This window comes from Carettochelys insculpta, chromosome 4 (genome assembly GCF_033958435.1).
Source record: "Carettochelys insculpta isolate YL-2023 chromosome 4, ASM3395843v1, whole genome shotgun sequence".
NCBI lineage: Eukaryota > Metazoa > Chordata > Testudines > Carettochelyidae > Carettochelys > Carettochelys insculpta.
The window spans coordinates 60,404,836-61,558,268 of record NC_134140.1 but is presented as its reverse complement, the minus strand read 5'-3'; the positions used below and the strand labels follow the sequence as shown (position 1 = coordinate 61,558,268).

The following is a 1,153,433-nucleotide window of genomic DNA, read 5'->3' as shown; positions in this document are numbered from 1 at the left end:
GTCCATCCTCTGGCAATGGCCAGTGATGTAAAACATGTGGGCATCATGTGCCCAGCCTGACCACTCAACATACGCAACCAGGAACTGTCCCCGGTCATCAACCAGGGCCTGTAGCGTGATGGAGTAGTACCCCTTGCAGTTTATGTACTGGGCCACGCTGTGGTCTGGGGCATGGATGGGGATGTGGGTTCCGTCGAAGGTGCCAAAGCAGTTGCGGAGCCCCAAGCCACGACCATGTCCAGTTCTGCAATGATGTCGATGGCCGTCGCTGCCTGCAGAGGGCAGAGACCAACACACACATGAGGGAGGGTGTTCCTAGGCCCTGGAAGGCTCTCCTGACTCCTTCTGTCCCCCTACATCCCCGGGCTCTCCAGGACCATCCCAGTGGGGCCACCCCCTCCCTCCCAAAAGTGGGTTGGTGTGGGGGTGGGATAGCATAGTCCCCCGGGGACAGGGCTTCCCCCCCATCACCTGCCCCACTCTGTAAGGGAACCCCTTTCATGGAACCCCTCCTCCCCTTCCCTCACCTGCCCCATGCAGGGCCTGCAGCCCAATCATACCTTATCCGCATGATGATGGCCCTGAAGGTGGATCCTGCCATGCTGAACTGGTCCCCTGGGGAGCACTAGCTCTCCAGGGTGGTGAGCTTCCACAGGGGGATGGCAGGCTGCATCTGGTTGTCCTGTCTGTGGAGGTCAGGGGCGAGCCAGGTGCAGAGCTCCAAGAAGGTGTCCTTCTTCATGCAAATGTTCTGGAGCCACTTCTGGTTGTGCCACTGCCCCATGACGAGGTGGTCCCACCAGTTAGCACTGGTGATGTACCTCCTGGTCACCTGGGGGAGGCAGTAGCTGGTGGAGCCGTGGGGCACTGAGGCTGTGCTCCTTGATGCCAGTGGCAGGTCTGTCCCACCGGAGGAGATGGAGGATGACCACAATCAGGGTGATCAGCAGCTCAAGCAACTGGGAGTGGGTCCAGCGCAAACCCGGGGGCTCCTCGAGCACCATGGCTAACTGGAATAAGAAATGCTCTCACAGAGCATGGGAACCCTGCATTAGCTTTGCTGTCCCTTGTGGAGGGAGGCAAGCCTCAGCATGGGAAGAGAACATGGGTTTGGAGGTGAGGCTTTAAGGGTGTGCTTGGATGGGGCTCCTGGAAGTGCTTCCTAGCCATGTGACCCAGTCTGATGGGCTTCAGGGATCTGTTCTCTCAAGAAAGTGGACAGGGAGTATGGCTGCTTTCTGTTGACAGGGGAGATCACCCTATCAATCCGCTTTTGTGTGTGGACATGATCTGTTGTCAGAGGTTTTGTCAGAAGATCTCTTCCAGCAGTGACATCTGTCTACAGATCACTGTATATGTAGCCATTAAGTGTGGTGGTCTAGCAATTCTGGATTTATACCTTCAGAAATACCATGTAGAAAATTCTTTAGAATGTAATAGATATGAAACCAATAGCATGTAGGAATTATTGTAGAAACACACATTTTATTAAGAACGAGTTCCTTTCTGTAGGTTAGAATCGTAAGGAGAGAATTCTGTTGATGATTTAAAGAAAATTATGGACAGTATATAATTTTTCATAGGTTTTTGGGTTTTTCAGTAAGGTTCCCCGTGGCCTACTCCCTGGCTCACCACTGTTGTTATTGTCTATCCTGGACTGTATGTGTCCAGTCTGGAAATCCTTTCTACAAAATGCACAGCATCCCACTTTACCAAGTGTCCTGTCTCCCAAGGCACTCCTGCCATGGGGTTTAAGCTGTGCTGGGGGACCTCCCTGGTCTTCTGTACCCAGATGAATGCATTTCCTGAGGAATAATAAGAAAAGTGAAGCAAATAATGAGACGAGTTTACCAGATTTTGTACTGTTACAGCCAATGCATGACTCCTCATGGCCTATTTGGTGGAGATTCAGGTTTTAGATAAGTCCCAAGTCATGGTCATCTTACCCCACCAAATAAACAGAGTACTTGCAAGTATACACACAAATCCAGGCATAGACACACAGCTGAACTAAAGCAGCCACCAGCGTGCAATATTGTGGTAGGAATGATGATTTTTTTATTTTTTTTTTTTATTTTCCTGGTATCTGACTAAAGGCTTTTCCACAGCACTCTTAAAAATGTTCCTGTTTTTCAGTGAATATATTCACTTGACATCCTTGGGGAGGATCACTCAGGCTACATTTAAGTTATTTGACTGAGGCTACATCTATACCAGGGAAAAACTTTGAAATGGCCATGCTAATGGCCAAATCGGAGAACACTAATGAGGTGCTGAAATGAATATTCAGAGCCTCATTGGCACGCTGCTTGCCACAACGCTTCAAAAGTGCCACATTTCGCTCACGTGTGGCTTGTCTACATGGCATTCCTCTTCAAAAGGACCCCACAAATGTCGACATCCCTTTATTCCTACCACCCAGTTTTCCCCTAGTATAGACGTAGCCTCAGTCAAATAACTTATACCCCAGAGCGTACCTGTTGTGAACAGCCTCAAGATTTGATATGGTACTTAATACTATGTCTCTGCTAATCGCTGCAGAACATGCACAGTAACAACCTTCAGAAAAATGACATTGTGCTACAGAGGCAAACAGAAACAGCTGATACGTTTCTTTCCATGGATTTATGGCCTGGTTTTTGGAATGATTCTGCCCGTGAAGAACTGAAGTCACAACTGCATCGGAGCTGCTTGGGATAGGACAAATGTCAAGGAAGAATAGGATTAAACAGATAACTTTAAAGTACATGAACAAAAATTAGCAACTGCAGACAAATGGGTTCCCAAGTGAAACTGAATTCACATCTTAAAGGCTACAGTTATGAAGGCTAAAGGAAAAAAAACAAAAAAGCACAGAAAGACAGTAAAATTTAAAGAAATTCAGAGGCAAAATACTATTTTTCCAAGGCAAAATTAGTGAAAATTACAGTGCAATACTAGTAGATTTTCTCTTGCTTCTCTTGTTTACAATTTGATGCACACTAAAGATTACATTTACACTGAATTCATGCCACTGAATTTGGAATGCTGAAACTTCTGCAATCCGGGAAGTTTTCTAGAATTTGCAGTTTTTACTTGATTGGGACTTGCATCGTACATGAAAAATGATCACATTAATCATCATTAATTATCTGTTCAACTGATGTTTGCACTTTTTTACATTTTAATCTTCATTAGCATGTATGAAAGAAAATATCCCCAAGGATGTGCAGCATGTGTTCCTGTGTTTTACTCATGTCTCTCTGGAGTTCTTAACAGCTCAGAAAAATATGCTTCTGCAATGGGAAGCTTATGCCACCAGGGCCTTTTATCTGAATGCTTCAGATTAAATCAAAAGGCACAATCTGAGCAGCCATAGGCCAAAGAGAGATTCAGCTCTTTAAATCTGTGACCCTGGTGATACATTGCTTGAATGCCTTTTACAGCACTCGAGCTGTGTCCTGTATGACTTACTGTGAATTACATGCATGTTGAACTTGCCCCAGCTTCCTTATTCCAGATGGTTTTGGGTTTGATTTGTTGTTTGTTATTCCATATAGGAAAACCATGACAGCATGTCAGTTTGCTACCTTGAACCAAATTACTTCTTTAAAATGTAATTTATTAGTAGTTGGAGTGTTTAATACGTATTTGGTTTCCATAATCTTTAGCAATGACTTTATTATTTGTAACAATTGTTTGCAATCAAGTTGCTTACAGCACCTTGAAATTCTTGGTTCAAAGGAGGAAATGTGTAGGATGGATCATCTAACAAAAGCTGCATGTATTCCCCGCTTCAAATAAAAATGATCAGCACCCTCCCACCCACAAACCTCAGTACTGATACTCTCCATTAAAAACCAGACTTTGACAGTTGTTTAGAATAGCCTTCTATGAAGTAGATATTATGATATGCTCCTCAAGATTCAATTACATTTGGTGACTTACAGGAAATAGAGATGGGAAAGCTGTATAGTATTAGGGACTTCAACCCACCTCCCTGCCTATTGTTCCATACGTGTTTATTCGCAGTCAGAATGAAGTTATTGTAGATGGCATAAATAAACTGCACTCATTCTGCAGTGACTCATTAATGCGCAGTTCTCATTGTTGTCCTATCTTGGCATTGATTGTGATTTTTATCAATATATGTCCTGTGAAATTTACAATGATGCATGAAAGAGGTGAACACATTTCCAGCCCACAGATATACACACAATATCTTAGTCTGTCTCTTATGCCAAGGTCTATGGCTATAATTGAGAAATACATGGGGGGATAAAATTACCTTACACATGTTAGTTCACTAATCTAACAGGAGTCCTCTGTATCCCCAAAGGCAAGCCCAAAGCATCTGATATCATTATCAGCAGTGTTAAGTAATGGCATTTTCCAGCCACAGAGCTTGTATTAACACACCAGTAAAAAGCTTTAGAAATTGAATCCAACTCTGGAAGAAGCGCATTTTTGCTAACATAACACTTTGGTCTTAGATCATTGTGAAGCCACAGCTGCAGCTTTTCAGCACTAAATCTCTGTCAAGATGAAGACTACAGCACAATTAAAGGGGCGGTGTGGACAGCAAGAATAAAAATAAATAAATAAATAAATAAAGGGGGACAATGCAGGCACTGACAATAGCATAAACATTCAATTGCAACATAAATCTCATTAACACACTCAATAAGTTACAATAACGGATCTAAAGTCAATTGAGCTATATGTGAAAGATTTACCTGCAACTTTCTCTTTTTATATTTTTCACCATCCCCATGCTTGAACTGTTGTAATGACATTAGACTTGATATGTCCCCTTTGTCCATGTCCCCACATATATATATACTGTTTAGTATCAAGCCAACTTCCAGCTTTGTTAGTCCTCATACAAACCCTGGGTTAGGGAAGACAGTGTCCCTTTACATTGCATTAGAAATCTTCACAGGGTCCTACTGAATGCAACTTTTGTTTTTGTTTGAATAATGCACTTAGCATCAAGCTGCAGAGGAATAAAAGTTGGCCTCCACAGCTCATAGGTTGCTTGTCATAAGACAATCAACTTGAATTACTTTGAAATGTTAATTTTTTTAAACGATCCTGGAAGTCTAGATGGCTTAGGATGCAACACTCTCTTCAGCTCTGCAGTACAGGGAGATTACCAGATTGAATATGGCCAAGTTAGATGGGACCAAGGAGCATTACCATCTGCTGGCAGAGTGTCTCATCATGTATGAACTGATCTGGTGTCCTACATATTATTCCCAGTCAATCTATATGACACATCACTACCAGAATTAGCACTAATTAGCCCCCTTTGCTGGATATCCCAGTAAGAAATGTCAAATATTTGAATAATGGAACTATAGATATAGGACTGCTCTATCTATCCAGATGGCCCCTGAGGGGGCAGGGCAGTGGTGCCCTGGTGAAGCATTGTGGACTAGTCTGCGTTGCTTTGTCCCATGTTACCAACAAGGTGATGTCCATCTCAAAAGCTGTAATTTTGGCATTTTCAATGAAAATTCTTTTTTTTTTTAAAGTCAGAAAGTTTCCGTTTCTCCTTTTCTTATTTTGAGTGATTATCTGTGATTCCCTAGCATCTTATGTGATCACAGCAATGTGCTTTGGTAATAAAATCCTCAAAGAGCATTACTCTGTTGTGGTAGTACATGAGAGGTGTATTAATAATGGAACAGAACAGGGGGTCGTTAAATATATTTTTTTGTTTTTCTGTGCTGGGAGGCTGGTTTACAAGGTCGGGGGTATGCTCTTTTTTTTTTTGAAAGCAAGAATTTTAAAAAGGATTCCTTTCAGCCAGTCCATCTGTTTTGATTGGGAGCCCCGCAGACCTGGCAAACCTTGAAGGTTTAACAGTGTTCATCCTGGCTCTCCAAGCTGTGGGTATCTCAGTATTTCACACAGATCTAATTTGGAGCTAAACAGCTATATTTCCAACCTCAGATGTTTAGCAGGAATTTGAATTTGGCATTTAGAATCCAAATGGTAACCCATTGTTCCATGTGCAGTATTTTGGAGACCCTGTTTTAAGGTCACATATCAGCTATAAAACCTTATGCCTGTTAATTAAAGATTGGTCTAGAGTAGAGGAGAGAAAGCAGGAAGCAAAGTGCTCAAACGTGTGCCCCTGACTTGTAACAGGGTTGAAAAGCAGCTGACTGTGTATGGATAATTACCTTCACTCAGTTTGGCAGACCCCTATTGTTTATCAGAGTTGCAAGTCTGCCTGTTTAGCTTCAAATATTGAGCTTCAACATTCATGTCAAGAAAAGCTTATGTAGCCAGCTGCTTTGTTAAGTCTCATTGCTGGTTAGTTCAAAAGTATGCCTTTTCTTGTGTCTGCAGCACAATCCAAACTGTGTGATAAAGAAAGGGGTAGATATCTAACAAATACTTCTAACTTTTTTCCACCAATACTGTTTGCTACTTAAATACTCAAAGGCTATGTCTGCACTAAGGAGATCTTTCAAAAGAAATTCTTCCAGAAGCTCTCTTCCGAAAGAGCTTCTTTCAAAAGAGCGTGTCCACTCTCAAAAGAGTGATCTGCTCTTTCGAAAGACAGCTTCCACACAGCCCCCACTCTTTTGAAAGAACAGGCCAGGGATCGAAAATGAAGACTGTTCTTTCCAAAGAAAGGCCCTGCAGAGCATCTACACAAGTTTTCTTTTGAAAGAAGCTTTCGAAAGGGGGCACGCTTCCTAAAACGGGAAAGGAAGAGTGATTTTGAAAGGAGCACCACATTCTATTTACTTTCAAAAGCACGCTTTTTGTGTGTAGACGCTCCATGGGCTCTTTTGAAACAGCTACCGCAGGTCTTTCGAAACAGAGCATCCACATGGCTCCAAGCCCTCTTTCGAGAGAAGGGAGGCAGGAAACGCCCCCCCGCAGCCCTCGGAGGTGCCCGGACACCACCCCACACACTGAAGGTGGGAGAGTCCTGCGCCGTCCCTTGTCCCTGACAGCCCCTCCCTCCCCCCCCCAGTGTGCCACCCCACGCAGTGTGCTGTTGGGGCCATGGGCGGAGGGCACCTGCTGGGCTGACGTGGCCAAACAGCACCTGCAGCTTACCCAGGCCGATAAGGAGTGGCGGAGGGCAGCCTGGGAGAGGCTGCTGACCACCCTGGAGGGCATTGGCCACACCCTCTGGGGGATCTGGACAACACCATTGCCAGCTTCCAGGACCTGGGCTTTCTGAACTGTGTCAGCGCTTTGGATGGCGCACACGTCCCCATCTGTGCCCTGCCACACAGCACCGGCCAGTATGTCAACAGGAAGGGCTACCATTTGGTGGTTCTTCAGGCCCTGGTGGATGCAAGGGGCCAGTTCACTGACATCTATGTGGGCTGGGCCAGCTGCTCCCATGATGCCCGGGTCTTCGGGAACTCCAGCCTTTGCTGGCGCATGGGGGCCGGTACCTTCATCCCCCAGCGGGAGATCCCGGTGGTGGAGGACGTCAGCATGCCGCTCTGCATGGTGGTAGATGTTGCATACCCCCAGCAGCTGTGGCTCATGAGGCTATACACCAGACACCTCAACCCCACCTGGGAGGCATTCAGTCAGCTCCTCAACCACGCCTGCAATGTCATGGAGCAGGTCTTCGGGCTCCTAAAGGGGCGGTGGAGGTGCCTCCACACAAGACTGGAGGTTGGGGTCCTCAACACGCCCCAGGTGGTGGGTGCCTGTTGCATCCTCCACAATGTTATGGAGGAAAAGGGGGATGCCTATATCCCCAGGGGGAAGCCCTCTGGCCAACGTCAGCTAGGAGCAGCCAGGCACCTCCCCCATCCGCCAGGCCTACGGGGACAGCCACCACATCGGGGGCCCCTCAGGCAGGCCTTTGCTGACGGCCACCTCTGACCCGCATGCACACCCACATCCCATGCACATCTACCACCCACCATCCCCACCCCCACCAGCACTGCACCTGCACATCCACCACCCACCATCCTCCTGAGGAGCACAGCACGGAGTCGTGAACATTAAAATAAACATTTATCTACACTATTTGTGTTAACTATGCACAGGGGATGGGAACCTAACTTGGAAGGGGGCAGGCAGCTCATTCCGGTGCAGGGGTGGTGGGTTGTGAGCCCCGTCGTCCCCTGGAGCCCCTGCCTCCCTGGGTACGGGGTCCTTGGTGGGGTGGAGAGGGTGCAGGGAGCGCCGGCAGGTAATGCTGGTGAGTGGGCCTGGTGGGGGTGGAGGGTGCAGGCTCAGTGCGGGGAGGTGCCAGGGGGCCAGGAGGTGGACAATGTTGGCTGCATGGTCCCAGAGGGTGTGGCCAATGCCCTCCAGGGTGTTCAGCAGCCTCTCCCAGGCTGCCCTCTGCCACTCCTTATCGGCCTGGGTAAGTTGCAGGTGCTGTTTGGCCACGTCAGCCCAGCAGGGGCCCTCCGCCCATGGCCCCAACAGCACACTGCATGGGGTGGTGTCCAGGCACCTCCAAGGGCTGTCGGGGGTGGGCCGTCAGGGACAAGGGACGGCGCAGGACTCTCTGAGCCCACAGATGGTGCAGCTGTGTGGAGAGGCAGACAGCAAGTCAGTAAGGTGCCCTGGATGGAGGGGACCCTGGCTGTGGCCCACCTGCCTGAGCCCACCCCATGGGCACTGACCAACCAAGGGACACCAACCCACCCCCCACAGGCTGGGCCTCCCGGCCTGGAGGTGCATCCAGAGGTGTCTCATGCAGGTGGCCCTTCCCAGCCTGCGGTGTGCAGGACCCAGGTGCTGTCTGGCACTGATTGGCTGCCACCTCTGTGCATCTTGCAGCACTGTCCACTGAAGGCGGTGCTGGGCATTGCTGGTGGGCCACTGTGGGGTGCCACATCCCATGTGGAGTGTGGCCTGTGTGAGGCCTGGGACCTCCCGTGTTGTGTTCAGGCTACTAGCCGTTGCGTCACCCCCGCCCTGTGGAGCAGCTGTGCGCCCCTCCCTGTACATACCGGAGGGTCCCTCGGTGACGTCTGGGGATGTCTGGCTCCCTGTTGCTTGGCTGGAGGAGCAGGAGGGGAGGATGATGGTGAGGTCCCCCCTCCTCACTTGACCACTCCGTGGTCCCCTCGCCATCCTGGGTCCCCGGTCCAGACGGCTGCTTCTCCTCTGGCTGCAGCTCCTCGGCTGAGGTGTCAAGGAACGATGGGGGTGGGGAGCTGTCCTGGGGCCCCAGGGTGCCCCGGAGCTCCCGAAAGAAGGGGTATGTGGCTGGAGCAGCCCCGGAGCAGCCAGCCTGGTCCCTGGCCCAGGCATAACCCTACTGCAGCTCCTTGACCTTGGAGTGTACCTGCTCCGTGGTACACTCCGGGTGGCCCCTGGTCAGGAGGCCCCGAGCCAGGCGGCCGAAGGCAGCAGCATTGCGCCGCTTGATTCCCCATCTCATGCAGGACCTCCTTCTCCTTCCACAGGCAAAGGAGGTCCCACAGCTCCCGCTCCATCCAGGAGGGGGCCCTTTTTTTTTCTTCCCCTGGGAGCCCTGTGGGGGCTCGGGGGTGGGGGGGCATGGAGCTCGTGGGGGGTCTGGCTTCTGGCCATGCTGCGGCACTGGAGTGTGGAGCTGGAGCACGTGCAGATGCTGCTTCTAGCACGCTCTGAGCTTCTTGCCACAGGTTTCCAGCGTGCGTGCAGCTTTAAGACAGCTGGACGCAGGCACCATAGAGCCCCGCTGCTGCTGGCTGCAGCAGCCCCACTCTTCAGTTTACCAGTGCCATGGCAGCCCTGTATTTCGAAAAAGTGGACTGTGGAGCGTTTACACGTGTACTCTTTTGATTTAGTGCTTCGAAAGGGGCCGATCTTCCTGATCTGAGATCGGAGTTGGGATTTCGACATCTGCGCCCCGTTCTTTCAGTTTCCCTTTGAAAGACGGCGTTAAGCCTGTGGACGCTCCTCCTGTTCTTTCACAAAAGGGCTGCTTATTTTGATCTTTTGTGCACATGTAGACACAGCTCAACAGTGCCAGTGAGATCAGAATCAGGCCCACCGTATTGAAGAGTGTTTTCATTTGGCAACTAACTGAAGATACTGGCATAGTAGCAAGCACACAGAGAGACTTGGCAGGACTTTTTCTCCTGTATGAAAGAGATCCGGGCTTGAAGTGATAGCAGCAGATGCTGAATGAGTTAGAATGTGTGTGCACTTGTATACCATCTTGTGGGTGGGTGACTGGAGTGGTACTACAGTTACATTGTAGTTTACCATTCATGTGGTGAATGGGGCCTTTTGGAGAGGAAAAAGGATAAATCATGTGTAAAAATCTTTGGATTTATGCAAAGTATGTAGGCCTTGGATTTTTTCCCCTCAGCTAGGATTGGTTGCAATTTAGCATTTTTATTTATTAATATTATTGGTAAAAGACTTCTGGGATATTTTCCAATATTGTTTTAAACCACGTGGCTGTTTTTTAAGAAATGAAAGTGTCTGATTCTTCACAGTTTTGCACATTTGCCCTGCATAAAGGAGGTGTAAAAGACACCCAGTTTGTAATTGCGTAGCTTTACACTTAGTGTACACAAAAGACTACACAAAGCGCAAGGCAGTCGAGAATCTGTCCTTAATAACCCATTTGACAGTTGTGTCACCACAATGCAGAAGTATTTGTTGATGAGTTAAACAAACAATTATAATCCCAGACTGTGGTTAGGTGTCATTTTTATTATTGTAGTGGTTTAAATTATAGAGCCGAACCTTCAAATTCCCACAAGTTGCTCTGCTGAATAAGGTGGTGTGGGATGGATTACTCTAAAACTAGCCTTATAGATGAAAATGTGCACACACCATTACATATAGATCATTCCTATGACTGAACTTACTTACACTGAATTTTTATTTTTAAAAACTTGTGAATTTCACACACAGTATGAAAGTGATGCTAAATAATAAATTATAGACCCTTATTCCACCAATCAAAGGGCAAGGATGCATTGCGTGAGAAACCTTCTAATTTAGAACAGAGCAGTCTCTTGTGGATAACTGCCTTCCTTGGATCAAACCACACTTTTTAACCTCAAACAAGAAGAAAAACTCAAGTGTCTTGATGAAAAAGGACAGCTAGAATATCCTTTAACAAAAATGAAAATGACTTGATATATAACTCAAAGAAAATAAAAAGGGTTTGGCATTTTTGAGTTATTGTTTAATCTTTCTGGTAGACGGTGAGAGCTCAAAAACGTGCAAACCTCCTTACAATAGGAAAGAGAGTGCAGATAAGTGAATAATCAATTAAAATGAAAGTCCAGACCCTAAAATTGGGAAGGGAGTAATTTTCTCAAGACTGCAGTCCTGTCTGTGGAAAAGGCTGAACTTGATACTGCTTGTTAAACAGAACCATTTTCTGAGGCAGTATGTTCATTTCATCTCTCTAATCCTTGCAGACATGGATGTGAAATTTATCCATAATGATAAATGGAAAAAAATTCTCAATCTTCCTTTTTGTAGCAAATGTAAATTACAACTGGCAGTGCTGCATGATTCAGGGCAATACACATACAGGATTATGGGAATTTTAAAAAAAAAAAAATACAATTCTTTAATTTCATTGCAGATTGACAGGATAGACTATTTTAGCTTTACCATGAGTACTGTGGATTGAAATCTTTGAAAATGAAAAATAGTATTTGATTTTTGCAAGGCATGCACATACCATGGTGATGGGTCAAGTTTAAGAACCAGTATAAAAGGATGATGTAAATACACAGTTGCACTTTGTTAAAACTAACATCTTGTAACTTTTCTTAATCCTGACTCAGTGTGAACAAGGATAAGAACATGAAGGTTTGAATCATATTCATCTTCCCTTTAGGGCAAAACTCTGGGAAAATGACATTCATCTTACTTTAAAGTTAAAGAAGCAAAGCAACTAATTTCTGTTTGTACAGTAATTCTGAACAGAGAGAACCTGACAGGAGACAGAATTCCTCTTTCTCTGGTGGCTAGCTAAAATAAAGGTCACAGTCAATAGCTATTAAAAATTGGAATACACCAAAAAGGATTCCAAAGTTGACTTCCACCAGGCTTGTATTACTGTAATTTAAAGAATTGCATTCATCTGCTTTTTCTAGCACATTAAGTGGTGTTCTCTTTAATAGTTCACTAACCTTAGCAAGTTGAAAAAACACTGCGTACAATTGTTTTCTTAATTTGTGCAGTGGAGTGGGAAAAAACAACAATTACATTTTTTAAAGCAGCATCCTAAATATCAGGCTAAGGCGTATTAAGCTATTATTTCTTTCTGGGTACTCAGAGAAACATACTTCTTAAAGGCAGGAAAGCTAGACAACTAAGTAGCCCTACACATATTAGGTAATAAATAAGATGAATGAATAATTGAAATCTTGTACAATGTGGGCACCAATTGATTAATTTTTACTAGGGAACTTATTTCCAGTAATGATCTTGGGAAGTGATCTCTCATCAGCACTCTACTGCAGTGAAGAAGAGGCTGCTAGGCTGCTGCTTAAAGCTGTACAAACCAAGTTGTGTTCTCACTCGATCTGCCTGTATATGTTTCTTTTCTTAAAGCAAAGCATATTCAGCTGAGCTATACAAGCAAGTGCTGATCCTTGGACATATCCTGCTCATAGGATATTAAAAGACCTTTTTCCATCCTCTGCTACCATGAAAACATCTTCCTAACCCAAGCAACAGCTGATAAGTTTAGAAGAGACACTCAAGTCACTAAGTAGAAATAAGATGTTATTTCTTCCTTTTTGTGTTCAGTTTTAAAAAGTGAATGCATGAGTGAATGAAATTCTCAGTACGGGCATAACCATAAAAAAGCAAATTGAACTGCAGTGTGTGTTGATTCAAAGGAAAAAAAAGTCTTCAAATATAATAATATTTGGAGTAATTCAGTTACAGCACCTTTTCTGAGAACATGAAAGCTCTTTTATGTGCAGAGACTGGTGAGTTGCTGATAAGCATTTTATTCCTAAATTAAGAGGTGTCTGTAGTTTGCAACTGTGTCCAGTTCTGATAAAATCAAAACATTCTCTTTCATCCACTCTCCACCCCAAAACTTTTCCAGGTCTGTAAGTCAACCTAGGACAAACTTTTCTGAAGATGTGAAAAAGTTTGACTATTTTTTAAAAAATATTTTAAATTCAAAATGTTATAAAGCTTTCTAATTTGTTTTAGTAGCTTGCAAAAACTCACTTCCACCATTAGCATCCAATAGGAGAATATCATCATTTTGTGTTCAGGGTCTCAGGGCGTTTCTCCCTGGGAAGGGCTATAAACAGGATATTTACATCATATAGATGTTTCTGTAACTTTTGGGTTTTTTACGGATAGGGTTGTTAATCCTAAACCCTCAGGGAGAGGTGATCCAAATTTGTCTGGTCTCTACCCTTTGACTTGTCCACTTTGGGTGCCCTTCCAAAAGCTGTAGCTCTCCTTGAGGCACACAAGCCACCTCACCATGACAAGGAAGGGATCATAAGGTAAATGCCAGGATAGGGAAAGCAACAGCTGCATTCAAGACTCTCCCTCCCATATGGAGTTCACAAATAATATCTGTGAAGATGAAACTGCGGATCTTCTAGGTGAAAAATGTGCTCTTGTATGGATGTGAGACCTAGTGTACTAAAAAGTCTTCAACTCACAAGCTACATTCATAAACAAATGCCTGAGGTACATCCTTCACATCAAATGTCAAGACTTGGTCACAAATGAGGACCTTTGCAACACAGCAGGACAAGAACTAATTGACACTGAAATCAAGAGAAGAAAGTGGAGCTGGCTAGGCCACACTCTCTGCATAGTCTGTCAAGCTTTCACATGGAACCTGCAAGGAAAATGCAAAAGAGAAAGCCCTCAGATATTGTGGAGAAGATCTACTGAGATTGAGGGACAACAACTGGGGTACTCCTGGAGCCAGCTAGAAGTTTTGTTTCAAGACAGAGAGAAGTGGAGGAGACTTGTAGATGACTGATGCTCCACGTGGAGTACAAGGGTTAAGTAGTAATAGTAGTAGTAGAATTTACATCATATTTGTATAGTTTATCTATTGCAAAATGCACATTTCATTGTTAATTAAGTTTAGTCTCAGGCCAATTCCCTTTGGACAAGTGTCCCTATCACTAAAGCATCCAGAGCTGTCACTAAATGGCATATTTTTTGGCAGAACAAAAAAAAAAGTCTCTCACCCTCAGCCGTGATCCCTCAAGATCAGGATTGAGGCTCATTGTTAGCATTGCATGGGGAATTGCTGCTGCAGATACAGCTGTTCAATGAATTATTGGAGAGATTTGTTTTCTGGTGATGGAGATGGCTCTATTCCTGATTCTACCAGAAGAACTGTAGAAGTGCTCTTAGGTCTATTATGTTACAACTTGTGAGGAAATGTGCCTTCTTATCCCCGTCGCCTGTCCCTCCTGGTATCACTGGGAGATCTTGGGACATACTTACCCTCAGTGTACTGGATTGCACCCCCACTTCTATCTCTCCCAGAACTACTTATTAAGGTTCTGCATACACTTGTCCTCACACCTGTTCCTATTTGCACTCCTTGCACATGGCCCACAAAATCCTGAGACATTCTCATCAACTTATTTAAGGAAGAAGCTCAGTGGGGAAAGGTTCTTTAAGGCTGTGTCTAGACTAGCCCCCAACTTCAAAGGGGGCATGGTAATTAGGATATTGGCAACTTTGAAGTGTGAAACTTTGAAGTACCAGCTTGCGTGTAGCTGCGGGTCAGAGTAAAGGGACTTCAAAGGAGTGCAGGCACTTCGAAGTACTCACGGCTGACCTGCGGCTACACGCAAACCACCACTTCAAAGTTTCACACTTTGAAGTTGCCATGGGGAAGATTTGCACCGCAGCACTTCATTAGTAATCTCCCAACACTCTAATTACCATGCCCCCTTTGAAGTTCAGGGCTAGTCTACACACAGCTTAACAGTGTGGTGACTTTTACCATCTACTGACTTGGACTCTTTCTTAGAAAAGTGCATCAAGCCTGGCATTCTCTGCTTGGTACCCACTGCTGGATGCATCATTTTTAGCCTGTGACCCCACTCCCTGTTTTCATATTTTGTCACTCATACGTCAAAGGCTTGACTCTATGTCCTTTCTCTCATCTGAGAGCAGAACTTTAATTGTTATGATGGGTTTTGCCCACCATCCCAGAACAGGGATGCAGAAAACAAAGGCCCTTATCACCATAATCTGTGGAATTAGTGAACACACGTGTTAAGAAGGAACATAAGAACTGTGTCACTGGCTCAGAAAAATTATCTGTTTAGCCTAACATCCTGTTTCTGACAATGACCACTACCAACATTTCAGTGTCATTGTGCAGAGCAATGCAGCTTTGGAGAGATCAACTCCACCTTCTTTTTCTTAGAGTCAGAGCCTTAGGAAAAGCTTGGCTAACAGCAATTGTAAAGTAATAGCCAAGTAAACTAGCTATGTTATTACACTAAAAGAACAATTTTGCCTTTGGAGTAAGTAACCATGATCTTGGGATGCAGGTGAGAAACAGTGGCTGCCTTAAGAAAAAGACAGGGAAGATCATAAAAACTTGAATTTAATCAGAAATTATGTAGTATGCAGTGGCTCGACTACAAAAGAAACATTGAAATAATGTAGGGAAATCTCCATAATAATAAATCAACATATTCCAAATTAGTGGTTTAAGTGCACTTAATTACTCTTAGTAGCATTTTCATCAGGTTACTAGAAATTATCAAAAAAGTGACAGATAAAAACTTCACACACTTTACTATTCCAGACATGATTCAAAATAGGTTTTGAAATGAAAAATCTGAAATTACCAACAGCAAGTAACAGAAACAAGACAATCAAACCTTATTTTCACTATGTGTGGGTTCTTCCCCCACCCCCTAGCTATCCAAGCTTATTCTAAATTATTCTTCCATTAGCTCACAGTGTTGCCTGCTTCCAGCCCTTGCTGAGCTCACTTCAAGAGCTGCACCCAGCATGTGTCCTGTAGCTCAGAACAGGAAGCACTTTGGTACTCTGATTCATGTGGAGAAATGCCAAGCAGGAGGGAGGAGGGAAATAAACCTGATGCTTAGGATACAGATCACTTTCCTGTATTACACTCAACATGGAAATGAAGCACTTTTCACACCCGTTATACAGGGTGGACCTGGTTCAGGAGGATATTCCTTGCAGGTTGGTTATTTTTTTCTGTAGTATTTGTTTCATTCTTCTTGTGTTGAGAAAATTGTCTTGTTTTTGTAGGAACATTGTGACATGTTGGTTAGGTAAGTCAATGGTTCCCAGTCTGCTCCTCTCCCGTGAGAAAGACTGGCAAATAAGTGCCTCCCTGTCTCATTTCACACCTCTTCAAGGGGGCTGGACTCGATGACCTCTTGAGGTGTCTTCCAGCCCTATGACGCTATGATCACTCCAACTATACTGTTGTCTCTAGCTTCAGCACTAAAGCCCCATCTCCAATTTTCCAACTGTTTAGCCCACTAGCCATATGTACTACAATGATCTGTTGGGGAGGAAAACTGCTCTGGTACTGCCTCTGTTGTCCTTCTTAAAGTACAGCTACGCTACTCAAGAGATAAACCTGGTCAGGGTCCATCTTCCAGGGCTTGACTTTATGTGCCTACTGGGGATGTGCAAAATCAAACTATCAGTCAACCCTGTACTCCTTATTTTTATGAGGACTAAGGGAGGTCGACATAGAGTTTCTCCAAATGACCTTCCTCAGTGAGGGTGGTCAGATAAGTCGATCATAGATACTTCGATTCCAGCCACACAATTGCCATAGCTGGAATTATGTATCTACAACTGACTTTAAGGTCGAGTGTAGAGCTACCCTTAGACTTGTGTTTAATGTGTGTTCGGCTGGGTCTTTCATGAAGTTCATGAGTAGTCTTTAGGCAAAAGTCAGAGTCACAAGGAGAAGAGTAGGGAAAGTACATCACAAAACTTTATTTCCTCTTGTTGTTGTTCAGCACGCTTTTGTGTGTCTAACTGCAAATGTAAACTGGAGACTGGCATAAACATTGAGAGGACAGATTGAGTGGACAGACTATGAAAAATGTATGTAGGGCAGCACTACTGTCCCAGTCCAGTAGTTGTGAAATTAATGGACATTTTGCCATTTATTTCTTTAGGAGCAGGATTGAGTGCTGTAGATGTCATTGGGCTTGTGCCTCCGCTACACAAGTGAAGCCACATACCCTTATAGTCTGGTATCTAGAGATTAAGTCAACAGGAACTACTAGGTACAGATGAAAATACTGATCAATTTCCTGCACCACTTGTATTGATTTAAAATATTTAACATACTAAAGGTAGTCTAAATTTTTAATGAGACTATCTTCACCAATTCTTGCTTAATCAAACCTGCTATTGTTACCAATGCATTAATAGAAATGAGGCTACTCATGTGATTTGAGTACACGGGTGCACAGGAAAATATAGAAATACGTTCAATGGACATAGTGGGTGATTATTGCCTCGTCCTTAGAAGTAGCCCATCCAGGAGGACTTTGGCACATCAGGGAACTTGGCAATGGGGAAATGCACAGCTGTCACCAATCTGTAGCTTCCAGAGTACCTGGGTTCCTACATTTCTGGGTCTGTCACCTTTCCCAGAGAGTAAATTCAAAGGAAAATCTAAAATATGTACTCTATTAATTTAAAAGAACACATCAAAACTTTCTGCAAGTGCTTTTAAGATAGAGATCATGAGATGGAGGGCACCAAAGCTGACAAATCTTTTCAGTCTTTTTCCTTCCTCCATAAGAATATGAAGCTGTAAATGTATGCAGCTGAAAGCAGACAAAATTATAGCTCTCAGACACTTTATAATTCTGAAACAGATACGTGATTGATTGCAAGGTGGCATAGCTGCTGGCAGTTTTTGTCGGCACATTTTGATGATACAAGTTTCTTAGGTGAACGTCAAGTGTATCAGTGACACATACTATGTTTCAGACACTTTGAATGATTTCAAAGCTAATAATTTATGAGAGCTTTTGGAGCAAGTTATTAGGGTAGTCTCAGGAGAGATTTATTTTTTTAATCCTTAGTCCCTTGCTGTATGTTCTGTTTATCTCATCTCATTCTGCTAGTAAACAAATAGGTGAAACTTTAATGCAGATGTGTCTTCTTTACAACTATGCCTCATCTGCTTACCAAGGGTTCCCATTTGAAAACACTTGTATAAATGAATGGCTGTCTAGCAGACTAAAATCTGGCAGGAGGGGGAGGGTGGAAAAGAGTTCAAATGAAGTACTTCAAATACAGTTAATTGAGGGATAACAAAAAGGGAGATTCTTAATTTAGCAAGAATCAGAGAACAGGTATCTCTGAATGCTCATAAAAGTCTTTGAGCCTGACTATTCTCTTGCTTACATGTGTGTAAAGCAGAACACCGATAAAGTCAATGTACCAGATTCATCTGCGTGCTCTGGCATTTCTTTGCCACATTCAACTTCATGGGCCACCAGGCAGGAGGATTTCCAGATCACGCAGATTGATTGTAGTAGTCTTTTGCCCTCCTCCACCAGTCTGAATCCAGCATTGCTCCACCTGACTTGAGAATTTGGCCCAAAAGAGCAACATCTGTGCAAAACTGGCACGAAAGGAGAAGCAGCCTTTTTTAATTCCTACTGTGAAGAAGCTGTGAAAGATGTACCGAGTGCATTTGGAAATGCAGAACCTCCATTAATTTTTAGAGATTTAATTTGCTAATCAATATACTGCACAAATTGAATAAAGCAGGTATCAATCCATTAACAAAAGTAGTCCCATGTGCTGTATTTCAGGAGTTATGGAGTACTGCCATATGGTAACATTTTAAGATTAAGAACATTTGAAGTTATGGAAAATTAGAATGAGCCCTCTCTTAAATGAAACATGCTGGGTGCAAAATGGTATTGTGTAATTCATCATATTCACCTACCTCTGTGCTCCTGTTCTGGTGTAGGTCACATGAGTTTCTTGTATACATGGATTCAGTGCTTAATTTGTGCCAAGCCTTGCCAGGGCTGACTGCGGGCACCTCTACGCTTACAAGTTCATATGCCAGCACCTCTGGCTTTCCCACATCAATTAATGAAAGTAAAAACATTGCTTGAGCCTGGGCACTGCTTTCATTGAAATTAAGCACTACATGAACTATTCTTGATGTGATTTTGATGTTTGTTTATACTAGATTAATTTAACATCATGAATGAAAAGAATGGCCGAAAACAAGTGAAAAAAGCAGAGCTATTTCTGTATATGCCAACAGAAGCTGGTGCCTAATTTCACCCTGAAAAAATTTCTCACATACATTTCCTCTCTGCCAACCATATATGTGAGTAAGCAAAGAGACAATACATCAGGCAAAGTCAGAATTGCTCAATGAACTGTTTTGCTTATGTGTATTTTGGACTACACCAGGAGTCGGCGGCAACAAAAAGAGCAAAAAAACCAATTTTTTTTTCAAATTTGGGGAAAAACATCAATAATTCAAGAGTTGCAATGCATGTGAATATGAGGCAGTCCTTAATAAATAACATCAAACCATACTTTTTGTAACCCCTATTTTAAGAACAGTGCGCACATATCCCACAGTGCACTGCACATATTAAGGGGGGAGTTCTCCAGCATTTCAAGATCACATATGAGTTGCTCATTGTTGGGCTTTTAGGTGTCCACTGAAATATCGAAAGTAATCAGGAGTGTGGGGGTTTTTTTTTTAATTTTTTTTCTTTAACTTTGCAATTATTGCATTGAGAGCCACGAAGAAGTCCTTAAAGAGCCATGTCACTCTGGAGCTGCAGGTTGCAGATCTCTGAGCGACAGCATATCATTAAAGCTTTGGCCCACATTGAGACAGGGCAAATATGTCACCTCCATAAAGTCCATTTATTTCTCTTGAAGGACACAATTTATCTCCCTCGCAGGGATGGGATGAGGGGCAAGCTTAGGAGGGTGAAGCTTACTTGCTCTGCTGCCTAGTGCAGCTATGGCAGAGAGCTATGGTCCTTACTCCTTTGGGATAACGAGACAATATGGGTCTGCAGAATTGTGGGTGGGAGAGTTGAGGGGTGGGGCAAGAGAGGAATAAAAGAGGAAAACAATTTGTGCCCTTTTCTCAGTTTTTGCACTTGCTTAATGGCCAGGCATAGCCTGGGCTTTCATGAAATGAATGTGGTTGACCAGTTTTGAAGAGCTGGCATGGAATGTCCTGTAATCGGAGAACTAGAATTTGAAGATCTATCCATGCAGTATTGTTCTGAACAGTATTGTCTAGCTAGTCATTTGTGGTTATTGCTTTGCACATAGGCACTCATTCCAGATGGGAAAAATCTGAATTAAGTGCAGCTATTCAAATATCACATGATATATAGGTGTCAAGTGATGCCATGCTGTGTTATAAATGCAAAATTATGATAAATCAAGAGTGAGTCCCTTTACAAAGACACGTCAAAAGCACAGACATACAACAGCATCTCTCCCATGTCACCTTAAAATCCCAAATTTATCCAGTCCCTTCACAGTTACAGCATAGTCAGTATAAAGTAAAATTTTTGATTATCAAAGAAACACAGTAAAAAGGAATAGGCCTGCATAAGAAGTTGCCATATGTAAGACTCACCCTTCATATTTTGTATTAAATGCTGGAATGAGCTCAGTACAACTAATAGTTAGATGGCTTCATCAGTTTTACAGGCAACAGGAACAATAAACAAACAAAGGTTAATTAAGAGTAGAACACATTGTCATCATGTACAATAATGTGGCGTTTGCAATGTTATAACTTTTTGTTGCCTTATAGTTAAAGGGGCAGATTTATCCCTGGAAGAAGTCCATTAATATTGATGGATTTATTCCAGTGATGAATCAGTCCCAACATGTTCTGGTTCCAGGTATTCTAGAGAATGTCACACATAACAGCTAAGCCTTGGTCTGCAGAATTGTGGGTGGGAGAGTTGAGGGGTGGGTGGGAGAGTTGTGGGTGGGAGAGTTGAGGGGTCAAACTTGGTAATGAGTGAAAATGGATTATTGGACTATGTAAGACTATTGGGGGAAGGATTATTGTGAGACATCAAGCCACTGTAGAAAATCCAAGCAAAGACACACTTGCTTGTAGTTATAGTGAAATACACTCATGTTTTACCTTTCCAGTCCAAAGTCAGCTGGCTTGTTTGATGAGTTAACATGTTAGCTAGAAAGGCTAAGATCTCTATGAAAATGTTCAGACTAGTTTGTTAGATACTACTGAGGTTTTTGGTTTGGTTTCCAAGGTGTTTGGTTTTTTCTCCATTGGCCAGAACTAGGTTAGGATTATTGTGTTGGTGTAGGTAGTCCATTGTGTCTGACAATGACATCTTGAGCTTGCACAGACTCGTCGGTTGTGGACGCGCATGTGGCTGAGGAATCCAAGCCTTGAACGGCATGGGCGTTTATGGTGGGGGCAAAGGAATTGTCCTGGCTCCGTTGGTGTGGCTGCTGCTGTTGCTTTCTTCCTCTTTGAGCAGAAGCATTGGTGGTATAGTGGAGAGCATAGTTGCCTTCCAAGCAGTTCATCTGGGTTCAATTCTCAGCCAATGCACTTGTGTCCTTTATTGTCTTGGTAGGTTTTAATCATTTTCTTAGGTTCCATAGAAATCCAAAGCTTTGGAGATCACAACAAAGTCAGATGTCAATTGCAGAACAGACTTAGTCCATGACAGAGTCAGGCCTGCCAACAGCAAACAGAGGTGGGGCAAAGGGAACAGTTGCCCAGGGGCCAGTGATTCAAAAGTTTTGCCCTCTAAATAAATTTGCAGATGACAGTAAGCTGAGGGGAGAGGTAGATATGCCAAAGGGTAGGGAAAGGATCCAAAGTGACCTAGACAAATTGAAGGATTGGGTCAAAAGAAATCTGATGAGGTTCAACAAGGACAAGTGCAGAGTCCTGCACTTAGGATGGAAGAATCCCATGTACTGCTGCAGGCTGGGGACTGACTGGCTGACCAACAGTTCTGCAGAGAGGGACCTGAGGATTACCATAGAAGAAAAGTTGGTATGGATCAACACTGTACCCTTGTTGCCAGGAAAGCCAATAGCATATTGGGCTGCACTAGTTGAAGCATTGCTAACAGATCAATGGAGGCAATTATTTCCCTCTGTTCAGCTCAGGGAAAGCTACATCAGGATCTTTGCATCCAGTTTTGCTGCCCTCTCCCCCTCCACACACACACACATTATAGAAAGCATATGGGCAAACTGGAGAGAGTCCATCAGAGGGTCCACAAAATTTTTTAGGACTTTGAGGAACATGACTTCTGAGGAAAGGACGAGGGAACTGGGTTTACTTAGTCTGCAGAAGAGAAGAATGGGGAGATGGTGGGGGTGGGATGGGGTGGCTGATAGTAGCCTTCAACTACCTGAAGCAGTTTCCAAAGAGGATCAAGCCAGGCTATTCTCAGTGGCAGCAGATGACAGAACAAGAAGGAATGGTCTCAAGTTGCAGTGGGTGAGGTCTAGATTGGATCTTAGGAAATGCCGTTTCACTAGGAGGGTGGTGGAGCACTGGAATGAGTTGCCTTGGGAAATGGTGGGCTCTTCAACCTTAGAAGCCAAGCTTGACGAATGGGATGACTTAGTTGAAGTTGTTCCTGCTTTGTGCATGGGACTGAACTAGATGTCTCCTCAGGTCTCCTCCAGCTCTAATATTCTATGATTCTGTGACTTGAAAATGACACATGCAGGCCTAGCATATACTGTTTAACTAAAACGCATAAAAGAAAACAAATAGTAAACAACTTAAATTTTGCAAAAAAACCAACAACCAAAAAACAAAACAGAAAACAACAACAAAAAAGTGTATTGGAATTTATACTTTGGAAAGTTTGGATCAGAAATACATAAAGCAGTACCTAATATATACGGGTGCTCTGTTCTTGCCAATAAAATAGTTTGATCCTTTTTGATGACTCTAATACTATACTATGAAGTATTGCTCTGTGGGATATAGATAAAGCCTGTTTAAGCCAAGGAAACTACTACCACTTTCCTGCAGGAAAATAGCAGAACATTTTTACTTTTGCCTCAGTCACTCCAAAAAACTTCATAGAGAATATTCTCTTCTAGTGTTACAGGGCAGTTGCTGCCACAAATATTCCTAGAAAAAAGGAGAGAGAACTGAATAGTATGCATGGTACTGGAAAACAGTGCCAATGATAATTCAGTATTAAAGGATTACTAGAGCTTGAGTAGCAGAAGGCTTATGCAAATTAGACAGTTAATATATGTTCTCATCAGTAATCTTCATAGCAAATGGAAGAAAAATCCCCCATACCACCGCTCCAAAAAAAAAAAAAAAGCTACCAGAAAAAAATCAAGATGATTTTGTTATCAAGCAGGTCATAATTTTAGATGTCTCCGTTGTTCTGTGTTCTGATGTGCTTGCAGCTTTAATTTAATGAAATGTCATGAGTAAAGCCTCCTAATTTTTTACTTATCTACTTTTAGATTTCTGATTCTTAAACATCAGTGAGTTTTTTCCAAGAGAGGAAGAGTCAATGCAGTCTGGTAAGTGAAATGTAAACTTAGAAATAGATTACTGATGAATGAAATTGTGATATGAGTCTCCAGAATATCAGTCTCCAGAACATTCACATATTGGCTCTCGGGAGAGAAGCATAGTATTAGAATCTCAATAAAATAATATCTTAATGAAAATGCCAGTTTTATTATCTGAAGGGCTGAAAAGTTTTAAAGTACAAAAATAAGAATAAAAAACAAACATGATTATGAATTTCTAAATATCATGGTGATAAGCACTTCATTAATATCTAAAAATATTGCACATATATGTGAATTAGGCTCAATCTGTTCTGTACAGGTTCTTATGCCATACTTATCACTGTAACGTCAGAGCACCTTCCAGTTGTACATTAAACAATGTGACTAACATCTATCAATGCATGTGTAGTGGGGGACAGGATTCTGGTTACATGCTCACCTTCTAAGTCTTGAATTGATCTGATGCAATTCTACTGCTGTGGGTTTTCTTTGAACGTCTGCATATGTCCCAAGGGTTGACAGCAATCAGTTGAAAGTTGCTAAACCCTGTGTAAAGGAGTGTTTAAAAATATGTCCGTTAAAACATGTTATCTAGTGCTTTTGAAACATGACCTCTTTTCCTAGATTAGACATGGCCAGTGATATTTTTACTCCTTTTGTCCCAAGCAGTTAGACACATATGGATGTTTTTGATACAGTGTGGAGTCCAGTATCTTTCATACAATAATGTTTATGCACAAAGGATGTACAAGGTTCTGTTTCCCTTAAGGCAGATGGAATCAAACAACAGGAAATAGTTTTTTCTGTCACAGTTCCAAGCTCCTTTCAACCATCACTCGGCCCAAAAAGCTTATCTTCCGGCTTTTCCCAAGGACAAACTAACTGCTTCTTCAGACTGCCTCTGGCTTTCTTCTCTTTCTCTGTCTCTCTTTCTGTGGTGTTTTTCCTGCATCTCTTTTACACACCTCTATTCTTAAAAACAACACCCCGGCAAACATTCTCCACCCACATAGTTCAAATTCCTAAGGAGCCTCGTGTGTGACTTTGTTCTTATCAGTAACATTCGCCTGCATTTGGGGCAAAAGCTAGCACTCATCCCTTGTTAAACGAGTACTTTATTTATGAGTACTCACTTAAACAAGGGACACATACATCTACCTTTGTTCACTAGACGAGTGAACTCCCCCATTAATACAAGCCTTACCCCCATCCCCGTGCCCCCAACCTGCTGTAGGCTGACTCCCCCCGCTGGCTACGTGGCCCCAATCTGCCGCAGCCTAAACAGCCCCCCCCTGCCAGCCTGCAGCCCCACCCCTGCTCCCCACATCCTGGCCCAATGCCCTAACCCACCCACCCCAATTAAGTTAAGGACTGAATTACCACTGGTGCAGCCCGAAGGAGCGGCTGGTACTTCCAGCTGCACACATCAAAGGGGCTATGGCCACACAGCATGATGCTCACAGCCATGCGGTCAGACTTCTCCAGCCAAGGTCTGCAGCAAACCCCCGCATCCTATGGCCCAGCCTGTCTGGGCTAGCTTGCTCCCAACACTCCCATGGCACGCAGCGCCCTGCGCACCCCCCCAGCCCAGCCTGTCCCATTCCCTACACCCACCCTGGTCCAGTCCTCAAACCCCCCAGCCTGTGGCACCTCCCCCAGGTATGTTGGTACAGCCCAGAGGAATGATCCACCATCTCCTCCACTGGAGCCGCCACCAGGTTTTAAATCTCTCCCACTCATGGCCCCAAACTGCCACCAGCCTGTAACCCTCTCCAAACCCCCACCAGCCCAAGGTTCACTTACTTTTCAAAAGCAGAGCCACATGCTGCCACTCCTTCCCAAGTTAGGAGCACTAGGAACTAATCAGAGAATTTAACATGTATTTAATGGTAATTTAGTGTCACTCTTATGAGTTTCTCCTATGAGCAGAAAGTTGGGATCCAATTGTGCTCATATAGCCAGGGATGGCTGTATCATATGATAAAGGAACTTAACTATTTCTTACAGCAAACTTAAAGTGGTTACCCAGCCTCAATAATATTTTATCCAACCTGCAATAGTATTTTCACTCTCTTTTGTGAGGTAGATTGCAAAATATGTGGGTTAGGACTGTTGTATTCTGCACTTTGTAAAGAGTTGTGTACGTATCAGGTTATATTTTTGTAAAAAATAATAATAATTCATAGTTCTGCAATGAACTTCCAATTTCTCTTCCTGTCACTCTCTCAGAGTCACTCTCAGATAGCCAAAATATTTTTGAAGTTCTTAAGCCCTATGTACACTAGTGTGTAAAAACACAGATTGGTTACAAAATGTTAGCTAAAACAGGACTTGGTTTTCCTGGTCTAGACTCAATTACCAATGACCAACACAGGAAGGCTCCATGGAAGAAATGAGATATAAAAAATTATTTTTTAAAAGGAAGAGAAGGTACTTTACAGAGCAGAAACTTTCCCAATCTTAAGGTATATCTACACAACAAAATCATTTCAAAATAACAACTGTTATTTTGAAATAACTTTGTTAGCATCTCCACAACACAGCCACATTTTTTAAATAATTTCGAAATAGTGGCTGGCTTATTTCAAAATAAGTAAACTTCATTCCAAAAGGAATATCACATATTTTGATATAGGTAATTCAAAATAGGGGCTGCGTAGACACGGAGGCTGTATCTACACTTGTATTCCTCTTTCAAAAGAGTAATGCAATTGAGGCACTGATTTACATAGCACATGCTTCATTTGCATAATCTGTTTTTGGAAGAGATTCTTTCTAAAGAAAAAAAGCAGTGTAGATGGGGCTTTTCCAAAAATAAATGCCATCTTTGAAAGAACCCTTCTTACTATTTTGTTTCAGGAAGAAGGGTTTTTTAGAAGATGGGGTTTATTTTCAAAAGAGTCCTGTCTACAGTGCTTTTTCTTCTTTTGAAATAATCTCTTCCAAAAAGAGATTGTCCAAATGAAACACAAGATATGTAAATTAGTGCCTCATTTGCATTTCCAATTTCCCTCATTTGCATTCTTCTTTTGAAAAAGGAATGCAAGTATAGACATAGCCGAAATAGAGCCTATTTTGAAATAAGCCATAGTATATCCAATGTCTCTATTTTGAAATGGGGTATATTGTGTGTAGATGCTGTATTTCAAAACAGCTGAGCACTATTTCAAAACACATTTTGGCTGTTTCTACACAGGCCACTTCCTTTGGAAGTGGCTTGCTAATACACAGAGCGAAAGATGCTGTTTTCTGGAATAGTTTATTTCAACATAATGCTGCAGTGTAGAAATACCCTTAGAGAAGGCACCATGAAAAGAAGTAGTGAACCTGAGAGATCCAAAAAGGGAACAGTAAGGACAGATATGTGGGGAAGTAAATGAGTGAAAGGATGTGGTTTGAGTGGCAAAAAAGAGAGGTTATTTTGGAGTAATTTGGAGAGAATGCAAAGACAAGAGGTGAGCTATGGAAAGTACAGAGAAGAGGCAGTTTCTGGAACCAATGGAAGACGTGGGCAAGATATTGGCAACCTCATAGATAGATTCTGATATTTTGTTAGAAGGAGCAGAACCCAGTGAGACCTTGGCTGTAAGAAGGAGAGAAGAAGAGAGCGAGGTTGAAAATGACACTGATTTTAAAAGCGGTGAGAGAGAGGTAAAATGCTATAGTTGTCTATAAGTGTGGACAAGGGAAGAAGTGAAAACAGATTGTGAGGAAAACTGTCTTATGTTTGGACCGATGCTTCTCTGATGTAACTCCATTTTCGGTGGAGTTAAACTAGGGGTTAATTTGTTGAAAAGATTTCTTGACTGATTTAGTTCAGGCCTGTGCTTCAAGTTGAAAGAGGCTCTTTCCTACCCTTCCTTTAATTTACCAAATCTTTCCTTAGGCACATAGTGAAAGCGTCAGTCAGGCATACTGTTCTGATGTTTGAATATAGGAGTATCAGCAACAAGCATATTCCTGTTACCTACTACAGTAACTTCATTCATTTCGACTCCAGCCCATTGCCCTTATCTGAACATCAGAGTCCACTTTGAATTGGTCTTTTTCTTTTCTTCATGTATTCCTGATGTTATGTGCTGCTTGTGCCTCAGGTTAGTTTCTTTAAGCTATATATATAATATACACTCTCTCTCCTGATAGATCATTTTCTCAAAACCTTGTATAAATATAGTTAATTCTTTCTGATCTCTCACTTTCCAGTATATTTTTGACAGTGTGGAGGCCATACTGTTCTAAATATTTGCGCAATATTCTAAATGGAATCAAGCCATGGTGAGAGACTCCCTCTGTGTTTTTACATCCTACAGAGTGATCACTAAGTGCTGGAGGTCTCTTTTCTTTTCTTATCCACAATCCTAAAGGACTGTAGCTTCCTCTATGTTCAGTCCCCAAAGGTCGCATGTCACCATGCTAGAAGTTCGTCCCACAATGTGCAAATGGGTGGATTCACCTACAGTGGATCACAGCACCTTACCCCCACTTGGTGCATGCTTCTCATCAATTGCTCAGGGTATTATGAACTGCTTGAATATGGGAGAAGTAAGGAAGGAGAGTTAGCACCAAAGTGTAACATCTTAAAATCTGTGTTCTTCCTGGCTTGACCATACCTCACAGTTGTTCAGCTCCAATTCTGTGCTTTTCAGCATTCCATATTTGCTGTCTCCCTTAGCTTTTTGTAATCTCCAAATTTCAAGTTATCAAGTTGCTGATATTTTTTATAATGTTTGTCTCATTAGTGGTAGCCAGGGGACCTGACTGGATATCATGTGACACTCTGATGTTGCACCATTGAGAATAAGCAGCTCACTCCTTTCTGTCACTCCATTATTGTTACTCACAGAATAATATTGATATCTAGAAAATGCTGCCATGTTTAATTACCTGGACCTGGTCTCTCTGAACCCTGGGCACCAAAGGCCACAAATGTTGTGGAAGTGGTACGCTGGTCTCAACACATTATTGAAAGATCCCTGATAGCTAAAATATCCATCAGCATGGTTTCACATCTCGTAGATAGCTACATTGTGCCCCCAAGCACCAGGCTGTCACAGTGACAATGATACAGAAGGAGCAGGGCCACTAAATAACTTACAAAGACCATTTAATACAGCACCTGGGTTTTCTGTGAAGTTTTCCTATTGAAGTGCTGAGCTGTCCCTTGATTTAATTTATGAGAACTGAAAGTGCTGCAGTCTAATCTGGTAGTAAAATATATGACCAGTAACCATACTTCAAAGACCATTGATTTCCAACTGGCTAAGATTCTTCTGATAGTGCTGGAGAACTAAGATGGGAATACATATAGAGTTAGGAAGTTATTTTGAAAAAGAAGGTAGGCTAAGGGAGTATATAAACTTTGCCCAGTGTTCTATAGCTGCATAGTTCTGCTCTGTTTATCATCCTGTGAAGCTTTTAGCTATGGTAGAAAACATTCACAATGGAAATTTTAAGAAGCAAACAATTGAGCAATGTGTTGAAATTTCATTAAAAGTGTGAGAAAAGAATAGAAGGCTCCATAGACCTTGACACAGTAATTTCAACCTCAGAAAAGAGAGAGGACTTGTAGATCTGAAGCGAGTATGCACGTGTCAGAACTTTCCAGGTGTTGCTGAGGGCCAAGAGGGAACGAGTGATACTGCTCTTACTCCTAACCTCTATCCTGATGCCACAAGTTTGCTAGTGAAGATAAAAGATGTATGAATTTATCTCTGTTTAATGGTGTACAAAGATGTGCTATACTTGTTGAATGCCATCCTTCAATGACTTTTGTGCAGAGTTGACTAGGATGCTTTCTACACAACTGAGAAAGTTCAGGTTTTGAAACAGCATGTAGGAGAAATTTATGTGAAAGGTCAATTCTATGAATACTTCATAACAACAGCAAAACACAAATATGAAAATCTTTATCTGGATATGCAGTATAGGATTGGAGTGCCAAAAATATGTAAAGAAACTCTATACTGAAGGCAGAGCAGTAGAAGAGTATAGAATTGAACTTGCAGAAGATGAAATGATGGGATATTCTGTCAAAGAATTGGTCATTATACAACAGAATTTGGCAACACACTCAGTGAAGACATTTGTGAGTTTCTTCCGCAAACCAGTTTTCCCTTAATCTATGTCTGGTGTCTGCATTTTCATTGGCTACCATTTTTTTCTTTTGTTTATTTGTTTTTAAGAACAGAGAAAAATAACGAAGTTAAGATTAGATTGATTAACATTGAATGCTGGTCTATGTTTTTAATAAAGCACATTTTTTTGACTTTTACGTCTAGATAATTTGAGTTCTGTTTCCCTGGCAGTACTTCTTCCTGCTGCTGAGTTAACCAAAGATGTCATAAATACAGCAGAAGCTTTCCTTTCTCAAAAACTTGAAAAAAATCAACCCTCATTCCCAAGCATAATGATGCAATACTAGATCTGGGAGGGATTTCAAGAGGTCATCAAATCCAGACTCTTACACTCATGGCACTCGTGGCAGGCTCAAGCAAAAATCTCCAGCAATGGAGATTCAACAACCTCCCTAGACAATTTATTCCAGTGCTTAACCACCCTGACAGGAAGATTTACCTGATGTCCAATCTAAACCTCTCTTGCTGCAATATAAGCCTATTGCTTGTCCTATCATCAGAGGTTAAGGAGAATATTTTTCTCCCTTCCCTTTGTCAGAATCTTAACCTAAAATAAGTTAAGTGACACCAAAAATGCACTATGCAAGAGGTGTTTTTCTGTCTTTTACAACCTGATATTACAGGTGTTTGTGTCATCTCCACAATGAGACATAGTTAAACATAAATCCAAGTACAGAACCTTTTAAAGACACTAGAAGCTAATGAAAAAGAAGGTAATGTTCAGCCATATGGATTAACATATACTCTAAGTAGGGCAAGTTTGCTGACATTGAGGGAACATTGAATATTTTGAAATTCCAGTTCACATTAAACATATCTATATTTAATATGCTGAAGAAAATAACCAAGAAAATGCAAACCACAGAAAGTTTTTAAATAAATAAATTGGTAGAGCTGCAAAGTTTTGAACTGAAATCTAATCCCAGTTTAAAACATTCCCATAATCTGAATGTGTGCTTGCTCAAGATTCTGGTTCAGATCTGGTTGAGATTCGTTATGGAGGCAGACCAGATCCAAACTTCTACAAAATTTATAGGAATAGTAACAGCTAGGATTCAATTTAAGGTTTTATTAATTATTGGAAATGCTAACTCCATGAACCTTACGTAAGGGCATGTCTGTGCTACTAAGCATATGTCTGCATTGCAATTAATCTATGGCATTACGTCCCAGAGGACAGGTCATCTGATTTAGGCTCGAGAGCGAAGTCTGTGGGGCTAAAATTTCAGTGTAGATGTTCAAAAGATCCACTCCCTCATTGGGTGTGAGAGCCTGGGCTCTGGCCTGAGCCAACACATCTACACTGCAACTTTATAGTCTAGCATCTGAAGCCCCATGAAGCCAAATCAGCTCACCTAGGCCAAACATGCAGACTTTAAATCGTAGTGTGGATGTGCCCTTAGGAAGTAAGACAAGCATTGCTCATCAGCTTTCTTCACTGTAACTCTTCCATGTGAACCCTTCGGACACAAACTTCATGGCCCTAATGTGGTTAGTCCTCAAGAACCATTAAGCTCTTGCCCTAGGTGTCCACATGGGGGAGGTACAGCACAGTATTTTGGTGCACACTGCTATATATGCACTATTAGTCTGAATTTCAGTGCATTGTAAGCATTCCCACAGCCCTCCTTTGTTCTTTGAAAGAAGATGCACAGGATGGGCCTTAGGAATCAGTCAGGGACATGACTGTTTGGAGGGTCCACAATGTAATCAGCACTTGGCTATGAAAGGGTAAACTAGGTTGCCACCAGTACCATTTTGTAAGAGGAGCAAAGCCCAAAAAGTAAAATTTCAAATATTGGGGCCCTTACATACAATCTACCCGTGTGTTTTCAGTGCATTCTGGTGAATTTTAAATTATCTATGTGCCTTTCTCTGGTTATTTAACCTTAGAAATCCAGAGCAGTCTGACAAAATAATATCATGGAAGAGCCACCTCAGGTGGAGAAGAATGCTGTTTTTTTGTAATTACAACATTGGACCAGGACCTTGTCTTCATGAGCTAATCATTAATAATTAATTTGAAAAATGACTAGCAACCTATAACTGACATTGAATTTGGTCGTGAATGGAAACATATAACTCCTTTATAAATCAGGCATGAAATTTCTCTCTCTGCCTCAGTTTTCCATATTTGAATGGGGGCTAAAGATAATTGCATGATTCGAGTGGGTGATGTGAGGCTATGTAATGAGAAATGTATGTACTACAATGCTGAACACCACAGAAATGCCTATAATTTTAAAGAAATAAATCTCAAGTTGAGAGAGAAATGGGGTATCTGCTTTGGCAGGGGTATATAAAGCAGAGGACTATGACTCAGTTAAATTCAATTTGCTAACTTCAAAATTGCCTCTTATTTTCTCACCCACCTCATCTCCCTTGTCTCTCCATCTCTCCCTCATGTCCCATTTTTTCCTTTCCTTCCTTTCCTTTCCGTCAAGAATTTTCTGTTTGTTTGTTTGTTATTATTTTTTCATGGTTTCTTTCTTTGGAAAAAATAAAACATCATTTTTCTTTTCTCTCTATCAGTCACACTCACCTCTTCTTTTACTTTTCAGCCCCAAGTGCTCGTTAATTTTCTCCCTTTTCCCATCTATTTTTCTTTGTAAGTTTTTTGCTCACTTTATTCCATTGCTACCAATGGATTAGCATACACATGTGCGTGTGCCCACTCTCCCCCAAATCATATTACAACAGTATTTAGCACTTTGCAGATATTATTTAATCATCACAGCCACCTGTAAAACTCCGAGTTACATGATTTTGACTTATGTGTTACTTGGATTAATGCAAGTTGAAATCAGCAAGTAGAGTCAGGCAGGTGATGCAGTGCTCTGCCTGCCAGCTCCAGCCCCTGGCTCCCCCAGCTGGGGGAAGCCAGGGAGCATCTGTGCCAGCACTCTGATCTGCCCCCCAGCTGGGAGAAGCCAGGGAGACCATGCCATGCCACCTCACCAATCCACCCCCTCATGTTTCCCAGCTGGGGGAAGCAGGGGAGCAGCCATGCTACCTTGGCAGTCTGCCCACCCCCAACCCCACCACTTGCAGGAGCTGGGAAACTGATGAATGCTGCTGTGCTGGTCAGTTTCCTAACTCCAGCCAGTGGCGGGGAGCCAGGAATCAGTTGGCACCCTGACTCCTGGTTCCTCTCTGCTTGCGGGATCCAGGAAACTGACCAGTGTTGCTGTGCCTGGATCTGGGCTTCCTGCTGCTCATGGGACCAGGGAATCAGGTGCAGCCAGGATGGGGGGCCCATCCCAACTTACATGAACTTTGACTGATGCGTGGTTGCTCAGGCACACAACCTGTGCATAAGTTAGGGGTTTACTGTATTATCCGCCTTCTATAGATAAGAAATCTAGTGAGACAGAGAGGTTGAATGACTTGCCTGATACTATGGACAGTATGCAACAGAAGCAGATTACAAAGTTCTTTGTTTCCTGTTATCTGCTTAATACGTCAACTCACAGTGCTTTCACATTATTGATCTAAATGATGGTTGATCATCAGAGGTCTGACTTAGCTGAAAACCACTTGACGTGGCCAAGGAACAGCTTGTAGAAGCTCTTGAGCTATTGACATAACGTGTCTTATTCCTATCCCTCAAGAACTTATGGATCTCAGTGGTCAGCCCTGGGATGAGGCAGGGAAGGGAACTATGAATATACTATGGTTTTTAAAGAAAATATCACCAAGACAAACATTAAGTATGAATGAATAATTGAAAAATATAAATGGTCACTGTGAAAATTGACTTTAAAGTATAAATGAAAGCAGAACTTAAGCCTGACATTCATGCGGTGGAGGGAGTAGAATAAAGTTAGAATGGAAGAAGAAATTTGTTCAGAAAATGTGCTGAGCTCCAAAGGCTAGATCTGGCTCTGAAGAGGTATCTGTCTTTTTTAAATTGAAAGTAGCTTGGAAACTGTGCTTGGAGAATGGAGGAGAAAATTTCAATGATGCAGGAACAATTAGTTCAGAGAATGAAGGAGGGGAAACCATGTGGCTGCAAGAGGAAGGGGTGAGCTTTTGCCTTGTTAAATGTGAAAAAAGCACAACTAAGAGTTGGTGGTGGTAATGTTATAAATGATGAATTTCCCTACATCAAGCACAAAAAAGAAGTGGGAGGAGCTGAGTGAAATGTAGAGTAACTGACATGAAAACTGGTGAGTAGAAAATCCCTTTTTATTGCAAGTTGGGATAAAGATGTATTTTACTTTGAAGAGGAAACAATAGAGCTGTTGCTTGAACAGAGAAATTGAAAAGGGTGCCCATTGGTAAGGTTGCCAAATAAATATATAATAATGATAACAGAATGTAGAATAGGTCTGCATGCTTTATCATAAGCTATAGTGTCCCTTTATAATAAGGACAATTGAAAGTCTGTTTACTAAGGCTTGCCACAAACCGGTTTTCCCATATTATTAAAACTTTAAATAAGTGATAGCTCAGTTACTATTGTAAGTACTAGTAAATGTTAACCTTTGAAAAGCAGCCAGGGATTAAAAATGTTTTTCATATGAAGATCCCAAAGTGCTTTGTAAACACATAACAGTTCTTTAAACTCTACAGTAAATTGAAAGTTGATTACAGAATGGGTTTTTGGAGGTCCCCCAGCCACATTTCCCTGTATTTTTAAGACATACATTTAACTTGTTTTTTCACAAATTGTTAAGCCAGTTTCCTCTTTGAGTACATTCAGCTGTATATTTCTGCAGGTGAGTGCACACCTAGTATACTGGAACCAGAAGACTTTAACTAGCAATACCCATATGGGCAGCTCCTATGCTCAACAGGAGGACATGTATAGAGCCTTCCAATCAAAAGATTGATGCCTAAACACTACTTTTCCAAAACAGAGTTTTCTTTATTTAATGTAACCAATATTTCTTAATATAATTATTCTAAACTTAAATTAAAACATGATCATAAATTCCTTAACACAAGCATACAAGTCAAAGTATCCAATACTGTAATGTCATACAGTTGGAATGCTGCACTTGATTGTCCTGCACACTCTTAATAAACTAAACTTTCTACATATAGAACACAGTAACATCCATAACACAAACACATACTTTTATTAACCCTACATCCTATGCTAAAGCTGACATTTGTATTCACTGTAGTTTTCTTTCCTTCTGCTCTGTCTTTAGAATCCTTCTGCTCTGTCTTAAGGATCCTTTTCTGCACTGTCCCAGCAGCCCACTGCTGTTGCTGTCACCCTGCAGTTGATTTTTCCTTCTGGGCCTCTTTTAGATTTCGCCAATCTTTTCCTTCTCCTCCTCCTAAAAATACCATAACAAAGGCTCAATTTAAATGTATACACCAAATTGAAAAACATAGCAAGAGAATCAATGAAATATAAGAAGTAGTTAGAGGCAAAAAGGCATTTTTAAAACGTGCAAATTAAATCCTATTGAAGAAAATAGAAAAGCACATAAACTCTTAAAATAGGAAGAATAAAAATATAATTAGGAAGGCCAAAACAAATAATTTGTGGAACAGCTAGCCAAAGACTCAAAAAGTAACAGCAAAAAATAATTCTAAGTACATCAAAAACAGGAAGCATAGTAACCAATGGGGTCACTGGACAAGTGAGATGCTAAGAGAACACTCAAGGAAGATAATGCCTTTACAGAGAAACTAAATGAATCCTTTGCTTCATTCTTTATGGCCTGAGTCAATCTTTTTAAGCGACAGATCTGAAGAACTATCCCAGATTGAGCTGTCATTTGAGGAGATGTTGGAATAAATTGATAAACAGTGATAAATCCCCAGTACCAGATTATATTTACCCCAGAGGTCTGAGAAAGCTCAAATGTGAAATTGCAGAACCTGCTGGCTGTAGTTTGTAACCGGTCATTAAAATCAGCTTCTGTACCAGATGACTGGAGAAAAGCTAATACAATGCCAGCTTTATTTAAAAAAAAATCCGGAAGAGACCCAGGCAGTTATACCCTGGTAAGCCTAACATCAATATAATGTAAATCAGTTGAAATTATAGTAAGGAACAAAGCTATCAGATGCATAGATGAACATGATTAGTTGGAGAAGAGTCAGCATGGATTTTGAAAAGAGAAATCATGCCTTACCAATCTACTGGAATTTTTGAAAGGATCAACAAGCATGTGGACAAGGTGATCCAGTGGATTTAGATTTTCAGGAAGCTTTTGATAAATTCCCTCACCAAAGTCTCTTGAGCAAAGTAACCTATCATGGGAGAAGAGGGAAGGTCTTATGAATCACTAACTGGTTAAAGGATAGGGGAAAAAAGAGTAGAATAGCTTCCTGTACCAAGACAGCATAAGAAGTAGCCCAAGCTATGCCACCTCCAGAGGGCACAAGCTCTTTCCATAAGAACTCAGACCATCAACACTCTTTATACATGACATTTGCAAAGATAGGAGTTTGTTCTCTGTGCATACTTTTGAAAACTGTTATTTATGCTCTTAATGCAAACTGGCTGCATCAACTCAAAGAATGAGTTTCCTGTAACTGTTCTTGGAGACAAGGTGTGGATGTGTCCCTTCTGTATGAGGAATCTGTACTTATAATGTTATGTGCAAAGGAACCGAGGAAGTTGAAGCAGTACTGCCTGTATATGATCAGGGAAGGGGCTAGGGAGGCAGGGAATGAGCACCATCCCTTCAGGTGTTGATATGCAAAGTTCTCTGGCTCTGTTGCTCTAGAGGAGTGCACGCCTAAGTGGAATTACAAGTCTGCATCACATCTTGAAGAACAACAGTTTCTGATATCTAATTTTATTAGCCTCCCTGTTCCCCCATCTCTGGTGCATTCTCAGCACAACTGGTAATCTCACTGTACTGACTTAGATATTAAACAGAATTTCAATGAAGTCCTAAATGTTGACAGTGCTCTAAGAATTTACAGTGAATGGAAATGGCACTTTAGAGTGTGGGTTTGACTTCATAATATACTCATTTTGTATGTGGTGATAGGATGGCTTATTACAGTATTTTATTTGGTATAGAATCCTAAATCACATTTGGATAAAATGTCTGTAGTAGTATTTTCTATTTGAAACAAATATTTTGACTATTTTTATTTTCTGTTTATAAGAACCTGTGTTATAATATGAAGAGTTGGTATATTGAGTGTCTCAACAAACTGATCGATTTAACATAATTGAAGAGCTAACGTAAGAGTCTTGTTGAAAATATCCCTGGTGAAACAGGCAGAGAAATGTCCTTTTATACTAAACCCACAATTCATCAGAGAGTATACATAAGAGGCAACTCTGCCAGTGCTGCTGACTATGTTTTTGTGATGGAATTAAGAAGGAAATGTAAATGGGAACTTAAATTGATGTTCTGATTTGATGAACATACATACACTAAAATTCCTGTGGTGAGGATGACATTCTTGACAATTACACCTTTCCATTTCTTGCAACACTGTTTGAACTTTCTCAGAAGGAAAGTGTCCCTAGCAAACCAGAGAAATAGTAAAAAGCTAACAAACTTCACTGGATCTAACTTTTGCGGATTTTTACCCAGAAAAGCTTATGCCCAAATAAATCTGTAAGGTTACAGTTACATTACAGTGCTCTGTCAACAGAAATCACAGTCGTAAGAGATTTCCTGACAAAACTTCTGTCAACAGAGAGTGACCACACACAAAAGCCAATCAGAAGAGCTCTCCACTCTGTCGAGAGAACAGCCAGACTGCCCAGCCATGCTCTCAACAAAAGAGGCACCTGGAAGCTGCCCATTGTTCTGGGTGCCCTGTCTGTCAAGAGAAGCACCCTCCCCCCACCCACCCCCTAGCCCTCGAGCATTATGTCTACAGCAGCATAATGCCTCATGACTGAGAGGCAGAATGCTGCCAGTGAAAGTGCTGAGCTTTGTCAACAAACTGTCAACAAAATGCATTTTCTATGTGGATGTTCCACCAGTTTTGTTGGCAAAACCAGAGTTTTGTTGGCAAAACTCGCTAGTGTAACAGAAACCTTAGTCTTTAAGGTACCACAGGATGCCTTATTGTTTTGCAAATACAGACCAACTGAGTTAACCCACTGAAATTTCACTGTGCAAGTTCTCATGATACATGATGTAGAGTATCAGCTGCTTTGGCATAGACCTGTGGTGGGAACACAGAATTGGCATCAGAAAACTTGTTTTTTACTCTCATCAATAAACATCTTTCAGTGACTATGGGATATTGCAAAGCGGGGAGAGAAGGGTGGCATATCTTGAGGCTAGCAGAATATACTTTCTAGGGACCAAATTTACATAAATTTGCTCTAACTATATATCTACATTTGAAAAAGTTCAGGAAATAGATTTGCTTACATGACAGCACTGTCATTTTGATACAACTGTTCATGGTATTGTCCTCTTATGTTCTTCACATGGAATTCTTTCTCATACTTCTTACATGATGTTTAATATGAAAGTGAGGACAGAGGGCAGTGGGACAAAGGAAGGCAGTGATTTTTATCCATCATTTATGCCACAATTGTTCATGCTGTGTGGTATGTGATGCTAAAATGAAGCACAGCAGTAGGAGAAATGGAGGCAGAAATATCCATGTTAGCAAAAAATTAAGGGCAATAAAATACCTGAGTATCATTCCTTTAGTGGAGACCAAAGAGAACATGTCCCAAAACTAGGGACATTAGAAGGGTGAAAATATTTAGTTGTGTGTGTGTGCATATGCAAGAGTCTACATACACACACCCCTCTACTAAGGTCTCTTTACACTGCTAAAGGCTTGCTCTCCAGCCTCTGTGGCACAGGATGTCAGCAAAGCTGTGTTTAAGGGACTTCTGCAGCTGCCATAATTCAAAGTAGTCCTAATATTCCACAGAGTATTTTAGGTATTAGTTCAGTGCACGATAATATGCAGTGGGTACCTACTGAAAATCCAAAAATTGTGCATACAGACTTATGGCTGCAACAGCAAATACCCACCACAGGAATGTGGTGCATAAGAATAAACATATTCAGACAAATGGAAAGCTTACTGCATAGAGAAATAGGCTAACTGAAAAAAAAAAGCCTTTTTTAAAGTTGATAGAATATAAAAATGTAATTCTTAGCATGAAAAATACAGTAGGGAATTCAGATTCAAGTCACACAGGTTTGAAAAAGTGTTTCTCTGTAAAAATCAGGAGAAATGTGGTCATGTGTATTGCGTGAAATATCATTAAAATATAGCTAGTTTATTTCCAATGGAAATGTTAATATGATAGAAAGTTTATTCTCCATAGTCACATGCATTAGAGATAATTTACATTTTGTCAAGAAGTTGGTGTGTTTTATCCTATCTTCCCAAGAATATGAATCCCTCCCACCTAGTTATCATGCACAAATTTGGTAAGTGTACTCTCCACTCCATTAGGTCATCAATAATTCATGGCCTTTCAAATTTGCATTTTTGTGTTTATTTTTGTTAAAATGAGAAGGGTGGATGAAAGGGTGCTATTAGTCACCCTTTTCACATTCATTAGCGCCAAAAGTTATAGTTATTTTGTCAGGGTAAATTAGGCCCCTATAGAACAAAGATCACTGAGGAATATCTAGATTTCCACTGTTTACTTGTTTCTCACATTTGTTTGCTCTTAGAGGAAGTCTAATAGTAAGCTACTCTTATATTTCTGTATTTAAAACAGAAAACAAACAAGCAAGCTCCCAAAATTTTACCACCACATCTACCTAGTGAGAATCTACTGACTGTCAAACCTCACAGGAACAAACACCAAATGTTGAATACTTGTCTTTGCAAAATATGGTTTGAAGTTTAGTAATAAGATTTGTCATGAGATTCCTGTTGCTGCCTGTCTCTCAGCAGAGAACAGTTTTCTCATGATATTTTGATAGTTACACTTTTAATCTCAGTTATAAGTACTGAAAAAAGATAAACATGGAGGAGGAGGGGGAGGAATAGCTGGTCATTAATTATTTCTTTTTAACCTCACTAAAACAGAGAGGAACCGAAACTCTTGATCAGAACCTGCGAAGTTTAAGTCTAGCTCAATCAGCATCATATTTACCTACAGACACAAAATTTTGCAGCTGGTCTGTCTCACCACAGTGAATCTAACCAGACTTATCAATATTGCTATTTTTAAAATCCAGATTCTGATTAATCTCTCTAACAAAGTTAATTTGTTTTCTTTAAAAAAAAAAAAAAAGTGTTTCATTTATCCCGCCTAAAAATGCCAAATGAATGGATTCTTAAAGGAAGTAGTTCAAATGCAAATTCTGGATTTTTAATTTATCACCATCGTAGTATATATAAAGAAGCAGCATTTATTTTTGAATCTGCCCACCCCAGCCCTCTCTTCCCTACACATATCTACTGACAAAACTTCTGTTGACAGATTGCAGCCACACACAAAAGCGGATCGCTCTGCTGACAGAGAGGGCCAGACTGCCAGGCAACTCTCTCAGCTGAATGGTTAATGGGAAGCACAAGCCCTGTGTGTTGGCAGAGGATCCTCCAGAACGTCCACATGGCTTTTTTGTCAACAAATTCTGTCGAGAAAGGCATTCTGCCTCATGGGGAGAGACAGAAGGCTGTCAACACAAATTACAAGTTCAACAGAACTCAAGAAATTACAAATTACAAGTTCAACAGAACAAATTACAACAAAGTTCAACAAATTACAAAAAAGTTCAACAAACAAGTTCAACAAATTACAAATTACAAGCTCAACAGAACGCATTTTTAGTGTGAACACTCCCTGAATTTTGATAACAAAACCAGAGTTTTGTTGGCAAGACTCTCTAGTGTAGATGTAGCTTTAGAGTATAAGCTTAATAAAAGAGGCCCTAATTCTAAGAGAAGCCTAATTTTTCCAGTGAATAGTTACAGAGAGAAAGCTGTGTTAGTCTATATACTATCAAAACAAAAAAGCAGTAAAGTAGCACTTCAAAGACTAACAAAATAATTTATTAGGTGAGCTTTCATGGGACAGACCCACTTCTTCAGACCATAGCACTACCAGAACAGACTCAATATATAAGGAACAGAGAATAGTGAGTCTGTTCTGGTAGGGCTATGGTCTGAAGAAGTGGGTCTGTCCCATAAAAACTCACCTAATAAATTATTTTGTTAGTCTTTAAAGTGCTACTTTACTGCTTTTTTCTTCCAGTGAAGTTTTTGTTTTATTTTTTCCACCTTTCAAAGTGGGGACTAAAGATACTAATTTTTAACAATCTTGCACCCTTTTACCAGCACAAATCATCCTTGAAAAAAACACCATAAAAAGAACTTAGTATATAACATGTTTTACTATTTGCAATAGGTTTTCTCTTTACAATAATCTTCTTATTCCATTTGCAGTTCAGCTGTTTACAGAGCAAAATAACACAATGTCATCATCCAAATGTTGTCCCCTTAGATCTGTTACAGTATATCATTGATTTGTCAAAATAATTTTCAGTGGTTCCAGTAGCAATTTCAAATTAATACCTCTGGTTTTGGGGACAAAGAATAGATAATTAGTAACACTGGAGAAGCAGAAAAGCTACCATCTCCTATTTTTAAGAGGACAGATCTTTATTAATAGCTAGTGCCCCTCATCAAACCTGAATGCAAATAAAATATGAAGTTACGGTGTATTATGGGTGGAAATGCCGGAGTCAATGAACACTTTTATTAACTACCCTGTTTTTCTCCCCTTCTAATTTCTGTAAAGGTGTTGGGGAAATCTTATGTGCTAGTATTTACATTTGTTGGTCTCAGCCCAATTATTAACTTTTTTGCAAAATTTCAAGAAAGCCAGCAAAGTCATTTTTAAATTATGCTGTGAAAAATTTACATGTTTCAGTTTTGGAGAAGTGTTGTGACCTTTTACTGCTCTCCCATAACTCAAAATGGCTTGGTGTTAAAAGTTCAAACTTGTCATGCAGTTAATCCCTGATGAAAACAAGTCCATGTGATGTATGTAAAAGGACTTGGTTTAGAAATAAAAGTGTTTTGTTAACTCTTTCAGCTTCCACAGTTTGTAGTGGAGGGTTATTCCATGCAATAGTATCATCTCCTCATGCTCACCAGCAAGAATGATGTTCTTTCCTGAGGCTGTATTTACATTCAGAAAGGAAAAGGGAATTGGGAAAAGGTGTATTTCTTTTCTTTTGTATCACTTGCCAAATACTACATTTGTCAGATTGCTTGCTATTTTAGTTCATATTTCATACACCAAAAGAAGAAGAAGATAAATAACTTACCTCTATGGGCAACCTGATGTAATTATTTTTGATAGAGAGATTTACTGTTAATCAAATTGTGTGTTGTGCCGCCAGCAGAAATCAGCTTTTGATTCCAGAATCTCTTCTGGAAAACAGGACTGTTCAAAAATTTGAACCTAACTAAATTGAGAGTGGGTTTAAGGATGTAGTGAGACCAAGTATTTAATACTTATATATCTCTAAGAAGCCTTATTTTGAAGGGATAGCACTCATTTTAGTCCCAACATTACTTAAGTTCCACACAAATACAGGGTTTCCTCATTTTCATTGTTTAAAAATATTACAGATATGTAATCATTGAATCAGACAGAAATTATAGAAAGAGTTATTAAACTTAATGGAAAGAATGCTGTAGCATTTTAAGTGTCCTGCATGAATGGCTTCAGCAGGCAGGAGTGAGCTTTTATTCTGTAATTTATCTGCCACTGCAGCTTCCCCAGTAGCCAGGAGAAATGGTGAAATATCTCTGAAGGTCTGCTGGATTTGTGATATTTTTCAGTGGGCCTGGAAAATTTATGAGCATCATCCAAAGCTTTTAGAAAACAGTCTTCTTCCTATCTTCTTTGGTTCAAGGAGGTAGAAAAAAAGTCCGCTTCTCGTGTTTGCTTCTATTTGTAATGAATCAATTTTATCCATGTACAGGCTGTAATAGTGTTCTCTTACTTGAGGTTGTATCTGAGCAAATACCGTTTCTTTCAATATTTGCTTCTGAAAAAAAGACGGAGAACAGAGTAATACCTTCCATGTAAGTGTGTTAGATAACCAAATCTGAAATTTGTTGTGCATAAGGCTAATTCATAAATTCATGGATTTTTAGGCAAGTGGGGCCACTTACTAATGTGACTTATGAATACAGGCTATTCACTCAATAAGTGTGGTATTAAACCCAATAATCTCTGATTGAAAAGGGGTATGTATTTTAGAATTAATGTTGCACTGCCCATCATTCATTGTCTGTTCAAGAACTCCTCCTGAAGTGTCAAAGCTAGGCCTACCAAATTTGGCTGAGGCTCTCAACCTACTTCTGATTCACATAGGGACGTTGCTGGTTGTTCTTCTTCATCAAGGAGTGAGGGGAAAATGCAGTTTGCTGCATCTCTCACTCTGGCTGGGAAGCACAGAGGTCAGAGGAACCTGGACCTGCCCCAGCCAGCAGATATGGTTGTCCCCGCTGGAGATGCAGTGGCCCTGGAGAGGTGCTTTTTACCTGGCCTTAAGCTGCTGTGGTAAGAGATGGGTGGGGTAGTCTTCTCTCCCTAGGACAGCCTGAATACTGACCCCCTCATCCACAGCCCCACCCCGACCAATGATTTAAATGAAGTATGTCCATTTTCATTTTATTTGCGTTAAGGACCTGAGTAACACCACGTAAATCTTCCAGTACCATATGTTTACATGTGTCTGGAAAGCAAGCTGCAGTTAAAGGGTTTGGTGATGATTACCATTGTTCTTTTTATATGCTTATAGTTGAATTACATGGTTTTTAATTTTATTTTAAGCACTATAATATCAGTATGTATTCATAAATATTTCATAGACGCATAATAAATGTGACCAACCTGTTACATTTAAATTGGGAATGTGCAATAAAGCAACAAAACTCAGTGCCTAGAAGACAACCCCATGTATATGCAATATACAAAATAACAATTTCTGAAATGTTTAGTACAGCTATAATTTTTACATGCTGGTGCAAAGCATGCCCAAGAATATATGTGTATTGTATCTATTTCTTTAATTTTTAGTATTTTAATCCACAGAATACCTCACTTTTTATTTAGAAGTGACTGAAGAAGACATCTATGATTACTTACAATGTCTCTAACAATAGGAGATTCTGTTGAGCTTCAGAGGAAACAAATGCAGTCCGTGAATTGAATTCTAGTTCTCATTATCTCCTATTTGTGTATTACACCCTAAAGCTGTTGATTCTATTTTCATATTCATCCATCTAGCAAAGTGTTTGGTGTTGGAGGGTGGCATTCATTGCACAACTGTAATTTGTAGGTTAATTTTATGTGAGAAGAAACCTCTCTATTTTAAAATGTAATGATATACTAAGTTACTAAAGCACTTTATAATGGTTTCCACTGCAGAAGGCCAAAAGGGTCCTAAATCCTCTGTTAATTATTAAATTATTGTTTAAATAGGATAAAATAACGTAATGTAGGACAAAATGGTATTAAAGTAAGAAATCTAAATAGCAAATGAACCTAGTTAATCTAATGGCTTAGATTCTGTTCTGAAATGTTCCTTGTCAGCGCTACAGTGTATTTGGCCTCTGTTCAACCTTCCACAAGCCATTAAGAACCTTTATTTCCCTTCATTTATATAGGCTGCTTCTTCCATGTATTTTTGTAGTTTGTTTACCCAAGAGATAGCTTGGCATAGATGCAGCATCTGGATTTCAGTGAGATGCTGTTTTTTTACTCAGTTTTTAAGCTGGATTGATTAGAACACAAGGAAGCTGAACGACTTGCCTGAGGTTGGCTCAGTGAGGATTAGAACCATGAATCGTATTGCCCCTAACCCTTTGCTTTAAACATGAAAACTTCTTAGCCTTCTTATTACCTTATCCAGCTAAAGAAATGTATAATCGTGAGCTGCTGTATTTTCTGAATGTTTTAAAGTATTTTGATTCCATTATTTCTTGGAAGCATGGGAAGTGGGGTCTTGGACGATGGGGGCCCTATGGTAGTTTTATGGGGGCACATGTTCCTCTCCGAATTTGTTCTCTTGCAGCTGGTGTTCAGGCCTTTCTGAGCTATATGATTGGTAAGGACATCGTTCAGTGCTCATTTTATTACCAATTGTATATTCTTTCATAAACACCTCCTCCAGTAGTCAGTATTTATCAACAGTTGCCAAACAAAATAATAAAACAGCAATGATGTATCATACTTCTGGGTAACTGCTAGCAAATTGTGAGGTTTTATAAGTGCTACTGCTTTGTGATCTTAATTTTAGAGCCATGTTCTCCAAGCGCAAGACCCATTTTAGGAGAAGGGGGTGCAAAAATGGCTTCTGCACTCTCCTGATCCAGAAGTTCTGATGTTCCCTGGCAAACCTTAGATCAGACCCTGTAGTTGGAAGGTACACTAATCTAGTCTGTACTGCCCATGGCCACCTTAGGGCTGCCCAAAATTACTATAGCAGCCTGTACTTCCTTTGTGCCCCTAACACAGTCTCTTTGTCAGAGTTTGCAAGGAGCTTTGCAGAGCTGCCTTTGGCAGTCATGTTCTTACCTGTACTGGAGTAGTTTCCTGCGTGGCTGATTGGCAGGTTTGGGTGGGTGGGTGTCACATATAGGCTACATCTACACTACAGATGCCTGTCGACAGAAGTTGCTGTCAGAAGATGTCTTCAGGCATAACTTCTGTTGACAGATTATGGCCGGACACGAAAGCAGATTGCTCTTTTGATCCACTCTGTAGATAGCCAGACTGCCCGGCTGCTCTCTTGACAGAACAGCTGTCTGGAACCCCTGGAGAAGTGGGTTGCAATTGCCCTCTGGAAGCTTGCCACCCCGATAGCTACTGCTCTGTCAGTAACCAGTGTGCATGGGGAAGTCCACCATCAGGGCCATCCTCATGCAGGTAAGCCACTCTCACGCTGAAGTCCCATCATGGCGGGGGCGAGGTTGTCCCACCCAAGGGGGACCCTCAGGAAGCAGGGGTGGGGTAGGGGGAAGCCCCATCCCTGGGATAGCACGCTGTCCCACCTTCACGCAGCCCTGCTGCCTGAGGGCTCAAGGTTTTCCTCCTGGTGTCAGGGGCAGCTGCCAGCCGTACCTATGAACAGCCAGGCACAGCTCCACTCTTCCAAGCCCATCAGGACTGGCAGTGGATCTGGGAGGCCCTAAGGAAAACCTTTTCCCATGGCTGTCAATGCCCCTGCTGGCGCATCCCCATTTGCAGCCTTGTGCTTGCAACCCTACCCTGTCTCCACCATGACCCCTCCCTTTGCACCTTCACCCCTCCCAGTCCCTTCCCCAACAAAGAGGGATATTGCACTCCATACGTTGTTTTTTTATGACAATGTTTATTTTACACACATTTAATGAACCATAGATAAATGTGTGTAAAATAAATACTATCATTAAAAAGCTCTGTACAGAGTTTAATAAAGGTTAACTATATACAGTATGGGGCTTGAGACAGAGGTTGGGGTATCAGAATTTAGATGGGGGGCTTGTGACAGGATGTGGGGAACATCAGTCCAAGGAGGGGGTTGGGGGCTATAACACTGGGGGGACAGGGTAGGACCCTGAGCAGCATCAGCCTCAGGATCCCCTCCCCGCATGGGTTCGGGGTCCATGTTGGCGCTGGAAGCATGGGGAAATATGGAGTCGATGAGGCTACAGTGGTGTCTGGGTTGGCAGGGGAAGCAAAAGGGGCCTAGGAAGCAGGGGAGGCAGCCCTCACCATCACCCACAGGAGCAGGTCCAGGACAGCCAGCAAGAGAAGGACAGTGGGGGAAGTGATGGTGGCAGAGGGGAAGGCCAGTGGTGAGGGAGCTGGAGGAAGCAGCTGCAGGTGATGGTGTCAAAGCAGGTCCCACGTTTACAACCACCACTCTCGGCCCCATGCCCTGGACTCATGGTGGTTCTGCAACCATCACTTGAGGAAGTCAGTTAGCCTTTAGAATGTGGCAGTGTGGGCCCTCTAAGCTCGTCATCTGGCCAGTGATGTCTTCTCCAGCTGCAGGCCTGCTCTTGCAGTGGTGCGGTGGCAGCTTGCCCTTGTGCTGATTCTGGGCTGGCTTGCTCCAGTGCCAGGGTGAGGCTGGCTGGCCCTAACAGTGAGGTTGGGCTGGCCGAGCCCTCTGATGGTGGAAGTGCAGCTGTGAGGAAGACAAGGAGGACAGACAATGAGTCATTTACACCACACAGACCCTGCAGCCCTGCCCCCCACTGTAAGCAGCAGCTACCACCCCTTGGGCCAAGGGACAGGGATGTCCCAGGAGCACAGGCATGTGTGGCCTGCATGGCAGGCCCTGCCAAATAGAGAGTCCTTGGCTTCTGTTCTCCCACCCCCATTCAACAGGCTAGTGGCTAAGGGCAGGTGTCCAGCCGTAGAGAGGTCCCTGCATAGGTGACGGCTGAGCCAGATGCAGCCTGGCTATCCACATGCCACCTCCCGCCCCCCACCACACACATATACATGCAGTTTTTGGTGCTGTCCATGACAGCAAGTGCTGAATGTTGCCTGCAGACATTCCCACATGCCAGGAGCTGAACACCTCAGTATGTCTGGGGTCAGGTAACTGCCCATATGGCTAGCCTGATTTCAGCCAAGGAAGGGGCTGGCGGCCCTCTCCCCCAGTCCTGGGGCTCGTCTGGATTTCCATGAGGCTGGCAGCAGGCTGATGTCCATGACCCGGGGCTGCCTGCTGAGTCCAGGTGGGAAACGCTGCCCAGCACACAGTTCCACATGCTGGACCAGCAGTGCAAGGTCGTGCCTGAGCCAGCCTGGTGAGGACAGTGGCACACCCCATGTGCACCCACCCCGCATGCCCTGGGGTGTGCAATACATGGGGTAACTTACTGGAGAGACCCTCAAAGAGCTCCATGGATGCCCTGGAGGTGCCCTGTCTGGCAGGAGGGGTGGGGGGGCTGAGTCCAGGGCATTGAGCAGGTTACTGCTGCTGGCCTCAGACTCTCTGCCTGCCTCCAGCTCCATCAGGGATTGGGTCCCTGGGTGCAGCTCCTCATCCTCAGGTTCCAGGTGTGGGGGGACCTCCTCTGCAGCATCCACAGGGGCAGTCAGAGGGGTGGTGTTGGTGCCCCCCAGGAGCTGATGAATCTCCTTGTAGTTGGGGCAGGTGGCAGGTCTTGCCCCTGAACTCTGGCTGGTGTCCTGGGCCTGGATGTATCCCTGCCTCAGCTCCGTGACTTTGGCTTGCACCTGCTCCCTGGTAAGGACAGAGTGGCCCCATTCCACCAGGGCAGTAGCCACCTGGGCATAAGCAGGTGCATTGTGCATCTTTGCTGAGGGGTCTCCTCGTCAGCTCCCAGGCTGATTAATTCCTGTACCTTGGGCCCAGTCAAGGATGGGGCCCAGTATTTTGTGCCCTGGGGGGAGGGGCTCCTGGGATCCTTCCAGCTGCTCCCTAGAGGGCCCTGGGGGGTCATGTGCTGTCTGACTTGGTGCCATGTAGCAGAGATCAGTGGGAAGGAGGTTCTGAGGCATGGAGCAGACAGCGTGCTGCTGGCCTGCTATCCCACTCAGTTTTCCTGTGCCTTTGGGAATGACTGGGGGCAGGAGCATAGAGCTAGGATTGCTGCGAACAAGACGACATTTCTATCAACAGAAGGCCCCCTGGAACATTCACACTGGCTTTCTGTCAACAGAATCTGTCAAGGCATTCTGCCTCATGGGGGAATGTCAGAACACTGTTGACAAAAATGTCTCATTCTGTCAATTTACTGTCAACAGAACACCTCGATAATGTGGACGCTCTGGGTTTTGATGACAAAATGCCAGTTTTGTCGACAAAACTCTCTAGCGTAGCCACAGGGACCAGAGACTGACAGGAGGCCATTGGTCCTTGATATACCAACAGGGGGAGTCCATACCAACAGTCATATATATATACACACATGGACTGTACTGCATGAAGTAGCTGGCTGTCTTTCCTGGACCAGAAGGACCCATCCTCCCACCCAAGAAAGCAGAGTGAGAACCATGTTGTGTTGCCTGCTGCAGGCAATGTGCCACTCACCATTTATTAGGATTCGGAAGGATTTTTCTCCACAACACCAGATTACCCAAGGCTGAGTATTTTTCTTTTATTCTTGAGCCTCTCCCACAACAGCTCCAGGACCAGTTGGTTATGTCAGAAGGTGAGAGTCAAGTTGTTGCAATAACAAATGGGAAGTGTCCATTGTGGATACTCGGTCCATAGGGACTCCAGTTCACTGATCAAAGAGAATTGAAAGTGGGCTCAGGGAAAGGTTTCCCCTAAATAAGATGAACAACAGGTCACAGGACTCCTGATGTCTTGCATAGCAAGGAAACTACTCCTGTTCACCATCCCCCTTAAATCTTATAAGAGGGTATGGGGGCAGCCATGGTCTTGAAGCAAGTTTGGAGAGATATGGCCTGGTGGAAACAAGTGAAGAGGAAAGATATCTTCAAGGTACAGTGAGTTATTGCCAGATAACTCCCAGGTCTGTTAAGTTAATAAAGCTGAATTGACCACATCTCTCTCATCTTGTCTTTTACATTTGTAAAACAACAATACCATGCCAGTGTGCTGATCACTGCAGGAGTCTGAGAAATTGGACTTTGAGGCCAATCTAGGGTGTCCTGATTCCTGATGAATTTATTAGCTAGCTAAGAGATTTCCTGTACAAAATGAATGAGGGAAACAGAATGGGAGCTTGCTTAATTTGTAAATAATTTAGAAAATTAGCATCATTATGACAGATTCAAGTCTGCCCCATCATGTGAGATTTAAGGGAGACCAGATGGTGGTAATGTATTGGAGGGGGTCCAAAATTGCTTTTGTGTTAATTGATATAGTAGAGGAGAGATCTCTGGAGAGGTATGTATCCCCAGGTAGTTGATTGCTTTGGAATTCCAACAGAGAGAAAATATGTCAAAACAAGAAGAGAAACATAAGTTATTGAGTGGCAATACCTTAGAATTGGACCAGTTAGTTTTATAGCTAGAAATGTATGAAATGCTTGAAAAATATCCAAAACAGGGCAAAGGGGGAAAAAAATTGATCATTGCAGAACTCAAGTAAATCAGTAAAGAGTCAATGTGACTTCCTTTGGTATACAGAAAATCGTGCTTTGGTGAGTTAATATAGCTAAGGCAGAAAGTGTAAGAGCTTTGTTTTAATTTGAACCTGTAATCTTCAATTAGAATGGTGAATAGGATGCAGCCTCAAAAGGTACCGTCTGATAAAGTGCAATATAAAAAGTTTAAGGGTTGAATTAACCATTTGAATCTGGAAACTGCTAAAAATTACACACACTAGAAACCAAATAAGCCTGAAACCAAAAAGGCATTGATCCATATGATGAAAGAGAAACATTTCCTCCTGATTAGGGGTTCAGTAATGGAGTGGGAAACCTACAATCCTGGAAGAACCAGGACTATTGATTCACAGAGGAGGAATGCTTAGTCTTCTCAGGGTAGTCTATAGCCCACCATAGCTTTTCCCTGTTAGGTAGAAGACGGATTCTATAGGCTAACTAACTCTTACAGAACTAGTTATTATCTAATAAAACCAATTTCTGTGATCCTGTATGTGTGAAGTACCAAGCTGTCTTTTCTTATGATAAAATACACCTTTTAATTTTTGAGGGGGATTGTAATTGGGCATGATTCACCACCATCGCATCTGCTGGTCACTTGGGAATCAGCCCTTGCAGCCACCAGAGCACCCTCTATAAGTCAGTGTCACACCCACTGTTACCTGCTTGTCTGTTCTCCAACCTCTTACATCAGCACCCACATCCCTCCTTGACCAAGGTGCCTTCCCTCCAGCTACTGCCCCTGCCACAGTGCCCTACGCTCTGGGTCTTCCACTCACAGGGAACACCAAGACCCTATAGCCACCTCGGTGACCATTTCTGTCATCATCTAGCCCCTTATCTCAGGGCAAACTTCAGTCTGAAACAGCCCCATATCATTGGCAAGGAGTCAGTCCTGCTGCCCTAGCTACCTCCCTAGTACACTCAGGCCTCGTGTGAGGTCCTTCAGCCTAGGATCTTGGCTGGCCAGAGCTCCACAGCCCTGCTCTGTGTTAGGATCCAAGCCCTTGTAGCTTCCTTGGCAGCTTGGTCCCTCCTGATCAACAACTGGAACAAAAGTCTCCTCTTAAGCAGCCTATTTATACAGCCCCAGCTGGGCCCTAATTAACTGCAACCCTAATTGGCAACTAATTGCCCCAGCTGCTGGCTCTTTCAGCCCCAGCCCTCTCTCACAGTTGAGTTTAACCCTTTTCCAGCCAGAGTGGAGCAACTGCCCCACTGCAGGGTTGCTGAGTTGCTCTTTTGTTTCTTTGTTATTCTATTTGTGAACTTTGCAATACAGTACAATTTCCTAACAGCATTACACCAGGAGAACTTCAGGTTTGCCTTGCTTTTCTTTTACATGGTCTCTTTCAGCCTTGTCAAATAGTTTTCAGGCCATTAAAGAACCAGGCTGTGCAACCTTGTTCTAAGGGGTTAATAAAGAATGCACAGCTTCATGAGCTTGATTCAATTTTCTTTATGTGAACATGCTGCATAAGTGACCATTATAGTATTTGTCTGGTTCTCTGTACTTCAGTTTGCAGTTCCCAACCTTTTATATGAATGACCACATCTGGTGTGCATTTGGCCATGTAAGGTGAGACAAAAGCAAAATAGATTTTCTTCAGCATTAAATCAAATTTCCACACAATATACTCTCTAATGTGGATCTCAGACGTATCAGGGTCATATATTATTTAGCTGTATTGTATTTTGGATAGATTGTTTTGTTTTTGGTTTTTGGTATCACAAACTCAGTTTTAATAAATGCACGATGAAATATTTGAACTTTATATCTGGAAATTCAGCACTTTCAACAGATTCTTCAGACTTCAAAGAATTCAATATTAGTATCATAAAAGGTCTTTTGAAGAATAATACTGGAACATAAGAAAAATGACTGCCTGAGTGTGCCCTATCATTTTGAAAGTGTTTTATTGCTTTAATTTCCTGTCTTAGTAAAGTAACAAGCGTCATAATAGAAGGTGTACTGTTACAGAGTTTGCAATTTATTAGTAGGCTTGAGCTGGTTGAAGACTTTGTGATGTGAGAAAGAAAACCTCTATTTAGCTGAAAAATGGAAACGAGCTGCAACACTAACTTGCCAGCAGCTTTAAATGGAGTACTATCTTTGACTGATAAGTTGCCTCTACAAGCCCAGTGTGTTTGCATGTAATAAATCTGTGAGCCTGGGTCTCATTCAGTGCTAGTTGTGTGTTGTTAGCTTCCTGGAAGCCTAATGTTGTTTCATTTGTGAGGCGTGTATAAGTTGACTGTTGCTATTTGGATTCCATAGCACAAAGGTCCCATTATAGCCAAAATGACCCATAAGATACCTTTTCATTCATTTATTGCATTTGTGCATGCATGGCTGAATTTTAATTCCAGGCTTTGTCAACTTATTATTGTTATGTTAAGCTTTTTAACCTAGTTAAGTGTACTTTAATTCACTATCTTTTAAGAAAGCACAGAAAAACAGGAGCTCGTCCCAAGGACTAAGAGAAAAACTATTAATTTTTCTTTATATAACATTGTAGAGGTGAAAGAGATGACAACGTGAATAGCCTTGAGAAATATGGTTGTAAAATTACCTCAAAAAGAACAGCAGTTGTTTCCTTAGAAGGTGGCATAGACTATTTAGTCGCTTTTTACAGTATGCATCATCAGATATAAGAACATAAGAATGGCCATACTGGGTCAGACCAAAGGTCCATCAAGCCCAGCATCCCATCTGCCGACGGTGGCCAATGCCAGGTGCCCCAGGCATCAAGATGTATACTTGTAATGGAAGTTACATGTTTATCAGCACAGAGCAAGAAGTACAAGAATCACAAGAGCTTCCTAATCCCACCACTGTTCTGCCACCAAAGGATTACAAAACATCTGTTCACAACAGATTGTTTGGTATTTCCACAAAAAAAACAAAACAAAACAAAACAAAAAAGTAATACCATGTGGCCAAACCCTTTGAAACAACGAAGAGAGCAGCTGATCTGAAGATTTGATTAATAATAATGGTCTGTAGTGGATTCACAGGCCATATGAGTCATTGGTAAATTACTTTTATAATTATTGATTATACTCGGTGGCGTGCTAAACAATAATATATGTTTAAAACAATCAAATTTCCAATGATGAGTGAAATCCATGCTATACTGTGTGGTTTCATATGGCCTAAATTAACACCGCTATAAAAATCTAACATTTTAACGCCATGTGTTTAAGAAGCATATTGAAGTACCAGAGGCTAAAGTGCAAACCAAAGAGCAGACATTGCTGGTACCCTCAGTTATCTATGCTAGTCTTTGAAAGAATAATGATTTGAAAGCATTATTGCTAACTGAAGCACAAAAGATTTCCTTTGGGCTTGCCACAGACAATCCTCAGGCACATTAGACAAGTCAACTAGAGTTAGTTCAAAGTGAACTGCTCCATTTTAATCACGGTGACTTTACCCTCTCAGTCAATATGCTATAATGGCATATTGTTAGTAGGTTTTTTTTTTTACTTTTAAATGACAAGCTTTGGTTACTTTATTTTAAGACATATTTCAGAGTGCAAGATTTATAGATTTAACAGCTCTTCAAAGAGACTTTCTGTCTCATTTTACAACCCTGAAATTTGTATTGCTGCTATTTCATCACCTTGAGGCAGTTCTTAGTTAAAATATGTGGAGCTTTTTTTTTTCCTTACAACTGAATGAATCATATCTTAGTATGATATGTAACAAATTATATGGCTATAATGAGTGTAAATTTTAAAAAGCAAATAAAAATGTTGCATTAAGGATTACTAAAGACTAACTTTACCCTCTCCTCATTTATTCACAAGTAGAAAATAGGTGTATTGCCATATTGTGCACAAATATTGCTGTCATTAAATTAATAAATTCAGCATTTTGATTAGTTTTAGTCTTAACCTTGGGCATTTATTTGTTTTCTAAATGGGGTGCCACTTTCACACACACTCAGATCACATCCTAAACTAAGTTACTCATGACACTAAGTAGCAATTAATGATGAGAAAATAGGCATCCATCACTTCGGAGTTTTATTTTGACCCACCTCTGATTAGATGCTGCTGAGCTATTCTTCTTCGTTATGGTGGAGCTGACAAATATCCTTTGGATATTCCAGAGAAGCTATAGCTGCTTTTACAGTTCCTTTCATGAATTCTAAGAACTCCATTCCAGACTTAGTATGACAAACAAACAGTCCTTTCATATTCATGGACTTTACTAGGAATTTTGTTGTGTAAAGAGTTCAGGATTAGGTCTTACAGTAATGTTATCTCTTCTGGTTTCTGTTAGTGTAGGCTATAGAACTAATGATAAAAATCTTTCCCTCTGGACTTCTATGTACTTATGTCTCTGATCCAATAACCACTGGGATCATAGAGGTGTATTTTATCTTCATTTTAACCCTCTTGATATTGTTTTAGCCCTAGGGGGAAATCAAATGAGATACAGAAGATGCTAAACTCACACAACTCTGAGGTCATTAACAACTAATTAGAAACAGCTTAGAGATCTCAATGATCCTTTTGTTAAGATGTGAGAGAGGGATCAGAAAATGCTTAACATCTTCACTGCCATTTTATTATTTCAAATCAATGGCCAGAACTGTGCCATAGTTTTGACTTATTGTAAAATACACAAGGATAGAAAATATAGTCATAAATTTTGCAGTGATAGTATGGGTGTGTGACAGAACATAAATAGGCCCATAGATTTGGAATATTAACTTCATTCACCCTAACTAGAGAGCATTAGAAAAAGAACTGTTTGGGAAAAGAAACATTTTTTCACAAGTATTTTAGCAAAAGAAAAAGTGTTACTTTTTAATTACCATTGAAATTTGCAAATTTACAACCAAATCTAAGACGAGTTCATGGAGTAGATATTCGTATTGTATAGAGGAGCATTAACATCTAACATTTTCAGTGCACGCTATGTTAGGGTGCTAGGAAAGCATGTCTTCAACAGAGAATACTTCCAGCTCTGACCCTTACCAGCCACCCACAGCCCTGAAATTCCTGCATGGTTCTGCAAGTTATGTTGGAGCTACTGCTAGCCTCAGGATGAGATGTCTCAGAATAAGCAGACACAACTCCTTTTCATCCACACTCGCCAGTCACATTTTTGTCCCTGAAGAGTAACAGAGAGGGAGCCGTGCTAGTCTATATACTATCAAAACAAAAAGCAGTCAAGTAGCACTTAAAAGACTAGCAAAATAATTTATTAGGTGAGCTTTCATGGGACGGACCCACTTCTTCAGACCATAGCCAGACCAGAACAGACTCAATATTTAAGGCACAGAGAACCAAAAACAGTCCCTGTTTGTTTGGTGTTGCTCCTTTTTGCACAGCAGAAGCAGGCATGGATCCCACAGTATTTACTAACAATTTCAAACAGAGAAGGAGTTCCATAGATGAGCTTCTCAAATTTGGCTTGCCTCCCTTGAGAGGCTTTGATCACTTTACAGAGAGTCAAGTCCTGCAAAACAAACAAGGGAAGATGATTTTAGTTCCTAGACAGTATAAGTGCACAGTTAGACATTGATTTTCAATCCAGAGAGGGCAGCATTTCATTGCTGAATGAAGTACTTTCTGTATGGAGCTGGTATGCCAGTTTGTAATTAGCAATTTGGGAATGACCGTATTGGGCCAAACCATGGTTGCATCTTGTCTACAATCCTGTCAGGTGTGAGAAACTTCAGAAGAAGGTGGAAGAATCTTTTTAAATTGGCAGGTATGTAATAATGTAGCATCTGTGAAAGGTTTTTCCTGGTTTCCCCTAGGTAATGTATTCATTTTTATTTATTCTTTTTGATTTATACAAATATACACGAGTCAAAGCTTTAGGCCAGCCTAACACAAGAGCAAAAAGAATAACCCCGATGCACACAATCTCCTGCTCCTGATCAGGAAAACAGAAGAGCTTTGGGATTTGTGTCTATACCGATTGTTTGGTCCTTTCTACATAGAAATGTGATCTTGTTAAACACTGTTAAATCGGTTGTTCCTGTATAGTTCATAGTTAGACATTTCATTATCCCATTCAGCTTTGTCCTTTTGACCATGTTTCAGAAATACCTGTAATGTCAGGGTTTTCTGCTGCCAGGCATTCTCTGTCAACTATTTTTGATTTTAAGCCTTTTCTGTTCGGCAGCATCTATGCCAACAAGTCCTTTAAGAAAATCAGGCCCTCTTCTGACAGAACAAGCAGCACATCCACACACAAAGGCCATTTCTACACATGCCACTTTCTGAGAAAATTTTCTCCAAAATTTTCAGGAAGAAGTGGCCTCTGGAAGGAGGATTTCCTTCCAGAAGATCCCCTGCGGGCTGCACTTCTGCATGCTGTTTTGGAGTCTGGAAGAGCATCTCCCAGACTCCAAATTATGTGACCTTATGCTAATGAGGTGTGAGGAATTTACATCCATGCCTCATTGGCATATTTTGGGCCATTTATTAGCATGCCACTTTTGGAGAAAGTTGCATGTGTAGAAACGGCCAAAATGTGCTCTTTCAAATTCCTTTCAAAAGAATGTGGTGCTTCTTACAGAGGCCCTCTTCCTCTCCCAAATGAAGAAGAGTGCCTTTTCCTGAAAGATTCTTTTGGAAAAAAGCATGTATAGATATTCTGGGGTCCCTTTGGTTTCTCCTGGTGCTGGATTTTTTGATCCCTGGTCCATTTTTTTTAAAGAGTGGGGGCTGTGTGGATGCTCTCTTTAGAAAGAGCAAATTGCTCCTTTTATCCGTTTCTTTGTGTGTGGATGTGTTCATTTGAAATAAGAGATTCCGGGAGAGATCTTCTGGAAAATAATCTTTTGAAAGTTCTCTGTAGTGAAGATACAGCCTTGGAGTAAAAAATGAAGAGGTATATGCCTTTAATTTTTGACTGGAACTATTTTGACTTCACACCTTTTTCTAACACTCTTATTTTTGAGATCTATATATCTGTGATCACAACTTGTCCCTCCACCAACTCATGCTTAATTTCTGTCCCATCCTGTACTACTGAATTCTGAGTTATATTTATATGGTATGTCTTATCCGGAAGGATCCCAAAGTGAATTATTGAGATCCAGATATCTGTTTGTGTTGTCAATAATACAAAGGTAAATTATTATTTGTTTAAAATTTCACAGAATCTGACCAAATTACTGAATATTCCCTTTTAAGTTACTCAATATTCAATAGCCAAGGCCTTGTTTATGGAGTCAAATGGAAATGACCCAGCCAAAAAGCAATTCCACACAAACGTTGTTTCTAAGCATTCAGAAGAGGGAAGAGCACCTATATTTTCAAGTACTAAAAACAGGACACAATTTCTTTGCCTTGAGACAGAGCCATAGACAATGACTTTGCTCAGAGACTGATAAGGGATAATACAAGGGATGATTCTGGCCTGGTAGTGAGAAGAGGTGTGTCCCTTCTTCTATCTCTTCTTGCACAAATAAGCAATCTTTTCCCTTCTTGAGAGAGGCTCTTATTTCAGAAAAATAAACAGATGAAGTAACAATAAAAAAAAATGAAGTTTATTTTGTCCCCAGTACTGTCTTTTCTAGCCTGTCTGAGCAGACCCATCTCTTTTTTTTTCCAGTATAACCTGATTTTTTTGTTTTTCTCTATCTCCAAGTTCTTTTCTTCTTACCCTCCTTCCTCAGGAGTTTTCTATTGTAGATATTTTGTACTTTTAGTCTTTTCTTCACTTTCTCCCTTTTTCCTTCCATATCCTTTAGTTTCCTCTCCATGTCTTTCTCCCTTCCTACTCTCAACCACCTTTCCTGCTGTTCACTTTCTGCACCATAGCATTCATGTTGTCAGGAAACTCAGATGCTTATCATCCAGTGACATTATCTTAGTCCAGTAAACCCTCACTAAATGACTATACTCTCTGATTGATCAGAAGAGCCAACAAATCACCATAATAGCCCAGAAACAGCTCAGTGAATCCCATATCTGCAGCGGTGCCAGATTTGTTTCCTGCATGGCTCTTGCTTCACCACTTGCCTGCTCCTCTCCAACCCTAGTCGCTGCCTATCTCTGACATCCTGATTCCTAACTTCTGGTTCTGATAATTGGCTTTTCTCCTGATCATTGCTCTTACTCTGCCTTCTGAAAGTGCTCAGAAAAGTGACCAGAGTCCTGCTCTCATCACTAAGCTTCTCTATCTAACTTTGCTCTGCAGAAACAGGTTGGTGGGTTTCATAAGACGATGATGCCATCAATCCAATCTCTGCTAAGTGTCAGAGATGCTCTGACTCAATGTGGATTTGACAATCATTTTACGTGATTTACAGAGAAGGTCTGGCTGAAGGACACACAAAAAGTAAGAGCAGCTCGCTGATATGCCTGCAATTGGACTGAGGTGAAAAGCAGGGTTCGCAACCTATGATAGGTCTCTTATGATGTTCCCTGGGTCACATTTCAGCTCATCTGTAAGGTGGCTCCTTCAGGTGAGCAGAGTCTGTAGGCTTTTAAACAATGGGACAAAGAGCTAATTGATGTAAAACCAAGAGAGTCCCCAAGAAAGGCCTCCGAGAGAGGGTATTCCTAGTTTTCAGGGACATGTGGGCTGTCATCACAGTCTACTTCAGCAAATCATACTATGGAATTGATTTTTTTGCACAGACAGCTGGAGAAGAAAGTCACAAAGTATAATAAAACATATGTGGTATATAATATAATAATCTTTCCTAATTGTGAGTATATAGTCTTCATTGTCCAAACTTCTACCTTTACAATATATTGAAAGGCACTGAGAACTAAGTGGTTTTATGATAGGAAAATGTATATTTTTCCAACCTTAATACTATTGCCTAGGACCAGTTACTCTAATAGAGTAATGTTTCACAGAACTAGTCTGAGCAGTATTTCAAGAAAATTTCCTTTAAAAGATACTTGATAGCCAAAGTTGGTTTTAGAGCTATCAAAAGAATCACCCAAACATCACAGCCTCAATACTTCATGAGGTTTTTAAAATATTATTCAGTGCCTTGGGCACTTGTATGCTTTGTAAACACTTATTTGTTGTATTCCTTGGAATTTAAAATGAGAAGCTAGCAGAAGCAAGAATTTTCCAAATACGAACACTCAACTTCCCTGATTCCAGGATATCAAAGTTTTTGATCAGACTTTAAAGAATGTATTTGACAGATTAAAATTAACTTAAAACAATGAAACATGGAAAAAACATATGGCAGCAAAAAATTTATCTCCAAAATACTTAATACTTCATAGATCCCATGATGGCCAAATTCACTGAAGCCCCTGCTGTCAGGCTCCCTGAGCTCTGGGGTGCAATGAATCCTTGGGGCTTAACCTCTTCTTGCCAATGCTGTAAATGGGGGACAGGAAGCTACTGTGTTATGTTGGTGACCAGCAGAACCCTTTTAGCTGACTTTTGACATTTTGATGGCCAGAAGGGCTGAGCAGTTTCAAGCTGTGTGCACAGAGAGGGAAGATGAACTCTGCAAAAACAGGCCTGTCATCCCTGCCACCTCTCATCTTCCCCTGCAGATGGAAGCTGCTCCCATTCCTCCCCTCCTGTATAGGGCAAAAAGGCTGCTGCTGGCCACATACTGGTGAGAAGCTTGCCAGAAATATGTGGGAAAGACGGACATGTGATCCTGTTGCCTCAGAAAGAGTACCAGGAGAGGTGAGTCAGTCCTTGGATCTCAACCAGGTATGGACAGTTGAGAGCACCAGGCCTGGTGTGGGGGTAGCACCAGGCTGGGAGGGTCACCCCCAGTGTGAGACATGAATGCGACTGTTTGTGTCACCTGTCCTGGTATGAATCCTAAATCTTTAAAGGTGAGAGGTAAATAAAAAGAATCCAACTACACTGTATTTCTTTTTAATAAGGACACAGCCAACTTGATATTAATTTGAGCAGTTGTACAGCATGGTTCCAATGACAGTTGAACTTGCTTTACTATGAATAATTTTGCCAGGCGTCCTGTATTCAGCATAGGGAAACATGATCATCCTAGTTATGCTTTCATTGAACTCATGCTGAACAAACCTATGAAATCCTATGAATTATAGTAAATATTTAGAGAGAGTTACAAATACAGACATTGCATGGCACAAAAGAAAAATTAAGGACCTGCTGACCCATGCAATTAACACTAGGTTTCTTTAACCATGCTGATAGGGCAATGTCAGGTCAAAGTCAAACATAAATCTAGGTATTATAAAATCAAGATTTTTCAAAAGATGAGATAAAGAGAAGGTGAACAGACATGAAAGAAGAAAATTGTTGTATAAATGTAGTGTCTGTTAGAGTAGGCTATAAAACCTCTGATTCATCCTTTCTCAAAGGGATAGCTTTTCATCAGACCTTTCTGGTGTTCACTTATGAATATAATGAGTAAATGAACAATACTATCATGAGTCTGGCTGATCATTACTTAATAGTTGATTCATCCTGATGGTTAAAGCATAATCGTAACATACTGAAGGTGGCTAGTGTTATCTATTTGTATTTTATAACATTTTACATGAGTGCAGGTGTGAGAAATACATACGTCTTTACAGCTCACAGTGTCCATTCTTTCTGAGGATCTCTAAAACATGTTGCAGCATTTCTGCTCATCACTTATTTCATAGATAGAAAGTGCCTTTTTAATAATCTGCCATTTTTGCCTAACTCTCCATGGTTAAGTTAGTCTGTAGTCACACTCAATTTAGAGATCAGCTACATAAAATATAAAGTGATCTAATAAAATGCTTCTCTCTCTCTCTCTCCCCATCCATCCATCCATCCACTGGTTGCTCTTTTGAACTAAGGCTATAGCTTTTAGAAAACGTCCTCTATTAAAATCTCAATACAGTTCTTACCAGGAGATTTTATTTTCTTTATAATAATTTAAAATTGAGTGTGAATGTATGAAATATCTTTTAAGACATTATACCCTGTAAAGCCAAAATACATGTTACCTGTTTTCTGAGGTATTATGTATTGTGGATTCCATATGCCCTGGGGGATTGATCTTACTGTTGTATTGAAGAGAAAAATATCTACATTTTGAGGTTCTCACCTAAAAAGTTATCAGATGTTCCTCTATTTCCATATCAGAGACTGTTCATCTCTAATGGATGACTTATGATTTACATCAAAATTGCAATCACTTTACACTTATATGAATATTTTTCTAATGAAATTTATAAACAGAATATAACTATGCTTGCCACAAAACAATTCTTTTATAGCTGATTACAGTCTTTGCTTAGCAGAAATTTAGGAATTCTTTACATTTACAAAATAATTCTATATTTTATCTCTTCATGCTATTTAACAATTAACATTTATTTTCATATTATATGAGCTACTGCCTAACCAACACTTTTATCTCTTTGTGAGAAATCTTACAATCTTATAAACCAAGCAATAAGCAGATTTAAAACAGACTAATGATGTTTATAGAAAAAGCATCTTAGAAATGTCTGAAATAACATATTACTATACAATCCAGCCTGAGTTTTGTATCACGTCTTTCAAACAAACTATGTCGCAGAACATTTTATGAGTTAAATAAAAATAATTACAGTAGGGGAGAGAAATGCAGAGATGTTTTAAAAAGACAGTGCTTTTCAACGTTCCATGAGGCAGACTGAAGCTAGTCAATTGAACTTTCATAATTACACAAGAGTTATCTCAGTAATTTAAGGGATTTATTTTCCTATTGATACATATGGGATTTTCCACGGGTAAGCCACATTATCGGTGATGGGACATGCTGCATATGCTTAAAGCTCCCCTAGCATCAATAGAAAGATAGATGCCTATTGATGGAGGGAAACATGTTAGACAACTGGTCCCTAAGGCCCTAATTTTGATAGTAATTGTTAAATCATTTACATTGTGCATTAGCATCAGCAATACAGCCTCAGTAAATGACTCACACATCTGCTGTTTTGTATTTACAGTGTACAGAAGGTAGCTATCAAACTTGATAAGTACTTTAAAAATGAACAGTAATACGATATAGATTATGTTAAAGGGTCGTTCACAGCAAACTGCATAACAGGACCTTCAGGAAGCGACTATGAAGCCCCCTTCTAAAATTCTCTCTCTCTCTCTCTCTTTCTGTTTTAATACAATTGAAAATTCAAATAAACCTTTGCTGTAAATTGGGTAATATAGAGATTTATTTATGGTCTATTTTGGACACATTACGTATACTCTATTAGTTAATTTTTCACAAACTTTTTTTAATCATTCACATTGTTTAAAAAAATGATGGAGTTGTGACTTCCAATCAAAGTGTTTGAAATCTTGTTCTGGAGAAGATGCACCTGTATATTAGACTTGAGTAAGAAAACAGGGAGATTAACTTCCAAAATAACATTTCCACGGGTATAATTGACATTTTGTGGTGATACAAAGGTCATATAAAAAAAGCTACCTTTGTGCTTATTTCAGAAACTCCTTACTCTATTAATCTTAGAGTTGATACTGTTTCCCTGCTCAAAATATCGTGCTGAGGCACAACAGTGAAATGTTGGTTTATGGCTTTTTTATCAGATTTATTTTGTGAAAGTTTCAGGCTGTATCTACACTAACAGATAAATGCAAATTTAAGGCAGTTAGCTTGATAGTACCATGTGACTGTCTTCACCGTAAATACCGTTAGCTCCATTTAGGGAGCACTAATATAGAGATTACGACATCATTATTACTTGATGGATATAGTGTCAAGCTCGAATTCAGAAGTTCAATTAAAGGCCAGTCTGGAAGCACCATGTCTTAAAATCAAATTTATTAGCCTCTAGAGGTGTCCCTTATGTAACCCACAATGCCCCTCAGTGCTCCGCTCTGGCTGGTGCTCTCCAGAGCCGTGTCTACACGTGCACGCTACTTCGAAGTAGCAGCAGTAACTTTGAAATAGCGCCCGTCACGGCTACACGTGTTGGGCGCTATTTCGATGTTAACATCGACGTTACGTGGCGAGACGTCGAAGCCGCTACCCCCATGAGGGGATAGGAATAGTGCCCTACTTCGACGTTCTATGTCGAAGTAGGGACCATGTAGTCGTTGCGCGTCCCGCAACATCGAAATTGCGGGGTCCTCCATGGCGGCCATCAGCTGAGGGGTTGAGAGACGCTCTCTCTCCAGCCCCTGTGGGGCTCTATGGTCACCGTGTGCAGCAGCCCTTAGCCCAGGGCTTCTGGCTGCTGCTGCTGCAGCTGGGGATCCATGCTGCATGCACAGGGTCTGCAACCAGTTGTCGGCTCTGTGGATCTTGTGTTGTTTAGTGCAACTGTGTCTGGGAGGGGCCCTTTAAGGGAGTAGCTTGCTGTTGAGTCCGCCCTGTGACCCTGTCTGCAGCTGTGCCTGGCACCCTTATTTCAATGTGTGCTGCTGTGGCATGTAGACGTTCCCTCGCAGCGCCTATTTCGATGTGATGCTGCGCAACGTCGATGTTGAATGTTGACGTTGCCAGCCCTGGAGGACGTGTAGACGTTATTCTTCGATGTCACTACATTGAAATAAGCTACTTCGAAGTAGCATGCACGTGTAGACGTGGCCCAGGTGAGCTGGAATTAGGTACCAAGAACACCAGCAATTTCAAAGTGGGTGTCCGTTACAAATAGTCCCTGCCTGGAGTTTATGGTTCTGTCTCTACACTAATTTTTTTCTGTGCTGTCTGGCACCAGCTGCTGCCCCACCACACCACATGCCAGCAGTCAGGGTTTGTCCCACACTCATCCACATCATGTGGGTAGCCTCGAACCAATAAAAGGATGTGCTGCCATTCAGTGCTGACCATGCCGGCAGGCAGCACTAGCTTGTGCGCATTTAGGGGATGGGAAAGAATGGGAAAGAATGGGATGGAAAAGAATTTTGGGGGCTTGCAGCCACCTGGGGGCAAGTTTCACATGGCAGCTGAGATAGTCGGTCCCCACTAAACCCCCCCACACCCCTAGCAAGGTGCTTGCCACCACCAGGGGCAAGTCTCCCGCCAGCAGCTAAGATAGTCAGGGAGAACATTTCAACTGGCCCTCCACTGAACTCCCACCCCCGCAACACCCCTCGCAAGGGACCAGCAGCCTTGCAGCCCCCTCCCATTGACTAAGATATCTGGGGGCTTGCAGCCACCGGGGAGATGTCTCCCCCAGTGGCTAAGATATTCAGGGGGGCTACTTCAGGATTCCAACTGGCTCTGCAGCCACAGACCACAGCACACACTCACCCACCAAAAATAGTTTCGGGAGCTTGCTGTCCATTGCAGACACCTGCTGGTTCGATATCTCTGTTATAAAATCTTTTTGCAAACATCTCCCCTCTGTCTTCATGCTTTGACCCCCTCAGAAACATGGGCAGGGAGGGCTAGTTGAGATTTCTGTTTCCATTATAAGTTCAGGGTATGACATTTCACTGCCATCACCCTCGTTGGTAATGTCTGTGTAGTGAAGAGGAAAGTCAAAAATCTTTTTACCTAGACTTTTCTATCCTCTTTCTTCTAACTTCGAGAATACAGTCTGTCCCTGTGTTGTTTTCAGGGATCGGATGCAGTCATGGGATGTAGGACACTCAGTGGATGGACAGTTGAGAACACAGCCTGTGCACAGAAGGCGTATAGTGCACCAGAAGGCCAAAGACTCCCCTCAGCAACTCTCTTTTTTTGAAAAACTTTCCTATTTTACCTTTCTTCAAGCTTTTCAGTGTCCCTGTATTATTTTCAGGGATCAGATGCAATCACAGGAGGAGGGGGGAGACGCTCAGTGGATGGCCAGTTGAGAATTCAGCTAAAGAAGAGAGACATTTCTGTAAACTTTCTGTAAATGTTTGCCAGCTGAGTGTGGCAGCAATAAGTCAACTTTGTGAGGAGCACATGGGGAAGAGAGGATGGCCAAATTTAAACTTATAAATTCCAGAATTACAAAATCGATATTAATAAATTTGAATTTATCCTGTAGTGTAGACATGGCCTCAGCTTGTTTCTAAAATAATTTTAGATGAGGTTGTGGATCCTGTTTCAGGGGTGTGGTTTGATTTCTACATTCAGCCCTTCTGCATCCTGAGTCAACAGAGCTGGGGAGCAGTACGAAGTTAAAGCACTCAGCCTTAGTAAAGTGTGCCTTGTATCAATCTGTAGCAGTGCCTTCTGTGATGATGCTCTCAGAAAAGAGGACTCCCGCGCTAGCTGACTGGAAGGAAGGTAGCTGCACTACAGGGTCTTAGTTGGGAAGGTAAGAATGGAATAAATTCCTTCCTTCTCTTTCTCCTCCCCTGAGAGGCTTGGAGGGCCACTCTCTGGAGAAAAACAAAAAAGATGAAGAAGTCATAATGTCATCTGATGTTAACATTAGGTAACTGTTAACAGTCTTGAATGAACTAAACTGGATGAGTGGGGAAAGAATGGGTTTTCAGGTTAAGGCACATGAGAGGCTTGTTACCATGAGCGATAAACTCTACATTTCAAAACTTAGCCAGCATGTAACACCTCAATGTATTGTGCACCTTTCCACCTGCTTTTTTAACAACTTTCTTAGGACTTGTCTACATGTGTCTTATTTCACACTCGCCTGGGTGTAAATTCTAATAACTACCAATATCTTATAGAATCATAGAACACTAGGACTGGAAGGGGCCTCGAGAGGCCATCGAGTCCAGTCCCCTGCCCCGACGGCAGGACCGACCACTATCTACACCATCCCTGATAGACATCTATCTAATCTGTTCTTAAATATCTCCAGCGAGGGAGATTCCACAACCTCCCTTGGCAACTTATTCCAGTACTTGCCCACCCTGACAGTTAGGAACTTTTTCCTAATGTCCAACCTAAACTTCCCTTGCAGCAGCTTAAGTCCATTGCCTCTTGTTCTCTCCTCAGAGGCCAAGAAGAACAAGTTTTCTCCCTCCTCCTTATGACACCCTTTAAGATATCTGAAAACCGCTATCATGTCCCCCCTCAATCTTCTTTTTTCCAAGCTAAACAAGCCCAATTCTTTCAGCATGTGGACCCTGTTGGTATATGCTACAAAATCTTTAGTGTTCAATAAGGCAGTCCTCTTTCAAACAACAGAAAGATGACACGCATTAGGGAACTTTTGGTGCCTGTCAGCAGGTTCTCCACAGGCCTATTGCTCAAAATACTGGTACACCATTAGAATTCACACTTCAGCTGATGCACACTACATGCTGCGACATGTAGACAAGCCTTTGGTTTCTTTCAAGAACGTAGGGTATGCAATGTGATTGTCCCATAGTTTTTCATTGGGAATTGAGAGCACTCGGATTTATAGAATGGGGTCCTTAATGAGATGCTGAAGTTTAATTATAATGCTCAAACCAATTCATTGCTTACATATTTGTAACTTCATAATTTAGCTGAGCACATTACTGCTCTGATGAGCTCATGCCTCTGATCCTAAGCGAATTTATACTCTAAGACTTATGGGTGGAAGTTTTCCAGTTTTGTATAAGTGAGTGGGCTAATGGTAGTTTACAGTGTAGCATCAGAAATTTTCATACAGTATCACAAATTGTTACATTTTTTGCCAAATGTAATTGTAACGAACGTTTTCTGGTCACATTGATAATTCCTTTTTGTTAGGAAAATTGGATTTTGATATTTTCTTCAATTGTAGTAAAGGTCTTGGAATACTTGTCCTTCTCTGGCTTCAGGTTAAATGGGATTCCAATCCTGAAAGTGCCTTTTCTCAAACAGAGAGATCTGTCTGAATGAAGTCATTTGCAGGACAGGATCCAGTGACTGTTGAATATTTGACTTTTTAAAATCCCTTATCAGTAGTAGAAGTCGAAGAATTTGATTTGTATTAAGTGCTAACAATGTTCCCAGCATTGTACAAAAACACATAAAACATGATCTCAGTCATGAGGACCAGAAGTTCAATAGGCTTTTAGTTAAAATTGTACACATTTATGTACCGTCTAGCACAACAGCATCAAAGTACTGTTTTGGGCATCTAACTAAACCTCTGGCCTGGTATCAGCTGACACTTTTCAGTGTGATAAATACCATACCCTATCTGTTACAGAAACTGATAGCAAGCCCAAAAGTTTTCATTTGGTTCTCGGGGGCCACTGTTGTTTTGCCTTCAGCTTTCTACAGTTCAGTCTTTAAGGGTTGAAATGGTGAGGTGGTGGGGGGGGTCAAAAGATTTTCTATCTGTGAATGCTTTTCTCCATGGTTAGATGTCTGGAAAGTTGTAAATGCTGTATGTGTGGTGTCAGTTGGGAGGGGAGAAAACAGGGGGGGTTGTTAATTTTACTTTTCAAAATTGTCAACTTTCTCTTGCCTCATAGCCTTCAATCTTTAACAGTTCTTACATGCTGTTCCCAAAATTATGGATGAGGCCTTCAAAATAAAGTAGTTGACTTATGAAAACCAATGTCTCATGCAGACTTGCTATCCTCCTTAGGGAAGGAAGGCAGAACAACTCTGGGGACAGAAGTGATTGAAGTTTGTTGCTTTTGCACAGTTTTGAGCTGACATTCTGAATGAAAAACAGAGAATTTCACTCTCCTGGTAGGTGGCTGTAAGGGTAATCCATCTGCAAAGCTGGACTAATAAGAAATTGTAACATTTTTCTAATGGAAAACATTTAAGCCTGTAGAAGATCATTTAGATTCATTACTGAACTTTGGAAGACTAAATCAGAGCAATAGCCATCCAGCCCTCGGGAATTGGAGAATTAGTATGATTGATGCTTGATTTTAAAAACAAAAATAAAAAACCCAAAACAAACAACAAAAGCCTAAGTTGCTGATACCATTGTTTTTAAGTATATGAAACCAGTCTCAAAAAAATGAAAGTCTCAAGAGTTTTGAATGTCAAGAACAAAAATAAATCATCCTGTTTTAGGTAAAGTATATTTTTCAAGGTAATCTGCCAGTCAGATGAAGAGTAATGGTTAGGAGATTTCTTTTATCTATGGTTTAATATTTCTGTGCATGGTGAAGTGAAACTCAGTATCTTCTAAAAGTGAGACTCATTTTTAAAGCACAAAAAATCAACTTCATTTCAGAAAATTAAGGGTCATTGTGTAGTTATTTTTCTACTAAATTCACTTTGTGAAACTTGAGAAACTTAATTGCTTCCTGCTGGATTGTACCAGCAGGAAAATGTGTTCAGATCAGAATATCAGAGTACCAATTCAGATCATTAATTGACTTGAAAGAATAAAACAACATATGCATTTTTAAAGGTGAAATGGAGAAAGAACTGTCAAAAACAGAAATTGAAGTGAGGTAATTCTTAATCCACCACAATTGGGTAGAATATATTTTAAATTTTCTTGAAATGCAATATTAAGAACCATTTCAACTCTGTTTATATTAAGCTAAAAACTGAAGTTTCTATTCTTATTGAAATGGTAGTCATAAAGTATCTGCTCTTCTGTCTTATCATTTATTGCCTTTTCCTCTCATTCATCCTCCACAATGCAAACTAGAAAGGCAGCTGTGTAATCAGAGAAGTTTTCCAGATTCAAAGCACATAACACTGAATGCATTAGGTACTTGCTGTTCAGAATCTGGTTAGTCTCTTATGAGTCCATAACCATTTCTGAATGGCTGCATCTACACTAGCAAGTTCTTTCAGAAAATCAGACCCTTTTTTGAAAGAACAAGTAGAGCATCCATACACAAAATGCACTCTTTCAATCCAAAATCAAAAGAATGCAGCTCTTCTTTTGGAAGCCCTCTTCCTCTCCTCAATCAGAAAAAGCGCATCCTTTTGAAAGCTTCTTTTGAAAAAAAAAGCACGTGTAGATGCTCTGTGGGCCCTTTTTTTGAAAGAGAAGTTCTCATGGCACTGGGTTTTTTGATCCCTGGTCCATTCTTTTGAAAGAGCTGCGGCTGTGTGGACACTATCAAAAGAGCAGATCGATCTTTTGATCGGTTTTTTTTGTGGGTGAATGTGCTCTTTCGAAAGAAGATTTTGCAGAAGAGATCTTCTGGAAGATCATCTTTTGAAAGATCACTGTAGTGTAGACACAGCCCGTGTGTGCTTTGAGTTACGTCCATGATGGTAGGCATCTTGGCTTTCTTCATTTACCCTTCCTTATACAGAGAGAGATTGTCACGTATACAAAAAAATATTTAGTATTTCTGGGTAGTATAAGTTGGCGTGAGCAAATGTTTTCACATCAGGCCCCACTCTTCATCCCTGTAAATAGCAAGGCCACCCAACCTGTCTCATGTAACCCAAACCAATGAAAATTTTGGTTATGTTCACATGAAAAAAAAAAAACCTTTTGGCACGTGTAAGAAAATAAGTCTGTAGAATGCAAAAACTTCATTAATGGGTATATAAATATGAATATACATACATAAAAACAGTGACATATTTCAACATTTTTAATGAGATGGATAAGCCTGAAACCCAGTAGCCGATCAAGCTGTGCCTACCCCATGCTCTGCACATCCCTGCTCTCAAACATGTATCTTTCTGCAGCCTAGCATGGAATCCTTCCTTTGCAGTCCACAAATAACTCTGAAACCCAATGATGAAGTGTCTCATTCCCCTTGTAGTCTTGGACCACAAAGAAAATTAGAACCAACCATATCTGTCAAGGACTACATAAGCCCAAGTGTCAGAAGCTGTGCAACAGATCTAAAGGTTATAATTTTGCTGAAGACTCTTGTGGATGTCAATATATGCCACATGTCTGTTGTTTCCTGATTGTATTTAAAACAAACGAACAACAAACTAGAAAACGTCTCAAACTCGGAAGAACACCCATATTGGGTCAGATCAATGTTCCATCTTCTCCAGGATCTTGTCTTTTGACAGTGACTAGTGCCAGATACTCAAAAGGAATGAACAGAACAGAACAAAAAGCAGTCCTGTAGCACCTTAAAAACTAACAGTATATTTTACTATGTGATGAGCTTTTGTGGCACAGACACTTCTTCAGATCTGGAGAATCCAAACAACTGATAAGTGAGGCAAAGAGCATTTAAAAGAAAGATAGATAAAAATTGACGAATAAGCTAAATAGGACAGAAAGGGGCAGGAGGAGGGGGAAGAATAGTTTCTGTAAGAGTCTGTTAAGTGGTCTGCCTATGGTCACTGTGACTATCAAGGGTGGGAAAGTTGTCCTTGTAATGCGTAAGGTAATTGATATCTTTGTTAAGTCTGAGGTGATAAGCATCCAATTTGAGAATAAATGCCAGTTCAGTTGTCTATCTTTGTAATCAGAACAGGGTAAAGTTTGACTGAGCTGTAGAGAGATTAGATCTCTCTAGCCCTATTGTCCAGTCCTCAGAGCCATTCTTACCAATGCACAGAATACGCAGCTGTGTAGGGCAACTGAAGACTTGATGTACCACTAGGTCTTAATGTCCACTACCTTCCTCTCCCTATCTCTGTTCTAAGGCTCTGCTTTCTCTGGAAAGAATCTAGATAATTTAAAAGTGAAAAGGCTGCCAGAGCTGTTGGCAGAACTTGTGAAAGAGCCATTCAGGTGGCAATGAAATCATTTAACAGGCATTTGCCAACCCCTCTCAGTTTCTGAATTTTCAACAGGGCCTTAGTTTAAAATTTGTTTTAAAACTATTTGTTAGTGTGTTGCTGATGATTATAAAATCACATCTCTAAAAAATTGTTTTTGTTTCCCCCTTCCATCTGGCATAGTGGCAATAATTTAATATTACTATGCAGGGCACCATAAATCCTAAGGACAGCTCTATCAGTACTACCTTCTGGCACATCTATGCTGTGGAAACAATCTGATGGTTGCAAAATCAAGCACTCAGAAGTTAGGAAATGAAATGATTTAGGTTGCTTATGCAACCTGAATTCAGTCCCCTGGTTAATAGGTACTTTAATACATGTTCTGGCTTTTCCTAACTTTTTAGCGTTACACTTTGTAAACTTAATAATGGTCTTTGAATGTAGCATGGGTTATTGTTTGGTGTAATCTTATACATAAGAAGTTCATATAAAGCAATGTCTGCCTCTTTAACTCACCAGTCTGTTAACAGAAAAGCTTTACGTGGTCTAAAGATCAACCACCTCATATAACCAAGGTCAGTAGCAGACCGTTTTCCAGAAGAGTTTTGTAGTTGCACGTACTGAAGAACAACCAGACAGCAAACATTCTGACTTAGGCAATGCCATATGATTCCATGGTATTTTGACAACACTTATAAATATTGATAAAATATTATTGTTACAACACTATCAAGTAAAATATGTCAAATTAACACCCTGATTTCAGTTCAGTTGGCACATATTGCCCAGCAAGTCGCATTTAAAGTCTTTTTTCTGGATTCCAATAAATTATGTGTCTAATTGTTACAATCTCATTTCGGCCTCTTTAGCAAATGTTGTATTATAATAAAATACATGTTACCATTGTTTATCAATAAAACATAAAATTAACTCATAAGACAGCCTTGTTTTGAGGGACTGAAATGTACATTTAAGTTAAAGTAGTCTGTTCTATCACATACAATTTTGAGACAAGATGAGAGAAAGATGCTAGTGCTAATATAGAAATGGCTGTAGGAAATGATTACAGGTGTAGGCAAACAGGAATGCAAATAATTTGAAATTATATGGCACCCCATGTGCTCGTTGCTTCCCAATTTAAAACCATTTTACAAGGATGCAAGAGTAGCACACCAGGTATAATTTTGCAGGACAAACAATCTCTCTGAGCAAATATATATATATCACCTTTTTTTTTCAGATGGAAATGTAATGGGTTGATTCTGGTTTAAAAATGAATTGGTGTACAGTCCCAAATATTATCATTTGTAATATAGGGTTAGTTAACTGTTTCAGTGGTGCAGCTGGGTGTCTTTTTTTGATCTTCTTCATTGTATCTGCGAAGTGAATAATATAGGAAATTCAAGCAAAAGAGCCATTTTATAACACCTTTTGAAATGTAGCATCAAAGCCCTTGTTTTGAGTTTATAATCCTTTGCTTTCAACTCTATGTCCTTTCTCCTCTTCTTTCTCATTGATCATGTACTGAATTCTTCTCAAGTCAATGAGTGCAATTTTAAGGGGAAGCATATTGGAAAAGTATTTCAGCTACAGAGCTGCTATCATTTCATAGGTTGGGTTTGATACCAGAAGGAGAATGCTCATTTTGATCCAGGACATCGACTGGGCTTGCAGCGATGGTATTGTTAGACAGCTATTGGTTATTGCTCTGTATTTCTTGTTCTGTGTTTAACATATGTGAAAGCTCTTCAGCATTTTCATAGGTATTGGTGGTTCCATTTAAACAGAATGGCATTAAGACAGAGAACTGTTGCAGGTGTTCCCCTTTACATATATATACATGTGATAGGTTATCATGTTTGCCTAAACATTTCAACCTGTTACCAGGTGACATCTGTGGGACACTGGCCTGCTTTATTTTATTTTATATTTTAAATTGAGCCCTTGGTTCTTTGCTGTTATATACATGCACCACTTCAAGTCCCTAACTAACTGGATTGACTTCAGTAAGACTAGTAACAGAGAGGTAGCCATGTTAGTCTATATTCTAATGAAACCAAATGTAGTCATGTAGACTTTAAAGATGAACAAAAAATTATTAGGCGATGAACTTCTATGGAGCAGACTCCCTTCTTCAGATCTGGAGAGAGTGCTGTACTGGAAATGAAACTGTTCACATACTTAAAGTTGAGACCGTGCACAAATGTTATCAGAATTGGGCCTTTACATTTTATTGAGTTAGTTACAAAAGTTTTTCAATATTTATTTATTTCCATCATTTTGTATTCTTTTCCCATTACTATCTTAAATGCCTCCACATATTCTTTAGAAATCATTTCAGATTCAGATCTAATGCTCCTTATCTCATTGCCACCAGTACTAGTAATTCTAGTTATTGTTCCCCTTCATTGTGATCGAATCCATAATGTGTGCACAACTTTCCATCTTGTGTGTATCTGAGTCACTCAGAATAAAATCAATTAACGGTGGAATGAAAATTATTTTCAGTGGTTTCCTACTGCTAGACTCAATCCTGTCTTCCTTTTATTACTGTCTTTTGATTACAGTACACATTCAGAAGCCCAGAGCCACTTGCCAGCCGTATGTCCATCACCACTAATCTGAGCTATATAAATGGGATCAGGTGGGAAAAGGCAATAAGTCATATAAATAGAATTCTTTTCTCAGTTGTCTTTTAAATGACAATTTGTGTCTTCAGCCAGTCTAGGAGTATTACAAGCTACAGGCTCTTGAGATGTGAATTTGAATCATGATTCACACTCTTTGGTTCCCCTAGATAGCAGAGGCAATGCATATCTTCAAGAAATTCATGAGGACTGTGCTTGCTGAGGGTGAAAACAGACATGTTACAGTTGCTTCACTGCTTTCCTTGCTAAAGAAAAGATTGCATTCAGAGTAGGCAATTGTAATACATAGTGCCTTCTTTGTGCTGGTACTTGCCAGTACTGAGTACTGGCACCTCAGTAGCCCCAACCATGGGATTGACTGAAGAATGGGGTGTGGGGAGCGGGCTGAGTACCAGCCCTCTTTTTTTCACAATAAAAGGCACTGGTAGTACAAGAGAAAGCAATCTGGAAAAATGACTATTTTTCATAAAAGTAGAAGTTTATATTAGTTTTGGAGAGGAAAATGTATATAATTTTTCCATTAATTCAACATCTGAATATTCTTTTTGTACAATAGATGACATCTAAATCTCCATCTGAATTGGCCAAAACAGATCCCCAAACTTGAAGCAAATTAGCACATTTCTTTGGTCAATTCAGATCTGCATTTTTTTAGTTTTAAAAGAAAAAGTTGTGTCCAAAAGATTTCACCCACCTCTACAGCAATGGCTGCCTCCAACAGCTCTTTGCACAAGAACTTAACATAGGTCACCAATTTTATTCCATCTCAGAGACTATGGATGTTTAGTAGCCCCTATGTTATAATAGATTTATTTATAGTTTACTGTCTTGTGTGGAAGTCCTAGTCACTCACCAGATTCCTATTCTGCTAGCTGCTGTACAGATGATTATGAGGGTTTGAATTTCCATTTATACATCATAAATTCACCAACTATTCTCCCCACTACATTGCAAGGTCTTTAGGCAAGAAATAACTCTGTACAGTACCCAGCACACTGGAGCTCCATCTCATTTGGGTCTCTTTTGTGAGCTCTCATAGCAGGAGGGCAGCAAGCCAACAGCTGCTGCTAGCACTGGCACAAGTGAGGAGGGGAGCCTGGCTCCATGCCCCAGAAGGGGTGGGGCCAAGGCAGAAAGAGCATGACCTATGGCATCTGGTGATCCTGGGCCCTCCCCTCTCCCCTGCTCCTACGCAGCCAAAGTGAGGAGGCTGGAGCTCTGGGTCCATTTGAAACACCAGGCCCAGGGACAACTGCCGCCTTTGCCCAACCCCTCCTTCTCTCCCACCATCAGAAGGCCTGGCAGGGGGCAAAACTGGTACAAATGTGTGTGAGTGGGCAATACAGTAATTTTCTGGCTATACTGAAAGAAGGACAGGAAACATTTGACATGAGTTTAATCAGTCTGCCACTTTGTTGCTACCCAGCAGATAACAGTGTACAGTGCAGGTGACCCCCATGTTTATTGCATAGTTACCCAGGGGTGGGGTTACCAATTTCCCTTCTTTTGCTATCTAGGTTGTTCCAGCAAAGCCACTGTTGAGACATTAAAATCCACCCCACCCCTCGCAGGAGGGTAATGGCTCCCTGACGTACCTATCGTAGGAGTCCCCAGCTGTCCCATTTGTTCCTTCAGTGAACACCTATTTGTCTTTTCCCAAGCCACCCATCAAGGCAAGGTCTACCTCTCCTGCAGTGAACATCCATTACAAGGAGGCAACAGAAGTAAGCTTGGCTGTCCCCCCACCCCACCAACCCCTCGAGTTCCCAGACATCTCCCAGTACCATCTGTTATATCAGATAAAAACATGACCTCACCTAAGTTCAACAGGTGACCGCCATTCTCCCAGAACAACTCTGCTGCCCCATAAACTAAGCTAGGTTGTCAAATTACCATCCCTTCTATGGTCCCAATGAGTTTGGCCACCTCCCCATTCACATACCTTCTTGACTTGTCCACCCTGGGAGTGCTCACCACTCCCTGCTAGACCCTTCACCGAAACATGCTTGACCAATTAACTTTAACTCCTGGAAAAGGTCCCTCTTTGCTCGGTTGTTTTCCCGAAGATGCAGCATGGTTATATTTGGTGACCGTTGATGGGTCTACATAGCATACAGCATTGGTATTAGCTGATCCATTTGGAGCTCCTGGTGCAAGGGGCAAAATCATGACAAATATGTGAGCGTTAGGAATACAGAAATTGTGACACACACATTGCGAGTAGGAAGTTTAATTTAACACAGTTTAATTTTTAAACAAATTATGATTTTGGTTGTTGGGGCTGGAAATAAGATCACTACATTATTTGTTCTGTTCGCTTCCCCTGGGGCATCTGGCATTGATCACTGTTGGAAGACAGGATACTGGGCTAGATGGGTGATTGGTCTAACCAATTGTGGCCTTATTTTCTAACAATTAAATTAGAAGATGGCTTCAATAAAAATCATCTTAAAAGAAAGGTATTGTGACAAAATTAGGTGGCAGCTTGCATTTGGATTGTACTCTCAGATTATGTGAGTAAGATGTCAATATAATGCCAACTGATGGTGAACGTTCTTCAAAAAGCTAAGCAAAATGTACATGGGAAAAAAAGCTTAAACCCATTTTAACAAAAAATAAACTGAAAATGATGGTGTTTTTATTTATTTTTGCCTTCTTTCATAACTGGAAACATTCTAATCACTACTGCATTGTAAAGTCCATTGTACAGGAACTGCTGTTATGCAACATTTAATATGTGACTGTAACACATACTGTACAATACTGGCAGATTTTGAAAGCAGTTGCCTTTGCCCCTTTTTTTCTTTGTTGTTCTGTTTGTTGTGCCCAGTTAATGTGCTCTTGTGCCATAATAAGCTCCAGCTACATGGTAATTGCTCTATTGACAGCATTACTGTATATTTTTGACACATCATTATTCATACTTAACCACTTGACCTGGAATAAATGTTAAAGCAATTACCACTGAGAGCTTCTCTATGAGAAAATTGAGGCAAAGTTTAGAGATAATCAAAATGCAAAGCTGATCATGATAGCAATTGGAAAAATGGCAAATCCTATTAAACAGATTTTTATTAGCCAAGTTGATGCCAATAGATATTATCTGGTAATTTAGCCTTATTAAAAAGAAAATAAAGCAGCTAATTGTTTACTATTCTGGAACTTATTCCATCTTGCAATTTGCAACTGAAATTAGGCTTTACGTGGCTCATCTATTTTGTCACATTGAAATATGAAAATCATTTTGTACAAAGCACATCTGCTCAATTGTTCCTGTCTTACAGGGAAATCTTTATTTACTATATTTTATACCTGTTGAGGCTACGTATGCCATACTAATATTTTAGATGTTTGAAGCTTATAAAAACAAACATTACCATTGCAACAAGAATATTTAATAGTTTCTCCTTTTCATTTTCTCTTTTTTGCTAACAGAAAACCTGTTTTTTGTTTGATTTTGGTTCTGTGTTGGCTTTTTGGAAGGGGATGGTTAATCTGCTACATGCTCAACAGCAAATTATCCAGATCTCCTGGACCAACATTCTCTTATGAAATTTAATTACACATTCTTCCCAGGTACTTTCTGTTCCAGGAAGGAAGTCAAATCTTCTCCTGTCTTTCTTTCATTCTTTCTTTCTTTAAAGTAGCAGACACAACATTTTCCTGAAATCATTTTCCAGAGCTCAATTGCAGCACAGTGCCTCCCATGTGATACTTACAGCAAAAGCTGTAATTATAAAAGTACTCCAAAAAACATCAAGTAAGCCTTAAAGGGATAGTGTAAGCTTTTACTGCCCCCATCTGAACTATGAGGCTTGCTTGAAAACCATCATTAAAACACAGGACTGATTGTTGATATGCCACTATTGTTATCATGGGAAGAACCATTACAGGGCCGGAAAACTTACAGTGGTTTGTATTAATGAATCTTTTACATACTTAATGAAAGGATAGAGAGGTTTTATTGTTTTAAATTAAGATATTTTGTTTCCTTTTTTCCTTCAAGGATTCACTTTTAGAACATCAATAAGAATGTCTGCAACGATGTCCTAGCAGCTAGACAAAGGATATTTTGTTTTGTTTATTTGTGAAGCAATCTGAACTTCACATTTACTACTCCAGCCTATCCTTATCAGACTGATAAAACATTGCTCTGGAGGCATTTAATGGCTTCATTTTAACTTTCCAGTTCATGTGATCATTTCTGATTAGTTATAAAGGGGCTCTTACTGTCGGCCTATAGAACCACTAAATGTTCAGCATCTTTGTTTTAAAAGCTGGCAGGGAAGTTGCAGTGCTTCCCTCCTTCAAACCCCCTTCCCCCCACCACGCTCCTCACCAAATCATAGCTTTGATCGTAGCTCAGGGATCTCATAGTAATGCTTTAGTTTTAAGCTGGCTAGGTTAAGAAAGTGTTGTTATAATATTTGTCATTAATAACCGAAGTACTAAAAGCTTTGGGGTTTCTTCTTTCTGTATTTCTGACTTTCATTGAGGTACCTCTATGCAACTCAATCAAAAATGGTGGAATGAATTTTTGTAAGAGGTAATATGTACTCTTATGGGTTGCATAGCATTTCTGATGAATAGATGAATTTTGATGAATCTTCCTCATATATCATAGGTGTAATGGAGTGGGGGGAGTGCATGTGTGAGTCAGGCTGGATGTCCGAGGCAAGCAGCAGTTCCCAGTGGCTAAGGATGACCCTGGGGCTACAACTGGCAGGTAACACCTCTGCCTGAACAAAGAGCAGGGAGGAGCTGAGCTGGGTTTTGAATCGGGGTCGGCAGTTAGAGGCTAGGAAAAGGGAGAGCTGCAAGGTAGCCAGCCTGAGAAGGGGGAAAGCTACACCCCAGAGGGGCACCCCTCGGGGTCTTCTCCCCAGGACAGGTTGGAAGGACTGTCTCTGGCTGCTGTGCTGTCGCTTCTGTGAGAAACTGGGCTTCTGTTGTCTAATAAACCTTCTGTTGTACCTGCTGAGTGAGAGTCACTCCTGCCAGCGGACGGGGTGCAGTGCAGGGGGACCCCTGAACCCCATCACACTAGGTTATTTCCTTTATTCATAATTTTTATGTCCTTTCCAATTTATTGTCTGTGCATAGTACATAAAATATTGCTTTCTTTCATACAGGACTGTAAAGCCAAAGAATTTTAGTGTGGGCTTTTACATCCTGACCTCTGCCAGGGCATAGATCAAGGAATCTATTATCTCATCAAGCAGGGATTCAAGATTTTAATAGGCTCTTTGTACTAACAGTTTTCGTATTTCAGTGCGATGGTTTACTGTAGCTGAGCCATATAAAACACAATTTCAACTGTAAACTTCAAGATAATACAGTCTGCAGAACAATGAACAATTAGTTGCTTTATTTTCTTTTTAATAGAGGGGTTCATACATATTCATTCACGTCAATTCATTTTTAGTTGCCTTTTTTTCTTTTAGTGTAATTGTTTCTCCTCCTGTCTTAGAGCTACATATGCCCCGTGGAAGCCTAGCGTTCACTCTACAGTTGCCATGGGAAATAGGCATCCTCCACTAACACTGAAATGTTGTTTCACAGTGAGTCATGTTGTAGAAAAGAGTAAAATATGATACTGACAATTACTGTTGTTAAAAAAATCATGTCAGAGCTCTAGAAAAAATTAATATGGGCTTAAAAATCATGTGAGTTTTCCAAAAGAGATAAACTTGGAGTCTTTTTATTTACCTTTTTTTTTTCTGCCATTGTTTTCAGTTTTTCAAGCTTTCACTGTAGATTTGTGAATACCAGAGTTAGAAACCGACCAGTCATCAGCACACCTCACTGGCAACCAGAAGTACACAATAAGGTAGCATCAGAGACTAAAAAAATGGACAGTACAATACTGTGTTAAACACAAATTACTAAAATATAATGGATAGCAGGATTTTTCTTCTTCGTTGTAAAGTTTCAAAGTTGCGTCAACTTCAATGTTCAGTTTTATGCTTTTGGAAGATCCATTATAATGTTTTGTTCAGTCACAAGCATTTCTGAGTTATGCACAATCTCCTTTCCTGCAATGTTTGTTACTCTGAGATTTTACTGCATACAGAAACAGGAGTGCTAGAAGTTTACTCCTTTTTTAATGAACACAGAGATTTTCATGTAATCATCTGACAGAATGATCAAAGGTTTTATGAAAAAGCATCAAACATAATCAAACTTACGATAAAAATGTAAAAGTTGGCAACACTGGTAATAGCATCAGTTCGAGAATACTCTCCCATGTCTGCCAGCTGAAACAGGAAAAACTCCTCCTAAGCAGTTGAGCTCATGACTTTTGCATGGTAATGCACTATGTTACTCAACCTGATCAACTAGAAAGAGCCTTGTGACATTGATTTTATTCGGGATTTTGGAGAGTTGCTCTGACTCAAAAACACTGTTAAAGCTACATATCTGTCCTAAAACCTTGTAAGGTCACCAATGTTAGGAGAGAAAAAGAGAAAGGGATAATTCCGTTCTCGTAGAAAAAAAATATTAATACTGGTACTTTTAACTCCACTATTGGAGGAGGAGCGCATTTGGCTAAATACTAATGGCAAACACAAAGACATGCACAGATTGGGTTCCTTTCAGCTGAGGAAACTGGAGGACAGTGAAATAAGAGCCTTGCATGACACTCCCAAATCCTATTTAATCACAGAGTAAAGATCCTGCAAATGCCAAAATAGCTTTCTAAGAGTTCCATATTTTATTGCTCAATAAAAGAAGTTTCTGTTGTTCATTTTTGCAAAATGGGGAATCAAGTATGAACAATAAAGGAGGCTAGTGGTAACCATTTCAAGAAAATGTGGTGAAATCACTTCACTCCTGACATACATACGTTTATTCTTACAGTGTCACTTTTGGAAACAAAAAATGTAAAGTATTTTGCTTATATAGCTTTTTTTCTTTAAAAAAAAGTACAAGATAAGGGAATAACAATGCACATGCCTGTGAATCTCAACTAGTGAACAAATCTTTGAGGTTCCAATATGTTTATCAAAGCTATTGAATCATCTCCAAAAGTAAAAATGAAGGACTATTTTGCCTGCAGTACTGTTTCGGCATATACTAGAGCCTCAGTGTTGCAAACATAGCAGGAACAGAGGTTGTTCATAACTCTGCAATGTCATAACCTTGAACAAAATGTTATGGTTCAAAAGAAAGTTGCTATATAATTCCAAAAATTCTTAAATGATCTCCAAAAACGAGAAAAGTTTGTTCATAAAGTTATTTTTTTTCTAACATCTCTAATGTGAATTTTCCTGTCCTTCACTGGCTGCAGTATAGGCCATTCTAGAGGGGAATTTGGAAAATCTGATATGCATCAGCCCTGTACTAGGTGGGGCCGTTATTTAGTGTAGCTTTGCGTTTGTATGTCAATTCACAACACATCTATTAATGTAAATATTCCTGGTCTCATTACGCTGCAATAATAAAATAAGTATCTGGAATATCTATTAAATATGGGTATTATGTTTCCTAAAATATTTCTCAACCACAGTGCAGATATAATTCTGCTGCCATACAGCAAGCCTCATGCTGTTCTAAAGGTTAAAATGCACATATATTCCTCAAATCAGCATGATAGAATTTCAAAAGTGAAGCAGCAACACGGTATGAATAAACTCCACTAATATGGATAATACTTTTGCAATGCAAACGTTTGGAATATCTTTACTGATTTTAAAATTACGCAGAAATTGCCAACCTTCTGCCACAGTTTGAATGAACATGCGGCACGCAAGTAAGTTGATGTTCGTCAGCTTTTCAGATCTTGTATAACACAGTTTAAATGAAAACAAGAAGTGTCAGGCAAGAGGCCCAGCTGGCATGCAACAGAACAAAAAGCAACATGTGACATTTACCTTAATTTCAGTGGTCCCAAAAGCCACAAACAGTTGCAGTCTATATTGGTTCCACTTGAAATATAGCTCATGCTAATAGCAGTCGCAGTTTGGTAGAAGGCATAGGACAAGAGTTACATGATTTTAGTTTATGTTACCAGTTTTGAAAAATATGGATAGTCCATTGTGGACAGATTTCCAGGTCACCCGTTTTGACACCGGTCTCCAAGTACAATTATAAATATGTTTCATAAAAGGCTGTTACAATGACATTCTTGTGAAAATCTGATATGTTCCAGATTATGCTCTTGCATAATTGGCACTGAGATAGAGGCACCTTAACCTACAGCATGGTGTTGGTTTGCTTTTTTTTTCAATTTAGGCACAGACACTGGGGCAAACAATTGCATGAAGAGGGCTGCTCTAGAGCTACATAGACTGAATTCCGTTTATTCTTCTTCCATGGAGAGATCTGTGAACTATCTGAAAATACCCACAGAACTTCACAATAAAACTTGAGTTCTCTAATGTTTCTAAGGGTATTGGCAACAAGAAACAAGTTAATGAAAGAAAGTTAACCAAAGTTGCAGAAAAAACCTTAACCTCAACCTCAAAGGCAAAACATGGTACTTGCCTGCTGTAGTTTATTAATAGGCAGATTTTCAAATAATGTTATGTTGGGTCATAAAAATATGAAAAGCTAAAACAAAACAATTTTTTTCGTTTTCATGAAGAGTTGTTTCTTTTTTACCTCTCTGTTTCAAGATAAATTGATTGCACATATTGGTTCCTACTTGTTGAATAAATGCAATACTGAAATTTTTAATTTAATACTAGATTCCACTTAATGGACATATTCTTTATGTACATAGAAATATGCCCATTAAGTTAAGGTGTGTGCTTGTGTGCCTATGTCTACACTAGAGGGTTTTGTCAACAAAACTGGCATTTTGTCAACAAAACCTGTGGAACATCCAGATTCCCAACATGTTCTGTCGACAGTAAATTGACAGAACATGGCATTTTTGTCCACAGCATTGTGCCACTCCCGCAAGAGGCATAACACCTCTGTCAACAGAGATCTCTCGACAGAAATCTGGTCTGGATGTTCCGTGGGGGCCTTCTGTTGAAAGACAAGGCTTCCAGGACACCAAGCAGCTCTGTCTGCTGTACTTCTGGGTGGCTGTTTTGTAAAGAGACCAGTCACTCTCTGTCGGCCGAAATTTTGTCGTAAGTTATCTTTGACAGGAAGGTCTGTGGACAAATCACTGTAATGTAATCACTGTATTGTAGACATAGCCTGTGTGTAATATCCTCTGAGGTTGAATATTAAGGTAAAGTTATAGTTTTGTCTGCTTCTGTTGTTAACTCTTTCATTAACTTGTTTTGTCTAGTCCCATTGTAGTAGTAGCAGCTGCAGAAAGTGACCCATTTGTTGCCATGTTTTCTTCCCTGGTAATTGAAGGTTATTAATGCCCCAAACTACAAAGTGATACTGATATATTAATTCCCTCTGCACAGGGAGGAGATCTATAATGTAATTTAAGAACCATGTATTTAAGAACCATGTAATTTGAGCCCCATTTTCAATTGATTTGATCCTGTTGATTTTACTACTTCCAAAGACAGGGATAGAAATGATAAAGAATTTGTGTAATTAGAGATAAATTAATCAGCATATATTTTGTTCTAGTGAACTATTGGCAATGCTAGAGAAAATGCCTTGTTTTGTTACAGTACTGGTATGTTACTTGACAGAGATGTAGGGCAAAAATATTGATTACAGTTTGTTTTAGAGCTTTAAATACTGAAGGTTCAATCTCAGCTTTCAGCACTGGAGCAGAAATGGAAACAATGATGTTACAGTGAACCTTGGCATCTAGAATGCTTAGAAATACTGGGCCTGCTTTTGCTATCATTTCAGTTATAGTAAATCAGAAATAATTCCTTTGATGTCAGTACAGTTACATAAATATATAAGTGGTGTAAGTGAGATCAGGATTATGCCCACTGTCTGTATTGTAGAAAGAGCACAGAATTTAAATGAAGCATTTATGCCTTCACCGCCCAAGGGCAAATACAAGGTACATTAATAATGCAGTGTTTATATGAAATATTTTATTATAACATATATTTATGACTAAAAAATTTAAACAGCAAAAAAAAATAGCCAGTATTGCACATGTTCAGCATTTTGGAAAAGTTATTTTTGAAATAAGATTCTTGGCAGAATGTATCATTTCTTTTAGTACTTCACCTGTGACACTATAAATAATACATATTTATTTAAGCAGTGATATTATACACTGCCGTTCCTATTGTACATAATTTATAGAAAGTGATCTCCTGACGTGTAGGTAATGTTTTCTATGAAAGGAAATGTTGAGAATGAGAGAATTTTAAAGGGATGGAGCAGTTGAGTAAAATGAATTGAACCCCAAGAGATGAAGATGAAGATTGCTAAATATTTTTACAAGAAGATGAGGACTAGTATAACTTCTTCAGCAAGTGAAGTTTTGTTTTGATTTTCTCAGATATATAACTTTATTTAGAAAAAAAAAGTTGTCAAGTAAAGTGAAACATCAAATTTCAAGAAATATGGAATGCTCAACCAGACATATAAACATAGGTTCTGGTTTAGAAATATGGCTTGTACTGCAGATTGCTTGCCAGAACATCTGTTTTGGAGTTTCGAACAAAAGTATTTCTTTATGTGTTTCAGTGTTGCCAGCTTTCAGAATTTTTTTGCAAATGACAGGAATGATTTTGGCTGGGGCTGGAGCCAAACTAGCCAGAGTGCCAGCCCATTAGTGAATTTGAGCTTCCTATCTGGCTGCCTACCTCACTTGTCTGTCCCTAGGGTGAGGATAACCCATCAGAGCTCCCCATAGCAACCCAAAGCCATTTTTTCAGGAGATGCAAGGAAATAAGGGAGCTGAAGCTCAGGACAGTGCTGCCCCACCTTCCTCTTCTCTCACCTTCTGTGAAGAACAGGAAAAGGAGGACATCCCTGCTGCTTCCCCCAACTTTGTTCACCTTCCCTGTCCATCCCCCTTCCCCCCGCAACACACATACCTGCCACATCCCTCAGCCTGAACTGGGAAGAGTGGAGCTGAAGAGCTCCTGAAACTGCCCACCCACCTCCGGGCCCAAGAATTTTGATGAAGAGCACCATGAAAAGTGAGAGGCGGAGGATGAATTGATATGGGGCTCAGCTGCAGGATTGGAAACTGTGCTGATGGAGATATAGAAAAGGGATGGATGCACTGAAGGTGTGTGGGTTGAAGCAGTGGAGTGGGTTTATCAACTGAGAAACTATTGAATCAATCCCCTGAGATCAAAGGATGGGACTCAACTCTTGAAAAACAATGAAGCCATTGCTTCTTGTTGGAGGGAGCACTATAATGAGATCTTGAACTATGATCCTACAATCTCTTGATCAAATCCCTCAGCAACCACCTAGGGGCAATTGAATCTTGCAACACTTCCTACCCTGAGAGAGATCCAAGCTACCATCAAAGCAAATGAAGTACAAGGCAACCATACTAGGTGGAATCCCTGCTGAAATCTTCAAAGAAGGTGGGCCAGAGCGCCACAAACAACTCCACCTCCTGATTCTCAAGAACTGGGATAGAGAGTAGATTCCAAGAGATTTCAGAGGCATGCTGATCATCAGTCTCTTCAAGAAGGGCAACAAGTTGGAGTGTGGAAACTATTGTGGCATCTACCTCCTGGCAATGGCAAAGAAAATCTTAGCTCAAATCATTGCAAACTACCCTACCCTTCTCAGAAGAAATTCTCCCAGAATCCCAGTATGGCATCCAACTATTCCAAGAACCAGCGACATGACCTTCACCACCTGGCAACTGCAAGAAGAATGTCGTGAACAAAACCAAGACTTATACATGAGTTTTGTCAACCTGACCAAAGCATTCAACTCAGTTAATCATAGTGCCCTGTGGACCATCATCTCAAAAATCTGCTGCCCCAAAGAATTCATTAGCATCGTGAGGCCACTTCATGACATCATGACTGCCATGTTATTGAGCAACAATGAATCCCAAGCAACCCCTTTGAGAGCAAAATGGGAGTCAAACAAGGCTGTGTCATTGCCCCGTCATTGTTCTGCTTCTTCATCACCATGACACTTCACCTCATTGATGTCAAGCTTCCAGATGGCATGAAAATTGTTTACAGAATGAACAGGAAGCTTTTCAATCACAGGAGACTGAAGGCTAAAGCAATACTTCCACGATCTTGGTCATGGAGCTGCAGTACACAGCAAACAACATGGTTGCTGCTCTTTCCCCTGCAGCCCTTCAGACCATCTTAAGTTCGTTCACTGAAGCACATGAGAATCTCTGTCTCACAGTAAACATCAAAAAGACCAAGGTGATCCACCAACCTTCACCAATGGGACAATCTCATGTACCTTCTATAGAAGTCAATGGAGAACTGCTGGAAAATGTGGAGCACTTACCATGCCCTGGACCTCATCTTTCTACTTACATCAACACTGATGAGGAAATCCAGCATTGTCTGAACCGTGCAGGCTCTGCTTTCACCTGCTTGAGACACAGGCTTTTCGAGAACCGGGACCAAGACAAAGATCCTTGTATACCGTGCAGTGGTTGTTCCATCATTGTCTGCATGTGAAACTTGGACAACATGCAAGCATCATTTGAAGGCACTTGAACAATATTAACAACCCTGCCTCAGGAGAATCCTAAATATCTTTTGGGAGAATGGGCGCACGAACACCAGCATCTTGGAAGAGTTGAACATGACCGGCATTGAAGCCATTGTCATTCATCATGAATTTAATTAGACTGGTCACATACTTTGGATGTCTGATCAGTGCCTACCAAAACAGATTCTGTTTTCCAAGTTGGAGGAAGGGCAGAGGAGTACTGGGGGCCAGCAGAAGCAATATCAGGACTGCTGAAGGCAGCTATGAAAATGTGCAACATCGGTGTTGACACTTGGGGGAACCTTGCCCAAGACTGTCCCAGTGGAGAAAAGTAATCTGTGAGAGGGCGGCACAATTTGAGAAGTCCCACCTCAGTGCAGACAAGGAGAGGCAGAGAAGGAGGTGGAACCATCAAAAACCGCCCCATGCCCCTCCAACAGCTACCAGCATCCTCCCCTTCTGTGATAAGATCTGCGGTTTCAGAATCAGGCTGATTAGCCATCAAGGGACTCACAGGTAGGAGGGTGACATGAAGATATCCTACTCATTATCAGTGACTGCCAAGAATGGCTGGACAAGAGAGGAACAGAAATAAGGATAAGGATATCTTCAGAAGGGGCCAAAAATCACCTCATTTTAATATATGTGCAGCAGTAGGCAATGCTGCTGTTTCTCACACACCTTAGAGATGGGGAGTTCAAAAAGCAAATGACCAATCCCTCAGCCGCTCTTATATTTTTTAAAATAAAATCTCGTGATTTGTTAAGCCAGGTTCATTGGTTTTGGGGGCTAATAAATCAAAACTCTTGAGTTTTGATTGATTGAGTCTGACAATTGTGGGATTTTGTGCACCCTGTCTTTATGTATCTGAAATTCCCCATTAAGCCTTGTAAGCCAGGAATTATGCAGGGGAGAAAGAGAGTGGAATCCACTTACCAACCATGTTCATATTGCAAAGCCACCTTTGAAATCTTGACCCAAGTCAAGAGAAGGAGACAGAAAACAATGTTTCAAGTCTATCATTTTCACCATGCATATGTTATAGTAATTTGTGTAACTGGAAAGCGGGTGTATAATGCCACCAATCGTTATATTTTCATATTCATTTTGCACTGGTATAAATGATCGCCCAAGGTTCAACACTAGACAGAAATTAGAACCATTGGTGTGAATGCTATTCAAGAATTCTAACAAACTGTGTTTTATTATCCCAGACATCTGAAAACTGTGCAATAAATAAGGCTTTAAAAATCACTTACTGGCAAAAAATGCTGCGGGGTCTTTGTGCATGTTTTGCCCTCTAAATTTGCAAAATGTATTTGTGCTTTCTATGGGTATTTTTTAAAATTGCAAGGGCAGTTGTGCCAAGTGAAAACATATTGTTTCTTCTGGAAATTGGCTAGTGGTCAATCCAAATGCCAGAGCCCAGGGTCAAAACAGAGTCATAGATGGGGATCAGAACTAAAGGTTAGGAGCTAAGTCAGAGTCTGAATGTGAGATTCAAGAGTCACAGCAGAGTCAGAGACAGGAATCTGAAGTCAGGAAAGGTAGGAGCAGGGATGGTTCCAAACCAGGACTGAGTCTGGGACATAACTGAACCAATGTTAAGTGCAAGACAGGGTCTAGGCTGGAGCAGGGCTTGGTAGGAAATGAGCACAGAATCCACAGGCAAGTATTCTGAGCAGACTTTGATTCTCTGCAGCTCCTAGGCTAAGGAGCAAACCACCTGATGGCCTTAGCCAATTATAGAATCATATAATACTAGAACTGGAAAGGACCTCAAGGGATCATCAAGTCCAGTCCCCTGCACTCATGATAGGCTAGAACACCATATAGATCATCCCTGACAGATGCCTATCCAAACTGCTTTTAAATATCTCCAATTATGGAGATTCCACAACATCACTAGGTAATTTATTCCAGTGCTTTACTACTCTTCAAGAAGTTTTTCCTAGTGTCTAACCTAAACTTTCATTGCTACAATTTACGCCCATTTCTTCTTGTTCTACCCTTAGAGGTTAGAGAATAATCTTTCTCTCTCCTCTTTGTAACAACTTTTTAGGTACTTGAAAGCTATCGTGTCCCCCACTGTCTTTTGTTTCCCAGACTAAACAAGCCCAATTCTTTGAGGCTACTATAGTAGGTCATATTTTTAAACATTTTATCGCTCTTATTGTCTTTCTCTGGACCTTCTCCAATTCCACCATATCTTTCTTGAAATGTGGTGCCTAGAACTGGACATCTAACTGAAGGCCTAATTAGCACAAGTAAAGCACATTACTTCTCGTGTCTTGCTTATGACATTCTTGTCAATAAATCCCAGAATGTTTGCTTTTTTTTTTTTAATTTTTTTGCAATGTCACACTTATCTTATATGTAGTTTTGACCCCTAGATGCCTTTCTGCAGTACTCTTTTGTAGACAGTTCTTCTGTGGTCTAGTTGCACTCATTAAATACCTGATAACTTAGTCAGCACAGTAGGTTCTCATTCCTAACAGTTGTCCAACACATCCAGAACATACAGAGATGGCACACTTGCTGTGCACTTTTCATGCATTCATTGGGTTTCCTGGGACACAATTCCTAATAGGGTCAGAAACTAAGAAACAGATGACAAGGCAGTCACCAATTGCAGCCACATAGAGCAGTTTTGTTCATAACAAAGGCTTTTCTGGCCCCAATTTTTGCTTATCATAAAGATACTATACTAACAGCCATTTTATCTCTTTTAACTGCATCACTGTTTTTGATAGGCCACAACATTTGACTCGTAGCCAAAAAGGCAATGGACTTCTCCTGGGGCAGATGAAATGGCCTTATATTTTATTCATATGAATGCGCGCCACATTTTTCTGTATGCTATTTTCTCTTAGGCACTTCAGAAAATGGGGTAAGAGGGAAGTGGATGGAGAAGAGTGGAACTTTATCATTAATAAAACACAGATGTTTTATTGTACAATTCTCGATTGTTTCAGCATAGTAATATATTTAGTATGAGTTTTCTGCAGTATGATTTTAAAGTTAGTAATAGAATTCCTATAATAGTGGGAACAAACACTAATGCGATTTAGAGGAAGTAGTAATACCACAAAATGTGTTTGTCACATGAACCCTTATGTTCACTTATCAGCATGATATTTATTTGATTTTAAGCTCTTTTGTATAAGAATTCTTGTATGCATGTTTGCACAGCACATAGCATAATAAGTCCTGTTCCATAACTGGGACTCCTGCATTCCATGATATAAAGATTAATAATCATAATATTTTGATGGGGACATGAAAGTGTTTGCTAGGACAGTGTATTGTGGGATGAGAATGGTGTTGTCATATGACTGGTTTTTTTTTTCTTCAGTTTTTGATGCTGGAAATGCAGCTATGCCAGGTATAAATTAGAACTCTGTAGCATAAACTACATGCCTCTGCCTCCTCTGATCTAGATGAGGGAAATAGAAACTTTGCTTCCAAAACTATGCAAAAGCCATCCAGAATAAAAGTTTCAGAATTAGATCATTTTTCTGCTTTTTGGCCTGCATTGTGTATAAGTCTTTAAGGGCCTCACTCCTAGCTTGCTGAAGTCAAGAGATTCCAATTAACTTCTGTGGACTCTGGATCACATTCCAGGTGATATTGTATGATACTCTGGTTTGCATTAGTTAAGTGAAGTTTGAATTCAAATGGATCATAATACAGCAAAGATAAAACTGCCAAATAATAATTGAATGGTGATGCTGTTCAACGGGGAAGCAGAAACACACAAGGGGCTTTATTCTTTGTTGCTACTTAAACATATTCCCCATTGATCATAATGGGAGTTACAGGCATACTGGAAAAAGAATGCCCTTATTGTAAGTTTCCTATCAAACTGACATTAAGAAGGGACATTTTGAGACAGTCCAAAATATTTTTAACATTTTTGTGCTCATTTTGAACTTATTTTTATCCACGTTGTGTTTTAAATGCTTTCTGTCATGTAAGAGAAAGAAAATACCCCCAGAGCTGTAGTCTTGTCTTTTCTCAGTTGTAAGGGAAGATGCCAGGAGATCATGTTTATTTTGACTCGTGTGTGCAGCAGGAGAAGCTAATATGGTACAACGGTGCAGAATCTTTGGCTGCCACTACAAGGTGCCAATATGACACTAAAGTGATTATGCTGATCAGGTTAAAGAACAGAACGCATGCACAGTGAATTGCACTTTTTTTTCCCACTAAATACGTATGAATTAGAGACTTGAGAAGAAAAGGTCATTGGAATGCAGTGTAAACAAAGACACTGTATCATCCATCTAAACTTTTATTTGATTGTAATTAACAGAAATGCCTTAATCAGGATACTTACCCAGCGTTTTCAAAGAAACTAATGAACCATGCCACTGTATGTTGAGAAAATATCTTAATGAGTATTTTATATGGTAAAACTTTACTGGAATAACACAGGCTATTGCTTTTTGGGTTAGCTTGGTATTGCTCATTACAAACTATGTTATTACCCAGAAACTGCATTTGCCATCCAGAATTGGATAGTTATTTGATGGCGGTTATTTATTGAGCACCAACAGTGTTCTCAGCCCTGTACAAAATGGAAATGGAGAAAACAGTCATTGCCTCCAGGAGTTTACTGCCTAAATCAGACATAGACAGTGCAGTCCAGCATAAAATAATCCATACATATTAATGGCATACAAAACACCCCGATACATAGCTAGAACTTACATGCTGCCATTGAATGTTACTTTTTTTTTCTGTGATTCTGGTTAGCTAGTGCAGTATTCTGTGTCCTGGTATTTATTTATTTTACATATTTTTCTTTACAGAAGGTGTTTTTTTAACTACAGGGTAATAGTAGCTAGAATACGCAATCTAGCCAGGAAATAACTGGCACCCTACTGATTTCACAAGTCTATCAGTCAAGCACATATTTTTCTTGCCTGTTTCCACAGTCACTTAGGTGGAAAGTGTAGGCACCCGCACATGGACAAACACTCTCACTCTCTCTCTCTCTCTCTATCTCTAGGATCTAAATCAGTAAGATTCATAATGATTAAGAGCAAAACCACAAATGTGGATGCAGTTAGGCAGACAGAAAGGTGCTTATAACATGATTTGATGAGGTTGTGTGATTCTGTGGGCAGAAGAATTCCTTCCGTTTGCATATTCTTCATATACACAAGAGGGCTCTGTTTGCATAGCTAGACTGGTATTGTACTGGCAAAGCATTTGTAGTGTAGACGAGCCCTGGGTTTCAGTTGTAAAGCATTCTCACCAATTATTTGGACCCTGAGTCAACTATATTCTTTGACTTTCTTTAATTTCCTACCAACCTAATTTTACTGTATTTGCTCAGGCAAACTCCCATTTAATAGAGAAGTAATTTTCAGCAAGTAATGATTTGGCCACAAACCATCCTATAGTTCTCTAGAATAGTGAAGTTCCTGTTTTAAAAATCAGTTTTAAAGTCCTCCATAGACTGATCCCAGCTTATCTCTGACAGATAAATGGTCATTATAAATGTTGCAAGGAAGACAAATGAAATCTCACAAATTGGACACATTCTATCCCGAAACCACTATAATAATCCGTATGGAAAACCTGATATTCCTTCCAGAAAGCACCCTAAATTGTCCTGGTGTCTTTCTCTTAGTAGTTCCTTAAAACTGAGATTTGCCAAATGAAATGAACCAGTGATGGGGGTATCAGTCACTTGTGCTTGCAGACTGAGGGCAGAATCTGAACCTAGGTCTATCAATTTTTTTTCTCACTACACTTCAGAAAGCAGAAAAATCTGTTCCCTAAAGAGAGTTGTGTGCACAGTAAAATAACATCAGTTTGTGCAACCTTGTGGTCCTCATAAATTATTAATTCTATTTTAGAGATGTATCAAAATTACAGAAAGATTGAAAAGCATCAAGGAACTACCAGTTTTCTAGTCAGCTCATGCCTGATACAGCTCTCACATGGGTGTAAATTAGGAGTAACACCACTGGCTTTCTTGCAATTACACTGGTGTGAAATGGGTGTAAGTGAGATTGAAGTCTAGTCCATGTCTTGATCATAGTTGGAAAGTAAGTCTTGAACTTCTATATAAAATTTTACTAGAGATGTTGAGTTAATAAAAAGTACAGCACCCTGTAGTAATTTTCAAAGAATTGTAGTAGCCAGTTTGGCGGGGACATCTAAGAAGAAAGTAAATGCAGACAGCCTGGTTGGTCTTCAGTGTGTACTTCCAGGGTGATACCTTCTATTCACAGTAACTGTTTTCTATACTTATCCTATCTGGGGGGGAAAAATAGAAGCATTTCACGACAGACTATGCCTCAGAATTTCCTTGGATGAGATTTGCATTAAAGCTGGTTTTGTCTGTATTAGACAACTCTTTGAGCCACGCTTTTCTATCAAATAGAAGCTCTTTTGAGCTGTAACCTCTCTTAATTTATTGTCCTCTCTTTCTTTGTTAAGAATGAAAATTATACATACAATTATACACACATTATACATACATACAAAATTATACAATTTGTTTTTAAAAAAGAATGAGATTTTATACATTCATCTATGTAAATATGGCATGCTGTTTGTCACGGACATTGGACCAAATTGGATCTTATTTTTATGCCAAACTATCAAGCATAACATCGGAGAGGTTTTGGTATGGTTATATTAACTGGAAGTGCTTTCTCTTTCTCTATTGTACGATCATGTATCTTGTACTGTTTAAAAGATAGGATATGATTATTTTAAAATGATTTGTTAAATGAGTGCTTTGGGTTTCTTGTTCATTCGTTGCATTTGGTTTTTTGAAGTTAAGTGTGTCACATAAAGCAACTCTCCAAATCTTATACATATTTCCCCAGCTGCTAGCATGTGTTTCTGAGATTAATTTTAACTTTTAAAGCATTGTTTTCAGGGGATTGCTACCATTTGTCTGACTTGTCCTGACATTTTAGTGATTGAGAGTCTCTTTTGTTTGGAAGACAAAAGAGCAGGGTGACAAATAAAAATCAAGCAAGTAAAATAAGTATGCATATTTTTCTGAGTCACTCTGCCCTTTACTGTGCAAGGGCAAACCAGTTCTACTGCTCATTGCTGCCTCAGTACAATGAACACTACTGTTACAGGCAGACTTTGAAACTCAACGGCTGAAGAGTGATAAAATCACTCAAATGCCAATAAGCATTATGCAGAAATGTTGTGAGCAGGGATCCCAGTGACCAACATTATTCTGCTAAGAAGTGTTTTCATGAAGTCCTTGAACTCACCAGTACCAATCTGCATTTATTTTAATAGAATAGTAATAACGCGGGGGGATTTTGTTTCATTACTGCCAATATGAACTTGAATCAGAGAGATTTGGACCATTTTAAAAATGTGAAGGATCGTAAAGGAGTCCTACACACAGCATCATAGTGTAATTTAATTGGCAATTTCTGCCATATGACATCTTGCTCTCTATAACAGAAAAAAAAAGAGATGTATGTTGTCAGCATCTCATTTCCTAATGTAATTATTTGGAGTTGATTAATATATTATAAGCTTCCTTTAGGGACAATAATAATTTGACCCCCTTGATGAGAGACGAGGAAAAAAAAATGCTTAATTCTAGGTGCTTATTGTTAAACTCAGATTCCTGTGATGGCAGAAGAAAAGTTCCACCATCTACCACAATCATTCAGTCCTGTCTTTCAAATGGAACTGGTATCAAATGATCCTATTTTTAGAGGTGAACACAAAAAGGGCAAGTAATTTCCTGTGAGTGTTTGAATTTTTAAATGAATTTGATTTTGCCATTCTCTTGCCTCTTTTGCATTTGGCATTCATGAAAAGATCAGCTTTCTCCACTATAAATATTTGTTAAGAGTGCATTGCAAAGTTCCATGGCTAAGTATTCCCAGAAGCCAAATTTGAAATTGCCATATGTGAGAATTTGCAGGCTGGCATGCTCATTGACCACTGAAGTAAAAACACCATGTGGCTTCTGTGATCACAATTTCAGTAGGGATCATGAAGAATTCAATGCTTGCAGGTTTTTATTAATACTACAGAATTGTTAATATTTGCAAAAAAAGACCAAGAATATTGTGTGTTGCTTTTGGATGTTCTAAGGACATAAAAACAAAAGATGATAGTTTTTCTAATAGTTATTTGTGTCAAATTATTTATTTAGCTCTAATCATTTTCTAAATAACAATGTTGTTACGTACATATCACATAGAACTGGAAGGGACCTTGAGAGGTTATTGAGTCCAGTCCCCTGCCCTCTTGGCAGGATCATACGCTTGTTCTAGAGTGTCAAATAAAGAGACATCTGATAGAAAAGTACAGGAAATCTTGCCTTATAAGCAAGCTCATAAGCAATGGAGAATTAATGTTAGCTGTAATTCTTGTTAATAATGCCTGCTAAAACTTCCATAATTACTTGAAAATGCCCCATTCAGAGTTCTATGCCACCATCAGAGGGAGCATGCTTATTTGAAAATAAAACAAAACAAAATAAAACAGAAAAAACCTTGCCCACCTACTTTAAATAATGAACTGATTATTATTTTTCTTTTCAAATACTTATTTGTACATTTTAAACTGTTAAAACTATGTAAGAAAGAAAGAAAGAAATCTGTTTATTTTGTACTGTCTGAAGTTTGTCAAGTTATTATTAAAAGGCTAATGGTAAATTTTTCAAAATCCTATCTCCCTTTAATGAAAGGGATTTTAAGAGGCACTTAGGCCCTCAGCAGACTCAGATTCATAGAAATTAATGGGACTTGAGCTCCTAAATGCACAAGAAACTTTTCAAAAATAGAACCTTGGCTCCCCAATCACTCAGACATTTTTGAACATTTTACGCTAAGGCCCTAATTCTGTAGAGATTTATTTTTTTAGTTTAGCTTTGCATAATAAGTTATCCCATTGATTTCAATGGGACCAAGTATTTCACAAAGCACTCTTTCCACTGTAGTAAAATTACTCAGTCTCACAAGATAGTCACAATATAGGACAGGGATGAGGAACCTCATTTTTTTAATCAGGGTCCTTTGATCCACAGAAAAATTAGTGGAGGGCCTCAGACAAGTTTAAAAACACAACAACAACAAAAAAACTAGACCTCACTCACCCGCTCCCAAGTGAGAAGCAAAACAACAAAACAAAGCCAAAAAAAAAAAAAAGAAGAAAAGACAAAGAAAAAGGAAAACAACCCTAGTACTCACTCTTAGGCTATATCTGCATTACCTCAGAAGATCGAACCTCTCAGGGACAATCTTCCAGGGCACCATTTTGCGCATGCACAAAACAGAATTTTCTGGGGTCAACATCAACCCTGCAACTTCTCACAAGCTGCAAGAATTAAGGAAGGTTGATGGGAGGAGCACTCCCATTGACCTTCCATGAAGACAGCAATTGGTGTAGCTAAAATCATGTATCAGCCATCAACTGCTATGTCTAGTGTAGACATACCTGCGCTCAACCCAGGGCACTAGGACTTTCCTGTGCTAGCCATCTGACCCTCATGTGCCAGCTCCATGGGGTAGCTGAGGTGTGACACAGAGATTTGCCAAGGGCCAGATGAAATTAAGAAGAGGCCCAGTTCCCCACTCCTGATGTAGGATATTTATGAGGATGATTTACATTTCAGGAAAATTATCTTTTTTGTACATGAAGTAAACAAACAAAATGAATGATAAAAAAAACTGGTTTGTTTATATTGCCTGTACTGTGTCACAGGTGTAGCAATTGGGTGAAGTAATTTACCATCTGTGCTCTGCATCTGGTTAATTGCACTTAGTGTTCTCCTAATTTTAGGCTCTCTCTGGCCAGTGGGGGTTGCTTGATTTATTGGAGTTCTCTGTGGTCAAAGCTTAGAGTAGTACAAGAAATGGTAGCACCATAGACCAGTACCTAGGTTACTCATGCCCAGTTCTGTCCAGCTTTGAATCACATTATTTCTTTATTTGTAACAGGCCTTCACTCCAATATCCTGTGTACTTTTTCATCTGGCAGAGTAGCAGGAAACACTTCACAAAAACTGCAGCAGTAAACCTGTTATTATTAGTGTATTAGTGAACAGGAAAACATCCACAGCACTAAGCTTCATAGGTATGCGGCATTTTCAGGCTTTTGCTTCCATGCACTGTGTTGTAATGAGCATTGTTGCTGTGTGTACATAGTTCCCAATGTTAACGTCCAGAGCTGCCCTCACACTGCTGTCTCTTTGTTGCTCCAGACAGCTGTTACTCCACCTTCTCAGATCAACTTGTGATACACCAACTACCACAGAACAGAACCCGATGATATTATGAAACAAAGGTTCTCAAACTTTTTATTTCTTGGCCCACATGAAAATTACTGAGGGTCTTGGGTGAACCACTTAATGATCTCTCTAAATATTGTTTGCACCATTAACTAACTATATGAAATTGCTTTGGATAAAAGTTGTGTTTAAAATTAATAACAACTTGTTTTGTTGTACAGATAAAGGCAAACAAATCATTAGCAATAGTTTGGGGAGCGGTCTCAGTCCCTAACAAATAGCTACTGAGGTGGAGCTGGGAAGGGGAGTGGGGGATGTCTCTCCCCCTTTGTGGCAGTCACCAAACTGGGCTGGGAATGATGGGGGGGCGAGAGACTGGCAAGAGGGGGAAATCATCCTCTCTTCCCCATTGTGGCAGGTGCTGAGGTGTAATAGGTGTCTGTCCGCGGCAGCCACAGACCCGAAGCAAATGAAGGTTGCCTCTTTCTCTGGCGGCTGGAGCCAAGCACATCCCAGATTCTCTCACCCCCTCTTCTTACTCTAATGCCATCCCACCTACTCCCTATTCCCCACAAAACCACCACCTCACTTACATGTGCATTTTCTCCAGCATCCAGACACCTAATCACTGGAGCCACTCCAATGTAGCACCACTAATTAGGTGGGCAGCCCTTCTTTCTCTTGTGTGCACCCAATCAGATACATGCTTTAGAGACTATTATCCACAGACCGCTGGTGGTCCTTGGACCATGGTTTGAGAACCTCTGTTCTGAAAAAAGAGAGCTCCCAGCCCATGTGTGTAGCTGTTTTCATCACTCAGCTGACATTCTTGAATTCAGAGTGACCACTGACAGTCACAGTCCTGAAAGGTTTGTTCTGATTTGTGCAGGCGATGAATGAGAGTTGAGTGCTGCTGTAAGGGAAGGGTTGTGTTGACTTGTGCAGGAGTTGTGGTGGGAGATTTGTGTTGATCTGTGGGAATAGTGAATGATGGGGATGTGCTGAAGGGAGGACGTGTGCTGGTGGTAAGATATGTCCAGGTTGTGATTTTGAAGAACTGTGGCAGTTGGGCCGAATGATCCATTATACAACTAGTGAAATTGTGGCAAGCAAATTAACTATATAGTAAGAGTCCTGAAAGGCTGAGTTACTTCTGATATCTCAATGGGCTAAGGTTCTTGGCATGCCTGGATATATGCCTTTCCACAGCTGTACACTTCAGAAGCATAATTGGAACTGTAAAAATGTCTGAGAACTTAAAAATAAGACTAAAACTGACCACAAACCCCAGAGATGAATTATCTCAACAAAAATGTCTGTCCACCCCGCTTGTACTGTTCCCAGTGTACACATTGAGTAAGTAAACTTCAAGTCTCAGCATGCCACAAAGAGTAACAAAATAGCCCAGGATTCAGATAGCCCTCCACACATCCCTCATTTTCACTTGAGAAAATTCTTTGAAAAATATTCCATATAAAAATATATAACTTTGCTCCTCTTCCAAGCTGACTGATGACCCCCACAACCACTACCATTTTTTCCTGATCTCAACTAATTACGTCAGTGAAAGACTTAGACTAAGAACTTTCAGGAGTGGCCCAGGAGCAGTCTGTCTCTCTCTCTGTCTCTCTCTCTTTGTCTCCAACACACAAGGATGAGATGATCATAGAGGCATGTCATGAAAAAGGTGTAAGCAACCAGATGTGAATTTGGCAAATGACAGGGAGTTCACGATCTTGGGAAAATGTCTGACTGGTGTACATAAAAAAGTAAGAAGGAAAGCATAATTGTTCAAGTATCTTTTCCTAGACTAAAACTGTATTATAAATACTTCAAGATATACAATTTTCCTGTAATCAATAAAATTAACTTAGGGCATGTATGAATGTGAGGAAAACTTCATTTTTAAAATCTCTGCACCCACAAACTTGGATAGATAGTCAAGAGTAGGTGGTGGGACAGCAAATACAGGAGCATGAAGTTACCTGATACAAACTCTGATTATTCTGTCATCTTTTGTCATAATATACAATCCAAAGATTAACATTATCACACTGTGTTACTCTGTTTTCACTGGAACTCCCAAATGTAGTGTCAGATTACTTGGTGGATTTTATTAAAGCTGTTTGGTGTAACTGCTGTCTACATTTAGATAGTAAAAAATTCAGGTTTTGATATTAGTTACATTTAGATAGGATGGTCACACAGTGCCAGGCAGAGAACTGAAGGGGGCATTGGTAAAATGGTACAATTTGCCTCCAAAGGAAACTGGAAGAAAAGATGTACTGCAGTACTACATGTCTCAAACTAGTGTGATTTATTTTTTTGAAAATGCACTTTTATTGTGGTAATGGTGCCAGTCACCAGCATCACCCTGTCTGTGCAGAGAAAAATATAGATTCAGAAAGGGAAAGCTAGAACTGAGATTCAATGCAAGGTTTTAAACTAATACTTGTATATCTGTGAACATTTTTAAAATGTGGAAAATTTTACATTCAACAAAATTGTGATGGTCACTCACCTTAAAAGCTTTGCTGGTTCAAATCAGAGTAATTAATCACAGAAAAGAGGAAAAAACTTCTGTTAGAGAAGGGAAATAATTCAACAGTAAATCATAGAGCAGGACTAACATGAATCATTAGAAAACGTACCACCTGCTATGATTTAGGTGACATATAAAAAATAGCCTTTCATGGATTGACAGTTATAGGAACAAATGATAAAATTATTCAGCAGTGGTATGTTCTCTTCTTATCATTTGTCATTTTGCATCTGATTACTTCTAAGAATTTAATTAAAGGGGCAACAGAAGTGCGTAGACCTTTCGTCATTCCAACAATCTGATACCTTTTAAAGCCCTTTTAAAGAAAATATATGACTTGTTCATTTCTTTGTTTTTGCTAAATGCTGGTCACTGCTGAGTGCATGTTTTTTCTTTTAAATGTTTGTAGTAAAGGTGGGTTTTAAAGGCAAGCATCTGTTCTATAAAAGCATCTGAAAACTAGATGCTAATTTAAACATACAATAGAAGATAAAATACAAAAGCTACATTCACACCAAGAGATGCCCAATAATTTGTTGGAGATTTATTTTACATGAAAAGAATATTTTAACATTAAATGTAAACAAGAATTAAAAATCTCCTGATTATACTTTGTGTAGTCTATAAGTAACCTAATGTGCTTCTAGTGGCTTTAAAAATAAATTAGTTCTTAATGCAATAAGTGAATCACAATTTGAAAGAATGAATTCGAAATACTTAGAGTCCCAAAACCAGAACCTCTTCTTTGCTTGAATTTTGCTTTGATGTTGTTTTTAATAGCATTTTACTTTATTCTTGTGCTTTGAAATAGTACAGTGACTATTTTTAAATAAAATCCCACAATAAGATGTTTACCTTCTTTCAAAAAATAGAACCCTTGAGATTTATTGTAATCATAGTACAATGTACAGAATAATGTACTTTAAAAATACACCTGCATATGCATTTCATATGCAATTAAGAATACTTACTATTGCAAGCCCAGTCCATTCTCTTCAAAGTTTTACTTCAGAATAACTTCAGTGTTCTAAGTGACTAAATTAAAGCTTTTTAGTGTTTCCCTCTATCTCCCAGAGCAGAAATTAAATCAGTTTTAATTTATTTTATTTGGTAACACAGAGGATATAATTATTGCAGCAGAGTCTTTTTAATTGTTTTCAACTAGGTGCTTGTCTTTAAGTTGCAATAGACTTCTAATTCCACATTGTTGATATTCCCTTGTTAATTCTGACAAAGCGTCATAAATCCAGGTATTTAGGTTTATTGAATTTTGAAATGAGGTGATTAGTTGAAGCATGGATGAATGAACTGATGCAAAGCAAAATGAATTTTATAATTTACTATGGTTTACAAGCTCCCTTGGAACCATTATGTGCAAATTGTAAAATATATTAAGAGGTGTGAGATCCCATTTATAACCAACAATGTAAAATTTTCTCAAATATATTCAAACAGTATCCAAAAACAGTGTAATTGTTGAATAAGTGCTTAGCATACACAATTAATTTTTTATTATAGACCTTGGCTTTATACTCAATCGTTTGGATATGTAAAAATGTCATAATAGTAGACACTAGGTATCAGCTCCCAGTGTTAAACGTTGCAATACAATTTCCATTATAATCCCTAATTTCAAATGTTCCCACCTCTTATAGAGACGACTTATTCTGGATTGAACTCTATCTTTTCATGAAATAGATTTTTATTATTAATTGCAGCTAGGTGATGTAGCAGCCATTTTCAAAAGATGAAATAGAAAAGTCAGTATGCTTCAAGATCCTAAATCATCTTTGAAAATGAAATCTGGGAACTTCTGAAAATTGTACCCTAAATTGTGCATTGAATCCCAAAGCAGGGGTATAAATTGCCTTGCTCCGGGAGGCTGGTAGTCGCTGAAGCATAAATCCCTTCCGGCTGTTCAATGGGATAGTAATTCAGTGCTCACTTTTACTAAGCATATTATGAACACCCCACATTCTAGCTTAGTTCTTCTGGCAATGGGACAGGGAACCCAAGCTTGGCTCATTCTCCTGTTGCCCACTTTCCTCCTATTTGTTGTGGTTTGGAAAATTGAGCAGAAGTTGAATGCATGTTTATTTCCATGCACTCTGCCCCTGGAGGGTTTTGAGTTATGTTTACTCCCCTGTGAGTAGAACTTCGAATCTGGAACCATAAACATAGGGGTTAGGTCTTGAGTGGCAATCAATTGCCATGGTGCCATTAAAGGGAGCCATTGGCACTTTACTAACTCAGGATTATAAAATCTGCCCTGTCTGCCCCCAGGAGCCTCTCCCTTAATTTTATATTAACAGTTGTTTCTACCATTATTTTACTTTATAGGGGTGATGACAGCTTGGGGGCATGGTGTGTGCCAAATCTCTCATAGGCACAGCCCAGAGGGGAAAGATTTATGACTAAGGGAGCTTGAAACCACTGTTGTGCTTTCCCAATTCTGGAATGTTTGTGGTGGTGGGGTTGGGGGGTGCCCTGGTGTATTTTACAGTCCTCAGAGGACTGATAATTTATGGCCTATATCTGACTGTCTGTGGAACAATACCCACTCCTGATATTTTCTCAGGCTTGGCCTCAGTTCATGCCCTACACAAGAAGGTTGGTTGGATCTTTGTTATAAGGCAGCATAATCCGCCATGCACCCACAGGAATTCTCACAGAGGTTGAGGTATTTGAAGGGGGCATAAACGGGATATAAGAGAGGGCAGAGTTCTTCCCCTGTAATCCAGTCTGTTTAATAAATGAGATAAAAGTAATTTCAAGTTCAAACCTACACATGTCCTGTGCTATTTTTAATACAATTTTATAGCTACATCATCTTAATTAAAGAAAAAACAAGTAATTTTTTCCTCTGCTATGTAAAGGAGCCACATAACCCAGGGAAATTGATTCATTATATGCAGATAATGTAGAAACTGATGAGGCGCAAAGTATTGACTGGTACACAAAGGGACCTGAATGAAATAAGAAAAGGTTTTTGTTTTGTTTTTTCTCCTCTCTTCTTTGATTTACAGTAATGTCAGATGGTACTTGTAATGATAGGTAACAGATTTCCAGGCAAAAGAATGGTTTTTAATTTGACAGTGTCCCTTTCAGTGTTTTGATAGCAACGTTAACTATCTATTCCTACGTTTCTGTTTTTCATGCCTTGCTAAATATTCTATGTCAGCATCCTAAAATGTCAACCATATAGAACACAACACATGCAAATGCTGGCGTAATGTTGCTATGGGATCCAGCGCTTCTCTGTTTCTTGACTTTTTGTGATTGTAAATTGTGCAAGTGCGGCGAGTTTTGTTTTTGCTTTTTGTCACACAATCTAAATAGTGAAATGTCATGATCAAGGTTGTAAGCTGCATTCTTGAATCTGAAGTAAATACAAAGTTCTAAGAAGGGACCTCCTATCAACCACTTAGCTATAAAACTAAACCACATAATGTACAAACAAAGAGGGGAACAAGTTGTGAAATGGATTATGGAACATGGAAGGGGGAATTCTACTGAATACTACTTCTGCCCCCTTGAGCTTCTAGAAATCTTTCAAATATGTAATATGTCTAGCGAGAACACACAAGTTGAGAGGAAGACATTTTAGGCAAGAGCCTCACTCTGAAACTGCAGAAATCTTGCAAGTATACACGTGGGATTTAATGCTACTGCAGGCATTATGGACTATGGCTCTTTATCTGTCCACCTTGGGGCCTGAGAATTTGTGTTGTGAGTGAAGAATGTTGGCAGAATGGTTTCCTTTGGAACTATATTGCCTTTGAGAAGAAGAAGGTATTCATGAAAGTCTGGTAAAATTAAGGGGTATAGTTTTCTACAACCCCTGAACCCTCCTAAATGGTTTCCCTGTGAAAATGCATTCCAGGGAAACTTATGAGGAGTTTCCTGGCCCTGGGTCCTCATCTCCCTCCCTCCGTCCCTCCCTGCACCTGCTTTTACTACAAGTGTTTAGGATTTGGGCCTCTGTTTTTCATCAGCTGTTTTAAAATCATAATACTATGTACGTATGCGTATATTCTGTGTGCGTGGAAACAAGACTTTGATATAAGAATACTTGATGCACATAATTTACATAGGTTTTAAAATTTTACTCTTTTTTACTCATTATTTTTCTTATTTTCAATATGGATTTTTGGTGAGATAGTGTTTACTTTTAATACAGATGTGTGACAGGAAAATTATCTCATCAGAGTTCAAGCAGGAAATAATAATGTCCCAAGGGCAATGTTGAAAATTAGCAGAAAGCATTGGCTCTGGGATGCAATAAAAGTCCAGCAGGAGCAAAATATTACAACCAAATCTAGGAAGGGTCATTTCACTTTTTCACATATCTCTTTATTTCAGTGTTGTTAGTTTTGTAAAGTTAATCTCAAGAATCTTTAACTTGAGTCTGTGCTTCAAAACCGGCTCACAAGCTCCCTTTCTCAATTTGATTTCTTCTCATTTATCCATCCCAATGAAAAAGTGGCGGGTGACTCAATAAAACCTTAACAGATTATCTATTTAAGACTACTAGTTGCATTTATTCTGCCCATGTACTCCTTCTATTTTATGCCATATTTCCACTGCTTTACTTCAAGCATCCTGACACTACTTCTGCCACAATAAAGTTACCTTAAAAACTTCAGTGCCTATAATAACATCAGCAGCCACTGTTATAGTAACATGTTGAGCCATACAACCCATCTGGAATGAAAATGAGGTGTAATACAGCTGTGATACAAGAAATCAGATGTGAATTGGAAGCAAAGTACCTTCAGAAAAAGCAACCAGAAAAATTGGGTTTGGACAAATTTAAAGTGTTGTTGAAGCAATAATTATCAGTGCATCAAGAAATCATGTTATAGCAGCATGCCAATATTGTGTTTTATACACCTCAACAGAAAACATGCCATCTTTTGGGTTTTATTGTTTAACCTTTTGTTACAGAGGTGAAAACTGTATCATATTTAATTGGCTACCTGCAGTTCATTAGTGGCAGCATCATTAAGTAATACTGGAGCATTTGTAGTAGCTAATCTTCCCAGCACTTAGCATTTATGTTGACCTCGTTAGAGGTAACAAAGGTCAGGCTTCAGTTCAGCAGAGTCACCCATTCACCAAGGAGACTGGCATAGCAAAGTAATCTGTGTGTGTCACTTTTAATTAATCACGCTAGTTTCCTCTTCATGAAATACCAAGAGATAATTGTTACTAAATGTGATTTGCAACACCCTGTGCTGTGGTCGAAGGACCAAAAATAGGCAAACAGATAAAAACATTGTTTAGCTTGCAGGCAGCAAGTGTTTGCTATTCAAAGGTACATCATGCATAAACATTGATTTGGCCACGAGCTGACACTTATAAAGCTTTTTCTGTATCCAGAAAGCCCCATGGTCAGGCTAAGTAATAGCCAATGGCAAGTGCTTTTACCTGCATGGCAAAGTTACATCCTATATGAATTGTCTAATCCTGAAATAAATCAGTTTTCATAATATTAAACTCCTACCATATTGCCACTGGTTACAACAAAATGTATAATGTGAAACACTTGCATTTGTGGTGCAAAACTTGTCCTACATAATTTGTGCTGATTTGGGATAAATATTTCATTAAGAACTTGATTTGCAAAGCATTTGCACTTTTTAATCTAAAAAGCCCCTTGAATCAATCTGCCCTTTCAAACGAAATTTATAGAACTAACTTAGCATGATTTCCATTTCAGTGTACAAACTGCACTGAAATATGAACTCCTTCTGGAAAACATTTCTCTGTGGTTCCATGGTAACATTTGACGAATTGTCCAAAGTTACTACTTTACTACATTTATTGTTGACCCAAATTTTGTCCTATCAGACATGTATAACACCCAGTAACTTCAGTGGGGATTGCACCAGGAGTTGCACAAGTGTACCATACTGGAGGACAGAATGGGTTCTGTGGATGAGTTCACAAGCATAACGAGTTAGTGGAATTTCATAGCTATACTCCTGTAAAATCTAAAGCTAATTCAGCTGCCTGTTTACAAAGCAGAATAAGACAGTAAAATGAACTATCACTTTTGTATATTTTAAATCTACCAACTGTACTGCAGAAGAGCTTGTAACTGAAACCCCCTGCTTTCACACTGATTTTGAAAAGGTGTTAGCCCATTGACTTCAATGGATTTGAACCAGGCAAGTGAATGCACAATTAGGTGCAGAGACTTCAGAACCCTTTCAAGTGAGGCTAATTGGATTCTCCTGCCACTAAAGTACATTTGAAGCACACTACAAGTACACCAAGTGTATGTATGAAATTTGTTTTCAAAAAGTCTCAGATGACTGACAGGATCTACTGTATATTTGAAAAACAGTGTGATATAGTACCAGAAAACCACTACTACTAATTACACTACCTTAAAGAATTGGAGTATAACAAAGGGAAGTACAATTTGCAATTCAGCCATTGGGCTGAGAATCTGGAGGTCTGCACTGTATTTCTAGCTTGGTCTACCACAAGTTTTCTGTGCAGTCTATTGAAAAATAGAGCAAATTAGGCCCCCAATTGTGATTTGGATTGTTGGATGCTGTTGTTCTAGCAATAATCTCCTTATACCTTGGTGTTCCCGCCTGTAAATAGAGTCAATCATGTTTCCATACTATGTAAGTGTACACTAGCAAGGTCTTTTGAAAGATTTTTCGAAAGAAGGGGGCTTTTCCCTGAGAGCCAATGGAGCGTCTATACACACAAAGCATTCTTTCAAAAGTAAATCAAAAGAATGTGGTGCTCCTTTTGAAATCGCTCTTCCTTCCTGTTTCAGGAAGAGCACCTGAAAGAAAGAAAACGTGTGTAGGTGCTCCACAGGGCCCTACTTTCGAAAGAAGTCTTCATGTTCCATCCCTGGCCTGTTCTTTTGAAAGAGCGGGGGTTGTGTGGACGCTCTCTTTCAAAAGAGCAGATCACTCTTTTGATCTGCTTTTTTGTGCATGCATGCACTCTTTCAAAAGAAGCGCTTCTGGAAGAGCTTCTTTTGAAAGATCTCTGTAGCGTAGATGTAGTCACTATGGGCAACTCAGTGTAACAAATCCTGCAGATCTATGTGCATTAGCAAACTTTATTTAAAGGTTGATTTCATTCAGACTAGTTACAGATAGACTGTTCACACAGGTCCTTCTTCAGCATCATACTTAAGCACATACTTCATTTTAAGCATGTTACTAGTACCGTACTTCATGAATCCAAGGCATAACAATTTGAAGAATTCGTGGTTATTCCCTGTTATAAAATAATCACCACTATTATAAAGAATGAAAATATAAATAAAATTCAGTTGTTCAGTTTACATGTCAAAAAGTTGATAATTCAGCTGCACATGGCTACATATAGAGTTGCAATACAGGCCTTTTCCTAAAGTGTAAACCCCCTTATAGTAAGTACAGTGGTACTTAATCATCCATTGTAATCAATAAATAATAGTTGTAAATATGCATTACAGATATGCTAGGCATGTACTCAAGCTAGCTTGTCTCTCTCCTCTCTGGCACTGCTATGGGTTACATTGCATTTTTTTTTATTATACTGACTCAGTGAGAGCTAATGTGCATGTGTCTCCTCAAGGTGAGAACTTGATGTGTAGTCATATACAGAGGCCTCATTATAAGTGGTACAGATCTCATGTGCTTGCTGTCTGCACAGGGGTGACAGTCATCCTAAAGAACATTACCTCTCTCGCTATATCTAAAATAATTTTCCTCCTGGGTGACAGAATGACTTCATCATGCAAACAGTATCTGTCTTCCACTTGGGGGTGGAGGCAGGGAGAGGGGCCAGGGTGGAGGGAGGCCCCAGGAAGGCAAGGGTGGGCTGTGTGGCATTTCCCCCCCACACACATCAACCTACCCCTTCTCTCTGCTCCCACTTCCTGCCTCCCTGCCTCCAGCCCTGAAACTTGCCTGGGAGGGGAGTTGCTGGGAGCAGCCACTGCCACCAGGACAAGGAAGGCAGGAAGTTGCCTCTCAAAACCAAGTGCCAGCCGCCACTACTGACTCCCGGCACCCTCAGGCTAGGCAACAGAATGCGGCTTCCATCAATAGTTGCAGATGCAGCTTGGCTCAGAGTGGGACCTCCAGTCTTCTCTGCTGGGGCAGAAAGGCACTTCTCAGAGCCAGGATCCAACTGCTGCAGCTGACGGGTGCCTGACCCATAGGATGGGGAGTCAGTGGCAGCAAACAGGGCTTGGTTCTAAGCAGTGCATTCCCTCCACGCCATGGCCTAAGGATGGCAACTGCTCTCAGCTCCTTCCCTTACCCATGGCCAGAGGTGGCCCAGCTCCTTGCTGCCCACCGCAACCTCTCTCAAGCCTTCCTGAGTGGCAGACAGACCAGGGCAGTGAGGGTAAAAGTGGGGAAAAAGGCCAGCCTGCGGAGGAGGGCTGGCTGCATGCCTCTTGATCCTTTGGGAAGGCTGGGGTTGGTCGTGCAGTTCCCCAAACCCCAGGAGAGAGAAGGGTTGCCAACTGTAGTGAGCAGAGGGCATAGCCCCCTATTATTTTTAAAGATTGGAAAAACTGAGATTTTTGTGAAATAGAGAATTGTGTAAATTGTGACTGCTAATTTTGTACAGCTGCATACGCAGATCCAAAGGATGCCTGTTCACTGAGTATGTGCTCAGAATCGAACCTCATCTGTCCGTATTGTTTAACTGGGGGCCAGAGGCACTGAGATCCTGAGCTACTTTGCAAGAAGTATTTTCAGGGTGAGTAACAACATCCACTGGGTAAATACTTAACATGGGGTGGGAATCCTTGGAGGCTGACATTCAGACAATAGGTCTTTTGTGGAAATATGACCCCAGAGTTAAAAAAATCAGTCTACCATAGCTTCTGATACCATGACCAAAATAAATCAATCACTACTTTGATTGATTGATTGATTGATTGTTAAGTTGTCTTTCAGTAAAGTTTAAGCTGTGAGTCAAGATTTGGACCCCTCATTTGAGATTCATTTTTTTGAAGCACACTGTTATTGCTGTTGTGCCTCAAGGCCACAACCAGGCTAGTTCTCATGTTTTTTCCCCAGAATCTCTGCCCTCTGTTCCAGTGCCCCATCCACTCTAGGCAATGTGCTCTTCATCACCCCATAAAATAGACTCCCCGACCCCGAGTGCCGCAGTCAGAATGCGTCAACTTTTAAAAAGTCCCAAACCTGTCCTGCCTGCTCCAGCTCCAATGTATTTGGAGGCAGTAGTTTCCTGCCACTTCTGTCCTCTTCCAGAATAGCAGTCCATTACTTTCATGTCATTGCTGAGATTTTCTGGTACTTAACTCTTTTGCAGGCCTGGGCTGCCTGTCATCTATTTACCAGATCACATGCTGGTGAGAGAGCAGAGAATGAAGAAAAAAGTTGAGGAAAAGTTCTGTGTAGCTCAGAACATATCCTTAGGCTCTGGGGGAAGAGGTGGACTCTAGTTACATTACGTAATCTGGTTATATCTGTGTCTCATAAGCTCACGAACAATTGGTAAACTCAAAGAAGCCACAGAAGGAATATCTATAACATAATCTATAAGGAGATCTATAACACAATCAAATCAAAACTGATCTTCAAAAATTTATTTGTTCGCATATCATAATTCAAGGTAATACAATTTTGCATTGAATGTTGAAGGCACTGTAAAATGCATCCTTACATTCCAACTTCCATATATTCAGTTTTAGAGAAGAGACTTGAAAAAACAGATCCAGTTTCTGTTAGGCCATCTTTAATTGAACTAATTTTGCTTACAACTTCAGTTTGCTTGCAATTAGAGCATCTTTAGTTCAAAACTCAGAAAAGGAAGCTAACATTTATCACTTTAGCATGAATTTTTGATTGCTTTTTAAAATTAAAAAATATGTTTTGAGATCTCCTTATTTATCCAAAGAAAACCAGTTGGAGGATGTCACTATTTCAATTGTTAAAAGAAGATATTTCCATTCTAGGAGCTGTAATAATCATTTTATTTCAGGAGAGCAAGAAATATTTCCAGCTATCCAAATAGCACTCACTTAGCTTATCAGAAAACTTGTTTCAACAGAGAACCCACACAACAAACCTGTGAAATATTAAAAAGACAATCTATTCTAGTGAGGTATTTTACATGATTTCCTTAATTGAAGATTCAATGGGATTCTGATAAGAATTCATTCTTTAAATTAGTAACAAAACCAAAATCTTGGTACACAACTCAAGATTTTCAAAGGTGGTTAATGATTTTGCTTTCTTCTATTTTTGGGTGTCTAATCTGAGACGTTGTTATTGAGGAGGGGGCTGATTTTCAAATGCTGGAACTGCAAATCAGTGCCCCTCATAGGACTGGAGAGTGAGATGGGATTTCTTGCTCTTCATGGCAATTCCAGTTGTTAATACTGTGTTCCTGTACAAAAGACACTCCACCTCAGTAAGTCAGTTGAAATTTTAAGACTCCAAGAAAATAGGTCTCATTTAAAATAAAATGACCATTATCTAAAATCCAGCAGTTACTGACAATTACTACACAGTAATATGTGACCATTAAAGTTATTGCCTACCCTAAGCATAGGGATATACTGCAGCCGTTCATTTAACATAACTTGGTATCTATTGGTAAACCATAACTTTTAATGACACCCACTATGCACTTTATGGCCATATATTGCAACCAGTTATGTAGCAGCCTATCCCTAAGAACATGTGTACTCTCACTGAAGGATATAGCTGCTTGCATGCTGAATGTTCACTTGCAGTGTAAATGTTTACAGAATCAAGGTCTATGTTAGTTCCCAAGAACAACAGTAATTGTGAAAGGCATAAATGAGAGGGGAACATTCTTTTTAAGTGAAAAGCATGCCAAAAAGTGCATCTCGTGAGAAACCATCTGGGTTGTTTGGTTTTTGTTTGGTTGTTCTGTTTGTTCAGGTTTTCTGTTATGTTTTTGAGCTAATGATTACAGCATGCAGGAAAAAACAAAATTAAAAGGGTCCAAAGCCATCTCTTTCAGTTATATTTTTGAGGGTCAAGTAATGTTTAAAGATAATATGTGTCTTTAAAACAAATACTGTACAAAGCAAATATCCAGTGGTCTTGTATCTAGATACATTATTTATTTCCATTCTTTATTGATGTCCTTTACAAACTCACTTGTGGCTCTGCTTCTCTCTACTGCTCATGAGTTATGTGGCCATCAATAACTTGTACAAATAAATAATGTATCCACAGTCAGTTAATTGGATAGTCTTTATTTATCTGAGATCTCAATTCAACTGTGGCACTTACATATGGTTACACAACTGTACCAAGTAAAATAATTACTCTAATTATACAGTAAATAAAATGAACTGAGCCTGTATATCCAATTTTACTCTGAGTTATCTGAGGGATGTGGAGCTTTCATTGAAGTTGCAAGATATATTTTATTCATTCACAGCTTAGTAGAAATGTCAAAATATATAAAACCAAATTATATAAACATTAAAATTATACCAAAAGTAGACCTCCATCAGCCACTGATATAATGTCATGTTAAACTTTTTTTCCCCAAAAACAAAAGCCACTGCTTATGATGTTTCCTTCAGGTTTGGATTATTAATACATCTTCATCCTAACTTTTGTGGATAAACAGACTCACAGAGAATACCAGTGTGTTAGCTGTTCCTGATACTGTGTCTTAGAGCTTTGATTTGATTCTGATCCCTCATCTCACATCATGTGTTCAGGGACGTGTAAATTTGAATTTGGAGGTTGCATGCTGACTTCTAAATAAATAGGAATTTATGCAGGCAACAGCATGGTTATAATTATTTCATCGTTGGGCATCTTGCTAGATCACACATTTGGAGCATATAAATGCTACAGGAGCTGGATGTATTATGCAAAAATATTTGTTCTGCATAGCTGGGAGCTATCTTGGATTTCACCTGTACAAACTATAGAATCTGAAGTGAATTTCTATGGAAGGCAAGACAAATGCAATGGATTTGAATGGTTTACAGTAGCAGTGTTTGTTGTCGTCACCAATAAATGATTTCTGAGACCGTCACCATGAAGCCTAGAGCCTCCATTCTGCTTCCTAGAACCTCCATAGCACAGTACTGGCTGATATGTCCCAAGACTGCATATCTTCTTTAGAAGCCATGTTATTTTCTACCATGCCACTGTGCAGTATGCAGCCCTGGAAGGAAGTATGTCATGAAGTCTGTCTGTCTCAGCACCCCTTCCCTCCTCACTTTCTTGTGGAGTTCCCAAAAGGTCCCAGGAAGCCGATAAGTATATTCCCCTTTTCCAGGTCATGCTGGCCTGGTCCAGTTTTGTTGGCTGCCCTCTGCTAGCAGAAATATACTGGAGCATATGTTCACTTTTTATAAAGGAAGAAAGCCTAAAAGGTATGTTCAGGAAGTGTGACTCTCCTTCATCCCCCAAATAGACATTTATTTCTTAAATAATATTTCCATTGTATGTTGTTTCTAATATTTTGGACTCAATACTCAGATATGCCGAATCTCCACTCAGTGCACCTGAGGAGAGAAGTGCAAAAATATTGTGATGCAGTTCTGGGACTAGGACGGGCCAGTTAGCCCCCCTGCACAAATTAAAGCACCCTTGAAGCTGCTCTAATTTTGCCCATTTATAACAGCCTTCTAGGGTGCATTGTACCAGCAAAAATGCCAGAGAGGCCACAACTCCCACTACTAGTTCCTCACTGTGCTGTGGAAGACCTAGAAGCAGCTGTGATTTGAAGTCAGCATTAGCAATTCTGAATTATTGAGGGAGTCCCTTACATAAAGTGAATCTCCATCACTCCTTTTATGGTAACTTTAATTCACCTATGTATCAGTCTTGGCAGAGGGTTCAGATCTATATTCTGCTTGGGAACTGAAGACATATTACAGGATATACTTAAGCTTGTAAGATGTAACAACCTTGATGGATAAATATGGCCCCAGCAAAAGTGATGATAGTTTTTCTTCTTATCCAGAATGGTTAAAGAGTTAGAATAGGGAATTAAACAATAACCCAGAATTTTCCAGCTCCTGTTTCCCCTGTGATCTTTTCACAGAGGTAGTATATCTTAGGGCATGTGTAGATTGCTCTCTTTTCATCAGAGAATGGGCAGTTCTTTTATCCTCATGGCTTTTCTTTTGAGCAGAATCAGTCTGAAGCAATGTCTCTCCGTCTGCAAGCATCAGGGAAGCAGTTCCACTCTTGCCTCTAGCTGGGGGAAGGGTAAGTGTGGTTTACAACAATCCAAACCAAAAGGTGAAATCTTACATCCAGCCTTACATCCCCCAGACAGTTCTGTATAGCCAATAGGGATAGCTTATCTTGTTATATTTACTGCTTACGACATTAGCTTCAGCATATTAGGGTAAGCCCATGAACTTTGAACAGCTAAATGGGTCAACAGAAAACCCCAAGTATTGGGGAGCTGAAAATTGAATGTTTAAAGGAACTACCAACTAAAGGAGTCCAAGAGTTGAACCATAAAAGTTTGATGGCAACAAATTAACAGGTACCTGAGCTAAATCCACAGATACATAATCATGAGAGTGCCATGGTAATGAATTAACATACATGATAATAATTTGAAGTCACCTATAACCTATAAGAGAAAGATACTTTGTTAGAAAAGTGAGGGTATACAAATAAGGGAAGAGGAAATACCTCTACTGGATAGGCATCCAATGTACTCCCAACAGTGTATCATATTATAAAAATTGCATCCCAGCTGAGGGGCAGTGGGAGAAGGAAGTGCAGTCCTTGGAAGGTGCCAGAATGATAACCGCTAGTGGTGATGGGCAAGTTGATGGTGATGAGGAGGAGGATAGCTAATACTTCAGGTTGTCCTATAAGGGATGGTGTGGGTATATGCATGTTCAGATGTACCTTCTGTAGTATCTCTAGCTACTTTACTGACCTGGGGTGTTTGTGAAGGTGCTTAAATGTATTAATAAATTGCTTGTAAATACAGAAGAGCTCATGTCATGTGACTTTTGCAACTGTGAACGTCAGGGTTCCCAGCAATGTAATTTTAATAACATTGCATCTGATCTCGGGACAAGAATCTATGTGAACCTTCAAAGTGATAACTCAGGATTTTTAGATAATTAATTAAATATACGTACATATTTTATAGTTCATGCCACACCTGGATCTGGCAACTGTTCCACAGTCTTTGATCTAGCAATGTGTCTACCCCTTGTTTATCTGAAGATATGCCTACACTGCCACAGGGAGGTGGTAAGTCTCTCAGCTTGGGCAGACACACTGGTGCTAGTAGGGCTTGTACTGGATGCCGAAAATAGCTGCATGAACGGTGCAGCACTGGCAGAAGTTTGGGCAGCCATCCAAGCTCAGATGGAGGCTAAAATAACTATCTGCAGTTGCTACTGTGATGTCTGTGCAGGTAATTTTAGTGTGCTTGCATAAGACTGTTAATCCCAGTTGGGAGGCTCACTCCCAGCTGCAGGATAAACATACCCTGAGGAGTTTACACTGAGCTTCAGAAAAAAATTAAAACCCCTATATGTGCTAAGGTAAAGAAAGGTCCCTCCAACTACCAGAGGGTCCAGACAGTAAGGGATCATCATCAGATTGCCTACTCCGCAGTCCCTGCTCTGTGGTCTAATTCTGCTTGGATATGTCTACACAGCAGCCTTATTTTGAAATAAACTATTCCAGAAGGCCATGGCTACACTAGCCCTCACCTTTCGAAAGAGGTACGCTAATGAGCCATTTTGGCAGATGTTAATGAGGAATTGCGATGAATATGCAGCACCTCATTAGCATAATGGCAGCCACACACGTTTCAAAAGTGCCACTTTCGAAATGCACATGGCTTATGAAGACAGGGACGTTTCAAAAGGACCCCCAGTTTTCCAAAGCCCCCTAGTTCTATTTGGTTTTAGGAATAAGGAGCTTTCGAAGACTGGGGTGTCCTTTTGAAAGGCCCCGGTCTACACAGGTGGCATGCAATTCAAAAGTGGCACTTTTGAATCACTGCAGCTGCCATTATGCTAATGAGGTGCCACATATTCATGGTAGTGCCTCAGTAGCATCTTCTGATCTTGCTCACTACCATGCCCCTTCCAAAAGGAAGGAGCTAGTGTAGACATGACTACAGAGCCACTGGACGCACTATGGCTTATTTCAAAATATGCTCTATTCCCTGTCTTAACAACACCTATTTTGAAATATCTGTTTCAAAATAGGCACTGTTCCTTGTAGAATGAGGTTTACCAGTCTTGAAATAAGCCAACCACTATTTTGAAATTATTTCAAAATAGCAGTTGTGTCGTGTAGACTCTAGGATAGCTATTTTGAAATAAGGCTGTTATTTCAAAATAATTTTGCTGTGCAGACCTTTTCTCTGAGCATAAGCAATTATTGGGATTCTCTCTTTTAGGGAGCTGCCTTTCTCCAGGTGCAACACGCTCTTAACAGTGGCACCAGGATGGACCCAATTGTTCCTAGAGAAGCTCACTGTTCCCTTTCTGAGTAGCGCAGGAATTGGTTCCACCATTGCATGGCAACTTTTGCTTAGAACGGGGATCTATATATCTTCCTCAGCTAACCAAAGCTACCATAGCCGTGTCTACACGTGCATGCTATTTCGAAGTAGCGGCACTAACTTCGAAATAGCACCCCTCACAGCTACACGTGTTGGGCGCTATTTCGACGTTAACATCGACGTTAGGCAGTGAGACGTCGAAGCTGCTAACCCCATGAGAGGATGGGAATAGTACCCTACTTCAAAGTTGAACGTCAAAGTAGGGCACGTGTAGACGACCCGCGTCCCGCAACATCAAAATAGCGGGGTCCGCCATGGTGGCCATCAGCTGAGGGGTTGAGAGACGCTCTCTCTCCAGCCCCTGCGGGGCTCTATGGTCACCGTGTGCAGCAGCCCTTAGCCCAGGGCTTCTGGCTGCTGCTGCTGCAGCTGGGGATCCATGCTGCATGCACAGGGTCTGCAACCAGTTGTCGGCTCTGTGGATCTTGTGTTGTTTAGTGCAACTGTGTCTGGGAGGGGCCCTTTAAGGGAGCAGCTTGCTGTTTCCGCCCTGTGACCCTGTCTGCAGCTGTTCCTGGCACCCTTATTTCGATGTGTGCTACTTTGGCGTGTAGACGTTCCCTAGCAGCGCCTATTTCGATGTGGTGCTGCGCAATGTCGATATTGAACGTCGACGTTGCCAGCCCTGGAGGACGTGTAGACGTTATTCATCGAAATAGCCTATTTCGATGTCGCTACATCGAAATAAGCTACTTCGATGTAGGCTTCACGTGTAGACGTAGCTCATATGAGAAATAAGTCTGTTAGTCTGGAAGGAATTCTGCTATTGTTGTATATGGAGCCACAGTATAATTGCAGAATTCCCCTTGGACTGTTATATTCAAATATAATGCTTTTGCGGAATGTCAGAAATTCTTCACTTGATCTTGAACATAAAGAATTCACCATTTCCTTTCACTTTTGCACTTCTCTCTCCACTTGAAAATGAAATGTTTCTCCAATGCAAGGTGCTCCATTTGTCCGAGAAACTTAGCAATGTCTTCTCTCACTGTGGCAATTAGAATCTTGTACAAAGAGAAGAATGCTAAAGCATAACAGTTTATCACAAGAGATATCAAGCAACTCTTTTGTATTAAGACGTGAGTAAATTATGTTGGTGTATTCCACATGAATAGTGCTGTCGTGGGATATAAGTATAAAATAGAAATACATGCCAGATGCCCTGAAATCTTAGGCTCAAGCAAGTATTCAAATTGTGCGAGGGGGGAGAAAGAATTGCTGTAACAAGGGCCCTTGGTGCCTGCAGGCAAGTCTTTGATTCTGTACCTTTCCATCCTGTAACGTTCTGCACCGAACACCCTTGTAGTCTTTTCAACTTCACTTAAAAGGGCTTTAATAATTAAAAAAGAGGAGAGTGGCAATACCTTACTTAGTGTTGCAGGCAAAAATTGTTCCCTGTGAATAGCAACCTTTTGTCCCTTATGAGAAGAAGAAGAAAAAAAACTTAAAGGGTGCATTCGCAAAGGCTAGATATCAAGGTTGCTGCTCTTTTGATAAGGAGCTGACATTCAGAAGGGAATTTATAATGGCTAAAAAGTTATATTATGCCAACAAATAAATCTGGCGTTTTAAAATGGGTCGGTGAAAAATGTAATTTGTTTAATTCAGTGTCTGCCTGTACAAAAGTAAGCAACATCAGGTAAACGAAATGGTGATGAAAGCTTTCTTATTTCAACCCAGCAATACAAAAATTGGTGCATAAAATTTAGTTTTGCATGTAAATAACAGTGCTATCTATGAGCTTGCTTGTCCTTGGATTGTGCAGCTCTGGAAGAGCACAGAGGAGAGTGAGAAACATCATAGGGTTCCTGCAGTGTAATGGGAAAATCCTGGCCTTGGTATGCAAAGGTGAGAGGTCCCATTGGCCTGATGCAAGTGGCACAGAGTGTGACTCAGCTAGATGAATGTTCTAACCAGTCCAGGTGGGAGATGGTCTGATACCTCCCAATCTATCTGAACAGTCTCCCCAGTACACTACCAATCCCTACTATGCTCCTCTGAAGCATCTGCCTGTTGTTTCCAGATCCATCACTGGACAGTCACAGTAATTATCAGCCTCATTATTCCCAAGGGAACTATATATACATCGTTTGGCTAGTAAGATTGAGGATCAGGTAATTTATAATACAGTAACAAGGAGATACAGCTAAAGTGAAAACAATCACATTTATGAACAAAGATTAAGATATAAGAGATACCAAGTAAGAACAGTGGAAACAAAAATGGTTACACATAACATGAAAGTGTAACAGTTCTTTAAATTTAACTTTAACCAGCTAAAGTCCTTGTCTTAAGTAGTTTCTCACCTAAAACAATGTTCCAGTATCATCTGACTGGGAGCCATCATTTATGGATGCAAAAAGCACTGTGTTCTGGGCCAGCTCTGCCTGGCAGAGGAGGGAAGGAAGCTCTGTGCATTCCTGGCATTCCTCCCATGATCCTTGGCCAATGAGAGCTGCAGGGGGAGAGGCAATGACTTCGAGCAAGCATGTGTCATGTGAAGCCACCTGTTCCCCTTCTCTACCCATCAGGAGCTGTCCCCGGCAAGTGTCTGCATCCCAACCCCCTGATCCCCTCCTCACACTAACTCGCTCCCAGACCTTTCCTTTCACCCCCAACCTTGAGCCCCCTCCTACATCCAAACTCATATCCAGACCTTACACCTTCCCCACCAGCCTCCTGGCTGGAGCCTTTTCCCACACTCAAAATCCCCTGACCAGAGCTTGGAGCCACCTCCTGTGCCCCAGTCCCACTCAGAACCCACACACTCAGTCAGAGTCGTCACCACCTCCTGCACCACATCCACCTTCCTGCCTCATCCTGCATTCCCCTATCACATCCTGATTCCCTAATATTGGCCCCTACTCAAGAGCCTAAGGGACCCACAAAATCTAGGAGCCCTAAGCCCCTAGAAGAGTTAATCCAGTCCTGGAACAGGTGAATAGGCATGCTTTGTCTGGCTCTAAACCTATTTGTCTTTTGCCTATTGGTCTAAATAACAGTTTAAATGGCATCTGGAGAGCACCAGCAGACTTTACGTACCTCTTGGGCATAATACCTTCCATATTTACCACTGCAATGGTGCATCTCCATGCTACCCCTTCTATGGGCTGCATACTAACAGCATGACTGAGCTCCCCAACAAAGACAGTAGCTTCACCACAAGCTACACACAAGTCCATACTAACATGTTTTTCTACTTTCTTTTTTGTTAGTCCTCTTTTCTTTTATGCATCTGATATGCGCTCTCATTTTTCTGTATATTTCCCTCTTATTTTGTTAATAGGTTCAGGATCTTATACCATATGATTCATTTTATTTTTCCTTAAATGGGATTATTAAATATTTACATACAGTCGCATCATAAATGTCTATGGCATTTTACAAATATGTAAAATACCAAGGTTCCTGCACCAGAACGGCTTACATTCCAAAGGAAGAAGGTGGATAAAGTAATCTCTTTTATTGGGCAAACTTCTTTTGGTGAGAAGGACAACATTGCATACATTTAAAAAGGTCATTCCTATTAGGTGCTGAGAATCCTCAACTCCCACTGAAGTCACAAGCAGTGCTTAATATCTTGCGAAATTGGGTACTCACGTAGACCACATACATTTAAGATGTTGCAAGAAAGAGACTATTTTGCACAAAACCAGCTGCATCAAAACAGAAAACCTTTATACTGATTTCTCAAGAAGCGGCAGACTGGACAATATATTCAAAGAGCAGAAATGTTGCATTTACATAATCCTCCAAAAGGACAAGCATATTTGACCAAACAATCCCTTTCATTGCCCTTGAAATTATTTATGTTCTGATAAAAAAAAAAAAAAAGTAACTGTTGGAGCAGTCATGAATATCATTACTTTTTTTATCCAGTTACTAACTCTTCAGTATTTACTATTTTCACTCCTCACCAATTCATCATAAAGTACAAAATGCAAGATGTTCATTTGATAAAAATTTTTCCTTTTGCAAGAAAAAGAGCAAACACTGATAAAATATAACTTTTGTTGATTAATTTCATAAAGAAATGCTGAGTGTATTCCAGTGCCCAAAATCATCAAGGAAATTCAGTGCTCAGAATGAATAATGCTCACTGAATGAGAAGCATTTCAGTGTTTTGTTTTATTATCATTGTTCAAGGTGTGGCCTCATGCATTATTTACTGTACACTATTCAAACACTGCACTGAATACAGAATTACTAATTTACTTGTGGATGTTTCTGTGGTGTTTAAAACACTCAGCTCTAAGTGCTTCAAAACATTTATGAATTTATTTTCTTTATCCATGAGGGCATGCTATTATCCCTTTTTTACTGGTCTGTGTCTGAGGCTGAGTGATGAACTCCAAATGTTTTCTCTTATTTGGATGCCCACACTAGTGCCTTTTTCATATCCAGCAGCGCCAGGACGGGAAGGTTGCCAGATATTTAAATATTCTGGATAATGGAGAGGTATACCTAGCAATACATAACACCTAAAGAAAAACAAGACTACATATTAAGAAACAAACAAAAAAAAATTAATACAGAGTACTTTACCAATAACACTATTATTGTACACTGTAAACTTAAACTTATGCTGTATTTGCTTTGTTTATTTGTATTTACTCTCACTGTACTGTACTTATAGAAAATATAACTAAAATTTACTTATGGTTAAAACACTGGTTATTTGAGAGTTCCAGCTGACAGAATGCCGGATATGAAAGAGTTTACTGTATTTTCAAAGCCCAGTTCCCATTGACTTAGGCTGTAGCATTGAATGCTCAACAGTTCTCCACATTACACCTCAGGGTCTCAAGTGTGGCATTCAGAAGATAAAATGTAGTGTCCAGCTGTGAGAAGTCTGTTTTAAAGTGACTTGCCCAATATCACAGGGAGACTCTGTGGCAAGGATAGGGATACAAATTAGTTCTCCAGGGCATCATTCAACTGTTTTAACCAACAAATCATCCTTTTCCTTCTCCCTCATCTGCTTCATTCACTACATATCTCCAACAAATGAGCTGGCATGCCTACAAACGACAACCTTCAGGCAGGTCTGTACTAGGGGGCAAAACTGAACTCAGTTGCACAACTCAAGCTATGTGAATAACGTAGTTGATGTAACTTACCTCAAGTTACCTCAGCATGCCCACTTCAGGAGGTCAACTTCCCTGACTCCTCATGACCCCCTGGAATACCAGGGGTCAATAGGAGGAGGAGCAGTGGTTGATGTAGTGTGTCTCTACCAAACCCACTAAATCAGTCCCATGGACCCCTGTAGAAAAGGCTTGATTCATCCCCAGAGCAGGTCAATCCTGTCCACTGAATGAGCTGGGAATGGGGTTGAAAAAAATAGAATGAGGTCATAATTAAAGACTGAATTGCAATACAGATGCAGAAAGGGATTGCATTAAGGTAGCTCACGGAACATTGATTCTGGCATTTCCTAACCTATGAGTGTTTGACTTTGCAATCTTTTCATATCATATTTATGATGTATGCTTTATCTTTCTTTTAGGTCTGGTTTTGCCTGGCCCTCATATGCTACATCTACACTAGCCCTGCCTCCTTTCAGAAGGGGCATGGTAATGAAGCAGTGCAGAAGATGCTAATGAGGTGCTGACATGAATGTGTGAATATGCAGTGCCTCATTAGCATAATGGCATCTGTGGGTGATTCTAAAGTGCTGCATTTGGAATGCACGTCACCCGGATAGGCGGGTCCATTGAAAGGACACCCGGACTTCAAAAGCCCCTTCTTCCTAAAACCAAATAGGAAGATGGGGCTTTTGAAGTCAGAGGGGTCCTTTCAGAAGTCTCCCCATCTACACGGGCAGCGTGCATTCTGAAAGTGGCACTTTTGACTCGTGTGTGGCTGCCATTATGCTAATGTGGCACTGCATATTCACGTCAGCACCTCGTTAACATCTTCCAAACTTCCTCGTTAACATGCGCCTTTCAAAAGGGAGGAGCCAGTGTAGACGCAGCCAGAGAGAAGCTACCCAAAAGAATAGAGGAGGAAACAGGGTCATGATCTCACTCCACTTCATGCTAGCTATCAGCGAAGGAAGCCCAGTGGCCTGCACCAAAGTATTAGTGCCATGTGAGTGTTTGTGGGTTTTGGAGTACATTGTGGCCAGCTGATGGCTATGTAAACAGAAACCAATTCAGCTGTGAATATTTTAGATCAACTCCTTATTTTGAGCAGGAAAACCTTTGACAGGAATAGTTGAGGAGGGAACATATGGGGAAACACTAGAACATAACATTTCAATAGCTGTGTCTACACGTGCACGCTACTTCGAAGTAGCGGCACTAACTTCGACGTTAGGCGGCGAGACGTCGAAGTCGCTAACCTCATGAGGGGATCGGAATAGCGCCCTACTTCGACGTTCAACGTCGAAGTAGGGACCGTGTAGACGATCCGCGTCCCACAACGTCGAAATTGCCGGGTCCTCCATGGCAGCCATCAGCTGGGGGGTTGAGAGATGCTCTCTCTCCAGCCCCTGCGGGGCTCTATGGTCACCGTGGGCAGCAGCCCTTAGCCCAGGGCTTCTGGCTGCTGCTGCTGCAGCTGGGGATCCATGCTGCAGGCACGGGGTCTGCAACCAGTTGTCGGCTCTGTGTATCTTGTGTTGTTTAGTGCAACTGTGTCTGGAAGGGGCCCTTTAAGGGAGCGGCTTGCTGTTGAGTCCGCCCTGTGACCTTGCCTGCAGCTGTGCCTGGCACCCTTATTTCGATGTGTGCTACTTTGGCGTGTAGACGTTCCCTCGCAGCGCCTATTTCGATGTGGTGCCGCGCAACATTGAAGTTGAACATCGACGTTGCCAGCGCTGGAGGACGTGTAGACGTTATTCATCGAAATAGCCTATTTTGATGTTGCTACGTCGAAATAAGCTATTTCGATGTTGGCTTCACGTGTAGACGTAGCCAATGTGTCAGTTCCTGACTCTCTAACTAGAAGAGTCACAGAGAGGCAGCCATGCTAGTCTGTAGCTTCACAAAACAAAAAAACAGTCAAGCACCACTTTAAAGACTAACAAAATAATTTATAATGTGATGAGCTTTCGTGGGACAGACCTACTTCTTCAGATCTGGAAATTCTGATTCATGGTGATCTCAGGCAAGTCACTTAACTTAATGGACACTCACAGGCTGTGTCTACACGTGCACGCTACTTCGAAGTAGCGGCACTAACTTCGAAATAGCACCCGTCGCGGCTACACGCGTCGGGCGCTATTTCAAAGTTAACTTCGATGTTAGGCGGCGAGACGTTGAAGTCGCTAACCTCATGAGGGGATCGGAATAGCGCCCTACTTCGACGTTCAACGTCGAAGTAGGGACCGTGTAGACAATCCGCGTCCCGCAACGTTGAAATTGTGGGGTCCTCCATGGCAGCCATCAGCTGGGGGGTTGAGAGATGCTGTCTCTCCAGCCCCTGCGGGGCTCTATGGTCACCGTGGGCAGCAGCCTTTAGCCCAGGGCTTCTGGCTGCTGCTGCTGCAGCGGGGGATTCATGCTGCATGCACAGGGTCTGCAACTCGTTGTCGGCTCTGTGTATCTTGTGCTGTTTAGTGCAAGTGTGTCTGGGAGGGGCCCTTTAAGGGAGCGGCTGGCTGTTGAGTCCGCCCTGTGACCCAGTCTGCAGCTGTGCCTGGCACCCTTATTTCGATGTGTGCTACTGTGGCGTGTAGACGTTCCCTCGCAGCGCCTATTTCGATGTGGTGCTGCGCAACGTCGATGTTGAACATCGACGTTGCCAGCCCTGGAGGACGTGTAGACGTTATTCATCGAAATAGCCTATTTCGATGTCGCCACATCGAAATAGGCTACTTCGATGTAGGCTTCACGTGTAGACGTAGCCACAGTAAGTAATTTTCTTCCCCCTTTCTGTCCTTGCAGCTGATGTCATTTTTGATTTAATTTTTTTTCTCTTTCTTTTATATTTTCATCATGCCAGTTTACTTTCATCAGAATACCAGATCTGAAAAAGTGGGTGTGTCCCATGAAAGCTCATTATCTAATGAATTATCTTGTTAGTCTTTAAAGTGCTACTTGACCGTTTTTTTAACTAGAAAAGAACTTTTCCAGAGGAGGAAAAATATTTCAAATATTGTATTTAGTCCTAATTAGCCAGAAACTGGGTTGATAAGCAACAACTCAACTTCCACTGACTTGATAGCTGGACATAAGGTGAACATCAGAATCATTCAAGCATCCACTTGGACTTAATTTACTAGGCTGACATGCCCTAGTAAAGCTTATGCTCTTTACTCAGATGGTTACTGAGTAAGTATCAAGGATAACAAAAATGTGCAAAAGGAAGTTTTTTGTAGAAATACACCCTGTCTGGCTGATCTTTTGTGATGAAACATATTAGCAAGGGACAGTTACCTGTGAAAGCTATTTCATGTATTAATTGTATTAATTATGTTTGGTATGCAGAAATACAATGGCTGGCATGTCAGAAAAATTGTATTAAGCTATAATATCTGTGAACCAAGAGGCTTTCCACAATCTCTAAAAATTAATGGGCATTGTTGAGGTGAGGGGATTGTAATCCATTTTATTTACATTTCTGTTTTATGCTTTCTTTTAAAAAATTAAAGGTAAGCATGATATAGATAAAAAATCCATAACATTATCATGTATGTTCCTTTCTTTTGGCTTTCTTACTTTAGGAGTGTGGCTTGAGCTCCACTGGCATTCTACTTTATTTTTCTTGTCAGACATGAAACATCATTTAGGTTATTTAGTAGCTTGATTGTGAGAGAAACAGCTCACAAATGTGGTTCCAGGTAGGTGTTCTTGCCAATTATTGTCTGGCTCAAAGGATAATTTTACAATAGTCATTCAGTAGATCGCTTTTTTGTCATACCTTAAATAGGAGCCAGATCTTTTACTACATTGCCGAGATAAAAAAGCCTATAGAAAGAGCAATAACCTTGATTTTTCAGTACACATTTTTTTGCTATATTTTCTGACTAATTTGCAACAGAGATCATAGCCATATGATCTGTAGACATGACTCATATAGCTGCTGTAGCCTCTGACCCCAAATTGGGGTGTTGAATTGAGAGAATTCAGACTCAGCTGCAGAAATCATTGATACATGTTGAGCTTCAAGAGCTTTGCAAGGTTAAGTGTATGATACTTTTATCTCTTTTATTACTCTTCAATAAAAATCTTTCCTATTCAGCAAGGATAGTGCAGGGACAGGAAAAGTTAATGACAGTCTCTGCTTTCGGTTGACTGGGACTGTGATGAGCTACAATGAATAAATAAATAAAATAAAACTATTAATTATAGTGCAAGCAAAGTTCTGTTTTGTTTGTTTGTTTATGTGCTTCTGAGGTCATAAAAGCTGACCAAACTTCCTTTATGGTGATTTGCTTCAGAGCAGCCACTAAAACTCTACTGTTGACTTTTTTCTAAAACTATATTCCAAGTGCAAAATATATTCATATCAATAGGGAAAGCAAGCCTCTCTTAAACCACAGCTTTTGTGACAATACTGTTCACCAACAAAGCAAAAGGAATAATAGTCTACTTTTGTCTCCTTCATATTTCACAGCTGTTGGGGGAGTGAGGAATATATGTTGTTATTCACTGAAAAGCACTTTTGTTATAAGCAACAAAATAGCATTTCACTGGAGGATACAGAAGTACCATAAATCGTTATATTAAGTTGCTTGCAGTTTCCAGTTTAAGTCATGGCACAGTATAATAAATAAGGAGCAAAGAAATATGTCTATTTCTGTAAGCATTTCAATACAGACATTTTTTAAAAAAACAGAGTGGACCAGTCAACCTTTCCTAGAGCTGTCACAGAGAGGTAGCCAAGAGGAAGCCGAGCTAATCTATACACTATCAAAACAAAAAGCAGTCAAGTAGCACTTTAAAGGCTAGCAAAATAGTTTATTAGGTGAGCTTTCGTGGGACAGACCCACTTCTTCAGTCTGAAGAAGTGGGTCTGTCCCACGAAAGCTCACCTAATAAACTATTTTGCTAGCCTTTAAAGTGCTACTTGACTGCTTTTTGTTTTGAGAGAGGTAGCCATGTTAGTTGGTATCCTCACACAAAAAAAAACAGTTCTCTAGCACTTGAAACACTATTAATATGATTTATTAGGTGAGGAGCTTTCATGGGACAGACCTATTTCTTCAGATCAGGAAAATCCTGATGAAGGATAACTGAGATGAAGAGAATTTAACAAAGAGAGAGGAAAAAAATTAAGTAAAAGCTGACAAATCAGCTAGATAGGATGGTGCGGGAGGGGGAAGAAAAATAGTTTCTCCAAGTGTCTGCTAAGTTAAGTGGGCTGCCTGGGATCACCATGAATATCAAAGGCGGGAAACTGTCCTAGTAATGTGTAAGGTAATTGATACGTGTGTTGTCTGACACTTTCAACTCAAACTTGAGAACGAACTCCAGTTCAGATGTAATCTTTGTTTTAGAATGCACACTTTCAAATTTTGGATGCCATGACCTGCTAGATTAGAGGTGGTGTCCAAGACAAATTCACCCAATCACCACACACACCCCACCCCCGCAGCCAGGAGCCAACCCCCCACCCAGCCAGGCACAAACCCCCTCCCCCTGCGGTGAGATTACTCATGTCTGGAGCAACCCCAGGGCTGGAGCAGCTGCTGCTGCAGCTGGAGCTGCTCCCGGGGATGGAGCCCTGTTGCAGCTGGAGCTGATGCTGTACAAGCTGCCCCACAGTCTGGAGGAGCTACCTCTGCTGTATGCATGTCCCACCACCATGTGGTGGGGCGCATGTGCAGGGCAGCCAGATGGGCACCTCACATGCGTGGCTCTCATAAGCTGCATTTGCCACATCCTGCTGCCCTGTTTGCCACATGGTGTGACTGGGGAGCGGTGCTAGATTGAAATGCTTATGGAGGAGTTTATGTGTATTCAGATTCCTAATCTGACAAATCCAAATCAGACAAATTATAGGGTAGACCCTGTAATGAGCTCCGTACATGCTTATGAGTGCTTCAGTAGAATGGCAGGGAATAGTTTTCATTGGGTAGTTAAAAACTCATAGGAATCCATTGTTTGCTTTATTTAATCTGCTTAATTGATGCTACATCCAAGAAACAGCTGCATTTTTCTTCCATTGGCACCAGAGTCAGCAAACCCTGCCACAGGTGTCAAGAGCAGCATGCAAGCCAATTTTCATCAGCACACAAGGTAGGAGTTCAGCCCTGTCCCTTCTCGCCCATGCAACCAAGAGCTTGCTCAAAGCCGTGTCACCTGTGAATTGACAAAAGACCAGCTAATGCTACCAGCTACCACCTAAATGGTAAAATTCTGCATCTTTTTTTTATTTATTAATGAAGCTGTTGTAAGTAGGACTATTTGTGACTTTAAAAAGTATCAGCAGCAATTGGACCATACATAGAGGTTGAAAGGTAAAATACCACCACTCGGCCTCAGGAAGGTTGCTGACCCCTACTCTAGCTTGCACATCTGATTGTCTATGGGTTCCAAAAGCCACCGTGGCAACTTGAAGTCATCTAGAGTGGATGGGTCAGCTGTGCCCCACATTCCGAGAACTACTGTAACTGCTCTATGACAAATAGGTGTTCCCACAAGTTTGGGGAATCCTCTGCTAGCCAGTTCAGCTGGATTTATGGCTGGTTTGTGCCACCAGAGTGTTACAAAGCAACTGTACAGAGGTCATAGATTTGTACCAAATTTTCTTCACCAGGATAAAGTATACCATGCTGTCAAAACATTTGCATTCAGAATCTTCTCAGCTGTGCCTATATTATCTTTATAAACCTATAGTCTGTTTTACATAGCAGAGAACTGACTCATAAATAAGAATTGCACAGATATAGGTGGCCACCTTGCTTAATCTTCTCCTTGACCACCAAGCCATCTTGTTTAAAGCCAAATTTCAGATCAGTTCCCCAAATGCACTTCAACATTGAAGTAAAGGAACTGGCTTGATTTTAATCTACTAAACTTCACAGTGGATTACAGAAATCTAAGTATGGAGCACACCACTCAGAGAGAGGTCACTAATCAAAGGGGTGTTTTTCTGTTTAATTGAGGCATCAGAGTGGGCTGCTCCCACAGCGTGAAATCAAACTGTGGAGCAGCAGCAATAATATATGCAGAAAAGAGAGCCTCTTCAAGAGGAGGTGAGGAGGGCTTTAAACTAGGTTTGCCGGGGACAGGGGAGCAAAGCCCGCAGGTAAGTGGAGAACATGGAGACCTGGGAGATGGGTCAGAAGTAGGAGGGAGCATGGGCAACAATGTCAGAGTAAAAAGAGGGCCAGGAAAAAACTGGGGGGAAAGTTCAAATCAATATCTAAGATGCCTATATACCAATGCAAGAAGTATGGGTAATAAGCAGGAAGAACTAGAAGTGCTAATAAATAAATACAACTATGATATCACTGGCATCACAGAAACTTGGTGGGATAATACACATGATTGGAATGTTGGTATTGAAGGCTACAGCCTGGTTAGGAAAGATAGACAGGGAAAAAAGAGGGGAGGTGTTGCCTTATATATAAAAAATGTACACACTTGGACTGAGGTGGAGATGGACATAGGAGATGGACGTGTTGAGAGTCTGTGGGTTAGTTTAAGAGGGGTAAAAAACAAGGGTGATGTCCTGTTAGGAGTCTACTACAGGCCACCTAACCAGGTGGAAGAGGTGGATGATGCTTTTTTTAAACAACTAACAAAATCATCCAGAGCCCAGGATTTGGTGGTGATGGGGGACTTTAACTATCCAGATATATGCTGGGACACTAATACAGCGGGGCACAGACTATCCAATAAGTTCTTAGACTGCATTGGAGACAATTTTTTATTCCAAAAGGTTGAAAAAGCCACCAGGGGAGAAACTGTTCTGGATTTGATTTTAACAAATAAGGAGGACTTGGTCGAGAATTTGAATGTGGGAGGCTGCTTGGGTGAAAGTGATCATGAAATCATAGAATTCACAATTCTAAGGACTGGTAGGAGGGAACATAGCAAAATAGAGATGATGGATTTCAGGAAGGCAGATTTTGGTAAACTCAGAGAGCTGGTAGGTAAGATCCCATGGGAGGAAAAACTGAGGGGAAAAACAACTGAGGAGAGTTGGCAGTTTTTCAAAGAGACATTATTAAGGGCCCAAAAACAAGCTATTCCCCTATGTAGGAAAGATTGTAAATATGGGCAAAGACCGCCTTGGCTTAACAAGGAGATCCTGCATGATCTCAAACTAAAAAAGGAATCCTATAAAAAATGGAAACTAGGACAAATTACAAAGAATGAACATAGGCAAATAACACAGGAATGCAGGAGTAAAATTAGAAAGGCTAAGGCACAAAATGAGCTCCAACTAGCTACAGGCATAAAGGGTAACAAGAAGGCCTTTTACAAATATATTAGAAACAAGAGGAAGACCAAGGACAGGGTAGGGCCATTGCTCAGTGAGCAGGGAGAAACTGTAACGGAGAACTCGGAAATGGCAGAGATGTTTAATGACTTCTTTGTTTCGGTCTTCACAGAGAAGTCTGAAGGAATGCCTGATGTAGTGAATGCTGGTGGAAAAGGGGTAGAGTTAGTTTTTGAAATAAAAAAAGAACAAGTTAAAAACCATTTGGAAAAATTAGATGTCTGCAAGTCACCAGGGCCTGATGAAATGCATCCTAGAATCCTCAAGGAGCTGATAGAAGAGGTAGCTGAGCCGTTAGCTCTCATTTTTGGAAAGTCATGGGAGACAGGAGAGATTCCAGAAGACTGGAAGAGGGCAAATATAGTGCCCATCTACAAAAAGGGGAATAAGAACAACCCAGGAAATTACAGGCCAGTCAGCTTAACTTCTGTGCCAGGAAAGGTAATGGAGCAGGTAGTTAAGGAAGTCATCTGCAAGCACTTGGAAGGTAGTAAAGTGATAGGGAACAGCCAGCATGGTTTTGTAAAAAACAAATCATGTCAAACCAACCTGATAGCTTTTTTTGACACGATAGCGAAACTCGTAGATAAGGGAGAAGCAGTGGATGTGGTATACCTAGACTTTAGTAAAGCATTTGATACGGTCTCGCATAATATTCTTATCGACAAACTAGGCAAGTCCAACTTAAATGGGGCTGCAATAAGGTGGGTGCATAACTGGCTGGCTAATCGCACCCAGAGAGTAGTTGTTAATGGTGCTCAATCCTGCTGGAAAAGCATAACAAGTGGGGTTCCGCAGGGGTCTGTTTTGGGACCAGTTCTGTTCAATATCTTCGTTAATGATTTGGATATTGGCATAAAAAGTACACTTATTAAGTTTGCAGATGATACCAAGCTGGGAGGGGTTGCAACTACCTTGGAGGATAGGGTCATAATTCAGAATGATCTAGATAAATTGGAGAAATGGTCTGAAGTAAACAGGATGAAGTTTAATAAAGATAAATGTAAGGTGCTGCACTTAGGAAGGAATAATCTGTTTCACACATACAGAATGGGAAAAGACTGTCTAGGAAGGAGTACAGCAGAAAGGGATCTAGGGGTTCTAGTAGATCACAAGTTAAATATGAGTCAACAGTTTGATGCTGTTGCAAAAAAAGCAAACATGATTCTGGGATGCATTAGCAGGTGTGTTGTGAACAAGACACGAGAAATCATTCTACTGCTCTACTCTGCGCTGGTTAGGCCTCAGCTGGAATATTGTGTCCAGTTCTGGGCACCCCAATTCAAGAAAGATGTGGAGAAATTAGAGAAGGTCCAGAGAAGAGCAACTAGAATGATAAAAGGTCTGGAGAACATGACTTATGAAGAAAGGCTGAAAGAATTGGGCTTGTTTAACTTGGAAAAAAGAAGATTGAGGGGGGACACGATAGCGGTTTTCAGATATCTTAAAGGGTGTCATAAGGAGGAGGGAGAAAACTTGTTCTTCTTGGCCTCTGAGGAGAGAACAAGAGGCAATGGACTTAAGCTGCAGCAAGGGAAGTTTAGGTTGGACATTAGGAAAAAGTTCCTAACTGTCAGGGTGGTCAAGTACTGGAATAAGTTGCCAAGGGAGGTTGTGGAATCTGCCTCGCTGGAGATATTTAAGAACAGATTAGATAGATGTCTATCAGGGATGGTGTAGATAGTGGTCAGTCCTGCCGTCGGGGCAGGGGACTGGACTCGATGGCCTCTCGAGGCCCCTTCCAGTCCTAGTGTTCTATGATTCTATGATTCTAAGAGCCACCTCTTCTAAAGGAAACAGAACAAAAGTGGCCACTGTAGGAGCTGTAACATGAGTTCTCATTTCTTAGGCATCTTGTGAACCCCAATGGATGGGTTGAAAAAATAAAGGTCAAGTTTGCCAAATTTAACAGAGAAAACAGGTGCTTGTAGGCAGAGCATCACATTTTGGAACCTAAAATAGGGAAGCAGTTTCTGTTCTAATATAGGTAAGGATGCTTTTACAGCATCCGTTAGCAGTGAGGTAAGAAGACTAATATCTGGAAAATGGATAGTGGGCTGTCTTTCTTCCCCATAGTAATGAAGTAAGAGAAGTTTGCTGTAATGTCGTGTCTCGAGCCATGCTTTTCCAAATTACAGTAGGGGGATCAATTACGGTATTAAGATTACAGGTTGAACCGAGGTGCTGCAGTGAATTTTGAGGAGTAAAGGCACTTTGTAGTAGCACAGGCACTTTGAAGTGCCCATGGCTGCATGTATGCTGGCACTTCGAAGTTTAACACTTCGAAATTGCTGCGGGCCAGAATTAGCCTAATGAAGTGCTGCATATTAATTGCACCACTTCATTAGTAATCTCAATGTCCCCTTCGAAGCTGGGCGAAAGTGTAGACCCAGCCAAGGACTATTAAGGGAGCACTTATAATTCCAGTGCTGGTTCTACCCAGGCACTGCATGACACAGCAGCAGCACGGAATATAACTTCATTCACTTGTCTAAAACCTAGAATGAGAACAGTGGATCAGGGTGTCCTCTCACCCCCATTATATCCTTTATATAACATGCCACTTGATCAGCTTGTTGGCTTGAGGGTTTACTGACATATCAATACAAAATGAATGGGTACCTTAGCACATGGAAGATGACTACATTTTGCTTTTGCTTTTCATAAATATTATGAACAGTGTGAAGATATCTTGGTGGGGGTGGTGATGGGCGGCAATAGCACTGGGAGGCCTGAACTGCACTGCAGAAACTTATAAAGTGTTTCTTTTACAGTGATTTGCTGCGCTCTAGTACCATTGCTTTCGTGTAAGTGTTGCACACCTTGAAACCAGTAATGCTCTGGTACCAACATTGCTATTCACACCACACAGCTTTATTGTCTGTGTGTGCAATAACACTGTCTTTCATTATAACATCACCAGTTATTTCCAAACAAATCAATAGACTACACTGAGAATTTCTATAACCATAGGTAAATGTGAGTACCGTCTAGGCAGTACAGAATAATATTCTGCTCCATGTGGCTTGATCATGAAAAATTACCTTTATTTATTGTTGTAAAGGCTAAGGGACAAGGCAAATCTGTGATTTCTCTACGTCTTCCAACTGATAGGCCCCTCTCAACTGGCATTCCTCCCAGAGTGGAATTCTTTGATTCCGCACGCTTTAAAACTGGTGTACTAGTGGGCAGCACCCGCTAATCCTTTCATGCTGTTAAAGAGTGAGCCTGATGGGGTGGTGATCAGTGATCTTCCAGCCTCTCCTGACTGCATCCCCCATGTGACAAGTTTTTCTAGTTTCATCTCTACCATGTTGGATTCTGGCAGTTCTTAGCAACCATTCTTAGGTGGATCCCAGGGTAGCAGTCTTCTGCTTTCACTCATATTAACACAACAAACTCAACTGGGATTGGTACATTTTTAACTCACCTGTCTCCAGGAATCTGTGACCAACAATAGATTAAAGCTATTCAGAAAAATTCTTCCATATTATCTGTTCACCGCAAGCAGAGAACAGGGTTAAGTGTCCAAAAGGTTGAGCTGCTTGGGTGTTGCTTCATCTCTCTAAAAGTTTAGCAAAGCCCCGTTGTGTGTCTCACACCTGTACATCCTCTGCCACAGACCTGCTACATTCTGTACGCTCAGCATCAGTCCTGCCTCTGCCCCTCCCCAGTGCTGCGCCATTCAGAGATGCTGCTGTTGCCCGCTCACATCTCTGTTTCTAGATAGGGATTCTAACAGTTTAACGTCCTTTTGATCTTAGCAGTTCAGGTGAAAAAAACAAACCTGTTAACCTGGCTGGAGCCAGGCAGGTAGGCATTTTCCAAGTCATAACTCTCCCACTGTTTTCTTCAAAACCTTTACTATTTTTCTTTATGATCCTATATCTAGTCATTGTTTAGTTTCCTGCTTGCTAATCCCAAGAGCACTTTTGATTTAACTCCATGCGGCCAGGCCACACACTAACCTGCAGGTCAAATATGTGAAGTACAGATTCTAAGGTAATGCTTTTCAGTTGTCTGTATAGTTAAAAGCAAAAAACCTGATACCCCGGCCACATGGGTAAATTTGTTTTCTTTACTTTCTCACTTCAATAAAAGGGATTTGAAACGCCTGCCTAAAGTAAAGTTGAGTATAGACACTGAGCTTAGGATAGGTGAGGAGGATGTGACAAATGGAAGGGATAACTGAGGAGACTGATGTAGCAAAATGCTGAAGCCAAAGTTATCACATACAGGTGCATCCCAATTTAAAATGAGTTTCTCTCTTATCCATAGTCAGCAATGGTTGCTGTCTCGACAGGAGAAAACATTAAGGCATAGCTTCCTGATTAATGACTTCCATCCGCATTTTGGGTGTTGCTGACTGCAATGGAATCATTTTCAAAGTGACTCCAATGCTGTATGATAAACTGATAGACTAAGGATCTGACCCTCCTTCACGAGGGATCTTTGACCACAGGGATATCTCCACCCACTGTTTTTCTCTGAGCTTTAGTTTACTGAAAATAACAAAAGCCAAGATGAACAATTCGTACCTTGTAGGGATAGAACTGAGCTGGGCTCAACAACAGCAAAACTTAATATTTAATATATAAAACACTTCTGAACTGCTAGTGTAGGCACTTTAGATAATACTGCATGAAAGCAAGAAAGTTGCTTTTTGGATTTAATATTTTCAGGGTTCATCAGGAACTGTGCATATTTGGTAAATATTTTCCTACCATCATGCTTACCTGTGTGTTGGGGGAGGGGGGCAGAAAGAGATGGATGAAGGTTAGTAGCTACTATAAGGTGGCAAACATATTTCCATTGCAACTTAATTTCATCTAGATAACTTTCCAAAATCTTTTATTCCTTAAAACCTCCTACCTACCACCACCATCGCAAAAATCCATGATGTAATATGAAAATGCTAAGAGAATGTTATGATTTTAAAGCACTAAAGTGAGGAAATTACCCACCTTAACTCCACCCTTCAGGGGAATAAGTTAACATATAGTCATTAATTATAGGTTGACATATTATTCCTCAAATAGTATCACGTGTCAGCAGTTCCTAAACTGTGGTCTGTGGATCACTTCCTAAAAGTCCACAAGGGTATTGTTCACATAGGAAGCAGAACAATGGCAGAAGGAGTTAAATCAGACCCATAGTGCTGGTAAATGCCCCTGGCCTCCAGTTGAGGAAACAGACTAAATCAAAAAGAGATAAAATAAAGAACAAAATCAGACACTGTAATCAACATGCATAGAATACTTACTTCATTACTTCAAAATGCATAGAATACTTACCTCATTAAAGACAGCTGCATTTATGTAATGAGTTTCAAAATATTTTTATCCTGGAAACATTTGTTTTTGAAGCTAGGAATTTTGTCTTGGAAATGAAAAACAGGGTGACCAAGGCCACTATGAATGGAAGGAAAGATACCCATTACAGTTAGGCCGTGGCTACACTACCCCTCACTTTTGGAAGAGGCTTGTAAACTACAGCTGTTCAAAAATGCAAATGAGGCCCTGATATGAGTATTCAGTGCCTCATTTGCATAATAGCAGCCACCCAGCCCATCACAAGTGCTGATTTTGAACTAAAAATAGCTGTGTAGCCAGGGTTCCTTCGAAAGGGTGACACGATTTTGAAAGCACCCAAGCAGGTAAACCTTTTGGACCTGTAACCCTGTTCACTGCTTGTGGTGCTTGTGGTTCCACTGCACATAGTATTACAAGTTCTGTTTCTTTGGCTCTGTCCCAGCTCTAGTACACATATTTGCTTTGGCTCCCATGCAAACTAACATGCTAAAAACAGAAGGGTAGCGGAGGTAGCATGGGCCACCTGCCTTGAATACATACTCATGAGTTGCTAGTGGGTTTGCATTTGGTGTTGGTGGGCTCCTATCCCAAGGCCATAAATTAGACACAGCCCTAGTGCACAGGCACTGTTGAATCTTTGGCTAACAAGAGCTATGGTTACCAAGAAAAGAGTTTTTATTTTTGGCCTTAATCCCTTTAGAGTCTATTCTGGAGGCAAGAATCACATCCTGGGATTTCTGTGAAGTTTCTATCATTGTTCTATAAAGGATGTGGGGTATGGCTGCAAAGGTCATCTTCCATTTCGGAAGGTGAGTCCTGGACTGGAGACGGCATTGCAGAGTCTAGTTAGGTGAAGCTTATGGTAGGTTCTCGTTGTGTTATGCAATGTACAAATAAAAATAATTTAGTAGTTAAATATAGGCTTTTCCTCCCTTTACTAAGAACAAATGTGAACCAGACATCAGTATTTTGGGCATGATCCCTGAAAGTTGGAGATGTGTATCGTTTGGCCACCTCTGTTCAAGGGCTTGTGTATATTGTGTAAATAAAGTTGCCAAGTATCTGGTTTTCAACCAGAACACTCACTCAGGAAGGGACCTCACTGGTTCCAGTCAGTACCACTGATGGGGCTGTTAAAAGTCTGCTTGGCTGTGTAGGCTGGCTCCCTACCTGGCTCTATGTGGCTTCCTAAAAGCAGTGGCCTATGTCCCTCTGGCTCCTAGACCCAAAGGCGGTTACAGGAGCTGTACATGCTGACTGAGCCCTGAGTGCCAGCTCTGCAGCTCCTGATGACTGGCCTATGGGAGTTCCAGGAGTGGCACCTGCTTCTGGAGAACTACTTCAGATAAGCACAGCCTGGAACTCCTTCCAACACCTCAAACCCCTCAGCCCTAGGCCAGAGCTCCCTCTTATACCCCAAATCCTTCATACCCGCCTTCCCTTGAAGCCCTTACTCCCCCTGGACACCAACCACTTGTTGCAGCCCAGAGCCTGCTCCTACATCCAGATCCCCTCATTTTGGTCTCTATCCAGAGCCTGTACCCCCCCAGTTGGAATCCTCATCTCCTCCTGAACTCCGACCCCAGACTGCCCCCCCACTGGTAAATATGAGTGAGTGAGCAAGGGTGGGCAAGAAGGAGGGGGGATGGATTGAGCAGGGAGTGGGACCTCAGAGAAAAGGCGGGGCAAGTGTCTTCAGTTTTGTACAATTAGAAAGTCAGCAACCCTATTTGTAAAACAAATTGCATTACAAATATGCCCACACTCCTAATTAATAATGTCTCCTCCAACAAAAAGCTGACCTGCAAGGCCCCAGCATCTGCTACCATTCAACAGAGAATTGGCACTATATTACATTTTTCATAACAGTTCACAAAATTAGATGATTTTATATGATAATCTTTCTCTTCTCTAACATACATTGTGAATAATTTAGCCATGTACTTTTCAATTTCTTTACAAGCAGCAACATAGCCATTTTTAGATTCAGTTTGTGGAATAATGCAGTTACAGGCAACTGTTCTATATTTTAAAATTATTTTTCTTATTGAGATACAATCATATTTTCTAAAGAGTCCACTAACTCTGGTTTAGATCCTTAGTCTCCAAGGCCACATCAACACGGAGCTGCTCTCTTGGCAGCTCCGTGCTAATAAGCAGTCTTGCAATTGCAAATGGCTTCTCATTAGCATACTCAGGTGGCTAAGTAGCATAGCCACATGAGATTTCACTCTCCGCAGAGGGTCGTGCCAGCAGTAAACATGCCATGTGGATGTACCTCTCCCAGCTAAGCCCCACCTTTTGTCTCCAGGCCCCTATTCCTGAAGTTTTTCAGGGATTAGGGACTGGGGACAGAGGGGGTTTAGCCCCCAGAGACACGTCCACATAGCATGTGTGCTGCCAGCACCGTCCTCTGCTGAGAGCAAATCTCACAAGGCTATGCTAATGAGCAGCCATTTGCAATTGCAAGACTGCTCATTAGCATGGAGGTGCCAGGAGAGCAGCTCCATGTAGACGTAGCCCAAGGGTCAGTTGTGTAAGGTGATGGCTTTTTCCCAGTCCACAAACACCCCACTACTCTCTTTCTCTGCACAGTTTTGTTCCCTACACATAGGTAAACAAACACAAAAAGCAGTTCTTCAGCCCACCCTGGCAATTCAGCTCCCAGACAATTTCCCCTTTTGCCTTTCTTAGTCCTTTATAGTTCAGGAGTCTTCCTTGGTCTTCATAGAGAGCAGCACCTCTCTTTCACCCTGAGGCCTTTTGCCCTATGTAGGTTCCCACCTGGCCCCAGAATTCTGACAACGTATCTTTAGGAATTTCCTGCTCCCTTTCCCTTTAGTTTGGCTCTTCATTGCCCTCTTCGCTGACCAGACTGGGAGCACCAGTTCTAGCACAGGGGAGCTGGAACTGCTTAATTTAAAGAAATCAGACAACTTGGCTACGTCTACAATAGCCCCTTCTTTTCAGAAGGGGCGTGGTAATGAACAAGTTGGAAAGATGCTAATTGGGTGCTTCCATGAATAAGCAGTGCCTCATTAGCATAATGGCGGCCACTTGCAATTCGAAAGCACCGCTTTTGAATCACGTGCTGCCCACGTAGATGGGGGCCTTTCAAAAAGACCCCCCCCCAAACTTCAAAAGCCCCGTCTTCCAAAACCCAAATAGGAAGTAGGGGCTTTCAAAGTCTGGGAGGTCCTTTTGAAAGGCCCCCAGCAGCACATCATTAGCATCTTCCCAACTCGTGCATTGCAATGGCCCTTCCTAAAGGAAGGGGCTAGTGTAGATGGAGCCCCTGTGATGGTCTGATTTCTTTGTGATGCTAAGCAACTGCAGCTGCTATTAACTTCAACTCCTCAGCATCCTGGAAAAATCAAACTTTGATGTCTAAAAAAGAATTAGTAGCAACTTTTGAAAAGTGGGCTTGTCTTGTAATTTGTGATTACCTATAGCTATTAGAATATTTGCTGTATCTCACACCATTTAACAAAAAACAAATCAGAAAAGTAGATAGTTTTGTTTTGCATGTGCTTGCGTATATTTAAAGAGAGCTTCAAACACCTTTTATAATTATTTCATGATAGCGTGTGATATCCAGTGGTTCTCAGCATGTTTGATTTAGAATATTTAGTACAACTGTGTTGACATGGCTTATGACAGTAGCTGCATGTAAGAAGTTTTTGTGGCTGAATTTGATTCACCTGAAGGCAAGTCACAAATCTCAGTCACAGTTGAGTAGATCATCTGGATTTTATTGTTCGAGTTAGCCTTGTTTTATGGCTGGTTTCCAGAGCAGCATACTGCCAGTGTGAGTTCAGAGGAGAACAAACTAAGGGAAAGGGAAGAAAGGAAGTGAGGTAGCACCATGCTGCTAACATTCAGTTTGTACTTACCTAAAAGTCCTGTGGTTCAGTGCTTGACATTTTCCCTTGTGAATGACAGCCAATTAAACAGTTATAAAATTCACCTTTGTTTAGACGAACAAAGAACTACTGTTTATTCCAAAGTGTTGAGCATTGCTTATCTCTGCCATTACCTTAATCAAGGGACACAGCTGACAAAGAATGAGCTAAATATGACTAGTAGTAGGCCTCCGATAACAAGACTCAATACTTTGCTTCAATTAAGAGGGTAAAAATAACAAACTGTAGGCATATCTCTTTTGACTTTCCATTTAAAAATATCTGCTGCAAGTGTTAGTGAATATTAAACATGTTGCCATCCAAACCTATGTTATCCAAGTGGGATAATTTAGAAAACTATGTGAAAAACTAACAAGATTTCAAAATTCAAAAAATGCATATGTTTAGAATGGTATGATATGTAATATAACCAGCCATTTGTACTATCTGATTTTGATAATACTTGTAATTCAGACCATGAAAGTTCTAATACTCATGTTCTCAAGGGATATTGTAGTGTATTCATGTTATATGTAAGGGTATGATTTTTTTTAGCCCATCTATTTATCGGGCTCTTAAATCTAATGAGTCATACTGCCAGCTTCTACCTGGGGAGTGCTTCTTATTCCTGTTGTATAATAAACACCACATAAATGGCTAGGAGGATATGTGAGAGAGAACGGGGAGAGGATTATAAAATATTTTTATGAACAACATTAACATAAATTATTGGCTAATTTTTGCCTGTTTTATTTCACAGACCAACTGCTCCTATATAGTAGTATTCATTTCGTCATACAATATTGTTTAGAGGAAAGAGTTTAAACAGAGTACCTATAATATCTACAGTTTGTTTTGTCACCTTTGCTACTGTTGTTTAGTACCTGTCAGGTATACTTTTTATGTAATAAATTAATAGCACATATGATAACCGTGTTTCCCAAACTTATTCCTTTTGTAAAAGGCTGTGAAATACAATAGCAAGGAACACTAGAACTCTGGAACTCACATTTGGTTTTTGTAGGACAGCTGGTAAATCTTATCCCACATTCTGACGCATCTTTCTATTGTACTATTTCTTCATGCAAGATTCCTCCTTTATAATTATTATTAATTATGCCGTGTAATGTGTACATAGTTTATTTTAGTTTCTCTTCTCAACTGCTTGATATCCTATTTTTCTGGCATTTTTCTCTGTTCTAAATTTCATTTTGGACTTTGGCATTTTATTTGTTCTTTCAAGCCTTCCTGCAGCAGCTTTTTTCTTCTTTTGTTTTTGTGGGATTTTTTTACTCTTTCATTATATTCCTTTTATAAACCCCTGCCAAACAAGATTATTCTTGTTCTCTCAAGTGTAAAGTTATTTTTCTCTTAATTTTCCCCCTTTTTCTAGGCACAAGCTATTAGCTGACATGTTTATTTTCTAGACCAGCTTTTTAAATTTGTTTTCCCTTCATTTATAAATGATGTAATATATTATTTATATACTATTTCCCAAGTGAGTCCTAAGCAGCATATTTGATAGTCCTCATACAAGCCATTCCATGAGAGAGGCATCTCTCAAGTAGCTGACACCAGTGAGTCCAGATAGTTTTTTAACCTCTCCTGAGCCTCCAAAATTTAAGAGCCAGCCAACAACCGCATACATATTCCATCACTCAGGGTATGAAAGTGATGCAGTGTTCAACTCCATTCACTCACTTTTGCACAGCTTGCATTGTGTTGCCCATTGCATTTTCTGTCACAAGGTAGCCTGGAACAAAAGACTGGCCATCAGACGGAAATATGTTCTAACTTTGGTTCAATAGATGCACTCATTCAACATCAGCTCAGCATCAGTAATCAAACAGGGAGTGGGTGGGGGAGGGTCAAATAATTATGTTGGCATCGAAACAACATAGTCAGTCTTCACTTGTCTCCACACAAGAGTTTGGATTCAGTCTTTTAGGCAAAACTCAATGTGCACACTGAAAACACAGTACTTCTCTATCTATGAAGTCAAACGTTAAGAAGGGACTGGCGCCTTACACTTAGGTATTAATAATGTCCTTTCACATACTAGCTAAAGAACTACATTTACTTTGTATATGACATGCTGTCTTTTAGAATCTAATTAAAACTTAGTTTTTGGTCCTTAGGTGGAAAGATTACTCTGCCGAGATGAGCTCTTAATTAATGCACAGAGAGCCTGAAAGTCCCACCTCTCAACAATGATGATTGACATTCAAGGATACATAAATTTACACTAATTGAGCTTTGCATCGACCCAGTCGTTCCACGGCCAACTCATCAGAGAAGGTAGGTGAGCAGACCAGCATAAAATGTTATTTCACTGTGTTGTATATTTTCCCAAAGGGTAAAAACTTTTCAAATTACTGATAGTTTATCATCATGGGATGCAAGTCTTCACTTCAGTTTTAAAACATGGCTTTTGCCTTTTTCATTAAAAACCAGCATTTAAAAGATTAGCTATTTAAATGTAGTTAGCCACAAACTTTATAATTTACAATCTGCAAAATCTTATAAGTCAATTATTATACCTAAAAATAATTTGGCAACATTTGTTGATCACAAATTGTGTTGCATAGCAACACACACATATTCCCTAAACAGCAGTTTTGAGGAATCAAAGGCAGATTTTGTCATTCAGATATTTAGCTAATTATTTGTGCCCTAAGTCTTTGGCTCAAAAGATCCTGCAGAAATGCTGTTGTAGGATATAAATTAATTGCATATTCAAACAAATATATTTTAAGGCTCAACTCTTTATGGTAAGTATATTATTTATTACTTTTACCCAGTACCTGCAACTCCTTATCAATGGAATAAAGACTTAGACATGTTCTGAATGCTGTGAATTTTGTATTTCTGTCTGAAGTATTCTCTGCATAGACTGTAATAATACTAAGTCATACACAGTGTGTAAGAATTAACTGCCTGTTCTGTCTATAGAAGGTTGTCTTTTAATTTTTCTCCAAGTCTGATTTAGTGATTTTATGATATTTAGATTTATATGTATTTATTTGTAAAAACTGAAATTTCAGAAATTTTCATTGTTTCTGAATTATACTTGTGTGATGGGACTGTGCTTACCAGTGGTACCACCTCAGGGTTAGTACCTAGGTCACATTTCTTCTTGGTCTCTAACATCTGCTGCTGCTAATCACCATCGTGTTTACTTCTATACTTAGACTGTCGGTATCCCCTGGGATCTCCTTCTGTAGTGCGTTCTGATCCAGGGCCTAGGAGTGACAACAATTTCAAACTCCCAGGAATACACGAAGACTCACCACCTCAGGCAGCTTCCTCACACTTACCTTCCTAGTCCAGTGCATCATCACAGTAGCACAAACAATCCAAGAAAAGATAGAGAAAATGTTCTTTAATCCTTAAGGACCAGCTAGTCATTACTGTGGAGCTAGGATACCTGCCACTTGTGGGCCCCTTTTCTGCAGCAAGGACTGTAATGGTGCCCATATTTAGGAGCTCTTGGGGTAGGCTCATCCCCCTATCTTATCTGCTATCCCTTATCTGAGTAGTCTGTCTGTCTGTTTCTCTCAAGGTTCTCCTCCAGCTGGAATAGCTCTACAGCTACAATGGGCCAGAGCCACTTGGGCCCAGAACTGCACCTTAACTCCTTCCCATCCCAGTGCTGGTATATATACCCCGTCACAGCTTGCAATTTAATTTAAGGTTGTAGTACAGTGCAAGCCAGTTAAGACAAAGTCATTGGCCAAAATTCAGTGTGCTCATCTTTGGCTGATGTCCATTTAAAGAAAGAGAGACCCTTTGGGAGCAGGGTGGATACAGAGAGACCAGGGAGAACTCTGATATAGCAAATGGATATAAAACAGAGGAGAGAGATTGCAAATGGAGTGTGGAAGGTACTGGAAGCAACCAGGGAGGGAAACCTAGAACTGAATCCTCCTTCCTCGCTGCCTCCCTCCACTCTAAAAAGCCTATAGACAACTCTCAGCATGACTTAAACAGCAATTCACTTTTTAATCTGCTTAGTCTGAGAAACAGACTTTTGTCTAGTTTGTTTAAATAGCCTGGATAATTTCAGCCAATATTAAGACTAGCTATTGTTTTTTCCCTTGTTTTTTAAATTTCCTTTAACTCATAAAAATCTGTTCTTAGTGCCTTACATTACAGATTTTGGTGAAATTCTTTAGTCCTTGTAATAAGATCAAATTTACACGAGTAAGAAAATGCCCAGAATTTTTTTACTTTTCTGCTTGAGTCTGTTTTATTTCTAATTATGATTGTGTCCAATCAGGGCTTGTGAAATGTTTAGACATGCCTCAAAAGTATAATTTTAGGATTTTTAAGCAAGTCAAAAGAAGACTTAATGATTCTGAGTGCAGTGCTTCAAGCATAGAGCAGTGAGACTTCTTTAAACACTTCCACTTCGAAAAAGATGAAGTAGAAACCTGTGATTATTGATTGCCAAAGATTGCCTCGCATCTGGTCAGGAAGAGATGCAACTGTTTGTATTTAAATGGAAAGGGAATGCACTTGTGAAAGAAAAACTGAAGACTACTTAACTCCATCTGTTAATGGTGACTTCTGACACTTGATTTCAATGGCCACACAAATTATAAAGAGAAGGCTTTCTAGTTACATATACTTACTTTCTTGCTATGGAAGAGATGTTGCACAGAGATTCTGCACCATTGTCAAACTGTTATAAATTTTATAGCTCCAAAGTGTTGAATATAAAGGCCAAAGAGAGGGTTCTGGTCCTGTTGTATTTTCAAGACCCTCATGGCAGGTTAAGATACTTCAGAATTTAAAATGTATTTACAAGTCAGTGTTAGCCCTAATGATATAATGAAGACAGCCTTCTAAATGGTAAAGCAAGGCAGTGCTATCTTACTGAATCTATTCAGAGCCTGAAATTTCTGAAATGATGTGAGGCATAATATTCATCTCAATGTGGATGAAGCCTAAATGATAACATTGTTAACTCCTTTCACTCATAATCATTTAACAGAAAAGCTCATTTAAAAACCTTGTCTATTTTCATGTTGTAGCTGTGTTAGCCCCAGGACATTAGAGAGACAAGTTGGGTGAGGTAGTATGTTTTATTTGACCAAATCCTATGGTTGAAAGACACAGGCTTTCAAGCTTAGACAGAGCTCTTTTTCATGTCTGAGAAAGGTATTCAGAGTGTCACAGTTAAATTCAAGGTGGAACAGATGCTGTATGCTGCAAGAGACCATTCAAGGTGAAGTGGACAGTTAAAACCTCTACTATCATAAGAAAAATAAGGGTAACAGATTGTTTTAATAAGTCAGAAATCCAGTGTCTCTGGATTTAAGCTCCTGGGCTCAGCTTCTGAAGGTGTTGTACAGTTTTCCTTTGATGCTGAAGATTGAGAGACCAGATATGGAGTGATTGTTTTATGATATGAAGGTGTTGTCTTGTTTTCATTTTTCTATGTGCAGTTATGTGAGAGCATTGTGTCTGTCTTGTTTCTTCCACATCGTTGCTATTGGGAGATTTAGAGTGCTGCCTGAGATACACCACGTGTTGGACAGGCATGGGTAGGACCATTGTATGTTGAAGGGTGTGTTGTGGAGGTATTGATTATTGTTGTGGAGGTATTGATTATTGTAACAGTGGCTCTATGTCTGCATGTTCTTCAGCTGTTGTTAGGTCCAATAGTGCTGCTCTGAGTTGGTGTGTCCAGGTCTTTCAGGAGCTTACTTCTGACAAGGTGGTTGATGAGACTGGGAATGCCATCTGTAGGACAGATAAAGGGGCTCAGTGCAAAATTTATTTCTGTATGGGTTCCAATGTGAGGTGGTGGGTGACAAGTAGGGGTATGCAGCTATTTTCCTCCACACCATTGAAGCAGATTCTCTTGTGGTATTTGTGTGGCCCATTCTGTGATGTGATCTATTTTTCTGATGCTGTGTTCTCATTGAATAAAAAGTTTTGTATCCTGCAAAAATGCTGTGGTATCTGGGAGCCGCTATAGATAATGGATTTTTGGTGTGTTTTGGGATGACTAATGGTTCTGTAAATGTTAGTGTGGGTTTCTTGTATATTTCTGTGGAGTTCCATTCTTCAACCTGATCTTGAAAGCCAGGAAGTTAATGTTGGTGTGGGAATGTTCTGGAGTGAGTAAGATGAATGTGTGGCAGTTAGATTTCCACCAGAACTTCATTATGTCATCTGTGCAAAACATGAAAATATCAGTGTATTACAAGTGTATCATTAGTTTCCTAGTACATTTGTCCAGAAATTCTTCAAGATGCCTCATAAAAAGGCTGGCATATTGGGAAGCCATCACAGTACAGGTTGCACCTCTAAAAATGGCATCCCCTGATCCAGCAACATCCCTCTTCTGACAGTACAAGGGATGGTCTTGGACCAGAGGTCTGAGGTAGGATGGCAACCCGGGCTAGCCTCCCAGCAGCTCCACCGTGGACAGTGGGCCAGGTCCAGAAGCAGCATCTCCAGCAGCCCTGCAGGGGGCTGGAACTGGGACACTAGTGTCCCTGGGCAGCCCTGTATGCAACCAGGGCTGGGCCAGGGAGCCAGCATTCCTGGGCAGCCCCACAAAGAGCCAGGATGCTATTGTCCTCTAGCAGCCCTGTGTGCAGCTGGGGCCAGGGAGCCAGCATCCCCAGGTGGGGGCAGTGTCTTCTGGCAGCCCCATATTGAGCTGGGGCTGGAGAGCTGACTGCAGCAGGACAGCAGAGGCACCCATGGACCAGGGAGCATACACGACCCAGGTCTGGCAAAATCCCTCGTTCAGGACTGCTGATGTCCTGAGGGTGCTGGACCAGAGAGGTGCAACCTGTATTCCTGTATTTGTCTGGTTATTACTTGCAGGTCGATCTAGGAAGAGTCAGTGCTGGTGGGGAACATCAACTTCTGCACCCTCCCCTTTTCCTGTAGATGTGGGGAGAACATGGACAGGCTACTGTGCTTAACGTTATTGTTTGGGTGGGGAGGAAATGAACCAAACTAGGGGAAAATCATACATTGCTGAGAGGAGTGTATTAGAATTCAAGTTCTCCATCCTGTCTCAAAGAAAAATTCCAGTCAGCTCTGCAGCTTGAAGAGCTCAAAGATAGAACCAAAATGCAAAGTGAACAGAAGAGCACACAGATAAAGCAAAAAAAAGAGAGAGAAGAAAGGAAATGTACAATAGAGGATGGAAGGGAAGACAAATAATGGGCAGAAAAGGTGGATGTCTAAACAGCGTTCTGCATCATTTACTGCAGGATCCTGGATACAAGAATTAACTTTGCAAAGTTAAGACATACTCATATCTGAGGATCACTTTCATCCTCAGTGTTACTGCAAAGTTACCATGAAAATCAATGAGAGTTTCAGTGGGGAATTGTAGTTAGTATGCATCCCTCATTGTGTACATCCAGAACACACATCTTAATTAAAAATGCAGTTCTGCTTGGAATGCGTTTAATATAATTTGGTCTTCTATATGGCTTGAGTCCTTGGACAGTGTTAAATGTCTGCGTCATACTGCACATCAAAGTTACAATTGTTAGTGTAACTCTGCTTTCCATAGTATTCATATGAGCATGTTGGTTTTATGTGGACATGTATGTTTTTAACCTATGAGTTGCTTTATTTTTCTTCTCATTTTGTACAGTTAGCAATAGCGTATGCTCATGTTTCAAAGCCTGAAGTGGGTATCTGAACTATTTGTTGGGGGCAGGTACTAAACTGGATACTCAGAGAGCAAAATTCTGTAGCCTGTCAAGGGAGACAAAGTATAAAGGAACTATCTAGTTTTAGGGTCACAGAGGTGGAGTTGAGTGATGCTCTGCCTCCCCAACAGTGACCTAGCATACAGAGAGAATTTCTGGGAATCCTGAATGTGCTTACACCATGAAGAATATCAGGCAAGTTACAGAAATAGAAGGGGGAACCTAAATATTTATTATTGGCATGTACTGATGATTTCCTGGAGGAGACAACAAAAGTGAAGCATTACTCTAAAAGCAGAAAAACCTTGAATCTTACAAGGAAACCCTGAACTGAGAAGTTTGTAGACTGAAAATCTTACCTCAGCACTTCATTGTGACTGGAAAAGAAGCTAAAAGCAGTCATGGATTATGCCTAAACGGATCCAGTAAAATATAAGACACCTCAGCTCACTACGGTTGCCAGGCCTCTGGTTTTCTACTGGAATGCCTGGTCGAAAAGGAACTCTGGCAGCTCCAGCCAGCACAGGTAACAAGTCCACTAAAAGGTCTGATTAGGCACAGTGGGAAACGTGTTCTGTACATAGCTCTGCAGTTCTCCAGAATCATCTATCATGTCACTCCAGCTCCTTGATGGAGTGGTGGCCAGGGGGCTTTGCAGTTCCCGTTGACCAGGAATCATAACTGGGTGCAGCATTTGCAGACAGGGACAGCATGCTGAACTCCCTGGCTGCCCCTCCACATAGGAACCTGAGGGATATGCTGGCCCCTTCCTGGAATCTGCACAGAGCACTCCCACTCTCCAACCTCCTTTGCCCCACCCTCCAGTCTGGACCCCCCTCCTGAACCTCAAACCCCTCATCTCTAGCCCAGAACCCACAGCCCAGCTGGAGCCCTGATCTATCTCCTCCTGCCCCAGAACCTCCTGTCCCAGCCCAGTAAAAATGAGTGAGTGAACCTGGCTGTGGTACAGGGAGGAGGAAGGAGTGAACCAATGTGGGGCCTAAGAAAAGCATAGGGCAGGGGCTCAGAAATGCAGCCCCAGGCCTCAAACCTCTATATTTGGCAGGAGCAAGAGTGATTGATTTTCTGCTGTTAGGAAATTGACAAACACCTTTCCCCACCCTGACTCCCTGCCTGCAAACCTAAGGGCACTCCATAACAAATCAAAACTCATGGCAAACCTAGCTTCTTGCCATGCCAGTGTTCTGTTCTGCATCCATATCACTCTTCAAAGTCTTTTTGTTGGGCACCTCCATCACCCATAGATCACTAAATAAAATTTTGTGTTTCTATGGGTCCAAGCCCAGGGCTGCATTAATCTTCACTTAGCTAGAAGTAGTAGAGGTTTGAGGCCTGGGGCTGCATAACTTTCCGAGTAATTAAGTGGACGATGTGAGCAGTATGATGTTTTATGAATACAAAGACAGACTGAATGGAAAGAAATTTGCATTTTTTAAAACAGTTTGATGTCGTTAACAAGAATTATGCACCTCAGATGACCATAGAGGGCGTTTGGTTGCTCTCTCAACCAAATTATTTAAAGAATGAGTATATTAAGAAGATTCCTGTGACATTACAATACACTACTGCCTTATCATGTGAAATGATCTAATTCGGTGCTCACATTTCTTGAGACTTTGTGTATTTATAATCATCAAATGGTAATAGCTCACTATGTGCTTCGTTAGACTTGGTATCTGCAGAAATATTTATTAGTGGGAAAATTAAGCATATGTTCAATATGTTGGCAACCATCCCTGCTTCAAACTCAGATATTTTATTGTGATTAAAATGTGTTTTTATATTATGTCAGCAGCAGTATTTTGGCTGTAACATCAACTTGCAAAAATACTGAATGTCAGCCCAGTTAAGGACAGTTTTCATTTCCTTGCTTATGATAAGGAACTAATTAAAGAATTAATATCAGATATTTCATTCTAAACACTTGCAGTAATAAAGTACAATAAGTATAACATTGTAAGCATATACTGGAACCATGAACATAACAGAATACCATTCAAGCTAATAAAATCTGCCCTTATTACATCCACCGCATCTTCACATACACTGCAAGCACAAGCACATGATCAAAGACTGCAGCTGTTTCAGTTATATCATAGTCACATCAGAATCATTTTACAGGTACAGCAGTTAAAATTGCCAGGACATCCTAGTCACCTTGCAGGCATATATAGTACAGTTGAACTTCATTAAATTGCACCTTTATATTTCATGAACCTGAAGGTTCACTATGGTACACCTATCAAGTGCTATACGTATAGTTTCAGTATTAATATTGTCTCTAGTAATATCAGATATAGGTGGGTGGGACTGAACCTGGAACTTTTGAAGCTTAGTCTATCAGCCTCTACTGCCTGAGCTAAAAGTCATCCTGGTCTTAGCCCAGGCTGTAGCAAATTCAAAAATCACTAGAGCCGTGTCTACACGTGCACGCTACTTCGAAGTAGCGGCACTAACTTCGAAATAGCGCCCGTCACGGCTACACGTGTTGGGCACTATTTCGATGTTAACATCAACATTAAGCAGCGAGACGTCGAAGCTGCTAACCCCATGAGGGGATAGGAATAGTCCCCTACTTCGACGTTCAACGTCGAAGTAGGGACCATGTAGTCGTTGCGCGTCCTGCAACATCGAAATTGCAGGGTCCTCCATGGCGGCCATCAGCTGAGGGGTTGAGAGACGCTGTCTCTCCAGCCCCTGCAGGGCTCTGTGGTCATCGTGTGCAGCAGCCCTTAGCCCAGGGCTTCTGGCTGCTGCTGCTGCAGCTGGGGATCCATGCTGCATGCACAGGGTCTGCAACCAGTTGTCAGCTCTGTGGATCTTGTGATGTTTAGTGCAACTGTGTCTGGGAGGGGCCCTTTAAGGGAGCGGCTTGCTGTTGAGTCCACCCTGTGACCCTGTCTGCAGCTGTGCCTGGCACCCTTATTTCGATGTGTGCTACTGTGGCGTGTAGACGTTCCCTTGCAGCGCCTATTTCGATGTGGTGCTGCGCAACGTCGATGTTGAACGTCGACGTTGCCAGCCCTGGAGGATGTGTAGACGTTATTCATCGAAATAGCCTATTTCGATGTCACTACATCGAAATAAGCTATTTCGATGTAGCGTTCACGTGTAGACGTAGCCTAGATGTTCTAGGTGCCACTAGAGAGGGACAGAGTACCATGCCAAGCAGGCATGGGATACAGTAGCTTTTTGGAAGCATTAAAACATAAGCAAATTTATCTGAACACCTCCCACTGTTCCTAATTCTAGGAGGTCTGCAGTCCCTGTCCTCCAATAAACACACATAGTCTCTCAATAGTACATGGACACTTGCACTTTTAATACAATAAACTCCTAAAATACTAAATTTTAATCGCATCAGTAATACTCCAACGGAGGATTTGTATGAATTTTGTTTTTTTTATCTAGGACATCAGACTGATTTCAGCTTGTAAGCAATATGCATTCTGTAATCATGTTCTATTTCCAGATGGGTGACTTGGGAGAAGTCGCACAATATTTTTCTCTATAGTCATGAGTTCTGCTTCCTATTCCAGCACACCACCCAATGCAGAAAAACCAACATTGTGATCACAGGCGAATGGATGTGTTTGAAGATACACTTCTTGTGAACTCCAAAGCAAACAAACCTAGACCAAGAGATTGCAACATAAAGAAATTGCTAGCCCACCATGCCCTGAAGTTTGTTTACAGAATTCTACTGTTATCACTATTTACTTTCCCTAGAAAACCACTGTGAAACAATCTTGGAGATTCTTAGCATGAAATTTCATCTTCTGTATTTAGATAAAGCAGGTAAAATGCAAATGAGGTGCTGATATGAATATTCAGCACCTCATTAGCATTTTCACTCACTTTATTTACATGTCCCCTCCAAAAGGGAGGGGCATGTGTTGACGTAGCCTTTGTGTCAGTGCTATCTAATATGATATAAATTGTGTAATATCATGTAAGCTCTGATGGGTCAAGCAGAAAATTATAAATATATCCTTCTGGAGTAGATGCCTGAGAGGATTAATAATGGAATACAGAGACTTTCCTTTCATGTTCACTAAGTTAGCCCAGGTCTGTAGTGATGGGCTGTCTTTGTGAAAGAAATTGTTGGCCCTTTTCAAGTTCCTAGTCAGTCTCTGAATCACAAAACCACCACCAGATGTGGTATTAACTGACATCATAGGTAGCAATTGCATCAGCAGAGCCAAGAATCAAATGGTTATGGAACCATAGTTATGTTCTCATTATCTGAAATGGGGTGAAACACCTTAACTGGGGGGGCGGGGGCATGAGGAAGCTTGCCCTACAGCTGTCTGTACCTGACTGTCTCTGTTCTGTGAATAAGATTACTTTCTTACTTGCCCCCCCACGCCAAAAAGTGTGGTAGTGTGGTGGCAAGCAATCATTGGTATATTTTGCTGTTTTTTTTCATCAAGGATCTAGCTAAGAGGAACCCAGTTTGGCTTTACATGCTCAGATACAATGAACATACAAGCAATGTTTCCACTTCAATACACTTTTGTTGCCGACTTAAAAAACCCTCAGTGATCATGCTGAACACAAGGACTGAATGTTCCCTCTACATTCTCCTCTGCGTTGAACAAACTTAAAAGGGCTTTTATCTTAGATAAAAAGAATTCCAGTACCTACGGCAGATGGTACCACTTGTTCATGTCTAATTTTAGCACACAACTCTACCACACAGTTGAAGAAGAGGGCACAGAATCTGATATTGTCACTGAGCTGAGAGGTGGGAGGAGACAGAGAGAGCAAGAGTAGTGCGTCTGGCTCTACAGCAAAGCCTATAGAGAACTCACACTTAGTTTCCATAAAATAATTGTGAGATCATCTGAAAAATGTCTAATTACTAGCTAGTACCTAGCCAGAGACATGCAGAAATATTCTGCCTGCTGGAGCCAATCCATCTGCAGAACATGCTGTATGCCAATTCCTGAATTATCGTGGGGCAGGCAGTGGATCCATTAGTTAAAAATGACACAGCACATACTTTCTTTTTATCTCTTGGCCTTGCAATTTATGAGGATATTTTATCTTGCTTCTTCAGCCTTTGGCAATGGTTCTTGATGCCAATGAAGCAGAACTTCTAACACTATGTACTCATTTTGGGAGTAGTTTCTTTGCAAGATGAACACCTGGCCCACACAGTTGGGATACGTTCTAGCTTAGCTTGTTCAGCTACCTGTAGGAATTTTAATGACATTTGTAGATAGCCAAGCAAGAAATATTTTTAGTCTTTTTTCCATGTCTTGTATTATTGACGAAATAACATAGTTAATACTCCCAAACTTTTCGATTCTGCTATTTCTGTTTTAAATAACCCAACAGAATCTACCAGACAAGGATATCAATATGAATCTTTGGATATGAATCTTAATAGGAGATTTTCACATCAGGTATTTGATTTCATCTCTGAACTCTGAAGTTACTGTGGTGTGAGTGGCAGCAGGAAATGGCTTTCACACCCTTCCTAGCAGATGGAATAAAATCTGTCAGGTTATTAAATTACCACATTGCTATTTTTAGTTTCTATTTCCAAATCTTTTTTATTCTTTCTTTTTCTGTCATATGACATGTCATTGTTAATCAAATTTCAAAAACATTTCTGTTTTGGAAACAAAGCAGGCATGACTGGCACTTGATTACCCTCTGCCTGCAATATTTTCTCTACTAAACTGTTTTATTTTTCCAGCAAAGTTAGGGACTATTTGCATAAAGTTTTAATATGTTTCATGTGTTTTAGAGTTCCAGAAGGAGGAAGGAGGACAAGAAGAGGCAAAAAGCAGATAGGCATGCAGGAAGCTTTAGATGTTAAAAATAAAGAAATAAATTTAGCCATCTGGAACTGTCCAAATATTTTTTTTCCCTCTACTGGACCTCAAAGTACCCTCGCTCAGTAAGTGAGCTCTTTTATTATGACTGTGGTAGCTATATATAAATATGGAAGTAAATGTAATACAAGGTTAATTATAGGAGTAGATGGAACAATGCTGAAAGGAAACAAATTATCTGATATTTTAATAAGTAAACAGGCAATAGCAGTGATGATTAACCTTACTCAACAGCACCCAATCTTTACTCAGCCAAGTGCTGAATTGGCAAATTGTCAGAAACCTAATGGCCACTCCTAATTTCCATAAAAATGGAGTAGGCTATAGCCATTCTCAGATTTATCATTGAAGCAGAATTCACAAAAACTGTAGGTCCCAACAATAAATGCTATATCTCGATCTTAGTGGTATTGTACATGGGGGTGGGGGAGACCCATAGCTTCCAAAGGTCACACACTCATATTAAGGACAAAAGATTCTGTAGTCCACATTTGGCCTTCCTGATCTATCAGAAACATTAACATTAAGATAGTCATATGTGTATTGTCCAGGTAGGACGAGAAACAGGATCGAGGTTCACAAGTGAAAAGAAGGCACCCAATACCGAGGCGAGTTGAAAAACATTTATTTGAGGCAATCAGAACTCACACTCTAAAGTAAATTTCCCAACCCTACATGGCAAGAAGCATTGATCTTACATCTCTTCAGCAGTTGGGGACACTGGAATGACTGCAAATGGCCCCAGGGAAGTCACGTGGCAGCAGTGCCTGTTCCAACAGAGAAGTCCAACTTCCTACCCATCACTCTGGTTTTAATACTTTTCCTCACATACGCAGGTTCCCTAACTTGCTGAGTCATAATGATTTAACTGTTCATTCAATTACTCCCAGGGCAGCTAGGCTGCTCCCCTTGGGTCACAACATTGTAAGGGTACTCCGCCTCCATCCCTAAATCTGACCACACAATATTCTTCCACTTTAGTCCCTTAAACTCATTTATAAAGCTAAAAATAGAAATTCACCCACCAAGACAGTGTTACTGAACATCATTTTAGAGAATAGTTTATTTGCAGTCATGAAATCTGTCGTGAATGAATGCCTGTAAAGGGTTAAACCCAGAGAGAGTGGGTGCTCTGTGGGCAAACAGCCAGGTGAGCCAATGGGAAGAGAGAGAGGGATCTTTTGAACTGAAGCAGTTACCTGCTGAGGGGCCTTTTCTTTTGTGTGGCAGGAAGAGAGAGAGGCAGGTGTTTTTAGCCTAAGCAAGGCGGAAGGAATTCAGTAAATATTCAAGCCACCATAGGCTCTAGGCATCCAGATATGTAAGTAGAAAGGAAAGGTGTAGTCAGATCCCATCAAGTTATTGTTTATTTTGCGTTTGGTGCGGGACTTCTCAGGCTGGGTGATATACCCCTTTGTACACTGTAACTTCTAAACTGAATCCTTGGGAAGTAATGTTCTGTGCTTTTATCTACCTTTTTTTAAATTGTTCTGTAACACCTAGCAACCAAGTATACTTTATCACATTATTTGTATACTCTATCTTTTATTTTATTAAGAAATCACCTTTTTAAGACAATGATTTGATTTCTGTGTCCTAGAGAAAGGTCTGTGTATATGCCTGCCTAAGACTAAATGGTTAGCTATCAGATTGCAGCTTAATTTCTTCTTTGTTTTCAAGCTCTCTCTTCAGAGATGGTTAAGGGCTTTGGGAGACATCCCAAGTATGTGTGCCTGGGTTTTAAAAAGGGTTTTTTCTCACTTGGGAGGTGGCAGCTACCTTCGAGGTTCAGGGAATCTGTGACTTTGGGAAGCTTTTAAAGCAGAAGCCTATTAGGCAAGGTGATTTTAAGGTCTCTTGGGGGCCTCCACCTAAGCTACATCTGTGCTACAGAGATCTTTTGAAAGAAGCCCTTCCAGAAGATCTCTTCCAAAAGAACTTCCTTCAAAAGAGTGCATCCACACACAAAGGCCATTTCTACATAGACCATTTCCTTTGGAAGTGGCATGCTAATACAGAGAGCGAAAGATGCTAATGAGGCACGGATGCAAATTCCCCATGCCTCATTAGCATAACTTCATGTGATTTGGAGTCCAGAAGACGGTTCTTCCTTACTCCAAAATGTAATGTAGAAGTGCAGGTCCGGGGGGCCTTCTGGAAGGAAGTCCTTCTTCCAGAGGCCCCTTCTTCCCAAAAATTTTTGGGAAGAAGGGGCCTTCAGAAGAAGCGTGTCCTTCTGGTAGTGCCCCCCCGCCCCAAGGGGGCTGCACGTCTACATGGCATTTTGGAATCTGGAAGAACAGCCTTCCGGACTCCAAATCATGTGACATTATGCTAATGAGGTGCAGGGAATTTGCATCCGCGCCTCATTAGCATCTTTCGCTTTGTGTATTAGCTTGCCACTTCCAAAGGAAGTGGCCTGTGTAGAATCAGCTAAAAATAGCAGATCAAGAGAGTGATCAGCTCTTTCAAAAGACAGCATCTACACAGCCCCCGCCCTTTCAAAAGAACGGGCCAGGAATTGAAAAAGCAGGTCCCATAAGGACTGCTGTTTCAAAACAAGAGCCCTGACAGGTGTCTGCACACATTTTCTTTCAAAAGAAGATTTTGAAAGAAGGCATTCCTCCTGAAACGGGAAAGGAAGAGCACTTTCGAAAGGAGCACCAAATTCTTTTGATTTACTTCTGAAAGAACACTTTTTGTGTGTAGACACTCCACGGGATCTTTTGAAAGAGCCCCTTTCTTTCAAAACATCTTTTGAAAGAACTTGCTAGTGTAGATGCAGCCCTACTGCAGTCAGAGTGTCAGAGTGGGGATCAGCCTTGACAAAACTGATTCTCCTTCATCAATTACAAAGATGTATTTTTAGACAGATCAGGACATCTTTATTACAAGATGTTCCTCTTCTCTCCAAAGAAAGAAATCTTATGTACAACACTTAAGAAGGCATCCAATCTCATAAGTCATTTCACGCAACATGAGGAACTACAAAATAAAAAATGTAGAAAATAAAAATTGGCTAGCATTTTAAAATGATGCTATACAACATACATAACAAACCTGCAGGATTCATTATATTATTACCCTAATGAAAGGAAAGGAAATAGAGTAGCTCAAAACTTTCTCAAAATGATAACCACTGTTTGAAGTTTTACAGACTTTAAGGCCGTGTCTACGCTAGCCTCAAACTTCGAAATGGCCACGCAAATGGCCATTTCGAAGTTTACTAATGAAGCACTGAAATGCATGTTCAGCGCTTCATTAGCATGCGGGCGGCCACGGCACTTCGAAATTGACGCGCCTTGCCGCTGTGTGGCTCGTCCCGATGGGGCTCCTTTTTGAAAGGACCCCGCCTACTTCGAAGTCCACTTATTCCCATGAGCTGATGGGAATAAGGGGACTTCGAAGTAGGCGGGGTCCTTCCAAAAAGGAGCCCTGTCGGGACGAGCCGCACGGCGGCGAGGCACGTCAATTTTGAAGTGCCGTGGCCGCCCGCATGCTAATGAAGCGCTGAATATGCATTTCAGCGCTTCATTAGTAAACTTCGAAATGGCCATTTGCGTGGCCATTTCAAAGTTTGGGGCTAGCATAGACATGGCCTAAGAGTCTGTAGCAGACAGAGACAGTGGGAACTTTTTCTGAAGTTTAGTTCTCTCCTCATTGATATGAATGCACAAAAGAGACTACGAAAAATGCATTTTTTAAATAATTAACTTTTTTGTGATCTGAGATGAATGTTAAGAACTTTACAAAATAGGGAGGAAAGGGAGTAGGACACATAACCCTTTTGAAAAGTACATAAATTTAAAAAAAATTGTAAATAATAATCAAAATCTTCCTCAACTAAATCCTAGGTTTCTGGCAGATTTCTGTGTTTGATAGGATTTTTCCTTGCTTCTCATTGGTTAGTTCTGCCCTGTTTAAAAACAAGACCCACTGTTTGATTACAGCTTCCTCAGTGCCAGCTGTCTTTAGCTTCCTTTAGAAAAGTAGTAACAAAATTGCATCCTACAGGAATGTTCTTTAAAACAATACCACCAGAATAGAAACTAATCACCACCTAAACATAAAAAACAAATCTTAAAAATGCTTCACTTCTTATGGGACTACTCCTTTGAAGAAAAAGTAGTTTGTAGTGAAAAAGGAATGTGCTTATAGTAACAACGATCATTTTGAAATATTTATAGTATGTATGTTTTTAAAAAGGAAAATAACATTTTATAATGGCAATAAAATATTGCAGTGCTTAAATTACAGAGTAGTAATTCATGCCTACTGCACTCAACAGCACTTGGCCTTTGGCCTCTGCCTAACAATACACTAGAAAAGAATTATTACATTGTATTTCACATCCTGTCATGTTTTATTGCTTAATTAAAGCACAATGCGCCTCAACATGACAAGCAATCGGACTATTACCATAATAGATTATAAACCAAGCTAACATATTTTACCTTTACAACCCATTCTTCCTTTTTGTATACACATTACATATTGTCTGAACAAAGGCAGAGCTGATTCTTTTGTCTGTGAAATATGCATAGCAGAAAACCAAATAGGGACAAGAATCCTCCCAGCTTGGTGTGAGGATCTGGATATGAACGCATGAGTCTTGGAGATGTACGTATAGTTGTGGAGCTGGTATGGATGGAAGAGCTTTGACTTCCTCAACCAAGTGCATAAAAGGTTGTTACAAGGAGAAGGGAGAAAAATTGTTCCTAACCTCTGAGGGTAGGACAGAAATAATGGGCTTAAAAAGAATCAAGGGAGATTTTTGTCTGGACATTCGGGGCAACGTCCTAACTTTCAAGGTGGTTGAGCACTGGAATTAACTCCCTAGGGAGGTTGTGGAAGCTCCATCCTTGGACATTTTTAAGAGTAGGCTAGACAAATACCAGTCAAGGATAGTTTAGTGAATATTTAGTCCTGCCATGAGTCCAGGGCAGGGGACTGGACTAAAAGACATCTTGAGATTGCTTCCAGTTCTATGATTCTAAGACCCTGGGGTGCAGTTTCAGGAAGGAGGTCTGTTGGAAAGAGATAGGAGCCATCTGACCAAGAATAGGAAAAGCATCTCCTTGCCAGCCTAGTGAGAAGGGCCTGAAACCAGGTTCAAATGGATGATAGAAGCCCACAGATATATATTAAAATGGTGACCTCAAGAAAGGGCTAGAAATTGGGCAGCAAACAGAAAATTATAATAGAAGCAACAGGAGGGAGAGAAATGGGAAAATCTGCTCAAAAGCCTAGATGTCTATAAACTAATACAACTGGTTAGATCTCTCTGGTCTGGCACCCTCAGGACCTGAGTGGTTCTGGATCAGGGATTTAGCTAGGATGTCTGCTGGCTTCCTGCTCCCCACTCCTGGGCACCACTCACAGCCATGTCCCATGGCTTCCTGGTCCTAGTCTTCCCCTACCCACCACCCCCGGCCCAAGCCCTAACTTCCTGTCCACAGCTGCCTGCTCCATGCCCCAGCTGTGTCTGGGACCTTCCCAGCCCCAGCTGCCATTCCCCAATCATGGACAGCTGGTTTCCCTGCCCTGGCTGCCCCCTTCCCAGACATGGCTTCCTGGTCATGGTCTGTCAGCTTCCTGATCTGGCCACTGCTCCTGGGTCATAGCTCCTCAGTCACCACCATCCCTCCTCCTGCTGGTCTGACTGTGGCTGCCTGGCCGGGACTTCTGGCTGCAAGTCTCTCAGCTTGCCCACCTTCCAGCCACAAGGGCATTCTGGTCTGCAACAGCCATGGTCCTGCCAGACCACAGATGTTGCTGGACCAGAGAGTCCTGTATTTCAGAGCTTCAACCTACAAAAGAAACAGGTAGAGCTGGAAGTATTAACACATGAGCTAAATTACAACTTAATTGGGATGACTGAGAGGTGGTCAGATAACTGATGATTAGAATATAGATAGAGAGGAACCCTGCTTGTTCAGAAAGAAAAGCAATGAAAAAGGAGAAGGGATTGCATTACACATTATGGCTGGGTCTACACGTGCCCCTTCCTTTCGAAAGGGGCATGTTAATGAGTGGGTTCAAAAGATGCTAATGAGGCAATGCAATGAATATGCAGTGCCTCATTAGCATAATGGTGGCCGTTGCGATTCGAAAGTGTGGCTTTTGGAAACGCATGCCTCCCGTGGAGACAGGACCTTCCGAAAGGACCCCCCGCAGCTTTTGAAAGCCCTTCTTCCTATCTGTGATTGGAAAAGCTGCACTTTCAAATCACCGCAGCTGCCATTTGCTAATGAGGCGCTGCATATTCATTGCAGTGCCTCATGAGCATCTTTCAAACCCGCTCATTAACATGCCCCTTTGGAAAGGAAGGGGCACGTGTAGACCCAGCCTAAGAATATACACATTAGGTCATAAACAGATCTACTGAAAGTCTCTGGGTGAAGACAAAAGTGGAGAATGAGTGGTAACAGTCTATGATATAGAGCATCATATCACGAGGAAGAAATAAATGAGGCATTTCTAAAACAAGTGAGTCTTATCCACAAAAGCTCATTACCTAATAAATAAATGTTAGTCTTTAAGGCGCTAGAGGACTGCTTGTTTGTGAAGTAATAATAGAAGAACCAAACACCAAAAGACCAGTTAATAGTGGAAGACTAACAACTCAAACAGATGTTGAAAAAGTAATAAAGTAACACACTAAACAAACATGTCTGTTCTGGTCTGGCTATGGTCTGAAGAAGTGGGTGTGTCCCACAAAAGCTCACCTTATAAACTATTTTGCTAGTCTTTAAAGTGCTACTTGACTGCTTTTTCTTTTGATACTAAACATCCAGTGAGTTCTTGGAATATATTAGGAACATCTTCTTGTTTCGGAAGGTGTTAGAAGTGACAAATGGAGCAGCCATTTTAGATTTTACAGAAAGAATTAGGAGCCAGTCTGAATACTGTCAGCAATTACAGAATCACAGAATCACAGGGCTGGAAGGGACCTCAGGAGGTCATCTAGTCCAGCCCCCTTCTTCAAGCAGGATCAACCCCTACTAAGTCATCCCAGCCAGGACCTTGTCCAGCTGGGACTTAAAAACCTCAAGGGATGGAGAATCGACCACCTCTCTAGGCAACGCATTCCAATGCTTCACCACCCTCCTGGTGAAGTAGTTTTTCCTAATATCTAACCTTCACCTTTGCCTCTTCAACTTCTGACCATTACTCCTTGTTCTGCCATCTGACACCACTGAGAACAGTTTCTCACCCTCCTTTTTAGAGCTCCCGTTCAGGAAGTTGAAGGCTGGTATTAAATCACCTCTAAGTCTTCTCCTCTGTAAACTAAACAAGCCCAAATCCCTCAGCCTATCCTCATAGGTCTTGTGCTCCAGACCCTTAATCATTTTTGTTGCCCTTTGCTGAACCTGCTCCAGCAAATCCACATCCTTTTTATACTGTGGGGCCCAAAACTGGACACAATATTCCAGATGTGGCCTCACCAGTGCCAAATAAAGAGGAATAACTACTTCTCTAGATCTGCTTGAAGTGCTCCTCCTAATGCACCCCAGTATGCCATTAGCTTTCTTGGCTACAAGGGCACACTGTTTACTCATATCCAGCCTGTCATCCACCATAACCCCTAGGTCCCTTTTCGTCGTACTGCTGCTGAGCCAGTCGGTCCCCAACCTGTAACAATGTTTGGGACTCTTCTGCCCCAGGTGCAGGACTCTACACTTCTCCTTATTGAACTGCATCAGATTTCTTTTGGCCCAGTCCTCCAATTTATCCAGGTCCCTCTGGATTCTCTCTCTACCTTCCAACGTATCTACCTCTCCCCCTAGTTTTGTGTAATCCGCAAACTTGCTGAGGGTGCAACCCAGTCCCTCATCCAGGTCATTAATAAAGATGTTGAATAACACCGGCCCCAGAACTGAGCCTTGCGGCACTCCGCTTGAAACAGACCGCCATCCAGATATTGAGCCATTGACCGCTACCCGTTGAGCCCAACCATCAAGCCAGCTTTCTACCCATCTTATAGTCCAAGGATCCAATCCATATTTCCTTAGCTTATGGGCAAGAATGTTGTGGGAGACGGTATCAAAAGCCTTGCTGAAGTCAAGGTATATCACATCCACTGACTTCCCTGTGTCCACAGACCTTGTTACCTCATCATAGAAGCTAATCAGATTAGTCAGGCATGACTTGCCCCTGGTGAATCCATGTTGGCTACTTTTGATCACTTTCCCCTCTTCCAAGTGCTTCAAAATGGATTCCTTGAGGATTCGCTCCATTATTTTCCCAGGGATTGAGGTAAGGCTGATGGGTCTATAGTTCTGTGGATTGTCCTTCTTTCCAATTGGGTGAAAGTCCTTCTGCAATGATAGATTGTGAGTGCAACAGGATGAACTCAGAGTCATGGTCAGCATGGTTCAATAAGAAGAAAAGGAAAAAGGAATTCCAAAAAATCGGCTACTTTTCCAACCAGTAGTAGTAAAGACACAATAGCAAACTGTGTTTTTCTATGCCAAACACAAATTAATTATTAATTATTAAAATATATTTTGCATGAAGAATTTTAATTCTTAATGAGAAGGCAATTAATTCTTCCTCTCTTTCTGATTTCTCATATTGATCCTGGTAACACTAAAAAAACTGACTAATTATTGAAGTTAAAGAGGCATGGATTGGATAAATGGCTGGTAAAGGATAGAAAATGGGCTAGATTGTTGGGCTTAATGGATAGTGAGCAATAGATACATGTCTGGTTGGCAGCTCATTCAAGTGGGATACCTCAAGGGTCAGTTCTGGGGCTGGTTTTGTTCAGCATATTTATTAATTACCTGGATTAGGGGATAGAGTGCACCCTTACCAAGTTTGCAGATGACACTAAGCTAGGGGGAGAGGATATGCTGGAGGGTAGAGATAGGGTACAGGGAGACCCAGACACATTGGAGGATTCAGCCAAAAGAAATCTGATAAGGTTCAAAAAGGACAAGTGCAGAATCCTAAGCCCTGCTTCAGGATGGGTATTAACTGGCTAAGCACAGTTCCTCAGAAAAGAACCTGGAGATTCTAGTGGATGAGAAGCAGGATATGTGCCAACAGTGTGCCTTCATAGTGAAGAAGGCTAAGGGTATATATAATGGGATGCATTACTTGAAGCATTGCCAGCAGACCTGGGGAAGTGATTATTCCCCTTTATTCAGCACTGGTGAGGCTGCATCTAGAATATTGCACCTAATTCTGGGCCTTCCATTACAGAAAGGTTGTGAATACATTGGATACATTTGAGAGAGGCCAATGGGCTGGAGTACATGATTTATGAAGCGAAGCTGAGGGATTTAGGCTTATTTAATCTACAGAAGAGAAGAGCGTGTGTGGCGCAGGGGCGGGGGATTTGATAGCAGCCTTAAAGTTCCTGAAAGAAGGTCCGGGGGCGGGGGGTTCCAACAAGGATGGAGAGAGGCTGTAATCAGTGGTGATAGAGCAAAGAGCAATGGTCTCCATTTGCTTTGGGGGAAGTCTAGATTGGACATTAGGAAAAATCATTTCATTAGGAAATTAGTGAAGCCCTGGAATGGGTTACCTATGGAGGAGGTAGAATCTCCTTCCTTAGAGGTCTTTAAGTCCCAGCTTAACAAAGCCCTGAATGGGGTGATTTAGTTGGGATTGTTCTTGCTTTCAGTAGGGGGTTGGACACAATGACCTCTCGAGATCTCTTCGGAACCTGTGATTCTGTGTTTCTAAATATATAGGAATAAATGCAACCAAAATAGCAAGAAGAGCCATTTTTTTTTTCAAATTTGGTTTCAAAATCAGTGCTTTAGGAGCTGCAATTTGTGTGAATACAAGGTAGTCCTTACTAAATAAAGTCAAGCCATACTTTTTGTAACCCCTATTTTAAGAAAAGTGCACACACAACGATTTGTAATGTGATACATGTTTACTGCAGGGCATTCAGAAACTTTTTACATATTCTTTTCCCTCAAACTTTACATGTGAGATAGGGAAAAGAGGGGCTCAGCTTCTGTCCCTGGAGAAGAGAGATGGGTTCCTCGGGGCCAAAGGGAGAGAGAAAAGTTTTCTGACAAGCAGTCTGGGTCCATTCTTTGAGGAGTTGGACAGTAGGAGCAGCAGCTGCAAAGACCACCTGAGCTACACTGAGAGAGGCCTGGCGGATGGAGGGCACTGCCCAGATGTAAGTTCTGCCAATATTAGCTTCACTACACAGGTTGGGGCTCAGGTGTGCACCACAGGTGGAAACTGGAGGCAGCCAACCTGGGCATGTGCTCCCCCTACACCCAGGATACCATGCATTCCTGCAAGCTCTGTGGCCAGGCCTTGCCTGCGCGGGTGCTTGTCAACCCCAGCAGAAGTAGGTAGAGTGGCCAGTGGTGGTTGCACAGGAGTCTTCTGCAAGAAACCCAGCAGTGTCAATTTCCCCTCCACCTATGTGCCCCTTCTGCCTTCTCCTGCTCTCTCAGCCCCCTATCCCCCCCCAGATCTGCCCACCTTACTAGATATGCTGCCCCACTGCTGACCCATACTGGCTGGATGGAGGGAAGGAGGTTGCTGGCCGGAGCCAGCCACCGTGGAACATGCAGGTGGACTGAGGGAGGGAGAATGAGAACCGCCCACACTAGTGCCCCCCTCTGTATCCAGCCTGCTCTCTCCCAGAGCCAAAATGGAGTCCTTTGCAGCTCTGGATGCTGACTCCTCTGCAGCTTTCTGCCCTGACGCCGCTGAAACAGTAGAAATAAATTCAGTGATCTTGTTCTTGTTCACTTCCTCTGAAGCATCTTGCACTGGCTACTGTTGATACAGAGGATATTGGGCTAGATGGACCATTGGTCTGACCCTTTGTGGCCATTCTTATATTCTTATGACGGTTCAGGGATAATGACTGGTGCTGTGTTGTCACATATTTCATGTTCTTTGTTTTTGGGGAACGACAACAGGAAATTCTACCATTGGTCCAAAGAATGGATGTTTGTATTATTTCGGGGAAGGTGAGAAACCTCAGTCCATTGTTAGGTATCTGACCACATGGAAAACAAAAGGCCATCTCACACGCTACCTTTAAACCATGTGGGAATAAAAGGACCAGATCTAAAGTTCCTACCCAAAGATTCTGGAGTAACAAGGGACATATGAGAGGGAGTAATTATACAAGATGGTTGAAAATGGCTCTCTGTGGCTTTTTTGAAGAATGAATGCTGTCTTGCTAACAGAATATTTATTATGTGCTTAGATGAAATATGAATTTATGAAAGGTAGTGGTAGAAATGCTGTTCAGAGAGTAAACCTAGAAGTTAGGCCTACTGCAAATAACATAGCTGAATTTGACGTACTTGCCGACACATGTTGTGTATGGCAGGCTCAGCAGGGGCTGCTCTTCCATTGAAGCCAGCTACTGTTCTTGTCATGGTGGAGTACCAGCATTGTCAGGAGAGTGCTCAGAGATGGATTTATTGTGTCTAAACAGATGCAGTAAATCGACAGCCAGTAGAAATAAGTTAAACCTTATTGAATTAAGTTTAAATATATTTGGGATTTCATGTACTAAAATGCAAATATTTATGAACTATGGTGGGCCTGTATGTAGTGTACTGAAGAGGAGAGTCCACAGACCACCTGGAATGAAGAACAGTGGGAAATAACTAGGTAAATGAACTTCCATTGTAACACCTCCAGAGAGCTACTATCACCTGGAGAGAGACTCATACAAACTGGATATCTGGGTAATGTAGTTTGAAAAACAAATAAAGATTATAGTTTTGGTTAAATAGTCTGAGTTGAAACTGACTCACGGCATTCCTTCTGCTCCAGCAAAAGAATGGGATATCTCTTCCAAAGGGAGGGGCCAATGCATACGGAAAGGACCTGAACGGTTTTGGCCTATGAAGGTGCCATAAAAGTGAGGCTTACTTTTGGATGAAAGCTGTTATGAACTAGTGACCACGGGAAGACCTCTGCATGCTGTCTGAAGCCTGATAACCAGCTGGAGCCTGTGTTGGTTTGAGGGGGTGATCTCTGGCAAAATGATTAGCATACATGTTGGTTCTTTTATTGTTTTTAATATGTTTTCTCAGTAAAGCTTTTACCTTAGGAATAAAAGTATTTATGGAAACTTATAATTTATTACACTCATGCAACTGATGAAGTGGGACTTTGCCCACAAAAGTTATGCTCCAACATATCTGTTAGTTTATAAGGTACCACAAGATTTCTTGTTGTTCTCAAAGATACAGAGTAACACGGCTTCCTCTCTGATAATTTATTACACTGCCATCTCTGAGGACAGAAGAAAAGCAGACCTTATTAGACAGTCTGTCTTTTGCTGGGAGATACCACAGTATGTTGATATCTCCCAGAAGTGATAGTAGCACTGGGCAACCTGGAAGTACCTCAGACAGAAGGAGGAGAAAAATTTGTGTTCAGCCAAAAACAAGTGAAAGCTGAGAAGCTGGGAAGCTAGGTGTGTGCCCTTGCTGGGCCACAGAGGGGGAAATACAGGTTCAATTGCCAGGAAGTGTGACAGCTTCACTTAAGAGTTCAGCTGCCCAAAGTTCTAATAAATCAATGCTACTAGTGGATGAAGGTGAAACTCAAACTGTAGTCAACGCTGAGTCCTTTTGTTAGTTCAATGTAAACAGTCTTCCTTGCTTTAGTGTCAAAAACAAGGTCTTACTTTTTATTTATTTTATTTATATATTTCACTACTTTATTGTTTGTGTCCTGAGCACCTCTGTAGATATCTTTAAAAGTAGAAAAATAAAACAATGCTGCACAGAAGAGGTTGCTAGGTATTCCTTTACTATAAGAAGAATTAAAAATCTGAATTAACTCATGAAAGCCATAGCTGGAAATCCCAGCAAAAAGAAACACCTGAGAAAAGAAGACACTTCAATGTCTCTTGTAGGCAAAAATATGTAAATTTTGGTCATAATATATCAATGGTCTGAGGTTTTAAATTGGCTTAATTTAGTAATGTTTTTCATTTCCACTTTAACTGTGCTTCAGAATCCTGGTCAGATCAACCCAGTATTCTGCTTTATAATGTAACATTTCTGATTTATAAGACAAGAATTCTTTGTGGGTTAAAACTATACACTGTAAAACTATATGCGGTTTCCTTCAAGGTGGCCTGAACAGCCAACAGGAGTAATAGAAATGATTAAACCCTGTCACATGGGGTTAGATTTAGTGCTTTCTTCCCACATGACAGGCTGTGACAGTCAAGCAGCACTGGAGCAGAACAAACGACAGTGGCAGTTTGCTGTGAGCAGTGCTACTGTCAGAATTGTTGTTACGAAGCTCAGTGTTAGATGTGTCGACTAGTGAAGTTTAACTAGACCATGCAAATTTTGATTCCAGAAATTTTCTGGCAGATAAATAGTGACATGCACTAACTGCAGTATGGTCATGTTTTACTGGGGTTGATTTAGCATCCAGCTTTGGGTTGGCCATGAAAATAACTTGAGACACATCGTACTGCTCTGTGTATGTACTACATTTCCATGTTCCTGTTAAACCTGCCATCTTTTAGAGCGCTGTCTGAAGCTAATGCCATTTTAATATAATTTGGGTGCAGCTTATTATTGCTGTGTAATTATTGTATGTCCTTGTCACTTTGGACAATTACATGAAAGCTGTCAGGAAGTAACAGCATCAACTTCTGAAATCAAGTTATAGCCATGTTGCCATAAAATTGGAGCATATACTTTCATTCATGAATGGGAGCTATGCTTACATGTTTCAAAACAGTGAACTGTGAATTCTCAACAGTTTAGTGGAAAGGCAAAAAACAAAACACAACAATAAAAAGCCAGTGCTTTGCTTGACTAAATTTCAAGGTTATTGCTACAAGTGTGACTGAGGAGAGAGAACATTTTCACCTTAAAAATGAAAAAGCAAAATTAATAGTTATTATGAGAGAAGTGTTCAGTGAATAATTCTGCAATGTATTCCTTACTTTAAAGTGTAGTTTCTGCACTCCAAATGCATAGAAGAGCAAGGCTGTGATACTCTGTGCAATATAATTTAAAACTGCAGCAGCAAGACATGCTGATAGGGAATTCCTAAAGAGAAACTCCAAAGCAAAGTGGAGTAAGATATAAATAATGCTATATTCCTTACTTTATTAATCTTCCTTGTTCAGAAGAAGACGGGCACTATACTTGCCTTTTTCCGAGCTTCTGGAATCTCTCCATTTTTTTTCATGATTTTTCAAAGATGATAGTTAACAACTCAAATCTCTCAGTCAGCTCCTTGAGTATTATAGGATGCATTTTATCAGGCCCAGGAGACTTGAAGACTTCTAACTTGTCTAAGTAATCTTTAACTTGTTCTTTTCCTGTTTTCACTTCTGAACCTACCTCATTTTCACCAGCATTCACTATGTTAGGTGTCCAGTCACCACCAACCTTATTGGTGAAAACCAAAACACAGAAGTCATTCAGCACCTCTATCATTTCCTCATTTTCTGTTATTGTTTTCCCTCTTCATTGAGTAATGGTCCTACCTTGCCCTTAGTCATCTTCTTGCTTCTAATATATTTACAGAGTATTTTCTTGTTACCCTTTATATCTCTACCTGGTTTGAACTCATTTTGTGTCTTGGCCTTTCTAATTTTGCCCCTGCATACTTGTGTTGTTTGTATTCTTCCTTTGTAACTTGACCTACTTTCCACTTTTTGTAGGACCCCTTTTTGGTTTTTAGATCATTCAAGTTCTCCTGGATAAGCCAGAATATTCTCTTGCCATACTTCCTATCTTTATTATTCAGTGGAATATTTTGCCCTAGTGCCCTTCCTCGTGTCTGTTTGAAAAACTGCCTACTGTCTTCAATTGTTTTTCCTCTTAGAATTGCTTCCCATGGGACCTTACCTACCAATTTCACAATCACTTTCATACAAGCTTCCTTCCACGTTAAAATTGACAATCAGGTTCCTCCCTATTTTTAAAAATCAAATCTAGAATAACTCTCCCCTGCCCCCATAGACTTCTTTACTTTCTGAAATAAAAAAAAAAATGTCTCCAATACTTTCCAAGAACTTATTGGCTAATCTGTGCCCTACTGTGGTGTTTTCCCAGAAGATGTCTGGATAGTTGAAGTCCCCACCACCACCACCAAATCCTGTGGTTTGGATAATTTTGTTAGTTGTTCAAGAAAAGCTTCATCCACCTCTTCTTCCTGGTTATGTGGCCTGTAGTAGATCCCTGCCATGACATCACACTTTTTTTTTTTTACCCCTTTTGTCCTTACACAGAGACTCTCACTCAGCCTGTGTTCTAGTTCCTTCTCAGCCTCAGTCCAGATACATACATTTGTAACATATAGGGCAACATCTCCTCCCTTTTTCCCCTGCCTGTCCTTCCTGAGCAAGCTGTAACCTTCTGCGCCAATACTCCAGTCATGCATATTATCCCACCAAGTCTTTGTAATGCCAACTGTGTCATAACTGTGTTTGTTTTACTAGCGTTTCAAGTTCTTCTTACTCCCGATAGTTCTTGTATTAGTATAAAAACAGTTTAAGATACTGTTTTGATTTTGCCCATAATTATCTTGTGTCTTCTTTATCTCTGCCATTACAGCCCATGCTCCCTCAATTTCTAATCTTTCTGTCAAGTCTCCATTTTTATGGCTCACCTGGGGGCTTTGGTCATCTGCCCCCATCAAACCTAATTTAGAACCCTCCTCACTAGATTAGCAAATCTGTGTCCAAATACTCTCTTCCCCTTTTTCAATAGGTGAATCCATGTCTGCTTAGCAGTCCTTCTTCCTGGAACAGCATCCCGTGGTCAAGAAAGCCAAAGCCTTCCTGGTGACACCATTTTTGTAGCCAGGATGCATCTGTCTCTGCCTGGGTCCCTATCTGTGGCAGAAAGAATCAAAGAGAACAGCACCTGCATGCCAAACTCTTTCACACATATTCCCAAAGGTTTTTTGGTCTGCACAGGGTCACACCTTGCAGAACCATTAGTGTTCCCATGGATGGATAGCATGGGATAGAAGTCATAGGGCCAAATGATCTTTGACAGTCCCTCCATAACAAGCTAGCTACAGGCCCCTGACAGGCAGCATACCTCCCAGGATGCTATGTCACGGGGACAGATAGGACAAGGAGCAAAGGACTTAAAATGCAGCAAGAGAGGTTTAGAGTAGAAGTTAGGAAAAACTTTCTAACTGTCAGGATGGTTAAACATTGAAATAAATTACTTAGGGAGGTTGTGGAATCTTCCCCACTGAAGATTTTAAGATCAGTTTAGATAAACATCTGCCAGGGATGGCCTAAATGGTGCTTGGTCCTGCCGAGAGGGCAGGGAACTGGACTTGATGACCTCTCAAGGTCACTTTCAGTTCTAGTGTTTGATGAGTCTGTGTGCCTCAATACCCATCAAAAGAGAGTCTCCAACCACCACTAACCTACATGTCATCTTGGGAGTGCTAGCTGCAGACCTCCCAGGCTTGGAGGTGATGGTTTCTCCTCTGCCTTTGGGGGTGATACTTCATCTCTCATAACCAGGGAAACATGATGGTTCCCCAAAACCATGGTGGGTGGATTGGGAAGTGGGGAGGAGCACTGTCTGCTGCCATAAGTAACCAACTGCCAGTGTCTTTCCTCAGACAGAACGATTTACTCTTCCTGCGAGTGGTGTGCCAGCAGTCCTCTGTGGCTGGATAACTTCTTCAGCCTTGGATGTCTGCATATGAATACTCTCAAGAAATTTCTCATTGGCATGGATACTCCCTAGCTTCACCACCCCCAGAATAAGAAATCAGAGAGTTTTGAAATATTAGTCACATTTCATGCACTTATTTCTTTCTTGGTTCCCTGTAGCTGTAGCCATCCCACTTAACACAAATGTAAAACTTCATCCATACATGACCTCTGGGCTTTATATATTGAGTCTGTTCTGGTAAGGCTATAGATCTGAAGAAGTGGGTCTGTCCCACAAAAGCTCATCACCTAATGAGTTATTTTGTTGGGCTTTAAAGTGCTACATGACTCCTTTTTTGTTTTAACAGACTACAGACTAACACGGCTATCTCTCTGTCAAATGTTCAACATGAGTGAAATTCATGTTCCATACTTTGTCACTTTTTGAATTTTGAAAACGAAGTATAAACAAGTCCCTTTCTTACCAATAATCGTTCATCTATGCCAAGTAATACCAGTCTGCTGTGAGCGTCCTTTCACTAATGTTGCCTTCTGGCCCTTCTATGCTTCTTTGTGACCCCCCACTGTGTTTTCTCCATACACTCTTCAACCAGCCCCTGATGTAGAGGAGGCAGCATGACCAGAACGAAGGCCTGTTGCCCAACCCTTGTACACCTTGATTCCCCAGCCCTGCTAAACCCTATCCGTTCACTGTTCTACTATAATTGTTAGACTGTCTGCCCATTCTGATTGTATGGCAAAAGAATGGAAAGCATCCACACATCCACTCTAGATTCCTAAATTTCTGTCTTTTCTTCATGACTTTCAAGAAATTCTGTAGCATCCCACCTGAAAACATTTACATGAAGAAATGTTGCTGTGGGACACCTTAGTCCATCCAGGAAGGGCTCCTTTCTGGTGGTTCATCTGAAGTTTGCCACACAAGTAGACTAGCCCAAGAGCTGTGCTATAGGATCTTGTTCAAGCTAATTTCTCCACTCATTGTCCTTTTCATACCTTCATTGCTGTTAGGAACTGGGACATGTTGAGAGGGGAAGACTTGCAGACTGACTCAGACCAGGTTGGGCACCATCTACTGGCCACCCACTGGACTGTTGTGAGAGGCATCTAAGGCTTGGTCTACGCTAGGCAGGTAAGTCGATTGTAGAGAAGCAATTTTAGCTATAGGAATTGCGTAGCTAGAATTGACTGATCTGCAATTGATTTACCTAGTCATCTTCACAGAGGAAGGGTCATGAAAGAAACTCTCCCATTGACCTCCCTTATTCCTCAGATATTGAAAAGTATAGGCATCAACTGCCAACCCCAGATGGTTTGATTTTGTCCATCTCTACCAGGCGTGCAAAATCAGACTCTGGTGACCCAGTCAGGGTCAGTCTTTCATGTAGTCTAGACCTGCAGATTGGGGCTTCTTGGTCCCTGTACCCCTGGAAGTTTTAAGCCTCCAAGGCCTGAACATAGTCTAGCCACTGCCTCAATCAGGGGTCCCTAAGAACAAGCTGAGTGCAGCCCTGCAATGTGACACTCCCTTCAGAAAGGTGGAATTCACTGCTCGGAACTCTTATGCTTCTGGGTACAGGTCTGAGCCTTCAGACTCTCCTGTACTCACATACACCCTATCCCAAGGTAAGCTTACAGTTTAACTTTCTCCAGATGCACACACTAGTTATGCATGTCTGTTGTCTGTTCAGAGCTCATCAGTACCATCAAGAATTTCCTGTTGTCTCTAGCATGCGGAAGTTTTTGGGATAGTAGGCTCTGGTGGGTACCAACCATTATAAAATTTCATAACACCAACCAGAATTTTTAAGTTTTTTTGACCAAACCCCAAATCATCACACAGGTGAAGTTGCTTGAGAAGCTATGCAGCAGTCATCATCTTTATCTGGTGCACATTTACCGGAGAAACAGTTTTGTGCAACGGGCACTTCCACTGGTGAACTCTTTCTCAGGTCTGTGGAAAGCTTCAGGAAGTAGGTCATGAAATAAGAGAGAGACATGGCTTGAGCTGAGCAGTGTGGGGCAAGAGGCTTATACCTGGCTCCTCATTCAGGGTTTGTATTTCTTCAGTTACATGTCCTGCCAGCCTGTCACAGAGCTAAAAGAGGTGGCCCCTGGTAGTCAGACTCTGATGACAGTGCTGTGGAGGGTCCCATAAGAAGCTTTGCCAGATGGAAAAGTTGCTCAAAAATCACAAGTATCAGAGAAGTAGCCATGTTAGTCTGTATCTTTGAGAACAACAAGAAGTCCTGTGGCACCTTATAGACTAACAGACATTTTGGAGTATAAGCTTTTGTGGGCAAAGACCCGCTTCATCAGATGCAAGGGGGGGGAGGGTTCTGAGGGGTATTTAAAGATTGGGGTCCCAGTAAAAGGGAGGGCCAGAGCTGATAAGGTCTATTCAATGAAGTTGGAAATGGCCCATTCCCAGTAGTATGTATCAAAAGAGGAAAAAGCAAGTCAGATCAGACAGGGGGAATGGTCCCTTGTCAGAGTCTAATGTGGAGCTGTTAACACCTAGGGCAGAGAAGCCTCTTTTGTAAGGGGTCAGCCACTCCCAGTCTCTGTTTAATCCTTTGTTGATGGAGTCAAATTTGCAAATAAATTGCAGCTCAGAGATTTCTCCCTCCATTTGATTTTTGAAATATCTTTCTTTTAGGACTGCTACTTTTAAATCTGTTATTGAGTGTCCAGGGAGACTGACGTGTTCTCCCACAGGTTTCTGTACATTACCGTTCCTGATGTCTGTTTTTATATCCATTTATTCTTTTACATAGAGACTGTCCAGTTTGGCCAATGTAAACTGCAGTGGGGCATTGCTGGTATATGATGGCATATATTATATTAGTAGATGTGCAGGTAAAGGAGCCCCTGATGGTAGGCTCACACATACCATCTTAACTCCTGCCTCAGTAATATATACCTGTATGCACACACACAACATGTCTATAATGTTTCATTTCTTCCTAAGAAATTCTGAGATCAGAGCTCAGCTCTGATATTTGATGTGATTGTAAGAGATTAGTTGTGCGCATTATGGATGATCGTATAATGGAATTGAAAGGAAGTTTTAATTGGCTTTCTGAAGTTTGAGAGTGTGCTTGAGTATATTTATGTACACCTAACGCATGTGAATTGTGGGAGGTCAGTACACTAATGTTCGCTGACCTGGTATTTCTCTTGATTCTCAGTGATTGCATTAATAGGAAATGCTCTTGAGCAGTCTTACCTGTCAATTGCTGAATTAATTTGTATGGGATAAAAGAATCATCTTGTATGTGAAGGCCAACTTGAAGTATTTTCATGTGGTAGTATTATCTCCTTTAACAGGCTGCTGCTTTTGAGCAGAATGGGTGGAACAAATGACATGCATATCAACATTAAATGGTTTCTAATTAGTAAAATTGAGTTAATAAAAGTGACAACTGTTGAGTACAAAGAGTAATCACATATAGAGAGCTGCTGAGCAATTTGTGTAAAATAAGTCATTAAATGTGTGATTTAGAAGTTCCCTTTCCCTAACTGCAGCAGAGAAGGCAAATACAAAATATTCCATTTTACTGTTATGAAGGAAAATATATTTTTAAAAGGGCTGTAAATTAGGTTGTGCTGGAAGCATCCATTTTCTTGCTTCCATCACTGCCATCTCCCACTGTTTTCTTTGATATATGATTTGCAGGCTACTATTATTATTTATGTGTTCTGCAATTACTATGAATGACACCTCCCCTTTCCCAGCCCTAAGCCACAAATCTGAAATGAATAAATGCTGTTTTTTGTGACAGTTCTGCCTTTTGTCTGTGGAACAATGACAAACTGACAGCCAGTTGCCATTTCCACTGCTGCTCCCCAGCTCAGTTTCTGAGTATTTTCCAGAATGTGACAATAGACAGATTTGAATAAAAGAAAAAGTGAGAATCCAGTACATTTGTTTTGCATGCTGTGACACCATTGTCAGATGTGTATTGAGTAAACAAGCAGAATGCATTACATTAACATGCTTACTTTTAGACTTGTACACTTCATTGGGATGGGTGGAGCACCTGCATTAAAACAAAAAACATGAGCGGCTTAGCATGAATTATTTTGTAGTGTTCATTTGTAAAATCAAAAGAGTGACTAAACGTGAAGTTAGGTGGGAATGACAAGGGGAGCAGTTTGAACTATTTGTGAATTCTAGGGAGATATCTATTCACCCAGCATAAGAACCCTTTAGCTGAACTGAGGCAGTGCCGAATAACTTGAACTGTATGAGTTTTTATGTAATTGCTTAAGCCATCCAAAGGGCCTGCTGCTCATTAGCTTTTTAAACCATATTAGAAGACTATGTTTACTAGATGAGTGTACCTTGCAGAATATAATTGATTGATAAATAAACCAGTCATTTTAATTGGTCCATGCCCTCTTTTCTGGCTAAGTGCAAGCTTGTGTATATTTGACTGCCTGCCTCTCTGTCTGATATCGTTTGTCATTGAAAATAAAAAGAACCCCTTTACTTAAATTGGCCTCAAAGAGGAATACTATAGAAATCCTTTGTATTCAAAACATCCAGTTCCCACTTTTGCGTGTGTATATGTAAGTAAAGAACATGTTCACTAATTACAATACGGTAGCTCTATTTTATATAAATGCATAGATTTATGTATATACAAGAATATTGTGGTATTCTACATGAAAAGCCCAAACACAACACAATAATACATGGGTCGACAGACAGACAGAAATATTATGCTGTTCAGGCAATTGATCTAGAATACGGTAGATTTTTAAAAGGCATGCATATTGTCTAATGTTTTAACTGCACCTACATTACTTGCAAAATACTGTATCCTTAACATGTGATTCTGAGAATTTATTTGAATCATATACAATGGATATTTTAAAGTTGTTAATTTTCTAAAAATATTTTCAGGAAATAGACAGATTTGTATATGGGGCAGCACAGATGTGCAAAAATTAACTAGCTGCCTACTTAGTCCATTTCTAAATTAAAAGAGACAGTTCAGGCTGATGATTTGCAATCTATGCACCTTCTATCACCCTATATGTTGTAATTCAGGAGTAAATTTTGTGTATATATGTTAAGAGAAATTTGCTTTATATTCTTCTTACTCATTTCCATTTTTCTCCTTTGCACTCCCTTTTATTTTCTTATTTGTAACTGTTTCATTTCTTGCAATACCCAACCGGGTTTGCCTGGGATATTGCCACAGCTTCAAAACTTAAATAAAATAAAATACCTACACTTTCTCTCACTTTTGTTTCATCCCTGCTTGCAAAGGTATTTTTATAATTTTTTTTTAAAAGCTTAAAACAAGAAGCTGCATACTTTCTAAATGAGTGGTGCCCAGTCCTTGCAACAAGGCCACACTATAGTTCTCCCAGGATTGCCAGCTTTATCATACACACAAAACAAAAATGCCATTGCAAAGTGAAGCACTCTGAAGCCAGGAAATGTAAATTCCTGTAGCCGTGCACCCATTAATAGCTGATATAAAGTGAGTTAGAGCTCCTCCAGTATTGCATAAAGGCTCGCTATTCTTGTATGCCTGAAGAGACTGTTGCTGTGGCACTTTCCTGAGGGTATAGAATGTATTTTAAATCTTATATTTGTTAAAATATGATAAAATATTCTAAAACATAGTGTTGCAGAAGAAATATCAACAGTGGCTTAAGTATTTGGCCTAGGTCATTGAGAAGTAGGAAACTGAAGCTAGGGAAATAGTTTGCTGCAAATAAGGGCTAAATCGTGTATCCTGTGAAGTTAATGGAAGTGTGGTCACTGAAGTCGCCTTGGGATTGTTCCCCAGAGTGCAGATCATGTCACTGATGCCCGCTGCCTTGCTCTCCAGAGCTCTCTACAATTTTGCCCTGCTCAGCCAGACCTTCTGGTTTTGCTCAGGCAAGACACACTCCCCTGCAGAATAATGCAGACATTGAATCACTTCAGCTCTGGGATGATGCAGTTCTAGGGCACAGCACCTAGAAAACCAAACCCCAAAAAGAAGCCAAAATGCCACATAAATCAATTGTACTTGAGCCTGCAGTATTAAATGGCTGAATTTAACCTGCTTTTGTCCAAATGTAACTGTGTATTACAGTTATAAAATTTTAGATCCCTAACATTATTTTTATGATGTAACTAATGTAGATTTGATAGATTTACATGGCTGTAAAAATTCACAGTTTTTAGTGTTCTGATTACCTTTGATATTTAAATAAAATGGCTTTAAACTTTCAGGATTCTATTTCTCATGCTTGCAGAATTACCTGTTCATGGAAATTTAGTCATCCAGCAGAATAAACTTTTCCAGGGGATCCATGTTCCGTGATGAGAAATACAGCACTCTGCCTGTCTCCCTTGACCCCAGTAACCTCCTTTGCAGTCTGGTTCAGTCCAATATAATCAGCATGAGATTTGCCTATTGTGGAGCTGGATCACACAGGTGTAACAAACACCGATGCTATATTTCTACAAAAGACATGTACAATCAGTAGGGAGAGCTATTTTGACATTCTGGTCTAAGAAAGAACCCTTCATTCTCTCACTTAGGCTCTCCACTCCCTATTGCATGTCCATCAGTAAGATTAGTACAGGTTGAACCTCTCTAATCCAAACTTTCTCATCCGTCAAAAAATCCAGTATAATTTTAATTAGCTGGATGATGATCATGAGTTTGTCCAAATTTCTCACGGTACCATTAAAATTTGTTTATAGCCACCAGTCCTGGCTCTCAGTGTTCTGTGATGTTATTTAGCTGTAATTTACCTTAAATATCTTCTAAGAGCCCAGTAAGCAGTGGAAGGATTGGTAATGTGCTAGAAAATATTGACGTCTCGTTGTCCAGCAAATTCTCTCGTCTGGCATCTGTCAGGTCCCGGGGGTAACAGAGGAGAGAGGTTTAACTTGTATTGTGCCCATGCATCTAATGCTACTTCATTATGAATAAAAATAGTTTTCTAAGTAGAAACCAATTTCTCTTTCTTATGCTCCTTTGGAATTGGAGGAAACTAGCAATCTGACCTATCTAGTAAGGGATGTGTAGAAAGCAGGTGGCTTTTAGAAAGCTTGACCTATATGTGAGTGCTGCCACATTTAGAGGCAAGTGAAATCTGGTTGCCACTACCTGGAATGATAAATAATGGTAAACTACGTTGGCTGGTAAAGTGCCATCATTCAAAGTACTTTGGATTGCTTGTTAAATAGGGTCCCTCTGAACAAAATGTGCTTTAATTCAGCTAAATATAAATGAATTCCTAGGAACAAGGAATGCAGGATGTACCTACAGAATTGAAGACTATATACTGGAAAAGAGTGATGCTCAAAGGGCTCTGTGGGTAATTGTGGATGTGGTGACAGGCTCCAAGTGTAATGGTATATCAAAAAAAGACTAATTTTGTGATCTCTAGCTGGCAGTGGAGAGGGTGTAGAAAAGAGTCAAAATTGATTTGAGGGCTAGAGAGAAAGCTTTTCAGTGAGAGACTTTAAAGGGCTCAGCCTGATTAGCCTATAAAGAAGATTGAGAGGTGACTTGATTGCAGTTTGTAAGTACCTTCCTTGAGAGAAAACACTGGTTACTAAAGGTTTCCTAATTCTAACAGAGAAAGGTATGCCAAGAACCAATAACTGGATGCTGAAGTCACATAAATTCAAACTGGAAATAGGTACACATTTTTAACAGTCAGCGTGATTAACCTTTCGAACAAACTACCAAGGGAATTAATGGTTTCTCAGTCTCTGTACATCTTCAGCTCAGGACAGGATATTTTTTATCAAAGATGCACTTTAGCCAAACAGTTATGATTTAATCAAACAGAAGTTACTGGGCTATACATTTTAAATTTATGGATGGATGAATGGATAAATAGATAATCTAATGGTACCTTGTGGCCTTAAGCTCTGTGATAATGAACCTCTGGTTTTGACCGACAGCTCGTGGAACACTGCAAGTACCGTTTCTTTGTTCTTTCCATGACTTCTACTGCTAAGTCAATGCCATTTGGATCAATATAAAAGCAGTGACAGAACAGCAGAATGACAATTTGTCATACCTGTGCTACCAAAACAACAGGTTTTGGTCTCAGTGGTTGCTTAGGTAACAGGTTGAGACCTCCTACTATGTCAAAAATGTATGTTACATGGGAGTATAGTCAACAGCCACTCTAAGGCCGTTTCTGCACAGGCCACTTCCTTCAGAAGTTGCATGCAAATACACAGAGCGAAAGATGCTAATGAGGCATGGATGCAAATTCCCTGCACCTCATTAGCATAATGTCACATGATTTGGAGTCCGGAAGACCGTTCTTATGGACTCCAAAACACAATGTAGAAGCGCAGCCCCCGGAAGGTTTCCGGAAGGAAGTCCTTCTTCTGGAGGCCCCTTCCTGGGGGGAGGCCACGCTTCTACACAGCGTTTTGGAGTCTAGAAGAATGGTCTTCCAGACTCCAAATCCCCTGACATTATGCTAATGAGGCATGGGGAATTTGCATCCACACCTCATTAGCATCTTTTGCTCCATGTATTTGCATGCGACTTCTGAAGGAAGTGGCCTGTGTAGAAATGGCCTAAATGTTTAGAGAGTGAGTCCAGTGGCAAAGGTCAGTCACTAAGTAGTCAACATGACACCTTAACACACAAAGGCTACATATACACTACAGAGATCCTGCAAAAGAAGTTCTTCTGGAAGATATCTTTCCAAAAAACTCCTTTTGAGAAAGTGTGTCTACGCACAAAAAAGCGGATCGAAAGATCGAACTGCTCTTTCCGTAGACAGCATCCACACAGCCCCTACTCTTTTGAAAGAACAGGCCAAGGATCAAAAATTTCGGCTCTCCTCTTTTAAAAGAAGGGCCATGCGGAGTGTCGACACACACTTGCTTTTGAAAGAAGGTGTTCTTCCTGAAATGGGATTGGAAGAGTGCTTTCAAAAGGAGTGCCACATTCTTTCAATTTACTTTCGAAAGAAGGCTTTTTGTGTGTACACGTGCCATGGAATCTTTTGAAAGAGCCCCTTTCTTTTGAAAACAAAGCTTTTGGGGTTAAAGGATGACTGGCTATAGAATGAACTTCCATGGCAGCCTAGGCAAATCTATTGTCCAACAGTCTTTAAAAACTATTGCAAAACTTTCCTGTCAGAGGATGGGCTGACCTTTGTTGGGAGTTGGACTTAGTTTCACTTGTGTTGAGGCAGCTAGTCCCAGGGGATGAATTTGGGCGTGGGCTGGCAGACAGTTGGCTTAGGTTATCAGGGTTACCTGACAGCAGCCGAAGAGTGAAACTTACTCTTAGAGAGGGAGCCTGCTCCATTAGCAGGAAGAACCTGAAGGACGTTTCCTACAGAGAATCCAGAGGAGCAACCCAGAATCATAGAGTAACAGGGAAGGGGCACTACATATCAATCAGGGGAAAGGTTTTGCACAACAAGCCTCAGTGAGGGGCAGAAATCTTTAAAGGAGAGGCTTGAGAAGATAACAGGCAGTAGGTTTTTGAGTGAGTACTGTTGCATCCAGCAAGAATCTGAAGAAAGTATGGAGATGGTGGATATTTGTTTTGGTTTAAGTTGATATTTGAACGAAAATATTTATATCCTTCTCAGGGACTGGCTCATTATTTACATGAGTGTTATCAAGAAGCCTGAGAAGGGGAAACTGAGGCAGCAACAGGCTCTGCCACTAGATGAGCTAAAACCCTGCTCCTTTTTTTTTAACGAAGCCTTTCTGCCAGTGCCAAAATAATTTTCCAAACATCAAAATTCTCCCTGTCTCCCCAGAAACAAATATAAACAAAAAATACATTTTAAACTAAAGATATATATACCCTCTGGATATATGGAGGACTTTAAGGCCTGATTCTGAGACCATATCAAGCACACATTGCTCATGTTGGCTTCAGGTAGAGTGTAGACAAGCCTGCCTGGTTTCCTTCAAACTGGTAGAAAGCCTGTGCAGAAATGAAATATGGGGCAGCCCAATCAGAGCCCAGGACTACAGGCTCCTTACACCAGTGCCCCTAGCAGCTGCAGCAGTGGCTCTTGAGGTCTAGGTTTCCTACTCTGCATCACGACGCTGGCAGCTCCAGAAGCTGGGGTCTTAGGGTCTCTGGGTTTCCTGTTCCCAAGTACAGGACTCTGCAGTCCAACCCCAGTTTGGGAATACCCCAGGGATTCCGCCCGGGTCAAGGACAGCCTGGAGATTTTCCAGGAGTCAAGGATGTGGTCTGCTTCACTTTGCTTCAGAAAAACTGAACCAAGATATTTGCTTTTCTAAATATCCCTTGGAATGTCCATCCATTGCACAGTCCAAAAATTCTAGTTGCCTTTATGCATCAGAATGAACAGTTTTTCAAAATGTTGGAATTTCCTGAAGAACAGAACAGAAATTCTTGACCAGTTTTGACCAGTTCCTCAAGATCGTAGAGGAGCTTTTTTTCCACCAAGCGAGTTAATAATAATACTGTGATCTGTTCTGTAAGCAACAGGAGGTAGAAAGGTGATAGGATGGATAAGGAAATTCAAATCTCTTCAAATGTACTCAGTCTTAAATATTAAGATGTAATAGGTGAATAGATCTAAAATGTAATAGATTAAAATGCATGACCATAATGCAGACTATTGTGAAATATCTGGAAATCTAATGCACACTGAGTTAGGCAATTTCAACATAACTTTTAAAATATCATGAGACGCTATGGTACTCACCATATAAACCCAATAAACAAGCGCAGAAGTATAAGATATCACAAAGAAATTGGCATTTGCATAGAGTTAAAATTAACAGGCAGATGGAGCAGTCCAAAGGCCACTGCATATGAGCTTATTTGTTATCAGGATGACTTTTATTGGAATTTTGATTCTGCAATATTTTTTGAAATCCTGTGGGAGACCAAATGCCACATCATGAAATTACATCAAGTGATATATGTTTAGTTTTATTAATTGGCCTCATAACATCCAGTAAAGATGATTGACAATGTTACTTTGTAATTCCCAAACTGTGAGCTACTATTTAAAGCCAGACCTCCTTTTCCTGTCTGAATAACATTCTCTCTCTCTTTTTGTAGTGTGTAACTTGGTGTCTGCCCTCCCAGATTATGGTTGAGAGTCTCGTTTTGTTGCACGTTTTTAGGGAGAAGTGCTTTTACTCAGTGGGGAGCAAATGGAATCTATTGTAAATGATCATTAGTTGTGCTAGTCTAGCTAAATGGGCTCTGTAGTTTATAAAAAAAGATGGAATTAAGTTAGTGCTTTAGTCTGTAGGGTAATGTTCGATGTGCGTGGGCATGGATGAAGAGCAAGTTACAGATTACATAGAGAACAGACAAATGTGTAGTGTGAGGAGTGTATCTGTATAGGATAGAATATGTGAGAATGAGGTAAGAGTCTTTTTTCCTGTATATCTTGTAGGGGGCCAAGGGAGCCATAGCTTCCCTCACATTCCACAAAAAATTGAAAACATTGAGCATGTAAAAAATTCCCCCATGTAGTAATGTGATCATGACGCCACTGAAAAGTATATGTACAGGGTGAGAAGTACTTCATACAAACCTCTTTGATCTTACATCATGCTCAGAGACTGTATGCAAATTAGGGTTTTTAGCCTTTTAGAAATGCGAACTTTAAGGCTATGTCTAGATTAGAGTGATTTGTCAATAAAGTTTTTGTTGGAAGATAACTTCTGACAAAAATTCAGTCAACAGATTGCGGCCAAACCACCAAGCAGATCTCAAGAGCAATGCACTCCGTCAACAGACTGGACTGCCCAGCCACTCTCTCAGCAAAACAACCAACTGGATGCACAGCAGACAGGGCTGCCTGATGTCCCAGAAGCCCTGTCTGTTGACAGAGGGGCCCCAGAACATCCTGACTGGCTTTTTGTTGACAGAGGCATTATACTTCATGGGGAGTGAGATAAGACTGTTAACAAAAGTTCTGAATTCTGTTGATTTTTTTATTGACAGAACACCGTGGGAATCTGGATGCTCCCCAGGTTTTGTCGACGGAACCCTCTAGTGCAGCCATAGCCCAACACACTTAGGTGTAGGGTGTTGTAGTGGTTGCTATCCAGATACTTCCCCTTACGGAAATAAATGTCTTCAATGTTTAAGGAATAATATGTAATCAGGAAACTAAAGGCTATGTCTAAATTAACTTGACTGGGGCTAGGATTTCAGTCATGCATTGAAACTAGTGCCACTAAGCAAAATGTCAGGCAGGGCTTGGCTTTGGTTTTATTGTTTGTTTGTTTTGCATAGGGAGAAAAAGGTCCTATTCAAAGGAATGGCAAACTCATCTGTCAATTGTCTTTCTACGAATGGCTTTACAACAGCTTAATGAGAAGGAAACGTCAAAAAATCACTGCTAGCTTGTTACTTTTCATAATTGACTTAGTTGGAATCCACTTGTCTTCTCACAAGCACAAAGACACTGTCTGTGCCCTGAAGTGCTCCCAATTTGAGAAGTTAAGCAACATTGGGGTGAAGGAGAGCTAGAAGAAAATTATGTTCAAGAATGTTGTGAATATTATAGAAACAAGAATGTAAACATAAGCAGTCAACAGAATGATAAATGTAACTTTTGGAAATTATAGGGGATGTGAAATATCTATACAGATTAATTACACAAATATACAAAAAAAACCCACCCTTTCTGTCTTTATGTGTATAAGTTTAGTGGAAAACAGAAAGCTAAAGTGATTTTATTTCCTGCACTTGTAACTGTGAAAGGAAGTTAATGGTAACGTACCTCAGGGATCAGTACTAGAACTAATGTTGTTCAATACATTTAGGGCTCATCTACACTAGCCCACTCCTTCAAAGGGGGCATATAAATGAGATGGATTGGTGAATAGCAATCAGGTGCTGCGCTGCATATGCAGCTCCTCATTAGCATAATTCTCAACACGTGAACTTTGAAGTTGCTAATTTGAGAGTGCCAGCAAGACATGTAGCCACAGGCATTTCAAAGTACCCATACAACTTTGAAGTTAGAAGTAATGCGGATACTTCCAAGTGCCTGCGGCTACACAGCTCGCCTGCGCCTTAAAGTTAACAACTTCAAAGTTTGCACAGCAAGAATTATGCTAATGAGGTGCTGCATATGCAGCACAGCACTTCATTGCTATTCACCAATCCGGCTCATTTACATGCCCCCTTCGAAGGCGGAGGCTAGTGTAGACGAGCCCTTAGTGACCTAGAAGAGGGAATGACTATCAAGAAAATTTTAGTGCCAATACAAACTTATTTAGATTACTCAAGACTAAAGAGATTTGCGAGGAACTCCATAAGGGCTGAACAAAACCAGGAAAATGAGCAGCACAGTGAAATTTAGCCTAGATGAGCATAAAGTAGTACACCAAGGAAGGTACAATTTCAAATACACTTTCCACACTGATGAGTTTTGAATTAGATGTAACCTCTCAGGAAAAGGATTTCAGCGTCACTGTAGACAGCTCAATGAAGACATCTGTTTAATGTGTAGCAGAGGTCAGAAAAAGAATAATATGTTGGGCTGCATAGGGAATAATAAGGACAATATTGTAATGTTTTCATATAAATTGAGGGTACAGCCTCAACTTGAATGTTAAATTCACTTTTGGTTAACTCCTCTTAAAAGACACATAATAGAAAAAGAAAAGGTGCAGAAAAGGGCATGCGACCTCATATTTAGTTTTTACAGGGGGAAAAGAAAAATGAGGCTGAATAGTATAGAGGATACCAGCTGCTGGTTCCCTTTATTCTTTTGCATACATCAAGAAAATATGTTTTGAATACTTATTTTTATGTAGTATGTCATTAACCTTTGAAAATTGCTGCCCCAGATTATTTTTGAGGCTGATAATGTATTCAGATTTTTAAAGTTACCAATTTTGTGAATAATTGTACATGTAGTTACACCAGGCAGAAAAATGTTACAAAGCTAACAAACCTCATGCTTTAGTCCTGCTTTAGAACATGTGACAATCATCAGATATTCAGAGGAAATTTCCTGTCCTGGTACAGTGTACAAATTAAGCGTGTTTCTGGCTCGAGAGTGGAACTGTGCGTGTTTTAGAAATGTCTGATGCCGTCCATTGTCAGAGACAGGTTACCAGACTACGTAAATCATTGTGGTGTCGTAATATGACACTTCCCTTATTCATAACATTAAGATTTCATGCCAATGTCAATGAAAAACATAGGCTTGTTAATTTGTTTCCAGTATTTTAATGAGAAGAAAATATCAATATGACTTTGGTACAGCTAGTAAAAACTTCTGTCCAAAGACCTCTGTGACTGTTGATGCTGGAAGCACAACATCTCTGGAATTGCCTTTTTTTGTGTATGAAACAGGCTGGTGCTGTTAATTCTACTGGGTGTTGATGCATTTTTTCTCCTGACTCACTGAGACACACGGTTATTCATTAAATTGGGCAGAAGTAGGCAATAATGCCTTTACAGAAGGAAAGGATCCGGGTTGTGAGAGAGCTGCGTGGTCCCTGAAGTAGAAAATTTCTAAGCAGCAGCAAACAAAAGAAGAAGGCTTAAACTGAATTTGATGTTCTACTGTTAATTTCTATAAATGAAACCCAGGGATGGGCTTTATTCTTAATATGCACTCTGACAGTACCGGAGAGCGGGTTGGGAGCGGTACTGGTTTCCACTACTAAAACACCAATAAATGCAGGCCAAGCTTCTTTGAGAAAGACATATAAAGTATTCCACTTTATTCAGGCTTTCCCAACTGATAAACTCTTAGCTGACAGGTGTGATTAAAACCTGTAGGTAGCATAGGAGCTCTGTTTTTTCTCTCTCTTGTTAATGTCAGTGTAAACCCTGAAAATGTGTCCAGATACTGCAATGATTGGTACATTACAATTAATAAAAATAATTGGTGCAAATAGTGTTTAAAAAAGTATATTCTGTATTCACTGCATAGAGACAAAGCAATGTCAAGTACAACCAGTTCATAATTAATATCTCAGAATAGAACGTGTGAAGTATCCTAACTAGCTTTGTATTTTTAAGATCACTAAATATTCTTTCAGTGAAAATCTTCTTTTCCCCACTCTTGCTAAAGATAAAGTGCAGTGTATGAGATATTGTCATTCCAGACTTAGATAAGAAGTTGATCTGTAGGAATAACTTCTACCATGCCAAGGCAAAGCTTGAGGGTTCTGATTCGGTGAGGAGAAACAGCCATTACTCATGAGGATGACAGTCACAAGTACCTTTCTAGGTATCCTATCGTTGTAGAGCTCAATGGCACAAATGTATAAATAAGCTGAAATACACAGGTTTATTTCATGCATTTTGCTAGGATACAAGGAAGACTTCAGGTTAGCCACAAATATACTTTAGTTACAATAATGGCTACATTTGAACACAGGACACAAACATTATCGCATGATTTATTATGATGTGATAGAAAGAGATAAAATATTTATGGATTGAGATATAGTCACAGTCATCTGAGCAATTAAAATATGAGAACATAAAATGTTTCAAGGAGAAGGGAAGGCTCTAGATCCAGTCTTCCATTTCCCTTGGTTTTCCTCATTTTAATTTTTCCCAGTTGCTCAGTCCATGTCTTTATACATTCTTGGCTTAGAAACATTGTTCTGTTTTGAGTATGAAAGTTTCTTGATTTAACAATTTCATTTATAAGCTGTTTTCATGAAACTATTTTTGCATTGTATGGACTTAGCTCAGCTATTTTATGCACAAACCTCATAATTGTTCAATTGCAGTTTCTTGTTTCTGTGGATTTTGTCGGCTAAAGTCTTAGTTGACTCATTTTAATTTTTTATTTTCACAAGCAGTTAAAAGTTAAAAGAAAACCTCCTGGAGTTTGGTCACCAATGAAATCTTTTAAAAGAATAGGGGTCTGCAGAGTGGTATTATTTACATTTCATCATTATATTGCTACACAGAATGCTGACAGGTTTATAACATAAAATGGTAAAAAAAGGGGGAGAATTGTGACCCGAGGACCCAGTAAATTCACACACTGAACATAACTGCAAAAATATTTGTTCAAAATATGCTTCTTGCGGTGTCCTATGAAAGCTAATACCATTCAGATTATTAATATAATTGTAAAGTGCATATGTTAACATTAGATGTGAAATTATGTTTTCTCCCTGTATAATGTTACTTGAAAATGTTTCAGTCCAGACAGTCTGGCCTAGGGAAAGGTGATAAATAGGTCTGTTATGGACAAAGGAACTTGGGTTTACTCAATTTACATATTAAAACCAAACAGAACCATTGACATAAACTGGCAAGGGTTATTCTGGTCCTGAACTTGACTCAGAATTAACATGGCTCCTCCTCCTAGGAGGCCTTTCTGAAGCGTAAGACAAAGGTACCCCTGTGACATCCAAGAGAGAAACTCCATCTTCATCCTAGGACACAAAGAACCCAAGCAACTTGATCTTTGGGATGGGTCCTTCCCAAGCTGGCCAGAAAAAAAAATCTGGGAAGGAGATGGGATGAAAGAAACTCTCTTGAAGAAAGACTGTCTCTTGCTGGATTATGTTTTAAATTTTTACATAAGTGTTGGCACTTTTATTTTCTCACAGCTATCTCTGCCTTTGTCTCTTTTACTTGATATCACCTTATCCATGCTCTTTTATGAACTGTTTTGTTTTGCTTTCATAATCAACCACCAGTGTTGTGTAAATTCAGTGAGTACTTTTAGAAAACTAACATGTTAAACTGTTGTCTCTGTAAAAATAATGAACCTAATACTTTCTCCATGATGGATCAGTTCAAAAACAAGATGGCTTTGTTTTACAAAAAGATGGATGCCAAGAAGTGACTGAGGTAATGCTTTGGACCACCCGGCTGGTGGTAGTCATGTAAGGATATTCTTATTTCATATGTACACTTGTACAGTATCCAAAATATATTAAGTGCTTTACATGACAAATAAAAACACCTGATAAGGTCCCTGTCTAAAAGATTTATAATTTAAGACAAAAATAAAGGGTAGTTGGAACATAACACATGAATTTTGTAAGTGGCTGTATTGCTTAATAATGATGCAGTGCAGGGCTTCATAGCATTATGTTATATAGTGGACAATATCATCTCTGAATATATGTCATGACTTTTTAATAAGAGGATGTTACACTTAGAGCATAAGATTGGCCATACTGGGTGAGACCAAAGTCCATCTTGTATCCTGCTTTCTGACAGTGGCCAATTCTAGGTTCCCAGAGGGAATGAAAAGAGCAGATAATCCTCAAGTGATACATCTCCAAACATCTCTTCCATCCCACCTAATAACCATTGATGGACCTTCATGAATTCAGTTAGTTCTTTTTTTGAACCATGTTCTAGTCTTGGCATTTACAATATCTTCTGATGAAGATTTCCACAGTTTGTGAAGAAATACTGCCTTTTGTCTGTTTTAAACCAGCTGACTATTAATTTGGTGACCTCTAGTTTTTGTCTCAGAGGGGTAGCTGTGTCAGTCTGTAGCTTCACAAAACCCCTGCTCCCCCACCCCCAAAAAAAAACCACACCACAAGCAATCCAGTACCACTTTAACAATTAACCATTTTATTTACTAGGTAATGAGCTTTCCTGGATAAGACCCACTTCATCAGATTTTGAACCAAAATGTTCTCCAAAATCTGAAGTGGGTCTTATCCATAAAAGCTCATTACCTAGTAAATAAAATTGTTAGGTACTACAGGACAGTTTGGTTTGGTTTGGTTTTCTTTTCTAATTTTTGTCATACATTAAGGAGTAAATAACAATTCCTTATACACCTGCTATACACCAGCCATGATTGTATATAGACCTTTGTCATATTCCCCCTTAGCAGTGTCTTTTCCGGGCTGAAATGTCCCTGTCTTATTATTCTCAACTCATATGGCAGCCTTCCATACCCCTAATCATTGTTGTTGCTCTTTTCTGAACTTGTTTTTTTCCAGTTCCAACATTTTTTTAGATAGGGCTAACACATCTGCCTTCAGTAGTTAAGATATGGGTGTACTATGGATTTGTAGAAAGACTATATGATATTTTCTGTCTTATTATCCATTCCTGTCTTAATGATTCCCAACATTCCATTTGCTTTTTTGACTGCCACTGTATTTTGGATGTTTTCAGAGAACTATCCACAATGATGCCAAGGTCTGTCTCTTGAGTGGTAACAGCTAAGGTAGAGCACATCATTTTATATATATAGGTTGGGTTATGTTTGACAATATGCATTACTTTGCATTTGTCAGTTTTGAATGCCAACTGCCATTTTGTTGCCCAGTCACCCAATTTTGTGAGATCCCTTTATGAGTTAAGTCTGCTTTGGACTTACCTATCTTGAGTCGTTATTGTTTCTAGAAGAATTTTACTTAGTATAGGCAAGCAGAGAAATGTCTTCAAGGTAACCAATTCCCCACCCCGCTCAGAGGAACAGACAGAAGTTTATTGAAGATCAAAAATATTAAAAGTAACTATATGACACAAATCTACTAAAGACTTACACAAAAGTGGAAGGAGAAATTGCTGAAACATTTGCAAACCAACTGAAAAATAAGACGATTCTCAAGTTTCCAATTGTTCTACAATTCAGTGACATCACAATGCCGATCACATGCTGTGCTGTTCCTGCACAAGGAGCTGGAAGACTGATGCAACAAATCCTTTTGATTTCTGTCTGTACTATCAAAAACAAAATGCACGCACAACTGTGCATAATGCAAGGCAGTAATTTTAACTCAGGGCTCTGGTGACATGTGCAAACTATTCATTTGTTGTTAATATAACAGCGACCGAAAATCTCCTGAGTGTTGTACAACCTTATAATGAGAACCTAGTGTTTTGTGCAGTTCTGCTGCCTCAGAAACAGCCACAGAATCCACCTCCTGCTGTGGAATTTGGCTGCTTCCTGACACCCTGTGGAAATCACGTTTCCTGCTCTGCCTGACCACATCTGAGCCTCCCTGCTAGGAAGAGCAAGGAAATTTGTTTTTCTGTGTTATCTCTTTCTCTCTGTGCTGGAGGAACCAACATGGCAATATTTCCTCCTTTATTTTGTCTTCTGAAGGGAAGGGGGTTATGTTCCTAGGATTCCTCTCAGTTAAAAAGGCAGAGCAGAACCTGATCTCAAGAGATGCCACAATTGATCTGGGGAGGAGAAAGGGAAGGAATTAGATGCCCCCTTCAGCCTCTCACTGTGATTTGCTGCCAACACATGTGAGGGGAGTAAGAGAGGCACATAGTTTCTTCTGTCCTGTATGTCCTCTCTAATGTAATCTATTTGATGTTTATCCGATTGGTATGTAACCAACACACAAAATGAAGATGGCCTATAAATCTTTAACTCAGTTTGTTCTCCTTTCTCTGATACAAGAGAATCCGTGTTTTGTGTGTGTGTTTGTTTTGTTGTATTGACACTTTTTTGTTTTGATGATTGCATCAGCAAAAGGAAACTGCATTTCAATGCTTTTCTATGTATTTTATGCTGTCAGAGCATTCTGATTTACCGTGGAATCCTGAGCATGATCCATAGGAGTCTGGTGGCTGCTGCAGAAATTAGTTCTGAGGCCCTGATGAGAATATGAGGTTGGCTGAAGGCTCATTTTCCAAATAGACAGTCAGATATAATAACTGTCAAATTGCTAACTCGGAAAAAATGCATACACAGATGCAAACAAGTTATTGTGCACACAAACTATGCAGAAAACAATGATCCATAGAAACACTGATAGGTCCAGCAGAGTGAAAACAAATAAGGCTATGTCTAGACTGCAGACTTCTGGGAGAGAAAATGGACTTGCTGGTCCAGGAAAATGAACATTAAGGGCTTGATCCCAAACAACATTAAGGATTTGATCCCAAAACCTGAAGAGTGGAGTTGAAACACACAAATCTTAGAGATGTTACGGCAGAACAGTGTACATCAAGAGGTGGAAGGTTTGGCTGGAGGAAATTAAGTCCAGGAATTGCCATTGGAGGGGAGAGAAGAGGGCAGTGTGGTGAAAGTCGGGGAAGAAAGAGGAGAATTTTGGTTTCACATGTGTCCATTTTCTGCATCTCTGACACATGCAGATACTGAAATTCCTCTATTGGTGTACTGTTCAGATGCAGCATAGAAAACTTGTCATTGTATTGTTTTTGAAGCACAATAGCAAAATGAAATGCACAGAAGAAATCATGTGCACACTATGTAGTAGAGAAAAGCACATATAAACACAATGTGAAATATTACAAAAATGAGTATACTGTGCCATGCACACAAAGGGCTACAGTTATGCCTTTAAGAAATAGCCTTGCAGTGGGGCTGTGGAAGAGTCACGTTATAGCATTAGCCCTGCAGAGTCTGACAGAGCAATTTGCAGTGGCAGTTCTGCCCCACTTTAGAGGTGTAGCGTATGCTGCTAAGTGTAGATGCTCTGCTCTTCTGCCATAGAGTGATCTGCTCTTTCACAGTAGACCAACGTAAGGAAAAACTTCTTGTGCCCCTTTGTGCTCCTCTGGCACAAGCCGCAATGGAGCAGTGTTACCCACACAGTAGAACCTCCAAGACACATACACGCAAGCAACACATATCTCAGGTTAATATGACTCTGAGTGGTGGGAAGCTGGTGCCTGGCACCATCTCCCAGCCACTCAAAGGAGCAGAAAAACCGACCAGAGCTTCTGCCCTGGTCAGTTTCCCAGCTCCTGTGGCAGCAGCCAACTCAGCTGCCATCACTGACAGGAGAGGGTTCCCCGCTGCTGTTGGGGTAGCAGCTGATCCTGTCTGTGGTGTCAGCCAAGAGTCAGGATCTCAGCTGCCACCACTGACAGGAGTGAGGAAACTAATGAGGGCAGCTGCCCTGTTCAGTTTCCCAGCTCTGCAAGTAGAGGGGACTGGGAACTGCTGGCCTCATCAGTTTCCTGGCTCACTGAGTTACGAACAAAATTTGACTTACACAGATGTTGCTCCAGAACAAAGTGTGTGACTGGATGGCATCCTGCTTCTGTCTGCTCTGCCTACGCATTTGGAGACCCTCAGTTAAATACCTGAGTACCATTTTATCTAGATTTGCTCTTCTCAACGCTGTACTGATCAGTACACTGCAATTATTTGCATTTTGAGTTTCTCTTTCAGTTGTCTGTCCAGGAGAGGACAGGGAAGCACACCCTATATCCAGCAAGCCTTCCTGGCTTTGTGACTGCTTCTCTGTCTGCACTTCCTTTCTATGTCATCTTATTCCTCCTGTCTTCATGGGCTAATTTGCTCATTAGTCCTCCCTTAGCCCATTCTAATCCACTAATTAAGCCCTGTTTGGTCTACCCTGGGAGAAATTAGTTGGTGTTTAAGTGACCAAAATGCTGGCTCAGCTGTTGGTTCCTAGTACTCTGTCATGTATGTATATTCAATATACAATAATCCTCTCTATTCATATTCACCAAAAGTTTGTGTAATATTAACTATTTTAAAGGACCCTAATATGAGGCCACAATGTTTTATCATGAGCTTGTTTTGTTTCTGGTGTGTAGAAGGAATGGTTTGCACAATAGCATTTTTACATAAAACATCTGCTTTTTTTCTTCCTCTCCCTGCAGCCAGGCAAGGTAACCTCATTTAAAAAAAAATCAAATAACAAAATAGTGAAGTGGTGATTTAAATTCAGGAGCTTACAGGAAAAGAGACTTGTGCATTTGGTTAGGGGGAAGTATTCAAGAATAAGGAATTGAGTGTAATTATGGAACATAATTTAGCTGGAGAAGCACGTGTAAAATGTTACTGAATAGGACTGTAACCCACTGCAGCAGACATAGCGAATGCAGAGCTAGACGTGGAGAAGCTTATTATAACTAATACAAAGAAGTTAATTGCTTCCAAATGGAGCTTGAATGAGAGAGAAAAAGCATCTATGATGACGAGCACTGGCATAAAAATTGACCATAGACACTTTTGTGTCTTGCTGGAATCTAGTAAATCTGGAGCAGTTTCTGATATAGTACTTAATAGATAAGATTAAGACATTTACACACACCCTGGGGAGGACTCAGTTTGGAGCATATGAAAAAGAAAATCAGAGTTTCTCTCTTCCCTAATTCCTTTAATGTAATTTCTAATTTCCTTTCCTTTCACTGCTTCTCTGCCAGCTAGAGTAGTTAATTTTTTGTGGCACCTATTTTCAGCATGGTTGAACTATCTGGTTTCTTCATCTCTTCATTTTTTATTTTTGTAGTTTTACCTTGAATTGTTGGCATAATCAAATGCTGTCATAAATCTTAGTTTCAAAATATAAGAGCATTTTCCATAGTTATTAGATGTTTATATCTACACTAACTTTTTATTTAGATGTTTGAGGGTCTAAGATGCTCAAGATGATTTAATGTAGTTATTCCCTTTAGGATCTTTGTTGTCCAGGGCAGATGCTTACAGGGGATCTTATTCAGTCACAATACATGAGAAGTGAAGGATGCCATTTCTTTGTGCACCCTCGTTTCAAAACTACACTCATATTTCCAAGACAGAAATAAAGAACAACTGCTTTAGGCAACTTTATAATCTGATGCTATACTCTTTATTTGTGACTTTCTTCACTAGAAATCAAAAACTGGAGATGGGAAAAAAGCCATTGAAAACACAGATGAAAGTTGGATACAGGATTATTGTAGGGTCTGTCAAAATAAATGGGAGAATATTTTTTAGTATGTAATTATATGTCAAGATTTGTTAGCTAAGGGAATTTTATAGTTGCATCAAAGTCAGATTAGCAGTTACTGTTTATGATTATCTGAAAACTTATGCAGCCTCTTCCAGCTAGTCTTACAGCATCTATTAATATTACACAGTTTTGCCATTTCACATGTTTTGCCCCCACAGTCTTTTGCTTACAGCAAAGTAGTGCAATTTTTTTTTTCAGTTTTGTACTTGTTTGCAAAACCTTCCTTTATTTGCTGGAGAGCTTGCAATTACCCACTTCTCCCTATTGAAAAGCATCTTTGTAATAACAGCTTTCCTGGCACAAGCTTTTGTTAGGCAGATTTCAAAATCAAGAGCCTGCAAAGGTTGAAAAAAAAAAAAAACCCAGTCACACAAAAGTTCAATGAATTCCTTTCAAGGTCGTATCAGTTAAGATTTCATATGTTTCACTTCAGTAAACATTACAGTTCATCCATTTCTAGGTGCTAATTTAGAGTGATGGGATTAATAGAATTCAACTTCAACTTCCTGAAAGAATTGTTTGCTAAATATGACAAAAAGCCTACAATCTTATTCTTCTGTGTTTAATGGGGTTACCTTTTTCTCCCTGCAGCCTGCTGTATCACTTGCTTTGAAGCAGTTCACAGGGTTTGCTTTGAAAGCCACTGGTTGTGGGAAGTATAAGGCTGTAGCAAGCATCCCCATAGCATAATCCAGCCAGACACTGTTGGTCACTGATCCAGCTGCATGCACCAGCTTAATAGTCAAAGGGCATGGTAATTCCCTCCTTCTGTCTTTTCTTTCTTCCAAGGCAAAATCTTCACCTGGTGCTTTTGATTCATGCATTCTAATTATGATGGCTGCCATCATCAGCCCTGTGGGTGTCACTAGAAATTTTCTGAGCCAACAGATAATACCACAGCTTGTTAAGCGACCATGTCAGCCTGATTTTAGGGCCCATTTTGCAGTTCACCACAGGCCTATCTAAAACCATCAGGAGCCTCCGTCTAGCAGGACAGACTCATTGTCTTTCTAAATGTCTCCTCCTGATAAGCAGATCCAAATATGGTTCATTCACTGTGGATTTGAAGACACAGTGGGGAACTTGGCTCACATAGTGGATACAACAAAATGCTTAATATTTTCACTTGGTATAGAGCTCAAGAACGCAATTTCCAATTCCAAGATAAAAACATTTACTCCCTGGCTATGCTCAAGAATTTGAAATTTAAATCAGAAGTCTTGGAAAGCTATTCTAACTCTCAAAAGAAGAGGCTTTCCTAGACATACAAAGAAAAAAATGCTGGGTTTGCACCAGTATTTGAGTCAAACAGGATTCACATGATGGCAAGAAATGTGAGTGTTCATTGTTGCCTTTTTATATTGACTGTTTTGGCAGAATGTTTTTTTTCCACCTCATATTTTGAGCTGAGTTATGAGACTGTGGCATTTGTGAGTTTTCTGGCAAAATTATGAAGGGCATAATTAGGGCTGACCCTGCAGACGTTGCCCATTTTTAGGCCAGAGCCATAAAGATTTATTATTGCATCCCTTCTGGATTTGATTTGGTTTGGTTTTTTAGTATTTTGGCTGTGCTGAGCTCTGGAAATACATGGTGCTGAGTGTCTTTCATTAGCAATAAATACAGAGAATTGTACAGACAAGGGCACACAATTTATTTATTCTCATCTCAGTCTTTAGTAATATCTTTGGTCTGTGTATTTCTCTTTGTCTAAGTAAGAGACACAGCTGAGAGTATACTGTTCTTCCTGATGCAGATGTACGTGCTCATTAGACTCAACGGGCATTATATACATGAACTGAAAGTAAAATATACTGTTATTTTTATGCTCACCCTTGGTGTACAGGAGGAACAATTATTAAGTAAATGTATGTCTCCTCTAAGAGCTTGTAACATGCATGTCGGCTAAACCTAAATCACCAAACGTCATCTGAGCAGCAGCAAAGCCAAAAAAAAAAAAACCCAGACTCGTTCTCTTCCTTCCCCAGAACACTGTGCCCTTAGGTATACTTTTATCTTTTCCTATAGTAGATTTAGTTGATTAGCATCAGAGCCAATTATCCATCAATCGAAAATGTCTGTTTATCTATGTTGCAGAATTAATTTGGGAATCAGTATTATATCTAAAGGTTGAACTAACCAATGTGTTTTAAGAACTGGTTAAGAATTCGCTGAATTCGCACAAGTGTTTTGAACTGAAACTGAAACTTGTTGAGGTTTTAGTAGTGTTTGGTTAAGTGTCCTCTTTATCTCTTAAGAATCACAATGACTCTCAATTCACCAGTACTCCATTTCTTACTTGCGGTGTTGTTTTTGGTTGCCTTCTTCATCATTTCAGTTTAGATATCTCTCATAGAAAATTGGATACATGTCCAAACCCCCATTCTGGTATATGTGGCAAACTGGCAGCCCAGTCGTTACAGGTGCCATCTTGTGGACATGACCAGGAGGCATACTGCCCCATCTGATGCAGCAGAATTCAGTGTACCTGTTGGGGCCAATTGTGATATTTTCTTCCAAATTCATTGTAGCATTGGGAAAGCCTTCCTGTAATCCCCCTCAAGAACTGCTAATCTTAAAATAATTGAGGGGGAGCAGAAAGAAGGGATTTCTAGTTGATTTTTGTCATTTAAAATTATCAGATCCCTGGACGATGCATCACAAAGGTCTCTTTTTCCACTGTGAACATGCAGCCTTTCCAATGCAATGAATACACTGCTTGCTGGCGAATCCAGATTTGCAGCTGAACAGGCCCACTGAAGAGGAGGGGAGCAAGGCAGAGTAACTGCACAGGCGGCTGCCATTTCAAGGGCTGGAGCTCCTGGCCACTGCCACAGCCACAGTAGCAGCAGCGATGCCCCCTTTGAAATATTGTGAATGTGTCACATCACCTCTCCTTGCTGCTTTGGAGGACTGGGGTGTGGGACAGTGCTCTGTTCCAGGCAGAAGTGAGGGCTAACTGCCCTTAGCCTTGCCCCTTCCTCTGAGGCACTTCCTCTTGTGGAGGACGGGAGGGTGGAATGGAGCCACCCCCAACACACATTGGCCCTAGACCCATGGTGGCTGTCATCCCTGCTGCAGCTGAAGAAAAGCAAATGTGGAGGTGTAAATTTACAAATGTTCAACCAGGGGATTTGATCAGGGCACACAAATGAGGGCAAATACACAGATGGATTTAAGAGGCAGGCTACAATCCTTTAAGCTGTCCACAGTTCATTCTCCCTGTATCAGGGAATGTAAGTGGGTCCAGTGAGTGGGTTATCAGGGTTAGCCACTGGTTTGTTTACCTGAGCATCTGCAGGCAATGCAAGGCCCATGTAGTTGGGAAAGGCGAACCACAGCCACTGGGAGCTAAGGGCTCTGTGCTTGCAGATGCTCCGATGAACAGACCAAACCATCTGGCAGCCTTCCAGAAGCTAAATGTGTGGCCTGTGGGCTAGAGGTTTCCCACTCTGGAAAAAAAAAAAGAAAAAAAATTAAAGCTGGGTAATCTCCCAAGTATTAAAAGTACTTGTTACAGTTTCAAGTAATTGTGGACAAGTCGGTATACTGTCATCAAATGTCCTGCTTGTTATTTCCCTTCCTTCTTTTCCGAATGCTGCAAGCTGTGTTCAGGGCCCAAATGGTATCAGTCCTTCCTTTAAAAGTAACTGAGCTTAGCAGTGACGAGTACTGCACCCTCAGTTCCATCCACTGTAAAGTCCGGTATAATGCTTCTTGTCCTCTTTGTTTGCTTTGTAGTGCCGTGAAAGGAAATTTGACACTTCCAGTCTTCCATTTTCAAACTATTTTGGATCCTTACTGCCTGCAGTACTCGCTCATGTTCTCTGTCAGCAGTGAATATAACAATGATGGTTCCCCCTCAGCTTTGTCACCACTTTAGTAATAGGGAATTGAGAATTTTTCCAACGTATATGGAAGAGGTTTCTTTGCATTAAACACCAGGTCTTTTGGTTTAGTATAGGCTTTTTTTTTTTTCAAATATATATATATATATATATATATATATATATATCTCCTCCAGGATTTGCCTAAATTCATTCTGCCTTTTTGCCTGTACTGGTCAGGTATACATTTGAGAGAATTTGTTTGTGAGTCTATCTCTGTGTCTGTCTGTCTGTCTGTTCAAGAATTCCTCCTAAATATTAAGAGCTAGAACCACCAAATTTGGTATGCAGCTTCTTCTTGTAACTTAAAGCAAGGTGTGAGTTTGGTTGTGCCAGGAAAATGGGATGTGCCTGGAATGGGATTGCTTCTCATAAAACCAAACAGAAAAGAAACAAAACCACCAGTCAGATGAAAAGGGCTTGCTGTGGATGCTCCCTCCATCCATCCAGGACTGTCCCAGAGGAGTGTGGGGGTTGAAGCTCTCCCCGTCACCCCTCCCCCCACCCCCATTTCATACAGAAACATTGCTGGCTGTTGCCCTTCACCAAGGAGGAAGGGGAAAGTGCACAGTATTTCTCACCCTGATTGTGCAGTGCAGGAGGCAGATGAACTTGGACATGCTCCAGCTGGGGAACACCCCTCCCGCGGATGTGCCTATTGGAGTTGTAGATACCATGGATGGGTGCTTCTCACCTAGCCCCAAGCTGCTGCAGTTAGAAAGGGCTTAGGTAGTCCTCTCTCCAGGGCAGCCTGCATACTGAACTCCTCTTTCCCAATCCTACCACAGAGCAATGATTTAAATGAAGCATGTACATTTTCATTTTATTTTAGAGAAAACAAAAATTAATTGAGTTAAGGACCTGAGCAACGCTTGGTAAATTTTTGTGATTAATAAAGATTCTGGCCAGTTTTCTCTCTAATGATGATCCTGTCAAAGATACACTTATCTGTCTATTGTGCTGTATACGTAATCTTTTTTTAAAAATATCATAAAGTAGTTTATGCTTCTGAAGCGGTAGAACAAACTGAGTATTATGTTGTATTATCAGCCTTGGACCCTGTGATAAGGAGGCAGATGCCAGAGAAGAATTGTGTTAACTCATTTAAGTCCCCAGTTAGGGTCCCCTCTAGGTCAGAAGGAGAAAACAGTGCATGATGTCAGTGCAGTGTTTTCTGTTCCGTAGCACTGGGAGGTCAGATTTCTCAGGAAAGCAGGTATGGAACTTTTATCATTTGCATGAACCCACTCTGACTTGCTTAGGAGTCTGGAAATATCTAGTTTACACTAGGCCTGCGTAGTGTCTTACCACAGAAATGATCATACTCAATCACATATTGCCTCATTTCTTTTGTATTCCCATGTCCACACTGTTAATTTGGTTAACCATCAATATTTCTGCAAGCTGAAGAGTCTGATGGGGGAGAAAGCGCACTGGCAGATTAGGCAGTATCCTGATGGGACTGTGGAAGAATTAAGAAGGAAGTGGTCTCTGTTGGGTCAGCTGCAAGAGGAAAAATTGGATCCCAACTCCTCTTCCCATTTTGCTCTCTCAGTACATTTCCACTGGAGAAAGAGGAATGTGTCAGATGTCAACATCAAGTTATGGCTAATTTAGCAACCTGATCACTTTCTGAATTTTTGCATTTAATTCACATGCCTAATAGTTTCTTAATTTTTTAACATTTAGTATGAATTTAAATAAAAGCTCTTCAGAAAGATTTAGAATGATACATTTTCTACTTATTTTCTATAGACTAGCAAAATGCCAGAGAGCCTCTCCTTTCCAGTGACAAATGGAGATGAAGTCCAAATGAACAATAACTCCTCCAGGGAGCTGGTGTAACTGCATTACTGATTCCTCATTTTTTGAGGAGCAGCAATTAGATAAACTTGAAACTGGTGCCTATAATCCTCAAGGTTGGATGCAATTAATAAAGCAAGCAATAGCCTGCTGATTCTAAAATAAAAAGCTAAATAAATACATGTTGCCATTTCAGCAATGAAATAATAAGCAGTTTGCGGTACGTGTGATCGGCATAAAGCAATGTGTGAAATAATGTCAAATACACTCAGGAAACAGCTATTGCTGTCAAATTTGCAAAATAGGATTTTCAACAAATGGATTCACAATTTCAAATCTACTAAGACAGCATGACAGATATGCTAACAAATTATTCGTGCCATATTTAAATCATGTGCTAACTAATGCTGCAATAGCATATTTATTTAATCAAAGCTTGATGATTACTTGACAATTACTTTTACATGCGTCCACAAAATCTGATAAACAATATTTGTATAATTGTATTAGTTAAGTTATGCAAGCAATGAGAGAGCCTGGTGCAGCAAATGAGTAAAGAATCTAGGGAAGTCGGGCTTATCAAAACACTCACTGCGATACATTACCTAACTAAAGTTCCTTACCATTAAACAGAGCATCTAAAATGTGAAAGGAAGCACTGGCAATCGTTGTTATTCAACAAATGTGGTAGTTTAAGCCCTACTGAAGAATTTAAGGCCTGTAATAGGATATGGGGCCAGATTGTACAATAGAGGCACAGCTCTGAGTAAGGGTCAGTGCAGAGTTATGCTGCCCCATGAGAAGCAGGGCAGTGCTACTACTGTGTGCCATGTTGGCTCCTCTCCATAAACAGGCAGACCCGTTTGCTAGAGTACCACCATAGCACATTGCAAAGCTAAGAGCTCCAAAGGATACTAAAATTTAGTAACCTTGGCTTTTGGAGGACAACCGAGTGTCACTCTGGCCCATAGCATTTGCTTCACTGCCTCAGCCGACTGACTCATCAACGGGGGGCAAAAAACCATCCGATTATGGGCTGACACATGAGATGTTTCAAAAAAAATATTGTTATGGGGTGTGTGGAAAGGTTCAATTTTGTTATCAGAATCATCAATGTATTTCTAATGATAACAAAAGCTGCATGTTTTTCCCCCCATCTATCAGGCAAAAAGGTTTTTGTAATTGCTTTATAACTTTAAAACTGGAGAAACTTACATTTTGAAATTTTCAGGATAGAGGTGCACTGTATCACAGTGATAAAGCAGTTGGGTGTGCATGTGGCAGTGTCCTCTCCCCATAATTTACAACAACAGTAACATTTAATGAAACTGAATTTTTATCTGTATTTCATTAAGTTGTTTGCATCATATATCAAACGAAGACTGTAAAGCTGAGAAATAGTCTTTTAGAAGTTTTCCCCAAGTGTTTTGACCTTGTTTAAAATGTTTGAAGTTTGTTCTTTTACTTCAGTTGTTTTTGCCACAGATGACACAAAAGTATCCAGAGTTGGCAATGCAGCCTGTTGTCTTGCAATGAGAGCATTTCAGTTCTCCAGGTGAGAGATGTTAGTTTTGAGAGTATGCACATGCTGGCTTGACACCAGGATGGCTGTTCCTTGCTTGGCTGTTAAATTATGACACAAACACTTCTCATTGATCGCAATTTTACAGCCATTTCTAGGCTCAGCTTTGGCCGCATGGTTTCACTGTGTCTGTACAATTGAGGAGAATAGTTCTGTGATGGGTACTATTATGGCCATTGTGTTCCTGTGAGGTGGACTGTAAGTGTCTGCTGAAGCTGGACAAGATGTATAAATGTCTGGAGTTCTTGGCCATTGCTTAAAGGAATTAGGTAACCTCCCAGGACGTAAAGATTGCACTGCAGCTCAGCACACACTGATTTCCATGCAGTCTGTGGAACCCTGTTGTGTCTTTAGAGGGCTAGTTATAACTGTTTGTACCTTACCATACATTTAGCACTTAGATTCAAGAGGCAGGCTGTGTAAAGCAAGCTTTTGCATCAGAGTCCTGAAGCTTTATCATTAAAGAATCTTTCTCAGATTGTCCAAGATCAAAAGCTAAGTAGCTTTTCTGCTGTTTTTATTCCTTCAGATAATTTCTTGCCACACCTCTTTTCTGCCCACTAAATTAGATGTTTTCTCGATATCAATGTTTTCATTATCAGTGGAGATTCAAACTTTGTATGCTTAACACACTGCATGTTAAATTATTATTATGGAAATTTGAGAATGACTGGAAGTTTCAGTCTGTTTTACAATAGCACCACTTCTGTTATCACTGCTTTAGAAAACACTAAATATCACTTTTAAGTGATTTTATAATTTTAGCTTTATGATTTGAGGGTATTTTCTTCTCTGGGCTCTCAGATAGATCCTCATAAAAATCCATTTATCTTGAAATTTTACCCCTCTTTTTATTTTTGGAATAGTTTTATTATGGCATGGAATGAGCAATAATGTATTTTCAGTGGCATGAAGTAAGTTGTCATTAGACAGTCTTTTTTCTTACCATGTAATATTATGCCTTTAATTTTTGTGACCTTTAGCTCTCAAATTTTCGGAAAAAAAAAAGGAATAAAGTCATATTTACTAATATCTCATTCATTGTTCTTTTCCAAGCTGTGTATAATTATACCTCTTGGTTTTGACCTTCATATAGTAAAATTGCTAACTTGATTGTATATACTCCAGTAGGGCTAGATGGACAATATAGAGAGAAAATTCAGACATTATGAAGGTACAGGTTTGATTAGGTTTAAAAAGTAAATAAAGCTTCTTATACTGTACAGTTAGCATTCTAGTATGCAGCATTGGAATTATGTAGGTAGAGCCCCTGTGAGCTTTCAGGATGGAACTAAATAAAAATGTTCTCATACGTCATTCCAGCAGATGAATTCTAACACCAACAGTCTGAATTGTTATTCTAGTCCCAAGCCTAAAGTTGAACACAGTCTACATGGATCACAATGTACATCATCGTGCAAGTTTGGAACTTTTGGGAAAGTAATGGCTGTTGGTACTGCGCATAGACTGTACCTATGTTCTCACATCCTCAACTGATAGTATATAAATGGGCATAGCCCCAAACACCTTTCTGTACCTTCTGTGCAGTGCAGACCACAAACAGTAACGTGAGTGTTTCTTGTTAGCTTTGTTTATTGACTTTTTGAAAAATTGAGCATTTGATACTTCTTCAGGACAGGAAAGTAACTAGAGTCTCTAACTGACATATTCCTCTTTGATTTGTTGCAAAATATTTCTCTGTGCATTGCTTCTGATTCCTCCCAGGATACTGAAGGACTAAGGTGCTGCTCACAGTTCAAGCTTAGATGTATCACACTGGGTCTTCTGACCTGCTAAACTTCAACACTCCAGTACTCCAATATTCTGTCCAGTTTACTAAGTCACCTGTGCCAGGAATTGGTCTGTATTTTCAACCTTATCCAAAGTCCCTCAGACCTGGTCTACAATAGGGTGTTATGTTGGCCTTTGCTAACTTAGGTTGATTTTCTGAGCAATCAGGCCACACTAAAGGATGTATGTCACTGACTTTAGGGTCTCCTAAAGTTGATTTTCATACCTACGCTTTTCATGAGGAGGGAACAACAAATTCAATCTTGCATGGTTGACATTAGGGTAGTACAGACAGAGCATTGTGAAATTTGATACTCTTGGCTTCCTGGAGGTGTCCCACAGTGCTCCACTCTGGCCAGCACTTTCAGCTCTACTGCATGAAGTGGCCCAAGAAAGTATAAATTTAATTTCCTGTTTGGCAAGTATGGCAAGAACAGCAGGCAGCATACTTCAGAAGCCAATCTGGCCATGAATTTTCCAGGGCGGCAGACAAGCTCCAGCATGGATTGTGCAGGAGATCCATGGCCTTATTGCTGTTGTGGGGGTGGAGAATGAAGCTACGCTGGCAGAACTACAAAGCAGCAAAAGAAAGGCAGGCATCTACGCCAAGATCTCACAGGTCATGATGGAAAAAGGATAAACCAGGGGCACCCAGCAGTGCCACCTGAAGATAAAGGAGCTTTGGCAGGAGTACCAGAAGTAAAAGGAAGCAAATGGATGTACTTGCTGTTTCCACAAACATGAGCAGCTGCATGGGATTCTTGGTGGGGGACCAAACCACTGTCCCCAAACTGTTCATGGACATCTCCCAAGAGATTCTCCAGGCAGTCTCTGGCAACAGCGGGGAAGACATGGTGGGTGAGCAAGAGGAGGAGGAGGACAATGGTTAGCTGGTGAATGGAGGAGCTGATCTCACTGAAAGCCGAGACCTTTTTTTTAAACTTTGGAGCCAACACCCTCTTCCCAGGATGTTTTGCTGCCAGACCCTGATGACAGGGAAGGCACCTCTGGTGAGTTCTCATTTTTAATCATGCTACAAGTGGGTTAAGGTAATGGGATGTGATCTGTGGTGGGCACTCTACCTACATTGCCAAGACCCCATGAAAGAACTTGCTAATGTGTTTGGGGCAGAGTGGGAATCCTCCCTGCACATCACCTTAAAGCTCTCAGATAAGTATTCTTTAATACTTCTCCAGAGGTTTCTGGGGAGGCCTCCATGATAGAACACCTTTCCATGCCAATCCAGCAATAAATAGCTTGGCGTCATTGCACCACAGAGCAGTGCAGCATACCCATGGACACTTCTGCCCTCATTCAGTCAGCATCCATTCCTTATCAGTCTGTGTTACTCCAAGAAGGCTAATGCCTCACACTGCAGCCTACAAGAAGGTATACGTAACTTAAAGGCTTTAAGCTGTGATAGCACAGGCCACACACCATGATGCCTTGCTCCAGCTTCCATTCCCTTCCCTGAGTTCTGGCGGGGAAGGGAAACTTTCAGTGTCCCAGACCAGGAGTGGGGGATGGGGGAAGCACATGATGACCATAACTGCCACAGCTCCAATAAACACCGTGCCTCCAGCCCCCTTGCAGCATGCACAGCTGTTGTAACTGCTTTTTGAGTCCACAGTCAGGCATGCTCCAGTCTGTGCCTTACCATGCCTGGAAATGAAACAAGTCAAGCAGGCTGTATAGTACCTGCTGCACAGAGAGTGCCTAAAAACAAAAATTTGTCCTAAAAATTTGTCCCCTTGTACATAACACATCCCTGTTGTTTCCCACAGATGAGCTGTCATGAAATTACTTTGCGCTGTAAAACTTATCGCATCCATAGTAATTGTAGCTTCCCCAATGTCTGTCCTTCTCTTTATTTTTGTTGCGATGTCTGCAACAACCATCTCTTTCACAACTCCCCACCCTCCAGCTGTTAGACTGGCATAGATGAGAAGGTGAAAATGAACACGGGAAGGTAAGTTCTTTGAGCATCTGCAAGCCTCCCACATGGACAAGGCACAGGTTGCCTGTGTATGGCTTCATGAGCCAAGGAGCAAGGGATAAGCTGGCCCTCCCAGGATCACTACTGGCATCTTCATGTCTCCAATAGTAATTTTCTGGCCTGGGTATAAAGTTCCATTCTGCAGCTATCTGAACACACCAGAGTTCCTGAGAGATGTGTGTGTCCTGCACCTGTCCCAACCATCCTACACTGATGTCGGTGAAATGGCCCTTGTGTTCCACCAACACCTGCAACACTATCAAGAAGTATCCATTGTGATTTATGCACTCTGTGGCCGGGGTGATCTGGTGCCAATACAGGGATGTGCATTCCATCTATTGCCCTACTTCGGTTAGGGAAACCCTTCATGGCCAAACCATCCACTATGTCCTGACCATTTCCCAGAGATACTGTCCTTCATAGCAGAACAGTATTGTTTGCTTTTAGCTACCTGCATTACAGCAGCCACCCCACTTTAGATTTGCCCACACTGAATTGATTGCCCAGTGACAGGTAGCTGTCTGGCATTGCAAGATTCCAGGGAGCTATTGCCACTCACTTCTGAACTGTCAGAGCAGGTCTCATTCTGATATTACTGCACTTCAGGGCAGGGCAAAGTTCCATGAAAGTGACCTTGTGCATGCAGAAGTTTTGTAACCACAACTGATCATCTCATACCTGCATAACAATACAGTCTCACCAGCATGAGCTTGTTTCATGGCACCAGAACCAGTGTTCCACAGTGTATGCAGAAGGATGTGCACCAAGAATCTCCCACATTCCTCCTTTCCATTGTTTCACAAAAAAGCATGTAGGTGTCCTCCTCAGAGTCTTCATCTCTCTGACAGATGCTGCTTAGGCTCTGCACATACCACAGCATAATACAGGCAGTGTTCATGAGGTGTTCATAGTACTTGCCGCAACACTTTGAAGCTGGATGGGGTCCATGCTAACCTGGCAATGGCATCTGCATGGATACCTAGTGGAAAACAGGACATGTAAGCATTGTTTGCCATTGCTTTTCAAAGGAAGGAGGAGGAGATATGTGTACTATGGGAAGCTGATAAGACATACCCAGAACCACCCACAGCACTGTTTTATCCTATCAGGCCAGGAGCTTAACCCACAGCCCAAGGGGAGCAGGAACTTTAGGAGAGGTACCCACAGTGCATTACTGACAAAGTCAAAGCTGCCCACCCTAATGGGGATGCTCTCCGTTGATTTCATATGTGAGTGTGGACATGAATTCTCTACTTTACAAATTCAGGTGAAACAAAATTGACCTTAATAAATTCATACTAATCTCCTAGTATAGACATACCCTTGGTGAGTAAGAATGTAGCTGGTGAGCTAAGCTAAAATTGACCTTAATAAATTCATACTAATCTCCTAGTATAGACATACCCTTGGTGAGTAAGAATGTAGCTGGTGAGCTAAGCTCTTAAAAATACAAAAAAACCATGCAGGAGATGAGTAACTGTGCAGGAAAAGTCTCTATGCACTAAAAGCAGTTTCCATCTGTGCAAGACAGAAAGAATCTGGCCCTCCCCAGTCTTCTGGTTTGTTCTGAACCTTCATTTCAGCAGGCCAGTGTCCTCTTCAACTCAGTGAAAATGTACCTACTTGCAAATTCAGCTTCTCATCCCTCCCTCCAGAACTCCAATGTATGCTCTCATCCTACATCAAGGAGAATTTTAAAGAGGTTTACTTCATGGGCTATTTCCTCTTCAGTGGCAGTCACCAAATCAATGGATCCACTGTATGAGGTATTTTCACTATCATCTCCAAATAAGGCTTTCCGAGGGACAGTCATGAAAACCTACTACATCAATGCTGGAAGAATAGTTGTTCAAGAATGAGTCTGTGAGAGAGAGTGCCTTGGGCGTGAAGAGGAGGTACAATATTTGTAAGTAGTTAGATTATCTGAGTGGGTACATGAATAACTTAATTTAACTGGACCCCCCAGGCAAGCAGAGGTAGAGCAACCTGATGTCAGACACTACTGTATCAACACAAAATAGCATTGTGAAAGGCACACCCAAGAGAGAGACCACAGGTATGAACACTGGTCAGGGTACTGCCAAAATAACTAAGTATCTCAAATATCAAATCAGCTAAGAGAAGGCACATTCTTTCTTGGTCTTACACCCCCTCACCTTCATTTGCACTTCCTCTATGGGCCTAGCTCTGGATGGCTCTGTTATTGTTCACTTGTCGTGGTTTAAGCTAATGAGTCTAAGCTATATGTAACCTTTTCTGCCAGCTCTAGCGAAGCAATCTTTATGGTGAACCAAGTGTACCACTGCTTATTGTATACAAAGAGGTACTGGAGATTAGAGGGCCTGGCAGCTGAAGCATTTTAATGCAGACCTCTGTGTCATGGTATGTATGCATTATGAGCTACCATGTACAATATCTGAAAACAGCTGGTGTACTAAAGCAGTCAAGCAACCCTGTCTTGTGGAGACACCACTTACATTGTAGATCCAGGTGAGCAGTGATCACACATTTACTATGTGTAAGTAGCCATTCTTCTCTGCTATGAACTAAGGTTCTATCTACATCATAGACCTTACAGTGGCAGAACCATAGCACTGCAGCTACGTGGCTGCAAGATCTGCTCTTTCCCACTGGCATATTTAAAGCACTCCCAAAGAGCAGTGGTAGGTATGTTTGTGGGAGGTAATGTCCCACTGACATGGTGCTACCCACACTGGCATTTGTGTGGGTGAAATTTGTTTGGTCAAGAGGATGTTTTTATCACACCAAACACGACAACAGTTTTGCCCACAAGAGTGCTAGTGTAGCCAAAGCGTGAGCCCTCTTGAGGGGAAATTCACTACTAACCTCAAACCAAACTGTTATATATGGCAACAAATATTTGCCACACATTACTTTCCTATTCTACCTCATCTTTTAAATTCTCACCTGGTAGAAGGAAATTCTCACACGTACATGCACACACACAGCTTTAATGATTGACACTTGTTTATGAGAGTAACAGAACTTAATTGGGTGTTTGTATACAATGCAAGTTTTGTGTGTGTACACACTAGCAGATTTACTGGGCATTGCTTGGATCCCAAATGCAATTAAAGATTTTGGGTTTGCTTGGTGGGGGTTAAATAAAAGGAGAATGTACTTGTTTCCAATATCCCCTGCATCCCACTTATGTACTTTATTTGAGGTTCATTTTTTTCAAAATTACAGTGTTATTTTATGAAGATAATTTTTATTTTGAATTCTTAAAAAAAGAGATTGTTAAAACTTGCCCGTTTTAAAAAATACTGAAAAAATTAAATGGGAATTCCTTCAAGTGTTTTTTTCGTCCCCCTATAAACTCTTACAATTAGTTATGTTTTAACAAAAAAGAGCTAATCAATTTTGTTTCCAATAACATTTTCTTCTAGTTTTCAAAGTGTAAGCATAAAGTAACTGTGGCAAAACAGGGCACTACTCAAAAATTTTCCATTTTATCTGGTTATAAACAGACAAATGTCTAATATATATATTTTTTTTCTGTGGCTCACATAAAAACTGTCAATCTAACTGTTCACATATGTATGTACACACACAGAGAATATATTTAAAATATAGTTCTGTAACTCTCATAAATGTTAGTAATTCAAGCTATTTCCATACACTGAGTTTTCTGGGTCATAGAATCCTCATAAGATATTTCAAAATCATGTCTTCAGATTATGAGTATTTATAAGCCTGAAGAAAGTATTCTACATGAACACTGTGAAACAAGCTTTAAGCTTCATTTCAAATGGCATGTTTGTTGTCATTTTCATTGCACATCAGTTTATCTTTAAATCTGAAAAAATGATGTCTAGCCAGAATGTTTATGGCTTTACTACAAAAATTAAATCCTCAGATTAAGACATCTTTAAAAGGATTCACACTGGAATCTTGTAATTTAAAATGAGAACACCCATCTATTTTACATAAAAATGTTTCTTTGGATGTTTTTGTCAATTTACAGTAGATTTGTAGATTTGTACAGGAATATGTATTATAACACTTCACATGCATTCAAAGCCAAAGTGTGGTTATATACATTCAAGTTTAAAATGTAAAATATAAACATGATTTGGAGATTAGGTCCATTTTATAGTGTGCATTTCTACCAGAATATTCTATTGTAAATCTCTCCACACTTGTAGTGTTTGTCTTCCTAACTGAACCATTTGAGGATCATATTGGGAATATTGTTAAGCTACCAGTTTCATATTTTCCCTTTAGAATAGAAACTACACCATGTAAAAATGTTTGCTGCATTTAGACTTTAATCAAGGATGAAAAAGGATGAAACAATCAGTCCCTGTAGCCATTCAATAGAATGATGAGTTGTACACTGAAGAACTGCTGCAGAGTGATATCCAATAACCCCCTGGGGAAGGGATAGTATGAGACTAGGAGATGTTTGTGCCTTACAAGATACAAAGATCAGACTTCACTTCCTAATGTAAACAGGTTCAACCCAGGTGTACTATGGTATTTCCTGTGGGAGCCACCTAAATATTTTAAGACAACTGCAGAATGAGGACAGAAATTCCACCGCTGACTCCCAGTGTCTAAGCACAGATGAAAATTGATAATTATTTTGGTTTCAAAGCTTTCCAGATAACAATTTATACTTCTAAATTGCACCGTAATATTGAACATGTAAACTGGTGTAATCCCCATCTACGTTTTAAAGGTGGTCTCTAGCAAAATCCATATGCCATATCTCTCCTTATCACGGACTTTCATGTACATACATATATTGCAGATGATAATTATGTATTCAAATAAGTCATCCTATCACTAAGCAATGGATCCTAAATGTGATTTCACTGCCCAATAGGCTTAAGTTTTATGTCCCTTTAGATAAGTAATTATTTTTCTATTTGTATAATGCAGGATATTTTGTATACCATACACTGTCCACAACAGTATTTAAATTTTACTACACATACTCATCAACTGGAGCATTGTTAGTTAGAATGTGAGCTGTTTCCTACCTAATTTAATTTTGCAGATGTACAGGGGAACTTTCTGTTTGTTAGGAAAGATTTTACAGATTTTCAGATAAATTAGACTGTTGGAAGCATGTAATTCTCCAGGATCAATACACAGCAGAATGTCCTTATGTGGTGCTTGATATGCACAATAAAATGTGAATTAGACATGGGGTATAACCACAACCCTGAATCTGAATGTCCTTGACCTCTGGAGAAGTTCAGATAATCGCTGAACTTTAGGTCTGTGGCTTGCCTCTCATATGAATATAGAAATAACACATGCTGTGGAGAAGGAGCATTTCTTTTGTTAACACAAATGGAAATCTCTGTGAATCTCATCTTGGATACACACAGGGGAGGATGTATTCTCCTCTCAAGGCTAATGGGATGTGCACCGAGGGGAGAATAATATGCACCATTGCCTTTTTCACTAACAGGTGAAGGGTAATCTACATGAAATTGGTGAACTAATGGGCAAGGCAGTTCACATTAGTTTATATGGTAATTCCACATTTTGCAGAAAAACTAAGCCAAAGACTTGGCATAAACCATGGGTAGAATCAGCCTAAGACCTGCTGTTCATGTGACTGATGAGACCAACTTGATATTCATGTTGTCAGTTTATCTCATGAGTTGCTCCAGTGCTCAGTTTCTTTGTTGAAGCTAAAAGAGAGAGAACCTGAGGGTACTCACTCACTATCAAGTCGGATGCACAAGAAATGATGAAATACATGCATTGAAATATGAGATATGAAATGGCAGTAGATTCCGTTACCAACCAAATGAATGTTCAAGGATACCTGTCTGCAGCAGAAAGAGTGCTAATAATATGAATTTTACCAGTAGAAAATCTAGTCTGCCAGTGTGGTGGCTTTTTGTCTAGTTCAATATTTAAAGTTATATTAATGCAAGCTATATGTGACATTAGATTACTGAGAGTGAGGTGCATGTTAGATATTAGGAAAAACTATTTCACAAGGGGTACGTCTACACTGGGGATTAACTTTGAAGTTAGACACAGCTTCGAAGTAGCCAGCAGGTAGAGTCTGCACACATTTTCCCTTACATCAAAGTTAACTTCAAAGTAGAGAGCCCAGGGAATGGAGTAGTGCCCTACTTTGAAGTTTAACTTTGAAGCAGGGTGTGTGTAGATGTGCAACTTCGAAGTTATTTTTGTAGTGCAGATATAGCCTAGTAGTGTGGTGAAATCTCCATTCCTAGGAATTCTTAAAGTCCTATTCCTCACTGGGATGATTTAGTTAGGGTTGGTCCTGGTTTGGGTACAGGGCTGGACTTGATGACCTCCTGAGGTCTCTTACACACACATCTCCTAGAGCTGGAAGGGACCTCAGGAGGTCATCTAGTCTAGTCCCCTGCCCTCTTGGCAGGACAAAGCACCATCCGTGACATCTATTTGCACCCATCCCTAAATGGCCTCCTCAAGGATTGAGCTCACAATCGCGGGTTTAGGAGGCCAATGCTTAAACCATTGAGCTATCCCTCCCTCCTCAGTTCTATGATTCTAAGCCTTTAAAATCAAGAGAGAATTCAACATCCAGCTGCTTCCCCTGTTCTGATCATATTTCATGGTGTTAAATGGAAGTTGCATATTAGATCATTTGTCTGTCCTGTGTGTTGTAGTATGCTTGATGCTTTAGCAGAGGGTGAACAAACTAATATTGTGTTAGGAGACTGGATTAATGGAAGGGAATTAGTTTATTAACAACCATTGGCAATTATTTTGCATTCTAGAACGTTGTATTTAAATGCTCTTATAGCATTCTCCCAAATTGTGTATCTGCAAATGTTAATAGTAACATTCAGTTTTTAAGTCCAGTGGCACTCTTTGTCAGTGACTGCTTGCCACTATGAATTCTGAAGATTGATAATAAGATAAATTAAAATTCTTTGCTCATTTTATGTTCACTTAATAATTAAAGCATGTTCTTTCTCTCTCTCTCTCTCCCCCCCTCTCCCCCCTTACATTTTGAAGCAGTTACCGAGATTTTAGGGGACAATTTATACGGTTGAATTTAATTATTAAAATATCATTTGTAGTATATCAAGATGGCAAATAGAGGACAAACAGAAAAATTTAAATTTGTTTCCAAAATTGGAAAATAAAATGGGATTTTGTATACAGTGAGGGAATATTTGATATCTGCTATCATCAAGATATCTATGTAATAATTTAACCTTTTTCTCTGTGTAAGCCAGCAGACCCAGTTTATCAGAAGAAGGGATTGAACCTGCAACCATAGGGACTAAAGCCCAACAAGCTCTCAGCAAAGGCTGTAGAGCAGAGACTTCACTCACTCTGGTACATGATCTCCACCTCTGGGGATACACTTGCATAACAGTTAAAAGCATTTTTCAAGATGTTACAAGACACAAATACCAAGCAGGCTTAAGTAATCATACAATCAGAATATTTACAACTCAAAGGACACTTGTAGCTGACATAAGAAAGTGTTGTCTGCCACATAGAGCACACTACCAGACAGTCACAGGAGAGGCAACATAGGATAGGTCTACACTATGAGATAATATCCATTTTAAGTCAATTAGCCCATTTTTTCCAAGTGACTGTCTTCCCTGTAAATTCCGTTAGCTTGATTTATGGAGCACTAAAGTCAACATAATATCAATGTAATAATATCATAGTAACCTGACAGGTATAGCGTTCAGTTCAAATTTAAAATTCCCATGTTCTGCCAGTGAAAATAGCCAGAATGCTATGGGGCTCAGGGAACTGTGGGATAGGTTCCCACAATACACTCCTGCAGCACTCGATTTAGTCTCCTTGGAGCACTTTAAAGACTAACAAAAGAATTTATTAGGTGAAGAGCTTTCATCTGATCTGAAGAAGTGGGTCTGTCCCATGAAAGCTCATCACGTAATAAATTCTTTTGCTAGTCTTTAAAGTGCTGCATGACTGCTTTTTTGTCTTGATAGAATATAGATTAACGCGGCTGTCTCTCTGTCACTAGTCTACTTGTGCGTGGCAGCAATAAGTTGATTTTGTGGGGAGCATGTGGGCAGGTGAGGCTGCTCAAAATTGAATGGCTAAAACACAGTATTAATAAATTAATTTTAATAAATTTGATTTGCACTTGTAGTGTAGATGCAGCCATAGTCCACTTGTGAGTGCACAGTTCTAAGAGAAGAAATGTAATTATGTATTTCACATTGGCTCATTGTGTAACCTTGGGCACAACACTTTATATTTCTGTGCTTGGATTTCCATATCTGTGTGCTAGAGGCAATAGAGAAATACTTGCTTTTATCACAAGAGTTTTATTAGATTTAATTTATACTTATGAAATATTTGGAAATACAAACATTTGTATTGACTTTTGTTATTGTATATTAAGTGTTCATCATGACTGCAGATCTTTCCTCCAGATGTGCAGAGAGTATGAATGGACATTGACAGATATGAAAATAAACATACTATTGATGGTCTGACGGTACATTATCATAGAAGAGAAACATATTTTATATATATTTTCATTCTAAAGAAAAAAAATTAGTTAAATGCTTGTTTCTTAGGGATGAGTTCAGTGATTTATGCCCTGATTAAAACTGCATGTCAATATACTAATTTTTTATGTCTCACATTGGCTGTGGCCACACTCGGCCAAAACTTCAAAATGGCCATGCAAATGGCCATTTTGAAGATTACTAATGAAGTGCTGAATTGAATATTCAGCACCTCATTAGCATTAGGATGCTTCCGGCCGCGGCACTTTGAAAGTGCTGCTTTCTAAAGCGCATGGCTCGGCGCAGCTACACGGGGGTCCTTTTCGAAAGGATCCCGCTCCTTTCGAAATCCCCTTATTCCTCTCAGCCATTGTAATATAAGTGTATGCAAAGCTTTTGAAAGAAGATAATACCCATTCATATGGTTTCTTGTCATAAAGATACAAGTGTATATGTAATCTGGCATTTTATGATTCATTTACCTAGTGTATAATCTCATCTATATACATACCTCTGCCTACAGTGTAAAATCCAAGACACCATAAATTACTTTATAAAGTGATTTTTTTCAAAAAGTCATTATTTAAACTAGATTTTTATTTTAAGTAGCTTTCACTAGATTAATACAAAAATACTTTTTGATGAGAGAAGAATAGTAGAAAGTATTAGAAGGCAGCACCCAATCCTTTTTTAAACAAATGTGGCTTTCATTTAATTTTCTACAAAAGCACCAGATCCGACATTGCAAAACCACTGTAGTTTAAATGCAGCAGACATCTTTAAGTAAATGTGATGATAAAAATATTACTTTTCATCTTAGAATTCATTTTTAAATTCTTCTTTCATCATTTCTCCAGTAAGACTTCCTCGCTGAAAATGTATGTGGGGTATACACAATATTGTATTGTTCATATACGTGTATTTGGGTTTGCTTTAATTATTTTGGTTTATTATTCTGTGAAATAAAATTATATATAGTTCAATATGGGGAGAAGTTCAGTATTAAATTAAGATTAATAGGAATGCCCATAATCTGTGCTCTTGTTGGGAGAGAAAATACTAATTTTTAGGAGACAGAGAAACATGCTGTATGACAGAGCTCAAAAATGGCTTTTGTCTATAGCCTTCAGTTGCTCTTGTGTGCGGTGACTCACTATTCTAAGGCAGGTGTGTTGTCTACTGGAGAACTGTGGAAGTCCATTGCTAGACTCTTTGAAAGGATGTGGTATGCATTCCTTAAACGTACAGCCATGGACTCTTGCCCCCACACTTTTCTTCTTAATAAAATTTAGTTTCTATGAGCTCTTAACTGAAACTGTCCTCGTACTCCCTGATTGTCACTGGACCTCATTCAAGAGTTGTCTGGGGAAGCATCTAGCACAGAAAGATCAGATGCACCTATTTGTTTTAGCCTTTGTTATTTAACTGGTTTACTAAGGACAGTGACTTCCTGTTAATTGTATGCCACTAGTCAATTGCCGCTGTACTAAAAGGAAATACACCCTAAATAAAAAATGCTGTTTCCACCCTCATGCTCCCATGGAAGGTATGTCTGGGGAGGATTACTGTTAGTTTCCAATGGGTTCCATAGACCTGCCATGAACCTACAAAGCCAGTATCACCTATTTTACTTGCTCTCCCATTTTTGTACATGCTGTCTCCAGGCGTGCAGACATTTCCTGCTACAAGCTTCCATCTATCAAACTTTCCATCTCTGTGGGCTGTGCACATTCGTTTAGGGTTAGGGTAAGAAAAGGTGAAAAAAAGGGGACAGTTGCTCTTGGGCCCAGTGTTTCAAAGGGGCCTGGAGCTCTGGCTGTTGCCACTTGTATTTTGGCAGTGATGGTGGCTGGAGCTCTGTGCCCCACCGAAGTGCTGTGGCAGTGCTGTTCTGGCTGCCCGTGGCTGTGAGGAAGTGGAGGCAGGGGGTGCAGTGCCACAGTCAGGGTGATACCAAGAGCCGACTGCACTTGTCCCCACCCCTTCTGCTTTTGGCCCCACCTCTTCTTGGTCTTGAAACCAGCCCCCATCCCACCTTGCCCTGGGGCCCATGGAGGCCCTCAGTGCCACTGCGTGAAATACACCTTGTTATATCACCCTACTATCAGTGCTATATTAAGAATAAATGGGACCAGATCCATTTCAAACAAAGGTCTGCCAAAATAAAGCACTTGTTCCTGTGGTTGGTGTGTGCAAACCATGCACCAGGCAAGAAGGCATTAAAGAGCAGCTTTGGGCTCTAGTACCGCTGCCCTGCCACTTGAAGGAGGAGCCTTAAAAAGATCAGTTTATAAATCCCCAGTTTGGGTAGATGATCAGACCGCTAATCTTTAATCCCCAAAAAGGTACACAGCAGAGATCCAAGATACCTAAGGTTGCCTGTAAGCACAGAGCAATAGAACAGATGACTATAGGCTCCTGGTAGGACAAAGAAACTGGTAACTCTTTTATTTCCATTAATTTAGTCATAGTTTTCCTAGGATATATTGAGAACAGGGATTAAAGAACTTGACCCAGGAGCATAGTCCTGCTTAGAATGAGATCCTCCTGAGGAGACGATGGACCTGTGTAGGAAAGTAGCCTGGGGAAGAAACAAATAAATACATATATCGAGATACACATCTCATAGAACTGGAAGGAATCTCTGGAGGCCATCAAGTCCAGTCCCCTGCCTTCTTGGCAGGATCCAGCACCATCTCTCTCTCTCTCTCTTTTTAAAAAAAAGAAAAAAAATCTACTTGCTGAAGATCCTTAAATGGCCCCCCTGAAGGATTGCGCTCACAACCCTGGGTTTAGCAGGCCAATGATCAAACCACCATCCTCACTTGCTGGGGTCCTGATTAGCAGGACATACTGGGTTCCCCTACCACCCCACTAGAAAGAATAATGGGAAGAAATATTTGAAAAGTCATGGAAGTCAGGAGAGATTCTAGAAGACTAGAAAAGGGCAAATATAGTGCCCGTCTATTACAAGGGAATTAAGAACAACCCAGGAAACTACAGACCAGTCAGTTTAACTTCTGTGCCAGGAAAAATAGTGGAGCAAGTAATTAAGGAGTTCACCTACAAACGTCTGGAAGATAATGAGGTGATTGGTGATAGTCAGCATGGATATGTAAGGAACAAATCATGTCAAATGAATCTGATATCTTTCTTTGATAGGATAAAAAGTCTTGTGGGTAATGCACAAAAGGTAAGTGTGGTGTACCCTAGACTTTAGTAAAGCATTTGGTATGGTCTCCCATGACCACCTTACCAGTAAACTAAGGAAATGCAACCTAGATGGTCTACCATAAGGTGGGTGAATAACTGGCTGGGTTTGTTTAGTTTGGAAGGGGACACGATAGCAGTTTTCAAGTACATGAAAGGGTGTTACAAGGAGGCGGGAGAAAAATTGTTCTCCTTGACCTCTGGTGGTTGGACAGGAAGCAATAGCTTATATTGTAGCAAAGGAGGTTTAGGGTGGACCTTGGGGAAAAAAATCCTGACTGTCAGGGTGGTCAAGCACTGGTATAAATTGCCAAGAGAAGTTGTAGAATTGCTGTCACTGAAGATGTGTAAATGCAGGTTAGATAAATATCTATTAAACATAGGTGGTGTCTGGTCCTGGCATGACAGCAGAGGAATGGACTTGATAGTTGCTTGAGGGCCCTTCCAGTTCTAGTATTCTGTGATTCCATGACATGCCGGGAGGACTATTGGGCCTGCAACTGGCTCTAAAGTTGGTTTGAGCCCTTAGGACTACTCAGTGAAAATCCTGGTTTATTCCAAAATGTGGGAGATCAAAGGTGTCTGGCCAGTTGTCCAAATCACAACACAAAAAGGGAGCCAGTTGACCAGATTAGCAGGAATAGAGGGAGGGGAAACTGCCTTGCCACACCTAGCCCATTTTATCAGAGTTTCCTACCCAGATGTGCTTACAACTCATGTTTGTTTGTTTGTTTGTTTTTCTGAATCTGAAATACCTGAATAGTTAAAAGTATATGCATGCATGTTTGCGGGACCAAGACCTAAATTTGTGAGTGCAAGGGTTCATTTTAGATTTGCCTTACTGTAGTTTTTCCATAGAAATAACTACTATATTTTATAACTTCTGACTTAGAATATCTTCAGTCAGGAGTTTAAAAAAAGAGGACTAAATCATTTAATCAGGAGGATGGTGAAGCACTGGAATATTTTACCTAGAAAGGTGTGGAACCTCCATTCCTAGAGGTCATGACTGGGATGATTTAGTTAGGGTTGGTCCTGCTTTGGTCAAGGGGCTGAACTTGATGACCTCCTGAGGTTTGTTCCAGCCCTAGGATTCTGTGATTACATCTCTTAAATGAGGCTATCCAGCCAATTAGCTTATTTACATTTCTTTCTGCATTTTGTTGCAACACAGGCGTTAAGCAAATCACTCAAATTTGGCATCTTCTTCTGTAGTCGGGACTTTGAGAGTTAAATAAGGAAAGGCCATATAGATGTTTGATTTTTAAATGAGTAGTACATCTGGTGGCACTACTAGTGGCATTTGGAAGTCATGAATGATATTAGTGCATTGCATCCACTGAAACTATTGATCCTTATGCTCCTAACTGTGACTTCAGCCCCTCCTTCATGAGGATTGCAAATATGTTCTTACAGTGCAGCTTGGTCTTTAAGGTTTCTCCCCCTTCTTTAAATTCTTTTCTTTCCATGTATGATCATCTCCTTTCCTATGAAGGTCTTGAACGGCAGTTTGCAAGGAGCTCCTCTCAAGATGAAAAAACATGCATGCTGTGTAGACTCGTACTAATAATTTACCTGAAACTTCTTTTTAAAAAGAATCACAGAAGTTTGATTCCTGAAACCCTATGATTAAACTCTCCAGAGAAAGCCTGAAGTGTATACAACAATGATCGGATGGGTAAAAAGAATACTATCGTGTGAAAAGCAAGGTTGTAACCTGAGTGGTATTTTCAGTGTTACTTTTAAGAAAAATGTGTCTGTATAGTGGAACTTGGTTTTATTGATCACTACGGGCTTGTTTACACTACCACCTTCCTTCAAAGAAAGGGTGGTAATTAGGGTGTTGGGAGTTGACTAATGAAGTGCTGCCGTGCATAGGCAGCACTTCATTAAGCAAATTCCCCTCCTCCCCCCTGCGGCAACTTTGAAGCACCAGCACGCATCTAGCCGTGGCTCACCCGCCGGTACTTCGAAGTGGTGGGGCTACTTCAAAGTCCCCTTACTCCTCAATTTCAGGAGGCAAATTTGAGGAGTAGAGGGACTTTGAAGTTGCCCCAGCACTTCGAAGTACTGGTGGGTGCACTGTGGCTAGATGCGGCCGGTACTTCGAAGTTTAAAACTTTGAAGCTGCCGTGGGGGAGGGAGGGGGGTGGAATTTGTTTAATGAAGTGCTGCCTATGCATGGCAGCACTTCATTAGTAAACTCCCAACACCCTAATTACCATCCTTCCTTTGAAGGAAGGTGGTAGTGTAGACAAGCCCTACTTCTTGATATTTAGATACTACTTTGTTATCAACATTGGTGTTATCCAAATAGATTTACATCAAAAGTGCATTATTTATACCAACGTTCTCAAAACAAACCTTCCTCACTGCAGAAAAAACAGTGTGAATATTTCCTAATGTACACAACAATCACAAGTAAGCACACTCAAAATCAGCTTACACACAGCCTGAGTTGGTTGTTTCTTGATGTCCTTCTTCCACTCTCAAGTCACCTCAGTCATAACAGAGATGAATTATAATTGTCATTTGTGGGTTTGATGAGGGGCTCTAACCGTGAGAGTTGAAGCTGGCCATCAAAAGTAAATTAGGATATGTCTACACTTCAGTGAAAGATCAACAGTGCAGTGACAGCTGACTGGGTAAGCTGAGTCAGGATTTTAGGGCTTCAGGTTCCAGGGCTAAAAAATGCAGTGCATGTGTTTATGCTTGAAAATAGGGTGACCATCTGTCCTGTTTTTGACAGGACAATCCATTTTTTAAGCTGTCTCACTTGCATCCTGACTTTTTTAAGAAAATGGGCTAATTGTCCATAATTTGTGGGTGTCCTGTTCTCTGACACTCGGTGTCTCAAAGCATCAGCCCCCACTGCCAGGAAGCTCCTCTGCTGGGCAGCTGCCCCATTCCCTGGCACTCCATGGAGGCAGCCCCCACTGTCAGTGAGTTCTGCCATGGGGCAGCCTCTTCATTCCCTGGCACCCCCTCCTGGGAGGTTATGGAGCCCCCATCCTCCACTCTGCCTCATCAGGAGGCTGCAGAGCCCCCATCCCTGGTACCTCACTGTGGGGCACTGTCCCCATCACAGAGGATCCCTGACAAGGAACAGCAGCTCTCTCCCCAACCCCCCGATTCCTGGAGGCCATTATCCCATATTTGCCATAGGGAAACGTGATCACCCTGCTTCAAAACCATGTGGCAGAGGGTGGGTGGAGGGGGACAGAGTGTAAGAGTCGGAGCCTGCATGTCTGTCTACTCTGCAGTTTTTAGCCACACCACCCAAGCTCTGCAAGCCTGAATCAGTTGATGCAAGCTGCAAGAGTCAGAGCCACCTGTTTTTTTATTACAGTACAGATGCATCCTTAGAGTCTTTGCTGAGTTAGGAATGTAGAAGAAAGGGACTGTGACCACTGTCTTTTCTGACTGTGTGTGAGCACTCAGCAGTTAGCTCTCTGCTTCACAGGTTAGCTGCTGTTAGCTGCTTGAGAAGCTTAACCAATATTAGCCGAGAAAAGAAGCTAGGCAATGGAGGTTAAGCCAAGAAGCCCCTGACTGTCTGTACTTCTGACCCCTGCCTTACAACTCCTTCCAACCTCCTGTGCTAGACCCCAGTGCTGTTGGAAGTCAGCACAGACACAGGGGTCTGTGTCAGTGGAAACTGATGCAAGCTCAGGTCCCTTTGTGATAGGTGAGCTCCCTGCCTGCCAAGAAACCAGATTTGTAGATCCTGCCTTATTCTGCCATCTCACTTTCTGAAGGCTGTTTTTGTCCACAGAATGTCATAAGTCTCAAAAGTAAAAGCTGATTCTTTTCCAAGGGAAATATGACAGTCCCAGCAAGAAAGTACTTTTGCTATAAATATTTTATGTACTAATAGGGACTAGAGAGTGGTGTTCAACAAAAACTTCATCTTTTTTTTAATTCTTAAGTTATAAGATGTGTTTTTAGCTTTGCTTTGCTTATTTTCCAAGGGTAGTAGCAACAAATGTGGCTCAGGGATCAATTTTCTTTGGGGCATCCTTTAAAATCATTGGTTCTTCTGTTTCATTTTCTGTATATGCAGTAAGAAAAGTAGGAATCTCAAAGTCAGTGGAGGCAAAAAACAATGGGACAGATTCTTAGCTGCATGGGAGATTGAGTTCTTGATCTATGATTCCGGTAGTCAATTTTTCTAGCTCCAGGATAAATTAGACTATCCAGGAGTGAGACTGCTCAAATTTATGCCTTCTCATCCCACTTTAAAAAGTCTATCCAGCAGCTGGAAACTGTCAATGTGCAGCACCCTGTAGACATATCCTGTGGAACTGCTTCAAATAATCTTACAACAGAATATTAGAGGTACCTCTGAATGACACCAACCTCCCCCTCCTATATTCTCCATTTTGCAATAGGAGGAAAATTACATCATGAGTCCAGTTAGAGCAATTGATGCTACACTGCTTAATTCCATTTTAATCTGTACGCAGTACCCAACTCGCTGCCCTAGCCTTTAGCCCCTCCCACACTCCAACCCCCTCCTCTGCACCCTACAGCTTGTATTCCCGCACGCAAAACCTTTGCCCCATCTCTGAGTCCCTCCCACACACCAAACCTCTCATCCACATCTGAGAGCCTGCACTCCAACCCTCTGCCCATGTGAGCCCATCCCACGCCCCAAATCCCTCATCCCCACCCCAGATTCAAAGTCCTCACTCCCCCAAATTCTTACAAGGCAGGTGGTGTGGGGAACTTGGACTTGCCACAAACCTGCCACCTCTGCCCCATTGTTGAAGATGCCACTCATTTTATGCATGTGGCCCACAATTATGGTATTGCTTTGTTTTTATTTTGAAAATTAATTCAATCAGAAATGAAGATTCATGAAACTGCGGTTATAGCAATAGAGAGACAAGGGGAAAGCGTTCTTGATTTGTGGAGCTCGAAAGCTTGTATCTTTTTCAGCCAGAGCCGGTATATTGAATTGGCTGGAAGATCCCTGTCAGATGTTGCCAGCAGCACTTGTGCTTCCAGCCCACCCGCTGCTACTTTCTCAGATGAGTCTCCCCTGCCTTTTACCTTGTGTGGTAATGTACATTTGTGTAAATGAAACGGAAACAGGGTGTAAACCACTGTGGGAGCATATGACATGCACTAGGATTTGTTAGTATTCAGCATCCATTTTCTACTCACCTTGCACAGGTTTGAATCACCACACAGTGAAAGATGGCACTATGTCTTTCCTACATCCCTGATAAACAGTTATTTCCCAGGAGGTGATATGAAAGTCCACTAACCTGACCACTGTGTGACCTGTAGAGGGAGGACAAGCAGGGTGGAGGGGGTTTCCTGCCAATCTGTGATACACTCAGGCAGTGTACAACTGCATGCAGAGCTAGAAGCCAGCATGTCTGGGGTTGCTGCTTAAAAAATTATACTTACTCAAGAGCTTCTCAGAGGGTGGATGTCAGTGATCTCAGAAAAAAATGGTTTAGTAAAAAGAAGCTATAACAGTTGCCTGATGGTCACAATTTATGACATTGTAGTACCCAGAGGCACTGAGACCTCATCTAGGGTGAGTGAAGTCTCTCCTCCACAGCCTCAGCTGAGAGCCAGCTGGCCTTTAGCTCATGTGATAGAGTGCAGGCTTTTAGACCCTCTGCTCACAGGTTCTATCCCTGGGGGTAGCAACCTGGGTCTGTTGGCCTTACAGCTGGTTGGTGCATTGGCTGGGAAGAACTGGAAGGTCTCAGAAGCTGAGGATGCACTTTCTCAGCCAGAGTAGCATGTGGTATCCAGAGGCACTGAGACCTCATCTGGAGTGAGTGAAGTCTCTGCTCTATAGCCTTGGCTGAGAGACAGCTGGCCTCTAGCTCATGCAGGGCTTTAGACCCTATGCTTGCAGGTTCTATCCCTGAGGCCAGCAACCTGGATCTGTTGGCATTACAACATGATTTTAGAATTTATCACATGTAAGTAGCCATTAAGAAATAGACACAGGCACATACAAAGTGAGCATCATGTCTCCTAGCCATTCTATTCCGCTAAACTTTGTTGTTATATGTTTGCACTTTAGGACTAAAACAACAGAGGGACCTTTCTTTGACAGGCTTACAGAAAAAACATTTATCCCATAAAAATGTCCTTTTAGATATTTCAGCCTTTTGAAATTTAGATTTTTTTTTCCACTTTCAGCTCTGGCAGTTCTCCAGAAAACTACTTGTCAGTTGAAATTTGCTTGCACAGTGAAATAAAAACTCTAAATAGATATAGGAAAGATAAATTTGCCAAACTAAATACAATAATACTGCAGTTACTTAGCTGTTCTTTTTTGTTATTTGTACTTTAAAATCCCAGAGCTTTGGTAGTAGAAATTGGAAAACTGATTAGATCTCTCTTGTTTATCATTTAAAGTTTGAGTCATAAAACTGTACTTAAATGGAAGATGATTGTCCACAGATCTTTCTCCAAAAGTTTAGGAATCAAGCTTGTAAGTATGATTCTGAGGCAAAAACCAAATGGCAGTAAACCAAATTATTTTTTAAAAGCACAGTCTTTTGGCCATTATGGTTTGCGAGTGTTTGTGTTATACGTACATTGTTTTACTGTTCAACACAGATAAAGATACACCTTTAAAATTTTGTTCTTGAAACTGATGTAAAAAGTTTTAAAGATGCCTACAAAACATGCAGTAGAAAGAGGATAATTTTATGAAAAGAATGTGCTTACATAACTGAATGAAAACTACTAGAAGATTAATCTTAGCAAGACTCCCATTGACCTCAGTGAGCTTTATATCAAGCGCTAACGACAACAAAATCAAGTTTTACTGTCCTAGCACAAGGAATTCATATTATTATGATATTTACTAGAGAAAAATTCTGAGTAATACTTGTCAAAGGAAAAAATATTATTTGCAAGCAAAGCCTCTGATATTTATTGTCCTGTGGGTTTCTTTAATTTCTTTTCTTCTAAAATTCTTTTTAATATAGTTTAAAGGTAACTATCACATGAAAAAGTACACCCTGACAAAATAAAATTAGAATATTTGTTTACCACTTATTAAAAAAGAAGTGCAGATATTTTAATGAGACACATTATATCACTCTGGTTTAAATTAATTAACTGTTTTGGTGACACGAATCAAGGTTTGAGTATACCCATACAAAATTCGCTACGAGAAAACTAGAAGTTATATACAGCATGTATTTATTCTGACTAAAATAAAAGAGGACATGGGATAAAAAAATATGAGTTCTGAATTATTTCCTTATATTGTTGTCCATTGTTAAATGTTTGTGTATAAAAAAGTGTGTTCAAAAAAGTCAAATATTTTATGCAAATGCCGCACAGAAAAATGACCATCAGAAATAACAAAGTGAGGGGGAGATTAAAGAAAATTAGATGATAACAGCAAGGACCCTCATGACTGAAGGAGACTGCAGTTAGAAAAGTATTACAAGTACAAACCAGACACGTCCTAATGATTCAAAGGTCAATTGCAGAAAATTTTAAGTGAGCTATTTATCACAATCCTCATCTTACACAAAAACCATTCACTCATGTGTTCAGTTTGTAATGTTGCATGTCCATCCCCCCTGCCCCACCTCGTAAAGTGATGCTGGTGGCAGTACAGGTGCTGCTGTGTCAGAGGTGGAATTCTTCCGTGACCTGTTCACTAAGGTGTTCTGCTAGCATACTACCTGGTTTGTCAAGAGCATCAGTAAGATGAAGCAGAATCAGCCACAGGCGGCTGGAATCATTATGTCAGAGGAAGTCCTAGAGCCGCCATAATAGGCTTCACAGTTGTGCTCACCTGTTCTTGTTTCCAAAGTCATCGGAGATTTATTTATACTTTTCAATAATCAATTGCCGTCTTGCTCTTTTGGAGTGTCGACATGCAGCCTGAGTGGGGAGGTGGATAGGGGGATAGTCACATGTACTTTGAAGTTGAACAGGAGTGTGAGGTGTCCGGGAGTGGATGGTGAGAGAGACCCAAACATTTATCTTTGCATAGAGTACTGTAAAAATAAACAGTGCAGTCTTCTGGAATATATGCAGGTGTTTCAGATGCTGGCTCGGATGTCACCCGCACAGACAAGGTCCATGACACCAATTGAATGATTGGGGTTGAGTCGATAAGTTGACTACCAAAAGAAAATTACAACTAACACATACGACTTATTATGAACATCGATAAAACAACGTTATATGGAGGTAGGGAAATAGGAAGGAAGATCAGCGTAGATGGGATTGAACTAGAGAATGTAAAGAAATTCATGTATCTGGGGAGCAACATAACATACGATCTAGACTGTAAGAAGGAAATAGCGACAAGGATAACAAAAGCAAGAGCAAGTTTGAAGGCGGTGGATAAGATCTGGAAAATCAAAACGATTAGCTTAGGAACAAAGCTGAGCATCTTGAAAATGTGTGTATTGGGCAGCATGTTGTACAGATGTGAAACATGGGTGATAATGAAAGATTCGAAAAGAATAATACTGGCATTCAGGAAGAGTTGTTATAGAAAGATCCTGAGAATATGATAGATGCAGAAGGTCACCAATGAGGAATTATATAGGAAGATGTAGCCAAAAGAGAGCCTACTGCAGCAGGTTATACCACACAAGCTATAGCTATTCAGGCATATTTGCAGAATGAACAACGAATGAAAAATCAACCCTGGTATTTGGCATAATGGATGTTTCGAATAGGAGAGGCAGACCCCACGAAGAATGGGTAGATGATATAGTAGATTAGTGTGGAGCTGGTCTACAGAAACTGAACCACTCCACACCAGACACAGAAAGATGGAAGGAAATAGTGAGAGAAGCATCAGACGCCAACAGGTGCTGAGCCCATGGTTGATGATGATGATGATGATGTTTCAGGAATACTCCAGGCCACCAGAAGACAGTAGGTATTTCAGTTACAGACCTTTGCTAAATAATATCCCTGATAAAATGGGACTTGGGGAAAACCTTCCTCTTGGGTCTGTTACACTGACCTCAGTCCGGCTTCTTAATGATGTTAAGTCTTATTCTGCCCTCTCTTTAAACACTGTATTTCTAACACTCTCTGCTTTTTAGAGCAACCTTTCCCTTTTCCCCAGTTACTTGCTTGCAGTGCACCCTTTTCAGCACTATAGTGAAATGCCAGCAGTGATTCTGATACATAAAATGGATATGAGGAAAATATTCATTGAGCTTCAAAAATTCCATCTGCTTGAAGGATTCTTATAAATAATGCAGGACGTGAGGGCAAACGATTAAAAGTGAAGTTCGTCTTTCGCTTCCTTAATCTTCTGTGTGTCTCTACTCTGTACCCCGATGTATGTGTCCAGGTTTGGTAGTCTCCCTGTTTTCCTCACTTTACATCCTCCATCACTTTGGATATATGTTGCCCCCCCACCACTTTCATTGTCCAGAACCATCCCTACCGAAGGACACAAGCCTTTCAGGCTCAAGAAAAAATTAAAATTTTATTTTTTAGAAGTAGTTTCAATTTCAGGCTTTCTAACCACGACTGTGTCCTTTTAATGGGAATTATATGCACACATCACAGAAAATAGATACTTAAATCTCTGTTTTGATTGGCTTGAACCTCTTTAAATAATTTATATATGAATGTAATCATAACATTTCTTCTCTGATGAGCTTCTGTGCTTGATTCAGTGATGGGGAAAAAAGCCAATACACTAAGTTGTTGATAGTAACTCCTGGGGAAAATATTCTGTAATAAAATATTCTTATTATAGGTATTGGAAATCTTGAAATGTTGCAAAAATTGAAATTTTGGAACCACTGAAGGAAACTATTGAATATAATCACCAGACTCTATTTCTCACAGCTTGACTCTTTGACAGTTTGATAGGTTTATTGCTGTTGGCATGGATTGCTTTGGCTAACTAAATGGCAGCTATCTCACATGCCTTGATTGTGCTCATATCCATCAAAAGCTTTTGAAGTGATGGTTTTTGGGGGAGAGGGCAAAGCAACATCTATGTGTGGACTGCTGCATTTTGAACAGATACAGATATTCTAAAATATTTTAAAATAAGGGCACCACAACAAGAACTGTGGGCACCTCCAATGAAATTCTAGTAAGAGCTGTCTGGATTTTCGTTTTCCTTTAGTAATAAAACATAAAGGTTAGTTTGGTTCTTTATTATTACAATACAGATTTCTTTTACTGTTTTAGCCAGGTTCTTAAATTCCTAAAATTAAATTGTTGTTAAATTTATCTTTGGAAATATCTAGTACAGAAATACTTGCATGAATACTCTTAAGTGAAAATAGGGCTTTACTTTCTGTTTAAAAAATGAAAACTAGAAACATTTGAAACTCAGACCTTGAAATGTTCAAGTGTAGAAATAAATAAAGAGAGAAAAGGATATAATAATGGGTATAATTTGCAATAAATTGACATCTCTAAAGAGATGGGAACTTTATGTAATAATCCATGAGAGACATGATCCAAATCATAACACAAATTCCTTATTTTAAATATATTTATTAAATATGTATTTAATCAATCTTACATCCAAATGTTCTTAAATTTACTAGATCATAATCAAGTGAAACGTTCTTATTTTTAGTAATGTCCTTAATTAATTAAAAAAGTTATTTTTATTTTTGCAACTAAATAAGCACACTTTTCTTCGATGACAATGCTAAGGGTGGATCTGCTCAGCAAAGTTCTTTTGAAATAACGGCTATTATAATAAAAAATATTTCAAAATATAGGTTGGCTTATTTTGAAATTGGTGAACCTCATTCTATGAGAAATAGCACCTATTTCAAATGGTTCTTTGGAAATAGGTGCTATTAACACAGGGAATAGAGCTTATTTGGAAATAAGTCATAATGGCTATGTCTACACTAGCACAAATCTTCAAAATGGCTGTGCAAATGGCCATTTCAAACATTACTAATGATGTGCTGAAATGCATATTCAGCACCTCATTAGCATGCCACCGGCTGTGGCTCTTCAAAATTGCCAAGTTTTGCTGCTGCGCAGCTCATCCAGATGGGGGTCCTTTTCGAAAGGACCCCACAAACTTTGAAATCCCCTTATTCCTATCTGCTGATAGGAATCTGCTGATGGGAATTTGCATTGTATTTGCATGGCCATTTCGAAGATTTGTGCTAGCACAGACACGGCCACTACGTCCAATGGCAATATTTCAAAATAAGCTCTAAGGCTTGATCTTCCAGAATCGAGACCTGAGTCATCCAGACCCTTATTCTACTTCTGAGCATGTGCTTTGGTCATTCAAGACCCAACAGAAAACACAGGGATTTCCTCATTTTTGCCCTGTGATGAGAATATCTTTTCACAGTTATATAAGTGAACACAGTTATGACAGAATAGATGACTGTGTCCTTTGGGCTACCTTACTAGCCCACCTGTTTCACTTCCAGTGGGTGTCATTAATCATTCCTCACCTCACAAGGGCATTATGATCAACAGTCATTTAGATGCACATTAATGCCACTGAGCCAGGGCTGCTGACAGGGGGGCAAGGCAGGACAGTTGCACCAGGGCTGGGAGTTTCAAAGGGTCCTGGAGTTCCCAGCTACTGCATGCAGCTGGAGCTCCAGGCTCCTTTGAAGTGCCACAGTAGAGCCACTCTGTGCAGCACTGAGGTGGGAGGAAAGACCAAGCACCATGGTTCAGGGGATGCTGAAGGCTGACTGACTGAGCCCCCCTTCCTCCTCTTCCTCTCACCCACACCCACACCTTGAACCAGGGCTCAGAGTGGCTGTCAGTCCTGCAGCACTGAACAGTTCTACCACCTTCGACTGGGAGTAGCTTAAGAGTGACACCGTTAGCAGCTGCCTGAAGCCATTATACTGCCCAGAGGATAGCATAATGTCAGACATGTATTACTTGATCATTTTTCTGTTTTCCCCCTTGACATTACCGGATTGTTTCCATAATAAGTTTGCAAATACATTGTCCAATCTCGTTTAAATGTCTCCAGTAATGTGCCTTTAGCCATTTCCCTGGAAAAATTATTACACAGTCAATAAGGCTGTAAGAAACTTGTGATTTTTTGGTTCAGTAGTCGTGGCCACGGTTTATTAAAGTTGCAGTTTTGGTATGGGACCAAATTTGAGAGCATCAGTGTCTTCCTGCCTCACTCAGTTTTAGTCCATGCCCAAGGGGTGGCAAAGCCAAAGCTGAGGGTGTGTCATTGTGACCTGAGGCATGAGGTTGCAATCCCTTTCAAATCTGCAGCAACTTTAAAAAGGTGTTACTTGTATGAAGTTTCAGTTTCCGCAACAAAATTGCTGTCTGTGATGTTCTTACAGCCCTAATAATTGAATGTATCTGACTGGTACAGGCTCTCACCTCGTTACTTTAAGTGTTACCTTACTCTGCAAGTAGCACCACTAAAGTCAGCTTGGCAGCTGCTCATGTGAGAAACACTGACAGAGCCTGAACCATCATTAAGAAGATTGTTTTCCCCCTTAATGAATTGCTCTGTGTTTTGTTTTGGTAAATTCCCTCCCATAGTTCATTGTTGAATGCACCCTAGAATACCTTCTTGGGGTTTATAGCCTTCACGGGGTTGGTTTCATTTATCACCTAATCCCTAATTTAGCTCTGTGTAGGGAGGTGGCATACAGCTGAGCCACCTCAGGAGGAGCCCAATTCATTCCCTGTACGTTTCTCACTCCTGGGGGGAAACAATGTACCACAGCCTTTATCTGTTGCAGCTTACTTCCCACCACCCTGCAACCCCTACCCTCTCTTCCAGCTCAATTTCACAAGCTTTTGCATAGGGCCTGGGAGAAGCTGTGCTCCACTTTGTTGCTCTTGGGCCGTCTGTTTGGAGGTATCATGCATGCTGCTGCTTTTCTTTGCTTTTCTCCTTGAATCTAAAATCTGAGATGCACAGAGCAGTGGAACAGAGGTGTCTCTCTCCAGAGTGACTACGTGAGTGACAATGAGACAAAGATATACACAAATCTTTTAAAAGGTACTTTTATTGCAATCCCTCCAGTCTCCTAATCATGTTTTCTCTTCTCTCCATCCCTCCAATTTGTAAGGAATATGACCTACAACTGACCTCAATTCCCTAGTCCTTTCGCAATAAGAGTTTGAAATCTCCAAAGATTGGTTAAAATACAATGTCCGTTCCAGCACTGTTGAGCAGCCCACCAGCACCACTGTGTCATGTTCCTGCCCCTCCCGCCCCCACCACCACCACGAATCTTCCCTGATACTGAACTGAAACTGACAAAATGCTCTCTAACCACAGGTCAGGTCACAGTGAATTTTGCTAATTGCTGCTCAACATGAGAACACTGTACAACTGTCAGTGGTAAAAATAAAACTCTGTAAGTAGGCTCAGAAGGACCTAGCACAGGGCAGAATACATGGTGAACAATTTTCAACAGTAATTGGTTTTTTGCTTTGAAATTCTAGTAGTAGTAGTAGTAGGCATACTTCAGTCTGCGTAGACTATGAAATGCTAAAAAGAAGAAATATCCCCATTAACAAACACATTCAAGAAACTCTAAAAGATTTTTTTTCAAAGGTCCCAAGAGTAGCAATTATGTTGCTCCTTTCTCTTCCCTGAATGAGGTGGTGTGTTCACTCTTCACTAGGTACCTGGAAGAGTGGACTCAGCAATCTGGGGATCCAGACATCTCCCCCTTGAAGGCCCTTTGGAATCCCACCTAGTGCCATAGCCTGCTTGAAGTGTTAGTATCAGAGACTAATCACAATTTACGTTTATCAGAATTTTCCACATCTGAAGAAATGGGTCTGTCTCACCAAAAGCTCATCACCTAATAAATTATTTTGTTCGTATTTAAAGTGCTACAGGACTGCTTTTTAGGAGCAGACATTCCTCATGAACTGTGTGCTGGTCTAATGCCAAACCGATCACTGACCCCTTTTAGCCTCCCTCCTAAAACCACCATTCTAGTGTCTTCAGGTGGGCTGAGTCCTTCTGGCAGAGAAAGGCTTTAGCCCTGACCTCTTGAGTAGAGAAATCTGACTCTTCTAACAGCTTCTCAGAGGAGCAGATTTTAAAGTTACATCTGACTTCTGCAGAGTTGCCAACTTTCTAATCACATAAAACCAACCCACATCCTTCCTCTTTTCCAAGGCCCAGATCCTGTATTGTCTTCAAGGTTCTGCCCCACACTCTCCTCCTGCTTACTCATTCCACTGGGCTGGGATTGGGGGTTGGGGGTGCAGGAGGGAGGCTGGGGATTCAGGCTCTTGGCTCGGGCCAGGAATGAGGGGTTAGGAGTCTGAGAGTTGGATCTGGGCTGGGGCACAGGGTTGGATGAACTGGGGGTATGGGTTCTGGGCTGTGGGTGTGGACTTCAGGAGGGGCCAGTAATGAGGGTGCAGGGTGCAGGATAGTATTATGGGCTGGGGCAGGGGATTGAGGAGTGAGGACACTGGCTGGGGGGTGGAGCCATGGATGAGAGTTTTGGGGTGCCAAAGGGGCTTTGGGAGGGGGATGTGCATTCTGTTAGGGGTTTGGGTGTCAGAGGGGAATTCAGGTTGGGGAGCAGGATGGAGTTGTGGGTGCAGACTCATGTAGCACTTACCATGATTCCCATGAAGCAGCCACCAGGTCTCTGCATCCCCCTAGGTACCTGGTGGGTGTCCAAGGAGGTTCTATGCACTGTCTCCTGCAGCTACCATTGATCACAGTTCCTGTTGGCCACTTCCAGGAGCTACACTGAGCCTGGGCAGGAGGGAACCTGTCTTAGTCCTGAGTCCCTACTGCATCTCCAACCGGTCTTTTAGCACTCTGGTCAGCAGTGTCAACCAGAGCCACCGGGGTCCCTTTTCAAGCGAGGTATTTTGACTGAAAACCTTATGCCTGGTAACTTTTAACCTCCAATTTTAGGCTGTCTGTAGACTTGGGCAGCCATCACTGGTTATCTTTGTCTCTTTTTCCCCATCATCCATGAGGTCTGGAAACATTTAAAAAAGAAGAAGTTGAGACTCTGCTGACATCATATGATTCCAGGACTAGAGCCTTACACCTACGATATTGATACCTTCACCCACCTCTGACTACCTCAGATAGGCTGTGTCTACACTACCTCCCTACTTCGAAGAGAAGATGGTAAAAAGGGTGTTTGCAGAGCTTCAAGTCAGCCATTCTGTTGAGAGATGGCTGGGCAGTTTGACTGCACTCTGTTGACAGAGATGGGATTGGTCTTTTGATGTATTTTTATGTGTAGATGCGATCTGTCAACAAGTTTTGCAGGGAAATCCTTTCTAAAAGTGACTTCTGTCTACAGAGGCTTCTCGTGTGGTTATGGGCAAAATGGTGTTACAAGGAAGATGAAGAAAAATTCTTAATCTCTAAGGACAGGACAAGGGTCAGTGGGCTTAAATTGCAGCAAGAGAGTTTTTAGGTAAGACTTTAGGATAAACTTTCTAACTGCAGGGTGGTTAATGACTGGAATAAATTTCCTAGGTAGATTGTGGAATCTCCCTCATTGGAGATACTTGATAACAGGTTCGACAAACACCTGTCAGGAATGGCCAAGATCAAAAATTGTGCTGCCACGAGTCCACGGATTGGACTAGATGACCTCTCAAGATCTCTTTGAGACCTATAACTCTGTGGAGCCTCACTGAAGTCAAATTGGCTCTTGCAGGATTGGGGCCTAATATGGAAATGAAGCTCAAATAAATGAGTGAATGAGGACCCTTTGTTTTCACTTAATATCCCATAGGGGTATGATAGTAGCAGTCTAGAGATAATGTTTGTATCTGGGATGCAGGGGCGGGGGGTTGGAATGAGGTAATAAAATAGGGCATACTTCAACAAAACATTTAATGAAATAGACTAAGCTGTAAATGCCCATCAATGTCTGTTGTAGCTAAGAAAATGTTCTATGTTTAAAATCTCAAAAGGAAAAAAGAATGAAAGCAGATATAGGATTTCATCTTTTTCCTTTCCCTTTTATTTGTATTGTGATTCAGTTAAAACATATCTGATCGACGTTTCTGCAAGGTTTTACAAAGAAGTATGTAAATCCCATTGAATAATATCCCGTAAAAGCTGGAAATTTAATACGTCAGTGGAAAAATCCTGTTGAAAAAGAACTAAGAAAAGGATATAAAAATTGATTGTCTTTGAAATTTTCTTCTGTATTTCTATAAACTATCACAGTTGCCTGGTGTTGCTTGGGCCTTTAAGGAGAGGTTTAGGGAAGCGTGCTGGAGGTGTGGGGGTGTCGAACTGAGGCTGGGGGTGAGGGAGGACTTATGACAGGTGATTGGTGCGTGTGGAGGGTACAAGCATCAGCATTTGGGAGTGAGTGAAGGGGTTCAGGGCAGCAGGCTGGAGGTGTAGGAGGGAAGGAGCTGTTGAGGACCATGCCCCCCACAAGATGGCTCCCCATGGCTGGAAGCAGCAGGGGCCATGCATTCTGACCAGCGGCTTCCTGTGGCTGGTTTAAGCAGGGTCCATGCTTCCCAGTCATCAGCTCCACACAACAGCTGCACTCATCGGCTACGTCTACACTAGCCCCGAACTTCGAAATGGCCACGCAAATGGCCACAAGGCGCATCAATTTCGAAGTGCCGCGGCTGCCTGCATGCTAATGAAGCGCTGAATATGCATTGCAGCGCTTCATTAGTAAACTTCAAAATGGCCATTTGCGTGGCCATTTCGAAGTTTGGGGCTAGTGTAGACACAGCCATCGATGGCAGCTCCCCAAGACTGGCCACAGTATAGCCCATGCTTCCCAGGCTGTGGTTCCCAGACACAGGCCTCAGCAGGGGCCACTCTTCCCAAGTGGTAATTCCTTGGGGCTGGCCACAATGGAGACTTCACTTCCCACGTGGCAAGCAGGAAGTTTACCTGCCACCTCTTGCCCAGTAGTGTTATAGCTCGCCCAGTTCCTGCCTTTCCTCCTTTGCTTGTCCCCGTGACCACGATACAGTATAATTGTGCCTCCTAGCAGCCTCCTCCCTTTCCACGATATGGACAAAAATCCCATTACAGCCACATTGCATTTTCCTGTCCCAGCCAACCATGACCTTGCTTTAAATTGGGGTAAGAGAAAAACCACATGCCAAATTTGGAGGTCATAGCTCTTATTGTTTAGGAGTTCTTGAAAATATGGACTCGGATGGATGGACAGACAGACTCACTTTTCTAAATATTTAGATAAATTTAGGAGCATTTATGTATGTGTGTGCTTTTCTTTCAATACTGAATTTTACAAATTCTTTTACCCCTCAATTGTTTTTGATAATGGCATAGTTAAGATGGCGAAAGTGAAATGTTAAGGACTTATTCTGGTTTCTGAAGATATTCATAGTGTCTTGCTTTGCCATGTCTCCCATGTTAAGAGTGTAAATTCCGGAGTGCGATCTCCCCTTCAGTAAAGCACGTGAGAGGGACAGAGCTCAACTACCCAATTTCAGATGAGGCTCTTCTAGTTCAAGTCCATAAACCCTAGTCTCGTGTGTAATTTAAACAAATCATTAGCAGGTATCTTATAAATATGCATCTAATACATAGGGTAAACCAGAATACTCTCCCAAGATGCTGTTCGGGTTAAGTGGACTCTCCTCAGGAACCGCTTCAAAGATCAATTTCTCCATCCATAAAAAATAAGTTTACATTGTCTGCGATGAGCCAGCTGTTAGCAGTTGTACTGTTACATTATGTATGATTTTTTGACTGCTCATTGCTTCAATGCATCACATAGTGTTCCATTAGTGATTTTCAATTTCATGCTAAGCTTTGCAATTTATTAGTGTTATTTAAGGAAATGTACTATTATTTTGCATATTTTATATCGTATTTCATTTGTTATTCGTATGGTCTAACATTTAAGTATTAGAAACTAATAAGCCCTCTACAATTTTTATATGTTCATAGTCTTTTTAAAGAAGCAAATCATACAACTAGCTCACTCCATGTGGTTTATTTTGGTGTTTTCTAAGCATTTTCAAAACATTTTGTCCATTTTATGTGAAGACATGAATAACTCATATTTGTTGATTGTGAAATGACAATTTAACAGGTACCAATGCTATAGATTCCTGAAAATAACTCACGTATATCAGTCACATAATTGTTCCTAACTAGATCTAAGCAGACTGATTGTGATATTTCATTTATGTGTCATAGCTGTGTGCATGTAAAAAAAAAAAAAAAACCCGCAAATTTAGAGCCAAAGCTAAATACCGAATACCTCCAGAGAGCTGAGTTCAACTCTTAAATGAAGAGAACCAAAACCTAAATTGTTTTACATGCATGCACCATTTTTTAAATGGGGAACACAAAGAAAGTAATAATTTGGACAAATTTAACCTTGCTGTTTTAGAGCTGAAAACTAGAGCTGAAAGAAAAAATGCAAACAAAATTGGTGCGTATTTGTTTAAATTTGTTAATGAATTAATTTCATGCTAATTCATGCCCTTTTTTATCTGTTTTCCACTAAAATTTGGTTGATGGAGTATTCCTGAGACAAATCTTAATGGAAAGAAAATTTCAAATTTATGTGAATTAGCTAGCAGAATAAATAAATACATAAATGAGCATGTTGCAAATATTTGTGCTGAGGCTGGGCTAATATATTCAAACAAGGAAGAGAAACAAATATTTGTGCTGGGTTGAGGTCTAACATATTCTGACAAAGAAAACAAACAGTCTTCTGTGACTTATATATTCATCGCAGTTATGAAAAACACGACATTCTGAATAGACAGTCAAAACTTTGAAGAATATATTGGTCTAATAATTTCAATAAAGATACATTTGTGACAATCCCAATCTATTTGCAGATAAGTGGACAGGGGAAGCAGAGCCTAGATTAGTCCAGGAACTGTTAAAAGTTTGAACTAGTCTTGTGAAAATACTCTCTGAGAGACGAAAGAGCAGGTATTGATTGTCAGTATTTAATAATAGATTCTGGAACTAGTGGTTCGATAGTTTAGACTATAGTCAACTTTAAATTTTAATACTATTTTGAAACTTTTCATATTCTTAATAGATTTTTGAAAATCCTTATTATGACAACACTTGAACTTCAACACCTATTTTCTCATCATCAGAATAATGTTTAAGAAATGTTTATGTTAACTGGACAGGGCATTTTTGAGATACGCAAGTTAGGAGACAGTCACTTTTCAGTTGTTGAAAAGTCTTCTTAGATTTTTATTCATATCTACTCATAACTCAAAACAGCTTGGTCTAAAACCTTTGTGTATGTTCCATATGTTAGTCATCAGCAAGCGGTAGTGCATAGTCCTATTTTTATTAATGTTAATGGCAAACATTTGTACTAATGTTCCTCAGTTTTTTGAACCCCCTGAGGGTTACATGAAGGAATGTGTATAAGAATGTGTGATTTGTATAAGACTTCTGTATAAACTGGAAATAATATGGAAAATTTCTGGAAAGCTCCTAGGTTCACGCGGTATATTTGTTGGGCACCTTCTGGCTCTTATATGTAGATCTTCCCATGCTACAGCCATTTATATGTCTAGAGGGGAAACCTGTCAGTCCACAGGGAGATTTCATATTGGCTATTTTCCCTACTCCCCTGCCTCCTGGAAGAAGGCAGCTCATCAGAGCTGCTGAATATTTTCAGAGGACTTGTTCCTTCTTCAGCATGTGAGGAAGACAGAGCTCCTTCCTTTTTTTTCTTCTCTCTTAAGCCATGTCTACACGTGCACGCTACTTCGAAGTAGCGGCACTAACTTCGAAATAGCTCCCGTCACGGCTACACGTGTTGGGTGCTATTTCGATGTTAACATCGACGTTAAGCAGCGAGACGTCAAAGCCGCTAACCCCATGAGGGGATAGGAATAGCGCCCTACTTCGACGTTCAACGTCGAAGTAGGGACCGTGTAGTCGTTGCGCGTCCCGCAACATCAAAATTGCGGGGTCCTCCATGGCAGCCATCAGCTGAGGGGTTGAGAGACACTCTCTCTCCAGCCCCTGTGGGGCTCTATGGTCACCGTGTGCAGCAGCCCTTAGCCCAGGGCTTCTGGCTGCTGCTGCTGCAGCTGGGGATCCATGCTGCATCCACAGGGTCTGCAACCAGTTGTCGGCTCTGTGGATCTTGTGTTGTTTAGTGCAACTGTGTCTGGGAGGGGCCCTTTAAGGGAGCGGCTTGCTGTTGAGTCCGCCCTGTGACCCTGTCTGCAGCTGTGCCTGGCACCCTTATTTCGATGTGTGCTACTGTGGCATGTAGACGTTCCCTCGCAGCGCCTATTTCGATGTGGTGCTGCGCAACGTCGATGTTGAACGTTGACGTTGCCAGCCCTGGAGGACGTGTAGACGTTACTTATCGAAATAGACTATTTCGATGTTGCTACATCGAAATAAGCTATTTCGATGTAGGCTTCACGTGTAGACGTGTAGAAGGGCTAGGTGAGCCCCTGAAGTTCTGAGCCCTTCTATTCTCTTGGCCTTTCCCTGGGTGAGATGAGGAACCTCCATTTTGGACTAGCCCCCATGTCTGCCTCACCCTCAGCCTCTCCCGGTACAAGCAGAAGAATGAAGAGCCAGAGCAGCCAAAAAAGAAGCAAAGCAGAGCAAAGGGGCAAGGAATAGCAGCAGCAGAATTTGAAGGGGTATTTTAGAAGGGTACAATTGGTTCTGGAGACAGAGTAATTCATGGAGGGACCTCAGTGAAGTGAATTAATTCATATGGAGTGTCTTAGAGACATGATATTATTTTGTAAAATGGGGAAAGTCTTTACATTTTTCTCTAAACTGGGGATAGATTGGTGAATCTGCATAAGTGCAACCCTTACTGTACACACGGGTAGAGCTTACTGTCACCTGAAACCCTAAGCTAATGGCCAGTGGTAACACTGATGGCTTTGCCTGTCTACATATAAGGCTTCACTGGTACAGCTACACCTACAGCTATAATCAGGACAAACCCCAATATCTTGATAAATATAGGTAAATGTATGCAAATTTTCACAAATATGTACTAATTTATGCATATTCCAAAACTACATCTTTTTGGGATGTATTTATGCCTGTATACGTAATTTCAGTGAGGCAAATAACTACAGATTATTCAGAATGTAAAGGCAATTCAGTAGTCTGTGCTGTGAGATAAATGATTATGATTCATAGTGCTTACAGTCTCTGCAGACGCAGCTGATGGAATTCGTAAACCCCAGGATGGAAACATCTACATATCCATATTCTGATGTTTTCAAGCACTGCAGGCACAGGTGACAGAACTTGTGATTTCTGTTGGAGACAAAGCTATGGCTTACAACATTTTCATATTCCTTTGGCAGAGTCAGTGTTGCTTGTAAGACTTGAGGAGGAATAGATATGGTTAATGGCACTTAGAAACTCCGCTGGCTCAGGTGGCAGACTCTGTAGATGCTGTGAGAAAAATTGCTGTGGTTCGCAATGCATTGAAAATCTTTTTGCTACAAGCAATGGCACTTACAGCTTTGATGATAGAGCCAACAGAGCAGAATTCTGGACATTAGTTTTTCAGGTGTCATCTGAAAAAAAACTCCATGCAATAAATTGTATGAAAACTCAGTGTGACTACTTCAGCTGGTAGATGGAAGCCTGAATCAGCCCTCCCAGGATTTGAGCTTATGGTGTCTCAGGCTCTGTCTAGATTAGAGAGATTTGTTGACAGAAAAGTTTGTTGGAAGACAACTTCTGACAGAACTCCTGTTGACAGATTGCAGCCAGACCGCAAAGCAGATCATTCTTTCGATCCACTCTTTTGACAGAGAGCAGCCAGACTGCCTAGCCACTCTCTGGACAAAACAGCAACCTGGAACAACAGAAGACAGCATCACAGGTCAACATTTACATCTGGGAGCACTGGCAAGATGCATCCTTAAAGGGACCACTCCCCCAGATACCTGTTCCCTGCTCATGCTGAGGTATGCCTACCTCCCAAAGGGACAGCACAGTTGCTAAAACAGCTCTTCAACTCTGTGAGCGATGGTGCCCAAGGTGCTTCAGCACCTGCTGTACCTCATGATGGCTGTTCTCCTCTTCTTCATGGAGGGTGAGCCCAAACCACCTTCAAGGACCTCACCATTGCTGCCAGACAGTCACACCTGCCCTCCCTCCAGGTGCATTGGCAGATCTGGGGACACCACACCAGTTCTGATTCTTCGGATCGGCTGGTCATGAGGCAGTGGGACAGCCAGCAGTGGCTCCAGATCTTCCACATATGGAAAGTCACGTTCCTGTAACTCTGTGCCTGGCTCACCCCCACCTTCTGGAGACAGGACACATGGTTATGGCCTGCCATCCCCATGGACAAGTGCATTGCTGTCACCCTGTGGAAGCTCACCACCCCTGACAGCTACCACTTGGTGAGAAACCAGTTTGGGGTGGGGAAGTTCACCACTGGGGCTTGGTCATGGAGGAAAGGCACTCTTGGGCTGCAGGCCCTGCACAGGGGTGGGGTGGGGGTGTCCCACCAAAAGGGCTGGGGGGGTACCAGGGGTGGGGTTGGGGTGAGGGGGAAGTCCCTTCCTCTGGGGACAGTGCCATTCCACCCTTGCACAGCCTTGCTGCTGGGTGGGAGCCTCACATGGGGACTCCCAGCAAACTCAGGGATGGAGCAGGAGGAGGCTGTAAACCCACCCAGGGACTCCCTCCCTCTGTCCTTGATGTGTGTGTTTAGTTCCCTCCCTCTGCAGCTCGTGACAGCCATCAACACCACAGTTGTGACTGGATTTGCCACCCTGGAGTGCCCAAACTCTGTTGGGGCTATAGATGGGACCCACATCCTGATCTGTGCCCCAGAGCATAGCATGGCCAAGTATATAAACCACAAGGGATATTCCTCAGTGGTGTTGCAGGCCCTGGTCAACCACTGTGACCAGTTCACAGACATTTATGTTGGGTGGTTGGGATGGGCATACAACACCCATGCATTCCGCAATTCTGGCCTGTGCCAGAGGATGGAGGCAGGCACATTCATTCCCTGACATGAGCTGGTGGACAGGGACATGCAGATGTCACTTTGCATCATGGGGTATGTGACCTACCCACCCTGGCCTGGCTCATAAGGCCTTACACCAGCCAGCTGGACCAAAGCTGTGAACTTTTGAATGACCACCTCAACCACGCCTTTCCCTTTGTCCCCTCTCCCCCACTTCCTCCCCCTACACAATGAAGAGGGACGTGGGTGTGGTGCTCAAATCACTATTTTACTGAACCACAGAAAAACCAGTGCAAGAGAAATGTGTAATAAAAAAACCTATTTACAAATAATGCAGTGAACTATTTACAGTGTGGAGACGTTTTGGGGCATCAGAACTTGGATGGGGAGGTCTTGGGACAGGGGTTGGGGTCCTCAAACCATGGAGGAGATGGGGAGCCATGAACCTGATGGGGAGTGGAAACCCAAGTTGTGTTGGCCTTGGGATCCTCTCCCTCCACGTGTTCATGGCCCCCATCGGGGGTGGGATGAGGCAAGGACCACGTGGAGGTGTGGGGGCAATAGGGATGTGGAAGGGTCTGGTTGGGCAGGGACAGCATGGCCCTCAGCCACTACAGGAAGTCTAGAATGCCCTGAGGGATGGCCAGTGGGGGTGGTACGAGCAGGGGCGGGGCATGATGGCAGCCATGGACAGCTGGGCCATCATGTCCCCCAAGACACTGGTGCTGGCATCAAAGTGGGGCATAAGTTGGTCCCAGGTCCATGACTGCCACTCCCTGTCATCCCACATCCACCACTCTGTGATCTCAGTCATCCTGCAGAAGGTGGCATTGTGGTCCCTGTGGAGGTCCTCCTGGACATGGTGGTGACTCATCTGGCTGCGGGATCACCCTGGCGCTGGGTGGGGTGGGCTCACTCTGTTGGTGAGGTGGGGCTGGCCTGGCCCTTGGACGGTGTAAATGTAGCTGTAAGGAAGACGAGGAGGGGAGATGGTGAGTCATTCATGCAATGCTGCCCTGGGGGTCCTGCCCCCCTCTGTGAACAGCAACCAACATCTCCTGGGCCATGCGATAGGAATGTCCTGGAAGCAAAGCCATTTGTGGCCTGCACAATGAGCCCTGCTGCATGGAGGCTCTGCAACGCTTCTGGGTCTGAGCTGACCACAGCAGCCTTCCCACTCACTCGGCTAGGGACCCAGGGACGTGTCCAGCCACAGAGGGGTTTCCTCATGGGTGACAGGTGAGCCAGGAGGAGCCTGTCCCTCCCTAGTGCCCCCACACACAGCTGAAGTACACAGTGCTGTCCATAGAAGCAGGTGCTGCCTCTCACCTATGGGGTGCCACACTCCTTGGGTTGTTGGGGGTCAGGCTGGCACCCTCGTGGCCAGCCCACTTCCAGACATGGCAGGTACTTGCAGGGCCTCTACCACAGAGCCCACAGCTTGTCCAGCCTCCTGGAAGGCTGACAGCAGGCTAGCGCCCATGCCGGGGGCTTTCTGCTGGGTGCGGGTGGCACATACTACTTTGCCCATGTTTCCACATGCCGGGACCACAGTGGGAGATCCTGCCCAAACCAGTTGGGTACACTCACAGTGCACCCCATCTGCACCCAGCTCCCATGCTGTGGGGCACGTGATGCATGGAGGGACCCTCGTTCAGCACTGATGAAGCCTGGGCCCAACTCCAGCTCTGTGAAGATTCTGCCACTGTCCTCCAACACCAGGGCCAGCTCTGGGGGAGTTTGGAGCTCAGAGGCCTCCTCCTCCTGCTGTTAGTGCTCCAGTTGCAGTTAGTGCTCCAGCTCCATGTCTGCACTGTAGTTTGGGGGTGATGGAGTGGAGCTCAATGTACTCGGGGCAGGTGGCAGATCCTGCCCCAGAGTGTTGGGCAGCATCGTGGGCCTGGACGTATCCCTGCCTGAGCTCCTTCACTTTTGTCTGGACCTGTTCTGCCAGGGCAGTGGCTATCCAGGTGTAGATGGGGGTGTTGCAGCACTTCTCTTTGGGGAGTTAGAGTAACTTCCCCTTTCCACATAGGTCCAAGGGGGCCTGGACTTTGGATCCAGTCCAGTAGGAGGCCTGGCTTCTCAAGCCCCAGGGTGGCTCCTAGGACCCCTCAGGCTGGAGAGCCCATAGAGGTCTCATGGCACTTGTGTGTCTGCCACGCTGCTGGCTGGTGTGGCTGTGAGCACGTTGGAGGGAGCACATGGCATGCTGCTGCCTCAATGCTCAGCTTCCTGCCACAGGGTTTTCTGGTCTCCATGCAGCTTTAAGGAAGGACAGACACAGGAACCATAGAGCACTGATTGCTCCAGACAAGGTGTACCCTGGGGCACGTGTGTGGTGCCCTGGAGTCCTTTTCTTGTCTACAGAAGGCACCCAGGAACATCCAGACCCTCCTTTTGTTGACAGAGATCTGTCAACAGAGGCATTCTTCCTTGTGGGGAGTGGGGTATGGCTGTCGACAAAAGTGCTGCATTCTGTCAACTTACTGTGGACAGAACGCACTTTGAATCTGAATGCTAGCCAGGTTTTGTCAACAAAATGGCCATTTTGTTGCCAAAACCCTGTAGTATGGATGTAGCCATAGAGTCTTAGTATTTCGACTCATATTCTTAAATGGCATCGTTAATACAGAGACATGCGAAATGCCTTTTTTCTTATCAAATTGTGCAAAAACAGTTAGCTACACAATGGCCGTGTCTACACGAGCCCCAAACTTCGAAATGGCCACGCAAATGGCCATTTCAAAGTTTACTAATGAAGCGCTGAAATGCATATTCAGCGCTTCATTAGCATGCGGGCGGCCGCAGCACTTCGAAATTGACGCACCTCGCCGCTGCGCATCTCGTCCCCACGGGGCTCCTTTTCGAAAGGACCCCGCCTACTTCGAAGTCCCCTTATTCCCATCAGCTCATGGGAGTAAGGGGACTTCAAAGTAGGCGGGGTCCTTTCGAAAAGGAGCCCCCATCGGGACGAGACGCGCGGCGGTGAGGCACGTCAATTTCGAAGTGCCGCAGCTGCCCGCATGCTAATGAAACACTGAATATGCATTTCAGCGCTTCATTAGTAAACTTCGAAATGGCCATTTGCGTGGCCATTTCGAAGTTTGGGGCTCGTGTAGACGTAGCCAATAAGCGAGTTAGAGTATTGCTCTATAATTAAATATACTGCAAACATATGTCTATTTGCATAATTTTATACCCAAAGATAGCATTCGAAAAAGTGCTCATGTTAGGGCCCTTTCAAACCCTTACTCGTGTCAGTCATTTCCTTTTTTACTTGTTTTTATTCCTATGCAGCAATAGGATCCTTGAGAATAATATTGAATTTTCTGTCATACTTAGTTCTTTTTAATAGTTAAGCTATTATGAATTGGTTTTTAATATTGATGTGACTGAGATTGGAGACTGAGTGAAGTGTTGGCATCTTACATCAGCTTAGAAGACTTTCTTGGAAATAGAAATGATTTAAAAACAGTGGAAAGAGAAAGGCCCCTGAGACGTGCAGTATGTTGCTCTGCCAACCATTCTTTACTACTTCAGTGTTACCCAAGAGCAGATGCCTACCAGTTGGAAGCACTGAGGCAGGAACTGTAGTGTGTGTGATGTGGGAAGGAGTTAAGTGGCTTTGATAATTGAGAGTTCTTGGTTTTTTAGAGAGATGTGAAAATTAAGTAGCTGTGACTTCAGCAGTGTGTGATTGTTTCTCCTCCCAAGGTATACATTATATAGGTTGCTTAAAAAGGTTCCTCTTTTTATGTGTGGGTGTATATTTGGCCTACCAAGCCTGGTCTTTGCATATAATTCCTTCTGTTACAGTGGGGCCCCACCAGTAAAAGGAGGTGGCTTTTCTCATTTTTTTTTAAAAAAGCAAATATGCAAAAATGTACACTTTTTTCAAATCTAGAAAAGTCTTATTTTTTCTTAAAGAAAAAAGAAAAAATCACAGAGCTCTATGTTTAATATCCCACACAGCGTTGTGAAAATTATTTTGATATCGGAAAGCATAAGAAGATAAATAACATTGTTCTATTTCATATGTTTTGAACTTTGTACAGAATCTTCATATTGACATATTACAATATTAACAAATCTCCACATGTATAAGAATGATAATACGTGCAAGCACTATATTAGAATATAAAAGTGAACCCAAAGAAAAATATTTTGTATGCTAGTATGTTGCCTAGCCTTACAATATTAGTTTTGATGAAAATTTCAGTAATTTTCTTAACTTGCTCGTCATTACTATTTATAACACCTTTAGCATTGTAGTCAAATAGCAATTAATGTATCCATACAAAAGCCATGTGAACTGGGTTAGTAAACATTGTTACCCTATTTTATAAATGCAGAAATTAAGGCAAAGAGAAGTATAAGACCTTGCAATGCAACATACTTAAGTTAAACCATTGCCACACATTTCCAACTATTCCACTCAGGTCTCAAATGAAATACTTATAAATGATGATGACTTTGGTAACAGTCCTCTTCCTCCTCCTCCTCCTCCTATTCTAGTCAGCACACTTGACTTTAAAAGATCTCCAGGGGAAAGATTAATTAGATTTCAATTATGCTACAGAAAAATCTACTTTACATACTTACACTCTGTAAAAACATTATAGTGTTACTTTAATGTGTTTAAAAATTCAAAAATGTTTTTAAAGCCACTTAAAAAGTCAAAATGAAGGCAAGCTAATGGAATATGGTGTCATCCTTCAAACTGATGTATGTTGCATTCTGTGAGGCCTTGCTGTATGACATTACACAGGCATTATAGGAATTTTTATGAAAGAGCATTTAAAATTTTCAAATAGATCATTATGATCTGTTGACAGCCACAGAAGAATAATCTCTGCAGCTTTTCTGTGGTATTAACTTAAAAAACAAAACAAAACTGCACACATTAACAAAGAGGTAGGCCTGTCCAGTACAGTCAGCTATTTTTTGATCTGTCTGCATATACTTTGATTTTAAAAGTCCTGTCTCCTTAGCGGTCTCTTATCATTTCATAGTGACTTGTGTATCCTCAAAAATATCTGGACTTTTAGAGTATTATTTATTGTGCAAGGGTAGAACGAAGTGAAAATCAAGGAATTAAATCTTAAGTACATATTGTATGAAATAATGCATCATATTTATAACTGTATGATGACATTATGACTAAAATAAACAAAGCTTTACATTTTAATGTGGGCTGAATGTTAGTGTCAATATATATTATCAGCAAATAATAGTGTTTTGAGATTACTTTTTTTGAAAAAATATTTTTCTACTGGTTACTGTTAAGCAAAGTCCCCTGGGAACCAGAAAACTGTCAAAAAGAAGTGTAGAAGACACCTTCATAAAAGGGCAATTTCTCCCAAGAGATTTAAGCTGCATTTCTTTAAGTATGTATCTTACTTATAAATTGAGGAAAACAACTAAAATTTAGAAAAGTGAATTAGAGTCTAGATTTTTACCTTGATATTTTCAGAACCTTTCTGTTTGGTTCAGAATGGATCTACAATAAATATAGTCAATATTTGTTTTCCTAGGAGGTTTGTCCCAGTACACTGACTATTTTCTGCCACTCAGTCTCTTATTTATTTGTGTTTATTGGAGCTGTGGCTTGAAAGCTTTTCTCTTTAATAGCTCTTTGTCGGCATTTTTCACCTTATTTGCTTCAACCACTTCTATTCATCTGATCTGCTTTGACATTATTGGGATTTTAAATTGCATGCAACTGACAGTGCTGAAGTTCAAAACCTTTCAATCTCTTGCAGAGGTCAATGCACTAGTATGTAAAACCCATGCATGGATAGGGAGTGTTTTTGATTTGTCCTAAGTCTCTTAGACTAGCTTCTAATCTCTACAGATAATGAGGAAGCATTTGTCACAGAAATTTGTTTCCAGCCTAGATCACAGGATGTTAGACAGGAATTTCTGTTCAGTTATAAAGGGGGGAAAAAGAGGTTTATTATGCCTTTATTAAATCAAAAGCCTGTTTACTTTAATAGTGGCAAATGTCTGGTTCATTTCCAGGTTGTCCAACTGGGCAGGGAGAGAAAATGTACTTATCAGTGGAAACAATAAGCTCCCTTTTTTAAAAATCAACGTTTAAATTGTGCCATTATTAGCCTGATCTGCAGGAGGTTGGGCACTAATAATTTGCAGAAGAGTACAGAGAGTAGTCATAAAAAGACAAACTGCTGCTTCTGAGAGAGTGTGTAACCAGACTTTCTCAGAGCCAAAGTAAAACTCTTAGGAGCTTGCAGATGGTGGATCCCAAAGCCACTACAGAGCCCTGCTGACTTAAATTGGGGCTCATGTGGGCATGGGGACTTGCCTGCATAGAGCTCATTGTAGCGTGGGGGCATAAAACAGTCACTTCCAGGATGGGGGGGAATATCCTGTCAGGATGCTCCACTTGTGCTGATGCCAAAATGCAGCTGAGCAAAACACTCTTTTGTGTAAATGAAACCCATATGTTAACTCCTGGTTTGCTTGTACCCAAACCAGTGAGAGTGCTCAATGGAATTTTTTTCCCACTGGTTACAAGAGTGAAAACAAAGTTACGTTTATTAGAAAGCTATGAAAATGGAAATATTTTATTCTTTCTTGCTTTTTTCATAAAAATATTTGAAAAATTCCAGTGAGCTGTACCCAGGGCAAGCGTTTGGATAGTCCAGTTTTTTTCAGCCCCACTCTCCTTCAAAAAATGTAACTGTTCTGCAACTTGGTCACTCCATTGGGCACTGTGCATCAAAGGACACTTGCACAGTAAACTGGAGATGAGGGTGGCAGGCTCTCCCTGTCACTGGAAGGAAGAAATTGCCAGGAGATTTCTGCATTCCATCCTGCATGCGAGGGAGTGGAGTGAGACTCTGATGTGCCTCAACATGCTGGCCAATAATGTCTCTCTAAGATATGTCCTTTCCTACTCATCTAAGCAGCTCAAACACTTATCCAGACAGTTCTCATCCTCTTGTGTCTCAATTACTTCCACATCTTTTTCTGTGGTCTTGACAAAGGCTGTTTAACCTTGGTCATATGCATTCTGAATGTGATGCAAAGGCCATTTTCCTAGACTGTCATTTTGACCATGTCACCCCTTGTCATACATCACTCCACTGGCTGTCTCTTACCTATTGTAGCAGATATAAGCTAGTTACCTTCATGGCTGTTTAATTCTTCCATAAAACTCTTCTTTGTTTTGATGCCTACAAAAAACTTAACCAGTAAACTGCTGGTATGCTGAGATCATAGCTTGTCAAGCTGAGCATCTTGTACTACTAAATTGGTATTCCTTATTGCGAGAGACCAAGTGGCAATTGAGCATCATGACATAGACATCACTGCCTTGAAAAGTACAAATTTTTCCTCTGTTATTTCAGATATGAAAGGACTTAATCATTTACTTTCATGGCTCCCAAAGGCCAGTTTTATGTGATAAACAATGCGGGAATCAAGAATAACTCCTCATATTCTGGCAAAAATAAATTCTCATGATGACTATCTAGTTATTTTAATCTAACTACTGTACATCTTTATCCATGGAAATCTTTCTACAAGACAAAATTTTGTAACTGACCTTTTAGAACCTATATGGGTCTGGCCAATATTATTCAGCTGCAGTTCTGTCAGCAAGCAACCTATAAGGTTCTCTTAATTTCACTGAATCAGAATTAATAATGGAGACTATAAGATTCAGATTGCCTGCCTTTTTGGACTATGTTCTTTACCTTTTTGTGGTAGTCTGTAGCGTTCTGAAGCTACGTTTAGCTTTCAGAATAATCATTGACATTGATGTTAGAAGAAGTACACTAGAAATATGTAAATTCTTAATGTAAATCAGTTGTTACATTAAGCCAGCTTTACCTTATAGTTTCACAGTGCAAGGGATGATGATCAAACGAAGATAGCTTATCCTTACACAATGTGTTCTGTTTGTTCATTCTAACAAACATGCCCCTGTAATAGACTAAAGCCAGGACCCCAAATGGGTTCATTATAACAACGTGAGAGCAGGTGCCCTTTCCAACCTGCCACGCATGCTGTATAACATCCATACTTGCCCATTTTTGCAGGGTTTGGTGTTACTAATGCAAAACCCAAGAAAATAACAAATTGTAGCTTTAAGGTTTGCCCCAAGCCCTGATTCAGATTCTGAAGTTCTGATGTCACTGGTTCTGATGTTTCTTCCTGTCAACTGCTCTGTCCACACACCTAGATCCTCTGCCTACCACTTCTATTTTGCTCATATCCTGGTGATTTAATGGTCCTGTGCCAGGAAGGCAGCAAAATCAACTTGATGTTTTCCCAGCCAAATCAAAACCTGCAAACAGTATTAGTTTATTTCACAAAATCATAGGGCATTTTTGTATAGTATTGCTTAGTGTTTCAAAAAGCATATCACATGGGTAAATTTAAATAAATGAATAAAAGTATGGAAACTTGAGTGAGAGGAAGTGTGTTGTTTCCTTCTTAGTCAGCAAAATTTCCTTGGTAGCATTTATCCATTGTGCATGTTTTATCAAGGACTGAGACAAATCATTGGTATGTGCAACTTATATTTTCCACCAAAGTGATTGGAGCCTGAGGAGTGTTTGGAGTTGTGCCAAGAGAACACCGTATGCTATGTGTAGAATTTGGACAGCTTGGAGGCCATAGATCAAAAAGGAATATGTTCCACCTAATCTGAAATATCAAAACCCACCAGCTACGTGAAAATGAAACTTGAAAAGGCAGGAAATGGTGGAAAAAATATTGATCAGCATAGGTGGATCAAGTTTTTGAATACCCTTTTGTACGTTTGTCCAAGTCAGTGGAAATCTCACTTTATCGCAAACGAATTTACATTAAATCTTATAAAAAATGTTCAGTGAAAAATTCTTTGTTGAAGACAAAGTGCAGGTAGAGTCCACATGACATAAAATACATGTGTAAGCCTCTTCTGGATAATTTGATATCAACGTAGCAATGGACTTTGGTGTTTAGACTGTCATTAATATACTGTGAAATATACATAGGAAAAGACATACTGTTATAGGTTTTTATCAGATATTGGATTCTACAAATGCCAATTTTGGTAGTCTAGTAAATACTGCAGAAAACACTGATCCCTACATGTTAGATAATAGAGCAATCAAAAGGAAATACCATACACGTTTTTAATATTTTCTAACAAGACTGAGAGGAGGACTTTTGGCAGGTTGCTTTAACCAGCATGTTGTAATATACTCTTCGAAAGCACATTGCTAAACTATGCTGAGCATCCTGATAAAGAAGATTTCATTAAAATGCTGTAAGGGGAAGATCCTTGCCTTCCATTATAGATTTTTGCAAAATATTTTATTACAATCCTAGCTGTATTTTAAAATTGTTTTATTCACTTTTAGCCATCACACTTATTACTTTACTGATGGAAATATTTTTAAAATGTCAGTACTTAATAAGGTGATTTAAAAATCACAGGCTGTGCCTCAGTCACATGACAAATGTGGCATCAGGGACACAAATATCGTTAGGCTGATAAATTACTGACAGCATAATGATTATGGAAATTGTCATCGACTGGTCATCAGTCACAATTTATTTCAAATCAATGTCTACAATTTGTACCCTTTTTGGAAGTTTTATCAAACCCCCTCTGGTATCATACAGCTCTTCGTAGATAACTTCCTCCTAAGAGCATTGCAGCTTTGTCATGCATCATCTGCTGCTCATGAATGGAATCACTCAATGAGCCTATGGCCTCCGGCAATCTAAATTAGAAGAGTGCTGGGCTACCGCACACTCTTAGGCAAACTCCGTTGGTAAAACACTTTGATTTAAGAACCAGCACATGTGCCATACTGCAAAAGTCCTCCCTCGACACATAGAATTTCTCTATTTTTCCTTTCCAATTGGCAATAAATGATAATGTTTGAATCTAATACGCTGTTAAATTGCAAATAAATTGGAGAAGAATCATGACATAATAGGCTTTTATATCTTTAAAACAATCTCTGTATCAGGAAACATAATTTGTACTTTTTTTTTTTTACTTTGAACAATTTCATCTTTTATTTCTAATACATTTAACAACTGTAGTTATTTCAGGTAAGTATAGCACAAGTAAGGACTCCCTATAGTCTTATTAGTTAATATTTTTCTAATATTTATTTCTGTATGGTTTGTGAGAGATTATCTACATAAGAAGCTGTGACCATAAACACAAAGCAGTTATGTCCTTCTGAATAAAGATCTTTCTTAGAAAACCTCTGTGTCTTCTCCTTAGTCCCTAGCTTGCAACTGGGGTTCAACCATGCAACCACTGTCCAGCTTCTGTACGCACTGATCTAATGAATTAGGCTCAGGGATTATTCTCCTGGAGGTTAATGTCTACTAGCAAAGATGGCACGGGTGGTGAATCTAAACGATGGACTACCAAATTGGGAGATTGACAATAGGGAGTGGATCCCTCAGTAATTTCCTTTTTCTGTTTATTTCCTCTGAAGCATTGGCCACTGTCAAAAAACAGGATACCAAGGTCCAAGTGCTCTGACCCCATATGACCATTCTTATGATCTCATGAGAAAATCTACTTTTTACTTTGAGAAAGAAGCTAAGTTACTTCAGGAGAGGCTCAGATTTCCTCTGAAATTATTTTATTATTAATTATTATTTATTATCATTTTAATAAATATTTTTTATTATTATTATTATTATTTTTATTACTGTATCTCATTTAATTGTTGGGTGGCGTTATCTGGAGTCATGGTTACTGATAGTCTGCACTGTGGTAGGTAGTGCCTAGGTGACCCCAGTGAGATCAGTGCACCATCATGTTGGGAACTGTATAACAGGCAAAGCAAAACATAACCTTTGCCCCCCAAAACCTAGTATCCAACTAGATAAGGCAGACCATGAATAGGAGAAAGAAAGGATTGTTATCCCTATTTAACAGCACTAAGGCACAGATATATTAAATAGCTTGCCGAACATTATGCATGCAGTCTTTTCCAGAACCAGGAATATATCCCAGCCATCCTGAGCTCCACACGTAACCACAAACCATTCTTCCTTATCAGTGTAGCTATTCTGTGGCTCATTTACATTTATGGCATCTGCCTGGGTATGAAATGAAGTAGCAGAAGAGAGAGAATTTATCATCATGTTCTGCTGAGTGCACACGAATAGGTCATATGAGTTACAGAACAGGGCAAAGTAAATCCAAAACAATGAGTAGATTGTATATAGCCAAGTCTGTATGTAGCCCTCTTAGGTCATTGGACCTCTTGCATTCCATTCAGCTGACCAGTGAAAACATACTACTGGCATCAGTCATGGAATGAAGCTTTTTCCTACTGTAACTTTTGTGATAATCAGTCTTTTATTGCAGTTGACTGAAGAGCAGGCCTGCCAGTGGCAGGAATGAGGGGACACAAAAAGTGCAGTCGCCCCTGGGCCTGGTGTTTTAAAGGGGCCCAAAGCTCCAGGCTCCTTTGAAATGGCAAACCAGTGCTGCTACAGCTGCACAGGGCTTTGAGGCAGTGGCGGGGCTCAGGGACAGCGCTACAGTCTGGGTGGCATTGAGAGCTAACTGCTCTGGGCCCTGCTCCTCCCGCTCTTGGTCCCGCCCCTTCCAGGGTATGGAGCTGGGCCCTCCTCCAATCTTGTCGCAGGGCCCGCGGCAGCTGTCAGTGCTGCTGGTGTAGAGATAAGAGTGCATAGATGATTCTGGCAAAGTCTGCACCTGAGAGGGATGGGCATAATGTCATCATTGTCCTCAGGGTTTGTCTACTTGATGCTGCAGTGCAAACAACTTAGGGCACATTAGAGTGTTTCACAGTCACATCCTGGGATTTAGCATTATGATGTCATGGAGACACGCCCTGTGATGCAAAAGGTGCTTCTAGACACTGATGTAGTGATCTAGGAGTATATGAAAGAAGTGAAAAGTATAGGAAGACCCCAAGACTGTGGGCTGCTTTGACAATGGCTGGGCAGATGCCCCATCAATGGCTGGAGCAGGCATTAGATTTCTTGATGTCCTTTAAATATTTCTTCCAGACATGAGTGTCTCCTCTTTTTTATGTGAGTCAAGCTTCCACCATGTAGTTTTCATCCTCAGCCAAAGCTGTATCAGACATTCCAGCGATAACTGTGTCTGGGTCTGATGAATATGAGGCAATCTAATGTTCTCACCCTGGAGACAAAGTCTCTAGCCAAAATCAGGACTCTGTAAATAACTCATTTTGGAAAATAAGGAAAAAAACTTATTCATATAGGTTATGAATCTCAGTCATGACACTTCAAAGTAGCATAACCTAAATTTCATTTGCTTGTGATAATCTAAATCAAATCCTCAGTAGTTTGGTTTTCTGCCCTACTGTGAATCATGAGACTATTCCACAAGGGAATCAACTATGCAGTCTAATATCTGATTAAGTATTAAAATGTTAGTGGAAACATTCCATACTCTTTGACGAACTCTGGAGCCTTTCAAAATCACTCATATTGTGGAAGTTGAAGAGACTGATACAGTATATAAGACAAAGTATTATGAAATAACAAGAAATCCCGTGGCACCTTATAGACTAACAGATATTTTGGAGCATAAGCTTTCGTGGGCAAAGACCCGCTTCATCAGATGAAGCGGGTCTTTGCCCATGGAAGCTTATGCTCCAAAATATCTGTTAGTCTATAATGTGCCACAGGACTTCCTGTTGTTTTGAAGATTCATACTAACTCATTTACCCCTCTGATAAGTACTACAAAGGCATTGGGCAGGCACTCAAAACTGAAGACCTTAGCTACAGTATTTTAATTTATATTTTAAGTTACAAATAGAAAATACTACCAGCAAAATCTGTATTATTAACATAGAGCCCTTTTTTGCCTGTTTTCTTTTTTCAGGTAGCTTCTTTAATGTACAAAACAGTGACTCACAAAATAATTAAAATGTAGCTAGGGATACAGAGGGCTTGGGAACATGATTTAGCATATAATTAGTTCTGGATATTTGGAGCAGAATTCCACTTAGCAGTAGGAAAAAGCTCTCATGAAAATATGCAGGTGCAGCTTTTGCAAGCAGCATAAAATAGTAATTGAATCTTGGCTAGGTTCCAGGCACAAATATTTGTGCATAAGAAGTTGAATGCATAACTTCAGAAAGCATGCTGCAGAAAGCACCATTTTCACAGAAGCTATCTGTTACATGTCTCTTTTCAGGCACTTGCAGGATTTGTAAAACTGATCTGCAGGGCTGACAGCCATTGCGGACCCCAGGGCATTGTGGGAAGGAGACCTGGCTCTCCACCCCAAAAGGACCCAGGCTTCAGGTGGAAGAGGCAGGACTGAGAGCTGTCAGCCTTTAGCACCACCCAGACCACAGAACACCCCTCCCACAGATCTCAGTGCCACGTGTCACAAGTGGCAATTCAGAGGGGCCCAGGGCTTCAGCAGCTGGCAGATCTGGGCCCCTTTGAATGTCCAGGCCCCAGTACAATTACCCCCATTGCCTTGCCATTGACCAGCTTGAAGCTGATAGTATTACCTGCTGCTGGGAAACTGTAATAATTGTGTTGTTTACTATTCATGTTTTGGTTTGCTGGCTTTTAGACCAGAGATTCTACCTCATATAACTAGATGTGTTCAAAAGAATTGCTGACTCAACATGTTCTTTGTGTTAGTAGGATTAATGATGATGGGAATGTGTTTGGAGTCAGGATAACATGTGTATCACATGCAGGGCTAATCTCTTTGTAAATATTGTTATATAGTAGGCCTGCTATCTGTCCTGACCAATTTGGTATACCCATAGACTTTTACTGGTGTCTTCACAGGCTGTATGTTACCTTACTTGGACAAATCAGGTTCCCTTCATCCCCTGATAACATCTGCACACCAATTGCCTTTTTTGCTGCCATCTGTAGTATACTTAATGTACTACCAGCACCTTCCATAAAGTAGCATACATGTCATCTGCATGGGCAATATATCTTGTACCCACACAATGAGCATACTTAATTCACTGTCACAGGTTGAAGAACACATGGATAAAGTGTATAAAGTGATCCACAGTTTCTAAAACTTTGGCTGTGCTAGTCTGTGCTGAAGTCTTTATGAACAGTGGTTGCTTTTGCAGCTTTTCCAGTTTGTCTTGGTCTATGGTTACACTAGAGCTATCTCTCAACAGTCTTTTCCGTCAGAAGAGTTTTTTCTGACAAAATGGCTGTCAACAGAGTGCACCCACATACAAAAGCAGATCAAAAGAGCAATCTGCTCTGTGGACAGAAAGTGACCAGATGTCCTGGCTGCTTTCTCGACAGAACAGGGCCCCAGAAGCCGGTCAAGCAAGGTCACCTGGCCAGCATGCCCTTCCAGGAGCCCTGGCCAGGCACGCTTTTAAAGGACTTCCCCCACCATGGCCAGTGCTTACCTGCACAAATGAGCTTATTCAGGGCTTGCACACTGCCCTTGAGGGACCAAACAGCTCAGAGGCTGGCTCCTCACCGCCCCGCAGCTGCTCCAGGCTTACCATAGTGCTGGCCCTCTTGCCCCAAGTTTGGGGGTATATGCCGGACCCAGAAGACAAAGAATGCCCCAGTGCCCCACCTGCCCTCACCCCCTGGGTGCCCAGGCCAGTGTGGAGATACAGTACCAGTGCAGACTGGTGGGGCCAGCTAGTAATGGGAGAGTGGGATGACAGGGCAGGGAAAGCGGGGCTGGGAACAAGGAGGCAGGGATTCAAGGGACAGACAGGTGCGGGTCAAGCATGGGAGGGGGACCAGGTCAGCAGCAGTGGCTGGTGAATATGCCTGGGCCAGTGTGGCCTCCCAGATAGTCCAAATGTGCTGGACTTCAGCCATCATCTGCTCCCATTCCAGCTCATGCTGTTTCAGGGCCCACTCACGGACCAGGCACATGGCTGTACATGCTGAGCCCACAGTTTGGAGACCCACCTGGGCTGGGCTGGGCTGATGAGAATGTGGTGCACCCCATGTGCTCCCACCCCCTACACCCTGGGGTATGTGACCTATGTGGTACTCACCAGAAGGTCCCCTGAATAGCTCCAGAGATGTCCAGGGTGTAGCCTCACTGGAGGAGCCCAAGTCCATGAAAATGGTGAAGGTCAGGCTGTAGGACAGCCTCCTCCATAGTGTCAATGGCTGCTGAACAGTGGGCACCATTGTTTCCCCCCAACCACAGGAGCTGGTGGAGTTGTATGTAGTAGCGGCGGGTGGCTGTCCCTGCCCCTGACCCTGACCTATGGTGTGCACCCTGGGCCCACACATACCCCTGCCACAGCCCAGTGGCCTTTGCCTGCACCTGCTCCAGGGTGCAAGAGGGGTGTCCACGGTCAGCCAGGGCTGCAGAGAGGTGGGCATACCATGGGGCATGGGAGCCAAAAGAATGTCAGCATCAGCCCACAGGCTGAGCAGGTCCCCCAGCTTCAGCCCAGTCCAGGATGACATCCAGCATTTGCTGCCCCAGGGTTGGTCCAGCAGCCCCTCAGACTGCTCCTCCGAGTGTCCTGGCGGGTCTCGGGGTACCGGCCTTTCAGCCATAGGCCCTCATCACTAGCTGTGAGGTATGCTGGGCAGACAGCAAGAGCACTGCTGTTCGCACTCTCTCAGCTCCCTGCCACAGGGTTTCCAGGGCTCCCTTCAGAGTAGTCAGGGCAGAGAGGCAGAATGCTATTGGTAAAAGTGCAGCGTTTTGTCAACACACTGTTAACAAATGATTTTTGTGTGTGGATGCTCCACGAGTTTTGTTCGAAAAAAAAAAACTTCTAGTGTAGCTGTAGCCTTGGCGTCTGTAGTTGTGACAGAAGCAGACTGGGCAGCTGCAGAAGAGCATGGGAAGACAGGTGTTTTAGCCCTAAAATGTTAAAGGTCCTATTTCCTAGAAGCTCACAAGGGGTTATGTCAGGTCAATTAAGAACACCTGAGTCCAGTTAAGGGCTGCCTGAGACTTTTACAAACCTTTTCTCTGGGATGAGAGAGAGAGAGAAAGAAGAGATTCATTCTTTCAAGGCTAGCTGTGTGAGAATTTGCTTCGCTCCCCATAGGGCAAAGAACCAAAACTGAGTGTCTTTTGAAGGGAAAGATTGACAGCCAGGGACCAGCACCAGGACAATATCCCCACCGCCACCAAGAAATGAGCAGATAAAGGTACTCCCCTTTTGTTTTGTGTTTGTAGATTTGTTTCTTTGGTTGGTGAAGGAGCCCTCTTTGGGCCTGCCTTGAAAATACTGACAAGTAAATCAAAGGAGTGGAAGAGAAACCGTGTTTATTGTGGGGCTTATTTACACCACACCATGCCACCACCAGACAGGAAAGTGCTAAGTCCAGCAAGGCAGAGGAGATGCTTTGCCATAGGAGTATTCTGTTACAAGACAATACCCACAAAATATGGCACATATTTAGGTAATATTATTTGTCAGCTAACAAGTTTTAAGCATGACAGTGCATATTGCTTACGTCCACACCATGCTCGATTTCTTGAGCAAAGCAGAATTTTGCTTTTCATAGTCTTAAAGATGTGCCAGGTTGGACAAACCCTTCCTTTTTGGTGCAAAGTTGTTTTTCCATCCAATACATTCATGTTTGATTTGTGCTCTAGAGCCTGTAGAAATGAATGGAAGATCTGCACCCTAAAATTTAAAATGAATCTTTTCAAATTGGAAAGATTTTTTATTTGAGTACCAATTAATGGTTCCATTTATTTTCTATGTTACATTTGAGAAATTGTTTCCCAATAATCAATTATTTCCTGTTAGATGAGTATTTTAAAATTAAATATTGTTTTATAGCAAATATTACCATGATGAGTTAATTACAGGCAACATCCTATTTTGAAATATTGAGATAATTTCAGCTGCGGTTTGTGCATTTGATTCTTTTTTCTGAGTTCTTTATTCACACATGGTGGTTCTTGTTTGTTTTGTTTGTTTGTAGCAAGATGATGAGGCGATTCAATATGGTGTATTGTCTATATGTCTTTAAGGTCACCTTTTGAAATCTGAGTGTCTAAATGCAAGGTGCTAACTCAATATTTAATCACATAAATATGAGACCTGATTCTTAAAGATTCTGCTCCTTTCTGATCCCATGGGGCAGTGGTTCTCAGCCAGGGAGATCTCCTGCGCATAATCCATACTGAGATCTCCTTGGGATAATCAATGTCTCTAAATGTTTGCCTAATTTTACAACAGTCTACTATCGAAGTCAGTATGAACTATAATTTCTTAAAATGATCTGTTTATACTGCTCTATCTACAATACACTGAAATTTAAGTATGTCATTTATATCCCAATTGATTTGCAATCATATGGTAAAAATGAGAACAAGTTATAGTGTGCTGTGACACGTCTGCATTTTTCTGTCTGATTTTGTAAGCAAGTGGTTTTTAAGTGAGGTGAAGTTTTTTGAGTGGGAAGGGGGACATGACAAGCCAGGCTTGTGAAAAGGTACAATAATCTGGGCAGGCTGAGTCACTGCCACTGGAAATGTTGAGAGCATGTTCTAAAAGCTGTTGCCTTTATTGGGCATTAATGCCACAGACTAGAGAGACGTGATTTCCTCTGAAAATGAAATGAGTTATACTGAAACATGGCTATAGGAGCCTAATTTTATACAATCAGCTTTGAAAATAAAAGTCTCAAATTTATACTAATTCTTTCTTTGTTTTTCTCAATCTAAAATAAAAGTAATTTGAACTGAAATTACATATTTTGGGCTCTCTGCGCAGAAATCATGATTGATATGGTTGTATTGGCTACTGACTTTAAAGGCAAAGTTTTCTAACATGTTTAAACAATCAATCATTTCAATATGTGTTGGCTAAATTTTACAATACAGAAAATATTTTCAGTATATTTAATTAAATAATAATGAAGTCATATGTTAGCTGCTCAAATATAGACTAAGAACTATTTGATTACCATTTAAACAACCAAAATCTGAGTTATGGTATTTTGTGGAGAGTAAATTACTTCTTTACTGACCACTTATGAGAACCATTATATGCCATATTTCAGCTGGACCAAACTTACAATGCTAAGAATCTTACCTGCTATGCAATATTGCCATAAGCAAGTCTGACAGCATTTTAAGTTCTAAGTGGTAGAAACCTGAACCAAGATCAAGAAATGCATGCCAGCTTTGCAAGTTGTAGTTATTCTCTTTTTGGTGCAGCTCTTGAGATAGAGTAAAGAATGCTGCAATTTTCATAATTGTGCCTACTAGAAGCAGTCATGCGTATTTATCAAGGTGCCCCTGTCAAAATGGCAAGGTTTAGATCCCCACAGGTAAAAATGTCTGTTAGCCAAAGTGATTTTGCATAATAAGAATTCTTCATGTGACTGTTAGACCAGAGCCTGCTAGTTTCAATTTAGTATTTAAAAGCTGATGTCTTTGATTCATTTTGGGGGGTGACACCATTGCTTATTTTACTTTGGTAGGATTTTTTTCACCCTGATCGGTGTATCAAGTAAAAGTAAGTTTTATAGAGGAGTCATTACGACTTTGGAAGGCAAAGAAACTGGAATCTGAAAGTTCAGGAAGTGTTTGTTACATGACTGTATTGACTTTCTTTAGTCTTTGATCGTGAGAAACAGACAATTCAACATGAAATATTAATGAAAGATTTGCAGTAATAGGACATTTTTGAAGTGCACATGGTTGTAAATGGGCATTCAGATGATGTGCTATGGAATAAATGTATGGTTTTTTTTTAAATCATGGAGTATGCACCATGATTGATTATCAGGCTTTCGGGGGGCAGATATCCTGCCTGGTGATTACACATTTTCACATATGTAAAATTCTTACAGTCTAACCTAGCGAAGTTGTTTTCATGGATTAATAAAAGTTCCTAGAACTCTCACCAAAGAACAGATCATGAGCTCAGTGATATACTCATGAAGAATCGTGATTTATTTTGCAACCTGCCGAGACACTGTCAGACTACAGAGTGTTACATATCTATCTCTACATCAGTCTAGCTATCTGACTTGACTTGCTTCATAAAGCATATACTTAGAGATAAAATTGTAGGATTTGTTAAAGATAAGCTTTAAAAAACAGATTTAAAAATAAACACACTTCTCATACAGAATAAAATAATGAAGGTAGTGCTTAAATATGTCAGTTACTTGTCAAAGATTATTAGACACAGGTTTGCCTGTTCAATAGTACTTGGGTCAAAAAACACTATTTTCCCTTTTCATTGTAACTGTAAACAAATCCACCTTTGTGATCATGTGTGTCAAGACCTTTTTCACATTCCAAGAATAATTATTTCATCTTTGGAGCAGTATAATTTTGTTCAGAGCTATTAGTGGCACTTTATGTCAGATAGCCATCAAGTTTGTTTCTGTGGAAGAATGAAGAATAAATATTTCATGGCTACAGCTTTTGAAGAACATTCTGTCTTTCATTCTTGAGCCAGTCTTTCAACGTGCATGCCAATCAGATAGATGTCTTTAACAGATGTAAAATGCATTTTGTCTTCTTGTCATTTGAAGAATGTAAGTATTGCAAGATGCATAGAAATATTCAACATGTAGAAAAAATGAGTGTGGTAAAATTTGCTGAGCCCTACAAGTATTAATCTGTCCACTTTATACTTCCTCATCTTTGGCCTTACTGCCTTTTAAGATAGTGATTTGTCACTATCTCTGGAACATACTATCTTGATAAGTAACCTCAGTGATAGTATTCAACATCATGACTGCAGCAATTCTTACTTGCTTAGCTCTACAAATAATTTTGGGACAGTTCAGCAATACAAAGATTACATTTCCTGCTAGTGAAGAACTCCTTTGATTGTCTTTTTGGTTATTAAACTTTTCCTGATAAACATTTCCCTGTTTGACGCATGCTCCCTGAAGAATAACTGTTGTTATATCCACGTCCACTCTTAATTCATGGTCTAAAGAAGGATTCCTGTTTACTGCCGCTAAAGTGGTCATGAATAGACTCTTCATATTATTATTAAAACTATGAGCCAAATCCTCACCTGGCATAACTAGTCAGAGCTCCACTAATTTCAGTAGAGTTGTATTGAATCATTTCTGAACTGTTATCTTTTCATTTAGGGCTGTGTGAACCATGACCTTTGAACACATACTTCTCAGTCTGATCTGTGCTACTTACTTCATTGAGTTGTTTGTGAACTGATGAAAGCTATCACATTTTCTACAAATATGTTCACTAAATGGCAGAGAAATGACAGGATGTTGTTTTAAACTGCTACAGTGACAATGGGATTCTGTAATGCACTAGGTAACAGCATTTCAGCCCTAGACTTGTGCTCTGAAAAGCTGGCAAAACTAAAGCTTTAGAGAGAATTAAGCCTTTGATTGAATGTATTAACTTCACAAAGAGCAAAGAAGGATTGAATATTCTTTCTGTAGTCTAAGTTCTTTGCCACAATTTTTTTCCTTGTCTTTTTTGGCTGAATATAAAGAATGTCAGATTTCTTTGAAGGAATGCATTTTTAACAAAACCACACTGGCTTGGTCCATTACATAAGTTAAGATTTATTAATATAGGCTAACCGGCAAAAAGTCTACAGACCTAACAAGTAGGTACTGAAACCCTGGGTATTTGTTACTTTGAAGGAAATGTGGTCTACACTGTCCACTGAAATGACTCCCTAGGGTTCTAGACAAGAAAAAATAATACTAGTAAAAACATGACACGTTGGAATTTATAACAATTGATAGATAAACATATCTGAACCAAACAGTTATAAACCCTCCAATTTTTTTCCAGATAACAAAAAGTAGGAAACTGTTGTGGTATGGAAACTGACCATTAACTAAGCAAAGCAAATCTGTGTACTCCGCTTTCATAGCATTTCTGTTTGTCTATAATGCAATAACACCTGATCCATTCCAAAATTTTATATACTAGAAACAAGGCATTGTTCTAGATGCAGGACTATGGCTAATCTGCAAGGCAGGAGCAAGTCTGACTCCCAGGGCAAGTACATAAGCCCCACAGGATGGATAGCTTCTCAGCCTACTCAGTTTCACTCCAGAGCTGAAAACACTGTCCCTTCTGACAGTGATAAAAAACTGCCCAAGCTTTAGCCTGATTCAGCCCTGGTCTGCTCTCACTGTGCTTTGGACCCTTGATTGTGGCTCTGTTTCTGTGGCACTCACCACTGCGCCTGACCAACCCTGTCATGGTTTCTGACAATGGGTAAAGTAACTTATTGGTAACTTTTATTGAAGTAACTTCTGTTGGTGGAAAAAGACATGCTTTTGGGATTACACAGCTCTTCCTCAGGCCTGGGAAAGGTACTCCATGTATACCAGCTGTTTCACCAGGCAAAACAGATTGTAACTAAAAGCAAGGACCCAGAGGGAAGGGTAAGGATGCTGGCAGAAAGAAGCTCCGAGCTGGAAGGTAAGTGGGGGGCATTATTTAGGGATGGCAGGGAGGCACACACACCACACTGCAATGTGTGGAGACTGAGGGACATGGCCCCTCCACACTAATACATTGCAGAAGTGATATGGAGTGGAAGTGCCTAATTTCTGCCTTCTGTTTGGCCCTGCTCTATCCCCAAGCTCTGCTGGGTGGGCCTGGCCCCATGACCAACTGAGGAACATTCATGAACAGGGTGAGCACTGACACCAGGTATTTTGTATGTCCAGGTCAGTTTTCCTGAGGTGGCGGGTTAACAGTCACTGGCTGTGTCTACACGTGCCCCACACTTCGAAATGGCCATGCAAATGGCCATTTCGAAGTTTACTAATGAAGCGCTGAAATGCATATTCAGCGCTTCATTAGTATGCGGGCGGCAGCGGCGCTTCGAAATTGACGTGCCTTGCCCCCGCGCGGCGCGTCCAGACGGGGCTCCTTTTCGAAAGGACGCCACCTTCTTCAAAGTCCCCTTATTCACATGAGCTCATGGGATTCACAGCATACAGTGAATCAGCCAGTATAGGATAAGGAGAGCAGTATGTTAACAAACCCTAGGGAGCAGCTCAGTAGATGGAAGGAACACAGTTATTACAGCCCATGGGAACCAGATTATTATGTGCCACAGAGAGAATAAAGTAGGTACTGAGATGCACCAATCCCAAGCTCCCTGCAATGGCAGGGAAATGATTAAGTGAAATATATGCAGATAATCTTGGTATCTGAGGTGAAAGGTGAAAAACCTAAGGTCACTACCATCATGTGTATGGGGAAAATCCCTTCCAAACTTTACATATGGCAATCCGGCCCTGACCATGTGTGAAAAAACTAGACAGCCAAGCCTTTAGGGGCAGAATGCTCAGTGTCCCCTCATTACACTGACCATCTCAGATCATGCACAGGAAGGAGACAGGAAATAGATGACATTGTAAGGGATCCTTTCCTGACCCCTGACGGTGTTCATCAGGAATCCCTGAATCATGAACTGCTAGTAACACAGGACAGATTGGAAGTGAACCCCATACTGCTGAGCCCTATCTCTCTCCACCATCACAAGCAGTGTCATCGAATAGTTGGACTGATACATTTGTCCAACTCTCTTCAAGTTAGAGACTCACTCCACTGTTTAGCAACCACCTTCTTCTAACTTTCCACTTCTAACTTCCAGCTTGAATTTATTTGTGACTAGTTTATACTCCTTTGTTCTTGTACTAGCATTATCATTGAACTTGAATAGATCCTCCCCCTTCCCAGTGTTTGCTCCCAATAAATTGCTATAAAGCAGTTATGTCCCCGCTAAGCCTTCTTTTTGCTAGTATAAGCAAGCCAGGCTCTTCGAGGCCCCTTGCGTAAAATAGAGCCTCACTCAACCAGTTCTTCTCTGCCTGAGTTCCAGTTTGAATTCATCTTACATGAACACAGATGGTCAGAAACTGTACGCAGTATTCTAGTTCAATAGCGTTGATACTTCTGTCTCTACTGAAAATACCCACCTACTAATCCTAGGAATGAATTTTCCTTTCCATAGCTGCATCACACTGGTTGTTTATAGTCACCCATGATCAACTCACATCTAGGTCTTTCTTGCTTCCAACTGACAGAACCCAGTTTATAGCAGAAGCTCCTCCTCTTTATACCCAAAATGCATGACATTGCACTTTGTACTATTGAATTTCAGTCTATTGTCATGAAAGGCAAAGTAGCCATAAGAGAAGGGGCTTGAGAGAGTCAGTAGCCCCCATAACCTCTCTGTGGCACATAATAATCTGGTTCCCGTGGGCTGTAATAACTGTGTTCCTTCCATCTACTGAGCTGCTCACTTGGATTTGTTAGCACACTGCTCTCCTTATCCTATATTGGCTGATTCACTGTATGTGTCTGCCCCATATCCTGGTCCCTGTTACACTCCCCAACTCTCTGTGAATTCCCTCAGCTTATTACCAGCAGAAGCTGCTGTCAGCACAGCCACTCCATCTGATTGGATGTATAGCTCGGCATAAAAAAGCAGTGCAGTGTGTGACCACCTCGTAATCTGTAGTCTTACTATTTTCTTGCTGCATCAGTTCCCTCTTCTGATACACAAAAGCTTGTCAAGCCATTTGTGACTGTAACCCGAGCATGCCAGCAAATAGAAAAGTTATGCAGACAATTGACTGAAGCAAATATGTGTACTGTGATTACCAGAAATGCATTATCTGTATAGAATTTAAAAGAGGTTGGTTAACTGTGTTACTGGCTGCTGCTTCTCTGGGTAAAACTCCTGCAAGTTACTGCCAGTGCTTAACACAGTCACTAGAGGAGGGTGTTGTTCTGAGGGGTGATTGGGGAAGCTACGGGAAATGTTTGGATATTATTTTTCCTTTGTGGGCACTTCTGCAGCCAGTGAAAAGATAATTAAATGTTACACTGATGAGCATATATATGCTAGGTTCTGGGGTAGAAAGTTCTGTTAGATGTCTGTCTCCTCAGTGTCTGATCAGGGTAGTATGGCCAAATGTGCACATAATAGAGGCACATAGCTTCATCTCTTTCCCTTTGCCTGCAGGTATAGGCCGTGTCTACACGTGCACGCTACTTCGAAGCAGCGGCGCCAACTTCGAAATAGCGCCCGTCACGGCTACATGTGTTGAGCGCTATTTCGAACTTGAAATCGACATTAAGTGGCGAGACGTCGAAGTCGCTAACCCCATGAGGGGATGGGAATAGCTCCCTACTTCGAAGTTGAATGTCGAAGTAGGGCACCTGTAGCTGATCCGCGTCCCACAACATCGAAATAGTGGGGTCCGCCATGGTGGCCATCAGCTAAGGGGTTGAGAGACGCTCTCTCTTCAGCCCCTGCGGGGCTCTATGGTCACCGTGTGCAGCAGCCCTTAGCCCAGGGCTTCTGGCTGCTGCTGCAGCAGCTGAGGATCCATGCTCCATGCACAGGGTCTGCAACCAGTTGTCGGCTCTGTGGATCTTGTGTTGTTTAGTGCAACTGTGTCTGGGAGGGGCCCTTTAAGGGAGCTGCTTGCTGTTGAGTCCGCCCTGTGACCCTGTCTGCAGCTGTTCCTGGCACCCTTATTTCGATGTGTGCTACTTTGGTGCGTAGACGTTCCCTCGCAGCACCTATTTCGATATGGTGTTGCCCAACATTGAAGTTGAACGTCGACGTTGCCAGCCCTGGAGGACGTGTAGACGTTATTCATCAAAATAGCCTATTTCGATGTAGCGTGCACGTGTAGACGTAGCCATAGCGTGCTCATTGATAAAATTAAGAATGTTGTAGTAAGTGGCTCTTTTGAATCGGGGTGGGTGGGGGCAAATAACCTTTTCTCCCTCACTCTGTTTTTATCCTAGACAGATGTATCCTGGTCTTGGCCCATATCATTACTCCTATGGCACTTAGAAATCTGTCAACTGCACTTCTTTCCACTTTATTTTTAGTACGTAGCCTAGCCCTCTGTTACTAGACAAGGACCTAAGTAAGGGATGCAGCATTATTACAAGTAGGAAAATTCATAATACGTTTATGGAATACTTCCTAAATATATGTCTAGATAATTGGACCATTACACAGGAATGTTTCTAATTCAGTGTTTATGATATAATTTTTGTTGATGTGTTTCACTCGTTAATGGCACATTCTATATATTCAAATGCATCTCTAATTTACATTTTTAAGCACCAATGGTGGGCCTAATCTTCATATAAAATTGTGCCTATAATTTAAAAGAAATAACTTTTCAATTTGCTCCAAGAATTAGTCTTGCATCATTTGAGTATTGAAGATGGTGAGAAGAGCTGATGACAACATGGCTGTAAGGAACACTCCTCCAATAACTCCTCATGTTGGCAGTTAATATTAGGACACTAGAAATTTGGCCACCTTTCCCAAACGCAAGTCCAGTCTATTAAAGATGACCTGTGAAGGATTAAGAAAAAGAGAAAACAAAAGTGTCTGTAAAAAATTAAAACAGGAGGATTGTCCTTAAAATGTATCACTAACGGGGCAACCAGATTGTGATAATCAGAAGGAAAAATAACTTTAAACATCAGAGATTTTAAAATCATCATTGAAATACTCACTGTAAAATTCTTCATAATCAAGACCACAAGTAAAATGAAGAACTATGAATATTTAGGAGTGCAATGAATACTAGGACATTTGGGCAAGTACATAGAAGTAATTTGAGAAGGGAGATAGGAGCAAGCAGCTCATATCCATATGGGTGGAGCACAAAATCTGATCGCTATCTATGCATAAAGTGGGAAAAACAGACGGCTAACCTTTACCCTGGGTTAACTTTTCCCTCTCCCTTGCAGTGGTGCTAAAAGGATGAGGCAGGACTCAACATAGCACGCTAATCACATTCCTCAAGAGAAATGAAGGAAAGTCAAGAAAGATGTCTCTATAGGGAACAGGACTCAACAGTGTCTCTTGAGGGAAGGAGAATTTTTCACCCATTCCCTTCAGGAGCTTGATGACATCTCATTTTCTACAACACCTGCAGCTGAGTAATGTCACTAGACTTGGGTTTGTGGGGGTTGGGCTGAAGGGCTATAAAACTGCATTGCAGACATTTGGGCTTGGGCTGGAACCTTTCCCCCACCTCCTTACAGAGTCCCAGAGATTGAGCTCACACCTAAGTCCAATGTCTACAGTGCAGTTTTATAGTCCCAAAAGCATGAGTTAGCTGAGAGGGCCCAGGCAAGGATGTTTTATTGCAGTGTGGACATACCTGTCATGGTAAAGGAAGCACTCAGAAGTTAGGCTGGCAGGAATAGGAGGCCCTACTGGTTTGTTAACTCTAAATCAATCTGAGACTGCTTTGCCCTTTCCAACCATCTAGTTTATGCTAAGCTTCTTCAGAGACTTAACACGGATGTTACAATTGAGAGGTAGCAATTACTACATTATGCAAATATGATGACAGTCACTCTACACTAGTAAGAAGATACATATTCTAATGGTCCACGGTGAAGGTTTCTGGCAGGTATTTTGTTTCCTGTCTTGTAAATAGTACATGGTGGACACCCTGAGGATAGCTTTAAGGAGGAATATGCACAGTCTAAAACTATTTTGCTGTTTCACTTGTTGAATCGCTCTGCCTACTTACAAATAGACATTGAACATTATCTAAAACCAGAAAACATAGAGGCCAGCTGTTCCCATTGATTTTGATATAGATTGAATTTTTCCCCATCCAAATTATTCTTACTTCCTTCAATGCATCAGTATTGAGTTAAGTCACAATGATAAAGCATCACAGGAGTCCTGAGTATTTTAGCTATCTCTTCAATAACAATCTTGGATATATATTATTTTTAAATATTTCGCTGTACATTTGGTAGAAAAACATTTCTTTAATATGATTCTTCTCAGCATAATTGAGGGATGTGAGTATTGTTTGTATAGATCTGTTCACTGGGTGACTATTATGCTTTGGATGGTTGTTTCTGACAATATGTATGGATTATTCATTGTGATTTTATATCTCTGTTGCTTTTATATTAACCACAATGTTACCTTCTGAAAACATATGTGATCCTGAAATTATGAGAAAGCCCGAAGGCACTTGGAAAGTACATTAAGATGCAGCCTCAGAGCAACTGTCTCAGCACTTACTGTGCATGTGGGACAGAAGGAGATGAGCGTGCCCTGACAAGCAGAATCAGCAACCTAGCAACTCTTTCCATTCCCTTGAGCATAAGCATACTAGGAGGCAAGTGATGGGTACTCACACTGGGGAGAGTACCATCTCTCATTCTAGCACACCTAAAACGGCTGACCAGCAACTGGCTTTTAGAAAGTAAGAGACAAACAAAATAAAGCAAAATGTTTATATCCAGTTTGTTTATTGCAAGTTGGGATGTGGAGACATAAAAGAGGCATTCCTACCTACATACATTCTGGCTCAGGTCCTTAATGTGAAAGAGCAATATGTACAACTGTGCTGGAGTTCACTCACCACTATGACCCCTCCTGCTGACTGTCGCAGGATTTAGTTCTGCTAGCCAGTACACCGTCTTCTGGTGGTGTCTTGCCACTTCTGCTTCAGGACTCTTGTTACTCCCTGGACTAATGTGTCCTCTTCATGACCTAGCCCTCTGGCCATGTTATGATCTCTTCTTCCCCATTCCGGGCCACAACTGCAGTCTGCTGTCCAGCCACTTTCCTTGGTGGTAACTGCTGCCAGTTGTCTGACTTTCCCATTGGCAGAAGGGCAGACCCACTCATTCGTCTAGGTCCCAGCCCAGGGACCCTGTAGATAGCTGCCATGTGCATTATTCCTCCAGCTACTCAGTTCATTTCTCTGGGCCACATCTCGGTGGCCCCTAGTATCATCTTTGCCCTGGCCTCAGGGCCCGTGAATCCATGTAGACAACCCAGAGCCATCTTCAGCTCCTCTTTGCTGCTAGCAGCCAGTGGTGGTGCTCCCTTCTCTTGCTAGGTTGCTGAACTTCCCACCTCAAGCTCTGGTCAACTACTGAAAGAGCTGTGCCTACAGCCATTCTTACATGGGCCAGCCTGGTCCTGATCGGCTGCTTCTCCCAGCTTCTCTCTAGTGGGCAGCCTCCTGCACAACCTCCATATAACCATATTAACTGCTTACGGGCCAGTGTGGGGCCCACAACTTCTAACAAACAACAAATTATGTGCTTCCATCATTGGTTCTTCTGGGCTGAGAAAAAAAAAAGAAATCATTGACCTGATCCACTTCCAATTTATTGTGAGGAGGAATATCTGGATTCTGACTTCCTTATTGTCTAAGATATTTGGAATGCATTCCTCTTCCTGTAAATATCAAAAGCACCTCAGTATTTTAAACAGGGTTATGGTGATGTGTCACACTCCTCCAACACTTCAGAATATCTGTCTCTAGTTATTCACAAAGAATAGCAGTTCAGTAGTGCCATTTATCTGTTACCAGCATTCCAGTGTTTTAAATGCAATTTTTGAAACATCGCTGAGCATTATTCTTCCCTGAAACGCCAACAGTTAGGAGGCTTTTTTTTTTCACCTGAGATCACTGCTAGCCTCTTTCCATCTCTTTGTTCTCCCCTTCCTCACCTCAGAACAACTAGTCAAACAGCACACACTAGGCCACCAAGTAATAATCAATGTGTGAGACCTTCTCAGGAGTCCCAAGTGAGGGCTTGTGTCACAGTCTCTTACATTCCCAAAGGAAAGTGCAGTCAATGTGGAAGGCTTATTCTGGCTTCTGCATCTCCCCACTCAGCTGGAGAAACCTCCATGTGGATCAGTCATCTAACTCTTAGGGCTCAGCTAAATGGACAGTTATTCATTATACAGGTAAGTCTAACTACTCTTCCTCCAAACACCTGGTTCAGTCTAACTAAAAAAGGCAACACTTCAGTCTCTCAGCCCAGCTTCTTAAGTGGTTAATCAAGTCACTTGCCAAAGAATATGGTGTCCTTTTGGGCTCTCCATCTTTCCAAGAGAGAGATTTGGGATCCCTTGGAGTATTTTCTTACACTTCCGTCATATTTTTTTACAGACACTTAAAGCCTGCCCCGCCACTCCCCAACAAGGTGGCAGAGAAGTCATTCCCTTCAAGAAAATAATCAGGTAACACATTTTTCATTTTAAGACTGAAATTAAAAGTAAAGCTAAAGAATGAAGGAATTAGCAGGGAGTCTGAATTTAAAAGAATGACCTTCTAGTTAGGCAGCATCTGTTCTGCCAGATGATTTGACAGCTAATTGGAGTTCTGTTGCTGTTATTCTTAAACACTGCAAACATCTACCTATTTTAATTAAGGGTCACCATTGATTAAATAAACACTCAACCCACTTTTGGTAAATTATTTTCATAATAAATTCAAGCACACTAAAGATCCGGAAATGTGTTTATTTTTAAAACATTGGACTACTGGCTGCTACAATTGCAGAGGAAGATTCCGTTTAATTCCTGAATGATTAGTTACCCTTTTGCATAAGCTCTCAATTTTATATGTCTCCCAAAGGACACTCAGAAACAGCCAGTAAAGGAACTCCTATATTAAGAGAAGTCTAGAGAGTAGTTCAATCAGTAAACAAACAGTACTGATGTCACTGATGTTCACACTTTAGAATGAAGGCTTCCTCTATTGTTTTGGTAAACCAGTATAGCTAGATATGTAAAATAATACAGGGGCATTTGCCCTCAGGTTATCATTCTGTTGCTTCACCATGTGTCTTGACTCTCCCTGCTACTGTGTGCCCAAACAGTTACATGGGCAAAAATGCTCTTTACAATCCGCAGCTGGTCAGGAGTCTCAGCCATTCCTAATGGACTTGGTCCTGGCCAAAATGAATACATAGTTTTTAAATGGCAATTCTGAACATTTTTAATTCATACTTTCTGTGAGTTTAAAAAAAATAGGGGGAGGTGAGACTTTCCTATCCAACGTGGATCTATTCTTAAATATGTCTCCTTCCTGCCCCGACCCCAGTAAATTGCAGAATTTTCATCTATATCAGAACCAGTGAGAATACAACTTGGCTTTCTGGTTCCACATAGATTATAGAGGTCTTATGATCAGAAGAGATGTTAAATACTTAGTTTAACTGTACCAGTTGAGCACCTTTTAGACTTAAATATGTAACTACCATACATTTTATGTGAATGATGATTGCTATGTATATATGCATACACAAAATCCACTCAATGTATAAGGCTTTGCTCCTCTTTCTGTATGTTAGATTACATTTTAAGTAAAGGTGAATTTAGTGGAGTAAATTTGAGTATTGTAGCAAATTCACTTTTACCATTTAAGAAACAAATCTTTTGAATTGGTATCCTCATAAATCATTGTTCGTTCAAAATGTGTTTTCTACATGCAAAGCTCCTCTGCATTGAACTCTTTCTTCCTCTTAAAGCAAGTTTTTCTGCCTCTCTTCCTCTTCAACACTCACACTTTCCAAAAATTCTTTTCTCTAGAAATAAATCCAGAGCAGTATTAGTTACAGTACAATTGCTTCTCCAGGCTCTGTTTCGGTAATACTTCTAGACTCTTATCATAACAGCTGAGAATCTTAAAATGTTTGCTCCTTGTATAAAATTCTTACTTTAGCAGATTGACTGATACAATCCTTCACTCTGATATCCATTGCCTTGAGGAATAATATTATACCATGGTCATATTCTCTGTCTACCAAAAGCCAGCGCACTTTTCCATGTAAAATGAGCTTAGCACCAGCTAAACATAGTATGTAGGGGATTCCATCTCATGGTGAGCAGCCTAATAGGATCTTCCTCCATCAAACTTGCAGGTAATCAGAACAGACAACTCTCATTGTTTTTAGCTTTACCTTGTTCTCAGTTGTATGCAGGCACCTTTTAGGATTTTACCAGCTGAATTCATATGGCATTTTGCGTCTTTGATAGAATCAGTGAAGCCATCTTTGTAGACTGCAGTCCATAGGATCCATTTTGACTCTGAGATTCATCCCTCGAGATATGTTTGTTCAGGTCTGACTCCAGAATGGCATAGCTACCAGAGTCCTGTTCAGTTTGAGGTCTTTTTTTGCCCCCTTAATTAACTGTGTATTTACTGAGGAAATATGTCATACTGGTCATGAAGATACTTATGCTTATACCAAGAAATCTATCACACTTTTTATTTTTCTCTAGCTATTATTATTGAAGCAGCTATAATGGATGAAATATTTGAAAGCTTAAGGATTCTCTAGGATCTCATTTATAGTTCTGGGCTTTTTCCCAGATCTAAAGATTATATATAGATATATATTTCAGTCTGTAAATCTGACGTTAATGAATTAGGTAATTTGCCATATAATGGGCTAATCTGGTGGAGAACAACTCTACCTAATATGGCAAGAACTGACCAGTTTTCATGGTATTAATGAGCCTTTAATGGAGTCCCCACGTAAATGTTCTCTAATTGATATACGATCAATGTGTGTTTTGAATAACAGCGCTACATTCTGGGCTCAGAGAGGAAACCCCACATAAAATAGTCTGAGCTGCAGCAAAAATTTGTGTAAAAATAATGAATTTGGATTTTTTTAGTTTTGAAGTTCCAGTAACACATTTTATGAGGTATACAGTGATTTCCCTTTGTGCACCTGTCTTCAGTGCAGTGCCCATGTTCTGTGAAATCTATGCTCTCTCCTTTCCTGTGGTTTGGTATCCAAACAGAAATTAACAAATATACAGAGTTCATTTCAAACCTGCCCAAACTTGGGTACTCCAGTGTTCTCTCGTACATATGTTAGCATGAGAATGAGCCAGCAGAACACACAGTGCTATTTAGTAGACTCAGCAACTGCTAACCAGTGTGCCCTGTAAGCTGTACACTTGTGAGGTGACTCAGGATTCAAATGCTGCCCAGGTAATTAGCAGAGCACACACAGATAGTTTGGGGTTTTTTTTAACTTTACTGGTGGTGCACATTCACACATGCCTCTGTGCACATTAAAATTTTATTCTGCATATCAATGGTAAAATTCCACACCCACATGGAAAAGATCAGAGAGAACAGTGCTGCTAACCCAGAGACAAGTGGTTCAAGCAAGCACCACCAGACTGTTATATTTGTATAAGAAAAAGGGAGGGTAGAAGAGAATGTAAAAAGCTATGCTGCATACAAAAGGAAGTAGCACAATCGTCAACTAAACTGCCAACGTGTATCCTGAAGAATAGATTCCAAGAACTTTTTGCTTAAAGAATCTTCTCTAATGAAAAAAGAATATCCAACAGCTGTCAGTAGTATTACAAGATTATTAACTCTTAATAAGCCAACTGTTGCTGAACGAGAATAATTCATGCTTAAATTTGTTTTTCTTCTTTTTAGCTTAGAGGGCAATGCCTCTCACATGCCTATAAGCCTCAGTTGATATAAATTAATTGAGCTCTACTGATTTAAATCAACTGAGAAAATGATCTTACAAGTATAGATCAAAAGAACTTCAATGCCTCTGGTTCAAGCTAGAAAAAATGCAATTAACCTGTTGCAGTAACGGGAGCCCCTTGACCAACTGCAGTGTTGGAATGTCTTGTATGGGAAAGTAACACATACTACATCCCTTCCCAACTCTTTTGACTGAGTAGTGTCCAAATGCCTAGATAGGATATACACTAATGAGGGAAAATTGCCAACAGTTCTATGTCCCTTGGCAGATTCAAACCAAAATATGATAGTGTTCTTCAGTTACAGGCAAGGCAGAAGAGAGGGTAATTTGTTGACTTTGGCTATGCACTCCTTGTATTAAATGTTTGAACAATCCCACATTATGAAACTTGCTGGTAAGATGAACTAGTATTGTTCCATGTCAGAGAAGAGAAGATCCATGTGCAGCTTTGGAAAAGTAAACATCAAGAATAAGTGCCTGACATATTGGTAGTGGATAAACTAGCATAGGCTGGAGGAAAAAGAAAAGATCCAGACCTCACATAGAAGCAGATGATGCAAAGGTAAAGGGAATCATTTCTGCCTAGGACATAAGGACCTGGATCAGAAAAAATGCATGCCTTGCCTTTACTAGGAAAAAAGGCATGCTGTTAGCTTGGTTAAATCTTAGTGAAGACAAGACAATTTAAAGGCTCCTATTAAAGCCAGATAGCCAAAAATCAGATAAGCACAAAAAACCCTCAGCAAACAAACAAAAACCCAAGAGAGGGAAAAAGGCGAGAGAAAGGCTATAAGACCGAGGAGGCGGTGACAATGACAGCGCACTGCATAAAGATAGGTGTGTGGTGAATCCTTGGCACACAAAGGTTCAAACCTGAAAAAGGCAGGAATCAATATTTTAGAAAAACTGAATGACTCTTTATTGTTCCCATTTTATTGATTGTGAGAGGAAAATTCTGTAGTCCTGTTACTGAAAGTCTTCGTACACAATGATTTTAAAACTGCTTAAAAAATATTTTAGATGGAATGTTGATGTCCATATTAACAGCAAGTGAAAGTTTTGGGATGTAAGATGGGTTATAGATCCTGTTTGATTTGGAATATTCTTTATACTTCTTTACAACTTTCTTTTCCTGTTCACTCACTGAAATTTAGAAGGATTTTCTATTTTGTCTATGCAGTTCTCTCTAATGAGAAAAAAAATCATTAAAAATAAAATTACATCATCCTTCGGAGCTAAATACTTTGAATGGGATAAAGAGATGTTCTTTAAAAGTGATTTATATTCAGGGCAATTAGTCCCCACAGGATTTGTAGGTTGGTATATTTGTTAATATTTCAATTAATGTATTGCACATTTGCATAGCTTTCATTATCTGTTTTCATTACAAACTGATTATGATCATGATCATCATCATCACAAACTCAGGCCTTTCTCTTCTACAACAGTCTTCCTTTCACCTCCGACTTCCAACTGTCAAAATATCAGCTAAATGCATAACCTTAATTTTCACCTCAACAAAAATCAATCTACTGTACCATTCAGCCTTTATTATAAATTGATATGTTGTGTTATGACTACCATTAAAATCTTGAGGTTGGAACTAAGGTTGTGGACAGCAATAGGATTTTGAAGAACTGAGTGTTCATTTTGATGCATCAGAAAACAAAAATTCTCTGTGAAGATTCAGTTATCCTCCGAAGATGTCTGTTTGTCGGTTCTATAATAAAAGTTTATTGTGGAAAAAGTCTAACTATTCTTCAGCCATTTTTGAGCAAAACTGGCCACAAAAAAATTAGCCACTATAATAAAAAGTTGCAACCATTTTCTTTCACTAACTCTGGCTATTCACTCAAAGTATAAAGAGAAAAAGTCTCATGATTTGGCAAAGAAGTAAGTTGGATTTGTGCCTGCCATTCTGTGGTGTAAATATGTTTTTTCATTCAGCTGAGTGACAAGAGTTTTATAAACATACTTTGTTCATGCATCTTTTTTTTAAAAAAAAAAAATAACAGTCAGGCTTTTACAAATTATCACTTAATGTTCTGTTGGCATTGTGCTTATATGCTTGGCAGAAGGTGAAAAGAATTTTAGATCATATTAAATATATTAAAAATGTGTAATAAGAATATCTTACTGACTTTTAGTTTTGTATGAAATTACTGACAATTTAGAGACATTTTATGCCTAGCTCTTGCACAGATAAGAACCTGGAAAAGACTAGAGAAGTCCTCTGCTGATCTTGCGCAAGGGCCAGATGTAGTTGTATTTCTTGTGGTCTCATGAATGTATGTACTACTCTTTGCTACCAGAAAATGACAGGGGAAGCAGAGCTAAGATTGTTCTTCACACCAGCTAGAGGAGTCGGATGAATACTGCACCCTTCTGAGATGTGGTGCTCCAAGCTGGCTCTCCCCATATTCACTGGGGAGAACTACTTCAATAGACCCTGTTTCTCCTAAATCTCCCCTCAGGACATGAGACTTCCTACTACCCTCATTCAGACTTCTATTTTAAATTCACATACGTATCCGAGGTTTACATAGGTATCACTTAGTAGAATATGGCTCAGAGGGAAGAAGCTGAAAGGAAACCTGTGCCTGGCTGAAGCCAGAGAAGTTAGTAGGGGAGTAAATGGAACCAAGGGCACCGGTGTAAAGTAGTATGCCAGACTCTTTGTAATTCTAACAAATTACCCAACGTAATAAAAGAAACCTTACCATAAACACTCCTTCAGGTAGGCTGTTATTGTGCATCTACATTTGCTAACCTGCCTTGTGTTTTAAAAAAAAAAAAAAGAAAAAGAAAAATATTTTTCAGTTTATTATTTAATTACAGAATATGTTAGAACAAGTACTCCTGTTTTAACCCAGTCTCCCCACATTTGGAATTTGTGTGGTAACAACAGAGAAACGAGCCACTAAGCCATATCCTGGTCGTGCAGTGTCAAGGATTTTAAGCAGACTCAAATCCCAGCTCAGTTTTTATTCCTTATCATCTAGACGTACATGTTGAAACACGTGTGCACATAAGTCGATTCTTAATTGTAGTCAACTGAGGTGCACAGATGCCTCAGTAAACACACTAATTGGGGTTTTATGTACATAATCTTGGCTTTCTGTATACAGCCCTGAAACTGTTGTTTGGGAGCCTACGTGCCTAAGATAGAAATTTGGACTATAATCATTTTAAAAAATATGAAATTTTATATCTTTGTTATATTAGGTACAAAAGGTGATGGTCTCATGACTTTAGTTTGTATTTGGCCATGGAATTAGTGGAACACAAGTTGAGTGCTTAAAATTAGGCACCCAAATCCATATTTAAATGCATAAATTAATGTGAACTAAGTTTCTGATGCATTGTTTAAACATAAGCTCCTCAGGACCTAAACTGATCATCTTCTTCCAGACGTATTCCAGAAATACTCACAGAATCTAATCTTTGATAAGAAAATAAGTAGATAATCTAGTCTTGGTTGCATGAATAACTGGGTGTCAAAACCTAGAAGTACAAGTGAATGTCTTCCAAAGAGAGTGTATGTGCATACATGGAGAGGTGCACCCTTGGCACTCTAAGAGAGCATTTGGTGCCCCACTACCACCAACCCAGGAACTCCTATAATGGAGGATGCTCCAATACACACACGTTGAGAGCAGTGGACCAATGTTCAAGAGTTTCTGCCAAGGTGGGAAGCAAAGGTTCTTCAGTCTGCTTGGTGGCTACCTGCTCTTCAGCCATCTACATCCTAAGATCTAGACCAGGAAAAACCGACTCCTAAAACCCTTATTTCCCCACAGTGGACTCTGTATGGAGCCAGCATTGCTTAATGTGGGAGGGTTGTATATGATTTTTTTCAATGTATTGTGGGAATATAAAAAGTACAGGTTTAATTTACTGGGTATGGTAGCCCAGCACTGTTAGATTTACTTGAGAGCAGATTCATGCAATTGAATGTTTTCAAGTGGATTGATAAAGAAGAGAGAGAGCATTAATTTAGAATGAAGCTGAGCCTGTCATCAGGCCCAAATGCAGCCTGGGTTTCTAATCCATGGGAGCCTAGGCAAGAAGGGCGTGGCTTGAAAAAAGCATGCAGCATAGGACATCTGATGTATTTCAGCCTGGCAAAAAAGCCACAGTCTTTGGGGTTGTAGACATCGAGTACAATGTTGGTGCCCTATTTGTATAATGCCATGGGTTAACCCTTAAGCTGTTTCTGCTTTTTAGTCAGTCAGTCATACTAAAGTGGTGAGTGTAAACAAGGCATCTGTATGGATGATGTTTCTCTTTCTTTCCAATAAGTCTCTATCCAGTCCATTGGTTTTTAATCCTCAGATTGCTATCTTTTGACAGTTGTTTTGGTCAACCTTACTCTTTCCTTTTTGAAATATTTTTTATTTAGAATGTTAATTTTGTAATACTGGGAAACCTCATAACCTCGTCTTCTAATACTAAAATCAGATATTGTAGGGGGATGTGTCCTTGGGTCATTTTTATTATTTTTGTTTAAGTATTGGGAGCTTGTAAATTAGTTCAAAGAACATATGTTTTCAGGTGTTTCCATAGTCATATTGTTTGCTAAGCTAGTATGTTCTAACTTTCTGGATTATTGTACTGCATATGTCAGAAGAACCCTTTGCAGAAGATGTGTTTAATTCTGTTCATATATTTAAAGGGTGGCAGCCTCAGAGAAAAATCAGATTGATTATTTTGCTAAATATAGACCAGAGATGAATTCAATATATTTGCTACGGACTTATATTATTTCTTTTCATTCCTCTTGACATTTTGTGTATAAGAAACATGCAGCAATGAAATGAAGATGACCATTTTATTTGTGTTTTAATATAGATTTACTATAAAGAGTTAAATTCAAAAGGAGACAATTTTGCTCTGAATAGCGATTGTCTACATCTAATCATACTAAAGCATTTGAGACTGCCTCTAAAGCTAGAGGCCTAATCTTTTTAATTGGTTAATACAGGATTTTAAATTAATTGCAGAAAAAACAGTAAAGCATATGTACTGCCTTATTGCACTGAATGACTACTATGGTTGCTTAGCCATCCGTAATATTGTAAGATAAAGGTAGTATCATCATAGGGACAGTAACCATCGTTCTATGTATTAACATAGTACCTTGCGCAAAAAGACACCAATCCTGATTGGAGTGTCTGGGTGCGAACACAATGCAGATAATAACAATTAATACTAACAGTAAAATATTGGCAAAATCACCATCAATGAGCAAAAGTTGTTTGTTGTTCCCAAATATAGAAGAGTAATCCGTTACTTAGGGCGACCATATCTCCCTGTCCCAAACACAGGACAGGGAGATATGGGGGAAGGGGCAGTTCCTCCCAGCTCCCTCAAGCCCCAGGGAGCTGGGAAGAAGGTGGCAGCGGCCAGCCCTCTCCTGGAGCCCTGAGGAAGCAGCAGCCGCCGCCGATCCTCCAGAAGCAACAGACACTGGCCCTAACCTGAAGACCTGGAGAAGCCGCAGCTGCCAGCACTCCCTGGGAACCCGGGGAAGTGGCAGCTACCCATGCTCCCCCACTTTCCCAAGGCTTGGAGAAGGGACTTCCACCAGCAGCTTTGTCTGCACAACTGCTGGTGGAAGGGGACGGGGTGGACAGGACCCAAATACGGAACAATTCATCCCTTTTAAAAAATTAGTCGGGATGCCTTTTGGCATCTCAAATATGGGATCATCCCGCCCAATATGGGATGGATTGTCACCCTATCTATTGTGTGTTTTGGTTTTTTTCTGTTGGCTTTTTTTCCCCATGTAAATACTACACTGTACAGAGCAGCATGCTGCAGGAGTGCCTGGCAGCATTACCCTGCTCTAGATACTGTTTTAAACTTGCCTTGCCAAGTAGATCTGAATGGATTGAGGTTCTGTTCACTTTTTTTGATTCCTGCTGCACACTGAATGGATGTTTTCACAGACGGCACCACATCTTCTCTCGTGAGTGGTAACAGCTAACTTAGACGCCATCGTTTTATACATATAGTTGGGTTTATGATTTCCAATGTACGTTACTTTGCATTTATCAACAATGGATTTGATCTGCCATTTTGTTGCTCAATCACTCAGTTCTGTGAGATCTCTTTGTAGCTCTTCACACTCTGCTTTGGACTTGACTATCTTGAACAGTTTTATACCACCTGGAGATTTTGAAAACTTACTCTTTTACCCATTTTTCAAGATTATTTATGAATATATTGAATGGTACTGGTCTCAGTACAGACCCATGGGGGAAACTACTATTTATTTTTATTCCATTCTGAAAACTGACTATTTATTCCTATCCTTTTGTTTCTTGTCTTTTAACCAGTTACCAATCCATAAGAGGACCTTCCCTTATATTCCATGATGATTCATTTGCTTAAGAGCGTTTGGTGGGGAACCTTGTCAAAGGCTTTCTGAAAATCTGTACCATGTCCAATCAATCCTCCTAGTCCATGAGATTGTTGACCTCCTCCATCAAAGAATTCTAGTGGATTGATGAGGCATGATTTCCGTCATTAAAAACATGTTCACTCTTTTCCATCAAATTATATTCACATATGCATCTGATAATTCTGTTCTTTACCAGTTTGCCAGAGACTGAAATCAGGTTTACTGACCTGTAATTGTCGGGATCACTTCTCAAGCCCTTTTCAAAAATTGACATCACATTAGCTATCCTCTAGACATTTGGTGTGAAGCCGATTTAAATGATAAATTAAAAACGACAATTAGTAGGTCTGTAATTCCACATTTGAGTTCCTTCAGAACTCTTGGGTGAATACCATCTGGTCCTGGTGACTTATTACTGTTTAATATATCAATATATTACTGTTTAATATATCTAAAACCTCATCTAATGACACCTCAGTCTAGGACAGTTCTTCAAATTCGCCACCGAAAAAGAATGGCTAAGGTTTGAGAATCTCTCTCACACCCTCAGTTGTGAAGAAAGCAAAGAACACATTTAGTTTCTCTGCAATAGCCTTATTGTCCTAAAGTATCTCCTTTAGTATCGCATTTGTCCAGTGGCCCCACTTGTTGTGCTACCTGCTTCTGATGTTCTTTAAACATTTTTGCTTTTACTTTCTGAATTGTTGACTAACTGTTCTTCAAATTCTTTTTTGGCCTTCCTAATTATATTTTTACACTTCCCTTGCCAGAGTTTATGCTCCTTTTTCTTTTCCTCGCCAAGAGTTAATTTCCACATTTTAAAGGATGCCTTTTTACATCTCACAGCTTCTTTCACTTTGGCAGTTTCCTGGCTTTCTTACTATGTGTTTTAATTTGAAGTATACATTTAAATAGAGCCTTTCTTATGGTATCCTTAAGAATTTCAACGTAGCTTTCAGGGATTTTACTTTTTGGCCATGTACCTTTTTAACTACCATTTAACTTCCTCATTGAAATGGATTCCTTCTTTCTGAAATAAGTGCTAGGGTACTGGGCTTATGTAGTGTTTTTTCCTTGCAACAAGGATGTTTAATTATGTTAAGGTTGCTATCACCAAGCAATCCAGCTATATTCACCTCTTGGACCTCATCCTGTGATCCACTTAGGACTAAATCAAGAATTGCCTGCCCTCTTGTGGGTTCCAGGACTAGGACCAAGGACCAGGACCAAGAAGTAGTCACCTAAGGTACCAATTTAAAATTTTTTGCTTCCCATGTTGAGGTAACATGTACTCAGTGAACAGGGGGATAGGTTGAAATCCCTGATTATTTTAGGGTGTTTTAAAATTGTACAGTTTTTCCCTGAGAATTTCACAGTCCGGTGCTGGTTAGGTGTTCAATAGCATATCTCTTCTGCTATACTCTCATTATTTGAATCACTATCCATAGCGATTCTGTGGTATAGTTTTGTTCATGTAAGAGTTTTATTTCATTTGGATCTATGCTTTCTTTCAAATATAGTGCCACTCCCCCACCAGCACTACCTATCCTGTCCAGAATGTATCCAAACCTTTCAGTTTCTTCCTCTGTAATGTTTCTAAGATCTGATCTTTAGTCTTTGGTCCCTGCCACCAAAACTCTCACCTGGACCTCTGTCAGCTATTTACTGCTGCTTTCTGGCCTTCCTGCCACCTACTTTATCTCACACACTGTGGCTAAAATCATCTTCCTGTCCTGTTCTTCTAACTATCTAGCCATCTCCAAGCTCCTGGAGTGTATCCATCAGTCTCCTTTCATCCTCCACATCAAATATAGCTTCCTTCTTCTTATCTGTAAGCCCCTGCACAGCTTAACTCTCTCTACTTATCTGCTCTTCTATCTCATCAAATAACTCTGTTAACCTCTACCACTCATTGATCCATTTCTTCCAGAGGCACCTTCATGCTTTTTTCCTAAGCTGCCCCATATGCATTGCATATAGTCCTTGAACTAGCTGTAAAATCACTTTCCTCTCCTCCTCAAGCCTCTCTTCAGGACTCACTCCTACAGAGATGCCTACAATAAGACACTGAGGACAGCTAGAAATCAGGGATTCTCAAACTTCATGATCCCCTTCTAAAAACATAACTTATTACAGGAGCCATGGGTGGGAGGAGAGCTAAAGCCCAAGGGTGCTTCAGCCCTAGGCAGGGCCTTCTAACCCTAATCACTACTACAAAGGGCTGAAGTCCTTTGGTTTTGGTTTCAGCCCTGGAAAATGGAGTTGGGGCTTAGGTTTTTGCCCTGGGTAGTGGGGCTCAGGCTTCAGCCTTGGGCCCCAGCACATCTACTGCCAGCCTTGGTAACCCTATTTCAACAAGATCACAGCCTGTGTTCCTTCTAATTTTTTCCACTCCAAACAGAATTAATTTTCTTATGTTTTATGTGGCAGTGATGTGCGACACATCCCCTTCATACTGGTGCACAAAACAAAATTCATGTGATGGGATGGGGAGAGAGTTCTGAATGTGGGAGGGGCTCAGGCCTGGGAGAAGAGGCTTAGGGTTCAGGAGTGTGAGGGTCTCCAGATGGGCTCTAGGGTGGGGCTGGGGATGAGAGGGTTTCTGTTCCTGCTTCCTCCTCACTACACTTGTTGCTGAGGCTGCCTCATGTCTTAATGTTGTGCTATTGAAATAGCAGGTCTAAACATGTGAAGTCAATAAGTGTTGAATATCAAGTCATTGTAGAAAATAATTATCAACTGCTACTTCACTCTGGCAAGCAATCGAGAACACTACTTCCCTTTTGTCACCCCCATGTATCTATCACTCTCAACAAACAGAAAATCCCTTCTGCTGTTTTTGAATTATGATGCTGGGGGTGGGGGAGCGACTCATTCTTCTAGTTAAATATGTTTTATTTTATAAATTTTCTTTCTAAATTGATATAAACCATTGGTACTATTCCATTTTACAAACCCATTTTCTGTAAATATACTTCTGAGTCCAGCTGGAGAACAGGGCAGCTGTTTCTTCATCTCTTAAAACTTAAAAGCTCTGTAGGGCTTCAGAGCACTGCAATTAGTTCTAATAACCCTCCTTGGAAGACTCATATGGGCTTTTCTAAAAATTGAGATGCTGTGTGGTCTATCTTTTAACTATAAATAAAATTACCATATTTTCAGTCTAACACACACTATTCAATAAAAAAAATCTTCCTAAAACTACTATTTACAGGGCCCATCTGTGTAAGACTCTGGAGTGTTGCTTACCCTAACCGTTGTCAAGCTAAAAATATTAGTGGGTGCCAACCCCATAGATCTGCTCATCTTCCTCCTCACCCCCAGCTCTCCTGCCAACCAGTGTCTGCTGCTGATAAGCTCTTCTCACTCCTTCCCAAAGGCTGTGACCAACTGCAGTCAGCTGCTCAGCAGTTTGCAGGAGCCACGGAGGAGGGGTGGAGGAGTACACAGGAAGAGGCAGAGGGAAGGGTGGAATGGGTAGGGAATAGGCAGGGTGGAGCAGGATGGTGAACTAGGGAAGTTGGCCCTCTCTGTAAGGTTATATAAAACATTCAAGTGTATTCTCTCCTTCTGCCATTTCATAAACAGAGAGTCAAAGGGCCTCTTTCTCCATTTGTGAAGTGTAAATTGGGAGTCATTCAGCTGAAGTAAAGGGGAGTTAAAACAATATAAAACTAATGTAAGAGGATAATCCTCGGCCCTGATTCTGAAAAGGAGAACACCGCCATTCCCTTTGCAGGATTGTAGCTTTTGGTGTCAATTGGAGGGTGTCTGGAAGATCTTCAAAATTCTATGAGAAACCCATAAAACTTAGTTTATACAACTGTATTTTTGTATCTTTGCCATGGTTTTTTTGCCTTTAGTTATTTGATATGCTGATTTATTGTATCATTCCTTTTGTTACTGTTTTCTTTTGGTGCTTTTTGTGTGAGTTTTAAGGTTACAAAGTAAATTACAGTAAGAACGTAAGTCATTGTGATAAGGCCTGCTGACAGGGGGTTCAGTTGCCCCAGGCCTCTTTGAAGTGATGGCAGCACAGCTCCAAAGCTATGGGCAGTGTGGGGAAGGGGGCAGGGAGCAGTGTGGCTGACTGCCTTAGGCCCTGCCCTTCTGCACTTGACCCCACGCCATCTGGCACCTCATCGTGGGGCTCATGGTGGCTGTCAGCCCTGCTGATTGTAATGGGGTAGCACTGATGGTAGAAGCTGCTGTAATCTGTGTGCAGTCAATTGAAACTCAGTTGTCATCTGTTGGAAATTCACAGTGATCAGCTTTTGATGTCAACTCTTTTCTGAACTGCCACATACTAATGTAATAATCTTCACCACAGACAAAATATGCATTTTAAAAAGAAAGAAAAATGGGTGTCATCTATTCCAACTGTGGTTTAAGACATAACTTTAAAAAAATTCGAAATGCTCTTTCGATAAATTGAGCCCCTGGTCATGTTGCTCAGACTCCCCACAATGATGCTGTCATTTACGGGCCTGACATGAGTGACTTGACTAGAAAAGTTATCCATTATTGGATGACAGCAGATAAACCATCAAAAAGTGTAACAAACAAGTCAGAACTTATCTGAAGAGTGATGTTATCCTATTTCTGTCAGGGTGTCTGAGCAGTTTATCATATTTGCAAAGAAGATGACTATTTCAAAGTAGACTTTTTTGTTTCTTTTAAAGTCAGATGCTTTAATCCAGAGCTACTGCAGCAGATGTAATGTATTATAAATAGTAGCTTTAGCGGCAATCTGATACTTTACCAAGTCATCTTCCTCACAATCAGTGGCACCATGCTGGGGGGACTGGAGAATCTCTTCTCTTGTTTCCACTAACATATGCATAGCTCTAAAGAGTGGTTGAATTCTTCCCTCAAAAACAGAGGGAATATATTATGGGTATAATATAATATATGTTAATAGACTGCACTGTAATCTGTGGAGTACTATTTACATTATATATTATTTATATAATGTACAGGTTGCAACTGCTATATACAGCATGCTCGGGACCTGATATGTCCTGAACAAGAGAATTTGCTGGAAGAGGGGAAGTCCAGGACTTCTGCACCCAGATAGCTGTGCACTCTGTGGCTGCTGCAGCCTCAGCCTCTACCTCCCAGGGGCTGCCACAGGACTTCAGCCAGCCCCTCCCCCCAGCCCCACTCCCAGCTGTCATGGAACTGCCAGGGGGCTCGGGCTCTGGCTGGATTCTGCCAGAACACAGATGTTGCTGGATGAGAGAGTACCAGATTTGAGAGGTGCAACCTGTATTTTAATGTGTTTTTGTGAATTAACTTTTTGCCAAAATGTACTGCTAAGGCATCTTAGTTTGAATTTGCCAGGATAATAGTCTTGTGTCAGGTAAGATGCTGATACAGTGCATTGAGAAGTTGTACTAACACTAATTTTGGATTAATATTTTAAAAGCCTTACTGCTTACATTCACCTCTAAGTGTAGTTTTTAATCAAGACGCTGTCAGGCATGCCTTTTCATTACCCTGTGAATACTTCCCCATGTTGTTTGTATTGTCCTAAAGTAGAAAAATAACATTATGTAACTATAACTTAATAGGGCCAAAATATAGAATCAGACACATTAGAATTACTATCAAATGATGCTCTCCACCCCACCGCCCACCCCTGGTTCATGTCATGTATTTAATTTATCCAACCAGTAAAATGCTTTATTGTTAAAATGCTATAATCAGCTGTTGACTAATGCACAATATTGGTCACATTCTGTTCACCTTATTTATCCACGGATTTCTACAAAAGTTCCATTTAATCAGCAAGATGTGGCCTCTATTATGGCAGTAGCTTGTGGATACAAGTAGCTACCCATCTTCTACCAAGCCCAGCTGTAATTCTTGTCTATTTGATCTGTAGGAAAGGAGACCTACTAGTACCCCTTCTAAGAGAAGTAGACACTTTTTGCATGAAAAGTGGAGGAGGTTGGTATTTGAGCTCGGGTGATATGGTCTCCATTTTGTGTTTTGGCAGAGACTTACCAGGTGACTTTGGGATTGCTACTGAATCTCTCTGTGCCTCACTGTTTTGTTTCTTTTTTTTTCCTACTGTGTGGCTTTTCGGCACCAATATAATTCAAATAAATAACGACTAGCTGACATGGTGGGAGAGTACATGATGTAGTCCTGGACATAGTAGTAGCAGTGAGGGTGTGATTTCCTGACGCACAAGGAACTTGAGAGAGATTATTTCCCAGAAGAGTAATGCATCTATGATCGCTATATAGCCATGCAGTTGTGCCTTAACTGCACAATCTGGCACAAAAGGGCATAAATAGAGTTTTATCAGTAAAAGTATTTTATAGTGCCTTACAGGCATGTCAGATGTGCTGACTTCACAAATGTTTTAGACTAATCAGACCTTTACAGGTTTGATTTAAGGAGTATGTTATTTCTGGGGAATTTGGCAAGTAGGTGTAATTGAGATTAATCTTTGTTGGCATCTTTTTTCTGTGAGAGATTGTAGGAATTGCAGGTTATGATGTAGATGGTTTGCAATGCCTCATGTTACTGAATAGTCCAAGCCAATATTTATGTTTTACCACTCTTTGCATCCAGTTATCAAAAGAATATCCTCAACTGAGAAACTTTTCTTCTTTAGTGACTTCAATGCAGACAACATGTTCAGGTTCTCCAGTACATTTTGGCATTTGCAACATAAATGAGAATAGCTAATGACTTCATGGAGGCTGTGCCCCAAATCAAACATGCATTTGAAAATCATATTTTACAGGAAGAAAGCACCAGAACGTGTCATGACAATATCCATGATCAGGCAACTGGCGCCAGTTAGACCTTGTTATCATCAGGAGGAAAGCTCTACCCTTAATTCAGAACACTTGTACATTCTACAGTGAGGTTGGTGACCCTGACCATTCCTAGATTATTAGCAAAGGGTAGATTACAGCCAAAAACTAACATAAAGCAAAACTTAGAAGCAAGCCCAAAATTAATGCTTTAACCCCCAAAATTAGAGGAAATGCTAGGTACTTACGAAAGCCTTTGAATTTAGCATGCATGGGAAATCATTCATCAAAGAAGGCAGAGACTTAATTCGGGAAGAATTAAGAACAACAATCTGTGGAACAGCTTTAGCTACATTTGGGGAATGATGATCAAAAATGATTGTTTGAAAAATAAATCAAATGGTTTAGGGAAAAAAACCTGAAGGGAAAGAAGACTTTAACAAAGAACACCAAAGTGAGACTTTGATATGCAAAAACTGAGGTACAGTCAGTAAGCAGACACTGTGCACATTATGACTGGATCAAGCTCTGTGAAGAGATACAGCCTCAGACACAGGAAATATCACAGGAAACATCAAAATCATGTACAACACCCTGAAGAAACTTCTGTGTCCCACTGCCAACAAGGTAGTCCCCTCAAATTGCACGGCGTTGAGATCATTACAGATAAAAGTAAGCAGTTGTTTTGTTGCATTGAACTACACATACAAATAAGAAACATCACCAATACAAATTCTTCAGGTCACGACAGAGAGAGATATCAAGGCCACCGAGGAAGAACTAAGAAAAGCCACTATTTTGCTATCAACTTGCAAATCTGTTGGAAAAGACGGCATCCCAACAGAAATCCTTAAGTGTGGGAAAGACCACCTGTTGCCATATATTCATCCACTGTTACTCAAATGCTGGAAAGAGGGTGAGGTACCACAAGAGATGTGTAGTGGAGGTAACGAGGTGTCTTGTTACCAAGTATACCAGGACAAGCTTTCAAAAAAGTCTTAGTGCACCTACATGAGCTGGTAAACCATGGCTGCCCTGAATCACAGTACAGATTAAGGGCTGGAAGATGATATATGGACAAGATATTTTCTCTCTCAACCCCAAGAAAAGTTCAGCGAGCAAAACTAACCATTGTACCTTGCCTTTTGGGCCTAACCAAAGCATTTGACACAGCTAGCAGAGCAGATCTATCTGCAAAACTAGAAAAGATGGGATGCCCACCAACCCTGTTAACTCTTGTACAATCATTCCAGAACAGTGTGAGAGCAACTGTCCAATCTGAGGGGTTGGTTGATTCTGGACTGCTTTGAGATGAAAATGTGGATTGAAGCAAATATGTGTTATTGCCCCAACAATCATCTCTGTGTTTAAGGATATGAATGATTAAATGTATCGCCGCACAAGATTATACTTACTACCAATCAAAAAATAACTACTGCTAGTGATGGGTTCTGAGGTGGTTCCAGTGAAAGCTGAATTTGGACTCAATTTGTGATGTGGGGAGGAGAAGGAATGTAGTAAATCTAAAATGTATGAAAAGCTTGACCTTGCTCGACCTGGGTGATTGCACTGCCACTGGTAATATCACTCCTTGTAGAAAACTAGAAGCAGTGTGGATTCTAAACATATGTTCTATATGGTACTTTCTGTTCCTGACTGGTGGTATTTTTCTATGTGATTGCCTTGACCATCTGTATCTGATGACAGAAATAATTTCTCAACACATTTTTGTTTAGCATAAAATAAGGTGGGTCTGTACATGCATCATGGAACAGAAAATACTAGGCTATTCCATTGAAACTGGTAAACAACACTGGTATTTCAACCTACCTATCACCCACATGCCAGAGTGCATTTTCTTCAGAAATAACCAAGTGGGTTTCAAAAGAATATGACTAGGAGGTGTGACTGGTCTAAGAGCAAGCACAAGTAGTGTGTTTGATAGTTCTCCCCATTCTTGATAATGATTGCATATTTCACTTCGGGCTTCTTACTGTAAAATATTTGCGCCTCCTGAGGCTGGAAAACAATTCTGGCATTTTGACAATATCATAAAAAATTTGCCCCATTGACAACCTGAACTGTAATACATTAAAGCGTATAGGGCTAACAAAACAAAATAAAACAAAAGTTACAAAATAGTACAGGCTTAGAAAAACCAGCACATTAAATAATGGTTTTCAATAAAAGTATGCTCATAGAAATATACATCTTCTCTCCAGGATTCAAATGACAGCATTAATATATACTGTATAGTAGATTACAACAACAGGGTGTACAGATAAGCTAACAATAGGCTATGGCTTAAAATAAAAAACAAACCTTACTAAAAACTTTCCATAAGAACCATAAAAAGGCTAAAGATTTCATGATGAGAGAAGGCATAGTGTAGGAAAGAAATACTATTGCTCGCTACGAAATAGTCCTAGACAGGGTCACAAGTATTTAGAGCTGGATGGTTGCATATAAAAAGGTTCAGAGGATCAATTTGGATGCTTATCCAAATCTTTTAAGATCTTTTCCTTCTCCATTGCCCCTAAATCATCCACTGCTGTTGACCCTGTTCCTCTGTTTGTGTACATTCAGATGTTTCACTGTGTCTCAGAAGGTCCTCAGATCATTCCTTGTATGCTTGGGGATGTCAGACTCCTCCCTACTAAATGGGAGCTAAGACTTCATGCTGCTGCAGAGTGAAGGAATGGGAAAGTGTCGGGGAAGCACTGAGTCATAACTGCACAATATGAATTGCTTTGAATATTTTACTATGCAATATTTATTTTCTCACTTATTTACTCTCAATATTTATATTGGCTCCCTTCTCCCCCATATGCAGCCCCATTGGCTGGACCAGATATGCTTCCCCAAATATAGAAATCGAACTACACCTATAGTCTTCCCCCCCATCATTTATTTCCAAGTGTGGGGGAGAAGCCATTCCTGTCCAACTCTTCCTGCACTGCTGTAGACCAGAGAAAGGAAAGGTCTTTCAGGGTAGATGAATGTCCTGGTTTCTTTATTGTTTATTTATACAAGAACACACATTATCTAACTGTATGGAGAGTCTTTTCACTCATAAATAACCAGCTCATCTTGTTGTAAGTCTGTCCTGTATTTCAGATTCTTATAGAGGCATTGGTAGGGTGACCATCCATCATGTTTTTACCAGGACAGTCCCTTATTTAAGCTGTTTGACAGGTGTCCCAACTTTTTTTTAACCAAGTGGGCAAATTGTCCCATATGTTGCAGAGCTCCTGTGTGGGTGGGCAGTAGCCCCTATTGCCAGGGAGATCCTCTGCAGGGCATCTGCCCTGTTCCCTGGCACCCTGGAACCTGGGGCAGCAGCTCGTGCTGCGGTGAAGCTCAGCTGCGAGGCAGCTGTCCTATTCCAATCCCTGCTGCCAGGGACCCTGCCACAGTGCAGCTGCCACATTCCTGAGCCCTCTGTGGGGAAGCTGCAAAGCCCTTATTCTCAGCACCCCTGCCAGGAGTTTGTGGAGCTCTCATTCTCCATTCCCCCATTTCAGGAGGCTGCGGAGCCCCCACATTCCCAGTGCCTCACCGTAGGAGCTCTGCCAGTCTCAGAGGCTGGTGTCCCATATTTGCCATAAGGCAATGTGGTCCCCTAGTCATAGTTAACTTAAAATTTAATTGCTGTGAGGAAAAACTCTCACAGACAAAAGAAGAAAAGGGCTGATAGGCTATCTGGTGCTATAGGGGAAACCAATAAAATAATAGTCTAAAAAGCAAACAAAATGAATGATGGATAATTCTCCCCATAATCTCTCTGAGTTATAGACACCTTATTTGTACCAATAATAAGTTTTTTTTTGGGGGGCGTTAAATAAAAAGGAAGCAGAAGTGTGATACTTTTTTCATGTTGATGTTGTCCCTTTAAGTATGTGCCCCAGATTCTTGAAAATAAGAGTTCTGTATTTCACTTCTGTGTTACCTTGTGCTTGACTTATTAGTATAAGACATATATCTTGATACTTCATGTGGGCTATGTCTACACTACAGAGATCTTTCAGAAGAAGCTCTTCTGGGAGATCTCTTCCGAAAGAACTTCTTTCAAAACAGAGCATCCACACAGCCCCTGCTCTTTTGTAAGAACAGGCCAGGGATCAAAAAAATCAAGTGCCTTGAGGAACTGCTCTTTCGAAAGAAGGGCCCTGTGGATCATCTAAGCACTTTTTTTTGAAAGAGGGCATTCTTCCTGAAACAGCATTGGAAGAGCGCTTTTGAAAGGAGCACTGCATTCTTTTGATTTACTTTCAAGAGAATGCATTTGTGTGTAGACGCTCCGTGGGATATTTGAAAGAGCCCCCTTCTTCCAAAAGATTTTTTGAAAGAAAGTGTACTGTAGACAAAGGCTACGTCTACACGTGCCCCAAACTTCGAAATGGCCATGCAAATGGCCATTTCGAAGTTTACTAATGAAGCGCTGAAATGCATATTCAGCGCTTCATTAGCATGCAGGCGGCAGCGGCGCTTCGAAATTGACGCGCCTTGCCACCGCGCGGCGCGTCCAGACGGGGCTCCTTTTCGAAAGGACCCCACCTACTTCGAAGTCCCCTTATTCCCATGAGCTCATGGGAATTCAGCAAGTCCAGTCTCTTTGCTGGCATCAAGAGCCCATAGCTCCTGAAATCTGTATTCACATCTCGTCCTCTGAAACAATTGGCATATTTCTTTCTGCAGTATCACATTGCCAACTCAAATATGCTGAAATAAAACTTGAGATAACAGCAGACTATTTTGTATCAGAGGGGTAGCCGTGTTAGTCTGGATCTGTAACAGCAATGAAGGGTCCTGTGGCACCTTATAGACTAACAGAAAAGTTTTGAGCATGAGCTTTTGTGAGCACAGACTCACTTCATCAGATGCATCTGATGAAGTGAGTCTGTGCTCATGAAAGCTCATGCAGCAGACTATTTGTATTTCTAGGGGACTAACACAAAAAAAAATAGGGAGAAACCCTTCCCCATTTATTCTGAAAGTAATGGAATCCTGTAGGATAACTTCTGTGGCGTATCTGAGCTCATGGGAATAAGGGGACTTCGAAGTAGGCGGGGCCCTTTCGAAAAGGAGCCCCATCTGGACGCGCCGCGCGGCGGCAAGGCGCGTCAATTTCGAAGCGCCGCTGCCGCCCGCATGCTAATGAAGCACTGAATATGCATTTCAGCGCTTCATTAGTAAACTTCGAAATGGCCATTTGCATGGCCATTTCGAAGTTTGGGGCACGTGTAGACACGGCCAAAGCCAGTTGTATGAGCAGAATCCAAATAAACTATACATTTAATTTATATTTTGGGGATAACTTGGAGTTTGTGGACAACTTTGTTTCAGTGGTTATCTAAGGACTTCAAGAAAAATAAATCACTTTTAGGTTGCTTACATGTGTAAGTAAATCCCACTAGCCCTGAAACATCTTGCATACAGATAACCCTTATAGCTGTCTTCAAGAAGTTACTGAATAAGGGCCTAAAAGGTGCCCAACTTCAACAGGTTACCCCTGAGCCAGTCCTTAACTACCAATCAATGCTTTTTAGGTGGTAGTATGGTAACAGATGCTTTTCAAAAGCATATACCATCAACTCTAAAGTTTCTTCCCTGAGCTCTGTGATTTTCATTCTATTTTTTCTTGGCTTTTATTGTATTGGTCTACAGCTTAGAGAGCATCTAAAGAGTGTGATGCATACTCCATACAATGATATTCAAATAACCATGTCCTGGAGGCACATACTGCATGCTCCACAGATTACAAATTAAATAATTTAATATTTAAATTTGAGACTGGGCAATATTTTCCTTGGCTAAGACAGCAACTTTCTGATTAATGTTTTTAATTTTAAGCAATGTCTAATACACAGAATAATAAAAATGGCATTTTAGATTATTGTGAATTAAGTATGTTACCGAGAATACACAAGAGGCTTTTTAAGAGGCTTTCCAGGTTTATGTTTACCGTGTAGAAGCCCACTATTTAATCCAAATTTAACTTCTCTCCTTTTTTTTCATTGTTCCCTTATCCCTAACGTTAATGTATTATGGATTTTGTTTGCACATTTGATGTGATGTTCTGGTTGAAATACTATTTAGAATAGACTATCTTGGATGGAAGTAATAAAGCATATCTGGTGGTATCTGTGATAACATACTTGTAAGTATAAAATACCAATGTCAACTGTAGCTAGTTCTGTAAATTTAGGGTCAGTCTAAAAATGGATTAGCCTTGTGAATTCTGATCATACATTTTTATATTTGCCTACTAACATTATATAGTCCGTGGTTTAAACTATATTATTTAGCATTGAAACATTTTTTAGTAAGCTTACCCCCCAATGGACTCCAAACAACCTAGTCATGCCAATTTGATACCCTTCTCCCTTCCTCTGTGCACCTGGCAGAGGAGAACAATGAGACTGCCTCTTAGCCCATCAACCACTACTCCTCAATTGGCTGGAGGATGTCAGTTTGAGTCTAGGTGCTTGCCTTTCCTTCACAGAGCTTCTGTGGCTTTTCTAACCTATGCTATATAAGTAAGAGATCTCCTGGAGTGCAAAGAAGTACCTCTTAAGTCAGCCATCCATTAAAACTGTGCTATTTAATACATTGATGTTTACAAAAACAGTTTTTCAATACCTTAGTGCTTTCTCAGTTGAGTCCCACAGACAATGTCAGGAAACCATAGCCAATGTCAGTGAAGATTATACCCTGAGTCAGTAAATATATCAATAGGGTGGTTGACAACCCTGAGCCCCGCGCACGGAAGCAAACACAAATGACCACCCACTGAGTTTTTTCTATTTTCTCTGACTGACCTCTGCTGCTGTAGCTGAGCTTTCCTCTTATGGCATTTGGCAGGTTATGTGAATAACGCTGTACTCCTTGATTGAAATGATGGCAGATAAACCTTATTCTAAGGTACTGAAAGATGCCTTGATGTGGAAGAGCTGGCAGCCTGGAATTGGATCCTGTGAAAGGATCTCATATATAATAAATATAAGTAGTGCGAGTTTAAACATAAACAGCTGATTCACTGCATTTACCGCTGACATCAGGAAATTTTGTCTGTGTTTCATAGTAAGGTGGCACAAAAAAATTCTCATAGACTGTGTCTACACTGCGAGATAAATTTGATTATTTTAACCTCATTTTTAGGAATTCAAATGTAGCTGCCTACAAACCTTGAAATTCAACCCACCATTTTTCCATGCTGAAATTCCACATCCCCATTGCCCTATACAAGTTCAACACTGTGAGCAGTGAATTGTGGCCACCTACCCACAGTGCCTTAGCCCCTGTTGCTTGTGGGTGTCTCATGTTAGAATCTCAGAATGCAAAGCACTGTCACAGAATTCAGCCCTCCCCCAAACCTGCCCGGGTTCCCTGTGCCATGTGTCCGCTGCAGACCTAGGCGTAGCGACAGACAGCTGTACCTTCAGCACTCCCCCAAACCCACCCAGGTTCTTTGTGCCACACGTCCTCTGCAGACTTTGGTATAGCAGCAGGCAGCTATGGTATCAGCTCTGTCCACCCCTGCCTGATTCCATCAGCCACACATCCAGACCTTTATACATGCAGGCCTGGTTGCTGCAGAATTCTAATTCTAATTCAACAAAAAAGTCATGGGCTTCGTGTGACCTTCTTCCTGTGCACCTGGATGGACAGCAGTGGGAAAGGAAGGGGCTATACATGGAGGGTCACTGCATAGCTTTGTGGGATACATACAAGACATTTCTGGAGGCTAATTAAAGACGCGGTGCTTCCATGCTACCCTTTTTCTGAAATTTTAAATTCAAAATTGACACTATACCCATTTTGTAATATCGACATTTTGTTAAGTATCAGAGGGGTAGCTGAGTTAGTCTGTATATTCAAAAACAACAAGAAGTCCTGTGGCACCTTATAGACTGAGTTATTTTGAAGCATAAGCTTTCCTGGTCAAAGACCCACTTCATCAGATGCAGGAATAGGGGTTCCAGAGGATAGTCTAAATGTATAGGCTCATGAAAAGGAGGGAGTCCCATTCAAGAGGAGGGCCAGAGCTGACAAGGTCAATTCAGTGAGGAAGGAGGTGGTCCATTATCAGTAGCTAATGAGGAGGTGTGACATGTTGTTGTTGGTATTAGGGTTCACTAATTCGAGCAAATGGGATTTATAGTAATTCGAGTTAATAGTGCTTATAGTGAAGGCAGTGACATTTTAATATTGAGCTAACTCCTTGAAATTTTATTTTTATCGCGTAGCGTAGACGCAGGCATAATCTACATTTGCTCAGTCTAACTTTCTTATGAAAGCACAGATATGATTTAGGGTGGGATATTAGAAATAAATGCTTCTGTGTAAACCAATGTATAATTTAACCTAGTACTTCAATTAGTGATTGATTAAAGCTGGAAGGAGAAACTGGCTGGTACTTAGATATCATGATTTGGTAAATGGCTGCTTGGAGAGCGTTCACTAAAGGAAAATAATACAATGACATAAAATCATGCTTGCTTATGGTTTTATATTGTAACCTGCAATGAAACATAAGACAGTGTCAATCCTGAGGAACAGGTTTTACAGGTTGAACCTCCCTGGTCCAGCACCGTTGGACCAGTTACTGACTTACACATCTTTCAGACCCCCACAGGCTCCTTAGCCATGGCTCAGACACAGCTACTGTTTCCTGGCTACAGGTCCCAGCCATCTGCTCCCCAGCCCCAGCTTACCCAGATAGTGGCTTCCCACCCAGCCAAAGTTGTGACTTCCCATCCACCCACAGCCTCCCTGGGTTATGGAATCATAGAACGCTTTAACTGGAAGGGACCTCGAGAGGTCATCAAGTCCAGTTCCCTACCCTCACAGCAGGACCAAACACCATCTAAATCATTCCTGTTATATAAATTTTCTGTTCTTAAATATCTCCAGTGATGGAGATTCTACAGCTTTCTGCCTAGCTGCAGCTTCCCCAGGCTATGGATTCTTACCCGGCCCTAACCATGAGTTGCTGCAAGCTGCCACTTCCTGGCCTGGGCTGCCGGCTTCTCAGCCCTGGCCACTGCTCCTGGGCTGAGGCTCTGTCACTGCTGCTCTTAGGCCTGGGCACCTTGGCTGCTGCTGACATGTCCCAGGCTCCAGCTGCTAGCCTGGCTGCCCCTTCCTCTTCCCACCTCCAGTACACTCTGGTCCTGTAAGATCCATGGTCCTGCCAGACCATAGATTTTGCCAAATGAGAGAATCCTGCATTTCGGAGTTTCAGCGTGTGCCCTCTTTCATTTGAGGTAATCCAGGTTAGAAATAACGATGACATGGACAGTTGTTTTAATGGGGGTATTGAGAAAGAAGAGAGTGAGGCCTGATGCACTGTGTGTGAAGAGAATGAGAGAAGAGTCAAAGGTAGCACTGGAGTGTAAGGGTGTCCATTTTGTATTTTGTCAGCCCCGACAGAAAAGCAAAGCACTAGACCAGAGAAATGAAGAGGAAAAATAAGTTGTTTTGGAAAGTCAGACTTTGAGCTCATGGCGGATCATCCCAGGGAGGATGGTGTGCAAAAAAAAAAAAGTTCCAGGGGTGGGTTAGAAATGTAGAGAGTGGTTCTTTTGTGAATCACCCACCAAAAGTGGCATCTGAAACCATGACTGCAGATGATATCACTGAGAATATATAGGTAGAGCAAGACTGAAAACAGAAGTCTAAGAGACATCAAGAGATGGTGAGAGAGGGAAGGGTAAAGAGCCAAGAAAGAACAAAATGAAGAACTGTCAGCCAGCAAGGAGGAGGAAGAGGAAATTAGAGAATAAAAAAGCTAGGAAAGGAATAAAAGGAACAGTGTGAAGGACTCTGTAAGCAAGATAATAATACAGAATGTCCTAATGCTCAGTTAATAGGAGATAATTGGTTACTCTGTCAAGATGGTTTCAACTGAGTGGAGAGGAAAGGAAGGCAGATTGGGTGTGATCAGACAATGCAGTGCACTAGAAGACAGGAAGCCTAAGCAGTAGAAGCAAAAGACAAGCAAACGGTGCTGAAGGAAGATTCCCTTTCCTCCCCAAAGATAGGAGAAATAAAAGTAACAACCAGTATGTCAGGTGATGGAAAAGAGGCCAAAGAAGAGACTGGTTACATATAAGCAACAGAGGGAGCTTTCAACAATGGAAGGAAGGAATGGTAGGATGGGGGATTGATAGAACCCAGACATCAGAATCAGAAAAAATAGTACGATAGAGGGGAGAGGATGAGCAAAAAGAAGAGAATTCTTACAAGATATTTTCAAACTGCTAAGCAGAGAAAATTAAAGAGGCATCCAGGTGTGACCATGGCCCCTTTGAAGCCAAGTGCCAGGATTTTACACAGTCTGCATAAGAATAGGAAGGAAAGTGAAGTCAGTACATAAGGCATCCTGGTCAGCTAGTGAATAAATGTTTAAAAAGGGAGAAGGCAGAAAATAGAGTGATTTTTAAAATGGAGGAAGTCTAGAATCAGTCTGGGGCTTTCTGCTAAAAAGAGGATTGTCCGATGGCTATAACCAAATCCAAAAATCAACTTTATTTTTTTAATTACCAGTTGTTTCACTTCAGTATAGAGGACAATACTTCAATACTTCAGACCCAGGGAGGGAAGTTCTGCTGCCCCGTGGTTCTGCTCCCCAGCATCATCCCCATGGAAAAGCTGCCAGCCAGACCCAGGCAACATGGGCCCTGACCACACCCCTCAGACTCCAGCTGCTCAGACAGCTCGCAGCTGTCTTGAGCACCGTCTACTTTCTAACCCCCTGCCCTGGTTTCCACACATTGTCCCCTGCCCTGACTCCAGCACTGTCATCCCCTGCTATTAAATACAATACAGCCTCACTCATCCATACTTCATTTTTACCTCATAACTTGGGGTGGGGTGCAGAATCATAGTAATGAAGACTCATGTTATTTTTTCCAAATTTGCTAGTAAGTGGATTATTAGATAAAGGATTCAAAACTACAATTGTCAAAATAATTGAAGAAATATATAAATATATTTTATAAAGTATTTATTATAGTCCCTGGGTCAGCTACTTTTTCTGTAATCTTTTGCTAGTGCCTCAGCTGCATCACTTTCATGTGGCAGACCCACATCTCCACTTCTCTTTGGGATGGGATTCTGCAGTCAAACTTGAAACTGCAGTGAAGATACAACAGCTTGACTTTTAACCCAGGCTCCCCTGTGTGCTTTAGCTGGAGTTGCTAGGTCAAATTATAAGCAGAGTTACCTTGTCTTCATTACTATTTTAACCTTAGTTAGCTAATTCATGTTAGCTAATCTGAGTGAAGAAGGCTTTTTTGGCAGAGAAGATATACTGAGAGTCTCTGTGGCTGCCTGCAGCCGCTGACAACTTCCCCTCTCCCTCTCCATAGGACAGCTCCTTTTAACTGATCAATTTCTTTTGATCTGTAGATTCTCAGTCTTGTCAAACAGCCTTGCCAGCAAGGTGAGGGCTGAGGAGTCCCTCTTCATGGCTATAAAGCTGAATATTGTGTGGAGGGAATGCAGGGCACTGTCTTACCTTTCCTGTCTGGTTTCTTTAATAATCTCTTTTGCTCTAATGCTGTGCATTCAAGCAGCATAGTAATGCATAGTAATGCACAATGAGGGATATATTGTATATGTAAAATATATATAAAATATATATGTATTTTTCCATTTCTAAGATTCTTGTTTCTTTATGGTGTAGTCACTGTAACTTACATGCTATTTAGCAGAATTTACTTGTTTCTAATCAATCTTTCAGATATTAATGCTACATACTGAGGTTTGCTGTAAAGCAGTTAACTACTATTGTGAATGGTGATATAGAAAAAATGCTGTAGATTGCTTGGATGCATTCATTACACTGGAAATAGCCCTTTTGTTTTCAGTCCAAAGAGACTGGATACTTATCCAAACTTTATCAGAACCTCAAGGTTTTAAAGCCATGACTCCTAATAAGGCAAATTAATTGTCCCCCTCCCTGCTCCATTTCAGCCAAGTCTTCAGCTAGACCTTCATAGCCAAGCAAACAGCCCTTGGCTCATTTCCTAGCCCTCAGTTCTTTTTGGACTTATCTGCTCTACAGATGTCAGCTGGTACAGGTATGTTAAAGGGGGTGTTACGGGATTGTGATGTCTAATGAACTTAGCTGTACCAGCAGCCATACCTAGCTTAGATGCTGTTACACTGGGAAACAACTGTGCTTTGAGTTGTATAGTGTTTGGGTTGTAAGAGAAGATTTTACTATATCAATACAACGCACAGATTTGCTATCTCTGTATCCCCATACATACTATGAGCACTCTGCTGGTATTGTAGAAAACATAAAGCTTCCTATGTACAGACATGGCCTTATTTCTCACATAAGGGCCATGTCTACACTAGCCCCAAACTTCGAAATTGCCTGCAAATGGCCATTTCAAAGTTTACTAATGAAGCGCTGAAATGCATATTCAGCACTTCATTAGCATGTGGGCGGCCGCGGCACTTTGAAATTGACACGCCTCGCCGCTGCACGGCTCGTCCTGACAGGGCTCCTTTTCGAAAGGACCCCGCAAACTTCCAAGTCCCCTTATTCCCATCTGCTCATGGGAATAAGGGAACTTCGAAGTAGGCAGGGTCCTTTCGAAAAGGAGCCCCATCGGGACGAGCCGCGCGGTGGCGAGGCGCATCACTTTCGAAGTGCCACAGCCGCCTGCATGCTAATGAAGCGCTGAATATGTATTTCAGCGCTTCATTAGTAAACTTCGAAATGGCCATTTGCATGGCCATTTCGAAGTTTGGGGCTAGTGTAGACACAGCCAAGAGGTGAAGAAGACAAGGAGAAAGAAAGTGGGATTACCAAGCATCTGGATTTCAACAAGGATGCCCAGGTGAAATGGGGCCCTGGAAGTTCTGCTCAGCACAGCTGACTGGATGGCTAAAAGCCTGGATGGCCACAGCAGCTGGCTCTGCACAGCTCCAAGCAGCATCCAGTATCCCTCTCGCTCCTAGAGGCAGGGAGAGCCAGAGTTGTAGAAGCCAAGCCGGTGGTTACCCCTACACCTGGGAGCCTGAAGGATGTGCTGTCCATTTCCGGTGGGCACTTGATGTACACGCTGCCTGGAGCTGGTGTTCTTCACCACCTCCCATCATCCCTGCTGCCCTAAGTTACCCCTCCCACACCCCTTCCTGCACCACCACCTCCTGCCCCAGCCCAGAAATCCCTCCTGTCCCCTGCCCCTTCTTGCATCCCAAATATGTCGACCTTGTTCCTAGCCCAGAGCCTGCACCACCAACCCAGAGTCTGTAACCCCTCCCACATCCCACCTCCTGTCCAAGCCTGGAGCCCAGCCTCCTCCCCCACTATTTTTTCCCCTATCATCCCTCCACCCCCACTATATAAACCCTGGATTCTACTTTTCTACCCCATTTTCATCTGAAGATGTAGGTCTTACCCACAAAAGCTCACAACTCAATAAATGTATTAGTCTTGAAGGGGCTACAGGACTGTTTTGTTGTTTGTGAAGCTACAGACTAACACAACTACACCTCTGAATTTTCTGTGTTACTCGACAGGACCTTAGTTTAAAATTTGTTTTAAAAATATTTCCTCAGTGAGTTAGAGATGTGATTTTTATAATCTTCAGCAAAAAATCATTGCCCCCCTCCACATCTGCCATTGGGCACAGGAGCCCTTAAATCCAAAGGAGATCCCTGCCCTCCAACACCCCAACCCCTGCCTCAGCCCAGTGAAAATGAGTGAGTGAGCTAGGATGCGGTGGAGAGAGCAACAGAGGGAAGGGGATGGAAGAAGTAGGGCTGGGCCTTTCAAATGCGGGGGTGGGGCAAGGAGATTCAGTTTTCTACAAACAGAAACCCGGCAGCCTTGAATGAGGACTTTTTGTGTGACAATTCTCAGGGCACACAAGACTCTGGATTACCTTATCACTGCATGCCTACAATAAAAGGGATTTCTTTTCTGGTAGGTAATTCCAGCTCCCTATCACCACCACTCTTTGAAGCATCTCCTGTGGGCTATGCCAACCATAACTTCTCTAGGCAGTTTACCAGGGCTGTGGGGGGCTGGGGGGAAGCTCCCAATCCCAGAGTCCTTTTGAATTCTCCTCTGGTATCCAGCCTTGACACTGCCTACTTGTGGAAATTCAAGAGCCCAGGTACATTTCCTCACTCCAATGTTCAGTCTGGCTGGTTGCTCAAAAACCAGCATCCAAACATTCATGAAAGAGCTTCTATTCCACAATGGCTTTCCTCACGGAATGGCCACAGACTGCTTTTCCTTCCTCTGTGTTAAACTGAAAACAATCTTTTGTGTCTAGTCACAGATGGGATGAATGCCTGTATGGTTGTATAGGTTGTTTTTCAAACTTCAAATAAATTTGATTGTCATTGGTTCTGAGTTCTCATTGAAAGGTTAAGTATTGCACAAGTCTAAACAATTGAGCCTTTCATCACCAGTCAAATAGGAGGTAGTGACAACTACCTCTTGCTTGAAAGGGCCATCCCTGGGACACATTTTCTCTCCTGGTGACTAATTTCCATTTTAAGTTTACAAAGCATACTTTCACTGTACATGTTTTATTCCTTAAATATTACCTGTGCATACATTTCTCAGTAATTATAAACCTTGACAAGTTACGAGTGTTTGTAGATACTTTCCACATTACTTTTTATGGATAAACAATCTATAAGACATTATCCGCTGCAGTGATTTTGTCAGGTTTGAGGTGAGGGTTGTTTGCAAAGGACAGTGGGCCTTTTGCCAAGGGGTGTCTGTCACAATTTCATAAACCAAGTAAGTCCCAAACTTTGAAAAGATTCCAGTTCACTTCTGAGGAAGAGTTCTGTAATTGTTCTAAACCAGTTCACATATCTCAAGTGGTAAGAAAGTCTCCACAAACATAGTGTTTGTAATATTATATGTAAATAATACCCAATTTACATTATCTGTTTAGAAGTTTCAAGTGGTTACTCAAAAGAAATTTTAATTAAAGGTGAAATTATTCCACTGTAAACTTAATTTTGAAAGTTTTTGTTTTGTGTGTGTTGTTTTATTTAAATGACTAGTTCACAGACCAGCAAAAAAGTTTGGCTTGGCAAAGGTGGCATTTAGTTAGAGTAGAACTTCCTTTGTACCTTTAGGACTCCTTGAGGTAGTCTCTTAAGAATAGTGTAGTCTAATAAGTTTTGCTTTCTCATACAGCTTTCAATGAGATAACCTGGTGAGACAAATCTTTATGCATCAGAAAATTCAAAGTTAAGGCTGGCAAGGGGACTAGCTGAGGCAGTGGGTTAGCCTCTGCAGTCCTGAGTTCTGTGCTGGCAAAACTGACATTTAAAAAGCACTATGTGGTCTGTGTCCAAATGCACATGATGATTCATGTCATTTTAGGGTTACTCCTCCAAAGACACTAATAGCAAGATTTCTGCAGATAAGAAGTCAGATGCACTCAGAGAGAGACCGGTAGCAAGGCTTGTGCTGTGCCTGCTTATTCTGTCTCATTTCAGATTAATACAATGTCTCCATCACTTTCATGAACACCTGATTCACTGATGTTAGAAAAGTGTTTGGGGTTAAACAGCAGCAAGGGAGGTTTAGGTTGAGTGTTATGAAAAATTTCATAGCTGTCAGGACAGGTAAGTACTGGAATAAATTGCTTAGGGTGGTTGTAAAATACATCTAAGATACATCTAAGCCACATGCTTCTTTCACTAGTGTGTAGTGTACATACACATACAGCCTCCAGCCCCCACAAAGGTATTAATAGACATATATCGCCTTAGACGCAGCTTAGACATAGCCTACTCTACTTGCACTGCTGTAATGCATCAATGTAGACTCTTAATACAAAAAATGGGCAGGAGGGCAGGGTATTCTCCCATAATTATAGATAATCCGCTGCCCCAAGAGGTGAAACAGAAGAATTATTCCATCGACATAACACTACTCACCCTGGAAGTTAGCTTTGCTTCACTCTCTCTCAGGGCAGGGGTCTGGATTTTTCACACCCTTGTGAAATTTATGCAGGTATCAGTCTTCAGTGTAGAACAACCCATAAAGACGGGCCTGCAGGGTATGATTATGTACCTGAGTAAATGCACTGCATGGCTGTTCTCTTGCCCAATCAGTACACTACTGTTTTCTCAATGTATTGTACAGCTGCATCTCCGCAGATGATGACTTTCTCTCCCCCCAACACTCCCACCCCACCACAGGAAAAGATTACCCAGTTGCAAAGGCTCTGGTGGGGAGAGGCAACTGGGAAAAGCTTGTGCAAGTCCCCATGGTGTTCTTTTCTCCAACTCGTGGAAAGACACTGGCAAAGGCAAGAGGTTCCATCAACTGGAAAAGACTACAGCAATGGGGAAAGGCAGCAGGGTAAGGCTCAACCCTTTTCTGCTGCCTGCCTCCTTCCAGGACTGCCACCTTCCTCACTGCAGTGAAAGATTCCAGCAGTCAGGAGCTGATGTCACCATTGCCTGCCCTCTCCCAAAGCCTTCTACTGACATGTAGCTAGATATCACAATGTGAACACAGCCTGCTTTTCACTGCCGTATGTGTATGCTGCATGTAACTTAAATGGCCTATCTTTGCTTTGTGGGGCAGCATTTTCAACATTGTTTAAACTTCGGGTCTTGTTTCTAATATGGTTCATCTATGCCTACAAAATTCAGGGAATTAGCACCAAATCAATAAACAATACTGTGGGAATGTAAAAGTTAAAAAAATTCTGTTCAGTAGCCTTAAAATTTGACTTTGTTAATATAATTGAAAATCAATGATCAAACAATCAAATACAATAATAGTTTAAAATTGTAAATAAAATGTGTAGATATAATTCTGATAGTCTGTAAGAGACTATTTCTCTATAGTTAAGTGTGGCAAGAGGCTTTCTTTTAAAAGACTAATCTAATCACTCTAATTCCACTCAAGATAATCTGTTTGCCTTGAAGCTTGATCTGTAAACTTCAAATCTGGTTAATTTTCTTGCCTGCAAGTAGGGCAGGTGCCTTTGAATACTTCAGCCAGTTTGGTGGTTTAAGTTTGAAGTTGTTCTAACAGCGCTTTAATCTATGAAAACTACAAAGCATTTACAGATTCTACAATCTGTATAAACAGTTTTTTGGGATGTCTGAAGCCATAAAATGAAACTTTGTTAAAGTCCACATATGAACTGTGAAGAACTAAATCAGAGATTATAGCACCTCAAAAATTGCTGACTTTTTCTTTCCTCCAGATTGTAATGACTCAGCCTATATTATTTTTGCACAATGGGTCCAGATTTTTGGTTTAAGACAGTTTTTTTTCCTAAAGTGTAATCTTCATTGTGCAGCTATCTCAAAGGGACAGGAGACACTTCATATAGTTTTAATCAGACTGTAACTTTATAATTCAATGTCTGGGACAACCCAGCAGATTAAAGTATACAGTTCAGATAACTCCATGATCATTCAGTGTCTGAGGGGATTTCATCAGCCACCTTTTTCCATCCAGGTCCTCCAGGCATCCCATTGCTGGGACCTTACCATCCCCCCTCTTCCAAAAGTAGCGTTCAGATGGGTATGAGAAAGGGGGTTGGCTCCTGTCAGTACCAGTCATCAAATTCACAAACCCCCACATGCACATTCTGCTCTGTTAACGTAAGCCTCTTTTCAACATCCTTTATCAAACCATTTATCTGGTTGCTGTATATTTTCCCCATGGAGTACATGCATTGGGCATCTGCTTCACTTACGTAATAAATTGTAACGAACTGTAGCTTAACTGCTTCCCCTACTCACCATAGCAAATGCCCCCTTCCAACTTACTGTGGGAAAGGCAATGAAGCCTAAATAAATAAATAAAACCACACCACCTACACCAATCCTTCTCAGCCCCCCTAGAAGGGAACAACTAGCACAATGCCCACAGTATGCCCTGACCAAAGCTGGTATTTTGCTAGCTCAGGGAGCAGGAGGATAGAAACCGCTCTGTGTGGTGGAAGGAAAAGGGGCTCCACTCCCCTGGCCAGCCAGTTAGGCTTTGCCCTTTTGAACTCCCAGCTCTTTTGGTCCCTGGGGATATATCAGTGTCACCATGCTGACCCACTCGAAGCTTTTGCAGCAGCTTCTCAGCTTCGCTCCCCTCTTCCTGAAAAGCACTATTCCTTCTCCCTCAGCAAGCCGGACAATTCTCCCAACTCCCACTTACAGGTGTGGTATGGTTAACTTTAATGTTTTTTTTGTTCCTTTGTGTTGTTTTCCTGACTATCTATTATTGCATGTCACAATAACTTGCAACTTTAATACCAATTTATCTAGCTTTTTCTCTTGTATCCAAAGAGTGGTTGTCTTTTCTTTTCCCCTTATGTACAGTACTGTCCACAATATTCTGGGAAATCTTTATAGGAGTCGAATTAAATTGTGATGGTCAGGCAACTTTGCATTAAATGCTGATCTTGTTTTATTTTAACAATATGTTTTGTCAAGAAGTATTTCTTCGTATAGAAGACTATATAGTCAATTTAAACAAAAAATAAGAAATACAGCCTTGCTATACATTATTGTGAATGCAAAGCATAGCTTCCCATTCATAACTGGTTAATTAACAAACATGATTGGTTTATCTGTAATTGCTTTAATTTATCACACCGTTAACATTTACAAGTAATATGTTATTATTTGTCTGCAGTTTCCCTGTAATTGCACATAATTTACTGTTCACATGGTTAGAGTGCTAATTGCCTTTTACAAACTTGATTATAAATGTAAAAATATTATGTTTAAATGGATAGAATAATTCACAATTTATTAAACCCTTTCAGCCACCTAGGATTTACCAAACAATATTGCCAATTAATTCTGTCCACTTAAAGTGAGAAATTAGTAAAAATTAGAATATTATGGATTATGGTTTAGCAGCTCAAAATACTTCGAGGCAACCGTAGAGTAAGTTTGAAATTCTCGTCCCTAGCTTACTATGTACAGAATTTATTGCAAGGTGACATTCCAGAGTTCATAGGAAGGATGTATAAAAATCCTATTTACAGATATCTGGATTTTTGCCTATGCTGCTCTGAAAATATGATCTTTGATATTGAAAGGCAGAGCATGAGAAGTTGCTCCTTTAGCTTTGGCAATGCTAGCTAATGAGGGTCTGTCTCTGGATGACCACTCTAATGGCTCTGCTTTCTGCCCCTTTCAGTTGAGGGAGTAGTTCTGCAGCTTCATGGTACACAAAGTACTCTGTGGTGCCCTAATGCCTGATTTGAAGGAGAAGGGGGAAAAAAAAGAAATAAAAGGTTTTGTGTGTTTTCAGCTAAAAAATTATACCTCAATATATTTTAGTAAAAAAAAATTGAGTGGACAGGGCACATTCAGATACATACCAGGAATAATAAAATCATCATTTCAAAGTTAAACTATTGGGGGTTGTTTCTGAAATTACCTATACCAAGATGTCGAAAGCAATGCTTAGTAATGGATAAGAGCAATGCTTTTACAGTGTACGTACACACACACACACACACACACACACACACAGAGTGTTCCTTGGCAGCGCTTCAGTAAAATGTGGTTAGGGTTATGTTTACAGTCTGCAGTCATTTCCCTTCTAGACTGTCTAGGTTTAGCATGCCATATGTTGGTCATTACATTGTATTGTTAGCCCGTCTCACTTATTACTAAATGAACATTCAGAGACAGTCACTTCTTCAAGGGAAAAGAAGGGGGTCTTTTCAGTTCTAGTTTAACTGAACAGTACAATGTATTTTTATGTTGTAAATATTGTTTTGAGAATACTGCTAATTGAGGGAAAAAAGTCTTATGGTTTCATAAATGGGTAAGAACAACTTGTACTTGAAAGATTACAGCTGGTTCAGGACACAGAACGCTCTCCCATTTTCATACTCCTTACGAATTGAGATTGTATGGTATAGTACATAAATGATTTTCCACGCCTTTTTAAAAGGCAGTGCATATTAATATTTTAAACTGAAGTAATTGCTTCTTGCTCAGCAATGGGTTTCATTTATGAGTGTTTATCCCTAGCAAAATGGAAAGTATGGTTAATCTAAGTTAAAAATGGGTTCTTTAAATAGCTCTAATTACATTCTGTTTATATTTGTGTGCTTTAGACACTTAAGATTTAATCACTAGCAATTCTAACAAGCCATAATGTTTGTTAGCTAGTTTTAAATTATTGTTGTGGATGACAGTTGAATGTGAAAATAAATGATAATTTGTCTACTATAATAGATGGTAAATAAAAGATGGACTGAAGCTGATAAGACAGTGTGTCATATTTATTTTTGGTATTGAAAACACAAAAAAAGTGAAATCAAATACATCTTTTAGAAGGAAGTAATTTCCATGGCTAATACTTTTGTAGCATAAAAAAATTGTAGCATAAAGTTTTTAGTCTTAATAAGATATCAATGTTTGTGCACTTTAGTACTACTTTAGTAAAAAGTTTTAGTTTTGATTTTCTCTCTCCCAAAAATCACAATTATGCAGGTGACCAAAAAACGATCTTTTTGGTTTTTTTCAAACTGATTGTATGACTGGGTAGTCCATACATACAGTGCCTCAGGCGCACAAAGATTCATAAAATGATAGATTAAGAAATAATGATGACCACACTAATGTTGAAAAATCTCTGACTGATATTCAATCTCTTTTAAGGAGTCTATGTAAAACTCTTAGGTTTTATAAAACCAGCTAAATAATGTGTGTGACTCTACTATAGGAAGTAGACTTTATGTGTCTTTCTGTCTGTTTTTTATTGATTTTATACAGATATACAAAAGAGGCCATCCATCAAAGAGACAGTATAACAATTGAAATTGGAAAAACGCAAAGGAGATGGAAAAGTGTGTAATTATAGGCAACAAACTAATTTCTACTGGATAAAGAAAATACAATAGAATTTTTAATCTTATATAAATTATAATATATTAAAAGTGAGCCAAATATTGGGCTAAAATATTTATTTTAATAAATTCCTTGAAAGACATTTTCCATGGCAACCAAGTTAACAGTATGCATTTGAGGATTTAGGGGAAAATTTTTTTTTCCAAATGATGTGAACAGCCATCTTTGGTGAGATATGCCTCAGAAAAGGGAAAAAAGGCAGCAGGATACATAATGCTAATGTGTATTTAGATGCTGGCACTTTTTCAAAAGCTTTTAATTGTTGCTCATTGGCAAAGCATATTTAGTAACCTGTCAACAGATTTATAGCACCCTTTGGAATTGCTATTAGCAATTCTAGCAGTGTTCATGTGAATCAAATAGTTATTGAAGGTACTGTTAGCTTTGATTAAAGACACATACGTATCAGAGAAATTTTCTTAAACACACAGAACTTTTTACAACAAATTATTTTTGACATACATTAGCTAACAAAAATCATTTCTTCTCTTTCAGTAAGAGGACCTGGTGGTAGCTCTGACATAAAGTAAAATGGAGAGGTTTAATCTTGGATTTTGCTAGTGGATGTTTAAGGAAAGTAGGTTTAAAGATGAATTTTGTTTTAGATTAAATGTGAAAAGTATTTTAATGAGCTCTCAGTGATCATTTTATAAATGACAAGCTATCGTAAATTTAACCTTCAAGATAGTAAAATCTCAGCTGTGTTAACTATAACAATTATTACCCTAAAATGAAAACAAGACTATATTCTGGATCACATCTCAAGAATGCATTTTAAGTAACTGTGTGTTAAGTGTAGAACTGGGTGGGGGGGACACGACTAGTTATCCAAACACATGGGCCAGATGTGCTGGTGTGGTGGAGATCTGCTTTGGACCACATTTACACTCTGTTGATCCTATAGCCACTGGGATTTCAGTCAGTCTCCCATACAGAACAACTTAACATATATCTGCCTAGCAATGGTCCCAAGAATTAAAGCATTCAGGAATACAGGAATTAAGAGTGCTAGAACACCTTGGCAACAATCCCTTTCATCCAGAAAAGGCTCCTATGCTGTGGTTCAGGAGAGACAGTGTTTTATTCTAATATGCCAGGTTTGGGCTGTTATGAATTCCTCTTTTCTACAGAAGAAGTTTGCATTTCCTGAGGGTGTTTCTGAGAAATTCAGCCTTGGATATTAGTTACAATTTATTGAATTCATTAAGGTAACATGACTTTAACTGGCAAATATTGGCTTCAGTATTTCTTGGTTTTTAACTATTTCTTAATATTTAATTTTCTTTTTCTTTTGATCCACTGGTGGTTAGATTTGAAGTGGGGGGTAGGAAATGTCTCAAACACCTGCTTTTACAATTTATAGTATGTTATTTTGCCTCTGGTCCACCTATGTTATATGCTTATATTACATGTAAAATAGCATAGCCTTTTCTCTTTCCCTATTTAAGTTTACTATATCTCAAAAATTAATCAATGTTTAATATCCCATAGCTTTGAATTAGTTAAAACAGACTAAATTAAAATATAGTTTCCTTGTATTCTTAATATATTTTTTTTTCTCTTACTATCTCATCTGGAGATGTTTGAGACTCTTATGGAGGTTATCCTTGTACTACCGGGATATAAAATAAATTGAGGCCAGCCCATTTTATTTTAATTTCCTTTAATAAAGTGGCAAAATCCAGGTCATGAAACTTAGACTTCCTTCTGTTCATAAATCTCATTTCCCTTAATGGAAGTTAGGTGTGGCAAAAAATGGTTTTCCTGATTAGGGGAAATTTTGCCCTTCTTCCAAGAAGAAATAAGCCCAAGATTTTTTTGAATATTTAGGGCCAGATCTCCCACATAAAAGACAGATGAGGAAAACCATAGGGAGTGCCAAGATGGTGCTCTGCCTTCCAAGCAATGGGAAAGGCCATTTTATTACAGGTCATTGGGATTCCATCACAAGACATTGCACCTAATTTCCCTTTTGATGGCACTCAGAGCCTGCCTTGCACCCTAAACACAAAATATTTTACTGAAGTGGAGAAATTAATGTTGGAGTCTAGTATCTTTGAGACTATCTAGTTTGTTTCCAAAGAATGTACAGAGCTGTCTTTCCCTAAACACAGCAGGAATTAAACTACAGATGACTGATTCTTTGTTCACAGCTCCAAGCCTTTCTTGGGTAGCACTTAGACCAAAAATTTTCTCTCTGCATTTCCCCCTGTCCCCTCAGAGCTATGCTACCACTATGTGTCTGGCTTATTTGGTCCTCTTCTTCTTCTTCTTCTATCTTCTCACTAAGCTTCTCTGGTATTTCTGCCTCATGTTTCATGTCCACTCCACCCCATGTATGGGGCAGGCAGGGCCTCAGGGAATAGAGGCTGAGTGTGTGTTGAGCCCACAAAGGATTCATCTGGTCCTGCACAAAACAATATCCAGTGAAACCTCTCTGCCCACCTCTGTCTTACAAGTGCCTTTGTTTCAGGGAGTTGCATTTGCCTGTGTTTTGAGGGCAGGCTGCTAGGTTTTCAGGGTATTTTTGATGCCTCAAAAAACATTTACTGCTTACTACAGTTTTCCCAAATGAAGGACAACTGTTACACCTCCTAGGTTCAGTAATGTTTAACCCACCCATAACAGTACTCATGAAGATGTATTTTCAAAACCTTGAAGGAAGTGGGGAGGGAAATGCCACTTCAGTGCCACTGTTCTCCCATGGAGCGGTCATTCCAACAATTAACTTTCTTTACATGCTAGCCTTCTGAAGAGTTTATAATGTCCATGAAGATAAATGCCTCTTTCCAATGGGAAAATTTAGGGGGCAAGTGAACCTTGAGAACTTTACAGTGTTACTACTGCATTTTCCTTGAAGGGGAAAGAGGTTAGTGTCCTGGTGAAGGGAGCAGAGGTTACCAAGGAATCACATTGAAATTGTATGTTTTATTTCCATAATCCTGGAATTATAATTCTTATGACAAAAAGTGTAACCTGGCAATTAATAAGGTGCAGGCCAGACCAAAACCAAATGTTACAGATTTTTGTAATACTTCCCATCCCTGCTCTGTCATCCCCTTTGCATCTAATACAGATTATAATGTCTTCAAGGCAGGGGCATTGTCTTTTATTATGACATTTGAGTACCATTCACCTTTGTAACATTTCAATTCTAGTAATTCTATGGATCCTGCAGTGTACCTGTAAATCCTGCCCACCAAACTGCTTCCTGTTTCTGCCTGTGCCCTGGTACATCAATTCTGTTAAGGCCAGTAGTTCATGCTGCTTGCTAACACATTTTTTCCATGTCTGTGGATGTATATTAGCTCCTTTATAGATTTTTCACAGAATCACAGGGCTGGAAGGGACCTCAGGAGGTCATCTAGTCCAGCCCCCTGCTTCAAGCAGGATCAACCGCTACTAAGTCATCCCAGCCAGGACTTTGTCAAGACGGGACTTAAAAACCTCGAGGGATGGAGAATCCACCACCTCTCTAGCCAACGCATTCCAATGCTTCACCACCCTCCTGATGAAGTAGTTTTTCCTAATATCTAACCTACACCTCTGCCTCTTCAACTTCAGACCATTACTCCTTGTTCTGCCATCTGACACCACTGAGAACAATTTCTCACCCTCTTCTTTAGCACTCCCCTTCAGGAAGTTGAAGGCTGCTATTCAATCACCTCTAAGTCTTCTCTTCTGTAGACTAAACAAGCCCAAATCCCTCAGCCTATCCTCATAGGTCTTGTGCTTCAGACCCTTAATCATTTTTCTTACCCTCCGCTGAACCTGCTCCAGCAAATCTACATCCTTTTTGTACTGGGGGGCCCAAAACTGGACAAAATATTCCAGATGTGGCCTCACCAGTGCCAAATAGAGGGGAATAACTACTTCTCTAGATCTGCTCGAAATGCTCCTCCTAATGCACCCTAGTATGCCATTAGCCTTCTTGGCTACAAGGGCATACTGTTTACTGATATCCAGCCTTTCATCCACCATAACCCGTAGGTCCCTTTCCATCGTACTGCTGCTGAGTCAATCGGCCCCCAGCCTGTAACAATGGTTGGGATTCTTCTGCCCCAGGTGCAGGACTCTACACTTCTCCTTGTTGGACCGCATCAGATTTCTTTTGGCCCAGTCCTCCAATTTATCCAGGTCACTCCTGGATTCTCTCTCTACCTTCCAATGTATCTACCTGTCCCCCTAGTTTTGTGTCATCTGCAAACTTGCTGAGGGTGCAATCCAGTCCCTCATTCAGGTCATTAATAAAGAGGTTGAATAACACCAGCCCCAGAACTGAGCCTTGCGGCACTCTGCTTGAAACTGACTGCCATCCAGATATTGAGCCATTGACCACTACCCGTTGGGCCTGACCATCACTCCAAGGATCCAGTCCATATTTCCTTAATTTATGGACAAGACTGTTGTGGGAGACCATATCAAAAGCCTTGCTGAAGTCAAAGTTTATCACATCCACTGACTTCTCCATGTCCACAGAGCTTGTTACCTCGTCATAGAAGCTAAACAGATTGGTCAGGCAGGACTTGCCCCTGGTGAATCCATGTTGGCTATTTTTCATCACTTTCCCCTCTTCCAAGTGCTCTAAAATTGATTCCCTGAGGATTCCCTCCATTATTTCCCCAGGGAATGAGGTAAGGTTGACCAGTCTGTAGTTCCCTGGATTGTCTTTCTTTCCTTTTTTAAAGATGAGCACTACATTTGTCTTCTTCCAGTCATCCGGTATCTCCCCCAATCTCAAAGTGTCTTCAAGGATAATGGCCAAAGGTTCAGCAGTGACCTCTGCCAATTCCCTTAGTACCCTCGGGTGCATTAAATCCAGACCCATGGACTTGTGCACATCTAGTTTTTCTAGATAGCTCAGAACTTGTTCCTTCCCCACAGATGGCTGCCCTCCACCTTCCCCTACTGCATTGCCTAGGACCATCATGTGGAAGTTGACTTTGTCCATGAAGACTGAGGCAAAAAAAATCATTGAATACTTCAGCTTTTCCTACATCATGTATCACTGGGTTACCTCCCTTATCCAGGAAAGGCCCCACACCTTCTCTGATAATCTATTTATTGTTAACATGCCTGTAGAAACCCTTCTTGCTACTCTTCACATCCCTTGCTAGCTGCAGTTCCAGTTGTACTTTCGCTTTCCTGGTTACTGCCTGGCATTCTCCAGCTGTATGTTTATACTCCTCCTTAGTCAACTGTCCACATTTCCATTTCTTGTATGCATCCTTTTTGAATTTAAGCTGACTAAGGATTTCCCCGTTAAGCCAAGCTGGTTGCCTACCATGTTTGTATTTCTTACTATGCAGCAGGATGCTTTGTTCCTGTGCTTTCAGTAAGACTTCTTTAAAATACTGCCAGTTCTCTTGAACCCTTTTCCCTTTCATCTTCGTTTCCCAAGGGATCCTGCTCATCAGTTCTCTCAAGGAGTCAAAGTCTGCTCTCCTGAAATCAAGGGTCTGTATGTTACTGCTCACCTTTCTTCCTTTTGTCTGGATCCTGAAATCTACGATCTCATGGTTGCTGCAGCCCAGGCTTCCTCCCACTTCTGTTTCTTCTACTAGTTCTTCCCCGTTTGTGAGCAGCAGGTCAAGTTGCACATGGCCCCTGGTTGGTTGCTTCAGCACTTGTACCAAGAAATTATCCCCAGCAATCTCCAAAAATTTCCTGGATTGTCTGAGTGCTGATGTATTGGTCTTCCAACAAATGTCTGCATGATTAAAGTCTCCCATAAGAACCAGGGCCTGTGATTTGGAAGCTTCGCTTCGCCGTCTGAAGAAATCCTCATCTCTCTGATCTGGCAGTCTGTAGCAGACGCCAACTACAACATCACCACTGTTACTTCTGCCTCTGAGTTTAACCCAAAGACACTCAACTGGATTTTCTCCTTCCTCATACTGGAGCTCTGAGCAATCATACTGCTGTCTCACATAGAGCACAACTCCTCCTCCTTTTCTCCCCATCTGTCCTTCCTAAACAGTTTATAACATTCCGTGACTGTGTTCCAGTTATGCAAATCATCCCACCAAGTCTCCGTTATTCCAACCACCTCATACTACTTTGACTGTGCCAGGGCCTCTAATTCTTCCTGTTTGTTCCCCTGCAGAAACCCAGTGGATTTTAATGTGAATATGCTACCTAGTGCTGCCTCCTGTATATCTGAGGTAATTTGTGTTCTCTGAATTTCCTTTTGTGGCCTTAATAAGTGTCTCCCATTCCCATAGTTTCTGACCCACCAACCATCTGAAGGAACTTTGCTTAGGGGAGCAGAAAAGAAAAGGCATTATATTACCATTACCCTGCTGAGTTCCAGGCTTTTCTTCTCCTTTTTAAACTTCCTTTGTTCCACTTATGTTATGGACTCCAACAGTTAATCACTGTCTTAAAATTGTTGGTTCAGTTCTGTAAGTAGCACCTCCTCTGCAGAAAAGGTAATCCCATACAAATAGTAATACTTACTGAATGCACCTAAGCTTTCAAAACCGCTATGTTGAATATATGTCAGAACAAATACTTACAACTGTTTAAGATTTATTTTGGTCATGCATCAATAGCAGAGTGGTGAAGGTGCCAAATGATTCCATCTTTTAGCAGAAACTCTTTCTTATGTGACTAATTCCAGGATGGGCCCGTTTAAATATATGCATTATAGGCAGTCAATTTGTGACTTCTGTGACTGTGAAAATGACTTACAATTGTATCTAGATGGGTTTCCTGTGTTTTTAGTCCTTTCCTGGTTACTCTGTGTTACAAAATAAAAGAAGATCCATTTATTGAACACGACGGTTGTTTTTTTTGTTTTTCTTTTTGTCTGACTGATGGGGGTTTATTTCTTATTAAGATGGATTATCTGATTTGTCAACTGTACTCTAGAAATATTCCTGAATTCTTCTGGTTACTTCATTTGTAAGAAGTATAGGAGTAGTGTTATTTTTATAGTCTGATAAAATTTCTGTTTCTCTGATTTGTTGATACATAGGCGCACACAAGCTGAAAGTCTGACACTGGAACAAGGAATTACTGAATGTGAATAAAGTAATTTATTAGTGTACTTCAATTTCAGTAAAGAGTTATTTTATGGAATATTTGGTGCCAGTTAAAAAAGTTTGCATCTTCTTCCTTCTTAAACTTATCAGACATGTCCATTTCAGATTTACCGATATTCTACTATGTTAACCTTCTGTGTCTGAATTAGATTGCTATCTGAACTGTAAAATGACTCTGTTAGGATTAAGGTCTTGGCAACTGCATGGGTAAATGGAACACTCTATTTTATCTGATCATCAGTTGATGCCAATCAAAGGTAGGAAAAGGAGTAGATCCAAATAAACCTTCCACCTCTAAATATCTAGCATTAATTTTCACTTTCCAAGCCCTTTCTTCAACAAGCTTCTAAAGAAATCACAGTTCTATAAATCTGCTGTCCTACTCCCAAATTATTAAAAATAATGTGCCCCCAGCTTGACATATATAGCCACATAGCCATCCTTTCAACATACTTTCAGAATTTTATTTGTAGTTGGGGTTTAGAAATAACTTCACTTATCTTTATAAAAAAATCGAAGGAATACAAAAAGTCAATGTTTTCTAGCAGTATTATCAACACTTGCACTGCTACTTGGCTCTTAGAAGATATTTAGGGGGTAAATTACAGCTAAAAAATCACAACACTGAGATCCAGGACTAGTGGCTAAAAACAAACTGTATGGAACAACAGGAAACTTGGAAACCATTATAAGTATTTGCCCAACTAATTAAAATGTTGGATTAGGGATGTTGCTATTTGAGAGAGTTCTGTATTAGAGATGTTCAACTTGTATTTTATTCTGAGTGGTCCAGAATCTCTTAGCTAAATTTAAAAATGCAATGGACATTAGTCTTTCTCCTCAGTTTTTAATCATCTGTGAATTAATGATCTTGTAAAAGGTGTGAAAAAATCATATGGAAATTTAAAAATCATCAGGACTTGTGAGAGAAGACTGAGAAAAGATGCTTATGGAATGTCATTAAAATTATTATGAGCAAACCAGAATTGACAATAGTATCAAAGAAAAAGTGAAGACTCAGAATTGTAAAAATAAGTGGTGGCAAGTCTATGTAAAAAGTTTGCATTCCAGACATCCAGAGGGCAAGATTTACTTATATCAATTTATCACACATCATGACATCTCAAAAACTAGAGCTTAGTGAACTGTTTCTAGTGATCAGTTAGTATGTTTGTCTGAAATCATTTGATAAATGGGTTGTGAACACATTCTGCCTAGAGATTGCTCATAAACTGAACTATTAAAAATGCTAAATGTTATGGTGGTTATTACTGCTGTTCATCATAACTATTGAAGTGGTACTTGTTGCTCAGGTTTGGGGTTTTCTTATGTTGTTTGATTTGCCATTGAGGTGAAATCCTAGTTTCATGGGATTAAAATTCCAATTGTAGCTGTTCCATTATTGATGATTCTGAAGCCCACAAAGAAATTACAGTATGAATACATGAACTTATTCACTGTGTATACCTATTTCTTATTTTTGTTCAGTTGTATTGTACTAGGGTCCAGAGCAGTAATCCCTGAACTGTGGGGTACACCTCCATAGGGGACAGGGAGGAATATTCAGGGGGCACATGGTGGAGTTCAGACATGTCCCCACAAGATCAGCCATCCTTTCAGCTCCACTCTGCTCCCAGCCCAGCTCCAGCTGCAACTTCTCCCCATCCGCAGTTCAGGCCCTAGGTCTCTTCAGCCCAAGCGCTTCATCTGCTCAGTAATGAGCAGGGAGTGATAGGGGGACATGGAAGGTTCCATTACTGGTAATTGGGTGCGGGGGGGGAGTAGAACAGGAAAAGTTTGGCACCATTTGGTCTAGAGACCCAAATTAGTAATCCAGGTATCACTGGGTGGCGATGCCTGTAGTAATATGCAGTAAAAAGACACCAAAGCCAAAGAAGTAACAGTGTTGTGAGGAAGTGGTCGTACAATAATAAGTGGCCACCATGGGTTGCCCTACACTTGAAATGAGGTGTTTCCCACTTTGCATATATGTGCCAGTGTTAGCTCTTTTAGACCCAGCATCTAAAAACAGCAGTGTCCGCAGATGCCTCAGCAATGCTCAGGCTAGTTTCCTGTATATACACCTAGGACTTACCGAGGATTGTCCTTCAGGCAGCTAGCCCAAATGGCTCCCCATGCCACAAGGGGCATGCTGCTATTTTTAAGCACTACTTCAGGTTGAGCTAACATGGGTGGGTCTGTACAAACTGTTCACATCTCCCAGTTCAACGTAGACATACCACTTCTGTTTAATCATTCTCATGTGGTAGTGTTTGGAAGTCAGTGACACAGAAATGATGCTTAAGAGAGAATCTGGCAGAGGAAAAAGCAATGCCTTTGTGGATTTTTGTCTCAGAAGGTGTAGAGTTAATGAAAGAAATATACCATAAACTTTTCATAGCTAGCAGCCCAGGATTGGGAGGTTGCCTGATATTCAAATATTCTGGACAATAGAGAGGTGTACCTAGCATAACACTGAAGAAAAACAAGATTAAATATTAAGAAAGAAACAATATATGCAGAGTACTTTATTTACCAGCAACAGTAGTATTGTAAACTGTAAACTTATACTATATTTGCTATGTTTATTTGTATTTACTTGCATTATACTGTACTAATGGCAAATGTAACTAAAATTTACTTAAGGTTAAAATGCCAGTTATTTGAGAGTTCTGGAAAATAGAATGCTGGATATGAAAGAGTTTACTCTACCTGGATGGTGGAGAGAAGTTACTAGGCTATTCGCACCACTTTCCTTTCCCATAAACTCTTACTTTTTATTGTTTGAATGGATAGTGCATAAGTGTGTCAATCATGGATTGATCAAGGCGCCTGTTGTGTAAGGCTTTGTGCACATACATAAAAAGGGGATGGCTCCTGCCCTAAAGGGTATGCAAGCCTAGCATGAAGCAATAGATTTTAAGGTCAAAGGGGAACAATTATTATAATCTAGTCTGACCTCTGGTACATTACAACTTCTTTAAATTAGCATTTCTGAATTAGAGCATAATTTTAAAATACAATTTTAAAAATCTTGATTTAAAAAAACTGAGTACAGGAGAATCTAATATGACCATTGACAAGTTATTCCAATTTTTTTTTGCCTTTTTGCCTTTAAAAAAATGCCCTTATTTCCAATCTGAATGTGTCTACTGGAGGTTTCAATTTACATCCCCTGGATCTTCTCATACCTTTTCTAGACTGAAGAACCCATTATTATTATATTGGTTTCCCATGTAGATATTTACAGATTATGATCAAATCCTGCCACTTGACTTGCACTCTTCAGTTAAATAGATAGGCTCATGGAGTTCTACCACTTTATGGCATGTTTTCTAAACCTTCCCATGGCTCTTGTCTGAACAATCTGTAATTTATCAAAATCCTTCCTGAACTTGACGCACCAGTCCAGAAAATCCTCACTCCTCTTACTTAAGATTTCCAGGTTCTTACATCCCAAGATGTCATTAGCTCTTTTGGCCACAGTGTTGCACTGGGAACTCATGTTCAGCTGATCACCATGACCTCAAAACCTTTTTTTTTAAAGCATTGTTTCTCAGGCAGCGGCCCCAATCTTTCAAGTCTGGTCACTCTTCTTTGTTTTTAGATTATCGTTTTAATATAGATTGTATTAAATACATGTTGTTTGGTTGTGCACATCTTACGATTAAGTCCAGATCACTCAAGTTAACCAGTTCTCTTCATTATTTACCACTCTCCCCATTTGCCATCTTCAAGCTTTATCTGTGACAATCTTATGTTTTCTTTCAGGTCATTAAAACAAATGTTTCATATCATAGGTCTAAGAACTAATCTCTGCAGGACACCTTTAGGAAAACACCCTCTTCATAATCAGTCCCTGTTTACATTTTGAGACCTACCAATTAGTCAGTTTTTAATCCATTTAAGCTGCGTCTACACGTGCACGCTACTTCGAAGTAGCGGCACCAACTTCGAAATAGGGCCCGTCGCGTCTACACGCGTCAGGCGCTATTTCGAAGTTAACTTCGACGTTAGGCGGCGAGATGTCGAAGTCGCTAACCTCATGAGGAGATAGGAATAGCGCCCTACTTCGACGTTCAACGTCGATGTAGGGACCGTGTAGACGATCCGCGTCCCGCAACGTCGAAATTGCTGGGTCCTCCATGGCGGCCATCAGCTGGGGGGTTGAGAGATGCTCTCTCTCCAGCCCCTGCGGGGCTCTATGGTCACCGTGGGCAGCAGCCCTTAGCCCAGGGCTTCTGGCTGCTTCTGCAGCAGCTGGGGATCTATGCTGCAGGCACAGGGTCTGCAACCAGTTGTCAGCTCTGTGTATCTTGTGTTGTTTAGTGCAACTGTGTCTGGGAGGGGCCCTTTAAGGGAGCGGCTGGCTGTTGAGTCCGCCCTGTGACCCTGTCTGCAGCTGTGCCTGGCATCCCTATTTCGATGTGTGCTACTTTGATGTGTAGACGTTCCCTCGCTGCACCTATTTCGATGTTGAGCTGAGCAACGTCGAAGTTGAACATCGACGTTGCCGGCCCTGGAGGACGTGTAGACGTTATTCATCGAAATAGACTATTTCGATGTCGCAACTTCGAAATAAGCTATTTCGATGTTGGCTGCACGTGTAGACGTAGCCTTAATGTGTTAAACTTTGATATTGAATTATTCTTTTTTTTTTAAGTAAAATGTGTGGTATGAAGTCACACATCTTACAGAATTCTACGTATATTCTTACATCAAGACTATTATCTTTATTAGTCAGAACTGTAATCTCATCCAAAAAGCTGTCTAGTTAAATAAGATCTATTTTCCATAAATGTTTGTTGAAAAGCATTTATTACATTAGCTTCCTTTGGAAGAAGAGATGGAAACACAAATGACTTGTTCAAAGCTAACTCTGATGAGATGATTCCAGCCATCGAAAAGAAGCGTGCTGCACTCCTGGAGTACAAATGCTCACCGAGCCAGAATACCCTGCAAGTGCTCAGAGCAGCCAGAAAAACAGTACAGCAGACAGCCAGGCACTGTGCCAACAACTACTGGCTCGAGCTATGCAGCAGCATCCAGACCAGTGCTGACTCTGGTAATCTCAGGGGAATGTACGAGGGCATCGAGAAGGCATTAGGACCCACCAGAACAAGATGGCACCTCTGAAATCCAAATCTGGTGAAGTCATTGCTGACAAAGCCAAACAGATGGAGTGCTGGGTCGAACACTACTCTGAGCTGTACTCACGTGAGAACATTGTGGTTGATACAGCCCTCAATGCTGTCGACCTCCTACCAGTAATGGACGAACTGGATCAAGAACCAACTGTGGACGAACTGAAGAAAGCCATTGACAGCATTGCAGTAGGAAAGGCCCCAGGCCAGGATGGTATACCACCAGAAGTAATCAAGTGTGCCACGGACACCCTCTTGGAACCCCTACATGAGCAACTGTGCCTGTGCTGGAGAGAGGGAGAGGTTCCACAGGATATGCGCGACGCTAACATTGTAACCTTGTATAAGAACAAAGGAGACAGAAGTGACTGCAACAATTATCATGGAATCTTCCTCCTAAGCATCACTGGTAAACTGTTCACTTGCGTCATCCTCGGCAGACTCCAGAAGATTGCTGAGAGGGTGCATCCCAAATCACAGTGCGGATTCCGCGCAGATAGATCTACCGTTGACATGGTCTTCTCTCTGAGGCAGCTGCAGGAGAAATGCAGGGAGCAGAGGAAGCCACTCTATATTGCCTTCATCGACCTGACCAAGGCCTTCGACTTGGTCAGCAGGGATGGACTGTTCAAACTGCTCCACAAGATAGGCTGTCCACCACGGTTACTCAAGATGATCCAATCTTTCCACGAAGACATGAGAGGAACCATCCAATATAACGGCGCATTATCGGATGTTTTCAGCTTCAGGAGCAGCGTCAAACAAGGATGCATCCTTGCTCCGACATTGTTCAGGATCTTCTTCTCACTCCTCCTGAAGCACGCCTTTGGATCTTCAACAGAGGGCATCTTTTTGCACACAAGATCTGATGGGAAACTGTTTAATCTTGCAAGTCTGAAAGCTAAATCTAAGGTACGGGAAGTCCCCATCAGAGATATGCCATTTGCAGATGACGCTGCTGTAGTGTCACACACAGAAGACCAGCTTCAGAAACTGCTGGATCAGTTCTCCAAAGCATGCAAGGACTTCAGGCTTTCCATCAGCCTAAAGAAGACAAACATACTTGGTCAGGACGTTGCTGAACCTCCATCAATCAGCATTGACAGCTATACATTAGAGGTCATCCACGAGTTCGTTTACCTCGGGTCCACCATCACTGACACCCTGTTGTTGGAGACTGAGCTAAATAGGCGGATAGGAAAAGCAGCCACAACTCTGTCCAGACTCAGCGAGAGAGTGTGGAATAATATCAAGTTGTACACCCACACCAAAATGTAAGTCTACAGAGCCTGCATCCTCAGCACCCTCCTTTACGGCAGTGAGTCTTGGACCCTGTACGCCTGCCAGGAAAAGAGGCTGAATGTCTTCCACTTGCGCTGCCTCAGGCGCATCCTTGGAATATCGTGGAAAGACACAGTGTCCAACACCGCTGTCCTTGAGCAAGCTGGAATCCCAACCATGCACACCCTCCTCAGGCAGCAGCGGCTCCACTGGCTTGGCCACATCCACAGGATGAATGATGAAAGGATCCCAAAAGACATCCTGTATGGCGAGCTAGTCTCTGGCAAAAGACCTCCTGGACGTCCCCAGTTGTGCTACAAAGATGTTTGCAAGGGGGACCTCAGGGAGGTAGACATCGAGCCGGACAGCTGGGAGAAGCTGGCAGACGATTGCAGCAGATGGAGGCAGGGACTACATAAGGGCCTTCAGAAGAGTGAGATGAGGATCAGACAGCTAGCAGAGGAGAAGCAAGCCCACAGAAGGCACAGTAAGGACCTGCCAGACACCCATTACACATGCAACAGATGCAGCAAGGACTGTCACTCTCGTGTGGGCCTTCAGTCACAGTCTATGTTGCAAGTGATGATTCCACATGGAACTACGAAGGGCGTGATCCATAGTCTATGTAGACTGAAGGATGCCTACTACTACTACTACTTTTTTTTATTAATTGAGTTTCATATCAATGTTCTATTATCCTGCTTGGGATCAATGTCAGGCCGACCAGCCTATAAATACCTGAGTCATCTTATTTTTTATTTAATATTAACATTAGCTTTCTTCCAGTCTTCTGTTACTTCCCTATTCTTCCAAGATTTATTGAAAGCAACTATGGACAACAGGTGATTACAAGAGACAGATATGGGAAAAAATTAGTCATACTGTACATGATCACATGAAATTTTTAAAAGAAAATAACTCTCCTCACCCCTGATTTAAGGTCCGTAGAACAACTGTTAGTATTTGAGGATTTTATGCACTACTGATTATATAGGATGTAAAGGCAGCAACTTTAATGTCATTTCCAGAAGTTGTGGAATCTCAAACTTCTGCACCATACCCAATACTATGACACACACAAATACTTCTGCCATGTGCACAAATGGTACTTGACTGTTAGTGGGTGAATAGAGAACAAGTTCATGCTTAATGGATGCACTCTTCAGTCAGCATTAAGACTGGTGCAGTTTCTTAAACAATACGGTCAGAAAAGGGGATTAGTAGTGTCTGTATAGAAGACATATCCTAAAGCATTTTGACATCTATATCCGAACATGCTTAAATACAATGGAGTCGATTCAATATATAACTTTCTCAGTAGAAAAGATGCAGAGATAATAAAAAATGACACTTGTGGGAATCAAAGGGCTTGTCTGTATTTGCCCCCCAATGTCAAAGAGGGCATGGTAATCAGGCCAACTGGAGATTACTAATGAAGTGCTGTGGTGAATATGCAGTACTTCATTAGGCTAATTCTCCCCTGCAGCAACTTCGAAGTATCAAACTTCGAAGTGCCAGCATGAGGGTAGCCTTTGAGGAGTAAAGGCACTTTGAAGTGTCCACGGCTACATGCATGCCAGCACTTCGAAGTTTGATGCTTCAAAATTGTCACAAGGAGAATTAGCCTAATGAAGTGCTGCATATTTACTGCAGCACTTCATTAGTTATCTCCCGTTGCCCTGATTACCATGCCCCCTTCGAAGTTGGGGACTAGTGTAGACCCAGCAAAAGAGTTCCTTTAAAAACTTCTGTATTTCCACTGAAGTTGCAAAAATGTCACGTAATATGTTTAACTGTATGATGCTGTTAACCAAATACTTTCCCCAAATGTAGTACCAAATCCTGCTGGTTCAGTGTCTTGGTGTGGCCTGAAATATCTGTCCATTTTATTTGCAGTGTTGTAAGCAGAGAAATACAAATCACTGCACAGAACTTTCTTTTCAGTCTGCTTATTCCAGCTCCAGCTAAAGGCTCTCACACATTCAGAATGGCTTCCTAAGGTAGCTGGCAGATACAGAGAAGATTCTCTCTCTCTGCTGCCCTCAAGACTACCCTTGCAAGTTTCCAGCCAACATGGAGGAGGTTTAGAAGGCAGAGTTCAGAAGAAAGTAACATCAAGGTCTTTACCTGGCTTCAAGGAAGAACAATCTACAGCTTCAGAGCCTCCATTTGAATTCCCTTGAGAACTTTTCTTGCCATTTTGCACAACCCCTGGCTGAATCCCTTTCAATTGTTCTTCCTTCTCGGAGCCCCATTTCTCTCAGGGAGAGGAGCAGATCTTGCACCTCTCTCTCCACTTTCAGTTTTTATCAGTCTTTCCACAAACTGATAGTTACATACACAGAAACAAGCTTATCCATTTCACTGAATGTTGCAAAGGTCAGGATATTAATTTTGAATATATTAGTATTTGATAGTGGAGCTGTGCAGAGAGCAGAAGATCCATTTTGCAAAGGATTTTGAGATTTCAAAACTTGATTAACAGACTCATCACTGTTAAGACCAGAAGAGACTATTAGATCATCTACTCCTGTTCAATACAGACCATTAAATTTCATTCAGCTTCCCCTTTGCACTGAGCCCAACAACTCGTTGGGCTAAAGTATATTTTCCAGTTTTGATCTGGAGACTAAAAGGTGGAGAATTCAACATTTCTCCTGGAAGCTTGTTCTGGTAGTTAATGCCCCTCACTGATAAATATTTTTACCTAATTTCTAATTTGAATTTGTCTGGCTATAGCTCCCTACTGTTATTGCTTATTGCGCCTTTCTCTCTGAAACAGAAGAGCTCTTCAGTACTTGGTATTATCTCCCTGTGAAAGTACTTATATATAATGTAATGAAGTCACCTCTTAATCTCTTTGGTAAAATAAACAGATTGGGTTAAGTCTCTTAGAGTAAAGCACTTTCTCTTGCACTCAAATAATTTATGTAGCTCTGTTATTCACCCTCTCCAATTTTTCAGTATCCCTTTTGAAATATGGACATGAGAACTGGATGCAATGTGCAATTGTGTGACCTGTACTGATTGCAGATATAAAATCACCTCTAGGGACAATGCACGCGGGGTTGTAAGGAGTCACATGCTCCTCCAACACTGTGGGCAGGGCAGCAAGGGACCAGCCAGCAACCAGTGGGGAGACCAGCAAGGATCCTGGTCCAGCCCTTCACGCCCCCCCCCAGTAGCAGCAGGGAAAGTGGAGCAATATGGCCCCATCTCTCTCTGCTTCTTCAGCTGCATTGCTTGGAGGTGTAGGGAACCAACCCTGCAGTCACCAGTGGGAAGTGGATTGATGCATCTGGGAGAGCAAAGTGAGCTGCAGCTGTGTTGCTCTGCTTCCCACACCATTGGCAGTGGGATGGGGAGCAAGCCCCTGCTGCTGGTGCCAACATGGGTCCACCAGCACCACTATTCCCCATGCTGCCTTAGTTGGAGGAAGAGGCAGAGAGGGTGCAGAACATGGGTGGGAAAGAAGTGGGAATAGGGGACAGGAGGGAGAGGGAGACCTTGAGGGGGAATGGAGATTGTCTTGGCCCTTCCCTGGAATGAGGTTTGGGTCACATGGCTGGTGGCTCCCCAGGTGCCCTCTCACCAGTCACACCTGATCACTTTCCTATTCCTGTTCACTACACCCCTCTGCTAAGTCTTCCTTATATCCTTTACAGAGACACTGCTTTCAAGGAAACAGGTCTCCATTCTGTAGCTGTGGTATGCATTCCTTCTTCTCAAATGTATAACTTCACATCTACACTATGCACTATGTGACTGTCCTACCCTCACTATTATTTACCATGCCACAAGTCTTTTTGCCACCTATAAATTAATCCACAGTGATTTATTTTCAACCCATTAAGAAAAATGTTGAATGGCACCAGACCTCACACCAATCTCAGTGGATTCTAACACAAAAGAAACCCATTTGATGATTTCCCATCCATAGCTATCTTGAAATCACTCTGTTACCCACTTCCTAATCCATTTAACATAGAACACCAGGCTGGTAGCGACCTCGAGAGGTCATCAAGTCCGGTCCTCTGCTCTCATGGCAGCACCAAGCACTGTCTAGACCATCCCTGTTAGGTGTCTGTCTAACCTGCCCTTAAATATCTCCAGTGATGGAGATTCCACAACCTCCCTAGGTAATTTACCCCAGTGTTTAACCACCCTGATAGTTAGGAAGTGTTTCCTAATGCCCAGCCTAAACCTCACTTGTTGCAGTTTAAGCCCATCGCTCCTTCTCTTATCCTCCAAGACCAAAGAGAACAATTTTTCTTCCTTCTCCTTGTAACCCTCTTTTAGGTACTTGAAAACTGGTATCATGTCTTCTCTAAGTCTTCTCTTTTCCAAATTGAACAAGCCCAGTTCTTTTAGGCTACGTCTACACGTGCACCCAACTTCGAAATAGCTTATTTCGATGTTGCGACATCGAAATAGGCTATTTCGATGAATAACGTCTACACGTCCTCCAGGGCTGGCAACGTCGATGTTCAACTTCGACGTTGCTCAGCCCAACATCGAAATAGGCACAGCGAGGGAACGTCTACACGCCAAAGTAGCACACATCGAAATAAGGGAGCCAGGCACAGCTGCAGACAGGGTCACGGGGCGGACTCAACAGCAAGCCGCTCCCTTAAAGGGCCCCTCCCAGACACACTTTCATTAAACAGTGAAAGATACACAGAGCCAACAACTAGTTGCAGACCCTGTATATGCAGCACGGACCCCCAGCTGCAGCAGCAGCAGCCAGAAGCCCTGGGCTAAGGGCTGCTGCCCACGGTGACCACAGAGCCCCGCAAGGGCTGGAGAGAGAGTATCTCTCAACCCCCCAGCTGATGGCCGCCATGGAGGACCCCGCTATTTCGATGTTGCGGGACGCAGATCGTCTACACCTCCCTACTTCGATGTTGAACGTCGAAGTAGGGCGCTATTCCCATCCGCTCATGGGGTTAGCGACTTCGACGTCTCGCCGCCTAACGTCGATTTCAACTTCGAAATAGCGCCCAACACGTGTAGACGTGACGGGCGCTATTTCGAAGTTACTGCCGCTACTTCGAAGTAGCGTGCACGTGTAGACGCAGCCTTAGTCTTCCCTCATAGCTCATGTTCTCTAGACCTTTAATCATTCTTGTTGCTCTTCTCTGAACCTTCTTGAATTTTTCCACATCTTTCTTGAAATGTGGTGCCCAGAACTGGACACAGTACTCCAAATGTGGCCCAATGAGTGCTGACTCATATTTAGCTTGTGGTCCACTATAACACCTGAATCCCCTTCTGCAGTACTCCTTCCAAGATAGTCGCTCCCCATTTTGCACATATGAAGCTGATTGTTCCTTCCTAAGTGGAGTACTTTGCATTTGTCCTTATTAAACTTCATCCTGTTTACTTCAGACCATTTCTCCAGTTTGTGCAGATCATTTTGAATTCTGACCCTATCCTCCAAAGCAGTTGCAACCTCTCCCAACTTGGTATCATCTGCAAACGTAATAAGCGTACTCTCTGTGCTAATATATAAATTGTTGATGAAGATATTGAATAGAACCAGTCCCAAAACAGACACCCATGGAACTCCACTTGTTATGCCCTTCCAGCATAACTGCAAAGCTTTAATAATTACTCTCTGAGAATGGTCACCCAGACAGTTGTGTGCCCACCTTATAGTCGACCCATCTAAGTTGTATTTGCCTACTTTATTGATAAAATCGTGCAAGACCATATCAAATGTCTTACTAAAGGCTAGGCACGCCACATCCACTGCTTCTCCCTTACCCACAAGACTTATTATCCTATCAGAGAAAACTATCTAATTGGTCTGGCATGATTAGTTCTGCACAGATCCAAGCTGGATGTTACCTATTTTCTTCCAGATGTTTGCAGATGAACTCCTTAATGACTTGCTCCATTATCTTTCCTGGCACAGAAGTTAAACTGACTGGTCTGTAGTTTCCTGTGTTGTTCCTTTTTCCCTTTTTATGGATGGGCACTATATTTGCCCTTTTTCAGTCTTCAGGAATCTCTCCCAACTTCCAAGACTTTTCAAAGATGATAGCTAAAACTTCCAATACCTCCTCAATCAGCTCCTTGAGTATTCTAAGATACATTTCTTCAGGCCCCAGTGACTTTCAAACATCTAATTTTTCTCAGGAATTTTTAACTGTTCTCTTTCTTTTATTATTATTGTTTTATCCTCTAATCCTACCCCATTCTCACTAGCATTCACCATGTTAGACATTTCTCCATCAGACTTCTTGGTGAAGACTGAAACAAAGAAGTTATTAAACGCCTCTGACATTTCCAACTTTCCTGATATTGTTCCTCCCTCCTCACTAAGCAGTGGACCTACCTTGTCCTTGGTCTTCCTTTTGCTTCTAATATATTCATAGAATGTCTTCTTGTTACTCATTATATCTATAGCTAGTTTGAGCTTGTTTTGTGCCTTTGCCTTTCTAATCTTGCCCCTGAGTGCACATATTGTTTGCTTATATTCATCCATTGTAATTTCTCCTAATTTCTACTTTTTATATGACTCCTTTTTGATTCCGAGATCATGCAACATCTCCTGGCTAAGCCAGGGTGGTCTTTTACCATACTTTATATCCTTCCTAGCTTGCTTTTCGGCCCACAAGAATGTACATATGAACTCTATGATTTCATGTGGTCACTTTCTCCCAAGCTGCCTTCCACTTTCAAATTCTCAACCAGTTCCCCCATCTGTTAAAATCAAATCTAGAACTGCTTCCCCCAGTAGCTTTTTCTACCTTCTGAAATAAAAATTTGTCATCAGTGCAGTCCAACAACTTTCTGGGTAGTCTGTGCCTCGCTGTGTTAGTTTCCCAACGTATGGCTGGATAGTTGAAGTCCCCAGTCACCACCAAAACCTGCTCCTTGCATAATGTTGTTAGTTGCTTAGAAATCTACCTATTCTATCTAGGTATGTGGTCTGTAGTGGACCTCCAGCATAACATCACCTTTGGTTTTTACCCCTTTTAAACTAACCCAGAGACTTTCAATGCATCTGTCTCCTGCATCCATCTCCACGTCAGTATAGGTGTGTACATTTTTAATATCTAAGGCAACACCTCCCCACTGTTGACCCTGTCTATTCTTACTGAGTAACCTGTACCCTTCTATACCAATACTCCAATTGTGTGTATTATCCCACCACATCCCTGTGATACCAATTATGTCATAGTTGTGGTTATTTATTAGGACTTCAAGTTCTTCCTGCTTATTATCCATACTTTTTGCATTTGTATACAATATAGGAATCTAAGCTACTGATTTGATTTTGCCTCCCAGTTCTGCCTAGTCCCTCTTTTTTTCTCTGTTGTTATAGCCCATGATTCTTCTCATTTCCAACCCAATTCCCAGGTCTCCAGGTATTTTACTTACCTGTGTGCTTTGGTAACCTGCCTCCATCAAACCTATCCTTTATTTATGGGTATGGCATAGTGCTAATTTTAAACAGAATGCTGTACATACTAATTCAAATGTCATACACATGTCTGAGTATATTACATCTACACAGTTTCCTTTGTTAATCAAACTTTTATTCTCACCATATGATGAAATTAATTTTCTTTGACAAGAAGTCCCTTTTGGTTATACTCATGTTAACTATATTCCTGTCTTCTAATTTTTATCTGTTGAAACAATATTGGCTTTTCCATTATTTTGCCCGGGGCTGATGTCAGACTAACTGGTCTAGTTACCCTGAGCTTTCTGATTTAAAAATGTTTGTTTCTAGTAGATGATGATGATGTCTGCATATATAATTTGCCTCTTTCCAAATATAGCAAAGCAATAGTTATTGAATAGTTCCGCCTTTGCTGTGTCATCATTAACAGTTTAACCATTTCCATCTCATAATGGGCCTGTACCATTGCCGGAATTTCTTTTCTTCCTAATCCACATACATATCAGCACTGTCTGTGATGCTGCCCGTGTATTTGACACTTGTCACCTACTTCAAGTGAGTTATCTGGAGCTGAGGCACTGCTCCGGGGTAATAGCCAAGGGCTTAATTTTATCCACGTTAATAACCAGATCAATGTGTCCTGCTTCTTGGATGACCAGAAGGGCCATCAGCTGCAGCAATTCACGAAAATGAACCAATAAGAAAGCATCTTCAGGAGAACAGTGTTCACTTCAGCACCAGCAGTTGTAGCTACCTCCAAGCTTAGCTATCAGTCAGTGCTGGTATTGAATGATGATGATGATGATGATAACAGAATGCAGCTAGGCAGAACTCTCTGGAGACAGGATAACATGCCTTCTATCTGCCATTGACTCAAACACAGCTTTCTGTTATGTCATTCTCCTGTCAATGACACTGTCTTCCCAGGAGTGCTAAGTCACCTCATCAGCTCCCACAAATGTGCTTGATGCCATGAATCAACAGCCTGTTAGAAGTCTATAGAAACTCCCATACAGGGCTTATTAAATTTAGCCATCTTCTCAAAAAGCTGTCTGATGGTAAAGATCTGCTTATGGCTAGTACACTTTTTTGAACAAAGGCAGAGTAACACCCTTCTTCTAGATTGTATGGATCAGACAATCTATCCATCTTCGTGCGCATGCATACACATACACACACACATACAGAACTGATATCCTCCTTTTGGACTCTTACACAACCTTTGAGTGGAAGGTGTGAAAACCAGCTTGTTATGAGGCTGTGGAGCAATATAAACATGGTAACACCAACTCAGTTCTACAGGAGTGAAACTTAGGTACTGAAGAAGTCTGAGGAGCACTGGACTTAAGTTTTTGATTCTTAATCTTTGTCAGCTGCTCCATGCTATGGGGCAGGGCAAGATCAGAAATTAGGATATTAGAAGCTGAAGCAAGCAATTGCTCAGCCCTTAGACAGTACTCTCTTGGTGGCACTAGGGTTGCATTAGCAATTTAAAGGGCTCCGGACTCTAGCTGCAGCCACTGCATTGGCAGCACCAGTGTCTGGGAGCTCCAAGCCCTTCTGAATCACCAGGTCCCAGGGTAGTTCTCATTGTATCCCTTGCTGAATTTTCTGTCCACTTTTCTTAGCAGGGAGTTTCCAATAAATGCTTGTTTCCCTTCTTCAGATTGCTGACAAGCTCTTCTTGATGTAACTACTTGTTGTATACTGGAAGGTCTCCCATCAGTAACTTTCTGTTCCATTTGTCCAGAGATGCTTTGCTATGTACTTGACTTGCTGAATTCCTGTTTAATGGTCTGTACACCTTACTCAATTGATTAAAGGGTTAATATGGGCCTGAAGTCAGTTAACCACTGGATTGCATCTGGAAAATGGACCAGGTTCAATTAAAGATGAAGCCCCACTTCAGGGAAGACCTGGGTGATGACTATAAAGAAGAGTAGCATAGAAAACAAAGAAGTTGCAGGGGGAAATTCTAGGACTAATGAGTAAAAACGTACATGGGGGAAAGCCCAGGATTAGAGTTGACTCTAGAATTCTCACCCAAGTAGAGAAGTCTGACACGAAGTCTGGAAAACTATAGAGTGTTCTACTGGGTGTAGAGCAGGAACCTGTGGTAAGGAACCATAATAAGAGGATCTCAACGTCCAGGGTGAGAGCCAGTGGAGACATTCAGTGGAAGAAGCAAGCAAGAGGCACTTGAGGCATATGAAAGTTCAATCACAAAGGGGACAAAAGATAGTTTAAGTTTATATTTTGGGTTTGGGGATTCCATGGGAAATCCCAGCCCAGAAAAAGAGTGAACTTAGAGGCAGAGGGAGAAGACTTTTTTTTTTCTATGACAGCAGTAAGGAGGCTGAGGGACCAGAACTTGGCTGCTGGTTACTGCACCCCTGAAATGTGCTCATGAGAAAATTCTTTCCCTAAAAGTCTGTGCACAACATTTTAAAATTCTGAAAATAATAAACATGGAGGCTCTTTCATGGCAGTGGGGGAGCATGGGCCATTGCTTTATGAAGGTGGAAGAACACCTTGGAGACTCCCCATCCCAGTTACACACACTTGAATGTGAGGCTACACCCAACCCTGACAGAGTGCAAGGGTCAGCTCTGCCCCTTTGTTCAAGGTGCACCAGATGTGGACAGGCAAGCTCAGCCTAGCAGGATCCATTTATGAAGGAGTGTTGGGGGAGGGGGGATCCAGGTGTGGATAGAGAGGGACTTGTGTGGAACAAAGTGGGTATGTGGGTGTCCAGGTTCTGGGGGGATAGGTTCATAGGGGTCCAGAACCTGGAGATTGAATCAGAGAATCTGGAGGAATGAGCACAAGGGGCTTGTCAGGGTGGGGAGTTCAGAGTTTTGTGTAGCCAGGGAAGGTTTCTGGGACCAAGACTGACCCAGACTTGGATGCTTCTTGCAAGGGGGAGTAGAAGTCCCATACTCCCCTACACCCTGGTCTGCTGGGATTAGGAGCTGAACCTAGTGGGTAATGGTCAGAGCCAACAGTTCAGGCAATCCCAGACCCTCACCCTCCCATTGCGATTTACCTATCCAGTGGCTGCTGTGGTGCCTCGAACGAAGTGCATGCACGGCTGGGAAGGGGCACATGAATGCTTTTACAGCTTCCCTTTGCTTCCCCTGCAGAAAGTGGTGCAGAGTTCCCCCAGGAGTAGAATTGGAACCCAGTGTATTTGAAATGTCTGTTTTACCTGTCAACCATTGGGGCAGATGGACATTTCAGGCAGATGGACAATTCAGTGTAGAGGGAAAAATGTAAAACATTCTAATGTAATTTCTTGGACTTTTACTTATCCTTGAGAGGATGGGACTGAAACATGACCTGGCCAGAGGATTGAGTGATGAGCACAGGCAGACCACGCAGCCAGGAATGATCATCAGCACACAACTTAAACAGCAGAACCTTTTACATCTCATCGTGCAACAAGGGGACTTTAGGGCAATGAGTCTATCCTTCCACAATCTGGTAAAGATTTAGCGTTTCATTTCCCATTTTTGTCGCAACCCCGCCCCCAGTCCCCCACCCCAGTTGCTGCTTTGATTTCTGCTTTCTCCAGTTCTTTTATCACTGACCGCCCCCCTTGTGGTCTGTGTGGCAGCCACTTCTGAATATGGTTGTTCAAGAAGTCATCTCAACCATGTCCAATCTCCAGGTAGCCAGCAACTTGCAGTTGATGCACCAGAAACCTCTTTTGTCTTCTGGCCGAAAGGAAGACAATACAGTACAAATTTTATTATCCAGAATCCCTGGGGAGCAGGGATTGGCAGATAATAAAATGTGCTGGTTATTTGAACTGGGGCTGGCAGCCCTGCTCCTCTGGCCCTTGCTGAGCAATCAGTTCCATTCCTGCCAGTTGTGGCCCAGCAGCAGCCAAACTCTGCCATCTTGGCAGCCAGCTCTGACTGGCCATGTCAGTTAACTGAGCATGCTGGTTATCCGAGTGCTGGATAACACAGCTTTCATGGTGCATCTAAAGCAGGACACCAGAGTTGTTCCCTCATTGCCCATATACAGTCCTGAGTGTACAGCAATATCTAAAAGTGGGATTGTGATCCTTTGTCTATGAAATTCCTCTTTTGACTAGCTCAGGAGTTCATTTGAAAACTGTTAATGTATTAAGCTTTGCCTTCTCATTTCATTCCTTTACTAAAAGGAACAGGGATTAGCTACTCAGACTTAAAACACTGGGTCTGTTCAAAGGCTCGGAGATTGCAAGCAAAGTGGCCTCACTGTGATGGCTTGTTCATAGACCCAATGATTCTGCACAAAACCCAAATATAATCTAAGTGCCCATCGAAAAGAATATGGGGAAAAATCATTTCAGATCAATCTGTTTAATTCTGACATGCTTTAGATTTTTGCTTACTTCATAGTACATTACATATGACAGGTTTTTTTAAGAAATTTCAACATAAAATGTCATTTTCAAAAAAAATCAAAATATGATCAGACAATGTAAAAATGTCCCAGGACTATTTTTTCATTTTTCTCCGGAAACAAAATTTTGGTGAAATCAGTTTGCTTTTCCAAAGCGTTTTAATTTCTCCATAGCTGTGGTTTCCAAAGACAATTGATTCGATTGACATTGTTGTGAATTTCTGTTTGATTGGTGTGATAATTATCTCTCAGTCATAGAAATAAATTATGTGTGCTTATTGTCTTTGATAGCAGTACAGTGAGATGGCATAAAGTTTGAGAACAACTGGTTTACATTAAGGACTCAGTTTGATTTTAATTCATTTTTAAAGGTTTCTATCTCTTTTTCTTTTGGTTTTTACATAATGTGAAAATATTTGCAAAGTCTGTGGAATAAGGCAGTGTTAAATTACAAATTCTTCTTCCTCCATTTAGTCTAGCTGATCTAATAATTACCTCTGCCACTCAGACCCTCTTTAAAAGAAATGTAGTCCAGTGGGTGGACAGTGTTAGATGAAAACCACATCTTATTGTCTTGTAATGGGTATTTTAATCCATTTACAAAGTGCCCCATTAATATTTCACAGGACCTTATTCCATAGTATTCACAGCCTTTGTTTTGATCAGGATAAGCCTTTAAGGTAGGAAAGTAATTGGAAACGTGGTCTTTAGAGCAGCTGTTTTTATTTAACCTATTTGTATAGATTTTCTTATAGGATTGAACCATAGTGTATTTCTAAATTGGGACCTTTCTCTTCAATTTCTCTTGAGGTTTTTTGGTAGTCATGAATGCTAACCTTATCTAACAGTAGTTCTGTAAATATTCCATTTGAAGTGCATTAAGAAATTTTGCGGAGGTTTTTCATTTATTAATTTGAAGGGCATTAAAGTTGGGAAATTTTCTCTTCTATAGTGACAAAATTGCAATGTCCAGGAGAAAAAAATTCAGCAGCAGCAGCCTAATGATGTTTTTGTGCACCATAAGTATCAAGTTAATAACAGACTAATTGGACTTTTTATAATCCAGCAAGTTGGAAAATGCAGGAAATGGATAAAAATGGTATCCAATGTCCTTGTAAATAGCACAGATATGAGTGTGTTTGGCTGAACTGTACTGTGGCCTTATGCCCAATAGTATTCTCTTTTATGTATATTTACACACATCTCCCTAAACTGGGAGCAGGGATGGGAATTAGGATACCTTGAAATGACATTGTGTGGTCTCATCAGATCTCAGAACTTACACTGTATTGGACTACATCACTATTGTATGAATTAGGAAGCATTGCATTTTCAGAGCAGATGGATTTCCATTCTTTCCTCAAAATTAATATTCAATAGTGCACTAGTTTGATACTGGGGGGGGTAGTGTTGTGCTCTGAGCAAGACAAGAAATACAATTCCTGAGTGTAAGTACAAGTCTGAACTAAACACCAGTACAGGCTGAACCTCTCTAGTCTGGCACCCTCAGCACCTGACCAGTACCGAATGAGACAATTTGCCGAACCACAGGAGGTCAATATTGTCTAGGAGATTACCAACACTTCCATTGCTTACTTGGGCTCTCAGAAAACATTTAGGGTTAATTTGAGCTACATAACAGCACAGAACACAGAGAGCCAGCACTAGAGGCTGTAAACATACTTTATGGGACCATGGGAAACTTGGCCACACCCGTGATAAGTGATTACCCGGCTAGCTAAAATCATGCCGGATTACAGATGCTGCCAGATGAGAGAATTCCTGACTAGAGAGGTTCAACCTGTAGTTTTAAAAAATTCAACAATAACTTTTGCAACACTCATATTCTCATAAACTGCATAATTCCATTTTGGGTAATTTACATTCACCTTAGCTGTGTCTTCTTTTAGTTTCAATTGAATACAGTAGTTTTCTTTTCTGGTTTTAGAGCATTTTGTAATGTTAGGTAGTGTTGTTTGGTCTTCAGGTAGCTTCTCTTCTGCGATGGACGAAATAACTGGTTTGTCATGTATATATGAGGTCAGATTCTCAAGTTTCTGAAGTATGGCCTTCCTTAATTCTCCAGTGGACGGGCTATGGGATAGCATGCACAAGAGTCTTCCTGCCCCATCCATTCAAGGCTTCTGGAAGACCAATCGAAGTGTCAAAAGACTTCTTCAACATGGCAATATAAACAGAGGAAGGGTGAGGGTAGGTGGGACAGCCCCTGGGACGTCCTGTACGTCCCATCAGTAATGCTGCCTGTGAGAAAAGAAATCTTCATTTTATGGATCTAAATTAAAAGCTGAACTCATGTAGGTTATCCATTTACAGTAATGCATCTTAAGTAAAAGGAATAATCGTCTTATCCCTTCAAAAGACAAAGGAGAAAATAACTTTTTAAATAACTTAGGTCCTGTTTTCTTCTGTTTACAATATCAAAATCTTTGAATTCAGCGTAACCTGCCATATACAGTCCTGTATGCCAGAATGACAGCTGCAGGATAAACGTGTCAGAATTTTACTATTATTTACTCTGTTGTAAAGCTCATATGTGGATGGTTTAAAGATGCTGCTCTTTATAGGTTGTTTTATCACCTTTCCACATTTACACTAAACCCCAGACACTATTGTGTATAAAGAGTTTTGAACACAGTGTCTGTGGACCAGAGCCCAAATCACATGCACAAGTTAATGACCAATTATTATCTCTGCCCAGAGCTTGCATTCATTTTGATAAGGCTATTTCTCCGAGAATGTGGAACAGGAAGAGCAGGATTAATTACAGTCAAATCCCAATGAAATGTGCAATTTATTTTTGTGAGAATAAGAAGCAAAAAAAGAAAAAAAAATCATAGGGTAGCTTTTTTGTATGTCTCTCAAAATATTCCAGTGTTTAATTAAACTTAGATCTTGATTTCTTTGTTTCAACAGACAGAAAATGGTAGTGCAACATAATTTAAATGTTCCCACACATCAGCAGATTTGCAACATTTATCATCACTGGGAACTGCTATAATTTACAGGAGTGATGAACCACCCCTAATGTCCGAACAATCCAAGCACATCTAAATCATATGACACGCTGACACTAATATATTAACATCTGACAGTAGAAATTGGTCTCTGAGAAACCACTGAATTTTGATCCAGTGGTGAACTGTTCTTTAAAAATGTGTGGGCTTTGTATGAAGAATGATAGACAAAGTCAACGTAGTAGCCTCTATGCACTAATCATTCCTGTTTTAGTGGTGTTCCAGGGTTCAAATCCCATCTGAGAGCCTAACTCATGATAAGACTGTGCTGAGTTTCTGTCTCTCTTTATAACATATATTGTTTCTTCAGCAATTATACTAATACTTTAGCTAGTTTAACTGATTTTTCTCTCCTTCCCATATTCTGACCTTCTTCAAAGGAAATAAAAATTAGCTTGCTTCCTTGGGAAGCATAAATAAACTCCACTAAACTCAGGTCCATTACATTTTTTTGGATTTACATCATACCAGTACAGAGGTTATATTCTTCACTGATGAAAAGGATGATGTGGGAAAAAATGAGAAATGAAAACCATAGTAGACCTATAAAAATGGGAAATGAAAACAATAGCAGACAGTAATTTCTAGCTTGGATTTACCCCTAAAACACTTTTTCCCCCCATCTAAGCCACCTGAGAACAGCAATAAATGCACTGGTTGAGTGTTATTCCATGGCTGCTATTTCACTGTATCCCTTTCCTTCAGACTAAAATTCTAATTCCAAAACTCAAAGGAAAATTTCTGTGTGATATGGATGAAGGTGCTGCAACAAATTATGCTGAAGAATCATGGAATGCGAGAACTGGAAGGGACATCAACAGGTCATCATGTCCAGTCCTCTGCACTCATGGGAGGACCAAGTACCATTTAGATCATCCCTGACAGATGTTTGTCTAACGTGCTCTTAAAAATCTCCAGTGAGGGAGATTCCACAAATTCCCTAGGAAATTTATTGCAGTGCTTGACAATTAGGAAGGTTTTCTCCCCTAATGTCCAACCTCCCTTGGTGTACTTTAAGCCCACTGATTCTTGTCCTATCATCAGAGTTTAAGGAGAATAATTTTTCTCCCTCTTCCTTGTAACAGCCTGTTATATAATTAAAAGCTGTTATGTCCCATCTTGGTCTTCTCTTTTCCCAACTAAACTAATCTTCCCTCCTAGGTCATGATTTCTAGACCTTTAATAAGTTGATCATTTCTATTGTTCTTCTTTGTCCAGTTTGTCCACATCTTTCATAGAATGAGGTGCCCCAAACTGGACACAGTACTTCTCTTGAGACCTGATCAGCACAAAGTACAGCAGAAGAATTGTTTCTTGAAATAAGTCTATTACTATTACTGCTTTTCATATGCCCAGTCTCTTATGAGAATTGTCACAGGTTACCCACATACGTGGATACCTCAGACACTGGCATAGGGAATGCATAGAGTGTTACAGAGGATCCTCTGGGTCAGATATATATGCATAATAGCTCACTACAGGGTGGTATGCAGGGGTGTATGTGGACCTTCACGACCCCATCTTGGGGGCCACAATGTCCTACTACATCACACCCCAAGAAGGAGCTATGAAAGTGAGTTCTCCAGGCCTGGTTAAGGAGGCTGCACAGAAGCATCCAGTCAGAGCTCAGCAGGCTCTGATAATAGGACCTAAGCAGCTCAGTTCATGGCACCCTTCCTTGCTTCTCTTTGCTGGTCACAAGTGCTGAAGGAAGAACCAGAAGGTGGGTTCTGGTGGTATTTGCATTGGGAGGAGGATAGGCTGAAAAATTAATGTAGAAGAGAAAGGGACTACATGGGAAAAAGGGGCCTTAGGAATAAAGCAGTGAGTTGGAAACAGTGGTATGTGGCTGTGGTTCATAAGATCCCTGGGTTGGGACCCACAGCAAGGGGCAGGCCCAGTTTCCCCACAACTACTGGAAAAGCACCCTAAGATCCCATATGCAGCCTCAGATTCAGGGTGGTAATGCTTAACTCTATAACTTCTTCTCAAGATTAGTTTCTAGCTTTTGACTTACAGGGTGTGTACTTCCAGATAGACTTTCATCTATCCCAGAGGAAGTACTGTACCTAGACCTCACAGTGGGGCCTAGTCATAATCAATTGTATGTGCTGCATTAGGAACTTTTCACAGAACCGAGAGTCTTTACAGCATGGCTAGCAGTAATAGCTGCCCATTGCATAGAATCATAGAAGTGCAGGACTGGAAGGGACGTCAGTAGCTCTTGTAGTTCAGTGCTCTGCACTCAAGGCAAGACTAAGTAATAACCAGACCAAACCACACGTGTTAGTCTAACTTTTTCTTAAAAACCTACAGTGGCCAAGGAAAGGATATTCACCCTACTAATACATTGACAATTGGCTGATCAATGACATATCCCAGAAGAAGACAGCTGCAAGCCTGAATTATGCCTTTCCCTATTCACTCAGCTGTGCCTCTTGTTGAAACAGAACAAAATTGTCCATTCGTCATAGATTAATTCAGAAGAGCTTTTGGTGATTCACGTCAGTGAGTGCATAGCTGTATGCATACAAATTCCTGTCAATGAAATCACTATTATTTGGAATATAAGCAGAGTGAATTATGATGGTAAAAAATGGGTGAGGGGCTCCTAAGTCATATAATGGCATGCACATACCTGATGTCACTTGCCAGACTTCACCCGCAGACATTCCAGCTCTGGCCCAGATCTGTCTATTCTCCAACAAAATACCAGATTACCATGTGACCACAAAGATAGTGGTTCTGCCTCATGTCATTGTAGCACTAAGATGGTGGAAGGAACCCAGGAACACAGGTGGAAGGATGATATTTTCCATCCCTTTCTTTAATTGTTGGTCTCCAACAACCCACTAGGTCCACCTCAAGATGGAAGACACCTAGCTTTCAAAGTTCCATATCAGTGCCCTGCAGCTGTCCTAGTCACCTGCAATGGGATCTGTGTTAACACCTACTCAAAAGCAAAAGAACTGTTATTTACCCAATAATAACTAATTATGGTCTTCCAGATGTTATAGTCCATGCTGATCCAATAGACTGCTCTTAATCCTAAATTTCAGAGTTCTCAACTAACACAGATATCTACTTGAAAGAAAACTGAAGGATGGTAATGTTTGCACCTGCTATTCTCTGCAAGAAGGTATGTGCAGCTATAGTGGGATCCATACTGATCACAACATCATGTAGAAACAGTCACATAAGGTACATAACTATTAAGAACATAAGAACGGCCATATTGGATCAGAACGAAAGGTTCATCTAGCCCAGTACCCTGTCTTCTGACAGAAGCCAATGCCAGATGCTTCAGAGAGTGAATAGAACAGGCAATCATCAAAGTGGTCCCTCTTGTGTCATCTATTTCCAGCCTCTGACAAATGGAGGCTAGGGACACCATTTCTATCCATTCTGGCTAGTAGTCATTGATGGACCTAACCTCATAAATTTATCTAGTTCTTTTTTGAACCCTGTTAAGGTCTTGGTCTTCACAACCTCCTCTGACAAGGAGTTCCACAGACAAAGTGTGTGCTGTGTGAAGATAAACTTCTTTTTGTTAGTTTTAAACCTGATGCCCATGAATTTCATTTGTTATGGGAACAAATAACTTTTCCTCATTCACTTCTTCCACACCACTCATGATTTTGTAGATTTTATAGATTTTCCTATTCCCCCCCACCTTAGACTCCTCTTTTCTAAGCTGAAAAATCCCAGTCCTCTCAATCTTTCTTCATATGACACCTCTTCCAACCCCCTAATCATTTTTGTTGCCCTTTTCTGAACCTTTTCCAACACCAACATACCTTTTTTGAGATGAGGTGACCACCCTCTATGTAGAATAGTAGCAGAGAGAAAGCCGTGCTAGTCTACATACTATCAAAATAAAAAAGCAGTCAAGTAGCACTTTAAAGACTAACAAAATAATTTATTAGGTGAGCTTTCGTGGGACAGACCCACTTCTTCAGACAATAGCCATACCAGAACAGACTCAATATTTAAGGCACAGAGAACCAACAATAGTAATCAAGGTTGACAAATGAGAAAAAAAATATCAAGGTGAGCAAATCAGAGAGTGGAGAGGCAGAAGGGGGTGAGGAGAGTCAAGAATTAGAATAAGCCAAGTATGCAAAAAAGCCCCTATAATGACCCAGAAAATTTGCATCCCGGTTCAAACCATGTGTTAATTTGTTGAATTTGAATATAAAAGAGAGTTCAGCAGCTTCTCTTTCAAGGCTGTTGTGGAAATTCCTCTTCAGTAAGACACAGACTTTTAAGTCATTAACAGAATGGTGCCCTCCATTAAAATGTTGGCTGACTGGTTTGTGGCTCAGGAGTGTTTTTATGTCCGTTTTGTGCCCATTAACTCTTTGTCTAAGAGAGTTTGAAGACTGTCCAATATACAAGGCATCTGGGCATTGTTGGCACATGATGGCATATATGATGTTAGCTGAGGAACATGAGAATGTGCCCGTCATTCTGTGGATAACCTGGTTAGGTCCAGTGAACGTATCTCCAGAATAGATATGTGGGCAAAGCAGGCAGCGAGCTTTGTTGCAAGGAAAAGTTCCAGGACTGGTGTTCCTGCACTATAGACTGTGGCTGTTGACGAGAATCTTCATAAGGTTGGAAGGTTGTTTGTAGGAGAGAACAGGCCTGTGACCTAGGGCCTTCTGGAGTGTGGCATCCTGATTAAGGATAGGTTGTAGGTCTTTAATAATGCATTGCAGTGGTGTGAGTTGGGGTCTGTAGACATATTCAAGATGTGGGCATACTATGGATTTATATAGAAACAGTAAGTTATTCTCTATCCCTTTTTAATGATTCCTAGCATTCTGTTTGCCTTTTTGACTGCTGCTGCACATTGAATGAATGTTTTGAGAGAACAGTCCACAGTGACTGCAAGATCTCTCTCCTGAGTTAATTCCTACCATTTTGTATGTATAGTTGGGACTATTTTTAATTATTTTTTCCAATGTGCATTACTTTAAATTTATCAACATTAAATTTCATTTGCCATTTGTTGCACAGTCAGTTAGTTTTGTGAGATCTTTCTGAAGCTCTTCACAGTCTACTTTGTTAGCATATGTTGGCACAAAAAAAAACCAGCCAACTAATTCTCAGCTTTCCCCTATCCCCATTGAAAATTAGAAACTATGAATTTCATACATTGACAGCTAATGAGTAGAAGTTCAAGGGCAAGATACAGACATGGAAAATTTAATGGCATTTTTTTCACTGACTTTAGGCATCACTTCCAAAACATTTATGGCATGTATGTGTATCATATTTTGATTCATCCTTGACACCAGCTTAGAAAAAAAAGAATTAAAAAGCCATTTGTAAACATTCTTGTACTTTATTTGTACTCTTGCCATCTATTTAGCATTAATGTTGTGGGGAATAGCTATTCTTTTAAAATGACAAACAGAACAAATTGCTTAAAATGGCACCACCACTCTTCAGCAGATTGTTTTGCTTTTATGCTAACATAATGAATCATCTAACAATAGAGCACATTTTCAAAATTGCTCAGAAGGATTTTAGCAACACTTGTCCAGAAGGTTGAGGGAGAGGGAAAAACAGATCCCAAAGCAAAGTAATGCAATGTATTTTTATGACAGCCAGCAATTTCTGGAAAGATGCAGTTTAAATCCCAGTGAAGTTACAAAAGGACTGAATCTGGTGATCTCAGATAAATACTTTGGAACATTCTGTATAGTACAAAGGCCTGCACATTTTGATACAGTTGGCAGTCTTTTATCAAAACAAGCTCAGCATCAGCTGAGTTTGGATCATTAGTTTGTCTGGAGAACTGGTGGCTTCTTTCAGTAAAGAGGGTTTATATGCTCATCCCTCGTTAAACGAGTACTTCATTTACAAGTACTCACGTAAATGAGGGACACACTTACCTACGCTAGTTCACTCCACAAGTGAACTTTCCCCGCTCATATGAGCCTTACCCCTCCCCCATGGCTCCAACCCCCTTAGGCTGCTCCCCCGCCCCCCAGCAGCCCTGCAGCCCCAACCTACTGCAGCCTGACCCCTTGCTGGTCGTGCAGCCTGACACCCCACTGCCGCCTGTACTCCCCACAGCCACGCAGCCCCAAACTGTGGCAGCCTGACGCCCCTGCCGGCCTTGCAGCCAGACTCCCGCCACCACCTGACACCCCCGCCGCAACCCTAAACCGCACCGCCCCCACAGCCTTAACACTCCCCCCACCGCGTGTACCCTCTGCTGGCCCCGCAGCCCGACCCTACAGACACCTGTATGCCCCGCAGCCCGACATCCCTGTCAGCCCTGCGGCGGCCTGTACCCCCCTGCTGCCAGATCCCCCTGACACTTGTATCTCCCATGGCCAGACCCTCCTGTGGCCCCACAGCCTCCTGTACACCCCACTGCGGCCCTGCATCCCAACACCCCTGCTGGCCCTACGGCCAGACCCCGCTGCCGCTTGTACCTCCTGCAGCCACCTGTACCCCCCCACAGCCAGCCTGCTATGTGGCTGCCTTTACCCCCCATGCAGACCCATGCACCCCACCACCTGTAACCCCCGTGGCCAGACCCCCTCTCTACCTGTAACCCCTATGGCCCCATGGCCAGACCCCTGCAGCCCCAAACCATGGCAGCCAGGCCCCCTTACCGGCCGACAGCCAGACCCCTCCACTGCCTGACCCCAGTGGCCCCGCAGCCCAACCCCCCCACCCCAGACTGCGTCAGCCTGAACCCCCGTCCCCCAAACCCACCACCAGATTTTAACCCTCCCTCCTGCTCACAGCCCTAAACTACCACCCAGCTTTTAACCCTCCCCAACCCAAGGTTCAAAAGCAGCGCCACCTGCTGCCACTCCTTTCCCGAGTTGGGAGCCCTAGGAACTAATCAGAGACTTTTACATGTAATTTAATGGTAATTTAGTGTCCCTCTTACGAGTTTCTGCCTATGAGCAGAAAGTTGGGAACCAATTGTGCTCGTAAAGCAAGGGATGAGTGTATTTGGTGAAACAGTCGGGATGTCTCTTCACCTCTGTAACTGTGTAAAGGCTCTAAATTGTACAAACAGTGTTCTTTTCCAACTCACCAGTTTCCCTCAACAGAATTATTTTTATAATGATTTGTACTGGAATTTTTAAATATATGTTTGTTTATTTTAGGACTTTTAAAAAACATGACTATTGTTTCATTAGACAATTTTTTTTTCTCCAATCTGTTGTGCTCCCAGACTTTTTTTAAAGTATTCTTTGTGGTGATGATGGTCATGCAGAATACCTCCTGCTGCTCTCACAGTTCTGTAACAGGTTTACAGATAGTTGTTAAAGATAACACCTTGCCAGTGAATATGATTCTAGCAGTGCGATCTAGCTGAGGTGCTGAGGTCTCTCTGGGAGATGGCATGAGAGAGCACTGAGACCCAACTTAGCCCGTGTGTGTGTGTATATAAGCAATTATCTGTAGTCACCTTGTACTCTAAAATAATTGGATCAACAGTGCATTTTGCTTAAAGCAGAGGGATTCTTACTGTCAACTTTTCTCTGCACTTTATTTCTTGTAAGCAGGGCAAAGTTGCAAGTGTTAACGACAGTGTCTTCCATGTAACTAGGAGTTCAGAAGGAGTGAGAATGTGAGGTTTTTAAAAGACCTAGAAAATGTCTCTCTTGTTGTTATAGGTCATTTTAAGTACATTTTGATCCTTGTGTTTTTCCCCCCCAAGCACGCGCTATTTTGCAGTATGTTTTATTTTGAATGTAGGAGTAGTTTTAAGCAACAAGGTCTTGGGTCATAAGGATCACAAGAACTGCAAAATGCAGGGTATTTAAACAATGAAACAAGTTTATGTTGTTTCTGAATAGTTTCTTTTCAAGCGGAAGAAAATTTCTGTGATTCCATTTTGATATATAAAACTCCTGACCTGTTCCTCCATATTAAAAGATAATCTGCAAATAGAGTTGAAAGCAAAAACATACCTATACAAGTTTAGAATTCTGTGCTTGATGTCTCCAGTGAACTGCGTTAGGTATCCAGATATTAAAAATTTGTATTTGTACCTTATGGGTTGGATGGCAAATAATTTAAGTATATACTATATGCATATATTTTGATTTAGTCTAATACATCCCTTATCAAGGAAGAAAATGTATGCATTGTATGGTTCATTTTTCTAGTTCTTTATTAAATTAATAAAGAATAGTATATTTTTAAAGACATTAGAAGAAATATTTGCAATACAGCATATAGTAACTAGGGGCTGGATTGTGTCCTTACAGCCTTGTGTGAGGAAGCATGATGTAAACTGCACCAACCCAGGGAGAGCTCTGTGAGGAATGGGCTCTAAAGATCCTGTTTCCTATTTTTTTACGCATGTAGTAGATGTTTAAAAGGCATGACTCCACATATTTACTCCCTTCCCTGCACCCTCATTGCCTACTTATCCATAGAGTGGGAGCAGGGGGTTGCACCTTTGTCCGTATGCCATTCTCCATCTGTGCAATCAAATACCACATAAAAAGCCAGGTAGAACTGTTGACATAAGTAAAATGTATCTCAGTGGTTCGGGGAGGAGGGGAAAGGTTCACGGAGAGAAGAAAGGTAAGATTGTAGATGAAGAATGTGGTTTGTTATAATGATGACTTCTGTCCTGCTTCCACAAAATGTATGTCAAAACTCCCACTGAATTCACAAAGATCTGGATCTAGGTCCACTGGATAATGAAAAAAAGACCTCAGATATCCCATTCACAGGACCAAGAACTTTGTTAACAATCATTAATGTGTAAATCTTATTAATTTTAAGATTTTTATTTCATCCCTTTTTATAGTGACAGATTATGCAAAGTGAGGAATATCTCAGCATGTCTGAAGAAGCATTCAGCACTTGATAGAATCTGGTTCATTTCTAGTGTAGTGGTTTATTATCATCATCATCATCATCCTGGTTGAGGCTATCCCATCCAAGGGCAAAATAAGGCATTTGATTACACTGGGTGTGAGTTACAAGGGGGTCAGTAGAATTGCTGGGCCCAGGCCTGCTACAAAGGGGGACCAATGGGGCAGTTGCCCTGGGATCCAGCAATTCAAAAGGGCCTGGGACTCCTAGTTACTGCTGCCACTGCCACTATTGCAGGAACAGCAGTGTCGGAGCCATGGGACCTTTAAATCTCCAGGCAACTTTGTGGGCTAGGAATGAGACTGGCATGGTGCACTCCAAGCAGCACTGAGGGCTGCCTATCCCTCAGCCCTTCCCCTTACACCTAAAACCACACCCCTTATGGAACTGTGAAGCCACACCACAACCATGTTTCCCAGGGGCCAGGTAAGTATATTGGCTCCTCTGGCCAGGCCCCTGGAAAGGTGGGGGAGCAACTCTGTGCTCCTAGGATGGGTGGGGCCTTGGGGAGAAAGGGTGGTGCTAGGGCTAGTCTCCTCCTGCCAGCATTTTGGTGGTCCCCAAAGCATGCTGCCTAGGACTCTAGCAATGATCTAAGGGCTTGGGACTCCCATCACCACTACCACAGTAGCGGTGGCTGGGAGCCCTGGGCCCTCTTGAATTGCCAGACCCTTGGGCAGTTGCCCTCTTTACCTTTCCCTTTCCCACTTTTGGTGGGCCTGGGGAAGTGGTAGGAAGTATGACAAATGTGTAGCGGTTGAACCTCTCTAGTCTGGCACCCTCAGGATCTCGCCAGTGTCGAACCAGAGAATTTGCCAGCGTACGGGAGGTCTGTTGTCTAGCAGCCACTGCCCACCGAGCTCTTAGAAGACATGTAAAGGTAAATTACAGTTGAATAACAGCACAGAAAGCCAGGGTTGGTGGCCTGAAACAAACTTTTTGTAACCACAGGAAGCTTGGCCACACCCATTATGAGTGGACATCCTGCTAATTAAAATCATGCTGGACTATGGATAGTGTGGAACTAGAGAGGTTCAACTTTTAGTAAATAAAAATCTTTTTCCCCAATATTCTCTTGGAAGCAGCTTCCCCATATATCCAATGATGTGCTTTATTCAAGAATATATTTATAGGTTCAATTCAGAATACTTTAAAAAGGCAGCTAAAACCACAATTATTGTATGCTGTAAAAAAGAAACCCTTTTGATCCACAGAATGATATCTCATTGAAATCAAGGACTCCGGTATAGCTGTTTAAATATTTGGTGTCAGTAGTTTGAGTACATAGGCTGGTGGCAAGAGCTATCTCACTGGAGAAGTCAACCCCCTGCTTTGGCAGGAGTTAGAGTAGAAATTTTGGTTGGGCCATAGCATGTCACTTTTATGCCAAATGGGGTCCAGCTGCATGGAATACAATGTACAAAATTCATAGCTTCTAACTTTTAGTTTGGGTGGAGGGAGAAAGCTGAGAATTGAGTTGGTTGGGGTTTTGTGTCAACATACAGTACAGTCAGACTATGTCTAGACTAGAGGGATTTGTTAGCAAAACAGTTATTTTGTTGACAAAACCCACAGAGCTCCCATATTCCCAAGGACGTTCTGTTGACAGTGAGTCGACAGAACACAAAATTTTTGTCAACAGATGTATCTCGCTTGCTGCAAGGAAGATTTGTTGACAAAAAGCCAGTCTGACATTCTGGGCAGGGCCTTCTGTTGACAGAAGGGGCTTCCAGGACACCTGGCAACCGTGTCTTCTGTGGTTCCAGGTGGCCATTTTGCCAATAGAGTGGGTGGGCAATCCGCCCTGTGGTCTGTCTGCAATCTTTTGACAGAGGTTTAGTCGCAGCGTATCTTCCAGCAAAAACATCTGTCAGCAAATCTCGCATAACCTTTCTTACCTTCCAGTGACTGTGTTTTTTTAAGATGTTCACTGTCAGTCCCTCTATAGCTGCACAGGTACCTCATATACTTTCTTGTGAGGGAATGAAGGGCAACAGTTTCCTTGCAATTAGAAGTCTGCATTAGCTAAGGACTCAAAGAGGGGCTAAAGGGTAGGCCTTTGCATCAACACATTAGCTCATACAGAATCAAGAAACTGATATAAAGAGTTAAACGTGGTGTTATATTTGAGAAAAATTAGAACCTTGCAATCTGAAATGAAGCCAGGAGGCAAAACTGAGTGCACATAAAGACAGTGCTGCTGTTAGTGAAACTGAGAGGCACTAATTTCTAGCCAACCTGATCTCTAATTTAAATACCGATACTCTCGTTTCAAGATTTTTTGCCATCTGCAGACTAGAAGCACAGTGAAATGAGTATCCAAATATACCAGTTCTGACCTATTCCACTATCAACTAGCTATTCCTTTTTTATGCTGTGGTGATATTTCTTTTCTATTTTTTCCCCCAGAATAAAATCTTAATCAGTCCATTTTCTATTTGTTTGCTAAAGCCTCTCCCTTTTATCTGACCTAGCTAATCAGACAGTGGATACTATTTCATCAGAGTATGCATAGACATACGTCGATTTTTTTCCCCATTGATACTTTTTGAAAATTGGTTTCTTCTTGGTAGTGTGTTATTGCTATAATGAGATAAAATTTAGATCTTCATTGGAGAAGAGGATGTCAAGTTTTCAGTACATTTTGAAAAACGTGTTGTTTTCTGAACATACTTGCTCATTTCTTTCTGATTCTCTTTAAGAATTGCAAATACATGATGATTCTTAATCTTCAGACAATATAAATATCAGATGTAGAGCACTAATTTATCTGTTATAGATGAATTATTTTTAAAAAGGAGCAATGCATTGAGTATTTAGTGGCATGAAAGTGAAGATTTGTAGCTTTCAACTTTATTCTGCCCCTTGGGGTATAGTTCAACATATTTTCAGATGAATCTTAGATCTCAGATTGGTTTATGGTTTTGTTTATTTACAAAACTGAGTAGAAGGTTTTTTAAAAGGTGAATTTAAAAGAATATCATGCTGCACTTGGATTTAAAGGATTTTTTGTGGAGCAGGGATTTTTTTTTTTAAGGCTCATTCGGTTGCATCTTGAATTACCATTAACAGCAAAGCAAAGTATATGCAAAATGTCATCCCCAGTATAACTGAATGAATTTGAATTTCATAGCCTTTCACATCCATTTTGCCTGGATATAATTACACATAGCATAAGACAAAGGACAATCAAGTCCAATGTTCCCTTTAATCTTTCCCTCCATGTGCAGAATAAATGTGTTAATGTGCACTGAGGCATGTGTGAACATGCACAACCAGTAAAAACACAACCTAGCTGTGAGGCACTGTGAATCAGCTGGGAGGCATTTGACTCTCTACTGAGCAGCCATGCAAGCACACAGCTTACAGGCCTACTATCCTGAAATAGCAAACTTTCAAATCTCTGTTGTGGCACAAAATAAGTAATGCAAGGACAATGGATTTTTGCTGATAATATGGAATCTTAAGTTCCTATCTCCTCTAAGCTTGCACACTTAGCAATTCAGTTAAAATTTAGATAAACATTTTATTTAAAGATTTGATAGGAAGAAATAATTACAACTTAATGGTAATTGTACATTGCAGACCCTGCTAGTTGGAATATGAATGCCTGAAAAATACATAACTAAAGCTTTCTCAATGAGAATTATAAGGAGGCTTGTGACTGTTAATATGCTTGTGATAGCTAAATATAGGAAGATCATCATTGTGTCAAGGTGAAGTTGGTGGAAAGTAGCTCACATTTTTCAGTGCAGGGTCCAGACTTGTCTCTGATAAATGACTCTCTGTGTTAGGTGATGAAAGCCAGCTTTGAACACAAGATATTTGTCTCTGCAAATTGGATCCACCATGTCTAGCAGAAGTTTGAGGACTTTTTTTGCTGTCCTTCAAAGCATCATGGTCTAGTCAGCTTTGGCTTACTGTATATCTGGTTGCAGTCATCTTTGCTTTGTTTGTTTGTTTGGGTATGATGGCTCTGTCTCAAATTTTTATTTGATACCCATTCAGTTTGAGAAAATTCCTTATTGAGCCCTTCTCGTGTGTCACTAATGTGTCTGTGAAGTACAATATCTTTGCTTTTCTTTCCCCCAAGTTTCTTAGTACTGATGCCGGGACAAAGATTGGTGTTCTGATGACAAACTGTGAATGCTCATGTATTTTCTTTTTCCCTGGCTTGTATGAAGTTGTTTTAATACTGCAGGCACTATTGTATATTGTCAACCTATGACATACACCAACAGAGGGCTCAGATAGCACTTAGCTCAAAAACATGCATTAGACAAAGGTCAAAGAGTAAACATAGATATAAGAAAAACATTCAGAGGAAAACATTAACATCAAAATATGTAAGTAAAATAAACTTTTTACAAGGAACCCATTAACCCTTGGACTGCCAGCACGCTATGTTAACTAAGGAGCTACAGAATCTCATGTGGATGTGACCGCAGCAATGTCCTTCAGTGTCAAATCTTGCAGTGATAGAGACATGGATAATTGTAGCAAGTTCCATATCTGAATGAAAAGGTTATGTGTTTCTTTCCATGTTCTCATATTCTACATTGACATGTCAATACAAAATCCTAAAGCAGATACATAAAAAGAGGCAGTAGTGAGCACTGCTGTGACTTAAGTCGCTAGAGCTCTAACAAGAATGAAAAACAGTGAAAATTAAATAATAAGAAGCCAAAACAATCTTTCAATCAAGAAGGTTAACATAATCTCTGCCTTTTTTTCCATTTGTGTTGCCCAGCCTATAAATATTGCCTCCATCTCCAGATAGAGCCTTAGCTAATAAATCTTCAGCCAAGCCTTAGTCTCATTCTGACATCAAGTAAATTGTTCAACTATTCGGTCAACAAAATAATAAACATTAATGCAGAAAATGCCCAAAAACCCATAGCACTTCATTAACTCTCTTTGAGATCTCATTTTAATGTTGGGCGAAAGAGGTAACCATATAAAACCTTGTGGAACCCTATAAAAGAATACCTTTGATGGGATGAGCAACCCCAGTGCAATTCTCTGGACCTGCTGGAAAAATAGGAGAAGAACAAGTTTTCAAAATGCCCTGTCTTGAATTAGTGTTTCTGACTGTCTTATGTTTTAAAAATATATGTTTCAGAGGCTAGTCTAGAGTAACTCAACTGTAATTATCCAGATGGAAAATACAAATAAATTCAAGTATATGTGAAAAAGTGACTGTAAACAAATTGGATGATCTTACCCAAGAGTTCAACTTCCTGAATTCTTCATCATCAATGACAACCACCGTGGGCTCAGCGCCTGTTGGTATCTGATACCTCTCTATTTCCTTCCATCTTTCCCTACCCAGTGCAGAGTGGTTTTGCTTGCGTAGACTAGCTCCACACCAATCTACTGTATCATCTACCCATTCTTTGTGGGGTTTGCCTCTCCTATTCGAACCGTCCATTATGCTGAATAACAGGGTCTTGATTTTTCTTTCATCGTTCATTCTGTAATATGCCCAACTAGCCGTAACTTCTATTATATAACCTTCTATGGTGTGTTCTTTTTTGGCTGTATCTTACTATATAATTCCTCATTGGTGACCTTGCTTTAGAGTAAAAACACGTTTTCTGAAATAGCTTCTGAGCACTGTCCAGATAATAACATTAATAAGAAGCTCAGTCCTACAAGATGCTGCTCACATCCTTCACAAGACCTCTTCTCCAGAACTCCTGATTATCTTTAACTGACCCTGTTCAGATAATACTCCCAAAATGGCAACTGTGGCCAACTCCACCATACATAAATTGAAGTATTATCTGCCACATTTTATATATGCCCCCCAGAAAATCATGAATCCAAGTATTCATGGAATGCTGGTTTTAACACTCCTTCCAGTAGGAAAATATCCCCATATGGTTTGGGAATGCAGGTTGAAAGACTTACCTGTGTTCACCCAGGCAGTCTGTGACAAAGTCAGGAACTGAACCGTAGCCCAGAGCTGTAGGCACAAGACCATCCTTTGGCTGGGTCTGCATGTGCCCCTTCCTTTCGAAAGAGGCATGTTAATGAGCGGGTTCAAAAGATGCTAATGAGGTGCTGCAATGAATATGCAGCGCCTCATTAGCATAATGGCAGCCACGGCAATTCAAAAGTGTGGCTTTTCGAATCACGCACCGCCCGTGGAGAGGGACCTTTTGAAAGGACCCCCCCCAGTTTTCGAAAACCCTTCTTCCTATCTGTGATCGGAAGACGGGCTTTCGAAAACTGGGGGGGGGGTCATTTCGGAAGGTCCTGTCTCCATGGGCGCCACGCAATTTGAAAAGCCGCACTTTCAAATCGCTGCAGCCGCCATTATGCTAATGAGGTGCTGCATATTCATTGCAGCGCCTCATTAGCATCTTTCAAACCCGCTCATTAACGTGCCCCTTTCAAAAGGAAGGGGCAAGTGTAGACCCACCCTTTGTGATTACTGATGTTCTTGTTCTTGTGTTGGATTGAGGCAGTGAAAGGAGATGAAGGCAGCATGTCAAAAATTGGTCATTGCAGTCAAAGAGAAGATAAGGCTGAATATTATTTGTGCATTTGTTAGAACCAGTGGCATGGCAAAGGTCTCCCCAGGGCCTAGCATTGTCATTAAATCTGCCAAATTTACCTAAATTGCTTAAGAATGTCTTGTCTTTTACTTTCAAAATATTTGTTCTTTCCATGTCTCTGAGAATGTATTTGCTTTATTTATTTATTTATTATGTAGGCGGTCTCTTTGTAGGATTTGTTTTATACAGTGGTCTGTAAAAATGTATGTCTACAAATGCACAGTTTGGAGGCAGAATGTATTCTTTTAACCGTTTTATTTTTATTTCAGTTATTAGTTAGCATAGCTTTTCTTAAAGTGTCTTTTAAAAAATGTGATCTTTAAAGACACATAGTGTGAGCAGATAAAGGGTATACCATGAATCACAGAGAGAGGAAAAATTTGTCAAGGAGAGTTCTGAAAACTGCTTGATGTTAAGCGGATACATTGTCTTTCAGTTTAAACCATAGGGGACTAAAGTTTTTAAGTCTGTATCCAGAAGGGTTTGTTTTTTTTTTCCTGCTGAAAAATCCTAAGGTCATAGGTGCATACAATGAAATTCGGTAGGTTAAAGATTGACAGATGCTTTGATCCCTCTTCGATGGATAATACCAGAATGTGAGGTGCTGAAGCATAAACATACAGCAGGTCACTGTGGCTCTTATTATGTATAGTTTATTATACCTGGCATATTGACACTCTGATAGATAGAAATGCAAGAAGATATTCAGATATTGTACTGTAGATTCCACATATAGTGCTTTTCTTAGAATTAGTCATTTCTTCTAAGTGACCATAGGTAGTGCATCTTTCTCTTTTAAAACAGTGAAAGCCAGTGCTGATGACAGGATGATTTCACTCAACTGTCACAGAAACATTTGGATATTAGGGTATTGTCTAACTCTTGTCTTTGGAGGCTTAGAGATTTGCTTTTTGAAATTATTCTAAATTGAACTAGTTGAGTACTTCCCTTTGACAGTGCTTTTATAATCTATTGAAGCAAGATGAAATTCAACCACAAAAGAAACTCAAATTTTATTTATCATTTCTTCAAGCTTGGTTAGCTTGCCAGTTCCAAGACAAGGAATAATCAGCCTAATTTATCTTTTGTTTTATTTAAAACAGGTAGCTTCATTTAACAATTAATTTGCGAGTTCCTCATTTCCCTTCATTATTGTCAATACACTACGTTCTAATACTTGCTACTGTGTTAGACCTTTTTAAAACATCCCTTTCAAATACAATATAATCCCCAGGAACATTAAAAAGAGCAGTTTCAGTAACATAAAAGCAGTGAATCTGGAAAAACATATTAACTTTGTATGTGGAAGATCATGTGGTTAAAGAATTGGTCTGGGACTCAGGAGATCTGGCTTCATTTCTAAGTATTCCACAGATTTCCTGTGGGGCCACTTGCAAATCACCTAACCCATCCTCTTCGATAAAGGGGAATGGTAATCCTTTCTTTGTCTTGTTTATTTACCTAGAAAGCTCTTCATTTGTGTTTTCATGTTAAGTTGTCCCACTGTGTAGCATACCAGGACCCCAATTTCAAATTGGTCCTCTAGGCACTATTGTAATATAAAAAATGATAATAAATACTAATAGACTGAACTTGTGAAACTTTTGAGGGGGGAGTAAAACTGTCTTGGTTAGGGTCATGTGTACATTATGATACAGTAAATCAAGCCAAGATTGAAAAATAATAATCCTGTTTCTTAGGAATATCCTAGTTCATTATTCAAGCACTGGATTTTATTCTCATCTTTATCCACCCAGATCTGCCAGTTGAAGAAAGAAAATTTTGCTTGGAGTTTAGCAACAACCTAATCACTCTGTAATCCACAGTGTACCATTAACTGGGTAATTGAACATAGATTGAATTAAATAAAATGCTACTCATGGTCAAAAATCCTTTGTAGCCCTTACCATTAAAATAAGTTATTTTTATTAATGCATGAAAATATTGATTTATGAGCACACAGTAAATCCAAAGAATGCCCACACTTACAGCATAAGAAAAAGAAATATGGTATAAAAGGTAAAAAAAAACAAAATATGTATGAATCCATTTAAATTGTTTTCTAGAACAGAAATAAATAGTTTTAATGTGTGAGAATATGCATAATACAAATAAAATGAAATTGAAGTTATTATAAATGCAACACCATCATGACATAAGAATCATCTGAGAGACAACAGAACAGAGTGTCTTTATCACTTTTGAAAATGGAACTGAGAATTCCAAGTAATTTTGGTGCTTCTGAATATGTTGGACCTCTTTTTTCTGCAATGTTGTTGTAGCCATGTTGATCCAAGGATATTAGAAAAAGAAGACACGTGCTAATAACTTTTATTGGACTGTTGGTTAGAAAGACATGGTTACATGCAGCTCTTCTTCAGGTTCCAATTGAGAGATGAGTTCCTCATTATACAGAGTTTTTAAAATTGGACTAAGGGTCTGAATCTTCAGGTCTGAAAAGAGCTCTGTGAAAGTTCCAAAGTTTGTCTTTCTCTCTAGTAGAAGTTGGTCCTGTAAAAGATATTGGGTGCTGTCCTATACTTACCCTTCTATGCAATCTCACACAGAATTTTGACTATATTGTAAATCATGGTTTTAGCAGTCCCATGTACTTCATGGCAAACAAACTATTCTAAACTTAACGTATTCTAAACTTAACCCTCTTTTTACAAACATCTGCCCCAAAAGTACATCTTCTGTGATTCCTACCAGCTATGAAGACCATATGCCAATTAGTGGTGATATTTTATTTACAATAATGTTTTTCATCTGTGGATTGCAAAGTGCTTTTACAAAGATGAGCAAGTATTAATACTACAATTTTACACATCAGGAAACTAAGGTCAAGGGAGGGATTATCCTTTCCCAGGGTTATACAGCAAGTTCTAAAAGGAGATACTGGCAGAACCCATGTTTCTCTCTTCCATATTTGGTTGCCCACTACCAAACTATACTGCTTCCACCTTACCAGACTTCCTAGTAAAAACTATAAAATAAAAAACTGACCTGGGGAATATGGTATATTCTCCATCACTCAAAGGCTGTTTCAACACATACCACTTTCTCCAAAAATTTTTGTGAAGAAGGAACCTCCACAAGGAGGCCATGTTTCTACACGCTGTTTTGGAGTCCGGAAGAGCTTCTGCTGGACTCCAAATCATGTGACCCTATGCTTACAAGTGCCAGGAATTTACATCCGCGACTCATTAGCCTATTTCGGGCCGTTTATTAACATGCCTGTGTAGAAACTGCCAAAAACTTTAAACCATTTGAGTGTCATTCAAAAAGGTATGATCTAGCTCAACCAGAAGATATGGGTGAAGGAGCTATTTGATGAATTTCTGGGGCCTGTGTTTTGCAGGAAAGCAGACTAAATTATCACATTTGCCTCTGCTGGCGGGGGGTTTAAGTCACTTACGCTCAATCTAGAGTGTGTTTCTTTTTTCACTGGATCTCACCATTTCATGCCCACTCTTTAGGAAGGGAAATTTATTGTATTTCTTCATTTTGATGTGACCAAGTATTGTGTACCTTTAGGGATCTATAAAGTATAAATGATAACTAATTGCGCATAATGATACTTGTGAAAGGGGAACAATATCAGGAGGGAGAAAACAAACAGTCCTGTAGCATCTGAAAGACTAAAATGTTTACTTATTGATTCAGTAATGAGTTTTTTTGGGTAAGACCCAATTCTTCAGAATCTGAAAGCTCATTACCTAATCAATAAACTTATTAGTCTTTCAGGTGCTACAGGGCTACTTATTTGTGTGTGTGTGTGTGTGTGTGTGTGTGTGTCTGGGAGAGAGAGAGAGAGACTATAGACCAAATTAGGTCTATCCCTCTCAGGGGCTGAGGAAGCTTTATCTCACCAGGTTCTCTAGACTTCTGATGTATGATATCCTTTAATCTTATGGGGAAAAAACTGATTGTGATATTATTCTCTTATTTTGGTTCTAGATCTCCAATATAGGTGAAATTCACTTCTAGGCAACAGGCCAGCTCAAGGCTTTATGAACCACTTAAGTCCCACTTAAGTTTTGAAGATTTAAGTGGGTCTTAAGTAACACATAGCCTCTGATGGCAGACTGCCCAGAATGAATATAATTTTATGACAGCGTCAACTCCATATCCAGAAGGTTCTTGGCAAAGAAGGCAGATCAGCAATCACTACATGCCACAAGAAGTTGGAGAAGCCGGAAGTAGCAGGACTTTACTGTCTAGTTTACAGTGACATTGAGACAAAACTAAGATTCAGTAGAACCAGGACAGCCAAGTGTCAAACATTGAATTCAGTACACTTACATTTTCCCCTGCCCCAAAACATTTTGAGAGCACCGCTGGATTACCATATATATTGCAGGGCTGCAGGCACTGAGAAGAGCTTTCTCCTGAATCACAACTTCCATGCCTCAGTGATGAGAGAAAGGAAACTGCTTCTTCCTCTTTCCCCAAGTCAGGATGAAGCCAGCATGTGAAAGATGCTTCTAGTGGCTACCCAGTGATTCTGTCTGTGAAGTGAGGAACAGTGGAGATAAGTTGTGAGAGTAAAGGCAGAAGGGAGACTGAGGAAAGAGGTAAGCGGAAGTATGGGGTTTTCAGAATGCAGAAGCAGGCAAGTAAAACTTGCTAGAGGAGGGCAGGAAGGACTAAAGGAGGACTTCAGGAACCCATCTTGAGTGGCAGTGACAGAAGAAGTAGGTCAAAGAAATAGGACTTAAAGGGGGGCAAGATATACAGATGTACCTCTAATTCACTCCAACACTGTTTGAGCTGGCTTCCACAGAGTAAGAGGCTTCTGCCCACTTCCTTCTTTTCTTGTACATCCTGAGGGGAAATTTGTCACACTTGGAACTGCACAGAACGTGGAAATTATGTCAAACCCACTAACAAAATGAGAAATCTAAAGAATTTTAGTTTATATTTCTTGTCTCTTTGGGAATGGAGGGGGGACGAAATAGATAGTCTGGTTTGTTGCTTTTGCAAGCATGGAAAAAATTAGGGAACACACATTCAAACTTTCCTATTCTTTTATGCACTTTTTTTGTATTCATTCTTCAAAAGTTTATTTTACTAACGAAAAATAGGACCGCTGTTGAGAGTCAAAATAGCTCCTGGAAATTCATCTAATTTGTTTTTGTTTTGGGGTTTATTTTTAAACAAAGATTTGGTACTGTAATGGATAAAACATCTGCCTTTCATCAACGTTTATTCAATTCAGATCCGGACACAGTTCTGATTTTATTTGGTTTTTGTAGTCAATTCAATATTGGTTTCTTCTTTACATTTTTATAGAATGTAAAACAAGAAATAAATATCTGCTTTAAAACACTTTACAAAAGCACATGGCTGCACAAAGCATGAGAACTAAATTTGGACTCTGACTATAAAATTGCCTAAATGTAGTATTCACGTCATTTCTCCTCTAGGATTTAAAAACTCATACATGTTGGCTCTGACTGTAATTACCTTCAGAAATTCCAATTATTTTTTAAAAAAGACAATGCCAACAGCTATCCCTCTTTCACTTAACAAAATGCTATAAATGGTTCATCTTTATATGGGTGCATGGTAGCATTTTTCACTCTCTGTGACATGTTTTATGTTAGATTGCATAAAATATAATTGTTGCTCCTACATAAGGAGAAGCTCTGTGGCAGGATTGTATGTCTGTTTGTCTGAACTTTTCTCAAAATATATTTGCAATTGTGATGGAACCAAATTTATTTTAGGAAATTTTTTCCTAGCTTTAGCTTCTCTAACTGGAAATAAATACAGATGGTACATACAGTTAGTGTTGTACTCACAAATGTGGGAATAATAAAGGTGAAATTATGGTAATTAAGTCAAATGTAATGATTTTAAAAAGATGTTTATTATTGGATTTGTATGGTTTTAAATTTTGTGCTGCAAGACATTATTAGTGTAGTTATCATACTGCTTTATCATACTTGTGCAAATTAAATCTTTTGGATTCTGCAAAAAAATCTGAATTCTGTCACAAATTATCAACCAGCCAGTTCTATTTCCACTGGAGCCGTAATCATGTAAGAAAGTCAATGGATCAGACAGATAATTTATCTATTTATTTTTATAGCCATATATTTGCTGACACTAATGGCCTATTTTAAACATTGTTAGGGCTTTTATACATACTGGAACTTGTAATTAAAACATGTTCAGTCAGGTTTGCTGGCAATAGTAATTGACTTTTGGTATGCATTCCCATCTTTATCTTGCATGCAACTCTCTTTGCTGTCAATTATTGTGCAGCAGAGCTTACTGTGTCGTGGGTTATTGCTCAAAAGGATTCTCATAAGACTGGTAGATCAAAACATTGATCTACCTGAGAGAGCTCTTAATTTAAGTCTTTAATTCAGGTGTTTCATGTGTCTATTTAATCAGAAAGTATTTGCATTATTTAGAATATTTGAACAGCAAAAAATAAGACTATGCATGAGATAACTAGCACACACTAGCTACGTCTACACGTGAAGCCTACATCGAAGTAGCCTATTTTGATGTGGCGACATCAAAATAGGCTATTTTGATGAATAACGTCTACACGTCCTCCAGGGCTGGCAACGTCGATGTTCAACATCGACGTTGCGCAGCACCACATCAAAATAGGCGCAGCGAGGGAACATCTACATGCCAAAGTAGCACACATCGAAATAAGGGTGCCAGGCACAGCTGCAGACAGGGTCACAGGGCAGGCTAGCGCTTCCGGGGCAACAGCTTGCCGCTCCCTTAAAGGGCCCCTCCCAGACACACTCAGCCTGCAGAGCCATAGGCACGCAGACCTCGGGTGATGCAGTCATGGACCCCCAGCAGCAGCAGCAGCAGCCAGAGGTCCACCCAGCTGCCCCTGCAGGAGCAGGGCTCGCCCTGCTCCATGCCATGTGGGAGGCAGCTGAGCACCTCCTTGCCACACAGGAGGAGGAGCGGCCTGCAGGGGAGGAGGACTCAACCCCCAACCCTGCAGCACCCCGACCCCCACCCCGCCTCACACGCCGGCGGCTGTGGAGCTACCCCACCAGCACCGACTGGTGGGAGCGGCTGGTGCTTGGGGAGTGGGACGATGACCGCTGGCTCAGAAACTTTAGAATGAGCCGGCAGACATTTATGGAGCTATGCCAGTGGCTCACCCCCACACTCAGGCACCAGGACACCACCATGCGGGGTGCCCTCCCTGTGGAGAAATGGGTCGGCATCACTGTCTGGAAGCTGGCCACTCCAGATAGCTACCGATCCGTGGGACAGCAGTTTGACGTCGGCAAGGCCACCGTCGGGGCTGCCCTCATGGAGGTAAGAGGACCCACGGGGGGAGGGGGGAAAGGCAGCCCTGGCAGGGCAGGGGAGGGGAGGGGAGGGCCACACACACCCTGCTCACCCCTCATTGATGCTCTCCCACGTGCTTCCCCTGCAGGTCATGCGCGCCATCAATGCCATGCTCCTCCACAGGCTCGTGAGGCTGGGGGACCCGGATGCCACCATCACGGGCTTTGCCACCCTGGGCTTCCCCAATTGCTTCGGGGCTCTGAATGGAACTCACAGTGGAGGACGCTACATAAACCGGAAGGGCTACCACTCAGTGGTCCTCCAGGCCTTGGTGGACAGCCGGGGCCATTTCCAGGACATTTATGTGGACTGGCCTGGCAGCACCCACGACGCCTGGGTTTTCCGGAACTCGGGCCTGTGCCGCCGGCTGGAGGCGGGGACCTACATCCCCCAGCGGGAGAGCCCTGTGGGGGACACCACCATGCCCCTCTGCGTCATCACAGATGCAGCATACCCCCTCTGGCCCTGGCTCATACATCCATACACGGGCCATCTCTCTGCCAGCCAGGAGCGCTTCAACCAGCACCTGAACCATGCGTGCCAGGTGGTGGAGCATTCATTTGGCCGCCTCAAAGGGCACTGGAGATGTCTCCTCACCCGCCTGGATGCGGGCCCCACCAACATCCCCCCGATTGTGGGTGCGTGCAGCGCCCTACACAATCTGGTGGAGAACAAGGGGGAGGCCTTTTTTCAGGGCTAGGCTGTGGAGGCCGGCAGGGCCGATGTGCAGCCACCCGCTGCCCCCAGTCGCCAGGTGGACCCCGAAGGGACCCGGGTCCAGGAGGCCCTGCGGGCCCACTTCGATGAGGCCGCAGGGTGAACACTGCCAGGCCCCCCACTGCGCCCCCCGCATCCTCCACAACACTCCCTGCCCCTACGCCCACACCACGGAGCACCCAACAGCACACCCCCCACACACTTTTCCTGCACAAATAAAAGCAGACACTTGTTTGTGAAATCAAACTGGTTTACTTTCAACTCTGTTCTATAACTAACTAATACAAACTATATACAGGAACTTCTAACTAACTTAAATATGAAAAGTGTACGTACATAATAACAAAAAAAACAGGGATAACAAGGAAGGGGAGAACTATTTACATGGGGGGGGACTGGGCAAACGGGAGGCACAAATAAATAAATACCAACTATATACAAGGGGGGGGCCACGTCCTGGGCCCCACGCCCCTATAGTCCGGCACTGGGGGTTGGCGGCAGGGAGCCCCACCTCGGCCGCAGCCCTGTCCGGGGCTGGCTGGGGGCCGGGCGGACCAGCAGATACGTCCGGCGAGTGTCAGCTGGCCCCAGGTCTCCCTCAGCGGAACGGCCCTCGGTGGTGGGTGGCGGGGTGACGGCGGACGGTGCGGCGACGAGCGGAGCAGCAGGTGGCGTGGCGGGTGGAGCAATCAGGGCGGGCGCAGCGGCGCGGCATGGGGGGCCAGGTAGTCCGCTATGCGGTTGAATGTCTCCATGTAGGCCCCCCATGCCTCTTGGCGCCAGGCCAGCGCCCGCTCCTGGAGGTGGAGGCGGCGTTGCTCCACCCGCAGACGCTGCTCCGCGACCTCCAGCTGCTGACAATGGATGGCCAGCAGCTGGGGGTCCGTCGCCGGCGGCTGGTGCTGGGTCTGCCATCTGGCCCGCCGTGGGGCCGGTCAGTCATCCGCTGAGGGGCTGGCCTGGAGCAATGGCCCCGGAGGGGATTCCGGGACCACTGACGCCCCGATGGTGCAGCTGCGGAACACAGGAGGGGGGGAAGAAGAGTGGAGACAGGCGTTAGTGTGGGCCCCGAGCCGTGGCCCTTGTCCCCCCACCCCTCTGCTGCAGGTTCCCCATCCCCATCCCCGGGAGATGCTGCTGTGATGGGGTTCAAGGGTCCCCCTGCACTGCACCCCGTCCCCCGGCGGGAGTGACTCTCACTTCACTCAGCAGGGTCTCTGACAGGAGAGGTTTCTTAGGCAACAGATGCCCAGTTTCTCCCAGAAGTGACAGTACAGCAGTCAGAGACAGTCCTTCCAACCCAGCCTGGGGAGAAGACCCCGAGGGGTGCCCCTCTGGGGTGTAGCTTTCCCCCTCCTCAGGCTGGCTGCCTTCCAGCTCTCCCATCCCCTAGCCTCTACCTGTGGCCCCCGATTCAAAGCCAGCTCGGCTCCTCCCTCCTCTTTGTCCAGGGCAGAGGTGTCACCTGCCAGTTGTAGCCCCAGGATCATCCTTAGCCACTGGGAGCTATTCAGCTGGTTGCTCATATCTAGCCTGAGTCTTGCATTTGCACTCCCCCCACTCCATCACATGCTGCTGTTGCTGCTGCTGCTGCTGCTGCTGCGGGGTGTCCCACCCGCTCCTCCTGGGGGACCCTAGAGGTTCCGCTCCCCCCAGCCCTGGGGATGGGGCATGGCACTGTCGTGCTGGGGGGCGGGGCAGGGGCTGATGCACTCCTGTGAGGGACATGGCACTGCTGTCCTTGGGGCCATGGCCATCTGGGCATGTGGAGGGCCCTGGCCACATATCTATTACCCCTGCCCCTCAACTCCGGGGGTGTACACCAGGGGGGGTACATACCTGTAGGTCCACTCCCACGGTTGGGGGACATCTGGGAGGCGGACGCCCGGCTGCTGCTCCAGGATGGCAGGAGGATGTGCAGGCTGGTGTCAGTAGAGGAGGAGTCCCCCTCCTCCTCCTCCTCCTCCTCCTGCTCCGGTGCCCCGGGGGTGGGCTCCGGGGGGGCCCCCGGGGTGCGGGGCTTACCTCCGGGGCGGACTCCAGCTCCGGGGCCTGCTGGGGCTCCTCAGCCGATGTAGCAAGCGTGGCCAGAGGGGAGGAGGTGTGCCAGGGCCCCAGGATGTCCCTGAGCTCCCTGTAAAAGGGGCAAGCGACGGGGGCGGCCCCAGATCGGCCGGCCGCATCCTGGGCCCGGGCATAACCCTGCCGCAGCTCCTTGACATTACTCCGGACATGGTCCGGAGTACGGGCAGGGTGACCCCGGGCGGCCAGGCCCTCGGCCAGCCAAGCGAACGCATCCACGTTCTGCCTCTTGCTCCCCATTACCTGGAGCACCTCCTCCTCGCTCCAGAGCCCCAGCAGGTCACGAAGCTCGGCCTCCATCCAGGAGGGGCCCTGCTGCCACTTCCTGGCCTGGCTCCTGCCCTGGCTGCCCTGGGAACCCTGGCTCCCCTTCGGGGGGGTTCCCTCAGGGCGCTGGGGGGGCTGCCAGGTGGCCATCGCATTGGGTGGGGGTGTGGGTGGCTGCGGAGGAGCGTGCAGGCGAGCCGCGTGTTATTGCTGCTGCCTGTACACTCTCTCAGCTTCCTGCACAGAAAGGGAGGAGGTGGGGACCTTTAAGGGGCCGCTCCACACGGCCACCATTGAGCTGAGGGGCTGGAGAGAGCGTCTCTCAACCCCTCAGCTGATGGCCACCATGGAGGACCCCGCAATTTCGAAGTTGCGGGACGCGCAACAACTACACGGTCCCTACTTCGACGTTGAAGGTCAAAGTAGGGCGCTATTCCCATCCCCTCATGGGCTTAGCGGCTTCGACGTCTCGCCGCCTAACGTCAACGTTAACATCGAAATAGCGCCCAACACGTGTAGCCGTGACGGGCGCTATTTCGAAGTTAGTGCCGCTACTTCGAAGTAGCGTGCACATGTAGACACGGCTACTGACTACCTAGTGTGTCTTATGGAAAGATGTAAGTCTTTTTCATTTATATTTCTAGTCTTAGGAATGGTTGATTTAACACTATAAATTAAAATTTAAGATTTTTTTTATTTTGATTATAAAAATAAGTTAAAGAATGGGCAGGTTTTAAAGTAAAGACTTAAAAGTAGACCATTGGGAAGCATCCATTGATTTCTTTTTAATTTCCTGACAAACTTGAGACTCTCTCGCTAGCTTTCAAATAAGAAGAAACATCCTGAATGCAATGTTTTTCTGTCATCCATTATATTAATCTTTTATTTTAAGTCTTTGTGAATAGTGGTTGGATATCTGAGTTAATGAAATTTTTGGCATCACAGTGAATGAGCCAGGAATAAGAAGCAGTATAAGTCATAAGTCGCCTTGGAAATCATTAATAGTTGAGATTATTTCCATTGTGGCAGGAAAAAGTAAACGTACTCAATTCTCTCCCAGGTTGTTGTTTTTTTTCCAGTGAGCCAAATTCTCTTCAACAGCAACTGTCCTGAGGAATATTTTCAGAGAGGTAGTCATGTTAGTTTGTAACTTCACAAAAAAAACCAAGCAGTCCTATATCACCTTAAAGACTAACAATTTTATTTATTGGGTAATGAGCTTTCATGGGTTAAGACCCACTTCAATGTCCTGAGGAAGTCTCACCCACCAAATGCTAGCCTAGAGCCATAAGCAGGTGGTGGGCAGTGAAGTTGATTTCCATCACCTCATCTTCTCATCTCTCCACTGAACAGTAGAGACTGAATCTATGGCTGCATCTGCACTACGAGCTAATGTCGAATTTATTAAAATTGATTTATTAACATTGCATTTTAGCCATTCAGTTTTTGAGCATCCTCACCTTCCCACACGCTCCCCACAAAATTGATTTATTGCTGCCACACACAAGTAGCTTACATCGAGTGCTGCAGCAGTGTATTGTGGGAACCTATCCCACAGTTCCCTGAGCCCCGTAGCATTCTGGCTGTTTTCACTGGTGCAGTGTGGGGCAAAAAAAGCCCCGCAAGTAGATGTCAGTATCTTATGACATCTTCCCACATTTCATTTCTGCCTTTCCCCTGCTCTGTGAAACAAACGTCCCTTTTTCCAGATGGGGGTCTGTCTTGCATTTATAAGAGATGTGCTTTTTGTATTGAGGGGAGGGGAGTGGGAGTAAACCTGGCCCAACCATTTGTTGAAAACAGGATGCAAAAGCACTGGATCTTTTCAGGCTTGGATCTGGATTCAGATTTTCTGGCAAAGACCCTCAGAAGAATATGTTAAAGTAGACACAGGTGCTACACTGAAACTGCAATGAATCATTGAAACAGCTACAGCTTGGGGAAGTCGAAAAACTCCAGACTATAACCAGTCCGGCAAATAGTGTCTGCTGAGGGAGACTTCCCTGGGACAGCTAAAAAACCCCAGACTACAGCAAGGTTTGGACCTGCCATAAAAGGCCCTCAGAACAATTCCTCGCTGCAGGCCTTTCTTCAAGAGCTGTGGTAATTGTATAGCTACCACATTGCCTTCACTGTAACACTTATGGCTCGGGGCAGCTAAAAGGCTTCCGGCTACAGCCAGCACCTGAAGACTGCCTTGGGAGACATCCTCCAGGCAGCTAAAAGAGCCCCAGCTATAGCCAGCACCACAAAATCATGACTGCCATTGGAGATCTCACTTGGGTTGCTGAAAAAAAACCCAGCTACAACCACCCCTTGGCCTTTGGCTAAAGCCCATCCAAAAATTTCCTCTCAGAGGACAGCCACGCTATTGACAAAGTATTTTCTTCTGTTGCCCAAAAATCATGACTGACCAGAGAGACTTCCCCTGGCCGGCTACAGGACCCTCACCATGCGCAAGCTGCCTGGCACCTTGTGCAACATGTCCTTTTACTGGCTCAGGGTCAAGCCACATCATGCGGCTGGGCACAGAAAAGTTACAGACTGTGTGGTGCCTCCAGGTGGAGGAAGCAAGGAGATGTGGGGGTCAGGACAAAATGTAAGTGACTGAAAAGAAATTTCTCATCCAAGCACGACCCCCACCCACAGACTAGCTGCCACATGATGCGGCTGAGGGAAAGTTCCAGAATGTGTGGTCATGTAAACAGCTGAAAAGAGTTTCTCATCCTTTCAGACAAGCACAACCCCTACCTGCAGCCAAGCTGCCACATGCTGTTGGGGCGGGGGGTGGAGGGGCAGCCGCTGACACCAAGCAGTGCAGGAAAAAAAGTCGGCGGGCAGGGGTATACACAAAACCACAGACCCCACTTCCACGCTACTAGCAAAGGGAAAGGTTTTTCAGTCTCTCAAGACCTTACAGCCATGGGCTTCCAGGTGCCAAATAGAAACGGTCTTCCTGTTGTCTAATTCCTCTACACCTGAGAGGAGTAGAGATCGAAGAGGCCAGAGCGGAGAACCATGGGGCATTGTAGAGCACACAAGGGACATGTCTGGAGGCTAATGAATTTGATTTAAAGACATGGTGCTTCCTCACTACCCTTCATTTTCAATTTTACACCTGTCTGGTCACTATGATATTATGATATCTATATTATGTCGATTTTAGTGCTCCATAAATCAAGCTAAAGGAATTTGCACTTAAGGCAGGCACTTGGAAAAATCAGGCTAATTGGTTTAAAATTGATACTATCTCATAGCGTAGATATAGCCTATGTAATATTAGATTCCCCACCTACTTCTCACTTTGCCCCTTGCTCTACACTAGTCTTCAAACTGTGGCATCCCCGTAGCTGGGATCTGTGAACCATGGAGCAGTCAGTTTACCTCCTATGCAGAAGCCCCAGAACTACCTTCTCTCTCCCACTCCCCAACTTCTGTAGAGTAGCCATATCCGCTCCATTGCATCTGGAGTCCTTCAAAGGATTGGAGCAGAGGGCTGAGTTTGCTGCAGAATGATTGCAACTAATGTATTCGCAAAACTGCCCAAGACCCTGTTAATGTAGTAATCTATATTTTAGGCAGCACTTGAACCTTTCAGCTGATTTGACAAACTCATGTAGAAACCAGTTGAATTACTGATAGGTTAGGATTATGGGTTTTGCATGGACTTTTAGATTTTCTATTACTGTTCCTACAAGACAGTTCTTCCGTCTCTCTAGTGATCTGTATCCTGTGGGATACATCCTAATAAATTGCTCTTGGCTCTTTTCTGTCCATGAAGAATATAGACGTCGATGTGCAGCATGCTACCACAGTGAATTTCTTCCTATAATGAACGTTTTGTGGGAATCCCCAAGTCTCACTCTAGTCAGTGGAGTCAAAAACTCAGTGAGGTATGTTAAGAGAAGAGTAAGATTACCCACTGATTTGCAGCGCCTCTGACACTGACCTACTCCTCCCTTACCTCTGAATTCCCCCTTTTCCTTGGGGTTTGAGATGTCCCTTTATGCCTTCTGACCTACATTTCTGTATTTTGTTTCTGTATCTTTATGGTTTTATCACTTAAGATATCTCCCCTGACAGTATAATGGCTCCTGTGGCTGCTCCAGCACTCTCCCCCTTCATTTTACTCAAATCATAGCAAAGCTTCTTAGCGTCACTTTACTCCTTGCTCAATTTTCTGTACACTGTTGTGATCTTCCACCCCCCTCTGGTATATCATTCCCATCTTACCAGGTTCCCAGATGACCATTTTCTGTCCTGTCCATAGTCTCCCTCCTTTTCCTGTCACAGAAAATTTACAGAATAGTCTACCCATACTTTTTCCTTTCTTAAAATAACATTATGTTTGTGCTCCAATCCAAATTAAGCAGCCATTCACAGTTAGCATGTACCATTTTTTTTCTTTTCTTTGTTTTTAAGAGAAAAATTTCTGCCTTCATGTAGATTTTGCTGGTTATTTTTTCTTTTGGGTGAAAAGCTTGGTTTTCCTCTTAGTTACAAAAGTTTTAGTGTAACTCTATTGGCTTCAGTGAAATTATGTCTATTTTACACCAGTATAAAATATAATAAGGGGGTTTACTTGTGGGCTGGAGAGCCTTGAGTTTAAGCCAGTCCTGCTTATAAAATGAGTGCCGTGAGGGAGGGATCAGGTGAATCCAATAAAAAACAGTAGGCAGTTGCTGGACACAATGTGGCTGAGAGAGCAGAGATCACATAAAGAAGTCTGGCTGTATGGTGGGAAAGCTCAGGAAACTGTGTGGAGCTGGAGGTGGTGGAAAGGGCCACTATAAGGCACAAGTGTGGGTCCTGCAGAGCCCTAGCCAGCTAAAGCCTGTGCCTGGGAGGTTAGAAGGGAAGGTGACCCAAAAAACTTGGGGTCTGGATTTTTTATTTCTGTTTTTGGCAAACTCTGTCACCAGCCAGAGAAACATGAGTAAATAGTGACGAAATTCTTAAAGAGGACTCTGCAAAAGAAAAACAAGGACAGGATAGCTATAGAAACAGCCTTAGACATCAGGGGGCGCTTGAGAGGCAATAAATGGCCAATGTGCTGCAGGGAGTTAAAGGACAATTAGGACCTTGGGGTATGCACTTGGGGAAATTTCTGAGGCTCTCTAAACAAAGGTTCAGTGGTGAAGCTCTGAGGTGATCATGGATCCAGCGCCCATGTGCATTATCCCTTTAACCTTTTCCAGCTCACCCACCATACAGTCTGGATATGGAGCAAAAACCCATTGGCGTGGGGAATAGTGTGCCAAGTGCATTAAATGGAAGAACCTCATGTGACATGCATATCACATGCTGTGAGCTTCTGTCTGAAGGCTTAATCATAACCTTCCTGAAACTCCTGAGGTGGCAAAATCAAACAGTCACGATAAAAATGCCAGAACAACAGGCATTCTTGGAAAATTTTTGACATAGCCAGTCCTGTAAGAAAGCCGAAGTTTTTTGTTTGTTTGTTTTTTGTTTTGTTTTTAAAGACCCAGAAAAATTTAGAATCTAATAAGAGGTTTGTTGTCAGGTTGGTTCAAAATATGGATTCAAGTGCATTTCATTGCAGTCAAAAGGAGGCAGATAAAAACTTCTAATGGGACAGTTATTTGTCTACTTGAATGTCACAGTGTTCTTTCCTACCCCGTTGCCTGCTTTATCCTGTACTATATGTCTTCCTGTGTATTTCATTATCTTTTCCTACTCTTCACCAGGTTGTACAGTTTCATCTTAAATCCCACAAATTATTGTCCTCCTTTCTCTTATCTTTATATTGGTTGCATCTTTGGGTTTTTTTCCTTTCATTATCACATCGTTCTTTCTCCCATACCGCATTGCCATAGCACACTTCTCACATACCATAAACCAGCATGTAAAAAACCCCCAGCATGCCAGAACATTGTCTCTGCATCCTTAAAGCCTCTTGTGATCTCCACCACTCTAAAGGACGAGCGTTTTGATTACCTTAACTTAGTGATTTTTAAACTGAGCTTCTGCTCTCTAATCCTTAAAGAAGGTTAAATGCAAGACTGCTTTAAAAGGCCATTGAACTGTTTTTTTCTCATTTATTTCTCTGTTAGAAACAGAGATATGACTACATCTCAAGCAGTTGAGAGAAACGTTGAGAATACTTTGGATTTTTGCAGAATAAATGTTTGTGTCATGTATACAGCATTTTAGTTTATTTATTACTGGGGCCAATCAGATGCGTGGGCTAGAGGAACCATTTGGCTTTGGCCTCAAATTCAAAGTGGGGGGGCCTGAGATTTATACACATTTTAGCATTTAGTATGTTTTGTAACTCATTTTTACATGCAGCCCTCAATAATTAGTGCATTTGGACAAAAAAGGCTCTGATGTATTAATATTCAAATAATGTTGCTTTTTGGTGCCTTATTTTGTTTTCATATGTCATCATTTTTAATTTTGATTTTGGTGAGGGGCATCAAAAGCTGGAAGTAGCCTAGGCCTCTCCACCTTATTCTCACCAGACTTCCAAAATTTCAGAACTAGCAAGTGCTGCATAGAATGCATGAACTCAAGTGTACATGCCTAAGATGTAGGAAGCTGTTTGCAAATAAGGGGACAACTCAGTAGTGACATAGTAATATCTCCTGGCATGTGGGTACCTGAGGACACATTCGTTGGTCTGCCAGGTTAATTTCTGATTTGCAGTGAATGGAAAGTGGGTACTCAATTGAACAATAATTTATTGTCTTTGCCTCTAAGGTCACTTACACATCATCACATTATGTGATTTTGGTTCATTAGCTGATTGACAAATTTCACTCTGTTCAAATAAAAAGGGGCTGGCCTGTTTTCTCCACTTACGCTAAAGGCTATGAGCAGTGAGGAATGAAAAGGAAGATTAATAATAGACAGGTTGTTCCATTTCTGCTAACATTAGATTAGTGTTATTTTGAGAAATCTGGTACTTTTTCAAATGAAATTCTATTCAAACTGTGTAAAGAAAACTTTTAGCAAAACTGGAAGGCTCTGTTCTTCCTAGAAAAGTAAGTGTTGTTTTAACTATAGATAAGCTGCAGATTTCACTCTTCTAAGGGCTCATCTGCTTGCTAGAATAATCCCCTCTCTGGGGTTGTAATTTCTACAGTTCACTCAGGTATTGTATATTCATGGAGCCATGTGGGTCCTGATAATTCACACTAACGGTTCACTAGTGTACTTCAATGTAGTACTGTGGTTTTTTAAAGTATGCAGCAAACAGCACTACATTCAAGCACACCAGCAGAGTCTATATATAGAATAATATGGAAGATTTGCCTCCTTCTTGGTGGTCACTCGATAACAAGTAGAATGCCTTCATGTCACCCTCTTATTTGTGAGTCCATTGATGGTTGATCAGCCCAATTTGTGGAGCTGCAGATCCTGGCAGTGAAGATGCAGAACAGTGGATGGGGCAATGATGCAGCCTTGCTTGACTACAGTTTTGACCTCAAAGGGGTCACTTTGGGATTCTTTGTTACTCAGTACAGTGGCAGTCATGTCATGAAGCAGCCTTAAAATGCTAATGAATTTTTGGGGGCAGCAGGTCTTTGAGAGGAGGGTCCACAGGGTGCTACAATTGACTGAGTTGAATGCTTTGGTCAGGTCAATGAAACTCAACATTTTAATGGAATGGGACATTCTGTCAATGACCTCAAGGTATGTGTGTTACTGAAGAGAAATTATCGCTCCGTTTTAGAAAGAGAAGTGGACGAACTGACATTTATATTCAAATTCGGCACATTAACACATGGTTTAAATCGTGATGGGAACTTTCTGAGTCACTATAGGGGCTCGTCTGCATACTTGGCTCAATCTAATTCTTGATCTTCCCCCCCCCCACACACTCTCTGATTTGCTCACCTTGATTATCTTTTTCTGATTTGTCCTCCTTGCTTACTGTTTTTGGTTCTCTGTGTCTTAAATATTGAGTCTGTTCTGGTCTGGCTATGGTCTGAAGAAGTGGGTCTGTCCCACGAAAGCTCACCTAATAAACTATTTTGCTAGTCTTTAAAGTGCTACTTGGCTGCTTTTTGTTTTGATGGTGTATAGACTAGCACAGCTTACTCTCTGTTAATATGTAAGGCTTGGTTGTGTTCATGACATTTTTCTTGCAGTTGCTGGGCAGTGAAGATCATGTCTACTGTTCCTTGGAATGGTCAGAAGCCACGCTGGGTTTCTGGGAGAATTTCTTCTCAAAGTGGCAGGAGTCTGTTTGTAAGGATTCAAGCTAAGATTTCCCCTGCTACAGCCAGGAGGAAGATGCCACAATAGTTTTCCACAATCCAATTTGTCACCCTTCTTCAAAAGACTGATGATCAGTGTGTCTCTGAAATCTTGTGGCATCTGCTGTCTATCCCAGATCTTGAAAATCAGTAGGTGGAGCTGTTTGTGGAGCTCTGGCCCACCTTCTTTGAAGACTTTGGTGGGGATCCCATCTAGTCCGGTTACCTTGTGGCACTTCATCATTTTCATGGCAGCTTGGACCTCACTCAAGGTAGGAAGAGTTGCAAGATCATCTCTAGGTGGTTGCTGAGGGATTTGGTCAAGGGATTCTGGGACCAAGGTGGAGGGCTGGTTCAAGAGCTCATTATAGTGCTCCCTCCAGTGAGAAGCAATGTCTTCATTGTCTTTTAAGAGCTGGGTACCATTCTTTGATCTCAGGGGACTGAGTCCATGGTTTCTTGGTCCATAAACAGCTTTGGTAGCATTGAAGAAGCCTCTTGTATTGTTGATGTCTGCGAGATACTGGAGTTCTTGCACCTTCTGAGTTCACTACTGGTTTTTTCAGACTCCTTGTTTTATGTTGCACTTCTGCCTTGGCCTTGGCATGTGCTTGTCTCTTCATTGTGCAATTGATGTCACTTTGCCAGGCCCGAAATGCTTTCCTTTTTGCCTCAATCAAGCATTCAATTTCCACATCATTGTCATCAAACCAGTCCTGATGCTTCCTGGTCTGGTAGCCAATGGCTTCTCAACAAGCGCTAATAATGGTATTTTCAACTGACACAAGTGTTCTTCCACCTCTTCAGGTTGTACTGTTGGCAGTTTCCTTTGCAGTGCTATCTGGAAGTCACTTCATTGGATGGGGTCCTTCAAGCCTTATTCGTTGATCTTTCATCAGATCTGTTTCCTCTGACTTCTCCATTTGGTCACAATCCTCATCACCATTGTGGATCAAATAAGGCAGTTCATGGATGATAATAGCCGTGTGTCTTTTGGGTCACTCGCTGTCTAGGTTGTCCGTTAGAGTCCAAATATTCCATGTTCCAAAATATACTGTTCGATTTCATCAGCATGGAGGTGAACCCACCGGATGCAGTTATCCAGTCAGGGGGCTGAGGTGGACTATGTTTAGGACACCTTTTCTAGCCATCTTCCCATGTGGGATGAGCAGAGTGGATCCTAAATAGGGCTGCTCCATCGTGGATGCTAGACCATTCTACCACCTCAGTTCTCGAAGCTGAATGGCTGATACATACATCCACCACCTACGTGCTGGTTCATGACTAAAAAGCTTCCAAATTTCACAACTTTGCTCCCATCGCCATTCTCCAATCACTGTAGGGCTGAAGTTTAGGAGAGTAGTACTCAGAGTAAGATGTCTGTGCGTAACTTCTTTTAATGTGGAGGGACTGTCACACTGCAGCCAACATCCTGTTCTTGATAGATATAAAACTCGGGTCCAATGGCATGGAATCCACAACAACTGGCAGTCTTCTATCTGCTGCAGCCTTCATCTGCCTTCGCAGGCATTGTAGCATTCCCTTTGCTATCTTCTGCCTGTTCTGCCATTGAGGACTTTTAAGATCATTCTTTGTCTGAATACTCCCCCTAGATTTTGCCGCCATGGTTGACCCTGCTGGGAGCATGAGACTCCTTGCGGTATCACTCATGGGTTCATTGGAACACACAAGCCCACTCATCATCCCAAGGTGACAATTTGGAGAGTAGCTAAATACACATAGCTGTACTTAATCTATCATATCGATAAGCCCTGACACCAGGACAGCAAAACAGTTCTGTAACAATAAAAAACAAATGAAAAGAGTGCATTGAAAGCATTTTTGGCCTCAGAAAAATTCTGGTTTGAATTGTGGACAGGAAAGCAAACCTGACTATTTTGCTGGACAAACTGTGAATGAGACACTTCATGTGCAAATAAAGCTATTGACTTAAGTAGTTCATAATAATGAAGTAAACACAAGTTTTATTAAAGTGAATAACTCCCCTACCATCATTTCAGTTTTTGTAATCTTAAAATGGAACAGTGCTAGAACCAATTTTTCTACAGCATGAGGCACTCTGTGCCCAATCCTGCAGTTCACATGCCAGCAAAACTTTCATTCATGTCAGTTGTAGTGTCCATTGGAGAATGCAGAGTTGAGCCCTTTGTCTAAGTAATAAAATATTAAAGGCTGTATCATTATGCAAAATTCTTGTCTCTCTCAGATGCTATATGGACAACTGTGGACTTTAGAAAATGAATTATGTATAAATATGTAGCATAGCCACAATATATATTCTGTATTTTTTAAATGATTTCATTTTTAAAATCACAACAGTTTCTTAAAGGTTTCTATCTAAAAGCAGAAACTTTACAGTTTAACTTCTATTATTCTCCAGACTTAAATATTCCAATCTTTGCAAGATTTTTTGGCTCCCAGGCTGACGGGTGAGTTGGTTCATTGGTTGGCTTGTTTGTTTTTAAAGAAATTTTTATTGCATATTTGCAATATGCAATTTTTATTGCATACTTATAGCTAAAATTAACAATAATAATTCTTTCTATCAGTTGCTGGCTTAATTTCTGTTCTTATTTATGTTGGCATTATAGACCAGATAATTGCAAAGCAGGTAATTTAAATTTTAGTGGGGTAAATAAATATTTTTTAAAACTTCACAGCTTGATTGACGTGATCCATTGTAAGCAGAGTGAAGCTGGTGACTTTTGGCCAGCAGCTATATTAGATGCTGACCTTGAAAGTGTGTATGGAAATCTTGGTCCAAAACTGTTAAAACCCATTCTGCATCATCACAAGATCTATAAGAGGGCATCGCCTTAATTATAAGGGGCTTCGATAGCTCAGGCAAAAATAAATGGCATGTTTTGTCTTAATTTTTTTGTTCTTTCATGCTATTAAATATGCCTTGCAGAGTTCTGGCAACAGACTAAAATTTACAAAAGGTCTGGGAATATAAAGCACTCTCCTACCCCATTCAATAATTTATCCCTTGTACAGTGGCTTTGCCACTTTCAGTAGACAATGTAATTTTATAAAATGAACATGAAAACAAATTGAAAAAGCAATAATGGATGTATTGTACTCTTAGTGCAACTGGGCAGATTACTAATTCACAAATAAGAAAACTAGCAATGATAGATACAATGAATCGCTCATAATTTAGTAATGCAAATCACACTAACAGCAATGATCTACAGTAAGCAGTGGCACTTGAGCAATGACTACAGCACAGAATTGCAAAGCTGGTAATACTTTCTTTCCATTTGTTCAACAATGTGTTCTGTATTTCTCTAATTTATCTGTTACTTTCCATTTCTTTAGTCACTTTATATCCTTTTCAGCAGCAAAGGGTCCTGTGGCACCTTATAGACTAACAGAAAAGTTTTGAGCAGTTTCTGTTAATCTATAAGGTGCCACAGGACCCTTCGTTGCTGTTACAGATCCAGACTAACACGGCTACCCCTCCGATACTTTATATCCTTTTATCTCTTTTCGAGATAAAGACACAGGGCTAAATTCATCTATGGAACAGTTCCATTTAATATCAGCATAAATTTTTTGGGGTATGTCAACAGACATGTCAGGGCCTTGTCTTACTGGTGGGATATTCTCAGTTGTCAAAGTAATATTTACATAAATCTATGCGATTTTAGCTGCAGTTGCCACTCCCTAACTATAGTTCTCCTTAAACAAAGTATTTCCAATAGTCATATTTGTTAAAATGTGAAATAAATCCTGGTCTAAACAATGTATCCTAAAAAGTGTCTGACTGAAGGAGCCGTGTTTATCATGTAAGACTAAGAAGAGTGAACATCATATTTTAAAATGGAGATTGATAAAATGTGCTTTTTAAAATATTGTGTGTATGTGTCTATAATTCTAAACTTCTGTGAAGCTTCATTAAAGTATATAAATTAGTGCTATTGTCTGAGATGGTATTAAGCATTCAATAAGAGTAGACTTAATGCAATTAATAGCAATTACAGTTATACTTTTATGATGTCAGCCACTAGCATTGTAAAAACATAATTGCCTGTAAGGACTTTTGTACCATATTTATCCTCTAAAACTGTCCAATTTATATGAAAAATGCAAAAAACATATCCCATACGGGCATTATTATCTTCCTGCATTTTTAAAAGTATACTCTCTTATCCAATGTATGCATATTGAACTAATTTGCTTTAATTAGTTTTTTCCCTCATTTTGTTAGCGTGTTGATAAGTTATTGCTGAGGTACAAATGTTGTTATTCATTAGTTTTCTGTTAAGAGGTCAATACATAATACCTTTTGTTACCCAATAGTTGGATCTTCCCATTCAGACATCCTCTTCTATTTAGATGCTATTTACAAGTTTATTGATTAATATCTCTGCTATTTTATTAACAGTATTGAGCAATTTCAACTAATTAATTAGTTAAATATGAAAGAATGACATTGCTGGCACTGCTGCTGCAAACAAATTTAGTTGGGACAAGATAAATTAGATAAATTAATGAACTGTTTCCTGTAACAGTCATTTATGTCTCCTTGATTCATACATAACAATTTTCATGAATAAGTACCACGGTTCTCTTGGTATGACAAACACGAGTGTAATCAACAGATTGACTTTTTGCTTTCTTTACTCTGCTTTGTCTTTCCAAAGTTTCTTCATTGATAAATGTCTCTGCTTTTACAAGCACCTTCAATGACCCACTTTTTACAGTCTGTAAATTTTCTACGTGTATTCACAGAACAAAACTCCAAAGTGTAACAGCATACTGCAAAGGTTTCACAATAATACTGTGATTTGTCCATTACATTTTGAAATAAATTTGATGTTCAATATGAACATTGTGTTTATACTTTGAAATACATAAAAGGGAGATTGATGTGGGATTTATGTTGTTATGATGGGTAGTTCTATTTTAAACCAAATTAGCAATCTGTCTCTTAGAATCGATAACACAAAGATGTAGAATGCCCAGAAATTGACAGAATAGGGTTAGATATAAAGTTGTGAGAGAGAATACTACACTAGAAGTCAAAATTGGCCCTGAAGATGTTTTAAAACCCTAATAGGGTTGAAACTTTAGGATTCTTTTGGAATCAGGAGCTTTTAGAGAAATTAATCGAACACCCTGAAGACTTTAATGAATGACTGGTATGTCAAACTATACAAATTCATACCCTAATTCAGCAAACACTTAAGAATTGGCAACTTTGGGTCCCACTGGAGTCAGTTGGACTTAATTACATGCTTCAGAGTTTTGCTTTATTGGGGGCTAATGAAGATTGGTATCCTGCTCTAGAATTAATTTTAAAATTCTGTAGAAATTGTATAATTTTATATAGTTGTCTACTCTTCTCCAGAAAGGTCTATTACTTTTTAAAAAGTAGTTTTGGTGAAATGTCTTAACAGGGCAAAGAATTTACTAGAACTGTGTTTTGTTCAAATATTAGGCATTACCTTTGTGACTTTGTCTTAAGTTATGTTCCTTAATTATGCCTAGTCCTACAATCCTCTGAGGTATTTTCCTTTCACTGCAGTCATACCTGCTGGTGGAGGAAAGGAGCTGATTAGCTACAGGGTTCCATGCTGCTGAATTCAGCTAACAAACTCACCACCCAGGTGGTTTTTCAGCCGTTATTTCTGCTTCGTTAGCCCAGCTTGAACTTTAGTAGGCAAGTTTTTTTTTTCTTTCTTGCTGCAGCAGATATTTGTATTGATAAGACTCAGTAACTTGCTGATTGACATAAGAAAATAAAAAGTGCTGATGCAAATATCTGTGCCACCACATTTTCATACTGCTAAACTAATAATAAAAGTCAGAGGGGGGAAAGTCAAAAACCAGATTATACCAACTCTAACTAGTAGATGGCATCAAGCAAAAATTAAGGAGCTAAATTTAAACATAAAAGCAAGTGAAATTGGAAAAAAAAATGAAACTGCAATGGCTCTACAGGTAATTATAGTATTTTGTCTAACTTGCAGTATAAAATCCAGAAATCAGTCACTAAAATTATTCTTTTTCTAGTAGTCTTTTAAAAATCCTCACAGCTTCAGAATGTGGGTAATTTTTACTCCTTATAAGTATATAATCCATCACACAAGATCCCAAATAATGAGAGGGAATAAAGAAGGAGAGGAAAAAAAAGAAAATGTAAACCTGAGTACTTGAGTAAATTTTATTTAAAAAAAAATCTGAGACTATCTCAGAGATTTTTGTATAAGTATGACAGTTATTTCCTGGGAGGAAAAACTAACACACCTAATTTTTTAAATGTTATAGTACTGCTGTCGTCTACCATGACAAGTGGAAGTACTGAATTTATCAGCGTCATATTGCAAAAATTGAGGGCTTTTGGCCAAATGACTGCAACTTTTTAAACCTTGAACTTCAAACAAAGTACCTCCTGAAAGCCTGTTCTGACAAAAAGAAAAGGAGGTGAGGAATTGTTGGCATCCTGCACGTTTCCATTCCTCACTCACAATCAGTGTTGAAATCACGAGCAGCCTAATGTGTCCCAGGCTTAACCAGCATACTAAAACATGAGGTCCACAGTCATGTTGTAGGCTGACTAAGGATCACAACTTATGCATTATGCTGCCTAAAGAAAACACTGAGTCTCCCACCAAAAGAACTAGTCTCTCTACAAATCCCAAACCATGCTACACTGGGGGCTTGTCTACACTAACTCCCTACTTCAAAGGGAGGATGGTAAGTAGGGTGTCAGGAGATTATTAATAAAGTGCTGTGCTGCATATGCAGCACTTCATTAAGCTAATTCTTACCCATGGCAACTTTGAAGCCTTAAACTTTGAAGTGCAGGCTTACATGTAGCTGCAGCTTACCCGCCGGTACTTCAAAGTGCCTGGGCAACTTCGAAGTCCCTTTATTCCTCAAAATTTTGAGCCTTCGAAGTCGCCGCAGGGGAGAATTAGCTTAATGAAGTGCTGCACATGCAATGCAGCACTTCATTAATAATCTCCCAACATTCTACTTACCATGCTCCCTTTTGAAGTAGGGAGCTAGTGTAGACACAGCCGAGAAGTGCTTTTGGTATTTATTTACAGGAAAGGGAGCTATTACCCTGAATTCAACCTATGCCACTGTTCCCCATAGCTTCCCAAAGCTATAGTTCTATAAATAAAACAAAAAAAAAAACAGAAAAAACCAGTGCATGCTTCCTGAAGGAAAGGGAAGAGTGGTGGAATTTTCATAGTGGTGAGTAGTAGAGTTGGAAGGAGATTTATTTTGTTTTACTTGGTGCCACCTTTTCTGGGCATCCTCTGGCACCCTTCTGGGTCAGCATCAGTGTGTGTTAGACAGGTCGGATTTAAATAGTAGCAGGCATTCTTGTTAAAGAAGATTACCATGGAGGCATATCCTCTTTAAAAAGTCATCTGACAATTGACCAGGGGGTGGGGGAAGGACAGATAAGTGGTTTGAGCATTGGCCTATTAAACCCAGGTTTGTGAATACAATCCTTGAGGGGGGCAACTTTTGGGATCTCGTGCAAATAGATTTTGAAAAAGAAAGAAGCCTATCAGGGATATTGTTAGGTTCACCTGTGAGGGTAGGGGACAGGAGTTGATGACCTCTGAAGATCTCTTCCAGCTCTATGGGATATCTCCATAATTTCAGTCTCAGATGTAATAAACAATGTTCCTAATCCCCCCATGGGTTCAATACCTAGGGAGAGACTGAACCTAGAACTGCTGCAATAATAGTCCCTCACTGATTATTTTAAGACCAATACTGCTTCATACAGGAGGAAAGCTCTTTGTAAGGTGAAGCTTGATTATAGGAAACGATGAAAAGGGAAAAGAATGAGAAAGTTGTCATTATTAAAGGTGCACATATTCTCTTCAGCTCCCTAAAACCTAGGCATATGTTCTGTGCTCTAAACCAGGTTAATATAAGTCAAGAGTGACCTGGTAGGATATCTGTGCCATAGGTGCTAGATAGTTATATACCATGTTAGAATATGGGAAAGATCTAACTGGTCACCTGAGTAAAAGTACAGGTGCTTTTGGGGTGACAGAGGAATGTATTTAAGTACAAGTCACTGGTGTTCCTTTGGAAAACTACTTGATTAAAATAGCACATGCAGCTGCTCACAGGCAGACTTGAACATGGGACCTCTGCAGCTTAGTACAGATACTGCTCTACAGTTTGAGCTACAGGCCTTCTGGCTTTCAATTTAGGCTCTAGAGGACACACTTTTTCTGTGAAGTGATCTAGGTGCCACTTCATGAGACAGTAACCCACACCTAGGTGTGTGGGTTACATATACAAATACATACGTCACATCTTTATTGTACTCAAGTACCCAGAAGTGAAAGCAGCTGCACTTTTGTTCAGGTAATTTTTGGGTACTTTTTCCACCTCTGAAAATAGAACATGACTTAAGAAATGCACAGTATAGATGACGGGTTAGATCTTTCCCATATTGAACTTCAAAGACTATGGCATAAAAATATTTCACTTCTAGGTTAAAAGTCCATTTCAATAGTGACATAACCATTGTCCAAGTAGCCAGTTGTGTAATATAAGTTTTGATGGTCTCAGTTCTCAGTGTAAAAGCATTCTTCTTTCTGGTGATCTGTCTTTTCCTGGAATGGCCATGGAAACTGAATTACTTTTCCCATTGTAAAAAGTAGTTCATCTTGTGAAAAGAATGAAGCATGAAGAAAAGGAAACTTGTACTACTCTTGTATTTGCTTTGCCAGACCTAGGAATAAAGTAAGAATTTTTGTTTTAAGGTTGTCAATTTTTCTCCTCTTTGAGTAGGATTTAATTTATTTTGCAGAAAATGGGAGTTGGGAGTGCACTGCTAATTAGATCCTGGCATGCCATTTTTCTTTAATTTGAGGCATTCAGACAGAGTATAGTAAGTGACAGAAGAATTCAGTGGTACAGGGCACTGCTAGGTCTATATCTAATTAATTTATAACGTGAAGAGTGTGCTCTTGTATGCAAGTGAGTCTGGTGTACTAAAAAGTCTTCAAATCACAAATCACAGACATTCATAAACAGATGCCTGAGGTACATCATTCATATCAAATGACAGGGCTTGGTCAAAAACAATGGGCTTTGGACCAGAGTAGGATAAGAGCCACTTGACGTTCAAATCAAGAGAAGAAAGTGGGGATGTCTAGACCACACTCCTCAGAAAACCATCAAACTCTCAAATGGAACCCATAAGGAAAATGCAAAAGAGCAAGACCTCAGACAAAGTAGAGAAGATCTGCCGAGATGGAAAGACAGCAACTGGGGTACACCTGGGATCCGTTAGAAGTTCTTTCCCGAGACAGAGTAAAGTGGAAGAAACTTGTAGATGACCTATGTACTACTGGAAGTACAAGGGTTTAAGTAAAGTAAATCAAGTAGAGAAGCAGCTAGAAGTCTCAGAACTGTGTCCTGTCTTTTAGGAAGCTCCCGGTTCCTGTTTCCCTACCCCAGCCCCTGCCATAATCCAGATATGCAAACTAAATTGTAGTGGAGGGCTGGTTTTTTTTTTCCAATTAGTCCTGCTCATATGGAAAAATAATCTGGGTTTACCATTTGGGATGGGTAATTCTCTAAATTTTAAATTTTTAAATGTAATTAATTATTTTTGTTAAAGCCACTGGTAGATATAAAGGTCAATTTAAAATCCGTTATTACAAATTGCATGCTGTTTTTACACAAGTCTGCACCAATGCCTGCTGCAAAGTACAATCCCTTTTTAAAAATCCACCATTGCAAATGAAGATGTAAACAGTGAAAATAATCCACGGAAAATACAGCAAAACTGAAATAATAACCTGAGGATTTCCTAGATCATCATGATTATTCTAGGGAAATAGCTTGCCCTTAAATAGTGAGTACCAACAGAAGAAGTATTTCAGAAAGGTGAAATCAGCTTCTAGGGTAGTATTCTCTCCTGTCTTGTAAGAGGTAGTCCATGTTATATATTTATAAAGTTGCCCCTCCCTTAGTTTAATTGGTATGATGCAGTGCTTTCATTCACTGCTTGATAGATACAGTAAACCCTTGATTTAACAGAGTGATGGGTGGGAAGGGGCATCTGTTAATGCCAAAAGTCCATTATATCCAAATGGTTATACTGTATGAGGATGCACTGACCTTCCCAACCCATCACTCACTCCTGTCCTCTGCTGCCCCATTCTTCCCCTCAGACCTCCATCTTCCTCTCCCAATTACCAGGAAAGGAGCTGAATGCTGGCCTGGCTCCTTCTACCTCCTGCAGCTCCTCCAGACCCTGGTTCCGAGCCGCATGCGTGAGGTAAGGTATGGCCAGTCCCAGCCTACTAGCAGGCAGCAGCCTCCAACGCCATGGCTGCTGCCCAACGCCATTACAGGCAGGGGGAGTCAGGCACTGACATGCTCCACACATGCAGGGTTGAGGGAGGAGAGCTCTGTGCCCACCAGAACCCACACCCCAGCTCTTCTGGCTCCAGTGGCCCCACATGCTGTGGTGGCCCCTCCAGCCCCAGCAGCCTCTGCCACTCTGGCAGCTCCTCCAGCCCCAGGGCAGGCTCTGGTGGGTCTCTGGCATTTATCTGGGGGGCAGCAGGGGACTGGCACGCAGTGTCCATTATTTCCAAAGTCCACTTACATCAGGGTCTGTTAAATCAAGGATTTACTGTACCAAGACATCTTTTGTGGCTTGTGGCATTAACTGTGGAGTCTACAAAAGCCTGTAGGATATCAGAAAGGTCAAACTTGGTTTAGCCATTAGAAAACACTAGATTCATGTGTATTCTATTTTATAATTAAAATAAAATGAAAGCTTCCTTAGTGCACTGACTAACAAGAGATACTAAGATTTTTGTAAAATGCGCCCAAGTGTTTGGTCATGTGTTCAGTCTTGTAGGGTGATTGTTAAAGGTGCTGCCACCTTTATACCCCCAGCCTGCCTATCGGAGGTCTTATCTGGGGAACATAGACAGTTGCCCTCTCAGAAAAAGAAGTACCAGCAAAATAAATGCATCTTCCTCCCAGGTCTTTATGCTATTCACAGCTGTTGTTTTACTCAAATAGCTGTCAAATGACTGCACGCAGGGGCACCAGTTGATTTGTATGTTCCTGTAGAAGGCCCCAGAGCATCAGAACTCCATTAAGAAAGTCTATCCGCCACAATACAACACACTGGCTACGTCTACACTAGCCCAAACTTTGAAATGGCCATGCAAATGGCCATTTCGAAGATGAATAATGAAGCACTGAAATACATTTTTAGTTCCTCATTTGCATGTGGGTGGCTACGGCACTTTGAAATTGGCACGGCTCGCTGCCGCATGGCTCATCCAGACAGGGGTCGTTTTCATAAGGACCCTGGGAACTTCAAAATCTCCTTATTCCTGTCAGCAGAATAAGGGGATTCCAAAGTTCCTGGGGTCCTTTTGAAAAGGACCCCCGTCTAGACGAGCCGCGTGGCAGCGAGCTGTGGCAATTTTGATGTGCCGTGGCTGCCCGCATGCCAATGAGGCACTAAATATGTATTTCAGTGCTTCATTAGTAATCTTCAAAATGGCCATTTGCATGGCCATTTTGAAGTTTTGGGCTAGTGTAGACACGGCCACTGTGGAGCATCTTTAAAACTGCCTTTTAGTAACAAGATCCTGTAGAACTATGGCTAATGAGTGTTCTTCCTAAAATATCAGTCTAGAGATGGCAGTCAATGGTGTACTGTGTGTGTCAGGGTTGGGATAGGTGTTTTGGAGCTGGGTTTGTTTTTTGTTTGTTTGTTTGTTTTTTTGTAAGGTGAGATCTTTATATACTCGGAATGGGTGGACGAGTAGATCTAGAAAGTGCGATGATAAACTTATATATGATTTTTCAAGATTACTATAAGGCTAAATGAGGGGGTGAAAAGAAAATGAGGGGGAAAAAGGAACTCTACAAAAGTCTAAGCCCAGTTTAGTTCATTATCTTTCTGACTCTCTTCAGAATGTCAGAATCTGTTTGCGTGCGTGAGTGTGTGCGTGCGTGTTGTAGAATGGCAACCACATTGTCAGCACTACACAAATAATAGTGTATTCAGACTCTGAATCTGCACCTTTTGCAGTAAGTTGCAAAGCTCCCATTGATTTCATTAGTGCAAGATCAGACCCATAACGGACATGTTGTTTAGAGTTCCTTCAATATGTAAATGATGAGTTATAATGTGTGATAATGTATCTACTTCTTGGGAGCAGCTTTTTTTCCCCCTAACACTGTATAACATTTTATGGAAAATATTGGTTAAATTCCTTTTTTTTTTTATTTTATGGGGAAGAAGTAATAGAAAATACCATTTCCTAGCTTTTCTGTGGAAAGAAAGACATAGTGAACTAGGATTTTTATATTTTATATATTCTTATATTTTAATTATTTTGTTGTGTATGCTATTCACTGCACAAGTTCTCTGACGGGTGGGGGAATGATTTTGATAAAGTACATCGACTCTATTGTTTTGTTAGTAATGTTGTGTTATGGAATTTATACCAAAGTGCACAGACACCTGTATTTAAAATTTTGTAATGTTCACACAACAACAAGGGACCTTATCAAAATATCCCTTGGAAAAAAATTAACGTCTTCCAACATTCCATCTGAACTAGCAAACTCTTGTCTGTAATAGCTGAGTCTATATTGAAAAAAGTTAACCAGATTAGGTTCTGTTTTTAAGGAAATGCAGGACTATTTTTAAAAAAAAAATTAGCTTTAGTAACAGTGCACAAATTAAATCTGCTCTAAGAACAAACTTTTTCCAAAGAGATGCAAGTTTTCCATTGAGACAAACACCACAGTTTGATCTACTTTTCTACTAGCATTTCACTCATAGCAACATGAGATTCTCCGGGCTGAAAAGAAAAGTTGGCATCATAGGAACAAAAATCCTGCAAGTAAAAATCATAATTCAAAAGCATTAGTACTTTGATGTTCAGTATCATGGCTGGGCAGTGGTGTTTCTGTTGTTATAATCCACATGAGAAAGCAAAAAAACCCAGTCTGCCTAGCCTAATAGTTGGTGTTGATACTGCGTGTGATGTGTTGCCATTTGATAGATATCACATTCACACAACCTGTTATCAGTCGGTTGTAATTATGATGTATTGTCTTCATGATTTGCCACTTTGCGACCTAATTTATTATGGTAGCTAAAGTAACATGCTTGGTTTATAATTGGATGACCACTATTGATATGGGTAATGGATCTCTCTTGTGAAAAACAAACAGTAACTAGATGCACAGCATGCAGATAAGTTAAGTATCCACACTACCTGGAAATCAGCAGGTATTCCTCATGACTTAGCATCCAGATGTATTTTTCTGGTAGCTCAGCACATCTCTAATTGCAGTTATATTTCACGTCCATCTTGTCAGAGTTCTTAGAAAAGTGGACTCTAGATATAAATCTTCAAGTATAAATGTAAGCAGGTGGGTGCCCAAAGTACTACTGCAGACTTAGTGATATTACCAGCATAGATTTTCATTCAGAATTCCCATTTATATCAGTGGGAGTTCTATGTGTTTCTCTAGGGCAATATGTATCCCATAGAATAAAATCAAACTTCCTTAAACTGGAACTTGCAAGTCACCATTTTCAAAGAGACAAGCTGTGATATGATATAAATTTAGCTCAGTATAATCAATAGCATTAATATATCTGAAGACAGAGCAAATTCTAAACAGATTGCAGGTTTTCACATAATAAATCAATTTTGTTTTTCTCTATGTGAACATATAAACATTATAGTTATGTGTGCAGTTGGTGTGGTATTGATTTTATTTTCCTCTTGTTTAGTCACTGTGTTCAAGGTTGACAGGGGCAATTATACCTCACCAATGTTTCAGTTGCCATACTTGTCTAAGGCATTGATTTCCAATAAAACATTTATTGGATTTAGGGGTATGCCCCCTTTTCATTGCCATGTTCAATTCTGCCAAAATAAGCAAAAGAGGAAAAATGACATCCTTGCAATGCCTCTAAACATTAATAAAGAGTTTGTAAAAAATATTGCCTGAGGCATGTATTTGATGATGAGTATATACTACTTAAACCGTTTGATTTCTTTCAGTTAATCCAGTCACGGATATTGAAGAGCAGACTATCAAAATCTCTTAAGACTTAGCCCTTTTCTTCTCTCCACCGTGGTGTTTCACATGTTCGTGAAAGGCCTGTAGAAAAGAGGAGCAAATAATATTGGATCTAAAACCACATAGTGGTTTAGCCCATGGTGATAATCTTCAGGTTTAGGTGAATCAGATCTGATACATGGTTTGACATGAATTTCTGCAAAGTAACTTAAAGTTTTCATTAAATTGTAGATAGGTTTAGTGAATGCTCACTGTTGGCAATCTTTATACAACCCACTGTGTAATTCACCTTCTTCTCTGTTCTCTAAGTGCAAGGAAGGGAAACAGTAATTCTCATAGATAAACCTATTGCACCTATATGTTACAGGATACCTTAATGACCAGCTGTCTTTTAGTGGTAACAGTGATTGAAAAACACAATGCATCAATTACAACAAACCCATTTGAACCGAGCACTCAGTTTGCAGTGGGCTTTCAAGTTTTTTAAATGAACTTGGTGAAGTGACACTTTCTTTTTAGTTTCCTTAGAGTAAAAAAGATAAAAGCCCATCAGGTGGGGAAAGGTCCTTGTTTGTTTTTTGACAGATTTTGCACTTTAGAACAGATATTGGGAATCTAATTAGCCATTTTTATGTCTAAGTGCCTGATTGGCACATTAGAGAGAAAGGGTTGGTGAAGTACTATCTGTTATTGGACTGGCTTATTTTGTTGTGAAACAAGCGTTTGAGCTCCCAAAGAGGCCGTCTTCAGAATTCCAGCTATACATGACTGGCACAGGCATAGCTGGTATTTGCATACATAATTGAGGTGCGGGCAAGTATTTGCATACTTCTGATTTTTCAAATCTGTCTGTTTGATAAAGAAAACAGACAATTGAGGAAAAAGGGGCTAATAGTTGCTTTATAATTGAGAATCCCAGATCATCATTGAGTTTGGAAAGTTCCATAATGGGTTTGTTCTTGGCAGGTTTTGCAGGCATCTTTTTATGTAACTCTACAGTTGTATAATTGCACCTTTGGGGTTCATGGCAATTGTAATTGAAACTCTGATCTTTCAGAACTATATTGGCATATCTCTGTGAAGTAAATACAAAAGTTAAAGGCAAGTTCTGGCTCCCATATGTGCACTAGCTTCTGACAAATAATCGACTGACAGACCAGGAGTATTGGCAGAATACTTCCAACCAGACTGTATTTCCCTCAAAACTGACAGAAGACATTTTCCTCTAGGGTGAGACAGATGCTGGGGAACGATATAGAACTCAGGGGATATTTTCATGCATCAGGAAACTAGGCACTGAGTGATCAGCTTAGTTGTAGCAGGACCCTGAATGTCAAGATCAAGGCAGGATCAGAACCAAAATAAGAGTCTGAATGGCAGAAGCAAGGATGGAGGCAAAAGCAAAGCCGGGAATCTAGAGTCAAAGGTCAGAACTATGTTACATGGGCTGTGTCTACACTCGCCCAAAACTTCGAAATGGCCATTTTGAAGTTTACTAATGAAGTGCTGAAATATATATTCACCGCCTCATTAGCATGCCGGAAGCCATGGCACTTCGAAATTGCCACAGCTCGCCGCCATGCAGCTCGTCCAGATGGGGCTCCTTTTCGAAAGGACCCTGCCTACTTCGAAGTCCCCTTATTCATAACAGCAGATAGGAATAAGGGGATTTCAAAGTTGGTGGGGTCCTATTGAAAAGGAGCCCTGTCTGGACAAGTTGCGCAGCTGCAAGCCACGTCAATTTCGAAGTGCCATGGCTGCCGGCATGCTAATGAGGGGCTGAATATGTATTTTAGTGCTTCATTAATAAACTTCGAAATGGCCATTTGCATTTGCATGGCCATTTCGAAGTTTTGGGCTAATGTAGACATAGCCATGGAGTGGGGTAGGGCAGGAGCAAGGCTGGGACAGGAATGGAATGAGACTAGAGCAGGGCAGTGGGCAAGCATAGGGAGACAGCAAATCTGCAGGCATGTACACTGAGTTCTCAGTAAGCTTGTCTCACTGGCTTTGCTTTTTGGGCAACCTCATCTTACAAGGCTCTGACCACACCCACCAATGGGAGGCGGTAGTGAGAGCAGCTGCCCCAGGGCCTAATGGTGGAAAAGGGCCCCACATGCTTCTATTTGGTTATAGGAATAAGGGGATTTCGAAGTGTGCAGGCTCCATTGGAAAAGGACCCTACGGAGATGAGCCACACGTGATCGAAAGTGGCACTTTCGAAGTGCTGTGGCTGCCATTATGCTAATGAGGTGCTGCATATTCATGGCAGTGCCTCAGTAGCATCTTTCAATTAGGTTCATTATCACGCCCCTTTTGATGTTCTGGGGCTAGTGTAGATATAGCCTTGGAGTGCCACATGACACACTGTGGTCAGCTCTGAAAGTTGCCTCAGAGTTGCCAGGCAGTGCATTGTGCTGTGCTTGGAACTGAGGGCTGGCTGCCACCAATCCTGTCCCTTCCGCCTGAGGCCCCACCTTGCCCAGGTGTTCAGCAAGTCTGTTGGTACCCCCTAGCTTTGACCATCAGTTTTTTCATTCCTTTCCGTAATGGTCTGATTAGTCCCTTTGGGGCAGGGGGAAACAACTTTGATTCCAAGCCAACTCAAGCCAACTCATTAAGAAACTTTCTTTCCATAGAATAATGGAGGCATCTTTTTATGTAACTCTACAGTCGTAGAGCCCCCAGAGCACGATCATCAGCTTCTTTGGGTTTGCACACATGACACAGTCTGCATCTTAGTCTTTTAAATAAGTTTAACTTAACATTTTAAATAGTAACAGAGAGGAAGCCGTGCTGGTCTATACACTATCAAAACAAAAAGCAGTCAAGTAGCACTTTAAAGGCTAGCAAAATAGTTTATTGGGTGAGCTTTCATGGGACAGACCCACTTCTTCAGACCATAGCCTGGCTATGGTCTGAAGAAGTGGGTCTGTCCCATGAAAGCTCACCTAATAAACTATTTGGCCAGTCTTTAAAGTGCTACTTGACTGCTTTTTGTTTTAACATTTTGAGTGTGACCCGCTAACATGATAACACTGACAGCTTCAGTTTCTCTATCATGACTGTGAAATAGGGTTGTATTTTTGACTTTTTTAGTATATATGACAAAAAGTTTGACTTTAGTTTACTTATTCAACAGTTGTTGCCCTTCCTTGGCAAGCTCCTTGTGACCACACATTTAAATTCCTGTCTATTTCAGGGTATCTTAGTATCTACGTGCTAATATTTTTAGAGCTTGTTTAACTGCATTGTCAGCTATCTCATTTCCAGGTAGTCCAATATTTGCTAGACTCCATCCTATTGTTGGGCACATAGCTTTTGCATTATTGCCATTATTTCACTTATTATGCTATTTCTGCTTTTGCAAGCCCCTGTTCTGATTGTCATCGTGCCTGACAAAGAGTCAAATAATATTACAGAGGTAGAAGTTGCACATTTCTCATGCAGGTTTGTGGCAGCGTTGTCCTCATTAGTTCAGCCATCAGAATATTCACATAATTTGATAGCCTTTTAGATTTCTGGATTCCAAGACTACAAACGCAGAAGATTTGGCAAAAATAGCCCCTTTTCTCAGAAATAAAATCAAAAATATAACTGGCTGTAATACATGGGGATTTTCCCCTCTCATCTTTTTCCATACAATTGTAAATACACAAATGGGGAAGAACTATCCAGCAGTGATTTGATTTTTGTGTAGTTAACAGATCGGGGTTCTCTCAGTTGTTTAGTTTACATTGCTTCTTTCCCCATTTTTTAGATCTTACTAATACAAGGAAGTCTGAAACAAACCATATAATTCTGCATATGAAGCACCCAGCAGTCCACAAAAGCTGTTGTATACTTTGTTTTCCTGATTCTCTTTTACCTTTGCCTGAATGTTTAGATGTAATAACTTGATCCTTAGATTTATTGATGCTTTTCCAGTGGCTAGATTGATGATATCATTGGACTGCATGCCAAGCTCAGAGCTTGGACCTGGAGCTGTTCCAAGTTTCTAAGAATTGTTTTTGAGGCAGACCCAATAGCTAAACATCTACAGTCAACACAGGTCTTATCAATGCTCTCTACATCATCAGCATCTCTACCTTCTTATCTGTACCCTATTTGTTTCCAACTTCATTGAAGTAAATTCATCCTATATTACATTTTTGCCCAATAATATCCAAGTGACCTTTCCAAATTAATTTACTATCAAACATTACTCCCAGAGTCAGTAAGATACTGTTGCTTCTGGGCTTAAGAGCAGGTCTGCTAACTTGCTCAGCCGATCAGGCAGAGAGGTACATAAAACAACCTAGCTGATAAAGCTCAGCTGTTCTCATAAAGACACCAGGAGACTGAGCAAGCACAGTTGCAAGGCCTTATTCCAGATAGGCTAGGGCACACTTGTGCATAAATATGCTACTAGTAAAAATTACACAACAGTCCTCACAAGGGGGTTATGATCAGTGAAACCTAGGTTCACAGACACTCTTTTGAGGCATTCATATGCACTCGTGATAGAGCTGTTTGTTATTTGATGGACTAGAACTCAAAAATAGAGCTTTTAAAACAGTATTTTGATACACCAAGAACCTGCTCCTCCTCCCAATAAGCTAGTGTTCCTTTGACAACTTCAAATAACTTGGCTATGCAGGTAGTTCAAATCCAAATTCAAATTGGGTATTTGGTTTTAGTCTCAGAATTGCCACTAGTTCACTTGCTTTGTATTCAGAGACAATCCACAGTAGAAAATGTACACAAACACTCCTAATCATGTGTTTTAATGCAGATACAGTCTGCTCAGTTACACATGAATGTTCAGCATCTAAACATGGGATCAAGCGTGGCTGAGGAAACACTTTTAAATAAGTGTTCTGTACAACTACAGTATAATGATACCCTGAGTCCCAAACCAATTTAAATTTGTGAATCGTATTTACATTCCCAAAGTGAACATTGTCGCCACATATACACACACTCATCCTCCACTATTTTTTTTTTAAAAAAAGTATTTTTCAGATATACAGCCTCCCTTGAGCAGATGCATTTTTCAACGAGCTGACAGCAGCAGACCTAATTGCATTTCACATAAATAAAGAATACCCACCTCTGTTTAAGCAGCAATCTGGGTCAAAAAATTAGATGTATTGTTTGTTTTAGTTTATATGAAGGTTTCCTGAATTGCCATTAAAAGTGTAGCTGGGAATGTGCTCTTGACTTACATTAATTTAAGCAATAAAATTTGCAGTCTTTACTAAAACTCCTTTTTCCTTAGTTTTCATTCCTAAATGTTCTTTTATCTGTGCTAGTAAGAATTTAATAAGCATTTTAATCGTGAAAATGTGTCGGAGTGGGGGAGTTTGTTGGGCTTAAGGGAGGATTTAAGGTCTCCTTGGCCCTTTGTGGGTGCCTAGATATTATGAAGTTCAGAATGTTACACAATATGGGTAAATATTTAATTGAAGAAAGCTGTTCTGGATTTTGATTCACTAACAGTAATAATTACAGCATGAAATTCTTACTTCTGGACAGTTTCAGTGATTCCAAGTTCGGTCTGAGAAGAGAGAACATGGTGCCTTGCTTATCATATGCATTTTGAACATGTGCCCATAGATAATGTTGTAGAGAGGACTGTTCTGTAATGTTACCTTCTGCTATGATACCAATTATTTTAAGTGTGTATGACGGCTCACTGATGCCCTGTAAATGGGAGGTTGCATCTCAGCAGGTTTTACCCTTAATACTGTGAAGATGAAATAATATAAAAAAGTATGTTCAGTGGGAAAGAATTCCATAGACAACCTGCCACAAAAACATTTTCACTCATTAAAAGACTAGGTGCAGGGTTTCTAACTAATGGCATTTTTTAATACTAAAATGTTTCATTTTTCCATACTCTGCTATCAGCACCCTCTAGCAGCTGCTGTTAATAGTAAAAGGAATTAACAGCATGCAGGTTTATTTCAGTTGTAACTGAATCAAAAATATGAGCGTTTGTGATAGAAAGGGCTAACTCTCTGACTCATCTATAGTAACATTATTTTATTTTACTACAATAAGGCTTTAATATGTACATTTGTGTAAATGTTTAGTAGTAAATGTTCCAAAAGATTGTGTTTTGTCAGTGGGGAACCAAAATTAAATGTTAGTGAAGAAAAATGTGAGTTCCAGAACAGCAAGAGCCAAAAGATTTGTTACTAATGTGATGAAGTGCACATTCAAGCTTTCTCCAATGTCTAAAGAAATGGCTTCCGTCTTAACAAGGAAACCAATTAACACTCAATAGTATTGAGTCTTTTCATAGGATCAAGGCATCTGCAGTGGGGTCATCAGAGTATTCTAGAAAGCAGAATCACTGGGGCTACACACCTCATCTCCCCATCCCCATGCCCAGTTTGGAGGGTTTCCAAAAGGTCAGTAGACCCCTCTGCCCTTCTATTCCTCCTCATCACTGAAGTTGTCGTCTACAAGTGCACAAAACATTGAAATGTGTGGACCTCTTTTGAAAGAATGGGAGGAGCGGCTACACATGCAACACCTACTTTTGAAAGAAAAGCAAAACAACAGGGCACAGACGTCAAAATCTGAACTCCGATCCCGTATCAGGAAGATCGTCCCCTTTCGAAAAATTAAATTGAAAGAGCACACATGTCAATGCTCCACAGCCCGCCCTTTCAAAAGTGGGGTGCACCATGGCACCAGTCAGCTAGAGCGTGGGGCCTCTCCAGCCGGCAGCAGTGGGCCTCTATGATTCCTGTGTCTGGCTGACTTAAAGCATCATGTAAGCGGGAACCCTGTGGCAGGAAACTGTGTGTGTGCTAGGAGCATCCCCTGCACATGCTCCAGCCCCACGCTCTGAGAGCCGAGACCATGGCCAGTAGCCAGCCCCCGTGTGAGCCCCATGACCCCCCCCCAAACTTTCGCAAGGCTCCCAGGGTACTGGGGGATAGAACAAAAAAAGACCCCTCCTGGATGGAGTGGGAGCTGCAGGACCTCCTGGGCCTCTGGAAAGAGGAGGAGATGCTCCATGAGATGGCAGTGAAGCGGCATAATGCTGCAGCATTCGCCCGCCTAGCCCAGGGCCCCCTCACAAGGGGCCACCCAGAGCGTACCACAAAACCAGTATGCTCCACGGTGAAGAAGCTGTGGCAGGGCTACACCCAGCCCCGGGACCAGGCCAGCCACTTCAAGGCAGCTCCGGGGCATCCTGGGGCCCAGGGACAGCTCCCCATCTCCGGTGCTCCTGGACATATCAGCAGATAAGCCACAGCCAGAGGCAGAGGAGCAGCCCGGACTGGGGACCGAGGAGGGCGAGGGCACCACAGAGTGGTCGGTGAGGAGGGGAACCTTACCATCTATGTCCCCTCCTACTCATCCAGCCGGCAGATCGGGAGCTGGGCATCCCTGGACATCACTGAGGGACCCTCCAGTATGTACATGGTGGGGGGCACACCTGCTCCATAGGGTGGGATTAATGCGCCAACCAGCCGGCTGCACACAGGACCAGTGGTCCCAGGCCGCACACATGCTGGCACACAGTGGTAAGCAGCACCCCATGGTAGCCCACCAGCGATGCCCAGCACCTGCCCCCAGTGGACAGTGCCATGAGCTGCACACAGGGAGGCAGCCAGTCAGTGTTGGACAGCACTCAGGGACCACGCATTGCAGGCAGTGAAGGCTCACACATCTGAGAGGCCCCTGGCTGAAGTGCCATCAGATGGGATGCCTAGCCCATAGGGGGACCTTGGGAGGGTGTGACCTGCTGCCAGCCCTCCCCCCGACCAGCTGTTGCACATTACTGACACTCTGTCCCCCTCTCCATGCAGCTGCACCATCTGTGGGCCGGGAGAGCCCCACACCATTGCTGGTCCCCAAGAGCCCCCCAGTTGGGGGCAGCCAGGCACCACCCCATGCTGTGTGCCATCGGGACCAAGGAGGACTAGCCAGCCAGTGCCAAGCTGAGTTGGCCGAGCGGCCCCTGCAGCTTGCAGAAGCCAAGCTGGAGTGGCAGAGGGTAGCTTAGGAGAGACTGCTGCACACCTGGGAGGGCATTGGCCAAGCGTTCCAGGAGCATGAGTCCAATGTCGCCTGCCTCCTGGCCCCCCGGCAGCTCCCACCCCCCACCAAGCCCCACTCCTGCCACACCTGCCCAGCCCCCCCCCCGACTTACCTGCTCGTGCTCCTCACCCCTGCCTCTCCCCACCAGGGCCCCAAACCCAGGGAGATAGGGGATCCAGGTGCTGACAGGGCTCAGGGCCCTCCACCCCATCCCCAGAATGAGACCTCCCCTCCACCCGTCAGGTTAGGTACCCCCTACCCCTCCTCCACATCATGCCCCCCCACCTGTACATAGCTCCGCATACAGTCCCATTTTTGATAAATTTTTATTTTCCATACACCACCTCATGCTGTACTTCTCAGGACAGCTGGGCAGCACTCAGCTCATGCAGGGTGGAGGGGGGGACCCTTTAAAGGAGTGGCTGGCTGCGGCCCTGGGACCCCCATCTGTGGCGTTTCCTGCCTCCCTTCTTTTGAAGAAGAGCTTGGATCCATGTGAATGCTCCCTTTCAAAAGACCATGGTAGCCCTTCGAAAAGGTGGATGGACCCATCAATCCATGATTGGCGTGTGGTCACTCCCTTTCAACAGCCGCTATTTCGACTGCTAAACGTCATTTTTCACCCTTTTGAAAAGGTGCTCACATGCAGACCCAGCTTGACGCTTCAGTGATCTCAGAGACCAATCGCTCCATCCATAATGGTTTCATTTATAATTAGTTAAAATCTCATTTACTTTGTCAACTTCTCTCAGAAAAGATGTGGAAAAGAGGAGGATGCCCATACAGCACACACCTACAGAGCTGAAGAGGTAGAAGAGTTGCTTCTCACCAAGGCTGGCAGGGACAGATTTTTCAGGTGTAATTGACTGAAAGTCTGGCAATCTGTAAATACAGTATAGCCTTTAGAAAATTACTCCCCAAAGTGATTTTATAAGAGGTATCAAGATCTCTGGATCCATTCTGATTAATCAAGTACAATGTGAGGGATTCAGGACCAAATGGTCCCTAGATATATGTAGATCTGCAGAATCCAGGGTTGAAGACTTTGCACTGTTCATGCTGATGTCTAGATGTCCAGATACTTTTGAGTCAATCAGAGTCCAGTGCTGAGGTCCTGGAAACATGAATGCTGTGTTGTCATGATTGGGATTCAAGTTACCTTAAATATTTTCTACTTGGGGAAACTTAGAACTTGTTGACATTCTCTCACCCTCTTCAAACAGATGGAGAACTGTGGAGCAGTGGAGATAAGCCCTCAGGACAGTTTATTTAAATCAACCCTTATAGTGGTTTAGTTAAACCATGTTAAATCCCTCTGTGGTGGTACTTATTCACAATTGTAATGGCAATGCAATTCATTTCACCTTTTATTTGGTTTAGTTTTATTCACTTCAGAAGTAAACTAAATTAAATGCCAATTAATTCACTTCCAAAGTGAATAAAACTAAACTGAATGAAGGCCACTTCAGTTCTGAATGAGGGTGTCTACACATGGGTTTAATGCAATTTATCTAAGCCATATTAAATTCATACTTTGCAGGACTGTCTACACAAATTATCAGTTTATGCCAAGCTGTGGCGTGAATCTATTCTCCACTAGTCTGCTGGTTTTACTGTCAGTGTAAACCCTGTTTGATGCACATTAATAGTTTGTTGATGTCCTTTTATCAAGTTCTGTTCCAAAAAAGAATAGATGAAGTGCAGAAACTGTTAATATGCATTAGCAAGGTCCCCATGGATCATTAGTTTTTCTGTGGCAGGCTGGTGCAGGATTGATTCATTACCCGCTCCCCCATGCACCATGAACTATGTGTTTTTGTAAAGAACCATTCATTAATTCCAATTGATTTTTCTTGAGTATCCATTGGTAGACAAGTTTCAAGTCTAACACCAAGGATCCTGCACCATTGACTCTGGTGTTTCATGGGTTTCACCTAAGCAGCATCAAAGTCCATGGGTTCACATTAACCAAGTCCATTATCAGTATCCAGCCCTGCCAGTTTTCAAAAACTTCTTGCCAAAGTGGTTTTATGCTCATTCATGAGTAGTTTCTTGATCCCCAGATCACAGAGTTAAATGTCTGAATACATCAGTTGCCAAGGCTATGGAATCACTGACTTTATGCTCAATATTAGTGGCACAAAAGTGCCTAAATTAATTCATATTGACTGAATCTTGGGCTGAGGAGCTGACATTGTCAATTCTATGTGTTAGGTAAGCAGTAACATCATCCCTGCTTCCATTCATGCAGAAGTCCAATACTCAGGAAACTTCCCTACCACCTCAAGAGAATTACAGACCAAAGTGGTTCTATGCATAGGGTAAATGACACCTGCAAAAACAAATAAACTTGATGGTAGCAACATATTACATGAATATGAAATCTATTAACAAAAAGGTGAAGCAAATAAGCTGAAAGAACACCCAAACACAGAATCTAAATTAAGTTAATGATAGGTACATAACATTCTTACCCGTATACTCCAGAGACAACTCATCAGCTGGTATAAGTCAATGATTTGTTTACCTGGCCATCAAACTGTAAAACAGTTTACATTGATTCTGTGATTTAGCAATCTTTTTTTGGAGCTTTGGCTCTGTATTGCAAATGCCATTCAATTTTTTGTAGTGTTTACTGACTTATATGAAACATAAATACTATTTATCTATTTTGTGTTTGGTCTGTATAATTTTATTTCTTTCACAGCTCGGATCCCAGACAGATTTTCCATCTATTGCTCACAGTGAAAAGCATATTACAAGACATGTGCTGTGTCTCAAGATGTTAGGTCATTCATAACTGGGACTAGCCTCCACTGCTCCTTTCTTGGCTCCCAGTATCCTGTTTTGTGTTTATGTATAACATTTTTCCTGTGATTAAATTATGAGTTGGCTACACAACCTCTGTAGGTCAGTCATTTTTTTTTCAGAATAGTCTGCCATTTAGTACTGGTAGATAATGCAACATCCATTGTCTCTGCCTCCAAACTGAGATCTTGTCCCCTGAAATCCTTCTAAAGTATAGCGACCATACCAAGATGGGTTTCTGGCTTTTTTCAAGTTATTCATTTACCTTTTCTTTTCATATTTTGGTCCGTTTTTGTTTTGTTTTTTTGTTTAGTGTTGTTAAATCTATTCGTTTTACAGGGCTATGGGAGAGTGAGTTAGACATCTGATTCACACATCAACAGAATTGCTAAGTTACAATAAAATAATTATTATTGACAATGTTAATGCCAGAATGCAGATAGACTTCCAGATCACAGGCTAAATTTGGCTGGGGAAAATTAGGAGCTGACAAGATAAAAGAAGAAAATAACAGAGAAAACAGATATGGAATCACAGAAAGCCATTCTTACAGTTAGTAATCAAGCAATAATAGGTTGGCCACAAAACAAAAGTTCTATTGTTGGGGGAAAAATGAGTTTGGGCATCTGCTTCTGTTCTGTAATGCAAAAAAGCCTTTTGAAATTTCAGTATGAGGAAGACAGACATCTCCAAAATGGTCAATAACCTACGGATTAGTGAGAGAGACAAATTCAAGTCCCTGCTTCAAATCAGGCAGAAAAGAAACTTAAACTTCATTTCCCAGATCTCAGACATCTGCCTTAAAACAGTGGATCCCTAACTTTTTACTAAGACAACTTACCAGCATTTTGTTTTTTTGCTCTTTGTTAATTGTTTACCAACCTTCCCAAGGTCTAAATTCAGGGTGAGAGCAAAGTCATAAGCCATCATCATCGGTTTTGTCCTCCCATACTGATGTGCTGCCTCCTCCTGCTCTAGAACCTCCCCCGCTTCGCCTCAGCACCAGACCTGAGATCCACTGACAACCTGGTCATAACCCACCATTTGTAAAATTCTGCCATAATCATTAGGCTACTCTGGAAAACTCCATCTTGGACCTGACAAAAGTTTCAGCGAGTCTGATGTATTTCCACCAAATGTTTTGGTCATGATGACTTAGAATTTCATGACAGAAATCTTTCATCAAAAAAAATTTAGGGGCAATCATGTAAAAATAGCCTTTCCAGTGTTGTATCTTCACTCAAGCAATATCCAAAATCAATATTCAGACCAGATAACCTATATCTGAACTTACCTCTTCAACACAGGTTGAACCTCTCTCATCTGGCACCCTTAGAACCTGATAGTGCAGGGCAAAAGAACTTGCCAGAAAACACTTAGGGGTAAATTACAGCTAAATAGCAGCACAGAACACTGAGAGACAAAACTGGTTGGTGGCAGTAAACACACTTTATGGGACCACGGGAAACTTGGCCACACCAATGATAGGTGGTCATCAGCTAACTAAAATCATTCCAGATTATGGATGTTGCCAGACCAGAGAGTTCCAGGTTAGAGAGGTATAACCTGTAATATCTGCAGTTGAATGAGGCACACGTGCATGACCCAGAACATTTAGTATATCTGCCCCTCAATAGACGTGAAAATTATTACTCTATTTCATAATTAAAAATAATACCTAGAATATACTCCTTGATAACTTCATGTTGTAATACATTTGCATTACAGATATCTGGATTGTCTGTGTCCTGCTGAAATAAAAGCATATTATAGACAGAAAACAGAAAGCGCCTCAAAGAAGAAAGAAGAGAAGGTAAGTCAAAACATCCAGGTTCTCAGGTTGTATTGGGACCCATAAATTGTAGTGAAGATGATTAAATGTCTTATAATAACAGCAGTACTGCAAAATTACAAAAGACCAATCTGTAGTTTGTCGCTATACCCTACTCTTTAATCCATTGCCTGTCATTTTTGCTGCTGGATCAGTGATTATGTCCTTTAAATTGTTATATTAACAACATTGGGTCAAACCCGGAGTTGGCATACTCACCATAGCCCTAATTTCAGTGGACATATGCCTGTTTACACAAGCTTAGGATCTGACTCATCCCTTTTTCGTTCTTTTTCCACCCACCATCTTTCTGATTTCATTTCCTATCCCCCTCCCATCCACCATTTTTACCAAACTTGAGAATCGACACCATTAACAAGTGAATTATCATATTTCGTTATTGAATTTAGTTATTGTGACCTTGATTTGTTTTCAGAATATATGACACAGTGAAGTATTCATGCAATATCATGGTAAATACTTGCTTTCTGATAGTACACGCTCTAGCGTAATATTTTGGACCGTTCAGCGGCCGCCATGATCTTTAATAAACTCAGTTAAAAGCAGCCGAGTTATAAATGTGATCTGTTAAATGTCTATGTTCACCTGGAAGTGTTTGTGGTAGGCAGCAATCTTATTCCCAGCAAGTCTTGATTTTCCTGAGGAGCACTTACACAGAAACCATAGGGAATTGAATTGTACCTAGTTATTTTTTTTTCTCTGGTTATAGCTCAGTGAGTTTTCTCAATGGTCGCCAACATCCTAGTAATTTAAATCTTGTGAACCTTGAAAAACGGGTTTGTTTAAAACTATATTCTGGGGCTTTTCCACCAAATGAAAAGTGTGTTCTGCTAGGGAACTACAAAAGATTTTAGAACAGAGTATCTGATAAGCATTCTGCTCATTAATGTTTGTACAGTAGTCTGCCTTAAAGATCTAGTCTCCTGGAGCAAATCATTCAGAATTCAACTGCACTCTTCAAGTTTAATGTGTTGAGCTCTTTGAGTTTCCCTACCCCCTCCTGATTGATGGTTTGTTTCTTCTTTTAATACAAAATTCAGTAAAATTTCCCACAGTGAAAAGGGTCTTTTAATTATGAAACACCAGCGTGTGGGAATCGTTCAATTTACACATCAGAAAAGTTCAGTTACTTGGCCATAAATTATTTTAGATCTGATCATTCATGGACCTCCAATTCTTTTTTGTGGGGGGAGACAAAACAAAGCAAAACAAAACTGGAAAATGCTTAAAAAGATACTTCACTCTAGCACTATAACAACAGACACTTGGTTACACACATACCCATTTCTGTGTTTCTACTCCTGTTGTGAGATTTAAATTAAATATAAAAAGCAGGTCCTGAATAACACAGTTTTCCCCTTGCATCTGACATAGATGCAGTATATGTAAGAAGAGCTAGGGGTGTCTAGCTCATGGAACTGTGAAGATAAGAGAGAGTTGCAAAATAAGATAATTGGGGTTTAAATGTTGCACACAACACCACTGATTGCTTGGGGTTTCTTTAATATCCCTCTCAGGCACTGACTTTTATTTTTCCCCATGCGGGCCAAACAGAAAAGTGATAAAATAGACCTTAAAAAAAACACCGTGAGTAATTAATCAAAACTGAAATAAAGCTCTGGGAGGAATGGATGGGTTGTGTACACATCCTGCATGCTGTATAAGACTCCTTTATTGTTTTGTACTCTGGAGGTAGTAAAGACTTATCCTGGTTAAGATATAGCAGATTTCACCAGTAGTGAAGAAAATTTACCCTTCGAGGAAAACAGAGGCTGTAGAAATACCCATAATAAATTTTTATCCAGATAATCAGTGTTTAAAATAGAATTATATTATAATACCAAGACTTTTTTTAAAAGTTTCTAGAGACCAATCCCTTTTTTAAATTTTCTCTCAACACATCATCCATCTTGAAAAACCTAATGTGCAAGAAGAAACATATGGAATTAAATTAGCTTTGTATTTTTAGGGAAAGGATAAGTGAAATATGCAGGGAATGAGGTACACATTCTTAGTATTGCTAATAGGTGTTTGTGTAAACTAATTTCAGACACACTAAGATGAAAACATAATCACTTGTGTTGGTATTCCACTATAAAAATAGAATTTAATATCCAGTACAAAAGCCATATTCTGGTTTAATGAAGTACAGTTTGAATTGTATTCCTTCATTTTTTCCAGCATTTCATCTAGTCTTTGCTCTTCACCTCGAAAAAACAGTTTTTTGCAGATACCATTAAGACCATTTTACCCTTCCGTTGTCTGACAAGTAACCTCTTTTCAATCTCTTCTCATCAATTGTTTGAAAGATGGTCTCTCTTACACTGCATTTAGACTTTAATTTATAAACTTGAATGTTTAGTACTCGTGTGAAAGAGACACTGAAATTACTTCATGTACCGTCTCTAATTTCTGTTGGCTGGATATATTGTTACATAAGTTATGTCAGTACCTATTAGCTCTATTTTTGTATTTTTGCATTTCCCTGTGCAAAATTTAGGAGTGGGGAAAAAATACGGCTACTGTGCACCAACGTGACATTTTCTCTTCTTACCAGGTTCATGTAAGCTTACTGCTATACCAGGTGGATTTCACAAATTCCTGTTATAACTACTACAGCTACTGCTAATTTACCTGAATCCTGTGCACTAAAATTCTTGTCAGCAGCAAGAAATAACATGGGCACATGATGGTAGCAGGAATAGGGCTCAATTAATAGAATAGCTTAATGAGTCTTTTCCGTATGTGCTTTCAGTTCTGTGACTTTCATGCAAAAAGCCAAATTAAGGTTAAGATGTACTTGTCAGTTCTACCCAACAGCTAATTTTACTAATTCCCTAAGATATCTGTGCATGAGAAGGGATATTGACTATTCCAGTTCCTTAGTATGCTCCTGTAACTTATGCTAAGTGTACTTGCATTCAACAGTTAACTTATTTTGTTCTTTAAAGACATCTTGTATTCTGATTTACAAGGTGAACTTTAGACATCCTGATGCAAAAATACCAGCTATGCACCCATCTTCAGGTTTTTATGCAATAATTCATTTTAAACTAGTCTCCTCTGTCTCCAACATGAACATAATTTCACAAACATTCAATTTCAAATGATTCTCAGGGACTATGGCCACACTACCCTCTCCTTTCGGAGGGGGCATGCTAATGAGCCACTTCTGCAGATGCTACTGCAGCGCCTCATTAGCGTAATGGCAGCTGCACATGCTTTGAAAGTGCCAGTTTCAAAATGCAAGCTGACCATGTAGACTGGTGCTTTTCGACATGACCCCCCTGATTTTGAAAACCCCTTTTTCCCCATTTGGTTTTGGGAAGAAGATGCTTTTGAAGTCAGGGAGTCGTTTTGAAAGGCCCCCAGCTACACCAACACTTTCAGAGCCTGCACAGCTGCCATTATATTAATGAGTCACTGCATATTCATGGCAGCACCTCATTACCATCTGCTGAAGTGGCTCATTAGCATGCCCCCTCCAAAAGGAGGGAATAGTGTGGTCACAGCCTACGTACCTTTTTGGAGTTGGTGCAGGCTGCTGCTACACTCTGTCTCCCATCAGATGTGCCATTGTAATGAGGCAATTCGAAGCAGTCTAATGAGGCACTAAAGTGCATATTCAGTGCCTCATTAGCATAATGGTGGCCAGGCAAATTTCAAAATGCAGACTTGGAATTGCAGATTGACAGTGTAGATGGGGGCAGCTTCTAAATAAGCACCCCACTTCCACATTCCCTTACTCCAATTTTGATCAACGGTAGTACAGGAATGTCAAGTGGGGCGCTTATTTCAAAGCTGCCCCCATCTACACTGTCAATCTGCAATTCGAAGTCTGCACTTTGAAATTCAGTTGGCTGCTGTTTTGCTAATGAGGTGCTGAATGTGCACATTAGCACCTCATTAGCCTGCTTTGAATTGCCTCATTACCATGGCACCTCCAAAGGGAGAGTGAGAGTGTAGAAGCAGCCACAGGCTAGTGAGTTATATATCTTGAAGATGCAATTCCTTCTTATTGTTTCTTTGGTCTATGTCTCTTCATTACCAAACAAGCCCTGCTTTTTTTCTTTTTTTTTTTTTTCCCCAAGCAGGACTGTGTTAATGGAATTCTAAGCAGGTCACAGTATTTCTGTATAGGCTAGGATAGCCACAAAAATCCACAAATTCATTTTACTGATGATAGGGGTTTCCATTGTATGTGTAGGCTCTTTAAACGATTGTAATGCCACATTCTGCTAGTTCATTAATTTGTACATGTTTTGGACTAGAAGAAATGTGCTCAGATGGAGAGATACTTGTGTGAAGATCTCAAAATTTGTAATAGCAAATTGTGGTTCTTTGTCATTCCTCACTATTTTCAGGCACCCAAATCTTCAAAAGCAGTGGCTGGTTTTAAGGTGGTCTATTTTGAAGTGGCCTCTTCAGGTTGAGATACTTGCAGTTAGCTGAATCTTCATCAATGACAACCAAATATTATCTGTTTGTAGAGTGAAATTTTTACCAAATTATGTTCAATCATACTTGAGGTATCTGTTTTCAATATCTGTTAGTCAGGTATAGATGGCATGCTCAACAATGTCACAAATACCTTCGTTCACACCTAGCCAATACATTATTCTGTGTTCTTTTTCCAAGTTTTCTATTCCAATATCGTCTTCAAGAAATATAGCTTTTTGAGCTTTAAATTAATAGGATCAGAAGATGCTTACTTTTCAGAACACTAACTGCCATAAAGAGCTTATGTCTGTAAGGTACCTATTGCTTAGCTGTGAATTGATTTTTCCCATCCAGAATATACAGTTTATAGTATCTTGTCTTCTGCAGAAATGTGTAGCTGTTCCCATGCGCAGCATAATACAGTAACTGAGTACTTATCAGTGTTGAATTCCACTTCTTGAGTGTGACCTATGATGGGTCTGATGTCAGGTAGTAGACAAAGTGTTGTGTACAACTAAATAAATTTCTGGAGTGAATTTTGTGATACAGTGATATATCTAAAAATGCAATAAAAGCCTTTGAATCCTGGGTGGTATTTACTGTACTCTGCCGTTCAAAACCCCAGGAACTATAAGGCTGCATGTATGACAGCCTGAGTATCTTTTTTTAAGATTTAACATATTCACAACTTTTCAAAACCTTTAAACACATGTAGATGTTCTTCCACTAAACTTCTGGGATCAGATTCTCCCCCATTGCAGCCTCTGTCCATTGTTCCATCAGCTCAAAGCATATTGAATCTGGCTCTGTTTCCTCAGCTGGGAATTCCCTTTGTATGAAGGATTCCCTGTTGCTTGTGCAGGTGGCATATCTATTCCTCATCATTTCCAACAGTGTTGGTGCAGAAGATTTTTGAGGTTGCAGGAGTGTGTAAGGAACGGAGAAGAAGCATGGTTGAAGTGTGCTCTGCTCCAGCTGACCTCTGCTCGTGAATGGTTTCTTGGGAACAGTTGCTACCTAGCATAGATGAGAGCAGACCTCCAGACTGGATTTCTCTGTGGTGGGACCAAAGAGAGAATTAGGGTGCTATAACAATCTCCCTGACTGCCCCTCCTTTTTTACTGTGCCAAGTGAATCTCAGTAACAAGGGAGGGTTCAAAAACTTTATCAAAGGAGGGACTGGGGGATTGAACATACAGTGAGAAAACCAGTGACCAGTGCAGCATGGAGGCATTTCATATACCAGCTGCTATAGGTGAGCAAAGACTGCTCCATCACATTGATTGCCAATGGAAACTGATTGCCTACATAGTGAACATGGGTATCCATATCTGTCAGTGATCTGACAAAGACTTCCAGTGTTGAAGCAAGCAAACATCCTGAAAGCATGCAATGACCTATCAATTTCTGCAGTGGTGAGATGCCGCCTCACTCTAATATGCTACGAAAAGAAAAATAAAACCCATATCATAGTTGTTATAGGTAACAACTCATTGTTCCTGGTATAAAGTTAGCATAAGCAATTTACTACAAAGCAAGATTAGGCCCATTCTTTTGAAAGAGCAGGAGCTGTGTGGATGCTCTTTATCAAAAGAGCAGATCCATCTTTCAATCTGCCTTTTTGTGTGTGCATGCGCTCTTTCAAAAGAAGATCTTCCAGAAGAGATTTTCAAGAAGATCATCTTTCAAAAGATCACTGTAGTGTAGACGTGGCCAGATCTGAGTCTGAAATACTAAGGCTGATGGGTCTTACAATTTTGAACATTGTTGTAAAAGAACATTGTTGTAGGTTTCTTCATGGGCACAAAATAAATTTCTAACTGCTGAAACTCCATGTGTACATGAGTAAGGTTAGGAAGCTCTTGAAAATCTCTAGGACTGCTACACAAGCTACAGTTGTTAATAAGGCCACCTTTCTGTCACTTCTCATTGTGTATGCATTTATTACAGTCATGTATAGCAAGGATGTCTGTTTAAAATGCTTCTGTGACTCCTCTGCATCTCTATTACTTTATTTAAAAAGTACTTTTATTATGTCCAACCTTCCTGGAAATATGGACCAGGCATCTGAAACTGCAGTGGAACTTCTTCCTGCTCTCAAATCTGTCCCCTTCTGGTATTACACCTTGTTCTATATCTCATCCTATGTATCACTATGGCCATGTCTACCCTAGCCCCAAACTTCAAAATGGCCATGCAAATGGCCATTTTGAAGTTTACTAATGAACTGCTGAAATACATATTCAGCGCTTCATTAGCACGCGGGCGGCTGTGGCACTTCGAAATTGATGTGCCTCGCCTCTGCGCGGCTCATCCCAACGGGGCTCCTTTTCGAAAGGACCCCGCCTACTTTGAAGTCCCCTTATTCCCATCTGCTCATAGGAATAAGGGGACTTCGAAGTAGGCGAGGTCCTTTCTAAAAGGAGCCCCGTCGGGACAAGCCACGCGGTGGCGAGGCGCATCAATTTCGAAGTGCTGTGGCTGCCCGCGTGATAATGAAGCGCTGAATATGTATTTCAGTGCTTCATTAGTAAACTTCAAAATGGCCATTTGCATGGCCATTTCGAAGTTTGGGGCTAGTGTAGACATGGCCTATGTATCTAGAAATCACCCGCTACTGCAGCCTGAGGTTCTATACTCCACTGAGTGGTTGTGGAATCTTTTGATAGTGCAGCCACATTCAGTACCCTGACTCAAAAATTACAATTCCTCTACACATTTGTCACATTACAAATTTGATCGATATTTAGTTATTAGGTGGTTCCATATCTAGCACTAGATTAACAAATGTATTTCTAGTTCTTTGTTCCTTGCTGTGACTCAAAAGTGCAGAGCACAGCTCTTTATCCCGGAATAAGATCCTGCATAAAGCTCTGCCTGCCTGCCAAACACTCTTAGGCCATGTAGACACGGACCACAGAGCTGCTAATGAAGTTTCTAGAAACTGCAAATGCAAAATTCAGGCATAAGGGACTGGCAACACAAGGGGAGGGTTAACCGGCAGAGGCACGTCCACACAGCCTCTTTACTGCCAGCAGCCCCCTCTGCCAAGAGCAAAATCGCACATGGCTATGTAAGTGGGGAACTAGTTGCAATTTCTAGAAACTTCATTAGCGTAGCACTGCCAGCAGCAATGCTTTGCTCTGAGGCCATGTAGACGTGCCCTTGGGCTCCTAACAGAAAGTGTCATTTGGAGACCCTTCTTTGAGCTCCAGCTACCTGCTGATGCATCCTGACTTTGCAATGGGAGGCACCAATCAGAGACCTTGTATTAAGGATTCTATTTTGGTTCAGATGATGGGGCTACAGATCAGATAACTAGGTCTGCCATGTTCTGGGAAGTATTTTAATCCCTTGCCATATTTCACAAATGAATTATTCCTTGTCATTTGCCTTTGTTCTTAAGGTTGCTCTCTGTGGTTACTGGTGTTCTTTTCCCTTGGGCTATTTCTTGAGCTACAGATACTACAGGTGTGAAAGATCTGAGAGATAGTGGGCCAGATCTTGACCTCTACTGCAGTGCAAAAGCAGCTGGAAAACTATCAAATGGTAACCTGGGAATTATTTATTGTCTTTGCTTCTGTAGCACCTAGAAATCTGAACACAGAACCAAAAGACAGTCCCTCCTCCAAAGAGTTTGGTGTGAGACGTTATTGGTCAGCGTGATAAGGGGATGGCTTCAGTACGCCAGGAGCTGAACCACTGTCAATTATTTTGTGTAGGCATCTGAGCGAAGGAGAGCTGTAAGGAAGGATTTGAAGGAGAACATTGAATAGGCTTGACGGATGGTTATGACGAGATCCTATTGAGTGTGAGGGGCAGTATGGGAGAAAGCATGATAGGTGTTTGAAAATTTAACAAGTGGGTAACAGAAGCTTTTAGATAAGTATAAGGTGTGGATTCCCAGTTTTGGAAGCATTGTCAGATGACATGAAGTCAGCTGTATCGTCATCACTCCTTTCATCCCGTGATGTATGAGATATGGCTGTGGTAAAGCGGCCATGACTGAGGAGCAACTATGTCCAGACAGCTATGGTTTCTTGTGTCCCAATATAGACTGGTGCAACTTCCTGTAGCCCTGCATTCCAGATTCATGCGTGTTTGATGGAAGTTTTGTACACTCCAGGGTAATAGAGTGATGTGATCAAAGAGAGCTTTTCTCACAGCTAAACTGTAAAATGTGAACGAATTGTAGGGGACAATACAACAATAAGCAATTGGGGAACATGCTTTCAAGGGACCAGAAGTTGAGGTTGGTAAGATATTTCAGGTATAACTTAATTTAAAAAAGGTGACTGTGATTGAGGGGCATGTTGGATGTAAATTACTGGGTTTTTCATGTTTCAAAACAAAAAAGAGATCTTTTTTTTTCCATATACCATACATCATTTGATGCCAAAAAAAAGCACTTAACTATCATTAAGAAAAACAGAAATAAATAAATAAATCACGAATGCCAGTCTTGTGTTTTTTCAGCACAGTAACAACCTCCCTCCTTAAAAGTAACCCAAGCAATGCCTTAGACAATACTGTCTGAATGTTGCAGTAACTCTATTGCAAAAGACTGTTCCAATTATTCTTCAACCGCTCAAAGATGCTCTCATAATGCATGCCGTTATCTCTAAGAGTAGCATGTTATTTCTATATGAGAGGCTGAAAATCTTTGTCTGATGTGGTCAATTAAATGCTCTTTGTACTCATGTTTAAGACCAATTTGTGATACATTTTCAGTTGTGATTTCCCATTTGTGTTTATACAGCTGTCTGACCGTAGCTTAGGGGAGATAAGTCAGGCAGCATAGAAATCAAGAGACCCTAGAGCTGATACTTTTCATAGTTTTCAGTGAGAATGTAACATTTTTTCTTTTAGCATTCCGTCTTTTTGTTCAAATAGCTTAATATCCTCACACCTCATGTACAATGATGAAAGCTCTTTTATTCAAGTGTCGAGTTACAGTGCATGAAGGATAACAGCTCTTCCTAGGAAGGGTGGAATGTGGAAAATAAAGGCTGGAACAGTTCTTCCCCTTCTATATCAGACTGTGACCTCAAGACCTACCCTAGCGTGGTTTGGAACAAGCTTGAAGAGTCCATTTCCCATCTAATGAAAAGCGACAGCAGGGGGCATTTTTAGCCATCCTGTACTTTGTAGTAGATGGCAACCTAGTGTCATGTTGAATTGTCATCCATGTTCTTTGCTCCAATATCAAACGTCTACCCATAAGAGCCGGTGCAGTGACTCAGCATGCTGTGGCTAGTGTACAAATTGTATTGCTCACAAGAACCATTGTCAATTACTGCTATACTGAGAACTCCTGGCCATGGGGAGCACGAAGTGTAAAGGTGTCAGGCAAGCTGGTCGTTCGTAGGTGTGACTGGCTTTTAATGGGAAAAGAGAAATCAAGAGAGACATCATTTGAATGACATTAAACAATAAAACAGACAGAGCCAGCTGGAAAACAAAGGGCTGGGTATGTCTAGACTTCATTATCCATAGGTTTTCTAGCGGCAAAGAAGTACCACGTTATGAAGGAAGAGAGCTAATTCAGGATGCAAGTTATGAGTTGAAAATCTAATTAACTGATTAATGCTATTGTCAAAGACTATTAAAATATACCAAAATACATGTTGTAGGAACTGATTTATTGCAATGGTGCAGAATTTTACTGGAGCAAATTGATCATTTGTTCAGATGTCATTTAAGGAACTTGAGGGTAAATGTTTTTGTATTTTGAGGGTTCCCTTCTGAGATCAGACTGAGTTTCGGGAAAGTCTCCAAAAACCTCACCACCAGTCAAATTTTATAAGCTCTGCATGTGTGTCTTCCTGAGTATAGGAAACAGAATGCGAGACTTGAGATGTACTATATGTAGCTCAATTCCAATTTGTTTTTAAGAAAGCCTTTGACATGTTACATTATGTCACATCCCAATTTAATGTAAAGTGACTTCCTGTGTCCAACAAGAAACACATTTTGAGAGGGATGCCAAGCATTCTCTTATTTTCCTCGCTGCTGAATTGGCAGGCACTTTGCCACATTCTTTATCTGAGGAAGATTATTTGTCAGCAACAGAGTTAGCTCTGCTGGTGAAACAGGCATAGGCTGGTATTCTTCTCATCTGCCTGCTGCATGGCAGACAGAGGTTGTTATGTATTTAGTAATTGAAACTGAACTTGTTGGAAGCAGCAATGTCAATCTGTCTTCCAGAAATACCTAAAATATAGGGTAACAGCCTAAATCTAGGAACTCCAAGTGTGATTTTTGGAAACTTGGCAAGTGTTCATATCACATTTGGATAAATGGTCTAATCTCCACTTTATATGCTGGGAATTACATACCATTTCCCTTAGAGCAATAAATGTTCTTTTGTCTATCTAGATTTTGTTGTTTTCCACAGGTAATTCCTATCCGTGTTGCTCTATGCCATTAAAATATCAAAACCTAATCAGTCAGCTGGCAGTAAATGGAAAAAATAGAAATCCATACCAAAGATTAGTAATATCTAAAAGTGGTTTAGGGGTCCTAGTGGGATTCCTACCCCTTTTAACAACAAAGTGCAGAGTGAAAGAATATGCACAGCTTACTTTGTCTTCCGATTCCTTTTGATCTGAAAGAACAATCAGATAAGGCCGATTTCTGAAGACAGTTCAGAATGAACAGATTTCAGTTGCCCCCAGTGATAACCATCATTGTCAACAGGAGGCATTCCAGGTACCGACACTAGAGCCTTAGATGTTCAGCTGCTGAACATTTCATCTTTTATTTTAAAAACTACTGCTGGGAACTCTCTTTATAGAATGCCATAGATGATGAGTATTTAGAGGAAGAATGAACACTGAAGGGGAATAGAGCCTGAACCTCAGAGAACATCACCAGAGAGAGAATAATTTAAGGTTAAGGTGGGGAATTTTGTGCACTCAGAAAAACACTGAATCTGTAGAAAGAGCATAATAAATAGTCTAGAGTTATGCATGCTACAAAATACCCTTTTCCAGAAAGGTCACAGGTGAAAAAGAGTTGGAGCTCTCTTCCTAATGGACAAACATTCACACTGCACTGTTTGTCAAAGCTCAGCAAAGCTGACAACCTGTACTATGCAGAGGCTCAGAACTGTGACGTGAAAGTGTCTGGCACTTCAGGGGTCAGGACCGAAGTGAGGAGAGAAACTTGCACAGCTCCCACATGCATGATGTGCAGTTCTAACCAGTGGCATCAATCCCTCACTTTAATAGGTGTTACTTTTACCCACAAATATAGGCTTTTGATTTGTAAGGACAGCATTGATTCTGGCACAGTGTGATAAGTAACATGGTACATGACTTAACTCTTGCCACATTATGTATGCCACTGGTTGTTTTAAAAATTTAAAGACTCACTTTTAACACACCACAAATCTAGTTCCCATGAATACTCTGTGCTGAAGATCAGTAGGCAACTATATTTCCCATTGTCCAAATCAGGAGTTGACAGTGGGGTATAGCTCAAAAATAGCTATTATTAATGTCTTGACATCAGCTTTTTCATATAAATAGGTCTTGAGCAAATCACGTAAAAATATACTTTGTAAATGTTCAGCTGCATTTCTAAAATTATGTTGGTGCTTAATTGTAAATATCGTTGTGTTATTTAAAGAAAACTGTGGAAGGAGATAAATTACTTACATCAGAAAGAGAGGATATTTATATTCAGTTAAAAGACTAGGTAGCCAAACGATCAATTTGGTTATAAAATCTTCTTGGTAATTGCTTTCCCCCTTTATATTTTTAAAATAAAAATTCATATTAGTCAAATGTTGCTGGATTTTACTTCTTTCATGTTAATGAAAAGTAAAAATGGAATCATTTCAGTTCTTGTTATGATAAAACTCACTAGGTTAGAGAGTAAGAACTTCCTGTATCTTGATGTGAGGCCAAGCGAACGAATGTGAGGGCCAGACCTGAGGAAAAATTTTGTGTGTGTGTGTGTGTGTGCGTGCGTGCGTACGCACACGTACATCTGTTTTACCTGATGTCCAGATTTTTGGTGCTCTAGTGGGGCAGTGATGTGGCTGAAGTTGGTGATTGTAGCCTGAGGATTACCCAGAATATAGTTCTACAAGTCTCAGAAGCTACAGGTGTTTCATGAAAACTCATTGAAGGGATTTTGGTTTGTTTTTTCAAGTATGATAAGCAAGCCCCCCCAGACTACAATATTTTTTTCATAATTAATGCAGTTAAAGACAAATGAGACAAAAAATTTAGCATCAAGGCAAACCCATGGCTTATAAATTTCTGTAATTTGTCATCAACTCCATCATTAATGTAGGAGCAGCCCATTGGCATACCCAGTCTGTGGTTTTATGTACAAGGATCAGTCAGCATTTTTCAGCACAGTGTTGCCCTTTTACCATTTTGTCAGCAGCCAGCGCTTTGCAATAGAATCCAGAGTTGTGTTCTCTCCATTTCATAGTGGCAAAATATCACACAGGCCCATGTGTAAAATTTTGCGGGAGTGAGGAAGAGGAGGAACCAGTTTTCTCAGTCAGGTTGTCCCTGAGCCTGTCAAAAGCAAGTGAGGAGAAGACTGTGGAAAGAAAATTGGTGAGGAATGGAATAAACAGTGTTATCGAGTCTCCCAAACTTATGGTTAGGACAATATCATAGTCCATTTCATCAATTTCTTGGTCAGAGGGTTTTTAAATTAGTCAATTTCACATTTTCAGACATTTTTACCTGAAATATCTGTGTTGTATCCATGGGGAGTCCCAATCCATTAGGTACCAAAAGGTGAACCAACAGACCTGCTGGGCCCCTGGACAAGGTGAGGGAAGCTTCCCATAGGGCAAGGGAACTCAGACAGAAGGGATGTGTCTACATGGGCAGCTTCTCTCAATAAAACTGGGCTTTTGTCAACAAAACTCACGAAGTGTCTACATGGCTAATGCACTCTGTTGAGAGTTTGTCAACAAAACTCAGCTGTTCAGCCAGCAGCATTATACCTCTCCCCAATCAGGTATAGCATCTCTGTTGACAGTGTTTTGTCAACAGAGTGCCTGTGTAGACACTTATGTTGACCCAGAGAGGGCTTCCGGTTCCCCAGGCAGCCCTGTTTGCAGAGCTTCTGGTCAGCCATTCTGTTGAGAAAGGGTCGGGCAGTCTGGCTGCTCTTTGTCAGCAGAGCAGATTGCTCTTTCAATCTGCTGTTGTGTCTCGATGCTATCTGTAAACAGAAATTTTGCAGTGGTTGCTCTGTCGTCAGTAACCTCTGTCAACAGAGACTGCCTGTGTAGACAGGGCCAACGGGTGGGGGCCGGGCAGATGGCATTCAGAGCTGTCCAGACCATGCCACCCTTCCCCCAGTGCCACCCAGAGTTCCAGTAGCAATTTAAAGGGCCAATGGTTCGGACCTGTGATGAGAGCCTCAGGCCCCTTTGAATACACCAGGCTGCAAGGTAATTGCCTCTTTACCTCCCTCCCCAGCCGTCATCAGGGAGCCTGAGTACCTAGAAGTCAGTCTGGTCTCCTCCTCTCTTCCTCAGAGTTTTGTGCAAGGGAAGGACAAGTCCTGTCCCTCCTCAGCCCAGCAGGAACTCACAGCAAAAAGCTCCCTGGCTAGGGTTCTCCCAGGATCAGAGGGATGTCAAACTGCCTCACAAGTCTCCTGTAGCTGCTGGAACCTCTCAGGCTGGAGCTTCCAGCAGTGAGGTAACTGGGGAGTAGAAAGGAGGCAGGGGTACTCCAAGGTGGGTCTGATCTCCCCTTGAGAGCCAGAGCAGGCAAGCAGGGAAAGGACAAGTCCTCTCCCTCCCCAGCCCTGCTGAGACTGGCAGTTAGGAGCTACTTGACTAGGATGCTTCCAGCAGCCAGGGGGAGATCAGATTTAATGGCAAAGGGCTTATTTTATGGTCCATGACACATTTTATTATGTTTGTAAAATTGGTAGGACACTACCTACTGTTAACCATGCAGTTGGACACCCTGTTGCAAGATTAAGAGCTCTTCTGCTGTTGTTTGGGAACCGGATGGCTGCATTCACCTTTCTCCTGCTCCAGCAGCTCTGTGAAGTTTTCTATTTCCTGTTCCCAATGGCAAACTACTCATCTCCTCCTTGGCCCCCATGAATATTTGCTTCCCTGAACCTTTCTTTCCTCCTGGCTCAACCCTCCATCTCTTTCTGCCCCAGGAGGTATGTGCTCCCTTCTCCAGCCCACCCTACTCCAAGATCCCTAGAGCTCCTTTTTCTCTGATCCTTTCCCTCCTAGGATTGCACAGTTATATGCTACCAGGCTCATTTCCTCTCCACTATGGACTCCCTGACAGGTACCTGCTACTCTGAATCCTTTCTCATCCCTGACTTTGCTCCCCTGACCTCCTAGAGCAGTGGCAGGGCAACCTACAGCCCACCTGTGGCACATTGAGGTTCTGTCTGTGGCCCATGAACCCTCTGTCTGCCCCCCTGCCACACATCTCTTCTGCACTGGGGCACTGGAACCCTACACTTTCTTCCACTCTGTTTCTTCACTTCCCCCTGAGCTTAAACAGGCAGAGGGAGGAACAGGGACAGAACATGAATCAGCAGATTCATGGCACTCTAAAAGTGCTGGGAGGGAAGGGGAGAAGTAGGAAGTGCCAGACTTCAGTGCCCCAGTGCATGTGAGCCATGCTGGGGACAGCACCAGGCAGGGGGGTTATGAGCTGAAGGTGGAGCCCTAGTGGGTCATGCGCTGTTGTAGCCCATTGAGATGCAGGAGGACCATTCATGCGGTCCAGACACTTTTCTTGGTTGTCCTCTGCTGTCCTAGAGCTTCTGCACCCACCCAGATCCCACCAATCCCCCATCCGCTTTCCTAAATTGGCCCTGTCCTCCTCCCAACTCATCTTAGGATGTGAATCCTTGCTTGTGCAGCTCAATAGTTTGCACACCCCCTCCCTTTTTCAGGCTTCTCAGGGCATCTGGCTTCCTCTACATCCCCCCAGTTCTGAGTGAGGGCTGCCTGCAGGAGAGCAGCAGGACATGAGGCAATAGTAGGGCTACAAAAAGCTACGGGATGTTCATTGACTTTTGGGGGAGAAGTAAAGTTTTTTGCACAGCTCCATGCATGACATTCCTTACCGGTGAGTGAGTCCTCGCTGTTCCTTGTGGGGTTGTCCTGCTACAAACAATAGCATGTGACTATTTAGGGGACTATTTTACACTTGTGCAAAATGTCCTGCATGGAGTTTACACAAACTTTGGCAGCTATGGGACTACAATGGCCTGAGAAGGCAAGAGATAGGGACTGGTACCTGCAGGTCCTCCTCCATAACTGTGTGAAGATAAAAGCACTTTGCATTATTGTGAGAGCTCCACCAGCAAGAGCCAAAATCTCTTCCATTCAATAAATATGCAGCAGTAGGCAGCACGATGCACATTGGCAATAGGCACGGAGAGAGGAAAACTCAGAAGGTGGACTAAAAACATCACAATGAAATCTTTTATGAGTATATCTCATGATTTTTAGGACAATCTTGTATGTGTTTTGGAGGCTGGAGTCTGACTCATGATTTTTGAACTGCTGGAGCTGGACTCTGGTGAGTATTGGCGGATGTTGGAACCTCAGGCATGGGACAAGGAAGGAATGGGATCTGCTGAGGGAGAAAATAGTCTAGAGCAACTTCTTTTATAGATCACTGCAATGTTTTGGAAGGAGATTTTGTTGCTCTGAATTACCAGTTACACCCCTTCATTGAGGCATCCTTGTATGAACTTCCTGCACCATAGTCAGATGCATCCTAAAAACATTGCATTATATAAATAGATGTATGATATGGGATGTGAGAGTAATGAATTAACAATACTGCTGCGAAGCACTTGAGATGATTGGAAGTATTGATATGCATTTCTTCAAGGGCACTAAAGTGCTATGTTCATGAAGACTATTAATAGGATGTGGCATTTCAGTTGCGTCTCTTGAAATACAATTTTCAAATAAAAAGCACGATACAACAGGCCAGTTTAAAAGGAGTTACATCAGAGATGACTTTGGTTCAATGTAGTTTACTAAATAGCATCTGTGTAGATCCACACGTAGGCATTTTAGAAATTACTTTACATGTTTACAGAGTGCAGCTATTCTGCGAGTAACTTCTTGAAAAAAATCTTAATATGAATGGGATAGTCTGATTTGTGACTGTCAAGCACCCATTATGTATGCAGGCACTTAAATCGTATTCCAACCATAATGTGTACGTGCTCTTAAATGAGCATGATGCAATTCTTAACAAACCAGACCCTTCAGAGTTTTGACATGATTTGTGCATATTGGGCAAATAAACATGACCATCTTTCTAATGAACTCTAATGCTATCAAACATGCACCATTAGATGACCTGAGATTGAAACTGTAAAGTGGGATTGTAAAACTAGAGAGCTCCATCTTAAACTTATAATAGGGAAACAAAAATGCTGACTTACAGATGAGATATTGTCCCCATATATTTTTGACTAAAATCTTTTTTCTATTTCACATAGACAATTTGGGTCAATTACATTGATCTAAAAACCCGCCTTCCTAAATTGTTTTCATGCTGATTGAAATACCTATGCATAGTATTACTGCTATATATACAGTGCTGACAGAGCCTGTAGTCCTTCCATGATAGAGCAGTCTAAAAACTTTTCTTTCCGTGTCTACTAGAGAAATCACTGGGATTAAATGACATAGCTCTGCTAGCTATTTGTCTGTCACAGAGAACTGTAAATTGCAGCCTGTCTCCAGGATAGTATTTAGACACATTCTGAGATTAATGGTTTTGCATAGACACGTTGGACTCAAAGTGACTTTTGGATGAACTCCATCAAGAAGCAAGCAGTCCTGTAGCACCTTAAATATTATTACATTTATTTTTATTAGGTAATAGTAAATTCCATCAAGATGATGTTTCCAATCAGAATTCACCTGAAGTGCTTTGCAAAATGTTGCATTCTTAGCTAAATTTCAGCGTAAGTGTGTTGGTAAGGACCAGAGGATAACTGCTGGAAAAAATAAAATGGTTTCCATTATTTTTGTCCAGACTAAATAAAGGTTTAGCTCCTCTTGCTTCATTCCTTAACTAACTCCTTGCTCCTGGTGCTAGGATTTAACTGTATTTCTTAAGGCAACGTAGATATATCCTATTTACATGCTATCATTGGGTATTTTTATTCAGCCTCTCTTTGTTTGCTTCTTTCTCTGAAAGAAGTAGAACTTGAATGAAATAAATGAGTGATCAGGAAGTAATATGAGTGACATAGGAAAACATTTCAGTTTAACTGTGTGCTGATTTTTTTCCCCAGAATCTTAATGTATATTGGTGAACCACAATAATTTAATAATGTGCTGGAGTTCTAACTCTAGCTAGATACAGGTGATAATCTGTCCACTGTGTATTATTTTTCATTTCAGAATTCCCACAATGAGGTTTCATAGGATTTTTGTCCCACGAGCACTTCTAGTATTCTTAAAACTGTTCAGTGAGGGACCACAAAGTGCATTGTTGCAACACTCGTACTTAGGACAATACTTCATATTTGCAAATCCTATTATTACTGTTCAGATAGTTGCAAGTGAGGAAGGCAGACCAGGATGCGCATCTGAACATTCTTACACTCCGTATAGAACAAACAGAAATAGTCATTATCCTCCTCATCAGTATTCCCTTCCTCATCCCTGATGGCCATCCTCCTGATACTTCCCAAAGTCTGTCTGTTGCTTCCTCCCTATGTGCAAAGTCTGGGATACGAGTTTTATACTGTTAATGCTAATACCGCTATGCTTCAAGTATATTTAATAGAGGTTTCTCCCACTTCCTTGCTTCTATTTCCTCACCCTGCTAATGCTGGGGTGTACTTACCCTATCTGTTAATGTACTAAGGATTTTAACTTAATTCAACTTACATGTCAGTTAGTTGCCAAGGCAGGTTTGCAGTTAAACCTTTGCCATCATAGCAAAAAAGCAGGCCAGTAGCACTTTAAAGACTAACAAAATAATTTATTAGGTGATGCGCTTTCGTGGGACAGATCCACTTCCTCAGATCCTAGCCGTACCAGAACAGACTGGTATGGCTATGGTCTGAGGAAGTAGATCTGTCCCACGAAAGCGCATCACCTAATAAATTATTTTATTAGTCTTTAAAGTGCTACTGGACTGCTTTTTTGTTTTGGTAATATATAGACGAACACAGCTATCTCTCTGTTACTTTGCCAACATTTTATCCTAAAATCTCCAAGCATAATATCTGTTCAGTGTTCTTGCAGTTAGTATCATTTTCCACACATTTCTTCCACAAAAACACCTTGCCTAGTTCCCCAAAACTAAAGGTGACTACTGGGCCATTAATCTGTGCCGAAGTTCTTAGACCTCAAAGCCTTATGGTAGCGGCTTACACTAATACCATATGGATTGTAGGCCTGTTGGCTCCTTGCTTTACTGCCTTATCCTGTGCCTTACCTAGCAAATACCTGTAGGCTCTGTGGGAAATTTTGAAAGCCAATTAAGAAAAATAAACAAATGAATGCAACATGCAATTAACACAGAACATATGATGCTTCTTATTAGCATATACTACCTTTGCTCCTAACCAAAGGGGCAGCAAACCAGTCAAATAGCTTTCAACATTAACTGCATGGCAAACTGTATATATCCGATAACCTGTGAGGCACATCATACTACTACTACAATAATGAGCATGATGTGGGAACAATATCATGGATAGTTGCACTATAATGTAATTGTACATGCTTTCAAGCAGTCTGTGTCTGACACAAGGTTGCCCCTTATTATGGAATATAAAGGCTTAAAGAGACAAGCAGTGAATGTTACACAGAGCAGTTATTGTCGGTGCTCAGATATAGCTCTTTCACACTGGAAGAGGAGTTCTTAAGACTTTCTCCCCATAAAGTGGAACTCACTTTTAAGAGCTGTCTTGTGGTCTCTGGCCTTCCTATTTGTAATTTTATGGGCCACTTCTCCCATTTGTGTTCATGCTACATCAGAGTAGCAACATGATGGTTGCTGACATGAAAAAATAGTGTTTGGAAAGTGTATATTTCAGCTATCTTCTAATGCAGTATAGCAGGTGAAAATAAAAAGAACCTAGCCCATATGACCACCCAGTTCTTTGCAAATATTCCACCAGTAGGCATAAGAATTTGCGTAATTTGAGAATTTCCCCCCTTGAAACTCTTCAGACCTTATAGAATGCTAACTAGAGTATTTGGGTTTGGTTTGGTTTGATTTGATTCGATTTGACTGTGAAACCCATGCTGTGAAAAGCTAGTTCTGATGGATGTTTGCCTCTTTAGAACTAGATAGTCCATGTATTCTTCCAAATGCTGAACTGGTAGTTTGCCAGTCAAATGCAAACATTTGGGTCCCTAGTGTCATTCATGTTCAGTGTAGTATTTGTATTTGACTACATGCTTATTTATCAATTAGTTGTACTCATCTGATTATAGGACCTTTATAATGTTGTTTCTGTCCAAGTGGAGATTTTTTGAAATATTTTTCATAACTCTAATATTTATGAAAGATATCCTCATTTGTGGTTTACATTCTGATATTAATAGTTTTGCTGGAGTCTATATGTTTCCTCAGAATACTTATTACTAAAATATTGCTATATTTTGAAACATGCAAGCATAAATGATTATAAATAAAAAACACAAACAAAACCTGAATAGGCAAACTGTCAATTTTTTTTTCAGTCATAAAAGTTTAAGTTGTTTATTCCAGCATAGCTAAGTAATAGACACAGAAATAGATGGGAAAAGAAGAAAGTAGTCTTTATTGATGTACAACCTCATTTTCACTCACAAGAAAAGCAATACATTTGTCCTTGATGGAAAATGGAACTTTCTTTAATAAGATTAATCATTTTGTAAAATCATTGTATTGAATAATTTTGCCATTTTGGTACAGTTTAAAAATAGCTTGCATAGCTACATCAGAAATGAGAACATACAAAACCACACACTGTCTGTTGCTGTGAAAGATTAAGGATGAATCTTAAAGAACCAAAGTCAAACTTTGACATAGCCAAAAGTTCTTTCTGTTCAATAATATGATGATTGAGGGGAGGGTTTTGTCTGTTTGGTTTTTGGTTTTGTATATGCTATGATCCGCAAAATTCTAACACTGATAAAGTCCCAGCTGGGCAACCAGCTCACATGAACTCCTTTCCTTCTTTGTGATTGCAGATGTGAATTTGTAAATCTCCTTTAGCTGCCCACTCCATTCTTGTGTGCAGGAGGAATATTTAAATGTACAGGCATAGTCTTCTAAAGTGCTCAGTGAGCTGATCTCTTCTGCAGTTCATTACAAGAATGGTGCGGGCAACAGAATGAAATGACAATACCACTTTCATGCATATGCCCCTAAAGCAAAGGAAAACTATCATTTGATGCTCCCTATTAATGTGAATTAACTTAGTATTGTGGGTGTGCATGACAAATTTAATATGAGAAATATACAGAGTTGTTAATTTAGATTTAAATTGCTTATTCTCACAGAAAAATTATAACCACACACTCTTGCATAGTAATATATGATTGCTGATTTAAACTTGCATGGTATACTAAATGATGCGAATAAACTAACAAAATACAACATAATTTATTTTTGCTGGGCGTCCAGCATATGTTAGTACCATTAAATGCTTTTGATATCATAGAGAACTAGAATAGAATGTAGTTTTCAGAATTAAGTACAGTTGACTTTTGTATCATTATGAGAAGAGAATATACAAAAATAAGTGAAAAGCAAAAGCTAATCTGTAAAAAATCATAAAATGAAACAATCTTCTCTGTGTTATAGTAAGAGGAAAGGATTCAATAATGGGGATTAGACTGCTGGGTAATGCTTAGTTAGACCATAAAGTCAGAAAGTTGGTGGTGGGTTGGGTTTTTTTTCAAAAGAAAGTGTGAACAGATAAAATTATTTTAGGCCATAATTTATTTTAAAAAGGCACATAGAATTAAGGCCCCTGCTCTACATTCAGACATTTAACCAAGTGACTTGATATTAAAACATGCTGGGCACTCTTCACCTTCCACTGAGTCCAGACTTTTTAAAATCTAGGCATTTCTTTAGGTGTCTGAATATGGCTATGTCATCCTAATTTTAGGTACCTATTTTTGAAAACTTGCCTTAGTAGATGAGCAGGCTAGAGTTCTATACAAATGAAGCAGCAAAATGGTGTCTGATAGGAAAGTGAGGAACTCAGAAAACAGCTTTAGGATAGCTTTTTCTAAAAAGACCTGTTCAAGCAATTATTCTGAGAAGTTCTGAGGCCTTTGTTGTTTTGAGGGTCAGATTGGATGATCACAATGATCTCTTTTTGCCTTAGAATCTATGACTCTAGAACAAGAACAGAGCCTGGGGAAACCTAGTCACTTACAGGAGGTGTAAGAGAGTTGTGGTGGCTGGTTTAACAGAGTTAGTAGACAAAGAAGATGGGTAGAAGGCCATGATTTCTGGAGTACAAAATTTCAGGTGACTTGGCAAGAGAGACATAAATATTGAGATATGAGGTCTTACTCACAGTATTTAAGGGTTTAAAGAAGCTCGGGTACAGGGACCAGGGCTGTCAGAGAGAGGCACCTGGTAGAAAGGAGATATTATAGTGCTGCAGGAGCACCACTACTGTTAAGGTTGCATCACAACATTAATTTAAAAGCTGTCTTTCTAAATCCTCAAAAATCAATGGGTTTAGACAATACCTGTAGTATAAAAATTATATCCATCAAACTTACATCATCATACAGTCTCCACAGTTATTAAATGGCTTGTGTGTAGGTACGCTTAGCTTCCACTGTTGGCAGCATTCTCCTCCCCAGGAGTGCTTGTATGGTCAACATGACAGGCCGGGTCTTGAGGTCCAGGCTCAGGCACCTCCATCAGTCGTGTATGGAGGTCATCTGCTCTGTCATTCTGTCATCTGGCTTCCCCACCAAGTGGATAATTCTGGGCTGCAGCCAATGAAGCAGTCTATCTCATTGCCACCTAGCAGATGACAGTGAATAGCAGTGATCAAGCTGTGGCCCCTCTGTGGGGTACAAAAGCCTTTAGTCTGTAGACGTGGCTGGGGCAGCACAACATTCAAACACTCAGAGGGAATTCGTCCCTTACCCAGGGCAAAGCAGCAAGTAGTCTATAGCCCTTGGACAATGTAAGATACATATTTGTAGACTGACAGCAGTCTGGGGGGATTGGCCCCTGGGTGAGGGTGAAGTAGCAACATTCTGCAGCCCCTGGGTGGGCAAGGCAAGCAAACAACCCGTCTCCAGGCCTCCTCTCTGTCTGGGCAGGGATGTAGCTCAGGCAGCCTCCTCAGACAGTTCTCCTGAGCCAATAGTCCAGATCCCAGGGCTCTGTCACATGGTCTGACACAACAATTTCTGCAGGAGTCAGCTATGTACTCCCTTCCACCTCCACTCTGGGCTGCCTCCCTTTATTTGAGCTCTCCACTTGAAGCATGTTGAGCGGAGTGCAAGAGGCATAACCTTCTGAGCCCACAAGTGGCCTGTCACTGATGGCTTAGTGTGGGACTGGTATTCCCCATCACAGTGGGACAATGGGATGAAGAGGCTGGGACAGCGAGAAAAAGGGCAGGGACAACTGTAAGCCCTGCATTCTCCCCTCCCAAGGGGAGCCCCTCTCATTTAACTGTATGTTTGTGTCAGGATGTGGACAGCCAATGGCCAGCTATAGGGATTGGATCCCCCTTCCCAGTTCCCTCTTGTCTGGGGTGCTTGCCCTAGTATGAGGGTGTGAGGCTCCATAAGAGCCCAGCACCCTGGACAGAAGGCCCTATGCCACTACCCAACTGTAACGCAGAATCCTGAGCTTCTGCCCTGAGGCCGGTATGTGGAGGCCTGAGAGGTTTGCAATGGTAAAAGAGCTACATGTGGCTTATGAGCCCCAGGCTGACCACCTTGGTATATGTCATTTATATCACAGGCTCCAAAGTATTCAGCATAGGGATGGGAATGCATTAATGTTGTAGGCAAATTTTATTTCTTCCTTTTCTCCTTTAATAGTGTTAGAGTCCTGTGGGTGAGGAGTGGGTTGTAAAAGTAGGTGACCCACTTGTACATTTCATTATCTGTAAGGCATTGCTGAAAGACCACAGAGTTGAGGTTGCATGGGCAATCTTAATTGTGGATTTCCTGGTTTTCAGAATTTTGAGTTTTGCTTGACTCAGTGTTTTACAAAGGGGCAACATAACACCAACCAAACTTTATTTGGCATTAATGTAGCTTTTCCACCATTAACTCTATTTTCTGGGAGGCCTTGGGGACTGAATTGTCACGTTTTTGACCTTATTCATCACCCTTAAAAGGTTCCTGTCTGAATACAAAAAATTGTATGACATTTAATATCTTTTTTTAGAAGTTTCCCAAAACAAACATGGGTTTGCAAGATTTTCACTCTATTATCTTTTGTATCATTTGCCATTTGCAATTATCTGAATTGAGAAAGCATGGGGGCTGGATTTGCTTTCAGACCACTTGGCCCACGCTTGTTTCTGAAATATAACACAGCTGTTGCTTTTGTGTCTCACTGCAGTAGAATTCTAATGTTGACAAGCTGAACAACTTGTTTTCACTCAGGGTGTTTAGACACTGATAGTAACTAAGTAGCACAACAATTAAATTTGAACCTAGTGTTATTTAACTTGTGATACCAAAGGCACACATCATCATTTTAATTCCCAAAAGGAACAAGGGTGTGAAATTGCCTATGAGAATGTACTTATCCAACCCACTTACCTATTATAGCTCCTCATTGCAGCCTTTATTAAGACTAGTTTTCTGTTGATTTTGTGTGATAGAAAGGTTTGCTTCAGGAGAATATAATAGACCACAGTCTGGTTCCTTTGGAGATGTCAAATACCTACTTTATTATAGCAGTAAGTGACAGTCAATTTAAATCAGAATTTATTGAGAACATTAAGAGCTGGAAGGACTTGGGCTAATCACTGTAATGTCCCCAACCAATGGTAAATGAAAGCATAAGGAAATTGAGTTAACACAAGTTAAAAGTTCACATACTTACTGAATTATATTAGAAGGCCTACAACTTAATTAAATTATCTCGAACTGTTCATTTCAGTTCTGTTATAGCAGTGAATACATATGATAACTTTCTGTTAGATGCCTAGTAGGTGGTAGGTTTGGTTTGGGTCAGATACAGAGAACACCAATGAAGCAGAACAGAAGAAATTTTAATCTATTAATATGTGTCTTTCTGAATATTTTATTTAATATTAAGGAGAGATGGTTTGTTGGTGCTCATTTAGCTCCTCTACATTTGTCTTCCTGAGATCCAAATTTCAGTACTGTCCCAACATAAATATATGGATAAAATGATCTAAACAGTTTGTACCCATGTGTCTGTGCTATCATTTGTTTTCTCCTATTGCTTTCGAGAATTTTGAAGCTTACTGAATGGTAAAGTAACAAACAGCAACCATATTTCAGCATTTGTTGGAGAGTTTTAAAATAAGACATATTTTGTACTTATATTCACATACTCCAATTCAAGAAGACCCTTTCTATATGTCTGTAATAGGAGTAGCATGTTCTCTGAATTTCCATGTCACCTCAGTGGAATAACCTTTCAATTGTTTCCCTCCTTAACGTAGATTAAAAGGATAAATATATTTAACTGGCTTAATTTGCAAACTTTTTATATTGCACCAAACACAGCTCAGTAAGGTTCTGTTTTTAAAAAGCTTTGAAAAAGAAATATGTTGTTTTATCTCGTATTGCAGTAATGCGTGCTTCAAAGACACTGAGCCAGATCCACTGCTGGTTTAACTCAGAACAGTACTTTCCATCTTAGTAAAGCTGTGCCTATTTTTCAGGCGAGCATCTGGCCCAGTGGGTCAAGTGTCAGCAGATACACCTCCCCGGAATACAATGTGGATTGCAATTTTGTAAACATATGGGTGTATAAGTCTGTGTCTACACTAGCCCCCTTCTTTGAAGGGGGCATGGTAGTCAGCCAGAGCAGGGAATAATAATGAAGTATGGCAATGAATATGCAGTGCCTCATTAAACTAATTCTCTTTGTAGCAACTTTAAAGTTGCAAACTTTGAAGCACCAGCATGCCATGTAGCTGTGGACACTTTGAAGCACCCACACAACTTTGAAGTGCCCTTACTCCCCAAAATTTTGGGGAGTAAGGGCACTTTGAAGTTGCATGGGTACTTCAAAGTGCCCACGGCTACACAGCATGCCGGTGCTTCGAAGTTGCCGTGGGGAGAATTAGCCTAATGAGGCACTGCATATTCATTACACCACTTTATTATTATTCCCTGATCTGACTGATTACCATGCCCCCTTCGAAGAAGGCGGCTAACGTAGACACAGCCTAAGTTAAAAACCCCTCAAAGCAGCGTGCTGCAGAAATCTTGGGATGGAGAAAGTTTTTTTTTAAATACAGAGATTTGAGTAATGCAATACATGCAACTTTTGCTTCTATATAGTTACTAGCTTAATTTGGTTGAAATTAATCAAAGCATAAAATATAACCACATAATACTTTGTCTAACCACAAAATTTCATGTGAATACTTTCGTCCTAGGAAGCACCATAAAAGAGCCATACCCTTTCATCTAACAGAGAAAAACATAAAGGAAGTTATTCCTGAGAACATAAGAAAGTGGTCATTTTTTTTCAACTCTGGAAACAGTGTGTGTGTGCAGGGTGGGGGGTTGCAACATTTTGGCCACGCTGAAAACTGGATGTATTCCATGTGAAGTTCTATCTTAAGAATGCATTCCTCAGCCTGACCCTTTCGCAGAAAAATAGATATGTTTCAGAAAGAAATATGGCCTACCTCAGATTTTTAGCTGCTTGCTGTAAGATAAATAATTAAATAAAAAATAAAGCCACCTCTTCACTGCCCTTAGAGAATTAATTCTCATATGAAATGAAAGGTCCTGTCCAATCCTATTTCATGGTAGCTTTGAGTGCTTGACTGTATCAAAAAGAAAGGGCATTACTTGATTGTTCATTGTTGACATCACTTTACACCAGAAAGTAGCAATTGTTTTAATAATCAGTGTAACAAAATCTGTTTTGTCTCAAGATTAGATTCCAGAGACAATGTTTATTGGCTTGATTCATGTCAAATGTACAGCTTGTCAAATTAGTAGCAGTCATTCTTAACTTTCATCTGTGAAGGTGGTTTTAACTCTCATACTAGCTAGTAAATTGTACTTTATGAAAAAGTTTACAAATTGTAGTTGTGGTAATAGTTTTCCATCTAATTCGGTTAGCCTATGATTCCATTTAAGGCCATACCCTGAATGAAATAAATTTGGCTTATATATTTGCTAAATAAGAAAAGTTTCCAAGCATATCAAAGAATTTAAAGATTTTGTTTGCTTTGTTGTACACACAGAACACTCCATGTAAATGAAATTCTTTCCTATAGCTGGAGAGCTTGACAGCAGTTTCTTAGATCTATGCAATAAATGTATAGATTTATTTATTAATATAAAAAAGCCTTCATATAAAATCATGAGACATTTGTGCATATCTTTCCTCTTAATGCAGGTAAAATCTAATAAATTCCTCAATCAAAACTGAGTGGAAGATGTGTCTTTGGAAGCACAAAACAGATCAAAAATCCCACATCATTCTTGCAGGATGACAAAACCCAGAGTAACTTTTGAATCACCAGTGCACTGTAAAAGCCTGAGGAATTATTCAAGATAACAATTTTCTGAGATTTTATTTTTAATCTGAATACTAGCGATTGCCTCCTCAGTGGAGGAGGAGCAGGAGGAGAGATTTATATATTATGGCTGAGTCTGAAATCCGTTCTGAAATTCCAGCATCTGTACTGAACAGTCTGATTCCTCTAAATTTAGCTATACCCGGCTTGGCCAAAGGAGTTAATCATCACATATCCTATGGACATTGTTAACCTCTGTATTAATCACTAAAATTAATGCAGTTATACTGGAGCAAAATGGAAATATAAAGTGAAGAACCAGGCCCCAAAGCAGTAGAGACCATGTACAATTGTCATGCTAGAATAATTCCTCCCCCTCCCAATATATTAAAAAATATATATATATTTTAGGTGCCCTTCTTCCAGTGAAATTTTACAGGGTACTTTGACTTCCTTGCAGTAGGAGTCCAGAAGAGGTCAAAATACTTCTCAGTCATCCCAACCCCAACTACTCTCGCTCCCATAAATCACTTATCTTAAGCCATGTCACCCTATTACCTTTGCTCCTGTGAACACCATATAACACAGAAAAATACTTTATAATCTATGGCTTATATTAACGGAATAGGAAATAGTATGTCAGATTTCTCATTAGTAAATTCTAATAATGGCTTACATAAAAATTGAGACTATTAATATTTTTCTTAGATTCACATTTGTACAAAAAATATTGCAGTGTCTTTAAGTATCCTTACCATAGCTGAATAGAAATTCATCACGCTAAAATGATTTGGCATGCCTAAACTAGCTTAAGCAATATGAAATTTTAAAGATACTGCTGAATTCCCCTTCTTTTATTTTACTAAAATAATGAAAAGCATATATTATTTAGCTTCCAAAACATGTAAATACTAACTCACATGAAGTATCTGTTTTCTGTTTGTGGTACACGGTATTAAAAACGATCCCTCTTTTTACATGTTTAAATTTTTATTTTTGTTTTGCAAAAGCAATTTTTAAAATTCTATTAAATCTCTACATTTTTATCATCAATTGGTTAAAGTTTTATGATTTTTTTCACCAATTTAGTTATCTGAACATCAGTATTTTGCACATATTTAAAACGATAGTAGGAATGCCTGTTGTATAAACTGATATACCATAGTGAAAGAGAAATTGCTTTTAAAAATAGATAAAGAAATCAGAAAATTATAATGTTGGAGCTCAATTTTCTTAGGGTAATAAAGCCTGTTAGCAGTGTTAAAGTAAAATATTGGCAGGAAATGTATGCTTTAATACTCTGTGCTACGAGGTGAAAACATCCAATTGGTGTGAATGAAGAACGAGTTGTAGCAAAATAATGAATATATCTGCCACTTTCTACCTTTATTTTACAGATTTTTTTTCCCATATCTAAATATTTTCTTTTTTTCTTATTGGTTTCCCCTCCAACAACCATGCACTTATTTGAAGAAAACTTAGTTAAGGAAGGAAGTACAATACCACTGAGACAGTTGGACTCTATTTCGTGGGTCAATTCCCTTTTGTACCCACCATTAAATTTGTGTTTTAAGAGAAAAAGAAAATGGAGCTACAGTATTTTAGGGGTTTGGTTTGCAAATTTCGTCACCTAGACCTTTGCTTTGTAAAACCAAAACCAGGAGTGAATTGTATGATATTTGAACCATCTGCCTTGCACTTTACTATTTCCCTATTACTGCATCCCCCCCCAAGAAATACATATACATATATTAAAAATTGTCTAAATGTAGCACATAGACTGAAAAATAAACTTCATGTTCAGTGGTGCGAGTAGATTTTATTTTATGCCAGTTACACATAAATGACTCCTGGAAGGGGCACAAAGGGAGGCACCAGTTAATGGGGAGCACGTGATGTCCCTGTGTTACCCCCACATGACTTCTCCTCACCAGCCTAAGGCCCCCGCACTCTCCCCATCCCCTCCACATCTCATGTTACCTGGTCCTGGGCACGGGGCTGGGGTGAACTCTGTCCTGCTGTGTGGGTACCAGCTTCTGAACTGCAGCAATGGAAGGAGTAGAATGTGGATCTATACTGGCTTCTGTGGTGTGACAGTACCACCCAGCCCTTCTCCCCTTCCCTGTCCTCCAATGATGCTGCACAGACTCCAGACTGGAGAGACGGCTGCATGGAAGGCCTGGGAGGTGGGGCTGAAGGCAGTCCAGTTGCACTGGAGGAGCTGTTGTAGTGGGGTTTTGGTGCTGCAGTTCCAAGGAGAGCCCTGTGGTGTCCAACAGATACCCCTGGTGTCTTCCCAGTATGGTGTACTAGCAATAAATGTCGTAATGATGTGTTCCAGCCACTGTGGCAGCAGTAGAGGCCAGAACCCTAGGCCTTTTTAAAGTGCCTGAAGCAGCACTCTCCATGCAACACTGAAGGACTGGCAGGAGGATGCTAACCCCCAGCCCCTCCACTGAAGCCCCACCCCTTTCGGTATGTGGAGCCACCACCCCCCACTCCATCTTGCCCGGAGGCCTGGCAAGTCTGTTGACTGCCCTGGGCATATGTGACTTATCAAGTTACTTGCACTATTGCGTTTAACTTATGTCGCGCAGATAAAGGAGGTAATATCAGCATCTGTATTTTACCAGAAAGGGCATTTTAGGAGGAGATTTTCAGCTGGTATTTATCACCTAAGGTCCACTTACTTTCAGTAGGAATTAGGTGCCTAACTGCAGGTTGTGCATTGGAGAAAATCTCATTATTATTTACAGAGAGTTTACCAGCTACATATTCAGTGGCTGCGCTGTAATGACAGTGATGCAGAGAAATGCACCAGTGCAAATAAAATCCTTATTCATATAACCAGTTCTGATTGACATAAGTAGTCCCACTGATTATTTTTAAAGGGACTGATTGTGAGTGAGGGTTGCTCATGTGAGTAAGGGGTTGCAGAACCAAATTCTAACTCCCTGATTTGGCAGGGCTTTTACTAAATTCAGACTGAAAGTAATTGGGGGTGGTTAACTTGTACAAGGACTGCAGGATAGAGCCCTGCATTTGTTTTCTTTGTTGGCTGAACATATGCCAATATTTGCTAAGATAAACTCATTGTGCACTTACAAATACTTGGTATTTTTATGGTATACACCGTCTGACCACTTCCTATGACCTGATGGTACTGAAGCAAAATTTCTGTAATATTGTAGAAAATTATTTTAAATCATATTATACAACATATCTGAGCTTTAAAAATATGAATACATGTGACTCTTAAGCACTGAAGCTCTATGTCCTGTTATAAGTTCTTAGCTTGTACTGTACCAGTATGCTAGGGCTGAAGATTATATTAATATTAATGTAGGATGGAAGTCTGAGATTTAGTGACTTTCAATCCCCCCCTCCCCTTTATGCCAAATCCATTAGTATAGATGGATCAGCATTAATAAACAAGGAGGACAAAACAGCACTCAAGGCAGGGACAGTTTTATATGACCTTTGGTACACTGTGCCTGTATTTGGCCATTGTGGTGTTTGAAGTTGACCTATTCACTGACGTTAATTCAAATGTAACTGTAGAGAAATATTTTCTGTGCTTCATATGCAATGTTTCTGTTTCAAATTGCTGAGCTTTTGGGGGAGGGAGTAGAGAGGGGGCTATAAATGTATCTCTTTGTTAGAGCTGTGTCAAGCTTTTCTGTTTGTATACCATTATACTGATTACTAAAGTGTTTCCTTTAGGGGTCCCAAGTGTAAATCTATATAAAATTAGTTGTCTGTGTCATTAGGGAAAAGATACAGTTTATTGCTTTGTATTAAAAATTAGTACTTTTAATATGCTGTGGTATTCATAAAGGCAGAATTGACTCCGGGTCCAACTTGTTCCTGGGCAACCACCAGAAGAATTATTTTTAATTATTAAGGGTTGATATACTCCCAATAGGCTTCAGCATCTAAAGAATTATTCATTTCACGATCGAGTTTATACTTCGAGACTCCTAAAAACTGCTTAGAGATTAAAATCGCTTAACTCTCTGTGCATACAGATCTGCTGACACCATACTGTTTTTTTCAGTTTGGGTAGGTGCAAAGCTTTAGGAACAACATTTGGTTTTACTATTTAAAAAATAGGGACAGGATAACACAATCACTCTGTTGTATGCCTTTGTCCTCATATTAGGTACAAAGAGTTGTTTAACAAGTTGCAGCTGATGTTTGTAAAATGCCGCTCTCTTCATAAAAACTTGCTTCCAAATCATGGCCAAATACTAGTGAAGAGGTAAGCAATAAGAAATGTCCCTGATGCAATGGACAAATATTCAAGCCTGCAAAATATGTAAGTACTTAAGAATGGACAGAAGGGTCAGATCAAAGGTCCATTTAACTAAATAACGTTTGCTTATCTATTTTCTCCACAGCAGTCATGATTTTGTAGATTTTTATCATATACCTCTGTAGTCATCTCTTTTCCAAGCTGAGAAATCCCAGTCTTACTAATCTCTCCTCATACGGCAGCATTACTTGCTTGTAAAGCTAGGTATGTACACAAATTATTGCGTCAAAGTAGTAAGTTAGCACTTGTACAGTACTTGTCACTTTCAAACTTTATCAAGCTTAATTAATTCTTGCAACATGTTTGTGAGAGAGGTAAGTGAAAATGTTTTCCCTCAGAAACTGAGGAAGCAAATTTAAAGTGACTTGTCCAAAGCTACAGTGTATTGTAAAGGTCAGAATAGAGCTGAGAAAGTTCTACTGATTCTGTGCTCAGAAGATGAGACCTCACTTCTCTCCTAAGTGTTCATTGGTATGTACAATGACTGTGACTATTTAAAATACATACGTTTCCATTTATGCTCAAGTGTGAGGTTCTCATATACACACTATACACACATTTTGCTTGTTCAGCTTCCAGTAGGCACTTGTGTATGACTCCACATATGTCTGCATCCTGTATATTACATATGGGCTACGTCTACACGTGCAGCCAACATCGAAATAGCTTATTTCGATGTTGCGACATCGAAATAGTCTATTTCGATGCATAACGTCTACACGTCCTCCAGGGCCAGCAACGTCGATGTTCAACTTCGACGTTGCTCAGCCCAACATCGAAATAGGCGCAGCAAGGGAACGTCTACACGTCAAAGTAGCACACATCGAAATAGGGATGCCAGGCACAGCTGCAGACAGGGTCACAGGGCGGACTCAACAGCAAGCCGCTCCCTTAAAGGGCCCCTCCCAGACACAGTTGCACTAAACAACACAAGATCCACAGAGCTGACAACTGGTTGCAGACCCTGTGCCTGCAGCATAGATCCCCAGCTGCCGCAGAAGCAGCCAGAAGCCCTGGGCTAAGGGCTGCTGCCCACGGTGACCATAGAGCCCCGCAGGGGCTGGAGAGAGAGCATCTCTCAACCCCCCAGCTGATGGCCGCCATGGAGGACCTGGCAATTTCGACGTTGCAGGACGCGGATCGTCTACACGGTCCCTACTTCGACGTTGAACGTCGAAGTAGGGCGCTATTCCTATCTCCTCATGAGGTTAGCGACTTCGACGTCTCGCCGCCTAACGTCGAAGTTAACTTCGAAATAGCGCCCGATGCGTGTAGACGCAACGGACGCTATTTCGAAGTTGGTGCTGCTACTTCGAAGTAGCGTGCACGTGTAGACGCAGCTATGATGGGTTTCAGAGAGGATTTCTACAGGTTGTTCAATTCTATAGCCAGGTCTGGGTATTTGATTCTCAACAACATCCTCTTTCCCTAGGACTAATATTTTTGGTTAATGTAAATTAAATTAACCTTTGAACTATTCTTGACCATTTTTTTTTATTTTGGGTTCTGCGTGCAGTAGCTGATCTTTTTTTTTTATCAATTATGCTTGCCAACTAGTGCCTGATGCTAAGCAAATTTAGCCAATTAATGGAGACTCTCACCCGGAGATTCAAGTCCTTCATATTACAGGATCTTAGGCTACGTCTACACGTGCACCCAACTTCGAAATAGCTTATTTCGATGTTGCGACATCGAAATAGGCTATTTCGATGAATAACGTCTACACGTCCTCCAGGGCTGGCAACGTCGATGTTCAACTTCGACGTTGCTCAGCCCAACATCAAAATAGGCACAGCGAGGGAATGTCTACACGCCAAAGTAGCACACATCGAAATAAGGGAGCCAGGCACAGCTGCAGACAGGGTCACGGGGCGGACTCAACAGCAAGTCGCTCCCTTAAAGGGCCCCTCCCAGACACACTTTCATTAAACAGTGCAAGATACACAGAGCCAACAACTAGTTGCAGACCCTGTATATGCAGCACGGACCCCCAGCTGCAGCAGCAGCAGCCAGAAGCCCTGGGCTAAGGGCTGCTGCCCACGGTGACCACAGAGCCCCGCAAGGGCTGGAGAGAGAGTATCTCTCAACCCCCCAGCTGATGGCCGCCATGGAGGACCCCGCTATTTCAATGTTGCGGGACGCGGATCGTCTACACGTCCCTACTTCGATGTTGAACGTCGAAGTAGGGCGCTATTCCCATCCCCTCATGGGGTTAGCGACTTCGATGTCTCGCCGCCTAACGTCGATTTCAACTTCGAAATAGCGCCCAACACGTGTAGACGTGACGGGCGCTATTTCGAAGTTACTGCCGCTACTTCGAAGTAGCGTGCACGTGTAGACGCAGCTTTAGTGTTGCAAAGGAACCACTCTACCACAGGAGCCAAAAGAACTCTTTCCCTGGACAAAGCCAGCAAGAGTTGAGTTAAACTGGTTTCAAATGGAAATTACTTTTGTTTACTTTGTAGTGATAAGTTTGTTGTTGTCCCTTGGGAATGAATCCAGACACAGAATAAAATGGTATGACTCCATTAACTTGAATGGAGTTACACTTGCACAATCTAGTCACACTCACACCATCTAATTGTACAAGTTTCCTCACTATCGGTGAGAAAACATGAAAAAAAAACCTTATAATCCAAAAAATGTTCAAGCTTTTTAGTGGAACCTACTATATTAAACAGGAATAAAAATTCTGCTGTAAAGGCTGCTATTTTCAAGGGCATTCCTAACTCAAAACCAGCTAAATTCTACTAACTCTGGTCTCCCCTCCTGCCCCCAAAAATAGAGAAGTTCCCAGTTGCAGTTGCAGCTGGACTCCTCTCTGTCTTTTCTGTGACCATTTTGACAACATTCAACAAAAATCACAGCCACCAGATCATGAAATTACAGCTGAAGGAGGAAGCCCACTTGTACTTTTTCACAGTCCTCAATTCAGAAGTCAGGCACATGCATGCAAAGAGCCATTCTGCACGCACAAGATGTCTTGTCATATATGTGCACACAAAATGTATGCATGCCCTGAAGAGAGAAAATACTACATGTTGTTTAATGTAATCTAAGATTTAGCTATTTTGGTTAAACATTGATCGTGGGGGTGGGGGAAGGGAAAGTATACTGGAAGACAAAAGCACAGAAGCAGCAGAAATCAATTCTGATCTTGTCATTTATGCGACCATTATTTCTTCAGGTATCTGACAGAAAACTCCCCACTTGACTGTGTGTTTCTCTGCCTAACACAGCTGTTCTGTAAATGAGATGCCACATTTAAAATTTAAAAATATAATTATTAATAAAAGAGCAGAGAACAGTTATACACATTAATCAGCGAGAATAGAGCCCTTGACTCTCTCACTTTGAACAGAGATCTCCCACTGTTTATGCGCAGACTCCTATCTCCTCTTGAAGAAATCCTTATTACTTCCAAATAGTGACTATTGCTCTCTCTTGCCTACAGCAATCCCTTCTACTGACAGTCGACTGTCAGCAACACCTAGGGAAGGAAACCCCTTCATGCAACTTCAGAAACACTCCCCGCCTCTCTTTGCAGTTAGTTCCTTGCTGTTAAGAACTCCATAAGCATTGTTTTACAATTAGGATAATAATCATATGAACATAAAATGGTAACTGACTAGCAAGTGATCATTATTAGTCACAAACAGAACCTGCTATGAGAGTGCCTTCATCTAAGCTGTACATAAAGCCTAGTAGCCTGGAAAAATCATTAAGATGTATAACCTATTTTTCCTTCCACCCAGTGCCCAGGCCCCCCAAATACACACCTTTTCTACTCCTTGAATTTTTTTTTTTTTCTGCTAGCAGATGCTGCAGTATTGTATCTTTCGGATACAGAAAGTAAGTGACTTGTGTCTCGGAGCATGGATTGCTTAAAATGGGAGGTTGCCTCAATAGTACAGCTGTCCCACCAGGATGAAGTGTATTACCTTAGCAACATGCTTAGCTTCCACTAGTCTGGGATCCTTATTCATTCCTGAGCCCAGTTCCCTGCTGGCTGCTGTACACAGTCCACCGTGGCATCAGTCCAGATATGTCTCCATTTATTTAAGTGAAATTCATGGCATTTCCCCTCATGCCTCAAAGAACGTTTTATTTCTGTGATCGACAAATTAGCTTATGGAAATACCAAATCTGCAGTCTGTTCAGGGAAACTAAACTAAGTACTTCAGTTATATTGCTCCATAACAACAGTATTTTCTGAATAATTAGTAAAGCCTAATCGAGACCTTTTTGGTTCACTAAGTACGTTTAGCATTTTTCCCTAGATACATGCTTGTTTGAGATACTGTGTCAGTCTAAATACCGATTGTTTCAAAAGTGTCTCAAAAGCTTCAGATAGTTAAAATGGTCGTTTTTAACAGACTTTTTAAATGTGTAATATAAATACTTTAAGAATGGTGTAAAATCAATATAGTTTATTTCTGATAACATGACAATGAAAAACTTAAATATTCATATCAGGAAGGCTTACAACAAAACTTTTTTTCAGTTGTCATTTTTGGAATTGGTGTTTGGATTTTATAACCACCTTCAAACATTATTTTGATGTTTGAATTTATAGAAAAATTGAAGTATTAGCCATTCAGTAAAAAATCAGCCAAAAACAAACTGTCACATTTTCATATTTCAAACAACTAAATACAAGTGCAAAAAATCCACTTGAGGAAGGGGTAGTGTTCCTCTATGTAAAAGAATAATGCATTTATTTTTGAGTACAAAACTGGGGCTGGGAATGCCATTAATTATAAAATGCATATGAGAACATGTGTTTTAGCCAACTTGATTTTTGAAAGTTATTTGTATTTATTTCAAAATATACAATATAAAACAAATGGCAAATTATTTAAATTAGATAATAGCCCCTTCAGAAAACTACACAAAATGTCTGGAAGCAAGTGTATTTTTGTCGTTTTATTTAACTGTAGGCATTAGATATTACTTTAAACATGTAAGTGAAATCTTTTGACTGTCCATTTACAGTTTGCTATGCAGAGTGTGGGAGTACAAAGGTAATTGCAAGGAAGAAATTTTCTATTAATCATAGAGGGAAAATTAATTGTAGTTTGCTAACAGACATAAAGAGTATCTTTATTTTTAACAACTACTGATATTTTCATAAATAAAATTAAATCTTCAAATGAACAAAGTCCTATTTGAATTAGCATCTTTGTACAGAAATGGGGCAATTATTTTACATTGTATGCATATTTTTTCTGATTCCATAGATAATATAAACTCTGAGATTTTGACTCTCTTGTGTATAACCTATGACAACACTCAAGGCACCTTCTTACAATAAACTAGGAAGAACAACATAGAAATAACTGATTACTGCCTGATACCTAGACTGAAGTGTAGGTTTGATAGCCAGGGGGAAAAAAAAAAAGCAAATGTAAAAAGGGAAAACAAAATAATAATGAGTTAATGATAGAGAACGAGTCCATGGTACCATTTATTGTGTGGCTAAATTTTTGCCACAATTACGTAAATGTGATTGTATGTTCATCTTATTTAACAATAGATTTTATTTTAAAATCCTAAAGCAGAAATCTGGCATAATAGGCTATAGTAACTGTATGTGGTTTGCCATAGAAATAAAGTTCTCACTTTCAGGCTTTAAAATGTAATCTTTTATAAATACTTTTTTCAGGTATTTTTAAAACAATGCATTATGTTTATTTTGTACTCTTATTATTTGTATTGCAGAGGTGCTTAGAGACCTCAAACGCAATCAGGGCTCAACTGTACTAGCTGTTATACAAACATACAGTAAGAAGTAGTTCCTGCCTTCAAGAGACAAGATCAACAAACAAGCATTTGTCTCCCTACTTGATAGATGAGGCATAGAGAGATGAATTGGTGTCCCGAGGTCACATAGGAAGTTTGGGACCTGGTATTGAAACAAGAACTCCTGAGTTCTGCTATCTTATCTTTCGTCCTTTTCCAAAACAAAAAAGGAAAGGACGGAAAGGACTTAGATGTGACATGAAGTCTACCACCGTGGTCTTAGGAGACAAATGTCTGGGGTTTTGGGGGTTTTTTTAGGAACTGTTGACAGAACTTCTAAAGGTGACGTGCAGTGGATGCTTTTTAGTTTATCTAAACATAGCTTCTGTTTTGGTTTTTGGTTTTTTTATTCCAAAATGCTATTTAATTGCTTTATACTTTAGAAATATATATGTTATACTGAGTTGTCAATGGAAGACTGGTGCAACGGGAGTTGGATAAAGACAACACAACATACTACAACATGATCCATTGCTTTTTACCCATCCTTATTTGATGTGGCAAGAGCAACTGAACTAAAATGTGTTTAAAAATCTGGATTTTTACTTATTTTTGGTTTTACTAAAAGTGAGGTTTTTTTTCTTTTTCCTCAGATACCACTGGGATGAGTATAATAGAAGTATATCTAAATACATGTAAACAGGTTTTATCTAGTTTTGTTTAATCAAATTTAGAGATGTTCACATTGCAGTCTGTGTGCCAAATTCTATCTGGCTTTGCCAACCACTTCCTCTCTGAGCTTGGGCAAATGATTTAATTTCTCTGTGACTCAGTTTTCCCATCTGTAAAATGGGGATAATTTCCTATTACAAACCGGTTTTACAAGGTTAATTGAAGTTAATATAAAGAATTGAAAATTTTCTGTTGAACTAGTGCTAAATATACGTATAGTAGAAGAAACCTTTTAATTTTAAAAAGATAATGATTGCTGTTACTGACTTCACTAATCTCAGGTGATAAGGCTTGTTGATAGTGATTGAGTTTTCAGCTGAAGATTTTACTGAATATTTATTGATATTTTTCTAGACATACATTTTGCTTTTCTAAGAGGCAGCATAACACATCTGTGAATCAGATGGCAGACATATTTGAGTAGATGGTGTATGGAAAAAGTATTCCTGAATCTTTTATTTAACAAATGTAAACAAGAAAAGCTCTAGTTGTAACTAGATCCTGCCTCGTCATAATTTGGCCCCACGGCTGCTGGCTAATACCCTTAAGTGGTATTCTCCAAACAATCTCCTCTGCATTTTCAGCATTATAAAATATACAACCTACAGATCTGCGTACTAGCTATTTAAAAAACCCAGTTGCTTTTGAGATATTTATTCAACAATGTTTTCTTCTTAGCACTGTGCAAATGTATGTTGCTTGAAAGAGAGAGAGCCATAAGAAAAAGTATGTGAACCCATTAGCAGCCAAACAAACTTGTTCCCAAATGGAAGCCACCTACCATATATCATGTTATCTGCGAAGTGAATTTTAAGGACTAATTATGAAGTCCTAGAACTAGGAGTTTCTGATGTTTCTAATCTTACATAGCAGTACAAATGATATCCCTTTATAATATAAAACAAAAGCATTTAAAGCTTAGTAAATGGGGCAGCCTTGACCTACTTCAAATATAAGACGCTGTGAGCTTTAATGCTTATGGGGGAATACTTGAAACTAGCTTGCATATTCATTATATACTCATGCAAAACTAATGATTTCTCACTTGCATGAGTATACACACAGAGTAGTACTTACATCTGATAGACAGACTTAATGGTTTGCTTCCCAAAAAGAATAATTACAAAACTGTGTAAGGCAAGGGTTAATACCAGATATAAGGTGGAGTGTTTAATGGATACATTTGAAAGCACATAAGAATATAGCATCCCTCATATACTTTTATAATTGTGCATTCCTCCAGAGATAATGGATATCATTATCAACGGCGCCTATCCTAGGAAACTTGGCAAGGTTATGATTGTTTGTTACAGCTTTGGTTATATTAACATACACATTAATATTTATAAATATTTGATGTCATGTTAATTTTTCATATAAGATGATTTATGTAATGTTGCTATGCCCTGTTAGAGGGCATTTGCAGTATGCTTCAAAAGGGAACTGATGCACATACTGTAAGACTGCTGTATATTACAGTATTCACAATGTATCGTTCTGTGGGAAAGTGAGTTGAAACTAAAATATATGAATTGTGGATATACTCCATTAACATCTTAAAAAAACATAAATAAAAGGCCATTTAACTATTTATCTCCTCTTATTAAAAAGCAGATCAATTCTTACCAAATAGGACAGAATTTACTGAAGTTCCACTTCCAAATAACGGGCTTAGCAATCTTGTTTTTTATCTGCATCCCAAGCCTTTTTCCTCCTTATCTTGGGCACAGTACGGTAAATTGTCATAAGTGAATAATTCCATTTATAATATCAAAGTTGAGTAAAGGAGTGCACCACCTAGATGATAAATTGTTTTAAATAAATTAATTCTATATTTGTCTTTTCATGAGGAAAATAAATAGCTCAATTGAAATCCAAACAAACATTAAGCAGAAAGTTCAGCAGTTATATGTTACAGTAAATATGACTCTGAAATAATGTGAAGGATTACAAGGTAGTAAATTACTATACTATACAACTTTGCTACTTTGCACTAATGACTATGGAAATGATAGCAAATGATTGAATTCTATGAATTAGTGAGTATGCAAACAGACACTTAATAATGCAAGTGTACAGCATCATAAAATGTATTCTGTTCATTTGACAATTGCAGTTTAGTTCTAATTATTCATAATACTTTATAGTTATGTGTAAATGCCTCACACTACATTTTGTAAATATAATCATGTCGTAGCAATGTAGCACCTTAGTATATTTTTGCTGTGAAGAGGGGCAAGACCACCACTGTGCATGCAGTACATGGGTTAAGTGGAATAACAAGGTGTGTGTTAAAAAGAATTTAGTGTGATCATATTAGATAATGTTCATTCTTATATACAGACCCATGTTAATAAATTTATATAGGTGTTTTTACACTTGGGTTATGAAACCAAATCATTCAGGATTCTTTTTTTCCTTTTCTTTTTTTCTTTGATTGGATATTGAAACTGATTTGCACTCACAAAAATGAATTTTTTATTTTTAAAAAATGTTCTGTAAATGTATTACATTTGCTAAAACTGTCCATCTTTCATGTTGTTATTGGTTGTGTTCTTCTACATGGGTCTTCTGCTCAGCCTTTCAAAAATATACATTTATCTGCATTACCCAGGTTCATAGTTTAATATCATTTTGAGGTTACAGTATTATAAAAATAATCATAATTAATAAAAGTAATTGATATTAGTGTTGAATACATCTAAATGAAGTCCATCAGCCAATTTGATCAGTAACAAGTTAAACTGTGAGCTTCCATTCAGAGAGCTGTGATCAGCTGCCATTGGCATACTGATTAGAAAGTAATCTGCTTGAATTTTGAGGTATGGCCACCAAGCTGTATAACTAAAGGGGGAAAAGATGATTAATCTGGTGGTGAAGGTGCCATATTGAGAATCAGGAGATGTTAATTCAGCTTCTGCCTCTGCCGCAGACTTCTTGTATGATATTGGGACTGCTACTTAATCTGTAATCTCCAAGGCTATGCCTACACTAGAAGCACCTGTCTACAGAAATTTTTGTCTGAAGAGATGTTCCAACAAAACTTTTATCAACAGATCAAGTCTACACATAAAAGCAGATTGATCTTTTGATCCATCCTGAAGCCAAAAGGGCCCCTGGAGGGTCCACACGGCTTTTTGTTGACAGTTTCTGTTGACGAAATGCATTTTGTGTGCAGATGCTCCACAAGTTTTCTTGGCAAAGCCCCAGTTTTGTCTACAAAACTCTCTAGTGTAACTATAGCCCTTAAGTTTGGGGGAGGCACAGGTGAGCTAAAAGGTGTCAGGATCATGACAGAACTGCTCTAGGGGCCCTGGTATGTAACAGAATTAATAAGAACATGTCTTGGGAGGAGATGGGTAGGGACCAAGGCCTCAACAGCTGTGCCATCCTTTTTCAGGTACAATGTGCTCTATTGTTTTATGGTCCTCCTCGGGGGTTTTCCACAGGAGAACTTGATATGACCACCAGGGCCTATTAGTAAATTATTCTGGAATCATGTTCTACGTATCAGGAAAAATGTAATAAAGGTAAAATAAACAGATCCAGTAAACCCTCAAAATGCATGATTTCAAGTTGCACTTAACCTGCATTAATGTGAGTTAAGCACAACTCAAAATCCCACTCTCCCCAGCCCTGGCTCTATCTCCTCCAAGTGCCCACATGGCCCTGGTTCAAACCCACCCTGTGGCCTAGCTCACCACTGGCGCGTGCAGCTCTGACTCACCCCCTCCACCCCAGCTCACCACTTCCCATGGCCCAGCTCAGCACCCATCGTGCAAGTCCCCAGTTCAAACCCCCAGCATGCTGCTCTAGCTCACCACCCCCGCTGCCCAGCTCATGGCTATGGCTCTGGCTGTGGTTCAAACCCCCCACATGCGGCTCCAGGTCACCACCCCAGCCCTGCACACAGCTCCGGCTCAACTACACGCCCTGCAGCCCCAACCCACTGCCAGGCTTAATCCTCCCCAGCTGTCCCCACCCAACTCCAGGACTTACCTTTCAAAAGGAGCTCCAGGTGCTCTTGCTGCTTCCCCACTGCAGAAGATGCATTCTGCCAGGGGAAAAAAGCCACCCCACAACTTATGGGAAATTGGAGTTATGTGAGGTGTGTGGGGAACGCAACCCTTGTATAACTTGAGGGAGTACTGTATTTAAATAAATCATATACCTTGCAAACCTTGAACTTTACAAATACTGAGTGTGGAGGTGTACTGCCTTGTATAGAAATAATTGCTTCTAAAGTTTGATCCAACTTGCATTAACACATAGAATACTAATTCTCTGTTTCAGTTAGAAAATTGGGTTCACTACAAAGACTATACTGGTTGACTAGGCTGTCATCCTCTAATAACAAACAAATGTCAGCTATAATCCAATTTGATTAATTTAGAATTAACAGCAGCTTTTGATGTTGTTGACCATAAGTAGTTGTTGACTTTATTATGGTCTGTAGCAACAGTAAATATCAGAGCTTTTCAACTTGGATCCATAGACCTCGAGAGGCTAGCAGACTCTAACTAAGATTTCCAAAGGGGTCTGCACTTCCATCTAGATTTTTTTGGAGGCTGGTGAATGAAATGAGGACAAAAACCATTGGTATAGATTATCATTCTCTTATGCAGGTTTCTCTGTGCAGTGAACCTTATGTGACCTCCACATTGAAAGATGTAATATGCTTCACACTGGGCTTCCCTTGAAAACACATAAAGGGTAAATCAGATTCTGACTGCAGTGGTCTATTGGCACTGTTAACCACAGGGAGCATGACACAAAATATATACAGCTAGGTGTGATGGGTTTCGTCACTGGAATCCCCTTGGGACTGTCACTTGATCTACTGAAACGCCGCTGTGCCTATTTTCCTGGGCTCCCTTGACTCTGTCCTGCTGAGCCAGGCCATCAGCCCTCTGCAGTGTAGTACAGACATAGAGAAATCAGCTCAGATTTGGGAAGACTCAGATAAAGAGACTTAGCTCATCATATAATGGAGCCTGTACCTCAGACAGATCTGTCTGACTCTGTGTAAAGTTTTATGCATGTGTAATGCTTTTGACAGATGGAGGCAACAGCAGCCAGGGCCAGGCTCAATATTTAGGGGGTCCTCTCCTTCCATTCAACACAGAACTAACTGGTTAAAGCCCTCACCCACTAACCTGGGAAATTCACACACCATCCCTTTATGCCTCTAAGAGGCAATACTTCCCCATTCGCAAGCCCACAGTCTGAGCATAGAAAAGAGACTTTAAATAAAAAGGAGGAAAGTAACTTGGCATTAATTTGGGAAAATATCACAAAGAGTTCATAAACAAACCATGCGTAAAAGTCTGACCTCATGTAGGTTGGGCAGTGTCCTTTTCCTCTCAGCATGTCCCCTTCACATGTTGGACCCTTCTCTGCACCCTACTCAAAGTCACTGCCCTTGGTCAGTGCAGACCCAGAATTCAGAAGAGCATCTTCAGAGTTTGCCTCCCTTCCTGAGTCGGGGGGAAGTAAAGAAGCATCTTATTCACTCCACCGGTCACTCACCACCCGCCTGCTCACTGCCACCACCCTGCTGGCCATTTGTCTCACCTCTCTGCTGGCTGCTCATTGCATCTTGCTGTCGATGCCCTGCTGGATCTCAGTCATCGTTCACTGCCATCAGCTTCTTGGCTGTGACTTCTGCCCATTAGTCTGAAATGATTTCAGCTCCCAGTGATTCAACTCTTGGCAAGCAGACTAGGAGAAACATAACTCCACATTAATATCAGACAAGAGGCACCTAATGATGCCTATGTAGCTCTGTTATTTGAATAGTGTGGGAGAAACAAGTCCAACCAGTCCAGGCAGGGGAAACCATTATAGCCGCCTGACCAGAATAACCTTCCCTCCCACCCTCATAGGGCTCTGAAAGTTGAGCCCTGCGTTTGCAAGATTCTTTCTGCTAACTGAACATCCTTTCATTTGGAACAATTTATTGCAGTCCTACTTTTCTGCACTCCCTCAAAATTACAAACCTTGGTAATCCCATTTTAGATATCCCTGCATTTAATACAAAGAGCTGGTGACGGGTCGCAAATTAAGTGGATTACAATGAGCAAAATACCGCTCCATCTGCTGAATATCTAACAAATTTAGCAAAGCAGGCGCAAACTGTATTCACATAGACACACTCATGGTTTCTGACCCATTCTGGCTAGCTGTAATGGAAGCATTCCTCCAGATCCTGCTTACACATGGTAAGCTCTTGTTTGCCCTCTTTGCCCTCAAAGTAAAGAGAGAGATGTCTAGGCTCCTTGCCCTGTCCAGGTAACCGTTATTTACACTGGGTTTATTAATAAATAAAGATGATTTTATTAAGTATAAAAGGTAAGATTTTCGTGGCCATAAGAGATAACAAGCAGAGCATTGTAGGTTACGATACAAAATAAAACTGAACACACAAGCTAGGCTTAATACACTAAAAAGACTAGTTATGTGTAATATCTCACCCTCAGGCTTATTCTAATAAACCTTCCAGTCTGGGTCCAATCCTTCTCCTAGTTAAGGCTTAGATTTTTCCAGCAGTCATCTTGTGTGAGACAGCCAGGGAAAAGTCACAACCTAGACTACCTCACTCCCCACGCTTCCATAGGATTAGCATAAGGCAGGAGTCCATTCTTTCAGTTTAACCCCTGTTCTCCCAAGCCACTCATGGAAAAGTACATAGTTTAAGATGGATTCTAGTAGCAGGTGACATGGTCATGTGTCTCTGCAAGACCCCTGTCTCCATACCTCAAGAACTGACTTATACATCCACAGGAAAGCTAAGCTTCATTGTCTCTTTGCTAATGGGCCATTATTGCCCTGATGTACCACTAATGGTCCGCACTTAGCATGACTACATTAATAACACAGGTTTATACTCCATATTCCTAATTTGATCTATGAAGATGATGCATGAAAACAAATGTGAAAATCATATTCAGTAGATTATCTTTTTGATCATATCTAACATGAGGCATTTAACATAAAGCATATTCCAATTATGTCACATTCATATTCCTAAGCACATGGAATGCCCTGTCACGCTTAGGTCCAAAGATCACGCTAGGGCTATAATCTCTTTCAGATGTAGTTCAGCGTTTGCTGTTGATCTTTAAACTGCATGGTGTTTGATCCCAGTTACCAGAGAAACCACCTTTGCTGCTGTAGGCTGTCATGTCAGCTGAAATCTGCTGGTGTGATTTCACTTATAATCCATAATTTAAGTGTCTGGGTATAGTGTGTTTTTGTGGAGTGCCCACCCAGTTCTAGAATTTGCTTTCTCCTTTTGTCTTGCAAGGCCCACATCTCTGACAAGGTATATTCAATCAAGCATTTGTTTTACATGCTGATGATGGGACACCTGATCAATTGTGTCTCTTTAGATGTTATTCAACTACACTTATGAATAGTAACAAAGAGGAAGCCGTGCTAGTCTATACACTATCAAAACAAAAAGCAGTCAAGTAGCACTTTAAAGACTAGCAAAATGGTTTATTAGGTGAGCTTTCGTGGGGCAGAAGTGGGTCTGTCCCACGAAAGCTCACCTAATAAACCATTTTGCTAGTCTTTAAAGTGCTACTTGACTGCTTTTTGTTTTAACTACACTATTACATTTTTAAAAAAGTACATGATTCCACAAGTATGTAATAACAGGAACTTTTGAAACCTATATTTAGTATATTAGATAATAATGGACAAGGGAATTTAGGTTGCTGTTCTTCAAGATCAACCTTCAGTTTCCAGTGACAAACAATAAGACTTTTGTTTGAATGCATATTCATCAGCTTTGAAAGGAAGGAAAGGAGAAATCGGAAAGAGTCTGACACTGAGCATGACTGCGTGGACAATACTAGAATCAAAATGACTACATACCTCAAGGGGTTCTTTCTATTGATATCGGAGATGAAGAACTTGAATAGTGTGGAAAAGAGTGGCAAATCAGAGCAAAATTAAAAAACATTTGATCTAATGAAAATAATCAAATAATGGTCATATTATTTGATACAGAGGATTTTTACATTTGTATTCTATTGCATATATATGTTTCTATACACACAACATCATTTAAGCTAAAATATCAATTATGTAAACATTTTCATAAATGCAAAGATCATCAAAAAGTTGCATGTTTTTCTTACCACACCAATGAAAAACGTTGTTCTTAAAGAAATATTCTGACACTACATTGCTTCAGAAAAAAACTGAAAATTAACTGCCTTTGTTAAATGTGACTAAGTTGTGAGAAATACAAATAAGAAAGCAAATACATAAATTGTGACAAGAACATTAAATTATTAAAATATAAAGAAATTTGAAAATCTAAAGTGATTTTAGTAGTATATATACAGACGTTTGTTATCAAAATGAGATTTTTTTATTATGTCCCTTTAAGCTACAAGGCACCAAAAATCTATTTGATTGGGTGTCTAAAATGTGTGTGTAGCTGTTGATAGTGCCACATGTAAGTAGATTAAAAATAGATACATATAAATGTATAGATATATATGTATAGAGGCAAGAGTGTTAAGCATGGCTTAGTTAGAAAAACGTATGTCCAGTATATTGCAGTTAAACAAAAATTCTTACAAACCTAGGGAAAGTAGCTGGTCAATATAAGAAATGACCACAAGGCATCTAGAGGGGAGCAAATGCTGGCTGAAACTGCTCAGCATCATGGGAAGTGGGAGAGGAGGCCGGCGCTTAACTGTCTCAGTTAGCAGGCCTGCTTCAAGTATGGTGAATTGGATTTCCATTTTTATCTCAGAGCAGTATTGCTGGGAAAAATGTACCTGCACTGGAAAGGGGACAAGCAAAGGCAGCACAGGGCAGTCTGGATGGAGCTCAAGGGCTAGAGGGGGATCTAAGGGTAGGAGAGCCACAGCAGGGACAAGTGGTGCTTAGCAGAACAGGGGCTGATGAAGCCCAGTGGGGTATGTTAGCTCATCCAAGGAAGACTCGTGCACTGAGGGATGGGAATGCTTGAGAGGAAGCATCCATGTATGCAGATAGGCAGGCTGTGTGTGCCGATGGGATAGTCAGCAATGTTGTGTGGGAACTGCTCAGTGAGGTTGTTTCCACAGCACTGTGGGTATGCCAAAGTATGCAAGATAACCTTAAAACCAGAATGCTCAGGAGATGGGAGCAAGGCTGATTGTTGGGGTGGGTGCGATCTTCAGCAGACAGGAAGTGGCAGGATAGCTGGTGCTGATGGTATCCTGTCTTACAATGTGGCAATGAGTGGCAGTTGCAGGGGCTTCAGCTAGGTGTGGAGTCTGGGCTGAGATTATCCCTGTGATAGTTTCTGTGGGGAAGGGTGGCAGGAGTGGACCTAGTGGGATAATGAATAGTCTGGGTTTAGGAGTGGGAATCCCAGAAGCCAGGGCAGACCTGCCTGGAGCGTCCCTGATGGGGACACTAATGACATAACACAGCTACTGAAAGCTAATTTGCGCTGTTGAGAGGTCTGGATGAGGTAAAGGTTAGGCCTGCCATGGGCTCAAGTTGGGATGGCAGGAGAATGATAGGCTTCTTCGTGAATATGGAAGCCCATATTGGGATGAAGCCCCAGGGCACATTTTGGCTCATAACCATTAGGAAATGTAATTTTGTGGAACAGAGTACAGGGTCCATGGGGGGGGTGGACGTAGATGTGAGGAAGCAGGGCACTAGCCCACTTACCTTACCTGAGTATGGCTGTGGCACTTTAGTGACTAAGACTATGTCTACACTGTGAGATAATACCAATTTTAAGGCATTTAGCCCAGTTTTACCAAGTGCCTGTCTTCACCGTAAATCCCATTAGCTCAATTTGTGGTGCACTAAAAATCAATATAATATCGATATAATCTCATCGTAACAGGTGTAGCATTCAGTTCACATTTAAAATTCCAAATGAAGGGTAGTGAGCAAGTGCCATGTCTTTAAAACAAATTCATTAGCCTCCAGAGATGTCCCGTATGTGCCCCACAGTTCTCCACTCTGGCCTCCTCCATTTCCACTGCTCTCAAGCGTGGAGGAATTTGGCAGCAGGAAGACCATTTCACCTCAGCACCTGGAAGCCCATGGCTGTGGGGTCACGGGCGACTGAAAATTCTTTTTTTTTTTCTATTAGTATGGCTGTGGGGTCTGTGGTTCTGTGTCTACCTCTGCTTGCTGTCTTTTTTTTTTTTTTTCCTGTGCTGCCTGGTTCCAGCCGCTGCCCCACGTGGCAACTAGTCTGTGGGTGGGGGGTCATGCTTGGATGAGAAACTTCTTTTCAGTCTTTTACATTTTGTCCTGACCCCCACATCTCCTCTCTACCCTCCCCCCAGAGGCACCACACAGCCTGGAACTTTCCCATGCCCAGATGCATCATGTGGCTTGACCTCGAACCAATAAAAAGACATGCTGCACAAGGTGCCAGGCAGCTTGTGCGCAGTGAGGTCCTGTAGCCATCCAAGGAAGTCTCCCTCAGTGGGTAGGATATTTGGTGGCTGGCAGCTATCCAGGGGCCTTGCAGCCATCCAGGGGAGGTCTCCCTCAGTGGCCATGATTTTCGGGGGCTGGCAGCTGCCTGGGGAAGTCTCCAGTGGCTGATATAGTCAGAGCTCTTTCAGCTGCCTGGAGGAAGTCTCCCTCAGTGGTCACAATTTTCAGGGGCTGGCTGTTGTCAGGGGTCTTTTAGCAGTCGGGGGGGGGTCTCCCTCAGCAGACACAATTTTCAGATGTTTGGTTAATGCAGCAAGGAAATGAGGGAAATGAAAGGTAGGAATTTAAATGTGGGAAATGTTGTCAGATACCCACAGCCACTTGTGGGGCATTTTTTTTATCCATGCTGCACCAGTGAAAATAGCCAGAATGCTATGGGGCTCAGGGAACTGTGGGCTAGGTTCCTGCGATAGACTGCTGCAACAATTTTGGCGACTTGTGTGTGGCAGCAAAAAGTCAATTTTGGAGGGAGCCAGTGGGAAGGTGAGGATGCTCAAAATCAAATTGATAAAATCCAGCATTAATAAATCAATTTTAATAAAATTGATCTTAGCTCATAGTATAGACACAGCCTAATACATTTAGTAGGTCATGTGCTACTTGGTCAATTTACCCATGATAGTTCATCACCTAATAAATATATATTAGTTGGTAACGAGCCACAGAATTGCATGTTATTTGTGAAGTTATAGACTAACATGGACACCGCTGAGCATTCTTGAATATTGTTATGCCAAGCTGGCTGATGTAAGGGGAGTTCACCTACTCAGTACAACTAAAGATAAAATCCTGAGTGGGGGAACACATGGACATATTTTCCCTGTTGCACAGGGAGATGTTGACAGACAGTAAACATGGGCAGAGCATGCAAAATAGCAAGCTGCCCAAGCAGCCAAGAGTGCCTAGAACATGCTAAAATCTGGGAGCCTGCATTCTTTTACCTATATAGGTGGTGGTGTATAGGCTTACCCAGAGAAAACCCATGCCTTATATACATGTATGGACATAGACTCATAATACTGGAAGATCAGCATAGGAACTCAAGAGGTCAAGTCCAGTACCCTGCACTCATGGCAGAACCGAGCATTGTCTGGACCAGAGGTTCTCCAAAGTGTAGGCTATGGGTCAGCAATGGTCAGGTGGTCCATGGATAGTTCCCTCTAAGATTCCAATACTAGAAGATTTTCTGTCTGAAAGGCTATGTCTAGACTGAGGGCTTGTGGTGACAAAACATCTCTCAACAGAAGTTTTGTCGACAGAATGCACATCCAGACTGCAGATCTCTTGGAAGAGATCTGCAGGTCAGAAGCATTCTGTCAACATCCCTGAATACCTCATTCCACAAGAAAGAAGGGATGTCTCAACAGAGGGTTTTTTTCCCCTGACATTTGGCCCCATGTGGACAGGCCAAATATTGGAAAGCCTTTCCCAACAGAACTGTCAGCAAAAGATATGCAAATTGCAGTGCGCCATTTTCATATCTTTTGCCAACAGTTGCCCACAGTCTAGCCAAAGTGGCAATGAACAGGTAGAAGATTACTTTCCAATGGAAGCTGAACCTAACAACTAGATATGTAATTCTTAATTAATATCAGTGACGTGCCCTCTGGTTTGTTCAAAAAGGCAGAAGAGTGTTTGTTGATGCTTTCTTGCAATGAAACATTATGGTCAGAATTTGAAATTCCCTAAATGAGTTTTAGATTCAAAGAACTGGAAGATGCCCAGAACTTACAAACAAATCAATGCTGTTTCTGATGCTGCTTCATCCTAATGTGAGACAGAATTTTTATCACTCATTGCTCTAAAGTCCAAATACAGAAACAAAATGAATGTTGAAATTGACCTAAGGCTAAAGCTGACAAATGAATTCCCTGGATTTTGCTCACAAAAACATCCATCCCACTAGAAAGTTAAGATTACTGATATTTAAACAAGTTGTGTGCTTTTTTTTATAGAACAAAAATGTTATTGTGAAGTTTTTGTATTACTTTTTTTTATCCTAAGCACTTTATAATATTTAGCTAACAATACAAACAACATTTGGAAAAATCATTAAGTGGTTTGCTGAAATTCTCAGCAATTTTCATGTGGTCCATGGGAAAAAAATATTGAGAAACACTGATATAAACCATCCCTGACAGTTTTTTGTCTAATATGTTCTTAAAAATCTCCCAGTGATGGAGGTTCCACAATTTCTGAGTGCAACTCATTCCAGTGCTGACAGTTAGGAAGTTAGGTATTTCTCTTTCTGTAATTTCAGCCTATTGCCTCTAGTCCTATCATGAGAGTTTAGGGAGAATATTTTTTCTCCTTCTTCCTTGTAACAACCTATTAGTACTTGAAAGCTGTTATCATGACCCCACAGTCTTCTCTTTTCCAAGCTAAACAAACCCAGTTCTTTCAATCTTCCCTCCTAAGTCAAGGTCTCCGGAACTTTTATCATTTGTGTTGCTTTTCTCTGGACTTTTTCCAATTTATCCATGCCTTTTCTGAAATGTGGTGCCCAGAACTGGACAACAAGGCCTAATAAGTTCCGAGCAGAGCAGAAGAATTTTTTTCTGCATCCAACATTCCTCCTAATATGCCCCAGAACATTTGCTTCCCCCACACATACAAACAATGGTGTTGCTGTTGACTCCTGTTTAGCTTGTGGTTCACTCTGACCCCCAGATCCTTTTCCAAAGTACTCCTTCCTAGGTAATCAATTGCCATTTTGTATGTGCACAACTTATTGTTCCTTCCTAAGTAGACTACTTTGCATTTGTCTTTATTTAATTTCATCCTATGTACCTCAGACCATTTCTACACTTTATCAAAATCATTTTTAATTATAATGCTATCCTCCAAAGCACTTGCCAACCCCCCATCTCATATAATCTGCAAATTTTATAAGTGTGCTCTCTATGCCATTATCTAAATCATAGATAAAGATATTGAACAGAACCAGATCCAGAACTGATCCCTGCAGAATCTTGCTCATTAGCCCCTTCAAGCACAGGCCCATCATGCCAGTTACATCATGAGGCTCTGAGGCATGGGCAGGTGGTGTGGCAAAATCTTAGCACTGCTAAGGGCTGACTGACCCCAGCCCTGCCTCTTCTGCAAGACGCCCCACCACTGCTGGGGGTACAGAGTGGAGTACAGACCTTCCTCCCTTCCCACCCCCAACAAACACACCTTGCTCAAAGGCCCACAATGGTTATCTGCCCATCGGTTCCAGCATGACTGTGAACCAATGATAACTACTCTTTGGGAATGCTTATCCAACCAGTTATTCACCTTATAGTAGCTCCATGTAGGTTGTTTTGCCCTCGTTTCTTAATGAGATAATATGAGACTGTACTGAAAGTCTCACTAATGTCTACACAGATAATGTCTCCCATTCTTCCCATCCACAAGGCTTGTTACCCTGTCAAAGAAAGCTGTCGGGTTGGTTTGACATTTTTGACAAATTAATGCTACTACTTATCACCATATTATCTTCTGGATGTTTGCAAATGGATTCCTTAAGTTTTTGCTCCATTACCTTTCCTGGAAGAAGAATTAAACTGTATGGTCTGTAATTCACTGGATTGTCCTTATTTCCCTTTTCATAGATGAGCACTATATTTGCCTTTTTCCTGTCTTCTGGGATCTCACCCATCTTCCATAACTTTTAAAAGATAATAGTTAATGACTCAGATATCTCTTGAATATTCTAAGATTCATTTAATAAGTCCCTGGTGACCTGCAGACATCTAACTTGTCTAAGTAATTTTAACTTGTTCTTTCTCTATTTTAGTGTGTGATCCTACCCCATTTTCACTAGCATTCACTACGTTAGGCATCCAATCAGCATACATAATCAGGCGTGCACACAATATGTTTGGGGGCATGACCTGGTTAAATTATGATAAGTAAGGGCAGCACGCAAACTGTGATTTGATCGGACACACTAGCTGTGTCTATGCTACAAAGTTGTGTCTACACAAGAAGCCTTCTGTCGACAAAACTAGGGAGTGTCCACACTACAAATGCGTTCTGTCTAGAATCTGTCAACAGAACAGTCTTTTTCCTGGCAGAGTTATGTCTTTAAAGTTTGAGGCATAGCGGCTCTGTAGACAGATTCAGTAGACAGAAAAATAGTGCAGATGCTCTGAGGGGGGGCCCTCTGTTGACAGAGAGGGCTTCTAGTTCACTTAGCAGCCCTGTTTGCAAAGCTTCCAGTTGGCTGTTCTGTCAACAGAAGGCTGGACAGTCTGGCTGCTCTCTGAGGTTGAATACAAGAGTGGACTGGGAGGTAGAGCTTCATCTACATGGCGGCAGGGTGGTTGGACAAAGGGCTAGAGTGCCAGTAGAGGCTCCCTGTTGAAAGGTGGGGGCTGATCTGCAGGCCAGATCCAGGCAAGCTCATGGGCCATAGATTCTTCACCCTTCATATAGGTGCTGTGAAAGCAACCATCATCATTTTATATCCAACAAATATTATGTGACTCAGGAGGAGTCTGAGCTTGCTGTGACATGGGCAAGCCACTCTCCTTGTGAACTCCCAGCCCCCTCAGAGTCATCCACAACCAACCACAGTAGCTGAGTGTACACGACAAAGTTCTGTCCACATAAGTCACTGTGGACAGAGTTTTGCCAAAGAACCTCTGTCTAGAGAAGACATCCAAACCTGCAAAGTTGTTGCCTTGGGGCATGCACTAGCAGCAACAGCAGGCTTATCCAAGCCACACTATTACATTCCAGTCCTCAGAGAGATAACAGAAGACCTGAAGGTGTGGGAATATTTTAAGTCAATTTAATGAGGTATCGCTGAGGAGGGAGGAGTAGTTATTACAAGTAGTAATAGCAGTAAGCCTCTTCCATTCCTACATCTTGTAGCATAGGTCATTGACAAATGAGGGGGTTTAAAAATCAATTCAGATTCTGCAGGGGAGCAGATTTTCGAGTGTGCCTAGAAATGTCCTGCCATCTGGATATAAAAATGGGATTGTGTATGATATAACTCTCTGGGAATATATTTCCCCTTTTTTTTGGCAACTGTTATTTGGGGACCAGATCTGGCTAATAAAAGGGTGTGTTTCTGGTGCAACACCATAGCAGTGGTACAGGTTATCGATCAGCAAACTTCCAGATCACACACGGTTATGAAGTTGGTGAGGGCATTTGTTCTACATTTAAACCTCATTATCTGTTTTTATTCCAAGCACATGCTAGGCATGGCTAATGACATAGCAGATGCCTTGTCTCATTTGCAGTTTGACAGATTCAGTGAGTTTGCATCAGGAGCTAGCAATGAACCTGAGCAGATGCTGCTGGTTTTGTGGAGCCTGACATATGATACAGTTGGTAGCATGGAGATTTTTGCCTCCAGGAACACAGCTGAGCTACGAAAGAAGTTATTTCATGAATTCTTTCAATTTAAGGATCCAGACTTCTGGTCGCCTATGCTGGCGGTCATGGAGAGTGAGTGTTGCAGTACCTGGTCATGGGCAACCCAGCTGTTGGTGCCTTTGATGATCCTGGCACTGTGCAAGAGAAAGTGGGTTCTTTCAGTAGAATGGGGCTTCACCTGTTGGCACTACTATACAAGAGGCCATTGGGAAATGGCTGGGAACCTGACTGGATTGCAGGTGGGGCAGACAAGCAAATTGCTGACACCTTCTTCAGGTGGATGTTCAGTGCATGTACTCCACAGGGAAGCCATCTAGTGACCACATAAATGGCATGCTAAAGGACTTAAAAAGTGATGCTGAACAAAGGAACAGAACAGAGGACTCCTATAATTGATATGGCAGGGAACCATCATTTCCTCCCACCCCCATTCTTATAGCTCACCTTAACCTTCCAATAAGGCAAGTAGATGCTAAGATCCAAGCCGTGGGTTGGCTGGCGGAAGCTCTGGGTAATGATTTGCAAATACATGGATTTGCCTGCACTGTACACTTGATCTGACAAGTGGTAGTCCCAGACATCTATAATAAAACTGTAACCTCATTGAAATCCATCTCAAGTGTCTCCTCTCCCTCTTTGGGTATAGCCAGATAATAAAGAGAGAATATCATTTTGAACTAGTAAGAATTTCCTTACCCATCTGTCAGGGTGGCACTAAAGGGGAACAGCTAGTATACTGTTGAATAGTGTATAGCAGATGCAAAAAAGAGCAGGAGTGGGTTTGGAAGCTGCTGTAAATGAGCCCATGCTTCTTTTAAGAGAGGATCACTGTTGACACTCCTGAGAGTGGTAGAAATCCCCAAATAAGGATTTCTTTTTTCTGCTGAAGATAGGGTCAGATAATACCTAAATTTGAAGACCGTAATTTAAACATAAAGAAGAAACCTCTTTACATTCTGCAGTAATAGGCCAAAGCTTGCTGTAATGCGTATGTTTTAGGCAATTACTGTAAAGTAGTGTTGTGATACTTTTTTATAGAAGTGAGTGATTTTTATTTAGTCAAGTTAAAATATTCTTAGAAAGGCATACACTGGAAGTAGCTGTGTACAGCAGGACTCATAAATAAAATATTAAACATTATAAAACTGATATATAATAGTAAATTATACACCTCATTAATGCATCATTAGAAAGGCTCACAACTGCAAATAAGAGGTCCAGTATAAAGAGAGAACACTGTTCCCTTCCCATCAACTTGGCAAACACATGCTTGTGGGAGGGCTAGAACTTCTAAAGGGATTTTTTGCTCAGACAGTTAAAATAAATAGCATACCCTTTTGTTTCTTTCAACATCTAATAGTAGTTTGGTTAGCTATTTAGAAAAACTATGGGGTCAAATCCTCAGACTGCATAGATTGTAATCATTGAAGCTATGTTGACTTATTGTAGGATGTGGCCTTTTATGTTTCAGGAATATTTAGGGAAGTAAAGGCTTTACATTTACGTTCACTTATACCGAACTTTTATATTTAGCTATTTGGGAATTTTTTTTGTTTACAAATTATTTTCAGAGTGGTAAATCTTTCTCGCCTTCCAGCTCTAGTTTATTGCTTTAATAATTTGTGTTGTTTTAACATGCACAACTTTCAGCCTAGTGTAATACCCATAAACAAAAGAGAACAATGTGAAAAAATCTAGAGATAACCATAAACACATGAAGATTTCCCACTTCCTATAATCTTTTCAATTGTTATTTATGCTTGGGTTGAAGGAATGTGTGTAGGGCACTGTAACATGCACTAACTGTTCACAAAAATGAAAAGTAGCAGAATGCACAAGGAAGTCAATTGCATAAGAACATAATTGCATAAGAACAGCCATATACTGGGTTAGACCAAAGGTTCATCTAGCCCAATATTCTGTGTTCTGGCAGTGGCCAAGGGCCACCTGGAGAATGAACAAAACAAGTAGTCATCAAGTAATCCATTCCGTTAGCTATTTCCAGGTTCTGACAAGCAGAGGCAAGACATACCATTCCAGCCCATCCTAGTTCATAGCTATTGATGGGCCTGTCCTCCAATTATGTTCATTTATGTGTCTGACCATTCTGCTCTTTTATCGCTTCAACCAATTTTCTTGGTTTTGAAGTTAGACTTACCAGTCTGTAATTATCCAGATCATAACTAGAGCTCTTTAAAAAAAAAATGACATCACACTAGCTGTTCTCATTTGGTACGGAAGATGATAGGTTAGAAACCACACTTAATCGTTCCATAATTTTACATTTGAGTTCTTTCAGAGTTCTTGGGTGAATGCCATCTGGTCCTCATGAGTTTTGTTTATCAGTTTGTTCCAAAATCTCTAATGACATCTCAGTCTGGGACAGATCCTCAGATTTGCCAGCCAAAAAAAATGGCTCAAGTTGGGGAATCTCCCTCATATGCTTAGCCATGAGACTAATGCAAAGAATTCATTTAGTTTCTCTGTAATGATCTTATCATCCTTGAGTGCTCCTATACTTTCTCCAGTGTCATCTGTTGCTATTCAGAACAATTGAACAAAATCCGTATGATTTTCCAGACATACACTACCATTTGTACCTTCACGTTAATGCGAGTTAAGTGTACTTCTTCCTTTATATAATTATTATTATTACAAATATTTGTACTGCAGATTGATAAAAGAAATAGTATTTTCCAATTCATCTCATGAGAATATGGTGGTAGAATTTCTTTATTGGGCCACTTACAAATGTAGATTTTCTTGTTACATAACTGCACTCAAAATTAAACAATGCAAAACTTTAGAGCCTACAGTCCACTCAGTCCTACTTCTTATTCTTCCAATTGCTAAGACAAGCAAGTTTGTTTATATTTATGGAAGAAAATGCTACGCTCTTCTTATTTATAATGTCACCATAAAGTGGGAACAGTTGTTGACATGGGACTTCTGTGCCATCATTGCAAAATATTTACTTACCAGTCATACTAAACATTCGTATGTCCCTGAATACTTCAGCCACCATTCCAGAAGACATACTTCCATGCTGATGCTGCTTGTTTAAAAAAGAAAGTGTTAATTAAATTTTTGACTGAACTCCTTGGGGAAGAATTTCATGTCTCTGGCTCTATTTTATCCACATTCTGACACATACTTCATTTTATAGTGCCCTCTCTCAGCATGTTGTCCATTTTAAGAGTACTTTCTCTGCAGATTTGACAAAATGCAATGCAGGTACCACAGTGAGATTTCTAAAGATATCTACAGCACTTGACCCAACATTTAAGGCTGTGAAGTGTCTTCCAAAATTAGAGAGGGATGAGATGTAGGACATGCTTTCGGCAATCTTGAAGAGCAGCACTCTGATTTAGAAACTACAGATTGCAAGCCACAAAAAAAAAAAAAAGATTCATTTTTCTGCTAGTGGCATTTGCCTCAGATGATAAAAATGCATATGCTTTGGCCCGTACTGCTTTGGATTGTTATTGAGCAAAACTCATCATAGGCTGTGTTTAGATTGAGGAGAACTGTCAGCAAAAGATAGGCAAATTGTTCAATGTATTTGTGTATCTTTGCCGACAGTTCTGTCAGGAGAGCCTTTTCAGACATTTGGCCCATCCACACCAGGCCAAATGTCAGGAAACCTCCCTCTGTCAAGATATCCTTTCTTCCTCATGGAACAAGGTATATGAGGATGTCAACTAGTTTCTCCTAGTATCTAACCTAAATCTCGCTTGTTGCTGCTTAAGTCATTAGTACTTGGCCTACTTTCAGTGGACATGGAGAAAAATTGATCAACATTCTCTTTCACGGAATCATAGGACTGGAAAAGACCTCAGAAGGTCATTGAGTCCAACCCCCTACTGAAAACAGGACCAATCCCAACTAAATAACCACAGCCAGGCCTTTGTCAAGCCAGGACTTAGAGGCCTCTAGAGAAGGAGATTCTAACACATCCTTAGGTAACCCACGCCAGAGCTTCACCACTCTCCTAGTGAAATAGTTTTTTTCTCCTGTTATCCAACCTACACCTCCTCCACTGCAACTTAAGACCATTGCCCCTTCTTCCATCATTTGTCACCACTAAGAACACCTTCTCTCCATCCTCTGCTGAATCCCTTTTCAGATAGTTGAAGGCTGCTCTCAAGTCCTCCATCCCTCTTCTCTTCTGTAGACTAAAAAAGCCCAAATCTCTCAGCATCTCCTCATAAATCATAGCTCCAGCCCCCTAATCATTTTTGTTGCCCTCTCCTGGACTCTCTCCAGTGTATTCACATCCTTTCTATGACAGGGTCCCAGAATTGGGCAGAGTAGTTCAGACGCGGTCTCACCAGTGCTGAATAAAGAATAGTCACTTCCCTAGATCTGCTTTAAAACAGATATTTTAAAACATATTTGAAGACTGCAATTTGGTAACATCTTCTGCTCCGTTTCCTAAGACTAAGCACACCCAGTTTGTTTAACCGTCCCTCGTAGATTGCTTTTCCAAACTTTTCATCATTTTTGTTGATTCCTCCAGACACCCTCCAATTTGTCCACATCTTTACTAATATGTGGTATCCAGAATTGGACACAGTACTCCAGGTGACAGTTTGTTCAAGTAGAGCAGGACAGTTTTCTCTTATGGCTTACATTTGACAGTCCTGCGAATACACCCTAGAATTATTTTAGCCCTTTATTCAACTGCATCCTGTTGTTGATTCTTATTCAGTTTGCAAGCTCCTATAACCTCCAATTCTTTCTAGCAGTATTATCATCTTTTTGCTTATTCCCCATTTTGTAGTTGTGCATTTCATATTTTTTTCTTGTCTAGGTGAAGTATTTGTACTTACCTTTATTGAATTTCATCATGTTGATTTCAGGGCAATTCTATAATTTGCCACAGTCATTTTCAATTATGCCCCTCTTCTCCAAAGTGCTTGCAATCCCTCCGATCTTTGTGTCATTTGCACATTTTATAAGCATATTTTCCACTGCATTATCCAAGTCGTTAATGAAATTATTGAATAGTGCCAGACCCTGTGGAAATTCACTACATACCTACTCTAAATTAGATGGTGAACTCTTGGTAACTGCTTTTTGAGTATGGTTTTTCAAACAGTTATACATGCCACCTTCCTTTTATCTAGCATACATTTACCTAGTTAGCTAATGACTTTGTCATGTGAGACAGTGTTAAAAGCCTTACTAAATTCAAGATAAATCACATCTACTGCTTCCCCCAATCCACTAAGACAGTATGACTGTCAAAGAAGAAAAATAGTTGTGCTTGGTGTGATTTGTTGTTCATAAATCTATGCTGGCTATTTCCTATATGCCTATTGTCCTCTAGGTCCTTATAAACAGATTTTTTTGAATAATTTGTTCTAACATTTTTCTAGGTAGCAAAGTTAGGTGGGCTGGTCTCTAATGTCTTTTGTTCCTCTTTTTAAAGATAGGTACTGAGTTTGTCCTTCTCCACTCCTCAGAGATCTCTACTGAGCTCTCTGAATTCTTGAAGACAATCACTAAGAGTTCCAAAACAAAAAGCAGTCAAGTAGCACTTTAAAGACTAGCAGAATAGTTTATTAGGTGAGCTTTCGTGGGACAGACCCACTTCTTCAGGCCGGCTATGGTCTGAAGAAGTGGGTCTGTCCCACGAAAGCTCACCTAATAAACTATTTTGCTAGTCTTTAAAGGGCTACTTGACTGCTTTTTGTTTTGATAGTGTATAGACTAGCACAGCTTCCTCTCTGTTACTATTCAACAAGCTAAGAGTTCCAAGATTGTCTTGGCTAGTTTCTTTAGTACAGTAGGATGAATTTCATCAGGAGCTTCCACTCTAAATGCATCTGACTTGTCTAAATATTCCTTAACCTGTTCCTTCCTGTTTTGGCTTCTGTTCCTTTCCCTTGTTGTTAATGTCAGTTCTACTGAGTATCTGTCATAATTTACCTTTTTAGTGAAGACTGAAAGAAAACTGACATGATACATCTCAGCTTTCTTGATGTCATCACTTATTAGCTTCTCCTCTCTTATTCTTAATATATTTAAAGAAAAACTCTTTTCATTGCCTCTTAGATCCCTTGCTAGAACTAACTTGTATTGTGCCTACTCTTTCTGATGTTGTCTCTACATACTTGTGCTGTTTTTTAGTATGCCAGTTAGGAACCATGTTTCCAGTTTGTAGAATTCTTTTTTGAATGTCAGGTCATTAAAGAGTTCCCACTTGAGTCATATTGTCCTCTTACTGTTTTTCCCATCTTTCCTTCAAACTGGGAAAGTTTGCTTTTGTGCCTTGAACATTGTCTCACTGAGAAACTGACAGCTCACTTGAACTCCTTTTCCCCTTACCTTTTCTCCTCTTGGGACTGATATTTTGAAGGACGAAGTAGAAAGAGCAGTGAAACAAATAAAGAACAACAAGAACCCTGGAAATAAGATCACAGGAGAGATGATAAAACACGATATGATTCAGGAAGTACACCAACTATGTAATAATATGTGGAATGAAGAGAAGACACCTAAAGAATTGACATGATCCATGCTAGTGACAATACACAAGGAAGGAAGTGCATTGGAGTGCAAGAACTACAGAACGATTGCACTAACAAGTCACGTAGGCAAGGTTCTGATGATGATACTGAAGGGGAGACTCAGATTTCAGACAGAAGAACATCTAGTGGATGAGCAAGTGGGATTCAGGAAAGATAGAAACACCATACAGCAGATATTGGCACTAAGACTGATAGTGGAGAAACTCAATGAAAGAGCAAGAACATCTACAACTGCTTCATCAATTTTCAGAAGGCATTTGACACTATAGATCAGAAAGTGACTTGGGTAGTTTTGGGAGTTGTATGGAGACTTGCTAACCTGGTGAGGAGGGCTTTAAACTAGGTTTGCTGGGGACAGGGGAGCAAAGCACGCAGGTAAGTGGAGAACATGGAAACCTGGGAGATGGGTCGGAAGTAGGAGGGAGCATGGGCAACAATGTCAGAGTAAAAAGAGGGCCAGGAAAAAACTGGGGGGCAAGTTCAAATCAATATCTGAGATGCCTATATACCAATGCAAGAAGTATGGGTAATAAGCAGGAAGAACTGGAAGTGCAAATAAATAAATACAACTATGATATCATTGGCATCACAGAAACTTGGTGGGATAATACACATGATTGGAATGTTGGTATTGAAGGCTACAGCCTGGTTAGGAAAGATAGACAGGGAAAAAAGCGGGGAGGTGTTGCCTTATATATAAAAAGTGTACACACTTGGACTGAGGTGGAGATGGACATAGGAGATGGATGTGTTGAGAGTCTGTGGGTTAGTTTAAGAGGAGTAAAAAACAAGGGTGATGTCCTGTTAGGAGTCTACTACAGGCCACCTAACCAGGTGGAAGAGGTGGATGATGCTTTTTTTAAGCAACTAACAAAATCATCCAGAGCCCAGGATTTGGTGGTGATGGGGGACTTTAACTATCCAGATATATGCTGGGACACTAATACAGCGGGGCACAGACTATCCAATAAGTTCTTAGACTGCATTGGAGACAATTTTTTATTCCAAAAAGTTGAAAAAGCCACCAGGGGAGAAACTGTTCTGGATTTGATTTTGACAAATAAGGAGGACTTGGTCGAGAATTTGAAGGTGGGAGGCTGCTTGGGTGAAAGTGATCATGAAATCATAGAATTCACAATTCTAAGGACTGGTAGGAGGGAAAACAGCAAAATAGAGATGATAGATTTCAGGAAGGCAGATTTTGGTAAACTCAGAGAGCTGGTAGGTAAGATCCCATGGGAGGAAAAACTGAGGGGAAAAACAACTGAGGAGAGTTGGCAGTTTTTCAAAGAGACATTATTAAGGGCCCAAAAACAAGCTATTCCCCTATGTAGGAAAGATAGTAAATATGGGCAAACACCGCCTTGGCTTAACAAGGAGATCCTGCATGATCTCAAACTAAAAAATGAATCCTATAAAAAATGGAAACTGGGAAAAATTACAAAGAATGAACACAGGCAAATAACACAGGAATGCAGGAGTAAAATTAGAAGGGCTAAGGCACAAAATGAGCTCCAACTAGCTACAGACATAAAGGGTAACAAGAAGGCCTTTCACAAATATATTAGAATCAAGAGTAAGACCAAGGACAGGGTAGGGCCATTGCTCAGTGAGGAGGGAGAAACAGTAATGGGGAACTTGGAAATGGCAGAGATGCTTAATGACTTCTTTGTTTCGGTCTTCACAGAGAAGTCTGAAGGAATGCCTGACATAGAGAATGCTGGTGGAAAAGGGGCAGAGTTAGTTTTTAAAATAAAAAAAAGAACAAGTTAAAAACCATTTGGAAAAATTAGATGTCTGCAAGTCACCAGGGCCTGATGAAATGCATCCTAGAATCCTCAAGGAGCTGATAGAAGAGGTAGCTGAGCCGTTAGCTCTCATTTTTGGAAAGTCATGGGAGACAGGAGAGATTCCAGAAGACTGGAAGAGGGCAAATATAGTGCCCATCTACAAAAAGGGGAATAAGAACAACCCAGGAAATTACAGGTCAGTAAGCTTAACTTCTGTGCCAGGAAAGATAATGGAGCAGGTAGTTAAGGAAGTCATCTGCAAGCACTTGGAAGGTAGGAAAGTGATAGGGAACAGCCAGCATGGTTTTGTAAAAAACAAATCATGTCAAACCAATCTCATAGCTTTTTTTGACACGATAACGAGACTCGTAGATAAGGGAGAAGCAGTGGATGTGGTATACCTAGACTTTAGTAAAGCATTTGATATGGTCTCGCATAATATTCTTATCGACAAACTAGGAAAGTTCAACTTAAATCGCGCTGCAATAAGGTGGGTGCATAACTGGCTGGCAAATCGCACCCAGAGAGTAGTTGTTAATGGTGCTCAATACAGCTGGAAAAGCGTAACAAGTGGGGTTCCGCAGGGGTCTGTTTTGGGACCAGTTCTGTTCAATATCTTCATTAATGATTTGGATATTGGCATAGAAAGTACGCTTATTAAGTTTGCAGATGATACCAAGCTGGGAGGGGTTGCAACTACCTTGGAGGATAGGGTCATAATTCAGAATGATCTAGATAAATTAGAGAAATGGTCTGAAGTAAACAGGATGAAGTTTAATAAAGATAAATGTAAGGTGCTGCACTTAGGAAGGAATAATCTGTTTCACACATACAGAATGGGAAAAGACTGTCTAGGAAGGAGTACAGCAGAAAGGGACCTAGGGGTTCTAGTAGATCACAAGTTATATGAGTCAACAGTGTGATGCTGTTGCAAAAAAAGCAAACATGATTCTGGGGTGCATTAGCAGGTGTGTTGTGAACAAGACACGAGAAATCATTCTACCACTCTACTCTGCGCTGGTTAGACCTCAGCTGGAATATTGTGTCCAGTTCTGGGCACCCCAATTCAAGAAAGATGTGGAGAAATTGGAGAAGGTCCAGAGAAGAGCAACTAGAATGATAAAAGGTCTGGAGAACATGACTTATGAAGAAAGGCTGAAAGAATTGGGCTTGTTTAGCTTGGAAAAAAGAAGATTGAGGGGGGACATGATAGCGGTTTTCAGATATCTTAAAGGGTGTCATAAGGAGGAGGGAGAAAACTTGTTCTTCTTGGCCTCTGAGGAGAGAACAAGAGGCAATGGACTTAAACTGCAGCAAGGGAAGTTTAGGTTGGACATTAGGAAACAGTTCCTAACTGTCAGGGTGGTCAAGTACTGGAATAAGTTGCCAAGGGAGGTTGTGGAATCTCCCTCGCTGGAGATATTTAAGAACAGATTAGATAGATGTCTATCAGGGATGGTGTAGATAGTGGTCAGTCCTGCCGTCGGGGCAGGGGACTGGACTCGATGGCCTCTCGAGGCCCCTTCCGGTCCTAGTGTTCTATGATTCTATGATTCTATGGAGTGAACAGCAGACTGATAGAGTTGTTGAAGGATATCAACAACAGTACGGAGGCAGTGGTGAGAATGTGCAGAGAGTTAGGAAATTGGTTCAGAACAAGTAGACGTACGAGACAAGGAGATCCAAAATTGCCAAGTATTTCTTCATCACACATCTACAGAGAGCGATGGATAAGATCAAGGAAGAGGTAGAAGGGATATCAGTGCATGGGATCAGAATCAACAACTTGAGGTTCATGGATGATATAATTCTCATTGAGGAAGATGAAGAGAAGCTAGCAAGAATGGTACGCATGTTAAATGAGGAAGGGACATGATACAGACTGATTATGAACAGTGATAAAATGCAGACAGTGGTATTTGGAGATATGAAAATAGGAGGGAAGATTAGTGTAGACAGGATCAAACTAGAAAACATAGATAAGTTCATGTATCTGAGGAGCAACATGACATATATTTTAGATTGTAGGAAGGAAATATTACATTTGAGAAACTTACTGTAAATTTTGTGTTTTGCCACATGACTTTTCCAATAGGTGTTTGGATAGCTAAAGTCCCCCATTACTACTAGGTCTTGTGTTTTGGATATGTACTTTATTTGCAATAGAAATATCATATCTACCTCTTTATATCAAAGGAGCAAATCTTTATAATCCTGCAACTTCAGGTCTTCGAATTGTATGATGATAATCTGATTCATTTTGTTATTATTTGGAAAGATAAATTACTCATTGTATTTTATGCAAAGAATGAAATCAGGCAACAAGCAAAATCTTAACACTGACTGCAAATCTTTCTCCCCTCTCTGGGTAGATCTACACAGAAAAGTTATTTTGAAATAACAGCCATTATTTCTAAATAACTGTGCTAGTGTCTATACAATGCAACTGCTGTTTTGAAATAATTTCAAAATAGAGGTTGGCTTATTTGAAAATAGGTAAAACTCATTCTACAAGGAATGAGGCCTATTTTGAAATAGCTATTTCGAAATAGGTGCTGTTAGGACAGGGAATAGAGCCCACTTTGAAATAAGCCATAGTGCATCCAATGGCTCTATTTCAAATTCATGATTACCTGTTCTGTTCACTCCTTCTCAGGCATCATGCATTGGCCTCTATCTGAGCTAGATGGACCTTTGGTCTGACACAATGTGGCTCTTCTTATATTCTAAATATGTAAAGGGTTTTACAGTTTGTCTCCTGCAGTTGATTGTTTTTGAAAGGTGAATGGTAGCTATATGTATTAAAATGTTGTCATAAAGGCAGTTGTGTTTTAAACTACAGTTGCAGATCAATTCCTCCTAAAAGTAACCTACTAACTCGCAATGTCTTACTCTTGTGAATAATTACGTAGAGTTGCCTAAGTAAAGACTACTGTGTAGAATCCACTGCTGCTCCTCACTTATCCTGTGGACCAACCTCCCTCCCCAGGAAACTGGGGCTGTTCTTCTTACTAAGAGCTTGTGGCAGGGATTCCCAAAGTTCCAGAATAACTATTCCCAGTTAACTATTCCAGATTAACTCTGTGTGGAAATTCTTATTTCTGAATAAGAGTGGCTTATTCCAACTGATTATCTCTACATGTACAGTTAATCTAGAACAGTTAATCTGCTTTAAATTCATACTCCACCTTATTATGGATTTTCAGGTATAAACAAGCCCTTAGACTCTAATTCAATTTTATTTGATTGCATATGGACATATGTCTTTAATGAACATAGCAGCACCATAAATAAAAATACATTAAATGTGAAAACTCTCTCTTTTGGCACAATTCAAAAGGGCAAAATTTACTTCTGATTTAATTACTACTGGGGTTTGGGAAAATACTAAAAACATTTTGCGTTGTGATGGTGATAAAGATTCTCATTTATACCAGGGAAGTAAAATCAAACCTGTTCTCAGAAACTGGAAAACTCTACAGTCCAAAAGATAATGAGGTAGAGCTTCCAAGAGTCCAGATTTAAATGGGCAAAAATGAAGAAGAGAATAAATTTGTTTCCGTATCTACCTTTCAGGACAGCAGTTTCTATGGTTTGGAATTTTAATTGAGACCATGCCTTAACATAAATGAGAATTGATAAATCTTCAAATACAGTTCAAAACATGAACCTTCTTCAAAGCAGATAACTTAAAGGCAAACTAAGAATCATGAATTTATAATCATATCTTTTTGTTGGGTAATAATGTCTCTGTTTAAGTAGGTGATTATATTGATTAAAAGCTATTATAGTGAGCAATAGAATAAGTAAACTATCTCTAATAAAAATTATTCTCTCTCCAATTCCAGAAGGCCAAAATGGACCAGTATATTTTGGAAGAGTATTGATTTTTATGTCAAAATTTAAGACAAATAATACAAACTCCACAATTCACACAAAAGACATCGCACTGGGCATGTAAAAAGGGGGTAGAGGTATAATTTAGAAAAATTACACTTCTTCAAAAAAAAATAAACAACATTTGGCTTCTAAACCTAAGTTTAACCCCGTGGAGCCTCTGAGATATTGTATCATTAAAAGTCTTAGTCCTGGGGCAACTCTGTTCCCACCATAAGAGAGGGTAAAACTCAATATGCATGGGTGGTGCATCTGTGAGGCAAAGGAAGGCAGCTGCCTTCCCACACAAGTGCCACAAAAACCTGTGCTCTGATGTTCATGTTATGGTTCATGCAGGTTCTGGGGTGTGGGGAAGGCTGAGTAACAGGGAGTATTCTCAGATGCCTGCCTCAGAACTTGCATGGAACATATATGCTAATATTTCGTTTGCAGAAGTGCCCCCCGGCTGGATCCTAGTGCCTGTCATTCTCCCCTTCTGTGTGCTGGGAGGGGAGCCTTCCTGTTCCCTGTGCATGCCATGGAGCTGAGTAGGTGGGTAATTGGTTTTGGTTGTTAGGTGCTTTTGAGGTCAGCAGATGGAAAGTGCTGAGAAGTGCAATTTTTCAACATGATTTTTTACAGTTCTGAAGCCTTTGTGCTTCATTCATGTACTAGGCACAGCTGCTGGATAACAGGAGAATTTCAATTTGGGATTTTATGCGGTGACTCTTCCTCCCCTTGTGTGATGCTGGAGCAATCTGGCAGAAAAGGCAGAGGTAGTAAAAGGAGGGCCCCACCCAGCCTCCCCCCATCATTACTTTTTGAAAGGCTAGACAAAGATGCAGGTAGGCCAGCCTTATGCTGTGTGTGTGCTGTGGGGAAGGCTGGATCATTTCATGGCATCTTGTGCTGTCTTGACTGCTGGCTTGGGGCCAGCTAAGTGGAACTGGCAGAGCAATAAATGGCCAAGAGGAATGGATTCCCCTCTACTTGGGCCAGGGACCCTCAGCAAATTCCTACAGATAAGCAGAGGCCTGGGCAGGGACAATTAATATTTTTACTTGTTCAGATTCTGTGATGGGCAGGGCAGGGTGTGTGCTTGGTTGGGGAGAGCACTGAGATTAAGTTGGGGGGGAACCTGGGAAGATAGGGGTGTGGAGGGAAAAAAGGGGGAGCACAGGGAGCAGAGCAGGTACTGGTTGGGTAGGTCTCAACCTTCTTTTCATTCTCATCTCTTTTCAATGGATGGGAGATGACAGTTGCCTGGTGAGACCAGGTCTGGGGATTTGGTTCCTTCTCTCCTGGGGATATTGAGTCTCCTGGTCTGGTACATAAAGCTGGCACCATCATGCTGCCTCAGTGGGACGTTTTGCTTTCTCCGTTCTGTGAGCTGAATGGTACTACTGTTATTAAAGCAGCAGCCACCCAGTATTTTACTGACAGATTCCATGTCCCTTGCCAATTCTTAAATATTGCCTGAGGTACTCACTGCTGTTGAAACAATAAACATAGAAAGCCCTCAACTTGCTTGCATGAAGAAGTAAAATTGTGGTAGCTACTTTTGCAGTCTGATTCCAGTCATTTTCTTCCTGTTAGGAGGCAAATGTCAGCTGTTTGGGAGGCCTGACACTTTGTTTTATTGTGAGAAGAAAGAACAGGGGTTTCTCAGTTAGCTTGAGTTGGTGCTTGCCATTATGTGTTCCCCAGCATCAATGAGAGGGGCTTGGGGCATTTGCAAATGACCTGCATGTTAGCTATTAGAGTATATAAAAACTCTGGCTATGGCCACACTTGGCCAAAACTTTGAAATGGCCATGCCAATGGCCAAATCGAAGAACACTAATGAGGCGCTGAATTGAATATTCAGTGCCTCATTAGCATTTGCACGCTTCCAGCCGCAGCACTGTGAAAGCACCTCTTTCAAATGTGTATGGCTCAGCGCAGCTACAGGGGATCCTTTTTGAAAGGACGCCGCACATTTCAAAATCTCCTTATTCCTCTCGAAAAGGACCCCTATGTAGCTGTGCCGAGCTGCACATGTTCAAAAGCGCCACTTTTGAAGCGCCGCAGCCAGAAACATGTGAATGCTAATGAGGCGCTGAATATTCAAGTCAGCGCCTCATTAGTATTGTTCGATTTGGCCATTTGCATGGCCATTTTGAAGTTTTGACCAAGTGTGGCCACAGCCTCTGTGTCTGACCTTTCTTATTCTCAAATGTAGTGCTTTGAATTAGGTACCTTCATGTCTGGCACAGGGTACAAAACATGCTCCATTTGGTTGAGAAAGAAAATGAAGAAAAGGGGAGGGTTTTAAAAAAAATTTGCTTGGGGTCAGGGAATTGGCTGGAGGAAGACAAGCTCACAATGAGCAGGGATATGGGAAGTGCAGAGAAGGAGGGGGAAGAGAGAAGGGAGATAGTGGAAATGGGGCAGAGCCTGGTCAGGTTAGGAGTGGTGTTTGGACAGGTGAACTACTGCCCCTTTAAGTGGAAGGTTCACCCACTGTCTGTGTCAGCACATCTTGAGCACAGCTAAAGGTTGTTGGTTTTAAGTCTTTATGGTGGAGCGCCCTCTGGGAAAAATAAATGTCAGCACTTGTGGAACTAGGTATTGAGACTTTATTATTATTTGTAGTAGTAGTAGTGTGTATTATTAATAATAATAGTAATAACAGCAGCTACTGAAGACTTCTTCAAGTTTGTAACCAAACAATCATGTCATCCAGATATAACAACAGCCTTAATTTGAGGCAGAAAAATTATCTCCTTTGACACATCTGTCACATGATTAATGTACAAAATGAAAGGAAGAGGTCCTTGAAGGCATCACTGAAGTATTTCCCTAGAAGTAGGGGAAAATGTTAGCACATTTTCCATTTTCTTTCCCCTAGCCATATTGTTGTGGTATGGAGTTTCCAAAAAGTACAAGGCTGTAGATCAATTACCTTCCTTCTTGATTTTGCCCAAAGTTTGTCTCAGTTAACAGAATCCAAGCAGCAATCTAGTACTTCTAACTACCCATATATTTATAAACCATATGGGATAAAATAAAACAATCCATCAAATATGGCTCTATCATCTCTAAAGCTGAACTACTTTCCATGTAGTAAATTAGCCTGTAAAGTCCATCTCAAATTTAGATAGTAAAAATATAGAATAAATTATCCCTGCCATATCTAGCAGACTAATAGTAGTGCATGAAGCAAAATTCTTTCTGATCCACTTTTTAAACACAGCAACTATGATATCAGACTTCCAACCAGATGGAATCCATTTGGTATGATTAATAACAGTAAATAATTTAGCCAAGATTGGAGACCAGCAATGAAGATTCTCCTGAAATACGTCAGCAGGGAGAAAATCTCCCCTGGAGCTCTTTTGGACTTCACTTTCTATTACTGAAGGCCAAAGTGGTAAATCAAAGAGAGGGTTCCTCAGAGCATTACCTATGGTGCAATAAGATTTTTAAAAAGGTGGTTGGGAGGAATCTTTAAAGACCTGACCAAAATGCACTGTCCACACTTCATCATTAATATGAGGGTCCTCAATTGAAATGCATTTGTCGAAGCCTGAGGCCACTATCTTCCAAACCATGGAAGACAGTTTCATTTTAGCTGCTGCTGTAAAATTCTTCCACGAGACTTAAGATGTTCTTTATTTATGATATAATGAATTGTCTTTTGGCAGCTGCAAATTCTGAAGTAAATTAGAAAAGGGATTGCACTATACCATGTTAGCTATAAGTGCTAGAGCAGACTACCTTCACACCATCCACATCAAACCAAGTTTACTTATCTTTGAAAGCATTTCTGGGATAATTCAAACCAAAACTTGGTTTTCAAGGCAAGTGTTTGTAAAGACTTCAGCAACAACTCATATGATTTATAATTTGAGAGGAATTCTTGGACTAAATAATTACATCTCTAGAAACTATAACATTGGTGCTCTGCAACCTCCTAGATTGGTTGCCAAGACTGGCTAGGATCCGTGTTAGTCTTTTGCAACTATGTTTTTTCCAGGTGGATATTTAAACCATCCTCACCTATCAGAAATAAACTCTCTAAAGAGGGTTATAGAGTGAGGATGATGGTCACTATCCAAGTGAGAAAGTACAGATAAATTCCTTTTGAAGGACTAATTACTATATGGATACAAATATAATCAATAATTCTAGTATTATTAGAATTAGAGAGAAAACAGTTTTGTCTATCTTCCCCACTACTTCTGTATAGAAGTAGCTAATTAAACTTATCTAATAAAGCCTTTATTATTGTCCAGAGATGTTAACCACCTTACTCTAGAGTTTCAAAGAAGCAGTTCAAAAATCCCCTCAGTGTTTTCCTCCTGAATATTCAGTTCATTAGAGGACCTATTCGAGCATTAAAATCCTCCAAAATAATTAGATGAGCCATTGGGAACTGAAGATCTACCATATCACTTTTCTTAGGCAGTTTCTCCCACCATGACTTGGTAATACAGGGGAATATTAGATAAGGGGTGATGGAGAAACATTAATACTAAAACTTAGAGATCAAGGGAAAAATTAAATATAGCCTGAATATACAAACCCTTTGATTCCAAAAGTAAAATATGAGCTTTCAGGAGTAAGAAAACTGTCACGTCTCACTAACATATGACCCCTTTTTGACAATCAACTTCTTCCTTGGAAATAAAATTCAAAACTGGGACAGTCTATGATTTTTGGATTCAGCTAATCATGTTTCTTATTTTAAAAAAAATCAAAAAGGTTCAGCAAATTTAAAAACAAAAATCACTCATCTTGTTTTTATACTCAGATAAACTCCAGGAAATAAAATAAGTAAATTATCCTGGCAATCAAAGTCTTCCTGGGTAAAAGTCAGACAATTTAGTCAAATATAAGAAATGGATACAGCAGCCTGATTGTAAGTATTTGATTCATCTCCAAATACCACATTATTCTGATGAGTAGTCTGCATGGGAGATTGTGAATGTAGAAGTGGGAGGATGGAAATCCTCTTGGAATTCTATCCTGAGGCTCCCATAAAAGATTGTGCTAGTCTACGGACAGGGAATGGTAATGCTGCTCGTCATGAGTGGTGGGTATAATGGCCACTGTTGCTGACCCACTGCTGGACAACTGGGTCTCTGTGCCCCCCACCCTTTCCACAAGGCCTCCACTGCTCTTCCACTCCATGCCCCACCCTGGAAGGCCACCATGGCTCACTCTGTCCCTCTTCTAGAGTGTGGGGGAGTGAGAAATGACATGGAGAACTGGCAAACTGAGGAGGCCCAACCATTGCGGCTGGAGCTGGCAGTTTAGTGGGGGATGAGGCCTTCAGAGTAGGAGGAACTGGCACTTGGGAAGGCTGGTGGCAGCTCAGCCCAGTTCTGTGGAAGTCCTAGTGCTAGCAGGGAAAGGATTGGCTTGGCCCAGCACTGGGACTGGCCCAGAATTTGGAGGAGGAGTTGGGGTGGCAGCAGCTCAGCTCAGACACCCAGTGCTTAGGGGCCAGGCAGGTTGGTCTGGTGCTGGTGGGGGAGTGGTGGCAGCTCAGGGTGATGTGACTGGGGCATCCGGGCCAGGGATCCTCTAGGCTTGGGGGACCCCTTCGTGGTTTTCCTTTTACGGGGGGAAGTGGGGTGGGAGGAGGGTGCTTTGGGTCTCTGGCATGTGGGGGCAGGGCTTGCAGGCGTTCCTCCCCAAAGCAGGAATTCAACTGCCACCCATGCTGGTGGTCCTAGAACCAGATGCAAGAGGGCTAGATCCTGAATCCATAAAGCACTTGAACACCTTTTTTGCTGAATTAGATGAGACACTGGAACTTCAGTTCCCAATGGCTCATCTTATGGTTTTGCTGAATTAGGGCCTAAAGGTTTCTAAGACAAGGGGTACAAGAGAACGTTTTGTCAGCCTAGCTATGTAGATCAGGAGTGTGAAAAAAATAATACTCCTTTGATGACATGGCTATGCCTGCAAAACCCCGGGTGTGGATGCACATATTCTTCTGTCAGCATAGCTGAACTGTTTGCAGAATGTAACTCATCCCACTGTCTGCTAACCCTTAACAGCCGACTTCATTTTCAGTTTGTAAGTTATGCTACTATCTGCTAACCCTTAAATGCCTACGTCATTTTAAATGGTCTACTACAGCATGTGTAAACTATTCACAATTCACCCTGAATTGCCTTCTTCAACTTTAGTGATTTACGACTAGCAGTCTATCCCAATTTGTGTGTAGCTCAGGCACAGTGGTTTCCCTCCCCAGACCTGATCTGCGCAGCTCAAAATCTTGGGCTTTCCATCTACAGATAGTGGCAAATGGTGATGGGGCTTCCAGGGAGGCATGAGCTATGTGCCCCTGCTCCTCCCTTTCCCCTCCAATGCCCCATTGCTGCTCTGCCCCCTGCCCCTACTCTGCCCTCGCCCACCTCTTCCTTCAGAAGTGCCACACTTCTTCTGGTGAGTGCAGCAGCAGTCCTGCTCTTCCTCCAGAGCAGTGTGGCTCAACAGTAGGATGAGCTAGGAAGTTTGCACTGCCCTAGGGCTGTGCAGCTCCAAGAGGCGGGGAGGGGCATAACTACCCCAAGAGTCACCAGAAGTAGCATGGTGCTGATGGTGAGTGCAGGGGAGGTGGACACTGAGGAACACATGTGATCCTTGTGCACCTCCTCACGTCACCCTATCTACAGAAGTTGATCCAATAAAAGATATTATCTCACCTCCCGTGTCTATGTCATAACTAATATCACTAATATAACTAATATAACTAATGTGATGTTACTATGCCTACAGAAAAACTGGGTCAGCATACCCAGGGCATGTCTACCTTTACCATACTGAAACAACACAGCTGGCTGTGCCACCGTTACACTTCAGTGAAGATGCTACTATGCTGATGGGAGAACTTCTCCTATCAGTGTAGTTAACCCACCTCCACCAGAAACGATAGCTATATCGACAGGAGATAATCTCCTGTTCACATAGTACTGTCTACATCAGGGGTTAGGTTGGTATAACTGCCTCACTTTGAAGTGCATTGTTCTGACCCCTGACAGATGTAACTATACTGATATAAATGCATAGTACAGACCTGGTCCAATTGTCTAGAGTTGGGTAGTGTAAGTGCAAGTGACAAAGCATCTGTAGTACAGACAAGGTGAAGGATTTTATCCTTAACCCTGAACCCACAATTCTATTATGTCACAAATACAGTTAAAGTATTTGTTTGCTTAGTTACCAAACTTATATTTAAAAATCCTAATATCAATATTTTCTTCTTTAATTTTAATTTTTAGTGAGTATGATGTCTGGGATCCCACTGAAGTCCGTGGGAGTTTTGCAGAATCAGATGCTCAGATTTAAAATTTCCTGTGAGTGTGGTAACATAAGTATTGTAATTTTATATGGGAGCCTGAGAACTGGCAATTGGAACTGATTAAAACTAGAAGTGACACTGATTTTTTCTTTTTCATTGCCTATATCGTTTGTTTCATTTCTGTGTATTTAGATCCATAAAACAACAAAAAGATATCCATCCAAAGGCTTGGGTCTTCTGAAATCACTTGGAATAGTATACACATTACTGAATACAGGAGGATAAAATGCTCAGTGAAAGAGCAAAGAGGGGTTAAAATGAATATATGGTGAAAAACAAATTCAATGTTTTTAAATATTCTATCAGTTTTAATCAAAGCTGTTTGTATGAAAGACGAGCATATTTCTTTTAAAAAATCTTTGTACTGGACATCATCTCCCTTAACTCATGTCAGGAGCCTAACTTATTTTGCTTTCATGCGTATATACTATTATCTGCTGTCAGGGCAGAAGCATAAGCTCCAATTCTACAACTTGATGCATGTGGGCATGTTCCCACATTTGCACAAAGTTCCTCAAAGCCATTGTTTGCTCCTCTCTATGGGCACCAAATACACCTGTATGGATTTGAATGCAAGGCAGAAGTTCTCCTGAATCCAGGTCTCTGCAGTTAATTGAAAGAACTTGTTGAAAACTTGTATTTGAAGGCAGGATTTGTCAGTTAGGTTACACATTTTCCCATGTACTTAATTCCCACTGATGTCAGTTGAAGTGTTACATAAAAAAGTTTAACCAGTATGTGGCCCTTAATGATTTAAGATCTCAGGTTCAGTGCAGTTCACATCTAAAATTCAGTCTTGTAACTCAGCTTGATATTTATTTAAATAAGTCTCTTCCTAAATGAAATATGTTATTAAAATGTAATATTTAAATTCCATTTCAGCAATGTGCATGGGTTATCATTTCATAGCAACTGTGCTAGGTACTGTACATTACAGAAAATGAAAGTCCCTGTCCAAAAGAATGTGTAGCCAAAGAGCAGATAGGACAAACTGGAAAATTCTCAAAAATTTATACTAACTGTTTTATTCAAATGTATATAAGCTAAGCTAAAAACTAGTTGTGGGTGTAGCAGAAGTTGATGATGGCTTGATGAACTGGTTTTGGAAGCGTTATTCGTACATGGAGATGGGAATGGAGGGAGACGAGCATGATTCCAAGATTGGCCTTGGTGGCGGAATGGAAAAATTACATACTTTTCTTTTGTCTCTGTGGGAGAGACAAAGAAAACAAGAGAGAGTGTCTGTTTTTCTGCATCATTCCTTCCTTCCTCAAATTCCGCAGAAATATCTCCATACAGGTTGGGCCCTACGTCTACCTCTACACAGCAGCCTTATTTTGAAATAAACTATTTCAGAATAGGGTTGCTACACACAAAAATGCATTTCAGAATAGCATTTTGAAGTGCATTTAGCTATTTCAAAACACATAGTCTTCACACACAGCCCTTTTTTCAATAGGTGCTGTTAAGACAAGGAATAGCACTTATTTCAAAGTACCTATTTTGAAATAAGCACTATTCCACATCTTAACAGCACCTATTTCAAAAGAGGCACTATTTCTCCTGTAATGAGGTTTACCAATTTCAGAATAACGCACCCACTATTTTGAATTTATTTTGAAATAGCACGTGTGTAGTGTGAATGACAGCAAAGTTACTTCAGAATAAGAGCTGTTATCTTGAAATATCTTGGATGTCTGGCCATAGCCTACAAGGGCCAATCTCGAATGTCACACTTGTTGGACCTTTTGCAAGTAAATTAATGCTGACCTCGCCTGCTTTCCCATGCTGGGATGTAGTAACCTTGACTTTCCCTACACACATACTGAAGAAATGAATGGCTTTTACAGGTAAACTCTATTCCCACAGAGGGATTCACCTCTCTCACCCCACTTCTTTAAACTGAGGTCTGGCCACGAGGGAGTTTCAAGGCATCCACCATGCATAGTTGGCATTAGACTCACTAGGGTCCCAGGCAGAAAGCCAAAGTCTTACCATGTTGGGCTGCAGCCTGGGACTTGGAGCCCCAATACCCAGGACTGAAGCTGAAGTCTGAACAACTCAGCTTCATGGTACCTCCTGTTGTGTGGGTCCCCAGGCAACTTCTCTTGTTGCTATTAGCTGTGTCTACACGTGCACGCTACTTCGAAGTAGCGGCACCAACTTCGAAATAGCGCCCGTCGCGGCTACACGCGTCGGGCGCTATTTCGAAGTTAACTTCGACGTTAGGCGGCGAGACGTCGAAGTCGCTAACCTCATGAGGGGATCGGAATAGCGCCCTACTTCTACGTTCAACGTCGAAGTAGGGACCGTGTAGACGATCCGCGTCCCGCAACGTCGAAATTGCTGGGTCCTCCATGGCGGCCATCAGCTGGGGGGTTGAGAGATGCTCTCTCTCCAGCCCCTGCGGGGCTCTATGGTCACCGTGGGCAGCAGCCCTTAGCCCAGGGCTTCTGGCTGCTTCTGCGGCAGCTGGGGATCTATGCTGCAGGCACAGGGTCTGCAACCAGTTGTCAGCTCTGTGTATCTTGTGTTGTTTAGTGCAACTGTGTCTGGGAGGGGCCCTTTAAGGGAGCGGCTTGCTGTTGAGTCCGCCCTGTGACCCTGTCTGCAGCTGTGCCTGGCACCCTTATTTCAATGTGTGCTACTTTGGCGTGTAGACGTACCCTCGCAGCGCCTATTTCGATGTGGTGCCGCGCAACGTCAAAGTTGAACATCGATGTTGCCAGCCCTGGAGGACGTGTAGACGTTATTCATCGAAATAGCCTATTTCGATGTTGGCTTCACGTGTAGACGTAGCCATTCACTGTCACAGAACTTTATATGCATGCAGCTGCTGTGACACAATGGGGCCATAGAATTTTTTATGGTATGTTAGGAGGGCATCAGAAAGAAAAAGGTTGAGAACCCCCTGCTCTAACCCACCCTCCTGTCCCTGTTGTTGGCCAGATGCCCTGAGTGGAGGCATGTGGATACTGTTGTGTATAGAAGTAACACAGGCACCAGTACTCACTCTTACATCTCTTGTCAAAGAAGGAGGAATGACTTAGACAGATCTTGAGCCCTACAAAGTACTAGTGGGGGAGATTCTCTGAAGTCTGGGAGAAGGTGGGAGCACACTGCTGAACTGGCAGTCTCCTGCTTCTATTTCCTCTTTCCCATCCCCAGGTGGGTCTGCTAACCTCCACTTCATAAATGGAAGGGAAGCTGGGGGTCCTGAATCATTAACAATATGTTGAGTACCACACATTAGGATATTAACATGTACATAATAGGTCACTCACATGGGAATTTTAATAACCCTTTGTAATGCTATTTCCTTGACACACACACAACTTGGTCTGATTGCCCTAGCCTATCAGTATATCTTGTAAAAACAAATGATGTCATTCAATAAGGAGCTATCTTCCATTATAATAGAAACCCATTATAAGCTCACAGTCTACTGTGAAATATGAAATAATGTTTAAAACCGGAGTTCCTTCTTCTATTAAGCTTACTTGAATTGTCTCACAAGTTAAGATAGGGTAAAGAGGTTCTCCCTTAGAAAATCAGAAGTGCCCCCAGGAAAAAGGGTGTGTTCATTTCTACTGTATTTATTTGCATACACCAATTTTGCAAAGATTTTGAGGGACCCCCAAAACCTTTGTTAAAATGGGGGCAACTGATACAATCTTTCATGAGGCTAAGAAAACACTGGCATTTGGGATCAGTTGGAATTTTGTAAAGTCTGGCTTTATATATTGCGGAGTGCATAACGCACATCTATTGAGTGTTTTTTAGCCATGTGATAAATTTATCATGCATTTTTGAGTGCCTCACCTGCACTATGCTCACAATCTCCGTCCTCTGAGACTACTCCTTAGCATTCTAAACCTCTGAGCAACTTCAAAGAACAACCAGTTTTAAAAAAAATCAAAGACTGTCCAGAAAGTTTTCTCTTCACCCCCAAACACTACCCTACATATCATTTAAGCAATTAATTGGTTTGAGGTGATAGGATAGGAAATATTCAGTCTAGAATGAGTGACTGGCTTAATATTCACAGCCTCATGACATAACAAGAGCTTTATACCATTGTGAAGGGACTGGAGATTCCTACCCTTCCCACACAACAAAGCATTTGCTTCTAGTTTTGGACATTTCTGAGATTAATGTCATTTGTAAAACAGGGATCTCATTGCCAATAAAGTAAGAAACGTATTTCTAGCCTCAGTACGTCACAACAAAGTGGACCTTTGTACTATGACACAAATATATATGGAAAAATGATTTAGGGTTTTTTAGGAGTTTCTAAAATGCATTAGTTATCTTTTTTTAATGCCTTAGAGGCCTGTAGTGGTAGAAACGTAGTACTAAGCCAGCCATGCTTCAGAGCCAGAGGGATATGAAAAACAGTACTTCAGAAAAATCTTTCATTTTCAGTAGAATATGTTTAAGAATACATAGCAGTTGTATTGCCATTCTTCTGTAATAACATATCTACCTCATTCCACTTGTAACATATGCCAGTAAAATCTTTGCATCACACCATCATGTGCTTCCATTTCTAAAAGACAAATTATATATGTTCTTACTATACATTCATATGTTACATATGACATATATGTAATTCAATTTATGATCTTATAGCGCATCATTTCCAAGATACATAAAAATGATAACTAATATTTCTATTTATATGGAAGACCATATCACCTACTTTCACTTATTTTTAGATTTCTAAAATTATGCCATGTAGGATTTGCTTATTAGCGTTAGTAGAAGCATGGCTAATAGAATCACTATTGTGGCTACAGCAACCTTTGAGAATTTACATTGCCAGTTTTCTGCATAACTTACACTTTTGTCACTCAAGCTGCACAGAGGTGTTTGAACAATTAATCACAAACTAGGGGGACTTTTTATGGTGCTCCTCTGGGATCTTGTGTTAAAAGAAGAACAGTTCCCATGAGTGAAGTATAAGTTAGCTTTTCCCTGGATAGGAGTGGAGGGAGAGGATTGAATTACATTTCTCTTCTTGTCCTTTAAATGAATAGCATAGTTTGGGTGAAATTATCAGGCAATTGCATGCCTTTTATGCAGATAATGCTATTTGATGAAAGCGGTGTTTTGATCTGCCGAGGATAATACAGATCCAGGGTTGGATTCATTGGTGAGAGTAAAGCTGTCTTCTGTGATAACTTCATCTCAGCATGAGGTCAGACGGGGAAAACTGGGATGGGGGATTAAAAAATGACACAGTCGGAGCAGTATTCAGTTCCCTGCTGTGCTCCTGGCTGCACACTATAGCTTATGTTTCTGATCTGTTATGGTATTGTCTGCTTTTCTCTCCCAGAGCAGAAAGAGATTGCTTAAAACTTTTCTTTTTGCAGCTAGAGGGATTAGTTCAGTGCTGTTTTTTTAATTAAAGAAACTATCTTTCAAGGCAATTTAAGACTGCAGTAGAAGGGCATCAGCATTCATAACTTAGTGCTATTAACTATAACAGAATAACTATATATTTAATATTTAGAAATAGGCGTCACTCTTTAGACTTTTGGGGTTAAAGTTGATAAAGTTGAGCCTTTCACTAAATGAGTGACAGTAAATTAATTATAGTCTGTAACTTTTCTAAAAGTAGGAGCTTCAGACAACATTGCTTCTAGTTTAGCTGAACTTCCTTAATTAAATATCTATGGTGACAGTACAGTGCTTTTAAAAATATTATATGTGGAAATAGTTTGAGCATATTTCCTCTTCATTATTTTACAAAAATTGTCGTTATTTGGAAGTATCTGTAGAACATACTGAACTTGTTTTTGTTTTTTTACAGTGTACATTCCTAGAGCATTTTTAGCTTTGTAACAAGCTTCAAAATATAAATGGCCACAAGATTTACTGATTAAGAATAGATACATACTCTCTAAATAAAAATTACTATGCAGTTGTTAGGCTATATATATATATTTGAGCTGAATTTACAGCTCAGGTTAGCAGAGGTTACTGGTTGGAAACCTCCAGTGTTTCAAATAAGGCCCATATGTTGATCACTTTACAAAGTATACAGGGACTGTACTTAAGTTGCAGCATACACATCTCCAACTAAATTCCATGCCAGATCAATTAGAAACAGTTCTTCTGAGCAGACAGGAACAAACAGAGATTGTTACCACTATTCTAGCTGAACTCTTGTCTTCTAGAAATGAAAGCAGTCATGTCGCATATTAAGTATATTACTAACCACAGTCCAAAGATATTTAGAAAACAATAATATTTTATTAAAATTTCAGGTTAGACACAACATATAAAAAGCAATTAACATCCAGTGTATCAAAATTTAATAGCAACTTGTCATGTCCCGTCAAAGCTTTTAGTTAGAGTGGTCTGTATTTCAGACTTAGTTTATTAGTAATATGTTTTATTGAGAAAATTTTGGTTTCCTTATTGCTTTCTTCCATTACCTCAGTCTCTTAAAAATAATCTTTCCAATGAAAATCAGCTGTGTTTGAACAATTATTGGTGGGACTGCTGTAATGATCATTAGATTTATTTTTCAAACATTTTCCAATCAAAGAAGGGGAAACACGAACTACAGTAAACTGCTTCATATCCAGCAACCTTGGGATCTGGAGGCTGCTGGATATTTAAAAATGCCTCTTGAGAGAGAGGTGGCTGCAGGATCCCCAGCAGCAAGACAGGGGACCCTGTCAGCACCTGCAGGAGGGAGCTGACTGGGAAAGGAGCCCTGCTGGAAGCTCTAGCCCCAGGGACCTGGCTGAGGCCCTAGTTCAGGGGGAACTCTGGCAGCCCTGGGGGTGCTGAACTGTGACAGTGTGCAGAGCTCTGACAGGGTGTGGGGCAAAGCGAGCGTCCCTGAGTTCTGCAGGGGAACTCCCCCAGAGCCAGGGGAACCTGGGCAGCCCCAGCGCTGAGAACCAGCAGCTCCAGCCCCAGGACCGGATGGGTTAACCCCGGCAGTTTCAAGGCCAGGAGAACCTCAGAGCCGGGAGGGGATAGATCCCCACTGGCAGCTCCAGCCATGACTTGGCCAGGCGGCCAACCCCGGCAGCTCAGAGGCTGGGAGCAGCTCCAGCCAAGAGAACCCAGGGGCGGTGCTGGCAGGGGCTGCTGCTGGATATCCAAGAGTTTTGGTTTAACAAATGCCAGATACAACGGACTTTACAGTAAAAGCTTTAAAAAACTTCATAGGCATATGCTTTATTTATAATAGAAGTTCATCTTTCTGCAGGGAAAAATAATAGATGATCATAAATTCTACATAAATTTCATGTAGGAGATTGTCTAGTTCTGTAAGAGATATGTATATTTACTTCTCACTCTAAAAGCTTGTCAGTAGGGATAGTGGGTTTTTATCTGATAGTGCCTCATGTTCTGGGATTGTTGTTTGGGTCAAAATGTCCCGTAAATTTCTCACTGAATTGTGTAACTTATGCACAAGGAAGACTATAAATGCTCCTTTTGACAGCTACTCATTATGGTTAGGAAAAGATTATATGGTTGTTCATAAAGCCATAAAATTTCTTCAGATAAAATTGGGAAGTAAAGAAGCAACTATATCTCAAAGTCATTTTTTGTATTGCAAATTATATGCAGACTGCTTCAGGGTCATCTTTGAGCCTATAGTGAAGAGGGTCAGCAGTAGTGTTCAGTGAAAGTACATCATTTTCACAAGAGGAAACCTCACTATTGCAGTGGTATAGCCACAAACTAATGTAATAGAAAAGCATGATCCATATTTAAAGTTGATTTATATGATAATCAGTATATTCAGTGGCTCCAAAATGAATATATGTAGGGTCTTGCCTTAATTAAGGTAATTAAGACATATTTCCCTTTGCAGACAGCCATATAATTTTATGGCTTTGTCAGTGATCAGATCAGAATATTTGTTTTACACTTTTACTGCCATTTAACAGCAGAGGAAAATAAATATCATGACTTATTTCTGGCAGTAAAGATGCTAATAGAAATATCTCAGATTTCCTGTTTTAACCTTTAACTTATTTCCCCCACATCTCCATACTAATATATGCATGGTGCATATATAATACCTTCAGTTCAAGTTTTACAAATTACTAGAATCTAGAGTCCCGCAGGTAGTGTTGGCTGTCTGGTCTATATGATTCTCAGAAATGTTTTCTTTACCTGAAGAAAGAATTGTGCGGTGTCTACTAACCTAGTTATAAGAGTTCCATTTCATCATGGTTTGGTTTTGAATCTAACTTTTGGTCCAGGCATATTTTGTGTTTAGATTGAAGCCTGAATCACCCAGCAAAATTTGCCTAAAAACCTTCACATGATGAAAGCTTTCCAAATGCAAGGCTGGCTTGGGTTAGTCACAATGTACACTTCTATCCCCAATGAAATCAGGCAGAGAGAGACTCGTTTCTACAATTTGCTGAGACAAATGTAGTAACAGAAAAGTACAATTATGAAGTCCAGAGGTTATCTTCTGCGAGCCGTTGTGAAATCTGACACCAGGATGACCTACAGGAATGCTTTGACATGCGTGTAAAACATGCACAGTAGCTAGGCAGACCGCTGAGGAAGCAACAGAAACGAGACAACTCGGCTGTATTTTCGAAAGGAAATATTAAGTAGCTCTGAAGTCAGTCCCTGTCTGATCCTGTACAGGGATAAAAACCACGCAGCTAATTGCATGAAAGAACACATGGGAATCCTAACTGTCACGTTATGGTCAGCCACGAGTGAGCAGCCGAAACAAACGGATTTTTTTAATGCTTTTTCTTTATCCACAGTAATATACAGCGCTATTTACTGAGATCCCATATAGGAAATATCTTTAACTATCCTGATGCTTACCCCCGAAGCAAATTGGTGGTTAGAAACAGTCTCCTCCGGTATAATCTGTATTGCAGTGGGGTTTAACAGCCAAGGGGTTTTGTTTTCTCTTCAGACACTTCCGTGTCTTGGAAGGGTAGCAAGTGCTTCCCAGTATTGCGCCATTACCCAGTACATAAAGACCGTGGTAACGTACACCTCCAAAAGGACACATTGGAGAAACTTAACAAGTTTGAGAAGTACATAAGGACGCCTTGAATCTACCCCGATCTTCTCGTTTTATTGGCAATTAGTGCAGGAGCCAGTATGTCTTGATACAGAGTACGTTCTGCTCTCTTCTTTCAATAACACCTAGACTCCGAGAAGCAAGATTTACTGATAGTGACATTAAAAAGACTCTCTGTTTAATTCATACAAGGGATGCATATGCTTTAGTTCGGGCGCTACAAAATACAAGCTTATTAGCATCTGAGAATCGTGAAGCTGCTGTTTTATTACTCTCTTTTGAAAGTCTAGACAGTGATTTTTAACAAGTTTAGCCACATTTAATGACAGCCTTTCGATATGAGCCTGAAGAGATGTAAAAGAAATGTGTCTTTACAGTTTTTAAAATTAGTTTAAACTCTGAAGGCTGAAATATAATTCAACTTTGGTAAGACTAATAATAATACTTCAGTAACATTAAAGTACTAAAAGTAATGTACTATGGACTTCAGACATGTATACAAGCATTTGACAGTTGTCCATCCCATGAGCTTTTGAATAAAGAAAAGGTTTTCGGTCTCTGTATATAACATAGGAGAATCTTAATTCATTGTGTTTGGAGGTGACAGAAAGTTCATCTTGGTATATCATGAGATTTGGTTAAATTAGAGCAAATGCCTTTTAATCGTTAAGAATGCATTTTGAATATTGACAGTTTTATAACATAACATTTTTCATTTTACATTAGAAGAATCTAAGTCAAAAAGAAAAATACCAAAGCCCTACCCGAAAAAGTTCTTTCTAAATTTAACAGTCAATGCTGTTTTATAAATGTACTTATGTCTGATATAAATTCAAGAACAGTCATGTTTATCTATCTAAATATGTTTTGATATATAAGTAATGTAATATAATTATCATTTTCACATTTTGATGGCTTTCCTAATAGGAACTCAAAATGTCTGTAATAGATTTTAATTGCACAGCAAGTTAACACTGTATGCAAATCTATATTATCTGTATACCCCATTTATTATAAGTAAGAGTGGTGTACAGGAAACTTTCAAACTGTTTCTTGAGATCTATTAATGCTTCCTGCTTTTTGAATCGAAATCCCCATCATTTAAATAGCACCACGGGAGCCAGGGAAGTATACATTTCTGCCTCACTGATTTATTTTTAGCATCTTCAGAAACCTAACATAACCTATATGTAAGAATTTAGGAAAAAAATAGTAATATTTCAACTTTACTGTAGCGACCATATTATTCATATTATAAAATAGACAGTGTTTCAGTATAGATGAAGTATTATAATTACAGTGGGTGGGTGCCCAGGAAAATGTTCGTTCACTTGTTATACTTACAGTAAAAATGTGCGATAATACAGAATGACAGATAGTTCTTTAATGCAGCATATGCTGCATTTTACAGATGAGTCTCATTTTCATAATTCTTGGATCAGTTTAGATGTCCAGGTGCATTTCTTCTGAGATCGCTACGAGCAATAGGAAACAGATGGATCAAACACGACAGAAAAGAAAGAATTGTAGAGTGGATCACAAGTAATACTAAAGTGCTTGACAATAAGGCGTGTGACAGAGTTTCCCCAATTACATGGTGTTTCCAGTAATTGCATAGCTTGGGCATTTATTAAGAAACTTTTTGGATGACGTAGTGGTGTGTCCGTTATTGAGTCGGAAAGGTGATAGATGTCGCTCAGATTGGAAACTCAGCACACCCTGGCAGATAGATCGGGCCACTAACTGTTTAAAAGACTGATAAGTTCATGTACATCTGTGATCTTTCGTACGTGGTGTGTAAAACTTCTTTGAGCCTAAAATGAAGGACAAAAAAGAGGACTTGTAGCTATTTCCCTCTTTTAGAGGAAGGACGGATCAGGGCTACTCAGGAACGTTAATGCTAATGTTAAACTGCATTCGTGGCTGGGAGACGGGTGGATACTGAACAGGGGGAGATTGCAAGAGGGAAAAAAAGCAGGAGAGTTTGTATATGCCTGCGTATGTGTGGTTATGGAAAAATTGATTTTGACGGGAGTCCTCAGATTGCAGTCAGGTCCCTCTCAGTGTTGGCCTGTATTTATGTTGTTCTCAGTCTGTTATACTGCTTAACCCGCATCAAGGCCGCAGCCAGAGCTGGAATACGTAGGAGAGCGCTTTAGTTGCTGGGACAAAGACTCCAGGCTCATCACAAGGTGCACGCTTTAGACAGGAGCTTGTTCATAAAAGTCCCAGGGCCCTCTCATGAGCGACTTCGAGTGGGGTCCGGCTACTGGATTTGTAAAGCGTTAATTACACCCCACTGCTGTCCCATCAATCTTCCGAGGCAGGCGCTTGCTCTCTCCCTCCTCGAGTGACTCAGCTGACCTAATACGCCCAACCTCTGAAACTGCAAGGAAAGTGTTTTCTACCGAGACTCTCAGAGGTTGTGATTACCGTGATGAGGTACATGCACTTGAGGGGTGGGGGGCGGCTTAAATGCAGCTGGTTATCACAATTATCCGCCTCCCCCTGGGAAAATCAATCAATCAATCAATCAATCAGCCAGCCTCTCCCCCCATACATAAGCGGCCCTGGTCTGAGCGCCTAGCTAATGAGGCTGTAAGTTCATTAGTGTTTGCAATCAGTGGCGTGCAGACACCCTCATCAGGGCAGAAAGCTGCAAAGAGCCATTCATCAGCGTGAAGTGTTATTCATGGATGACCCCTAAATCATTGCCCTAGGAGTAGATGCACTGATTGGACACAGCATGGGAGCCGCGGTGTTTTACATGAGCCGAGGCAGGCGGCGGCGGGAAGCGGGGAAGGAGGCAAAGGTGGTTCAGTCCGGCACAGCCCAGCCGGCAGGAAAACGCCGCCGCGGTGGCAAGTCCCAGTCCGCGGGAGCGGCGGCGCTGGGGATTATAAACGGTCAGGCGGGGCCACGGGGCCAGGCGCGGGGGAGCGGCTCTCGCCCCCTCCCTTCCCGCTCGGCGCTGGGGGGCGGCGCATGGTAGGCGCCTCTCGCGTGTGTGGCTGCCTGGAAGGGGCTGCAGCAGCTGCCGAGCCCAGGCTCCCTTCAGGCTTCCCTGGGGGAGTGCAGCGCGAGGTCCTGCCCGCGGCGGTGTGGCCGGGGCTCGTTGTGGCCGCGCTCGCAGGAGTGGGAAGCAGCTCCGTCCCGCTAGCGCGGGGAGCAGGAGAAAGTGAACTCCGGGGCCGCGGGGCGCAGCAGCCGGCCCGGGCGGGAACTTGTAACACTTTTCCTTTCTCTTCTGCGCCCCCCGCCCCGGCCGGCCGCGGGGCGCGCTGGAGGGAGCTGACCGCGCGCCGGAGGAGAAGCGCCCGCGCGAGCCGGGCAGCCCCGGGTAAGTGGCGCGCGCGGCGCTCGGGGCCGTCCTAGCGGCGGTGGGGCTGGTGCGGCGCGGCGGAGGCGGCTGCTGCTGCTGCCGCCGCCGCGAGCCCGGGGGCTGCTTTAAATGGGGGCCGAGTCCTTCCCCCTCCCGCGGGCTGGAGTGGCGCTGCTGGAAGTGGGGGGGGACGGGGGAGGTGTGGCAAGTTCCCAGCCCCTCTCGCGGGGGCACTTGAGGCAGCGGCCGCAGCGCCCGCGAGAGGAGGGACGGGCGGCGGGCGCGGGGTTCTTATAGCGCGAGCTCCTCCGAGTCGCGCGCGCGCCTCTCTTCCCGAGCGGTGCTGCTCTTCCCGAGCGCGGCTCGGGCGGCGAAGGAACGATGCCGTGAGTACAGCGTCCACGCGCCGCTTCTCCTGCGGGCCCTGGCGAAGGTGCGGGGTGGCGCGCCGGGGCAAGCCCGTCGGCTACCGCAGCCCGTTCCTTGACTTCCCCAAGTCCCCTCGGCGCGCCGGGCGGATAAATGGCAGCAGCCGGGCTTGTGTTTGGGCAGAGGAGGGGAAGTTGGAGAAGTGTGAACGCTTGCCCTGCGCACGCGGGGGCTAGCTTGGAACATGGCTCGTCCTGCCTCTGTGAGCTGTATGCTGAAGATTTTTTTTTTCGCCGCACACCACCAGTGTGCGTCTTGTTTTCTGATGATGTTTTATTCCTCTATCCTTTGTAGGCAATGGCAGACTGCAGTGGGTGGTCTGTCCACCTAGAAATAGGGTCAGGGTTTACCTGGGCTCGTTCCTTTAAAGAAGAGGGAGGAGAGAGAGCGGGAACAGGCAGGAGCGACTTCTTTGCTTGTGTGCAAGAGATTGCAAAGAAAAGGGGAAAACAAGCAGAGTTAATGCATAGGATCTGAAACGGATTCCAAGTTTTGTGTGTGGGTGGGTGTTTGTTTGTTTTGATCTAATGTTGTTGTTGTTTGAACTTCCGGTATTTTTGTTTTCTTTCTTGGTCTGCTGTACTTCATATGGCTCGTAGTGTTAGATGCCTGTTGGTTATGTGCTAAAAAGTTTCATCTTGTAATAAACGTCACTTTATAACCAGGTAAAAAATACACAAAAACCGCCTGTATGTGGACCTACAATCTTTAGTTCTAACATCAGTGATTGGTCTGTGGTCTTCTGCAGTTCAAGGTTCTTTCAAATTTCGGTTTAGATTCAAAATAGTCTAGTCTATTTTTAATGTGAGAATAGTGAAGTGGCCTGCAGCTGTACTTACAAAAGGCAATAAACCTGTTTGACACTAGACATTCTTTAACTTTACATATTGTTGCCACTTTGCTTTTGTAGTTCTGGATGCAGATGTCTTGCCTAAGTGTATTTAATGGTCTAAAAACTCTATGCATAGGTAAATTCCAATATTGTCTTCTAAGGCTCATATTTAAATGTACACAGGATACCTCTATAGGATAACGAATTCAAGGAATTAAAAAATGCAAATATATAATATGCACCTCTCTTGGAGAGTAAACACAACACTAAAAGACTAAACCAAGACTGCCCACCCCCAATATTAAGAATTAAAAACAAATGTACACTAAGAAGATTACAAAAGTAGTTCCATACATCTGGTACTAAACCAAAATGAACTTTCATGTAAATACAGAGCAGACAGGAAAATATATATAAAAATGAACTGATTATATAAATTAGTTACAGTTGTCTCAAACCTTATTTTTAAATTCTGTTAATTAGTCTGAGGTGTGTGGCTATATTTGTCATTATTGACTTCTCTTTAGTCTGATAAACTAGAAGACAGGGTACTTACTCTGTGTCTAAAGGGTGGAAATGAACTGGTATTAAACATGTAAAAACAGTTTTTTTCCATCAAAAATGAAGCTTTGGTGCAAAATCTACTGGGGTGTGAAAAAACTCCAGAGTAACATTTATAATCCAGTTAGTAAATTAAAACTGGTCCTTCAGTTAAGCCCCTTTTGATTCAGGAGTAATTATCCTGCACACAAAACAGCCAAGACAGTAGGATATAACAAATAAAATGGATTTTAAAAATACAAATTCATATGGAAATGAAGAAAATAGTTGTATTGGAGATAACCATACAAATAACAAAGTGAAATTTTGGCAGAGTTGAAAATCATTACATTGCTGTATTCTTATGCAATGAAGACAATCAACAGACTATATAGTTCCATTTCTGTAAGGTGCTGCACACTGTCAACTGCTTCAGGGTAAATGTGCTTTTTCCCCAAACACATGACAGTGAAGGAGAAAACTCCCATTGACTTCTATGGGCTTTGGATTAGGCCCACACGGAACTGTGTGCACTCAGCACCTTATGGGATCAGACCTTGTATGCAAAACTCCATTGTGCTGTATAGGCTCAGAGGGATAGCTGTATTAGTCTGTAGCTTGAAAAACAAGCAGTTCTGTAGTACCTTTAAGACTAAAAATTATTTATTAGGTAATGAGCTTTCGTGAGTGAGACCCATTTCTGAATCAGCCCAAATCTGAAGTAATGGGTCTTAGCCATGAAAGCTCATTACCTAATATTTATTAGGTACTACAGAACTGCTTGTATATTGTTCCGTGTTGACCTCAAAGAAAATTGAAATAACTTACGGTAAAACTTTGGGACAGAAGTCTCCTGTATTCTAAAGTGATACTGAATTTACTGTAGTTTTTGTGCTGACCTTTGAAACTCTAACTTGTGGGAAATGCATATCCCTATTTAAACATAATTGTAGGAATAAAAAAGAAAAATCCAAAGAAGAAAAATCTTCTGAATACTTTACATTTGACATCTTATTTGCAAATACATTGTATTTCGCTTAATCATTTTGACAAACACCAAGTCTGAGCCACTGTATGCAAGAAATAGACATGTTAAATCTGAGCATAGAAAATATATGGTATTCCAAATTCTATTTAAGAAGCTTAGTTATTACCTGTTTTTCTTTTATGCAATGGTGAATTCTAACAGACTTGCCCTTTTTACCAGATGTGAGATTGTAGATTTACCTTCTTAGCCAACTGCAATTTGTCCTTCTGCGACAACTTGGTTGATCGTTGCCAATCAAGTAGGATTCTACTATAGTTTCATTAAGGCTTTGATTCAGTGTAAGAAACTTCTCTCTCAAGTAACTGGTTGAACTAAGGAAGTTCTGTTCAGATACTTGTCTTTACTTCCAGTATGACTGTTGAGCTGCACAAATAAAGGATTGCTGAATTTTATCATTTAAAACATAGTATTAATGGATAAGTTTTCAGTAATGTTTTCTTTAAAAGCCCATACTTCAGATAAGTTCTACATTGTCACACAATTTTTGAGGAAAAAATGTTATCGTTTTTGGAGGTGGCAAAGGCTTTAAAGAATAACATAGTAGAAATGTGCTCTTTTAAAAAGCTTTCCTTTTCTTAGTTCTAAAATTGATTAATTGCTGTGTCTTTTAAAACCTGATTTATTTAATACTTTTTTTTCATACCAAGCATTACCATTATGAAGCTCTCCTTATAATTGAGATTAATGTTTCTGAGCAAAGAAGTGATTTGGAGGGCTGCATTCATTTTGAGTGCTGCTCTAATCAATTTTAGATACAACATTTCACAATGTATCAGTCTGCATCCAAACTGGCCTTATTATGTAGAATTAACTTGTTGATGATTGATAGCAACAGTGCTGCATCTTGAGAAGTCATTTGTTTCAAAATAAGCGTTATGGCTTCTAAGAGTTTTAGACTGTTGGATCACACAGCTCAGATGTCCTTTCCGTGGCCTGATTAAAGCTTCATAGAAGATTTAGAGAAAATGAGGCTCTTCTATGAACAACTAATTCATGCATATTTTAATGTTTTTAAACTATCTGGATACAAAGTCACATTTCATTTAAATCTGGAATGACCAGTATTTACAAATAGTTTGCATTTATTATAATACTGCATGTCTTGAATGTCCTTGTGGAGAATTTATTTTTCCAGAAATATGTATAAATATTTTAAAGATCACACATAACAAATAATGGGAATGGTCTTTGTATAATATGTAAACCTACTGCTGTGTGATATAATTTCAGTATTCCAGGTGTTAGATATAATCCAGGTATTGAAAGGTAATGCATGCAGAAGTAATGGTTTATCTGTCTCTAAAAGCATGAAGGACAGTAGATGATCTCACCCCACTGTGTTTTTTGTATACCTTCAACTTTGTCTTCATCTACTGTTGATTAGACCTATAAATATATTTAGTTCACTAGAACTCATAAGATTAAAGCAAATGTGGTGTGAAATAAACCAAAGAAATTAGAGGGTCCTTAAACAAAAAACCCTGAGTTGTGCCCAGTCTTGAGTTTGATCTTTTATGTAATTGTTTATATATCACACTATATTGACACTAAATGCATGATGGATAGACTTTTTTTTTTTTCCAATTTAGATACTAGATAATTTTTGGAGTGTTAACAATTAAACAGTTTTACCTCATCAGAAGACCACAATATGGAGAAATCATGAAATACTTGTATGATTACGTAGTTAAATATGAAACACAACTATCAAAAAGTCAGTGTTAACATGTGAAAGAATGTAGGCTTCTTCCACAGATATCTGTGTGTGTGTGTGTGCATTTTGAAACTGCTATAACAGAAGTCCAGAGCTATGACAGAAGGAATAACCTTCAACATGTTCCAGAGTGTAGAATAATAACACTTTCAGTAGTAACTTTTAGAGTCTCTTTCCAGACTTTGTGCCTTACATATATTTTTCTAGCGCAAGTATGCCATAAGATATTATTCACATAAAAATGTTTAACAGACACAAGGTAGAAATTTGAGAAGACTGAAACTGTTTCTTAGCTTCCTTTTGTTGTGCCAAAATGTCATAGATCTAGGAACAGGGAGAGATTTCCACTTCTCTATTAGAACACAAACTCAATAGACAAGTTGAAGATCAACCCGTCAGCCTTGTTTAGAATTTTGGCTTTATGAACATAATCTAGATTGTGGTTTCCCAAACTGGGGGCGTGAAGAAATTCCAGGGGAGCCCTGAGGCAACCCTGCCCCTCCCATCGTTCCCCTTTCTTAAAGAAAGAGACGGCCTTGGGTTCCGGCTCTCAGCGCCTGCCATTTTATGTGGGCGGCCCGACGCAGCTGCTATAAAAAGCAGGCAGTCAGCAAAGACCCACACGGAGCTATGTGTCTCCTGCCAAAGGGAGTGAGTATGGGTTGGGGAGGGAAGGGGGAGGAGGAGAAGGATGGGTTAGATGCAGGCTGAGGTGCCTGGCTTGAGGGGAGGGGGCTCGGTCGGGGGCTCATGGGGTCGGACAGCTGACTTGTGGGGCTCATGGAGCTTGGGTGGCTGGCCCCAGCATGTGGGGCTCATGGAGCTTGGGTGGCTGGCTTGGGCAGCTAGGTCTGGTGGGTGGACAGCTGGCCCCAGCAGTGAGGGGCTTGGACAGGTCCCTCTGGCAGCACAGGAATCAGGTGGGCAGGTAGCTAGCTGGCACAGGCAACTCTGGCAGCTGGTCCAGGGCTCAGGCAGCTGCCAGCTGGGGCTGCACGAGGCACCCGCACGGGGCCAAGGAAAACTATTTGTGCTTATTTTTAATTTCAAATAACATTTTTATGTCAAGTTCTTGTGTTTATTTCAAATTACTAATTGAATTTTTGGATAAAAGGTGGGTTGGATGGTGGTAGAGAAGAGGTGGGAGGGTTTTTCAAATATCAAAAGGGGGGTGTGATGCTGAAAAGTTTGGGAACCACTGATCTAGATCCTCAGTGCTGTTTACTTTTAGTGTATGTGCCTGGAAGTGAATTGTAAACATAGGTCATGGAACCAGACAAAACAAACTGTTAAATTAAATCTAGGACAGTGAATTTAACTCATTTTCCAGTTCTGAGTTAACATTCCTTGCCAATCCATAAAACTAGATGAGTCTAAATCTGGATGGTTCTCTATTGTGCAAATTCTTTGTCAATTACTTGCGTATAACAAATTGTAACGGCTACTTCGGTGCAGTTAGAGTACATACTAAAATGGCATTCATACATGCACATGTAATCTGTACAAAAATTTCAATGAAGAGAATGTTTAGAACAATTTTGATAAACTAGCAATTAAAAGGAAGAAATGAAAAGGTAGTGTGTGCTACGCAAATAGATAAAAGGAAGAGTGTATTTCTTGAATTAGTTTTCAGCAAAATAAAACTAGTTGCCATTTTTAAACTGAAACAATCTACCAACTTTATTTTTAGGCTACTTAAAATATTCCCCTCATCTAAAGAAAGAAAATACTTTCTCTCTTCTGATGACACACGTAGTTCAAAATCAGTATACCCAGCTCTCTGTGGAGAAGGAAGAGATAATCAGGTCTTCAATGCCTGAATCACATGAAGTGGCATTGTTCTTTTTTCCTCCGCTTTAAAAAAATGCTGCATTTTCAAGTTTTTTCTCCTGTGACTTTTATACAAAGTGTACCCTTTTGGTGACTTAAATACTACATACATGCCAATTAGACTTAGTCTTGACACCTGCATATTTACATCTTAGTATTCCATTTGATATGACCAACTTCACTACCATAGCTCTAAACGAATTAACTGATTTTTGTAAGGGATCTAGCCCATTTTGAGGAAGACTGGTAACTCCGCATTAATATGTTATGCGGCCATTGAGTAGACAGTAACTATTTTATTAATGTTTATTAGTAACTGAAGTTTTATGCTTATGAAGTTTTTATATCCAAGTTAAAGACTTCTAATGTAGCAACTTGTAATTGCAAAATATAGGTATAACTTTGAGCGTAGGGGTGAAATAATTGTCCCTATTATAAGCCAATAAACTATGGAAATAACCATCATAAATATGAATACTGACAGTAGTATAAACCATCAGTTATCTATTAAACTGTAAAACTTGGTAGTGAGTCAGTTTGTGGTTTGTGTGGTTTGTGCTGCAGTACTTTCTATTAGCATGATTCATATTTTTAAAAAATAGCAGTAATATCACGTTAGACTGGGTCCAATGTGTTATTCTACTTAGAGATTTTTACAATTTCTGAGAGTTTAAGAAAAATATTCCTAGTGGGTTTTAATCAGTGAAGCATAGATTTTAATTGTGGATTTTCTTCTCCTGAGAGAGAACACAATGGACAACCACATTTCAGCATCTTTAAAAGAAATTGACTAGTGTAAACAGCACATTATTGACTATAAACCAATGCAGGATACATAATTCCCTAAAATATAGATTTCTGAAATTTTTTGCATTTTGATGTGGCTGGTTTTGAGTCAAAGGACAGGTAAATTCTTAGTTGTTGCCTGTGCTTAGCTTATAGTTTTAAAATAAATATAAAAAAGCCATAATAGTTTAAAGCTAAAAAAATTTATGCACAGGCAACAAAGTATAGTCAGTGAAGAAATCATTGATTAACCAATAGAACATTAAATAGTACTTTGGTTGTCAAAGGCCAGGTGTTGGACTCAGAGAATTTAATTTTGACTTCAAGTTACATTGCATGAGATGTATGGTGCTTGATAAATACATTTTTATAGCATCTTGATTAAGAAATTATAATCTAAATATTTAGGGAAGACCATTAATACTAACGAGGAGAGTCATCAGCGTGCCCACGGAGGGATAGCTCAGTGATTTGAGCATTGGCTTGCTAAACCCAGAGTTGTGAGTTCAATCCTTGTGGAGGCCATTTAGGTTTTGGGGTAAATAGATGTCAGGGATGGTGCTTGGTCCTGCCAAGAGGGCAGGGGACAGGACTAGATGACCTCCTGAGGTCCCTTCCAGTTCAAGATGTGTATCTTCAATTATAAAAAAAATCATTTTTCACTTACCTAAAGAACACAACTTAATGAAAATCTTAAAAATAAGGTAAATATTAATCTCCCCAGTTACCTCTGAAAAAGCACTTTTTCTTCTCTGGGGAAAAAAGCAGCACCATTGTTCTTGCAAATGAAGTTTGCAAGAACAATAGATATTAAAAACACTTAGATATTAAAGTGTTTAATAGATATTAAAAACACTTAGATCAAATTTGTTGGTCATGTTTTAATATCTCTAAACTAAGAGGAGAAGTGTCAAAAGGATAACTTTATGGCTAATCCTTTAATAACTGTAGTTTGGAGTGTCCTGGATCCTCATTTGTTCTTCAGCATACCTCTAACTTCAGTGGAGGTGGGGTGATGTTCTCTAGTTGTGGACTGGGACCAGGGTGTCTCAGAATGGCACGTTTGCAGTTAATAAATGTCACTTAAATTTGCAGCCCTTACCTCTTCAGCAAAACCTAAACAATATAATTCTTTCCATTCATAAAATGTATGTTGTTTGAGCCAATGCTGATGGTCTGTGCCTATTGCTTTCCAGTGGTGTCCATAATTTTTCATTTTTAAAAAAAAAAAAAACAAACCAGAACGTAATGTTCAATTTTAAAGTCAGTTTTTCTCATAAAAGTCTATTCTTGCTAATGCTACTGAAATCATGTTTTTTCAGTGTCTCCTCCATCCACTCACTGGAGATATTTCTGATTTGCCTGTCAGAAGCTTTGCATAGCAGTGGTGTGGTCTGAACCATGTAGCTTTAACTAGACAAAAGGTTTTTCGATACAGTTCAACCAGTCATGGTCTTTTGGCCTGTGGTGATACAGGGACCGAAAATCAAGAGTATTCGTACAATGTTTTAATAGCATCGGGAGGAAAAATCATTGAAGTGCTATTGTTCAGTCAGCAGTCAAACAAGTTGTGGATATTTTCTAGTTATCCTTTATTTCATCTGACAAGTAAATTGATAGGAATTTTTTACGATAGTAGAACTTCAGTACGCTATTTTTGCACAAATGATTGTCTGCAGTTTTTTCAGGAATACTGAAAGATAACTGCTCCAATTTGACAAGTCATACTGAGACATTCAGGTGAGACTTTTAGCTTTGATTTCCTTTCATCCATACCTAGCTAGCAAATCGAGACTTTGCCACTGGGACCCTTGAACGATATAGGCTTCCTATGTTTTTATTTTGAGCGTTATTTAACACATTGTGTTGATCACTTAATTGGGGGCAAAAGCTTAAATGGAGCTTATTTTTACAGCTTCTCACTGTTTATTTTGTTACAGTTTAACAGCAGTAAACCCACAACATTTATAGTTGTTGAAGGAATAATATTGGTTTTTGGTATGAACAGTTGACGGGATAAATGAAATGAAATTTCAAGCTTGATTTGTAAATGAATACTGACAACATAATGTTGTTTGGCTAAGTATGCAGCTTGGTACATAACTGCATAAAAATTACATTTCACCTTCTGGTTTCTCAGGTACATTGTATAATGTTGTCTTTTTCAATAAATATTTGTGAAGTTAATGAAGTGAGGTGTTGCAGCCCTCTTAAAATATGTTGACTAACCTTAGGTCTTAGTGAAGTCACCTGTGAGTTAAGGATTCTTAGCTCCTACAGGGTTTGGCTGTGAGGAAAGAGCGGTCCTCAATGGAAACATTCATACTTATGGGCTGTTTCTACTAGTGCCGACAGTTTGATGCAAACAATCAGCCTCAAAAATGCAAAATGGTGGCTCATTTGCATATTCATGGTAGAAATGAAGCAGTGTAGCTGTGGTCCTGCTGGCAAAAAAACCCCCATTGTCGGCAACCCCTTATTCACGGAAAAATCTGGCAATAAGGGGCTCTGATAAAGGGAGTTTTTGCAAAGCAGACATTGCTTGATTTCTGCTGTGAATATGCACATTAGCTACCTGTATGTGCACATGAGCCATCATTTTGCATTTTTGAGACTGCTTATTTGCATCAAACTGTTAGCACTAGGGCTTAGTGTGGACATAGCCGTGTTGTTGTCTTATGGCTCTTTCACTTATTTCATTATAGCCTGTCCATAATGTTTAGTGATCTATCCATGTAGAGAATGAACTGGAAATGCATTTGTGTTTTTAATAGATTTTGTTTGTTTGAAGCTTGAAAACAATAAATAGCATAAAAAGAGCTGAATAGTTAAAGCAGCAATAAAAATACATTTTAGAGAATATCTTAAAGCACAAGAGAAGTGGAAAACACTCACTATCAAATTGATTTTGAAGCATTTAAGTGGCCCTCATGAATGCGTATCAATCTTTACTATTTTAAATAAAACTAAGTTCAAAATGATGCTTTATTTCATGAAGTAGCTAAATAGCTACTTGTGGTGCAATATGTAATATTAAAACTTAAAAAAAAGTTAGTTGCTAAATTCAGCCATTTGAATGCATGGACATCATGAGTAAATGCTAAATTATGACATAAAACACACCATGGCTAAATTATTTAGGATGTTTAATCAAGGGCATTCCATCTAAGTTGCAGTATAAACATGTATTTAATTTCTGAAATTTAATATTAGCTGTGTTAAGTCAAACCCTGTTTTAGTGCAGTAGCGGCAGAAGTTTAATATCTTCCAAGCATTTTACATATCTGTTTTTTGAAGCAAGATATTTTAGCTTCGTTAGAGAGAGGTTTGATCTGGTGTGACAAATGAGGGACTTGAAAAAAGATAGCAGAGAGATTTTGCTATGAAAGGACATCAGTTAATTCTCTCGACATCAGATGGAAGTGTCTATCTATTTGTAATGTAGTCTAAAATGAGGGATTCAACAGATCTTGTTCACCATACTTTGTAATAAAACTTCTATGTCTGTTACAAATATATTGATCCTTAGTGCATTAAATTTCATAAAACACTAGGACCGGAAGGGGCCTTGAGAGGCCATCGAGTCCAGTCCCCTGCCCCGACGGCAGGACCGACCACTATCTACACCATCCCTGATAGACATCTATCTAATCTATTCTTAAATATCTCCAGCGAGGGAGATTCCACAACCTCCCTTGGCAACTTATTCCAGTACTTGACCACCCTGACAGTTAGGAACTTTTTCTTTATGTCCAACCTAAACTTCCCTTGCTGCAGCTTAAGTCCATTGCCTCTTGCTCTCTCCTCAGAGGCCAAGAAGAACAAGTTTTCTCCCTCCTCCTTATGACACCCTTTAAGATATCTGAAAACCGCTATCGTGTCCCCCCTCAATCTTCTTTTTTTTCCAAGCTTAAACAAGCCCAATTCTTTCAGCCTTTCTTCATAAGTCATGTTCTCCAGACCTTTTATCATTCTAGTTGCTCTTCTCTGGAGCTTCTCTAAGTTCTCCACATCTTTCTTGAATTGGGGTGCCCAGAACTGGACACAATATTCCAGCTGAGGTCTAACCAGCGCAGAGTAGAGCAGTAGAATGATTTCTCATGTCTTGTTCACAACACACCTGCTAATGCACCCCAGAATCATGTTTGCTTTTTTTGCAACAGCATCACACTGTTGACTCATATTTAACTTGTGATCTACTAGAACCCCTAGATCCCTTTCTGCTGTACTCCTTCCTAGACAGTCTTTTCCCCACTCTGTGGCTGTGTCTACACGTGCCCCAAACTTCGAAATGGCCATGCAAATGGCCATTTCGAAGTTTACTAATGAAGCGCTGAAATGCATATTCAGCGCTTCATTAGCATGCGGGCGGCAGCCGCGCTTCGAAATTGACGCTCCTTTCCGCCGCGCGGCGCGTCCAGACGGGGCTCCTTTTCGAAAGGATGCTGCCTACTTCAAAGTCCCCTTATTCCCATGAGCTCATGGGAATAAGGGGACTTCGAAGTAGGTGGCGTCCTTTCGAAAAGGAGCCCCGTCTGGACGCGCCGCGCGGCGGAAAGGAGCGTCAATTTCGAAGCGCAGCTGCCGCCCGCATGCTAATGAAGCGCTGAATATGCATTTCAGCGCTTCATTAGTAAACTTCGAAATGGCCATTTGCATGGCCATTTCGAAGTTTGGGGCACGTGTAGACACAGCCTGTATGTGTGAAACAGATGATTCCTTCCTAAGTGCAGCATCTTATATTTATCTTTATTAAACTTCATCCTGTTTACTTCAGACCATTCCTCCAATTTATCTAGATCATTCTGAATTTTGACTCTATCCTCCAAGGTAGTTGCAACCCCTCCCAGCTTGGTATCATCTGCAAACTTAATAAGCGTACTTTCTATGCCAATATCCAAATCATTAATGAAGATATTGAACAGAACTGGTCCCAAAACAGACCCCTGCAGAACCCCACTTGTTGTGCTTTTCCAGCAGGATTGAGCACCATTAACTACTACTCTCTGGGTACGATTAGCCAGCCAGTTATGCACCCACCTTATTGCAGCGCGATTTAAGTTGGACTTGCCTAGTTTGTCGATAAGAATATTATGTGAGACCGTATCAAATGCTTTAGTAAAGTCTAGGTATACCACATCCACTGCTTCTCCCTTATCTACAAGTCTTGTTATAGTGTCAAAAAAAGCTATCAGGTTGGTTTGACATGATTTGTTTTTTACAAAACCATGCTGGCTGTTCCCTATCACTTTACTACCTTCCAAGTGCTTGCAGATGGTTATGCTTTCACTTGGCTATGAATAATAAAAGTGCTGGTTAATATCAGCACTAGCAAGTCCTGAAAAGGCCACTTCATACTTAGAAAACTTAACTCTAAGAAACAGTTAAAATGTTCGTACATGTAAAATGTTTTCTCTAAGTTAATGGTAACTCAGTTATGTGAGTTGTAGGACCAGAGCCCTGCACTTCCTTGCATCTACTAGTCCCTCCCAGGACTTTCGGGAGTGCACAAATCACCTGATATGCAGTCTTTCTCCATTGGTCCTTCTCCCCTCCCAACACTGGAATGCTGCAAACAGCTGATTCACAGCATTACAGCTCTGGGTGGGAGGCTAGAAGTGGCAACTGAGCACGAATTAGATAATGTGCATGCTCCAAAGGTGCTGATGGGGGCAGGGAGGAGAAGCAAGGAAGTGTGGGGCTCTGGTGTGTGGAGCCAGGGCAGACGCAAGGATTGACAAGATAGGGTCGACAACTTTCCACATTGCTTTAGGACAAGCAGGGAGTGTATACTGTCGTGCTGATCAGCCTGGGGTCTATGGACTTGCATCTGCCCTGGCTTCACGCCTGTCCCTCAAAGAAAATAGATACTTTAAGCAAAGTTCTGAGATGGATGCTTGAAAATGTATGTTTAAATATTTTAATTTCCAAACATTTGAAATAAAAGATAAAGTAGCAACATGTCTCCAGTCCAGAGAAACTTGATGCACATGTGCAAAGCGAAATAGCCTGTTTTGTTTTATAGCCACAGACATTCATTTTAATTTAACAGTAAAGCTAAACCCACAGGAATTAGTTATGTTTGACTATGCTCAGTGACCACACCTTCTCTCTTAGGCTGGAGAGCCATTGTCTGACTTACAAAGAAGAGGGAATGGTATTTTTTTGGGGGGGAGGGGGGGGGGGGGGACAGAGCAGTCGAGTTGCTGGAAAAGGGAGTGTAAGATGTGTGATCATGCTGTGCCTCTTGGGACTGGTAGGCTGGAGGAGCTGAAAAGGGGCCAGAATGAGTATGAGAAGGCCTTTCCCCACAAGAACTGGTGAGAGTTTGCTTACACTCCCCTTGTGGGGGCAAAAGACCAGGTTTGGTCAGGAACTGTTATGGGCATCAGGATGATCACTCTTCTGTGTGGTGCAAGAAAAGAATATTTCCCTTACCATTGTATTGGTGTAGGTAGAGTGTAATGGGGTGGGGAGGGGAGGTCACATTTCTCAGCGAATTCCAGAGGTCCTTGGTTATGATGAGGAATGAAAGGGATTAAGCTACATGTTGCAACTCAGTTTGGGGTATCTGTGGAGTGCAGGTACTCCATGGAGAAGGCGTACAGGACTTAAAAAGGTGTGCATTAAAGGAATGGGCTGGAGTGGGAAAGGGAGGGGCTGCAGGCTCCTATGTCAGAGACTCAGCCCCCTGCCCTGCTTTCTTAAAGCCCAGTTTACAAGGGGAATTTGGCTCCCTACCATACCATTTGTGGCTGCCCCTAGCTTTGCCGCCACCACTCCAATATTCCTTTGACATTTCCTTTGTCGTGTATCAAGCATTTAGCTGGTTGTTGTGGAAGGTAAGATTACTGCAGTGGATTGATGGGGGACATGGGTGAAAGAATCAGGGCCATGGTAGAAGTTGGCTGTGTAGATATTGGCAGAACATGAATTACCTGCACAGCAGACTCGATCTGTTGGGTAATCCAACATCTAAAAGCAATCATGTGAGCTGTTTAAAACCATTATTATCAAGTGTCTCCTCTTTCAGTATAGCCAGACAATCTAGGGTGTATGGTATTAGTGTAAAAATGTTATGACTATGTTAATGGACGTTTAAGGAAATCCTCTTCCTGAGCTCATGATGTCCCTATTTTGAAGTACGCTGTTTTGTCTGAAAAGAGATGATATATGGAAGTACCTGGATTAATTGGAGCAGCAGTTATCTTTCATAGAACATAGTTCTTCATCCTGACCTTCAAAATTTTGCATGCCCCCTAGTCCCATGGAAGAGCTGTTCAAGAGCAGGAGTTGGTAGGATTGGGCTTTGTAACTTGAAAGTTTGGCTTAAGGAGAACAAAGCTAAGGTGATGCTGAAACTTGAAAGGTATAAATGCCCGAAACAAAACTTCTTCAATGGCAATTACATTGATGGAAAATCTGTGTGTAAATCTGCATCTTGAGGGCTCTCTTTAGAGCACAGTAAGGTCTTAGAGTACACGAATCCAGGGTGTGCAATCCCACTCTTACACAGCTGATCCCTGGTTTCTACAGTAAACCCTGGAAATGTGCTATTTCCAGTTCCGCTTAACTCATTCTCTGCCCCACCCCTCCCCCCCCAAGCTCTGCATGGCCCCAGCTCAGCCCCCACCTCAGCTCCAGCTCACCACCCCTCACGCACAGCTCCAGTTCAACCCCCCAGATCCCGGTTCAAACACCCCGCTTGTGGCCCGGGTTCCATCCTCCTGTCCCGGTTTACACCCCACACACAGTTCCAGTTGAACCCCCTGTGTGCGGCTCCAGTTCAACCCTGCCCCCGCCTGCGGCTCCAGTTCAACACCTCAGCACTGGTTCAACCCCCCCTCCCGCTCCCATGGTCCAGCTCACCAGCACCGCACACAGCTCTGGTTCAACTCCACCCCTTAACTCTCTGCATCTCTACCCCACCCCAGGCTTAACCCCCCACAATGCCAGGATTTACCTTGCTGCTGCTGCTGCTGCTTCCCTGGCTTCAGAATGTGTTCCACTGTGGAAAAAGCTGGACCCCCAATTACATGAAATCTGGGTTACGCGAGGGCGTGCGGACCAGAACCCTCACGTAACTCGAGAGACTACTGTAATTGTCTTCACATACTGTTTATAACCAAAACCATATTGGTACTATTTTATGTACAATTAATATATTGGATGATATCAGTGAATTCAAGAAGGGGGCCAAATTCTATGCCTGCAGATCCTTCTTGAAGGACTATTAGGCTATGCACATGCAGGAAATTTCACATACTAGTGTTTGTAAGATCAGTCCCCTTGCCCAAGTGTTTGTACAATAAATTTAAAACACTCTTATGAGGTATGAGAACAATATGGAGAGCAATGTCATTGGAAATACTTTGTTAAATATAATTCAAGATTGCTTTTTTTTTCTTGTTCGGTTGCTTGTCCTGTTTTGAACAGGCACTTGGCGGTGCTTGTGACTGTTTGTTTTTACAAGGGATTCAGATTAACATAGTTGTAGCTTTCTATTGTGTATTTGCTGCATAAGCATATCAAATGTTTAATTTTCTAGAGCAGATTTTAAAAATATAAGCTGGAAATAGATACCACTCTTCACCATGAGCTATGCGTTGTATATTGTGGGTTTTCTCTGTATCCTTAACTTTTTTTGGGGGGGGGGAAGGGGGGGTTATATTTAACTTCCGTATTTTGAGTTTTTAATACAGTGTTCAGAAGGACCAAATATATATATTTCTAAGGATTCTGAAAGGTCTCAACACTACTTCTTACTGTTATCTGCTCGACTTTCATTCCTCTCCCCTGATTCTAAATCCCTGTCAGACTCGAATCTCTGCTCTTCCTCACAATTGGCTTTCGGTTAGGGGTATTTTTTTTGTGACTGGAATTACAGGTGCATGCTGCCTCTGTCCTCATTCCCTCTATCGGTCAGTAAATGAACATTAAGGGGAACTAAACCTGAGCTGCCGCTCACAGTGAGCTGGAGTGACAACTCCAGCATACTTCATGTAGGGTTTTTCATGTTGCTGTTCTTACTGTACGTTAAAAGGCATAAGCTGCAAGGTAGTGTCAGACAACTGTCCTGGTGTAATAAACTACCTACAGAAGCTGAAAGAGTGGGATTCCTAGAAATGATTGTGGACAATTTCCCCTCGTTTGATTTTGATCTTTCAAATTTAGCATTGCAATACATTTGCAATTTGAGGCTGGGCTATGCAAGGGATGCTAAGATTGTGTAACTGTGTTCACATATGCGGTAGGGCCAGATGTGTCCCTTCACATATACAGCTGTGTGGGAAGAGTTCAGTGACCCCATCTCTCTTCCTTCTATAATTTTGTGTGACATTTCTTGGGATTCAAAATTACTGCATCATTTCTTCTGAGAGTTTAGTGAGTGGTGACATAACAGTGAGCTGACAGAGTGGTCAACAGTTCTACAAGCTAGTGTAGAATGTTCATTATGACTGTCATAGGCCCATTCCAGGTCTTTTGAAACATAAATTACCTCTACCATGCTACTGTTGGTTAGTCCTCCAGAAGTCATGCTCCGAAGTTAAGGCGATGGTATCCTGGAACTCCTGGTAATTTTAGAGCTTGTGTTATGTGGGCATGCTTGGGAAAGTTAATACAAATTATTGGTATGAATTCAAAGTGGATTAGTGAAAGTGCATCAGATCCCTGTGAGGACACTCTCGTTGGAATTTCAGTGGCTTTAATTTGGTTTAGTGTGAATTACCTTTTAGTTAACTTGAATTAACATTCCTGGATGTCTCCATGCAGAGGGAGAATGAGTGTGTAATACAGCTGTTCTCCAGAATCCTCTTCCTATGCTCCTGGCCATGTGGAACGGAGCTTTTGCATTGCAGAAGGACTAGAGGTGGCTATCTGGTGTTTAGCATTTGCTTTTTATATACCCACATCCTGTGTTTGCTTGCTTTCAATCCCTACCACCTTATGGATAGGTGCATATACCACATATAGTAGGTTTCCTCTCTGTATGTAGCATCCTGCCTAATGGACTCATTAGTGATATAAAGTCCATAAAAAATGGATGCCTCTGGCCATCCTATCATATTGTGAAATCACTGCTGTTTGTTGTTTTGGTTAGTGCGGCCTAGAGAAAACAGGCACAATGTGCTGAGCTGTAGTAGAAAAGCACATGTAATTCATGTATAATATGGGATTCTGTTCCCCTCTAGTGGCTGGCCAAAGCAGCTAGGTTAGGGGACTTAGTGTAGCCATTAGCTCAAGCAGGAGAGCTTGATGCTTTCACTATGAGCGACCCCAGGTTCAAACTGGCTCTGTACATCAAGGGGGAGAGTTTCCATTTAAATCTGCGTGTCAAAGTAAATGTGATGTATGCATATGAAGTAATTATCAAGACTTCCCCCATTTTCTATTGGCAGTGGTAAAGTGTTGCTTATGTAATTATACTATTTTTATATACACCAATGTCTTCAATGGCCAAATTAAAGTTCTAAACCTGTTGTAGTAACAAGAAATGAGCTGAGTGATGGAACGGCCATAGTTTGACTGAAATACAACTTTCAGTATAACCCCTCCCCTCATTTGTTTCCTCACAGGGGAGGGGACGTGGCCAATGGAGTTTTAGGCCTCACAAGAATTACAGAGTAGGTATATTTACCTGCATTTTACACTGCTCGCAGAGAGGTTGTTTGTCCATAGAAATCGACTTGTTAGGCAGCTGAGCTGGGGGTAAAATGCCTGGGCTAAGATTCCTAGTCTGACTATATGTCAGCTGAATTTATAGAGATTTTAAAGGCAATGATACACGTTTCTGCAAAGGCTGAAGATAATGTGAAACCATTCAGCTACTGGTTATGAAAGATGGCTCTGCTTTACATTTATGTCTTATGTCCAATGCTTCATTGTTTCCATGTGGCATAAAAATGACCTGATACTGCTCTTTCAAACTTTCATAGAACACTGGAATTGTAAGGGACCTTACAAGGTCATCAAATCCAGTTCCCTACACTCATGTCAGGAACATGTTTCTTCTAGACCATCCCTGACAGGTATTTATCTAATTTGCTTTTAGACGTCTCCAATAATTGGAGTTCTATAACATCCCTAGCCAATTGATTCCAGTGCCTAACCAGCTTTGAACTTTTTGCTAATGTCCAACCTACACCTCCTTTGTTCCAGTGTAAGACCTTTGCCTCTTGTCCTATCGTCAGCGCTTAAGGAGGATCATTTTTTTTTTTCTCCCTCCTCCTTGTGTAATAACCTTTTAGGTACTTGGAAGCTATTCTGATACCCCCTCTCAATCTTCTCTTTTCCAGACGAAAGAAATCCAGTTCTGTAAATCTTCCCTCACAGGTTGTTTTCCAGACCTTCAGTCACTTTCATTCTTTCCTGCACTTTATCCAACGTGTCCACATATTTCCTGAAATATGGTGCCCAGAATTGAACACAGTACTTGAGTTGAGGCATAGTCAGAGTGGAGGATAATGGGACACCCAATTCTTGTGTCTTATAACATTCCTGTTAATGCATCCCAAAATGATTGCTGCTTTTTTTTCCCTTCCCTTTCAACAGTGTCACACCAACATTGAACAGAACTGGTCCCAAAACTGATCCCTGTGGAATCTCACTTGTTATGCTCTTCCAGCCATGACTGCGAACCATTGATAACTACTTTCTGGGAACAGTTATCCAACCAGTTATGCACCCACCTTTTTTAGTAGCTTCACCCATTTCACTAGTTTATTGATAAGGTCATGTGAAACTGTATCAAATGCTTTATGAAAGACTAGGTATACCATATCTACCACTTCCCCCTTTGTCAACAAGGCTTATTATCCTACCAAAGAAAGTTGTCCCATTAGTTCAATGTGACCTTGCTCTTTACAAATCTAAACTGTTACTTACAACCTTATCCTCCAGATGTTTGCAGATGGATTCCTTAATCATTTCCTCCATTGTCATTCCTGGCACAGAAGTTAAGCCGACTTGTGTGTCGTTTCCTGGGTTGTTCTTATTTTACTTTTCATACATAGGCATTGTAGTTGCCCTCTTCTTCTGGCATCTCTCCTGTATTCTATGACTTTTCAAAGATAATAGCTAATGACTCAGATACTCCTCAGTCAGCCCTTGAGTATTTTAGGATGCATTTTCATCAGGCCCTGGTGACTTGAAGACCTCTAACTTTTCTAAGTAAATTTTAACTTCTGAACCAATCTCCTTTTCTCCAGCACTTGCTATGCTACACATCCAATCACCAGACTGTCCCGATGAAAACTGAAACAGAAGTCACGAAGTACTTCTGCCATTTTCCCCATTTTATCTTTTTTTTTTTTTTTTTTTTTTTTTCCCCCCCCCCTCTTCATTGAGTCATGGTCCCACCCTGTACTGTTTCTTCCTTTAACTTCTAATGTAGTTGTCTCTAGCTAGTTTTGGCTTGTTTTGTGCCTTGGCCTTTCTAATTTTCCCTTTGCAGTACATACTTGTGCTATTTGCTTATGTACCTCCTTTGTAATTTGACTTAGTTTCCACTTTTTGTATTACTCCTTTTTGATTTTTAGATAACTTAATATGCCCTGGTTAACTCAAGGGTGGTATCTTGCAGTACTTCCCATCTTTTCTATGTAGTGGAGTATTAGTTCTTGATGACCTTAATAAAGTCTCTTTTTGGAAAAACTGCCAACTGTCTTCAGTTGTTTCTCGTCTTCAACTACCAGCTCCTTGAATCTGCAAAACGTCTATTGTCTTAAAATCCATTTTTTAAATTTTGCTCTTCTCTCTTCTATCATTTCTTGGAATCATGAACTCGTTAACACTTCAGAATCACTTTCTCCTAAGCTGCCTTCCATTTTCAGATTACCAACCAGTCCCTCCCTAAAATCAGATCTAGAACAGCCTTCCCTCAGTAACTTTTCCTACCTTCCGAAATACAAAAAAAACTCAATACATTCCAAGAATTTGTTGGGTAATCTGTGTCTTGCTGTTTTACTTTTCCAACAGGTGTCAGGATAGTTGAAGTCCTCCATCCTCACTAAGTTCTGTGCTTTGGGTGTTGGTGGGGAAAGCTTCATCCTCCTTTGTACTTGTGTGTTGTCATAGACCTGCTAGCATGGCATCACCCTTTTAAAACCCCTTTTTAGTCTTTCCCAGAGACTCGGTAAGTCTGTGTCCTATTTCCATCTGAATCTGAGTGGTTAGTGCTGTTATTCCCCACAGTATCATTACTGCCCACCTGGATGTGTAACATGGGATAGAAGTCAGAGGGCCAGATGAGCCTCAAGAATCTTTCCATAAGGTGTCTGATATGGACCCCTGGCAGGCAGCGTACCTCCCTGGATATTCTATCAGGGTGTCGGGTGCAGTGGCAGTCAAAAAAGCAAACAGGATGTTTGGAATCCTTTAAAAGAAGGAATAGAGAATAAGATGGAGAATATCTTATTGCTTTGTCTTTCCTGCCTCTGACATGGAGTGTCCATTGCTAAAGTGCTTGAAGGATACCATCAATCTGTAAAATCTGCTGTCCATTTAAAAAATGACAGAAAATTCAAATTCTTCATGATGGGGGAAAATACAAGAGAGAAGCTTCTAACCAGAGCTCTGAGAACCCATCTGCATGTATCACGTAATCCATCTCTGGATTCTGACATCTACATTGGATAAGATGAGTGCTACTCTGTTTCCTTGAGGTCTTTTGTCATCTAAGCTTCAGTGAATGAGAGATCTATGCTTGTAGCTGTGGTACAGACTTCCTTGAATTCCAAGTTAATAAATATTGTTAAAAGGAGTAGGACTGAGACTTCTCCATGGTCTCTGTCCCCAGAAGAGACTTCACAACCCAAAAAGAGAGCTACCAAAGAGTCAAATGCACCTGGTATTCCAAGGTTGTCTAAAGCTTTTCAGAGCCTTGGCTCCTTCCAAAAGGACATGGAAAACTTCCTTTTCTATAAGTCATAACCATTTCAGCAGAGCTTCTGCAATGAAAATTTAGGCATCGGTGGTTCTTTCTTTGGTGCCTCATTTTGTAACCCCTGCACTTGCAACTTGTCATATGCTTGCCAGTTTCCATTGTTAGGTCTGTGTTGCCAAGTTCCAATACTCAAGAGTCTCTTCTTTGTACCCAATGAACCACAGTCTCCTCTACTGCCTGCATTTGTATATCCTCTGGGTGACTGAAAACAACTTTCTCATCAAGATTCCCTGGCTACCATGAAGGGGGAGCATTATTTACTTCCCTCTCTCTTTAGGGTTGACTTTTGATTATTCAGTGGGAATATTTCTCTCCTGTGCTTGTGGAGTGGAGCAGTGATGTTGATTTCTGACCAGCTGGAGTGGCACACAGTAGCTGCCTCTTCCCTATACTATCAACAATTTTGAAGTGGCCCAAGTTGCCAAAGGACACAAACATCCTCATTTCTCTTTTTCCTATACTCTAATTTCCACTCCACCAATCAGAATCGGTAGTGTTGACCTATGAAGAACAAGATATGAAGGCTAATAAGGAGATAAAACCTTGAATGAAGAATAGTTGTCATTCCCTGTTTGTGTTGTAATCACAGGTGACTTCAGGTAATTCCAAACATTGATGAAGCAAATAGGATTTGCTTCAGATACCTCTTGGAGTCCAGGATTCTAATAATAGATGCCTGGATATTTCACACATCTCAGCTTTAGCATGCATGGTTCTTCCAATTAACAAGACTGTTTTGAAGCCAACCAGGATGCTCTCTAGCAAGCTCTAGCTATAACACTGCTGACTTGCATGTGTGCTTACAAATCTTTATTTGGACATAGTATTCGTTATCTCTATTTCCACATCAATCACTTTTTTTTTTTTTTTTCTCCCCCCTTGGTTGTGGAAACAATTAATGAGAGCAGGAGGCAATGCAAGCTACTTTGTAAGTGCCTTGATCTTTTTTGGTCACAAAAGCTATTTTTGTGATACTGCTGTTTAGAATAGCAAACCATTCTGCATTCATGTCAAGATATAATTACCTCTTTATTGAACATTAGCTGGAAGAAAACCAATATAACCTAATCTATAGATTTAAAGTATTACCTGGGAATGTTTATACATATGGATAGGTTCTTGTCTCAAGATCAGACCTAGTATTATAACTTGGAACCCCAGGGTGCACAGGTGCAAAACTCATGTTATAGGAATTTTTTATATTTACAAACTAGCGTATTTTATTAAAATCAAACACTGGCTGTTTCTACACATGCCACTTAATTCGAAAGTGGCATGCTAATAAATGGCCTGAAATATGCTAATGAGGCACAGGTGCAAATTCCCTGTGCCTCATTAACATAAGCTCACATGATTTGGAGTCCGGAAGATATTCTTCTGGACTCCAAAACACCGTTCAGAAGCGCGTCCCCTGGGGGGTCCAGGGAGAAGGGGCCTCTGGAAGAAGGACTTCCCCATAAACAGACTGAAAAAAGCATTGCAAGGGTTCCAGCAAGCCTGGAATGCTCACCATGGCTAATAAGGTCCCTGAAAGTAACAGGAAAGAGAATCAATATTCCATGAGGCATCCAGGAAAAAGAACACTCTTTGCTGGACAAGAGAGCTGCAGGAGTGGGTCTGGCAATACGGTCACACCACGAGTTCTCAAACTCCAAAAGCCTTGCTATGCTTCCTTGACCCAGCAAATGCTAGCACTGGCTTGGTTGCATGCAAAACCATTCGTCATCCAGCCTAGACACTACTGCAACTTCTTGAGGCCACAAGAATATCAGCCACCACAAATCAACAAAGGGATCACTTGATACGCTTCTCTTATTGAGAGTTTATCAACAACTGTAACAAACATTTTTATGTATTACTTGAGGAGCACGTTCCACAGCCAGAATGGAGGAAGTAAAAGGACTTGCCGTGATGAAAAAGAAACTTGGAGGCCCGGTGGAAGAATTCTGGTGGAATACCATCATGTTGGTCTCAAAGGACTCCAACAGCTAAGAGTGTTGTAATCTGCTTTCTTAAAGATGGTACGATTCCCTGAAATATTATGTGTGGCAATGTTAATTGCCATTCCAAAGCCTGAAAACCCCTAATGAAGCATGAAACCATAAGCATATCTCTCTCTCACCGCCAAAGACTACATCTTTTTACTGAGCCAATTATCCTTCTTGAACAGGCAGGCTTCCAGCCTAGATATAGTTGTGGTGACCTGGTTAGGCACTCAACTCGCAGTGATGCTAACTATCAAATGGGGGGGGGGGGGGAAGGAGACTGGAGGAATATTGAATCTGTCATCTGCACATGAAGCTGTATGGATTAAGGGCCTGAGGCTGAAATTTGTTAAAAATAACTTGCTACCAAACACTGTGTGTATTATGGACTGTGCTGAGTAACAGACAACTGTGAGCCTACCTGGTGATACCAACAAACCCCATGTGATAAGCAATGGGCTATGAGAAGGCTTTGTACTTTCAGTCCTTTTTAATATTGACATAGGTGACATGCTTCCAACTCAATCACAAAAAACTTGGGTATGCAGATGATTTTCCATGGCAGTCCAAGCATCAGATACCCATGGTATTGAGAATGCATTAACTGATGAACTGCAAAATGTGGAACTTTATTTCCAGAAGTGGTGTCTCAAGTCACCCTGGAAAAACAGTGAACGCATTTTATCTTGATGGTAAGGGTACCAAAAGCACACTGGAAAATGTGCAATACAGTTACAATCCAGTGCGTGTAGGTGTGAAACTTGAACTGTACCCTCTCCTGTGTTCCTTGAGAAGGTAGCAAAGATTAAAAATTAGCGCTAATGTAATTCTGAAGCTAGTAAGTACAATCTGGAGTGCATCAGCATTGATTGTTGAGAACTTGCGCAGTAGCTAAATATTGTGCACTGGTACAGAGCAAATGCAGCCACAGCTGCATACAGTGATTTGGTGTATATAATGAGAAGGAACCCTTACATCAACTCCAACACCATGGCTATCTGTCATGTCTAACAGCTCCCCCACCAACACAGGGAACTGCTGCAACATGCCACAAAGCTCAGTGAATCCAGGAAAACAGATTCCCTTTTCACCAAGCCCTTGACAGTGAGCCACTCTTCAATGTCTTAAATCCTGCAAGCTTTTCTGGGATCATTCATTTCGTCTCATGCAATTGGGTTATGATCAAAGGAGACCTGGAATTCAGATTGAGCCAAGTAAGACACAAAAATCACATAGTAGTTGTGGATATTTTGTGCACAAATGGAAAATCAACACATGTGGTTCCCCATGACAGATCATCAAACAATGCTGTAATGTATAAATATGAAAGAGGAATTAGTGCAATATATTCTGCTACTCTTGATGTAGCCATTGGCTCGATCAACTTCAGGTGAAACTAGTAGCTGCTGTCCACCAGCCATATGACAGAGGAAGAATCTGTCACAGTTCATAGGGCTCGAGGTTCATGCCAACTACTGAAGCTGATGTCTGACAGGATACAAGCCTATATGTTGATTGCAAAATTATATTCATCAGTAACAGAGTACAATGCAAAGCTGAAAATATGAGACGCTTGCCCACTGACAAGCATCTGATCACATACATTTAGGGCCATAAGCAATGCTTAAAACCTATGCTTTATTAACCTGGTATTGGACTGTTAATTGGATGTGGTCATTCCTTTTTTAACATGTGCATATAGGTGCCTGTGGAGTGTAATACATTTGATTCCATGACTCCAGTTGACCATAAAGATCTTTATTTGATCATTTATCATATTGGCCATCTCCACTATATATCTCCCTTCTTATAGCAGCTCCTTGGTTGATTAGCTTGCTAGATTATCAGTGGCAATGATGAAGAGTGGAATGTCCCCGTGTTGGGTGACATACTACCAGAGTGAGTACATTGGGTTTATTGTAGAGAGAACCTTTCAGGTGACCTACTGAATGAATAGCTGCCAAGTGAACAAATGAGTTCTCATATGCACCGAGGAGGCGCCACAGCATAATCTTAGTTAAGAGTCTTATATAGGATGCAGTGTCACTGCCCCCGTGTCTGAGTTGCTTCCAATGGCGAGCAATTGGCACTTCTTAGTAAGAATTAAGTGGCTTTTCCTAACAACTTCTATCATATCATTCAGTAACTGCTAATCCTTGGTAATCATTGTAGGGCCTTGCACAATTCTAAATTGTGTTATGTATGAATATTGTATGCAGAAATTGATATTTTGTCCATAACACTGTTAGTATGTGTAGCTGCACAGACATACGCCCTCCACCATGGACTTCTTGATTTGAAGATAGGCTTTTCCCAGGTTACTGAAGGTGGCATGGTTACACTCAGCTTCTGGCTGAGGGTTGCACTTTCACCTGGTATGCCCTTTACAATATGTCCATCTTAGATGTATATTGCTTTCCAATACATACACAGATCGATACCATTAGTTCAGACAGTAAACTCTGTACTGTCCATGGATAACTAGTCTTTCCCTAAACTCGGTATACTACAGTTGGGGGGGATGAAATCACATGGCTTTGGAGGTGGCACCAATGTGTCCTTGAATTAGTGAATGAAGAGGGGTCCTTATCAGGCTGCTTTCACTGACTTGGACCAGTTACACCATCCCACAGCTCATCATATGGCAGCTCACAATGAAGTCGTCGTCTTCTGTTTTCACATGGTACAAAAACTGGACCTTACCATTCTGCATATAACTAGCCACATACCTCCCTGATCAAACTGAAGACCTCAAGACTGCTCAAAGGAGTAAGAGTGATGCCATTTACAAGGCTCTGAGAGCTGGGTTTGCCTTGGGTCTACTCTGAGGATCTTGCATTATTAATGGCTACCTATAAAAACGTGTCCCTTTTTCCTGGTATGAAGTCATGAGACTTAATATTATGGGGTTTGGCAACTTAATTCCTTTGAGTATTCCTACATGAAACAGAGTATCACGCATTCTCAAGGACAAATACACAAATTAGTTAACAAGACTTCCTTCTACAACATATTGTGCAGCCACCCTCTCTTTATTTTAGCTGGAAGTTGATTTTATATTTTTGTGCAGTTTGAATATGAGAATCAATTCTAATAGATAAAATGTAGCTGTAATATTTTTGCTAATTCTACATTAATATGATGCTGGTTTATTATATGAACGTTGGAATTGTCATTACTTTATTTCATAATATAAATCCAAACAAGTTATCCCAACATACCGTAAACCATACCACCAAAGAATTAAACATTTGTTCAGATTGTCAAGGAAATCAAACAGTTGAAATTAGTAATTGTGCTGCATCTGCAACTGTAAAATAAGCATGATTATTTAATCAAGAGCCTGCTTTTCTGGCATCTTTAGATCCTAGATTAAAACAAACTAAAGATATGAATGTACATTTTATTTAGGAAATATAAAGGAAAATTGCTATTATGTAAGTAACATTTCGCATTGAGTTAGGATCTATAGCAGACTTTGCTACCCACAATTTAGATCATGCTTATGTGTCACGAGCAAGAAACTTCAGTATCTCCTTTAAAAGAATAAACCCCATGTAAAGCATAAAGATAGGTTCTTGGTTTTCTTTACTGTGTGGGGTAAGTCTGAAGTTGCAAACAACTTGATACCTATTTTTGATATAAAGCACTAGTAAGTTATATGAGGAATATATTTAATACAAACACAAGTAACATACTGAACGCATTAATTTTTCTTAAGGCCATTATAGGGCTCACTTTCCTTTCTTGTACATGCACATTAAATATATTAGATATATGCTTGTCTAAATAGAGCTGAACCATACTTCGTAATTGAAGAGAACAAGGTAAGGATCAATACAAGGCCATTGTAAGTGAAGGTCACCTTTTTATGATGATCTTTCTATGGGCCTCCTTGAAAGCAACCAGTTCTGCAGGTTTATCTATATCCAGTGCAGTTGTGATGCAATGAGCAACTTGGCTCCAGCAATCCAGTTTTCTAAGTGGAGTGTAGACTAATGTAGTGGATCTTCTCATTGATGGTCACAGGTCTGACTCTACAGGTGGGGCATTTATTGCCCTTAAGGATATGCGGGCAATTCATAGATCCCTCAGGGTTTATGCTTTTGTGCACACAAAAAAAGTAGGTCTCAAACAAGCATGCTCATGCTCAACTCATTAGAAAAGTAGCTTTCTTTTGTAGCACCTACTTTATATGCCCTATGAAACCACATTGCATCACAAATTTAAATCCTGGTTGATTTTATTGACATTTGTTTATCAAAGAGGCAATTATCAAGGACAAGATACTGAAAGTTCACAAAATTAACATTATTTAAAAACTAGACATGCTTCTTTATTTGGGAAAGGCGGAAAGCATGTCATTGGAGAATAAATGTAGTGTATGTTTCTGAATCAGTTCAGGTTTAGTTTTCAAAAGTGAAAGAAATCTCCATCCAAAAGCAATGCGCTCACTTCTTCTTCTACCCTTTCTACTAACTTTAATTTCCAAATGTCCAAATACTAATTTTTTTTAGAATTTATTATACTACTGTTGCAGGGGAAAATGAGTGGGATGGGGTTAGCAATATTACCTAAATTTTCCTAATGTTTGTTCAAGTTCACAGAGCACGTGCTCCTGACTTCTTAAAATGTCTGAGTTGCACTTGAGTTTAGTGGCTTCCAGGTGGAGAGGGCTGGTTATTGGTTAATTGTAGTTACTAATTTTGGTGCTGAGTGTCTGGCCTGAGCAAATCTAGAACAGAAGATGTCTGGATACTTTGGGTCTCACTTATGTTTCTGGTCACCACATGCCAGTGGATGATTGGATCTGGTGGAGCCTAAGCCCTCATCCTGCCTCTGTCATACCCCAGTCTCTTCTCTGAGACTAGGAGTGGAGGCTGCATGTGTGGTTATGCCAGTTCTGATTGCAGCTGGTAAGGGAGATATCTCCTCTGGGAATTTGTAGTTGGATAATTCTTTCAACATATGAGAAGTTGCCTGGCCCTAGATGGGAAAGTACTAGGCTATTTAGCCTTTTAATTTTTACCATTCTGAAACCTTTTTCATAGTACTGACCACAGTTTACTGGAGAGATTCTCATGGATCATCTCCTCTTTCATATGTAATTTCATAACATCCCTGTGACAACTGCAGAAACTGCTTAGAAAAGGAGGATTTGGAAAGCAATATATATTTAGCTGTCTTTTAATGCAGTGGAGGGGCAGAAACAAGTACCATTGTCACAAGATTACCTGTGGACTAGCAGCCACTGTTTTGCGGATGGCTGGTAGTCCACAGACCACAACTGGGAAACCGTTGATACACTTATTCCTATGCTGCTCTTTGGACAGCGATCAGAAAAGAGTTACAGGCCCATCTTAAAAAATAATCTCTTCCTCCTGCCTCACTCGATACTTTCCTTGGACATTTGAATTGGTGGCTTCTGAGTTGCCTAAAGGCATCATATGTAGGTAGACTGGCTTCTCAAAGTGCATTTCTGTGGAAACTTTGTTTAGTTTAATTTTGTGATTTAAATCATTCTTTGATTTGTTTGCCCTGTTAATGTTTGCAGTCACCTGGTTGTTACTTTGTCATATTTTGTGTGGGGAAAACTAAGGACTGAGTTAAACTTGGTCGTGAACTGTGGAAATAAGGGTAATAGACAGAATTAGATGTAGGAGGGGCCTTCTGTCTAGTTATTTATGCCAGGCAACTAAATTAAAATGGATTTTCAGTAAGTGGCTGGGCCGTCTTCAGAACCACTTTATTATGGCTGTCGCATCAATATGGACTGTAACAACATGGGGCAGTCTCCATGGCTTTGGTGAGAGAGTAGCATTTCCAGGCCTGAGAACCGATTTTATTATAGAATGTTTAGTTCTGTGCATTTTCTGAGAGAAGTCTGCACTGCGGGTAGCGTTCCCACAAATCTTTTGCTTCAATGTGCAGAATAAATGTATGTGCATTAGCGCATATTTCCAAATGCTTCATCAGTAGAAACAAAAAAAAGTAGATGTGGGCGCTCTGCTAATCTACTGGGCAACATCTGAATCTGTTCTGAGAGAGCACACAAGCATAGAGCTTACAGGGAACACTGACTGTGAGTATTTGCCAATTTAAATTGTATTGGAAAGGTGTGTAAGGATCAGTTCTTATCGGTCTAGAATATCCAGAATACTGTTGTCTAGTATGAAGGTAGACATATGTTCACAAGGTTTGTGTCAGGCTAACAAGCATGTTTAAGTAAGATGGTATCAAAAGGTGACTCTCACTGAACAGCAATGTCACAGTTATTTTGCAAGCTGTACAGCTGCCCTCTGCTATGGAGGTCATTTTGTGGGCTGTTCTCTTTGTAAAACAGCCTGATATGGCTGGCTGGCTGCCTGCCTTTTGCAAAGTTTACTTTGCATCTTACTTTGTGTAACCTATTCATTTCACTTGGGAAATGGGTAATATTTTACACCAGAGGGAAATTCATTGTTTTTGTATATTCTGAAATAATAAGAATAAACGATGTGCTAAGGGCATGCATAGAATTAGAATATTAGAACTAGAAGGAACCCTAAGAGCACTCATGGCAGGACCAAGTACCATCTACTAAACCATCCCTGAGAGGTGTTAGGAGATTTTTAAGAGTAGGTTAGACAATGATGGCAATTCTACAGCACCCCTAGGCAACTGATTCAGTGCTTAACCACCTTGACAGGAAGTTTTTCCAAGTGTCTGATGTAAACCTACCCTGATGCAGTTTAAGGTCATTGATGCTTGTCATTTATCAGAGGTTGAGTATAATTTTTTTTTGTCTCTTCTCCTTGTCACAACCTCTCTAGGTTCTTGAAAGCTGTTGCTGTGTCTCCTCAGTCTTTTTCCAGACTACACAGCCCCAATACTTTCAGTCCTCCTTCAGAGGTCATGTTGTCTAGACCTTTAATCGTTTTTGTTGCTATTCTCTGGACCTTTTCCAGTTTGTCCACATTTCCTGAAATGTGGTGCCCAGAACCAGTTAAGACCTAATGAGCAGAGTTGAGTGGGAAAACTTACTTCTCATGCCTTGCTTAGAACATTCGAGCTAATACATCCCAGAGTGATACACTGTTGACTCATTGAGCTTGTGGTCCCCTATGCCCACTAGATCCCTTTCTACAATACTTTGCCTTTGCCCTTTATTGAATTTTATTCCACTTACATAAGACCGTTTTTTTTCTCCAGTTTTTTTCAGGTCATTTTGAATTATTATCTGATCTTCTGGAGCCCTTGCATTGCCTGGTTGCTTGCATTTGAATTGTGAGTTTGCAAAATTGTACAGCATCTTCTGTAAAAATGATTTTCTACAAAATGAACAAGGTTTTCATTTAAAAATTTAGAAGCATTTATGACTCTAATCAGACTTTTGTGCTTACGCAACCTTTGCACTGATATAATTTGTGATACTATATATGTCAGTACTGAATGCCATTCTGACATTCGAAAATGATGTATGCTAATGTTGGCAGATATGCAAACTCTCTCCTCCCCAGCCCAGGAATTTCAAATAAATTCGGGTGGATTCATTTTTTTTATCGTAGTGGTAGTACTTTATGCAGTCCTTTGCCACAGGGCAGCCTGTTCCTAATGGTAGTGCCCTGAAACAGCATGTATCTGGGGGGGAAAAATGGTGGTGGAATTGATTGAACAGTCTGTTCATTTTGATGACCATGAAGACTGATTTTTCATTCCCTCTGCTGTCAGACTTTAAACATGCTAAATTGGTGGGACAAAGGTAATAATCTGGATCTTCATTTAACAAGGTAATGATTATCAAACCGTACATTTGGAATGTAACCCAGGATAACAAAAACTGTTGAAGATTCGTGGTACGGTGTCCACGCAGTACAGTGGAGGGAGACAGATTGTATATTTTCTTTACCATCTATCAATCACCTGGTTGAACCCCAGAAAAATGTGGGCATTTTTGTTGTAGTGTCTATTAAAAGTAAATTGAAAAGTGAGAAGTTGAGTGAATTGCTCACATGGAGGAAAAGGCAAGTTGTATTTAATATACTGAAACATATGTTCAAAAGCTCTACTTACATACATGGGGAGAAAATGTCTTGTATGACTAATATATTTTGTCTGCTGAAATTGTTAGCTTTAATTTATCTTCTGATTTTTGTAGAAGTTCGTAAGTTAATGTGTGATACAGGGCTACATATTGTTCATTTGCAAGTTCTCCCTTCCCCCTGCCCCATTTTTCTACTCCCTGGGAGACACGTTCTTCCACCTTTCATTTAGAGTTTGATTCTGTTTCCATTAATATAAATGGAAAAGCTCCCATTACCTAGAAAGGTCAAGAATTAAGCCTTTAGTTAGTAATTAAAGATTATTCTAATGAAATATTAGCAGGAAAGATGCAACATTACACATTTATTTTCTTTTTAAGGTAATACTTTGAAATGTATAGGGGCAGGAGTTGAGCTAATGAGATGAAAGTATGGTTTTAAGTACTCAGCTCTTCTTGTTTCTCTCCGTAATAACAGCATAACTTGGAACACTTCTGTAATCCCCTTAAAATATTAAACCATGAAGCCTTGGTGTAACATTACATTCATAAATACAAACTCTGAATTATCCATACTCATGCTGCTTTCCTAATGCTTGACTGACAATGATTTTATATATACATACCACCCCCCCCCAACACTTTTGGAAAACAGAGCATGAGAGATGCTTTTTGATTATCTGAAGAGATTAAATTGTATAACTACCTGCTGTCATTTTCTTAATATTGTGTAAAACGGAGTGTTTTGTTTAACAAAAAAATTTTTGTAGCAGATTGTCAATCTTCCTTTCTTAATATTTTTTTCCTTTCAGGAGCCAAGCTATAGTATTAAAGTTCTTTATATAGTTTATGATTTTTTTTCTCTGCCCTATCTCAAAAAAAGACACACACAAACCCCCAAAACAAACAATTACATTAGAGGAAAAAAGCTAAATGCTGCATCTTTGACCTTTCTGTTTATCAGTGATATAATGAGACAACTCTATTGTAGTAACGGGTTCTGACATCTCTTACAGTAGCTCAAACTAACAGCTCAAGCCCTCTCCACTGGGGGGTGAAGAATATTTAATCCTTTAACGCTGACATATACAACACACAGCCATGTCAGCTACAGCTGTTGCCAAATATCAGTAACAAAATTATAGACAGGTTCTGAGACTTCTGTGGTGAAATGAATACATCTGAGGATTCAAGTTGCTGACAGTGTTTATGTAATTTAATCTTACCATCTGGAAGAACGTAAACATTTTTTAGAAACATTGAAGTTATGAAAGTAAACCCCTTGTGATTTCCATCTGAACCAACTAATACGTTTAGTGGAATTTAAGTTGAAATGTACATTTTCAAAGTTCATTGTGGATATATTTAGATCATTGTTTGAGTGCCAGTAGGTAATGACACTTTAAAAAAAAACAAAAACTGTTTTATTAACTTGGCCAGCAGTTGGAGGCAATTCAGCTATGGTCTGAAGAAGTGGGTCTGTCCCATGACAGCTCACCTGATAAACTATTTTGCTAGTCTTTAAAGTGCTACTTGACTGCTTTTTGTTTTGATAGTGTATAGACTAGCATGGCTTCCTCTGTTAATATTGTAAAGTGTCATTCTCCTCCAGAAGACCTACAGAATCATTTTTCAGAATAGCACTACCCTTTAAACTGCTTCTAGAGATCAGGTAAGTAGTTTGAGGGATTTGATAATCTAGCTAATAATAGTCTGTTTCTTTTTTTGTATTGGACTCTGAGTAAAATTTTCTGAAGTGCTTATATTACTTAAGAGCCTGTCCTACATTCAAAATTGAAGTAGGGCCAGATTTTGAAGAATATCTAGCCATCTACTGCCACTTTGGAAATTGGACATAAGTTTCTCAGGAACCCTTAATGTTACTGTCTTATGTAAAATGTAACTGCACTGAAGTCTTACTCAGCTGTGCTTTCAGCAATACGAACAGCCACTTTAAAAATAAGCAGAACAGCCATTTTAAAAATCAGACTAAACTAATATCAACAGCTCTTTAAAGCTAACCAGATGCACAAATGTCTAGAAGGTCTAACTTGATTAGACTTAGATATTTTGCTTAAAATAAATGCACAGACCAATGGGTTCTTAAACATGTTATCGTTGTGCCCTATGTTAAAAGGTTTTCATGTTGCTGTAATAAAATTTAATTAGGCGTAAGTCAGGTTTTGTGCTTTTGTTATTAGTTTTGCATATAATTATTACATCCAGTAGCTATGTGAAATCTACAAGAATTTTGATGATATTCCAAGTTACCTCCCCCGACTGTTAGATTTATTCCATCAATAAGTATAATATCTTATTAGTCAACCATATTATAGAAATTGTGTAAATCATGAAGCTGCTGAAGCAACATTTTAATTGATGTTGGTCATATGTTGAGTTAAATTGGCACAGAGATATTTTACAGTGGACTTGTTTTCCCTGCTTAATTAGAAAAGAAATAATCAAGTAGTAATTGTTTTTCACAGAAAACATTATATATACACACTGATTCACAACTTCTGTCGCATGGAAGTATTTATTCTCAAATGTCACAACCTTATTCTAAATTATCATTAAGTCTAGCTTCAATAAAAGTGAAATATATACAGGGCATTTGGAGTTAGAGATTTTTTTCCTGTAGTCTAGCAAATACAAGGACACACCACAAACCTGTTTTACACGGGGAAGGGATGTAAGAGGAGACCTGATGGTATGTAATTTACATGCTAATCTTATGGCCTCTCATTAGCGAATAATGTAATCTGAAATATCAAAATGGCACAGATGGAATTTGTGCCACTTACTATGTAGTTTTCCAATAGAGTATGCTCAGGATTCTGTACCCCCAGTCTTCCCCATCCCCTAAAGAATCCCATGGGTTTGGTGGCCCTTTTAAGGTTGTGTGTAAGGCCCATGTCTCTGTGGTAGCTCAGTGTTCCCCCATGTACCAGCATGGTTTTTGCTCCCTGGTGGTGTACCTTAAAGATCATTTTGCTGAAGATGCTTCAATCCATTTTGTTTCTGAATTCTGTCACAGAAAGGGTTTTGCAACATGCAGAAGATGGAGGCAAATATTTGCCGCTCCATTTTCCTACTTTTCCTCTCTTACTGTTACGTTGGATGTCAATAGCCATGGTAAAAGTCACAGTCAACATATTAATGACCTTGCAACTTACTTTCTAATTTAATTGTTGTGCAGCTCCTGATGTCAAGATCATCTATCCTTTTGTTCTGTGAAAGGGGTCAGTTTGTACTGTGCTGGTGGTTTTGCCAGCAATATGGAACTCTGCTGCATAGTGAAGCTAGTCTGTATTCTGGTAAGTCCTAGTTATGGCTAATTCATTTTTTTTTTTAAAACAATATTGCATGATTTTGCATGGTCTCAAATATCATTTTAACAATGCAGTGTTGTTTTAAAAATCTAGGATTTTTATCTCCTCCAGTAGTGCCGGCTCAGATATGTAGTGGGGTTTTATGCTCAATGGGGTTTCCACTGGATACTGAAATGATATGTGCAAGGGAGTTTCTGAATACCGGTAGTTGAATTTCTTCACAAGAAAATATTTAATTAGGTACTCAGCATCCTTGTAAACTAAAGTGTTGCTATTTGTGTAACTCGCTGTACATTCTGGCTGTGTCTACGCTGAACCCTAGTGCTGACAGTTTGATGCAAATAAGCAGTTTCAAAAATGCAAACTGAGGGGTTATTTGCATAACTATTTTTTTTTCCTAGGTGTAAGGGGCTGCTGGGAAAGGGCTTTTTTGCTGGCAGAACCTTATCTACCCTGCTTGATTTCTGCTGTGAACATGCAAATTAGTTATATGAATATGTAAATGAGACTCCATTTTGTATTTTTGAGACTGCTTATTCGCATCAAACTGTCGGCACTAGGGCTCAGTTTAGACACACCATATAATGTTTTCATCCTTAAGCCCCAAACCATGAACAAGTATATGTTTAAATATTTCTTTGTCTATAGTTTTGAGAGAGACTTCTCTCAAATTTTAAAACCTGAATACTTAATGAGCAGACAATAATGGCTGTTAATATTCATTGATTGTGGGAGACTCGCTGCGTGAACTCTGTGAGCAGGTGTGGACACTCAACTTTGACTTTACCTAGTGATAAAACGTTGTCTTCCATGAATTCAGCTTTAGATTGCAGTGTAGACATAGCCTGAGAGAACTTATAATTGAAGTATAAAACAAAAGATAGATGGGATTTAGACAAACTCATGGGGACTGAAGTTCAAGGAAACAGACAATACTAGTCTGCATGTTAAGTGGCTGTTCAACATTGCAACATCCTTCAAGCTGTTTTTTAAGATTTGCAGCAAAAGGAAGTTAGTTTTGTAGGTGAATGCGAATGGGGTCTTATACAGCTTCCATATGAAGAAAGAATAAAAAAGTGCTGTTCAGAGATGACTGGGGGTCAGGGAAGAGAATATGGTAAATATTTATAAAACCATGAATGTGAGAAAGTAAATGTGTTATTTTTATTGCTTTTATGAAAGCTAAGAACAAGAGGTTTCCAAATGAAATTAATAGGGGGTGGTATTAAAACGCATACAAGGAAGGATGTCATACAGTGCACAGGCCACCTGTGAAACTTGTTTCCATGGATTATTTTGACAGCCATGCTTACAGAAAAGAACTACAGTCATACCCCGAGATACACCCATTCGGTTTACAAAAATTCAAACTGACGAGGAGTGTGATTTAGAACCTCTACTTTGTTTTACGATGCATTTCCTTGAATTCACGAGGACTGATGCATCTCTCCACAGCATCTGGCGGCCGTTTCCTGGAGCCACCGGCCCACCCTTTGCCTGTTGCTAGTCTGGGTCTCCACCTCGGTGTTGCAGCAGCAGCGCGCCCTGGACCAGCCGGTGGCCGCGGACTCCCAGGCGCTCCCGTGAGGCGTGGCTGTTGGGCGTGCAGCCCATCCTGGCCGTGCCCCCTGTTGCTCGCTCCCCCCCGGGTGGCTAGGAGGCCACCACTGCCCACCCTGTGCAGCTGTGCCTCGGGCGCTGCTTGCCGCCTGTGGCATTCCTTTGCATTTATTGCCTCCGCCATTGCCGGCAGGGCCTCTCTGCTGTGCAGCCCCACACGAGGGAGCCATCGCCAACCGGAGGGGGGCCAGCCCCTGGCACAGCTCCCTTCCCATGCAATATAGTAATCCTTCAATGGCTGCTTATTCAATTTCATCATAGTCCTCCATCATTTTGCAGAACGGTAACAAGTCAAGCTGGCAACACATTAAACATCTGAGAGTGGCAAATGGTTTTCTCCTATACCAACGTTTCTGGGCCTGGTGCTATTTTATGTCCTTACAGACAAATTCAATTTCTAGTGATCCTCCCATTAAGGAATCTGTTTGGCAACGAGTAACAAAATCTGACCTTTCAAGTGTCCATTGCAACTTGCATCAGCATGTTGGAACAGTGGCATGTTAGATTTTAAAGATCATATTGGAAAGAAATGCATTGTTGGGTGCTCATTGGCTGCCAATAAATTATGCTACTTACTTATGACCAAAACAATGTGATTTGGCCTGCTTTGGAATTAAAATGTAGAAGTTACCCTGTTGTTCGCAGTTGTATACAGTAGTTGGTGTGTGTTGCATTGAGTTCTCCTCTGAGTACTTGTGGTTTGATAGTTTATAGCAGTGAATCTCATGCACCATGTCCCCTAAAATGACGAAAGTGGTTTAAAAAAAAAAAAAAAAGTAGTGAGCTAGAAAAGCCAAAAAAGGACAGAAAAGCCATACCTTTAAGTGTAAAATTGGATGTGATAAAGCATATCGATGAAGGACAGCGTAACAAAGATGTGATGCAGACACTCCATTTCTTTGTCTACTGTGTGTACTATCTACATGCAAAAAGAAAAAATATTAAACTGCTGAGACTGCTGTTGGTGGTGCAAGTTGAACAACGTTGTCTTTGAGTCGGCACCCCGTGATGCAGAAACTTGAGAAACTTTTGTTGCAATGGGTAGAGGATTTGGTGAAATGCCAGATGACTCTTAGCTTTTTTCTCTTAAGAGAAAAGGCACTATCATTGTTTGAGCGATTTGAAGGCACAACCAATTGAGGAGGGTGATAAGACGACAAAGGATTTGAACTTTTTAAAGGCAGTAATGGATGCCATTTCAGGAAGAGGGGACTCTTGCATAGCTCAAGGTTACAGGTGAGGCAGCATCCACTGATTTTGCAGCAGGCAGTGCTTTTCCTGAAAAGCTGAAGAAAATTATCCAGGAAGGTGGCAACACTAACAAGCAGATTTTCAGTATGGACGGGACTGGCCTGTTTTGGAAGTGAATGATGTCCATACCTACACCTCAAAAGACGAAAAGCAAGCCAAAGGGGACACAGCCTCTGAAGACAAGCTAATATTGTTGCTTGGTGGCAACGCTGAGGGCGACGTAAAGCTCAAACCTCTGCTTGTATACCATTCAGAAAATCCATGGAGTTTGAAAGGTATCAATAAGATAAGCCTTCCAGTGATCTGGCATTCAAATAGCAGTGCATGGGTGACCCAACAGGTGTTTCTAGACTATGCGCAGAGTTTCTTTTGTCCTTTCGTCGAAAAATATTGCAAAGAAAATAACCTAGACAACAAAGCACTTTTAATAGTCAACAATGCTGCAGGCCATCCAGCAACAATTCTTCATTACGATAGCAATGTTCAGGTTGTATTTTTGCCTCCAAACACATCATCTTTGATACAGCCGATGGACCAAGGTGTCATTGCTACATTTTAAGGCTTACTATATGCAGCTTGTGATGAAGTATCTCGTTGATGGTTTGGACAAGGGTGACAAGGTGGCAGTCAGGGAATTATGAAAAAATTACAACACACAAATGGCCATTGAAAACCTAGCAACTGCTTGGGACAAAGTGACAGCAAACACTATGAATGCTGTTTGGAAAAAACTTCTCCTTTAGGCTGTGCATGGCTTTCAAGGTTTTGAATCTGTGAACAAGACAATCTGTGATGACGTTGTACAGCTGGCAGCGAAAGCAGGTTTTGACGACATTGACACTGAAGATGTGCAAGAGGTGTTGGAATCTCACTCTGAAGACCTGATGGATGACGAGGTAATTCAATGAGAAGAAGAGCATTTGAAGGAGGAGGCTGAATGTTTGAAAGAAGGGAAATTCGGCAAAGAGGAAGAACCAGTAAAAGAATTTGGCATGAAACAGTAACGCAATTTGTTCTCCATTATCGATAGTGCTTGTGCTTTGTTGGACAAAAACAATAGCAATTTTGAAACAGCTCGGAAAGCTAAAATTCTCATGAGAGAATCGATTTGCATGTTAGAAACAACTGTATGATAGAAAGGTGCGAGAAGGCAAGCAGACAAGTCTTTTTTTCTTCCAGCCACCCCTGCTGCTGCTGGTACTTCTGCTGCTTCTGAGCCTCAACCTCTGGCATCTCTTGTATTCCCATTGCAATGGAAGAAGAGGAGGAAGCTGACATTGACAATCCAGAAATTATGGAGTGTGAAGAACTCAGCCACTCTTCATCCTTCTCACCTTTGACTTCATTTTCTACTCCATTCACAGCAATGCCACCATCACCAACCAACGAACAACAGTGACTCTCATCGCCTTTCCAAACAATGTCAACTTATTTGCTGAGTGTGATATCATTTGCATTGTTTTAATTGATTTTTTTTGTCTTTACTGTTCTGTTTTTTTTTTTGGTTTTTTTTTTTTTGTTTTTTTTTTTTTTGCATTAAAGGTTGAATTACATAAACATGAAGTATCCTATATGGGTTTTGTTTGTGAGCGTAGTCTTAAGTGTACAGTGCATAATAGCTATGAAAGAGCTTAACGAGAGCAGGTAAACAGCCATGTTATAGAGTAATTAATGAAGGGAAAATGCCTTGTTAGGTTGTGTTATGATAACTAATGTTAACTGTTGAAGTAATTGTATCCATTTTAATGGGATTTGGGGGTGTCCTTCTTCTGGACTCCAAAACGCTGTTCAGAAGCACAGCCCCCAGGGGGGTCTTCCGGAAGGAAGTCCTTCTTCTGGAGGCCTCTTCTTCCCAAAAATTTTTGGGAAGAAGGGGCATCTGGAAGAAGGACTTCCTTCCGGAAGACCCCCCTGGGGGCTGTGCTTCTGAACAGCATTTTGGAGTCCGGAAGAAGGGTCTTCTGGACTCCAAATCACATGACCGTATGCTAATGAGGCATGGGGAATTTCCATCTGTCCCTCATTAGCATATTTTGGGCTGTGTATTACCATGCCACTTTCCAAGAAAGTGGCCTGTGTAGAAGCAGCCTGTGAGTTTGACACTTTTGACATTATACACTGGTGTATATTTTCTGGTAAAACCAGATACAATGTTACTACTGCTTTGCTATGATACCTGATTAAATTACCTGACTTTGGTTTTGCTGTATATGTTGCTCTTTGGTCTTGTTTTCAAAATTTCATAGATATTCTGCATTAAAAATATTGTTTGGTGTTCAGTGGTCATAAAGGATGTGTCTACACATCAGTTATTTTGGAATAGTGGCCATTTCTCCAAGATGCAAGTGTCTACACAATGTAAAGTTAACAGCTATTTCAAAATAGCCGATGGCTTATTTCAAATTGGGTGAACCTCCATTTTCTGAGCAGTAGCACCTATTTGGAAATAGATCTTTCAGAATAGTTGCTGTGTAGAAAGGGAATGGGGCTATTTTAATTAAGCTATAGTGTGTCTAAGGGCTCTCATCTGAAATTGGCTCTTTCAAAATAGCCGAGTGTTTATTTCAGTATATGTTTTGTCTGTCTACGCTAGCAAGAAAGAAGGGGGTTCTTTTGAAAGATCCCGTGGAACATCTATACACAAAGCATTCTTTCAAAAGTAAGTAGAACGTGGCACTCCTTTTGAAAGTGCTCTTCCTCTCTCATTTCAGAAAGAATGTGCCTGATTTTTCAGGACACCTGGTTTTTAAAATCTCTGGCCTGCTCTTTCAAAAGAGTGGGGGCTGTGCGGATGCTCTTTTTCATTGCTTTTTTTGATGTCCTTTTTGGTGTGTGGATGCTCTCTTTGACAAAGTTATTTCAGAAGAGATCTTCTGGAAGGGCTTCTTTTGAAAGATCTCTGTAGTGTAGATGTAGCCTTGTGTGTGTAAATGGGCTGTTTAGAAATAAGCTATTCTGGTAAAATTCTTCTGGAAAAGTTTATTTCAAAACTTAAACGGCAGTCTGGATATAGCCAAAAAGCTTAGGAAGTACTGGTGTAGATGTTTGAGCTCCCCCTTCTGGAGTTTCACAGCCTGGGCTCCAACCTGACCCAAGACATCTACAGTGAGGTTGGAAGGGCAAAGGAGGACTCAGGGAACCATCAAGGTTAGAAGCTCATGCAAGAGGAACAGGGGAGACTTCAGGGAACAAGATAAGGAAAGACAAAAGGAAATTGTGTGGGGGAAAAATAGGTCAGGTGCCTGTGGTATTTTTGTGAATGTTTTGTCACAGCCAGGCATTTGAGCCACCAGGTTAGGCAGAAAGTAAGACAGAGGTCAAGTGACACAGATGGGGAAGACCTGAAGAAAATAGGAGAAGGAAGCAAAAGAGATTAAAAAGTCCAGCAGAAATGAAGATCAATTCACAGAACAAAGTGAAATGGAGAGAGACACATGAATGAAGAGGTTTAGAAAATAAACAGGAGGAGAAGGAAACAATACAAAGGATGAAACAGAGCAAATGGTAGGGGATCAATACAATCACTCACTAAAAAGCAAATGGTCTGGTGGGGTGATAGGGAGAGGAAATAAAGATAGAAGTAGAGCAAGAAAATGGAATGTAACAGTATTTTATTTCTTCATGGTCATGTGGTGTTTTTTGTTTGTTTTCCCTATAGGATGGGGGGGAGAAGCTCATGCTCGCTCTCTGTATGTTTTGTGTGTGCATGCCCATTTTTTGGGGGTGTGGAGGAAGGGAAAGTTGTCAGGTCAGAGTGGTAGGTATGTGGTGTGCTGCTGGTATATCAGCTTCCCAGCTCACCTTTGAATTGGAGTCCTGAGTTAATGATTATAGTAGTGCCTTTCCACAAGTGATAGCTGTAGTTCGGAGCATTTATACATTCCTGAGACAGCTTGACAACGGTAGCTCTCAAATTCTAAGGACAGACACTTTTATGATTTCCGCCCCCCCCCCCCCCCGCCCCCAAGTGAATTAAGTACCAGAGGTTACAGACCAAGGATATTTGATATTTACAAAGAGGAAAACGCATTACAGAACTGTGGTTAAAATTATTTATGTTCAGCTGAGTATTTAATGCACTTCATTTGAGAGTGTGATACTCCCAACTTCAAAAAATATTTGGCTTTTTTGAGCTCAGAGTGTTTCAAGATCAGTTAAGTAAAACAAACTTTATAAAAGGTGCCAGGTAGAAACTCTTGAGATCATCTCAAATTAAATTTTATTTCAGTCTGCTCTCACAGACCCCTCTTTTATTTATTCCCTTGGTGGTCTTTCAAAAGCCAGGTGTCTGGGATTGTCTCCAGCCTACTCTAAAAGCACCCCAGGCCTTGGATTAATACACAAGAGCTGCCTTTTATTTAAGTACGCCCATTTACATAATGCCTGCTCATTCAGACTTGCCTGGAGTATATAGACAAGCTGAACTGGAACCTTAGCAGGTCAGTAGGGTGACAGCTTGGTGTTTTTTGCACTGAATGAAATTTTAAAATGTTGCTTTTCCTCACACTAGGCTTTGGATATTATCATGAAAACACTTCTGGACCCCTGATTTACATGTGTTTTGATATTGTATTTTTTAGTATTTTGATGTTTGACATAAAAATTGAAGGAAAAACAAAACAATGCTAAATATTGCTTTTACAGCAAGCGTGTAAAAACAGTATTGTAGGTCCAAATCCTATGTGCATGAGTGTGAGTATTCCAAACATGAAAATAATTTCTTTAGTACACAGAGCAGTTCTTTTGGATACAATCTGTGAATTTTATTTGATAACATTCATTATTCCAAATGCAATATTTCTGTGGCATTAAATGCTTTTTATTAAGGTAACCATGCCTTCTAAGTGTAAGCCTCAATTGTGTTAAATAATTTCTATGCCAAGAAGCCAAATTCCTTGTTTTATCGCTCCACTTAAGTATTTATTGAATTGTAGGGTTTTTTCTTGCATCGAGTAATCTTATTGGCTTATTCTATAAATCCTTGGCCTTGCCTTTTTGGAGCTGAACTGCAAGTCCTGCTTGATATTCATAACAAAGTGGATTATAAGTTTTAAGTTCAACTATGTGGGCAAAAATCCACTTCAGAAAACAACAAAAATTGATGTTTTTGACAAGTAGACTACATTATTAGTGATCTTTCCAAAAGAGAGGTTTCTCTAGTCTCAGTTGCTTCTATAGAACTTAAACAGTGAATAAACAAAATAGTGCTTTCAGTGAAGTAAGACTATAAAATAACAAAATAGCTGTAATTGTAAATTTTAGATTAGTAAAACTGTTGCCATGGTGACTTGATTTCTCATCACACTTTCCTTTCAGTGAAACACTAACTAGGAAGGTATTGTAATTGAAGTATTTCTTTTCATGTTCCCATTGTACGCATTTCTACATGAATACATGAGCAATATCTCTATAGCCTGTGTGTGTGTGGTGCGTGTTTTTTTTTTAAAGGACTTTCAATCTGATACCAAGGTTATATTTTCATCTAGGAACAGTGGCGTTAATGTTCACCTCTGCTTGGTAGCCTAATTAACTTAATATACTTATCTGTTTGTATGGAATTTCAAGTATATCATTGAAATATGTCCTTGAATTATTAGGAAAATAACAAACTTTCCTTAAAATGCACAAATGCAATGTGCAGTTGAGTCTCTTAAATCTGGTAAGGTTTCTTTCCCTCAAAATCTTGCATAAAAGTAATCTCTGAAATGCATTGCATATATATTAGACTTAATATTTTGTTCTTGACAGGTACATTTTTCACAATGTGAGCTTCCAATACTAGGTTTTTCAAAATTCCTGTTAGCCTCTGCATGTGGAATATGTTAATTAGAATTTTTTACCGTGCTTCATTGATTCCCAAACTGACAGTCTGGCTTTGGTGTTTTTTTGGCAGGGGGGTGGGGAGTTTCACAAAGAGAGCAGAAACTTCTGTAATGTCTTCCACAGAATTTGAAGATTGCCTTTTTAAAAAAATATATTTTATACATTAACTAGTTTGATTTAATGTTCACATATAGATCTATGGATAAGAAAAAGTCTTCATAGGAAACTGTCAGACAAGTAACTAATGTTTACTGTAGTAATTTAAACACACAGGTAGCAAAGTTCGACTAAAAGCTGGTTAAAAAGGCCAGTGCTTTTTGTGCTGGGATTTAGGAGCTGAAAACTACAGGTTGGGGTGGGGAATTTGCCAGGTGTTTTTTTTAAAAGCTTGCTACTCATCTTCTACAAATGATTAAAATGAGAAGAATTGGGAAAAAAAAAAAGAAAGAATCAGTTCTGAAAAGAAGACATAAAGATGGATTAAATATTTACAGAAGTAGGGTGAAAGTTTGAAGATCCATTAAGCTGTCTATGCTGAGAAATTCAAATTTAATTTAGATTTTTCATAATTTTGACATTTATAAGTTGTACTTTGACTGTCCTCATCTCCCTGCATGGTTCTCAGTCAACTTATTGCTGCCACACTCAAACTGGCAGAAATCAACTATCTTCAGAGTCCATTGGGGAGCAGAGAAAAAGGGAAGAGTAAAAAAACTTCTGTGCTCCTTCCATTTCAGCAGCATTACAAAGCTACCAAAGGGAATATTCCTGCAACAGGAGGTCAGATTACCACTCCTGTATGTAATGTAGGTATCCTCCAACACCAAAACAACATGGGAGCAGAATAAAGCTCCTGAGGATTTTGCACCCCATCCATTCCATCCTCCCTGCTAGCATAACTGGAAAAACATTCAGACTTTGATTTATCCCAGCACTACTGCTGACCTCAGCACAGAGACCAAGGTGGAAGCTGGTGTGACTTCCCAGTTGTGGGGCTGCTGGGTGCCATTTTGGCCTTCAACATACTTTGGGGTAACTCTGTGAGCTCCCTTAATGTGTGCCTGGCTTCTTTGTTATCTGTGGGCAGAGCCAGAACACAGGAATGAAATATGCCCCTGTTATAGGTGTTCATGTGAGGGATAGTGTAGAGCCAGCTGTATTTAGCGGTACCGGAAAGTTTCTGTGTACTTCGGTATCTGGGGGAGTGGGAATGACGGCAGCCTTGGGGCTATAGATGCTGACTTTCTGAGTTTCCCCCTCTCACTGTGTCCCAGGCCCTGCTCCCACTCCACCCCTTCTCCCATCTCCTCCCACCCACCTCTTCCTACCCTGCTTCTTTCGGTCTCTTCCCCATCTCTCCTCCACCCTTCCTCCACCTGCATGCTGCTGAACAGCTAATCTGTGAGGAGGGGAATTGAGCTGATCGGCAGGGCTGCCAGTGATTGCTGAGCACCCACAGTGGATGGGGAGGGTGGTTTCCATGGATGCCCCAGCTCTAGAGCAGCCACAGTCAGCACCTATGCGTGGGGTCCCTTTGTGACTGCATAGCTGACTGATTCTCATAACTGGTACAGTCACTGAGGGTCCTTTTTATGGTACCACCTCTTCAGATTTGGCTTGGCTAGAAGGAATCTGAGAAATGTGGAGCACCAATGGGGGATTCTCTTGATGCAGTGGCACCTTAGCCCTGATGCTGCTGTTTGCTGCTCTTCCTCTTTTTTTCCCTCACGCTGTTAGGTGGAGGTGCTGTGGGCGTATACCTTCAGTATGTGTATAAACGTTGTCTGTATCCAAAACATATCAGTTGCAGAAGCTAGTTACCATTCTGAATCCAATTGAATTGCAAGGGTAGGGCTTCCTCTCTGTGGTGTACAACCATAACTGTTTGGAAGCAGTCTTTCGTGGACATAGCTGTGCTTACACTGGAGGTACAGTCAGCGTAGCTAACTAGAATGTTCTTTTTTGCTCCCCTGACCAACGTAGCTATGTCAACCCAACTTTAGGGCTTTGTATAGACTTAATGCTCAGAAGTAAACTGAAAGAGTTACTGATAATGGCTAAGGGCTAGCTGTAAAAAGAAGAAGCTTCTGAAGACAGCCTCAGAAGAGGATCAGGCAATCGTTTGATTGGCCCTGGAGAGTGCTGGGGATAGGGGAAGGTTTAGAAAAGAGTGAGTAGTAGTAAGCACTTGGCTGTAAGTGCTTGCGGGGGGGGGGGGGGGCGCTCAGTAGCAAACCTATTACAGGGTAGAGAGAACCTCATTCTCTCTCTGTCAAGACTGCAGACCTTTTCTGAGAGACCCGAGGGGTCTCAGTAGAAGACTGCTGCATCCAATTAACGCTGCATCTGCTCTTCTGACACCACTCTTGGAAAAGCGGATACATTCTGCCGACATCCCTGTACACTTCATGCCATGAGGCAGAAGGGATGTCCTGGCAGAAAGGCTTTTCCTGATATTTGGCCCTGGTGGGTGGCCAAATGTCTAGAAAGCTTCTCCCAACAGAACTGTCTACAACAGCGATGCAGATTGCGGTGGACGACTGGTGTATCTTTTCCTGACAGTTCCCCCACTGTCTAGACCCAGCCTCAGCGTGTGTGGGTGGGGAGAGTGCTTTATCCAAAAGGATGAATAAATGGTTAAAAAAGGTGAGCATCTTATAAATATGAGGTTGAGATTTGCTGAAACTTATGCAGTAGAAACCAAATTTTCCTTACAAATATTTGATATTTCACAGAGATACGCTTTATAAGAAGATATGCAACACTGCCAAATTTTAAATGATCCTCCAGGCCTCATTTTCCTCCATTTGCTAGTGGAATTGTAGTTAGCACTCAAAAGAAATGTGGACTGAAAACCTTCATAATTTTGCTACTAAAAGTGTGAGGGATAGGAGTAGAAGCAAACTCTACTCCTCTTGTTTTGTAGAGGTCAGACAATATTGCTGTGAGTCAGGTATAAACTTGGAAAGAATTCTGGACACAGATTTTAATTAGCTTATTATACACCTCTCTGACGTCCCAAGGAGCATGGATTGCCCTACATAGATGACCTAGTCTCTCATAGAATCATAGAACAACAGAGCTGGAAGAGACCTAAAAAAGCCATCCAGTGCAGCCCCCTGCCCTAGGCAGGACCAAACCCGTCAGATCAGCCCAGCCAGGGCTTTGTCGAGGCGAGACTTAAACACCTCCAGGGATGGAGACTCCACTACTTCCCTAGGTAGACCATTCCAATCCTTCACCACCCTCCTAGTGAAGAAGTTTCTCCTAATGTTCAACCTGGACCTTCCCAACTGCATCTTGAGACCATTGTTCCATGTTCTGCCATCCGTGACTAATGTGAACAGCCTCTTTGCAACCTCCCTTCAGTAAGTTGAAAGCTATTAGAGTCCCCCACCTCAGTCTTCTCTTCTGCAGACTAAACAGTCCCAAGACTTTCAACCTTTCTTCATAGGTCATATGCTCCAGCCCCCTAATTATTTTGGTTGCCGGCGTATCCATATCCTTCCTATAATGGGGGGCCCAGACCTGGACACAGTACTCTGGATGTGGCCTCACCACAGCCGAATAAAGAGGAATAATCACTTCTCTGGATCTACTGGCAATGCTCCTCTTGATGCAACCTAATATGCCGTTAGCCTTCTTGGCTACAATGCCATGCTGTAGACTCATGTTCAGCTTCTCGTCCACTACAACTCCCAGGCCCTTTTCTGCAGAACTACTACCGAGCCAGTCAGATCCCAGCCTGTAACAATGCTTGGGATTCTTCTGGCCCAAGTGCAGGACTCTGCACTTGTCCTTATTGAACCTCATCAGATTTCTTGCAGCCCAGTCTTCCAATTTGTCTAAGTGACTCTGGACCCTATCCCTACCCTCCAGCATATCTACCTCTCCCCCAGCTTCATGTCATCCGCAGACTTGCTGGGGTGCAATCCAACCCCTCATACAGGTCATTGATAAATATGTTGAACAGGACAGGGCCCAGAACTGAACCTTGGAGCACTCCACTAGAAACTGACCACCATCACGACATCAAGCCATTGATCACTACCTGCTGGGCCCGACCTTCTAGCCAGCTTTCTATCCATCTTACCGTCCATTTTATCCAATCCACATTCGTTTAACTTGCTGACAAGAATATTGTGGGAGACTGTATCAAAAGCTTTGCTGAAGTCAAGATAAATCACATCCATTGATTTTTCTCCCCCCCCCCCCCCCCCCCCCCCAAATCCACAGAGCCAGTTATCTCCTGTAGAAACTAAGCTGATTTGCCCTTCATGAATCCATGCTGACTGTCCCTGATCACTTTCTCCTCCTCCAAGTGCCTCAAAATGACTTCCTGGAGGAGCCCCTCCATGATTTTTCCAGGGACTGATGTAAGACTGGCCTATAGTTCCCTGGATCATCCTCCTTCCCTTTTTAAAGATGGGCACTGCATTTGCCTTTTTCCAATCATTCGGAATCTCTCCCGATCTCCATAACTTTTCAAAGACCATGGCCAAGGGCTTGTCAAGGACATACGCCAACTCCCTCAGAACGGGCCCATGGATTTATGTATGTTTAGCTTTTTTAGATGGCTCCTAACCTGTTCTTTCCCCACCAAAGGCTGTCCACCTTCAGCCCACAGCGCATCACTTATCGCATTAGTCTAGGAGCTGTCCTTGTCCGTGAAGACAGAGGCAAAGAAAGCATTAAGGACTTCAGCTTTCCCTACATGATCTGTCACTGGGTTACCTTCCTCATCCAGTAGGGTCCCCTTAGTCCGGGGCACTCTTCAGGTGGACTAACAGATTTGCTGGGCCCCTGGGGAGAGTGAGTAGGGAGGGCCCAGCTTCGCGTTCCTGGAACGGGTAGGCCCTTGTGCAAAAGGGTTGGGCCTGAGGCATCCAGCCCTCAGCGTCACCTAGAGCATGCCACACTGCAGCTCCTGCCAGCCCTTCGAGTGTTGCCTGGCTCTAGTGGCAAGTTGCCCCACATTTCCTGTCGGTGGATCTGATTTGTATTCTATTAGGCTATGCCTACACTAGAGGGTTTTGTTGGCAAAACACATGAAGCGTCCAGATTCCCAAGTATTAAAGAGGTAGCTGTGTTAGTCTATAAGGTGCCACAGGACTTCTTGATCTTGAAGATACAGACTAACAGATATTTCGGAGCATGAGCGTTTGTGGTCAGACTCACTTCGTCAGATGCAAGAGATGCAAGGTGAATGTTGCATCTGATGAAGTGGGTCTTTGACCACGAAAGCTTATGCTCCAGATTCCCAAGGTGTTCTGTCAGCAGTAAGTTGAAAAAACGCAGCCCTTTTGTCAACAGCTGTATTAAGCGCCCCATGAGGAATAATGCCTCTGTCGACAGCAAGCCAGTCTGGAGATTCCAGTGGGCCCTCTGTCAGACAGGGTTTCTGGGACACTGGGAAGCCCTGTCTGCTGTACTTCTGACAAAGCTTCTGTCGACAGATCATGGCCAAACTGCCAAGCCCATTGGAGTGCTCCACTTTGTCATCAAAATGGCCAACCAGAAGATATCTTTTAACAAAACCTTCTGTCAATAAATCCCTGTAATCCTAGACGTGGTTTAAAACATGTAAATCTTCTCTGTAAAATGTTTTTACTTATGAAATAATTTCAAGAATGAATGTGGTCCTGTATATCAAAATGACCCATAATCTTCTGATTAAAACACAGAGGCCAGGGAATCTGGATTCTAATCCAACACTCCTGCAGAATTCCAATGTCTCACTGACTTATCTGCTTTTATCCATCTAAAGTTGTATTTATATGCATTGTGTGAAGTTAGTTTTATTTTGTGATACAAAAATTTATATATCAGACACCTAACTAATTTTCTCAGGTCTGGATTTTTGTTCTAATAAAGTGGGTATTTGCCCATGAAAACTTTTGCTTCACTAAATCTGTTAGTCTAAAAGGTGTCACGAGTTTTGGGGGTTTTTTGCAGATTTTTCTTTGTCACATATTACACGGTACTGAGGTTTTGATTAATGTGAATGAAAGATTTCTACACATGAGAAAGCAGTCAAGTAGCACTTTAAAGACTAGCAAAATAGTTTATTAGGTGAGCTTTCATGGGACAGACCCACTTCTTCAGACCAGAACAGACTCAATATTTAAGACAGAGAACCAAAAACAGTAAGCAAGGAGGACAAATTGGAAAAAGATAATCAAGGTGAGCAAATCAGAGAGTGGAGGGGTCGGGGGGACTTTGAGTCAATATAGGGGCTCGTCTGCATACTTGGCTCAATCTAATCCTTGATCTTCCCCCCCCCCCCCCCACCCCTCCACTCTCTGATTGCTCACCTTGATTATCTTTTTCTGATTTGTCCTCCTTGCTTACTGTTTTTGGTTCTGTCTTAAATATTGAGTCTGTTCTGGTCTGGCTATGGTCTGAAGAAGTGGGTCTGTCCCACGAAAGCTCACCTAATAAACTATTTTGCTAGTCTTTAAAGTGCTCCTTGACTGCGTTTTGTTTTGATAGTGTATAGACTAGCACGGCTTACTCTGTTACTACACATGAGAGAATTTCAACATCTTGTTAATATACACTGCAAAGTAACTTATTCCATTAAGGTATTGTACTTCAAAATTTTCCTTAAAATATATAATGAGGGCATATCCAACCAAATGAGTGACCAGGCCAGGAAGGATTTAAGTCTATTCTGCAGATAGCAGCTGAAGAGGTCCAAGCCATAACATTTGCCAGTAGTATCAAGGATGAAGTGTAGACTTGCAGCACAGAGGGAATTAAAAGGATGGAATCAGGCTTCACTCTTGGTTGACCTTCTGAACAGGGTTTGAGTTAGTGAAAATTTGAGGTGAGCTAAGCAGAATTGACTTTGAAACTCTTGGAGCAGCAAAGATGGGAGAAAGCTTGGACTGGTTCTGGTGTCTGCAGTTTACAGAAGCAGTTACAAAAATATGCCTTTGATTAATGGACGAGGAATTCAGGCTGGTTGATCAAGAAGGTGGTTAAGAGCTGATCAGCACTAGAAAAAAAATTCAAAGTAAACTGTACATTTTGAATGACAAGAGTAACTACACACTTTGTCTGCATCTACATCAGCAGGTTTTTCCAAAAGATCTTTCAAAAGAAGGGAGCTCTTTCAAAAGAGCCCACGGAGCATTTACACATGAAAAGCACTTTCAAAAGTAAAGCAAAAGGATGTGGCACTGCTTTTGAAATCACCTTTCCTTTTCCATTTCAGGAAGAGCGCCCCCTTCTTTTGAAAGAACAGTCTTCATTTTTGATTTCTGGCCCATTCTTTCGAAAGAGCAGGGACTGTGTGTGTGTGTTTCTTTCTAAATCTCTTTTTCAGAAGAGATCTTCCAGAAGAGTTTCTTTTCAAAAGATGTCTAGTGTAGACATAGCCTGTGACAATATTTTATATTAAGTGGTAGATTGTCCATTGCTTAGTCTTAAATGAAGACTGAATGAAATGATGCTTTTCTAAATCTATGTTGGGTTTAGTTCAAACATATGCTGTTACACTTCATGTTGGAATTACTTGGCAAAGTATACAGGTTTTTGTAATTCAGGAACTCAAATAATGGTCTCTCTTACCATTAAAATCTACAACTCTGTTAAATTTGCTGTTAAAGTTCCTCTGTACTACTCTATGTACAGAAACAGATTAATCCTATATAGAGAATTGGTTTTTATGTTTAAATGTGGTATGCGAGTCTGGAAATTTAGGACCCAGTATTCCCCTCAGTCAACAGCCGATCTTCCAGTAATGTCATAGACAGTTTTACACAAACATACAAATAGCAGAAGATGGCTTTTGTGGTAATGAAAACTGAAATGATTCTGCAGGATTTTATGCCCATATTTACATGCTGTGTTGTCCTCAGTGAGACTACGGTAATGATCATTCAGATTCTGTATACGCTGAGTGGCCTCAAAGTACATTCCATGTCCTTTTGGGTACAAAACTCCACAATTTCAAAAATCCACAAAGAAACTGCCTGATCTGCTTAGTGTGCTAGCTCTGCATTTATAATTTTGGAGTAGCATTAATGAGAGCGCATGGACTTAGTTTGTCCTCTGATACAATGTACAAACAAGATGAAGTGAGAGGTGAGGGGGAGACTGTATGGATTTGACAAATTAACTTTGAGTGCTCCTCTTTTCTGGGAACAGAGGATATTTGACACATACCATATACTTTAGGTAAAGTTGCTGGACCTTACCTTCCTGGATGACTTTAAAAAAAGTCAGACTTCTGTGGAAACTCAGTTCTGTGTAACTGAAATTTTCCAGTGCTGAGAGGCAGCATGATGGCATTCTCTTAATGGTTATGTTTTTGGAACAGACTCTTGTTTTCCTTATCTAAATGATTCTTTATTTTCTAGCATATTTCAGAAAATCCTGTTTTACAGAAACCAAATCCTCTCAGCATTTTCTATGAAAACACTGCTGATTTTTTTATCAATTTTTGAGAAGTTATTCAGCACAGACCGCTATTCTGAGCTTTTATAAATCTCTGAATTTCATAATGCTAACCTTTATAGATATCTAGCTTGTGTATGATGCTCATACTCTGGAATACATTGCTTCTGGAATTTTTCCACCAGTATTTGGCTTTCCATTTCTTGAACAACTTGCTTATGATTATATCTTAAATATTAGCATGCAGTAGATCTGAACTGGCTGCAACTTCAGCTGCACACTGGTAACCAACCCCCAAACATAGGGCAGACTTTGATTATCATGTCACATGGCTTTTTTGAGCAACAGTTCTTGAGTAATGAAGAAGGGTGCCTGTACTCATCCATAGACAGCTTTTTATGATGAAGACTAATGCTAAAATATGTGAAAAGTACATGAAAGTTGTGTATTGCAATGACAATCTATTTGGTTACTTTTTATTTAGCTAATTGCCTAAACAATATAATATTTTTACATTAACTTTAATGTCATTCTCAATCTCCGCTCCACAGTTGAACAAAGTTTTAAGTTGAAGGTGCAGCAAATTAAATAGAATGTTCTTTGCAAACACTTAAGTGTTTGAATAGAAACTGTTTTACATCTTCCTTACAGTGGTCCATTGTGTCGAAGATACCATGAATCAATCAGACACTGAGTCACACTGGATCTTTGACTCTCAGAATGCAAGGTTAGAATTTCAGCGAAGACCTCTAATAGAAAAATACTTTCCTTCTTATTTAGACAACAAAGGGCTCTTAGTCATTGCTATGTGGTTAGTGTATTTTGAGGGTCTCGCAAGACAAAAAGCTTGTCAGTTCTTATTCCACCACTACTCTTCATAACAATCCTTCAGTCTTGTACTTCTCAAAGGTAGAACAGCTCTGAGCTGTACCAGATTTGAGTCATCCCCAGAACAAGTAGTAGAAACAGATTAATGCCAACTGACGTTGGGGCAATTTACTTTCCTCTGTGGAAATTCCTGTTTTTTCCCATTGAATAGATTAGCTGAATAAAATTTGACTTCTTGTTGTTGTGCAGACACCTCTCAACCTGTGCTCAATCAGGTCATAAGGAATAAAACTTGTACGTGGGAAATGCACAAAAATTATCCTACCAGAATTACACCTACAAGTAAAAAGCTTTTAATTCATGTTTCTGCAACCAAAAACAGATGTTAGAGAAACTCCCATTCTCTGGAATGGAAAGATGATGGGATTAAATGATCACAGAATTAAAATATTTTTGTTATCTTATCTTAGAGGTTTATTAGTGAATGCAGTTTTTTTAATTATATGAACTGTTTGAATCATTACTATATTATAAGCTTATTTTCAAAAAATATCCATTTAGGAATTACAGCTGAGGTTCCTCAATATGTACAAGTCAGAGCATGCAATTTCAAGATGCTCCTGTAAATTTTTTTTTTTTTTTTGGTACTACAGAAATTCTACTTTAGAACTGCATAATTACATTGAGGCATGTGGTCCTCAACATTCACTTAAACTGTAAAGCCCTGCATGTGGAGGGAAGGGAGCAAAATTTGGCTTGCTTGTTATTGTGCTTTATTAGCTAATGGTTTTAAAATCAAATGAAAGATGTGTATTTCTTCTAGAGAAAATGTTTAGTTCATGCTACAAATTTGGCAGATAATATGGCTTGAGCAGAATTATAGCCTAATGATAAGGGGAAAGAGCTGTGAATCAGGATACCTGCTTTGCCACTGTGATTGGCAGTTTTATCTTGATTACAATACATATACTCCCCACCTCAGTTCTCCTATGTGTGTACTGGGGATGACAGCAGTCCTGAAAGTTCTTAAACATCTATGGAAAATGAAGCTACTAATATGTGTATTATAGGAAAAAATATTATCAGCGCTGTTACTGCTATTGTATTTAAACTCTGTTTAAGTTTTACTTGCTGTCATTCTTTTCATTGTGATCACATTGTTTACTTTCCTGATTTATGTTCTTTTGTACACAGAGAAATCACTAGTTCAAGGCCAGGATATCGAAATATGAAGCTTGGGCATGTCATCACATAATGTCTGATCTGCTGAACGCTGCTTTTTTAAATAAAACTGAGATGCCTAAGGCATGGCTTCAGAGCCGTTATAGTTAGTTCAGCCGTTACACAAGTTTTAACCTAATTTTACTGTACTAAAGAATTCAAACTTTGCAGTCAGTAAATTCTTGACTTTAAAGAGTGTGGCATGAATTTTTCCTAAAATGCATTTCATTACAGCCCAGTAAACCCCCAATTTAAGCATAGGTTGTGAGCCTGAGCTACCATACAAGTCAAAATTTGGCTGTCAGTATGGGTCCCCCATCCTGGCTGCACATGGCTCCCTGCTCCTGTGAGCAGCAGGGAGCCCAGAGCCAGATGCAGCATTGCTGGTCAGTTTCCCTCTGGCTGCCAGCCACTTGCAGAGCCAGGAAACCAACCAGCGCAGCAGCGCTGATCAGTTTCCTGGCTCCTGTGAGTGGTGGTGGGTCAGGGTGGACCAACAAGGTGGCGTAGCTGCTCCATGGCTTCCCCTCAGCTGGGAGATCTGGGGGAGGATTGGAACAACTGAAAGATCAGTGTTTTATGATAGGAGATGAGAAGCAAAGATCTGGAGGATCTGAAGCTGCATAAGAAACTTAAGGAAAGCATGAACAGCCAATTGACGTATTTTCCACATATGAAAAAGAAAATTAGAAAGAAACAGCAAAGAAATTAGGAGGCTTATACAGGAAAGAAACAGTGGAGTCAGATACATTTTCTTTTTAGAATAGTAGAATGATTTGTAAATGGAAATCGGTGGACACCTTGGCCAGATCTACAGTTCTGACAATGTAATTTTTGCAGATTAGTGCAGGAGAATTCAGAATGCTTATGTCAGAGTATCCGAATGGACTCTGAATACCAACTCCTGGGATTGGCGATGCTCTCAGCAGGCAAGATCTTTGCCATGTTGGAGACCCATATCCTGCAGGGAAGCTAATGGAGTTGAGTAGAAGGTATGTTCTGTATTGGGTTTTAATTGTGTAACATGTACATAAGTAATTCTATGGCCTTTTTGGGACTAGTGAATACAATTCTGGGATTAGACCCTTGCTGGTTTCACATACTTGGCAATCAAGTAAAAAAGAACTGGCAATGAAGTAGGAAAAAGAGTCTTCAGTAGAAATGTTCTCTAGAACTGAGAGTTTTTTACTATAGAGTTCACACGATGGTGTCATGACATCACAAACAGTTATAAAGAGAGAATAATTCGGGGGGGAAAAATAATGAAGGAAAAAGAACTATCAGTTGCTTAATGTTCCAACCCTGAAAATGGGAACTCGCTAACACATTTGTTAATCTAATTACATAAAAAGACATTTTTACATTTCCCTACTCTAGTATTAGTTTTTTGCCAAGCAGTAACGATTTATTTTATATGGGAACTGCTGTCTTATTGTCTGGCTGTTTTGCACCCATAAAAGAAATGGATTAAAGGCAATTAACCAGTATTTTTAAGAATCTGTAGTATGTGGTGTGCGAACCACAAATACTATCTGAAAGTTTTTCAGGAAGGACATGGTCTGATTTGTTTGTCAGTACTTAACTAGATATATGTCCTCATTTCCAAATACCCACTATTTAGCATATGTTAAGGAGGCTACTGCATTTCAGAGAACATGTGTTGAAGTGTTGCTTGTAATTTAATAAAGACAACGTATAGTATTCAGATGAGGATTGTACTGATTTCATGTGGTATGTTTTTTTTTTTTTTAAATATACCACATATGAAATCAGTGCAATCCTCATCTGAATACTATACGTTGTCTTTATAAGCAACACTTCAACTGTTTTCTGTGCGATCGTTACTTTTCTTCTCAAAATACCTGAGTGCCTCTATATGCCCTGTATTTCTAATTGATTTTCCACACATACCCTAGGCAGCATGATGAATGCCTTAGATCAGGGGTTGGAAACCTTTTGAGTTTGGGGTCCACTGACTCAGGAAAAAAATGGTTGGGGCCACACACCAATGCAAAGCAACCCTCTTCCAAAATGTAAAAAACCCACCCTCCCTGACTCTCTCACAGATGTGACACCTTCCCTCCAACCAAGAAGCAGAGAAAAATGATTCACTTCCATCCTCTCAAGGTTTTATCCCCAAGGTGTGGAGGGGGGAGGCTCTGAGGCTCAGGGCTTACCCCCAGAGGGCAAGATTAACTCTTCTGGGGGCCCAGGGCTAGTAGATTTTGTGGGGGTCCTGTAGGCTCTAGGGCCAAAAATGAGTTCAGTCAGTATGGTTACATTTACACTACAGAGATCTTTGGAAAGAAGCCCTTCTAGAAGATCTCTCGAAAGAGTGCATCCACACGCGCAAAACCAGATCAAAAGAGCAATCTGCTGTTTTGAAAGACAGTGTCTACACAATCCCCTCTTGTTCGAAAGAGTGGCCCAGGGATTGGAAAAAATCAGGTGCCCTGAGGACTGCCCTTCCAAAAGAAGGACCCTGTGGAGCACTTACACACTTTTTTTCTTTCAAAAGAAGGCATTCTCCCTGAAACGGGCGTGGAAGGGCGCATTCAAAATGAGCACCACATTTTTCAATTTACTTTCGAAAGAATGCTGTTTGTGTGTAGACTCTCCATGGGATATTTTGAATGAGCCCTCTTCTTTCAAAAGAATTTACTGGTGTAGATGCAGCCTCTGTAGGAGGGCTGCCTGTGGGTGGGCTGGGGTTAAGGTGCAGGGGGAGGGGGGGCTTGGCATAAAGGGTGGTGCAGGAGCAAGCTAGGATTGAGGTTTGGGGTCTGGATGGGAGCGTGTAGTGGTAGTATTGAAGGTAGGAATGCAGAGTCTGAGTCAGAGGAATCAGAGCATTGGAGTGTCCACCTGGTGCAACTTTGGGGGTGGTGTGGGGGACACAAGGGGTTCTCTGGCTCTGTGTACTGCAGGGAATGGCTCCATGCATGCACCACCCACTGACGTTCCTACTGACCACAATTCCTGGCCGATGGAAGTGGCAGGGCATGGTGCTGGCAGGAACTGCTTCCCTGTTGCACTCAGGGCTGCTTCTTTCCCTCTGCCAGGCAGAGCTCCGTTTGCTTTGACTCGAGCTCCCCACCTCACACTGGGGAGCTGGTACTCCAGCCATGACGCCCTGCATGGCTGGAACACCAGCACCAGCTCGCCTCGAAATTATCAGACCAGATTTGAACTGCCCCTGCTTCTACAGGCTTGGTATTCAAACATCTTTAATAATCAACTCTGCGCTTACAGGCTGGGGTAATCGGTATCAATATCTGCAAGCTACATAGACACAGAGCATGTAGAGTATTGCAAACAGGTGTGTGTTCATTATTTCTGCGGATGCTCCACTTCAGAGTTTGGTGTGCCCAAGAGCTTCTGGTCAAAGGTTTGTATTAGCAGTGCCAGGGTTGGCCAAACACATGCAGCAGCTGTTTTGAGCTACTCTGAGCAGCTGTGCCACATGTGCAGTCATCTGTCCCCCAGTTTCTTCTTGGCTGCCATTAGCACTCCCCACCTCCTGTTGACATCTGCCGAACAACCCGGAGACATTTGGAAGGGACTGTTCCCGTTGCTTATTTCAAAGAGCCTCTCTGACATGCCTGGCTCTCCACGCTTTAAATGCTGCCTGACTTGTATGCTATCAGTACCAGTCTCAGACTGTCTTGCAAGCACGTCTGTTGTCTGGGGGACACGTGTCACCCAGGAGTGCCACCCTTGTGAGTAAATAAAGTTGGCAGCCAGGACAAAACAAGCCAAAGATCTCTAGCTAAAGCTCATGGAGAGATTCCTTTGACCCCCTTCTGATCTTGGGTGGTGCAAGATGGCTGCAGTATGTACACAGCCAGCTGGTGCACTGCTACCATAAATCTCAGAAGTGCAGGGGGAGACAAACTCCTGAAGGAAAACACTCACAGGAACCCAGTCATCTTGGAGAGCCTCAGTTACCGCACAAGTGAGTCATTTTCTTATCTCAAGGTGCAGCAAGTACTAAGACACACGTGAATCTCAACTACAAATAGTTGCTTATAGCTGTAGCAGTGGTGCATATCTGAAAGAATGGTTGCTGATTGAACATGTGCGCATCAAGGTGGGGGAGAATTTACCCTTTTATGTGGTGTTTATCAATCGAGGGACAGTTTACATGAGTGGGTAGCATATAGGAATAGAGTCTAGGAGGCAGAAGCCATTGAACCACTGAGCTTCTTGAAAATAAATTTGGGGGTATTTAGGGTAAAGGTAGAAAAATTGTGTGTGATGTTTCAGAAAATGTTGATTTTACTCACTGAACTACTTTCACCTTCTACTCTCTTTGCTGCTCCCATCAAGAAAGGAGTGTCTTCAGAGAGCTGGTTGGGGAGTGGAGGAAAAAGGGAAGAGTAAAAGAAAAACTTAATGGAGTTAAGCTACTCTTTCAACAGAAGTAGCAGGAAAATATCTGGGCACCCATTCTTGTGCTCTATCATTCTCCCATAATTTCTTCCAATCAATTTCCTCTTATGCTTCCTTCCCTAATGTTGAAGACCAACCCAGCATTTGCCTCAAGTCAGGACCCACATACCTCCAGCTGGCCAGTCTCTTTTTGGGGTCTCCTCCTCTTTGATTTTGCCGCATTAAAAGGTTTTAAATTGTGTGCTGGGCAGCCTGGCGGTAAGGAAACAGCAGCAAACAGGAGGAGTGAATACAGAAGAGAGAGAGAGAAGGAAGGGTAATACACTGGCAACTGCTTTGTCTGATTGATGTGGTGCCTTTTGAAAGCCGAACAGTTTACATCAGCATATGAGCTACAAAGAGAAAAGCAGGTGGTGAAAGACGGGAGTCGAAATAACACATCTCTCCATGTTGAATATAATTCTCTTTACTTATTACTGTGTAGAAATGCTCATAGCCTATGAAAATGTCTCATCTCCATTAATCTTCATCACACCAATAGTGTGTTCCTATACCAGAGGCATCCTCTGGCTGCTAAAACCAAAAACTGCAAACTCACGCACCCCCTGCTGCTAAAGGTATTTCATAAGTTGCCTTGTTCTCTCTCCAATTTTTACTTTACAAAAGAGGTTCAGCCTAATGGTTCAATTATTTGGACACACTATGTATTTAAGAAGGATTGGTAGCATGGGAAGGATTTTCTCATGAGGCTAGATAGACCAGAACTGCCAGAGAAGAATTCTACCCTTCCTTCCTGATACCAGAAATCCTTAATGACTTCATACATTCTTCTAAAATCCTTAACTGCTAATTTTCAGGTTTAACAAACCAAAATGCCCAATAAATTTTCTATTTATTACTTACACTTTTTCTCTAAAGCTACTGGCTTAATATGTTACCACAATATGGAGCACTGAAATGAAGTAGTCCGGTGAGTGATAAAAGGTACATCTGGGGTCTTTCCAAGCTATTTTTAGAGTTTGGTCCAAATTGGAGTCACCCAGATTTCCAGAATAAGCAGCCCAAAAGTACCATAAATAGCAGCATGTGGCAGAAGGCATTTGCTGTTGCCATTCTGCCTTTGTAAAGTGGAAAGTAAACCTTTTTATTCCTTTAGATGTGTCCAAAGAGATTCATGTTGGCCTTCTTGAGCTGATTGTGATGCATCTTAAAGAACTTTGGGTTGTCCTGATGAGATTTATATTAGTTAAAGCACATATAAGTGTATAAAACTAGGACAGTCCTGATGTGATAGAAAATGAATATTGGACCAGCAATAATAGCAGACATAAAAATATTACTATTTTGGTTCTGAGCAAGTAAACATTTCAGTATTTAAATTGCATGTAAACAGATTCTCCCTCTTTACCCACCAGCAAATTTTTTGCTCTATCTCTCTATAAATTTTATGTTTATGGCTATGGTAACATCATGTAAACCAGGTAGTCTCAAGTGAGACTTTCACATCACAATAGTAACCGAGCACAATTCAATTTTATTCAGAACACTTGTGATAGAGTACATTTTTGTGTTCACAAACCGGGCTTTTTGCTTATTTACCGGGGGGAGAAATACTCTTGAGTACTTTCCAATATATGTGTTGGGTTATAAAGGGAGTTTCAGAGAGAGTGTAGTATCAGCTGCACATGAACAGCTTGTGGTTTGAAGAGGGATCCTGGGACTGAGGCATCCAACCTTCTGTATCCAATTTTACCCAGTGGACTATTGCATTAAACAATTTTGTGTGTTAAGAATTTCACTTTGTCTTTTGGATTATAGGACCATATGTTCAAAGCTTAGGTGAAAGGAGATACAATGTGTTCTGTACTGCAACTGTATTTTCATTACATAATTTATAGTTCAGAAAAGCCAAAATATTTTTTCTATGAAAATTTAAGTGCACCTTTTTAGATTGAGGGTGAAATATTCTATTTCTAACTCAGTATTGGATATGGCATTATGGTATGATTGAATTTGTCTTGTGAGTTAAAGTAATTACGATATATACATGCATCTTAAATCTGAGGGGCATAGTGGCTTGGTTTAACAGAAAATTGTTGGAAGAATAAATCACGTTGGGGAAACAATTTTAGCAATCCAATCATTTAAAAGGATTTAGTGTTTTTGACATTGGTCTGATTGTTATTTTTTTTAAACACAGTAAATTGTTACTCTTCAGCATGACTTCATGTATTCACTGGTGTTTGATTCTGTATATTCACTTTTGGATTAATGGAATGCTTTTGCTTTGCTTCAGGTAGGTATGTAGAATTTAATATCTGTAAATTGTGTCCAATGAATGTGCAGAAGCTGCCCAAATACCATGTGAGACCAGGTTTGGTAATACTGTGTATGAATTGAGTTGTTTACTTGGTTTTCACCATAGCTATTGATTAGAATTTACACAAGACCAAGATTTTGGAGGGGAAAGCATTATTTTAATCCCATGCTTCTGAAGTTTAAGGTATGTAATTTACAATAAATGATTGTTTGATTAACTAGGATCCAAAGTTGGGCAGACATAGAGAATGTCAGGATTATAATAATGTAACATTCATTGAATTGTTTGTTAAATAATGTATTCAGATTGAGTGACTAGTGTTTCCCAGCTTATACATCACCCATTATGTTTTCTAGTAAATTAAAGCTAGGAAACCTTTGTCAGAGTTACAATACTCAAACTGACATCTAATTCCCCCAGACAATAGGTACAAGTCTGCAAGCCTCTCTAATTCTTTCCAGTCTTTACATTTATTGATTCTTTTGTAAACCTGTTTCATCCAATCCATTGTAGACAGCACCAGTTAAAAGTGTGAAGTTTTCCACATTTGACCCAAGGCACATTAAAAACAACAGCTGCCTGGCATGCATTCCATCAGTCTCAGAATTACTGTTTTTAATGAAGCAAGAATGGTATTTGCTAAACACATATGAAGCATTACCTTGATTATAAAGATTGGCATGTTAATTTTTGATGGTACCTAGATTTCCCATGGGGTGGGGGTAGTGGGAAAATCCATTTGATGTCAATTTAATTCAGATATCATTTGTTACTGTAGATTCTAAATGTTTTATTAGTTACGCTAGCTGCAACGCTGCAATATAGTTTGATTGAAAGCTTTTCTTTGTCATGCCTTTGAAATACTATTTCACATATTTAAGTGTAAATATTTTACACTGAATTATCTCAAAGCAGTGTGTGTGCATATGTTTGTGTGTGTGTGTGTGCGCACGCGCGCGCAAAAAAGGCATTTGTATTTCATGTTAATGGGGAATCTTGTTGACAAGTTTCCAGTGATTCCACTTGTAATCTCCATATAAATGCATCAGTACAGTAGGTTTTACTGTAATGGACATAACATTTTTATTATACACTATTCAGCATTATGCCTTTTCTGCATATCTTATACTGTAAAACATACTATGTAAATAATTGATAATAAACAAATCCTATATTTGCCTCCATGTTCTCCAGTTTAAGGCTTTGAAGCACAGGACATAATTTATAACACTTATTAGTGAAGACAAATCCAACAGAATCCTTGATTTTACTTGCCTTTGTCCTCATTGTTTCTGAGCAGAATTTTTAAATGATCTTTCTTATAGATAACTGAACAGAATGATTTAGGAAGTATTAGAATTGTTACAATGTCGTAAAGTGTTCAACTCATTTTAATGTGCAGAAAATGAAATTTGAGATTTTTTTTCTCATATGCACATATGCAATTATAAACCAAGGAATTCTTGGACTATTTTAAAATCCAGTTACATTGTCTTGAGAAGCAAATATGCTTGTAAGTGGCTTAAGACTATAGCAAAACTAAGTGTACTGAGACTGAGTGTGTATGAAAGGAAGCTTAAGTTACTGAGATCCAGCTTGCTTTTTTACTCACAAAAAAATTCAGTCAGGATGTCAGCTAGCCAGATTAACTACTCCTCAAAGTCCAACTGTAATTTCCAGGAAGAAAATGTGATGCTGAAACATAAGGCTAATAACTTATAAACCATATTTGGTTTGGCATTTAACTACTCTCCTCCTTTTTCTGCTGATTTTCTTTTGTGAAACCAACAAAAAAGGATTTGAGTATGTGAGGTTATGTGCACTTCTTAAAATGACTTTTTTTCTGTGCTTTCTTAATGAAGCTCCTGAAGCCTTCAGTAATGTTACTCAATTTGCATAATTTTTCTGAAATAAAATCAGAATTAAGAATTTTAAGGGTTTATTGTGTGTGCATGTGCTAGATAATGCAGTAGAAACCAGCAGATACTTCAATTGGCAACATCACAAGTGGCCAAAGAAAAGCTTTGGATGACCATCACTTTATTTTTAAACTCTCCCTCTTCTTGAGACCTTTCTTTTTTTCAATACTGTTACATTTTTAAAGGGGATTTTTTTTTCCATCTAGTTGTAGTTTTTGTGCATCTAGGGTAAGGTTCTTGTTCGCAATCCAGGTCTATTATGCCAGGTAGAGTGCTTCTCGACCATTTTTTATAAAGTACCCCCCCCCCCCAAAGAAAAAGTACCTCTACTACCCACAATTTCTAGACACAATTTTTTTCCACCATTGCAACACATTTTTTTTTTTTTTTTTTTGAACAACTTAATTGTAATTGGCTGGTTGGAAGAAATAAACTTGCTGTCATACTTGTGACCAAGCAAAGAGGATAAATTTAAAAAAAAGGTGAACATAAAATAAGTCCAGTTTTTATTTGCGTGTATATATTTTTATGCAAACAACAATTGACAGTAATCAATGAAATTATAAGAAAAATAATAATTTAATGCAAAATTTGAGCTTGTTTGGATGAAATCAAATGTTCAGTTCTAGGTTTCAAAGTGCTGAGGGCCACAACTAAATCAATGTTTCTGATAGATGGTTTTCTGTGTACTATCTTCTTCCAAATCTACACTGTTGTTCTTTGTTTTCACAAGGAATCAGTTTTATTTTAAACTTTCTACTGTAATTGTAAAACTAAAACTGAAGGTGTACAAATAGCAATTTTTATCTAAAATGATAAAAGCATAACATACCAGAGCATGTCCAGGCACCCCCAGCTCCCCACTTTACCCAATCCCCCTTCCCTCCTCCAGAGCCAGGCGGCCCCAGCCCTCCCCACCCCACATTTTAACCCACTCCCTTCACTGTAATCCAGTGGTTGTAACTCACCAGAGCTGCTGCTACTACTGCTACTGCCACATGCTTTTCCCTCCAAGCGCTAGGTAGGGATGTGCACACAGAGCAGCGCACAGCGCTTTCACGGCTCTGGGAATTTTATTCCTCAAAGCTGCATACGGCTCCAGCACGCGTACAGTCTAGACTTCTCTGGTACCCCTAAGGGTATGCATACCATGTGCTGTAAAACACTGGCCTAGAGTGTGAAAGCTAATAAAAGCCCCATTCTGCATTTGAAAAGATTCCCCAAGTGCAGGCATTGCAAAAACAACAAATACAGCTTCCTTCAGAAAATGCCTTGCAATTCCTCATATAGGGAACAAGGTTACCATAATAGTTTGATTCCCTTGTGCAGACAAATACAGGGGCAGGTAATAAGGCAGTGGCTGTTTGCCAGGATTAGCCACTTGCAGGCTGCTACCACTACATTTACGTGTGCCTATAATGGTATGGGTGCTTGCTGCTCCTGTTGGCCTCTGATTGCCTTTCCCAGCCAATGGTAGCTACAGAAAGTGGACTGGGACACCTTGTCCTGCAGCTCCCATTTGGTGGTGAGTGGCGATCCATGGCCAGTGGGAGCTACAAGCACCTATACCTGGAAAAGAGCAGGTAAATGCAATGGCCTGTCAGGAGCTAAGTCTGGGGAACGGGATCTGGCCTGAGTCCAGTTTTGCCCATGACTGGTCTATGGAATGCTTAAACATGATTTATCACTCCATCTTTCTCAATGGTAGTCTGCCAGGGGTTCATGTCTCTTCTGACCCTGGCATTGGAATCCCCCAAGAGATGTCTTTCAGGACTGTGTCCAGCTGGGTATAGAACTTCTCCTTCATGTCATCTTCAGGATCTTAAGTTGGTGCATGAGCACGGATGACAATTGCTTGTTGGGTTTTTGCCAGGCTTCAAGCAGAGAGTTATGAGACTCTCACTAATACCAACGGGGACTTCAGAAAGGATCTTTGTCAGTTCATTTTTGATAGCAGATCCTAACTCATGAATTCATTTTTCTTTCTTTGGGGTTCCTTTCCATACAAAAGTGTACCCTCTGCCACCACCTCATCTTCTTGTCTAGGTGCTTCTGCTGGGGTAGCTATATTGATGTGGAATCATTGCAGCTCATGGCTGGTAATTGCTGTGCATCTTTCAGGGTGCTCACTGTCTGTCTGGGTTGTCCATCAGAGTCCAAATATTTCAAGTTCCAAAGCTTACTGTTTGATTTTTGGCCGCATGGAGGTGAGCCCAGTGGACGCGGTGATCTAGTCAAGGGGGTTGAGCTGGGCCATGTTTTTAAGGTACCTTTTTCTAGATGCCCCCCCGCCCCATGGTGGGTGAGCAGAGTGGATCCTAAATAGGGCTTTTTGTCATGGATTCAGCTCCTGGCCCCTTCTACCACCTCAGTCCTGGAAAGTGCTGGTCCATGTCTAAAAGCTTCCAGATTTCACAATCCTGCTCCCATTACCATTAGCCAGTCACTATAGTGCTTAAGTTTAGGAGAGTAGTACACAGAAGAAGACACCTGGGTGTGACTTCTTTTAAGGTGGGGGGGACTGTTGCACTGCAGCCACCACGTGGTTCTTGATGGATAGAAGACTCGGGTCCGATGGCATGGAATCTATGATGACTAAGAGTCTCCTGCCTGCTGCAGCCTTTTATCTGCCTTTGCAGCTATTATCACATTGCCCTTGCTGTCCTCTGCCTGATCTGCCATTGAGGACTTTTTGGCTGGTTCTTCATCTGGACCATACCCCCTTGACCTTGCTGCCATGGGTCTCACTCCTGGGAGTACAAGACTCCTTACTGCAACACTCTTGCGTTCATTGGAATACGCAAGCCCACTCACCACACATGGAGTGTTCCTCCTTACAAAATGCATGGAATATGAGCTCATCATCATGAATGCCTTCTTCCACCAGAAAAACAAATTTAAGATCTCACAGCAACATGCTCGTTTTGAAGTACTCACACCTCATAGACTGTCATCATACGCCCTCAGAGTCAGCATGATGTCCTTATGGCTTGTGCTGGTGACTGCTGGATTCATCACCTTATTTGATCTGCAGTGGTGATTAGGATTGTCACCAAAGGAGAAGTCAGAGGAAACCGATTTGATGAAAGATCAATGTACGAGGCTTGAAGGACCCCATCCAACAAAGTGACTTCCAGATAACTCTCCAAAGGAAGCTTCCAAAAGCACACCCTGAAGATGTGGAAGAACCCTGGTTTCAATTGAAAAATGCCATTTATTGGAGCTTGTGGGGAGATCATTGGCTACCAGTCCATGAAGCATCAGGACTGATGTGATGAGAATGATGTGGGAATTGAATGGTTGATTGAGGCAAAAAGGAAAGCCCTTAGGGCCTGGTCAAGTGACATCAACTGCACAGCCAAGAGAGAAGTGCATGCCAAGGCAGAAGTCCAATGCAAAACAAGGACTCTCTGGAAAAACCAGCGGTGGACTGAGAAGGCATGAGAACTCCATCTTGCAGACATCAATGATACAAGAGGCTTCTTCAATGCTAACAAAGCTGTTTATGGACTGATAAACCATAGAATCAATCCCCTGAGATTAAAGGATGTACCCAGCTCTTGAAAGACAGTGAAGCCATTGCTTCTTGCTGGTGGGAGCATTATAATGCACTCATGAACCGCTCCTCCACTGGGGTCCTAGAATCCCTTGACCAAATCCCTCAGCAACTGCTTAGGAACAATCTTGCAACACTTCTTACCCTGACTGAGGTCCAAGCTGCACCAAGGCAACCAGATTAGATGGAATCCCCACTAAAGTCTTCAAAAAAGGTGGGCCAGAGCTCCACAAACAACTCCACCTCCTGATTCTCAAGATCTGGGATAGGGAGAAGATGCCGCATGAGTCCTGTCAAGAAGGGTAATAAGTTGGACTATGGATACTGCTGTCGCATTTCCCTCCTGGCAATGGCAGGGAAAAATCTTAGCTTGAATCCTTCCAAACAGACTGCTGCCACTCAGTCTCCCAGAATCCCACTGTGGCTTCCGACCATTCTGAGGAACAGCGGATATTCTTCGCTGCCTGGCAACTGCAAGAAAAATGTTGTCAACAAATCCAAGCCTTATACCTGAGGTCAAAATGGGAGTCAAAGAAAGCTGCATCATTGCCCCATCACTGTTCTGATTCTTCATCACCATAACCCTTCACCTCATTGTTGTCAAACTTTCAGATGGCATGAAGGTTGTCCTTTAGAATGAACAGGAAGCTTTTCAATCTCAGGAGACTGAAGGCTAAAAGCAAGACCTCCTCGACTTCGATCATGGAGCAGCAGTACGTGAATGACAACCTGGTTGCTGCTGTTTCTCCCACAGCCCTTCAGAGCATCTTAAGTGCCTTTGCTGAGGCATATGAGAATCTTGGCCTCACGCTGAACATCAAAAAGACCAAGGTGCTCCACCAACCCTTGCCGATGGAACAATTTCATGTACCTTCTATTGAAGTCAATGGATAAGTGCTGGAAAATGTGGAGCATGTGCCATACCTTGGAAGTCGTCCTTCCACTAAAGTTGACATTGATGCAGAAATCCATCATCTGAGCCATGCAAGGTCTGCTTTCACCTGCCTTAGAGAAAAGGCCTTTGAGAACCAGGATATCTATCCCAAGATAAAGATCCTCATATATTGTGCAGTGATTGTACCAATTCTACTGGACAACATATGAACATCATAAGAAGGCACTTGAACAATATCCTCAATGTTGCCTCAAGAGAATCCTAAATATTTCTTGGGAGGATAGGCTCACGAGCACTAGCCTTCTGGAAGAGTTGAACATGACCAGCATTGAAGCCATTATCATTAATCAACAACTTTTGTTGGACTGGTCATGTCATGTGGTTTGGCTGTCTGATCAGTGCCTCCCAAAACAGATCGTTTTCCCGGTTTGAGGAAGGACAGTGGAGTGTTGGGGGGCCAGTGGAAGAGAGATAAGAACATGCTGGAGGCACACATGGAAAAAGTGCAGCATTGGCGTCAACACTTGGAGAACCTTGCCCAAGAGCATCCCCTGTGGAGAAGAGTAATCAGTAAAGGGGTGTCACATTTGAGAGGTGCCGCTGCAGTGCAGACAAGGAGAGAGACTGGAAAAGAGCATCAAAAACTGCCTCATGCCCTACCAATACCTGCCCCTTCTGTGATAAGATCTCCAGCCCCAGAATTCGGCTAATCAGCCATCAACAGACTCTCAAATAGGGTGACATGAAGACATCCTACTTTGTACTGAGTGGCTGTCACGATGCTTTACTTTAAAATTCCTTATTTTTGTAATTTAACTCCAAAAACTGTGTGTTCAAAACTTTCACAATGTGCTAATTGTTAAGGCAAGAGCGTTAAAGCATGACATGTTAAATTTTTGGGCTTTCAAAAGGATGGAAGTGAGCCTTTAATTATGGAGAGGCCAACACCTCTCAATCCACATGCTGGGACTAACACTGTGTGGCCATGTAGCTCCCAACATAGGACTCTACTGTTCCATGGGATTATCGTAATCTAAAACTATGGTAACTAGGGTGTTTGTCAGGTGATGTCAGGAACTAAATCAATGGAAAACAAAACCACAGTGATAACTTCTCCTCACATAAACAATTAATTCATCCATGAATGTTTTGAATTAAAAAAAAAAAAAAAAACTTTGAGTTTAGAGTCCACATCTAAAATAGCAATAATCTAGGTCACCCCAAATATAGCTACCCAAAGACTGGAATTGTGTTGAGTGGTCACCTGCAGGATTCTGGTGACGGGCCTTCCTCTTAGCAGCTAGGGAGTCACATATAAAAAATCTCCCCCAAAGTACACATTCTAATTAATTTCTTTTTATAGGTCACTCAAAACGAAAACGGTATCTTGTAATCTAACAGTGAAACTCATAATTTCTCTTTATTAAAAAAGTATGTCCCAACAAGAAATTTACAGAAACTTATGTCACTCGCCCTTCCATTCTAATAAATCTGTATCCATATGCATCCTAGTAACCAACACAGTGGCTCTTCTGTCTGCTTCAGCGAAGACTAAATTATTGCTAAATACATGGTATCCTTGCGTCCAGGTTATGGCAGTTACATACACTAAATGGATGCAGTTGTGTCAAGTCCAGTCCACTTGTAACATTGCTATTTGATCTCAGGGAAGAATTGCATGCTATCAAATTTAGAGTTTTGTTGGTCCTTCTAAACTACAGCAAATCAGACCAGGACAACAAACAGATGTATTATGCCTGCTGATTTTTGAAGTTTCTGGCAAAGTCCCCCCTCTATGTAATTGATTGTGATGATATATACTAGGTCTGAAGACCCTCTGTTGGAGGCCTCATGGTCTTATCATACACATCCTATGCCAAGAAAAGGGCAAAAAACTAGAGTGATCCATCCATCCTCTCTAAAGAGGTTGTATAGGGAGGATCGAATTTGAAGTAGGGAGGTGGCAGAGAAGCAGCCCAAGAGCGTCATGTGAAAGGAGCCACTAGCCTGAAAGAATAAGAAGCAGGGATAGTGCTCCTGACTGGTCACAACAATTCCAGTACTGGGAAATAAAACACTTGCTGGTTGGGACACTGGGAGCCAAGTAAGTGTTCCTGGCTAGCTTCTGGGACTCAAGCAAGACATCAGCTTGAGGTAAGGGTGAAGCTTTTGGGAATGACAAATTATTTTCAACAAGAAGACGACAAACATAAACAAAAGCCAAATTTTCAAGTGGGGCTAACTTTTTGTATGACCTACAATTGGGGGAAAAAAAAGGCATTTTCTGCAGATGTTAAACTGTTCCTCCTTTGCCTTCTAAGCACATACTGTGCCATAGTGTTTTCCAGGCCAGAGTTTTAGGGGAACTAAAACACAAGATATTACAGTAAACCTTTTGAGATGTGTGATCAGGTTTACAGGAAGAACTGCTGTTCCTGACTCTTGCTGCCCCTGACAGGGGCAGCAGACAATCCAGTCAAGGGCAGCCAGCAGGAGAGGCCAGGGCCATGTGGCTGTTCCCTCCACTTCTCCCAGCTGCCTGCTCCCTCAACTCCCCCACCAATTTACACAAAATTTGGTTTACGCGGAGGTTGCCCAGACCGCAACCTTTGCGTAAATTGAGAGGTTACTGTATAGTAATAGCTGGTTGCAGCCCTACAACTTTATCATAATTACTTAGAACTCTTCCTTTTGACTTGCTTCCATAGTATTTTGTTTGGATGAGTAACCGACTTAGTTAGCTTCAGGTAACTCCTAATTATCCCCCACTCACTCCCAACAGTAGTATATTTGTTGCTTAATTACCAGATACAGCAGGGAATGGTACCTCAAAGCATGACATTAGCCATTCTGCATTTTCTGATGCTGGATTGTCAGATCTATTTTTATGGATTAATGGCTTCTTCCAGCATTCTTGGAACCCCAAGTTTTTAAATGTACCCAAATAATGCTAGTTAGAGTAACAAAACCAATATTTTAAATATTGTCGAGAGTTCTTCACAATTAAATACTTCATGCATTTCATATATGGTTATGCTCAATCCTATTACTTTGTGTAAGAGTTGTCTCACAGCTTGTGCTCCTTATTACTGACTAAAAAGTGCAATGAACACTTTCTCATGGGAGATGGAATTTTAAGTACATATCACATTCCATGTTGCAGAAAAGTGTCAGCATATTCAAATCAGATTAGTGGAAGCACTCAGACTGGGCTCATCTCTATTTAAAAGGGAGGGCTGTTATCAAGACATCCTCAAAGAGACCATGCTGCTGGTGCTTGCACATTCTTTTGGTATAAAATGGTTGTAAGTTTTTGGGATGTGGTTGTTTTGTTTTGGTTTTTTTTTTTTATTACAGCAAGTAATGGTGGTTGGCCATAGAAAAGCATATGGATAGTTTACTTGGTAGCAGTGGTCTGATGCCATTCCTTCTCCTACACCCTGGCTTGTGGCAGGTTGTTAGATCAGGTGTAGATTAGCTCCTGTGCTTGGAATCTTGGGTAGCACTGGTGACTTGAAGAATATCTCTCTATTGGACTTCCGTGTTTCATAGAGACCTCATTAAAGTTACCTTTAACGCTTTTACCTTGAGGTTTGATTACTACAAGCAATGTTTCCTTTTAATTTTTTTCCATCCATGTGTGGAATCAATTTTATGTGCGCTGAGATGTGAGGATGTGCACCACCAGATAGAACACGTTGCCAGCTGTGGACACCCTAATCAGCTGGGCAACATTTGAGTCTTTTCTGGGAAGCTGCCCAAGGTCATAGCTTACAGGGAACATGAAGTACAATGTACGTTTTTATACCTGTTTTGAAAATGAAGTTTGGAGAACTGCTGACATTTCCTAAGAGAACTTCATACTATCAGCAGCAGGATGTTTTCAGCAGAGGGTTCTTCCCTAAGGTGCTGGAAAGCTTGTCAGAACTCAGGTTTCGCAGACTCTTGGATTCACTGCAAGGCACACTGGTTCCTACAAGCATTTAACAGGGACATTCAATTGAACCATTTTGAAGCACTGAGGTAGCAATTTGTAGCAAGCATATATATACAATTTTTTTGACAGGAGTATAGCATAGTTTGCCTATATTACAGCAAAATGCAACTGTGAAAAATCATGTCGAAGTTTGGGTGGAATGGTTGCCTACATAAGACTAAGTCCTTTATACCAAGATATCGGGTCACCCTGTGTCTGGATGATTTTCTTTTATCTTTTTGGCTTTTTAAAGAATTTATAGTACCTGCGTGCTGCAGTAATGGCTATCGTGCATAAATAGATCAGACTCTAGCTTCTCTGCCTCACCCATTCATTATCTTTGGGACACAGTGCTTGTTAAAAGGTAAATCCTTGTTTTGTTTTGTGTTTACCATAAATGATAACATACAGCCCCTTGCTATATGAGAGATACTTTGTGTAGAATTTCTGAATTGGATGATTTTGGCGTTCTAACCCTGAAATTAGCATCAAGATCTTAGTGTATGTCTGCACACCAGCCTTATTTTGAAATAAACTATTCCAAAATAGTTTGTTTCAAAATAACACAGCTACACAGAAATGACACAGATAGCCATGTTAGTCTGTATTCTGCCAAAACAAAAAAAGCAGTCATGCCGCACTTCAAAACTAACAAAATAATTCATTAGGTAAAATGAGCTTTTGTGGGACTGATGCACTTCTTCAGAACTATTGCCTTACCAGAGCAGACTCGGTATGTAAAACGCAGAGATCCAGATATTATCAAGGTTGATCAATCAGATAAACTATCAAGGCTGGCGAATCAAATTTTTTTTTGTTAGCTTTTGAAGTGCTGCTTGACTGCTCTTTTGTTTTGATATCTACAAAAAAAAAGTTCATTTCAAAAGAGCACTTAGCTCTTTTGAAACACAGCATCTGCAGAAATACAGCCATTGGAAGCACTTTGAAATAGGCTTTGTTTCCAATCTTAACAGTATCTTTTTGAAATAGGCGCTGTTCCTCATAGGAGGAGGTTTTACCAATTTTGAAATAAGCCAACTCCTATTTTGAAATTATTTAGAAATAGTGATGTTGTGTAGATGCTAGCATAGTTATTTCAAAATAACTTTCCTGTGGCAGACCTACCCGTAAGGACAAATTCTGAATTATAAACTGCCACAAAATGCCCAGTGGAGCTGAAGAAGACAGCTGTAATGCCATATTTATTGTTTACTTCAGGAAAATAGTATATTTGACTAGAAATGTGTAATCTTAAAATAATTGATACAAATCTAGATGGTCACCTTTTAAAGGACTAATGTTACAACACACACAAAACATGAAAGGAGAGTACCTTGTTGAACAATCTCTGAAAAGTGAGATACTCTGACTCCATTTATAATCGTCTAGTTTGGAGCCAAATAAAGTCAAAATTGTTATAAATACCATGCAAGCAAATGAATTTGATATCATTTGCGCACAGAGGCTTTTCTCCTTTTACCTGTGTGTTAATATGCCTAGTGCTGTAGTTAAGCATTATTTTATAAAGTACTTGATAAAGTGACATGTCATTTATGGAAATTGAGTCACAAGTTCAGTTTTTTCCTCAAGTTCTGCAGTGAATAATTGACCATTTCACACTTATAGAAAGTTTACTCCATCCTGTCATGCATGATCATGGGCTGAGAACATGACACTATTTGCTCATTAATTTGGAGAGGTAATCTAATGTTGAACAGGGTGATCAGAACTCCAGCTGAGAATTGGCATTGGAGGAAGTTGAGGAGGGCAGGGGTATTTTAATATTTATAAACTTTTAAATAACGCAAAAGCAATAAAACACATTTGCCATAATAAGCCTGATTCCTTCTGCTTGTAGTATGAACCAATACATTCTGCTTATATATTGCAGTATTTCTTCCCATCTGTTCTGTCTTGTTTTTTGAAAGCAGCTAGGTAACAATGAAGTCTGTGAGACAGCGTACACAAGAGGATCATCTTCCTATATTATTTTTTTCCATATGCAGTTTTGCTTTGTACTTTGCTCCAAATTAAGTAGAAATGTTGTTGCTAACAAGTTAACCCTTCTTTGGTAGAGATGTCATGTTCCTCCTTTTTATGTAGAGGGGGGGAGAGAGACTTATTTAACTGAATTCATTAATGCCTATATCTGCCTCCTTTTATTAAAGAAATGTCTAGTTTCTTGTCTGATTCTTTCTGAAATTTTCACATTCTCAAATCAAAATATCTAGATATTTCCCGCCGCCTGCCCACCCCACCCCACCCCACCCCGTCATGGAAGTTCAAGAGCACCCAAATCTTTTGATGCAGTACTGGTTTATAAACCACTGCCTTCTGTTTAACTGTGACATTTCTACCCACAGTGGAAAAAACTTGTTCCAAACCACAGTCCCACAGTCAAGCTGTGACTGGAGCAGCCCAATCTCCTTGTGGGTTATGTAACTGAACTTTCCAAATTTTGTGATACTGCACCAGCACCCATCAGAGAGAGCTGGAAATGTAGTCTAGTGGATAGCGCACTGGATTTGGGCTTAGGAGACCTGACTTGACAGTGGGCTGCTGGGTGACTTGGGCAAGTCATTCACTTCTGTGCTTCTATGCAGTTTTTCTAGCTGTAAAATGGGAATAATGTTCATTTAAGTGTGTTGAGGCCTTCTGGTGAAGGATGCAATGTAAGAGCTAGGTATTGTTAGAGATAGAAAGAAGGACTAAAATACAAGCCATAAGGCCAGAAGAATCTAGAGGTGTTATATGGCTTGGCCCTCATTCAGTTTACCCATTAATAACCCTAACCCTTTATTTGTATGTATAGTTCTTTCTTGGTGATTCCACTGGTTCAGCAGCATTTGAAGACTTTCAAAGTGTCTGACATTCCAAAAATCCAGTTTAACTTTCTCGGAATGACGGAAGACTTTTTTTTTTCCCCCCTCAGTTTGTATTTCAAATATTCCTTTGATCTGGAGATTATCTGTTTTGTTGACATTTCATGTCTGATGCAGACCTCACTGCAGTTACTCAGAACATTTTTTCACCTTCAGGTATGCATGGGACCCTGTCCTCCAGTTTTGACTGGCGAGCTGCTGAGGGAGACTAATTCTCAGTTTCCTAAGTAGATGAGCAGTGGAAACATAAGTTAGAGCAGGTATGAAACTAATTTTAATTGCCAGACTCTTGGTGGGGACTTACATAAGTTTAAAATTGCAGACTTTTTTTTAATTTAAACGAGCGCAGAGCTGAGCAGCTAGTCTGAGTGCTGCTTTTTCTGCACTGCAATTGTAGTTGTGATTCTGGCACACACAGACATATGAGGCCTAACTTTAATTTAGCTAGTGTAAATACCAAAAGCAGCCAAGGCACAGCCATTTGGGCTTTAGCAAAGGCTGCCCAAGTATGCCAAAGGTACTTATTTGGTCAGCTAGCCTACAGAGAAGTCCATGCTGCTGTAGCTTCACTGCTATTGGTACTCACATTAGCTACATTAAAGTGTGTGTTGCCATCATTCTGAGTGCAGTGTAGTCATACCCTTTATGAAACCATATGTTTTTAATATCCTGTGAACTCCTGTCAAGTGTTTTGATTCTTGAAAGTGTTCTTTTCCCCCCAACCAGTGCTTGTGGTGGGTCAGTCCCCTTCAACTCATCCTTTCCCACTTACGAAGGGAAGTTCCCTCCTTTAAAGTGTAAAGGTCCTTAAAGGAGCCCATCCACTCTTCTTTCTGCCATCCAGGTAAAGACTCACTGCATGCAGTTGCAGTAAACACATTCCTTCTCTTTGCTGTGTTGCCAGAATTAGTCAGCAAAAAACCTTGTTTGGGTTTTTTTCCTTTCTTCAGTGCAAAAGTCAGTATTGGCAAAATATTGATTTGAAGGTAGGAATCCTAACTTTGTATGTTGGATTTGGGTTAAGGTTAAAATAACCTGATATGGCTTCCTTTCATCTGCCTCTCTAGTTGAATGGGCAGATGTTTGTCTAGTACAGGGATGCGCAATAAGGCAGCAGTAGTTTGCCAGGCTGCTTCTTCTGTATGTACCTTTTGGCTGCGGTTTGCCATTCCTGGTTAATGGGAGCTGTGGGAAGTAGAGTCCCAGTCTGCAGCCCCATTGGCCAGAAATGGCAATTTGCAGCTAATAGGAGCTGCTGACAAATTCGGTGGCCTGCCAGGGGTTAACTCTGGAAAAACCAGATCTGGACCAGGGGCTATTTTCTTCTTCTTTAAATGTGTTTTAGCATTTAGAGTTTTGGTGTGGAATCTGTGTAAGACTAAAATCCAAAACTTAACGAAAATGGTAGGGGGATTAGCCTAGTGCAAAAGGTTTGTGTAAGAGCCTAATTTAATTATTTCACAGAATACCTTCCTATTTTTGAGCAAATTTGTCTAGACTTATTCTTTGCATGGTGCAGTTAAGCGATAATAGCAGGGCACAGCCTTGCAAGTTTCTTCTGGGCCATTTGCCTGGGGTGACTAGATTTCTTTTTTTTTTTTTTTTTTAAATAGATTAATTCTCGTATGGTCAATCATTATGTCAAAGGGTAAAATGAATAGATTTTGAGCCTGGATAGTAAATTGTCATGACAAATCTGCAAGAATGGCCTGTGCAGTATATGAACCAGAGGTATACCACAAAAGTAGACAAATTTTTTTTGCAAAAACAGACTTCTGGACACAATCTACCCAAAGTGTATTTGTAAACTTTCTGAGAGGTGGACATCTTGTAAGTAACTTTAGATACGTTTGGAATGGTTAGGCTTTTAAAAATATTTGTAAAGTAAACTGTGCGCCCAGCTAGGGTTGTCAGCTAGCAAAGAGCTGTGTGCAGATTGGTTAATTGTTACTAAGCCAGACCGAATGGTTCTGAACAGATGCACGCTCTTGGTATGCCCCTGTGTCCAGTGCACATGTAGAAACTGAGGGAGTAAAGAGAGAGGAGGAAATAACTAATGTTAACACTTCAGTGAAATAGGGACAACCTGTGTGTGTAGCCTTCAGATAGAGGATCTAAGGACTCCAATATTCCTAAATTGGCCTGAATGCACAGATGTAGGGTAACTGAATGCACAGATGTAGGGATGCTGGATCTGATGAAGTGAGTCTGTGCTCACGAAAGCTCATGCTCAAAAACTTTTCTGTTAGTCTATAAAGTGCCACAGGACCCTTCGTTGCTGTTACAGATCCAGACTAACACGGCTACCCCTCTGATACTTAACATTTAGAAGCAGCTTTTCGCTATGGGTGGATTGTTTCAGTTTCACCACTCAGAATTGCTGGTGGCCTCTAAGTTTTGCTTGAGGAGAGGTGAAGCTTAATCAAAATCATAAAATCACAGATATGTAGGACTGGAATGGACTCTGCTCTGGATCTAGGATTATACAATTACTAGATCATCTCTGAGAGGGTTGCCAGACGTCCTGCATGTCAGTCAGCAGTCCCGCATCTCACACTTACACAAAAATAGTCTGTGGGGTTGCCACAGTCCCCCTGCCCAGGGATCCCATGGCTGGGACTGCTGGCAGTGATCCATGCCCCAGACATGGGGCTGCTGGGGTCCTTCCACACCATGGCCAGGGTTCCTGCATCTGGGACTGCTGGTAAGCCTTCGCTGTGTCTTGCATAATAGGGTTGCCAGATTTTCTGAATGCTTGTCTGACCTGTTAAAACCCCTAATGAGGGAGATTCCACACCTCTGTAAGCAGCTTCTTCCAGTACTTAACTACCCTGACAGGAAGTGGTTCTTAATGTCCATCCTAAACCTCTCTTTTTGCAATTTTAAGTCCATTGCTGCTTTCTCCTACCCTGAAAAGTTAAGAAGCACAATTTTTTAAGCCTTCTTGTAACAGCCCTCTAGGTATTTGGAAAAATGTCCCCACTGTCTTCTTTTTCAGATTAAATAACCCAATTTTTTTATCCTCTCCTCAGATGACATGTTTTCTAGACCTTCAATTATTATTCTTGCTCTTCTCTGGATTTGCTCCAATGTATCCACCTCCTTTCCTGAAATGTGACATTCAGAACTAGTTACAGTATTCCAGCTGAGACCAAATCAGCATGGAGTAGTGCAGAATTACTTATTCTGTCTTGCTGATGATACTCTTGCTCATGCATTCCAGAACAAGGTGGTGGTTGCGGGGGGGGGGTGGGTGTGTGTGTGTGTGTGTGGCTTTTTTTTTTTTTTTTTTAAAAACAGTATTGTACTGTGTTAATTTGTGATCCACTGTATTCTGCAGTATTAGGCAGTTTTTTCTCACTTTGAGTGTGTGCAACTGATTTGTTCCTTCCCAAGTGGAGTACTTTGCATTTGTCCTTACTGGACATGGATGTCATCCTATTGACCTCCTACTTTTTCCATTTGTCTGGATCACTTGGAATTTTAATGCTACCCTTCTAATTATTTACATCCTGTTTTTACTACTTGACACTGTCTCCCATTTTTATGTCTTGTCCCATTGACTGTCTGTGCTCCATACTGTCTATAAACAGCATCTAGTATAATGAGGGGATTTCTGTTGGGTAACTTCGCTTACCCTGGCAGGAAATCCATGGAGGGGCAGAGTGCTTTTTATTTGCCAGGGAGCAGTTGGAAGTGTAAGGGAAGGACAAAAACTCATTTTGTCATCTGTTGGGAATTTTGTATGACAGCTCTCAACTAGCTCTCAGGTTTCAGTATGCATAAATTAATCAAATACTTGGGCTTCATAACATTTGACTTGGAATGTGCAATCTTTTTGAAGCATTTTAACGGCTTCTTGGCTATCCATTCTGAAGTTTAGCATGGGTTCCTGCTTGGAAAGTAAGAGAGGGAAGTGAACAAGGAGATATGAGCTAGTTCAGCGAGGGTAGCTAACTATAAAAATTCTGTTTTTGTAGGTTTTATGAACAAAATATTTAAACATGTATAAACTCTGATTTACTTTTGTTTTACTCTTCAGTCCCAAATCTTGGTCTGGACAAGAGGCCAGCACGCAACTCCTTTGTAGGACAAGAGGATGGTAGAACCTAGGCATATATAACTGGTGCCTCCTTGTCTTGGCAAGGGATGAAATCGTCTGAAGGAGAGGACATGTTACCACCCCCTATGTCTCCCCTGTCGGATGACCTTCCCCACCCTGTGCCCAGTGTTCTCAGCCCATGTTTGCTGGGGGGGGGCGGGGTGGTTCTCTCTTCTCCCTGTGCTTCTCTTCTGACACATTTGACTACTCTCCCTGTCCGTGGTAGCTGGGTGGGGATAGGGACAGATTCACTTCTATTTGAGAGGAATTGGCTGGAAGTTGAGCAAATGAGTGAGCATGTGCACATCGCCCAATAAGGCTCTTTCAGACAGAAGTGACTCCCATCACACTCCTCAAGGGTTAAGTGCCTCTCTCCAATGCACCTTTGTCTGTTCTCCCTATTCACTTAGCCTTCCACACATCCCCTCTAGATCCATATTCCAACTCATCTTTCTATCCCTTGTTTCCCTTGGCCAAGACTAGCCTATTTGCTGCTTGTTCACTAGTGTATATCAACCACACACAATGCCAAGCTTTGGAATTTTACCCTTTTTTTTTTTTCCCCCTTGTGTGAGTAAACCACTCTGTGTCTGATGTTAGGCGAACGGTGAAAGCAAGAATTGGATTTGTCCCAAAGTCCTTATGTTAATTCTTATTCTGTGTCTTGTATGTAAGAGAACCTTGCATATTTGTTTGTTAAATCATATGGTAAATGGTCTTGTTGATGACTGCAGAGTTGCTCAGGGGCTGCAGTTGTTAAGCACTTATTACAGGAATCCAACAGGGCAAATTAAGAAACCTGTGTGTTTGCTAGTTATTTCAGGACTTTTATGTGTGGCTTCTGAGGAGCCCTGCATAGGACCTTGTGACCTAAAAAGACTTGCTGTTCCTTAGTCAGAGGTTGTGAAATCTGAATCACTGACCTGGCAACAATGAAAATGATCACTGCCAAGGGAGAGTTTAGCTTCATCTTTAATGTGGAATAGCTGAATGCTTGCTATTAAAAATACATATGTAAAATAACTGTACCAATGGCAAAAAATATTAGATTGTATTTGTGTACATTACTTTGTCTTTTACATTTGAAATTTAAAGGCTTTATTTTATGCTTCACTGTAAAAAGTTGTTAAACAGGTTTCCTCTTATTAGCTTGCAGACCCGTTGTGAGCATTTGCCCCTGAATCTGTGCAATTTCAAATAGTGTTGGCCGAGCTGTTCTTAATTGTGTACCTGCTTATGTACGTTCTTTGGGCACATTACCCAAAGTGCATGAAAACCTTGGGGCATGACAGAACCTGTGGTACGTCATTATAACATAGAAGTACGGTTCAGTACTTTTGTTGGGATTTCATGTTAGAAGAACCAAAGCAAGCTCTTTGCAAGACTTTCAACTGTTTTGATGTTGCAAAGCTTAAATATGCAGTCTACTGTAAATTTAAAGGCTGAGCTGTAAATATATGCATAGTTATTCTCCTATCTTGGAATTTCTAGGTATATTTTTAGAAATGTATAGCAGATCTTAGTCTGACTTACTGATCCTAGCACTCTTAGTAACATGGGAAAATAGGCACATATTATCAATATTGTGAAATTTTCATATACTGTATCCAAAAAGAGCTAATTTTTTTAACCTCTCCTCCTTTTTCTTTTTCAAGTTTCCTTTACAACTCTCTCCAACTCTTTCCACTGAGACTAGCTACCTGTAAAACCATGATCTTCCAAAGCTATTTTTCTGATACATCATAAGTAAACTTCCTTAGCAGTTGTGCTGGGAGCTCTTGAATTACAACTATAAATCAGCTAGGGTCATTATGATCATAGTGCCAGTTCTCAGAGATACTCTAATGCTGAAATTTAAATAATTTATCTGTTAGAATAGTTTTTTGAACAAATCTTTTTATAAGAAAAATACGGTAATTATTTATCACTTTAGTAGTGGAGTTCAATGCTTTTTGTTTGCCAAAGGTTAACAGTCTCATATTGCTCGCTGTGAAGCTTATTTTATCTTTGAATTGAGAAATAAGTTACTTAGAATAAGCATGTAATACTGATTCTACAATGGAATAATGGTACCTATGTTTTTGTATTTACAGAGTGTTGTAAGAGTTTGAAGTGCTGGAAATATATGGAAGAGACTAGGTCCCAGCTTCAAGACTAATTTGTACAGGTTGAGCCTCTCTAGTCCAGTACCCCTGGGACCTGACTGGCTTTGAATGAACGTATGCACTGAACCACAGGAGATCAATAGTGCCTAGCAGCATTACCAAAACTTTTACTGCTTATTAGGGTCTTAGAAGACTTTTAGGAGTAAATTAGAGCTAAGTAACTGTACAAAACAGAGTCAGGACTGATAGCTGTAAACAAACTTTTTGGGACCATAGGAAACTTGGATAAGTGGATATCCAGCTAACTAAAATCATGCTGAATTACCAGCGTTGGATGAGAGAGTGCTAAATAGAGTATCAACGTGTATTTCTTTAAGTTCAATAAATGTGTTTTCCTAGCTACTCAGGAGTGTAGCAGTCATGAGCGAAGTCTTCAGTGAAATATTAGTAAGCATTTCTGTTTGTGTATGAGGCCCTGAATCTGAGAATAGCTACAATGCCTAAAGTTAAACAAATTCTGTTTTATGGTAGTATTGTGGTACTGTATAGTTTACCCTAAGGACCCCATTGTGCTAGGTGTTGCGCAAATACAGAACAAAAAGATAGCTCCTATCCTAAGGATCTTACAACTGAAGTGTAATAATGGACAACAACAGATGACTTTACAGGTCGAGTACTGGGAAACAATGAGACAAATTTGATCGATATAATGGGCAGTGGTCTGAGTAGATTAAGAATAACTTACTTTGTAATGATCACAGCAAGCATTTTTAGGAGGGATTGGTAGAATAACGGTTTTTTAGTGTATGTTCAGAGGGAGTGCCTCCTATGCATTCTCATCTGTACTTTACTTTATTTCTCAATATTTTATATTCATTAATAACCACATTCAAAATATGTCTTCACATCAGTTGGGTTTTGAATGGGGTTAATGTCATGTTGTGAATGCCATAAACTTATGCAAAGATGATAATTTTTGACTGCATAAAGGTACAGAGGGAAATGTATGTTCCTTCTAAATTCAGCACTGAATCAAAGGTTTGACTACCATTTCTGGATCTGTATCGAAAGATACGAGAGTGGGAAGAGCAAATTTCTTTCCTGAAGGTTTTGTTTCATTTTTGTTTTTAAAGTGGCTTTGCTCCCTCAACCCAAGCCCACACAGATATGCACAGACAATAAGATTGGTGTCATTACATCTGTTATGCAATTAATGTTCCTTCACTTTGTTGACTGAAGTTGAAAACTACTAGCACTTAAGTGAGTGAAATAAGATTGTGAAGAATGCATGTCCAATTGAAATTGCACCTGGAGTTTTGAAAGGCAGAATGTTATGACCTATGTGGAAGTTAGCACGCTGATTTCCATACTGTTGCAAAATCTCTGGAGGGCGCTCTAATGACTGAAACATTAAGGAGGCTTGTTTCGTCATTTGACATGTTTCAGCAGTCCAGCTCTCCCAGGACTTCCCTAGGACATTATTTATCTAGTGACTGGAGGAAAATGCCACTGACTCACCAATATGACTTATTGAAACTCTCTGGATTTTTAGGGAGGCTTTCTATGCTAGCATTGACGAAGCCTGCCTCTCCTGAGCTCATGTTATGGTATGTGTGGTGTGCTTAGTCACAGAGATTCCTGGAGACCATCACCTGGTGTGCTGATGACACCACTGAGCCTGCCTCCCTGTCCTGCTGGGCCAAATGCTCTGGTTTCTGTCGGAGATACAGGGGAATTGCTAACCTCTCCACCTGCTCTGGGTGGCTCCAGCTAGCACTACTGGAGGCAAGGCTCCCACTCCAGTCGTTCGGATCCTCAAGGACCTGAGATGTTTAGGAGGGGCGGCGGAGACCTGGTGATGTTTTGGTCACCCCGCCCCTCTGCAGACCGCCCCACCCACCACCGGCAGGAGAACCCGAGGTTGTGCACGTACCCTTTCTGCTGTGAGATGGAATTTCCCCCTAACAGGCAGTGGCTAGCTGGAAGGGTGAAGTTAAGGCAAGGAGGGAGGCTTCAGGTGGAAACTTAACGAACTATTTAAAGGGTCAGCAACGAGCTGACAAGCAGCAACACTCAAGATAGTTTATAATAACAATACTTTGTTTAAACACTTACAATTATTAAAAAGTCCATGGAGTCAACCTGTAACTTGATTTTTATTGAACCGGAAGGCAAGATGAAAGGTGGTTAAGGAAAGACTATAAGGTAAGAAGTATAAGGAGCTTTGATTTAGCTCTGAGCAGGGGGAGGGCTCTACTCCTCCCCCCAATACGCTCCGGCCTATTGGGGACCATAAGGCTACACCTCTAAGGCCCCCTTACCAGCTGGGTGACTGCATCTGGCCTCCCCAGCTGGAGCTTGGAGATTTAGGACAGGTAACGGGGGTAGGTTAGGTGCAGGGTAAACTCAGGGATCGGGAGGCTGAGCCTCCACCGTATCGACCCACCTGCACAATAAATGTAACTAGTAAGTAAGAACTAACGGTATAACTATTTATAAACTAATTTAAACTATAATTTATAAACCATTAATACAAGTATGCAGCTTTGGTTATTACTCAAATTTGGGTGGTCAAGCCCGGCCCTAGGGTCAAGCCCCGGGTGCAGCCCTTCCCTGGCCCTGGAAAGGGCACGGCTGGGGTGTGGTCCCAACGCCTCTGTTAGGGGACCCAGTACCCAAAGGTAAGTGTTTTGCAATGGAGTTAGGTGTCTAATTTGATGATGACCCGGGCTGCACCACGGGACAGTAGGTAATTTTATGTGTTTGATGGTCCAGTCCGGGTAAGTGAGTCACGTCCGGTGTGTATGTAGATCCAGATGAGCAGGCACAGATGCCAGGGAACGCAGATGGTAGTGGTGGTGGGCCCCTGGTTGCATCACCAGGTACGCAGTACCCCCACCAAAGTGGGGGCCAGTTCGCCACCCGATGACTTGGCCGAGGGACCCGCTTGCTGCTCCCCGACGCAATGCGCAGCTCGAGTGCGCTGAGGCACGCTGGTGCATGGGCGCCGCTTCTGCCTCGATGGGCTCCTGAGGTGACCTGGAGCTCCGGTGTCCCTCAGCTCCCAGCTAGCGCCGCCTAAAGGAGTGGCACGCTGAAGTGATATCAGCTCTGGCGCTGCCTGAGGGCAGGTGCCGCAGTGATTTTTCAGCTCTTTGGCTAGGTAAGCCTGGCCCTGGAGTTCAGTGGACACCACTGAGCGGCTGCGCTCCTCTGTATGAGGTGACAGAGTTCTCACCTGATTCCCTCAGGGCCGCAGAATGGTAAGCAGCTCCTGAATTTATAGAGCAGTCTCATAAATATTTATAACATGATTAGCATATGAAGGTTCTGTGCAGGTGGTTTTCAACTAGGTCCTCCTCTTGGCCGAAGGTGCCAGAAACCTTTCACCTTCGGCCAATCGGAGGACTCTATTTCAAACCTGCAGCTATGAATAATTCATGAGTTCTGGTTACCGGGGGAAACCAACTGACTCAGAGTGACCATTGCAGGGGGCTGCTAAATGGCAGCCTCTGTAACTTTAGATTTTACCTGTACCTGTATAGATGTTAATGGCCAAAGGCTTGTTTCCCCTGGCCCACGGGGACGATTAATGCCCACGGGATAAAATCCCTGACAGTTTCCTCCAGCAAAGGCACAGAGTTGGGGTAATAGCACACCCCATCCAAAGAGTAACACCAGTGCCAATAACAGCTTAGCTCTGGGTGGGTTCCACTACAGGGACTTAACTGCAGGTCAGCACTGAAAAGCACAGCCCCAAAACAAGACCCAGAAACAAATGAAACTGTCTTACTCTGTAAATAAGTTTCACACAAAAAGCAAACTCAATAAGCTTTCTCTGTCAATGAAAGAGATGCACAGCTGTTGCACTCCTCCACCCCATAACAATTCACTTGGTTTGATAAGAGACCACAATGCTTTTATTAAGCATAAAATGGAGGGTTCAAGTGGCTGCAAGTGGTGACAGACAGATCCCAGTAAGTTTCTAATTTAAAATAAACAAAGCACACCAGTTAAGCCTAATTAACTCAAATTGTTACAATATATAGTTCCTTACCTTAGTCCTTCAAGTCAAAGTCATCTTTTCTCTGACCTAGGTCTAACAACTTCTCTTCATTAGTGTTTCTTTGTTTCCAGGTCTCTTCATGTGCGCTCTCATTGAGGGGAACAGTTGGTAATGCCACCTAAAGACCCTTGCTTTAATAGAATTTCCCCAGGGTTGTAATCCATTGTTCAATTCTCTAGACCTCCATGGAAAAGTACCCAGCTCAAGAATCTGAGAGGAAGCCATGCTGTTCTGTATCTTCGAGAAGAACAAGAAGTCCTGTGGCACCCTATAGACTAACAGATATTTTGGAGTATAAGCAAAGGTCCGCTTGTTCAGATGCATCAACCTCATGAAAAAACTTGCGCGGATAGGGTGCGTCTACATTTGCATTCCTCTTTTGAAAGAGGTATGCAAATTAGGTCTGAATTTGCATATTTGACACCTCATTTGCATATTCTAATTTCAGAAGTGCTTCTTTTGAAAGAAGAAAGCTAGTGTAGATGCTGCTCTTTCGAAAGTAAACCCCATCTTTGAAAGAATCCTCCTTCCTTCTATTTAATGGGAAGAAGGATTCTTTCGAAAGAGCAGTGTCCACACTGGCTTTCTTCTTTCAAAAGAAGCAGTTTTGAAATTAGAATAGGCAAATGAGGTGCCAGATATGCAAATTTACACCTCATTTGCATTCCTCTTTCGAAAGAGGAATGCAAGTGAAGATGCACCCAGACAGACATTTTTCCCTCCAAATGCAAACAGAAGGACATCATACTGAAAGGACTGAAGGTGAAAAACCCACTGGAATCAACATACTTCACTGATTATAGTGAAACAAAAAGCAGTCAAGTAGCACTTTAAGGATGAGAAAAATAATTTATTAGGTGTGCTTTGGTGGGACAGACCCACTTCTTCAGACTATAGCCATGTTCTGGTATGGCTGTGGTCTGAAGAAGTGGATCTGTCCCACCAAAGCTCACCTAATAAATTATTTTTCTCGTCCTTAAAGTGCTACTTGACTGCTTTTTGTTTTGATAGTATGTGGACTAGCACGGCTCCCCCTCCGTTACTATGATTATAGTAAAAGATTGTGCCACGCACTCTCTAAGAAACTGAGGAACCACACAATCAGCATCCTGTACAGCAAACAGAAAAACATAATCAAAGAGCTCTCAAATATGGAGACCCTCATTTAAAAAAAAAAACAAAAAAACACACAACCCTCCACATGGCTGGACTTTACTAAAACAAGACAGGAGACTTACGATGCATCTGATGAAGCTAGTCTTTGCCCACAAAAGCTTATATTCCAAAATATCTGTTTAGTCTATAAGGTGTCGCAGGACTTCAAGAAGGATTTCAGCAAGGTCACATGTCTCTGTAGGACCGATCACAGTTTGGGCTTCCAAGGAAAAACAAAACCATTTACAGATTTTGTTGTTCTTGAGAACTGGGCCATTTAAGTTACTCAAGTACCACTAATGGCTTTCACTAGAAGATCTAGAATTAATAAAACAGGTTTCCACTTAAGCTCACATACAAGGAGGATACATGTACACAATGCATATGTAGGTGATTACAGCCTGTTGAATGATAGGTTAACAACCCTGGGTTTTATAAAGCATATTCATTATGTGTATTCATATTCAAAAACATATTTTCATAAAACTATGGGGGTCTAGCATCACAAAGGTTTAAAAGTGAAATTGTTCCATAGAAGAGTGGACTTTTAACAGTGATCATCAAATATCTTTAGTGATGCTTTAATTTTAGAAAATTGTATTTAGTTATTAGTGTCATTGATGATAGTTGTAATCCTTTTGGAGGACATCAGCCAGTTGTTACAAGAGATGTACTACTACTCTAAATGTGAAGTTTTTGTCTCATGGGGTCAGATCTCTAATTACACAGTAAAGCATACCATATCATGCTTGGAGATTTACAGCATAGCATTCAGCACAGTTGAGATACAATCTCAACTGTGCTGCACACTCTGGAGTCCAGAGTCTCAAAAATAACTCTGACATTATCAAGCGGGCTGACAAAGGTGGTGCTATAGTCGTCATGACTAAGTCAGACTATGAACAGGAGGCAACTAGACAACTATCCAACACCCCATTTTACAGACCTCTTTGCTCAGATCCCACTTTGGAATTCCAGAAAAAACTACACCATCTACTTAAAGAACTCCCTGTCTCTACTTGAGACCAAATTCACTCAGACACACCATCTCAGCCTCAAGATGGATTATTCTATTTACTGCCTAAAATCCACAAACCTGGAAACCCAGGATGCCCTATCATTTCTTTTATTCGTACCCTGACAACCAGACTGGCCAGCTGTGTAGACTCCCTCCTTAAACCCTAGGCCACTAGCACTCCTAGCTATCTCAGAGATACCACTGACTTCCTGAGGAAGTTACAGAATGTTGGAAACCTTCCTGACAATTCAGTCCTTGCCACTGTGGATGTAGAGGCGCTCTACACCAATATTCGACATGAAGATGGGCTACAAGCTATCAGGAATACCATCCCTGATTTTATCGCAGCAAATCTGGTGGCTGACCTATGTAACTTTGTTCTCACCACAATTATTTCCAATTTGGGCACAATGAATACTTCCAGATTAACAGCACTGCTATGGGTACCCACATGGCCCTACAGTATACTAACATTTTTATGGCTGATTTAGAACAACGGTTCCTTAGCTCTTGTCCCCTCCTGCTACTCCTTTATCATGGGTCCAAATGATAAAGATGTCATCGATTGTAGCATAAGTAAAGAGACTCTGGAAGAATTCCACAGAGATTTTAACATCCTGCATCCTACCATCAATCTCAGCTTGACTATTCCATACAAGAAATAAATTGCCTGGATACCACAGTACAAATCACTGATGGCCACATTGACACCACCCTCAACCAGAAACCCGCTGACTGCTACACTTACCTACGTGCCTTCAGCTTCCATGCAGCTCACAGCACATGATCCATCGTTTACAGTCAAGCTCTTTAGATACAATCGCATCTGCTCTGATCCTACTGACAAGACCAAAAACTACAAGACCTCAAGATAGGCCCAAGAAGATCAACAACAGAACACCGCTTGTCATCACCTATAGCCCCCAACTCAAACCCCTACAATGCATCATTAAAAAAATCTCCAACCTATTCTGGATCAGGATGCTACACTCCAGAAGGCTCTAGGGGACAGGCCTGTCCTTTCCTCTAGAAAACCACTTAACTTGAGAGAGATTCTCACCAGCAATCACAGACTACACCACAGTAATATGGATCCTGGAACTTTTCCTTGCCACAAACCCCACTGCCAACTTTGTCCACATTTATTCTGTGGACACCGTCACTGGACCTAAACATGTTAGTTACAAGATCAAAGGCACATTTTCATGCACTTCTAGCAACATTTTATATATGCTATTATGTGCCAACAATCCCCTGACACTATGTACGTTGGACAGACGGAGCAAAGCCTTACCAAAGAATAAATGGGCACAGAGCAGATACCAAGGAACTCGATACACAGAGGTGGTCAGTGAACACTTCAGTGGAGTGGGCCATTCTGTTAAAGACCTGAGAATTTGTGTCCTGGAACACAGAATTTAACAGGTTTAGAGTCAGATTTGAGTTAGAGTACATACTCAAATTCAACACATTAACGTGGTATGAGCAGAGACATCAACTACCTCATGCATTACAAGGACTGCTTCCATTCCTTTGACGCTTGTAATTATCTCAGACAGAACAATGAAGCGGATCTTTTGCGCACGAAAGCTTTATGCTCCAAAATATCTGTTAGTCGAAAAGGTGCCACAAGTCTACTTGTTGTTGTTCTCACCCCACCTCTCACCCTTCCTTCAATCCTATTTGATTTGTCAGTTTATATTGGATTTTTAGGGGACGGTGCTCTGTACTGGAAATGAAATTGATCTGAAGAAGTGGGTCTGTCCCATGAAAGCTCATCACTGAATAAATCATTTTATTAGTCTTTAAAGTGCTACATTTCTGCCGCTGTTTTTTAATGGCACTCTGACACTGATGGCATATTGTAGCTTGCAGAATTTGCTGCAAAAATAGCAATTAAGACAATATTCAAGTGACTTGAAAGTATCACCTTCATTTAGTAGTTTTCTTCTTCCTTAAATTCAAATGAGAAAACAAAAACGAAAAGGCCGAGTAAAAAGTGAGGCAATTTCCTTTTATTCTTCACCCGGGGATGTTTTTCAGTTTTTAAAGTGTCTTCTTTAATCTAAACCTGCTCATAACCCAAACCTGCTCATAACACTTCATGTTTGAGCTTTTATTAACAAGGCTGTATGCTTCTGCAGGTGTTCTCATATTTATCATCATAGCTATATAAAATCAAGTCAAACTTAATACCACAATATATACTTCACATTATATTTTAAGACATGCTAAGGTTCACAAGGGAGTCCTCGAAAGTCAAGAAAAGGCAAACCATTTAGACTATCTCATAGTAAAACTGTTCTTGCAAAAGGCTGCTAGTTGTTCTGAATTATCTTGGTGGTAAGGGTGTCCTGACATACGTGTGAAAATTAAAACATAAAAGATTACTTGAGTTTTCCTTAAATTGACTGTAATTTTCAGTAAAAGTGAATGGAAAAAGAAGTGTGCATTCCTTTTTGATAAAATAAAACCTATTTGTCCCAAATCCTTAACACCACTAAAGAAGTTCTTATCTCTCCACTTGACATCTTCCTGAGTAATTTTGGCTTTGCTTATGCATTCCAAAAGTTAGATGTATTCCAAAAGAGGACTAATGCAGTGGTTTCTGCAAGCATAGATCTTTACTGTTTTGTTGCATGGCTGTTTTTCTTCAGTAAAACCAGCTTTGCTCTGTAATTGGCAGTCCTATTGTAAGTGGATGTTCCGTTAAGCTCTTAACGAACTCCTAAGCATCTAATAAGTGATTGAATAAAGGAGAGAGCTTTTAGTCCTATTATAGATGCATCCTGTTCCAGAATATCATGTAACCTACAAGTCAGTACAGAGATTTTCATACAAACAATAAAACTTTGACTAAAATGCCATATGATGCTGTTGGGTATTTTAAGGAATTATTTGAATATTTCTCTCTACCCCAACTAAAACAGGACATGCAGATTTATTTGGTCTTACTGAGTTTTCACAAGTACTTCACTGTTTTAAAAAAAATAAAGTGAACTTCTATTGCGAGAAATAAGGCTGCAATAAGCATTACTCAGAGCCCCTATAAAAGAATTAGAAATAGTTTTCTCTTTAACACACCGAAAATGTCATTTTCTTAAACATCCTTAGTATTAGTGTGTTGTGATATTTTTATAACTTATGAATTCTACATGTACATTATGTTGGGAGGAGATGTTAAATGTCTATTTCAATAAGACACATGAAACAGGAAGGCTAAATTTCAATTTGAAACTGGTTATGCACATTTAAAAAAATTGAATCTATATTTCAAAACCAGAGATTTAGTCTGAGATTATGGGCCAAAATGTGCAATAAAATGCAGTTTTGCTCTCTCTACTGGAAGTGATTTTTGTCTTTTCCAATAACACCAATACAGACTCATAGGATGAGTTTTATCTGAGTGACGGGTGGCAGCAGCTGCCTCAGTACAGGTTTACTAAACATTTTAGTGTCAAGGATCTCCTGTTTAATATTAATCAGAGAGGTAGTTGAGTTAGTCTGTATCTTCAAAAACAACAAGAAGTCCTGTGGTACCGTATAATCTAACCAATAGTTTTATTCCAAAAGGTTGAAAAAGCTACCAGAGGGGAATCTGTTCTAGATTTAATTTTAACAAATAGGGAGGAAATTATTGAGAATTTGAAAGTGGAAGGATGCTTGGGTGAAAGTGATCATGAAATCAGAGTTCACAATTCTAAGGAAGGGTAGAAGGGAAAACAGTACAATAGAGATAATGGATTTCAGGAAGGCAGATTTTGGTAAACTCAGACAGCTGGTAGGTAAGGTCCCATGGGAAGCTAAACTGAGGAGAAAAACGGCGGAGGAGAGTTGGCAGTTTTTCAAAGGGACATTATTAAGGGCCCGAAAGCAAGCTATCCCACTGTGTAGGAAAGATAGAAAACGTGGCAAAAGACTGCCTCGGCTTAGCCAGGAGATCTCGCATGATCTCAAAATAAAAAAGAAATCGTATAAGAAATGGAAACTAGGACACATTACAAAGGACGAATATAGGCAAACAACCCGGGCGTGCAGGAGCAAGATTAGAAAGGCTAAGGCACAAAATGAGCTCAAATGAGCTACAAGCATAAAGGGAAACAAGAAGGCTTTTTACAAATACATTGGTAACAAGAGGAAGACTAAGGAGAGGGTAGGGCCATTGGTCAGTGAGGAGGGAGGAACAGTAACAGGGAATTTGGAAATGGCAGAGATGTTTAATGATTTCTTTGTTTTGGTCTTCACTGAGAAATCTGAAGGCATGCCTGACATAGAGAATGCTAGTGGAAAAGGGGTAGGCTTAGAAGTTGAAATAAGAAAAGAACAAATTAAAATTTGCTTAGAAAAATTAGATGTCTGCAAATCAGGGCCTGATGAAATGCATCCTAGAATCCTCAAGGAGCTGATAGAAGAGGTATCTGAGCCCTTAGCAATCATTTTTGGTAAATCGTGGGAGATGGGAGAGATTCCAGAAGACTGGAAAAGGGCAAATATAGTACCCATTTATAAAAAGGGGAACAAGAATAACCTGGGAAACTACAGGCCAGTCAGCTTAACTTCTGTGCTAGAAAGATAATGGAGCAGATAATTAAAGAAATCATCTGCAAGCATTTGGAAGGTGGTAAGGTGCTAGGAAACAGCCAGCATGGTTTTGTTAAAAACAGGTCATGTCAAACCAATCTAATAGCTTTCTTTGATAGAATAACGAGTCTTGTGGATAAGGGAGAAGCGGTGGATGTGGTGTACCTAGACTTCAGTAAAGCATTTGACACGGTCTCACATAATATACTTGTCAATAAACTATGCAAATACAACTTAGATGGGGCTACTACAAGGTGGGTGAACAACTGGCTGGATAACCATACCCAGAGAGTAGTTATTAATGGTTTTCAATCCAGCTGGAAAAGTATAACTAGTGGGGTTCCACAGGGGTCTGTTTTGGGACCGGTTCTGTTCAATATCTTCATTAACGATTTAGATATTGACATAGAAAGTACACTAAAGTTTGCAGATGATACCAAGCTGGGAGGGGTTGCAACTTCTTTGGAGGATGGGGTCATCATTCAAAATGATCTGGACAAACTGGAGAAATGGGCTGAGGTAAACAGGATGAAGTTTAATAAGGACAAATGCAAAGTGCTCCACTTAGGAAGAAACAATCGGTGTCACACATACAGAATGGGAAAGGACTGCCTAGGAATGAGTACAGCAGAAGGGGATCTGGGGGTTATAGTGGACCACAAGCTAAATGAGTCAACAGTGTGATGCTGTTGCGAAAAAGGCAAACATGATTCTAGGATGCATTAACAGGTGTGTTGTGAACAAGACACGAGAAGTCATTCTCCCGATCTACTCTGCGCTGGTTAGGCCTCGGCTGGAGTATTGTGTCCAGTTCTGGGCACCGCAGTTCAGGAAGGATGTGGAGAAATTGGAGCGGGTCCAGAGGAGAGCAATGAGAATGATCAAAGGTCTAGAGAACATGACCTATGAAGAAAGGCTGAAAGAATTGGGCTTGTTTAGTTTGGAAAAGAGAAGACTGAGGGGGGACATGATAGCAGTTTTCAGGTATCTAAAGGTGTCATAAGGGAGAGGGAGGGAACTTGTTCTTCCTTGCCTCTGAGGGTAGAACAAGAGGCAATGGACTTAAATTGCAGCAGGGGAGGTTCAGGTTGGACATTAGGAAAAAGTTCCTAACTGTCAGGGTGATCAAACACTGGAACGAATTGACAAGGGAGGCGGTAGAGTCTCCATCACTGGAGCTATTTACGAAGAGGTTAGATAGATGGCTTTCAGGGATGGTGTACAAAGTGCTTGGTCCTGCCATGAGGGCAGGGGGATGGACTCGATGGCCTCTCGAGGTCCTTTCCAGTCCTACTCTTCTATGATTCTATATGATTCTAAGTATAAGCTTTCGTGGGCAAAGACCCGCTTCATCAGATGTATGAATGGTGGGGGGGTTTCAGAAGAAGGTATAAAGAGGGAGCCTTAATCAAGGGGAGGGCCAGAACTGACAAGGTCTGTTCAATCATGGAGAATGTGGCCCATTATCAGCAGTTCATGTGGAGTTGTGAACACCAAGAGGAGAAATCAAGTCAGTTCAGTCAGGGAGGACATGGCTCATTATCAGTAGTTAATGTGGTGGTGTGAACATCAAGAGTGGAGAAACTGCTTTTGTAATTGGCCAACCACTCCCAGTCTTTGCTCTGTACTTGGTTAGTGGAATCAAATTTGCAAATGAATTGCAGCTCTGAACTCTCCTTGGAGTTTATTTTTGAAGGTGTATGTGGGTTTTGTAGGACTGCTACTTTTAAATCTGTTACTGAGTGTCCAGGGAGATTGAAGTGTTCTCCTAAAGGTTTTTGTATGTTCCTGGTCTTGATGTCAGTTTTATGTCCATTTATTCTTTTACGTTAAGACTGTCTCTAGTTTGGCCAATGTAAATTGCAGTGGGGCATTGCTGGCACATGATGGTACATATTCTATGAGTAGATGTGCATGCAAAAGAGCCCCTCATGGTGTGGTTAGGTCTTGTGGTGATTATCACTGCTGTAGATCTGTGATCAGAGTTGGCAGCAAAGTTTTTGTTGCAGGGATGGTTCCAGGTTTAGAGTTAGTGTGTGTGGTGTATAGTTGCTTGTGAGAATTTGTTTCAGGTTGGAAGGCTATCTGCAAGCAAGAACAGGCCTGCCTCCCAAAGTCTGAGAGAGTGAAGGATCATTGTCCAGGATGGGTTGTAGATCATTGATGTGCTGGAGAGGCTTTAGCTGTATGTGATGACCAGTGGCATCTTTGTCCTCACCCTCCACTATTTCAGATTTGAGGACAATTTATACCTTCAAATCAGTGGCACTGCTGTGGGCATCTCCATGTCCCTCCAGTATGCCAACATTTTTATGGCTGACCTGGAACAACGCTTCCTCAGTTCTTGTCCCCTAGTACCCCTCCTCTCCTTAAGCTACATTGACATCATCTTCTGGACGGATGGGCAAGAGGTGCTTGAGTTCCACCGTGATTTCAACAGTTTCTACCCCACCATCAACCTCAGCCTGGACCAGTCCACACACTTCCTGGACACTACTGCACAAATAAGCAATCGTCATGTAAATACCACCCCGTACCAGAAACCCACAACTCTATGCTTGCCTGCATGCCTTGGGCTTCCATCTAAGGCACACTATATGGTCCATTGTATACAGCCAGGCACTAAGGTACAACTGCATTTACTCCAATCCCTCAAACAGAAACAAACACCTATAAGACCTTTACCAAGCTTTCTTGAAACTATAGTACCAACCTAAGGAAGTGAAGAAACAGATTGACAGAGCCAGATGGGTACCCAGAAGCCACCTGCTACACGACAGGCTTCTCAAGGAAAACAAGAACACTACTGGCTATCGCATACAGACCCCAGTTAAAACCTCTCCAGCACATCATCAGTGATCTACAACCCATTCTGGACAATGATCCTTCACTCTCACAGACCTTGGAAGGCAGGCCTGTCCTCACCAACAGACAGCCTGCCAACCTTAAACAAATTCTCACAAGCGATTATAGACCACACCACACTAACTCTACACCTGGAACCAATCCCTGCAACAAACCTCACGACCAACTCTGATCACATCTACACCAGTGATAACATCACAGGACCTAACCACATCAACCACACCATGAGGGGCTCTTTCACCTGCACATCTACTAATAGAATATATGCCATTATGTGCCAGCAATGCCCCGCTGCAATTTTACATTGGCCGGTCTAGACAGTCTCTACATAAAAGAATAAATGGACATAAATCTGACATCAGGACCAGGAACATACAAAAAACCTGTAGGAGAACACTTCGGTCTCCCTGGACACTCAGTAACAGATTTAAAAGTAGCAGTCCTACAACAAAAAACCTTCCAAAAAAAAAAAACAAAACTCCAGAGACTTCAGTGCTGCAACTCATTTGCAAATTTGACTCCATCAACCAAGGACTGAACAGAGACTGGGAGTGATTGGGCCATTAGAAAAGTAATTTGTCTGCTCTTGATGTTCATACCTCCGCATTAACTACTGATAGTGACTGCATCTTCCCTGACTGAACTGACTTGATTTCTCCTCTCTTGATGTTCACAACTCCACATGAACTGCTAATGGGCCACATCCTCTGACTGAACAGACCTTGTCAGCTCTGGCCTTCCCCTTGACTGAGACTCCCTCTTTATCCCTTCTCTGAGCTCCCCACCCCTCCACCCACTCACCCATCTGACGAAGCAGGTCTTTGCCCACAAAAGCTTATGCTCCAAATTATCTGTTACTCTGTAAGGTGGTACAGAACTTCTTGTTTAATCTTTCTTTCCTAGTCTATTCTCCACCTCAGCAGGAGACTGTCACAATCATGCACCTTACACAAGAAATCTTAAAGGGGAAGCCTGTAATGCAGCATAGGCAATAATCCTGCATTTCAAATTTTTGAAAAAGTCCAGAAGCACCTGGCCTCCATGCTTTCCAGTGGCCCATTCTTAGTGGTCTCCTTAGATTATGTTGCACTTGGAATTCAGATTACTGTCATGGGCTACGTCTACACGTGAAGCCTACATCGAAATAGGCTATTTCGATGAAAAATGTCTACACGTCCTCCAGGGCTGGCAATGTCTATGTTCAACTTCGACGTTGCGCAGCACAACATCGAAATAGGTGCTGCGAGGGAACGTCTACACACCAAAGTAGCACACATCGAAATAGGGATGCCAGGCACAGCTGCAGACTGGGTCACAGGGCGGACTAGCGCTTCCGGGGCAACAGCTAGCCGCTCCCTTAAAGGGCCCCTCCCACACACACTCAGCCTGCACAGCACGCGGTCTGAGGAGCCATAGGCACACAGACCCCGGGCGATGCAGGCATGGACCCCCAGCAGCAGCAGCAGCCGCCAGAGGTCCACCCAGTCCTCCCGGCAGGAGCAGGGCTTGCCCTGATCCATGCCATGCGGGAGGCAGCTGAGCACCTCCTTGCTACAGTGGAGGAGGAGCTGCCCCCAGGGCAGCAGGGCTTAACCCCCAACCCTGCAGCACCCTGCCCCCACCCCGGCCTCACGCCGGCGGCTGTGGAGCTACCCCACCAGCACCGACTGGTGGGAGCGGCTGGTGCTTGAGGAGTGGGACGACGACCGCTGGCTCAGGAACTTCAGGATGAGCCAGCAGACATTTATTGAGCTGTGCCAGTGGCTCACCCCCACCCTCAGGCACCAGGACACCACCATGCGGCGTGCCCTCCCTGTGGAGAAACGGGTCGGCATCGCTGTCTGGAAGCTGGCCACTCCAGACAGCTACCGATCCGTGGGACAGCAGTTTGGTGTTGGCAAGGCCACCGGCGGGGCTGTCCTCATGGAGGTAAGAGAACCCACGGGGGGAGGGTAGGGGAAGGGGGCCCGGGCAGAGGAGAGCAGGGGAGGGCAGGGCCACGCACACCCTGCTCATCCCTCATTGGTGCTGTCCCATGTGCTTTCCCTGCAGGTTGTGCGTGCCATCAATGCCATGCTCCTGCACAGGCTCGTGAGGCTGGGGGACCCAGATGCCACCATCACGGCCTTTGCCACCCTGGGCTTCCCCAATTGCTTTGGGGCTCTGGATGGGACTCACATCCCTATCCACGCTCCGCATCACAGTGGAGGACGCTACATCAATCGCAAGGGCGGCTACCATTCTGTGGTCCTCCAGGCCTTGGTGGACAGCCGGGGCCGTTTCCAGGACATTTATGTGGGCTGGCCTGGCAGCACCCACGACGCCCGGGTTTTCTGGAACTCAGGCCTGTGCTGCTGGCTGGAGGCAGGGACCTACATCCCCCAGCGGGAGATCCCTGTGGGGGACACCATCCTGCCCCTCTGCATCATCGCAGATGCGGCATACCCCCTCTGGCCCTGGCTCATGCACCTGTACACGGGCCATCTTTCTGCGAGCCAGGAGCGCTTCAACCAGCGCCTGAAACGCGCGCCAGGTGGTGGAGCGCTCATTTGGCCACCTGAAAGGACACTGGAGATGTCTCGTGACGTGCCTGGATGCGGGCCCCAACAACATCCCCCTGATTGTGGGTGCCTGCTGCGCCCTGCACAATTTGGTGGAGAGCAAGGGGGAGGCCTTTTTCCAGGGCTGGGCTGTGGAGGCCGGCAGGGCCCACATGCAGCCACCTGCTGCCCCCAGGCGGCAGGTGGACCCCGAAGGGACCCGGGTCCGGGAGGCCCTGCGGGCCCACTTCGATGATGAGGCCGCAGGGTGAACTCTGCCAGGCCCCCCACTGCCTACCCCTTCCTCCACAACACTCCCTGCCCCAACGCCCACACCATGGAGCACCCAACCGCACCCCCCTCCCACTTTTCCTGGACAAATGACAGCACACACTTGTGGCTGAACTTAAACTGCTTTTTCTTTTAGAACTTTTTTTTTTTTAACTATAAATAAAACAAGAACAAACTATATATAACATGTGTGGAACCAAAGTAATATGTACAAATAAAACAATAGTAATAAAAAAGTTTGTTCACTAATAAAAAGAAAACCAGGGATGATAAAGGAGAGAACTATTTACATGGGGGGGAGGGGGCAAACTGGGGGCACAAATTAATAAGTCCCAACTATATACAAGGTGGGGGGCCACGTCCCGAGCCCTGCCATGGCCGCAGCTCTGTCCGGGGCTGGCTGGGGGCGGGGCGGACGGGAAGATATGCCCGGCGAGTCTCAGCTGGCTCCCGGGGTCCCTCAGTGCTCCGGCCCTTGGTGGTGGGTGGCGGGGCGATGGCGGATGGGACGGCGATGTGTGGAGCAGCTGGTGGTGCGGCAGGTGGAGCAGGCAGGGCGGGCGCTGCGGTGGCTGGTGCGGCATGGGGGGCCACGTAGTCCACCAGGCGGTTGAAAGTCTCCATGTAGGCCCCCCATGCCTCTTGGCACCAGGCCAGCGCCCGCTTCTGCAGGTGCAGGTGCCATTGCTCCACCCGCAGGTGCTGCTCCGCGACCTCCAGCTGCCGACAGTGGATGGCCAGCAGCTGGGGTTCCGTCACCGTCAGCTGGTGGTGGCGTGGGGTGCGCCGTCTAGCCCGCCGTGGGGCTGGTCGGTCCTCGGCTGAGGGGCTTGCCTGGAGCGATGGCCCCGGAGAGGTCTCCGGGACCACTGATGCCTCGCCGGCACTCCCTTCTGGTCCTTCCGATGGTGCAGCTGCGGGACATAGGAGGCGGGGCGGGGGAAGAAGAATGGAGACAGGCGTTAGTGTGGGCCCCGAGCCGTGACCTTTGTCCCCCCAGCCCTGTGCTGCAGGTTCCCTATCCCCGTCCCTGGGAGATGCTGCTGTGATGGATGGGGTTCAGGGGTCCCCCTGCACTGCACCCCATCCCCTGGTGCGAGCGACTCTCACTTCACTCCGCAGGGTCTGACAGGAGATGTTTCTTAGGCCACAGATGCCCAGTTTCTCCCAGGAGTGACAGCACCAGCTGTCAGAAGAGACAGTCCTTCCAACCCATCCTGGGGAGAAGACCCCAAGGGGTGCCCCTCTGGGATGCAGCTTTCCCCCTCCTCAGGCTGGCTGCCTTCCAGCTCTCCCTTCCCCTAGCCTCTACCTGTGGCCCCCGCCCTCCCCACCCCCAATTCAAAGCCAGCTTGGCTTCTCCCTCCTCTTTGTTCAGGGCAGAGGTGTCACCTGCCAGCTGTAGCCCCAGGATCATCCTTTGCCCCTGGGAGCTATTCGGCTCTTGTTGCTCATATCTAGCCTGAGTCTCCCTTTTGCACTCCCCCCACTCCATCACATGCTGCTGTTGCTGCTGCTGCAGGGTGTCCCACCCCCTCCTCCCAGGGGCCCCTCGAGGTTCCGCTCCCCCCTGCCCCGGGGATGGGGCATGGCACTGTCATGCAGGGTGCGGGGGGGGCAGGGGCTGATGCACTGCTGTGAGGGATGTGGCCCTGCTGTCCTTGGGGCCATGGCCATGTGAGCATGTGGGGGGCCCTGGACACATCTATTACCCCCCACCCCTCAAGCCCAGGGGTGTACACCAGAGGGGGGTACATACCTGTCGGTCCACTCCCACAGTCCAGAGATCCCCGGGGGGCGGAGGTCCGGCTGCTGCTCCGGGATGGCAGGAGGAGGATCTGCAGCCCGGATTCTGCGGAGGAGGAGCCCCCCTCCTTCTCCTCCTCCTTCTCCTGCCGCGATTGTCCGGGGGGGGGCCCCCAGGCTGTGGGGCTTACCTCCGGGGCGGACTCCGGCTGAAGGGCCTGCTGGGGCTCGTCGGCCGAAGTATCAAGGGTGGCCGGAGGGGAGGAGGTGTGCCAGGGGCCCAGGATGTCCCTGAGCTCCCTGTAAAAGGGGCAAGTGACGGGGGCGGCCCCAGATCGGCCGGCCGCATCCCGGGCCCAGGAGTAACCCTGCCGCAGCTCCTTCACCTTACTCTTGACGTGATCAGGAGTGCGGGCAGGGTGACTCCGGGCAGCCAGGCCATCGGCCAGCCGAGCGAATGCATCCGTGTTCCACCTCTTGCTCCCCATTACCTGGAGCACCTCCTCCTCGCTCCAGAGCCCCAGCAGGTCCCGCAGCTCGGCCTCCATCCAGGAGGGGCCCCGCTGCTGCTTGCCAGCCTGGCTGGGCTGGCTGCCCTGGCTCCCCTTGGGGGGTTCCCCTGGGGGGGCTACCGGGCGGCCATTGAGGGTCCTGTGGCTGCTGAGGGACGTGCAGGCTGGCCGCGTGTCTGGGCTGCTGCCTGCATGTTCCCTCAGCTTCCTGCACAGGAAGGTAGGGGGAGGGGACCTTTAAGGGGCCGCTCCACGCGGCCACCATTGAGCTGAGGGGCTGCAGAGAGCGTCTCTCAACCCCTCAGCTGATGGCCACCATGGAGGACCCCGCAATTTCGACGTTGCGGGACGCGCAACAACTACACGGTCCCTACTTCGACGTTAAACGTCGAAGTAGGGCGCTATTCCTATCCCCTCATGGGGTGAGCGACTTCGACGTCTCGCGGCCTAACGTCGAAGTTAACTTCGAAATAGCGCCTGACGCGTGTAGCCGTGACGGGCGCTATTTCGAAGTTAGTGCCGCTACTTCGAAGTAGCATGCACGTGTAGACACAGCTATGGAGAGAGAACTAATTACCTTCTTTACCTCATAAGTTTGCCAATGATACTGCTTTCCATCAGCTTTAATATGGATGCCTGTATATAGACAAAGGGAATAACTTTTCTCATCATGGCATTCGACAGCACCAGTGCTATTTTTGTGCCTTTACTTACAGGTACTGAGTACCAGCACCTTGGCAACCCCAGTCACAGGACTGGATGCGGGGCATGGGGAGTGAGCTGTGTATCGGTGTCTCCTTTTGTTATGGAAAAAGGCACTGGACAGGACTATAGAATTTTTGCATTTACATTGTGCTAAAAGATATTGTGTCCAATCACCCCCTTATGTGGCACAGTCCCTTTAAGCAGAAGTATTATTCTCCTTCCAAATGCCTGTCTAGTGGAGTTGGGATAGGATTATTTTTGGAGGATTTCTTTGGGGGTGGCGGGGAGTCAGTTCAATTCTTGGCAGGTTTCCACAAGAAGCTGTCTTTGTTCTGCCACAACTACAAAGACAAAATTGATGCTTTAAAACTGATTTTTGATTACTTCAGGATTTTTTTTCCCCTAGGAACAAATATGTCATGATAAACAATCTGTCACTAAAATTGCATTTTACTCTACTAGGTTCCAAAATAACTCAGCTTTCCACAAAAACAGGAGCTTCTATTGACATGGATCAAATCTTGTAATTCAGATCTTTAAGATGGAAAATATTTATCTGTTATTTACGGGGAAAAATATTAAGTGACCATTATTCTTTATCGTTCTGAAGGAAAGTAGTTTGAAATGTAAATACTCTGTAGGGAGAAACCTGAAATGTAGGCTAGATGGAATAGAGCCGGTCAATTCTGAGAGAATTCATTTTGTTTTTTTTTTAAACTGCTCATGGAAAACTTTAGGTTTTTAAGCAAAATATTGAAACCGAAAAGAAACCATAAATTTTGATTTGGAAATATCACATCAGCGTCTCTTGGAAATACAGTGCAACATTGTGCCTGTGCAGATTTCCAAGGGGATCATTGGAAAGGACCATGTTGACTGTCAGAATTCCCCACACAGCTGCAGAGAATACTCCAGAAGCTGAGTTAATTGCCTAAAGTGTGGTATAGGCTATGTATTTCTTTGAACAAGGCTGTAGACAGTCTTTTACTAGCTGAGTCAATAAGGTGCCACAGGACTTCTAGTTGTTTTTGACTATACAGACTAATTCGGTTACCCTTCTCATTCTGGTAGCTGGTAATCTGCAGCAAATTCCTATCTGTGTATGCCGTTTTGGGACACTACGTTGGCAGTTGCATGGTATGTGAAAGAAGAAAGACTGTTCTCTTTTCACAGTGACTGCACAAGTTGGGAGGCCATAAATTGTTGGTCCTCTTTATAGGTAAGGAACAGCGCTTGTCTGTGCATCAGGCTGGAGTAGTCATCTAAAACAGAGAGGAATTATAAATCAAAGCCCTGGTGCTTGAATGGGTGTAGATTTTGCTTCCCTGTGATTAGATGAGACATCTAAAGATTTGGGACAGGTTGCTGCCATGGGTCTGCTTGTGAATTTTGGGACAGATTTGTCACAGGACTTGAGCTAGGCACATTTAAGCAGTTGAGGTTTACAGAGCTCTTTGGTGTGCGGATATTCATACTTCAGCCTTCACCTCCTCTTGCATAGTGCTAAAGTTCTGTGAAAATACTTCATGCTCTGCAGACTGATTCATAGGTTCAAAAATACTGTGGTCTAGCCTCCTTATTCTCATACGTTACTGGAAAGACTCTGACACCATGCATAGGATAAAAGCAGTGGAGGTTTACAATGCCACATTTTCCCCATAATCATTCCTCTTCGTGCTTTAATCGGCATGTATGTGCCCATGTATGGGGATTGGGTTTCTGAAGCTAGTGGTTTAAGAATCTGGTTTGTTTGCTCTTCTGTTATATTGTAAATGCTTCAGTAGCTAGCATTAGTCTGTGTGGTTGTATGTGAATTATGTACGCTTATTTTCTTAATTTCCCACTTTTTCTGTCACTCTGGGATGCAGGAGTACTGTGGCTAGCTCTGTGTGCTTATTACCCTTCTCCCAAAAGTAAAAAGGTGATGAAACTTCAGGTGTAATTCAGCTGTTGCTGGCTGGAACTCTGTGATGCACCTTGTTGACCTTCTGTTAACCCTGACTGGTAGCCACTCTGAGGGAATATATTACAGCTTCTTCAAAGGACACGAATTCTGTTCGTGGCAACATTCAAGGTTTTAAAATTTAGTTTTGTTTCAGTGACCTATGGAACCAACCAAGCCTTTTGAAAGTTTATATGAAAACGAAAGTGTCAGAATATCCATGTTCAGACCAAAACTTTTCTTTTTGATTTAAAGAAGAGCTGCTTGGTTCGTTGTCCCTGGCTCTCTATTCACTTCGTAGGAATGAGACACACTGTGTATAGGTTTGAGTGCTGGCTGAGGTATGGAGGAGACAGGGTGAAATCCCTACTCTAGGTACATGAAGCTCTTCTCCAGGTCAGTGGGGACTTTGAAGTTGTTTCTCTTATCGCAGGTGACCATACTTATCCAGTTCCAAAAATTTTTCCTTCTAAAAATTGTGTTGAAACTGAAATATATCTAAAACATTTGTGCCAGACAATTCACGTTAGCTTAAATGTTCTGACTAATGCTACTATATACATCTGACTAAACAGAAGCCTTATTTTTTTTTCCAGATTGATATTTAGAAATAGTCTACTTCTCAAGTAGAGAGAGTAGTTGTTTGGGAAATATGACTAGTTTCTCTCATCTGTACTTGGAATTTATCATAGTTCATCATAACAGTTCCCTTAGGGATTCTCCACAGCATTGAGTTAACAGGTGTCAGCTTTATTCAGCAGGTAGTGTCCCCATCACATTATAGTTCATTCACAGATTTAGTATCCTGATTTGATTTTGGGCTTCTTCATTGTTAACGCTACATAGAGAATATGTTGCTAATTTAAAATGTGAATCCAAGTCCTAGGTATAGAGTTTAACTGATGTGGCTCAAGGACATGAAACGTTATTCTCCTAGGAGGCTCAGGCTGTTCATTTTGTTTGTTTTTCAAATCAACACTTGTGTTGATGGTTTTTGTACATGACTATAGAATGGTTATGATTTTGCCAAGACCTTTGGAATGTTTAAATGTCTACATATTCTAAAATGTTTAACTATAGTTTTGTATTTCCTTAAACAAAAACGAACAAAAAAAAAAGCCTGACCTTTGACCAAACTGAAAATGAGATTTGTAGTTTTTTCCATTGTATTCATTTATCAGTCTTTGAAACCACCTCAGTATAGTATCACTTTTTTTTTTCCTTAGCTGATTGTTTTCAAAAATACAGACAACACAGGTTAGTTTACGTCAGGTTGTGTATATGCAATGAAAACGCCAATATCCTCGAGAGCATGTACAACCTGGGAAGGTCCTGAAGCATATTCACTAGTAGATGTCAGGGTCTTGCTGATTGCACTGACTTATAGTCATTCTTGAAGAAGAGACAGATGGATCCTTTTTCTGTTTTATAAGTCACGAGCTAACTAAAGGGCTACAAAAATGAAATAGCTCTGGAAGTTAAGAAGGTATCCACAAGGCTTTGCCATTGGCCATGCTTACGGGAATGAAACTTCTCTAGAACAGCACACATCAGTATCCTTTGAAGAAATGACCTGAGAGGTAGTGCAAATGAAGAGCAAGGAGCAGGAACTGTAAATTTTTTCAAGAACCCTAGTGAAGGGTAGAATGAGGAGATAGCTTAGCTGACACCTCCATAGTAATGTCTTTAGAAATGTGAGGTGCTGCACTGGTGTGTCTTGTATATGTTCCATATGTGTAATATGGATTGTGATGTGTTTTAAGTGTACATACTATTCTAGATAGAAATGAGTAGGTGGTGGTTTGGTGGTGGTTTTATTCCCTGAGTTCAGGATGATCACATTTCTCAAGAGTGAGTTATAAAAGTCACTGTAAATGAATGCCAGAGAAGGTGTTTCTTAAAACAGTTCCCAGCATCCTTTTTATCACCTTGTGGCACACTCCAGCACTCATAATTTCATGGAACACCCAATATACATGCCCCAACCACATATAACTCAATGCCAGCAACCCACCAGAGCTGCTGCCGCTGCTGCCATACTCTTTTTCCACCTAGCAGTGGGATATGTGCAGAGGGGTGGCCAGCACTTCCAGCATGTGTCTCTGAGGCACACTAAGCTTGCTTCATGGTGCACTGATTGCGGACCACTGTCTTAAAACGCCATATCTTGACTTACTGTAAATGTTGCATGTTTTATGGAGAAACTGCTGTAGAAATATTTTAGTTTTAAAACATTTATTGGCGTTGTTTTTAATATGCTTCTGCTTGTGAAATTGAGCTGCCTCATTTATCATGTCTAGTTTTACATGCCTCAGAGTAGAGGAAAATTATGCATCATGTATTTTGCTACCCCTTTTTAAACTGCGGTGTCCAATACACCACCTGTGGTGAACAGGTCACCACAGTGTGACAAAATGGAGTGCCCTCGGCACGCTATGTGTGCATGCCCCACTGCTTGGTGGGACGAGCGCATGGCAGTGATTCCTGCCTGGTGCAGCTGGCGTGTCTCCAGCCATGGCTTGGAGTGACTAGTGTGTGTCTAGTTGTGGTGCCACCCACAGCGCCTCATGCTTCTCCAGCTGCAGGGCCCGCACAACTTGTCCATATTTTCAGTAAAAGTTATGGACAGGTCATGGGCTTCTGTGAATTTTATTGCCTGTGACCTGTCCTTGACTACTACTAAAAATATCCATGACAAAATTTTTGCCCTTCTTATAAAGAAGGCCTGATTCTTGCCCTGATTTAAGATAGTATTTCACCACACCTCAAACATAAATCTTCCCTAAAGCTTAGCTGATCACAGTAGAGTCACCACAAGATACAAAGAGCTCTGTGTGACTTATATCTAGCATGGAGAATCCAGTGTTTTTCCTATTCCCCGTGGCTGATAAATCAGCAAAGCCATAGACAACCCTATTATGCTCCTGTATCAGCTCCTTCATTCTTTTGGAAGCCAGTTTAAGTTGAAGCAGCTTACTCCAATATGCCTGAGGTGAATGTTGTAGCTCATATTAGTGTTGCTTTAGGGATTCTCCAGGGCATAATTCATGCAACTATCCTTGATGCTTTTGAAAATCCAACTGGATGCATAGCCGCATCTTTAAATGCAAAAATACCTTTAAAAAATCCTGTCCATAGTCCCTAGTCCTGATTATTTATGTGATATCAAACTTTGTCTATTTTAATCTATTGCTAGTCCAGTATTGAATATATCACATTTTTCTCTGAACCCAATAACTTTTCAATGATTACTAGAAGACCTCCTGAACCAACATAGAGTATCCATAGATCTATTGTTTATTGCTGAAATTCCCCTCCACCACCACCAAGACTTTGGTTGAAATCCTTAAATTCAATATCACTTATGATTTACCATTGCTTTTCCATTGTACCTTAATGTCTCAGGCAGGGTGGGACTCTGTTTGTAAGCACTGTACAGGTTTAGTAAATGACAGTTCTTGCTTCAATAGCTTACAGTCGGCAAAACAAGACATTACCAATGGGTAAAACATAGGACAAGGTGTGAGGAAGGAGGAGGGTGTAAGAAAAGTAATAAGCTGTTTTAGTTTTGTGTGCAGTTTTCAAGTCAGTTGTAATGACATTTAGTGAATTAGTTTAGTCGATTTTTTGGTACCAGTCCATGGCATCTGAGATGCTCAATACCACCCCTGTTCCAGATGATGAATTAAAAATCATTCATATCTTGTCATTATTTGTAATGCAAATTTGTAGACAAAGTATGCCGATCCCGTTTGTGCCTAGTTCTGCTGTCTCAATCCTATGTTTCCCCTTTGTCAATAGCCTACATCAAAATCTGACCTTTTTAAAAGACCATTAAATTTTCAGATCATTTAACAGAATATAGAAATTGAAGAATATGGTAATGTTTTATTTCTTAGTATGTGTGATAATCTGATGCTTCTTCTATAGGTGGTAAAAATTTAAAGGAAAATAATGCTTCGTTTAATAATACAAGTTAAACACTGATTTTTAGTTGCTAACTTTTTTAAAATCTTGCTATGACTAGTGACAGACTCTATTATTAGATGATATTGTAAAGCCAAAAGGTGTTTTAACAGCATGATTTAATGAAGAGCGAAGTGTGATGTATTGTCAAAGGTTTAAAACTGGTAACATTTATAAATTCTTCTCATCCTCTATTTTAAAACTTAATTTTAGTTTATATTTGTTGATTACATTGACCTGCAATTTGAAGGAATAGCATATTAATATTTATTGCATTTAATTGTTTGGATAACCATATTCAAAGAGTAATTATAATAGATTCACAGTCCTGCTGGAAGAGCATAGTGGTGGGGTTCTGTATCAATCAGTTCTGGGGCCATTTTTGTTCAGTATATTCATCATTGATTTAGACAGTGGCATAGAAAGTACACTTAAGTTTACAAATGGTACCAAGCTGGCAGAAGGGTGGGTGGGTATGTGCATGCATGCCAGTATTTTGGGGAATAGGATGAAAAATTGAAACTGTCTGGACAAACTGGTATATGGAATGAAATTCAAGGAAGACAAATGCCAAGTACTGCACTTAGAGCGGACCAATCCATTACTTACCCAAAATGGGAAATAACTGTCTAGGAAGGAGTATTGTGGAAAGGTAGCTGGGGACCATAGTGGAGCACAAGTTAAATGAGTCAACAGTGATAGTATTGCAAAAGAAAGAAAACCTCATTCTGGGGCTACTACAGCCACACTACCGTGGAAGATCAACCCCCTCAGGGTTGATCTTCATGAGTTTAGTTTCATGCGTGGGTTTAGATTCAAATAGCGTAGCTAAAATCTGCTTATCAGCAGTCGACTTCTTTGTCTAGTATAGTCATAGCCCTAGCCTAAGCATTAGTAGGAGTGTTGTAAGATACAAGGAGTACTACTTGCACTGATTAGGCCTCAACTGGAGTATTAGGTCCAGTTCTGGATACCATAGTTCAGGAAAGATGTGGACAAATTGGAAACAGACCAGAGAAGAGCAACAAAAAGGATCTAAACAATAGATCCATGGATACTCTATGTTGGTTCAGGAGGTCTTCTAGTAATCATTTAAAAAAACACTGCATTCAGAGAAAATGTGAAATATTCGACACTGGACTAGCAATAGATTAAAGGTCTAGAAAACATGACCTGTGAGGAAAGAGAGAGAGAACAGTTCGTTTTGTCTGGAAAGGAGAAGACTGAGAGAGGACATAACAGCTTTCAGTTATTTAAAAGGATGTTACAGGGAGGAGAGAGAAATCATTTTCCTGAATCCCTGATGGTAGGACAAACAGTGGTGGGTTTAAACTGTAGCAAGAGAGGTTTAGGTTGGACATTAGGAAAAAATCCTGTCGGGGTAATTGAGCACTGCAGTAAATTTTGTAGAGAGGTTTTGGAATCAGTCATTGAAGATTTTTAAGAGCAGGTTAGACAAATACCTGTCAGGGCTGATCTAGATCAGTATTTCTCAACCGGGGATATACGGAGGTCTTCCAGGGAGTACATCAACTCATCTAGATATTTGCCTAACTTTACACCAGGCTGCGTAAAAATCACTGGTAAAGTCCGTACAATCTAGAAGTTCTTTCAGATATTTGTTTCTATTATTTCATATGGCTTTTGCTGAAGTGTAGATACAATATTTCTATTACAATTTTATTTATTTAATAATATTGTAGAAAGTCAGCAAGTTTTCAGTAGTAGTCCTCTGAGATTTTTGCATGTTTTTGTAAGGAATTAGTTTGTAAATGAGGTATTTAACTTGGTGGTAGGCAAAACAAATCAGACGCCTAAAAAGGGTACAGTAATCTGGAAAGGTTGGATATCAGTTGTTTCAAGACCTCAGGTTACCGAAGGACCATGTTTCTCAACTGGTAGTATGTGGACCCTTAGGGGTACGCAAAAGAAATCTGGGGGTACTTTTTTTTAAAGGGGTACTTTATATTGAAAAAGAAAAAAAAAGTTGAGGAGACACTGGTCTAGACAGTGCACTCATGGCAGGGCCAAGCAGGGGACTGTACTTGACGATCTCTTGAGGTCCTGTCCAGTTTTGTGATTTTATGCTTTATAGAAGCTATACTTTTATGGATTATGTAGGTTTATTCTTCCTTTGCTTCTGAGAAGCATTCATAAGAATTTCAGAAGCTTTCCCTTTGCAGACAAGCAGTTCTGAAAAGTTTCAATAAGTGTGTTTGGAATTAGTCAAGCATCTCCCATGCTGAAATTTATCTTAAGGGTACAGCATTCTGGGGCTTCTGAACTTCGAATGTTTTGAAAATTTGCCAAGGATATTTGTAACAGATGTAAAGAGGAGTTCATCTCTGTTAAGTAATGTCGCAAGGTAGGAATTTACAAGATGGCTGGTGAGAAAACAGACATATTTCAGTATTTGAAAGCATGATTCTAACTAATGGCAAGCTGTTCTTTTTAGAAAGGCACAGAATTTCTGTGAAGTTGTCACAGAATTATCGAGGTGCCAGGCTCTGGCAGGTGGTACCAGAATTTCTGTAAGGCCCACGGTCATCCCCAGATCCAGATGTAGCACCAACCAGACAGCGATCTGCACGCTTTGTTGCGGTTAGTCAGTCACAGAACTTTTCAAGGGCTAGACTACTGTTTTCAAGCACTACATATCGTGCCAATCCTCTTTGTGCACTGCTGCTAATATTACTGTGAACCTCATTAGGCCTTTTGCCTTAAGCAGCACCAACTTTCTTGACATCCAAGAGCGAGGAAGTAGTGGAGATTTTAGACTCCACCACTTCAGCATCTGTAGCAATTTCCAGGCATTTCCATTGTGGTGTGGTGGCAGTGCTGCTGTTGTGAAGGCATAGACCTCATTCTTCAGCGTTTGTGTTGTTTTTGGTAGAACAGAAGCTTTTGGGGGAGGACAGTCTTTGTTCTATATTTGTACAGTGCTTGCTGCATTGGGACTCCCAGTTTTTGACTAGGGTGCCTCGGTGCTACAGTAATACCTGTAATAGGTTTGGCAAGCTTCTTTATTAACTGGTTAGTATCAGTTTGCTGCCTATTTGTTGAGCTTTTTTGATTGCATTAGGTGTTGCCTCATAACAGGCCTACTTAAATGGCTTGATTGCTCAGTTGGCAGTGTGCTAATGCCATATGTTGGAAAAAGGTGAACTAATTAACGGTTGATCATTTTGACTGGCTGATATCTCCTGGAACAGACATTTTATATATCTGTGTATCTGTGTATATATATCTATGTACGCACCAGGCCACAGCACACATGGTAGTTTACAAAGCATATTAAGCAAGTTAAGACTGTCTGTAATTAGAAGAATTTTCAGTCTAAAGTGACTAAAGAGAGAAACAAAAATTAACTCATAAAGAAACAAGAGACCGAGAGGTGGGTTCATATTCATTAAACTATCTCCTTCAACACAGAGAGAATAGATGCACGGTCTTTAAGCCGTTTAAATAGGATCAGTGCATCAAACAAAGTACTTTTATGGTTGGTATGTGTTTGTATGATTTCTGATCATTTCATTTTTTTTAGAACAATTCTTTCTTCCTCGAGTGTCCCCGTGGGTGCTCCACGATAGGTGTTGGGCTCGCCCCGGCGCCGCAGATCGGATCTTTCCAGCAGTTTCTGCCGGACCGCGCATGCGCCGGCGTGCTCCCGGCCACGTGCGCGATCCGGTCCCCGCCAGTTCCTTCTTAACCGCCATCGGCTGCAGACGGAATCCGCTCAGGCTGCGGCCAGAGTCAGCGTATTTAATGTTTTAAGTGTTTTTAGAGTTTCTTTTCAGTCTTTAAGTTAGCTTGTTATTTTCTTATTGCAAAAAAAAAAAAAAAAAAAAGTATATAAAAGCCTTAGTAACAAGAGGAGCACCGGAGGCCCGGGGACGTAAGGCCATTAAGCCTCCTGCCGCGGCAGGCTGGGCCCAAGAGAGGGGAACAAGCACAGAGAACGTGCTAAGTACCCTATTAACAACTCAAAGACTCACCGCAATGTCCTCTTCAGGATTCAAGAAGTGAGAGTCATGCTGCGAAGCTATGCCGGCCTCCGATGGGCACAGTCAGTGTATTAGGTGCCTGGGGGAATCTCACGTCACCCAAAAATGCTCCTTCTGCGCAAAGCTCACAGCTAGAGCAAGGAAGGACAGAGACATGCAGCTAAAAATGCTGCTCTTTGACGAGGCCCTCCAGCCAGACGTGCTGGAGCGGCCCCAACAAGAGGGACCCACAGGGGCCCATAAAAGGAAGGCGGCTTCCCTCACCCCATCAGTGCAAAAACGGAGGAAGCTCTCGCCAAACCGATCCCTGCCGGCAGCCACAGTGAGCGGGACGGGTGCAGCACATAGCCCTCAGCCACAATCACAGACGAGCGGCGGCAGCGCGGAAGCACATGTGGCAGAGGCTGAGCCTCCGATAATCAAACAGCTGGGCCGCACCACGGGCAGCGCGGCGGCCAGGCAAGTGCCAGAACCGGCGGCACCGCAGCTAGCGGCACAGACCCCCAGTGCGCTGACGGTGCAGAGCTCGCAGGCACGCGGCCTGCAGGCACCGGGGGAGACCACCCGCGCGGCACCAACTGCGGGGCCGAGATCCCTGGCATGGAAAGGGGCGGAGTCAGCCCCACAAGGGAGGGGAAAGGCAGCACAGAAAACCCGGCACTGCAGCCCTTCTCCAGACAGGGCTGCAGGGCTGCTCTCTAAGCCCTCCCCTTATGCTGAGAACTCCAACAAGGAGGCAGGGGTCTCCCCCAGTCTACCCTGAGCCTCCCTCCCTGTTCCTCCAGCCAGTGTCACCATGGCTCGGGCCACCATCGCCTTTTCTGGGATTTGAACCCCCTGGAGTACTATCATAAATCAGTCTCACCATTGTCTCAATCACCCAGACGATCTCGCTCCCCCAGACGCCGGGGATATGTGCCACGAGAGTGGTCCAGGTCTCCATCTCAGGAACCGTGCCCGTGTTGCCATGGTTGCCCCTATCATGCGGGGCATAGACACCATAGGCATACCCCCAGGGACAGGTCCCCTCAGACAGTTCACTATCCCCGAGGGCAATTGCGGACGGGGACAGAAACGCAAATATCTCAGGGGGAATTGATTCTGGAACCCTAAGATTTCCCCTCGCAAGCCTCCAGCGAGATGTATCACCGTCAACAGGACCCAGAGGGATCCAGAGAGGCTTACCCTAGTGGTTCCTCTCTATCCTCCCCCGACGAGGCTACGGCCCCAGGGGACATCCACCCCCCGGACGATCTCAACAGTTCCAAGAGCTGTTTAAAAGGGTGGCCTTTACGCAAGGCATCCAAACAGCAGAGGTGCAGGAGAAGCACCATAAGCTCCTCAAAAACCTGAGACCTCCGGCCTCTTCCAAAATAGCTATTCCTCTCGACGAAGCAATTACAGAGTCCGCTACCACGATATGGCAGACCCCTGCGTCCGCTCCGCCTATAAACAAGAGAGCGGATAAGAAATACTTCATCCTGGCGAAGGGCATGGAGTTCCTGTTCAGTCACCCACAACCAAATTCTCTGGTGGTGAAATCGTCTCAACAGAGGTCAAAAACTTCTCAGTACAAGACGGGGGGAACGGACGAAGATGCCAAGAAGCTAGAGTTATTGGGCAGAAAGGTCTACTTCTCCTCTACCCTACTGTTGAATGGCAAATTATACAGCACACCTAGCGAACCATAACTTTGACAATTACTCCAGGCTGACTTCCCTCATGGACTCATTCCCAGAGGATAAGAAGCCGGTGCTGAAGGCCATTGTCCTCGAGGCTGCGTAGCCTTCCGGAACAGGAGTTCAGATCGCCCTGGACATAGCAGATATGGCAGCACGCTCAGTGGCTACGGCAGTGGTCATGTGCAGGGAATCCTGGCTTCAGACATCGGGTATCCCAAGGGATCTGCAGGCGAAGATCGTTGATCTCCCCTTTGACACACAGAAGTTGTTTGCCGAATCAACTGATTCGGTCCTTCATTCTAGTAAGGACTCAAGGGCTACTCTCAGAACCTTGGGGATTTATACCCCTCCATATAGAAAGAAAACGTATTACCCTCAGCAAAGACGATACCCGTATCAACCTCAGCGTGCTCACTACCAAAGGGGCTACGAGCAAGGGCGGCATCAACAGCACCAACAGTACAGGACTCCCAGGCGACGTTCCCAACAGAGCCGTGCATCCTCGGGGCAGGGCCAAAGGCAACAAGTTTGACGGACAGATCGAGGGCTGCACTATCACTACCATCGCGCAATGTCATCCAAAGCTAATGTTCCATCATCGCCTCCGACCATTCTACGCCCAGTGGCAAAAGATCACCACAGACAAATGGGTACTGGAGATCATAGCCGAGGTTACGTGATCCCCTTCCAGTCACTCCCACCGCCACGACCTCCACCCAGGCCCCATCTCAAGGACGCCTCCCACGAAGCGAGACTCAAGCAGGAGGTGGACCATCTTATGCTTATAGGGGCAGTGAAAAGAGTGCTGGAGCAACTCCAAGGGAAAGGATTCGACGCAAGATACTTCCTTACAGAAAAAAAAAACAGGAGGCTGGAGGCCCATCCTAGATCTTCGAGGCCTCAATCGGTACTTGCACAAACAATGCTTTCAGATGATCACAATCGTCTCTATACTTACGGCACTGGACGATGGAGATTGGTTTGCAGCCCTCGACTTACAAGACGCGTATTTCCATATCACAATCTACCCGGCTCACAGACGTTTTCTTAGGTTTATGGTCGGCAAAGAACATTTCCAATACAAGGTTCTGCCGTTCGGCCTCTCCTCGTCCCCCAGAGTATTTACCAAGACCCTGGCAGGGGTGTCAGCCTACTTGCACAGACAGGGGGTGTTTATATTCCCATATCTGGACGAGTGCCTACTGAAAGGGGCCTCGAAGGAAGAGGTACTACGCATGATACGCGTTACAGCAGGCACGTTCTCTTTGCTGGGCCTGGTCATCAACCTGGCGAAGTCAAAGATCGACCCCACACAGGACATAGAGTTCACAGGGGCACACACAAACTCCATCACAGCAAGGGTTTATCTACTAGATGCCCGCTTTCACGCCATTGGTTCCCTCGTGCAACTCATCACCTTCAGCCCCACGGTGCCGGTTCTAATGTGCTTACAGCTGCTAGGCCATATGGCAGCAGCAACGTTCGTAGTACAGAACGCCAGATTGCATATGCGCAGCATGCAGCACTGGCTGGTGAGTGTCTACAAACCAGCAGCACACACCATCCACAGGGTGGTGTCGCCCACGACAGAGGTGCGCAGATCCCTGCAATGGTGGGTGAACCCCAAGAACATGCTAACGGGTACCCTTTCATCAACCACAAATCTCTATCTTCCTCACCACCGACGCCTCCCACATAGGATGGGGAGCACACGTGGGCGAAAAGGTGACGCAGGGACTGTGGTCCCCTACGGAACAGTCGCTCCACATAAATATACTGGAGCTCAGAGCAGTGTTCAACTCCTGCAAACACTTTCGAGACTATATACAAGGCAAAGTAGTCGGGATCAATACAGGCAATACCTCCACCATGTTTTATATAAATAGACAAGGAGGAGCTCGGTCCCGTGCCTTATGTGCGGAAGCAGTCCGCCTGTGGAACTGGTGCATCACCAACAATATAACTTTGAAAGCCTCGTATTTACCAGGCGCTCACAACGTGCAGGCAGACCAGTTGAGCAGGCGCTTCGCACTCACACACGAGTGGCAGATCCATTCCCATCTGCTACGACCAATTTTTCATGCATGGGGGTTTCCCCAGATAGACCTGTTTGCCACTCATCGCAACAAGAAGTGCCCACAATACTGCTCCAGGGCAGGACTGGGACGGGGGTCCCTGGGGGACGCGTTCGCGATCTCGTGGAAGGGCCCCCTGCTCTACGCATTTCCTCCCACAGTGCTCATCCACAAGGTCTTGCAGAAAGCCAGGAGAGAGAGAGCCCGCGTGATCCTAGTAGTCCCAACTTGGGATCGACAGCAATGGTTCCCCTTACTCCTGCGCATGTCGGACCGTCCACCGATGCCCCTTCTGGTGGCGCCGGACCTGCTCACGCAAACCCAGGGGTCTATAGTGTACCCACACCCCTGAGGCCTGCGACTGCAAGCATGGTTAATCCATGGCTCAGCTCCCTAGAGAGCACATGTACAGAGGGAGTGCAACAAGTCCTAGAAAGTAGCAGAAGGACTTCCACCAGGAAGACCTACAAGCACAAATGGACTCGATTCACTGCATGGTGTTCCACCAAGCAATTAACTCCCCTTGCTGTGCCTATACCTGTAATATTAGAATACTTACTGGACTTCAAGAGAGGCGGACTCTCCCTATCCTCGTTGAAGGTCCACCTTGCCGCTATATCGGCTTTCCGACACGAAGAGGTAGGGCCCACGGTGTTTGCCTATCCCATGGTTACCAGGTTCCTCAAGGGGCTGGTAAACCTGTACCCCCCTCAGAAACTGCTTCCGCCTTCGTGGAGCTTGGACCTGGTGCTTAACGCGCTAACGGGGCCACCGTTTGAACCCTTAGCCACGGTTTCCCTCCATCTCCTTACGATAAAGACGACCTTCCTTCTTGCAATCACATCAGCTCGCAGGGTGAGCGAGCTCGCGGCAGTTATGGCAACGCCACCCTGCACAGTATTTTCGAAGGAGGCGGTAACCTTACGGCTGCATCCAGCCTTTGTTCCGAAAGTTTCTTCAGAGTTTCATATTAACGAACCTATAGTCTTACCCTTGTTTTATCCAAAGCCTCATAACTCCAACAAAGAGGCGCGCCTACACCTCCTGGACGTGAGGAGGGCGCTGGCTTTTTATATACACAGGATTAAGTCCTTCCGAAAAACGGAAAGACTCCTAGTCTCTCTCGCTCCCAGATCAAAAGGAGAAGGTCTCTTTTTGCAGAAAATCTCGAAGCACATCGTATCCTGTATAAAAATGTGCTATGAACTTAGACTCCTTTACTGGCCTTGCCTAGGGCTTACTCCACTTGGGCGGTGGCGGCATCAACAGCCTTTTTCAAGGGCATTGCGCTAAAAGACATCTGCAGAGCGGAGACATGGTCATCCTATGACACCTTCGCCAAGCATTATGCCCTACACAGGTTATTCTAAGAGGATACTTGTCTCTCGACAGCGGTCCTTTTGGGGGCAAGCTGCACATAACCCGATTACCCACCTCCTTTCTTGGGTTACTGCTGGATAGTCACCTATTGTGGAGCACCCACGGGGACACTCGAGGAAGAAAGAGAAGTTACTCACCGTAGTAACGATGGTTCTTCGAGATGTGTCCCTGTGGGTGCTCCACCACCCACCCATCCTCCCCGCTTCAGATCTCTGTTTAGTGTTTTTCAGGAGCATCCGAGGCGGTTGGTCAAGGAACTGGCGGGGACCGGATCGCGCACGTGGACGGGAGCCGCGCGTGCTGGCACATGTGCGGTCCGGCAGAAACTGCTGGAAAGATCCGATCTGCGGTACTGGGGCGAGCCCGACACCTATTGTGGAGCACCCACGGGGACACATCTCGAAGCACCATCGTTACTACGGTGAGTAACTTCTCTATCTTGAATAAATTACATATTTAAATACTAAACTACCATTGTTGAAAAGGCAGTAATTATTGTTTTCTTTAGATTCAAAGATTTCATTTTCATTTCATTTCATTGATTCAAATTTTGCTGAATTAAAGTACAGGTTGCATCTCCAAAAACCAGCATTATCTGGTCCAGGAGCATCCCAGAGGGCCAGGGCTGGAGGGCATTCCAGGCTAGCCTCCTGGCAGCCCCACGGGGGGTGACGGGGCTGAGGCAGCAGTGTCCCCCAGAAGCCTTGCAGGGAGCCAGGGCTGGGGAGCCCACTGCAGCAGGCCAGCAGGGGTGGCCAGGGACCAAGGAGCATTCACCTCCCCTGGTTTTGGCAAAATCCCTCATCTAAGACCACTGAGGTACCAAGGGTGCTGAACCATGGAGGTGCAACCTGTAATACATATTTTTTGTAATTTAGACATAAATATTTATCCCAGGCCAAGCCTATAACAGTTTATAAAGCCTTACTCATTGTGGTGGTGGTTGTTGTTACTGTTCTAATACATTAGTGCTTTAAAATTCTTGGCTACATTTTATAATATGATCAATATTTGATCAATTAGCTGTGAATCAGTCTAGTGCACGCCTAATAACAATGATCTTTCTTACGTGTTAAAATTTTCGTGGTTATTGTGAATAGTTTTTAACAGTTTGTAAACCTAAAAAAATAAAATAAAATAAAAAGCCCTTGACTACTTATACTTTTGGGCTGGGTCTAAACAGACCTCTAGTGCTGGCAGCTTCACGCTCATGAGCAGTCTCACGATTGCAAATGGCTGCTTATTATCATGGCCGTGCAAAAAAAAGGCTTAAGGGGCTGGCAACAGTCTCCCCCGCCCCCCAGAAGAGGCACATTTACATGGCCTGTTCACTGCTGGCAGCAGCCTCTGCCAGCCGCAAGATCTCATGTGGCTATGCTAATGAGCAGCCATTTGCAATTGAGACTGCTCATTAGCATGAAGCTGCTAGCACTACAGGTCTGTGTAGATGCAGCCTTAGTCATTTGATGGCGGTGATGTTTTTGTTTCTTAATAGATCTCCTTAAAAACCTATTTTTTTTTTTTAAAAAGACTTAAACTTCCTCCCACCAGTTAAAATGTGTTAAAATTGCATTGCTTCTAAGCTGTCTTAAGGAGATTTCATTTTAACAAGCTATACTTAATTTTACGTAATGTATGATTTCTGGAGAAATTTTTGTTTTTAAATGTCCATGCAAATATCTTTATTCAAAAAATAGATATGAAGTGCACAAAAGATCTCCCCTGAACCTCAGAACTGTCTTCTGCCTTGGTGGCAGTAAAACATCTGTTTAAACAAGAGCAGTGCTAGTTTTGTAGCTCTTGAATGCTGAAGTGTTCAGAGCCCTGACGGCCAGATCATTTACTGACTCTTCTTTTCATACAGTATCTTGTGGAATCGCACAGAGTACTGCTGTACTGAGCATTTTCTAAACGGAGGAGGACTGAATGGGAGACAGCTGTATCTTAGATGGACGACTAGATTGAAGGTAAGTGTTACAAAAGGTTCAAGCCTCGTGCTAGTATGAAATCATTTGACAGGTAGAAGAATTTGTTTATAAATTGAAAGAGTAGGTATTAATAGTGTAGTTTTATGATTACATTACATATTTTATGATTACACAAACTTAATAGCTAGCAGATGGCAAAGTACGCATTTTACTCGTTTACCGAGATGATGGATGACAGTGATTGAAAAACATTTTTTCCCCTTGTTACATTACCCTGATAGCTAGTAGTGGACAGACAATTTTACAGTGAGAGTCTACTATAATTGGTGTGTGCTGAGCGTTTTTAATGACGTGTTATTCTCTTCCTACTTACCTGTTTTTCTCTATCTCAAGGGTTGTTTTGGTCAAAATCCTTACATATTTTGGCTTTTAAGATTATTTGGAATGTAAGATACTAAAAACGTGTATGAGGTGGTCAATCTACATATATAGACTGACAGTTATATTTGAAATTATATATTCTTATTTGTTTTTGAATAAAAGAGTTACGTCTATCAAATTACTTAGGCCCTTTGTTTAAATGAAATTTTTAGATATTTTAGTAAAAAAAAAAAAAAAAAAAAGAAATCTAGCTTTGTGTACACTAGGAAAACAGTTAATATTTTAAAACATTTGATGTCACTTAATCGGTAGTGATGAACCCAAATAAAGAGAAAAGGGCCTAACTTTTTGAGTTCCTCTAATGTGAGTTTTTGATACAGCTCCTGTTCATGTGCTTTTTGTTTTAAATGTAAACATGGTTTTAGAGTGGTCTGAGAACTTGGAGGGGAAAAATATATCTAGTAAGTTGGAGGAGTTTTATAGTTCTCAAAGAAGCAATAAATTTCATTTGTCTTCTGTAAAAGGAGGAAATAGGAGAACCATGCAAATGTTAGAGTTTAACACTTACTTCTCCAGGTAAAATGGGGCCTCTTTGGCACCCTTCAAGTAGAAGACTGCATGGTGTGTAAAGCTGGGTGAAATTCAGATTGAATGGACTCGTCAAGATTTATTCTGGGAACAAAGTTTTATTCTTATTATAGTAAATGGACCCCGATTTAGTGGGCTTTGGGAACAATAGACAACCCCTTCCGCACTGCTCACTGCCCCCTTAATCCATTAGATCAAAGATTGACTGTAATGTCCCTTCCTGATCTTTGCCACTGTGTGAAAGGCTGTTAAAAGCATGGAGACAACCATCCAGAAGTTCTTTTCAACCTCTGTGAAACCCTACGATCTCCTTATTCCACAATGTTTCATCTCCCCACCTCCAAGCATTACTCCCCCTGTTTCTGTAATTGTTTTTTTTGGGGGGAAGGAGTCTACATATGGCATTGCTATCCCACCATCTGACAAATATTCAGGGGGAGGCAGGATTGTTCTGTAAGCCTCAGGCAACTTCAGGAATCTTTTTTTACGCTTTCTCCATCTGAGGTTGCCTTTCCTCTCTCCAGTCAATTTTTTTTCATTTCTCCCCTCTCCTGCTATTTTTTTTCTTATGCCCAGGCCCAAGTACAGAAATTTTGGCGCAGCTACTCTACCCTGATCTGCCTCCTGCTAATGCAGTATCTTATTTGATGTTTTCTGAAGTCCTGAGCATGTGAAAGTCCAGCTTTAATGAGTTTTTTTCTTTTTTTTGAGAGAGGGAGAAATATAATTACTTCAAATATGAACCATAATGGTACCAAATAAAAAAAATGCATTTTTAAAACCTCATACCTTTTTGTATCTGAAAAATTCCTTTTCTTTCCAGAGGCAATCTTTTTTTTTTTTCCCTCTAGATAGACAATACTGAAAGACCATCTGCAGAAAAAAAGATAGGAAGCAACAACTTCCAGTAAGCCATTTTCACTGTGACTCCTAGCTACCACTTGTGTGTGTTGCTGGGGGGGAGAGAAAACAGGCAAAACCAGAAAAACCAAAACCTCTCTTTGGCTAAATCTGCAATACACTCCTGGTCTGTGTATGTCCACAACAGTTTTTCAAATCCCTGGTTAATCCCAGACACCTTCAGAGTCCTTGCAGCTGTGATGTTGAAGCTGGTGACTGCAGTGCTTGGGCCACTTCCTGAATCAGGAGATGTCACAGTGATTGACAAGCAGTTGCCATTCTCCCTCAAATACCAGAGCAGCATGGGGATTTCCAGGACAAACTAGGAGATTTGGTAGTGAGAATTAACTTAAATATCCTTGCTTTGGTCTGACATTTAGTTTTGTTTGTTTGGTGATCGTTGATTAGTCTGGGTTGCTGGTAGTTCTTTTTAAAATTGTATTGCACAGTTTTATCCGGCAAATTGTTCTAAAACAAATCGTGCCAGCATGTAGATTGAACTGTTATGACTGTGTGGTAATGTAATAGTGACTTTTGTAACCAAGCTTATCTGCAAGGTTCTGCTTTTTGTGGCTTTTATTTTTTCACATCTTTCTTTTGGAGAGTCAAAAAAGACTTAGCTTCTTGGATTTAAATTCCTGCCTCAGTTAGTGCATATTAATTCACTCATTTCTATATTTACCACAATTAACCCCCTCGCTTGAGTGGCTTAAGTCCTTCTAGCAGTGGAATGTTGTCATTAGCCCTGTCAGCGATTCCAAGCAGGAGGCTTATACGTGGGGAGCCATCAAAATATAAAGCGCTCCTCAAAATTGCCCTATGGACTCTGTCTCATTTGCCAATTAGCATATTGTGCAAGATGACTGATTTTTAAGATAATCTTTTTTTTTCATGATGTGGTATAGACTAACTCACATGTTCTCATGACCAATTCATTGTGTATTTTAACAGTCAGTGAAGTGTGAAGGCTCTTACGAAACCCATGGAAATGTTTTGTTTTATGTTTAGATAATTATATACATCTGCTATATTCTCAGTCTCAATTCTCATGTATTTCTTGGGGCAATTTTTTTTCTTGAGACATGGGAAAGACACATTTAACTTTAAAAAAGGAATAGGTTGATAAGATGCATATAATATATAAAATGCCAGTTAGTTTGTTAGTTGAAACAAAAGTCCTGACCATGCCAACATTTACATATAAGTAGCATTGTGTCCATGCATGTAGTCCCAGTAAATGTACTTTGATATCCGTGTTTGCAGGATGATGTCTCTAATGTGTGACTGTTAGGCTGGTGACTCCCAACCCTTTCAGCCCACTGTTTGCCTTTCAGGAGTCTGATCTGCCTTGCATAACCTCCAGTTTCACCCAACTTAAAAAGTACCCTGCTTGCAAAATCTGATCTGAAAATACAAAAATGTCCTAGCACAGCACTGAGAAATTACATACTTTCTATTTTTAACCATATAATACAAGTCAATTGGAATATAAATATTGTACTTGCATTCTGTATATTCTACTATGTACTTGAGAGAGTCTGCCTGTTTTGTTCAAGAACTCCTCCTAAACACAGTGGCTATGTCTACACTACAGCAATCTTTTGAAAAAAGTTTTTCCCAGAAGATCTCTTTCAGAACACATCCACACACAAAGCAGATTGAAAGATCAATCTGCTCTTTCAAAAAGAGAGCAGCCACACAGCTCTAGCTGCTCTTTTGAAAGAACTGGACAGGAAACACTGTGGATGGGGTCACATGATTGTGAAGTCCTTCTAGGAGCACTGGCCATGCACTCCCTTAAAGGGCCCCTCCAAAACATCCCCTCCCTGCAGAGATCATCCAAGTGAAACTGAGTCAGTGCTTTTGTCCTGATGCCCAGACCTGAGAGCCATGGACCCCCAGCAGCTCCGTGGCCATTTACGCACCCTGGCTGGGATGCTGGCCATCCTGCTTGTGGCCACCATCCATCTCTTCCAGTGGCCAAGCCCTGTCCTCTGGGGCCCCAAAACCATGGCACCAGCTGTGCCACCTCACAGGCCAGCCCGCCTCTGGAGCTACCTGACCAGCACAGACTGGTGGAACTCGCTGGTTCTGGCCAAGTGGGCCAATGCGCACTGGCTGCAGAATTTCCATGTGAAGAAAGACACCTTCGTGAAGCTCTGAAGCTGGCTCCTCCCATCCACCCTGTGGTAGAGCATGATGCCCCATCCCCACACAGGCCCAGTGCTGGAGGGGTGGCACCGGGGCTGCGGGGGTGGCCTGGAGGACTGGGAAGAGGGGCGTGGCACCCCTTTACACACTCACGAGAGTGCACACTCCATCTCCTGCAGGTCAAGATGGTGATCAGCCAGGTGCTACTCTGGGGGCCTGGACATGGCTGTCATGGGGTTTGCTGACGTCTGCTTACCCCACTGCTTTGGCACTATCGATGGCACCCACAGCACTGGCCAATACATCAACTGCAAGGGCTACCATGTGGTGGTGCTGCAGGGCCTGCTGCACCATAGGGGCCAGTTCATGAATGTCTATGTAGGCTGGTTGGGCTGGGCCCATGACACACAAGTCTTCCACAATTCAGCCTCTCACAGAGGATAGAATTGGGGACCTATGTCTCCCAGCAGAAGTTCAAGCTTAAAGACATTACCATGACCCTGTGTATGGTGGGCGATGCAGCCTACCTCCTGCAGCCCTGGCTCATGTGGCCGTATGCAGGCCACCCCAACCTCTCTCAGGAGCTGTTCATCTTGCCCAGGCACGCTACCCCATCAAGTGTACCTTTTGGCCGCCTGAATGCGCAAGTCCATTGCCTCCTAAGGTGCCTGGACATTGGGGTGCAGAATGTTCCCCAAGCGTGCTTCCCAAAGAGGAGACCTTCCTTTGGGCTGGATGGCTGAGTCTGGCCCTGTATACAAGCAGCTTGCTGCAGCCTCTGACCGTCAGGCCCACCATGATGGGCTCTGCATCTGGGAAGCCTGCTTGGAGTCTCTTGCCTGTGGGCCCCAGTGAGCCACCTTCGGGCACCCCCTCAGCCCCAGCCCATCCCCCACACAACCCCTTTCTATTTTTCTTCCCCCCTCCCCCATTCCCCCCAGTAATGAGGGACATGGGGCATGCTGAAAAAATAAACAATGTAATGAAACAGACTCAGACTTTTGCAACAGGAAAAATGTCAGCTATGTACAGGGGCAGAACTATATATGTTGGGGGCCTGGGATGAGGTGGAGGACCTCAGTCCTCTGAAGGGATGGGAGGCTACGAGCCAAGGTGACCATGTGAGCCCTTTCCACCCCAGGTGCAGAGTCCCTGTTGGGCTTGGGATGGGGCTGGGATAACAGGGAGGTAGGGGCTTGAAGCAGGTATGGGGGCGGGGGGACTGCAACAGCAGGGCCTACCCTGGCCATGATCCAGTCTGTGAAGCCCGATAAGGTGGCAGGGGGGAGGTTGGGCGGGAGCAGAGCAGTGAGGGCAGCATTGGTGGGTGGGTATGGTGGGGTGAGAAGCAGGGCTGGCAGCTCCATGAGGACCCTGCAGATGGTCAAGAGTGACTACCACTTCACCCTAGGCATCCTGTCGCCAGGCCAGGTCAGGTCAGAGTGATCCAGCACCAGCCACTCTGCCAACAGCTCATTCTGTTGGTGGAGGGCAGCTGTGTACACAGTGTCCTCCATGTCCCAGCCACAGCGACAGTCCCTCTAGCCATGGCCGGGACGGTAGTGGTGGGAGTGCCCTGAGCCTCTCCACCACTGGTTCCGGGCATCCCGGCCTGGTGCCATGGAGGGGGCTGGCCAGCCCGTAGAGATTAGGTGAGGCTCACCTGGCCCTCAGAGGGTGTACCTGTAAGGATGGGAGGGGAGAGAGACAGAACATCAGTCCTGCAGCCAAGCCCTGAGAGCTGGGCCTCCCTACCCCCTCATGGGCAGCAGCCTCCACATCTGGGCCAAGGGACAGATGTATGGGGAGCAGTGGCTTGTGTGCCCTCCGTTGTGGGACCTGAGGCACCTGGACTCTACTGTGCCTCAGGGATGAGGCTGACCTTTGGAGGGGGCTGTCCCCAGGGAGTGGGCTAGCAACCTGGGGGGGTGTCTGGCCACTTGAGGTGTCCCCACATGGGAGGCAGGTGAGCCAGGTGCAGCCCACCGCACCCCACCCCACCCCATTCATGCGTCTCATGATGCTGTCCACGGGGGTGCAATCCTCAGCAGGGCATCTAGGGTCAGGTCATCGTCCATGTGGCTGTCCTGCTTTCAGCCATGGCACGGATCTCTGTTTCTGTCTCCAGCTGGCTGGTGTCAGTCGAGGGTCCTGGCTGGTCGGCAGGTGGCCATGGCTCCTGTTCCAATGTGGGAAGCGGCTCCTATGCTGCTGTGTTGAGTGCAGTGGTGGTGTGGAACTGTCGACACCGGGGACCCTGTGCAGCTCCTTGTAAAAGGGGCAGGAGATCGGCCCTGCCCTTAAGTGCCTGGCGGCATCCTGGGCCCAGACATGGCCCTGGCACAGTTTTTAATCTTGGAGCACACTTGCAGGGGTAGCCTTGGGCAGCGAGGCTGGTGGCCAGATGGCCATAAGCGTGGGTGTTGTGCCTTTTTCAGGTGGTCTCCCCCAGGACCTCTTCATCCTCCCAGAGGTCCAGGAAGTCCTGCAGCTCTGGTTCCATCCTTGACAGGTCCCTTTGCTTCATGGCTGGGACGGGCTCCCTAGGGCCCCCTTGCCGGACTCCCTAAGGGCCCCTTGTGGATCATGCTGAACATGATGGCTCTGGTTACGGCAGGGGTTGCTGAGAGGGCATGGGTCACAGCAGCTCACTACCAGCATGCTCTTACCTTCCTGCCACAAGGTCTGCAGGGCTCTTTGCGTGTGTAAGATAGCCAGACACAGGAAACATAGAGCTCAGCTAGCACTGGCCAGGGTGTGTCTGAGCTTCAGCTGACTGGCACCATGGAGGACACCTCTTTCAAAAGAAGGGCCCACAGAGTGTCTATGCATGCTTTTTTTTCAAAAGCTTCTTTCAAAAAAGGGTGCTGTTCCTCATCCACGAGTGAAAGGCCACCTTTTATGTGTAGGCGTTCAGCATGCTTTCTCAAGGAAGGCCTGGTGTTTTCAAAAGAAATTGCTAGTGTAGACACAGCCTTAGAGCTAGATATGCATCTGTTTCTTTGGTTAACTTAAAACAAGGTAAGGGTTTCTGCCAGGAAAATTGGATGTGCGTATGCAAGAGACGATCACCAGTGAAAGGGGGCAGCTGATGGTGTGCTCCCCCTCACCCCTTCTTGGACTGCCCCAACCCTGAGCATCCACGCCACAGGTGCTTTTGGAACATTGCTGGCAAAGTGCATAGTTGCCGCATTTCTGACTATAGCTAGGGAGTGCAGCGGGCAGATGAACCTGGACTTGCCCCAGCCGGGGTCATGCGCTACATCTATAGAGGAAGCTGCAGATTTGGAAGCATCATAGTGCAGAATTTAGGAACCAACGTGATTGTTAATGGGGACCACAAAGTTTATACAATTAATTTTTTTTCCATCTGTTTTCAGCAAATTTTGCTTCAGCTAGCAAAATTAATTTAATTTATTATTAAATCGGTCTGTGGCTCCTGGTAAGCTCTCTTTCTGGTGGTAGGTTTGCTCTGTGTTGAAAAATTTTTGGTTTGTAATATCTGAAGGGACATAGAGCCAGTTGTGCTCAAAGTATCACGTGTTTTTCTATCATGCTAAGGGATATGTCTCACTCAAGTCTAATCGGATTCATCAGCTGATCAAGCGAATACATTAGTCTATCCTAGAGGGAACTTCTTGTTCTTCCTAGTGAGGACAGGTGTTTAATAAAGGGAAGAAGAAAATGAGAGTAGATCTAAAAAGAATATGTATATAATCACTACCCTTTAAGCATTAAAACAATTGCTTGTCTGACTCAGTAACAAAATCCACCAACCCCTCTTACTTAAATATATGATGTGAAACAAAATTGTTTTTTTCAATTTGAAATAGAAAACAACACAGTCTGTTTCACACAATAGGTGTGTTTTGCTTCTTAATTTGTCATTCTTCTTTATTCTCTCTCTCTCTCCCCATAAATTTGAAATCTGAAGGACTGCGTTCTAAATGGTTGCAAGAAAAACTGAATTCAGGAGCACTCATGATTCTATTCCCTTTTGCAAGGTTGAGTTGTTGGGAGGGAGGGAGGGAGGGAGGTGTGTGTGTGTGTGTGTGTGTGTGTTGGGAGAAAAATATTGGAGAGGGGAGGTTTTATTATCAGAATATTTTCTTTGTTGCTTTTGTCCCGCATGTACTTTGTAATTTTCAGTTCTCTGTGTTGGGATTATTCAGTGATGAAGCATACAAAGATAGAGCTGGAAGAGACCTTGAGCAGTCATCTGGTCAGCTCCCCTCCCCCTCCCTCCACCTGATTCAGGGTTACGTTATGCCAGGGGCATCCAACTCTTTTTTCCTCAGGGGCCCACATAGCAATTTTTTTTGTGTTCTTGGGGGCCGAACATGAAATAGCCCCAAACCATCTCCCCCAGGCCTAAAGCCTGTGCAGCACCAAACCACTCTCCTGCCCCCGGCCTAAGACCCCTGCCTGCAGTCCCAAACCACTCCAGCCTTAGACCCCTCACGGCCCCAAACCACCCTCAGCCCTAGACACCACCTCCACAGTCCCAAACTGTCACCTGCCCACCCCCAGGCTTAACACCCCCCCCTTGCAGCCGCAAACCGTTTTTCTGCCAGCCCCATACCCCCAACCGATGGTCTGACCCTGGGGCCAGTAGTGGTTCCCTGCCAGCCCTTCCTGTAGCAGCCGACCCTGCAGAATCCTGTGCTGCCGTGACAGCTGGCCCTGCGGGCTGGATAAAAAGGCTTCATGGGTCAGATTCTGTCCTGCAGGCCACCTGTTGGACACCCCTGGGTTATACTTAGATCACCCCATCCTTTTACTGTATAACCTGTTAACACACCCATCCACTTCAGGATGGAATTTTTGCAGTCCGCCTAGGCTGCCTGTTCCAGTGCTCATAGTTAAAAGCTTTTCCTAATATCTGAGTGGAATCTCCGTTGATGTGAACCAGTGCTTTTTTCTAGGAGAAAAGGTGCCAGAACTTGAGCCTCACACCACCGCCGCCACAGGTGGCTTAACCTCTTGCAGGCACAAACTGCCTCCTCCTGCCCCCAGGCTTAACCCTTTGCAGCCCCAAACCACCCCCTCCCAAATCCAGGGTTCCCTAGCCCCTCCTAACTGAATGCCCTCCCCTTTCCTCAGAGCCAGGTACTCCCAGCTCTCCCTGCAAGTGAATGCTAGTGACTTACCAACCTGCTACCGCAAGGACCATGCCTCTGGGACCACACTGGGGCAGCTGGAGCTGCATGGCTCCTGGGTGGATCCCCAGATGCCATGTGTTCAGAAGTCACACCAGGACTGAAGGAGCGTCTCCCGGCTGGAGCCATGCATGCATGGAGTCGAGGGGAGGGGCTCTTCACGTGTGGCTCTGAGCCGCATTTCGCCACCCCCTGGTGCTGAGGAACATAATGAGCCATATTCAGCTCAGAGCTGCCCAGCTGCCCTCCAAAATGGCAGTTATGGGGAAAAAGAATACCAGGATGCCATTGTGTGGCATTCCATCAGGAAAAAAGCTTTGCAAACTAAGCCAATTCTTTCTTCCTTGAGTGGACATGAACAGTTGGTTGCTATCCTTTTTATAAATACTTTACACATTTGAAGACTGTTTTTATAGCTCCCTACAATTGTCTTTTCTCTTGACTAAATATGTCCAATTCTTTTAACTTCTCTGCAGCGGTACTGTTTGTTGCCTTCATCTGGACTCTTACCTATTTGTTCACATCTTTCCTATTGTGTTGCTGAGAAATGGACACAGTACTTCAGCTTCAGAGCTCACTAGTGCTGAGTACAGTGGAACAGTAACCTCCAGTGTCTTACATGCGACACTCCGGTTAATGCTGCCCAGAATGACATTTGCCTGTTTCACAGCAGTGTCATACCATTGACTCACATGCACTTTGTGATCAGGTTCATTCCATGTCTTTCTGCAGTATTTCCCATTCTGTATTTATGTATTTGCTTTTGACTAAATTCCATTGTACTGGTTTTTAGATCAATGGTCCAGTTTACCAAGATCATTCTGAATTCATATCCTGTTTTTAAAAATGAAGCCTTTCTCATCTTGGTATCATCTGAAGAATTTATTAATATACTTTCCATTCCATCATCCAAGCTGTTCATGGTGAAGTACTGGTCCTAAGACAGAAGACCTCTGGGGCCCCAGTTGATATATCCTGAAAATGAATCATTGATAACTGCTGTTTGAAATATGGCTTTTCAAAACAGTGTGCACCAATTTTATTATATGATCTACACAATATTTCCCTAGTTTGCTAGAATGTCATGTGGGCTTGTCTCAAAAACCTTTATACCATACTGAAATATCATTTCTACTGCTTCTCCCCATCCACTAGGCCAGTTAGCCTATCAAAAAGGAATGGTTTGTCATGATTTTGAAGCATGAAGAATAACTGATTTACCAAAGGCCGGAGAAGGCAATCCTTTTGACAGACTGTGGCTCCCGGATCTGTGCTCCCATTTTAATTCCCTTGCTCTTCCATGAAAACCTTTGTTTAAATCAAATAGCTTGCACTTAGATCATCAGTTTTCTGAAAGGGGAATTTAATTCTGAAATTGAGTGGGGTATTGAGCTGGAAGGCAGTTTCAAAGCTATAAGTATTGAATCAACAAACATCCTTTCACTTGCAGCCAAAATCATGGTTCTGCCATCTATTTTTTAAACATCACCCCTCATTTCACCTATATAAAATAAACAATGGTATTAGTTTGCATCAGTTACTCTGTCTTGTGGAAGCTTGAGAGGGAACTGGAAATTCATCTACTGTATTTCTTGTGTAAATTAGGTCTTTTATCATTTTGAAGAAAAATAATTGGTTAAACATGACACACAATTTGTGTTTTATATTCTAGTGTAAAAGCTTCAGCAAAAGGGTGTTATACTTCATATAGCTGATGAGTTTAAATTTTCTTGGGTTTATACCAGAGGCATTTTTCTCCCGTCTTTAACTACAGTGTATCATGTTTTTGCAGTATGTTAATATAGTGATCTGCACAGGAAGACTGGGAATAATTTTTGCATGTTATTCTTCAGTTTATAATAACAGTTTAAGCTTTTAAAATATTTTGAGGAACTAAACCTCAAATGGTTGAACTTTTGTAGAGCCATAGCATCTTGATGTTAGCTGAAATCAATTGTCCTAAGTGTGAAAAAGCACTGTTAGAGTCTTAGCATAGATGCTTACTACAACAAGTGGGGTTCTTCTGTTACAGTAAATCCACTTTTCTGATGTCCTTCCATCATAGTTAAGATGAAAAACATTTGTCCGTTAAATAGTGGTGTCCACATGGAGACTTGATTGGCTTAACTGTGTTGCTCAGAGGACCAACATATCTAGGTCAATCAAATTTCTATAATATACCAGTCTGTAATATCCATATCTATTTATGGAGTTATTTAGTTAAGGTGTTTTTGTATTTTTACAGAACTTTAGCTTGTGTGTATTTTAGCCATTTGATACAGTATTTGAATTATCGATAAAAGATATGTGTAAATGCTAATTTAAAAATTGAGTATTCTGGCCATTGTAGACGTACAGTGCCATTAGATAAAGTATCGAGAATAAGAACAAATGTTCACATACATAGTGTTTTCAGCACAATTTTCAGTTTTTGTTTTTGACAGAGTGGTATTGCAGTAACAACTAAATTAAAGAATGATTATACTTTGATACACTGCACAGCTTTAAGAACTCTTCATTAGTGCTTGAATTCAAAATATTAGTATATTTTAACATCCAAATAGATGTGCAATTGATGTGGAGAGGGGGGATGTTGAAACACTAAATATTTAAACCTTGATGTATGAGCTAATTTGTGAGTCTGTGCTCACAAAAACTCATGCTCAACTTTTCTGTTAGTCTATAAGGTGCCACAGGACCCTTCGTTGCTGTTTTAAAAAAAAAAACAAAACCCACAGCACTTAAAGTGGTGTTGTATGTGCTGTTTAGGGTTGCCAACTTTCTGACTGTCTCTGGCTGTGGGTGCAAGCTCTGGAGTGGGGACACAGATGATGGATTCATGGTGGTGTAGGTGGTGCTGGGCTGGGTCTGAGAGATTAAGAATATGGGAGGTGGTGCAAGCTGTGTCGAAGGGGCTCAGGGCTGGAGCAGGAAGCTAATAGGGGGTTGTCAGAAGTGTGCGTCCTGGGTGTGGCACTTGACTTAGGTGTTTCCCAAAAATGACTGCCATGGTCCAGCCTTCTCTTAAATGTGGGGGAAGAGCTAGGAAGCTCCATGCATTTTATCAATCTACAGGCATCAGGCCCACAGCTCCAACTGGCTGTGGTTTCTGGGAGCAGAGCATAAGCATACAGAGCTCCCTGGGAGTCCCTGAACATAAGTGCTAGTGGGACATGCTGGCTGCTTCTGGGAGCTGTGTGGAGCCAGATGCTGTGGCCAGCTGGCCTTCAAGTGGCCTCGTAGCAGTGTTAACTGAAGTCACCAGGGTCCCTTTTCAACCTGGTGTTCGAATTGAAAACTGGATGGCTGGCAACTCTAGAGCCAACTCAGATTAATGTGTGGCACCTGTGAAAGAAGTCAGGTGAACTCCCCTTGGCAAATCCCCAAAACTCAGTTAATTCCTTTGCTTGTCCAGCTTTGCCTACCACAGACAACTCTGCAGTGCCTCTTAGAAAAAGTTTGTGACATGTAATTTGGCAGCTTGCAGGGAACACGTCTCAAACCAGTGCATGTGTACTCCTCCTCAGGAGGCTCAAATTCTCTCCACAGGTCTTTGTTAGGAATAGGTTTGCCCCTTCAGCCCCCTTGTGTCATGGATTGTGACCATCAACAGACACCGCCGGTCCAGTGTGGACAGCACTTTGCCACGGGAGCTAGCTTCCAGTTTTAAAGACACCTGTTAAAACAAGGATCCTGTCTAGATGTAGTCAGTAAAGGGTTCCTAGATCATAGGCAGCAGTGTGATTATTTATGCTTAAAAATCTAAGACCCTTATTCAAGACTATATGTGCCCTAATGTTGTTGTTAAACACAGTTAAAATCTCAGCAGCACAGTCACTCAGCCAGAAACCTGTGAAGCTGTGTTCTGCCCTGTCCTCAAGCCTCCTCTCAAACCTTGACACTGTACTGACCCCAGTATTGTGGTAAATTCCAGTTCAGGTAATTACACTCAGTAAGGTGTTTTTTGTGCATGGAGTTAATAGGGCCTGAGAAACTGCCAGCCATTTAGATTGTATTTTTTTTTCTTCAATGTTTTTGGCCCTGAAATCCGCATGAGGAAATAATTGGAGGTGTTAGGCACTGTGGTTGAGGGGACGATAGTGCTCATAAGGGATGAGGTGGCTGAAGTAGGACTGGTAGGGATTGGCTGGGACACTGTTTGCAGGAACTGGTGGGAGTTACTAGCTGAATCTTTGGAACAATGAGGGCATTTCTCCACTTTTCTACCCATTCCACCTCCTCTCTGAGTAGTCTAGAAGGTGTTACAGGACTCTGTGTTGTTTTTGTGAGTACAGGTTAACATGGGTAGCCCTCTGATACAATAGCCGATTCTAGAACTGAGCACTATGCTGGTGGGGGGAGAGAGGAAAGAGGACAGTGAGCTCTACTGTGACAGTTGAGGTAGTAGGAGGGCAGAGAGAGAACTAGTTGTTTTGTCTTCCTTCCCTGGTTCTTGAGTTGGTTGGTTCTCCTTTTTCCTTCTCATTGGTAAGTGGATCGCAAGGGCTTCTCCTTCACATCCTACTTAGGGTATGTCTATACATGCAATGGGGTCAGCGTGCTGTGATTTAATCTTCGGAGGATTGATTTTTGCCATGTCTCTCTGCCCTGCCCTCCCGTCCCCTCACCTTATTGTCATTGTTCTTTGAAGAAGCTGCAAAATCACTCTCTCCGGGCTTGGCCATTGACCCTGGTACTCCACACTATCATGTGTAGCAAGGGATGTTGGTGTGAGCCCAAAGATTCCTGATCTGCATGGGGCAGGAAGTCGATCCTGATATGTTGATTCTAGCTATGCTAATGGTGTAGCTAGAATTGATATCTGGGATAGACTTTCTGTCCTTGTGTAGACCAAGCCTTAGAATGTCATGGGTTTGAGGAACAAGTATGATTGACTAGAATTTGTTACTGGTGCTATACTTCTGCAGGATATAGCTGTCATTGAGGACCACCGTATGATTTAGGAAATCATAAAAAGAGAAAATGGGCAGTTCTTGCACCAAAATATTGGAGCTTTTTTCTAGACAAAAAGTGTATTGTTGGTAGTCTTGCATACCAAGCTGGTAATAGCAATAGACAGATGTCAAAGCTGTGTTCATCAACATACATGATTATTCTTAAGGATAGCATTGATATTTCTGGAATAAAATATTTTAAGGGCATACACTGAGAAATCTTGTAACTCTTTTTTCCATTTACTCTCATTAATACTGAATCAGTATGATTGCTAAGAAATGTCCATCTATAATGTGTCTGGCCAAACAGACCATCTGCCTGTTTCCGAATGTAAACATTTCTGTATGCAATTAGTACATTTCAGCAACTTGTGTCTGAAAATGCTAGGTTCTGATTTCTGTTGTAGAGGCACTATGACTCTGTATATTTGAGCTATAATTAACTCCAGGCTTTCTCCCAAATATGGTTATTAGAGGAGGTCTCCTTTCCTGTAATCCTCTGCTTCCTTTGCAAACTCTTAGCCTGGATCCACCCACAGCTATTTGAATGTTTGACTTCGCTAGAAATATGTGTGTGTGTGTGTATATATGACTACAGAGCCTCTGTTCTGAATTTCAGCCATTTATGCTGAGGAAGTAGAAGACTGTCTACAAAATTAGCTAAAGGCCTATTACCACATTGGGAAGAAAACTACAGTCTTGTCCCAGCTACGCTTTTATCCATTTGCAGCGAAACTACCTCCCTAGTTGTCCATATATTTCAAAGCCAGAAGGTATCGTTGTAATCATCTAGTATGATTTCCTGCAACATAGGTCATAGAACTTCCCAGAATAATTCCTGGATGACCCATTAGCACTTGCAGGACTGTATTAAAATCTGTGAGCTGTGCCTCCTTCTACTGAGGGGAATACAAAGGGACAGGCAGGGGCTGTGCCTGTGGAAGGGGTGGAACTGAGCCAACATAGATTGATTTTTTTTCCTTTCCTAAATGACACAGGAGGTCTGTATGCCTCTGCTAGATACCCTGTGGCTGGGTGGATCTGCTGTCTTGGGGCTCAGGCTGTTGGGCTGTAAAACTGGCATAGGCATTCAGCCTGGTTCTGGAGTCCAAACTCAGATTTCTACCTTGCAGGGTCCCAGAGTTCAGGGGAAAAGCCTGAACCTGAATATCTATATGTCCCAGCTTTATATCTTAAAAGCCTGAGACACTGTTAGCTGAACTGGGTCAGCTGTGGGTGTTTAAAAGTGCTATTAGAAGGGATGGAAGTTGAATAGAGAGGCAGCCACCCCCTGGATTCCTCATTGATTGGATTCAACTGAGTTGGTAGCAGATTTCTATGCAGAACATTGGTATCCCTGAGCTAAAAAACTACATTCTTGCCCACTCTGTGGTCAGGGAACCTCTTCCCATTGAACGGGAGAATTTACCATGTTTTCTGTGGCTTCATGACAAAGATTTTGCTGGAGAGGAACAGTACTGGGAACCCAAAAAAGGAAATGGAATATTTTGAGAATGTGTGACCTACAGGTTGTGTGTACTGCAGTGATTTTTTTTAAAAGTCTCAAGACCCGACAATTGTACTGAAACAGAATTAGTGAAAAACAAATTAGGTACCAAACTATAGAGACATTTTTCATACTTAGGAAGACTACTTTGTTGGTGCTATTTGTTGATAACAGGTTATAGGAGTTTTATCACCACTGAACATGCTTTGATACCAAGTAGCGTACAATGAAATTGGAAATTATCTGTGAGTTGTTGTCATCTTCTAGTAATAGGAGGGGGGGCTTCACCAAGCTGAACTATTCCCTTAGTTTCTCAAGCTGAGCTGTTTGCTCTTTTAAATGTCCAGAGACAGAGATTTAGGTAAAGAGAAAGCTGTGCGGTGTACTGGACGTAGAAGAATAAGTGAATGCCTTAGTTGTTGCCGCAGCAGCAGTGGTGGAGTCCAGGGCTATGTCTACACTAGCCCCAAACTTCGAAATGGCCATGCAAATGGCCATTTTGAAGTTTACTAATGAAGCGCTGAAATACATATTCAGTGCCTCATTAGCATGCGGGCGGCTGTGGCACTTCGAAATTGACACGGCTCGTCCAGACCAGGCTCCTTTTCGAAAGGACCCCGCCTACTTCAAAGTCCCCTTATTCTTATGAGCAGATGGGAATAAGGGGACTTCGAAGTAAGCAGGGTCCTTTCGAAAAGGAGCCCGGTCTGGACGAGCCGCGCAGCGACGAGCCGTGTGGCAGCAAGCCACATCAATTTCGAAGTGCCGCGGCTGCACGCATGCTAATGAGGCGCTGAAAATGTATTTCAGTGCTTCATTAGTAAACTTCGAAATGGCCATTTTGAAGTTTGGGGCTAGTGTAGACACAGTCCAGGAATCCTGAGCCCTCTTAAGTTGGTAGGTCCCAGGGCAATTGCCCACTCTCTCCTCTCCACCACCACCTCTTTTCCCCTCCTGCCACACCATCAGCAGGCTTATGTGAAGTTACATGTGTGGAAGGATTTTTCAAAATCACTGTTGACCATACTGAACTTTTGAAAGTCCCACTTGTGATCTGTAGTTATGTATAACATACCTATGTTTCTAATCTGTTTGCTACTAAACCTTGGAATGATTAATTAGCAGACAGCCTGAATATTAATGATGTCATGATGCTTGAAATTAATAAGCATTAGGGAAGATTTGTCCAGTGAGAGAGATTCAGCAATATGAAGTCTTTGTTTTGAAGCTGCTTCTGTTTTTAATGTCATAATGTCAAGCTGTGGTCTTTGAACTTGAGCTGTAGTAGAATTACTTGAAAATAATCTCAAGGTCTGGTCAACCTATAGAGGTCACCAGTAAATAAATGTGCAGCATTTAATCATTTTGTGTTGAAGAATGTACAAGGCAGCAGTAATTTGAAGTAGCAACCACTTTAGGCTTTAGAGCTGCCTTGTTAGAAAAACTATTACACAATATTCTATGCTAAATTAATTTATGAGCATTGGCTACTAATACTCACAGAAAAATGGATGTTATTTTATTTGGTGAGCTAACATCATTTCATCTTTTAAGATCCCAAAACTTACCATTCAGTTAAGCACATAGTCACAGAGGGGGAAAGTAACAAATTTGTCATTTCCACTTAAAATATTACTCAGTTTGGGCAAATGATTCTGATATTTTAGCAGCTGAAATAGTGTATCATCCAGTTAAATAACCAACATCCGTAAAACATCACAACATCCAAGTGTATGTTAGGATGTGTGTATTGTGATATTACATAGTTATGCTATAACATTTAAATTTCCTTTGTTCTTCCTCCCTTCCCATGTTTGATTCCTGTAATAAATGTGGCATTTTCACTTCTTCCTTCTGGATACAATTTCCACCTTACCTCTTCAGTGAAAATGGTGAGAAAATTGGAAAATAGATCGGACACTTGAAAATGTGGGAGTTGGTTTGCACAGAGCTTTCTTCTCTGTTTGAGACAGCACTCAAACCAGAGAGAGCTTTTCCACTGCAAGATGCATTCTCAGTCTCAGTGGTGTACCAGACACACACATGCCATGAAAAGGACTGACTGTTCTGAGCTATGTGAAGCTCAGGAGCTACAGATTAAAGTTCTGTGCTCCAGACTGTCCAGTTTTGGGAGATTGAGGTCACTTGGACTTCAACCCCTTACTCAGGTTGTGAAACATGTACAAATTCCTGTGAATTTTGCTTGTCAAGTCTCATCGCTCAAGAAACAAGAGACAGCGCTGACCTTGTTTTTTCACTGATGAGTTGATGGTGATTTTTTTTTTATTATAACATTATAAATGTGGTCTAAGATGCTGATTAATTTGTAGGAGGAAATTCTCGGTTTAGAACAGGGGGTCTGCAACCAAAATATCAGGAAGAGCCATTTTTCTCAAATTCAGCTACAAAATCAGTACATCAAGAGCCTCAATGCATGTGAATACAAGACAGTCCTCTAATAAATAATGTCAAACCATAGTTTTTGTAACCCCTAGTTTAAGAACAGCATGCACAATGATTTGTACCAGTTAGAAATTTTAAGCTACTTTCACCCCGGAGTGGAGAGCAAATGAGAAAAAGGGAAACTCTGCACCTGGGGATAGGCTGTTAAGCAGGAAGGAGCAATGTTTGCATCAATCCTCCACACCAGTGTTTCTCAACTTTTTTTAAATAAAGTTCCCCTGCTTTGAACCCAATCTCCCCTCTGCTCCTCCAGAGACAAGGACTCCTAGTCTCCTCCCTTCTTCTGTAATCCAGTGCCATGACTCACCAGAGCCACTGAGGGAGCAGTGTGTGGCAGTCACAAAGCGCAAGGGCAGGATGGGTGTGCACAGTACTCCCCTGACTCAGAGCGTTTTGGAGCTCAGAGAGACATGTGCAGCTTGGGTGCGCATACCCCCCAGGCTTTTCTCGCATCCTGGGGTTGCTAACCTGCCAGCAGAGTGGGGAGCCCAATTGAGGTGAGCTCTGTGGCCAGGCTTTGCCTGGGGGGGGGGGGGCTCTTGTTGGGGGGTGCAGTAGATACCCACAGATGAGTCAGCTGCAGCATCCTCCAGAGCTACAAATTATTCCTCAAAAAGAGCCGCATGCGACTCAGGAGCTGCAGGTTGCTCACTTCCGGTTCAGCAGAAATAAATCTGACCTAAGATCCTAAAAGTAGTTATTTAAACTACTGAGAGGAAGAAATGTTGGCATGCTTTGAATTGTTTTTGATCAGATACTTTTCAGCATACATATTTTTTGTTTCTGGTGTACTATGGAGTGCCAGTTATTGCTGAAGTCATGTGTAACCATGTGGTGTTTTTATTCAACATTGATCTGTCCAGTTGGATAATTTAAATACACAATTAAATGTACCTGCAGTGTTAGCATATCTGCTGCTTTGCTTTGTTTGCTGATGTTGTTTGTTTAAAAAAAAAGTTTTAAATGTTATTTCTTCTAAAGATGTTGCATAATAGCCATCAGCTAAAAAACAGCTTTATCATGAACTATTCAATGGTGAAGGAAAGGGTTGCTTATTAGTGATAGACTGTTTCCAGCCTTTTCCCATCTAGGCGTAAGGAATTTCTATTTAAGATTGACCATGCTGGTGACACCCAACAACTCTAATACATTGTTACTCTAATACTGTTTCCTTAATTTTCACCACTTATTTTTGACACCTGTTTTCTGTTTGTCTTGTGTCTAGAACCCTATCCTGCTTCCTCACATTACTGCCCTGGTGAATAATTGTTCTTCTCAAGGATGTTGCTTATTGCCCTAAAATAAAACAAAAATACATCTGTTATTTCCTTCTCGGGGTCAAATCCACTGCTATTTGGAGCCCTGTCCACAATGTTCATTTCTTGGGCATCTGTACTTTTCTGCACTCTTCATCTTCTCTCTACGTTTATCTGACAGTTACATGCTGCTGATCCTCAAATGTTTATCTTTCTTAACACCTAGAAAAGTTATTGTGACTGTTTGTTTGTAAATACTTAACCTGGAAGCACTTCTCATGGTCAGTGTCATCCTCTTGCGTGCACGTGCGAGCGAGCTCTCTCGCCTCTGTTTAGACTTCCCACTTGTGCCTCTTATTCATAACCTAGGTATCATCTTTGATCCCTGAACATCTGTCCTATTGTATTTCATACATCTGTAAATCTGTCTGGTACCAAAACAATATTACAATGCTGCCTTGAATTCAACCACTGCTGAAATCCCTGATCCATCTCTTTTCTTTGACAGTTGTATTTATCCTGTCTGTAGCTTCCTCCTTTCTGGTGTGCTGGAGTCTTCCCATGAATATAAAGAAACATCTGTGTCATCCTCATTTTCTGATGAAAGAAAGAATATATATTAAAATTTGGAAGAGGTACAGTGAAGGGCAACAAAATCCTTAAGTTAAGGAGCTAGAACAATTTTCATATGAGGAAAACTTAGTGACTGGGACTTTTCAGCTTGGAAAGGAAACAAACAAGTGGGTATATGGTGGAGGTTTATAAAATCATGAATGGTGTGGAGAAAATGAATACTAAAAGGTTATTTCCTTCTTCATGGAACCCAAGGACCAGGCATCCCCTGATGAAATTAATAGGTTTATAACAAACATAAGGAAGTATTTCTTCACAAAGTACATGGTCAACCTGTGGGACTTGTTCTCAGAGGATGTTTAAGGCCACAAGTATAACTGGGTTCAGAAAAGAATTAGAAGAGTACATAGAGAATAGGTGTCTCAATCCTTATTAACTAAGGATGCACCCAATGCTCTGGGCATGCTTAACTTCTGACAGCCAGAAGCTGTGAGTGGATGACAGGGTGGTGGGTGTCTCAGTGATTGCCCATGCTGTTCATTCTTTTTGAGGAACCTGGCATTAGCCAATATGCATTCTTTCTAATTTGTCTTGGTTTCAAAATATAAATGGCTTAATCACAATGAGTTTGCAGTATTGCATATTGTTCTTCAGAGTTTCCAGAATAAATAAAACATATTTTAAAACTTATATACAACTATGCCACTTTGGATACTTAGTCACACCATTGACCTTATTTAATTTATTTTAAGATAGTGAAATGTATATAAAATAAAAAAAAGTGGTGAATTCTATAGTTCCTTGAGCAGCCACTGGAAATTCCCATTTATGTGATTAAAGTGGCTTCATCATGATCTTCTGAAATCTGGTGGTGAGCACTGTTGCTGGGCATTCCACCATCTCTGTTTTGATAGAATTCTGGGGGTATACAAGGAGATTATGCCAACCACTCCTCAGTTCATTCTTACTATTGAAATTGTAGTAAGTTTGTGTTCACTTTAGCAGAGACCCTCAAAGTTATATAGGCTCTTAGCTTTAACTGATTTCAATGGAAGTGTCTTGGTAGATCTTTGCCTTAGCATCCTCTACTCTATCCCTTCTGTTTTCTTTTGTTAGATTGCCTATCAGCTTCACATAAGACAGAAAGAATAAGAGGGAGAAAGCTGCCTGTATGACACAGGCATTATTTGGACCCGTGACTGGCAGCCCAGGACCAACTCTATAGATCTCTGCTTATCTCAGTAACTTCCTGCCTCTCATATGTGGCTCCAAGGCCACATCTCTCCTGAGTGACGAAGTCTGGCAATGATGAATGTGGAGATCTGATTGCCAGTTCCATGCCCAGCATTCATGGCATTGAGATCTTCTGATTTACTAGCTCCAGTGCTAGGGATTTGAGCTTGTTGACTGCTCAGTGTACAGAGTGTTGGTGGCTCTGTCCATGTAAGTGAAGATCAGTGCTGAGGGTCATATTCCATTACCTTTGGAAGTCCACCTGCTAGAATGAAGTAAAAGCACCAAGCTTCTTATATCTACCTGGATTAGATCATCAGTCTAAGGCTAAATTTAGCTTAGGTAAAGTCTGAATTCCCCAGGCCTCACAGGCATGGAGGCAGGCTCTATGTTTCAGACATTGTTTTTTAAATTTGATTATCTAAATGGGGCCAAAACGATCTACAAATTTCCTAGACTTATGGTGGATGTAAAACTAAGAATGGGGCAGTCACTTTGTCATAGCTCAAAGATTATGCCAGTTACTTGGCCTTTATAAATGATTGACTTTTTGAATTTTTTTGGCAGAAGCCTCCACATCAGTGTGTCACAATTGTATTTGGCCACAGAACCCTTTTAAGCTTGAAAGAATTTTGCAGAACTCCCAATAACAATAGCCAATTAAATTTAGTTCTACTGTTTCAGTGGTTGCAGGGAAGGGAACTGCAGAGGAGTCAGTGGTGACAGTGTCTGGAGCTGCAAGTGACTCCTTAGAGCTGCATGCAGCTCCACAGCCTCAGGTTCCTGACCTCTGATCATTTTTCTTATGGAACCCTTATATTCATTTCAAAACCCCAGAACGCCATTTGGGAAACACTGCTCCACATAGTCATGTTCCCTACCTGCATTCTTCACTTCTTTGGAGACTTGTGTTAAGAATTCATGAAGTCACTAGAGGAACTGAAGGGTCGCTTGGGCTACTGCTCCTTTTCTATGCTCAGACCTCTACAAGAGAGAGGGTTATACATACATACCTATCATATAGATGTACATATAGATGGATTGGATGGGCTTCAATGGAGACAAGTCTTTAGAGTTAGCAGAAGACTGCAGTGTAAGTGCCTCAGACATGTAAGGGGTCAAATGAGCTTCAAGTGCTCATGTACAGAGTCATCTTGAACTTCCAGTTACTAATGACCTTCAGTTACTGATTTTTCTTATTTACGGTTGTGAACATCACAAAGCACCAACCATCAAGTCTCTTCACTGTATATTAAAATACCAGGAAATACGGACACGACTTTATCAAGAGTAGGTCCACTTTAGCTCCCTCTCCTCAGTGCACAAATCTCAATCTTCACTGCTTCCCTACTTCCTGAAAACTTGGGAAAAGAAATGGGCTTTGCAGCATGATTTGCAGGTCTACTGTTTCATGTCAAAGTGAGGAATGAATTTCAGAAGTGAGGTCCTTGATGAAGAATGCTCCAACAGCTCCTTCTAATCTAAATTAAGAGGACTGCAGCTCAAGCACATCTGCTGATTGCAATTGCAAAACTTGGAGAGAGGTACTCTGTCATGTCACAAGCTATTTAGGACTTTACAGTTCAAACAAAATCCTTCAACTCCATCCAGAAGCCAAAAGGCAGACAGTCCGTGCCATAGAGCTTTAGTGTCGTGTGCACACAAACAGTTTTCTCAGTGATTCTGCAATGAAGTTTCTAGTAACTTAAGCTTTTTTAAGTTTCCCAGGCCCTATATCTATCTTAGCTATGACAAAATGTTAACTAGATATTTAAAGAGAAAAATGTTCTTAGCAAACCTTTGAGAGACCTGTAGGCCTCATAGTTGGGTTGAAAATTTAAATTTCTTATTCTGTTAAAACATGTTTCTCATTAAATCTTTGGGCTTTTGTGAATTGTATTTTAACATTTTATGAGCATGTACAGACCAGTAATTTATCCAGAGGAAATTGACTACATCCTTAATGAACCGCTATGTACACAGTTAATTATGGAGTGAAGTTACTTCTGGGACTGTAATTGGTTTTCTAGCTTTCAGAATACATTTCAAAATGAATTTAGAGATTTTTAGACTGACTAGCAGCTTAAATATCTTAGGCTAACAGGTATTCTGTTTGTACTTACTTAAAAATTCCCTTGTCATATATACATCAACTCAAGATTTGATGTAAGACTAATATTTATTGTGGTGAGAATAATACACCAACATAATACATGTTCTTATGATAGAATTTGGTATTAAACAGTAATACCAGTGTCTGTGTAGCTTAATGAGTCGTTTGTTTTAAGATCACTAGTTATGCTTTCTTGTGCTTTAGCTTTTCTTAGAAACAAAACTTTAGATTACTGATCTAACCTTAATATTAGTCATATTATATGGAATTACTTGTCTTTTGACTTGACATAGGTTGACCTGGATGTTTTGAGGTGACTAAAAGCCAGTATTTCACTTCTGTAAATACAATAAAAGTTCCTCAGGGCAGGGCATTTTGCTTCAGCATGGATCGGTAAAGCAATATAGAATTATAGGGTGCCATATATGTATACAATACATTTTGAAAGTATTTATTTCCATCTTTTTAGTTAGGAATGCAATATCTTCCATAGTTTTCTGTGAGAGTTATGGTGACCTTGGACATTTAAATACTGTGCTTGGCATTTATTTTGCTGACATTCTGAAAAATGCTATGCTGCCCACATTTCTGATGGGGTGGTGAGAAGATAGATCATTGAATTAAGAACATTCCTTTTGTAGTGATCAAATCCCACAAATCTGTAACAGCACTTCAGTGCCCTGAAATTAGTATTCTAAGTTGATTTGTGAACTTTGGTTTAAGATAGGAGAGCTTTTCTTGTCAAGCAGCAATACTGTGAAAGTCATGTGTCTCACAATTCTTGGTGAAATGTCAGAAGCTGATACTGAGATTTATCTTGTCTCCCAAGGAAACAAAATTGTTAAAATAAAACATTAAACAGTTGAGAGGATGAATCAGAGCAGATAGTGTTCTTGGGTGAGATCAACAAAAGGACTTAGGCATTACAATGCTGAGCATCTTAGTGCTGAACTTTTAGGTGCCCAGAAAATAACAGAATAATACTGCCATTCATAAAAGTTGGGTTAGGTTTCCCACTCCTGGCCTTTTTTAGGCTGGGGACACTGACCTGCAGAGAAATCAGTCAGAAGCCACACACAAGTGAGAAGTGGAAAAAAAAGCCAACACCCTCATTTGCCTGGCCTGATGTGGATGTGTGCCCCTAACCAAGCTAAAGGAGTAAAGGGACATCGAAGTAGCCCGGGTACTTCAAAGTACCTGCAGGTTAGCCATGGCTACACGCAAGCCGACACTTTGAAGTTTAACACTTCAAGTTGCCATGGGGGAGAATTAGCTTAAAGAAGTGCTGCATATGCAGTGCAGCACTTCATTAATAATTTCCCGACACCTGACTTTCCATGCTCTTTGAAGTTGGAGCTATTGTAGACAAAGCCTTTGTGTACCTATTTTTTTAATAACTTCCTGCTCCCATAAGTTTGTGGCCTTGTCTAGAATAGGGTAAATGAATGTGTTAGCATGTGCACTGCCGTTATAACCTGCTAAACCAGTCAACATAAAGCCAAGTTAGATTTGTTTACTTGAAGTGTTTTTTAGAATAAAATTTTATAGTAAAATTGGAATGAAACACAGAACCAGATATTGCACTTGATTAGTTTCAGTGGGAGTTGTCATATGTTTTGTATGCTTTAAAACATAAATCAACAAAATATATCTGCAGACTTCTGAGACGCAGCATTTCCAGAAAGCCATGCATGTTGGCTCCTCAGCAGACCAATCTCTACTCTGTTGTAGGGGAAAAGGTCAGACTGCTGTTAGAGGCTGAAAACAAGAAAACGTCTTTAATGGACTAAACGTAGCTTTTCAAGCATCAAAACGATCCTTTGCTAGAGCATCTTTGTGGATACAATATGTGAAAGAAAATCTGTTACGCATTTTGTGTTTCTAAGCAGTTGCTGTCACTTTTAATGAAGTCAATAGAGCTGTTGGAGCACCACATCTCTGAAAATCAGGTGACTTATTAGTTAGGTATCTAAAAAAACAACTGCCCAGATTTACTTCTGTGTTCCCTTGCATGTCAACACTAGTGACTTTTTTCCTCCTTTCAAAATCATACATGGGAATATCTTGATAGGTAAGCTAACTAGCAAATAAGCAGCCTTGGCCATTAAAAAATTTAAACAGGAGGCTTCTATAAAAATGTTCCTCTTTCACATGTACATTTCTCTCCATCCCTTTTCCATGTTTCTGTTTTAGGATTTAAAGTTATTAAAAGAGCCTTTCCAAATTCAAGTTTGTTACTCTTATATCCATTTTGAAAGGGGTCCAATTGTAAAGTCTCATCATTATGAGCATGTTATTAAATGGTGACAGTCTAACTGCATCTCATTTTTCAATGGTTGTTTATTCATGTTTGCAGTCTTTTCTTCAGTGTTAAAAATAAAATGAGAAACTGGGCAGAATAGCAGCAACTGGGTTGAACAGAGGGGCACAGCGACTTACTTGAAAGTCAGATAATTTGCAACTACTTTCAGCTTATCTTGCAGAGAAGCAGCTGTCAATCTTAAAGCACAAATGACTACAATTAAGACATAAAAATGTGCTAATTATATCTTAGCATATTTTTATTTCTTTTCTTTAAGCTATGAACGAAGAGGATCTAACATTTAGCAGTGGAAAAGTTGAGGTGAAATTATGAGGAAAGTTAAAGATACAAGACAGATTGATTTGAGCTGCCAACACAGTGGCCTTTAAGCATCATAACATTACTTTGTCCTTTTTCTCAAGGAAAGCTGCTTTAAGATCACAGGGCTACCACCTGTTATCTTCAAATCAATATATTCCTTGTAAAATACTGGTGATTCACAAGAAAATGGAATAAAAAATGCATTTTTACAGAAATTAATATTTGTGGCTGGTAGCCGAATATTTATAACTTCTAAATAATGCAATTAAATGGTTAGGTGTGTTATCAAACCATTTGTTGATTTATAACTTGAGAAAGTAAAGAATATATTTCATCTTCATCTCTTGTTAGTAGATAAAATAGTTTCTTTTTTGTGCATTGCTGAAGAAACCAACCAAACAGAAGGAACCTTTTATATTTTCAATATTTGGTAGTGAATATTTTTGGTGTAAATAAAATATTTTGTGTGAGGAGAAAAATTGCTTCACTGGAAATGCTTTCCTGTTTTATCTTTTGACTTAGTGAATCTTTATGAAACCAGGTCATGATTCAGTTTAAAAACAAACTATTTCTCAATATTTATGTAGAGTTGTAATACTTAGAATTTCTCCTGTGAGGTTTTGGTTATTTTAAATAAGGAAACAGCCATTCGTTATTGTATTGTTGTTGTGCAGATTATTCAAATCAGTAATATCTAAGTCAGATTCATGGTGTGTGCCTGCACAAGCCCCTCATAATACTTGCTGTTTGTAGATTAACAGCCCCCCATTACCTTGAGCTTAATACATTGTTTTCTCTTTGATGTATCATTTGAAGAAATGAATGGATACACAACAAAACCTTAGTATTCATATGAGCATTTGCATTACATTCCCTTCTGAAAAAACAGCTGTGTTGTTCCATTGTGGCATTTGGAGATAGCTTTTCTCAGGGAGGCAGAATTCCTTCCAGAGCTCCCAAGTGTCCACGCATTTGACAAAGTGGGTCTTTGCCCAGGAAAGCTTATGCTGCATATATCTGTTTAACCTATAAGGTTCCACAGGACTTTTCCTTGTTTTTTGCTGATACAAACAACTACTCCTCTGATAGAAGCTACTGGAGTTACTAGTATAGTTTCCACAGGTACAGAAGGTGTAGAGCAGTGACAGGTATTTCTATAAAATATTTTTAAACCTGTGTTTAACATTTGTTTTGAAGTGAAGGTTTCTATTGTGAAGGTTTTAGAATGAATTTCTGCTATTTATCTTTAAAGGTAACTTGTAGAGGGGGAATGGACATTGTGGCATTTGTTTCCTTATCTGTTCCCTTGTTTCCTAAAGAAGCTTTTATTTTTTATATCCTCATTTATACAATAAAAACTATAGTTTTTATTGTATAAATGAGGATATTTTCATTTAAGGTTAGATTAGAAATTTTCACCTTGTACATACATAAGACTGTAAAAGTAAGGGGAATTGGAGGGATTATAATATCACAAGTCATTGAAATCTGATTGAGAGAGGACAGATGTAAAACTAATTTTAAATGATTTTTTTAAAGAGCTAATTGACGTGAATGAGCGTAAGACTGAATAGTCTTGTCTTGACAATTGAAGTCTGAGAGAGAAGTTTATTACAGTAAACTTTTTCATGCCTGGCAGATATTCTGGATAATAGAGATAATAGCAATGCATAACACTAAAGGAAAAACAATATTAGGTATTAAGAAACAAACAGATGTATGAAGAGTGCGTTATTTACCAGCAGTCGTATTGTACGCTGTGTTTGCTGTATTTATTTATGTTTACTTTCACTCTAGTGTACTTATGCAAAATGTAACTAAAATTTATTTATGGTTAAAATGACTGTTTATTTGAGAGTTTTGGATAATAGAATGCTGGATATGAAAGAGTTTACTGTACTGGGTTTAATGAAAAACTGTCAGAAGAACATGGGGCCAACAAAACCAAAATGAACATCATGCCCCAGAAGAGCTTATAAAGCACACAACCATTTATTCCTGCTTTACCTTTAATTGTAAATCTACATTGAATTTTAATAAGAAAGTAGAAACAGTGATTAGTAGTAGTAGGTATAGGTGAAAAGTTTCAGAAAAATCAGCAACACATTGGTGCCAGACTTTGCTGCTGTATAAGTAATTTGTTAACATATATAACACGACATTAATTCTGGGTTGTTTTAGTCTGCTTATGGACAGATAATTGCATCTCTAATTGGAAACAGATGACTGCCATACTAAACTACAGATACAGTATTTAGTGGGATATAATGTGTCCACCTTAAGTTTTTTTTTATAAACTAATGATTATAGTTTTTACAACAGACATTTTTTTCCTCCTAAAAGGTAAATATTATACACTCTGAAGCAGCATCTACACTGTAGCAGTCCTCTAGAAGACAGGCTTCATGAAGATCATGTCTAAACCTAAAACACAGCTGGAGGATGTCTGGCCTGAGATGGCCTGGCTAGAGGAGGCAGAGGGGAACCTTGATCACCAGGGACCCCTTGGATGATTCATCCCTGGATGGGACCTGCTGTTCCATGGTGCTGGCCTGGCCAGAAGGTCTGGCTTCTTCCTCCTCGGGCCCTGTCTCCCCCTCTGTGGCTTACAGGGACTCCAGGACTGCTGGGTGGAGAGCTGTCCTCGGCTGTGAGGAGCTTCCACAGTTCCCTGTAATAGGTGCAGCTGGCAGGAGCCTTCCTGGACCACCTGGCACTGTTCCTGGCCTGTATGTACCCTTGCCACAGTTTTTACTTAGCAGCAGACCTGTTCAGCAGGGTGGCCTTGGGTGGCAAGTCCAGTGTTCAGGTGTGTGAACCTGTGGGAATTGTGGTGGTGGCTGGTGATGTCCCACAGGACCACTCCTCCTGCCAGAGCCCCAAGAGGTCCTGGAGCTCTGGCTTGGTCCCAGAGGGAGCCCTGAACTTGGCACCCTGGCTGGCCTCCTGGCTGTTCTCTGCCAGTGCCCTGGGGAAACCCTTCTCACTCTGGGGTGGCTGGCTGCTGGTCATGGGGCCTCTTGCTTCTCTGGGATGTCTGTGTGGGGCATTTGGCAGTGCTGTAGATGCTCACAGCTTCCACTCTGTCAGCTTCCTGCCACAGGGTTTCTGGGTTGTTGCAACATTTAAAGCGACGGGGGGCGGGGCAGGAATCAGAGGGCCCCACAAGTGCTGGTCAGAGCATCTCTGTGCTCGGGGCAGCCAGTGCCTTGCTGGTGACTGCCTGGCCACTGGCCATGTTTGGTTCGACCAGCTGGCCCTGAGGGTGTGGTGCACAGTAGCCCATGGCCACAACTGCCCACATGCTCTCAGCCCCATGGCATGGGGAGCCAGGCTCACAGTGGCTGTACACGCACCCAGGGATGCATGGCTGCTAAGACCTTCTAGGGGGATCACGCCATGCAAACCCGTATGGGCCCCCTGGTGTTATCAGCCCTGGTGCATGCTGAGGATCTGCCAGGCTCAAGTGGCCTTGAGGCTACCTGCACGTTGCACTCCCTGTGCATTCCAAGAGAAGCCAGTGGAGCTGTCTGCCCAGTATGGGGAGAGCAAGGCATTGCACACAGCTGAACCCTGGGCCCCACAGGCAGACCCCCTGCCTGCCCATGCCTTCCTGTATGCCCTGACCTGCCAGCTGACCTCCCTCCTGACTGCCATTGTGCATGTGTTCTGGGTGCTGGGGAATCCTCTGGTCCCTCCCGGGCCAGCATCCCAGCCTCTGTTAGGGTTCCCTGTGCTTGACAGCTGTGTTCATGGCCCCAGGGCTGGCCCTGCCTGGTGAGAATGGGTGGTCCTGACTGATTGGGATGATGTATGCTGGCTGCGGGGTTTCCACAGGAAGAGAGACACCTTCTTGGAGCTCTGCAGGTGCCTCACCCTGAGCATCTGTCATCAGGATGCCCACAAACAACTTGCTGTGACTGTGAGGAAGCAGGTGGCCATTGATACCATGCACAGGTGCCGGGCCATGGGGCAGCTGTTTGGGGTGAGCGAGGCGACCGTAGGCACTGTTCAGGCCTGCTCTGATTGCAGCCCTGGCAGTAGGACACGAGGGGCAGTGAGGTGTGGCCCCACATGCCTCTGCTGCCCAGGTGGAGTTGGTCCTGCTGCCAAAGGCACTTCCTCACCAGAAGTGGGGTTTTTCCCACAGGGCCTGTGGGTGGCAGGGCCAGGAGGAGGCAGAGGCCTGCACTCTCTTCCTGGCAGGTGACGGACGCCATCACCCATGTGCTGCTCTAGAGTCTGGTGCATGTTGGGGACCTGGATGAGGTGGGTGCAGGGTTCATGGCCCTCAGCTTCCCACACTGCTTTGGTGCACTCCATGCAATGCACATCAGCATCTGCACCCCAGACTGGGGCCCCAACCACTGCATGAACCACATGGGCTATTACTCCATCATGTTACAGGCACAGGTGGGCCATTGGGGCTGCTTTACTGATATCTGTGTGGGTAGCCTGAGTCTGGCCAATGAGGTGAAAGTGTTCTGGACCTCCAGCCTGCATCTCAGGCTGGAGCCTGGGATCTTCATCCTGCAGCGTGAGTATGCCTGGTCAGGGATGTGTGTTGTGGGCAACCCAGGATGCTCCCTGCTGCCAAGGTTGATACGCTGGGCACCCTGAGCCCTCCCAGGAGCTCTTCAGTGGGCACCTGGCCTGTGTACTTGCCCCTGTGGAGTGTGCCGTTGCCTGCTTGTGGGGACATATTCAGAGCCTCTTGACACTCATGAACATGGGGGTGGAGGATATCCCACAGGTCGTGTTGGCCTGCTGCATCCTGCAGAAATTCATGGAGGGCAGGGAGGGCCCCTTCCCATAGGCCTGGCTGGACGAGGCCGTACCCACCTATGTGGAGCCCCAGGTGGCCCCTGGGCCGGAGGATGACCTCGTGGTGCTCCATATTTGGGCTGTCTACAGACTGGTGTTTGTCCTCAAGGCCCTGTGAGTGCTCCCTGGGCAACCAGGGCTGGCTCTTTGTGGCTGCTGGGTGCTGTGCTACCTTGGCCCTCCCCAGCGCCCCCCCACTGTCCTGGCCTGTGCCTGTCTCCCCCCCGCCCCGGCGCCAAGGACATGAGGGGTGCTGGCTCCTCTAGCGGAGTTACGTATATTGCTACGATAGCCCTTTCGGGGCACTGGGTACTGTAGCCGATTTAGATAGCTCTTCTTATGAAATAAATGACGACACTGGAGCAGGCGCTCTATAGTTGGGCTGTGCCATTCTCTCCCACGCGTGCACAAGGGTGCCCCGTCTATGCTGGGAGGCTGCGTAGGATGGGTATGACGACGTGGGTTCATGGGAGTTCCTGCACAGGGTGCACCTGGGTCCTGTGGGGGTTGGGAGGGCAGCAGTGGGGTGGATGGGTTCACCCTGGCCATCAGGTGGCATGGCTGGCCAGGTAGGGGGAGACGGTGCATAGTTCAGGTGGCTGGGTGTGGGGGTCATGCCCCCCCGTGGAACAGCCTGGTGGGCAGAGGGTTTTCCTGGACACGGGTCCCACTGCGGCTGGCATGTGGGCTCTGCACGGCCAGTCTGTTCCCAAGGCGTTCCTCACCGGTGGGCAGCTGGCAGTGCTGTCTGCAGCTGCAGGTGCTGGCTGTCGCATGCTGGGGCGGCCTGCAAGCTGCAAACGTGTGAACGGCCTGGCAGGGGTTTGCTGTGACTGTGACTGTCTCCTTGCAGGGCCCCTCCATGTGCCTGGGCTATCATGCGCTGTCCCAGCGGGGGGGCGCCTGGGATGTGTGGGTGACAGGCCTGTGTCCCTGCTCACACAGTGCCATCAACTTGGCATGACGAGTCCTGCAGGACTTGCTGCCACTTTAAGGGCAGCTGGAGCACCAGGCCATAGAGTTCTGCCGGTGCTGTGTAGAGTGTCTTTGCGCTCCCTGTGGCCAGCACCATAGCGGACTGCTCTTTTGGAAGAAGGTGCGCACAGAGCACCTACACATGCTTTCTTCTGGAGGAATCTTCCGGAAGGGGCTGTTCTCCCTGAAATGGGAGCTGAGTACGGACTCTGGAAGAGACAATGCATTCTTCTGGATTCTTTCTGGAAGAATGGCTTTTTGTGTACAGACACTTCCAAGATCTTCTGGATGAGTGCTGCTGCCTTCTGGATGAATTTGCCAGTGTAGTTGTGCCCCGAGAGAAGTTGGCGAAAGAAAACTACTCAAGCTACTAAAATACACCTAGATCTCGAGAGACATTAAAAATCAAGCACTTAAATATGTAGTGTTTTGGTCGTTACAGTAATTGTCTTATTCTCTGACATGTATCAGTTTCATATAAACCTGCATGAATATGGACGGCTTTGCAGTTTACTTTTTGTGACAGAATGAGAGTGAATGTCAGTGAGTTTGCAGTGTTTTTCTAAACAAAGCTACAAGGGCCTAGTCATAAGCAGTGTTATTTTGTAAACAGTTGATTGTTACTTTCATGTGTATTTTTAGTATACGTTATGTATGTCGCAGTTTTACTGTGCAGTTATCCAGTTGTCTTGAACTATGTGGAGTGATATCTGTCAGTTTTACAGTTAAATGGGTATATTATGTACCAAACACTTGAAATGACTGCAGAAAACCTTAATGCAGATATTGTGTTTATAACCATTGAAATCTGTCATTTCTCTGTGTCCTTATTATTTTTCAAACTCTAAGCTAAATAGACTAGCTGCTCTTAAGGAGCTGTCAGGAGATGCATGTCAAACACTAGGTATATCATGCAATCAGACCAGTGTTGGGGTGGAAAAGTCAGTGATTGGAGGGGGAAGTGCGGGGAAGAGCCAGCTTATTCTCTCAACATTTTCTTTGCAGTGAACAGAACAGATGAGATTGTGAATTATTCACAACACTGAAAGCTTATTATTTCCAGCAATGCTGACAGCAACGGAGTATAGAGACAAGCATTTTTTTGTCAAAATGTCTGATTCTGTTACATATCAAAGGATTCACATCACAAAACTGTCTTAGAGATTTTGGGTGGCTTCTTTTTCTGAAGCCCAGCTGTTGAATCACTCCCACTCTTTTGTTACCCATCTAGGAGTTGATCTCAAGGGGGCGGGGCGGGGAGCAAGTTAATATTTAGTAGCACCACAGATTTTCACAATTGTAGTAATGGAACAGTGAAGCTCTGTGAAAAGGATTTGTTGTTTCAACAAGTAGTATTCTCAAGGCTCAGTTAGATGCATGTAATAAAGCCAATCTTCTGAACCCATAAGATAGTAACTGACTTGCTGTAAATTGTTTTGTTACCAGACAGGGTAAGGCTTTATATTTTAAGTAACTCATTTCCTGCTTGTCACAGATGTAGTTCAAAACCATAATATCCATTAGAATCAACTGGTTTATTGTGTATTTCTTGTATTGGATTTTCAGTGCATGTCTCTCATAAGTACGTGTAACTCAAATAGTGAAAATAACATTCACTGAAAATTACTTAGAGATGCCGCTTGAACCGGTGGTGTTCACTGAGGAAAAATTCTCATTGAGGTCAATGAGAATTTTGTCTGATTTAAGGTGATTTCAGCGCTTCATTAGTAAACTTCAAAATGGCCATTTGCGTGGCCATTTCGAAGTTTGGGGCTAGTGTAGACACGGCCTACAAGTGATATGTATTCTAGGGATAAAATGGCGAAGCAGACAGACAAATGTCAGAGAACAGATAACTTAAAGAAATGACAATAGAAGATTACTGAAGATCTTTGATCAGATAAGAGGTGTCTTCCTTGAGTGAGGTCTTCAGTATTGGACCCAGTGATTAGAGTATGATGGACTAAACTAGCCACAGGATATCATCAGTAACTAATGATAGTGAAATATTGTTTCCTATATGCTCAGTGTTTGAGTGCTGGAGAATCTGAAGTATTTTGCTAAGATTTGTCCCCCTTTTACAGTTAGGGAGACTGAGGTATAGAGGGATTTGAGGCTTGCTCTTACTACCAAGTAATGAAGCTGGGAAACAGGTGCAGGTTATTTTCTTTTTTGTTCTGTGCTCTTTCACTAAACTGCCTAAACTTTAGTGATAAATACATTGTTAAGCTAAATGGCTAGTTCACTGGAATCCATTAAAAGGACACTTATCAGGCCTTTGTTAGTAATTTTGATGGTTTTGTATATATGGGAGCACAGTCCCATAAGAGATGAGAAGTGTTGGTGACCTGGGGCAATACAGAGAGATGAGAGGTAGCACTTTTAGTTTCACAAAGCAAAAAAGCAGTCCTGTAGCACTTCAAAGACTAACAATTATTTATTTGTTGATGAGCTTCAGAATTTCCAGATCTGAAGTGAGTCTGTCCCACAAAAGCTCATCACCTAATAAATTATTCTGTTAGTTTTTAAAGTGCTTCATGACTGCTCTCTTGTTTAGAGAGAGAGAATTCTTCAAACAAGTGTGTTTTTGGTTTTTTTTACTCTTTTGTACTAAAACAAATTGTGGCGATTTTTGTTCAGTGATAAAAATTAATTGTAAATGCGCAGATGAGTTTGTGGAAATTTGGAGGTCAAAAAGGCATACAGTAGAAAATGAGTTTGTCCATTCTCCTGATAGTGCAGGATTTTTCCTTCCAGAGTATTTGTCAAGGGTCGTCTTCAGTGTTTTTTGCCCCATCTTACTTTAAATGACTCAAAGCATTAAGGTTCCCACTAGCTTATGCAAAAGTTATTTCGGATCCAAACAGATATATCTATAAGGAACTTTTTGCTGGTAAGCAGAATTTTATGCTGTTTTCCCAGTTGTCTTCCCTTTGACCATGCGAAAAATTACTCCCTGTTCATGTCTTTCAAATACCTCCATACAGTTTTCCTCCACCCTTTTTTGTTTTGATGCCAGCTCATGCCAAGGTCCCCATGTCTCAGCTAAACTTTTTGTCTTTGGTGTGAGGTCTAATGTGTTGTTAACATAGGATAAATGATTGGCCTTTTGAGAAAGGGGGTAAACCTGAATGTTGTTGTGATCCTTCATATAAGGAGCCACCTATCTTAAAGATTCGCTTCTGTGGTTGACAGAGGAGATGGGAGTACCTGTGGGGATTGTGAGATTCCCTGTTTAGGTTGTGTCAGTGCCTGAAGTGTTTTCTGCTTGATGGGTGGTTGGTGAAATCTAAATGTAGACTTCTCAACCCATTTGGAATTTGTACCCTGCTTCTAACTGTCTGCCTGAGGTAGGTACTCAGTCCTGAGTCACTTTACACAGTTTGAAGAAGCAATGGCTGGCTAGATTTTTTGGGGGGGCGGGGCGGGCGCCACATGTACAAAAGTATTGCATCAGAGAGGAGAGCATGTTTGTTCTTATGCAAAAATGAGAGACACCACACCTAGAGTACTGTTACACAAAGATGAATTTCGCAGGTTCAGAAAACAACAAAATACTTATCAAGGGAGAGTTAGAGCAAGTTTGTGCCAGCTCTCTGTATTTGCACAAAGTGTGGAGAAGGGAAAGAAGACACAGGGAGCCATCCTTTGCAGGGCTGGGCATATTGCCACTACTCAGTCTCTCTCCACTGCAAATGGAGGTATGGCAGCATCTGTCTTGCTCCAAGCACCATTGCTGGTATTGCCACCAGTCATTGCAAATTCAAGGGCGGTTCCATGGTTGTGTGTCTACATGCAGCTGTCTTGAAAGTACTCACTGATGCAATGCACTCCTCCACGCCACCGCAGTACAGGCCTGGGCCTTAAAAATAACTTAAATTAGATGAACTGAGTATATATTGCTTAGCCACTCATCTACACCAGGGTTATTTCTAAGGGTTCCAGGGTTATTTCTAAGGGTTCCAGGTTTGTAAACACTGCAAAGTAATCCAAAGAACATGATGAAGAATAACACAGTGAAATTAAATGAAAGAATATTTTAAATGGGATAGCAGAAAAATTTCAAATAACTTGTATCTGTTAGGTTCTGGAATGACCTTACAAGCAAGGATATTAAAGTGTAATTATTTGTGCCATTTATAAAGGGACTAGAAATGTGAGGGAAAACACCGTACTGCCAGGTGTGTGGACTAGATGACCGTGTGAGAAAAGAAACCAAGGATTTGAATTGGTGTGGAGATTAAACTACATTCTCATCTGTAGAGCTAGTCCCTTTGGAGCAAGGCTGAGGTGCATTAATGAGTGCCATTGTGGAAAAGATTGTGCTGCTGCTGCTGCTGCTTTTGCTGTACCTATTCTGCAGATAAATTAAAAGCCCTTGAGGCTAGTTCTCAATCTGGCACCCTTCATGAACATGAAATACATTTAGAATAAAATACAGTTCAAATTCAGTCGAGCAGGTGAAATCACTTCTGATTATTGGTAGTACTGTAGAGTTTGTGCTAAAAATTAATTTTGGATCACAGAGTGCAGTTAACACTTATTTTCGTTATACATTGACTGGTGCACAGTTAAGTTACTCCATTACAATTAATTACATGTTTGAGACCCCTTTCCCACTTATTTTATCAAGATACTTTTCTAAAAATACAGATCATGTGTATTTAAAGGTCATATTTACGCACTGAATTGTTTGATACAGCAACTTGTTATGGAGTATACATCTGTAAAAAGAAATTGTGAAATGAGTAGTGGTGGGTCAGGGGACAAACCAGCACAAAAGAGCATATAGTCTGTGGCCAGTTAACTCTGTTTACGTGCAAAGAATGGAGATAAAAATAACCAGGTAGTATTGTTATGGGCCTGGGATCAGTCTGATAGAGACCCATGAATGCAAGCTGCTACACTGTGATCCACGTTGGCACGTTGTGTTCTGTAGGCTGGGTTCTGCCAGCAGGCTTAACGTCACAAAACTCCACCAGGACTGGGGCGTAGCAGTGCAAGCCACCAGCAGGGTGGGGTTACAAGAAGAACAGAACAGCAGGAAGGTGCTCTTCCTGTTACCTTTCAACAATCATCCCCTGCCGAAGGAAGAAGTAGCATTGATGAACGTACTAGAGACAATGGTTGTGACATGGAGGCTTTCAGAGCCTCATTTCAAAGCCCACTGGGGGGAGGCCAGAGAAGACTAAATGGATTTCACTGTGGTTTGGTTTGGGTCTCAGGTCCTAAGTAAGTTTTGGAACTAAAAGGTGTAAAACAAAATGGATCCTGAAGGCATTTCCACTCTTTTCCCAAATAATACCTTTGCCCAATCTTTGTTCTCCTCTCAAATTCCTCTATATATAGTCTTCCTGACATTGCTTTCTCAGAGCAATTTGTAACTGTGCCTGAGTTTTTGGCAATTCTATTACATTCAGGAATATTTTAACTAGATAGGTTTTGCTATGCATTGCATAGCCAAGGAATAATTATTCTTTGGCATTTCTAGGGTTTCTTTGTATTTTTGTTTTTGTTTTTAATCTTTTTTTCAAAAAAGTATAATATTGACTGAAAGTAATTAAAGTTAGTGAAAGATATTCAGGACAATATTACTAGGGTAGATTTTAACTTTTTGTGCATTCACTCTTGAATTATCAGTGAAAAGAAAAATAGAAATCCTTCCCAAAGTTGAAAAGTAATTGTGGGATTCCCACTCTGTGAGTAGGTCATGTTTCAGAAAAGTCTGCCTTAATGCTCTGTGAGAGGCTTTCATCTGCAACATTATCTACAGCAGCACACATGAGTAGCTGTGATCAAGAGTTTTGTTATTTAATAATATTGTAGTACTCAAAAGTCCTGGTCAGGATTATGTCAGGCTTTTTACATACTAAAGGTAGACATGGTCCTTCATCCAAGGACCTTGCCCGTTTTATCTCTTTTGAGCCAAATGATTAGCTGATATTCTGGGTCTTTTGGGCTGTTTGTATTAAAAGCTGAAATTGATGGTAGAGTAATATAATTCCATGATGCAATCTTGGTTTGATTTGTTTTAATTAAGAAAGTATGCAGTTCCATTTCCCCAGACACTGTAGTAGTCAAAGAGGAGGCAGTTGGTTTGCTTACTACTCCACACCTATTTCCAGCCTCTCACTCTCATCTTCTTTTTGTCAAGGCAACATTAACAAGGCCTCTTCTTCTGCCTGTGGCTGCCTCTGACCAACAGCTTCCTGTATATGCTCTTGGCTCCTGAGCAGAACCCTTTGCACATAGCTCAGCTTCAGTCCTCAGCCATTGCTTTAGGTGGTGGCTTCTGATGTTTCAGCCATCTTGCTCCAAAAAAGAGCTTAACTGTTTCTGACACTTATCCTGAATGAAGGCTGTCTGTCGTCCTACCAGCTTCAGAAAGGCTTGTCACTCTTGGAAGGCAGGCCTGCTGGTATCTACCAATACACTTGGCATGACACACACTAATGCAGCAGTCAAAGGATGTATCATACAGAGGGTGGGGGAGAGACCATTTAAAATATACTTTTCAATATACGTGTATATTTGCTAGTTTTGATTACAGAAATGAATGTCCACTTTCCACAACTGACCCTCAGTCAAGGTGTCATATGTGGGATGATTTCTTATAGCTGTCACAGCAGGAGTGGGTCTGTTTCTTGATTCATAGTGGGATGAAATTGTGACCATTGTGATGTTAATGACACTGATCCAATTGACTTCAGTGGGGGCTAGTATTTCTCCCTTTCATAAATAGGACACTCAAGGAAGAGAAAGTCCAGCATACATATAGGAAAATGACTGCTGCAACAGACAGAACAAATACAGGGCTAGTGTGAAACTTTAAGATAGACAATACTAAGTAATCTAAACAATAGCATGATAGGTTGGTGATTGTTATTTTACTTTTGACCAAAAGAATTCTAGATGCCTCCAGGTACAGGTGAAAATATATTGTCCTTTCCCTGAGGGGTTTAGGCTGTCATATTGGATGTACTATCAAGTGGTGGTACTGGTGCTGGGGAGCCAAGGGAAGGAAGGACAGTGAGACAGCCATAAGATACATAGTTACTCAGCAAAGGCTATTGTAAAATATAGAGGAGCAAACACAAGTTTTTTTTCCAGTGTTGCCTCATTTCTTGAACAGCAACAAAGGGTCCTGTGGCACCTTATAGACTAACAGAAAAGTTTTGATCATGAGCTTTCGTGAGCACAGACTCACTTCATCTGATGCTGGTCTTGGAAATCTGCAGGGCCAGGTATAAATAAGCCAGAGCAAGGGTGGGGATAACAAGGTTAGCTCAGTCAGCAAGGGTGAGGCTTACTACCAGCAGTTGATCTGGAGGTGTGAACACCAAGGGAGGGGAAGCTGCTTTAGTTAACCTTGTTATCCCCACCCTTGCTCTGGCTTATTTATACCTGGCCCTGCAGATTTCCAACACCAGCATCTGATGAAGTGAGTCTGTGTGCTCACGAAAGCTCATGCTCAAAACTTTTCTGTTAGTCTGTAAGGTGCCACAGGACCCTTCGTTGCTGTTACAGATCCAGACTAACACGGCTACCCCTCCGATACTTGACACCATGCAAGGCACTGCATTTAGCCGTATGGAGTGGAAATCATTTCTTGAAGGCATCACAGCCAAAATGTCTTAAAGGATTTGAAAAAAAGAGTAGTATGCTATGAAATTGGCTCAGACAGAAGAGAACATAGAGAAGGCTGAGGGAGAAATAGAGGAATATAGGGCAAGAGACTGGCATGATTTAGAGGTGCGATTGCAAGTTCAAGTTAGTAGCGAAAATCAAAGTTATGCAGAGCCTTGGAAGTTAAGGACAAGTTCATGCGACAGAGGTGGTGAATAAAAATGAATTTAAAGCAAAAATCAGGTTTTTTTTAAATTAAAGTTTAAAATTAAATTTGAAATTAAAACAGCCTCTGATAAGGCCTGAACTTCATGTAAAATATTTATAATTTAAATTAAATTAACAAATGTACTGATTTACAGTTTCTTCTAAATCTATAAGGAAAGTCAAACCCATGAGCTGCTGGGAAGTCACTGAAAAAGTCCCTGGAGCCAGAGGCTGTGTCTAGACTAAAGGGATTTGTTGACAAAATGGTCATTTTGTCGACAAAACTAGTGGAGCCTCCAGATTGCCAAGCACATTCAGTCAATGGAACACGGTGTTTATGTTAACAGCTGTACCCTGCTCTCCAGGAGGAAGAATGCTGCTGTCAGCAGAGATCTGTCCACAAAACACCGGTCTGCATGTTCTGGGAGACCTTTGGTTGATAGAAAAGGCCTCCAGGCACCACGCACCCTGTCTGCCGTGGTTCCGGGTGGCTGTTCTGCTGCTAGAGTGGTCAAACCGTCTGGCTGCTCTCTGTCAACACCGGATCGCTCTTTCAATCTGCCCTGCTGTCTAGATGCAACCTGTCAACACAAGTCTTGTCGCAAGATATCTTTCGACACAGACTTCTGCCAACTAGTCCCTGAATCTAGACATAATCAGAGTGAGTAGGAATGCCAGACCAGGTTTTGATGTCATTAGCTTGTTCTGCAGCAAGAATATTTTTCCATTACAGTTTATTCAGTTGGTTCAGCTGTAGCTGTCCCATCCATAGGACAGTTTGTGGCATCTGTCCCATTCTTTGGGGGGCTCCCATGGCAGTTGCCTCATTTGCCCTATGGAGGGTTTGCAGAGTGGCCTGGGAGATTACCTGGAGGGAGGGGCCTGGAATGGGGTGGCAGCAAGGGCTGCCCACTTCTCCCCGCTCACCAAAGCAACTAGGCAGCCTGCTGTACCCCATCCTGCTGCCCTCTTCCAGACTGCTGCTCTTGGCTTCACTGAAGCTCAGGGGAGGGCGCTTTGCCCAGGTAATGGGGTGGGAAGGGGGCAGGGCAGAGTGGGACTTAAGGATCGGGGTGGAATGGTAGTGGGGCAGGGCCCTGTACCCCTTCTCAGGACTTCTCTGGGTTCAGTTCAATGACTAACTCATTCAAAATTGAGAAGCTGATGGGGAGTTAGGAAAGCTTAGTCCCCTTTTTCTTTTTCAAACGCATCTTGACACAATTTAAGAACACAAATGTCTCGTACTAAGTTTCTCTGATAGAAATGTAAAAAATTAAAAATGTGAATGGATATAAGGTATCATATAGTTTATCAAAAATAAGTACCAAATTTTGCCCACCAGTGAGAATTCAGGAAAAATAATTAAAAAGTACAAATGTAAAACAAAATTAGAATATTTTTAATCAAGGCTTCCTGCTTGCTGATTTTAAATAATGATTTAAATTGATAATTTAAAGGAGTAATTGAATCATGATTTAATTCAGCAAGAAGGAACCTTGATTTGACTCTTTGATCACTTATATATCACTTTTTGAGTAGAAATAGAGGGATCAAGTAGAGAGGTTGTGAAGAGGGATGACACAGTGTGATCAACAGACTGGGAAAACGATCCTGGAGGCTGTTTTGTGTGCAGATGAAAGGAGACTGCCGGAGAAGAGGAGATGGCAGAAGTCATGACAGGAGATAATGAAACAATGCAGGCAGAAAGGGACTGGAGGGGTTTTGAAAAGGTGGACAAAGACTCTCAACATTTTTACACCGCTCACATACATGGGTTACATAAATGCGTTAGTAAGGATTATTGATGTAATGGAACATTTATATAGTGGTATACATTGTCAAATCACTGTAGAGAAGTTATTCATGTTGTGAGGCTAGGAAAGCAAATATTATACTACTTCCACTTGATAATTTTTAATGTTTCTTTTGGGATCAGGAGGAATAATTCTGCATAACAGCCAAGTGCCAAATTTATTTTTTTAAATGCTGACCAATGTGCCATACCACTGTACTAGTTACTCCATGTTGGAAGGAGGAAATTCCTGTTCCATGTCTTATAGTCGTCATGTCTGCCCCATGACCAAAATGTTAATTTTTTGAGGGAAAATAGGATCATGTGGACCCTCTGGGAGCAAGATTTGTAATGTTAAATCTAAAGTATGTCGATTATATCCCTTATTATAGTTGTATTCCAGAGAATTTTTAATTGAGGGGCAAAACATCCTCATTATTTGACATTGTGGTATGATCAGAGCTTCAAAAATTGACTCACCCATTTGCTTATGGCAAGCAGAAAATGTTCTTTGGTGAATTCACTTAGTTTTCAGACTGTAAGGTTTTATTGTATTATGAAAAGGGGAAGCCTTGAAACATGCGTGGAATAAAATGTGGTGTCATGTTTCTGAGTTTGCAAATGGAAGACTTTAGTGCCATTGCTACCACTCATAGCTTTTCCAAGTTACAGTAAAATGATAAATGATTGTTTGTCAGGGTAAGTTTTCACTGGTCCTTTTTTGGAAGTCTGCTGACAGTGCTAAAAGTGACAAGAACCAAAACTATTTCATTTCTTTTCTTAAAAAAGCTTTCTGCAGCAGCAAAAGCAGGCACTGGAGGAAGGACAACTCTGAATTTAAATTGGGGGAGAGGTAAAATAGCAGCCAAGAGTATGTGGGGCCAGGGAATAAAGAGATTGATGATATGCGCATGTTATAGTTTATTTCAATAATAAGTTTTAGCACTCCAGAGTGCAACTACACTCCCACCGGAGTGCACAAGTTACACTGACTTATGTGCTATGTGGACAGCACTCTGTTCGCAAGTGAAATTCTGCTGACATAGCTACTGCCATTCAAGGGGGATGTGTCTGCAGTAGAGTTTTGTCAACAAAACTCAGAATGTCCACACACAATGTATTTTGTCAACGGTCTGTCAGTAAAACTCATCAGTTCCACTGACGGTGTTCTGTCAATAGTTTGTCGATTAAAAAAAGCCATGCAGACACTCTAGGGGGCCCTCTGACAGAAAGGGCTTCTGGTTCGCTGGGCAACCTGGTTTGCTAAGCTTCCAGTTGGCCGTTCTGTTGAGAGCACCGGGCAGTCTGGCCACTCTGTGGATTGCTCTTTCGATCCACTTTTCTCTGTGGATGTGATCTGTCCAACAAGTTTTTCCGGAAGATCTCTTCCAACAGTAACTTCTATTGACAGAACAAAAAGCAGTCAAGTAACACTTTAAAGACTAGCAAAATAGTTTATTAGGTGAGCTTTCGTGGGACAGACCCACTTCTTCAGACTATAGCCAGACCAGAACAGACTCAGTATTTAAGGCACAGAGAACCAAAATCAGTAAGCAAGGAGGACAAATCAGAAAAAGATAATCAAGGTGAGCAAATCAGAGAGTGGAGGGGTGGGGTGGAGGTCGAGAATTTGATTAAGCCAAGTATACAGATGAGCCCCTATAGTGACTCAGAAAGTTCCCGTCCCGGTTTAAACCATGTGTTAATGTGCCAAATTTGAATATAAAAGCCAGCTCCGCTGTTTCCCTTTGAAAAATGGTGTGAAAATTCTTTTTCAGTAACACACATACCTTGAGGCCATTGACAGAATGGCCCATTCCATTAAAATGTTGACTAACTGGTTTGTGGATCTGGAGTGTTTTGATGTCTGTTTTGTGCCCATTGACCCTTTGTCTAAGGGAGTTAGAAGTCTGTCCAATATACAAAGCATCTGGGCATTGTTGGCACATGATGGCATATACGATGTTAGTAGAGGAGCATGAGAAAGTGCCCATGATTCTGTGAGTAACCAGGTTAGGTCCAGTGATGGTATTTCCAGAGAAGATATGTGGACAAAAACTGGCAGTGGGCTTTGTTGCAGGGAAAGGTTCCAGGACGGGTATTCCTGGGGTATAGACTGTGGCTGTTAGTGAGGATCCTCATAAGGTTGGGAGGTTGTCTGTAGGAGAGAACAAGCATGTCACCCAGGGCCTTCTGCAGTGTGGCATCCTGATTAATCCTGATCCTTCAGAAGGCCCTGGTTTGAAGAAGTTGGTCTGTCCCAGGAAAGCTCACCTAATAAACTATTTTGCTAGTCTTTAAAATGCTACTTGACTGCTTTTTGTTTTGATAGTGTATAGACTAGCACGGCTTCCTCTCTGTTTCCATTGACAGATCACTGTAGTGTAGATGTAGCCACGGAATGGAGAAAAAGAATAGATGGTAGAGCTTTCTTCCACCAGCAGTTCAGCTATATTAAGGGGTGAGTGATGCTACAAGCTGAGGTCCCTTCTGGAGGCCAGAATTTGGAGATGCAGTGCGGGCTTCAAATTTAGCAGACATCTTCTTAAATTCCCCTCTGTTCAGGAACCACTGATGAACTTCCGTGTGTGTGTGTGTGTGTGTGTGTGTGTGTCCCTGAATAAGTAATTCTCTGTGCCCACAAAACACACGTGCGTGCACCCAGTTTATTTGTTTGTACTAAAATATAGTAAATGAAATGGCATTTTCTTTTTCAGTCCAAGTTTTGTTCCTCATTCTTTCCCTCTGCTCCTTTTTTTTTTCTCCTGACGCTATCTTCACCGGTTGTAGCTTTTGCACTCAGTGCATAGTCCCTTTTTCTTATGTTTCAGCATTAACCCCCAGATTATACCACCTCCTTCCTGTTCGTTTTCTTTCCTTTGTGCATTTTATCTATTATTGTGTCCGGCTGCTTCCAATAATCCAGACATCCTTTCTTTCCCCAACCGCTTCTAATAATACTCACCCTCATCTTCTTTTCTGTAGGTCAAACCCTTGTCAGTAGGATGAGTCATTTCACTCTTCCCTCAATCATTTTTCTCCCTCATTAATCCTCCCTGTGTTTCAAATAATAAAATAGATTCCCACATTCTCAGTCAAATTCCCCAAATTAAAACCAAATGTTCCTCCCCACCCCCAATGAATCAGGTTTTAGATAGATAATCCCTGTAAATGCCCCTCAAAAAATCCTTACTAACATAAGTTCTCTCCAGAACAAAAATCAGATAATCCCTCAAATTTGTGTAAAATGCCCTTAAACCCAGTATGTCCTGTAGGCTTCTCTCCTTCCACAATTTTCCTGCCGCTATAGTCCTCAACCCTTCTTGTTTACTTCCAGGACCACAGTCCTCTCTCAGAATTGCTTTCTCCCTTTCATCTCAGCAAGACTAGTAACAGAGAGAAAGCCGTGCTAGTCTATATACTATCAGAACAAAAAAGCAGCAAAGTGGCACTTTAAAGACTAACAAAATAATTTATTAGGTGAGCTTTTGTGGGGCAGACCCACTTCTTCAGACCTCAGCGGGTGTGTGTGTGTGGGGGGGGGGGGGGTAAGCAGCTGCTGATTTTTCTTCTAAAGCCCCTGGGCTGGCTAGTAGGGCCAATATGGCCATGCACAGAGCCTTCCTTAGAGCTGCTCACATCATCAAAGGGTAGCATCAATTGACAGAAGTCTCCCTGGGGGAAAAGCAAGGCTCTGTTTTAAAGAGAGAGTCATCTCATTAACAGCCAAGTGAAACCCAAAACATCTCGGTGCGTACTTGGGTTCAGGAGCTTCCCGTGAGAATTCCTGGTATCCTTATGAGCTAGTCTGACATTACTGCAGGGTATTTGATAGTTTACACCAAATTAGATGTTTATTGTAAATTCTCTCCTTGAAGGAATTTGAGGTTTTTAGAAAATTTAAAGTAATGCTTTTTTACCTGTCATTTAATAACAAGCAAGAGAGACTGTATTCTGCAGCCATGCACTTAAAACGTGGGGCTGGATGTTGATTTGCAGGCGTAAGTTTTAAGGTGTGAACTACTTGTCTGGCAGGTCATTTTTTCTGCAGAATGTCAGTTTTGGAGAAACATCCTTTCTAGTATTTGTGCTGGAAGACAGAGTTCCATTGCTAAGAAGAGTGAGTCTAGATATGATGACCTGAAATATCCATGTATTAAGAGTCAACAGTTTGACTCATGGTAGATCATGACTACAGATCATTTGAAGCACCCATTCAAAGTATCATTTTTCCAGCTCAGTTAATTTCTGACACATCTCACTTTATTAGTCATTGAAGTGGAAATTTCATCATTTTTGTATGCCTTTTGAGCTTTTCTTAGTGTGTTTGTGATAGGTTTTATGGGTGATTAGTTATGTGAATTGTTGTATTCTTGTGATGGAAGGGTTTTGTCTATGGCGCCCAGTCTTAATGCCTTTTCATTTAATATACTTGTCATATACATTATAAAGATTAAATTGGATTTGCTTTCATAACACTTAAATGTATTCAATTTAAATTTATGTATTGGATGCAAAATGTAATAAATGTAGCAACTGTCATTAAAATTCAGATAGGAATTCTCAACAGAAAAGACTAATAGTCTATCTAGTCTGTCAACTTATTTGAAACAGTACCCAATGTCTGATGCTACTCAGGATGCATTGTAATTCTGATAACACCACTTTTTGCAGATCATCACGGAAAGAAACTTATTCATGTCATCTGCTAGTACACACTCTAAGAAGGTTAATATTCCTTAATTCATTTTGTGAACATAACCATGGATGCTAATCTTACTTGTATCTGTTTTGTTACATCTCAAATGCTTTGTTTCAATTTTATTCAATGGCAGTGTTCTACATATCAATTTTGTAGGTTGGTTTGAAAACACACTTCCTCATGTCTTTGAAATGTGTTGCTTTGCCATTGTTACACACTACCTTGTTCTTGGGAGAGAAGATAAATATGAGCATGTTATAGGTCTTCTTTATACCTATATCATGTCCTCTTCCTCCTTAAGTTAAGCTAAATAGTCTTAATCTTTTTACTGTTTTCTTGATTTTTAATTCCTTTTTTCTTTCAGTCCTCCATGTGCCAAATTATGTTTCTGGACCTTTTTTCTTGCCTGCTAATCCTCTTTTGAGATTAGGGGGCTAAAACTGAATTACACATTGGAAGTGAAAAGAATGTACATCACTGTAGTTCGATACACTGCTTTATGGAGTAGCATGATATTTTTCCATCTAGTTTTCTAGCACCCTCCCCCCCACCACTGCACACATTACATTATTTTTGGTCTTTTAATTGTTTTTAGCTAGCCAAGGGGTAAGCAGTTAAGATACTGTTAGACTCTTAATAATTCAATTGTTTACCTATCCAAAGTTGCTTGTTTTGATGCTGTACATGCTAGAAGATTCCCTAGGGCCGTGTCTATGTGGGAGCCCAAAGTCAAAAGGGTAAAATCGAAATCCTGGCATGCAAAAGCATACAACCACACGCCAAAGACGGATCGCAGGTCCGACCCCCTTTTTTGACACACTGCTCTGTTTGCTGGAAAGGGAGCATCCCAATGGCTATGAATGCTCTTTCTAAAGAAAAGGAGGCAGAGGTGCCACGGACAGGGTCTCATGGCTGCCAAGCCCTTCCAGGGCCCAAAGAAGGTCACTTCCTTAAAGGGCCCCCCACCAACTCCCCCACCCTGCATAAGCTGAGGCCTGCTGAGCTGCCAGCAGCAACTCAGACCCCAGTGCAGCAGCACCATGGCTGACGGCACCCTGCTCCTGGTGCCCACCTTGCCTGTACAGTCACTGCAGCCACCCCCCGCCCCCGCCTCCTCCAGAGACAGAGCGGCTCCCCTGGTGCCCGTGAAGCCTCCCCAGCAGTTCAGACGGGTGGGAGCAGTTGGTGCTGGGGCAATGGATGATGCTACATGGCTGCAGAACTTCCACATGACCTGGGACCCCTTCCACAAGCTATATCAGTGGCTGGCACCCACACTGAGACACCAAGATGCAAATGAGGGGTGGGGGGCCAGCCATGTGCATTGTGGGGCCGGGGGGGGTCTGAACTGAGAGGGTCACTTGGGGATGGGAGTTGCGAGGCAATAGCCCTGTTGGCCCTGGGATCCCCTTCCTCTCCCCAGGTGCAAGCTCCTGTGGCAGGACTGGGGCGGGGAGGGGAGCGCTGGAAGGTAGGGGCATTCAGGGATGTCAGCAGGGGCCTCAGCATGGGGTAGAGACATGTCAGGGGGAGGAGTGGGAGCCACGTGGCCTCTGCTGTCCTCTCAGGTGGCTGAGAAGGCGTGCTGTTAGCAGCTTGTGCACTTTGCAGCTTGCCTGCTCTCAGCTTCCTGACACAGCTTTAAGAGGAGCCAGATGCATGGATCATAGAGCCCCACTGCTGCAGGGCAGGGCTCCTCCGTGCTCCTGCTGGGCACTGCCAAGGAGGGCTCCTCTTTCGAAAGAGCGGACTGCGGAGCATCTGTATATGCCTTCTTTCGGCATAGTTTTGTTTTTTTTTTTTAAAGGGGGGAAGGGGGCATCTTCATACTACATGATTAGGGTCCAGCATTCGACATCTGTGCTGTGTTCCTCTGATTGCCAGTCGAAAGAGTGCATTGCAGGTGTACATGATTTTTCTGCTCTTTGAAAGAGGGCCTGTCTTTTTGAAATAACGTGCAAGTGTAGACACTCCCTACGTGAAGAATGAGATTGGATCAGCGCATTATATACATTAGGTGAAACTGACATCTTGTTGCCAAATGAGATTTCCTCTTAGGGAAGCTCAGTATTGAAAGCACAGTAAACGCTTTCATCCAGAACTCTCAAATTACCTGCATTTTAACCATATGAAAATTTTAGTTGTTTTCCATATTTTCCATAAGTACAGTATAGTAATAGTAAATACAGCTAAATACAGTAAATAAGTTTACAGTGCACAGTACTACTGTTGCTGGTAAATAAAGCACTTTGCATACATTTGTGTTTTTCTTAATATCTAATCTTGTTTTTCTTTAGTGTTGTGCGTTGCTGAGTATACTGCTCTTTTATCCAGAATATTTGAGTATCTGGCAACCTCCCAGGTCAGGGCTGCTGGATATGAAAGAGTTTACTGTACAGAATTCAATGAAGCAATTTCCCATAACAATTTAAAAGCCTGCAGGCATGCTAAAGTTGTAGCTAGATGTTTCAGTTAACACTCTCTAACATGACCCTAAAGCCTCATTTACAGCACAGCAATTAAAATATATGTTATGGTATGTTTACTGCTGCACAGAAGTAACAACATAGTGTTTTCTATTTAAAAATGAAAAACAAAAGCCCCTTAAATCCTTATCCAATATCCTTTTCTCGCCCTGTTTGCCTCTGTGATCATGAATTTCTAGTATAGAAGCTGGTTATATAGATGAGAAAAAAATAGTTGTCTGGACTTTTAATGGGATATGAAGTTTTTTAGCTCTAGGTTGCTAACTCAAGTTACAATTATTTAGTGACTCTATATAGTATGCGTGTTTCTTTATGGAGATGACGGACGTTGCTACTGCCCAAAAAGGACATATAGTTGGCAGTTAATGAAAGAGTAGGGAAAGGAGAGTTTTTAAACAAACAAAATGCATAAATGATGTCTTCAAATAGTGGTAAGGTTAGGACAAAAGGGAAGGAGTACAAAAATGAATTAGTGGCACAGTAAAGATGAGTGGTAGATAACAGGGTGAAAAATGGGTTTTGAAAGAAGATTTGGTGGAGGAAAATGAGGACTAACAGATACCCAGTCCTTTTATTTTGCCACTATGTTTTGGTACTGCCCTTAGAAAGAGATAAAAGTACACCAGAATTTGATTCTTTGATGGTTGTCTCTATGGCTCAGCATATTGGGGGGCAATGCCAAGAAGGTTTCTGTGATTCAGTTTCTTACATATGATTCTTCTGATTTTTATTTCTACCCATTCCTTTCATGCCTGTAGGTCATACCTCAACCAATTACTATTAATATGCCATCTGTGTTGTCCTCCATCCCATAATCATTTTCCATTATATCATGTTTCCTTCTTCCTCCCCCATATTCCTATATTAGCCTCAAAAATAAATAATTACCATGTAAATAATTTAAACTACTTCTATTATGGAAAAAGCCTCATGATCATTGTACATTTGGTTGAGAAATTGAAATAATTGCTGTGGAAGTTTGATCATGTGTGCATATAACTTGGCTGAATAACCTTATAATTTTGTACTGTGACCTCATTCTTCCACATCCTAGTACCAATTCCTGTGTGTTAAGATCAGTGAAGCATCTTATCCTGAATCAGATTCCAAGTTTCCTGGGGCAGCCCTTATGTCTTTCTATGTATTGTACAATGCTTAGTACAATAGGACCCCAACAGAACACTGAGAATTGTCAATACTGATCTTACCGCTACTTTCATCTTCCCAAGAGTGAGTGAGAAGCCTTCCTTTTTCCAGCAGGCAGGCAGGGATGCTTGGGTCATTTTGACCCTTTGCCTCGCTAGAGACTTAAACTTCCAGGATTCCCTCATCTTAAAAACGCATAACAGAGGCCCTGGGGCGTGTGGATGCACCTAAACTATTAGTTTACTCTTACTTAAGGTCAAATTCTGACACCTTATTCACTTCAAAAGTAACTTATCATGTAGCTCTGATGAATTCAGTAGGTCTGGTCATAGAATTAGTCTCTTCTCAGCAGGAGTAAGAACAGCAGAGTCTTATTTCCTGAATATTGCATTCAATTTTGATGTCCTCAGCCTGAAAAGAAAGCAAGTGAAATGGATGAGCTCTCAAAAGTGTCATCATAAGTAATAGGCATATTTGTGTGGTGCTGTTGGTGAGCTGTAGGCAGGCTGAGCCCAAATCAAAGAAAGCTGCACTCAACTTTAGACTATGCCCTATATGACATTAAGCAGGATGGCATTATTTAGTCTGGCAAGGTACGCTATACTGGGAGCTAGGAAAGTAGTAAGGTAGTGTTTTGATGAGTGTCTCCTTTCATCATATTACAGATCAGAAAATGGAATTGAACATTCTAAAATGACGACTAAAGTTAAATAGTTTGATACCATGTATTGTCCATAGTATAAGTCATTTGCCACAGGATATTAAGGCAAGTCATAAGAGGTGTTTGACCCTAGTACTTCAAACCATAGCTCACCGCATGCAACGACTGAGAGACTGATTTAGCACTATGGGAATTTCATTCATTCAAAACATCAGGTGCAAACTGCAGGTGATAGTTGGAGATTAGACTAGATAAAGCAATGTTTGCCTTTGGCATGGCACCTCATATGATGTGTTCTTGTAAACTTATGTTTTTCTGATAATTATTCAGTTTGGGATTTCTATAAATTAGCCATTTATGACTCAGTCTTGTCTCCTTTGTGCACCCAAAACTGACTCTGGATCCAAGAATGCAGGATTAGATCCTTAGTAGGTATTTAACAGTAACCCTAGATTGAATGGGTAGCTTTAGGTAAGACTAAAAGGAATTTTGCCATACTAGCACAGAAACAGATGTACATTTGCCCGTTACTATTAAAATCAAGAAGTTATTAGCTTGATCAGATGATTCAGAAGAATACAGGAGGTTGTAATATGAACACTGAACCAAGATTTAAGTTGTCATAGCAAACCGAAATATGGACATACATCCGTTTTCTTTGGTATATGCACAACATTTCAAGCTATTCAAATATACACACTATATAATCCCTTGCATAGCAGGTGCAGAATGAGAGATCTAACAGGGTGTTGTTAAAATGATAGATGAAAACCCCAAAACCTCTGCATCTATGCCAGGAGATATGGTGTCCCCAGGAAATTAAAAACAGTACACAATTATATACATGGCATGTGCTTGCTCTGTGCTCATGAACCAGAGATGCCAGGTTCTTATATGAAATCTTTGATCTGTAAAAATACCGTGGAGAAAGTTATTTAAATGAGCAGCAGTACCCAACTTAACCATTTTAATGTCATGTTGAGACTAGATGATACAGTAGCTGAATATCTTTTTGTAAATATTATACTAAGAAAATTCTCTTTATGGTCTAACAACTAGCTTTGTCCCAATTAATAGCACGGAAATATTGGCTTATGGGAGAAGTATTACTTGAAGATGAAGGCAAATGTTTTTGTAATATGTTGTGAAACTGGTTTAATTCTATTAGGTTTAAAACTTTAATCTCATTTGTCGAGAAAACTGTTCATGTGTCAAATTAGAGTCACTTTAGTCCCTTGAGTTTTGTATTGTGTTTATTATTTCCTTTGAGCTTAATATAAGGCATGGTAAAAGGAGAATAATCTATGCATTCAGGTAACTGTGAAGCAGCTCATAAAACAAAAAATAAAGGAAAATATCTTAGGGTTTGATGACAGGGGGTCAAGTAAAGTTGCTGGAAAACTTGTTAATACAATAACCACTACTGATAATTTTATGGTATGAGAGCTGAGCGGATACAGTAACTGACAACCTCAACCTCTGCACTTTGTTTGTCAGTGGTTTCTGTTAAGAAAAAAACACTGTCATCTTGAGAGGGGAAAAAAATATATGTAGCTTATTTCTGAAGATGTTCATAATATGACAGGGTGAAAATGTCATGAAATAATGAGAAAATGCTGTAGTTGAAAGTACTTCTAAAAATGAAGTGCAGCAAGAACCCTGACCAGAAGCCTTACAATGCCAACAGCAAGTTTTCCTTTCCTTGACCTGTCTTTTGTTGACAGACAACCTAGACTTCAATATTCAGTGCCCTTCTGAATTCAGAAAAAATCCATGTATTGTAGTTCAAGTATTGTCTACAGTTTGCTCAATGGAATATTTTGGCATAGTTGGAATAGCACAGATGATTTTTACTGCTGGCTAGATCAGGCATATTTACCAGACTTTATTCTCCCTTTTGACTTCCAGCAACTACAGTCTGCGTCCACATAGCTTATGACACTGAGGGGGTGACACAAATTACATGTATATGTGCTCATGTGTACAGTGCTCTTGTAGACATTTCTTCTACCACTTGTGGGAGTGGTTTCATATGATAGAATTCTTTCTCATCAGCCTACATCATTAGATCCCCCAGTTGCGCTACAAAGATGTTTGCAAGAGAGACCTCAGAGAGGTAGACATTGAGCTGGACAACTGGGAAGAACTAGCAGATGACCGCAGCAGATGGAGGTAGGGCCTTCAGAAGGGCAAGATGAAGATCAGACAGCTAGCAGAGGAGAAGCGAGTGCACAGAAAGCACAATAAGGACTTGCCAGACACCCACTACATCTGCAAGAGATGCAGCAAGGACTGTCACTCTCGTGTGGGTCTTCGTAGTCACAATAGACGCTGTAAATGAAGTCCTCAATTGAAACTTTAAAGGGCGCGATCCATAGTCTATGCAGACTGAAGGATGCCTACTACTACTACTACATCATTAGATATACCACAGCTGTATTGGTGCAACTGCACAGCACTGAACATATAGATATGGCCCCTCCTTCTGACAAATTTTCTTTCTGTTCTTCCCTTCTATAGATGTACTCTATATAAGCAGGGAAGTGGTTCTGTTATTTTGGGGAACTTGCCTGGCTTATATGCTACCCTGGTAGAACTGGCTGATGAAAAAAATCTAAAGTCCTTGCTCCCATTTCCTTTAACCATAAGCCTGTCTGAACTAAAGGACTCTCCCTTCTATCTCCTTGTGTAGTAGAATCCTCTTAACCATGACAAAGCTGGGCCCGGGATTCCTGCGGTGTTGACCTGTGTTCACTTAGGAAGGTCACTTAAAACTAAGGAGAATGGTTTATTAGGTGAGCTTTTGTGGGACAGACCCACTTCTTCAGACCATCTGGTCTGGCTATGGTCTGAAGAAGTGGGTCTGTCCCACGAAAGCTCACCTAATAAACCATTTTGCTAGTCTTTAAAGTGCTACTTGACTGCTTTTTGTTTTGATAGTGTATAGACTAGCACGGCTTCCTCTTTGTTACTATTAAAACTAAGGGTATTGGGTAACCAATATGGGCCCTCTCTTCACATAGGAGGCTTTCTTGACTCAGTGATCACTACGTATTGTTGAAAGCAAATACACAATTTATTAAACAACAGCTAATAATAAAATTAGGAAAAATGGAAAAGGTTAATGCGAGCGACAAATCACCCTGCCTTGTGGGCATGAGCACACTACTAATGGCAGTCTCTGGAACTCAGGGTAATTTTTGCAGTCTATTTTTTGACTGTCATGGGCCATCTTCCCAGGCCCTGGCTTGGTTTGGTTGTCACCCTACATTGGAAACCTCTTTTCTGGTGGTGTCTCCTTGCACTGGGCCCTCTGCCCAGAGTCCACTCCTCCCTCCCACCGTGCCAGATTAACCTCACTTGGCTCTAGGTTGTCACCGCTCGCTCTATCACAGAACTGCTGCTGTTTTGCCTCCAACTCACAGTTCTGCTCTCTGGGCTCTTTGTGTGGTCCCTCTATTTCTGACTACTGCTCTGCTGTCTCTTTGGCTCACTCCTGCTCTGGCTCAGGCAGCTCTAGTTTGTATGGAAGACAAGATGGCAAGCCCCTGCCTACCTCATTGGCCTGCCCACCTGTCAGTCAGGTTTACCAGTAGCACTGGCCCTGGGTACTCAGAATCTTGATTTCCCATAGGTCCTTCCCCCCTTTTTGGCAGTGGGGTCCTGGTTTATGGCCACCTTAAAAACCCAGTAAGTTTCAGAAAGGAGACAAGAGTCCTTTCAACTTACATACGCAGCTAATTGAATTTTAAAAGCCTCGTCCTGAAAGAGGTGTTTAGCCATTATATTCAAAATGTGCAGGATCAAGCTGTTGAAGCACTTAAAATTTTACAGGAGTTAAATGTCTTATGCAAAACATGACTGTGCTGTCCCCTGTATCTTCGTAGTTCATGATGACAGTATAATTGCTATTAAAGTATTCCAATAACTTGGTGCTATTAACCAGCTTGTATTTCTAACCTTCTCATTTTTAGCCTGGAGAGGCAGTAGATAACCCAGAAAACTGCCTTTTGAAGTTGTATTGAATTCATTGATTCTGTGTGAAGCAGATCAGTAGTTCCCAACACTATAGTGTAGGTTAAATCTTTGAGGATTTTCAGCTTTGTATAGTCATAGAAAGCATTGCACAGAGGGGTTTGTGTTTTATTTTGCAAAAATATTGCAGAAGCTTGAAGGCTCTTCAAAAAAAAAAATCAGACTGCTCTCAACTTTGATGGTTAATACTGTATATTGATTTTTCTCATGACACAATTTAGAGATTTCAAGAATGAAAAAGATCTTTAGCGATCCTGAACTATATAGTTCAAAAAGAGATAATTCTATATGAAATCTTACACTGATATGGAATATCCTTGAATAGTTTGTGGGGTGGATTTTTTTTTCCATCACTTAAAGCAGCTCTAGTGTTTATTTATTTTTTTTAAAAACTCACATTAATTATTTTTGTGGTGTGAGAGTTAAGCAGATTTGGAACTGGCAACCACTCTTTCTGTGCTGTGTTGATGGTTTCTGCTATGGTGGAGGGGGGGCAGGTATAGCTTACTTGTAAAGATGATCATACAGTAACCATACGAAAACATCTGAAACATTTAGAGGACTATGTTAAAATAAAAGGAACAGTGTCATTGAATATTCAGTAGTTTCTTTGGGGTGAAGAGTATTTAATCACAATAAGTATTTGCATGTTTCATGTAAAAAGATTTAAAACATAACTTGCACTGTGGAAGAAGAGGAACAGAACATGCACCTTTCTATATTCCTCGATTTGAGAGAACAGCATTATTGAACCTATATCTATCAACTGATAGATGTAAAATAAAAAACAAGCATTTTGAGATGGAAAAAAGAGGTATTCCCCACCTCCCATAACGTATGTTTGAAATTGTTGTAAAAGTAAAAGTGAATTTGTTTTAATAGAAGAATTTGCAGCTCTGTGTTTAATATGTATGCATTCCATGTGATGTACCACTTTATTTTGAAATTTCTAAATTGAGATTCACATAGCTCAAGAAATGTGAGGGCCTGCTAGAGAACTTCAAACTAAATAAGATAACAGGCCTATTTAAAATACTTGAATTACTTTTTAGTAGTAAATTAAATACTTGCTCAGAATCATTTTGGGAGAGAGAATTTGTTTGAAATATGTTTCAAAATGCAATAGGTGAACTGATCTAAAGCAGCCTTGGGTGTGGTGGTTTTTTTTAAACTAGGAAGGAAAATAGTTTGGTATTGCTTTGTGATGTGCATTGTACATTGTCATTTTAATCCTTTTGTCACAAAGGAATCTTCTTATAGTCTGACTCCTGAAGACAAAGGAAAGAACCTTAATACACATGTTCCGCACGAAATAGCAGCTCTTCAGTTTATGGGGTATTGTCGGATACTTGAGTCCTCAGGCCTAGATTTTGTTAGTATCTAAATGTACTTTAAAGACTTTGCAAAAACTAACGTAAATGATTTTTATTAGCAGTGGAAATGTTTGATGTTTTTAAACAATCTCTTGCAGTGTCAGACAACCAAATGTCTGAGCTTTGCATATGAGACCACTGGAAATAAAACTGAGTACTCAGTATAAACTGAATGATGTTGGAAATAAAGTAGGGAACGGTGTTCCTTGTAACCTGTGTGCTTGTATGGCTGTTCCAGAGAAATTTAAATGCTGCCCGGCTAATTAGCTGAGCGCCCACGGCGAGGTTTGTGAGGTGGTGGTAAACATTTGCACATGCTTCAGTGCCCATAAAAAAGTATTCTGTATATGGCTGGAAAATATTAGCAGGAAACATTGATAAGGAAACATCACAAACTAACTGGTAGATTATAAAACCTATTTTATTTTTAGTGTCCCTTCAAGATATGAACAGTAGAAAATGATTTCTGATTTATATGTGAAACGTGAATATAAATTTGCAGTATTGCACTTCTTATCCAGGAGTAGGGACTCTGAAATGCATGAGGGAGAACTGCTTCCCAATGCCCATTTTGTGCTTATGTTCCAGTAGCTTATCATAAACTTCTAGGTTTCTGTTCTCAATAAAGGACGAATTACTAAACATCTGAACAGCAACAAAAGCATGGAAAGTAAAAACTGACATTTCAGAAGCAGACAATGAAACAGAAGATCCATATGGGTAGGCAAAAGTCAAGGTAACCTTAAAAGCGTGTACTAGTGTATTCTTCTTAAAAGAAGAAAAAAATAAATAGCAGGTTTGTAGATTGGAAAACATTGGTACTATTATCCTAGCACTGAGAGCTTGTAATGTTTTATTTCAGGGCTTATAGTTAAATTTGTCAGTTTCAAATTTAAAAATTATTTTAAGTTTCTAGCACATTCACTTGCACATTACAGATTAAACATATACCATACCATACCATACCATACCATCTATTGTAAGAAGGTTTCTTGACTAATCTGTCAGGCATGCTGCTGTGAAAAACAGAACTATTGTGTATCTCATGAACAATATAAAGCTGTGCTTCAGACTCAGTGGAACTGTGTTTTCTTATAAAGAAGGTCTTTGCTTCTGTGTCAGAAAGATATGGAGAACTCTAAAGAATTGGAGGACCATTGACATATTATCGTAACATATATCTCTTTATCTCCTTAAAGGTGGACATAATTTAAATGTAGAGGAGAGTTTCAAGTAAACTTGGCAGATGTGCATACAGAAGGAATGAAGCATGGATGTGAAAGAACGTAGGCCTTATTGTTCCCTAACAAAAAGCAGAAGAGACAAAGAACGGCGTTACACAAATTCTTCAGCAGAAAATGAGGAATGCAGAGTGCCTACGCAGAAGTCTTACAGCTCAAGTGAAACCCTGAAAGCTTTTGATCATGATTCCTCCAGACTGTTGTATGGAAACCGGGTAAAGGACTTAGTCCACAGGGAAGCAGATGAGTATACCAGGCAAGGTAGGTAAAATGTTCTAATACTAACAGTACACACAATTTGGTTAGTGTGTTAATGAAACATTTTGTTTGAGTGGGGTATGTTATGATAGCTTTATAAATAATAATACTCAACGTGCATGTAGTATGGTTAGTTTATAGTTCATAATCATCCCTGCTTTCAAGATAGTGACAGAGGCACAAACAAATTAAGTAAGCTACCTAAAGTCACACAGCAAGCCAGTGGCCTAGTTGTAACCAGAATTTTGGTCTCCTGAATTCTTGCCCCTTTATTAAGATTACACTCATCCCTCGTTAAAGGAGTACTTCGTTTAAGAGTACTGGCTTAAACGAGGGAGACGCTTACCTACCCTAGTTCACTCTACGAGGGAACTTCCCCCACTCATACAAGCCTTACCTCCCTCCCCGCGGTTCCAACCTCCCTTGTCTGACCCTGCTCACAGCCCCAAACTACCCCCAGCCTTTAACCCTCCCCAACCCAAGGTTCACTTACCTTTCAAAAGCAGCACCAACTGCTGCCACTCCTTCCCCAAGCTGGGAGCTGTAGGAACTAATCAGAGACTTTTACATGTTATTTAATAGTAATTTAGTGTCCTTCTTAGGAGTTTCTGCCTAGGAGCAGAAAGTTGGAAACCAGTTGTGCTGGTAAAGGGAGGGATGAGTGTATTCACAGCTCTGCTTCATTCAATTACCACTTCACTCAATGTTTTGGTTATGTAAAGTGCCTAAAGCTATGCGTACATACAGGGCAATAGACAAAAATAAAACAAAATTAATCTCTGTCCCAAGGGACTAAATAACATCAGTTTATTTTGTTTGAGCGGTCTGGATGATTTAGGAAATGAGAAGTAAAATAACAAAATGATGTCTCTCTCCTCTAAGTCACCAGGACAGTAAGAATGCTATATTGTAGATTGGCCAGGGTGAAGTGAGTTAACAGTTAAGATCGGTTTCTAGTGAACAGGTATGCAGACAAGAGAAAACACTAGCACTAACTTATGTCACTGTTTGGCTTTTCAACAACAAAATTAAGGTCTGAAAAGAAATGAGGATTAAATTTAAGGATGGGCTGTTCCAGTTTGATTAGGTGTGAGTTAGTTGGTCAGCATATGGAAGCTTCTCTATAATACACTGGATACAGAATTTTAGTCTCCAGGGCTGTCATTAAAGCACTTGTAATTGGTATACCATTAAGTTACTTAAGAAATAAAATTATGCGTGGTATACTGTGCTGAAATCCCATTGCTTGGGAAGAAAAGATAGGGTCTGCAGCTGACATCAACTGTGCTAAAAGTCTAGTTCTTGTGTGCACACTTTTTTGCTTTGGGAGGGTAACAGACTCCACTATAAATAGTTTTCGAAACAAAAAGCAGTCAAGTAGCACTTTAAAGACTAGCAAAATAGTTTATTAGGTGAGCTTTCCTGGGACAGACCCACTTCTTCAGGCCATAGACTATGGTCTGAAAAAGTGGGTCTGTCCCAGGAAAGCTCACCTAATAAACTATTTTGCTAGTCTTTAAAGTGCTACTTGACTGCTTTTTGTTTTGATAGTGTATGGACTAGCACGGCTTCCTCTCTGTTCCTATAAATAGTTTTCTCATTTTACTTTTCGGCAATGTATCTATACCACGATTTTTTTAATATATATATAATATTAAAATCTGGCTGAGTGTGGTGTGTGTTTGTGGTTTTTTTTTTGGTGGTGTTTTCCTCCTCAATGCTGAGTGGAAATTAGTGTACATGGTACGATTCCTAGCATGGTTATCACCAGAGTTATAGAAAGAACCCACTGATCTTAGAATTAATACTCATTAATTCTGAAGAAAAAAAATTCTTTAATATTTTCACCTAAATATATCCAGGATATATTTTTCTTGTTAAAGTTGTTTCTTGTGTCCATTCAGTGTTAGGTATGTGTGCACCACATACACAAATGCTGGAGATTTTTCCCTTCAGTGATGTGCACAGGGCCATTCTCCCATCCTCTGGAGCTTTGCTCATACATGCTGATAAGGGGTGCTGCTGGCCCTTGCACCCTCTCCATTCATTCTTACTGCTCATGATGATGGCAGACATGATTGTTCTTGCTGTAACAAGGCTTTCTTTCCGAGTAGCTTCTTTATTGATCGTATTCTGTGTGGTTATCAGAGCTGGTATGTATAGTTCTTAATGTATACAGTAGTGTTAGTAGTTGTCCCTGTTGTCAAGGGATTTTTGCTTGCAAGGTGGGATATGCCCTTGTCCCCAGGCTTCAAGCCACGTGCTTCTTGCAGCAAGCCAGTGCTAGTTAGTGACCATCCTATTAACTATCTGAAGAGTCTAGGGGAATCTCACATCAAAGAAAAGCATCAGATCTGCAGGGACTACAGACCCCTTACCAGACCTGACAGGCATTCATTTGAAAGCTATTCGTATGTAGGCTGGTCTCAGGCTAGCCTTGGAGCTGAGTCTGTCTGCACTGTGCCATGTACTTCGGCATCTCTGTAGATCACTTCCCCAGCACAGTGTTCTTTCCGGCCCCATTCTTGGTGCAAAGGCAGAAACAGCTCACTTAGAGGCATTCTCCAGGGCTGGAAAGGGTAGAGAGACTGCCATAGTGGAACCAAATTTGGGGCAGTCCTCTTTTCCCAGCCTGCTAATGGCTCTACATCAGGCATGTCAAAATCAAAGCCTACTGAGGGCAGCACAAATGGAAACTGGTAGCTTTCAGGGCCACCAAAGAAAGTGTACTTCTGTCGGCAAGTTGTAATTAGTTATTATAATATGTTTTAAGTGTATTTTGTAATATTTTCAGGGGTTGTTTGAATACAATATAATTGAGACTGTAATACTTAATGTAAATGTTATTGTTTTAAAATTTGATCAGGCTGCATGTTTGACATGTTTGAATAACTCCAAAATCTCTTAATTGAACAGTAATAGTTAATAGACCCCATCATTTTGTAGGTATAGTTGAGATTACTTTGCTTTTACCAGCAATAAATTCTAGTGGCCATATTCTTGTCACATCACCTAGTTTTGTGATCAGTAGGCATACATGTTAACTCTGTATTGCCTGGTCAAAAGTTTGAGTTTTTGTGAACATGGTGTTGTTGAAGATGCACGATACCAACAGCATTCTTAAAGCTGCATTAATGAATTTTTACCTTAGCAAATTACTGAATATGGAATTATGAATGTATCTTTAGGAATAGATTTTAAAAATATTGGCTGATACGTGTAAATGCATCTGAGCAACCGTGGCAAGGTTGTAACTTTTGTTAACCCAGGGTACGCCTCCTATTCTCACTTATGTTTAAGAAGCCACTAGGGGGCCAGTTTGTCAGGCACAGAGATTGCCTTTTTTTATTATGTTTTGTGCAGTAGGTAGTCCAAGGGAAACTTCCTCTAGGCCTGGGCCCCTAGGTGCTCTGTGAGGAGAGATGAGCTAAGCCAGTCGAAGTGTTGATCTCTGAGCCTCCTGCCATTGGCCTTTTGTTGGCTTACTTTGCTTGCCTAGGGAATTTCACAAAAAGCCCCTTGGTGCTGAGGCTGGCTCGTGTGAAAACCCCTCAGGTGGCCAGAGTTGAGTGCATGCCAGAGGGGCAGAGGAGCACTTTGAGGTTCGCACGGCTGGGCCAAGGTGCAGCTAGGCCCCAAGCTTTCATTAGGCGAAGCAGGGAAGGGCAGAGTGGGCGGGCACAACTCCAGGCTCACATTGCCAGGGGTGCATGGGGGTTTCTTGTGAGCCTCCCCCAGCTCGCTGACTCAGTGCTGCCGGGTTGGCCAGATAAGAGCTCGATGCTGACAGAATTCACAAGGTGCCCAGCCGGGAGGGACTCTGAGCTTCTCTGCAGATGAGGTCCTGGCTCTCCTCAGGGGGCTCACCTTGGGTGCATGCAGGACTCTGCTCAGGTGGGTCTGGCAGTGGGGAAGGCTTTGCCTCAGTCGGCTGCAGATATAAGGAAAAAGGCTCAGCATGAGGCTTTGCCTCAGGAGGTATGGGGCTCTCCAGGAGCTCACCTCTGGAGCAGCATCTTGCCTCTCATGAGAGCTGTGGTGGTGCTGGTACTGCACCTGGCCCCAGCGGAGCCAAGCCCCGCACTCACTCAGCCCTGCCCACCCATTATGTTCCTTGGGGCCAGGAAGGGGGGGAAGGGCTGCCCAGTTCATTCAGCAGCAGCACCCCGTTCTTATGGTGACAACCTCTGGCTCCTTTGCAGGAATGTTCCTCATCTAAAGCAATGTGATTGGGTGGGTTGCACTCAGATACTTTATAAACATGTTGTGCAGGCCGCAAAAAATTTTGATTGGGCCGCATGCAGCCTCTGGGCCATGTGTTTGACATGCTTGCTCTACATGCTCTGCCTCGACTCTAGTACGGGACCCACCAGGATCAGCCATGGGGCCCGAGGACTTCTGGACTCCCAACCCCAGAGATGGCAAAGGATCTGCTGTTGCTTCTTAACCTGCTGATCCCTCAAGGACACCCCCCTCTGACTCTGGAGACCAAGGTCAGAAGGGAACCAACCTGGGCAAGCACTGTCCAGCTATGAACCATTGCAGTACCATTCAGAGGCAAGCCCTCCATGTTACTTAAACATCAGTAGCCTGTCTCTGTTGTCTGCCTCTGGTGTCTCAGCACTACCCAATAGTGGAAGCCGGTAATTACGCAATAATGAGGAGAGTAGCTAAATAGAAATTAAAAGGTACAGTGCCAAAAGTGAAATCTCTAGAAGCTGCATGGAGACTTTTCTTAACCGTAATAGAGAATCAGATATACACCTCAACTCATAAAAGAAACATAAAGAAAGAAGTACCAGCATGGCTTAACAATCAAGTAAAAGAAACAGTGAGAGAAAGCCATTGTTTAAAAAGTGGAAGTTAAATACTAGTAAGGAGAATGGACAGAAGCATAAACTCTGGTGAATAAAGTATTAAATTGTAATTAGGAAGGCCAAACAAAGAATTTGAAGAACAGCTCAAAGAGTAACAGAAAAAAAATTAACTACATGGGAAGCAAGAAGCCTGCTAAATAAGCAATGAGGCTTGCAGACAATGAAGATGCTACAGAGCACTTGAGAAAGATAAGATCATTGTAGACAAACTAAGTGAATTCTTTGCCTCGGCTGAGGTTAGGTGGTGGGGGGAGATTCCCAAACCAGAGCCATTCCTTTTAGGTGACACATCTGAGAAACCTGTTCCAGACTGAGTTGTCATTAGAGGTAGTTTTGGAACAAATTGATAAACTAAATGATAAGATGTTGCCAAAACCAAATGGTATTCATCCAAGAGTTCTGAAATAACTCAAATATGAAATTGCACAACCACTAAATGTGTGGCTCATAATTTATCCTTTTAAATCAGCTTTAAAACACAGGAAGTACTTTACACAACACACAGTCAACCTGTGGAATTCCTTGCTGGAGGATGTTGTGAAGGCAATGACTAGAACAGGGGGTCCAAAAAAACCCAACCCTAGATAAATTCATGGAATGTAGGAACATCAGTGGCTATTAATCTGTCAGAAGCTGGGAATGGGTGATAGTTGATGGGCTGCTTGATGATTGCCTGTTCTGTTGGTTCCCTTTGGGGTACTTGGCATTAACCGCTGTTAGAAAACAGAATACTGAGCTAAATGGACCTTTGGTCTGACCCAGAATAGGGTATACTGGATTTGGAAGAGATACACTGAAGGGCAATAGAAATTATTGGGAATAATGAACACATTCCAGATCAGGAGAGATGAAAAAGTTTGGGACAGTTCGGTTTGGAAAAGATGGTTAAGTGGGGGATATGGCAGAGGTCTATAAAATTTATAAAAGATGTAAAAAAAAATTAAATGAGGAAGCTTTGTTTATTCCTTCAAGTAACGCACGAACAAAGAGTCACTCTTTGAAATTAATAAGCAACAGATCTAAAACGAAAGTATTTTGTCACAGACAATCTGTGGAACAAATAACCAGAGGATGTTGGGAAGGCCAATAGAGGTTGAACCTCTCTTGTCCAGCAACCTTGCAACCTGACTGGTGCCAGACGAGAATTTGCCAGGTGATTTTTTTTTTTTTTTTTTTTTTTAAGCTTATTACCAACATTTCACTGCTTAGTGAGCTCTTAGGAGACATTTTGATAAATTACAGCTAAATAACAGCACAGAATACTGAGCTAGGACAGATGGCTGTAAACAAACTATATGGGACCATGGGAAACTTGGCCACACCCATAAGTGGCCATCTAGCTAACCAAAGTCATGCTGGATTATGGAGTTTGCCAGATGACAGAGTTCTAGTGAAGAGGTTCAACCTGTACCGGAAGAGATTTCAAAACAGAACTAGTTCAGTTCAGGGAGAATAGGTCCCTCAATGGCTATTAGCCAGTATGGACGTAGATCCAACACCATGTTCTCAAAGTCCCTCACCTCTGTTTGCTGGAAAGTGGGAATGGGTGATGGGATGAATCAGTCAATGACTATCCATTATGTTCTATTGCTTTGAAGCACCTGGCATTTATTATTGTAAGAAGATAGGATACTGGGGTAGATGGACCTTTGATCTGTCTCAGTTTGGCCACTCTGGTGTCATTACATAGAACTCAGCTGTCTCTGCCACTGATAGAACCCACAAGACCCTGTTTCCCCCTCAGAGCTAGAACTCAGAACTTCAGATAAGGTGTCTATTCCCCTCCCCACTTCAGTTAGGCTATGCCTATACTACGTGTTAAAGTTGAATTTAAGGCAGTTAGCTCAATTTTACAATATCACTCTCTTCACTGAAAATACCATTAGGTTGGTTTTAGGGAGCACTCAGGTCGATATTACACTGTGAGAGGTGACTCAATGCAGCGTCAAGTTCAAATGTAAAAGTTTGAATTCAGGCTAGTGTGGAAACTCTATGTCTTTTAACAGACTTTATTAGACTCCAGAGGTGTACTGTACTTATACCACAATGCCCTACAGGTGTCCACGCTGGCTACTTCCATCTCTGCTGCTCTCCAAGTACACAGGAAGCCTGTGCCAGGTAGTGTGTGGAATCATGTTTGTAAGACAGGCTGAGAAACTTCTTTCTTTGCTATCAGCGCAGTGAATGCATCTACTCATTAAAAATAGTCCCAGCATGGAGGTCATGATTCTGTCTCATCCTCTGTAAGCTGAGCACTTGGATTTTTTTTTCCAGTGCTGGAACTTGCCTCACTGCACCATGTGGCAGCTAGGCTGCAGCGGCCATGCTTGCATGGGAAGTTAAGAATCTTCTTTTGTGAGGTTTACATTTGTACGGGGCAGTCCCTCCCTCCCCCACAGGTGCCATGCTGTCAGGGTCTTTTCTGCGGCCAAACAGATCATGAGGTTAGCCCCCAACCCAATGAAAGGATGTGCCTGCCATTCAGTGTAGACGATGCTGTCAGGCAGCACCATGTCCTGGCTTGTGCAAGGTGAGGGCTCCAGAGCACAGCCCCTTTTGTTACGTTCCAGTTCTTTGCCTTCCAGTGAACAGCTAGGTGCCGTAAGGTGGGAGTTATTTAAAATCTCTTCTCACTATGCAAGATGTTCTTCTGAACCCAAAATGGCTGGTCGCATTACTGCAGCACATTAATTTGGCTGTTACTCAAAATACTACTCTGCCAGCCAATTCTTTGGCATCTAAAACTAAAGATTTATAACAAAGAACAAGAAGAAGTTGTTAGATAGTAAAATGCTGGAATACATACAGAGCCTTTCAAAGCCCACATATCAGGTTCTTAGCCTGACGAGTTTGCTGTCTTAAAAGTCCCTGTGGAACACATTCATAACTCGGATGGGTCATTAAGTCCTTTATTCAGAACTTACTTTTCTACAAACGGAACTCCAGAGGTAAGAATCAGGACTGAAGACAGGATTAGGAATGAAGGCAAAATGGAAAAGATGCAGCTGCTTTTGGTAATCTTCTGCCTTGTGGCTTGTACTTCCTTTGATCCAAACATAAACCGTCCCAGCACATTGAAAGGCCTTAGGGTTCTGCCCTTATGTGGCTTGCTGACTCATAAGGTGTTCTGGGTGGTCCTTTGTAGGTCATCAGTCAGGCCTAATGTGGATGCCAATGTGTCTGGCATGTCTCTCTCAAACTCAGCTCAGGTTTGGAAATATGGATATGCTATACATTACTATAACTCTTAAAATAAACGTGATACAAGCAAGATTATCATACTCAGCAAATTATAAAATTTTCGCAGAGCTTATACAGCACATGTGGTCAGATAGCTTGGCATTTTATAGTATTGATGTCAACAATATTGTAAAGTGCCCCACCTATTCTATACCTGTACGGTGTTACACCATGGATTTCCATACAGATAACAGGATATTTTCTGTCTTCACCTGAACTTCTCCTCCCTGTGCCTGATGGCATGGTTGCTGCATGGCTGTCCCCTGAAGAACAAGCCTCTTGGAACAGGTTCAATAAGACTTGCCAGGTGGGAGAGAGCCTTCCACCAGAGCTATCTGTTTGTTCAAGTGGAAATGGTTCACTTATTAGGCCTCCAAACAGAATTTCACTCCATCCCAGTCTTCCCTGCAGCTTATCTTGGCCTATCTCCTCTGCCAAAAACATCAAAACCAGTCTGTCGCTCATCTGTGAAGGTTCTCTGGGCAGCCATGTCAGCCTTCCACACTCGAGTGCATGGCAGATCAGAGTTCTTCCATGAGATGTTGGTCAGTTTTCTCCAAGGACTATAAAGACTCCTTAGGTTTATGAATCAACCTCTTATGGGACTTAAACCTGGTCCTGTTGAAGCTCAGCAAGCCTCCATTTGAGCCATTAGCATCATGCTTCTTGTTGCTTCTTTTTGGAAGGTTGTTTTCCTGGTGGCAGTTGCCTCATACAGAAGGTCTCTGAGAGAACAGCCCTGTTGTCAAAACACATTCCCATGATATTCTTCAAGCAGAAGGTACAGTTGTGCCCTCATTGTACTTTCTGCCAAATACAATCTTGCTGGTCAACAACAACTGGGACATTTTTCTTGCTATCTCTTTTCCAAGTCCTCATGAGAGCACTAAGGAATGTCAACTTCATGCCTTAAATTTTAGATGGGCTCTTGCCCTGTACATTAGGACAACCAAGCCCTTTCACAAGTCAGTGCAACTCTTCAGAGCAGTAGTAGAAAGGATGAGGGGCAGCAAGTGTCATCCCAAAGAATCCTTTTCTAGCTAACTGTCTGTATCTGAGCTTGCTAAAGGAAGGCAAAGGTCTACCTCTGGCCGTCATGACCACTTATTCCACAAGAGTCCAGGCTTCAAGCAGTATTCCTTCCATAGGTACCAGTCCAGCACATGTACAGACATAAACATAATCGGTGGTTCATATCTTCACATCCCACTATGCCATCATCCAACAGGCCCATGATGATGCTTATTTCAGGACAACAGTGGGGCAGTCGCCATGCATGTGAGCTCTGGAACTGAAGGAATGGAAAAGGCATGGGCCTGGCAGTGCTCTTGACACCAAGGCATTTGTGCATGTCTCCAACAGGTGCTGGAGCTGGCCGTATGGATGTCACTGATGGAAAAGTCTCCAGCAACTGTGCATGTGGTTTAAACATACCTAACGTGGAAAGGACATGAACAACATTTCTTGAACAACAGTTACAAAAGTTTAGTAACATTTTTCTTGAGAACTGAACCATATTTTCTAGTTTTTCCACTGAAACTATAAACAATAATTGTTTTCTATTTTTTTCCATTTTTCTTTTCAATACGCACTATTTTTTCTTAAAGGTTTGGAAAATAGTTTTTCGATCAGCTCTACTTATGTCAAAGTACATAAAAAAGGTAATTATAAATTCAATAGTCTGAGTCCCTCTGGCTGCTTATTTTACAATCAGATAAGCATATGAAGTCACTGCAGTAGTTCATTAGTTGTCTTTTGTAAAGCGTTCAAAGCTCAAGTCCTAGTGAGTTTTGTTTTTGGTTTTTTTTTTTTTAAATTGCCATAATTTGTAGCCCACTCCTTAATTTGGGCTGAGTAAGTTGAGAGGAGTGACGCTTACTTTGGACACTCTCCTGACAATAAGTAGAAGTTGATAGGCTGGGCTGTTGCATAGTGTTTTTTTTCTTTTAAGATTGAAAATGGCTCAGAATTTAAAAATTAGGATTGTAGCAAACATCAATCCCAGTGATGACTGAACCAAGTGATACTCTAAACAAAACAAAGTCTCCACTGTGCTTGTAGCTGATTACATCGTTTCAGATTGACTCAACAGAAATTCTAGGCTTCAGGGTGACAATAGAGGTTTTGGGATGAGTTGGAGTATGAGTGACTGTTGATTTGAGTGTGAGTTGTGTTGGGCTGGAACAGTCTTGTGGATTTGTGCAGGTGATGAATGAGCTTTCGTGAGGGACTATTGGGTATGCAGTTGATTTGTGCATAGAGGGTTGTGCTGGGACATTTGTTGATTTGTGTCCACAGCAGCTGAGCCAAGTAATCCACCATCTGTACAGTCTACCTCATACAGCAATGAAAATGTATTCCATGCCAATTAACTGTAGCTGGGGTGGTGATGAGCTACCTCTGATACCAGGATAAGTTCGGAATGTTGGCATGGCAAAGACACGTGTCTTACTGTAACACCTCAACAATTTAATTTGTAAGCTGAAAATGGCTGAGAACTTAATTCTGGGGTTCACAGACTCCAGAACGGACTGACGATTTGTTCTTGTGATGTAGCCTGCAGCCAGACTTGTAGCTGTTTCCATTGCTCCACTCTGACTCAATAGGCCTAGTAGACTTTAGGGTAACATTCTTAAAACCTGTATTGTAAAGACGATTTTTAAAAAAAATCTGAGCTTTTTAACTAAATGTGCACATGGATTGTTGTCTGAATAGACTTGTCTTTTAAAGACACATAAAATAGTAATAAAACATCTAAATTGTGCATGTGTGTAACTTGGCTCAGTGTACTCATGTTGCAATTTATTTTGTTTTTCTCTTAATCTCCTTCATAATGGCACTACAGTACAACAGCCACCACTTATGGCCAAATATAGGGTATGTTTGGCAGCTGTAGGCAGCTTAGATGCCTCATTCTGGAACTTTTTTTTTTTTTTTTTTAAAGCGATGACAATCAGGCATGATTGGCTTTCTGTTCAGTCTTCTCAGGGTGTGGTGGTTCTGTTTTTTGGTATGGCTTGTTGGTTTCCTTTTAATGTTGGCTGTTTTAGAAGCTGTGACCAGACTACCTGTTGGCTTCCTGGGGTCAAATTACTGATAACTTGTTGTGTATTCTTAAATGCTGTTTCCTTTTGAGTCATCCTTGACTGCAGGAACCTTATATCTGGTTTTGCAGAAGAATTTTTTTTAAGTCGTCCCAAAGCTTTATCAAATATTTTCTAATGTGTATTACTTTTTCTTTAGAAATATTTTGTATACAGAGGTATGTACCAATGGTCGTAATTCAAACCCCTAGTTGTGTAAGTGAATGGGGAAGTATAATCTATAGGTTTTTTTGTTTGTTTTTAATTAAAAGCAGACATCTACTACACCCTCTCAACCCTTCCTATATACATCTCCTACACCTCATTCCAGAGCATGGGAAATGAATGTCAGCTGTAAAGCCGTGGAAAATTCTTCTGTATAAGCAATTTCTCTTATTGTCATTTCTGGTCATTTGGGCATGAAGTGTAGTTCGGAGCCTACAAATTATAGCTCCTACTTCATTTGGTTTCCATTATTTAAGATAATTGTATAAACAGGTAAATAACCATTTTAAGACACTGTTTGCCATTACAGTAAACTCTTTCATATCTGTCATTCTATTATCCAGAGCTCTCAAATAACTGGCATTTTAACCATAAGTAAATGTTATGTTTTCCTTAAGCACAGTATAGTAAAAGTAAATAAATACAGTAACTACAGTATGAGTTTACAGTGTATTTTGCTACTGTTGTTGGTAAATAAAGTACTCTGCATTTTTGTTTGTTTCATATCTAATCTTGCTTATCTTTAGTGTTGTTCATTGGTTGGTATACCTCTCTCTTATCCAGAATACTTGAATATCCAACAACCTTCTGGGCCTGGGTCTGGTAGATATGAATGAGTTTACTCTGTGTGTGTGTGTGTGTGTGTGTGTGTGTGTGTGTGTGTGTGTGTGTGTGTGTGTGTGTAAGTAAAAAAACTGTTTTGGGGAGGGGGTGTGTGTGTGTGTGTGTGTGTGTGTGTGTGTAAAAACTGTTTTTGGGGGGGTCCAGCAATATAAAATGTTAAAAACATCTGTTTTAGAAGTTATTTTAGGTTGGAATATGATAGCATTGGAAGTATTTATTCATCCAAGAGCTCAGTGTACATTCTAGGGCCAATGGAATATAAAGATAATGGTTAGTTATGGATTTTTAGGGAGGTGTAATTTAGTGACTTGATTTAGTCAACAGTGTTTTGTGTGTTTTGCTCAGTTTAGTAACTAAAGAAAGATATAGACTCCTGTTCAAGTGTATTTTGCTCCTCTGAGCACAAGCTTTGGTTTTCAGTCATTAGATGAGTTAGATCATTTTTCAGTTACTGTGTTTATCTCCTGTAATAGCTTCATTGTGAACAAATAACTGTCAATTAACTGAAGATAAATTTAATGAAGATTTTTTAAGTTTGATATTTTCCTGAAATTAAATCTTTCAGCATACAGTTGATGCAAACAATGAGCTAAGTCTAATTATATAGAAGTTATTTGAGCCTGTGTGTTGAATTTTATTTAAGGTAATCAGTTTTACATTTTTAGAAAATAGTCTTTGTCATCCTAATTTTTGGCGCTGGATGACCTAATTTTCAGGCGACTCTTCACCATCCAACAAGAGGGTGTATATTTTGGTGTCCTGTAGTTTTTCAGGGAGGAAGAGAACATTTTCTTATTTGCTAATGTTAATTTTAGCAAGACCGGTAGGGTATTTAAAGACGTGAATAAAAAAAATTCTGCTTATGGTAAGTCACTGGCTTGCTGAGGTCCACACAAGTAATCCAGTTGAATTCAGTGGGACTATTCAAGTGCTTAAAGTTAAGCACATGATTTAAAACCTTCCTCAATTAGGGACAAAAGTAGAAGGGTGCAAACCGAAGCTTAAGGTTGTTACACCGAGAGAAACAATTCTTAAGTTCTCTGGTAGCAAGTAAAGAGTAGGTATTCAGTGACAGCAAGATGTACTTACCCGCTAACAGAAAATTTCAACTGATACTACTGGGAGCAGGACTGCTCCCTAATTTTCACGTAAAATAGCTTACTAAACTATATCTGTGAACAAATAATTACAACAAAGCAGCCTTCTTTAAATAGCTCACAACATTCCAAAACCTGGGAAAAGAGTTGAGCATATATACAGGTTTTTTAACACAAAGGGTACAAGTGTTGTTTTTGGCCAAGATGTTAGTTTTTTTAAAAAATGCAGTTACATATAAAAGTAGTAACAATGAATAATAGTGCAGTAAGCGAATACCATTGTAATAGTGGTAATGAGTCAAACACTGAGAAACAAAAGAAATGTAGAAGTTCTTTGTACAGATAGGATAGTTATTAAGAAAAATACAGTGCAAATGTTTAGTGTATTTTATTTAATGACATTAAGTACATTTCTTAAAAGAAAACAGTCAAATTTCCAATATCTAATCATTTTAGAGTCCAGTCCATCCTACTGTAGCTTCTTGGAAGGTTGGAAGGACTGAGCCCTGTCACACTTCAGCTGCTTTTTCTGAAAAGAAACATAGTTGCACTTAACTCTGAAGTAAAATATCAATTACTTGAATATTTTGTGAGAATTTCACAGTACACCTTAAAAGTGTCACTAATACTTTTGGATTTCAGCACTTTTTTTTCCTTAAAATTCTGATTTGGGTTCCCTTTCAAACAGTCATGGGCCGTGTCTACACTAGCCCCAAACTTCGAAATGGCCATGCAAATGGCCATTTCGAAGTTTACTAATGAAGCGCTGAAATGCATATTCAGCGCTTCATTAGCATGCGGGCGGCCGCGGCACTTCGAAATTGACGCGCCTTGCCGCCGCGCGGCTCGTCCCGAGCGGGCTCCTTTTTGAAAGGACCCTGCCTACTTCGAAGTCCCCTTATTCCCATCAGCTGAAAGGGAAAAGGAGCCTCCTCGGGACGAGCCGCGCGGCGGCGAGGTGCGTCAATTTCGAAGTGCCGCGGCCGCCCGCATGCTAATGAAGCGCTGAATATGGATTTCAGCACTTCATTAGTAAACTTCGAAATGGCCATTTGCGTGGCCATTTCGAAGTTTGGGGCTAGTGTAGATGTAGCCATGGTGTGTCAGATTGTTGATCCTGTCAGTTGATCTGCACCGGAGACCTTTAGACCCAATGTAGAATCACACTGAAGTCCGTGGGCTTCTTTATAGGGACTGAGGGTTGCCAGGACAGAATCCATTCAAAATTGAAATAGGAATTTTTGCTGATTTTTATCATAAATGTTCCAGTCTCAAAAGCAAAGGTAGGGAATCCCTCTTCTATTATAGAGCCTTGGTGAGGCAGTACATGTTATTCAAAATGTTTGTTTTTGAAGGTTTGATTTTGAAATGTGATTTACCCAGTTTTTTTCTATACAAAAAGGTGCTGGAACTCAAGCCCCAAACGTCTCCGTAGGCTTATCCCCCTCCCCCCACAGCCCCAAAGTGGCCCCTCATGCCCAGAGCCACGAGCCACCTCCCCAGCCCTAGCACCAACTCAGCCCCCTGTGTGCCCCCAACTTAACCCCACGCACAGCCCTGGCTCAACCTCCTTTGTGGTCCCAGCTCTACCCAACCCCCTGCTCAACCACCACCCATGGCTGCAAGTCCCAGCTCAACCCACCACATGGCCCCAGCTCAGCTCAACCCACTGCCCCTTCCCATGGCCCCAATCCACCACTGGACTTAACCCTGCCCAACTGTGCTCGCGCCTTCACCCCTACCCAGAATTTACATCTCAAAAGGAGCTCCACATGCTCCTGCTGCTTTGCTGGCTGCATGGCTCCTCCTATGTACGCCACAGGAGCGGCTCCCTGACCTGCGTGCTGAAAGAGCAGGAGTCAATTTAATTGATTTAAGGGTCAAGCTAACCATTAAGCCAATTAAATCAAGTCCTGCTCTTTCCTTTGCAAGCAGGGAGCTGGAGGCAGAGCATCACCTTTTAAAAATGGTACCTGGAAGAAAGGTTGTGGAACACAGTTCTGCTGTGTTCTGCCAGGGAAATAACCATGAATTTAGCCTGCATGGAAGTAAATATGTGGAGATAAAGATACATAGAGCTGCAAGGGACCTCAGGAAGTCATCCAATCCCCTGCCCTCTTGGCAGGAGTAAGCATCATCCTTTTTTTTTTTTTTTAAATCTATTTGCCCCAGATCCCTAAATGTCCCCCTCAAGGATTGACCTCACAACCCTGGGTTTAGCAGACCAATGCTCAAAACACAGCTATCCCTCCCCTTGTCTTTGTGAACTCATTTCTGCTGCCACATAGAGTTCACCAGGCACCACAGTTCATGACCTTTGCTTGATTGTGAACCCAGATTCTTTTTTTTCCCCCTTCAGTTTTGTGATTGCAAATAACAGTGAGTACCCTAAGGCCACTTATTGCAGGAGAGTACCCCAACAACTAAATTACATGAATTGAACCAATGAATATTTGCAGATGACAAAAAATGCTGGGCTTTAAAAGTCAGGATTTTTCCCTAGCCAATGCTGCAGATGAGCAATATAGGATGCCAACAAGCAGAACTGCATGTATGCTGGTTTGTGCTGTGCCTGCTGTATCTTAGCAAACGTTATCAGTCCTTACCTGTGTGAATGCAATTTTCTCATCTCCCCACTATTTGAATCCTCCCACTCTGCAAATAAGAATGTGAATGCTTATGAGGCAGATATATTATTTTGAAAGATTGCATACATTAATCAAAACTCAAATCCTAATTAATGAGACTTAGTTTATTACTTTTAAATTTTAGCTTCTCTGATTCGTTTAGTGAGCAAAATGATTTATCTTTTTCAGTTCCCATAAATGTCAGCTGCAGGATTAAAGGATTTAGATGGACATATTTAATCAACCTTAAACTCCTGTATTTAAACCACTGGTTAAATACCTCTTTCTTACCATTGTTTTATGTGAATTTCTTCCTCTCCCCTCCATACACACACGTGCTGCTTTTCCAAATCCCCTGCCTTATTGATGGTTGACTAATTCTGGCCATAAAATAGGCAAGTGAACTTTTTGGAACTGAACAAATATGCTTTTGTAGGTTAGCTACCAGAAGGTCTGAATTAGCTATGTGTGTTGTCCTTCTGAAATGGATGGAGCAAAGTAATCCCCTTCCACCGCCATTATTGGTCTAGCTTCCTAGAATCTGTGCCAGCTTTCATACTTGCACACCGTGTACCTTGCCACCATGCCAATTGCCCTTCCATTTAATAAACTCTGTTTGTGTTTTGGCTTGATTCATATTTATTAAGAGCAGAGCAGAACTTATTGCAGTATCAGCATTAGTTTTGAAAGGATACTTCCACACAGAATAATATCACCAGTACTTTCTGCATGTTTCAGTGCTCTTGAGCAACCATGTAATATTCTGTCAGTTTTCTCTTCTCTAAAATAAGGATAATATTTGCCTATCTCACATGGGTGCTATAGGGATTAATTAGTTTATATTGGTAAAGATCTTTGAAGATAAAAACACTACGTGCTAAGTAATGTTATCATATTATTATTCTGTACTAGTAACTTTTTTTAAGCAACCATAAGAAATTAATTGGTTTTCAGCTTGCCGGTGATAAAAATCTGTTGATTTTTTTTAAGTTATTCTGCAAGCTGAAGAGCGCTGCTAAGACAAGCATTTCACTTGTGTTTGCTTAGTTACTCAGCCACGCACATAATTTCCCTGGCCTTGTCTCACTAGACGTGATGGCAAATGCGTCGGAAGGATGTGTTGGTCAAGGCTTTCATTTGTGTAGGTTCCTGGGATCTGTAGACTGAGGTAAGTGCCAACTCCACAAAGATCTTTAGGCTCTTAACTCGGGTGACCATGCATCCTGGTTTTGGCCAGCACAGTCTCTTGTTTAAGCCCTGTCCTGGCCACCCTTACTCTTGGCAAAAGCGATCATGTGTCCCATTTGTTCTTGGCAACTGAGCAAGTTGGCAAAAGCAAATAGGGCGAATGCCCACTTTTGTCAGAGAAGCAGAGTGTGGAGGAACCTGTAGGTGAGGGAGCAGCAATACCAGTTCCTGCACGAGGGGAGACCAGGGCTGGGACAAGCAGCGGTGCAGCTCCAGCATGGCATAGGGACTAGCCCCACGTGGGAAGGGTGGCTGAGGCCAGTAGTGACCAGGGGCTGCTTGGGCTACACTAAAGGTGTCCTGTTTTCCCTTTGGCAAATATGGCCACTCTGAACCCAACTCCCACTGAAATATACAGGACCTTGGAGGATCTGGCACATATTTCCTTGTTGATACTCTAGTACATCTACATTAGTAGGCAGAGTCCTAGTGTTCCATCAGTGAATCCAAAAAAGTCCTCCTGTGAAAGGAGATGGATTAGAAATTTCACAAATAGATAATTCTGTTTTCCTGAGTAGAATCTTGTCCCAAGGCAGTAGGCAAGGTCAGTGTTCAGTACTAGATGAATTTAATTCTACTTGTGTCTCTGCCTCCATTTGGTGTGCTTGTGGCAGTTGTCCTAATGCTTGCCAAGTATTAGGGCTCCCTTTTCCCCATACCAGCAACAGCAGGAGGGCTCTTTCTTTCCTCCAGGACATCAAGGACTGCAGTAGGAAAGTTTTCTGGTATACACACCAGCTCCAGGTGTGTATCACCTTTGAGTGGGTAGAACCCTTTGCATTCTTCTCCTTCTGTCACAAGTTCATCTGCCGGGGTAACCGCCGACCCCCTGAGCAGTACACTTGGGAGTTAATACATCACTGAGAATGCTAGAAAAGTTTATATGTCTAAGATGCACCGTTTGTGTCTCTGCAGATTCAGGCAGATGACAGACATGGGCAGATATCACGAGTTGCACAAGGAGGACCAGAGTCTTCTCTAAAAGGCTGTAGTTCTGCTAAATCACAATTTCAGGAGCTAGGGACCAAGTCCTGTAGTGCTGTGCTTCTGATCCTATATGATCACTGAGAGGTACTCTCTTTTTAACTCCAAGAGTCCATCATTGCCATTGCTTACAAGGATTCTTGAGAGTAACTCGAAATTCCGACACAGGAATTAATTTAATAGCTAGGCTATAAATACAAATTCAGCTTTATAAAGTGTAGTTCTTCTATAAATTTAGAAATTTTGGATGTGATCATGGAATCCTCATTTCACTGAGAAATTTATTTACATTTAAAAGTTGATGTCAACTAGAATAATTGTAAAAGTGTTCACAAGTGTGAGCAGGAATTGTGCAGCTGGGAGGGGTCTTGATAATTACTATTATGAGTCTGAAAATGTAAACACTATTTTTGATCTAGATGCTTATCTGACCCTAGAGAAGTCCCTGTATTGCCTTAATTCAGTGATGCAGCTGGACAGTCTAGTAGGTGCCACTATGTAGAATCTAGGGCAATTCTGAGGTTCCTTTCCAATCCAAAATCCTTTTTGATATCTACAGGACTTTACTTAAGACAAATAGTGTGGGATAGAGTACCAAATATTTGATGCAGCAACTCAAAAAATACACCCATGTGGCTTTTCTCTTTAAGTGCAGGCTTAAATATGTGTGCATTTATGTTTTGTTTAAAACCAAAGACAGGTGTCCACTCTAGCACTACATTCATGGTTAAGTGAATCTTTGTGATAACTTTGAATGAGTTTTAAGACCTTTTTAACAATAGAGCTAGGAGTAAAATATTAAGTTATTTTTGCAATATTTTTACTTTTATAGACCTTGAGCAACGTTTCACTTAGTATTATTATTTTAAAAAGCCAGCCAAAAACCAGCAAAGTATAACCCTTCCACAAAATACAGTGCTTCCACTCCAGAAATAGCTGCACTTCAGTGGCGAGTGAAGTGGTCCTCAGTTTGGTTGCAGAGTGTTCTTAGACTCATTAGAGGGTGGACAGTATTATGTATGTTTAAGTACTCCTTATTGATGTTTTTTAGTTCTAGAAAATATGCACTCCTGGTGGTAGAGTGTTTGTATTTTAGAGAATATATGTTTTACTTCTCCTGTGCTGTTCTATATGAAAAGCTGGAAAAGGACCCTGGAAAACCAACAAAGTAGTTAAATTGGTGAGATTTTCTAGTAACAAAATAGCAATGCTCAGACTTTACCATTTTGAATCCATGTTTTTAAAAATTAAAATAAGGGGTTGAATAAAATTCTCTCCTGTTGAGTTGTGATTACAGTGCAGTGTCACACAAGAGTGCTAGTGGCGGGAAACGGACGGCCTTCTGTCTCACACAGGGCCGTCCTTAAGAATTCTGGTGCCTTATGCAGCCTGAGCACCTGCACTCCCCTCTACCCCCCCCATCCTGTGTGTGTGTGTGTGTGTGTGTGTGTGTGTGTGCGCGTGTGCGCGCGCACACATTTGCTCAGGGCTGTGGGAGAAGGAACAGAGCAGGGAGGCTAGTGAGGGAACATGTGGAAGGGTGAGTGGTGCGGTCCACCAGTGCTGGAGGATTTGGGTCACCAAGTCCAGGCAGCAGGGTGGGGAGCGGGGGAATTCAGCTTCCAAGGACTGATAGCGCTGTGGCTGCTTGGGGGGGAGGCATGGTGAGGGGGGCAGGCTGGGGGATTTGGCCACTGAGGCTGGGAAGTAAAATGGGGGCCCAGGGATTTGGGGTGCCAGGGCTGGGCATAGCAGTGGGGGGATTCAGGGCAGAGGAGCTAAGTGGAGGGGTGGGGGAGCTAAGGCATTTGGCTACCGGGGTCAGGCAATGAACTAGGCCACCAGGGGATTTGGAGTGCCAGGACTGAGTGGAGGGGTGGAGGTGCAGGAGGCTGGGGCCAGGAGGAGGGGCGGTGAATTTGGACCACTGAGGTGGGGAGGCAGAGCAGGGCTGAGACGCCAGAGGATAAAAGTACCTAAAATAAGAATGTAGCCAAAAACTGTGGCCACTTGTGCAGTGTGTTTTTTGTGGTGTTTGCACTGCAGCCTGGTAACTAAGAGCTGACCATGGAAATCCCATGCTTATATAGCTTGTGAAATGCCTTGAAGTCCTTTGGAATGAAAGGAACTACAGGGACATAAATCTGTTATTGACAGCAGCCTCTACATCAGGCTGAAGCGCACCTCCTTTTATAAGCTCAATGCTGACCATCCCTAAAGTGGCTCAGGTATATTGTGCCAGGGTAGAAAGTCTCTGCAAGTTTGAGGCAAATCAGATACAGCATTTGAGAGTATGAAAAGTGAGGCCATCTCATTTAAATGTATTGCTTTTTTTGATGTTGCTTTTCATAAAGCTAAAATAGCCTGGGTCATATTAACCGCTAGAACTGCATAGGAGTGCCATTTATTCCTTCTGTGCTCTGCTAGAGGGTGGGGATAGGCACTGTATCAGATGGAGAAGAATTCACACCTGGGGGTGACGGGTGTGTGTGTGTGTGAGAGAGAGAGAGAGAGAGAGAGGTAGGATTTGGAATCCACGCAAGTTCCATATGCTTTAGGAAGCAGGAACACTGAGGTGGTATGATGTACAAAAAAGGAGGGTTAGGTTCACCAGTTGCCATAGTATCTCTCTCTTTATACAGATCTTAGAGGGATAAGTAGAATACAAACTCAAGTGGCTCTGAATTATTGCTCATTAATAAGTGCTACAAATCATCTTTTACTCAATGTCCATTACTTTAGAGCAAAACATGGGCTTTCACCTCTTCTGACCTATTGCATGGTCATACTCTTCTAGCTTCACATCCTTCCCACTACCTTCTGCTTACTCATAATCTCACAAAGTCTCTACATGTATGTGTGCAGGCACACCTTGGATAAAGCACATGTGGCATGGGTTGGACAGATGGAAAAAGATTAAAGCTAGTGAGGAAGTTCATTTCAAATTTTTCCTTTCTGAAAAGTGGTGAATCGTTAGGATGAATAAGGGCAGCGCCTCCAAGGTGTAACATTAAATAGTTAAAAAAGGACCCACATTGAACAAAGTTCTCAAACAGATATATTATATTTACAATTTTCATTCTAATTTAAGCAGTTAGAAAGATACATAATGTTTGGTCCTGAGCAGATGGGGGAATTCAAAATATAGTCTGGGAGAGGGAATATTCAAAAATGAAGATTACATTTGAGAAGATGGGGGGGAGGAAATCAAAGAATTGTCAGACTGACATTTTGTAAAGTCCCATCCCTAGTACTGTGTAGCAAGTTCAGTTAGGTGAACTGTACAGTCCTGTTTTTGAAATACTTCAGCAGCTCATATGTTATCCCACCCAGAGTAAGAGAGACCAAGTATGTGCAGATAAGGGATCATCTGTAAGGGTAAATTCATTTTTAAAATGCAGAACATGAAGAGGACCAACTTTTGCCCTTCTAAAGTCCTGTGCCATCAACCTGCACATGGTTGGTTGGTTGGGTATTGTTTGAGTGACTGTTTTTAAACAGAGCAACGAAGGGTCCTGTGGCACCTTATAGACTAACAGAAAAAGGTGCCTATAAGGTGCCACAGGACCCTTCGTTGCTCTACAGATCCAGACTAACACGGCTACCCCTCTGATACTGTTTTTAAACAGGTGTCCAACAGTGTAGTAGGTCACAGCAGAATTGGACTAGACCCCCTGAGTTGAAGAAGGAAGCCTAAAGAAGGATGTATTACGTAGCGAAGGTTTTATTACCTTGTGAATAATAGCACTTCACTTTGTCTGCTTGGAAGAGTGACTTGTTAGACTACCAGTATATGGAAGGGAGCAGAAGATGAAGGCTGTACTCCGTTTTGTACAAGTGTATGGTTGCTGAGTCTCTGCTCTCCACTTCCCCTAATGGGGCTTAGGAGAAGGAAGGATCGTAAGAGACTTTTTGGGGGGAAAAAAGAAGAAAGGAAGGATTGCAAGGGAAGAAGCAGAGACTTTGTAGAACCAAGAGAAGAGTTTGAAGACAGCAGTGAATGAAAAGAGTTGGTAAAGTGTGGTTTGAAGTGGAGTGAACACAGTGGAAGGAGACTGAAAGGGAAAAATTAAGACACCTTGGGGGAGGAGTGAGGAGGAAGGATGTGATTAGCAAGGAGGGAGAGAAAAGAACCCCAAAGAGAAATCACACAAGAAAGGGTGGGGAGGGAGAGTTTATTTAGAAAAAGGGGTATATTTCACAAAGGACAAGGACAGCCAGAGTGAAGGAACACAAATACATGTAATATCAAATCAGAGAAATTATGTGTAAACATGGGTATAGCTTATTACTTAGTTGTTAGTCTTCAACAAAAGACAGCAAGATTTCCTGCCCAGTGGCAAGCAACGCTGCAGGTGCAGCTTTGGAAATTCCTATCATTCAGTATACATGTTGTGGAAGCTGCATGACAAAAGGGGCAGGTATCATATCTATTGTTCAGTCTCTCTCCTGTTTCTCCCCTAAAGGTGTATTTCCTGTGCTTAATGCTCTGAACTGGAAAGATAAACATAGTGTACTCATCCTTTGGATTCAAGGCAAGAGCTCAGTAAACTCTTTTCATGTCTCTTTATTTTCTTCTCTCTTGCTCTTGTTTCTGCTTCTTGCCCTTTTCTGTTTGTCGTTTCTCAAACGTGACCTTTGTTTCAGCCTGGACATGAGATTTCAAACTACCTTTGCAGATTATGGGGTGCCTGACCATCCCCTTCCCTGCGATTGCGCCATTTCTTTCAACTGCGTAAGATTCCCTTAGATTCTGGTGCCGTTGATTCTGTGACCAAGAGTGACAATGGGGAGCAAGTTCCCCAGTTGGGAGACAGGTCACTGGGGCACTGCTTTGCAGGAGCCAAAACACCTGCATCATATCAAAATGCTTCTTTCCGTGATTCTTATTCATCCCGTGTCCTGACAGTCACGTGGCATACAGCATACTTACACCTTAATTCTGAAGAATCTGCTCTTGTCCATATTTTGCACCCCATTTTAATTTAACTTTCATGAATTTTAGGCATCTACAAAATGTTAACATATGCTGCACATTTTCCAGTTAATACAGCTGTTCCATTGTCACAATCAGAATAACCTTCTGATCACACGGTATTCCTCCCTCTGTAGGTTTGACAGACTGAGCAATGAATAGCTTTGCCATGTTTCAAAAGGGTAAAGTCACTCTATCTGGCTCCTGCTAAGTAGAGTTTTGTGAAAAATCTGTGTACTATATACAGTTATTTCAGGATGACACACATCTGTGATGTTTAACTTTTTTGTGCCCATTGCAAATAGTGTTTCAGCATGAATACAAAAAATAACTGGACTGGATCTGAATTAATTGACATAATCCCTCATCTGGCAATTGGGGAAAAAAGTAGTGGTTGCAAGAGCAGTGTGAAGTGACTGCTGATATTGTTGTGCATTTCAGGGAAACCAATGATAAACCTTTTATTATAAGGACATAGGAATACCTGGTAATTTACAAGCAAATAGAAGGACAATTTTTTCACTGAGCTTACTATCTACATTAGTTTAATATATATTAATAATAGGTTTATATATAAATATACATACAGAGAGAGAGAGATGGTTGGCAGAAGGAAAACATGTATGAAAGAAGAGAAAATAATTAAATAGAACAGCATTTTTAGAAAGGATGGTGTTTCTCACTATGAGAAATAAACATGTTCTTTGTTATAATTAGTAACTGTTTGTTTTAAAAAAATTAAATATCTTGGTGTGATTGTCAGTGAGAATTCATGGACGGGGAGATGTTCTTGGAAAGCGTTTTTGATTAAACGAAGGTGGTTGCGTAACAAGCAGCATGGAAGAAGATGAGATGGTCAGAATGGAAGAATGTGAAGGGCAAAATTAGGAATGAGACATTCTTCCTCGAGTGTCCCCGTGGGTGCTCCACGATAGGTGTCGGGCTCGCCCCGGCGCCGCAGGTCAGAAATTTTCAGCAGTTTCTGCTGGACCGCGCATGCGCCGGCACACACCGCTCCCTTGTGCGCTCCCAGCCGCGTGCGCAATCCGGTCACCGCCAGTTCCTCTTTAACCGCCATCGGCTGCAGACAGAATCTGCTCAGGCTACGGCCAGAGTTAGCGTATTTAATGTTTTTAAAGTGTTTAGAGCTTCTTTTTCAGTCTTTAGCTTAAGTTAGCTTGTTATTGTTTTCAAAAAAAAAAAAAGAAAATAGAGTAAAAGGTAAAGTTTTACAGCCTTAGTAGCGAGTGGAGCAGCGGAGGCCCGGGGGCGTAAGGCCATTAGGCCTCCTGCCTCAGCAGGCTGAGTCCGAGAGGGGAACAGGCACAGAAAAGGTGCTAAGTACCCTATTAACAACTCAAAGACTCACCACAATGTCCTCTTCAGGATTCAAAAAGTGTGAGTCGTGCCGCAAAGCGATGCCGGCCTCCGATGGGCACAGAAATGCTCCTTCTGCGCAAAGCTCACAGCCAGAGCAAGAAAGGAAAGCTGCTTCCCTAACCCCATCAGCGCAAAAAGGGAGGAAGTTTTCACCAACCCGATCCCTGCCGGCAGCCACAGCGAGTGGGATGGGTGGAGCGCATACCCCCAGCTGTAGTCACAGCTGAGTGGCGGCGGCGCGGAGACGCATGTGGCAGAGGCTGAGCCTCCGATAATCAAACAGCCGCCCCGCACCGCGGGCAGGGCAGCAGCCAGGCAAGCGCCGGAACCGGCGGCACCACAGCTAGTGGCACCGACCCCCGGGGAATCGGCGGTGCAGAGCTCGCAGGCACACGGCCTGCAGGCACCGGGGGAGACCACCCGCGCGGCACCGCAGTGGAGCGTGCCGAGCGCAGCTCAGACAGCGGGGCCGAGATCCCCGATGCAGAAAGGGGTGGAGCCAGCCCCACAGGGGAGGGGAAAGGCAGCACAGAAAACCCGGCACCACAGCCCTTCTCCAGACAGGGCTGCAGGGCTACTCGCTCTAAGCCCTCCACTTATGCTGCGGACTCCAACGAGGCGGCAGGGGTCACTTCCAGTATACTCTGAGCCCCCATCCCCGTTCCTACAGCCAGCATCACCATGGCTCGGACCACCATTGCCCTTCCTGGGCTTTGAACCCCTGGAGTACTGCCACAAATCAGTCTCTCCATTATCTCAATCACCCAGACGATCTCGCTCCCCCAGATGCAGGGGGTATGCGCCTCCAGAGTGGTCCAGGTCTCCATCTCCGGAACAGTGCCCGTGTTGCCATGGTCGCCCCTATCACGCGGGGCATAGACACCATAGGCATACTCCCAGGGACAGATCCCCCCAGACGGCTCAATATCCCCGAGGGCAATCGCGGACGGGGACGGAAACGCAGATATCTCAGGGGGAGTTGATTCTGGAACCCCGAGATTTTCCCTCGCAAGTATCTAGCGAGAGGATGTATCACCGTCAACAGGACCCAGAGGGGTCCAGAGAGGCTTACCCTAGCGGTTCCTCGCTATCTTCCCCTGACGAGGCCACAGCCCCAGGGGACATCCATCCTCCGGACGATCTCAAAGAGTTCCAAGAGCTGTTTAAAAGGGTGGCCTTTACGCAAGGCATCCAAACAGCAGAGGTGCAGGAGAAACACCATAAGCTCCTTAAAAACCTGAGACCTCTGGCCTCTCCCAAAATAGCTATTCCGCTGATGAAGCAATCATGGAGTCCGCCACCACAATATGGCAGACCCCTGCGTCCACTCTGCCTATAAACAAGAGAGCGGATAAAAAGTACTTCGTCCCGACGAAGGGCATGGAGTTCCTGTTCAGCCACCTGCAACCAAATTCTCTGGTGGTGGAATCGTCTCAACAGAGGTCAAAAACTTCTCAGTACAAGATGGGGGAACGGACAAGATGCCAAGAAACTAGAGTTGTTCGGCAGAAAGGTCTACTCCTCCTCTACCCTACTGTTGAGAATGGCGAATTACGCAGCGCATCTAGCGAACCATAATTTCGACAACTACTCCAGGCTGACTTCCCTCATGGACTCGTTTCCAGAGGACACAAAGCCGGTACTCAAGGCCATCGTGTAGGAAGGCTACGCAGCCTCGAGGACAGGAGTTCAGATCGCCCTAGACGTAGCAGATACGGCAGCACGCTCAACAGCTATGGCAGTGGTCATGTGCAGGGAGTCCTGGCTCCAGACATCAGGTATCCCGAGGGATCTGCAGGCGAAGATTGTTGATCTCCCCTTTGACACGCGGAAGCTGTTTGCAGTATCAACCACAGCGTCCCCAGTACCACAGGGGCTACAAGCAAGGGCGACATCAACAGCACCAACAGTACAGAACTCCCAGGCGACGTTCTCAACAGAGCCGTGCATCCTTGGGGCAGGGCCAAAGGCCACAAGTTTGACACACAGATCGAGGGCTGCACTATCACTACCATCGCGCAATGTCATCTAAAGCTACTGTTCCACCATCGCCTCCGACCATTCTACGACCAGTGGCAAAAGATCACCACAGACAAATGGGTACTGGAGATCATAGCCACAGGTTACGCGATCCCCTTCCAGTCGCTCCCACCGCCACGACCTCCACCCAGACCCCACCTAAAGGACGCCTCCCACGAAGCGAGACTCAAGCAGGAGGTAGGCCATCTTACGCTTATAGGGGCAGTGGAAAGAGTGCCGGAGCAACTCCGAGGGAAAGGGTTCTACTCAAGATACTTCCTCACAGAGAAAAAGACAGGAGGCTGGAGGCCCATCCTAGATCTTCAAGGCCTCCACCAGTACTTGCGCAAGCAACGCTTTCAGATGATCACAATCGCCTCTATACTTACGGCACTGGACGATGGAGATTAGTTCGCAGCCATCGACTTACAAGACGCGTATTTCCACATAACTATTCACCCGGCTCACAGGCGTTTTCTCCAGTTTATGGTAGGCAAAGAACATTTTCAGTACAAGGTTCTGCCGTTCGGCCTCTCCTCAGCCCCCAGAGTCTTCACCAAGACCTTGGCAGTGGTGTCAGCCTACCTGCACAGACAGGGGGTGTTTATATTCCCATATCTGGAAAAAAACAACTGCCTACTGAAAGGGGCCTCGAAGGAGGAGGTACTTCGCATGGTACGCGTCACAGCAGACACGTTCTCTTCGCTGGGCCTGGTCATCAATCTGGCAAAATCAAAGATACACCCCGCACAGGACATAGAGTTCATAGGGGCACGTATAAATTCCATCACAGCAAGGGTTTATCTACCAGATGTCCGCTTTCGTGCCATTGGTTCCCTCGTGCAAGTCATCACCTTCAGCCCTACGGTGCTGGTTCTGACATGCTTACAGCTGCTGGGCCACATGGCAGCAGCAACGTTTGTGGTACAGAATGCCCGATTGCATATGCACAGCATGCAGCACTGGCTGGCGAGCGTCTACAAACCGGCAGCACACACCGTCCACAGGGTGGTGTCGCCCACGACAGAGGTGCACAGATCCCTGCAATGGTGGGTGAACCCCAACAACATGCTAACAGGCGTGCCCTTTCACCAACCACAAATATCTGTTTTTCTCACTACCGACGCCTCCCACATAGGGTGGGGAGCACACATGGGCGAAAAGGTGACGCAAGGACTGTGGTCCTCCACGGAACAGTCACTGCACATAAATATACTGGAGCTCAGAGCAGTGTTCAATGCCTGCAAACACTTTCGAGACCATATACAAGGCAAGTAGTCGGGATCAGTACAGACAATACCTCCACCATGTTTTATATAAATCTTCAAGGAGGAGCTCGGTCCCGTGCCTTATGTGCGGAAGCAGTCCGATTGTGGAACTGGTGCATCGCCAACAATATAACCTTGAAAGCCTCATATTTACCCGGTGCTCACAATGTGAAGGCAGACCAGCTGAGCAGGCGCTTCGCACTCACACACGAGTGGCAGATCCGTTCCGATCTGCTACGACCGATTTTTCACGCATGGGGCTTTCCCCAGATAGACCTGTTTGCCACTCAACACAACAAGAAGTGCCCACAATACTGCTCCAGGGCAGGACTGGGACGCGGGTTCCTGGGGGACGCATTCGCGATCTTGTGGAAGGGCTCCCTGCTCTACGCCTTTACTCCCACAGTGCTTATCCACAAAGTCTTGCAGAAAGCCAGGAGAGAGAGAGCCCAAATGATCCTAGTAGTCCCAACTTGGGATCGACAGCAATGGTTCCCCTTACTCCTGCGCATGTCGGACCGTCCACCGATGCCCCTCCCGGTGGCGCCGGACTGCTCACGCAAGCCCAGGGGTCCATAGTGCATCCACACCCCCGAGGCCTGCGACTGCAAGCATGGTTAATCCATGCCTCAGCTCCCTAGAGAGCACGTGTACGGAGGGAGTGCAACAAGTCCTAGAAAGTAGCAGGAGGACTTCCACCAGAAAGCCCTATAAGCAAAAATGGACTCGATTCACTGCATGGTGTTCTACCAAGCAATTAGCCCCCCTTGCTGCACCTATACCTGTAATACTAGAGTATTTACTGGACCTCAAGAGAGGCGGACTCTCCCTATCCTCGTTGAAGGTCCACCTTGCCGCTATATCGGCTTTCAGACATGAAGAGGAAGGGCACACGGTGTTTGCCCATCCCATGGTTACCAGGTTCCTCAAAGGGCTGGTAAACCTATACCCCCCTCAGAAACCACTTCCACCTTCGTGGAGCTTGGACCTGGTGCTTAATGCGCTAACGGGACCACCATTTGAACCCTTGGCCACGGTTTCCCTCCATCTCCTTACGATAAAGACGACCTTCCTTCTCACAATCATGTCAGCTTGCAGGGTGAGCAAGCTTGCGGCGTTATGGCAACGCCACCCTGCACAGTAATTTCCAAGGAGGCGGTAACCTTACGGCTGCATCCAGCCTTTGTTCCCAAAGTTTCTTCAGAGTTTCGTATTAACGAACCTATAGTTTTACCTTTGTTATCCAAAGCCTCATAACTCCAACAAAGAGGCGCGCCTACACCTCCTGGACGTGAGGAGGGCGCTGGCTTTCTATATAGACAGGACTAAGTCTTTCCGGAAAACGGATAGACTCCTAGTCTCTCTCGCTCCCAAATCAAAAGGAGAAGGTCTCTCTTCGCAGAGAATCTCGAAGCACATCATATCCTGCATAAAAATGTGCTACGAACTTAGGCTCCTTTACTGGCCCCGCCTAGGGCTCACTCCACTTGGGCGGTGGCGGCATCAACAGCCTTTTTCAAGGGCATTGCGCTAAAAGACATTTGCAGAGCGGCGACCTGGTCATCCTATGACACCTTCGCCAAGCATTATGCCCTTCACAGGGTATTCCAAGAGGATACCCGTCTCTCGACGGCGGTCCTCTCGGGGACAAGCTGCACATAAACCGATTACCCACCTCCTATCTTGGGTTACTGCTGGGTAGTCACCTATCGTGGAGCACCCACGGGGACACTCGAGGAAGAAAGAGAAGTTACTCACCGTAGTAACGATGGTTCTTCGAGATGTGTCCCCGTGGGTGCTCCACCACCCGCCCATCTTCCCCGCTTTGGATCTCTGTTTAGTATTTTTCAGGAGCATCCGAGGCGGTTGGTCAAGGAACTGGCGGGGACCGGATCGCGCACGCAGCTGAGAGTGCGCAAGGGAGCGGCGCGCGCTGGCAGAAACTGCTGAGAAAATGCGACCTGCGACACCAGAGCGAGCCCTACACCTATCGTGGAGCACCCATGGGGACACATCTCGAAGAACCATCGTTACTACGGTGAGTAACTTCTCTTTCTTGAAATGAAGGCCGCATGGGAAGCAGGAAGATTAAATCAGAGGGGCAAGCATGAGTGTGTGCAGTTCTGAATGTGAACCAAAGCAAGGCTTGACTTTTACCCCCAGGATCTGTCTTTTTCACACTGTCTCTGTCCCTTTCTGCCACAGATCAGTGAAAGTTTAAAAGAACTACTGCTGGCTGAGCAATCTCCCTGATGGCGTTCACTCCCTCCCTTGCTCTAAAATAGTCTAAGTTTAGAAATATGCAGGCTGCAAAAGTTTGTATTTTACTGCATTTCCTAGAGAGTTGTTTTCTGCGAAAAAGCGGAGTGGTATTTGCTTTTTAATTTTTTTTTTGCTGCGATTGGCAGCTAGTTATTTCTAGTATATGGTGGAGCTTGTTGGGTACATGCTTTTTAGCTGAGTTGTTGTAAGTGAATCATCATAATTAACAACCATGGACTCAGCACCCATTGGTGTTTGATGCCTCCCTCGCTGTTTACTTCCATCTTTCCATGTCTACTGTGAAGTGGCTTAGTTTCCGTATACTAGCTCCGCACCAATCTACTATATCATCTAGCCGTTCTCTGTGGGGTCTGCCTCTCCTATTCAAACTGTCTTATACCAAATACTAGGGTCCTCGTTTTTCATTCTTTGTTCGTTCTGCAAATGTGCCCAAATAGCTGGAAATTCCATTGTATAACCTTCTGCATCCATCCTATTCTCAGGATCTTTCTATAACAGCAACTCTCGAACACCAATATTCTTCTCTTCAAATCTTTCGTTATCACCCATGTCTCATGTGTACAACATGCTGCTTGAATCCATACATTTTAAAGACGCTCAGTTTCAGATCTTAGCCATCATCTTTAAACTTGCCCTTGCTTTTGCTATTCTAGTCGCTATTTCCTTCTTACTGTCTAGATCATATACTATGTTGCTCCCCATATATGTGAATGCTTAAGTGCAAATGCAGAGATGTCAGCTAGAGGAAAGATTTATAATCAAGAAGGCATGAGCTCTCTTTGTGTTTTTTTGTTTTTGTTTGGGTGTGGTGTTTTTGTTTTGTGTTTTTTGGTACAGTCAGCATTTGTGATTTGAGGTTACCATGGCTGTGGATGTCTCTCTGAATATCAGCTATAGATCAGGCCTGTGGTATACCTGCCACTCAGTGAGTTGCCATTTTAAAAGGTCAACATTTACTAATAGTATCCAAAATACTCCTGTTATTTTCCTGTATCTAGGACTTGTCAACAAAGAGTATTTGTATGGATTTAACTGCATTGGCTTACAAATGTACAGAAATAAGCTATACTAATATATGCATGTTTGTACTTGCATAACTGTGAATCCCTTAATCCTCTGGGAGTTGTACCTATTTAACTATCTCATGTTTTGGAGCAGTACAATTAAAGTTGTACACAAACTGTATGTAGACAGACCCTTGTATTAGAAAATAGCTTGTGTGACTCAGATAATGCCATATGGTAAGTGTTGAGAAATACTGACTTTATTATAACAATTGCTGAAGGTGATTTTGTAATTAATTTAATGCTATTACCATGATTTCTTTTTACCTTATGACTGGCTGTGAGTATGTGATCTCAGTAGTTTCTAAATTATCTTGGTTGTGAATATCCATTTATGACTAAGTACCATATTAGTGGAATGGCAGTGGCTACTCAATAGTTAAGATTTAAGCTAACTTTTAACATTGTTGTAAAGGCTATTTGGAAGCCCCAAAATGCCCTCAAAAGAACCCCTTGAAATTTCATATGCCACATCTCATCCCAGAGCAAGCTTCTGAGATAGTTAGGTTAGAAGAATATCACAGAATAAGAATCTCTCTCAATTTAAGCTTTTTTTCTAACTTTTCATAATTTTGACTCAATCACTTGATCTGCAGACTTAAAATTAATGTTCATTTGCTGGTCTTTCTGATAAGTGCCTTAGTGTTTCATAGCCTTAGTGTGGGAATGACAGAGATATATTAAATAAAGAACTGTTGACATGGTGTAAATGGCTCACATTAGGGTCAGAGGAGTAGCCATGTTAATCTGTAGCTTCACAAATAACAAACACCACCTTCAAGACTAACAAATTTCATTATTAGGTTATGACCTTTCATGGGTAAGACCCACTTCCTCTGATTACGGCTGTTATGGGAAAAAGGTAAATTAGAAATTCTTTAGAGCGGGATAGAGATCACTTCTTTCTCATTGCACTCCATCTCTCATGAGCTCTCAAGTAAAAAAGGCAGTGGTTAGAATTGGGTGATACTTTTGGTAGTCCCCATACAAGAAGCAGGAACTCACAGGGCACCCATTCTTAGCTTTACCATTTCTCCCTTGGAGCCAGTACAGCAGATAGGACCAAAGGCCAGTTGGGCTGGCATTTCAGGAGGTCGCAGTAAATATAATCTTGAGTCCTACCGCCTCAGAAGAAGGTATACACCAGAAGGGTTGATGGTACACAAGGTTTGTTTCCTCACCACAGCCTGAATGAGATTTAACACTTATCATAAAATGGAGATGATGGGACTCCATGCCAGAGGTAAAACAGGAGGAAGGATGTCTCAGTGGTTAGAGTATTGACCTTGTAAACCCAGGGTTGTGAGTTCAGGCTTTCAAGTTTCTGGGGCAGGTTAGATGTTTCTGGTTTTAAAAAAAAAAGAAAAAACTCTGAGGGATGGTGATCAGTCCCTGCACTCACAGCAGGACCTGACTCAATGACCTCTCGAGGTCCCTTCCAGTTCTATGAGACATGTGTATCTCCATATTTTAAAAAATGCTGCCTGGCTGTACTAACACCTTGAGATTCATTTTGTTTGTCACTGAATCCCACTACAGGTTGAAGCTCTCTAATCTGGCACTCTCGTCTGGCAAACTCTATAATCTGGCATGATTTTACCGCAGGGAGGGAAAATCAAAGGTTCTCTTTCTCTAGTAGACCAGTTAATGAAGCAAAGTAAACTGGATTTTCCTCATTCCTGCAAATATCAGAAATTGCCCTGGTAATGCATAAGCCAGTTAAGATCTTTATTCAGGCCAAGATTAAAACTGTTAAATTTAACAAACGAATTCCCTCTGTAATCTTGTAATATTCTTTTGTAGAAGAAGGGCTACTTTTAAATGTATTATTGAAAATCCAGGGAGGTTAGTGTTCCTCTACAGGTCTGTTTGTTTCCATTCCTGGTGTCTGATTTATGTTCATTTATCCTTTGGTACAGAGACCATCTGGTTTGTCCAATATATTTTTCAGTGTGTCATCTCTGGCACATAGCACATTCGTGGATGTGCAGGTGTATGAGCCTCTGGTGGTGATTTAGGTCCTGCAGTGGTGTTGCTGCAATGGTGTAGATATGTGGGCAGGCGTGGCAACAAGTTTTGTTGCAGGGATAGTTTCTGGGTTAGTGTTCCTGTGGTATAGTGTGTGTGTGTGTGTATGTGTGTGCGCGCGCACGCTGGTGAATATTTTCTTGAGTTTGGGGGCTGTCCGTAGGTGAGAACTGACCTGTCTCCCAAGAGCTGAGAGACTGGTGGATTATTTTCCACGATAGGTTGTAGATGGTCAATGAATAAATTGTTTTAGTTTAGAAACTTGACACGGAGGATATTTCTCCTTTTGAAATTTCTCATAAAACTCCCATTCAGTTCAGTGAATCAAGGATTGGGTCTGCAGTATGCAAAGTGTCCTAACATAAATTTATTTGAATCATTGAAAAGAACTAAGATTTTGGTCTGTGATGGGAGAATGATGCAGCAATTCCCTTATCTTCCTTAAAAGGAACTTTGAAGCTTTATTCTGGCTCCACTCTTTACCTGTTGGTTGTTGCAATATTGCAATGGAAAATATAATGGAAGCTACAAAAAATTGCTCCAGGCAAGTACTGGCTGTTTTGTAATTACATGCCAAAAAAATAAGCAAACTGGCAGCTGACAAATGGGTGGATGTGGTAAATTGCCTATAAATGAACCTAATAGAAAATGTATATGTGTATTTCTATTTAATGACAACAAAATAGTCTTGGTATTTGCGGATAGGACTCCGGAAGCCTTTCCCACAAAGTGCATTGGTACATGGGCTGTTGTGATGTGGCTCTCTGAGTGCAGAGGAGCACTGCTATAATCCAGCCCTCTGTCAGCTATTGCCACCAGTTACAATCTGCACTGGAGGGTCAAGTGCTGTACTCTTATCCTACCTGCGTGGCAACTGGTGCTAGTGAGCAAGCCTTTCCCACCCCTGTGTCTGTGAAGCCTTTTGGGTGCACCTGGAATCTCTAAGTATAGCATTCCTGGTCTTGTATCGCTTGAGTCAGTGGGAGTTTTTGTACGTCAGTGCTTATACTGACTCAAGAGTGACTATTTCCAGTCATCAGTACTTAGATAATGTGTGTTTTCTCTTTACCCCTCCCCTCAGAGCATTCAGGCTCTTAGAGCCACCATTGTGTCATGTATATAATTAGCCTTTATATACAAACTGTGTGTCAAATATAAAATGTGTCATCCTGGGCAAAGAATGACTAAATCCATATTCAGGGGACAAAACAAATTGGGAAGAAGGGTGCTTTTGAAAACAGGGTTTCCTTTTGAAAGAACCCATCTAAGTGGCTATTTTGCATTTTGAAAGCAGCACTTTCGACATGGCAAGTGGCTGCCATTATGCAAATGATGCACTTCATTAGCATTTTTGGTCTGCTGCGTTTACATTCCCCTCCTAAAAGGGAGAGGTAGTGTAGAGGCCGCCGTAGTGTTGTTTTTTCCTTTGCCTGTTTGCTTATGGTATCAGGTTTTGGGATTGCTCACATCTCATAAAACGGCTTGTGGCATGACTGTATTTACACTGGTAGCGCATACAATGGAGGTGTGCAATGCAGAACCTCCATGCAGTTTGCTTACCAATATGGATATTCAGGTGTTATATTTACCTTCCTTTTTCCCATCCTGCTGAATTTTACTTTTGACATTTATTCACAACTGCTTGATAAGTACCATTTGATTTTGTGGCTAACTGTAGAAACTGATTTCCATTATTTATGAGTGACATTGTCAGAATCCATTTATGATTCTGACTCAGATAAAATGGCTTGCAATAACTGATACTGCCAGGGCAGTAAACTAATTAACAGATACATTTAAAACCTGTCAAGGTCCAAGAGACATTAACTCTTTTTACCATTTCAGGGCATATGCAATCTTCTGAACCCACAGAAGTTCTTATCTCCAATTTTTCTTTTCTTACTACATTTTCTACTTTCGGTCTCATGAAACATATAGTTTAGAGATTCAAAAGAAACTCCCTGCTTTAAGATGTCTGTCCTACTACCGCTACCAAAAGTAAAACTATCAAAATGAACATGTCAGGACAGCCAGATGTTTCCCTTGTTCCTAGAGCTTAGAAACAAGCACTGCCATGAAATAATAGAGAGCTGGGGTACTAGAGCATTCTGGGCATTGACAGGCCAATGAAAATGTCAAGTGTTATAATGTCTGTAGATTTTGGAAATAAAAAGCAGGATGAAGACAGTCATTAATAACAGTAATTTTTGAGTGTCAGTTTAAACACTGTAGGTTCTTGAAGTGTCATGAGTTTTTTTTTTTTTTTTATTAATGTATTTTCATTTATTAATGCAGTCATCTGGGATTTACTAGTATGTCTCTGTCCCAACACACTCATCTTCCTTTCCTGAAATGAGCCAGTTAAATATATATAGGCTTTGTTTCATTAGTAAAATACCTAAAATATGTAGCAAAAGTCTAGAGGCTAGAAACAGCAGTGAATTTAATCATGAGCTGCATTTTTGCCTGTGTTTGTTTGAAATAGAAAGCACATATTTGTTTACCTTCAGTCATTAAACTAAGTCAGAAGATTTAATAAAGACCAACTGAGCCCCGTTCCCATTTAATGAACAACTGTTTCATTCTTGAAAGGAAGTCTTTCCCCCCTCCTTTCCCCACCCCTGTGACAGGTGTCATCTGTATGGGAAAATATCCTGTTGTTTAGGATGCTAGCCAAGACACAAAATCGTGACAAATAGTTGTTATTGCTTTTACACTTTAGTAAAACAAAAAAGTCTGTCATTTATATTTAATACTTTTTTTTACATGCTGAACTGGCCTTTCTTAGTTTACAGATTACTTTTTTTTTTCTTCAGAACGCTTCTCATGTGCTTAGGCATTTGTCAAAGCAGAGCTAAACCAGAGACAGAAAAAGGGCACCACAGAGTGCAAAACAAAAAGCATTTACTTGATCAGAACACATATGGAGCTTGTGTGATACTTGAGGAACTTGTACACGTTGAGTGTTTATTTTAGGTTTTAAAACAATTCTTACTGTTTGTTCTTTTTTTCCCTTAATCAGGACAGAATTTTACCCTAAGGCAGTTAGGAGTTTGTGAACCAGCAACGCGTCGAGGACTGGCATTTTGTGCGGAAATGGGGCTCCCCCACAGAGGTTACTCTATCAGTGCAGGGTCAGATGCTGATACTGAAAATGAAGGAGTGATGTCTCCAGAGCATGCCATGCGACTTTGGGGAAGGGGGGTCAAATCAGGGCGCAGTTCCTGTCTATCAAGCCGTTCCAACTCAGCCCTCACTCTGACTGATACTGAACACGAAAACAAGTCCGACAGTGAGAATGGTAAGTTCTTATGTGTGTATAAGTCAACACTTTATTTTCTGTTTTAGTTGACACGTGATATTTTTACATATAATGAAATTCAAGGAATGATTTTGAATAACGTATTCTTTTTTTTACAGGAAAAGTCAATATTCGGTATCAGTCAAATTATGCAGATCATATATGCAATGTTTTAGCAAAAATTTTAATGAAGACTTTAATTGTACTCCAAAAAAAGTTTCATTTTTACTTCTCAGACTTCATCACCTGTTGTTCTCTGTGCAATAGTGAACCAAGTGGTTATAAAGTTTATCCCCCAAGGCCAGCTTGCAATCAAAGATGTCTTTGTAAATTCCTCTTGAAAACATCTCAGAAGTTGCAGAATCTTAGAATGGATGAATGAGCACACAGAATAGCGTACTAACAGGGCTCAAGTGATTGAAGAACAAATTTGATCATGCTTTAAACTTACAAGTTGATGAGAGCAATTTAAATCATGGTAAAGAGTGTGGCCTTTGATGTGCTTTGGAGACTGGATTACTGTGCAATTAAAATCCACAAAACAGCAATTTTGCATGTGGAAGGGAAGAAGTCTGTGTGTTTTTTCAGTTAAGTGCATGAAAAGAGGTTAGCATAGAATTTAATTATTTTAAAATTAAGTTTTTAAAAAAATCTTTCCCTACCTGGGTATGATTGAGTGAAACCTGGAATAGTGTCAATATTTAAAGTACGTCAAATGTTTGATATGTTCTTTTTAGCTTTCTTTTGCTAACTTGTCTCTAAGATTTTCATAGTATTTTTAACATCAAAATTGCAATATGCAGTTTTTATTCAATAAATGACTACAAATAAGAAACATAAAGAGAAAAAGTAGGTGAAACAGGTGAAAGTATTGAGTAAAATGAAAACTAGGGAAGTAGTTATTTTACTGGATGTTTGTGTATCTTTTATTAATATATTAACCTTCTTGGCTCAGTTGTGAAGTAGAAGAGGCAATTGTATTGCTGTTTCTTCGGTTAAAACTGTGTCACACTGTGGTAATAAGCAGTTTTATATATGTTTCCTCAATCTTTTACAAAAAATAGTCTAGTCCAATTTTCAACTAAAAGCCCCAATATGTTCTTAGTGTACCTATTTACAGGTACAATAATGTAAATGTTGTAAAGAGGAAGTCAAATCAATATTTCCTTTTTATTTATCCTAATTATTTTCCCTTCCTGTGATTTGTGTTTTAAGTGAGGATTGTCCAACTCCTGTGCAGGGGAGAAAATGTCTGATATAGTAGAGGAAGTCAAGGAATATTTTCTTCTGTTCTCTCTCAAATAAGACCGTTGAGGGGAGGGAAAGAAGTGCCTATGAGGGATGGATGTCTCAAATGGAATACTGCTCTTTGTGTTAGACTTTCAGTGTAATAAGCCGGGAGAGTAAGCTGCTTTTTGTGGGGAAATCTTTATATCTCAAAATGAGGAAAGGAGATTTTCTGTGTGGATCATGCTCATTCCTGTGTGTATTTGCCATCATGAAAGTTTAGATGTGTTGGGCTGCTCTTGTTGGCTCTTGGCATAAAATTATCCTGAGCCACTGGTTAGTCAACCTAGTGAGCTCCCCATTTAATAGAAGGGCCCATGCTGGATCTTTGGTGGTTTGCCAGAGCCTAGGTTTTAAAATCTCTAGAGAACACTGTAAAACTTCTAGGTAGGCAGGCCTTCATTTAGCCAAAGAGATGACTACTTCAGTGGTGTAATATTTAGGGTATTATTTTGATAAACCTCTTAGTTGTGCCATTTATAAATCCTTAAATAAAATCTGGTTGTACCCTGCCAATATCATAACTGGTTTCTACTCTTCTCTGGCTCCAGTCATGAATTTAAAACAGGAATTGTGTTTTATTTTTAATGTATGAAATAACTGTGAATAAATTGGGAAAACATAATATTCAGCATTGGTAAAATTATGCAAGCAGATTGTCTGATGTTTAAATACTGCTTCAAAGGAAAGTTTAGTTACTTAAAAAAAAAAAAAAAAAGTCCAGCTGATTTATTTATTAAGTGGGAGTGCAACAGTCCAACTTAAGAAGGCACTAGAACTGCTGTGAGGCTAATGAAATTTTGATGGCCTGAATGTCCCATTGGGTTTCAAAACATATTTAACCTAGACTATGTTATAGGTATCCACTTAAGAGGAGGCACAATGCAAGTTGTGATAGTGTTATCTTCTTTGACATTTTGATTCTACCAAATGTGGCAGATTCAGGGTGAATTGTTTTTTTTTGTTTTTTAAGCACAGGGAATTTTAAAAGTTCCTGGTAAAATATAAAATGTAAGTGTATCTTAAAATAAGGGCAAGTTATTTCTTTGGGGAAGTTGTTGGTTTTTCTTTTGTTACAAATCTAGATATCTTACTCTGAGTGTAAATACTGGTTATTTTTGTAATTGATGTACTCCAATTAATAACAGTCCCAGTAAAATGTTGAAATGTGACATGGCTCCTGAATATAAGTTAAATTTGAGCATTTTCTACAGATTTCAGTCCTCTTCAATATTCCTGTGGTGGCAGTATAAAGCTCCCAACTGAATAAGGGGAAAAAGATTTTTTTTTCTTCAGTGCACTACTGATGCAGCTGGGTCAGTCCCAGGGTATTAGAGACTTGAAGCTGGTGAGACGATATATATATTATAGTACCAACTTTTCTGCTGGTAGCTTATCTTTTTTACCAACAGAATACTACTTCATCCTCCTTGTCTCTCTAATATTGTTGTTTTTAGAAACCATATTGGTGTGGCAAATATATGCTCGCAAACTAGATTAGGAGAACACACTTATGATTTTTCAATATGTTAAAAGGCAAAAGCTCTTAAAACATCATGACCTAGATTTCCCTCTTCCACAACCATAATATAGGTGGCCCAGTCGTGTAAGTACTTCGTTCTAGGCATAGCATTTACGGTCCTAAATAGCCCCATTGACTGTCGTAAATAGGGCACACTGAGGTCATTGGGATCATTCATGATCATAGGCACTGTGACCCATAGAAAAGGTTTTCAGATTCAAATATACACCGTGTTTATACAACATATGGTTAGTGAATTTCTTAAAAAGCTGGGAATCAGAGGTTGGTTTTCATTCTCAGCTGCCATTTCCTCCCTATGCCACTTTTTTAACTTAGTTGTGCACACTTTCTCTCAGAGACTGTACCAACTGGCCCCTAGCTACACATCCCCAAAGATGGCACCTCTAGCCTACCAACTAAATATAATACCAAAACCAGACTCCTACCCAGCCTGGTGTTTATATTACTCCGAACACCCAGTCTCATTGGTCAATAACGTGAATGTCGCAAGCAGTTTGTACAATGGAATAAGCAATTCCCTGAAGATATTACTTAGTAGGGGTTTTGAAACAGGTATATTGCTAGGACCCACTAGTTCCAATATCATGCATGAATTAGTGTGACAGAATTAAAAGGTTTAGTGAGAAAACAATGCTGCTGGAGAACTAAATTGCATAATTTTAAGTGAACTGGTAGCATACCATATAGACATCAGCATTTTTTTCAAGACACATCTTGTTTCCAAGCACAGTGGCTTTTGTTCATTCAGTAATTATATGACAAAGGAAAATATTTTCTCTGTTCTTGATTGAAGGTTCTCATTTCACTTCCACATGTGACTTTTAGAAAGAGATTCCACTGGATTGGTTTTATCAGCCCACCAGAAGGAGGATTGAGCCTTAAAATCACATCTACTGATATGGGAAACCTACCAACAGCAATTACAAAATGATAACTTAGTTGGGATATAGCAAATATGCATATTTATGTCAGGCTGTTTCTCTGCTCCCCCTGCAGGATCTTTTGGAGCCTTAAGTGTGATTGAAGTGAACACGTTCTTTGCTCTTTACAGTTTCATTCTCCAGATGGTTCCTGGAATGGAGCCAGCATAACGTACATGCATGCATTCCTTCACGTTATGTACAAGCCTGGGTCGATCAAATATGTATATGGTTTGTTTGTTCTAGTAGCTGTGGCTTTGAAATTGTTGTAGCCCTTCTTTTGAAGGGCTTTTAGTGATTTGTTTTGTTAGAGCACATTTTGAACTACTTAGAACAGCAGTTTAAAATTGGAAAATAATTTTTTAGAGCTGAAGGAGGAGAGATTATGGATTTTATCATATTCAGGATTAACTCCAAAACTAATCTTTGTGATTTTCCTCTCCCAAATAAAATAAAATAGATACAATTAAACAAACCATAACCTAAATTTACAACCTGCTTTACAACATACAGGAACAAAAGTGGATACACTCTACGTTTGAGAAGTGCTTATTATATACTCTGTGGAGTATCCCTAATGTGATGGAAAAGCATGGCATAAATGCCTACTATAGGTCAACAGACCAATTTTAGATCTATCCATCTTGATGATATCCTTGTAAAATTCCCTTTTGAACCTCTATAATGGAGTAAGCAAAATATCAATTTTTTCACTTTCTTAGTTGACCCAGAAACGTGATCTGAAATAATACAATTCCATTCCATACTTCTCTGATTCTAATAAGATTCTGTTATATAACAATAGCTCGACATTTATTCTTATTACTTATGAGGTCTTCTCTAATGTCTGGAATTTATGGTTTGTGAATGCTACTTTTTTATTTACGTACAATATTATGTATTTCCAGATGATGTCAGAAGTGCCAAAAGTAGTCTGCTGGTGCTTACTGATTCAGGATCAAAGCTCTCCCTTGCAGAAAACTGCCTGATAAACTAATTGTATTGCTTTGATACACATTTTATATCTGCATGTTTATTCCTATTTAATGAATGTTTTCAAGACTGATTTGAGACTGAACTATAATATTGCACAATTTATTGTAAAATGGGTCATAGCAAAGGAGCATTTAACTGGAATCATTATACGCTATTGGTTGAGAAAATAGATACTGTAGAATTTTTGCTGTTAAGTTGCTGTAATATTGACATTCACATTTAAATGTATTCTTCTAATCATAAATAACTTCAAGAGAACTTTTGGCATATTTTTTCCCCTCATTTTGACTGAAGTAAGCTATGAAAATTTACCTCTCAAGTCCAGTGAAAAAGTATTCTACTCTGTTTTTGAACAAAGAAATCTTTAAAAAATAAAGAAAAGCATCTCTGTACTATCCCATTTTTCCATAAGTTGTAAATGTTCCTTTAATTCTGGGATCACAATGAAAGCAAAGCATTCTGTGCACATATCAAAACTGATGATGTGTGCCGTTTTGATTTTGAATGTGTTTTTGATGTCCTTGAAAAATCACATTGGTAGCAGTAAAGTTGTTTTAATTAATGAATTGGAGAGCAACGAATCTGCTGAATCAGGCTTATTGATGTAATTATCACTAGAACAGAAAGGAAAAAGTGTGTCAGATCTATGGGACTTTGTTTTGGTTGTCATTTGAGATCCATTTAAGTGCTTTGGAGAAATTGTCTTGTTCAGAAACATTACATTTATTTGCTAACAAAAGTAATATTTGATATCCAGACACTGTCTTCTTCCTGTTGCATGTGTGGTAATCTAAGTAATAAAATGTTCAGTTAAGAAGTAGAGCTGCTGATACGATTACTTTCTCAAATATCAGGTATTGTTAACTAACTGTATGCAATCAGAGTTTGATTTAAAATAACTGACTATAGTCAGTCACTCTTTGGTAATTTACCCTGAAGAGTGATAATTTTTTTTCAAGCTTATGCATTAACTTGTCATTTCCATCTTGAGTATCAGGAATGACAAAAAGCATCAGCCCTATTGACAATTTCCAAGTTGGGTAATACAGATGGTCAGGAATTCTTTGAAAGCTCACTTAGCTCTTTAGGAAAACCACCTGTATGAGGGGCGTAGCTCCCAGTGATGGAAGGATGTCTACACTTGCAAGTTACTGCTCTTTCCCAGCACTGGTGCCACATCTACACTGTTATGTTTTAATGCTGCAAGTGTAGACAAAGCCAGAGAGGTGATCAAAAGGCCTGATGCAAACCCTATGAAAGTCAGTGAAGTTGCATCTACACTAGAGTTTTGTAGCCGAAAACTGGGGTTTTGTTGACAAAACTTGTGGAGCATCTACACACGCAATGCGTTTTGTCGACAGAAACGGTCAGCAAAAAAGCTGTGTAGATACTCCAGGGGGCCCTTTTGTTGACAGAGCGGATCAAAAGATTGATCTGCTTTTATGTGTAGACGCTATCTGTTGACAGAAGTTTTTTGTCGGTACATCTCTTCTGACAGTAACTTTTGTAGACAGATGCTTCTACTGTAGGCATAGCCTATGTGTCTTTCTGTTCACTTTTTCAATAGGCTTTGATTAAGTGCTAAGGGTATAGAGTAGTTTGTGACTTTGTAAAGAACCTTGAAGCTTTCAAAAGTTAATTAACCTGTTAAATAAAGTCGATTAGTCTTAGAGTTACAAAAGCAATCATACGGGGGTTGTGACTGAAGAGGAGCAATAGGACAAACTGGAACTCATGAGAGATTTTTCAGCAATGTTTTTCCATTGTTTTTCAAGCCTGGGATTTAGTTTAGAGATGGAGATGCATCTTAATAGCCAGTATAAGTTGGTGGTTAGAACAGTCACATGGGGTGTTTGAATTCTGTGTTCAAGTCTCCTGTGCTATAGAGTGCTGGTAGTGATTAGCACAGGTACTAATTATGGAAAATACATTTAAAGTTGAATGTAGTGGCTGGACAGGAGACAGAAGTATTCTTGTCCATTATATCCTTCACACTTGGATTCTGTTTCTGACTCTGCCACTGATCTGTTGTGTGACCTTCAGCAAGTCACTTCACTTTACCATGTCTAAGTTTTCTTATCTGCACAATGAAGATATTTACCTACCTTTATAAAATGCTTTGACCAGAGTTGCTGACAGGTGGAAGCAAATGTGGGGCAGGCGCACAGGGGCCCAGAGCTCTGGCTGCCTCTGCTGCTTTGACTGTGGTTGCCATAATCTCTTTGAAATGCCACAGTAGCACGGCTCTGAGGGGGGCCCAGTATTACAGTTCCAAGTGGCACTAAGGCCTGACTTCTGTAGGCGCCACCTATTCCAGGGTGCAGATCAAGGCCCCCCTCCCACTTTGCCCTAGGGCTTGCAGTGGCTGTCTGCCCCGCTGGCTTTGACCTTTATAGATGAAGAACACTATATTATGATGATGATGATGATGATGCTTATGAGGTCCCAATCCACAGAACTAATCCAATGGCAGTGAACCTTGCAAACCTGGTCTTTGCTTACTTTGAAATAGAACTGAGTATTACTTGTTGTGTGGCGTTGTCTCTGTAGTTTGGGAATAGGATTAACTAAACTCATTGGCCACATTTGTGGTTGGCAGAACCAAGTCAGGCAGAACAAGCCTAACAACTTTTCTTGCCGTGTCCAACAGTTCCTTTGATGTGATTGGAATAGGCCAGGCACTTGTAAATTTGACCCTGATCAGACTGTAAAATCTACAGTATAAATGTGTGTGCGTGTTGCGGGGGGGAGGGGGGTTTGGGTATTTTGTGGAGATTGTTAGAGCTGCAGCCTAGACTGACTTCTGTCAAGGTTCTGGTTCAAGAATCCATGTCTTAATGTTAGTCTGTTACCTTCCCAGTGCCCAGAAATTGGAGCTTGAATGAGGACAAATTGCTGATGAAGCTCAGATGAGACAAAATGGAAACAATGCTAACAGGCAAAGAGAAGCATTTGCAGAGAGTGGCAAGGTTGATGCCTGTCTTTTGTTGTTGACAGTAAATGCCAAAGGTGTGCTGTTAAGATGGTTCATTAAGCTCTTTCACTCTTCTGAATTCCTGAATTTTCCTGGATTCCCATTTGACTTCAGTGACCAAAATAGTTTTTTGCTTTCAGGGTTTGGTTACACAGTAGCACCAAATTCCCTTTGATGTAGACTTTGACAGTCAGTATTTCCATGACCCGCATCTGATGAAGTGCGTCTGTGCTCACGAAAGCTCATGCTCAAAACTTTTCTGTTAGTCTATAAAGTGCCACAGGACCCTTTGTTGCTGTTACAGATCCAGACTAACATGGCTACCCCTCCGATAGTATTAACTCTGACTTTCTGACTGGATAATTGCAATACATTGGCTATGTCTACCCTTGCCCCTGACTTAGAAGGGGGCATGGTAATCAGGGCCACAGGAGATTACTATGAAAGGCTGTAGCGAATACGCAGCATGTCATTAGGCTAATTTTCCCCCATGGCAACTTTGAAGCATCAAACTTAGAAGTGCTGGCATGTGAGGAGTAAAGGGACTTTGAAGTAGAGCAGGAGCTTCAAAGTGCTTGCAGCTACATGCATGCCAGCACTTTGAAGTTTGATGCTTGAGAGTGGCTGTGGGGGAGAATTAGCTTAATGAAGTGCTGCAGTGAATACAGTGCCCCCTTTGAAATTGGGGGCAAGTGTAGACAAGTCCATTGAGTAGCCATTTTGTGTAGGAAAAAACTGCAGTTGGTAGGGAATGCTGTCCCTCATTTGCTTAGCCACTTTAGCTAGAAAGAACTGTATGAACTGTATATACTGTATAAACTTATTTGCTTTCAGTGCAAGGTTTTATTGTATAAAACTCAGTGCAGTTGGGTCCGATGAGCTTGTAGCAGTCGATCAGATTAAATGTGCATGCTAACACCCCCTCGATTTACATTGTTAGGGAGTAAGCACAAGTTCCCAATTAAGGACCCCACATTCTCTGCTATGAGTTTTTGCATTGGTCACCACAGCCAAAATTCTTTGAACCTAAGGTATGGTGAAAGGCTAATTGAGCCACACAGACCTTTAGAGTGTAGAGAAGACGCGAAGCTATTTTACTGAGTCATTTTGGTTTGTATTAATATGTCATTTGTTACTTTGAAGTGGTGGTTATTCCCATTTTATAGCTATAGAGTAGCATTTGGATCCTCTCAAAAAGTCAAATGGCCTTCAGCTTCTTTTTTCCCTGTGGAATCCTAATGAATGCTTGGGTAGATAGGTGCTGAGGGGAAAATTCAAGGATAAACTTGAAAACCTCAGGCTGGTTTTCATTATTAAGGTTCTAATACTTTCTCTCTCCTTTTCCTTTTTCTTTTTAATTGAAAACTGAAGTTAGCTCTGTAAAAAATGAGTGGGAGCCACAGGCTTTGTGATCCCTAGAGGCTAGCTCTGTGAAGCTAGGAGACGTGACAAACTTTATTTTCTCAGCATCAGTTAAATGTAATATCTGAATGTTTGATGTAAACTGCCAAGATAATTCCATAAAAATGTTTCAGGAAGTGGTAGGTGTTAAGTAGAAGAGTTGATTATGTATTTGTTTGTACCTACTGCAAAGAGACTTAAATAATACTGTGTGGTGGTGGGGGGCAAGCATCTTGTCTTCATAAGAAAGCAAAATTAAACAATGGAGAACAGTATTTCTTTGTACAGTCCCCAAAATCCCACAAATCTTTACTTATACCACACCTGTAACATAGTGATAATTGATTTCCCTGTACAAAGAAAGTCCTTCACATCATGTCATAAACCCAACCTACAATGGATATGGGTAGCAAACTGAAAGTCAAAGTTGTCATGGTCCCAGAACTGTGGGAATGATTCTTGCTTATTAAAAACATCATCCCAAGTGTCACGTGGTGAGTACGCTCAGAGAAGGCAGATCAGCAAATTACTGTCCTCCTTTTCTCATTCTTATGCATCAACAGAGAACTTTTTCCACATTCTTCCTTAACATCAACCTACTCCTCCCTCCACCCATAAATGTCCCCTTTCATCATGTTATGAGAATACTAATCAGCTCTCAGTACTGAAGAGGCTTATTATACTTGCAAGCTTGACTAGGCTGCCATTCTTCCTTGTCATCCTGTTGCTTTCAAACCAGTTTCAGTGTACCTTTCTGTCATGCAGCCGGCTGTCTCCAAGTTCTCAGCAGATGGTCATAGCAGCTAACTCAGCTCACTGAGCTGTTCCTGCTTACAAATAATCCTCCCACACATCCAGCTTGTGGTGATCTTCCCACTGCCTTCACTTGATGCTATCATTGTTAACAGACCCACCTAAAATCCACACTGCAACGTTATTCTAAGGTGCCAGGAATTTTGCAGGGTCTTGGGTAAGAGCCGTTGTTTCTTTTATTTCTTCTTTCCTCTGCAAAATGAACGGGGAAGTCCTGCAACAGTCTCAAGTAAATTTGCAGCAGTGGCCTTCCCGCCAGATGCTCTCTTCCTAGCTCAACCAATGGAAAAACTTGCAGGTTAAAATACTCTTTTGGCCCCTGCCTTTGGCCTCTGTAGGATCTTTAATCTCTGTTCTTTCTTTACACTTTCCTGTTTTGTCTTTTCCACGTACAGCAAGTAGCTCTAAGTGGTATATATCTGTACCTGGCAAACCTTCCCTTTTTTTTTCTACCAGGTAAGAAATGGTTTCCTCCAACCATTCCTCCCTTAAACTCCTAAATTTCAAGTAAATTATGGTTACATTTTAAAACATTTAAAATATTTTAAAAAGTTTCTTTGAAGGTACAAATAGCCTCCAAAACCACCTAAACTAGGAAAATGTTGGGTTGTTCATACCCATAGTAATAGTATTACCCAATATTTGAAGTCAGTGAAGTTCAGTGCAGATGTTTACCCACCTAGAGCAGCTTCAAGTGTTGAGAGCTAAACAGATAGGAAGCATCCCTATTTAAAAAAAAACAAAAAAAAAAAAAACACCTTAAAAACTTCATAGTGTTGGTCTGAGCATGGGCCTCCTAAATCTAGGGTTGGGGACTGGACTTGATGACCTCTGAAGGTCCATTCCAGGTCTATGAGATAAACAGGTAGTCCGAAGATATAGTGAAGACCTTTACCCAAATGCACGGAAGTGTTTTTTGTTCCGAACCTGGGTTATGTAGCATAGTTTTATATCAATTACAGATGGCTACAATAAAAGTATGTTAACATAAAAATGAAGTAATCCAAAAGGTGATGCTCGAGTATATATTGTTGCATAAACAAAGTACTGCTTACTTACCAGATGAAAATGATTTATAACCCCGTTCCTTATGGGAACATATTTAGATTATTGCTGATTACAGAAAACATCATAAAATAGATGATAAATCATAGATTAGAGTTCAACTGTTGTCGATATAAAAATTGCCAACTAACTGAATTAATGTTCTTACCTTATTTTTAAAGTTCCCAGTTCTTTTATAGTACCAAATATCTTGATTTTTTTGTGAAAAAGTTTATTGGCTTACCTTTGTTCAGTGTGGATTTTTTTCTCAGATCAGCTCTGTACATTGAATTTGTTTCATCCTCTTATGAGATGTCAGCTTTATGAAAAAGAATGTATTAAAATAATTCCTGATTAGATTCTTCAAAAAAAAAAAAAAAAAAGACAGAGAGAGAGAGAATAATTGTGTGTCTGAGGTTGGAACGTTAATGGAACTCAAATTTCTGTTTTGTTTTTGGTAAGTAAGGCATTTCAGCTTAGTGGATATAAAAGATAGCATCTCTCGAGGAAAGAGATGATTTTGTGTTTGTCCTGGTTGGAGTTTTTCCATCTTATATATAAACTGTATTAAAGATTTAGGTGTCCTAATACTGTTGCTGATCTCAGAATCCAATTTGTTCCTGTGATTTTACTTTGTTTTTTGGATGGTGGGTGAATTAGTTCTTGAATATAGGCACTCCAGAGATCTTGGAAGAAAACTGTTCTGTACTATTTTTGGTGAAGAAAATGCTTTATAGGTGTTATATCATACTCAGTGATCCTACATTTATGGAGTTAGATAAAAGTATTAGCATTATTCAGATTCTTCCTTTGTTTTCTTTGCATTCATCAAACATTTTATTAATGTATTCAGTTAGTACTCTTGCAGTTTTCTTACATCTCAGATGGTTTCCTTTGGTATAAAATGTGTTTTAACACAATCATACATAATTTCCACACAAAAAGTCAAACCTGGCGAGGCACCTTCCTTGAGTCATTGTCTGCAGCCACACCACTTCAGGCAATGCTCCCCTCAGAACTTAAAATCCAAACAGGGTTAGGGTTGGATGGAAGGGTCACAAGAAAAATACAGGGTGTTCAGCAAGTGGTGAAGGTGATTCATTAGGTTACAGTTTTCCTTTGGATTCAGTGTTGAATCAGTGACCCTAGCTTTCTACTGCAGATGCTACCTTACAGATGGGATATAAAACCGGCATCCAGATCCCTTGTAATTAAGAGTAAGACTGTTGGAAATGGTGGCTAATTTCCAGTCTGGAAGGTTTCATTCTGCCTTCTAGAATTTCCTCTGCCATTTCAGCTGGACACAGAAATAAGAGAAGTGGGTGTAAATCCAAAAGGTGCTGTGTTCTAATGTTGGCTGTCACCAGATTGCTTTGTGACCTTGGGCAAATTACTTCACTTTTCTGCTTCAGTTTTACTATCATCTATGAAGTGATCATAGTAATACCTGCCCATCTGCCTATTTATCCCATTCTACCCTAGAAGTTGCTTCATATCACTGATGTAGTTAAAGTGAATTCCTGTATTTTGACGTAAACAGTGGTCTGTATATGCAAATTACTATTGTATATACATCTTTTTTTGTTTAATTCTCATTTGTTTCACATTTTTGTGTGTACGTTGCCTGGATAATAATTTTATCTATTTCTAAAATAAATTGGATGCAAACACTGAGCATCAAGTTACAGTTAAAATGTATTGCTAATAAATTATAATTAGGCGGCTCAGTTGTGGTACTTGTTTTTGATCCATAACATAAATATACCCACCTAGGGAATGGCTGTCTTAGATTTCACTGGATGATATCCAACTATATAACTGGAAAGTAAAAGTTTCCGCCCATATCTGTATATCAATAGAAAAAAATAGTGTGGTGTTCTTTAATTATTTGTCTGTGTGGATCACATCATATAGGTATGCATGCACACGAGCACAGACACTTTTTTCAGCAGCAGTTCCTTTTGGTACAATGCATACACTCTCTGTCGTCTCATGCAATAGCACAGGGGTCAGCAACCCCTGTCACAGGTGCTAAGTGTGTCACGTGAGACTGTTTTCCTCAGCACATGAGGTGGGAGCCAGCTCCACCCCCTTCTCCCCATGCAGCTGGTAACTTGTTTAAAGCCATGCCACTTGCGGATTAACCAAAGACCAGCCAATACTACCAACCACCACCTGAAAGGTAAAGCTCTGTAGCTTATTAATGAAGCTGTTGTAGGTAGGATGACTTGTGACATTTAAAAACTATCACTGGCAATCTGACCATATATAGAGGTCAAAAGGTCAAATTTTGACACACTGCCTTGGAAAGGTTGCTGATCCCTGCACTAAGGAGTAAAGGGAATGGTGGACATGACCTTCAGCTTGTTCCTGCTGATCATTGTGATGGTAAGATGGAACCTGGCAAATGTTTGTCTTGCTAGTTCTTAGAAAGTCTGAAGAAGCTTTAGCAAACTGAATTTCTCCAGAACTCCTTAGCTTACCTGTTAGACCACTGAGTATTTTGACCTGATCAGAATAGTGATGGCTAGAATCCCTAGTAATGAGAGCACCATACGTGTTTATGATATCCCTCGAAGAGGTCTGATCTTTTCATCAGCAGGGCATAATGGTGAGAAGGTCTTGTCTTTCCTGGGTTATCAGGAGTGGCACTGGACTGAATGATACCCAGTGAAACGATTATTCATAGCAGGGTCCAGCTATTATCAATACGGGGTTCTACCCTTTTGACACTTCATGGGACCAAGAGGGTTCACAAATGCCTACCAATTTTAAGAGCACATGTAGGAAAACAGAGAATTCATGTCTCCTTGCACCTGGATGATTGGCTGACCAGAGGAACGTCCCAACAAGAGAAGGTAATGATCTTGGAATATGCCCTTACCATTGTTCTCTCTAATTCTTTTCCTTCCACGGATGGAATAAATTTTTGTGTACTCAGGCATGTACAGGTATGCACCATCAGTTGAAACGCACACTGCTGGCTGTGGGTGCTCTGGTAATCAGCTGGGTAACACCTGAATCTCTCCTGGGTGGATGCCCAAGTGCTCAGCTTATAGGGAGCATTGTTTTTTTTTCTCATTCTCTGATAGTATATAGAAATGTGCTCAGCTCCTCCAGAAATACTTGACTGTGTCACCACAGATGCATCAGGGACGAGCTGTGATGCCCACTTCAGTCACTTACAGATGCAAGGAATATGGTGCCAGGGTTGCCTATGGTTACAAATGAATGTCCTCAAGCTGAAAGTCATCACATTAGTCTGCATAGCATTCCTGCCTCTTCTGTATGACTCTATGGTACAAATCCTGCATAATGCACGTGGCATATCATTTGCTTTAGAAATACTTTCAAAGCATTTCTACCAAAACAATGGATATTTGATCACTAATTTGTTTTGTTTCTGGTACTTCACTGCATAGAACTGAGGGGCTTGGAGGCTTCCCTCTTTCATTTTTGGCGACACAACTATAATGTAGAAAAGTAGTGTGATGGCTCTGTTATCTGATATGCTGAAACCTCCCTGGAGCCTGTTCTCCCTGTCAGGTTGGGTCCAGGTACCCTGTCTTTTTAAGTCAGAAATGCTAGACTGTTGCTGCACATTCACAGGGTCCCCCCTCAAAGCTGCAGGCCCTACCTGAAAGCAGCACTACTGGATACCTGTTTCTGACACTCAAATACCCATCTTCTGCTGCATAGAGATCTGTACAATATAAGCTGGTGAAATTTACCCTCTTTCTTAATCTAAAGAGATGTGCACAGAATCCTTGCTCTCACCGTTAAGTTATTTACACTGGGCTTATTCATAACACATGATTTATAAAGTACAAAAGTAGAATTTAAGTGATCATAAGATCACGCATAACATAGGTTCTTAAATAAAATAAAACAACACACAAGCTTAGCTTACCCTCAGAAAACTCATTACATGAACTATCTCACCCTCAAAATTATCTACAAATCTTCTTTCAGAGACTGAGTCCAATCCTTCCCCTAATTCAGTCTTAGATGTTTCCAGCAATTACCTTGGGTGAGGTAGTCAGGGAGAACTGCTGACCAAAAAGTACTTTCCTTCCCCAACTTTAAATAGGTTTTGCATAAGGTGGGCCTCCTTTGTCTTCAGTCTTAACTTTCCCTCTGCTTTTGTAAGGAAATACAACATGGGCTCCAGAATCAGTGTTCACCCACCCCAGGTTTATGGGAAAAACAAGTCTATTCACAGATCATTATCCTGAGTATTGAGCCATTAAGTTCCTAGAAGTTTCAGAGGGGTAACTATATTAATCTGTGTCAGCAAAAATAGCTAGGAGACTTGTGGCACCTTAAAGATGATAAATTTACGTGGCCATAAGCTTTCATGGGCTGGAATATACCTTGCTAGATGCATGGAGTGGAAACTTCTAACTGGTAGGTAAATATACACACTCAAAGATGGCTGGTTCATTGATATGCTGAGGACCAGTGCTTAGGAAATCAATTCAATCAGGATGGATATGGCCCACTCACACCTCTGGAAGAGAAGGTGTGAATACCAAAAGAGGAAAAGTTATTTTTAAGTAATTAAGTTCCTTGAGTGTTACTAATGACCCTCACTTAACGTGAGCACATTAGTAACACAATTTATAGTTAATATTTCTAACTGCAAATAAGGGAATCATATATACATTCAAATAGGATAATCATATTCAGTAATTGCAACCTTGTTAATGATACCTTACATGAAGTATCTTTCATAAAGCATAATCCAAGCACTTCAATCAGCATACACTGTTTTAGGTAAAATATAAAACAGATTTGTTAACTACCAGGAGACAGATTTTAAGTGATAAATAGTAAGTAAGTAAATGTAGAGCTCAAAGTTGATTACTTAAGAAATGAAAGTAAATACACAATGAGTTCGACAAACTAAACAGGATCTGAATGAAACAATAGATCATTCTGGTAGATGGTACAAAAAGGTCGTCGAGCTTCAATATGCAGGCTTAAGGTGCACATACCTCTACTTTGGAATGGAGACATGCAACACATCTCAAAGAACAGGTATGAAAAGGCAAATAACTTTTTTTCCCACATCATGCTATATTGCTTTGATTTGCTTAGATTGTAAATGAAAATGAATGACTAAGGGCATGTCTATACTTACTGGAAGGTTGACCCAATGGCAGTCAATCTCCCAGAGTTTGATTTAGCATGCCTAGTAGGGATACACAAAATTGAATGATCAGGGTGCCACTGTTGACTCCAGTAGTCCTTGCATGCGTGAGGAGTAAGGGAAATTGAGGGGAGAGTTTTTTCTATTGACTTCCCACTGTGGGGATGGCTGCAAAAATCAATTTAAGATATGCTGCATCCAGCTATGCAACTTTTGTAGCTGCATACCTTAAGTTGATTCCCCGCCACCCCCTCCCCCCAATGGAGATCTGGCCTAAGTCTCAGGCCAGCCAGGATTCTAGTAAATGTTTTAGTGTGCAGCCCTCCTTTAGACTAGCCCATCTTAGCAGGATCGTCAGTCTGTGCTCAAAGGAGGTCAATGACCGAAACGGTGTCAGGAATGTAAGTCACAACTGAGAGGCAAACCTGTGTGAAGAAATTTATAAAGGCTTCTTTTTTGTTATGTCTGGATCTAGTTATTCATATTAGTACTTCGTTTTCCCAAACTTCACCTTTAACTATGATTTGAGTGTGTGAGTATGAGGTGATATGCAGTTCTCATCCATTCTGTATAACTGAGAAACTAAATAGAACTAGCACACTATCCAACATGCTAACCTGATGCTAAATTTAGATGCATGTGTTGAGGGAAGGCTTTGAGGAGGAGAGGGCAGATGAAAGTATTAGTTTTGAGTTTCTGCAAACCTGATCTGGTCAGGCAGCTGCCCTTCCCGCTTGGCCCGTGAATAAAAGTTCAAAGAGTCCATGTTTAGAGAACACTCATCAAAGTTAAATGTTTTTGGAGTCAGTTCAGCTAAACGACACGGGTTGCATTTTTTGAGTTAAAACAATTTCTAAGCTTATGATTCCTGTTTAAAAAGTATAGATAGTATAATTAAGCAGTTCACTGTGGCGGATGGTGGTTGCTTAAGCGTCGAAGTAAGAAATGTAAAAATCTACCTGCAAATTTAGTGAAGTGAGTCTTCGATTAAATGTATGTCATTATAAACAAAACACAAATATCAGTTAAGATTTTGACAGAATCTAAGAACTGTAGTTTTGGAGCACCATCTCGGGTCGTCACTATCATATCTTTCAGCTTCCTTTTTTTATGTTTCATTGTATTATCATTAAATCTCTGCAAATATAAGAGGCTGTAGCAAGTGGATCACAGGTGAGTCTTGGGATCTGCAGAGCCTGCTGTTCCAAATGTCAGATAAGTCTTCTTTATTATATTGGACAGATCTTTTTCCATTTAGCAGAATGTTCCAATCCTTTGTACTGCCCACTGGGTGATGTTTTAAAGGAGATCAGCTTAATAATTTATTAACTGCTATGTTCTCTTGTGTGATGCTGTTAAGTCCCTGAGCACTGTAAATACACAGTAGTAAACAGAAGCACATTCTTTAAGAAAGCTGTGGTCATTCTTTGTTGTTGCCAAGGTGAGCTCTGAGAGCTCTGAGAGCTCGTGTTGATTTACCTGGTTGGGAAGCAGAAGAAAATGTTCCGCTTTGTAAAGCGGGGTTGCTGCATGAGTTCGTGGTTTAACATGCCCTCATCTGCACAGTATATTATTATTCTGGCTAATGACATTGCACTGTATCGGTATGAATTACATTTTTTCAACTGTTTAGACTAGACTACCAAAAATAACAGTCCTTCATTAGCCACGTAGCACATACCATGCTTAATTATTTCAGGACGTTTAGAGGCCTTGTTCTGTAAAAGCAATATGTTTATATTTGTGTGTGTGTGTATTTGATTCTGCTAGTTATGTAGTCTAAAATCTAAAAAACATTAATTATGCCCTATATCAAGAAGCTTTCGTATTTACATTAGATAATGTTTGTACTAAATTTAGGAGTCTTTATGTGCAACCTGTACTCGGGGTGCCAAATCTGTGCTTTATTGGGCTACATAAACACATATGATAATGCTGTAGCTCACAACAACAGTGGAATGTAACTTTTCCACCTCCTTCCTGGCTTTTTGATACAGGTTGAACCTCTCTAGTTTGGCACCCTTGGGATCTTACTGGTGCCAAAGAAGGGAATTTGCTGGTCAGTATTTTCTAGCTGCATTACCAATACTTCCATTGATTACTGGAGTCTTAAAAGACATTCGGGGTAAATTACAGACAAATAACAGGACAAAACACTGAGAGCCAGGACTGGTGGCTGTAAAAAACTTTGAGACCATGGGAAACTTGACCACATCCATGGTAAATGGTCATCTGGCTGAGTAAAACCATGCCAGATTATGGATGTGTGCCATACTAGAGGTTCACCCTGTATCTGAGTTCACACACATTTTACCTTCATGGCTCAAACTGAAGAAGGGAACATTCCAGGTCAAGAGGTTGGGTCCATGCTCTCTCTGATCCGCTTGTCTGGTGTCTTGTAGATTGCAATACAGTAAACTCATTTCCGGCAGTCCTGGGACCGTGAGGCTGCCAGATATTCAAATATTCTGGATAATAGGGTTGTATACCTAGCAACGCATAACACTGAGGAAAACCAAAATTACTTATTAAGGAACAATCAAATGTATGCAGATAATTTTATTTACCAACAACAGTAGTATCGTACACTGTACACTTATACTGTGTTAGTTGTATTTATTTGTATTTACTTTCACAATAATGTACTTATGGAAAAGGTAAATAAAATTTATTTGTTTTAAATTGCCAGTTGTTTGAGATTTCCGGATGATAGAGTGCCAAATATGAAAGAGTTTAACTTGCATTGACCAATGTTGTTTGAGGCTGTACAGTAACAAATTGGAGTACTGATCTTGTAGCATTGTGTTGTGGTTGTCAGCACACTAGGGCAGACCCCGGAGGAGCTGAATATCCCTCTGCGTTTTAAACCTGCATAAATTCTTTGCCACTGTGCATGTGCCAAGTTCGTATCCCCTGTAAATTTTTTTTCCCCACAGAAAATACATTCTGCTGGAGAGGCTGGGGCGGTGGAAAGGGGTGGTCAGTTGTGCTTTACACACACCAGGGACTGCTGTGGTGCCAGCTGCCAATAGGCTCAGGGCAAAGTCTGCTTTTCTCACAGCAGCTTGTCTGAAGTGCCAGGTGAAGGCAGGAAAGGGGTGTGAAGAGAACAGACAGAGAGGCATAGAGGGCTGCTGGAGGGTCACATGGACTAAGATCCAGAAGGCCTCATGGAGCGGGGACAGATGAGCAGGGGGTGAATGAGTGTAGGGACACTGGGCAAGGAGGGGATGGCCACATGGGAACTCTGGGTGGATGGTGTCTGAGTGCAGGTACGTGAGCACCTGATGGTGGGTGGTAGCTCGGTGGTGTTGTGGGAACACATGAGGACAAGGGAGACTTGATGAAAGATCACGGGGGCAGATGCAGAGGGGAGGTGACAGGGATACATGAGAACAGGGAAGAGGGCTGCATGGACATATGGGGATGACAGCAGATAGCTGTGACTGAATATGAAAGGCTGGGGGTCAGCCAGGGTCTACGTGGGGGAGGCATCCCAACTCCTTAACCACTCCTCCCACCCTCACCCCTGGAAAAAGCCCTGGTCTTCTCCTATCCACACCTAACAACCCTCCAGGTCCACTCTGTGGCTCCTTCCCTCTACCTTATTTCCCCCATTACTGCCAACTCTCCCAGGCCTTTACACTGCTTCTCAGGGGTGTAGGGAATACATTTCAGTAGCATAGCTTAAATTAATTTAAAGTTCTGCATTAATATATGTAGTAAGGAATCTATTTGGTAAAAGCAGTCCTTGAATCTTTTTTGTTGTTTGTATTGTTAAAGACATACTTGTTGGCAGGTGTTTTGAAATAAACTAAGCAATTGAAACTGCTATTATTATTCTGTTATTTTGAAATAGTGTGCATAGAATTTTTAACATTTTTATGCAGAATTTGCCCGAACATTGTCCCTGTAATTTTACACCAATTGAAAACTAAAATAAAACAATGTCAATAGCTCTCGTAATTGGGTAGCAAAAATAAATATTCTTTGGAAAGTGACTCAAGGAGACCCAGTCATAAGTAACTCGTTTAATACGTATTGCAGATAGAGGGTTTCTCTAGTTGAGTCATGGAGGCATATCCTTAGTCACTTGTGGCCTTTTTTTTAATGCATAGGCAAGGCTTCAAAGCTATCGTACTTCACTAAGGCCACCTGCTTCAGAACTTAAAATAGACTTAATTAAAAAGAAATGCTAAGACTTCAATTTCCTGCTCAGAGAAATCCTAAGTCTGCCTTTTGGCCACTTAGTGGAGATGAAAAATATTAAATGTTGACCTTTTCACACTCTTACTTTTCATCTGACCTCTACCTTTTCAACATGAGGAATCCATCCCATGCTTATGCAATAAAAAGGGCTATTTTCTGCCATGTAGTTACTAATTAGAAAATATAGGATCTTAGTTATCACTGTTACTCAAATTTTACAGAAGTGTTACACCATTATTTTGTTCATGGATGTGACACTGGCCTAAAACTCAAGTGAGACTGTAGTGAATCAGGACCACAAGAGTTAATTACTGTAGCTTAAATGCGATCTAGTGTTGAATGAATTTAAGTTGTTTTTTAAAGCTCTTTATTAGCGATCATTGCTACCCACCTATTTTTTTAGCATGTTGGATTGGTGGGATGGTGGGTTTTTTTTTTCTGCCCTCATTTAGTCTGTTTTACATAGATGCCACATTGAAACAATTACAGTAGGTTTAAGATAGCTTTACTGGTTAATTTCACATATTTTTAATTTTAATTTAGTGCTTAGACATAATAGCAGTGAGCAGTATCCCTTTTTAATCTAATTAACAATCTTGCTGCTGTTTTAATTGGTACCCTACTACAGGATTAAGACAATAGAAAGAACCGATGGCATCAAACGCAAGTCATGAAATACATGCTGGTGTCATTGTCTTCCTGTTAGAGGAAAAGATTAAAAGCTAGGAAAGTTCTATGGGTCCCAGTGCTTCTCTGCTCTTCTTTCAGGAAATGAGGGATTGCACATGAGGAACTGGGTTGGTAGGCATTCAGGAGGCAAAGAAAGCATTTAGGAAGTGTGGGCTCTGTGGATATGTAGAAGATCAGGGGAATATCTGTCGATATGTAGTGCAATTAGCAAATTCTTCCATATAAATCTGGGAAGGTTAACCCTGGTGGGCAGCAATAACTGGAGTTGCAATGCACAATAATAATAATAATAATAATAGGTCTGTAATACACTGTGGCCGTAGCTAGAGGTTTCACAGATTTTTCATATATCAATGTTCTAAGTTACATTGTTAACATTTCTGTGAGGTTACCATTTTTCCATTACCAAAAAGAAGCAGCAATGGTCATGTGACACTGACATTTTTTGTTTCTCTTCAGTATTTTCTGTGGAGAGGGACAGATGTATTCCATGAAGATAGTGGACACAAAAAGTTTTTTGGTGCAGTGTGGACAAAGATGATAGGTTACAGTAGCCTCATAATGAGGGCCCTACTCAATTCACGGCCATGAAAAATATGCCAAAGACCATAAAATCTGCTTTCTCCTTATGGAATCTGATCCTTTTTTGGTGCTTTTACTCCATACCATACCAGTATTTCTCAAATTGGTGATCCTGACCCAAAAGGGTTCGGCAAGGTTATTTTAGGAGGTTATGGGGCCGCCCTTACTTCTGTGCTGCCTTCAAACCTGGGCAGCTGGAGATCAATGGGTGTTGGCTGGGTGCCCATTTTTGAAGGCAGCACCATGCCAGCAGCAGTGTAAGGGTGGCAATACCAGAGTGTACCATCTTTTCTCACTACTGCCATCAGAGCAGAGTGACCAGAAAGTGGCAGTGGCCAACTGAGGGCCCAGCTCTGCAGGCATCGGTACAGAAGTAAAAATGGAAGTACCATACCATGCCATCCTTACTCTGTGCCACTGCTTCTCCCTTCAGAGCTGGGCTCCTGTCCAGCAGTCTCTACTCTCCAGGTGCCCAGCTCCAAAGGCAGTGTTGCCACTTGTGGCAATACAGAAAGGGTACCAGTATCACAGCCCTGCCTACAATAAGCTTGTCATGACCCCACCCTGCAGTTCATTTTTGGGTCAGGACTATTACAATTACAATTTTGTGAAATTTCAGATTTAAATAGCTGAAATCTTGAAATTTACAATTTTAAAAATCCTATTACCATAAAGTTGACTAAAATGGACTGTGAAGTTGGCAGGGATTACTCATAACTCAATCTGTCAAGTTAAGATTCTAATGTACCTGACTCTATCTTCAGTAACTAAAGCCCGTCCTTCATGTGTGAAAAGCCGCCTTCTGCGTGCCAGCCTTCCAAAAAGCTTGAGGAACTTCCCTATTTGAATTGTAGGCTTGGTCTGCAAGGACACTTTTTTTTAGTCAATTGCTCTGATTTGTATGTGTCTTCAAAGTCCTGATTAGTGATGAAAATACAACTTTATCTTCCTGTTTGCTTCTTTGGGTGGGGCAGCCATTAGTGTCTCAGCACTTTTATCATTCAGGTATTTAAGCTGGCCCAGACTTGCAGGCTTGCCTCTTTGCTCCTTGCCTGGCAGGGGACAGTACTTACTCCTTTGTGGCTGCCTCAGCTGGCAAGATAGTGATTCTTCCTCTCAGGTAGGAAGGCAGTAAGCTTCTGCCTTTTAGCCAGTCAGCTTCTGCCTCTTAGCCAGTCAATGTTAGACTGAGCCAGTCCCTCTCCTTTCTTCTGTTCTTCATGTCTGGCATTGTATAAGGAGGCAGTGCTAGCTGGGCCTAAACAAGTGGTGAGCAACCTGCAGGCCAAGGGCCACATGTGGCCTATTGAGGGGTTTCTATGTGTGTCCTCCTCCACCTTTTCTTTACTGTTGACCATGCGCAGCATTGCCAGATTCTGAAGGTTTTTGTACATGTAACAGCAACGAAGGGTCCTGTGGCACCTTATAGACTAACAGAAAAGTTTTGAGCATGAGCTTTCGTGAGCACAGACTCACTTCTTCAGATGAAGTGAGTCTGTGCTCACGAAAGCTCATGCTTAGAACTTTTCTGTTAGTCTATAAGGTGCCACAGGACCCTTTGTTGCTGTTACAGATCCAGACTAACGTGGCTACCCCTCCGATATTTGTACATGTAGTGTGTTTACTACCAGTACGACTAAAGTGACGTGCTTGTAAAGCAAGGGCAGGTGAAGAGGGGGTTGTGCTGATTACACACAACATTGACTATAAGAGGCATGTGTTCTCTGTGCATCTAATAAAAGTGCTACTACAGTTCAGTCAGCACATCCCGCAAATTCTGTGTACACAAGCACAGTTGGCAAAACTATCCTATTGCGGGGACCATTTTGATTACAAGAATTTTGCAGCCCACTGAGATAGAGGGCCACTCAAGTGACACCCTCACTAGCCTGGGTTGCCCATTGCTAGCCTAAAAGCTCTCTTTAACCCTTGCTGTACGGGTGGGAAGTTTTAGTCTCTTTTATAAAGTCACTTTTCAAAATATAATCCTATTTTAAGAACTTTGGAAACCAATAAAACTCAATTATGAACAGGAGCCCTGGCTTAGCAAAAGTATTTTGTCATTTCGCAAAGAGATGACCGGCATCACAAATGTAACTGCTCGAAACACAAAGCTGGAAAAAAAACATTTATTTATGCTGTTAAGTTTGAGTACTCCAAATTTACCAGCATACTTGTTACCTGGATCAAATATATAAGATTGAAGAAAATACACCTTTCTGTTAAAATTTTCATAAGAATGAACAGAACTACAGAAAGGAAACATGCAGTCTTATTCTCACATAAGTACTTTTGTATTACTAGTTCACATTAACAATACCAACTGTAACTCTGTGAGAGGCTCATTAATATGTAAATTTAACAGGGAACGGAATTATTTTGAGAGGACTCCATATGCCTTAAGACTCTTAGAGAGGGAAGCATTTATTCAGCTTTTATTTATTTGAAAGGGCCATTTCAAACTAAAATATGGGTATGTGCAAGAGTAATATGAGTTATGGTAGAAGTAGCCAGTTTCTTTGTAAAACCTTGCAATACCAGTTCTTAGATAGAAAGGAAATTGTGAGTCATTGCCTATATTTTGAGCAAAAAGCACGCTAAAGGTGCCCTATTTTTGCAGCTAGTGTATTGTTGCTGAACAGTGTAGGCTCTCTACATATTTTGTGCTGGTGCTAATAACTTGTCTTACCTAAGAAACAAAATGCTAGGTTTTGGAAGAATTTTTGCCTTCAGAAAGATAGTATCATTTTGTGATTAATGCGTGAGTTTGGGATTTCATAGAATTGTGTTAGATGTTTTGCTGTGATGTGATCCACAGCCCATTGAAAGCTGTGTCATACCACCATTAACTTAAATAGGGTTTGTGTTAAGGTGTAATGCTCGTTTGGTGGAAGAATTCCTTCAAAATTTCAAGTGCTATTTTCACTTCAGATGCATGTGGCAGGTAGTGCATCTTACTCCTCATGCTATCCAGGGCAAACTGTCTTTCCAAGAGCACTTTCTGCATATCAGCATTCTGGAGTAGAGGGCAATCAGGTGTGCACTCTCCAACTTTCTTTCACTGATCAAAGCCAATCAATTAAGATCACAATGAACACTGTAGCCTGTCTAATTCATGTTGGTCATTGGGAGGAATGCACCCTGCTGCTCAGCTCGGTGCTGAGGTGGTGAAGCTTTGGAATTGATGCATAACCAACCACATAGCAGTCTCAGCTTCTTGAATAACAATAACCAAAGTCTGCCTAGAGCACTTGTTGCCATGAGATGTTGTGAAGGCCAAAAGTGTACGTGGGTTAAAAAAAGATTGCAATAAGGTTACAGAGAATAGGTCCATTAATGTCTGTTAGCCAAGATGGTCAGGGAAGCAGTCTAATGCTCTGCACGTCCCTAAATCTGACTGCCAGAAGCTAAGAATGGATGACAGGGATGATTTACTCAATAATTGCCCTGTTCTATTTGTTTTCTCAGACACATCTAGCACTCTGCTAGGTAGACCTTTAATCTGACCCAGTATGTCTGTTCTTATATGCTTACATTTAAGCATGGCTACTAGATGATTTTCAGAGTTCCTGCTCAGCGGACGTACATCACGCTTTGCTAAATAACAGAAAAATATCTACCTTCAGAAATGCCAGCAGTTTCACATACAGTCTATCTGTTGGTAAGTGTCGCCTGTCCATTTTCTCCTTTCCATTGTCCTGGGCTTCTGGTTAAAATTAAAAAGATCAGGTCTCAGTAGGACAAGGCTCGCTTGGCAGCTATAATAACTATGCACTCATTTGGAGAAGTTTTTTATGTTTATACACCCTGTAACTTCAACATTTCTTTAAGATCTGACGATTCTTTATCCACAGAATAGAGAACCTACTTAAGTTTAGGACTTGAAACTTGTCCTTTTATACATTGTGACACACTCCTTGGAGCCATTCATTATGCTATCTTTCAATGAAAACAGCTTTTTGGTAGCTGTTACTTCTGCACAGAAAGGCATGCAACTGGGGAGTTAATGGCAGATCCCTTGTTTAAATCATTTTTTAAGGAAAAGGACTCATTTCACCCATGTTCTAACTTCCTACCCACAGTATGCTCTGAGTTTCATCTTAACCTGATGATTTACAGGACTTTTTTCTTGAAACCACAACTCCAAACAGGAGTTGCTTTCCATACCTTGAATGTCAAGAGGGTGTTAGACTTGTGTCTAAACAGGACCAAATAATTTCAGAGATCTCCAAGACCGTTTGCTTCCATTCCAAACAGATCTAAAAGATCCACAATCTTCATCCAAAGCTGTTATGAATCTTTGGGTATATTGACAACATCCAACCTCCTTCCAGAGAGTTAGCCCATTCTGCAAAGTTGCAATTTAGGCCTATGCATTATTCAAGGATTATTCCAGTTGCTGATATTTGCAGACCTGTAATGCTGGCTTCAGTACATTCTTTTTCCAAGTGCTGTGCACTATATCTCTAGATTAGATGCAGCAGTTGGCAGTGCAGTTCTGTCTTCAGTGTAGGACTCTGCCCCGAAGTTCTCTCTTTGATGTGGGGATTCTGCTCAGGGTCACTTGAAGTGTACCACATGTAGGATCACAATGCAAACAAGAAAGATGTTATACATCTTGTGCAGTATCTAGAGTTCTTTGAGATGTGTTAGAACAGGAGTAATCAGATCTTCAAATCTTTTTATGGCTTTATGATTATTTGTTGAAGAGACCCTCAAATCTTTTTACTTTTTTTTTTTAATTATATTCTCTGGAGTGTAGACTGGCTATCTCTTGACCTAGTAATTTTGACCTTGACAAAATAATTGAATGGCATAGGCATTTCTTGAGTGGACTTTGTGTTGGACAAGGAACTGACAGTGGTTCACCCATGCAGACCTAAGGTATTCTGCTGTGAAGCATGAGGATGTGCAGGGTGAATATGTGGGCCAAACCAAAAATTTCTGATCAAAGGTGCAGGGGTTGTAAGTGCACTTGAAGTGGAGCATACATAGAGGGACACAGGACCTCCAGCTACACTGACAGGTGATTCACCTCTTCATCTGTAAATCGGGAAAGAAACTGGACTTCACTGAGGATGATGAAATATAATGATTTCAACATAACTGAAGTGCAGCCATCTTTCTGTGCTGTTTAACAGACAAAGCAATTTAATACACCAGGGCAGGTAATGAAGATAAATGGCCTATTCAAATGAAACCACAAAAAAAATGTAATTCTGGAAACACTTACCTTAGGGCAAACTGTTTTCAGCTCAGATATTGGGTTTGGAAGTTTTAGGAGCAGAAGGACAGTTTTAAGTATGTGTTTTAATGTTACAATAGAGCCCAAATGGCCTGAGAAATTCTTGTAGTAGTCTTACTCCTTTTGGGCAAAAGCACCTGGGCTATCAATCCACCTCATCTGAAAAGCGTCATGTGATATTTGTGACTAGCATGTTTGTTTTATGCCAAATGAGTATGAAGGATATTCGTTCCAGCACTGCCTCCTATCAACCTGTGGGCATAATAATACTAACAAAAATCCTGATTCAGAAAAGCGTCCCGGTTTAGGAAGAATACTTAAATTAAAGCATATCTTAAATCCCATTGATGTTAGTGGGATAAAAGCGCAAGCTTAACTGCTGTCTACTTAATTACACCTTCCACCTACTGCATCTTCTGTCAGGTGGCCTCATGACAGAATGACTAGATCCAGTGCTGCTTAGTTTGCAACTCTTAGAGATTTTAGTTTGAGACTGTGTGGCTGAAGACCACTAACAGTGTGCTAGCCATATTAATAGATCTTCTTCAATATAAGAGCAGGAAGGAGTAAATTCATTCTTAGAGTTAAAAGGAAACCCTCTAGTGATCTTAAAAATGCACCAACCTGATGCTTTCTTTGTGTTGAATGTCATTTATATAGTATTTTTTGTGCTGTTGTCTGGTAAACACTTTATTTCTGGTCACCTTGCCAGAGTTGCTTAGCAATGCAGTTGTGAAAATCAAATTGATTTTTCATTGAGGGGTCTTTATTTTGGGACCAGACTAAGCCAAATTGACCCGGAATATTCTTCAAGCATATGCGGTGGATTGCCTGAATTCCCAAGATGTCCTCTCAGGTACTTTGCTAATGTGGCATTGATCAATCTACAAGTCCCAAACTGAAGAGAAGTGATAGGAATATTGGCTAGAGGATTTGCTACAGGCCAGAAAGATAAATTGTTTGGGTTGTCTTTTTGCAAGTTTGAGGTCACAATTCATTCATCTTGTTACTTTGCTGTATCCCTTTAGTGGCTTCAATTGCAGGATTAAATATTGAATGGTGGCAGATCATTCAATATATGGCTTTCATACTTTGGCATTAGAAGGCTTTTTATGCTTAAACTGAAACTGTGTGCACATAGAATGTCAAAGGTAATCGTGCTGATGATCTATTATGTAAGATTAATCCCACAACAACATTATAAGGCAATTCTTAATACATTGATTCATCCCTCATATGCCACGTCTGAAACAAATGGACATAAGCATTTTAGGAGTGAGATTGTGAATGTAACCCTTTTATATAAACAAGCACCATCTAAAATTAACCAATTTTAAGGTGTAGGAGAGAGGTTAAATACTTTGGTTAAAGTCACACTGCTTGTGCAAACCCCAGGATGTAGCAAGGGGAACTAATGCAGACAGAGGGAAAGAGGCCTAAATGCGTCAGAAGTCTAAGGCTACATCTACACTAGGCAAAGCTGACCACATATATGCAATTCTAGCTATAGCAATTGTACAGATAAAATCAACATATTGGCACTTGGCTAACTTGGCTGTCCATACTGGGGAAGGTTGATGGGAGAGGTTTTTTTCTCCCATTGACCTCCCTTACTCATTGCTTCTCACAAGGAGTGCAGGGGTCAACCCTTGAGAGGTTGATTTTGTGCGTGCATACTAGACACAGGAAATCGAACTCCAGAAAATGGACCCTGAGCAGGTTGATCTTTCAGGGTAGTGTAGACATAGCCTTAGGCACCTAATTCATCACTTTATGTGCCTCTGTCCAACCTTTAAATGCCTAAGTTCAAACTTTAGGCACTATTGAGGCCTTCAAAATCCTGTACTGTCAGCAATTATTCTGCTGGCATCTCTGTTTCTGCCACTAGGCATGTGCACAGTGTTTCACTCTCCATCTCAGGATTCCTATCTCCTGACAAATCCCACGGAGGCTTTGTGGGTTCCTGTGACTTTTTTCTAGGTTTCTAAAAGTGCTAGGCATTTTGCTGCTTACTGTTGGAGTACCTAAGTAATTGTGTGGATACGTGCCATACTCTTTTCCCGGGTATAGGAGAGGTAGCACCTGCAAAATCAGGTCAGAAGCATCACAAAAACATGAGCTTTGCAGGCAGCAAAATTTTTGAGACCCACCCATTGTATGTTCACCACACCGTAGATCCATACACAAAACCTTCTCTGCACCATTATGGAGAAATAAGCTCAGGTTTCAGAGCTCATATAAGGGGTTGCACAGAAAGAGTCTCTGCTTTCCGGTCTACCCCTTCGTTTAGTGGAGCAGCATTGCTCTTCAGTGTTTGGGGCTTCTGCAACAGTGGGAGGATTAGGAGGATTTCACCTTTCATTACTAATATAAATAGTAGTAATTCGCACTTTGTCATATAGCACATTGTCTTTTTAAAGAGCTGCACAAACACGAGTTCATTAATTATTACAAATTGACGATCACATCAGGCTAAAGACAAACATTTGTGGAAATTAATATATTGAGTCTAACACAACCTAACAAATTAGAAAATTAGTTAACATGTAAATTAAATAGTTTAGTGAATTAAATATTATTCGTACAAAGAGGGAATGTGTGTGAATTTTATTTAAAACTTAGAATCCACCTTTGGAGGCTCTGGAAAGTGCATGATTACCATAAGAATGAGAACTGTCTTGAAAAGTGAATTTAATTTCCCGGGGGGGGCCACAGGGGGGTTCTTAGTTAAAATATATACTAGGTTGAGGTCAGTATAGCCTGTACTGTGGCTTCCTACTGTAACGGCAGCAGAGAGAACCATGTGCAAATGACAGAAAGATCAGGAGATCTTCAGGTGGATAAGATCCTGGGAAGGGCAGAGGGCTGCCCGCTGGAGAGTAGGTCACCAAAAAAAAATGTGACTGAAAGATGGAGGAGTTAAACCACAGTGTAAAAAATGGCAGCCACAAACCAGAGGGAAGGCAGTGGGAAACCCAGCTGTGCATATTCTCGCATAAGAGCTACCATGGCAGAAGAGTGGCTGCACAATCCACCAGACAATCTGTAGCTGTTTTCAGCACAGTGAGAGGCAGTGGTGCATGCAGTTAGAATGAAGCTGGGGAAAGCACCAGGGGTGGATCACATAGCAACAGGATTGTGAAGAGTGATTGGTGCCTGCGAAGTGGATCTCATTTGCAGTGATGAGGAAAATCTTTCTACTCTGGCTAAAGGAAGGGGAGATAAATTAGTGCAGTCACTATTTCCCAGATATCCTATATGAGTAATGTGCTGCTTTGCATAATTCAGAATTGCATGAAGCAAACAATAGAAGCAGAACTGTCACCACAGTAGCATCAGAAATGGATGATGTGCCTGTGATCAAATCATGAAAATCAGTCACATAATTGAAAAATGCTGCATGTATAATCACCTATTGATTGTGTTTCATGGACTACTCCAAATAGTTTAATACCCGTGACATGACCATCTCTGGAGTACATTGGCAGATCTGGGGATTCCAAAGCATCACATAAAAATCATGGCACGTCTCAGCTGCCAACAGCAGACCACAGTGCAGACAGCAGCGAATGGATTTTTACTGGGCATGATATGAGGCAAAAGGTGCATTCTGCCCGCAACATTTGTGCAAAATTTATTATGCAAGAAAGCTGAGGAAATTTTTGACAAAGTGGTACGAGCTGTGCCACCCACAGATACACTTGTGATATAATGCTTTTTAATGCCACTCTTTCTGCAGTGTAACTAACATTTGAGCATGTAAAGGCAGTGAGGAGTGTGAAGATAAGAGGAGATGTATAAATGGTGTGCAGCAGATAAATGGGAGATCAACTGCTGTGTGTGTAAAGTGAGCAGTGAATCAGGCTGCTGGAGATTCTGCTCTGTCACCAGTACCATATTTAGACATGAATGAATGGACATTATGCACTTATATGGTTTAATTCATATCTTGCTCAGCAGCTTAATAATTTTAATATGCTTGTAACCTTTCATGTTTAACTTGTTTTGTAAATCCATTTGATGTCAATTAAATGTGGATTAATTATTTAATTCAGATGAGTTACTACGCCTTCCCACATAAAAACATTTTAGGACCTGATCTGATAAAACATTTAAGCAAGTGACTAAATTTCTCATCCTTCAAGTTAATTGGGACTATTCACATGAGTAGAATTGCATATGCAATGAAGTGTTTGCAAGAGCAAACCTTAATGTGCAGATTTTTGACTCAATCAGCTAGGATATCTTTTAACCATAGGAGGAGGTATTATGCAAATCCAGCAGACCTGATTGTAGACACAGAGAAAACATTGTAAATAATTGTGTATAAAGTAAAAATTTGGTTTTTTTCTCCCTATATAAATACTACACAGTTTGTGTTGATGTTTATGGGCTAATGTTCTGCTCTGTATAAAATCCTCAGTGAACCTGTTAAAAACAAATCTGGTGATTTACCTGTTGAAGAGATTAGTTTGGAGAAAGTGGGTTTGCATGCTCATGTAGATTAACACAAAATTGTTGCTGTTGCCTGTAATAGTTATTTAGTACCAGTTTTGTGGTTTTGTTTAATTATACATTATCACTGTGCTGTGTTTTTTTTAACCATTTTGCACTTAAATAGAACATGCTTCTGCTGCAAGTTTGATCATGTTACGTGAGCTGTGGCTGGCTGCCCGTTTGCCTGCTAAATTGTATGGGTCTGGCTATTATGTATTTGTAGCTATCATTCATATGTTCATGTTTATCATATTTGCAGATGTTTAGATATACTGACTAGACAAGTATATGTATGAATTGCCATGCAAATAAGTGATTTGTTAGTCTGACATTCAGACATCATTAGTTGTGCCATTATAAATCCAATTCTTTGATGTTTATTAGAAATTATTTTCAGTATCTTTTCTTTTTTTTTACTGCCAACCCTGTTGCCATTTGTTGTACATTAGAGACCTTATGTAATGTTCATTGTTTCAATTTGCTGCATACGTTAGCAGATTTTTATATTTGTCATCTCATTGCAATTTCATGAAAGCTTATTTGGTATAGTTTTCATTGGAAAGCAGATCACACATGCAGTTTGGAACAGCAGTATGTATTTTTCTTTTTTTGGATCTGAACAGCCTTCTGAATATTTCTAAGGAAATTTTGGCAAAGTATTGCCTGTATTTGATGAGAAAATGTTGTTTTTAATTATTTAAACATATCAAGTATTTTTCTTTAAATCATCTTCCTCGGAATTATTTCTGTTCGTGTTTAGCCAAAGTTGTTTTTTTTTGTTTATACTAAAGAAATGTGTTCATGTAATTCACTTTTATCCTTTCTTGACAAAAACCCAGCAAGTACAAGATAAAATATTAGCATAAAATTTCTTTTGGGCACCAAAATGCTGCTCTAGTATTCACACAGCAGATTTATTAAGTAATTTGAACATCTGCCATTATGTGAAATTCTTTTGGTATCAAGGGGAATGATATACTAGGATCAAGTACAGAATATGCAGTAGTCGCATTTTGTATTAGAAAGTTGAAAAGTCACTCTTTGTATGGTGCTCTGATTCATTTAGGTCCTGCATGGGGAAATTTTCTCTAAAGCAGCCTTCACATCCCTTGTATCGCCATATCCCCAGCTGTGCAGAGAGCAAAAATGATGGAAAGCTCTGGAAAGGGTTACAGATCAGTGACTATACAGGTGGAGTTTGGTACGCATGCATTTGTCTAGATGTGAACTTTTCCACCCTGGTTTTCTCATAAAATTCACCTTCATAAACCCCAGTTACTCAGACTGAATTTAGTTCGCCTGCATCTGGCCAAAGCCGAAAGATGAAGTACTACAGCTGGATAGGTTTGTATGTAGCAGTCAAGCATGTACAAAATGATAAAATCCTCAATTAGACTAGACTGTTAGATTAAATTAGTTCACTCTTTCTGAAATATACCTTTAATGCTGAAATGGAGGACAGAGAAGACACAGTGTACATTTATTTTCTTTCTTGTGATAGTTTTTCACATAATAAAATTATTGGTTTCATTTACAGCTGCATATTGTCAGAATTTATATGGAGGTCATTGTCATTTTTGTGCATCAGGCTAGAGTAAGCCTCAGAGTGGACCTTTGGAGGTGAAAAGGAAAGCATTGCTAGTCTAGAGATTTGACTTCTGACAAGTATAAATGTGAAGCAACACTCCTCTGTTGATAAGTAGTATATGTGATCCATGACGGGCAGCTGGCTGTTGTGATGGAGAGAAATACTACAGCTAGAATATTCAGGCTTGTGCTGCATTGGATTCAGAATAAATTAGCAGGGCACTCGATCAGCTTGAGTGTTTTTTACTCATGATGGATTAGAGAGAGACTCATATGCGAGTTGCTCTGGAGTTCCTTTGAGACCCTAGCTTTTTATGAATGGAAAGGTCATTTGTAAATGTTAAGCTATATTTATTTTGTAGAATGTGATTGTCCTGTTGTCTGTAAGAATTTGAAGTTGTGTTTTGCGACCATAGTGATTTTAATGACATGCATATTCTTTTGTTTTCGTTCTTTAAAACTGAAAGCTCAAAGTAAAAAAAATCTTTGATTTAAGTCTTAGCCCTTCATCCTTTACAATCTTTAAACCAGAGTGCAGCTGGCAGTGAAGTAAGAAGTCTCCCTGCTCAGTTAATCCTAAACTGCTTTTGATGTAAGATCAGCATTTGTGTTGGGGGCGGGGGGGCGGTATTTTATAATAATCAAAAGATACAAACTCAAAACATTTTCCAGAGAGCCCGTTCAACAAATATCTTATCACAGTGGCTTTCAAATCCAATGTTTTATTTAAATTATAGTGCTGCATTTAAAAAATGAGGCAAAACTTTGTAATTAACTTAGTCACTGAATCTTATGGTAAATTTTTATTTCCCATCTGTCTCTTTCCAGCTGCGTCTACATTTGCAAGTTCATGCAGTAAATCTGGTCCCCTTTCAAAAGGGTGTGCGGAGCGTCTACACACAAAATATGCTCTTTTGATCTGAAATCAAAAGAGTGTGGGGCCGTTTTCAAGTGTTCCTCCAGTCACCTAAAAGGAAGATCACCTCCTTTTGAAACTAAACGTGTAGACACTGTGCAGGCTGCTCTTTCAAAGGAACAGTCCTCCGTGGCACCAGTCAGCTGGCATGTGGAGATGCCCTGGTCGGTGGCAGTGGGGCTTTATGGTAACTGTGTCTGATCGTGTTTAAAGCTGCACAGACCCGTGAAGCTGAGAGCATGCTAGGAGCAGCAAACCCACGAGCTCCCACAGCACACCCTCAGCACAGCTGCAGAGCAGCAACACTTACTCATGACCAGAAGCCAGCTGCCCCAGGGCCCCCCTCCTCAGAGCCCTCACAGGGTTTGCAGTACTCTGGGCAGCCCCTGGAAAAAAGGACACACTCATGGATGGAGCTTGAGCTTGGAGACCTGCTTAAGCTTTGGAAAGAGGATGTCGTAAAGGAGAAGCGGGTGAAGTGACAAAATGTGGCTGCCTAGTCCGCCTGGCCAAATGGCTGTCTGCCTGAAGCCACCATACCTGCATCCCCAGGCAAGTATGTAGCAAGGTGAAGGAACTGTGCCAGGGTTATTCCCGGGGCCAGGACTCCACTGGTGGCTCATGGGCAGGTCCCATGACCTGCCCCTATTACAGGGAATGCCACAGCCTCCTAGGGCCCAAGGACAGTTCCCCTGCACCATTCCTCCTGGATGCTGTGCTGGATGAGACGTACCCCAAGGATGAGGAGGAGCCTGGACCTGGGGACTGCCCCACACTCCCAGAGCCAGAAGCAACCACCGAGGTCTTGAGCAATGAGGGGAACCTCGTGATCAACCTCCCATACCAGTTTTCGAGCCAGGCAATGGGCAGCAGGGCATCACTGGACCTTGGTGAGGGACCCTCTGATAAGTACCTGGCGGGGCATAAACCCTGGCCCATGACCAGAATGGCCACCAGTGATGTCCAGAACCTGCCCCTCTGGACAGTGCCACCAGCCACACACACAGGGAGTGGGAGATGGCCCACGGCTGGGGACTGCCCCACATGGGCGGGGACCTCTGTGGCAAGTGCAGTACCTCATGGCTGCCTGCCGCTGGATGGGGGGCCGGTGCCCCTGGATGGATGGGGGATGGCTCTCATGCTGTACTACAAGACACAGTGTCGTTTCCATCCCTGCAGCCATGCCTGAGGGGGGACAAGAGAGCCCCAACCCATTCGTGGTCCTGGAGCCTGGCAGAGGAGGGGGACCACTCACCACCACCAGCGACACCATGAGGGGTCCAGAGCAGGAGGAGTGGGCTGGTGAGGATGATGCCACTCATTGCCAGGCAATGCTGACAGAGTGGAACCTCTTCATGGATGAGGCACACCATGCATGGCAGAGGGCTGCATGGGATGACCTGCTGGGCCACCTGCGGGAGCTGACCCTGGTCCTGCAGGAGCACTCAGGGCTCCTGGCCCACCTGCCACCCCTGCTGAGTCTACCCCTGCCGGACCCACCCATGGTCCCTACGCTGCCCACCCCTTCCCAGCCCTGACAGGGATCCTGGACCAGGAGTGGGAGGGGATACATGGGGCATGCAACCATCTGCCCTCCCACAGGCTGAGGTCCACCCAGTCGAGTACCACTCCCAGTTGTTCCACCTTCCCCTTGGCCAGTCCCCATTTTACATAGTTTGCCCATGCTCCCCGCTGTAGGTTTATACATACTGCACAGTTAATAGTTGTTATTAAAGGTTTTATTTTTGCACCACCCCTGTGTCCCATGCTCTTGTTGGGAGGATGGTATGGGATGGATGTGTGTGGTGGGGGATGGTGATAGGTGTATGTGCAGGGAGCTTGTCGGGGGGTTCTGTGGGTGGGGATCAGTCTCTCCCATGTCCAAAGGCCTCTCAAGAGGCCCTCCCTAATGCAGATCACATCCTGATAGGCTTGGGGCGAGGACCAGCTGTTCAAAGCCAGGGCCAGACTCTGCTGCCCACCGCAGTGGGAATGCCTTGCCCTTACCCTCCCCGATGTTGTGGAGAATTCAGCAGGCACCCACCATCCGCAGGATGTTCTGGAGGCCAGCCTCAGGCTGCACAAGGAGGCACCACCACCAGCCCTTAAGGCACCCGAAGGCCCACTCCACCACATGGTGGGCCTTGTTCAGGAGCATTTTGAACAGCTCCTGGATGGGGTTGGGGTGGAAGGTATACGGCCACATTAACTGGGGCTTCAGGGAGTAGGTGGCATCCACCACAATGCACATGATGATGTCCCCAACCCGGTGTTCCTGTGATGGGACATATGTCCAGGCCTCCACTGCATCCATGTCCCCCACACAGACCACCCTGTGCAGCAGTATGGAATTGATGGTGTGTGTGACCTGCACGGAAGGGAGTGTGTGCACTCTCATGAGGGCATGACAGATTGTGCCCAGCCCCTTCCCAGAGTTCCCTCCCCCATGCCCCCAGCAGCCAAGGTTCCCCCTGGCCTGGGGACCCCATCCCCTGCCCCCCATGGCAGGTGAGGGCCCTGAGCATGCCTTGCTTCCATGGTGACAGCCCAGATGATGGCCTTGCAGACCCCCCCGGTTGGTGCCCCGTTGACTAGTAACTGTCTGGGGTGTCCAGCTTCCAGATGGCGATGGGGACCTGTTTTTCAAGGGGGAGCGTGGGCCACATGCAGGTGTCCTGGTGACTCGGGGCACAGGTGAGCCAGTGGCAGAGCTCTTTGAAGGTCTGCCTGCTCGTGCAGAAGCTCTGCACCCACCTGCCATCATCCCAGCCCCCATCACCAGCCACTCCCACCAGTCTGTTCTGCTGGGGTGGCTCCAGAGGCAGTGGGGTGCTTGGGAGAGACACTTGTGGTATCCCAGGAGAAGGTGGATGGTGGCCATGAGCACTGTGGTCAGCTGGCTGAGCATGGTGTCAAGGATGGACCAGCTCAATGAGGAGGAGCTGCTCCTTGGTATCCATGGCGACTGCTTTCCGGGCACCTTCTGGCTCTGTGGGGCTTGTGATGGCTCTGCAAACCTCAGCGTATGCATGGCAAGGGTGCTTTGGGAGGGGCCCTTTGGGGGAGCATCTGGTTGCCGGGCCTGGAAGAGCTTGTCCGCCACGTGGCCCTGTCCGCAGTGCTTCCTGACTCATTTTTTTTGAAAGGGCATCTGTAGCAGTGTGGATGCTCTCTTTTGGAATAGCGGGCTGGTTTTTCAAAAGGGTGGATTGCAATCTTGATACTCTTTTTGTGTGTAGATGCATGCTTTCAAAAGGGGATTTTTCGAAGAGTGGCTTTCGAAAAGATTGCCTGTTGAAAGTGCACTGTAGTGTAGATGTCTCTTTGGGCAAATCTAATCTGCCTGTCACCATGGAATCTCCTTTGGTACCATCAATTTCAAGAAATAAATAATAGTCAGACAAAGCCCTAGCCCAGAAAAATTCAGCAACAGAAGATAACCTGTCATAAATCACATCAGGCATCTAGCAGTAGAAGTTATTTTGTCTTTAACTGCCTCATGGTCAGTCTTGAGGTACTAAAATGGAGCAGCACAAACCTGATCGAGTGGAATTCAACTTCATGAACCATAGTCCTCCGAACAGCCCTTTTTCTGCTTCAGGAACTTGGCTCAGTCACACAAAAGGAAACTTAAATTTCAATAATGAAGCTCATTGGTGTGATAAAGCATATCCTTACATGTAAAGTTGGCTATACATCCTGACTTTGTGCTGGAGCTGATGCTAAGCTACAAGAATAACCAGTATACAAAAACTGCAATGGACATCTATCACCATCAGAGCTCTGCGAAAGGACTTAAGAAGAAGTGTCCAAAATGCAGAAAAACGCCAAGAATAACCCATTTTGAGACATTTGTTGATGATGTAGGGAACTTACTCACAGTATCTCACAGCAGTACTTCCTGGATGATGGGACTGTGGAGCCTTTATAGGGAAATGTGAAAAATATGCCACAGCACAGGTACTTAGAATGAAGGATACAGTCTTTTCTGCCATGAAGCAGGTAATTGGCAAATGCTCTAACCAGGTACATGCAGCTTTGCAGATGCTTCTTTTAGAGTACTGGTGTTTCACAGTCAGCTCATTCCCACGACATGACTTGGGCCTTGAAGAGCTTGGGGTGGTCTGTTACACGAAGTCTGAGGGGATATGGGAAGAGAAGAGAGGGGTACTGTGAAGAAGTAGCATTTAGAAAGAACCCTGTTAATGTATCTTTAAGGAGCCAGGACCTGGAGCCTTACACAGGAGATGGAGCAATGCTTCCCTCTCACCAAGTCAGTAAAAAATGAGCTGAAAAAAGGGGTCTTCATACATGCTGTTCTCCCTCTCATAGCAGCACAGGTGAGGAAGGGCAGACTGTCTGCTAAACCTTCTCAGTCTGAGGAGAGCTAGGAGGCCTCTGCCTTAAGGAGAGAAGCCAGGAGAATGTTCGAAGTACAGTCCAGCTCTAGGACAAGGACTGGATCCTCCTGAAACTCACTAGGACTTGCACATGGGCCCAGAGTGGATGTGGGCATCAGTATATCACCAGCAGATGGTCATAGTGCCACAGAGTGTTGGTGTACAAGAGTAAATATTTTGCACCAAATGTGCCAACTAGAGGCTGAACTCTTTGTTGTTGGTCCCTGAAAAGATCTTCACTCACTTTGGTAGGAAGACCCCCACTCCTAAACCAGTAACTAACTATGCAATGGTTAAATGATGAACTATACACGCACAGCTACTGGGAGCAGAGGCAGAAGCTCTGCAGAAATTTTGGTGGTGCCTAGAGCCTACACCTTACCCCCACTCAAACTCTTTTCCCTGCTCTGCTCCCCAGCCAAAACACCACTGCCTAAAGCTCTGAGAGGGAGTTGGAGGGGGCAGGGGCATGGCCTCTAAGATGAAGTTTGGGGGCTAGAGGGTGGAATGAGGAGAAGATGCAGGCAGAGAAAGGAGTGGGGTGCCCAAGAGGGCATGTGGGAGTGCATGGGGAACATTACCTTTACTTGGTGCATCGTGTCTGTGGCAATGGCTCCTGTGGGGCACAGGTCTCTGGATGCTGCTGTCCCATACTCTGCCCTGGTCAACTGCCACCCTCTGTATTCTCTGAGCCCTATAGCTGCCCCAGGTAATTGTAAATGTCCCAGCCTCTCCCCACCCCACGCCCACCAGCAATGGCAATGCAGTGGGATTAGAACGTCTTCTGTCTGTTCACTCCCTATGGCTGCCAGCATGTGCTTCCATGTCCCTTGCTCCCCCAGGCTGCAGAAGAGCATGTGTCAGTAGCTTCTCTAATCCCCATTGGGGGGTATCCCCCCCCCCGAGGCATTTTAAATTGTCCAGAAGTAGCAGGCAGGGCCAGTGAAGGACACATGAGGGGAGCACACAGAGTGGTAGGAGGGTTGGGGATTCAGAGGGAAGACAGCACAGGCAGACAGCAAGTTTTGGTGGTGTTGGCCTAGGCCAGGACTATTCCTGGTGCTGAGGCACCCCAAGCCCACATAACTCATCGTGTGTGACTAGGAGAACTAGGGGAGCACTAGCAAAAACAAGCCATCACAGCACCAAAGATTGTCACTGTCAATAAGAAGAAACTGAGGAGTTGCCAGGGTCATCTTTACACCTCTGTAAACATGCCCTTCCAGGGGCTTCCCAGCTGCCCCAATGGGTGCTTCTAGGGTAAAACTTTCTAACAACACGTCTACTGGGAATTTAAAAGAACAAGCACTTGAAGAACCTCAGTCTATGAAACCTGATATGATGCCATCAGTTGTGGTCCCTGTGGCTGGTGCAACAGTCCTCAGGAGACTGTGCACATATGATAATTTTGAATACCACTTCACCTGTTTACCAGCTTACATCACTGTATGTCTTATCTGTGAAGCAGAGTTTATGGATATTGATTTAACAAGGACAAATGGCTAGGGATGGTAATATCTGAACTGCTACTGTGAAATCCATTTGGTGGAGGAGAAAAGTTGCTTCTTGTTCATATATTAGCATTCTTTAAGGCTGGTTGAGTCAGTGATTTGAGAACTGCCTTGAAGGCAAATAGCTCACTGCCTAACAACACATTCAATAGTTAGGTTTAGAAATCATCCAGTATCAGACAGGAGAATCTAGTAGCTCCAGCTTCCTTCCACACACAATCTGCAATATAACTGTGATGAGTTGTGAAGTCCTATGCTTGTTAAATCTGATTCACCCGAAGTAGTAGTATTTATGGTTATCTTTCCGTTAGCCTTATAGGAAGTTTTATTGTCATCTTTGTCTCTATCTTGGGGTTTTGAGTGTTATTTTTGAAATTCCATTGGGGGAGAGAACAGATTGCAGGTTTTTAAATTTACCAACTCAGCTAAATTATAATAAGGAATATAGAGGGAGTAGGATGGGCAGACAGAGAGAGAGAAATCTTTTGGAACTCATAACTACTGTAAGCTTGGATACAATTTGTTTTTATATGACTTCATCATATACTGTGCACTCGGAAGATTCCAAATAATGTCAAGTCCTTGTTTTTATAGGAAATGTGTAATAATGCGCATGGGGTGACAATTCAGGTAAGTGAAAATGTATTGCAGGCCTTAAGAATGAATGATCAGGAATGGGGTGTCCCAGCAAGTTAGTATTTTACAGAGGTTATATGACCACACTTTTGTAATTCAATCAAAGGGAGTGCAAGGGCTCATTTAAAATATAATAGCCTAGATGTAACAATAAAGCATTCCTGACAGTGACTGCAAGCTGCATTGGGGTATTCAGAAAGAAGAAATATCTTGGCTCCATTCTGCATTTTCTCTAATAGCTCTCTGCCCCCTGTTCTGGTTGAACAACCATGACCAAAAGATGAAGGGGTATACTATTGGGATATAGTGGTAATAGAGGCGAGTCAATTGATGAGGACCTGCTGTATTGTAATGAGGGTTGGGGAGGTGAGAAGTAATGTGGGGGTAAACTTACTGTCAGGGTTTTTGTTTTTTTTTTTAATGGTGTTTATCAGTGGAGAGAGAATAGAGGGAGATAGAGAGCTGAGACTCGGCTGGTAAACTAAGTAGATTCATCCACTGAGATGACAGCTGTAGATTAAGATACAATTGGATTTAAACCCCCACCAGCCCATCCTCCAGGGTATCTTCCATGAACTGTTGCCATGTAACAATTCACTGAAACATTGTGTGGAAGCAAGGTAGAATTTAATCAAGGTAGAAGAAACAATCAGTGTTTACCCTGGTAAATTTAAATGTACAAACAGCATAAAAGAACTTTTGTGCAGGCACAGACTAGTCTAATTGTTAGCATTTTATTGAAAACAATTGCTGTTGCTCCTAAATTGAAACAATTGACACACGAGTGGGTCTATATTATATAAATATTGAGCATCTGTTTTTAAAGATCTGACTGCTATAATCTATAGTTTGATTCTGGCATCTTGCATTTTAGCAAATCTCTCTTTATTCGTTAATAATAAGGAGAAGAATATAATATGGTGTGAATCAAGCATTGCAATGTATAGTTTTCTTTGGTATTTGAGCAAAGCTTTTTAATCCTATGTTTGGCCAAATTCTTCTGTATGTAATACATGAATGCGTGTAATTCTCTTTGAAACAAATGGGAGATTTTATACTCCAAGGTCAAAATGTGCTCCTTGTTCCCTGTTACAATTATGGTACTCTGCGAGGTGCTGAGTGTCTCCTGCTGATTTTGAAGTGCCCTCCACTCCAAATTGGATCCTGTACCAGTAATTTCTGAGGTATGATGCAGATTTTTTCAGAACAAGGACTGTCTTTTACAATGTGTTTGGACAAGACGCATCCAGCACAATGGAGACACGATCTGAACTGTATCGGAGGGGTAGCCGTGTTAGTCTGGATCTGTAACAGCAACGAAGGGTCCTGTGGCACCTTATAGACTAACAGAAAAGTTTTGAGCATGAGCTTTCGTGAACACAGACTCACTTCATCAGACGCTGGATCCTCTATAAATGCAAATAAATACTACTAGCATACTGCTGTTTTTAAAGGGACCTTTCTTTAGTAACTAGAACATGGGTGGCCAACCAGATAGAGATTAAGAGCCAAAATAGCTTCCATGTTATGTGCACTTTGTAAAGCAAGTTGAGAGAGGTTTTTTAATGCTTATAATAATAATAATAATAGTATGGCAATAAGTAAATGTAGCTGTATCAACTGCCAGCGCACAGTATTTAAACAAGCACTCTCAAAGTTTAATAATGTCCCACAGATTCCACCTAAATGTTGCATACATATGAGCTTGTGTTTAGATGGCCAAATTTATCTTTATTCCACTAAAAAAAACAACCACTGCTTCACACTGCTTTGGCAATACAAAGTAACCATGCATTTATCTTCAGTTCCCAGTTAAGCTGGGTTTAAGGCTATGTTGCAAAACCAGAATGGTATAAAGCTGCAAGAGCAGACCGATGAATCTGACCATAAAACTGTTACAAAAATTCAGTTTCTGCCTCAGGGGTGGCCAACCCATGGCGCTCTCTGAGCAACGAAATGTGGCCCCTGCTCGGAGCCATGCACCAGGAGTGCTTACTACACTCTGTGCCTGTGCCATACCCCATCACTTGGAGGGAATAGAGTGTGGTGGTAGCAGCTCTGATGAGTCACCGGCATTGGGTTAGAGTGGGCAGGGGGAGGAGGCTGGGGGTGACTGGGTCTGGGGGAGGAGTGTACTGAGCCACATATTATATTTATTTTTTTCCCTATATAGATATTAAGGTGTAATACTTGGCTCTTTGCAATCTATCCATCGCTATTTTGACTCTTTGTCTCTAAATGGTTGGCTACTCTTGTTCTAGGACCTTCCATAAGCCATTCTTCTGAAAAATGTATCTATAGTCATCAAGTTACCTGTATTGAGGCCTTCAATCCTTAAACGAGGGACTGAAGTTTAGCCTGGCAGTACCTGGATAGCATAGGTGTAAACTAGTGATCCAGGAGAAAATACACGTTGCACCTCTGAAAATGGGCATTCTCTCATCCAGTAGAATGAGGGATGCTCCTGGACCAGAGGGCTGGAGTAGGAGGGCGAGCTAAGGTGGCGTCCTGGCAACCCTGTGGGGAACAGCAGATCTGGCTCCAGGGACAGGGTCCCCAGCAGTCCCATGGGTGGCCAGGGGTGGGGAGCTGGGGACCTCAGGAGCTGCCTCACACAGGGATGGGGAGCTAGCACTGGGTCTGAGGAGCCAGACAGAGCTGGTGCTGTGGCTAGGGAGCCGACTGCCTGCCAAGGAGCCCCGTCTTTGGAGCTCTGTGGCTGGGAGAAGACTCCGCTGCTTCGCCGGCAGGGGCAGCCAAGAACTGGAGGCACTAACCCACCCCGAGCTTGCAAAATCCTTTGTTCGGGACCACGGATGTCCCAGGGTGCTGGACCAGAGAGGAGAAACCTGTACTTGATCTTACACTCTCGTCTCAGTTATTTTCCTTCTTCAGCTGGGGTCCTTTGAGCTGCCACAGCACTGCGGCTCTGCAGCTCCACATGGTTCTGGGCAGGTGGCAGAGCTGAGGGCTGACTGCCCTGGTACCAGCACCTTCCAGGTTATGGGGTTGGGCCCCCCTCCCACCTTGCCCTGTGGCCCACGGTGGCTGTCAGCCCCGCTGTTTATCCCTGAACAGGGAGGCTTGGCTTTCAGGCTCTTGAAAAGGGTAATCTGGAAAGGTTAAAAATCACTGGTTTTACCCCAATGATGTCGTGGCTCCATTTTAACCCAAGAGCTCGTGCTGGTGTTTAGCCTATTGAATACAGCCTGTAGTTGGCTAAATTTGGTCCAATATTTTTTGCCCAGGCATCATTCTTTTTTCCTAGTAGGTTGTCTCGTGAATAGCTAAGCAATGCTAAGATTTTGGAATGGAGTTGAGTGGACCTTCTCATTCAGGTTAGCTTTAAGAAAAGAGAGACCTCTAGGTACACACATTTGTACATCATAACATAGTTGAGCATAACCTTTTTGTCACAATCAACATAGCTTAATGTAGACAGAGGTATTTGACAGCACTTTCAAAACATGGTTCAGAATAGCTCCCACCAGAGTTGATCATAAACATAGACAGAGCTAAACCAAATTCAAAAAACACCCCTCCCCCCAAGTTGTGCTTGAGACTAAGCTTACAGAAGGCTTCTTTAAGGTGAATTGACGTTTGATTTTTATAGCAAAAACAGGTTGTCTCATTTCAGAAGGACCTTTCATTCTGCAGCAGTTTGGTGCCACATTGTATGAAACAGCATTTTTTTTTTCCTAAAATGAGCTTAAATTTTTCACTCTTGCTGTCTGGTTATTCACATGCAGTTACTGAGATCTGAAATCTAAACTGCTGTTTGACTAATGCATTACTTAACATAGAGCTGTGCTCTCCTGTACCTTTTTATCATTTCATTTTATAAGCATATCGATATTCAATCAATCTCTCTCCCTTTCCTGATTCTAACCAAATCCTTGTATCGGAACAACTCTTTAATCTTAAAGTCAGATTTACCATGAAAGCCAAACTGCTGCTCCAGTTTTGCCTATCCCTGTGGTATCTTCCCTCAAAACTTCTGTTGACAGATTGGGGCCACACAGCAAAGTGGATCTAAAAAACAATCTGCTGTGTTGACAGAGAGTGACTAGACTGCCCAGCCATGCTCGACAGAATGGCCAGCCAGAAGCACAGCAGACAGGGCTGCCTGCTGTTGACAAAAGTGTCGCATTCTGTCGATTTACTGTTGACACAACACATTTTTAGTATGGACACTCTGTGAGTTTTCTTGACAAAACTCTTTCGTGTAGCGCTAGCTCACAAGTTGTTATATTTGCTATGTTTCTTAAAGCCCTGGCACATGTGAAAATATATATATATATGAATCTTTCATAAAACAAAAAGTAAGTTTCTTGCTTCAAAAGTGCATAAAAATCTTGAAGATATGATCCAAATCCATGCAGACTACATATATAATCACACCCCCACATATTTTAAAATCTCCTGTTTGTGTGGATCTTATTCATTATTTTTGGGTATTTGGTGTTGATAGTACAGGTTGAACCTCTCTACTCCAGCACCCTCTTTTCCAGCACCATCCATAATCCATCATAATTTTAATTAGCTGAACAGCCACTTATGGGTGTGGCAAGTTTCCTGTGGTCCCATAAAGTTTATTTACAGCCACCAGTCCTGGCTCTGTGTTCTGTGCTGCTGTTTGGCTGTAATATATTCCTTGATGGCTAAGAGCCCAGTAAGCAGCAGAAGTGTGGGTAATGCTGCTAGACAATATTGATCTCCTATGTTTGGGCAAATTCTCTCATTCAGCACTGGTCAGGTCCTGAGGGTGCTGGACTAGAGAGCTCAGCCTGTAGTGCCGTTTGCTAAGTCACAAAACTACATTACAGTAAACCCCTGAGGAGCGTGCAATCGAGTTGCATGTGTCTTGGGTTAACATGACTGCCACCTCTGACGGGAACGGGGAAACCACTCCTGTCAGAGGTGGCAGCAAGTGGGGCGGTTTCTGTGCTCCTGTCAGAGGCAACAACGACTGGGCTGCTGCCCCTGACAAAAGCCATTTCCCCACTCCTGTCAGGGCGGCAGCAGCTCCTGTCAGGGGCAGCAGCTGAAAGTCTGGCTCTCAGCTGCTGCCACTGACCAGAGTGAGGAAACTGACACGGGCACCATCCCTGGTCTGTTGCAAGGCTCTGCAAGTGGAGGAGAGCCGAGAGCCAGGCTGCTGCCTGGTCCCCAGCTCCCCTCTACTCGCTGGAGCCAGGAAACTGACCAGGGCTTACGCAACCCCACGTAAGTTGGGGGTCTAATATAGTTAAACTGTTCCTATCAGTTCAGTTACTGGGTCGTTCATGTCTGCTTTACCTCCTGATGTAGCAAACAAAAACTATTAATTTAGTATCAGACTCCAAGTTCCTCCATTAGCGTTCGCGATATTTCTTAGTCAGTGAGTCTTGAATAGTGGTTATAGGGTTACCATATGTGAACTTTCAAAAAAATAGGACACCCCTGAGAGGGAGAGCATCTATTGCATTATCTGTCAATTCACTTTGTATTAATGTGCCATGGTCTATATAGTACATTAATACAACGTGAGTTGGTAGATGCTAATACAGATACTCCCTGTCAGCGGTGCCCTCTCTTTTTGAAAGTTCGAATATGGTAACCCTAATAGTGGAAGTGCTTATTATGTAGCTTCCATCCCACCAGTTGTCCTATATTTTTCTGTGCCTTTCATTTTTTCTGCTAACGTGATAGAGGCAGAGGGAGCAGATTGCTTTTTAGAGGTGACCTGGTGATATGGAAGCTACAAAAATCACACAGGGAGAGGAAGAAGGGACAGACAGAAAAGGTAGGCAGCAGTGCTCTCCTTAACTGGTTGTGTGGCCATGGGGAAGTCACTGACAGAGAACTGAGATGAGAAATGATAGAAAGAAAAAGCATGGTCCAATTCTTTGTAGTCAGCTTAGTTTGCAGTAAGTACGTGGTGTTCAGATTTGTTGTCAGAGAAGGTGCACAGTTTTTAACAACATGAATGTTTTCTACAGGTTTCTATACACATCTGGTGAGGGATGTGTTCAGGGCATGAAACCAAAGAATGAGCATAGAGAGGTCTCATTTGCATAGTCATTCCAATATTAATAACTTGACACGCGCTACAGTCAGTGTCCTACTGGTTTGAAAGAGAAGCTCTGTGTTTCACATTGCAGCACTGGAAGCCTGTCAGTATGGAATCAGTTCTCATGTTAAGAAACTTTCCTAGGCTTTTTAGACAATACTGTGAAAGAGAGTTCAGGTTTCCAATAAACAACTGAAAAAATATGTTAATCAGAAAGCTCACTTTCTTCTACATTTTTAATCATCTCTGAGAAAAGTCTTTTTGGAAATGAAAAGATAGCAAGAGGTTTGTGAGAAGACTGGTACTGCTGTGTAGGAGTCATCACTGTTACAGATGTGGAGATGCTTTGAGGCACTGCTGTTATGTCAAAATGAATTTTGCTCCAATCAAAGACCAAAAGAAATGCCAATAAATATCACAGTATCACGATTTTGAGGGCTTAAGTAGGACTCAGATGTACATATGGACCTTGGCTTTCTGTGTAGGGTGAATTTTACCTCTCAAGTAGTGTGTCTCAGTTTTCCTAGGGTACTGTCCTCCGTTCCAGAGTCTGATTTGTCTTGTCCGTGCCCAAGTTACACTACACTTAAAACCTGCCTGCTTAGAAGATCAGACATAAAAATGCAAAAGTGTCGTAGCACACTATAACTGCAAAATTGCTTGCTTTCTCATTTTCATCAGAGACTGTGAAATAAATCAGTTGGGACATAAATACTGTACCAATATTTCAGTGTGAAGAATAGAGAGTACTATAAAGAAGTCCCAGTCTGTATGAAATTTTGGTTTATATTGACTTGTAGAGCTTTTTATGTAGGCTGTTGTATAACCAGGCAACCTACAGTTTCGTATCCCACAGCCCCATGACCAGGAAGTTGCCAGATACTCAAATGTTCTGGATAATAAAGAGGTATACTTAGCAGTGCATAACACTAACAAAAAACAAGATTAGGTATTAAACAAAAAAAAAAGTGTAGGTGGAGTACTTTCTTTACCAGCAACAGTAGTATTGTACACTGTAAACTTATACTGTATTTGTTGTATTTATTTGTATTTACTTCACTATACTGTACTTATGGAAAATGTAACTAAAATTTACTTATGGTTAAAATTCCAGTTATTCGAGAGTTCCAGGTGATAGAATGCCAGATATGAAAGAGTTTACTGTATATAGATGAGTAAATATAATATCTGAAAGATCGCTGTATGTCCTTAGTTGATAACCACTGCTTTAGGCTTTGTCTATACTCGAGAATTTTGTAGCTTAGTTTAAAAAAAGAGTATAAAACTCTTCTTTTAAAATCATTAATAGTGAATAATATGTTGTTAAAAGAAAGTGTAAAACAGTTTGCAGCCTTTTGGCTGATTTCATTTCTGCCACTTCACTAATTTTAAACGTGCTAGTGAGTGAATTTCTGGTTTTCAGCACTAATTGGTGGCACCCAATAAATCAACAGTCTGTCCCAAAATATTCAGAGGGTCATTAAATCTATTTTTCTGTGAGCTAATGGCTCTCAAATCACTTCTTTATTTAAAGAAAGGAAAGTTCAGTCTTCCTATGTACTCTGTTTGCTTACCCTAGAGATTTTTAAACATGAGGGCATGTTTGTCTCCTTTGCCATCTTATCATTCTGGCATTGTTGTCACAGATGATAACAGGAATGTTAAGGTTTCGAATGTTTAAAATATATTAGATATGCATATTTTTTTTCAGGGGCAACAAAGGAATCAGAAAATCTTTAATTTATATTTCCGTTCTAGCAGCTATGAAATTTTTACTATGCATTAACTTTGGTTTCAGGATTTAGGTGGGATGAAGGCTCTTTTTTGTTTGTTATTCATTCAGTTATCAACTCTTTGAATGGGAGCTCAGTTTTACATTACCCTTTTTACCAGAATTCAATTTATTTCACTACTATAAACAGGTCAATAAAATCAGTGGGATTTAACAAAATGGCAAAGGGTGGTAGCCAAAGATTGCACATAGAAAACAATGCTCATTAAAATAAGCCATTAAGTTTATTGTTAAAACAGGCTTATTAAGAAGACAAAGGCTACCGTTCTAAAATAGTACACTATTGGTAATTATAATGCTGAACCGTACATACAGCTTTTTAAAAAGAAATATGAAGGAATAAATAGGTTAATCAAAGAATTAGAATTTCATGAAGTATTCTTTTGCTCCAGAGATTATAAAAATGATATCTTTGAAACTTTGGTCATGTACTGCAAGTGCAGCACCCATCCAGTCCTGAATGAAGGAATTTGCTGGGTAATGAGAGGTCCCCTGCACCCAGCTCCAGCCCAGCCAACCCCCTTACCTTTGTTCCAGCCCACCTGGGCTGCTGTGAAGTCAGCTTCATCCTCAGCCCTAGCCAGTCCCACACACACTGGTCTCGCTGGGCTTCCAGTGTGTCAGGGTTGCTGTCCCTCCTGTAATTTTACCCTCTGTTGTACGGTAAATATATATAGATGGTTCCAGTGGTTCCTCAAATTGGGGACCCTGAGCCAAAAGGCAGTTGCAAGCTTGTTGTACATGGCTTGTAGCATTACCACTCTTTTACTTCTGAGCTGCCTTCAGAGCTGGGTGACTGGAGAGCAGCAACTGCTGGAGGCCAGCTCTGAAGGCCATGTCATGGCCAGCAGCACCACATAAGTAAGAGTTGAGGCTAGCATACACACATCTCAAAATTTGCTATTTATGCCATGACCAACCTGTGAAAAATGTATTTAATTTAAATAATTATATGCAAAAGACAACTGATAGCCATGTTTGCAACTTACAGGAGTTAAATGCATTTAAACTGTACACTTATAAATGTGTATAAATAATCATACATTAGCATCTTTAAATAAAAGAAAGGAAGAGAAAGATATTAAGTAGGAAGAATCAGAATAAGAACAGAATGCACTTTTAATTCTTAATGCTTATTATAATTTTGTATTTGGTGCCTAAGCAATACTGAGATTTATGCCCTATAAACACCTAAAACAGATGACATTGTCAAAAAATGTTATAAAAGACAAAGTAATTTAAGGTAATAGAAATAAAATTAGCATTTGAGCAGTTGACACCTCTGTTGGGGAAAATGGATGACTAGCTCAAAGTGTAGAATGAAATAAACTTGCTAATCACATTGTTAAAAAAAAATCAGTATTATGGGCTAAATTGGTGATATTGTTACTTAGTGTTTCTCAGCCTTTTTGACACCAAAATGAATAAGCAGTCAAGTAGCACTTCAAAGACTAATAAAATAATTTATTAGCTATTATTAGCTTTCATGGGACAGACCCACTTCTTCAGATCAGGGTATATCTCCAAATCTGAGGGAGTGAATCTGCCCCATGAAAGCTCATCACCTCATACATTATTTTGTTAATCTTTAAAGCGCTACATAACTACTTGTTTGTTTTGTTAGAATACGGACTAACATGGCTACCGCTCTTGCTTTTTGACACCAGGAATAGTTCAGCTTGTTACCTTCCTAAACTGCATTAGGGATCTTTCAGGGACCGATGCCAGTCCACAGACCAGTTGTAAAGAAATACTTCTTCATAAAACATTAAATGTATGTAGTAGATGATATATTGCTATTTAAAGAGAATCTTATCTTGCCAATGTACACTCCAATAAACTCCTCTACCTTTTGCCCCTACAGACTAAATTAATTTGGGACCAAGCCTGCATGCCCTCTTCATGTTGAACTTTAGATCAAATGCAATTTGACATGGGGAGTTATTAGCAGACAAGGTTCTGGAACAGAAAAAAAAATTCCTTTACTCTTCAACTATGCGAGCCTGTCTAACAAAACTGTATCTGAGCTTCCATTCTACAGAACTCAAAACTGTCAGCTGCTACAGTGTTGCTCAGGTTTATACTTTGTCAAAACGTGGGTCTAAACGTATTTATAGCCCTAAAAAGGGGTGCTTTTATTCTTATTGATGCACTAGTAAACTTTTCCGTAACGCCTATTTTATTTTCAACAGCTGCTTTTATGTTACTGAGTTTTAAACATGGTTAAGATTAGTCATGTAAAGCCTTTTGAGACAACAGTAGGGAATATGATATTTCTGACCAGCTGCAAAAATGGTAACCTCACAGAAGAGAAATGAAAAAAATAAAAGAAAGAAGGCAGTTACTGTATTAATCTTTTTCCTCTATGCTCCATTTTTAAAACATGTAATAGAGCTCTAACCTTTAAATGTTCTCTGAGTTGAGCAATTTTTCATGATCCAGCTGTCTTAGGATTGTTTTAGTTCAGTGTAATATTTCTTTTGATTCACTGAATTCTTTTCGAAGTATTTTTGGGTTTTAGTTCCTGAGCCAGGTAAGGGTTAATAAATCAAGATTTAAATCATTATAAAGTGATTCCAGTTGAGTAAATGCAAGTTGGCCTAGTCAGAAATACTCTTATGGTCACATGATGCTTGAACTCTTCAAACAAATATCTGCACAAGATTTCATCTTTTCCATATGCCCTTCAAAGATGTTATTTCAAATGATATAAAATATCTAGGTGAGACGAATTTATACACTTGTAGGTCTACCACTATTTTCACCACTTCTCTTATAATAATGAAAATGTTTCATGTCACATTGCTCCTAATTTGTCAGTAAAATGGTAAAGAATGTACTCATCTTGTAGCCCCTAAACTCCCTGTAAACATTTATAATGCACGCTGTCCATCTGATTACCTCATTCAGTGTTCATCTCTTATGGAATTTTCATGGACAGGCCTGGATTCTGCTGGATCTGCCACCCTCAGGTGTCAACTTCATGGGTGTTCCAGGACTCAAGCACTTACTAAAAAGATAAGGGGTGCTCAGTACCCACCAGCCATAGCCGTTCAGAGGAGCCACCCATCAGCTGTTTGGCAGCTGGTAGGAAGCACTTGTGGGAGGGAGTGGAGGTGCTGCCTTGGGGGAAGGGTCAGAAAGGGTGCGGGCTAGGTACGGTCTGGGCGTGGAGCAACCACTGTGAAAAATAAAATGTGGTGCTTGTGCTGTTGTCCACTCTGCAAGGTGTAACTTTTTCCTTCCCAAATGAATTATTAGGTGGTGCCTCCATCCCTCTTGTTCCTTCATAGTAGGTCCACCAGGGCAGCTTGTGAGGAAAATTCTAATCACAGGGTAACCTTCGCTTTCCTGTCAAATGGTCAGGGACTGTCCAGAAATAATACAACACATACAATATATTTAAAAGAGTAATTATATTAAAGAGCAGATAAATACGATGGAGTAAAATATGATTTTCAGGGTCACTGGTGCCCATGCTGATAAGACCTATGAATTTCCCCAGTCACATGATCTGATTGTCCTGTTATGCGTACTTTGTAGGGCCCTCATGCAGCAGTTAGCAGTGTGGCTGACTGGATTCAGTACAGCTCAGAGACTCACAAGTGGGATAAAGTAGGTCCCTCCACAGATTTAAAAGGCAGACATGGTCTTGTAAGTCTTACTCCACCTCACAGTTTGGTTGAAGATAGTGTGTACTGTGGTTACTTCAAGGTTACATTTGGATTTTAGGAATTGTGGTATATTTATTTTTAAGTTGCATATAAAGCTGTGCAATTTTGTATTGTTAATTAGTTGCCAACTAAGCAATACTGACGAAGAAAATTTATATTTGCCGTGTCTCTTGATTATATTGCATTGGTTGAACAGAAGCCCTTGAGCTGTAAATATCAATGATATATCAGTGATATTCTTTAGTCTCTACAACAGTTGTAAAATCCTGTAATTTTGCATGATCTGTTAGTGATCAGAACAAGCCGGGGAGGAGAGAAAGTGTTCATGAGTGGGAAGGGGAGAGATCACTTTCACTGGCTTCTCTGTGGAGAGGGGAAGGAAGGGAATAAACATTGGGGAGTGATGGTTTCAGATGAGGTTTGGCATCATTCTTTGCTACTCTTCATAGTCACAAAATCATAGAACTGGAAGGGACCTTGTGAGGTTGTCTAGTCCAGGCCACTGCACTCATGGCAGAACTAATTAGTATCTAGAACAGCGCTCTTCGCTATTTTGAAGTGTGGGTGTGGGTGGGGGGTCACTTTGTCAAAAAGTCTTCATTGTGAGGGCCACATCCCCAAGGCCTCACCCCACTCACTCGAGCCTCTGTTTTCTCCCTCCCTCACTCTTCCCCACCCTCGCTTCTTTTCACCAGGCTGGGGCAGGGAGTTGGGGTTCAGGAGGGGATGAGTGTTCTGGAGTTGGGCCACTAGGTTTGTAATGTGGGGTGGGGGCCCAGGTTGATCCTGGGGCAGTGGTTTGGGGTATGAGAAGGGTGAGGGCTGCAAGCTCTGAAAGGGTGGTTAGGTACACAAAGAGGCTCTGGTCTGGAGCGTCTTGGCGGGGTGCAGGAGAGAGTGTGGGCTGTGGGAATGATTCCGGATGCAGGAGGGGACTCAGGGCTGAGGCAGAGTTTTAGGGTAGAAGGAGGGGATCTGAGTAGGAAGGGGTGCAAGGTGCGAGCGGGGTATGAGGAACCAAGAGGACTATGGCCTGGTGCTTGGGGTACAGGAGGGGTTATTGTGTGTGCTTAGGACAGGGGCAGGGACTTGGGGTGCAGGAGGGGGCAAGAGGAGCTGGCTCTGGGAGGGGGCTCAGGGCAGGGGTTGGAGTTGCACAAGGGTATGGGGTTCTGGCTTCAGGAGAGGGCTGCATTTACTTCGGGTGGCTCCAGTCCCATACCACACCTGGAAGGGGTCAATATACATCTGTCTCTGCAGGCACCATCTCTCTCTTCAGGTACCACCCCCGTAGTTCCCATTGGCCACAATTCTCCATTCCTGGCCAATAGGAACTGCAGGGGGCAGCACTTGCAGGCAGGAACAGTCCACAGAGTCCTCCCCCTTCCTCCCACACTAGACTGCATGGGCATGCTGGTCGCTTCCAAGAAAGGCATGGGGCTGGGGTGGATGGGGAGCCCAGCTCAGTGGTAGCCTCACTCCACCACTGGGGATCGCAATTGGCAGGGAGCTTCACTTTGGTCCATGGGAGCCAGCTCTGGTCATGGGCCTTGCAGAGGACACCACTGATCTAGACCCAATCCAGATAGGGGTTTGTCTAACTTGCTCTTAAAAACTTGCAGTGGTGGAGATTCCATGATTAGGCAAATTATTCCAGTGCTTAACCACCCTGGCAGTTAGGAAGCTTTTCCTAATGTCCAGCCTAAACCTCCCTTGTTGTCGTTTAAGTCTATTGCTGCTTGAACTATCCTCAGCATTTAAGAACACGTTTTCTCCCTTCTCCTTATAACAAGCATGTATGTACTTAAAAACAGTTATGATATTCCCTCCTTTTTCTTTTTTCCAGCCTAAACAATCCCCTCCCCCCTTTTTTTTTTTCAGTCTTCCTGCATGTTTTCTAGTTCTCTAATCATTTTTGTTTTTCTTCTGTGGATTTCTTCCAATTTGTCCACATCTTTTGTGAAACATGGTGCCCAGAAACGGACACAATACTCCCACAGAGGCCTAATCAGTGTGAAATAGAATGGAAACGTTACTACTTATGTCTTGCTGTTGGTGCTTCTGCTAATTTATCCCAGAATTATGGATTTATTTATTTATTTATTTATTTTTGTAAATGTACTGCTCATATTTAGCTTGTGGTCCACGATGACTCCTAGTTCCCTTTCTGCAGTACTCCTTCCTAAGCAGTCATTTCTCGTTTTGTATGTGTGCAGCTGACTGTTCCTTCCTAAGTGGAGCACTTTGCATTTGTACTTATTGAATTTCATCCTATTACCTCAGATCATTTCTTAAGTTTGTCTAGAGCATTTTGGAATAATGAATTCTTAGTGATCTTTTTCTCTTTTGATACTATAATATCTTCAAATTACATTTTCAAGAGATTTTCTGAGATTACCATAGTTTGAGAAAATAGATAGGGTCAATTAAAATAGAAAACTAAGAAAATGAGTTTGTGTTCTCTCTGTGTTTAACTTGAATAGGGCTCTCTCTCTGTGTCTGTTTAACTTGAATAGGGTTTGGGCATGACATGGCATTTGAACTGTTATCTGAAGAAATTTTGCCTTGGAAACACAGGTATTTTTGCTTAGTGATTTGCAATTGCCAGTGAATTGAATGAGGTCAAAGAGGGAAGAAAGAAGGACCAGTTCAAAGTCAGATGTTAAAGGTGCAAAGTGGGTTTGCCACAGACACACCATAAATGAGACAGATATGTATTTCTGAATGAAGTAGCAACTTTATTTTCAAATCTAAGTGATAAGTGTGAAGGTTGTCATTGTCAGATCGTTAGCTACGTTGTTATAAATCTAGCTAGGTTCCCAAAGCTAATATGGTTTATGCCATATGTCATCAGTGCACACCATACTTTGCATGATTAAATGCAGAGGGGATGTCTGCTGTATGACTGCATCCCCATGGATGTAACTGTATCCACCCCATAAGTTTCCTGCACTTAAACAAGGAAAGATTCACCCTCCAGTTGTACGTTTCATACAAACTACAGGTTGAACCTCTCTAATCCAGAATTCTCTTGTCCAGCAAAATCTGTAATCCAGCATGATTTTAGTCAGCCAGACATCCACTTTTCATGGGTGTGCCCAAGTTTCCCATGGTCCCGTAAAGTTTGTTTCCAGCCACCAGGCCTGGCTCTCAGTGTTCTGTGCTGTTGTTTAGCTGTAATTTACCACTGAATGTCTTCTGAGAGCCCAGTAAGCAGTGGAAGTGTTGGTAATGTGCTAAACAATGTTGACCTCCCATGGTCAGAGAAATTCTCTCATCTGACACATGTCAGGTCCAGAGGGTGCTGGACTAGAGAGGTTCAACCTGTCTTGTATTCCCCACATCCACAGAAAACAGGATTAGTTGCAAGAAGGCATTACCCCTTCCCATGTTTTTCCCCCCTTCCAGCTTCCTGGACTTCAAAAACGGTTTCAGTGAATGCAGCAGATAAAAACTGTGACTCTATTGATTCTTATACACAGCAAGTGACCACCTCTGTGCCATAGTAAGCAATAGCTGTTGTAGGACTCCTACAGAATTACGCCTCCAGGGTCAGCTGAGAGAAAATGGCACCCTGAGTGAATTTTATATTTTGGTGTCCCTAACTGGAGTTTAAGTACAGACACATGGTATCATCACACAGTGAGTCTACTGGAGAAGCTTTTAAATTATGGGAGGAACTGTGCTCAGTGCTGACTCAATATGGCACCCAAGCCTTTGGCACCAATGGTGAGGGTGGTGGACTGGTGCCTGTGCGCGGCACAGGGAGAAGGAATCACTGTGAGGCATAAAATAACGCTCAGCACTGCATGCTCCTGGCACAGCATCCGCTTGCCTTGAGTTGCTGGGAAGCTGCCTAGGGAGCCCCACTGCCTCCGTTCTTTAGCACTGCCCAACTTCAGACACAGCTGTGGGCCAGGCAGCCTGGACTGAGTGCAGGAGACGTGGAGCAAAAACAGCTCTCCTCTTGGAATGTTGCTTGCCGCCAGTCTACTGTGGACTGGTGCATAGCAGAGTGCTTGGGGGCAAGGCTGGCTTTGGCCCCAGCCTGCCTTGCAGGATAGATACTTCCTCAGGCTAGGGCTGCTCCTGCAGCCCTTCCTAGTCCCTGTGAGAACAGATAGTTTACAAAGTACATAGAGAAAACCAGGTAATAGAGTCTAGTCACCAGGAATGAGGTACATAAAAAGAAAATAATAAAAGTGGTCTTTTTGCTTTTGTGACCCTGTAGATTGCTGCAATAGAGACAAGAAATGTGCAACTACATTATTTTGACCTCCTGTCCGTCTCACTTTTGCCCCTGTGTTGAACTCTTGTATATTTATAACAAAGTTCTCACTACTCCAAATATCATGGGAAAGTTTTTTTTTCATTGAGACTGTTCAAGATGCTCCCCATATGTCAGACAATAAATTAAACCTAAATCAGGGTCCTAAAACAGATGTCCTAAGAAACTAATTTAAGACCCCCTTATGGATTTATCCAGGACTTTGAAGTAGTCCTTTCTGAAAGCAGGGTAATAGTTGTGTTGCTGTGGTCAGACAGCTCTGTATGATTCAGCTAGCAATGAATTCTTATCGCCCATCTGAACTAAACAGAAAAAATACAGGAAATAAAAAATACATGGTTAAGACCTTGTTATGATTTCAAAGTTAGAAGATCATTTTACATGCATTTCTTTTTCCATTTTAACAAATACATATATGGTCATCTTTGAAAAACGGGTTTACGATTTACAGATTTTGATCTTGTAGGGCCTTTCTGCAGTATGTATCTCCTCCAGTGGAGTTCGAAGAACAGAGTGAAGGAGCAAAGAGAGAAGGAGAATGTGGGGAGGGAGAGAATGAATACCTAGGGTTGGTATCTGAGTGAAATTTCCCTTTGCAGTCTTACATTTGCACTTAACTGTTTTGTGGGGGTTTTTTTGAGGAGGGGGTTAAAATTCAGAGATAGCTAGGTGTTTGGTGTCTTTATTGTAGCTATTTAACAATTAACAATAACGGTGTTTGCACTATTACACTTCAGCCTGTGTACTTGTCAGATACACGTAAGATAAGAGGTCTTCCCTGGTTTAGCACTCCCTTGTGTGTTTGCAGACCTTGTGAGTAGGCCAAGTGAGCCTGGGTTGTATCGTGTTTCACATTCCGGTTATATCAGCTAACAGCTATTACGGTGGTTTCTCTAGATGTTGCTTCTTTGTATAGCTTAACTGTTCATTATTTCCAATTTACCTCTTTGTACATTTGAAATTTTTTTTATCCTGGAAGTAAGAACACTGCTGCTCTGCACTGCGTGTAAGCTGAGGAACCTTTAAATTGTCAAAATAATTTAAAAAATGATCTTTCAAATTACTCTGGTTAGTGCACTTCTGTGAATTCAATGATAAAAGTATTGTGCTCCTAGATTAGTGTTAATGATTTAACACTGTAATTTCATGTAGGCATTAACTTTAATTCCAGGCCACAAACATATTTAGTATTTTAATCATTATCCAGTGAAAGTTTAGTAGGGGAGACAAACACACACAGCCTATAGGTATATTGAAGATGGTTGTTAAGTTTGTTTTGCTGACAAGTATGCAACAATTTTGTTCAGGATTTATCAGACTGGAATCCGTTAAACAAGAAATTTAACAGTTAATCAGCCACTTGATCTTGCTATATTCTTTGGTACTGGGGAAAAAAATTGCAGGATTATCAATGAACCACAAATATGTAAAAGAAATTTAAAAATCAGTTTGTTTTCTGAAAATATAGGAGTATGGTAAACCCTCGATATAGCAGATCCCGTTTTCCTGGACATCAGTAATAACAGATGTCTGCTATCCTCCCCACAAAGAATATAGGATTGCCACAGCTGCGGGGTTCCTGGCCATGGCTGGGATTGCTGCTGGCTCCCCCTAACACCTGTGGCTGGGACCAATGCTGCTGCCACCGCTGGGTCCCCCCTACAGGGCTGGGACTGCTGCAGCCCAGGGATCCCTGGCTGCGGCTGGGAGAGCCGCCTCTGCCAGGCCTCCCCGCTCCTTGACCCCCTTCCTTCCCCCCTGCCCTCCCCCGGTGGCTGGGATCACTGCAGCTGGGATCATTCAGAGCCAGAAGGAGCTGCAGAGTGCAGCTGGCTCAGAGCGACTGCTCAGAGCTTGACGAGCCCCCCATGCTCTGCCCTGAGCCCAGGTGGCTCGGAGCTGCAGAGCTGCTGCTCTCAGGGCAGAGCGCTGCTGGGACCTGCAGGAGTCACCAGTGAGCAATGGAGTGGAGAGGAGCTGGATCCAAGAGGACATGGGAAGGTGAGTAAACCCTTGGATATAATGGACTTTCTGTTTTAATGGACATCCCGCCCCCCCCCCATACACAGTCCGTTTTATAACAAGGGTGTACCATACTGAAAGAAAACACACGGGTAGGAAAAATGTCAAACAAGCTAAGAACAGTCACTCCTACATGCTCCATGTTGTTGACTAAATCTTTTTCCTTGGCTTTTCTTTGCAGAAAAACTAAGTAGTCAAACAGCGGTTAGTTACAAATGGAAGGTAGAAGAGAAGATTAGAAATGATGGCAGCTCTGAGGTGTTTCCTAGACTGTGGTGAAATGAAAATATTCATTACCTCATTTTCATAAACATTGTCTTGAAATTATTTTGATAACAAAACTTGATACTGGACTTCTACTTGGCCATTTTACCAAGTGGATAAGTAAGTTTAATTGCTGTGCTAGCATATAACTATTACATTTATGGTTCAACTGGCATAGCTGAGAGATTCTTTTTTATTGGACCTGCTGCTGTTGGTGAGAGAGACTAGCTTATGAGCCACACAGAGCTCTGTTTCAAGTCTGCTGAAGAAGAGCTCTTTGTTACTCTCTATAGCTTGTCTCTCCCACTAACAGAAGTTGATCCAATAAAAGATATTACCTAACCCGCCTTATCACTCTAATATCCTGGGACCGACATGGTTACATGACACAGGATATTTGAAAGAGTTTCTATGTATCTGTGGACATGAAGTTCTATGAGTGGCTACAAACACTTTTAATTTTGCTTCTCTATATTTACTGTTTTTTAAATAAAGGCTATACAGGTAAACTATATTTTAAGATTTTGCTAGTAGACTTTTAGAGGTAGCCTGGAAGTCACAGATAGGAACATAATTAGTTGTCTTTTTTCTTAGAAAGTATGGGTGGAACACATGTAGTAGGGCCATCACCTAAAATTTAGTGGTTTGTTTAACTTTTGGAGAACTGTGCAAAGGTGACTGCAGTGTAAATGCCCACAGTGGATAGGCAGATAGGACATTGTTTCAGGAAGGGAATTATAGTGGCTACTGCTATAGCAATCTAGCCACATTATTCATAGGAAATATATTTATTGTTCAAGCCAACTAGACATGCTCAACTGGCCAAATAGCCACATGGCACATTGGATACCATGGTTCTAGATTTATGAACCACGCTCAGTAAAAGGCACTGATCTTGTTTCACTGAGATCACATAGATCTAAATCCAGGGGTTTCGCATTGTTTTAATGTATACTGCCAAGTGATTTATGAAGTTATACAACATTGTTTGATACAATCTAGGTGTTAGCACAAGTCTCAGCAAGTTTTATGCAGCTTCAGTTAGAGTTGCCAGTGTTTGTTCTTCCATGTTTTATCTGGTGTGCTGATGAGGTTTGTTTTGTTTTGTTTTTGCATTTCTGGAGAAGAGAAAATGAGTCAGTGGTTGTTCACATCTCCCACATAGCTGAATCTGTTTTTGTGCCAATTTGTCCTGTATTGTGATTGTTGATGTTATGTTATCAATGACATTCTGGAGAATGTTCTGAAGCACCAATTCCAAGCCACTAGGGTTGCTTATTGGATTTGAACGGCAATCCCAAATGTAAGCATGAAGGTCGGGTTTTTCAGTAGAATTCAAACAAAATTGTACTATCATCTTAAGACAATGACTGACAGCACTTGTATTGCTTATATATCCTAAACTGTGATCTTCCCTGACTCACATTAACCTCTTCTTCAAGGATCACAGATCTTTGGAGGATCTCCTATATCTTAGTAATTTACTTTCTGTCAAACATATAAAACAAATCCCAGTAAAACATTCCATTAAAAAGGAGGTGGGGATGGGGTTGAGGTGAATTTTTCTCTAGTAACGTGTCTTGCTTTTTCTAAGTGTCCTGATTGAAGACAGATGTTAGTGTCATTGTTTCACGTAACAATGCTGATGACTAGCCATTATGTAGTATGGACTCTGTGTTTCTGTCACACAAATATAGATCAGAAATCTTTAGAGTTGCATATCGTAAACCAGGAGACTAATCAAATAGCCAGTTTTAAAAAAATATTTAGGTTGAAAATACTGAAGTAGCTTATATAAATGTCTGAAATTTTTTTCTGCAAAACATTCCTATCCTTATTGCAACAAGTTTCTTAGTTGATGCACCTGTATGTTACTCTTTCTCACTTTGCCATAGTCCTCCTCAGTAATACAGATTACTGAATTTTCGTTGTTGTTAAGTCAATACGCCCCTAAATGCTTTCCCTCTGTATCGTATCTAGCCATGATTTCTCAGAGTTGCAAAAGAGCCTCAACATGGAGCCATCAGGAGATCCAGGATCTCATTTCTGTGTGGGTGGATGCATCTGTGCTGAATAGACTCCAGGGGCACTCAGGAGTGTTGGGTGAAAATCAACCCCCCGCACACACTCCACTACATGGCTGCCAAGCTTATGCGGACCATGCCTGCAGACAGTTGCGTGCCCAGTCCTATGAGAGGTTTCAGTGCTGGAGAGAGCTTCTTCCCTGCAGAGGATTCAGTAGGAAAGCTGTGGAAAGTGTTGTGTACTCCCAGTCTCAGGTAACTCTTCCTCCCTTTTGTGGACCCATATATCCTCCTTTTGGTGGTTAATTACTCAGTGCCCTTTATGGAGTGCCGTAGAGAATCATGTGTGTAACTGATAGTGTGTACTTTCGATATAAAAGCAACATAATCATAAAGTGTTTGCAACTCATCTTAAAAGCTTCAAACTCTGGAATTTACAGTGGCCACCCACAAACATTTTATGGGGTTGCTCCCCCCCAAGGCACCATTCGCTGGTGGGGGCCACCCCCTGCCACATATTTTAGGGGGCTGTCCCCCTCCAGGCACCAGTACTTTTCCTTTTGAAATCGCATGGCTCAGGAAGACTTCCTGTGATGGAATGGAGCTGGTGGGCTCTCTCTTTACTAGAAGAGGCAAGGGAATCCCTTTGTTCTTTCCTCAATTTTTCTGTCATCTAATGCTTCCTTAAATTTTCCTTCTCTTCTTGAGCCGTAAGAACATAAGAATGGCCATTACTGGATCAGAAGAAAGGTCCTTCTACCCCAGTATCCCATTTGCTGACAGTGGCGTGTACCAGGTGCCCTAGGGGGTGGACCAAAGACAATGATCAAGCAACTTGTCTCCTGCCATCCATCTCCAGCCTTTGACAAACTGAGGCCAGGGACACCATTCCTACCCCCTGGCTAATAGCCTTTTATGGACCTATCCTCCATGAATTTATCTAGCTCTTTCTTGAACTCTAGTGTAGTCCTAGCCTTCACAGCCTCCTCTGGCAAGGGGTTCCACAGGTTGACTGTGCGCTATGTGAAAAAGAACCCTCTTTTATCAGTTTTAAGCCTGCTACCTATTAATTTCAATTAGTGTCCTCTTGTTCTGTATTATGGGAACAAGTAAATAACTTCTCTATTCACCCTCTGCACACCGCTCATGATTTTATTTACCTCTATCACATCCCTCCCTAAGTCTCTTCTTTTCTAAACTGAAAAGTCCCAGTTGTCAGGGATTTTTATCCCTAGGGCATTATCGTCCCCGTCTGTCAGGGGAAACAAGCCTCTGGCTGTGTAAAAATCAATGCAGGTACATGGAAAATCTAAAGTCTCATAGGCCTCATAGGCTGCCATTTAGCAGCCCCACCCCCCAACGGTCACTCTAGGTCAGTTGGTTTCCCCGGTAACCTGAACTCATGAGTACAGGTTTGAATCATGGACCTCTGATTGGCTGGAGGGAAAGCTTTCTAGCACCTTCCAAGCCACTGAGGACCTGTTTGAAAACCAGGTGTATAGAATTTTGGACCTTATGAATATGTTAATCAAATCATGAATTATTTATGAACTAGTCCTATAAAAGCCGGAGCCCCAGCTCAATGGGGGGCCCTTGGCGACGTGGCTGAGAACGCTGCTAGCCTACAAAGGAGAGCATTGGCTGTAATAACACAGCATCCGCTGATCCTCAAGCCAGCCCAGCTGGGCGAAGCTGAAATCACTGCGGCGCTGCCAACATCAGCATTGCCACCGCTTGACAGCAGCGCCTCACCGCTGTAGGGCTGAGAAGTGCAAGCTTGCACATCGTTGCCATCACAGCCCCGGTGCTCACAAGTGGCGAGGGAGCAGCAAGTGGGCTCCTAGCATACCCGTCGGGTGGCGAACTGGCCCGCAGCTCCGGCCGCGGGTACTGTGTACCCATCAGGGAAACCAGGAGCCTGCCAGCGCCACGTCATTGCCACCGCTGTTCCCGCCATACCACTGCCCGCGTCGCTCACTATTAGAGACCACTCACCTGACGAGACAACTCAACCAGACTGGACAAACCTCAGCATCAAGACACGTAACCCTTCACTTGACCTGAGGCGCAGCCCGGAGTCTACCAGAAACTGACTTTTCACATACAAAGCCTTCAACTACTTTGGGCACTGGGACCCCTAAAAGGGGGGCGAAGGGTCGCTGCCATTGCCGTGCCATCTTCCAGCAGGGGGAGGGCAGAGCCTGGGGTCCCGACTCCTTTGGGCCGGGCCTAAAAGCCCATATATTGCCAACTAGAGGTGCACGTGATTAATAACACCAGTTGATTATTAGCTTATTATATATTAATTAGTTTCGTAGTAGTTTTAATAGTAGTGCTCTTAGTTAGTTACAGTTATCAAAGTAATATCCTGTCTTAATGCCATATGTTGGCTGGGTAATAAACACTTGGCCTATTGCTGTATGACAATGCCATAAGGCATACTTTAAATGGTGGAAGCAGAGTCACCTTATTCCCTCTAACCATTTTATTCCCCTCTTTCTGCATTTATCCTGGTGTGGGTCATAAGATCCCCAGGAAAGGGTTGGGGTTTTGAAAGAGGTTGACACGGGTAGCATCCCCGGCAGTCTCTACCACCAACCACTTGGGCTGGGAGTAGTGCCCCAGCCCGGATCCTCTTACCCTTTTTCCTTACCCTAATCTAATAACTTGGTTTCTTGCTTTCCGGAACAATAAAGTTAATTGTACAGGTGTTCCTCATGGAGCGTGTAGTAATAACTGTAAGTGTTTAGTTAAGTATAGTTAAGGGTTATGCTTTATAGGAAACTATTATGAGTTGGTTCATGTGTATATTCTACACTTGTTGTTGTATCTTCACCTGCTGCTGTTTTTTGTTAATAAATAGTTCACTAGTTGCACATTTCAATCTGTGCCTAAGCCTCACTTCCTGTCCCAGCTCCTGCCTGCTTAGGAGGGTAGGGTGGACCTTACGTGCGTTTGCATTGCTCCCATTAAAGACTGCGCTCTCTCCTGCTTGGCGGGGTGAGTGGGTCTGGCCCACTCCGAGAACTGAGGGTCCCAGCGTCCGGCTCACCTGCACGATTTCGGCCACTGGGTGGGGAGAAACCACCGGTTTGCACGGCACCAGTCTCTTTAGCTTATCCTCATATGGGACACATTTCAAAGCCCTTTTCATTTTAGTTGCCCTTTTCTGAACCTTTTCTAATGCCAAAATCTCTCTCTTGAGGTGAGGAGACCACATCTGTACACAGTATTCAAGATGTGGGGGTGCCATAGTTTTAATATAGAAGCAGTAAGAGATTCTTATTTTCTATCCCTTTTTTTAATAATTCCTAACATCCTATTTGCTTTTTTGACTGCTGCTGCACACTGTGTGGAAGTTTTCAGAGAACTATCCACGATAACCCCAAGATCTCTTTCCTGATTAGTTGTAGCTAAATTAGCCACCATCATATTGTATGTATATTTGGGTTTATTTTTCCAATGTGCATTACTTTACGCTTACCCACGTTAAATTTTGTTTGCCATTTTGTTGCCCAGTCACTCAGTCTGGTGAGATCTTTTTGAAGTTCTTCACAGTCTGCTTTCGTCTTGACTATTTTGAACAGCTTAGTGTAATCTGAAAACTTTACCATGTCACTACTTTGCCCTTTCTCTAGATCATTACTCATAAGTTGAGTAGGATTTGTCCTAGGACTGACCCTTGGGAAACACCACTTGTCACCTTTCCCCATTCAGAAAATTTACTATTTATTCCTACGCTTTGTTTCCTGTCTTTTAACCAGTTCTCAAACCATGAGAAGGTCTTCCCTCTTATCTCATAACAACCTAATTTACGCAAAGGAATTTGGTGAGGGACTTTGTCAAAGGCTTTCTGGAAATCTAAGTGTACTGTATCTACTGGATCCCCCTTGTCTGCATGTTTAACTCCTTCAAGAATTCTAATAGATTAGTAAGACATGATTTCCCTTTACGGAATCCATGTTGACTTTTGCCCAACCAATTACGTTCTTTTACATGTCTGACAATTTTATTCTTACTATGTTTTGACTAATTTGCCCAGTACTGACATCAGACTTACCAGTCTGTAATTGCCAGGGTTGCCTCTAGAGCCCTTTTTAAATATTGGCATTATGTTAGCTGTCTTCCAGTCATTGGGTAAAGAAGCTGATTTGAAGGATAGGTTACAAATCACAGTTAATAGTTCCACAATTTCACATTTGAGTTCCCTCAGAACCCTTGGGTGAATGCCATCCAGTCCCAGTGATTTGTTACTGTTAAGTTTTTCTGTTTGTTCCAAAACCTCCTCTAATGACTCTTGAATCCAGGACAGTTCCTCAGATTCATTACCCACAAAGGTCAGTGCAGGTTTGGGAATCTCCCTATCATCCTCAGCTGTGAATACTGAAGCAAAGAAATCATTTAGTCTCTCTGCAATGGCTTTATCGTCCTTGATTGGTCCTTTTGTATCTTGAGTGTTCAGGGGCCTCACTGTCTCTTTTAGCAGACTTCCTGCTTCTAATATACTTAAAACACTTGGAAATTTGAACATCTGAAATTGAATGCCAGAATGTGGACTGCTGAGGTGTTCTTCCCACCACAGGAATGTTAAATGTTGTTATGTTATGGTCACTATTCCCAAGTGGTTCTGTAACAGTTACCTCTTGGACCAGATCCTGTGCTCCACTTGGTACTAAATTGAGAATTGCCTCTCCCCAGCAGGTTCCTGTGCCAGCTGCTCCAAGAAGCATTCATTTAAGGCATCAAGAAATTATATCTTTGCATCTCATCCTGAGGTGACATGCACCTAGTCAATATAGGGATAATTGAAATCCCCTATTATTATTGAGCTTTTTATTGTGATAGCCTCTCTAATCTCCCTTAGCATTTCAACGTCACTGTCACTGTCCTGGTCAGGTGGTCAATAATATATCCCTACTGTTATATTATTATTAGAGCATGGAATTACTATCCATAGTGATTCTGTGGAACATTTTGATTCATTTAAGACTTTTACTTCATTTGATTTTACATTATCTTTCACCTACCATGCCACTCCGCCACCCGCATCACCTATTCTGTCCTCCTGATATATTTTATATCCTAGTATGATTGTGCCCACTGATTGTCCTCATTCCACCAGGATTCTGGGATGCCTATTATGTCAATCTCTTCCTTTAATACAAGGTACTCTAGTTCACCCATTTTATTAGTTAGAATTTTAGCATTTGTGTAGAAGTACTTGAAAAAAAATGGCCACTGTTTCTGCCCATCCCTGATGTATTAGATGCTTTTATATGTTAATGTTTCTTGTCTGATCTGGTGAATATTTTATCATCTCCCCTTCTCTCTTTCTGACTAAAACCTAGAGAATCTCTATCAATGGATTCTCCTCTAAGAGAAGTCTCCATCCGATCCACGTGCTTTTCTGCACCAATCATCTTTCCCCATCTCTAGTTTAAAAACCTGCTCTATGATCTTTTTAATGTTTAGTGCCAGCAGTCTGGATCCACCTTAGTTCAGGTGGAGCCCATCCTTCCTGTATAGGCTCCCCTTATCCCAAAAGCGTCCTCAGTTCCTAATAAAAGTAAATCCTTCCTGCCTTACACCATCGTCTCATCCATGCATTGAGTCTCTGAAATTCTGCCTGCCTACCTGGCCGTGTGTGTGGAACAGGAAGCATTTCTGAGAGTGCCACCATAGAGGTCTTGGATCAGTCTCTTTCGTAGCTGCCTCAGTTTGGCTTCCAGGACATCTCTCCTACCCCTCCCTATGTCATTGACACCTACATGTACCATGACTGCCAGCACATAAGCCACCATGACCGCCGGCACATAAGTCTATCTAGATGTCTTGTGAGACCTGCAATGTTGGTACCAGACAGCCAAGTCACCATACGGTTCTACCAGTCATCACAAACCCTAGTATCTAATGATTAAATTGCACACTGCTAACACCTGCATCTTCCTAACAACTGGCTTTCCCTCCGCCAGAGAGGTATCCTCAGTTCAAGAGGATACCATAACATCCTTTGGAAGAAGGGCTCCAACTATGGGATGATTTCCCTCTGCTCCCATTGACTGCTCTCTTCCCGTGAGCCTTTCATACGCTGTAACAGCACTGAGGCTGTCAGACTGGAGGTGGGACAGTACTACAGTGTCCCAAAAAGCCTCATCAACATATCCCTCTGCCTGCCTTAGCTCCTCCAGTTCAACCGCCCTGGCCTCCAAAGCCCGAACTTGGTTTCTGAGGGTCAGAAGCTCCTTGCTTGGGGTACACACGTACACTACCTGCCCACAGGGTAGGTAATCATACATGTTCCTCTCGACACAATAAACAGGATAGTTCCCACTCTGCTGCTAGGCTTTTGCCTGCATTTTCTCAGAAGAAAATATTTGATTATATATGGGGTTTTTATTTAAATGTTTAGGATATAAGTTTGTCTATAGGTGGTCAAAAGTAACTAGCGCCCTTTAAGCACCCTCTCAAAACTCCCTCCTGTTAGCAAATGCCCTGTTGACAAGCTTCCCTGGTCATTTACTAACAGGGTTTATGAAAGTCTGGCCTTCCTGATAATTCCTCCCTCTGGCTACAGCTCAACCAATGAGAAAAAGATTTAGATTTCAAATCCTAATTAAGGCTCACAGCTTCCAACTGCCAGCCTGAGTACACAGCCTTTAAAACAAACAAACAGCTCAGCACTCAAAACTCCAAACAGACAAACGCAAACCCAAACACCCACACACTCCAGACACTCTCTTACCTCAAGGTGCTGTAAATTGCCCCCTCCTTCACCAGGAGAGCCCCTCTCAAAACTCCCTCCTGTGAGCAAATGCCCTGTTTGCAAGCTACTACTTCTTCTGACAGGGTAATGGCTCCTTCCAGCAGCCGCTAGAAACCAGTGTCCTCTGGGATTCTTTCCTTCTCTATTTAGTCATGGGGATTCATGATGAGTCTGGAGCTAGTACTTTTAATGGTCTCCTCACCTCATGTTGGAGATGTCAGTGCAATGGCCTCCCTAGAGCGTTCTTCTCTTCTATGTGGTGACACCTCACAGATTTCTCTCTCTCTCTACCTCAAATCTGACTCCTTCAGCCAGATACACTACCACTTTTTCATTGTATCTTCTTTCCTTGAGAAAAATACGTCTTCCCTAGTCGCTTGGATCCTGTTTTGGTGTATATTCACCAGGGGAAGAGAAGCTAACCAGTAGAAACCAACGTATTCTTTCTCTCTCTTTTTCTTCTGAGTAGTACTGACCACTAGACACCAATGTCTTCTGGGATTTCCTACTTTTTCTTCTTTCCTTTAGAGCAATATGTAGTCTTTCCCTAGTTGCATGGATCCTGTTTGGTGTGTTTTCACCAAAGCTACATCTACGGTGCAGCACTCTCTCAGAAGAAGTCCTTCCAGAAGATCTCTTCCAAAAGAACGTCTATTGAAGGAGTGTGTCCACACACAAAGAAGTGGATCAAAAGAGTGATTTGCCCTTTCAAAGGAGATCATCCATATATCCCCCACTCTTTTGAAAGAAAGGACCAGGATCAAAAAATCAGGAGTGCTCTTTGAAAAAATGGGCCCACGGAGGGTCTACACATGTTTTTTTTTTCAAAAAAACATTCAAAAGAAAGTGCTCTTCCTGAAGCAGAAGTGTAAGAGCACTTTCAAAAGGAGCACCACGTTCTTTCAATTTAATTTTGAAAGAATGTTTTTTGTGTTCACACTCCGCTAGATATTTTGAAAGAGCCCCTTTTTTTGAAAAGTATTTTGAAAGAACTTGCTAGTGTAGATGCAGCCCGGGGAAGAGACTTTTGAAAATGGCCATTCTTCATTTCTGTGTGGTGATGGCTCACAAATCTCTTTCTCTCTCTCACTCTCTAATTAAAACTTGGCTCCTTCAGCCTTTCTCCCTCTTCGCTTGTGTTTAATGGCAATTTAAAATCTCTTGAAAAAACTCTTCTGTAAAAGCTGCTTCTTTCTGGAAAGATGATTTTCCATACAAAAAAGCTTCCTTTTTCCATCATGTTGATGAACTTAAACAATTTCTCTCATCAGGGAAAGACACTTCTGAAAAATAGCTATTTGTTTTCAAAGGGAGGGGAATGAGGGCAGACTGGGAAGATGACATCACACACCCACAACCAATTGTAGGGCACTTTTTCCCCATAATTCACCAGCAGAAAAAACAAGAATGCAATGGGGCTAAAGGAACTGTGGAATAGGTGCCCAGAGTTCACTGCTTCAAGTTGAATTTTAGCGATTTAGTGGCACCTTCGTGGGCCAGTGTGGACAGTCAACTTCTACTTTATAAAATCCAGTGTAAAAAGTCAACTTTAAGTTTGACCTTATTTTGTAGTGTAGACATAGCCTAAGCTACATATTATAGAAATACACTCCCAGCCATTCATATGTGTACTATTAACTGTTGATATATGTACCACTTTAGGTACAGCTCCAGAGGAAGAAAAAGATATGTACCATGGGGTTCTAAAAATGGAACTAGGGAAGAGTCTTCTGGTAAGTGATTAGCCTCAAAAGCTAGACATTTGAAAACTGTCAGCTACAGATGGAGTCAATACTACTGAATTTTCTCACTGAAAAGTTTTGGCTGAAGTAACAGAGACATGAACATAGTATGGCCCTAGAAAGCTTGCCAAGAAAAGTAGAGTGTAAAATATAGGGGAACCTGTCCAAGAACAGGCCTCAAATATGTTCCATTCATTACAAGCAGCTGTGTGTGAGAGAAGTGACCCATTATCCTGCCTACCAAAATCAATGTGACATGGCACTGTCATTTTTTTATGCCGTTTTGCTGACCTGGCTGGATCCACAAAAACATTTGGCACAGAAACTTACTTAAAATGATTGGCATATAGCTATTTAAGGCATTTTAGTGATAATGGAATAAATGCTACACAATTATGATAAACTGCGTGTTTTTTAAGATTTGACTTAGCTGACACAAACCCAGTAAAGAAATAAAAACCTTTGTTCGTAATCGAGAGAGTACATTTGGTATGAGTTACGATAATATATCTTAAAATTTCTATTGAAAAAAACCAAGTGAAGGAAAGTGAAATGACTATTCTATAATTTTGAGTTATTGATATTTTCTCCGAGATACATTCAAATATTCCTCCATTAGGGGGAGATACGCATTCATTGCTAGCTGTATCAGAGGTTTTCAACATACCATCAACATAATAGATTTTTATCTCTTGGGTACTGCAATCTGTTTAGAGGAACCGTGTAGTTGGCGGTACCATCCTGTTCCGTTACAGTGAACAGGACATTCTTAACCCACTTAATCATCATGCAAACATTTGCAGTGACTAGTAGGCTTCCACCACATCAGTTTTTGAATACTGAGAAAGACAGACGTTGTAATAACAAATTGTCATTAAATGAGGGAGAGTGAGTTTTAGGGCACCTGAGACAGCTCTCCCTAGATCAGCCTTTCCCCTCCCCCATTCATTGTGTCTTTCTTTCCTCAAAATGTGTCTGGCTCAAGTACTTCAGGAAATCTGTCCATCCCTGTTGTGTTTATATTCCTGCCTTACAGTTCATATTAGTGCAGCCTCAATGTGAGATGTCAGCATGCCAAAAAGGCAAAGAAATACCAATTGATTTGTGATGTGGTTTAGGATATAATAGTTTTAAATTAGGTGTTGCATTTAGGTGTTTGTGTATGCATTACAGTATGTACACATCTGTTATGTATAAATTTGCCCTGTGTATATACACAAAGCATATACACAAACACACACAAAAAATTGGCAGTTGAATTTTCAGAAGTGCCATGTGTCTCCTGCTGTTGTGTGTAGGTTTGTCACTTTTGCCTAGCAAGGTACTTTACAGTTGTGATTGAACCATTCCCTGGGAACCTGCCCCAGATTCTTGGCCCAGCCGCATAAAACAGTGGATTCTGAGACATTCCAAAAGGTCTTCTTGGAGCACAAGGCACATGAAAAAGGTCAAACTTGTATGTCCCCCGTAGGGACATCCAAAATGTCCTATGATGCTGGCTGTTTCCTAGACCTTTCTCAAAATGAGGCCAGGAAGAGCACTCAACTCCCCAAGAAGGCTTGGAGTGTCAGATAAGCGTACACACACATGCACACAGGGTAGGTCTACACTCACCCAGAAAGTCAATGGCTGATACACAATTTTAGGTATGCCAGTTGCGTACCAAAAATTGACTTCTCATCCCTGTGCTCATGGCAGAAGGTTGATGGGAATGCTTCTCCCATTGACCTTCCTTAATCCTTGTGGTTTGAGAGGCATTCCAGGGTTCACACTGACCCTGGAATGCATCATTTCGCTCTTGTGTGAAACGGTGTCCCAGAAAATCAAACCTAAGTGGTCGATAGTTGAACAATTAACTTACAAAGCTGCAGGCTGGAAGCTTGTCTGCAGATTTACACAAAAGATATTTTTCTGTTCTTGCGTATAAAACAACAACAACAACAGAGAACTAGTGGGTTATTTTTATGAAGTGTTGCTCACCTAGAGGGAGAACATGGTTGCTTGACAGTGTAGGAGAACTGAAAATTTTGACCAACATCAAGTGGTGACTTTTCGATCTTTTTTTTTTTATATACTAAACAGACAAAAGATATGAAGGATAGCAACAGCTGAACTCACAATCCCAGCACATAATTTACATTATGATCTGTAGAACACTTATTCCAAGAAATATGTGAAACATTTTCCATGGAAATCACAAGGATGAAAATTTGCTTTTGCCTGTATTTCTAAGGAATGTCCCTGAAAATGAGTGTTTGGGTAAGAACCTTGAAAAAAGTTTTACAATCAGACTTCCAGTTAAATATTTATAAAATTATGAGATACCAGCTTCTTTATTCAGCAGGACACCAAACTGATTTTTCTGTGAATTTGTTCTCCGGTATTAGTAGGACTGCTCTGTTGATGGTCGTTATCAAGTTGCAGTGATTTGTCCAGGACAGCCAATTCTTTGTCAGTCCACTATTCAAAACTATTTTATTCTAAATATATTACTTTAGATTGTCTGGGAATACCTCATTTATTATGTGATGACTTGCATTGTTGTTGTTTACCTACCATCTAACTTCCCATCTGGTCAGTTATTGTTTTTCTACTGCAGTTTTCATTTACAATAAATGCTTTTCCACAAAAGTGTTAATTAATAAATACTGCTAATCCAAAGGGAGTCGGAGCAGAGGACTCACATGTTAAAAATGAAAGTCAGAAGTTGGTCAGTTGGAGGCTGCTTCTATTATGGAGATGAGACATTCAGTCTCCAGTTTGGGAGTAGTGCTGGCATCAGTTGTACAGGCAACTGGTTCCCTGCCAGCTAAAAGCCAATGAGTAGCAGCTGCCAGTGGAGAGGAATGTGAGAAAATGGGAAATTGATATGGAAAAGAAAGGGAAATGATGCTATTATAGACTTCAGAGTTTTTACATTTTTTCACACTTTACAGGTCCATAGTGAGATGATGCATTTTGCTGAATCTAATGAGAGAAGCAGAACTTAAATTTGCAATCAGCTTGGGGGTTTAAAAAATCCAAACTTATTTTTTATTCTCCAGTGAAGAATTTAAACTTGTCATGTTCCCTGAGGTAATGCTACTTGTTCCTTGTAAAATAAATCAACCCTTCTTTGAACCATGCCAGAGCCTTATTTTCATTCTTGATAACAGAACAGCCTAGATTATCCTGAAAGCAAGCATTGGGATTAGCTGGGTTTTTTTTGGTTGGGTTGGGTTTTCTAGGTTGTTTTGGTTTTGGCTAGCTATTCTTCTTTGAAAGAATGCAACTTTCATACAAATTTAATGTCAGCACTAAAGTGTTTGTTGATTTGAGTCTAATGTACCAGGAGTCTCATAAAATTGTTTTGTTCCTTACCACTTAACCAGCTGTACTGTTTTAGTTTCAAATATGATACCAATTTATGTATGCTTCATGTTTTCCAAGAACCGTCTCCAGCACTGAACACTTGATGGGCCACTTTTCAGTGTAGCCTAGTGACTGATTGGGATTCTCCTTGCTTAAACAAAAGCCGAGGGGCAATAGCTGGTTAAAACTGTTTTCAGACTATGAAAACCATACATATGCAGGCTTGTATCTTTAGTACATCTAGTTTGTGATCATACCTTACACTTAATTGTTTTATTTTACACTTGTCCTTTATCTTCTATCTCTATGTAGGGATTAGGTGTAGGTAGGAAGCTTTTAAGTACAGTATTATATCATTATGTAGCAATATTTTGTTGTATTTCTGTGTCCTAAGCCTTTTTCAGCATAATGCCATATTGAATGAAATCGTAAATTTCATAAGTGCAGAAGAAGTTACTGTGCACTTCCTGCACCATGTGAGTGCACAAAGCCCAAAATCATAGTAGAAATGTTGTGTTTTTATTGTGTATAAGACAGCCAATGAATATACAAACCAAGGGAATTGTCCAGATACCTGTTCTTGAGGAGGGATCCTTCACGTTCAAGAAAATTGTCACTAAGTCAACTATTTTGTATAATAGCAGTAATATACTACTTTAACCCCTGACCAGGACCAAACTTCTTCCCTTTTTTATTTCTTATGCACACTTACATAGTCTTCATTGAAATATACCCTGTAGGCTTTTTGGGACTGTTACTGCCTAATACCCTCTAGTGATGCTATAACAATTGCAATAATAATTAAAGTTGGATTTTGTTTTAGTAAAAAAAGGAAAAAAAAACCTGCCACTTTTGTATTCTGGCAACAAATTCTGCACTTACCAGGGCTTTTAGAATAAGTGGAAGGTTTTCCTGATGGATGGCTGAATCCAATACTACTACATGTGAGCCAGCCTGTTGACTGCAGTAGCATTAGTCGTGTGAGAGACTTACAGGATTTGGATCCAGATTATGTAGTTATAGATACGGTATCTGTGTGCTCCCTAGTCAATAATTCCTTTGTTAATAGTGATACCATTTGTGGGCATTTATTTCTGTTCTATTGCAAGTGCTATTTGGACATTTTAAAATACAGTTCTCACAGGAGCTCGGAAATTAATTTTATCAAGTAAAGTTGATTTGAAATTTAACTAGGAAACAAAGATAAAATTGTATGTTGGTGCCTGCACTTTCCCTTTCTCTTACAAATGTATGTTTTTATAAATATTGTTTTATTGTGATCAGTTAAGAATACCTTACTTTCTAAGTTGTGCCATTATCTAGAAAAACAGCTTGAAAATTAGTTTTTTAGATTTTGCATGAATGTATCCTATTTGTAGGTATTCACTTCATACTTTGTTTATAATAAATATGGAGATACCAATGTTTTTAAAAATGGTGTGTCATTTGCAATAGTGTCATTAACACTAACTAATAATGTAAGATGAGAAGTAAAGAATGATTTACAGAGTTGAAACTGCACACTACAATTTGGTAGGTCCCCATGTAATTAGCTGAGTTGTATCTAACTATGAAAGCATTCCTAAATAATAAGTGATCCATAGTTTTTGCACCCCATTTCTAAATGATGGGAGGAAGGTTGGTCCAGAGATTATGGTGATAGCCTGGGATTCAGTAAGCTAGGGTCAGTTCAGGTCCCTGATCTGCCACATGCGTCCTGTGTAGTGTTGGGCAAATAACTTAGTCTCTCTGTGCTCAACTGCCTATTGTAAAGTGGAAATAAAATAACTTTCTTACCTTGTAGGGAAGTTGTATTCTAAACATATGTCTATACACTTACGGCTGGGTCAGGCAAAGGGACAGTCAGTTGCAGTCAGAGGAGGTACTAGCCAGTTGGGGGCTGTAAGCAGGAATATCACCCCCCCCACCATATTACACCTGTAAAATAGTTAAAAGTGAATGGGGGGCATAATTGACTTCAGGGTCCCTAAGCAATTACTTAGTTGATTTATGCCTAAATGTGGCTCTGATTGCGACGTAGATGTTTGCTCTTGGGCTGCAGCCTGAGCTTTGGAACTCTGCCACCTCTCAGATCCCAGAGTCAAGACTACCCTCCAATCAAACAGGCCTTTAGCCTACAGCCCCTGCCAGTTGGCACAGGTCGTCCACAGATTTTGAACTGCAGTGTTAACGTACCTTTAAGAATGTGTGACTCTCAGATGGCACGGTAATGGGAATCATGTAAGTAACAAAAATAGATTTCAAAGACAGCAACTGCAGCGCAGGCTCAACAGTAGCACAATATAGAATTAGTTTAGTTCAGGGTTCCTAGTGAAGTGATGCCTGATGATTGGTGTTTCACCAAACTTTGCACAACATCACTATTTATTTAGAAGTTCACTTGTCTGTCCAGGTTCAACACTGTTCATGAACTCTGACTAGATATTATCCTAATGTAGTGTAATTATCAACACTTAGTCCTTTATGTGCAATTTGTGGCCTTTCATAGAGGGTCAGTGATCACTTCTCCCACCCCCATTTCATTTCTGGAGACCTTAACATATTCATATTTTAAGTTATGAAAAATTCCAGTTGTTATAACTAGGCTTCTGTTGACTGGTATTCCTGGTCAAAAGGGAAGCAGCCTAAAATGATGCCCCCCACCCATCTCTGTCATCATACTTCATCTTAGGCCCTTTAAAAGAAATAAAACTGACTAGAATGTGTTCAACAAAGTGAAAGGAAAAAGTAAACTAAGGGCTATGAAACATCTGACTACCAAGGAAACCCACAACTAAAGGTAAGTAAGAAAGGGGTTGAATGCTGACAATAACTCAGGTGAGCTCCCTACCCTAGGATGGGACCCAGGTAAGAAACGAAGGATTAGGAAACCATTACCATGTCCTGCAGCTGGGAGGACTTTCACAGCAGTGAGACAGCTCTGGATTCTATTTTGCAATGGCTTGCGTAGGTTAGATGCCGTTAGTGCTCCACTGATGGATTGGCTTGCTCTCCCTCGGCATGTTGTCATGGGTACACATTTGTCCTCAGGTAGAAGAGGTGGCAGTTGGTAGCTCACCCTTTTTGTGCAGATAGGCTCATCCTCCCCCAACCAGATCTTCCACGTGGTGCTGGCATACTCTTCTGACCAGCTCCAAAACTCTGCCACTCAGAAGGGCAGCGCCTTGCAGCTGAGGAGGCAGCCCTTAAATAGCCAGTTGTTACGAGACAGAGCTCAAAGTCACGTGTCTGTGTAGTTTTCATCAAAAGAGAGGGAAAGTGCCCTCAAGGGAGGAAGGAGAAGGGAAGCCAAGATGTAGGCCAGTTTGTTTGGACTTTCAAGATGACATGTGCGTGTTGTCAAAGACTTGAATGAATTTTTCCCAGACACTACCTCATTTCCACATCATTCAGCTCTCAATAAGCAAACCAGACAATTGAAAATCCCTCTCTCCAGTCTCTAACCATGTTCTTCCCCCATTTTCAGATTTTTTGGGGGGAGGGGGACCCTAAAATATGAGGCGTTCTGAACTAGGGAAGGGGAGCCAATTTCAAAGCCTACAGGTCCCTGCAAATAACAGGCTGATGGCAGGTCCCCTCTTATTTGTACCAGTGGAGCTCCTGCTTGGCTACCTTCATTGATCTAAAGTATGATATCATTGCACAGGGAAAGAGGCATTCTTGCATGTAGGAATGGCCTAACCGTAGAGTACCTTTCAGTACTTTAGATAAGTAAGTATTACACCATCCTGCTATGGTCTCTCAGCCTGAACTTAGAAACCATTCTAATTAGAGTTAAGTGAGTAAGTTAATCTCCCTTTCCATTTAATGCAGCTTCCAACAAAGAGGCTACCGCTAGCATCATCTGCAATGAGAACATCTGCCTACAAGGACTTGGGCTGAGACAACCCAACTCATTTCATGTAGGTCACTGATTTGTAATTCCCAAGATATTATTCCCTCTGACTTGGATTGAATTCAGATGTAACAGTTAGAGTCCACCTATCTTTATCAATTCACAAAATGGCCATTTGGCCAAATAATTAAAAAAATCAGTTTTCCTGTATATTTCACTGCAAATCAAGTGCACATGTTGTCTGTCCTTCCCTCATGCATTTCTTCCAATTAACTTTTCATCACTATATCTCTGACTCTAGTTATTTCATGTCCTGAATGAAACATCCACCATGATTTGTTGTCTGCAGTTAGTATGCCAAATTCTTCTGCGTCTGCAGGTGTGTCTGTCATTATGTATGGGTTCTTTCTGTATAAACTGGGTCTGTCTGCATGCTGGTATGTTGGGTTTATGCCAGGATAGGTCCACATAACTCAGTGGAATTAGCCTAGTGTCAACAGTTCAGCTGTGTGGAGAGTCAAGCCCAGTATGTACTTTGCAAAATCTGCTCTTTAAACAGGTATGCTAATTAAGCATATGGTGATATACATATAAGACTTTGCTTCCTGCGTATTTGCCATGTGCAGTGTTACATGCTTCTCTAGTGTGTGTGTGTGTGTGTGTGTGTGTGTATATATATTTTCAATTAAATTAAAACTATACTTGCTGAATTTTCATAAATAACTTGCATTAGCATTGGTGGCATTTTGGGCCTGCCTCATCTATGAGAAATAGCATGAATAAGATCAATACAGGAAATTCCAGTGTAGAGGCCCAAAATCATCAGAGCGTAAGCAATCAAGTGCAGTGGCCTGCTCCCTTGTACAAAAATGTGTCATTACAAAGAGTGCAGAGTCCTGTTTCTGTGACAGTCTGTCTTCCTCAGAATGTACATATATTGCATATGTAGAAATTATGGATAGGTGTAGACTGGAAATCAAATCACTTTCTTCTAAAGTGAAAGTGGAGCCCAAGAAGTAGCATCTCACCCCTTCACCTAACATCTTCATCTATGGTTCTTGGCACATCTACATTGTTGGAGAGCTCAAGGTCCATCTGGATTGCTTCACAAGCACCTAAACACGTTGTTCTTTGGGGTTATCTCTAGAACAATTCCCTTTCTGGAAAATAGTATTTATCAAGATAAAAGTTACAAACTTATGTAAACCACCTTCTCTGCCAATCCACTCAGAGAGTGACTCTTACAGCTCTGCCATGAGAGGCTTCCCTCTTTATTTCAAACTGTATGCATGGGGCTCAGGTGGTCAGGACAAGCTTTCTGTGATCACCAGAGATCTATAACTTACCGGTGAGTGTGTTACAGGTCTCCTCTGTGTCTAATCCACAGGCAATAATAGTCTGCTGTACCTTTAGCTAGAGCTACTAGATTAAGCAGAAGTCTCTCATACCTTTAGCTCTGTCTGTCTTTGATTCAATTGACCCTAGTGTTGGCCAAGATGTCAGCCATCACACTTGGGTGTTGTACGTTCTTATTCTTCCATTTCTCAATATACTCTATTGTGATGAGCATGATGTGCTTGATCTTGCAGTATTTGCAGGGTAAAAAATTGCTTGGAAACTAGCTTACTGTGTGACATGGAAACAATTTTGGATTGTTACTGGCAGCTACGGGTGATTCTGGGCATAATAAACAAGCACTGACTGGTGGGATCACATCATTATGAGGGTATACGTGGCGGCTGCAGAACTATTGGATGTGCAAAGCCACATTCCTGAATGTATATCCCTATTTTGGAGCCAGACCTCTTGTCACTGAGTATATTACCAGAAAAGTGCTACTTCTCTGTGCTATTGCAAGCACTAGTGCATCACCATTGACATTTTACCACCATCAACAAAGGATGGTCAGGGAAGGTGCATGACATGCACTTCTTTAAGAACCCAGGCATATTCTAATGAGACAGGTTTCTTTCCAGACCGGAGGATTACCACTGGGGCTGTTGAAATGCCAATAGTCAACCTGGGAGACCTTGCCTACCACTTACTCATGTGGCCTACATCAGCCACTTCAACAGCAGCTACGAGCACTTCAACTGCATGCTCAGCAGGTGCAAAATGATGATTGAATGATCTTTTGGTCATTTGAAAAGCTGCTGGGGCTGTCCACACATGAGATTAGCGGGGAAAAAATCCCAATGATGTTAGCTTTCTGCTATGTTTTGTATCTGTGAAGCACAGGGGGTGAAAGTTTCTGCCAGGTGGAGGTACAAGAACTATCTGCTGATTTCAAGAAGCCAGATATCAGGATTACAAGAAGAGCTTGACAGAGAGCTATAGGGCTTGGAAAGGGTTTAAAAATGAACCACAGTAATGAGTGTTGCTGTACTGTGCTCTGCCTGGCGTTGGTTTTTGCACTTTGATATGACTCTTGTAATGAGTTCTGTGTATGTAGTAACATAACGTTGCAGATGTCCCTATTTCTGTTATCCATGAATGTCAGCCCCAGCCAGCATATGTTGTGAACTAATAAAGACGAATTAAGTTTCCATAAATAGACTTTTCTCCAAACCCATGCAAACACTTTGTTTGTGACTGAATGAAACTTAGAATGAAAAATAGAGAGGAAAGGACTTCAGAAGGGGAAAGAAGTATCCTTTTAATTTCACAACACGTATGCCCACAGTGCCTCTTGCAGGTTAGTGTATGCACAGCTGTGATTGCACTGCCTCCTGGTTTAGAGTAGTAGGCTAGTGCTCTGGTCAGGTAATGACCTGGAATTGGGGGAAAGAATGAGCTGTGGAAGTAGGGAGATCCTGGAATGCAATTCTCTATGGGCTACAAAGGGAGGTGAGGACAGATGTGTTGAACCTGAAGCTCAGCAAGAGTCCTCAATACATGTGTTTGCCATTTGAGAAACACCAGCATATCCTACTGCATGTCTCTTCCCTTTCTGTGCTTTTGTCCTATACTGAGGTGGGCAATAAGCAGCCTGTGGGCCTGGCGCCATTCACCAGTGTTCATCCCTAGTGAGCCACCAGATGTGTTATCTACCTGTGCATCTGCAGGCATGGCCATTTGGAGCTCCCATTGTGCCACGGATCACTGTTCCCAGTCAACTGGAATTGTGGTAAGTGGTAGTTTGGTCCACCTTTGCTTATTGTCCACCCCATCCTATCTGCGCTGTCCTTGTTCATTCTGTCCAGCAGGGTGGAACCTCCACGCCCTGTTTAGTACACCAAGCAGTAGAGGCTTCCAGGATCTCTTGAACTATATCCTGTATCCTCTTTCTTCTGTTCCTTATCTGGCTGAGTTGCTCTGCTGCTATTGCTGGAGATACCCTTAAAGGCCACACTGCAGCAGCAAAAGATGCTCACGTTAGGACCTTTGTGCATTGTGTCACAAAATAAATTGAAACTTGATGTACTGAATGCACTCCCCTTGATCCACACAAGTTACAAGCACTACAGTCTCACTTCTCCTTTGGGATACGTAGAGGACAGCAGGCGCCCTGTCCTTGGTGAGTATGGCCCATAGAGGGATGAGGCAAGTTAGGACATAAGGTGGGAAAGTATGTATATGTGCGGATATACTGGCACATTTTTTTTTTCCAGGCAGTTGTGATGTGATGCTCAAATCTCACTCCAGAGGGAAATGGAGGTTGGAAGGGAACAGCTCTTCCCTGTGTCCAGGTGTAGACCAGGTCTGTACGCTTCTAGCTTGTGTGCTGCAGTGGTGCCTGCTGTAGTCATTGCTGTGTGACGTAGGCAAGAAGTCTATTATGGTGGAGGATTTAAGTCTGCCCTCTCCAGAAGCCATCACCAGAGATATTGAAGAGTATCTTAAGGTTTTCTCAAGATCTCTGCAGAGCATCATGAAAGGTCCTGGTTCAGAAAAAGTGTTCTCTGGCTAACTGTGCAGGGAAATAAGCTCATAGACTGCCCACTATTCATTATTTTACTATTTCTCCCAGCATGATTAAAATAGAGTAAATAGACATGTGTCTCTGCAATCTCAAAGCAAACTGCACACTCAGAGGTTCCTTCCCTGCATCAGACTTGTCCATACTGGACTGTAGGAACTGGGTCAACTGCTCTGGAGTCAAAAACAAGTCCTGACTCACTGGATCTCCTGCTTGCTTGTTCTCCTTATGGCTCCTCCTTCACTTCCTCATCTTACACCACCTCCCTCCTCACCATTCACCCAAGAGGCCTGCTCCCCACTAGTATCCATAAAACTTTTTAGAAAGGGTGGTGGAATCTCCACTGAGGGTGGCGTCTAGCTTTATGTAAAAGCAGCATGTCTGTGGCTCCACACTAGAGCAATTGTAGCCTCCCTTGCCTTCTGATATGCCTGTTGCAGCTTCTTGGCTTTCCCGTAGCACTGCCTCAAGTCCCTCGAGTAGCTGCTATGCCTCATTCCCCAAGTGACCTGCTTATCGAGATCAGTGTTTCCATGCATGGATCAGAGCTGGGCCTGCAGGGTCTCTTCTTTCCACAGACTCAGGGAGATCCATCACCTCCTGTATAATCCAGGAAGAAGTGTGTCTGCAGTGTGATGCCAGCATGGGCAGTGTTTAGGTGAGCTCTCCAGCGTAAGCAAAAATTAAGTAGAATTTCAAAAATTTGCAGAGCTTTCAAAGGAGCTGGATGTATTCCTGGGTATCTGGCCTCCCCTTTCTGCCAGACCATTGGAGCTGGGACATGGCATTTAAATTGCATCCCAGCTCCAACAGGCTCCTGCCCCCACCCCTTCCCTTCCCCACTTGCCATAGCAGGGAGGGGCAGTGGGCTCCCTGCCAGCCCATTTGGCTGGGAAGCAACATTTCAGCTGCTTCCTGGTGCAAATGGGCTCCTGCGGGGTTGTCATTTCCCCTTGCAGAGGCCCTGCGAAGAGCCATGACAAGGGGAAAGTCATGAAATTTCGTGGCACACTTGAAAGGTTCTCATGGCACACCAGTGGGCCACGGCACACCAGTGGGCCACAGCACACTGGTTTGAAACCACTGGAGTAGACCAGACCAGAACACAAAATAAAGCAGATAGTTTAGTATAACTAGTTAGTGCATATTCTAAGTGAGCATTCAAGGTAAACGAAGGGTCCTGTGGCACCTTATAGACTAACAGAAAAGTTTAGAGCATGAGCTTTCATGAGTTAACTCACTTCTTCAGATGCTGGACCAGATGACCAGCATCTGAAGAAGTGAGTTAACTCACGAAAGCTCATGCTCTAAACTTTTCTGTTAGTCTATAAGGTGCCACAGGACCCTTCGTTGCTGCTACAGATCCAGACTAACATGGCTACCCCTCCGATACTTGACATTCAAGGTAAAGTGGCCTTTTAATACCTCTGTAGTCCTAGGATAAAATGGCAGAGGGTTGGTGGGTTACAGATTGTAGTAATAAGCCATAAATCCAGTGTCTTTCTTTACACCATGATTTCAGTATCTAGATAAGTTATGAATTTAAGCTCACAGCTTTTCCGTTTGAAGGTATTGTGCAGGTGTCCTCTGAGCTTGATGACTGATTATATCAGATACACAATGATTGCTTTGTGAGAAATGTTCCCAGGAGATGTAATTTCATTCAGGAGCATAGTGATTCTCTAATTTCACCCACAGAGTTGTTACAGGGGCATTTAGTGCACTGGTATGAGGTGCACCACATATTGCGATAGGTATGTGCTTGATCCCTGGATGCTGAAAGGTGTCTTGGGAGGGGCATTGATGACGAGTGTTGTAGTGGTAATATGTCTGCAGGGTTTTGTGTCTGTTCTGGTGGGGTCTGGTGCCACTTTGAGTTAGAGCAAGCCTATTGTTCTCCTGTCTGTGGGAGACAGTGGCTATGTCCACGTAGATTAGGTTGGCATACATGTATTGGTCAGGGTTATGGATTTCTCATGTCTCTGAGTGATATAGTTGCACTGCCATAAGTGTATAGTGTAGTCTTGTCCTGATATGTGGGGAGCTTGCTTCTGCTGCTAGCTCGGAGAGGCTGAGGGAGTGTTTGAAAGCCAAAGAGGGGAGTATGGGTTCTAATTGTTTGTTGATATCCAGTGTGAATTCTAACATGGGCTGGTAGGCGACAACTAGAGGTGTGTGGTGAAAGGGCATTTTATTTCTGCATTCCATGATGCCATCTACTTTTCTGAAGGGATATGCTTGTTTTGTGAAGGTGGTTTTGTGTGTGTTAAAGTACACGTCTTGAATTTTCCCATTCCATATCCTGTGGCATCTCCGTTCTCAGCTGTAGACAGATTATTTGGTATCTTTGGGGTGGTTACTGGATTGCTACCTGCACAGCATTGTCTGTTACACATGCTCCACGTACTCACCTTTACCTAGTTCCTAGGGCTCCAGGCATAACCCACATGATTTAAGCCAGGAAGCATCCCTTCCTAGTTCCTACTGCTCTGGTCAAAAGGAGCATACCCCAATGCCAGTGCTCAGGGCCACTTGTCTGCAGACGCTATTACCAGCAAGAGAGCCTTACACAGTAGTATTCCTCTACTTTATTTACAATTACCAAGCAGAATACACATACTAAACATACTGATTATGCAGGTGGACTTGCTCTGCTGGACAATCAAGGTCAATCTCACCTGGATTCTGGTTGCTGAATGTCATGGTTGTGCAAAGGATTCTTGGCAGCTTTGATCTTAGGCTGTCTTTTAGAGATGAGTTCTTGTTCCACCTGGTGGTCTCCTTGTACTCTAGTTTATGTAGTGAAACTTGAGTCGTGCTTAGTTAAACCTTAACTAATCAGTCTACTAAAATATTAGAAAAGTAGGGATTCCCTGTATCTGTAGTTTTTGGCTTTGTCAAGTTTTCTGGTGTCTTCATTTGAAAAGGTTTCTCCTCTTTTCAGTGTGCACATGTTATTCTGATGGCAATTGTGCATGTACCTCAAAAGAACTTTAGCCTGATTTTTAGATGTCTTCCATATGTAAAACTCCTGTTGACTTCAGTGTCCATTTATGGATGTGGAATTTCTGTGCTATCAGGTGGAGGGATGCATGAGGTTTCTTTGTATCAGCAAATGAAATCACTTTGTAAGCTATCCATCTTCCTCTCATAAATGAAAAGCTGTTCAAGATTCATCCAGTTTTAACTGAAATAAATGTGAAAAATTCTATAGCTTTGTATGTAAATTATATCAGATATGTGGTGCTGATGTGTTGGTCGGACTGTGTTCTTATCTATTTGGTTAGGAAAAGATCCTTTTGTGACAATCCCAGGAGTAGAGTTTTCTGGTTAAATCTCTTCATTTAGTAGAGATATAAGCTAAGTTGGAGGACAGAAATAGTGTCATTAAAATCACATTTTATGGTGTGTCTTTTATGGTAGTGTAACTAAAGCGTGTCATACTGCAACTCTTAAAGCATTAGGTAATTAGAGAATCTTTGATATGTTAAATGAACATCGCGGAAGCGTATTTATGTGTTTAAAAGCAACTGCAGTAGGAGGGTATTTGGAAACGCGATTACTTTAGAAGGGTATTGGGAATGAATTGGAATGTTTTCCAGATTTGTATATGACTGAAGAATAACTATAGAAGCACTTTTGTAGCTTAGAAAGGGTTAAGGAAAGTCAAGCCCAGCCCCCCTCGCCTGCCTGGGTGTAAACAGAGGAGCCTCAGCCTATCATTTCTGATTGCTGTTATGTGCTTGAGGAGAAAGCCAGACTCTGTAACATGATACATTATAGACTAATTCAACTTGGAAACGCCGGGGTCTGCTCTTCACATCCAGACAGAACGACGAATCACCACCGAAAGGTGGGTGACTGAAAACCAACCCTGTTGACCTTTTAGCTGAGCCAGGATAAAGTGCGATTTCTCAGATTGAGTGAAGCCAGTCAGATATGTTTAGATGAGGTATTTATACAGGGTAGATACGTGTGGAGTCTTGTTTGTATGCTTTTGCATAGTGTGGTATTGAAATGGGAGGAGGCTCTGTTTCTTTCTGAATCCGTGCAGAGGCAGTATTAGCATTTGAAACTCGGTGGCTTTTTAACCCGCGAGGCACCACATTAAAGATTTAGAAGCGGCAAATGCTTAACTTTACCTATCATTCGAAACACAAGATACTTCTGCAACTGGCTGCTATCTAACAGAGGGTTTTGTTCCTGCTATGTATGTATGTATGTATGTATGTATGTATGTATGTATGTATGTATGTATGTATGTATGTATGTGTGTGTGTGTGTGTGTGTGTGTGTGTGTGTGTGTGTGTGTGTGTGTGTGTGTTATATATGTGTATGTATACGTACTGTTTAAATCCAAAGGTAATGCATGCATTGTGAAGAGAACGTGAACTTTTCTATTTCTCTACATTTTATGACTGCATTTCAGCGTGTTTAATCTTAATAAAGATGGTTTTTGCATAATTTAGGGTGGAGGTAGCCAAGAGTCTGCATACAGTTCTGCTTTATAATCCTGTTTCATTGGCTTAATGTACTGATTATTTTAAGAAAAAAAGTATAAAATACTTATTATGAAATCACCTTTCAGTGATAATGCAATGACTAGTGTATAATTTTTGCCAGCAGAAAGTCTGTGAGGAATGATTAACTTCATAATGGAGTATAAAATGTGGACGAAAAGGTTGATTCAGAAAGAAGTGTAAAATTCTTACTTTATAACTGGGATTTGAGTTTTTTGTAGATACCTTAAATAAAGCAAAGCGCTGTTATGGGAATATACTACTGCTGTGTCAAAAGCCACATTTTGTGTTCTTTTTTCAGTTATAGTATTAGCTATTTCTGTCTTGTGTACCCAACAGATATGTACAGAATACATGATTATGCCACGAAGTCATTTTGTATTCTTAAAGCTTAATATAATCAAAATCATTGCCTAAAGATGGTATAGTTGAAGATTTGATCCCTTTCCACTGAAGTGGAAATACTTTCTGTAATTGAAAGCAGATTCATGTCTGGAGCTGTACAAGCCAAGGTTTTCATTTTTAAAATAAACCTTTTGTTCTCCAACTTTAAATGTTTGAGGGAGCTACCCAGAGACCACTGTTTGTCAGAGCAGTATTTAAGAAAGGATTAAAAAATTCTAGGAACGGTATGGCATTAATCTGGCTGGCTTAGTTATTAGGTCTATTTCAGTGTGTGGTTTTAATATTTTAGCCTTTGTATCCTTGTATTTTAATTTGCATGTTAGATCACGTGAAACAAATTTGAATACTGAATGTTGACTTTTAAAATCTTCCAACTAGCATTTATAATTTTTAATGGATTTACTGAACCTCAGGATTTTTTGGCTAATATCATTTGCTGCTTCTGATAAAAGAGTTAGCTTATTAAACTAAACCTCTTAAACTTTTTGAAGGCTTGGAGGGGTACTGATCTACTTCAGCAAACAAACCTGACTCTTTGCAGTGATAGCTGCTCTTTGCTAACTTTGCTTTCTGGATATGCCTGAAAAAGCTTTAGAATCCTTGCAGATATTTCAACATTAGAGAGAGAAATTTAGGATATGAACTATCAAGCCCTTCAGACAAAGACTGAGCTACTCTCAGTCTATTTGCAGCTTTGAAAATAGAGAACAATAGAGTGAAAAAGAAAGGAATCAATCACCTTTCCTCATCAAGCCTTGTAATAGACAAAATCAATTGAGTAAAAATAGGTGGAAAAAGTGACTCTTGCCATCTTTGGTAAGTATAAGAGATTTGAGCAGTTGGGTGCTTGATGTTGTCAATGTGGGCTTGTGACATTTACAGGCTATCATTAGGATGTGAATGAGTAAATTTGCATATTTGTACTAATTTGCTAATGGTATTTTTTTCTGAAAACTGTTTGGTGGGCCATATAATTTGATTATTGCATGGTTTTTCTTCTCTCTTCGACAGTTAAATAACTAGTATCTCCTACATAAGTACAAATAAAGGGAATAACATTCCAATACACATTGGGTAAAAGTGTGACATGAATAGAAAAATTCTGTAGAATTAACGTTCAAAATGTGAAGCAAATCTTTAGCTTCTGGTTGAAATGTTACTGAATTTTTGATAAACTTGTACCATGTATGTGCACAAGTGTCCTAGGGTGTGGCATAACACAATCATCTTCCCGTACAAGGACTTAAAAGAAAAGCTACATTGCAATTTATTGCAAAAGCTTATCTCAATGTTTAAACATATTTTCAAGTTCTTGATTTACTGTTAAAAGTTTTTACTTCCTTAACTTTTTTGCAAAGCACTGAGGGTGCTAGTTAGCGTGGAATGCATTTCTTTCAGAAGGAGGTAAAGTGGCATAGCTGTCTAAATACAGTGACTTTTATTAGTGCTATAAGACACATTAAAATGCTACATTCTCGGCATTCATTCCCCCTAAATGTCCACAAGAAAAACATTGCTAACATCACTATTGCAAGTAAAAAAAAAAGACTCATTTAAGAAGCTGTGCCAAATTTTATTCTTTCATTTGTCAGAGTATTTAGGAAAAAATTTAAGGTCCAATCAATTAGTGGAAAAGGTCTAGTTTCAGCTTTGATAAGCAACTGATGAATAAGGTGTCCAGATTGCACATCTTTATTTTTATAACTTCTTTTGCTTCTCAGTTAATTCCTTGGTCTAAACAAGGATGAATACAGATTTTAACAAGTAACTTTACTAAAAAAGTAGATGGTAATGCCAAAGGCACAGAAAATGCCTACTTTAAGTAATTATGAGGTACAGTTTTTGTCCCAACTTCCCCAACAAGTGAAGATGTGCCTTTAGAATATGCCATTACAAATACAATTATAAACTTTGCTCGATTTATAATTATAAGACTCTTCTTAGGGATATATAAATTAAATTATTATAGCACTGTGAATATTATATTGTTTAGATGTGTGTTAGCGGTCTGATCCTATGAAGTTTAGAGTTCCAACTGCCACTGACTTCACTGGGAGTTGGGGATGCCCAAACCTTTCTGGATTGAGTTCTAGAAGGTCTTTGCGCAAGGCTGATAATTAGGGTGAAACAATGTAATAGGATATTATGGCTATTTGTACATTTTTAAAAGCTAAATAATTTAACTTTGTCTCTTTGTACACTCATTAAATGAAAACAGAAGTAATAAAAATACACCTCATTTTCATTCAGAAAACTTGCTGTGTGAAGATTGAGTAGGTTGCAGAGACATTTTATAAATGATAAAAACAAGCCAACTCCTTGTTTTGTAGTAAATTCTGTCCAGACTTGTAAATGCAACACTGCAGCAGAGCTTAATGTGCATTAGAAGCAACACTAACCTCTCTAGTTCTCTTCAGGGACTATGTGAAGCAACTGTTTATCTAAGCTTGTGACTATTATTTTTACATTTATGTTTAAACTGTTACTTAGGACATGCCAGATGAGCCAGTTCTTTCAAATAGTCATAGATACAAGCTGTACGATATCCCAGGGGCAGTGTTCCCTCTATCTTTTTCTATCCATGGGCAGAATAAATTTTACATGCACCACAATGTGTGGATGTGCACTACCAACAGAAGCACCTGCTGGCCACTGTGGGTGGCTGTGGGTGCTCTGCTAATCAGCTGGGTGACACCTGAATCTCTCCTGGGTGGCTCAGTTTACAGGGAGCACTACCCAGGGGGTATGTATTGAAATGGGGAAGGTGGGGGGATAACGTTCAATCACAGTTTATCAAAAGAGAGCTAGTTATGTATGCAGCAGCTGAAAAGCCTTTAACTAGCAAAATCAGCTGAATCATAACAAGATTTAAATAGTTCACTGTATGAAAGGTTGATCAGTAATATATAAATGCTATTTTGTTTGTAAAATATAAGATGTCTCCATGCGATAATATTAAACTTTCAAAAATTGAAAATAATACGTTTTCCTTTCATCCCAAAATTCAAGTTTAAGATTAGTGACGATTTTAAAGTATAACATGCTCAGAGTTATAGCAGTTTGGTCTTAAAAGAGTTTTTGACAAAGAATTCACAGGGTAGCTTGAACTTTTACAAAACTATTTGTTTTATCGTTCGGATAACAAAGGTCAGCAGAAATAAGCAAAAGTAATTATGGTTGTAATTTGCGAAGATCTGCATAGGGATTAAATTTAAACGTCTTTAAGGTGCTGCTTCATTGTTCTAAACTTAATCTGTTTTCTGTAGCTCAATGACAGTTATCTCAGCAATGGCAATATAATTGAACTAGTTTTACCTTTCTGATAAGTTTTCTGCCCCTTTCCAGCTAATGTAGAAGATGCAAAGTGAACAATGGAAAGAATGTTTTGATGCCTAGGAGGTCCAGTTTGTCTAATAAAAAGGGCTTATATGTTCCACTCTAGCTGGAAATCACATTCTTGATTTGGCATGTCCTTGCATTCTTATTGGACAGCTTCAGTGGCCTTTATTTAGAGTCTGATTATAGTGATTGTTTATAGTAAAGATCAGCAATATTTTGTAGAGTGCTTTAAGACTCCAGAGTTTATGGATGAAAATTAAGCAAAACCCAAGCAAGATTATACATTAAAAGTATTTGGGCATTTCTAGTATGCAGAATAATTTAAAAAAAAAAGTTTAAGATCAAAAGCCATTCTGGTGGTCTAATTTTTTTTATTACAGTAGTTTAATTTGCATTTCTAGTACTTGCATCTCTAATAGAAATGCATATTTTCTCATTTCTAAAATGAATTCTTAATGTTCAGCCACAATTAATTAATCGATAACTTTTAAAATCATCTTAACTGCTGAGGAAATGTTCAAATCTGCAGAAATTTTGGTCAGTTGTTAATGTTAATTTTTGCAGAAGGTTTTTTTCTCTAAGTCATAAACCATAAATGGAAAAATTGTTGTCTAGGGAGGTATAAAAAGCAAACTGGAACACTTTTTTATGCTTTTTCTTTTAAATAAAACAAAATTGCCTTTGATAACATTGTTAACCTTTTATAATTATTTAACCATTATTTCATTTTACCCCCTGCTTAAATGTTGTACATTAGTGTGGTAGACACCTGGCTGTGCTCTTCAAAGTTTATTTGTCTTTCAATTCCTGTGATAGTAGGGGGCAGTACATCTCCTTAATTATCTTTGTTCAGAGAAATGCTGAAAGGCCAGGGTAGTTAAACAAGGCCATTTGGTTTTGTGATAAGGTCGAAGTCAGATGCAAGGAAAGTGGTTAAATGCATTATCATCTTATTGAGTACATCATCAGTAAAGTGACCTTGATGGAGGTGGAAAAAGCCATTTAGCTATTTTATGACAGCCACCTCTCTGTCTGCTTCGTCACTGCCAGAGAATAATTCATATAGATGTATCATGTTCTTTTTTGTTTTGATACCGGATTTCCTTTGATTGTAGATGATCAGGGATAGACTGAACATTGAAATGGACTTTACTGATGATGGTAGATTTTAGTACTTAAGGGTTTAATCCCATAACTTGATAGGTATGGAAATTTTCCCTCATTAAATATTAAGGTAACCTGGCCTGCTGACCATTCTACATTTGCTTTTAAGGACTTTTTTTAATGACAATGATTAGTTTTTATGCAAGGGTACTGCTATTCTGCTACTTCTCAAATTGGTTTAAAGCTATTAGAAAGAAAGGGTTGCCAACTTCAGTTTCACCAGCAGCAAATAGCATTTGTTTTAACAAGTGCATAAGTATGTTTATTTGAAGGTTATTCAAGTCACTTTGATTCTACGGCTGTTCTAGTTTCAGTGAACCCTTTGAGGAGAAGCAACACTTAAGTAAAACAAAACCTAATGCTAAATTCTTGAGCTGTGGTTGACATTTTCTGCTTTGGGATCTGCTCCTGCCCCCTAAAACTACCCTCAGCTTCCAGTACCTACAAACAGAATTTTATGTAGGATGCACTTTATCTTGCAGGACAAGATCCTGTTTGGACAACTATCCACAGAATTAATCAGTTTACAAGAATCAATCTCTTTTTAAAACTGCCATTATTTTACTCAGATGTGGCATCCTGGTTTTGCTAGACATTTTGACACTCTCTATGAAGGATTGTGGGGGAAAAGATAAATTATGTTGAAATACTGGATTTTGAAAAGAGTCCCATGCTAGTCGTTTTTTGCAGGACCTTTTGCAAAAGCATCAGAATAGTGATCAAGGAAACTTCAAAATTTCAAAAATTGCACAAAGCAGGCCATTCCGAGAAAACTGCATCGAGCTCACAGTACCTCAAGGTACAGATTAATTGGATGCAGTTGACAGAACACCATAAAAAATTAAGATCCTGGAGGGAATGATTTATAAGGAAAGATTAAAAGAATATGTATAGCTTCACCAAATGATAACTAAGCTGGAATAGGACAACAGTCTATTATTTTAAAGACTATGTAGACTAAAGTAGTAGAATTTATAGAATGCAATTAAGGAAAGAAAACTATAGACTGAATAGCAGAAGTAATTTTGTAACAGGAGCAGCCATGAAGCTATGGAATTTCTTCTAACTGAATTGATAGAAGTACCATTACTGAAAGGAGCATGACCAACTCAGACTTCCGCATCTGTACTTTCTGCTATGCCATGAAATGTAAGCTTTCCTGAAGATCAGTTCATGGTCTGACTGAGAAGGGGTACAGACAAAAAGGTGAGCTTCCTCTTCGGAGAGCAGTTTCAAAGAAGACTACCACCAGATGGGGAGAAGTCTTGTTCTCTCTCTTACTTAACAAACACCCTTCTCCTGCATTGATCCCTCAGACCACACAGATTTCGAAGGTCGGAAAGGGCTATTGGGTTATCCAGTCTGACTTTCAGTATAACAGGTCATAGAACTTCCCAAAAGCAGTTCCTATTAGAATTCTTCTTGGTGGTCACTCGACAATGAGTAGGACATCTTCAAGTCACCCTCCTATTTGTGAATCCATTGATGGCTGATCAGCCCAATTCTGGAGTCACAGTTCTTATTACAGAAGGGCAGGTGTTGGTAGCTGTTGGAGTGGGGTGGGGCAGGTTTTGCTGCCCTTCTCCACCTCTCCTCTTCCGTGTGTGGTGGGATCTCTCAAATTGCACCTCTTATTCATAGATTACTGCTCTCCACTGTGCACAGTCCTGGGCAAGTTTCTCCCAAGTGTTGCAACCAATGCTGCACTTCTTTGTGTGTGTCTTCAGCATGTCCTTATATTGCTTCCTCTGGCCCCCGGTGCTCCTCTGTCCTTCTTCCAACTCGGATAACAGAATTAGTTTTGGGAGGCACCGCTCAGACATCCAAACCATGTGACCAGTCCAACAAACTTGTTAATGATAATGGCTTCAGTGCTAGTCACGTTCGACTCTTCGAGGATGCTAGTTTTTGTGCACCTATTCTCCCAAGAGATATTTAGTATTCTCCTGAGCGGCGTTGATGATATTGTTCAAGTGCCTTTAAAAGATGCTTATATGTTGTCCAGGTTTCATATGCATACAGTAGCATTGAAACAACCACTGCTGCTTCTTCAAGTGGTCCCCGTCGGTGCTCCACAGTAGGTGTCGGGCTCGCCCGGCGCCGCAGATCAGAATTCTTCTAGCAGTTTCCACTGGATCGCGTATGCGCTGATGCGCGCCGCTCCCTTGTGTGCCCTCGGTCATGTGCGCAATCCGATCCCCGCCAGTTCCTTCTCAACTGCCAACAGCTGCAGACGGAATCCGCTCCGGCTCTAAAGCCTGAGACAGATAAGATAGTTGTTTTACTTGTTAGTTCATTGTTTTCACTATTATACAAAAACAAAAAAAGAAGAGCATACAAAATAGTATGGAATGGAACAGAGGAGAGGGGGCGGACAAAGAAGGCTGTTAAGCCGTCCGCTACCCTGAAGGCCATGAATGTTGTTTGGGTTGTAGAATGCACTGATTAGCGGCTAAGTACCCTGTTAACAGTAAAGACTCACCGCGATGGCTTCCTCGGGATTTAAGAAGTGTGAGTCATGCTGCGAGGCTATGCCGGCCTCTGATGGGCATAGTGAGTGCATTCGTTGCCTGGGGGAGTCCCATGTTACCCAGAAGTGTTCGCACTGCGCTGAGCTTACAGTCAGGGCCAGGAAGGACAGAGAGATGAGGCTCAAATTGATCTCGTTTGATAAGGCCCTCCAGCCTGAGCCGCCGGAGAAGCCTCACGCAGAGGGGCCGTCTGGGTCACATAAAAGGAAGGCGGCGTCTTTGACCCCCTCTGTGCAAAAGAAAAAAGAAACTCTCTCTGGCTTGATGCTTGCCGGCGGTTCCAGCGAGCAGGATGAGCAGAACGCAGAGCCCTCAGCCACGGGCTGATGAAAGCGGCAGCGCGGTTGCGCACGTGGCCAGAGCCGGGCCTCCGACTTTGCAGCAGTCAGCACGGAGTGCGCGGCAAGCACCAGAATCGGTGGCGCCACCTCATGCGGTACCGGCTATCACGGCGCCAACGGCGCAGGGGCACCCGGCGCAGGGGCACCCAGCACAGGGCCCAGCGGCGCCAGAGGAAGCTACCCGCGTGGCACTGCTTGTGACAGTACTGAGCGCGGCGCTGACAGTGGGGCTGAGATCCCCGGCATGGGAGGGGGCAGCGCCCACCCTGCAGAGGCGGGGGAAAGCTAGAGCCAAAACCCGGCACCTCAGTCCATCTCCAGACAGGGCTGCGATGCCCTTAATCTCCCACCCCCCCCGAGATACACACGCCGCGTCGCTGGGCGGCAACTCCACCGGTTTATTTCGGACCTCCCTCTCCATTCCTCCAACCACCTTCGCCTTGGCTCAGGCTTCCTTCACCCTTTTTGGGCATGGATCCGAATGAGTACTATCACAAACCAGCTTCACCATTATCAATGTCATCACGGAGATTCCGCTCTCCTAGACGTCACGGGTACACTCTCTGATCATGGTCCAGGTCTCCATCACCGGGCTCTTTGTCCATGTTGTTATGGCCGTCCTCATCATACCAAACACCGACATCGGAGGTCTAGATCCAGGGGTAGATCCCCTCCCACTCCTCGCCAATACTCCCGCGTCCACTCTCGCTCTGGGAGAGGAACGCAGCTGTCCCAGGGAGAGTTAGGTCCAGAGTCCCGAGACTTTCCTTCACAGCCCACAAAGGAGCAAGCATATCAGCGAACTCGGGAGCCAGAGGACTAGGGGGAGGGTTATCCCAGCGGTTCCTCCTCATCCTCCCCAGATGAGGCAGTTGTCCCCGGGGATGTCTCCCCTCTGGATGACCTTAAACAATTCCAAGAGCTGTTCAAAAGAGTAGCATACACGCAGGATATTCAAATAGCAGAGGTACAGGAGAAGCATCGTAAACTCCTGAAAAATTTGAGACCCCCGGCTTCATCTAAAATCGCTGTCCCACTGGATGAAACCATTATGGAGTCAGCCACTAACATATGGCAGAGTCCAGCCTCTATTCCGCCCACGAATAAAAGGGCAGATAAGAAATACTTCGTCCCAGCCAGGGGCACGGAACTCCTGTTTAGCCACCCACAGCCCAATTCTTTGGTGGTCGAATCGTCCCAGCAGAGGTTGAAGACGCCTCAGTACAAATCAGGGGGGTCAGATAAAGATGCCAAGAAATTAGAGCTGTCCGGCAGAAAGGTCTACTCCTCCTCTACCTTATTATTGAGAATGGCAAACTATGCGGCACATTTATCAAACCATAACTTTGACAATTACTCTAGACTCACTTCTCTCCTGGATTCCCTCCCGGAGGACAAGAAGCCAGTGTTAAAGGCAATCGTCCAGGAGGGCTACGTGGCCTCGCAAATGGGAGTTCAGATTGCCCTGGATGTGGTGGACACAGCGGCACGCTCAACAACCGCAGCAGTGGTAATGCGTAGGGAATCCTGGCTCCAGATGTCTGGTATCCCAAGAGATCTACAGGCAAAGATCGTGGATCTTCCCTTTGACAAGCAAAAGCTGTTTGCAGAATCAACCGACTCGGTCCTCCACTCTAGCAAAGATTCGAGGGCCACACTTCAGACCTTGGGTATATACACTCCTCCATACAAGAAAAAGGAATTCTATCCTCAGCAAAGGCGCTACGCTTACCGACCACAACGCGCACAATATCAGCGAGGCTATGACCAAGGGCGCCATCAACAGCAGCAACAGTACAGGGCCCCCAGGCGACGTTCTCAACAAAGTCGTACAACCTCGGGGCAAGCCCAGAGGCAGCAAGTTTGACGGGTATGTCAAGGACTGCGATATCAACACCATCGCTCAATGCCACTCTCACCTCATGTTCCATCATCACCTCAAACCATTCCACTCCCAATGGCAAAAGATCACAACAGACAAATGGGCACTGGAAATTATAGCTACAGGTTACACGATCCCCTTCCAGTCACTACCACCGATGAAACCTCCCATCCGGCCTATTCTCAGGGACCCCTCTCACGAGGCGCGGCTGAAACAGGAGGTAGATCACCTCATGTTCATAGGGGTAGTGGAAAGAGTGCCGGAACAATTCCAAGGGAAAGGTTTCTACTCACGCTAGTTCCTAACAGAGAAGAAAACAGGAGGCTGGAGACCGATTTTGGACCTCAACCGATACTTGCGCAAGCAGCGCTTCCGGATGATTACAGTTGCCTCCATACTTACGGCACTGGACGATGGAGACTGGTTTACAGCCCTCAACTTACAAGACGCTTACTTTCATATAACAATCCACCCGGCACACAGATGCTTCCTCCGCTTCACGGTCGGCGGGGAACATTTCCAATACAGGGTTCTTCCATTCGGCCTATCCTCGGCACCCAGAGTCTTTACCAAAACCCTGGTAGTGGTATCAGCTTACCTGCACAGGCAGGGCGTGTTTATTTTTCCATATCTGGACGACTGCCTACTGAAAGGGGCCTCAAAGGCAGAGGTCCTACGCATGATACGCGTCACCACGAACACGTTCACTTCGCTGGGCCTAGTTATCAACCTTGCAAAGTCAAAGACCAAACCCATGCAAGATATAGAGTTCATAGGGGCGCGCATAAACTCTATCGCATCAAGAGTATACCTGCCCAACGCCCGCTTCTGGACCATCAAATCCTTGGTGCAAGTCATGGTGTACAGCCCCGCGGTGCCGATCCTAACATGCCTGCAACTGTTGGGGCACGTGGCGGCCGCTACGTTTGTGGTACAGAATGCCAGGTTACACATGCGAAGCCTGCAGCATTGGCTGGCGAGTGTTTACAGACCGGCAGCCCATACCGTCCACAGGGTAGTATCACTCACGACGGAAGTACAGAAGTCACTAGCGTGGTGGACAGATCCCAAGAACTTGCTAGTGGGAGTGCCCTTCCACCAACCACAAATTTCCATTTTTCTTACAACCGACACCTCCCACATAGGATGGGGAGCACACATTGGCAACAAGGTGACACAAGGGCTATGGTCCCCCACGGAACAGACACTGCACATAAACATACTGGAGCTCAGAGCAGTGTTCAATGCATGCAGACATTTTCGGAAATACCTGCACGGCAAAGTAGTCGGGATCAATACCAACAATACCTCCACCATGTTCTACATCAATCGACAAGGAGGGGCACGGTCCCGTGCGCTATGCGCAGAAGCAGTCCGATTGTGGAATTGGTGCATTGCCAACAACATAACGTTGAAAGCCTCGTACTTGCTGGGCGCCCACAACGTGAAGGCAGATCAACTGAGCAGGCGCTTTGCACTCACGCACGAATGGCAGATCCGCTCCGACCTGCTACGACGCATATTTCGCACCTGGGGGTTTCCCCAAGTCGATTTGTTTGCCACCCAGCGCAACAAGAAGTGCCCCCAGTACTGCTCCAGAGCAGGAATAGGGCGGGGGTCCCTGGGGGATGCCTTCATGATCTCATGGAAGGGCCCTCTACTCTACACATTTCCCCCCACAACACTTATCCACAAGGTTCTGCAGAAAGCCAGAAGGGAGAGAGCTCGCATGATACTCATAGTTCCAACTTGGGACCGGCAACAGTGGTTTCCCCTGCTTCTGCGCATGTCGGATCGTCTACCACTCCCCCTACCGGTAGCGCCGGACTTACTCACGCAGGCTCAGGGGTCCATAGTGCACCCGCACCCCCAGGGACTCCATCTGCAAGCATGGTTAATCCATGGCTCAGCGCCTTAGAGAGCACATGTACGGAGGGAGCAAGACAAGTCCTAGAGTGTAGCCGAAGAACCTCCACCAGGAGGACTTACAAATAGAAATGGACGCGCTTTACTGCCTGGTGCTCTGCCAAACAGTTAGCTCCTCTTGATGTTCCTATAACTGTAATTCTAGAATACCTGCTGGACCTCAAACGAGACGGGCTCTCTCTCTCCTCACTAAAGGTCCACCTTGCAGCTATATCGGCTTTTCGGCATAAAGAGGAAGGGTCCGCCGTGTTAGCCCATCCTGTCGTCACAAGGTTCTTGAAGGGGCTGGTAAACCTGTACCCTCCTCGAAAACCGCTACCACCATCGTGGAGTTTGGACTTGGTACTCCACACGCTATCGGGACCACCCTTCGAACCATTAGCCACAGTACCCCTCTGACTACTTACCATGAAAACGACCTTCTTTCTTGCGATTACGTCAGCCTTCAGGGTGAGCGAGCTCGCAGCAGTGATGCCACCCTGCACAGTATTCTCAAAGGAGGCGGTGATCTTACAGTTACACCCAGCCTTCGTTCCGAAAGTTTCCTCGGAGTTCCATATTAACAAACCAATAGTATTACCCTCGTTTTACCCGAAGCCTCACAGCTCCAGCAAGGAGGCGCGCCTGCATCTGCTAGGTGTGAGGAGGGCATTGGCCTTTTACATAGACAAAACTAAGCCCTTCCGGAAAATGGACAGGCTTCTGGTGTCTCTCGCTCCCAGGTCAAAAGGGGAAGGCCTCTCTTCCCAGAGAATTTCGAAGCACATTGTGTCCTGTATAAAACTGTGCTACGAGCTTCGAAAGACCCCCCTTGCTAGCCCCGCCAGGGCTCACTCCACTAGAGCAGTGGCGGCATCAACGGCCTTCTTCAAGGGAATCCCGCTGAAAGACATTTGCAGAGCGGCAACTTGGTCATCCTACTACACCTTCGCCAAGCATTATGCCCTGCATCGGGTGTTTGATGAGGATACCCGTCTGTCGACAGCAGTCCTCTCGGGGGCAAGCTGCACATGAATTGAGTACCCACCTCCTTACTTGGGGTTACTGCTGGGTAGTCACCTACTGTGGAGCACCCACGGGGACCACTCGAAGACGAAAGAGAAGTTACTCACTTGTAGTTACGATGGTTCTTCGAGATGTGTCCCCGTGGGTGCTCCGCTACCCGCCCATCCTCCCCGCTTTGGATCTCTGTCCGGTGTTTTTCAGGAGCATCTGGGGCAGTTGGTCAAGGAACTGGCGGGGACCGGATCACGCACATGACTGAGGGCGCGCAAGGGAGCGGCGCGCATCAGCACATGCACGATCCAGTGGAAATTGCTAGAAGAATTCCGATCTGCGGCGCCGGGCGAGCCCGACACCTACTGTGGAGCACCCACGGGGACACATCTCGAAGAACCGTCATTACTACAAGTGAGTAACTTCTCTATCGTACACAAGGAGCTTTGTCTTGGCTGGTGTGTGTTACCTTTCTTGATGTCTGATTTGTGCCCATCTATACTTTGGAGTAGGGACTGTCCAGTTTGGCCAATATACATGGCAGAGGGGCATTGGTGGCATATGATGGCATATGGCACAATATTAGTATATTAAGGCAGATGGTACGTCCTGGGTTGAAAGGAGAACATTTTAGGGAGTGGGTTGTGTTGGGTTCGCACTTTAGACTCTGTGGACACCTTCAGGTGCTCCTGTTTAGCTTTAGTTTCACTCGCTGTTGTAGCATTTGGACAGTACTTTGGCTGTGTTTCCTCAGCAGCCTGGGATTGCTGTTCTCATAAATAAATCAAATCTGTTACTTATTCACAATTCTTGATTTGTGCGTCACTGTTTTACATTCCCTGGTTACTCTTAGTTTTCCTTGTCTGGCTTTGGGATACTACTGTTTAGTTCTATTCATTTGCACACCATGTGAAAAAAATCAAACCTGTTGTTCATGTGGTAAACAGAGTTTCAGATACCAACTCAGATGGTCTCTTAGGCTTGGGCTAGGTAACTATCCTTCAAAAGTTAAGTTAGATGAACCCAAGTCCTCATTAGAGGTCCTCAACTCTACCTATCCTGATCCTACAAGTGAGTGTGGAGTGAGGGGAAATGCCCTGCCCCCTTGCTGACAGAAAAGCTAATGAGGATTGCAGCTCACAGCCAGCACCATCCCTCTGGCAGAACGTGCTCCATCTGGAGAAAGGGAGCTTGAAAAGCAGTAGCTTGCTACTGCAAAAATGGGGAATGTTGCCCATGAAGGAGGACTGCTGGTGAATGCCAGTGAGCTCCAGTATCTTGGAGAGTCCATGTTTTAAACTCATCTTCCATGTCCTAGACTAGGAGACAGAATCACCATTTCCTGGACCTGGAGGGATAACGTTGCTAGTTCATCCCAACTTCACATCTATCGCAGCTCTTTTGACCTGTCAGCTAAAAGGAGAAGACGCTGAGTAAGTCCAGTGGGATGACTGGTGTGATAAAGCATTTGGTACCTTGACTGAGCTGGATGTCAATCCTCACTAAGCCAGATTTCATGCAGAAGTTTATGACGACAGCGTCTGCACGAGCAAGTTCTTTCAAAAGATTTTTGAGAGAAAGGGGGCTCTTTCGAAAGATCCCATGTGGCATGTATGCACACAGTTTTCTTTCAAAATTAAATGGAAAGAATGATGTGCTCCTTTCAAAAGTGCTCTTCCACTCTCATTTCAGGAAGAAGACCTTCTTTCAAAAGCTCCTTTAGAAAGAGATGCTGTGCAGGGCCCTTCTTTTGAAAGAGCAGTCCTCATGGCACCTGATTTATTCGATCCCTGGCCCGTTCTTTTGAAAGAGCAGGGGACTGTGTGGATGCTTTCTTTTGAAAGAGGAGATCACTCTTTCAATCCGCATTTTGTGCGTATGGATGCTCTCTTTCAAAAGAAGCTCTTTCCGAAGAGATCTTCTGGAAGGGCTTCTCTCAAAAGATCTCTGTAGTGTAGATGTTGCCTACGAGTGTAGGTGCTTCTAATATCACATTGAGAACAATGCTTTTCCAGGGCTTTGAGACAGAAGAGCACCCAATTCTAATATTCAAGCCGGAAGTTATTCCCAAGGAGCAGATCATATTCAGTTATTGAAAAGGAACCATTGACTATCAAGAGCTGTGGACACCTTCAGATATTATCAGCAGGATCTTCTCTTTTCCAGAGTCACAGTGTCCATGTAGTAGTAACTACCCTCCGTGAATGACTTAAACCACTGTGCTGGTAAATCTAACATGCCACCCCTGTTGCTTATAGGTGCAGCCCTGAGCAGGGATAGAATATGCAAATGTACATAATTTCTGCCCTAGTAGAATGGGAATAGGGAGATGCTTGAGCTGGGGATCATTATGGTCTTGGGGTGGATGGGAGTAGGTGACAAATATGACCAGTCCCACTAACAGAAAGGCTAATGAGCATTCCTGTACTCAGGAAATGTTAATTGAGTACACATGCAGAATATGCACCATATGGAAAAGGGGAACTGACACTGAAGCTGGTTACTGAAAATGTTTGGATGTTTGCCCAGGAGGAGAGGCTTCTAGGAGAAAGCCAGTGATTTTTCAGTTGTGAGGGAAGCCGAGCCTTTCTCCCACTCATCCACCCGTTGTGTGGAGACAGACCGACCCTGCAACACTGATATGGGCAAGGAACCAAGGATGGCTGCTCCAGGTCAACTGGGGGCAAGACCTGTGGAACAGTGCCAGGGACTAGAGGAAATTGTAATCAAAGGGGACCTTTGAGAGCGAGCTGACCTCTTGCACAAAACAGAGATTTTCCAGGGGCAAGAGACTGAAAGAAACCCAGGCTGAGGATCCACAACTACATGGAGTTGAACTTTACCTGCCCTGATGGGAACGTCCCCTTTATCTGTGCCTGAGTAATCGTACTGTGCAAATCATTAAGAGGTAAGGAACTAGTTTTTGAAGGCTTTACTCTAGCTCTACAGCATGATTTGGTTAGTACAACTCATGTCAGTTTCTGCTCTGATTTTCATGTCTCCTTGTGTGCAGATGTAGCTTCTTGTGGAGTTCCCAGCGTATGCTTGTGCCAGGTATGGTTAGTGTTAAACTCATAAGTCTTGAACTACATGAAAGTCTGTACTAACAAATTTTAAAGTATCATCATCATCATCATCATCAACAACAACAACCCTGGGCTCAGCACCCATTGGTGACTGATGCCTCTTTCACTATTTCCTTCTATCTTTCCCTGTCCAGTGCGGAGTGGCTTAGTTTCTGTAGACTAGCTCTGCACCAGTCTACTGTATCATCTACCCATTCTCTGTGGGGTCTGCCTCTCCTATTCTAACCATCCATTACGCCAGATACCAGGGTCTTGATTTTTCATTCATTGTTCGTTCTGCAAATATGCCTGAATAGCTGTAACTTCTATTGTACAACCTTCTGCAGTAGGTTCTCTTTTGGCTGTATCTTCCTATATAATTCCTTGTTGGTGACCTTCTGCATCCATCGTATTCTCAGGATCTTTCTATAACAACTCCTCTTGAATGCTAATATTCTTTAAATCTTTCAGTATCATCCATGTCTTCACATCTGTACTACATGCTGCTGAATACACACATTTTCAAGACTCTCAGCTTCACTCCTAAGCTAATTGCTTTGCTTTTCCAGATCTTATCCATCGCATTCAAACTCACACTTGCTTTCACTATTCTAGGTGTTTCCTTCTTACAGTCTAGATCATAAGTTATGTTGCTCCCCAGATACGTGAACTTCTCTACGTTCTCTAGTTCAATCCCATCTACACTGATCTTCCTTCCTATTTCCTTATTTCCAAATACCATTGTTTTTATTGTATTGATATTCATAATCAGTCTGTACTGCTGCTTTTGCTTGTTTAGCTCCTGTAGCATTTTTGCTCGCTTTTCCTCATCTTCCTCAATGATAACTGTATATCCATGAACCAGAAGTTGTTAATTCTTATCCCATGCACAGATACCCCTTCTACCTCTTCGTTGATCTTCTCCATCGCTCTGTAGATGCATGATGAAGATACTCGGTGATATCAGATCTCCTAGTCTTGTAGTTCTACTCATTCTAAACCAGCTTCACAACTCTCTGCACGTTCTCACTGCTGCCTCCGCATTGTGATTCATATCCTTCAATAACCGTATCAGTCTGCTATCCACACTGTATGACTCCAACATCATGCAAATCGCTTTCTAATCTACATTGTCAGCTGCTTTCTGAAAATTGACGAAGCAAATGTAGATGTTTTTGTTCTTTCATCGATCATTCTGTGCTATCAGGCTTTGTGCCAATATCTGTTGTATGGTATCTCTATCTCCTCTGAACCCCACTTGCTTGTCCACTGGATGTTCTTTTATTTGTCATCTTAGGCTATGTCTATGCTAAGAGATAAATTTGAATTTATTAAAATCAATTTTATAATGCTGGGTTTTTTCAACTTGATTTTGAGTATCCCCACTTTCCACAGGCTCCTAACAAATTCAAATATTGCTTCTACACTGAAATCACCAAACATCAACTGTTGCAGCAGTGCATTGTGGGCAACCTATCCCACAGTTTCATCAGCTCTGCATTCTGAGCTGGGAGCCAGGAGCTGCAGTGCTGTCAGTTTCGTGGGTCCCTGCAGCTTGAGGAACCCAAAAAACTGGCAGTGCAGCAGCCCTGGTCAATTTCCTGGATTCCTCAAGCTGCAGAACCTGGGAAACTGACTGTGCAGCAACCCTGGTCAGTTTTCTAGCTCCTGCTAGTGTTGGGGAGCCAGATGCATCATGTAGCTTTGTGGGATACATTCGGAACACTTGTAGAGGCTAGTAAAATTCGAATTAAGGACGTGGCTTTTCCACACTGGCTTTTATTTGAGATTTTAAATTCAAAATTTATGCTATATGCATCTGTTAATGTTGACATTTTTTTGTCGATATTAGGGCTGACTAAATCGAGCTAATGACGTTTACAGTGAAGACAATGAAGATTTATTGTTGAGCTAACTCCTTTAAGTTCTATTTTTCTCGCAGTGTAGATGCAGCCATATGCTGTCTGTCAGTATCATCATCAGAACGTTGCCTAGATGACTCATGAGGGTTCTTGCATTCCAATGCACTTCCTTTCTTGTGTATTGTCACTAGCACAGATCTTGTCCATTTCTCAGGTGCCTTCCCTTCTTTCCATTCTATATTACGTAGTTGGTGTATTTCCTGAATCATACTTTCTCCTCCATATTTAGTCATCTCTCCTGTGATCTTATCATTTCCAAGGCTCTTGGTGTTCTTTAGTTGTTTGACTGCTCTTTCTACTTCCTCCTTCAAAACATCAATCTTTCTCTCAATGCTCAGTGGAGATATCTCTTTCAGTTTTTCGATCACTCACTGAGACACTCTGGTCCAACTGCGTGCACTTGGGTTGGTGCAGTGTCTTGTCCATTGCTGCACAATCTTCTCCTTGTTCTTGAGCACCTCTTTGTTCTTGTCTTTGACTGCCACCTGGTTCAGCTGCCACTTCCTGTTAATATTCCTGATTATCTTATACAACTCCCTGGTCTTACATTTGCCATAATACCTCTTTATAACTTCACACTAGTCCTCTAACCATTTTGCCTTATTGTTTCTGGCTGCTTTCCTTACCTTTGCCATATTTGGTTGTTCAGTTTAGAACAATCATAGCTTTAGAAAAATTTATTTGCCAGATGTACAGCCACATAGGTATTACAATAACAGTGCTTAGCATTAGTTCTAGACCAAAGTATGTTATTCTGTTATTCCATTATGCAGACAGTGCATTGAACATGTATTGACTGAAATGTGAGTGAAACCAGGGCCTATTCTCAATTTGATGACATGCCTGTGTTTGTCTTGGTATATTGTGATTATTTATGAATGCCAAGTCCAATGACTTCCAAAATGTCAGGGAAAGTTCTAGACATGGATAGGCAGAACGTGATTGATATGTCTGAAAATGGGAGAAGTGGGAAAAATCACATACACTTAGTGTTGCTACTTGCTAAGACCGAAATAACAGCTGTGGGGTAAATGCAGGGCCGTTGGTGGAGCAAACAGGGAGAGAAGGAGGCTTATGATGCCTGGCTTCCCAAAGCTGGTACATGGTGGTGGCAGAGGAAGAGGTAAAAAGGACACCAGCCTTGTCCCCCTTAATTCCACTGCTGGGGAAGGAAAGGTATGTTGGGGGGGGAGAGCAAAGGGCAGTGATAAACTGAACCCCTGGCATAGGGTGGGCAGAAGTGAATGGGGGCGCACAGAGCTTGTGCCACAGGGAAGAGATTTGGGTACCCTCGTATGACAGTGAATGGATGGGGAACCATAGCCTAGTACAGGGAGAATACGGGTACAAATATTTTCAGGTATGCAGGGAGTATGGAGATGCTGATATTGGCTGAATGGCAAATGGAGGGGCATGCCTATCCACTTTAACCATGTCTGTAATTGATGGCAGCCATTATCACTTGCAACCATAGCAACACAAGCCTAATTATTTAGAAATTTGCATTTTCCCTCAGGAATTTTTTCGCATGCCATCCCAGTCAGTGTTACTCCATCCAGACATCCTTGTGGGTGTCCTCCAACTGCATGAATTTGTTTTAGCCAATCCGTAAAGGCGACGTTCACTGGGCTCCAGAGAAGTTTCTGTGGAATCTAAAATCTGGAACATTGCCCATTCCATTCTGATAGGGAATTTGTTACTGTCATAATTTTTCCAGGCTTGGCTTCTACACGAATGTTCTCAGTTCTGTGTGTCAGCAAAGCCAGAATTTCAGTCCCCACTTCCTTCTCTTAAACCTGAAAAGCCACCTTTACTTAAAAAGAGAGGTAATATGTAGTGTTTCATCTACATGAGCAACAAAATGTACAGTTTTCTCATCTATCAATTATCATCAATTCACATATCCAAATATTGACTCTTCTAATTGAAATTTAAATGTATAAACCATGAATCAGTTTAAACAAATTACTGTAGCCTGTATGAAAGTAAATGTGCATTCAGATAAACCTGATTTATTAGATTAAGATGATTGAATATTGAAATTAATATTTTAATACTTTTGTCGTGTGGATGTGTATTCACATGCAGAATGTGTATAATCCATTCATTGGTTTTATAGAAATAAAATTCTTCAGGAAATGTCAGATCAGCCTATCATAACAATGGTGAGATTTTGCATTTGGATATCTGATTTAGCTGAAAGATGTGTAAATGTTCCCATTTGGCTACAAATCTGAGGAGACTGAGATCTCACGCAATTCCTTTCCAAAGTCAATTATAACTGATGCCTGCTAAATTGGTTCAAGTTCTGCCTGTGTCAGACAGGTGGCCAAGGGAGTATGTTGGATTTTAGCAAACCACATGCCTTTTGGAGATTTACTTTCACAGTGTTTAAAGAGAATGAAGGTAGGGATTAAAAAACCCATTTAATTGGTTAGCCAGTTAAACCCATTGTTTAAGCAGTTAATCGATTTAAGCGGGGGTAGCTGGAGAGGCTGCTGGAGTGCCAACCGGGCGGAGCAGCCTCAGTCCCTGGTATGGTGTGGACAGGAGCATTCCAGCACAGTTGGAGCAACCCATCTCCTCAGCAGGTGGGCTTCCCCTCCCCCTGTCCAGCTGTTTCCCACCACCACAGTCATTGCAGACAGGGACAGATTAGGCTGGAGCAACCCACACCCGAGGTAGCCCCAACCTTCTGCCTGTGGTGAGCAGAGGGGAGGAGTCTGTTCTAGACCCTTCTGGTTAACTGTAATCTGTAAGCTTCATCCATTTAGCATGAGACTTTTGGGTTAACCATAGACATCCGTAAATGAAGGATATAGAGGTGTAAAAGTCTAGATTTTGCGGAATGACAGAGTATTGACACACACTGGTCTGGGGAGGGATCTTGGAAACTGAAGAGCTGCAGTTGGGCCAAGATAAGAGCCGCCTGGGCAGGTGCAGAAAGTTACAGATCCTCTGTGTGCTGAAGGGTGGGTGGGCCAGAATAGCTGAGCAAGGGCTGGGGCTGCTTCCAGGACCCACATAGCCTGGTCAAGTAGAGGGTCTATGCACCATACAAATGCCTGCCCCTCCCCACTCCAACCACTCTTACCTGGGCCAGGCATCAGCTTCCTGCCTGGGTAGGGGCTCAAGGGAAGAGGAAGGACAGGAAGTTGGGATTGAGAGGAAGAATTATGGGCTAGGCCATCCACTTGCAAAAGTAGGAGGGTCTATGGCATCTTGTGCCCCCCCCCCATCATTTGGGCTCCCCCATCCTTCTGTTCTAGCCAGTATTGTGTTAAATAATCTTGTGTGTGGTGAGTACGTGCACCAAGTGCACTCTGCTTCCCCACAGCTCCTGCCACTGCAGGGAGTGCAAAGTGAGGGGCATCCACTGCTGCTGCTGCCCCATGCCAAGCCATCCTGGTAGTCTCTGAAGCCTCGTTCCCTGCTATGGAAGTGGGGAAGGGAGGGCACGGTAGTGGGAAGGGGCGGGCCTTATGGGATGGGCACAGACAGCCCTCCTCCCTCAGCCTGTTGGTACTTCTGGTCTGAATTGCAAAATTGTTCCTGCCAGGGGTAGCCTGCAGGTCAAGAGTTTGAGACCCCTGCTGTAACTCCTACTGCCATGCCTAGGGCATTAAAACAAAAGATTAAGTACTCTAACAAATCTGTGATAAAAACAACATGATACTTTTGAGTTGACAATGAATCAAAAGACTGTTTGAGCCAACAAAAAGACCCTCTAATCTTCACCTTTTTAGAGGAAAATGTGCATACAAACTTGGCTCTAGAATATCAAGTTTCAGCCAGATGTGAATTAAAACTACTAATTTATGAATGCGTGAAAAACAGAGTTTATAATGGAAATGACAACTTCAGTGTAGTACTGCCAGGAGCTGTTATAACTTAATACTGAAAATGCTATAAAAATCAGAGACTAGGCACATTTAGGCTTTCATGCTGCAGAAAGAGATTATGCCAATGGGGAGCGTGTTTGTTTTTATAGACGAATTCTGTGTGATAAGTCACAACTCTACAGCAGTAGCACGTTTTTACATGCCTATTACAGTAATTTATTTTTAAAGCAATATTGCATATAAATTTTTTTTTTTCTGAAACAGCATTAAAAGATTTCAAAAATGTTTGTGTAGCTTTGTCAGTGACAGTTACAAGCTGAAGTGCCATCTCCTGAAGTGGGCTGTGTGATATACCCGTACAACCTCATGTTTGTACTTCATAAATTTACTGCTACATTTGTGCTTGCACCTCCACAGTTCAATAATTCTTTAAAACAAATTGGAACAGATATTTATTGATTATGGTGATGCATTAATTACATGTAGCATTTACGCTGGTCAGCTTTAAGTACTTTTCCTATTTATTTTGTTAAAGGTTTTGGAATGACAAAACAGCCATCTAGTGTGAGAGCTCTAGGTGTTGAGCAAGGGCTTCCTCTACTGTCTTTTGTCCACTGTAATTCATTGTTAAACATTCAAACACAATCCTTTTCTCTCAGAAGACACTTCAAAAATGATTTTGAAAGTCATTTTTTGGAAGCAAGATGAAGGGAATATTTTAAATCTTTCCATTCGTATTGATAAAAATGGAATTTTTACATTACTTTATCATAATATGTGGTTATTAAAACATTGTTAAAGCCATTAAGCAATAGTCTAGACAGGAAAAAGCACAGACAATAATTTTAATGGAGGACAAAAAGGTACCCCTGGATTAACATAACAAATCACAGATAGGTGTGCATTACAGCAGTGAAGACATTAAAACAAGAGTCCTTCCTGTGTGTAATAAAATCTTGACTAATTTAGCCATATGGCCCTTACAAATTCAAATACACAAATATGCTTGAGGATGAGGAGGTGAAACACAACTATAACCTTGTTCCTTGTCCACTTTCCCATAAATAAAAAACAAACTGTCACTGAATTTCAATACCTTTCCATATCTGATTATGAAGTTTACATCTTTGACCTCTAAGGCTACATCTATACTACAGTGCTCTGTTGATAGAAGTTAAACAGATCACGACCAATCACGCAAGTGGATCACTCTGTCGATCCACTCTGTTAACAGCAGCCAGGCTGCTCAACAGAACGGCCAACTGGAAGCACAGCAGACAGGTCTGCCTGGTAACTTGAAGCCCTGTCTGTTGGCAGAAGGCCCCCTGGAGCATCCACATGGCTTTTTTTGTCAACAGATTGTCGAGAAAGGCGTTCTGCTTCATGGGGAAGAGGCAGAAGGCTGTTGACAAAAGTGCTGAGTTCTGTTGAACAGATGTATTTTGAGTGTGGACGCTCCACAAGTTTTGTCAACAAAACTCTCTAGTGTAGATGTAGCTTCAGAGAAAATACCCACTGCTAGTATGAATGGGAGAGTGATCGCTTTCTTTATTCCTAACCTTGCTGTTGTCCATTTGGCAAAGTAATTAATATAGAACTCTGTAGATTTCACAGATATGCTGAATGTTCCCCTTCCACTAAATGTAGGAAAATTATCTTATGGATAACACCAAACTTTCTGGAAGGAGTGACACAAAACTTTGATTAGCCAGAAGGTTTTATTGAGTTCAACTAAAATGGAAAATTCAATGCACAATTTTTCTTCTTGTTTTAATCTTGTAAAATGAAATGCAGGATCCAGGCTCTTAAATAAAACATAATTATAGTTCTAAAATTGTTGAAGAATGTACAAGTTAAAGGTTTCCAATGTAAACATGTATTAGAATAATGGGGCATTTGTCAAAATGCAAAATGATGCCATTTTCATGATATTCTAAACAGATATTTCCAAATTTGGCACTTCATGTTATAATCAAGAAACATATTGTTAACTATGATGTAAAATAACTAGAGTGACTTGATTTACAAATGAAAATTAGGACACGTTTTCTGAGAGGTTAAAATCTCATGTGGTTTTCAAGGATATGTGGATGGTGGGAATAAATGGGAGGATGCCTGCTCCCTTTCCTCAGCCAAGCAACCTACTGCTTCCTGTCCCTCATGCTTTTTTTCCCTCTCTCATTCCATGCCATCCTTTGTACACTCTGTAAGTATCATCTGTTTTTTCCAAAAAGTTCCATCTTCTTTAAAAGGATAGCATTATACTACACTTTTTTTTTTAAAGTCTGTCATGTTTCAAAAAGGAAAAGGGGAAGAATGAGAAGCAAAAAGTTGAGACACTCAGGCTATGTCTACACTAGCCCCTTCCTTGTGGAAGGGGCATGGTAATGAGTGAGATGGGAAGATGCTAATGAGGTGCTGCCGTGGATATGTGGCAACTCATTAGCATAATGGCAGCCATGCGTGATTTGAAAGTGCTGGTTTTGAATTGCATGCCACCTGTGTAGATGGGGGCCTTTTGAAAGGACCCCTCAGACTTCAAAACCCCCTTCTTCCTATTTGGTTTTAGGAAGCAGGGTCTTTCAAAGTCCAGGGGTCCTTTTAAAAGGCCACCGTCTACACAGGCAGCACGCGATTTAAAAGCGGTGCTTTCGCATCTCACGTGGCTGCCGTTATTCTAATGAGGCGCTGTATATTCATGGCAGCACCTCATTAGCATCTTTCTCAACTCGCTCACTACTATGCCCCTTGTGAAAGGCAGGGCCTAGTGTAGACGTAGCGTCAGGGATCACAGTTTGTTGCAGATGGAAAAGACCTGCGAAGTTGTTTGTTCCTTTTCCATGCCAGTACAGTTTGTCCCCTCTGACACATTCACTCGTGTTTTTCCTACTGGAGTTCTAAGTGGCTGACGCCATAGGGCTTTCCCTTTGAGAGACCATTCCACAATCTAATATTATCCCATGCATTTGAACTTTTCCTATTTTCATCCTATTACTGTACTTATATCTCTTTGTACTAAGCCACATTCATCTTCCTCCTTGGTGATTAAACATTTGAAAAGTTTTATAAGCTGTTGTCATATCTCATTTCCTCTTACTTCACCTCACTTAGTCATCTCTTGGACGACCTATGCATGTTTATCTTTTTAATCCACCTTGTATGTTTCAGTTTGCCAATATCCTTCCAGTAATCAAGTCCCTAGAATTCAACGTGATATTCTACAGGCAATCCTGATAGAGTAATTTGGAAAGGGACTGTTACCTGTCTGGTCTGTGATGTATTTTCTTTGTGTTTTTAGTCCAAAGTTTTATTAGGCTTTTTTTTAAAAAAAAAAAAAAAAAGAGAGCTCACATTCACAAACTAATGTCCAATTTGTTTTACGGTTGTCTTACTTCTCTTTCAGCATCACTCATTTCTGAGTGTCTTCAGCTCAGATTACTTTTCTCTACATATACCAGCTTGGTCTATTCCAAACTGTTAGCCCATGTTTCTAGACTAATTTTGGTATGATGTGTTACCCTTTACTGGTGTTTATAAATCTTCCCTTATAGTATTGCCTACAGATTTAGTAAGTGCTGTTTGTTGGGCTAGCCTCTGAGACCTTATCCATTTAGGACTATGTCGGGTGGCTTCAGAGAATTTTTCTGATTAGTAATCTTTGAATGACTTATTTGATTCCTGAAAACTCAACTCTACTGGGAACCCCTCGTACAATCAAACTACACCGGAGTTAGGTTTAGGCTTAGAGCAAGGGTTGGAAACCTGCGACTCCTGGGTCAGGGGAGAAAGCAGCTCTGCATGCTGCAGGGAAACACTCCTTTCAGACATTGCCCCCATCTCTCTAAATGGCCAAAAATCACAATTAATGGGAGTCAGAGGGGGTGGTCAAGGCCTGCATGGAGCGCTTCCTTGCAGCATACAGAGCCATGTGAAGATAGCCTGGGCCCCCCTGCCTCTGGGAGCTGTGCCAGGTGAGCACCCCCATTCCCTGCCTCTTCCCACACTCTGCCTCTCTCCTAGACCCCTCACCTCCACCCTTAACCCTCTTCTGCACAATTCTTCCTGCTCAGCCCCCAACCCCTGCACCCTTTTTCATGCTCATGCTCCACCCCAAGCCTGTCCTGCACCCTATATCAAACCCATACCCAGCATGTCTACCTCCAGCCTGTTCCTCAGCAGGTCTCACCCACATGTTGAACCCCTTATTTCTGGGCACCCCCCAGGGCCACACAAAATCTGCTAGCCCCGGGTCCCCAGAAGAATTAATCTGGTCCTGGAGGAAGACTTGAACCTCAGGAACCTGCCTCGTCTCCTTCCCCCTGCTGTAAACCTGGAGCATGAAGGGAGTCTTTTTTCCCCAGTTTTTCATTTGGGAGCTAGGTCAGTGTGGAGTCTTTTGCAGGGATGGGGGGTTGTTTTGTGTTTTGCTTCTTATTTGCATGTAGCCCCCAAATAATCTTCTTCTAAGGGGCAGTGGTCCCCAACCCAAACAAGGTTCGCTGCCTCGGCTTGAAGAGTTGGTATGAGTCATACCACACATCCAAAGTTATTCATGAACTCCTTCCATGATAGGCATTTACATATCACATTACATTCATTGTACGTTGCGTTACATGTTTTGGGGTTGGCTTGTTTACTTCGTAGGAGCCAGTGCTGTACAGTATGCTCCCTGCACTGTTAATGTTTGAATTTATACCTCATCTTTACTCTTATGACTTTTTTTGTCCATTGTTGTTTTATCCATTGTAAATGGCTCCCTGGGTGTTGCCCTCCCCACCTTAATTTAGCTCCTACAGACGTTATGCTTCCAGCCTGCTGATGCATTCGTGTCCCTACTCTTGTTATTTTAAGCTCACCCATGTTCAATTATTGATTTCAAGCCAGGTCCACAAAGTTACTTTCTCTTTTAGCTTATGCAACCTAGAAGGGGTTATTATATGTTGGGTGCATAACTGGTTGGATAACCATTCCCAGAGAGTAGTTATTAATGGTTCACAGTCATGCTGGAAGGCCATAATGAGTGAGGTTCCACAGGGATCAGTTTGTGGTTCAGTTACGTATCTAAATTGTAGATATTAATGCCATAGAGGGTATGTCTATAAAGTTTGCAGATGATACCAAGATGAGAAGGGTTACAAGTACTCTGGAGGATAGGATTATAATTCAAAAATAATAGGATAAATTTGAAGAAATGGTCGGAAGTAAATAGGATGAAATTCAATAAGGACAAATGCTAAGTACTCCACTTAGGAAGGAATAATCAGTTCCATGCATACAAAATGTGAAATGAGTGTTTAGGAAAGAGTATCTCAGAAAGAGATCTAGAGGTCATGATGGTCCACAAGCTAAATATGAGTCAACAGTGTGGCAGTGCTGCAAAAGAAGCAATGGGATGTATTAGGAGTGTTGTAAGCAGGACACGAAGTAATTTTTCAGGTCTCAACTGGAGTATTGTGTACAGTTCTAGGCACAGCATTTCAGGAAAGATGCATGTGCAAATTGAAGAAGGTCCAGGGAAGAGCAACATAAATGACTGAAGGTCTAGAAAACATGACCTATGAGGGAAGATTGAACGAATTAAGCTGGGTTAGCTGGGAAAAGAGAAGACTGAGAGGAGACATAATAGCTTTCAAATATCTAAAAAGTTGTTGCAAGGAGGGGTAGAAAAATCGTTCTACTTAACCTCTGAGGATAGGAAAAGAAACAAGAATTGCTGCAAGGGAGGTTTAGGTTGGACGTTAGGAAAAAATTTCTTTACTCTTAGGCCACTTAAGAATTGGAATAAATTTCCAGTGGAATCTCGGTAGTTGGAGATTAAGAGCAGGTTAGAGAAAACAGCTGTCAGGGTTGATTTAGATAGTGCTTGGTCCTGCCACGAGTGCAGGCAAGTGGATTTGATGGTCTTGCCAGGTTCCTTCTAGTAGTCTATGATCAAATGAGGATGTTGATTAAGATCTCTAACACAAATTCCTCCAGTACCTCGTTGAAAACATCTTTCTAATTTTATATTTTCCATTTATTTAAGCCAATTTTAAGATTCCAGTACTTGGAAACCTTTCTTTTAAGCCAGTTTCTAAACTGTACCATGTAGCTGATTTGAATTGTGTTTCAAGTAAGATTAGGTAGTACCGAGCATCTAATACTTTGCAAAAAGGCATGCTCAGGCTTTTTTAAAGCACGTGAGTCAAGATTTGCATGGCTAATTCACACACATGGGTGTGGAAAATTGGTACTTCATTTTCCAATGTGAAGCCAACGTGTGGTCACCCACTGCTCAAGGTATTTTAGCCAATCTTCAAGTTTAAATTTCACCGTAAGTATATATACTTTTCAGACAGCTGGCAGTTACCTGTAGGGCAATATTTAACGTTCGTGTCAGTGGACGATTTAAAGAAATGTAGCTTGAATTTTTGGCAACAAATTATTAAAAGCTCTGCTTTCTGACAGAAGCCCTTTAAATGGCCTATTCTTCTACTTTAATTTTAAAATTGTAATTAAAATATTTGTGCCAGCTTTTCTGTTCCCCTGTTAATATTTATAGCAGCGTTTCATCCGGGAGACATGGACTTATTGATTATACAGGGGAAACAGTGAAACTAACTACAAATAAAGTATTGCCAACTTCGCAAAGTAAACAAACTGAAAACAAGATTAAAACATTGTTTCCCACCAACATGTTTCAGCAGTATTCATTGTAGCGATCACTTGTATCTGTGCCACTAGGTTAACAAACTTGGACAAATATCTGAAGCTCAAATTGTGAGTGGCGGAAGGCCAGGGCAGGACAGTCACAGCTGGCTGGTAGCAAGTGTGGGGAGCAGCAGTGGCCAGGGAGCCTGGTCCCAGAAGCAGCTGTGAAAGAGTGAGAAAGTGGCCAGGGCTGGGAAGCTGACAGCCCAGGCTGGAGAGCTGTGGCCTATTGCTGGGGCTGGGCAGGAAGCCACGGCCCAGGGAAGCTACAGCTGGGGAGTGGGTGGCTGGTGCTGGTGGTTGGGAAGCCATGACCAGGTCCAAGAAATGGCAGCTGTTGGTGCAGCTGGGGAGCCTGCAGGAGTGTGGTGGGGGAGGGTGTCAGGAAGCCATAGCTGACAGCTGGTAGGGGAGCCCAGGAGCAGGGCCCAAAGGCCAGCAGGGGGGCATTGACCTCATCTTGTCCTGCAAAATCCCTGGTCTGGGGCTGCTCAGGTGCTGAGGGTGCCAAACCAGAGAGGTTCAACCTGTATTTTATATGTATCATATCATGCATATTTATTAATTTAAAACAATCTTGGGGTAGCCACGTTAGTCTGTATCTTTGCAAAACAAAGTAAACAGTCCTGCTGCATCTTAAAGACTAATAATTTTATTTATTAGGTAACCAGCTACCAACACTCACCTACATGTTTCTAGCTTCCATCCTGCACACACAACACAATCCATCGCTTACGGTCAAGCCCTGACGTACAATTGCATCTGCTCTGGTCCTACCAAGAGAGACTGAAAACTACAAGATCTGTACTAAACATTCATAAACTGGAACTACCCACCAGGAGAAGTAAGAAGCAAAGAAGACGTGCCCTCCCCCCTCCCAACTCAAACTACTGAAACACATCATTAAAGATCTACAACCTATCCTAAATCATGATGCCATAATCCCAAAGGCTTTAGGTGACAGGCTTGTTCTCTCCTATAGACAATTTCCCAATCTTGTGAGGATTCTCACTCACAACCACAGGCTATACTACAATAATGCTAATCCTGGAACTTTTACTTTCAACAAGCCCTGTTGCCAACGTTGTCCACATATCTATTCTGGAGATACCATCACTGGACCTAATCACATTGATTACAGAATCACGGGCGCACACTGTTCCTCACTGACATCACATATGTCATCATGTGCTAACATTGCCCACGTGCTTTGTATATTGGAGAGACTTCAAACTCTCTTAGACAAAGAATTAATATAGGGCAAACTGCAAACAGCCAAAGAATGAATGCACACAGAGCAGACATCAAAAACCTTCAAATACGCAAACCTGTCAGCCAGCACTTCAATGGAGTGGGTCATTCTGTTAAAGACCTGAGAGTCTGTGTTCTGCAGAAAAGAGGCTTTAACAACCATCTATAGAGAGAATGCTCAGAACTAACATTCATATTCAAATTTGACACATTAACACATGGTTTAAACAGGGACAGCAATTACCTGACCCATTATAAGGACTCTTTTACATGCTTCGATGTTTGACCTCTTAACTTCCGCACCCCACACTCACTCTGCTCTGCTCTTTTGATTTGCCAACATTGATAACAATTTTTGGACCTCTGTGCTTTATGCACTGAGTCTGTTCTGGTAAGGCTATAGATCTGAAGAAGTGGTTCTGTCCCATGGAAGCTCATCACCTAATAAATTACTTTGTTAGTCTTAAAAATGCTACATGACTGCTGTTTTATTTTGTAACATCACATCATGATAAATTCCAGAGGCAAAACGCTCCTTAGCAGTCCTGATCCCTTGTTTGAGAACTGCTCTTGAGCTTGCTGGCATCCATTACTGATCTGTATGTCTCAGCTAAATGTCATAAGAGTAGAGATGAGAGGCTTGGGCTGCAGCCATGTACAAGTGAGTTGCTGTTCTGGTTGACTATTCCAACACTCGGGAGAAGAGGTATCATGGCTGATGACTTAATAAGAGCTGTGTGTCATTTTAGTTTTGCCATCAGCAGATGATTTTCAGTGACTGGTGACTGTTACATTTGGCTTTGTGTTGTTTTCCCGCAGCCTCACAGTGCTGCTGTGTTCCCTGCCTCACCATTCCCATGCTACTGTTGAGCCTCGTAATCAATTTGGGAAATGCTGCCCCTAACACGTGCTTATAAAGCTTTAAAAGTGGTTCATTTGCAGTCTTGGTGAGTGGAGGGTATCAAATTTTAGCTCTGGAACTTGTCCTGCTATGTAGAATTTCCAATATTAAGCAGAAAATCTACAAGTTGAATATTGTGTCAAATATCAGATGCATATTAAATGTTACTTGAAAATGAAATTTGCATTTTTAAAGGAGAGCTATAAACTATGAAATATTTTTCAATTTATAGTTTTCCGCTTGAAGGTGCTCTCACATTACCTGTTAGTATCTTTCAAGAGATACCATGGAATTGTCGGTTAATTGTGAGAACAGCACCATTAGCATCATAATCATCTCACTTCTGCTTTTCTCTTTCTTCCTTCACAAAATCAGTAGCTGTGGCTCAAGTTGCAGGAACCTGAAAGAAATGTAGTTATCAAGAAATCATCATAGATTGTTGGAGCATAGCTGAGCCAGGTCACAGTTGTACAATAATTTTATTATAATTAGCTTTTTTGCTTCAGAACTTAAGCAGGAGTGAGAAATAACTGAATACAGTAAACTTGAAATGCGATATTTCGAGTTGCACTTAACTCGCATTAGTAATTGAGAGTAAGCCGTGCTAGTCTATAAACTATCAGAACAAAAAAGCCGTAAAGTAGCACTTCAAAGACTAAAAAAATAATTTATTAGGTGAGCTTTCGTGGGACAGACCCACTTCTTCTGACCATAGGCATACCAGAACAGACTCAATATTTAAGGGACAGAACCAAAAACAGGAATCAAGGTTGACAAATCAGAAAAAAAATTATCAAGGTGAGCAAATCAGAGAGTAGAGGGATCCGGGGGGGTGGTGTGTCAAGAATTAGATTAAGCCATGTATGCAAAAAAGTCCCTATAATGACCCAGAAAATTTGCATCCCAGTTCAAACCATGTGTTAATGTGTCAAATTTGAATATAAAAGAGAGTTCAGCAGCCTCTTTTTCTAGAGTAGTGTGAAAATTCCTCTTCAGTAAGACGCACTCTTAAGTCATTAACGGAGTGGCCCACTGCATTAAAATGCTGGCTGACTGGTTTGTGGATCAGGAGTATTTTTACGTCTGTTTTGTGCCCATTAACTCTTTGTCTAAGAGAGTTTGAAGTCTGTGCAATATACAAAACTTTGTGACTGCAGGAAGTTGGGGAAAGATGTCCACTACAGCCCATTCCCCTCATTTTATGGGGATGTTATCTCACTCTCTTTGAGTGACTGTAGTGCACAGTAACACTCGTAAATGTGCACATCATGGTTTCAGTGTCTGCGAGAGGCAATGACTCAGTACTGACTTGTACAGTATGTGCCACTAATTTATTTTTGGGAATTCAGAGCTCACGTGCCTTACTCTGAATTGAGCTTCAGTGTGCTTACTGTGCACATTTGTGTAACTACAGTGAAGAAAAAAATCACTACAATAGACTCTTAAACCTGAGCTGCTTTAGGGTCTTTCTCCACAGAAAAATAAAAAGCGTCTGTCTTGGTTTCACTGTCAGTTTGTACTCTGTGGTTTGCTGCTTCTGTGCTGTGGTAGCATATGAGTACGTCCCTGCCCAAGGAATGCACTGCTGTGAAATCTGTACTTTAGTGCTTTCTCTCCCCCAAGCCCTGGAGCTCACACTTTTGATTTATTTTCTCCATAAAACAACTTCCTGAGAAGCTGCTCAAGGGCAGCATTCAGGAAGGGCCTATTGGACTACCTAGCAAAAAGCGAGCTAATACACTGTTGCAAGATCAACTGAGTTCTGTTTTTCACAGTGCTGTATGTATATATGCTCAATCTCGTTTTCCAGTTCACAAACACCCTTCCAAAAGTAAAATGGCAGCCTGCATTTGGTTCATTATATAGTCTTATGGTAGGCCAATGCAGGATAAAGGCCATACAGTTGATAGCCCAGGGGCCAAAAGAACCACTTTGCAGCTGTAGCCTCATTCTGATGTCTCGTTTTTCCATTGTAAAGAATACCATTGTAGAAAAGCTCCTTGTACAAAATGATGATCATGTTCACACATGTACACAGTATTAAATAGATAATTATAGTAATGGCTTTGAAGATGTACTTTCTTTGACAGAGTCAAGGTTGAGGCCCAAAACCATGTAACTAAAAATACAATGTTCTACTTTAAAATCGCTACAAGATGAAGACCTCAACCCCATTAAATTCTATAGACAATCTAAAGTTGTATAACAAACCAATAACAAATTCAGTGCTAGGTATTTGGTGTTTTGGACAAATTAGTTTACCTTGTACCATCTCGTTTCTCCTATTGACTCAGTTCTTCTGAGTCTGCAGGGGATAGTGAAATTAGAACATTTTCTTGAGAACTGAGGTCTTGTCCATTTCAGTACCCTGTAAAGGGTAAGGAAATGAACATGTGGAATGTGTACACTTATGACTTGTTCATTTGCAGTGTCATGATTTATTTATTGACTTATTTCCCCCACAAATGGGCATTTGACAGTTACAGCATTTGTGTTGGATGTGGAGGGGAGTGAGTTGCTTGTGTTTTGTTTTGTTTTGTTTTGTCTATGTAAAATTGAAGGTGGGTGACGAGAGAGGAGAGGAGGATCATATATTGGACCTGTCAAACCTGACAGTTGTTTAAGGTCAGATTTGTATGAAAAACCAGTATCTATAAAAGCTCATTCTGTTTCTCATTATGTTGATTTACCATGGACTCTGTTAATTACTCTGAACCTTATCATTACAGTTTCTCCTTCAGCTGTATAGACTTGGTGGTAGGCAGCACATTTCCAAGCACTCAATACATGTATGAAAGAACTACTACTGTGAATGTTCTGAGAATATGGCTATGTCTAGATTGCTGAGAACTGTCCGCAAAAGATAGGCAAATTGCTCAATGCTTTTGTGCATCGTTTGCAGACAGTTCTGTTGGGAGAAGCTTTTCTTTCTTTTGGCCCATCCACATGGGGCCAAATGTTGGAATCCCCCCAACTCCCCCATGTTGAGACATTGTTCCTTCCACATGGAACGAGGCGTACAGGGATGTTGACAGAACGCCCCCGATTGGCAGATCTCTTCCAAGAGATCTGCAGTCTGGATGTGCGCTCTCTTGGCAAAAAGTCTTTCTACAGAATTTTTGTTGACAGTGTGTGCATCCAGACTGCAGATCTCTACCAAGAGAAGAGAAGTTTTGTCGTCAGAAGACTGCAGTCTAGACATAGCCTATATTATTGGTATGTGGAAAAATTATACTAAGCTGGTATGTGCATAATACCACCTAATTCTTTTGTCATACAGACAATTTTTACTACTTGGGATGAGGTTGGTTGGTTGGTTCTGTATTTTTGTTTGTTTGGGTTTTGGTTTTGGGGTTTTTTGTTTTTTTTTTTTCCAAATCTTGAATCTTTAAAAAGGTTACAGATGTCTGGCTCCTAAAATGTTATCTGCTTCAAAATAAAAGTATCCAGAGAAGTGTATGTCTTCAATTACCACCATCAGGTCACAAATTGACCTTTTAGTCTATTTATTTAATTTTGGAGAGATTTGATAAGTTGAGAACGAAGTGTTATTTTATTATTTTCTTCAACTTTTTTGTTTAACTATTATTTTATTGCTCATTTGTTTGTAGTGGCTCCTGAAAGAACATTACCGATCATTTTGCTTAGACCACAGAACTGATTAGACAGAAGGCATAAGTGCCAGTCCTGCTTCTGACCTAGGTCTTGTCCCAGCTTGATCTCTTTTTTTTTGTCACGTGTGAATTCTTACCAGACCTCTTTCCTAGGGATGCTGTGAGATCCTCCAGTTGAAGGTGCTGCATAAGCACTACATAGGAGAATGCCTATGTATATATTTAGCCTATGTGAAGCTACTGTCATCTGCTTTTTTGCTTGTTAGTGCACTATCCAGCCCCAGGGAGACACTGCAACTCAATAGGTGCACAGAGGCAGACATTGCTCAGTTTTAAGAGCAGTGTGTACCACACCTTCTTGTGTGAGGGCCCTAGTTTTACCATCCTGGAAGTTCTTCAGTACCAGCGACCAATCTGAGGCTACACAACAGCATAATTGCAACCCTGCAGCTATTCCACTGCAGTGCCCTGGAGTAGATCCTTCTGACATCTGCAACGGTGCATTTCCATTGCTAGAGGTAATATACTTCCCTGAGCAGGGGTATCTACATCTACAGAAGAATCAGTACAAATTTCCATAGGCCCAAAGATGTTGAGGAGGCAGATCCAAGATATACACTGTGTTGTGAAGTATTGGAGGTAAAAGTGCATTTGCGTGAGCTCTCGTCTCAGTATTCTGCTATGAAAGTTGTCTCTGTCATACTTGTCTTCTTTAGCAAATCTGTTTTATTTTACTTTCGGAGTAACGTCTCTTGCATAGTTGGCATCTTCAGCTTCCTGAATGTTGTGCAGCTTTGGAAGGTTATGAATACATTCTCATTGTAGGATTCATTGTAATTAAGAAATCTTTCTCTTATTCTACATCTGTAACACATCTCCATGCTCGCTTTCCTTACTGGTTTGTTCCAAATACTGTAGAGCTGTAGTGGTTTAGTGGTACTGTAAATTAAAATTCAGAAATGCAGAGTTCCAAATTACATAGACATTCTGCTCTGTAGACCTGTAAGATTTATTTTGGTTAAAGGCCTTGCTCAAGTATTCTGAAATCTTTTTGTGTTAATCATGATAAATGTTATGACTGGTTGAATTAGATCCGTTTTATAAATTGGGAGGGAAATAAATGTTTGAAGTGTTCTGGCATGAAATAAGCCCACTAAGAGAGAATGTGCATTAATTAAAATGAGGGTTCATTTCTGTAGGATGTTGACGTTACCTTGCTTTTAATCCAGTTAAGACTTCTTTGGTTATCTTGTATGAAGAGTGGAATGATGTATTTGTGTGATGAAAAAGTAAACTGATTAATTTCTTGAAGTACACCTTTGTTGATTTAGATTATTCTACTCATGGCATGCGTAACTATACAAGCAAAATCTTTTCTGCTTGCTTGCATGGGGTTTTTGTATGCAGTGAAAAGAGAATTTTGGTTAGAAGTTGATTGCATTTAAGAAACATTATTTTTTACTGTATTTTTCTTTTTAATACTGTTGTCCTAGAACAACAGCTCTTTTAATTTTATTTAACAGTTAACATAGCCTTAAAGGTCAAAACAATCAAACAATTGAAAATCATTGTTTCATAGTCTGTTGCTGTGGATATGAATGCATTATGTAATTAGCATACCAAAATCTTTGTATTTTTAAAAACCCTTTTAAAGTAGCTAGCTCTTGTTCACACACAGATTTTTTTTCTCTAATTGGTACATTAAAACATGTTAAGAGACTTGGGTTCGTGGATCTTTTTTGTTTGGTGCTGTGGGGTGGGGCCTTTTTTGTTTGTTTGGTATAGTTGGACACTTCTGTATTGAGTTAAATTTTCTGTGTTGAGGAAGCACTTTGCCTCTGTAAAATTATGACACTAGAATGGAGTAAATGAGAAACTCTAGTGACTGCTATACTGATGTATGGAAAGTTAATGTTTATATATATCTTCCCAGTGCCCATCAGTTTTCGAGCTCAATCAGATACGTTTGAATATCATCTGCTATAGCATCATAAGAAAACAAAAATCCTGATAGCAAAAGTGAAATGTTGATTCAAAGATTTGAATAAAAAGTTAGCTGTTTTGCATATTATTGCAAACATAAATATATTTGGGTTGTGGGGGACCCACAAGTTCGTTATATTTCAGAGTTATAAACATATTCACCTATGCCCCAGGAAAAAGCGTCTGACTTCGGGAATATGAATACATCATTACAGAATTTCAAAGTGTTTGTGTCTTAAGACAGTACAGCTTTGGATATCAAATGTGCAATTTTGAAGAAATGAGAAATACCATTTGTTTTTATTAAGTTGGGATTTGAATGTTTGAAGAAAGCATTGAGGGAGGCATTTCTTTTGAAATTGAGGTAATATTGCTTAACTTGCAAGTGCTGAAAATATTATTTTTGGAGTACTTTCATCCTTTATGACTAAATATAGGAGCCAGTGCCTGAAAGAAATATGTTTACTTTGTGAATCTACCGATAAACTGGTTTGAATGTTTTCATTTCTGTGGAGATTTTTTGGTAAGTGCATAATTAGAATTTAATGTTCTGCTCTCTGAATGAGATCATTTGCCTGTGATAGACATGCCAATATACTGTCTTAAGAGTATTAGTGGATTGAAAACTTTTGGAGATTCTATTAAATAAATCTACTGAAAATGTAAAGAAAGTCAGTGGGTGGAATCTCCAGTTAAAATAGGATGATAAACAAGATAAACTTAGATAAAAAAGATAAACAAGATAAACTTGATACACAGCTACCATTTTAGAAAATGGTCCAAACAACATTGTTGTTCCCAAAATTTGGGGATATTTTTAAAGTCTGTAAACCAAAGCTAAGATTTCACTTAATCAAAACAAATAACCACTCAAAAATCTGGAAATAGGCAGTTAAAATCAATCTGACCTTCGCTCTTCCCCTGGACTATTGAAAACCTTCCATCTTCTGTGTGTTCATCTATCTGCCCGTATTTTTAATTTGTCGTTTTTTATTAAGAAACTATTCTGATAAACTACTGCCATACTCTTGAATTTCTTCAGAGCTTGCCAAGCATGACCATCTTAAATAAGGAATAATCATCATACTTGTACAGGTTATATGTGAAGTGAAGTGAACATGGATTATAAAGCATTAGTTTATATAAACCTGTCACAGCCGTGCTAGCTCTGATTCTTTGTCACCAGAGTTTACTTTTGTCTTGCAAGTTCCACAGCGTAACTATGTTAGTTCAGGAAGTTTGTATCTGTATGGTGTGTCTCTTAGGGCCACTTCAAAAATTGGTTGCTTTGGTGGGGTCATTTGGAGACAAAAGGAAATTTTTTTTAACATGGAGGATTTTGTTTTTAAATTCAGAATGTGCCCAAATATGTCTTTGTTAGAGGATGACAGAAACCATAGAGAAAATGGAAATCTTGTATGTGAGTAAGTGAAATCTTGGGGTTTTTAACATATTATAGTGGCCTATTATTCTAAAAACTTAAGATTAGATAAAATGTGTTTTAAATTTTGGCTCATAGACTGAATCAACGTGGGGACATACGTTCTTGGTTAATAAGGTTACATTTCTTTCTGTTTCTTAAGGTGGCTTTACAGGGGCAGAATTAAAATGGCATGTTCCTAATTTCAGGTTTCTTTGCCTTTCTGTGTATGTCAGTGTATAATCTCTGTGTGTTTGTTTGTTTGTTTTCTTTGTTTTAGAATTTTGTGATTTCCCAGCATTTGTGTGGCCGTTGTTAGTTTTGCTTTTAAACCACAAGTAACTTCTTTAGGGTATTTTCTTTAAAAAATTAGAATTCATAGCTTCTGAGAGTAGACTTCACATGCACATTTTTAATGTACCAGCCTCAATATATTTTTTTTAAAGTTGTAGAATTATTTAGGGATATAGCTTTGAGAAAATATTACTGAACTAAATAAATAAATCCTGGCTATGAGATTACTAAATGGGAGCAGAATAAGCTGCAAATGTTTGATGGGTGTAAACAACAAAGAGGGAGGAATTATTTGGAGTGATACACAGAGGGATGGCTAATTAGTAATAAGGTGAAATCTAAAAAGTGAAAGTGTACATTGAAATTTGTAGAAAAAAATCTCTCTGAGATTGATGTGAAACACTTTCTCTAGGCATGTTACATAAGCCCCACTTCCTAATTTTTTTAAAAACAAAACTAGCATGGACATAACTGTGTAAAATGTAAGAAACAGTTGCCATGAGGTCTTTTCTCTCTCTAACTTCTGTGATTATTGTAGCTAACGAATGTAAGAAATACAAGATTTCTTGGCTCCCAGACTTATGCTCAGTTTGCCATACCACTTGTTTTCAAAGTGTGATCCATAGGCTAGATGGCCACATAGTGTTGGCTGTGCTCCATTTTCCTGCAGGTAAATTGCATTAAAGAAATTCATTCATTTCTTAATATTACTTTTCCACGAAGAGGTTATATGAATAACTAAAAGTAGAAAGGGTGTTGTGCACAGTCCTGAGTGGGAGAGGAGGTGATATGCAAAATGACCTTTCTGTTGTTATATGGTCTATACAATTATGAAAGTTTGAGAACCACAGAAATACTTTGCCAACTGCAGCATTTTTCATACACAAACTGGAACCGTGGAAATTTTACAACCTTTGCATTGCATAAAAATCTCCCATGTGTATTTTATAATATTTACATAGCCCCAGTACACACTTTGTAAAGCCCGACTCTTTTGGTGGGCCAAAAGCAGCACAGATAAAGGCCCTCCCTTGTTGCCTCAGCTGGGTGGAATTCCGAGCAAGCCTTTCTGTGTGGCTTACTAAGATTTGCTGGTTTGGATGCCCATAAACAAGACACCGTGTTATCTTTCTGAATAGTCTCTCCCCTGCCAACACTGTATTTCTGATAGCCCCACAGAGACATTTCCTGCTGCTGCTGTTAATATTAAAAATTAATATTTCAATAGTATCCAGAGTTTTTAGTTGTCATCAGAGCCTCTTTGTAAAGTGACTCCTGCTGATATAGTCTAATATGATTTTTGTTTTTTTTAATTTTGCTGAAAGTTTTGTCCTGTTTTGTTTTTTCAAATCTGTTTTGAATCATCTATCCTCTTCACAAAGATCAGAATCATTAGTCAGCCCATGGATTTGTCCTGTATCTAATACTGATGTTATATGAAGGCTTTTGTCAGTAACTTGCATCCTGAGGGTTTTTTATCCAGTTCCTTACTGTGTGCATGATTTTTAAAGCCTTAAGCATATGCTTAATTTTTAGTAAGTGAATAATCATATAGCAGTTCTCATCTGCTTGAAGTGAATTGCAGTCTATAGAAATTCCACATTCTTTTTACATGTTGGCTGATGTTTATTTCAGCCTGTCATGATTTTGTCATCTTTTCTGCTACGATCCTTGAAAGTTCAGAGCATGCAAACACTGATTTAAGATGTCCAATCACTGATGAAACTTGTGGTGTTTTCAAGAGTGCCTGCTTCTTGGAAGTTGCCAGAATCGTCCATTATAATCATGTCTTCCCAAGGAATAACAAAGAAAAGTTAACTTTGTCTTAGGAAACTATGGGTGGTTCGTGTTGTGTGACTGGTCATTTCTGCTTTGATGAGTACATCTTGTATTACTGCTCATAGTACTGCTTCATCCTTGGCTATTCAAACTCTGTCTGTACTGATGATTATACATCATAGGATGATTTTACCATGTTCACATATATTGTACAACTGGGTGTGATGCCTTGCTGGAGCATATTTTTTCTGTCAGAAGTAGTTGCTGTCTTCAGTCATGCTTATTCAGCTCCTTTAAGTATAGTTCAGTCAGGGATAGTAGCCAATTTTGTCTGTGAAAACCATTCTAAAAATCCTGAAGCTTTCTATAGCACTGTGCCTCGGCCTTTCATTATTGTTTTTCATACATTTTTTCCCCACAGCCGTCATAATTCACAGTGCATACCTATGAGAACATGTTCAGTCCATATCACTGTATAAAGAGTCCTTGTTTTTGAAATATAAATGGAAAGCCTGATCTCTTTCAGTGGGTCAAAAATTGCACCATTGATGCATTGCAACCATGAATTTTGAATCCTTGCACATTCTGTATTGTGCACTGACGTACTTATGTTAGTTGCTCAACATGCATGCTTGCTTGGATCATTCTTTGAAATAATTCTCTGAATTTTTTTTTTAATTTTCTGACTGCTACATGTTCACAATTGCTTGAATTTTCAGGTGTTTTCCTAGGTGTGATCAGTGTCTCTCCTGCGTGAGGTGATGTCATTGTGTTGGCTGTTGACATTTGGCCTTGTTGATTTGAATATTGTTGGAATTTCCAGCACTCTCCAGAGTTGTTCCTCATGCCCAGAAGCATGGTGGCCCAGTTATTATGTCATTGGTGTACACTTTTACGCTTCCAATTACTTCTAGTATCTGGGTCACTATGCAGTGAAATATTACGAGAGCTGAACATATCCCAAAAGAGACACTCAAGAAGCTCTGTTTGCCAACAGTGAAGTGAAAGTGCTGAGCTTGGAGTTCTGGGAGCCGGAGGGAACTACTGCTTCTATCCTGCCACAGCATCTATACTTACTAAACACTACAGCTCAGTAAACATTTGGCGGGGGGACAAGCTAAATGTTACTTTTTCATAATCCTTTATTGGTCCTCAGTGTGAAGTCTGAGGCTATGTCTACACTACAGAATTATTTCGAAATAACAGACTTTGCTGTATCTAAAATATGCACACGCTATTTCAAAATAAAATCAAAATAACAGGTGTATTATTTCGAAATTGGTAACCCTCAACACAAGAGGAGCAATGCCTATTTCAAAATTGCTATTTCAAGCTAAGCGCTATCAAAACATGGAATAGTGCTATTTTGAAATACATTTGAAAGGGGATGGTAGTGTAGATGTGACCTCTGTGTGTAGTTATTTTGAAATAAGATATTTCAAAATAGCTGTTATGAGAGACCCTATTTCAAAATAGGGCTGCAGTGTAGCCATAGCCTTAGAGACTATTGGCTCATTTGTCCTTCAAATGATCCCATCAGTTTCTGTATTTCACATCCTTTTCTGGTGTCTTTAAGTTTGTAGAACGTTTCAGATGGGATATATGAGACATCTGGTGTGCTGCCATATCTTCATACGGTGCGGGTACGGATTGTTCCTCCCCTGTTTGGCATCCTCTCCACCTGACCAGTCCCAAACTAGGGAATTTGCCAGACCAGGGGAGGTCAATGCTGGCTCCTCCACTGCCACTGACTGTGGGACTCCATTCTGGCAGCATCAGAGGGGCCAGCATTGACCAAATGGCGGGTCCACCAATTGGGGAGAGGAGAAAGGGAGAACAAAGGGTGCAGTTGCCTGGGGCCTGGTGTTTCAAAGGCAGCTGTGGTGGCTGGTGCTCCAGGCCCTTTTGAAGTGCTCCAGCAGTGATGCTCTGCTGCTCGGTGGGGGAGGGGCCCAGCACCTCAGTCCAAGTGGCTCTAAAGGCTGACTGCCCTTGGTCCTGCCCCTTCTGGGGGGGCACAGAGCTGGGCCTCCTTCCTACCCTGCCCTGGGGTCCAAGGTGACTGTTGGCCTCACTGCCGAGTGGGGACTGGGTGGGAATGCTTTGGGGAAAAAGCAGGATAGTTATGGAACCCCGCAGCTGGAGCCCAGGAGCTCAGGCCTGCAGGAGCGCCCTAAGTCCCACACCCATCTGGCTGTACTTCTGGCCCCTGCAGCCACCTTGTCTCTTCTCTCAGGCATCCCCTCTCCTCACTCCTTCCCCTGCCTCCCTGCACTTGATTGCCAGAAATTAGCTATTTGCTATACTCTGGAAGCTCTGGGAAGGCAGGTGAGGAGTTGCTGAGCTTCTCTTCTCTGTGAGTGCTCTAGCCTCAGAGTACCCACAAGGATGTCAGGTCACAGATGGTGCCAGCCTATGGAAGTCCGGACCATAGAGGTTGAACCTGTAGCATATTTCTCTCTTATTTAGGTTTGTTGCCTTGGTTATCGTTATGGTTTTCTTGATTTTTATGTCATAGGAATCATTGCTTAGGGTGGGTTGCTTATCTTTTTGTAGGACCTCAGGTTCTTATTTACAGCTTTCCCACCTCAGTGATTTTTGTCCTCTCCCAGGACAGGAATTTGTTCACTTCAGATTTTCACTAGTCACTTTTGACTTTTATTGTAGTATATTTACTTTGAACTGTTCTGCTTCAGTTTCTGTTGTTACATTCGCTTATGCTCCTAAGTCTGTACAAGCAGACGTTTTAGTCATATTTTTATCAGCCATTCATTTGAGTTTACAGCTTCTGTCATGATTGTGCTGATATTTAGCTCTGAAATTACACAACTTTACACATTTTCCTGCTTTGTCATAGAACTTATATTTGGTGTATGTTTGACCAGATCCTGGGCATGTCTGTACTCAGGACATTGTCACATTGCTGACATTATGGCAGAGGAAAACTTCAGCTGTAATTGAGTTTAAGAGGACTAGCTTTCTGTGTAAAGTTCTACCATTGTAGGTGCTGTACAAGCCACATGATTAACTAGATTGCCTTGGACTATAACATACCTCATGGGTGTGAGTGGTTCTGTTAATCGTCCAGAGTTGGGGCCATTTGACCAAGGAGTTTCTGAGATACAGACCCCCAGGAAAAACAGCTTTTCTTAAAAAATGAGAATTAGGCACTGGGAACCTTTTTTCTTTGCTTATAGGTAGAGATCAAACCCAGCCCTCAGATCATCATACCAGCCTTCCAACACTGGATAGTTACTGCAACAGTGTATGGAACCTACCCTCCCTTTGGGGAAAAATCAAAGTAGAAATGTGTTTTTCCCAAATCATTTTTTTTTACTCCAGTTAGCTGACCCTCTCTTTGCACATGCTCTTGTAAACATCTGCCTCTGCTTCTGCATTACAGGCTCTGCCCCTCCACCCCACCCCCAAGAAAAAAAACACAACACAAGCAAATGCTTGCTGGTAGAGGGAAGTTTGATCAGTGCTGAAATAGTGGGTGGGAAAAGGGGGAACAGGGCTGGGGGTCAGGTGATGGGGAGACAATTGGGACCCGAGGGAGTGAGGGGAAAGGCAGGAAAAATACAACCATTAGTCTCATTCTCTTATAACTAAATACACAGGAGAGGAGCACTGGGGAGGGGTATAGTCTTTCCCGATGGCCTAATGGGAAGACTACTGGATGAGGACTGTTTCTAGCTCTGCCACTGGCCTGCGTGGTGCCACTAGAGCACTCATTTCACCTCTGCCTTTTCACTGTCATGGACAGGCTCTGCCTGCATTTGCCCTGTCTTCAAACACTGAGTTTACTTCCCTGACAGAATACCTGATATGTAAAATTTAACAACCACTTCACATCCTTTTACAGCCCCTTCACACATAGCCACGCAGGATACCACCTAAACCTATACTAATTTCCTTATCTGCCATTAAAAACACAAGCTGCTTTAGTAACAAAGAGGGAGCCGTGCAAGTCTATACACTATCAAAACAAAAAGCAGTCAAGTAGCACTTTAAAGACTAGCAAAATGGTTTATTAGGTGAGCTTTCGTGGGACAGACCCACTTCTTCAGACCATAGTTCTGGTCTGGCTATGGTCTGAAGAAGTGGGTCTGTCCCACGAAAGCTCACCTAATAAACCATTTTGCTAGTCTTTAAAGCGCTACTTGACTGCTTCTTGTTTTGACAAGCTGCTTTAATGTGCCACCTCACTGCTGACAACACCCATGGCCAGAAGACCCTAAGGCCCTGACACTGATGCAACCTGCACAATTCTGTATTGCAGTGATGTTAGCAGGAGCCCTTAGTTACATATGCATCTCCTTTTTATCACAGATATTGGGGGTTCTCAGACCAAGATCTTCTCCTATTACAAGCACAGCTCTTCCTAGCTGTTCCACGTTACTCCTCCACCATTCAGTACAGTTACACTTGACACGCAGAGAATGTACCTGAAGTGAATGCTGAGTAATTCCCAGTGGGTAGGAATTGTAGAAAATCAAAAAGAAAAAGCAAAGTACACAAGGAACAGCAGAGTTAGGGACAATAACAAGTTTTAAATATATGTATATTAGAAAGAAAAAAATATCCTGACAGTGGTATTAGCCCATTACTAGAAGGAAATGGGAGACCTATCAATAATGCGAAAAGGCAGAAGTGTTCAATACATATCTATTCAGTATTCATGAGAAAACACATGATGAAGTCTTTATCATAAAATAAAACTCTTTCCCTTCCACTAATCTCTCTAGAGGGTGTTAAACAGAAGCTACTAAAGTTAACATTTTTAAACCAAGGCAAGATAACTTGAACGTAAGAGTTCTAAAAGAGTTGGGTGTGAAGTTTCCTGGACTCTTAGTACTGATTTTCACTAAGTATTGGAGCACTGGGGAAGTTTCAGAAGATGGGCAGAAAGCTAATGTTGAACCAATTATTTGAAAGGGTAAATAGGATGACCTGGTAATTGTGGGCCTTTCAGCCTGAGATTGATCCCAGGCAAGAAGAGTGTACTTGATTAGCCAAAGAACTGAAGGACAATAATTCAATTAATGCAGATCAACATGGGTCTATGGAAAATAGATCCTGTCTGACTAACTTAATATTTTTTATGATGATGTGAATTTGATAAAGGAACTAATGCTGACATAATTATAAAGCATTTCATTTGGAGCCATATATTGTTTTTGGTTTAAAAATCAATAGAACAATGTAAATTAACATGGCACACGTAAATGGATTTAAAGCTTGCTAATTGAGAGGTCTCAAAACATAGCTGAAATTTGGAAATCGTCACTGATAAATTTGCAGTGGCGTTTGGCACAGGTGGTTTTTGGTCCAGCGCTCTGACATTTTTTCACAGTAACTTGCTGTGGGAATATTGTGTCTAGTTCTGGTGCCCACAATTCAAGAAGATTGTTGATAAATTGCTGAGGGCTCAAAAAGAGCCACAGGAATTATTAAAGGATTAGAAAACATGCCTTATAGAAGTAGACTCAAGGAACTCAATCTATTTAACTTAACAGTGAGAAAGTAAGGGAGTGACGGGATTGCAAACAAACCAAACAAATATTTAATAGGCTCTTCAATCTAGCAAAGAAAAGCTAGAAGTTAAAGTTTGACAAATTCAGATTGGAAATTAGGCATACATTTTTAACCATGAGAATAGCTGACTCTTGTGACAGTTTACGTAGGATTATGTAGAATTCCCCATTATGGACATTTTAAAAGTCAGTCTAGGATGATGTTCTAAAATATATGATCGTGGGATTATTTTGGAGGAAGTTGTATGGCCTGTGCTATGTAGGAGATCAGGCTTGGTGAGTACAGTGGTTCCTTTTGGCCTCAGAGTCTATGAAGATGATCTGGGCATTGACTCCAACTTCTGTATTTCCTGGCTTTCAGAAGCTTGAGTTCTGCTGAATTCAGTGTTCTCTAATGGGAACAGCTATCACCTGGCAACTTTACTTCTCTGTTAGCAGTTTTTTTGTAATTGAATTGATGATTGTCTGGCACTGTTGTTTTTTTTCCTTGTGCCTTTTTATTTTCTCTAAAATTATATTTTATTCTTTTGAGTGCAGTTCTGTGCTGTTTAAAATAACATATGGATCGGTTCGGCTTGGACAAAATTACAAGTCAATGGTCGTAAGCCAAATCAGTCATATGGGAAGTTCCTTTCAGTGAAAGCTCTGTAGAAACTAGAATCTTATTGGGCCAACTTCTGGTGATGAAAGAGACAAGCTTTAAAGCTAACCCAGAATTCCTCCATATAAATTTTGTAAAAAATTAACCAGATATAAACATTAAAGAAAATGTGATGCTTTAAATGTCTGTGTAGGTTTCTTTCATGTAGGTAAGAAATGAAAAGCTTTGTAGTCTTTGGCTTTGTTTACACCACAGTTGTATAAAACTTCCTAATGTTGCTGTGACTGACTCAGCTCTGATGGTGATGATGGCAACATCAAGAGTACTGTTGTAGACCATTCCCCAGCGACCAGTGGAATTTTAACTACCTTATCACCTAGACCTGCTCAGGTCTTAGGAGCAAAGTTCTTACAGTCCCAGCTGCTGTTCCTGTTCCAGCATTGCTCCTGCTGGTGGGAAGTTTTAGCAAGAATATTCTAGTGTAGAAGAAACAGTCTTTTAAGGCTCTGGTTAGCTGCAGGCAGTGCTAATTATTTGCTAACATTTCTTGGTAGCACAGCAGGTAGTATTCCACAGTGATGTAGTTCAAATTCACAATTTGCTTCCTGCTCAAATGTGAGAAAAGTGTTAGTGAAAAAGAGTTGTAAAACTCATTTGAAGGTGTTTGAGAGGAGCTGCTATCACGAGGAAGCTGCTGTCAAGAGGAAGCTGCAGTTTATTTTATAATCTTGTTTCTTTTTTAAAGCACATTTTATCAACAAGTTGTACATTAGCTCCACGTAATATTTAAAGTTATATCTTTGTAGTTTATGGGCAACTTATTGTTTGGTGTCCCCCCCACACCCATTTTTCCTTTTGTTCTCTTTTCATATTTCAAAATGTGGTTTCTGTGAAATAATAATAAAGGACTGTTTTGACAAATCTCCATAGGTACCCTAACTTTAAAGCCCTAAAAGAATGGAAGTTTCTATGCAATTCAGTGAATTTCTGCTCTGATGATGATTCTTAACAACAAAAGCATGATTTCAATAGCTCAAATCTCAGCTGCCATATTTTAAGATAAGTAGTTAAAATATTTTACAGGGACTCGTGCATGGAAGTACTCAGTTATACTTTTTGGTTTTCAAGTGCAAGCAAGTTCAGGGAATATCTGTTCTAATACCAAAAACCCTATTGATCTGCTTGATGACTAGCCCCAGGGTGGTATTTATTCGCTTTCAAAATTGATCTCTTCTCTCCTTTCTTTAGGCGATAAAGATGTGGAGCTTGAGTTTTGCCAGAATGAACAACTGGGTTTTCACAGAAACCAACCTCTAAATGTTTTAATATTTTTGTGTTTTATTTTAGGTATGGTCATTATGAAAATGGTATTTTTAAAGCACATTCTACTTCTATCTCAAGGTGTGCATAATCGTGCAGTTATGATAACAATGAAAGAGTAATGTAGAATTGTTAAGGTAGCCAGTGCATAAAGTAATAAAAAAATATATTAAAGTCCCTTTCTGGTCTTAATAGATTTTGGACATAATTTTACTTAGATTTCAAAATTCTTATAACTTGTATTTAAAGAATAAGTTATGAAGCTATTGAAAAATTTCATACAGAATTTTTGTTCTAAAATGTCTGTTGATAAATTGGCTACATATATAGCTTGAAGATATATAGTAGTTTGCATTTAACTTAATTTTTCTGATGAAAATTAGTTTTATAGTAATTTTTATATTTCTGGCTAATAAGGAGGGAGGAGGCAGTGACTTGGAACTGCAGTCAGTCTCCAAGCAGTGGAGGCCCTTTAGCCCCACTGGTGGGACCCAGCTGCAGGAGGCTGCCAGTCCATTAGAAGCCTTGGGGTAAGCTGTGAAATGCTGCTCCCCCAACTCACCCACATGCACGTGCACACAGATCTTTGATCACATTGGCGTCTATATACAGTAAAAGTCCTTGAATCCAGCCACTGATGGTCTGGAAATCCTGATGGTCCAGCATATTGCAAAAATAGTCTCATTTATGGAGATAATCTGGCAAAATTTGATGGTCTGGCATACAGAAGTCCCCAGAGGATATGAGTACCTTTGAAATTCGCATAGGTCGAGGGGCTTGGGTGGGGGGTTGGAGCCCTGGGAGGGGGGCAGGAGGATTAAGCCTGGGGTGAGTTAGGGCTGCAGAAGGGCTGGGAGGGGTGGTGGCCACAGGGCCCCTAGGCCTCAAGCCCTGGGGAAGAGGTGGCCGAGGGTGCTCCTGGCCCCAGCCTCCGAGGGCCCAAATACGGGACAGTTCCTCCTTTTTAAAAAATAAGTTGGGACACCTTTTTAGCATCCCAAGTATGGGACTGTCTTGCCCAATATGGGATGGTTGGTCACCCTATGAAGAAGGAGGAGCACGGGTGAAGAAGCTGGGGGCACGTGAGGGTGGTGAAGCTACAGGAGCATGGGGTGGTGATGTCTAATAGTCTGGAAAATTTGGTATTTCGGCACCTGTCTGGTCCCGGACAGGCCAGATTAAAGGAATTTTGCTGTAAATGCTTTCAGGTGGGTCTGTATAGCTCTGTCTCAGTGTAGAAGCCAACGGGATATAAAATACTCACTACGAGCGCTCAAGAAATCACAAATGTAATGTAATATTCGACATGAGCAACACACCAATTAACCGTTTTTTCTATACAGTTTCATTTCTTCACTTCTCTATATAATCAGTGCAAGCTTAACAGGTTCTCTGTTAACAGGGGCAGGGGGCAGAAAGCTGGCAAGTGAGCTGGTGGCACAGCCCCCTAGTAAGTAACTCTTAATATGAGAGATGGGGTTGTGTTCACTTACCGATTAGTTGAGGGGAGGCATAGCTCAGAGGTTAAAGTATTGGCCTTGTAAACCCAGGGGTGATCTCAGTACTTGAGGGGGCCTTTTAAGGTTCTGGGGCAAGTTAGATTTAAAAAAAAAAAAAAAAAAAACTGTGAGGGATGGTGATGGGTCCTGCTGAGAGTGCAGGGGACTGGACTCAATGACCTCTCTAGGTCCCTTCCAGTTCTATGAGGTACGTACATCTCCATGAACAACAAGAAGTCTTGTGGCACCATATAGACTAACAGATATTTTGGAGCATAAGCTTTCATGGGCAAAGACCCACTTCATCAGATGCATGAGTGGCGGGGTACTGTTGATACTGGTCCATTTCCACCTTGCTGAACAGACCTTGTCAGCTCTGTCCCTCCCTTTTACTGGGACCCCACTCTTTAAATACCCCTCTGAAACCCCCACCCACCAACTCATGCATCTGATGAAGCGGGTCTTTGCCCACGAAAGTTTATGCTCCAAAATATCTGTTAATCTATAAGGTGCCACAAGACTTCTTGTTGTTCTCGAAGCTGCAGACTAGCACGGCTACCTCTCTGGTACATCTCCATGTTTCAACTTAATTTTGAAGTCCAAAACTGATGCAAAATGTGAACGACAAAGTTTTACTAGATAAATGTTATACAGTACATGGAGGAAAAACTAATTTCTTCTCAATCTGAATGTCAAAGGGAGGGATTATTAACACTTCTAAATCTATAATATCATTCTGGAGTTACAATTATGAATACCTCAGTGATGATGGAACCCAGAGAAAATTAGGTGTTTGGCATTTTATTTTGCTATTTCTTATTTCAGAAATAATTTGCCTTTTAATTTAAGTAAGGGTTACTTAAGGACCAATCTGAGGATAGGGAAAGCTATGTTGGTAAATTAACAAAGTCAGAATGGTTCATCTGGATGCAGGAGACTTTTTGGTGACTAGTAGCTTGCAGCAAAATTTATAAGAGACTCAAGGTATTCTGCCTGTTTCTCAGTGCCTGTCACAAATTGTAAATAACTTTAAAAATACCCGTAAAATTCCCAAACAAGTATTATCATTTTTCAGTGGTATTATGATTAAGGGTTCAAAGTTCCAGTTTAACAATAACTGAACTATCATAATAATATGCTCATGGGGGAAAACTCTGTGACGAAATATTAAAAATTCTGTGCAGATATTCTGCATATGTTGTTTGAGACTTATCACTTGAGTTTCAATTATTTTGGTAATCTCAAAATCTCCATCAACAGATTGGTCAACAATACAGATAACAATAAAAAAAAATTTCCTGGGAGTAGAAATCCCTACAATAACCTTGTTCCATTTCAGGAGACTCCATCCCTCCAGAGACCAAACTCCTGGGTTCGCCAGTGGAGTATCCCCCCAGCCCAGGCACCTGCAACCCTCTCCCTACATAGCCCAGCTGCTGGGCACTCCCTCAGTGCGCAGCTACCTTTGCTCTTCTCCTCCCAGAGACTTTGCTTCCCCCAGATCATTTCCTGTCTTGCCAGCGTTGTGCGGTGTAGCCCTGCCCTTCCTCACTCTTTGCCTTTGTCTCCCATCTCATCTGCCATCCCCAAAGAATCAAGCCAGGCAGACAGAGCATTCAGAGCCTCCATCCCAGTAGGGATGTGTGCTCTGCTCCTTGCAAGCTAGAGAGCTAGGCTCTCCCACGGGGTGCCAGCAGCTCTGAAACCCATATTCTGCAGGGGAAATGCAAAATTCTGCACAAATTCTGCATTTCTCAGTGACACAGTATTCCCCGAGGAATAAAAATAGAAACCTAGGATGCTGAAGGTAGAAAGTAAAAGAAAACCAGGATTTTGAAGCATAGAAATGTGCCATTAAGGCATTTACATAACTTTAATATGCTGCCCAATAGTAATGCCCTCAGGAAAAAAAAAAACTGACAATCTAGTCCAGACATATAATTTATCTCCATGAAAGCTAGAATAAACTTCTCTTCATTAGAGCTAGTCAGATATTTTAATCAATACAGAAAGCAACATGTGTAGAGCAGTTAATTCAGAAGATATTCAGTGACTTTTTTCTTTTGGTGACAGTCATTCATTATGGCCATACACACTTTACGGAAACAAGTGATTTAAAAATCTTGTTTAGATGCACAGCGTTATGCAAGAACTATGGGACAGATCTGCAAAGGGGCTTCGGTGTCTAACCCCGGACTTGGATTCTGAAGTTGCAGTTTTTAGGTCCCACTGTGATCACTAAATCTCTCTTTGGCTGCCCCCTCACCCAGTAGGTGCCTAAACTCACACAACACTTACACTTTAGCTGTAAAATTCACCAGCGTGCCTAAGTTGTGTCCTCTAGGCATATGGACTGTTGCCCCACTCAGGGCATCCAGATGCTAAGCCCAAGGTGTGATCTCAAACGAGAGGGGAGATTGGTGTCCCTTTACCTATTTCACTGGCAACACAGCTTTGGATAATTGAATTGAAAGGTTGTAGGAGCAGGTTGATGCTTTCCCTGTCCCCTCCGCCTTAGTGACTACATAAGTAGTTCTAAAAAGTGGAACAGTGGGAACAAGAGCAATAAGGGACTGACATGTGAGGCTGCCCGGTAGGTCACAAGTTAGGATGCTTTCCTGAGAGATGGGAGACCCCATTGAAATCTTTCCTACCACTACATGGGACAGGGTGCCACACCCCTATGGTGCATGAGTTACATTTGCATGTGAGTTGGGAAAAACCACCTAGCTCATAATATAGTTGTAGCTTAAGAATAGATGTATAGTGTTAGCTGTTGTCAGTGCTGCCCTGGTCTGCCACTTGAGATTGAGTCCACCGAACTCAGTTTTCAAGCTCAGGTGTCAAGGCCAAGCCACTGCCTGTGTTTCATTATCCACACTGTTGTTTGTTTTTAGCATGCTCATTTGGAATTTATCTGCCGGTACTGAGAATTACACACACACACACCACCTGCAGTGGAAATATACCCTTAAACTCGAGGACATGCTTATGTGCTGTGTTAAACAGGATAGATCCCTTAATACATTTTTATTACAATTCCAAGTACTACATGTTGAGCCTTTCTAGTCTGGCGCACACTGGTCCAGCAACATCTGTGGTCCAGCATGACTTTAGTTACCCAGCTGTCCACTTACCATGGGTGTGACTAAGTTTCCCAGGTCCCCATAAAATTTGCTTACAGCCACCAGTCCTGGCTCGGTGTTCTATGCTGTTGTTTAATTCTCATGTATCCCTAAATGTCTTCTAAAAGTCCAGTAAGCAGTGGAAATGTTGCTAATGCTGCTAGACAATATTGACCTCCTGTGGTTTTGCAAATTCTCTGTTTCAACACTGTTGGACTTGAGACAGTCAGCCTTTCTATACGTGTCAGCTGCATATGTGTCCTGGGCTGATACCATGATGTTATTGCCCAAAGTACTTAGATGAAGGAAAAAAATTAGCTTGGTCTGATAAGAAAGTACATTTTGTTTTGAAGGCATGCATACATGAAGCCAGTTTTAAAATACAGGTTGCACCTCTCTCACCTGGCACCCTCAGGACCTGACTGGCTGGGGCACTGATTCTGGCCCCACAGCATTGGCTCTGGCGCCAGAGCCTTGCTCTGACCTCAGCCAGGCTGCCAGCGTGACCCCAGCCCCACAGGTGCTGGACATGACCATGGCCTTGCAGGCACTGGCTCAAGCGCAGCACTATGGGCGCTGCTGGTAGATCCTCAACCCTCTGGTTAGCTCTGGCCCAGATCCAGCCACTGGGGTTGGCTATGACCCCAGCTGAACTGCTCATGCTGTTCCAGCCCCACGAACACAAGATGCACCCCAGCCAGGCTGCTGCTATGGCCCCAGCCCCACAGAGACTGGCTCTGACTGAGGACACAAGCCTCGCCAGGCTTTCCTGCCCAAGGTGGCCAGGGCTCCCCTATTATTGGGCTCTGGCTGGCCCTCACCTAGTAGCCTCCCAATGGGGGCTCTTTGGTCCAGTAACATCCATGATGATGCTGGACCATGGATGTTGCTGGACAACAGAGTGCTGGTTTTGAGCGATTTAACCTGTAGATACAAGTTTTTGAAAGTTTCTATAAAAGTAGTACAGTTACAGCCTTGTCCATAGTTAAGGTGCTCATAGTTGTAGCATGCTTCTTATTAAAGCATTTATGGAAAAAATACCACAGAAAAGGAGGATCCCATGGGTATGATCACTGTATCAGTACAATGTCCTTCCAATATTTGTAATACTCACAACTATAGATTTACAAGGAAGCTATGACTTCAGTTGGTTTAGAATTTGGTTCATATACAAAATTTGTGTTGATTTGGTGGCATTGCAAAACTAAAGCTCAACTATGTATCTATTGGGTGTTTTTCCTACTGCACCTATCACTGAAGCATTTAAGCACTTTAAATATAAAAGCATCATGTTAGAGGAAATAGAAAACAAATAAAATCCCCATTCTTTAAATGTTATGTTATTTTGCATAATTTTTCATCTTACGTGCCTCTGAGTATATTGGCTTGATAGCTGTTATCTTTGACAAGTTTGCATTATTTGAAAAGTGCACATTCGTGTCTGTTCCTCTAAGAAACCACAACTAGATACTGAAGTGGAAAATTGGAATTTGATCTATTTTATGAGTTTGTCCCATAGGATGTCACCATTGTAATACATAACTCTGTTCTCAGAAGAGGTTACACTAAACTGAATTTAAGGGGCTCAAGAAAAAATTTAACTGATTATTTCTGCACAGGCATATAATAAGACATTTGATGCTTTGTTGGGAATTATAAGCGGTTGACATAAAAATTCCCTAATGCTGTGTTACCTTTTGTGTTTCTAATTATTCAAGGCTGTAGGTCTGCTAACCAGTATTGTGCGTGTTTTCAAATATTGGTGAACAGGAACAATTTTGAGCTTCTGTTTGATTTGAAGGAGAGAGAAGGTATTTATTTCCACTTGAGATGTTCTTCCTTCTGAAAAGAGTGCATTTCTACGGTTTTATATTCAAGCTTTTAGCAGAGCCTGTCAATGTTTGTTATGATCTATGATAATGCACAACTGTTGACTTGCTTTATCTAGTGCTGGCATTGTCTGAGAGAGTTATAGCATGACTGTGGGTCATCGGATTGTTGTGGCTTGAAGGAATAGTTCCATTGTAGCAGCATCAGCATGAATTGCCAGGCATTTGAATTATAGTAGAGCATTATATAAATAATGTGGTAGATTAATTTCTGGACAAAATTGCTTTTGAACTGTATTTTTTCATTTGCAAAACACTGACACTGGGAATGTTGACATGCAGCTACATAAGCTGCTGTATGTTTTAACAGTCGATATAGTAATGCAACTTTTCCTTCTGTTGTTTTAAACAGAGCTTGTAATGCTGCCGAAGTTAACATTGCCTAACACTTGGCATTATAAAATCTTATTTTCAGTTCCTTGTAACTTAGCCAAACTTTGCTCATCCACACTGTAATTTTCTGTATAGGATGTTTATCCCAAACTGTTTATTTTTGTAACACATCAGGAAGAGGGGGAGAGCCATTTCTGAAAATTAACTTGGAAAAAATTTGTTGTTCTGGCGTTTTTTTGCCATGGCAAAAATGCCCAATTTGGCCAAGCTTTTGAAAAATCTCAGTTAATACATACTCAGTAGAGAATTTCATAGAATCATAGAACACAAGGACCGGAAGGGGCCTCGAGAGGCAGGACCGACCACTATCTACACCATCCCTGATAGACATCTATCTAATCTGTTCTTAAATATCTCCAGCGAGGGAGATTCCGCAACCTCCCTTGGCAACTTATTCCAGTACTTGACCACCCTGACAGTTAGGAACTTTTTCCTAATGTCCAACCTAAACTTCCCTTGCTGCAGTTTAAGTCCATTGCCTCTTGTTCTCTCCTCAGAGGCGAAGAAGAACAAGTTTTCTCCCTCCTCCTTCTGATACCCTTTAAGATATCTGAAAACCGCTATCATGTCCCCCCTCAATCTTCTTTTTTCCAAGTTAAACAAGCCCAATTCTTTCAGCCTTTCTTCATAAGTCATGTTCTCCAGACCTTTTATCATTCTAGTTGCTCTTCTCTGGACCTTCTCTAATTTCTCCACATCTTTCTTGAATTGGGGTGCCCAGAACTGGACACAATATTCCAGCTGAGGTCTAACCAGCGCAGAGTAGAGCGGTAGAATGATTTCTCGTGTCTTGTTCACAACACACCTGCTAATGCATCCCAGAATCATGTTTGCTTTTTTTGCAACAGCATCACACTGTTGACTCATATTTAACTTGTGATCTACTAGAACCCCTAGATCCCTTTCTGCTGTACTCCTTCCTAGACAGTCTTTTCCCACTCTGTATGTGTGAAACAGATTATTCCTTCCTAAGTGCAGCACCTTACATTTATCTTTATTAAACTTCGTCCTGTTTACTTCAGACCATTTCTCTAATTTATCAAGATCATTCTGAATTATGACCCTATCCTCCAAGGTAGTTGCAACCCCTCCCAGCTTGGTATCATCTGCAAACTTAATAAGCGTACTTTCTATGCCAATATCCAAATCATTAATGAAGATATTGAACAGAACTGGTCCCAAAACAGACCCCTGCGGAACCCCACTTGTTATGCTTTTCCAGCAGGATTGAGCACCATTAACAACTACTCTCTGGGTGCGATTAGCCAGCCAGTTATGCACCCACCTTATTGCAGCGCGATTTAAGTTGGACTTGCCTAGTTTGTCGATAAGAATATTATGCGAGACCGTATCAAATGCTTTAGTAAAGTCTAGGTATACCACATCCACTGCTTCTCCCTTATCTATGAGTCTCGTTATCGTGTCAAAAAAGCTATCAGGTTGGTTTGACATGATTTGTTTTTTACAAAACCATGCTGGCTGTTCCCTATCACTTTACTACCTCCCAAGTGCTTGCAGATGACTTCCTTAACTACCTGCTCCATTATCTTTCCTGGCACAGAAGTTAAGCTTACTGGCCTGTAATTTCCTGGGTTGTTCTTATTCCCCTTTTTGAAGATGGGCACTATATTTGCCCTCTTCCAGTCTTCTGGAATCTCTCCTGTCTCCCATGACTTTCCAAAAATGAGAGCTAATGGCTCAGCTACCTCTTCTATCAGCTCCTTGAGGATTCTAGGATGCATTTCATCAGGCCCTGGTGACTTGCAGACATCTAATTTTTCCAAATGGTTTTTAACTTGTTCTTTTTTTATTTCAAAAACTAACTCTACCCCTTTTCCACGAGCATTCATTATGTCAGGCATTCCTTCAGACTTCTCTGTGAAGACCGAAACAAAGAAGTCATTAAGCATCTCTGCCATTTCCAAGTTCCCCATTACTGTTTCTCCCTCCTCACTGAGCAATGGCCCTACCCTGTCCTTGGTCTTCCTCTTGTTTCTAATATATTTGTAAAAGGCCTTCTTGTTACCCTTTATGCCTGTAGCTAGTTGGAGCTCATTTTGTGCCTTAGCCCTTCTAATTTTACTCCTGCATTCCTGTGTTATTTGCCTGTGTTCATTCTTTGTAATTTTTCCCAGTTTCCATTTTTTATAGGATTCCTTTTTTAGTTTGAGATCATGCAGGATCTCCTTGTTAAGCCAAGGCGGTCTTTGCCCATATTTACTATCTTTCCTGCATAGGGGAATAGCGTGTTTTTGGGCCCTTAATAATGTCTCTTTGAAAAACTGCCAACTCTCCTCAGTTGTTTTTCCCCTCAGTTTTTCCTCCCATGGGATCTTACCTACCAGCTCTCTGAGTTTACCAAAATCTGCCTTCCTGAAATCCATCATCTCTATTTTGCTATTTTCTCTCCTACCAGTCCTTAGAATTAGAGATGATAGAGATGAGCAGCTTAACTTTGAAGAGTCCATCTACCCTGAACAGTCCCTACTCCAGGGCTGTGGGAATTGAGCAGGACTTTCTTACAGTTGCCGTTCCTGGCTGCCAGGGAGTTGGTGTGGCACTAGTAACTGAAAGCAGGGAGACTGTGTCTTCTTCACTCCCCTCCGCGGTGCTGAGGCAGCATGAAGGGAAAGGAGAAAGCTACCAGAAACGATGACAGCTGAGGAATCAGAACGTAGTGGGGGAGAGGATTCAGAGATGCTGGGGAGAGACAGTGTGGTAGCAGCCTAGTGTGGGATAGGGGAAAGTGGACACAGGAACAATACGTGGCTGAGTATAAGAACAAAATGGTGGGAGAGAGGGAAAGGAGATGTGAATGAGGGGACAAGTGGTGTGGGGGAACATGAGCAGGAGCCAGGAAGGTGAGGAGGAAAAGGTAAGAGCCCAGGGAAGGTTAGGAGCAGGGCTGTGGGGAGAGAGCAGGAGAGGCAGGGCAGGAACCATGGAAGCGATAGCAGCAGCAGAGCTAATAGGACAGAAAGTGGGTAGGAGAGAGGGACAGAAGGATCTGTAATAGTTAGAGGACGCTCTCTTCTAGAGCATGGAAATTAAATCATAATTCTTGTATCTAAACAGTCATTGGTTGTTCAGCAAATAGCTGTGAAACCTACTGATAAAGTGTGTATTTCCATTCTCCTCTAGTAGCAGATCCACATAGAGAATAATAGCCTGTTACTGCTACAAGTTACTCTGTTAGCTCAAGTGATTGGATTCTGCTGTAGATCAAAGGTCCTAATCTTGTTGATCCATTTGTAAATGTAAGAAAGTGCATATAGCTTCTCCTGGTCTCCCCCTACTTCCCATCATTCCGCAGCTGTCTACACTTGCATTCTTCTTTAATTAAAATGGAAATGAGGCACTGATTTGTATATCTGGTATGTCATTTGCATATTCTCCTTTCGAAAGAAAAAAAGCAGTGCAAACGTGGCTCTTTCTACAGTAAACTCCATCTTCAAAAGAACCCTTGTTTTAGGAAGAAGCGTTTATTTTCAAAAGAGCCCGATCTACGTTGTTTTTTTCTTTCGAAAGGAGAATATGTAAATGATGCACCAGGCATGTAAATCAGAGCCTATTTTGCATTTTAGATTCCCTTCATTTGCATGCCTCTTTCGAAAGAGGAATGCAAGTGTATACACAGCTTGCATGAAAAGAATGTTAGGGTTACAAAGTCAAATATTCATAAACTGTCGCCAACTCCATGTATTCGGAAATCAGAGGACGGACCCTGGAAAATCACCAGTTGTAGCTATTTAAACATGCAAAAAGAGTCAAAGTACCTTGGTTAAAACTTAATAGAAATACATGTTACATAATTATCTTCGGGTGCTCTTGTCATGAATGAATAGTAACAGAGAGGGAGCTGTGCTAGTCTATGTATGATCAAAACAAAAAGCAGTCAAGTGGCACTTTAAAGACTAGCAAAATAATTTATTAGGTGAGCTTTTGTGGGACAGACCCACTTCTTCAGACCATAGCCAGACCAGAGTCTATTTGCTGTGAATTTAACTTTAATCTGCAAAAGTCTTAATTATTGCATTTGGTGAAGCTGAATGTATTTTGAATGTACCTTCTGGGTTAAAAAAAGCCCTGAAAACAAACAAAAGTCTGCCTAGGCCTGTGGCCCATTCATAAAACTCTCAAACTGAATGGAGGTCAGTGTGTGTAAGGCACTACTGTGAATTGGCTCCAGGATTTAATATTAGCTAAATGTTTATTTTTAAAAGTATTTTCTGTCTTTAAATTTTAAGTCTGTTGGATTAAGAAATTGGGTATGTCAGCATTTTAGGAGGTCCTTATTTGCCTGAGTAAGTAATGCAGAGAGTGAGATGGCGTAAGGATCAGCTTATGTTCCATTCTATCCAATTAAGAGTATTTCTGCAGAATCTCTTCCAACAGTGTAATGTAGGGTTCGTGACCGAGACTAGAAATTGCGAGTATGTAACTCCTGTAAAATATAAATTCCTGATATGTCATCTAAGATGAGCACTGATCATTTCCCTCACCCTCCAAAATGTTTGTTTAGAACAAAAGGACTTCTAGTAAACAACCAAAGGTTTAAGTGGAAGGGTCACAGTGTGTGACCCCCCTGACCTTCCGCATCATGACAGGAGGAGTTTGGGGTGAAACTTGAGTGGCACTGCTAGCACAACACACCGGGTTACAATACCACTCCATTTTAGTAAGGTGCCAGAGGGCACTAAGCAGGCCGTGGGACATTCTGTGCTGCTGCTCCTTACTACTGCCGTAGGATAGGCTCCTGCACAGTGGCTTCCCTACTGAGGGGCCTGCACAACTTCTCCCCACATCCGGCAGCTGATGTCCCTGAGAGCAGGCTTGGGAGAGGAGAACTGTGTGTGGCAGGCGAGATGCTTGAGTCTGTAGCTGAAGCAGAAGTGGCTGCAATGGGACTGAGGAGGTGCACCATGCCAAAAATTTCCGGGTGTCTCCCTGTGAGTAACCATGAATGTGCCAGCAAATCCATTGACAGATGAATGAGCTGATATGTCACTGGGTAATCCTTTCAAACTGTGACAGACTGAGTTACATCAAAGTGATTTAAGTAAACTATTTTAATGATGTTTTGCATTAGTATATTTTAGTTAGCTCCCTAAATAAAGGTTGATTTTTTTTTTTTTTGGTTGGTAACCATTATACCAATTTGATTTGCAACTTAATACACCATTTACACTAGATTCAGTGCTGCTTTTTGCTAGACAGGATTATCTACTAGATGTATAAATATTTATGTGAGCTATTATATAGATTATATTCAGATTCTCAATTTTTACACTTTCCGTATGTTAGAAAATTGTGAATAATGTATTTCTTGTTTCCTAGATGGTGATTAATTTTTACTTGTGATTTGTGCTAAGCACTGTTTTCTTAGAAATTCTAATTAAATTTAAAAACTTACAAAAAATTAAAATAAAATTTAAGTGTGCTGGCAACATGAAAGAGAGAGTGTATCAAATCTTTTTTTTTAAATTGATTTTTATCCATGCTGATTATCTTGTATTATCTCCCAAAAACTGAATGAAATCACAAGAGTTGTGAAAAACATCCTGCATAAATGTCAATATTTTTGTTTCCTTTTCTCAGTTTGTATTGATTGAAGGACACTTCTGTGTTAGCATTCTTGTACTTGACTTCTTAACCTTACGTTGTTGACTGGTGGGGGGAGAGAGAGAGAGAGAGAGAGAGTGTGTGTGTGTGTGTGTAACCTACAGAATTTATCCGAGAGTAGACCCTATAGAATTTCAGCCTCTAAAACAGTCCTAGATAATTTTGAATATAATAAGCTGTCTTTTTCTGCGTGGCATTGCAATGTCTCATGTTAATTCTGTGGAACTCTGATGGGATTGTTTATTATCTAAGCACATATAATTGAGCAAGCTGTAAAAATGTTAGTTTTAATATTCATTTTAACCTAGCAGTAGTTTGATCCTTCTTTATGTGCCATTTATCTGGAATATATATCTCAATTGGCACTGACATTTATAATAACCTGCTGTATTGGGGCTGATACCCAAACAAGATCCAGCCTTGTATTGTTGTTAGACCATAGCCATACCAGAACAGACTCAATATTTAAGGCACAGAGAACCAAAAGTAGTCATCAAAGTTGACAAATCACAAAAATATTATCAAGGAGAGCAAATCAGAGAGCAGAGGGTTAGAATGGGGGGGACTCAAGAATTAGACAAAGCCAAGTATGCATGAGTCCCTATAATGACCTAGAAAATTCCCATCCCAGTTCAAACCAAGTGTTAATTTGCCGAATTTGAATATAAAAGAGAGTTCAGCAGCCTCTCTTTCCAAACTGTTGTGAAATTTTCTCTTCAGTAGGACGCAAACTTTCAGGTCATTAACGGAATGGCCCACTCCATTAAAGTGTTCACTGACAGGTTTGTGAATCAGGAGTGTTTTTACGTCTGTTTTATATCCATTAATTCTTTGTCTACGAGAGTTTGAAGTCTGTCCAATAAATAAAGCATCTGGGCATTGTTGGCACATGATGGCATATATGATGTTAGTTGAGGAACATGAGAATCTGCCTGTGATTCTGTGAATAACCTGGTTGGGTCCAGTGGTGATATCTCCAGAATAGATATGTGGACAAAGTTGGCAATGGGCCTTGTTGCTAGGAAAAGTTCCAGGACTGGTGTTAGGCTTACTAAGAGGAATTTTTTTTTCTTTCTCAATAGCCCTAAGCAGTGCTTCCTTTGTGCCATGCCTTGTCAGGGCTGAGCTCCTCATTTTGGAGCCCCAGTGCCTCTGGGCTTGCAGAGTGGCTTATGAATATAAAATATAAACAGCACCTCATAATTTGAGCCCTGGCACCACTTTGATTACAAATTAAGCACTAGCCACAACTATGTAGTCCCAAATCATTTTGCCTTCCAGTGTTTCCACATGCTAGCTGAACATGTTCTGGATCTGTTTATTATTTTTATTTTATTTTTTTAATTGGGGGACAACTTCATTCGTGCTTGCAGAAGAGGTCAAACCTGGACCAGTTATTGGGAAAGCTAAGCTAGTTCCTGTGTTTTCTCCTCAAAATGACCTTTTTCTGTATGTTTTATTCTGCAGACCGAAATTTATCACACAAGCCTGCAACCTGTGGGGAGAAATATTAATCTATGGATCCATTTCCGTTAATAAGCTCCCTATTCATTCATTCATAATAAAAACACCACCTCCTTGGTTTTGCCAGCCTTACATCTTCCACTGGTATAGGTTCCCGGATACCAAAGTGAAGTAATATCCATCACCCTTCCCAATCAAAGTGACTCCAACCAAGATAAACAAGCAACACACAGAAAGGCAAAACGTTCTCCCAACCATCACTGTGCTTCAGTGAGCACTAGCAGAAGGTTCCAGTTGTGTGCCAGTCCATCAGTTAATATAAAATGTTCTTGGGGTCTCTAACCAATAAATAATCAGTACCCTTCAAAAATATTAGGAAATTTCCTCGCAATTCTGCTATAGTGGATATAAATACACGATTTTTTTAAATCAGATTTTTAAATTTTAAATCAAATTATTTTGATTTAAGTTAAATACATTTTTCTTAATTTAAAACTATTTAAAATCAAATGTGAAATCAGGACGATTTATTATGAGGCTGATGGATATTTATGCTCTATTGCATCCATTGTAAGTTATATAAAATAGTCAGACAGTGCATATTTACTAACAAAGCTTTATAGGAAATCAAGCACTGAGCTGCATGAAGTCATTTGCATCTGGAACCAGTGTTTGAAGTGCTAGACTGGCTTTTTGTCTGCAGTAGTACCTCCTGTGGGTATAAGAGAATATTTTGTTTACTTCAGTTTATTCAGTTTGACACTCTTGCTCTCAGAAAACAAGAGGAGGGTTAGTCACCATTTTTTAACTTAAACAAAAAGTAAAAATTAAAAAATAAAATAAATGTCTGTTAAGCTGTGGAATTGCTGAAGTAAACATGTAGGCATAGTGTCTCTTCCTGATTATCAAAAAGAAATGTTACACTTCATGTACGTTGAGCTACAAATCAATGTGTTTTGACCTTTGTTTTCTAGTTAATTTTAAGTGGGCTGCTGAAATGACATGCATATTTTTGAGATTGGTCTGGTGTGTAGATTGTAGTTGGTTGGTTCACTTCAGAGATCGCTGTTCTTGGGGGGTGGAAAATGTAGTGTAAATATAGAGCTTGTGAAAACAAATCTATTGCTGAGCCGAAATAACATAACGTAACAGAGCATGTTTAAACAACACCTTCTGCATGGCAAGCTGAGATGTAATCTGTAGCACCCTGTGTGGATCCTGCTGATGCACACTAAAAGTTCCTGAGTTGAGTTATGATGTGCTGCTGTCGGGTTAAGCACCCATATAGTTAAATAGCTGTTTTGTAAAAATATAGTTGAATTATTTTTAATTAAAATATTTTTGTTGAATGGAGGTAAGAATTGAACTAGGATTTCAAACTGATTTTTTTTTCCCACGCAGATCTCTTATATGTGTCTATGATGTTTTTCCTTGGGTATTTTTTTTGTGTAAGGAGAGCTTTTAAACCTCACAGTAATAGTTACGTTTAAAGTTTTTTGTTTTTCTTGTCTCTCTATAAATAACAAAAAAAAAAAAATACACCTGAAAGGATTTTATTCCCTACTTACTTTAAAGTGACTAAAGGTATAACCCTCCCACTCCTAACAAAATGATGTGTGATAACTGTTTTTTTCTTGTAAGGTTTTGCAAATAATCATTTTGCATATGTATCAATATTGCCTGTACTATGAAGCAAACTAGCTATTATGTTATTCTTAATAATGAATGTCTTGTCAAAATATCTTTACTGGAAGTTGTCTCGTCAGATTTCGCTTTCGTTTATCTGTGTTAGTACACTGAAGGGTACCTCTCGATAATTAAATATTCAGTATAATCGCTTAGGTGTTCCGCTCATGTAATCACTGTGTACAATCACGTGGATATTGTAAAAGGGTGCATTTATTCTGAGAGTATCTTTATTTTAAAGTGATTTCCCTAATTTTTTTCCAACTCCATAACTGTATAATGGCTAAAAAGAAGAACGAGAATTCTAAGAATGTTTCCTTGATTTCTTGTCACAGCAGAAACATTTGTGTATACTAGACTGTCCTTTAGACAAGAGGAGTGCCTTTAAAAAATTCACATTCATACCACATATCATATCAGAAATCCATATTCATTCATTCATTCATGTCACGTAAAGACTACTACTGGGACCTGAGAACAACTTTATTCCATCTGTGCAAAAACACAGATGATATTGTATTCTTGTGAAGCTTAAATAAACAATATAACTCTAGTCCCCCATGTTACTATTTTTTTAAAAAAAGTGATGAGGCTCCACATGAGTTTTGCCACTCTTCCACAGCATCCTTAACAATGTACAGAATTATACATGAAGAAGTCCCAGATAACACTAAAACGATCCTCCACGATTCAGATGTTCTCTAGTTTGAAAAATTTGACAGCTTTCTAATAAAGCAGGGGTGCTCAGTGTGGGTGCATTTCCCAGATGGCACACGGGAGCTTGGTTATTAGGTGTCCCAAGTCATGTCTACCTCCCAAGAACACTAGGAAAAGAGGGAAACTCCAGATCCTTGGGAGAGTGTGAGGCCATGGCAGTAATTCCTCAGCCTCCATTCTGAGGTTTTTTTTTTTTTGTTTTTTTTTTTTTTACCCCAGAGGCATACAGAGCTGTTGGGTGGGTGCTAGGAACCACTCCACAGGAGGTCCTCTATGAGATGTGGCCCACCTTGCTGAAGATAGAAAATGATAGGAAGACTTGCAAATAAGACTATATCATAAAACAATGTGTATTTAACAGAACTTTCTCTCTGTGAAAGCTCAAAAATATATTTTGTTATCTTGGGATTAAAATACCCTCTCTCTGATTATTTGTTACTATGAAAATTTAAAAAAAAAATCCTACAGTTATCAGTATTCGAAGCTTTGCAGTTAAATAAGGCCCCCATCTTAAAAAAAAGTCTTCACACATGGTTGGCTTTGCACATATGAATGGACCCTTGATTTACATGATGGCATAAAATATTCATACCTTAATAGAAAGTAAGAACAATCTTCATTGAGTTAAGTTGTGAAGGTAGACACTATACTGCAGAAATGATTGATGGTTCTCTTTTCTCATGTAACAGGCTAACATGATTTCACAAAATCTGCTCACATATTTATAAATTTCTAGCAAGTTTTCATGAAGTAAAAGAGCCCATGGTAAAACTTTAAGATGGTAAATGATACTGACTTTAAGGGAAACAATCTGTTTTCCTAAATGTTACCACATATATACATACAAATCAATATTTCTTTGTGTAAAAATATTTTAAGACTGTAATTTCATATAATACTATTCAAAAGCATATTTTTCAGTGCTGCATAATTCTTCTCCCTTACAGAATATTTGTCAAAAGTAACAATGGGAATAAAGTTAATTTAAAACTGTGATGCATTCTGTCTTTCCAGTTATTCCCCTGTTGGGATAATGGGTTAACATCCCCAAAAGTAGTCATGGGTTAGCCTTGGGTAGCAATTTTCCAGCAAATCAAGGTTTTGTCAGTAAAGTGATACTTCATGCAGCCTATCGAGTTTAGAAGTATCATTATAGGTCTGACACAAACTAATTGAACCATGGCCAGGTTTTGCACTGCCTGGTTTCCTGCCAACTCATTTGCTGGTTTGCTGGGGAGCCTGCAATTCCAGGGCCTATTGCTCTGGTACAGCCCTGCCATGAGTATGCCCCAGGTCTGGGGACCCAGACCCTGCAGGGTCTGTGACTCGGGCAGCTTCACAATGGAGACTTTCATTAAGGTCACAGATGTTGGGCTGTTCTAGAGATGTGGAACCTGGACACTCATCAGGGACCCCAGGCCTTCCAGGCTCCTTGCCACAGAGGGTTAACTGCAACTCAGATCCTGGCTAAATGTTAGTGAGCCCTGAAATACTGAGAACTTCAGCACAGGCTAATCTCAAAGCTCCCTGATGCAAAAGATCTTGTAAGGGCTTCAGGCTCCTTGCTGTGAAGCAAGGAGCTAGGAAATTGTAGGACCAACTTCTAGAGTGTGTGGTTTTGTGACAGCTCTGCTATGCAGCCTGACCCTGGCTGGGGACCCTAGGGCTTCTAGCTTCCCTCGCTAACTGACAATTCCATTTCTCCCTCCCCCAACACCCCATATGCTGCCTCAAGAGTCAGGCAACCCAGAGGGAGCTGTCCCAAGAGGCTGGAAACCCTGGAATCTCCAGCCCAAGGCAGTCCATATGGCAAGATTGTCCAGGAGCCATGGACCCTAGAAGCCCTGGAACTGGCTAACAGAAATTGACATGATTGTCTGTTTCACTGCTGCTACTTGTGTTCCCCACTGCTACTCAGTGGTGGGAATCAGTGAAGCAACGAAGAGGGTTGTCTGTTTTAGTCAGCAGCTGAGGGCCCCAAGATATATGTTTCATTTTGGAAACACCATGTATGAGTGTTTCCAAAATGAAAACTGTTGAGAATTTATAGAATGTGTGGAATTTCAAAATGTCAGTTTTCAACTAACTGTGACCAAGTTTTGGCCAGCGCTAGTAACAGCCTATTTTCACCTTTTATTATAAATCAGGAAAACCTAGTCAGCATTTTCTTTTTTGGTAGGTGCTAGTACAGCTGTAAAACAGCATTTCTTACAATGCAAGATATTGAGAGACAGCTTCAAATCTGAGACAATTAATTATGGTTACTAGAGGATCATTCACGGCAGAAGAAGTGCAGCATAGTGTGTACTATAAACAGGGTAGTTGAAGACTAGAGTGTCTGGTTTTTTTGGAAAAGATCTTCGTATTTCACGTACCACAGTCCTACCTTAGCTGGTGTGCATGTGGTTTACCTTGAGAAAATTCTGTATAAAGAAACTCTTATTCAATGTCACATGCTGTCTTTCTATATAGCCAGTATGAAAGCCATTTTAGTAACCTACAGTTTTTCTTGTTATGTTTTGACTCCTGCTTTATTCTCAGTCGTCTTTATCCTCACTTTTGGGATTATTACTGATCAGGGTATTCCCATATCACCCCAATAACTGAGTACTACTACTTTGTGCCTTGGTTACTTTTGATCTCTCTGTATCACAAAGATGGATTGAATGGAGATCTATGGTGAAATAGGTCAACATGTAGATTAGGCTCTGTGCCAAAATGTTTCTAATTAAACTGCTGCTACAGACAGGATTACTGTTGGAGAATTCAGGGTTTCTACCTGGCAGATGTTTGCTTTAGTTTTGTAAATTGGTATATATATCATGTTTTTTTGATTTTTCTTCCCTAAATTGTGTGAGTTTCCAAGTTATATTTGTATTCTTCAAAGAAATATCTATATTTAAAATTAATCATAAAAATATAGCAAAGTGGGAAATAAATTTCATAGTTCTATCTGCTTGACCAATGCCCTAGTGCTGTTCATCAACTCAACTGCTACTGTGCTGATGGAAGCTCCAGATATGGTACTCACCTTTGACCGTGTTACCACACTATGGGTATCTAAGTGCCTGCTATACAATACCGCAGTGTGGTACCTGTTTAGCAGATATCGATGGACTGTATATTCAAAGTTTATAGCCATATGCGTGGAGTTTAATGGAATATTCACCACAGCAGGTGCATTGGGAGATGACTGTTAATCTTTTTTTTTTCAAAATTCATTTTAGCAAAGTTCTGGGATAGACTGAGTGCCTGACTTCAGGGGGACATCCAGGCCAGCAAATCAGAATTTATTAGAAGTGTGAATCTGGAGTGAATAAGGTAAACTGTATTAAACTGCAGTGTGACACTCCCATTCAAAATTAAATTTGCCTAAGATTATTTTAATTGTGTTCCAATGTAGTTTAAAATAAACTGAATTGAGGCTTTTTTAACTACATCTATGCAGGGATTTAATGAGGTTTAATTAATACATCTTAAATTTACATTAATATTCCAGGATGTTGCTACTTAAACAAGCCTTAATATTAGTATGGAAATGAATATAGTGACACCTCTGAATAAGGGTTTATTGCTGGTGTAAGGTTTTTCATGTATTAATTATGCTCCATTAGTGATCTTCAGTAAAAATTCCCTTTTGATAACACTCAAGCTGGTTAGTGCTATAGATAAAGAATTTGCAGTGTCTAAAAACAAAAGTTGGGTTGGCGGAGATTAGTTAAAAATAAAGTAGAGTGAGGTGACAAATAATACAGAGTGTAGTTTTGATCACTGTAATGAGATATACACAAAATTGTCACAAAATTCTTTCACTTAACAAAACAATCTATAATTTATAGATTGCCTATAACTGACTTTATACTGCAATCATGGAGCTATATTTATGTAGAAACTATTATATCCTTGGGGAGCATCGAAGTAATGCTCAATTCAAAATCTTTCTCTTTGCTTTCTTATTCTACCACCACAGAATTCTTACAGCTGATTTAGGTGAGAATCAGTAGACCACCTGAAACCTGGAAAAATCACTGTTGTTCTGTTCCTTCACTTTTCTTCACATGGGACATAAAAGCATAATGGAAAAAAAAAGTCAGAAATAGAACAAGCAGCTCAAGAAGTCAGTGCATTAGTTCCCTCAGTAAGGTTTGGTTTCTGCAATATAATCCAAATAATCCAAAATGTGAATTCCTTCTTAATCGTAAACAAAAGATATTGTATGTATTATCTGAAATATTTATTTCCTAACACAAATTCTTCACAATAAACACAACCAGTAGATGTGATAACAGTTTTTATGATATTTCGTGTAATGCATTAGCAGCAAACTGGTGACAGTATGAAATAGTCTACTCTCTCCTTCAGCTCCTTAGGAAATGTAGCCATGAAATGGAATGCTGTATTTTGGAGTAGAAAAATTAACTTTTGGAGGTAATAAAAAGCCCATGTGCATAAGGACTAGTACTGTGTTTAGTGACCCAGAGAGGACAATACTCAGTTAGTGGCATACTCAGTATGTATGATAACGTTTCATTTTTTTAAAAAAGATCTGAAGCGCTTTATTGCTGCATTGTGCATAGCATGTGATTCATATCGTGGAATTGGCTGGAACGTGCATTTTGAGCTTTGGCCCTTTTCTAGAAATATCTGCTGTCAATAATATTAAAAATAGACACATGCACCCCTCCCCCTAGAGTAGATTCATAGTCAAAGAAAGAAGACAAGAGTCAACACAAGTTGCTTGAGTAATATTCCAAAGTGTTATCTTTTGTATATATTTAGGATTTCATTTGCTAGAAAGCTTTCACCAAGTGACCCAGTACATGTGCCAATGACAAAAGCTACTTGTAACAATTCAGATCATGCTTTGTGCTTTATGAAATGGGATTGTAAAAATCCTCTCAAAAATGACATCAAAAATACAATTTCCCTTTGGTAAGGTTTTAAGGCACTCATGTGAAAAGTGACACCACTTTGAGTGGCTCTGTGTCAGCATTGCACAATGTTGTGTTGCTCATAAGTGACATTAATCCATTTAGGGTGAGAGGGTCATTTATTTTTCTCATGGAGTCATTAAATACTATCATCGATTTCAATTCAATCAGTCAAGCTTTGCCAGCATTGAGTGATCTTTAGACATGCTAATAGTGCTGCTTTTAATACTGCCTATATAACTTGCACAACAAACATTACCATATTAAGTGCACAGTTAAAAATGGGTATATGAAATATAAAGTAGCTTAAAAAATCCAGTAATGCGGTAAAGATTATGATCACTAGTTACCTGAGAATACTGTATTGTAAAATACGAATTTAAGTGAGATTGATTTAAAAAAAAAAAATCAATAAGTAGCCATCTTCATTGCATTTGCTTCTTTTTGCTAAACATACAATATAAAAATAATACGTTTTTGGACTGTTTTCTCTTCTGCCTCATGCTAAACATATTTTAAATGAATTTGAACAAATTTATAATTATATCATAATTATTTAATGTAAAATATATTTAACAATTAAATATATAAAATAATAATTACATCCAGATTCTCATTTCTTTTTATTGCACACTCATACTCTCAGTTCACATATATTACCATATGTGGGGACTTAATGATTTCATCTCACTCACTTAGAACCATATAAGTTGATGGACTTCAGACAAATAGAGCTGCATCCTGTCTTTTATTTCAGATATGCAATCCAAATGACCTCAGTTTGGCAACATTAAGCTGAAAATATTTTATTGTGTAATATGTGTCCTCAGTTAAGGTTTGATTATCTACTATTTTAATGGGGAAATCATAATTTTTCTCTGTAATATATTTAAAAAGAGCTGTGCAGTTGCAATTAGCCTATATTTTCATAATAATATTGTAGTTATTGCTTTCTACTTACTTTTTTAATTTTTTTTCCCTCCTGGACATAAATGATTCATCAAGGTGAATTGTTGGCTTTGCACTAGACTTCGCAAAAGCAGAGTGGTGTATTTATCTCTACCACTAAACTGTTCAATTTTCGCTGCTAACCAGTGAGTTACATCCTGCTGAGGAATAGCTATCTTTTTTTTTGCGTGTATCTTTTCTGGGACGCTGTAGGGCCTCTGACAGACCTTGTAGGACAAGGTTGTCCATCCTGGTCTCAGATGGCAAATGATGCCAAGTAGTAGCAAGTTTATTGCAGAGTCTCGGGAGAAGCTGTTGTGCACTCAGCATTTTTTCATAGGTCGCTCGCCTGATTCATTGAAGGAAACCTGAGCAAAACTGTGTTATTAATGAATTATGACAAGCTTTTTGCCTATCAGGCAGCAAGATCCCAGCTATTCTTTTCTAAGACAAAAACTTAATGGAAGCTGCTCAGATGGGCAAGCTCTCTGATGATACTCCTTAAGTGCTCATCCCATTCTGATGTGAATAGTCAGAGAGCCGTGAAGCTGCAAGTGGCAGCGTTTAATATCGTCTCTCTCATAATGCCTGAATAATTTTCCAGAGACTGATCACTGCAGCTGCTGTGAATATGATTATTTGTTTATTTTTCACCTTGGTCTTGGTGGAATGCTGACCTAGCTAATCTGCAGCACACAGAGAGAAAATGTTTTCATATGCATAGTGCTCTTGTATTCTTTTGACTGTAGAAGAAGCAGCAGCCGCCAGAGCTGGGGAGTAGCCATAAAGAGTTAAAGAGGCTGATTCTTGCAGCATCTTTTTGAAAGGAAAACTGAACCATATTATTGAATTTGGAGAAAGATGAAGAAGCTGCTGCCTTATGCTTTTTTTAATGGATAATTGTGAGAGGCAAGGAGATGGCATGGGCTGTCGGGGTGAGTTATAGAATGCATTTTGTGATCTCCCTCTGGTAGTGCTGCTCATTATGTTAAACAGTGTTGCTTCTAAACCACTGTAGTTTTCATTTTATGTGCATTGGCCTTCATTTGCTGGAATGCTTCAAGTTCACCATGCTAAAGTCATTTTGGAAACAGGATGTAATTACAAAGGTTTCATATGCTTACCAACAGCTTTTTTGAAACAGTGTAATTATCATTACTTGTGGATACTGTAAATTGAATATCCCTTCCCTAATTACATTAAACTAAAGGGTTAGCTGCTTAAGCATCCAAATAAGAAAAGTTCACCCTTTGCTATAAATAGTAGAATTGTTCTCATAGACGGTCTGACCTTTAAAGCTAAGCGTTTTACATGATATTGTCAGGTGTACATTATACAGATAGCTTGTAATTAGATCTGTAATGAGGAACCAAGTTATAATGGCTACTTGAGAGAGTTCATTTGTTCAGCATTTTCTTACCGCATGATAGAATTAAAGTTTCAGTCTGTGTCTGTCAGGCCCTTTTTGAAGGGGCTAGTCACAGTGTTCTTAGTTTACCTGTGTCATCCTGCCAACGGCTTAAAGTGGTTTAATATTACACCGTAGCTTAATGGAAGCTACTATAAATGTAATGAATTAGTCCTGCCCTTTTAAACAAGGGTAATTTATCTAGGGGGCATAGGTTTTCTTTGATTTATTCTCCCCCACCCCCCTTCTCTTTTTCAATGCATAAAAAGCAACATTCTTTGTAGTTAGGCAACATAAATTAAGCTAAGTTTTTCTTGGTCAGATAAAATGAATGTCTATATACACTTCTAAGCAAGAAGTCTTTCGGTGTGTAGAGATGAAAAGCAGACTTTAATTAGCTGATATGCCTGCCTTGGTTTAGTATTTGCTGTCCATTGAGCTCTAATGATACTGTGCTTTGTTGTGGGGAAAAAAAAAACCAAAAAAAAAAACCACAGGTTGTTCCAGTGAGAAATTTGATTGATTGATTTCTGCTTTTTACATTTGTTGTAAATTTTAGTGTTGTGCATAGCCACCAGCTGAGGTTTACTTTTTTTTCATTCTGCCTTGATTAAAATCACCCCATTTATTCCCCACGGAAGCCTTTTTTGTTAGGTGTAACTACCTGTTTTCCCAGAATACCTCCTGCTGGGTATCCTTTATGACCTATTATAAAAACCTACTTGGATGGGGCAAATTGAGAAGCACGCCTTAGAATGGGATGGAAATTCTTACTGTAGATAAATGGTGGAACACTGTGATTACATAAAAAAGAATACCAAAACAATGATTACATAATAGAGCCATATAAAACCTGAATTAAAACAAGTCTTAAATAATTTAAGCTCTTTTAGATTAAGTATATTATAAATAGGTGTTCTCTTTTTCAGAGTTGAGTTATTTCATTAATATTTGTTTAATATATATTCCCCCCCACAACTGGGGATTTTCAAGGTTTTCCATTTTATTATATTGTAAGGAGTATGTACACTATATACTATGTATATTCCATGTTATGTATGTACTGTATAGTGTGAGTATATATACACACACAAGTACCCTATATACATTACACTATGCACTATTCTAACTAGCGATGAGTAATCTCTTCGTAATGTTCCCTAGTGTGCTTTTATGTCAGGCTGGTTCAAACAACACTATGTTAAAGTACACTAGAGAACTTTTAGTGCACACCATCAGGGTCCATACAGACCAATTCATGTCCAGATTAGTGACTTTCGAAATCACATCTCAATAACCTGCATTACTGCTTTGTGTAGACAAGCCCTCACATACAAGCAGCTATTTACACCCGTTGTTCAGTGTTTGTTGGACGCAAGTATTTCTGTTTTTAATTTTTTGAAAAAAATTGTGTCTTGTTAGTGTTTGTCAGCTGAACATCAAAATCAGAAGCTCTCATTATGAGACGCTGTTGAAGGGAAAAGCCATTTTGTAGTCTCTTTACCGGTTTAAAAATTCATTTATATATTATGCGTCTGCTATATTTCTGGTAGCAAGCCCTTAGAGCTATAGTTAACATTTTAAACTAATGAAGTATCTTGTGCAATCTTACATTAAACTTTCTTTTAGTGTGAAAGTGAGTTTTTCTCATGGTCATATCCATGAATAGAGATGGCAAGGACAATAATTTGTCGGAACTCTGTTCCGTCATCCTTGGCATTTTTCTACCTTTGTCACTAAATTATACCAGATAGCATACATAGCTGTTATACAGGCTATTTGTCTTATCCTGAAGTGTAAAGATGAAACTGTACAAGGGAGTGTCAGTTTACATGTGCAGCTCAACAGCATTACAAATATGGGACTATGTTTCTCATATCAAAAGTCTAACATTAAACAACCCCTAAGAAAAAACAAGCCACAATTTTATAGACACAAGATACTATGGGGATCAGTTCACTAGTAGGCGAGCTTTATTCAAATTCATGAAACCAAAAAGAAGCAGTCACTTTAGCACAGATGTGTATAGATGAGCTAGAAATGTGTGTTTAAACTGTTTCCCCTACGAAAACTTAACTGAGTACAGTGTTCTCAAGCCATTAAGTAATGAAGAAATCTCGCTGCAGTGGTACATTAGACAGTTTGGCTCACTGGATTATGGAGCCTTGCAAATGTAGATTACTGGCTCAGCTACAGCTAAGTCGGTAGTAACTAAAACATGTTGACCATCTGATGGCTGTTTGGTGAAATGATTTAGTATTCTCAATGACCTAGTACTCATTTATTCTGTCATCTTGCTTAGTGTTTGGAGTATGGACCACCTTTTTGTTATCTGTGTTTATAAGTGTAGCGGGATCCCCAGTCGTAGGTTGGGGCCTCTAAGCATAACGTAATAAATAATAATGAATTTAAATCAAGTAAGTTTTTTAAAAGGCGTTAAAAGTAGTAACAGCACTTATATTAATGCTGGTCAATTTTATGGCTTTATCATTACATTTTCTTATTTTGTTTTTAATTTTTTGTTGTATTATGTTTGAAAAAGTCACACGAAAAACAGCAGAAATGGAATAACTCACTGTACAGTGGAGAAAGTGAAAAAGAAAACTGGCAAAAAATAGAGAAAAATAATCTGTCATTTGTAGGAATCTTAGATGTTATTTGAAACAGTAGTAGGTAAAAATGTTCAGAAGTGAGTGTAATTAAATTGGCAGTTTTCTTTTAATGAAAGACATGTGACCTCCATTAGTAATTAAGAGCCTTAAATTACTATAGGCAAGTTCCTCATTAGTGTATGATCCACAAGAGTCAGAATCATCCTTGATTGGAGAGTGAAGTTCTCTAAGACTTTTGTGTCCCAGGGTGTACTCACTTGAATAAGAATGCTACAAGAAGAAGGGCCAGAATAAACTTCTGAGCCTGATCAAGACAGAAGTTCATTACTGTACTGAGCTCTTAGTTAGGGAAAGTAAAGAAAAGTATATGGGCACTCACGGCACTAATGTGGTTAACAGTTGGAGAGTGTTTGCATTATAAATTCAGATTCTGATTAAGTGATTTTCGTTTCTACTGGGCTGAAACTTGGTGTCCATCATCCTTTCCTTTCTTCTTTTCCCAAAGACTATTGCTGTTTTCACAAGAATGACAAAATCCTGTTGCTGAATTACTAAACCAAAACCCCAATCCCTTTTCCTTAGACAAGTCTGCCCCTATAAAGCAACAAGGATCAAAAACTCCTGAGTCCCTCAGAATTTTTATGCAATTCCAGAAGCAATCTATTCTCCAGGTTTTTGAGAAATATTAGTTATGGTTTATACTGGGGATTTGTGTTGAAGGAAGCTCTGTTTACTTTTGTGGGCATGGCAGGAGGATCGTCTACTCTTGTCTGTCCTCTGGGAAAATGGGGTTTGTGTCTCTGTCATTCACGAGTATGAGGATGTAGAAACTACCAGCTTCCACCCACATCTGTTCTCCTCAGTGTCTCTGTTCAGCCATCAGTGGTGGAGATGATTGGCTCTCTGGTTTATCTGTTCTAGTCGTACACTGGCTGTAAGTGTGATTCCCCACAGATGTGCCTTTCAGTATGATTTGCCCCAGAACTGACAACACAGCAGCTGCACCATTGCTAATCACAGCTTTCTCAGACTGTAAGCATGAACAACAAATATTATTTGTATTATAGTGTTGTCCATATTGGTTGGGTGTGTCATAGATATACAGAAAGACGGTTACTACTGCAAAGACTTTTGTAATCTTACTTTTAAAAAGGCAGCAAAGGGTATGGGAAAGGGGACGCAGCAATGTGGCAGAGACGTGGTTCCTGGCAGGTAGGCATCTTGCTAAACTCCACTCTGTTCAATAAAACTCAATCTCATGGAGCCAAATGTGAGTGCAGAAAGGGTTGGGGGTGAGAGTGTGGGCTCTCGAAGGAAGCGGGTGTACAGGAACCGGATGCAGATTCTGGGCAGGAGGGAGGGTGCAGGAATGGGCTGGGGTGGGGTGTCGGGGGGATAGTGGGTCTGAGCAGGAGGCAGGGGTGTGGGAATGAGCTGAGGCTGCGGGGTCTGGGCATGATGAGGGATGCAGAAGCAGGATGGGGTGGGGTTATGGGATCTGGGCAGTAAGGGGTAGGGGATGGGGGGGTGTCTACCTGGAACAGCTGCTGGAGGGGCACAGGTGTGTCTGTGCTGTTCTGCATGCTGCAGAGAAGTGGCCCCTGCAGGAACTGTGCCCCCCCCAACAATTTCCAGGCAATGGGAATGATGGGGGGAGGGGCAGTGCCTACAGGGAGCTCTTCCAGCTCCCTCTCACTCCCTCTCTGCTAGGCAAAACCTGCGGGATTCGATCCAGCTTCAGCTTGCCTTGATCGGGCCTGCAAGGCTTGGGTCTCCCACCCCCTCCAACCCCCCCGCAGTGGCTCCGGTGCTCTAGCTATGGCGCCTCCAGCATGGCTGGAACACTAGCACCAGCTCCCTCTTCTTGGGGGTGGGACCAAGCCCCAAGGAGCACAGGCCAGATCATAGCAAGCCACAGACCATAGGTGCCCACCCTTAGAGAGAGTTTGATACCAGGCTCTTTATGGAGAACATTAGTATAGTGATCAGCGTAGTGCAAATGGTCCCTGCAAAAAGAAAGAAACTAATCAGAATGTGCAGAAGAGACAATAATCATAATGTTGAATAACTCAATCACACTATGAATTTTTGCATTGTCCTTCGTGATGCTAACCACACAGTTTCTTTTGCTATTCTAAATGAATTGTTTATTTCATTTGTGAATGTGTGGTATCTGCATTTTAGCTTGTTTCGTTCTAATGGAATTCTATGCAAAGTATTATTTGTATTATTAAAAAATTAATCTCAGTCACACTCTTAAACTAATAGAATGGAATCTGTTTTTTAAAAGATTTTGAATTAATCTAATACAAATACTCTGTTGTCTTCTCTTTATCATGAAAGTCGAATCTACAATTATAAAATTATGTACAAAAAATAACGGCTGAATGTCTGTCAAAGCAGAAAAGGCTATACAAATGTTTAGCATATCTGGCATGTAAATACCTTGCTGTGCCAGCTACAAAAGTGTCATGTGAACACCTGTTCTCACTATAAATAAGAAGCTGGTATCATCATCTCTTGCAAATGTAAACAAGCTTGTTTGTCTTGGCAATTGGGTGAATAAGAAGCAGGACTGAGTAAACTTGTAGGCACTAAAGTTTTATGTTGTTTTGGAGTGCAGTTATGTAACAAACAAACAAAAACCTCTTATTTCTGAAGTGCTCTTTAATAAATAAATTGCACTACAGTACTTCTATGAGGTGAATTGCAAATAGTGTTTCTTTTTGTTTTATAATTTTCACAGTACAAATATTTGTAATTTTAAAAAGTGAGAAAGTGAGCATTGTACATTTTGTGGTCTGTGTTGTAATTGAAATAAATATATTTGAAAATGTAGAAATAACCCATTCAGAAATGAATAAATATCAATTAGTATTCTACTATGTGTCATTAAAACAATGATGAATTTTGATTATTTTTTAGTTATCATGAGTTAACTATGATTGCTTGACAGACCTAATTAATGTATTTGAAACATAGCTGATTGATTTCATGACCAATGTGACAGTGATACACATGGTATAGAATGAAACAATTCAAGGCTACAATACAAGCTTTATTATCTAGCATTCATGGGGAATGGGGATTTCTGGATAATCAGATGCACCTGTTGTTCAAATTGGTGCTGCTAGCTGGGGTCACTGACCCCAGCAAATGTGGGTTAACTGAGTGTGCTATTATCCAGGTGCGGGATAATACGGCCTTAATTGTATTTGGTTTATATGTTGTTGGTAGCATTGCTTTTATCAATGAAGATACCAATAAACTACAAAATTGAACAAACCAAGTGTAATGCTGACAGACCCAAGTTGCCAGCACTAGGGACTGAACTTGCAATCACAGAGGCTAAAGCCCTGTGCTCTACCACATGAGCTAAAGGCCAGCAGGCTCTCAGCCAAGGCTGTAGAGCAGAGACTTCACTCACCCTAGTAAGAGGTCATAGTGCCTCTGGGTACTACACAAATAGCAGAAAAAATGGAAAAGGTAGGTCTGAAATTCAATATGAAGAAACACGAAGTTGCATTAACATGGACTTCAGAGACTGAAATCAAAATTGAAGAATAGAAACTGGAGAAAGTGGTCTATTTTACTTATCTTGGAGGCACCACTAGCCAAGATGGTACCAGTTCTGAGGAAATAAGAGTTAGCAAGGCCAGCATTGCTTTTGGAAGATTGGCAATTCAAAAACAACTCTCTCAAGAAGGTGGATTGATTGGAATCAAGGCAATTTAAATAATAATTGATTTAAATCACCAAAAATCATTGTTTTAAAGCAAGTTGTCCACTGATATTTCTGCACATATTTAGTCAAACGGTGGTGCTAATCTGATCACTAAAACTTGTTAATTTACAGCTCAGTACAGCATTTTACAGCCTCTAAGAGGGTATAATATTATTTGTTTAATTTTTTTTTAGAAAACTTGATTTTTATTCATGTATGAAATAGTACATAATACTCATTACCCGTTTCAAGCTGCAGATGCAGCAGCAGTACATTTGGAATGATAAGAACTGAATCACAACGGTTAAGTCTACACTAGCACACTACGTCACAGTAGCCTATTTCAAGGTAAGAACATTGAAATCGGCTACCTCGACGCGTATTGTCTATGTGTCCTCTAGGGCTGGTGCGTTGACGTTCAACGTCCAAGGAAAGCCCACGCAGTCTGCAGAGCACTAGCCACACTCTTGCAGACCGACGCACAGCAGCTACAGACTCCCAGCAGCAGCTGGAAACACTCCAGGTAGTCACCCAGGGAGCAAGTGCCCTGCTAGGTGCTGCACAGGAGGCCACCCAGCAGCTCCAGGCAGAGGAGCCCTCCCATGGGGCAGGCGGGGACACCCCTGACCACCGGGCTCCCCTCTTCCTCCCCCGCTGGGTGCACCGCCACCTCTGGAGCTACCCCACCAGCTCCGAGTGGTGGGAGCAGCTGGACATGGGGGAGTGGGACGATGATCAGTGGCTGCAGAACTTCCACATGCACTGGCAGACCTGCCTGGAGCTCTGCCAGTGGCTCACCCCCGCACTGAGGCACCAGGACACATGGATGCAGCGCGCCCTCTCTGTTGAGAAGAGGGTCGCAATAGCCGTCTGGAAGCTGGCAACTCCAGACAGCTACCGCTACCGCTCCGTGGGACACCAGTTTGGAGTGGAAAAGGCCAGCCGCTGCACCCAGTCGCCAGGCCCACTGCGAGGGGGTACAGGTCTGCAAGGTCCTGCGGGCCAGTTTTGACCAGGGAGGCCCCCTGAACACTTCCCTAGCCTTCCCTGAAGGGCCCCCCACACAACGCCTGCACACCGCCTCCACCACCTGCACACCATCCCCCCAACAAGCGCACATCTCAGGTTCTTTGGAAAATAAAACTGAATTATTGAAAACCGGTAACTGTTATGTGCACAACCAAAACTGCAACCAATATGCAAAGGAGGATCCCCCCCCCCCCCCCCAGCAGGTACAGGGCGTGACCCCAGCGTGGCCAGATGGGGGTGGAAGGACTGGTAGGTATGGCCAGGATACCTCCACGGCCGGTCTTCAGCCCCAGTGGGCTCCAGTACTGGGTGGCTGGCAGGCAGCATGGCAAGTGGCACTGCAGGCAGCGCAGTAGGTGGGGCACCAGGGGGCAAGGCAGGTGGGGCGGCGGGAGGGCATCGTGTGGAGAGACAGGGAGGGAGGCAGCGGGGGGAAGGTGCTGGGCGACAGCCTCCCAGATCGACCCGGGTATGTCCCGGAATACGCCCAGGAATTCCTGCCACGCCGCCCAGCGCCAGGTGGACTCCTCCCAGTCGAACCAGAATCTCTCCTTGGCCACCTCCATCTGCAGCCAGAGAGCCGTGAGGAGCTGGGGGGGCCACAGGGGCCCTCCCCTGGGTCCAGCGGTGGCGTGACCATCCTGCTGGCCTTGGGGGTGTCCCCGGGCAGTGGCTGACCTCTGGTGGGCTCTCAGGGACCATCGAGGGTGTCTGGCTGCGTGGGGCCTCGGATGGTGCAGCTGCAGGGAGGGAGGGAGGAAGGGAGGGGAAGGCTGTTAGTACTGTGCCCTGGCCCGTGGCCCATTCACCCTGCCCGCTTTTGGGTGCTGGGTCTCCGTCCCCGTCGGTGGATGTGATGTCCATGTTGGTTGTCCCCCATTGCATGGTGCCCCTGGTTAGGGCACAGTGCTGTCCATGGGTGTGGGCGTGACAGTCGCTGATGGTCATGCTGCCGTCTTGGGACTGTGCTGTGGCTGGGCAGTTGTGGGTCGGGGTCCACTGGGGGTGTGTGGGGCTCCCAGTCGTGTCTGCTGCCCCCGCCGTGTGGCCCGTGGGTGTGTGCCCTTTGGGGTATGAACCTGACTGTCCATTGCCATGGTCGGGGGAACCCCAGTGGATGAACGCCTGGCTGGTGCTCCTGGAGGGGAGGTTTTGAGGAGTCTCCCACTCCTTGCTGCTGGACCCCTTCTCTGCTGTCCCAAGGGGGAGACACCTTGGGAGGCCCTGGGGTGTGGGCCTGGTCTCCGGGCCGGACTCCGGCTCTGAGGCCTGCTGGGGCTCATCAGCCATGGTGTCAAGGGTAGCCAGTGAGGAGGAGGTGTCCCAGGGGCCTAGGATGGCCCTGAGCTCCCTGTAATAGAGGTAAGCAGCAGGGATGGCCCCAGACTGGCTGGCCGAGTCCCGGGCCTGGGCATAACCCTGCCGCAACTCCTTCACCTTGCTCTGGACATGATCTGGAGTTCAGGCAGGGTGACCCCTGGCCGCCAGGCCTTGGCCAGTTGGATGAACAGTTCCGCGTTCCACCGCTTGCTCCCCATCACATGGAGCACCTCCTTCTCACCCCAAAGCCCCAGCAGGTCTCGGAGCTCAGCCTCCAGCCGGGAGGGACCCCGCCTCTTTTTGGCACCCCCGTTTGGGGAGCCCTGTGGGCTGGCTCGATGCCATGGCACTGGTTAGAGGGGTCAGGGTCTGTAGAGGGTGTGGAGGGCTAGCACGTGCATGTGCTGCTGCCTGCACGCTCTCAGCTTCCTGCCACAGGAAATCCGGGTCCGTGGTGCTTTAAAGGCTGCTGCATGAGGGGACCGTAGAGCCCCAAAGGGGCTGGACAGAGCGTCTCAACCCCTCAGCTGATGGCCGCCATGGAGGACCCCGCAATTTCAAAGTAGCAGGACCCGGATCGTCTACACATGCCCTACTTCGCTGTTGAACATCAAAGTAGGGCGCTATTTCCATTTTCAGATAGGAATAGCGATTTTAACATCGAAATAGCGTGCTATTTCAACATTGTGCCGGCTATTTCGCATTAGCCAGCTAGTGTAGATGCACGCATACAGAAATACCGTAGAACTTATATTTTATTAAATTAAATCTTTCATATTTGTAGATGCAGCTGTTTGCAGAATTGTTGGCTGATGGCTGCCCTTCAACTTTTTTTGTTTAATTTGCAAATGTTGCTAATGCTAACAGACCCAGTCTTCAGAACTCTAAATGTTAGTGTTCTTAAAACTTCTGCATCTAGCTCCCACCTTGCCCACTCCCACTGTCGTTTTGGCACAGATCTGATTCCAAGTTACTAAAAAAGCTAAGACTGACCATGCTTAGAATGCACTCAGTTTTGGAGTAAGCCCCATTGAAAGCAAGCTTAGGTTGGAGTTCCTTTAGGAAAAGCTGAGTTGTACTGAAGTAGAACAGCATAGACTTAAGGCATCACTTTTATGATCTGTGGTCATGATGTTCCAAAGTAGGAGCCATGTGTTATGTAATATAAAATAAGAAAATGAAACTCACCTGGCAGCTTTCGATTTCTCTTACTGCAGCTTTCTCTGCTGCATACTTAGGTGATAGATTCTAAACTTAGTTAACTAATTGAGCAACCCATAAGGATTAACTAAGATAAACTTTTTTTTTTTCCTAGCAACATCAAACATAGCAAATGTGGGAATTTACTTGTTAAATCACTTATACTAAAAAGCATGCAGAGAAGCTTGAGGAATGAGCCATTGCAAAGTTGATCCACACTGTTCTGAGGCACATCCAGATAATTTTTTCCCAATAGGCAGTTTTCCTTATGATGTTTCCTTCTTGTAGTGAGGCGCCATCATTATCTTGCATTGTTTACACTGGACATGTTTTCCTTTTTTACCCAGAGAATGAATTTCTTCAAAATGTTTCCAAGCAGGGTCTTTCTTTACACCCAGAAGCCATGCCAGTTTTTCTGTACAAAAATGTAGGGGAATATCGGAAGCTGGCTGTGTGCTCAATAATGTCCTCCTTTTTGCTTTTCAGTCCACTCAGCTGTTCCTTTCTATGCCGCCTCTGTCCTTTCCTCTGTCTTTAGGAAGTGGCATAAATAGCTCTGCTGTGCTTTGCCCAGATCCACCACCACAAAAACACAGAACAAACCAATCCTATACAGCTTATGTCTGTCTTAAGAAGCAAGAGCTAGTTGTTAAGCTGGCCATACTAGAGCGAGCAGTTCTTTTTTTTAAGAAACTCAAGCGTAGCATGTTTGTGATAAGGTTTAACGTAGTTTTTTAATAAAAGCCTGATTTTTTTAAATAAAAATGCATTTTTTTAAAATATCGTTGATTGTTATCCACCTTACCCTCAAAACAAAGCTGAATGTGTATAAAACTATTAGCACTGTCACAATGGACAGCAATGGGACATGGCAACTTATCAAGAAAGATACACAAAAGCTGGATGCATTTAATCACCAACATCTGACAGGAATATTAGGAATAACTTGTAGAGATAAGAAGAGAAATTAAAGTGAAAAAATTACTGGACAAGGCATCCTTTCCCAAATTATGTCCAAAATAAGACATCAGTAGCAGGGCATGTGCTAAGGATGGAAAAAGAACACTTAATCAAATACCACCCTTGAATGAAAGAGAAAATGCAAGAAGAAAGAGAGAGAGCGCCCAGATAACATGGAAATGAACCATTCTGAATGACATCGAGGATCTCAATATGAAATATACAAAATTTTGGCAACAGTCACACAGAGGTTATCGTATTAAAACTGCCTTGATTGACATCCTGTTCCACTTCCCAGGATTTGACATAAAATAAGTGACTTGTTTCTAACATTGTATACAAAATTCTGAGTGAAAAATTGCCATACCTGGTCATATCCACATGAAGTGGCATTTTTGAAAAGGTGGTATTTAAGATTGTAACAATTATATAGTCAAGCATTCCCATAAAGATTATAAGTATACAAACTAAGAAATAGAATGTCTCATATAACCAAACACAAACAAGGAACTGTGAAGTTAAGATGACTAGTTTATCTCTCTCTTTTGATATTGCAGGCCTTATAATAAGATTAGATCAAATACTCATGACACTGGTAAGTACTGTACATGAACTGAGATGGATCATGTATAATGTTTTTAGATCCATGAAATATCAGGGCACAATATATTGAATTATATGGATAATACTGCACTGAAGATGACTATCTTTCTTCTGTTAGTTTGTATCGTACATTTTACATAGTTTGTTTCTTAGAGGAAAGCAGAATTGTGTTTCTCAAAGTATCCCTGCTCGGTCTTTACACAGTAGCACAGTGCAAAGAAACTAAGTGGTTCTTTTGTGCCTACATTCATGTGAGTGGAATCAGGCTTTTAGTGTGCTTTTCTAAGGGTCACTTTCTCATAATTCATTGCCTGAGATCTTTGTGTAAATCACGTGGTGCTAATGTATTGTAATCTTGTCTAAGAAGCTATTAAAACAGACAGTATATTTTTACAGAAGGGAACAGACTAAGAAGTTTGCTTCCCATTTCATATCAGTGTGTGGTCATGGTGTACTTTTTAGCCTTAGAGATTTCTGGAGGATGAAGCAATAAAGTATATCAGGAATTTATACTTCTGTAGCCTGGTGTTTCCAGATCTTTTTGTATGATCACAAAAAACACGTACCTTAAAGGCTAACAAATGTGTTAGTACTAAGGTTTTTACAGGTATTGAGAGATTCATCTCAAATGTAGTAGGTAGTAGGCATCCTTCAGTCTGCATAGACTATGGATCGCGCCCTTTAAAGTTTCAATTGAGGACTTCATTTACAGCATCTATTGTGACTATAAAGACCCGCATGAGAGTGACAGTCCTTGCTGCATCTCTTGCAGATGTAGTGGGTGTCTGGCAAGTCCTTATTGTGCTTTCTGTGCTCTTGCTTCTCCTCTGCTAGCTGTCTGATCTTCAGCTCGCCCTTCTGAAGGCCCTTGTGTAACCCCTGCCTCCATCTGCTGCGGTCATCTGCTAGTTCTTCCCAGTTGTCCAGCTTGATGTCTACCTCTCTGAGGTCTCTCTTGCAGACATCTTTGTAGCGCAACTGGGGGCGTCCGGGAGGTCTTTTGCCAGAGGCTAGCTCACCATACAGGGTGTCTTTTGGAATCCTTCCATCGTTCATCCTGTGGACGTGGCCAAGCCAGCGCAGTCGACGCTGCCTGAGGAGGGTGTGCATGGTTGGGATTCCAGCTTGCTCGAGGACGGCAGTGTTGGTCACTCTGTCCTTCCATGATATTCCAAGGATGCTCCTGAGGCAGCGCAAGTGGAAGACGTTCAGCCTCTTTTCCTGGCGGGCATACAGGGTCCAAGTCTCGCTGCCATAAAGGAGGGTGCTGAGGATGCAGGCTCTGTAGACTTGCATTTTGGTGTGAGTGTACAGCTTGTTGTTATTCCACACTCTCTTGCTGAGTCTGGACAGAGTTGTGGCCGCTTTTCCGATCCTCCTATTTAGCTCAGTGTCGAACAACAGGGTGTCAGTGATGGTGGACCCTAGGTAAATGAACTCGTGGACAACCTCTAACGTATAGTTGTCAATGCTGATTGATGGGGATTCAGCAACATCCTGACCGAGTACGTTTGTCTTCTTTAGGCTGATAGAAAGCCTAAAGTCCTTGCACGCTTTGGAGAACCAATCCAGCAGTTTTTGAAGCTGGTCTTCTGTGTGAGACACTACAGCAGCATCATCTGCGAACAGCATGTCTCTGATGAGGACTTCTCGCATTTTAGACTTAGCTTTCAGCCTTGCAAGGTTAAACAGTTTCCCATCGGATCTTGTGTGCAGCAAGATGCCCTCTGTTGAAGATCCAAAGGCATGCTTCAGGAGGAGTGTGAAGAAGATCCCGAAAAGTACAATGCTATAATATGAATATTTTTTCAGGAACTCTGTCTTACAACAAATGGCTTCAACCATTTAGATTCAATTGGGAGAGTAATTTTTTTTTTGGAATATGGGTTCTTTCAAGCCTCATTTGCATTTCCATTTCCCTCATTTGCATTCCTCTTTCGAAAGAAGAATGCACCTGTAGACACAACTTAATAGTCCTGCTTAGCAACAGCTTCAATAATAAAGAATCGTTTAAGTGGTAGTTGGCAGCATTATCTGGTCTTTTGTTAATCCACAGGCTTTGAGCAAGCTCTTGGCTGCATGATGGAGGAGGGATGGGGCTGAGCTCCCGCCTTGAGTGCCAATGAAAATCAGCTTGCATGTCACTCTTAGCACCCATGCCAGGGGTTGCTGACCCCTGTTCTAGGGCCGAAGAGATTTTTTGAAACACCATTTAGCTTTCTTTGAGTTAGTTAAGCATGTATGTGGGGGGGAGGAGTCTCCATTTTAAAAAGAAATATTAAGTCTATATTCTTATTCTTTTTTCACGTTCTTCAAAACCAGTTAAACTATAAAACTTTAAATTCTTCTTTGAGTGTCCCCATGGGTGCTCCACAATAGGTGTCGGGCTCGCCCAGCGCCGCAGATCGGAAATCTTCCAGCAGTTTCTCCTGGATTGTGCATGCGCTGGCACGCCGCCCCCCTGTATGCCCCCGGCTGCGTGCGCGATCTGGTCCCCACCAGTTCCTTCTCAACCACCATCGGCTGAAGACGGAATCTACTCAGGCTAAGGCCAGAGTCAGATTAAATAGTGGTTTTTTTCTACGTGTCATTCGTTTTTGGTTATTAAAAAAAGAAAGAGAAAGCAAAGACAAAGAGAATATCAAAAAAAAGAGAGGAGCAGAGAAGAGAAGAGTGGACATGAAGGCCATTTAGGCTGCCCGCTGCCCCGCAGGCCAGTGCTCACTATTTGGGGTGGAAAGGCACGGATTAAGTGCTAAGTACCCTATTATCAGTAAAGGACTCACTGCAATGGCCTCTTCAGGTTTTAAAAAGCGTGAGTCATACCGTGAAGCTATGCCGACCTCCGTGGGGCATAGTGAATGCATCCGGTGCCTGGGGGAATCACAGGCTACCCGGAAGTGTTCTCACTGTGCTAAGCTCACAGCCAGGGCCAGGAAGGACAGAGCGATGAGGCGTAAAATGCTCTTGTTGATAAGGCTCTCCAGCCGGACTTGCCGGAGAAGCCTCACCCAGAAGGGCCCTCTGGGTTGCATAAGAGGAGGGCAGTTTTCTCTGACCCCCTCGGTGCAGAAACGGAGGAAACTCTCCCTGGCTCGATCCTTGCCGTCGTTTGCAGCGAGCAGGACGAGCGGAGCACACAGCCCCCAGACGCATACTCAGGCAAGCGGCAGCGCACGTGGCAGAGGCTGAGCCTCCGGTTATACAACAGCCGGCACGCGCGGCGCCTAGAGCATCAGCGAGGCAAACGCTGGACCCAGCAGCACTGCCACAGGCGGCACCGGCCCCCACGGCACCAATGGTGCAGGGGCGCCAGGCACGGAACCTGGAGGCACCGGAGGAGGATAGCTGCACGGCACCACAGATGACGGTGCCGAGCACAGCGCTGACAGCGGGGCCAAGATCCCCGACACGGAAGGGGGTGGTGCCGGCCCTGCAGGGGAGGGGCAAGGCAAAATCAAAAGCCCGGCACCGCAGTCCATCTCCGGACAGGGCTGCGCTGCTGTTAGCCCCAAGCCCTCCCCCTGTGATACACACGCCGCACCGAAGTCCTGTGTCTCCACCGGCCCATCCGGAACCACCTCCTCCATTCCTCCAACCAATGTCACCATGGCTTGGGCCACCTTCACCATTTCTGGGACTGGATCCCCTGGAGTACTATCACAAGCCAGTTTCACCTCTATCTGTGTCATCGCGGAGGTCTCGCTCTCCCAGACATCAGGGGTACACACCCCGTGAGTGGTCTAGGTCTCCATCCCCGGACCCTTGCCCATGCTGCCGTGGTCATCCTTATCATGCTGGACACAGACACCACAGGCCTACACCCAGGGGCAGGTCCCCCCCGGCCACTCAATACCCCCGTGGGCACTCCCAATCGAGGACGGAAACACAGTTGTCTCAAGGGGAGTTAATTTTAGAACCCCGAGACTTTCCTTCACAATCCTCCAGCAAGCAAGTGTATCATCGACCGCAGGAGCCCGAGGGTTCGAGGGAGGTTTACCCTAGTGGTTCCTCCTCATCCTCCCCAGATGAGGCCATGGCCCTCAGGGATGTCTCTCCCCCGGATGACCTTAAACAGTTTCAGGAGCTGTTTAAAAGGGTGGCTTTCACACAAGACATTCAAACGGCAGAGGTGCAGGAGAAACATCACAAACTCCTGGAAAATTTGAGACCCCCCCGGCTTCGTCCAAAATTGCTATTCCGCTGGATGAAGCCATTCTGGAGTCAGCCATTACTATATGGCAGACTCCGGCCTACGAACAAGAGAGCGGATAAGAAGTACTTTGTCCCAGCAAAGGGCATGGAGTTCCTCTTCAGTCACCCACAACCAAATTCTTTGGTGGTCGAGTCGTCCCAACAGAGGTCAAAGGCTTCTCAGTACAAATCGGGGGGATCGGACAAAGATGCTAAGAAGCTAGAGCTGTTTGGCAGGAAGGTATACTCCTCTTCTACCCTGCTATTGAGAGTGGCAAATTATGGGCACACCTAGCAAACCATAATTTTGATAATTACTCCAGGCTTACTCCCCTGATGGATTCACTTCCAGAAAACAAAAAGCCGGTGTTAAAGGCGATTATTCAAGAGGGCTACACAGCATCACGGACGGGAGTCCAGATTGCCCTGGACGTGGCGGACACGGCGGCACGTTCAACGGCTACAGCAGTGGTCATGCATAGAGAATCCTGGCCCCAGACGTCGGGTATCCCGAGGGACCTACAGGCGAAGATCCTGGACCTTCCCTTTGATACATAAAAACTGTTTGCAGACTCAACCGACTCTGTCCCTCACTCCAGTAAGGACTTGAGTGCTACACTTAACATTGGGCATTTATACTCCCCCATACAGGAGGGAAAAATTTTATCCTCAGCAAAGACGCTACGCTTACAACCACAGCATGCTCAATATCAACGGGGCTACGGCCAAGGGCACTATCAACAGCAGCAACAGTACAGAACTCCTAGGCGACGTTCTCAACAAAGCCGTACGCCCTTGGGTCAGGCCCAAAGGCAACAAGTTTGATGGGTATGTCGGGGGCTGCATTATTAATACCCTCGCTCGATGCCACTCTCATCTCATGTTCCATCATCGCCTCAGACCGTTCCACTCCCAATGGCAAAAGATCACCACAGACAAATGGGTGCTGGAGATCATAGCCACGGGTTACACGATCCCCTTCCAGTCGCTTCCACCAACGAAGCCTCCCACCAGGCCTCACCTCAGGGACGCTGCCACGAGGCGAGGCTCAAGCAGCAGGTGAATCACCTTATGTTCATAGGGGAGGTGGAAAGAGTGCCGGAATAATTCCAGGGGAATGTTTTTATTCACGCTACTCCCTACCAGAGAAGAAAACAGGAGACTGGAGGCCCATCTTAGATCTTCGGGGCCTCAACCGTTATTTGCGCAAGCAACGTTTTCAGATGATCACAGTTGCCTTGATACTCACGGCACTGGACGATGGAGACTGGGTTGCCACTCAACTTACGAGATGCTTACTTTCATATAACAATCCACCCAGCACACAGGCGCTTCCTGCGCTTCATGGTCAGCCAGAAGCGCTTCCAGCACAGGGTTCTTCCGTTCGGCCTCTCCTCGGCCCCCAGAGTCTTTACCAAAACCCTGGCAGTGGTGTCAGCCTACCTGCACAGACAGTGGGTGTTTATTTTTCCCATATCTGGGCGACTGCCTGCTAAAAGGGGCCTCGAAGGCAGAGGTCTCATGCATGATACGCGTCACAGCGGACACGTTTTTCTTCGCTGGGCCTAGTCATCAACCTCGCAAAGTCAAAGTCCAAACCCACACAACATATAGAGTTCATAGGGGCATGCATAAAATCTATTACAGCAAGGGTGTACCTACCCGACGCTCGCTTCCGCGCCGTCAGTTCACTGGTGCAAGTCATCACATACAGCCCCATGGTGCTGGTCTTAACGTGCTTACAGCTGCTGGGCCACATGGCGGTAGCGATGTTTGTGGTACAGAATGCCAGGTTGCACATGTGAAGCCTGCAGCATTGGCTGGCGAGTGTTCACAAACCGGCATCCCACACTGTCCACAGGGTGGTGTCACCCACAACAGAGGTGCGCAGATCCCTGGCGTAGTGGGAAAACCCCGAGAATCTGCTAGTGGGGGTGCCTTTTTCACCAACCACAAATTTCTATTTTTTGTTACTACCGATGCCTCCCACATAGGATGGGGAGCGCACATCGGCGACAAGGTAACGCAAGGGCTATGGTCCCCTGCGGAGCAGACACTGCACATAACCATGCTGGAGCTCAGAGCAGTGTTCAACGCCTGCAAACGTTTTCGAGATTACCTACATGGCAAAGTAGTCGGGATTCAATACCGACAATACCTCCACTATGTTTTACATCAATCGACAAGGAGGAGCACGATCCCGTGCGCTATGTGCGGAAGCAGCCCAATTGTAGAATTGGTGCATCGCCAACAACATAACGTTGAAAGCCTCATACTTGCTGGGTGCTCACAACGTGAAAGCAGATCAGCTGAGCAGGTGCTTCGCAATCACGCATGAATGGCAGATCCGCTCCGATCTGCTACGGCGCATTTTTCGTACATGGGGGTTTCCCCAGATCGATCTGTTTGCCACAAGGTCTTGCACAAAGCCAGAAGGGAGAGAGCTCGCATGATACTCATAGCCCCGCTTGGGATTGGCAGCAATGGTTTCCCTTGCTTTTGCGCATGTCGGACCGCCCACCGCTCCCTCTACCGGTGGCGCTGGACTTACTCACGCAGGCTCGGGGTCCTTAGTGCACCCGCACCCTCAGGGTCTGCACCTACAAGCATGGCTAATCCATGGCTCAGCTCTTTAAAGAGCACGTGTACGGAGGGAGTACAACAAGTCCTGGAATGTAGCCGAAGGATCTCCACCAGGAGGACTTACAAGCAGAAATGGACTCGATTCACAGCCTGGTGTTCTGCCAAGCAGTTAGCTCCCCTTGGCGTTCCTCTACCTGTAACACTAGAATACTTATTGGACCTCAAGAGAGGCGGGCTTTCTCTATCCTCGCTAAAGGTCCACCTCACCGCTATATCAGCCTTTCGGCATACAGAGGAAGGACCCACGGTATTCGCCCATCCTATTGTTACAGGTTCTTGAAGGGGCTGGTAAACCTGTACCCTCCTCGGAAACCGCTTCCACCATAGTGGAATTTGGACTTGGTGCTCAGCACGCTATCGGGTCCACCTTTGAACCATTAGCCACAGTTCCCACACATCTCCCTACGATAAAAAAAAAAAAAACAACCTTCCTCCTTGCAACTACGTCAGCCTGCAGGGTGAGCAAGCTCGCGGCAGTGAATGCAACGCCGCACTGCACAGTATTCTCAAAGGAGGCAGTAACCTTAAGGCTGCACCCAGCCTTTGTTCCAAAAGTCTCTTCGGAGTCCAATCTTAACGAGCCAATAGTTTTACCCTCATTTTACCCGAAGCCTCACAGCTCCGGCAAGGAGGCACGCCTGCATCTCCTGGATGTGAGGAGGGCGTTGGCCTTCTACATAGACAGAACTAAGTCCTTCCGGAAAACGGACAGGCTCCTAGTCTCTCTCTCTCCCAGGTCAAAAGGAGAAGGTCTCTCTTCACAGAGAATCTCGAAGCACATCGTATCCTGCATAAAAATGTGTTACAAGCTTCAAAATGCTCCTTTGCTGGCCCCGCCCAGGGCTCACTCCACTAGGGCGGTGGTGGCGTCAACAGCCTTCTTCAAGGGCATCACGTTAAAAGACATTTGTAGAGCGGCGACCTGGTCATATTACGACACCTTCGCTGAGCATTATGCCCTGCCTCAGGTATTCGAAGAGGATACCCGTCTGTCAACAGCAGTCCTCTCGGGGCAAGCTGCACATAAACCGATTACCCACCTCCTTACTTGGGTTACTGCTGGGTAGTCACCTATTGTGGAGCACCCATGGGGACACTCGAAGAAGAAAGAGAAGTTACTCACCGTAGTAACGGTGGTTCTTCGAGATGTGTCCCCGTGGGTGCTCCACCACCCGCCCATCCTCCCCGCTTCGGATCTCTGTCTAGTGTTTTTCAGGAGCATCTGAGGCGGTTGGTCAAGGAACTGGTGGGGACCGGATCGCGCACGTGGCCGGGGGCGTGCAGGGGGGGCGGTGTGCGCCGGCGCATGCACAATCCAGGAGAAACTGCTGGAAGATTTCCGATCTGCGGCGCCGGGCGAGCCCGACACCTATTGTGGAGCACCCACGGGCACACATCTCGAAGAACCACCGTTATTACGGTGAGTAACTTCTCTTTTCATCTTTTATTAGGTCTTAGTGAGGTACTATGGAGCAAGAGCCTGAATAAGAAATAGTTTATAAAATTAAAAGCAATCACAGGTTTTTTACATACATTGAAATATTTTGTGTTTTAAGTTGCACAGTTGCCTATGGTGGAATGGAGGGGGTTTTTAAGTGTAACTGCATAGTGATTTAGAGGTTATGGTTGTAAAGTCCTCAGAACTTAAAATAATCTATTGCCCATAAATTTGGTGTTCAGAGGAAAACGAAAAAGACAAATTTTAAGTGTGTAACTCCTAAATGAAGAGGTCAGATTTCAGAGATGCTCAGTACTCTCCAACTTATGCTGGTCTGAGTTAGATTAATGACAATTCAAAAGGACTGTTTTTTTTGAAAATCTGACTGTAACAGATCACATACAGTCTGTTTAAACGTTGCTGCTCTCTCTGCTGATTCAATGGTAAGCCTGCCGTGGTGATCATTTTGAGGACTTGTATGTACATATGCCAGCTTCCAGCCTGAGGTGCTGTATTTTGTTTCATTGGCAGGACCATTTTATCTGTGTGGCTAAAGTTGGTAAGGTTGTGTTCCAGCAGAGAAATAAATTACATGTTAGATATAATAAGACATCGGTGTCCAGTAAGCGTTCCCTTGACCATAAGGGCGCTGCTATGTGAGGGAACAGTTAATAATTTTCTGTTAATTCTTTAATACTCCCCTCAACTTTGTTAATGAAGAGGTAAGCTTGGAAATATACCATTAAAGGAAAGAGATCTCATAAGAATGCTTGTCAGTTTGTTAGGGGCTTTGGGGGAAGGCTTTTGGAAGTCAAGAGAGTTACAGTTAAGATTCTAAAAATCAAGTTATCTCTGAAACCTATCTCCATCCCTCTCTACCAGAAATCATTTCCTTTGTGAAGTTAGCCTGCATTATTCAGAATTACTCCAGCCTAGTGTTTCATTTATGACCGTACTTTTCTCCTCCTCCTGATTAACCAGGGGTGTGGTGTCTTGTGAGTGATAATTGTCCATTGATTTGTAATGAGTGGGAGTATTTGTTTATTACTGGGATGGGAAGGGAGGGGTATGATTTAGGGAAGTCTTTGGCCAAGCCTGGTCTCTGAACAATAGCTTAAGTATGGGATGTGGGAGGGTCAGGTATATGAACAGTATATGGTTGCTGCATGGATAAAGGTTAATAAACCATTTGTGGTCATTAAAGATCCCAAGGCATCTTTCGTAAGAGTAGTGGAGTTATCTTTTGGATCCTTGCTACAATCCAGTTTGGGTAACTATGATGTGCCTACCTTAATTCCACCTACAATTGAAGTGTAAATCTTTTGGGGCTGAGACTAAGTCCTGTAAAGAGTGAAGTGTAATGTCAGTGCTTATAAATCAAACAAGTCATGATAAATATTTGAAAAATTTTTTTTCACTACCTTTGGTAAACTGTCTGTGTAATGTTTGCTATGTACTGTTGTATTTGCTGCAACCCAAAGTTAGAAGTTAGACATAATCAGAAAATGACTCAGGGAAAAGGTAAGATCCTCATCTGTGCTCTGGTCCCTTGCACTAACTAAATGGCTCTAAAACCCTCATGATCTAAGGAAGAACTCCACTGGCTCAGGCATTGTAGAGAAGAGCCAGAAGCCTGCCTCCCGGGGACCCTGAGGTAGGGAAATTGCTAGAAGGTAGGAGAGGGATGCCAGGAGTGGGTAACAGCAATGCTGAATCCAATGAAGCAGTCCAGAGCAGCTCGCATAATATAGGCTTTATTGCCACTATCATTTTCATTTTTGTCTCAGGGACGTGAATAAGCTTAGAATGGCTACACTACAGAGGCTGTACAGCAGAGCCGCAGTAAGCATTCTAGAATAGCCATATCCTTAGATAGCCCAGAGGCCTTTCTAATTTATGCAGGTGCTGTAGTTCCTGGAGCAACAGAGAACTGTGAGGTGCAAAAGTAGTTTGAGAGCTAACTTATCTTTCCTCTCTCTGGGTTGGACATTCTGTGTTGTTTAATGCAGCATCACTACGAGTAGCTTAAGGGCGAAGAGTGAATAGCCACAAACACTAGCAATCAAATTTTGTGTGTGGAATCCATGCTTGGAAATTGATAAATAAGACTGTATCCTGGTAGGAAATCACTGCAGAATATTTTCAGGAGTAATTGCTGGGTCAGATTCAGAAGTTGCTTCGTTTGAACGCTTCTAAATTGTCTTGTCCCTTTGCAAGAAAACAAATGCAGTTCCTCCGGATTTAACTAAGCGTTCAGAGCTTGCAAGTGTAGTCAGTCTGTCGTTATAAAGAGGTTTCTTAGAAGCTTTGCTGCATGACGTTACTCTGTTTCGAGTAAGGAACTTGAAAATTGCCATCACAATTATATAACAAAGAATAAATCAGCATTCCCACCATCCGTTTAGGCACTTCTTGTCCTTTAGAGTTAAGATGTACATTGGTAGGTGGGTTTTGTTCCTTCTCTCATTTCTTCTCTTGGGAGGAGGAAAATTATCTCATTCTGGAGACTGAGTTTTCTGAGTCATTCCCAACTGGTTCTATTTTGTGGAGTATTTGTTTGTTTGTTTGTTTGTTTGTTTTAAACAGTAAAAAAGTGGGAGTATTGGAAGTGAAAAATAAATCTTTTTCAAGTATTCTAAAAAATCTTCCTGTCTGCTTCCAAATCAGAATTATTTATTTGCCTCACTTTAGCTTTAGGTATGTTAAATATCCTCGAATATATAGCCTGATAAAGGGTTATCACTGAAAACTGATGAACCAGATATGACACAGGGACACTCCGTCCTAAATTTGTTATCATAAATATCACTTTTCATGGCTCTAGAGATGAGAGAAGCATTTCTTCCGTCAGGTCACTTTTTGAAAGGTTAGTGAATATGAAGTATTCTGTGCGGGGAACGGACGGTAGAGCCTAAGTGGGTTGCAGACCTCAGGACTCTGGCAGATCAAGACTGAGGGTGGTAACTCTTAACAAACTTACCCGTCACATCACAGAGGGAAATGTCTGTCATCTATGTAGGGAACCAGGATCTCAATATCCTCATAATACCTAATCACAGTTTATCATTTCCAGTGTGCCTGTCAGTTACACTTCCAAGATGGGAATTTTTTGTTTTTTGCTCTATAAACAATACCAAGCCCCCTGCTCCCCCCTCTCCCCCCCAGGGCTGGATTGTAACCCTACAGTCCCACCTGAGTAAGGTAGCTGGGCCACTCTAAGAGAAAGGCAGGACCAAGATCATTACTCAATAGCAAGATAAATCAACTAAAGTTGCAAGGTGCATGCTCTTCTCTGAAGTAATGTCTATATGAGCATACCTCCTACTGTAGACACAGCATTCACTTACAGGGGAAGGTTTCTGTCTGTCTGGGAGCACCGCCTGCCCAAATTACATTAGCTACCTCAAGATAAGCCCTCTTCGGATGACATAAGTGTGTCTGTACTGTGGGTGGCACGGGTCGGAGTCCGCTCTCTGTTCCTCCTGCTCTGTTGTGTGGCCTGGTGCATTGGGAATAAGCAAGGACTCTGCCTGCAGCCATTCACCTGTACCCCACTTTTGCAGGATCCATTGATGCAAGTAGCTTGCTCAAAAGAGAGAGGAAGGAGGCTTCTTACATGTCTTCCTTGCTGTGCAGGTGGGCTCATGACTGAGCTTCAAGCAGTTATTAGGAAACACATGCTTCTCACACCCTTGAGATATGCACCAAGATGCTCAATAGAAATTTCATTGTAGTACATTTACTTCCCATGCATGTGGACCAGAAATGTCAATGGTGTTTGAGTTAAATGGAGCTGGAAGTGTCTGGTTAATCACACAGGTCCTTTGGTGCTCATGAAAGGCTGTTTACTAGTGTGATTCAACCCACTCCTCTTATAGTCCAAGGAGGAACTTCTGACAAGCCAGACAGTGATGCTGGGTCTTAAATCCCAGCAGGGCTTCTGCACCAGCTTTTCTGACATCAGCATGTCCCTGACGATGACTGAGGGAAGCTGCTGTTCTTTTCCCCTGCCTGGGGTTAACGAAGAGCAGCTGAACATAATTAGGCGTGAAGCCTTAAAAAGGATGTGGGCTTCCTTTCAACAAAGAAACGGTTGGGGGCTACTTGCTTCGAAGAATCTTAGGCAGGGAGCTCCAAGCACACAAGAATTGCCCTATTAATATTGTGCTGGTTCTTAAAGACAATTCAGCTGCATGAAGGGATGTGGCCAGAGATTTTGCCAGTCTATTTTCTTTTGGTTGCACTAGAAAATAAAATCTGTCTCTAAATCTCAAGCCTCAGAGATATTTGTCTTTGTTTAACCTGGGAGTCAAGCTGAGTTTCTGTTCAGCTGTGCAGGCCTTGACCGCCACAGAGTGATGTGCATACCAGCTTTTTTTTTTTCTCCAAATTGTAGCCATTGAGAATGGTGCATTAAATTATTCTGACTAACTGTCAGATGAGGCTAAAATCCTGCAAACTTTTTATGGGCAAAATTCCCATTTAAGGCAGGAAGAAAGTTTGTCTGAATAAAGACTGTGGGACTGGGCCTTTAGCAGTCTGTAGAGCAGCAGCTGTTAACATTTTAAAGACCACCAAAAATACGCCAAAACAAAAACCCCTTATTTCTGAAGAGAGTGCAATTTTGTGTGCATAAGAAGCTTTTCTTTATAAATTTCTCATTTTTCACAAGTCAATATTGGTTGTAGAGTTTATGGTTATAAAAAAAAATCTTGAGAGAGAGAAATACAGTTAAAAAAAAAAGTCAGCATTTCTCTTCCCTTCTGGGATACTCATTGTTCTTTGTTTTCAGATGAATCCACTCTATTACAATTTTTACAAAGTTTCAGCTTCCATCTTCTACAGAAGAAGCTGCAACTTTGTGAGTTCAAATACCTGTCAAAGTAATGCACTCCTCTTGTTTAGAAATAATTGCCTTGCATTGAAGCCTGTTAAAGTTATATGTCTTATTTGTTTCAGATTTGCCTCGGAGTTGTAGTGACAGTTCATTAACACTGAGAAGGATCTCACACAAGGAAAATTTGCTTCTCAATTCAAGGGTCATCATAAGTTATGGTGTTTTTTTTTTAAAAATGGTGGTACTTGTCATAGACAAACTTACATATTTGAAAGTATTTCCTCATAAAGGGACATGTGACACATCATTATTTTTAGTCAGATGAAATGACAATTGAACTATTTTATCTTTCTTTTATAAAGGATGTACTTATGCCTATTTTACTTGGTGAAATTCTCCCCACTAACTAAAAGTTTATCTCCAGTATTAAAACCATAGATAAAAAGGACTATGCAGTTATAAATAATCATTCTTTGTATGTGCTTTTCAGTAGCGTTATTTTCATGTAGGGTTTTAATTAAGAGATAACTGTCACTGCAGGTTGACTGCGGAAGGCTGAAGTATCCAGCAGGGAGATAAATGCCAATGCTAAATCATAGAGGCTGGATAGTGTACAGGGGGTCTGTAATATGCAATGGATTTATAATTAAGAGTCACTTATTACTAACTTAGCATGTTATATGAAGAAATGATTCATTGTAATTTTATGTTGTAACATATTACCTACCTATTTTCGTTAAGCTAAGCTGCATACAAAACAGCTGCAATGGGAAAATGGAATTTTTGGAGTGTAGTTAATAAACTTTCAAGCACAATACAGATATTTTATTAGCAGAACTTGCTTACAGCCTTAAGCATGCTGGGATGTCATGGAATTAATTAGTTTATGTAATGCTGAACCTGCTTTTCTGCTTAAGCGAAAGTGTTCTTGTTTCTGGTTCATTTGTTTAAAAGAAACATTATTTCTGATTATTTCTAATTCTTGCAAACTAATGAGTGTCTGATCCTGGCTTTGAAAAATCCCATGACCCTTAAAAACAGACAGACCGAAAAAACCCACACCCCATCTGGCTTCTCTCTTGTGATGAACAGGGTCTCATGAGCAGGGTGTTTGTAGGTTAGTGTATTTGAGTGGAGTAACAATACAGCTCTGTGTGTGTGTGTGTGTGTGTGTGTCTGTCTGTTCATAGAAATACATATATGACACACCTAATGTAGTCATGTTAATACCATTAAAAATAATGGTGAAATTCTGATTATAAAATGCTCGTTGACTTCAGTAAAAAGAACGTGAAGTCATATGGCATCTTATAGACTAACAACTTTATTTGGGCATAATCTTTTTGTGGGCTGGAGCTAACTTCATCAGATGTATGAAGTGAGACTTCAGTTTGGCAGGGATATAGACACATGAAAAGATGGAATGTGTATGGAGGACCAGGGCTAACCAGGTGAATTCCATCAGACTGGATGCGTGCTGTGCCCTGGGTTTGTGTTTCGGTTGTGTTGTGTATATTTGGGAGACTGTCTGTAAGCAAGGCCTGGCCTCCCTTGCAAGGTCTGAGAGCGTAATTTTTCCCCCTTTAGGTATTCTCTCACCTTTTCATCAACTGTTGGGAGTGGTCCACATCCACCCTGAACGAATTAGCCTTGTTAGCACTGATCCTCCTGGTAGTATGTAATACTATTGCAAATGTATATACCCCTGCCAAATTGAAGTTTCCACTTCATGCATCTGAGGAAATGGGATTATACCCAAATAAACATGTTGGTCTTTAAGGTGTCACGGGATTTCCGGTTTTTTGCTGAAACAGACTAACACAGATACCCCGCTGAAAATTGACTTGAGGGGAGACACAAGATTTCTCTGACTCTGCTTAGGCATATTATAGTTCAGTGGCCCAATCCCACTGCCCTTGAAGTTTAAACGTAGTTTGCTATTGACTTCTTCAACATGAGTGAGGTTGGCCTGTAAGTGTATGCCCAGACGGCACAAAAAACAAGCCAGCTCTCCACTCCCACCCTGCTAACTAGTGGCAGCAAGTTTCAGTAACTGAGTCAGTGGTCTGGCACTCATGCAGTTTGTGCGGTAGGGCTAAGAGTAGCTGTGCAAATGATAGAGTTCAAGCTGGAATCTGGACTCTGAGATCCTCCACTCAATAATGCTCTTAGGGTAATCCAGCTGGTGGGCCAGGAGACAGTTTGTGAACACTGAACTCCTGCAGTTCCCAGTGGCCATGGCTTGCTGTTTCCAGCCAATGGGAGCAGTGGGAAGTGGCTCATGTTGCAAGGAAGTGCTGGCTCCTTTTTCCTGCAGCTCCCATTGTCTGGAAACAGCAAACCGTGTCCACTGGGAGCAGTAGGTGTCTGTCCCCGCAGACGCTTAATGTAAACAAATTGTCTCATGGCCCACCAGCAGATTACCCTGGTAGTCTGTGTGCCAATGTCTGCCAACTCCAATTTGTGCATTGTCAGTGAGGTCAGAATAGTGGTCATTCATTTTTATATAACAGGGAAAAAACCTGTCAAAATAGTAACAGGTCCAGAGTGCTTAATTTAGAACAACATGCCACTTCATGTGAATTACTAATGGCAGTTTTTGTTCCAAAAGTTTTATTTGTCCCTTTTATTACGTAGAGAAAAAGGGATGAATTTCAGGCAAGTGGAATTTGGTAAAAGGAGATTTCGATTAGATGGTAGGATAGTCTTTTTAACTATAAGAATAGTAAAATGTTAATGTCGTAAGAGAGGTTGTAGAATCTCTGTCACTGGAGGTTTTTAAGGTAAACAGGGATGATCTAGATATAGTAGGTGGTCCTGCATCAAGGAGATGTGGAATAAAGGGATAGACTAAATTCCATCCCTACTTTTTTATGATTCTGTGAATGTTAGTCTCTATGTGGTATGTACCTGAGAAGTTTTTCGCAACACAAAAGAAAGAGAAAGTTATGATTTTTATAATATAATTAAATTGGAGTTATATGTACTGCCTGATGCCGCTTTTCAGCACAAAAATTATGTATATATTATATTATGTATATTATACAGTGTATTGTGCTAAAGATCATTTATAATTCATTCTTTCATATACACGTACAACTGCAGGAGTTTTTTTACTCTTCTTTTCTCTTAAACATAGTGTTCCTAACGTGTTCAATGCTCTTTTCTTTTAAATACATCTGGTGTGTAATTCATGTGTGTACTGCTCCAGCTTAAAGCAAAGTGCTCTCCTAGCATGTGATTGATAACAGATCAAAGATGAAAGTGGGGTAGTTCCTTCGAGTCAGTGTTTTTCTTTGTCATAATTAAAGTTTATTGATACAAGAAATATAGTAGCCTCACTGATTCTCTGTTTTGGACTAGCCCTTTGAGTTTTTCCACTATCACCTGGTGATTTGGTTGAAGATGGAGCACTGCAGGCCCAGGATATGGAATCGTCATAAGCTATGCTTCCGTGTTAAATATGGGAGTAGGTCTTAGGAAGTAGGTGGTTTTTCTATTGTGTGAGTGACAAGTTCAGGATTCCCCTCTACCCCAATAGCGCATGCAGCTTGCATTTAACTATCTTGGGAGGCCAAGTCCCATTTTCAAAAGTGGTGATGTCATTTAGGAGCCTGTCTCATTGAAAACCTGTGGGGTTTAGGGTCCTTAGTGCCTACACCACTGGTCCTAAAAGACATCACCACTTTTGAAAATGGGACTGGGCTCCTAAATTGTATAGATGATTTTGAAGTGTTACCACCGGTCACTGCTTTTACACTGACTAGTTTTCCTCTATCCTTTCCATTACTATGTATCAAGTGACTTAAGGCAATTATACTTTCTTCTCTTTGCCACCTCTTTTAAGAAGTTGCTTTATCCTTTTATCCTATTCATTTCTTTCAGCTTTTCCACCTGGGACATGGCCTCTACTGCCACTTTGATTACATATCATTAATTAGGACTGCAGATTTTTGCAGAACTTTGCAGTCTTTTCAGTTTACTAAAGTCCCTTTTCTATTGTGGGGCCCAAAACGGAACATAGCACTATTTTTGGCAACAGAAGTACATTCTCTGCAGGTGTTTAATTTATCCATTACTTCCTCCAGGTATATTTCTGCATTAATGCTCTTCATCTAGTCAGTTTTCTTCTGGGTTTCATTTTTTTTTCTGGGCCAGTTAGAAATGGAAAGGGGCTAGTATTATTTCCATTCCAAGTTTCTTTTCTTTCTGCAATATTGAATCACTCCCCACTGGACTTATCTCAGTTTTCCAAACCCTGCAGATTTACTGTGTTTTTTTTGCCTAGGGTTAACTGCTCAAAAGCGTTTGTCACTTAGGCTCCTAAGTACCATTGAAAGTTAAACCTCCGGATATGATATTAACAAATCATAGAATTATGTCCATCTAGGTTATTACTAAATATGAAACAAATATTAGCCCCCAATACAGAGGCCTATCCAAATCATAGACTCATAAAAGATTGGAGTTAGAAGAGACCTCAGGAGGTCATCTAGTCCAACCCCTTGCTCCAAGCAGGACCATAGTTTAATATTTCTCCTATTTGGATTACATGATTGTTTGATCCTTGGGTATTAGAAAAGTTTTATTAACTTTATTAGTAAATAAGTGGTAGTTTTATTAGTTGCTGAGAAATCATCTATTGGAATATCATCAGACTTTCATTGTCATCAGGACTTGTCATAACTCACTGAAAGGTCAAATGGGCATTCTAAAGTTGAGGTGTTACTGGGAGAAGACAGGCAGAGAAAAGATATTATTTTCTTATTAGCACAGAAGATTTGATTAATTTCCAGGCAGTACTTGGTGAGAACTGCTGGACAAAAGAATTATTTTGGGTAGGAGCGTTCTCCCCAACCCCTGCTGTTTATTTCAATTATTTTGTTTTTTCTTTGCTTCCTGAATAAGGCCCTGTAGGTGCAGTAGGTGTACCACTATACTGTCACAATGAAGACACTTCCTACAGCACTCAAAATATGTTACATCACAACAGATAATTCATCCCCCTGAGTGATGATAGCTAGGTTAATAGAAGCATTCTTCCATTGACCTAGCCATATGAACTTCAGGGGTCAGTAAGGCATTGTTAAGCAGCAGTACTGAATATATTTGAATAACTGAGGAAAATTTCAATACACTTGATGGACATAACTCTTTTTTCAAATAATAGTGTTTTAAATAACTAAGATTTGCAGAATTAATGTTGTGTTGTGTGTATGCAACTAATGGATGAAGCTAAGAGAAGGATATGAAGAGCAACTTGAAAACCTATTGTGGATGCATAGGTTTCATTATGTATCTGTGACTCATATGTTCATTTGCTCCAAAGATGGCACATACCTTCAGCTTATTGGGGTCAGGCCACTATGCAGTGTGAGATGTTCTAAGTCAGCTTTAAATATTTGTTCAAATATTTAAGGCATTTTAGCTCTTTTCCCCACCCTCCATCTTTGAAATAACTGGTTAGCTGTTCCTATGATTATTTAATGAATGAAATATAATGGTGCTTAAATCTGTTTTATACATGTTAACTAGCATTAGCGCATTGTCAAAAATAAGGAGCAAAAGTCAACCATAAATGCACTGCAAGAGAATCTGATCAAACTGCTGATTAATAGCTTTTCAGCTGGTGTCCATGCCTTGTTTTCTCCTCCTCCTCCTGTGAGCCTCCAGATGGAGCCTTGAAAATTTCCATTCTTCCTCCACATTGCTCCTGCAGCTAATAACACTGCATTTGGCTGCCCACTCTGAGTTGGGCATGGAGTTACTAGATCAATAGAAGGTGTTTGTTGTCCCTTGGGCCAAGTTCTAATCTCAAAATTCAGTTCCTTACATAGTGATGTATTGTGCTTTCGACTGGAGAGTTAAGCCAGAGAGGGAAATATGACATGTGGAAAAGCTAAGCAAACAGGTCTGTAGGTAGAATAGAGCAGTTTTACTTCCATGGAAACCACCCAATTAGATCTTAGCGTCTGATTATAACTAAATTTGAGAAATCTGATATATCGTGGGACCTGCTGTATTCGGTCTGGAAACAAAAACAAAGGAGTGAAAAAAGCAACATAATGGTAGAAATATGTAAAATGGAAAAAAGAAAAGGAGGTAATTCACAGTATTAACATTGACAATATATTATTAATCTGAAATGTAACATGAGGAGCTAGTGCCTTTACTCAGTGTAATTGTGCTCCTGAATACTATTAGATTAAATGATTTCAGGATGAAAAAAATTCCGCTTAATTTGTTTTCAGCTCAAATATGATAGTGCAGGTGAAGCTAATTTTCTAATTAAATAAAGCCTGTGTTACAGCTCCTTGGTTTCCAGATAGAGTGCTCCATCTGTAGGCAGGATAACATTTTATTCAAAAACTTTTCTGTATCTCCTTTCATGTACAATTAACCATGTTTTAAATTATCTAGAATATTAGCTATATGCTTCTTTTATAAAACAGTAGCATTTGCAAAATTGATTATATTTGTTCTTCACCTCTGGCAGTGTAAATCCTAGTATTGGAAACTGTGCATCATATAAGCATGATACCAGATGTTTTTGAATAGCAGTGTATATTGGGACCATTATGCTTCCTCATGCTGCCTTGCCGAGATATAAAGGGAGAAGTGGCCATAACAGTCCCTGTTCAGTCTTCCTGGCTATGGCAGTGATATTTTCTTCCAGCTTAAAAAATGGCCTTTTCAGTGAAGAATTTTCTTCTGTACTCCTCAAATGTGGACGCTTTTCCTCAACCTCCGCTCATCCACCCTACCAAAAGGAAAAAAAAAAAAGTGAAGGAAGAAAAGAAACATGCACCTATGTACACCTTCTGATAAGGCAGGGTAATATAACACCGATCAACATGAAGGACTTCAAACACTTAGGCTGCGTCTACACGAGAGACTTTTCCCAGCAACTCTGGGCTTTTGTCAGGGAAAATCCACAGAGCGTCTACATGCAAAATGTTCTTTCTTCTTCGAGTGTCCCCGTGGGTGCTCCACAATAGGTGACGGGCTTGCCCGGCACCGCAGATCGGATCTTCAAAGCAGTTTCTGCCGGACCGCACATGCGCCGGCACGCGCCGCTCCCTTGCGCGCTCCTGGCCACGTGCGCGATCCGGTCCCCGCCAGTTCCTCTTAACCGCCGTCGGCTGCAGACGGAATCCGACTAGGCTAAGGCCAAATAGCGTATTCAACGACTTTATCTGTTTTTCTTTCAAAGTTTTTTCAGATACTTAGGCTACTATGAGTTAGCCGGTTGTTATTTTGCAAAAAAAAAAAAAAAAAGAACAAACAACAACAAACAAACTACGAGCGGGACAGCTTCAGTCCAGTCCCAGTAACAAGCGCCGGAGGCCAGGAGCTACGGCCATCAGCCCTCCTGCTGAGGCAGGCCATCGGACGGGGAAAACAGCACAAAGAAGGTGCTAAGTACCCACTTAATAAAACCCAAAGACTCACCAACAATGTCCTCTTCAGGCTTTAAAAAATGTGAGTCCTGCCAAGAGGCGATGCCAGTGTCCGATGGGCACAGCCTATGCATAAGGTGCCTGGGGGAGTCCCATGTGGCACAAAAATGCGCCTTCTGTGCAAAATTAACGACAAGAGCACGGAGAGACAGGGAGATGCGCATTAAAATGCTGCTTCTTGATAAGGCCCTCCAGCCAGATGTGCCGGAGCGGCCGCAGCAGGAGGGACCCTCCGGGGCCCTTAAAAGGAAAGCTGCCTCCCTCACTCCATCAGCGCAGAAATGGAGGAAAGTCTCTCCAGCCCGATCCCTGCCGGCAGCAACAGTGAGCGGGACGGGAGGAGCACGCAGCCCCCAGCCGCAGCAACAGCTGATCGGCGGCGGCACGGAGAGCCACGTGCAAACAGCTCAGCCTCCGATGATCAGCCAGCTGCCCCGCACCGCAGGCAGGGCGGCGGCTAAACAAGCGCCGGCACCGGCGGCACCGCAGGCAGCGGCACCGACCCCGGCGGAACCGGCGGTGCAGAGCGCGCAGGCACGCAGCCTGCAGGCGCAGAAGGACACCGCACGTGCGGCACCGCCTTCGAGCGTGCCTAGCACGGTGCCGACGGGGCCGGGATCCCGCGTGCGTCAGGGGGCGGAGTCACCTCCTCCAGGGAGGGGGAAGGCTGCACATAAGAGGAGGCATTGCAGCCCCTCTCCGGACAGGGCTGTGGAGCTTCTTTCTCACAGCCCTCTGCTTACGTTGCAGACTCCAACCAGAAGGCAGGGGTCCCCCCTAGCCTACCCGGAGCCCCCTTCTCCATTTTTGCAACCAGCCTCACCCTGGTTGGGACCACCTTCACCCTTCCTGGGGTTTGAACCACTGGACTATTATGCGAAGTCGCTCTCTCCAGTGTCTCGACGATCTCCCTCCCCCAGACGCAGAGGGTACACACCAAGGGAGTGGTCTAGGTCACCCTCCCAAGAACAGTGCCTATACTGCCATGGTCGCCCCTACCACGCGGGGCATACACACCATCGGCAATCTACTAGGGAAAGATCCCCACAAACTATCTTGTACCCCCGAGGGCAATCGCGACCGGGGACAGAGACTCAAGCATCTCAAGGGGGACTGGTCATGGAACCCTGAGATTTTCCCTCGCAAACCTCTAGCGAGAGGGTGTACCATCACCAGCAGGAACCGGAAGGGTCCAGAGAGATGTACCCCAGCGGTTCCTCACTCTCTTCCCCGGACGAGGCTACGGCCCTGGGGGACGTCCATCCTACGGACGATCTCAAACAGTTTCAGGAGCTGTTTAAGAGGGTGGCCTTCACGCAAGGCGTCCAGACAGCAGAGGTGCAAGAGAAACACCATAAGCTCCTCAAAAATTTGAGACCTCCGGCCTCTTCCAGAGTAGCAATACCGCTTGATGAAGCGATCTTAGAGTCCGCCACTACGATATGGCAGACCCCTGCAACTATTCCGCCTGTCCAAAAGAGAGCAGATAAGAAATACTTCGTGCCGGCGAAGGGCATGGAGTTCCTGTTTAGCCACCCACAGCCAAACTCCCTGGTGGTGGAGTCCTCGCAACAAAGATCAAAAACATCTCAATTTAAAACAGGGGGAACGGACAAAGATGCCAAGAAGCTAGAGCTGTTCGGCAGAAAGGTCTACTCCTCCTCCACTTTAACGTTGCGAATGGCAAATTACGCAGCGCACTTAGCGAACCATAATTTTGACAACTATTCCAGGTTAACTTCCCTCATGGACTCGCTTCCAGAGGACAAAAAGCCGGTCCTCAAGGCCATAGTGCAAGAAGGCTACACGGCTGCGAGGATGGGAGTTCAGATTGCTTGGGACGTTGCGGACACGGCAGCACGTTCCACAGCGCCCCCAGTATCACAGGGGTTACGAGCAAGGGCGACATCAACAGCACCAGCAGTACAGAACTCCCAGGTGACGCTCACAACAGAGCCGGGCGTCCTCGGGGCGGGGCGAAAGGCCACAAGTTTGACATACAGATCCAGGGCTGCGCCATCACTACCATCGCACACGGTCATCCAAAGCAGCTATTTCACCATCGCCTCCGACCATTCTACGACCAGTGGCAAAGGATCACCACAGACAAATGGGTGCTGGAGATCATAGCCACGGGGTACGCCATCCCCTTCCAGTCGCTCCCACCGTCACGACCTCCACCCAAGCCCCACCTCCAGGAGGCCTCCCACGTAGCGAGGCTCAGGCAGGAGGTGGACCATCTCATGCTCATAGGGGCAGTGGAAAGAGTGCCGGAGCAACTGCACGGGAAAGGGTTCTACTCCAGGTATTTCCTCACGGAGAAAAAGACAGGAGGCTGGAGGCCCATCTTAGACCTTCGCGGCCTCAACAGGTACCTGCGCAAGCAACGTTTTCGGATGACCACGATCGCCTCCATCCTTACAGCTCTGGACGATGGAGACTGGTTCGCAGCCCTCGATTTACAAGACGCGTACTTCCACATAACCATCCATCCGGCTCACCGGCGATTCCTCCGGTTCATGGTGGGCAACGAACTCTTCCAATACAAGGTCCTACCGTTTGGCCTCTCCTCGGCCCCCAGAGTCTTCACCAAGACCTTGGCAGTGGTGTCAGCCTACCTGCACAGACAGGGGGTATTCATTTTCCCGTATCTGGATGACTGCCTGCTCAAAGGGGCCTCGAAAGGAGAGGTTCTGCGCATGATACGCGTCACAGCAAACACGTTCTCCTCACTTGGCCTGGTTATCAATCTGGCAAAATCACAAATAGACCCCACACAGGACATAGAGTTCATAGGGGCTCGCATAAACTCGGTTGCAGCTAGAGTATACCTACCAGAGGCTCGCTTTCGAGCCATCGGTTCCCTCGTGCAAGTCATCACCTTCAGCCCTACGGTGCCGGTCTTGACGTGCCTGCAGCTGCTGGGCCACATGGCAGCGGCGACGTTTGTAGTGCAGAACGCCAGGTTACACATGCGCAGCATGCAGCACTGGCTGGCGAGTGTATACAAACCGGCAGTACACACCGTTCACAAGGTGGTGTCGCCTACAGCTGGGGTGCGCAAATCCCTGCAATGGTGGGTAAACCCCAGGAACTTGCTGACAGGGGTACCCTTCCACCAGCCGCAAATATCGGTTTTTCTCACTACAGATGCCTCCCTCATAGGGTGGGGAGCGCACATGGGCGAAGAGGTGACTCAAGGACTGTGGTCACCCACGGAACAGTCACTACACATCAACGTACTGGAGCTCAGAGCAGTGTTCAACGCCTGCAAACACTTTCGAGACCACATACAAGGCAAAGTCGTCGGGATCAGTACAGACAATACCTCCACCATGTTTTAGATAAACAGGCAAGGAGGAGCTCGATCCTGTGCCTTATGCGCGGAAGCAATCCGCTTATGGAACTGGTGCATCGCCCACGATATAATTTTGAAAGCCTCATACTTGCCGGGTGCGCACAACGTGAAGGCAGACCAGCTAAGCAGGCGTTTTGCGCTCACATACGAGTGGCAGATCCGTCCCGATCTGCTACGGTCGATTTTCCACGCATGGGGTTTTCCCCAAATAGATCTGTTTGCCACTCAGCACAACAAGCAGTGCCCACGATTCTGTTCTAGGGCAGGACTGGGATGGGGGTCCCTGGGGGACGCGTTCACGATCCCGTGGGGGGGTCCCCTGCTTTATGCGTTTCCTCCCACAGTGCTGATCCACAAAGTTTTGCAAAAAGCCAGGAGGGAAAGGGCCTGGATGATCCTGATAGTCCCAACGTGGGATCGCCAACGATGGTTCCCCCTACTCCTGCGCATGTCGGACCGTCCACCGATGCCTCTTCCGGTGGCGCCGGATCTGCTCACGCAAGCCCAGGGGTCCGTAGTGCATCCGCACCCCCACAGCCTGCGACTGCAAGCGTGGTTAATCCGTGGCTCAGCTCCCTAGAGAGCACATGCACAGTGGCAGTACAACATGTCCTAGAAAGTAGCAGGAGGACTTCCACTAGGAAGACCTACAAACAAAAATGGACTCGCTTCACGGCTTGGTGTTCTACCAAACAGCTGGCCCCCCTTTCGGTGCCTGTACCTACAATTCTAGAGTATTTACTGGACCTCAAGAGAGGAGGACTCTCGCTATCCTCGTTAAAGGTCCACCTTGCCGCCATCTCGGCGTTCAGACATGAGGAGGAAGGGCACACGGTGTTCGCCCACCCTATGGTTACCAGGTTCCTCAAAGGGTTGATAAACCTCTACCCCCCTCGGAAACCGATTCCACCTTCGTGGAACTTGGACCTAGTGCTTACCACACTGATGGGACCACCGTTCGAGCCCTTGGCCATGGTTCCCCTCCGCCTCCTTACAATTAAGACGACCTTTCTTCTCGCAATTACGTCAGCTCGTAGGGTGAGCGAGCTCGTGGCAGTCATGGCAACGCCACCCTGCACTGTTTTTTCCAAGGAGGCGGTAACCATACGGCTGCATCCAGCCTTTGTCCCCAAAGTTTCTTCCGAATTTCACATAAACGAACCTATTGTTCGACCCTCGTTTTATCCAAAACCTCATAACTCCAACGAAGAGGCGCGCCTACATCTCCTGGACGTGAGGAGGGCGCTAGCCTTCTACGTAGACAGGACCAAGTCCTTCCGGAAAACGGATAGACTCCTAGTCTCCCTCGCTCCCAAATCGAAAGGAGAGGGTCTCTCCTCGCAGAGAATCTCAAAGCACATTGTATCCTGCATACAAATGTGCTACGAGCTCAGAAAGACTCCTTTATCGGCCACTCCCAGGGCTCATTCCACCAGGGCGGTGGCGGCATCAACAGCCTTTTTCAAGGGCGTTGCGTTGAAAGACATTTGCAGAGCGGCGACCTGGTCGTCCTACGACACCTTCGCCAAACATTACGCCCTTCACAGGGTATTCCAAGAGGATACCCGTCTCTCTGCAGCGGTCCTCTTGGGGACAAGCTGCACATAATCCGATTACCCACCTCCTATCTTGGGTTACTGCTGGGTAGTCACCTATTGTGGAGCACCCACGGGGACACTCGAAGAAGAAAGAGAAGTTACTCACCGTAGTAACGGTGGTTCTTCGAGATGTGTCCCCGTGGGTGCTCCACTACCCGCCCATCCTCCCCTCTTCGGATCTCTGTTAGTGTTTTGCAGGGGCATCCGAGGCGGTTGGTCGAAGAACTGGCGGGGACCGGATCGCGCACGTGGCCAGGAGTGCGCAAGGGAGCGGCGCGCGCCGGCGCATGCGCGGTCTGGCAGAAACTGCTTGGAAGATCCGATCTGCGGCGCCGGGCAAGCCCGTCACCTATTGTGGAGCACCCACGGGGACACATCTCGAAGAACCACCGTTACTACGGTGAGTAACTTCTCTTTGTCAGTAGTTTGACGACAAAACCCAGCACATCTTCCAGCAGTGTTATACCTCTCCCCATTCAGGTATAGCACCTCTTTCAATGGTGTTCTGTTGACAAAACAGCTGTGTAGATGCTCTTGGGGCCTTTTTGTCAACAGACAGGGCTTCTGGTTCACTGGGCAGCCCTGTTTGCAGAGCTTCCAGTCAACAGTTCTGCTGAGAGAGGGTCGGGCAGTCTGGATGCTCTCTGTCAACAGAGCGGATTGCTCTTTCGATCTGCTTAAATATGTGGACACAATCTGTCCACAGAAGTTTTGCCAGGAAATCCCTGTCAACAGAGGCTTCTCATGTAGACGTAGCCATGGGGTTTAAACCCTGCTCAGTCTGCAGCAGACTCATTTTTTCTGGTCAGTGGGCATAGTGGAACCCTGTTCTTTCTGAGGGGCAGCTAGGCCCTGGATAGATTTTTGGTATCTAAAATCTGTTGCTCAAGAACTCAAACCTTTCTAGAAATGTGTGACTGAAACTACATCTACTAGAGCAGTTAATGTATACTGCACCAGACCCAGAAGAGTGCCCTCCCTCCACTATATCTCCAGCTGACTGAAGTCAAACGTGGCTGCACTTGACTATCCTTCAGTGTTACCCTTATGGCAGCAGGCCAGTGCAGGCTATCACAATGACATTGGTGGGTTTGAGAGAGATGTCACTGAGCTCAGTGCCAAGATGGGAGACGTCAGTGTCAATATCACTACAGAAATGACTGGTGCTAAAGAGGCTGTTGCCCTCAATGTAGCCTTTTGAGGCTGAGCCAGTACCCATGTGACATGCTACTGTGGTCATACTGGGGACCACAGCTGAGAGTATCTTGCCATGGATAACCATCAGATACGTCCAAGAAGAGGAGGCAAAAATATTGAAATGGATAAAACGTTGTTACTAGCTGGCTAGTGCACTTCTCCCTCCAAACATTAAGGCTCACTCCACTTGAAGGGAGTAACATACAGTTACTTCAGACATGAGCTGCTATCAGAAGTCTCTATACCAAACACTTTACTGTGAACTTATCTGCTAGGTCAGGGGCCAACTTTGTGAGTGAAGTCCCTGTTCATCTGATACCTCTGAAACTCCTCATACACACCATCTTCAGGGGTATTGCTTTTCAGTGGGATCCTTCTCAACATATATTATAGGAAGAAAGCATGGTTTCTTAAACTGTAATGACAGTGGTCTTTGACATGTTGTCAGTGTGTATCCCTCAATTCATCTTCTCTTCCTGCTTTATAAAGGGGCTTTGGATTGTGAGTGAATTTACATAGGTTTCCTCCTTCCTTTCATGCTCTCACATATGCAACCCCAACAGACGTAGCAGTGTAAAGCACTCTTTGGATAACGAACATACATAGCTACATTTGCATCCATGTAACTACGACCTCTTATAGTCCCACACTTATTGCGGGGTAACCGTTGTTTTTGTTACCAGCTGTGGATTTTTGTTTTATTTTATTTCAGTTACCAAATGTATCGATATCAGGCTCTAGTCTTTATCTAGAGATATTTGGTTTTCACCTTAAAATAGGAGATTTTTCTGTTGTATAAGTGTATATATATTCTTTTATAGGGTTAATGGTCTAGCAGACAAGGGGGATGGCTGTGGATATCACAGACCTTGATTTTTAGTAAGGCTTTTTATACAATTCTGTATGGTATTCTTATAACCACTAGGGCAATGCAGTCAAGATGAAATTTCTTTAAGAAGGGAGTGCAACTGGCTAAAAACACTATTCTGCAAGAGTAGTTCTCAGTAGTTTTCTGTGGAACTTGGAGGGCGTGTGTAGAAGGGTCCTGTGGGACTCAGTGCTGGGTGTTGAGTACTATTCATTTTGCTAACTGAATTTGAGTCAACAATATAGTGAATTCATGACTTTGAGAATGAAGGGCAAAATATGCTTATAAAATCTGCAGTTGATACCAAACTGGATGATATGGCAAGTTTTGTATGACAGGATAAAATTTCAAACCAACCTTGACAAATTAGAGAATTGATCTGAATTTAACAAGCTGAAATTCAATAAAATAAGGGCAAAATACTACACATCAGGAGGGAAGATTAGCATGCAGCTAAAAAATGGCGAATAATTGGCTTGGTGGGAGTACTTTTGAAAAGCATATAGGGTTATAGTGGATCACAAACTGAGTCTCAGTTGACAGTATGATGCAATTGCAAAAGAGGATAATGTAATTTTGAGGTGTATTCACGTGTAAAACGTGGGAGATAATTGTACTTCTGTAGTCTGCACTACTGAAGCCTTAGTTGGAGCACAGTATCTAATTCTGGGCACCACATTTTAGAAAAAATGTATATCAACTGGAGACAATCCAGAAGAGAGCAACAAAAATGAAACCTTTAGAAAGAATTAGATAAAGGAAAGGTTATAAGAGCAGCGCATAGTTAGTTTTGAGAAAAGAAGATTGAGGAGGGGCATAAGTTCAAATATGTTAGTGTTATAGAAAGAACAATTATCAGTTGTTCTCCATGTCCACCTAGGATAAGAAGAAATGGACTTATCTGCAGCAAGGGAGATTTAGGTTATTTTTTTTTTTTTTGGCAGCGGCAGGGAAATCTACCAGTAAGAATGGCAGTGCTATGTCAGACCAAAGGTCCATTAAACCCAGAATCTTGTCCTCTGATAGAGGCCAATGCCATGTGCCCCAGAGGGAATGAAAAGGATAGGTAATCACCAGGTGATCCACCTTTTTTCCAACTTCTGACAGAGATTGAGGATGCCATCCCGGCCCATTCTAATAGCCATTAATGGGCCTTTCTTCCTTGAATTTTTCTAATTCTTTTTTGAAATCCTTTGGCAAACACTTCCACAGGTTGACTGTGCACTGTGTGAAGAAATACTTCCTTTTGTTTCTTTCAAGCCTGCTGCCAATTAATTAGATGACCCATAGTTCCTTTATTATGAGAAGGAGTAAATAACATTTCCTTATTGACTTTCTCCATTCCAGTTATGATTTTACAGACCTCTGTCAGATCCCCCTTGAGTTCTCTTTTCCAAGTTGAAAAGTTCCATTCTTATTTGTCTCTTCATGTGGAAGTTGTTCTATCCCCCTAACAAATTTTCTTGCTCTTTTCTGTACCTTTTCCAATTCCAATGTATCTTTTTTGATATGGAGAAGCCATATCTAGACACAGTATTGAAGATGCAGGTGTACCATGGATTAGAGTCAATGTGATATTAACTGTCTTCTATCCCTTTCTTAGTGATTTTCAACACTGTGTTCAATTTTTTGAATTGCTGCTGCACATTGAGTGGACGTTTTCATCCACAGTGAGGCTAAAACTCCTGTGTGATGACAGCTAATTTAGACCCTATCATTTTATTTGTATAGTTGGAGTTATATTTTCCCATGTGCATTACTTTGCATTTATCAACATTGAATTTTATCTGCCATTTTGTTGCTTGTTCACCCAGTTGTGAGATACCTATATGACTCTCTTCAATCTGCTTTGGACTTCACTATCTTGAACTGTTTTGTATTATTGGTAAATGTTGCTACCTCATTGTTGAGCCCTCGTTTTTGAATATGTTGAATAATAGTGGTCACTGTGGGATGACACTACTTACCTCTCTCCATTCAAAAAATGGACCATGTATTCCTACCCTTTTGTTTACTATTTCTAATCAGTTAACAATCCATGAGAGGACCTTCCCTCTTATGCCATGACAGATTACTTTGCTTAAGAGTCTTTGCTGGGGACCTTGCCAAAGGCTTTCTGGAAATCCAGGTGCATTGTATCCACTGGATTCCCCTTGTACACATGCTTATTGGGCCCCTCAAAAATTATAGTAGATTGGTGAGGCATGATTTCCTTTTACAGTAACTATATTGTCTCTTCTCCCAACAAATTATATTCATCTATGTGTCTGACAATTCTGTTCTTTACTATAGTTTCAACCAGTTTGGCTGGTACTGAGGGTAGGCTTATTGGCCTGTAATTGCCATGGTCAACTCTGGAGCCTTTTTTTGAAAGTTGCCATCACAGTGGCTAACATCCAGTCATTTGATTTGAATGATAGATTACAGACCACAGTTACTAGTTCTGCAATTTCACATATAAGTTCCTTCAGAACCTGAGGATGCACAAATCCGGTCCTGGTGAATTTTTATTGTTTAATTTATCAGTTTGTTCCAAAACTACCTCTAATGATACCTTTGTCCGTGTCAGTTCCTCAGATTTGTCATCTAAAAGGACTGGCTTATATTTGTGGGTGATCCCTCACATCCTCCGGTGTGAAGACTGATGTAAAGAATTTATTTAGTTTCTTCACAATGGTCTTATCATTCTTGAGTGCTCCTTTATCATCTCAGTCATCCAGTGGGCCCCACTGGTTTTTTGTTTTTTTTTTTTGCAGTCATTTCTGATGTCCTTATTTTTTTTTTTTAAATGATTTTGATTCTTTGCCTAGTCATACTTCAAAGTCTTTTGGCATTCCTAATTATGCTTTTACGCTCCACTTGCCATAGTTTATGCTTCATCCTATTTTCCTCACAAGGATTTTTAACTTCCCAAAGTAAGTTTTCCAGGGAGGCTGTGGAATCCTCTTTATTGGAGGGTTCAAAAACAAAGAAGAATCAAGGGTAGGCAAAAAATCAGGTTTTACGTGGTCTTGCTTCATTGCATGGGGCTTGACTCAATGACTACTCAAGGTCCCACTCCAGCTCTAAGTTTTTCTGATTCTGTTTTAAAATAATTTGTCAATCTCTTGTTTAGATGGCTATGAAGTTTGATAGCAGAGTTCCTTGTTAGCTGAGTGGTTGGGTGACCATCCAGAAGAAAATCAGGTGCCGCACAGCTGATGAGCAGAGTGCTCACAGCCACCCCGACACCATGTGTTTCTGTGGTGGTGCATATCTGCACATACCTTGGTACACATAACAAAATTTATTTTGTGCTTGCGTGGAAAATATAGATGGAACACTGTTTGATAGGCCAAACATTTCACTGATTTTAAAAGGTAGTGTTTGTTTTCCTTTTAATTAATATCCATATTTTGCAATAATCTATAATCCCTCCCCTCTACATTGCTAAAATCCTAACTTCTCATCAGTGGCCATATATTACAAACCCTGACTTCTGCATATCTGTGATCTCAGGCATTACACTTAATGCTGTCTTTTCTCTTAAAATGGAGAGGTGGGACTTCCCATATGTAGGAATCTTGATGTGAAACGTACAAGAATGCTAATTTCTGAATGTTTTCATTCTGCCTGTTTACCTACAAAAACAAAGCAGATGTGCAGAGTTGAGGAATAGTGCAACATGTGTTTCCTTGCCTGACACATTCACTTCCTCACGCCAGAACAGAACTGTGAGGTTTACTTTATTAGGGCCTTTGGCCATTACAGTGCCCTCATAAACAGTGTTTCAGATTTAAAAAATGCATCTACACAGTCCCTCCCTTTCAGAAGGGGTATGCAAATGAGTAAGATTGGAAATGCAAATGGGACACAGATTTAACTATCTTGTGATTTAACTTACTTCCATATTCCTGTGGGATCTGGCTTCCAGAAGAGCCATTTCCAGAAGCCAAAGCAGCTGTGTGGACAGGGTTCCTTTGAAAGGAAACCCCACTTTCAAAACCGCCTTTCTTCCTATTTTGTTTCAGGAAGAAGGGTGCTTTTGAAAGTGGGCTTTGCTTTCGAAGGAACCCCATCCACACAGCTGCTGTGGCTTTTGGAAATGGCTCTGCTGGAAGCCAGATCTTGTGGGAATATGAAAATGAGGCACAACATAGTTTAATCTGTGCCTCCTTTGCATTTCTGATCTCACTCACTGGCGTGCCCCTTCCGAAAGGTGGGGGTGCTATGTAGACGCAGCCAAAGAGTAGAAAAATTATTTTATAAATGCTGGTAAAACAAACCATTTTATTCATGTTAGTTACCCGGGACCTGAGCCTGCTCTCAATTACTCCTCAGCATAGTTTAGGGAGTTCCTTGTGTTTCTATTGCCTGCAGTAGTTGGTGACCCCAAGATTAGACCCTTACTTGTGACGTTTGAGCCATTTTAAGATTATTTTGTATTGCATGCTACAGTTGTGCATTTTGCCCACCCTATTTTTTGTTTTAATAAATGAATAACTTTTAATGGTGTAGAAAAAACTTAATTTATCTCTCTTGTGATATCTTTACCCATATTTTAAAATATTTTATTTTTATTTTTCCATAGGTCCTCCCATGCCATCCTCTTCATCTAGTCCATCTGTCATTGAGCATTTACATTCCCTTCCTCCATCACCCAATCTCCATGACAACCAGAGGTGGTTGCTAAGTACTAATGCCATCCAGCCAGTTCAGGACTCTGATACAGATGAGGACTATACTGCCAGCACTTACCTAGTACAGACCGGCACTGTTTCAGTTTGTGTCCCAGAGCATGGTAAGAAGAGGACAACTTGTCTGTAGTTTGAATGCACGTTCTTATTTTCCCTCCTGTTACAAAGCAGTTACATTTGAGAGAAGGCAATTAAAATCACTCAGTATTTTAAATTTGTATTTCTTTAATTTTCACAAGTGCATGTGTACTTTCAAGAGCAAGTGCACAATAAGCAAGAGTAGACATTGACCTTATATAGTATAGAAAATGAAAGTACTGAAGTTATTTTTGAAATAGTAATCACGTAGAGCAGTAACCACTAATGATACACAATCGATACGCAATAATGATAGCTCACAGCAGAGGTCTGACTATTCTACATTTATGGTTCTTTTCAAATGGTAATTTAAAGCTGGACATAATGTTGTACTGGACATAATGTTTAACTTCAATGTTATGGCAGGGGGTACGTACTTTTGACTAACTTCCACAAATACAGAGGTCACAAACACATTAGGACTGATGTGGTTTTACTGCCAAGAAGGGAAGGATTTGGGGAACTCACATAGCCTTGGAACTTACTCTATGTGGTCAAAATTCATCCCTGTGTCCAGTATGTAACACAGTGTGTGATGAGAATGGTGGTCAGTAACACCAAAGCACATAATTCTATATTTCCCATCTTTCAAACCTCCCAATGTGTAACACAAGAAGTCAAAATATGTGGCACATGACAAAAATGGCCCCTGTGTTTGGCTATTCTTTGTGCCAAAATAAATAAAATATAGTGGTTTTAAACTATGAAACCAAATTTTAAGGATTTTTTTTCCAAGGGAGTTAAATCAGTTTTTAAAACCAGCAAATGTTCATTGTGCATGTCGAGGACCCAACCCAAGTGGGTGATCAGAAGGGCTTGATATACAAACCAAAAGTGAATCAGTTTGACCGTTTTAGCTCAAAGAACACCTATTGTTATCTATGTGGGCTAGCTGGGGACTTCACACGGGCAAATACAAAATTAGAATACAGAATTCTGTTCCAGTTTCTGAGGGAACTGTGGTGTGCTGTGGTGTGGTGCAGTGGTTCTCAACCAGAAGCCTGGGTGTGGGGGGTGGGGGCAGCAGAGGCATGAGACATTTTCAGGAAATCTGCCAAGCAGGACCTGCATTAGGGTTGCTGGGGCCCAGGGCACAAAGCTGAAGTCCTATGTCATGGGCCTCTGAAGAATGGGGCCCTGAGCCTTGCACCTCAGGCTGAAGCCAAAGCCTGAGCAATCCCAATATGGCTTTGCAAGGGACTCTCAAGCAATTTCCTTGCTTGCTGGCTTCTAATGGTGGCTGTGGCTTTTAGATGCTTAAAAACAGTTGCTACATAGGCAGGCAGTTGTATTTTTATAGCATGGTGTGGGGGACCTCAGAAAGAAAAAGTTGATAACCTCTGCTGTCTTGTATAGAGCAATAGTTGGTTAGAGATAGAATAGCCAAGCACACAGATTTTGCATTTTCACTTTGGAAAGGCAGATAAGAGCTAGGCCTGTTATATTGGTGACCTGGATAAAAATTTTCAAAAGTAGCCTTAATTTTGAGTGCTGTAGTTTTTGGGTGCTCAACATGAGACATTTTAGGAAGGTCTTTTTTTAGAGTCTGGAAGATGTATACCTTCTCAGAATTAGTCTCTTTAAAACTGTCTCAAATTGACCAACCAAAAGTTTAAGCATTGTTTTGTATTAACTGGATTGTGGACCCAAAATATTAACACAACCCACTCCTTTCCAACATTAAATATTGTTAAACAAGTTTCAGGATTTGCTATAAAGGGAGCTCAGCCTGCTTAGTACCATGTCAGTCACACCACTAAACAACCTTTTAACCTTTTTATGAGAGATACAGAAAAGAAAGGGAAAGAGTTAGAGCATTTACGTGTGAAGTACTAAGTAAAGCTTTCATTTTTACAACATTTCTTGTTCCCTTTCCCTTTAACTGGAGATAGTTTTAGAAGGAAAAAATCCTTAGTCCCTTAGATGGCATCAAAGATGGCCATAACTGTCTTTGGTGGGGGGGAGAAGAATGTATCTGAATATAATTGAGAAGCAAGAGGACGACAAAGACCAATGGCAGAAGTGCTAAATGAATTTGTTTCAGTTTTCACTAAAAGGAAGAGTGGCAATTGGATGGCTAACATAGAAACTGCCAGTGAAAACGGTGTAGGCTCAGAGGCTAAAATAGGGAAAGAACAAATTAAAAATTGCTTAGGCCAGTAAGATATCTTCAAGTCGTTAGGGCCTAAGGAAATATTTCCTAGAATACTAGAAGAGAGAGATTCCAGAGGACTAGCAAAGGGTGAATATAACACCCATCTATTAAAAGGGAAATAAGGACAATCTGGGAAATGCAGACCAGTGAGCTTTGCTTCAGTACCCAAAAAGATAATGGAGCGAATAATTAGGTCATCAGTTTGCAAAAATCTAGGCGATAATAAGGTGATATGTAACAGCCAGCATGGATTTGTCAAGAACACATCACGTCAAACCAAGCTGAAAGCTTTCTTTAACAGGGTTATGAGCATTGTGGATGGGGGGAAGCAGGAAGGAGAGCATAGCATAAGTGGTATATCTTGACTTTAATAAGGCTTTTGGTACAGTTTTTAATACCCTGATTAACGAACTAGGGAAATGACAACCTAGATGCAACTACTATAAAGATGGAAAACCATTCCCAGTGTACGGTTATCAGTGGTTCACAGTAAAACTAGAAAAGCATATCAAATGAGGTTCCACAGGGATCAGTTCAGGGTCTGGTTCTGGATCAATGATTTCAAAAATGACGTAGAAGGTACATTGAAGAAGTTTGCAGACGATATCAAGCTGGGAGGGGTTGCAAGTGTTTGAGCGGATAGGATTAAAGTTCAAAATGATGTAGACAAATTGGAGAAATGGTCTGAAGTAAATAGGATAAAATTCAGTAAGGACAAGTATAAAATACTCCATTTAGGAAGAAGCAATGAGTTACACAAGTACAAAATGGGAAATGATTGCCTACGGACTCTGGGGGTCACAGTGGTTCACAAGCTAAACATGCTTCAACAGGATAATGTTGTGGTAAAAACAAATTTCATTCTGTTGTTAGCAGGAGTATTGTAAGCACAAGGCGAGAAGTAATTCTTCCACTCTATGCTGATGGGTCTCAGCTGAAATATTTTCTCCAGTTTTGAGTACCGCATTTCAGGAAACACGTGGGCGCAGTGGAGTAAGCCCAGAGATGAGCAACGAAAATGATTAAAGATCTAGAAAACATGACCTGTGAGGGAAGATGGAAATGATTGAGTTTGTTTAGTCTGGAGATGATTGAGAATAGACACAGTAACAGCTTCCTGGGACAGACAAGGTTTTAAAAGGGTGAAAATTTGTTCCCCTTATCTTCTAAGGATAGGACAAGAAGCAGTGGGCTTAAATTTCATCAAAGGCGGTTTAGGTTGAACATTAAGAGAAACTTGCTGTCAAGCTGGTTAAGCACTGGAATAAATTGCCTAGTGAAGTGAAATGAGCGTCATTGGAGGTAGAGTAAACACTCAGTTTTACGGACCCTGATTAAGCCGACTTCAGGAACAATGGATGTCCCCCGATTCCCGATGTCCACTGGGGGCCATAAAATCATCTCCTACCCCCACCAAAAAAAAAAAATTGAGACTACATTGCCACATCCTGGAGAAGCCACCATCCCCTCTGCTATAGCTGCCATGCATGCCTCCCACCAGGGTGGGGCGCTTACATGGGCAGATTGGCACTCGCTTACATGCCCCATCCCTGATGGGAGGACTACATGGTGGCTCTGGTGGCAGTCCCTCCAGCTGTGCGCAGCTTGAAACACCCCTCTGTGCAGCAGGGCACCTCCAGCTGCATGGCAAGGTGGCTCAAGCCACGTGCAGTGAGGCACCTGCAGCCACACGGGGCACCTGAAGTCATGTGTGGCAAGGTGGCTCCAGCTGTGCCAGCGGGGTCGCAGCCATGCAGTGGAGTCCAGCGGTCTTCCACTGGCAGCAGCCCTGGTAAGTAACAGGGTTTTTGTTTGTTTTGGGGGTGGTGGGGGAGAACTGGGGCTAGGGGAGCCTGGTGCGGGTGGGTGGGCAGTAAACCCTCACATTTAATGGACTTTCCAAAATAGCAGATACCCTTCCCCCATTAGTTCATTAAATTGAGGGTTTACTGTATTCAGGAATAGGTTGTTCAGACATCTCTCAGGGGGGTCTGGATGGTGCTTGGTCCTACCATGATTGTAGGGCACTGAAGTAACTGAACCTTCCAGTCCTATGATTCTATGAGGTGGTGGTGGTGCTGCTGCTATAAATCTAATCTTATTTCATCTCATGTGCCATGTGGGATTCAGCTGACGTTGATTTTTCTAAGCATTATTTCAATTCAGTCCTTGAGCTATATATATATATATCTGTAAGCCTTTTTGTTTAGATTAATTTCCTTTGTTTCCTTTTCATATCTTTTCCACATTAATATTTGTCACTATAGGTTATTGTGACATTTTATGAACTTTTACATACTTTTCACAGTTAAGCTTACCTTTTGGGAAAATTTGTCTGAGCAGTCATCACAACAGAATCCAAACTAACTTGGCTCTGAGTTCAGATGTCAGTCCTAACTGAAATGATTTGTGTAATCTCTTAGTGAATTTACTAATAATGTAGCAGAATGATATTTGGTGTCTGTCCAGGATAATGTAAGAAGACTTACATAGTATCGAGGGCTCTGAAGAGAACAAAAATGTAAAAGGATCATGATGTCCTGACTTCTTGAGGCAGCAGGGTAATTTTGAGAGGTTTTTTTCCCTCACTCACTTGCTTTCATATCTGCAAAATATTGCCTGATCTGGCAATGAAACAAACCTTTCAGCTGAATTCCAAAAGATCTTGGAAAAGCCAGTGCACAGTGAGTGGGGCTGCAGGTTTCTCTCACACGCAAAAATCCAGGATGCTCATTTTGTCTGGCTTCTCTGTGTGTCCATGACTTATAGAAGGCAGGATCTGGCTGAGCTGCTTAGTGACCTGATGCTGAGAGATATACCTATTTCAAAGAACTGAAAGGGACCTTGAGAGGTCATCAAGTCCAGGCCCCTGTCCTCACAGCAGGACCTTTCACAATCCCTGGGAGTTTTTTTTTAATCTATTTACCCCAGATCCCTAAATGGCCCCCTTAATGACTGGGCTCACAACCCTGAGTTTAGTAGTCCAATGCTCAAACCACTGAGCTGTTACTCCCCAGCTCCCTGGAGAGGAGGGTGTTGAAAAGCAAGTCTACCCTGTGCTCATCCTGCAATAATGCCTCATGCATCTAGGCCCAGCAGCCATTTCCTCCTGGCAAACAGGGTTGCAGTGCCACTCATTGACCTCCTGCTTCATGACAGGGGCAGCATAATCAACCCTGAGTAATGCTGTGCTCTGTGTGCCACGTCACAATACCCACAGCAGGTGGACACGTGGAATACAGGGGATGCCCATGCCCAAGCTGGATGTGCGGAGGGATTGCTGTGCACCTCTCCCAGTCCCTTCCGGGGTGTCCTCTCCTTACCAGGTCGAGGTTAGGGCTGTGGTGCCAGGGCAAAGGGCTCTGCTGCAACCAGTTAGTGCCTCCTCATCTGTCAGGGCATTTTTAATCAATAATCACTGAGCAGTCACTATGTGACTTTTACAGTCTTTAGCATGACTGAGTGACTCAGTTGTTTCGAAGTAGACTTGTGAGGAAAGACTTTTCCCCTGCTTTTCTTGCACATCTGTCCAGCATACAGTCACATGAGTCCTGCTGGACCCCAGTAATCCAATTGAACAAAGACTATTCTTTGCTTAGCAGTAGAGTTGTTATCAAGTAGATTAGGATCTTCAAAGTACTTTTAAAGGAGTGCTATGGCTGGCAGCGCCAAATTTTAATCTTCCTCCTATTCTTACATGTCCCCTGGAGATAAAACGTTAAATCTATTATTGTTCAAGAATAAAAATGAGACACATTTAAATCTTATGTTTGAATTTACAACAAGCTGTGACTAGGTCTGCTAAGTTTAAACGCAGTTAACAAACATTGGAGAAAAAATGGACAAAGAATCAATATGATTTGTCCTGCACATTGTGTTTGTGCAACTGTCATGATAATAGAACTCAGAGTAAATGCACAGCAAAGTGCTAGGGAGTATTTAAAACATTAATTCTAGTTGCCTTTACATATGAGTCACAAAGATTAAAAACCGACTCAAGGAGAAAACAAAGTGAAATTGTAAACAGCAACATATTCAGTCCAGGAAAGGAGTATAATGGAACTCTGCAGGGACTGGCATATAATAAGTCTCAGTCCTGGACCATATGTGGTAGAAGGAGGCTAAACAGAACTCTGATAAAATTTGCATACGGTACAAAATTGAGAGGAAAGAACAGAGGCAGTAAAATTAAATTGCCAGAGTATGTTCAGAGTAAGATAGGCTTCAATTTAGCAAACCATCCCTGTTCAACAATGCACATTTAAACTCGTGCTTAACTTTAAGCATATGTTTATGTCCTATTGGTCTTAAAGTTAAATGAATGTTTCTTCTTTGAGTGATGGTCCCTGTGCATATATAACTCTAGGTGCACATGTGTTCGATGTGCCTGAGGCAAGAAGATTTTTGCTAGCAGTGCTACACCCTTCTTTTCTTGCTCTGAACGGAGGACACGGCTGTGCAAGCCAACCACCTCTCTAGTTGCTTTCTACCACTGGCCATCTGAGAAGGAACAACGTCTTTAGTTTCAAATAACCCAAAATAGGTTCAGCAGCTGGTCCCGAACATAACAAAATAAAGAAGTGTAGCCTCCTAGCAAGCCAACACAAAAGATAATTAGAGGAGGACTCGACAGGTTTAAGGGTCCTGGCATGTACTCTGATGAACCTTGGAAGACCGCAGAGCATCTGAGGCTCCCTCTTAAACCTGCAGCAAGCCAGAGAGGCCATTTGACTTGCTCAACTCCTCCCCTCCACTCTTCCTTCCCATTGCCTCCATCTGCAGATCTCCTTAGATCCACTTTGCCATGTAAGAGAGAAACTAAAAGTGGCTTGTAGGTCCAGCAGGGGTTGTGGACAAGGAGAGACCTGTCAGACCTTCATCTATTGGAAAGATTCATCCAGTGAATTTTATTTCAATAATCGAGGGCTCCTTGGCTCTTGAGGAATATAAGCAGTAAATAATAACTTGTCTGGTCTCAAGCTAGGAAGTGGCAAAACCCAAAAAACCCAAGAGAACTTTCTAAGGAGACTGCAAAAGCAACGAGGGGTCCTGTGGCACCTTATAGTCTAACAGAAATGTATGAGCATAAGCTTTCATGGGCAAAGACCCACTTGGTCAGATGCAGGACTAATTAGACTATTACCCATGTTTCTGTTTCCTTCATTTGCAAGTAGTTTTTCCGCTTATCTTAATGTTTATCCTTTGGGAATTTTTGAAGAAGGAAAGATTAGTGTCTGCTCAGGTGGAGTCCGTTGGAGAATCACAGATCCTGCTATTGTCAGAATAGGATAATTATTTGTTAGTTACTTAGAAAAGGAAAAGTAGTTGTGGTGATTTCTTTGTTCTGCCTTGGTTTCTCGTGTGTTAAATTATTAGTCCAGATTAAGAAAATACTCTTCTTACACCCACAAAACTAAATGTTATCTCTATAACAAATTCCACCCATTTAGGGTTTTATGTTTTTTTACAACTTTTGCAGACAGTATGCACGGTTTGGAATGGTGAAGATCCAGCCCTGATAGTGATTCTTACTGGCATGATCAGTAAATTCTCATGTCATGTAAGCATCCACGTTTTTAGGCTCATGTCATCTGGACCTGCTAGACACATTGCAATTTGAATAATCCATTCTTCTTAATAAATATACCCTTCTACTTTCGGCTGGTGAATTTATTCTTCACTGCACTTCCTTTAAACATATGCATATGCTCACAAAAAAGAGAAAACCCTCTGTTGTGTAATGTTGCTAGTGCAGAACAGTGACCACATTCCATGTCTGGGTGAGTTTATCCCTATATGTATACTGTCTGAAAAAGCATTTGGGGAGGAAGGTACTGATGAATAGACTCTTATTATTTGATTGCATTCAGTTATATTTAATTCGTACATACCATTGAAAGTAAAACACCTTATTTTTGATTTGATTGAAGACATACTCTTGGTTTTAATGTTTTTGTCCAATTTAATTTTACCAACATAGCAATCCAAAAGACAAAGAATTTGATTAAATTTCAGTAATGGATTAAGCCAAGTAGATTGTTTTACCAACCAGTGGAAATTAGCTTTTGTTAGCAAAGTCTCTTTAAAAAAAAAAAAAAGAGAGAGAGATGGGAATGTTTACTACAATGTGGCTGTATCTACACGTACTCCTCCTTCTGGAAGCAGCACAGTAATGAGCTATCCAGAAGATGCTAATGAGGCACAGACGCAAATTTTCCGCGCCTCGTTAGAATCTCAGCATGTCGTTCAGAGTCCGGAAGAAGCTCTTCTGGACTCCAAAGTACACGTGCAGACGTGCAGCCCACGGGGATCTTCTGGATGCTGAACCACATGCTGATATGCTAATGAGGTGCAGAAAATTTGCATCCATGCCTCATTAGCGTCTTCTGGATAGCTCATTACCTTGTAGTTTCCAGAAGAAGTGGCACGTGTAGACACAGCCTATGTGATTAAATCAGTCTTACAGTTGTTGATTCAAATAACATTTTAGTTTTGGAGCACCATTTTATCCTGTGTTCACCTACTGTAGAAAAGTATCTTGCCACTGTGGTGTTGATTGTAGCTTCAAGACTCCAGGTTACCTAAGATTTTAACACTGTTGCAGCTCTATTTTGGTATGTTGACCTTCCTCCACCCGCCCCCCCCATAAAAAAGGCTTGTTGATGGTTGTAAATTTCAGGAGGGAGGCAAATTTTAAACCCTTCACTCTTGATAGTATCCCTCAAGTAATTTCTCACATGTATTCCAACTTTTATTGCTCTGCTTATCCATAGCTCAGCTCACTTCATTGGCTCTGCTCCACTGCTAAACAAGCAACTTTTTGTTCTTCGAGTGTCCCCGTGGGTGCTCCACAATAGGTGTCGGGCTCGCCCAGCGCCGCAGATCGGATCTTCCAAGCAGTTTCTGCCGGACCGTGCATGTGCCGGCGCGCGCCGCTCCCTTGTGCGCTCCTGGACACGTGCGCGATCCGGTCCCCGCCAGTTCCTCTTAACCGCCGTTGGCTGCAGACGGAATCCGAACTAGGCTAAGGCCAAGTTAGCGTATTCAATGGTTTTAACTGGTTTTTCTTTAAACTTTTCAAGTTCTTAGGCTACTGCAAGTTAGCCAGTTGTTATTTTTCAAAAAAAAAAAAAAAACAACAAGCGGGACGGCATTCAGTCCAGTCCCAGTAACAAGCGGAACACCGGAGGCCAGGAGCCTAGGGCCATCAGCCCTCCTGCCGCGGCAGGCTATCGGAGAAGGGGAAAAACAGCACAGAGAAGGTGCTAAGTACCCATTAACAACTGAAAGACTCACCAACAATGTCCTCTTCAGGATTTAAGAAATGTGAGTCCTGCCGAGAGGCAATGCCAGCGTCCGATGGGCACAGTCTCTGCATAAGGTGCCTGGGGGAGTCCCATGTCACGCAGAAATGCTCCTTCTGTGCAAAACTAACAGCCAGAGCAAGGAAGGACAGGGAGATGCGGCTTAAAATGCTGCTCTTCGACAAGGCCCTCCAGCCAGAAGTGCTGGAGCGGCCACAGCAGGAGGGACCCTCCGGGGCCCATAAAAGGAAAGCCGCCTCCCTCACCCCATCAGCGCAAAAACGGAGGAAAGCCTCCCCAGCCCGATCCCTGCCGGCAGCAACAGTGAGCGGGACGGGAGGAGCGCGCAGCCCCCAGCCGCAGCAACAGCTGATCGGCGGTGGCACGGGGAGCCACGTGGAAGCGGCTCAGCCGCCCCCCACCGCATGCAGGGCGGCAGCTAAACAAGCGCCGGTACCGGCGGCACCGCAAGCAGCAGCACCGACCCCCAGGGAACCGGCGGTGCAGAGCGTGCAGGCACGCAGCCCACAGGCACCAGAGGACACCGCCCGTGCGGCACCGCCCATGAGCGTGCCGAGCACGGCACGGACGGGGCCGAGATCCCCTACACGCCAGGGGGCGGAGTTACCTCCTCAAGGGAGGGGGAAGGCTGCACACAAAACGAGGCACCGCAGCCCCTCTCCAGACAGGGCTGCGGAGTTGCTTTCTTTCAGCCCTCCGCTTATGCTGCAGACTCCAACCAGAAGGCAGGGGTCCCCCCTAGCCTACCTGGAGCCCCCGTCTCCATTTTTACAACCAGCCTCGCCCTGGCTGGGACCACCTTCACCCTTCCTGGGGTTTGAGCCGCTGGAATACTATCCATAATCGCTCTCTCCAGTGTCCCAGATCTCTCGACGATCTCACTCCCCCAGACGCAGAGGGTATGCACCAAGGGAGTGGTCTAGGTCACCTTCCCAAGAACAGTGCCTATACTGCCATGGTCGTCCCTATCACGCAGGGCATAGACACCACCGGCAATCTACCAGGGAAAGATCCCCACAGACGATCTCGTATCCCTGAGGGCAATCGCAAACGGGGACAGAGACTCAAGTATCTCAGGGGGGACTGGTTATGGAACCCCAAGATTTTCCCTCACAAGCCTCTACCGAGAGGGTGTACCATCACCAACAGGAACCGGAAGGGTCCAGAGAGGCGTACCCCAGCGGTTCCTCGCTCTCCTCCCCGGACAAGGCAACGGCCCCGGGGGACGTCCATCCTCCGGACGATCTCAAACAGTTTCAAGAGCTGTTTAAGAGGGTGGCCTTCACGTAAGGCATCCAGACAGCAGAGGTGCAAGAGAAACACCATAAGCTCCTCAAAAATCTCAGACCTCCGGCCTCCTCCAAAATAGCAATACCACTTGATGAAGCAATCTTGGAGTCCGCCACTACGATATGGCAGACCCCTGCGACTATTCCGCCTGTCCACAAGACAGCGGATAAGAAATACTTCGTGCCGGCGAAGGGCATGGAGTTCCTGTTCAGCCACCCACAACCAAATTCCTTGGTGGTGGAGTCGTCGCAACAAAGATCAAAGACATCTCAATTCAAGACAGGGGGAACAGACAAAGATGCCAAGAAGCTAGAGCTGTTCGGCAGAAAGGTCTACTCCTCCTCCACTCTACTGTTGCGAATGGCAAATTACGCAGCGCATTTAGCGAACCATAATTTCGACAACTACACTAGGTTAACCTCCCTCATGGACTCGCTTCCAGAGGACAAGAAACCGGTGCTCAAGGCCATCGTGCAAGAAGGCTACGCGGCCTCGAGGACGGAAGTTCAGATCGCCCTGGATGTTGCGGACACAGCAGCACGTTCCACAGCTACGGCAGTGGTGATGCGAAGGGAGTCCTGGCTCCAGACTTCGGGTATACCGAGGGATCTGCAGGCAAAGATAGTCGATCTTCCCTTCGACTTGCAGAAGCTGTTTGCTGAATCAGCTGACTCGGTCCTTCATTCCAGTAAAGATTCAAGAGCCACACTTAGGACCCTGGGGATTTACACCCCTCCATACAGAAAGAAAAAGTACTACCCTCAACAAAGACGGTACCGGTACCAGCAACAGCATCCCCAGTACCACAGGGGTTACGAGCAAGGGCGACATCAACAGCACCAGCAGTACAGAACTCCCAGGTGACGTTCACAACAGAGCCGTGCGTCCTCGGGGCAGGGCCAAAGGCCACAAGTTTGACACACAGATCCAGGGCTGCACCATCACTACCATCGCACAAGGTCATCCGAAGCGGCTATTCCACCATCGCCTCCGACCATTCTACGACCAGTGGCAAAGGATCACCACAGACAAATGGGTGCTGGAGATCATAGCCATGGGGTACGCCATCCCTTTCCAGTCGCTCCCACCGCCATGACCTCCACCCAGGCCCCACCTCCAGGAGGCCTCCCACGTAGCGAGGCTCAAGCAGGAGGTAGACCATCTCATGCTCATAGGGGCAGTGGAAAGAGTGCCGGAGCAACTGCAAGGAAAAGGGTTCTACTCGAGGTACTTCCTCACGGAGAAAAAGACAGGAGGCTGGAGGCCCATCTTAGATCTTCGAGGCCTCAACTGGTACCTGCGCAAGCAACGCTTTCGGATGATCACAATCGCCTCCATCCTTACGGCACTGGACGATGGAGATTGGTTCGCAGCCCTCGATTTACAAGACGTGTATTTTCACATAACTATCCATCCGGCTCACCGGCGATTCCTCCGGTTCATGGTAGGCAAAGAACATTTTCAATACAAGGTCCTACCGTTTGGCCTCTCCTCGGCCCCCAGAGTCTTCACCAAGACCTTGGCAGTGGTGTCAGCCTACCTGCACAGACAGGGGGTATTTATATTCCCGTATCTGGACGACTGCCTACTCAAAGGGGCCTCGAAGGAGGAGGTACTACGCATGATACGCATCACAGCAGGCACGTTCTTTTCGCTTGGCCTGGTTATCAATCTGGCAAAATCAAAGATAGACCCCACACAGGACATAGAGTTCATAGGGGCACGCATAAATTCTATTACAGCGAGAGTATATCTACCAGAGATTCGCTTTCGGGCCATCGGCTCCCTCGTGCAGGTCATCACCTTCAGCCCTACGGTGCCGGTCCTGACGTGCTTACAGCTGCTGGGCCACATGGCAGCGGCGACGTTCGTAGTACAGAACGCCAGGTTACACATGCGCAGCATGCAGCACTGGCTGGCGAGCGTATACAAACTGGCAGCACACACCGTTCACAGGGTGGTGTCGCCCACAGCAGAGGTGCGCAAATCCCTGCAATGGTGGGTAAACCCCAAGAACTTGCTAACAGGGGTACCCTTCCACCAACCACAAATATCGGTTTTTCTTACTACAGATGCCTCCCTCATAGGGTGGGGAGCACACATGGGCGAAGAGGTGACTCAAGAGATGTGGTCCTCCACGGAGTAGTCACTGCACATAAATATACTGGAGCTCAGAGCAGTGTTCAACGCCTGCAGACACTTTCGAGACCGTATACAAGGCAAAGTTGTCGGGATCAGTACAGACAATACCTCCACCATGTTTTATATAAACCGGCAAGGAGGAGCTCGGTCCTGTGCCTTATGTGCGGAAGCAGTCCGGTTATGGAACTGGTGCATCGCCAACAATATAATCTTGAAAGCCTCGTACTTACCAGGCGCTCACAATGTGAAGGCAGACCAGCTGAGCAGGCGTTTTGCACTCACGCACGAGTGGCAGATCCGTCCCAATCTGCTACGACCAATTTTCTACGCATGGGGCTTTCCCCAGATAGACCTGTTTGCCACTCAACACAACAAGAAGTGCCCACAATTCTGCTCCAGGGCAGGACTGGGACGGGGGTCCCTGGGGGACGCGTTCGCGATCTCGTGGAGGGGCCCCCTGCTTTACGCTTTTCCTCCCACAGTGCTGATTCACAAAGTCTTGCAGAAAGCCAGGAGGGAAGGAGCCCGAATGATCCTGATAGTCCCAACGTGGGATCGACAGCAATGGTTCCCCCTACTCCTGCGCATGTCGGACTGTCCACCGATGCCTCTTCCGGTGGTGCCGGGTCTGCTCACGCAAGCCCAGGGGTACATAGTGCATCCGCACCCCCAAGGCCTGCGACTACAAGCGTGGTTAATCCATGGCTCAGCTCCCTAGAGAGCACATGCACGGAGGAAGTGCAGCAAGTCCTAGAAAGTAGCAGGAGGACTTCCACCAGGAAGACCTACAAGCAGAAATGGACTCGCTTCACGGCTTGGTGTTCTACCAAACAGCTGGCCCCCCTTTCGGTGCCTATACCTGTAATATTAGAGTATTTACTGGACCTCAAGAGAGGAGGACTCTCACTATCCTCGTTAAAGGTCCACCTTGCCGCCATTTCGGCGTTCAGACACGAGGAGGAAGGGCACACGGTGTTCGCCCATCCCATGGTTACCAGGTTCCTCAAAGGGTTCCCTCCGCCTCCTTACGATAAAGACGACCTTTCTTCTCGCAATTACGTCAGCTCGTAGGGTGAGCGAGCTTGCGGCAGTGATGGCAACGCCACCCTGCACTGTTTTTTCCAAGGAGGCGGTAACCATACGGCTGCATCCAGCCTTTGTTCCCAAGGTTTCTTCTGAGTTTCACATTAACGGACCTATTGTTTTACCCTCGTTTTATCCAAAGCCTCATACCTCTAACAAAGAGGTGCGCCTACACCTCCTGGACGTGAGGAGGGCGCTAGCCTTCTATATAGACAGGACCAAGTCCTTCCAGAAAACGGATAGACTCCTAGTCTCTCTCGCTCCCAAATCGAAAGGAGACGGTCTCTCTTCGCAGAGAATCTTGAAGCACATTGTATCCTGCATAAAAATGTGCTACGAACTCAAAAAGACTCCTTTACTGGCCACTCCCAGGGCTCATTCCACTAGGGCGGTGGCAGCATCAACAGCCTTCTTCAAGGGCGTTGCGCTAAAAGACATTTGCAGAGCGGCGACCTGGTCATCCTATGACACCTTCGCCAAACATTACGCCCTTCACAGGGTATTCCAAGAGGATACCCGTCTCTCGACAGCGGTCCTCTCGGGGACAAGCTGCACATGATCCGATTACCCATCTCCTATCTTGGGTTACTGCTGGGTAGTCACCTATTGTGGAGCACCCACGGGGACACTCGAAGAAGAAAGACAGGTTACTCACCGTAGTAACGGTGGTTCTTCGAGATGTGTCCCCGTGGGTGCTCCACTTCCCGCCCATCCTCCCCGCTTGGATCTCTGTTTAGCGTTTTGCAGGAGCATCCGAGGCGGTTGGTCAAGGAACTGGCGGGGACCGGATCGCGCACGTGGCCAGGAGCGCGCAAGGGAGCGGCGCGCGCCGGCGCATGCGCGGTCTGGCAGAAACTGCTTGCAAGATCCGATCTGCGGCGCCGGGGAAGCCCGACACCTATTGTGGAGCATCCACGGGGACACATCTCGAAGAACCACTGTTACTACGGTGAGTAACCTGTCTTTCTTTATTAAAATAATTTTTAGATCACCTTCAAACTCTTCCTTTTAAATAATACATTTTAGCAAAAACACAGAACTTCTGATCCATGAGAAACAGAAATTCTGGCCATGTCTGTCAAGAAGAAGAGAAAAGTTTAAGGTGAAAGCAGAGATAAAGTGGGATCATGGGGAAGGAGAGTCTTTCTCAAGGATCCCACTTCATGCCTTCTTTCATTTTAAACTTGTGTTTTCTCTCTCTTTTTAATTAAATCTGCCTCTAAACAAAGCAGATCAGGCAAAGCAAATATTTGTTAAGTTTACATTTAAAAGAACTTGCATCTTAGTTTTATCACTTTAGGAGCAAATCAAGGAGAAATAGTTTCCCAGGATTGTGTCAGAGAGGTAGTCGTGTTAGTCTGTATCTGCAAAAACAGCAAGAAGTCCTGTGGCACCTTAAAGACTAACAGATATTTTGGAGCATAAGTCTATAAGGAGCTGCAGGACTACTTGTTGTTTTTCCCCGAGTTTGGTGGCCCATACCCCAAAATTATTTACCAAAATACATTTTTATTAAAATGTAATACTGATAATCAAATTAAGCCAAGGTGAAGAGCCATAGTTAAGTGATTAGTGTTCTGATGACTCGGAGACAGATGCTAAATTGACTATACAGTGCTTAAGATAAGTTCTGTGGAAACATGCATCCTTCCAAAAATCAGAACTTGTAAGGCAGCACCATAAAAATCCAAGTGGCTCTTGGACATCAGTATTTCTCTAATGCTAATGTATTTAGATTTTCATATTGTGCTGCCATTCTGGTGATATTTAAATAACAGCTTGTGATGGGGTTCATCTGATAGCAAAACTTGTAATATATTGATCTGATATAAAGTATTCTTCAGTCACTCTTAATCAAGGATCTGCTAAGAGACGTGATAAAAAAGATGTTGCTCTAGCCTCATGGGAGATCTAAACTGATTATCTTTTCCATTAAAAAAGCCCAATCTTTCCTGCAAAACAGGAAATCAAGAATGAATAGTGAATTTTAAATCACTGAAGAGAGAGACATTAATCAGATTGTGTGAGTGAGTATAAAGAAAGTCATCTTCAAGTAGCATTCTCAAGAGAGCTCTACTGCAGGTATGTCTGTGTCTCTGCTCTGCTGATCAGATAACTCCACTAGCAGCATCCCACAGGCCTGCACGTATGCAGCACCTCCTAATGTTGCACCACAAGACTAGCCAGCATGTCTTCGCTAATCCATGGCAGCTCCTTCTCAATAGCTCCGCTAGAGATGGAGCTACTCTATTAGAATTGTTGTTCTTTTCACATTTATATAGGTAGTCTGTTAGCATAGCTATTTTTTTCCTTTACTCATTTTGTGCTTCACCTCCAAAATATGAAACATGAAAAAACATGTATTTTCCTACTTTTCTTCCCCCTCGGCACTTCTCCCCCAATGGTATGTGCCCACTTTAGCGGGTTTCAAGAAGTGTCTTACTTGTAAATAGACAATCCCAAACCTAACACAAATTTTTATCCAAAGGGTCCTCTCCCTTTCTCTCCTGCAAGTAGTAACAGAGCGGTCATCATGTTAGTCTGTATTCTAACAAAACAAAACAGCAGAAATGTAGCACTTCAAAGACTAACAAAGTGGTTTATTAGGTGATGAGCTTTCATGGGACAGACCCACTGCTTCAGATCAGTAGCATTTCCAGTACAGATTGACAGCTATATAGTGCAGAGGTCAAAAAATTGTAATAAAAATTAGAAATCAAGTACATAGGACTGAAGGAGGGGGTGAAGAGTGGGAGATGTTAAGTGTCTGAGATAATTACAAACATCAAAGGAAATGAAGCACTCCTTGGCTACGTCTACACGTGCCCCAAACTTCAAAATGGCCATGCAAATGGCCATTTCGAAGTTTACTAATGAAGCGCTGAAATGCATATTCAGCGCTTCATTAGCATGCGGGCGGCAGCGGCGCTTCGAAATTGACGTGCTTTGCCGCCGCACGGCGTGTCCAGAAGGGACTCCTTTTTGAAAGGGCCCCACCTACTTCGAAGTTCCCTTATTCCCATGAGCTCATTTCATTTGCATGGCCATTTCGAAGTTTGGGGCACGTGTAGACACGGCCCTTGTAATGCATGAGGTAATTGCTATCTTTGTTCATACCAAGTGTTAATGTGTCAAATTTGAATATGAACCCCAGTTCACAAATCTCAGTATGTCGTCTGTTTTTAATGTCTCTTTGTTGTAGGATGCATATTCTCAGGTCTTTAACAGAATGGCCCACTCTATTGAAATGCTCACTGACAGGCTTCTGTATATTGAGATTCCTGATGTCTGTTCTGTATCCAGCCGTGCTTTGGCAAAGTGTTTGCCAGGTTTGTCCAATGTACATAGTAGAGGGGCCTTGCTGGCAAATAATAGCATGTATAATATTGGTTGAGGTACGTGAAAATGAGCCCTTGATCTTGTAACTAACGTGGTTAGCTCCAGTGATGGTATCTCCCGAAAAAATATGTGAACTAAGTTGGTAACAGGGTTTGTAGCAAGGAAAAGTTCCAGGACTGGTATTACTGTGATGTAACCTGTGGTTGCTAATGTGAATCTTTCTTAGGTTAGGAGGTTGTCTATAGGAGAGGACAGGACTGTCACCTAGAGCCTTCCGAAGTGTAGCATCATGCTCTAGAATAGGTTGTAGGTTTTTAGTGATGCGTTGCAGGGGTTTGAGTTGGGGGCTATCGGTAATGACAAGTGGTGTTCTGTTATTGATCTTCCTGGGCCCGACTTGAAGTAGCTGGTTTCTGGATATTTGTCTGGCCCCGTCAATCTGTTTTTTTTACTTTTCTGGTTGGGTAATTTAGTTTTATGAATGCTTGGTAGAGGTTTACGGTCTCTGTTAGTAGGATCAGAGCAGATGCGATTGTATCTAAAGGCTTGACTACAAACAATGAGTCATGTGGTGTGTGCTGGATGGAAGCTGGAGGCATGTAGCTAAGTGTAACAGTCAGTGGGTTTCCAGTAAAAAGTGGTGTTGATGTGGTGATCAGTGATTTGTACTGTGGTGTCAAGGAAATGTATTTCTTGAGTGGAATGGTCAAGGCTGAAATTGATAATAGGATGCAAGTTGTTAAAATCTCTGCGGAATTCTTCCAGAGTCTCCTTACCGTGGGTCCAAATGATAAACATGTCATCCATGTAGCATAAGTACAGGAGGAGGAGTAGGGGACGGGAGCTGAACAATCATTGTTCAAAGTCAGCCATAAAAATGTTAGCATACTGTGGGGACATGCAGGTGCCCATAGCAGTGCTGCTAATCTGGAAGTATAAATTGTCCCCAGATTGGACATAATTGTGGGTGAGAACAACATTACATAGGTCAGCCACTAGATTTGCTGAAGTAACATCAGGGATGGTATTCCTGATCACTTCTAGGCCATCTTCATGTAGAATATTAGTGTAGAGAGCCTCTACATCCATGGCGGCAAGGATGGTATTGTCAGGAAGGTTTCCAATGTTTTATAATTTCCTCAGGAAGTCAGTGGTATCTCGGAGAAAGTGAGGAGTGCTTGTGGCATAGGGTTTGAGGAGGGAGTCTACATATTTGGATAGTCCATTAGTAAGGCTGCCAATACCCAAAATGATACGGTGTCCTCAGTTTCCAGGTTTATGGATTTTAGGAAGTAAATAGAATAATCCAGGTTGGGGCTCAGATGGTGTGTCAGAGTGAATTTGGTCCCAAGTAGAGGTGGGGAGTTTCTTAAGTAGATGGTGCAGTTTCTCTTAGAATTCTAAAGTGGGATCAGAGGAAAGAGATCTGTAAAATGTGGCGTTAGCAAGTTGTCCAGCTGCCTCTTGTTCATAATCTGATTTATTCATGGTGAGAACAGCATCCCCTTTGTCAGCCAGCTTGATTATAACGTCTGAGTTATTTTTGAGACTCTGAACAGTATAGTGTTCAGCACAGTTGAGATTGTTTCATTTGGTGGTGTTTGAGTATAACATTTTTTCAATTAGATTTTGAACATCCTCGTCTTCCCACAGGCTCCCCATGAAATCGACTTATTGCTGCCACACACAATCACAAAATTGACTGTTGCAGAAGTGGGAACCCATCCCCTAGTTCCCTGAACCCGAAGAAGTTCTGTGACATCTTATAGACTCACAGATATTTTGAAGCATAAGGTTTTGTGGGCAAAAGCCAGCTTTGTCAGATGCATCTGATGAAGCAGGTCTTTGCCCATGGAAGCTTATGCTCCAAAATATCGGTTAGTCTTTAAGGTGCTACAAGACTTCTTGTTGGTTTTGAAGATACAGACTAACTCGGCTACCCCTCCGATACTTGTCAGAAGACAGGATACTGAGCTAGACAGACCTTTGGTCTGACCCAGCATGTCCATTGTTATGTGCAAATTCATCTCTAATAATTTAATTCTTACCTAGTGTGTCAGGTTTGTGATCAGTATTGCTTCTCCTTAGCTCCTGTTAACTCACTTCCCAGTTCCAACTGTCTTGTTGCACTCTGCAGTCTTCCTTTTAGTAGTTCTCCCCAGGAAGCCTCAGCTTAAACCAAGACATGCTTTTTTTAACACTTTGAGTGGTCAAGCATCCACAGTCCATGTGGGCAAAAAGAAGACAAACCCTGCTTATGGGGGACAAAAAAAAAAAAGGAGAATGGAGAGTTGTGGGAGGAAAAGGAAGCAGAAATGCGATGAGTCTAAGAAACAGAATCAACCGGGGAATAAGAAAGCTGGGGGAGCTTCCCAGAGGTATATGTTTGCATTCTGGTGGATTGTAATGTATTTTCTCTCCCTTTTTTTTCTTCCACTCACTGCTCTAGGGAAATAGTTTACACTTCACCAGAATTCATGGAAAACACTCTAGGGATCCCAGCACCCCTGTGTTCTTGACCGACTTGAAAAATTATCCTTTGACTTAAAAAAAGAAAATTAGCAGCTGTCCATGATAAAGGAGGGCATGTCATCCCTCTGACAAAATACAACTTTATTTTGCTTTAATGTCTGATACGGTGTCTGCGAGTATCTTCCTTGAAATATGATTTCAAATTAACTGACTTAAAAACACAGTCCTGTGGATTGAAAACCATCTCTCAGGTCATAAACTACAAGGCAATGTACCCAATTGAGCAGAGGTTACCACAGGGGTCACTTATTGAACTGTTCTTATTTAACATCATCATTAATAACCTGGCCAAGAGAGTAAACAAAATTATTCCATAATAGAAAATTTATTGAGCCAAACTACTCTTCAGGATCTTGGCTACGTCTTATGCTTCATTGCATGTAGAGGAAAAAATTGCAGCCACAGTTAGCACAGGCAGAAGCAGTAGTGTAGAAGGTGAGACGTGACCGAGACAAGTAGAGTTACGTGGCCTATGTGCCTGATCCTCCAGGGTATGTATGTGACCTTGGGTGGGCGATGACTCACCCTTCTCCAGTGCCTTAAAAAAATAAACACCATTCCCACAGAAAGGTAATTGGAGACCCAGAGTTCATTCTTTAGGGACTTTCAGCAAAGATTGCACAGGGTCAGCCTCCTCACATTCAAGTCCTAAGAAGAACTAAAGAAATCAATTTGATTAAATGACTTCATAAAATCATAGGATCATCGAATACTAGGACTGGAAGGGATTTTGAGAGGTCATGGAGTCTAGCCCCCTGCCCTCGTGGCAGGACCAAGTACTGTCTAGACCATCCCTGATAGACATTTATCTAATTTGTTCTTACATATCTCCAGAGATGGTGATTCCACAACCTCCCTTGGCAATGTATTCCAGTGTTTGACCACCCTGACATTTAAGAACTATTTCCTAATGTCCAACCTAAACCTCCCTTGCTGCAGTTTAAGTCCATTGCTTCTTGCTCTATCCTCAGAGGCCAAGAACAAGTTTTCTCTATCCTCCTTATCACACCCTTTTAGATACCTGAAAATGGCTATCATGTTCCCCTCCCCCCATCTTCTCTTTTCCAAACTAAACAAGCCCAGTTCTTTCAGCCTTTCTTCATAGGTCATGTTCTCTAGACCTTTGATCATTCTTGTTGTTCTTTTCTGGATCCTCTCCAATTTCTCCACATCTTTCTTGAAATACGGTGCCCAGAACTGGACACAATGCTCCAACTGAGGCCTAACCAGCACAGAGTGGAGCGGAAGAATGACTTCTTGTGTCTCGCTCACAATACACCTGTTAATGCATCCGAGAATCATGTTTGCTTTTTTTGTAACAGCCTCACACTGTTGACTCGTATTTAGCTTGTGGTCCACTTTAACCCTAGATCCCTTTCTGCCATACTCCTTCCTAGACAGTCGCTTCCCATTCTATATGTGTGAAACTGATTGTTCTTTCCTAAGTGAAGCACTTTGCATTTGTCTTTTGTTAAACTTCATCCTGTTTACCTCAGACCATTTCTCCCCTCCCAGCTTGGTATCATCTGCAGACTTAATAAGCGTACTTTCTATGCCAATATCTAAATCATTGATGAAGGTATTGAACAGAACCAGTCCTAAAACAGACCCCTGCAGAACCCTGCTTGTTATACTTTTCCAGCAGGATTGAGAACCATTAATAACGACTCTCTGAGTATGGTTATCCAGCCAGTTTTGCACCCACATTATATTTAACCCATCTAAGTTGTATTTGCCTAGTTTATTGATAAGAATATCATGCAAGACCGTATCAGATGCCTTACTAAAGTCTAGGCATACCACATTCACCGCTTCTTATCTTATGACGAAGAAATAATCTAATTTTTACAACATAACTATTTTGTACACCCTCAGATATTATTCTGACAGTTACAATGAACACAAAGAGAAATGAAAGTAAAATTTGAACAGTTCAGTCCACAGGAAACACAATAAGCAGAAACTGAGTGATCCCCAAAGTTTAGGTTTAGTTCACCTAAATCTCAGTTAAATAGTAACAGAGAGAGAGCTGTGTTAGTCGGTATCCTAACAAAGGAAAAAGCAGTCATGCAGCACTTTAAAGCCGAACAAAGTAATTTATTAGGTTGAAGAGGTTTTGTGGGGCAGACCCACTTCTCCAGATCCAAAGAAGTGAGTCTGTGTCACGAAAGCTCATCAACTAATAAATTATTTTATTCGTCTTTAAAGCGCTGCATGACTGCTTTTTATTCTGTGAAGTCACAGTTTAGTGTCTTTGATCACCAAATTTGCACAACTTGTTGAGTCTGAACCATCATCCCTCCACTTGCTTGTAGGAATCCTCGGGCAGGATCCATGCGCATTTGCCTCCACTGTGGATCACTGCTAGACAGCCAGCAAACAGATTTAAATGAGTGACTGACTGGTTAGTCACAAGTACACAGGTTAAAGGAAATCCTGTGACGAGAAAGTACAAAAGTGGAGAATAACAAGCCAGAAAGGGCTCTTTCCCCATTACTATATTAACACTACCCATGTTACCTGTTAGAGGGTTAACACCATCACTACCTGCTGCAAAGTGCTTCTGAGCAAGGGACACCAGCTTCCTGTCTGCTTCTGAGCTCAGCTTCTCCCAGAGCACATGGCCTTAGAAGAGCAGTTGCCTTGTCTGCTGTCCCTCACAGAGTCTGACCCCAAGACGACACACAGAGCCTGTTGTAGCAGACCCCACAACTACCACACTCCATCCCAGAACCTTCTGAGTGTGGACTGCTGTCTGCTTAGCAACCATGACCCAGCTACAAGTCACTCATATTCCCCTCCAGGGGTTTCTTAAAGAGCCATCTCCCTATTAGATATATGGGTTCCATACACACTACATGGCTGGCTAAGTTCCCAAGCACGGCTGTTTTTAATTTAGTGCAGCGATTCTCCAGCACTCTTTCCTAGCTAGCATGAGCCTTTCTCCACTACTTCTCTGCTGCTGTGGCGTGTAGCTATATGCTGCTATCACAGGTATGGCTGCATCCTGCCTTTCAACGCAGTCTGTAGTGGCCTATGTTATTTCTGTTCTCGGCGTGCTGTCTTAAATGCGGATGGAGCCTTTGAATGCACTGGAATGTGTCCAGACAGGATATTACTGCACAATAAGTGATGCGCCATAGATTCACACCCTAACTTGTCATTTGGGAACTTGCCATGGAGACAAGTTCTTATTAGGAGATTGAAGAGTGTTCAGAGAAGCATAAGAAAAATCAACAGGAAGGTAGAGGAACTGACCTGTGGGGAAAAGATTGAAAGTGATAAACATTTTATTCTACTGGTAAGCTAAGCATGTTCTCAGTAGGGGCAAAGATAGACAAATCTGTAAAAGATGGGGGGGGAGAGAGAGAGATGATTTAGTACCATACCTAGGAATGTAATTAGTAGTAATAGGATGAACTTGAGGAAGGGAAATTTTAGGCTGAATAGCAGAAGAAATGTCTGACAGTGCTTCCATTAGGATGTGTAATAGTCTCCCAAGGGAAGTGGTAGAAGTTCTGTTGCTCACAACATTTAAAACTAGAACAGCAGCAAACTAAAAATGTACTGTTGGGAACAATGTTGCATTGGCTGAAGATAGATGGGTTAGATAACTTGTTTGGTCTTTTGTATCACTATGTATACATTTTCCAAATAAAGTACATATGGCCAAGTGATGGCCTATTGTGGTGATTATTATTTCAAAGTGAAACAGACTAACTGCATGCACAGCAATATATATTGCCAATTCATCCTTTCCTATTTCAAGAGTTCAAAAATTGAGTCTGCCCCCCTAATGATATCATGCAGTTGGCTCATACATTATGAGATTTTTCATAAAATAATTAGATGCTGGGTTCTTTATATTTGCCTTTTGATTCTGAGCCTTTAGGATGTGCTTAAGTCATGTTTTTAGCTTTTTTCTGCAGTCAGGAGGAATATGTTGGGAGAGGAGAAATTCTAAACAACTATAATTGCAATATATCGTGGAAAGCCTTCTCCTTGCAGATACAAATGGATCTGCTTGTAATGGGAACAATACAAAGTGAATTCAGTAAGTAACAATTTTTATCCTGCAAACATCTAGGAAAATTTTCCTACCACAAGTCACCAATGATCTAGTGGTTTACAAATAGAAAACTGGAATGAGCTGGAGTGAAAATAAGCAGAATACATGTATAGCAAAAGTAGGTAAAATAATTCAGTAAAGACGCACAACTTTATTTTCTACACAAAAGCGGTCATTTTAGAATGGCTCTGTGAACAAGAATGCACATTGCACCTCCCTGGTCTGGCATGAGAAGGTCCAGGACTTCTGCTGCCAGGTTGCCCTGCACTCCCAGGGACTGGCACAGCCCCAGCTTCATGCTCCCAGGGAACTCCAGCCCTGTGCAACCTGGGGCTGACACATGGCTTCAGCCCACCCCAAGCTGCCACAGGACAGGTAGGGGACTCCAGCTCCACGGGACAGGTCGGGGGCTCTGACCCCAAGTCCTGTTCTGCAATACACTGTTCCAGCTGCACACTCCCAGACACCATCCAAGCAGACATCAGCTGCAGCCCCCACAGTGCTGTGCCCAGGCTCTGCTGTTGGACATTACTCTGGCCCCAGCTGAGTTGCCAGAGGCAGCTGTGGCCCCAGCCAAGCAGACACTGGTTCTGGCCCTGGCCCTCACCCCTGCTCCTGCGGATACAGGTTTCAGCTGGAACGCTGATCACTGGCCCATGGATGTCTGCCCTGATCCCAGCCCTGGGACTGTCATGTCCTGGAACATCCTAGGCCCTGTTTCTGGATGAGAGAGACCTGGATTTGAGAGCTGCAACCATATCAATAAAGAGAGAGCCACAAGCAAAATCCAAAATGCTCTTGTGATATTTCTGATAAACAAGTTCTTTTACCACAGCAAGAGTAATTGTGTCCTTGTTGTAATTTTTGCCAATCTCTTTAAAAGGGGGGAAATGATTTTGTTTCTTTAGTGAACTGCTTAAATTATTGACAAAGTTTGCACTTTTTAAAACCTAATGTAGACCAATTGTGACCAGGGTCAAACATGTAACCACCAAAGCCATTTGGAAAGTCAGGGTTTGTCTTCTTTGTCAATTAAGCTTATTGAAGCTTATGATTTTTATTGCTACCTAATGATCTGAAGCGGTGCACATCTTCTCATTCTTCCCAGAATAAGCCCTCCACAACCCAGCCTGTTCCCCTAGCTGTCAAACCATTCTGCAACTAACTTTTCCTAACCAAAGCCATGTGTGCCCAGTTACATGTGACGAAATTTAGAGAGCTATTCTGATACATCTAATATTCGTACTGTATACCTGTTAATTCAAAAGAGAGCGGTGTGACAAGCTCTCAGTGATTGTGAAACAAGTTCACTCTTGACAGGAACCTCTTGTAAAATGCATGCTGAATGCTCCTGGACCCGGAGATTTGTTACGTTTCGGCCACTGTGCAGCAGTGCTTGCAGCACGACCTCAGTAGCTACAGAGACATTTCATCTCATCCATACAAAATAAGACTATACCGTGAGGTCAGTATTTTCTTAGCTACAGATCAACTATTTTTTCTCTTCCACATATTTGGGGGAAATGGAATGGCTTTTAAAATGTTCCTGCCCACTTGCCAATTATTTTATATCCCTTTTTGATCTTTCATTTGATTAGTCCATCCTTTTGTTCCTTTTTTTCTTTGGTTGCTGTGCCAAAATTCTGTTGGTATTGTTTTCCTAACTTATAAAAAAAAGTACATTTGTTCACTTTAATTAAACATTTGTCTTTTTGCCAAGAGTAGATTAAAATTCTTCCATCTACCCAGGCCCTGCCAAAATTAAACTTTACAAAGCAGTGGGCAATTAGTTCTAATATGGGATTTCTGGAACTTATATTTGCCTTTACCGAATTTTTATAAATCTCAATCTTTGTTGCTTAATAGGGGAGGCAAGACTAATTATTTCTTCTCTGATTGTGGTCTTCTCAGCTTTCAAAGAACAGTCTCCCCCACACCTCCTGTGTCACTGACTGCAAAATATTGTTCCAAGGAGAATTTCGACCTATGCATGAAACAGGGGATTTAAAATGACAAATTATCCTTCATATACTAGCATGCTTGCCAGATGGGACAACCTGCCAAACGTGTAACACGCTCTGGCTATAATGTGATTCAGAGACCACCCTGTGCCCTCTCACATTTAAAGAAACCACGTACAGTGCGGAAATCTGAGGATATAATTGATTCTGCAGTTGAAGTGATGTCTTCTCTAATAAATAAACTCTTTTTCACAGGATAGGATTGCCTCCAAGTGTCAGGTTAAGATCAACAAACTTGTTTCTGAGAAGTTAGGCTATATGAACATTATAAGACACACAGGTGTCTATTTCCCCTTTGCCTATGCCTGCACAGGCATAGCATATAGGCTGTATCACAACGTTGAAATTCCTTATTGCCACATAAAGGCATAATGTGATTGTTTAATATTTGCATAGTAGCAGGGTCCTGAGGCCTCAAATGTGATTCAGGAGTAGTAGAAACTCAGAGTAAACACGTGCTCTGACAAGTTTATATGTGAGGAAAGCGAGTGCAGTACAGAGTTTGAGAGGCAGGGAAAATGATCAAATTTGTGTCTTAGGGTTAATTATTTTTACTATAAGTTCATAAAACTAGAGGCAGTTGAGCTGCCAGGGACTTAATCTGTCCATCATCAGGTGTCAGATTCCTCATCTCACATTGGTGTACATCAAGAGTAACGTCCTTGAAATAAATAGTTGCAGCTGAGCATAACCTGTTTGGAAATCATAAGACCCAAGAGCTGCACAAACTAAGAGCTAAACTTTTGCTTATGATTTTCTTTCAGAAGTAGGGGCTTGTGTTAATTCTGTTCCCCAATCCACATACATTCTTTCATAGCTTTTCCCAACTATGTTATTTAGTAAGACAATCTTAAGGTTTAATACATACTACCTTTTGTCATTTAATAATACAGTTATGACTTACAACAACCAAAACTCATGATTATACATAGAGTTACTATCTGGTATAATACTCAACATTTTCAACTTTACTCAGAAATTGAGTCCTCCTCCTTCCTCCCAATACCATGAAGTTGGCTCAAATAGAATAAGATTCTAACAGAAGAATAAATATTGGGTTCTTTATATTTGCCTTTTGTTTCTGAGCTTTTAGAAAGTGCATAGATCATAGATGTTATGCCTTTTTCTGCACCCATGAGGAATAGAAACTTGCTTTTTAAAATATTAAAACTGAGTCTTGTCCTCACATGACACAAGGAGCTGGAGCTTTAAGAAATAACACCAAGTATCTCAAGATTGTGATAAAAATATATTGGCAATACTTCACAGTGCCATGACTGGTGACTCCCATTCATGGTGGAAGTGTCCGGAGGGTGCCTTTCAAGACAATGGGAGCTGTACACGTTCATCACAGAACAGATTTTGGTCCTTGGTGCAGTTAAACTTCTGTGCTACTTAAGGCCCAGTGCTGCAGTCTTTATAAATCCCAAAATACCATTAATTTCAATGGGAGCTATTTTCTGAGTACATCAGTTACACTGCAGCAGGTCATTAGACTTATAAGTGTAGCCACACTTCTTAATCTACAATGATGGAAAAGGCAGTTCTGCATAAAAGCAGAAATTAGTGCATTGGAAAAAGCAATGCATTTTAAAAATGGTCTATGTCTATTTTACTGTGTATTTTTGGCAAATATTTCAGCCTACGGGGTGTTAGAGGAAAGATTGGGATGAATTTTCTGGTGACGATAACTGATGCAATCAATGCTAAGGAAGTAAATGGAGCCCTGCCCATTTATATTTGCAGAGAATTAGCCCCATTTCATGCAAGAGCAATAAATGTAATTGTAAAATAAGATTTGTGTTAATATTGTAGCATATAAAAATGTGAAGATTTGGGTCAGTTTAAGTACAAAAACTCGTGCTGCTGATTTTGAGGCAGACTTAATGAGTGAATTTATTCTGAAGCTGCTTTGCCAACTTTCTTGTTATATCTAAATTTTTAAAGCCTTTAGTCCAATATCCTTCACCTTTTTATGTGCTCTTTGCATGTATAAGCTGCAGAGCTGCACAGAGAGAATATCTCCATTGTTCCCCACCTTGTACAAAAAAGCTTCTCCATTTAGTATCTTTCTCTGTCTCGATGCACCATTGATATGAATCTCGTTGTTGCTAACCAGTTAAGAGCACGCTGAAGTAGTAACCCTATTTTTAAGGAATTCAGAAATCTGACTAGAAGGCACATGAGCCTCCCTCCCTCATACTAAACCAAGGATTCCTATTGTCAGATGCAGTGGGCATGAAAGCAGCAATTTTACAGCACAAAAACTCCAATAACATTTACTGCGGTTGGCTGAGATTGAAATGCACACAGGCACTGCTCAGTCTTGGTTGCTTAAGCACCAGCTTCTCTTGGCTTCTAGCCAATTTGTGCATTTCGAAGAGACAAGTCCTTTAAGGGGGAAGAGTTTTCCTTGTAACTTGCTGTGCGGTAAACAGACCATTCAGGCGTAGTTTATTGCATTACATACTTGACTATGCATCGTAGAATGCAATAAAGTAATTGGTAGAATCATTTTGAACATTAGAATTCATAAGTATGAAATATCTTGTCTACGCCAGAAAAATATGCTACTGAATAGCTGGTAATTCATTATAAAGGACAAAAAGCTATTCTTTGTATGAAAATATTCTGCTTATTTTTTTAGATAAAGTGGTATCCTTGGGTCTATTTCTAAAAATTGAATGTCTTTTTCTTTTCTCCATTGTTAATTTCAATACAAATTTTGCATCATATTTCAGCACATGGCTATTATTTTGTTTTATAGAACGTTTCATTGTATCTAAAAGGTCTTTTTGTTGAGTACGAACTCTTCCAAATTGAGTAGTCACTTTACAAATTCAGAAGTAATTGTAAATGAAAGGAAGGTTAGTTTTTATAAACCCTTGTGTCATAGTTTTAACATAATATAAAGTCTGCCTTGCCAGGAAAATAATAACTGGGTATATCCTGAACTTGGAGCCCTACATATGAAATATCCCTTCAAATCTTAGTTTGTGTGTGCTGCTTGAACCATTAATTTAACAGAGTGAAACTATTCAACAGATGCATAACTGAATTTATTCCTGTAAAGACAAATGTTATGATGTCTTGAATATCAAGTAGGATAACTTGGTTATTATTGAACAAGAATACCAGAAAATACTGTTTGAATCTTGTAGTTGTTTCAGAAAGCTGCCAAAATGGTTACTTATAAATGTTATAAGTAGACTTTTTTCTTATCTCATAATTCATTCAAAAGACTTCAGGATTTGTTCCCCCCCACCCCCAATCGATTCAGGAGAGGGTTAAAATGATATCTGGTAATTTTTGGTTTCTGGGTTACTTTCTGGTAGTTTGCCCTCAGTTGAATTGTGAAAAGGCAAGAATAGGAATGACCTTGCACCCCTCAGTCAATGTATGCCGGTAGCAAAAATGCTTCAGAAAGCAAGTGAAGCAGTCCTAATGAATTGTGCTTTTGATTATTTGAATCTACACAGCATCTCCATCAGGTTTCTATAGCTGGACTTTTGCTGTAATTGCTACTGAGATGAGAAGCGCAACATGGGGTATTGGAACTAAGTACTTGTATTGTTTTACTGCTCACAAAGTATATGGGTTAGTAGAAGCAACTGATTTCATGAAAATCACACTTGTTTTTCTTCATGTTCTTCACCCGTTTCTAACATGTTGCTGATTTGCCAGCAGACATTCTAGATGCAGTGATAAAAATGGTAAAGCAGAAAGGCAATGTTTCTTAAAGCTACTTTATACCAGTAGAATAAGAAGTTCATACTGATTGTAAATGTGTAACTTGTCTCCAAAGCAGTGTTTGTTAGTTAACTAAGTTTGGAATTATATCAGTGCTAGAAAGAGTAAAAATAATTTTAGTTTTGATCTTATTAAAATATAGCATGAAATGTCAGTGTGTCCACTAATGTAAATTCTAATCGATCTATCTTTCTTCAGCACTATCTCCCAAACTCCTGTTTGTCATGATACTCCGTTCGGTATAAATCATTTTTAACATATTTACCTGGGTGACTTTCAAAGCTAACATTTCTTTGCTGAACCCTTTATAATGTATTTTTCAAGACATAAATTATAAAGTTGATGCTTTTACGCTATTAAGTATTACATCCAAAATTCAATACCAATAGCTCGTTTCAAATGGCCTTTCTGATCTATGCCTTTAAGGCTCTTAATCAGTGGACATGTCACAAGAACTATTTTTAGGTTTCCTTTTTGGCTTTTGAGTGAGTAATATAAACTAATTGGCTTCAGAAGCCTTAAAAATTCAGCCATGACTTTTTAGTACAGTCTTCTTTGCTCATTTCTGGTTTTAATTGAACCTCCTTGTGAGTGGGAAAAAAAAATCTTTATGGACTCAGTATTTTGGGGTAAATTCAGGGTGTCAGGCAAATGGATACAAGCCAGAAAACCCAAAAGGGCAGAGGGAGACTCAGATATAATTACTTCCAGTTTCTTTCAAAGCCTTTAGAATGAGTTGCTTTGCAAGCCACCTGAAGCAAGAGGGCCGCAGGGGCATTTCTGGGCAGGGCCTAAAGATCTTATTTTGCATATGCAGTAAATTCCCAATAGGCGTGATTTTAACTGGTGCTTAACTTGCGTTAACACGAGTTAAGCGCAGGTCAAAATTTTGGGGTTCCCAGGGGCTGGGGAGCACAGCTGCTCCCCCAGCTCACTGTTCCAGTCCCCTGCTCCCCCAGCTGGAGGAAGTGGGGGGACAGGGACAGCCAGGTGGCATGCCTTCTCCCAGTGAGAGGAAGCCAGGGAGAAGCTGTACCTGGCTTCCACAGTTGCAGGGAGCCAGGAACCAGGTGGCAGTTTGAATCCCAGCTCACCTGGGCTTGTGGGAGCCAGGAAACTTACAACAGCACTGCCGTCTGGTTCCTGGCTCCACCCCAACTTGTGCAAAATTTAAGTTACAAGAACGTGTGCAGGAGTGCAAACCTTGCAGAATGTGGGGGACTACTGTATGCCTTTTAAAAAATTATATACACACTCAAATGCAACACAGTATTTCATGTGCATCATAATCTGGATGCTGCAATGACTTGGTGCAATAGAGGTAGATTGGCAGGCTATGATTTTGGCTAAAATGGGAATCAAAGCAATCTTAGATTTGTCTTGTGTTAAATGTTTAATAGTATGCATGTATATATTACCTTTCCTTTTGGGAGAATAACCTTACAGAGGTCCTGCTAGTTAGCATTTGTCCTAGAGTGTGGTATGAGAATTGTTATTCAAGAGGTTGAACTTCCAAAGGAAATCTGTTTTCTTCATGCATGTTTTAGCAATGTCTGTTTTATTTTGTGCTGTCCCATGCCAGATTTAATCTTTGCTGTCATATGTTTGAGATCTCAGTCTATGACTATGTGGTTAAAATTTGCATAATATGCAAGTTGAAAGCAGGAAGTGTTTATACCACATAGATTTTGTGCAAATGAAATGTAATAGTTTAAATTGTGCTATGGTCTACACCAGAAGTTTAAATAATCAGAAGGCAGACAAAATTTGAGAATAGATAAAATATGCATTTTTTTTCAAACAGAAATGTGTACAGGCTTCCCTCTTAAATGTTAGCAGAACATGCTAAACAAATAATAGCTTTCCATAGACACTTTGAAAAGTGTCACAGTAATTAAAGGCTCCTTTTTAACCTGTAGTGTCTTTTGTAGCGTTCTGAAGTAAAAGACAGGTGCTCAGAAACTTTGGTGTTTGTCCTTCTTCGCCACTCCCTGGATCTAATATGCACAGGGACCACACAAGTAAATGCAAAGATGTCCCCGTGATAGAAGAAATATTGATTGTTTTAACAAGAGCCTATGACTTCTATGTTGCATTTGTCAGAGGAAAATTTAAGATGTTGAGGTCCTGAAATGTGGATTTGTAATTTGTTTCATGAATTTTCTACACAAGAGCCCCATCCATTACTTGTGTTCACAAATGACCATGTATCATATTCATCTTTCATGCCAATAAATTATTCTGTGATGTCTGTTTTACATACTTTGAGCCATGATTAAAATTCTGATTTTCATTATGAATCAGATGTCATTCGTTGGAAGTCAAAGACTTCTGACTAATTTTGAATTTATAGCAGTTAGTGACAGTACCCATGTCTGGGGGCAAAAATTATTCCTTGGTTAAAATTACATGTGATGCAATCCAAGCTTGCTTTTTGTTAATCTTAATCCTATTAACAGAACTTTTCTAATAGATGGAGGAATGCTTTATCATGAGTTTCTGTCTTTATATGCAGATTGTGAACTCTGAGTCAGCGGCAATCTTCTTGTTCTTTGTTTGTAGAGTCCTGGTCCTTGATAAAGCTGTTGGACACTGTGCTAGTACATTAACAACAGTCTTGTGTTCCTTTATACCTGTACTAGCATTCTGTTTTGTTAGCAGTCTCTGTCTTTGCATAGGTGTAAATGACTACACCAGTCAGGGCTGAATTAAGATTTACATACTGCAGTTATACACTGTGCCTTGGGTCCCAGCTTCTGGAATCATATGATTATTTCAGAATCTCATCCATTTTATTTTTTTATAAAGTAAAACAAAGTAAAGTTTCTAGTTCCTGTGGTTATGAAGAATCATGAAAATTTGCAGGAATGGTGAAGAGAGTGCCTGTTTTCTTGAGGAAAGTTTGGGGCCCTCATACCACTTAGAAGGAATTAAAGGGGATGTCTGTGTGTGAGGGGGATGAGCTGTCACTACACAAGTGTATGGAGTAGGGCCATAGTCAGGGGTCTGCAACCAAAATAGCAAGAAGACCCTTTTTAAAAAAAAATTTGGTAAAAATAGCAATAATTGAAGAGCTGCAATGCATGTGAACGTGAAACAGTCCTTAATAAACAATGTCAAACCATACTTTTTGATAGCAGCACACACACTGATTTGTAATGCCATATGGGTTTACTGCAGGACATTCACAAACTTTTTACCTATTCTTTTTCCTCACACTTTACATGTGTGTGTTTATACCACTGTCTTCCTGACTTTCGCTCCAAAGCCTACTTTAATTATGCCTATTTTACTTCATGTTTAATTTCAATTTTCTTTCTGTTCTGTTTTCTTCTTTCTTTCTATTCTGTTTCTGTGTGTTGCTCTTCACAGCAGAAATGCCATTAAGCTTCCTTTTCCTTTCCAAAATCAAGACTTTATTAGCAACATAATCAAAACACTGATACAGTGTCATATTCCACAATGCAGTACACATATTAAAGGGGGAGTTATCCAGCGTGTTTGGAGATCACATATCGTTTGCTGTTTAGATCTGAGTTGTTCATTGTTAGATGTTCACCATTTTTTGAAAATGATCAGGAAGGTTTTTTTGTACTTTGCAATTGTAGGGTTGGGAACCACAAAGAAATCCTTAAAGAGCCTCATGTGGCTCTGGAACCGCAGGTTGCAGACCGTTGGCTATAATGGACCTTAGTTCTGTGCCTAGGACCCTGGATTGCCTTGTTTTGACCCTGGACAAGATGACAGGCAGTTCAGAATCAGACCCTTTTGTCTTGGTATTGTTTGTGGTTCTGTAACTGCCCACAGGCAGACTCAAATCTGGGACCTCTGGAGCATAGTGCAGGTGCCTCTACAGCTTGAGTTAAAGGCCAGATGGTGCTCAGCTTGAGCTGTAGATGACATTTATTCTTTCTCTGTTTGGTGATGTAGGTACCACTACATGGGACAGTGAATGACACCTAAGTGACTGGGTTACAGTTACTGTGGGGTGACATTTTTACTATAAATCTACCTTAAATTTATGAAATGCAGCAACCATCTTAAGGTTTTTTGATTTTTTTTTCTTTGGTTTTTTTTAAATTTGTGGGGGCAGAAAAAAAGAGTTTAATAAAGGAGGAATCTGTGGTTGACCAGCAGCGATGTATTCTTTTGTAGGGCTGCCAGAAGCTCCCCACTTTTGTGACATGTCCACATCCCTTTCAGAGTGTCAGGTGTCCATCCAAGCTGCAGACATTCAGCAGAGCTTCTTCTGCCATTGCTGCTTGTGCTGGCCAGGCAGCCAGATGACCTTTTTGTGTGCTCTTCAGTCTCCTCTCAGTGGCTTGCATCCCAGTGTGGAGCAGTATCACAGAAGTAGAGTGCTGAGGAGGCAGCAGCAGAAGAGCCGCTAAGGGGAAAATCCTCTGTTCAGGTGACCCTACACGGATCCCATATACTCCCTCCAACTGAGAAATAACAAAGGCACAGGTGTGAAATGTAATATATGGAAACTGACATTTCATGTTGTGAAACATTGAGTGTTTTGTACAGGGTTTTCTTGCGGGGGGGAGTTTTCCCCTTTGTTCCATTCTTCTTTAATTCTCTTTTATCTTTCTTCTTATCCTAGTCTAAACTTTCCATTTCCCCTTTTCTCTCCCCCCCCCCCCCCCACGCCCCCTTTTCTTTTGAGGCTTTTTTCCCCTCATTCCCTGGATAACAAACCTTTTATGGGTCATTCAGACCCTCCTTACTGCTTTTTTTCCCTTTTTCCAATTGTCTCCCTTATCTTCTTGTTCCAGCTTTCTGCCTCCCCCTCTTTAGTGTCTTTGTTCTCTCAGGGTAGGTCTGCACTACGCTGGAAGATTGACCTGCCTAGGGTCAATCTTCCAGGGTTCGATTTCACAGGTCTAGCAAAGGCACCCAAAATTGACCTCTCAGAGGTCACGGATGATCCCGGTACTCCTCATGAGATGCAAGGACTAAGGGAGGTTGACAGGAGAAATTCTCCCATTGACAGACAAGTTAAACAAACGCAGATGTGCTGATTTTAGCTACGCAATTGCTGCAGCTAGAATTACATATCTGTGGTCGACTTTCTTAGCCTAGCATAGACATAGCTTTAGTGGGCTAGGTATAGCTCGTGAACAGATCCTTTGCGAAAAATGTACCTGCCTTAGAGCAGCTATTTAATAGTAGAGTGGGAAGAGGGAGGGCAATGATGTTTCAGCTTTCCAACCAATGCTATCCCTCATATGCCCTACACAAATAATTTTTATATAATTTTTGTATAACTTGAAGTACCCATGCATTTTCTTCTTTTAGTGTTAGTATCTACGCTGAAGAAATAAAATGATGTTCAGCATAGTTTGTACATATTTTTTCAACCTCTCCCCTCCACCCCCCCCAAAAAAACCATAGAAACCAATGCAACTTGAAATTCTCATTAACCAGAAATCTTTAAACCATTCGATTCAATTGCTGAGTGAGTACCCACCATCTGTGCCAGGGCCAACAAAACACACAGCCAACACAAATAAAAATCAGACTCCTTTATAATTGGTGGATGTGGAGTGCTAAATAAAATCCTGCTTTAGCTCTGTTCTCTCCTCTAACAGAAAAAACTATGGGAAGAAGGGAAAGTGACTGGGAAAACTGACAGACTTCTCTCTCTAGGTGAGAGATAGGAAGGGGAAATGTGCATCTTCCTAGATGGAGCAGTAAGACATGTCCCTGAAGCCTCTTGGTATCTGATGATTTTGGCATGGAAACGTGGACCACCTGACCCCATGCAGTACTTTCTATTCTGTCTGCGGGAGCCATCCTGATCTTGGCTCCTTTACATTGCCTTTAATTGTATGTCAATTGCGTAGCTAGAATTGACCTATCTGCAATCGACTACAAGGTCTGTCGTAATTGCAGGAGGTCAATGGGAGCGTTCCTCCTGCCAACCTGCCTTACTTGTCATGAGAGCAGGAGTATAGGGGGTTGACTGCGGACTCCAAAGAGATCGATTTTGTGCATCTTTACCAGACATGCGAATTTGAACTCCAGATTGATCTCCCATTACCCTTAGTCCCACTACACAAACTCTGTTTGTTCCAAGACTAGAAGGGTAGGTCTGAAAAGGAGAACCTCAGTGACTTCATTGCATTTTAAAAATCTGCTCTTTTTGTATGCAGAATGATTCCAATGTTAGTAGTGGCATTTTGATGTGTCGAATTAGTAGCATGGATATGTCTGACATTTTAAATCAGTAATAGACTAGATGTTCCTATAGGCAGAGTTTACACGTCCTCTCAGGGAGGACAGCTGTATTTATCTGGTAGGTTGAAGCTATTACAGAAGTTTCTGTCTACTGGAATAGAAGTTCCTCTTGATGGCCAGGAGAAATTAGTGGACTGGCCTTTAACATTGTTCTAACTTCCCCCCTTTTCTCTTCACTCCTCCCCATTTTCCTTTGTACTTAATGGTAATACATGTCTTGGCATTGTCTTATAGGTTAGTAGAAACATTTTCAACCTGTCCAAGTTTCTATAATTCCATGTCTAGACATTTGCTGCTTATATTAATGGTTGTTTATGCCTCTCCCATGTTTTGAATTTTAAAGAGATTGCAGTGCTTATAAAAGAAGAAAGCCAAAATTCATCTGAGTTACAAATTTAAATGGGGAAAGAATATAATTTACAACTCAGATTAGAAATGATTATTTTTGTTCCTTTTTCTATATAGTATTTTGGAAGAAGTTCAAGTATTTTCATCTGATTATGTTTAGTTTAATTTGTTATCCTGGGAATTCCTCAACTGTATATTTAGTAAGTCAGTACTACATATCTTTTGCAGTAGTCACTGTGTAACAGACCTGTGTGGAATATCTAGGTTTAATAAAACTTATAAACGAGCACACAAGCTGAAAAGAGGTTTAAAAAACAATATACACTGGAACAAGAAATCTCCCAAATCTCTACAGAGAGTGCAGAAAGAACGGGAAGTCTTTGAAGCATAGGTGGTTGGTGGTGGTTTTTAATTGTCAATATCTAGGATGTGCATAAATTCCGCTACATTTTAAAATAATCTTTTAATTTCTAAGGAGCTAATATTAATCTGCTAATAAAATGATCCCAGCTACTTATATTAATAAGAAATGTGTGACAGAAAAGACCTCAGGAGATCAACTCTAGCCCTCTATACTAAGGTAGAATCGAGTAAATCTATACTGCTTTGACAGGTATATGTTTACCGTTCTGAAGAAAGCCCAGTGATAAGGATTCCACAGTCTATCTTGGAAGCCTGTATCACAGTTCAAGTGCCCTTACAATTAGAAAGCTTTCCCTTCTGTAGCTTGGCTAGATAGCAGGTGGTGCAGATAAAGCTCATTACTTCTTATTCTATGCTCAGTGGGTATGGAAACAGCTGATTACCATTCTCTTTGTAACAATTCTTAACCTCCTTTAATACTATCAGCACAAAAAAAGCAGTCAAGTAGCACTTTAAAGACTAACAAAATAATTTATTAGGTGAGCTTTCATGGGACAGACCCACTTCTTCATACCATAGCCATACCAGAACAGACTCAATATTTAAGGCACAGAGAACCAAAAACAGTAATCAAGGTGGACAAATCAGAAAAAAAGTTATCATGGTGAGCAAATCAGAGCAGAGGGGCAGAAGGCGGGGCCGGGGGGGGGAGCGTCAAGAATTAGATTAAGCCAAGTATGCAAACAAGCCCCCGAGAGTGACCCAGAAAATTCCCATCCCAGTTCAAACCACGTGTTAATGTGTCAAATTTGAATATAAAAGAAAGTTCAGCAGCCTCTCTTTCAAGAGTGTTGCGAAAATTCCTCTTCAGTAACACGCAAACTCTTAAGTCATTAACACCTGGAACTGGACATAGTACTTCAGAGGCTTCACTGCATGCCAAGTAGACTGAGTCAGGGTTTTTTTTAATTTTTTTAATTTTGTTGTGGTAATTCCAACTAATTCTCTAATTTGTCAAGATCATTTTGTATTCTAATCATGTCCTTCAAAGAGCTTGCAACCCTCAAGCATTTTGTTCTCATCAAATTTTATAAGCATACACTCTATTCTATTATCCAAGTCACTAAAAAAATATTGAAGTGTACCAGGCCCGGGACTGACCCCTGCAGGGACTCCAGTTTGATAGTGAATTATTAATAACTACTCTTTGATGGTTTCAAGATATTAGTTTCAGAATTACTTTTGGATGTTTCTTTTTTCTTCAATTATATTACTTCTCAGAATTACAGAAAGTACTTCTAACCAGTATGGACCTCTCCTAACAAAAATAACACTATCTTTTATTGGATGAAGAATAAAATTTTAAATATGTAAGCTTTGTGTTAAACTCTTAAAATATAATTTGAGTCCATCAAAAGCTGTATGTCCTTGTCTGGTTCAGTGTTAGTGAGAGGACCAAAGCATAAACAAATAGCAAACAAATCTTCTTCATTTTACTCAGCTGGATAGTACTATTGACTTTAATTAGTGCAAGTTGCCTGAGTAGATTCCTAGATTATTAAGACAGAAGGAACCCTTGTACTCTAGTCAGACATCCTTTATAACACAGAGCATAGGATTCCTTGAATCAATTCCTGTCTGAACTACCAAAAGTAGATCTGCAGCTAAGGTTGTTGATTTCAAAAGGGCAAACTTGAAAAATTAAGTTAATGAGCTAGGGAAGTGGATTGGACTGAAGAATTTAAGGATCTTGGAATTATTTTATGTCAATCCTGCAAAAGGTATCTGAAGCCTGCATCCCAAGTAAAGGGTGGAAATAGTAGGGGAGGGCAAACCAAGCTGTATGAATGAGTATCGCAAACCAGTGATAAAGAGAAAGTAGAAAGCCTACGAGGAATGGAAAATGGAAAGGATCAACAGGAAAAGCTACCTCTTTGAGGTCAGAAGGTATAGCCATTAAGTGAGAATTGCCAAAAACCAAGCAAAATTTGGTCCTTGCAGAGGGGATTAAAACTGGTAGAAAGTAAAAGATTTTATAGCCATTTTAACAAAAAGAAAACCAGGAAAGAAGAAGTGGAACCACTAAGCACCGAGGAAAGTGTTGGATACCTGTGCATGGCCCAATACCTCCAAAAATACTTTTGCTCAGTTTTTAATAAGGCTAATAAAGACCTTGTGATTAGTGGAAGGGTAATAGGAATGTGGATATGAAGGCAGAAATTACCACATCTGGGGTGGAATTTGAATTTACAGAGCTTAATTGTACTAAATTGGGGATTTAGATAATCTCAATCCACAAATATTAAAGGAACTGGCACATCAAATTGCAAGCCCAATAGGAAGAGTTTTTAAAGAATCTGTGAACTTGGAAATTGAACCCTATGAGAATTAGTGATGTAGTTCCTATTTTCAAGAAAGGGGAAAAAAAGTGAGCCAGGAAAGCGTGAGCCTTTTAGTTTAACCTCAGTTTTGTGCAAGGTCTTGGAGCAAATTTGAATTGTATCTGGTATAAAATACAACATAGGTTTACAAAAGAGAGATCACAAGACCAACCAGATTTTTCTCTCCCTGCTACAGCCCTAAGCTCCTGTGTGGGACTTAGTAGCTCCTGAGCAGGACGTAATGGGAAGCTGAATGCATAGGCATGTGGCTTATGAGGAACTTTGCTGACAAGCCCTTTCTTATCAAAGTTCTCTTCCCCGTATAGATAATAGCAGATTGTGATCCAGTGACTCCTTAATCTTCTCTTTGTTAGGCTTAAAAAGATTGAGTTCCTTCACTCTTTTGCTATTAGACATGTTTTCCAATCCATTAATCATTCTCATGGCTCTTCTCTTGATGGTCTCCAGTTTATCAAGATCATTCTTGAACTGTGAACACCAGAAATGGACAGAGTATTTCAGTAGTGGTCACCTCAGTGCCCAGTGCAGAAATGATATAACCACCATACTCATACTGGCTGTTCCCCTGATAATACATCCAAGGATCACATTAACCTTGTTAGCGTGGTATCACACAGGAAGTTGTTTGGCTGATTATCCACCATGACCCTCTGATTCCTTTTGAAAGTCATTGTTTTCCATGTTAGAGCCCCTGGTCATGCACACAAAAGCTGCTTTCTTTGGTGTTCAGTGTCTGACCTTTACGTTTGGTTATATTAAAATGCGTATTGTTTGTTAGCCCCCAGCTTATCAAGTCATCCACATCACTTTGTACTAGAGTTCTTTATTTTTTCCATTCCCCCACACTTCGTGTCATCTCTTGAATTTATAAGTAAACATTTTGTGTTTTCTTCCAAACTTCCAGATCATATTAAACATACTAAGCCAAAGAACAGGTCCTGCTCAATGATAATTCCCTCTTTGTAGTTACATTTTGAGTGCTGCTTGTTAGCCATTTCTGAACCAATTTATTTTGTGCCATGTAGATTTGGTATTTTCTTAATCAGAACATTATCTGGTACCAAGTAAAATACCTAACAAAAATCACTATTCTCTTTTATCAACCAAACTAATATTCTCATTTTTAAAAATCAGGTTAGCTTGACAAGATCTATTTCCATGTAGCAGTGTTGATTGGCATTAATTATATTTCCGTCCTTTAATTTTTTATTAATCAAACCTCACATCAGTCATGTCATTGTTTTGCCTGGGATCTGTATCAGGCTGACAAGCCTGTAATTGCCCAGGTCATCCCACTTACCCTTTTTAAATATCAAAGTAAAGCGTGGATAATTTGATGTGTCCTCTGCACTTCTAAAGAGCAGCAGCATTAAAATGAGAAAAGTTAAATAATACGTGTACAGCTAAAGGACCTAATCCATCTTCTATTGGTGTCAATAGCAAGAGTTCAGTGGAAGTTGGCTTAGATACCTGGAGGCGCTTTACAGTCTTTAGGTATTGTTATACTATGCAAAGGTTTTTGACAAAAGTTCTTTTGACCTCAAAGTTTGTGTTTGTCCTTTGCAACCATAAGTGATGGGGTAGATCAAATAGAATAAAAGATACAGTATCACCTGTCTTGTTAACTTTTTTACAGCTGAAAGGTTTGAACACATTCATATAATTCGTATAATAGTTTTTAAGTCCCTGCTGTAAACTATTGAAAACACTGTGATGGCATTGGACAAAAGCTGTGTTTTACTTGTAGTGATGCGTAACCTCTCGGATAACATCTGCAAAGACGTGACAGCTGTGTGTACACTTGCCCAAAACTTCAAAATGGCCGTGCAAATGGCCATTTCGAAGTTTACTAATGAAGTGCTGAAATACATATTCAGTGCCTCATTAGCATGCTGGCAGCCACAGCACTTGGAAATTGCTGCAGTTCATTCAGACAGGGCTCCTTTTCGAAAGGACCCTGGCAACTTCGAAATCCCCTTATTTCTTATCTGTTGATAAGGGGATTTCAAAGTTCCCTGGGTCCTTTCGAAAAGGAGCCAAGCAGCGGCAAGCCGCAGCAATTTCCAAGTGCCGCAGCTGCCAGCATGCTAATGAGGCACTGAATATGTATTTCAGCGCTTCATTAGTAAACTTTGAAATGGCCATTTGCATGGCCATTCTGAAGTTTTGGGCTACTGTAGACATAGATGACATGTAAACTGACTTGGACCCTGATCCTGCAAACTTATACACACATTTAGTGGGACTCTAGTGCTTAAACGTTGGTGTTTCTAAAATCAAGAGGTGATAAAAGCAAAATACTTTCATCACACACATTTTTTCTTCTCAATTCATCAGCATAGATAAGAGAGATAAAGAAATAACATTTTAAAAACCCCAGAGGAATGTCAGCTATCCGTCTGACGTTAACATTTACAATGAGGACAGAGCAGGTTCATGCAATGCTTCCAGCATTGAGAGGCTCTCCTGGGCCACAGATTTGTGCATTGCTTAGCCACAGGACCTGTGATTGCTGAGCCTTTTCATTTCCCCTTTTGTTATTTACTATCACTCCTGCATTGTCTTCAAAATAGAGGAATAACCCGTCTTTTCTCTAGTACGATTTCTGCTCCTTTTTAATTTGCTTGGCCCCAAGATGTCCAAGCGAGGATGTGGTGGTTTGTCTGGTGCGAAATTCCATATTTCCCTTGGTTTCCCTGTGGGAGCTGTGATCAATTGTGCAGATAATACAGGTGCCAAGAACCTGTACATCATCTTCGTGAAGGGCATTAAGGAGCACCAGAACAGGCTTCCAGCTGCCGGTGTGGGTGATATGGTGATGGCTACTGTCAGGAAGGGCAAGCGTGAGCTCAGAAAGAAGGTGCACCCGGCAGTGGTAATTCGGCAGCGGAAATCATACTGAAGAAAAGACAGGTTATTCCTCTATTTTGAAGACAATGCAGGAGTGGTAGTACATAACAAAGGGGAAATGAAAGTCTCAGCAATCAAAGGCCCTGTGGCTAACGAATGCGCAGTTGACATTTAGAATAGTAACAGAGAGGTACCCGTGTTAGTTTGTACTCCAACAAAACAAAGCAGGAGAAATGTAGCACTTTAAAGACTAACAAAATGATTTATTCAGTGATGAGCTTTCGTGGGACAGACCCACTACTTAGCTATACCTTGACCAAAACTGGGTCTGTCCCACGAAAGCTCATCACCATATAAATTATTTTGTTAGTCTTTAAAGCGCTACATTTCTGCTACTTTTGTTTAGTTGACATTTAGGGCAATGTATTTAAGACTGAACTTCAAAATTACTAATACCAAACCTGCAACTGCATACACAAAACTGGGAGGTGTTGGCAGCCTCCAAATTCAATAATGCAAACTTACATATTCAACTTCATATTTTGTTTCTGCACATAAGCAGTTTCCCATTTTTTCGTTTAATTGTACATGTAGTTAGCTGCTTTGTGCATACTGTTTTGCATTCACCATTGAAGCGTAACTTTACAATTTATTTTCCTGCATTTCTTTGAGTCAGAGAAGCTCTCATTTGACAGATTTGTGGACTCGAGAATCATATCACATGACTATATTTATAGAAGTTTTGAAATTTTTAAGTTTGTTCTAATTATAATAAGTAATACTTACTTCAGCAGAGGAAAACGTTGTTTGATTTTCCTTCAGCAAAGCCTGATTTGTAGAGTTTGGAAAATTTGCCATTGTCAGCCATTGTTCTCTCCAGGCTGCTCTATTCTGCTGAAGGGAGACAGAAAAATATGATTTTGCTTTGGGCTTTTGATGATAGGCGCTATATGAAATGTTAAGGTACATAAATAGAGTCCTGAGTAGAAGGAAGTCCCCATTTGTAGTCTTGCACTTCCTTTCTGCCAAAACCCAATGATTTTAAACCACCACTGTGGGAAATTTCACCTCCCTTGGACTGTAAACATGCCAAAGACTCACAACATAAAGAGTGAAACAGTGCAGTAATTGGTGACTTTCAGTGCCAAGAATCATGGTTTTTTCTTAAAGTAAGGACTTTGCGAGAACTGGTTTGAAGGAAGCTTAACACGCTCATCTCCCAAGAGAGGTGTTAATTATCTGCACCAATAATTTCCTGCTGGAGTTTTAGGAGGGATCAGGAGTGTAGGTCCAACACACAAGATGTATTAATAAGACAACATTAAAATGTACTATTTTTCAGCATGCTCAACATTTTCTGTTAGTAGCTCAGTGTATAAATATCTAGACAGGTGATCTATATCTGGCATAAATATAACTGAATGCTTTAATTTGCAATGTTTTTGTTTCTTAACGTAGAGTAACATTTTCATGTGAAAACTCATATTTGCCATCAAAGCTTTGATGCTGCAGAAGGGACTGTACAATGCCTGTCATGTTACACTCGGACCTATTGAGTCAAACCACGTTGTAATTCTTTTGAAAGGTTCAGAGCCACTTTCTCATTGGGATCCATAAATTCTTTGCGAGCAAGACCCCAATCTTGTGACAGCCGTGTATGAGGCCATGGAATAATATTCTGGCCTAGCCATCTATTTTCATTACTATCATAGACATCTCTGAAACAGCTTTTGTCCAAAAGTGTATTAAAATAACACTGATACTTCAATATACAGACATTTGAAAAGCCTTTCGTAGCCTGTGTGTATATAGCATAGTTTAAAAGTATGACTAGATTTCTTCACTGGAGAAACTAATAGATTGATTTGAACTGTGGTAAATATGTACCCAGCAGACGATAAAGCAGATGAACCTGAACACTTTCAATACATTGAAAATATAGACTCCTACATACAGACATCTTATAGTGTTTGTTACAAATTTTAAACAATTGCATAATTCTTCTCTCCTCCTACTATGTCGGTGTGCTGTATACATCTTATTGTAAACAACATAAAAATGTAGTGGAGTTGGTGAGAGTTATTTAGTTAGTTAGATTTCAGACACATTACCAATTACCCATATTAGTGGAGTCTAATAGAATTTTCTGTGTCATGAGGTAAATGTAAAGTAATGATCTATAAAGTCTTGCTTTTTATTTGTTCCTTTAAAATATATTTCCAAATCATGACTCTTTAACAGATTTAATTTCCCTAGGAATATACAGTAATGCAGTAAATTGTAATTTTTTGCTGGAAAAGTCTTCTTTTTTGTGAGTTTTGTCTACATTTGGGACCAATATAACAATAGATATTTTGTGAGGCACTTTGAGGGTGAAATTTACACAACTGCACCTGCAAAAGCCAAAGGAGCTAGACTGTGTGTGGGAGTTCCACATGAATTCAGAGGACAGATGGAGTGAATTAAACACACATCATAAGCCCCAGGCAGCTTCTGTCTATGTGGCCATGAGATCTGCATATGAATGAATCTAGTAGACTGAGTAGCCTCGTGGTCCCCTTCATAGAAGCCTCCCACAATAGGCACAGGTTACAGATTACCCCAGCTTACGTGATCTTCCATGCCTCTTGTGACAAAGCTCCTAATTTCATACATTGGGTCTTGCAGTTCTGTAGGGGTAATTTTCTCTCTCCCCATCTGGGGAAGAGGGCAATGCTCAGTCTAATTGCTCTCCTCAGCGGCTCGCTACAGCTCTGTCTACTCTCTTTACTGGAGTGTAAGCTTTAGTATGATTTAGCCTTATCATTTAGTCTTCTTATTGGCATAGCAGTGGGGAAAAGATCTTAGTCTCTAGTTGCGTCCCTAGATACGAAGGCAAGAGGCTGGATTTCTAAACTCAGTCTCTCCTTCTCTAGCAGCTGTTTACTTTCCTTGGACTTCTGGGGCCCAAACGGGCTGTTCCCTGGTCAGGGTTCTCCCTGCCCCTTGCCTCTGTACCTGCAGGGTTCTCTCACTTTTAACCAGTGCCAGGAAGTATGGCAAGAGACCACCATGACTTAACCAGGAGATCTTGAGGGATCTAAAAATCAATCAGGAGTTCTAAAAAGTCTTCCTATTCATGGAATAGTTTGTTCTTCTGCCTTCAGTAATTAAGATGCCTGCCTGCAGGCAGTGAACAACCTACTAGAACCAACTGAGACAGTTAGGTTTCATTGGGACGCATGGAGCCAATCTGAGACCAGCTGAAACTGGTTAAAAGCCTCCCCATTAGTCAGTTTAGTGACATGATGGGAGGAGAGTGGATTCCCGCAGAGCTGGAACCACATCCAAGTTGTCAGGAAACAAGACCAAGTTACAAGGGATGAGTATAAATAAATAACACAGGTATGCAGAGGCAAAATGAGATAGGCCAAAGCACAAAACAAGCTCAAACTAGCTAGAGACATAATGGGTAATAACACTTTCTACAGCTATTACTACAAGTAAGGAAAGGTAGGTCTGATGCTCAATGAAGAGGGCAAAACAATAACAAAAATGTGGACATGGCACAGATTTTTAATGATTTTTGGTTTTTGGGGGTTTTTTTTGTTTTGTTTTTTTTTACCAAGAAAGTAGATGGTAATTAGGTACTTAACATAGTCAATCCCAGTGAAAATGGGGCAGGATCAGAAACTAAAGTAGGGAAAGAACAAATTAAAAATTGCTTAGATGAGTTAGATGCTTTCAAGTCACCAGTACCTGATGAAATGAATCCTAGAATGCTCAAGGAGCTGACAAAGGAGATACCTGAGCCATTAGCTATAATCTTAGAAAAGTCATGGAATATGGAAGAGACTCCAGAAGACTGGAAAAGGGCAAATATAGTGCCCATCTATGAACAGGGAATGAGGACAACCCAGGAAATTACAGACCGGTCAGCTTAACTTTTCTGTACCTGGAACGATAATGCAGCAAATGATTAAAGAACGCATTTGCAAACATCCAGAAGATGAGGTGTTAAATAACCATCAGCATGTATTTGTAAAGAATGGATAATATCAAACCATCTTGTTAGCTCTCTTTTGATGTGATGACAAGCCTTATGGATAAGGGGGAGCAAGAAGGACAAATGCAAAGTGCTCCACTTAGGAAGGCACAATCAGTTGCATCTGTGCAAAATGGGAAATGATGACCTAGGAAGGACTACTTTGGAAAGGGATATAGGGTTCATAGAACACCCATGCTAAATGAGTCATGAGGCTAATTAGGCCTCAACTGGAGTATTGTGTCTAGTTTTGGGATCCACATTTCAAGAAAGACAAAGCTAAATTGGAAAAGTGCAGAGAAGAGCAAGAAAATGATTAAAGATCTATACAATATAACCTATGATGGAAGATTGAAAGAATTGAGTTTGTTTAGTCTGGAAAAGAGAATAATGTGTGGACCTGAAAACAGTTTTCAAGTCTCTAAAAGCTAGGAAGGAGGAAACTTATCCTCAATCTGTGATGACAGAACAAGAAGCAATGGGTGTGAAGTGCAGCAAGGCAGATTTTGGCTGGACATTAGATAAAAACTTCCTAAATGTCAGTGTGGTTAAGCACTGTAATAAATTGCCTACAAAAGCTGTGGATTTCCATCTTTGGAGATTTTTAAGAGCAGGTCTGGTCAGTTTTGTGCATCCAGCCAATAGGAGCTGAGAGATTTGCTGTGTTTATGGGGCAGTGCAGCCCAATTTCTCAGCTACTGTTGGCTGGTTTCTAGCCCATAGGAGGTGAGAGAATTTCTAGGGGGCGGGCAGGGGTAGTACTTGAAGCTCCTCCCCCTCTGCAGGCCTAGAGGCCTGCCTTGGGCAAGATTAAAATGCTTGGGAGGGCTGATTCAGGCCCTGGGGTCCATATTGCCCACCCCTGGTCTAGATGATGCTTGTTTCTGCTGTGAGTGTTGGAGACTGGACTTGATAAGCTCTTGAGTTTCCTTCCAGTTCTATTATTCTATGATTAATTAACTGTTTCCACTGGTTAATGCAGGTATCAGTTGACTCCGGGCATCTGAACTAATTTGTGGTAGACCTGGTTTAGTTATATAGTTTATATAGTTTAGTTATGTGTTTATACCTGCTTTCTGTTTGTTTCTTGTAGGTATCCAGCCTGACCCTGTCACAATGTGTGCATTCTGCTCATAGCACACCTTTTATCTAAGGCATTACTGGTGTTTCAACATTTTAAGTGCTTCCCAGAACATCCTGCAAATTAGGAAAATGTATTCTTCATCTAGGGGAGCCAGAAGACATGCTAGGTGGCAGCTCTGTGCTCCTGGAAGGGGAGTGGCCTCAGGCACAAGGGGCAGAGCCAGGCCAGTAGCCTTCACATGATCCAGACTGTGCTGCCTCCCCTCTCAGCCCTTGGTGCCACCCAGAGCCTGCCTCTCAGGAATCCAGTGGCAATTTAAAGGGCCCAGAGCTCTAGCTGCTGTTGCTGCAGCAACAATGGCCAGGAGCCCCAGGTTGAATCACGGGGCCCTGGGGCAGTTGTCTCCTGAGCCCCCTCCCTGTCAGCAGGCCTGTCTTAATCTATTTTGCAGATGAGGACACTGAAACACAGAAGTTATGACTTGCAACACTTTGGCAGAACCAAAAAATAAAAACAGGATCTCCTGATTTCCTCAGCAATCAGGGTTTAAATTCAGCTGGAGCCATCCAGAATGGAGCACTCATAAATATTTTCATATTCAGCTGGAGCCCTGGTGCTTCCCATGTGGTTGGAGCCCCTGCACTGTTCCCCTCACCACTTCTCCCCTGCTCTTGTGCAGGGCTAAATCCCAGAGTCCTAGATGCCTCTGACCCCTGGGGCTGAAACACTGCAGGCTTGTCAACACTTGCTCCCAACTTGAAAAGGAGCATGGTAATCAGGGTGATGGGAGATTACTGAATGTGACACTTTGAAATTGCCGCGGGGGAGAATTAGCCTGATGAAGTACTGCATATTCACCGCAGCACTTCATTAGTAATCTCCCATCATCCTGATTACCATGTCACCTTCGAAGTTAAGGGCAAGTGTAGACCTGGCCTGAGACACTCTACACCTCAGCTCAAGCCAACAGTCCTGAAGGTTTGTATGCATGGGCAGGGGAGGTGGGGAAGAGGACGTCAGGAAATAATCTCAGAGGGTTTAAGATCAGTCTCTGATAGTATCTCCATATACAATTCTCCATCTCTAACATTTTATTTTTAGCCACCAGTGATAGTTACAAAAGCATATTAAACACCAGGCTCCTCAATCTGAGACCATCTGTTTCCTTCATAACAATATCCCTCCCCATGTATTGGATGCTTGTCATCACCATTAGTGTTAGAGTAGAAGACAAAAGGAAAAGAATTTTCATTCATGGCATGTTGGCTAGGCCTGTACAGTGGGAGTGATGTGCTGGGTCATTGAGCAGGGACTATAGGTGGTTCCCATGCTGGGATTGCAAGGGATGGGCTTTGCTGAACCTCAGTTTTCACTTTCGGTTTCTATGTGTAAGGCTGACACATCCGGGTCCTCAGCAGGAGGGAATGAACCTGCAACCTTAGGGACTAAAGCCCTGTGCTCTGCCACATGAGCTAAAAGTCAGCTGGCTCTGAGCCAAGGCTGTAGAGCAAAGTCTTCACTTTCCCCTGTCAGAGGTCTCAGTGCCTGTGTGGCTACAAGTGTTTGTTTGTATGATCTCGTCTCCTTTGGCTGCTCTTAGTACTTCACCTTTTGTAACTGAACGTGGGCAGCGTACTTTCTGTGTACTGAATGTTAGAATGTTGTATATATACTAATCAAGGAAAATGCTGCCCAAATTTGTCACTGGCATGACAGATTTAATGTAAAGGGGAATTCTCACACGTCATGAAAATTGAAATGACTCGAGAGCTCAGATTCTGTATATTTTGAAAGGACATTGCAATGAAAAATAAATTTTCTTTTGGGATGCTATCAGAATTAATTTTACTTTCTTGTAAAACGTTGTGTGGAGTTTCGAGCATGGAATGATGGTAAATCAATTTATTTAATTTTTCCTTATGGTAGAAAAAGATTCAAACCTTCCTTTACCAGGAGTAGTTGTCTGATGTGAGGAATGCCATAGAATTCAGGTTACAGTCCTTTGTCCTTGGAATTCTAGTGACATTGCAAATCAAGCTTAGTCCCTTTAGTTTGCACCATGAAGAGGATTTACATTGTGCCTATTCAGATTTTTTTTTTTTTTTTGAAGAGCTGTTCTGGTTTCCGTATAGTTGAGTTTTCAGTCATGTCTCATCCAGCTGGATGCCTAAATCAAAGAGCATAGTCAGGACCTGCAATCTGACTGCCTTTTATGTCTTTTGTCAGTCTCTGCCCTAGAACTAGAGGAGTTTCAGTAAAAGGAAAGTCTTAATATTACATGGTTCAGCCACACTTGTTTATAGTTCAACTCAACCTCAAATGAACTTCAAAAATTTACTTGCTGGAGACAGGTTGAGATCAATAATGCAACTAAAACCTGGTCAAACTAATAAAAATAAAAACAGGAAAAGGCAAAAAAAGTACCATCATTTATTCAATTGGCTGATGCTTTAAACATAAATAATAAAATAATTTTCTTTTTTCTGCATACTTACGTATTCCTAAACTTTTTAAAGGAGATGGTTTGTGAGATTCCTCTCTCCCTTCATGGCCACTGCCCCAGAAATGTTTATACCTAATGTAGAATAGAGGTAATTTTTACCTTTCTGTTACAATACATTTAAAATAAAACAATGCTCCATCTTATTGTCCATCCTGTCTCCTAGAACACAGAATGAAAACATAAAACTGCAACTTAAATGAAGTCTCTTGGTTTCTAGATGCTTGTCTTCACACTGCCTTTAGGAGTTGCAATTGGTTTCAGTAAATTGCTAAGTGATGGTAGTTTCACTATTTAATGTGTTAAGTTACACCAGTTGAAACAAATCCAAGATGGAAAAAGGTATTTATTGTAATTGATTAGCATTTTAAAGTCTATGTCTGATTTGAAACTTACTGCCTGTTATCGTTCATCAAAAACTGAAGGGCAGATTTATTGGAAAACACAGATTACATCTTTTGAGAAGCTGAAAAATAGTCTGTTCTTTAGATTGATACCTGACTAGCCTTAATTGTCAATAGAATAGAGAAGATTTGTCTAAGGCCAAAATTGCTTTTTTCTTAAGTTAAAAAAAAGGTTCACCTGTAAGTCTGGGAAGTATACTTAAGAGTAATTAGAGAACAATAGCTCTTCAGAGTGCTCTTGTAGGGCGCCTCCCCCTCCTTCCTCTTTTTTTCTGACACATTGAGGAGGAAAAAAGTACTTAAGAACTATCTGGAGCCTCAATGCCGTCTTTGTCTTTCCCCCTCTCATGTTTTTTCTCTCTCTCCTGTTTTTATTAAAACATTTGAAAGTTTTGTATTATAGATAAATCTGTTCGCTCACTGATTTATAGTAGGTGTCTTCATCTCTAATTTTGAACCAACTCCTACTCCCCCTGAAGTTAATATGTGTTCTGTCTTTAATTTGAGTGGACTAGGGTGAGGCTTTGCATTACAGGGAAGAGCCTTAAACGGTAGTGCTAATATCCTCCAGACTTCCCAGAAAAAGTTGGTTGGTCTAGGAGGGTGCCCCCAACATACACGCCATGCATCCTCATTTTCGTTGGATTTTTTTTATCTCAACCAGTCAGTTCTTTCACATTTTCTCTGAGTGTTTTTCGCTCTTTGCAATGTTACCCTGAGTTTTTCTCACATTTTTCATCCACCCTGCTCCTTTTTTATTCTGTCTGAAACAGAACATGAATGCCAGATATTTGAGTGAGTTCAAACGAGATAAAATGAGTTCACCCATCTCTGCTTGGAAGTTCTGTGTTGGCTTACATTTCCCTTCTCCTGTCTCATCATCTTCCTCCTCTCTTTCACTGATATTTTTGGTCTGGCTTTATCTTCCCATAAATGCACACACAAAAACCCCCTTCCTGAGCTTGCTCACAGCACAGTGAGCTAATTCCTAAGTCTTTCAGTAGCTGCGCTGGATCTGCACTGTCAGAAAGTGTTGCGGGTGAACTCCTGGCCCCATTAAAGTCAATGACAAAACTCCCATTGACTTCAGCAGGTTAGGATTGCACCCTGTGTTTCTCATGAACTTGGAGGCCTACATGTCAATTTATCTTCTGCTCCTCTGTTATGAAGAACTAGCCTCTACCAGTGAAAGGCAGGCACAGTAGTTCAAGATCTTTCAAAAACAGATTTGTTGTTACTCTCTGGCAGGAAGAATGATTCGCTGCAACTATGGTTGTATTAGATATGATCATTGATAAATTATTGATTATCTGCGTGACACATTTATGTTTTAAGGAGATTTTCAGTGTGCAGGATATCTGTATGTAAATACAATGGTGCCGTTATGGGACAGAATCTCCTTCAGTTTGTCAAGCTTGTTGGCGTGTGCATTATAGGGAATATATAAGGGTGGTGGGGAATCCTTTCACTGCAGAGACTCTGTACTTGCTACTCAGTATCTTTTGTGGGCTGACACCTCTCAAAACAGAGGCTAATCATCACTGGATTTCTGTTATTAAGATCCACTGATTTCTATCCCAAATATCTTTGGAAATCTAGGGCATAGTGACTTTCTATATAGCATCCAAGTATCTTTACCATCTGTGTACAGTGGTTTAGCAACAACATTTCTAAACATATGTCTTCTCTTTTTCCAAAAAAACATGTCTTCCCTTGTCTTTTATTTTATTTTTGTTTTGTGTTGTTTTTTTACTTTTCTGGGGAATTTGGATAAAATCTGGTTGTCGAGGTATGTGAATTGTAATATGTGTTTACAAATAAAACTGTTAATATTCATTTTAATAGTGACATACGCAAATAAGTTTTCTTATATGATAACCAGGAAGAAGCAAAAATATGTAATATTTGCAAATAATACACCTTATGTTAGTAATCATTTGCCAATCTTTGTGGTCAGTAGTAAATCCTTACACTGGCAGCAAATGTGCCCTTTAATTCAGTGGTATCAAATAAGTACATACCTGCATATTTGGACATTTTGCATGAGTTGGGACTGAAATAAATGAATGAAAGCAAGGCATTTATTTAAAGAATACATAGATCCCAAATGTTGCAGTCAAAGTATACGTCTTCATTTAAAACAGAGATAAAGTAATGGACAGTCAGCAGGCAACATGACATCAGTTAGTGAACTGGTGCAATATATATGAGGTAAATTCAGGGTTAACGTGCGCCAGCTCTCTGCAATTTGGCAAGCCAGTATAAGCTTTTTCTGTTTGTCACTTCGTGCTCAAGAATCTAAGCTTCTGTTTGTAAAGCACATGATAATTCTTGTTCTGGGGTTCTGAAGTTAGCCTTTAAAATGTGGATTCAAATGTAACTGGTGCTATAGTGTCTGCTGACCACTGAAACAATGGGTCTGTGAGGTATAAGCAGTCCCTCTGTTCTCAGTTGAGTGTCAACACTGAATCCCAACAGTTGTTTAACTCAAAATGGTGTTCTGTGCAATGTGAATAGGTGTTCCATGAAAAAAAATCAATGTTAGTGATATTTTTCCTTCTAAAATATTACGTATGAAATTATGTATGTATCAAAAATACTCAGGTATTTGAATAGTATTTAGATTGTAGATATGTTAAAATTTATAACACATTCATACTAGTATAGTTGTGTGACTGTTGCTGAAACAGAAATACAAAACCACTCTTCCCATTAAAATAGTAGTCAAATGTTGCTTATTTTTAATTTTTCCTGAAGTTTTCTGTACAAATAATAAAATTAAAACCACCAAATTTGAAAATATCTTCCATGCCTAATTTGTTTTGAGCTCCTTTTTCATAAATTTTTTAAGCTTTAAAGAAACATTTTTAAAATATTGCCCTCCTTTTCCATTTTTGTACACTAACTATTCTCCTTCTGGCTGTTAAATTGATGGGGGTTTTTTTGGGTTTGTAGTTAATTTTTATTTTTTATACTTAATTGAGGGTTGTTAACCATCCTCCTATTGGAAGGACATTATTTGTTCTTTCAGATGATTTTCTTTTATTATTTTTTGTTCTTTGTAAAATAAGATGTGAAAAAACTAACTCTTCTAAATCAACTTTTGAGCATTATGTGCAGCAATTTTTTCGGTATGAAACCTGCTTCCTTTCCCAACCCCCCTGCGACCAGCAAGTATGTGTTCCATCAGTATATTCCAAGCCCAAAAGTGTTTCATGGCCAAATTAGTTTGGGAAACACTGATTTAATTCTCTCACTGCTGATACAAGCATATAAGAAAGGAAGGCAATGGTCCTATCATGAAAAATTTGCACAATTTACTGTTAATAGCAACCAACCATGGTGTCTAGCTCTCAGGAGGAGGGAGCAGAGACCAATGGAGTATGTTTCCATGCTGATGGGGATCCTTGCCCATGGAGCCCAATGAAGTTTTATAAAATACCCTTGAGAATAGAATCATAGAATACTAGGACTGGAAGGGACCTAGAGAGGCCATCGAGTCCAGCAAGCTGGGTTTGGAGCCTTGCAGGAGGTCCAAATCCCACCATGAAGGAGCCAGATCAAAGGAGTGGACCATGGATTATGGTATTTTGAACACTTGCACGGTGCAAGTTGTATTTCATTTTGCTGTCTCAGGCCGTCTACAGTAGATAACAGCAGTTGACTGCTGATACGCAATTTTAGCTATGTCAACTGCATAGCTAAAATTGGCTTACCAGGGCTGAGCTGCCTCACAGAACAATGTCAACGGGAGAATTTCTCCCACTGACCTTCGTTAATCCTTGTAGCTCGCGAGGAGTTCTGGGGTCAATGTTGACACCAGAAAGCACCGTTTCGTGCACACATGAAACAAAACCCCAGAATACTGACCTGAACAGGTCAATCTTCTGCAGCACTATAGACGTAGCCTCAGAGCTCTGGCAAGTGCAACTATGTATATTGTTTTCCTCAGTTTAATACCTGGATACATTACTGTGATAATTGGAGCTAAACAGATTATTTTAGTATGAGTTACTATTTGGTCTGATGGTTAGTTATTAATGCTATCTATCATGTAGAATAGTCAGTGAGTGACGGTATGTGCAATATGACAGCAAGAATGTAACGCATTCATTTTTATTTTCTCTATGAAAAGTTCCATGATTTTGGTTACCTATATAAAATAAAATCACCATCAATATTATAAATTGCATATTAGTGTTTTGGTTTATTTAATAGAATCCCTATTTAGTACCCCCAACAAATTATATTTCTATTTATTTTGGTGGCTGTTCTGTATGTCTCATTTTCATTCTTCTGCTTAAATTCTTGATGGGCTGTAGAGACCAATTCTAGGAAGATTGTCTGCTGAATTGGTATTAGTGCAGCTCATAGTCAGCTCAATACTAAATCTGTAAGATACCAGCTTATTTTTCCACTTCACATGTCTACCCCAGTAATGGGAAAGGTATTGTCTGTTTTCTTTGGGTCAGCTGAGTTTGTATTAGCTCTATCACCCCTTCCATGCTTCATGGATGATTTATCTTCAGCCAGTAAAGTAGGGTCTGTATGGTCCTATGGACAAGAGAGCATATACCACCCCACTAGGTTTAAATGAACAGAATAGCATTTTACTGACATTACCCTGACTTCACAATACATTTGGATACAAGGGGTTAAAGGAGCTGTTGCTGGATAGATGTGGATGTGTTGGAATGCTTCAAGAATCGATTCCAGCTAATGGAAAAAATGTTTTACAAGTGAGCTGGTTCAATTCCCACAGTGAACAACACAAAATGGAAACAACATTTAATGAACCTGTAAGAAGAAGTAAATCCTTCTCTTTTTTTTTAATTCCCCACCATTTGTTAAAGAAATACTTACCTTGTTTACAACAAGCAATATATTTCCCCCTGCAATGTGTTTGCCTTGAGGCTTGTGGTTGTAAGGAAAAATTGTATTTAAAGAATTTGTTCTATATATGTTGTCCCCTTAAGTTTTAATGTTTCATATCATTAGTTAGGCAGCAAGAGTTACCGAGAAATTGCCAGTTGGAAGACCCCATTTGTAGCTTGACTTGTTGGTGCCTAGTTTGTATTAATAGTGGCAATTTCAGACACCTTCATCTTGTTTTCCTGCAATTGGGCCATGAACTACAGACTAAAATCAAGATGAAATGTTGTATGCTGAGACTTACCTGTGTGTGCATCACCTCCATGTTAAAAATTAGGGCTATCACAATCCGCATTATAATGTTTGGTGAGCAACTGCTATCACGTGGTGAATATAGTCCAGTGTTTCCCAATTTTATTTGGCCACGGAACCCTTTTAAATTTGAAAGAATTTTGCAGAACCCCAATAGGAGTTTTATATATGGAGCTGAAAAAGTAGACCACAAATAAGTAAGGGTAGTGATAAACAATTGCTAAACAAGGTCATGAAATCAACATTTAGTTTATGTGCACATATTTAAAAACAAATATGTCATTTAATGTGTACAAAAATAAAGCTCAAAAACTAATATGCATTATATTGGCAGTTTTCAATGCAAAAAGAGGTTTTTATTTTCTTGGCAAATTCTTTTTTATATTTGATTTAATACTGGAAAGTTGGATTTGCATATCTGGCATGGCATTCAGTTGATTTCTGTATTTCATTTTTGTTGCTGTGTAATTTGAGAACTCAGTTTTGGACAAGAACAATACCTAGCGAAGGGTATCGACTGGCGAATTGCACATCTTGATCAAGCTGAATATTCTTGACATAAGCGGCCCCCAAGATGATCCATGCTGCCTGAGAGGAAGTACAGAGATTTACTGTGGTATCCAGCAGGCAATCGCAGCACTGACTGCACGTGCAGCGCTGAGTAGTGACATCATCGTTCGCATACTCTGGCTACGCTGGCTAGGTCATGACATGGGGACACGTATCATGGCAAGCACAAATGAAAAGTGATCTTAATAAAATTCATATGCTTAAATATTAATTTTTTAATTGTAAAATGTTGTGGGAATTTTCTTGCTGAACCCTTATTTTCACTTCATGAAACCCTGGGGTTCCACAGAACATTCTTTGGGAAACATTGATACACTGTGTAATAATTTTGTGACAGGTGTCCAGGCTTTTTTCATATTAAAGATGTAGTTTTGATATAAAATTCTATTATGATATATTAAGATGAGATTGAATGAAGTCAAGTTAGGGAGTGGTTTGTTTTATTAATAAGCACAGATGAATCTAAGTATTGTAGATTTGAGAATTAGCATGATTCTAAACTATAAGGGCATATTTATTATGAACCCTGAACAGTCTTTCTAAAACCTGAACAAGATTTGTGAAAACAGCCTGTAATAAAAATCACACACGCTTCATAAAACACTACTTGATAGATATCACTTGCACCATTAAGAACTAAATGACGAAGGATGTAATTTCAGTTCTGGCATGCAATATTAATCGAAAGCCTTTAAAACATCTTGGTGATGGGAACTATGACAACGTGACATTGAAGAATTATGAGCTAAAGTCATTTATCTTAATCGGATGTTGAAAGGTATGCCATAAAATATAAAGTTATTTCATCCATCTTTACGTATTCACATGTTTTGGATGCTATATAGCTTTCTAGTTTTTTTCTTTTTAAAATGGTATTGATAAAAATTCTATATTTAAAACATTTTTTTAAAATCCAGTGTGCTCCTGAAAAGTCAACTCTTGCTTCCAATCAGACAATGACATCTACAAGCTATGTTTGAAAAAAAAATGTGCTTTCTCCTTTTCTGACCCTCACACTTGGGTGGAACTCCCTGAAAATAATCCAAAAACACAATGACTGTCCTCTTTCAAAACTCTCCAAACACTCCTTTACCATTATGTTTAGACAATGCTTTCAATTGTTGGACTGCTGGTATGCTAAAACCACAGCATTCTCTTATGGTTTTCTTGGGCTTACCTGTACATCTCTCTGATGCCTTTTATACCTAGATAATAAGCTCTTAGGGGGAATGGACCAACTTTGTTTCATGTGTTTACAGCACTTAGCACAGGGATGGACAATAAAAATGTTGCGGCCCACCATTGTTAGTCCCTGACACCACTATATTTACCCGCTTCTCTGATTAGGCGTTGTGTGATCACAGCTTTCATTAGCTGTGGATCACTGTTCACAGTCAACGTGAGCTGTGGGAAGTGGCATGGACCAGAACACAGATTCTCACTGCTGTCATTGGCCATGATGGGTAAGCCACACCCAACCAGGGCTGCGATCACCCAATATGGTATGAAGTGAAAGTAAATAAAGAGGTGAAGGCCAACAAGGGACTAATCCTGGTGGACCAGATCTGGACAGGAACTAGGGGTGTAAGGAGTGCCGCAGATCGTCTCATGCCCCAGTTCTATGCCCAGGGTTTTAACTGCTGCTGTGTGATGCTCCCCACTTCATCCCCAGGTTTTGGCTGCCACCTCTTGCCTGCAGAGTCTCTGTTCCTTATCCTGTGCACACCCCCAGTTTGGGGAAGGAGGGGAAGTCAGGAATAAGGGGGATCACTCTCAGCACCCCCGTTAGTAAAGGTGTTCCTCTGCCACTGAGCACAATGAGGTCCTGTTCCATAACTAGTGCTTCTAGGTGGCATAGTAATATAAATAATAATGAACGCTATAAAACTTGAGTGAAAAATATTCGAAAGACTTGTCCAAAGATAATTAGGCTTATGGTTGCCCTTGTAAACTGTAAAATGCAATTATAAGCCATTTAAGCGCTTATGGCTGGAATATATTTATCTATATACACACGCAGATATAATCACCATATGTATTTTGGCAAAAAAAAAAACTATTGAATAAATGGACAAAATCCAGGAAATTAAAAATTAAAGGGGCACCTCAACTTAAAAATGGCACTTCAGAATTTTACCATATGCTGTTGTCATACGTGGTGAATTAGTTTTGCTACAGGAAGTTAAAGACAAAATATTTTCTCTCAATTTTTTACAGTTTTTCTTTGTATATTAGCTAGCACTTTGTATACGGTCAGATTCACTGTTTCTTTAAATGTTTCTTCATTTTTGTGGGTCTTTCACACAAGCTACAGAGAAAAGAAACATTTTTATGTGATAGGAAAACGTAACTGTAGCGACAAAAGTTAGCAGGACTGGTAACTAACTGGATTTATTAGATTTCAGGCCAGAAGAGACCATTAGATAATCTAGTCCTGTGGTGTTCAATACACTAGCTACTAGCTGCGTGTGGCAGTGTGGCTAGTTTGCTGGAACAATAATTCAATAGTTGCATTCAAATATTTTTTTAAATAAAAAAAAACAATAAAATCAGAGAATAAAAATAAGTTTAGAAGATCTTTTTGAAGTCTAAAGTCACTTTCCATTAATTTGATCCATCTGCTAGATGGAGTCCTTTGCCAGTTCGTGGAATAGCTTAAATATCTCACTTAGGCCAGGAATTACTGTACATCATTGTAAACCACAGCTTGTGTTTGGAATTTTATTCCTGTTTTTGAAAATTTACACATTATTTTCTTTTTCAGAATAACATGGCTAGTTCACTATAGTAGCTACCACTTCAGAACTGGTTGGACGCCATGGATCTGGTCTGATCTCTCAGATTTCATAGGACCTTAAATTTCAACAATATACTCCCATATTGTGCCCAGGACAAATCTTTAGTCTAACTAAAAGTCATTCCTAAGAGGTCTAAACCATTTTGTGCCACAAGCAGAAAACATGAGACACTAAAGTGGCGTTTATGCCTGAGGCTCTGCCATGGCAGTGAATTCATTAATTAGGTGGAATATGTCCAGGTGATCTTGGCAGGTGATCCACACCACTTGCTACAGAGGAAGACAAACTCACAAGGTTCCTGCTAATCTGGAGGAAAATGACGTCCAAAACCTGAACTTGGCAATCACTTTGAGCTTGAGAATATGGACAAGACCTGCTCTCCGGGCATCTAAGGTGGTATTCTTTAATTTATCCTGCAACATTAGGCCACTTTGTGCAGTCTTCTGTCTCCATCTTTGGCCAATCTCTGATGCCGTGGAGAGCTGCTTGCCTTTACTGTAATAGTTATCTTCAATTACTTGTCTTGAATTGCTACACTTGGAACTGTCTATAAAATAGCACTAGATTTACACAGTGACTTGACTGGCAGCATTGAATGTTTGGATTAGCTGCTGAAGAGGAGTTGTAATATGAACAGTTGCACTGCCACTGCATTACTAGCTGGAACAGTGGCGTGGCTCGAGTTTCTGCCCGCCCACTCTACCTGTCCTGACAGGACCACTAGGTCCGCTTTAAAGCACCACTTGAAAGTAAATTTAGAGGTTTTTGTGTGCAGACCAGAGTGAGGTAACACTCGAGTTACAATTCAGGATAGCTATGGAGGCAAAAAACCAAACCAATAATACATCTAGCTAGTTGTGCTTCAGGGAGGACAGGGAGTTTCTTCATGATCCCCATAAACTGTGATTCAGAACTCTGGAGTTTGAGATTTGATTGCAATCATTAGATAGGCACAAATGTTGTGAGCATGTTGAGGGTATACAGTTAATCATATTATTTCAATGGCACATGGGAGAAGAGCATGAACAGACAAAGGCCCTGTACATAAATGCTCATAATTTCTCTGAGAACCTGGATTAAAGCATGTATTTTGGAAAACTAGAATCTTATTTTAAAGACTACAGGTTTTACTGAGTCCAAGGCTGCTTCTACACTCACCCCCTCCTGTCAGAGGGGGCATGTTATTGAGGCAGTTCAAAGCAGGCTAATGAGACACTGACATGCATATTCAGCACCTAATTAGCATAATGGCAGCAGCGCGAATTTTGAAATGCAGACTGGCAGTGTAGGTGCAGGCAGCTTCGAAATAAGCGCCACTACAACATTCCCTTACTCCCACAAAACTAATTGTGAGTAAGGGAATGTCGAAGTGGGGTGCTTATTTCAAAGCTGCCCCCATCTGCGCTGACAGTCTGCATTTCGAAGTCTGCACTTCGAAATTTGCTTGGCCACCATTATGCTGATGAGTCCCTCTGAATATGCATGTCAGTGCCTCATTAGCGTGCTTTGAACAGCCTCATTACCGTGCCCCCTCCTGTCCAAGGGGGCGAGTGTAGGAGCAGCTCAAGGGCTCCTCTGATGAGCGGTTCCAATTTCCTGTTCCGATGTTTACTTATTCTCACAGCTAGGAAATTGTGTTTCCTTTTGATGTTGAATTTGTTTAACTTCAGCTTGCAGCTCCTAGATCTTGTTATGCCCCTGTCAGCAAATATGAGATGGTCCCCACTGTCTGATATATATTTTATGTGTATCTATTCACAGTACTCAAGCGAACTCTCTGCTTCTTCCTCGAGTGTCCCCGTGGGTGCTCCACGATAGGTGTCGGGCTCGCCCCAGCGCCGCAGATTGGATCTTTCCAGCAGTTTCTGCCAGACCGCGCATGCGCCGGCGCGCACCGCTCCCTTGCACACTCCCGGCCACGTGCGCGATCCGGTCCCCGCCAGTTCCTTCTTAACTGCTATCGGCTGCAGGCAGAATCCGCTCAGGCTGCGTCCAGAGTCAGCGTATTTAATGTTTTAAGTGTTTTTAGAGTTTCTTTTCAGTCTTTAAGTTAGCTTGTTATTTTTCTTATTGGAAAAAAAAAAAAGTATATAAAAGCCTTAGTAACAAGAGGAGCAGCGGAGGCCCGGGGACGTAAGGCCATTAGGCCTCCTGCCGCGGCAGGCTGGGTCCAAGAGGGGAACAAGCACAGAGAAGGTGCTAAGTACCCTATTAACAACTCAAAGACTCACCGCAATGTCCTCTTCAGGATTCAAGAAGTGTGAGTCATGCCGCGAAGCTATGCCAGCCTCCGATGGGCACAGTCAGTGTATTAGGTGCCTGGGGGAATCTCACATCACCCAAAAATGCTCCTTCTGTGCAAAGCTCACGGCTAGAGCAAGGAAGGACAGAGAAATGCAGCTAAAAATGCTGCTCTTTGACAAGGCCCTCCAGCCAGATGTGCCGGAGCGGCCCCAACAAGAGGGACCCGCAGGGGACCATAAAAGGAAGGCATCTTCCCTCACCCCATCAGTGCAAAAATGGAGGAAGCTCTCGCCAACACGATCCCTGCCGGCAGCCACAGCGAGCGGGACGGGTGCAGCACATAGCCCCCAGCCGCAATCACAGACGAGCGGCGGCAGCGCGGAAGTGCACGTGGCAGAGGCCGAGCCTCCGATAATCAAACAGCCGGCCCGCACTGTGGGCAGAGTGGCGGCCAGGCAAGCACCGGAACCGGCGGCACCGCAGCTAGCGGCACAGACCCCCAGGGCGCCGACGGTGCAGAGCTCGCAGGCACGCAGCCTGCAGGCGCCAGGGAAGACCACCCGCGCGGCACCGCAGCGAAGCGTGCCGAATGTGCCGCCAACAGCAGGGCCGAGATCCCCGGTGCGGAAAGGGGTGGAGTCAGCCCCACAGGGGAGGGGAAAGGCAGCAGAGAAAACCCGGCACCGCAGCTCTTCTCCAGACAGGGCTGCAGGGCTGCTCTCTCTCAGCCCTCCCCTTATGCTGCGAACTCCAACAAGGAGGCAGGGGTCCCCCCCAGTCTACTCTGAGCCTCCCTCCCCGTTCCTCCAGCCAGCGTCACCATGGCTCGGGCCACCCTCGCCTTTTCTGGGATTTGACCCCCTGGAGTACTATCACAAATCAGTCTCACCATTGTCTAAATAACCCAGACGATCTCGCTCCCCCAGACGCCGGGGGTATGCGCCTTGAGAGTGGTCCAGGTCTCCATCCCAGGAACCGTGCCCGTGTTGCCATGGTCGTCCCTATCATGCGGGGCATAGACACCATAGGCATACCCCCAGGGACAGGTCCCCTCAGACGGTTCACTATCCCCGAGAGCAATCGCGGACGGGGACGGAAACGCAAATATCTCAGGGGGAGTTGATTCTGGAACCCTGAGATTTCCCCTCGCAAGCCTCCAGCGAGAAGATGTATCACCGTCAACAGGACCCAGAGGGATCCAGAGAGGCTTACCCTAGTGGTTCCTCTCTATCCTCCCCCGACGAGGCTACGGCCCCAGGGGACGTCCACCCCCCGGACCATCTCAAACAGTTCCAAGAGCTGTTTAAAAGGGTGGCCTTTACGCAAGGCATCCAAACAGCAGAGGTGCAGGAGAAGCACCATAAGCTCAAAAACCTGAGACCTCCGGCCTCTTCCAAAATAGCTATTCCGCTTGACGAAGCGATTATGGAGTCTGCTACCACGATATGGCAGACCTCTGCGTCCGCTCCACCTATAAACAAGAGAGCGGATAAGAAATACTTCGTCCCGGTGAAGGGCATGGAGTTCCTGTTCAGTCACCCACAACCAAATTCTCTGGTGGTGGAATCGTCTCAACAGAGGTCAAAAACTTCTCAGTACAAGACAGGGGGAACGGACGAAGATGCCAAGAAGCTAGAGTTATTGGGCAGAAAGGTCTACTCCTCCTCTACCCTACTGTTGAACGGCAAATTATGCAGCACACCTAGCGAACCATAACTTTGACAGTTACTCCAGGCTGACTTCCCTCATGGACTCGCTTCCAGAGGATAAGAAGCCAGTGCTGAAGGCCATCGTGCAGGAAGGCTACGCAGCCTCGAGGACAGGAGTTCAGATTGCCCTGGACGTAGCAGATACGGCGGCACGCTCAACGGCTACGGCAGTGGTCATGCGCAGGGAATCCTGGCTTCAGACATCAGGTATCCCGAGGGATCTGCAGGCGAAGATCGTTGATCTCCCCTTTGACACACAGAAGTTGTTTGCTGAATCAACTGATTCAGTCCTTCATTCCAGTAAGGACTCAAGGGCTACTCTCAGAACCTTGGGGATTTATACCCCTCCATACAAGAAGAAAAAGTATTACCCATATCAACCCCAGCGTGCTCACTACCAAAGGGGCTACGAGCAAGGGCGGCATCAACAGCACCAACAGTACAGAACTCCCAGGCGACGTTCCCAACAGAGCCGTGCATCCTCGGGGCAGGGCCAAAGGCAACAAGTTTGACGGACAGATCGAGGGCTGCACTATCACTACCATCGCGCAATGTCATCCAAAGCTAATGTTCCATCATCGCCTCTGACCATTCTACGCCCAGTGGCAATAGATCACCACAGACAAATGGGTACTGGAGATCATGGCCACAGGTTACGCAATCCCCTTCCAGTCGCTCCCACCACCACGACCTCCACCCAGGCCCCCTCTAAAGGACGCCTCCCACGAAGCGAGACCCAAGCAGGAGGTGGACCATCTTATGCTTATAGGAGCAGTGGAAAGAGTGCTGGAGCAACTCCAAGGGAAAGGGTTCTATTCAAGATACTTCCTTACAGAGAAAAAAACAGGAGGCTGGAGGCCCATCCTAGATCTTCGAGGCCTCAATTGGTACTTGCGCAAACAACGCTTTCGGATGATCACAGTCGCTTCTATACTTACGGCACTGGATGATGGAGATTGGTTCGCAGCCCTCAACTTACAAGACGCGTATTTCCATATAACAATCCACCCGGCTCACAGACGTTTTCTCCGGTTATGGTCGGCAAAGAACATTTCCAATACAAGGTTCTGCCGTTCGGCCTCTCCTCGTCCCCCAGAGTATTTACCAAGACCCTGGCAGTGGTGTCAGCCTACCTGCACAGACGGGGTGTTTATATTCCCATATCTGGACGAGTGCCTACTGAAAGGGGCCTCGAAGGAAGAGGTACTATGCATGATACGCGTTACAGCAGGCACGTTCTCTTCGCTGGGCCTGGTCATCAACCTGGCGAAGTCAAAGATCGACCCCACGCGGGACATAGAGTTCATAGGGGCACGCATAAACTCCATCACAGCAAAGGTTTATCTACCAGATGCCCGCTTTCGCGCCATTGGTTCCCTCATGCAAGTCATCACCTTAAGCCCCACGGTGCCCGTTCTAACGTGCTTACAGCTGCTAGGCCATATGGCAGCAGCAATGTTCGTAGTACAGAACACCAGATTGCATATGCGCAGCATGCAGCATTGGCTGGCGAGCATCTACAAACCGGCAGCACACACCGTCCTCAGGGTGGTGTCGCCCACGACAGAGGTGCGCAGATCCCTGCGATGGTGGGTGAACCCCAAGAACATGCTAACGGGGGTACCCTTTCATCAACCACAAATATCTATCTTTCTCACCACCGATGCCTCCCACATAGGGTGGGGAGCACATATGGGCAAAAAGGTGACGCAGGGACTGTGGTCCCCTACGGAACAGTCGCTGCACATAAATACACTGGAGCTCAGAGCAGTGTTCAACGCCTGCAAACACTTTCGAGACCATATACAAGGCAAAGTAGTCGGGATCAATGCAGACAATACCTCCACCATGTTTTATGTAAATTGACAAGGAGGAGCTCGGTCCCGTGCCTTATGTGCGGAAGCAGTCCGCCTGTGGAACTGGTGCATCACCAACAATATAACTTTGAAAGCCTCGTATTTACCAGGCGCTCACAACGTGCAGGCAGACCAGTTAAGCAGGCACTTCGCACTCACACACGAGTGGCAGATCCGTTCCCATCTGCTACGACCAATTTTTCATGCATGGGGGTTTCCCCAGATAGACCTGTTTGCCACTCATTGCAACAAGAAGTGCCCACAATACTGCTCCAGGGCAGGACTGGGACGGGGGTCCCTGGGGGACGCATTCGCGATCTCGTGAAAGGGCCCCCTGCTCTACGCATTTCCTCCCACGGTGCTCATCCACAAGCTCTTGCAGAAAGCCAGGAGAGAGAGAGCCCGCATGATCCTAGTAGTCCCAATTTGGGATCGACAGCAATGGTTCCCCTTACTCCTGCACATGTCGGACCGCCCACTGATGCCCCTTCCGGTGGTGCCGGACCTGCTCACGCAAGCCCAGGGGTCTATAGTGCACCCACACCCCTGAGGCCTGCGACTGCAAGCATGGTTAATCCATGGCTCAGCTCCCTAGAGAGCACATGTATAGAGGGAGTGCAACAAGTCCTAGAAAGTAGCAGAAGGACTTCCACCAGGAAGACCTACAAGCAGAAATGGACTCGATTCACTGCATGGTGTTCTACCAAGCAATTAGCTCCCCTTGCTGTGCCTATACCTGTAATATTAGAATACTTACTGGACCTCAAGAGAGGCGGACTCTCCCTATCCTTGTTGAAGGTCCACCTTGCCGCTATATCGGCTTTCCAACACGAAGAGGAAGGTGTTCGCCCATGCCATGGTTACCAGGTTCCTCAAGGGGCTGGTAAACCTGTACCCCCCTCAGAAACCGCTTTCACCTTCGTGGAGCTTGGACCTGGTGCTTAACGCGCTAACGGGACCACTGTTTGAACCCTTAGCCACAGTTTCCCTCTGTCTCCTTATGATGAAGACGACCTTCCTTCTTGCAATCACGTCAGCTTGCAGGGTAAGCGAGCTCGCGGCAGTTACGGCAACGCCACCCTGCACAGTATTTTCGAAGGAGGCGGTAACCTTACGGCTGCATCCAGCCTTTGTTCCGAAAGTTTCTTCAGTTTCATATTAACGAACCTATAGTCTTACCCTCGTTTTATCCAAAGCCTCATAACTCCAACAAAGAGGCGCGCCTACACCTCCTGGACGTGAGGAGGGCGCTGGCTTTTTATATACACAGGACTAAGTCCTTCCGAAAAACGGATAGACTCCTAGTCTCTCTCGCTCCCAGATCAAAAGGAGAAGGTCTCTCTCCGCAGAGAATCTCGAAGCACATCGTATCCTGTATAAAAATGTGCTACAAACTTAGAAAGACTCCTTTACTGGCCCTGCCTAGGGCTCACTCCACCAGGGCAGTGGCGGTATCAACAGCCTTTTTCAAGGGCATTGCGCTAAAAGACATCTGCAGAGCGGCGACATGGTCATCCTATGACACCTTCGCCAAGCATTATGCCCTTCACAGGGTATTCCAAGAGGATACCCGTCTCTCGACAGCGGTCCTTTTGGGGGCAAGCTGCACATAACCCGATTACCCACCTCCTTTCTTGGGTTACTGCTGGATAGTCACCTATTGTGGAGCACCCACGGGGACACTCGAGGAAGAAAGAGAAGTTACTCACCGTAGTAACGATGGTTCTTCGAGATGTGTCCCCGTGGGTGCTCCACCACCCGCCCATCCTCCCCGCTTCGGATCTCTGTTTAGTGTTTTTCAGGAGCATCCGAGGCGGTTGGTCAAGGAACTGGCGGGGACCGGATCGCGCACGTGGACGGGAGCGCGCAAGGGAGTGGCGCGCGCCGGCGCATGCGCGATCTGGCAGAAACTGCTGGAAAGATCCAATCTGCGGCGCCAGGGCGAGCCCGACACCTATCGTGGAGCACCCACGGGGACACATCTCGAAGAACCATCGTTACTACAGTGATTAACTTCTCTTTTTTCTTTGATAACAAGAATAAGTTGAGCTCCTTAAACATCACAGTATCTTAGTTGCTTGAAATAGAGGGAGTTCATTTGCCTATTTTTACCAGATATCTCTCTCTATTATAATATTGCTTGTTACTAACTGTATTATCATAGCATCCCAGAGTGCTAGTCAAGGTCAGGGACCGTCCTGTTAGATGTTATACACAGAATAGCACATGAATACAGACTGTCTCATGCGAGAGTACAATGTATGATAGGCATTATGTTGAATGAAGACCATTTAATAAGATCATTCACGTCACCTTGTAAAAGTAGTCTGTCCTCATTATTTACTACCCTTACCAATTGTTGTATCCTCTGTAGATGCTACCAACAATTATTATATCATTGTCTTGGCCATTGTAAAAATATTACATTAGTCCAGCACCATTTCCTAGGGAAATCTAATAGAAATGGCCCCTCCTCATTAACGTTTTGAGATCTAGCTGTAAATCAGGATTTGTATCCTTCTAATATATGCGCTATTAGTTCAATTAAATCTGAAACAGAGAAGAAATGAAATTTCTATATAATGCAAGTTTATTAAACAAAATGTACCCAGGATCTCTTGGAATGGCTACACCCTCCTGCTTTGTACCAGATACATAGCAAATACCTATTGGACATTTCTGCATTTTCTGCATTCATTTACAATTTCAGTACCAGTATCTGGCTGTCAACCTGTATCTGGCAGGGAGGTTTTTTCTTTAAAGGTTCTTAATTAGTGTTTTTCATTCTGTTGGCTTTTGCTATTTTGTTGATTACTTTAGCTTCTCTTATCAATTGCCATCTACTTCCCCCTTTTTCTTTGCCTTCCATTTTTGTGTGTGTTATCCATTTGGGTGTCTCTTTTTAACAAGAATGTTTTCTCTCTAATCATACGTGTTGTCATGTTTCTGTAATTCTGAATTCGGCAACTCCAGTAGGTGGTCCTTTAATAATTCTCAGGCTTTGCTAATGCTTCCTATTTAAATTTATGTTCACAGTCAGATTCTTTAAGCTTTGGACAACTAGACAGTTTATACTTCTGAATATACATTTACTGGTTGGTCTGTTTTCCCAAGGTAGACCTATCTAGATCAAGGCCAGTGATACCTGAAGAAATGCTAATTTTAAGCTCAGGGATGAACTTCTCTCTGCCCATTAGAATGAAACCCATGATGATAAAATTGTCAGTTATTTTTTAAAATAGTTAGCCCTCGAAATGTGCCATTTTGAATTGTGCTTAACTTGCATTAATACAAATTAAGTGCAACTCAAAATCCACCCCCCAGTCCTGCCCACCACCCACACGCAGCTCTGGCTCACCCCCAACCCCCCGTGCCCGACTCTGGCTTCAGTTCAACGCCCCCTCTGCACATGGCTGTAGCTCAACCCCCTCACATAGCGCCAGCTCACCAACCCCACGTGTAGCCCTGGTTCCACACCCCTACCGTCCGTGCGCAGCTCCAGTTCAAACCACCCAGGCCCCAATGCACCCCCCACCCCAGCTCAAATCTTACCCCCCTCCGCCCCATGCGGCTCCAGCTCAACCACCCCACCCCAGGTCAACCCCCTGGCAGCCCGGCTCACCACCTGAGCATGGCTCTAGCTCACCACCCCCGCACATAGCCCTAGCTTAACCCATCCAACCTCATTTCAAACCCCCCCATGTGGCCCCCTCTCTACTCCACCCCTGGCTCCCTTGCACCCCTAACCCACCCCAAGCTTAGCTCACCTGCTCCCCTTCAATGGCCCCAACCCCCTGCCAGGCTTAACCCTCGCCAGCTGCCCCACCCACTCCAGGACTTACCTTTTAAAAAGAGCTCTCGGTGCTCCTGTTGCTTCCCCAGCTGCAGAACATGCATTCCGCTGGGAGGAAAAGACGTGCCCCTCCTTGACCTGTGCAAAATTCGAGTTATATGAGGGCACTTGGGAATGGAACCCTTGCATATATCGATGGACTACTGTACTGCGGAATTTTTCTCATCAGCCACATGAGAAGTCCAGTAAATTTTCCCCAGATTAAAGTCACCCATGATTTCAAGTCCAGCTTCAAGCAAGTTCTGAGAAATTTTTGTGGAGGGCTGTTAGTGTGTGGCTGTGGCCAGCTTCTCAGAGAGAGAACAACCATGTGTTTTGTTGCTTACAGGCCAGAGGAGGCCCTAACTGTTCTCCTCAATTTGGGGTGGAAATTCTTTACAAAGAATAGCTCCTTGATGTTTTAGCATTGTGGCACAAATACACAGTCTGCAACAATGAGCCTCCAAGCCCAGCCCAACTGAGTTGGGTTAAGAGGGTTCACTCAAAAGATAGCTATGTAGATAGTGTTTTGAAGTTGCCGCTTGAGCCCTGAACCTCACCTCACCTCACCTCCTAGGCTTCAAAGCCTGAGCTCAGGCTCAAGCTGCATGTTCAAAGCACTCTCTAACATTGCTATTTATGGAGGGCTTTACACAAGCCCTGCTCGCCCAAGTTTATCGACCTCAGCTGGTGGCCCCAGTGCCACAGGCTGTGAAGACATATCTTGTAGCAGGAAAAGCTTCCAGAAGTACCTGGCTGGCAAATACAGTTGTGATTTAATCTGATGTGTCGACCACAGACCATCAGTGCCACAGACCACCACATATTAACCTGAAAGGAAATTAGGTCAAGAATTACAGCCCTCAGGAGATTAGCATATTTTATGCCATGGGCAAAGAAAAAGACCATGATGCACCAATGCCCCTGCAGTAGCAGGGAATTGATAAGGTGAGATACTCCCAGATGATCCTGATGAGCTACTTGCATCCATGTGCTGAAGAGGGAAGTCAGAAAACCCCAAAGTCAATGCTACAGGTGGTGATCATCTAGACTCTGAGCATGTAAGTGCCAATCAACCAAGGACTGAGAGAATGTTCGCTACCAGTCAGAATTCCACCCGACTATATCTAATGCCCCATCTTCAGCTGTGCCACTCGCTGAGGCTTCAGAGGGGGATAAAAACATGGAGAGAGTACATGGGGGAAAATCCCTTCCAGCCCCGCTGTGGGAGACTAACTGAAGTCCTGAAGTGTGAGATTTTAGGACTATCGGACATAAACTAGAAAGGACTCTTGGGGCTGCTTAAGCCCCAACACATTCCTGTTGTACAGTCATATCATCATAAATTTGACCAGCGTTCCTAAAGCTAATTAAATACCCTCCACAACTCCTTTTGCGAGAGTGTTCCAGAATCTCACTCCTCTGTTGGTGTTGCTCCTTCTAATGTTGAGCCTGAATTTATTCACGGGCAGTAAAAATTCATTTGTTCTCGTGCCAGTGTTCTCCTTAGACTTTCATAGCTTCAACCCCTCTGGTGTCTCAACCCCAGCATTTATGGAGCGTAATCCTATCCCCTCTCAGCCTTTGCTTTGCTCGGCTAAACAAGCCGAGCTCTCTTAATTACCTCTCATAAAATAGGCCTTTCATTCTCCTGATCATCCTTGTCGCACTTCTCTGCAAGAGTATCAGTTTGAATCAATTTCCTTTGCCTTTTCCACATCTGGATTACATTGGAAGCTTGTAGTCATCCTGTGAGTCACCAACACACTCAGCTCTCTTCTCTGTGTCTTCCATCTGACGAGCTCCCAGTTTCTAGCATAGGGTTCTTATTCTAATTCTTATTGGCAGACCCTAAATGTATGACCTAACACCTCAGACTATTAAATTTAATCAGTTTCTGTTACTGTAATATGCAAGGTCGTGGAGTTCTTCGTATGCAATATTCAAATCTTTCCTCTGTAGTAACAGTGCCTCCAAATTTTGTATTATATGTGAATTTCATTAGCGCATATACTATTTTGATCACAAGGTCATTAATAAAAATATTGAGTAAAATTGGTTTCAAGATCCATTTTTGAGGAACTCTACTAGTCACCTCTGTACAGTCCCATAGTTCAACATAACGGATGGACTTATCCCCTTTAGCCAGTTTCTTAGGGCAGATCCCACCCACCTTATTTCGAATTAAGCTATTCCAGAAGAGTTATTCCAAAATAGCTTATTTTGAAATAACCCATCTATACACACAGATCCTATTTTGAAATAAAGCCATTGGATGCGCTATGGCTTATTTTGAAATATGCTCTATTCCCTGCTTTAATAGCACATATTTTGAAGTAGTTATTTTGAAATAGGCACTATTCCTTATAGGATGAGGTTTACCAATTTTGAAATGAGCCAACCGCTATTTCAAAATTATTTCAACATAGTGGTTGCATTGTGTAGATGCTAGGATTGTTATTTCAAAATAAAAGCTGTTGTTATTTCAAAATAACTTTGCCATGTTGACCTACCCTTAACCATCTCACAATTCTTACTAATTAGTACCCATTTTCTCTCATTTAGCTAATTATTTCCCATATGGTGCTACATCAAATGCTTTACTGAATTCTGGTATATTAAATTAGCTGCATTTTGGTCATTTTTTAAAAAAAAAATCAGTTTCCTTCTAAAAGAAGGATGTTAGGTTAATTAGACAAGATCTACTTTCGGCAAACCCATGGATTATGTCTAGATTACAGTGATTTGTTGACAGAAGTTTTTGTCTGAAGATATCGCAACTAATGTGGAAAAAAGGCTTCCCACAAAGGACAACTTCCCTCAAACAAAGCAAGTCCTTCAACACATACAGAGAGCTGTTCCCTATATATTGAGTTATTAGAGTCCTTGCTTTTGAGACTGTTGTCATCCTTCACTTCACGTCACGCTGCTTGTCTTTCTGTCCTGCTTCCATCCCCCTCCCAGCCCCTCACCTCTGCCCCACTACGTCCCCCAATCCTTGGGCTTGTCTGGAAGCTGAATGGGTCTGTCTCGCTTTTTCAAGAGGGAAGAAAAGCATGGTTTTTTTTTAAAGTGACAATTTTTAGGTGTCAGCAGAAACTTATTTGGGTGAATATGAACATGTTTATTTTTTCTTCTTACCACTTTAGACAAATAAATAAGATGGTGATGTGTTGTAGTGTATAGTCTGCAGGTAATTTCACTGGTTGTTGCTCAGTCCCAGGTGGTTTGAAGGCATGTCAGCTTGTAGTCATTGTGCTGAGGAGGCGGCAAATATTGGTATATTTTGATCAAAATACATGTATTTCTTTTTTATATTACTATTAGAGCGAGAAAAAGATTAAATGCGATCAAAGTGTACTTCTCTGCAGCACCATAAGCACATATGTACCACAACAGCAAGTTCCCTGAGGAAGAGAGCAGTAACCAGTGGGTTAATTGGGTTTCAGGTTGCATAGCCAGCAATAGTTACACTGATATATTGTTCTATATTCACCATCGAGTTCAGTGCATTTATCAAGATGTTTGAAATGTGGTCACCCTTTTTAGAACTTGTAGATAAGGAGAAATATGTTGTGTAGACTGACGTGTCAGTATGTATTTCAGGAGAATGTAGTTAAAAGTAGAAGGCATGGCAAAGCCAACTTAAAAATAATAAAAATAATCCAATAAGCATATTCACAAACAAATTTTAACTCATCACAAGCTATTTTGTATTTCTGCTGTTGCTAGTGGAAGCTAACTGGTAAAGGAATGAAAACTAGGGCGTCTCAAGAAAACCCCAAACAAGTGCTTCACAGTATCAACAGTTAAGCTAAAGAATTGGTCTTGCTGATGATGTGAAAGAAAGTTTAAATAGATTTTTCCTAAAAGGAGCATTCAAAAATCAAACGCATTATTTTTTTGTTTTAATTAATTAAATGCATTTAGTGCTTGTGAAAGGTGCTACCTGATCAACAGCTCTGTGGACTGACTTGTTTTACTTATCTGCAGAACAAATACACTACTGAATAGTAACAGAGAGGTAGCAATGTTAGTCTTAACTCCAGCAAAACAAAACAGCCGAAATGTAGCACTTCAAAGACTAACAAAATGATTTATTTGGTGATAAGCTTTTGTGGGACATACCCACCTTTTCAGTAGTAGTGCCAGCAACGTGTCTCAACTCTGATGTGGAGGGACTAGGCTACCTCTTAGGTTCTGGGAGTAGTGAAGCCTATAGGCTCATTCAGTCATGCCAGCTTTTCCTCAGATGAGTGGCTAGCACTTGAGTCTCAGAGGTTTAGCTCTTATGGAAAGGGTATCATATGACATGCATGACAAATTACTTTCTTTTGCAGCTATTTTATTTACTTTTCTCATTCTTTCTGAATTAAACCCCAAAATTGCAAAGTGTTGAACAATTATCGTACATGCTACATCATTTAATTTATATCTATGTCTCCCTTTCTCATCCTTTTTCCACTTTTACATATACATTTTATTGCATCCTATTCTACTGAAATTCAGTAACAATTAAATGATGAAATAAATTAAATGTAAATTAGTTTTTGAAAAAGATGAGAAAAAGATTTTCTGATAGGCTACAAAATACATAAAATTTACCTCCAAGATTGAAGTGGCTGATTTACTTCACTTCTAGTGTCTCAGGTAAACAAGTTTTGAGATGGGTGGTGAAAAATGAGTAGAACTGTGGCTAGATGGTTTTCTGTGCCATTTCATATGAATTCATTGGTTTCATACCTAAGCTAAAGTGCATTTATCTGACAATGATTTATGCTGTCAATGCAGCCGGAGGGTTAAAATCTTTGTTATTCTTGGGTGAGGCTTCTGCTGTAATGGGATGTTGTTCAGCCAGTTTGCATTAGCTTCATAAAACATCTCCACAAGGTAACTGCTTCAGTCAGGTTGCTCTTGTGTAACTAAGGCCTAGTCTACACAAGGCAGTAGGACTGTTTTGTAATTTTTAAATAGATTTCTTAATGTAAACCTGTTTTGTGTTTATTATGGTTTATCTTTAGTTGTTTAGGAAGCTGCTTAAGGTAAACCAGAAATTGTGTGTTCACACTAATCTGCACAGGTTTAACTAAAATCAGTGTAAAGTCAACTTTGATTAATTTTTTGCAACTTTCTGGTATCTGTAAAGCCTAGGAGCATAACTGAGCCCTGTACCTCCATGGTAGAATCTCGATCCTTACAGGTTTTTAAGGCCAGGTATGAAATATCCCTGGCTTGGATGATTTAGTTGGGGTTGGTCCTGCTTTGAGCTGGGGGCTGGGCTATATGACTTCCTGAGCTCTCTTCCAACCTTCATCTTCTAATTCTCTGATCTGCGCTTTTCAGCACTGTCATTTTCCTATTTAAAGCCTTCATGCTGGAACACCCTGTTCTCTTCTTCCTGACTTACCATCAAAATTGAACATCAGTGAAGGAGTCTATATGTTTAGCTGAAGCCATGTCAGAACTGCTCCCAATTTCACTGATTTTTCACAGAAAGAACCACCATTCCCTCCATTAGAATACCTGTAAGGCCATTCCAAAGAGGGCACAGGGCCTGGGGCAACCCCCTCCAATTCCTCAGGTGCAGGTCCTGGGGCCACTCCCCACTTGCCACAGGCTCCACCCTTGCTTTGCCCCACCCAGTCCCTTTGCCTCCCCCCGCCAAGCAATGCAGTGTGAAGGATTATGGGGGTCCTGGCATGGCAGCCAAGGGTCGCCCCACCCACTGTGAGTGTGGCAAGAGCCAGAGCAACCCAGCAGCCTGCTCCACTCCAGCCTGCCCCACCATTCTCCCAGCCTGCTGTGTCCTCCTTCTCTGCAGGTACGCGGAGTGGGACACCCTGGGAACGGGACACTCTGTTTATTTCTCACCTGATAAGCTGAAAGCTGTGGGCTGGGCGAGAGCAGCAACAGCTGCTGGGCTGTTCCAGTTCCTGCTTCCCAGGTGTGTGCACAAGGGGGAGGACTTGCCATCGTGCCAGACCCCCCCCCCAATAATTCCTCAGGTAGGCACCATGAGGTCCCCGAAAGTGCAGGGGTTGACCCGTTCTATGTATAGTACTGCTCTGTGTGCCTGTTTTGCAAGAGGCTGCTTGCCAGATTTGAAGGGTGGAGTTGCAGAATGCCTACTCTGGTGTGTCAAGTATCGGAGGGGTAGCCGTGTTAGTCTGGATCTGTAACAGCAACGAAGGGTCCTGTGGCACCTTACAGACTAACAGAAAAGTACTCTGGTGTGTGTGGTTAGTGGAAAGAAAGTGTGTTGTTTACATTCTCCAGATGCAAGAGTTGCCTTCCAGGCTGCAGAGCTCAAGAAGTCCATATCCATGTCATGGTCCAGTAATAATCACAGAGCCTCCCTATGCCTGTCTGAGGCCCTTAAATATGAAAAGGCAAGGAAGAGTGGTCATGTGGGTCTGACTGCAAGGAGAGCTGGGTGGTTCTGACTGACACACAAATTTCCCATGTAACATTGAACCAGTCCTCTAATCTCTTTGTGCTTCAGTTTCCCTGTGATATTACTGGAATGACAATGGCTATGTCTACACGTGCCCCAAACTTCGAAATGGCCATGCAAATGGCCATTTTGAAGTTTACTAATGAAGCGCTGAAATGCATATTCAGCGCTTCATTAGCATGTGGGCGGCAGCGGCGCTTCGAAATTGACGCGCCTTGCCGCCGCGCGGCGCGTCCAGACGGGGCTCCTTTTCGAAAGGACGCCACCTACTTCGAAGTCCCCTTACTCCCGTGAGCTCATGGGAATAAGGGGACTTCGAAGTAGGAGGGGCCCTTTCGAAAAGGAGCCCCGTCTGGACGCGCCGTGTGGCAGCAAGGCGCGTCAATTTCGAAGCGCCGCTGCCGCCCGCATGCTAATGAAGCGCTGAATATGCATTTCAGCGCTTCATTAGTAAACTTCGAAATGGCCATTTGCATGGCCATTTCGAAGTTTGGGGCACGTGTAGACACAGCCAATAAGTCACATTTCATAGTGATATTGAAAGCTAAGTTGTTCATAAAGTGTTTTGATACTGTGTGGAAGATGCTCTGAAAAGCAAACTGTTGATTGTTTGTTTACCCTTGAAAATAGGGGTTGAAACAGAAACTGATGCAACCCTATGTCATCATCACCACTTTAGTAATGTTGACATCCTCCTCAAAAATCTGAGAAATAGAGTTTTATGGCCTTACAGGAGTTGAGGGTTCAAGGATTTGTCAGACTAAACCTGGAAGAAAAAAATAAAGATCATTTTGCAGATTTTGAATGTTCCTTACAGCCCTCTCTTGTACAACAGATGTATGTCACTTGTGTTACAAATGGGCTCTCTGTAATCATGAAAGAGGGAGCTGGATTTGCTTTTTACAGTATGAAAATAAAATGCCAGGTGAAAAGAAAATGGTTTTCATTTGAAACTTGAAATGAGAAGAAAAATTGAAGAGGTGAAAAAGGTCCAGAATAATGTTGCAGTTGATAGGAACTTCACCAGTAAATGTTCTTGCATCAATCATAGGAAGTTTGTACAAGGGGAGAGTGATAATGCTAGACAAGTAGAGAAACTGATGTGAGTAGAGGAAAAAAAAGATACATATGGCTTGCAAAACAATCTTTACTTGAGATTATCCAGTAAAGAAGCAGGATTTATTTTCATTTACTGCTGGTATGTATCCCTGTTGTGTTAGTAATTATATATCTAATACAGACCATAAGTAATCTGTGACACTTGATAACTGGCTCCTAATTTAAAGCAGATATAGTTTTATATAGGCTTGAAAATAAAATATTTTTCAACTTTAGCTTGTTAAATTATCCTGTAGCTGGCTTGTAAAAAATGTGCTTTAAAGTCTTCCATAATTATTTTTATTGTATGTGATGACACGTGTTGGTGTTGGTAGAGACTAAACTGATTAATTGTATGCTGCCTGACTGGAATTTAGAAGAGGTTTTTGTTTTGTTTTGCTTTTTTAAACAACAACAGCAACAACAAAGTCTGTGGACCCTTTTGATGCTGCCATTCTGTAAAAGGCACATTCATCCTTACGTAATTTAGATACTCCGTTTAACACAGACGGCTAAGTAATCAAACCTCTTCACTGAAAGTGGGGATGGGATCCTTCAAGACAACAAAATCCACCAACAGAGAGCTACGTTTCCCTGTATTAGGAAACAGCTCTCTCCCTAGTGCTTATGGGGGTGAGAAATTATTAGTTTGTAAATTACAGTGATATGGCTTATTAGAGACTATCAGAAATGTGCAGTAGTAATTAGTTTTTATTCTGAATAGAAGACTTTTCATTTCTGTTCCCCTGTTTTATGGGTTTTGTAGTATGGTTTTCAAGTCATTGCAAATGGTATGTTCAGTTCCAGCAAAAAAAGACTCACAATCAAAGGCCATGTATCTTAACTTAAAAATCATGGCTTGAGTTCACAGTGCTAAGGAAATGTGACTCTCATCTATTACTCTGCTTAATACATAAATTTTATATTAATAACATGTCAATATGTTACTTTAAACAGTTGAGCTGCATTCAAAGGTTGACCGTTTATATTTTGAAGCCACATTTACCATCTCGTTAAATTGACCTAAGTCTGACACCTTTTCATGTAAATGTTGCCAAAGCACATCTTTAGCCTGAGATCATTAAAAATAAAATAGCTTGCTTCCTGACCTGTGACTTATTAGCTATGGCCATTATGTGCTTTTAGTTTAGGAGAAAAACATTTCCACTGCTGTCTTGGTGGCACGACTCTCTGATCACCTGTGACTTACACCAAAATGTAGTTATACCACATAGTGTGAAATTGGAAAATCTGTTCTCTGTGTGTTCTAATGGATGTAACGCTCATTAAGTATATGAGTCTTCTGACGTTGTAATCAGATGTGATTCAGTCTGTTAAATATCCATGAAGCAACATCTGCTTCACAGAGTGACCTTCTGCTAAAGAATACTTAGCGTCTATTAGCAGATCATAGTGCAGATCAGCCTTATTTGAAATGCACTAACCTAGAGTAGTCTACTGCTGTTTAGCAGCTAGCTTGTAATAATTTATTGCAGTTAAATAAAGCCTAAAAAATTCCATTAAATAATTATAGAGATTATATGCATTTTGAAAACCTTTGTGTTCTTCTGAAATTACCCATTTAATTTCAGGGTTGGTTTGTTAAAAAAAGCTGAAATCTAAAGGCACATTAGGGGATCTGTCAGATGCTGTTTTCTGTAGGTGTTAATAAAATCAGATAAAAAAACTGAAACAAATTAAAACCAAAAGCTATTTCCCCATCTGTTGTATATTAATTAGAACTTTGTGTATCAAGGGTAAACTTGCTCTTAGAGAATGTCACTGAATGCCGTCTAATAGAATAATATGCAAATATATTAGATGATAGAATTATATTCAGTTTCTCATTCTGCTTTGTTTATCGTAAAAGCCAGTGTAACACACTTCAATTTTCTTTCTTCTCAGAGCAACCTCCAAATAACCAAGGCCAGTCGACCCTGCAACCTTTGCCACCTTCTCACAAGCAGCATTCAGCACAGCATCATCCATCTATCACCTCCCTTAACAGAAACTCCTTGACAAATAGGAGGAATCAGAGTCCGGCCCCGCCGGCTGCTTTGCCCGCCGAGCTGCAAACCACACCCGAGTCGGTCCAGCTGCAGGACAGCTGGGTCCTTGGCAGTAATGTGCCACTGGAAAGCAGGTAACCATTCAGGAACCTATAAGAGTGTAGAATTTTATAATGAAATCACTTAATTAGAACAGAAATAACAAAAAATTTGTATTTGCTGTTATTCAGTGAGCAAAATTAAAAGCTCTGAAATGTGAAAAATGAATATAGCTATTTTGTGTTCCCGCCCTCCTCTCCAATACCTACATTGAGTGTGGCTTTTCACAGTGGTTTTCTTCTGCCATGCTTGCCACCTGATAACTGGGCTTTTGGGGGTGTCCTAATTTTGTCAACAATCCTTTTCCTCCTGTCTTCATGATTCATATTGGTTTTGTTTATTGTGAAAGTGTTGCTCACCCATGTTTGTCAGACATATATCAGCCAAACCAATGCTGCTGTACAAATCAACTCATCAGGGAAGGGTGTCTCCTAGTGTTCTTCCAGCACTGTAGTCCTTGCCCCTTTGACCAGAATTTAAGCAAGTAAGGTGATTCTAAGCTTTATGATCCCTGGGCCAAGAGAAGTCACTTTCTCATTATGCACTGCATAGTTTCTCTCTTTTTATCATTTTGCATGATCAAATAAAATGGGGAGATGGTTCCTTTTTAGTTAAAGATTTACATAGAAAGATTTTTATAGGACTTATTAACACAGAGCTGAATTTACCTACCATAATTCACTCTCACTCAATAGTCAATCACCACTAATTCGCTATTGTCACTTAGAAATTTTTGAGTCACCGAACTGAACATGTATAATTGCATTGCAAATGGCAGTAATTGTTTTGACAAATATTTATGAAATATATGTCAAGTCGTTCTTTGAAACCCAGCAGACCAAATAATAGTCAGACCAAATTTTGTCTTAGGTAAAGCATGTGACCTACAGCTAGACATCACAGTAGGCATTTTTGTGATTCTGGAGATATCAGACAATAGGTTTAAAATCACCCTTTCCAACTCTATTTTGGGAATAAATCAAGACTTGTCTACTCCATTTCATACCTTTCTTGAAAACTACTGGTATAATTTTTGATGGTATACGGCCACTGTGGAACAGGATTCCACTAGGTTTTACTCTGTTCCCATTATTTATTAACCATATTAAGAAACAGTCCAATTACAGAATAAGTGAATGGGTTCTGAGGAAGAGGTCACTAATAAGATTATGCAGCTTTTTCAGGACATCCTGTGAATCTGCAGTATATTGATGTGATTCCTGATGCTTGCTTTTATTGCTGTGATTTGGCGCAGGAGAAAAGCAGGCATCTATTTGAAACTAGAATGCCCTTCACAAACTGGGTGGAATATTTTTGCAAATACTTGTCACATCTTTTAAATATTGCTCATTTTAATGTCTAACATCGTTTGAACATTCAGTTCCTGAACCCTTAAACATGAGCTGAAATTTGAAAAACTCACACTGTAACCAACACAGCCCTACTGTAGTTTCTCTAATAGTCTCACTTGGTTGGAACTCTTGAAGTGAAGAATAAGTCTTATTTGTCATTGATTTTTCCTTTTTTTTTAAAGTTAAGATCCCCTATAGAGTGTGATTCTCAGGCTCAATTTCAACTGTATTAACAACTTTATCTAGGTTACATCTCTCTCTGTTTCTCTATATACTGATTTGTTTCATCTCTAGCAATTATTTTAGCTTATGCCCATACTCAAGTTTGTTTGTTTGTTTGTTTGTTTTACCTTTGATGTCCAGCAGTTTCCCCACAACTCTTATTTAAAGACAGAAAATGTGAGTCAATTTTATGTAGATAACCATTGTTCTGTCTCTTTAGGCACAGGTTGGTGATGACTGATCAGGGAATGACAAATGACTCACCCCTGTGAATAGCCGAGTAGAGTGCAGGCTGCTTTTGTATATATGTACATGAGAAAGCAATGTGTGTGGAAGGAAGTTTTCACGTTTATCCTTGTAGAGAAGATCTCATTTTGATTTTGGAGGTGGATTTGTAGATATACATTTGATAAAGTTGGTTTCAGTTTTATATTTAACAGAATATTAGCGGTTTGGGCTGTTTCTAATTTCCATCAACATTTGTCATGTAAAGCACTGCTGTTACCCATTAAATGTTTAAACTGTGAAGTGATTGGAAAATAATATTCAGCAAGGATTCCTGGCCTTTTTAGGTAAAGAATTCTCTTTCCTTAATTTTCATGAAAACCTAAAGCCAAACTTTCCATGACATGAGTATTTTCTTTCATCTCTCCATATCACCTGGATATGACAGTGAGGTTACTGAGCATAATCAACAAAATAACTTTGTTTTAATAGGAGTAAATAAAATCTTTATTTTCTTTTAATCTCTGATTTCCTGCCCCATGCATGAATTCTTTTCTGGGTCTTTTGATGGCCTGAATTTATTTGCCTCTTTCCCCATCTTCTCCTGTGAGTATAGTCAGCTGTAGGAGCTATGTACTTGCTGAGAAAATCAAAATGAGATCAATCTAACAACAACTTTTAATGAATATTGTAGCAAGGCTGTACCAAGTAATTCTCCATTTTTGTCCTTTGAATTCCAGTTTGGGAAGCCTAGATCTAAAGAAGTTTTTACAGATAATTAAGTTAATGTGTCTCATTATAAATATGGGTTCAATTGTTAGTAAGTGTTAATAAAATGTTTCATTTGTAGCCATTTAATAAAAGATTTATTAAAATTCTGCTCTATCTGAACATCTTTTTGAAAATTGATCTCTCATTAGTTATGTTGCCCAAGCTTTCACTTGTAGCATGGTAAATGCACTGCAAATTATTAATGTATGAAATTGCATATTGAATTACTTCTTCCTTAATACTACTTGTCTTTTAAATAACTGTGTGCTAAACCTCTTTAAGGTCACTTGATTATATGTCTTAGAGAAATAAACAAGACAGAATAAGTTTAAATTCTTACATCTCTCAAGAAACCAATATTATCTGTTGTCTCAGTAAATTTTTCCAGCAGTACTTGGGAATTTTAATCCGTAAGCTGAATTCATGTTCATTGACAAAGTTCCAGGCTCTGCTTTTGAAATGTAACTCTTAGAAGTGTGTAATTTTATACATCTATATTAAGGTATGCATGAGTGAAAAGAACCTCTTTGACCCATGATTAGTTGAATTGGCTATATGAAACATTAATTGTCAGAAAAGATGGAATTTTATTTTATCTAATGGGCTGTGCATTTTGTTTTCAGCATTCAGGCAGGCCAAAAAACTAAATGCAGTTTTTATATTTGTATGTTAATGCTGTACTGTATTTCCTCAGGCTTCAAATGTAATTAAAAAGCAAATAGGTGGGAACATTATATTAAATGATCTACTAATTTTATTGTGGCAAAAAAGAGAAAATTGTTGAATAAATAGTTAATGACTGGCAAATATTTCCACATCTTTGAAGCATTTAATTAAAGCACTAACAGTCTACAAGGTGAAATTGCAAAAAAATTATAGATTTTATGATTTGCAAAAAAATCAGCAAAGTAGACCAAAACTTCTTTTAAGAGTGTGAAGGTTTTAGGAAGTGCTCAGGCATGATGAAGCATTTCTGTTAGTGGGCAAGAATATGTTTTTTATGGGGATGATTTCCAGTGACATTAGTACCTTTTAATGTTGATTAAGACACTGAGAAATTGTGTATTTGTAGTTCCCAGGGCTGGGGCTGAAGCTGGCCTCTCAGCCGAGGCTGCAGAGCAGAGACTTTACTCTCCCCAGATGAGGTCTCAGTGCCTCTGGGTACTACATATTAATCATTTGTAGGGAAGTCTTAAATCAGTTTGTATGCAGGCTGACTCCAGAAGTGCATTTGAGGGAAAAGGGGTGAAGTCTCTAAGAACAGGTACTTTATATACTAAATCCAATAATACAGTGTCCAGTTCAGTCACATTCATGCTCTCTTCAGTCAGCTTCCCAGTTCTTTGCGTGTGAACGTTATCAGATTGAATAAACTGCATTCGTGAGTTACCTCTCATTACATAATTTTAATAAGCAAAGTTGCTAGCATTGCATTCAATGGTTAGAAAGTACACATTCTCCTCAGTCTGAAAATTTTACATCTAATTTACTGTTTTTGTATCTTATCTCTGTATGTAGAAAATTAGGAAATCAAGCAGTTCTTGCAAATGGTCATGACAGCCTTATAGAGATGGATGTGTTTACTCCAACATGCCACGATAGCACTTATGGGGATGGGTATGTGACTCTAAGTGTTCATATGATGATAGCTGCTGACAGAGAATGAAAAGATGTGACTTGAAATCTGATTAAATTGCCCAAATAACATTTGGGGTGATCCCTCCTGTCCTCTGGTTCAGTTGTTAAAATTACATTCTATTACAAGCTGTTGAAGATTTTGTTATGGTAAAAATAAAAGTGCATTGGACTTTGAATGCCATAGTTTGTGAGCTTATATTAAAGAATCTGAGTATTTGATGGAAATTGTAATTACATAGCTTCCAGAATCAGGCCCTTTTTCTCCAAGATATTTACTATGTATTATTATTTACTATGTATCATGAAATGTATTGTGGTAAAATAACAGATCAAAGAATAAGACCCTCCAGTATTAAAAGTTACATTCCTAATTTTTGCACTAACTTTTTAAAGCATCCATTATAAAATTTAACCTGCTAATAAATATGTCTGGTAACAGAGAATTCCATGCAGGTAAAAAATTTGAAGTAAATTTCTCAATAAATTTCTAAGTATTTTTTCTCTATAAAACTTTTCCATATATACTTAAGTTTTTGTCTTAATTCATACTTGCTATGTGGACTACATTTCTGCAGTGCTGATAATTTATTGCCACATCATGCAGTATATTTAGATTCAAACCCCATTAAGGAAATACCTGACAAAGGAACACGGCTTCTAATGAACACAACACTTCTGAATTGCACAAAATAGTGAATCGTCAATCTTTTGCTATCCTTTTGTTAATGGTATGGTTAAAAGACAAACTTCCTACATCCTAATGTTGTTTACTACCTTACCCTACAAACAGTCCCACTGCAGTCAATGATGCTACAGAACATAAAGCCTGGGTAAGGGGATCTGTATCTAATCCTCAGTAACTAATTAGACAATATAAAAATATTGCACTAAAAATGAATCTACTTCAACTTCCAACAGCCCTTTTAATTCCCAGTTAATTGAAGATTAACTTCAATATGGTACTTGTTTATTAAATTTATCAATTAATTTTAATAACATCTAAAGAGATTGCAAAAAGCCACCATAAATTCTTAAGGTTTTTTCCGGGGTCGGGGGGGGCTAAGCTAAACCTATAGTTTACTATGAGATATAAAAAAATAAATAAATGCTGTTTATTCTAGATCATTTGCCACAATGCTCATTCAGATGTCTAACAGTTAACTAGTAGACTTAATAGAAATATACATATTTGTACACTATATGTTTGCAATGAACCCCCCTCCCCCGCAAAAAAAAAAGTGCATTTATTTTAGCAATGGAGCTACATTATGTGAAGTTACTGTTAGCTGATACTAATTCAGGTAACACAGCAATAAAATGTATCTTGTTTGTAAGCTTTTCATTTTTAAAATTACTCTAGCAGAGACCACCTCCTAGTGTGAAAGTTGTCCAAAGATAATAACATGTCAGTTCAAAAGCATGATAAATTTGAGAATACAGTATGCTATCAGCATGAACATGCAGTTCATCAACACCACCAACACAGAGTCCCTGCTAGAATCAGCTGTGTATTTGTTCTTTTGTTTTCACGTTGTGTGTATTACTTACATTATAATATGCTGTTTCTTGAGGATTGCTTAACTTTGCTATTTTTATTTTCCCAGTGAAGAGCGTATTAACATAATGAATTTGAAATAATGATGTTAATAAAAAAGACATTTTCAAGTAAGTTGTCAGGATTCAAGTGCCTAGCCCTTTGCACTAGTACCTTATTTGATTTCCAGAGCATGTACAACTGATTGTTTTAAGACAGTTTGAAATTTCAAAATGAATCTTTTATTTTTGTTCAGTTTACTTTGGGGGACTATTCTAATTCAGATACATGAATCTATATCACGATATAGTTTGTAAAATCAACTAACTTGGTTTTATGTGAAAGGCCTGTTCTCTCTCTTTGACTGATGGCAGTCAGATACCTCACCAAGAGTTATCTGAATTCCAAAACTTGGATACTCAGGCAAGAATTTACACCTGCAAAATTAATTTGAGTTTCCATAACAGTTTTCATCTTTACCTCTTGTTTTCTAAAACCTTCACATGTTGAGTCGAAGTGTCCCTGATCTGCCTATAGATGATTTAGTTTCTTTGTTTTTGCATATGAGCACAATACCAAATTGTGATGGTTTGGCCTGAAATCTTCCATGCTGGGTGTAGACTTGAGGGTTTTTTTTTTTTGTTTTTTTTTACTTTCAACCAAAATGATTCAGTCAGTTCCAAGAAGGAAACTAAGGGGAAAAGCATTTTATTTTACCAGTGTTAAAAATTCTGGAAACCTTTTCTTTGAGACATTTTAGAAGTCCCAGACTTTGGAGCAGGACTTGAAATGTAGAGGGGTGTGGTAATCTACCCACATACAGCCAAGTTATAAGCTATTGGGGAAAAAAGGAAAAAAAAGAAACAGATTTTTTTTTAACATGCTTAGTAGGGACTTGTTAGAGCTTTATAGCTTAATGTCCTAAAGATTGAACCTGCACTGTGCATGGGCAGTCCTGGAACTGAACAATTGCATGGGCTCCCTTGGGGCTGAAAAGGACCTACATTTGCAAGTCCCAGGTAGTCCATGCTGTGCACAGTCCAGATTGGAATCAGAACTGAAAGTACACAAGCTGTGTTCCCTGTGGCACTCCCTGCTGACACCCAGGCAGCATGGAAAAGGAAGCCATGTAAACAGAATATGTGGGAGAAAACAACTGGCCCAAAAAAGGAGCCAGTGCTGGGGGAAAAAAGGGATTGAAAGCTGCAAGAAGAGACTGGGACTGTCTTGGCAAGGAGACTGGTTGCCAGCAGATTGGAAAGAGTTGGGCAATGAGGTGGGACACGGGTTGTTAGGTGAAGACAAAGCTCTAAGGAAGAACCAGAAGAATGGGATCTTGTGGGCAGAGGAAGGAGTTAAGGGAGCTCAGAGAGGGAGTTGGACAGGGTCATGATTTGGAGGGAACTGACATTGGGCAGCAGCCCCTACTCCAAGAACCCTGCTGCTGCAGGAGATAGGCTCCTGCCTCCCCTCTACTCAGGAGTGTGAGGCATGCTTTCTTTCTGCATCTTTCATGCTGCTGTTTCTCTGAGGCTTGCCCGCCCCCACCTATCCTCAGCCACAGTTAGTTCACTCTTCTCTCTCCTTCCTCTCCTCCCAGCGCCCCCAGCTGTTCTTTGCTCTATCACCTAGGAATACTTCACTGTAAGAGCAGCAGAGCTAAAGTTCAACCACCTGCTGGGATCTTTCCCTGCTGTCAAGAAACAAACATGCTGTTGCACCGCAAACATGGCTTAAATTCTACTTAAAACGTTCCTATTTTTTATCATCTCTCCGGTTTTGGGGGGAAATACTAGTACCTCAGGGTGGGGCATCTATTCTTCCATCTAGCTGCGCTTCTCACTTGCCTCAGAGACTTTCCTTTACAATTGACTGGTCTGATTGCCAGGTAGGGCCCAGACTGTTACACACAAGTTCTGATTCCTCTACAGGCTAACAGCAGAACACCTTTGTTGCTGGTTCCTATGCAGAAACAACAAATCCTTGCTCTAAACAGCAGGCATATTATAGTTGTCTCCTGTACTATCCTTCTCTTCCAACTGGTAAGGAATCTTAGCCCCTGTTTATTTTATAATTCTTGAGGGTAGCAGAGTCTTTCAAACTTGAGTACCTTCAATGAATGTCATGGAGAAATTGCCCCAGGCCAATCCTTCAAGGGCAGCTGGGGTCTCCTGTCTCCTTTGGAACTGCCCTGTGGAGTAGTTCACAGGACATGGAATGGCATTGTGCCTCTCCGACAATCTTGCAGCTTGGGAGGAGGGGCCTGAGGACTATCTTCCCTCTTCCCCACGTCTTCTAGGGGCATGGAGCTGGGCCTCCTCCCATTTTGCCCTGGCCACCACCCCGCTCCCCCTAAAAAACACTGAAATAATGCCCTTGTAGTCAGGGTGAGGAGTGAGAACTGGCCTGGCAAAGAGACTGAGAACAGAAATTCAGTTTGGAGGCATGCGGGGTGGACACTAGGATTGGATAAAGATCTTAATGAAGCGGACTAGAAGAGCTGAAGCAAATTACGCAGTTCCTGAGTGTCTTGGGTTTCTTCTGATAAACACAGACTTATGCTAACTGTTAGGGTGATCAAACACTGGAACGAATTGCCAAGGGAGGTGGTAGAATCTCCATCACTGGAGATATTTAAGAAGAGGTTAGATAGATGGCTTTCAGGGATGGTCTAGAAAGTGCTTGGTCCTGCCATGAGGGCAGGGGGCTGGACTCGATGGCCTCTCGAGGTCCCTTCCAGTCCTACTCTTCTTCTATGATTCTATGATAGAGTATGGAATCTCTTGTGCTCTTATGGCGGTGTAACAAATGGTGGCCATTTTAAAGAAAAAGGTAATGAGTAAGGAAATTATGAAGAAACCATACCGTGTTGTTGTACAGAAGTAGTAGGAATTCATATATTTAGTAAACATTAGATTAGACAGATGATGCCCTAAATCTAGAAATCATAGATATAGCTATTATCTTCTCCCTTTTCACTGTCTTTTTTATAACAAAATAAAACAAAATCAGTATAATCAAATAAAAGAAGAAACATTCATGGTACAGTAATTGAGGTATAACATAAAAGCTCATGAGTACTTTTAGTAAATTAATACCATTATCCGAAACAAAATAATGTCAGGCTTCAATTTGGCTGGTTCTTTTGAAGGGAGCACTTCAGGAATTATTAGAACTACGCTTCTGCAGCTGATAGCATTGTATTTTATTTCACCAATTTAACAACTTTTATTCCTATAATATAAAGAGCCACACTGTTAATATGTTGCAGGTATGCACTGTATGAAAGAATATTGTATTAAATAAATTGAGCCTCTTTGCCTTGAAGGGAGGGAAGAGGAGGACCTGTGTCAACAAATGACAGGTTGATACGGTATACACAGTGAAACCCTTCCTATCTTTATTATTTTCTTCTTTGTGATAGTCCTTGAATGGCCTAGTTTTAAATAATTTTGCTGCTGCTTTCTGATTCCAGAACATATACTGTTTCCCCTCAAAAGTGGATTTGAGCTTTGCCTGATAGGAAATAGAAGCTTTAGTGTCCTAGCTCACAAAATTCTTTCATTTTTATTTTATTTAGTAAAAGCAGTCCTTGTCCTAGCCTGTGTAGCAAAGGTCTTGGAAAAAGAGAAAATGAGCTTTTGAAATTCTCTTTCTTTCATACTACATACAGGAAGCAGAATTTTGTTGCAATTCACTAAATTAGAAGTTTCTTCTAAATACTGTAATGCAGATGTGAATCATATTTTACTCATATGAATGCAGTGAGGCTTTATATAGTGGCTAGGATTTTCTTCATGATCTTGAATGAGTTTTTGATACATGATTCTTCAGGAAGGCAGCTCTGAATCACTTTCCTTTTGGTAGACACCTCCCAGTTTTCTGGCTCTTACTTGGTTTGTTAAGTATTCCCATTAATGGCTGCACCACATTGCCTTGAATGGTTTTATAAGAGAGTCAGCAGATGCAATTTTTTATTAACTTGAACTTGCTATACAGCTCCAGCACTTTTCATCCCATTTTTGTTTAATCCTGGTTTCCAAATCTGAGGCTAAGTCTACACTACGAGATAAATTTGGTATTTAATAAATTTGATTTTTACCCTGGTTCTTATGAATTCGAATTAAGTGTCCACAAAGCTTCTTGAAATTCAACCCACTGTTTTTCCGTGTCAAGTTTCTGCATCCCCATTGCGTTGTGGGTATGTATCCCACAGAGCCTTAGTCCTGGTTGCTTGTGGGTGTTCCATGTTTGAATCCCAAGATGCAAAGCACTTTCCCAGAATTCAGAGCACCCAGTAACTGTGTGAAAACAAACTGGAGATCACGCCATTTCCTGAGATATTTTCTCCACCAGCACAATCGTGGATTCCCAAATGCTTCAACTCATAGCGTACATCATTTCAGCAACCACACTGGCTGTCGCACAATTTTGCCTTCAGTCACAAAGCTCAGTGACTGTTCAGTAGCATAATAATGATGATGATAATGATGAAGATGATGGTTTTGAAGAGCAAATCTCCCAGTTGCGGTCCAAAAACTAACAGGTGCTGGATGCTCTGGATGCATTGGTGACAGTGGAGTGGTGGTTTTGGATTCATGAGATCAGCACACACTGGCGGGATCACATCATTCTGGAGTCCTGGGACAACCAGCAGTGGGAGCAGAACTTTTGCATGTGCAAGTCCACTTTTGTGGAACTTTGTGATGTTGCTGGCCCCCTCCCTGAAACACAGCAACAGAAGAATGAGGCAGGCTTTAACAGTTCAGAAGCGAGTGACAATCGCACTGTAGAAGTTTGCAACACCCAACAGTTACTGTTCACTGGCAAATCAGTTTGGGGTGGGCAGATCTACAGTGGGGTCCACAGTGATGCTAGTGGCCCATGCAATCTGTCGGCATCTCCTCAGAAAGACCATGACCCTGGTACAGGCAATAGTAGATGGCTTCACTGCCCAGGGGTTTCCTAACTGCGGTGGGGCAACAGATGGCACACACATACCCATCATGGCCCCAGACCACCTGGCTTCTGGGTTTATAAAATGAAAGGGGTACTTCTCGATAGTGTTGCAGGAGTTGGTAGATCACAAAGGTCATTTCACCAACATCAATACTGGATGGTCAGGGACGATTCATGACGCACACGTCTTCCATAATTCTGGACTGTACCAAAAGCTCTTGGATTCAACTTTTCTCACCTGATCGGAATATCGAGATTGGCAACGTGGAGATGCCTATTGTAATATTGGGCAACCCTGCTTACCCTCTGCTTCCTTGCCTTATGAAGCCCTACACAGGAGCCCTGGATCCCAGCAAGGAAAATTTCAGTTGCAGACTCAGAAGGTGCAGAATGGGGATGGAATGTGCCTTTGGCCATTTAAAAGTGAGGTTCAGATGCTTATTAATCCACTTGGACCTTTCTGAAACTAATGTCCACACCATGATTATAGCATGTGCTATTTTGCACAACATGTGTGAATCCAGGTGGGAGATGTTCCCATCAATCTGGAATTGTGAAGCTGAGGCCATAGGCAGGGCTTACTCGCAGCTGCCTACACAGCCGTGCACCAGTAACCATGCTGAGGCAGCAATACTAAGGGATGCTTTAAAACATAGCTTCATGAATAAACTGTAACACACATGCTGCTCATGTATTTCTCTATCATAATATCAATAAATCATACCGTGTCTTAATGAATGGATGCTTTTACTTGGTGGGAGGAGGTTAAGTTGCAGTAAGTAGAAAGCATGTGGCGGGCAGCTGTGCCTTCACCCTTACCCCAACCTGCCCGGTTCCATCAGCCGCATATGGGCTGCGTACCTGGCTGTAGCAGTGGGCAGCTGTGCCTTCAGTCCTCCCCCGTCCCACTCAGGTTCCCTGTGCCACAAAATCTGCTGTGGACCTGGGCGTATTGGTGGGCAGCTTCAGCCCTTGGTGGTGCCTTCAGCCCTCCCACAATCCGCAACAATGATTTATGTTTACTACCACTCCTGCACGCCACAAAATCACACCAAACTCAAAAGAATGATTTTATTTTGCGGGGAGGAGAAGTTTCAGTGGTGGGGGAAAGGAGCCTTCTCAAGGATGCTTGAATAACCTTTTTCAATGTCCCTTTGGTCTAGAGCGGCAGAGTATCCTTGCCCTCCCTCCTCACATTTGGGGACCACGGTGACCGGGGTGGGCGACCTCTCTTCAGGGTCCTCCAGGCAACAGTGCTGTATTGGGGATTCCTCTGCAGCTGGAGCAGGAACCACAGGACCTCAGTTTGCTCCATAACTGCCATTATGAGCTTTACCACAGCTTCGCTCTGCTTTGCCACTTGCTGCTGCTGCTGCTGGAAGTCAAGCATTCTCTGCTGAAACTCAGCTTGACTTTGACCCCACTGAGCTGTACTACGATGCCATTCCACCGTGTCCTTCGTCAGCTTAGTGTGTTCTTCATTCTGCTCCTTACGCTGCGGGATGAGATCCTGCTTTCACCTCTTTCTCTTTCTGGTCCTCTCTCCTCTGCTAGGCATGGCATCTGGAAAGTGAAGGTCAAAAGTAAGATACAATTCACATAATGTGCTTTCAAATGGAATGAATGGGTCTATGTGTCTACTATCAGGGAAAGCTTCTTTTTTGAAGGCTGCTAAAGGCTTATTAAGGATGTGATTCTAAGCATGCATTTCATAGTACGTCATTTGCTATCACTTATCCAGCACTTTTCTTTGTGGACAAGGTAAGCTATAAGCAATTCTCTGCTTTTTGTTGAAAGGGGAGGGCTGCAAAGGAGGAGAAGCTGTCGGGTGTCCTGGGGTAGGGGAAAAATTTGACCATTCCTGGAGCTGCATGGCAAGAGAGGATGGTGGGGAAGAGTTCGATTACAGCCATATGGATGGCTGCCTGGGGGAGAGCCATGTAAAATAAAAAATAAAAATTAAAATAGAATAAAAAATGAAAAGAAATGTTGTGTAAAAAGAGAAATGAGAGGGAAGACACCCAGCAGAGCCCAGCAGTCGCATGGCACCAGGGAGTCCTGAAAAATAAATGCTGGGTAGAAGGGACATGGGAGGGGAGACACCCAGAAGAGCCCAGCAGCCGCATGGCACCAGGGAGTCCTGAAAAATAAAAAGAAATGGTAGGTGTAAAGGGAAGTGGTCGAGGCAATGCCCCAGAGAGCCCGACAGCCATGTGGTGTGTTGGATTCCTGAAAAATGAAAAGAAAAGTTGGGTGGAAAGGGACATCGGAGGGGAGAAGCCCCGCAGAGCCTGCAAATCGTGTTGGGGAAGTGGAGAACAGAGTGCCTGCCAGCTGCTACAGGAAAATGTAAAGGGGCAGGAAGCAAGGTTTGAAAAAAATCTGATGCAAATTCCCGTGATTTTGTAGGTTGCCAAAGAAGACGTCACCCTCCTAAAACTAACAGATATGGACAAAGAAGATCTGCTCATTCCTTGTGGCCACAAGCCTGGAAAATTTGCTAAAAAGCTATGTGGCACCATGACACCAGATTGGTATCTGGTTGCCTGGCATGGCAAGGTGTGCTACTGTGGAAGCTGCAACAAGTCAGGACTGCCCAGAAACCTTGTGAAAAAATTATACTAGTGCCTGGATGAGGCCTTAAAGGAGATCTCCAAAAAGAAGTGCTCCATCCCAAGAAACATTAACATGCAGTTCTGAGGGGCACTGAATCAGAATAATCCTCTATCCATAACCAACCCTGTACATATGCGTACTCACCTGCAACCTACTTACAGCATGCAGAATAAATACTTGCCCTAAGAGCTTGGTCCAGGGGGCTCAGGAACTGGCATGGAAGGGACTGGTATGGAGGGGACTGGTTCCAGGTCTATGGTGAAGAGCTCCAGGCTGTTGGGAACAACTTCCTTGGTCTTCTGTCCGTTGCCCTCTTCCTTCAGGGCACCCATATTCTTTTGGCTCACCCTGAACTCCAGACCAGGGCCTCCACAAGTGTCATGATTCAGACCAGGCTCTGTGGTGGGGTTACTCCCCATAAGCATGTGCAGCTGTTCATAACAGCGGCGGATCTGTGGAACTGCCACTGACTGCTGGTTGGCTTACCGGACTTTTTGATAGCCCTGCAGGAGTTCTTTCACCTTCAGCTGACATTGATTAGAGTCCTGGGAGTAACCTCTGGTGGTCGTCTCATGCAATATCTGCTCATAGATTGCCACATTTCTCTTGGCCACCCAAAGTCTCCTCACTACAGATTGGTCTCCACAAATCGCAGGAAGACCCACAATCTCCTGATGAGCCCACATGGGGGCTCTCTTGTGAGCCTGAGAAGTACTAGGAAAATCACTACCCTGAGTACTCAGGATTGGCTACTGATGGCTACGGATGCAGTGCAATGGCTACCAAGGTGGTACAATGTAATGGTCAAAGAAATTTCTTCCTAATGGGCGCCCTTTATATTTGCAGAGCTGGGCACTGCTGAATTCCAGTTCAAATTCTCATTCAATCAAAAATTCGCGGGCTTCCTATGACCTTCCTGTACGCCTGGATGGAGAGCAGCAGAGAAGGAAGTGGCCAAAGAGGGAGGGTCACCACATAGCTTTGTAGGATATACACGGGATACTTCTGGAGGCTAATAAATATGAATTAAGGACATGGCGCTTCCTCACTAGCCTTTATTCAAAATTTTATAGTTGAAATTGATGCTATACCTGTCCTGTAATATCAACATTTTGTTATTGGTATTACGGCTCGATAAATCATGCTAATGGTAATTGCAGTGAAGACAGTGACATTTTAATATCGAGCTAATTCCTTTAAATTTGATTTTATCTTGTAGTGTAGACACAGCCTAAGTTTGGCTGAGGTTCCCTCAATTTTGCTTTCTAAAGAAGAATGACAATGCAAACTATCTTGTTGGTAGTGAAATCATAACAGTAATCCTTGTACACAAAAGAGTCTAAATATCAGCAGGTGCTCGTGCTGATATTTAGACTGATAATCATGTGTTGCTGAGAGATGCCTTAGGTTCACACAAATATTCATTATTTTATATTTTATTTGTATGTTCAGCTCTCCTGATTGGTCGTCTCTGACAATTTGATGACATTTTTTTGCATTCTTTCACTCAGTGAAATTAGAAGAATTAAAAGAAATTAAAAATAGTGGCAACTGAAGTGCCCACTTATTTCTCAGCTGCCAACTCAGTCTTTGCCCCCAAGAGATTTTTATGCAATAATACAATATTTAAGTGCAATAGAACTGTGACTGGAATTGCTGGAGACTAAAAACTTGATCCCCTAAAATGATAAAATATCAGCTAATTTTTTAAAAGAAATATACTTTACATAATCATAAAAATGAAAGTTTTTTTACTTTGAAAAAGTGAATGGATTCATTAAATAAAACATTGGATAATATTACTTTGAAAAGTTCCTTTCTTTAGTATTTTGCAGTCTGAAAGTTTTAATAAAATATTAAAATTGTCACTTCCATGCAAATCAAGTAAGTGCTTGTAAGAGCTTCAATTTTTAAATGAAGATCTACCATTATAGGTGATATAAGCTTTCTGTGAGATCAGACAGAATATAATTTGCCATTTAAGTCAATGCCTGGTCAAGTACTGCAAACTCAGTTTAGTCCTTACAAATTAATTGCTCACATATCTTCCTAATGAACACACTACAAAAGTGTAGGCAGGGTGAGTAAAATCAGTTGTGGGCAGCAAGGCTTTCCATATGATCTGGAAAGAGTTTGTATATTTTGTCTCTCAAAGCATCCGTCTGAACATTGCATAGGAAACACTTTTACCACAGTGGTTCCCAGACCTGTCAGCATCATGCCCCCTTCTTGGTTTTGGGGAAAACCTCATGCCCCCAACTGTTCTTTACCATCATCCAGCCCCTCTTTTAACAAAAAAGTCAATTAATAATTAAAATAAAAACAAAAACTTAGTATAAAAATTTTATTTAAAGTTAAAAATAAGCACATAGTTTTTCTTGGCCCCAAAATTAAATAGAAATGTAATTTAACATCAGAAATAGCAGAAACAAAATGAATTTAATGTGAAGAATGATGCTGCATTTTCTTCACAGTTTGAGAAATACTAAGGTTGAAAGATGAAAGTGTGCAACTCAAGTTGTTTTTGTACATCGTCAATTTTTGTTTCATTTTTAATGTGACTAAACATAAAACTCTTTTCACAGAGGTACGTTGACAAAAAATGGAAGAATAATATGTAGCGCTGCTTCTCCAATTTCCAAGTTCATTGAGAATTATATTTTCCAAAATTCCTCCAAGCTTGAGTTTTCTAGATTACCTTTTGCACTGGAATCATATTATATTTCGAATGCTTGTTCCTGCAATACTTCTGGCAATAAATGGACATCAACTTTGAACAGACTGTGTACTAGTTTATGAATGGGGTTGCTAGAACAGTCATCTGGAAAGTAGTGGATGAATTTATCAGCAAGGCAGTCCAGATGAAGCACAATTGTGTTCTTCACATCCTCGTTACAATATTCTTGGAAACCTTCATTTTCAGTGAGTGATAAAAATGTCGGAAAAGACTAAAAGTTATGCATCTGAGACTGTGTTTGATGTTTCCAAAGCTGGATTTTTTTCTGCAAACACTTTGATGGCATCGTGATGCACTATAATGTTTTCAGCGTTGTTTCCTTGCAGCTTCAAATTGAGGTTGTTCAAAGATTTGAAAATGTCCATGTGGTACCCCAGTGCAAGTTGAAACACTTGGTCCATAAATGCATGATAAAACTCTTCTGTTGCTTGAGGAAAATTTCCGCTTCAGCTTTCGGTTTGCATAATCTCGAAAGCATGTTACCTTTGGAAAGCCATTGTACCTTCATGTGATACAAAAGAGTTTTATGATGCACTCCCAAATCTGTACATAAAGCAGCAAAAAGTCTTGTATTTAAAGTACTGTTCTGCACAAAATTGACAGCTTTGATGGCCAAATTCAACGAGTCACTTAGGTCATCTGGAAGGATTTTAGCAGCCAAAGCTTATCTGTGTATGATACAGTGAGTTGTGGTTAAGGGTAGATTTTTTTTTCTTTCACCAATGTCACAAATCCAGAATGATAGCGCAGCATTGCTGGAGCAGTATCTGTGCATACGCCATCCAGTTTTCCCCAGGAAAGGCTATTTTCTTCAAAAAAGTCGGACATAGTTTTCATAAACTCAGAAGCCTTTAATGTGGTCATCAGTTCTGTCAAAAAAAGTAGTTTTTTTCTTTCCCAGTTCCATTGTTAGTGAATCGAACATAGACAAGCAACTGACAGCATTGTGCTACATCAGTGGTATCATCACACTGAATTGTGAAAAAAGGAGAAGCCAGCGTTGCCTCCACAACTTGAATTTTAAGAACTTTTGCCAGGTCATCAATGCGACGTTTCACGGAATTGTTGGAAAGTGAAATTTCCATTAGTTTTTTCCTTGCTTTCAACACCAAGCATAATATCAGCTGCTTTCAACAAGCAAGTCTTCATAAGAGTTTTTCCAATTATGTGCACTTTCTTGGCTTTAGCAAGGAGCAATAACAGTTCATAAGATGTTTCTGCCACTTTGGCCAATGCTTGATGAAAAGCTCCAGTAGTATCCAGTTTCATGCATTTCAGATTTTGAGTTTAGCAACAAAACACGCTTTTGGTTTGTCTGCCAAAGTTCTGTGGTTCTTCATCAAGTGCCGCTCAAGAAAACTAGGTCTCAAGACCAGCTACCTACTCCCTCAATAAAACAGTCCCAAACACTCCTGCAAGCATGCTAGAAAGTTCAATAGTTTCATGCCTTCGACATCATTCTTGGGTCTCCCCATTGACTGAACTGGTACCCCTACATGTCAAAAGGCAAAAAAAAATTTGGTCTTTATTTATAGGAGGAGTGGGGGACCTGTTTTGAGGTGGGGTCACTGACCAGGGAAAAATAAATCAGGGACCACATGAGAGATGCAAAAAAAACCCAAAAAACTCCAACCCCCTTCCAACCACCACTGATGTGGCCTCAACTGAGACACCCCAGCCCATAGGGAAAGGGTAAGTAGACCTCAGGCCACATTAATTCTTCTGGGGTTCCAGGGTTAATGGAATTTGTGGGCCTCTCTACACGCTGAGATGGGGCCAAAAATGAGGGATCCAGTGTGTGGGACAGGGCTGCCAGTGATTCTGATAGGGATGTGGTGCAGCATCTGGCTGGAAAATACAGGACCAAGCTGAGTCTGGTCAGGCAGTAAGGGGCAGGAGCAGGGGGCAGGTGGGGCCCTGGGCAGGATACTTGTGGGCATCTGGGCACGCTGCCTCCTACTCCCCACCCCCCATGCAGGAAAGCAGCAGGTGGAAAGAAGTTGCAAGCAGGCAACAGACATGGCTTTTCAGGAAACACACCGGCTGCTTGGGGAGGGGAAGCAGCACATGCGCTTCATGAGATGCTGGCTCTGGTGTGCAGCTGTGGGACTTCCCCCACCCATGCTGCAGGAAGCTGGCACTACCTCCATTTTTGTAGATGGTAACGCCAACACTAGCTGTTTTTTGGGGTAGAAGGGGGTTGACTGGGGGGCTGGGTCACCTCGTGCTCCCCTGCTAGAATTTCTTCACACACCCCAGTGTGGGAACCTATGAGTTAGCAGGATTCAGAGGAAAGAAACAGGTGTACAACAGATGTAAATCTGATAGGATTATGCTTTCAGTATTTAATGTTTTGGGTAAACACATCTGGGAAGACTGCAATGACATTTACCTTGTAACTCCACTCATTAGAAATAGCAACGCCCAAATGAATTTTCTTCACCAAGAGTTGTTTATTTTTGTCCTTATATGACCTCTTTTAGTATTTTCATGTGACATTCTTCAGCCAGCCTTTTGTGTGTGGTCGCTCTGGTACCCTACTGATGTGATTTACAGCAGAAGGGAGAAGAGCTTAAAGTCAGAAGTCACACTGTGTGCTACCTCAGACTCCCATGTGCTGAATTCTCCAAGACAAAAAGCAGTTTTCTTTTATTGCCTTGGTACTTGAGGGAGAGTGTCAGCAGCTTGACAGCTTGCACCATCACAGATGTGCAGGCATCTCCCAGTTGTATCTGTGCCATTAACTCCTTAGAGGGCTTGAGAAGTTAGATCAGACTCTCTACTTGGCTCTGCAGTAGCAATGCCAGCACCTCAGCTTCACTTTTTTGGAGAAGAAAGTGATCAGAGCATGATTGTTCTCTACCAAGTTTTTGTAGCACAGAATATACGGAGTCCCATTTGAAAGTTAAAGACTTATTTCCATTTGTGGCCTTTGGAAACTAGAGAGGGCATCAGAACAATGCTTAAATGATAGATCTGTCTCCATGCAACCCAATGCATGTTTTGTATGGGCGTTTGTTTTTAAAACAGTATTATTAGTCTTATCATGTTGAGTCTGCTTTGGCCACCCAAAATGGCACACATTAACATACGTTGAACAGCAGTGGTCCCAGAACAGACCCTGAGTGAATATCACTATGTACTCCCACTTGCCATTCTGAAAATTCCTACTCTGTTTCCTATCTTTTAACCAATTATGATGGTTAACAGCGTTAGGTGAGGGACCTTGTCAAAAACTTCTTAAAAATCTAAATACGTACTACCTACTGGCCCACCCATGTCCACATGTTGGTTGCCCCCCTCAAAGAATTCTAGTAAATTGGTGAGGTACGATTTACTTTTACAAAAAACGTGTTGATTCTTTTCCCTAACAAATGATGTTTATCTGTATGTCTGACAATATTGTTCTTTGCTATCATTTCAATCATTTTGCTGTTACTGAAGTTAGGTTTGCCAGCCTGTAATTGCCACGGTCTACTCCATTGCCATTTTTAAAATTAGTATCATGTTAGCTATTCTCCAGTCATCTTGTACAGAAACTGATTTAAATTATGAGGTACATGTCACAGTTAGGAAATCTTCACTTTCATATTTGAATTTGTTCAGCACTTTTCTGTGAATAACGTTTAGTTGCGGTGACTTATTGTTCAATTTATTACTTCCAAAATCTGTAATGCCACTTCAGTCTGGGACAATCCCTCATATTTGCCACCTGAAAAGAATGGCTCCAGGTGTGAGAAAGGTGCAAAGAAATGATTTAGTTTCACCACAATGACTTTCTCTTTCTTGAGTGCTCTTTTAGCACCTTCTTTGACCAGTGGCCTCACTGATTGTTTATTAGGCTTCTTGCTTCTGATACACTTAAAAAGCGCTGTTAGTTTTTGACTAGTTGCTCTTCATATTCTCCTTTGGCTTGCCTAATTGCACTTTTGCACTTGATGTAACAGAGTTTATAGTCCTTTCTATTTTCCTCAGTAGGTTTTAACTTCCAATTTTTAAAGGATGTCTTACTTTTTTTTCTTTAACCACTGTTTTTCCTTTGTTCAGTCATTGTGGCACTTTAGTTATCTTTGTGTGTTTTTCGATTTGGAGTATACAGTTAGTTTGAAGCTCTATTATGATATTTTTAAAGGTTTCCATTCAGCTTGAAGACATTTCATGTTTAGAACTGTACCTTTTAATTTCTATTTAGCTTCATTTTTGTGTAATTCCCCTTTCCGAACTTAAATGCTATGAGGTGGGCTTCTTTGGTGTTCCTGGGTATGATTTTATTAATAATAGCCTCATTGTTGTTTACCAGTGAAATTCCTTATAATTTATATTCCCAGGAGTCTTCTTGGGAGGAAGTATTTCAGAGAAGGGCAGCTGATGCCAAGATTCTAATGGCCAACAAGTTTCCCAAGACGCAAACCTTTCTCAAAGCATAAATTTTCCTGGTTATCAGCTGTCATCATTTCTCTCCTGGAGCAAAGGGGAAGATTTGTTTTTGATATAACTTTAATCTTACTAAGTACTTATATTTATTATAAATGAATTTGTGTTAGCCACCACCTTCTGTGGCCTCCTCTGGTATATGTACATCTGTGTGGTTCTGTTTTCCTGGTGGTGTTTCTGGCAACAAGAAAATCTATGCAGTGCTCCTTCTTAACCTCACTGGCAGTGGTGAAGTGTAAGGAGGGCATGAGGGGGGATGTGCTCCCAAATTCTGTAGGAAGGAAGGGAATAGGCGCAGCCAGCAGCTGGTGGGGCCATAATTGCTGAGCAGCCTGGAGGACTATGCGGGGGAGGCTGGTGCCCACAGGAATCCAGATGCCTCCCAACTCCCCACCCCAGCACTTGCTGGCAGCCGTGGGGAAAGTGGGGCAGCATGCCTCAGCTCACTCTACTCCTCTAGCTATGTTGGTTGGGGGATGGGTATGACTGCCCCACACTCACTGGTTGGAGCAGAGCGAGTTGGGGGTCATGTTGTTCTGCTTTCCCCACTGCTGCCAGTGTGTGTGTGTGTGTGTGTGTATGTGTGGCAGAGATCTCTACTGTGGTCATCAGGCTTCTCCACTGGTCCTTTGAGCCACATCCCTTAGGGGACACGGTTGAGGGAAGAGGTGGGGTGGGGACCGAGTGAGGTGGAGAATATACCAGAAATATGAGTAGAGCAGACTAAGGGAGTGGCATGGCCTGGAGTGGAAGGGGTTGTCCCAGTCCTTCCCCAGGCTTCAGGGGAACATGTGGCTGGTGGCGCTGCCAGTTCCTGCTGGTTGGTGTGGATTCACAAGCTTCAAGAAGCCTCATTGGAACATGTTACCTCAGAGCTCATCTGCTCCACATGAGGTAACATGGTAACAACCCCTTCTATTCTCAACAGAAATTTCAGCTAAAAATTCTAGTCAGCATTAGCATGGTGATTGACTCATTGAGAGAGTCTCCAACATTACTTTTATTTTTAAATCTAATTCTCCCTACAATCTGTTTTGAGGCAGGCTTACAAAACAGATTTTTACATACACAGTCCCCAAAATGAAATCAGCGCCTATGTTCATGATCACATCTTAGGAGGGTGATATCTCCAAACATAAACTGAGGAATAGAAAAATATTCTTCAGGATACATATATCTGAGATTCTTCTGTTTTCTCTGTGTCACAGTTCCAGGGTAACTGGACTGTTACTCCCCTCCTCTCTCTTGTCTGCTCTTGGAGTACCCAGTCTGGACTTAGGTGTCCTGCCTTTGCCTGTCTCTGAACAGGGACCTTTCTCCCATGTCTGACTAGCAGGTTTTTGAAGGGCACAGCTCCCTGTCTTACGCTGTGATATCCCTTTCAAGTCAGTCTGCCTAAAGATCAATAGATGAGCATTGCTTTTTCTCCAGTGGCTGTGAGCAGGATATTGCCAGTAATTCCAAATTACCATGCAGCTCTAAGCAAGCATATTTAGTTTTTAAGGTATAAGTATTGTAGAGGAAAGGTAGTCATTTTCATAGGAGTCACTCATCACTTTTATGGAGCCCTCACAAACCATTCCCAATCTTTTGTAAGGACTGCAGGGGAACACCCTCATCTTTAGACAGGAGGTGCTGTTCATTTCTGGGATCAGGAAGAAGACCCTGTGCCAGTTCACACTCACCCTTTTATTCTGAAAGTTCTTTTTTGCCTGCTGCTCTTCCCCAAGGTAGTCAACCCCATTGTTTTAGTTCCTGGAGGAACACTGGTAATTCTCACCCACCCAACGGAACACAGTCATACATGAAACCATTCATAAATTTAACACAGGGGTATCCAAAGATACTGCATGGAGTTGCAATATCTGTATATAGGTTATGTAATAATTGTATTAGAAGTGTGGCTTCTGGGGGAAAATATTGGCTTTTTAAACATGAGCACTGTAGTATGTGACGTAGTTTGGTAACACAGGACTCAGATGAAAGAATACATGTCCACACTTTTTAGAGAATTTGGCAAGAACTTTGCTAGCAACCTGCCTATATGCCTGTAGTTAGTATGGTTCTGACCCACTGTGGACAAAGTGCGCATCGTAAATACCCTTCCTTTAAAAAATGCTGTTTTATTTTTTTGTAAGTTTTGTGCAGTGTGTTTGTTTCAAGAATCTATGTAGGTTAAAAAAAGTTAAGATATTTAGAAAAACAAGACAAACAACTGTAACGAAAATCGAAAACGTCACTCCCAGCCTTTATTATTGTGTTTTAATACAATCTTTTTCTTCTGCAGGCATTTCTTATTCAAAACAGGAACAGGGACAACACCACTGTTCAGTACTGCAACACCAGGTTACACAATGGCATCTGGCTCTGTTTATTCTCCCCCTACTCGGCCACTACCTAGAAATACACTGTCAAGAAGTGCTTTTAAATTCAAGAAGTCTTCAAAGTACTGTAGCTGGAAATGTACTGCACTCTGTGCTGTAGGAGTCTCAGTGCTACTGGCAGTACTGCTATCCTACTTTATAGGTAAGTTTTAGTTAATATGTTTGTCGTCTCCATAAACCTGGCTGTCTATTTTCTTAGTTGTATATGGACTATGCACGACTTCACACTGTAAAGCTTTATTTTTACCAATGGTTTCTGGTAACAACTTAAACCTTCAAAGCAATTTCGTCCTTTAGATAAGATCTAAAAAAAAAAGTAAGTACTTTGCAAGTATTTTTCAGTGGAATGGCCATGTTTTGTCCACTTAAGATGTATAAAGTATGAATTGAAAAAGCCAGTAATTCACACATAATTTCCTGCACGTGTATTGTATATTTTAAATTCTGTCTCTTTTCTTCCCCATCAAACAAAACTTACCTTATTTAGCATTTTAAATGTTTGTTGTTGTTACATGTTGTGATTATATTTGGTATTGGTATTTACACAGTGATCAAAAGAAAGCAGGCACAGGTATTTATTATCTGTCTAAACCAGGGATGTCCAACCTTTTTTCAGTGGGGGGCCACACGGTAATTTTTTACGTGTTCTGGGGGCTGAACACAAAATAGCCGCAAACCACCACCCCACCCTCAGGCTTAAATCCCCCATAGCTCCAAACCACCCTCAGGCTTAAACTCCTGCAGCCCCAAACTGCCCCCAGCCTTAGACCCCCCACAAACCCAAACAGCCCCAGCCTTAAACCCAGTCCCTCCATGCATCCCTCTAGCCCAGCTTCTCCACATGTCTGGCTAAGTGCCCCCACTGCTTCTCCAGCTCAGCCCGTCCATCTGTCCTGACAACTCCTCCTCCAACCCAGCCAGTCCATTTGTCTGTCCTAACAATTCCCCACGCCCCTCCAGCCCCACCTGTCTGCCCCCCCCATCCCCTCCGATGCCCCAGCCCAGCCCTGTCCACCTCTCTGTCCCAGCACCTTCCCACTTTCCCTCCAGCCCAGCCAGTCCATCCATCATATGTTTTTCCGTCCAGGCACTGCTACCTGGAGGATGCCACTCATCTTGGCGATCAGGGTGCAGAACTCCTACAGCACCAACTTGCGATAGGGTAGAGCTGGCCCCACAGCAGCTCCTTGGAGATTCAGGCCTGGTCCTAGTAGGCAGGCTGTGTGATGCCATTCAGCAGTGCACTCAGCAGCTTGATGCCCTTGGCGAGCTGCTCCGCCACTATGCCGGCTGGGGAGCAAGCGAATGAGTGTGCGCTGGAACTACTCATTATGGGAGGTGCGCGAGGACAAATCCGCTTGAGGGACAGAGCCCACATTCTCCACAATGACCCCAGCCAGCTTTCCCCCTTTCCATGTACATCGCAGCAGGGTGCTGGGAGCTGCCCCTGCTGTCCTGTACAGGAGCCAGAGGATGGAGTGGCAGTGGGAGCCGCAAGTGGCTGTTTAAAGAGTCACATGTGGCTTGGAGCCACTCATCCACCTTTTAAAACAGTGTTGCTGCTGGCTCAGCAGGCCAGATAAAAAGGCTCCGAGTGCTGGATTCTGGCCCATGGGCCGTGTGTTGGACGCCACTGGTCTAAACAGATGACATATGGACAAAAAGCAGGGAAAATGTTTTTCCTCTGTCCTGCTTTTTAAATGATTTTATATTTTGCCTCATTATCTGTTAAATTATCAGTTAAGGCAGCTCCAGCTTGCTGCTGTTTCTTTCTTACCACTTCCTTATTAAGGTTTGGTTAGTTTCGTAGCTTTCTTTCAAGACTCATAACTCATACATATGGCTCTTGTGTAAATTGGTCTCTCTAATGTTTGCTGATGTCCAGTTCATTGGTTTCTCCCTTGATTGTTTCCATCCACAATGACTGCAAGAGCCATTCTACCAAGCAAACTCTCAGGTCTCCACTGAACGTGTCCATACTGTTATAGCTTAGTCCTTCAACATGTCTTCAGTTGAGGCAATCTGCATTAAGTACCCCACAGCCTCATTTCATTTCCTGTCACAGAGCATTGAACAATCTCAAGCGTCTTCATTTTTGTAGTGGAGACCATCCTGGTTTCTTTTTGTGTGGTGGGCCAAGTCTCCATTCCATACATTAGGATGGGTTGCCTCACAATTCTGTACATTCTCTCTTTAACTTGCTGAAGACAGCTGGGGTCAGCTACTGCCACGTGCATCAGTCAATGTTGATGTGATGCCAGGCACCACTCAGGAAGGCACCATATTCAGTAACCACTGATCCTAGGTATTTAAATTACTTCACTCTTCTAAGCTATCTGCCTGTAATTTCCTTTCTGGTGAGTCCTCTCCTAAGCCCTCAGTGCCTCAGCCTTACTGATGCTCACTGTAAGTTCTGCTGGCCCAAATTCTGTTGCAGTCTCCCAATCTTCAGCACACATTTCTAAATGTACAACTGTTCTGGAAAACACCCTGCATAGCAGTGAGTCTCCGAACCCAAGTCAACTGACTCAGGCTTGTAGGGCTCATGAGGCAGGGCTCAAAGAGCAGGGTTGCTGGTCCCACTGAAGCTGGAGAATGGACTCTGAGACCCTTCCACCACCTTGGGTGTCAGAGTGTGGGCTGCAGCCTTCTGCTGCATTCAGCCGCATAGTGCAGTTTCAGTGACCCAGAGTCCATTGTCCCAGGCTCTGAGACTTGCTGGGGCACTTCTTCTTTTTAAATTTTGCAGTGTAAACGTACCCCAAGTCATCAAAAAATCAAGCTTGTTTTTTGGTGAAGCTACAAACTAACACAGTCACCCCTCTTTGACTATTCCTAAGTCACCAATGAGCCACACGTTCTAAGGTGATTTCTTTTATGTATTCTCACACACACATCTTATCACATACGTAATATCTGCAAATAAACCAGAGGGATGTGGGGCAGAGAGACAGTTGGAGGGGTAGAGGGTTTGGGTTATGTGAGATAGGGGTTTTGTATTCTGTGGGCCAGGGGCAATACGTCAGGGGAGTTCACACAAGGTGCCTCCTGTACCACCACCACCCCAAGGTGGGAGGGAGCCAGCCAACAACAGGCAGAGAGAATAGCAGGGCCAGGGGCAGAAGCAGCAGCCCGACTCCACACCCTCACACTCTTCATCAGGAAGCTGAGCAGAGTGGCTGGAGAGCTGCTGGAGCTGGGTCCACTTTGCTGTGCTTTCTCTGTTGCTGCTGATGAGTACTGGCAGCAGGGAGGAGTATGGACTCACTGAGGAAGTAGCAGGACCACACCTGCAGCAAGGAGGCTGGACTGTGCTCCCCACTGCCCCTAGCACACACCTGTGGTGGAGGTGGGGTGTTAGCCAATGGCCGGGTAATGAGTGGTCTGTGAGCCTAATAACATCCGAGTCTTTAACTGCTAGGACAGGCAGTCACTTCGCAGTGGGCAGCCAGGGAGGCTGACGGGTGCCCCAGGAGTCTGTCCCATGGAGGTGACATGACTCAGCGCTCAGCTTTTACTGCACCTTACCACTGACCAGGCTGATATAGCCCAATGGCTGAGGTTCTTTGTTTTGTGTTCGCCCGAGTTACAGTAACTGGAAGGAGTCAGGCTGAAAGCTTAAATGGTTACTATTTATTAAAAGACAGAAATCAAATCTTAATGGTTACAAGGTTATTGCCCTATCTTCTTAACTACTAGCAGGATGATACAAATGACATGTCAATTAGATTACAAGTGAAAAGTTACCCATTTGAGGACCAGACGCCTCAGCCTAAAGAGCTCTTGCTATTAAATGTGCACAAAAGTACATTGCAGGTATAATTCTCACCCCTGCGTCCTTTGACTCCAGCATAGCCAACATCGTTCACTGACTCCCTCGGAAAGAACGGTATGAGGAGGGCGTCCCCTAGGACTTTGGGAGGCAAGGACATTACCCGACCGGCAGGTATAGGTAATTGGAGCTCAGTTAGAGTGGGCTGCTGGACCCTTCTTTATACCCCTTGGGTCATGTACACTCTTCCTTATCTAAAGGTGCCAATTGTACTGGTTCATCTTTGTGATGCCAGTTCTTACAAGGGAGTTGCAACTTAATTTACACTTGTAAGATAGAGATAACTGCTGCGCAAACCGGTGGTTTCTCCCCGCCCAGTGGCCGAAATAGTGCAGGTGAGCCAGGCGCTCAGACCCTCAGTTCCCAGGGGCAGACCCACCCCGTCCGCCGAGGAGGAGAGAAGCACAGTCGTTACTGAGAGCAATGCAAGCGCACCTAAGACCCACAGTATTCCCCTGGCAAGTAGTAGCTGGAACAGGCAGTGAGGTTCAGGCACAGATTAAAAGATGCAATTAAAAAATGATTTATTAACAAAGGTAACTACAAGTGAAACTACAACAACAACAATAATAAAACTCTTTAACTATTGATCTAACTACATTTAACTTACAATGAATAACACACATTCCATCCTGTATGATTTTGTTTATTTTACCGGAAGACAAAAAGGTTTGATTAGTAAATTGAGGTGGAGAAAAGGAGTAAAAGGAATCTGGGCTGGGGCGCCACTTCCGGCCCAAGTGGCTGGTGGTAGGGGCTGCCGGGGATATTACCCAAGTCAGCCCCCTTTGAAACCCCAGCCTTTTCCCGGGGATCTTTTGACCCACACCGGATTAAATACAAAAGGAGGGAGTAAAAGGTTGAAGGGGATGAGGTGGCTTTGTTTTTACTGGTTGAGATGTTATACTTAACTAATGATACTATTACTAAAACTAATACCTATAATGAATTAATAATTAACTTTTTAATCAAGTGTGCGCTAATTGGCTATAAATGTATGGGCTTTCAGGCCCCCAGAAGATGGCACGGCAAAGGGTGTGACCCCTCGCCCCCCTTCTAGGGGTCCCGGTACCCAAGTGTTGTTCTAAGTAAAGTGTCTGGTAAGTAAGTGAAATGTCGTCTGGTTTAGTAATTGCCCGGGCTGTGCCACGGGTCAATAAATGGTTTACGTGTCCATTGAGTGAAGTCCTGTCCAGGTAAGTTTGTCACATCCAGTAGGTTGTCTCTGTTAAGGAGCAGTGCAGGCGGTGGTATGGCCGGAGCTGTGATGATGGTGCACGGTGGCAGACCCCAGGTTGCACCACTGGGTACGCAGTACCCCCCACCAAAGTGGGGGGCCAGTTCGCCACCCGGCGGCCTGTCCGAAGGGTCTGCTTGTTGCTCCTAGAAGCAAGCGTGCTGCTTGTGAGCGCTGAGGTGCTGACGCTGGAGAGTGCCGCTTCTGGGCCGCAGGGCCACACAGGTAGGTTAGACGCTACAGTGATTTCAGTCAGTGAATTTCAAGCTCAGTGATTAGTGATTCAGCTCTTCGCTACTAAGAGCCTGACCTCAGGGTCCAGCAGACGCAGCCGGAGCTGCCATGCTCCACTGTACTGGGTCACAGAATCCTTGTCTGTGTCCCCAAGGGCCGCAGAATCAGCTGCGGTTCCTAGATTTATAGAGCAGACTCATGAATATTAATAACATGATTACCATATTGAAAATTCCGTGCAGGTGCTTTCAAACAGGTCCTCTGCTTGGCCGAGGTGCTAGAAATCTTTCACCTGGACCAATCAGAGGACTCCATTTCAAACCTGCAACTATGAATAATTCATGAGTTCAGGTTACAGGGGAAACCAACTGACTCAGAGTGACCGTTGCAGGGGGCTGCTAAATGGTAGCCTATGTAACTTTAGATTTTTCCATGTACCTGCATTGATTTTTACACTGCCAGAGGCTTGTTTCCCCTGACACACGGGGACGATAATGCCCTAGGGATAAAAATCCCTGACAATAACTAAATCATTAAGACAGAACATTCTTTTCATATGGGCAGGAAATGCCTCTTTGGGACAATGTGTAGGAGTATCAATTATCAGTACCAGCCAAGGGCAGTTTAAGGCCCTGTGGTCATCAGCTGGCCTGTTAGCCCTCTTATCTGTATTCTTTCATCCAGGGTCATGATGAGGCAGCACATCTGTTTTGAAGCATCAAACACTGGGCTTGAGATAAGCGCATCTGTGCTTTCAGACATTCTAAGACTGCTTTTTCCTTTGTGCTTTGTGCTCTGAGGCACCTAAGAGGGACAAGATGGGTAGAGCAGGGGCATTCTGTCTGGCTACATGGGGGGAGAGCAGCAAGGCGGCTCCAGCTTGTGCTGCTCTCCAGCCACGTCATGCTGCTTCCTGATGGGAAGTGCTGTAGCAGTCTTACCCCTCCTCTGAAGAGCACAGCCAGAGAGGCCTTGCTGCACCTTCCCTACGGCTGCTGCTGAGTGTGGAGGAGGGGGCAGTGTAGACTCCTCCAAGTCCCCAGGGCCACCCTGGCTGGAGGAAGAGGAGGGGCAGAGCAAGAGCAAGGAGAGGCAGGGCCTGTAATAGAAGGGGATTGTCCTGGTGCCCACCCCCCATTGCCTCTGGCCACATCCTTCTGACATACCGTTCCTTCACAATCTCCACCAAACATCTCTTGATACTCAACTTCTCCAAATCCAGAGGGACCCATACCCAGTTACCTTCTATCAAAACAAAAAGCTCACCACCTAATAAATTATTTTGTTAGTCTTTAAAGTGTTAGTGGACTGCCTTTTCCTTTTGCTAGAATATAGACTAACACATCTATTTCTCTGTTACTTTCTCTTTTTCTGAGATTTTCCATGAGGATTGAAAGAACAAATACAACAGCAGTATTTTTCAGTAATCTTCTCCTGTGCTTTGATAGGCTCTAACATCATCTGACTTGGGCAATAATTACCATACAGTGCACTGTCCTCTTTAGGTACATCTACACTGGGACACTACATCAAGGTAGCTTATTTTGACGTAACGAAATCGAAATAAGCTGGTTCGACGCGTAGCGTCCACACATCCTCCAGGACTGGTGCCATCAATGTTCAGCATCGACGTAGGAAAGAGCTTCATCGAAATGGGCCCCGCAGGATAGCGTCTACACACAAAAGCAGCCCCGATCAGAATAAGGGGGCTAGAAAAGCCTGCGGACAGGGTCACAGGGCAGACTAGTCCTTCCAGGGCTACAGCAAGCCGCTCCATTAAAGGACCCCTCCCAGACACATTCGCCCTGCGCAGCACAAGGTTCACAGAGCCGACAACAGGTTGCAGACCCCATGCATGCAGCGTGGACCCCCAGCACATGAGGCCATCCAGCCTGTCCTGGAAGACGAGCTGTCCTCCTCGGGGGATGAAGGAGTTGCCCCAGACCATCATGGAGCCCTCCTGGTCCCCCACCCCCCACCAAGTGTGCCGTTGGCTACGGAGGTATGCCACCAGCATACAGTGGTGGGAGTGCCTGGCCCTCGAGGCGTGGGATGATGACCACTGGCTCTGGAATTTTCGGATGAGCCAACAGAGAATCCTTGAGTTCTGCCAGTGGCTCACCCCTGTCCTGCGGCACCAGGACACCCCATGCAGCGTGCCCTCACGGTCGAGAAATGGGTCAGCATCGCTGTCTGGAAGCTGGCCACTCCAGACAGCTACCGATCTGTAGGACAGCAGTCTCGTGTGGGCAAGGCCACCATAGGGGCTGTCGTCATGGAGGTAAGGAGGCCCAAGAGGGGACCCTGGGGCAGCTTGGAGGGAGCAGGCACACCCTGCACACCCCTTACGGGTGCTCATGTCCTCCCCCCGGCAGGTGGTCTGCGTGCTGAACGCTCTGCTGCTTCACTGGCTCATGCGGCTCGGGGACCTGGATGCAGCCATTGCGGGGTTTGCCGGCATGGGGTTCCCCAGCTGCTCCAGGGCACTGCACAGGACACACAATCCCCATCCACGTCCCGGAGCACAGCAGAGGACTTTTCCTGAACAGGAAGGGCTACCACTCAGTGGTCCTCCAGGCCATGGTGGACAGCCAGGGCCGCTTCCAGGACATATATGTTGGCTGGCCTGGCAGCACCCACGACGCCCAGGTTTTTAGGAACTCAGGCCTGTGCCACCAGCTGGAGGCAGAGACCTACATTCCACCAGAGGGAGATCCCTCTGGGGAAACCACACTGCTCCTGTGCCTCGTGGCAGATGCAGCCTACCCCTTCCAACCCTGGCTTATGCACCCCTACACAGGCCACCTCAGTGCCAGCCAGGAGGGGCTCAACAACCGCCTGAACCACGTGTGCCAGGTGGTCGAGCAGACTTCCGACCGCCTCAAAGGCCGCTGGAGGTGCCTCCTCACCCACCTGGACATGGGGCTCCCCAGTATCCCCAGGTTATGCGCGCGTGCTGGAGGCCTTCGTGCAGGATTGAGCTATAGGGGCTGGCATGACCTATGTCCAGCCAGCTGCTGCCAAGCCGACCATGAGGGGATCCAGGTCTAGGAGGCCCTGCGGGCCCATTTCGACCAGGCTGTCGGGTGAGTGCTGGCAGGGTTAGCCTGGTGGGCCACTCACTGCTCCCCCCCACCACCCACAACACACTGCTGCCCCCACACTCACGTTACTGTGCCCTAAGAGCACACAACAAAACATGTTTGTTTTAAAAATAAACCTGAACAGTATTGAAACCAACAAAAACAATGACATTTTTAAAAAGGAAACAAGGAAACTATGTACATTGGTGGGGATAGCTACTAAGGGGGAGTGGGACATGACAACTATTTACAATGAGGGGGAACTATGTCCAGCGCCTGGCGGGGGGGGGTGCGACCCACGCCTGGGACAGAGGCCGCATTGAGGCTGGGCGGGGGGCCGGGAGGACTGGCAGGTGTGGCCAGTCCGGCTCCTCGTCAGGCTCCAGAACAGGTGAAGGGTGGCTGGAGCAGTGGGGGGCAGCATCCGCTCAACGATCCGCTCCAGGGTCCTAGTGATCCGGTCGAAAGTCCACATGAAGGACCCCCAGGCCTCCTGGTGCCTGGCCAGTGCTCACTCCTGCAAGTGGAGCCGGCGTTCCTCCACTTGCAGGCGGCACTCTGACACCTCCACCTGGCACCAGCGGGCGGTGAGGACCTGGGGGTCAGCGGCTGCCAAGGTGCAATGTTCCCAGTGGGCTGTCCAGCACAACGGATGCAGCGCCCACGCTGTCGTGGCCCTCACGTGCTGTGGCCGCAGAGAAGAGCGGACAAGAGTGAAGACAGCCATTAGTATGGGCCCTGCCCCATGGCCTATGCCCCCTGCCCCCCCCCACTACTGGGTCCTCATCCCCTGTCCCTTAGGATGGGTGTGGCATCCCTGTGGGTGACCCCCCTTCCAGGGTTCTGCTCCCCCTTACCCCCAGGAATGGGGCATGGCGCTGTACTGGGGAGCAGGTGTGACGGGCTCTGGGGACTGTGCCACTGCTGTCTTGGGGCCGTGGTCTGGCTGGGCCATGGTGGGCTGGGGTCAGCTGTGTGTGGAGGGGGGGGGCCTGGTTGTGTCCCTTGCCCCCGCCCCTTAACCCAGGGTGTGCACCTGGGGTACATACCTGACGGTCCACTCCCACGGTCAGGGGACACCTGTCAGGAAGGCGCCCTACTGGAGCTGTGGGAGGAGAGGTCAGTCAGGAGCTCCCTGTCACTGAAGCCTTCCTCCTCCTCTGTTGTCCTGGAGTGGGCTCCTCTGGGGGCGCCAGGGGTGTAGGGCTGGCCCCCCGTCCAGATCCCAGCTCTGGTGCCTGCAGGGGCTCCTCGGCTCAGGTGTCAAGGGTGGCCAGGGATAAGGAAGTGTACCCAGGATCTCCCTGAGCTCCCTGTAAAAGGGACAAGCGGCAGGGACGGGCCCAGGCGTAACCCTGCCACAGCTCCTTGGCTTTACTCCTGACATGGTCAGGAGTGCAGACAGGGTGACCCCGGGCGGCCAGGCCCTCGGCCAGCTGGGCAAATGCATCTGCATTCCACCGCTTGCTCCCCATTACCTGGAGCACCTCCTCCTCGCCCCAAAGCCCCAGAAGGTCCCAGATCTCAGCGTCCATCCAGGAGGGGCCCCACCACCTCTTCCTCCCCTGGCTGGACGGCTGGGAGCCCTGGATCCCCCTGGGGGGTGTGCCCTGAGAGCGCATAGGGAGCTGGCTGGCTGGCTGCCATGGGTGCTGGGTGGTGGATCGGGGCATCTAGAGGGTGTGCAGTGTATGCACGTGTCTGTGCTGCTGCCTGCACACTCTCAGGTTCCTGCCACAGGAAATCCGGGGGCATGGAGCTTTAAGGGCTGCTGTACACGGTGACCAGAGAGCCCCGCAGGGCTGGATAGAGCATTTCAACCCCTCAGCTAATGGCCACCGTGGAGGACCCTGATATTTCAACATAGCGGGACGCGGATCATCTACACGTGTCCTACTTCAACGTTGGACGTCGAAGTAGGGCGCTATTCTCGTCTTCTGAAGGGGATAGCGATTTCGATGTCTTGCCAGCTTACGTCGATTTCAACTTCGAAATAGCGCATGGCACATGTAGACGCGCTGCACGCTATTTCAAAGTTGGGCTGGCTATTTCGAAATAGCCAGCTAGTGTAGATGCGGCTCTTGTGTTTAAAAATGGGGACTAGAAAGATTTTGTGCCATTCATGTATTATTTTCTCTTTAAGTATAACATTGAATAGATTTGTAAAATACTTAACACCATCATTTACCAGTAACTTCAGCACATCCTGTGATACTTCATCCAGCTAGGTGTTTTCTCTTTTTTTCATTTTCCTAAGTGCCTCTGCAATCTCTTCCTCTTTCATACAATCTATTACAACCCAGTTCAATTAATGAATTTCTGAAATATTGAACATTAAGCATTATATAAATTTAGATTTAGATTTACCTAATTATGGGAGAGTGCTTCTTCTCATAGTTTTCTCATTGCTGAGAAAGCTAATTGACTTCAAAGAAGCTTGGATCAGGACCTTAATGTACTTTCTGCTACTTCTGTGCCTATACCAGTTTATAAATAATAGCACCTCTGAGCCCATGCGTGGTTTTATGGGCCCTTTCAGGATCTGTGATAAAAACTAACTTATCAAATGAATGCAAGAAGAGTCTTTTTTATCTGCAGTATGAAGATTGGTAGAATTGAAATTAGTGTCTTGTTTGGTTAATAAGAAATTTAAGCCACTGTGATTATGGAATGATAAATGTACAAGTCTCACGTTTGAAAGCCACATTTGTTGCTCTCAGATCTCTATGCCCAGAGAAGGGAGAAAAATACCAAGGGGGAAGTTTTTCTTTTTTATCAATGTAAATTAATAATAAAACCCTGAGGGGCTTAAGATCCTTAAATCTTCATTGCCTTTGTTGAAACAGGCTTGTTAAATTTCATTCCAAGCCACAGCATAAGCTGAATAAAGCCTTTGAAGTAGCTCTTACTTGGACTGAATCCACTTTGAACAATGGGCTGCTGAGTAATAGGCGAAATTCTTTTTTCCTGTGGCAGAGTACAACTCCCACAGACATTTCCACTCTCCCTGTCAGCATGGAGACCTGCATAGGAATCCAGCCCCAGTCCCATGCGTGGCAGTCCAGTCTGTTTCCTAGCTGAATTTTGGTTTTCATTCATTGGCCATATAACCTGGTCTCTTTAAATAAATAAGTGATTCAAAGATAGCCTTCTGACATAGAATTTTTAAATTACAATCATATTTCTAATGCTCCAAAATTAAGAGTAGTCCATCACAGATTTTGGCTCAGCATTTCTAGTTGTTACAGTCAAACATATCTTTTATATATCAATGTCTGTTTGGGGTTTGAGGGAAGGTTGGTACAATAATTTGAAGATAATGACGTAAGTGCCATGTTAACATCTGCTAAAATTTTAAAATGGCAGCATGAGGTGTGAGATATCTCTGTGAGAAGAAGAGCCTTTAACAGAGCAGCAAAGAAAAATAAAATAACAAGGGCTGGATTCCAAACCCCCAAATTGCTACAATACAAGTACGAATGTCACAAAAGGGTAACTTTACTGGACAGTTTCTGCCAAAGGTACATTCAGAAACATCAGCATCCCTAATCTGCCTGTGTTCAGTGTACCCCCCAAAAGGAATGTAACTTTCCGAGAGAGAGTTTTCAACTCTACACATTTATTCACCTATTTCTGTGGAAAAAGAAGCGAGCTAGTTCATATGGGCATGAGCTAGTTCATATGCTTGCGGAAATAAACAACGCACAGGAGCCTCTACATAGTCAATAGGGAGCTCTTTGCCTACTGGTGATATTACACACATTTCAGCGAACTCAGCAAACTGAAGGCACAAGGCAGCACCCAGGGACACTCACTAGAGGATTTTGGCTCCATAAGATTATGAATGGCTTATACTTGTTCATATCTGTGTTTTTTTGCATTTCTATGGGTGTAATCTCAAACATACTCTGCATTGAATAAATCACCCATGTATTATTCCATGTAAGTAATATGAGATGGAAATAGTCTTCATTTTATTTATTTTATTCATAGAGCCAAGTGTGAGAGAAAAGACCCATTGGGAAATTGCTTACAAAATTTAGGACCACAGCATTGTGTGACAGGATTCTCAGCAAATCTTGGGGAGCACATCAGGCTCCCACGTATCCCGTGTGGTGACATATGGTGTCAGTAAACCCAGTCTGTGACATGTTTTTAACTTCACTGAGAGGCATTGCCATAAGCTGTGAAGTGCTGCATCCCACACTACAGAATATGTTGGTACCTGTTGATAATGTTTGTAGTATTGCCATACACATCATTTAGTTTGTGGCAGTAACAAATGGACTTGAGCAAGGGAGAAAGTAATAGTTTCCCATCTTTAGCAACAGTGATGCAGCATCTCAATCAGCTCCTTCCCAGAAAAGGAGAGAGATGAACAGGCCACCTTTTATGCTTGCCCTAAACACTGAAGATATGGGGTGAAAGTGCCCCTGCACAAACACCACAATGCAGAAAAGACAGTTTGCTAGACCTCTTCGCTTCATCCCCCTACCAGGCAGAGCCCATGGGCTAGGGACAGACTGTGGCATGCCTTAATCTGGCCCATGAGAGTCAGGGTCCCCCTCCCTGCAGTGAGGAGCTGGCACTGGCACTTTAGCCATTCTGGCGTGGGAGGGGATGCAAAGGCTCAGAGACTCGCTGTGTGCCTGGAGCTCTGGCTCACCCTGCTGCTCACTCCTGCTGGAAGGAGTAACTGGTAGCAATGGTAGCATACCAGTCTTCAGAATTAACTTGTTACTGAAGTATTTTAGCTTGGGTACGGGACCTCAGTGCCTAGGTACAAATTCTCTTTGGAAAGTGGTTCTCCAAAGTCAGTGATGCTAATTCCTTGGCACCACCTCAGTCCAGATTTAGGAATGTTGCACCTGGCATGGAGGTACTTTGTCAAGCAGGTCTCCTAAATCAGTGCTGGACTTTCTGAATGCTAGACTTAGTCACCTGGGCTTGAAGAATTATAGAGAATGGAAGGCTGCATGTTGCAGTCATGAACGTTGTCCTGTCTGTTAAATCGGTTTCTATTAGCATAAAACACTTTTTGACAGTAGTGGAACAAATGCACTGTTCATTCCGCCTTCTTCTCTGCAGTTGTGACTGCTTAGCAGTTATCTGTTACTTTCAAGTCTATTTGCATTTTATGAACATCTTACCCTCTATATACCTTACAATTGATTATTGCATTAGCCTCAGCTCTGCAGCCGAGGGTCAGGAGAAAAATATATGTCACCAGTCTTCTTCATGGTAGAGCAAATATTTAAATATCAATGGCAACATAAAATGCATTTTGTCATGATTTTTTTTTGCTTTGTCTTTGTAATATAAATGCTATTTTATTAAATTAAAAAGCCCAGTGACACAGGAGACCATTTCTCATTACTACTTCCCATATGAGCCCTTAGGTAAATACATTCTGTACAGAGTAGAAGGGTAAGCTGTCGACATAACAACTGAAACATGTAATGGGAAAATGCATGTTGTATCTCATATGCCCCTGTATTAAATATAACGAAATTTATATTTCTGGCTAGCCAACATGACTTATATTATGGCAGAAAGTTCAGAAGGGTGTCCTGGACAACATTGCAAATGGCAGAAGGGCAAAAGTCAAGGAAATAGTTTTGTTTTTAAAAAGTCATGTACAGTAAAATTCCTTTAATCCGGCCTGTGATGATTAGGGAATCCTGATGGTCCAGCATCTTGCAAAAATAGTTCCATGTACAGAGATAATCTGGCAAAATTTGATGGTCCGTCGTACAGTAGGTCTCGAGATAGGCCGTGGGTTTCATTCCACGCAACCCTTGCATATCTCAAAATTCATGTAAGTCAGGGAAGCTTTGGGTGTGGGTTGGGGGCATGGGAGGGGCGCAGAGGGGTTAAGCCAGGGGTAAGTTAGGACTGAAGTGGGGGGCACGGTGTGCAGGGCTTAGAGCCGGGGCATGCGGCGGTGGTGAAGCTGGTGGAGTGCGGGGATGGGGAGCCGCAGCTGCGCACGGAGGCAGTGAAGCTGCAGGAGCGCAGGATGGTGAAGAAGCGTCAGGAGCACAGGGGGTGGTGGAGAAGCTGGGGAGACACAGGGTGATGAGCTGCAGCTGAGCGTGGGGTGGTGAAGAAGCTGCAGGAGTGAGGGGGGTGGTGAAGCTGAGAAGCGTGGGGTGGCAAAGAAGCTGCAGGAGCATGGGATGGTGATGTCCAATAGTCCAGAAAATTTGGTAATCGAGCACCTGTCTGGTCCCAGATGTGCTGCATTAAAGGAATTTTACTGTATTAAGGTTTGTTTGATAGCTTCATATTATTTATATTTTCCTCATTTTAGTGTAACTATCTAGAACTGTGCCTATGCTGTGATCACTGAGTTCATATTTGTTGACTGTTCCTGCCAATCCAGGAATTTACCTATTATCATTATTATTAAATATTTATATGCACTATAAATGCATATGCTTTTATGAACAAACTCCCCTTGAGCTGAAGAGGTTAAAATCTACCAAACAAATTCACAAGTTCTCACAGCACTTGTAGGACTTCGAGCATGAGGAGATTATTGAAAGTGAGAGCAAAAGATGAAGGATAACCTTAGGAGATGGGTTTTAAGATAGAATTTGGAGGAGAATGGTATTTGGCCAACAGAGATGGGAACTAGATCAGGCATAGGTTGACCCATGAAGGAAGATAGAAGAACAGGGAGGAGGAAAACATTAAACCAAATTAACTCTTTACTGATATTTTTAAATTAAACTTGAGAAGTGAGAAACTTCATCATTCTGCTGAGTTTAGTAGTTGATTTTTGGTCTCTCTGGTATTCTTTCTATCTTTCTTCCATCTAGCCAAGCATTTAATGACAGCTGCTATTATCACATTCACCCACAAATCCCAAAGGATTCCAGTTGGACTTAGTGGCAAAACTCTCACTGATTTCAGTGGGGCAGAAAATGTCAAGGGCAATAGATTTATTATTAGTCATAAAATTTGCACAGTCTCTGATGACAGCAGTGACAGAATTACAGGCATGAGTTTATTTTATGTTATTCATACGAAGTACGATATGCTTTCCTGCATTTCTAAGTTACCATTGTTCTGCTGCTCCTAAAGCTTTATTAGTGGCAGTAGTAAGAAAAACATAATTTAATAAATAATGCCATTTAAATTGAATTCCTATTGCAGTACCTGTTAATGGGCATAAGACAAAATATAAATTGATTGCTGCTAATCACCTTTACTTCAGTTATGTGGAAATAAAGATTTTTTTCTTCTTTTATCTCAATTTAGTTCAAATATACTAGTGTCATTTTTAATAACAGATACGTTCTGAATGTCTGTATTTATGGTGTTTAAGCCAAATTCTGCCTACAGATGCTTGTGTGTGTGCCTCCCATTGGATCTTTGGATATGAGCAAAAGCCACTTCATTTGTTTGTTGTCTTTCTGTGTAGCCACAACACTGGGTTCTAAATATCTGGAGGAGCAAAACAATAATTGTTTGTTAAAAGCAAATGAATTAACAATATTTAGTTCTAGGCCAGCAGCCACTGCTGGAATTGTGTTGCATATGTCACATGCTGCTTTTAACAGTTGCACTGAAAGTAAAATGGTCAATGCAGTATACAGTTCTTCCAGAATTAGAAGACCTGATTGTCAGTCAGAAGGTTAGAAGAAACTTGAGAGAAGCTTGAGAAGATTTAGAGGAATTTAAAAAAGTTAAGCTGTCAAAGACCATACCCACTTATTGTTTGAAAAAGGGTTGTGTTAGATTAAGATTTATGCAAATGAGTTGGGTTTTTTTTATTGGGGGGGTGCACCCACATGCACAAATAACACTACTACTTTTGTGATTTTCCAGTGTAAAAGATTTTTCACAGGCTCTGACTAAGCTTTTAGGAACAATGCATGTCCATCCTTCAAGCGCTCCTTGGTTATGTCTACACAGCGCTCTGCCCAGTGCTGCTGCCAGCAGAGCTATGCAAAATGAGCTTCTCGGGATTGCAAATGGTGTGCTATTTGCATACTCCCAGCTCATTACGATAGCTCTGCGAGAAGCTCATTTTGCATGGCTCTGCTCACATGTTGACTTTCTTTGCTTTTTTGAGGCTATACTTTCCACTCCCTTTGCTTGGAATTTCCATTAACTCATGTCTTGTATCTGTGAAAAAGAAAGCTCATAGACTACATCTACGTTGCTGTGGAACATTGACTGCTCAGGGTTGGTCTCTGGAGGCGCTTTTCTGGAGTCAAGGTTGACCTTGTAACTCCTTGCAAACCACGAGGATTAAGGAAGGTTGATGGGAAGAGTCCTCCCATCGACCTTCTGCTAGGAAGACAGCCATGGAAATCAATGGCTGCAAAGTTGGTTTTAGGTACACAATTGGCATACCTGAAATCGTGTAGCCACCAGCACCCTTCCAGGAAAGTATAGATGTGGCCTTAAGGACATAGAGGACCAGGTTTAGGGGTGGGCAACTGCTTCGGGTGCTGGACTTGGGAGGTCACTGGGCTCAAGGTGCTGGTTTTGGTCATTAGTGACTGAGGGGAAAATAGAATGTTTGAAGTAAAAGGTTTCAGGTATCCCATATGTGGATTCATTTTTCACTAAATCATCTAGAATGTTCTGGACCTTTGTAGAATCTCATCGACCCTTCTAGGCTTTCTGAGAACTACATTTTCCTTGACTCTGCTGAAATGTTGTTAGCTGGTCCTTTGTGGATAGGGGCATTGCCAGTCAGTCAGTGATATACAAGAACAAAGTGAAGTGAAAGCCTGGCTGTGATGTTGTGAACCTTGTTTTATTGTGAGTGTACTTGTGCTTTCAGACTTGAAGAGTGGGAGTATTGATTAACAGAGGACATATTTAATGAGATACAAGCAGAAGTAAAAGTAAGTCACTGTGCCCTGCTGCATCTCTCTGGCAAGATGCGGTACTCAGTTGCAGTAGGAGGCTCCTGGAGCTGTCTTGCAGGATGCTGTGCTGAGCAGCAGGCAGACATGCAGGTGAAAAGGGCTGGCTGGGAGCATGGTGCCCCACCAGTCTGGGACTGCCCTACAATCGTACCCTCCTGCAGTGAGGGTCCTTGCCATGAGGGTAGCGGGGTGGTAATACAACAGTACCTGTTTAAAAAAATGTTACTTTCACCCCTGAACACCAGAAATCTGTCAACCCCCTATCTGTGCAACAGTATAAAATTACTGTTATTACTTTTGTGATGCTTAATATATAACATCTGATGACTTTCTGAGACTGCAGAATATAGGCTTTTGCTAATTTATCTCTTGTAAGCGCCACTGGCCTGTGTTAGGATCTCTGTGGTGCTGTGCTTCAGTCTGAGGGGGCAAAGGTGAGAAAAACAAACATTTGAACTAAAGGACTAGGGTTAGTATCCTAAGGTTGTCTCCTTCTGTAACGCTCTGTAATACTACTCAGCCCTATGCAGGATTGGTGCATGGGTGAGAATCCTGATGTTTGCATGTTTCAGTTTCTCCTACAGTTGAAAAGTTTCTATAAGCTTAGAGGAAACATGAGGAAGCACAGATTTATAGATCCTAGCTAGCAAATATATCATTTTATGAGACAGGGATAAATCATGCATCAAAGTCATGAAACATGCTACAAACGCAATAAAAATAAGATACTCAGAAGTTGTAACAAATGGAAAGCAGGACATCAAAGACACTTCTTGCCTGAGGCACCATTTCAGCCCTGCAAACTTCCTATACATAGTGGTATGTGAATTAAAATAGACACACTAAAAAAGTTAATTTTGTATATAAATAATTTTATTTTACTAATATAGCTGCTTGTTCAGTTTTATATGCTCTGAACATTACCTATGTTAAAAATGTCTCCCTCCAATTAGATCTCCAGAAACTTGCTTATAAATAGGATCAGAAGGGTAGTCATATTAGTTTATTTTTGCAAAAACAAGAAGTTCTGTGGCACCTTATAGGTTAATGGATTTTTTGGAGCATAACCTTTAACGAGCAAAGACCCAGCATGAGTTTTCGTGGGCAAAGACGAAGTGGGTCTTTGCCGACCAAAGCTTATGCTCTGAAAAAATCCATTAGTCTATAAAGTGTCACAGGACTTCTCATTGTTTTTATCCCCGTAAACAGTAAATGCAACCAAAAGATCTTTTTGTACCATGCCCCCAAGGTTGTTGATGCACACTTATAAACTGAGGTTGCACGTACATGCAGCTTCTGTATGTGTGTGCACATCCTTTGAGTGCTGCATCAGGAGCTGTGTGAGTGCAAGTTAAGAGTGCTCAAAGATGTGCAGAACCGTCTAGAAATTTGGTCCCATGTCTTCACAGAAAGATGCCATTTTCCAAAGAATTTTTATTGGTGTTAAAGAAAAAAAAGGAATCATCTCTCATAATATCAGTTGTAATTTTGTGTTTTGGGAGAAAAAAATGTGTTATGACCGTACAGGTGATGTGAACATTTGTATTTTGTGTTTGCATTTAAAATACTCATTTTTTCCAAATATCAAAATCAACCAAGCAAGTAAAATGATTGTGCCTAAATGTGATGAAATAGTATCATACAAAACGATCTTACAAAATTGTATAGAAGAGTAGTTCCTGAAGTATTATGAATGAAAGGCAGCCATGTGGAAAGTTAGCTACTCAACCATATTTAAGTAAAGAAAGAGATCTGTAGGGTTTCACTGTGTGGTCTTGCTAATAGAGTATACTAATGAATGTTGTTACAGTACATAGATGGCGTGATGAGTTAAATGTGTGAAGGACCCTATTTCAGTAGAAGCAGCCCTGATATAAGCTCAAAACTATTAACGCTCTGTACAGTTTGATGCCTTTCGCAAACCATTGAACTCAGTTGGGTTGCACGGGCATACATCAGCTCAGAATTTGTTCCAACACCTTTGCCTTGTATTTATGGATGTCACTAACTCATCAGCATTCCAGCTACTCTTTAATCTTCAGAAATTACAAATCTCTTTGGCCCAGATCCTCAAAGGTAATTAGTTGCCTAATTCCCATTGATTTTCAGTGGGAGTCAGAATACTATACCTTTGACAATCTGGTTCTCAGAAGTTATTAGTAAGATAACTGGAGAATTTTCATAGGGTTCCCCACCAATCTTTAAGTTCTAAACGATACATTAGTGGACTGCTACCCTGCTACTGTCCAGGGTGCAGGGTCCCCATCTTTCTCTCTCTCTCTCTATCTCTGGCAAGATAAGGAGCAGATCCCTAAATTGTCATCCCAAAAAGATTGAGGTGTTGACAGACAGACTCCCACAAGTTTGGAAAGGAGAGATGGATTTGGATTTGCCATTTTAATTCAGCTGGGAACAGGCCCATTTCTAGAAGTTTTGGTGCCCTACACTGACCCCGCTGTGGGGAGGTGGCACTCAGGGCTGTGGAAGGACCAGCTGTAGGGTGCAGTCCCAGAGCTGTGGGAAAAAGGGGCAGGGCAGGGATGCAGCAGGGGTTGGGCCTGACTGGGCCCACCCCTGCCCTACAATCACCAGCAGCCTGGCCTCAGCCTGTTCCACTCTCCCAGCCCTGGTGCTTGGGGGAAAGGATGGAACTGCCTTTCCCACTTACCAGCAGCCAGAATCACAGTGATGCAGCTAGAAGCCAGTGGAGAGGAATATGTTGCAGTTGGATCACTCCACTTCCCCCTTCCACTGCCATAGGTGAGTGCAGGAGTGGGCTCAAGCCCTGCTGCTGGTGATAGGCTGTGTTGCTTGTGAACAGGGACTTGCGGGAAGGCGTAGGGCAAGAGAGACTCTGGGGGGAAGTAGTGGAGTGTGAGATGGGCAGAACAGAAGCCGGGGACATGTCCTGGGCCATGCAACACCCTAGGGACAGCCCTGCTAGGCACAGCTCAGGGGCCAGCCGGCTGCTGGAGCCAGCACCAGCCTACATGCAGCACTCAGCTGGCTAGAGCACCACAGAATTTGGAGCAATTTGTTGCCCCAAATTTAGTGGTGACCTAAATTTCGTGGTGGTCTATGTAACTGAATACTTTGCTTGTTGGTCAGGAGAGCTTTGAGCAGGATCCAAAACAGAGTAATTATTCTAAACCATTTGCCCTGTTTGCTGATCCAACATCCATTCACATGGCCCCGTGAATAGCAGCCAGCCACTCAGTTGATAGCACTTTCATACCAGTTCCAGCTGTGGCTGCTGGCTTAGAAATGACGTTGTTTTGTTCTTAACATCCACTCCAGATTGTTAGAACCCTATGTTGTAGCTTATTTTTAATTTTGAGATGATATTAAATTTGAAATTCTAAACTACATTATCTGCTTTGATGCCCTCTAACAAGGCCCAAATCTTTGCCTTAACTGCTTCCATCTAGTCCAGTAGACAACATCAAGTCCCATTTCTGTTCCTCTTCTGATTACAAAGTTTATCAAGAATAAAGTTCAAAAGTTTCTAAAACCAGACTTAGTTTGCCTTACTACTTTTCTGTCTTTAACCTTGTTTAGAGTGTGCAAGTAAGAGGGAACTAGGGTTCATCATCATTCCTTCCATCCACGAACATGTTCATGGTGCAGTTATAGAGTAACCCATACACCTGAAGAGGGAAACCAAATGAAGCCAGCAAACAAGTCTGCCTTCCCCTTTCTTCCATATCCGTATCATCTTACTATGGCTCCTCACATAGTCTGTCATCCGGTGGCAAGGCCCCAGCCAGCTGCAGGCCCCTGGAAGAAAAGCATCATGGGGGCAGGAGCCCAGAGCCCACCTGGCAGCCCTGTTCAAACTGTTAGAAGCCCCAGGACAGATGAAGACACATGCTGCCCAACAACCTTCATCCCTGGCAGAAACCCCAGCACCTGCCACTTGTACCTGACAGAATCTGTGGAGTGAGAGGGGAAGCCCCCATGCCTTACCCCACTCTCTGGCCGAAGCACCAAGTGTGGAGGGCAGGGACAAGCCCTATGCCCCAACCCTAGTCTCCTGGAGAAGTGTAGTGTTAGTGGGATAAGCCCCCAGCACTCAGACTGACACAGTGGGCCTTGCAAGGAAGAGTTATTGCTGCTTGGTTAGGAAGTTTGGAGGGCATAGAGATGAAGCTGTATGCTTCCCCTTGGTTAGGGAGACCCAGTGTCTCTACCATAACACTGTATTACAGAGGCAAGGTGGGTGTGACAGCATCTTTTGTTGGACAACTTCTGTTAGTGAGAGAGACACCCTTTCAAGCTGCTGAGAACTCTTCTTCAGCTGCGTGGGCCTCATAAACTTGTTTCTCTCACCAATATAAATTGGCCCAATAAAAGATATTACTGTACCTCACTCACCCTGTTTCTCTAATATCTTGGGACCAGCATGGCTATAACAAAACTACGAATGTCAGAGAGGTAGCTATGTTAGTCTGTGTCTTCAAGAACAACAAGAAGTCCTGTGGCACCTTCTAAACTAACAGATATTTTGGAGCATAAGCTTTCGTGGGCAAAGACCTGCTTCGTCAGATCCAAGAGTCATGCATCTGAGGAAGCGGGTCTTTACCCACGAAAGCTTATGCTCCAAAATATCTGTTTGTCTAGAAGGTGCCACAAGACGACTTCTTGTTTTTAAAACTACAAATAGCTTTATATGTGTTATTAAATAAACTGTGTGGTTTTGTGGGTAAATCTGATTCCAGTGTTTGACTTGTTACGCAGCTAAGGAAATATGCATTGAGACTAGCTAAGCGATTAGGTGGGTAGGTAATTATCTAGCATAGGGGTAGCCTCTTTGAAATTCTTTCCAAAGGAGCCCCAGATTATTGTTTATTCTCCTCAGTGACCTACATTTGATCTACATGTAGGTGATAGTAATAGCATAAAATGTAACAAACAGCAATGGACTGCAAAACTTATATGTTGACTTGCACATTCAATCAATTTGCATGTGAACGCAGCAGGAACTTCAAAACTAAAGCTAATTTATGGAAAAATATGTAGTTCTAATCACAGTTTAGCCCTGTGGGTGTCCAAATAACAAACTACAATCTTTACATGCAGATGCTTTCATCTTACATTCCTGAGCTGATGACATTCCAAACCCTATCAAACCTTATCATCCTTTATTAAAGCTTATTACATTTTTCCTTATTGCGTGTTTGCTGTACAGTTCTGTCACTCTTAATGTGGATCACACAAATCTTTTGATGTTTTACCAATTCATGGGATTATAATACACAGCACAAGTGTTTCACTTTCAACCATAAAATCCCAGCTCATTCTGTCATTTGAACATCATATTAATTTGATCTTGCTTTCAGCCTGTTCTGTTTGGTTTCTTAAATCTTTTCATTAGATCACACATTTTTCTGCCATTAACATGGAAGTGGATTATTGGTGTATCCTAAAGTACCTTTCATAAAGTACCTGGATCATTTCATTATTATTCTTATTGCCTAAATACTGAAGTTTTGCTATTCCTTATGTTTTTTTAAACCTTAGCTCTTAAACCGTAACAGGTCAAATTTGTACCGTATTTGTGATGTGCTCACATACATGAAGCATTTCCAATGGCTGCTCAGACAATATGGTGGCAGTGTACCTTACTTAGTATTTCTTTTCTGTAAAGATTGCTGTCTGTGAGTGCTGCAATGCTTGATTTGGCTTTGGAAAAGATTTTTAATAGATTTGGGGGACATGACATTAAAAAACCCGAAAGAACGTGAGCCTCCTGAGTCAAGAGCAGGGAGAAAGATAATTTTGGAGGAAGGAGTGAAATGTTGAGAGAGGAGTGAATGGGGACAGATGAAAAACTGTGTAAGCAGCCAACAGTCAATTTAGCCTTATAAAAATTGTTATGAACATTTGCCAAACCATAAACCTAATATACTTGTCCCTCATTTAACACAATGTTGAAAACTAATGACAACATTTCACATCTTCTGTAAAATAACGGCAATAATTGTAAGTAAAAGCGATATAAATTAATAATTCATTTGAGGGCATGTATAATTTTGCAAGGCTGGCTTAACTGAAATGCTATACTTAAGGTTCATTCATCACAAGAGTAAGTAATCAATATTCAGCTGAAATCTAGGGTTTGAACGTCTCATCTTACAGAATATTACTCAACGGAGAATCTGGGGTGATACTGAAGTGTTTAAAATAAAGGCACAAATATGGAAACAGGGTGAATATTAAGTATATATAATAATTTATTGAGTAATGTTCTTTAGGTCTAGTTATTGGAAACCTCAGGTACCGGTTGAACCTTGATTAATTTCAGATAATGCTATTGACAGTTGATAATATGATCATTCTTATTACAGGAAAATATTTGGCCTGAAAAATAAAGTGTGACATCCGCCATATGTGGGTTTTTTTTGAGAAAAAAATATGTATTGCATTCAATTTTGAGTGAACAAGAAAAAAAATACAGGGACTGTCATCCATCCCTAACAACTGTGGAAATGAAAAATATAGAATGCATTAAAATATAAAATAATCATGGCTAGTTACAGGCCAAAAAAAAAAAAATAGAAAAAAACCCTTAATCTATAAAACATACTTGACGTATCTTTGTTGCCACATTTTGTCTAAGCAATATTCTTTGTGATATGTTTTTCACGGATAATTTTATGAACAAGTTTTAGAGTAAATGCAGAATGTGGAATGGATTAGATTTTTTCACAGAGAAAGCTGCTAAATTAATGGACTGGTCAAATCCATTCAAACATATAATAATAGAGAGCATGACTTTTCCAGCTATTATATGAAAAGATCTCAGTAGGCATTGGCAAGTTTCCATGTGCTCGTGTAGTGAAATTCCATCTATAAAGGTACAGCTTTTAGAAGCAGCAGTTCAGCCACTCTTAAGGGGAAAAAAACCATGCATGTTATTATCGGCTGTCCTTCTGATGAGGATGAACAGCATAAATTGCATCATCAAGTTGTTTGGGTTTTCAGTATCCAAATCTGTCTTTGTGATGTCTGGAGAGAGCACAGTTAAGATGTGAAGATCTTGTGCTTTGATAATTTCACTTATATTTAATTAAGTCTTTTCTTGATCTGCAATGAAGTATACATCTGAAGAGCATATTTTTGTGGACAGCAATGGATGCAAATCAGATTGTAAATGAAGGAGTTTGTTTTTTCATGATTTTTTTACCAAACTGGGAGCTATATGCTGTAGATCTAGGGTTAAAATTAGAGAAAATCAATATTTTGCAAGTTGAACTATATCCAGTCAAGTCTGGGTCCTTAAGAAGGTCCAAATTCTAATTGTTGATGCAAGGAACACATGGTAAATAATTTTTAAAATTTGAGTTCAAATATTTCATTTTAAAATTCAATGTCATCAGGGAGATGAGTGGAAAATAATGCCTTAACCAACACCAAGCAGGAATTGCAATTTACTGAGTTTGTGTTGTAACCTTTTCACATCACTTTGAAAATATAAAGAATCATCTTCTTTTACACAGATGTTTGTGAGTGTATGTGTATTTATAAATTCCATTTAACTCTAGAAAAGCAATATATTCGCCTCAACTTGCAGTTGCCCAGATATACGTCATAATCAGTGATGGTAGAGTTCAGTACTCAAAGGTGGAATTTGATCATACAGCAGCTCTGCAGAGGTAGAACTCATGGGAGATGCAAATGCTATTAAGTTTCTCTGGCCACATTTCACCACTTGATGGTCATTTCCCCTTACAAAAACCATGAGAAATCCTATGCAGTGTTACGTTGCATCTGACAAAGTGGGTCTCTGCCCACAAAAGCTTAAGCTCCAAAATATCTGCTAATTTCTAAGGTGCCACAGAGCTTCTTGTTGTTTTTGTGGATACAGACTACCATGGATACCCCTCCATTTCCACTTACAGAACTTGCTGTAAAATTATTCCTGGAAAGCCAAAGCTCACTGCTTTCTAACCTAATTCTGGAGAATTGGTTCATTACCAGTACAATATCGAAATTGCCATTCATTGAATTACTTCTCCTACATTGAATGCCATTGTGGGGTTTCTTCAGAAATGTCACCACCAGAGTTCTAGCTGCCTATTATTGCAAGGCCAAAATTTTAAAATCTAGCCTCCATGCAGTGCAGGCAACTTTGCAAATTCAGCAATTTTCACATTCATTTTTGAGCAGTGTCACATGCATAAACATGTTGTAGACTTACATGCAAAAATCTAGTTTGTCCAAGTGGGTTCTTGCATGTGTGCATTCTGTCACTTGAAGGCACAAATTCTAGTGGTTCAAAAATACATGTAAAAAAAGTGACCAGAGGTGCATGTGCACACGCAAGAAAGGATGAAATCTCTTTTTATTTTTGTTTGTCCTGAGCTGATTGCCTTTCTGGTTATGCCATATGCATAAATCTTTTCCACAAAGAATGAACATACCTTCTCAAAACATACTTATTTCCAACCTCTGCCGCCCTGCCCTTTAATTTTTTTTTAAATACTAGTGTCTCGCTACAAACTTTGTTTTCCTTTTTGTTGCATGCCGGTAAATCCTGCTGTGTTTTGAATCTCTGAACCTGTAGGATCCCAGTGGCTGATACGTTTTATTAATAACCTACTGTCAGTCTCCTGTATCTCTCCTGTGTGAACCCTGGGACAAACCAATCAAACTCCAAATTTGCTATATGCAGAGATGGCTAACTAGCTTTCTGTTATAATCTTGATTTTGCATCCTATTTACATTCATCAGAAAAGGTCTGTTTCCAATTTTCAAGATTTCTTTGATTTTTTCAGAAATAAGAATACACATTTCAGAGATATTGGACTTAAAATAGGTATGATGGGCTCTTGAAAATTCATGAGTTGGCCTGTAACTTTCGTATTTGGTTTATCTACCCACCCATCTCAAAATCTGTTGTGTAGGTTTTTTTTCTTTTGAGAAAGTGGGTGCTTTATTTATTTTATTATGCATTATTAAGTTATTTTTAAGTAACTTTATTTAGAAATAGGAACACAAGGATAATTCATCAGATTCCAACAGATTTCTAATGTATGCGAGAGGTCTGACTGACCTTACAAAGGCTTCATGGGCTCTGTTACACACACACACACACACACACACACACACACACACACACACACACACACACACACACACACACACACACACACACACAAGGCTGCATCTCAAGGAGCTTACAATCTAAGTACAAGACAAGAGACAACAGATGGATATACATGTGGGGCGGGGAGCGCAAAAGGAAACAATGAGATAATATCGATTGATGTGATAAGAAGAGCTCTCAATATGCCATCACCCTAATCACTGTAATGTTTGTGTAGCCATCATGAGACTTCTGTGGTTCTGAAGCATGAAGGGCCACATAGGAGTGAACAGCAAGGTTCTTGTTTGTAAACTGAATGTGTGCATAGAGGTTGGCAGTGTGAGCAAATTGGAGATAAGCATCAATAACTCAGTTGTAAATGAGAGGTGATTGGTAGCATAGAGATAGGCCATGAAGAACCTGGAAAGTGAATATAAGCCCATCTGTTCGATGTGATAGAGAAAGTGAAGCCAGTGGAGGAATACAAAGAGAGGGTGACATAGCTAAAGTAATGAGCTAGGGAAATGAGCTTTGCCATAATATTCTGCATGGATACAAGTGGGCAAGGCTGCTTTTGTTAAGGCCCGGGAGGTGTAGGTTGCAGTAATGTCTTATCATCACATGTTTTACTGAAACTGAAGTTTTAGCTTAATAAGCCGTTTAAGAAAGGCCACACCTTAGAGATATTGTACACAGAGATTTAGCAAACTGTATAGAGAGCCTGGGCAAAAGGCCCCCCAGAAAAGGTCTGAGCTGAAGATAGCATCCACTTTGCGAGTAGGGGCTCATAACAAAGCCTGGCCTTTGGGTACTTTTGTGTTCTTCTCTACCTATCACAGCATTTTTTAAACTGGGGTCCCTGACCCAAAAAGGTGTTGCTGTTCTACTATGGGCAGGATCACAATATTGTCAGCTTTGCCTTTGTGCTGTCTCCAGAGCTGGGCAGCTGGAGAGCAGTGGCTGCTGGCCAGGCACCCAGCTCTAAAGGCAGCCCCACCAGAAGCAGCACAGAAGAATGGCATGGTATGGGGGCGAAGTCATCATGGGCTATCCATATTTATACTATGTTTTAAAATGCATATTTATGCTTTGTTACAACATTGTGAAAGTCAAGTATTTGAAACAGTGAAATTGAAAGATTTTTTTTTAAATGCAGCTGTGAAATTTCAGAAGAATGACTGTGAATTTGGTAGGCTGTGATAATGAGGATAAGTGATAGGTAATATTGTCATGTTGCCTATAGTGATTTGCAAAAGGAGGTAAGGGGTAGGACTTGGGAGCAAACATGAGAAGCAGAGTTTTCCTCACATTGAGCTTGAGCTGGCAGCTATACAGCCACAAGGAAACAGACAGAGATTTTAGACTGAGCAGAAGTAGAAAGGCTTTGAGTAGAAAGGAAGATCTATGAGGCTTACAGCTGATAGTTGAGTTTGTGTTTACAGATGAAATTATCTAGCAATAAAGGAATGGAATAAAATCTACTGCATCTGTTACAGACATTTGTAATGATCATAGTGGCTTGGGTATTTTCAGTAGGTCTAGCACTGTGGTATGTAAATGTAAGGCAGTCATTAACTTATTTCCAAAAGTCCATGTTTGCAGTGCTAAGGTTTACAGGATTTAGGGCTTCTTTGTGTCACTGAGGTTCTCGCTCCCACAAGAGCTGCATCTGGGGTTATAAGCTCTGAATAAGTTAAAGTAGAATTCAAAAACTAGAAACCATGTTTTTGCTACACAAAGAACTGTACCACTGAGTTAGGATGTCTCATGTGCCATAAAAATAAACATTTTGAACATCTCCATTTGTATGGTCTCTGGCTATGTCCACTCAGTGCTCCACCCAGCGCCACTGCCAGCAGAGCAATGCAAAATGAGCTTCTCAGGATTGCAAATGACATGCTATTTGCATACTCCCAAAGCTCATTACCATAGCCCCATGAGAGTTCGGCATCAGCAGAAGGGGGTGCCGGCACTGCAGAGGTTGTGTGGACATGCCTCTGCCAGCTAAATCCCCCTCTGTCACCATACCCTTATGCCTCAATTTTTTTCAGGCATAAGGGTCTGGCAACGGGCTTTTTGCTGGCAGGGGCACATGCACATGGCTTCTTTACTGCCAGCACTCCTCTCTGCCGAGACCCAGCCCTCGTGCAGCTATGCTAATGAGCTGCGGGACCAGGCTAATGAGCAGCTATTTGCAATTTCAAGGCTACTCATTAGCATGGAAATGCCAGGAAAGCCACTCTGTGTAGACCCAGCCTCTGTGAATTTTCCAAGTCATATAGCCAAGAATTGAGTAATTGCGCTGTATCATAGTTCTTTTCACGAAGTTGGCTGTCTTCATTTATTTCTACTGTTCTGTTCCCCCACCAGGGAAGACTTTCTCTCTTCCCTCTCCCTACGTTCTTCTGACAAGATGTGTCTGTTTACTACCCGTGGCTCCTTTACCCTGCAGGGCCAACGTGTTGTTCTGCTGGGGGATTATCGTGTCATTCCACTTGGGGATTATTGTGTGTGTGTGTGTGTTTTAAGCTTGCCGGCTGTTCCTCACTGTACTCTTACTCTCTCCCTTCATTGCTGCCACTCCCTAACATATCTACGTAGTCACCTCTCTAAAATGGTGCTCCAGATAGCGGTGTGTGTAACTTCCATGTCTCATGGGTCATGTAATGTGTATGTGTTGGACAGATTTGTTCTAATGTTCATGTGAAATGCTATAAAGAAGTTACAATCATGATGATATAATTGTAAAATGAAAGTATTATTCTTATGTAGATTGTGTTATTACCCACCAGCTACACATTATTTGTAAACACACAAAAATATACTTCCTGCCCCAAAGAGCTCACAATCTAAAAGGCAAAAAAAGAAGAATGAGGGGAAGAAGGGGAAACAGCACATAAACAGAATGGTCATGAAGGCAATATACGCTCACATTTCTAATTCCACAGAATGGGTTTTGGGTGGAGAGGCATTTGCGCAAAGTATACCTCACTATCTTCCGCATTAGGAATTATTAGATGACCAATTTTATGTTAGTTTCATTGTTCTGATGAGGGCTCTGAAGTTTGAATATAGTTGTTAGCTCTGGAAGGCGTTCCAGGCATATGGGGCTATAAAATAAGGCAAGCCCAGAGATGGTTGCAGGAGAAGTGGGCAAATAAGGTAACTGGGCTGGTATTGTTAGAAGAATGGAGGGAGCAAGAGGCAGCAATTTGTTTTTTGTCGTTTCCACCATACATGTTACCGTGAAACACTTCGTAGAGAAAATCAATCATAGTTTTAAAAGAATGAGCTTGTGGCTACATTTATACTTAATCACTGCTTTATTCAGGGGGAGGGAGAGAGTTTCAGGTGGATGAGGGAAAGTGCTAAAACATGTGGAGACTCAATGGGTGGAATTAGCTAAATTTGGAGCAGAGTGTTAAGGTAGATCATAAAAAAACTGAAGCAGTTATGCACTGCCTCTTACTCAGGGCAGATTTTAACATCCTAGCCCACAGTAAATTACAGTTTCTTTCCCAGACAGAAAACTAGACAGAGAATAACAGGAAGAAAGTACAGGAGGCAGAGTTTGGAGGTGATTTAACTCTACTAACTGGAGTAGGAGAGTTGTCTTGTTGGAGCATTTGGGATCATGAAGTATTATTCTGTTGCAGTGCTGTAACCCCACTGAAGCCAGTGAAATGAACAAGGTTGACTACCAATATAATTATCCAAGGGATTTAGGAAAACCATATTTAAAATAGGTGCAAGAATCAAATAGGAACCATAGGTAAGACCTGACGAGTTTCAGTTCAGGGTGAAAATAAGGCTAATTGTGGCAATTTTCTGGCAAAGATGATAGGCAGATTTTTTAAACAAAAGCGGGGTGGAAGAAAAAGAAGAAATAAAGTTGTGAGGTCTCGACAACCAATTTAAGGTCTGAGAAGGAGAATGATAGTGGAAACGGAGGCTTGGAACAAAGAGAATACTTTACGTTGAGGGAGGACTTTAATCTTTGGAAAATTCAGTAATAAAAGCCCCTTTTTAACACACACAACTGATGGAGAATGTAATCCTGCAAAGGACCTAATCTTGAATAAAGACTATATGATCAGGGCCAGGGTCAGTACAGACAGACAGGGGAATCAGAAAATGAATCAAATGGGATGAAGTTGCATGCCCTGACTGCAGAAGTGATAAATGAGATTGATTTTAACAATGATGTGTATGGGGGAAGGGGGAAGAAGTGAAGTGATTTAGCTTTTTAATATTTTTGTATTAATAGGGTTTTTTTAAATTAAGCCTACATTATTACAATGTATTTTACAAAAACACTTTTGTGCAGTCGCATCATTGACAATCTCTGCACTGGGAATAGTGTTTTATAGATAACATCTGCTGCAGAACTATGGGCTGCAAAGCTGGTGCACAGTGTTTAAAATAAAATCAGGCTTGGATGCTGCAGAAGATTCTTGGGGGAAAAACAAACCATAAATATTAAGAAGCTTGAGATCATTTGATATGACGTTTAAAACAATTTTAGTTTAAATCAGTTTTTTGCCCTTTTTTTTTTTTGGTTTGAAGCTCTAGACAGTGGAATTAATTCATAACACCCAATAATAACAGAGATAAATTGGACTCATTGTAAATAGTTTAACTTGATCTCTCAATTTTTACAAAGAGTGTTTGTGAAAGGGAAGAATAGAGTATCCCCAATATCTGGTAATAGGTGGCAAGGCCTGCCAATGGAAGGGTTGAGGAAGTGGGGCAAAGAGAGAGGTGCCATGCACCCCAGCGATTCCAAAGGGCCAGGGGCTCCCTGCCACCATCGCTGCTACTGCAGCAGTGGCTGGAACCACAGGCCCTTGAACACGCAACCAGAGCATGCAGTACTGAGAGCTGGCTGCTTCTGGCTCCACCTCTTCCACCTGGGGGCCATGCCCCCTCAGGAAGCATGGAGGCTGGCCTCCCATTCACCTTGTCTTGGGGTCAGTGGTGGCAGTCAGATCCCCTGTATGTGGTCTCCATTACTATGGTAGCAAAGCACCTCACAATATTTGACGTCACCCCATCCTGGTGAGATAGAGAAATACGATAGCCCGGTTTGATATGTAGAGATGGAGACAGATTAACGGATTTGCCCAAGGCATCACAGGAAAATGAGAGATCAAGGAAGTGAACACAGATCTTGAGAATTCCCAGGCTGGCGCCCTTACAACTGGGCCATGCTTCTTCTCTACTGCTTGTTCTCTTTAGTTTCTCCAGCTTAGCTGTTCAGGACAGAATTATTTATTTCAGGAACTTGTTTGGGCAGCCTGATTTTTAAAATGAAATGACTTATCTGCACACAAGTTTTAGAGATGGAAAGGTGAAGAGGCACAATTAGAGGCTCTGTTGACAGATCAGTGAAAGAATTAGGATGAGAGGGCCAGGAGCATTAAGTATGGGATTAAACCGAGTGTGTGAGAGAGCGAGCCATGGTATTATTACTTAAAGGAGTTTATTGCTGGTTGCATTCACTGATACTGCTTTATTAGTAAACTGCATATACAGTAATTGCTTAGTACTACAGCATAAACTGTAGTTGAATAATTGGACTGCAAGTGCTTTTTTCTTCTCATTGTATGTGCTAATACAGAAATTGCTATCATCATAAAAACAGAGTGAGTTGTTGTAAATTTATTTGTCTCAACATTATAGTTAAGAGCACCAAACTTCTTAAAAAGTGTGTGTTCTTTATCACCAGCAATGCATCTCTTTGGCCTCAATTGGCAATTACAACAGACTGAAAATGACACATTTGAGAATGGAAAAGTGAATTCTGATACCGTGCCAACAAACACTGTATCGTTACCTTCTGGTGAAAATGGTAAGTAAGATACTAACTTTCTTCAATTTATTTTTTTAAGCATTTCTTTCCTTGAACTTGCATTCTGCTTAAATCACTTGTTTCTAATCTTTCTCCACCATGATCATGTAGAACTAATGAGATTATAAAGCTGTAAAAAAAGAAATGAAAAAAACCCACAGGTTGCTCCTCTCTAATCTGGCGCACTCAGCTCCTGACCAGTCCTGGATGAGGGAATTTTGCCAGATGAAGGGAGGTCCCCCTGCTCTGGACACACAGTCTGTTGTCTGCTTCTCTTTTACCCACCACCACCACCTCCTCATCTCCCTCCCCCCAGACTCCATCCCCAGGGCTCCCTTACGTCCTGGCTGGACCTTGGCCCCTGCTGGGCCAACACTGACCTGGAGACATTGGGCTACTGGCCATGGAGATCACTTCCGCCCTGCAGGCACCAGATCCTGACATGGCCATGGCCAAGGCTATGTGACGCCAGCTCAACCTCTCCTGAGCTGCCAGCATGGCCCCAGTGGCTGGCAGCCAGCTCTGGCTCCAGCCTTACAGAGATCGACTGTGGCTTGAGCTGGGCTGCCAGCTCTGACTCTGGCCCTGGCCCCAGGGAAGCCAGCTGTAGCTCAGGCTGGGCTGTGGGCTCTGGCCCTGGCCCTGGCCCCACAGAAATAAGCACAGCCCCAGCCCTGTGGGCGCCTGGTGAAGCCCCAGCCAGGCTGTCAGCACGGCCCCAGCTTTGCAGGCACCAGGTGCAGCCCCAGCCCCATGGAGGCTGGTTCTGCATCTGGCCAGGGACACAAGCCCAGCTGGGCTCCCCTGCACAAGGCAGCCAGGCTCTTCATGCTAAATTCTGACCCCAGTGCCTCTGGTCCAGTAACATCCATGGTATTTGTGGACAACAGATGTTGCCGGACAAGTTTTGGGAGTTTCCGCCTGTACTGAAAATACTACACTACATATAAACAGTTATATTCAGACTGTAACAGGCCACATCATCACTCCCATCACATGGGTGGAGGGAATGGGATCCAAGAGATCCTAACTCACAGATTCAGAAAGGGACAGTGCCACCCTAGGGAAGGTTTTCAGAGGTAGTTCCCTACTAAGTTCAAGTCCCATTTTGGTCAATTTCAGAGTCATAGTATGTTTGATATAATACATTTCGTTATTTCAGTTACTTAAATGTAAATCGGGGTGAAGATTTATTAGGGGTTCATAAAGTTATTGTAGGAACAGGTTGCAGCACAGCTACTCTTACTTCTGAGCTGCTAGTGGCAGCAGAACTGGCTTTAGAGCTGGGTATCTGGAGAGCAGCAGCATAGAAATGAGCATAGTGTGGTGCGGTTATTACCACTCTTATTTCTGTGCTGCTGGCTGCAGAGCCGGACCCTCAGTCAGCAACCACCTAGCCCTGAAGGCAGCTGAACAGGCCATCATTACTTCTGTGCTGCTGCTGGCTGGACATTGCCTTCACAGGGAGCTCAACAGTCACTGCTTTTTGGCTGCCAAGCTCTGAAGGCAGCACAGAGGTAAGAGTAGCAATTCCACAACCTCTCTGAAATAACCTTATGATCCCCTTGCCACTCACTTTTGGGCAGGACCCGCAAATGTTGGTGTCCCCTGTGAAATCTGTATAGTATAAAGTAAAAGTTCACAGAAGTCCAGATTTCACTGGCAGGGGCATGGAGGGGGTGCAGATTTCACAGTCCATGACATGTTTTTCATGGTGTGAATTTGGCCTGCACACCTTGGGGAGAGAGGGAATATAGATAGGGTTGGATGGAAGAGATATGGACATATATTGCATCCCAGCGACCCATTGGAACTCTGACAGATAAATTAATGTTGACTCTGTCAGTACTAAGTTACCTGTGTTCTGCCTCCAGAGTTTGGATCCTGCTCAGGGGATCTATGAGTGGAGGTAGATGGAGACAGTCTGGAACCATGACTGCTGTTAGAACAACAGATGGTTGGAGGAGCTGGTTCAGGGGAATAGGCTTCTCATATACAGGCTCTAATCTTGGTCTCCATTAGATCTTGATGGTTTCAGGACCAAAATTCCTTTGTTCTACAGGAAGCAAACTATATTCCTGAGCAAATGGAAGCAAAACTCTGTAAGGCAGAACTTGCTGTTTTTTGAATCTTCCTCTGTAGTAATTTCCATGTAGGGAATAAATTGGCACGAGTGATTACATTAATGTGTGAGGCAAATGGTATAATAATCTCACTTTAAAAAGCCTAATTTTTCTCCTCTATATAATTCAGGTTTTATTTTTACTTCTGCCTGAAGAGTAGTAGATTTCATAGAGGATATTTTTTTGTTTTCCCAATATATCTAGGGTATGTTCTTTCACAATCAGCTCATATATAAAGTCAAACTACAATATTGATTTTGTTGTGGGAGCTTTTAAAATACAAACCACATAAAGGGATTACATTTTATCAGTCTGTATTTCATATTGTCCTCTAAGAATCTCTAAACCTTTAAAAGTCTGACCACTTTTTTGCTAACAGAAGCTTTAAAAGCCATAGCTTTTGAATTAGAGTTGCCAGTTTTGTTTGGACGTGTTCCCGGAGGTTTCTCCGAATGACATAATCGTTAATTAAAAATTAATCTTTAATTCCTGGAGACTCAAGGCCAATCCTGGAGGGCTGGCAACCTTATTTGGAAACTTGATTTAAACTATTTTCTCCATTTACAAATAAAAACCCATTTTTCCCTTCACAAGGTATAACTGATCTCAACATTGCAGAGTGCAGATGTTAAACAGTTGACAATTAAGAGGCCTTTGCCGGTGAACTCTGATGGTGGCAAGCTGCAGTGCACTGGAGTAGCCCCAGTCATGGAGGAGCTGGCAGGCTGGGTGGCAGTGGGACCTCACAACTGCCAGGGGACCATCTGGGCCAGGCAATGAGATGGACTTCAGGTCCTAAATTAATCAATTAACCAGTTAAAGGCTAGTGTTTAATGGGTGAAGTGTTTTGGCATCCCTACTGAGGAGGAAGAAGTGTCTGGCAGCATTTGCCATCCTGAAGCTTTATCTAGCTGTCCTAACTCCAGATTTCTGAAGTGACATAGTTCTGTTCCCTCTTTCTGTCATCCATTAAGCCTGTGAAATCTCTCTATCAAGAGCTCACTGTGCTTCTTTCTTTTCTCCTTTCCTTTACCTATGTCTTTGACGTGTATTTAGGTATCCATTATCTCTGTCCTCTAGGTGGAAATGCTTCTTTCTTGTCACAAAGAGTACAAAGAAGCTACTGATGAATATATGTGCTATGGTAATGTTTCTGCTGCTGCATTCTTCACTGGGATTTTCCAATGTTCTTTTTTATAAAAATTATTTTTCTCACTGACACTATTGTCATTTTCATTTTTGGCATAACTACAGACTTGAAACACAAGTCCTTTTCTTTAGAGGTAATCGGGAGCAGCGTGAGCAATCACATTATAATGACTCACATTTTGTTTCCTCTAGAGAGACCAAAATCCTGTAAATTCGGTATAGGTTTGCTTGATACAGCATCAAAATGCTACCACTGGTTGATCTAGGAAGCAAGAATAATTTAACAGCATATATCAATGCTACATGAAAGAAGAACAATGCAGTGTCCATTTTACACTGCAGGGGGAAGTAGGTGGAACATAACAAGTGAGTTTGGAATTTAGCCAGGACGCCAGGGCTAACATGCTCACTTTTGCAAATGGTCATTATGTTTAGTGAACAAGCGTCAGTGGAATCAGTTACTCATCCAAATATCTACATATCCCAAAGACATGTTGGAACTCTGTTTCAGAAGCAAAGGGGCATCCTACTGAATTTGCAGTTCTGCTTCACATGGCAAAGGAGTTTCCCTTGCAGTGCTCTTTTTTTAACCCTGATCTGTCCTGTTCCTATTTAGATCACAGGGGAGCACGGACCTTAGTGGTGTAACTGTCAACTACTATCTCACCAGTCAACAGTATAGACATAGCAAATTAGCAGAGCTTAATCTGAAAAAAATGCCCCTCTCTTACCTCAATGTAAATTTGACTGTTGTTCATGTAAAAATCAGACCTAGTTCTTAGTCAACAATTAAAAACATACAAAATCATCTTAAATGTTATCAAACAACAGTGGAGTCTCTGAACAGTCTGTCCAAAGCTTTTTCAGGTAACTTTCCCAATATGATCAATGAAATATAAGCAATATACCACTCACTCACCCAGGCACAATGTAGTACTGCACTACTACTTACTACTTAACCCTTGTACTCCACGTGGAGCATAGGTCATTTGCAAATATCCGCCGCTTCACTCTGTTGTGGAACAAAACTTCTGTCTGGCCCCAAGAGTACCCCAGTTGTTGTCTTTCAACCTCAGTAGACCTTCTCTGCGTTGTCTGAGGCCTTCCTCTTTTGCATTTTCCTTGCAGGTTCCATGTGAGATCTTGACGGACTATGCAGAATGATGGTTTTCTGAGTGTGGCCTAGCCATCCCCACTTTCTTCTCTTGATTTCAATGTCAATTGGTTCTCGTCCTGCTCTGTTCCAAAGCTCCTCATTTGTGACAAAGTCTTGCCATTTGATGTGAAGGATGTACCTCAGGCATCTGTTTATGAATATCTGTAGCTTGTGAGTTGAAGACTTTTTAGTACACCAGGTCTCACATCCATACAAGAGCACATTCTTCACATTTGTGTTAAAGATCCACAGTTTCACCTTCACAGATATTATTTTTGAACTCCATATGGGATGGAGAGTCTTGAATGCAGCTGTTGCTTTCCATATCCTGGCATTGATATCCTTATGTGTTCCTCCATGCCTGCCCATAATTCTGCCCAAGTAGGTAAACTGCTCCACATCTTCCAGGTCATCCCCTCCCAGTGTGATAGTGGTGTTGTTTGACTGGTTGATCATCATTGTCTTGGTCTTTCCCTTGTTAATGGTCAGTCCAGTCATTGAGGTAGTTTTGTCCAGTGTTGTAACCTATTCTTTCATGCCTTTATTTTGGTGTGAAAAGAGGGCTACATCATCAGCAAAATCAATGTCTTCAAGCTGTCTGAAAAGTGTCCACTGAATGCCTCAATGATGGCCATGTGTTGTCCTGTTCATAATCTTTGTGACCAGGAACAGGAAAGGTGACAATAGGCACCTTTGTTGCATTCTTGACAGTATGCTGAAGGATTCTGTCAAGACACCGTTTTGAAAAATTGGCATGTTGAGGGTTCATATGGTTAATGAATCAAGTTAATAATTTTGGATGTGATGCCATGGTATTGCTGCAGTTTTCCACAAAGTGCCTCTATCAATGCTGTCAAAGGCTTTTTCCAAGTCTATGAAGGTTATGTGTAGGGAGGGAGTTCCACTCGAGTGACTGCTCTGTGATTACTCTGAGAGTTGCTATTTGGTCAGTACAGGATCTCTCACTTCAGAAGCCGGCCTGTTCTTCCCTGAGCTTTCTATCAATTTCTGTCTTCATTCTCTCCAGGAGAATCCTATTGGACACTTTCCCTGAAATAGACAGTAACATGATGCCCCTCCAGTTCTTGCATTCTTTCAGGTTTCCTTTTTTAAAAAGCTTAATAAGGTAGCCATGTTTCCAGTCTTGTGGGATCTCTTCAGTGTCCCAAATTCTCCCAGATAGATTATACATCATGTTGACTGATGTCTCACCACCTGCCTTGATTGCTTCTGCGGGGATGTTGTCTGGACCAGGTGCTTTTCTGCTTTTCAGATGGGCAGTGGCTTTTCTGATTTCTTCTTTTGTAGGTCTGCTGCTGTTAATTTGCAGCAGTATATTTGCAGGTGGTAACTCAGGAGGTTCCATGTGTGCAGGTTGTTTCAGTATCTCTTCAAAGTGTTCCTTCTATCTACTGAGCTGCTCAGTTGGGTTTGTTAGTGCAAGCCCCTCCTTATCCTGTCCTGGCTGGATCCACTGTATGCTGTAACCCAGCTGGCTTCCGCATGATGTCATGCAGCTCTTTCAAGTTTCTCTGTCCTGCAGCTTGTTTGGCTTGTTGCGCAAGGTTTTCCACAAAGTTCTTTTCCAGTTTTACAGCCTTTTTAACTTCTTTGTTGGCTTCTGAATACAATCTCTGAGCTTCCACCTTGGCTGCTCTTGTTTTGCTGTTGTTGATGGCTTCTTTTCTGTCCTTTCGTTCCTTCACTTTTCTCAGAGTTTCTGCTGTGATCCATTCTTTGTGATGCCTTGTCCTTCTTCCCAACATTTTATCGCAGGTTTCTTTCCAGGCTATTTTGATGTGTTCTCAAATTTGTAGAATCTTTTGGGATGAGGTTTGCCGGAAGTGCATATCTGTTGGATAGCTCCACTTGGAAACAGGCTCTTGTCTCTAAATCCTTCAGTTGCTCCGTGCTGAATTTCAATCCTGGCTTGGTCGCTTTTGTGGTGTACCTCTCGAGCTTGAACTTGAGTGTTACCATGACCAAATGGTGGTCTGAACCTACATCTGCTCCTCTTCTAGGGTGGATGAGCTGTATCGATCTTCTGAATGAACTGCAATTCAGATGTGATCAATCTGGTTTTCTGACTGGTGCTCCATTGAGACCCAAGTGACCTTATGCTTCCTTTTGTGTGGAAAAACACGGCCACCTATCACCAGCCTGTTGAAGGAACAAAATTCAAAGACGTACTCTCCATTTTCATTCGTGTTGCCTAGGCTGCCTTTTCCCGTGGTCTGCTTTCTGCCTGTATTTGTGCTTCTAATTTTCTCATTGAAGTTGCAAATCAAAATCAACACATCCTTCTTTGCTTTCTGGTTCACCACACTTCGTAGTTTCTTCTAGAAGTCTGTCTTACGTTCCTCAGCTGTTTCATTGGTTGGTGCATAACATTGCACAATTAGTACCTTTCGCACTTGCTGTGGTGATACTGCTGTCCACTCCATTAAAGCACCTGATCCCTCTCTTGATAACATAAAGCTCACACCTTCTATGTGTAGTGCGCCCTCTTCTACATGTGCTGAGTAGATGAGAGTTTCACCTGTTGTCAGGTGTAGCTGCTCAGATTGTGTCCATCTTGTCTCTCACAAGCCCAAAACTACAAGCTTATACTGTTTCATCTCTGCTGAAATTTGTGCTGTCATCCCTGCATGATACATGATCTGAACGTTCCATGCCTCAGAGTAGGTGGTGGTCTTGGGTGAGAGAACAGTCATCTGTTGGGCAACTTCCTTTTGGCTTTCCCTGCCATGCTTCATATTCAAGTACTGCACTAGGTGGCATAAAAATGAAAATTCCCAGTCACACAGGTGTAAGGATTTTACGTGAGCTTATTTAATATTATTGAAGGGTACTTGCAAAAATTCATAATCCTGCAGAAATACACATGCAAGATAAGAAAATACTATATTAATTTTAAATGACAGGAAAAACAGGGGCATAGAAAGGTTTATGCAACACAGTTATTGCCAGCTTTGAGAATGCAATATAGGAGTTCTAGCTTTAATTCTCTTGCCATAACAATTGGGCACTTCCTAACCATGTGCCAATGGGCATTATTTTATATATATATATATATAAGGAAAGTATAGAAACCAAAAATAGGGTTGCCAGTCATCCAGTTTTCGACTGCAGTGTAGAATCTGTTGGCTCTGGTCAGCACCTCCGACCAGGCTGTTAGAAGTCAGATTGGCGGTGGTGTGAAGGTTATTCCTATTCCTGCCGGGGCTATTTCCTACCTGGCCTGGCTCTGCGCTACACCTTAAGTATTGGGAAGGGATAGCTCAGTGATTTGAGCATTGGCCTGCTAAACCCAAGTTTGTGAACTCCATCCTTGAGAAGACCATTTAGAGATTGGGGCAAATATATGTCAGGGGTGGCACTTGGTCCTGCCAAGAGGGCAGGGGACTGTACTAGATGACCTCTCAAGGTCCCTTCCAGTTCTAGGAGATGTGTATCTCCAACTATGTCTTAAAATGTTTCACCTTTAATCAAGTTTGTCATGTGGGTCTTCTGCCCAGTTGACATCCAAGTCTCAGTCTATGAATTTAGTAACTGGCAATCAAACAGATTCTGTGCTTGAAACAGGCTTTATGAATAGGAACTTAAAGTCATCCAAAATTGTAAGGTCTAACATTCTTCAGTCTTATGGTTGCATTCCCTAAAATGTGAAACTTTGGGCGTAAAGAGGTTACTTGCACTAAGTTACTTTTCCTTTGCTAGTGAGTTAATGAGGAGTGTAGACGCGCAGTCTTGAAATAAATGAAGAGGTGGAGTCACTTGACTCTTCTGGATACCATAGCCACTGCGTTTCCATTTTGGCTTTTGTATCTTTTGTCAGGGGCCTCTTTGGTGTCTTCAGAGCTTTAGTGTCTACTGCTGAGATAGTGTGTACCTGCATGTTATCTACATTGAACTTCTCAAGTCTGGTACTAGCTGTTTTGTCGTCCAGTGCTTTGACTGAAAGTTTATACGCTTCATCACCAGATTATTCTATACTGTGTTTTTAAAATGCCAGGCAGAAATGTTGGTGTTCAGTTTGTGTATGCCAGCGCATCTGTCCATGCCTCCCTCTTTGTTCTTCAGCTACTGGTCACATTCCTCTATCACCAGTCCTCACTACACAACTCTTATTAGCTTTGTCAATCTCTGCCTTCCTGGTTCCAAGTGGTAGGAAACCTACCCTCTTCTCTCTTCCATGCCTACCTGTATCATGACTTCACATGGTTGATCTTGCGAGTTAGACCTCGTGTTTTCCTCAGAACGTTCATCAGAAGGGAAGCCAGGAGAGAGGAAGTCTCTGAACAAGGTTCCCCTTACAGTTTCCCCCACATAGCTTCATAGAAGTGGCAAGAATTCCCCTTTTCCTCTTAGAATAAGCAAGAGCCAAGAAGTGCTGTTGGGCAGAGACCTCTTTTTATCTTCCACTCACTGTTAGAACCATACTGTAAGATTCCCTCGTGGCTTTCAGAATCCTCTCAGCAGATCTTTCTCGTGGTGTGGAGTTGGACGTTGGATAATGTAATGTGCCCTTCCTTTCACCGTTCTTGCTCTATTTTTTGCACTTGTTCAGAAGATTCCCAATTGCATGGAGAATCTGCAACAACAGGGAAAAGGGATAATAATGCCATGAATCTGGCTGACGTTTGTCTTTGCTTTTGATTTTGTTTTAAATCCTTTCTGTTAAGAGCACAAGAGATAGGGCAGAGAACCAGGAGCTCCTAAACTCTTATTCTGGTTTTAACAGTAGCATTTTCTGTTAGCTTGAGCAAGTCACTCAGCCTTTCTGCCTCATATTAAACATCACTCCATAATTGTCTACTTCTCTAAGTGCACTGATGATTTATTAATGAAGGGAACAACTTCTGTGGGAGTTAGGGTCACTCAGCATCCTACAGGATCTGGTGTTTTCTTTGTAAAGTGTCCCAAAGCAGAAAAATTCCAGAGGTGGGAAGGGGAGACTACGTGAATCAATTTTGCAACCTGTTTTTGTGTTTTACACAAGTATTGCTTTAAAAAGCTGTATAATCCATTTCCTCTTAATTTACACTTTATAGTATGACTATTTGTTTATTAGCACTGATAAACACCATAGTTAATCCTCCTTAAGAAATAACAAGGTGCATACTTGCAAGATAATTATTTTCATAATAATCAAGAGTGAGGGATGATCCTAAAACAGTTGCATTAATAGACATGCCTCAGGTAAATCATTGTGTTCTGACCTTGAAGATATTTGTGTGTGATGGTTTATTTTGTTAGTTCTACTTCAGTGAATTCCTTGGGATCCTTAGTAGCCTCAAAAAGATTCTCATGTAACATTTGATCTTTGAGGACTCTAAAGATTTAACAGGTAATTTAAAAGAAGACAAAATAAAAAGGTGTGTATTAATGTTTGACCTCTTAATATTTTTAATCTTTTAGGAAAATTTGGCGGATTTGCACAGGAAAACAACACTATAGATTCTGGAGAGCTTGATATAGGCCGAAGAGCAATACAAGAGATTCCTCCAGGGATCTTCTGGAGATCACAACTCTTCATTGATCAGCCACAGTTTGTAAAATTCAATATCTCCCTTCAGAAAGATGCATTGATTGGAGTATATGGCCGAAAAGGCTTACCCCCATCACATACCCAGGTAAGAGCTGCTGTCATTAAAAGCAAGATGTAGGATTGAAAACTGCCAGTTGGCATCTTTTTAAGAGCTCTGTTTCCTCAGGATTGCAGCCTTTCCTTTTTTCTATTTTTTTAATTTTTACTTTCCATTTTATATATTGATCTTACTTTGCATGAAAAATAGATAGTCATTTTAATGTGTTTTAAAAGGTAGCAGTTTTAAAAGGTATTCTGGAATTTAAAATCTGAACTGTGAGGTAAGCTTTATAATCAAATCTGATAATTGTTTTCAGTAATGATGCCTATCATAAAGAGAAATTTCATGCAATTGTTTTCCTGTTCTCTGGTCTTTGAACACATTTTTAACTGATCACTAACTTAATGTGTCACGCTATAGTCATGCATTTATGTGCTCTCCTGGGTTTGTATACCAAAAGTCCAAAGCTTGCAAAAGTACAAGCAAGTTAAAAAACAATATTTTTGATAGTGGTTCACTTTCCTCTGCTAGTGAGTGTCATGCTACTTACACTTTGCTCTTCAATTAAAAATATTGTACTGAAGTATACATATAAGGGATAAAGTGAACTGAGATGGTCAGAATCAATTATTATTCAATATTCCCCTGTCTTAGACAACTCCTGAATATCCCAGTATGCAGCTTGGTGTCACCCTTTGGGAGATTTCTTAAGAGCTATTTCATTTTACATTTTGTTATGCGCCTGTGTGCCGTGATACACATATTACATAATTGCATCTAAATTTGTTGGAAGATGTTACTTAAGTGAATAATTCAATTTCATTCATATTTTTTCTGGATAGAGAGGTAGGTGCAGGGAGAGCAGTTCTTCACAATAGTCAGAGACAAGACTTTGAAGTTTACCCTGATTAAAATCTTATTTAATCCTCATTTGTGAATTTCTTTTATTTCAACCCAAGTTCAGTCCAGGTTCTGCTTTCTCTCAGGTGCCTAAAATTAAACACAGAAAAAAACACCGCACCTAATTGTTATATTGAAATATTTGTTAGACACTATGTCACAAAAGCAACAGGTACCCTCAGAAAGGGTACCCGCATAATTAGGAATGGTGTTTTTTCAGGTAGCATTTCTGTGGAGTTGTTGTTGTTATTATTATTATTATTATTATTTTAGGCATCCAAGTTTCAGAATAATGAGTTTGGCACATACTACTGTGTCTGTCTTATAGAGCAGCCCCATATGCAAAGTTCTTTATTTCTGAGAATTATAAATAAGTCAACCAGAAATAATTGACGGTAGCTGTCCATTCAAATCCAGTCAATGCTAGTCTGAAAGTCTTTGTGACACTTTCTAAAAATGTCAGTTTCATTGCCACCAAAGAATCAATATGTTTTTATTTAAAGAGACTTTACGAATAACAAAGGACTTTGGTGGCTTAAAGCAAAACTGAATGGAGAGGAGTAAGCAGATCATCCCATTTATACTCAGTAAAGCTAATTAATTTAACCTTATAGGAGGAAAATAAAATGAAAGTATTTTTAACACATACAATCATTGTTTTTCCAGCCTATTCCCTTCCCAAACCCCACTTCTAAATTTATGAAACAGTTTTTACAGGATTTAAGAGATGTTACTCCCATTTTCTGCAGATTTAAATGATGTTACTCCTATTTTCTACAGATGGAATGAATAATGAAATCTACATGCATGACTTTTAAAAATTCAACCTCACAAACATTAGATACCTAATAACATAAATCTTTATTACGTTATAGTTCTAAAATCATTTATTATACTATGCCTGTCAGCCATCAGTATACTCTTTGTGGTCAACTAAGTATTACAGTCCCTAATTCCCAGGTCAAAAATGTGTTTCAGCAGAGATTGTCATACAAGTGAAAGTGTCCTTCTGAAGTAATTTGACAAACATCTCATATTGTCTATGAACAGACAGCTAAAACTTAGACTAGAAACATTTATTCTTTTTTCTTTCTTTCAGTGGTGTTAGGCATTGTGATCAGATAAACGGGTTTGTGAGAAGTGGGGGTAAATGAAACACTTTTTGTATCTTTCATGAACTTAAGATAAATATTTAATTCTTTGATAAATGAAAACACTGAATGGTTTTAAATTAGGGGTGTTTTTCCAAAATAGTTGAATTAGTTTTCATGTGAGATTATTTAACCGTTCAAGGTGACTGCATATCAAGGTACTAGCTTCTGCCCATGCTAATCAGACTAAGTTCTAGTATGGTTATTTAGACATAGCCGAAAAGAAAGTATTTTGGGTATTGGTAAAGGCATATGGGTTTCTTTTACATTTTGAATGGTGTTGAGACAGTCATTCAGGTTTATGGCAGAGCAACATTCTTAAAATACCATGTGTTTTTAACAACTAAGCAGAATTTCAGGAAAAGAAGATTCTAGTGCTTAGATTCTCTCCAGAGATGACGAGTGTCCTGTTTTATGTTTGCAAAGGCCGTAAGTTAGTACATAAAACCACTGATTCTCCAGTCCCAATAACTGACTTTATTGCAACTTAGGAGAATCAGTGGTTTCATACACTGGCCTTTACCTAAATAGACCTTTACTGAAATACCATTTGAGTGAGATTTCACATATGTGGGAAGATTGATAGTTTGTATCTAGTAGTTCACCTCACATAATAGACACATGTCAAAATAAAAATGAAACTGGACTGAATGTGAAAACCATTGCTTTTTGTTATAGGAAAACAGTGATCCTTAAAGTTAAAAGGTGGTAAAATTATGTTATAGAACATAATCTTTACCTGACAAATGCAGACAAGAAATCTTTAGTGATAGCCATGTCATCAGGTACTATAAACGTTCATTGTGTTTCCATTGACTAGCTGGAGCTAACGTCATTTACCTCTGCTGAAGATCTGGCCTTCAGTTTCTCCTCTGTACGTGCAGAGTTAGCCAAACAGCTGTCATTAGTGCTAATAGGTGTTTCATGGATAGTCTTTTATTTGGAGTTAAGACAATAAACCTCTATGTCTGCAGTGCTTGTGACAACTTAGATGTTCTGTTTTCCCAACCCCCAAGTATAATTGTTGCTGTTAATAAAACAAAGGCTATGTCTACATGAGCCCAAAACTTCGACATGGCCGTGCAAATGGCCATGTTGAAGTTTACTAATGAAACACTGAAATATATATTCAGCGCCTCATTAGCATGCCGGCAGGTGCGGCACTTCGAAATTGACGTGGCTCGCCGCAGCATGTCTCATCCAGGAGGTGGTCCTTTTCGAAAGAACCCTGGCAACTTCAAAATCCCCTTATTCCTATCTGCTGTTAGGAATAAGGGGATTTCAAAGTTCCCAGGGTCCTTTCGAAAAGGAGCCCCATCTGGACGAGCCGTGTGGTGGTGAGCCACATCAATTTCGAAGTGCCGCACCTGACGGCGTGCTAATGAGGTACTGAATATGTATTTCAGCGCTTCATTAGTAAACTTTGACGTGGCCATTTGTATGACCATGTTGAAGTTTTGGGCTAGTGTAGACTCGGTCAAAGTGTAAAATTTTGTGATAGCTGTTGAAAAGTGTTTTAATCTGAAGGACAGTATTTTCTGTCACTGCCTTATTCATTTTTAACCGGTTGTACTCTGCATGTGGTATTTCATTTATTAAGTACAACAGAAATGTAAGGCCCTATTTTCTGCTGTAGTAGTTCTATGTAAGTCATTGGAATTACAACAGCAGCAAATTCACCTAGTATTGCAAAGCAAAAAAGAAAAAGAAAAGGAGAGTGGGTTGGGATATTCTTGTTAGTTAATTTATGTAGCACAGTCAAATGGAATGAGTCTTTTCATGCTGATGCTCAGCTCACATCTGCATATTGTGACTGCAAACTAAGCTTGTTTGACTTTTGATCCGTAAATGAATGTTAAATGAATTGGTTGCCAGTGTCAGTATCACAAGCAAGTACCCCATGACAATTAGCCCTACTTGTCATTCTCCTTAAAAATCTCTGCACGAGGGGTGAAAGAGCAGTGAAGAACTAAGGCCTTGTCTACATGGCTCTGCATTTTGGACTATGGGGCAGGAGGGTGACTAGCATGCTACACTGTAACTCCCCCCATGTGGAGGCTGCAGTTGTAAACTAAAAGGTACTTCGGTTTCATTAACACAGTCCTTTAGTTCACAACGCAGGTGAACCAGTGGTTTCAGCTGCTAGCAAGCAAGTTTCAGGCCGGCTAGTGTCTACAAGAGGGCACTACAAAGCCACCTGCTAGTTCGTGCTGCAGTTACACCCCCCCATAGTTGAAGGGTGAGGCCATGTAAACATATACTCTTCCTCTGTTCTAGAAGGGGGTCTCTCCAGATCTAAGTGAAAGCATATTACATGATGCTGTAGAGAAACGTGTCCTGCTACTCTCTGTACTATATTTGTTCTGTGAAGAAATAGAGAACTGCGTTCTCTGGAGCTGGCAATTTTCATGATTGCTAAATTAGAGAAAAAATATGAAAATGATAACAGCAATGTAGCAATAAGTGGCTAATAAAGCCTTTGAACATTCTTCCCTTGTAGTATGACTTTGTGGAACTCCTTGATGGTAGCAGGCTGATCGCAAGAGAGCAGCGCAACCTGCTCGAGTCAGAGAGAGCAGGCCGACAGACAAGGTCTATCAGTCTCCATGAGGCAGGTTTTATCCAGTATTTAGATTCTGGAATCTGGCATCTGGCTTTTTATAATGATGGGAAGAATGCTGAACAGGTGTCTTTTAATACCATTGTTATAGGTAAGCACAGTCTTTAAAGTTTTCACCGAAAGCACAATCTGGGCATTCTATTTTAAAATGCAGATGAATGTTCTGGGCTAAATACTCTGGGTTATTTTTTCTGATGTTGAGTTTATTTTTTCATTGCTTATCAAAAGATATAGAACATATTTTATTTGTTTAGTAACTGCAGTATGAAAGCCTCCCATGATGTGGTGTTCACGTATAAAGGTGCCTTTTTGAAAATGTTCATTAAGTGGCGTCAGACTATATTATGATCATAAAGTACCTATCATGTTAATTTTTGAATCTTGAGCTACCTGATATAACATAATATAATGGGCTCTACATTCATTAATTATGGGAAATTAGTCTCAATTTACTTTTCTAAAATCACTAAACAAAGCAATATGCATGCTTCTGCAAGTAATTTGATTTGCTACCCGTCAGGAGTGGTTTAGAATTAGATGAGAGAAACCTTCTGTTTTAGTTAACCGTTGTGGTGGAAGTCTGTATGATTTCTTTTTCTTACTCTCTTCCCCCTCTTCTCCCCCTTCCCCCCCGCCTGCTGCCAGAGTCTGTAGTGGAATGCCCCCGAAATTGTCATGGAAACGGAGAGTGTGTTTCTGGATCATGCCATTGTTTTCCTGGATTTCTGGGCCCTGATTGTTCAAGAGGTATCTGAACTGAATTCCTTCCTTAAGTCAAAATAAACAAGCTGAATAAAGGCAACTCATTGCTAATCTACCAAGGAAAAGAAACTTGCATGCAACTTATTTCATGGATGTTCCTCTTTTTTCCCAAAGCTTGGTTGAAAAGAGTTTTGTTAATTCTGCTGTCATGTTTTATTTCACAGCAGCCTGCCCAGTATTGTGTAGTGGCAATGGGCAGTATTCCAAAGGGCGCTGTCTCTGTTACAGCGGATGGAAGGGGACAGAATGTGATGTGCCTACCACCCAGTGTATTGATCCTCAATGCGGGGGCCGTGGGATTTGTATCATGGGGTCTTGTGCCTGCAACTCTGGGTACAAGGGAGAAAACTGTGAAGAAGGTAAGTAAGTAAATGTTTACCCAATCATCTACCATAATGTTTCTAAAAGGTCAGGTTGCGACACTGGGTCAGATTGTTGAACTAGCATAAGTCAGCACAGCACTACTGATTTCACTGGAGCCAGGTCAATTTGTACCATCTGAAAATCTGTCCTGGTAGAGCCATGCACTGTCAAATTGTTCACCTTACATTAAACAAGCTGAAGTGTCTTTCTTGTTTATGTATATTTTGTTATCAGCAGTTATGTCTAATAATTCCAGCATATTAAAAACTGGTTTATTTCACCTGTTTGATATCAGCTAAGAGGGAAGCACAAGAAAAGATGTATATTAGTATATAGAAAGATATAGTGATTTTTCACATTGTAGAAAAAATTGTTACTCTGTTCCACCAATATTTTTATAAAGCCTTTCAGGTGAAAATGCTGATTCAACTGAATGACAATGAAAAAAAATTAATATAATTTAGAGATGTACATTTATTCATTTTATGTGCTGTAAAGAGGCATTTGTTTGCTATTCATTTTTAAAGAGGGAAAAAGCACCATTTTCCTTCCTCAATCAAATTGATTTTATTGATCCCCACATACAAAGTAATGCAATTAAGTCTCTCGAATTAAATTTTCAGACCATTGACCCTACAAGTGTAAAGTTTTATTGAGTCAAATTGCTAAATTAAATCTCGTCATCTAAACCACATTAAAGTGAATTAAGAAGGATAGAGAGTACCCAACTCATTTATATCTCAAACAGATTGAGGGTCCAATACAGCTGTCAGAATTCAATAACAGTGGATTAGGTCTTGCGATACTGCTTGCTATAGAGAATCCAAGATTTTGTTGTTGTGATTTGGAGAACAAAAAGCAATAGCCTGAAAACAAGAGTCAATCTTGGTGTAATTCAGGAAAATTACAAATCCTTGAAAGAGTCTCAGTTACATCAAGGATTTTGAGGTTGATGTCTGGTATCCTCAAGTTGTCATTAAATCAGTTGCATATATGAACACGAATCCTTAGAATTGCTTTAATGTTCTAATGTGCTGTAAAGAAAATTACTGATATTCTAACAAAAATGGATTGGAACTTTCAGACTATTAGTTATATATTGATTTTTGATTGATTTGATCAGATAGTGCTTGTTACGTTGTGATTAGAAGAGGCAGGCTAAGGACCACCTCAGGACTCATGAGTTCTAGTCTCCATTCTTCCGCTGACTCGTGCTATAGCATTGTTATTTGCCTCATTGTCCTGTGTTCCAATGTACTATTTAAGTGTAATATTGTTTACGCCACAGGAGTTTTTTCAATTAATTCAGAAAGTGCCTTAAAGTCATTGGGTGATAATTACTGGTCGTGTAATTGTTGATAATAACATATTAAAGATTATTTTTTCTCATCTCTCCAGCTGATTGCTTAGACCCAGCCTGTTCCAGTCATGGTGTGTGTATTCATGGAGAGTGCCACTGTAATCCAGGATGGGGTGGTAGCAACTGTGAAATACTGAAGACAATGTGTCCAGATCAGTGCTCTGGTCATGGGACATATCTTCAAGAAAGTGGTACCTGCACTTGTGACCCTAATTGGACAGGTGCAGATTGCTCAAATGGTAAGGATTAAAAACAGTCCTTAAGTGTAAACCTCTAGCTGCCCTTGAAGCTATGTTTCTGTGGTCTTTAGTGGGAGGCCATAAGTCATGAGTGAAACTTTCAAAACAAATGAATATTTGTAAATACAAGAAAATCAAACAGTTTCTTCTTCATTCATATATTAACTGGAGGCATGCTTGCTGGTGGTTCACAGAAAAGAACAATCTATTATATGTACCTATGGCTTTTAAGGCTTGTACTGAGATGTTCATCTATGCATTTAGAACTGTTAATGATGCATCTAGGAATAAAAAATTATTTAAAAAAATCCATTTTTAGCTGCTTGGAGGGGCCAATCCTGTACTCATCACTGAGGCAAAACTCCAGCTGAAGTTAATGGAAATTTTGTCATAGGAAAGACTGCATGACTGGACCAGTAGTTCTGGCAGGAAAGGCTTTCTTCAAGGCCAAAACTTTGCACATTAAAGGACATATGCTCATCTTAAATACATTCCTATAAATAGATATTAAAAATCTGGAATTATAATTTAAATCTGAGCCTGAATTTTAGCCTTGCCTGAGAGCAACTTTTTTCAACAAATTTGGGGGTGCAGAACTTACTCATTTTGTAGGCACATATTTAAATTCGAGATCATTTCTAACTTCTGTATGTGTTTTACCAAAAAAAAGCCTAATTTAACAAAAGTAGTCAATGTTCTTAACGACAACTGAACACATGGCCTGCTAGTGGGGATGGAGGGGCATATAAAGTTATAAATGATGTTTACCCAATTCTCTGTAAATAACTACCTTTTTGAAATGTAGTTTGTGTCTGATATAGATGATATTGCTGAACAGTCATTGATAAATCAGGTATAGAAATGGATTTTCAAAGGAAGGCAAACGAATAATAAAACCACAGTAGGGGAGTATTTTTTCCATATTTAAAATTGCAGATTATTTTATTGCATTCAGATTTATGCATTTACTTTATGTATGCTTATGTATTATCACTGAAGTAATATTTTTACCTCTAAAGGAAAGGTTTTGTCTTTTACAATTCTGCTAATTTTGTTTTTGAATTTCTACTGGGCACTTTATCTGATATGGCCTCCATGTGCTTAGGTTCTTATAAAAATGACTGGTTTTGGTGAGGAAGTCTGCTATCTGGGTCAAAGAAAATGTGGATCATACACATCATCTGAGGGTATCTGTGTTTACATACTGCATGATATCTCTGGTCATCCAGTGTCTGTACCCATTTTTCAAAAAGTAGTGGATAATTGAACTGTAGAAAAAATAATCTGTTTCTCCCATATATTTTCAGATGTTTCAGTTACTTCAGACTTAAGAATTATAAACTAGCTTGGGCAATAAAACATAAAGGATCCTTACTGAAGTTGTGTAAAATGACCTTCAGACATTTAAAATCAATCAATAAATAAATAAATAAACCTTACTCATAAAAAACATTTTGTTAAGCGGCTAAAGGGAAAAGAATGAGTTCTGTCCATCAGATGGGCTTATAGGGTTGAAATCAACAGAGCTTTCCTCTATCTTCATCAGCGGTTTGTCCATTAATTAGCCCTTCAATTCCACTTCACTTAAATTAACTCTAATTAATAAGTTCATTACAAAGATTGACACACCTTGCTCAAAGCTAGTGTGGTCAAAGCTGATAAACACTTTCACCCTAATGAAAAATTGATTAGATTGAAGAGAAAAGAGGGAACCTCTGCCTCTCCTGGAGCTGGGTTGATGTTGTGTAGCTCTGAAGTTAATCAGAGCATCTCAGATCTTTTAATCAAAAACTTAGTTCAAAGTAGATAGAAAGTGTTGTGTGGGGAAAAAGAGCCTAGCTCTTTTGCCCAATCAGTGTTCTGAACTATTGCTCACAAGACCTGTGTCTACACTAGCCCCTTCCTTTCAGAAAGGGCATGGTAATGAGCAAGTTCAGAAGTTGCTAATGAGGCAATTTCATGAATATGCAGCACCTCATTAGCATAATGGCAGCTGCAGCAATTCGAAAGTGTCGCTTTCGAATCATGCACCACCCATGTAGACAGGGGCCTTTTGAGAGGACTGCCCCCAATCTTCAAAAGCTCCTTCTTCCTAACACCAGATAGGAAGAAGGGGCTTTAGGAGACTGGGGGTCCTTTTGAAAGGCCCCCATCTCCATAGGCAGTGCGCGATTCAAAAGCGGCACTTTCGAATCACCGTGGCCACCGTTATGCTAATGAGACACTGTGTATTCATGTCAGTGCCTTATTGGCATCTGCCAACTTTGCTCATTACCATGCCCCTTCAGAAAGGAAGGGGCTAGTGCAGACTCAGCTAAGAAGTGCCATCACAATTCCTTGCTGGTGTGTTGAATGTTCTATATCGCTTTCAAACAGAGAATTATAATTTATTGAGGGGAAAAATACTATTGAATGAAAAATTGGAAACAAAGCCCATATGTAAAACCTTTCAACCTTTCTATAAGGTTTCTTTTTATTACAGTCAAAAACAATTTCAGTTCTTTGATATAAGGGTGGTTATTGTCTTTTACAAGGAAATCCAAAGTAAATATAATATTCTTATGAACTGGCATATGATTGTGACTAGCTGTATTTTAAGAGACTAAAAACATCCTTCAGGCTTTTTTTCTGTAGTCAACTTCACATAAATGAAGTTTCCCAAAAACTGCCTAAATAAGGAAAAAAGATAAATGCAAACGATAACATCCTGAATTGTTACGTTTTATTACATAAGATATGTTGTTTGGCCTATGAATAACTTAGGCCTTAATGTTCTCTTCGATTAGTCTATTAGACTTAAAACCCTGTTAGTGTAGGTGACAAGTTGAATACTTTTGGTAATTTATTTTTAATATTCTTTCCCTTTTTAAACAAAACTGCCCAAAGCTGTCATTGCTATACATTTATAGAAAGTTAAAAAACATTATATTTAGTAGACTTGTCAGCACCTCAGCAGTGCACTAACGTGAGTGAGTCACTGAAGCTGATTCTTGAAAAAAAGTGAAAAGAGTCAGAGATGGCACATTTCATAGAATCATAGGGCAGGAAGAGACCTCAGGAGGTCATCAAGTCCAGCCTCCTGCCCAAAGCAGGACCAACTAAATCATCCCAGCCAGGGCTTTGTCAAGCCAGGATTTAAAAACCTCTAGGGATGGAGATTCTGCCACTTCCCTAGGTAATCTTTTAATCAAAAATTGAATTCAGAATTCATAGAAAATGTTTGTGTGGCGAAAACAGCCTCACTGAAATTTCAAATTTCAAAGAAACTTGGGGGCAAGAAAAAAAACTCCTTTGCTAAAATGAACTTTTGTCCAATTATAGATTTTTGTCCATTAATGTAAATGACCTAACGTACATGGTCCATTTAGTCACTAAGACTATGCAGTAAATTCTAGTAGGTTTAAATGCATATAATCTCAGGTAACTGTTGAGAAGTGTGTGCTCACAAAAAATGTAATTGGAAATTACTTAGAGCTAACTGACAGAAGAGTTGTGGACACTTAGACATTACTAAATCTACTGGGTAACTAATTAAGCTTAGCGGAGGTAAAATTCCATATTCTATATTCTCCCGGGTCCTACCTGAAAATGCTTTTAGCAGTAAATTCCTTTGATTTAGTTTTCAAAGATTTTGCCTTGCTCTTTCATATGTTGAATTAAAATGTAACTCTGCTAATTAGTGTACGCTGTCCTCTCATTCTTTCCATATTTTCTCCCATCCTTCCTTTTAATTACAGAGATCTGTTCTGTGGACTGTGGCTCTCATGGGGTTTGCATGGGTGGCACGTGTCGTTGTGAAGAAGGTTGGACCGGACCAGCCTGCAGTCAAAGAGCCTGCCACCCTCGCTGTGCAGAACATGGAACCTGTAAAGACGGGAAGTGTGAATGTAGCCAGGGATGGAACGGCGAACACTGTACTATTGGTAGGCTAGCTGTGCTTTAATATCTGCCCTCAGTACAAAAATCAAAACGCTAGAACTCCCGGCCTTTTGTGTATCAGAAATGTAACACTTTGAAGTGTGTTTCTTCAAACAGACTATTTGCACCTGCCAGTCTGCGGACAAGAATTGATGTTTTAAGGAAGGAAATGATTATATAATGGCTCGTCAGTTCTTTACCACTTGCTTGCCACAAATGGGAGGTGCAAGTGTTTCCCTTTCAATCATTTCCTGTAACTGCCTCCTGTGGAGGAGAAGCTTACATGTTTTTAAATCTCTAAATAAGTCTTCTGGAGCATGCTTTCCATTTTTATATGGTAGTAATACATCTTTTGGAAAACGGTGCTACCTTTTTCCCCCGTTAATTGGAAGAAAGCCTAAGAAATTTACTTGAACCTGAGCCCCAAAATAAAAACCCTTACCAAGATGGTAAAGAGATCTAATTCCCCCTTTTCCACCCCACCCCACCCCACCCCACTGCATATGCTTTTGTTGACATAATTAATTTTTATTTTACAATTGAACATGGTATCTGGTAAGTAAATGACATTACATATCTGTGTACTTTGAAATGACAAATTTGAAAGAAGCAGCCTTAATTTCTGCATGTTTCTGTAATCAAAAATGTTGTAATTTTTAGCAACTTCTGTGCTTTTACCAATCTGCCTTTGGATGGTCACTTTTTCAATTGCACAGAATTTGACCAACATCTGTTGGCAGTGAGTACATGTGGGAATTTCTGTATATATGTGCCAAAAAAGGCGGGGGTGGGATGGAATGTTATCACAGAAAAGTAAGTGATAATGTTATTTACTTGTCTTACCATAGCACTTAGGAACCTCAGTCATGAACCAGGACCCCACTGTGCTAGACACTATGCAAACTCAGAACAAAAATGTCAAGATGATCAAGCTCTGAAAAAATTTTAAGTCAAGATTGGTTGTTTTTCGAAAATAAAAACTGTTTAAAACAGCAATTAATTGAGAGAAGTCCTGTGAGGCCTGTGTTATACAGGAATGCTGATGAGGTTATCACAATTATCACCTTTGTCTTTGTAAGAGGTGGGCAACAAATTTATGTTGGGGGGGACCACTCCAAAAATTTGGAAGGTGGTCAAGGGTTGTACTTTTCCATGGTATTAATGGAGAAGATGCAAGGTCTGAGATGGAGCTTGGGGTAAGGGATTGGGGTACAGGGGGGATTTGCTAGGGAGTTGGGGTGCCAAAGGCAGTTGTGACTTGAGGCAGGAAACCAGGGCGCAGGGGTTTGAGTTGTGACCTGGGGCAGGGGACTGGGCTGCAGGAGGAGGTGCAGGAGTTTGAGCTGTGGTGGAGGGTAAGAGGAGGTTGTGACCTGAGGCAGGAGACTGGGGTGCAGGGTCTTAGAGGGGGCATGGGAGCGGGAGATGGGGCAGAGAGTTTGAATTATGTGGGGTTGGGAGAAGGAGAGGCTGGAGTGCCAAAGACAGGCTGTCTCTGGGAGACTTACCTGGCCAACTCCCAGCCAGCACCCCAGCATCATTCTTAGGTAGACTCCCGGCCTCCTGGTCATGTGTTCTGTGAACAGTTGTGAGTGGAGGGGTAGAGGTACTTAAAACAGGAAGCTCCCATTCACCAGAAACTACCCAAGGGGATTGTACTGGGAGTGAGAGGAGCTTCTCCATGCCCACCCCAGTCTCACAAAATAAACAGGGCCCCGCAGGGCAGGGGAGTGGGGCAGGAAGGGAGCCTACCTGAGGCTTCCTGTTTCATCTGCGGGCCAGATCTGGTGGCTTGGCGGGCTGGGTCTGGCCCATGGGCCACATTTTATTTGGCCCTGCTTTATAATCTATGAGTCTATGAATATTATACAGCTTAATAGGCAGTGGGCTAACTAGTCTCAAGTTTTTTGTAGACATCATGGCAAATGAGTGCTGATAAGGAGAGCAGATGTTTATGGGAAGCTGCTTCCATGGGGGGAGGGGTAAGCATAGGAAAAAGCACAAAGGTGCTCATTTGAAATTTTAAGAATTTGCTGATGAAAGCAGATATCATGGGCTGATGAGAGCTGGGAGCTGACATTACTATAGTGGCTAAAACATGGTTGGCATGTTTGAGATAGGCTTTTGAGGGCATTAAAATGCAAATGAACAACCTGTGTTTGATGCAATAGAGAAGGGAAACCCAGTGAAGGGCTACAAGAGGGGAAGGATGGTCAAAGTGGTGGTTCTGGAAAATATCTTTGCTGCAGGAAAGAGGCAAGACTGTATTACTCAAAGCAAGACAAAAGGATGCAAAAGATTGCACCGAGTGAAAGGCAAAATTATGAGCATTTGACCAGATGCATTAGGATGTTTGGGTGAGAGGAAAGCCATTTAGAGCTTCCAACAAGATTTAAACATACTATAGCAGTGAGAACCTACAATATGATCCAGGTGGAAGATGATGCACAGGCTACTTGGCAGAATGGTGGACTTGTCTGCTGTTGTTAATAAGAGACAGGAAGGAGGTTTGTGGTTTGGGGCTGATCAGGAACTTTTCATAGACATGGTCAGCTATGCCTCTGCAGCTGGTGCCCATGCTACCATGGCTACAAAGATATCAGAGAGAGACAGGCTGAGATTTTACTTTGGCCACAAGGAAATAGGTGAAGAGTCCAGAGGCAGATATGGAGTTGTCAGCGTGATAACAGTTGTTGAATTTGTATATGCGGGTGAGAATACCCACAAATAAGGTGTAGAAAGTGACTGGGATGGAATCCTGTGAAAGCCTTTCAGCAAGTTGGAGAGAGGATGAGGAGGATCCACCAAAGCTTAAGAAGTAGTTAGCAGTGGGAGAACCCCTTCTCTGTTTTTTAACAAAAAATCTTAGGGAAAAAATGGGACTATAAGATGAAGTCTTCCACTTAGGAGGAGTTAACTTGCCAACCAGCAGTTCCTCAGCACATCACTCTACTGTTGGATTTGCTGACCTTGGCTGTATTATACGGGTTATAGCTATATATGAATATGGTTTTCCTGAACAATTTTTCCAACATATTAGGCACAAATAGGCCTTTCTTCAGCACTGGGCAAGCTAGTCTGTCTTTTTCATTATGTATATTTATTGTGTGGCAGTTGTTGTAGGGAAAATCCCACCTTTGGCTAATGTGTGATTTGTTTGTGTTGCTTTTATGTTCTCTGAGATGAGTAACAAAGCACAGGATCATATTCCACACTGTGCATATATTTTTCTGGGAGATGGTCTTTTTGAGACTCCAGTGTGACATTAAAAAGAGGTCCTTTATTGCTCTTAACCAATCACAGCTCTGTCTAAGGACAGGCCTGCACTGTGAGCCAAGGACATGATTTCCCTGCCTAGAACAGATATTCCCAACAGCTTGGTCACAGTTAGTGCAAATATATATGATAGCAGTAGAGTTGCAGTGGCAAATGAAGGTACATCTGAGCCAGGCCAAGATTAAAAACATCTAAGAGATGGTGGGTACATACTTGGCGTAGCTCAGCTATGCCTCTCCAGCTGGTGCCCATGCTACCATGGCTACAATGCTATTTATACTTACACTAGCTCTCTTAGAGCTACCACATATATATTCATATGAGCAGGGGAATAATGCGCCTAACTCAGTGTAGCCATTGTGGAATGGGAATAGATTCTTTGTCACCCTTGTGTACAATGAGCCCTTGTCCCGGCCCCTCTAGGTTATATAACAGCATGGTCACCTCTTTTTAAGATTTCAAAGCACATGGGCTATCAGCATACCTGCGTGCATACACAGTACTTTCATGGCCATGCGTTGGCTATAAAACCAAACATTTTTATGCCATTTACTGGCACCGCTTGCCATCTGATGGCAGACTACTTCATTAGTTTGCATTGTCTATGTGGCTGACTCCCATGTTCCCTTATGTATTGAACAAGTAGAAAATCTTAGTTCACAATTCCATATGCTATTCAGCATCTAAATACTAGGGTGATACAGCAGACCCTGTCTATCAGACCTAATTGGGACTGGGGCCAGATCCAGTAATTAAAAACCTCACATAATCCAGAATCTGGGAAAGTGCAAGGCTGCACCACTGTCTTGGGATAGATCGCCCACTTCTGGACCTGTGTGTGGGGGCTGTATAATTAATACAGAGAACTGGATAATGGATACTATCACCCAACGTTTACATACACAAATTCCTATCATTATGTGGACAGATACAAACTATCAAGTGTATGTATCTGTCGTGTCCACGCTCCATTCACATGATGGGACAAATGTGTGCATAATAATCAGAAAGGCATTAAAGGAGCCGTAAGCAACTAAAGTTATTAACAGAACTGTCCAAATCCATAACCTATCTGACTATCAAAAGAGCTTTGGTTCTACACAAAACATGAGCAGAATTTATTGAGGAATATTCCAAGTGTCTGCTGAGAACTTCTTTTTGTGTTTAAAAGTTGTATTTCTAAATACTAATAAATTTGAAAAAGGTAGTAGTCCTTTGAGATATTCTTTTCCAGTAATATATTAAACATCAAGTTGTTTATTGAGTTACATATATGGTCAGGTAATTTGCATGAATATTGGCCTCAGGGAATTCCTAATTCCTCTAAGGTACAAAACAAAAGCTATTTGTTTTTATTCTCTTTCTTTAGTACATTGGGAAGCAAGATCATTAATGATCACTAAGATGTGCTTTGCTTGTTAAGACAAATCTCAGGCATGCACTGTTTATTACAATTCTATTAAACACCAAGATGGTTCTGGGGTTTCAGAGACCAAAGATTAGGAAATTGAAAATGAAATCAATGGTTCTTAAACAAATATAGAAAAAAGTCAACAGTGTTACCAGTGTGAACAGATACTGGTCCAATGCTCCGGCTGTTGGCATCTTTGATAAGCAGTATAGGAAGAGTGGTATTTGTTTCAAACAAGTTACGGGCCCAAAGCATCCAGCACTTTCCTCTAGCACACTGTGTCACACTAGTAATTTTCAACAAATTAATAGAGCTAAAATAAATTTGAGTTCTCTAGTGTTCTAAACTGTATAAAGCATTAAAAAGGTTATCAAACATTTTTATAATGCTAGCTTGGACAGATCAGCCAGGAAATCCATCAGGGTCTCTATTCCCAGTTACATTTATATCTTTAAATTGTTTTTGTTTCCTGATATTTGTTATGATATGTAAGAAACAATATGTAAATAAAATTAGCCTTAAAATAGAAAAAAGATATATTTATATGGATGATTTCCATTGGCCATTTGTAGTTGTACAGTGTCTCATTTAATTTCATACGCTCATTGTGTGGTTCTTATGATGCATGCACAATTCTAAAGATTAATGTACAAATTGTTCAGCATGAGTAGCTTGCTCAGATAGGACTTAATCCTGAAATGTACTTAAATCTATGAGAGATGGAGTAGCATGGGGTTTCCTACAGGTGCTGAGCACCTTGTAGAGTCGAGTCAATAAATGGAAGTATATGTCCCAAAGCATGTTATACGCTAAGGAAATTAGGTAATTTCTAAATTACTTAGTATAATTTTTCCCTTTGAGTGGTAAGATTTTACCTTTGCTTAATTCTATGTGAGAACAGTATAAATCTAGGATTATTTTACAGCAGAGCTCCAGGCCAAAGCAATGGAAAACTACCTGCCCAGTTCTGTATTTGATCTAGGAGTGTCATTCATGTAGGTTTTTGTGAAGATCTATTTTTGCCTCTTATGGTACATTTTCATTCTAAACCAGTTCTGTTTCCATTCACGTAATTGGTCCCATATTAAAACTTTTGATGATTTTTGTTTGTTATTTAACTGCTAAGAGTAGGAGGCCGCTTAGGTTCTCTAATTGTATAGTTTGCGCTTTTAGGATTGGAATTTCAGGCCCCAGCCTCTATCTTTATCAGTGTGTATGCAAGATTGCACATACACAAGTGGACACCAGATAGACTCCTGATTGAACATTTACCCCTTAATTATGTTTTCTGACTGCAGTTTTCCTAAAATGTTTTTGTTGCTGCTGCTTGGGGTTGTTAGTTTTTCTTTTTAAGCCCAGTTCACAATGAGTTCAGTGACCCATCTCCTTTTTGAATAGCTATTTTGTGAGGTAGGAAGAGAGAGTGTTTGTCTGAAATGAGGCTATTATTTCTGTGATTTAACTGGCATGTACCCTCAATAAATTAAATAACAATCATAGAAATCCCATAAATATGAATACTTGGCCAGCTGCTTTTCCATTAAAATCTGGTAGATGAATGAAATCAGTAAATAATTATGTTGGCGGGTAATCTGTTATATCCAAGTGTTGTATAATGTCTCCATTTTACAACACAGCTTAATTTTTTCTATACACCAAATTAGTTTTTAGAGTAATCTAAATTGCAAATTGGCCGATTTGCATTAAAACTATGCTTTCTTGTTCTGATTTGTCAACACCTCTTTTTTTAAAAAGTCGTTAACATTAAGCATGGGTGGGTAAGACCATCTGTTTATGGAGCTTGCCTGCAGCTCCATCACTTAACACATGAGACAGGTTACAGCTGTTTAATTGTTATGGTGTTGAACAATTATCATTCTGTCTAAAATTAATATTTATATACGTATGAATATAAAGCATGTGGTTAAACATAAGTGATCTAAATGTGGATTAATGTCATTAAGCATTCATTAATTAATCCCTCAGGAGGGATGAAGTTGCAATAGTGGTGTTCACACTACAGTTTGTGTAGCTGCAAATAGTTGAAATTAGCCTAAAATAGTGATGGACATTAAAAAAAAAAGGTGTAGGTTATAATCAGTTTGCATCCTTATGGGAATTTTATCTTCTAAGAACTTTTGCAAGATTTTACCCCTAAAATTCAGTTGTCTAAAGAAGAAAAAGCAGACAAAGTAATTTTTACTGTTTTCTGTTGCATGAAATCACAGGATCACAGAATCACAGGGCTGGAAGGGACCTCAGGAGGTCATCTAGTCCAGCCCCCTGCTTCAAGCAGGATCAACCCCCACTAAGTCATCCCAGCCAGGACCTTGTCAAGATGGGACTTAAAAACCTCAAGGGATGGAGAATCCACCACCTCTCTAGGCAACACATTCCAATGCTTCACCACCCGCCTGGTGAAGTAGTTTTTCCTAATATCTAACCTACACCTCTCCCTCTTCAACTTCAGACCATTACTCCTTCTTCTGCCATCTGACACTGAGAACAGTTTCTCACCCTCCTTTTTAGAGCTTCCCTTCAGGAAGTTGAAGGCTGCTATTAAATCACCTCTAAGTCTTCTCTTCTGTAAAAGAAACAAGCCCAAATCCCTCAGCCTATCCTCATAGGTCTTGTGCTCCATACCCTTAATCATTTTTGTTGCCCTTTGCTGAACCTGCTCCAGCAAATCCACACCTTTTTATACTGGGGGACCCAAAACTGGACACAATATTCCAGATGTGGCCTCACCAGTGCCAAATAAAGAGGAATAACTACTTCTCTAGATCTGCTCGAAATGCTCCTCCTAATGCACCCTAGTATGCCATTAGCCTCCTTGGCTACAAGGGCACACTGTTTACTCATATCCAGCCTTTCATCCACCATAACCCCTAGGTCCCTTTCCATCTTACTGCTGTTGAGCCAGTCAGTCCCCAGCCTATAACAATGCTTGGGATTCTTCCGCCCCAGGTGCAGGACTCTACACTTCTCCTTATTGAACTGCATCAGATCATAAAAAAGATATAAAGTCAGATTTATAAAAAAGAGACTGATTCAGGTAGGCCACATTAATTAGATAAATGAGATAGTTGAAAGTTATAGATTTGCATAATAATTAAAACAGAAATGGAGAATTGCAAACAGAAATTAATTCACCTTATCTCACAGGACTAATGAAAATGAATAGGGACATGATCATGGGCCATGTTTTCATACATAAGTGGATGTCCATTTTTGTCTGTGGGTATTGTATATGGAAATGTTTGTGAGTTTGTGGCCCTAAAACTAAAGGCCCTCTTATGCTCTTTTTTTTCTCGTTGACCAAGAGTGGCGTAAGATCAAAAGTAAGGAGTATGGAGGTGCACATAGTTATTCATTATTCTCCATGGCACCATTATAAGATCGACCCAGGGTTAATTTAATATGTGTTTTCCTGAGGGCTCATTTTACAACATATTTCAAACAGGTCCATGGAGAAGCAACTACTTTTCTTCCCAGAGTACAAGTCTAAGCCAAATTTTGTTCTCGTGTCAAAGACGTGTTTGGGGACCTGATTGATCTTCCTTACGTGTGGGGGAGCCAATAAGTTTGACCAGAATTAGGAGGCAGCAGAAATAGCGGTTATTACCAGCTCCACTGCATCATCTGTCCGTCTTCTCATGCTGAGGAAGCGCCTCTCCTGCTGCGCCAGGGGGCTGAGCTTCTACTGGAGGATTATTCTTCATGGCATTATTCCCTTGAGCCCCATAGTTCTGTGCAATATACAGTCGTACTAATCTGGTCAGAATTACTTAATGCTGAGTGCTCTTCTGCAGAGTGAAATCTTGCTGTGGATGTGTTTGGGACAGGGCTAACTCAACAGGACACCATGGCAGCATGATTCCCAAGCTTGCCATGCTGCCATTGCAGAGAGATGGTGGAGTAGGGAGCTCAGTAAAATGTTGCACATCTAAGCCTCCATGTAAATGCCCTTCTTGGGTGACCCTGAACTTGCATAGATCATAAAATATCCAGGAATTTAGGTGGCACAAACATGCTCTCATGACAGAACAGTTAATTAGATATTTCTGCCCCCTTCAGAAGTTTCTCCTTCAGAGGGGACAATATAGACATTGGAGGTATTCCCCCTAGGAGCAGGGAAGGTTTTTGTTGTATATCTGAACGTACATTTATGATCAGAAAAGTGCTTTTGTGAAAATAGCATTTTCTTTATTTAAGAGATCTGTTCGTTGTATATATCCAGAACCTCATCAGCTGATTAGAGAGAGATTATCGCACTTAATTCCTGAAAACACTACAGAGCAACAGCCATGGAAAGGGAGTTGGATCCTTTTTTGGAGCATACATCAGCAATGGCATTCTTAAGTACCAACTGCACAAATTTATGATACATTAGGGAGTAAGAACGCATTCTGACTTTGATCCCAGATTGAGTTTTTAGGAGGATAGCAGTCAGAAAAGAATATTTCAACTTGAAACTGATTCTTTTTATTGTCAATGCATAAAACAAACCGTATGATGCCATTTTTCCAGAGAATCACTTTTCAGACTATAACTGCACTATAATAGCATGCGGGTGGCCACGGCACTTTGAAATTGATGTGGCTCGCCGCCACGCGGCTTTTCCAGATGGAGCTCCTTTTCTAAAGGACCCCAGCTACTTCGAAGTCCCCTTATTCCAATGAGCAGATAGGAATAAGGGGACTCGAAGTAGCTGGGGTCCTTTCGAAAAGAAGCACCGTCTGGATGAGCCGCGTGGCGGTGAGTTGCATCAATTTCGAAGTGCCGTGGCCACCCGCATGCTAATGAGGCACTGAATATGTATTTCAGCACTTCATTAATAAACTGTGAAATGGCCATTTGCATAGCAATTTAGACGTTTTTGGCTAGTGTAGACGTAGCCCTTGGTTCTGGAATAAATACTTTTAACGGCAAGGGTTAATTTAGATGCTGTTTTCGTTGGAGTATGTTTTCTCAAACTTTTTGTATTTTATGTAATTGAGTCATTCTGTTTTTTTTTCTAAATAGGGAACAAATCCAATTTTTAGCATTGTTTGAAGAAAAGTCAACTCCATAGTCAGAGTACACAAATTTAAGATGGACTTTTTTTGGCTGATGATTTGTTTGCTCCTCAGTTATATTATTTTATTGTCATGATAAAGTATGTGATCTGAATGTAGAATGTTAAGCCCTGGTTCCACGTGAGCATTTGTTAGTACTTACTCAAATCTTAAACCTGCAATTTTCTTCAGAATTTTATAATCTCGATCAGACAAACAAAAAGGTCAAAAATTGACATCTCATTAAATCTTAAGGACAAGGTGTATCTGAATTGAATTGCATCAACTACAGATGTGCATCAAAACTGTTGTGTTATGTTGTGGTGTGCACATGCATGGGAATATATGTAACGAATGGGAAGAGTAAATTTAGACAAGCAGCCTGGGAGGGGGAAGATTGGGCCTAAAGGCTGCTGGAGAGGAGGAAACTTGGGATCCCAAGGGAGACTGGTACTAAGAGGAGACAGATCAGAATTGGACTGAGAGTGAAATAAGAGAGTGAGAGAACTCGGAGCAGGTAAGTGGGAGAAGACATTGGGACTGGCCATTCGGGAGACTGTGCAAAAGACGGGGGGGTTTGTTTTGTTTTAAAGGAGTCATTGGAACTGAGTAACAACTTGAGGAAGCAAATTGGGACTGGTGGTGGGCAGGGGGGAAGTGAGCATAGGGATTTTTGGAAACCAGAGTGAAGAGAGAGATCAGATGAGGAGTCTGGGGCTTGATGAGATGGGAACTAGGACTGCCTGGGCTTCATATGAGATGTCTGAGGGACTAGAGACAGGTACTGAGATAAGTGATGAAAATGGGACTGAAACAAAAAGCCTTGGGTGGGAAAGAGTCGTATCTTAGGCTGGAGTGGATAGAAAAGGAAGAGTCAAGTTTGGGGAAAATGAAAAAGATTATAGAATAATAGAAGATTAGGGCTGCGTCTACACGTGCACGCTACTTCGAAGTAGCGGCTGTAACTTCGAAATAGCGCCCGTCACGTCTACACGTGTTGGGCGCTATTTCGAAGTTGAAATCGACGTTAGGCGGCGAGACGTCGAAGTCGCTAACCCCATGAGCGGATGGGAATAGCGCCCTACTTCGACGTTCAACATCGAAGTAGGGACGTGTAGACGATCCGCGTCCCGCAACATCGAAATAGCGGGGTCCTCCATGGCGGCCATCAGCTGGGGGGTTGAGAGATACTCTCTCTCCAGCCCTTGCGGGGCTCTGTGGTCACCGTGGGCAGCAGCCCTTAGCCCAGGGCTTCTGGCTGCTGCTGCTGCAGCTGGGGGTCCGTGCTGCATATACAGGGTCTGCAACTAGTTGTTGGCTCTGTGTATCTTGCACTGTTTAATGAAAGTGTGTCTGGGAGGGGCCCTTTAAGGGAGCGACTTGCTGTTGAGTCCGCCCCGTGACCCTGTCTGCAGCTGTGCCTGGCTCCCTTATTTCGATGTGTGCTACTTTGGCGTGTAGACGTTCCCTCGCTGTGCCTATTTCGATGTTGGGCTGAGCAACGTCGAAGTTGAACATCGACGTTGCCAGCCCTGGAGGACGTGTAGACGTTATTCATCGAAATAGCCTATTTCGATGTCGCAACATCGAAATAAGCTATTTCGAAGTTGGGTGCACGTGTAGACGTAGCCTAGGAGTGGGAGACCTCTGGAAGTCATCTAGTTCAACCTCTCGCACATAGCAGAACCAACTCCAAAGAAGTCATTCCAGCCAGGGCTTTGTCAAGTCTGGCCTTAAAACCATCAAAGGATGAAGACCCCACCACCTGCCTAAGTAACCACTTCCAATGCTTCACGTCCTCTTCATGAAATAGGTTTCTCTAATTTCCAGCCTAAATCTCCCACATTGCAAATTGAGACCATTGCTCCTTGTTCTGTCATCTGCCATCCATGAGAATAGCCTGGCTCCATCCTCTTTGGAATTCCCCTTCAGGTAGTTGAAGACTATTATCAAGACTGTTCCCCTTGCTCTTCTACAGGCTAAATAAACCCAGTTCCTGCAGCTTCTCCTCATAAGTCATGTGTCCTGGCCCCTAATTATTTTCATTGCTCACTGCTGGGTTCTATCCAATTTGTAGTGAGGAAGGGGGACAAAATTGGAGGCAATACTCCAGATGTGCCCTCACCAATGCCAAACAGATGAGAACAATCAGTTCCCTCAATCTGCTGGCTGTGCTCCTACTAATCAACTCAGTTATGTTTCTTTTCTTGGCAACAAGGGCATTCTGTTGACTCATTTCCAGCTTGTCATACATTGTAATCCCCAGGTCCTGTTCTGCAAAACTGCTGCTTAGTGCTTAGCCACTTGGTCCCCAGCCTGTAGCAGTGCTTAGAATTCACCTGTCTTAATTGCAGGACTCTGTACTTGTCTTTGTTGAATCACCTCAGACTGCTTTACACCCAATCCTACAGTTTAAGGTCACTCCGAACCCTGTCCCTGCTCTCCAGAATACTTCTCCCACCAGCTTAGTGTCAGCCATGAAATTGCTGAGGTTGCAGTTCTTCCTCTTGTCCAGACTATTAATTAATTGGCATGTGCCCACTAGAAACCACTTCTCTTCAGAAGCTAGAATTAAACTCAAGATATTGGAGTCTCATCATTCCTCTGCTGTTAGTACAGATTCCATGACCTTCTCTGTCGAAGTGCCTTATTTCCTGCTAATGCTGGTCCACATAGAGGATGAAAACCTACTGCTGCTATCAGTGACTATTAGCTTAAATGGCAGCTGTCTGCATAATGGATTAAAAGATTCCAACCCTACTGGTGACACATGTGAATGTCAATATGAGGAAAAGGCCAGGTGATGGAACTGCTGATTTTTCAATTTTTTTCTAAAAATATAGAAAAATACACAAACATCAACTTTAAAAGAACATTATTTAGGTTGAAAAATCAACCAGTCAAAAGTTAAGAAATGACAAAATAAAAGTTCCTTGTGCAATCTTCATTTGGTCTCCTTGTTTGTATCATCATCATAGCGTCTCTAATTATACCCTGCTTTCTTTAGATCATAGTTGTAAATTCATGGAGATGAGTCAAGGTTGTATAGTGCAGGAAGCTGTTCTGTTTAGGACTGTTTCTCTTGTAGAATTTGGAAGGTGTTCAGTCAGTGAGGCAGGGGATTACAGATAGAGGAAAAAATAGTCTTGTGATTACAGCAGTGAAATGCTGCTCTGGGGTATTGGATTCCATCCCTGCTTCTGTCTCCGAGTTCTGTGTGATGCTAAGCAAGTCACTTTACACCAGCCTTTTCGCAATGATGACTGAAGTGTGACTCACTTTGTGGAGCCCTCCCTTGAGGTCTGATCTGCAGAAGCATGGCACATGTAGAGCTGTGACTGAAGTCAATTGTAGCTATGTTTTAAGTGTTCAAAGTGCTATATAATATTGTGTAATCTGCAAAATCAGATCATAAGTATCTCAATTTGTGCACCCAAAAATTAATTGACAGTTGTGAGTTTCTTCATCTCTGTCTCCATTCCCCATCTGTAAATTGAGGATAATTCTCCTTTGCACAAGGATGTTGTGAAAATGAATTAGTGCTCATGTATCACTCAGAGATGATTGTGATAAGCACCACAGAAAACCCCTGTGGAACAGAATAATTTTATCGTTGGAGCAGCGACTGAATGCAGAGAAGTACACAAATCATGGGCCACACACTGATTGAAGAGAACAAAATATTGAATAGCTCCTTGCTAAGTGAGCCCCAGCCATTCTGTGCACTACATGAGGGACAGGTTCTGTAGAAAAATAGTATATAATCATTTATTTGAAGACTTAAAAATGCCTGTGTATGAAGATGCCAAACTAAAGTTAAACATGCAACCTTAATTCTGGCATTTCCTGACTTTTGACTTTGCACTTTAATTTTAACATTGTTTTGACTGTGTGCACATATTCCATATGCAATATAAAACAAATGTATCTTCTAACATAGTTGTATTTGTAAGGACAAAATATTGAGAATTTTATAACCTTTTTGAAAAGTAAAAAGGCATTTATCCACAAGCTCTTGTAGGGGAGATTATGCCACTTATAAGCTATTGCTTATTGCTATTCTCCTGTTGATGTCTTATATCACCTACAGTGAGATTTTCTACCATGGAATTAAGATGGTGTTAGCTTGGTTTATGGATCTGCTTAAATGCTACTGATTCTCAGGATATATAGGTTTGTTGTAAAACTGTTTTGTTCGGCATGTAGCATCTGCTTTCTTAAAGATCTATAGCGGAGTGTACAGGGACTCTTTGTCAAGGAGCTATCCCAGTGGGCACTCCGGTTTAGGTGTCCCTGCACCTGCCATCGGAGAATTTCAGTAGCAGTGCCAGCTAGTGTCACATATGTGCTGTCCCTGTCTCATGCTGCTTGTGCTCTCTGTGACCAAAGCCTCCCTTCCCGCAGCCTTAGTTCCTTTTGTAATTGCCCTGAGCAATTGGCAGTGCCTCCAAGTATACATTTAGTTTAAAATATAATCTATGTTAGTAGTTTTAGAGACCAGTTTACTTAGTTAATAATCTGTAGCTCTTCGAGTGCTTGCTCATATGCAGTCAGTGTAGGTGTGTGTGGTCACCATGTGCACGGATGCCAGAAGATTTTTCCCGCAGTAGTATCCATGCAGGACCAGGTTCAGCAGCCCCAGGAAGGTGTGCACACGCTGTACTATACAGGGTGCTGCTGGGCCCCCTCCTCCCTCAGTTCCTTCTCGCAGCCTGTGACAGTGCTTGGAACTGCTCACTCCAGCCTCTTCAGCGTTACGCTTCGCTTATTCGGTTGTAAATAGTTTTCCTCTTCTTGTGGATAGTTGTACTTAATATTTTGTTAGTCCCTGTTAGGGACTTAGCCCCGAGTTGCAGCATGCCTGTCTCCCCTAGCTTTAAAGCAGATACTAACTGCTGTAGGCCTATGCCAGTTAGCAACCCACGTGCTGCTTGTCTTCCTTGTCTCAGAGTCCCACATCTTCGAGAAGTGTCAGATTTGCAGATTGTTTCATCCCCGGCCAATGCAAGATAGGGTTATCTGACTAAAGGCTGTGCTCATGGCATCTGCCCTTGCTCCCCAAGAGCAGTGCTGAGGCTCTGCCCCAAGTAGCAGTGCCTCAGTGTGGAATTCTCCCTGGCGCCATCCAGCTGGGCATCTTCAGCAGTCCCAGTGAAGAGAAAAAAGCAGTCAAGGACAAGCTCCCCCACCCGCCTCCCATAAGAACAAGACTAAGCACACAGAAGAGCATGGAGTGGGGAGACAATGTTTCAGACAAGGCACCAGCCCAGGCAACCCAGAATAGCACTCCTCTTTCTCTGCCAGCTTCCCCAAACATCCAGGGCCCTTCCAACCTGGAGGTATTTGAAGCAGCCTGGGACTTTATCTCCATGCAGGTGGTGTTGATGCTGACAGCCGCCAGACCGCAGAATAGAGGGAAGCCCTCATTTGGTCTTCATTCACTGAGAGCCAAACACTCTCACTTTTCTGCTCAGGCAGAAAGAAGAGCTCCCAGAAGCTCTGAACACTCAGTGAGGGCAAGACTGGGGCCAGATGCTTTGATCCAAAAGTTCCCAGAGACGAGGCATATGCCTATGGAGATGTGCACCTATGATACACTGGAACTAGTCTCTCTCTGCACGTGAATCATCGCTCAAGGGAGAGATCCCCTCCTGCATGGCACTGCTCACCGTGCCACCGTTGCTCACCAGTATCGCACTTCTCAGGATGTGATTGCAGAGGCTACAGGTCCCATTCAACATCCTGGCCCTGGACATCCTCTTTTTAGTGCCAGTCCCTGTCACTGATGTCAAAAATGTTGTTGGTTCCCCCACCACTGATCTAGACATTCCCTGAGGTCACTGAGATCGGCATAAACTGGGGAGCTCCCGGTACCAGAGAGAACAGCACGTACGCTCCCTGTCTTGGGCATCCAGCAGCTTCTGGTCTGCCAGTGCTATGTCAGAGATCTTCCCCCTTTCCCTGGCACTGTTGTTGGCACTGTCCCTCATGCTGTATCCAGCCAGTATCTCAGTCGGCTTTGTAGCCCGCTACACAGCCCCAGGCAGCTTGGCCTGCTCAATGGACATCCTGGGGTTTCCCTGTATACTCCGAGGCTACCTGCTCATTGGCTGGAGCATCAGAAGAACCTTCTGGGTCCCCAGCCAGCCAGCCACTGTTTCCAGAATCTATTAGACCAACTGTCCTCTAGTGGAAGAGGAAGTGGATGATCAGCTTCCATCACCAGAGAAAGGTCTGTCAGACCAAGCCTCCTTATACTAGATGAGGCCATTATGGTATCCATTGGTCCCACAGGATGATGCCGGAGTCCACAAGGACATTTTGAAGAGGGTGGCTGCAACCCTAGAGCCCAGTGGAGGAATCCTCAGATACCTTCTTTGGGGAGCTGGGTCAGGTCACCCCAGGTAGGTCACCCTACGACTGTATGAGGAAGTTGCCAGGGTCAGCTTCTTTTTCTCTGCTTTCTTCTGACAAGACTGTAGAGGACTAACGAGAGGAGAAAGTAAGAGCTTAGATCATGGAAGACATGGGAATGTCCTCCAAGGTGAAGGAAGCAGAAAAGGTGGAGGTGGGTGTTTGCCTCCTTACTCTTTTATACTGGTCTATACTGACAGGGTTTTTTGGTTGGTTGATATTCTTTTACTTCCTTTGATAGATGAGCTCTCTCGTTCGGCAAAATTCTGTTCCTAGCTAGTGAAATAACTCATGATTCTAGTGGAGTTGCCTTTGGTTTACACCACTGTAAATGAGTCCCTTATTTGGTTTATGAGCTGTAAGAATCATGTGGTAAAGGGGATGGAGAGGAAACATACTTCAATAGTTTTACATGCCACTTTGGGGAAAACTGGGCTCCAGAATTAAATGAAGTGTTAGTACTTTGCAGCTCAGCTGTTTCTTAATGATCCAGCCATGTGTCTGCCATTCTTAGTTTGTGAAGTCCATTTCATACTACTTCCTCCCACAGGTGTGCACATTAGCCCTTCTAACCCCGCCTCTCCAGCATTAATCCACAGCATTCATTAAATCATTTGCCTAAAGCATGCTTTGTGTAGCCAAGGCAAATACCCATTTTATAGTTTCCATTCTGGGGTCATTCAGGGCATGCTTATGTATTTTTTGTGGAGCCAAACTTATGAGAGAGGCTTAATTATATGTTTCCTAAAACAGGAAGAATTAAATAGTCGACCGCACAATTAATTTTCCTAAGAATGGTGTTTCTATTCCTAGTCTGAAGAAAAAGCTGTTAATACTGGCAGAGCATTTTGGCATAATATCTTACAAGATAGATGTGCTAAACAGACTATTTACTAAACAGAATATTTAGCATGTTATATTCTAGTTTTTGACTGGAGAGAGTATTGTAAGTGAAAATCTCTCAAAGTGTATGGATAAATTAATAAGAATATGAATTTGTTATACAGCATTTAAAGTTATGTCACTGTTATAATCCTTTATGACAGGGTGATCAGTAATAAAACAGTGCAGTGAGTACCAATTAAGGAATATCAAATCAATGGGTATTCTGCTCATGCTGATTTAAACAGGAGCTGATTGGAATAAATGGATTTAATATATACTTATTTGCAGATGGTAGTTGTTCTAGCACATCGACAGAAACTAGTCTATGAATAAGCTAAAGATGTTACCAACTTATGTTGCTAATGGACAACTAATGGGAAACATTAAATTTAAAAAAAAAAACCCTGGAGTTGTGATCTCTGGTGAAACATACAGCTGGAAATATGAATTTTCCAGCTAGCATGAACAGCTCTTTTCCATCTCAGAGAGGTAGCCATGTTAGTCTTATATTTTCAGGACACTTTAGAAGGGAAATGCATCTGCTCCTTGTTAAGAATGTACCCGTTTATACTGCAGAATCTGTGAGTGCAATGTATGCTTGATTTTTTCTTCCAACAGAATGGAAAAATCTTTGTACTTTTACACCTCTGCTTATATTTTTCCACATTGCATTCAAGGTCATGAGAATTCCCTTTACTCCCTCACAGCATCAAACTTTTTAACATGTTTTACACCTAAATCATGCCTCAGTCTGCCACTGTTGCTGACTGAGGAGGTTGACACATCTCCCTCCTAACCCTGTCAACATAGCACCCAGATAGGTTTGTTTGTTTTACTGCCTCTTTTCCGTTTCATCATGTAGTACTGAAACTAATCTTTTGGGTCAGGGTTATTGGTATTAGCTAAACTGCTCATGAGAGTGCTTATCATACAAGAATATCGGAAAGAAACAGGCGGCCAGGGGGTCCTATGTACGTGCTAGTGGCTAACACGTTATATTGTCCCAGATTCCACTAAGAAGCTTCTTGGTGAGCAGAGGGTTCCTTTGGTCCCTTTACCCTTGCATTTAATGTTTCACAATATAATTTGATCATCTCCTCCAGTTTTGGTCCCATTCAGGAAGTCAGTGATGTAATGTAATTACAGCTGTCAGGCTATAATGTTGACGAAGCAGGTCTTTGCCCACGGAAGTTTATGCTCCAAAATATCTGTTAGCCTATAAGGTGGTACGGGACTTCTTGTTGTTTTTGAAGAGCCACCTCTCTAATGCTGTAAGGGTAGCTCATGTAATAAAAACAAGCTTTCCCCATTTTTGCGGGGGCAAGTGTCTCTTTAGTTTGTGTTGTTTTCCATTCCATAACTATTTATTATTTTATTGCACTCGTTAAGCTGTTCATAACATGCTATATCATATTTAAAATATATCAGGAGCACAAGTATACTGCATGTACTCTTCAAACAAACATTAGTGCTCACAGTTTATATGGATAGGAGTTGATTCTTCTCTTATGCACATAAGAGAGCAATGTAGGAACAACCCCACTATAGTCAGTGGAGTTGCAAGGGTATAGGTGGGGGGAGAACTGGTCTACTCTGCAATGCAACTATATCTCTTTTCTTTTTTGTTGTGGTTTGTATGAAAAGATAGTTACTTTGTAGTTCTTGTCATAAATGTCCAGTTATTACTATTTACATCCTGTCCTGTCAACTTCTCTCCTTCTCATTATCAAGAATCAGTTATGCTTTGAGCATTTTCATCCTCAAAGACTAGTAAGTTGGCACCTTCTCCCCCCACCCTAAACAATATTGCCTCTAATCATTTCCATCCATGTATGGATTTTTTCCACTCATGCACAAAATATATATTTTATGTGCACAGAGGCATGTGTGAATGTACACCACCAGTAGAAATAAAAACCTTAGCCTAAGCACAGCTTCCAGGGAACACTGACCCTAAACCCCACTTCCGCATTTCAAAATGTTAATTACCCAAAAGATTGAGTGGTGTAGAATTCAAATAATGTGCCTTAGTGGCTTCTTCTCTCTCTAGATATCATTACTATTTATAGTTGGAGTCTTTCTATTTTTGAATATTCAATTTTGTTTATTTTTATACCTCTAAAACCTCAGTTAAAGGTCAACCTTCCTTTTACATGAAATGGATTTGGTCATTTGAACTCTACCACTGCTAGACTTCTATCCTCCACACAAAATCCCACTCACATAATTTAGCTCACTCTGTTGCATAATTAGCTGTGTGTGCTCAGATGAACAACTGGGTTGACTTCAAGCAGAGTCAAATTATTCCACCCTAAAATGCTGTTAATCCAGATCAGAATTAAGATAGAGCACCTGTGCTGCTTCTGTTGTCTAAGCTATACGTGACCTGAAAACTGAAGACTTTATCTTCCAGCCTGGTCGGTGTTTTAAAGTTCAGAAACGAAATAATTGCTCTCAGATGCATTAAAATCAGATTTCTTTGGTAGATTTGATTATATGTGCACTGCATAAGTCAATATAGACAAAAGCAGTCAGAAGGAAAAAAAGAAGAAAACCCCAGTCTTTGAAAAGTAGCATGTGTAAATCTGTAGCCTTGTTTATAAGTGCTGAGTGTTTCATAGAATCATGACTACATTTGCTGAAAAGGGAATCTTTTGCATATTTAAAAGCTATGAAATACATTTCTGTTGTGTGCTGTAAGGTCTCTCATGTCAGCTGCGCTTGTTCTATTTGCATGTGAATTCTGAATGACTCTTGTCCTATGTGACTCTTCTGAAATGTCTGTCTGTTCTCCCCCCCCCCCCTTTTTAATTCTCAAGCTCACTATTTGGATAAGATAGTTAAAGGTACTGTATATTCACTCTTTATTGACATGCCTATTCCTACATATTTATTGATAGATTTATATTGACCCCGTAATAGTGACCACTGCACTGCATATGACAAAAGCTATTTTTTCTTGTGTATTCCATGCATTATTAATTTGGTTCACATTATTTTTAATACATACCTCAGACTTAAAGTACTAAGCCTTTTGTGTCACATATGAACATTTTACTAATTGTTACATAACTTTCTGTATCAACTGTATAAATACATTGATTTATTTCAAAAACCAAAAACTGAAGATAATAGTACATTTGCTGTTTGTTTTATTATTCCTGCTAGTTGGGCACTTAGTTGTGATGCATTCGCTAATTAAGAAAACTAGCAAACTGACCCTCCCATCATTTCTAATGCATATATTGATTAAAGGGAGAGACAGCAAACAAATTAATTTTGTGTACAGATTTTGTTGCCTCCTTTTCTCTAAATATTTGAAAATCCATGTGAAATCATATTTTATTTATTGAATGAGAAGCTGTAAAAAGCCTTACAGTATTTGCAATAGAAAGGATCAGAGATACAAAGTTCAGGGGCACAGTGAGGCCTGACATAAAACAGCAAAGAATCTCCTATCTTCAGTTATGGTAAAAATTAGGTTAAAAATACTTCTGAAAAGAAAATCCCTATCCCTCTTTTCCCAAATTACCTTTTTTCCTATTCCTTTTTTGTGCTTTTTTCATTAGAGTATGGCAATATTCATGACAATATCCAGGCTTTCATAATAAGTCTTGAGTGCACCCAGGTGACTTCTCTAACACTTTGTCAGCAGTGGAATTAAATCTCTGTCTCCTATAAACAAAGCAGAAGAAAAGTGTTCAGAAGCAAAATTAGCCTTCTGCACATACAGTGAATGAATACAGTTGGCAACTGCAGCCTGAAAAGAAAAAGGGCAGCAAGACTAATTTCAGCCTGGCATGATGACATGATATCCATAAGTACAACTCCATCATATCTTGTTATGAGAGGCTGTTATGATTCCCCTCCTTCTGTACCGACCAATTTTGCGAAACACATAGTTTCCCACTGAATTTGTTTGTTTCGCGTTACATAGGTGGAGAAGGGAGTCAGTACATTAATAATTCCTTAGAAGAAAAATCTAATATAATTATCTTGATCAGACTTTTCCAAGGATGACTAAACATTAACCAAAGTCAGGCACTTTTCTAGCTGACAAAGATAATAGGTATATAAAGCAAAACCAATTAAAATCAAAAAGAAAAACCCCACTCTGACAAGTTTTATTTATTTTTATACTGTGTAAAATTACAAATAATTGTTGTGTCCAAAAATATCTGATTTGTAGCCATCACTACGACATAGGATATTTATACCATTTCTGTACTTGCTTCTGTCAATGTCTTATCACTATCATAGATAAGAAACTAGAATCTACATATTTATAAAGTGTCATCATCCTCATACAGATCATGTTGGCTGCATGCCAGATTTCATCAGTAGGAAGTGACAGATATTGTTTTTTATGTAATGTTAGACTGAAAACAATTACAGATTTTGGATATATTAAATTATTTTAATTGTTTCCCAAATTTTCCCTCCTTGGCCATAAAAGCAGACAAGATAGGATATAAAGGTAACAGCACAAAAGCCTTAGGGAGATTGTCACAAAGAATCACTCTCCGCTATCTGTCTTGAAGCACGTCACGACCGTGTTTTTGTTCAGTCTATCAATGTTTTATTGTGGTCCTTATGGTATTTCATTTTGTCCGTCCTAAGTAATCAAATACGCACAGCTATTACATTTAGTTGGAAATCCTGTCGGTCCTGTCCCATCCGTATGCAGCCTGAATCCTAATGTTTGTTAGAATAGATGCTAAGCTGCTTCACTATTTCCTGGGCTTTGCTTATTCTGTGAAAAGGAATGTACATTTGGCATAAAGTATAGTCATTAAAACTGGCCTATACTTTGTGTGATAATTTAATGCACTGTAATTTCACATGAATATACGGCAACTCTGAGACCAGATAAAATTAATGTTCTCTTGTGCTGCGTGCATAGAATCAAACTCACTTTCATACCTGAAAATCTGGAGGGATTTACTAAAATAACGAGGAGCGTAACACAATCTTTACCAGCAAGTGACCAATATTGTACAGGGCAAATATGAATCTACACCACAAGCACAGAAATGGTATCATTGTACATGACTGTGTTTTGCGCTGTGTGCTCCTCTGTTGTTACTTTGTCAAAGAAAATAAAAACTTAATTTTGTCTGGCCTGCAGGTATTTTAGAGGATTGTTGCATATATTTCCTGCCTGCACAGGTAAGTGGTGTCTCAAGTGTCAGGCCAATCAAAGATGCCACTTTGTTAAGAATTAGATTTCCCTAAGTAATGTTGCTGTTCTGCTCCATGTGCAATTACAGTATTTGTGCTGTTAAAAAGGCCTGTTCCCAATAAGTGTCCCCTGTTTGTATTTTTTTAGACATACAATAGTTGCAATATTTCAATCACTTGTGGTTTCCTTCTTTGTCTCTTTTGACAGAGGGCTGCCCTGGTCTGTGCAATAGCAATGGAAGATGTACGTTGGACCAGAATGGTTGGCATTGTGTTTGCCAGCCAGGATGGAGAGGAGCAGGATGTGATGTAGCCATGGAAACTCTCTGCACTGATAGCAAGGACAATGAAGGAGGTAAGAATACACAGACGCTGGGGAAAATATACTGAGAAACAAGATTTTACGCTGAGGTGAAAAAATAATGCTATGAGAATCATATGCACTTTTGTTAGCTTGATGAGAAGCATGTAAGAATAGATGGTACTACAACACTTATTGCCTCATTTGGGATGCCAGCAAATCCTTAAGAGATGGTTACAAAGGTATACTTGCATATCCATTAGGCCCATTAGATTCCAGACAATGTCAATTTTATACAATGGCAAACAGTATTGTCTTAATTCCGTGAGCATTAGAAACATATTGTACACAAATGCAGAACAGTTCTAAAATTCTTACAAAGGCCACATTTTCATTGACTCGCTTAGGATTGTACATTGAGTGAAAGGACCGTGTAGGTACTTTGCATTTGGGACCATACAGTTGGAAACAACTCCATCACAGGATGTGCACCACCTATAAAGAATATCTCATTTATCCATAACCAATGATGGCTGGTGATTAACAGGACACTCCCAGCACCATTCTCTTAACTTGCTGTCCTGGGGTGTGATGATACCTTGCTCAGGAAAGATAGGCAGGAAAAAAAGGTGTTCCCTTTTATATTGAAAATGTATACATTTGGACTGAGGTTGAGATGGACATAGGAGACAGACTTGTTAAGAGTCTCTGGGTTAGCTTAAAAAAGGGGTAAAGAACAAGGGTGTTGTCATGTCAGGGGTCTGCTACAGAGCAGTTCACCAGCAAGAAGAGGTGGATGATTTTTTTTTTTTTAAGCCTCTAACAAAATCGTCCAAATCACAAGACTTGGTGGTGATGGGGGACTTCAACTCTCCAGATATCTCTTGGGAACATAGCACCACAAGGCACAGATTATCCAACAAGTCCCTCGAATGTATCAGAGACTTTTTTTTTTAATTTCAGAAGGCTGAGAGAGCTGCTGAGTGGAAGCTGCTCTAGATTTGATTTTAAAAAATAGGGAAGAATTGGTTGAGATTTTAAAAGTGGAAGGCAGCCTGAGTGAAAATGATTATGATATCGTTGAGTTCATGATTCTAAGTAATAGTAGAAGGGAGAACAGCAAAATACAGACAGTGTATTTCTGGAAGGTGGACTTTAGTAAACTCAGACAGCTGGTAGGTAAGGTCCCATGGGAAGCAAGACTAAGGAAAAACAATTGAAGACGGTTGGCAGTTTTTCAAACGGACGTTAAGAAGGGTGAAAGCAAACTATTCCTCTGTGTAGGAAAGATAGGAAGTGTGGAAAGAGACCACCTTGGCTTAACCAGGAGATCTTAAATGATCTAAAAGTCAAAAAGCAGATGTATAAATAATGGGAACTAGGTCAAGGTATAAAGGAGGAATATAAGCAAATAACACAAGTAGGTACAGGGGCGGTCTTGGCCAATAGGCAGCCCCTTGAAAATGGAGGGCCCCACAATAACTCCAAGCCCAGCACTCCGGCCCAGGCCTGGAGCATGCAGTGTGGTGGGGGCTGCCCGGGAGCACGTGCAGTGCAGCGGGGCCAGCCTGGGAGTGGAGTGCCTGCCTGGGAGCAGAGCACGGGCAGCATGGCAGGGGCCACCCAGGAGCGGAGTGCCCGCTCAGGAGTGTTCAGCGCAGGGGAAAGCTGGCTGCCCAGACAGCAGCTGAACCCAACGTGCCGGACCGGCTTTTTGATGGCCCTTTGAAAGTGGTGGACCCAGGCGACTACCTGGCTTACTGGCCCCTAAGACCGGCTCTGAGTACATAGGGGCAAAATTAGAAAGGCAAAGGTGCAAAATGAGCTCAGTCTAGCTAGAGACATAAAGGGTAACAAGAATGCATTCTGCAAATATATTGGCAAGAGTAAGACCAAGAACGGTGTAGACTCATTGCTTAATGGAGACGGAGAAACGATAACAGAAAATGTGGGAATGGCAGAATTGCTTAACAACTTCTTTATTTTGGTTTTCATCAAGAAGGTCTGTGAGGACTGTATGCCTACCATAATGAATGTTAGTGGAAATGGGGTAGGCTTAGAATTTAGGAAGGAAAAGAACAATTTAAAAAAAATGCTGAGAAAAGTTAGATGTCTTCAAGTCACCAAGGCCTGATTAAATGTATCCTAGAATACTCAAGGAGCTGATAGAAGAGGTGTTTGAGACATTAGCTATCATCTTTGAAAAGTTATGGATGTCAAAAGAGAATTTCCAGAAGACTGGAAGAAGGCAAATGTAGTGTCCATCTAGATAAAGAGAAATAAGAACAAACCAGGAAACCACAGACCAGTCAGCTTTACTTCTGTGCCAGAAAAGATAATGGAGCAAATAATGAACAATTCACCTGCAAACATCTGCAAGATAGTAGGTAACAGCCACAATGGATTTGTCAGGAACAAATCCTGTCAAACCTACTTATCAATAAAGTAGGGAAACGGAATGTAGATGGAACTACTATACTATACAACTGGCTGGCTGATTATTCTACAAGAATAGTCATGCTGGAAGGGCATAACAAGTGGAAATCCACAGGGGTCAGTTTTGAGACGAGTTCTGTTCAATATCTTCTTCAACAATTTAGATAATGGCCTAGAGTGTATGCTTATAAAGTTTGCAGATGATACCAAGCTGGAAGGGAGGACAAGGTCATAATTCAAAATGATCTGAACAAACTGGAGAAATGGTCTTGTGTAATTAGGATGAAGCTTAATAAGGACAAGTGCTGTGTGCTCAACTTAGGAAGGAACAATCCGTTTCACATATACAAAATGAGAAATGATTGTCTAGGAAGGAAGGATGACTTTTCCGTTAAACTTCTACATAATGTTTTGGAGTCCGGAAGAACGGTCTTCCGGACTCCAAATCACGTACTATTATGCTAATGAGGTGTGGGAAATTTGCATCCATGCCTCTTTTGCATCCACGCCTCATTAGCATCTTTCACTCTGTGTATTAGCATGCCACTTCCAAAGGAAGTGGTCTGTGTAGAAATAGCCCTTGAGTTTAGGGTGGATACAAGTTCTGAGATTTAGCTCGTGTTAATAATCCATTGTGGAGTGTGGATGCACACAATGAGCATAGGCTGAATTCTTCTTTTTATGTACTTGTGAGAAGGGGAGAGATTTCATTTGAATTCAATGGGAGCAAAACATGTATAGCCAAAGACAAAATATGCTAGTACTTTCTCACTTAGAAAAATTGCTCCTGTATTGCACTACATAAAAATAATCCGTATTTTATCCTTATACTGCAAGTGGAATTTCCATTTAAGTCAATTGTGGTTTCGTATAAAAATAATCAGCTGGTTATGGCTCTAAGTAAAATAAAATTTACATGTAAGGATCTCACTTATCTTCTGAAATGAAAGTGAAGTCTTTTTTCCTCTGTTGAAATCAGTGCATCATGAATCACAACTCTATACATAGTGTAAGGAGCTATGAGGGACTGAAATATCTATTAGGAGTCTGTAGAACTTGGAAGCTCCTCAAAAGAAAAAGTTGCTTGGGCAAGGAGCTTACAGAGCTTATTTCTGCAGGAGAAAATATGCATGTTTTTATCACCTGCACTGGTTCTCCAAGCCAGTTTAAAAAATCAGCAAGCACTCAGTCCAAGCAACAAGTTTCTCTGGAGTTTTATAGCACTAATTTATACAGTTTACCTTTCATTAAAGTCAGTGAGAAGACCTTGACTGATTAAAAAGGAGATTTTAGTTGAGTCCTGTCTGAGCTATATGGGACCTTGGAAACAGTCAGAGAGAGTAACTCTGTAACTTTGATTAATCACAAAAATTGATTTACAGTGAAATAATCCCATGCAAATAATGCCTTTACTATGATCTCATTTTGTAGTACATAAAATTTGACAGGGAATGCCCATCATGGGGGTTGAGTGTTCGTGCCATCCTTTCTTGGCCAGCTTTGCAGCATTTAATTCTTACATGAATCTGTGAGAAATATTTCCCCTTAAACCTCCTATTTAATTGATGCTGCTTTTCAGAAAGAAGCTTATAATTTGGATCTTGCCAGTGAGTGGGTCTCTTATCTGTACCCTATTTTGAATTTGCTACCAAAACATATCAGTTTTCCAGGGCTTTGGGGCATGGCAACTCACCCTGGCTACGTCTACACGTGAAGCCTACATCGAAGTAGCTTATTTCGATGTAGCAACATCAAAATAGGCTATTTCGATGAATAACGTCTACACGTCCTCCAGGGCTGGCAACATCGATGTTCAACTTCGACGTTGCGCAGCACCACATCGAAATAGGCGCTGCGAGGGAACGTCTACACGCCAAAGTAGCACACATCGAAATAAGGGTGCCAGGCACAGCTGCAGACAGGGTCACAGGGCAGACTCAACAGCAAGCCGCTCCCTTAAAGGGCCCCTCCCAGACACCGTTGCACTAAACAACACAAGATCCACAGAGCCGACAACTGGTTGCAAACCCTGTGCCTGCAGCATGGAGCCCCAGCTGCAGCAGCAGCAGCCAGAAGCCCTGGGCTAAGGGCTGCTGCCCACGGTGACCATAGAGCCCCGCAGGGGCTGGAGAGAGAGCGTCTCTCAACCCCTCAGCTGATGGCCACCATGGCGGACCCCACTATTTCGAAGTTGCGGGACGCACAATGACTACACGGTCCCTACTTCGACGTTCGTCGAAGTAGGGCGCTATCCCCATCTCCTAATGAGGATAGCAACTTCGACGTCTCGCCGCCTAACGTCGAAGTTAACTTCGAAATAGTGCCCGACGCGTGTAGCCGTGACGGGCGCTATTTCGAAGTTAGTGCCGCTACTTCGAAGTAGCGTGCACGTGTAGACACGGCTCCTATGTGAGTTCTGACCCCTCTCTTTCAGTGCCTTTTTAATAATCTCTAGATATAGCTATTCTTAAAAGCATGTTCTGCTGCAGTTCTGTTCATGTCTCATCTTAGCAAAAACCAGAGCTAACCAAGATTTTTAGTACAAGATTTAAATTTTTGACTGGATAAAGATTTTCTTTATACATAAATATATACGTACCTTCTGTACATAAAAGAATAATTTATAGCTAGAATCAAAAATGTAAAATAGCATCGTAGAATCATAGAATCACAGAGCTGGAAGGGACCTCAAGTCATCCCAGCCATGACTATTTCAAGCCACCACCTCCCTAGGCAACACATTCTAGTGCTTCACCACCCTCCTGGTGAAGTGGGTTTTCCTAATATCCAACCTTCTCCTCTCCTTCTGTAACTTCAGATCATTACCACTTGTTCAGATGTCTGTCACCACTGAACAGTTTCTCTCCATCCTTTTTAGAGCATCCTTTCAGGAAGTTGAAGGCTGCTATTAAATCACCCCTCAGTCTTCTCTTCTGCAAACTAAATAAGCCCAAATCCCTCCGCCTCTCCTCATAGGTCATATGCTCCAGCCCCTTAATCATTTTTGTTGCCCTCCACTGAACCTGCTCAAGCACATCCACATCCTTTCTATACTGGGGGCCCCAAAATTGGACGCACTACTCCAAATGCAGCCTCACCAGTGCCGAATAGAGGGGAACAACCATCTCTCTAGATCTGCTTGAAATGCTCCTCCTAATGCACCCAAGGCACACTGTTTACTCATATCCAGCCTTTCATGCACTATAATCCCTACGTCCCTTTCCTCTGTACCACTACTTAGCCAGTCAGTCCTCAGCTATAACAATGCTTGGGATTCTTCTGTCCCAGATGCAGGACTCTACATGTCTCCTTGTTGAACCGCATCCTGTTTCTTTTGGCCCAATCCTCCAATTTATCCTGGTCGCTCTGGCTCCTATTTCTACCCACTAATGTATCTACCTCTTTCACCTAGCTTGGTGTCATCTGCAAACTTGCTGAGGGTGCAATCCAGTCCCTCATCCAGGTAATTAATAAAGACGTTGAACAACACTGGCCCCAGAACTGACCCTTGAGGCACTCCACTTGAAATCGACCGCCCTCCAGATACTGAGCCACTGACCACTACCCATTGGGCCTGATCATCTAACTAGCATCATATCCATCTTGTAGTCCATGTATTCAGTCCATACTTCCTTAACTTATGGGCAAGAATGTTGTGGGAGACTGTATCAAAAGCTTTACTGAAGTCAAGGTGTATCACATCCACTGACTTGCCCATGTCCACAGAGCTAGTTAGCTTATCAGAGAAGCTAATCAGTTTGGTCAGGCAGGACTTGCCCTTGGTGAATCCATATTGACTACTTATGAGCACTTTCCCCTCTTCTAAGTGCTCCAAAATGGATTCCTCGAGGATACCTTTCATTGTTTCCTCAGGTACTGAGGTAAGGCTGCCGGTCTATAGGTCCGTGGATTGCCCTTTTTTTTTTTTTTAAAGTGGGCACTACATTTGTCTTTTTCCAATCATCCAGAATCTCTCCCAGTCTCCAAGAGTCTTCAGAGATAATGGCCAAAGGCTCGGCAATGACGTCTGCCAATTCCCTCAGTATCCTTGGGTGCATTAATACCAAACCCATGAATTTGTGTATGTCTAGTTTTTCTAAGTAGCTCTTGACTTGTTCCTTCCCCACCACCTTCTTTCTGGGCTGGTAATTGTTAATGGAATAGAACATCCCTTGCTTTTCCTTGTATTTTTCTTTTTATATCTGTTAAGTATAGCAGCTACTATTTTTAGGCTAATCTAAAATACATCAGTGATTTTGTTGAGTTATTCCAGAAGGCTATTGTACGTAGTCACACAGAGAGCAATATCCAGACAACTTAGTGGCACTAGACAGCACTAGCTATGTAAGTATAGCGAGAGAATGAAAAATGCTCCCTTAAGTTGTAGAGAGCCAGATTCATAACCATCCGTCACTTGCTTGGGCAAGTTGCTGATAAACTCCACAGAAAAATAACAAACAGTGTGTACCTGTATCTTGGCTGCTGAAAATGAGATTCTTTCTCTGATTGATGTTAGCAGAGAGGCTTGTAAAAATGCATTTCCAGCTGATTAGTTCAGAAGATGTCAATCTCATGCAGTTTTATGACCTGCAGACTACACACCAGATGTACATTTGCTTTTTATAAACTAACAAAGATGAATGACTAAATTTACACTTACCTCTTTGGCAACTGTATCAAATATTGCCTGAGGGAGGGCATAGGAGTGTAAAAAAATCAAAACAAAGCCTTTAACCCTGGCTGTACTGGGCTTTGACACTGACCTGAATAGTTGAGCCAAAATGACTAAGGTATCAGAATATTTTGGTCATGAGAGTTTTCACATTTTAATGGAATTAGGCTGAAGAAAACCTTCCCAGATAGTATCAGTAATGCTTCTTAAACTCACTACACGATCTGAGTCTTTATTCCTTTAACACTCCAGAAGCATCTGTTGATGTTGTTGGCTAAACTGAGAGTTTTATGTGAGCAAGAAATGGATGATCAGGCCCTTAACGCTATGCAAGCACACTATGTACCATGTAGCACCAGAATTCTTAAACGAAATTCAGTATTAGCCACATTTGCAAGAAAATTTTACTTACATGTTTTTAACATCCTAAAGTATGAGTATGGCCATGGTTGATTCATATATGATGTTTTAATGTTAATATAAAGCTAGCTATTTTGTAAATGGAACTATCATAGGCTTCCCCAAACTATTGTATCAGTATATTTTCCATTCTTTTGTAAAACACGATCCTGTCTCCTTATCTAAATGAAACGATAATATGTCTGAGCTATTTCAGCCTTGCTCCTCTTTTGGCTAAAACAATTATCAGCTCTACAATACTGTATTACGTTACCTAGCAAACTTGCTGGAGATGACATTTCCAGACCTGTTTTACTTGCAGCTAATTAAAGTTATCTATGTGAGTTTGATTTTAATCCCCTCTACTGTATTAGATTTCTGGAGAAGACAGGTTTGATCTTATCATATGCGGATGCACTGCAACTTTACATGAAAAAAATATTCACATGTGTACTAAAGCGAGCGTCTGTTTGCTAACATTCATTATCAGCTGCTCAGGAATTAAAATATATAAAGGTTTAACACAGATTTTGCTCTCATACCTTTTGTATGCAAAGGACTTGTGAAGATTACTTTTGCCAGTAGCAACAAACCCTTTCTTCTAAAGTTTAAAAAAAAATCGACTCTAGCTGGATAAATGTTGTTTAATATTTAAAGCTACTTGCAGCACAAATACATTGCATAAGTTCAAGAAAGCAGCGGAGTGGGAGTTACCTGTTTCTCTTCCTTGCATGCCAAATAACCTTGATAAAAGCTACTTAACCCCCATAAAAAGTATTTAATATTTATGTCATCTGTGTCTGTAGAGTCTAACTGCTCTGCTTTGTTTACAATAAGCAAAATTTTAATACACATTTTAAATATATGGACTAAACATGCAAGATGCTGAGTGTCTTCAGCACCCATTGGTTTCTGTGGAAATATGGGAGCTCAGTATAAATTTGGGCCTTTCATTTCCTGAAAGTGAATTATTAAACATTTTAACTAGTAAAGTGCTTCCATATTGTAATAATTTTTTAATCTTTCTGTCTGAAAACTGTGTCTAATTGCTCATTCAGATACCAAGAACAGGAAGAAGGATTTGTTTGTCTGAATTTCTTCCCTACAGATGGATTAATTGATTGCATGGATCCAGACTGCTGTTTGCAGAGTTCCTGCCAAAATCAGCCCTATTGTCGTGGACTGCCTGATCCACAAGATATCATTAGCCAAAGTCAACAATCACCATCTCAGCAAGCTGCCAAATCTTTTTATGACCGGATCAGTTTTCTTACAGGCCCGGACAGCACCCATGTGATACCTGGGGATAGCCCTTTCAATAAGAGGTAAATGTGACTGGATCAATCCTAATCATGACCAAAAAATAACTTTGTTCAGTGTATACATGCTTCACGTTGTTAGGAAATCCACTACAATTGTGACATTTAATGGGTTGGGTTTTCAACGAATGCATCGTTGACTTTTAAAAAAAAATGTTAATATGACTTTTATTTTCTATTATGTGACTTGAATTCTTGCAAAAATTCAAATTGCTAGTGTTAGTGAGTTACACACACTTTGCCACATTAGTACCTGGGCCATTCAGGATTAAAGATGACTTCATTTAACCAGTTCATTTGGGTTGATTCGGTTGGCAAAATATCAAAGCAATGTAAACACCTCAGAAGGAAAGGCAGAGGTTCACTTTTTAAGCTGAGAACTGTAAATAATACACATTATAAATTAATGTAATAGGACTGTTAAGTGCATGAAAGTATGGTTCATGGAGAGTTTACCTAGCTCCTTAAAGAGTATTAATGCCAGTCCTAAAAACAAACCAGTAATAGAAAGTAAGTATCTTCCAACTCAATGAGTGAAAGAAGATGCTTTACACTAAAATTCCTGACTCTGTAGTTAGTAACATTAATGAGCATTGGGCACAACTTCTGATTAAAAGTTGGTGAACATGTGTTCTTTATTGCCCCTTTTAAATTTTGTACTTCTTAGTCCCTATAGTTACATATTGCCTTGTAATTAATTGGAAAGTACATTTTTCTTTAAGAAAGTGCCAGAGATATGACTTACAGAAGAAAAGTCTGGAGTTGATAAGTTTTTTAAAAATGAAGCCCTAAATTACTCTTCCTGGTTACCCTCTAGAGACAATCTGGGCCAAATTAAAACATAGGAGCAGTTAGAGAATGTAAATTAGAGGGCAGTGGCTTGAAAGTGTTTCAGCATTGCTTACGTAGATCCTTTGTAATGGCATGCTTGTTTTTTAAGTTACGTTACTGATAGGTGATGCATGATTTAATTCTGCTCCTTTTCCTATAGCCTTGCATCTGTCATCAGAGGCCAAGTATTAACTGCTGATGGAACTCCACTCATTGGAGTTAATGTCTCCTTTTTACATTATCCAGAATATGGTTACACAATCACTCGCCAAGATGGAATGTAAGTTTGCTGCCAGCCATTCTATTATTAGAATATGGAGATACTATTTTCCTTAATTAGAGAGGCTTGTTACACCAGGTGTTATTGTTTGTGGATTTAAAAATGTAGGCCTGGAAAAAAAATTAAACACTATTATAGCAAGCTATTCTTTTGTAAGTGCTGTAAAAATAGTTATCAGATATTTTCCCATATGTTGACTTTTTTTTTAATTCTTATTTTTAGAAAGGAAAAAGTTCTTGTATATTTAAACATAGAGGCCCTATTCCCCAGTTTTACACAAATGAAATTTGATTAACTTCTTCATTGTTTCCAGTGGAGTTATGCTAGCATAAAACTGGAGCAACAGATTTAACAGGAATTAAATCTATAAAATACAAACTGTAAATGGCTTTGCACAGAATGGCCGTTTCTACACAGGCCACTTTCTTCGAAAGTGGCATGCTAATACACAGCCCGAAGTATGCTAATGAGGCACGGATGTTCCGGACTCCAAAACCCTGTTTAGAAGCGCGGCCCCCGTGGGGTCTTCCGGAAGGAAGTCCTTCTTCCGGAGGCCCCTTCTTCCCAAAAATTTTTGGGAAGAAGGGACCTCCGGAAGAAGGACTTCCTTCCGGAAGACCCCCCGGGCCACATTCCAAATCACGTGACCCTATGCTAAGGAGGTGCGGGGAATTTGTGTCCATGCCTCATTAGCATATTTTGGGCCGTGTATTAGAATGCCACTTTCAAAGAAAGTGACCTGTGTAGAAACAGCCAATGTGATTTATTTTTTACTTTGCTGAATAATTCTGTGATTTCTTTTAGGTTTGACTTGGTGGCAAATGGTGGTGCATCTCTAACTTTGGTGTTTGAACGATCACCATTCCTCACACAGTACCACACAGTATGGATTCCATGGAATGTATTTTATGTCATGGATACCCTGGTCATGAAGAAGGAAGAGAATGACATCCCCAGCTGTGATCTGAGTGGATTTGTGAGGCCAAACCCTGTCATTGTGTCATCACCTTTATCCACCTTCTTCAGGATTTCTCCTGAAGACAGTCCCATTATTCCTGAGACGCAGGTAAAATGTGCTTCAAGTTAAACAATATTTTCCATTAGGTTTATTTTAAATTGACATAAAGAAGTGTGATTTATAATAAATAATGTTGAATAAGTGGTATAGGTGAGTAAATTAATACTGATATTTTTTTAGTCAAAATGAGGTGCATGAAAGTAGCACTGTTGTAAATACCTGACTTGTACATGGTAGGGTTGCCAACTTTTTAGTTGCACAAAATCAAACGCCTTTGCCCCACCCATCTCCTTGGAGACTGTGACCCTGCCATGCCCCTTCTATCCGTGCTCATTTCATCCCTCATCCCTCTGTTGCTTGCTTTCCCCCACTTTCAGTCACTTGCCCATTTTAATTGGTCTGGAGAAGTTGTTTCAGGGTGCAAGCCTAAGCAGTGCTTACTTGAGTGGGCCCCCACAAGCAGCAACATATTCCTAGGCAGAGGTGCAGCCAGGTGGCTCCACATCCTGCCACCACCCACAGGCACCACCACCACAGCTTCCATTGGCTACTGTTCTGTCCAATGGGAGTTGAAGAGATGATGCGCAAGGTTGGGCAGGAACAGCGCATGAATCCCTATGGCTGTCCCTATAGTTTTCAAAATTATTCTTAAGAACACACTTGTAAAATTGGTAGTAAGAGATGGGGGGTTTGATTGGACTATTGTTTGATTAATGTTATCTATTCATTGTGAGGAAAAATTATGCACACTTGAATTTTTTCCAGTAATAACCAAGAAATTTCCTATTTTTTATATTCAAGAACATAATCTTGCAAGGCACTGAACATTTTCAATACTTTGGAAGCACTTACACTTCGTCTCTTTACAGGAGGAAGACCTAACATTAAAGTAATATTGTGAAAAAGTCGTATTGAAGTAAAATACATGTTCTGAGGGTTTTGTATTTCCAATAGAGATTGCATTACATTACTTAACCTGAAATAATTAATCATTCATGTAATTATCTCTCTATTCCTAAATAGCATTGCATTTTAAGAAATGGCATCTAGTGATTTATTTTTGGCAAGGATTTTCCTGCTAAAAATAACTATTTTGTTTGCTTTCTGTCTTCATTATAATTACATCAAACACATTTTCCTAAATGTTCAGGAAGAAATGGCCTTGCTTCCTGAGGGGAACATAGCAGGTGCAGTGAAAATGTACTGTATGTAGAGCTTCTGCAAAACAGACAAAACAATTAAATAATTCAGTAGGAACTGGTGAAGTATAAACAAATTACAATTAAATGTATTTAAGCCTAGATTACGCTACCCAGTGTGTACTTTAATCCTGCACTGCTGTTTCTCTACATCTGATAGCTGAAACTTAAGGCAAAATTAATTGCATAGTACAATCCATTTCAAAATACAATACAAGCTCAAGTTATCTAGCACCCAAATAATGGGCACATTGGGTTAACTAGCACCCAAATAATGGGCACATTGGGTTAACTAGCAGTTACCTGGCTAGAGCCGGCTGCTTCAGGGCCATCTATCTGACCACCAGTGGCAACATATGGGCTGGGACCTGGCTGCTTGGCTGCAGCTAATGTCAGCAGGGCCAGCTCTCTGGCCAGAGACAGTAGCAGTGGGGTGGGGAGCCACCTGCTTGGCTGGTGACACAGGGACACCAGCCCCACTCCAAGATCTGGCTCTTTTGATCATCCAGAATCCCCAGTTCTCTGGAGATGCTGGATAATAGACCTGCTGCTGTAGCTCTCATTTTCATGTTGTGGCTCCAGAGGGGCTGACAGACCCACTGAGCCTGCGGGCAAGGTGGTGGAGGGGATGGCTGTATGCTTCCAGAAGAGGTGGGGCCTTGGGTAGAAGGGGCAAGGCTGAGGAAACCTGCCCACAGCAGACCATGCAGTATTACAGAAACAATTTAAAGGCCCTGAGGTTCCAGTCACCACCTCTGTCACAATAACAGCAGTGTCAGCCAGGAGCCACGGTGCCTTTTGAATTGCTAGGCTCTGCTTTTGCCCCCTTTATCCACTGCTCCCATCAGTGGGCCTGGTGGCAACCTATGATAGGTTTGCTTCCAAAAGTGATGGCAAGTGACATATAAAGCAAGAAAAAGTAATAATATACAATGATAGCTGAAAAGACCCTTCAAAGCTCTTCATTATACATACATATATTTAAAAAAAAGCCATCTTCATGCCTGGCTTTTTGTATGACTTGTGCTCCTGTGAGCACTTGTTGATTAAGTCAAAACACTTAATTGTTCATGCAAAAAGCTAATGATTATACTATACAAAAAACACGAAGTAAGGGTTATTTTCTCTATTCAGTGAACACACACATTCTGTTACTGCTAAATGAAATTTACACAAATATTTCATGAATAATATCTCTCGAAAGGGTCAGAGTCTAATAGAAGTGCTGTGCGTAATGCTACATCTCACTACACAAATTCACATTTGCAGCTTATTCTGTTCAAAAACTTCCCATTACATTTCAGAGGAATGCTTATGGCTATTCTGAAAAGAGCCAAAGCCCGATTTACTGTAGGAGAGATTGGAGTTGGCACAGAAAACATAGAGGAGCCATTCCCCAGTTCCCTGATAATCAACCGTCCTGCTAATGTGGATTGGCAACGCTCAGCACCACATGCAGGGGAGAATGATTTGCAGCATTAATGGTAGACATAATGCTTCATCATCCCTAAAAGGTACTATTTTCAGAAGAGCAGTCGTGGAACTACAGTCACAAAAGGATTGAGAAACCTACCTGCTACTTTAGGTGTCCAAATCTCAGAATCAGGCAGCTCTGGGATTCACCAAACACCTTTACTAAGCTGCCAGGGAGTCCTTTGGGCAACTCAACTTGCTGAGCTCCTAAGTTTTTGAAGTAAAAGTTCACAAGATGCCTATGTGTCTGCTTGAGCACATAGGCACTGAAGTGCTGCGCTAGGCATCCAGATGCCCAACCCCTAGAGCATTCCACAGATTGGAGAAAGATATTCCTGCTTCTGCTTACCTTGCCTGTGGGGCGCACTCAGAGCTCACTTTTTGGACTGGCCCCCTACGAGTGAGCTTAAGCAAAATTGTCAGCACTAGCACTGCTGCATCCTCCTAACTTTTATCCCATTGGTTAAGACACTCATTGGAGATGTGGGAGCCCCCTGGTTCAAGTCCTCCTCTGTCTCAGAGGATAAGGGGTTTAAAGAGGAAGCTGTTCTCTCTCTGTCAAATGACATAGCAACTGAGCTATGAGATATTCTAATGTGCAGCTCCTTCAGTCTCTTCTGTCAAAGCTGTTCCTCTGTGACTAAGAATCATTGGAGCAGAAGAACTGGATGCTGATATGACACTTCTCAGAGTGCCCAGGACTGTAAGTCCTCCCTCTGCCCCCAAAACCCCCCAGTGAGAGGGGCACACTGCTGCTAAATTGGATGTCCGCTTCCTGATGTTGTCAGTCTTTTGTCCACGAAAACAATCTCCTCAGGTCCCTAGCCGCCCTCTGCGTTGCCTTGGCGATTGAAGGTAGGTGTATCCTAGAGCCACAAGTCCCTGTGAATGAATCCGTGCTGTCATACCTAGCCCCTGTCACCAGACACTCAGAAATTAGCAGGTATGTTGCCCCTGGAGAAACAGTGCACACTGCTTGAGTGGTACAAGTGTGAATAAGATCCTTTATGTCATCACAGCACTAATATATATGGAGAGAGAGAGAGAGAGAGAGAGTGGAAAAATCAGAGCTTTATTATCAAAGATTGTGATTTACAAGTTAGCGCGTAGGAATAACAAGTGGAAACAGAAATTATTACATGTAAAAAGAGTACAGTAAAAGCTCTGTCTGGCATCCCAAGGGACCTAGGGGTGTCAGATAATAAAAAGTGCTGGATATTCAAGCTGGGGCTGGCATCCAACCCTGCTCTGCCTCTCCTGTGCTCCACCCCGTGCTGGATGTTGGGCATTCAGCCCCGCTCTGATGGCCCCAGCTGGCCTGCTCGGTCTGCTGGTCAACTAGCCCCATGGCCTGACAATAGACCAAATGTGCCAGCTATCTGGATGCCAGATAACCAAGCTTTTACCGTATTAATGTGTCACAATCTAAATTTAATGTTCGTCTTTCAGTGCTGGTGCCTCTGTAGATTTCTCTCTGGCTACACCTTCCCAGAGTCTGAGGATTCTTCCTTGCAGTGTTTGTCGATCTGCACATATGCCCCCTCATGCCTCCATCTTAGAAGATAAACAAAGAGGGAACTGACCACCAGTTTCTTCATACCCCACTGCATGGCTTGGGTTGGCACTCCAGTGTCCAGAGCTTCATCTTCCTTTCATCTTTGATCTGTAAATACATATGAATATATTTTGTAAAATGTTTTATAGTTTTAGCCAATTGTTTCTGATAAATTTGATAGTTTAATAGCTACAGTCCCCATCAAGAGGAACTCCTTTCCATCCTGGACTGTACCCAGGACTCTGGGCTTCAAATTTGTTCATCCTCCCCATGCTGCTTCTCTGTCAGTTGTCACCATCAATGCTGCTTTTACTGCCTTAGGATTGTGCACACCATAGGAAGGTGTAGTATCTGCCACTGGTTTCCTGGTCATACCTGTTTGGAGTGGGAATTTTTTCCTTTAGAAGCACTTACTGGAGAAGGCTGCAGTCACTTGAAAGCCGGGGACCCTTTTGTAGATTGATCTGGCCCCTCTAGAAGTGCGCCTCCTGCTCCAAGATCTGAGTTAAGACTCAGGGAATCTAATCTCATGGATCCCTTATCAGGTTGCTGTTGTGAGTGCAGAGATCACTCTCTTAAACATGAGCAAATTTTCCTCTACATCCACTTCAAAGAAGTCAGATAAGTGTCTGCCTGCATTGGTCACATCATCTTACTCAGCACATGAGGACTCCAGGATGTTCTAAGTCTCAGGGTTATGTCAATAAAGTCCACAAATTCAGGGCTCAGGCTCTGTCAAACTGCACTCTGGCAGCAGTGGTTCTCTGGTACTAATTAAGCTTACATTCCAGGAATTGACAGCTCTGACAAAAGGCAACTGTCAAGAGCTTCAACCATCCTTGGTATGGTCTCTGCCTCACCTCCCTGTGGCACAAACTAATTGTTCCAGCTCTGTTTCTTTAGGAGGACAAGACACTTCATGCTCTAGAGAGCAGAGTCTCATGCTCCACCTGATTACGCTTTCACACTCTAGGAGTTCCAGCCTCCAGCACCACCAAGTGCTTCCCTCACAAAAGAGGGCCTAACTCCATAAGCAGATGCAACTTATGGGAAGAGTATGTGTCCCATTCCATCATCCATCTAGTCATGGTTTCCTTCCAGTGGAACTCATTGGTACCCCCATTGGATTTAGAAACTGCAGTTTTTTTCCTCAGTAAACTATGAACCACCTGATGAACCGATATCATCTCCTCTGAGGTATTCTGTCCTGGGCAAGGGACCTGACCTGGTCTGGAACAAGCCTCCAAATCAGCACTTGGCTTCGAGTTGTTGGTATCCCATACACCAAGAACCACTACAACCAGTCCTTGACCCATCTTATTGGCCATATTGGGACCACAAGATCTGTACCATCCAGCATAGTCAACATGAGCTAGAGAGTGAGTCCACACCTCCACATCAGGAGAACAGCTTCTTTCTGCCACCATGGAAAAGCAAGATTATGAGATGGATCCAGCAGTTCTGCCAGTACCAACAAGATTGCCCTCACCATCTCCCAATGAAGCAGTTGTTCCAATGTCTCCATTTACCCCCCCCAAAAAATAGACCGTTCCAGGAGCTGCCATGTTGGGTTCAGAGGAGCTACAGATCCCCCCTGAGGAAGATTCCGGATTCTCTGCAGAAAAAAATTTGCCCATGCCAAAAGGGCACAGTTTCTCTTTTGCTCATCTGCTCAATAAAGTCAGTCAATAAAGAGCTAAATTACTTGATTTATTGGTAAGGGTAGTCTTCTCTTCTTCTAGACTGTAGTTCAGAATGGCCAGTTACCAAGCACTGATAAGTATGATTATCTGAATTATTTTTGGCAATACTTAATCCAGACAAAAGTGCAAAGGAATGGACTTAAAAGATCATTCAAGATCCCTTCAAGTCCTACAATTCTATGATTCCAAATTCACAGACTTCATCAACAAGCTTCTGTGCCAGAACAGAGAACAATTTCAGGCTGTCACTGAGAAATCTAATTGGTTGCCAGGACTGCTCTTCAATCACCAGTAGATGCAGCAGACACACATCTTAATGGACAGTGGCTACTGCCATTGTGATGCACCATGAATCATGGCTTCAGGCTTGGGGGATTCTCAAGCCGGTGGTAGAGCACTCTGAATGGCCAGCCCATTGGTGACACTCATGTGTCCTTAAACACTAAAAGGAGTCCAGGTCCACTCTCTACTTCCTGGGCATATATAAACATGCCCCAAAGAGAAAATTCCAAAGCAGTCATGCACACCAGGACCAATGGCTAAACAGTTTTAACACCAGTAGTCTTCTTATCCACTGGCTTCAGAAGTTCCATTTCCCTGCCTCTTCTGTGGCAAGTTACATCATCATCCCAGTGTCAGCCCTCATCTGAACAATGCTGAAGAGCTGCAAACCAGTAGTGCTACCACCCGCTGATTTCCACACACCATTTGACTCTCTCTTTCCACATCTGGAGTGCAAAAATCATGGTCAGGTGGGTAGTAGCCATCGTCCATTCCAACTATGTGATCGAATTTACCTCCCTGCTCCTTCCAAAATCTCCATGCTGTACCCCTTTTCTGAGGCCATTCTTATGAGGAGATTCTCAAATAACATATCCACAAGTAGCCCTTTTCCCCACTGTAAATCTTGTCCAGGTGTGCTTAACCCACCCTAATGTGTGGGGGGAGAATTTTTTTTGTGGCCCTGCAAAGGAGTCGTTTTGAAGATGGGCTTTAGTGGCTTCCCTTCCCCCTATGTCTGCATAGCCTGATACCATGGATGCTCAAATGAACTGAGTTGACTCTAGGTTTTTCTGCAGGCTCCTGTTTAGTTTGTGGGCCAGAATGTATTTTCCTGTCCAGCACCCTTCTAATGAGACCTTAGGAATACAAAGGTTTTTTTTTTTCCTTCTACTCTCTTCACTTATCATTGGTTTCATTAGTGGTGAGACAACATGAGAGTTTTAGCTACCTCCAGGTCAGGAAGCAGCATTTTAGGGGTTTGAGCTATATGCTCAGAAGACCAGTCAGCAGATTTGTTTGATCTTTGATCAAGTCTGTGGATGAGGACTTCCAAAGTAGTTAAGGGTCCAAAGCTCTCTTCCTCCTCTGACTCTGCATTTGCTCCAGTAGACATTGGAAGAGTCTGCCTCCAAATATTTATAACAGGTGAAATACTGGCTCTATTGACCCCGGAGACAAAACTCCCATTGATGTCAACGGGGATGGGGTTTCAGTTAAGGAATCCTATGTTACAGCAGTTTTAAATCAGAACACCTGGACACACTTGTGACTTTAGTATGAAACAAGAGTTAAATCCTGGTTCCTTGTAGTAAATGGCCACACTTCTAAACTTGTATTCATTTGACTGGAAGCCTTATTGTTGATTTACGGTCCCCAAGATCCCATACAATAATTTAAGAAGAAACTAGGACTTCCCTTAAAGTTTAGAGAACTCCATCTAGTTCTGGGTACTTATCTTTTCATCAGGGGGAGATGCAGTTTGCTCTTATACTCAAATATCTCCAAGGTTTATCCTCTCGAGCTTGGTCCCAGCAGTTTATTTTTTATACTCCAGAGAACTCTGGAATCTGTAAATACATTTGATTTATGCTTCTCCTGACACATTTCTGTTCTTCTATCTTCCCAAAGCTTTCTGCAGTTCCATCATGGTTGTATCTCCACAATGCAAGGAACTGGCTTAGGCACCTGACTCCAGGAGAGGGTTCCTGGCTGTGGCTCCCAAACAGAGCAAAAGGCATATTGAACTCCAGCCCAGACTGATGCACTCATCTCCCTGAGAAGTGTGACACTTAGGATGCACCCCGTCTTCAGCATCTGCTTTAGGCAGTACCCTGACTAGTGTGCTGGCTTTTCTGGATTCTAAGCCTTTCACAGGCACCTCTCCCCGCTCCCCCGCCGCGTTGTATGGAGAGCCAAGGCACCCATTGCAGGGCTTATAAATGCCATAGGGTAGCTAGGCATCTGAAAGTTAGGCACTGCAACCCTCAGTGTTAGCAGTGCTAAGTCCCTTTGTAGATTTGGGCTTGAAAGCATTCATAGCAGCTGCTCAATGCAGTCAAATTCAGGAGTGGAATGGAGATCTCAACCTCACTCCATATGTTCTCCATCCCTGCATTCATCGGTGCATATCAATCCAATCAGTTTCACCTAGTCAGTACTTCAGTGCTAAGGCATTTTTCAACATCAAAAGTTGGATCTATTGGACCATGCAGAATTTGTGTGGCTGAGTGGGCCAACTTGAGTTCTCAGGAGGACAACTTTTCTCTGTCTCTGTGAAAACTGAGATGACCCTTACCTGAGTACTATAGGTTAAATTTTCTACATTTGTGCCACTAAGGGACTTGATCATGTATAAACACAGTGTTCATCCTTTGGGATTTAATAGTTCAGTATCGTATTTTGGTACTTGGAATATTGTTTAGGCCCCTTACATAATTCTCATTCTTCAAGACAATGTGATTCCTTGCTGGGAAAAGTTAGTGAGTGAGCAGTGTGGCTGATCTGGTGGGTTCTAATGTTTGTGTCCAAAGACCTTCTAGTTCTAGCTCTTCTTTGAATTGATTCACTGTCCAAATGTCAGTGAGAAACTGTTTTTGCCTGCTGATTTAACTCTTTAGTAATAAGAGTTAGAGAATTAATGGTTCAGGAGGAGAGCTGGCATGCACGTTCCTTACTCAACTCTAGCTTGCCAAAGTCTCAGGGAGACCAGTTAAAATAGGGAACATCTAATGGGACAGTATCACGTGTAAAGACTTGTTCCAGGATTAGGTGCTAAATCCAAAAACAATGTAATTTTAGGCATGTAAGTCCAAAGTTTAGACCCTCAGCTGCCCCATTCAGCCTCTGCCCAACCTAGGTCTCTCTAGGCCTAAAAATCCCTACTATACTAAAAGTCCATTAGGTTCCTAAAAGCCTCTGCCACTGAGCGTATCCATCAGATGCAGCAGGACAGATACCCAGGCCCTTAGCTCAAACCTAAAGCCTAGAAGGATCCTAAAGTAGGCATTCTCCATCTGTGGTCCTGTGAGATCCAGTCCAATAGGCATTTTCAGATACTACCTGACAGATCAGCCCCCAGAGAAAACATAGGAGCAGGTGGAACGGTGGTGGTTGTGTCTATGTCTTCTGCCAAAAGTTATGGTAATTGCCGTGTCCCCACCTTGATATCTTTTAGCCCAGAGGTTAGAGCAGTCACCAAGGATGCTGAGGCACCAGGTGTATGTCCCTCCTCTGCCTCTTGTGGAACAAAGACTTGAAATTAAGTTTTCCACATGAGATGCATGTGCCGGGATCACTGAGCTATGTTAGGGTCACTCCCCGTTTCTCCTTTTCAAGCTTTTTAACTTTGTATAAATAATTACATAGGCCCTGGAACTGGGAATTAAACTGTGGCTTTCCATATGCTAGTTGAGTGCCTGGTCCACTGAATAATGAAGTTTCCATATAAAGTGGCATGGCTTTAACAGAAAAATTGAGAGACCCACCTGACATTATCCCATAGGCCAGAAGTTAGAGGCTGTCCTGAGAGGTTGCAGGTGTGGATTCAGACCCCTTCTCCTGATTGGACAAAGTGGGGTGTTTGAGTCTGTATCCACAGAGTGGCTGCTGTAACTACTGGACTAAAAATTATAAGGGGGAGGATGTGGCAGTTTCTTCAACTTGTGTTTGCAAGAAAGGGCTTAGGCACTTTACTCCAGGAGAGGGCTTCTGACTAAATCCCAGGAAAAGATGGGTGCACCTCCCTCTGACCTAGATTTGGGCACCTAAGTACCTTTGAGGAGCAATGCTTAGGTCACACCTTTCTCCTTGGCATTTCCCATTGCAGATGTGAGCAGTGCCTTGCTCAGTTTGCTGGCTATGGATCTGCTTGTTAGATGCCTAGCTCTCGCCATGCATTGTGTGGGGAGCCTGAGTGCATACCTCAGTGCTGTGGATTCTACAAAGCAGCTAACAGTAGACGCTGCAGTGCTGAACCGAAGCCCCTTTTCTGAATCTTGCCCTAGGAATAGTCAGTTTTTTGTCTCAGTAAGATAAAATTGCCTCCCAGTTTTTATGAGACAGCCATCCAAACCCATGGCAGAGCTTTAGGAGAATGCCTGCCAGCATGGCCTGTTTACATTTTGGTCTCTCAGCTAAGAGGGTGATGGATGCTTTGGCACTTAGCGCTATTGATCTATCCTTTTTGGTTGCAAGAGGTGATCTGAGCAACCATTGAGACTATCAGGAATCATCACACTCTGTTCATTTATGGATGCATAATTTCCCTTTGTTTCACTCCTCAAGCTTCCCTTTTCCTCCCCAGAAGGAGAACAGCATCTGTTAGTTCAGCATTTAAGTGCAGCGTGGGAGTCCTTCAAACATCTTGAAGAGTTGTTTTGCCTTCCAGGTCGTAGTAAAGGAAAATATCCTCAGTTGCTTATGTTTCAGGATGTTTTTTTACATTTTTAGCTTGAAGAGACTTGTGTGCCTTACAGTTCAGAGGTGCATCCATTATATGCTCTGCATCTTGGGCCGAGGTACTGCACAAGTAATTTTAGAGGCAAATGTCACCAATTTTGAGCACTTGCTTAATGACAGCACAGTGTGTCACGTGCTCTCAGTGATGATTAGAGAAGAGCAAGTATTTGAAAATTGAGATCAGTAATTTGGCTTGTCCTAGCAATCTGTTCCCCATCCTAGTCCTCCTTTCCTTTCTACTGTAACACAAAATTCTACACAGAATGGGAAGTTAGAAGAGAGGTGATTGCCTGTATATACCTGAATTGAATGACAGCTTTGGTGCATCATTGCTTCCTGTTAGATAAGCCAAGGTGCCATTGTGATAATTGGTCATAGAATAGGAAAGAGAAAAACATGTTTAACACTATGTAAATCTTAATATTCCTGCAGTAGTTTCCATGAGTTATTGGATATTATATCTAAGGCCTCTTCAACTCTACAGGCCAGGTCCCTGGACTCTCTTAAAGAAGCAACCATTTAAAAAATCTGTAAACAGTTTTAAAACTGCATGTGAGGATTTCCCTAGCAGAGGGAAATCCTGAACTGCCATAGATATTTCATAGCCAGTTAAAGTGCTGAGTGAAATAAAGGTGATGGTCTGCATTAATCCATAGAAGGCTGAAGCCCTTCATGGCCAACTACCACACACAAACTCTCAGGGGAGGTGGGGGCGGGGGAAACTTCTACAAACAGGGAGTCAGGAGGGAGGCAGCAGCCACCTGTGCTCCTCAAGCCCCAGGCCACAGCAGCCCCCAGCGCTCCCGGGAGCACCGAGGAAGTGGCAGCCGCAGCACTTCCCACCCCCTTTCCCCGAGCCCCAGGGAGGCAGCAGGGACGGGGCAGCCGCAGCGCTTCTCCCCACCTTCCCAGAGCCCCAGGGAAGTAGCAGGGTTGGGGCAGCCACCCATGCTCCCCTCGCTTTCCTGAGCCCTGGGGAAGGGGAAAGTAGGGTAACTTGCCAGCCCCCTGTTCTCTGGCTGGTGGAAAATACAGGACAATTAGTCCCTTTTCTAAAATAAGTAGGGATGCCTTTTTGGCATCTCAAATATGGGACTGTCCCACCAAAAACAGGACAGACGGTCATTCTAAAAATGAGCTGATATCTGAAGAGCGAAAATCAAGCAGAAAATATTGGGAAGGATCTCTGTCCTAAATGAGAGTTCAAAATATGTACAATATGAAAATCAAGACAGATATTCATATTGTCTAAAAACCCTCTTATGAAATGCTACTATTCTTATTTTAATTGCAGCACAGTAACAGTTAGAGACCCTAATCAAAATCTGGATCCACATTATGCTAGGGGCAGTACATACACACTGTAAGCAATAACTCCCTGCCCACAAAAGCTCCATATTTAAATAGACGAAGTAAACAAGCGATGGGAGAAAGGAATTATTTTGTATGCAAGCAAGTAGCTGCTTAATTATAGTAAAATTGACTTGTCACAGTGTATGGTGGCTTAGGCTTTTTGTTTTTGCTTCCAGAACTTTTCTTACCTCTGAGTGAACTGTGTATCCCAGAAGATCATTGTCAGATTTATGCAGGGACATGCAAGAGTGATTGCTGGAGCTCAGATGCCCAGGGCTCACTTAGCTTTGATGGAGAGAGTGCTAGCTGTATCACAGTTATTGTATGCATTACAGATTCACAGCATGGACGGTGACTTCAGAAGAAGCTGTTTGCCCAGTGCATTTAGATAGAAAGAGGCTGCTTCACTGAGAAAACTCATGGAAAAAGAAATTGAAGATGTTCTTCCAGTAAAAATAAAAAGGTCCATGAGTCTTTTGAAAGTTTGCAATAGAAATTAATAATTGATCAACAACACACAAAAATACGTTAAGATGGATGTTGTTTAGAAAAGCCAAATATCATGATTTCTTTAGTTAAAATGTTTTACTTAAGAAAACGCAGGCACTGGTCCATTATGGATTTTAATACACTGTTTGCGGTTTGATTTTTAAAATGTTAGTTTATTCAGTTTAATCTGAAAATAATTCAAATTATTGTAATGTGTCTTTATCAACAATTAGGTACTTCATGAAGAGACAACAATCCCAGGAACTGATTTGAAACTATCGTACTTAAGTTCCAGAGCTGCAGGATATAAATCAGTTCTTAAGATCACCATGACCCAGTCTGTTATACCATTTAACTTGATGAAGGTTCATCTTATGGTAGCTGTGGTGGGAAGACTTTTCCAAAAGTGGTTCCCTGCATCCCCAAATCTGGCTTATACTTTCATATGGGATAAAACAGATGCCTACAATCAGAAGGTCTATGGCTTATCTGAAGCTGTTGGTATGTACACTATGATGCTTTCCTGAATTTAGTATTGTCTTACAAGTATTAAATTGAAATTGACCATATCTGTTAATCAGAAAATACCTAGCACAATACCTATAAACTTTTTATAATAAAATCTATTTATAAATTAAACGAGCTCATAGACTAATATTTAATACAGATGAAAAGCTAACTATAATCATTTTCGTGGCTCTCATTTTCATCACAGTGAAAAATTAATGTGGAAGAAAACCACGCTATGTAACACTATTCTCTTGGGATAGCCTTAGTCAGTCCGTTGCAGTTTTTAAAAATCAGATCATTTTAATAGTCTGAAATTATTTTTTTAAATTGTGAAATTTTTGAACAATCTCTGTATGATAAATTACATACAGTATTAGTTTAATTTGTGATACCAGACAAGTCACAAGCTTAGTGTTGGACAATAAAGACAGTTTTATTTTCAATAAAATTTTATTTTCAATCATAGATGGGAATATGAAATATGATTTTTTATTATTCCAGTGTCTGTAGGTTATGAATATGAGTCTTGTTTGGATCTAACTCTCTGGGAAAAGCGGACTGCTATTTTGCAGGGATATGAACTGGATGCCTCTAACATGGGTGGTTGGACATTGGATAAACATCATGTGTTGGACGTTCAGAATGGTAAGGATATATTCTTGTCATTGTTCATTTTAATATTTTACTGTCATGTCATTAACTTTAAGCTATCGTCATAATTGGCCAGATATTTTCTTTGGTTTAAGAAAGTACCATAACTGAGCAAAGCAGGAAATAATTGAATATTTTAAATGTGTTAAATGTTCCATGATTTACAGTTTATGCCCTATTTCTCCCTCCTGAAATGACGTAAGCCTTTGGAATTTTACATAATGAAGTGTCACAATGAAAAGTACAGTATTGATTTTTTTTTCCATTTACGGAATTTTATCTTCCAACTGGTTTTAATGTGTGTGTAATACTTTAGAGTGTGTGCGTGTGCAATAGTAAGGAGATCCTGATTTTAAAAAAATCATACCCAAGTGTAACTTTTCTGCCAGACAGAGTTAGCAGCAACAAGGACCAGGTTTAGTATCTAGGGGTATCTTTTCAACAATATAACACCAAAATTGGCTCAAACCCTCACCTGGTGAGGTGGGGTAATTACACACAGCCAGCGTTCCCGCAATTTTTTCCTATCCATGTGCAGAATAAATTTTGTTATGTGCACCTAGGCAGGTGTTGATGTGCACCGCCAGTCAAAACAAATGCTGCTGGCTATGGGCAGCTGGGGGTGCTCTGCTAACTAGCTGAGCAGCACCTGAGTCTCTCCTGGGTGGCCACCTTAAGTGCACAGCTTACAGGGAATGCTGTACCCCCCTGTGAGTGCCTCTAAGAGGCAATAATTCCCCTCTCACAAGCCCAGGGTCAGAGTATAGCAAACAAATTTTAATAAAAGGAAAACAATAACTCAGCATTAATTTGGAGAAGTGCTACAACAAGAGTCCATAACCATAAACCACGAGCCCAAAAGACTCATTCAAGGTAACCTGGTTAGTTCTTTCTCCAGGCAGGTTCCTGGGTCCAGCAGCCCAAACTCCTTTTAATGCACCTGTCCCTTTTCTACACCCCACTTGCAGTTGCCATCCTTGGACAGTGCAACCCCAGAATTCAGACGTTCTTCGGCAGAGTTCACCTCCAACCCTGGGTGAAAAGGGGATAAGAAGGCATCTTACATGTGCCACTGCTCAGGCACTTGCCAGCATGCTGCTCCACACCAGCCCGCTGGCCATGCTGCTCGCTGCCAGCCACCCCACCCACGTCTTCAGGGCTCCCCCATGAAATACAGCTCTCTCTGATTTCGGCTCTCAGCGGGGTAGCCTCACTGCTGGTGCACATGAAGCACTCATCATGCCTCAGAAACTGTCCCAAACACATCACAAGGCTCAGTTGAGTCTAAATTATCTCTGTTAAGATACCGTGGAGTGAGGAAGGGTTGAATGGTGTCTGGGGCCCTTATGCAGGGCCCACACCACCGGGTACAAATACCTGTCCCCAACCTCTCTCAGCTCAGTGGGCTTACCTCCCCTGCTTAGTGATGGTCTAAGGCTCTGTGCTGGGACCAGCACTATTCAGCCTATTCATAAATGATCTGAAGAAAGGTTAAATAGTGAGGTGGCAAAATATGAAGTCAACACAAAACTACTTAAGTAGTTTAAGTCCAAAGCAAATGGCAAAGAGTTACCCAGGGATCTCACAAAACTGGGCAACAATATGGCAGATGAAATTCAGTGTTGATAAATGCATAGTAATGCACATGGGCAAACATAATCCCAATTATACATATAAAATGATAAATGGGGGGGTCTAAATTAAATATTATCTCTCGAGAAAGTGATCTTATAGTCATTGTTCATAGTTCTCTGAAAATACCCACTCACTAGGCAGCGACAGCCAAAAAAGTGAACAGAACATTGTGAACCTTTCAGAAAAGAATAGGTAATAAGATATAAAATATCATAGTACCTCTATATAAATCTGTGGTGCACCCACATTTTGAATGCTGCCTGCAAATGTGGTCGCCACAACTCAGAAAAGATATACTGGAAAAGCTACCGAAAAAGACGATAAAAATAACGAGTCATGGAACAGCTTCCATATGAGAAGAGAGTTATTAAGACTGGAACTTCCCAGTTTGGAGAAGAAACAAATACAAGTTAATTGGTTAACTGGTTTTGTATCTGCAGCAGTGCCTTCCTCCACCCCCACAAGCAGCTGCCTGCAGTGGCTGCTTCACCCCCTACAGGTTAACCATAACCAGTAGGCCTCATCCAGTTAACCATTAACATCCCTAGGGGGAATATCATGGAGGTCTATAAAATCAAGATTTGTGTTATGGGAAGTAACTAGCACATCCTTATTAAAGTTCTTCACTCAAGAACCAGATGAATTTAATAGTCAGCAAGTTCAAAAAAAGGAATTATTTCTTCACACACAATGCATAGGCAATCTGTGGAACACCTTTCTCAGCTCAGACCTAGAAGGTTTGAAAAAAATAACTAGATATATTCATGGATGATAGGTCCATCAATGGCTATTAGCTGTGATGGACAGGATTACTTAAAGCTGGGAATGGGTAGCAGGGAGTGGATCACTTGATGACTACCTGATCTGTTCATTCACTCTGTGAAGCCTTTGGGGTTCTATTGGAAGACAAAATACTAGGCTGGATAGACTTTGGTCTGCTCCCAAACCATGGCCATTCTTATGCTGTCACTAACTTCAACTAATGGGGGAACCATCATAAATTATTAAGATTTGAGTTTTCATGAGTGTCAAAACCAATGTTGATGTGTCTAACATGCTTCATGTTGACCTGTTAGTGTCCTGCATGTCCCCACCCCAAACCTACATGCCACATTTCCATGGGACACAGCTACTTGCAATTCATGTTGCTCCTGCTCCTCCTGTGTGGCCCTTCTCCTTAGCAGGAAGTCACATGACTAAGTCTGCAGCATTTTTGGGAACACTGATGTAAAGGAGAAGCCAGTGGGGCACAAGGGTTCTCTTCCCTTAGAATAGGCCACGCTGGCTCCTGTGCATCTTCATATCTCAGTTCGTTGTAGCTAGATTGAATTCTCCCTCCCCCCGACAATCATTTTTACCCAGCCTACAGCTCATCATTTGGTGGCGAAGGGGAGAGTTGGAGATGGCTAGGGACCATCCACAGCAACAGCGAAAATTATAATACAGCAATTGTAATGCATATAGTGCCTTTCACAGTACAGGATGCAATTCATATGAGAATTGTTCCACTCACCAGTGAAGCATAGGTAACTTTGGAGTAAAATGAGGCAGCTAGGTAACCATTTTCAGCACTACAGCATAAGAGTTTAGAAAAGCAAATGAAGAATACTCGTATTCAGTTGAAAAAATAAGCAAAGTTAAGTAATCAGAATTAAATTAGACACTTTGGAATGTGATCAGGATGTACTGTACTCTTACCGAAAATATGATTTGGGCCTCCTTCTAACGCTATGTTGAAGCATCAGTTCAGTACTGACTTGGGGTGTGCCCTCTAACTTTGATCTAGCACAGGTAACAAAAGCAGTGAAAATTCTGTGGCATGGCCTTTGGGATGGGCTAGCAACCTGAATAGACACCCAGAGTCCCTGGCAGGGTTGTACTCTGGCACCTAGCCTGAAGCGAACATTTATGCCACTATACAACTGAATAAGGGAGAAATGGAAATTTAAAATGTCCGAAAAGAACCGTACAAAATTCTTAAGGTATTTATAAAAATGCAAAGAGGCATGTTTTATTTAGTTTAGTTGTTCAAATTATGAGGTTGTTTCTATTCACAAGGTGAATTGATTGTGGCTTTAAATTATATTCAAGAGGAGACTTGACAAGTATGACTTTGCAAAGTGACACGTGTCTAATTGAATAAAGGACGTAGTTAGTTGTAATGACAAGGTGGATGAGCTGGAGAAATTTATTCAGAAGGGAGTACAGACAGTGACAGGTGTTTGTATGGACATCCTGAACCACCGCAATAAATATTCTAATGTTCATCTTTTCATTCTGTGATAGTAGAGGAGAAATATGAAGGACCAATTTTTCAAAGTAATGACAGAATAAATCATGTGCACTGGTGCAGAGTGCTGACTTGTAGGAGTCCTCTTATAAAATTAATAGAACTTAGCTATTTCAGCAAAATTATGGTTCCATCATTGTCACAAATGATGTAATCACAGGAAAGGGGATTTCAGATGCCATTAATGCTTTCTTCCTCAGAGCATTCACAACAAACTCACTTCGTTTCTCACTGAGTTACCTACCACCTTATTCTGATGACTTTTCTTTAAGTTTTCAGAAGCCTGTTTCATCCTTTCTGATTTTGTAATGTGCATTTGCTCTAGTACTTACCTCTACCAAATTGTATTACATTTTTAAAAAAGTAACTGAAGCAACCAAAAGCCATCTAAGTGAAAAAGCTAAGCTATTTATTCTGATCTCTTTTCACCTTAAAAATGCAGTAGGGAAAAAGTGATAGGATGGGGAAGGGATCACCTTCTCAAGCTTCCTAAATCTGTTTTTATGGGATTATGTTTTTATGGTTTAAGAGTATCTTGAAAAAATGTATTACCGTTAGCACCAAAAATTGCTTTTGAAACTTTGATTAGTCAGTAAAATATTGTAGCAGTATAAAGTAAAAAAAGGGACATGTGATTTGCATGGATTGTACTGCATTAAGATTTATTGTGATGTATGAGTGTAACAATAATAGCTGACCTGCCATACACTAGATCTTGATGGAGTCATTGATCTGTGTAATAATGAGGACACCGGTAACATTTAACTGAGTCCAAATTCAAGCATAATTTTCTAACTATGAAAAAATTAACTTCACGTATGTATTTTCCTTCCAACATTTTCCTGTGGAAGCTATAAAAAAGTACTGCTGGCATCTTGCTTTGTCCTTACAAAATGGTTGTACATTTCTTGCCTCAGAGCAGAATTAGCTTTAAGGGAGCGGCTTGGCTTACCACTACATTTTTTGTTGCATTTGACACTTTTAATAACTGTATATAACTGCAGACTCATTCTACACGCAGACTTTGTTACCAAGGGTAGATTATTATTATACAATGAAAAAGGACTCCTGTAATGTGAAATTGAACTAATTACAGAACTTTTCTGAAGTAGTATTTGATGAATGTGTTAGCGGTCCAGTCTCATATAACAGGGTATTTTTTAGTAGTTACTGTAAGACATCACAAATATAAATATCTTTTCCAATAATCAATGTTTGTGCAGTTAAAACTCCAGTCTCTTGGGGGTTTTCAACCTAAGGGATTTAGAAGCATAAGTCTCATTAAAAGTTAATGGATCATCTGGTTTTCTGATTATAAAAAAATCCCCCTCAATTATAAATATTAAAATGACAGACTGTGAGCACGTTCACATTACACATGCTAGTAATTTTTTTCAATAATCTACAACGTCTTGTCCACAAAAGTGTTATTTTCAATGTTTTTTAGTTTGTCTTGTGGGTCCTCCAAGTATATTTGTATTTATATGTAAATATTAATGTATAAAGTAGATTTTATGGAAGAAACCTTGCATCAGATATTTGCTGTTAATTATCATAATTTCCAAAAAAAAAAAAAAAAAAAAAAAGAGGCGGGGGGCTTTGATATGGGAAGCAATTATATATTTCTTTCTGTCAGGTATCCTCTACAAAGGAAATGGTGAAAATCAGTTTATTTCTCAACAACCTCCTGTTGTTAGTAGCATCATGGGCAACGGACGAAGACGCAGCATCTCATGCCCAAGTTGCAATGGTCAAGCTGATGGTAATAAATTACTAGCTCCAGTAGCCTTAGCTTGTGGGATAGATGGCAGCCTCTATGTAGGAGATTTCAACTATGTTCGGCGGATATTCCCATCTGGAAATGTAACCAGTGTTCTTGAACTGAGGTACATTTTTTCCTTTTCTTGGACTTTTGGAGTTAAGGTTGTGTTGTGAATTAAAATATGGGATAATTTTCTGAAATTTTGCAAGTTAGTATATCCAAATTCAGTTGGAGATAAAATGCTATTTTTTGCATGATACATTGAACCAAAAGAATTACACCTATTTAAAAATGAAGTAAACTTGATTAACTGTAAAATATTTAACTATGCAGATCTATCTAAACATATTGTAGAAATTTAAACTAGCCTAATTATTTCCTGTTTCAGAGTCAAAATAAATTAATGTTGTTGGATCAAAGTTCATAATTCATCTTCTTTACCAGCATAATATTTTAAATTCTTCCTTCTAATCCCCTTAAGTTTCCGTTCTAATCTTTTTTCTAATACTGCTTTTCTGTTCTTTACTTGCTCCCACCAAGAAATAAAGATTTTAGACATAGGTAAGCATTTATAAGGTGATGTATATTTCTTCTAACTCTCCATTTTTACAAGTGAATGTATAATATGATTTAATCACTGTGAGTACTTGCTTTTGTATTTATTAGGAGTTCTTTTCAAAAATATTGACTTCATTTGTCACAGGAGATCATGTTGCCTTTGGTTATTCCAGTTGTCAGGCTGTAGACAACTGATATTCTGATATCTGATGCTGATATTCTAGTTCTGTTCTCAACCCCATTAAGAACCCTCTTTCTGTCCTTTCCTCCTTCAGATCCTGTTCTCTTCTGCATTATACTTTTAGCCACTGGATCCTATTTTCTGTACCAAGTTTCTGTCACTTCCTATCTTCCATCACTGTTCCCATTTATGGTTTCTGGACCCTTCTCTTGTTTCCCAGTCTTAAATCCTAATTTTGGCTCCCCTTTTATCTCAAACTAGCAGCATTATTGCCAACTTCAGTCATTCAAAACTCATTAGGCTGGCCCAAAATATGATGATATTGGCTTAAAATTCATGAGATTTTAAATACATTTTTAATACATTTCAAGTTTCTTTGGATTTAGGGCTTTTGAGGATTCATATTTCAAGGTTTTCTGTGGAACCACAAGGACAAAAACCATACTCTTTAAAAAAGAGCTGAAAGCTGAAGTTCTTACATAGTAACATGACACCAAAATTCACAAGACCTTGATTCCAAGATGACAAGAGTTGGCAACACTGCAGCTGCAGCTATTTTCTCCTCCCCACGGCTATTCCAGACTGGTTTAGAGCCCCCAGCTTGGCTACCTGTGGCGTCTCCAGCTTGCAAAACATTCAAATTACTAGAGAGATTTCTGTTCAAACTGAGATGTGTACTGTAGCTTTTGACAGGTCACTTTACGGCATGTCAGCAGAGGACTCTTAAGCAAAGAAAATATATTCTAATACTCATTCATCCTATAATAGTAGTAGCAGTAATAATAAGAAGAAATAATAATAGTAATAATAATAATAAAGGCTAAATATGATCACTTAAGGATCTATCAATATTTACAAACTCGAGTTTTGACAGCATTATAAACAGAATGATGTGTACAGATATTTTACTTTATTATTGTATTATTGTTCATTGAATGCCATTAATTCAGTCAACAGTATGTGCAACTCACTGATAATCAGTTGTGTAGTATAGTGTAGTAAATGTGTAGATGGCTTCACAAAAAATAGCACGAGTTCTACCCCAAGAAACTATTATGCTAAACTAGATGGAAAATGCAGCTCAGTCTCCAGTAATACACCAGAGATCTGAGTTGATATCTGATATATATATATTATTTACTGCCTATTGGCAGGGCTGGTCTTATGGAAAATGGCATATTTTGATGCCCCTCTTCTGGCGGCCTCCCAGTGATTATACAGTGTTATTTTCACATAGACCTGCTAAACAGGCAATTGTCTCGGGGCCTAATGATTCAAAAGATCCTTGCTGCCAATACTGTGGCAGTGGTGCTGCCCAGAGCCCCAGAACCTTTAAATAACCACCGGAGCCCCACCTAGTGCTCGCCAGGTAGCACTAAAGGTTTGGAGAGGGGAGTGCAGCATGGTCTGAGTGGTGTTGAGTACTAGTTGCTCCAGCCCCGCCCCTTTTGCCTGAGCCCCTGCCTCTTCTGGGAGCTGGGAGCCACCCCCACCTTGCCAATGGCACAGTGAGTTTGTGGACTCCCCTTTGTTCACAAATAAAATACGCAGAATTTTGCCAAATCTTAAAATATGGTGTGCAGAAATTTTATTTTTTGGTGCAGAATTCCCTCAGGAGTAACATGGAGAGGAAGAAATAAAGGCTGAAGGAGGGACAGTATTGCATTAAGGGTGGGGGAGGTCTGAGCATTAGCCTGCTAAACCTAGGGTTCTGAGTTCAATCCTTGAGGAGACCATTTAAGGATGAGGGCAAATAGATGTCAGGGGTGGTGCTTGGCAGGGAACTGGACTAGTTGACCTCCCAAGGTCCCTTCCAGCTCAAGGAGGTGTGTATCAACAATTACATATATAATATAATTGTCAGAGTGGCTGGCATGCACATTAAATGGAAGCCAAAAGAGAGGGGGTAGCATGGTACAAGCAGTGACTGAGATTATCTACTGTACATTTGAGTGTGTGCATGTTTGTTCAAAAACTCTTCCTAAGAGCTAGGACCCCTAAATTTGGTATGCAGTTTCCTTTTATACCTTAAAGCAGCATGAGAGTTTGGTTCTGCCAGGAGAATGGGATTAATTCTCATAAAACCAAACAGAAACAGAGGACCAGGCAAATGAAGCAGGCTTGCTGTTTATTCTACAGTTTTTAAAAATGTTTATTCTATAATTTTATTAGATTATTCCTTTACTCTACAATGTTAAAAAAATGCTAAACAATGTTATTGTGACTTAAATCAATAAAAGTAAAACAACTAAAAGTTAGAGTCATTCACACCAAGACTATAGTAATCCGTGGAGTGAGAACCTCTGAGAAGGACTTATAGAAGGCAATATTTGTTCAAGTGATCATGAGATAATTAGGTTTAAGCTAAATGGAAGGATAAACAAAAAGAGATCTGCAGCAAGTATCCTTAATTTCAAAAGAGCTAACTTTTCTGGTTAATAAAAAAAAGGGCGGGGTGGGGGGAATTGGGGAAATGGACTGAAGAACTCAATGATCTGAATGTTGAGGAGGCTTGGAATTACTTTATTTTAAATCTAAATTTCAGAAACTATATGAATCCTGAGCAAGGGAGAAAAATCATAGGGAAATGTTGCAAACCAAGTTGGATAAATAAGCCTCTCAAAGAGGTGGTAAAAAGAAATTAGAAAGCCTACAAAAATGGAAGCTGGGAGGGACCGTCCACAAAAAAATGACTTTATGGTTGTTAGAAAGTGTTGGCATAAATGATAACTGCCAAAACTAAAGGAGATTTGGACCTTCCAAAAATATTTAAAATTGAATAATAAAAGGTTTTATAGCTCTATAAATAAGAAGAAAACAAGGAAAGAGGTGGGGCAGTAAGCATTGAGGCTGGGATTGAGATGAAGGATTATCTAGGCATGGCCCAGCATCTAAACAAATAATACTTTGCTTTGGTTTTTTATTAGGCTAATAAAGACCTTAGGGGTAGTGACAGAGTGATTAATGGTCAAGAAAGAAATCACCACATCTGATGTGGAAGTCTGAGTCAAACTCAAACAGCAAAATGGGGCTAAATCCAGGGGGAGGGAGGGAAGGACAGGGTAGATAATTTCCATCTAAGAACATTAAAGGAATGGCACATGACCTTGCAAGCCCAACAACACAATTTTTAATGAATTTGGAAATCCTCTGTCTGGAGAATCACTAGTATAATTCCTGTTTTTTTTAAAAGAGGTAAAAAGATGATCCAGGAAGCAACAGACCTGTTAATTTGACCTCATTTGTATGCAAGATCTTGGACTAAATTTTGAAAAAGGAAGTAGTTAAGGACTTTGAGGTGAACAGTAACTGGAATAAAATGTAAAGTGCTTTTACAAAAGGTAGATCATCTCAGGCTAAGCTACTCTCCTTCTCTGGGAAAGTAACTGATTTTTTTAGATAAGGGAAATGTGGTAGATCTAATTTGCTTGGCTTCAGTGAGGCATTTGATACAGTTCCACATGGGAGTTAATATGAGAATTGAAAGGTGGACAAAGAACTAGTTCAGCGGTTCTCAAACTGTAGGTCAGAACCCAAAGTGGACTGTGGCACCCTTTACTGGGTTCTCCATGGCCAGCAGTACATTTCTTATGATCTGGAGCTGAAGGTGATGCCTGTGCTCTGCTCCCAGCAAAGGTGATGGGCTCTAGACTCTCCCCCCCGTTTGGGGCTCGGACTTGCCCTCAGGGTCATGAAGTGACATTGTCAGAAGGGATGCAGTGGCTCATTTTTGCAACGAATTTTGAGAGCCCCTGATCTAGTTAAGGGGGAAACTACAACAGATCATAGCAAAAGGTGAACTGTCAGGCTGGCTGTGGGGGTGTTTACTAATGCAGTGGCTCAGGGATCAATCTTACGGCCAATCGTATTTAACATTTTTATTACTGGTCTTAGCACAAAAAGTGAGAGTGGGGAAATAAAATTTGTGGCTGACACAAAATGAGGATGTATTGCCAATGTAGAGGAGGACTGGAATATCACACAAGAAGATCTAAATAACCTTGTAAACTGCAGTAATAGAAACAGGATGAAATTTAATGGTGTAAAATTCAAGGTCATGCATTCTGGGATTAACAACAAGAATTTTTGCTGTAAGGTGGAGATTTATCAGTTGCATGCAACAGAGATGGGGAGAGACCTAGATGTACTGGTTGATCATCAGATTACTATGAGCCATCAATGTGATACGGCCATGAAAAAGACTGACTCAGTCTTAGGATGTGTAAAGGCAGAGTATTTCCAGTAGAAACAGGAAAATATTAGTACCATTAAACAAAGCACTGGCAAGAGCTCATGTGGATTACTTTGTGCAATTCTGGTCTCCCACGTTTAAACAATATGAATTTGAACTGGAATATGTGCAAAGAAAAGTTACCTGGCTGATCTGAAGAACAGAAACCCTCCTTTGTGAGGAGACTCAAAGAGCTTAGTTTGTTTAATTTTACCAATGGAGAGTTGAGGGGAGGTACATGTGCGCTCTATAAATGAGGAGTTATTTAAGTTAAGTGCCAGTGTGGACACAAAACAAATGAATACACACTGGCCATAAACAAGTTTAGGCTTGAAATTGGGCACAGGCTTCTAACCATCAGTAGAGCGAAATTCTGGATCATGCTGGAGAGGGGGCAGGGGCAAGGGCAAAAAGCCTAAATAATTTCAAGCCAGAACTGGATAAGTTTGTGGGGGTGATGATATGCAGAACTGCCTATAGTTGTGTGTGGCCCATTGGCAAGTGCCAAGAGTAACAATTCGCAACAGCCGGAGAGGGGACACTAGATAGGAAAGGCTCTGAAAGGAACGTAAATGGTGGATTCTCTAGAATTTGAAGTCTTAACATCATGATTTGAGGACTTCGGTAACTCAGCCAGTGGTTAGGGATCTATTATTACAGGAGTGGATGGATGACGTTCTGTGGCCTATAATGTGTAGGTCAGATTAGATGATCAGGGTGGCCCCTTCTGTGTCTGAAGCTGTGCAGCTCTCTGACTGCATGCTCTTTTAAACACCCTGCAATGAGTCAGATGTTGTTGGATAACTGAAGGAGACCAAACTCGGATTTAGATTCTATTTCTTTGATTTTTTGCAGATGGCTCAGCATCTTAGTATTTTAAATGTCGGTGAAATAAAATGGCCTCGGAAGCCAGTCAATATTACTGGGATGTCACATGCTTATATTTCCACTGTTGTTTTCAATAATTATATATTAGGCAAATCCCTGTAAAGTAAACCCTTGAAATGCACAATTTCAAGTTGTACTGAACTTGCATTTATGTGAGTTAAGTGCAACTCAAAATCCTGCCCCATGCAGCCCTGGTTCAACACCTCCTACCCCACACAGCCCCGATTCACCCCCGCCCCGCCCCTCCCCACAGCCTGGTTCAGTGCCTGAGCATGGCTCCAGCTCACTACCCCTCATGCGCGGCTCCAGTTCAAAACCCCTGCAACCCAGCTTGCCCTGCGCCCAGCTCTTGCTCTTGCTCAACTCCAACGCGCCCCCGTCCCCGCCAGCTCCAGCTCACTCCCGCATACAGCCTCGGCTCTCCCCTCCCCATGTGTCTCCAGCTCAACCCCCCACAGGCTTGTGCAGGCCCAGCTCAACCGTCCCTACCCCCTCTGCAGCTCTAAGCCACCCCTGGCTTAACCCTCCTGCCCAGTTCCCACAGTCCCAACCCACCACCAGGCTTAAGTTTTCCACAGCTCCCCCTGACCCCAGGATTTACCTTTCAGAAGGTGCTCCAGGCAATGCTGATTCCCTGGCTGCAGAACGTGCATTCCACCAGGGGAACAAGCCGCCCCCCCAACTTACACAAAATTCGAGTTACACGAGGGTGCGTAGGAACACAACCTTCGCATAACTCGAGGGCCTACTGTACTGTGACTATTGGTTGTAAACTTAACTCATGAACCATATGCTATTGAAATCCCCAAGTTATGATTTGCTCTTCACAGCTCAGCCTTGATGTGCCTGGAACAAGTATGGCTACCTCAACTTTTGAGCTTTGTGTTAAAAATAAATACTTATCCCAATTATGTCTCAGAAATGTCCCATAAGTAGGCATTTCCATGTAACAACTTGAAGAGTTTCATGTTAACTACATAATAATAATCCTAAGTAAACAAACTCCACATCTGACAGTTTTCTCAAAAAACAGAGAGTACTTTCTAATAATCATCTACATAACTTGGTATTATTGAAAATACACTACTTACCGGTAAGCTAAGTAATCTTAGCTAAGAATTGTTACTTTTCTCTTACAATTAGAACTGTATATTAAAATTAAAAGCCTTATCCTCATTTATTTTAATAATTAACCCTGTTTATTAAACAAGAAATATACTATATATATAAATTATTCACAGTTGTTGTGATGATTCTTTATTCCATCACTAAAAAAATGTTAAATAGTAATTTCATTTGTATTTTGCACTTTGCAATGCATTTGTAGTTAAATGCACAAAATATTTCTTAAAAACAAAGTAATCATGTAAATAAAAATAGTGATAAATAATTTGCACGCTAGTATGCTATAAATCATTTGTGGTATAATTAAGAGTTGAAAATATGTTTCAACAATTAGTTTGCTTGACAATATCAGATTTATATTAACTGCACAAGTTTAATGAAAACATTCCTGTAATTATTGTCAGCTGTACAGTATGTTACAAAAGATGTTTAAATTCTTTGCATTTGATAGAAATTGCCTGTTTCACTGATTTCTTTACTGTGAACCAACATGTTAAAATAATCTTATGTTTATGGCACTCTTATGTATTTTTAAAGTAGACTGCTATAAAAAGCTTTCCCTGTTAGAAGACATGTTGGTCTCGGTTGCTTTTTGCAAGTGGCAGTGTATAAAATGTGTTACATTAGCACTGATTTATATTTACAAAATGTGAGACACTACATTTTTGTGAACAGATGTTTGGATATTGTCATGATCGGGAGACATGTTGTAGTAGTGTATTTGCAAACATACCAGAAGTGGAACCGACTGTTCTGGTGCTATGTCTGAGTGCAATAGGGGGCCATCAGAAACTGCCTTCTGTGCTTGAGTGACCTTATTCCTGTTCTTAGTGAAATAAATCAGGTCAAGAATCATAACTGCAGCAGGTTAAGTTACTGGATCATGATATATCAACTAAGAGAGAACTCTCTAGGTTTGCTTTTTCTCTAGCAGGGGCGGAGAAGAGTAATTCTCAATGTGGTAACACGAGCTGCAAATTGCATGTTTCTGGAAAAATAGATAGTAATAGAGATTTCCCCTGTAATGAAGGCTGTGTTGGCATAGTTAGTGGTTTTGTGCCCAAAATGTACAGTAATTTGAATTCTGATTCCCTGTGTAATGAAAAAAGACTGCACTCACTGCTGTAGTCAAAAAGATGAATTTTCCTAATGTACCAAATCATGCATATCACGCTTTTCAGAGGAACAGATTAAAGCAATACTAAGGTGAACCTCTTATCTACTGCCCATGAACCAGTAATATGAACCCTGTCTTATCTGTTTATGAATAATGTAAACTGTGCACCTCAGCAACCCTATACAACTTGTAATAAAAAGAATACTGAGATAACAGCAATGAAATAAATGTAAGCTAGGGATGAGGCATGGCTGCAAAGTTTGGATCCAACTCAGGATTTCAAGCACCCAGAAGAGATTTCAGAATCAACCATTTTGATTCAGTCTGTTAGACAGAAGCCTGTTGAATTGCATATGACTACTAGCTTTAGTCTTTTTTATGAGTGCCATTATATAGCCGGTTAAATCTGAAACTTGTTCTTCCAGTGCTTATGTGCAATTTTATTACTAATTTTGTTTAAATATATGATCACCTTTTACAGCAGCAACCCAGCTCACAGATACTACCTTGCAACTGACCCTGTCACAGGAGATTTGTATGTTTCTGACACAAACACACGCAGGATCTATCGTCCGAAGTCACTCACTGGTGCAAAAGACCTGACAAAAAATGCTGATATAGTAGCAGGAACCGGAGAACAGTGCCTTCCATTTGATGAGGCAAGATGTGGTGATGGAGGCAAGGCTGTGGAAGCAACGCTTATGAGTCCTAAAGGTAAAAATAATATCAGTTCATAGTCTTTTTAAAAAACGGTTCAGTCAGTGCCTAAATTGTTCTTCAACCACAGATGTGTCCTGATAAGCTCCTCCTCTGCTATCCAGAAAGCCCATGCAGAATGAAGCTACACAAAGCCCAAGTTGGTTCAGCATAAATTTTTATAGTCCTTTTCAAATTTCACAAAAATTTTGCAGCAAGCAAATTATATCCAAAATTTGTAAAGAAGTCAATATGTTACTCCAATCTATTCAGTTTTTTCAGGTATACTGAAATACAAGGCAGCTCTCACTGACTTTAGTTTACTTTCTGTAGAACAGTATATGTAGTCAAGAAGAGTAGAATGTGCATTAAACCTTTTTTTCAGACCTAGGCACCTTGCAGGTAGTAAAGTAGCAGATGCTAAATACACTCTTAGTGTAATAAAGCTATTTTTTCACTTGACTGAAGGAATGGCAATTGACAAGAATGGATTAATCTACTTTGTTGATGGGACCATGATCAGAAAAGTGGATCAAAATGGAATAATATCAACTTTGCTTGGTTCCAATGATCTAACCTCTGCACGGCCTCTAACATGTGACACTAGCATGCACATCAGCCAGGTATTTTTAAAATTCAACTGATTTGGGGTGGGTTTTTTGTGGGGATGGGAAGCTAGTGCAGCCTGTTTGCTCCCTGAAATAGAATCAAATGGAACATGTTGAATATTTATATATTTCATAGGAATACTTTGTGGTAAGAAACTTCTTCCAAGGGCATGATTTTCAGTATATTCTACTAGCAAATATATGCTACTCTATTCAATTTTTCTGCACATAAAGTTCAGTGTAGTACAGAACAACATAATTGTCAGCAAGAAATGTTAAGTATAGTAATAAAACACCAGCAGAGTAGCAAATATATTAGACCAGTATTGGCATAATGATATTTTTAAATGAACAGAGCCACTAATGTCCTTAGTCTATTCGTGTGAATGCCAGGATAATTTGAAGAGCTCGGAGGGTCCTTTTATTGGCCCAAGTGGAGTTATATGTCGAACTTTTACTGTTGCTGTGATTGAAAACAGAATGCCAATACGATATTTCACAATCTGGAAAGTACTGAATTTCATTTTTGATATTATCTGATTGCGAGTTGCAATAGTACAATATAATATCCTTGATATCCATTTCTGGGACTTTTAGGTAGATTTAGCCTCCCTGAATGGGGCAAGGTGGGTGCATGTATTTAAATGGTCATTCCAGACTAGTGAGGGGCAGATTGTCTGTAAGATTGCTCCAGTTCAACTTTTGTTAGATTTGTAATTTGGATAAAATAGTTTCTTTTACTCCATTTGTGTTCATATGAGACCTTTTGACTCTTAGCTAATACTCAGGTTAAATTCAGTGCAGCAAGCCAATATAACTTAACCCAGATTTACTGACTAATGAAACGCTTTTCATTTATAGGTGCGTCTAGAATGGCCCACTGATTTGGCAATAAACCCAATGGATAACTCCATTTATGTTTTGGACAACAATGTAGTTTTGCAGATCACTGAAAATCGGCAGGTCCGTATTGCTGCTGGGAGGCCGATGCACTGCCAGGTGCCCGGTGTGGAGTACTCTGTGGGGAAGCATGCTGTACAGACCACTTTAGAATCGGCAACAGCTATCGCGGTGTCCTATAGTGGTGTGCTTTACATTACAGAAACCGATGAAAAAAAGATTAACAGAATAAGGCAGGTTACAACTGATGGGGAGATCTCGTTAGTTGCTGGAATACCATCCGAGTGTGATTGCAAAAATGATGTCAACTGTGACTGTTACCAAAGTGGCGATGGCTATGCTAAAGATGCCAAACTTAATGCCCCTTCTTCCTTGGCTGTGTCTCCAGATGGTACATTGTACATTGCCGATCTTGGAAATATTCGGATACGAGCTGTGTCAAAGAACAAGCCCTTGCTGAATTCAGTGAACTTTTATGAAGTTGCCTCTCCAACGGATCAAGAGCTCTATATCTTTGATGTCAATGGTACTCACCAGTACACAATGAATTTAGTCACTGGAGACTATCTGTACAATTTTAGCTACAGTAATGATAATGATATAACAGCAGTAACCGATAGCAATGGAAATACACTTCGTATCAGACGGGATCCCAATCGGATGCCAGTGAGAGTGGTGTCTCCTGATAACCAAGTGATCTGGTTGACTATAGGCACCAATGGATGCCTGAAAAGCATGACTGCCCAAGGACAAGAGCTTGTTTTATTTACATACCATGGGAACAGTGGGCTTCTAGCAACTAAAAGTGATGAGACTGGGTGGACTACGTTTTTCGAGTAAGTATAGAAAATTAGTCTGATATATAATTAGTCTTCACCGCTATAGCATCCAATGCCATGAACGGAGTACTTCTGGGCCTTGACAAAAATGAGCTTTAAAAAGAGAGTACTTGCTAACACAAATAATAATTAAACACTTCATCACTCCTGTACTTTGTCTGACATCTTGCAGACTTTAATGTGAATTCGTGTAGATAGATTGATGATTCAGAATCTATTTTATATTTTAATACAGTTATTACTTGACAGTAGCAAGCTTTGTCCAGAGAGTCATAGCTCAGGCAAACAAGCTTTTGCAGGTTTGTGTTAAATTAAGATTTCTCTCTCTTTTTTCTCATTATACTCCCACTGGTTCTGTAATAAATCCTAAGTCACTAGAAGACATTTCCTTTGGTGCCCAGTCTCTGCTGTTTGGTCTTTCAAAGTGAAAGCAGACTATAAGACATGTTCTCTGTATTAAAACAAAACAAAAATACTACAATGGAAAAATTTTAAGTGGTAGAGAGTATGCAGGAAGATTCTGATAGATAAAATGACATGCTTACCTATAGAGAGAGGGATCATGGACAGGACTCTAGAGCATGAGCGTTGATGAAAGAAGTGTTGGCCACGGGGAAAGCCTCATTCCAGTGGGAAGCCGCTACTGACAGTTCAGATACATCAGCAGTCAGTGCACTACACAGTAAAGCTATGTCTACACTACAAGATAATACTGGTTTTAAGTCAGTTAGCCCGATTTTTTCAAACTGCCTGTCCTCACTGTAAATTCCATTACCTTCATTTATGGAGCACTAAAATCAACATAATGTCAAAATCTTAATATCATAGTAACCGGACAGGTGTAGCGTTCAGTTCGAATTTAAAATTCCGAATGGAGGGTAGTGAGGAAGTGCCATGTCTTTAAATCAAATTCATTAGCCTCCAGATATGTGCCCCACAATGCCCCACAGTTCTCCACTTGGCCACTTCCATCTCACGTGTGGAGGAATTAGACAACAGGAATATCTTTTCAATTCGGCACCTGGAAACCCGTGGCTGTAGGGTCATGAGAAGCTGAAAAATCTTTTCTTTCTTTCTTTTCTGGCGGATCCATACCTGGCTGTAGTCTGGGTTCTTTTAGCTGCCCCAAGCCATAGCTGTTTCAATGATTCATTCTCATTTCAGTGTAGCTCCCATGTCTACCCAGGGTCTTCTTTTCCAGGAAGCCTAAATCCAGATCCAGATACAAACATAATCAAAGGGTCCCCCTGGGCAATCATGATTTTCAGGGCTGTCAAATATCTGCCGTCTTTAGCCGCCTCGAGCCATTACTATCGTTTCAATGATTCATTTGAGTTTCAGTGTAGCACCTGGGTCTACTTAAACATATTTTTCTTTTAAGGGCCTTCCTTATCAGGAGGTCTAAACCCAGATCCAAGCCTCCAAAGATCCAGTGTTTTTGCATGTGATTTTCAAAAACCTTTTGGTTGGGACAGGTTTACTACCCCTCCTCTCCCCTCAGTTATAAAAAGCACATCTCTTATAAAGGCAAGCCAGACCCCATCTGGAAAAAGGGATGTTTGTTTAACACGGCAGGGGAAAGAGGGGAATGAAATGTGGGAAGATGTCATCAGATACCCACATCTACTTCCCGGGCACATTTTCCCCATGCTGCATCAGTAAAAACAGCCTGAATGCTATGGGCCTCAGGAAACTGAGAGACAGGTTCCCATAATATACTGTGGCAGCACTCGATTTAAGCTAGTTGTGTGTGGCAGCAATAAGTTGATTTTGTGGAGATCATCTGGGAAGGTGAGGATGCTCAAAATTGAAGGGATCAAACTCAGCGTTAATAAATTGATTTTAATAAATTCGATTTTAGCTCATAGTGTAGACGCAGACTAAGGGGCACAACATGAGTGGTTAGGGGCAAAGGGACTTGTGATTTTTACCAAACTTTTTAAAGATTTTAAAACTTTGTCCAAAAGTTACCATGTTTTTATTATCCATTCATAGTAAAACAGGTGAATTATCAAAAGTATTTATAGGCCCCTGGATTACACTGAATTGGGGAAAAAATCATATTTTTGTTACTATAAGTTCCATAGTTCAAAATTTGTTTTCTGTACTCAACTTCATTTAAAAAATGAATGATTAAATGAATCAATATACAAAGTACAGTTTAATAAATGTGGTGTTTAAGAAACACAGGTGATTTATTAAAAAAAAACAATTCCCCAATTCATTTAACCAATTTGTTGAACAAAAAGATCATTTAATTAATGAATTGAAAATAAATGAGGGTTTTCTTCTTAAAAACAATCACTTCACTCAATAAAGAAACAATGGAAGTAGAAAATTTCAGCAAAAGATGGTGAAGATGATTTGGGAACACATAGAATGTACATACAATATGCATTTAATGAAAAATTAGAAGTAGTAATTTATTTAGGCCGAGAGAGAACAGAGTTAGAAGGAACTGTACTGAAGTATTCTGAATTACAAAAGGCATAATGAAAACTGATCAGTCTCTTCTTTTTATACCCTTTCCTAACTTTAGGAAGGATGAAACTAACAGCAACTGCTACCAAGGTCAGGACCTAAAAAAGCTTTTAAGTTAGCGTACATGATAAAGAAAATAAAGTGCTGGTGTCAGGCAGTGGCTGCCAAGCCAGACATCTGTGTTCAGAGATAACTTCACATTTATGTCAGTCTACATTTGGCTGAGGCAGTTGGGAGAGTGGGGCGGGGGAGGTGTGTGCAGCGGAGCACCTGAATATACTCTCCAACCTTTACATATGCCATCAGAGACGTGAGAGCAGCAGGCACTGCTTCAGTGCACATTGTGTCCTGAAGGGGAGATGCTGCTAGAAATGCTGATTTCCAACAAAAGTAGCAGGTGGAACAGAATTGCTGCCAGTTTTAAGGTATTCTGATGATAATCTGTAGATTGGCAGAGCTCTGATAGCGGGTGTGCTTCCAAAGCATTAGTGCACGTCTGTAACGTTTAATTGCATGTTTCTGCATCATTTCTCCTTGTTTTAGGCCTTGACAAAAGTATACAGCAGCACAGTAAAGGCGCACGCAGAAGAATGGGAGTAGGCAGGGAATACATGTTTGTTTCCATGAGTTAGATATGTCCTTTCAACTGAGAGCAAAGCAGAGCTCCAGAACGGTTGTGCATAATTACCCCATTCACTGAGAATAAGTGCAATTTTGACTTCAACATGTATGCAGAAGAATCCTGGCTTCCATCTTGTGGCTTGGACCAATTAGGGCACTTGGTGGGTGGGGGACAGTAAGGTTGTTATTGAAACTAATATGTCCACTGGGTACAGCTGGCATTTTTAGCACACTGGCATTCATTTTGGATAGTGCAGAATCAGTGTTTTTTTCCTGCCTGTGATTTCTCTCCATATTACTTGTAATTATTTTGTGCCTATTGTGATTCCATTAGGGAAAGAGCTGATGGTTTCTGAAGGTACTTAATGGGTTCTGCATAGTCTTAGATTGTACTCAGTAACAAGTAGTTTACACTTCTATTCTTTGCATCAATGGTAGGATTTAGGGTAATATGGTTCATGAGCTGAATAATTATTTATTGATTCTGTAAACAACCATCTTTTACATCTGACCTTCTTTTATGAAGACTTTTGGGTCTCCGTTGGGTATGTCTCGCTAACGAATAGAAACATAGAACTACTAATAGTGTTTTGACACTACAAAAAGGCCGACTGCTCCCTTCCGTCAGTCTTAGAACTTATTATGTGCTGCCATTTATGGACATTAATAAACGACAACCTCACAGTATTAACTCATAACAGTTCCTAAACTGAAATAATTACAGAGAGAGATTATACAATTTGACCACTTTAGAATAGGGTTGCCAACTTTTTGCTCGCACAGAACCAAGTACGCTTGTCCAATCCTTCTTCCAAGGCCCTGGTGCTGCCCCCCCCCGCCCCCTTTCTCTGAAGCCTGACCACTCTCTCACTTCAACCCCTCTTCACGCTCACCTACTTGCTCATTTTCACTGGGCAGGAGCAGGAGGTTGGGGTGCTCAGATTCTGAGGACTAGGGGTGCAGACTCTGGGGTGGTGCTGGAGGTGAAGGGTTTGAGGGTACAGGAGGGGGAGCAGGGCAGGAGGTGGGGCTTAGGGGTTCAGGTACACATAGCACTTACCTCGGGCAGTTTCCAGAAACAGCAGCATGACCCACCCCTGCCTTCAGCTCCTAGGCAGATGCTTAGCAAGGTGGCTCTGTGCACTGCTTCATCCACAGGCCCACCCTTGCATTTCCCATTGGCTGTTTTTCCTGACCTATCAGAGTTGCAGAGCTGGCACGTGGGGTGAGAGCAGCATGCGGAGAGTCCTACCTGTCCTTACGCATAGGAGCCAGAGGGGGAACATGTCTTTGCTTCCAGGTGCCTGCCTTTGCCATGCTGTGCTGCCAGTTGGATTTTAATGGCTTGGTCAGCAGTGCTGACCAGCACCACCAGAATCTCTTGGTTGAAAATCAGGCACCTGGCAACCCTAATCCGGAATATAGGAATAAAGTTGATACCGAAAATGAAGACCTTGCTGTGTAGAGTTACGCAAAATGAGAGCACATCATTGATTTGGGCACAAAAGTAAAGTTCACAGCTCCTTAAACATTTGTTCACATAAACTCCCCCCTCTTATGGGGGGCTATGTTTTCCTTTTGACAAAGAAAATTCAGGATTCAGAGATTAAATTCAGAGGACGGGATTCAGAGATTAAATTTCTTGATGCCTTAAATGACTGCTTCTTGGAGCAGCTAGTACAGGAACCCACAAGGGGAGAGTCGCTTCTCGATCTAGTCTTGACTGGAACGCAGGATCTGGTCCAAGAGGTAACTGTTACTGGACCGCTTGGAAATAGTGACCACAATATAATAACTTTTAATATTCCTGTGTTGGGAAGAACACCGCAGCGGTCAAACACTCTGGCATTTAATTTCAAAAAGGGGAATTACACTAAAATGAGGAAGCTAGTTAAACAGAAACTAAAAGGTAGAGTAATTAAACTAAAATCCCTGGAAGCTGCATGGAAACTGTTTAAAGACACCATACTAGAGGCCCAACTTAAATGTATACCCCAAATAAAAAAACACAGTAAGAGACCTAACAAAGAACCACCATGGCTAAACAGCCATGTTAAAAAGGCAGTGAGAGAGAAAAGGGCAGCTTTTAAAAAGTGGAAGTCAAATCCTAGTGAGGAAAATAGAAAGGAACATAAACACTCCCAAATTAACTGTCATAATGTAGTAAGAAAAGCCAAAAAAGAGTTTGAGGAACAGCTAGCCAAAAATTCAAAAAACAATAGTAAAATGTTTTTTAAATACATTAGAAGCAGGAAGCCTGCTAAAAAAGCAGTGGGGCCCTTGGATGATAAAGATATAAAAGGAGCAATCAAGGAAGACAGTGCCATTGCGGAGCGATTAAATGATTTCTTTGCTTCAGTCTTCACGGCTGAAGATGTTACAGAGGTTCCTAAATCTGAGCCAGCCTTTTTAGGCGACAAATCTGAGGAACTCACTCAGATTGAAGTGACATTAGAGGAGGTTTTGGAATTAATTGATAAGCTGAATAGTAACAAGTCTCCAGGACCAGATGGCATTCACCCAAGGGTTCTGAAAGAACTCAAATGTGAAATTGCGGAGTTATTAACAGTGGTTTGTAACCTATCCTTTAAATCCACTTTGGTACCAAATGACTGGAAGACGGCCAATATAACACCAATATTTAAAAAAGGCTCTAGAGGAGATCCTGGCAATTATAGACCGATAAGTTTAACATCAGTACCAGGTAAATTAGTAGAAACACTAGTAAAGAGTAAAATTGCAAGGCACATAGAAGAGCACGAATTGTTGGGCAAAAGTCAGCATGGTTTCTGCAGAGGGAAGTCGTGTCTGTCTAATCTATTAGAATTCTTTGAAGGGGTTAATAAACATGCGGACAAGGGGCACCCAGTGGACATAATATACCTAGATTTCCAGAAAGCCTTTGACACGGTCCCACACCAAAGGCTTTTATGTAAATTAGGTGGTCATGGGATAGGAGGAAAGGTCCTTTCATGGATCGGGAATTGGTTAAAAGACAGAAAACAAAGGGTTGGAATAAATGGTAAATTTTCACAATGGAGGGGGGTAACTAGTGGTGTTCCCCAGGGCTCAGTCCTGGGACCGATCCTGTTCAACTTGTTCATCAATGATCTAGAAAATGAGGTAAGCAGTGAGGTGGCAAAGTTTGCAGATGACACCAAGTTGTTCAGGACAGTCAGAAGCAAAAGGGATTGTGAAGAACTACAAAAAGATCTCAGCAAACTGAGTGATTGGGCAGCAAAATGGCAAATGAAATTTAATGTGGGTAAGTGTAAGGTAATGCATGTTGGAAAAAATAACCCAAATTACACGTACTACATGATGGGGTCAAATTTAGCTACGACAGATCAGGAAAGGGATCTTGGAGTTATAGTGGATAGTTCTCTGAAGACATCCACGCAGTGTGCAGCGGCAGTTAGTAAGGCAAATAGGATGTTAGGAATTATTAAAAAAGGGATCGATAATAAGACAAAAGATATCATACTTCCCCTATATAAAACTATGGTACGCCCACATCTCGAGTACTGCGTGCAGATGTGGTCTCCTCACCTCAAAAAAGATATATTGGCATTAGAAAAGGTTCAGAAAAGGGCGACTAAGATGATTAGGGGCTTGGAAAGGGTCCCATATGGGGAGAGGCTAGAGAGACTGGGACTTTTCAGTTTGGAAAAAAGGCGATTGAGGGGCGATATGATAGAGGTATATAAAATCATGAATGGTGTGGAGAAAGTGAATATAGAAAAATTATTTACCTTTTCCCATAATACAAGAACTAGGGGACACCAAATGAAATTGTTGGGTAGTAGGTTCAAAACTAATAAAAGGAAATTTTTCTTCACACAGCGCACAGTCAACCTGTGGAACTCCTTGCCCGAGGAGGCTGTGAAGGCCAGGACTCTATTAGGGTTTAAAAAAGAGCTTGATAAATTTTTGCAGGTCAGGTCCATAAATGGCTATTAGCCAGGGATAAAGTATGGTGCCCTAGCCTTCATAACAAGGGCAGGAGATGGATGGCAGGAGATAAATCACTTGTCTTCTGTTCTCCTTCTCTGGGGCACCTGGCATTGGCCACCGTCGGCAGATGGGATGCTGGGCTTGATGGACCTTTGGTCTGACCCAGTATGGCCATTCTTATGTTGTTATGTTCTTATGTTCTTAAAATTAAAGATATGAAGAAAACCATTCTTTCAGCTTTCTATGTATAACTGGACTGTCCCATGAAAGCTCACCTAATAAACTATTTTGCTAGTCTTTAAAGTGCTACTTGACTGCTTTTTGTTTTGATAGTGTATAGGCTAGCACGGCTTCCTCTCTGTTACTATTAGACAAGAAAACTTCAAAGTAAATTTTCCTTGGATTGTTGGTGAATCGGTCTTCCTGTTTGGTTTCCAGAACCACAACTTCTGTCATCTGTGGCCTGAATTTTATGTACAGTAGACCCCCAGCTGGGGGAAACCGGGGAGAAGCCATACCACTGCAGCTGTCTGCCCACCCAGCTCCTCCAGCTGGAAGAGCTGGGCAGGCAGACAGCCATGGCACACTGGCTTCTCCCCAGTTTCTCCCCGCTGGGGGACCTGGGGGCTGGAGTGGGAAGCTGTTCCTTTCGATTTGCACTTAGCTCACATTAATGTGAGTTTAAGCACAAATTGTAATTGCACTTATTGGGGGCTTAGTGTACTTAACGGCTACAGTGGGCTGAAATTTAACAGTACAGTTGTCTGTCACCGAATGCGGTTGTGTTAGAATAAAAAGTGCATGCAAATATGCTGATTTTTATTGGACTTTCTATGGGAAGGCATCTCAAAACAAATTATTTCAACTTTGTCATGTTTTGAAAATGCCAAAATGTTTTGCATTGACATTTAATAATGTTTTAAGTAATTAAAATATTAATTTTAATATTTTATATTTTATATGGTACTGTCTTGATATTATTGAAATATTTTGGCATTCTCTAGTAAAAATATTTGGAATCTCTGTTCCACAGTAAATTGCAAAAAATGGTTTTTTTTACATTCTGATTTGGGGAAAAAAATGTTGTAATTTCCCACAGAATGAAAAATTTGTTTTCCAATCTGCTGTATTTGTGGCTTGTTTGTGTTACACTCTAGTTGTCTGAGAGGTCTTGAAAGTTGTAAAAGCTAAATTAGAAAAGCCACCACAGTGCCAGATCAGTTTTTGGCCCAATTCTGCAAAGACTTGATGGGGGCATAAGAGTTTACCTGTACAAGTCCAGCAGGACTGGGGCTTAAATGTAGAGAACTATCAATGATTTACATGGATGTTCAAAGATCTTAGAGGAGCTCTAATAGGAAAATCTTGCTCTTGATGATCTTGCTGGTTGCACTGACAGCACTAAGCAGTAGGACTTGATTCTTTTCAGGGATTTCCATAGACCAAATCTCTAGCATCACGTGCAAAAACACCATTTTAAGAAGTGCCCTTTTATGAACAAGCACATAGCTAAAATTCTGGAGATTTTTGTTTCTCTTCCCTCTTTTCCAATCTTCTTGAGCGTGAGAGAGCCAGTTAATCCTGTTTTGCATGTAATAATGTTGTCGGCACAGATCTAGGTATCACTTTGTGAACAAACTGTATTTTAATTCCATAGCTCTATATTAGATTGTCCATCAGTTATTTTAGTCATACAATACTCTGACTACTTCTGCTGTTGTTATAGCATAGTGGATAAAATATCAGCTTTATATTTCAAAGATTGCTGGTCTTCTTGAGGTGGTATTTTTAATTAAAATTTACATTAATTTAATTTTGTTTGCTATAATTACATGATTGAGATTGTTGGGTATTGCGTTTGCTAAATCAAAAAAAGAGGGAATGAACTTCTCATACAAAACATTTCACAAAATAAGAACTCATCCATAGAAAAATGTATACACCCAGCCATGCAAAGATAACAATCTTGATAAAGGTCAGCATCACCCACCTCCTCTTGTTGTAAATCATTTTGCTTAATCTGAACTTTTTTAAAATCTTGGCTCTTTCTGTATATACAACTTTGAATTATTGTTTGAACTTTTTTTATGTGGTCGTTTTTGAATGAGTTACTATTTAACAGAGCAACATGTACTGCATCATTTGTGTACAAAGGTTGACTTTTCTGTGTTGTCTCACACATGGTAAACTGGCACAGGTATGTGAAATGAATAAATATGTGTACCTAAGCTGAAGAGATTTTGAAATTCTGAAATGAAAAAGGTTAGCCATATTATAAGTAATAATTTTGAAAATGCTGAAATGGATCCATGTAATCCATTTATTGGTGTAAAAAACCAAAAACCTTCCATGGAATGTCATAAATGTACATGGAGTGTCCCAACATGCTAGAGTTTGCCAGTCAAATGTCCAAAACTGAAAAAGATTTACTGTAGTTAAATATCTCCCCATTAATTAAATATTCGAGTCTCCAGAGCATTAATTATTCCAGAAAATCTCTAATTTGCATTCAAGTAAATTAACCACATTCTTAAAGCTAAATTCTGTAAAGTGCCTAAACCTTCTGGTAACCTTCTGTTATTGCAAATATAGCTGTCTTTTAAATTTCTTTGAGGTTGACAGAATGCTGCCATATAAACAACTAAAGGCAGGGCTGCTGTCAGGTCCACAAATACAGACTTATAGAATCATAAAACTACAAGGAACCTCAGGAGATCATCAAGTCCAGTCCGCTGCACTTGTGACAGGACCAAGCACTATCTAGACCATCTCTGACAGAGGTTTGTCTAACCTGCTCTTAAAAATCTCCAGTGATCAAGATTCTACAACAGCTCTTGGCAATTTATTGCAACCCTGAGAGAAGATTTTCCTGATAGCCAACCAAAACCACTTTTGCTGAAATTTAAGACCCTTACCTACTTGTACTATCATCAGGGGTTAAGGAGAATAATTTTTCTCCCTCCCTCTTTTAACAACCTTTTAGGTACTTGAAGGCTGTTATCATGTCTCCTCTGACTTCTCTTTTCCCTGCTAGTTCTTACTTCCAGTTTCAAAAGTTCACAAGGTTGACACAATGGCATAAGATGAAACCATCATCAATTTTCTAACTTCAGCAGAGTTAGTCTCTGAAAGTCCTTAGAAAAGATCCTTGCCCTTTCCCCCTTCAGTCAGACTATTTTGTGCTCCTCAGGGTGAGCAAAGCAGCTATTCCCTCATGAAACTGCTAGGAGTTCTTTTGGCATAGGAGAAGCCCAATATTGTGGAAAGCAAAGACAGTTGGCTCTATGTCATCTGCTGGCATAGTGATACACTGCCATAGTGACAATGTGCCGAGGTACTGATGCCTCACTTACTTCAAACTAACAGAGATGATCAATAAGGAACCCACTGCTCTGGAATGCCTGGGCTAAAATATTCTGGACTTAACTGTCTGAGTATGCTGCAAAGATCATTTGTTTTTCCTGGTGTCCATGATAAGTTAGAGGAGATCGAAATATGATATGTTATTAGAGCCGCTACTTGGTACAAGGGGTGACGTGGGTGACGTTTCATGTGGTAAATTTGAGTAATTGGCACGACATTTATAACTTGTGAAATGTTTTTTATTGTTTTAAGTCTCCAGAGGGAAAAACAGTGGGTATGTCAGGGCCCAGATGAGATGTATGGTTGGAGCACCTTACACTCAATGGAATGCTTGCTAGTAGTAGTATGTTCTCTAAAGGGTAACTTAGAACACACTTTAGCCTGGATTCAGGATTAAGGAAGTGGAAAGTGGTCTTAGAGGCCCATTTTCCCCCTTCCTCTTTGGTCCTGTGCCAAGCAGTTCTGGAAGACCCTTTGTCAGAAGTGTAAAAACATAAGTCTGGTTAGACATTTTAAAATAAATTAAAATTCTACATATTTTAGCTAATCTGTCCACTTAGCCTCTATTACCTTCATTTGTTAGCACTATCTGGTTGTTGATCTCAGCCACTTTAAATCAATTTGTGGTCATTGGTAGTCTCCTGTCTTATATGAAGGAGATCTGTTCCCTGTGCTAATCTAAAATATCAGTCTTCTACTTTCTCTTATCTCCAGAAGGATCTTGACCATCTATGTCCTGAACACCGAATTAATTCCAACAGCAAATTCTTTGTTAAAGCTAGTCTCAATTTACAAGTCTCTCCCTTCAATCACATATTTAATGTGATTCCTGAAAAACTGTTTCAGCTAGTAGCTGAACATTTCAGTGCATTAAACCATAGCTTTGCTGATAAGTCTCAATAAGGAAAATACTCAAACCTGAAGAATTGTTTATGAGGAAATAATATCTGGGAATTTGGATTTCAAAAAGCTGGCTCCCTAAAGCTCAAACACCAAGGAAGAGAACTCTCTTCAATCCTATGTAGCGTTACTTTACTGTAGAATGGAGCACTTGCTATGGCTAAGCATGCATCTTCCTTGCTTCTATATCTAATTCCTTGTTATGGTCTTTCAGGGAAGAATAGCATTAAGTACACACCAATCTGCTCCTGATCCCAGGTGTATCCCCTCAGTAGTCCTCTTACTGCTTTTCCCCATTTTCCCCATCGATATGGCCCCCATGCCTACCTCTCCTCCTGTACTTTTTGGTACCTTTTTTACCTGTTCTCAGATCCTACTTTCAGATTCCCCCAGCAGTTCTCAAAAGTACATTTGGCTGCCTGACTTTTTTGTTCCCATCGGTACCTTTCCTCCTGATCCCTGCTTGTATCTCCTTGACATCCTGCTCCTCCCTGGGCATTCCCTGCCCTAAGCTCATTTGTCTTTTTTCAGTACATTTCCTGATCATTCGTCACCAAGGGATTTGGGATGGAAGTCAAAGAAAATAACAGCAGCAGCAGAGGAGCCATTCTAAGTTTATTCCGCTCCCATTTTTAATTGAACGAGTATTCCAGAATATTTAGAAAGGTTTTAAGATCTTGCCAAATGTGAATGCTTAAGTTAAGGTTTTATATGATGTTTCAAGTTTTAAAAAAATCTCTTTTACCCACTTCACTGCTTAGCATTATGCCTTACGTATTCTGGTTATGATTAAAATTAAAATATGTTGAGTTTTGGAAGTTTGTTCAGTGCTGTATGATTTAGAGCAGTGTTTCCCAAATGGTGTTGCGTGGAACCCCATGTTTCCATGAAGTGAAAATAAAGGTTCCAGGACAAAATTCCTCTGCAGCTCCCTGCCCTGCCACCGCTGAAACAGTAGAACTAAATTTAATTGGTTTAATGGCTCGCGGGGTGGTGGAAGGGATCCAGACCTTAAACCCATTGAATTTAGTTCCATTAGTTCAGTGACAACAGGTCAGAGAGCTGCAGGGAGTCCCTCACTCAGTCTGCTACCCGAGTGGCCGTGCCCCTCCTGTGGGTGTAGCTCGGCTCACCCCCACCAGTGGAATACCTCCAGGACCTCACCAGCCTTCCTTCTCCTGGGTGCACATAGTGGCCCGTCATAGGCTCCCCTGCCAGCATCATGGATGGGTTAGTCCTGGTGGGGATTGGGGCTGAGGCGGATTAATCCTGGGGATCGGTAGGCAGGTTTGGAGCTGAGAGAGGTTAAGCCTGGGAATGGTGGCGGGGGGAAGGTTGAGGCTGAGAGGAGTTAAGCCTTGGGATCTGGGGCTGAGAGGGGTTAAGACTGGGGTTGGGGGGTGGGTTTCTGGGCCAAGGGGGCTAGAACCTGGGAATGGGGTTCTGCAACATTCTTTCATGTTTAAAAGGGTTCTATGACCAAATAAAATTGGGAAATACTGATTTAGAGGAAGATGCAAGCCCTGAACCGAGTGCTTTAGCTTTCCCAGACACTGATACTCCATAAAATGCTAGCAACAGTAAAGAAATTACATTTCAGAAACAAGATGTTTCCATTTTACTCCTCCTTTTATGCACTTCCAGGTGAAGACTGAAGAAAAGATATTATAAAACAATATTTTGGCCCAGATCCTGCTTCCCATATTTGGACAGGTAGTCTCATGGTAGAAAGAAGCACAATCTCTAACTCGGATAGCCCACAGAAGTAGATCATCTTATTTAAAAAAGATGGACAGAACACTTTCTGTTGATAATGCAGTTTTGTTGAGCTGTAACCATTCTGCAAGAATGTGTTGATTGCAGTAAGTGTTCTTACAAGTGATAACATTGAATCGTCTTGGATAATTTAGAGGAGAAAATCTGACATTATTTAAATGACATTTCCATTTGATCAAAAGGAAACATATTTACATGATGCAAACAAAAAAGTTGTCATCAAAACAAAATGTTTCAGTGGTTCCACATGGAATTTTTTCAGAATCTTTTTGCTTTTGCATGAAATGTCAGCTTTTCATTTGGACTTTGAATTAATTTTTTTTTAAATGTCAGAATTTCTCACTGAACAGAAATACTAGTTGGCAATCACATGTAAAGAATCATACAGGAAGGATTTGGCCCTTTGTACTGTACGGGTTTTGAGTTATTTGTTCTTCTGTTATATGGTATCATAATAGCTTGGCGGTAAGCATTATGGGCTACGCAAATTTAAAATTCTTTGACTTTGCTGCTCTGAATTAACCTAACATTAGAAAATACACTACACATCCCCTGGACTGTCAGGTGGCTGGACTATAGGTGATCAAATACATCTTGTCTGTTTCTGCCTTGAGTTACTCCATGCTTTTCATTACTTCTAAAACATTTCAAAACCTATTCGCTCTCTCTATTCCTACCACCAACATGCTCATTCAGGCCTTGAGTAACTCTTGTTGCAACTATTACTATCTCCTCCCACCTACCCATCTGATCTCCCATCAATGAGTAATAAATGTGATGGGCAAAAATTATCATTCACCATGTTTGCTACATTGACTGTGTTCAGTCTCTTTTCAGATTCCTTTCTTGCCTTCTCCTCCTTCCATGGTATCCCAGTCACCTTAAATCTTCTCCTTGACTCAGCTCAGTATTCCTTACTCACATTTTTCCGTCAAATCTCTTTAAAAAATCCCTGAAGATGTGCAGTGCAATGTGGAGGCTGACAGTCCTGGTTCCATGAACTTTGTCTTCCCAACCACTGCAGCAGGGAGCAGCATTAATTTCTGCTCTTGGTGGAAGCTGTTACGCCACCCATGGATAGGGCATAGAGGAGTTTTATGCCATTATACCATCTCCTCTCCTTGCCTCGATGTGCCATGTTGCTTTTATTCCCGGTGGTAAAACTCTAGTGAGGGTGGCATCAGCAAATGTGTGGCAAAGCTAACCAAGGAGGTGGTGGAACCACGCCGAGCTGCTTCATAGTAGCCCACAATTTGCCCTATGCGGAGGAAATTCTTCCAGGAAAAGTCCATTCACTTTGCGCATAAAGGTGGCAGATGTTCTTTTTGCTGTGTAAAAACTACAAATCTGGAAAAATTATCTTTAGAATGAACAATAAAATCCTCTCACTATTTCATAAGGTGCCTGCTTAGAGAACAAAAATAAACATGCTGAAAAGCAGCATATTCCAGTGCTCTAGGCACTGATGCGAAAACTCTGAAGAATGAATTTATCTCGCTACCTAGATATTTATAGAGCACCAAATCTCCATGCTAGCCAGCTACAAAATAGTGTATCTTAGTTCATGTGCTTTTACCGTTTTTCTTCATTTTTCGTTCCTTAGAATAATATTAGTCTTTAAAGGTAAGCTAAGTAATAAAAATAGAAATGAGATACCATCAAATAGGTAATAATATCACAATGGCAACAATGATCAGCAGTGTTATAAAGCTTCCATGCAGGGGGAAGTGAGATGTGCCTGATTTCCATCAAGAAAATCAGGCAATGATGTCTGTAATGTTTACAAAAGCACTCAGGAGTCAGAGTAGTTGACAAGGAGGCAATAGCACTTTTATTAACTGCGTAAATATCTGGCTCTACCTAACTTTCCTCAGGCTTCTGAAAACATTTACTGTAGTTCCCTCCCAGCAAGTTGAGAAGTTTAGCAATGCCATTAGCTCCATCACTCCCATACTAACATTTTCTCATCTCATTTGTGTAGCTCTTTCTGTAATATGTATTCTTACAGTGCAACCAGAAGTTTGGGGTTTTTTTCCTTCACATGTATCAGTCAAAATCGATTCCAGGTCCCACTTTGATGTTGAAAAAATATATCCGTCTAACAGATGGTCTGATCCAGTGCGCATTTGAGTCAATGAAAAATTCTCTTTGACTTCAGTGCACGCAAGAGTAGTCCCAAAATAAACAGTGCACTGTTTTCAACCACACCAGACTCCAGCTTTGTCTCCTAACCTTAAAGGCCCTTCGTTCTGTGTATCTTACAGCTTATCCACACATCTCTTGTCACTTTGTCAACCATTCTCTCAGCTTTGCCACTGATATTCGTGCGGTGTGCTTTTTCATTTTGCCCATAAATGTGTCTGTGCTTTTCTCCACACTTCCCCTGTATGGAAATCCTTCTCTAAATTGGTCAGGCTGCTATTGTCTCTTCCTTCAGTCGAGCCTCATGACCCTCTTCTGAGTATCCTACAAACGAATCAGCCCGTAAGGGTGGCTAAATTGTATGGCAGTTACAGGGTTGCCAGCTTTGGTTTGGACAAATTCCTGGAGATTTCATCACAGAACATCTTTCATTAAAGATTAACCTTTTTGGGATGAGGGGGTTGGATGCATTCCTGGAGACTCCAGTACAATCCTGGAGGGCTGGCAAATCTAGGCAGTTGGGAATAACCGTTTTTATTTTTTTAAATCTTTCTGATGATTTGGAACCATCGAGGTTACACAAATTATCAGTGGCACCAACAGCTGCCGTGGGCCTGGGGGCAAGGTGGGAGGGGGCCCGACACGCGGGGCCAAAGGAAGGAGGGGCCTCCCCACTGCAATCCCTCAGAGCCACATGCAGAGTGCTATTTTAAAGGGGCCTGGAGCTCTGCCCTCCACTACTGCTACTTTGGCAGAGGCTGGAGTGCCAGGCCTGTTTGAAACATCGAGCCTGGGGGCAAGTGGCCTTCCCCACCCTCAGCAGGTCTACAAAATATACAGCAGTTAATCTGCGTAACAACATAATTGTATCCTTTATCCTTTCTTCCCCCTTTCCTTCCTGTCTTGTTTCAAGTTAGATTTTAAGATGTTTTGGGCAAGGGCCATGTCTTTCTGGGGTGTGCACAGCCTCTAACAGAATGGGATGCTCGTCCTTTTCGGGTAATTGTGTGTTGTTGATGAATATTGATTGTTTTCCTTTTGTACTGTTGAGCTCATATTTACAGAGATACAGTGCCTTGGAGCCCAAAGTTTCTGATCCCATTTTACAAATTGTTTGTACATAGCAACACAAACACTTCTCAGGCAGGAGAGAAGCTAAGCGAGGAGGAGGAGAGAATAAGGAAGTATAGAAGAATTTTCCTAATAGTAGTAAATATTAGGGAAGCGTTCACTTAAACTGGTAGATGAAATGTAAACAGAGTTATTGTCCTTTCTGTCAGTATCTATGAACGTTATAATGTCACAAAAATAAGTTTGTCTTCCTGGGAATAAACAGCAGATGCAGAGGATTTTTTAGGAAGAATTCATCCCTTGTAGTATGCCAGTACAAGGCCCATGAACCATTACAGTTTCACATGAATCCTCAGAAATTATATATGTGAGGCTCTGACATCGTCCAGGCTTTGAGCTGACCTTATGCATCAGAGTGACTTTCACTAACACAGAGGAAGAAAATTTTTAATTGAGACATCTAAAACAAGTAGAGATTGGCAAGATTTCTGTATCCACACTGGGAATCCTCACTTTGGCTATGTCTACACTAGAAGCATCTGTCTACAGAAGCTACTGTCTGAAGACATGTTCCAACAAAACTTCTGTCGACAGATCATGTCTACAAATAAATGCAGATCAATTTTTGGGCCCCTGAGTGTCTACACAGCTTTTCTGTCGACAAAGCACATTTTGTATGTAGATGCTCTGCAAGTTATGTCTGCAAAACCCCAGTTTTGTCTACAAAACTCTCTAATGTAGATGTAGCCTTTGACTGTTTAATAATGCCCTAGCAGTAAAACAATTGGAAAGTAATTTTCTTCCAGTTGGCTAAATATTCTGTAAACATAGATTTCAATTTAAGAAACTTTAATACTGTACTGGAGTTACCAGTTATTCCTTAAACTGTTTTAATGGGGCTCCAATATTTCAAAATAAAGTGAAACGATGTTACACGGTAACCTTAGAATCTAACCAGACATGCCAAGAGCAGTTCTTAATTACACTGGCACACGTTGCACCACATAAATGAGAATCAGGCTCACAAGGTATATCTTAAAATGTCATTCTTTTGAACGTCATGCTCCAGGATTTACACTGCCAAAATACTCTCTGTATTTTGTCAGCAATGAAAGGGTTAAAATAGGGCAAGTGCATAGATGTGACAATGTAGATAGATATGACAGTTTGGAGAGCTGAGACTGCGTACAAGGGAGAACATCACCCTACTGCTTCTTTCCACAGCACTTCAACAACAATGGAATTAACCCAACAACAGTTCTGGTTATTGTGATCTACTTCTTTTTTTCTGGGAAACACTGTATGTGCAGCAGCACTAGAGCCATGATCTTTTTGTCTAGAATGGTAGGGTCGTTTTGTACAAGGATGAGAAGAAAGAGAAATGGTTTTCCTCTTCATCCAGCCACATTCCCCTTTTGTGTTTTTTCCACTTAATAGGCTCCCAACAGGGATTGTCAGTTTCCCCCTCTAGATCAAGAATTATTGTGTAATCAATAGAAACATAAGACTGGAAGGTTGTCTAGGCCAGTGCCTTTCACTGAGGCAGGGTAAGTATCATCTAGACTATCCCTGGCAGGTGTTTTGTCTAACCTGTTCTTAAAAACCGCTAATGGCAGCGATTCTACAACCCTCCAAGGTAGTTTGTTCTGGTGCTTAGCTTTGCTTATAGTACAGTCCAGAGTCAAGGGAGCCCCTAAGAAATATTCCTAAGAGAAGCAGGATGAGATGTCAGAATGGGGAAACTAGCTTTAGTGAAAAGAAGAGAGGAGCACACTGTGTAACTAGAGTAGAGGTTGTGCTTTTTTGAGTAATCTAGTTAATGTGGGGAAACAGTTGTATTAATAGAGAACAGCAGATCAAGAATAAAATTCTCATTTCCTATAGTTTTGGGATTTCCCAGTATTTAAAAAAGAGGTAGGGTGATAGAGAAGATTCCCCTCCCTCTTCCCATAGATAAAAATGGAACTAAAAGTCTATGGGATTTAGGGTTATGTAGTATCAATTTGCTTTATCCCTAAGATCAACTATGGATCAGAAGCAAAAGAGTAGAACTGGTTTAGAAGAGCTCTGGTATTTGACCTAGGGCTGTCAATTACTTGCAGTTAACTCACTAAAACAAATGAACTTGATTTAAAAAAAAAAATCAATGCCAATTCATTGCAGTTTTAATCGCACTATTAAACACTATGGTTACGTCTATACAAGAATCATCTGTCGACAGAAGTGGCTGTTGAAAGGGATTTCCCAGCAAAACTTCTGTCGACAGATTGCGTCTACACATAAAAGCAGATTGAAAGAGCAATCTGCTCTGTTGACGGAGAGAGCCAGACTGCCTGGGCCTCTCTTGACGGAGTAGCTGACCAGAAGCTCTGCAAACAGGACTGCCCAGTTAACCAGAAGCCCTCTCTGTCGACAAAAGGGCCCCAGAGCATCTACATGGCTGTTTTGTGGACAGACTACTGTCCAGAGAGATTTTATACCTGAACAGGGAGAGGTATAACACTGCCGATGGATGTGCCAGGTTTTGCCTACAAACTGTTGACAAAATGCATTTTGCGTGTAGATATTCCGCATTTTTCCCCAACTAAAGCCTAGTTTTGCCTGGAAATGCCTCTCTCATAGCTATAGCCTATTAGAATATCAGTTTAAATGTATAAAAATACTTTGGATGTTTTCTACATTGTCAAATATATTGATTTCAGTTACAACACAGAATACAAAGTATACGTTGCTCATTTCAAAGCATTTTATCACAAATATTTGCACTGTAGTTAAGATAGCATCAATAGTGTTTTTCAGTTCACCTCATACATATACTGTATTGTGATCTCTCATAAAAGTGTAACTTAAAAATGTGGAATTTAGCTTTTTTCAGTACAGTTATGTAAAACTTTAGAATATGCAAGTCCACTCAGTTCTACTTCTTGTTCAGTTAATTGCTAAGACAACAAGGTTGTTCACACTTATGGGAAATAATGCTGCCCACTACTTGTTCACAGCGTTGCCTGAAAGAGAGAACACGAGTTCCCATGGCACTGTTATAGCTAGCATTGAAAGGTGTTTACGTGCAAGGTATGCTTGATGTACACATGCCCCTTCTTCAACTTGTAGACTGTGGTAGCTTTTCCTTAACTTGTTACAGTGCCAATTATTTGTAACCAAAATAAAACTGTGAAGTGATCATTCTGCATTTTGTATTCTGTGTTTGTAATTGAAATCAGTATGTTTCAACACGTAGAAAAATCCAAAAATATGCACAATAATTTAAATTGGTATTCTATTATTTTACCGTGTGATTTAAACTGTGACTAATTGCACTTATGTTTTAATTTTGTGATTTTTTTTAAATGTAGCAATTAATATTTGTAATCATTTGACTCACCCCAATTTAATCATGATCATTTCGTCTAGCGTCAGGTTATGCTAGCATTTGACCTGTGACTGGCAGATTGATATTTGCTACCATAAAAAAAAAAATTGGGGCTGGGAGGTAGGTGGGGAGGAATTCAGGATATTGTTTTGAGTTTAAATATAATGAAAAGAACATCCTTACAGACTAGTGCTGTGTCTACCAGCTCATATCCCTGTATTTTCTTTTTCCCATTACAGATTCTAATTTCTATCAGAGCCAATGTGAGCTTAGTGGCCTCACCAAGCCTAATGAAACATTTTATTGCCACATTAGGACAGATTTTCAATATGTATCAAAATGATGATAAACTTACACAATGACAACATTTTGTACTTATTAAAGATGAGCTTTGATGTTTTTATTTTTGCTCTCACTTGGTTTAGCTACCCACTAGAAGAGTACTTTGATACGTGAACCTCTTTATTGAAAAACAAAATAAAAGCAATCTGCAAAGGGCTTGTGAATTTCCTATTCACTTACACTAAGCAGAGAGATGCACTGAAGATATTTCTAATATATGTTCACTGAATATATTAATAGTACTGTTCAGCCTACCATCCAATTTATATGTAGCTCTATTATGAAAAATGTTCATGCCTCATTTCTCAGATGTACGGTCTCAGATAAAGCAAGGCAACAAATACATAAATGCACATCTTGTTATCAGAAATGTGCCAGAAACCCTGAGTCTTCACTTTGAAACTGACATTTTGCACCAAAGAAAAAAAATTGGACTTAGAATCATTTTGTTATGGGAGGAATTTTGCAAATACGTGTTATATAGAGGTACTTTGAAGAACAATGTAAGCCATAACCTGACATCAGATTTTACAGAAAGTGTTGCTAAGAAGTTGTTCATAGCTCCTGATTTTAGATAGAAATAATTTACTGTATAAAACTGTGACTCTTGCAACTAAGATGAGTGGTATCTAAACTGAGATGCATGCCATCGGCAGCACAGGTGAAAGATATATTATTGCAACTGAGCATGGGACATTGCCTTCTCCAAGAAGGGTTTCCTAGCAGTTACTACACTGGAAAGTGAAAGAGAGTGATGAAAATGCCCTGTATAGGCTAAACCTAAAAATGGTATGGGCAGGGATGCAATTAAAACTGAAGAAGATGGACATCAGAAGACAGAATTCCAGCTGCTTGCAAGCACAAGGTCAAGAGTCAGAGAAGATGATAATCATTACTGCTGAGAGTTTGTCATTGTCAAAAAGAAGCCTAGCTGGCAGCAGAAAATGACCTTAAGTAGGCCAAGGCATCTGACTATCTATGGCATTATTAGTTTGGTCTCGCTTTTGCGGTAATTCACCCTATGAGGTGATTTTGGTAAGGGGAGTGGAATAAAGTTGAGAGAATGTGTGTGAAAGTCTGCAGTGCCTAGTGAGTGAGCTTACCTTTTTTTTTCTTTTCTTTTTTTTTTGCCCTTGAAATGTTCACCATGTTTGACAGCCTCATGAAAAAAATGACAGGTTGTTTGTGTGGCTTTTCTGTAGAACCTGGGCAGCATGAAGAAGATCAGAAAGGGTCAGAATAGCAGCAATGTGTGTGTTTGTGGGTGTTTGAGCAGAAATCAAAGATGCTTTGAACAGCCAAAGAGAGGGGAATTTCCCTCTAGTTTTAGAGCCAGTGATTTCCAGGGAGAATTCCTTATTAGACCTTTGGACAGATGGAAGAAAAATCTTTGTCTGATACTAATACACTTGGACCTGAACTCCGCAACAGGTTGTAACAATATTGGCTATTGTAAAAAATGAAAAATGTCCCAGGAATGCTCAGGGTGATTCCTAGAGCAGCAGTTCCCAGACTTTCACTACTGTGGACCCCCAGTCACCCCCCAAACTTTTCAGAGACCCCCAATCACCCCCATTTGTAGGCCCCCCCCATCAAAGCCAATTCTAGCCATTATATGCACTTCATTGAATGAAAAAGGAAATCGCATAGTTTCATAGTTTCCGTAGTTTTGGACCGCAATTAATAACACTATTGAAAGATATTTATTTTAAAAATAATAATTGATTGCAATGTTTCAATTTATTTACAATTTATTTTTTATGATGATTTTTATTTATTTTTTCATGGACTGGGGGTCTGCAGACCCCAGTTTAGGAATCACTGGCCAGGAGTGATGTTGATAGTCTGTCCTGATGAGGAAATAGTCAAATTGGACATGTATGGAAGAGATTGTGTTTAATAAAATACTGCTACAATGTGTACTCCTGTGTCAAGATACAAAATGAGAGACCCATGTTACAATCCAGCATGAAATGGAATACATGGTAACCTCCTGAAAGAGCAGAGTCAAAGACAGATGGAGTATTTGAGAGATTATGGAAATGAGGATTTGATATGGAGAGGAGAGATTTTTGCTGTGTAGTGAATGAATCAGAGAAATGAAAGGTGGTGACAGAAGTGAAGCAATCAGGAATGCTGGCAAGAGTGAAGGAGCTAAAATACCAAAAAGGTTAGATGTTTTGGAGTGGCATAGAAAGTTGGCATTCAGCCTTTGAAAACTAACAGTGCTGCTTCCTCATTGAATGAGATCTGAGAAAGCCTCAAAGAAATCGCAGTACAGCATACATTCAGTATGATGGGGCCTAATTTAGCTACAGCTAATCAGGAAAAAGATCTTGGAGTCATCGTGGCTATTTCTCTAAAAACATCCACACAGTTTGCAGCAGTAGTCAAGAAAGCAAACGGTGTTAGAAATCAATAAAAAAGAGATAGAGAATAAGACTGAGAACATCTTATTGTCCTTACATAAAACCATGGTATGCCTACATCTTGAATACTGGGTACAGATGTGGCCTCCTCAGCTCAAAAAAGACATGTTGGCTTAAGAAAAGGTTCAGGAAAGGGCAACTAAAATGATAAATGGTTTGGAAATGGTCCCATATGGAGAGAGGTTAGGACTTTTCAGCTTAGAAAAGAGGAGACTGAGGGGGGGGATATGGTAGAGGTCTATAAAATTGAGAGATGTGGAGAAAATAAACAAGGAAGAATTATGTACTTGTTCCCATAATATCAGAACTAGAGGACACCGAATAAAATTAATGAGCAGCAGGTTTAAAACAAAAGGAAGTTCTTCACACAGCACACAGTCAACCCGTGGAACTCATTGCCAGAGGAGGCTGAGAAGGCTAGAACTATAACAGAGTTTTTAAAAGAGCTAGATAAATTCATGGAGGTTAGGTCCATTAATGACTATTAGCTAGGATGGGTAAGGAATGTTGTCCCTGGCCTCTGTTTGTCAGAAGCTGGAGCTGGATGGCAGGAGAGCGATCGCTTGATCATTACCTGTTCGGTCCTATTCCTCTGGGGTACCTGGCATTGGCCACTGTTGGCAGACAGGATACTGTGCTGGATGGACCTTTGGTCTGACCCAGTATGGCTGTTCTTATTATGATCAGCGTGTTGATTTTGAATTGGGATGGTTGAGCTGTGTGGTTGTTGTATTCTCTAACAAAGCAGCCCCATCACCCACACCTTTCTCTTGGTTGCTGAAAAGGAGGAGTATCCTCACTGCAATTTAGGCTTGGTCTCCTTTTTCAGAATAAAGAGCATCCCCCTTCTGTTTTTTCCCTACCTCTACCAATTGTTCATCCAGAGGGTTTGAGAAGAAAATTGCCCCGTTGTTGCTGGGAGAGGCAAGAATTTCCCTGGTGCATCTCCTCACATTCTGGCTTTGGAAGACAGTGCATCCATCTCTCTCTCAGCTTTCCATTTCTGACTACAAAGGGATGCAAAAATATTTCATTGATTTCCCTACGAGTTTGCTCAGCAGTTCATAAACCAGAATGCCGGTATCAGGCAGTTGTAGCTTTCAAGTTCCAAGCACCTTTTAAAATGACATGTTTCAAGAATATGAACACTTGAAATGAGGGAGCTTTTTCTGATTCAACCTGTCCGTCAATCTAAAAATGATATAGTATGTGCCAAGAATTAGCACTAATATAACACCTTTCATCTAGCTGTGAGAGAGGGAAGTACTGTTATCGCTAGTTTATAGTCAGGGAAACTGAGTCACCAAGAAGTGAAGTGACCTGCCCAAATTTATGCAGGAAGCGTGTGAGGTGAATTGGGAATGCATCCCCAGCTCTTGATTACAAGTCCTGTGCACTAGCTATGGCATGTCTTTCCTGTTTCTACCTGCATTGCTGGCTTACCTCCTGTTGTCTCTCTTAAGTTCCAATTTCTATTTTGACTGTTTTCAGTAGGTTGTTTAATCCCAGCTCCTTGGTTCCAATGGTTCTCTTTACCACTATCCCCACTGGCTCCAACTCTCATCAATCTTTTCCCTTGCTTGCATTTTTATGACCACTTAGCACACATTGCCTACCCACAATTTGTGCAACCCAGAATCTGTCTTTCTTCCGAACACAGTCACCTACCATTCTTCCCACAATGCACCTTGTGGTTCTTTCAAGGAAATTGATTATGCTACTCCAGTACAGGATCAGGAGAGTAGGAAACACAGCTGGTCTGCTGTGCTGCACTAAGAGGCACAACAGGAGGATTACGCAAGTGATGGGAGGAGGAAGGCTTGACAACCTGTGCAGCATCCCAAATGTTACCACTAGTAGCCAGGAGAGGGAACTGGAGGCAAAAGAGTGTTCACTCTCCTCACCCATAGGGATGACTGACAGTAAGAGCGGGTACAACTGTCACTCCAGATGAGTAAAACTTGGAAAGTATGGACAGTTAAGGGAGTAGTCTTATGGCCTGCTACTTATGCTCTGGGAATGCTAGAAAAAGTGAGACCAGAATGCTTGGACCCCTAAACTCCACTGCAGCCACATGCACAGCCTTGCAGAGATGAAATGGCAACTGTCACTTACATGTAGAACAGCCACAGTGCTTTATGCTTGGAATGTTCACTACCAAACATGTCAAACATGAGTCCCGGTCACACTTTTTTTTTGCAGTCTGCAACTACATGTTTACAAACTATCTGAGTGCGGCACTGTGGCTCCCAGTGCTTTCTGGGAGGTGTGTTTTTCAGGCTTGTCTGCTGGCTGTTGGCTTCAAAGGATTACAGGGAGGGATTGTTTTTACCCAGGTACTCGACTTCTTCCCGTCCCTGCCCGCAGTATGTCCAATCAGCGTGGGCTGCCCTTGCAGTCTAACACACAGATTAGTGAGGTTGGACTGGAGACTGCTGTTCAGAACTTAAATGGGTGTGGAGAATGAGGCCGTGGTTGGGGGTACATGGGGTTCAGCCTGGCTGGCTCCTGAGCAGGGTGTTGGTTCACCCCAAGCGGCTCGCATCTTTCCCGCCATCCCAGGCAGCAGTGGGGAGGCCCCAGACTGCCTCCGCCAGGGTGAGCTCCTACCCCAGGAGGAGAAGTCTTTGCCTTGGCAAGGGGTCTGGTGTGGGGCCCCACCGTCCAGTTGCAGCTGGAGGGGCAGGAGTGCTGCGTTCTTGGGAGTGGACCCTTCTGCTTGGGGTCACTGGGTTGCGTCAGGGCTGGGGTCGGGAGGAGTGCGCCACAAGATTGGCTCCTGGGAGTCTTGGTACTGCCGAACTTCATGCCTGCCTCTGACCCCAGCGTCTGCTGCTACCAGGGCTGGGCAGTGTCCAGGGGTTTGCCAGGGTTTTGACCAGATCAAAATGGGCAGGGGGTTGATGATCATAGCAGTGGAGATGGGCCAGCAGGTTTTGCATCTCCTCAGGCAGGAGCTGGTGTCACTTGGCGCTGTTGTGGCCTGGTCTCTGAGGAGCTCACTTCTGAGTCGGTTTGGGGGTGGGGTCGTTTGAAGGCGAGAAGAAGGAGTGGGAGAAAGATTTCTTCTTGAGGGATGTGCTTCGTAAATGCCCTGCAAATATTTGATGTGGGTTTTATTGTAGGGCAGTGAGTGACACCTGAGGGACTGATCAGTGGGGTTTTGTTATATTGAAGCAGGTTCTTTCAGGGAATCCTGGTGACCTGGTTTAGGGTGCTGTTTACTGCTTTGGTGGAATATCCTTGTTTGGTGACAGCAGATCAAGTTTGTTAGGGTGTATATCCTAGACTTTTTTCTCAGAAATATTAATAAAATTCTAAACCAATAACATTAATATTAAATATTCTCAATTAAAATTATTGTATTTTATTCAAACAAGAGCTGAAAAGTATTATAAAATATACCTAAAACATAATCTATAATAATAAATAATTAGGGCTTTCTAATATAAGTACATTTTCTTTGGTGGCCCTGAAAGCCGTTTTTGTTTGTGTGGCTGTCAGTAGGCTTTGAGTTTGACATGCCTGTTCTACACAGAGATATGATCCAATGTTACGCACCATAGTGTGATTCTGTAGGCCCAAAGATTACCATCTACCCTTAAAGAGTGATCTTAACTATGGCTGTAGTGGCAACAAGAGTTATTTGAAATGAGCTCTGTTCTTTAACTATAGAAGTCAAAGGATGTAAGTAAATAATTTTCAGCAAGATAATTTGATAAGCACTCCCCTAAAACATTGTGCTGTAAAGGAGGACCTACAAAAGAATGTTCATTGTAATATTTGCATTCCTATGGGCGATGAAGAGGGAAAATTTGCATGAAAGAAAATTAATTGTGTGGCTCTGAAGGGTGAGATGGCAAGTAGAATTGGTGTCCTTAACAGATGTCATTTGAACTGAAGTGAAAGGAAAGTTGGTACATTTGGTTCAGTTTCCTGCATAAGAACAATACCACTTAACCTGCCAGGTTCTAAAGGTAAGGTAGACCATATGAAAAAGACTCAAAACAAGGGATGCACAGTATAGTCATATTGGAAATTCAAAGAAATCGTGTCATGTTAAAATACGGTTAATTGTAAAACATGAGTCCACCTCTTGATTACTGTGGTAATAGCAGCCACAGTTTCCTATTTTTAAAAGACTTCCCTCTCCTGTTGCTGTGTGAAAATCATCCATAAACATCGGAAATGGTCTGTAGTTAAAGGATGAAACTAATATACACAAAGCACTGTCAAATCTAAAAGCAATCAAACTGAAAAACTTGAGAATTATTTTTACCCTAATCCCTTTCAGTTACAGTAATCTTTTGTGATATTTATGATAGGTAAAGCAAATATCTAAGCAAATTGATTTTAAGCTGAGGGTTTAAATCATTCCCTCAAAGTAGACAGCATTTTCTGTTACTTCAGTCCCACAATTTCTATCTCTGAGAGAACTCTGGGGGGTTTTGCCCCCCATTGTGGGAACTTTGGATGTAAAATGTCTGGTGTCCTTTGAACTGAGGGATATTTGAGAGAACAGTAGAGAGAGACCTGAGCCCAGCAGGAGAAAGACAGGACACTCTGTAGAAACAGAATATATTTGGTGGTTTTGGTAATAGAAATAGATGACAGAGCCATATACATCCTTCTGGAGTGTGTCAAAAGCTGTTGCACTTGTACGACGCTGAATGAATTGAATTTGAAAGATTGAGGGTAATCGCTATTGCCTACCTAATGCTTTGGAAGAGCCACGGTTGAGACATTGACATTTAAATTAATTCAGTGACACATTATTTATGAGCAGTTCGGCAGAAAGCGCAACTTTACTCACATCTGTAAGGAAGAATTAAGTGTAAAACATAAAACACAGATGCAGCCAGTTTTTCATATGGGTTTGTGCGGTCACTCTGGAGAGATTCAGATGCTGCCCAGCTGATTGGCAGAGCACCCTCAGCTAGGTTGTTTTGTTTCTATTGCTGGTGCACAGTCCTACATGCCTTTTATGTTCATAACACATTTACATAAAAAAACTAATCTGCACTTAGATGAAAAAAATTCTGCACATGGATAGAAAAGCTGAGTGGGAACATTGTATGCAACTATAACTTAGTCTTACTCTTGTCATAAAAGTGGCATGAATCCCATGTCTTTTCCAACTTATACTGAACCTCTGTGCCTTCATAGAGATTGGCTGCTACTTACCCATTAAGATCTGCTCTGCCAGCAATGAATGCAGCTACTGAGACATGGAATCCTCATTAGGCTCCTAAAAATTCCTGTGGCTGGTGGAAAAGACAGAACTGTTTTAGCAAAATGACACACACCTTATATTTTAGTTTTCTCCACACCATTCCTCCGCTGTCTTCGATACTGTGCATGTCATACAAGGAATTATAATTAACATGACAATGGAAAAGGCACATTTCATAATTCAGGTTTATTTCTATTATAGAAGTTTTATATACATATTTAAAGCTGAGTAGATATATAGTTGTTATAAAGAAATATGTGCAGGAAAATAGAGTGTATACGATTTAAAGGAATACAGCAGTTCTCACTGCGGACACAGACAGTAATTCCTTCGCTGGCTAACCTTATTTCTAGCTAAGTTTCAAAAAGACAGCTAAAATATGTTAAATACTCTTCTACTATTACTTGTCTTAGTAAGGCAAGAGATGTTAAGCAGTCAGGAACACGAAAGGGCACATAAGATGAATAACTATGGATGCCAAGAGAAATGGATCCCTGAGACAATCTCTCTTAAGGAATGGTGCAGGAAAGATTTGGGGAATTCCGTATATAACAGTGAAATAAATGTACTCTGATAATAGAAAGCAAGTGCAGCATGCTAAGAAATTATATCACCAAGCATGTTTCCTTTGAAACAGCAAATTAGATGTGCACCATGAATTTGCTTCCATTTCAAAGAATAATATGCAGAGTTGGAAATCCCTCTGTTTGCTCTTGCTGTCAATACTGTGGCTCCTGTATGTTAAACAGTCTTTTGATGACTTCAAAGTATGTTTGATTTCTTCATTGTGCATATAGCGTGCACAAAAGGAATCGTTTCTTACTGTGTCCATGGCTGCTATTTGTTCGTTTTATTTGCAAGTGAAAATAATTTGTTCTTACAATGTATTGTTTTACTTTGTCTTATTTTAGCTATGACAGTGAGGGTCGTCTCACAAATGTTACATTTCCAACTGGAGTGGTGACTAACCTTCATGGGGAAATGGAAAGGGCCATTACAGTAGACATTGAATCATCTAGCAGAGAGGAAGATGTCAGCATCACTTCAAACTTATCATCAATTGATTCTTTCTATACAATGGTTCAAGGTAATGTAAACAAAACAAAAACAACAGGTACTTATCAGATACTGACCTGCAAATCTGTTTTTTTCAGTGCATAATGTATTCAGAACAGCTGCATAAAGGGTATATTAGTACAGCAGCTGTTCGTGAAAATGTTATGTTTTAAAGACTTTAAGAGGGAGGGAGTAGCTATAAGGAGGTAATTAATTCTACTTTATTATCTAATCAACAAGCTGTTAGTTTTGGAAACAAACTTTGGGATCAGGCATAGAGGGCACTTAGTCTTCCAATAAGTAATGAGGAAAACCACAGAGGTTTGAGGGGGAGGGGAAGAGGGAGGAAATCATTGGTTAAAAATTGTGGTAACTGGATTTTAGATTTAAGGTTGTGTGTGAAGCTGCAGCAGCATGTTCCAGCAACAGTCATTGTGCTCTTAACATTTTGCAAATAAAATATAATGGTACAGTAACAGATATATTTTATGGCAGTCTAAAAGAATTATTCTTTGAAAGTGTGATTTTTTTTTTCTCTACAAAGTTAGTGACTTTGAGTGCAGGTCCTGCTGCACATGGATTTTAGGGCTAGATTCACAAATGGACTTGGGCACCTAAGTTCAATAATTAGGCACCATTGACATTTACAAACCACTACTTGGCTGTAGACACCTAAATTCCTCTGGGCTCCTAGGTTTCTGCTGGTGGGCATGCGCAAAGCTGCTTAAGTCCTGTCATTGACGAGCTGCTCAGTTCGCTTATTGAGCCCCATCAGAATTCTCAAACAAGGCATACTCCTGCCTCTCACCTTGCCTGGGGGTCCAGTCTGATTAGTTTGTTATGAGCATTCCTAGCCCCTCACAAAATCCACTGGAAAGAAAGGTAGAGTGTGAGCTTGTTGCAGAATAGGCAAGAGCTCAGTGGCGAAGGTACTCCCCAGGGTGTGAGAAGTTGGTTCAGATCCCTATTACAACAACTTCAACAGGGTTGACAGAGGAATGTGTTGTTCCTCCACCAAATAGTCTGGTAGATAGGGTTTTCATCTAGATTACAGGAGACCTGGCTTCAAGTTCTTGTGCCAACTCAGGCAGAAGGGGAGTAAAACCTGCATCTCCCACATGTGAGTGCCCTAACCACAGAGCTATTACTATAAGAGGGAGGAGAATGAGTCTCTGTGGCTTAGTTGCCGAACTCCAGGAGAAAGAGTCACGGCTGTAAATTGTGATTGAAAGGAAATACCTCCTTGTAGCTAGTCAGCTAGGTGTTTAAGTCCCCTTCTGGAGTTAGACCCAAGACCTTTCCCTTTTCCTCTGTATTTCAGCCGTGGCTGGCTTAGCTTGCTGGCTTCAGTAAATCCTTTAACGCTTTACTTAGAGTGCCCCGGGAGGTGGCCACTGAGTATTGCCGTGCCTAAGTTCTCTTTGTAAACGTAGCCCTCAGGTACTTTTATAAATCTTACCATGCATGTATTAGTCAAATAAATGACAGTATAGGAAGTCAAGACTTTACACATGAAACAGCCAGATTTTTAAACCTGCATAAGTAACATGTTTTTATACTTTGTTTCATTTTTAGATCAGTTAAGGAACAGCTACCAGATTGGCTATGATGGCTCCCTCCGAATTATCTATGCCAGTGGCATGGATTCCCACTACCAGACAGAACCGCATGTTTTAGCTGGCACAGCCAATCCAACTGTAGCAAAAAGAAACATGACTCTCCCTGGAGAGAATGGACAAAACTTGGTAGAATGGAGATTCCGAAAAGAACAGGCCCAGGGAAAAGTCAATGTGTTTGGCCGAAAGCTACGGGTGAGCGCATGTTCAAATACATATGGTATCGGCTGCATTTGGTTCTGATGAGTGGTAACATAGGCGTGATTCAATGAACATTGCCATTCCACAGCCACAGAACATGTAGTATATAAAGTAGCCATGCTTACTACTCTCCCTAGTGAGTAATTTTTCTTTCTTTAATTACTTATCTTTTCCACAACCTCTTTCTTTGTTGAACTTGCCATCTAATATCATGGAATTAGTCAGCATTTATTAGTAGTAGTAGTTGTTATATTACTGTACTGCCTAGGAGCCCAAGTCATGGGCTAGGACCATGTTGTGCTTGGGATGGTAGCTGTAGAGCACAAAAGATGCCCCCCTGCCACAAAAAAAAAGTTTACAATTTAAGCATCGGACAAACAACAGTGGGATCCAGACAGGTGGGGGAGTACAAGGAAAGAATGAGAAAATTGTGGTATGTAGTAGTCTTTCGTCTCAGTTCACAAACAGAACTATTGACAAGTTTTCTTGTAGAGATCACAGCAAAGAAGGCATTTGAGGAAGGACTTGAAGGTGGACAGTGAGGTAGGTGTTTAGATTTTATGGGAGTGCCTTCTAAGGGTGATGGAAAACATAGGAGAAGCACCGAGATGTTTATCTGAAAATTTAACAGAGGGCTATAGAGGCTGTCATCATGGGAGATGGAAGGTGAGCATCGACACTACAGTAACAAAAGAGAGGTGACACATTGCGTCAAGAAAGGCCACGAACGACTTTGAAAATGCATGGAACCACCTTAGGCTTTATATGTTGAGAGAAAGGGAACTCAATGGAAGGATGCAAAGAAAGAGGTCATAGAGTCAAAGTGATAGGCTAGGAAAAAAATCATCTTTGTAGCAGCATTCTGAATGGGCAAAAATACATTTCTCCAGTTCCCAGTGTTGAATGTGATTGAGCCATGAGGCAATAAGAGCTGAGGTGAGAGTTTTGCAGTGTGGATCAACAGGAGAGGCCATATTTTAGAGATATTGTGAAGAAAGAATCAGCAAGGTTTAGGCATAGTCTGAACGTGGGAATCTAGAGAGAGAAGTCTGATATGAAGATGACTCCCTGGTTACAGGTCTGAGTGACAGGTAGAATGGTATTTTCTATGGTAATAGAGACAGGAGGTTACAGGGAGTGGGGAGTGATAGAGTGGTTTGATTTGGCCATGTTAATCTCGAGTTGATGACTAGACATTCATTAGGCGATGTCAGAGATACAGGCAGAGATTTTAATTTGTGCAGAAGGAGACAGATCTGGATGGAGAGGTAGATCAACACAGAGATGTCAGTTGAATTTGAATCTTGATAATATCATAGATTCTGGAATCTGAAGATGGCTTTTAGTATCATGTTAACTCTTTCTGTCATAACACTCGTGCAATCCTGGGCTCTCATTCTTTTGTTAAAACACCAAAAGTTGCAACATAATACATATTTCTGAAAAAGTCTTCAATTTTTTCCCAAACTGATCCTCTAATATGAGCCCTGTGCATCTTGTTAGGGTTTTTTTTCCCTCCTTATCAGACAGTAGCCACAATGTGTTCAGCTGGCAAACTATGATTTATGACAGCCATTTGCTAAAGGCAACATAGATTAAATACTGAGAATTTGGTTGCCAGGAGACCATCTGAATTATTTTTGGAAATAAACCTAATTCTTTTAAATCGATCCGTGGTAGTTCATCAAATAAAGGTGAATAACTTCAGACTGCTCCTCTTGAGTAGTTATAAGTAATGTGCCATGTTTAAAATTTCATAAGGGACAAAGAAGAAAAGAAAAAACATCCTTGCCTCTCATACGCCTCCTCACCTTGCCTCTGTCCCCCCTCACGTACACACACCAAGAAAAATTGATTTTTTTCCTGACAAGGAGAAATAATTACTTACAGTGATGTTTCCTAAGGGTAGGCAAAACCCTACCTAGCTTTGGCACCTGCTACTTCTTGCTAAGAAAATGCAAAAGGAAAGCAGCAGAACTAAAAGAAAGGGAACTTGGTCCACACAGAAAGCTCTGCATGTGTGTGTATATGTGGTGGCGTGTTCAGCCTGAGGGTCACATTCCTTTTCTCCTTAGCACTGTAGCTGTCATCTCCACGCCCCATCCCCCACAACCCATGAGTGATTTGGTTTCACTGGTTCATAGCTATTCCATTGCGCAAACAAGGTAGGTTAATAGACCCTACTGAAGCACATCAAATCTTGTTGGCAGCCAAGGCATCTTGTTCAAAGGCCTCTGAGCATCTAAGAAAATATGGCTTTAATCTGGCTTGATAGCAAAAATATAATATGGCTAAATAAATTACAGGTTGAGCAAAAGAGAAATCCTCATTAATCCATCTCTCAGAAGTAGGTTGACACCCTTCAAACTCTATGGCAGTGGGGAAGGGAGAAGTATCTGCAAGCTGCTACAGCCTTGCTGGGGTCATGGAGAGATGAGGAGGAAGTAGAGGGAAAGGTAAATAGGGGGAGAAATTTGTGAAAACAGGAAAAAAAAAAAAAAGGAATGAGAGATGAGAAATTAGGATAAAATAGCAGTTATTACAGTGCAAGTACATTTTAGTGGTGAAACAAGGAAGGAAGAGAAAAGAAGCTGGTAAGAGGAAAAATGAGGAAAGGGGCGTGGGAGAGGGGAAGCTCTGGAGGAAAAGAGGCTGAAGCCTTTTTTAAAAAATTGTGTGGACATGCTCTGAAAAGACTGAAATGCTGCATGCATAAGAATGGAGGAGAAAAGAGAATGGAATGAGAAAAGAAAGGACAAGAAACAGGGCACACTTTACTTTTCTCTGTTGATATGTCAATAATAGTATTCTGCAAAGAAGATAAGTATAAAAAAGACAATGACCATATGTATATAATACATTCTAGCAAGTATTATATTTTCATTGTGTTATATGTGGTACAGGTAACATGATGCAATTTTTTAGTCTACTATTTTTTAAATCTATCCATAATCCCAAAATAATTTGCAATTTATTCCACATAAAGAAGGACTTGGGATCTTCTAGTTATGTACATACTCATGGACTGTTGCTACATGTCTCCTGCTTTTATTGAGTGTTCAAGAGAACAAAAGATAATACGCAGAAAGGGACAGAGGGTATGTCTGCAGAAGGCTAAGAAAGGGAAGACAGAGTGTGATTAAGAGCACTCCTGAAACGCTAAGTCAGGCAAACCACTTGATCTCAAAGGTAGCAAAATGTTGTAAAAAACTATAAACAACAAAAGCCCTCAAACAATGGAAGTGGGGCAGATGGGTTTATGTCATATTCAAATTTAAACTGGTTTTAGAATCAATGTTGAGCTAACTGAAAAGTTAGGGCAACACAGGTCCATCATTCAAGGATTTAAAAAATCCATATCTGTGAAAAACATAGGTAAACTCAATTCACCCCAGGAGCAAACAGTAATAGGTTGATGGTAGAATTCTTCTTCCAACCCAGCCATGACCTCTTAGGGTGATGGCTTACCTTTTTTGATGGGAGAAGCCCTCCCATCAGTATAGACAGTTTCTACAGTGAAATGCTACAGAGGCACAGCTGCACCAGTGTAGTGTTGTAAGTGTAGACGAACCCCCAGAACACTTACTTGTGAAAGTATGTTTAGAGAACATTAAATGTATTCAGCAACAGTTCTGCAGCTGTCATATTTTTCTGTGTTTTTCTCAGACCACGCAGTTTTTAAATGGAAACAAAATTTTTGTTCTCACGGTGAGAGCAAGGATCTTGTTTTTTGCCACAGATCCCACAAGAACAAGTCAACAGAAACAGAGACAAATGTGATCCATAAGCGGATCTGATTCTCTGGGAAATGTTTGGAGGTTCTTTGTTTTTTGTTTTTTCCAGTTAGTCAGCAGTTTTTTAATACCCATTAGCCCAATGATAAAGATCTACTTTATATGCATCTTTTTGAAGCACATCAACTGGAGGGGAAAGTTCAAGACACTTATATTTTCTCTGGTGTGCACTCTCAAAAAGCAAATTATCTTCCTTTAGTTTTTCCAATTAGTGCATTCTCTCTTGCTCCTTCCCAAATGTTACTGCATTAGCACTCTTCACCCTTTCACTCATGCTCTCTTCTCCTGCATGTTTCAGTTTAGAAAGCAGCCTTTTAAATATGTTTTATACAAGTTATCATCTGGTTCTTGCCCCTTCTTCCCACTGATTATCTTTTTGCCAGGCTCAAAATCTATCTTGCATCTTCACACAGCACTCTCAAAAAGGGAAAAAGCACATGTGCAGAGGGTTTAAAGATGCGTATCAAAAATGGTTAAAGTCCTGGGCTAAAAAAGAATGGGACACTTTAGTGTCAAGAGGAGATAAATAAAATGGAATATACTAGGGGTCTTTAAAGGATGAATAGTAAATGAAAAGCAAATACTTCTGTTCACTTCCATTCATAATACAAGAGCAAAGGGACAAATAATGAAGCTAAAAGGCAATATGTTTAAAAATGAAAAATGGATACAATTTAAAAGAAATGTATTGAACTCATTGTTACCACCAGTTTCAACAATGGGTTTTTCTGCATATGTACACAGAAACATTCCTTAGTTGGATGGGAGGGGTGTTATTAAAAACTGCAATAAACACCATGCCTCAGAACATATTCCAACCTTTAATTGCCCCATGGGTTAAGATTAAACATTCTCTGAGGACGTATTATTTCATAATTGTCCACTAAGGGTTTCTTGCATCTTCCTGGGAGGCATCTTGTACTAGAAACAGTCATAGATGGAATACTGGACTAAATATTGTGTCTGATACTGTGTGGCAATTTCTGTGTGCTTAAGTTTAGATATAGCTTTATAACCAAAACTCTTTTGATAGTGCTTCCAAGGAAAGGTTAGGGCTCAGTTCTTTGTTCACTTTTTAAGTGTCATTGATTAATGTTAATTAACCATGCAGTGATTTGTCTCATTTTACTAAATCATTTGCTGACTCTTCAGTCATAGCCCTGCATTGTTTGTAGTGCTTACCTAAAAGCAGTGCTATGTGCTCTTAAAATAGCACCCATTATTTCAAAGTTTTCAGTGCACATACTTTAGTATTTTGTTAACTGTTGACTAAACCTTAAGGAATTGAATTGAAAAGATCCTGAACAAATGCCAGGCGGTCTCTCTGCTTAATGAAACCCTTTAAAACAGCAGTTAATCTAAAGGCTTGCACTTATAGCAAGAAGTTGCTAAATTAATTTACTGACATAAGGAATCAATCATTATAAATGGTGTTTAAACAATAGCTGAGACTCTGAGGAAGTAATAGGTGGCTGGCATTTGAACAACTTGATTTATTTTTGTCATCTTGTTTGTTTTATAAAAGGTTAATGGCAGAAACCTCCTTTCAGTCGACTTTGATCGAACCACAAAGACAGAAAAGATCTATGATGACCACCGTAAATTTCTACTGAGGATTGCCTACGACACATCAGGGCATCCAACCCTCTGGCTGCCCAGCAGCAAGCTGATGGCTGTCAATGTTACCTATTCATCTACAGGTCAAATTGGCAGTATTCAGCGAGGAACCACTAGTGAAAAAGTAGACTATGATGGGCAGGGAAGGATTGTATCTAGAGTATTTGCTGATGGAAAAACATGGAGCTACACCTACCTGGAAAAGGTAAAGAACACTAAAGCTTTAAGAAATGCTTTGTTCTCGCAAAATTGCTTTGAGTGCATTAAAAGCTATGCAGTGAATCTCAGCCATGCGCCAAGAAAAGACATGGCAGAACCTAATATCTATATGTGATTCACATGGGTACTAGATTGATTGATTAATGTTTCTGCATTAAACATGCAGTGGAGCCTTAGTAACTAACTGTATTTGTAAATTACTTAGGCCATACTACAAATAAGTGGCATCTCTATCTACCTGTTTTCTTAATACAAAAGATAATATACAGGAATTAATTAGATCTTGGTAACTTAAGTTACAGGTAAACTGTTTATTTAAACCTTGTAAGTTGTGTTCTGTGGCACAGAAAAGCATTCTTATTTCATTATAGTTAAAGCTGCCTGTTCATACTTCAGCTTTGTCTACGCATTCAGGTTTAAAACACTCCTGCAGCAGTGCTTTAATATCGCAGTGTGGTCATGGCAAACACTCTAGGTAAACTGCCCCACCCTCCACCCCCCTCAACCAAGGTTAGTAGCTAACAATACCAGGAGCACTGCTCCCAGTGCTAGGAGCCTATTTATACTGGTGCATTACCGGGGCGCGGGGTCCTTCACGCTCCAGAGCGAGAAAGTTATGGCATAGTAATATGCCAGGGTGGACAAGCTCTCTGTTCCTATTGTAACATAGAGTCAGAACTCAGAGCACCCATGAGCCTACTTTATGTATTGATATTGAAGATGCATGGCTTTCCTTCCTAATACTGTCTCTTCATAGCCTCCTTGTGAGAGCTCACGCCCTGCTATGTAACAGCAGAGCCCAGCGGGTACCCTTAGTTCTGGAGCACTGTGATGGAGCAGCCATTGCATACTACCCTTCCCACTCGCTCCAGCTGACACTTTTATTATAGACGTAGTAACTTCTGGCAGGACACGCAATTTCACAGCTAATATATTCAGAGAACGAAAGTTATGTCGATTAAGTAACTTCTCTTTTTCTGTAGTTTGCAGTTTTGTGTTGTGTATATTGCTGTATGGAACACATAGTTTTCAAAGTGTATTGCTCAATATGAAAGAAAAAAATGAGTTGCTCTCCGAGGTAGGAAGTTCATACTGCAGGATTTTGCTTTATCCGTCTTTCAGTAAAACTGATATGGAATAGATATTTTCATCTAGCAGGAATACACACTGGTTGTGACCATAGTCATATGCCATTTCTACAGGTAAGAAAAAGGTCACGTTGTCTGCTGAATTTCGCCGCTATGCATTGGGTGCATGACAAGATTGCCAGTTTCTGAAACTAAAATCCACAAGGGAGCAATGTTAAAAACAGCATTCAGATGAATTCCTGGTCTTCCCTGAACTATTGATAATACCTGCAGTAATTAATATGAAACTCTTATTAAAATTGTCCATTTATTTTCATTTATGTTGCTTGTTTACATTTTGCATCTGGAATAATTTTTTGAGCAAAGGGTGAAAGTTGTCAGTAGTGGAGTGAACCTGGATAACTGGTTGGTTTCACTCTGCAGCTACTTCAGCAACTCTTGCTGGAGGAAGGGTAACCCATGGGTCTATTTTTGTTTCCTCTCCCACAAACTGGCCCCCTTACTCCCAACAGCGTACATCTAGTAGCAGCACCTGTGACAGCTGATGGTCATAGTTGCTGCATGAAACTAATTAAGTCATTTCATTCTGCTGCTGCAAAGCTGAGACCAGCTGCCACAGTGGAGGGAAGATGTAAGTATGAGAGAGTGTTAAGAAAATTATGAGGCTGTAAAGTTCTCCTTTTCCCCAGCATCCATGAGACTGTGGAGACAAATGCACCTGTATCAAGGCATGAGGAGAGGGAAGCTCTCATACACAGCAGAGTTCATAAAGTGTGGGAAGTCCATATGGATAAAAACATCTACTGCTCAAACTTTATAGGAGGGGTGGGGATCCAGAATGCAGCTTGCCTGGATCTGACCCCTAAGGTTTGGGGCTCCTGTCCCCCGCATCTGGTCTGCAGCAGGTGGGGGATGTGTAGCCCTAAGGCTTGGGGGCCAGAGTGAGGCAAGGTGGGGCCAGATCTAGCCTACAGACTCTGCCTGGTGAGTACTGGAAGCTCCTACACCCTCCCTCCTGCACAGACCCCACACCTGCTCCACAACATCCTCCTCCCACTCACTGAGCCCTGACACACCATTTTTGGTCCCACCCCAGGCCCCCAGAAGAGTTAATCTGGCCTGGGAGAAGCCCTGAACCACCCACTTCTCCACCTCCCTGCCTGTGGTGCTAGAGCATGAGGGAGTGAGGTGTCTCAGTCAGGGGCCACAGCATCAAGGGTTTTATGGTATGGGCTTTTTCGCTTCACTTTTATGTGGTCCCAGACTGATTTTTCTGTGGGTCAGTGGCTCCCAACCCGGAAAATCCTGTTTTACAGAAAAAGAAATACTCAGGGTAGGCACCAGAAGCAGTACTCTGTGGGAATCCCAGGTCCAAGCTGCAGCTTATGGTATGGATTTTCTTACCAAAGCAACTTATGCTACCAGTCTGAAAGAAACCGGAGCCACAGATACTCTCAGGACCCACTGTTCCAGCTCAGCTCTGGGACAGAGCTTGCCGTTCAATAGTGCTCTGCCTGCTAGCTTACGTTCTGTCTAGTTAATAGTTCTCTATGTTGCTATTCTGTGGCTACTCTCTGGGTATAATGCAACTGTTATTATTTAGTGTTATACATAAATCTGACCCTGAATAAATATAGAAATCAAGGTTCCTACTGGAGGAGGTAATATTCTAATTATTTTCCTATTGAAGCTATTGTTGAGCAAATATTATTCACTAACAATTGCAGACATGATTCAGTCAAGGCCAGTGATTCATCAGACAAAAGAAAAATGTTACTGACTGACTGACTGAATAATTCTTGGAGAGTTCCACTTGATGTAAATAATCTAACAATTGTTATGCCCAGGTCATAAATACATAAAGAACAAGAACAATAATGTACCAGGATCTTCAGGCTAGTAAAACTCTTCTTCATTACACTAATTATGGGGGAGAAATTGCATCTCCCATATGTTGTTCCCTTCTTGAGTTATTGGCTTGAAGACCAATTTGCTTCTGCCCATATTAAACATACCATACCCAAATCCATTGACAATCTGCTGTTCAGCTGTGAGTACTTGATAAAAAAATGACACAGTCATAACAAGTAGCACATTATGAATCTGGAGCCACTAATTACAGAACCTCTTACAATTAAGCATCCAACTAAATTAAGCAGGGAAATGTTAACATGTAAGGTCAAGGCTACCTTAATTAAAAAAGCGATATTTTTCTCAAGTGGAACGTCATATTTTTGTTGTCAAGAAATTGGGTGTTAATTCACCATTTGTAATATGGTTAAAAACTGTTCTTGCTTTTCAGTCAATGGTGCTCCTGCTTCATAGCCAACGGCAGTACATCTTTGAATACGATTTGTTGGACCGGCTTTCTGCCATCACTATGCCCAGTGTGGCTCGTCATACTATGCAGACTATTCGCTCCATTGGCTATTACCGGAACATATACAACCCCCCTGAAAGCAACGCCTCCGTTATCATGGACTACAATGAAGAAGGACAGCTCCTTCAAACTGCATTCTTGGGTACAAGCCGAAGAGTCTTGTTCAAATACCGAAGGCAGACCAAGCTCTCAGAAATTTTGTATGATAGTACAAGAGTCAGTTTTACTTATGATGAGACAGCAGGTGTTCTGAAAACAGTAAACCTCCAGAGTGATGGTTTTATCTGCACCATTAGATACAGGCAAATCGGCCCATTGATTGACAGGCAGATTTTCCGCTTCAGTGAAGACGGAATGGTAAATGCTCGATTTGACTACAGCTATGACAATAGCTTCAGAGTGACTAGCATGCAAGGTGTCATCAATGAAACCCCATTGCCTATTGATCTCTACCAGTTTGATGATATCTCTGGAAAAGTTGAGCAGTTTGGAAAATTTGGAGTTATATATTATGATATTAACCAGATAATTTCCACAGCTGTAATGACTTACACAAAACACTTTGATGCTCATGGCCGCATCAAAGAAATTCAGTATGAAATATTTAGGTCACTAATGTACTGGATTACAATTCAGTACGATAACATGGGACGAGTGACCAAAAGAGAAATTAAAATTGGGCCGTTTGCCAACACCACCAAATATGCTTATGAATACGATGTCGATGGTCAGCTCCAGACAGTATATCTAAATGAAAAAATCATGTGGCGATACAACTATGATTTGAATGGCAACCTCCATTTGCTCAACCCAAGTAACAGTGCACGTCTGACACCACTTCGCTACGACCTGAGAGACAGAATCACTCGACTAGGCGATGTTCAGTACCGATTAGATGAAGATGGGTTCCTGCGTCAGAGAGGTACTGAAATCTTCGAATACAGCTCAAAGGGCCTTCTCACGAGAGTTTACAGCAAAGGCAGTGGATGGACAGTGATATACCGTTACGATGGACTTGGACGACGGGTTTCCAGTAAAACTAGCCTCGGACAGCACCTCCAGTTTTTTTATGCAGACCTTACTTATCCGACCAGGATAACTCATGTATATAACCATTCAAGCTCTGAGATCACTTCTCTTTACTATGACCTGCAAGGGCACCTTTTTGCCATGGAGATTAGCAGCGGGGATGAGTTTTACATCGCCTCAGACAACACTGGGACACCACTGGCTGTTTTTAGTAGCAACGGTCTGATGCTTAAACAAATTCAGTACACTGCTTATGGCGAAATCTATTTTGACTCCAACCTTGACTTCCAATTGATAATAGGCTTCCACGGAGGCTTGTATGACCCACTGACAAAGCTAGTCCATTTTGGAGAAAGAGATTATGACATACTGGCAGGCCGCTGGACTACACCTGACATTGAAATCTGGAAAAGAATTGGGAAGGACCCAGCTCCTTTTAATCTCTACATGTTTAGAAATAACAATCCAGCCAGTAAAATACATGATGTGAAGGATTATATCACAGGTAAATAAAGGTTATTTAAATTGTAGTAATCTTTCCCACCTACTCAGAAATCTAACCTGTTACCGTGTGCTCATCACCCTGAAATCTGAGCTTCTGGGTTACAAACTAAATACACTATCAGCTGAACTGAATATGAGGAAATGACAGAAAAACTAACGTATTGTTCATAACATTTGCTTGACAAATAGATTAGTTGGGGTTTCACCTGTGTAAACAAAAAAAGATATCGCAGTGCATCAACAGAACTTCCTGAAAAAATACAGAGTTGTGGGACTGTCAGTGTTCCAGTATTAGAACTAAGTGAGGTTATCTATACCAGTTTTTATTTAGATTGTGTCAGACTAAAGGAGGATCATCTATACTTAGTAAGGAGGAGCCGAATGTTCCTTAGAAAAGGAAATAGGGAAGCAAATGGTTTTTTTATCGTTTGAACAGATAGTTGCCCGCTGGTTGGCTAATAGGTGTTGATGGGCAATCTGGGGTACAACTGTCTATAATCCCTTGAATATATCACCTCCTAGCAATATATACTGTATGGAATGCTGTGGCACTAATTTTATCTGTGACATTTAGAGAAATGCAATTGCCAAAATGGTATTAGTTGAAATTTAATTTTAAATTTTCTGGTAACGTCTTTGACTTACAGTATAGTCTCTTAGTCTGATGAACATAAGAGTTATGAACTGACAGTCAACCACAGGCTTCATGTGGACCAGAAGTGTGCAGTCAGTAGCAGAGACCAAAAGTATATGGCTGTGTTAAATAATATAAACTACTTTAAAAAAAAAAAAAGCAGCATTCTTCTTCAGAGTAAAATTTCTTCACAGCTGTGTCAAATCACTCATTTGAAAGAAGAACCATAACATTTTGTTCAGCGTTACAAACAGCCTCCGTTCCTGAGGTGTTTGTAGTTTGGAGGTTCTAACGTATAGAATAACATGAGTCCAAGTGTACATATCAAGCTATAGCACCTATGAGTAGTTCAGGTGACTTAATGCCAGCTGGCAGCTTTGCATCCACAGTTTGCCGTGGTTTATTGTGCATGGTACACTTTAAATAATAATATTAAAGTAAAGATTTTTAAAATCTTTTTTGACATTCTGAAGGATTCTGCTGCTCCCACCACTTTTTCAAGGTGTTTCATTGGAAACTTCTGGCTTTTAATACCCACAGCTCTACCATCTTCTTTAATGTATTATTTATGAAAAGATGGTAGACAGATGGAAATCCACAGACCCGATACAACTTGGACGTGAACAGAGCATCCTGCCCCTACTCTGCCGTATCAATGTTTCTCCATCCTAACCTGGCTCCTAGCTTTCTACTTCAAAAAAAAATCCATTGTTAGTGTGCTTAATGTAATAGTTTTTAAATAGAACCTAATGCTAGTGACTTTACCAGCTAGAAATGTATATAAGTTCTGTAAAATTGAACCTCCTTAATGCAGTATGTATAGAAAGAGCTGCTGCATTCCATTTTACAGAACTGTTATCAAAGTAGAAGTCACCTTTCAAGAGCAGCAAATTGACAAGGAAGACTGGCGCTAGAAAGATCCCACAAGCAAAATGCTGTTTCCTACTGTAGTTGCTAATTGCTGCTCTGAAATAGGAACATTGCAGAGCATGGATTTCAGTGTATTGCTGACAGATAGGAGCACTTCTACTTTTTATTCCCCTTCACTTGACTAAAAGAGTTGGGGGGAGACCATTCAGATCTCTCTTTAGAAGCAGAAAAAATGCCTACTACGTTCCTTACATGGAATGCGATAGAGCACCCAAATGTCACTGAGGAGACTACAGGATTGCTCAGGCATAACTGAGAACAGAATGTGACCTGCATTACTTTTTACTACTGGTGATGATTTATGGAGATGGAAAGAACTCAACTTCACTGTGAAACGCCAGTGAAGTTTGCAGGGCCAGCAATTAAAAAAAAAATATTTTCTTCATGCTCTTATACTTGTTCTGGAGATCACTGAGAGAAATACACAAGAGCCTATAATGCTTTAAAAATAGCCACCTTTAGGCTATGTCCTCTGGGGCTAGGTCTACGCTGGCTGCAGAAAATCAAACGCTTACGTTTGATCTTCTGGGCTCCATTTTGCGCAAAACGGTACGTTCCGGAGTAAATGTCAACCCCAGAACTCCTTGCAAGCCACAAGGATTAAGAAATGTTGGTGGGAGTAGTGCCCCCATCAACATTCTGCAGAAAGGACAGGGCCAATGTCTATGGCTGCAAAATAGATTTTAGGTATGCAGTTGGCATACCTAAAACTGCATAGCAGCCATTGACATTCCCGGTAAGTGTAGAGGTAGCCTGAGTTACACTTGTACATAGGCTAGTTCCAGGAGAGTTATAGTATAAAATCGAGAACAACAAGAAGTCTTGTGGCACCTTATAGACTAACAGCTATTTTGGAGCATAAGCTTTCGTGGGCAAAGACCCGCTTCATCAGATGCATGAGTGGGGAGGGGGGGGTTCAGAAGGGTATTTAAACAGTGGGGTCCCAGTAAAAGGGAGGGCCAGAGCTGACAAGGTCTATTCAGTCAGGGTGGAAAAGGCCCATTATCAGTAGTATATATGAAAAGAAGAAAAAACAAGTCAGATAAGATGGTGGGGGGATCTGGCCCCTTGTCAGTCTAATGTGGAGATGTTAACACCTAGGGCAGAGAAGCTCCTTTTGTAAGGTGCAAGCCACTCCCAGTCTCTGACATACTATAGAGACTCTAGGTAGATGCCAGTATCACAAGGAGAATGATAAATAATTCTGGAGTGTTTTATACTGTAACTGTTGTGGCTTTGAGAAGAATTACTTTTTCATTTAGGTAAAAATTGTATTTCAATATATAGAAAATTCTGATTTTTTTCTTCCAGATGTTAACAGCTGGCTGGTGACATTTGGCTTCCATCTGCACAATGCCATCCCTGGTTTCCCTGTCCCCAAATTTGATTTAACTGAGCCATCATATGAACTTGTGAAGAGTCAACAATGGGACGATATACCAGTAAGAAACAAACAAAAAAAAAAACCCCAGCAAAGACGGAGATAGGGTTGAACAAAAGGAACTTTTCTAATTGAGCTGTATGTTCCTTGGCGTTCTGCTTGCCAGGTTTTTTTTTTTTATTTAAACGATGTATTGCACGTCTTTGTGCCATAAATATTTTCCTAAGGATTTAGTAAATTACAGAGGCTAATGCTACAGCAGTATTTGTGCTCTTGCTAAATTAGATGTGATTTTAAACAAGATCCAGTTTGTCTTTAGTAACACAGATAAGAATGAAAAGAGAAATAATCAATAAATATAGTACTTGGAAATCCTTTTTAGAGTTGTAGGTTTCCCAGTGGAAATTCTAGAGATTGAATTTATATCAACACCCTGCTTGAAGGCAGAAAGTGAACACGGAAATAAAAAATAGGCTATGAAATAAACAGAAGAATAAGTGATATAAATTATGCATACTGGGCACCAGTACAATTTTACTTCTCTTTAATATTAACCATGTTTTATATGTAAAGATAAAATATTGAAAATGAAATTACCTCAGGTAAAACCCATTACATTACAGAGAATCAAAACTCTGGGTGCTTATGAAATTCCATGGGGGGGAAAAACTGCAGACCAGAAAACCTGTAACCTTTTTTAATGCCAAAAGAAAAGAAATAGAGTATAAAATTGAAAAGCCAAATCCACCATTCATGAAAATGGCTTTTATAAATCTGGACTTTCGTAGATCAAAACACAACACACAGTAGAATCCCAGCATTTGCAGTTGAAGAATGATTTAGAAAAAATCAAAATTGGACAATCCCAGAATGATGATTTAAAAAAAAAAGAAATTTTGTCTCATTTACAGGAATGAAAATACAGACATTTAAGTAATGGTCAGTAATTTATTATCGTCATAGTTGTTAAATCTATATATATTACCATCATTTTGCACAAGGCTTTACAACATTGTAAACTCTACAGGATCATGTCCTTTATCAAGCTAATTTAGACAAACATAGATTATGCAAAGGAGTAGGAAAAGGATACATTTCACAGTGAGTTACATTGTATTGGAAGTGAGCCATATTCAGAAATGAAGCAGCAAGGGAAAAGCAAGGTGAGAAACCAGAGTAAGGCGGAGAGTTGATGGGGCACTTCTGCAGAATCTAAGGATGCCATTGTGGTGATTGAGAATTTTTTCAGGATAGAGATGACCTGCGCAAAAGGGAGGGTTGCCAGATGGCATGGATGAACCAGATAAGCAACAAAGAAGTGAGCAAGGGAGATTAATGTGGGGTTAGAGGTGGGATCAAGTTGACAAATTAGAAGAGGTTGAGTTGGGGTAGCAGAGAAGAACACAGAGGTAAAAGAGGACAAAATCCAAGGAAAGAAAGGACAGTGCAGATAATGGGGTGAAGAGCACCTATAATTTGACTTTTGAAGAAGTTATTACAGTCTTGGGCAGAGAGAGTAGAGGAATAGGTAGTGAAGTGCCATCAGGGATTATTTAATGTAGTTTCCAAGTAATAAAAATACCAGTCTAAGGCTCTAGGCACCTTAACATCATTAATACACTCAATAAAATTCCACAGTAAGTTAAATTAAAAAGATGAGAGGTGTGAGAGTGGAGAGCAGATATGGGGAAGGGCAGGAACAGCACAGCTAAGGGAGGAAGTACAAGTTTAGGATAGAAGGCGTTAGTATGGTCACAGTACTTCCTCCAAAGAAAGGTGCTCAGTAGAGTGAGATAATGCATCAGAATTTATGCCTGAGAGGGAGGAGGGCAGCAGACAAAGGTGAAAAATTCAAAGTGCTCCTATTGGAAGAGGAAGTAGCATGGTTTCACTTTTCAGTAAGATAACTAATTGTTGGTCAACCAGACCCGACTACAGCATTCCCGTCAAGCAGTTCTCACCGTGACTGGTTAACGAACACAAGAGTCACGAGCAGCCTATGTTGCACATGTGCTGACAGTGTATCGCCTTCTATCTTCCTCTCTCTCCCCCACAGTAGGGCTTGAAGCCTGAGCACTGTCTGCTGTGCTGATTTTAAACAAGGTGGCAAAGCAATGTATTTGCCCCTTTTAGAGTCAAGTGATAGGAATGTTCCTTCCCCTGTTCCCTTCCCCTGGCAGGATGTAAAGATGTGGATGTGTGTATGGCAGGGGGCAGATTTATACATCTGGAAACTAGAGAGAGCTGAGAATTGGGAAAATGTGCTTAAAATAATCTTGGCCTCTTGGAAGGTGCTAGGGCACTTGGCCACATTTATGTAATCATGTAGGATTACTGGGGGCGCGTATAGCAAACAGTCTCACCTTTGTAGTGTTTTGAATTGTGGGCTGATATTCAGATCTGCCAGCAGTTTTTCCCCAAGCCTCACCAGTCCTTGCCCAGCATAGGTGGGGTTAGATTGTGAACCCGTGAACCCCACGTTGTCACATCTGAGCAGGCAAGGTGGGGGTGGGGCGGTGAGGCAGTAATCGTGCTCTGTGCCTTGGCATCCCTTCTCCGCATTTGCGGAGGTGGGAGGAAGAAGTCCCTATGCTCAGAAAAGGTTCCATGGCACAAGAGTTGGATGCACTTCCCTTTGGGCTGCTTCAGAGCAGAGAACAATGGCTGCCTGACTGCTCAGGAGAGACCAGAGCCTGCACAAATGATCTGGCTGTGGCCCTCCCAGCTCTGCTTTCCCCAGCAGCTACAGTACTTTGGAGAAGTCCCCTGTAAGCTGAGCACTTGGGTGGGTGCCCAGAAGAGATGCAGGTGCCACCTGGCTGATCAGTAAGCACCCACAGCCACCTGCATGTGTTGGTTGTGCACATCCACACAGGCCTCATTGCGCATAACAAAATTTATTTCACTTAAGGATGGGAAAAACTAGAGGGAACACCGGCTCTTAGTCCCCAGCACTGCCCCTCCACCAGGCACGTTTTCTGCCAGGCTCTGCTTCCTTTGCTCGCTGCCTCCCTGTCTCCTCCCTGTGAATGTCCAGTTTTGGAGAACTTCCCCATGCTACTCTCCCACACCTCAGCAGCTGCAGGGAGCCGTGAAACGTCTCCTGGCCATGGAGCACATAGTCATAGCCCTGCCATGGCCTTGAGAGTTCCCTCTCAGTTATAGTAGAAAGCAGCTGTTAGCTTTGCTTGGGAGGAGGCTCCCGGGATCCCTAACCGCTCAGTGCATAGCATGACAACCCGAGTAGGCAACTAATGCCCATTGCACTTTATAAAATGGCTGGGTCGGGGGGCAGATAGTTATATCATTACAGTGACAGGTGTAAGCCTATGACTAACTATAAGTTGATGGCCGTATCACTATAGATGCTGTGCTTGTCCCTCCCCTTATCATGTGAGAGACCTGAAGAGAGAGAGCTGGGACAGGAGCCCACTGTCTGGACCTAGCAATTCCCCCTCCTCCTGCCAAAAATGAGGGTTTTTAAGCTGCAGGCAAAGGGGCGTGCTCACAGTGCAAATACAGGAGCCATCCATGTTATTCCTACTGCCATTCCATGGCACTGAGCTAACCTTTCTGCCTGTGCTCCTTATCTGAAAACTAGGGATAATACTACATTAGAGAGGTGTTTTCAGGATTAATTTGTCAGTCGATGCTTAGCATTTAGACAGACCTTTCATATTTGAACAGAAAGACCCTTGCTGTGTGATTCATTGAGTAGCCTTTGAAATTAAAGGATTTTGGTGTGTGTTTCCTCAAGGACCCAAAATGAGAAACACACTGAGTCTCAAACAAACTAGCCTTTGCGACTCAGCAGAACAAGCAGTCTGTAGATTCAATTAACTTCTTGGCATCGTCAGTTGTGGCATCTCCCATTGTCAGCCATGGGCAGTATGCCAAGAAAGCCTGACTGTTCGGCGTGTAGGGCCTACAGATGGTTTTTTAAAACTTCTGTCTCTTTTTATTTCCAGCCAATTTCTGGAGTGCAACAACAAGTGGCAAGACAAGCAAAGGCTTTCCTTTCCCTGGGAAAGATGGCAGAAGTTCAAATTAGCAGACCCAAATCCAGCGGAGAGAAGTCGTGGCTGTGGTTTGCGACTGTGAAGTCTCTGATTGGGAAAGGAGTTATGCTTGCTGTCAACCAAGGGAAAGTGCTGACTAATGTGCTCAACATTGCAAATGAGGACTGCATAAAAGTGGCCGCTGTTCTGAACAACGCCTATTACCTAGAGAATTTGCATTTCACCATTGAGGGAAAGGACACTCACTATTTCATCAAAACCACCTCCCCAGAGAGCGATCTCGGCACCTTGAGGCTGACAAGTGGGCGCAAAGCCCTGGAAAATGGCATCAACGTAACTGTCTCCCAGTCCACTACGGTGGTGAATGGCAGGACTCGTAGGTTTGCCGATGTTGAAATGCAGTACGGTGCGTTAGCTCTTCATGTCCGCTATGGCATGACGCTCGATGAGGAGAAGGCGCGAATATTGGAACAGGCTAGGCAAAGAGCTCTGTCCAACGCCTGGGCCAGAGAACAACAAAGAGTAAGAGATGGAGAGGAAGGTGCCAGATTATGGACCGAAGGGGAGAAGAGGCAGCTGCTAAGTGCTGGAAAGGTACAAGGATACGATGGGTACTATGTACTCTCTGTGGAGCAATACCCGGAATTAGCAGACAGCGCCAACAATATACAGTTCCTTAGACAAAGTGAGATAGGAAAGAGGTAACACACTGGCTTAGCTAAGGCTTCCAAAGAGACTGTCTGCCAATGTTTTCTGAAAAGAAGACAGAACTGTTTTGCTGCATTACTACTTGAGCCTAAACTTAGACCTTTGCTCAGATTTTGCTGTAGCACAATCTGAATAGACTCTACACAGAAAAGAGCCTTCCAGAAGAATGATACTGCTAAAAACAAAACTTTTTTTTTCTGAATGACCTTAAAGGTGATCTGCTTTAAAGAATATGTTTACATATGCATATCGCTGCACTCAAGTTGGACTGAAAAGTATTAAAAAAGGCCTAAAGATTTTGCAACAGGCTATCTGTTCCTCTGAGCACTGTATTTAACTAAGATACAGCTCTATACAGTGTTTCCAAATATTACCGAATTGTTGACCTTTGCTTACAAGATGTAGTCTTCTCCTTTCTTTCTCTGTCTCTTTCTCTCTCTCTTTCTGCATAGGATGTGGTATATAGCGCTGTTCATTTTGAAATGTGAGGCAGAAATTATTGTTTATAGACAACCCAACTGCTTTAAGTTGTGCTGCTTCCTAAAAGGACATTGGCACGATGACCTACGCTACCATGTGGATTTAACAATAGATTTTACAGTGCTAACATGGTTTGCCTCAGTTGGGGGGGAGGTGGGCGGGGGAAATGGCAAATAGAACCCTTGTCACCGATAAGCAAAGGAAGCCCTGAATTTTTTGTAAATTATGTGAGACAAGTTGTTTATGGATTTTTATATGAATTACAATTTACTGTACATCAAATATTAGTCTCAGAGGAGTTAATTTATGTAAAGTGTTTAAAAAAGTTTATACTTAAAAATAAAATGATAAAAACATGTGCTGTGTGTGATTTTTTTTAAAAGAATTGCACCTTTGTTATGTATGTTATAGCTGTACAGTATAAAGGATTATATTGTAGAGATATAACAATGTCTGACTAATGTCCAGAAGTGTTAATATTTTTGTATTAGGTTTAAAACTGTGCAACTTTCTATCACTTTGCTGATAGAATGGAGCATTCCCAAGTGACTGGCTAATCAGACAACTTCTCCCTTTCCTGTCGCCCAAGCAAGGGCAGCTTCATCAGTCACTGCTAGAAGGCACAGTACCCAAATAAGGCTTGTTTATAATGATGGAAGACTTCAATAGGCTGGGTTTTCCTTGCCTTCTTCCAGCCCTAATGTAATAAATGGACATTTATTCATAACAAGTGGGGTTTCTGTTGTTTGCTTTTCTTATGTGGACTTAGCAGCTATGTTCTGCGATGGAGAGAATAGTGTCTCAGGTGCTTGGCAAATGTATGTAGAAGATGATATGATGTAGTCTCATCCAGTTTGTCAACTTTGTCTTCTGTATAATACAGCTGTTTTAAATGTATAATTTTAAGAAAGAGGAAAGCTAGCAATGGTCAGATGCTACAGAGTTGCTCTTTAGAAGGGTAAGCCATTCCGTGGGTTAGAGCCCTGGCCTTGGGCTTCCAAGTCAAAGCCTGTTGTTATGAAAACTGAACAGGAAGTGGGGGTGGGAGGGAGAAAGGGGGAGGAATATCCCAGTGCCTAGTCATGTCACAAAACCGCCACGCAACAAGGCACGCTGTGCTCCCAAGTGAGGGCCTTTGTACTGGTTACAGGACAGCACAGAGGTGTGCAAGCCATCCCAGGTAGGAAGCCAGCACAGCACTGCTGTCTGTGTGCCACTGCTTGGCGCAAGCCATTCTCAGCTCTTGGAGTACCAAATTCAGCCCCACAAAAAAA

At 41.6% G+C, this 1,153,433-nt stretch overlaps 1 protein-coding gene across 11 annotated transcripts; it reads left to right on the top strand.

Annotated features, from left to right (window-relative positions):
* The first annotated feature begins 475,445 nt into the window (after positions 1-475,445).
* TENM3 (teneurin transmembrane protein 3) lies at positions 475,446-1,152,325 on the top strand. 11 transcript variants are annotated; one of them, XM_074992970.1, is made up of 30 exons: positions 475,446-475,888; positions 592,017-592,119; positions 649,009-649,311; positions 685,353-685,631; positions 884,398-884,607; positions 962,216-962,453; positions 985,194-985,432; positions 1,017,384-1,017,506; positions 1,027,356-1,027,570; positions 1,032,077-1,032,287; positions 1,032,842-1,032,943; positions 1,033,123-1,033,317; positions 1,034,720-1,034,920; positions 1,038,658-1,038,843; positions 1,061,271-1,061,417; positions 1,069,979-1,070,195; positions 1,071,181-1,071,300; positions 1,072,105-1,072,366; positions 1,085,064-1,085,331; positions 1,085,842-1,085,985; positions 1,091,553-1,091,802; positions 1,100,260-1,100,492; positions 1,100,943-1,101,097; positions 1,101,944-1,102,818; positions 1,131,415-1,131,590; positions 1,133,135-1,133,370; positions 1,138,696-1,138,992; positions 1,142,397-1,144,008; positions 1,146,883-1,147,013; positions 1,150,921-1,152,325. In XM_074992970.1, the coding sequence occupies exons 3-30, from the start codon at positions 649,080-649,082 to the stop codon at positions 1,151,674-1,151,676; spliced, it is 8,310 nt and encodes a 2,769-aa protein (XP_074849071.1). In that variant the 5' UTR covers positions 475,446-475,888; positions 592,017-592,119; positions 649,009-649,079; the 3' UTR covers positions 1,151,677-1,152,325. The 11 variants fall into 11 exon arrangements, with proteins under 11 accessions (XP_074849071.1, XP_074849072.1, XP_074849073.1 ...); XM_074992971.1 differs by lacking the exon at positions 475,446-475,888 and adding an exon at positions 476,157-476,256; XM_074992972.1 differs by lacking the exons at positions 475,446-475,888; positions 592,017-592,119 and adding an exon at positions 476,172-476,256.
* Positions 1,152,326-1,153,433: the final 1,108 nt, after the last annotated feature.

Coding starts and splice junctions, on each gene's coding strand:
- TENM3 (XM_074992970.1), top strand. CDS start 649,080: ATGGATGTGAAAGAACGTAGGCCTTATTGTTCCCTAACAAAAAGCAGA. Junction 649,312..685,352: donor AGATGAGTATACCAGGCAAG/GTAGGTAAAATG, acceptor TCCCTTAATCAG/GACAGAATTTTACCCTAAGG. Junction 1,071,301..1,072,104: donor ATCACTCGCCAAGATGGAAT/GTAAGTTTGCTG, acceptor GATTTCTTTTAG/GTTTGACTTGGTGGCAAATG.